The sequence below is a fragment of the Diabrotica undecimpunctata genome, chromosome 7, assembly GCF_040954645.1.
Source record: "Diabrotica undecimpunctata isolate CICGRU chromosome 7, icDiaUnde3, whole genome shotgun sequence".
NCBI lineage: Eukaryota > Metazoa > Arthropoda > Insecta > Coleoptera > Chrysomelidae > Diabrotica > Diabrotica undecimpunctata.
Genome location: NC_092809.1, coordinates 123,167,152 through 124,290,003, shown reverse-complemented (window position 1 = coordinate 124,290,003; position 1,122,852 = coordinate 123,167,152). Strand labels below are relative to the sequence as shown.

At 33.3% G+C, this 1,122,852-nt stretch overlaps 4 protein-coding genes and 1 long non-coding RNA gene across 6 annotated transcripts; 1 reads left to right on the top strand and 4 right to left on the bottom strand.

Moving 5' to 3' along the window:
• The first annotated feature begins 103,967 nt into the window (after positions 1-103,967).
• On the top strand, positions 103,968-104,423 carry LOC140446628 (zinc finger MYM-type protein 6-like). Its single transcript, XM_072539209.1, has one exon. The coding sequence runs from the start codon at positions 103,968-103,970 to the stop codon at positions 104,421-104,423; it is 456 nt and encodes a 151-aa protein (XP_072395310.1).
• A 68,978-nt stretch (positions 104,424-173,401) lies between these two features.
• Positions 173,402-1,053,302, bottom strand: LOC140445775 (netrin-1-like). Of its 2 annotated transcripts, XM_072538112.1 has the most exons (8): positions 1,051,968-1,053,302; positions 453,796-453,984; positions 299,147-299,296; positions 294,095-294,175; positions 270,531-270,623; positions 240,875-240,943; positions 186,361-186,553; positions 173,402-176,429 (listed from the first exon to the last, which is right to left on the bottom strand). In XM_072538112.1, the coding sequence occupies exons 1-8, from the start codon at positions 1,053,184-1,053,186 to the stop codon at positions 176,273-176,275; spliced, it is 2,151 nt and encodes a 716-aa protein (XP_072394213.1). In that variant the 5' UTR covers positions 1,053,187-1,053,302; the 3' UTR covers positions 173,402-176,272. The 2 variants fall into 2 exon arrangements, with proteins under 2 accessions (XP_072394213.1, XP_072394214.1); XM_072538113.1 differs by lacking the exon at positions 270,531-270,623 and having other exon boundaries at positions 173,403-176,429.
• On the bottom strand, positions 193,971-194,505 carry LOC140445776 (transcription elongation factor SPT4-A-like). Its single transcript, XM_072538114.1, has one exon. It carries the CDS (start codon positions 194,443-194,445, stop codon positions 194,098-194,100), a length of 348 nt encoding a protein of 115 aa, XP_072394215.1. The 5' UTR covers positions 194,446-194,505; the 3' UTR covers positions 193,971-194,097.
• LOC140445774 (uncharacterized) lies at positions 863,860-872,411 on the bottom strand. Its single transcript, XM_072538111.1, has 2 exons — positions 871,632-872,411; positions 863,860-866,408 (listed from the first exon to the last, which is right to left on the bottom strand). Exons 1-2 carry the CDS (start codon positions 871,655-871,657, stop codon positions 864,452-864,454), a joined length of 1,983 nt encoding a protein of 660 aa, XP_072394212.1. The 5' UTR covers positions 871,658-872,411; the 3' UTR covers positions 863,860-864,451.
• LOC140446963 (uncharacterized) lies at positions 958,958-962,702 on the bottom strand. The gene is made up of 2 exons (XR_011951544.1): positions 962,269-962,702; positions 958,958-959,260 (listed from the first exon to the last, which is right to left on the bottom strand). It is a non-coding gene; the product is annotated as an uncharacterized lncRNA (long non-coding RNA).
• Positions 1,053,303-1,122,852: the final 69,550 nt, after the last annotated feature.

The following is a 1,122,852-nucleotide window of genomic DNA, read 5'->3' as shown; positions in this document are numbered from 1 at the left end:
TACTGTCAGATATTGTTCTTGTAGGTAATCTCTTTCTGTCCATTCCATATATTTGGTCTTTTCTTCATCTATGTACATCCCTTTCTTTCTCGCTTTCCTTTCTAATCTTTTTGTTATTTCTTTTAATTCTTGCTTACTTCTGGCTATCAGTACAATGTCGTCAGCGAATGCTAAGCATTGGTGTTTTCTTTGATATATAAGTCCTCACCTGTTAATTCCAGCTTTTTTGAAGGTAACTTCGAGGACGATACTGAACAACAGCGATGACAGTGGGTCTCCTTATCTCTGACCTCCCCCTCACTGACCTCAAACTTATCTGTTTCTTCGCCATTTATTTTAACCCTATTCTCTGTTTTTCGGAGTGTCACTTTTACCATTCTTATCAGTTTTTCACTAATTCCCATTTCACGTAGTGCTTTGTATATTTCTTTGCGTTTTATCCTATCGAACGCTTGTTTAAAGTCGATGAATAGGGCCATTGTAGGTTTCCCATATTCGTAGCTTTCTCCTTGTATTTCGCGCAGTAGGAAAATTTGATCCACTGTGCTGCGCCCTCTTCTGAATCCACATTGATATTCCCCTATGTCATTATCTATATTTTGAGATAGCTTATCTTTTATATATGCTGCAAGTATTTTATATGCAACATTTAGTAGGGCTATTCCCCTGTAATTGTGGCATAAACTTTTGTCGCCTTTTTTGTGAAAAGGGCACAGTGTCGCTTCGGTCCATTCCTTCGGTAATTTTTCTTGTTCCCATATGTCTTTTAGCAACTTTTCCAAATGCTTAATTAGTACTGATCCTCCATATTTAAACATTTCAGCTGTTACTTCATCTCTTCCTGGGCTCTTATTATTCTTTAGTTTCTCTATTATTTCTTTTATTTCTTTTTCGTTAGGCGGTCTTTCCTCTATTCGTTCTTGATCGACATTTTCCTTCACTTCTTCTTCCTCTTCATATTCTGTTGTGGGAATTTCATTTAAAAGTTCTTCAAAGTATTCTTTCCATCTGCTTAATATTTCTTCGTCACTTACTAAATTTCTTCTACTTTTGTTTTTGTAGTGTACAGGTTTTCCTTGGTACCCCTTTTTCTCATTTTTCACCCCTTGATATAAGTTTCTAATTTCTCTATTTTTATAGCTCTGTTCTATACATTTTAATTTATCTTCATTGTATTTTCTTTTCTTAGATCTTATTATTCTTCCAGTCAGTCCAGTAGATCTCCAATATTGTCTTGTAAGTCCACATATCAAATGCTTCTATCTTGTTTATGGTTGGAATTGTGAGCGTCCATGATTCTGCTCCATAAGCATAATTAGACAAATATAGCATTTTAGTAGTCGTATCCTAATTTATAAGTACAGTACTTCTTTTATTTGTATAAATGCACCTCTACTAAAATCTAGAAAGATACGGACATAACCAGAAACACGAAACTGTGCCTAGTACGGACGCTTATCTTTCCTATCGCTATCTATGCGTCAGAAACTTGGACTATTAAAAAGTTCTACTCACGACGTATAATAGCCTTTGAAATGTGGGTATACCGTAGAATGATGCGCATACCCTGGACAGCACATCGTACAAATGTCTCAATATTGACAGAACTCGACATCAATACTAGGCTTACCACAATCATCAACCAAAATATATTGAGGTACTTTGGATACATTAACAGACGAATGGAAGGCATGGAGAGGTTGGTGGTTGAAGGCAAGGTAGATGGTAAAAGAACCTGATGAAGATCGCCACTCCGATGGTCAGACCAAATAAAGTGCGCTACCGGTTACTCTCTGTCTGAGGCAGCACACCGCGCCTAGGAGAGAGAAGAATGAATAGCAACCTTTCGTCAAATACCATAACGTCACCACATCCTTACGAAGGATAAAGGATAGAGGAGGAGGATGACCTCTTGCTAGTATAAATGTGAATTTAATCTCCAGATAAGAGTTCACTTGGTTGTTTATCCACCAACTCCGGTACTTTATTTTACTTACTCGTTCCAAGATTTTACCATTTGATGTAATAGGCATTCAAAAGGTCACCACTTTTTAGGGAGGGCTAGTTAAATTTCACAGCACTTAGGCTACAATTGACCCATTGTGCATCCTCCCAGGGAGCTGTCACCCTTAGCTCATTGTCCATCCTGCCATTTCTAGGAAGGTGGACAAGTCACCAGGAGACATCTCTCTTATGTGGGCAGGTGTGGGTCAGGACTCGCCGAACGCGTACTCTCGTATTAACGATAACTCTGGGCATTCACATAGGACATGCTCTACAGTTTCGTCTTCTCGTTCACACTTCCTACATAGAGGTGTGTCTGCTAGCCACAGTGTGTGGAGGTGTTTGCTTAGTTGACAAATAATCTATCGTTACTAAAGGAAAGGCTCATTAAATAAGTGAAATATCGTTATAGTATTACGAGTTATTTGTTGGTTTTCATTATGGTTTAAGTTCAGTTCACATTATTTCAGTAGCATTCCAGTGCATCAATCGAAGGCAGCGTTGAAATTGAATGACGACGATTGTGTATATCATTCTAGTCTTTTTAAAGCCGTTGTACTGTCAAAACCACAGATAAGCAGTCAAAAACAAACCTGTTTTGTATAATGAAACAAACCTTTAAGTCTGATCTTTTATTGTAAACAGAAAATATTCACCTTCAAGAAAAAACAACTCATGTTCATTCGATGTTGATCTAGCATTGGAATGACACTGGATTGGCCTTCTTTTTCTTCTTAGAGTGCCGTCTCCATACGGAGGTTGGCAATCATAATGGCTATTTTTATTTTTGAACCTGCCGCTCTAAACAAATGAAGCGATCTGCGTTAGTACCATTTACGTAGATTTTTCAAACAAGAATTCTTCGGCTAACAGATCTTCTTCGTTAAATCTATCCCTGTATTACGAGTTTCAAAATTTCATATTTTGGTCCCTTCATCACGTGGCCTAGGTATTCCAGTTTTCTTGTTTGTATGGTGCTGATTAGTTCTATGTCTTTTCCAACCCTCTCCAGTAATTCTTTATTTGTAATTTTATCAGGACACAATATTTTTATTTTCTTACTGTATAACCGGAGTTCGAAAGACTTGATTCTTTTTATCCGGTCTATTATGTGCCACTGGTTGGTGTGTGGACACAGTGCAGTCCCAGTACAGCTTGTAGTTGTGTTAAAGAATTCTTTCAGAGAAGTGTATGCATTCTTCCGTAAGCATTCTTACAGGAAGATGATCGGTTTGGAGAAGTCCCAGTTTTTAGCTGGTTCTTGGTGAATATTATTTCCTACTGAGTCAAGGCGTTTTTTGTAATCAGTACCGACGAATGCCTGGCAGCTCCCGGTAAGATGTTGGATGGCTTCTTGGGCTTTACATCCATATTGGAATTTATCTTTTTGGACCTGAAGGTCCTTGACAACATATTTCAGGTAGTTTTTAGTTGAAATAAACTGATACTGAATGGCTATTAGGAAGCCTTTTGTCTCGAGAAACATTGTTCTTGATGTCAACCAATAGTTCGACGCTGTACTGTCGGCAAATTATTGGGTGATCTGCGCATTCTGGGTGCACTTTTTTTCTTGCTTAGACAGGTAGGTTATGTGCATTTCTTGTTCTTAGTTTAAGCTGTGTCATCTACTGCGCAAATTGTGCGATATAAAGTAGATGTTTCAGCCTGCGTCTAAAAATAGTTTCTTAAAATTGCAACCTGTTTCTCCAGTCCTCTTTCTCCTAGATACTGGAGTAATGTTGTCCTCTTTGCTCTTTATCTTTTTATGATTGTTATTATTATTTTCCTGGTGTATCTTTCGGATACCAAATGTTGGGAGGTCTCTGATATGTGAAGCTTGAAATAACTATTTGATAATAAACTGAAATAAAAGATATTTACGCCAAAATACTCTTTTTCCTTCTTCGTAATCAATGTAATTTCTAATTATATGACAAATATATGTATTTATTTTATTTAATTCGGCCATCACCCCAAATCTTCCAAGTGAAGATACATTTTTCGGTATTTTTAGAATTTTTTAACTGTTTCCTTTTTTCGTCATATTATCAATATACTGAAACTGGAAGCTTTTAAAATGTGGATAATCACAAACCTTCTAAGGTTCTTTGGGACTTGCAAATGATTATAAGTATCATATCCTGACTTAAATTCGCTTGGAATTTAGTATGTTGGTAATAATTCTCGTAAAAAGTTTTTGTATATATTTAATAAAAAGCTTATGTGTTGAAAATTTTCTGGTTTTTGTATATCTGCTGTTTAAAGTGTTAAACACATAAAGATTTTATTCTCTTCGCAATGCATTCGTTGAATTTTTAGGACATTTAACGATTTTACCGCAATTATTTGTTAGTTCTTTTCGTTATTCCAACAATATTCTCTACACCCACCCAGTTTTTATTCTTTTCCAGAATTTGTATCATAACTAACTCAATATACAGTGTGAATATTCCTGTAACTATGTATTGCGCTGCTCAATCTCGAGGTATATCACCATTGCAGTCATAGGAGAAAGGCCGGACATGTGATACGAATGGGAGAGGATAGGCTACCAAAACGAGCACTGAACGCCAGAATGCAGGGAAAGAGACCAGTTGGAAAGCCAAGAAAGCGCTGGGAAGACACAGTAAGCAGCGACGCACAAGCACTTTTAGGAGTCCGTGTATGGAGAAGAGCAGCCACAGACAGACAAGGGTGGAGGCAAAAAATAAAGGAGGCCAAGGCTCATTTTGGGCTGTAGTGCCGTAGAAGAAGAAGAAGTCATAGGAGAAAGTAAAGTGTTACCTAAGTAATGAGCCAGATAACTCTTGGGTCTTAGAATGGTAAGGGAGCATTTCCATGTCTGACAGTATATCATTCTATCTCGTGGGAATAAAATGGACACAGACAGAATGATATGGCTCAAAAGGGAACTTATAAACGAGTGACTATTCTGAGTCTAGAAATAAAAATATAAAAGGAAGAGCAGAGAGGTGAACCGGTTTCAGATTCCGTCCGTTGTCCAAGTACCTGCGACACAGTAGGGCAGCTCCTTCAAAACTAACATTAGATAAATTATTAAAAAGTTCAATGTCTCTTTGATACAAGAGACCTATGTACGCGAAGGCCAAATAAGAGATCTGTTGGTATTGCAGGAGAATTTATATATAAAGCAGGCCTGAGGAAGTTTAAAGTAATTGTATGATAGTTAATATTACGACCTATATAGAACAGCTAGCTTTAAAAAAGAGGTTTTCAGAGTGGCTCCATTTTTTGGTGTTTTAACATTACGTTATTTTTATCTGTTATAATGAAATCTATGTCAGTCTCACTTTAGGCTTGTCCAGGTTCATTTGTTCATTTTCTTTATGGCTTTTTATCGTAAACGGTTTCTAGCAATGTAGTCTCTACTTACTATGTAAAGACCATGTTGTTATTGATAGTTCAATAGCCTGCAAATCTGTTTCTACCCTTGAAATTTCAGACTTATCGTGTTGACTATTAACATAATGTGCCTTATACTTTGAATGTCTTTTATATTGTGTACATGTATTATATAGACAATAAATGCTACGTATCTTTGAAATGGCTTCCTGCAAAACTAAATCTAGGATCCGTTAGTTTTTCCCTCTTCTTCTGACCTCACTAGACCTACGATACCAGAAAGTAGAAGCTCTAGTTGTCGTTTATAATAGAAACCAGGTCTATTGCGGAGATTTTTCGCATACTTTGCTTGTGAACTGGTTTGGCTACTACCATAGGAAGCGACCTATGAGCGGTCGCTTCCTATGGTAGTAGGTAGTAAACGTAGGTAGGTAGCAGTAGGTAGTAGACTAAGGGCTGTTTTTCTTCTGTCTATCTGCATTTGGGTTTTTTTAACTATACACCTACCAGACCAGTGTAGATTGGTAAAGTATATTCATATACTCCTGTCTTATTTTTAGTCCGAGTAAACTGTTTAATTGTCTGCTTTTAATACCAATAATTGAAGTTTTTTATAAATATAATAATTATAATGGAATTTTATGCAGTTTGTATTGAAATATTTTTTTAAAAGTTGCAGAATACTGTTGCACATTTTTCGGAGTAATTTTAGGGAGTAATCTCTCAACAATTTCTATTATTGTCTTATTCTGGGTTATATATAAATGAATCTGAACGTAACGAAACGAAGTACTAGCGTTTTTTAACATATTTTCGTAAAACACGATACAAAGTACTGTTATAAAATGTTATTCATAAACCCCAATATTTTTGTTTTGTATTCCACAGTCTCTGTATTTTCTCACGTCATGAAAGACTTGTTACCGCTACAATTTGTTTCTCGTGCAAATTAACGCACGGTTGCAATGCTTCTGAAACACGAACATAATAAGAGACGCTCCTTGCTATTATTATTAAAAGGAGCGTCCCAAGCGACGCGAATTCTTTGCTTCTACTAACATTTTTTATAAAATAATTCTTACGTAATACATTACTTAATAATTACTAATCTTAATGTTATATTCTTACTTGTATTGTTATATTAACAGAAACATAAACATAAAAGTTGTCACAGACCATTACAATACTATGTTTATTTCTGGTTTTAATGTTTATAACAACTATAAAATGCTGGTAACTGTTTTCTATATTTAATTAAAGAAAATTAATAGTTATACCTTTCTTCTAAAATAATTCGTTCTTTGTCGTTTGAAAGACAAACGATAGACTATTTCCTGAGAGGTATACTGCCAGCTGGTAAACTTATTTACAATATTTACAAAAATGCCACTATGACTGGCATTAGGCATAGGAGATACATTGTTTCCGAAATTATTTATAATGGCAATAGATTATGCCTTTAAGATGATCAATTGGGGCCACAGAGGAGTAACAATAGATCGCAAAAAACTTAACCATCTCCGTTTCGCAGATGACATTGTCCTTATTACAGATAATTTAGGAAAAGTCACAGATATGTTAAATGAATTGGACTTTACATGTTCGAAGGTGGCCCACAGAATGAACTTGACCAAAACTAAGTTTATGACAAATATTGTCCCCAATAACCACTTAACTATTCAAAACAAAGTGGTAGAACTGGTGGAGAAATATACGTATTTGGGTCATGAAATAAGAATTAGCAGGGATAACCAAACATGCGAACTCCAAAGAATTACTTTAGCGTGGGCAGCATTTTCCAAAAACTGCGAGACATACTCAGAGCCAACGTACCAATTAACCTTAAAAGAAAAGTATTTGACCAATGCGTATTACCGGTCATGACCTATGAGGCGGAAACTATGACTCTAACCAGGACTACAGCTTCAAACGAAATTGTGAGTGTAACAGAGACGAATGGATTGGTCTATGATGGAAGTGACGTTGCGGGAGCGAAGAAGAGACGAAGATCTGCGAAGAATGACGAGTATTGCTGACGTTGTGGAACGCATTTCCGAAACTAAAATGGAATTGGCAGGCCATATAGCGAGAATGCATGACTCACGATTGACAAGCAAAATTACACATTGGAGGCCAAGAGCAGACAAACGTAGTAGAGGAAGACCACCTATACTTTTTACTGACGACATCAGGCGTATCACCAAAAATTATCAACAAAGAGCACAAAATCGCAAAGAATGGAGGAGTTTAAGGGAGGCCTATGTCCAAAGTGGGCGTGATAAATGAAGGCTGGATGATGATGACGATGATACTGCCAGCTATCTCCCCATCTTTTTAGTGGTCGCTGGTTTTGCTTCTAGTGCAATTCCTGTCTTATTGAGTTATTCCAGACAACAACTCTTAAACATCGCGATATAGCTGCGGCCTTATTTATCTGCGCTCTTAGATCTCTATCTGTGTCATGGTGACTGTATAAATCTACGCTGAAATATTTAAATTGGTTCAGCTTAGTTGTTTGCCACTATGAGGTTACATCATGAATATATATTTATGTGTATCGTCGACTTCGAAAAACTAAGTACAGAGAAGCCAGGGCCGGCGATAACGGGCCTGCACGGATGCACTGCAGGCTGGCGCCCCTGTTTGGTGGGCGCCAAGATGAGCTTTTTTCTCCTAGTGTTATACAACAGGGGTCGCCGAAACAAGCTCCGGACAGTGAGCTTGTTTTTTGCGGACCGCCGTTAAATTCAAAATATCGTAATAAAATTATAATCAAATCTAAATATATAAATATCTTTACATTTTTAAAATGCAGAGTACTAATAACATATAGAAATATTCGTAATCTAAACTAATCTTCCATAAAATTGTTGAACACTACAGTTACAGAAAGAAGACAACCAGAAACAGTAGCATTAAATGATTAAATTAAGTTTTACGATAAAAATATTTTAAATACCGCTGCAAATCTTTATTAAACAAAGACGGGAAAAAACGATATAATAGCTTTATAATCATCTTTTTCCTTGAGATTATTTCATACCACTCCCTAGTGCCTAGTTGCCTGGTTTCAACTAGTAACCAGGATGATCTCCTGAGGAGGGGTTACAACTACTGGAGGGTTTTTGGTTACGCCACTGTCTGGTTTAGTGCTGAGTGTCCGGACCACGGAAATGTAGTAGGTTTTTGAAACGGACCCTCAGGGAATATAATTGGTGAACCCCTGTATACACAAGAGTATGTAATAGAAAAGAGTACAATAGAAAAAATAATTTTTTAATTGTGGTTTCAATTCCAGTCATAATGCGCTAATCTGTGTTTGTTATTTTTGCATTTCACACACACCTAAAATAAATATAAAATATGGTTTGTTTAAAGGTTTTGTGGTACCTAAGCTAGCCATTTTCCTATTGCGGAAAATTTTGCAACTTTGGTAGCACTACTCATTAAATTTAAGTGAGCTTTTGACGAAGTAAACACAAAAATATTATAAAGCTGTTAATAAAATGGGTATTGGTAAAAATTTGGTGTAAAGATAAAACTCATACTCCAAAAACCAGTGAAGAGAGTCCAGATAAACTGTAAAGAAACTGAAAAGTTTAAATCCATGAAAAGATGTAACAAGTAGATCCACTGGCATCATTGTTATTTAATATCTATTATTTTTGAAAAGATTACAATAATAGTAGAAATTATTGATTTAAGAATCATATACATACGTCTGAAAACACTATTGTCTGGTTGTCTGGTACTTGCTGATATTCCCGTGGTGCTACCTAGTAGGAAACAGTAATAGCACATAAAAAAACAAAAATAAAGTGAGTATTTTTAAATAAAGTAATGGTCTGATAATACAAATAGTAGAAGGAAAAATATACAAGTTTAGAGATGTAGAAAGATTTAAAAACCTAGAAGTAACATTCAATTAAAGACATCGAAATATTCGAGGTAAGATCCAAAGAGGGTCAACATCACAAATAAAAAATGGAAATAGACTATAGCAAAGCTTCCTGGTTAATAAAGGTCTACGTCAGGGATGTTGTGTATCACGGACTTTGTTTAAAATATATGTTGCAAAAGCATTAAAAGAGTGGAAACGAAAATGCAAAGGCATGGGCGTAGACCTTGGAGAGATTTACTTGTATACATTGCAGTTTGCTGATGACCAGGTTGTTATAGCAAACAATAAAGATGATCTGGAATACATGGCAAGGAAATTATAAGAAGAATATAGAAGAACGACATTACACATACCTAGGAATCGTTTTTGACACAACGGGGAAAGATGATGAAGAAATAAAGAGAAGAATAACACAATCCAGAAAAACAATAGGTTGTCTAAACAGCGTACTGTGGAGTCATGAAATAGGAAAAAGAAGAAAACACAATATCTACGAATCTCTTATTAAAAGCAGTCTATTGTACGGAGCGGAAACTTGGCGAATAACCGAAAACAACAGAAGAAAACTGGAGGCAGTAGAACTGGACGCTTTTAGAAGATCAGTAGGAGTGCCACGCAGAGGGAGAATACGTAATGATGAGATAAGACAGCGAATGAGGGTTGACGGCTCTCTAACAACAGATATAGAAAGAACACAGCTGATATGGTACGGACACATCCAGACGATTGATAACTCAAGACTCCCAAAAATAATTATGCAACGGATACCACCAACAAACCGCAGAAAGAGAGGAAGACCCAAGAAATCTTGGAGAGAGGGAGTAACGAAGGCGATGAGCGCAAGAGATCTTAGAGAGGGCCAATGGGATGATAGAGTGGAAATTAGGCATCGGACAACGTCGCAAGACGTTTTAAAACCGATTGATATATAACATCCAAAGAGGAATTAGTAAAAGAAAGTAAAAATCTATCCAGAGGGCTAGTCACAAAGTGAGAATATACAAGACAATGATAAGACCTCCAGTTTTAGATTCCTAGTGAAACATGAACAATGAATAAATCAGAACAAATTTTGGTTCAAATCTGGGAAAGAAAAATCCTAAGAAAATATTTGGAGGAAAAGTATGAAATAGGAGTATGAGTAGAAAGAATGAATTTGGATATATAACTGGATAACTGGGAGAATTTGAGGAAAAATGAAAAAGGTAGCCCCAAAACCACATGTAGCCTGTACTCCATAAGTGAGTACAGGCAACACACATGGGTCAAAGATTTTCCGTTTGGGACATATGGGTAGGGGCAATTTAAATACATAGAGAGGTTGCAGCACCAGGTAGGTAGGCTAGGTAAACAACTAGATGCTATTTAAAATGTGACTTAGCATATAGCTTAAGTTATAAGCTTAATAAGCTTTGAAACCCCATAAAGATTTTTGCAAGCTTACAATACGTGTCAAAGAAAATAGCCAATTCGAAAAACCCAACATACCAAATCATTTTCTTAAATCGTTTCATTTTGCTGTTTAAACAAAAATTTAAGTTATCTATCACTTTCAGTAAAAGGATCTTTTCTTATAAAAACAATTAATTGCCTATCTTTTTCACTAACAAAATTTACAACTTCCATAATTCATACAAATATCCAGATACATAAATAATATATACACGACATATATTTTACCAAATTTTCAAAATACCATGTTCCCAGCGATATCATACTCCAAAGATTTCTCGAATTATCGGAAACACTACTTTACATGAATATACTGCTGATTTATTGTCGGAATAAAGTAGTCACAAGATAGTCTAGTACCTTATAGCAATCTCGGATTTGCAGTTTATTTTTGATAGTAAATTTAATTACTATATAACCTAAATAAGATGTTTAAAAATAATAATTATATTTATATGAAATTATTTTAAAGTATAAAAATTTAAACAGATGAATCATTATTGTTATTAATTGTAAAATATATTATAAATATTTGAAACCATGTGAGAAGATAGTAAATTGTCAAGAGTTGACTTTTCCATGCAAATAACTGCGTGGTTCATGCAGATGATTAAATAATAAAGTTGTTCGCTGTCCCATGATGCCCTTAAATGTTGTAATCAAGTTTCTAAACTTAGAATAGAGACATAAATTAGGATTCATTTTATGAACTCAAATTACACTAAAGCATATATTTATATGAGTTATGTTGTTAAAACGGCCGCCCTGTAAGCAAGCTTTACAGGAAAAGAATAGTGCGAAGGTGGAGCCATCATCAAAATCTGGGCGAATGGCATTTCGCAACAACAGATTGTTTCGAAAATAATAGAAATCTCTGGTGGAATCTTTCTCCGGAGAGTGAATAATAGCGCAGACAACGTTGAATATCAATGAACTTTCAACAATGAGAGGCGGATATCGTCATTGATTATATTAGCATAAATATATGTTGTATTGTCGGGCTTTTGAGCCGACCGGGCCGGTGACATTTTGAGGGAGCGTTCTCTTAACAATCTTAACGCTAAACTTGTTCGATCAGATAAAATTATTTAGCTTTTTTTTTTCGATGTCATCAAGCCAATATATTGGGAATTTTTCTTCGTCAGCGTGACTATTTGATTTGCGTGATGGATTGAACTTTATGACAACTGAAGGAGTTGACCATCTATTTGCTTTACAAGATCAGTTTGCTCTACTTTATAGCTACTTAAGTTATACATACCATATATACTAAGTTAATTATCAATTTATATGTATATAAATATATGTATTGTTATGATTCTCGATTTTTAAAGTTATAAAAATCTTTTAAAAATTATATATGCAGGCATGCGGGCATCTGTTTTAAAATTAAGATTTAAATTATCGCACCATCTATTTCTTGGTCTGCCAATACTTTTTCGTCCGTTTGGTGACTTATCTCGTGATATTCGTACTATTTTATCCTCTGTCATTCTACCAATGTGTTCGTTCCACTCCTGTTTCCATTTTCTCACCCATCCATTTATGTCTTCTATATTGCATGTGCTTCTTATGTTTATTCTCTCCCTACCCAACAGACTTTTCCCTAATATTCGTCGGAGTATTTTCATCTCTGTTGTTTCTAGTAGTCATCTCGCTTTAGATGTGTCAGGTCTTGTCCCGCCGTGTATGTTAATATAGGTCTAATTGCTGCTTTATAGATTCTTGTTTTTGTCTTAGGCGCTTGTTCTTCCAGATTATGTTATTAAGAGATCCCCCGCCTTACTTGCTTTTAAGCTTTATTGTCGTACTTCTTCTTTAACATATCTGTAACTAGTTATATATATATATATATATATATATATATATATATATATATATATATATATATATATATATATATATTCAGAGATATCTAAATCTGCTTCCTGCTTTATTATTTTCCCATCCATTTCGATTTTACATCGTAGTGGGTATTAAGATGTTGTCATACATTTGGTTTTTTCTGCTGATATTATCATATCGTATTTCTTGGCTGTTGTATTGAAGCTGTAATATTTGGAGATCGTCTTCTGTCTCGGCAATTAATGCGGCGTCGTCTGCGTAACATAATATTTCGATTTCTTTGTTCCCCATTCTGTAACTATGACCTTTACATACTGCTTGTATTATTTCGTGCATTATTATATTAAAGAGAAGTAGACTTAACCAGTCATCCTGTATGACTCCGCTTTGTACTGGTATACACTGGTTTATTGTACCCGATGGCCTTTTCTGTTATTTGTCTTAGCACAAATACGGCGTCCACGCAGGATTTTCTGGATCTGGATCCTTGTTGTTCATCTAATAAAGTTGTTAGTTTATTGATTTTGTTGGTTATGACTTTTGTGGTAAGCTTAAGTGCGGTGTTTAGTTGATTTATATCTTTATTATAAAAATAAGATATAAATAAGAATATTTTTGTACTCCAGTGAAAAGTGCGTCATAGTATTTAAAGTGATTTCAAGAACTGTTAATCCTAAATTGATTTGAAAGGACAAATGAACGATAAGAGGTTTACGAAATTGAATGTCATACCAATGAAAAATTAAAATGCAGTTTCGGTACATTCCTAATATATAAATAAATTTGTAAGCGATTGTACCTAGAGATAAGTAGTAAATTTTAGGATTTTAGTAAGAAATATTTGCATAAATTGTTTAGAATAAGAAAGTGGGGGGATTCTAAATGGGCTAGGATGACGTAAATTGTGTCAACAACAAACCGGTAGATATTTGGTTTGTATAATAGGACGAAATAAGGATAGAGAGAAATAGAAAGAAGGGGGTTATGAAGTTTCTTGTTCTAGTGGTCTAATTGGTCAAGGAAGAGATTTTGAGAAATGGGTATGAAAGAAAACCGAGTTTGGAATTAAAAGAAAACACAGGGGGTCGGTACGAAATATGAAAGAGAAAAGATGTTTTTGGTTTCTTCGTAAAATTATAAAAGAAAAATCACTATTGTTGTTTTTTGACGGCTATTAGTCCCTATGCACTAGGGTGCATTTGAGTAAATTCTATTTCCTTTTTGTACATATGTATCTACATAAAAGTTCTTGATAGTTTAATTTCTTATCGAAATGTCAACTTTAAAAGTCAAAAATATTCTTTTATAACAAAAATTAATTTTTGTGAAAAATCAGCAGAAATCAAAACAACGAAGCAGAAAAAACACAGAATACAAAAATAGTAGTTACAATATAATATTCCAAGGGTAAAACACCGCCCTCAAATTTGTTGCAGTCACTATGTAGGTACTGTATACAAGATCTAGGTCAAACATGTATAAAAACCTTTTTTGAGAACGATTTCCACAGTGGAAATCGACACGTAAAACATTAGTTATTTAAAAATGTGATTATCTTCACAACCAATAAATGTGGCTTAATCTCATAAAAACAATATTTGAGTTTCTTATGTTATCACAGTTTGCACGAATTTCGTATGTTTTAGAACAGTTTTCGTATGTTTTCGTATGTTTTTAAAATACTTCAACAGACCATACATAAACAAATAACTTTTAACTTTTAATGACTTTTTATGCATTTTAATGCATTTCTGACAAATATATCCCCTGTATATGTTGCCAAAGTAATCAAAAGAGATCAAACATCTTTAAGATTACTTTATTCGCTTTAAAATACTGTATTAAAGAAACCAGAATTAAACATACAAATTATTTATGTATATTTTTCTTTTAAATTCCTTCTGTAGGACTTACTAATCATCGAAAAAAAGGAAAGCATATTTACAAAACATGATTTTTTTTTTGATGACTCGGTATTATGATTGATTCTCCAAACTAGTCTTGATTTTGAATCTCTTTAAATTATATGCCTTCAATCATCAACTTTTGTTTTTTTCTACAAAGAAACCCATGTCAAGCAGAGGAAATAATCAAAAATATCTCATATAATACAAAGCAGTTTCCATTTGTAAAATACTGCTAAATATAACAGACTTTAAAAAAAGTGGTATTCTAAAACATAGTCTCTGTTCCATAGCAGATTCGTGAAACAAATGATGTCCCCATTTTTTTTATTCTTACTTAGAAATAATTTACGATTTTTCAAAGAAAAACTTCATTTCCTTTGATCACCTCTATTACTGCCGATTTTTATAGCGATAGCACTAATGCTACGCAACTTCCTAGACTCTACTTTAACATGCTATAAATCTCCTACCGTTTACTGCTACTCATGACAGTTTATGTAATTTCACTTTCGTTCGAATGGCAGAAAAATCGCGGTAGTCTGTTTAAAACCCGCGATAGCTAGAAGATCAAAACGATTAAGAGTTAGTACCTAGTAAAAGGATTTCTATTAAGTACCCCGTATTAAACAGTGAATGTAACTGTAAAACCGAGGTGTAAAAGCCACGATAATAATATATTAACCTAGAAAATAAATAATAGTTGATGAATTCGACCGTTACTTGATGGAAATTCATTTTATGTAACAATAAAACACTGAAAACTTTGTTTTCAAAACTTCCACAAAATTTATTTTAAATTCTTATCACTACAGCTGTTTCGGCTGATTGCCTTTCTCACTTGAGAAAGGCAATCTCACTTGAGAAAGGCAATCAGCCGAAACAGCTGTAGTGATAAGAATTTAAAATAAATTTTGTGGAAGTTTTGAAAACAACGTTTTCAGTGTTTTATTGTTACATAAATAATAGTATTCGGAATTGAATACTATTATTGTACTGAATTAAATACTAGAATATAAAAAGAAGTAAAATAAAAACTAAGATCTTATCTTGTATATTATTCACGAAAGAATTTACGCTATTTTAGAAAGTCATCTTGACGAATTTCCGGTTGGCTTTAGAAACGGTCTTTTTGCGTAAGGGGTACTTTTTAGCATTCAGGTACTGATTCCAAGAGCTACGATTGTAAACAGTAACGTTTTTGCTTGCTTGTTGGAGTCTGAAAAGGCATTTGAAAAAGTAAACTACGAAAAACTGATAGGTATCTTAATAAACAACGGGAATGCAAATGCACAATAAATTATATTAGTCAAAGAGGATGACAAGTACTCAACAATGTTGCATACTACGAGATGTTCGTCGTCAGGGAAGTATTTTGTCGCCAAGATTATTCAACATATTCTCTTAGTACCTCTTTAGAGAAGCTTTCGACGACATTAAAGATGGACTATCAATTAACGGGATTTTCACAAATAATTTCAGGTATGCTGACGACGCCGTTTTACTTACCGACAGTCCAAAGGGACTTCAACGGTTGATAAAGTAGACGCTATTAACAGAAGATATGGCATGCATCTTAACATCGGCAAAACTACGGTAATGACCATCAGCAAAAACTATATCGTTTACCGTCAATTCCTTTCAAGCAAGAGTTCAGTATTTCTGTTCACAATATTTGGTCTACAATCTGAACGAAGATTTTTCGCGTGAAATCCATATTAGAATCGAGAAATCCAAAAGCATATTTAATAAAATGTGGACTGTACTGTGTAACTTGCGGCTAGATTGCGAATGCTCAGGTGCTATGTGTTCTGAACTTTTTTATATGGCGTGGAAGCATGGACCTTGTTAGTAAGAAAATAAGAGCTCTCAAAATGTGGTGCTACCTCAGAATGCTACAAATCTTGTGGACACATAATTGAAAGGACAAAGGGTAGACCAGGTAGACGACGAATTTCGTGGCTTCTTAAGAGCTTGAGACAGCAGAAATACATCGTTGAATTTGTTTAGGGAAGCAATGAATAAAGTTTTGAGAGCTAGAGTGATTACTAATGTCCAACGAGTATGATGCACAGGAGGAAGACGAAAAGATTTTCATAAGAGTAAATAAAAAGACAAATGTGAATACGACTAAATATGACAAACAACTAACCGAAAAAACTAAAAGAGATTGTTACAATCTTTACTTAAAGAGACAGATTTAAAAGTGTGACGAGACTTAAAAAGTAGCAATAATAACCAAGAAAAATAGTGCTGAATGTGGGGCATAAGTTATGATTAATCACTATGCAGAAACGTTAAAAAATTAATGATGAACTACTTATATAGTCCATATATTCTCTATTTTTTTTTCATATCTTTTACATTCCTTCTACATTGTACCATTCATGTTTAGACTCTATTTCTTTTTTTATGTTTAAAATTCTGGCCCTTACTTTCGACCCAGTAGTGATCAGAATCCGCATTGCCCCTCTTCTGGGTGCGGACGTTTATTATACTCGATTGCTTTCTTGTCTACAATAACATATTTACTGTAACTCCGGCTGGCGATTTCCAGGTGTCCAGGTGGTAAAAAAACAATTATAAAAAAAAGATGTTTTTGAAATCAGAGCGTCAAAAATATTTAAATGCTCCATACTCTGTTTCATACCCTCCAAGTTAAACGTTTACTTCCAGTTCTTCGTTTGGCGGAATTTTAAGTTTTTTATTGACGTTTGTAAAATGAAAGTGTTGGCTTCGTTGTGTAGTTACATTAATCGTTGATTTAGCTGCTAATTCAGCTATTGATTTATCTGTTGTGTCTTGATTTTGTTGTGTAAACACATTTCAACATAATGTTAGGACAAATAAATTTTTTTCTAAATGAATTATTTTTAATATTATAAACAGAAATATAATATTCTACTGTTACAATGTAAAGTGACCAGCAAGGAAACATATTTTCTTACGAGCCGGTAATGATCGAATTTAAAATTTCCGAGAATTCATGATTGACACATGATTTCGGCTATTTTTGACCAGTTACCACGCGTGATTTTGGACGACTAATTTCATTTTTTGTTCGGTAGATTAACTTAAATTACCATATCGCCAAAAATATAAAATTAAAATAAATATTCTTAAGTTTAATATACTTAGAAACCATATTTGAGAAAAATAATAGATAACTAACTAGAAAAACTTACAGTAAACCCTAATAAAACGACCGATGTTTCATTCTCCCATAGGACATTAACAAAAGAAATCTTCGACCAATGAAGAACAATAACATTCTCAGAGATTAACTGTATTGTAGTTATCCTTGATAGTAAGTAACCTTATATGGAATGCTCACCTAGAAAATGTAGTTTCAAAAGCAACAACGGCTCTGGATATGTATTAGGCTTATGGCAATACATGGGGTCTGAAATTCAATTCAGTATAGATTGTGTAGAATAAAATATCCTACCAAGAATCGTAATAGGATTTAAATAAAAAGTACAATGATTCACTTGCATAGCAATCGTGAATTTAATGAACAGAAACGATGGTGTGGTATTTTAAGTAGTTTCAGTCTCAATTTAACTAAAACATTAATTGCATCTACGAGCCAAGGTGCAAAAAAGGCTCCGAACTCTACAATATGTCAGTCTGTAACAGCTTGGCAGCAGAGACAGTTCCTTAAGCCACTAGCGAATCACAAAAAAAAAATAAATTTTTGTAGGTGTCAGGTCATAAAGGAATTGTTGCCAATGAGATAGTGTTGCTACAGAAGAACTAGCACCTCTTTTATTAGAGTAGAATCATTGTACAGTATATCAAAAAGCCCCATCATAATAAAAGCCCGAAAAGAAGAAAAGAAACTTGATTAAGCCTATCCGAAAAATACTATAGGTCAAAGGCAAGCAAGTAGGTTACTATAACCTTCTGCTCGGTACGAAAAACTCTTTTCGCTTGAAGAAACTGTTGTGAAAGCAATAACTCTTCAGGAATCTGAAATGAGAGTAACTAATCACACGGATTCTCACTGACTACTGCTCAGTCAGATTTAATTTCAAGACATAGATTATTTAATTACAGATAACATTCGTCAACACATATTTTGTGACAGAGAATTACAAAGATCTTGTCACTAATTTACTTACTGCCTACACAGAAATACTATGTAACATGTCTCTAAAAATTCAGATCCTGAATGCTCATCTGAATTTCTTTCCAGAAAATTTAGGTGCTTAAATGATGAACATGGAGAACAATTCCACTAAGACTTTGTAGATATGTAAAAGCGTTACCAAAGTAAAAGAAGTCCTAGTCTGCTGGCAGATTAGTGCTGGACATTAATCTGTGATGCTCCAGCGAATAGGTATTGCCGTAAAAATCTGCTAGAATATTTTAATTCAAGCGCACCGCGAAGACTATACTAATATTGATATATCCCTCAAGAAGGCACACTTCTTCGTAGCAAATAAAGTGTGGGTGATAGAAAAAATATTTAAGTTTATTTTCAGCTTTGTGATGATATTTTACATAATAAACACCATGTTCCATCCATGTCACAAAAGAAAAGTTGATTTTTGTTGACCAGTGAATTAAAGAAGATTGTCAAAAACATGCGTACTTGAGAAACAAATATTTTTAGTAAGCTTTCTTAGAAGTTTAAATGTTTTCCTAAATCTGTTGGACTAAAATTATGTAGGATATACACACGAGGTCTCTCAGCTCTTAGTGTGGAAAGCCCTACGATCTAAAACGACTTATTTAAAATCTTCAATCTACAAAAGAACTGAATGTATAATAAAATTTGGAGAAATAATTGAAAAATTATTTAGAAGGAAATTAAGAAATATAAAGAAAAATTTAATCAAAATGTAAAATATCTGTATTTAAAATTTGTAAGACCTCATAAGCATGGGTCCAACACTATTTAGGATGCAAAAAAGTTTAAGACGTTTAAGATATATAACAACGAATAAATCTGGAAAATGTATTGATTAATTAAAACATTGAAAACAAAAAAAGTAGTAAACAATCAAGAGTTTTTTATTAACAATGACAAAAAGGAAAACTTTATCTCTTATCCTCTTAAGCCAAGCATCTTTCTTTTTTTACTAGTTTTACCGTTAATTTTACCTTCGTGAGAGATTTATTTAGATCTCCCAAGAGGTCTAAGCTATTCAAGTATTTCTTTTATCGGGTACCGATTATCTATTCATCTTTTTGAGTTCTGTGACGAGTTTCATATTCATATTTCTCAATAATGTCAACCGATTTTCTTGACCTTTATAAATATTATTTCGCTATATATGTGAGCGCTTTTTTTTGCATTGATTTGGTTATTTATACATTTAAATTAATAGGTATTTGGAACTTAAATTGTCTAAATATACAAATGTTGTAAATTCAGATGATTCAGAATATACATCGTCAACGTAAGTGTTAAATTGATTATGGATTTCGTGTAATTTAGCGAGTTTAAACATAAAATAGTGAAATTGACAAAAAAAAACTCCTTACGGTTGGGAAAACGTCATGAATCCCTCATTAAAAATTGCGTTAAAATTGATATAAGATACAATCAAACGATATACCCTTAGACTTTACACAAATATGTCCCAAAAACTTTCCCAACGATATAATAAAATATTGAACATATTTTGATGTACTTTTTTTTGATGACTTATTTAATAAATTTGAAGCTAGATTTGAATAAGAAATATAGTCAGTTACGTAATATATTTTAACGTTAGAAATCGGAAAGCTACATAAAAATATTTGTTTAAAATCTGTTAATTCTAAAAACACATTTTAAATTGAAGGTTAAATGAAAAAAAGATAATACATTTTATTTATAATCCATTATTTTAAAAAGAAAAATAATAGGTTTCAGAATATATGGACGCTTTGGTTGGTTCTCGAGGTCTCCGTCCTTCTTCTAAAGTACCATAATTACTTTGGAAAAACAAGGAGCAACTTTTTATGCCCCAGTGGAATATAGTACACCCAGTGTGTATAATTGGCGGTACGTTACCCAGTAGCAAGTCGATTATACTGAGATTGGTACTTACATGGCCCCCACTCAGTAAAACATAACCAGTAGCGACCCAGCGGGGTGTCGTTAAAGCTGGTAGCGACTAGAATTGGTGGCGCTAGCCAAGGTGCAACTTATTATTATGCGGTTCTTCAACCGCCCTAATTTTCCCATGGGTATTACACGGCAATTGATTCTCTCATGGTTTACTGTCATGATCCGGTGAACATGGGTGTGAGCTTTGTTGAGTTTAAGTAGTCTGTTTTGATTAACTATTAGAAAGGTGTTTCGTTTACCGCACTCGATAAAGTCAATATGAAGTAATATAAGGCAGCTAGGAATCTTCAGATAATTTATTATCTGTAATTATTGTATATTATTGTTAAAAACTTTCTTTTAATTCTGTTTTTAACAGCTTATGGAATGAATACCGCAATATGCAGAAACAGGTACATCCTAATTATGGAATGTTTTTACGACAAAGAAAACCTAAAACAACGTTATTTATTATGGTCTTGACAGAGCATTATTAAAAAACATAGTCTTCAATACTTTATGGGTTCAGTAGCCAATTTAGGTAATTCAACTCTTTTTTCTAACACTTGAAATAATAATAAGAAGGTATAAATAAAAACAAAAAAAAATGTTGTTGCGGATTATCTAACAATAATATTCACACAAGAAAGGAAATTTCACAGTATTGCAAAACAGATTAAACCAAGGCAGAAAAAACAACATATTTAGCTACAAAAGTAGTTAAGAAAATGTAATGACTATATGTATAGGTATTTGAAAAAGTCAAAGATTCTACTCATTTAAAAGTAGTAATAGAAGAAAACAGAACATAAAATAAATGCCAAATATACAAAACGATCATCATTATTCTTTGATTATCTTATCTTTGATCATCCAAACTCAATTCCTATTCTTCCCATTTCTTCCTATTGTTTGATTTGAATTTTCAATTTTATCGTCCTAATGTCCTAAAATTCTCGACTTATCCGTAAATATTGCTCAAGGTTGTCTTTCTCATTTTTCCAATTTTTGGCATGGCTTAGCCGTCGTAGTCTGTTTATCTTGATGCGGATTGGATAATGCCAGGTTCAGTGTAGAGGTGGTTGAGCTCAACATTGTAAACGCCTAACGTTATCCTTCGTTTTCCTATTCATCTTTGTATCTACATCATTTTGCGTTCAAAACGGGCTAGACGCTCTTCGTCATCATCCATCGTCCATTTTTCTGACTGGTGCTGAAGACTGACTTAATAAGAGCTTTGTATATCAGTAGTTCTGTGCTTTTTGTGACTACTTGTTTAATTTAATAGGGTATATTTGTTAGATATATTGTTCTGCTAATTTTTGCGCATCTTGTATTATTATTCAGAATAAGATGATTTGGGAAATTACATATATCCACTCTCAACAAGCAGTTTTACCTCAAGCATATATATACCATAAGATCAGCCCAATTAAAGATTATTCTGCTACTGTACCAGTCAACGCTAGAGAACAAAACTTTCAATTGAACAGCTATATTAATATTCCATTTTTAGATCTGCAGACCTCCCCCCTGACGATCAAACTGAAACTAAACCTTATAATTTGACAAGCTCTCAAACTAAGGCTCAGTCTTCAGTGCAAATGTCAATATCTTCTTCTTCGGCCTTTTCTCATTATGAGTTCGCTATTTTCGTTCTCCACAGTACTCTATTCTCCCAGTCACTTTCTCTGATGTATCTATCTATCTTAGCATTTCCTATGTAAGTTTTCCATCTTATGCAGGTCTTCCTCTCCGTATTCTTTCCGGGGAGTCCCAGTTCAATATCCTCTTCGGCCACCTGTGCTCTGGTATTTTTTCTGCATGCCCGTACCACTACAGGACAATGCTTTACAACTTCTTTCTAACTGAGGTTTCTACTTCCAATCTGCCATGGAGTGTTTTCGTGGCTTAGATAAAGTTACCATCTTGGATTATCACCCTAAATCCTTAAAAAACTTATAACTCTTAATAGTCTCTTCTTCCAAACTGAAGTTCAAATCTGCAACTTCGGATCCAATACAAAAGTATTCTTTCTTGTAATTTCCTTATCATATATTCCATGTCCTTCTTGTCTTGTGCAAAGATGACTTGGTCATCTGCAAAAAGTAGTGAATGTAATATATTTTCTTGTATTGGTATGCCCATTGTTCTGCATTTTATATTGTTACTTCATTGCCTAATTTTATTTGCACCTCTGTTTTTTTATATAGTCTTTGTAATATATTCTCCCATTTCCCCCTAACCAACTTTTTAATGAACCAGGCGTCGTTTATTAAAACACAGCCACCTAGATGGACTGGACACATAATACGAATGCCTGACAATATGATTGCTTAAAAGCTAACGACAGGAACACCTATAGGAAGAAGAAGCAGAGACGGACTGCGAATCAGGTGGTTAGATGAAGTTGAGACTGACTTAGGGATACTAAAGATCAGAAGATGGCAACACTTTGCGAGAAACCGATCAAAATGGTGACGAATCTTATCTATCTTATCTAATAGTAGGCCAGGATCGACAGAGGACAATCGAGCCAAAGATGATGATTATTTCTCCCCAACGCGCATTTTTATTATTGCTTCCCATAGTTGTTTCCTGGACACGCTATTGTAAGCTTGCTCCAACTCGAAATGTCATATGTGTTTTAATATTTTTCTCTTGATTCTTTTCTATCAGTTGTCTCATGATGAATATGTATATTATCTGAGCATAATTCTACTTTTTAAAATCAGGCTTGTTTTCGCCATAATGGTCCTTCTATTTTTTCGTTTATAACTGTGGAAAAGATTCTTGCTATTGAAAGCATTACACTGGCCCCTCTATAATTAATTGCTGACCTTTTGACACCTTTTTTGAAAACGGAGAACATGTATGATGGATTCCACTTATATGTAATCTCCTCTCCTGCTTTAATTTTGTTGAACAAAACTGCTATAAATGATGTGACTCTTGGCCTCCACATTTCAGTAATAAAAAACAATACAATCAACAAAAACATAAAAACATAGTTTTTATATTTCTTTTACTTCTTAAAATTGATGTTACGCCATAATTTATAGTTTAGACCACATTTCAAGTTTCTTTCTTCTGGTTTGGTTTGTTTAGCAGTATATTTTAATTTCCACATAATTTGTCATTACTGTCGTAATACTAATGTCAACTTAAAACTATCGAGGAAGACTTGTTTGTTATTAACAACTAAAACTTAATTATGATTAAAGTTTCTCTCAAATATTAGTACCTCTTCTTAGACCAGCAATATGCTGCGATCACGACATCCAATAAAACTGACCAACTTATAAAACAAATATGTAACATACTTCAAATAAAGCAATTCCATGAAGGAAAATCTCTAACTGTTATTGCTTTATATTACTCCACATGTCTTCATTCGATATAACTTTTTATTTGTTAATAATTAAGATGACAATGTTTTATTCACAGATAAACACACGAAACAAATACCTTAAGCGTTAAAATACATGGTACGTTTTCTTAAAAAATCCTTCGCATCGCTATATACTATAATAGCTGGCCTTATCTGTCATTTTCCCGTTTTACGATCCCTTGAAGTGTGCCGCTAGGTAGATTTATGGCACCGCACAATAAAGTTGTTTCCTAAGAAGTTGAAAAAATCTCTGTATTCTATTATTGTTATGTTGTATAGGGTGATTCTTGGCGACAACTGAGTCATAATTTATTTAAGTAAATAAATCTCTTTTGTATTCTTCATGCTACTTATTGGTACCAAAATAAGTCCTTTTCGTGTCAAACAAGAAATTTATGATCCAATAGTACTGTTAAGACGAGAGAATCTCGTAAAGAAATGAGCGGGCTGGACAATTCAGCAGACCATGTTAGATTAACGGAGATGATAATAAAATATTTATATAAACAAATTCTCAGAAATACTCTCTACTAAATGCTGTTTGTTAGCTTACGACATTGTACATATTTGTGACAATAACGGAAACTTCAGATCTCTATAGATTGGCTTCTAGTTTCTTTACTAATTTGCTCCATTCATATTTCCTGTCTTGTTTTCTACTTTAGTCCGTTATTTCCAATAATCTAATATCAGCTTTTACGTTTAAACATGCTCAATAACTTTTTTGCGTGTCTATCTGATCAAATTCGTTAATTACGTCCCAACTAGCGCCATCTCTCGGCACGAATTTTATAAACTACGCTCATTGGAATATGTAACTCTATAATCTCTGTGTCTATTTTTTTCTACATATTTGGATATTATTTTTGGTTTCATCATATGTCTTATGTAACATTTTTCTGTTTTGTGTTTCCAATCTTTGTATATTTTTCTGATTTAACAACCAGGTTTGTTAAATCTGGTAACATATGTAACATATGTAAAACATATGTAACTGATGGTTTCACTAGTGTCCTTTCAATTCTTGAATGTATTTTTCTTGATATTGACTTCAACATTTTTTTCTGTTATGTGCATCGTTTTAATCTTTTAAATTTATCCTTTTGAAGTCAACTTTAAGATAATTGATTCATGTTTGTTCTGGTTTTATTTCCTTCTGCATTGGTGTTTCTTAATACATTAATTTTGACATTTCTTTTTGCATTCCATTCTTACTACAAATACCTACTTATCATTCGATTCTTCGTGTTTATTCCAAAGATTAAGACTTTTCTATTGTAGGTAGATATATAAAATAATAATTTGGTTATATTACAGAATTTCTGTGTTTCATTAACTCATGCATATTCCTGTAATTTAGTCGATCCATTTATTTGGGGATCTTCCTTATGATCCTCGACCTTTTCTTGAATAATAAGTCTTTCTATTCCATGAATTTTTGGACGTGTACGAACTCATCACTTTATAGGCTCCCATAAAATTATTAGTCCCTTCGAGATATAGTAAACTGATTACCGGCATCCTTTGGAGATAGGTAAACTCATCACCGCAGATAGGTAAATTCATCACCAGCATTTTTACCCCAAGGCTCTGGTTTCTAGTGGGCAAGATTGCCTGTTACACTTCTCGTTTATGTGGTAATTTATTAAATTCAGAAATTTTTTTAAGCAAATTGTTTTAAAATAGATATTAATATCGCGATTCTTACGGTGTGGCCTATTAGACGTATCTGACGATCTAAACGGTTTTGAGATCTGAAAATTCAGTTGCATATGTTTTCGTTAGTGAACTTTATAATAATAATATATATGAGCATGTGCAGTTTTCGTTTATATCGAAAATAGTCCCCAACTTTTTAACTAATTATAAATCTATAAATCTATTTATTATGACAGAATGAATCAAAATACTGAACTACAAATTCCTGGCTTTTATAAACGGTCAAAGCCTACTTATGAAAGACCATTCTGTGAAAACAGCAAAAAAATTTAAAAATGAAAATGTCTTAAAAACTTAAAACATGGAACTGAATTTAAAATTGTTCGCCAATATGGAAAGGAAGAAAACTATGAAAATTAGAAACATTAGGAGATCTATGTGGGTAGGCAAAAGAAAATCCCTAACCAAAGCATTACTGGTACTGGGAACAGAGGACGATTTATTTATACCGTCGATGGTGACGTGGTTTGGGTATAGGTTGGCGTGGGAGTTAGCGTGGAGATTGGCGCGGGGGTTGGCACGAACATTTCTGACAACATTTCTGACAGGATTTTGATGGGCTTGTGGAGCGGACGATATTTTCTTTATGAGAGGTCTCCATCTAAAAGGTAACCGTATGCCGTCATCTCTTTTATTGAGACAATTTGGCCTTTTTTCAATTTCCTTCTACATGAAGACGTGACAATGTGACTTTAACAATTTAATCAGAAATCTAAAAATGTAATATCAGAAAAGGTAATCTACTTAAGCAACAAAGTAATATTATGCCTTGTCTATAAGAAACATCTTGTACAGTTGACTTAAGAACCTAATTAAGCTGATTTTTTTCTGTTTGATCAAAATGATCCGCCACCAGTACGAAACAACTAAAAAAAAATAGTATAAAATCTACCCACCAGTTGTATGACAATTAGCCTTACACCCTTTCGTCGCACAAGTCCACAAAAGGCAATTCGATTTTAGAGTCTTTCGCAATTGAAATTTGAAATTATTGATATCGTATCATTTTTCAGCCGCGTTGGCTCAAAACGTAATCAAAGAGCAATTAATTCACTATCCATGTTAAAGGAACAAGAGCAAATGAAGAGAAATTTTTCTTTTCGTATAGTTTTAGGTAGCTATCAACAGAATTTTGTGGAATTCCCAAATAAAAATCAATGAATTATATTTGCATGTAATACATCTATTTTAGATTTATTCTGTCAAATTATTAAATTTTGGCGGTTTGCAAGGGGTTTATGGTCAATATCTGCCACGGGGTGCAGGTAGGCAAGTGATGAGTTTACCAATCTCTTGTCATCTATTTTAAAATCCCTACTTTTATGGCGGTGATGAGTTTGTTCTATGTACGAGGGTATTTATGCTAATTGGTGATGAGTTTACGTGTACCCGAATTTTTCAATAAGCCTCTGATTATTGCTATCTATCCATAACAATTAACATTTTATTCCAGTCTGACTTCATCAATCTCATCATTATTTACATTGGTATTGTTAGGAATATTAACAGAAGTGGCAGTATTGAAATTATTGTTAGGTGTATCAGTACTTTTACTATTTTTTGAGATAATAACTTGGTTGCGGCCATTTTTAATCTGTGAAGCTATGTGAATTTTATTTCTTAAATAATTTTCTATGTATCTCTCTACTACATTAGTTGATTTCCATATAGTACCACCACTATCAGCCAGAAAAATGTTGCTGAGCTCCTTCGTAGGCAGTGCCTGGTATATTCTTTGGGATGCGGTAACTTAAGAAATTCAGCAATAGTGCAGGCCATTTTTCCAAAAGTGTGAATACCAATAGGTTGTACAGTACACCTTCCATTTTTGTAATATATAAATAACCTACGATGCGGTGTGTTTGCTTGACGTAATGACAAATATTTTCGGTATAAAGAAAAGATATTTTCTCCAATAACCACAAAAGTTCTTTCCATGTTCGTTTTAGAATTAGGAATTTTAATCAGTAACATGGTTATCTTATCTTCTATATCATCTAAACTCATTTTGCAAAGTTCATTACGATGACAAGCGCCTGTAAAAACTAATTATTAATGCAACCTAAAATTTACAAAAAAAGAAATAATAAAATATTTCCTCTTTATTCAACACTTTTAATTTTTTTGGTTTGTAGCCGATTGATTTTCTTTTAAGGGAAGCAATAACTTTTGGATAGCGGCTTATATCTATATTATTATTAATGTTAAGTGTGGACTTAAGCATCCAGTAATTGCTCCAAAGGCTTGATGGCTTCAAGATATTACGTTTTTCCATTAGATATGCAAGAATGACTTCTTCATTTATAGTATGTACATTTTTATCATTGCTTCATTATTGAAATAAATCGTAGACCAATTTATACATCTGTCTTGACTTTACCGGCAATAATTCATAAATAGCGACTTTAATAGTTTCCCTAATCTCATCTGGAATCATTTAGGCTTCACTTTCACTGCTGATTTCCATTTCTTGGAATTGGAAAATGAAAAACTGAGCGAAAACACACGAATCTTAAATGACAAGCGTTGTCATAATAAAATACAAAGTTGATGTTATTGTCAAAGCCGTTACCTAGCTACCCAAAATCGTCCCGAAAGTGACAAAATTAGTCCCGAAAGTAGCTACTTTCGGTACGAGTTGTGTAAAATCGTACTTTCGATTTAATAAATCATACCGAAAGTTTTATTTTCGGAACAACTGCAGGAAAATGTTTTTACAACGTTTAGAACTGATTTGTTGAGCAGGTTTGACCTTTATCAAATGATTAGATATTGCCATGCTCACTAGATCTGATCTTAAAATGTGTTGACCTCCATTATTAATCTCTTATCCTACACAAACAAGTATTTCGTGAAAAACATATCACTAAAGAGTTAAATATAATATTTACCTATCTTATTTAACACAAGTAATATAGCAATTCATCTACTATTTACTTAATTATTACTAAAACAATTAATACCTACACATTTGACTTTGCTAGAAGCTGTTATTAAACTGCAGGGATTAGCATTGCCAGATTAATGTAAAGATTATTATTTTATAAACTGGATTATGAAAATCATAACTTTTATGAATATTAAGAAGGTCCTGTAAAATGGTCGTATATATCTTAAGTAAATATCAAACCTCAGGAATGTAACAGCCTTATCTCATTTTATCGAATTTTGATGTATTTACCAGGGGCATTTCAACAAGTTTATGTGGTAAGGTTTAATATATGAAAATTGACTATAGGTATCCAGCGGCAATATTTTATATTAAAGTAGAAGAGATTATAATGAGAATAAGCCACAATTGAAGTTTAAAATTCACGTAAAATGACGTTTCAATTTCCACTCCGGAAATCGTTCTCAAAAAAAATACAAACATTAATAAATTAAACAAATTTTGTTTTTTATTACTTGGTGAAAAATTCTATTAATTAAATTAATAAATTAGCTTGGAGAGTGAGATCCAGTGAAAGCGTGTGCGCTGGCTGTTAGTACGCTGAAAAGATGAGTCAAGGTTTCTGTAGTTTCTACGTAAATTAAAGTGCAGACTGAGTTGTGGTTGCTTTAGAAATAAAATTAAGTGCTACAAAATGCTTGGATAAGTGTGAGTCAGTAAAGAAGGTTATTGCTGACCTAGGTGTTAAAGAAGTGACTGGGAGATTGGATACGTAAACGAAAAGCTATTGAACAATAGGTTAATAAAAGTGTGAGTGTTGGAAGTGATTTGTTGAGGAAAACTATGAAGAAAGAAGGATACGAACAGACTTCTGAAGCCTTATTTTTATGGTTTTCTAATTTTCGAGGTTGGGAAGTCTAACTAGTGGCCCCATGCTTTCAGGTATGGCGGTCGAGTGTCACAAACTGTTTAAGAATGGCGAGGAAAGTTTTACTCCAAGTGATGGTTGCCACGACAGATGAAAAAAGAGGTATGGCATCCAACAACTTAACATTTTGGGTGAAATACTTTCGGCCGATTCATCTGAAATTGAGCCATTTAGTTTAAAATTGATAGATCTTACTTTAGCGTCAATTAGTTGCGACGAGCAAGCATAGCTGTAGCAGCAACGAATTGTTTCTGTCAGCAGTTTCGAAAATACGTATAGCCCTGATGATCGCCAACCTTCGGAACAAAGATGGCACTTGAAGAAGAAGAAGAAGAAGTTGCGACGAAACGGGTCTCAATTTCAGAATACTTCCAACCAAAAGACTGGCAGCCCAAAGTAAAAAAAACTGCGCCTGGATAGAAAAGAAGCAAAGAACAAGTAACTAGTTGGTCAAAAGTGTTGACCTGGTTGGATGAGTAAATGACTGTGACAGCAGCCTTTAAAAAGATCACCGTTAAGATTGTATCTTACTGGATACTTTCAGCGTGGGATGAAGCGATCACTTTTTGAAGCGAAAAGTGATGGAAATGATAACAATAACTGTATTGCTGAAATAGTAGACCTCGCTAATCAGTTACCAACGGAACTACCGATAAATGATGAAGACGTCACCGAGTGGATTATGCAAGATCAGCAAATGGAACTGACTGATAACGCAATTGCTGATATTGCTATCAACCCACACAATGTCACTGAGCATGACACAGATAAGATAATCGAGAAAATATCTCACTCCGAAGGAAGAGTCAACCCCTACCGATGTCCTTTATCTTCAGCCTTGGCGCAACATCGCAGCGTCAAAATGAGGCCAAAAGTTGACACAGAAATTTATCAAAGATATTTTCAAAACATGAAGATGATCCAGTACGTAAATAATTTCCTATCTATATACTTTAACTACTACTCTGTATACAGGTTTACATATTTTAATTGTACATAATAAACAAATTACATACGTCATAACTTTTAAATTTTTTGTTTATTTTAAGCAAATATGCGATCTCCGCGTTATCCGAGTATAATCCGGTTCCAATTAGCTCGGATAATCGCGAGTCTACTGTAGTTCATTCGGTTACATGAAATCTTCAACTTTCAACTTGAGAATATCCGTATAGTATGTGATTCGTCTCTAAAAATACAACTAATGATGGAGTGGAAATTGAAACGTCAATAAACTTATTTTAAGCTTTAATTGTAGCTTATTTGCGTCAAAATTGGCAATACAAATATTGCCAGGAAGATTTTGTGGTCAGCGAATTAATAAATCAAAATTAAATTAGAGATAAAGCATAAACACGGTAAAGAGAATCTAGAAACACAGCAATTGCAGAAAATTTTAAAGAATAAGGAGCTATCTTTTAGAATCTTCATAAAACGTGAAATGCAAGAGAGTTGCTTAACATATTTATTACAATTCACTACACTAATCATATGAATCATCAGCTTTATTTGCCTATGTAGTTCAAAAAATATATGTATATTAATAACTGCTCACAGAAAATAAGTAGTACATTTTTTCTATCTTCTTCTGTGTAATTCTCATATTATAGCATCATTTTATTTATATTCCTATAAAATTTTCATGCTCTGTCACTGTGACCACCTCCGCCAAACAACTGATAAGGATTTAGAAAAATTGCTGAATATTTCTGTATTTACCTTTTAGTGTTCACTAATAGGTAGAGATAAGCTACGAAAACATTGAAATATGGAATACCGACACAAAATATTGCTGGTTTCGCAAATATTTGACGGTAGGTATGATGTTTCCTTATTTATTTAAGGCACAGAACTGCCTTAACGTGTAATGGTGGAGCGACAAAAATATTGAAATTGTTCAAATACCGTACGTCATCGAGGTCTTGGTGATAAAAGCTTTTCACAAGGTTGGGATATCAGAAAATAAACAAATGGTTTCAAATTGCTATCAGAAAACTTTAAATTGTAGTGAAGTTTTACTAATAGCTATACAACCAACTCATTAACTCACTATATTACACTGACCGGCAAAAAAAGTGGTCACCCTATAAATTTCCGAAAATCAAAATTCGTTGGAAGTTTTATACACTGTTTCATATTGCATGCTCAACATCTTCCATTTTTAAATTCAAAAATAGACATTAGTGCTTGATTCCTTAGCATAATTTATTTAACTAGAAGGCTACAAAAGAAAATAGTGTAATATCGAAACGAATTACAAACAATAAAAATTACGAGTGAACTTGAACAAAATTGTCTAATATCAGGTATTATGCCCTAAAATATCAATAACCGTTTGTATACGATTTGGAAGGGACGGAACAAATTTTGAATAAAAACTTAAGGAAAGGAAACTTTCTGGCTGGCCTGGTTGACTTCTAACCCTACGATGAAGTTCATCTCAAAGATGTTCGATGATACTTAGATCGGGGCTGCAGGCTGGCCATTCTAGAGTATTAATTCCTACTTCTCCCAAATAATTTGTCACGATTCTTGCAGTATGCGACCGTGCATTATCATGCATAAAGACGAAATTGTCCCCAATAAATGGACAAAATGGAACTACTGCTTCTGCCAAAATCCTCCATATACTGATGAGCATTCAGGGGGCCATTGCTGAAAATAAATTCAATTCTAGCTTCAAATGAGATTCCAGCCCAAACCATGACATCCCCACTACCAAACTTTCTTCTCTGCGACATATAAGCTTGGGCATATCTTCCATTTCTCCGTCTCCAAACCCTCTCTTGGCTATCGCCAGACTTCAAACAGAACCACGATTCATCAGTAAAGAGAATTCGGCTCCAATCCTGTATATCCCAGTGTTGATCGAGAAAAAATTGGTCGATTCCTACAGTGTCTGGGTTGTGACTCAGGAACAATAGTCCTTCTTGCCATTAGTCCTCTTTCATCGTGGAGTGTTTTAACAGTTCTCTCACTTATATTCACATTTCGAACCTCCTGTACAAGGTTCTGTTTTACTTTATGCGAAATTTAAAAAATAATGTAAATGTTCGACGTCATACTTCTTGTAATATTATGACTGAAGTCAACTAGCTCATAAGCTAACGTCTAAAGGTGGGAAACTATCGATAGTCCTAATGTAATTTAATGTACATTAGAGGTTTCTAACGATAATTTCCCACCTCTACTACTTTCATCTCTTTTTATTTCACAACGTATTATGTTTTCTATCGTTTGGGTTATTTTGCCGGTTCTTAAAGCACTCATCACTGTATAAACTACATTATTATGTTTAAAAATAGTTAATAATATAAAAAAATGGGAACTGGAGACTATCCCGGAGCTTCATACTGTTTTCTGTATTTTTAAAATTTAAAAATTATATTTAAAATTAAATAAAGTTATTTTATTATTTATTTTTTTTTTATATTTTAAACAAAACTTCAATAAATTAATATGTTTGCTCCTAACGCCACCTGTTAACGTATTAACAAAGCGTAGGAGCATACGTTGTTTTACTTACGACAAGCCTATCAAATTCAAACCAAATATTAGTATTAAAATATAAATATAAATAAGTTATATTGATAATTTGATAGTACCTAATTGATAGGAAATTTAATTATTATATAAACTAAATAATATGTTAAAGAATTATAACACAAATTTAAACAAATAATTCACTGTTTTTAAGAATCGGATGACATTTATGACGTTTGTTAAATTTTGAAAATCGTTACGAATCGAATATTACTTAAAATTTTTACTTCTCATTTAATGTCTATATATTGTTAGTTTTTTTTCATGCAGTTTTTAATTTAAACGTGCTTAGAGTAAATAAGTATATGATGACTAGAAACGAATTGATGTAGAGTAGTGAATCGATGTGAAGAACCATCATTCTATGACGCTACCCGTGACGCCATCTTGTCGCGCTAGTTCCGTGTCGCTCGCTTAATCATTTTACTGTAGAAAAAAAAATAATACAACGCCAGAATAGAAGCTTTGCTTCAATAAACGTAGCAGACTATACTACAATTCCACTGCACCCAAAAATTATTCTATTATTCTCTGAGATAAACTTGTGCTATAAACTCAATCCACAAACCCGCCAGTATTATCCAAATCTATAAGAGAAGCAAACATATTATTATAACCATTTAATAGTAGCAATTCATTATATCATTAAAAACTTATGGAAGCTGCATCCAACAATTAACCAGATTCATTAAGTCATCTTCAGGGTGCTGCGTCACGCTGGACCACTGCAGGACTTTAGGATCTCCCAGTTTTTAATTAAAGCGTCACTAATTAATCTCTTGATTGAAACGTCAATGGAAAGTATTTATAAAAAGATCATAATTATTTTTAGATTGAAACATTGTAGTTAGCTGGTAGTTATACAGGGTGTATAATGTGAAGTTTAAATTTTCTATTTTCAAAGTAAAGACCAGAGATAATGCAAATTTTCTTTCAATCAAATTATTTTTTGAGGAAATAAATAATAAAAACCAATTTATATTGTGTTTTGTATCAATACGCACGGAATTTTTTATGGCAAAACAAACAAAAACGCGCAATGTTCTTACTAAAACTCCACCAATCGACTAGGATGATTTATGGTCTTTCACTTATACTTTCCAGTCTTTTGTTCTCATTTCTTCTATGATATGTTGGTCCGGAGGGCAGCAAATCACTTTCTTCGTGGTCTCCCTCTTCTTTTCTTCCCTTCTTTTTCTTTTGCTTGTCTCTTAGTACGTTTCTTTCTTTTGTCCTTCGTAAAACATGTCCCAACCATCTGTGCTCTGAGATATTTCTGCGTTATTTTGGGTCTGCATTAGGCCATATTTTCTAGCTACTTCTTCAAATTTTTTAAATATTTTTCGAAGTTTTATTGTCATAAATACGAACTTGTCAGAAATACCAAGTCATCTGGGAAACAGCTTGTCTGGAACTTCGTTCCTCTAATTATTTTTTCTATTACAATATTGAATTATATAATAAATTGTTGACAGGGGATATTGAATAAGTCTGTTGACAGGGGATTTCCCTGTTTTAATCCTCTATTGACATTAAACGGATTTCAGAAATTTCCTTTATCATGACTTTATTGACTGTATTAGTATTTTTAACTAACCATTTTACCTAATCACTAGGATGATTATATATAATAGCGCTACAGGCCCTGTAGGCCCCTGGCTTCTAAAAACTTTGTTATTTCCCTCCATTTTTTTCGGTCCCTTGCTTTCTCTCTCCAATTTCTCACGCCTATTTCTGACAAGTCTTGCTTTACTGCTTCCAACCATTTTTTCTTTGGACGTCCTCTTCTTTTTTTCCCCATTTCTCCCTCCTTCAGTATTATTTTAACATTTCAATTCTCTGGCATTCGTATAATGTGACCAAGCCATCTAGCTCTTTGCCATCCTCATTATTTCTTTATTTGTTCGTCTTCTAAAAATATTCTCCGCTGTCTTTATTCCTCCGAAGATTTTTCTGAGCACCTTTATTTCCAAGATCTCTACTTTTTTTCTTTCTGGTGGTTCATAATCCACGTTTCACTGGCATACATAACTGTGGGTCTAATTACTTAATTACTGTGTCGTAGACTCGCAGTTTAGCTGTTCTTGGCTCATTTTTTGCTTTCAGTAATGAATTTGGTGACCCTATCGCTCCGCTTTTCTTCATTAATCTTTTGTCTATCTCTTTTTCTTCTTTTCCCGTGTTCGTTATGGTTACTCCTAAGTATTCAAATTTTGGCACTTTTTCAAAACTGTAAACAGTCTCTGCTCCTTTTATTTTGATATATTTGTTATTATTTGTTATGTCTCCTCTCATTTCCATATATTGCGTTTTTGTTATGTTTAATATTAATCCGTATCTTTTCGGTTCTTCTTCAAATTTCTATAGTTTTCGCACTCCGTTATGTCTCCTTTTTTTATAGATAGGACAAATAAGAGCGCTATTCCATTGTTTCGGCATTTCTTCCTTTTGCCAAAGTATTAATGTTAACTGAAATATCCTTTCCTTCAATCTTTCGCCACCTTCCTTACAAATCTCATCTGGGATACCACTTTCTCCTACACTGTTATTTTTTAGGTCTCAATATTTCTTCGAATTCAAAGTTGGTTCTTAGCACATCCGTTCTTCATCTTCTTGCCAATTCTCATTTCCCTCGAGCTACTCTTGCTGGTCTGTATTTAATAGATCTTCGAAATACAGATTTAATAGATAGGATATACCTATATATAAAATAAAAAAAGTACTAACTTGGCATGATTGTACAAAAATTATTGACAAGAAGTGGGTAATACTTCTTTTACAACTTTCAATGCAGTCCAATCACATCTTATATCTTCTAAAGCAGATCATTGCAATTGACTTGTTAGAAGAAATATCAAAACATGATCGATTATCAGTACATTGTAAATTATGTGAGCATCTCCTCCTACTCCTCGTTCTTACAAGGGCGTATACACTGGGGTGTAAAAAAAGGGAAATTTAGTCTTTTATGTAGTTTGGATTTAGCTTCTTTTATATCTTTTGGTTGGTGTTTCATTGACAGTTTCCCCCCTCCCCCCTTCCTTAAAGTTGAAAGTTTCCCCCTAAAGCAAATGTCTAGATCCGCCACTGCATTCTTGCGAGGAAAGAAAACAAAATTGCTAGCATATTTGTTGAATGTTACAATGAAATCAAAGAAGTGATTACTAAATGTTTACGAAAAGTGAATTTAACGACAGATCCACGAGGAATGCCTTGAACTGGACTTTTATAATACAAAGAACCGTTTACCGGAAAACCAGTCTCGATGTAATTCTCAGGCTAATATGTACTTACTATATTCTGTTTTATCGGATTGTGTTTCTGTTATTTTGTTAAAATTCATTCTTGCTTTTAGTTTTCTCTTTGTTCTTGTCGTGCTCTCTCAAATTCTAATCTTATTATTGAATAAATAAACGTAGATTTTCTTAAGATAATGTAAAATTTATGTAAGCTATTAAGTCTTGATTGTGTTCTGTCTATTGGCCTCTTTTTTCTGTTTTTTTTTTTTATTTTCTATTATCCAGTTTAAATTGTAGATATTAATTAGGGATTATAGATTTACTTTATTAGACGTTATAAATATTAGAGTTTGAGCTTGTCAAATTTTTTTTTTGAGTTCACAATCAATCACCTACCGATCAATTTTAGTGTAGTCATTTTTATATTAATTTGTCTGGCTATTATATAGACATATTATCAATAGTATTTTACTCTCGTAATGTTAAAAATTTATTCTCGTATAATATTATTACGTATTATCAGTACGTACTGTTTTCATCAAGTTAAGGCCATATTGGTTTCTTGTGCCGATATATTCAGCTGTTTAAAAAAGCTTTATCTTTGTTGTTCAGTGTAATTAACAAACTAGTTTTTAACCACAAAAATAATATAAGCTTAGGCACTTCTTTTTACTGAGTACAATCATCGCCATCTATGAACAAACAATCCAATTTTTATTGAATAAAAATTAAAGTGTTCTGTCTTCTTTCGCGGTAATTGATTTCTCGTTACCTGTTTTGATCATCACCGAGGTGTGGAGTCATATATCTGATTTACAGTACCGGACTCAGTAAGCACCGGTTTTCATAATATAAAATTAGTTCAAAACTGATCAACACGGTTTAATGTAACAAATATGCTCGTTATTTTGTCGATTTGAGGAAATTTGGCAGAAATATTTAGGAATAGTTGTTTAACATAATGTTGTAATAATAAAGTCTTAGTCCTACTAAAATTTTCTATGATACGAATTTTACTTTTATATTGAACTTAAAAATATTAATGAAAGAATGGAAAAGAAAAGTATTTTTGAAGATGGGTAAAAGAAATAAAATAAGACTTACTCACAGACTTTCTTCTGGAAGAAATCCAGAAGTCTTGGATTTCTTCTTCAAGTACCATGACAATATACATTGTCATGGTAATTTTCCCTTTGTGTAATTCTGCTGGTATTTTATTCAGAAAGTTTTTGGATTATTTTTGCCTTTCTTCCATCATTTTTTCGCCTTTGAGTATCTATACTAATGGTCTTCGCTAATTATTTGTGTTTAAATAAAGTTGCTTATTTAATTTTCTTTCTCCGAATGGATTGTTATATAGTATTCTCGAGCCGGTCTTGATCAAATCTTTTAATTTTTGTTACTCGGAGTTTCTTCTCTGTTTTCTTATTGATTTCCTTGTCTTTTTTTGGCAGTCATCGTATTTTTTTCTACTTTACGTTGTTTATTGCCTTAAACCACCTTTGCTTATTATTTGCCTTTTTGTCTAGCTAATTTGATAGCTGAAGAAAAACCAACATGTGCTTTGATTATTACAATCAACATAAATACACAGTTGACAATATGAGAAAACAAATATCAATGATAGAGTATGGGATCACAAATAGAAAATTATACCATAAACAGATAGTGGATATGAGAAGTCAAACGTCACCCCATGTTGGATGCGACCACTTTTTGGTACTTGGTAAAATCAGATTCAATGAAAGATGAAAAGAGAACATTTAACGAAAAAAGATAGAAGACATATTAAAAATTGAAAATTTGAGACGACTCAATAAAATTCTTATATCAAAAACGACTGAAGCAAAAGATAAAATATCAAAAATGAAGGCAACGTAGAAACAAGTTGGCGAAAACTTAAAAAAGATATTGCGGAGGCTGCATGAGAAGTCCTTGGAATAAGAAAAATACAAAAAAATAAAAATTGATCAACAAAAACACTTTGGTTAACATTAAACAAAACATCAACCAAAAAAAAAGAAAGCTTTCCTAAAATATAAATCATAAACCACGAGTGAATATAAGAATATAAGAAAATAAGAACTGAAATTCATCGATTGGTAACGAAAACAAAAAGAGACTACTGAGAAAAATTCAAAGAGACTAGAGATGGATTTTTACAGACAACAGAAACAAGTTTGGCATTTCATACGACAACAAAGAAACGAAATGAAAGAATTGGTGGAATTATCACACATAAAAGAGGATAAATACATGGATTACTTACATATATTTATGTTTAAAAAATAAAATGATGAATCCTTACCAGAAACGTTCAATATACCAACTGGCGAAATACCGAAATATCTTAAAAGGGCGTAAAATAAGAAATCGATCAATTTAAAGTATGGAGGTGATTACCTTCTTCAACAAATAAAACTTATTATAGAAAAAATAATACCTACTAACAGAATAGAGGAGAGCGATCATGTTAATGTTCTTCAAGAAAGGTTCTTCGTGTATATATGAACGAATAGATGAAGAAAAACAGCAAGGATTTTGGGCCGGAAGATCTTACACGGATGTAGTTTTCATAATAGGAAAGATAAAAGAAAAGAAAAGGAATATACTAAACCAGAGTATATTTGTCTAATCGATTTAAAGAACGCGTTTAATAGAATCAAAATATAAAAAGAATGACAAAAAATGGATCAGTAGAAATAGCAACAGACAGATCGCCAATTGGAACGACAATAGAACGCCCGAGTAAAAGGTGGTCCGATAACATCAGTTGAGGCTAAAAACAGAAGAAAAACAGACAAGAACCTATCAATAAAGAAAGAAGAAGAAGAAGACATTTTCCAAATATATTGTAGCTGTTTTGATAATTGTTTATGTATAAAAAGTCTTATAATTTGAATACTAAGTATTTGGACTATTGATCCAAATTATCAACGAAAAAATCAGCAACACTTGTGCTTATACTCAAAGTTGTTTATCTACTTATTGTTGTGACAGAAAAATTTTAAATATAATATAAAAAATAAAAGTCTTAATTGGTATGCATAACTGCATAATTATATGAAATACCCAGAGAAAAAAATACACGTTAAAAACATTTAAATCATTTTTTGTTCTCTACATAAAAACTTACAGGTAGTAAATTGTTTATAACATTTAAACAACCGTACATTTTAGCGTTAATTTATCCTTGCATACTTTTTGCTTGTTATTTATTTTATGGACTTCGTTTTGTGAATAATTATTGTGAGGTAAAATACAAAGGGGACCTGATTTACAAAAACACCGCGAACTGACAAGTTAGTGCTTGTCTAATTTTATCCTTCTTCAATCGATGCATGAATGATTCATGTGTTTTTGTCTTCAGAAGTTTAATCAAAAATCAACATAATTATACATTCTGAGTTTAAAATTAGTCTGTCTAAGATATTGGTATATTTACGATATTTATTTGTTGTAAATTATTTCCTTAGTCAGTTTAAATTTAGTTTTTTATTCAATGAGCCGGCAACGGTAGCTATTAATGCTATTACTCATTAAAATGAAGTTAAGTACGGTAATTATACTACGATCATAGTGTATATGTGATCATAATCTTTTTAATTTTATTGTAAAAAATTTTTTGTTGCATTTTTAGTAAGGCATGGAAATGTTATAGAAGAAAACTATACGATCGTAAAGCCCTCGGAAAATTAGAATAATTATATTTTAGTTATACTTCACAAAACGGTACGGCTTCACAAAATATCTCCGATGGTTCAAAAACTTATTTCTAGATTTCAGCAAATTGTTACTCCAGGAGAAAATATCTGTATTGGTAAAATACCAATATATCAAAAATAAAAAACACAAATTTGGTATCAAATTATATAAGCTTTTCTTAGAAAACGGCTACACTTATGACCTCAAAATTTACTATGAAAAAGATAGTCAGGGTGGTCAAAATGCCTCTTTATCTGTTGTTCTATCACTTATGGAAGTGCTCACAACCTTGCTCATAGACTGCTCAGCCGTACAACTCACCGTGTAGGCACTGTTCGGTCAAACAGAAAAATGAATTGTACCGAGGTTGTCAAGAAAAAACTAAAAAAAAAAATAAAAAAATTGCCCTACAAAGTAATTCCGGAGTTGTAATGTTAAAATGGTGTGACAAAATGTCACACATGGGATGTCTTGATGATTAGTATAAAGCATGGAAATGAAATGTTGAAACTTCTACACAAAGGCAAAGAAATTGAAAAGCCCAAAATTATTGTTGATTACAATGATTCAAAATCCTTTATTGATCTCTCAGATCAGAAAGAAGCGTATTCACATTGCTTGAGACGAGGGAATAAGTGGTACAGGAAATTAGTCACAGAATTGTTGTTTGGTAGTGCCTTTGTGAATGCTCATATTGTATATACACAGATTACACAAACTAAATTGACTATAAGAGAGTTCAAAACAGAAGTCGCTATAGAACTACTGGGTGAAATGTTCGCTATTGAAACTAATATCAACGATAACACCGATGTCAGTCATGACCTTGTAGAAGGAAGAAAAAACAGATGTGTGGTTTGCTACGTCAGAATGAAGAATGAATTAGGGCGGAAGGAAGCTCAAAACAAGTGTTTTCGTTCAAAATTTTTGTGCAACCAATGCAAAAAACATTATTGTATTTCTTGTTTTTTCTCAACACATAATACTGTTTTAAAATAATAAGGTGTTATATTATTATAATTATTTTTGCACATTCTGAATAAAATCTTTTATTTTTTTCATAAAGTTTTATAATTTCCATATCTTTTGTAAAAACCGTCTCACATCCGATCAGGAAATATTATTTTGCTCCTTGGACCACCCTGTCCAGCTTACAATGTAATTTATATAGCTGTGGGGGTACAGTTGATGCCACGGTGTCCCGAATACAACACTGTAGTGTGGCATTAGAGTGATGTCTCACTGTCACAAGAGTACTATTTAGTAAGGCACCATATTGAAGCCACCCGGGGCTGAACGTGTTAATGGGGTGTACAGTACCTACACTTCTTGCCAAGTATGACAAGAATATGTCAAATTATTTTAAAGTACTGAGTACAACTAGTTTTTAAATTTTTAGTAAAACTCTGTAACTCAGTAAGGAGCTACATTTTATTTAAGTGATTTGGATAAACCTTAATATTTGGAGCCCAGGAATCTACAGTTTAAATATTTCCAATTATTATTAAAACATCCTGTAGAGTATAAAATACAACTTTTTACGACTTTACTTTTACAATGGAAGAAAAGGTTATATTAAGAGGTTATAATAAAGGTTATAAGATAAGGAATAAAGAACTCAGAAAGAAAGGATAGGTAATAGTTTAAGAAACTTGCCAGACATAGACACCCATTTATTATTTAAGAACAACCCAAAAGAGAGAATTCTTTACCAAAATTTTCCCTGATCTATAGAAATGGAGAAGACATCTTAAAACTAAAACTAGGAATTGATACTAAGTGTCAAGTTTCTGGACGTAAGAAGTGAGAAAGACAAAACATTGACCAAACCGGTTTTAAATTTCAAGAAATTTATTCGGATAAGTAATTTAAAAAAGCCGAAAGCACATGTGGGTGAAGACAAAAATAATGTTAAATATCAAACAAAAGGATTAACACATTCACAAACAGTCAAGCGTCTAATATTGAGGAGTCCTAACGGTGGACTCTAGGCTTATTTGGGAATGCCGAGAAGAACTCAGAAGAAGCTACAAAATACTTCAGTACTAAATCGCCTTTAAGAGTACCAAAAAACACAGTCACGAGCGAAAAAAGGCTGGATCCGAACACAACAATATATCCACTGACAAAGTATACCCCTTTAAGCACTAAAATGTTTATTTATTTTGACAGACATGCGTTAATACGGCTGAAGTATTGCGGAAAACAAGAAGGAATTAGCTCAGAATCAAAATAGGTTTTCTTACAGGACATGTCTTAATAAATATATACACCCTATATACTAAATACGTATATATTTTTAGTTTATGTTTATTGTTAAAAGCTAAAATAGAAAATACACATTGTGTAAATTAACGTAAAAATTTTGACATTTTTTAAAATTATATTTGTGAGTATAGTCAACAACAGCCGAAACTCACATCAAAAGCAGTCAAACTGACAACCGCCTTAATCTCCTGCGTAAGTTAATTAACTTTCGGTTTTCTGAGAATCACAAAATCTTCTATTTACTGTTAAAAAGGATGTATATATTGCAATAATAGGATTCTAAATCAAAGCTAATAGCATTAGCCAGTAGGGCCTCTTCCTACCTGCCTAAGAACAATAAAACAATACCAGTAGTCAAAACCACATCGGTTAAATGTATTTAGAAAATAATGAGTAATCCTCACAGCAAGCAAGATCTTATCTCCGGAGGAAATTTTTTGGGAATATTCTCTTCAGTTAAGACTGAGTGACAGTGGTGACACCTCTTTTTTGATATAATAACCGGACTTAAGAAGAATGCACGTATATATGCGGTTTTAACAAGTTTGTTTATGAAATATTTTGATTTTTAGTTTCGGCATTCGGTCTGTGTGGGCATTAAGTTTCTTGTCTCAGGTAAATACACGTCGTTACTCGGATTTTTAAGGATAAAAATAATATTTTGAGTAATCCTTATGTTGCCAGTAAAATATAGCGTGAGAATGTTGTGGGATTAAAATTAAAAAGTGGTAGGAATCAGTGTAAGGCGATTTTCCATTTCGGTAGACGTTGAAACGAAATAAATTATTTAAATAATATTTGTAATCCGAAAAGTGACAAATATACTTAAACAAACGAAGACAATGCATTCATAATTTAAAGAAACGAGCTTTTTTTCTAAATTATGGCAAGTTTAAATTGAACGTAGTAGAATAGAAAATAAACTCTTACTAAAGCACAAACCTTTATTTGAACATAAAAGCTTGTTATCAATTATATTACTCATTAAGTGATAGCTTTGAAATGTTCATTATCATCACTAGTACTATTAGAGCCATGGTAGCTAGCTGTACTTTCGTCTTCACTTCTTCTGTTGTCAATTTGTCGCCAATTTTCCCAGAATTTTTATTCTTATCAGCCCTCCATCTAATTTGTGGTGCACTTCATTCTGATATAAGGATTCGTCTGGACAGGACTCTGAACAGAAGAATTGTCCTGTTGTGATAGCGCTAGACGGCCTGTCCATCTCTTTACTAGTTTTATGGGAGATATCACGTATTTTTTACATGTATTTGTTTTGTCTCTTAGTTCTGCATATTTCTCTATATACCATTTTTTCGGATGTTCTAAAATATTTTTCTCAGAATTTCGAGTTGAACTTTAACTTGAACTTTAAAACGTTTTGAGAATTATATAACCGATTAAATCATCCGTCGTAGCTGTCATAGTGGTCAACGGGTACTTTGACTTCTTAAAAAATATTTTGGAAGAAAACGGTCTCATAGATAAACCTGGAAACAGGTTTTAAAAGGTTCTAAGAAGGTAACTTCTGTTACTTCGGATGAAAAAGGTAAACCAATTTCAATAATAACGTGTGTAAATGATGGGGAATTATATTCTTACCACCTTTTTGCATAATAAATAGAAAGAATCTAAAGCAGGAGCTTTGTGACTGTTGGCCTACTGGTGCTGAAGTAAAAATGTCTCCAAAATCTGGCTATGTAAATACTGATTTAATATCTGATTAAAGGAAAATCCATTTTACTCTAAGGAAACTATCGGGAAAATACTACTTCTTTAAGATCGACACACATTACATACTAGTTATATTTAAATGCTGGAGTTTAAGAAGACAATGAAATAATTTTGATGAATATTCCTCCGCACACCAGTCATTGGCTTTAACCATTAAATAGTGCTTTCTTTCTTTAAGTCTCTCAAAATGGACTGTTATTCTGCTTGCTTCAACAACATCACCAATAATCCCCCAATGAAGATAACTTGGTACGCTTCTGAACTTAGCTTGGAGAAAATCAGCAAATATGAGGAGTTAACTTAGCTTGAGACCAAAAGATCCGACAGGGGAAAATCATAGCGCTTCTTCTTCTTCAAGTGCCATCTTCGTTCCGAAGGTTGGCGATCATCAGGGCTATACGTATTTTCGAAACTGCTGACCGAAACAATTCGTTGCTGCTACAGCTATACCATTCCCGTAGATTCTTTAGCCAGGAGTTTCGTCTTCTTCCTATGGACCTTTTTCCTGCTATTTTCCCTTGCATAATTATTCGAAGCAGTTCATATCTTTCGCCTCTTGTAATGTGTCCCAAGTATTGCAGTTTTCGTTTTTTGATCGTAAATATGACTTCCTTTTCTTTATTCATTCTTCTCAAGACCTCGACATTTGTGACTCTCTCGGTCCATGATATTCTCAGGATTCTCCGATACATCCACAGTTCAAATGCCTCTAATTTTTTGGTATCAATCTTTTTCAACGTCCATGACTCCATTCCGTAGATCTGGCTTTTTCTATTCTTATTTTGATTTCTGCTGAGCTATCGTTGTCTTCATTTATAAAAGTGCCTAAATATTTGTATTTGCTAACTCGATCGATAATTTCATTGTGTAAATATAAATTTTGGACATTTTGTGTTGATTTCGATATTACCATAAATTTAGTTTTCTTTATGTTCAAAGATAGTCCATATTCTTCGCTGCAGTCTGCTATCTTATTCACCAATGTCTGTAGCTCTTCAAGTGTTTCTGCGATCAGAACGGTGTCGTCGGCAAATCTCAGATTGTTTAATCTAACACCATTTATTTTAATACCTACGGATTGCTCAGAGAGTGTTCTATTCATTACGTCTTCGGAATAGAGATTAAACAGGGTTGGTGACAGTATACACCCTTGTCTCACACCTCGCTTTATTTCGATTTCTTCAGTGGTATTATTCTCTACTCTCACTACTGCTTTCTGATTGTAGTACATATTTGCTATTAGTCGGATGTCTCGTTTATCTAAATTCTTTTCTGTCAGGAGTCTGATTAGGTGATCATGCCGCACTTTATCAAAGGCCTTGTTGTAATCTATGAAACACATGAATACATCTTGATTTATGTCAAGACATCTTTGAGACATAACGTTCAGTGCAAACAACGCCTCTCTTGTTCCAAGTCCATTTCGGAATCCAAACTGGGTATTATTGATGTCCATTTCCAGTTTTCTGTGTACTCTAGAGTGTATAATTTTCAGAAATATTTTCAGTACATGGCTCATCAGACTGATTGTACGGTAATCACTGCATTGTTTGGCATTTATCTTTTTTGGTATAGTAACAAATGTGGATAAAAGCCATTCTTGTGGTATTTTTCCTGATGTATAAATGCTATTGAAAAGTTTAACTAAAATGTGAATCGAGTCTTTTTCTATTAGTTTAAGGATTTCCGTTGGTATTTCATCTGGACCTGGGGCTTTACCATTTTTCATTCTTTTTAGTGCGTACATTACTTCTTCTTCCGTTATTTCTGGACCTTCGTCTCCTTGTATGTTACTTAGCTCAGATTGTTGTCTATCATCTGCAAAGAGTTCTTCAATGTCTTTCAATGTTTTTCCATGTCTTCAACTGTTCTTCCAGTTCTGTTATTATGTTTCCGTTGACATTATACAGGGTATTTGGCTGCTTACGTTTTTGTGTACCTGCAAATTCTTTCACTTTTTTATGTACATTAAAAATATCATGTTTTGCCTGCAATTGCTCTATTTCTTCACATTTTCTTTTATAAAAATCTTCTTTTGCTATTCTGATTTCTATTTTGATTTCTTTCTGTATTTGTTTATACCTTTGTTCGTTTTTTCCTTTCATTATTCTCCGATTGTCCATGAGAAGAAGGATCTTATCAGTCATCCACCTTTGCTTTATTTTTGGTTTTTCTTTAGTCAGAATTTTCTTCATAGGACCTGTTATCGCCATTTTTACGTTTTGCCATTTTTTATCTATGTTGTTCGTTGGCTGAGATGTTTCTTTTTCATGAAGTATTTTGAAATTATTATTAATACATTTTTGCAGTTTCTCCTTTACCTCCAGGTTACATAAATGACTGACGTCTATCTGATTTGCTCTTCTTTTCTGCTCCAATCTTTTTAGTTTAATACTCATTTGCGCTATTAGAGGGTTATGGTCTGAAAAGACATCTGCGCCTGGGTAAGCTTTAACGGATTTTAAGGAGGTTCTGTATCGTTCGTTTATCAGTAAAAAATCAATCTGGTTTCGAATTATTCTTCCCCGGACGCCAACAAGCGATATCCCAACTTAAGTTGAATAAACATAAAAAAATTAAAATATCTCTGTATTAGGAGTCTGCAAAACAAGGTAGAAAAACAACGGATAGTACAATTCTCAAGACTACAAGATATATTACTCTGGAACAGACGATGAGTCAAATTAAAACGGCGTAGAGGTTATACTAAAAAAATTGCTTGCAAAGTCTGTAAGAAAATTTCTTTCATTATCAGATCAAATAATGCTAGTTCAATTAGCTGCATTCCCAGTGGATATAAATATAATACAAATATACGCACCAACTACAGACAAAGAAAATACCGTGACTAAAACACTTTACCAACTATCAGAAATCTTAGCTATGACAAAAAAAACAGGAACTTACTCTTATCATGAAGGATCTTCAATGCAAAAGTGGGATCAGAAAGTACCCTCAATATTACTGGAGAGTTCGGTCTAGGACAACGAAATGAAAGAGGAGAAAGGTTGTTGCAGTTCTACCAAGAGGAAAAATTTGTAAATATGGATACATGGTTCTGTTTACCAAAACGTAGACTATATACTTGAAAGTCTGCAAGTGATCAAGGAGGCCATATTGTAAAAAATCAAATTAATTATATACAGTTAGGCTAAAGAGAGTCTATAAAAATCAGAAAATCTCCAAAATATTACTAGATGCACTTCAAGACCTATGCACTTGGATAAATAGGGTTTCTCAAGAAACGACAATAATCACTACATTACGTGAAAATCTTCTAAGACCAGGAACAGTTTAGAATGACGGGATAACACAAGATATTATAGATCTAATGAAAGTTCGGAAGCAGTTCAAATCGATAAATAAAGAAAAAAGCAATAAAATACATAAACAAATTCAAAAAAGATTTAATGTATCAAAGGAAGCGATGGCTACAAGAATCATATTTAGAAGGCAACGAGACGACATAAAAAAACTAAAAGAATTAACAGGCAAACGCAGAATTTACAAGCAAAATATATTACAAGACTCTGGTGATTTAAAATGATATTAAAGAGCACTGTACCGAGTGGGAAAATTACATAATAGAATTATTTAAAGATGACCAAAGTATTTACCAAGAAATACAGGCCCACCAATTCTAATCTCAGACGTTCAAAAGGCCATCGACCAAGCGAAACGAAGGAAGGTTTCTGGAGGAAATACTTGCAGAATTATTACAATTATTAGATAATGAGAGTGTTGCAATTATCACCTCATTATTTAACAAAATATACAGCAGCGCCAAATTACCAGACAACTGGTAAGAATTAATATTTATAACAATTCCCAAGAAAAGGAATACCAGAAAGTGTAGTGACTAATGTAGTGTGTCTCATTAAACTTATCAGTTTAATGAGACACACTCAAATTTTTTATAAAAATATTGCATTATGGCATATATAAACTTTGTGAGGGGATAACTGGTGATGAGCAGTTTTGTTTCCAAAACAGTATGTGTACTCTGGAAGCTCCTTTTTGCATGCGAATGCTTTTACAAAATAGCATTGAGTTTAGGAAAAATATTTACGTATGTTTTATAGATTTCGAAAAAGCCTTTTATAGAGTACAACATACATTATTATTACAATGCTTAGACTTGGTTGTTCTCGACACGTATGACATTAGATTGCTTAAAAGTCCTTACTACAATCAGGTCGCTTGTATTAAGTTAGATCAAGAGGTTTCACGAAGGTATTAAAATCAGTGGTGAAATTATTATTAAAATCAGATACGCACATAACACCGCCATAGTGGCAGAGAGTCTAAAAGACCTTCAAACTCTGTTGAATGCTGTAAAAAACAAAAGGGGTTAACAGTCAATGAAAAAAAAAAATAAAATAAATGGTGGTTGAAAAAATTATTATCGAAGACTCATTACTAAAATTGGATAACAAAATACTGGAAAAGGTGGAACACTTTAGATATCTGAGTAGCTGTATTGACTGCAGGGTTGAAAATGACGAGGAAATTTCGACCAGAATAAAACTTACACGAAAAAGCTTTATTAACTGGCGTTCTGTATTGTGCAGTAGAAGTGTGTCATTGACCACAGGTCTAAGAGTATTGAAGTGCTACCTCTGGTCCGCTTTATTCTATGGATGTAAAACCTGGACAATAAAAATAAAAAATCTTATCAAATTAGAAGCGTTGGAGTTGTGGTGTTACAGTCGCATGCTCAGAATTCCATGGACAGCACACATATCTAACCAACGTGTGCCATTGACCGTACACAATAAGCGAGAATTGATCAACATTATCAAAATGAGAAAGTCATATAATGAGAGGACCCAAATATCGCTTACTCCAGTTGATCATTCGGGGCAAAATCGAAGAAAAAGGCTGGGTCGGAGCAAAACAATTGTCCTGGCTTCGTAACATGATAATGGACAGGTCGAACGGTCGAGGAATTGTTTCGTCTAACTGCCGACGGAGAAACATTTCATCACTTTATCAATACGACGATAGCCAATGCTTGAAAAGAGCACGGCACACAAAAAAGAAGTTCACAATAAAATTCTAAATAAATAATGAATTATTAGTTGATAAACAAATCATCTAGTGCTGCAAAAATTAGTAAGTAATGTGAATAGAGTAGCTAAATGTGAGAGTAGGTGTAGAGAAACACTGTAGAGAAACAAACATTAAAGAGATGAGACAAAAACTAATAAACAAAAGCAAAAGTTAAGAATGCAACAGAAAATCCTACGAAAAGAAACAAAAAAGTGCTCCGATATAAAAAATAAGGTGAAAATGAAGATGCAGTCTATAAATCAATGTACCAAGATTAAAACATATAAGTAAATTGTGGAAAAACTGACGTGAGAATAGTAGGATACTACTGACCGTCAAACAGCCTTAAGATGTTCAACGAAAAAACAGTCAAATAAATAGTGACTAAGCCAGTATTTAAGCAGTTGTGTATTGCCATTATAGAATAAGAAAAATACGATTTTATAGAATAAATCTGTTATAAATATAAAGGATCTGTTATATATTTTTTTATTCTCGTATACTTCTGTTGATTACTTCCAAATCTTCAAATATAACTGTACCAACTACTAATTACTGGTTTTAATAATGCTCTACCGTGTAACGCAATTAAAAATAATAACAGTAATTAGATTCCAATCACCAATCAGACGCTAATAACCAGGTACTCAACTCTCCTCTAATCCCCACGTAACTGTAGCGTAGCGCTCCATACAAAAATCGCGCCAAACCAAACCAAGCGTTTATTATTTATATAAACTGTTGTTGAACACGTGATCGTCGAGCTACCGGAGTTACGCCTACGGTTCATCTGAACTACCTACCGCGTTACGCACAGCCCGAGGTCTGGAACCTTTTTATTAGAGATGGTCGTTTATATAGTAACGTTATATATGTCTTCTCAGTGGAAATGTCACACATTTTCAGTTTAGTTTCAGTTATGTACCATTATAAACAATAGTTTTTTGGAAATTGTAGTTTTTTTAAGGGTCATGCAAGTAATAGTATTGAATAAACTGTAATTTTTAATTAGGCAAGTACTCGTCATTTCCTAATTTTGGATCATGTGTTCTATTATAATATAATGTTTGTCTTGTATCTCTTTCTTTATCAAACCATGCAATTTTAAACATTTTTAAATTGTTTGTACCAATTGTTGCTGTTGATTCTGCTCTTTCTTTCATTAGATACGTCATTATTAACCTTAAACACGTCTCACTTAATTTTTAGATTCGCTTTCTGAGATTATGTTCAATAGGTATACTTATATCATTGCTATTTTAGTAGTTTCTTGTTCAACCTCTTCTTTAATTTTCCTCATAAGAGTTATATTAATTTTAGTATATTCTAATATGTCTATTTATAACTTGTTTGTTTTTTATTGTCTCACATTTCTCCTCTTCATTCCTTGAGCCCTTGTCAGAGCGTAATGACACTCTGAATATTATGCCTCCATTAACTGCGACCCTGTGCCATATGGACGGCTTTATGTTAAGATTTTCTCACCAGATTCTTCATTTGATCTGCTCATCGTGCTGGAGATCTTCCTATTGGTCTTCGGCCTTCTACTTTTCCTTCTACTACCAATAATTCCATGGTCCCCGTTCTACTAGCTATATGGCCGAAGCAATTTAGATATGCTCGGTTTACTTTTTTAATAGCCTGTCTTTTACATGAAGCTCTTCCAGAATTGACAGGTTGGTATGTTCTGTTCAGGACACGAGTAGAATTCTTCTAGGGGCCCACATTTCAAAGGCTTTGATCTTACTCCTATCGATTTTTTTGAGAGTCCATGTTTCCGTGTCTCACATTACATAATATACATTAATTATCTGTTTTTTCTTTTAATAGTTTTATGTTATAATTATAAAAATTGTAATTCTTTCTCTAAATATTTTTGACTTAGTTTTAAACACAAAACACTCAAAAGCATAAAGTATGTTTTGTCACTCTCATTTTTCAACATTTATTCTAAACATCTCTTTAACAAAGGAATAATGGAAACGGAAATTTGGTCAATGGTACATTATAAATAATTACCGACACGCAGGTGACACACATAGTACAAAAGTCTTTTACCATCTATCTATTAAATAAAAACGATGATACACAGCAAACATCTTAATGAAAATTATCAATTCTTATGAACAATAAGAAACAGTAAAAGATATGGGTTGCTGCAATTAATTCTACAAGGAAAAGTAGAAGGGAAACCAGGACCAGGAAAGTCAAAAATTTCCTGGCTGAAAAATCTACTTAAGTGGTTCAACACAATAACCACAAATCTTTTCAGAGCAGCAGTTTGCAAAATACAGATTGCCATGATGATCGCCAAAATCCAAAACGGATAGGCACTACGAGAAGAAAAATGAACAGTAAAATGTTACAAAGAGTTAAGAGATTTACATGTGAATTGGACATTGAATAAGAATTTGGGACTCTAGAGAATTCCGTATTGGAAATGACAAAGCCAAAAGTATGTTCTATAGAATGAAAACTTCTCTTTAAAATCTACATCTTAAAATACACGTTAGAGTGCAAGATATGTTCTGTTGAGTGGACCCTAACAGAACCAGAAGCAACAAAACTACAGCTTTTGAAATGTGCTGTTATCTCATGATACTGCGTATCTTATAGACGTATCGAGTTATCAACACAGACAGATGTTTTACAGGGAATAGATAAAAATCAAACAATGGTCTGTACAAAATTGCAAAGTAAATCAAGAGGGAATTACAGAGGCTTTGTTAAACGATGAGTATCGTGACTAGGAAACTAATAAAGTGGCCCGATCTAAATAATAGCCGCCAAGTTCAGAAAGTAACCTTGTGCAGATCGGGATAACCGCCAACTTCCAAAGACTATAAGGCATTACAAAAAGACCTAAGCGTCCACAAAAACTAACGTTTAACTGAAAAAAGTCTGAAAATCGATTATATCACAAAAATGAAGTTTATTAGCTTATTCCAACTGTTTAATAAAATACCAAATTAGAAATTAAAAAACGATTTTCTACTAAAATTTGCCAGCACTTCCATGACCATGTTTAACTTACCCAATAAACATTTTTCTAACATTACACATGTTCAATTTCGATGCCTATTTGGTTCAAAAATGTTCGTTCACGCCCATCTCTAATTTTTATAGCTCAGTCGTCGTGTGAGCTTTCATTCTGACACTGCTTGAAGATTTCTCTTTCTTCTGTTGAGTTGTCTTCAGTGTATTATGTTTGCGACGCTTTATTTTGGTTTCACTTTATGTCAACGTCCTTAATAATTTATGTTTGGACATTGTGTTATAACTTTTACCTACTGTTAGAGGACTAGTATTTGTATGTAAAATATATTTTAATTGTAGGGTAAATAAAGATGGGCTTTATGTTCAAAGTCTGTAGGTATTTAGATGTATAGTTCCATATATGTGTAAGAGAAATGTGTCAATATTTTGTCTGAATTTTAATGAAATAATCATTTATTAACATTTTTAATCTGATTTTACATTGATTTGGGGAAACAAAAGATTTTGGGGTAGTATATATTTACATAGAACATACAATCAAAATTTTAGCTCGAAAAATATATATGAAAATTAAAGATAAGTATTAATAAATTTAAAGCAAATAAAATTGATGCTGTAAAAAAATACGGTGCCTTGATACAATAGGTTAAGATAAATGAAAATATAAATATATTGTATGCGACGGAGAGGATTAAAAAATCGAATGAATGTGCATTAAAAGGGACATCAGCATGTCCAATATGTATTTCGTAATTGCTTACAAAATGATAAAAAAAAACTAAAATTCAAAAAAGATATCGTTAAGCTCAGAAAATGCTTCTTAATTTTCTATACTAATCCCGATATTTATTTCAACATTTGGCACAATTCGGAAGATTTTATCCTTGGCTTTTTTGAAATGTAATGTGAGAAAGTACTTACAATAAAGAATATGAGATTTTAATATTATAAATAAAAAAAATAAGATTTTTGTCACAGCCTTGATAGTGCCGATAAAAAAAAGTTGCTTACGAGTAAATTAGTGACTTGAAGTAAAGTTTAGTTTATTAGATAAGTTTTGATCGTTGAGATACCTACATAAAGTTGAAGGAAGAACATCAATTAATATTGTATAAGTAAAATGGTCAACAATTGTTGTGAAAGCTAGAGCTCAGCGTAAGATTTTTAACAAAAATCAATTATTTCGAAAACATTTTAAGAAAAATACATATAAAATGCAGAAAATATAGTTAATAAGTATTAAAAACAATGTTTTTGACAGTCTGATTGAATTTGTTCAAAGAAATTGGTGGATGCACCCTTTGTATATGTCGAATTCGAAAAACAAACTAAAAATGCAGTCGTTCTAAGTACATACTCAACTTATATTTATGTTAAATTTTATGTTGTTCTAGGAAAACGCTTATGCCAGTTTCTTTTCAAAATTAAAAAATACAAACAACAATTTGAAAAATTTGACAACCAACAACAAACTGTAATAAAATAATTAATATTTTAATGAATCGCTGTAATTTCATTAGACATTAACGTTATGATAAACATAAGCAAATATATATTAAAATAAAGTCATTTTACAGACAAAAATAGCAAAGGTAAAATTGGGCACGAAAAAAGTAAATTAAGTCAAAAATTGGAAGTAGGAATAGTGTTCTATTGACCCTTATTTTGTACATAACCAAAACATATTAAACTGGAACATAATTTTAGGGATAAATATGAAAACTCAAGGATAAAGCAATTACCGCTACATCACAAAGAAGACTCATGAAGTGTTTAAGCCGATATCCGAAAACATACCCGTGGCAAATGAACATCTGCTGAATAGTCTTCAAATGATAATTTTGATACTTGGTTTAACACCTACACTATGAATATTTTGCCCCAGCGAACATCGTATAAACAACCATGTTGTTCCCGTCATAACCGAAACACTAAATGTAAGATATGCTAACTAAATATTTTTTCATGTGGGGAATAAGTATAAAGACAAAATGGAGAAAAAAACTAAAATCAAGATTTAAATAATAAATAAAATAATTTAAATAAAAATAAAAATAATAAACTAAAACAATCAGACTATTGACAGTAAAAAATAAAAGCTCAAATTTAGGACAACGGCATCTCAAAAGATGCAAAAAAACTTCACTAATGATGAAATTCTTCAAATCCTGAATGGCGTTTTTCTAGAAATTATTTACAAATCATGTTTAAACACAAATTGCAAGCATAAATGACATTTCTAATAAACCATTCCTAATTTAAGATATTCTATTTTAAAAATGCATCAGTAATGCATACATGCATTTAAGCAAGTAAAAACTTAGAAATATGAAATTTTATAAACTAAAAAATGATGTGCGTATCGAAAAATATCTAAACTTATTATGAAAATCCATTTTGGAACTAAAAAGTGATGCCGTTTATATTACAGTATTTTTGTGAAAATGAATGTTTTTGTAACACTATTTTTTACGTATCTACCGGTTTTCTAAACGTAAAGATAAGTAAATCATTTGTGCATCTAATGTTGGCATTTATCTTTGTTACAATGATTTTTTTGAAGTATTGCTGTCTATTTTGCTGAGAAATATATTTATTATTATCAACAAACAATTTTTTTGAGATTAACTTTACAAAATAAGATCTTGGTTTGTATTTAGTGACAAAAGTACGTATTGCAAGGATAACAATAGATATTAGATGTTTTTTTCGTAAATATATGACAAAAAAAGTTTTATATATAAAAAATCAAAATGCACATATAAAAATTTAAATATATATTACTAATATAATACTAAAGAAGTCTTGTTAAAGTTGTCACAAGTTTCTTCATTAGTATTCAGTTTTCAGGTTTCTGTCTTATCCGACCGTTGATATCTCAGTACAGTCCTTTAGTAGACTTACAGAGGTTTGGCCGTTTGTGTTAATAAAATGTTTGAAAATAGTAACTACTACAGACCAATTGTGTCACTCGTTGCGGTAGAAAGTGTCATTGAATAACAGTTTTAAGCGTCGCATAACAAAACATTAGCAAACATTCAACAATAGTTATTACTAATAAAGATGTCACAGCAAACAAACCATAACGTTCTGATGATCAAAATAGTCATAAACTATGTTTATAATAAGGATGCTTTTTAAAGGACGTAACACTTAGTTATTTACAAAGTAAATGCCAAAGTTTAGTTTGTTTTAGTAAAGCTATTAAACAGTTAAATAATGAAATCTGATACGCACTATAAAAGTAAGAATTTTGTCCATAAATGTTAATGTAAAAACGAATTTATCGTGGACAAATAAACAGTGTTTATAAAAAAAATATATATAAATTACAATTTTGTACACAAATACCTTAAAAAATCTTCGTAAAGGGACACATATACATAACACTATCACTATTAAACAGAAAATGCACTAACCTGTTAATCAGCTGCGGCCGGTAGTGAAGATTTCTGGCAAAAATATGTAATTAACCGTCAGGTTGTCTATAACAAAGTGACTGAGATAGTTGACTTTTGCTTCTGTACCAAACTATGGCTGGTAGCTCAATGATTCTAACAAGTAGTGAGTAGAATGGGAAACCAAAGTACCCCTCCCGACACCACTAGCACTGCCTACTGCGCGGTGCACCTTAAGAATCTCTGACATTAAGGCGAAGTTAGCAGGTAAAAGATACCAGAAGTCACTCGGTCGGTAAGGGATTATGGATCTTATAAAGACTTGTTTTAGGAGGATGACATTGTTGAGGTTTGATTGAGTTTTTAAAATAATTCAGAATAATTATGGTAGGTAGGCACTTTATTTTGCGCCTTATGGATTTGTGTTTAGGTGAATGTGGGTTGGACGCTTTTAGTGGTACCTACTAGTTTCTAAAAAAGGCCTTAATTGTTTTTGATGAATGACTGTACCATGAAAAATGTGAAAAAGAAAATTTTTAAATATTTTTAAGAGGGCATAATATTTATTCATTTTCCAAAAGCTGATTTTTGTATCTGAATATTGAAATAGATTTTGGAAAACGTTACAAAAATATTTGTGAACCTAATTCTTTTATATTTTTTTGACTTTTAAGTTGAAACATCGTCAAAACAGTTATCGTTAAACTAAAGAGACTCTTTGGTATATCTCCTAGATTATTTACAACATGCTAACAAGTTGGATTTAAAATAAATCTAGTTAAAATTTATGATGTGGTAATATTGCTCAAAAACTAACAAGCTATTCAAAATAACGATATTTAGAGTATCTAGAATAGAAAACTGTATAACTATGACATAAACTCAAATTATAATATCGACTTTGATACTTCAGAACAAGCTTAGATATACTATTTAAAGGACTATAATAATTTTCTCCCAGTCTAAGAAAATTAATGTTTATTTTTAACAGTTTACAAATGTTTAAAGATTGTTTTTTTTTTATTTATTTAAAACACTTATTCCACATCAACCAGGGTTATTAGTGGGATGACAAACACGATAGTTTTATTATGATTATGTACATTAAACAGTTTAATACAATTTTATATCTCTTAAATAACTTGTATTAAAATAACTTTTAAGTTCCATGCATTCTTATTTGATTTTGGAAACATGGGCAGTCAAGCAGAAAGTGTTTTACTGTCAATGAAGTGGAGTTGTTGTTGCAAATTGGTGGTGGATCTTTACTGATTAAAAATTTGTGTGTGACAGCAGTATGACCAATTCTTAAACGGTTTATAATTACTTGATCTCGTCTACTCGTGAGGTTATTCAAAGAGCTGTTCACCTTTGGGCATATTGGGTTTAATTTGGTTGCCGAATTTTCCCAGTAATTTTGCCAAATGTTATTGCAATGAACTTTATTCATATGTTTCATGTCACTGTAAGGACATTTTGTAACTTTTGTAGTATCTTCTAAGTTGATACGGCTTGTAGTTGCTAGTTGATCTGCTTTTTCATTTCCCCAGATTCCGGTGTGCGATGGTACCCAAATGAAAGCTGTGTTCTTTTCCATGGAATAAAGTATTTCTAATTCACTTTTTATTGCTTGTATAATGGGATTTGTTGTATAAATTTTCTTTAATTTCAATAACGCATTAAGTGAATCTGTAATGATGACGTGTTACTCGTTTTAAAAAAGTTAATGCTTTTAATATAGCTGTAGTCTCACCTGTGAGTATACTACAATTTGTAGGTAAATGTATGCTATAGGAGTTTTCTTCATCAGAATAGTAAGTAGCAGCATTTCCATCTGGGGTTTTAGAGGTGTCGGTAAAGATTTTTAAGTAGTTGGTGTAATGGGATATGATTTCTGCAAAAAGATGTTTAATTATCGAGAAGCTTCTATTTGATTTGGGGTACTTTCTCAGTGTAAGGTCAATGGTCAGTAGGCGCGTTCTCCGTAGAGGAGAGATTACATTGTATATAGCAATAGACTAAGTTGATCTATGATAAAATGTGTGACTTTTATTCTTTCTATTAGAGGTATACAGTTTGTTGTCTTTTTAAAAGAGAGGATGCCGGGGTGGAAAATTTAAGAGAAAAGGGGATGTTGTTTTTGAATTGAAATTTTGGCAATGTAGTTTAGTCATAATTGTTGTCGCCTTATGTTTAGATGTAGCTCTTTAGCTAGAACTTGTAGACTACTAGTGGGACTAGCTCGAAATGCACCAAGTGCCAATCTCAAAGCTGTAGATTTAATACTGTTGAGCTTTTTTAAGGTAGTTTTGTTTGCGGCGTTATAACAAATGTAACCGTACTCTAGTTGACTCCTAATGAGTGATTTATATAAGTTGATTATTTTAGTATCTGCGCCCTAAACTATATTGGACAGAAATATGAGTATATTGTACCTAGATTGACAGGAATGTTGTAGTTTTTTAATATGCAAGTTCCAATTTCAGGTTCTGGTAAAAGTTAAACCTAGAAAATTAACTTCTACTGATTGTTTTAATGACAAATTATTTAAAGTTAGGTGAGTTGAATACCAAGATCTGTTTTTATTAAAATATATGTATTGTGTTTTTTCTATAGAGAAGTTAATAAGGTTTTAACGTCCAATTTTCAAGTTGAGTTAAAAAATTTTGTGAAATTTTAGTTGCTGATTCTATATTGTTTGGTTTAGTATAAACGACGATACCGTCTGCATAAATAATGGCTTTAATAGGAGCTCTAATTTCATGAATAACACTATTGATAGCAATTAAGAATAATGTTGAACTTATTATGGAACCTTAATTCCATATCTAATGTTCTTGTTGAGCTTTTAAGGCCATTTATCCTAATTTCTGTGGATCGATTATTAAAAAAATTGTTTACAAATCCCAGTCTATTACCTTGAATCCCATTATCGCTTAGATTTTTCAAAATGCCGTGTCTCTAAGTTCTCTTAAAAGCTTGGCTTATATAAAAAAATATTGCAATCAGTTTTTGGTTATTTGCAAAAGCTTCATTAATTGAGGTTTGTAAATTAACATGATTATCTGACGTCGATCTGCCTCTTCGAAAGCCACTTTGATAAGGGAAAAGGAGATTATTATTTTCCAAGTGCCATATTAGACGAAGATTTGAAATTTTTCCAAGATTTTACACATACTACAGGTAAGCGAGATGGGGCGGTAAGAAGTGAGCTTATCTTTAGGTTTATTTGGCTTGATGATGGGAATTATTACTGTCTGGAACCAAAGGTCGAGAAATTTATGTTTTAGAAAACAAATATTAAATAAATCTAGTTTAGCTATAAATGGGAAATTTTTTATAAATATTGGTAGTACGTCATCTAGTCCAGCCGAGGTGTTTTTTAAATCAGAAATAGCAAATTCTATTTCTTGAAGAGTTATGGCGATGTTAAAAGTATCATTGATATTCTTTATGGTGATAGTAGAGCATTCTATTGTTTTCTTGTGCGTTAATATTTCCTGAGGTATATTATTATTGCTGGAATTTTATTAATAAACATCAGCAAATGTTTCTGCAATAGCTTTGTTAAAAGTAATTTGTGTTTGACCAAGAGTTAAGGTGTTTATTTATCTAAAAGAGTTGGAACATTTGAGTTTACGAAATTTAGATCAAATGACAGCTGAAGGAGTCCATGCATTTATAGAACAAGTTTTTTAAAATTAATTGAATTTTCTTCCGTATTATGCTTTTTAAGTTTATTAAACGTGAGTTTTGTTATACCTAGAGCTAGTGCGATTTCGCTGTGGTCCACCAACGCACTGGTTGTCTGTTACAAAGTTTAGTTTCACCGATATTAGTTAAGACTGCTTCTGTTATAAGATTACATATTTAAGGATTTAATGTTAGAGTTTATGTCACTGCTTAATTCAAAATTTTTAATTTTCTTCTGGATGTCGATCTGATAGGAGTTTCAGTTGGCATTCTTTAATTTCCAAAATTGATATAGGGAATTTAGGAGATTGAGAGTTATCACATGTTACATCAATGGGTAAATGATCACTGTCAAGTTGTGATTCTAAAGTATTCCATAAGAGATAAGTTAATAATGATTGGCTACATAATGTCAAATTAATGGCGGAAAATGTGCCGTTGTAAGAATTAAATCGGGTCGATTTTCCATTATTACGTGGTATAAAATCCGAGGAATCAAACAAGTGAATCATTAAGTTACCGAATTTTTCAGTTTTATGACTTCCCCATACCGGATGATGGCAATTCATACCACCTAAATTATTTTAGGGTTTGCAATTTGGAAGATCGCTGAGATTTAAAGATTGTTATACGCTATATACAAATGAATCCAAAAATATCGAAGGTTTGAGAAGTGCTAGGATAGCATGGAGCACTGATGGATAGGTACTGAGTATAAATGTCGTAGTTTCTTAGAGAATAGCTTTTTAGCTAAAAAACCGGCAACCGACCAGAAGTCTAAAGGTGTTGGTACGGCTAAAACTGAACATTGGAGGCCCCGGTAGCACCAAAATAAGGGTGCTAAATGCAATTTTCTAGTTAGTGGTGACGTACACTACCTCCGTGTGATGTAGCCTGCTGAAGATTACGAAATACTTCAAGCTTATGAAGGCTTCGCAAAGACACATGGTCTACAGGATATCTAGCGCTTACAGAATGGCCTCAAATGGGTCTCTGTATGTCATGGGAGTGGTCATACCGATCGTCTTATTGTACAAAGAGCGAGCGGGGGTATATACGAGGAGAATTGATGGAACTATATGAGATATAGAGAACGGTAGAGTGGCAGAGGAAATACGGAAAGAAAATATGGACGATATTCCGATGGAGCCCCATCGGATACGGGGGGGGGGCACTTCTGCTTTGAGTTCAACAAACCCGGCTTCAAAACTCAACCGAAGACAAAGACAGAGAAAACTAAGAATCGGCACATGGAATGTGCAGGGCTGGAGAGCAAAAGCCAGTGAAGTAACATCAGAATTCGAAAAGATGAATCTCGATATCCTCGTCACAACGGAAACAAAAAAGAAAGGAAACGGCACGGAAAGAATAGGGGAACTAATCCATTGTTAGAACGGAGTAGAAAAGAAAGACCGCGCAAAAGCTGGAGTTGGAATTCTACTAAAGAAGAAATGGGAAAAATCTATAGACGATTGGGAACCCATAAACGAGAGAATTGCCAAACTGAAAATCAAGATGTATGGCAGAGAAATTATAATACTAGCAACATACGGTCCAACGGAAGACAGTCCAGCCAATGAGAAAGAACGATTTATCGAACAACTTCAAGAACAAATGGATAAGAAAAAACCTAAACAAGAAATAATAATAGTGGGGGATCTAAATGGAAGAGTCGGAAGAAAAGACAATGACAGAACAGTTGGCCCATTTGGAGAAGACACAATTAACGACAACGGAGAAAGATTGGTAGAACTATGTGAAGTAAATGATTTGAAAATTATGAACGGATTCTACAAACACAAAAATATACATAAGTACACATGGACCCAAGAGATAAGAAAACTAAGATCCATTATTGACTACATTATCATGAACCACAAAAGCTCCATCAAAGTGAAAGACACCAGAGTGAAAAGAGGGGCAGAGTGTGGAACAGATCACAAACTTGTGGTGGCATGGATGGAATTCCCCTATATCTGGACAAAACAAAAACATACATCGATTGTTACAACGGGAACGACAATAAACGAAAAGAGGCTCAAATTACATCTATTGCAGGAAGAATCAATAAAAGATTTATACAAAAGAAGACTAGACCAAAAACTAGAAGAATTCAGATATGACACGTTAGATGAAATGCATGAACACATAAAAACCTGCCTGATTTCAGCGGCCTTAGAAGCTCTTGGAGAAAACGACCAAAGGAACACCCATCAGAATATCAAATTAAGGGAAGACACATTGAAATGCATAAAAGAAAAGAAAAAACTACACATAAAATACCTAAACACCAAAAAACAGGAAGACTTAGACCTATATAGAGCGAAAAACAGAGAGGTAAAGAAAAGAGTAACAAATGAAAAGAACGAACGATGGGAACAAGCATGCACAGAGATAGAACGACATATCGGAGGAACGAGAAATTCAGAATCATGGCGAATATTAAAAGCACTTCAACGAAATAAGACAGAGAAAACCCAGATCGGCAAAATTAGTGAAAACGAGTGGCAAGAATACTACGTAGAACTACTTACAGAAAACCGTCCCCAATTTCAGGAAGAGAATATAGAACATGCAGGAAATGGGGCATACGACCAGATAGAAATAAGCCTGGCAGAAGTTAAGAGAGCAATCAAGACATTGAAGAACAAAAAAGCCAAAGGACCCGGAGGAATACCAAACGAACTAATTAAAAACGGAACGGAAAAGTTATTCCGCATGCTACATAGAATGTTCGAAAGAGGACTAAATGGAGAAGAAATACCTGCGGAATGGACACAAGCATACATCACATCCATACATAAGAAAGGAAACAGGAAAAAATGTGAAAACTATAGAGGAATTAGTATAATATCGTCGGTAGGTAGACTTTACGGGAAAATTATTAAAGAAAAACTAGAAACTGAAATAATAGGAAAAATTGGAGAAGACCAAGCAGGGTTCACAGTAGGAAAATCATGCCTAGATCATACGTACACATTAGAACAACTGATAGAGAAGAAAATGGCAAAAGGTAGACCGGTCCATCTGGCCTTTGTTGATCTAAAGAAAGCATATGACTCAATACCTAGAGTCAAATTATGGGAAGCAATGAATGATCTCGGAATCCGACAAACACTAATAAAAGCAGTTAAAGCACTATACAAAGAAAACAAAGTAGCTATTAAATGTGGAAATAAAGCCTACAATCCATTTAAGACGACAAAAGGACTTCTACAAGGCTGTGCTACGTCCCCTACTCTGTTTAAAATATTCTTGGAAAAGACACTCAAACCATGGAGGAGAAAGTGCGAAGGAATGGGCATACCAGTAAGAGACGAATGCCTATACACCTTAAGTTTTGCCGACGATCAAGTAGTCATCGCACAAGATGAAGAAGATCTCAGCTTTATGCTCAGAAAACTAGAAGAAGAATATAAAAATAACGGAATGGAAATAAACTTAGAGAAAACCGAATACCTAACAACAGAAAACAAGGATATGAGAAACCTAGAGATAGACGAGGGAAGACAAATAAATGGAACAGATAAATTCAAGTATTTAGGAACCATAATATCGAACCAGGGAACAACAGAAGAAGATATAAACAACAGACTGAGACAAACAAGAAACTGTATAAGACAACTAAACTCAGTGTTGTGGGATAAGAACATTACGATAAAGACAAAAAAGAGAATAATATATAATACCCTGACAAGAAGTATCCTGACATATGGGTCCGAAAACTGGACAATAAACAAGAGAAATAGAGGTAGAATAAGAGCAGTAGAAATGGAGTTCCTGAGGGGAAGCTGTAGACTTACAAAAAGAGACAGAATTGAAAACGCAGAGATTAAGCGGAGAATGGGAGTGCAATCAGACATAATCGACTATATAGAGGAGAAGAGACTATCCTGGTACGGCCACGTCAGAAGAGCAGACAGAGGACGCTGGATAAACAAAATCACAGAATGGAGCCCGATTGGAAGAAGAAAGAGAGGAAGACCCCGAAGGTCATTCAGAGATGAAATCGACGAGGCTATGGAGAAAAGAAGGCGAGATGGAGACTGGAATGACAGGGAAAATTGGAGAAAACGGTTAAGTGAAGGAAGACAGTGAAAACTGTGGAAATCCTTAGTAGTAGTAGTAGAAATATGGACGAAGGAGCTTATTTACGATCTGAGGCCATGGTGGGAATGTAAGTTCAGGAAATTGGACTACTTCCTGACGTAGTTTATGACTGTACATGGTAGTTTTGGCACTGTTTGTGGGGTATCGAATGCTCCCACCCACCTTTTTAACTGCCAAAAGTGGGCAAATGAGAGGGGAGACTCCAAGAGACGAATGGGTTTCAGACTGGATAAAAATAACATGGTAAACATAATGCTGAGAGAAAAGAGAAAATGGAAAGAAGTACACTGTCTGATCTCTGGGGTGACAAAAAAGAAAGAGCAGGGACAAAGAAGGGAATTAAACCAGGGATCTGAAATCTTGTTTCTCTTTTCTCTAGAGCCAAGAACCTGTAAGTACCAAAATTAGTTTATGGCTTCACGGAAATATTTTCGTTCTTTTGTTTTCTTTTAGTAATAGGCAGTTCTTAAATTATTATTGAATAGTTATTCTTCTTTTAAGGTGACGGTTAATATAATAGAGTTTAGTTTTTTATGGAGTGGTAAGACTACTACTCTGCCGCTCTACAGCACTACCTGCCAGCATTCAATAAATGACTTCTTAGGCTCTTAATGGAGTCTAACAATAGAGCAATTAGAAAAAATTTATCTCACTGCTGTTCTTACCTAAAGGTTAAGTTGTAGCCGATAAATTGAAAATAGGCGTGATATGGTTTCTCTTCTACATTGTTTTCGATATAAAAATTTACGTCTATTGACTCTTTGATCTGTAAATAGGTACTAAGTCTGTGTAAGCGACGAAACACATTTTCGCCCAGAATATTACCTTATTATTATGGTGCCTCATCCAATTAGTGGATGTTGGCGACAATTCTGGCATAGTCCTGTCGGTCTTGTGTGGCTCTAAAGAGTGCATAGGCATCGAGGTTTGTCCAATCCCTTATGTTTTTAAGCCATGAGTATTTCTTTCTTCCGATGCCCCGTTCTATCTTTCCTTCCATTATAAGCTTTAAGTGCTGGTACTTGGAATTTCAAAATATATGACCCAGATAAGCAGTCTTTCTTCTTTTTATTATTGGCAGCAAATCTCGTTCTCTGCCCATTCGATTTAATACTTCGACATTTGTTTTGTGATATGTCCAGGGAATTTTAAGTAGTCTTCTAAATACCTACATTTCAAACGCCTTCAATCGGTTCATCACATTGGCCTTTATGGTTCAGGTTTCTACACCACATAGGAGTATGGAGTAAATGTAACATTTTACAAAGCGATATCGAAGCGTTAAGTTAAGGCTGCTATTGCTTAGCAAGGTTCTCATATTAGTAAATGCTGTTCTGGCTTGCTCAATCCTGCTACGCATCTCTATAATATAGTAGGAATAATATCTTGTATATAGTAGGAATATTACCTAGTGAAAAACAATTAGAACAGTTTGCAAGCAAAATATTCTAGTCAGCAAACCTCCTTTCTCTATACACGCTCAAATTAATTATTTTTTCATCCTGATATAGCGCAGCTCAATGGTTACCCTACTATTTCTTCCAATACAATCAGTTTTATCTTCCACATTCCTATTATTACTTGGCAAGAGCGAGAACTAAACGTGGTTATAAATAAAATATTATTACGACTGTTCCGTACGATTTATTCCATAGAGAAAAAGTTCCTTAACGAAAAAGAAGAAGAATTAAAAATCTAGAATGTTCTAGATAGTATCAAAATATCCCAGAATATCTCGTATGGTTTAGAAAGTCAGAAAATAAATATAAACAGAAAGGTAACAGTTCAAGAGTAGTAGTAATTGAGTATTTGAATAGTTTTGTCATTTAGTTCGAGTTGTCAACAAATAGGTATTGTAATACTGTTTGGTATTTTCAATAAAATTTATTAAAAAGAAGTGCATATTGTATCCTTTCTTAATTATTTCAGAATTATTACCGCTGGTCGCTCGTTATTAAATAGACGATTTAAATTGTTACATTGGATGACATTTACCTATGACTTTTAAATTTTGACGTTTGAGAATCTATATGAATTGAATTTTAGTATCGATCGTTTATTTTTCTGTTTATTTTACTATCTTTTGTTGAGAGATATACTTTTAATTTTTTACTTTTCATTAAATGTCTATATTTCGGTAATTATTTTCATGCAGTTTTTAATTTAGAGTAAATATATGATGTCTAAAAACGAATTGATAGAGAGTAGTGATCAATGTAAAGAACGGCTATTTTGTGACGCCACCCGAGACGGCGCCATCTTGTGGCGCTAGTTCCGTGACACTAGCTTCTGTATTTTACTATGGCAAAAAAGTAATATGACGACGCCAGTATAGAAGCTTTGCTTCAAAAAGAGACTATTTGACATTATTCACTGAAGACATCTTCCGGAAAATCGCAAAATCGGAACGCAAAAAAGTTTGAAAAATGCGAAAAGTATATAAAACGTTTTATCGATATAAAAAGATGTATACAAAATAGAAACGAAACAATGCTGTGCAAAACTAGCCTTGCAGATGTGAAAAGACATTAAAAGGAAATGTGAAAATTATTTTGGTTTTTGACAGAAATTGTTCGCACTGATTGCACAAGAAGTTGTCATCTGCAACATCGGCAACATCTTCTGCATTCTCTCCATTGTTTAGCCCCTTTCACTAGCACAATGTTTTTCGTTGGTTTGGTTTGATTTAGGTTTCACTTTGGGTAGTTTTCCTTTTCATGTTAAAACTCTTTATTTTTCTATTTCTTTGAGTCTCATAGCCAGTTGAAACGTCATTCTTGTAGTATCCTTTTTTCTTAAGCCGTAAAACCTGGAGTCCATTTCTAAGCAATATTTGACTAATAATTCCGCATACAAAACAGTTCGATTACGTAAACATACAGCGAATAATGATTCAGGAGTTTTTTTGGTATTCTTAGTATAACGTTCCAATGTGCCCCGAGGAACTTCAAAATATTTTGAAGCTCGTTTGTAGCCCATTTCACGTTTTCTCACAGCTGTGATAGCTTGCATCATCATACCTGAGTCCCAGGTTTTGTGCTTTTAGCAGGCGGTGTTAAATGATATATTTAAAAAGAATCGCTATAGACATAATGCTATACACAAAACATTACAGAATTCTAATATAATATCTCATATTAGGCAGACTTGAGGCTCTGATATTAGAAGCAACCAGGTGGGAAGTTTCTGGTTCAAATTTTGAGGTTAGGATTGGTTTTTACGCCACCCTAGCTGCGTCTGTCTACAACGAATTTAAGTACTAATTACTACTATTTAAGTATCAACTAATTACTAGGGTTATTTTGTTTATCTCTTACCTTGAAGATGAAAATTTGAACGAGACCAATTAAAAAACTTTTGACTCACAAAAATACGGGTAATACTGGATCATAGATACTCGATCTCTTTACAGACTACTGGAAATACCACCAGAGCTTAGTTTTCACGTCACTCACCAGGCTACAACACTTACAAGATTCTAGAGGTAGGGGTCCTATATTAGGATCTGGAACCCTATTTGCTTTGTAGAGATGGCTAAAGCCTTTAACCGCATTATATTAAAAAATATGTTACAATTTATAAAAAAAAGCTAACAGAATGGAAAAGTCAATTAAGGATATTAACACTAAAAACATTTAAAAACTTAAAGTCGAGGATGAACTATCATCTGAAGTAGATATCTGACCAAGATTTAAGATCAACATGTACCTGACCGCCAGAAAGACCTTTTAAAAGATGGCAAGATAGCTGGCAAACAGCGGCACAAACACGACTACAACCTTAAAATCGAAAACAGCAGACTTTGGGTCTAATATAAAAAGAAAAGTATAAATTACTAGACTTAATAATGCAAGAAAAATGTTTGGCAATTAACAAAGTTTCTAGCAATAATACAGAAGAAGATTTCAGTAATAGTTCACGTAAAATTTTAAGAATTACATATACTTAACATTATTAACACCCGAACCCTTGAAACACGACACTCCTACGTCTACACACCCGTAGGTGCAATAAACAGTAGACAATAAATTAATGAAATGTCTTAATCTAACACTAAACTACCGTTTGTAGGTAGTTAATACAATAACACAATCATTTATTGCAACAAAACGGATAAAATTTATTCTAAATTTTTCAATATCCCACTTAACAACCACATGGATATTACCATACATTTATATACTGTAAGCGTTTATTAAACTTTTGCACAGTAGCTGTTTCCAATGTCATTTACAACTTTACAAACGATTTCGTTTATAAATATTTATTAAATCTCTTCATCATACGAACATTTACATAAAAAGTTTAATAAATTAATTATACAGAAATATGGATATAGATTTTTAATTTTATTTATACTATTTAGAAGCTTCCGAAATTCGCAGAAATAAAAAAGTTTTTTATTATCGATATAATTTTAGTAGGGTACCGGAAATCTTAACACTTAAGAATTACTCAGGGATATCGTATTTATCATCCTGTCAAGCATATTGTCATGTGTTGTGAGGTTTTAACTACACGGGATATATACCATTTTGAAATTAACGATTGACGTAGGATCGTGAGGAGTTCATCCATAGTTAAAGTTGTTCTGAAGGTAGTTTCTTGTGGCATTTTAAAGTAATTACTATTTAACTGGGAATAAGCCACAATTATAGTATCTCCTCTTCACCACCACAAAGACAATAATGGAGATCACTACACTGGCTAGCTCTTCTCAGAACTATTTCGGCTAATCCCTAAGACAAACAATGGTAGCGATAACGAACACAAGGCAGATCAAAGTAGAACTTCTTCTTCTTAAAGTGTCCTCTCCTCAATGGAGGTTGGCTACTACAATTTTAAAATCTTCTCTATCTCCAGCTGTTCTTATTAGCTGTTCAAAATTTAGCCCTGTCCAAAGTAGAACACAAAATTTAAACTAACATTTTATTTAAACAAATAGACCTGTCTCTACGTTACAGCAAGTCCTGTACAAAGTGTCTGAATGCTTTAATTAAAATTATCCGAACAAAACACTTAACTTTCTGTGTCTTCCTTGAATGGTTACTGGATGGAAAATTGGTGATAGTAAGTACGACACCAGGCCTCTTAGTAGCTTAGTACATATGGTGGAGTGTACTGCACCGTTGGTTTTGTGTTACACTGGGTGGAATGGACCTCGTGACAGACGAGTGCTGCACCCCACTTTAAAATCGAGCATGGTGGAATGACAAAGCTAATCTCTGGGTAAAATGGATTTGGTGATGGATGAGTGCTGTACCATAATTTGAAATCGAACCTGGCGGAGTGACAAAGCTAATCCCAGTATGTTCGTCCCAGTATAAGAGGCCCAAGGTACAGTATAAAGAAAAACATTTAGATTAAAAATATCTTGTTCCTGGTTAGCTGGATGGTTGACAACAAAAAGGGCCTATTATCTTTAGAATGAAGTTTTGAGATATCAGGCGCATCTAAAAGTTAGTAGACATAATTAAAAAGTAGAATTTGAGCGCCAATTATTTTAGTTTTTAGGATAAAAACCAAACAGTAAACAAAAATAAAGGATCGTCATATTAATATAAACTATTTAAAAAACAATAACAGAGAATAATCAATAGACAACTAGGGAAATGTAAACTAAAGAAGCTGTCAAGTTATATAGAACAATGTAAGATGTAGATAGATTTTGTAGACATAAAAAAGAACACTTAATGTGTTCATTCCAAACCGAGATCTAGTCATCATCCTGCAGAATTTAAATACCAAAGTACTGCAAATGTTATCAGAGATTTTAGACATGATATATCTATCTATATTAGAGGCTATGATGACAAGTCACACCCTTTTTCCGGTAAACTAACGACGCCGTCTAGGAAAGAAATCTAAACTACCACCATTTCACATTTTAATCATATTTTGTTCTTCAAACGATACGTTTAATTAATATTACTGTATTAATTACCTATTAATATAATTAATAATTAATTTTAATGATATTTTTAAGGTAGAATTTAATACAAAATAATTTAAAGCTTTATGTTAGTTTAGATTTAAAATCCTAACGGCATCTGACAAAAAAATCTGAACTATTGACATTTCAACCTATAAGTCCATCATATTTTGTTTTTGAAACGATATGTTTAATTAATAATACAAAAAATATTAATTAAATAATATTATAATTAATAAAAAATATTATTAAAAATTTTAAGGTTCGATTTAATACAAAATAATTGCGGGGGATGTCCTCAACCCCGACACGGCGCGTCCCAATGGCTGATAGGGAATGTTCCTGCAGATATGCAGGGCAGGTACGAATAAGGCTTAGCCAAATCAGTGCCCGCAGATCAACTGAGGGCATGGCATTAGGCAGCAGTGATGCCATTACTGAATCAAGGCTGTTAGAACGAAATTTAGCAGGTTTGACGACAGACACCCACAGGCGGCAATCCCATAATGATTTAACTGGCTGTGATACTGCGGTGCAGAAAGCAATGGAAAACTACTGCACTAAATCTCCCAAGAAAAGCTCCATGACAAATACAAATCATACTACGGCCCCGAGTCTCCAGCGTCCCTTTAATGGGACAGGGGTGCTAAGAATCTCCGGAGGGAAAAATAAAAATAAAAATAGATCATTAATAAAACATATTGCTACGTGGAATGTTAGAACTTTATATCAATCAGGAAAACTAAAAAATGTACAACTCGAAATGAAACGTCTGGGCCTGCAAGTCCTTGGAATTAGCGAAGCTAGATGGACCGGATCGGGAACTGTAAAAAATGGAGGTTATATTACTTATTACTCCGGAAAAAACGGATGATGTTCATGAAAATGGTGTTGCTATAATTCTTGAGGAACGACTTGAAAATCTGGTTGACAAATTTGTTCCTCTTTCAGAGCGAATAATGATGATAACTATTAAAAGTAAGATTAATATAAACTTAATACAAGTATACGCTCCTACAAGTAACAGTACAAACAACGAAATTAATGAATTTTACCATGTATTAAAGCAAGCACTAAATAACACAAAAAAACACGAAATTTGTGTAATAATGGGAGACTTCAACGCTAAAGTAGGAGAAGACATAACTCCCGGAGTTACTGGAGGATTTGGTCTTGGGGAAAGAAACGAAAGAGGTGATAGATTGGTGGAGTTCTGCCAAGAGGAAAACTTTGTTATCACCAACACATGTTTTAAACAACCAAAAAGACGTCTCTATACATGGATATCACCGAGAGATGGCCATGGTAGTGTAATGCGTAACCAAATAGATTATATCATGATTAACAATAGATTTCGAAACTCATGTAAATGTACTAAGACATATCCAAGTGCCGACGCAGCCACCGATCACAATTTACTGGTATCTAGAATCAACCTAAAATTAAAGACAATCAAAAAGCCTTCCATTACAAAGAAATACGATAGACAAAAACTAAAAGAAGAAGAATTTAAACATCACTTTGAACAGACAATGAATGAAAAAATTCGAGACAACATCTTACAAGTATACAATGTACCAACAGTCGAAGAAAGATGGGATAACATAAAGAATGGTATCATCGATACAGCAACGCAAAGTGAAACTGTCGACCATTATAAAAAGCAAGCGTGGATGAAAGATGAAATAATCGAAATGATGGACGAAAGAAGACAGCTTAAAAATAGAAATAACTCAAAGTATAAACGAAAGCATAATCTGATTCGAAGAAAAATCAGGGAAGCCAAAGAGTTATGGATGCGAGCAAAATTTGAGGAATTAGAAGAATTGCAACGAAAACATGACGAATTTAACACACATAAGAAAATAAAAGAAGTTACAGTACACAAAAGAAATACACCCATAACATTACCGAATAATGAAGGTCATGCACTATCCCTAGAAGACGAAGTAATGGAGGAATGGGAAAACTACATTAAAGCATTATTTAAGAATGATCGAGGATCACTACCTAACTTAAGTGCAAATACAGGACCATCAATCTTAAACGCTGAAGTGGAAAAAGCCATACACCAAGCCAAAAACAACAAAGCCAGTGGACCAGATCAAATATACAGCGAATGGCTAAAATTACTCTCAAATGACAATATAAAAGAACTCACTGTACTTTTCAATCAAATATATGATACCAGTGAAATTCCATCGGACTGGCTAAAATCGTAAAATGTAGCGATTGTAGACTCATTAGTTTAATGAGCCATGCCGTTAAAATACTGTTGCATATTCTTCTAAACCGAATTAACAACAAGTGCGAAGAAATAATTAGTCAAGAGCAGTTCGGGTTCCGAAGATGCCTTGGAACTAGAGAAGCACTATTTTCTATGCAAACACTCCTTCAACGATGTTGGGAGGTAAGAAAACCCGTATATATGTGCTTTATTGATTTTGAAAAGGCATTTGATCGCGTTCAGCATACCAGACTAATTACCGCCTTGCAGAGCATCCAACTAGATGAGAAAGACATCAAACTTATTGCCAAACTTTACTGGAACCAAACAGCCATTATTAATACCAACAACCGAGAATCAAAGCCAATCAGTATTGAACGAGGCGTAAGACAAGGCTGTATACTATCTCCCACCCTCTTTAACGTGTATTCTGAGAATCTATTTAGGGAAGCTTTAAAAGATCAAAAAGGAATTATCATAGGAGGAGAAATAATTAACAATATACGGTACGCCGACAATACTGTGATTCTAGCTGAAAACATCGACGATCTGCAGGAGCTAATCAATAGAGTTAACATGGAATGCACAAATTGGGGACTGTCGATAAATATCGATAAAACTAATACATGGTGACCAGTAAAGTGGATATCGGCGCAACCCAACTGATATTAAACCAACAACCGCTGCAGAGAGTTCAGAGATTCAAATACCTTGGATGTTGGATTACCCAAAATCTAGATCCATCCTTCGAAATTCGATGTAGAATTGAACAGGCAACAAACTCATTTCAAAAATTCAAGCCTCTATTATTCAATAACTCATTAAATTTGGAAATCTTTGAAAAGTTTACAAGATTTTACGTGTGGTCTGTACTTTTGTATGGATGTGAAACTTGAACTTTAAACGTCGATATCATGAATAAAATCGAGGCGTTTGAGATGTGGTTGTATCGAAGGATACTAAAAATTCAATGGACTAGCAGAACTAGAAACGAAGAAGTTCTTCGAAGAATGGGACACCAACGAACTCTATTAAATATTATTAAGAGGCGTAAACTAGAATATCTTGGACATATAATCAGAGGACCAAGATATGAGTTCCTTCGGCTAATTCTCAACGGTAAAATCGAAGGAAAGAAATGGATAGAACGGAAGAAACGACCTTGGTTGAGGAATTTGCGGCAGTGGACAGGTTTGACAGCGGACCAATTGCTACACGTAGCGCAAGACCGGGATCAGTATAAAAATATTATAAGCATGGTAGTCGCCGACGTTCCGTAGGGATATGGCACTCTAAGAAGAAGAATTTAAAGTTTTATGTTAGTTTAGATTTAAAATTCTAGCGTCACCTAAGAAAGAAATCTGAACAGATAAAATGAATTAAAATTATCTGACACATAAAATATAAAATATTTATTTGCCAAATTAAGTACTGAATAAAAAGTTATCTGGAAAATAAATTGTATTTATTGTAGTTCGTTATGTTGTAGGTTATAGCGAAATCAAAAATAAAACCTAAATATTGTTGTTTAGTGTAGGTTACAGACATGTATATTAAATGATTTATTGAAATCGGAGAGTATGATCAGTATGATGTTTAATGTTTATAAACTTAGTGCGAGAATATAATATTTGATGCAGAATTAAAGATTAAGTAAACCGACAGTAATCTATATTCTGAGAAAATATTGTAAATAGTTGTTAATAAATTATTATAAAAGTAGGTAAATACATATTTTTATTTACTTAGTTTAGGGATTCAATATTTTCATAATCTTGATTATATAAAAAATGGATTAATTAACCTTTTTCAAGAGATATTGGTGCTATTGATTCAATAATAGTAGTATCGGATTCCAAAATGAAAAATATGCACATAGTACCTAGCAGATTCTTTTAATAATTATAAAATACACTCAATTATATTGAGTATATTTTTATATATTTTGAGTAATTTGTGTTGATATATACATATATATATATATATATATATATATATATATATATATATATATATATATATATATATATATATATATATATATATATATATATATATATATATATACTTATATTCAAAACCATTTAAATTCTTAGATTAAACTGTTTTTATAATTTGCTAATTATCGGTCAATAGTAACGCTTTAGGGCTACTCGTAAATTTGTAACTAGTCTCTTGGTATTAGCGACCAATTTTTAAATCACGAACGCATTTTATGTCTGTATCTAAAAAGACCGAGTTCCTTATAGATCGCAATAAATTTTATACAAACGGATTAATGCGAATCATCATTTTTACTTCATTTAAACCTTTTTGTGCATTTAGTCCATAAAAGTGTAATTTCTTTTTTACAACTTATCGGATGTTCTTCTTAAATGACTTATGCTTCCAGCCATAATAACCATATTGTCGGCATAAAATGCTAAAGGTTGATTAATGCTGTTGTAATCTGCATTTTTATATATGCGTTTTCATATTTTTATCATGATTCCTAATATTGCATCGATCATAAATAATCTTGCTAATTTGCAGTTTATTGTTTCTTTGTCTTTTTCTAACGTATTATAGCTATTTAGGAGAATTTGTTCTTTTCGCAGAAATAATTAAAATATCTCAAATTAGATATACTCAGTCTGTTTGCTAGTCCCTATTTCTACTGTTATTTAATTATAAACATCAATAAATTGCTTTAGAAAAAGGCTTAGAGTTAAAAAAAGGAAATTTAATTAAGAAACTAACACCTTAAACATATGTTAATATATGAAAATTATTTTGTTTGTTTACATAATACAGCTTATTCGCAATATTAGAAAGATCCAAAAAGAATTGCTGGCTTTAATTACCCAAAAGTTGCATCTGATAGCTATTTAGCGTATCTAGCGGATACTAGATATGGCGGTTGTTGACAAAACTCCGGTTTAACCTAGCGGTAAAAAAGCGGGTAAATAAAAACGGACGTGTACGAACTCATCACTATAATATAGCCCCTCATAAAATTATTAGACCCTCGGAGATATAGTAAACTGATCACCGGCATCCTTTGGAGATTGGTAAACTCATCACCGCAGATAGGTAAACTCATCACCGGGATTTTTGCCTGGTTTCTAATGCGAAAGATTGCCTCTTACCTGTTATACTTCTCGTTTATGTGATAATTTAATAAATTCATAAATTATTTTAAGTAAGTTGCTTTAAAATTTAACTGAGATATTAATATGTCTCACGGTGTGGCCTATTAGACGTATCTGCCAATCTAAATGGTTTTGAGATCTAAAAATTTAGTTGCATAGGATTTCGATAGTGATTTTTAAAATGGAAATATTTGTCAATATGTGTTATTTTTGTTTATATCGGAAGTAGTCCCAACTTCGTTATTTGATTTTCATTGCATTTTTATATTTCTCATTGAATTCTCGAGATAATTTGTTAAACATACATTCGGTCTAAGTCTTACCGTTTTGGCGTTATTTGACTATTTTGAAAATAATACATGATTTTGGACAGTTAGTAAATATAAAATATCTGAAAAATAGGAAAAGCTAAAAACTTGAGTGTGCTATTAGTGCATTGAAGTCGAAGGAAACCTAATTTTTTACACGTGCAAAGCTTTAAATTTTATGGCATCATTGGCGGAAATTTTTAAATTTGAAGTAATCAGCAATGCATTTATTATGACAGAATGTATCAAAATGCTTAAGTACAGCTTCCTGTACTTTATCTTTCAATGACTTGTACAAAGATCCCACAATTAGAGTGCTTTTAAAAGCAATATTTTTAAATTTTTTGGTTAGTTTTCGCCATTATTTGTAGGAGTCAGATGAGTTGTTCATTTCATTTCATAAACATCATGACAACTAACCTCAATTAGTGTAAGATACAAAATAATTTTTATTCTGTAATTTGTACTAATTTTGTTTATTGTAGCACCCTGATGACGCAAATAGAGATTTGCGAATGCTTGGTAGTTTAAAAAGAGTACTTTGTCCTATCTTCGGCTGCACACCCAAATATATAGTTGTGTTTGTAGTCTAACTGATCAGCGTTGACTACAAGCGTTTATCGCTTTTTCAGTATATGTATCTAAGAGTCCAAATAAGTTGGTACCATATGGAAATTTTTTTTATTTTTAGTTTTATGAAAAAAAATTTATTCTCTAGTTCTGAATGATCTAGAATTTCAGTCATCAGAATCAGATATTAGTATTCTTCAGTCAGTTACGTGGTTCGTTAAACAACATGAATTTTATTAAGACTTGAGAATATCCACAATTCATTTTTTTTGACAAACCCCGTATACAACTAAAAAAAATTTTATATCTGATCATTGTATTCTAGGTTTTAGATCATTCAAAACTTTTTGTGTAACATAATTATAATTTACTAATGTTTGTATTTTGAGAACGATTTCCGAAGTGGAAATCGAAACGTCAATAAACGTATTTTAACCTTTAATTGTATCTTATTCCCATTTAAATAGTAATTAATTTAAAATGCCACAAGAAAATAGCTTCAGACCAATATAATTATTTTATATAACAAAATTCATAGAACTAAAAATAAAAAGGTTTCACATATGGTGCCGACTTTATATATATATATATATATATATATATATATATATATATATATATATATATAACAATGTGACTTTAACAATTTAATTAGAAATCTCAAAATATAATATCAGAAAAGGTAATCTACAGCAACAAAGTAATATTATGCCTTGCCTACAAGAAACATCTTATACAGTTAACTTAAAGAACTTAATTAAAATAAAAGTATTTTAACCTTTAATTGTGGCTTATTCGCATTTAAATAGTAATTAATTTAAAATGCCTCAAGAAAATAGCTTCAGAACAATATAATTATTTTATAAAACAAAATTCATAGAACTAAAAATAAAAAAGTTTCACATATGGTGCCGACTTATATATATATATATATATATATATATATATATATATATATATATATATATGTATATATATATATACCACTTTGTACGTAACCATAATAACAATCAAGAGCTAGTTATCAACAACAAAAAATATAATAAAGAGTTTCTTTCTGACTGACTGCCCTATTAATGACTGCAACCTCAAAATAAAACTTTATTTTATATATATATATAACAATGTGACTTTAACAATTTAATTAGAAATCTCAAAATATCATATCAGAAAAGGTAATCTACAGCAACAAAGTAATATTATGCCTTGCCTACAAGAAACATCTTATACAGTTAACTTAAAGAACTTAATTACACTGATTTTTTTCTGTTTGATCAGGATTATTCGCGAAAACCAGTGCGAAACAACTAAACAAAAACGGTATAACATTTCTACTCACCAGTTGTATGACATTTAGCCTTACACCCTTTCGTCGCACAAGGCCACAAAAGGCAATCCACCAAAAACTAGCAGTTTGCTGGGATTTTATGCTATATACCTGATCCAGGCTGCAGGTAGGCCAGTGATCAGTTTACCAATCTCTTAGGGTGTATTTTGAAAACCCTACTTTTATGGCGGTGATGAGTTTGTACTATGTCCGAGGGTATTTATGGTAATTGGTGATGAGTTTACGTGTACCCAAAAAAACGGTTATTTTAAAAACCGGAATTTGGTCTTTTTAGTCAATAGCCAATGCCAATACACAATAGGTTACAATGTTACATTTACATTGCACTTAAGTTGGGGATACTCCTTTTGAATCGATTAATATTATCGATATCCATACTATCGAATGAATATATTGATACCAAGATAATCAATCAATATATAAACAGCAACTTTTACCAGTCAATTTTACCCTGAGCCATAATAAATTCCAAATCACAATGTAGCACGTTTTTGGCATAGCTTTTGGGCTGCACTATGTTTTGGAGAGAGGTCTTTTAAAGACCTTTAAAGAAAGAGATCGATAATGGATACAAAAGGGATTACAAGGCTAGCAGTAATGTACTGGAAACCCGAGATCTCCTTTGTGGCCGCATCTAAAGGCAATAAAATGTTTACAATTTCATTGATCGATTCTAGGTCTGCACCAGAAATCATTCTCGGTGCTTTTTTAATTGAGTGATCTTCCAATATTGCAGCTATGTATGCATATATTCTATGTATAAGTGCGAACCTTTGGAACCGAGGAAAAATTCCCTATTTTTTCTCTGAATTTATTAAGTTTTATCACCTAGATCCGATTGCCAAGTTCACAATTAATTTTGCAGATCTGATTTTCTATTATTTTAACCAGCCTATCTTAGCACAGATTTATCCCTAGTTCTTTTAACTACCTTTCTGTATTTCTTCTTCTATTATACTTACTTACTTACTTACTTACTTAGTCCTAAGCCTTTCTACCGTTAGGTGTAAGGCTGGTGGGGTTAAGTTTTGCACTGTTGTCTCCATGCTATTCGGTCTTGTGTTAGATTTCGTGCACTTTCCCATGTCAATCCTTTCTTCTCAACTTCTTTTCTGAATTCGTCTACCCACCTAACTCTTGGTCTTCCTCGTTTGTTTTTCCCTTGCACTCTCGTTTCAAACACTCGTTTTGTTAATCTTTCATTCGACATTCTACACACGTGCCCGAACCATCTTAGTTGCCCCTCTACTATTTTTTCGTTTATTGGTTCTAGTTTTAGGTTTTGTCTGATTGTTTCGTTTCGTATTTTGTCTGTCCCTTTCTGTTTGCTATTTTCCTCAGGAACCTCATTTCCATAGCATTGACTCGAGATTTTTGTCTCCCAGTCAATGTCCATGATTCGCTATTATACATGATTGTAGGTCTAACTACTGATTTAACGACTGCCGTTTTTACCTTCTCCGGTATTTCTTTTTTCCCCAAAAATGTTATTTTCATAGTGTTAAATAATCTTCCTGTTCGTCCCATTCTCTCATTTATTTCCATGTCTTGTTTACCGTTTGATTCAATTATTACTCCTAGGTATTTAAAATGTTTCACTTGTTCTAGTTGTTTTCCGTTTAAGTGTATTGCGTGTGTCTTTCTCTTATTTGAAATTATCATTGTTTTTGTTTTCTCTGTATTTATTTTCATATTTATGTTTGACAGTTCTTCTTCTAGGATTTCAAGGTTGTTCTGTAGGTCTTCTCTGTTTTCTGCTATCAAAACCATGTCGTCTGCAAATAGAAGCTCTGATAGTTGAGTCTGTTTCATTTGCCAGTATCCTAATGTTAGTTTTCTCATTCTTCTCTTGGCTTTCTTTATTGCTTCATCCACTGAGTACAGCAGTGGGCTCAACACGCATCCCTGTTTGACGCCTTGACTTGAAGTAAATTCTTCGGATTCCTCGTTGTTAGTTCTCACCGTATTTGTATTATTATTGTACATATCCTTTCTATTATACTTGTATGCAATAAACCCAAACAGCTTACAGAATCAGGGTGATGGAGGAATGATCTCTGTACCAGTCTGACATTGAATAGTGAATAGTCATCAACGGAAACCAAATTATGATTTAACCGACTGAAATACTGCAATCAAGAAAGCAACTTGTTTCGAGAGTGGAGCTACCAGTAGAAAGAAAACTCTTTTATGAATCAAAATTTCCTTAGAACAATCTTGTAGAGCTTCTAGAAAGCACATAACTTTCATTATTGGAGTATGATTCGGTAACGAATGTTATCCAAAACACTTAATTAGAACACAGGTTTTAAATAATGATGAATATGGGATTTGTGAAGAAGAAAGTGATTTAGATCATGTATTTTTTGATTGTACTAAAAATACAGCTGCTTCTTGGAATATACTATATTTATTAATAATTGGTTCTAAAGATGTATAAAACTCTTTAATTAACTCTTAAAAAGACAGCAAATTATCATTATAATTGTCTAAAAAAATTTTAGTTTATTTTTGTTTTAAAACATTGTATAGTTTCCTCTTCTCCGTGACCTACTGTTGTTGTGTCTTACATAATCAATGCCATGGTAGGTCCCAAGGCGAGAAGAGTGTGTCCCTGTTCGCCTAATGTCGATGTAATCTTAACTTTGTGTTAGTGCATTTAGGTAACTTGAGGTAATGGTTACTGTCTTATTCCTTTTATGTTTGACTATATAACGGTAAGTCTAAGCCAAAAAGTAAAGGAACGGAAAACTACTTGACTGCTTTCCAGGAAAATATCGTTATAGCTGAAGAATTCAAAGATGACCCCGAGTATAGACGCTTTTAAAATATGGCAAGAGTGCAAATAATCTCCCGTTCAGCCGCTATTCATATAAAATCTGGACTAAGAATAGGCACGTGGAATCTAGGAAGCTTATTTGAGGCTGGAATATTTCAACATTGAGCGAAATGCTGTGGCCGGATCACGGAAAGTGCAATATAAATGACCATATTATAAAATACTGATTTTCGATCATCATCGAAATGTAGCTTCTATAGTCTCCAAACTGGATGAGAGTATTAAATTGGTATGCTACGTATCCGAAACAGTCATCCTGATGCAATTGAGATCCAAAACCTCACTCAAGTATATACACCAACAGCAGAAAGCACTGACTACGAGAAAAGTTTTACTCAGGTAAATCCGTAAAATAGTTTCGAAACACAAATTTATATCAGATACATATTTATTATCAGATGTCGCTATTGCGTCCGTTTCGAAGCCATTTTATTGTTGCTTCTTCAAGACAGGAAAGATTTATTTTTCACGTTGAGAACGCCTATGAATATCTGTTCTGATGAGCCTTATTAGGGCGAAATACGTATAAACAGATACATAGACGCTTTGTACGTGAAATCAAATCTTGACTGTCTTTTTCATTTTATTTGGATCTACTCTGTATGAGTACAAGAAACCAATTCGCTAATGATTTCTGCTTAGTTGAGGAGACATGTCGTGGAATGCAAATTTTAGATTCCCCATGTCTCTATTAACATCTTTATTAACGTCTGCTTAGCCTTGCAATTTTTAGAAGGCTCAGATTAAGGCAGAAATCTGAATTGTGGTTCGAAACTATTTTACGGATTTATTATCAGATGTCGTTATTGCGTCCGTTTCGAAGCCATTTTAGTGTTGCTTCTTAAAGACAGGAAAGATTTATTTTTCACGTTGAGAACGACTATGAATATCTGTTCTGATGAGCCTTATTAAACCAAAATACGTATAAACAGATACATAGACGCTTTGTACGTGAAATCAAATCTTGACTGTCTTTTTCATTTTTTTACTCAGTTATTCAAAGTGTGACTGACAAGATAATAGAGATATTAATTTACTAATGAGAGCTCTAAATGCCAAGATTGGCGAAGAGAAAGAAGAAAATGTTGTAGGAGAATTTGGTCTTGGAGAACAAAGCTCTCCTCATGCTAGTTGTGTTTTTCTTTTAATTTTAGCATCTTGATTTGGTTTTCCCAGTTTGAAGACATGACCCAGGTATACATAATATTCAACAGTTTCTATGATATGGTTTTGTTTTGTTATATTTGTCTAGTCTTAGCTCATTATTTTTGTTTTTCCGAAAACTTCATTTAATGGTGTGAGATTTTATTTAATTCTTGCATATTATCTGCTATTAAAACTATGTCATATGCAAATCTTAAATGGTTTAAGTATGATCCGTCGATGTTTATATCTTTGTTATTCCATTCCAATTTCTTAAAAATGTCTTCTAGAGCGGGTGTGAATAGTTTAGGAGAAATGATGTCTCCTTGTCTAACTTCCCATTGTAGTTTTATGGGATCCGTTTTTATGCTTTCGTCCAAATTTATTTGCATGGAGGAATTTTCATATGTTTTCAATTTCGTTAGTGCATCTTGAATCTATACTTGCATTTTTTAGACATTCTAGCACAGCCCATAATTTGATGAAGTTAAATGTTTGCCAACCTGTTTGATAGGTAAACATCGCTCATCGTTCACTAGAAATTTAAATTTAAATTTTGTGATTGACACAGTCGAAATCTCTGCTAAGATCACAAAATATTTCACCGCGACTTTCGACCTTCATCTATTAAACTTAGAGGAGTATCACTAAAGAAATCACTAAAGGAATTAATTGCTATATCGGTAGATTTTTTAGACTGGAAATCATGTTGGTTACTTACAATCACATCATTTATCTGTAAAAATAAATAAAGTCTTTGTAAATAGTGTATTCAAAGATTTTTAAAAATACCGAAGGAATTGTTATTGGACCGTAATTACTTACTTGTTTTGGCTCACCTTTTTATGGATTGTTAGCACCTTTCATTCGACCCAAACTGCTATTTGAAAACGATAAATTCACTAACAATGTTAATGGAGATATTATAAAGAAAACAACTTTTTTTAGTAAAAACGCAGGATTTAAAACTTACCGGTATAAGAAAAATCCTCAATATAATCAGAAGACGTTATCAAGAATATCACGGCTATCGGACTTAAGAGAGTCCGAACTTAAGAGAGAATAAGAGTCGTTAATACCAACATTTTCCTCAACATTTGCGCATTTGAAGTGTAGCGTAGAAAGACATAAACAGCACTTTACATCTATTACAAAAATTTTCTTACATTTTGAACACTTTAATACCACACTTCAATATTTGCGATAGCTCTGACAATGCGTGTAAACCAAGGGTTCGCCATCTTAACATAATAATGGTTCGGTTCATAATCAGTCTTATATTAGATGCACATTTGTCCTAACATTTTTAGAGACAGATATTGCAGTGCAGTCGTCAGAGATGTGACCCCCAAAAATCATACGAACAAGCTGAATTTTGTGACAAGCTTTGAAGTACTTAGAGTCAAATGCTCATAATCTCGCACTGAGCATCCTCATGGATTCGGAAGACAATATTCGACTGAAACTATAAAAAAGTACAAAGCCCCAAGGAAAATAAACCCATCCCTATATAGTCACAAATCATTTTCAAAATATGACTTCCAATGAACACAACACTGGATAAATCGGAACAAGAACTTTCATGGGACATTCTAGGTTTTTGGGAGACTCAACTGCCAGGAGAAAAATATACAGTTTTAAAATACGTCTATGGTCTAATACAGAAACGCTCCAAAGAAAATTCTCACAGAGACGGCGTAACATTCCTAATAAAGAAAAGATTTCCGTATGAAGGGACAAAATATTGTGCAATAGTAAACAGTGATCATAATACCTCGTAATCTGTTTGATAATTCGATCATATGAAGTACAGTTTACAGATTATACAAATATATGTACCGACCGAAAACTCTAAAAACTAAGATGCAGAGAATTTTACAAAGCGTTTCTAGCTAGGGTCCATATAAAAACTACGTCCCAGGAACAGCAACCCCAAATGGGAGTGTTTTGTTTACATGAAGTCTTCTTCTTAGAGTGTCGTCTCCCTACATAGGTTGGCAATCATAATGTCTATTTTTATTTTTGAATTTGCTGCTCTAAAGAAATCAATCGATCTGCATTGATACCAATCACGTAGATTTTTCAACCATGAGTTCTACCTTCGGCCAACAGATCTTCTTCCTTGAATCTTTCCCTGTATTATGAATCTCAAAATTTCATATTTTGGTCCCCTCATCACGTGGCCTAGGTATTCCAGTTTTCTGGTTTGTATAGTGGTGATTAGTTCTGTTTCTTTACCAACATTCTCCAGTACTTCTTTATTTGTAATTCTATCAGTCCATGATATTTTTAATACTCTGCGGTATAATCAGAGTTCGAAAGCCTCGATTCTTTTTAAATTGCATTTTTTTAATGTCCAAGTCTCAGCTCCATATAATAATATTGAAAATATATAACAGCGAATGGTACGTAGTCTGATCTCCAAATTTAGATTTTTGCACGTTAGGAGTGGCTTCATTCGTATAAATGCTGATCTGGCAATCTCTATTCGCCTGTTTATTTCTGCAGTATGATCATTGGTTTCATTGATCAAAGTTCCCAAATACTGATATTTTTCTACTTGTTCTATCACGTTACCATTGATTGTCAATAGGTGATGTATACTTTGTGGTCTTTTTGTAATTAGCATGTACTTCGTTTTTTTAGCGTTTCTAGTAATTTCCATCTCAGCATCATTCATACTTAAGCTTTCGATAAGATGTTGTAGATCTTATCAAAATGATATAATATATACTCTCTATATATTATATCTCTATACTCGTTGCTATGATAACAGTGTCGCCTGCTTATCGTAAGTTGTTAATTAATTTTCCGTTAACGGTAACTCCCGCTTTGATATTATTGGGCGTGTTTTGGAAAATTTCTTCAGAATGTAAGTTAAACAAGTGGCGCTTAAGTGGCGATAAAACATATCCCTGTCTAACTCCTCTACAAATCTTCATTTCTTCTGAGTGTTGCCCATCTATTTGAACTATGGTATTTTGGTTCCAATATAATGTTTGCACTATATTTATGATTTTACTGTCAATGCGCTTGTTCATAAGTATTGATATTAGTTTTTCATGTCTTACTTTATCGAATTCTTTTTCGTCGTCAATAAAGCACAAGTATAGATCATCGTTTACATCCCGACATCGCTGAATCAATATGTTAATGGCAAATAGTCCTTCTCGAGTACCCATTCCATTTCGGAACCCGAACTGCGTCTCGCTAATATCCCCCTCTAGCCTTTCGTATATTCTCTTATGTATTACTTTTAGCAGTACTTTTAAAGTATGACTCATGAGGCTCAGTGTTCGATAATCAGAGCACTCTTTTGCTGCTTGTTTTTTAGGGATGGTTATAAATGCTGACTTCAGCCACTCTTGTGGTATTCTTCCCGTATCGTACATTGTGTTGAATAAATCTGCCAATACTTCTAAGTTATCCTCTTCCACTAGCTTTAACAGTTCTACTGGTATTTGATTTCATCTATCGTGATCTGTCTCTCTAAAGGATTTAATTCTTGTATTTCCTACATTTCACCTCTTTCACCTTGGAAAAGTTCTCTAACGTACTCCTCCCATCGTCTTAATTTCTCTGGTAGATCTATTAGTAGTACTCCTTTTTTGTCTTTTATGTGTCCTTGCTGTCTATTTCGACCCATTCCAGTCACTTCTCTTATTTTTTTGTGCATATTTCTCATATCATAATTTGTTTCTAGTTCTTCTATCTCTTTACATTGTTTCATATAATAGATTTCCTTAGCTGTTTTGATTTTTTCCTTAATTATTTGTTATATTTCTTTATATTTCTGTAGATCTTTTCCTTTATATTTCTTTCTTTCTTCCATCTGTAATATTATTTCTTCTGTCATTAACTGTTTTTTAGCCTCTGACCTATGTTGTATCAAACTTTTTTGAGCTGGTTTCAGTAATGTGTTTTTTATATTATACCACTTTTTATTTACATCCATAATTTGTTTGTTGTCAGTTAGTGTTTTTTGCATATTAACATTCACATTTTTTTTACATGAAGTAAATTTGTTTAAAACTTTAACATCATATAAATTTATCAGCAACAATGTAATGAATAATAAATTTAACATCATTTAAAGGGCTTTTACCCAAATATTTAGTGGCTTCACTTATGTATACCTGGTAACAGCACTGATGATGGACTTGTTAGTCCGAAAATGTTTTTTGATGTAGCCCGAAAGGTTTTTTTAAATATGTGTATAAAGGTTTTTTTAATATATTTTTTTAATTTTACGAAGATTTAATGAAAGTAATAAGTCAAGAAAAGCACACTTTGTAATAGTTACAGGAGATTTCAATGCAAAAATTGTAGTAAAAGATGAGGCAAACACATTACGTAGAAATAAATAGACATAAATGAGTATCATTAAAAAAATGATTAGAAACCCCGAAATAAGATGCATAATAAAAGGCAGAAGCATCGTGAAGGAGGTGAAATGCTGCCACATAGCCAGATACGACCATAAAAAATGAACACGGATAACCCTAGAATGAAGACTAAAAGAAAGAGAAGAACAGAAGCCTTAGAAGAGATAGTTTGACGACATAAGAGCAGTGGCAGATGAATAACAAATAAGATGGCATTTAGGAATAATAGCCCATCCTAGCAGTGGATGGATTAAAAGTTGACAAAAATAAAAGAAGCTACAGATTTAGTTAAGCGTTTAGTTTATCCTCTTTTACTCGTACTAGTTATTTTACATAACAATGAGGATCGGACAAGATGAAATAAAACAAGTTCAGGATTATATATATCTGGGTCAAATTATAAAACTTAACAAAGAAAACCAAACAGCAGAGATAAAACGATGAGTTAGACTGGCATTGGCGGCATTTGGCAAACTAAGCTACATTCTTAAAAACAAAAGATATCCACAGCATCTTAAGACCAAAGTATACAATCAATGCGTATAATCCCTGTTCTCGTTTATGATTCCCAAACGTAGACATTTACAAAAGCAAACATGGACAAAATCATAAAAAGCCAAAAAGCAATGGAAGGACAAATGTTGCACATAAGACTAATGGATAAAAAGAGAAACGAGTGGATAAGAGAGAAAACAAAAATGAGGGACGTTAGACAAGAAGTTGCAAAAAAGTTGCAAAATTGAAATGCAGATTTGCAGGACACAATATAAGACAAAAAGAAAATCGATGAAACAAAATTCTTATAAGTTGGAGACCGTGGGAATATAAACGAAGCAGAGGAAGGCCCTAAATGAGATGGGCAGATGATATCAAGAAGCACCTGGGCTCTAGGTGAATGACTGTAGCGACAGACAGAAAAGAATGGAAAAGGATTGGGGAGGCCTATGTCCAAAGATGGACCGAAGAAGGCTAATTAGATAGATAGATAGATAGTTATTTTACCTTCTGCAAATTGGCTTGCATTAAGGTGAGTTTGTCGATTGAATTAGTGCTCAGTTGGTTTAACTGGTGTTGATGTATATTTTTTTGCCTTTAGTATGTGGAGGATATCTGTTGTCATTCATTAATTCTTAGATGTTTATGTCAATACGATCAAAGGGTTTCTCTATTACTGCATAGGCGCAATTTTTGGAATCTTTTTGGTTGTTGTATACTTAGTGAAAGTTCAAAAAATAATAAAAAGATTATATCAATATTTGCATGTACCTACTCTTGAAAACCATATATACCATCGTTTAATTTATTATTGTAATAAATGGCAAGACAGTAAAAAAGGAATTATAGGACAATTTTTTACATTTCTTAATTACATTACCATTTAAAGTAGTTACTAGTGTCATCTATCGAGCAATTTTTAAATTATTCAAGTTATATATATTAGGATATAAACTTTTAATTAATATCACACAACTTAGCAAATGTCACTGATGTCTGATTAAAATAAAATTATGGAAAAATACTCTTCGCTATTTTATTATGTCATTATTCTCGATTTTCTCTAGGACATGGCATATATTTTAAACTTTCCAATACCGACACTTTCAAATAAATGTCCAACCTAACAAATTGCTGTGGTTTACGATGATTTTAATTTTGGGTGGTTTTCGACCACTTTTATTAATGCATTGTGTCAGTAATTCGAGACGACGTACATTATTTTTAACGAGGACCCACTTCTATCTATAGATACCTTACATCATTATTTGAGTACATTTTTTCAATGATTTTTGGGTTTGTAAGTACATATTTCAAAATAACACCTTTTCTGAAGGTAACGATGCTGTCGGTAAATTGTTTTCTTCTTTGAAAGCACCATTAGTCACTTTTGTTTGCTATATGTATCGATTTCGGGTCGTGCAGGATTTGCATTAGCGTGTTTATTGGCTCTTGGAAAAGGATATATTGATAATATTCTGTAATTTGACAAGTTCAATGAAAGGGACAAAATTTCTTAAATATATATATACATAATGGAATTAATCTCAACTGTATCGATTGAATTATATTTTTGATAACAAATATATACCAATTTTTTTGCGATTAGTTGCGATTGGACAAAAAGGGTCCTATCAAGAATTGAACAGGCTGGAAAGGTGTTTAAAAGAATGAAAAATTTTTTCATTAGTCGGAATCTAGACGTAAACATCCATAGAAATTTTTTTTAATCTCCCAAAATATGTGTTGGAAGTCCTGGTCTCACTAATTAATGATTCCTTTGAAAAAGGTTAATTTCCAGAGTGCCTAAAGACTGCTATTATTATTTCTCTTCATAAGGGTGGTAGAAAATCGAATGTCTGCAACTATAGACCTATTGCCTTACCACCAGTACTATCCAAAATTATTGAGAGACGTATAAAAGTTCGATTTTTGTCCTTTTGTCATTGAAATAAACATTTTATCACAGTTCGGTCACAATCAGTATGGGTTTTTATCTAATAAATGTACCAGTGATGCTAGGTTTTCTGTACTACTTAAGGTCTACTAAGCACTAAACAATAATCTTTACACTGCCACTTTTTTTTTGACTATGCTAAAGGTTGTGATTGTGTAAATCACGACATTTTGATAAAAAAACTAAATTTCTACAGAATTAGAGGTATTTTTTTAAATTAGCTTCAATCTTACTTAGGAAATAGGACACAACTATGTAGTTAAAGCAAATGATGCTGACTCTAATCACAAAAGAATTATACGTGGAGTACCACAAGGTTCAGTATTGGGTTCTCTACTTTTCTTTATCTTTATAAATAACATTACTAACTTAAAAATCGATGAAAAAATTTTTCTTTTTGCTGATGATACCAGTATTACTTTTTTTTTCTCTGAGGGTAGAAATTTCTAAAAATCCCCTAGGCTGGGATGAGCATCCGAGCCCATTTATCCGTAGAAGAAGAAGGTCCTGCAAACAGATGCCTTTCTGTTATCCTGCCTACCAACTAAAACCACCCTCCCTTCTTGTGTGCAGTTGACTGTCGCACGTACCGTACTCCGAAAGTGGGATGACAGCTGTAATGCTGACGACACACTCCCTTTGTCTGTGTTTCCCTTTTTCTTCTTATATACATCGGTTTAGAACGTCTTTCGACGTTGTCCGATACCTAAACACCATCTCTTCCTATCTTCGCAGTCGTTTGTTGTTAAATTTCTTTCGCTCATGGACTTGTTTACGCCGTGTTGCCATTCTAATCTAGGTCTTCCTCTTTTCCGTCGTCCTATCGGTTGCCATTCTATTACTTTTTTGGGGAGTCTTGATGCTGGCATCCGTTGAACATGCCCATACCACCTTAATTGTTTCTTCTCTATATCTTGAGTTATATTTCCTTCTATTCCCATACGTTGTTTTATTACATCATTTCTGATTCGGTCTCGTCTGGAAATACCTAAAGATCTTCTCATTGCATCCACTTCTACTGCTTTTATTCGCTTTTTGTTCTTTTCACTAATTCTCTATGTTTCAGCGCCATAAAGAAGAGTAGTTTTATTCATGGTCTCGTATATATTAAATTTCCTTCCTTTCGTTATCTCTTTACTCCACAGTATACTATTGAGACATCCTAAGACTTTCTTTGCTTGAGTGATTCGTTTTTCTATTTCCCGTGTATCAGTTCCTGTATTGTCAAAGGCAACACCCACTTAGTCATAGCTCTGACAGCAGGAAATATGTTGTCCGTTTTCGAGGTCTATGTTATCTGACTGGTTTCCAATACAAAGATATTTGGTTTTTGTTGTATTGACATTCATTCCCCAGTCGTTATATTCTTCTATCAGTTTTCTTAGCATGTACTGCATGTCTTCCCTGTCGGTCGCTAGCATTACCTGGTCATCAGCAAACTGGAGTGTATATATACATTCATTGCTAAGCTCTATACCCATCCTATGTACCTTTCTTTTCCATCTTTCCAATGCCGCTGCAACATATATCTTTTGCCGTTTTTTTTTTGTTTCTTTTTAATTTCTGTTCGAATGTAATTATATACAATATTCTATCCCTCCTTACTTCCCGTCATCTTCACGATCATCTCTCTCACAGTAATAGGATTCATACCTATTACATACCATCTATACATTCTATTTCTCTCCACTGTCCATATATTACACTCCAGCATTGTGTAAGTAACAGTGTCAGAGTATTTACAGTATACGCATTTATCTGTATCTGTCTTTCTGAATCTATGAGATATGCCCTAAAACACCCATATCCTGTACTTGCACTTGCGTAAAGAAGTAATTCAGTCACCTGTGACCACAGTCCACCCAGTCCCTTAGGCTTGGGATCAGCATCTTGGTCCACTGAGCAACATCTTCCGTGTTGTTCCTTGCTTCTTGCCATCTTTCTATTCATCTTTCTTTTCTTCTTTTTTATGGCTGCTGTTAAATACTCTCTTCTCTCATAGAGATGTTTCCTTTGTACTTCTTACATATGCAGACGAATACAACCCGTGATAGTCCACAAGGCCGCCGCAGATACAGTCCTGTAGGCGTATACTACTCGCTACAGACTTGTTCGTTCTACTCGTATCATAAGCCCTTTGTAGATCGATATCTCTATCGCCTCACTCCAGACTGGTGCCGCGTAAATGATGATTGACTGCACAACCAGTATCACCTGGAGGAACTCTAATATTGCAACTCTTCATGCAACTATAACTTCTGATTTACTTAAAATAAAAACCTGCTTCGATTCTAATTGACTCTCTTTAAAAGTGGATAAGAAAGTAGCATTATCCTATAAAGGAGCCCTTCAGCCCTTGCTTCTTAATAACAGCCAGTTCAGTATCGTTGATTCTGTAAAATTTCTTGGTATTTTAACAGACAGCAACTTTAAATAGTCCCTTTATACCTTTTGTTATACGATATTTTATACGATTTGTTAATTATGAAACTAGCCTCAGCCTGTTATGCAATAAGATCTGTTACTAAGAAAATCAATTTAGCATCTTCGAAAATAACATATTTTTCATTGTTCGAATCTCATCTTCAATATGGTCTCTGTTTGTGGAGTTTTAGTACAGTTGCACAATCTGATGTTATTTTTAAATTACAAAAAAGAGCAATACGGTATCTTTTTGTCCTCAGCAGAATAACACATTACAGAAGCCACTTCAAAAATCACGCGATTTTAACGGTTCCCTCTTTATATATTTTAGAAACTGTTTACTTATTTCATAAGCACTTACATGTTTTTCCAGCAAGACCTAATCATGACTACTCAACCAAAAATTCAACCTTTGAAGTGTATTTACCGATCTTGTAAACTGAGTTAGTAAAGAAATCTATATTATATTGGGCAAAATAAATATACAACAATCTCCTTTTGCATAACTTAATTCTGCAACATATTTCCTAAAGTACCGTAAAAGCCTTTCTATCTGAAAGACAATATTAGTCGGTAGAAGAGTTTCTTAACGAAAAACTAAGAAATTGCAGTACCTTTATGTACAAGTAACTAAAGTATTTTTATAATTATATTTGGGTATCATATGCAGCAACTTAAACTTATTAGTTCGTAAGGTTTTATTGTGCAATTCTTAATTTATTTAAATTTTGCAATCAGTCGTTTATTTTATTATGTTTTATTTTGTGACATTGACAATTTATGTAATTTCAGTCAATTTTAAATCATCATCATCAAGGCTGTTCATTCCGGGTGGTATGTTTGCCGCTCTTACTTAGAGTTCTCTGATTCGCTATTGCGGTGAATCACTCCGCAATCCATTTGTATGTTGTCAAAGTTTGTTGTATGACTTGGCATTGGTTACAATTTTTCTTCCACTCATTCGATATCTCTCATGACCTGATCCTCCCATTTTTCTCTGGGTCTTCCCTTGGTCTTTTAGTTGCTAGTTTCCATCTGATGATCAGTAGGTCGTTTTCCCTTCTCTCTATGTGTCCCAGCCATCTTAGCCTCTGTGCTTTAATAAATCCAACTATATCTTCTCCCTTTATTATGTCTCTTAGTTCATGGTTCATTCTTCTTTTCATTTCTCCGTTGTCCATTCTTATCGGACCCATAATCCGTCTGAGGATTTTCCTTTCGAAAATTCTTAATTTTTCTTAATCTTTTTCCGTTAGGCACATTGTCTCAGCTGCGTACGTAACTATTGGTCTGATTGCAACTCTGTATATTTTCAGTTTTGTATTTCTAGATAAGTTCTTGTCCTTTATGAGCCTATGATATCTCCAGTATGTTTTGTTGCCTGCTAGTATTCGTTCCGTTACTTCTTCACTTCTTTTGTTTTGGGCATTAAAAATTAAATTGGGCATTAAATTTTGCAATGATTCGTTTATTTTATAATGTTTTATTTTGTGACATTGACAATTAAAGGTAATTTCAGTAAATTTTAAATAGTTATTTTATTTTTCTGACTTTTTGTAAGCTGACTTCTAATTTTCAGTGACAATATATATTTCTATTCTATTTCTATTCTATAAAGAACAATCACCGAGTTTGCTAAACAGAGCAAAAAAACAAGAATCCGCTACCAACGATCAAAGAGCCTAAACTATAATGTATATTATATGTATAATTTATAATGTATATTGTGCAAATAATGAGAGGAAATATGTACTAAATAACTTGCTCTTCTAAATCTGCTAAATATTTTTTTCTTCTTTCGATACTCTTGATAAGATATTGTGGACTTGCTTGGCTAGGTGCTCATCTTGATACTTGTAGAGCTCTACCGAGATTATATCAGTTCCTGGTGCTTTGTTATTTTTCATTTTTTAGGTAGCTTCAATTGTTTTCTGTAAAGTTAGTAGATTAACTTCATTCGGATTTTAAACAGGGTTTAGTTTCACGGTAGAGTCAGCGTTATCATCATTAGTGCATAGCATATCCTTGAAATGCTCCGCCTATCTGTTAGGGATGTTCTTCTTACTAGTTACTTCTGCTTCTTAACGTGCCCTATCAAGTCCCCTTGACGTTGGCGATTAACATGGCGAAACTCTGTCTTGAGCTATTCTAAAGAGTTGCTCAGCTTTCCTCATTCCTGTCCACTCCCTGATATTCTTCAACCAAGAGGCCTGCTTTCTATCAATTCCTCTGCGTCCTTCGATTTTACCCATCATAATAAGTTGAAGAATATTATATCGGTCTCCCCTTACTACGTGTCCAAAATTTGCCATCTTTCTACATTTGATGTTATCAAGCAGCTCGCGAGCAGCATTTGCTCTCTCAAGGACTGCTACATTTGTCAGCATAGCCGTCCATGGAATTTTTAGTATACGTCTGTGCAGCCACATTTCAAAGGCCTCCAGACGATTAATGGTGGATACTTTTAATGTCCATGCTTCGACACCGTATAAGAGGACTGACCAAATGTAGCATTTAACCATACGTTTTCGAAGTTGAAGTTGCAAGTTGCAAGTACTAGTTATTATGTTTCTATATTTGTCTCTAAGGTTTAGTGAAGGTTTGAATGCTTTTTTTGTACCGTTTATGTTTCTATACAACCTTCTCGTATCGTTGTGGTTCCTAAGCGTTTCCACCTCTTCCATCATTTTAGTCTCTTTTTATTTCTCTTGTGTATATGTTATTCCTCTCTTCCAAGGTTCTTGTAAGATTTAACTGTTGCTGGCATTTTTCTTTGTTGCATCACATGTTTCGGTCTTCAAGGGATATTTTATTTCTTATCTATTCTATATCTACTATATCGATATACCTTCGAGCGACCTTCTTCTTCATCAGCCTGTTTGCATCCAATCCTTAATAAAGGCCTCTCCATGAGTCTTCTCTCTTTTGTGCTATTTGGTGCCTCCCCACTTTTTGCTTTGATGTCGTCTATCCACCGTTTTTGTGGTCTTTCTCTACTACGACTGTGCTCGCATGGTCTCCAATGTATAATGTTTCTCTTCTATCTTTCGTTGTATTGCTGTACCTCGTGTCCTACCCAGCCCCATTTTGTTTGCGCAATTTTTACAATTACATCTTCCATCTTCATCATGCTTTGCACGTCCTTATTTCATATATGTTTACTCAGAGAAACTCCTAACATAGCTTGTTTGGTGATCCTCTGTGTTGTTCTTAATCTATTGTCAGATAATTCTGTATGCATTACGGTATCCAGTCCATAGGTCATAAATGGTAGAATACAACTGTTGAATAAATTTATTGGTATCTTACTGTTTTTAACACAACACTCAGTCTTCCTACTGCTGCCTAAGTCATTCGAATTCTTCTAGTTATCTCTGCCATTTAATAGGTTGATCGGGTGTCCTAGGTACTTATAATCGTCGACATTTTGGACCTCACTTCCATCTAAGTCTATTGTGATATGTTGAGATTTGACATCACTTTTATTTTATTCAAATTCATTTTTAAACCGATTTTCGCAGATTCTTGTTTAAGCTCCTTTAGATTATAGAGTAGTTCCTCTGTAGATTTACTTATGAGTACTATGTAATCAGCAAATCTTAGATGATTTAAAAATCTGCCATCGATTTTAATTCCGCAAAATGTTCCCAATTTAACTTCTTGACCCCATCTAATGCAAGAGTAAATAAGAGATAGTGTCTCCGTCTCTAACTCGTTTTTTCATTCTTATTTTTCTCGTTTTTAGACCTTCTGCTACGTCTATTGGCATAGTTTCATATGTATTTTAGAAGTATTCTCTATCTGAACTCAATCCTGGCGTTATTAATTTCTTCTAATACAGCCCAAAGTTCGATGGAATCTAATGCCTTATTGCAATCCACAAATGTCAAATGAAAAGATTCATTTTATTTGTTACACTTTTCGATAAGTGTCTCTATTGTCTGTAGGTATTTTAGGTATTCTGTGGTACTATAACCTTTGCGAAATCTCGCTTTTTTAACAGGCTGGTAACTATCAAACTTATTTGGTAGTCTGTTGGTAATTATTTTGGTAAGTAATTTATAAGGATGTGGTAACAGGCTTATTGGTCTGAAATTTTTGAGTTTGTGTTTGTTATATCCGAAACGGACTACTTTTATTATTTTAATAAGATCATTAGCTTCATTTCTCGTTATCTTACATCTCGAGATAGTGAATTCTACTGAACATATTTCAAAGCCTTTATGAAGTGTTTACTTTTACAAAAACTACTTCCCCAAAAAAGACGATTTAAAAATCGTTTAGGTTAAAAAAAATTAATAAAAATCCTCTTTATACACTGATACGCCCATGTATCCTGACCATACAGTGTTAGACACACCTCATTAAATATCCTGTCACTAAGCCAGCTTTTTAATTTTTTCACTATCTTGTTTACCTCCTTCATGGAAATTCCTTTGCATTTGTTCTTTGATTATTTTTAATGATTTAAATAAGTCACCAATAAGTTACCTACAACTCACCTTACCGACAATAAAATCATAAACGCCAGTAAAAGGGGTAACGATAGGAAGAGACCACCCATATTGAAAGAAAGAATAATTTTTTTTTTGTCAAACTATACTTAAAGATTTTATAGGAAGTATAACTTTTACATAGAAATAATATTATAAAGCAAGTGCTAGAAGATAGTTGCACTCAATAATCGGGAATTAGTGTACGAAATGTCATGATTAGATTTAACAGATATGCAAATAAAAATGCGGAAAATATGCACTTAAATATACACTGCGCTGAATAACAGCAGTTTTATTGAAAATGTTTCAAATATGTATTCTCCATATAAATTCCCGATGGATGTTGACAAAAAAGAAGAATCACATTCACAATGTGATCATCAACGTGATCACAATCACATTCACAATTCACATCGATCAAAATCACAGTGGAAAACAGAAATAACAACTTAACACATTTCTGGATGTTTTAATCGCAAAGAAGGATACATAATACGACATCAAAGTATACAAAAAATTTACATAAACTTGTTAAAGTAAATAGCTCACAAAACTTGGGATGCCGCTGGTAAAAAACTATTCATGTTATACAGATTTTTAATTTGTTCCAAAATTGATCACGGATGTGTTGAATATGCATCTGCCAGCATAACAACGTTAAAACCTTTGGATACGTTATATAACACCTCCTTTAGATTTATACTTGGAGCGTACAGATTACAGAACAACTCCGATAAATAGCATACAAGCTAAAATAGGTGAACCGTCGCTAGAGCTTCGTAGGCAGCTATTAACTCTTAATTACACTTCTAGCATAACTCTAAATAAAAGAATTCCAATAAATCCAACATTTTAGACATATCCATGGCTAACGACTCTTCAAAGTTCAATCTCCCATATTTCCGCAGGATTTATCATGCAATGAACCTACTTAACTGGAAGCGATTTTCACCCTTATATTAATACAAAAATATATTTTCATCTTTACCTTAGAGTATATAAATTCTAATAGTCAATTTCAGTCTAATGCATTTCCAATAAAATAACACCAACCCTAATCTTATCATACAACTCTTGAGATATCTAATTAACTCCCATTTCGATTACACAGTATATACAGACGCCTCTAAAACTGAAAATGGAGTCGAAGTGGCAATAATTAACAGCACAGAGATTCTCAAACATAGAATTCCAGATACTGCACCTATATTAGGAGAACTCTATACAATTTACCAAGCGATAATACACGCAAATGCAAATAAGATGAACAACATATTAATTCTTTACTCTTTACCCTTTACCCTTTACTTATAAAGAAAGAACTAAATATATTGCATACTAAAGATACAAGCATCAAGTTTCTCTGGGTTTCATCAGATGTTGGAATAGCAGGTAAAGAAGCAGCAAACAGAAATGCCCAAGAAGCTATAAACAACATCAGTACCCCCATATTACCCCAGTCTGTAAGTATGGATCTAAAAAGCTACTTCATAAAGTACCTCTTCTAGAACTGGAACAATAAATGGAAATCCACACCATCAAGCTTAAGGATATAAAATATAAGATTGGACCATGGCAACCACCCGAGGTTTACAGACGAAAGCAAATAATTATTTTCCGTTTATGACTTGGACATACCCAGTTTTCTTATAAACATTTGTTTATGAGAAAGAAGAAGAAAGAAAGAAGAACGCCCAATTTGTGATGAGTGTGGTTCACCCCTTACGGTAAAACATGTGCTAGTGGAAAAGTGCGAAAAGTTCAGTCGTCCCAGAATGAAATACCATTTACCAAACAATCTTAAAGACATTTTAATTTTAAAAGAGACTATAGATAGCCTACTTTTGTTTTTAAAAGACTTTAATTTACTAAGCAAAGTGTAATTAACTGTTACCATTCCGCTAATATCCTTATTAGATTAAACATGTTTTTTTGTATATAAAAAAACCAACATACTCCAACCCACTTTAATTATCAGTTTGAACAATTCATAAATATTTACTATGTGTTAATATAAAAAAAGATTATCTACTGTCACTTAGAGATGACGAATTTAACGAAATAGAAAATTAGAAACAACAGCATTAAGATCCTCAGATCCCTTATAAAAAACGATTCGAAAATACATAGAAAGGCTTATCAGAAAAACAAGAATAGGAAACAATTACTTTACAACAACATTTCAAACAAATTTGACAAATTCAGATCTATTTTATTAAAAAGCCTGGTTAAACCTATTTAGTGCTTAGAAGTTGAGATAGCGCGTGATGCAATTTGTTAGAATTTTGCTCTATTTCATATTTTTAACTCGATCTTAACGTCGCGTCGTTTGTGATTATACTTTATATGATCCACTTATTCATAGGTTTTAACTATTTCAAGTATTATATTAATAATATTTGTATTGCTTTTGTTAGTTTGTTTTTAATCAATGACATTATCTTACTAACAGAAAAGACATTGTTCAGGTATTATTAATTTAATTTGAAAACAATCGTTGAAACAACACTTTTCGGTGAACAAGTGTCCTTAGACTTTAGCGAAGAAGGCATTCATCCAAATAACAGCTAATTTTTACCAGAATTAAATTCTTCTTTTTTTTCTTTATGTCAGCTTTTCCCTTTTTAGAGGGTCGCTTTTCTTTACTTTTCTTCGCTACTTATCTCTGTCCATCGTGTCTTCTTCATTTCAACCTTTCTCTTTTTAGTCTTCTGCCACACAGTCCTTCCATCTTCTCCTCGGTTTCCCTCTACCTCTAAGAGCTCTCTCCTTTGTCCCACGTAGTTCTTATTTCTAAGTACAATGTGACCAAACCATTGCTTTCTTTGTTCCTGAATCTTTTTGAGACTGTAGTTACCCCGACTTTTTTCCTAATCACTTCGTTCCTGGTATTGTACCATGTAGTCTTACCCAACATCTACAGTAACATTTTTATTTCAGCTGTCTGCATCTTCTTTTCCTGAATCTTGTTTACAAATCTACTTTACCGCTATACACTAATGCAGGCCTCACCACACTCTTGAATATATTTCCTTTCAGCGCTTCCCCGATTTTTTAATCACAGAGTACTCAGCTTATTAGCTTTCAGTTAAACCAACCATTCTGTATCCTATGGGCGATTTCTCGATCTAGTGTTCCATTTCTTATTATGTAGAAGTCAAGATATTTAAATTTTCCTACTCGTCCTTGTTTTTCCTCAAGCAATTCGATATCCCCAGTCATTTCCATTCCTCCCAACCACATATCCTCCGTTCTCAACCTGATAACCTTAAGTCCCATCTTCAATAGCCCTTCTCCAACCCTCCAACTCCTTCTCCAACATTTCTTTGCTCTCCTCCACTAACACAATATCATCCGAAAAGCTCATTGACCAGAGAGCCCTCTCCTTTACCATAATTAAATTAAACGATGCTTAAACATCAATAAAGATACAGCTCCAAGGCCTGAGAATATACCTTTTCCTATATCTTTTTACATTTTCCAGATGAAAGCAAAGACCGGGCAAAAACGTTTTTTCAAACAGGGCAAATCTAAAACACAATAAGATTCATATATACTCAGTAACAAAAAAGGTAAAAACCAACATATGTTTATTAGAATTCATAATTAATAAACAGAAAGTGATAAAATTTTCTGGTTCACTTGTTATGGTTTTATAGTGGCTGTGTGAATTATTTGATGATAGAGAAGCATTCAGTTTTCGTGAATTTACGGTGCTAATTAAATTTTTTATTTTATTGACGTTTCAATTTCCACTTCGGAAATCGTTCTCAAAATACAAACTAATATTTTTTATTTTGTTTAGCTGACTGAGAAACCTTTTTTTATTACTCAAAGAGCCTAGAGTGTGTAGAATTCTCCAGGTGACCCAGATAAGTGACTTTAAACGGTTCGAATTGTTGGGTTGCGTGAAACGGATCTATCGATTAGAGAAGTTTCTACGAGAAGCAACGAGCAACAGATCCATACGTATTGTACTGCAATGTAAACGAGCTTATACTCACTAAGACCAAGGATACCGAGTAAGGTGATCTGGAGGTCATAGGGAAACACTGAGCGACAAGATCGCCGACTGTTCGGCTCGAGATACATTCAGTAGTACTCGATCTATCGCAAATTAGTGTTTTGAATAGCATGGAAGAAAATTTGACCTTTTTTCTTTTCGCCCCCTACGGGTACTACCTGTCAAGGCTGAACATTGGCGTAACCGTTTACTCCGGTTTAGAGAAAGAATAATTCTATGGGAATAAAACGGACAAAGAGACCACATATACTCTGTTTTCGACCAAATAACCCGAAGTCCTCCCTATTCAGTAACCCTCGTTGCTCTCCTCCACTAACACGATATAATTCGCAAAGAGCATTGACCAAGGAGCCCAATTCTTTACCATAATTAAATTAATTGATGCTAAAGTGTCAATAAAGATGCAGCTCCAGAGCCTCATAATATACCGCTATATATTTTCACATTTTTTAGATAAAAGCAAAGACTACCTACCGTTATTAAAACCAAGCAAACCTAGAATAAAATTCATATAATAGTATCCCTAGAAATGTTACATGTGAAATAATCGAAAAAATGATGATGAAACTTAAACTTCTGTGGTATCTCAGTCTTTAGGTTTGATTGCGTTACAGAGTACCACTATTGGCTGATATGCATATTTCAGCCTTTTGACTTCTTCAGAGAAAAATCATGCCAAGCTCTAACGAAAAAACCTTCTCCGACTATAAAAGTCAATATTTGAAAAATATTTATAAACAGACGTGCAGCAACATCTACTAATGAGAATATAAATGGGAAACCGAATTAAGGGTAAACAGTCGGAGACGGTTTAACTTCGTTAGAGCTTGCCATGAGTTCGTTCTGAAAAAGCAAGAGACTGAAATATGCATATCAGCGAATGGTGGTATGCTGTAACGAAATCAAACCTAAACCGTCTATTTTATTTTTATTATTTTATTCTAGTATGGAGTATTAGGAAATCGTTTTCACGAAGTGATTTCGGTCTAGACAAATTGGCATGTTGTGGATACAATTCTAAATCCCCATACCAGTGTATTTGTCGTCTGCTTGCTTTGCAACGTTTAGAAAGCGCAGATTTAGACTGAATCCTGAATTCGATTTCCGATTTATATTCTCATTAGTAGATGTCATTGTAGCGTCTGTTTGGAAATATTTTTCAAATACTAGTATATGAAAGGTTTCCTGTCAGATTTGTGCAGCCAATCTGTCATGATATCTCTGATCATCCAGGTCTTCTTATTGTAGTACCAGTCGACTTGGAGTTTATCAACATTTATTGTGGTATGGTGCATTGTCATATCCTATATCGCTGTTTGGAGGTAAATTTATTACAAATTTATGAGTAAGTCACTTATCTTCACGAAAATCATATCTCCGTGATAATCACCTTAGTTAGATTAAGATTTCCACCTCAAATACTAATCCATTTTTAACAGCAGGAATAATAATTATTCACCTTTGTCAAAAAATATAATATTTTACAAAAGGAATAAAAAGTTTAAACCTTACATCACTGAAAATTTATCATCCTTGATCGCTGTATAATCCACTGCTATAAATATCTTCATCAAAATCACTGTTTACTGCGTTGTCACCCGTCAATAATTATAATCTGATCAAAATTGCATTAAGTGAAGGTTCTTTTGATATAAAAGTATCGTTATTGACCCAATTTTTTTTCCATTTAATAACACAAAATGTGTAAAAAATCTCATCAGATAATTCCATAACGTCATGTAATTTGAAGCTGACTTTTTTTCGCCAACGAAATTTTAAGTGCGTCCCAAACCAGTTCAAGCGGATTTAGAAACGGATGATATGGTAGCAGAAGATGGTTACAGAAGAATCCTATGAATACCATGGACTCCAAGAATATCAAACGCAGAAGTTACTAAAAGAACAGAAAATGAAGCTGAAGTAATATGGAATATCTTCTTCTTCTAGTGCCGTCTCCACTAATGAAGGTTGGCTATGCTATAACCATTGCAAATTCGTCTCTATCTTCTGCTTTTTTTAAAAGCGTCTGTGTTTAACCAGGTTCAGTCGCTAATGTTTTTCAGCCAGGATATTTATCGTCTAGCAGGACCCTTTTTCCTTCGATTTTACCCTTTATAATTAGCTGCAACAACTCGTACTTATCATTTTTAAGTATGTGCCTCAAATATGCTGTCTTTCGCCTTTTAATGGTGGTCAAAAGTTCTCTGTCTCTTCCCATTCTGTGCAACACCATTTCGTTCGTAATATGATCGGTCCATGGTATCTTCAAAATTCTCCTAAAAAGCCACATCTCAAAAGCTTCCAGTTTTCTCATTAAGTCAACATTAACAGTCCAGGCTTCGACACCATAAAGAAGAATAGACTAGATATAATATTTTACTATCCGATATCGGATTTGCAGGTTACTCAGAAATTTCCTCATCTTCAAAAAGGCTGCTCTTGATTGCTCTATTCTTGAGCGAATTTCTGATTTCGGATTCAGATCTTCCGTAATCCAGAGTCCTAAGTATTTCATTTTGTCCACTTGCTCAATATTTTTATTTTTTGTCCTTGTAATGACTTTGCCCCTCGTACTGATAACCATGGTTTTTGTTTTCTTTATGTTTATTGTTATACCAAACTGTTCCCCAGTATCATAAATTATGTTTAGTAACATCTGCAGGTCTGTCTCACTTTCAGCGATAATGACTGTATCGTCAGCATAACGGATGTTATTTATATGGATATGGACTATCAGAAGAAGGCTCAATCGAATCAACTCGTATATCGATGGAAAAGCATTTCATCATTGTATGTTATTTCTTTTCCTAAACCATAGTTGCATATATGCTTTTTTATATGTAGATGTTGGCTGTTTATCCTCTGTTTATTTTAGTATGGTGCATTGTCTTATCCTATACCACTGTTTGGAGGTAATTTTATTACCAATTTATACGTAAGTCACTTCTAGTAAGTAATTAACGAAGTTCCTAGTTAGATTGAGATTTCCACCTCAAATACGAATCCATTTTTAACAGCAGCAATAATAATTATTCACTTTTGTCCTTTGGAAACTGGCTGGACTAACACCAATAATTGTTGTCCTCTACGCAATCCGAATGCAAGTATATATCAATAATTGTAAGTCTATGTTCCTTGCTTTTCCTAATCTTCATAGATGAAAATCTTAATAAACGTTCATAGTGAACAAGGGTGCATGATAATATTATTTATTCTGGTAATAATTTTAATGCCTGCAGATATCTGCTCGTTTAGAAATTTGAGAACGATGTATCTTCCTTTAACTAAGTAAATTAGATTATGTAACATGCGTAGCTGGTGCGAGTTAAGATATTTAAGCTGTCAGTTTTAATAACGTGCAAAAATATCCATAACAAATCTCATAAATCACTCTCGCTGAATAATAGATTATCTGAAACTACCGCATTACCTAACATTGGAAAAAATCGTGCTGCTTCCTTGCCGATAATTGCTAACTAAAATTAAATATAAATAATGCAAGTAATTTTTTTTAAATTGGCCCCTTAGGATACGTAGGCTGTGAATAGTAAACTATAATTTAGCTACAGAAGAAGTAGGTAATATCTAGATCAACAACTAATAAAAAATTTCGTAACTAATTACTATGAGAGCTAGTTAGGTGTATGTCTTTTCATATTTATACAAAGAAAAATGTTTCTGTTATTATTTGTAAATATACAATAAGCCTAAATTTTTGTTATTTTTATTTACAATCATTTTAAAAACCTGTTTTACTAAAATATTTTACCATACTAAATGATACTAAAATCACTTTAGACTGAAAATTCCACCTACAATAAGAGTCCACTAGATCAGGGGTCACCAAATGGCGGACCGCGGTCCGCATCCGGACCGTGAGCTTGTTTTTTGCGGACCGCGGTTAAATTCAAAATATAGTAATAAAATTATAATCAAATCTAAATATATAAAATGTCTTTACATTTTTAAAATGCACAGTACTAATACTATATAGAAATACTCGTAATCTAAACAATATGTTTCGACTAAACGGTTTTCAAAAATTTCAGGAACTACCTACCTAAAAATAATGTTTTAGCGAACTACAATTTGCATATTTGTGACGTATCTAGTAACCAGTCTATAATAAAACTAAAATATTTGTTCCAAACTTTCAGGTAATAGAACCATAAGAAAATGAACTTCTTTTATATTTCAAATTTTGAATTTCTTTTGTATTTGTAACATTATTTTCATTTGCATATTTCTGACATAGTAACCATTCTATGGAATTTTATGATAATTCTATTGTATTTAAAAAAAAAATAAGGATTGCTGGGGTTGATGCTGGATATTTTCATTTAACATCAATTTAGTGTATCGATGTTATCGAATATTCAAATATCGATGGCAAAACATTGACCATCGAGCCAAGGAGTACGATGTTTGTCAATCATCGATGAATATGGCTCATCCCTAGTCTCAATTTTGCTTGTAGCATCGCAGTCTTCGATCAGTCGTCATTCTGAGTGTTGTTTACCTTTTTATTCTTTTTATCGTGTTTCTAGTTAATACTTTCAAGTGTTGTTTTCTATATAGTTCAAGCGTTGTTTATATTTTACATTCATATTAATATGAATAAGAAGAAAAGAAAAAAAAATCGGTTGCCTGTAAAGTCGGTTTTACGGTCGAATATTTTACGTGATAACGTCTTTTTCTCGGTAGAATATTTATTGATATGAATATTATTAAATTGCACAATAGGAACAAGGAATTGAATGAAAATAAGAATTGCACAAATTTTAACTATAGAAATATATTTTGTTTACTAAAACATTGTACATGTAAACTTAAACTTAACTAATTTCTATTTGAGTGATTTTGTTGAGGATAGGACGATGATAGGAGAAATATGAAATGAAAGGAAGTGTTTCTGCTGTAATGTGTCTTGAACGCCAAGAACGCTCGAGAAAGACAGAAACACAAGCACGGAAGCACGCACCGATTCAACGCGCCTAATTCTCTAGTGCTGCGCGCGCAGCGGACCGATCATGTTTGAGTGGGAGAGAGACGCAAGGCAATCGCCGGTCCGGCGGGCCTCTCTCTCGTTCGGTGACTCACTGTAACAGACGTGAGCGGGCGTTACACTTTTTCATGAATGACTCCGAGCCACAACCTAATTTAAGACGTTGTCACGTCAAAATTGAATCAGAAAACAGGCAATTTCAACATGAATGGACAGATTTATAATTTTTCACTTTGCCAAACCGAGTTGGAGAAGTACCTGTTGGTTTGATTTGCCATCAGACTGTGGCAATAATTAAAAGTTCTAATGTCAAACGGCATTACGAAACAAAACATAAAATATTTGACGAAGAATACAGAATTGGAACTCTCAATTCGTAAAAGTAAACTTGAGAGTTTACTTTCAAATTACGCTACATCTACGAAAATTATTAAGCGATCAATGACCGATCAAGAAAAATGTTCTGAGGCTTCTTTACGCATTTCCTGAACGCTTGCCAAACATATGAAGCCATTTAGTGACACGGCTATCGTTGAAGAGTGTTTTCTGGAAGCAGGAAATTCATTATTTGAAAATAAAAAGCATGTTGTCGATACTATTCAGCGTATTCCAATATCTACTACTTCAAGCACAAGGAATACACAGGTATTGGCAGATGAAACACACAAAACAAAACAAATCTTGGCTGTCAATAAATATTTTGCTTTGGCATTGGATGAGTCATGCGACATTACAGATACAGCACAACTTGTCATTTTCGTGCGCTACCTGGATAGAACCAGTAAAGAGTTTGTTGAAGAACTTTTGACTATTTTACCAATGTCAGGAATTACTACAGGAGAGGATTTACACAAGGCTGTGGTGAATTATTTTGCCGAGGATAGTTTGGATTTAAAAAAGTTATTTCGATCCTATGTGCAATGGAAATCTAGTATCAAAGTGTGTTGTGTTGCAGTTTAAAATCAAATTTTCACAGTAAAATGCAAATCGTCATGTGAACTTTATACGTCAAAAATCATGTTTGAGGCATCGTCAATTAAAATCATTAGTAGAAGACACTAATGCTCAGTTTGACGATTTGATTCTTCATAACAACGTGAAATGGCTAAGCAAAGGTTTAGTGTTTAAAAGATTCTTTGTTATACTTGACAACATAAAAGAATTTCTGTCCACTATTGATAATGAAGCTGCCAATGACCATTTGGGCTTCCTCTTGGACACAGAAAACGTTGCAACTATCACATTTTTGGCAGATTTCTTCAGATATCTGAACTTCCTAAATTTAAAACTACATTGCAAGGGAAAACTTGTTTGTGAACTTCTGTCGGATGTTAGAAGTTTTTCTAAAAAGATTGAACATGTTTCTGAGGATATTAAGGCAGAACTTTTGTATTTTCCTCTCCTTAAATTCGTTTGGGATAGTAATAAAGATATTGATGTTACCCAGTTCTCACGTTTTATTATTGAACTTGATTTGAAGTTTAAAAAACGATTTGCAGATTTCCACCCCGATTTGCACCCCTCCCTAAACGAGTCGGCCTAGTCGCCTGGTTTCAACCACGTAACCAGGATGGGTGTTCGATCGTGAGGGCTCAACTACTGGAGGGTTTCTGGGTAACCCCCTCCCCCCCCGCCCCCGGTTACGCTACTGCTTTAGTGCTGAGTGTCCGGACCGCGGAAGTGTAGTAGGTTTTCGAAACGGAGCCTCAGGGAATATAATTAGTGACCCCTGCACTAGATGCAAAACTCTGTATTTGCAAAAATTGAAAAAATCGAATTTCAGCTGACAATTATTTATCACATGTTGAAATTCAACTGCAAAGTCAGGCATTAGAAATTTTGAGTCAGATGAAAAACTCTGTATTTGTGAACCTATGCCAGTTGCATAACTGTGTAATTGCAATTGGCCAATCGCTTGCATTTTTTGGGTCACATGTCACGTCACATGTGCACATGTCAATTACGCCATCATACGCCATTATGAAGGCGCACATGCGACTGGGTCCACTGTCTGTTGTTTGAGTGCTCAAAACACCAATGTTATTGCAAATAATTGACATTACGGATTTTCATGTGCATATTAGACATTGTGAAAAAGAAAAAGGGAGAAAACGAGTTATACAAACAGCAAAATGGAAACGAAATGTAATGAAACTTAAGAGGTAAGAGGTGTCTAAAATTAATTAGATAGGTTCGGGACTTATTGTCAATATTTTTAAGCATAAACCTAGTGATTTACCCAGGTTTCCCACCTGTAATCATACAACGAAAGTTTATTGTTGTAAGGTTTTAAAGATGCGAGACATTTAGCGGTTCCATAATAATATGTAATAACCACTGACAAAATAAAACAAGATATTTTGTGCTGAAATTTTGTGAAGGTCAAATCCAAAGAGATCAAGTACAAACAACCTACATGGAATTTCAATTATAGTCGGTTTGCTATTCCCAGTCCCGCACTAAAAGCACGTCATATTTGTTTTTGGCACATATGCCAGCTAATACATCTTATTTATCTCTATATATTGCCCATCGAGCAAAAAGACAAAAGAGGGAATCTAATCGTTATGAAAAGGAGACCAAAATTCATAAAAGTGGCCTCTTAATATGGAGGACATATCCGGGAATGCAAAGGCGCCAAATTTAAAGTAGCTATAAAATATTTTTTAGAATGAGTCTTAAACGAGAAAGTTTTAATTAAATAATAACTATAATAGTCTAAGAGGTGATACAATTGTTAAAAAACTTCAATATAAATAAGCTTTCATGTGGCAGTTGGGACAAACAATAACATAACCCAACTTAATTCGATTTCTTAAACAAGGAAAGTGACTCTCTTTCCTTATTTAATGTGGTCTCTCAAAATAGCACCTCCCGTCTAACAATATTTTTGCCCCCACTACCTTTACATTCCCTCTTCTGTCTTTTTGCTCGATGATATTGCGTCGATAATAATTTAGATCTTCAAGTATAAATAGTGTACATATTATGCGTCAACTTTACGAGAAATGGCAAGGTGGAGCAATGATAGGACGAAGAAAAATCAAAAACCTATGTTATGCTGATGACACTGTTATATTGGCGTCATCACCAGAAGAATTAAAACAAATTGTGAATAGGCTAAGCACGGTGAGTATGATGATCATCGATAGAATCAGAAACAACCAAGCAGAGATAAGAAACATGGCAGGTTACGAAGTGGTCAAGCAATTTAATTGCTTAGGCTCCGTTATTATTAACAGTGGAGGATGCAAAGAGGAGATCCGTCGACGCATCACAATGGCCAGATCTGCAACAGCCAAACTCACAAAAATTTGGAAGACCACTGACATCACAAAATTACGCCTTGTTCGAGCATTGATATTTCCTATCGCCACTCAGAAACTTGGACAATAAAAAAATCCGATTCAAAACGTTTAAAGGCATTTGAAATGTGGGTCTACCGTAGAATGTTGCGCATACCACGGACTGCCCATCGCACAAATAACTCAATTCTAGCAGAACTTAACATAAAAACTAGACTCATTGCAACTATCAACCAAAACATACTGAGATATCTTGGACATATAACTAGAAGAAGAGAAGGCATGGAGCAAATGATAGTTGAATTTAATGTAGCGGTTAAAAGATCCAGAGGAAGATCTCCAGTACGCAATAAAGGACATGACTTTTTACTCATTCTCCAAAGCAAAACAACACGCACAGGAGAGAGATAATTGAACAGAAACAGTCAAACAAATTACATGACGCCACTACATTCTTACGAAGGCGAAAATATATAAAAGGAGGAGAGGAACAACGAAAATGAAATGAAAACGGATGTTCTTATTTTGTGATTTATAAAATATCGATCGATCATACTGGTCAGTAAAGGGTAAGTCTATGAAATCAGGATACGCTCAATTGCATTGGTCTGCATGAGAGTGCAATCTTCATGGAGATTTCTTCTGTGTACCTGATTATACCGAAAAAATATAATACGTGACTATTTTCAATAAATTGTGCAAAGAGTACATTTTCATAGTGTCCTATAAATAGTTAAAATTTTCATATCTGAACGAGTTAACAATTTCAACTGTTAAACACAGCAATAAATACTATTATGAATGTCAAGTTTGCACGACATTTTAAATTTATTTATTAAATAAATTTACATTTATCAATAAAAACAAACCATAATTTGTTTGTTGTTGAGCACGGTCACTAGATCAGATATCAAAAGCGATTAGAAATTTCAAGGTTATCTTATTCTGAACACATATCCGATACACTATTCTTTAACTGTGGTTCTATCGTATGTCTATGTTATTATTAACTGAGTTACTGTTGCATAAATCCTACATTTTACTTCCATTTTTATGTATTTGTTTTCCTATTTTATACTGTTTAGCATGATAATATTCGTATGGCTTTCATACCACACCTCTTTCTCAATATAAACTTATCTAAAAATTTAAATAGCTAACTATGTATTTAAACTTCATTTCCTGTTGTATTATTTGTTGATCTATACCTTTTTTGCATTTTATGAGACTTTTGAAGTGGTATACAAATTTTAAACTTAAAATATCGGTACTCACGGATTAAGAAAAAATATTTAACTACCAATTAGCTTGTCTTGGTATTTTTACGGCAATAAACCAAATTAACGTCATTTTGCTTTTTTAAATTTTTATAAAATCGACGTAAGCCATGTAAATGATACGACTGCCCCCCTTAATTTTTCTATTAAGTTCTGATTACAGTTTTTGGGGACGATTTTCCCACATTTTCATCAACACAAAGGACCGTCCCTAATGATACTTGGCAAATTCCAATCACGTATATACATTATCGCAAATTACCGCTTCATCTGCGTATTCCAATGAAATTTTTCTCAGTGTGAAGCCCATAACCGATTAAAGAAAAAAATACAGAAAATGCCCTCTAGTCATCGGCTATATAAAATGAAACGCTCCTACAGTAAACCACATTCAGCCGCAGAAGAAATATGTGATTCATCTTGAGAACTTCCCAGGGCCATAGGTGGAATGCTGGGAAAGACCCTCTGGGCTTTTAGTAGCGAGCTGCCCTTACTCCTGACGGTTCAGAGGTCATGTTACTGCAACACAGTTTTAGGCCAGTTTCTAATAAAACGTCTGTATGGAAAAAAATTTAATATCTTACAAATAATTAGCAAAACGTAAATGAATGATCAATCAGTGATTACTTTACTTATATAATACCTGCTTAAAAATTTATCTTAGACTTTATCATTATTGTCTTTGCCTTTATTCATACATGAATGCAGCTTACTTATTACTTCTTCTTCCAATGTTCATCTTGGCAGGGAGGGATAAGGATATCTTTATTATGAAAGGAGTGAACATTTTGTACCCGTTTAGGATCAGTTGATCCTATTTAGGCTTGATTTGTATGTATTTTTGTATGACAGTACAAAGACAAAACAGTCCTAGAATCCACTGAGGTTTAGCGTAACTTCTGTGGGAGCATCTTGGAGGTTGTTGATATGGAGTCGCTATTTGAATCAGAGGCGAAAGGCTTGTTTGGATTTAGATGTTCTTTCCAGAGTGAATGGAATCTTGGAGGTTGTTGATATGGAGTCGCTATTTGAATCAGAGGCGAAAGGCTTGTTTGGATTTAGATGATCTTTCCAGAGTGAATGTGTGTATTTTTTGGGCTAGATGTGACAGAGTTGGATCTCTAGTGACCATTGTTTCTGTGTTATTTTCAAGCATATACTCGTCCACGCAACCAGTGTATTACACTGTAATTTTGTGGACGGGCGTGCTCGAAAATAGAGGCGACTCGGCTTTCGAGCGTCAACTTGTCGCATTTCGCCCAGTGTGAATGTGTGTGTGTGTGCTTTAACCCAACTAATCTAAGTGTCAATCACTTAGATTTTCCATGTCCGAGCACAGATCCCGTGTGAAGTAACGGAGGCTGCAGTCGAACGGGGGTCCCAGTGATGAGGATGCTTCGGTAGCAGAAAGAGGACCACTTTCACTGTTGGGTTAGAGTGTGTGTGATTTGTGTGAGTGTTGAAAGTGTGCGAGTCTGAGTCGGCAAGGGCCAAAAACTGTGTTCTCTAGTAACCATTGTTCCTGCAAGCCGTTTTTACAATTGCGACCGACTCCTGAACTAGTGCTTTGCACTAAAATTCTATTGTCGGTCGCTTTTGTTAACGGCTAGGCCTCGTCGGAGTTCGATAGACGGTTTCAGCAATAGTCGGCTCAGGTGAGAAAATAGTTGCAGCTATTTTCTCAGGGACGGACAGGTATCATTTAGTAGTGTGATTGGGAAACTGCAAAAAAAAATCTCCCCCTGTCCGGGGTAGGGAAAAGGATTGGCAGTTAGAGGTATGTGCGGTAGGTTATTGGGGTAGCCTCGAGGATGTCAGCGTAATCTCCCGGAGGTCCGTCAATGCATGACTGCATTAGGACAGACGGGATGTGAAGTTTTTTATTTTTGAGCTTCCGGGATTTTACGTGACCGCGGAAAGAGCAAGAACTTTTTAGGGTGTTTTGGGTATTGGATGGGGGGCCGTTGATTGTTCTGAGTGTGAAATTTTTGTTAAGAGTATTAATTCTCTCAAATATTGGGGTGACGTTGGCTGTTTGATGTACTTCACGAGATGGGAAATACCAAAGTTTTCTGCAAGCACTACGCAGAATTTTGCGCTCCGTAGCGATTAGCTTTTTCTTTTGATAATCTTTTAGAAGGCAATATAAGTTGGACTTATACTCTATAACGGGTCGAATGAATGTTTTGTAAGTGTGGATGAGAGTTTTTGTATTTGTTTTTCCGAATGTTCCTTGAAAGCGGAAGATACTAGGAGTCTGGCTCGGTTTCTGACCCTTTCTAAAGTTCCCTTTACATCAGGTTCCCAGCTGAGTGTCCTAGTGAATAGGACGCCCAGATAGGAAGCTGTTGGGCTAGTAGCTAGTAGAGGGAATTGATCGTCGCCACTATTAATGACTCCGGTCGATGATTTTGGGCTGCGAAATACAATTGTTTGTGTTTTGACAGCGTTACTTATCACTAAGGTACCTATATACATATAGGACCATATTAAAGGCAGGTCTTTTTTGACATTTTTTGTTATGGACTACCTAAGTCTGATGTCACAATGGGTGGGGATTTTAAAAACGTTTCCAAACATTTCTAATTTTTGTATGTATTTGTCCCATAAGAAGTTGGAAATATTGGTTTTTTTAATTGTTTAAAGAATAAATAAGGATTTTTGGTTATGAACATTCATTCTGTGCGATTGGTATTATTTGTTGTTCGTGAATTTGTGAGGTAAGAATATCAAAGGATTAAGATATTTATTATGAATGTTCATATTTTAAGGTTATGTTGTATGCTTAAAACTTTAATTATTTTTTTACTGCATTTCACGGTATTTTGTTGTTGTTTTTATCAGGGTTATTTCAAAATAAAAAATCAATAAATCATTGAATTTATTTACGAAGTTAAAAAATATTTAAATTAATGTTTTATTCTTTTTTAGTTGCCAGTTATCCTGTTAAATACTAATGATATTCATTTTCTCGTAGTTTAAGTTGCGATATAACATTCTGTGGAAACCTTTCTACCAAATTTCCATAATGAGTGTTTAAAAAAAATGTTTTTTGAGTGTTGTAATAGTTTTTGAGTTTATTTTTTAAATCCTTTGCAGGTGGCAGGTTTGTTGGTGCCAAACTTTGATAGAAATCCCGCCTACTCTCTGGTTTGGTACGGGTCGAGTTTTTTTATCCAATATCGTTGTTATTATTCTTGCGAACGGCTTGTACATATGGCTTAACAGGGTAATGGAACGATAATTTTTTAGGTGGTGTTATCTCTTTTTTATGTAGCAGAATTGTTAGAGCCTTATTTCATAAAGACGGATATCAACTTTTCTATTACAAAATTCTTATATTTTGACATAGGTAGTATTTGTTATAATGGATTATATAGAGCAAAAACGACTAAGACTAGGTACGGACATGTCAGAAAAGAGGACTCATGATGCTGGCTAAAGAAAATTATTAAATGGAAACATAAAAAGGGGAAAATCCTTAACGGCGTTACGAAATAAAGTAGATGACGCAATGGAAAGAAACGTACCAGACGGCTATATTCACGAGAGAAGTAAAGGGGGAGAACATTTTAGAGAAAAAAAATACAGTGAAAACTGTGGAAATGTTTAGTAGTAATAGTATCTTTACGTATTTTTATCACATAATTCTAACAAATAATTATTCTAAATGTAACTATATTCATAAATTATTAATTAGTCATTAAATGGTACGACTGATAAAAGTCACTTTGCAACTTATTTTTTATATACTTTTTTCTATATTCAGTAGTGGGTAAACTTGATTGATTATTAGTTATTACAGTGGTCAAAGCGGAGTCAGACGGGGTGACTCGTTAAGCCCACTTCTCTTTAATATAATAATGGATGAAATAATACAAGCAGTACGTAAAGGTCATGGGTACAGAATGGGGAACAAAGGAATCGAAATATTATGTTATGCAGACGACGCCGCATTAATCGCCGAGACAGAAGGCAAGCCCCAACAATTAACACATATCTTCAATACAACAGCCAAGAAATACAATATGATAATATCAGCAGTAAAAACCAAATGTATAATAACATCTAAATACCCACTACAATGTAAAATTGAAATTGATGGGAAAATAATAAAGCAGGATGCAAGGTTTAGATATCTGAGAATAGATATAACTAGTTACGGAGATGTTGAAGAAGAAGTATGACAACAAAGCTTAAAAGCAAGTAAAGCAGCGGGATCTCTAAATGACACAATCTGTAAGAAGAAACGCCTAAGACAAGACACAAACAGAATCTATAAAGCAGCAATTAGACCTAACTGAGTACATGAGTATCGGAGGAGATCAACATAACCTTCTCGTAGAGGAAAATCAAGAGATCAAACTATGTGATGACTACAAATACCTAGGAGTAAAGATCACTCAGGACGGAAAATTGGATGCAGCCATTAAGGAACGAAATACTCAGGGAAGGAAAGGCATAGCCTTACTGAACAGCGTACTGTGGGATAAAAACATCTCTAAAGAAAATAAAAGAAGAATATACAACACCATAATAAAAAGTATCACAACATATGGATGCGAAGTGTGGCCCCTAAAAGACAGAATAGAGAAAATACTTAGAGCAACAGAAATGGACTTCTGGCGCCGCTCGGCGGGAATCTAAAGACGCGACAGAATAACAAACGAGAGAGTCCGAGAAATCATGGGGGTTACACATAATATTGTTGATGACATCAAACCGACACAACTCAGATGGTACGGACACGTAAGGAGAATGCCGGAGAATAGAATACCAAGACAAATTCTTGTATGGCAACCAAGAGGTAGCCGAAGACCAGGAAGGCCTAGAAGAAGTTGGAGAGAAGGAGTTGATAAAGAAATCAGAGAAAGAGAACTGGAGGACGATCTATGGAACGATAGAATGAGATGGAGATTGGAAATCGGAAGACGTCGAAGAACGTTGTAAACCGACATTATATATATAGCAATTAGACCTATAAGAACATACACAGTGGAGACAAGACCTGGCACATCTAAAACGAGACGACTACTAGAAACAACTGAGATGAAAATAGCCCGACGAATATCAGTTGGATAGGGAAAGGAGCGAAAACATAATAAGATCATGCAATATAGAAGACATAAATGGATGAGTGACAAAACGGAAATAGGAGTGGAACGAACACATTAGTAGAATGGCAGAGGGTACGAATAGCACGAGATAAGTCACCAAATGGACAAAGAAGTATTGGCAGACCAAGAAAAAGATGGTGCGATAATTTAAACAATTTAAGAGGCTAATATTGAAGAAAAAACATACTTTAAAGCCTACATACAAGAAGGAAGAAGAAGAAGAAGACAATAGGTGATCAAATTATTATGATCACTGCGAAACATTTTGCATTTTGGTGTTTAATAAAAAATAAAACTGTATATAAGCATTTAATAATATAAGTATAGTATACAAATAGATGAGGAACACGTTCTTTTACAAAATTTTGAAATATTTTTTCTTTGACCTTAAATAACAATTTTTTTTTAATATTTGATATAACTTTCTTTAGCCTCGTTGACAGTTTTAATCCTTCTTGGCATGCTTTAAATGTTTTTAATGAAGTCTTCTCTTATTTTATCGTCTCTGTGACAGTTAGCACCCTCTTCATAAGCTTCCATAGATTTTCGATCGGGTTGAGATCTGGGAGTTACCTGGCCACTTAAGTTCTTTAATTTTCTCTTTTTTTTTTCAGGTAAGATATTACTGTTTTTGCCTTATGGCACAGTGCTGAATGGAGTATAAAGGTAAAATCTTCCGATTCATCATTTCCTTCACAATGTACAGCCTTCATGTGCCCTTGCTACTGATCACAGACAATACAATGATTTTGAGAGGATGCTTTAATTGCTCCACTATGCAATCCTAGTGATATTTTTTACCCACCCGTCTTCAGACTAAGATCGACTTGTCCATGAGTATCTCCACTGAAGACTTATCGGAGAAACAAACTTGTGATTAAAAAAAATATAAGATATTTTTAGAATAAAAACAGTGGTTGTAGGGATTTATATTTAGTAGTGATGTAGTTTACCTTAATGCCAATCCTCAATTGTCTAATTTTGGTGTTCAGAAACTGGTATCCCAGCTTCACAGCTTCACGAATAAGTCCCGTGAGGCATTTTCGTGGTTTATTTCTGTTGTTTACGAAGATATCTTTCATTTTTCTCTCGTCTCTGGGCGTAGTGACACGCTTTCGATAACATTTTTGGACACGTTTGTTAGTCAGGGGTTTGTTGGTATCAATTTTTTTCTTAATATTGCTCACTGTTGCTTGCACTACTTGGTATTGTTGAGCTATTTGACATTGTGAAAGCTTTGTATGCCATAATAGTGTCTGTATCTCTACTATTTTAGTTTCAGGGATGTTTACCTCTTAAAATACTAGTAGACAACAAAAAAACCCAATTCCTCTCCTAGCAAGTAATGTAGTGCCTATAAGCCCCCTTTTTTAAAGTTTTATGTTTGTTTTGTCCTGTTAATTGTGTTCTGTTGTCCCTAATTGTGTTTTAATTTATTATTTTAACATTTGACATCACAATTCTCTGCTTAGCCAAAATTAAATGCTTTTATTCAAAAGTTGATAATTACAAGTCAAAGCAATTGCACACCCACAAAATAGTACAAGTACTTTCATTCATTGTCATATAACTGTCCTCTTTCTTTATAAAATTTTCAATGATTTAACACACATTTCCAAATATATCTCTTTAATAAATATAAATAACTTTAATCATTTAAATAATATAAAACATCACATTTTCGTTCAACAAACAATAACATATACCTTACTCCTATATCATCTGTTAACATCCCTCCCCTCAAGAAACTTCCTCCTAAGTTGTTAGACAGTTACAACATTGACCGAAGATTACTCATTATCAGTAATACGGGATAGTTTAAACTATGTATCACCAATAACTACATAAAAACTCTTGTACCGGAATGTAAGTAGTATTTTGTTTATTTCTTATTTATTTCTAATTTATTACAATTCAACAGATTTTTTCTCTTACCAATTTGTGGGTTGTTACTCCGTCTGCTAAAGCAATTTTATGCATATAAATGAACACAGACATGTAATATTGGCATAATTACTAAAACCTTTTTTTGATCTATAACTTTTTTGATCTATATCCTTATAAGACAGCACCCTAATATGGGCTTTTTATAATTTCAGCATTTAATTTACTCTGTACCACTGACCTGATGATGCTTTGCAAATTTTAGAAAGCGAAACCGGTCGTCTTGGGTAGTAAAATTAAACTGATTGCGAGTAAGTCTAATTTATTTCTTTTTACCTCTTTTAAAACGGACTCACACAAGCAACACATTCATGATTTCAGGGATGTCTTGATATTTTTTGAAAATGTCTTTAAGATTAAAACTGATAGTTTTTTTTCACCCACAATCACCGTGAATACGTTATTAAAACATACCACAGCGATAAAACGATATTAATCCTAAACAAAATAAAAACAGACCAATTTAATTCCAACCTCCAACCGCAAATTGACAACAATGTGTATGTTGTGACACAATTTGACACAAATGACAGTTCTAGAACTGGCAATGTCAACAAAACATATTGTCATACCTTAATTGTGTGTGTGTGTGCTGTTGGTTTCTTTTGACTGTGGATACCTTAATTGAATAGCAGCATATGATTTTACTACAAAACTTTCGAACAAATGTGAAAAATTTAAAATTTTGTGACTGATCATAATAATTTGATCACCTACTGTAGTTCTGTATTATATTTGTGTTAGGAAATCTACTGATCTATTTTTATATATACCTTAATAAATATTTATTTATACACTTAAATATAAAAAAAAACATTTTTATAATTTATTATACAAAAACATTGAAAATGAGTTATGATTTTGATTAATATTTGATATGAAATTGGATATAAATTATTTTTACATCAACGCCTGGCCTATTTTTGTTGTTCTTAATCTGAACAAAATTTTTTGAGCATGTTTTAAGAAACGCCATCGCGGTATTTTCTAAAAGGAGTATGTGGGCATGTGCGATGGCGAACCAATGCGGTAAGCGGCATTGATGTACCCGGTAGCCGACCAATGTAGCTACTGTTTTGCCCCTCTGATGGTCCATGCAAGGCGTATGTTGGTATAGGACAGCCACTTTTCAACAAAGGGTTTGGGTAATAAAAAGCTTACACCTGAAGAAAAACTACTAAACTGTTGAACCGACACGTAATATCAACAAAACTGTGGTTATGGTGCAAACTATGCATGCAATTCTGAAAAAAATCAGATGCCTATTATTTTAAACAGTTTTTATTGTAGTTCGTTTTTTTAATTATATGTAACTGAAAATCTTGCGCCATTTTATTTTAGATTGCTATTTTTCATGACAATTGATTAGGAAAAGAACATCTTTCAATTAAAATATATAAAAATTAGCAATAATATTTACTAAATTCCTTTGTCGATTCTTTGGAGTTTAGTAGTATTATGTTCTGTCAACTCTATTATTTTATTTTAGTCCAAATGGGATCTGTTTTGAATTGGATATTTTCCATATGAATCTATTTTTTGCTAGAGTCACTTCAGGATGTACCTTGTAACCATAATCACGATATGCGCCAGTTGCAAACCTCGTGTTTAATTTTTTATCTAACAAAATCTGAAAAAAATCAAAAATTTTTGCTTTTTTCTTCGATATTTTCGCACATAAATCAGGAGATATTGCTCTTTCAAAAAAAATTATTAATGGTAAAAGATTTGCTTCTAAATTTTAAAAAATATTTGACTAGCTCAAAATTGAAAATTTAATGCTTATGGTTTAAAAAATAGTAATAATTGGAAAAAAAAGTGCCAAAAGATGAAGTTTTTTTTAAACTTTAAAATACTACTGAAACGTCTGCTAAAGTTTGTTAGGATTGGTGTAATAGTTTTTTGCATAAAAATTTTGCAATCCAGGGTCTCCAAAAAATTGCAAATAACGTCTGCTAAATTTTGTTAGGATTGGTGTAATAGTTTCTTGCATAAAAATTTTGCAGTTTAGAGTCTGCAAAAAATTGCAAATTTGCAAAACTATGCTGTGTCCACTTTAAATATTCGAAAAGTTTTACATACAAAGAAAGGCTGAAGCTGTAAAAGTTTAACACGCACTTTGAAAATTGAAATCGTTCACCTAGGAGCGCCTAGGGAATGTTTTAAAGTTAAAAACAATGTTTAGGCTTATAAATAATTAAAATCGCGAGCATGATGTGCTTCGTGACAATGTGCATAAAAAAGACAAAAAAACTGTTTTCGTGCGTGGGAAGTAGCGAAACGTGTTGCATTTGCATTTTCTCGTTTTTCTGAAATCCGATTTTATTCGTTTTTTTAAATCGATGTCCTAGGGTAAGGTTTCCTAATTTGGACCACTTTTCAAATATCTATTGTATTAAATATGTTAATAAATATTTGACAATTATTTTATTTTACTATTTTATTTTTCAAATAAAAAAAATATAAACAAAAGTCCAATTTGAGATAACGGTATTGATAATTTAGAGAGCTAATTGAACCATTAGCGCCCTAAATTGGTCCGATGGTACAATCTATATTTAAACATGAGGCCAGTGTTAAAAAATATAATATTAACATAACATAAACTATATTCAACGTTTTTGTAACTGATTAACTTAACTTAAATGTAAAAAATCTGTAGGGGAGAGTCACCCAAGTTGGGACAGTTTTTTTTTATAACAAATACTTGAAAATCTATAGATATTAAAAAAAAGTTGAGGTAATAAAATGAAACTTTATTCTAATTATTAACACATTTTAGATATAAACTAAATAAAAAATAAAAAATATGCTTCGTTTTTTGTTATTAAAAAAAAAGTGTGAATGTCCTATCATGAGAAACCGGAATCCTAAGATGGTCCGTTGGGTTTCTCAAAAAGGGACATTACTCTATACAACTTCCACAAATAAAATAGAGATCATCCATTACTCCACAAGACTCATGAGCCCAATTTGAACATATTTTGCAGTTGTACCAGTCTTCACTACTCTCTGCGTACTTCTTTCCACAAACAATGCTTCTGGTTTTCTCAGAGACATATTTCTATGTCGACTCAAAAACCCATAAACCCACTTTTTAGAGGCCATTCGAGTGTCTTTATTAAAATTGTTAGCAATATTATTGGCTTGGGCAAAGTCAAATGCCAGACAACGAAGTTCTTTATAAGTGATTCCAAAAAATCGCCTTTCCATTTCAAGAATATGATCTAAAATTTCGTGTTCCTGTTCAACTGAGAATATTTGCCTAAACCGACCAAGATATTTGTCATTGTCGGTCATGATTTTATTTTTGTTTGTAACTCGTCTTTGAAGAGTACTTAGGAATATTATATCTGTCAGCAGCTTCTCGAAGCGATATTTTGAACGGACCGGTTTCCACGATCAGTTTTTCTTTTGTAATAGGAATTTGGATTTCTATTTGGCATCTGTAAAAGAAAAATATATCAGTGCCACTTACGAGATATAGAGTTCACTGAATAAAACATTTTTTAATGACACATTATCTTTACTTAGCTATAATCAAGGTTAGAATATTATGACCTCCTTGGGTATAATCTAATTACTGAACCCGTACTTATAAATGTTTTTAGAATGAATTACCGTTATATGTAAGAATTTATGAGTAATTAATGATTTAATTAGTTAAAAGTAGGCAGGTATAAGAATAATATCTGTAGCCATATTTTAGTTCCTACAATAAGATGGGACGTCTCGACTTAGGAAGTTTAACTTTGTCCCATCTTAAGAGATTTGCACCCATTTTGTAAAAATCTTAACCGATATTAAACAAAAGCTTTAGTGGCAAATACTTTACAGTGAAATGCAATGACTATAAACTCTGTTATTGACTAATAACGTTAAGTTTCACAGATACTTACCATTAACGCTATATTCACTATAATGTTGTACGTAAATAAATTTAAAAAAATATGTAAACATTAACAACTTGTTCTGACGAACGCTACCGGTATGCTAGCCTCGTGTCAATACGACTGAATGGCGAGCTTTCATTCTTCCAGTGCAGGTGTTGCCACTTGTTACAGATTTTCTAGAATTGCTAGTATCCCTACTTGGGAACCGTCCCGTTTTAGGTAACTCTCCCCTATTATGTAATATTATGGATCTCAATCTTAAGTTTTACAATTTGAACAATAAAATATCCTAATTCTTAGCGTTACATTGGCACATTTTCATGAAACAAAATTTTACATTTAAGACACTGAATCATTTCTTCTACTGATTCAGACTCGCATATTTCACAATATCAGCTGTCAGATTTAGCTACACCTAAATTTGCTACCTTTTTTACAACCAATTTTTAACAATTTTGAAGTAGTTTTAACCAATTTTACTTTAGGTGTCTCAGATCGTGTTTCAAGTTCATTTTTGTACAGGAAACTAGTAAATTCAACTGCGTCCTGGTTGCGGCAAACTTTTAATGATTTTGATTTCTCTATAGGTAACGGCGAAATATCCTTAACTGAAATAGTATTTAGGGAAGTTGATGCTGCTCTCTTCGTTAGTTCTGCCAATGGAAGATTATCTTCTTTAGAAGAGGATGCTTCCTGTTGGAATTCATGGTTAGAGTTTGATGCACTGTCAAACATCATTGAAGCTGCAAAATCAGTTTCTTTAAAAATATTTTCATCTATAGGCCAAATGCCACTAGCAAGAAAAGCGTTCTGTGCATTTCTCACTGTTGCAGCAAGCCCATAAGCCTCTCCAATTATGCCGAAAACCTGAAACATTAATACCGTTCGACCCACGTTATTCCGCAACCATTTTTGAATGTATTGTCCATAAACATTTTGAAAGGCTCTGAAGAACGGTTGAAGTCTGGTGTGACTTTGTAACTACATTAACCTAATTCCATTATCCCTGGCAATTTGTAGAGCTTTTAGGTTTTTACTGTGGGTGCTGTGGTCGTCCAACAATAACAAAACAGGGGTCTCAAGGCTTGTAATGACAATGCTGCCAGATTAAGCACCTAATGTAAGTTCCTCTAGAAGACGTTTCCTCTTAAAAATTATCATGGGTGGTACAAACTGCCCTGCTGCACTAGCACAACAAATCATAGTAGTATTTACCCTCCTCTCTCCACTAGAAATGCTCCCAATTTTAGGTTTTCCGTTCTCGGCTAATATTTTCTGACATTGCCGTTGTACAATTGAACATCCTATCTCTTCGACGCTAAATATGCCTGTGGCGGTCAATTTTTCCTCTTCACAAATTCTTTGTAAAAGTTCATAGAATTTATCAACTCGTGCTTTGCTAAATCCTGCAGTCCTTCGTAACTGCCGTAACGATATTTCCTTATGTCTTGACATAAAGCCATAATACCATTTCTTGCCTGCCATACGTTTATCGGGGTTGAAATTATGTTTCAAATTATTTCTTGTTGCCAATTCAAATGCCAGTTTGCGAACGTCTCGTATGCACCTCCCGAACATTCGCTCTTGGAAAACCAAAATATGCTTAGCCAATTCTGCTTCAACTTCTTCATTAAATGCAGTAAACCTGTCCATTTTTTTAATTGCATTATTTGCTCGTTTGTTTTTCTCTTTGAGGTATCTTTTTAGGGTAGCTTTAGGTACTTTAAACAACCTTGTACATTCATTAAGTCCATAAGAATCATTACGAAAAGCGGAAGTAGCACTGCTTAAATCTTCTTTGCTCCATTTGTCGTATTTACCACGTGATGACATTCATACATTCATTAAATTTACAATACGGTTACCTAAATTGGGCTGGTCCAATTTACAAATCAATTTCTGGACCAATTTAGAAAACCGTGTTCTAAAGCTAAACAATATCAAATTTCACCCACAACGGGTTTTACCTATTTGGAGGTTGTCACGAAAATAATCCCTAAACTATGGCCTTTTTAATGAATCTTCAGAAATAAAGATATTAAACATGTTGTGATCACTTACTTGAACGGTAAGTAGTAGTATCTTTGTATCGGAAGTTAAAGAATCACCAAAAAAAACTAATATTTTCTCAACCGTTGTTTACAGCTGCACACGTGTTGAAACTCTAAATACCAATAATTGGGAAAAAAAGTGCAAAAAGATGAAGTTTTTTTTTTAACTTAATAGTTATATAAGATTTTGCATAAATATTTCTCAATTCAGGGCCCGCAAAAAATTTGCAAATTTACAAAATTATGCTGGGCCCACTTTAAGTAGTCAAAAATTTTTACATATAAAGAAAAGAAAAGCTAAATCTTTCAAACGCACTTTGAAAATTTTAAATCGTTCACTAATGAGAGCCTAGGGAATTTTTAAAATTATAAACAATTTTGGTTTATAAATAACTAAAATAACTTCACGAGCGTGATGCGCCTCGTGATAATGTGCATAAGAAAGACAAAAAAACTGTTTTCATGCATGGGAAGTAGCAAAACGTGCTCCAAAATTAAATTTTTTTGATCTATCTGAGATCCGATTTTAATCTTTTTTTAAAATCAATGTCTCAGACGATAAGGATTTTAAATATGATAATTTCAAACACCTATATTAACTGAAAAAGATGTTTATAACTTTAAAAAAATTCCCTAGGCTCTCATAGTTGACCGATGTCGATGTTTCAGAGAGCGTTTGAAAGCTCGAGCCTTTCTTTATATGTAAAAAAATGTTAGACTATTTAAAATGCTTAATTTGGTCCCAGAATAATTTTGCAAATTTGCAATTTTTTGCAAGCCCTGGATTGCAAAATTATTATGCAAAACCTGCACTAGTCAACAAAAATCAATTTTTTGTGACTTGAATAGAACATGGTGTTACATACATTATGTACAATCTCACCAGAAAGCCGAAAATAAACTTAAATTTTTTCTATCACCCACACTTTATTTGCTACGAAGAATTCTGCATTGTAGGGGAAGATATTAATTTTATTATTTTCGGTGATACTTATTTGCTGGAGCATCACAGATTAATATTCTGCAATAATCTGCCAGCACACTAGGAGTTAATTGTCTTTGGTAACGCTTTTCCATGTCTAAGTCTTTGTGGAACCGTTATCCATATTCTTCACTTAAGCACCTAAATTTTCTGGAAAGAAATTCAGATGAGCATTCAGGAGGTGAATTTTTAGAGACATGTTACATCCTAAGTAAGTAAGTAAGTAATTCAGTGACAAGATCTTTGTAAATGGCAGCTTTGACATTGCAGAGAAGATTGGAGACAACTATTTTAAAAGCTCTCTCTTAAATCATTAAATTCAGTCTGTGTAATTAGATCGGATTTTGTGGAACATTCTGGTTCTTAAAATACATAGTAGATCATTGTTTATTTTCTCTTTTAATTGTATATCGCCAGTGGAACCTGGCCAAAACAGTTAAGGAAATCTATTTGATGAAACAATGTGAAGATCTAGAAGAACTAGAAACAAAATATGATATGAGAAATATGCACAAAAAAATAGGAAAAGTCACTGGAATGGGTCGAAATAGACAGCAAGGACACATAAAAGACAAAAAAGGAGTACTACTAATAGATTTACCAGAGAAATTAAGACGGTGGGAGGAGTACGTTAGACAACTTTTCCAAGATGAAAGAGGTGAAATGCAAAAAATACAAGAATTAAATCTTTTAGAGAGACAGAAGATCACGATAGATAAAATCAAATATGCTATCAAAAACTCTAAAGACAATAAGGCAGCAGGATTAGATAAAATACCAGTAGAACTGTTAAAACCAGTGGAAGAGGATAACTTGGAAGTATTAGCAGATTTATTCAACACGGTGTACGATACGGGAATAATACCACAAGAGTGGCTGAAGTCAGCATTTATAACCATCCCTAAAAAACAAGAAGCAAAAGAGTGCTCTGATTATCGAACACTGAGCCTCATAAGTCATAGTTTAAAAGTACTGCTGAAAGTAATACATAAGAGAATATACAAAAGGCTAAAGGAGGATATTAGCGAAACGCAGTTCGGGTTCCGAAATGAAATGGGTACTCGAGAACTACTATTTGCCATCAACATATTGATTCAGCGATGTCGGGATGTTAAAGTTGATCTACACTTGTGCTTTGTTGACTACGAAAAAACTTTCGAAAAAGTAAGGCATGAAAAACTATGTAATATCAATACTTATGAACAAACGCATTGACAGTAATATCATAAATATAGTGCAAACATTATATTGGAACCAAAGTGCCATACTTCAAATTGATGGACAACACTCAGAAGAATTGAAGATCTGTAGAGGAGTTAGACAGGAATGTGTTTTATCGCCACTTTTATACTTATAACTTATAGTCTGAAGAAATTTTCCATAACACGTTCAATAATATCAAAGCGGGAGTTATCGTTAACGGAAAATTAATTAACAACTTACGATCTACGAAAAAAACCAAGTACATGCTAATTACAAAAAGACCACAAAATATACATCACCTATTGACAATTAATGATAACGTGATAGAACAAGTAGAAAAATATCAGTACTTGGAAACTTTGATCAATGAAACCAATGATCACACTGCAGAAATAAACAGGCGAATAGAAATTGCCAGAATTCTTCATTTAATAAACTATCGTGAGCTAGTATTTTAATATTTGTATACATTTAATCTCTTTTCCCTGATATTAAGCTGATCATCAGGATTCTTCGCTTCTGCTTTAGCTTTTTGCCACTCCTACTTTCGCTTTCTTTTTGGCGACAATGTATTTTTGAAGATATGTGTCCGTCCTCTTTTCTTGTCACTGCTTATATCATTTTCTTTTCTCCTTTATTTTTTCTTGAACTCTGATTAATCACCATTAAGTCTCTTTATTCTCAAACTTCTTTCCTGCAGTTTTTGAAGTATTTCAACAACAGTATCTCTATCACCAGGACAGTATCACCAAATTATACTTGGATACCTTCCTTTTATGTTACAGTACATTTTTGCTACTATTTTTGCTCTGGCTTGCATTTTTTCTTAACATCATTTAACATCTATCACTTGATTTTTGTAGTCATCTCCAATATTTTGGTTAGGTTTCACTTTTTAATTATTAGTTAAATGGGAATAAGCCACAATTAAAAGTTAAAGTACGTTTATTGACGTTTCAATTTCCACTTCGGAAATCGTTCTCAAAATACAAGCATTGGTAAATACTACTTAAATTAGTAACTTTACTAATGTTTGTATTTTGAAAACGATTTCCGAAGTGGAAATTGAAACGTCAATAAACGTACTTTAACCTTTAATTGTGGTTTATTCCCATTTAAATAATAATATTTTATTTTTACCTTGATTTATAGTACAAGCAACTTATATTAGAGGTTCACAGTCTCACTAACTATTACCTTGAATATCCTTACATTCATACTCTTTTCTTATCATGATATAATTCATTTGGAAGTGATTTTGTCCACTTTTGTTTGTGATAAGTTGATTTTATCTCTTTTATACAATCTTTATATCTAATACTGTTGCTAATTCCAGCATGTTGTACTGATCGTCATTTTCAGCGTCAAGAAATTTTATTTTCCATTCATAAAAACTACAGAGCAAATTTTTAGAATGTCTTTAAACGTGGCAAATTCAATTACATTTTGTACGGTATCGAGTTTATACATAAAATTTTTGTAATTTTCTGTAATATAGTTTTATTTAACTTGAAACAGTTAAATTAATTATATATAGTTTTTCATCATATTTTAAATAGCCTTAAAAGAAATCTAACACTGTTTGCTGATTCATAAGGTAAGAAACAAGTTCATAAACAGTAATAAAAACATGTGTTAGTAATCATAAATCTCTTCCTACACCACAACGGAACATTTCCTGAACTTTTATTATCTTTATTGTGAAATGAAAGACCAATAGAGCTATTATGATAATTATAATAATTAGTTTTATACGGCTAACCGCAGATTATGAATGGAATTGTTCTCAGGCGGTTTTTATACTCTCAGTTTGCTCTTCTAGAACAGGAATTTTATCGCTCCTGTGGGAATCGCAGGGCTATCTTACAGGGTCTCCACAAATCATCTATCACAAAAATATTTCTAAAACAACTAAATCTTTTTAAAGATGTCATATAGATAACTTTTTCGTGGATATTAAATATATGTTTTAAGTATATGGATATGTTTTTGGTACATTTCCTTTATTTTCTTGCTCCTATTCACCATCCATGCTTCCTTGGCATATCTAATTATTTTAATATCTATCATCTTTTGTTGACAATCATATACTTGACCCAGGTACACTTATACTTATAAGAACATTATTTACTAAAAGAAATAACATCATCCGAACTGGAATATGCTATTAAGATATCCAAGCACAGAGCCCCAGGTCCAAATCAGATTTCGCATATTATCTTACAAAAAATGGGTATGCTGGCCAAAAGATTCCTTCTGCATATTTATAACTGTATCTTGCAAACTGGAATATTTCCTTACAGAATGAATGATTCCTTTGCTATATTAATTCTAAAACCGGGAAAAAATAAAGCTCGTCAGGATTCATATCGACCAATTACATTGTTGTAATGTATTTTTAAAACATTCGAAAGAATTTCAAAATTGAGAATAGAAAGTTGGATAAGGCGGCAAAGTATACTAGCAGCAACACAATTTGGCTACAAACAAGGCTGTGGTATAATGGTCGTTCATCTGACTACAGATGTTCAAATTGGATTTACCAATTCCATAACAATAAAAGCATGGTTTATCGAAATAAAAAGGGCTTATGACGATATTGATTTAAATATATTGTGATAAGCTTCCATAATCCATGGAATATTTACTAACAAATTTATATAAAGACAGAAACGTATCGATGTGAGTAGGTCATAATATCATAGGACCAATGATTACCGTAACAGGCAATTCACAGGGAGCTGTTTTAAGTCCACTACTTTTGATTCTGTATACACAATATGATTTGGACAATTTATGGTATCCCAATATTACTTGTTTACAATATGCTGATGATATTGTCATCTATTCACAGTAAAAAACGTACATTGAATGTAATACTGAACTAAAACATAATGTACAACTTTGATAGCTGCATTTTGTTAAATGGCTTCACTATTTCGTACCAAAACTGTGCTGCAGACTTTTTTTCCAGAAAACACCCTATTAAGGATGAAACTGTATGCTTACAGGAGAATGCCATACCAATTGTTTCGGAATTTAAACAACTTGGTGTAATACTTGACAGAAAACTGCTTTGGACTCAACATATTAACGACACAAGTAGTCGCTGAAATTTATTAGTTTACTTAAAATTATCTGTAAGAGATCGTGGAATGCAGATCAAAATGTTGCATTGAATTTTTATAAGGCCTATATAAGATCTATTATAGATTACGGCTGTTTGGTATATGGGTCAGATAGTATAACTAATTTACGTTAACTTGATAGAATCCAATTTAAAGCTTTGAAAATTGTGTTGACCGGTCCATCTGTCCTTTGTTGATCTAAAGAAAGCATATGACTTAATAACCTAGAGTCAAATTATGGGAAGCAATGAATGATCTCGGAATCCGACAAACACTAATAAAAGCAGTTAAAGCACTATACAAAGAAAACAAAGTAGCTATTAAGTGTGGAAATAAAGCCTACAATCCATTTAAGACCACAAAAGGACTTCTACAAGGCTGTGCTACGTCCCCTACTCTGTTTAAAATATTCTTGGAAAAGACACTCAAACCATGGAGGAGAAAGTGCGAAGGAATGGGCATACCAGTAAGAGACGAATACCTATACACCTTAAGTTTTGCCGACGATCAAGTAGTCATCGCACAAGATGAAGAAGATCTCAGCTTTATGCTCAGAAAACTAGAAGAAGAATATAAAAACAACGGAATGGAAATAAACTTAGAGAAAACCGAATACCTAACAACAGAAAACAAGGATATGAGAAACCTAGAGATAGACGAGGGAAGACAAATAAATGGAACAGATAAATTCAAGTATTTAGGAATCATAATATCGAACCAGGGAACAACAGAAGAAGATATAAACAACAGACTGAGACAAACAAGAAACTGTATAAGACAACTAAACTCAGTGTTGTGGGATAAGAACATTACAATAAAGACAAAAAAGAGAATATATAATACCCTGACAAGAAGTATCCTGACATATGGGTCCGAAAACTGGACAATAAACAAGAGAAATAGAGGTAGAATAAGAGCAGTAGAAATGGAGTTTCTGAGGAGAAGCTGTAGACTTACAAAAAGAGACAGAATTGAAAACGCAGAGATTAAGCGGAGAATGGGAGTGCAATCAGACATAATCGACTATATAGAGGAGAAGAGACTATCCTGGTACGGCCACGTCAGAAGAGCGGACAGAGGACGCTGGATAAACAAAATCACATAATGGAGCCCGATTGGAAGAAGAAAGAGAGGAAGACCCCGAAGGTCATTCAGAGATGAAATCGACGAGGCTATGGAGAAAAGAACCCTGCGAGATGGAGACTGGAATGACAGGGAAAATTGGAGAAAACGGTTGAGTGAAGGAAGACAGTGAAAACTGTGGAAATCCTTAGTAGTAGTAAAATTGTGTTAGGGTTGATATAAAGCACTCGAAATGAAGCCACACTGGTTCTAGCCTCTGAAAACTCACTCTCATTATATAGAGAATATCTGGCAAGCACATACTTCCTAATCCAACTTTATAGGTGCACCTATAATGCTAAAATAATTACAATAACTACATTCTTCTTAAAAAAGAATTCCCCACCACTTGCAAAAGAATTTGTAACTTCTCCTTATAATCCTGTTTATCAATCATTGGACATACCACACCTGACAAGTATTCTATCTACAAACATTATTCCTAAATACCTAAAATTCTAAATAAATACATAAAAGCATGGAGAAGAGTTGCCAAAGACAGGGGCGAATGGAAGATTGCTCTGAAGAAGGCTTTGGCTCATAACGAGCTGTAATGCCACTGATGATGATGATTCCTAAATACCAAACTGAATTTTGTCATAATACTCTCAAGGAGATCTTAAGTAATTCAGATTATAGTGCAATCTATACAGATGGGTCAAAATTAGTAACATGTATAACCAGTACTTACTTTTTACCAAAAATGAAGACTAAAAAAGCATTTACTTTAAGTAATCAATCCAGCATCTTTTCCGCTGAAGCATGTACTCTATATAGAGCCCTGAATGGTGTTGTGAAAACCAGTGGAACAAAAGTGTCGTGTGCACTGATTCATTATCAGTATTAAATGCATTACAAAACTTTAAAGTCACAATTAACAGCAATATATTCATATTAAAAATTTTTCAACAGTTACTAAAATTATCAGCTTTATCATATGATGTTAAATTCATATGGGTTAAAGAACATTCAGATTCATTAATTACTATTTAAATGGGAATAAGCCACAATTAAAGGTTAAAATACGTTTATTGACGTTTCAATTTCCACTTCGGAAATCGTTCTCAAAATACAAACATTAGTAAATTAAACAAATTTGGTTTTTTGTTACTTAGTGAATAATTCTTCTAATAATTTAATTTTATCTGACTCATCTATATTGACAATTCAGACATACCTTATACATTTTAAAGTAGACGACTTTAAAATGATATTGCCAATATTGTTGAGTTGCGTTCCTGGGACGACTTTACTTATAAGATAGTTCATTCGATTACATGAAATCAACTTTAACTTGAGAATATCCGTCAGAAAAGATCATAACATGTAATTCGTCTTTAAAAAGACAAATACATGCCATGATGACAGCAAAAAATTCTCCTGTTAGTGATTCCATAGTAAATTATGAGGGAAAAACCAGGAAAAAACCTCATAATACTATCCCGACATGGTAAGTATTTGATTGTGCATTTAGTTTACCTTCAATAAACACCAAATTTCGATTTTATATGTTTGTTATTTAAAAAACATAAATGATGTATTCTCTATATGTTACTGACTTACCAATACTGGTATTTTCCTTTTAATAACTTCCTCTTTCAATATGGGTAACCAGATCCTACTACATTCTGCCGAGGAATTCGCGACACAATTGGTCTCATTTAGCATAATTAGAGCCGCTTCTTTGATTTTTCTCTTTTTACCATCCGTTTCTTTTAGGGCTATATTTGAATCATTCCATTGAACCTTATGTTCATTATCCCATGCGTGTTTACATATTTGAGATCTATCAAATTCTCTATTTTTAATATAGGATTGATGTTCACTTATTCTAACATTTAATGGTCTTGGTGTTTCACCTAAATAAAACTGATCGCATTAACAAGGTATTTTATAAATGCAATTCTTTGTCCTTTCTTGTTCATTGTTAGGTTTGGTTTTGGACAAAATAGATCTCAAAGTGTTTGTTGTTTTGAATGTTGAATTTATTTCCTATCCTTTTAAGCTTTTCCGATAATCCTTTTATGTATGGTATTGTTATTTTCCTCGTATTATTCCTTGCATATGCTGTAGGATCTCGTTCTAAGTTGTTTTGTTCTATTCGATCGATTGTTGAAAATTCCTTATTTATAAACGATAAAGGATAATTATTTTTTAATAAAACAGATGTTAACAAATGTTTTTCCTCCAAGAACGAATTTTCGTTAGAACAAGTAATTTTGGCTCTATCGTATAAGGATTTAATAATTCCCTTTTTAATATTAATATTGTGATTTGATTTGAAATTTAAATATCTGTTGGTGTGTGTTGGTTTTCTATACACCTGAGTTTCGTATCCAGTATCGTTCTTAGAGATTAAAACATCCAGAAAAGGTAATGTGTTGTTATATTCCTTTTCCATGGTAAATGTTATTGTCTCTTCTTTATCGTTTATATCATTTAGGAATGTGTCCAACAACTCTGATCCATGAGGCCATATTGAGAATACATCATCTACATATCTCCACCATACTGAGGGTTTTAAATTTTGTTTAGAAATAATATTTGTTTCAAAATCTTCCATAAATGTATCGGCTAATAATGGAGATAAACTAGAGCCCATTGCTAGTCCAAAACTTTGTTTATAGAATTCATTATTTAGTTGAAAGTATGTATTATCAGTACATAATGTTATTAACTCCATTATAGCTGATATATTTAGTCTTTTTCTAGTTGCCAATGTATCATCATTTTCTAATTTTGTCTTGACTATATTTAAAGTCTTATCTAATGGCACATTCGTTAATAAACTATTTATGTCAAAACTTATTATTTAAAAAGTATTATTTGAATTAAATTCAATATTTGATAATTTATTTAAAAAATGTTGTGTATTTTTTATAAATGTGTCATTTTTATTTGCAATTGGTTTTAAAATATTTAATAAAAATTTTGATAGTTCACTACAAAGAGAATTCATGGTACTACAAATGGGTCTAAGTGGTATATTCGTTTAGTGAATTTTCGGTACTCCATAAAAATGAGGGGTCTTACTGTAATGAGGTGTAATTAATCTTCTCTGATAACTGGGTAAACAATCTTTAAACTTGAATAAAGTTCTATATATTTTGATTTCCAAAGGCTTTGTTGGATCCTTTGTTAATTTTGTATAAGGTCCGTTTATTATTAGATCTTTAATTTTGTTTTCATATTGAATTCTATCCATTACCACAGTTGCATTCCGCTTGTCTGCTGGTAGGGTGATTATGGAGTCGTCATTTTTTAAAGTTCTTATAGACTTTAGTTCCTCTTTGCTTATGTTTTGTTCAATTTTAATAGACTTTTCCAATTCAAGTTTACATAATACTCTGTATTCTTCCTTTTCATGGGTTGGTAAACATTGAGATATTTTTTCCACTGAGCTTATTATGTCTAATTTTGGAATTGATGGCTGAGTAACAGCAAAGTTTAGACCCTTTGACAGTATTAAATTTCCAAAGTGGAAATTGAAACGTCAATAAACGTATTTTAACCTTTAATTGTGGCTTATTCCCATTTAAATAGTAATTAATTTAAAATGCCACAAGAAAATAGCTTCAGAACAATTCAGATTCATATTGGGTAATAGCATTGCTGATTCAATAGCTAAAAATCCACTAAAGTACCCACTATATTGATTGATTGAAGAATTTAACACATATCATCTTCTTGCATATGTAAAATAGCATATTAAATTTAAATGGAATAGACGTTGGATTGAGTTCGGTGAAACTACAGGCACTAAATTGTTTTACAGTATTACAACCAACAGTGGCTGCGAACCAATTTTACAAAGTTGTTACACTAAGTAGAAATACAGTGTCGACCATCCTAAGATTAATTTCCGAAGCTTCTACATAAAATCGGAGTTCTTCCAACAGACAGATGTGAGTGTGGGACTAGTATCACTGATCTAAATTACATATTCTTTAACTGTCCCTTCCATGTCAATACAAGTATGTGGCTGCTTCAAGAATTGCTGAAAGCATATTTAAAGACGCCATTATACTTAATGAACTATTAAGTGAAGATAATACAAAAATTTTTAAATTGATTATGGTATTTCTGCAAAAAATTAAATTAAAGAAACTTGATCGTTTAAATGGATATTTCCTTTAGCTGTGTACCTATTTGTTGCCCACCTATCTAACCGTGGTTTATTTCTTGTCCCTCTGATGAACCCCCGAGCGTGAAAAGTGTCCTCCATGTACAATCCTGAATGAAGGAATACTAATAATTGTGATTATTTAGGTTTTACTCATATTTGTTCATTGAGTTTGTCAGATATAATCCGGTGAAATGCCCATTTTAAAATGGACGCATAAAATTTTCTTTTTAAGGTTCTTTAATTGAACCTGCATTTGGGACACTCCGAGGTGGTGCACTGACTCCATAAACTCCAGGGTAAGTTTCTACACTGCGAATGCTATTCGTGTATCTTTGTGGCACTACGATATAATCAATTTGGTTTCTAAATGGGTGATCTTTATGGTAGAATTGAACTAAAATAGCGCAGCTTTCGTTTCTTACTCCTTATTTTCCCAATTTCCCATTCAGTCCATATCTTTAACAGTGTTATTGCATCTTCCATTGCCTACTTTGGCGTTAAAGTCCCATAGAATAAAAGTGATTTCACTATTGTTGATATGGAACATCAGTTGTTTTATTTCACTATATGACACAATTAGGGTGTCTGGGATTGTTATTTCTAGAGTAATAAAAAGAGTAGTTGTTTACTTGAACTTTTCCGCTGTTGGACAAGCTTGTTTTACTTATTCAGGTCCATATCTCAGCCAAAACACGATGTTTATAAAAGACTTCAGCAGCTCAGAATGCGGTTAACCCTGGAAGAATATGAAAAGTGAATATGACAAGTAGAATACAGAACCTTCAGAAGTAAAAGAAAGAGCAGTACGAAAACGCCCTGAGATAAATACTTAATCATGGCTAGAAAAGGTTCACGAAAATTTTACTACAGATAAACAGTTGTAGTATAGAATTCAAACCTCTGTAAAAATAAGGACTGATCTATAATTAGTGAAAAAGAACAGAGATTAAACAGGTGGGCTATACGTTTTGAAGAAGATAGTAGATAAAAATGTAAATCCTCCAGAGCCGTTTCCCACCGAGCAAAAAATACGAGACGCTATTCCAAAATTAAAAAATAACAAATCCCCTGGGACCGATAATTTTTCTGCCGAACTCTTTAAAAGCGGCAGAGATACAAATAAATAATATTCATAAAAAGGGGGACATGGTGGTATACGATAAGCCTCATTTGTAGGTCTCCATTCTAAAATGTTCTTGGTCCATCTTCCATATCTTACTTCGACAACATCTTGCCCAGATCCATTTCAGCGTTGTAATTCTTTTAACTGCGTCCGTAACACCAGTTTTTCTTCTAACTATTTGATTTAAAACTCTGTCTCTGAGACATATTCAACATTGATCTCTCCATTGCTTGTGCCACTTATATCTTATTGATTACTTTTCTGGTGAGGGTCAATGTTTCTGCTCCATACGTTAAAACTGTAAGTACACATTGATTAAAGACTTTCCTTTTCAAGCACTTGGGCGTATCTAATCTAAATACTTCCCTCAGTTTTCCGTAAGGTGCCCATGATAGTCCTATTCTCCTGTTTTACTCTGTTGTTTGAGTGTCGCTTCCTAATGTAATCCCATGGCCCAAATACTTATAGATATAAACATGCGTACCATTAGTTGAAATGTTTTTGGCCAGTATAAGGTTGTTCATGTATTGTGTCTTGGGAAATTTCATTTTAAGGTAAACTCATGTACAAGAGCTCTGAAGGTCTTAAAGAATGTGACACGCATATTTGCAATAAGGTCTATGTCGTCTGCAAACCTCAAGTTGTTCATTTTTGTGCACTCCAATTTTCCTAATTATTGTTTCTCATGGCACTTTGTAATAAAGCCGTGAATAGTTTAGGAAAAATGGTATCTCCTTGCCCAATACCCTTATCCAAGGAAATGTGTTTGTGTCGACATAGTACATACTCACTGCAGATATTGCGCTATTATATATATTTCGAAGAGCTCTCAACATAGACCCATGCTGGACTGTGTCAAATGCTTTCTTAACGTCTACAAATATTAATATCAATGGCCTGTTGTATTCTATAACTTTCTTTATCATGGATATTAATATTTGTTAGTGGTCATTAGTTCCAAAGCCACTCCTAAATCCGGCTTGCTCTAGTGGTTGGTGAACATCTAGCTTAGGTCTCAGTTTGTTAGTCAATATTCCCATAAACAGCTTATATAAATGAGATAACAAGGTGATAGGTCTGTAGTTCCAATTACTAATACATTTGCTTTTTTATGCAATATTATTATAATGCCAGTATTCCATTTTTCTGGCAAAGAGACAGGCATTATAAAGAGTTTTTAAAGCTTTTATGATGCATTCGCCTCCTAGTTTTATCATTTAACTTACAATGCCATCTTATCCAAGTGTTTTGTTGTTCTTTATACCTTTCAACGCTGATTTAATTTCTTCTTCACTTATATCTGGAAGTTCCTCTGATCCTTGATTTCTACCTCTGGATTGTGAGCATCTCGACTATATAATGTTCTATGGTACTCTTCCATCATTTTTAGGATTTTTTGTTGTTCAGATATGGCATGTCCTTGCTTATTTTTTAACATATAAATATCCCTCGTTCCTGTCTTCAATTTTCGTTTTAGAACGTTTAGGCTTTTGTTTCGTTTTATGATATTGGCTGTTTCTTTACTGTTAAAGTTCCTTATGTCGTTCCTAACGGCATTTGCCATGGGTTTGTTTAAATTTCTAAGCTCTGCAATGTTCCTTGTGTGCTTAGCTTTCATTTTCCTTCTTTTTTTGCATTGGTTTCTTGTGTCTTCAGTGAGTTTTTCATTTTTCCTTATTTGCTTGGCTTGGCACTTCTGTGACTTCTCTAGGGCAACAACATTTCGTTGAGCTGTTCAATATTGGTTTCATCTTGCACATCTTTTTCCAGGTTACTGTCTATCTCTTCCTGGTATGCCCTTATGTTAGTAATCGCAGTAAATGTTTTAGTTCTTGTTACCATATCTTTTCTTTCCTTCTTTAAGTTCAAGATTATCTTCGCTCTAACCATTCTATAGTCACTTCTGGTTAAAAATTGATTTAATACAGTTACGTCTTGAACAACGTCTTTTTTGTTAGTAAATATAAAGTCAATTTCGTTCTTGTTTAAGCCATTTGGTGATTGCCAAGTGCACTTTCTTTAGTATAGGAAACTATATCATCATTCAATCTTCGCTTATCCACTACTGGACATAGATCTCCCTCATAATTTTCCATCTATTTCGATCTTGTGCCTCTTGCATCCAATTCCTATGACAACATCATCTCTTGGCCTCCATTCCAGTATCCGCTTTGTCCATCTATTATCTGTCATTCGAGCCACGTGACCTGCCCAGTGGCATTTCAGTGTTGCTACTCTCTCTACTGCATCAGCCACTCCTGTTCTTTGTCGTAGCTGGCGATTTGGGATCTTGTCTCGTATTGAAACGCCCAACATAGCACGCTCCATCGCCCTTTGACACACACGGATCTTTTGAACTGTTCTCCTTGTCATGGTCAACGTTTCCGCACCGTAAGTTAACACTGGCAAAACACACTGATTAAACGTTTTTCTTTTAAGGCATATTGGTATATCAGACGATTTGAAAATATGGTTCAGCTTGCCGAAGGCTGCGCAAGTCAGTCTTATACGACGGAGAAGCTCAACGGTTTGGTTATCTTTTCCTATGCGAATCTCATGACCTAGGTATTTATAGGCCATTACCTGGTGTATGGATCTTGTTCCTACGCATATATCTTCGCTGACTACAAGATTTGTCATCATCTGGGTTTTAGATATATTTATTTTCAATCCCCCTTCTAGCGAGGAGAGGTAGAGTTGATTTAAAAGTTCTTTGGCCTCATCTATCCTATCAGCTATTAGTACAATATCATCTGCAAACCTTAGATGACTAAGCTTTTCTCCGATTATGTTTATGCCCTTGTTGGTCAGTTTGGCCCTTTTACATATATATTCCAAAAGCGTAGTGAACAGTTTCGGCGATATGGTGTCCCCCTGGCGTACTCCACGTTGTATCGGGAATTTCTGGGTTTGACGATCACCCACTCTAACACTGGCTGTTGCGTCTAACACTTAGGAAACTATATACACTATATTATATACTATCTAAGATAATACAATCCAGGCAAAAGAAAATCTTTATATTCGACTATTAGAATTCTATATTTCTGAGCGCTTTTTAGGAGGCATTATAAGTTGGCCATATACTCTATAACGGGTCGAATGTAAGTTTTATCAGTATGTATGAGAGTCTTTGTGTTTTTTCTGCCAATTCTCCCTGCAAGGAGTTGTCCTTTATTTCTCACCCTATCTACACTTGCCTTAAGATCAGCATACTAGTTGAGAGTCTTTGTGAATAGGGCCCCCCAAATAGGATGCTGGCGGGCTGATATTGAGCCTTTCTCCCATCAATTCCAGGAGAGTATGCTCGTGATTGTATCTGATAACTTTCATAGATGTTTTGAGGCTACGAAATACAATTGTTCGTGCTTTCGCAGCGTTAAGTGTGACCCTCTACTTATTGCACTATTTTTGACACTGTTTAATAGAGTTTGTGCTCTCCTGAAAGATCTCTCAGGATAATAGCGTCTCGTTGTTGCGAGAAGTGCCGTATCATCTGCATAGAGAAACAACTGTGTGTCTAGGATATTTTGGTTGGAGGTGTTGCTGTTGTATATTGTGTACAACAAGGGCGCTAGCAGTGAACCTTGGGGAACTTCAGCATGTGGAGTGAAAGGGGTTGAGAGTTGACCGCATATCTAAAGTTCGGTTATTGAGATATGAATGTACAATTTTTATAAATTGTAGTGGTAGCCTGATTTCAACCCGCCGCACATTTTAAACCGATTGTATATATAATATCGAAGGAAAAAGGAATCCAGGCTATAGACGAATGTTTTGGAGAAGGGTTTGACTGCCGTATAAACGAACTGCTTAGAATTTCTGTAAACAAATTTGATATTTAATTTCCGACAGGAGAGGAACATAACAAAGAAGATCATTTTATGCTACAAGATTTCTTATTACCTGAATCATATAATAATAATTCTTCTTAAACCAATATTATCCTTATTGCTAATTAAAATATACAGTTTAACAGATTTGATCAAAATGGCATTAAAGAAATAAAAAAACAAAAAACAGCTGACCATCTGCTAAGATGCATGAGGCATTTAAGTAAATTGGTTGATAAGTTGTGCAATATTACGTTTATCTTCCCTATAAGAATAAAAAACAGATGTTAATATTTATAAACGTCATCCCACACACAGTGGGAACGTTTCCTGAAACCTCTAATTTTTCTATGGTCAAATAAAGATCAATAGACCAATTACGATTATTATAATAATTATGTTTATGCAACTGTCGGTCGCATCGATTGTTATTCAGAAGAATCGGAGCCCCAGAACTTCTCTCGCTGGTGATGTTTTATCCTTTCGAAGGAGCAGAGGCGGTGAATAAGGTATGGTCACCGTCGTCGACGTATGTGTGCGGAGAAGTGAGAGGTATTCGAACCACTACTGTGCATTTCCCACGCGATAGAAGCATTCGGTGTTCTTCAGTGTCCATTACCCCACCCATAGAGTTTACTGTAACTTAGAAGACACCGCAAATAGACAGTGACCTGATGATGGCGAGTGACCACCAGTATGCAGGACAATTATCGTTTGGAGTTACTGAAACGTAATCGCTGTACGTGATTTCTGTCTTTAAAACTGGGTCTACGGGGTGAATATCAATTTATCGGTTGATGTAATTGTGCTAAATCGATTTAATAGACATTTTTTAATAAAGCATTATTACTGTAAGGTAATAAATAAAAAGATATTGTATTATATAAAAGTTTTAGAACGTTTCTGTAAAAGTTTTTATACTATATATAAAGTTTTATACAAACCACTCAAACACGTGACAAAAAGTTTATTGTTTATAAAATTATCTGCACAAACTTAAATCTCATAATTACGTACAAACACCCAAAGAAGCAAAATAAAAGGCTTTAAAAATTACTGCTTAATATAAAAAAGTTTTTATACTAAAAAAAATATGTTATACATGTTTTATAGACACATATAGTTTATTTATAAAGCTCAGCAGGCCTTGAAGGTCTAAGGCTAAAATACAATTAAAATAATACTTATATATTACAAAACTTGATTTGAGTGGGGTGACTTCTTGTCCAATGATGCTATTTACCTACTAAATTGACTTACTACTTTCCTCCATTTATCCATATTTGTTGTTCTTTATTTCCAATGATCAATTCCCTCTTTTCATAGATCATCACGTGCCCCATCCATCTTACTCTCTGTGCCTTTATGAAGCAATTGATGCTTGGCTCGTTATACAGTTCCTCCATTTTCCTGTTTGTTTGTCTCACCCAACTTTCCACCGTGTTTTTTCCTCCATGTATGCGTTTTCCTTTCCCATCTTTCCAATTTCTCCGTACTTGCTTTTTTCATTGTCCGGACTTCATTACCATATGTAACTGTAGCCCTTATTATCGTTTTATATATCCTTAACTTATATAATTGTTAATGCTATTTTTCTCGATGCATTCTTCCTGAACTTATGTCTTCTATAATAACCCCCAGATACGTAAAATGAACCACCCTCTCGAAATTATATTCCCTTCAATCATTAGATATAAAAGTAAACTTTCCCTCTTCTTTTTGCTCTATATATCCGAGTATCATGTACGTTGACTTTTCCTGGTTTATTTCTAGGTCAAAATATTATTTCCTCTTTTCTCCTCTTTTAATAACACTGTCTAATTCTTTTTTTTTTGTTTTTGGTAGAATAGTAAGATCATCAGCGAAGGCTAGACATTAATGTTCATTGTTTGACGATGGATATGGTCATTTTAACTCGACTATTTCTGATTATTGTTTCCAACACTAAATAAAAAAGCAACATGGATAACTGACCTCCTTGTCTATGACCTCTGTTCACTTCAAATTCATCCAATGAGAATTCTCTTCATACTACGTGATTCCTATAACCTCAAAACAAAAGACTAGGTTAACTTCTTATCAACCTTGGATGAAAAATACATAGTTGACGCAGACTTTTATGCAAAAAATACCTATTGGAGCTCCAGGCTCTCAACACCTAAAGGTAAAGAATTGCAGCATGTTGTGACTGGACACAAATGTAGATGGCACTCTACTGGCAAACCCACTTACTGGCCAAGTGATCCAAAACCAAAATTCTGGTATTCCACGAAAACCCCCATGAACAAGTTACACCTAACATACAAATAAATGGTATCACCCTTTGGAGTTCCCAAAGCTTTATATACCTGGGCAGAGAACTAAATAGTCAACTAGACCACTCAAAAGAAATTAGAAGACGCATTGTCTCCAAGCTATCAGTCTCAATAAGATTTAGAACACTAAAGTGTTACGTGTGGTCTCTATTACTATATGCCTGTGAGACCTGGACATTAAAACAGTATGACGTCAACACACTAAATTCATTTGAAATGTGAATGTACCGCCAAATGCTAAGAATAAGCTGGATCAACAAAACTACGAATGAAGCAGTACTGAGAGCAATAAACACACGCCCTCATCTGGTCAATACTATCAAAATTAGAAAGACGTCATATCTAGGACACATAATGCGCCATAAGAAATTTGAGCAGCTCCAGATAATACTAGAAGGCAAGGTTGAAGGTAAAAGGGGCATAGGACGAAAGAAAAAATCTTGGCTACGAAACATCAGAGATTGGATCCACACAAGAGAAAATTAATTAACTCATCAAGCCCAGAACAGAGAGAAATTTGCCATATTGATCGTCAACCTCAACAGAGAAGGCACTAAGGAGGAGGAGCTTATATCTAATCACTCCACAATTCTACTAACCATTATGTTGACCGTGTTGACCAATAAGTATACAAACTAGGTAAACTTCCAATCAGAAATAAATGAGAAAATTGAGTTCAATGGATTTATTCAACCGATAGAATAATTGGAACGTGAAACTGAGCTATTTATGATAAACATCCAACGGGCTGCGTGGAACAACACACCCATAATAAAAAAAAACAGTAGGAAACAATTACTCCAAAGAAAGTGGAGAGTTGATTCAGGATAAAAGGAACGCTCGAAAAGTATGGCAGAGGACTCGAATAACTGAAAATAAAAATAAGCGAAACAGGCTCACACAACGATTGCAAAAAGAAATCGCTAAAATTAAAAACGGGCCAATCAGTAAGTAAGAATATTTAAAGTTAAAATGGAAAACGAGTACTCTGAGTTAAAGCCAATAAACTCAGTGGTTCCACAAGGTATCGTTCTTGGACCAGTACTATGTCTTTTGTATACATCCGATGAGAGAAAACATTCAACTACATAGTCACATTTGCTGATGATACAGCAATCCTGACAAAAGGAGCAACTATAGAAGAATCTATGGTTAAACTACAAGTTTAATGAATAGAAATCAGTTCATATTAACTTTACTTACAAGTAATCAATCCCCAAAAATCAATTATCTCCCAATTATCTTAAATAACGGCATTGTTCCTAATAAAAAAACAGCGAAATATCTTTAAACAAAACTGAACGGTTGACGATAAAGTACAAAAAAATATGTATTGGCTGATAGGTAGGTACTCTCAACTTTCTTTCCATCCAGAACAAAGTACTGATCTACAAACAGATATTGAAAACCGTGTGGACCTATGGCTTACAATTATGATGCTGTACCAAAAAAAGCAATTATAGAAATTTAGAAACACTCCAGAATCGAATACTAAGGCATCTTGTAGGTGCTCCTTAGTATATTCGGAATGACGATTTACATAAAGACCTTAAAGTCGAATCGATTTCAAATGAAATTAAGAAAGTCATCACGAGACATGAAGAGAGGCTCCATAAGCATCCCAACCATGAAGTACTTCAGCTTCTTGTCAACCATATACATTACATTGCAACGATTATCAACTAAAATAAACTTGAAGAAAACCAAGTTCATGTTATTTACAAAATCACAAAACATCAAAGTTAAGCTAGTACTAAATAATACATAAAATTTAGCAAATTGCTTGAAAAAGATTTTGGAAGAATTTAAAAACAAGATGGAACAAGACTACCACACTAAACAAAAGTGATTCTTTAAAACCTGAAATATCTAAGAACCGAAAAGTCTCCAAAAACACCACAGCAGATAAGAGACAACGAAGGACACCCACTGAATGACAATGATCACATCTTAGATAGATGGAAGCAATACTTCAAGGATCTACTGAACATTCAAAATGATGTAGACAGCAACCAAGAAGAACCAGAAGAGGTAGAGCAAGAAGACCAAAACCAGGCGAAATAACTATAGCAGAAATAAGAGGAATTATACAAAAACTAGAAAAGAAGGTAAGGTGGCTAGATTTGATAAAATTAAGTACATCGAAAATGCTACAAAACATGGGCGACAAAGGTATTGAATTGCTAGTAAAAGTGCAATAAGGTATGGAGTGAGAGCACAAAATTTTAGAAGATTGGGAAGTGGGGATTATTCTACCCATCTTCAAAAAGGGAGATACAAAGGAATGTACTAACTGCAGAGGTGTAACACTACTGAGCAACTGAGCATCTCATATAAAGTGTACGAAAGAATATTGGGGAAACGTCTTTTACAAGAAGTTAATTCTAAAATGGGACAATCACAAAGTGTATTCAGAAAAGGTAGAAGCATCGAATACCACATTTTTACTCTTAAGAAATTAATAAAAAACTCACAAAACTCAAGCACTTAGTTATATCAAGCCTTTATTGACTTAGAAAGAGCACTTAATACTAATCCAAGAAAGGTGATAGACATATGCTTAAAAAAGAAAGGTTTAAATACAAAATTCGGGGAAGCTATTATGAGTGTATACAGACATACAAGGAACAGGGTCAGAATTGATAATATGGAATCCGAAGAGTATACACTAAATGAGGGTTTACGTCAAGGAAGAGTCCTAGGCCCAACGCGATTTAACATCGTCTTGAATGACATAATTAAAGACACCAGAACAGAAAAACCGAAATTATATGCCGGACATCAAAAAATCTAGAACCGGTATGGATCTCAGAGTGCGCAAGCGCAGATGATCTTGTGATATTTGGAATAAATGAAGAAGCACTTCATCGAAATTTAACAAGTATGGAATGCTGCACTAATAAAACGTTATTTTGAGGATTAATGAAGAGAAAACGAAAGTAAGAAACTGAAATAAGTACGAGAATAGAAAGTGCTGCTCGGATGTACCACGCAATCAAAAGTAGGCTTTTTTTCAAAGAAGAAGTATCCCAAAATGCCAAAGTAGCCATCTTTAAGACGGTGTTTGTGCCAATTTTAACTATTGGTAGTTACACTTATTGGTAGTTGACACGGTTGAAATGGACTACCTAAGAAGAGCTTGCCGTATATCAAGAGTAGAACGTATACCTAATTCTGAAATTAGAAGAAAAACAGATAGAGTACATACAACTTCTGAAAGAATAGAAACTAGACAGTTAATATGGTATGGACACGTACAGAGGATGGACGACAACAGATGGCCAAAAAGAGCTATGGAATACAATCCAAGTAATAGAAGGAAACGAGGAAGACCAGCCAAGTCTTGGATACAAGGTGTTATGGAAACCATGAAAGATAGAGCCATTGATGAAGACACCTGGAGAGATAGAAAAAGATGGCGATCGAAATGCGGGAAGCGGCAGAAGCTGTAGGATCCCCGCTTATATATATATATATATAGTTACACTTAAACGCTTCTTCTTCTTCCTTCTTGTATGTAGGCTTTAAAGCCTGTTTCTTCTTCAGTATTAGCCTCCTAAATTGTTTAAATTATCGCACCATCTTTTTCTCGGTCTGCCAATACTTCTTCATCTCTTTGGTTACTTATATCGTGCTAGTTGTACTATCTTATCCTCTGCCATTCTATAATGGCAGAGGATAAGATAGTACAATTTCTACCAATCAATATTATACAAACCATTCTCATGGTTTGTATAATATTGATTGGTATATTTCTTTTATACAGTAGATGGAAGACCTCTTCGACTTGGATGCGATCGAAAGCCTTTGTCAGGTCTATAAAACATAGATATGCTGGTTTATTGTACTCGATGGCCTTTTCTATGATTTGTCTTAGTACAAATACGGCGTCTAAGCAGGATCTTCCTGATCTGAATCCTTGTTGTTCATCTTTGTTAGTTTATTGATTTTGTTGGTTAGGACTTTTATGGTAAGCTTAAGTGCGGTATTTAGTAGATTCATATCTCTGTAATTGTTGGGGTCTTCTTTTGTAACACTTACACGCTTATTGATGAAATAAGATCGAAAATGCAGAGCATAGAAATGAAGTTACTTAGAAGAATAATGGGCATAATTGGACAGGATTAAAAATGAGGCAATTAGAGAACATCTTAAGATCCAATCAATTATTAAAAAAAAATTCAACAAGCTTAAATAAGATAGTATGAACACATAATTAGAATGGATTGAGAAAGACCAGTTAAACAAGTATGGGAAGCGAGAAGACAAATTAAGAGATCAAAGGTGCAGACCAATGAAGACATTCCAATGAAGACGATAATGTAACTTCAATCCTAGAGTCAAGAGGAATTAGCGAAGAACAAGAAAAAAATTTCTTCTTCTTTTGGGGCTTATTCGTTTCAAATATTGGCGAAATAAGATGCCGCATTGAAATTGCACTGTCAACTTTTAACAGAATGAGACAACTTTTCTGTAATCGCAATATTAATATAACGTTCTGGATAAGAATGCTTTTTTATTATATTTTCTCCACCTTTTTCTATTTGGTCGAGGCCTGGACACTGATTCAAGACTAAAGACCTGGAAATATTCGAAATGTGGTGTTACCGAGGTATTCTGAAAATATCATGGATGGATCGCAAAACAAACGCCCAAGTTCTCGAACAACTAGGAAAACAATGCGAAATTTTAAATTCCATAAAAATGAGGAAGTTAAAATACTTGAGACACATCATGAGGTGAAAAATACAAACTATTAAGGAATATAATGAAGATCAAAATCAAACGCAAAAGAAGCTTAGTAAGACGTAAACTCTCCTGGCTAGGAGAGTTTAGGCGCGAAACCGACAAAAATTATAATTGTCACAATGATTTCCAGTATTCGATGGTAGCGGAACTTGAAGAAAAAGAAGAGAGAAAGACCAAAGAAGACTTCTGAGAGGCGCTTAATAAGGACATATCTGTGAAGGAATTGATATTAGTATAATCCAGATAAAATCTTATAGAGATATGTAATTAGGAAAGCTGACCTCGCATGATAATAAAAACAAAGAGTAAATGATGATGAATAACTAAATATTTTTATTCTAGATTGAATAGTCATTGATTGAAAATATGTGCCGACAGAGCTGAGTAAGATGTCTATGAATAATACACGCGATTTGAAAAAAAGATTTAGGGATATTTAAGTTATTTGAAGATTTTATAAAAATTCAGTTATCGAATTTTTACAAGAACAGATAAATTTCAAATGCCCTAACAATCTGCAGTCATAAATCACCAACACAGATGTGTCACTTACACCAGAAAAACGCAGCAGCGTGAATTCTTATCATATTTTATTCAAAACCATATATTTGCCTTGAAATATGCGATCTACACTTCAAAGTAAATGCATCATATAAAACCGTCTTTCACGGTTTATGAGGGATGATATCATAAATACATAACATGTCACTCTACCGCTTATACCCTTATTTAACAAGTCAATTTTAGAACAACAAAATCAAGAATTTCTCTATGACATTCATGCCGACAGAGTTGTAAAGTTAGAATCATCGCAAACACTGATAAGAGAAGAATTTACCAGCACAAAATTCAAATTTCCACTGAAAAACGTTTAAATGTATAGATATAGAACAAATAATTGCTTTTGAGGAAGGACAGGGAGCGTTCGTAAATTTCTTTTACTGATATCTGAAGGTGAATATGAACCGACACAAAGGAAGCTGCTTAGCAAACATATTTAATAAAGTGAAATTTAGTAAATAATTGCGAGAAAATTCTTTAATTATTCCATTAAGCGTGATAGTTCGAGTTTTATTAGTTATTTATATTTGTTTTTCTCATCTTTCACTACTTCGTGTTTAATTATTGATCTATCGTTTGTCCTCTTCATATTTTCAATAATTGTTACAACAGTTAATTTTCTAGTCTTCCTTTAATTCTCTTCTTAACATATCTTCTGACAATCTAGTCACTTTCATGTCTATTCGGTTGATTTCTATTTAATTTTATTTGGGAATGCACTTGTTGAATTTTTATCTTCAGTTGGTTCCCAATGAATCATTTTCCTTGCTTTTGTGACTTTTAACATCTGCATATCTCACCATTTGATCTTATTCTCTCCTTATACCATCCTCGTAGATTACCATGATCTAAATAGGATTCTGTGAATGATTATTTTGGTTTTTTTATCTAATAATCCCATCAATCTTTAATTGGTATAATATGTATGTACGGTTTCTACTAGCGATATTTACATTTATTTCTTGTAGAGTACACACACATACACTTATGGAGTTTTTTGATTGATTTTTATATCCAAATACGGTACGTATCCACACTTTCGAAGGTATAGTTTAATTACTGTGATATATATTTCTATATCAGATGTTATTTTAGCTGTTATATTTTTGGTTTTTTGTTTCATTGATTCTTATCTCTTTTCTTGGACATTGGTTGTATAATGCTAACTTCTCACTCCTCCGATATTTGTTCTTCTGTTAATATCAGAGTTATCAGGTATTGAATTTTTTTCACAGATCAGGTCCTTTATTTTTTAGTAATTCGGCTGTAATTGCATTTCCATCAGGAGCTCTGTTATTTTTTAGTTTCATTATTATCCGTACAATTTCTTCATCATCATCACCATCGTCAATCAGCTCTGATTTGTCCATTGTTGAACATAGGTCTCCTTCAGATATTTCCATATATATCTGTTCTGTGCCTCTGCTATCCAATTGGTCACAAGTTTGAGGCCGTTGCTTCATTGTGTTGGGGTCTTCTCCGGCTTCGCTTGTCTATCTGTGGTCTCCACTCAAGCAATTTTTTGTTCAACTGTCTTCCATATAATGTCTTCCACTCCGGTTCATTTACGAACTTTCTCGTTCTTTAGTCCATTTCTTAAGCTTATTCCAAGCATTAATCTCGTCATTTTACATTGTATCCTTCTCAATGTTTCAGATGATGTTCTTGGAAGAGTTAAAAGGTTTCTGCTCAGTATGTGAGGACTGGTAGAATCCACTGGTTGAAAGCTTTCCTTTTTAAATGGATTGGGATATTTGTTTTAAAAACATCTCTCATTTTTCCGCATACAGCTAAACCTAAACTTATTTTTCTGAGTAGCTCAAATATTTGGTTATTAATCTTATTTCGTGGCCCAAATACACATATGCTTAGACAACTTCTAAGTCTAAGTATCTAAGCCTTAATGAGTCATGTCTTGAAATTGTTTTTAAAAGTAATTCATAATAGAATACATAAGAAATTAGATGAAGGCATAAGTAATACACAAATGGGATTTATGAAAGGACTGGGAACACGAGATGCACTGTTTGCAGTAAGTGTTCTTTCGCAGAGATGTTTAGATATAAATCAGGAAGTATATGCCTGTTTCATTGATTTTGAGAAGGCATTTGACAGAGTGTAGCATATTCGGCTTAAAGAAATTTTATTAAATAAAAACATAGACAGTAGAGACATTAGAATCATATGTAACCTCTATTGGAACCAAACAGCAAAGGTGAAAGTTGAAAATGAACTGACCGAGGATATCCAGATTCGCCGTGGGGTCCGCCAAGGGTGTATTTTATCACCCTTGTTATTCAATTTATACAGTGAAGCCATCTCAGAATTAGCGCTTGCCGAGGTCAGTGAGGGCCTTATAATAAACGGTGAGCCAATTATTAACATAATATATGCTGACGACACCATCCTTCTGGAAGGAACACTAGAAGAACTGCAACACCTTGCTGAACAACTAAATATATATTGCAACGATTATGGACTAAAAATAAATTTGAAGAAAACCAAATTCATGGTATTTACAAAAGCACAAAACATCAAAGTTAAGCTAGTACTAGATAATACAAAAATAGAACAAATATCTTCGTACAAATACCTTGGAGCATGGATCACAGAAGATACTGATCAGACAAAAGAAATAAAATGCCGCATTGAAATTGCATGGTCAAGTTTTAATAGAATGAAAAAACTTTTTTGTAATCGCGATATCAATATATCGCTCCGAATAAGAATGCTTCGATGTTATATTTTCTCTACCCTTTTGTATGGGATTGAAGCTTGGATACTTTAAAAATCCAACATTAAAAACCTAGAAGAATTCGAAATGTGGTGTTACCGACGTATTTTGAAAATATCATGGATAAATCGCAAAACAAACGAACAAGTTCTCGAACAACTGGGAAACAATGATCTTTTTAAATCCGGTGGCCACTGCACTTTATAAGCGATATCTGGACCAATTAACCATTTCCAATCAGATGATCACATTTGGGATCATAGCAATGTTTTTTGTTTTAGCAGCAACTTATGTTGATTTGGCGAACGGAATTGCGTTTCCTCACCTTCCTACTAAACTTCGTAGTTAAACTAATGTAAAACTTGTGAAACTAGTGAAACAACGATGATCAATTCACTGTAAATTTCAAATCATTCTAAAAAATTTATTTTGCTTCTTACATTGTTTTTATTTGATAATTTGCATTATAGTTTGCTCATATTTACAAGATTGTTTATGTAAACATTATAAATATCAATAAATCCAATTGGAATCATTGGGCCATTGTGGACATCTCCAAATGACATCATTGGGAAGTCGTGTGAATTTTGTTTCTGTCAATAAAATACAAAAGTACAATATACTTTTTGTATATTCAGATGGATCGTGTGTTCAAAACTACCAAAACCAAACTTTCTTTTCGGGAATTGCAAAATGTGTCCCAGAAAGAAGTAGTTGGTCTTCTTGACGCCTCTGATTCGAATTTGATGTTGATAATGAGGAAGAGACTTTTGAAGAAGAAATGATTGAAGAAACTCAAATAGAAGAATTATTGAAAAATATGGTTGGAGGTAGCTTGAACACCCAAGTTACAGAGAATATGGAAGAAAGAACTGTTGAAGAAATTACAGAAGAGCCACAGACAAGTCATGCCAAGAAAAAAAAGCATAGAAAAACCAACTTGGACAGACAACAATTTAATTGATGTAAACAGCGAATACAGTGGTGATTTTTCGGTTGATGAAAATATTTATTAGCCTTTCCAATATTTTAAAATGTTTTGTGACAATGATATTATTCAAAATTTTGCTGAGCAGACAATTTTATAGCAGAGATAGAGCAGTTCTCAGGCATACATGTATTGAGTGGAATTGTTCGTGTTCCTTCGTATACAATACGATCCACGTAATCGTTTTGATAAACTGCGAACATATTTTCATGTGAACGATAATTTGAAAGTCTCGTCTAGCAACAATGACAATTATATAAAGTAAAACCTTTCATTGAAGAGTTTGGCAAAATATGAATAAGATAGAACCTGAGGAATTCAACAGCATTGATAAGTTTATTATACCATTCAAAAGACATAGTAATCTAAAGCAATATATAAAAAATAAACCTCATAAATGGGGCATAAAATTTTTTGCAAAAGCAGTAAGCAGCGGCATACTATACGATTTTGAGATATATGTGGGGATAGGAACAGTTCAAGATGAATCAGGTCTTGGAATTAGTGGGGAAATAGTACTGAGTTAGTCAGAAATCTGCCAAACCACATGAATTTCAAGATTTTCACGGATAATTGGTTCACATCTTATAATCTACATATTAGTCTGAAAGAACGGAACTTCCTTGCTGCAGGGACTGTAAGAAGTAGGCGCCTGACAGGTTGTCTTTTTTCAGAAGACAAAGTTCTAATGACAAAAGTCTGTCATATTAGCATCGAACCATATAGGAAAATATCCTCTTGATAAAGTGAAGAGATGGTGCAACAAGAGCAAAACCTATGTATAAATCGAACGGCCAGCAATTGTCAAAGAAAATAATATATCGATGGGGGGTGTGGATTTTCATGACATGTTTGTGGAACTATATAGAATCAGAATCAAACCAAAAAGATTCTATTTGAGAATAATATTTATTCTTATTGATACATGTATTGTCAACTCCTGGTTGCTTTACCGAAGACACTGCAAACAAAAACAAGTGAAACACATCACCCTTCTCCAATTCAAATCTCAAGTTGGACATACGTTACTGAAAGCTGGAAAGTCCGACACGATAAAACAAGGACGCCCTTCTCAAGAGAATACACCAAATAAGAGACAAGTAGCCAAGTAATGCATCCTGCACAAGTGCAAGATGTTCGATTTGATGGCGTAGGACACTGGCCACTACATGATCAAAATTGCACAAGGTGCAAATTATGTATAAAGTCTTACTCTAGAATAAAATGTTCTAAGTGCAATGTTTTTTTATGTTTAAACAATAATGAAAATTGTTTTTATAGTTTTAAAGTACAAAATTAAATTGTTAATAGTATAAGTGCAATAATAAACGTATTTCCTGTAAAAGTTATACCACCCTTTCCCAATTTAGGTCGGTACTGTACACATCAAAAACCCAACCAATATTTTCAGAACATCCGCATATCCTTTTTTCTAAAAAAAATAAGACGTTTCAGAATGACAAAAACGACCACTTCCTCGAAACGGCCAATCAACTGATGGCCTGACTATTATCAGATTTACACCGATGGATAAAAAAAAATTCGTACAGGTTCCACTTTTTACGATCACACCTCAAAATATCATGAAGAGTTCAGATTACCAGATGAGGGAACGATATATACAGCAGAAATGTTTGCAATAAGTGAAGCTCTAAAATATATACTTAGGACGTATAGACTCAAAAGTGTCATATTTACGGATTGTAGAGATGTAGAATATATAACAAATGCGAAGCAAATATATCGGAGTCACAGTTCGGATTCCGAAGCGCATTGGGCACAAGAGAGGCGATCTTCATTCTGCAAGTTTTAATTCAAAGATGCAGAGACATGCACAAGGACGTCCACTTGTGCTTCATCGACTTCTCCAAGGCGTTTGACAAGGTCAAACATGATAAACTCATGGAAATGCTCAGGAAGATGCATATTGATGGCAAGGATCTGCGCATAATAACCAGTCTCTATTGGAACCAAAGTGCTGAGATAAAGATGGGCAACTTACACAGTGGGAAGATAGATATTAAAAAGGGTGTACGACAGGGATGCGTCCTCTCGCCGCTCCTGTTCAATATATACTCTGAACAAATCTTCAGAGAAGCACTGGGAGAAGTTTCGGAGGGTATCAAAGTAAACGGAGAGGTAATCAATAATATTAGATATGCTGACGACACAGTTATTATCGCAAATGACTGCAACGAGCTTCAAAGACTCATGCAAAGCATACACACAGCAAGTCAAGAATATGGTTTAGAACTCAATACAACCAAAACTAAATGCAGAACTAAAACATCAGCAGAACACAACAACCTCCGATGCAATTGACATTAAACAACCGAAAAATAGAACAAGTGGAGACATACACATACCTTGGAACCACAGTCAACACAAAATGGGACCAGTCAACAGAAATAAGATCACGAATTGAAAAAGCGCGAAACGCGTTCAACAATATGAAAAAGTGGTTCACAAGCAAAATCTCAATGGAACTAAAATTAAGACTGGTCAAGTGTTATGTCTTCCCGGTCTTGTTCTATGGAGCAGAGGCATGGACCACAACGGAAACCACCCTGAAGAAACTAGAATCCTTTGAGCTGTGGATATATCGCCGTATTCTTCGGATATCCTGGACAGACCACATCACTAACGTAGAAGTAATGCAGAGAATAGGCAAAAGCAAAGAAATAATCTTCACCGTAAAGAAACGGAAGCTTGAGTACTTCGGACATGTCATGAGGCATAGTAAGTACCGGCTGCTACAGTTAATAGTCCAAGGAAGAATCGACAGTAGGAGGGGACCGGGAAGAAGACGACACTCATGGATGCATAACCTGCGACAATGGTTCGGACTAACATCGACCGAACTGTTCAGAGGTGCCGTAAACAAAGTCAAAATAGCCTTGTTAATAGCCAACGTCCGAAACGGATAGGGCAAAGGAAGAAGAAGAAGAAGAGATGTCATAGAGAGACTAAAAAATATAAGTGCTGCCAAGAACTTAAGTCATCTAGAAGTAGAAATACTACAGACCAATCAAATACTTAGCTCGCAACGGGAGGTGCTAATAGTTTGGATCAAAGGGCATTCGGGTATACAAGGAGCTGATAAGTTTGCAAAATCCGCCTCAGACTTACACAGAGATTCTATTAACCAGTGTATTCCATATACAGATTTGAATTCCACACATAAAGTTCAACTTAGGACTAAATTTGTCTAAATTTGAAATCTTTATTTTTCTTTCGTGCTCTGTCTGTCTTACTACTTGGTTACGATTGGTTGAAACATGTCCAGTCTTGTCCAACATGTCACAGGGTTGACATCTTGACAGCGTTATATTTATTCTCAGTCGCATTATCTGACGATCTCAGACAAGTCTTCTATCAAAAGTCTGTTAAAAAAACTGAGTTTAAAATTTTTAACTTAAATTTGATAAAAGACGAACAAAAACACCTTATTTTCTTTTTTGTTGCTTATAGAAGTAAACTTGTTAAGTACAATTGTTAAAGATAAGATCACCTAAAAACTACTGAGGTATTTATTGACTTCTTCTTCTTCAAGTGCCCTGTCCGTTGCGAACGTTGGCTATTAACATGGCAATTCTGATCTTATTTGCGGCGCTTCTGAATAGTTCGACCGATGTGAGCCCGAACCACTTCCTCAGATTTTGGAGCCACGAGTGTCTTCTCCTGCCTGGCCCTCGCTTACTGTCTATTTTTCCCTGGACAATCAATTGCAGTAGACGGTACTTATCGTGTCTCAATATGTGGCCTAGATATTCAAGCTTTCTTTGTTTAATTGTGTTCACGATTTCTTTCTCCTTTCCGATTCTTTGGATTACCTTTGTGTTGGTGACATGTTCGGTCCAGGATATACGAAGAATGCGTCGGTACACCCACATTTCGAATGCTTCTAGTTTTCTCGTGAGCGTCTCCGTCAGCGTCCAGGCCTCCACACCATACAGTAAGATCGGAAAAATGTAGCATTTAACTAGACGTAGTTTTAGGGGAAGAGACAAATCCCTGCTTATGAGGAGCTTTTTCATATTGCTAAATGCTGCTCTAGCTCGTTCTATTCTCGCCTTAATTTCTGTGGCCTGTTCCCATTTTGCATTTACGTTGGTGCCAAGGTACACATAAGATTCTACATGGTCAATTAGTATGTTACTTATCCGTAACTGTCGAGCAGGCTGTTGTTTCCTGCTTATCAGCATCCACTTTGTCTTCTTGAAGTTGAGGCTCAGGCCGTATTCCTCACTAACTGAATAAACTCTTTCCATTACCTGCTGTAATTCGTCTATGGTACTGGCAAGGATCACCGTGTCGTCGGCATATCTTATATTGTTTGTTAACTCGCCGTTTATTTTTATGCCCTCATTTGCATTTTCCATACATTTATTAAATATAACATAATAATATAATATATACATTTATTGACTAGACAAGTAAATATCGACACAAAAAAGAAGCATTTGGTGACCATTTTTTTAGCTTTGCTACCTATACTATTCAGCTTTTAAAAATACCCTTTTTCGATTTTAAGTGAATGTTAAAAGACTGAATATATAGAAACATGTATATATAATAAGTTTAAATAAAAAATAATTAAAAATTTGGTAATAAAGAGGACTGAACTTAAGCACTAAGTATTATCAATATATGAATGCACTAACGCCGACATTAAAGGTATCTTGTTATGTTTGAACATGGAAAAGTTACTACTAATATAGTACTTTTATTAACTGAACCAAACTGAAATTTAAAAATAAAGTAAAGTAAACAATAAATTAAAAACTGATAGATTAAATAATTCCAAATAAGTTGAAAAGTCTTTTAACTTTTCCTTTAAATTTAAATTATTTTATTTGTATGTAGCATATTCCATCTATATCGAAATTGCTTAAACAATCCGAGAACTACTCTTTCTATGTAGAATTCTTTGAGGATCAAGCTCGACAAACTGTTTTGTAGCTATTACCCAACAGATGGCACCAAATATATCTCCAGAATAATATTTTTCTTTGATTTATTTTTTAAGTTTGTAAAATAGTATTAAATGGATATTATAGCATGTAGTGACTAAAATATAAATAAAAGATTAATAGTAATATTAATATTAAATTTTTAGTCCAAAGGGTGGTTAATTCATAGTTCAATATAAAAACATATTATTTTCTGAATGGAACACTTTGTATAGTATTACCCATTTTTTAACAATATTATAATAGTTCAATAAAACGTTTAGTACAGGAGGTAGTCGTAAGATAGACCATCATGTATTATGAAACCCCTTCATAGAGGCATTGTTTACGATACATTTCTACAGCGGCGTACCTTTTATGATTTCTATTTTTATGTTTCCTTGGCAAATTTAATTAAAGAAACGCATGGCGAAATATAGGGATCAATGAACTGAATACGAACATCAAAATTTAAAATAATTTACCATGCTACAGTAAAAAAGTGCCGTAAATGGTTTTTAAATTATTTTGAATAGTTTTTTGATTGTCTATGGTGAAAAAATAATACCTTTTTTGTTCTAGCACAACGTAAAGAACAATCTAGGGAGGAGGTAACTGATTCTGACTACTCTGATCGTGATAAGGATTATATACCTAACAATGAGAATACGCAGAACTCATTTTAGGTTAGGTAATGAGTTCATGAAATGAAACTAAAATACCTGCCAATCTTTTAGGAAGTGGCGATATCCTGAATGATGAAAATAGTAATATTGAGAATATCAATGAAATTATTTCTAATTCCCAAGCGATTGAGACCAATATCTACAGCGAACGAAAAACCCCAAAACGAAGACAACCAAAACTTTGAAAAAAACAACATTCGCAAAATGGAAAAGATAACGACGTACCAGGAAAATCAATGGGTAAACCTTGCAATGATAGTTGTAGGTAACGTATATATAATACTCTTTTTAAAAATTTAATCTTCACATTTTGCAATTGTAGGCTCAAATGCAATGCACAAATAGACAAGAAACAGCGAATTTTTTATTTTTAAATCTTACCGGAAACTTGGAAACATTGATAGACACCGTGATTTTATAAATAGGTTAGTAGAAATTGGAGATTGCAAAAGAAGAATCGTAGCAGAGGAAAATTCAAAACGATCAAGAACTTTAAACTTTCATTTTAGTGTTGAAAATATTTGTCAAAGAGTATGTATTACGATGTTTTTACATACTTTAGGCATAAAAAAAGGAGTACTAAATTTTGCAATTAAAAAACCTTTCCCCAATAGTACTACTACTGAACATGATAAAAGGAGCGGCTATGGAACATCAAAAATCCGAATGAATCACTAATATTTTTGAAATTTTTGAAAGAACATATCAAAAAGTTTCCCACTATGGAATCTAATTATTGCAGCAAAGACTCAAAAGGATTTTTCTTAGATCCAAAATTGAATATTTCTACCATGTTCAAACTTTATCAATCAGAGTGCATGGTAAACAATAAAACTTACGTAGAACTTACTAAGAATCGTACTACCGAAATGTACTTAATAATCATTTTAATACATACACATATAATTAAAGAACAGGGCAAGAAATGAAAAAAAATCTGATAAAATTGCCGCTGCTTTAAATGACTCAACCATACAGGCCTGTAATTTTGATCTGCAATAGGTCCTGTACGTTTCAACACATCCGACAAATCCGGCTCTATTTTATAAAACGAAACTTGCTAGTTATAATTTTACGATTTTCAATACTGCAATAATAACTGGTAAATGTTTCATGTGGACTGAGATTGAGGACGGACGTGGGCCCTCAGAAGTAGCGTCTTGCTTGTTTCACCATCTTAGGAGCCTCCCCCAAACATTTAAAAGTGTTATATACAGTGACCCTTGCGGTGGTCAGAACAAAAATCAATTTGTTCTGGCCATGTTTTTGTATGCTGTTCAGGCTTTACCTATTGAAGTAATCACAGTCAAATGGAATGCGACTCAATGCACGCTAGAATAGAAACCGCGGCCAAAAATATCTCTATATACTTGCCGCATAAATGGGTAACTATTGCAAAGAACGCAAAACGAAATGTTCCAAAATATAAAGTTTATACAACACCTGACCTTACCTTTATTGATTGGAAACCCCTTGCAAAAATAATAATGCTTAATCGAAACAAAGCTGAAGATGGAACTGTAATTAATTGGCCTGACATTAAGTGGATTCGTTATGATAAAGGTAATTCTTTTGTGATGCACGTTAAAACCTATTTAGATGAAGAAGTATTTCACAAAATATTGATTGTTCCCCGTAGGGGTCGAAGAGTTACGTCCACCTTGGAAAATTGTTTAAAGCTTTTGTTTGAAGAAAAAAGAAATACTTCGGCTGCAAAACCTCAAACAAATCAGTAGTGTCGCAAATTTTCCCCACGATTGCAGAGCCTTTTCTATAGACTTAATTGAATATCTAAATATTGAGGACGAGACGGTATTGCCCGATATAAATGACCAGGAAGAGCAAGATTTTTTAAAATATTTATTTGACAAGAAGTTTACACCGTTGTTTATTTATTACTTGTTTTTATAAATTTTACTGTAGTTGTAATATTGTAGATAACCAGTATTCATTTTTCAATTTAAAATAAAGTTTCAAATGTAGCTAGGTGCATTTTATTACGAAAAACCCACCCCCGACGAATAATTTAAAGAACTATTTATTATTCTTATATCTACAGTGTTTGTCAGTATTACTACTTAATATTTTATAGAGAAACAATAATTCGATTTGAAAGACCTGATTTGATCGACAGGGTTAAACTTATCATTTCGTTTAAACGAAAACGACGATTTTGTTTTTAGTCACTTTTGGAACCAGGCCATCTATTTGTTCTCATGTGCCCCATTATTTTTGTTGATGATGTTTGTCTTATCTCTTAGTATTTGCCCTTGTTCGCCTTAAATTGTAAGTATCCGTGATTTGAATGTCTCCATGTTTGATTGTCAGCTTGGCCTTAATGTCTCCATTCGTCTCATGAACGTCATTGCTCTTCCTAATATTCTTGACATTTTCATCTCTAACTCTGAACAAAATCCGTCAATTTTCTTCTCTGAAGACTCCTTCGTAAGGGCATACACATTATTATGTTGAGTTTTATAGATTTGGTGTTAATTTTGATTGGTATGATTTTGCTATTCTCATTGTGATGGCGGAGTACATAATTTTCATATCGGCTGCTGATCATGAAAGGCACTCCTTATATAGGTTTCATGCTCTGATGATATTTCTGTTATTACCTGTTATCTGTTTTGTACCTGTTATGTTCCTGTTAAGTAAAAGTAACTATAACAGTCCTATTATTCCAAATATGATATTTTATGCTCCATTATCTGCTATTTTTTACTCCGTAAGAAGCCTCTGACATTCCATGTTCCTTTTGTAATAAAATGACGTATGTTATAGGAACCAGCACCATATTTTTTCCATGCACGGTCTGGTTAAAAACCCCTGCACGACCGGTAACTTATTTCATACACCCCTTTCGTATCACTTTGCAACGTCTACAAAGATGATGAAGGTATCTACTTCACTCTTGCGATTATTATTGAGAGACTAGTGATGTCTCTATGAGATGTTGAATATATAGCAAGTAGCTTTGATATTAATCTAGAGATAAATAAGTCTTCACTACAACTTGTAATCGAAAAAAATACAACTAGTTTTAAATGTAAGATTTATTTTTTATTCAACTTAGCTGAAATTCGAAGCACATTACAGATTGATATGTTGACGACACAGAAACTAATCTAGGGTTATTTTTGATGTCTATTAATTTAAACATTTATATTCTTAACATGATTTCTAGGAACTAGATATAGTTTTACGTTGAGATTGGAATTTACAATAAAATAAACCAAATTTTATATTGCAAGATGTTTTTTTTTTACTTCTGAACAATACAATATAAATTCTTATTATTCTATAAATTCTATATATCTATTTAGCTAAAACAAGAAGCTAAATGTATATGGCGAGGAGAAGACGAAGACAAAGTTAAGAACAACCAAAGCTTAGTTATTTTTGAAGGACATAGCGAAGGGATAAAGATAAGATGTTACTGCAAAAAAATAGTAGACTACAAAATAGTACCTACAGTGCATTGTTTCGTAGTTCCTTGTTTCTTTTATTACTTCAAAATGTTGGACATTTAAAGAAAAACTAAATAAAAGATCATAGACTTTTTAGATACATATTCTTGAAGACATCTTTCGGTGTATCATTTTATTGGTTAACAAATATCTGGTAAATCTGCACAACATATGTATGCAAATACACGTAAACTCATCACCAATTAGCATAAATGCGCTCGTAGATAGTAAAAACTCACCAACGCAATAAAAATCAGGGCTTTTAAAATAGACCCGGAGAGATTTGCAAACCTACCTGCGTATTGTGTCAGGTAAAGACCATAAAATGCTTGCAAATCGACAAGGTTTGATTATTTAAAATAATAACCAAAGTTCGGATGTATTGAATGCAAATACAATGTATTGTATGGTATAATATTTGCGAATTCCACTAAATTCTATTGATAGCAACCTGAAATTATCCGAAAAGAAAAATTTCTCATCATTTGCCCTTGTCTCTTCAACATGGATAGTGAATTACTCATTGATTAAGAACTGTAACAGGTAACAGGTAATCTTCCGTATTAGAAACTAGCGCAAGATGCTAATGATTAGTTTACCCATTTGCGGTGATGTGTTAGGGTCTCCAAAGGTTGCCGGTGATCAGTTTACTACATTTTGATTCTAATATTTTATGGAGGGGGAGGGGTATAACGTGATGAGTTCCTACACGTCCATATATGCACCAATATTGGGATACCTGATTATAAGTAAATGATTATGGATGTTGTAAATAATGTGTTACTTTGGTTTCTCATTTAATCATATAAACATATAGTCAAATGGTAAAGTATACAGAGAATTATCAGAAGACCAAAAAATTAAGTGAGATTAACGATTAACGATATAAAAAAATCGTTTTTACGGAAATGTACAAAGCTCTAATAGAGAAACAGTTTTAGCCAAAAAATATCAAGAATATTCTTCTTAAGGTGCCTTCTGCATTTCAAAGTTTGGTTTTCCTTAACCTTGTATATTGGTACAGGCATATAAGAATGACGATATTTTAAAAAAGAGCATATTTATACGCCTTCCATCCATGTTCTATTCAAGATATTACAGCTTAAGGTTTTGATAGGTATTAGTAAATGAATTCAATATTCTGTAAATATCTTTTTCGAATACATCAACACATTTGTATGAATCTCTTTATGACTAGGGGATAATATTAATATCTGCGAAAAACGAGCATACGGATTTTCAGATATGATATAAAGGAATAATCTTTAAAAATATTGGGTAGTACCGTACAGATTTATGTCAAGTATACAATGAAGTGGTTAAAAAGCCGTTAGAAAATAAAATAACAAAAACGGATCGAAAGCTGACAAAATTAATTATATATGGGTTATATTGACAAACAAATAAGTCAAAAATGTATGAAACCTAACAAATATAGTACCCACATTTACCTTGGTTGTAGAAGTAGGATAATAGAAGGACACATGTACCGTAATGCATTAAAGGAAAAATCATCAGTATGTTGGATATACTTAAATCGAAAATGATATTCATAAGACGACTCATATGGAACAAAGAGCAAGAGGTACCATTAAATGGTAACCAGTTGCCAATTCTGCACAATATTAGTGACATTATAAGTATAGACATAATCATAAAAAATACAACAGTAAGGAACATCACGTACTGTGAGATAATCAAACAGATTGGAAAGATCTACTTATGCTCTAAAACTTACTTATAATATAAAAAGATTTTCTTTTGTATTGATTGAAGTAAAAATATCCTACACAAACTAAAACAGATATTTTTAAATTGTGAATCAAGAATTGCTTACAAAATTCCAATCTTCTCGCCCATTCCCCACCGAAGCAGCTTCCACCAGGTTTTTAAAATCAATTTAACTGAGATATTTATTTGAAAATATGTTAAAAGCACAAAATTATTATATTTGATACTGTTTTGCCGGTGAAAATTGGGCTTATTCAGCTTTTAGTTCAATGATACAATAAATATGGAATACAACTGCTTTCTTACTGATATAATGATAATACTGTACAATCTCTAACAAACTTACAAATCACATTCACTCATATGTTTTAAGTAAAGATTTAAAAATATACAAGTTGACATAGTAAGAATGCAAAATTAGTAATGTCGATTTAGTACATTTTTAATATAAAACAGTTTAAAGTAATATTATAAATATTGTATAGGTACCTCAATGAAGCCCATTCTAGGGATAATCGCACAAGAATGTGCTTTTCGAGTAGGAAAATTTTTCACTGATAATGACTTCTGTCTCAAAATATATATGTATGTATACATCAATTACAATCTGGAAAAAGCATATGGCACTATAAACATCCTACATTATATGAAGTTCTTGAAGACTCATACATTTATTTTATATTTACATTTAAATAGAAGCATTAAGCTAATAGTATTGACAAACACGTTCTTTAAATGATCTATGAGACGATTATACAAGTGGCGTTCGACGTGACGATTTAAGAAAATCTAAAGCGATGGAAAAATACATTGAAGGACTGTTCGAAGACGTAAGAGGCAGCCTACAGTACGTATCTTTCGAAAAAAAAGAATTGTTTACACAACTGTAGTGCAGAAATTACAAAGTAAAAAATAGTATATATTAAAGACCATATGAAATGGAAAAGTTTTGAGCCAAATGAGCTGATAACGGACATCCCTAAAATGCTCTAGTAAAGATATTTAATAAAATTTATTGACTGGGTGATATACTGAACGATAAAAACGAAAAAGGGCAGAGAATGTACCCATGTCCTAATAACAAACTAAACTAAAATGATCTTCGATTTATAGCAAATCTTTGTTTTAAGTAGCAAGCAAAATATGAGTACAGATACAGACTTAATGAGTACAGATTACAGAAAATCGAAATTAAAAGACAATTGCGTCTGGGTTGTGTATTTTTGCAACTACTGTCCAACGCATACTCTGAAGAAATCATGGGAAGGGCTCTCTAGGGCGAAACAGCTGAAATAAAGTTCAATGAAACACCGATTCACAATATTAGGTATGAGGACGATCCTTTTATAATGGCAGACAGTCTCCAGGACCTTCACAGACTGACGAACCAGGTAGTTCAGCATGAAAGAAAAATATGGACTATCAATAAATAATATAATATAAATTAATGAACATATCAAGACCCAACACAATAAGGAAAGATTTGAATAAAATCCTTTATAAAAAGGTATATAAAAAACCCAGTTGGGCTATGTTGCATTGACAAAACGTTTTCGGAATAAATATTCCATCATCAGTGTCAAGTTAATACATGGATGTAGCCATTTAGTTGCTTTGACAAAGTCCTCGTAGACATACCGTCTCAGGACTCGCAACTAATGTAGAGTCATATGTCGCCCTGTTACCTATCCAACGGTAACTTTAACATCTTAAATGTAAATTAGACATAATGTAGATCAAATCTTATTTAATAATTTTTAAAGGGTTTTTACCCACATATTTAGTGGCTACATCCATGTATTAACTAGACACTGATGATGGAATATTTATTCCGAAAACGTTTTGTCAATGCAACATAGCCCAACTGGGTTTTTTATATACCTTTTTATAAAGGATTTTATTCAAATTTTTAATATATGGTATACAGCCAAATACAGGAACTTTGTTTCCTTGTGGATAATAAAGAAAGACTTATAATTAATGGCAAGATTCTACAATATATGAAAAACCTAAAGATACTGTTATACAGACTCTGTTGGATAGACTACAGTAACTTTAGAGGCTAATGAAAAAGTTGGTTCAGTATGAAGAACATGGATTATCAACAAAATAACCTAAATAATGATGAAAGCCTATGTAATTAGCGGTAAAACTCCAGAGCCTGAAGAAAACTTGGCACAATAATAAATTAGACCGAAAATTACCGAGCACTCGAAGTGTTTTCACAACTCGAGGAGGAAACAGGTAGTCTGGGTCTTCGAATAAATTAAGAAAAGATAAAATACATGCTAGTAACCAGAAATCCAAGAAAAAGAGTAAGGCAAAACATAACTATTAATGACCACACCTTCGAAGTAGTAAAAGAGTTTAAATATCTGGTCAATCAGCCAGAAATAAATAATCAGCTGGTATTTGAAAGGAAGGTTCTCAGAATTATATTTGGACTTCTAAGAGATGAATGAACAAGGAAATGGGAAAGGCGCCACAATGCTGAATTGGTGACTCTGTATGGAACTGAAAACATCGTCAGGTATATAAAAGTTAACCGAATAAAATGTGCAGGTCATGTGGTAAGATCAGAGGAAGACACAGTGCTTAAGTTTTTTGAGAGACCAGACGGTAGAAACCAGACAATAAAAGATGGAGGGCTATAGTGGGGCGAAGACTCACCCTGAGTTGTAAAACCACCCACCAAGAAGAAGCAGAAGACCAAAATTACTCCAATGAAATAAAACTGTGAATTGAAAATGCAAGAACAAACTTCAATAAAATGAGAAAAGTATTCTGTACAAGAAACATAAAACTGCATCTAAGAATTTAGGTTCTTACGTAGCTACTACAATCTAATTTTTAGTAAAATGTGAAACTTTAGGCAGACTATTGCCTAGATATCAAAGAATTATCTGGTAAGAAAATATAAGAAACTGGTAAATCGACAAATTTTTCCAGCGTTGTTGGGATGATCAAGAGACGTAGAAGCAAAAAGATACACAACTATCTTTGGACAGGACAATAACATAAAGAAAAAAATAAATTTATTCTTTGATCATGAATATGCCCAAGAAAAATTACCTTAAAAATTACCTAGAAATATAGAAGAACGTAGGTGTCATAAAATATAATTACAAATGGAAGATATTGTTAGATTTATCAAGAAACTGACAAAGGAAACCTCACGTGAATTTTAAAATTTAGAATCGATACAGATGTAATTGCAAAGACAAAATAGCATTGTAAATTCTAAGGCCTGTGGTAATGCATGGTTCTAAAACATAGATTATGATCAGACGGGATAAAATTATCTTATCTGCATGGAAAAGGAAGTTCCAACAAGAATTTACTGAATGTCGTATACTGGAGATGAAGTTCAGTATTGTCGTTGAAACCAAAAGTGCTAGATTAAAATTATTTAGTCAATTATATAGCAATATACATATTGCTATATAATATAGGCATATAGGCACCAATTTAAATAGCCAATGAGACCACTCAACAGAAATTAAACAGCGAGTAATAAAAGCAAAAGCAGCATTCGTTAGAATGAGAACCATTTTCAACAGTCGAGACATATCATTAAAAACAAAATGCCGTCTACTGAACTGTTACATATTCACAGTTCTGCTCTACGGAATGGAAGCGTGGACACTAACTGTTGCATCTATGAATCGGCTCGAAGCTTTCGAAATGTGGTGTTATAGGCGCATCTTTCGTATATCCTGGGTTGACAGAGTTACTAATGTGGAGGTCCTGCGTAGAATGGGAAAGAATGTGAAATTCTCATGACCGTCAAAACTAAAAAGTTGGAATATCTAGGACATGTAATGAGAAATCAAGAATGGTACTGCCTTCTCCAGCTGATTCTCCAAGGGAAGGTAAATGGTAAGAGAGGACCGGGAAGAAGACGCATTTCATGGCTTCAAAATTTACGAAAGTGGTATAACACGACTACCAATGAACTGTTCCGCGCTGCAATAAACAAAGTAAAGATAGCCGTGATGATCGCCAACATCCGGAACGGATAGGCACTTTAAGAAGAAGAAGTCAATTGAAACACATGCCTGAATCAATAAAAAAACACCATAAACTGACGAATCAGAGGAAGGTTAAGTGAAGGACAGATGAAATAGTGATCGACCCCCATCAACATGGTGCCAGATGGTGGCTGCCTCGGTCTTACGATGGTGACTATTGGACGAGAAAAATGCAGAAGCCTTGAATTCAACAAAAACCAAGGATTTATAAAATAAACCTAATCTAATAAAGGAAAATTTTTTTATCCAATAAAAAATAACTAAAAGTATTTGTATTTGTATTGTCATTTAGCAAATAATATAAAAAATAGAACAAAGCTACTTATTTATAACTGTCTTTTTAAATTATGAATCCTTCGCGAAATCGGTGTTTGGCAAATTAATAGCCGAAATGTAAACTAGAAAGAATTAGAAATAAAGATATAATAACAAAATTATGATAAAAAGAATAAGAACTATGTTTGATGAATTTTGCAGAAATTGGCACGGACATGTAAACATAATGGGTGAAGACCGAAGCAAAAACGAATAATAAGCTGGAAACCAATAAGTTTCCAGCTTACCAGGAAACTTGCAACAAGTTGTAGCCAAGGTAGACTGAAGGAGATTTGAAATATGTCAATATACTAACAATATGAACAGAGCAGCAAGAACTAACATATTTTAGAAATAACTGGAAGGGAAGTATACTAAAAAATAAGAAAAATGCTTAACTATATGCAAGAAAAGGTACTGCGTAAACAGTAGAAGAGTATGTTGAGCTGAAAACATATTTTACTTGATATTGAAGAAACCAAAGAATAATTCATCTTTTTTTCGGATACAGAAAAAACAAGAAAATAATATTAAACAATTTGATTCCAACTAATAGGTACCTAACTATTGAGGAGTACAAAATTATAATGCTTATCAACATATTAGTACATTTCAAATTGCAGGTGTATTCAACTTGTATATTTTTCAATTAAAAAAATAAACAGAACGATTTAACAAAAGAAAAATTAAGGAAAATATACAAGAATCTAAATCATTCGCTCAATATATTCTCGTTATACACACAATAAATAAATTATTACAATAATCACGACTAATGGATTATCTGAAAATTTTTATGTACAAAATAAAAAATAATTACAAATTGTCTTAGGTAAAATGTCATAATAACATACAATATAAAAATGCATTTGGTACAGTGCATTTATTATACAAATAATTACGTAAAAGAAGAGTCACAATATATTTTTGATGTTGGGTAGGAGATATAGGAATATGAGTTGGCTATATTTATTATGCAGTTTACAGCTTCCACAAAGCAATTGATTTGTATAAATTGATGTTCGAACTTAAAATAAACACATAAAGTTTTATCTACTTTATATCATAGTGTGTCGTTGAATTAGTCTTATAGATGTACTTAGTTTAATGTCAACAATGATATCTTTAACAGTTTAAGCAGCCATATACAGTTTCTTTTTTTTTTCATTTATAATTTTTCTTCTATTTCTTCCGTAAATACTAAACCATTTCTGTTGAACCTATTATTTAAAGAAATCTGGACGTCTGTATTATGGTATTATTTTTCTAAATTTAAGATATTTGCGTTTGTGATTGCAAATAATAAAAGTAAGCACTTATGAGCTTTTGTGTTAGGATCGGCAATATATAATCTTCTCCTCTGTATCTTTATTTGGTGTTAGGTATATCCAACGAATTTTTTTGCTGAACTTTGGGTATTTCCGATTCAACACTCCTATTTTAAATTTTCTTTAGTTAACGTTTACATATTTAGAAACCATAAGTACGAAAAAGAAGAAGCCACTGTTCGAAGAAACTTATTTTAAGACATGCACACAATGGCAGATTAATGCTGGTATATAGAAGTAAAACCGATGAAGGAGTTGGAGTTTAAGTATTTGGAGGAAAAGTAGGGCTAAGCTTCGTGAAAGCCTAGATAATCACTTCAATATCTTCCAAGCAGAAATTTATGCTATAGAGATGTGCCTGCAGGAACTAATGAAGAGGAACTGCAGGGACAGATCTATAAATATTATATCGGATAGCCAGCCGGCATTAAAGGCGCTGGAATGGAATTTAATTGACTTCAAGTTACTTTGGAACTGTATTCAGAATCTGATTCGGATCGAAAAAATAACAACGTATATTTACTTTGGGTGTTTGGACATACTGGTATTGAAGGGAACGAAAAAGTGGACCTACTTACCACGAAAGGGGTAAAAAAAAATTTGCAGGTCCAGAATCTGTAGCCATACCAGGAAACATAGCTCAAAGGCTTTTATACATAAATAATCACCAAAGATCTATTTGTAGATATGGGTATGAATGTTCTGTGAATTATCGCAGATCTCCTAACAAGACACTGTCGCCTCAAGGAAGATATGAATAAAATGGGGCTGACGAAAGTGTGAATTGCACATTTTTTAAGGCTGAAGACGAAACGGTAAAACATGTTCTGTGCATTTACCGAGGCCGAGGATTAGATAGGATAAGGCTCAATTCATTTAAACATTATCAAGTCGACCCCGAAGACTTCGTAAAAGTGCCAATAAAGACCAAAATAGACTGTTTTAAAGAGGCTTAGAGGACAATTTTAACCTAGGGATGAGTTACAATAGACAATAGAGCAAGAGTGGTTAAGTACCAACTCATCCAGAACCTAACCTAAATTAACCTTAAACATACGTACTGGAACTTGAACCAGATCAGTGGTGCATGGAAAGTTATCTAAGTTTAGCAAATGCTACAGTAGTTGTATTCTAGACTGAAATATTTGCAAATATAAGTGGCACCGATAAAATCATGAAAAGATGTCGTAAATAAATTGGCATAAGATATTAGAGATATGAAGGGATATGAGAACTTGAAGTAGCCCAAGGGAACGAACTGTTAAACTCACTGGCAACACAAGCCCCCAGAAGAATATTTAAAGGTCCAGAACTATTCTACAGGAACACGGAAAATGCACATTCACTTGCAATATAAGCCTCCAAAATAATCTTTGAAGGTCCAGAACTATTCTGCAGGAAAACGGAAGATGCCGTTACAAACGAAATTCGACAGTGGCTGGAGGAGGTATAATAAAAAATAAAGAGCGTTTTAGATACAAACTCTACAGAATATTATTACCAACTAAAAAACAACACTCTAAAATATAGGTTGAGTACATGAACCATATTGTGGGCAATATGAAATTATGGCAGAAATCGTGTGAATTTCATATTAAAGACCTGAGGCCTGTATATACCGATAAAATAAGTACTGAACCAGGAGAAATCCTTAAGGTACCTATAAAAATTTACTACGTCTTATAAATAGTACAGGACTTCTTGGTAGACTCCTATAATAAAAGGAAAACGGTAAAGGAAAAAAGTGCTAGAGAAACGTAGAATCTGACCTGATGTAAAAAGAAGAGGAGACAGCGGAGCAGGGGTGACATGCGACTCTAAAAATTATGTGTAGTTACTTTTATATATTTAACAAGCTAAGTAAGGAATATCAATTACATATAACTGGCAAATGCATTTTAAAAAATTGCAATAAGCAATAAAAAAGCAATGGAACTCGGCACCCAAATTAGTTAAATGAAAGAGCAGATACCAATAGAAAAGGAAATACACTGAAAATCTAAATACAAATGTAAACGTAGACTGCTTCAAAATTCGTGGAAAAATAAGGAAATCTGAAAAGAGGAACGACAGAATACCAGAAGAAAAAGACACCTAACAATAGTTAAATTTATAAATTTGTATTAACAAAATAACAAACTATATAATATCTAAAAAATATTCTAGAAGATCAAAGAAGCATTCTAATTAGAAGAAAATAGTTAGTAAACACGAACTTTAATGGACGATAAAACGGTAAAGAAGATGCTTTTCTATTTATTTTGCGGCAAAAAATAAAGATCTTCAGCATGGCTGCGTACGCTGAGTTGTTAAGAGAATAGGGGCTGTATGAAGCAAGCTTGGTAGACTGATAGGGAATGTTAACGAATCAAGAAAAAGTGCGGAAGCATCGCTATGTTAGGTAGTACATCCCATTTTCTTGTATAAAATGCAGGCATGGTAGTGGCTGGAATGGCACAGATAGATCTGACAGCTGAGTAAAAGACAAATAATTAGAAGTCAACGGGAACATAGGGGTTAAAAAAAAGGGATGCATGGCAAAAGTACTAAACTACCATCTGACTGAAGTGTTCACGGAATATGGTTGTTTTGGATACATACCTGAAACGGATCAAAAAGGATAAGATACACGTGTTTGTAGATTTGTCAAGGTAAGTTTCAAGATACTATGCAGCACATTTTCTTTACAGGGACTATATGAGAAAAGGGTGGAAGTGTAAATTCTCTTAGATCACACTGTATATTCTGGTTGAACTAATGCTTACTTAGTGAAAAAGATTGGTACCTCTGGTTGAATATGACATAATTATAAAGGTAATGAAACAGAAAAAGAAGCTGAAGGGAGAGAACAAGGGAGAATAGACTAGAATTGTAAAGTAGACGTAATGTAGACTGGATAAGGAGGGAGTGTAAGTTAGCTTCGATCACATTGTGTGTACGAAAAATTAATACTTTATCATCTTGAACGTGGTGCACGTTGTCTGCCTCTGATTCTTCTGCCTGCTCGTGGTCTTTACACTGCAATTTTTTGGGTCCACTGCCCGTCAATCATTCTGGCCATATGACTCATCCAATTTCGCTTTATCTCATAAATGGCATAATTTGGCATAAAAGGTAATTAAAGAGAAAAAGAAACTAAAGAGAGAATAGGAGCAAAGGACTGTAGGACTGTAGCAGAAATATAGTTTTAAATTAGAGTAGACTAGAATAGAAGAGTAAATGCAGAGGAGGGTGGATGAGTAAGCGAAAAGGACATGGTGAAGTATAGTGAAGTAGCGTAGGTTTTTCACCATAAATTCTTCAAGGGAGTGGATGTTGATGGCACTGACTACGAAAACCTTTTAATAAAGCATAGCCTACCGAGAAGTGTTTTCAATGAATGGACGTTTTTACTGTGTAAAAATTCCACACTATCAAGAGACAAGGGTCAGATTGTGTATTTTGAAAATTTTTCTTCCCCTCCATGATAAAATATTGCAATGTAAGCCATTGACCTGCATAGTCTGTAGATCTGTTTATATAAACTGGTTAAAGCATGTCTGCTTGAAATCATTTTAGTTCATAACTTATTCTCCAAACTCAGCTGCTTTATAAATATACCATAAGACTAAGAGGATTGAATCGAATCTCCTAAAAGTCAACATTTTCCATTAAAACGGATCTATTCAAAGTCGCCACAGTGTAACGAATTCCATAGATTTGCAACTTTAAAGCTACATTTTTTTAAAGAACCTTGTTGGATTGTAATTCTTAAAATTTGACGAAATGTATTGTTCGAAAATAGGGCAAGAATTATTCAATATTTGTATGTATCCTGCAATGCTTATCAGTTATTACTATATATATAAAATTTTCTTTATCCCGTAGTGCCTTAACTGAAAAGCCACCTTCTATTATGACACTCTTCCCTGTAAGTTACCTGTCACTATTAATGTGATTTAAATTGATTGCAAGGGATGAATACTTGATTAAATATTTAATTTAATTTGAATGAATTTGTTTGAATGGTTGTTTGTAATCCGCTGGACTTGCTTTCATGCTTTAATCATATTATATTATTTATCGCCATTTGAAAGTACAGTTACAATAAATTGGGGGTGTTAAAAACCGTTAAAAGAATGTCGTATAATTTTATAAAGTAGGTAAATTATCATTGTTTACTTTTCACAAATGCTCGTTCTAAATCTCCATCCCAATCACATGCAGATACAATCAAAACGCCGATTAATACCGTCATCATGTTAAGTACATCATCAGCATCAATGTTAAGGTTATATTATAATGTGATTACGGTAAAACATCACCGAATCGAGATTCCGTCCTCAGATTTTCATTAGTTATAGGTTCGTTATGTCCATTAATGATGATTGCTTTATAAGGCACATTTTGATTGCATCTAATCATAGTGTATATTGAAAAGCTTGCCTTAATTATCTAGGTTTTAAAATTTTTTTCAGTGCTTGGAATATTTTATCGTCTTCAAATAAGGATAATAAGTTAATAAGGTAGATCATAACAGATATTTTTTTGTTTTTTGAAATCGGTCTTTTATTCGTACTGGGTGTTCCCTTACTCTTCGAGTAAAAACCTAAACTAAAGTTAAAATTTACGCGTCAGTTTAAAAAAATAATATTGTTCGACAGCTATTTATCTGCAACATCTCTGTTTTAAAATATCTTGTAGAAAAAAATGCTATTATATTTGAACAAGTTTAATCATTATTTAAATTTTGCAATTTTAGGTCTATCTTAGAACCAAAAAAACTGTGACTGTGATTTCATTTCATTGATATATCTATCCTAATTCCTATTATTACGAATAATATTATGTAATTGATTTTAATTGTATCTTAACTTATTTCAATCTGATTAATAAACTGAAAACTTTGGCATATTACATATCTGATATAAATTAACGGGCTTTTTAAAGGCATTGTTGATCTTTTTTTAGGAACAATATTTATACCCCATGAATTGTTGACAGATTGTTGATTAGAGTCATTGTCTGAAGAAATGTTCTGAAGCTATTTTCTTGTGGCATTTTAAATTAATTAATATTTAAATGGGAATAAGCCACAATTAAAGGTTAAAATACATTTATTGACGTTTCAATTTCCACTTCGGAAATCGTTCTCAAAATACAAACATTAGTAAATTAAACAAATTTTGTTTTTGTTACTTAGTGAAAAATTCTTCTAATAATTTAATTTTATCTGACTCATCTATATTGACAATTCAGACATACATTATACATTTTAAAGTAGACGACTTTAAAATGATATTGCCAATATTGTTGAGTTGCGTTCCTGGGACGACTTTACTTATAAGATAGTTCATTCGATTACATGAAACCAACTTTAACGTGAGAATATCCGTCAGAAAATTGCGTCGCGAATTCCTCGGCAGAATGTAGTAGGATCTGGTTACCCATATTGAAAGAGGAAGTTATTAAAAGGAAAATACCAGTATTGGTAAGTCAGTAACATATAGAGAATACATCATTTATATTTTTTAAATAACAAACATATAAAATCGGAATTTGGTATTTATTGAAGGTAAACTAAATGCAAGATCAAATACTTACCATGTCGGGATAGTATTATGAGGTTTTTTCCTGGTTTTTCCCTCATAATTTACTATGGAATCACTAACGGGAGAATTTTACTGTCATCATGGCATGTATTTGTCTTTTTAAAGACGAATTACATGTTATGATTTTTTCTGACGGATATTCTCACGTTAAAGTTGGTTTCATGTAATCGAATGAACTATCTTATAAGTAAAGTCGTCCCAGGAACGCAACTCAACAATATTGGCAATATCATTTTAAAGTCGTCTACTTTAAAATGTATAATGTATGTCTGAATTGTCAATATAGATGAGTCAGATAAAATTAAATTATTAGAAGAATTTTTCACTAAGTAACAAAAACAAAATTTGTTTAATTTACTAATGTTTGTATTTTGAGAACGATTTCCGAAGTGGAAATTGAAACGTCAATAAATGTATTTTAACCTTTAATTGTGGCTTATTCCCATTTAAATATTAATTAACTGAAGAAATGCCCAGAGAAGATATTAAAATTATTATAGACGACGCCAATGCAAAGGTTTGAGGAGAAAATAAACTTAAAAACATAACAGGGGATGAAAGTAAACATATGAATATAAATGATAATGGCCAAAGATTGATTACATTAGCAATTGAAAACAGGATGAAAATAAGTAAGAAGTAAACAAATGTAGAAAATTCCGGGATCAAATGAAACTAATCAAATAGACCACATCTTAATACAAGAGAATTTCGCCAATGTGAAAACGTGCAAAAGGGCTAATGTAGACTCTGATCATTTTTTGTTTTTGGTGAGAATTACTATGAGAGATGCAATAATAAAAAAGGATAAACGGAAAAAGAAAGTGCAATCTAAATTTAATTTTATAAAACTTCGAAAATTTGAGCTAGTGCAGGATTATCAAAAGGTTATACAGGAAACCTACGCCAGACAAGATAGTGCTACTGTGAGTAACATACAACAAAAGTTCTTGAAAATGACAAACACTATAAAGGAAGCAACGTCGAAAGATGAAAAGAATATTTCAAGAGCTGTTAAATGGCGGAGTGACTACTGACGAACATTATTGTTAATGTGAATGTTCCTAAACCCCAAAGAGAAAGCCCACAAGGAACAAACTGAAGAAATAATAAAAGATATGAAAAATCAAAAAACCCCGAGGAGAGCGACATGTGGCAAAGGACTTAAAATATGGAGGAGAAGTTTTACAAAACCAACTTGGTGAGCTAATAGTAGAAGTGAGGGATGCCGAAGAAATGTCCCAAGAATGGAACCTTGTACCCTTGGACCCAAGAAGTCCATTATAATTCCTAAACACAAAAAGGGAAATAGAACTGAATGCGCAAACTATAGAGGAATATCCTTGTTAGTGGTAATATATAAATTGCTCGCCATACTAATTAAAAAATGATTAGAAATATATGTAAAGAAGAATCTAGAAAAATACCAGGAAGAATTTCGCAAGAGAAGATCAACAACAGATCAAATTTTTATGTTAAAACAAATCCTGATCACTTTTTATATAGACACAAAATTTCAGCACAAGTACTTTTCATTGAATACAAATACTACGATATAATATACAGAAACAAACTAATAGAAACGCTAAAAGAATTCCAAGTGCCAGAAAAAATAGTAAGATTGGTAAAAATGACAATTAGAAAAACCATTTGTGCTGTGAAATGCAACAGTACAGTCTCACAAGAACTCAAAGTGAAAAAAGGTGTTCGTCAAAGAGACCCGTTGTCTACCTTGCTATTCAATATAGTTCTAGAAAAAGTTGTAATGGTTAGTGGGATAATTAGGTTTGGCACTCTTTTATACAAAATGATATACGCTGATGCTGTGGTTCTGATTGCAACAAATGGAAAAGAACTGCAATTATAGCAAAAAAACTGATTCGGGAAAGATCTAAAATGGGACTGAAAGATAATATTCACCTACCCTCCAGGGCCCCTTTAAACAAGAGGTGGAGGATGGATCAGTAAAATTTGAGAAGGTAGAAGTGGTATATGTACTTAGGTACCCTTATTAATAAGACATGTAAGGAAGAATCTGAAATCAACCTAAAACTGACCAAAAGCAACATATGTGCTGGGACCATGAACAAAATAATTAAGGCCAAATATATATCTCGTAAAACAAAAATAAGAGTATATAATTAGATCCACAAAGCTATACGCTGCTATACGCAGACATGGACTGTGAACAAAACCATACAGAACAGATTCGAAGTATAAGAAAGAAAGATACTTTGCAGAATGTTTGGTGCAAAAGTAGTAGAGGGTGAATGGAGAAGACGAACTAATGTAGAAATATAGCAATTTTATGTTAACCCTACAAAAGTAGTGAAAATCGTAGACTAGAATATCGGTTGGAGAGAACACCAAGAAAAAAATGGAGATATGTAGTGATAGAAGATATCAGAGAAATGTAAACCAGAGATTGGGAGCTGACAACTAAGAACAGAAATTAATGGAAATTATCCATCCAAAAATGGGCCTAAAAGGCCTGTTTACGCTATTGACACCGTATATTACAGAAATGACAGAGCAAAAACCGGAGCAGTAGACAGAAAATCTTGAAGAAAAAGTCATATTGATAGCAAACAGAAATGGCAATAGAATTAACTGGGTGAATGATGTCATCACTGACAAAATTTTGGAAATATTGGAAAAAATGGTCAACAGTTAACTTTAATCTAGATGAGAAAGACCGTACACCTAGAACATATCTCTAGACACCAGATATATGGGCCCCAATACTATTTAGAGAAGGAAACATAGAGGATGCAGACAAATTGGCTACAAGCACTGTTTCTTCATCGCCACAATTGTTTAATTTATACTCGAAACTAATATTTCAGAAATCACTATGGGAAAGAACTAAAGGTGTAAGAATTAGAGGGGAGATCATTAATAACATAAGATTTTCAGATGATACCGCTATTATGGCAGAAAATATAGACGGCCTAAATATAGAAGTCTTTTTAGAAAGAATTAACAGTGAAAGCAGATAAATAGGACTGACAATGAATATACTAAATATATGATGATCACAAAAACCCTATCGACAACGTATAACAATCACTGGGGATAAACAGCTAGAGAGAGTCGACAAGTATAAATACCTAAAAGCAATCATGAACTCCAGAAGAGGAGATGGAAATCACAATAAAAATAACCCGAAAAGGATTTGTAAAATAAATTTCAATGCTCACAAATAAGAAATTACATTTGACCATTAGATTGCGGTTTGTAGAATACTATCTTTTGTCGCAGCTGCTATATTTTAAAGTTTAATTTTTCTAGCCCTTAAAATGTTTGTTAGTGCTGTACCAAGATCTGACTACACTATCTCGTAGACTGTTTTTTATTACGTCACAGTACGATATACTTCAGTTCCCATGTCATTAATTTCGTCTGTGCAGTTTATATTGAAAGTACGTAATCCAAGCAAATAACTGCGTAGGTATTATAGATGCAGCTGTACTTTCTTTTCCCCAAGTACCTATTAAAAATATTTAAATGAACGTTTTTAGGTTGTCTGGAAAAAAGGGTACCTATAAAATACCCATACGCCCAGATTTGATTTATTATTAGTTTTGTATGTGCGATGGCTGGTGACGTTAAAAAAGTTTTTTTAAATACGGTTGTGTGATCAAAAACTCGCATTTAAGCGGTAATTCTAGTTTATTCTTGTCTTTTAATCATAAATTATAGTAACAATTTCCTTATCTTCCTAGAGTTTTTTTTTCTGTGGCTGATATTCAGTAGCCGTACAATTTGAGATTAAGAAAATTGTAGTGAAACTTATATAGGAAATTTCTTATCTAGAGCACTCTACAATTCTTAAATCAGAAAGTCTAAAACTTCTTTAGGCTCGTAATTTGCTATATTTAACATTCTGTACAATGGACCACGTGTGTTAAATGTTTTTTAACACACGTAAATATACCAGCAGATCTACCTTAGGTACTTATTACATAAATACGATCTAAAATTATCTTTATTATTGACCGTTTAGATATTTTGCGCCCAAATTAATATGATTCGAAAAATTTAGAAAAAAAGGCGATTTTTAAAAAAGAAGGCAAAGCATTCGAATGGGTTCAAATACAAAACTTAATGATATACACAACTCAAATCGTTCAAATACTGAAAAATATCAATAAATCACAGTTAACCTACCAGCATCAAAAGATTCTATTTCCATCTAAATTATACATTTTGACATGTTAAGATTATTAAGGAATAGAAACAACTTCAAGATTTACTTGAAAGTGAATCGAAAGTTGTTACGTCTGAAAGTACAAAAGCGTTAGAGTTTTTGATAGTTCATTTGGTCGAATTGTTGAAAAAGTTTACATATTAACCAAAATTTGTAATATATTTGTAATCAATCCATTATGCACCAAAATTATTTTTAACCGAGAAATAGATTAGAAAACTGTATAGAACTGATAAGGTTACTACAAATGATACACCAAAGATGAAATCTTAAAGACTCGCCAGTAGAAGAAATTGTCAAAGGATCTGATGTACTAAACAATCATTTCTTTAAGATTGAAACCTGTTCCTAATGCATATAAGACACAACTACAGCTTTGTCATATTTACTATCCACCAGTTGCTAAAGAAACTCCAACAGTTCTGGATCTTTCTAAACAAGGATCTCTGATCAAATATTCTGATTACTTCTCTCAATTAAGATTAAATTAACCAGGTTTGCCGTCTGTATATTCTTCTTGATGTGCCTATCCGTTACGAATGTTGGCGATCAACATGGCAATCTTTATCTTATCTGCAGCAGCGCGGAAAAGTTGCACAGATGTTGTATTGAACCAGATTCTGAGGTTCTTTAACCAAAATGTTCTTCTCATTTCTAGATCTCTTTTTCCAAATATGTTTCCTTGCAAGATGGCTTGAGGGAGAACATATGTATATAATGAGAGGATAACTGTCCAATCTCTGATTATGATTTAATCGCATATGAAATACTTACCGAGAGAAGATTACGAAAATACCTAATAAAAGCTTATCTTTTTATTGTTAAAAGAGATATATGAAGGCATCAAGAAGGCTTGAATAATTAGAAACCTTTACTGGAATGAAACCGAATCAGACATGCGTGGAGTGAGACAAGGATGAATTTTGTCTCCTTAAATCTTCAATCCTTACTCTACTCAATACTAAACGGTACCGGTAAAACAATATCAGGTATGTAGATGAAACCATAGTATTTGCGGATAATCTAAAAATGAAAGAAATTACTTATTATGAAAGAAGACAAAGCTCATTATAATTATCAAGCAAAAATTTTCAGAAGGTCAACTTTACGTCAACCAAACCCCAATAGAAAGAGTGACGTAATACAACTACCTCGGCACTATAATAAATGAAGAATGGAGCCACAACCAGGAGATAAGAGCAGGCATTGAAAAAGCTAGATCCTCCTTCAACCGGATGAGTCACAACCTCTTTTGGTATAAAAGTAAGAATGCTGCGATGTAGAATGTCTTCTCTATCCTTTTTTATGGTGTTAAATGTGTACGTGGATCTTAAACGAAGATATTTGCAGAACATTGGAAGCATTTGAGGTTTGGATATATCGAAGATTACTAAGCTCCTGTCGACTGACCCAGTTACAAATAAGGAGGGCCTCAGAAGAATGAAGAAGAACCAAAAGGTACTAATTATCATCAAATCACGTAAGCTACAGTACTTCAGACACATTATTCGACATGAATAGAGATATATCCTCCTGCAATTAAAAATATTTGGAAAGCGACGTCCAGAAAGACGAACAAGACATTGGTTAAAAAACCTCAGAACCCGATTCAACACATCATCTGTGCAACTTTTCCGCGCTGTTGAAGCTCATGAAGAGATATGACTATAATTACTAGCTGAATGATTCTTATACTTATTTTTTAACAATCCCTGAATCAAATCTACTAAAAATTTTGTCTGAAACAGTTCTGACTTTCTGACTTCTTCGACAAAATACATTTGTTAAAACAACAGATTGTTTCATACCTGGTTAGTCATTCTCTGTTTGATATTTGCACTTTACTCCATAAAATATGTTTAATAAATTGAATTTAGAAACAAAAAATTCTTTAACGATATTCTGACCTTATGTGATATTCTGACCAAATGAACCAACACTTTTATTATAAAATTTCAAGCTTTCTTACTTTCAGTCGATATAACTCTCAGGTTGTAACTTAAATTATTTATGATCGTTAGTTTGCTGTGGTATTTCCCTCAGCTTATTTGCATTTACGAGCTCTACGACGGAATCTGCGCATTCGTTGATCCCATTCGTCCTTCCATTCGATGACGATGGACCGTTGGGTTACTCCCAAGCTTCCTGTAACTATGCCACCAGGTGAGTCATCTCGTTCTCTTCCTAAGAATAGATATGACCTAAAACATAAATTAATGGTTAACACATTAGATAGCGAACAATTAACCAATACAACTAAAAAGGAAGCAATTCCTCATAATGTTGAATTGTTATAGCAGATTTAAGAAATACTTTTTTAACGCTTGATATTAGCGTATTTAGAAGATGAAAGTTTTATCTTATTTCTTCCACAACCCTGTTTAGTATATGCGCTTTTAGTTTAGTTTCGAAATTGTAGACATTAAATTCCAAGAAATCGTGATGTAGACTATAACAACAGATCGCGCGACCACACGCTATGTAGAGTAGAAAACGCAGTCCTATGCGTGTTTCTGGTTAGATGTTGCAGACACGTTTTTCAAGATATTTAGAAAAAATTGAATCTGGGACTTTCGTACCTTACATTGTTGTTGTTATTAGTGAAGTACATGTGAAGTACTATAGGTGACCTGCAGTTGATAAAACGTTTTTATAGAGTTCTGGAAAATACGGAAGGCGAAAATAGTCAAAGGAAATCGTCGGCAAAAATTTTCAGAAGGTGGAAAAACTATTATGTCAAACATGTATTGTGGACTCCATGAAACCAATAAAATATGTTGGTCAATGACGTTGTAACTATTTGTGTACCAATTTAACTACAGTCTCTACGAGAAGTGTTCACAGGACGCTAAAACAATTCAAACAACGTGAAAGTAAGTCGGATACGTCTGTTTAAAAACTAAAACCAGATAAAGAAAACGTATTCAGCTTAAAGAGGACATTAAGTATGCTATTCGGAGAAAATTCCAAACTTTGTTTTTCCGAAATAAAATTCAAACCTTTAAGAAAGTCGAAGCCAAAATAGATTTCGACAATTTGATACCCAAAATATCACGACGTGTATAATTTCGAATATTAAGGCAAATGAACTTTAAATATGTGAGAAGAGGTAGAAACAGTATTCTTATATAAAGAGAAGATTATATTATATATCGTCGTGAAGGATGAAAAATCTACTATTTAGACAAAACTTGGCTAAAGCAAGGTCATACTTCATCAAAGGTGTGGCAATATTGTGAAGGTAGAAATCGTCGACAAGCTTTATTGAAAGGTTTTTATCAGTAATAAAACACCAGCGAGCAAACCAAATACCCAAGGTCGTTGCGTCTATTGTCCAAATCGTACAAGGCAATATTTTTGTATCAAATGCCAAAAATTGTTATGCTTAGAGCATGTTAAACCGATTGGCGAAGACTGCAATGAAAATTGAAATTGGGATTAGAATTTTATTTATTAAATGTAAGAGAAGTACATTTTTGTTACCTTTTTTTTTGCATTTTATTAAAGATAATGGTTAAGATGTATTAAAAATTTTAGTTTAATCTTTTTTAATGTATTGTGTAAAATAAAAACTGGGTCTCACAGACGCCACCCGACTGTTCATGTAATTTGCATGTATCCGATTACTCAAGGGTTAATTGTGCAGCTTTTCAAACTACGTAATAAAATTTATAATTTATTAAAATTTCGTAATATTTTTAAAATAATTTTTTTAGCGTATAAAATCATTGTTATTTTTTTGTAGCATAAATTTAGATTGATCTTCTTACGTTTAAAGGAGACAAAATCATTTTTAAGCTTTTTTTATAATAAAAATTTTATTCTGTAGTTACACCTAATCCTAACCTATAGTGTATTTTTATGTATGAGAGAGTAATAAAACAATAAATTATGTATGCAAATCCCTAAACTGTTGATACGGGTGACTCAATGAAAAACAGATATTTGTCAACAAGTTTACAGAAGTATATAGGAAAACAATTTTAAATTGAGTATGACCACCAGGTATAAAGGTTGGAGCAGAATAGAATACAATAGTTGTGAGGCTTACTAATCCCTAAATAAGGTTGCCAGTGTCGGAGTGATGGAGGTTAACAGGTACTAATGAATTTGCAAGAAATGTAAGATGTTTATTTTATTGGTTATATATAACCAATAAAAGTTTAATAAGTACCTACCTATTTGCAAAATAAAGTTTAATTCTTTAGATAAAATAAAACGTTTTATTTTATCTATTTGCAAAATAAAGTTTAATTCTTTGCCTATTTGCAAAATAAAGTTTAATTCTTTAGATAAAATAAAACGTTTTATTTTATCTGAAATGAGTGCATTCCACGAAGTAAGGGTTTCAACAATCAAACATTTAATTCTTTAATTCCAGGAATCTACGACAGTAATTGACTAGATAATTACCTTCTAAACTTATTCCACAGAAAATGTGATAGTGGGTTTTTCCATTTTGTATATAGGAAGGTCCAAGTGGCGTATTTAAAATTCTTAACAGTTCACTAAAAGTAGGTACTTCAGTTGCAAGGTACAGTTTATTGTGTATACTAGTGTTATGGAAAATTTGGAAGTGCCGTGTAAACGCCGAAAAATTGGTCCTCTAACAGTTAATGAAAAACCATTAATATTTAATTGTTTTAAATCATTTACAGACAAACGTTTATGTGAAAGTGTTGATGAGACCGTTGAGTTAGTTAGCAGTACACTTGGTGTTGGGAAATCTACGATTTACAGAGTTATTAAAGAAGAGAAATGTGGTAGTTTTCAAATGCCACGTAATGCTCCAGGGAAACCAAAATTTCAAATAGAATATCATTTTAAAGAAGGACTTCGACGGAAAGTGCATGAATTCTTCTTTAGACAAGAATTTCCAACATTGGATCAAGTTCTTGTCTCAGTTCGAGATGATAAGGATTACCCAGAAATGAGTCAAAGTACGTTATGGAAACTTTTGGTACTATGGCTTCCGCTGGAAAAAGAATCCCAGAAAGTCTATTTTATTAGAAAGAAACGATATTGTCATATGGAGAAGACATTTTCTAAGAACCATAAAGGAAATGAGAAACCAAAAAAGAAAAATATTTTACCTTGATGAAACATGGATCAACGAGGGTCATACACCAAATAAATTTTGGCAGGATGAAACTGTTACAAGTCAAAGGCACGCTTTTGTAAATAACTTATCTACTGGTTTAAACCCACCATCAGGAAAGGGACGCAGGCTGATAATAGTACACATTGTCAGTTCAGACGGTTTTGTTGAAGGTGGTTTATTAACTTTTGAATCAACTCGTACCGGTGACTACCATGAAGACATGAACGCTGAATTCTTTCAAGAATGGTTCGAACAAATGATAGATCTTCTTCCTAAGAACTGTGTAATAGTAATGGATAATGCAAGTTATCACTCCAGACTTATAGAAGGACTGCCCACAACCAAGTGGTTAAAAAAATACTTGCAGAATTGGCTGAGTTCAAAAAATATTACGTACCATCCCGGATCTATAAGAAAGGAACTTTATTCGTTGTGTGCCCTTCATAAAGAAAAATTTAAAAAATACGAAATTGATGAAATTGCCAAAAATCGTGGAATGACAGTACTTAGATCCCCACCATATCATTGTGAATTAAACCCGATTGAACTGGTATGGGCACAGATAAAGAGTGAAGTTTCAAGAAAAAATACCACTTTTAAAATTCATGATGTTAAACAGTTGTTTTTGGAGGCCGTAAATAATGTAAAACCTGAAAACTGGGAAAAGGCAGTAAATCACACTATTAAAGAAGAGGAAAAAATGTGGAAGCTGGACAATATTACTGATAAAATGATCGAGCCAGTTATTATAAATCTTGGTTCTGAAAGTTCATCTTCTGAATCTGATTTGGATTTGTAACAAGTAGCTGTAAGTTTTATATTAATATTTTTATTCATCTATTTAACATACTTTAGACGGTTTTAAAAACTCTTTTTCTCTTTTGTAATTTTTAAAAATTAAAAAAAATGTGAATTTTTTAAAACCCTTTTTAATGTAGGCCAGTCAGTTCTAATATAGTGTATGATAAAAGAGGTCACTTTTGTTTACATACACATAACACTTTATAACACTGAAATAATTCATTTATTTTTTACAATTATTCAAAGTAATTTTTCAATTAATCTTGAGCACGCCCATGGAGTGGTCGGAGCTACCAGTTAAAATTATGCTAATTACTCTCTCGTTCATAAAAATAAACTATAACAAGTTAACAATCTATACAAATAATTTTAAAGAGCATGCTAATTTAAATATATTATTTCTTTGGTCTTCTGACTTATGAATTGAATTATCTAGTTATCTCTACCTTTAACTATCTCTGTAAGAGTTTTACTGTTTCTGAGAAGCAAGCACTCTTCCTATTTCGATTCTTAGAATCTAATTCATATATTTAGAGAATATCCTTTTGTCCTGTTGTGTCGCTAAACGATTTTATCGGCACCTTTTGCATACCTTCTGCCTAATAATGATCCATGAAAATCTTTTGTGTTTTTTTCAGTAATTGTTTCTAGCTAGTCATCTTTTAGTCTTAAACAATACGCCATCATCATTAATATCTCAATATAAATGTCATTTTCAACAAATATCTGACGAATCAACATAAATCATATATCTTGTGTAGAAGTATTAAAACCATAAATAATTGGATTTAAATACAATATATTATAATCAATATAGTGTTAAACGATGCGTCTACAAGGATAATTCTGTCACAACACAATACAATAACCAATAAAGATAACAATAAACTATAAAGTCACACCTACGGATTTTCATAATTTGTCCATTTAAGCTTTAAGTCAAGTGTAACGAGACATTTAGTGATTGAAATCTTTGCATGTCTTAATTTATACATCGAACAATGTGTTGAAAATGTTACACTGCTGCTTAATTCCGAAATAAAAAAAACATTATAATCCTTTGTAAGAAATACTAAATTATTTATGTTAAGCTTTCATTTATTTTTGTATTCTACAATTTATTTGATGAACAATATACCAATGAGCTAAATAAACTTTTGTTTTATTTAGACACATTTGTAAAGTTCATTATACAAAACTCAATTGTCAATTATTTGCAATCACTTCGTACATTTAAAAATTACGTAGCTCAAAAAAATGTAATAATAGTGGCTTGGTAGGCTGTACTGTACAGTCTACTTACGTTAATTCAAACCTGTGATAATTCACAGTTCCCTACAAAATCTCTTTATGTTTCGAACTAAATCAATACATTTTTATGCACTTGGCAATTTGAACGAAAAAATCATTGCTATAATAACAAAACGACGCGTTAATTCGAGCTAATCGGCGTCCCACACTAGACAATTCAAAGTTGCAGAGAGAAAGAGGCGGAAAGATTATATGTATCAAGCCTTTGTTTTTGTTATGATTAATTTGACCACATACACTTCTCAACAATTGAAGTGGATATTATGAAAATGTGTATTTCATTTTTTGTTCATAAGGTCAAATAAAAAAATGGAGTGATATAATTAAAGATTTATTATTACTTCGTATTTTCATACAGATGAACCGAAAGAAAGAAATTATTTAAGAAAAAAAAAAAAATAGAAAATAAACAAAAATTGTAAAATTAACAACCTAAAACTTCTATTGCTGCTCAATTTCTATTATCCCGAAAGAAAAATTAATAGTGTGTGGATCCACCTCTGTGTCACCTTAATGCTCTAACTCTATTTGGAAGACCTCTTATTAAATTATTGAAGAACTGCTGCAGTATATGTTCCCAAATCGCGCGTAATGTATTGGCCAACTGATCTAAGGTTTGGGGCGGTTGAAGGAGCCTGTTTTGTTGCCTAGACATTTCGGCTTAAACATGTTTATATCGGGTGAACACGGTGGCCACTCCATTCTTGTAATGCTATGAGCTTCTATACACTCGTTGACAATTCTCGCACGGTAAGGGCGAGCATTATCATCAATCAGAACAAATTGTTCGCCTATTGCACCAAAAAATGGAACAACTATTGGTACTATGACTCCTTCTCGATATCGTGTAGTAGTCGTTGTCTCATTAATTAAGACGACTAAGTCCGTGCGACCGTCAAAACATATGCCTCCCCACACGCAAACTGATCCACCTCCAAAAAGAGTGGTTGGGACTCTCAGATTTTCATTGTAACGCTGTCCTCTTTCCCTCCACACCAATATTCGGCCATCATTCGTATACAAACGAAATCTAGACTCGTCAGTAAAAAGACAATGCGTCCAATTTTCGAAATTCCGCTGATAGTGTTTCATCGCCCAGCGATATCTGCATGCACGCTACTCCCTAGTTAGTCGTGGATGGGTAGCGCGCCGTCTAGCCCTTAAATTGGATGCATGTAACCATCTTCTTGGCTTCGTAATCTACGTGAATGGTTCGGGTGTAGTTCGATTGAACTTTTTAGACGCGCTGCTAACAAAGTCGCAGTGGCCATGATGATTTCCAATCTCCGCTAGGAGTGGCACGAGAAGAAGAACCATCTTCTGACAGTTTGACTGGAAATCGCTCGTCCAGTAGTATGTCTGAAGATACTGTTAATTATGGAAGCCGTGAATGTTGGTTTTTTTCTTGCCGTCAGAACTACAAAACGCTCTTGCCGACGAGTTGTAGATCGTTCTCTTCCTCCTCCATGCCTGTATGTTGCAGATCCAGTTGCTACATACCGATTCCACGACTTATCACACTTTGTGACACATTTAGCCTCATAGCAACCTCTTGTTGAGTTATGCCTTGTTGGATCCAACGAACTAATTGCTCGAGCTGCGCTAGTTCTAAACGTGTCTGCGGCATAATGTTTTTGTGACAAATAGATTTCTTGACTTATTGACAACTGGTAAAGCCAATACAAGCACTTTTATACGAATGATATATTCATGTTTGGAACAACATGTCTCTCTTTGTACGAGATAAGGGCCGATAAGAATAGGGAGAAAAAAACCATATGCAAAAAATATTGACAATAAAGATAGCATATAGAGTATAGTACAGGCAATTATTTTAAAAATAGTTTTATATGTTAATTTTAGGAATTTTAAAATTATCCACTTCAATTGTTGAGTAGTGTATTTGACACACACTTCTCACGAATTGGTTTGTTTAGTTATTAGTTACTGTTACTCTTTCGTTGGTATACAGGTTAAAATTTTGTTAGTCATGAGCCATAGAAAGTATAAATTTTTGACGATTGCTGAAAAGAAGTTAATCCAAAAAGTAGAGAAAGGTGAGAACAAAAGTGATGTTGCAAAAGAATTTAAGATTCCTCTGAGTACTCTCCCAACCATAATAAAGCACAAGGAGAAAATTAATGCTGCTCAAACTGCTGCTAAAAGAAGTACGGTTGGACGGACACGACATAACTATCATAAGTAATACATACTGGAACCTTACAAATCAAGTTAGGGCTTACAAAGCACTGTGTAAAGGACTTGTTTGGTTGTCTATTTTATGTCTACTATTAAAGCATTTTTAAAAGTTTTTTTTTCAAAACGCAAAACAAATATTTTTGACTCATTACCGAGGAATTTTCTTTTTAAACTACTTTCCAACAATAATCGGCGATCTCTTCTTTTTCATAACGAGTTTCCATGGTTTTAATATCCAGTAATTTAACAATACTAGGCAATTAATTTAACTTCGTTCTTTGTTTATGTTTTTGTTTATTATTCATTTGTAAAGTGTGGATTAAATTATCGTCTTCTATGAAGATTATCCAATGTATTGACTTTCACTTTTTCTTTAGATCTAAAACATTGTTCATGAGGAATTCTACAAAAATTCGCACCTTAACTGGAGCCAAATATGGTGATATTGCAATTTGTTGCCCGTACCCCGCAGTAACAATTTTTTTCTGTAGGTTGATACCAAAAAACATGTTTTCAGGTGCGATCTTAAAAAAAAGGCAAATTTAAGTTTTTTCCAACAAAAAACTGATTTGTTCGCTAAAGCTATTTCATTCTTCTAGAGATCTGCCTCGAAAAACGAGTGAAAGAGACTTCTATACTTGGAGCACACGTACGTATCAGGTACCAATCGCATCGTCTTGGTCTCCAGAAGGAACTCTGACCCTTTGAAGAGCCAAAAAACACCTGCTCAAAGCGTGGCAAGCGGTTATTCAGTCACTAAAATCGACGTTTTTTTAATTTTTTTCGCGATTTTACCCGAAAATATATTAAAAGATACCTCTATAGTTGGAGCACACATACATATTAGATACCAATCGCTTCGTCTTGGTCCCAGAATGAACTCTCACCCTTTGAAGAACCAAAAAAAAAGCTCAAAGCGTGGCAAACGGTTATTCAGTCCCAAAAATCGACGTTTTTTTCATTTTTTCGCGATTTTATCCGAAAATAGATTAAAAGATACCGCTATAGTTGGAGCACACATACATATTAGGTACCAATCGCTTCGTCTTGATCCCCAGAATGAATTCTGACCCTTTGAACAACCAAGAAACACCTGCTCAAAGCGTGGCAAGCGGTTATTCGGTCCCTAAAATCGACGTTTTTTCATTTTTTCGCGATTTTACCGGAAAATCAAGTTAAAATGACTTCCGTAAGTGAGGTTCATCTACCTACCGGAAGCTGGTGACTTGATCCTCAGTATGTAGCCTGATCCGTCATCAAATTATAGATAGTAAATTGTAATATAGCTGAAAACCTTCACGTATTAATTTATCGTGTTTTAAGTAAGAAAATACGATTCAATTTTTTTTTTCTTTTTTTTTATAACAAACTTTTTTTTGTTAGTATGAGTATTAGAACGAGATAAAAATTAGTCAAGTAAAATAAAAATAAATACATAGAATACAATACATCAAAAATATTCTAAATTTTATAAATATATTTATTCTTCATTAATTAAACACTATAAAAAAGAACTTGGCATATAATATTAAATAATCTTTTTATTATTTTTTGACTTTACCTGAAAATACATGAAAATATTTTATATTTTATACGTCGATTTTAGGGACTGAATAACCGCTTGCCACGCTTTGAGCAGGTGTTTCTTGGTTCTTCAAAGGGTCAGAATTCATTCTGGGGATCAAGACGAAGCGATTGGTACCTAATATGTATGTGTTCTCCAACTATAGAGGTATCTTTTAATCTATTTTCGGATAAAATCGCGTAAAAATGAAAAAAACGTCGATTTTAGGGACTGATTAACCGTTTGCCACGCTTTGAGCTTTTTTTTGGTTCTTCAAAGGGCCAGAGTTCATTCTGGGGACCAAGACGAAGCAATTGGTACCTGATATGTACGTGCGATCCAACTATAGAGGTATCTTTTAATATATTTTCGGGTAAAATCGCGAAAAAATGAAAAAAAAAACGTCGATTTTAGGGACTGAATAACCGCTTGCCACGCTTTGAGCAGGTGTTTCTTGGCTCTTCAAAGGATCAGAGTTCCTTCTGGAGACCAAGACGAAGCGATTGGTACCTGATATGTACGTGTGCTCCAAATATAGAAGTCTCTTTTACTCGTTTTTCGAGGCAGATCACTAGAAGAATGAAATAGCTTTAGCGAACAAATCAGCTTTTTGTTGGAAAAAACTTAAATTTGCCTTTTTTTGAGGCTCGCACCTGAAAACATGTTTTTTGGTATCAACCTACAGAAAAAAATTGTTACTGCGGGGTACGGGCAGCAAATTGCAATATCACCATATTTGGCTCCAGTTAAGGTGCGAATTTTTGTAGAATTCCTCATGAACAATGTTTTAGATCTAAAGAAAAAGTGAAAGTCAATACATTGGATAATCTTCATAGAAGACGATAATTTAATCCACACTTTACAAATGAATAATAAACAAAAACATAAACAAAGAACGAAGTTAAATTAATTGCCTAGTATTGTTAAATTACTGGATATTAAAACCATGGAAACTCGTTATGAAAAAGAAGAGATCGCCGATTATTGTTGGAAAGTAGTTTAAAAAGAAAATTCCTCGGTAATGAGTCAAAAATATTTGTTTTGCGTTTTGAAAAAAAAACTTTTAAAAATGCTTTAATAGTAGACATAAAATAGACAACCAAACAAAATATAAAAGAATCTACAATGAGTTAAAAAAGTTCCAATCATGACTTACCTGTTCGACTTAATTTTCGGACATTTGCAGGCAAGATCAGCAGCTGGAACCAACATGGGCATCGTTCCTCGTCTAATTCTAGATTCTTTCGATTTTTTATAGATAAATTCGACGTTAATCATAAATCTAACCCATCCTTTCGTATACTCTGCTTCGTTGTTGTCAATGCGGGATAATACTTTTGCCATAATCGCTACAAAAATAAGAGTATGTTAGTAATACTATATATTAAATAATTTTGTTGTTGTTATTTTTTTTTATGTTGCTCTCATCGTATTTATGTCATTTTTTATAGATAAATAATTGTCATTGAATTTTATACTAAATAAATGCCCAAGAAGTTATTTGAAAAATGTTTAGATACAATTAAAAATAGAGCTATAAACACAAATATTTATAGATCTTGAGAAAGCGTACGATACAGTCACTAGACAAGAGCTGTGGAGATGTATATGTAAGAGAGAAATGGGTTCCTAAGTAGTACGTAACGCTCTTGAAGGATGAATATATGAGGGAGCGTACACCAAATAAGGACTTGTGTCGGATGGACCAAAAGTTTTCCAGTAATGGTTGGTTTCCATCAAGGCTCTTCACTGAGTCACCTCTTTAAATGTTTGGATGTACTGACGGAGAAGGTTAGAGATGGGGCTCCTTGGTTAATGCTCTTTGCTAACGATATTGTGTAATTGGAGGAGAGCAAAGACATGTTAGAGGAGAAGTTAAAGAGTTCTTTCTCTTTTGTCGTTTCTTCATTACTGAGGATCGTGATTTCTTCCAATATTCCTAACAATTTCTCTCCATTGGTCTATCATCAGCTGCTCTGAGAGCTTCGCAGAATGAGTTTCCAGCTAAATTCTTAATTTGGTAGGACCATCTAGTTGGTTTCCAAAGCTACAATTGCCATTTGGATCGCCAACCTTCGAAAGGAGACGGCGCAATGAGAAGAAGAATCTAGTTGGTGATCGTCCTCTTGATCTTCTCCCCGGAACGTTTCCAGAAACAATTATTCGCTCCGAACTATCGTCACTTCTGCGAACCACGTGACCGAAAAATTGCAGAACACGTTGTAGACATATTGTGATCAGCCTTTTTTAAATTTTTAGATGGTTTAGAATGGAAACGTTTGTCCTATAAGCTGTCCAAGGTATGCACAGCATTCCTCTTCAGCCCCACATCTCAAAGGCATCAATTTAATGGGTGAAACAGTAAGGGTTGGGGACATTGAATTGTTTGGAGAAAAACTAGGACGAGCAGGAGAATTTAAATACCTTGGCTCCTACAAAACGGAAAATACAACGGAAAGAGGCAAGGTGAATACTGTATCAAAAAGGTTACTGACTGTAATGGTTTGCTTACGTCAGAAGTAAAAGTGACTACTAAGTAAAACTAAGTGGGACGAAGGATACAGCTTTTAGAAGTTGAGGGAAAGAGGGATAGAGGAAAACTAAGGAGGAGATGTAAGAACTGTGTGGCAGAGGACTTAAGAGAAAAAGTTTTAGATGGAGACGCCACGATGCGCAGAACTGAGTGGTGAAGAAGAGTAACACTGACCCCTTAAAAGGGAAAAGCTGAGAAATAAAAAGAAACAGTAAAACATTTAATATTATGTAATTTATACAGATATGTCATCTTTGATAGGCAGAATTGTCGTTGTGTTTTGTTACTAAAAAACATCCAATAAGTTATTTTAAGTAAAGGATAATAAATTATTATGTCGGTCAGATAGCCAAGCGGGCTGGGCGGCCGGTTCTCATTCGCTTCACTGCGAGTGGTTCAGTAGATGTGAGTTCGATCCCCAGCTCGGTGTACACAAAACAAAAAGGCTAACGCAGCAGTTTAAAATTCTAAACGAATCTGCGGCTTAGACTAGAATATGCTGGTGTCTGATCGGCCTATGGTGGAGCAGTACGGCAAGAGATAAGGGCTTGCGGCTCGGTGATACTCCTCCATAGATCCCAACCGGAAGGGCGTACCGCCTAAAATAACGGTGTATATATATATATATATATATATATATATACATATATATAATAAATTATAATAAGAACTTAAAGAGAGCTTTAAAATGTTAACGTATAAATTGTCAACTTCGGTTTCAGTCAACTAATAATATTTTAGGAGTTTGGGATATCCTGTATTCGAATTGTCGTAGATTTATATTTTATTTGCAATTACATATTTCTTTACTTTTCACAAAGAATAAATAAACTTAATAAAAGCCTATTACAATTTATGGTCTCGGAATACAAGAAGGAAGAGTGCACAACAATGAGTTGCATACTTGTATGCATATTTTATATTTCTTTTCAAAATTCCGTATTCACAATCCAAATCTCGATCCAACTACAGCATCTCTAGGAGCAATATACCGACATAACAGACGAGATCGTTGCCAAAGAAAAGCGAAGTAATAAAAGATGCAGCATGAGTCAACCACAAATATCCGAATTCGATCGCTGCATGTTGATGGCTTTCGGAAATAGATAGGTAAGTGCATTTATGTGCATCTTTATCAATTTAAGCAGTTTTGACATTGTTATAAAATTGATGCTCTTCACGAAGTCACATATTACGAAAGAAGTATATAAACCGAAAGCTAAAATATTCAGGTAAAAGGTTCTTTTCATAACCTGTAGACGGCGCTGTGATAAGTAAAACTCATACTTATTATGGTGGTGGCATACACGTTGCAAAAATAAGCAAAAGTAAATTTGATTAAACGAATATTTTATTTTATACAGTTCTTTTTAAGAAAACCTGTTGAATATTTTTATCCACCCAAAACTCAGATTAATATCTTATCTAGTAGCATGTGCACTTTTAACTTTTATATATAGCCCTAAGATTTTTCCCCCAAATAGTTTTTACTAACAAATCTAGGGGAGAGGAGTGTAAAATAATCCCCCTATGAAAAAAACTTCTTAAACATGGCAAAATATTTTTAAAATTGCATTTTAATAGGATAAACCTCTAAAAGAGTAATTTATCTTAAGAGAAAACGAATTTTTTTGAAAAAATCTTTATTCACTTTTTAAAAGTACACAAAATAAACCCAAAAATAGCGACATAATTAATACATTAATTAAATATCTCGAAAAATGACGACTTTATTGTTACTAATAAAGAGTATGTTTACATAGAAAGATTTGGAGAACCGAAACATTGTGCTAAAATAGCAATTCCGCCAGTGGCGTGAAATTTGGGAAGGGTCAACCATTCACTTTCCCCTTTTGTACGCCTCTGGTAGTAGCCAGAAACGTTTATTTAACATAAATTAGTAGAGGGTACAACACCTACACTTCCTGCCAAGTATGACAAGGATATGTCAAATAGTTTTAAAGTACTGGGTACAAATAGTTTTAAAGTTTTAAATAAAACACCCTGTATCTCAGCAAGGAGGCACATTTTATTTAAGTGATTTTGGTTAAACCTTATTATTATTTTGAGCCCAGAAATTTTCAGTTAAAATATTTCTAATTATTAATGAAACACCCCGTATATTTTGTTGAAGATTTTTGCAGGGATGTCTTCTTTAATTTTTGCAAGCAGTTTTTATCTTATGTTGTCAGGACCAGGTGCTTTTGCAGTGTTTATGTTTTTTAATGCATATTTTATTTCTGTGGTTAAAATTAGTAAATTATTATTAATGTCTAAACGTCTGTTAATAACCTGTTCGCTGTTGTCTGAGAAGAGATTTTATTTGTATAGGAAACTCAATGGGAAATTCTAAATTGTTGAATTCCTGCTTCTCTAATTATTTTACATCAAAATTCATAGGAAACTATTTTTCGAGGTCCGAAATCTGTATTAAAGCCAAATGTTAAGATTGTTCTTCGAATTAAACATATTCCAAAATTTTGCAAAAATATAATACATTTTTCAGGTCAGGCCTAAAAGTCAGGCCACACGTAGTGCAAGAATGTGTATGACGTGTTGTGTTTGATTATATTGATGTAAGATGTTTGACCATATTTAAATTGTCAATATTTTTATTTTATGATTAAATTATAAACAATAAATTTTACTAAACACTACTACTATTCCTCCTCCTCAGTCCTAATCCCTTTTGGGATGATGTGACACCATTAGGCATTTACAGTTTTTTTACGATTTCCCTCCATCCTTTCCTGTCCCGGGCTAGTTGTTCGGCTTCATGTAACCCTTGGTTAATCAATATTTTTGTTTGATCTACCCAACGGCTTGGAGATCTTTCCCTAGGTCTCTTTCCTTCCACTCTACCCTCGACTATCAGTTTTTCCATCGTACCTGTTCTTCTAACAATGTGTCCAAAATACTGTAAATATCTCTGTTGTATTTGTTTAAGCAATCTATCCTTTACTTTAAGTTGTGCTAATATCGATACGTTAGTGCGATGATCAATCCAGATTATTCTTAACATGCTGCGGTATACCCACATTTCAAAAGCGTCTAGTTTATTTTTATCGTGTATATTGTTATGCTAGAATTTTTCCAAATTGTTACCAGTTTCATCATAGCTGTTTTAGCAATAGTCAACCTTCTACGTATCTCTCTGTCACACCCTCCGTCATTTGTTATTAGGAACCCCAGGTGTATGAAACTATTTACTACTTCAAAGCTCCCAATTTCATTAATGTATTGAAGATTATTTCCAGCTCTGTCTACTATCATGATCTTTGTCTTACTCCTATTTAGTTTTAGTCCATATGTTTTGCTTTTCTCCTCCAGACATCTCATTATATCTTCCATTTCTTCTTGATTTGCCGCGATTATTAAAGTGTCATCAGCATATCTCAAATTACTGATTTTTTGACCTCCTACTGATATTCCACCCTTCCATCCGTCTAGTACCTTTCGTATAATGTGTTTGTAGATATTAAGCAGAGTTGGCGAGATTATGCATCCCTGCCTGACACCTGCCTCTGTTCTGAAATGATCGGAATGGGTGTTGTTTATTTTTACTGTGTACTTATTAATTTCATATAGACTTCTAATTAGTTGAATTAAGTGGTGGGGTTTTCCCATTTCCGCTAGTATGGACCATAGCTGCTGCCATTTGACTTTATCGAAGGCCTTTGTGTAATCTACAGAGCACATAAGCATAGGAGTATTGAATTCAGGAATTTTTTCGATTAGCTGTCTGATATTAAGGATGTATTCTCTTGTGCCTTTTCCTGGGACAAATCCCGCTTGTTCTTCTGATATCTGAGGCAGTAGAAAAGCTTCTAGTCTTTTCATGTATTACATGAAGTAGAACCTTGCTTGCATGAGATATTAGGGTTACCGTTCTGTAGTTGCTGCAATCTAACGGAGTTACTTTTTTGAATATAGGGATGAAAGTGGATGTTGTCCAGTCATTGGGCCACTCTCCGGTTTCCCAAATCTTTTTGCAGATCATATGCATAACATTTACTCCAACATCTCCAGTCTGTGCCAGGAGATTTTCTATTTTTTACTTGCTTTTTTAATGCTTTTTCTACCTCTGACTTTAGAATGTTTGGTTCTCTCTCTGCAGTGCTAGCTACTACTACTACTACTGAACAATAAATATTACTTTATAAACAATAAATTATGTTGTTTACAAAGCAATAGAGTTAATGAAATGTACACAGTTGGAGGAACTAAGTTGCCTAATGAGTAAGATACAAAAAACAAGTGCACAATACGGACTCAGACTAAATATCACAAAAACCAAATGGATGTTAGTAAGCAAAACCCAACAACCACCACAGCAACTGATATTAGACAATGAAAGAATTGAACACGTGGATTCGTACATCTATTTGGGAACAACAGTCAACTCAAATTGGGATCAAGCGAAGGAAATACGTATAAGAGTAGAAAAGCCAAGAGCATCGTTCACTAGCATGAAGCAAATTTTCACCTCTAAAAGCCTCACCCTACCTCTCAAAATTCGACTTCTGAAATGTTATGTATTCCCGGTTTTGTTATATGGAATGGAGGCGTGGACAATGACCGCAACATTGATGAAAAAAGTAGAGGCCTTCGAAATGTGGGCTTACCGACGTATATTACGTATATCCTGGACTGAGCACGTGACCAACGAACAGGTACTACGCCGGATAGATAAAGAGAGAGAAGTAGGAATAAGTATAAAGAAAAGAAAGTTGGAATACTTGGGTCACGTTATGAGACATAATAAATATAGAGTACTACAGCTGATCGTTCAAGGGAAAATAGACAGCAGAAGGGGTCCAGGGAGGAGAAGACACTCGTGGCTCCAAAACTTGCGGCAATGGTTCGGATTGTCATCTGCTGAACTATTCAGATCTGCCGTAAACAAAGTCAGAATAGCCATGTTGATTGCCAACGTTCGGAACTGACAAGGCACATGAAGAAGAAGAAGACTCAGTTGGAAAAATCGCAATAATGTTGTATTCAGGCAATAATGCGAGCACTGCCAGATTTAAACTGCCAGATTTAAAGTAAGATATTCTAATATACTCCAATTCAATTCCAGGTTATACAACGATTCAAAGAATTTCAATATAGTTTTATTGTGATCCTTGGTAGCAGCCGTAGCTCAGTGGCTATGTTACTGGCTTAACAAGCTGGAGGGCCCGGGTTCGAATCCCCGCACCGACAAAATTTTCAATTTCTAATTTAACTGAGCTCCCACCGTGCTTCGGAGGGCACGTAAAGCCGTCGGTCTTGGCTACGAAAGTAGTCGTTAAGTCATGTTAGGGGCGCTTGCGCGACCTAAAAACTCTAACATTAGACGTTTAGCCAGAAGGTTACACAAACTTTACTTTACTTTTACTGTGATCCTTATTCCTAAAAATAAGTTATGATAATTTCTAAACATAAAACTATAACAAAAATATATAAAAAAATCCGCCATTTTGTACTAAAAAGTACCCCAATCGATTGTAAAATTTTCGTCTAGCATTAGCCAGAACGCGTGGCGTTATTTTTAAACACTTCAATAATTTGAATTTTTAGTGCTTCAATATCTGTAAATTTTTCGCCAGAAAAGAGTTTTTATTTTAGATGCCCTCAGATAAAATAACAGTTTACAGCTAGATCTTCCTATCTCGGAGGCCACTTAATATTAAAGGTAGGTCCAATTAAAGAATTATTAAAGCAGTTTCTAAGGAATTCCTTAACCTCCCAGTTATTGTGCGCAGGGAATCCATCCACTTGAAACCAGATTTCTTCATCATCGTGAGCTATTCTCCTTAAAATCTCTTCTTGTAGCAAGTCTAAAAACTTTTTTGAATATAAATTTTCCTCGTAGAAAAATGGTCCAATAGTGTCTAAATATTCCTAACCAGACCTTTCAGTTGTTCATGTAGGTTACGTGGTCGATAAACCCAGCCCATTAGAAAGATATGCAGGGACTGCTATATTGCAGTGCTTAGTCTATTTGTATTATATGTATATGTGCTTCTCTAACCGAAATCTACCCTAAATTATTGGTTATTTTTTTTTCACTTTCGGGTGGGTACTAGCTCTCTTCGCATAGATTTTTAGCATCATCTAAGGTCTGCCACGAACTGGGGGCCAATAATAATATGTCATAGTACTTTGCTTAGTCAGTGTAAACTCACGAACTAATAAATCTTCATATAAAGAAATTTAAAACAGCAAATAAAAAAACCCATGCTTGTTATTTTTATTTTTTAATGTAATTACAATAATTCTGGCATTTGAACGATATTTTTTACACATCATTTAACGAACATATTCTTTTTATAAACCAATTAATATTAATAAAAAATACAAAGTTTAATTAATCTAATTACTTGTATCCCGGTTTTTGTAAGAAACACCACGGTTTCGCATGTCTCTTAAAACAGCCCTCGGAAGACGTCCACAGACTGAAATGGCATACATACCCGGAGAGAACTGCTGTATTCTTTGCCACTTACAAACCCAACTATCCTTAGAATTCATCATACAGACCATGCCCTTAAAATTTGAACTCGTACAATCATATATGTTGTCCATATTATTCTTCAGCTTCAAAAAAGTTTCGCAATTGTTGCATCCATCTTTTTTGAATTGGTGCATGGTTTTTATTAGCGAACAAACTAAACATGCTCTAAGATCTTGTAGATTGTCAGGAATAATATTAGTGGGCATATTAATTACAAAATAGTTGCGCAATATCTAATTAATCAAATTATGTCTGACGTTTATTTCAATACGCCACAATATGACGTCAAGCTGTCAAGTTTTTAGGTTAAATTGGCTCTTGACTAACCGAAATATCTTTTGATATTTCCAGAACAATGCGAAAACGATATTGTTAATTTTTATCAAACACATTTTTTGATAAAAACATTACTTTTAAAAACATCAAAACAAGAAACATACAATGTTTTGTTAAAAATAAAACAGCTTTTTGAATTAGATTCAAAACTTCAATATAACATGACAACGCATCATCATTGTTACGTCATTTCGTTTATTTAATATGTAGCACAGACCAGTAGTGATCTGTGATATGTAGTTAAAATCAATTTTCAAATATGATAAATCAAAATATTTATTTTTTAATCAACTATAACTTTTCTATTGTGGTTTTGGTATATTTTAATAATTACCAAAGAAACAAAAATACTGGAAATCGTTTTGATTTTTTAAGAAAGTATTTTTAATGCACCATTTATGACTAAAATTTTTAAATTTTTTTTTTTATTTAAAATTTTACTTATTTAATTATCACATACAATAGTTCTAAAAACACATATTTAAACAAAATTTATAAATTAATTTACAGTTATTAAAAAAACTGCTAGACCATGCCACAGAATAATAAAATAATAAGAATGCCCATTCTGATTGGCGAGATAAATAACCGCATCTCATTCGCGCTGACGGAGACGGAATCAGCCATGTTTTAAAAGGAACCAGGGTTTTTTAGTGAAATTTTATCTGGTGTGTGTTAGAAAGTTCATTGGTAGCGTGTGTTAGGGTGTTCAGTGTTTGGGATTTGTAAATAATATAAATGTAAAAATAATGTAAAATGTAAATATATTATTGATAATATATAAATATTATATAAATACATATGTATATATATATATATATATATATATATATATATATATATATATATATATATAATATAAATATATAATATAATTTTTTTATGTTAATAATTGATTTTTAAAATTACGATTTTTATTATAGTAGAAAATAGTCCCCCATACTCGAGTATACAACTTTAACAAATACTATAAAAGTGGAAAATTTTGACATGGCGGGCAATAACAACTGGAGAAAAAATAAGTTTAATTTGTCGGTAATTACCGAAGATGAAATCCAAGAACTTATGGACTCTGTTAAAACGGATTCGTCAGAAGGTGATTATAGCAGTGATGATCCAGACATTGACCCAGATTACGAGCCGGATGAGCTCGCTCCAGATGACATGATTACAGAGTGTATCCGTGAAATGTAAACAGGTGAAACAAGCGCTGCTGCATCATCAACAATGACAACGGCGGTGCAAATCGAAGCTGACGAATGTGTCGAATCTTTAGAAAAGAAGGAGGCTGGGCCGTCTACATCTATAAAAGCAGTTCCATCTACTTCAGCCGCCGATGCCATGATCGGGTGCGTTATGTGCTAGTGTGGACTCAAATACTTCACTTCGTTTAGAAAAATCTGAATATAAGGTGATCTGCATCACCTTTATAGTTTTCAGTACCAGAATTTAAACATAACAATTTCTTAAAGCCCCTTCGAAATTGAATAATATTTTTGTTGATAGAATTACCGTGCAGAAAAATTAACACGGTTTAATTTATTTACGACAACCATAGACATAATATACAATATTTTATGTCGTACTTTAAGTTGAAGAATAGCTTAAATTATTTCAAATTTATTAAATTATTAACCTTTTAAATTTAAATTACAGTTCGGTCGTAGCTTGTCACAAATTTGTCAATCCGGCATCTGAGAGTGGGCATTCTGATTGTTATTTATTATGTGGTAATAGTTCGAAAAACACATATTTAAACAAAATTTATAAATTAATTTACAGCCATTAAAAAAAAACAGCTATACCATGCAAAAAATGACATTGGTTTAGATTTTAGGAAACTTTACGGCAGAACAATATAACTTAACGTTGTGTATGTTGTTATTTATATCTTAACAATTTTCCTAATAAAATTTTTACAAATCTAATATGTTTACCATACATTTGCTAATACAAGATGTCCACAAACACTCTTCACAAAAGAAAACTAAAAATTGAGCAACTCCTTTTATATCCATTTGATCTAAATGGCCTTATCAAAAAATGTTTCTTAAAACCTTTAAAAGATGGCGCCCTAACACCAGTTTAATTGAAATATCTTCAAAATGGTTGTCGTTTATGTGATAGCATCCTATACATTTATTATTCGAATGTAACCAATCGTTTGGCCTGAATACATTTTTTAAAGCGGCTCGTTTAGGAGGGGTATTGAACATTTTTATTCATATCTTTTTTGTTTTTTTAAATTTCATAAACATTTAACAAACTTCGATTTTTACTTTTTCTGTATCAGTGCATACGTTTCCATTGAATAATCAATTAATTTCCAATTGTGAAAGATGACCACAAAAAATAAACAAAATAACAATTGTATTAATGTCTACTGTGACTGTTATCTTAAATCGTTTTCGTGGTATTTCTACTGATCGTCTTCCTATTGGGGAATCGTCTCTTGTCATTTTTACTACTCTATTTCTTGCCATTCAGCTTACATGATCGTTCCATTCTACTCTTCCATTGCTTACCCACTTCTTGATGTTCTCCACCTTGCATCTACGTTGTATATCTGTACTTCTAGCTCTGTCCCATAGTGTTTTATTATCAATTCTTCTAAGTGTTTTCCTCTTTGCTGTTTCTAAAATCCTTTTTGTTCTCTCTGTGTCAGGTCGTGTTTCTGCCGTGTATGTCATTATTGGTCTGATGACTGTTTTGTAAATTCTGCCTTTCATGTCTTTCCCAATATTTATATTTCTCCATTTTAATTTTTGTTACAATCAATTGTGGTTTAATCTTATATAAATACAATACAATATTTAACTTAAACATGCCACTAGAAAATACTTTAAAAACACTTAAGAAGCGCTAATTAAAGACCTGTTGTTAAATTTCATAAATCAGCAAGAACTCTCTTAGATAGAGCGTGCTGTCAGTCTAATATAGAAAAGCTCTGTATAAAATGTTTTACACATCCTGTATGTATTTTGTAATCTGTCTCTTCTTCTACAATATAGGATCAAATTAAAGTAAGTGGGAGTTAGTTTAAACCAAAAAACAGCGCAGCATATACAGATACACATCGCAATAAATTTCTTGTTAAGCTCTTGATGTGAGCCACAGATATAAAGCGACTGACACAGGACTAGCTATTACGGTAGTTTGCATAGATCATAATCATTTTCGGTAGCCTTTATGGCCCCATATCTGTAATGGTAGTGTAAACTCACCTACATCGAAATTACTTTATCCGGGAAAGAGATTTTCTTTAGTTTTATGAGGCACATCCACGGTTTTATTATTTCTATCACTGAACGTCTACTTATTTTTCGTTTAATGCTAGTTTGTTTAAAATAAAAATGGTGAATGGGGATTGTAAAAGCACCAAATGACAATGAATAAATTCTGCATGTGAATGTATAATGTAGATGTATAATGTAGTAACAGTAGTGTATTTAACTAAAAATTTAATATTGGCATCTGCTGCATTTTTTTTAAAACTTTTCCCAATATAGTATTTAAAATTTTTACCACGTTAGATAATATGTAATAACTTTATCTGTATCTGTGTTTATATTGCCTTATTATATCTATTCTAGATACGTAAAACAATTAATTTTCAAAATCAGTTCACCATCGAATATCACCGACTCATTCGAATTATGAACTTCATCTTCAACTGCTATTTCAACTTCTGTCTTTGTTCTTTTTTAAAGTTTTAAATTTGTTCTTTCAAAAACCTCTTTTTCTCATTCCATTATTTGCTTCAATTTCGTTTTAGTAATACCCACATATTGTTTCATCAATTATTTCCTTTTATATTTTTATATTAATTCTAAATGGTTTCCTGTTCCTATGCAGTGGCGCACCCAGGGGGTTTTAGGGGTTAAACCCCCCCTCCAGGGCACTATTCTGACACTGTTACTCACAAATTTTAAGGACTCAAAATGGAGGTAGGTTAAAACAAATTTTCAAATGCCGAACCAAAACCACAGGAATATTCTAGGTGCGCTACTGTTCCTATGATTTGGATCTTTTTGTCACAGATAACTAAAAGTCATTTAACCCTTTAAGGATCAGTGGTAGCTATATTTACCAGTGTTGCTAGAGATTATTTTTTTAACTTATAAGATGAGTATTAGACACAAACCTACAGTTATAAAGGATTTTTGGTGAAATTGAACAAAACCCGAGTAGCGTATGCCTGCGCCGAAGTAGTTGAGCGGTAAACATAGCTACCAGTTATTATTTGTGCAGAGTAGTTTATCGGTATTAATGTGATAATAATTTATTTTAGTTTTTATTGGTTTGTTTATTGAAATATTTAATAATAACAGGTGTAGTAGTGTAAAATATGGCATGAAGAATGTTTTCCCATAATAACGTGTAAGTAATATTAATTTGTAAAAGAAGTTACAAACTATTCAACACATTGCTAACAAATCTAGCCAAATTTATTTACCAATTTGAAAATTATTTTCCATGAATACAAAAATAAATGGAAGAACTGCATTTTGTGAGAATGTTACTGCACCTTCTAGTCTTTCATACGAAAATGAATCTTTTATAAGTTTTTGGACATTTGAAGATGTTCTGGGTAAATATTAGGACAAATTTTTTCAGTGAGCGAAAAGACGATGGAAATCTCCTCTTACTGCAAGACAACTGGAAGAGTTTGTAAATAAAGGCCTGGATGATACCGGTGATAATAATTCTTACATGTCAGAGATTATGAAAGTAATTCTGATGTAGAAAACAATATTTTACTTGTGCCATCTTCAGTCAAGTGTAGCACTCGATCCAATTCAAGCATAAATAATGCTTCCAGTTTAATATCACATATTGAATTCAAACAACATCAAACAAACATGAATATCATCAACAGACTCATTTAATTTTGAATTTCTAAAAATTCTGACGATTCAGTTTAGGATCCAGATTCTATACATTCATATTCATCTGACATTACCTCACAGCCAGAAGTAAATAGTAGCAGTGTTGCTAGAGATTATTTTTTTAACTTATAAGATGAGTATTAGACACAAACATACAGTTATAAATAATTTTTGGTGAAATTAAACAAAACCCGAGTAGCGTATGCCTGCGCCGAAGTAAAGGTCGTTGAGCGGTAAACATAGCTACCAGTGATTATTTGTGCAGAGTAGTTTATCGGTATTAATGTGATAATAATTTATTTTAGTTTTTATTGGTTTGCTTATTGAAATATTTAATAATAACAGGTGTAGTAGTGTAAAATATGACATTAAGAATGTTTTCCCATAATAACGTGTAAGTAATATTAATTTGTAAAAGTAGTTACAAACTATTCAACACATTGCTAACAAATCTAGCCAAATTTATTTACCAATTTGAAAATTATTTTCCATGAATACAAAAATAAATGGAGGAACTGCATTTTTGTGAGAATGTTACTGTACCTTCTAGTCTTTCATACGAAAATGAATCTTTCATAAGTTTTTGGACATTTGAAGATGTTCTGGGTAAATATTAGGACAATTTTTTTTTTCAGTGAGCGAAAAGACGATGGAAATCCCCTCTTACTGCAAGACAACTGGAAGAGTTTGTAAATAAAGGCCTGGATGATACCGGTGATAATAATTCTTACATGTCAGAGATTATGAAAGTAATTCTGATGTAGAAAACAATATTTTACTTGTGCCATCTTCAGTCAAGTGAAGCATTCGATCCAATTCAAGCATAAATAATGCTTCCAGTTTAATATCACATATTGAATTCAAACAACATCAAACAAACATGAATATCATCAACAGACTCAGTTAATTTTGAATTTCTAAAAATTCTGACGATTCAGTTTAGGATCCAGATTCTATACATTCATATTCATCTGACATTACCTCACAGCCAGAAGTAAATAGTAGCAGTGTTGCTAGAGATTATTTTTTTAACTTATAAGATGAGTATTAGACACAAACATACAGTTATAAAGGATTTTTGGTGAAATTAAACAAAACCCGAGTAGCGTATGTCTGCGCCGAAGTAAAGGTCGTTGAGCGGTAAACATAGCTACCAGTGATTATTTGTGCAGAGTAGTTTATCGGTATTAATGTAATAATAATTGATTTTAGTTTTTATTGATTTGTTTATTGAAATATTTAATAATAACAGGTGTAGTAGTGTAAAATATGGCATGAAGAATGTTTTCCCATAATAACGTGTAAGTAATATTAATTTGTAAAAGTAGTTACAAACTATTCAACACATCGCTAACAAATCTAGCCAAATTTATTTACCAATTTGAAAATTATTTTCCATGAATACAAAAATAAATGGAGGTACTGCATTTTGTGAGAATGTTACTGTACCTTCTAGTCTTTCATACGAAAATGAATCTTTTATAAGTTTTTGGATATTTGAAGATGTTCTGGGTAAATATTAGGACAAATTTTTTTTTTCAGTGAACGAAAAGACGATGGAAATCTCCTCTTACTGCAAGACAACTGGAAGAGTTTGTAAATAAAGGCCTGGATGATACCGGTAATAATAATTCTTACATGTCAGAGATTATGAAAGTAATTCTGATGTAGAAAACAATATTTTACTTGTGCCATCTTCAGTCAAGTGTAGCACTCGATCCAATTCAAGCATAAATAATGCTTCCAGTTTAATATCACATATTGAATTCAAACAACATCAAACAAACATGAATATCATCAACAGACTCATTTAATTTTGAATTTCTAAAAATTCTGACGATTCAGTTTAGGATCCAGATTCTATACATTCATATTCATCTGACATTACCTCACAGCCAGAAGTAAATAGTAGCAAGGACAATGTGGATTTTTCATCTTCCAAAAAAATGGAGCCAATTTTAGACTATGGTTTATTCCATTTTAGTGAGAAAAAAGTTAACATTGAATTTTGCGCTGACATTGACTAGCATTATGCAAAGAATGTTTTTTATATATTATTCGAAATGAAGTTTAAAAAAAATGTTCCCTTTTAAAAATTTTGTTTTAGTGTGGATGTAGCGGTAGATCTCTTTACCAGTGATTTGCAGGTGATGGCAAATACTCAAATGATGACTATAAATAGTAACAATATTTACCACACCATAAAAAAATTTTCAAATTAGCTAAGTGCCAAAACCAACATTTTAAGATATTTAGTAAAAACGTTAAGAAAACGCAAGTATTAGTTTTATTTGTTTATTTATACAAAAAATCTGTATATAACAAAACGGAAAACTTAATCTAAAAGTATAATATTATTATAAAAAAACGAAACGCAGCAAATTATTTTTTTTTCTTTTTTAAATAGAAAGGTGTTAAATGCCCACCTACTTTTCTTCAGTAATGGGACGGAATATATCATTATTTTGCATGTTGGTGTTTTCAGCAGGATGTTCTTGTGCTGTTTCAACTACTAGTAAATTTTTGTAGAACTGAATTAGGTGGCACCTGATGTGACCCAATATGTAGCTTCGTCCATTTTCAATAATTTTTTAAACTGTTGGTTCTTGTTTCATGTTGTGTTAATGTATTATTTAATGTTTATGACGTTCTATATTATATATTATTGGATAGCCTAATTTGACGAAATGCCCCTGAAGATGCCCTAGAAGAGAAAGTACTTGGACAAGATTTAATAAAAAGTGTGCTCGATATCGGCCTTTTATTTGATTAAAATTCATTTATTCAAGCATTCAACCTTATATCACTTCATAATGAATTATTGAAAAAACGAAGAAACTGAGGAATTATAACTATAGTCGGTTCGCTATATTTACGCGGGTTTCGGATTAACAAAATTATGCTAATGACTCATTGATAACCAGTTGCAGTAAACGACTTCCCAGAAAATTAGGTAAAAACTGCATTAATGGTCATATTTTAAAATACATTAAAATAACATTAGGGTAGGTATAAATTTGTTACAATATTGCAGTTGAATTGATTCTTTGCCAGTGTGGACATTGTATGTTTGGTGGAAATATTTAAAAATGCCTAGACGTGTGTTAGATGTAGATAGTCTAATTTGTAGTGTACATAAGTATTTTACGGATGAAAAAGAAAATAGCGGTCCTTTGAAATCGGTAATGTCTGTTCAACAACGCGTATGTGATGCTCTAGGAATTAGTGAAACCAAACTAAGAGGAGTATTACAAAATCGCAATAATGAACGGCCGAAAGAAGATCACCGAAAAACTCGCCTATCATTGAAAACGAAAGATATTCCAGATGGAAAAAAATTTGAAATTCGTGATACCATTTATCGAATGCGAGCCAACAAGGAACATATGACCTTAAATGCAATTCTCTCGGAATTAAAAGATAGAAAATTTGACGAAATTGGTAGAACAAGTCTATGGCAAGTGATACATAATTTGGGTTTCAAATTTCAAAAGGAGGATAACAGAAAAGCCCTTTGTGAAAGAAGTTCTGTTGTGCATAAAAGAATTAAAGAATTAACTTTCTAAGAAAATATTCTAAATTAAAAGAAGAAAGGGCAAATTTTATATATTTAGACGAAACATGGATATTTTCTAGGGGTGCAACCAAGAGAATATGGCAAGATGATAACGTAAAGTCTATCAAACATACTGATGGAGATGGGAAGCGACACATAATTTTACATGCATGAGGAAAATCGGGTTTTATAGAAGGTGCTGATTTAATATTTTCATTTAAATCAAAATCAAGTGACTATCACGATAATATGAACACAGAAATGTTTGTAAAATGGTTACATGAAAAACTTCTCCCAGGTTTAAGTGAGCCCAGCGTAATTATTTTAAACAATGCACCTTACCATTCTGAAGTATTAAACAAAAGTCCAACGAATTCTTGGACTGTTAATAAAATTAAAGAATGGTTGACAAAGGAACATATACCATTAACACAACATATTTTAAAATCAGAATTATTACGCTTGGCAAATATCCACGCAAAACCAAAAACCTTTGTTGTGGATCAGATTATTGAAAGTTACGGTCATCAAGTTTTACGTCTGCCACCGTATCATTGCCAGTTTAATCCCATCGAATATATGTGGGGAATAGCAAAACAATATTATGACAACCATATTGGGCCTAACGGTTATAGCGACGACGCAGTTCGGGAAACTTGGCGAAAGGCACTTTCAATTGTAACTATAGAAGTGTGGTGCAACTGTATATTCAAGTGCGAGAAACTAAAATAGAAGATTGGTGGACTCGTGAAAATAAAATAAACGAAATAAGTCCAATCATAATAACAATTAATGGTGATGCCAGTGATGATGATGACGATTATGATATTTTTGATGATAATGACTGATTTTCATTTTTGTTGGCAAGTTAAATTTTTTTATTTTTCATTAGAAATTCTCTCCATGGAACAAATATACATAGACCATATTTTCTGTGTGAAGTGTAATATAAAATTATTATTAGGTTTATATTAGCCACATTAGACTCCATTAATGAAGTAATTCTCCTTATTATACTGTCAATTATATAAAAGATTTTCCATTATTATTTAATTTAAAAAAAGTTATGGATTATTTTTCATTTCATTTGACCAGTTGATATTTCCCCAAAGAGCAGGTAATTAAAACTGGGTACTTACAATAAAATTTTTAATCCGAAACCCGCGTAAATATAGCGAACCGACTATACAGTGGTATTTCAACAACAATACATTTTATTATTTTAAAAAGGCAAGCGGTTTTACGGTATAAAGAGAACTTATGATGAACCCAAAAGTCGCTGACTATAAGTTACAATACAATGTCCAAACATTAAATACCACGAAAAATTATTATTTTTGTATTTATAAATAATTAATGTCTTCAGAACGATTTCCGGCCTCGAAGTAAATCCATTAAATAAAGTACTGTTAATTACATTTATGGGTAGTTCCCCACAAATGTAATAATTATGTATTTATGATAATATTTTTTGTTTTAGATCTGGATGTTTTTTAAACATATTGACCATAACATATAAATAACACCTACTCCTACAACTATAAATAAAATATATAACTATATCCATTAGCGGTTTAAACGTATGTCTGGGGAATTAAAAAGAATACTCTAAATCCCTGTCTTATTATTTCCAGTTGCATTCCCTCAACTTTAAATCCCATTAAAGAACAAGTTTGTATAAATTGTAATGAGTCCTTGTACTGTTTGCCTTGTTTATTCATGAAATTTTACCCTAATCTACTCCTCCAAGTCGTTCTCGCTTAAGAAGTAATGTTCAACATTATCTCAACTGGATTTTTGGAATATGCTAGGCTTATAGACCAGACGATAGACGTGTTTAAAATATTGAAAAAGGTTAAGAAAAAGTGAATTAAACACTGAAAATTCGCTCATTTACGAATTGATATTTAACAAAACGATTTGAAAAAAAGAAACAAAAAAAAAATATAATAATATCTGTTACTGATTATTACTTATAGATTTGGCACAAAAAATTAATATGGTACATAATTAAAAGCAACCAATTTAAGGGAAAGGTTATACACAAAATCATATTGCGAATACCGAAATACACCATGTCTTCAAATAGAAATATCATTATTCAAATATAAGAACAAAGCTAAGGAGGTACAAAGATTTAATGCAGAGTTGCATCATTTTATGCTTCAATCAAAATAAATTATGTATTCTAGTTCAATCATCAGAGATTTGACCTTTAAAAATCATACATACATGCTAAATTTTGCTAAAAAGGTCAATTTTGGGACCAAAAAAACAAGTTTACCACTTTAACCCACGGACTTCCCCCTAAAACCCTCCTCGTAGGGGACTTTTAGGGGGAACTACACAAGAAAATCGATTTACCAAGAATCTGTACGCCGAAGAAAAAAATGTTTTAGAAAAATGTAGCTGAGATAATTTTGAACAAAAATGATTATAAGCACTTTTTGCGTAGAATGAACCGTTCTCTCAGAAATGACGCTGAAGCGACCGGCGATTTTGAATGTCAGTTCCGCGCCCAAAATCAATATTAAATAAAATTTGTATCAATTCGACGGTAAAAATTCGATATCTTTTGATCAGAGTGTGCTATCGACAAAAAATCAAAATGCGTTTTAAAGGTGAAAAGTGCAGCTTTCGTATACAATTTTTGTATTTTGACGCAAATAAAGTCAGTTTCTATAAAGCTGTTATAAATAAACTTTGCGCGATTTTTGTCATTTTTTACGATTTTCTTGAGATCATTCAAATTTACTAGCTTCATTGACCGGTCGTAGTAAAATTTCTATCGCTGGAGACTAGTCTTCAAAACCTGTAACATGAAAATTCGATTTCGATTTTTGGCAACAAATATGAGGCATTTGAAATATGACTTAAAACGCAGAATTTTAACTTTTACATTACAAATGATCGCAAGTCACGGAAAATGCCCCCAAGAAGACGGTTTTAGGTGGAATTTATAGCAAAAGTTTAGTACTTTTGAAGAATGTACTAGTGTAATTAAAAGCGTGTACTTTTAAACGTTTCAGATCGTTTGTAAAGTTTTAATTCAGCGTTTTTAACCATATTTCAAATGCCTCACATTTGTTGCCAAAACTCAAAACTAAAATTATATGCTATAGGTTTTGAATATTAGATTCTAGTTATGGAAAATGCATAGTGGCCGGTCAATGACGGGATACATTGTATTGATCTCATGAGAATAAAAAAAATGGTAAAAATCGCGCCACATGTATTTATGTAACACCTTTATAAAAACTAAGTTCATTTGTGGCAAAAACACAAAAATTGCATACCAAAGCTGGACTCTTTACCTTTAAAACTCATCTTGATTTTTGTCGATAGGACACTCGGATCAAAAGATATTAAATTTTTACCTTCGAGCTGATAAAAATTTTATTGAGCATTGATTTCGCGCGCGTAACTGACATTTACAATCGTCGATGGCTTCAATCGTTGTTTCTGAGAGAACGGTTAATTCTACATAAAAAATTAAACGGTTTAAACGGTTTTGTTTAAAATTATCTTAGCTGCATCTTTATTTGAAACATTTTTTCTGTGACGTACAGATTCCTATTAAATCGATTTTTTTCCGTTTACCCTCTCTACGTGGGTAATTTTAGGGGAAAGCCCAGAGGTAAAAGCAGTTTTTTAGTTTTTTTTTGTCCTAAAATTGACATTTTTGGCAAAATTCAACTTGTTAGTATAATTTTTAGAGGTTTAGTGGCATTTTCGTCTCTGATGACTGCAGTATTCCTATAAAAAAATGAAAACAATCGCAAAATAAATTGAAATAAAGAAAAGATTATTCTTCTTCTTAAAGTGCCATATCCCTACGGAACGTCGGCGACTACCATGCTTATAAAATTTTCATACTGATCTCGGTCTTGCGCTACGTGTAGCAATTGGTCCGCTGTCAAACCTGTCCACTGCCGCAAATTCCTCAACCAAGAGAGTTTCTTCCGTCCTATCCATTTCTTTCCTTCGATTTTACCGTTGAGAATTAGCCGAAGGAACTCATATCTTGGTCCTCTGATTATATGTCCAAGATATTCTAGTTTACGCCTCTTAATAATATTTAATAGAGTTCGTTGATGTCCCATTCTTCGAAGAACTTCTTCGTTTCTAGTTCTGATAGTCCATGGAATTTTTATTCGATACAACCACATCTCAAACGCCTCGATTTTATTCATGATATCGGTGTTTAAAGCCCAAGTTTCACATCCATACAAAAGTACAGACCACACGTAACATCTTGTAAACTTTTCACGGATTTCCAAATTTAATGAGTTATTGGATAATAGAGGCTTGAATTTTTGAAATGAGTTTCTTGCCTGTTCAATTCTACATCGAATTTCGAAGGATGGGTCTAGATTTTGGGTAATCCAACATCCAAGGTATTTGAATCTCTGAACTCTCTGCAGCGGTTGTTGGTTTAATATCAGTTGGCAATAAGTTTGATGTCTTTCTCATCTAGTTGGATGCTCTGCAAGGCGGTAATTAGTCTGGTATGCTGAACGCGATCAAATGCCTTTTCAAAATCAATGAAGCACATATATACGGGTTTTCTTACCTCCCAACATCGTTGAAGGAGTGTTTGCATAGAAAATAGTGCTTCTCTAGTTCCAAGGCATCTCCGGAACCCGAACTGCTCTTGACTAATTATTTCTTCGCACTTGTTAATTCGGTTTAGAAGAATATGCAACAGTATTTTAACGGCATGGCTCATTAAACTAATGAGTCTACAATCGCTACATTTCTTAACGTTTGGTTTCTTAGGTAGAGGAATAAAGATTGATTTTAGCCAGTCCGATGGAATTTCACTGGTATCATATATTTGATTGAAAAGATTATAGTACTATCATATTTCTAAAACGCTCATTAATGTTCTGCTCAGCGCGGTGTTATTGTTAGAGGTGTTAAATTTCATAATTCCATTATTCCTTAAATTAGGTAGATCACTTTTTTATGGAGTTTCACACCTCGCACAATAACACCCCGCTGAGCTGAATATTAATGAGTGTTTTAGAAAGATGATGTACTATATAAGACGAGCAAAAATCTCAAAAGTAAAAATAAAGAAATTTGAGGTGTGAACTTAAAAGAACTATTGCCAATAAAACAGAAAGAAATGCTCATACCTAAGTTTGAGCAAAAACAAACCGAAGAAAGTAAAAAGTGGTTCTTAAATAATGTAAAAAGGCGCTAAAAGACAGAAATACGAAATAAATAAATATAAATAAGAAATAGAGGATAGAGATTCTAAAAACAGAGAATGTAAAAAGGGTTTTCTCATGTCCATCTTCTGTGATTTTTCTTTTTAAAAAAGCTGTTCATTTGATAGAGATTGTTTTCCAAAAAAAAAGTTAAAAGTAGTTTGCGTCTATCATTTCTGGCTTCGCTTTCAAAATTTCCCAATATTATTTCAGAGGAGTTTTCATTAGTGCCTATTTTGACGTTAAAATCGCCACCTACCATTAAGAAGTGGCTAGAATTTTCCTTGATTGCACAGTAGATGGTTTAGGTTTGATTTCGTTACAGCAAGAGCTTGCCATGAGTTCCGAGTAAAGCGTCTATTTTATTTTTATTATTTTTCTCTAGGATGGAGTATTAGGAAATCCTTTACTGGATGGATTTCTGCATAGACACATTGGCATGACGTGGATAGAATTATAAATCTCCATGCCAGTGCACTTGTCCTCTGCTTGCTTTGCAACGTTTAGAAAGTACATACTTAGGCTGAATCCTGAATTCGATTTGAGCCCAAATTAATTTGGGCCCAATGAAGGGATACGTTGCCCGAAAGAACGTAACATTTAAAATTGGCGATGTTCAGATCCCACAAATTGGAAGAACGCTATTGGCTATATTTTGAAAATAGGAGAGAAAAGTTGAATGAGATAATGAAAATGTTATTGAACCTTTAATAGTACGTGTCAGCGCCAACGAGACAGAGGATTCAATGGATTCCCAGGATTACGATGACTTACAAACCAAGCTGTAAGTAGAAAGTTTAGTTATTTTTATTGTTGTAATTTTTTTTATCCAAAATTTTAAATCACAGAATAAAAAGTAATTTTCATTGTTGGATTATCTATTCAACTGTTTATTAATCGCTTTAAAATACATAAAAGGCTTATTTATGATTAGAATAAAATCGTGGGTCAGAGAGCCAAGCGGACTATACTTCAAAGTGAATGATCTAGTGGATCGATGGTTCAAACTCTGACCAGAAAACAAAAAGGCTAACGTAACATTGTACAGTCTAAATAGTCTACAACTTAGACTAGAATACGCTGGTGTATCGGATATACCTATGGATGAGCAGTACGACAAGAGATAGAGGTTAGCGTCTCGTTTTATTCACTCCAGAGATCCCTATTGGTCGAGAGTTTACGCTTAAAAAAACAAGAATATAAATAGTTATAAATAAAAACGTTTTTAATAACAATAGTTATATTTGTTATTTGGCAAAATTCATTATCTAAACAAATTATTAGAGGATAGGGTGGGCAGCGACATCAAAGACAAACAGGCATTTTGCTTATATAAAAGTAGGAGAAGAAGAACTTGCTGAAAAAAAACTTTTGTAGGTAGATTCAGACCATAGGTTACTGTCGTAATAAAATAAAAGATGTTTGACCTGTAAATTTTTAAATATTTCAAATATTTATATACTTATAAAGTAGTATTTGACAACTAGAACTGTAAGAAAACTGGAAAGATGCTGTGAAAAATAGAAGTTTTTGGATAACTTCATAGAAAAGACAACATACGCGAAGTCACTTGTTATATTTTGGGCTTTTTTTCTCACTTGTATAATGTGCCAACTTATGGGGAAAATGTTAAGTAAATGATCAATAAATGATCAATAAAAGAAGGAAACTCCTGTAGTTTCTAGAAAAATATAAAATAATAAATTTGACACAATCAGGTTTTAAATCACATCAAAGTACAGCAGACAATCTAGCAATCCTCCAAACATCAACCATTAAGGCTGTTTTAGCAGTTCAAGGCAACTGCGATTTGAAATGGGCGTATCACTTACTTTTCTACACTGCTTACGCGAGACCATCTTTACTCAATGCCGCCGGCCGACGGGTAGTTTAATGACAACAAATACATTATTCTCCATTCAAATTAGTTTTAACACGAACTAACTGACCGTACGTTCATGAGATTTGACGTCACGAAGGCGATAACGATGAAACTAAGCCCAATGATGAGTAACACGTTTCACTATTAGATTTCAGTATTTTTAGGCAATTTTCATTAAAGTTGGAACACGCTTTTCTCGATTATTACTGGACACAGAAAGGTGAAACAAAAATCAACGATTACAGAAAAAAAAACTCTTTCGAGTGATGGGCGTAAAAAGTTTGGTTATAATAGAACGTTAAACAGTATATTCCAATTTTTCAACAGAAGTTTCAAAAAAATAAAAAAAGTAAAACCATCAGTTTAAAGGCAACATAATTTCGAATAACGTGTCCAAATTTCGAGACATTTTGTCAGTAAATAACAGAGAAAACACTGTCTCTAGGTTTTGATGCACCGATAAAACAGCCTTAACGCATTTCAGTGCAAACAGGACGAAATATCTGTTTCGTTTGATATCGAAAAAGTATTCGATACTCTGTATAGTCCTAGTGTACATATACCTTCATTTATCTTCAAATTTATTATATATAACTCCAATCTATGCCACAGTATCTCTCATCACATCTGAATAATATGGATCAATAGCCACAACTCCAATATTAATATCACCTCAACCTTTCTGGAATAAATTGATAGCAGATTTTAATCTCTCGTTACCTAATTATGATAAGCATCAGAAAAATTCACAATTTCTAAGGCAAACCTTTAAAGAATTAATTGCTAACAACAGATTTGACCAAATTGTATACACTTGCTTGTTGCTTCTAAGATTACTAAAGCTGTTGGATGTGCTGTAACTCTAAACACAGATTTAATCACCTTGTAATCTTCCTCTCTTCTGCTACATACATACTGCTGGATTATTCTTTATTCTCCAAGCAACAAATTTACTATTACCAGAATATAAAAAAGTAGCAATATGTACAGATTCGTTAGCGTCTATCTATTCTCTCAACAGTCTGTAAACGATACATCCTTTGGTTCAAGCTATTCAAAACTATTTGATAGTTTAATCTCACTCGGAGTATTCATAACCATGATCTGCACTCCGTCTCCTGTAGGAATCCTTCCAAATGTCTTCACTATTCAAAGATCACTGGAATAAAATCCCTTTAAAACTCGTGATATCCAAGCGTTAAAAAGCTTGAGTTTCCTCCCATGACACGAAAAAACAAAATCTTAATTCGTGGACTTACGAGCCATACGAGACTAACTCATAAACATTTAATGACTTCCTAAGATCCACCTACATGTACACACTCTGGTAATATTGTATCTGTTAAACATATTCTCGTAGACTGTTCCTATTTCAACAACAACAGAAAAAAGAATTTTTTAAGTCGAAACCTACAAAATATTCTCAGCTCACCAGATCAATTCCAAGTCCTTATTAATTTCCTCTAGGAAACCAGGCTTTACCAGGAAATTTAGAAGAAGAAACGTAGTTTAGAATTTCATAATTAATAATTGTACCAATATTTAATGTATTTAATATATTTCTTTATCGATTGTAATGTTACTGTATATGCTTGTAATGTAATGTAATAAAATTGTACCTGTATCAGTGATTACGTTATAAAATTATTGAGACCGCTCTGTAGAGATAATTATTCATTCGAATATAATATATTATCTAATATAATGAGGGTATTATGCTGTAAGCCACAAAAAATGTAATATAAGATGTTTATTAATTCTTTATTTTGTACAAATCTTACTTTTGTATATTTTCTCGTTTTCTTCTTCCTGGTCTATATCTGATTTAAAGAATATATAGATAATGATGTTATAAAAGAAACACAGAAACGCAAAAAGAAGTAAATATATTGAGACGAAAAAGTTTTTAACAGTGCAAACTTTACGAATATAAACTACTGTTTATTACTTTGAAGAGTATTAGGTGCCGAGACTCTGATATAACAAGAAGACAATACGGGTAAAACGACTGCGAAAAAGATAAACATCTTGTACAAGTTGTAAAACTTGAATAATGTAAAAGTTTTATAGGAATACGCTATATTGGGTTGTTTTTATTGTTATTTATATATTGGTATTCAGATCCAATGTTTCTGAAGTACAGCATTGTGTAAAAAATATTCAATAGTCAATAATTTCACACAGAGGCAATGCGTTTAATTGTAAAAGAGTTTTCTCTAAATCCATTATAAACAGCTTGAATTTAGCATGCATTTGACTTAAGTTGCAAATATCTTGTTATTTAGGGGACAGTTTATATTTTCTTTAATTGTTTTAATCACTATCATGCATTTTAATTAGGGCTAACTGAACTACTGTTCTGATTCACACTTATTAATTACCTTAGTAATAAGAAAAATATCTAAATTCTTCCTATATCAGACTCTTTACAGTGTATTGCATTATCTTTTCAACGATTTTTTCCATCAGTTTGACCTTTAAACAGGATGTTTGTGTCTACCAGGGAGACTTTATGGCAATTATTTTTTTTACAAATTTAAATATTGCATTTTCGTGAGCATACCACTAGCTATAGAAAATGTCACACTGAGAGTGCAGTACGGGTAAGATACGGCAATGCTTTTTTTATGGAGAATAAACGCGCAGGGTTGTCGGTTTTCTCCAGCTGTTGATTGCTCATTGTCTCACAGGACCGACTTGGATAAAATGCATCTGCCGGCAGTACGAGTAAAATATTTTATATCATGTATACGTATACAGTAGAATAAAAAGGCATTGATGAGTTATTGACAACGAAAACTATGAATTTTGCATATAAAACGTCAACATGAGATATACAATTGAATCATATTCATAAGAGTAACATTTGAACACCTCTTTACAAGAACAACATACAATAACTGTAGTTTTAATATTTTACATAAAATAGAAAAAACCTACATAATTTCTAGGAAAGAATTTGGAAACTTGGAAATGATATTATTTATAATATTCAAATTTCCAATTCTTTCATAGAAATTAGATTTTTTCTATTGTATGTAAAATATTAAAAATACAGTTATGTTGTTTCTATAAATAGGTCTTCATTTCTTTTGTAAAACTTCTGCTACACATTACCATCATTAACATAATCACCTAAATATGGCCATAAACTTGTTTGTCATAATTAGTATTTGATAAACTCCAAGCTTTCCCTATTTCAAGTGAAAGTGCTTTTGGAAAACGAAACTACACTTCAAAATTTAGTCTGAGTCTCAACAGAGAGCATGGAGTCCCATATATTTAAATCCGGTGAATTATTCGTAGTGTTAAATGTGTTGTGTTTTTTACAAAATACGGAACAACTTAATGTAAGTGCTGCTGTAAGACGTACTTCGTTGATGACTGGTGTTGGCGAAAGAAGCATTTACAATTTTAAAAAAGAAAAAGAACAGAGTGGAACCTTGAAATCGCCAAAAAAACGTAAAAAACGAGTGTGTCAATCAAATTCTAGAATATTCACATATGACGAGGGTGTAAGAAGTATTCTACGGAGAATTGTTCATTGTGAATTTTTCATGAAAAATTGGCAGCCATTCTTAAAGCATATACATAACTTCATACAAGGTAATGAGAATATACAGCCGTTGTCTCTTTCTACTTTATAAGACTTCTGAAAGATATTGGATTTGTTTATTAGAAACGTGGCCGAAGAAGCATCATGGTGGAGCGAGAGGATATTATTCATTTTCGCCATAATTATTTGAGAACTATACGACGTTTGCGAAAAGACCATTGCAATATCATATATTTGGACGAATCGTGGGTTAATGTTGGCCAATCTATAAATTACGAATGGTGAGATACTACGATACAAAACAGCCGTGATGCTTTTCTCAACGGTTTAAGTACTGGCTTAAAAGCACCTAATAAACGAGGTCCACGATATGTTTTATTGCATGCAGGTTTTTCAGGAGGTTTCCTTCCTGGCACACAGCGTGTTTTTCTGGCAAAGAAAAATGATGGCGACTATCACGATGAAATGGATGCCGCATATTTTGAGTCGTGGTTTAAGGAGACATTAATATCAAATTTACCAAATAATGGTCACAGGAATGTCATTGCAATGGACAATGCATTGTACCACTCCCGTAAAGAGAAATTCCCTAACAATTCCTGGAATAAAGCTGCAATCAAGGAATGACTAGTGGAAAAAGACATTTTTTTCGAGGAGTGTTATTTGAAATCTGAACTATTAGAAGCAGCGCGTGCTTTTAAAGATCAATACGATAAGTATCATCTTGATGAGTATGCTTCACAACATAATGTTTATATTTTAAGGCTTCCTCCATATCACTGCGAATTGAATCCTATAGAAATGGTGTGGAACCAAGTTAAGCGATATGTAGGTACCCATAATACCACTTTTAAAAACGACGAGGTACGCCAGTTGATCGACGACGGTTTCACACGCGTCACAGAGCAAAATTGGCGCAATTATGTCACTCATGTTGTTGAGAAAACGGAAACTGAGATGTGGACTGCGGACAATCTACAAGATGACGTAGACCAATTGATAATACACGCGAACACAGGGGAGAGTAGCGAAAGCGAATCCGACATCTCGGATGTAAAGGACGACTTTAGTATAATTAATTGAATATCTGTGAGTAACCTCGATTATTTTACACTGTATAACCAATAAAATGCATTTACCAGTCCAATCAAAGTATGGGCTTTTCGGATATTGGGCTGGGTGCACGGAAATCGAGTTCCCGGAGGTTCCACCCTGTATATTTATAGCTATCAAGAAATGTAATTTAAAATATATTTGTTAGTTTAATAAAGTATAAATATAATATAATGTTGAATAACTTACACTATAAACCTTATACCTGCTCATCTGGTCAAGTGTGGGCAAGGAAAACCATTATCCCATATGGAATAACACAAGGTTTCGCTGAACACTACCAGGTTGCTATGCCAAGGAACTAGGTAAACTTATGTTGTGTGTAAAAAATGCGAGACTGCATTATGTTTTAACAAGGACAAAAACTGCACTTCAGATTGCCACAAAAAAAAATTTCATAGTAGGTGTAAAAAATTTGGCAGTGATTCAAGTGCGCAACTTGCTTTTTAATAACATCGCCGGGATTAAAAAATGTGCAAAGCTTTTTCGATATTCCCGTTCCTGATAATTTTTCACATATTTACAAAAGAAAAAGTTTTTCTTGGATATTGGGCTGGGTGCACGGAAATCGAGTTACCGGAGGTTCCACCCCGGTATATTTATAGCTATCAAGAAATGTAATTTAAAATACATTTGTTAGTTTAACAAAGTATACAGTTTTATGATAAAATTTTCGCTAAAAACTTAAGGTCTTTTTATTCAAATTCATGCCTCTTATTTGGCTACTTGAAGGCAATTATTTTATCAATATATTATTTTGTAATAAATAACAGAGCCCGGCGTAGAGATCTGGGTACGGTTCTGTGACTACCACTTGGACCTGTTTGTATCGCCAAGCACAAGGCGTGAAATCCGGCAATTGAGCATTCCTATATTAACCGTACTGCACTCTCGGTGTGACATTTTCTATAGACTCGATTATAGTGCCAGAACCTGACTAATGCTCTTATCTAGAGCTTGACGCTGTAGTGACAGTTCTTTTTATACTTACCTACCAGCTTGAATTGATTGAACCTCTAGTTCATCTGACATGTTGGCTAAAAGAAAAGCGTATTTTCACTGTTGAAAAAAATCTACAAACTTTTTCCTGTACCAGAATTCATATATAAAAGAAGACTCTATCGAGTAACTATTGTAGAAAAAGTTAAGAGGGTGATTTTAAGATAGTTCCAGACTGTCACAAATATTATAGAGCATATACATTAAATTGACTCATGCTCCTTCTTAAATAACACTCAATCTAAATTAAAAAAACCAAAAATTAAATCTTGTACAATAAAAACGAGGCCATATCGTCCATTTGCGACGACACTGTGATATTTCGAAAATTGCATTTTTTTTATAGAAATTCTAAACCTCCATATCGCAATCTATTTACCAGCAAAACCGTGGTATTTTTACTTTAAAATTGGCGCCACAATGAGAGAAAGACAACAAATATCACGATGTAGCGCTTTCTCATTAAGCGATCTAGGTGGTGTTGACAAAGCAACAGCTCAGTTATTACCTGTTAGTGTTAGAAGGAAGTGCTCGCAGTTTTTTTAAACAACGTGATATTTGAACATATCACGTTTTTGGTGAAAAGGTAAGTGTAATTTCGAATAATTTGTTCTTTTTCGACAATGTGACATATCATTTTATCACATTTTTGTTGAAAAATTTAGATAAAAAAAATGAGTTAGGTTTTTGTTGTCACGTTTTTAATGTAAAAATGATGAATTTATCTGTGATAACTCAAATAGTAACGTTGAAGATGATAAAGCATTTGCTCTTTGGTAATAGGTGATTTTGTTTATTTATTGATGTACTCTTTTTTCAGAATATTTTTCGACTAAGCTGTATATTTATTTAAACTTATAACGTTGTAGTTGCTGAATATAAGATCTTATTAATTTTATATTTTTCAGATGAAGTCGAGATCAAAATCAATGTTAGAGTTAGTAGCACAAAAAACACGACGACGATTCCCGAGATTCCGACCACATTGTCAATGTGAACATAGAATCTATGAATGAGATCCGTAATTATTCTAATGAAAATCAAGACACGACTCAGAGTAAGTCAAAGTGTATAATGCAGTTTTTATGCATAGTATTCAATTCATGTTCGATTTCACATAATCAAGTGATATTTCAGTCCCATCGTCGTTGTACTGAGTCTACAATTTTTTCATCTAGCAGATCCTCAAGTGGCTCCTCGTCGTCATCTTTCTATGAAGGTAGGTAGATTAAATATTAATTACTAAAGAACTAAAATACTCACTTGCTATTTTGCATCTTTGCAGATAGTGATGACTCAGTAAAAGATCCGAATTACCAAGATCCAACACTACTGCCTGAAAATTTGTCACTATCTGTATCTGAACATTTAAATTCATCACCATCTATATTTGAACATTTAAGTTCTTCACCATCTGCATTTGTATATGAAAATTTATCACCATCTATATTTGAAAAAGAAAATCTGTGATCTGATATTGTACATGACAATTCAACACCACCTTTACCTAAACATAAGAATTCAACACCTTCTTTATCTGAACAACAAAATCTAATACCGACTGAACCTGGCATCGTTGTGATTGAGACTCCCACCAAAAAAGGAAAGAAAATACTAAGACAAGAAAGTTACTGGAAAAAGAATGTCGCAAAAAAGTTAAGAAACAGTGGTAGGTCTTACCAATCATCTAAAACCAAGAAACAAATGCCTGAACGGAAACTTAAACCACCTTGCAAAGAAACCTGCAAATTTAAGTGCCGATACAATATAACGGAAACTCAACGACAAGATCTTCTAAATGAATACTGGAATTTGGGAAATGTTGAAAGACAATGGTCATTTATACTTCAGTCAATGGAAGAAGTAAAACCAGCACATCGTTATGTTAGAGTCGATGAAAATGGTGTAGTAGCCCCAAAACGAGATAAAAATAATGCCTTTTTTTCCGGGCTAATTCTAAAAAACATTACATAGATGGAAGCAAAACTATATCAGATATTCATAGAGATTACGTTCAACATTGTAAAAACAACAACGTTGATTTTGTTAATTATATTATGTTCTATCGTATATTTACACAGGACTTCAATATTTCTTTCTTTATTCCAAAAAAAGATGTTTGTGAATTATGCGAAGCTTACAAAAATTACACAGACGAAGAAAAAAAACTACAAGAAGTTTATTTACTAGACCAGAAAGAAAAAACATTGTCCCGATTAGAGAAAGAGAAGGATAAGAATAATGAGGATATAATAGTCGCGGTGTACGACTTACAAGCCGTTTTTCAATGCCCAAAAGGAGAAATTTCTGTGTTATATTATAAGTCAAAATTAAATGTTCTGAACCTAACAATTTATGATCTGAAAACTCATTTTGTAGAAAGTTATGTGTGGGACGAATCTCAGGAACATAGAGGTGTTAATGAGATTGCAACATGCGTTTTTAAATACCTTCAGAAAATTTCGGATGGGGACAAGCCAGTTGACATTGTGTTTTATTCAGACAACTGTGCTGGACAGCAAAAGAATAAATTCATGATGGCTATGTATTTATATGCTGTTCAAAAGTACCCTAATATTAAAACAATAACCCATAAATATCTTATTAAGGGCCATACCCAAAACGAGGGTGACTCGGTTCACTCACAAATCGAACGCCAAACAAAAAGGCAATTGAGATCTGGACCTATTTATACTCCTGAAGGATTCATTGGTGCAATAAAAGTCACCCGAAACAAATCTGAGCCTATACATGTGAATGAGATGTGTTATGATGATATTTGTGACTGGAAAGCTACTGCTAATCAAATTTTGTACTACAGAAAGATGATGAAAAAAATATTGTTAAAATGACTGAGATAAAAGTATTTAAAGTCGTGAAGGATGAGCCCGAAGCATTATATTTTAAAACTTCTTACGCCGCCAAAGTCTTCAAAAGGGCTATTGTAATAAAAAAGAAGAGTGATTTTACCTTCCGCCTTAAGAAAGCTTTCGATATAAAACCTGGTTTAGCCGAAAGAAAAAAACAGGATCTACTATCGTTACTGAATAGTAATCATATTCCTGGTTATTACAGAGGTTTTTACGAAAGTTTGTAGTTTTACTATTTTTTATTTTCATACTAATATTTTCCATTTTGAAAAACTAATTCGTTTACTTTTTATATTATTGAGTTTTGTTTATGTTATTGTATCTTAACATGACTGTTTATTTAGTTTTGACATACTTAATGATAATTTTTAGTGTCTTCTTTATAGTAAATTACCTTATTAGTACAATAATAGATTTCAATCTGTACCATACATGTTGTAATAATTAGGTATTCTCGTAAGATTAATATATTTTGTTTTTTTTTGTGATTGGAAGTACCTTAATATAAGTTGTTGATCTAAAGATTGTATTATTACATTAAACTGTGTAAGTACAAGATATTACTATTTCTATTTTATTTCCAACCTTATTTATTTACTTTATTTTAGACTAGAATAGAATTTTATCAATATATACCTCATATAAAAGTAAATAATTTCATCATCTTCAACGCGATTTTTAATGTTAGCACATCTAAGATCATATACATATATTTCACGAACAATGTGATAAGTTCGCTGGTTTTTTTTTTAACTCAGGAATTTCAGGCATTCTGCTAATAATTTTACACTATTATGGCATGAATAATTATAATAATGAATTGCTTTAAAACTTACTCTAACAATGGTATAAATCTGCGCAATACTTAAATAGCTAGATGTGATCAAAAGTTTAAAAAGTGTCTACTGTAAAATCAAGGTTTTCGAGATATTACACTGACGTCGCAAATGGACGATATATTACTTTGCCAATTTTTTCACCTATTAAAACGTACTTAACCTATCTAACGTACTTTATGGAATTAAAGTCGGATTATTTGGACGGTCTTAGAAATTTTTTGGCTTATAAACAAAATATCTTAGAAATTATTAGCTTAAAGTCAGGAAACAGCATTGAAAAGGACTAGGTAAGACGTTTCTTATATAAAAAAAGCTTAATTACGAGCAGTGAGATAGAACCGGTCAAAGTTGACCGACGTTTGCGACGAAGTTATAAATAATAGGATGGTAATCTTTGAACCATTTCCTTTCTCTTTTGGAGTTCTTTCTTGATACCAATTTTCATATCTTTAAAATATTTATAACATTATACTATAATAATAAAAACCTTCGTATCGCGCTTGAAAAATACCAAAAAAAAAAAAAGGTTGAAACAAATTAAATTTCAAATATCAAAGTCGATATATTTAAAAAAATGTCTATTCTCGGCTTCCAATCAAGCATTTTTCTTAATTTTTTTAACCCTTAAGTACTGACGCGTATTCTACCAGACTACGGCTGGTTTTAAAACTGTAATATCTACTGTAATTCATAAAATATTTAGTTTTCAGTCAGTATACAATCAAATAGCATTAAAACAAACATATATCTCGAACTGAACCGAAATTTATCCGACAATAAAAGATAGGCGTAATCTGTGAAACGATACATCAGTATAAGAGTAACTATTATATTATTAGACGTGGGTTATTTGTTTACTGTTACGTTGTGATAGTCAAAAGTGGTCAAAATGAATAATAAAGCACATTCCTCAAAGTGTATGCATATTGTTCTTCTCATGGCGCCATCTCCTTTCGAAGGTTGGCGATCCAAATGGCAATTGTAGTTTTGGAAACTGCTGCGCGAAAGATTTCTGCGGATGAGCCGTCGAACCATCTCCTCAGGTCTTTCAGCCACGAGTTCTGGCGTCTTCCTACTGATCTTTTGCCCTGTACTTTTTCTTCTAGTATAACTTGAAGTAAATCATATCTTTCACCTCTCAACACATGACCCAAGTATTGCATTTTCCTCTCTTTGATTATTCTTAGTAATTCATCAGAAAATGAAAAAAAAAACTTTCGAAGCCAACTCAATCTGTTTTACGACTTTTTCGTCCACTGTTCAAAACAAACCGAAATGTCACCGCAGATAATTAGTATTTATCCATTAAGTTAGTGCAAATTTTAAGGAACAATGGTTTGACTTACGTAGGAACCATGACAAAAAAATAAAAAGGAAATTTCTCCTTATTTTCTATCAAATAGAAAGAGGAAGATAGGAAGCACCCTGATTTTACTAAACATATGGCATTGCTGCAATATGCAGGAAAAAAGGAAAAGCTACAATTCTTATATCCTCACTGCACCATTGTTGAGACACTGATGCGCAAACGAACAAGCTAGAAATTGTATCGTTCTACAATATGACCAAAGAAGGAGTCGACTTACTAGATGAGAAATGTTCCAAAAGTACCTGCAGACGTCGTACCCAAAGATTGCCAATGGGAATATTTTTCAGAATTGTAGATAAGTCTTGCAGCAATGCATACATAGCTTATCAGGCATAAAAAGACAATCCTACGATATCGGAAATTTCTAATTTTCTAAAACAATTGGCAAAACAGTAAGTAAAACCACATATGAGAAGACGGGAAACCATGAATCAAATTCCATGAGAAATAAAAATTTGTATACGTCGAGTATTAAGTATTCAAGAAACAACTGCGTCAGATCTTGTAAATGACGACATCTTGGAAAATTAAAAATATGCTCGATTTTCCCAAGTAAAGAAAAAGAAGAATGAATTGCAAAAAACCGATATGCCTCCAGTGCAGAAAACGAGTGTGTATTCGATGCTCAGAAGATGAGTAAAGGGTAAAGAAAATGATGTACCTACACATTTTAAATTTGTCATCTTATGTTTCAATTTACTTTTTCAAGTGTGTGTTTACTTTATAACATTTTGTTTATTATCCCCTAAGAAATACTAGATCTGTATTATTTAATAATAATTTTAATAATTATTATTTTTACTGTAAACTTTTCAAGTGTTACATTTGGTTTATATTTTTCAGTTTTTAAGGTAATAAGTTTTTTTGTTCAATTACTTTGTGTTGGTTTTTGATATTTATTGAAAATATGATATTGCAAATTAATGTAACTAATACTTTTAAAGTATATTTAACTAAACTTAAAGATATGAAAAGTTTTATCAAGAAAGTGCTCCAAAAGAAAAAAGGAATGGTTCAAAGATTATTATCCTATTGGTTATAACTTCATCGCAAATGCCGTTCAACTTTGACCGATTGTATCTAAGAAACCATTGCTTGCAATTATGCTTTTTTTTCTTTTATAAAAAACGTCTTGCTCAGTCTTTTTAATTCCGTTTCTCGAATTTAATTTAAACTGCTAGTTACCGAGATATTCTATTTGTTTATAAGCCAAAAATTTGTTTATAATTTTAAAACATTCCTGAGACCGCCCAAAGGTTGGTGCTCATCATGATTATTTGTATTTTGTTTACAGCTGCTTTAAAAAATTGATTTGAAGAATACTCGAGCCATTTTATGAGATTATATTGCCAAGAAATTCGTCTTGCTCTAACGCTACGTTTTCCCATAAACTTTCTCTGAACGATAACTTAAAGAAGCTGGTATTTCGTGCCTCATCACATGGCCTAGATATTGTAATTTTCTATTGCAATTAGTATCTTTATTTTATTGTCTAATTCTGTTTCTTTCGAAAGTCTTCGCAAAACTGCTTCATTCCATCGCTTCACTCGCACATCTTCACCGACTATTAAACACAAAAGATGCAGCTTACTTATTATTATACAATTCACTCTATGTAGAAAGAAGCTCATTAATAATTGTTAAATTCAATAGGTTATAACATATATAAAAACATGGCAAACATAAAATTGTTTAAAAATATATATTTCTTAAGATAAATCAATTCTTAATTTCAATTCTGATGGAGGCTAGAAGAACGGCTCCTCGCAGCGAGGCTACGGTGTGTGACGTCAGCAGTCGTATCGACAACTTGTTTTGTATACGTATTTACGAAGTGTGACCAGTTCTTTAAGTATTTAATCACGGATAATGAAGCCAAATAAGTGGTGTTTTGTTCCTGGGTGTCTAAATACATCTAAAAACAATTCTGAGAAGATTTTTATCACAGTTCCAAACAATTTAACACAATATTCACTTAAAATCGTCAAACCACAGGTTTTTATATCTGTACCTTGGAGGGATACAACACTATGTCCATTTTTTCAATTTTGACACTTTTACAGACTAATAATTAACTTTTATAACTTTATTTAAAGGAATAGAGCACTAGGTCCTAAACCATTTGCTGATAAAGAAAGTAAATATTAAAAGAACACCAAGGCCATTTTTACTTAGAGGGATAAAACACCATATGGACTTAATGGTTTGTCCCTCTAAGCATGTGAATTATCGCCGCGCATATTTCTATGATGAGAGGTAGACTGTTAGTGATCTAATAATACTTTTGCCATTTATGGTGTGTTTACAGTGGTTTGTTACTAATAATAAGAACAATGAACCATAATTCTCGTAGGAGAAAGATTCTTGAAGTACCTACTAAAAAGTTCAGTAGAATTCTTCTACTGCATTTACAGGTAAGCTACCTTTTTGCTCATTATTTTTAAATTATTAAAAAGCATAACCTCAAAAGGGTAATGTAGTGATTTGATACCAACCTTAGACTAGCAATATTATTAAATCTTTTACAACCAATATTATACGCCTTGTTTAATTTCAGAATCAAATAATACACCAAGCAATGATGTTTTAAATGAAGAGCATATTATTAAAGATGCCTTGAGTTTTGATAACGAAGATCAGTCTGATATAGACAAAAGTTCTGATAAACTATTCGTAGTGGAAATGAAATAAGATCTGCATTACTAAAATGGGCAGATACCGTCATTCCTGACAGTAACATAGAAGAAATCATACTATGGTCTTACAAATGTTACGGCCAGAATAAAAATGTTAGCATTAATATTTGTTTAAAAAGTAAGAAAGAGAAAAAACTTAACATTTCTATTTACACGCCCTGGGACTGGCATCAGTTAGTCAGACAAACCTCAATGAAATATACAGTACATAATATGTAACTAAAAGATTTTAAAAATTTAAGGTCTTTGTATGATGTTAAAACATCTTAAAATCCGCCTTTGATTAATAGCAAAGAGACATTAACAAACAACAAGTTCTTCTGTCAAACTGTGTTTAACTGCAATTTAAATAAAACAGTATTGGAACTCTGATTTTAAAAGTGAGTTTCATGACGAAAACCAGGAGATTGACCTTGTTAGGTTTCGAAGGCGACACCTTACATTGCCAAAAGATTTGCAACTGGTATCACAAAGTTTAATACTTATATCACAACAAAAGTATAACGATCTATTGGCATTACTGTTATATGTTCCTACATTTTGCCATGATTTTTATCGAAACTTAAGGCATACCTACTAGTAATACTAATAGTGACTATCCAGAAGGAGACTTACTTGAGGATGACTGAGTGGTTTGTACCTAAAATGCCATTTTGGTTAAATACATAGATGTATTATTTGTATTTGTAAAGGTAAATTGTATGGTTAAATAAATTTTATCAGTAAAAGTCAAATAGGATTTTAGTTTTTATTGAATACCCCATACTAATTCTTACAGTACAATAACTTTATTAGATGGATACAATACCATGTCCGTTAAAAGGGTTAAAAAACACAGGAACAAATTTGTTTTTAATTATAACAAATGTATTATGTAAATAACAATAAACAGAATGTTCTCTTAAAATATTGTTTCGATATCTCAATAAATAGCTGTAGCAATAATACTTTTTGGCGAAAAAAAGTTTAAAACTGCTCTCCTGTAAAGTTTTAAAAATGAACATAGTGTTGATTCCTTCCGAGATACAGATATTTGCATTTATTTTTTTTCTAACTTGCATAATAACTGCTTTTTCTAGTTTTTCCCTCTCTTTCTGGCAAACACCACTTATTTGGCTTCATTATCACTGTATAAATACTTAAAGAACTGGTTACACTTCGTAAATACGTATACACAACAAGTTGTCGATACGACTGTTGACGTCACACACCGTAGTCTCGCTGCGAGGAGCCGTTTTTCTAGCCTCCATCAAAATTAAAATTAATGTGTGTGTGTTTTGTTTTATGGCACTGGAACTAAGCCAATTAAAATTAAGAATTGATTTATCTTAAAAAATATATATTTTTAAACAATTTCATGTTTACTATATTTTTATATATTTCATAATCTATTGAATTTAAATGAATTTAACTATATTTAAAAATTAGTGAACATCCCTATTATCTCACGCGCCAGTTGCGGCGTATTCGTGGCTGACTTTGTAATCTAAGGAAATTTTTGGTTGGCGAAAAAGCTCATGCGACTGGTTAAAAAGTTTTAAATGAAAAAAAAAATGATATATGTAAGTAAAAAACGAAACACTTTTTCCAAAAAACAAAAAAAAAATCAAACTTGCAAATGCCGTAAAAGTCTTTTCAATTAACCAACACAAATAAAAATAAATAAAACAAACACGAATAAACGGTTATTTTAGGAAACTTCACTTAGTACATTATTAGCTGAAGTTCCTTATCCAATTTTCCTCTATTGTTTGTTCGTAACAGGCGGAAACTTTCTCCCAGCCGAGATATACATACGAATATCCCCTTTTATTGCATCACATAAATTTCCGCAACTCTTCTAGCATACAAAAGCCAATTTTAATCACAAAATTTCGGGACGTTGCTCCTGATTTTCTGATAAGGAGCAAATCGCATCACCTTTTTACTGGCGCAGACAGATCGCACAGGATAGTCGGCAAGACAGATCCCATTAATTTTACGTTATCGTTTTCAGTTTTCATCTCTTTTTCTCTACGTAGAAAGGAACCTGTTTATATCGCGCGTATGTTTTATTAGCAACAGATAAGCCATTTTTTGGAAAATAATTGCATCTGTTAACATATATCGCGGGATTATATCCAACAGAAATATTTACAGTATGTTCAATATTTATCAAATTTTTATTTCAAATCCTTCATAAAAGGTATATAATAAAATACCCCAAAAGGGCTATATCACAAATACATTACAGAACGTTTTCGGAATGTAAATTCCATCATCAGTGTAACCTGAAAGTATATAACCACTTTAATTAAAAAGAACGTAAAATTTAAAATGTTGACCAAGGTTATGCAAAATGTGGTTAATACTTACGAAGTATACATGCTATGAGCCACTAAAATATATGGGTGAAAACCCTTTAAATGTTATTAATTTATAGATATGTTATATTATATATTATTATAAATTAGGATGTTTACGTTACCGTTGGAATTGGTAACATGGCAACGTATGGCTCTACATAGGTTACATGGACTCGACACTCGACTGTCACTCGACACTAAGGAGTAGGCAGATTGAGACCTCAATGCCGAGAGACAGTTCTTGCAATAAAGAACACGATACTGGTACGTCTTGAGTGAGGGGAGTAGGCAGATTGAGACCTCGAACTCGAACCGAACCGTATCAGTCTTGATAATGGCTCCAAAATGGGTGCCGAATCGTCGAGTTTTAAATTCTCAACGCGGTTCTTCCCGAGAACTCAGTAGTAATTTTCATTTATCTGACCGCGGAAACTTATATATATATATATATATATATATATATATATATATATATATATATATATATATATATATATATATATACAGTGTGTAAAAGCCAAATGGAATAAATTCATTATTTAGGTTACTGTACATATTTATAAAAAATCCCGAAACACGTCAAATTTAAATTATAACTTGACATTCTTTAACGTGAAAATGCAACCCCTACCTTTAACCCCCTTAGAATGACAGGTACAACCCCCAATTTTTAAAATAGGAAGTATAGGCTTGTGATATATCGTTTGAAAGGTCTTTTCATTCTCCATTCAAAAATGTTGTCGCTTTCAAGTTTATTAAGATTAATTAAGATAAAATAAATTAAAATCATTCCGAATTCCGTGGTCACCGAAATTCGTTAAAATATACTCAAAACTTATTTCCCGTTTATACAGGAACAATACATATATAATACAATACTTCTATTCTATCGCTGATGTACAATATATCGAAACATGAAGCCACGAGAAAAAGTAGCTTCTTTTAATTAGAGCTTGGTAAACAATTTAAAAAAATTAAAAATTTTTTATAAAAAAAGGAAAGTTAACTTCATTGTTGGAGACACCAAAGCAATTAAAAATAGCAACTATTTTTGACAGAATATTTTTGACATGGCTTTCTATCTACGGAAATCAGACTTAGTACGGAAAATCAACTGATAACAAAAATACTCGTTTAGGCAGAACAGAATAGAACAGTCAAATTTTTTTTTATTTATTTTTTATAATATAAATCTGATTAAAAGGAAGGTTGGAAATACAAGGTACCGATGACCATTGACACGAAATTGTGTTGGGGAATCTAGAATTAGTGAATGTTAATGAAATGAATTGTGATATGAATTTATTTAACTCACCATGAGGTTCCTTTTGGAAAAGATTTTACATCGGATGCGAAGTGTGAACATTGCTAAAGTTCTCGTTGAAAAGAATATAAGGATTGAGTTTAGAAGTATCAAAGTAGAACCGATGCTAGCTACTTTTTTTCATAGAGGACAAAAATCAAAAATTTAGACCCTGTCTTGATCGGATTTGGGTGTGCATAAGTTAAGTTAATGAAATATACTGAAACATTTAACTAGGAGGATTTTAAGGATTATTCAACAGCAAGGAGTGATAAATGATACTGAGATTATCGATTTCAGTACGTCTGTTCATGGAGTTTTTTCCCTTAATATGTGACACATTTCTAGGAACGATCTCTTATAGAAATTATTCTCAGTTCCTAGAGATTTAATATTCTCAAAGTCGATTTGGTGGTTAAGAGAGATAGAGTGAGTACTGAGAGAACAAGAGTTCTTGTTGCATCTGATGTCACTTTTATGAGATATAACACGCCCTTTGAGGGTTCTTTTTGTTTGGCCAATATACTTCAAATGACAGTCTTTGCATGAAATGTTGTATACTACATTTGATTTCTCATAAATATCTAAAGGTGTTTTAATCCCTGAAAAGGGATTTCCAACTGTTTTACAATTTTTGATGCCTATTTTAGTAGATAGGAGTTTAAACAATTTAGTAAGTTTCTCTGTAACATGTGGAAAATAGGGTAATGAGCAAAACCTAGGAGAAGACTCAGATATGAATTCCTCATCAAGATGGAGTTTATTGTTGTCAAGTATGTTATTATGAAAATCTCCCACATTGGTATAAGTCGGGTCAAGTAAGGACCTTGCAGTAGAAAAAAGATATCTGTTAATAAGAAAAGTTGGATAAGAATTCTCAACTAATATAGTTTTGATTGAACTGAAGAAGTGTAGAAATTACTGCACGAAAGTTTTCTATTAAAAGATTGAAATAGTTTTTTCATAGTTTTTTTCTCCTTGACCGATATCCTCATTTACAGTGAGATTTTAATCTCACTCACATTGTGTATTTAAATTTAGACGGTCGTACTCCTTTTAATATATATTTATGTATATATATCTACATATATATATATATATATATATATATATATATATATATATATATATATATATATATATATATATATATATATATATAAACAAGGACAGCAAACGCCAACTATGCCATATGTACTGCTAGGAACCAAAAGAAATTATCTAACAAGGAACGATAAGAAGAAATATTTTTGTAATCAATATGAAAATTTAACCTCATAGACACATGTTTCGTAATTAAAAAAAGGAACGGAATCTTTAATTGATAAAGTCAAACAATAAGAGTCGGATACATTTTTACTCATTTTCCACGTAAAACATTACCTTCGATTAAGCTCATCTACCAAATCCAATGATGCTTGTGTTATTAGTTTTCACCACACTTACAATTCTTATGTAGCAAACAGGGAATACATGGCACGTATGTGTTTTATTAGCAACACAAATTGGTTCGTAGTTCGTCGGTGGTAAGTATTTAACGGATTCCGCAATCTTGTGGAGAATACTAATGGTAATAAGTCGACTCTAAGTATTGAACGTGCAGTTGCCGAATCAGCAGGAAATACATTTCTCAAGAGGAAAGAAAAATGCTACAGAAAACCAATTACGCCTCGGTATCTATTAGAAAACTGATGCTGTTCGAAGCAATTTAATAAGATAACGTTAACAGTGAATTACAGTATTTTCACGAGATATCATAAATTGTTATTTTATATTGGTCTAAGAAGACTCAAGTTGCTTGTACTTGAATAGTGTTTATTTTTTACTTTGTCTTTTTGGCAAATAATCCCTTGTACAAAAAGTAAATACTGACGAATATTTGGCTTCGATCGATTGTACTATTTCTCTTTTTGCGACACTTTTTAAAATTACTGATGCTGCTTTTATTTTAGATTATCTTTTTTATATTTTTCATTGATTTTTCCATGCCATTTAATATCGACGTAGTATTTATTTACAATGGCAAAATCAAGTATCAGTGCAGTGATTGAATTTTTATTTTTAGAAGGTTTAAAACAAAAAAGAAATTTATGAATGAATATTGAAAGTGTATAAGGACTCTTTGCGTTCAGTTAATACAATAGTAGAAAGATGAGTTGCTGAATTTAAACGTGGTGGTATAATCCTTGAAGACGATCCACTTCAAGGACATCCAAAAACAGGAACAACAACAGAAATCGTTGAAAAAATATAGGATATTATATTGGAAAACCGTCGAATGACTGTAAGAAATTTAGTAGCCGCCCTAGAGATCTCATCATTGAGTAGTGTAGGTAATATTTTGACTGAAGTATTGAGTTTGAGAAAGCAGTGTTCACTTCGCTAACAATGGAAAAAACACATTCGAATGTGACTTTCTCAGCACATTAAGAGCGTATTCGAAAGGATAAAGTGGACTATGTGCGTCGATTTATCACTATGGAGGAGACTTGAGTCTATTAACATGATGCAGAATCAAAACAAGAGGCTAAAGAGTGGTGTGAACCTGGTTCTTCGGCTCCGAAATTATGGCCAAGAAGGTGTTTTTTGATTCTGAATATTAGTGTAACCTTAAAAAAATCGCGAAAAAGACACGGCATGCAAAAGAAAAAAAGTCTCTTTTTATCAGAAAAAAATCATTTTTTACAATCCATGAACTAAGTTCGAATTGTTAGAGTGTCCACCGTACTCACCACGTTTGGCCCCTAGCGACTTCCATCTGATTTAATAATTTAAAAAATCCATGCGTGGAAAGTATTTTTTATCAAATGATGAGGTCATAACAGATGTGGAAGCATATTTTGTTTGTGTTGTTACACTAAATTGGCTCTGCCAACGTGGGGCATGAGTTTCTTTTGTTACACATTTTTAGTTCCCAAATATCACGGTTTTAATCTTTCATAGTTATTTCCATGAATTTTCCTTTTTCATAGGTATTTACAAAGTTTTTGATATTTTTACCTGTATCTCTGGTCTGTATTCTTTGCTAGTCACACTTCGTTCACACGTTGACCAAGTTTTTCAAATAGAAAACAGCTGAGTTTTTTTCGTTTGACGTAGATTCTATTGCGATATAGTTTATAGCGTTATAATAATCTCTTATAAATTTTTGTTTTTATCTGTTTTATAGTCCGAGTACTTGCGACAAATTTTATTTCCCGAATAATAAAATATTTTCAATATTCACTTTTATTTTACAGACCGTGGTGCATGACCTTTGTTTGCTACATGGTGAATAAGAATACCTAAGTACATATATTTATCCATCTCGAGTTCTACAACTGATCCTGTGCAAACTGCGGAGAGGCACATACAGCAAATTACAGAGGTTGCTCAAAGGCACCTAAGAAGAAAACTGCCCCTAAACAACAACCAAAAGGCATACCGATTAACAGCAACACCACCAACAAAGGTGTTAGCTACGTGCAGGCCACCAAAAACCTGCGAACGAAAATCCCGCAGCCACAAATGAAGCCGCATTAATCGCGAGTTTTAATTCAGACGTTAATGCAAAAATGAACCAATTCTCCACGATGTTGGAGAAAATGACACAGGTGATGGCAGCAATTAGTAGCATTGGAAAAATATGTTAGCACACCAACCGGGGGATCTTCGTATTGGGTCTTGGAACTCAGGTGAACTATATCAAAAAATCGATCTTCTGGACGACTTTTCCAACAGACTGGAACTAGATATCATAGCACTACAAGAAAGCAAACTAGTGGAGAGGAAAAAAACGAAATTTCCAGGCTATGATATCAATAGAACAGATCATCGAGCAAACTCAGGGGGTACGGCCATCATGATCAGAAAAGAAATCAAACACCAAGCCATCCCAACTCCTGATGGCTTGGTCACAATGAAAGCCACAATAGTCCGGCTAATCACAGGAAACGAGACACTAAAAATCGTCTCAGCGTATGTAAGGTCAAATGACCCAATCTTCGACGAAGACCTGAGACTCATTTTAGATTCAGAAGAACCCACAATCATTATAGAAGACTGCTCTGCGGCTATCTCGAAACAAAAGACAACACATACGTAGTTATCCCAACGGACCCTACATGCTACAATGGGGTGTCTCCACCCACCCATCTCGATATTGCAATCCTTCACAACGTGGGTCAACAATATGAAATAAATTCATTAAACGAAGGCGATTCAACACATAACTTAATCGTCCTGACCATGGGCGCAATAGATATAAACTATTTGCAGCCCCACAAAAAGAAAAAAAAAAACAGCTGGCCAAACTTCAAAAGAATCGTGAGAAAAAACATCGGTGCAATACCCACAATAAACAACATTACAGAACTAGAAGACAGCGTCGTAAAACTAGAAGAAACCATAATAAACGCCATCGATGCCAGCTCAAAAGAAGAGAAAATAACAACAAAAAAAGGAAGATTCAGAGACATAAGTACGGAATTAAAAGACCTGATCAGAGAAAAAATAGAAGAAGAAGAGCCTACCGCACAAGGACTCAAGAAGACAAAATAATTGCAAACGAGCTAAATAGAGAAGTTAAAAAACAGCTACAAAATCACAACAACGAAAGCTGGGACACCTATATCCAGGAATTAAATCCAAACAAATCCGCGTTCTGGAAGCTATCAAAAATATTAAGAAAAGATGAAAAACCTATCCCGCCACTACACGGGGAAAATGGAATTGTATATACCGAAGCAGACAAAGCGGAGATATTAAAAGACGAAATAGAAAGAGCATGTAGAAACAACTACCATCCCTACGAAGACTTAAACTTCACGGAAGAAGTCGAAAATGCAGCCAGAAGATTAAAAAGGAAAAAGGGAAGAATAGGTTTAACGCATACCTCCCCTGAAGAGATCAAAGGCTTAATAAAGATATGGTATATAAGACCAATATACCCCGAAGTGTGTGAGGGCAATATACACCTGGGAATGCACACTCCATAGTTAAGTTTAGATAGGTAGTAGTATTTAAGACAAAAAAAAAACAAAAAAATCGCTCACTGTCTAAACAAAACCATGTCTCCTTCAGAACACCGAATGTCATCTGCTGTTTCGTATAAAGACTTAAAAAACCCAAATAAAAAGTATAAAAGACCCGTCACGCCTTTTATACCAGCCGTCAGGAATAGGCCCCCTAAGGCAGATCGAATGCTGATCCTATCGCGAATTCCGAGCACCGAAGGCATACATGGGCTCGGTGGCTGGACCCTACTCGGATGCTCAGTCGGCGAGGAGAACAAAATTTATTTTGCCAATTCGACGGCGGAGTGTTCGAGCACACACTCTTTTTCGGACAGATAGTCATTATTCCAGGCTGGTGGGTCTCAGTTCGAAACACACACTTTTTCTTTTTGGGACACCAGTCCCGATGTCAAGTTAGAGTAACTTCTATAGAGTCAGTAAAGTAAATAGTTAGTAATACAGTTAGGTGGCTTAACCACAGTCAATAAAAACAGAGGATGTTCCATTACCCAGGGCACCCAAAGTAACTTTCGGATCATAAGCCTCCTCACGTAAGTCAGACGTTGAGGAGGGGTGGAGGAAAAGCCTGTGAGTCAGATAGGTACCACTTCAATAGCGAAGTGTGACTGGTTTGATCTTCGGACATGTAAATCCCACTTTATACTGGTATACACATGTTCCTTAGGGACAGGGTTGATCACATGTGTGTGTGTGTACAACTGATCCATCCTCCATTTCTAATTTAAAGAAGCCTTTGCCGTTTATTTTTTTTTGCTCGAGATTTTCATCTACTTGGATTTATTTTACTTATTATTATACTTTTTTCCATACTTGCCAGTTATTTTCCATTTCTTGCAACGAGAACCACATCATCAGCGCACGCTAAATATTGGTGATCTTTGTAGAAAAGAGTACCGGACCTATTCATCCCACTAACCTTTACAATTTTTTCTAGAACTATATTGAATAGCTAGGTAGACAACGGGTCTTTTTGGCAAACAACTTTTTTCACTTCGAATTGTAGTGTCTGATCCACAGCGTTTTGGTTCTTTGAAATATTGCTTGTAGTCAGTGCCAAAAAAGCCAGCTGCAGCCGCTCGATTGTCACCTTATCTAGTTAGCCTCACTTATTGTTATTAAAGGTTTCAAAGTGTTATTAGACTAAAATTAAATGTACTATATTAAATTTGTATAATGTTAAGTTCTAAAATAAAAGAAAAAAATATATAAAAAATAAATCTTTTCTTTAAAAAACACACAACTTATAGATAGAAAAGCAAAAAGACTAAATTTTAAGATATATTTTGTTAAAAAATATCCACTATCTACAGCAATTGATAATTGATTCACCACTTACAAGTAAGGTATACCACTTTTGAAAATAACTAGTGCGAGTTCGTTTTTAAATGTTGTTTTGGCATTATTGTTGAAATAGCTATCCTATCCGGATACACGAGAAAATCGACCAAGAGATAAGTGTATTCTCCCCATAAATTCTAGTTTCTTAGCACAACACCCCGAGGAAACGTAGAGAAGTGAGCGTGCAAAAATTGAATTAGATATTGGCTTCATCGAAATATTCATACATCGAATACCTATCCTGTATAAACAGCAAATAGATCAAACAGGATCAGGGCTGGATTAGGAAAAATAGAATTGATGCGTTGTTTATAATATATCGGTGGCTTAGTAGCGATTTTTCATACTTATTACGTGGAAATAGTGCAATAAATCACAGATCGCAAAGCATGCTTTTCTTTTTATCATAGTTCAAATACAAAACTTACATGAGAACCCAAAAAAAACATAGTTGTGAATAGACTCATGAACTAACAGACACTCCAGTGGTAAAAAATCACGAAATAAAAGATATAAATATAAAATAGAAATAAAAATACACATCAGTTATACTTGGTATATTAGTTTCTTCCATGACATACACAAACCATAAAATTATCGTAAAAAATAGTAAACAAGAATATACAAAACAAAAAGCGTAAGTATTCACGGCTGATGTGTTGTAATGCTACGTTGTTCTCGGACTTCATCACCATAAACCTGTATGCGTCCACTGCTGGACATAGGTCTCCCTCAGCTCTTCCCGTCACTCTCTGTCTTGTGCGGCTTGCATCCAATTACTGCTAACATGCTTCAGGTCGTCAGTCCACCTGGTTGGTGGGTGTACTATGCCTCATAGTGCTTCTTGTGTTGGTCTCCACTCGACAATAGGTTTTATCCATTGCTTTTCTGATAATCTGATGACGTGTCCTGTCCAATTCCATTTTGGAGACGCGATTTTTTCGTCTGCTGTTTTTGTTCTACGGAGTTTTTCTTGGTTGGGAATTTGATCTCTCAGAGAGACTCCCAACATCTGGCGCTCCATCTGAGTCATATGAATCTTATTCACTACCTTTTTTGTAAGTGTTAATGTTTCCGCTCCATAAGTGAGTACAGGTAACAGATTAACCAAAAATGTTCCTTTTGAGGTATATGGGTAGGTCCGATATACATATATTGTTTAATTTACCAAACCAAAATAACAAGCCAAAATAAGACTTACTCACAATATATTTAATTATACCACCAAATATCGGTTTCACAAACTACAATTTGCTATGCATCTTGAGGTCTTACGGTACCTGGTACATTCAATGATGCCGGTACACGAATTATTAACTAGTGATTTCGAAAACATAGTTCAAACTATCCTGGTTTAGCTGGTGATGGGTGATCATCGGTTTTATTGTAACTGTTTGACAATTAAAGGGGAAGTTCTTGACGGGAGAGATACTAACAAATAAAATAGGAAATAGGTATTGTGTACCTGTTTAAAAGTTATTTACATTTATTCAATAGGTATATTTTGGAAATGTCTGTTAATTTATTGAATTATTTCAAATTATGATAAATTGATTTGGTCTTTGCTTTGGCAGAAAGATTGTGATGTCAAAATATATTAAAATTAAAACACTTAAAGACACTTAGGGATAAACAGAACACAATCAAAAAAGACAAAAGAGACATTTAATTTAAAAGGGGACACTTAGTGGTACCTCATCACTTATAGGAGAGGAACTGGCAAAAAGTTAGATTTTTGTTGTCTACTAGATTTTTTTTTTCAAAAAAATTTAAAAAAATAAATTTTACTGGTTGTTGCGGCACATATTATTCAAAGGTATACAGGAAAGGCATGCTTTGGAAGATTCGAATTTGAGCGAGCTTGTTTCTCGAGGACGTGCGCAAATTATACTATTTGTTTGCGTTGCCTTTAACTCACGTTCCAAACTTATTTAATTAGTTAGTTAATGGGAGGAGCCATAGCAAGTACCATATTAAGTGTCATTAGATATCAAGAAATGTTGCCATAGTCAACATACGCTGATGACACTAACAAATCCTATTGGTGATGGGATGCGTGACGGCGAGTGTTTGGCGTCTCAAATCGCTGAGATTGGCTAAGATATGGAAACCCTAACACAAGAGTCGTGTGTCCTCGAGGTTAGGTATTGCGCTATAAATATGTAAAAAATTGTACGTTACGCAACCTCAAAAATTAGCATGACTGAACTTAAAAGGACTCTGCAAACAAAAAATTAAATTTATACTGAGAACTTGAAATACTTCAGCCTTGTAGCGACTTGAAGCACTTGTATCTTTATTAAATGAACATATACACATTAACTTTCATAAAGTACAGGCAGATATGGAGCACAGTTTTATTAATTAAATCTTGCCCAAGTACTTTCGCTTCCTAGAGTATCTTCAGGGGCATTTCGTCAATTTTGGGCTATCCAACAATCGCAGAATGTCATAAACATAAAATTAAACATAAAATTGTACATAACACTACACTAAACAAGGACAAACAGTTTTAAGATTATTTAAAAAGTAGTCGTAGATATATTGTAACATCAATGTAGCTTCAAGATATGCATGACACGTATCAGCTTCTTATAAACCAAAATACAACTATCACTCTGATTTGGGTACCATCCCATGTTGGTATTAGTGGTAACGAAAAAGCTGATTGCCTTGCCAAAAAAGCCGCATCATCCACGGACACCATTATCAATATACAAATTTGCAACGATCTCAAAGCTAGACTGAAGAAGCTTAATCTATCCACCTGGCAGATTCACTAGAATAATATTACTTCAGCGCTGCATGAAATTAAACCCTCAGTGAACCTTCTTACCTATCCCAGTTTATCTCGAAAAAATATGGCAATCGTACGGAGATTGCGTATAGGGCACACCCGTCTAACTCATGGCTACCTGATGACATCATCTCCACAACCAAAATGTCAGCACTGCAATACGTTTCTCTGAATCAGGCATATACTTATCAAATGCCCTTTTTATGCCAAAATACGCCAACAGCTCAATATCAGTACCAACTTCAAAGAGGTCCTAAACAGCACAGACCAAATTAAAAAGGTTATCAAATTCCTCGAGAAAAGTCAACTGCTCAACAAAATATAAATATATTACAAGTTTTTATTATTTTCTCTTTAAGTTAAATGTTAACTACATTATTTTGTAATTTATATGATATTACCATGTAAATCGTAACTAGTGCTAATGACCATAGTTGTCACATGCACGTTAATTTAAATAAAAAAAAATTGTTTATTATTAAATACTCAATTGGGAAAATCTTAAACTATTTTAAACGCCAGTTTTTAGGAAAAATCTTGAGTGTCGTTAATTTTGCACCCCGTGTATAAAATAGCTTATACGGAAACTTTCATTAAAAATGACTATTATATGCTATAAACGAAGAACACTATATGTTAAAGCTATGCTATTTTATGGTTGAACTCAGTTAATTAAATATTTTCTTTTTATTTCACTTACTAGAATATATTTTATTTGTTTCCCAATTTGTCTCATAAGTTTTTATTTCTTTGCACGTACTTTTACAACTCGTACACAAAGAATAAAGAAAATCTATTTAAAAAGCTAGTCCATCCCTAGACTTAATAGAGCAACCGCACAACTGGAAAGAAAATCATTTTTCCCAAGGGCAAAATACGTTTTCGAAGGGTGGAATTATGTTTATCACTATGACAAGCGAATTTTCCTTACATTTCTTTTTTGGATTTTCTCCGGAGAGTTGGATTCCAATGGCTAATGAATAAAAACTTTTACAAATGGAGCAAATCAGTTACGGATATGAAGAATAAGTGTACCGCCTTGGATGGCGAAGATAATTTTAGGTAAAACGAAGGTGATATATGAATCTTGAGAAAATTAGGTACATTTTAAATATTTCTAATGATGGAGTGAGCCATTAATTCAAGAATAAAACACGATATTGTCATTTTAAAGTAAGATGTTTTTTTTTTAAATAAGAATAACATATGTTAAAGGGAATTATAAAATATTATAAGTAAAAATTATATAAAGTACACTGTTCAATCAAGGAATTCGATATATTCCGAGACATATTTACACTACGTCAATCCGGTGCACAATCATACGACCTACGTATGTTGAAAGACCTTGATACGAGGATGAGAGTCCAAGCCACGTTAAACGAGCAAGGGACTGCAATTAGAGACGAATCGAACGAAGAACAAACGATCAAACATATTACAGAAATAGTGCAAAATGTAAAGGATAAACACTTAAAGACAGATAGATTAATGAAGAAAAAATCATGAATGACAGATGAGATCCTGAAACTAATAGACGAGAGAAGAGAAGCAAAATGACCCAGACAAATATTAAACCATAAATATATTAATAAGAACGAAAATTAGAGAAGCGATAGAAAAAGAAGCAAGGGAAAGATGCGAAGAAATTGAGACTCTGCAGTTAAAGTAAGATAGTCACAATGTACATAGGAAAGTTAAAGAACTCAAAGGGGGACTACGACGAAGGCAGAAAGGAAATATAACTGATTCTGACGGAAACATCATCTTGGACAAACAGAGTAAAATAAGAACGTGGAAAGAATATCTAGTAAAACTATTTGAAGACCAAAGAGAAAAGAGATAACACCTTTGAGCTAGAAGAAGAGGTAAATGATGTTAGAAGAATATTACAGCAGGAAGTTTACTCCGTAATAACACAGTTAAAGGATGGCAAAGCGGCAGGCCCTGATAATATACAAGTAGAAATACTCAAACTAATGGACAACGAATCAATAGCAATAATTGCAAAGATATTCAACAACATATACAACTCTGGAAAAATAACAACAGAATGGCTAAAATCTTAATTTATTGCACTTCCAAAAAAAGCAGGAGCCAAAAAATGCGAAGATTACCGTACTATAAGCCTCATGAGTCATCTCCTAAAATTTTTCCAAAAGATAATTCATAAGAGAATCTACAAGCCGTGTGAAAGTCAAATTTACCCCAACCAGTTCGGGTTCACAAATGCTGTTGGTACTAGAGAGGCTTTGTTCTCAGTACAAGTCTTATTCCAGAGATGCAGAGACGTCAACTGCGACGTATACGCATGTCTGTTTGATTACGAGAAAGCGTTTAATCGAGTACAGCACGTCAAGTGTATCAAATGATGCAAATACTAAAAGAAACAGGAATTAACAACCAAGATCTGAAAATAATTAGAAGTCTCTACCGGAATCAGACAGCAAATCTCAGAGTTGAAGGTGAACTTGAGGTTGATTATGTAAAAATCATGCGTAGAGTGAGGCAAGGCTCTATTTTGTCTCCTCTAATCTTCAACATGTATTATGAAAGAATATTTATCGAAGCTTTGCACGAAACTGAAAAAGGTATTCTACTAAATGGTTACCGGCTAAACAACATCAAAGATGCAGATGACACCATAGTATTTGCGGACAACTTAGAAGACCTACAAGTTCTTATGAACAAAATCAAGTATTACAGTCAACAATATGGACTCAACATACACGTTAAGAAGACAAAGTTTATGATAATTAGCAAGAAAAGAATAACAGAAGATCAACTCTACGTCAACCAATTTCCTGTAGAAGGAGTGACGCACTGCAACTACCTCGGCACCATAATAAATGAAGAATGGACCAACAACCAGGAGATTAGAGCACGCATCGGAAAAGCTAGATCCACCTTCAATCGGATGGGGGCCTTCTTCAAGAGTCACAACCTCTCTCTTGATACAAAAGTAATAATGTTGCGATGCTACGTCTTCTCTGTCCTTTTTTATGGTGTTGAATCGTGGACCTTAAACGAAGATATGTGCAGAAAACTGAAAGCCTTTGATATGTGGCTATATCGGAGAATGCTTAAGATCCCGTAGACTGACCTAGTCACAAATGTGGAGGTCCTCAGAAGAATAAATAAGAACAGAGAGGTACTGACCACCATCAAATCCCGAAAGGTACAGTTCTTCGGACATACTATGCGAAATGAATCCAGATATGCTCTCCTTCAAGCCATCCTGCAAGGAAAAATATTTGGAAAACGAGGTCCAGGAAGAAGAAGAATAAGATAGAGATTGCTATGATGATCGCCAACATTCGTAACGGATAGGCACATTAAGAAGAAAAAGAATCCGGTGTGTTATGCTGTCTTCTTCATTCCAGTGATTATGCATTTGTTGCCCGAGCTGGCATCAAATTTTGCTCTACCTTTTTCTTTAAACCTCCTACAATTCTTTCTCCTTTTACGTTGTAATTAAATATTTGTTTAGTTAGTCGATTTTCGTTTATTATATTTATATATTGTAGGGTTTTCATTTTTCGTTTCTATTGCATCTAATTACGCCGTATTTTCAGTTCCCCCATAATTAGTTTCGTCTGTGTTTGGTCTAATAAAAAAGTACGTAGTACTTCTGCCGTATAACCAATTGTGTATTATAAACGCAGACGCACTTACTTTCTCGAAATATCTATTACAAATGTTTATATTAACATTTAGTTTTAAGTTGTCAAATTTCAAGATTTGAGGCATATTAATTTTGGTGTACGATGGCAGCAGATGATAAGTAATTAGTCTCTTAAATACAGTTTTATAGCAATAATTCGCATTTGCAATAAGTTCTTTTATTTTGTCTCTCTTTGTTTGATCACGAAAATATAGAACGATTTATCTCTCTAGAGTTCCATTGCTGTACTGCTGTCTGCAGCCGTTCTCATTATCATGTCATCACCTCTTTTGTTATATTGCTTTATTTGGTTCTACCAGATAGGATTAGATGTCGACTTGTGCTTGAAGAGTCGTGCCTATTTTTTTTTGCCTCAAGACACATGGCCTTTAAGGAGTTAAAGTTCATCGACCAGGTAATTTTGAGTTAAGTGTGACGACATTTTACGTTTAAATTTTTATGGTTTAATTAGAAATATATGTATGTATTAGGTATATTACGTGTATGATTTGGAACAAAAAGCTTTTCCGGTCGCAACATTGTGGTCCATACCAATCATTTTTTATTTTTGAAAATTTCAATTTTAATTATTCACTTTGTTCACCTAATTTTATATTGATACCCGAGTATATATTAAAAATATTAGTTAAAATCACTTTAAAAGCATTCAATGATAAAGGATTGTGCTAAATACAAATACTACTTATTGTTTATATTCCTAAATGTAGAGTATCATTTATTTAATTGAACAGATTTGACGAAAAAATAGATAATCTGAATCAGTACTAGCAAAAAAAATCTAATGTATACTTTTTTTTTACTCTACACTATTATTTATTATATATACATTACCATAATCCCTTTTGCAATATTTGTTCATGTTTAGCCTCCTTGTAGCAGCTTTGCATTTTCCGCATTGATCTGAAAAACACAAAATTATGAAATTAATAAAAATACTTTAATAACTAATAAAAATATAATCCACAAGGAAAATAATTCCTGTAGCTGGCTGTATACCACGTATAACAAAAGAGGTTAGTCTTTGTATGTGGGTATATTTTATTTTATAAAAACCCTTAAAAGGGCAACATTACAAGCACGAACGTTTTCGGAACAACTGTTCCATCATCAGGTTAAAATACAGGTTACCATGCCTGAGCCACCAAAATATTTGGGTAAAAACCCTTTAAAATGAAAAATGTTACCAAAGATTGTACATGATGTTGATAATATTATATGATGTTTAATATTTTAATTAGATTTTACTTCAGGTAACATACACCCATGCTTAAGTGAGTTCCAGTGTCCGGAGAGTAAACCTCTTCAAACGGACTACGGCTGGCAAATTTTAAAATTATATAAAAATATAATTTTAAAATGATAATTAATAACGCGTTATACTTCCACCCGACTTCCAGTGTGCTTTCTCTATAGTTAGGGTAAAATTCTCTCGCCTTCCTGTGATTGTGGCTCTCTGAGAGAGACCATCAAGTACATAGTATAAGAGTGTCTACGAAGAGCATATACATGCGACCCTAAAGACTTCTTAATGGCAACCGAAAAGTCAATAGAATATACAAAAAATTTGAATCTCAAACATCTGTTTGAATCTCAAATAATTTGTATAAGGTATGAATTTAAATTTTATTAACTGTGATGCGATGAAAGCTATACGCTTAGTAAAAATAAATGTGCTTCATAGCCAGAGTCTTCTTCTTTTACAATTTTATGGTTTAGTCTAGAACTTGTTAAATCGTCAAGGTATCATTGTCTTGCTATATTTTGTTGATCATCTAACTTTAAGTGTAAACCTGCTCTTGGTATTTTTTCGACTAGTATATCTGTAAATGTTTTTTAATGCGGTAAGGTCTTTTGGTATTTAATCCTACTGACCACGCCTATTCACCGAAAGACATAATAAAGCAAGACTGCAATGGTTCCAAGAACGGTACAACGAAAAGAGGCGAAAATATTATAGATTTAAGGCTGATTTATAAACTTTACGTTGTCGTTGGCGCTGGCGTTCGCCGTTGACCTTGGCGCTGGCTATCATATACTGCATTTATAAACTTTCGGTTGGCGTTGGCGTTAAAAATCATTTTTAACCTTACATTTTTGATTTGGTATTATTAATTTTTGCTTGAAAATGAATACAATGGAAAATGAAAATGCTCGGCCTTCGTTAGGTGCGGTGGTACTTATAAACGATACTTTGTATTCGAGCAGCACTGAGCCTTCGAAATAAAAGACAACGTCAATACAAACGGAGGCCCATTAACCAGAACAGAAAGACAAGAGGTAATTTTAATTATTATGCAAATATAAAAAACCGGGATACATAGCAGTTTTTTAAATATACCAGGATGCAGGTTCCAATTACTGCAAATGGTAAAACCAAAAATAAATGTAAACTATCGCTCTGATGGAATTTCTAATATATAGGGAATATTAATTAAATTATCTAAACTATTTCATTTTATAAACACGTGAAAATACAAACATAAACAAATAATTTAGTCAGAAAAGTTTTTGACCGAAGAGGTCCGATCGGATAACGAAGAAGAGGAAGACCGAGACTTAGATACCAAGACAACCTAGAAAATGATTTGAAGTCTATCGGAATTAGAGCATGGAGAAGAGTTGTCAGAGACAGGGGCGAATGGAGGATTGTTCTGAAGAAGGCTTTGGCTCATAAAGAGCTGTAACGCCACTGATGATAATGATGATGAAACAAATAATTTAGTTTGATTTGTTTTGTACTTTCTCGGTATCGCTATTGGCTGCGATGACAAAGATACAGTTTTTTTTATGTTCTGTGATCGTGACCACAACCACAGAAGGGTTGGTGTATTCTGTGCTACAACGGCCAACGGCAAAAGATAAAGTTGGTTCATCTTGAACGGAACCGAACGCCAACGCCAACGGCGAACGATGTTTATAAATAAACATACGAATTTCCCATTTGACCATATTGTAACGCGAACGCCAGCGCCAACGCCAACGTTAAGTTTATAAATCAGCCTTAAGCATCTGAGCAATGTAATGAAATTGGGGATACCGTATACATCGAATTCAAAGCAAATTGTATCCAGATATAATCCTAAAAACATCTACTAATTTTCTAATAAAGAAAAGCTGAAAAAGGGATGAGTGAGGGAAAGATTCTGCCCGATAAGTCATCCATAACATATAAGGCCAACATTGAGATAATGGGAGTCACTTCAATGGGAGTGCCAAAAGTTTGTTTGTAAATTTGATTGTCAAAAGAAACATAGTTGTTGTCAACCACGAAAGAGATGTTTATGCTTTCTCAAATGTCACAATAACATCGATTCTCAGATTATTTATTCTTCTTCTTCCTCTTTATAATCATTTCTGCTTATTCATTGGCGGATTAATAACTTTATGGACTGTCTATGTCTCTCTTTTTTTGCGCGGTCGTCCGTTACTTCTTTTGCCGATTGGGGACTTATCCCTTGCTATTTTGATGACACGGGTCTCGTTCATTCCTCTGTGGTTATCCTCCATGTGGTTATTCAATTTTTTTTCCATGTTAGTGTTCATTCGTTTATACACTGTACGTTACATTTTCTTCTAATGTATTCACTTCTCTTTCGATGTCTTCATTGAGTGTTTATGTGTCTGTTTCGCTTTATAGTTTTATTAAGGGATCCTGCCAGTCTATTTTCTTTTTGTACTTGATCTCTTACTTCTTTGTCCAGGTCTCCATAGCTAGGCAGTGTACCTCCAAGGTATTTAATTTCCATTACGTGTTCAATACTTTTTTCTTCTTCTTTTTGTGTAAATATGATTCTGTCTGTTTTTCAATGTGCCAGTCATCCAGTCCAGTAAGTTGTCGTTCCATCATTTTCGTGGTCTCCCTACTGATCGTCTTGCTATTGGGGAACCGTCTTTTGCCGTCTTAACTATGTTCAACACTGATGACATCAATTTCCATTTTATATCTGGTTGGTTCTTTGGTGATTGCCATATTTTAGTGTTCTGAGATGAGGTTGTCATATTAAATTCTTTTGCTCTTATGTTAAATCTGAGAACCAGTCTTTGCAGACTATCTTCATCTTGGGCTATCAATGATGCACCGTCTGTGTAACAGAGTATTTTTACTTCTTTGTTTCCCATTCTGTATCCTCTTCCTTTGTTAATGCTTTTGATGATTTCATCCATATATTAAATTAAAGAGCACAGGGCTCGACGAGTATGTCTTATTCCGCTGCCTATTTCTATAGGTTCTGTAAGTTGTCCATCGATTCTGACTTCCATTTTGTTATTTTGGTAGATGTTGTCAATAGTTAAAAATGTTAACTCAAAGACCAAGATTAAGTCGCTAAAGTAGAAAACCGTAAAAAAAAGAAAATACTTCCAAGAAGGTTAAAAACAGTGACAGTAGTGAAGATGAGGAATGCTTCTATTGCAACACTAGATATTCTTCAGACAAAAAAGAAGAAGGCTGGATATAATGCTGCAATTGTAAAAAATGGGGACATGAGGCTTGTGCAGGAGCTGACAGCGATGATGATGTATTTATTTGCGAATATTGCAGATATGATTAAGTTAAGAAAAATGTTCGGTATTATTATTCCTATTAATACTGGGTTTTTTGGGTTTAACCCATCGTTATTTCTTATTTAGTTAATTGCTCTATTTCGTTCCTCTTGAATTTTTGAGTTTAAGTTGTTGTATTTTGCATAAAAATAAAAAAAAATAAACTTAAAAAAAAAGAAAAATTTAATTAAAATAACATAGAAAAATCCTTTCTCATTTTACCCCCACGGTGTATCCCGTTTTACTCACACAGTGGGGGTAAAATGGGAAATTGTATTGGTGTTAAATTTTTGCATATAACTTTTTTATACATTTATAAAAAAAACTTTTTTTGTGCTTTTGATACAAAAATAATGAGTTTTCACTGTGCCAAAATATGAGCCAAAAAAACTCCAATACATAGTTTCGGTGTTATGCAGTCTCAAACGTTAAGTATCCCATTTTACCTTACTTTTCCCTATATGTATAAATGAATATACACGTGCGATATATGAATATCATATGGCTAATTTTTTTCTATTTGGCGCCATCTAATAAAATGGTTATTTTTCGACGATTTGTAATATATTAAGCATCTGGAAAACATAAATCAAGCCTTCTAATTCACTGACAGGTATTAATACATTTTATAGGTAAAAAATGATTTTGGTATATTTTGTTTGTACTATAAACGGCGCTTTCTCGTCAAAATATTGATAAACCTCCGCAAGCAAACCCATCTGCGTGTATATTTTGTTGGAAGGCTTAATAACTACAAATAAACATATCGAATAAAGCAAGCTCATTTTCAGAACTTTTGATCTAAAATACCTTCGGCTTAATCTGATTAAATTTAAGCCGTAGGATATCACTTTGATGTATTAGTGCCTTCATTATGGGGACAAATAAACACGTGAAAAACGCTAAACAGAGAGAACAGACAGATGTTGCAAGTAACAAATCGGCATTGTAAATAAATTCCAAACGTACACTGTTTAGTTCTTTTTCTTTTTTCGTGGATAATGATGTACGGTTTTATTTTTAGAAATCTTTCTAAAAGGTTTCTTTATTGAATAACCTGATACGATTTACATTTTAATGAAACGAAAATAAAATAAAATTGTTTAAAAGATATTGAAAAAAAAGAATACAATAATAAAAATATTGACTGATGCAGATTGTGATAAAATTGAGAGAAAACTAGCTACATTTTAAATTAATGACTAAAAGAAGAATATTTGCTAAAAAGTAGAAAACAAAAATGGGAGAATTCACAAAAATGAATTATTCTTCTTTTTTTTTGCGTGAATCTTTGTTTTTCAGCGTCGGACGGTTCTCCAGATCTGCACTCATTGATTTTATTTTTCCAACATTTTTTTTTTATTTTAAATGCATATTTTTTACAATCTACTCATAAACAGTACATTGGGTAATTAGTAAATGTGATGACGATATTGACTTGATTCGGGTACCGTCCAGGGACAATTCTACATTTTCACCTATGTAACCAGGTCTTCTAGCCAAGTCCTCTTCAGTCTTCGTTCCTCCACTGGTGGCTGATATAATTCACTGACAATTTGGCTGTGGTGCGTTGAACTTAGAATATTGGAATTGTTGGCTTGAAGTGATTTACGGTTGGTACTCCTAGGTCATTGTATTGTATTGTACACAGCTATATCCGTGCAGTGATCAAGAAAAAGGAAGAGGAAAAAAGACAGCTGGACCAACGCTAAAGGTAAGAGTGAATGATGCTGAAAGGTGAAGCTAGGAAAGTGGGTCACACTGTATGAGTTGTAATGCGTGAGTCAGACTGTGGGAAAGGAGGAAATGCCCATCTGGGAATGATGCCGAACTAGGAGCGATGAGTGTCTTCTACGCGCTACCTGGAACGAGACAGGGAGCCTCCTTGCTGATGAATAGAGTGTGGATGTGTATAAATGGAGAATAAATGAATAAAGGTAGTGCTTCGGAAGTGATGCCGACCTTACAGCGGCCTTCCGGATCGCTGGATGACAGAGGAGGGTCTGGTTTAGCAGGTAGGCGGCGTCCTGGACTGAGATGTCTTTTGAAGATTCCAGACCCCCCCCCCCTCTATAAAGACGAAAAAAAAAGGTCATTGTGTATGGTTGCATTGTTGCATTGCAGTGGAACATACGCAGTGTTCTTGATTGGAAGGTCTGCAAAACTTTTGTGTTTGAAGTCTTGCTACAGCCCCAGAGTTCTACGCCGTAAGGCCATATTGGTTTTAGTATGACTTTGTAAAGTGGTATTTTGTTCTCCAATGACAGTTGTGACTTGTTGCCAAGTAACCAATTCATGTGTTTTAATTTTATATTAAGCTGAGTTTTTTTGGTGTTAATGTGTTGCTTCCAGGTGAGCTTTCAGTCCAAATGCTGTAGCATTTATAAATTTCTTGGTATATATTGAAAACCCCCCGTATATGTATTAAAGCATCGAATAATAATTTTTCAATTCCTCTTTGTGTCGCAAGGTCGATAATAAACCATTTTAAATTTGTTTATATATTACAGATTGGTATTTATTTGGTATTTTCTTTTGATCGAAGCCGCTTAATATTCTGCGTTTCAAATAAACTTACATTTAAATCGCTGAGAAGGTTTTGCCGGAAAGATAATTGCGACACTCTCGCTGAGGCCGTAGTCAGGGGCAGTGCTTCAGCGTTTGTCCAAATTTTACGTCAAATTTGTAATGTTTTCTTGTTTTTCATCCCTTTTCATAGAAAATATGTAGTGTATTGTGGCAGTTGATAGTTCAGTTACAGTAAAAGTGAGGTTTGAATTTTTGGTCAAAATGAACAGGCGTGTTTAATTTGGTCGGAAAATACCGGCAAATTTGTTGAAAATAGTGAATTATACTCTATGTATTATGTCAGTTTTGAAAGAGTAATCACTGTTTCTATATTTCTAAGTATCTAAGAGATTTAGATAGATATATAGCTGACGGTCAATGCTTGTTTCACACCTTGAAATTTTTGTAGGCTTAATAGTGTGTAGAAACGATTACGACTACTGCCATTTATTTTCCCACACACTTAGCACTTTTTGTTTAACGAAACACTTAAAATCGACACTTTTCTCACTAATACCGACAACGCATTTGGAATTGCTTTACGTTCATGATGATCAGCTTTTTCGTTGCCTTGCAAACCAGTATTAGATGAAATCCAAATAAAACTAACTTGCTGTTTTGCTCCGTTTACAAGATGTAACTGTTCTTGTACTATATAGCCTTTAGATTTTATTCCAAGAGATCCCCATATTGGATTATAACAATACAAAACGACTACAATTATTCTTAGAGTTAGCAATGGTTAAACATTGGCGCCCCACGTTGGGTGCCAATGAGTAACCATTGACCGACCCATCACAAATGGTGGGTGCCAATGGACAACAATTTAAATGCCTCCGAAAGTTAGGAGCCAATGTGTAACCTTCAAGGTCTAGGTTTTCACAAATTTTAATAAAACTCACAACTTTCTTTGGGAGCCAATTGGTAGGCCTCATTAACCTCAGTCTCTCAGGTGCACGAACATCTTACAAGCTAAGATATTAACTATTCATATTTATTGTACAAAAATAAATATACAAATTGAGAATTTTATTATTAAATTAAAATCGAACAAAATAAATCTTGCCTATAAGCTTTACATAAGGATTTTTAAATGATACTTAAGTATGGCGTACAGACAGTATGGACAGAAAAAAGTATCAAGTTTAAGGAAGAAATAAAAAGATCGAAAACTTGGTACAGACAGAAAAGTAAAAAAAATGACAGGTAGAGACAAAAAGAGACAACAATATTAAAAAATGATAATAACGAAATAATTATGGGTACAAAAGACAAACTAGAGAGATGGAAAAAATACGTACAAACTATTTTTGACGACGATAGACCTTGTTCTCCACCATCCAAAGATAATCGAATAAATGAAAAAGGTCCAAAAATAACCAAAGAAGAAGTGATCCACGCAGTAAAATCTCAGATAGATGGAAAAGCCACCGGTCCAGACAATATCAATGTCGAAATACTAAAACTAATTGCAGATAACGAAAGTAAAAGCCTAGATTTAATAACAGCACTATTCAATAGGATATATGACACAGGTAAAATCCCAACAGACTGGCTAAAGTCAACATTAGTAGCATTACCAAAAAAAATCGAATTCTTCACAATGCGATGATTATCGAATATTAAGCTTGATGTCTCATGTCCTTAAAACTTTTCTCAGAATTATGCATACACGAATTTACAAGAAGTGCTAGTTCCAGATGATTGACACTCAATACGGATTTCGAATCGGATTGGGAACACGAGAGGCTCTTTTTGCTTTAAACGTATTAACGCAACGATGCAGAGACATGAATGTAAATGTATATGCATGTTTTATTGACTACCGAAAAGCATTTGACTGCGTTAACTATCAAAAGATGATGAAATTCTAAGAACAACTGGAGTTGACGAACAAGACTTGCGAATTATCTCAGAACTATACTGGCACCAAACGGCAACAATTGAAATAGAGCACAAAACATCCGAACATATGCAAATCCAACGAGGAGTTAGACAGGGTTACGTCTTATCACCGCTACTGTTTAATTTGCATTCGGAGTCTATATTCAGAGAAGCATTAGGCGAGATCCAAGGCGGATTTAAGATTAACAGAATCAGCATAGACAATATCAGATATGCTGATGATACCGTCTTAATAGCAAGCAACGCACAAGAACTACAAAAAAAATATAATAAATGCGGTAGTTCACCACAGCGAAATGTTCGGTTTACATCTAAACATTTTCAAAACTAAAACTTTAGTATTTTCAAAGACACCAATAAACGTACATGTGTATGCCAAGGGTCAAATAATAGAACAGATAAATTCCATAAAATATTTGGGAGCAAATATCAAGTCAGTCTAATCCAAAAAAAGAAATCCTATCAAGAATCGAACAAGCAAGGAAAGCATTCATGAGCATGAAAACCTTTTTTACAAGATCAGACCTTAATCTGTAGCTTAGAATCCGAATGATCAGATGTTACGTTTTTTCTGTCTTACTGTATGGCTATGAAAGTTGGACAATGGACTCTGAAATAGAAAAAAGAATAGATGCCTTTGAGATGTATGTATACAGACGAATGTTGAGAATTCCATGGGTACAAAGAGTTACTAATGTTGAGGTACTTCGTCGCATGTGTAAACAAAAAGAATTACTAAGAATAATCAAAGACAGAAAATAATACTTGGGTCATGTGTTGAGAGGCGAAAGATACGAATTACTTTAAGTTATACTGGAAGAAAAAGTACAGGGCAAAAGATCAGTAGGAAGACGCCAGAACTCGTGACTGAAAGACCTGAGGAGATGGTTCGACCGCTCATCCGCAGAAATCTTTCGCGCAGCAGTTTCCAAAACTACAATTGCCATTTGGATCGCCAACCTTCGAAAGGAGACGGCGCCATGAGAAGAAGATGTATGGCTTTAGATGTTGTCTTCAAGTAGCTGAACAGTATTGCAGTACAATGTAGTGGTGAGATGTGGATGTACTTGAATGTACTAGTTGAATCTCGATACCTTGAGGTAGCCATTAGATTCTAAATATTAGCTGCAGTTATTTCTGTATGGTGGACCATGTACTGCGGAATTATCCACATAAAAAGATGGACAAAAATTAGGCAAAAAAAACTGGAAAAAGTTACCTTGTGTTAGCACACTGTATATGTTTTAAAATTATACCGTTTTGTGATACTGGCGATCATCATTGCCCAGTTTACTCTGTCTGCAGCCGTTCTGAAGTAGTATTGTGGTTTTTCCACTCCACTGCTTTAAATTTTTTATCCACGACGTGCGTTGTCTCCCCGGTCCTCTTTTTCCTTCCACTTTCCCTTGTATAACCAATCTCATCAAATCATATTTTTCATTTCTTTGTATGAGACCAAAGCAGCTCATTTTTCTTTCCTTTATAGTGTTGAGTATTTAATTTTTTATCTTTCAGAAGGAAAACGAGGACCAGGAAGGCGAAGGATTTCCTGACTGAAAAATCTACGTACGTGGTTCAACATAACAACCACAAATCTTTTCAGAGCAGCAGTGTGCAAAGTTCAGATTGCCATGATGGTCGCCAACATCCGAAACGGATAGGAACTACACGAAGAAGATATAACTGTCTTATCAGTATCACATATTCGAGACGGTTGAATATTGTCAGGGCCAGCGGCCCTCCTTGCTTAAATCATTTGATTATTGAAAAGTTCTCAGTGATCTCATTTTATTAGTCGGATATATCTTTGGAGAATCTTAAAGCTATGCAATATTTTTGATATAAATTGTGTCTATTAATTGAGTTGTAGCCTTTTTGAAATCTATTAATGTGTTGTGGACGCCAGTGTCGTATTCTCACCATTTGTTTAGAATTTGTTTCACTGTCAATAACTGATCAGTTGTACAGCTTTCTTATCGGAAACCGGTTTGACATTTCCCGATAATATTTTCATTTAATTGTTGGAGTTCTTTGTTGAGTATGTATGCAAAACAGCTTTTTTGTAACAGTTAATCTCTTTTTTTTTTAACTCTCTGTTCGAAGAAATAAAGTCTATCAAATATCGTCAAAAGTATTTTTGTATTGTTTTTTTTTTAATTATTCATAATACGTATTTCATTTGTGATACAGCAATTATTTTTTCATTCTATACGGTATTCTGCATATATACAATGAGTATTTCTTATTTTATTAAAAAACTCTATTTAAAAATTCTAAATAACTGAATACATAATAATTATTTTTATGCATGTACAGGCACAAACAATTCTCTAAGCTGCGTTTCTAATGTACCAAACAATACAAGAATCCAATAAATTCTTGCTTCTTCACTGGTTATAGTTCGCCCCGAGATTAAAATTGTTCAAAGTTGGGGTCCCGAAACGTGGACTAATTTAAGTTTTCCAATTTAAAGCTCGCAGCATACAAGGGGATTACCGTTTTGTGGAGGTTTTCTATTGATATCTTGGCAATGTGTATTTAAACAAAATCTCAATATAAAAGAAAATGTAAATAAAATGAAATGAAAACATGTGGAACGTGCTAAAAAATCCGTAATAAAGTAATGTAGTCAAATTACCAAGATAATCACACAAGAATAGGAGAAACACTTTTATTAATATTAGCTTTTGAAAACTATCAAGAAGGACAAAAAGAACAATGCGAAAATATAGACATTACTGTACAAAATAAGATATTGGGGTTAAAAAAATTTATATTAACACATTCGCTGCTCCTTGTCGGCAAATGGCGTTTTGCGTGCGAGAAACAGGTGCCACTGTCACCAAAAGGCGTTTTGCCTTACTTCAGCGAGGAGCCACTGCGCCTTCTGGCGTTCACAAATTGTGAAAATAAATAGGTTCTTTTGTCAGTCAGCTCTACGCATAATTACTTCTTGTTTTTCAGGCATCTAGATAAACGTTCGATTCATATATTTCTGACTCTGTTTATTTATCTGAAGTCTTTCATTTCCTATTTAAATATTTTTCCTATTATTATTATCACGATTTAGCCATACGGCTCACACTCTGTTTAATGTTACAATTGACTGATCCCAGATACCTACGGTATCAAAAGGATTGAGCTCTGGTGGGACTCTTTCCCTGTTATTGATCCCTAGGTGACTTGGTACGCTGGAGTATCTCCCAAAAATTTTAGTACACATCTGGACGTTGAGAGTATTATAGTTTTCTGCATGGTCTTGTAGAGATGTTCATTCAGACCTAGCTTTTTATGTTTTCTAAGAGCTTCTTCGGAATGACTCCAATAGTAGAGAGAATAATAGGTATTGTTTGGGACTTTCCATTCTCCACTGTCTTCATATTTGAATTTCCAGATCCCCGTACTTGGCGATCTTTTCGTTATGTTTAGCACGAAGATTATTGTTGTTGGGTATCGCCACATCAACTAGTGCTGTTTGTCTCTTATTCATCAAGTCATTTTTATATATTAAGTTTATTAACGGGTATGAGATCTGGTCTATTATGTGCTACTGTATGATCTGTGAGCACAGTACGGTCCCAGTATAGCTTGTAGTTGTCATTCTTAATTATACTTTTAGGAACGTATTGATAATATGGGAGATGCTTTGTTTGGAGAAGTCCCAGTTTGATGGCTTTCTCTTGATGAAGGATCTTTTCTACTGAGTCGTGCCCTTCCTTATATTCAGTTGCAGCAAATGCCTGGCAGCCCCCGGTAAGATGTTGGATGGTTTCTTGTGCTTGACATCCATATCGGCATTTGTCATTTTGGACATGAGGGTCTTTGACGATATATTTCAGGTAATTTTTGGTTGGTATAGCCTGATCCTTAATGGCGAGTAATGAACCTTCTGTTTCAGGGAGCATCTTTCCTGATGTCAGCCAATAGTTCGACTCTATATTGTCGACATGGTCTTGACTGACCTGCCTGACATGCTGTTTACATGAACAATTTCTACAATTCTTATCCATAAAATGAAACCAGAGCCGATAGTCAAAATACACACATCTTGTACAAAAAATAATCCGGAAAACGAATAAGCTTATATGACTTTTGTATGTCGGTCATTAGAGATATGTTGACTTCAGAACTAACTGGAGAGCCGTCAATTGTAAAGCAACATATTGTAACAAAGCGTCAAAAAAGAGTGAAAAAGGAAGAGTTATGCGAAAACGATGTGCAAAATGTGCTGAGAAGGGATCACGTGTAGAAACAGTGTATGAATGTAAACTCTGTCCTAACGCTTCCCGCTTTTGTTTGGACTGTTTCATAATAGCTCGTAAGTAACAACTTGAATTTAGTTTGTAAGAATATTTATTTTTTGTGTTCAGATAAAAAGTTTTTGTCTAATTGTTAAGTTTTTTACGTTTCTTTGTGAAGGTCATTGTAAGTTCAGTTTCTTAAGATTTTTGACTCCTTTCAGCATCAGGTGGCATATAGGAATTATCAGAGTAGACAGATGTCAGTGACGCCTTTAGGTGTTTAATTTTTTTCTCCAACCTCAACCCTAAATTTTATGATTTTAAATATGATGAAGTTGAATATTACTTCAAGATAATTGAAGTAATACTAAGATGAAAGTGATATGAAGTCTTTAAATTTCGTATTGGGTTTCTACTAATGTTACTGAATATAGATGTGGCACCAACAGTGAGTAACAAATAAATAGGTGGCAGCGAATGTGTTCAGTAAAATATCTGCAGAATAATGATAATACAACGATAGCACATTTTATAAAAAAAATTAAGACAGTTAATCATATAATCTGCTTGGATAACTAAAAGGCTCAAGAGCCGCTACACGAAAGAATCGAGTTTCCACTGTTAATCTGGGAAAAACTTTGGGTTAACCTAGGGTGTTAACCGAAGGCCAACTACTTCTGCTAGAGTGTTGATCTAGTACCAGCTCCTTATCGGTCTTAGGGTGCGTTCATTACGGAGACCATGGCATGGTATCCTCGCCTAGAGCATAGCACTGACAGTGAACGCTCGCATTTAAAAAATTGCATTTATTTTACGTGGCGATGATAATATAATACCATCCTATGGACCGACCGAGGGTCGGCGCCTTGTTATAAACGCACACTTAGAGTGATGATCTGAGACAGGCTTGTTTCATTACTAAGTGTTGATTAGTAACTTCCCGCTCCTTGCCGGATCGAGTATTGATCGATCCGTCCATCTTATCCATCATTCCTTCTCTTCAGCGTGTGTGTATTAATACACCGTATTTTCGTTTCGATTTTTATGACATTAATTATATTTTATTTTTCTCAGATATTAAACAGTGGGTCATCGATCCCTACGTTGATACCGTCGTCGCTAGGATTGACAATTAAATTTTGTACATTATTTAGGATATAATTTTATTTTGTTATTTATTTATTTTCAGATAAGTTTTACTGAGTCTGCCGTCCAAAACAACTACCGTCACAAACTGAGATCTTTTCCATATTAGTCTGTGCGCAGAAGATAATTAATAGCATTTGTCTGACAATTAGCTAACTGTAAAAGTCTTGAAAGCACTCAAGAGCTACATCCAAGATGATTTTAGGATGCAAAAGAGTTGTCAATATTCTTTTTTAATAATGTACCATGCATTAAAGGTACCAGGTAGCATATGTATCATGCTATACAGATCGTCATCTCAGCACACAACAAATTTAATGATACAGTCAGTGATAAAACACAACAGGTTCTGACTGCCGTTACAGAATCAACTTCAAATGTAGGGATTAACATCAGCCCCCAAAAATCCAAATCCATGAATATACCAGAAAGACGAATATAGAGGGATTAGATCCTGGATAGTGCAAATCTAAATCTGTTGAGGAAAGTAAAGTATGAGGTTAGGAAAAACCAGCAAAAAAGAAAAGTAGAACAACTGAATATTTCACTAATGCTATAAAAAATACAAAATATAAACCGCAATCAAAAATCAACAAATATACATATATATATACATATATATATATATATATATATATATATATATATATATATATATATATATATATATTGTTATGATATGTGAATTCGATGCAAGAAAACTACAAGTTGCTCTTATTTACCGGCTAGCTTTATGAAGATAAAAATAAATTTTTTTAAGTTGATTAATTTGTAATATTGTTAAATTTAGAAATGCTTTTAATAAAATTTATTGAACGCCTGAAAATAAAAAAAAATTTGACAAACATTTATTCTACTCACCTTGTATTCTCTAAATCTGTATTTTGAATTTAAATTTTTTTTTACTTATTTGTCTTAGAACATGCAGACTCTTAACTCAAGCGAGTTCTGTGACCTGTACTGCTTGATAAAGCTATATAAAATTATATAAAGCAAAAATCACCACACAAGAAGTTTTATTTTTAATGTACTGTGCAATTATTCACAAGTGATCAATTAAATATTACACAACGATATCTTGTATAATATATAAAAAAAATTATTTAAGATTCTTCCAATAAATAAGCCAATACTTAACCGTTTAATACTAATATGAATGGATTTAGATTTATGACGTAATACAATATTGAAGTAAGTATATGAAATTAGTGTTTTGTGAAGTTGCAACAAGAAATACTTGATCTAAGATCTAATACGTGTTTGGTGTTTGTTTGTCAAAGTATTTATAACCTCACTTACTATCTTTTTAGAGCGAAAACAAAGGTTTATAATCCTTCAAATTTTTTAGTTTAACTGTTTTGTTTAATGATTTTAGTAAGCAAAAGAAACGGTGAATTATATTTGGTTAATATTACAAAAGCGATAATAAAATTTTTTTGAACTTGACTTCAAATTATTTTGTTTTTTAACACAAAGATGATTTAGAATGATATAGGCTGTTTAAAAAAAAGGTAAGATTATTTCTAAAGAAATTTCAAAACTTGCGTTTAACTTTATTAAAGTTCACTTTCGTCTTTCAGATAATCCCTTCTCTAAAAATTTTATGGAAATCTTCAATAACAAAGATTGCATCTTTCAGTGACGTCTTCTAATGGATTAGGGCCGCAAAACTATCAGAATTATCTCTCCAATGGTTGAGAAATATTTATAAGTACCCAAAATGAATTTTAAATGATCTTCAGTCAAAAATAAACACCAAACGGTCTCTTTATTCAGCGAGAATTCAAATGAGTGGAAAAACTCACCTTTCTGGTAGCTGTGGACCTCTTTATGATGACTGCTAACAATTCCCTTATCGGAAAATATACTGTTAATCTGCAGGCTTTGCTAAAATTTAATCAGAAACGATGGTTTCTTATCGGCAAGGTAATTTGAATATACTTTGTTATAATTCAGGACTTTTTTAAGGTTTTTTAAAATACTTTTGAAAAATTGTGACTGCTGAAAAATAATCAAAAATTTTCTGCCCCTTCGTAACTATTGATTTTCTATCTTTTATTTTTCATTGCTTACCAGATCTCCAAGCATTTTGACAATGTTTTTTAAGATCTGACAGGATTTTTGTATATTTTTGACATTTATGATTAAAATAAAAATATTTTAAATTTTCATAAATTGTTAAATCTTGAGAATTATATTGACTTTTGAAATGAATTGAAACAAATACTAGAGAATTTAAGCATTCTTTTGACATATAATTTCTACAACAAATGATAATTTAAATATTAAAATTTTTACTAACAAATTTGACATACACCAATTTTAACATGAATTAGTTGCTTTTATTTTGCTTTTATTTAATTTTAAAGCTATCTGAAAGCATTTTTGATATTGAATCACTGAGAATTGTCTTCAGATTACCTGTCCATTAAAAATTATATCATTCTGAACTCTTATTTATGAGATATATCCTATTTCACCTCCTAACACGTTTTATTTTCCGAGCTCTATCCATGTTAACTGTATGTTTACTAACAAATTGAAACTTCTTACTTTGTGAATAAATGACTTAAATATTTTATCTGTTTTAGGACTGTTGAAGATTCTATTGACTTGTATATATTAGAATTTGGATTATAATAAAAATTGTAATTAATTAATAAATACAAATTTATGGTTTTTATTTCCACTCGATCCGAAGTGGTTTGATATTTGCTTTTTGTATCTTTATGTTGTGGCTATATTGGCTTATTCTGTAAGTATCTCTTACATAAATAATATAATATATATATAACGAACAATAACTTAAGTTTAAATCATAATCAATTTCATGATCAACAATTGTTTTTGGTTTAATTTTTTTTTTTATATATTTTTTTTTTTTTATTGAAAAGTGTTTATCAACCAACTATAACTCAGTGGCTATAATAACTCACATATTAAAAGAATCTTATTTCTATTATGCTGAATTTGTTTATAATAAACCAACTGGTTTTAATTATAATAATAATAAAATTATTTTGAAAACATTAATTAAATCTGGTGATACAATATAGTCCTTATTGGTTTGTTACATGTCTGTGAATTCTGCTTATTTTTGCTTTTAGTTTCTTTCTTATTGTTGAATCTAGTTTCAACTATTAAATTAACAACAATAATACAATTGTTTGAGTTAAATATATATGTGGTATATTCAATATTGTCATTTTGTTTTATGTTCATACTATTCATATAAAAAAAAACTGTTTAGGAGCTTTAATTTCATAACAATATATATATATATATATATATATATATATATATATATATATATATATATATATATATATATATATATATATATATATATATATAGTGCTTTTCAGATAAAATTATCCACCTTAAATAACTTTTCAACTGAAATCGTAGGCTTCCACGGCCAGAGTCAGAATTATAGTTTATTCGTCTTCCGGGTTTGGACCGTGTCATTTGTGAGTGACCCAAAAGTGGGTTCATCTCGACGTTTCGCTACAATTGTATGTAGCTTCTTCAGGAGAACAAAAAAGGAAACAAAAGACAGGAAGATGGGTAGTTAGCAACGGTAACTCAGTTACTCAACGCAACCAGAGGCGAATACTAACTACCAAGATGGGCAATTGGTCACAGTAACTCAACTACTTAACGCAGCCAAAGGTGAAAACCAAATGCCAGGACAGGGATTCACGTCCAACAGCTCAGAACACTAACGCGTCGAGAGGCGAGGAGTGAATCCGACGATTACTCCGCTACCGCTCTATTTATAGTCGCGGTGACCTGTCGTGTCGGGACGTATCGGCACACTCCGTGGCGCGAACGTCAAGAAGCGCGCGCTGGCCAATCATGTGGCTGCATCGTGGTAGCGGGACCGGATGGTGGCTCTAGACTGAGATTCCAGATGGGAGACAAGTAGTATCCTTCCTCTCGATTGATATTATGTGGATTTTTTGGATCTCTAGAGATTCGCGGATTTTCCTGGAATAAAAGAAGGGGCTCTTAGAAATAATATGGGTTTTTTCGAACTATAAATAGAGCGGTAGCGGAGTAATCGTCGGATTCACTCCTCGCCTCTCGACGCGTTAGTGTTCTGAGCTGTTGGACGTGAATCCCTGTCCTGGCATTTGGTTTTCACCTCTGGTTGCGTTAAGTAGTTGAGTTACTGTGACCAATTGCCCATCTTGGTAGTTAGTATTCGCCTCTGGTTGCGTTGAGTAACTGAGTTACCGTTGCTAACTACCCATCTTCCTGTCTTTTGTTTCCTTTTTCCTTTTTTGTTCTCCTGAAGAAGCTACATACAATTGTAGCGAAACGTCGAGATGAACCCACTTTTGGGTCACTCACAAATGACACGGTCCAAACCCGGAAGACGAATAAACTATAACTTTTCAACTTATAATTTTTAGGAAAAGCGCAAAAACACGTCAATTAATATTTAAAGAGGGAGACATTATGTCATATTTAAACTTGCTGAAAAAAGCTCCCCTTCACCCCCCATATCAGCCCTTAATTTTTTTTAATTACTTCACCTTTTTTTATTTTATATTTGGATTCTAGTTTTTGTACTGATTTCAAAAATGTATAATATATTCGGCTTGAAGTGATTGATTTATGAGATAGACAATTTTTTTTGTTTACACTTTGCAAAATAAGAATCTATATTGTAGGTTTATACTACAAAAATATTAATTGAACAAGAGCTGCTGCTAGAGTTTTTAATGAAACACACCACAATATACCAGTAACTCGTAAGTATGTGATTGAACTGATGCAGAAATGTAGAGCAACAGGGCCATTTTGCAATAAAAAATATAACCGACAGGGACTCGCATTGCTCCTGTAGTGATCCTTTCACAAGTTAACATGCTCCTTTTCTAACTTAACTGCAAGTTACTGATGATGACTTTACGGTTGTCTTCCATCGATATACCTTTTTTGTTTGTCTGTTTTGATAACAATGCTGCCATTGAAGACATGCCATTATATATATATATATATATATATATATATATATATATATATATATATATATATATATATATATATATATATATTGGATGAATAAAGTTATTGAATGACGTTATGATTAAATGGTGAAACGGAGGTTCGAAAACTCACCTACCTCTGTGCAATACTTTAATATAAGATAACAAGCAATATCGAGCTTAGCTAAATAATGATAATATGTACCTACTGAATTCCTTTAAATCTCTTTGATTTTGTTAATCTGTTAAAACGAAACATCCGGTAGTTTTCGGTAAATGTACAGTCTGCAGTAGAGTCTACAGAGGAGGTTTGATTATTTTTCCAGTCTATTGAGAACTCGTTCAGTCAATTAAACTGATGTTCCCCCTTTGCAAAGAGCTCCCTTTCCCTTACCGTTTCGGAAAAACATATTTGAAACGCTTGAGGATTGCGTAGATGTGTGTTTGCTTGCGCTGTATTGAATAGCGATGGATGATAATGTAAAGAATGTTTGAGTTACACGCAGAAAAATATAATGGAAAACTTTATAATAATTTAGTTTTAGCTTTAGTCAGTCATATTAATTTTAATTACAATATTTGAAGTAAATTTAAACTATTATCTTACAGCACTGTGTAAAAGAACTGTTAGTTCAAGAAATTATGTTTCAATAATACGCTTTTTTTCTGTATATTGAATTATTAAAAACCTATAACGTTATATATACTTTTCTTTAAGTGTCATCTCCATTACACACGTTGAAAATCCTTATGTCCACTCTAACTTTCGAAGCAACTATTCTGAAGGGATGTTTTGGGTTGCAATCATACCTTTCTCTAAGGTGTTTATTCCGTATTATATTCGTCTTACGCCGACAATATTTTGCCATCTATTCTGTCTTGGAATACGAGCCGCAAAACCCTATTGAATAATCTTTTAGCTTTTAATTTTCTTGCTTCTTTCAAAATTATATCCATAGTGTTTTCAGAAAAATAAACAATTATATGAGAGTGGTTAAACTTTTGTCTGAAATTTATCTTGAGTTATAATATATCTGAAACATCAAGTGAGGCCACACAATAACCTATTTTGATAAAGAAGAGCAAAAAGTAGACAAAATTCGGATTGATCCCTCGCAAAAAACGGACATGGGCGGTATTTACTCTTGCTCAAGAGTATCAGACATGCATGTGAACAGGATGTTCCAATAGGTACTTTCAAACATTACCAGTTGATAGCAGCCATATTTTTTAAGCTTCTTCTTCTTCACGTGCCATAATAGAATTATTCGACGTTGGCGTTACCCATTGCGAAGCTTCTCGATTTTCTGCCACGAGGAATAATTGTACTGCATTTGATATCTGAGTCCATCCACGAATGTTTTTTAACCAAGAATCCTGTTTTCTTCCTACACTTCCAAGTCCTTCTATTGTGGATTTAAGGATCAGCTGATAGTTTCTATATCGATTTTACCTCGCTTATATGTCCCAGATGAGACACATTCTTTAGTTTTAAGTATTGATTTGCTGTTTTAATTATTGCTTGTTTGATATTCTCCCATTTTAGATTAATGTTTTACTACTTTTATTCAGTTCTTAGGCATTATGTAAACTTTTAATAAGAGTTTTTACAGTTTGTCGCTTTGTTTGTGTTTCCCTTAATCTCTTAATATCAATTCTACTGTGTGTGGGCTTTTTCATCATCAATCAGCCAATCCCGTCCACTGCTGGACATAGGCCTCCCTCAGTTCTTTCCAGTGTTCTCTACACTGGGCCGCTTGTAGCCAGTTTCCCGCTACTCTTTTTATGTCGTCGGTCCATCTAGTCGGTGGTCGTCCTCGGCTTCTTTTATAATTTCTGGGCCTCCATTCCATAATTCGTCTTGTCCATCGTCCATCTTGTGTTCTGGCTAAGTGTCCTGCCCAGTTCCACTTAAGTCTCGTGGTTCTTTCGATGACGTCTTGAACTCCTGATCTTTGCCTGATTTGTCGGTTTGTTATGTGGTCTCGGAGGCTCACATTCAGCATTGCACGTTCCATGGCTCGTTGTGTAACTCTTAGTTTATTCGCAGATTTCTGCGTGAGTGTTAAAGTCTCTGCTCCATAAGTTTGTACAGGCAAAACACATTGGTTATAAACTTTTCGCTTGAGACACATGGGAATTGAACTTTTTAGAATATGGCTTAGTTTGCCAAATGCTGCCCATGTCAGGCCTATTCGCCTCTGTATTTCATTTGTTTGATTGTCTCTGTTTATTTTGATCTCGTGTCCCAGATATTTGTAAGTGTCTGTTTGTTGTATGGTATTATTGTCGATAGTTATATTTCCACTCATTACGAGATTTGTCATAAGTTTAGTTTTCTCAAAGTTTATCTTTAATCCTGCTCTTTCAGACAGACTTTTAAGCGAATGTAGCATAGAAACTGTATCCTGTAAGTTATATGCGATTAATACGACATCATCTGCAAACCTCAGATGATTTAATCTTTCTCCATCTATATTGATGCCCATATCTTGCCATTGGGTGTTCTTAAATATTGACTCTAGAGCTGCCGTGAACAATTTTGGTGAAATATTGTCTCCTTGTCTTACTCCTCGACCTAAGCTGAATTTTTCTGTGTCTTCGTGTAGTCGTATACTTGATGTAGCGTTCTGGTAGATGTTTTTGATTAGTGACGTGTACCTGTAATCTATTCGGCTTTGATTTAGGGCTTCCAGTACGGTTTCAAACTCTACAGTATCAAAAGCCTTCTCGTAATCGACAAATGCAAGAACCAGTGGTATGTTGTACTCGATGCATTTTTCAATTAAGATCTTTATGGTGTGCAAATGGTCATTTGTGCCATATCCTCTCCTAAAGCCTGCCTGTTCTTTGGGCTGATAGAAATCAAGTTTAGGTGTTAGTCTCTTTGTTAAGATTTTCATAAAGAGTTTATACATATGTGTCAAGAGGCTGATGGGTCTATAATTTTCTAATTTAGTAATATCACCTTTTTTGTGTAACAAGACTATCACTGCATTGTTCCAGTCTTTGGGAATCGTACCCGCATGTAAGCATTTATTAAACAGTTCGCTTACTGATTTTAATAGAATTTCTCCTCCTGCTTTTATTGCCTCAATAACGAGTCCATCGTCACCAGGCGATCGATGGTTCTTCATTTCCTTTAAAGCTGATCTTACTTCTGACACAGTAATGGGTAAAAGTATTTCCGATCCCTGATTTATGAGAGTCTTTACTCGTGTCGGTAAATTTTCTTGTGATCTTTGGCTGGTATAGAGGTCTTTATAAAACTCTCTAGTTATTTTCAGAATGTTTTGTTTATCTGTTGTTGCCTTTCCGTCTTTATCTTCTAGCTTGTATATTTCTTTTTTACTTTGTGTGAGTTCTCTTTTCATTATCTTTAAACCTTTGTTCTTTTCTACTGTTTGAGTAATTACATTAGTATTATATCTTCTTATATCTTTTCTAATATCCGCTGAAATTCTTTTATTTAGTTTTCTATATTCTTCTTTGTTTCCCTTTTCTTTCTCGCTTAGGTTTCGTCGTATTTCCATGAGAGCTTTTGTGTCTTTGCTAATCTTTTCACTTTTGGTGTAATTTTTCTTGCAAAATTTGAGTTGTGCGTTTCTAACCGAGTCTGTAATTAATTTATTATGATCGTCGATACTTAGAGGTTTGGGATTATTACTCTGTAAAGTTTCTGCTATATTTTTTATGTACGCTTCTGGCTGATTTGGTGAATTCCAAACTATGCGTTTGCCACTGTTTATCATCTTTGCTCTTTCTTTTTGTAGGTTTATCGTTATTCTAGCTCTTACTGGTCTGTGGTCGCTTCCTACTGATAGTTTATTAAGTACAGTGACATCTTGAATAATTTGCTTTTTGTCTGTTATTATATAATCATATTCGCTCTTAGTTCTTCCATCTGGACTAACCCACATCCATTTTCTACTCTGTTTCTTCTTAAAAAAGGTGTTCATTGCATACAGTTTGTGTTGCAGTAGAAAGTTGGTAAGTATTTCGCCTCTTTCGTTTCTTACTCCGATTCCAAAATCTCCGATTGCTACTTCTTGTTCGTCCTTTTTCCTTCCGAGTTTCCCGTTAAAATCTCCCATTATCAGATTGTAATGGGCCGGTTCCTGCTTTTTTGCTCTTTCGATTTCCTCATAGAAGGCTTCAACAATCTCATCTTCGTAATCGCTGGTGGGGGCGTATACCTGGATTATTTTCAGATTGTATCTCTTATTTAGTCTTAGATTTATATACATAACTCTTGGGGAAATGCAGCCAATGCTCTGTATCATTTTCTGTAATTTTTTGTGTACTAATAAACCTACTCCTCCAGTTGTCGATTCTGTTTCCCCATTATAGTGGAATAATGTTGCCTGATTTTAGTTTGACCTGATCTTCACCTCTTCTTTTGACTTCGCTAATTCCTATAATATCCTATTTCACATGTCTGAGTTCTTCCTCCAGTTCCGTCATTTTTTCATCTTTGGATAAGGTTCTTACATTATACGTAATTATGTGCAGCGTTCGTCGTTCTTGGTAGCCTCTTACATCCCGGAGATTCTTTGCACCCTCTGCCCGCTGTCCGTGAATCCTACCGCTACCTTGGTTGGGAACTAGCGAGCTGCCGGGGACTGAGGGCCCTTTTCTTGAATGTCTATTCATGCTGAGGGGTTTTGGCATTTAAACACCACGCTTGCCAGGCGGGTTGGTGAGTTGGTTTGGGAAATTGGTAGGATAGTAGGTATTGGGTAGGAATGGGTTTAGGACATGATTTCTCTCCATAGGAGTTGAGAGACAATCAAGGCTCGCGTAGGGCAGGGTCGCATCCCTGAAGTAAGTCTATCCTCCACTGGGATTGTGGAGGAGTACTTACCCGCTACACCGTGGGCTTTTTAATCAGCTTCAATTTGGTTTATAATGTGACTACTATGAAGTTATGGTCTGATCCGATATCTGCTCCAGGGTAAGTTATGACAGAACATATAGAATTACGAAATCTTTTTCTAATAAGAACAGAAGTCAATTTAAATTCGAATTATTTTATTTGTTGTATTCCTAGGAGATTTCCATGTATACAATCTTCTTTTTGGTAGTTTAAAAAGTGTATAGCTATGACAAATTCATCCATCTGGCAGAATTGTATTAAACAGTTCATTTTTATTTCCTAGACCATATTCACCCACATATTCATCCACTCTTAGTATGGTACAACTGCTCCAAAACAAGCCTAACCCCGACATCCAAAGTAGACGTTTTCCTCTAATACCAAATTGTTCTATATGGTCTATATATTGTTCAGTAAAAAGTTATATCATTGTGAGCGTCGGGTTTGAGGGGCGGGAGAACGAAGTCCATGAATTAGTAGTTTTACTTAAAGCCTATTGCAATTGCAAAGCAACCTATATATTTTTTGCCCAAGTTAGCTGCACTACCCCCTACTTCAGGAGCTTTCAGACAGAATTTGTTTAGAAGCTACCACCAGGTACAGAAGATGAATCCGCTCGACTGACGTTGGAAGAAGATTAACGAATACCTGACACCAATTACAACAGTACGTGCTGCAGCTCCAGAGGAGTTACTTTCCCTCATAGTGTGTACTTGCAAAGATGAATGCATCTGTAACTGTGAGAGTAGAAAGAGTGGTCTAAACTGCTCAATCATATGCAGCAATTGCTCAACCATAAGATGAGAGAATAGGACACAACCATCATATACGAAGATGTAGAAGAGAAGGATGTTGTATTTAAAGAGGACTGGAACTAATGAATAAGTTTACTTAAAACTCATTACATTATATTCATTATTACTATGCAAGAAATATTTTGAGTATTTAAAATTATTTTGTTGGGATTTACTGTTGGAAAAATATTCATGGGACATTGTCAATAGAATGTTTACAGTAAGTTTCTCCGTACCACAGGTTTATATAGGTTTATATGGCTTAGGCCTGTGGAAGCCTCTTTACCCTTAAAAAGTAGCGCCTTTTGAGAAAGTGGTGAGGTTAACGTTTCTTCAAGGGCTTATCACCAACATATCACTGGCTACTGAAATTGCAAATTACATTTACAAAACACTATCTTCCCTGGCCAACTTTGGCATTGAAATCATCCATTACTATTGTAGTGTGATGTTTCTTCGTTGAATGTAAGACTTGTCCCAAATCATAGTAAAATAGTTCGATTTCGTCTTTATCTTTATCTGCCGTCGAAGCATAAGCATGAATAAAATTCACTTGAATAAAAAAAACTTGAATACAAGTGGTTTTAATCATTGCTATTCTGCGTTTTATTTTTATGTCTGGATGTAGTTGGTCCGTTATGACAGTTTTCAAATAATGTAATTTTGGACTGTAGTGACTGCATAAGACTAAACATTGGGTTTTGTTTGAGTTTATTTTAATGCCCATTTTCTTTTCTACTTCATAATGACAATTGAGCAGAATTTGGAGACCTTCAATAGTTTCTGACAGAATTACTGTATCGTCCGCGTATATAATTGCATTAAGCAGTTCACGTTTGATTTTTATTTCATATGGCCATTAAGGTGCCTTTTTAAATAGCTGGTCTGAGTAAACATGAATTAATGTTGGGTACAAAATGGCACCTTGTCTGACTCCTCGTTATTTGGAGATTTCGCCAATCTAGTTGTCTCCAATTTTTACGAAAGCAGTTTGATTCCAGTACAGATTTTTAATGACACGAATATCTTTGTCATATATGCCTATATTTTTTACCATCCTCATTAATTTTAGATGCTGTACTTTATCGAATGCCTTTTCGATGCTCATGAAGCATGCAAATACAACTTTTTCTTGATCACTGCATTTTTTTAATAGGATATTTAGCAAAAAAAGTGCCTCCCTAGTTCCCATAGTATTTCTAATTCGAGATCTTCTTCGCATTTGCCTCTATTTCTGTTGTGGAGTAATCTTAGCAAAATCTTAAGAGTGTGGCTCATTAAAGCAATTAATTTATAATCTGAGCAATTTCTAGCATTGTGTTTTTTAGGTATTGCGACAAAGATGGACTTGAATCAGTCTGTGTTTATCACTCCAGAGATATTACATTAAAAATTTTTACTACTACTTTAACGTCATCTTCATCTAACTGAGTTGGTATCATCTAAATCACAAGTTTTTCTAATTTTAGCTTATTACTGTTATCTTCAAAAAACTCTAATATATGTATAAAGTTGCCATTCTCTTCTTATTTTGTTTTAATTTATAATAATTTTGTTGTTATTGTCAAGTAATAAAGAGGGAACTCTTTTTTAAATATGTTGCTTATTTATTTACATCACAATAAATAAGTCTTGCCGAGATACTTATCACATCCTCCATTTTGTCGCAACTTTCTATCATCCATTTTTTTGGCTAATTTTATTTCCCTTTTAATTCTTCTCTGTAGATGTCTATAATCTGTTTTATTCGATTTTATAAGTCGACGTTTTTCCAGGAATTTCAAGATGTCTTCTGTGATCCATTTATTTTTCTTGCCATGGATAAGTAAGTAAATAGGCAGAGAAAACTAGTAAGCTGAAGAAGAGAGACAACCTACAGATAATTACTGTTTTTACATAAGAAAAAATGAAGAAACTATTTGCATAAACAAGCAATTGATTTAAAACATTTCATGCATTGAAATTGTATGCCTCTTGTAGAGATGAGGTGACTGACATTTTGGAAAAAAAATCTAAGACACATCTAAGATCATAAAACAGCTTAAGTTGAATATACGAGAGATTGGAATTTCAGAGAAACCACAAAACCAGAGATAAAGGCTCTCTTAGGGGCGTTATATCTAATAGGTATAAATAAAGAAAGTTAGATAAATTCCTGTGAATTGTAGAATCCAAATTGCAGAGGAATGAACATTTTACGAGGGCTGATCAGTTAGAAGTGCTTCAGTTTTTTTTTATTTGATGAACTAATTAAGCAAAAGTGAAAAACAAATTGATGCACTTATACTATTCGAGACTTTTATCAAGAGTTTGTCAATAACTATTTCACTTGCTACAATATCAGTCTTAATAAGACGTAATAATACTTTAAGAGAGTATTGCGGTTTTTTAGTACATTTAATAAACCTGTAAAATATAAGGGAAAAATGTTATATTTATTGATTGCTTTTAATAAATTTGTGTTTCTATATTTAATAAAACATCCAAATTACTGGTGACCTATCATAAAATGTCAGATTTTTAAATAAATCTTAAAATGTATTATAACACTAAAATTAAAAACTGTTGAAAGTGAATGATGAATTTGACCCTCAAAGCAAAACATACTTAGGTGTTAGCTTTGGTGATAATGAAAATGACGTTAACATGAAAGCTTATACAGTGTTGCGAAAAAGTCTGGCAAAATGGTGCTATGTTTGAAATAAATAAACCTATAATTATTTATAACTTTTGGTTCATTTAAGTTGGACAACTAAAACTTCTCGCAAAACTTTTCTAAATACGTAGAAATTTCAATTAGTTTTAACATAGAAATGGTTAAAAAGGGAGATTTAAAAAAATGTAAGAAAAATGTTCCACGAGTAGCATACGATTTTTTTAAAAACATTGCTATTTTGCTTGTAACTAAAATTAAGAGTTTTGGAAGTGTCAAAATAAGAAATCCAAATATCTAAACCGAGCCGATATATCGCGAGTTATGCAGATTTTTAATAAGAATATTTTGGTACCAAATTTGCTCGGTGCTAACGAGTTGTCGGTCTTAGACATCTTTTTGGGAGTTTGCCACTCGTCGAAAAACTCAATGTCATTTCGTAACCTGCAATTTTATAGTAATACCTAAAAATAGTCAGATACGAAAATGCCACTAAACCCCTATAGATGCCACTGAATCGTTAAAACAAGCTGAATTTTAATAAAAATGAAGGAAAGAATTTTGATACCTTAAAATAGATGCAAAAAGTTTGCCATTCCTATTCCGATGTTTCCCCCTAAACCATTCCTCGGAGGGGTGTGGGAACAGAAAACATCGATTTACCAAGAATCTGTACTCCATAGAAAAAAATATTTTTAACAAGAAATGTAGCTGAAATAATTTTGAACCAAAATTATTATCAGCACTTTTTGTGTAGAATGAACCGTTCTCTCAGAAACAACGCTTCAAGCGACCGGCCGTTTTGAATGTAAGTTACACGCGCGAAATCAGTTTTTTAAATGAAATTTGTATTAACGACGCTAAAAATTCGATATCTTTTGATAGGAGTCCTATCAACAAAAATCAAAATGCGTTTTAAAGATGAAGAGAGCAGCTTTCATATGCAATTTTTGTATGTTGCCGCAAATGAAGTCAGTTTCTATGAAGCTGTTAAATAAATAAAGGTTGCGCGATTTCTTGACATTTTTTATGATTCTTGTCAGATCAATAAAATGTATTACTTCCATTGAGCGGTTGCTATGAAATTTCCATTGCTAGAGCCTAGTCTTCAAAACCTATAACATGAAATTTCAATTTTAAGGTTTGGCAACAAATATGAGACATTTTAAATATCTCTAAAAACACTGAATTTAATTTTTCACATTAAAAACGATCTCATCAACTAGCCTCTAACGTCCACTGCACTGAACTGTCCACTGAACATAGCCCCCTCGCATGCTTTTCCACTTAGTCCGATTTTGCGCCATCTGAATCCAATTTGTAGTTACTCTTTTTATGTCATCTGTTCATCTCGTAGGGGGTCGACCTCTATTTCTGTTAGCTTGTATTCGGGGTCTCCATTACAAAATTCTTTTTGTCCACCGGTCATAAACTGATCTTTCTACATGACCTGCCCAGTTCCACTTTAGTGTTGTTATCCTTTCAATAACGTCTGCTACTCCCGATCTTTTGCGTATAGTAGCATTGGGTATTCTATCACGTAGAGAAATCCCTAACATTATTCTCTCCGTTGTCCTTTCCGCAGCTTGTAGTTTACTCACTGTTCTTGTGAGTGTTAGGGTATCTGCGCCGTAGGTCATCTTTGGCAAAATACACTGATTAAATACTTTTCTTCTCAGACACACTGGAATCTTAGACCTAAAAATATCCTTCATCTTTCCAAATGCAGCCCAAGCGAGGTTTATTCTTCTTTTCAGCTCGATTGTTTGGTTGTCTCAACTTATTCTGATCTCATGGCCCAAGTATTTATAGAAAACTTGTTTATATATATATAAAAAACGATCTCACGTCACGGAAAATGCCTCCACGAAGACGGCATTGAGTGGAATTGCAGCTGAAGTCGTGCAATCGAAAATAAGCAGTTTTAAATATTTTAGATCGTTTAAAACGTTTCAGATCATAATGTAAAAGTTTAAATTCAGCATTTGTTAGACACGTTTTAAATGCCTCATATTTTATGTTATAAGTTTTGGAGAATTAGCTCTATCAATGGAAATTCCACAGCAACCGGTAAATGGAAATCATAAATTTTATTGATCCCATGAGAATCGTAAAAAATGGCAAAAACTTATTTATTTATTTAACAAAAATTTATTTATTTAACAACTTTATACAAACTGACTTCATTTGCGGCAAAAGACAAAAAATGCACACGAAATCTGCCCTCTTCATCTTTAAAACGCATTTTGATTTTTACCGATACGCGACACTCTGATCAAAAGATATCGAATTTTTACCGTCCAGTTGATACAAAACTTGATTAAAAAAATTGAAATGTAATGATGTAATTGACATTCAAAACCGCCGGTTGCTTCAAGCGTTGTTTCTAAGAAAACCGTTCATTCTACACAACAAGTACTAATAATTTTTTTTAAATATTATCACAGAAATATACATTTCTTATTTAAAACATTTTTTTCTAGGGTGTATAAGTTCTTGGTAAATTAATGTTTTCCAGGTAGTAGCATGTGCAACTTTTTTGTACAATTTTTGGGGTCCCAAAATTGACATTCTCAGCAACATTGAGCTTGTTCGTCTCGTTTTTAGAGTTCAAATCTCTGACGACGACTATAACTTTATTCGCTTCAAAGATAATACCTTATTGCCAGACTTTTTGCAACGCCGTATATATACACGACTTTAAATCGAGTGAAGTTAGTAAAACCATGTACATAAAGCAGACAACAATAAATCATTTTTCTCACTTAATTTAGAATATTTGCGCTGCTTGTTGAAGTGCTTGATGTTAAGTCTCTTTAATTTAAACTGGTTAAAATGGTAAACTGTTCTGGGAGTATCTGAAATAAAATGTTTTATTTTAAATAGTTATCTAAATTTTTAAACGCGGTTTAATTGCTTATAAATATACAAAAATTTAATTACATCTAGTTTAAACGCTTCTGTTTCTACAACGCCATATTTGGTTGATTTAGATTTGGAAATACATGTCAACATAGTTTTACTGCAGAAAATTACAACGGCCATTATATAAGAATGTTCAAACCAGAAAAACTATGAAATTCTTGTCTCAGTTTTGCACAAGAATTATAAAAATAATGTGACCATCCTAACAAACTTTAAACAAAATAAAATATAAAATCCAAATAAGGTGTCATCATCATCATTGGTGCCACAGCCCTATAAAAAAGCCTTGGCCTTCCCAAATTTATTACGCCAGTCAGTTCTATCCATTGCCAACTGTTGCCAGTTTGCTGCGCCTATTTGTCTACCATCCTCATCTACACCATCCCTCCATCTGAGTTTTGGCCTACCCCTACTTCTACTTCTCACAGGTTGTGACATAAGGATTCTTCTAGAAGGGTTGTTCTGCTGTGATCTTGCCAGATGTCCTGCCCATCTTAGTCTTCCTATTTTTGTAAAGGATACTACGTCTTTACCACCAAATATATGTTTATATCTGTGATATATCTCGTAGTTGTACCTCCTTCTCCAAACACCATTTTCACAGATGCTACCGAATATTCTTCTCAGGATCCTTCGTTTAAATATAAGCAGGAGATTTTCATCTGCCTTGAAAATGGTCCATGTTTCCGACCCATATGTCAACACTGGTTGTATAAGGGTTTTGTATATGGTTATTTTTGTTTTTTGGCGTAAGTTTCTGCTTCTCATATGTCTACTCAGTCCAAAATAGCATTTGTTTGCTAGGATTATTCTTCGCTTGATTTCTTCCGTCATGACGTTCCCCTTGTTGATCAGGGAGCCTAAGTATGTGAATTTCACCACTTCAAAGGTAGAATTATCAACCGTGAATTGGTGGCCGATGTTTCTGGCGCTATTTTTGGGTGTTGATGCCATTATCTTAGTTTTATCTTCATTTACTTGCAGGCCCATATTTTTTGAGCCGTTTGACAAGGTGGTATACATTTCTTCTAGCTTGCGTGTTGTGCTGGCAACTAGGTCAACATCATCTGCATATGCCAAAATTTCTGATGATTTATTAAAAATGTTTCCTCTGTTGTCTATTTGGGCATCCCTGACCGCCTTTTCCAAAGCTATGTTGAAAAGGAGACACGCCAGCGCATCTCCCTGTCGCAACCCAACATGCGTTTCAAATGCCCGTGATTGTTCGCCCTGTATTTCGGCTTTGCAAACAACTTTACGCATTGTAGCCTTAACCAATCTTATCAGTTTATCGGGGATGTGGAATTCATTCATGGCTTCATACAATTTATTTCTTAAGACACTATCATAGGCCAATAAGGTGTCATAAAATTTGTTTTGTTAGTAAGTTTCAACCGGAGTATATAGTCCGTTATAAGATAATCTTCAAAGCGCAAAGATCTAGCAACCTCGAAAATTTCATACATTTCAAGAAAATTATAAAAAAATTAATAAGATTACCATTACGTTTTAAAAATATTAATATGAAATATATGTTTATAAAAAAATATTATAACTATAATATACATATATATATATATATATATATATACATATATATATATATATATATATATATATATATATATATATATATATATATATATATATATATATATATATATATATATATATAACAATTAAATAAATATATATACGATACTAAATAATGTCCACCATATCCACGTGGTTCATATTCTGAACATCACTCTCATCAATATTTCATTTATACCAGTTCACGAGACGAGCCAAATCTAGTGTAATTACTCTATACCAGTTTGTATAATGATTTCTATCAGTTCTTTCTTGTTATTTGGGTTTCATCGTGATACTAACACTTTCTCAACCTTGACCATAGATTTTCTATTGGGTTTAGATCGGGACTATTTCTAGGCCAAGGCAGAACAGTAACATCATGGTTTCTCAACCATTCGATGAAAATCTTGGCTATATTACAGGGCGCTTTATCCTGCTGTAAGATGTATTGTTGAGCATCCCTTCAAATCAATCACTGATAGTCGGCAGCTGTCTGGCTATTAGTATTTCTTCCTAATATTTTTTTTGCATTTATATTGTCCTCTTTTAATGCCAAACGTCCAACTCCGTTAGTGCTCATACCAGCCCATATCATGACACTCACAGGGTATTTCATCCATCGCTCCCACAGATCGAGATTATGGTTTCATCACTGGAAATAACATTATTACACCGTTTTTTTGTCGTCTATCCGTGTGTCAAAGCCCAATCGATATATTTTTTCTTCTCTTTTTTGTTCAGGGATGGTTTTTTTCTAGGGTTTTATGTACGCCATTTATTTTCACACAACTTCAATAGTGCAGGATTCGTTGTTCGTACTCCCGGCGATAGTTCCCGAGGTACTTTAAGATGTCCTCTCGTGCCGAGTCTACGCCGAACGCTTACCTGTTAAACTCAGGCTTCCTGTCTCGTTCCAGGTAGCGCGTAAAAGACCCTCATCTCTCTTAGTACGGCATCACTCCCAGAGGGGCATTTTCTCCTTCTCCACAGTCTGACTCACACAGTCTAACTAATACAGTCTGACCCACTTTTCTAGTTTCAACTTTCAGCATCTTTCCTTCTTACCTTTGCCGTTGGTCCAGCTGTCTTTCTTCCTCTTCTTTTTCCTTGATCACTGGATGGATATAATTGTGTACACTAGTCCAACCTGCTTCATTTTCTATCATACTCTTAATAATTTCTCTCACTGTAACAAAATTCACACCTGTCTCTCTTTCCATTCTGTTCCTTTCTACTATCCATCTGTTGCACTCTGACATCGTATGTGTCATAGTTTCCAGAGTGTCCACAGTATAGGTATTCATCTGTGTCAGCCTTTCCGAACCTAGAGAGGTAGGCCCTAAAACACCCGAGCAACTGCGTCAGGAAATAATCCAGTCGTCTGTGACCACATTCCACCCAATCCTCCGTTTTGTTCCATTCTTGTTGACATCCTTCAATTGACCTTTACCTTTCCTGTTTTCTCTCGGCCATAGTAAGGTTTGGGTCTCTTCTCTCATAGAGCTCTTTTCATTCCAGCGCCAAAAAATGTAACTGAACACATCCAGTGATGGTCCACAAGGCTGCCGCAGACACAATCCTGTAGGCGCATGCCACTGGCAACAGATTTGTTCTGCCCACTCGTGTCATGAGCCTCCTATATGCCGTTATCTATACCGCTCCGCTCCAGACTGGTGCCGCGTAGAGCACGATCGACTGCACAACCCCGCGTAAGACCCTCTTCCTTTCGGATTTAGGTCCCGCAATGTTGGGCATCACCCTCCTTAACGTAGCCGCACTCTTCGCAGCCTTTCGGACCACCTCCCGCACGTGCTCCCCCGTTTTACATTCTGGTGCAACGTCACTCCTAGGTACTTTACGTGTTTCTTTGGTGTTGTACATGCCCCCGCACCTTGTAATTTCACACTTTGCCTGTTCCTTTTCGTCTTCAGAGTGATGGCTTTGATCTTTTGTAGATCTGCGACAATCTTCTAAAGACAGGCGGCATATTCTGCGCTCATGTTATTTACTATCTTTCGGTTGTCTGCCTATTATTTTTGCTGATTTTGTCGTTTTAGAGTTCTGGTAACGTTTTCAAACTTTCACTACACCTGATTTTGTGGCGCCACCATCTAATTTGTTTGCTATTTCTTGATATGTACCCTTCTCACGAAGGGTAATTGCTTTGGTTTTCTTTCCAGGCGACCAGTAAACAAGTTTTGCGTTTCTTGGAGCCATTTTTATTCAGTCGACACTGATAAGTTTATCTGGATTTTACAGACAACACTTAAAGTCGCATAAAACTATACTAAATTCTTCCAATTGGACGACTAAACGGCGCCACTCGTCTTTAAGTGACTAGCGAAATTCTCACGCGATGCAGTATTGTCAGTGTTGCCAGTCGCAAATCTTGAATCCGTTTATATATTTTATTAAATAATTATGTAAGTAAATATAAAGTAAAAAATGCATAAAATATTAAGCAAAAATAAAAAACAATAAAAGGCCACTAGTGTAGAATGGATAAACGTAAAACTTTAAATAGGTACATGATTTATGGATGATGTTGTATGTAGCAAAAAGTTTTAAATTGACTAAAAAGGTTCTGAAACTGTTTTCTTGGGGAATGTTTAAATTAAATATTATTTTATATGTAATAAAGTAATAAAGTAAGTCACAATTGATTGTAAAAAGAATTCCATTTTACCTTGATTTAAAATTAAAACGGTTTTAAACGACCTCAAAATGATTTCCGGAGAGTAGTGAACACTAAAAAGCGTTGTATAGATAGTTAAACCAGAAGGAAAATATATGGTGTAGTTAAGAGAATGAGATTTAGTGGTAGTGGAAATCGACTAAAAAAGTAATGGCAAATATGTTTATTATAAAATTTAGATGATATTAAGTTAGAACTCTTTCAACAATACTCAATATTAATTAATATTAAAGTATTTTTCAGTTTCATTTAGTAAAACTGGTTAAAAACTAAGTAGTGTGTGAACTTCGGCAGTAAAAAGGTAGTAAACTTATTGGAGAAAATCTTTATAGTGCTACCTTCAAGTCAACCGAGTAAACGTTACGTGAGTACCAAAAATCGCTTCATAGTATTTATATATACATTTCCAGAATTGCCTCATGTCTTGAGTTTTAGAAGGCAAATATTTATTACACCTTTAGACAATATATCTATTCCTGATTCTTTCATTATCTCTTATGATAATACCAATTATCGTTTATACCTTTCTATAGAAGGATTTAACTGTGCAAAATGCAAGACTATTGGTCATCAGGAAGCTGAATGCTCTAACCAAGCAAACCCCACTACTTCTAATGTATACTCAGAAACTTCTCAAAACATATTACCTACAGTAAATACATCTAATAACCAAACAGAACTACAAAGTTCTGACAAAGCTAATTCATCCACTGCTAGTGCACACCCAGAAACTTTTCAAAACACATTAATTACAATAAAATCCTTTAATAACCAAACGGAACAAATTATGGAAACTGACAATAACCTGACAGGATCCATAAGTAATAGAAGTGAAACATTTTCCTTAAAAACTCCAGTAGAAATAACACCAAATCCAATTAATACAAATTATAATGAAATATGTGACTTTCTAGAAAATACAATATATGCCAAACACCCTGAAATAATTTTAAAAGATTACTCGAATGAAACTACCGAGCTAATTGAGATCCTTAATTTTGTTCACACTTATACCCACAATTCAAAATTAATAAATAATATAACTAGATTAAAAAAGAAACTAAAGCCCAATAACATCTCTTCCACAGAAGAAACAGATGAACAATTATCTCAGGCAGAATTCTAACATGTCCAATTCCTTTATTTTACAGTGGAATCTTAATGGGTTTTATACCCATTTGGAACAGTTAAAACTATTAATAAATGAATTATGCCCAAAGATCTTATGTCTTCAAGAAACTCATTTTAAACAAGTTAATATAAATCTTCGAAATTATCAATGTTTTCCAAAGAACAGAGTAGCACAACAGGCCAGTGGCGGAGTAGCTATCTTCATACTCTAACCCACTGACTGTGAAACACATCATGCTTGATTGTCCTCAATTCAAGGAAAAAAGAAGATCCCACCGATTCACAGATGATGATCTCAAGACAGTTCTCACAAACAAAATTTCGACTGTGTTAAGCTATTTAAAAGACATCAAGTTATTCAATTTTATTTAATGTAATATTTCATGTATTTGTTATATCCACTAATAACCCTGCGCGGTTGATGTGGTTTTGTGTTAAAAAAAAAAATTTAGATATAAGTTGCTGATTTATATCATAACTTTGTACAAGAAACGTCATAACAAAACTTACATTATTTTTGGAGAAAAACAAAGGTGTCTTTCGAACATAGGTGAATATTTTTCTTCGTGTATTTAAGATGATATATCAGAGAAGAAATACAACTAGAAAACCATATTTCATTCTTTCAATGAATCGAAATTTATATAAATGTATCAAACTTTCATGTCAGCGGAAAGGGAATATCCCCTACGCTCAAAATTTTTTTGACAAAAACTTATGTATTGTTGACACGTCTCTAGTTGAATGAAAATGCTTTTAGGGAAACGCTTTAGTTTTGCAGAGAGAGAGAAATAAAAAATATGGTAATATTGTTTTGTTCAATATTAAATCTTTTTTGTTACTTTTTTTTTCAGAATACAAAATTTAAAAACCTACTATACAGTGTGTAAAAGCCAAATGGAATAAATTCAGTATTTAGGTTACTGTACATATTTATAAAAAATCCCGAAACACGTCAAATTTAAATTATAACTTGACATTCTTTAACGTGAAAATGCAACCATTACCTTCAACCCCCTTAGAATGACAGGTACAACCCCCAATTTTTAAAATAGGAAGTATAGGCTTGTGATATATCGTTTGAAAGGTCTTTTCATTCTCCATTCAAAAATGTTGTCGCTTTCAAGTTTATTAAGATTAATTAAGATAAAATAAATTAAAATCATGTGGTTACCGAAATTCGCCAAAATATACTCAAAACTTATTTCCTGTTTAGGTCTTGATAATGAGAAAGTGAACAAAAACCATAGCAATGTGGTTTTTAGATGGTAACCATTAAAAAACTTTAAAGAATTTCCGTAGCAACGTTATTTTAACACGCATTAGTAAATTGTTTTATTTAAGTTGTCAGTATTTTAATTTAAGTAAAAAGTTCGTTCAATTCAATTCTGAAAAATGGTTAGATTACCGGAAATGCATAAAATAACAGTTTTACAAATGATTGGTTACGGAGATAATACCCGAACACAACAGGAGGTAACTCGCCTATTTCATGAGAAATTTTCTAATTTACCGCCTATATCCCAAGGAACAATAAGTAAAATAAAGAAGCAGTTTCGCGAGGTTGGTCATGTAAGGCAGATAAAAAAAGCAGCTGCCAATGCACTGAGTGATGAACTCAAATTAGATGTGCTTGAGTTTCAGGAAAATCCACATACATCGAGTAGACAGGCATCCACTACATTCAATGCTAGCCATACATCGATAGTAAACATATTAAAAAAAATAAATTGCATCCCTATAAGATGATACCTACTCAGGAGCTCATGGAAGACGATTTTGATAGGAGAACTTTTTTTTGTGAGTAAATGATGGACATGTTGGATAACAATATTATCCAATTAGAAGACGTTATGTTTTCTGATGAGTGTACTTTTTCACTTAACGGTCATGCTAATCGGCAAAATTGCCGCTACTGGGCCACGGAAAATCCTCACTGGATGAGAGAAGAACACACTCAATACCCTCAAAAGGTTAATGTTTGGGCAGGGATTGTAGGAAACAATATCATTGGTCCCTTTTTCATTGAGGGCAACTTGAATGGCAACAATTATTTGGCACTACTTCAAAATTATGTCATCCCAACGTTGGCAAATTTATATCCTGATCCAGGAAACCCTCAAGTTCCAGCGAATACGATATGGTTTCAGCAGGATGGAGCACCACCACATTACCAACTTAATGTCCGGCAGTACCTCGATACAATATTTCCCAATGGATAGGGAGGCGAGGATCGATTGAATGGCCAGCGCAATCATATGATCTTACATTATTAGATTTCTTTTTATGGGGATATGTGAAGAGCCATGTGTACAAAACTAAACCTTCTGATTTAAATGACTTAAAAGAACAAATACCGCTTGCGATTAGGTCGATCACGCCTATTATGTTAAATAATGTTAGAAGACAGTTTTATTTGAGATTAGGATGTTGCCAAGACGTTCGCGGTGAACATTTTGAACATCTACTTCATTAACATTCATAGTTCTTTTTCGTGTTCTACATTTTATTACGTTTTGCATTACATTTTAGTTTTTGATTGTATTGTAGCGAATTTCGGTAACCACATGATTTTAATTTATTTTATCTTAATTAATCTTAATAAACTTGAAAGCGACAACATTTTTGAATGGAGAATGAAAAGACCTTTCAAACGATATATCACAAGCCTATACTTCCTATTTTAAAAATTGGTGGTTGTACCTGTCATTCTAAGGGGGTTGAAGGTAGGGGTTGCATTTTCACGTTAAATAATGTCAAGTTATAATTTAAATTTGACTTGTTTTGGGATTTTTTATAAATATGTACAGTAACCTAAATAATGAATTTATTCCATTTGGCTTTTACACACTGTATATACTACTACACTTACAGATAATCGGGGTATACTAGGTGAATAGAAAAATTGGCTCAGTTTTCTATTACGATTCTAATCCCGCAAAGGATATTTTTCTTATTTTCGTCTTAATCCAACACAACTTACAAAAGACGAATCATTTGTAAAAAATGGATGCATAGTCTAGCTAAATACTCCGGTGTAAGTTTCAGAATGCCAATATGCTCTGACCAGCTCAACATGTTAAACAGCTTAGTTTTAGGACTCTAGCGACGGCTTCGGTATCTGATAGGTGTTCTGCTCCACTTATTATAAACTTCTTCAATCGCAACTGTCGATAAAGAGTCCTCTTATCTACGTGCTTATTTATACTCTTCCTGGATGGTCTAGCACTGGTAATAGGAAGGAAAGTAGAAAAGAGATCCTGGAGAAATTGTGTGGGCGTTAGCCACATGTGACGTAGTAGCTATTGAAATATTGATTCGTTACTAGGCACTGTTAATTTGGTTCACATCTTCTATAACTTCTTACATGATCGTATAGAGCTTGCTGTTGTATTACGCATACAATATAGAATATACTAATTGATAAAAAAACAAAATATTTACTAAAAAAGATGAAAGACTAATGGCAAAATATGGTGATGCATTAGAAAACGGTTCGCAATATTATTCATAATATTGCGGACCGTTATATTATAAATTATTCTTTTAAAATTGTTATTAAGTTCTTAAAAAGTCGATTACGATAAAAACTTATGTAAAACGGTTTATATTTAATACAACAGACTTAATAATTTCATGACAGATACGTACGTCCTGTCAGACTCGAAAGGGTTACTGGCAAGTTACGTCTTGTCCGAGTTGATAGCTACACACTCAAGCCTTTTACGGAAGGTATGAATTTGTTCAAGAAATTTCTAATTAAAGTTTGCAGAAATAGTTTGTCCTGAAAATTCGAAAGCTTTTCAAACAATTTCTTTGTCTCGAAATACAGTTGAGGAAAGAAGACCTGCCAGCCAATTTAAATGGTCAGATCAAATCAAAATCGTCTAGTTTTCCTATCATGTGTGATGAGAGTATGGACATTGGTATGTGTTCTTCATACTTGCGGCAAGGATTTAACAGGATAAAATACATTTAATAGTGTTCACAATCTACTTCTGCTAAAATTAAATCCTGTAGCTACAAATGGTGTGCTTCTATGAACCAAAAAAACAACGGCTTTGTAGTATTACCACAACATAAACTTCATGAAATTCATGGTTCAAAAAATTCATCATACTCATTTCATTATATATCAAGAAGTTCTATGTACGACAGTAATCAAAGAAGGATATTTTTTCATATATAAAAAAGTTCTCTTATAAGCAGTTCTCTCCTGCTTTTAAAGAGGAATAAGAAAAAAAAAGAGGAAGAAAAAAATTAAAAAATTTGATAAGATCTTGAGGCTTAAATCGTGATTTGTTACGTGAATTAGATAGTACATATTAAGCTTTATCCTACTACAGCAAGATACGTTGGTTATCTTGCTGCAAGGTTCTTAAACTGTTGGAAAACCAACTCTAAACTTGCAAATGTGTATAATTTCAAATTAAATTACCGCCACTCCTAAAACTTGTTAGATGTCCGAATACCTTATGTGGTTAAATCCCACTCCTCCTTGACAGTCAGATAGCTTTCGCTTCCTCACAGAAAATCACTTCTGGCTTCCGTCTCTTCGCTCTAACAGTCTCATCACATAACTTAAAGAAGAAGTTCTCTCTTTCTCTCTCTCTCTCTCTCTCTCTCTCTCTCTCTCTCTCTCTCTCTCGCTCACACGTTCCGTATAAGAGCAAAGTATTTAATTTATTAAGTGTTTATTTCTTTATTAGTTATATATTGGTTATGGTTTAATAAATCAGTGAAGAAAATGATTAATTTCACTCCACAAGAGGCAAAATAAAGAATCAGCAACCTACAACCATTAAAATCTTGTAAGCCAATACGATAGGTCAGCACAAACGTTTGACACCTAACAGAAAATTCATGGCTGTACACCCACTTTTCCTTCACAAAAAATTCTTGAATTTGAAAGAAGAAATATGTAAGTTTTTACAAACTAAAAGTCAAGATACTTTTGTTCTTCAATTAAATATGGTTGCAAGATTTATCTTTTATGGTTGATGTGAGCAAACATTTATTTTAAATTTATTATTACAAGGCAAGGATCAGATTATTACGAACATGCTTGGCATAATTAAAGAATTCAAATGTAAACTATTTCTTTAGAAAAATAAACTGAAAAATTTAGATTTAACGCACTTCACAACGTGCAACAAGAACAAATCTAATTTAGATGACACTGCAACGTATCATCATCACAGTCATCATTAAAACCATGGAAAAGGAAATGTGAAGGGATGGGAATACCAATCCGGGACAACTACTTGTACACATTAAGCTTTGCAGATGACCAAGTGGTAACGGCTCAAGATAAAGAAGATCTGTGCTATATGCTCCGAAAATTAAAAAAGGAATACACAAAAAATGGACTGGAAATAAATCTAGAAAAGACCGAATATTTAACAACAGAGCAAGAACCAGTGAGAAACTTAGAAATGGACGATAATAGGGAAATTAACGGCACTGACAAATTCAAATATTTAGGATTTATACTCTCAAAAAATGGAACCACCGAGCAAGAGATAACCAGCAGATTAGCACAGACAAGAACATGTACTAAACAAATGAACGGGGTACTGTTGGATAGACAGATTACCAGAAATACAAAGAAGAGAATTTATAACACCTTAGTACTCAGTATAATGACCTATGGAGCAGAGAATTGGGTAATAAATAGACGAAATAGGTCCAAAATTACAGCAACTGAAATGGAGTTCATGAGAAGAAGCTGCAGAGTGCCAAAAATGAATCGCATCAGAAATGAGGAGATAAAACGAAGAATGGCAGTAGAACAAGACATACTTAGCTTTGAACAGCAACATTGAAGAAAAACGTTTAATTTGGTATGTGAGAAGAACAGATGATACAAGGTGGATAGCAAAGATTTCGGATTGGAGCCCAATAGGACGTAGGAAAAGAGGTAGACCCCGAAGATCATGGAGGGATGAAGTGGACGAGGCCATGGAAAGACTAGACCTCAGAGATGGAGAATGGCAGAACAGAAAGGACTGGAAACGTTGGCTGAAAGAAGGAAGGCGGCGACAGCTGTAAAAATCCTTATATAGATAGATAGATGCAACGTATCAACTGCAGCGCAAAAAATTTCAAATCTTAGAATTGAACTCAAGACAATAAACTTTGACTTAAGTTTAATTCTAAGATTTGTAAAAGATTTTAATTGTTTGGAAGACAAATTTTGTTTGTTTTCTTCGGTTTTTCTAATAAATATAGACTCTGTACCCAATAATATGGGTACAGAGTCTGGGCAGGGTTCCTGAGCAAATGGAAGTCATTGAGATCCAGTACGATTCAAATTTAAAGTCAAAATTCATTGAACTGGGTGTGCCTGAATTTTACAAATATTTATCGGCAAGATTTACAAATTCGCATATGAAATTATTTCCACATTTGGAAGCACTTATCCGTGCGAGCAATCATTTTCTGTTATCAATAGAAATAAATCTCCTGTTCGAAACAGTAATGACGCTCACCTTGGGTCAATTTTGAAACAACTCTTGGCCAATAAAATTTCTGCCGAAATAAGAGAGTGATAGTAGCAAAGAAGAGATGTCCAGTATCAGGACGTAAACAATAATTAACTTTATATAATATATGTTTATTAAAATGTACTATAGAAAACAAATATATTTGTTTCTATAAACATTGATGTTTTAACGGATCACCTAATGTCAAGCATTGTATATTTGGCTTAAGTTAGCTTTTGAGTTTGACACTCCTGGTGTGCAGTCATCATTAAAATATGAATCTAAAAAGTATTCGAAAAGTATTCTTGTGCTTCCATTTATTCTGCAATGCTTTGAGGAGTCCCTAGACTATCAAAAACTTCAGTATATAATTTTAAGAAAATTTTATTTTTACTTATTTTATTTTTTTTAACTTTTAAGTACATGTCTAAAAATGATTCTCTCTATCACAAGCCTACAAGTTTTTCACTCTCCTTCCAAATTGCATCACAAAACTGTTTATCTTCCAAAACTTGAGGCTCTCTGTGAACTTGGTAATCACAAAAATACCTCCCGGTTACATTTTTAACTTTGTCGGAATACGCTAAGAAAGCTACAGCATTTACACACTGGCTTGCATCCCTAGTGATACTTTTTACAATAAACTTTGCAGCCGATTCCTCAATATTTGAGAAAAAGTCTCCTTTTCCTTGATGACTTGCCGTTAAAAGAGTAGTATTCATCATTCGTGGATGTACACAATTACTCATAATATTGGATTTTCGTAATTTTTCTGCAAAACCTTTAGAAGCTATCATGTTGCAAAGTTTGGTGTTATAGTAATGAATAGCACCTGAAATGAAATGAGGGGTAAAGTAGTCAGGAGTCTTCAACTTTTCAACTGTAAGATTATGGAAGAAAGAACCATTAGAGGTAACGAATATTATCCTTGGGTTTTGAGATGTCTTTAACATATCCACCATTAAATGAGTTAATAAAAATGGACCTAAATGATTTACCTGCATCACACCATCTAAGCAGTCAGTAGTTTTGCACTTTTTCATACAAAATATACCAGCGTTATTAATCAGAACATCAAGATAACTTACTTTTTCTAAGAGTTTTTTATTGAAACATCTAACTGATTCAAACGAGGAGAGATCCAAAAAATAATCGTAAACATCTTCGTTACCAGACATGCAGATAATTTTGTTTCTGGACTCATATTGTTTATCTTTATCTGCCATGATAACTTTGAAGTTTTTTTGCGATAATTTTAGAGCTATCTCGAAACCAAGGCCCTTGTTGGCACCTGTTATAAGGACTATTTTTTTAAGTGAATTTGTACAACTCATTGTCAACGATTACTCACAGAGACTTGTCATGTCTGTCAGATTAATTTAAACAATTTTTGACAAGAGGCTGCGTATTTGTTTTAATATAATTAATAGGTTAAGCGCCATCATATTGAAAATTTTAATGTCTTCACTGGCCGATCCCTTTTTTTAAAGTGTTTCTATTACTATCTTTAACTTTCAAATCAAAATCTAACACTCTAAAATGCGAATTTTGGTTACAATTTCATTTTTCAAAATCAAATTGTACCAAACGAGCCCACGTTGGAGTTCCGCAGCCACTAGCAGAATTTGTATCACAAAATGCCTCTGAGAGTCCAACGTAACATTGTAGCATTTGTATTTTCTTTCGTATGTATTAAAAATCACCCTGTATCTACTAAAAGAAAGAAAAACTTGGATCCGCAACAAAACCAAAGTGACCGATGTATTAACGCAGATAGCAAAACTTAAGTGGAAGTTCGCTGGACATACCATAAGACAGAAAGACGACAGATGATATAAGATGATTATACACTGGAGACCATATAGTTACAAACGGAAAAGAGGAAGGCCACAAATGCGATGGTCAGATGACTTGAAGAAACACGCAGGCCCGAATTGGATACAAACTGCCTGTTGCGTTCTGCACATACGATGACCTCAATATAACAATTGGGCCATCAGAAAGAGAGAGAAGATATTCTGTTCAATCCAGAACTCGCTGGTTTCCCCCTTTTGGATTGGGTATGTATATTCAAATAAAGAAAAGAAATGAAAGTCAGTGGACGAGCTACAAATTAATTGCGACGTGACAAATATGTTAAAATCAATATTTATTTGTAACCAAGAATATATTTACATAAGAAAAGTGTACAGGCGACAATCACTCAAAAGACTAAAATCTCAGAACTGGTAAAATAAAAACATCGATACATATCAATAATCGGTGGTAAAATGAATCAGCCTTGTTAATAAAGACACACAAAATGCAATCCAAAACAATTCAATGGTATATATAATAACGTAATACAAATATTAATACAATAAACTCAAAAATATACTCGGTAATTCAAAAGTATACTCGGTAACAAAATACATATTAAATTAATAATAAAATTAAAATGCAATTAATAAACTCATCACGTAAAAGCTCTGATATACATACAAAACAAAAGAATGAAATTATTACAATATGAAAAATATACAAATCTACATAAAGGTAATGAAATGTTCTCAATAAAGTTCAATCGCGATCGCGGCACAACTGATAAAAAGTTCGAAGCAAATATGACATCTATATACCAAGTAAACGTACTTGATATATGCAGCAACAAAATTATGGTGTATTGTAGCTTACCCCATAAATCATAGCACCAACCGCTATTACCAACGACGTCTTCATCGACGTACACCAGGAACCACAAAATTCATATTGCAACTTTTCTGCATCAAACCGAGTTCCTCGGTCAAAGGACCGATGCCAAGTGTTTTAGGTACCTTTTACCCAAACGCCCATACACATGTGTGTGGTTTGAGAGATAAAACTCGACTCTTCCTATTCTTATCTCAAATGTGTGTCATTTTGCAGATGGCCCGTCTCGCAATATGTAGTTTTTAACACAGATGCACCCTTGTACATGGAATCTTGATATACGGGGAGAATCAAAACTACCACAAAGTCTGTTAATTATATATAAATGTTTATATATCGTTGCGAAACTGCAACACTGCCTACAATAGAGAGACGTGGAAGAAGGAAGAGGAGGCCTATGTCCAAAATTGGACAGCAAGGGCTGTATAGATAGATAGATAGATGTACTAAAACACCGAAGAATATTTTCAATGTATTTCTATTTCCTATCGTATATTATGTTAAAACACCGAAAAAGTATTTTCATTCTTGCATCACTGTAGTTGATAATAAACACATTTTAAAGTTTGTTTATATAACACAGATGGGTACTTCTTCGATATTCCTTTGATCGAGACGCCGTTTTAGGATAATTTGCGCGTCAAATAAACAGGAATATTTCCGTTTATGCTTTGTTTATACCGAGTTGGGTGAACCATTTTTAAAGATAATGAGATCACTCTCGGTGAAGCCGCTGTTAAAAGCGTTTAGTTTTATTGGAGTCCGAATTTTTCTTCTAATTTATAATCTTTTTTCGTTTTTCGTCTTTTGTCATGGGAAAATGTGTAGTGTGGTGGCAGTTAAATGTGGAATTTAAGAGAGGTTGGATTTAAAACTTGAAAAGGTAAAGACCACGGGTGTGTAATCTTCAAAAACAACCGGCATATTTCTTATTGTGGAGGGGTGAATTTTATACTCAAATGTAATGTGTCAGTTTTTTCTGAGTTAATCACCTGAGTGTTTTGTTCTGTGTTTTACCTGAGGGATTTGTAAGACGGCGTTTCGAACAGTTTAAAAGATGTACACATGGTTTCAAGCAGGAGCTTGAGTTTTTGAAAAGCCAAGCTTTGAAGATTGCATAATCCAATACCCAGCTTCCATCGTCTATTTGTTGGCCTTGGTCATTTCAGACCATTTTGCAGCTTGTGAGACGCATTTGTGACATTTTGCAAAGTTTTTAATCCAGTTCTAGCCCCAAAACTTTTAGAGGAAATACAATAGCCAGTGATATCAGGTACTTTTTTTTATTTTTTCAAAGTAAAAATGCTTTCATGTTAAATTAAAAAATTGTAATAAATAAAATTATAAATTTTAGGGATTGGCTAACTGTAATATTAATTATTCTCATACAATTTTAAAATTTAATCTTGACATATGACATTTTCTTCTGACATTTGGGACATACATAACCATAAATTTTGAATTTGGTTTGTTCTGTTTTTTAAAAAAGGTTAACCTTAGTAAGTAAGCTCCATTTAAAAAAATATTTTGATTTATGATAAGTATTTAAATAGTTACAAATAGTTGTTGGAACCGCTACAAAATGTCGCCCAAATAGTGTCCCCAACTTCTAGAGATTTTGTAAACCGATAGCACCATTGTAAGTCGTTTTTGTATTTTGTTATTATTATTTGTATTAACTGTATATGGTGAAGTAATAAAGAATATGTGATGTTTCTCCCTAAACCAAGTATAGTATTATTTTCCTTAAAAAGATTCTAACTCTTTTAATGTAGTTTTTAGGAAAGAAAAGACTATCTTTCTATTCAGCAGGAAGATTCTTGTAAGCAGCGTCTAATTTAAATAGCTTAGGAACCTTATTGTGTTGTTTTGTCCAGGAAATCCATGTAAGTACCTTTTGATTTCTATTTTTGTAGTTACCCCTTTCCAGTCCCTCTTTTTTTATTATTCACTTACTCACGCCCAGCTCTCCCATCAAACCAAGAGTAGCCGTTTGCAAACGTTCCGGTTTGTTTTGCTTACCCTATCTTCAGCCCAGTAATTTCTGTCCCCAATTTTCAACGCCCTATAAGTAATACCCTATGTGGTAGGCAATATAGAACCGTTACAACATCACGCCGTGACTTGTTTGTTTCTGTTGATAACGTGTCGGCGAATCTAACAAGAAAAGGCGCCGTCTCCATGGCTTGCGTTTTTCTTGTCAGTATTTAGATTAGAGCGGTACAATGGAGTTTGACAAGAACGAGCAACAAAAACTTGAAAATTATTGGCAAGAAATTATGTCAGATGAAAAATCGGATGAGTTTGGCGACACTTTTCATTCGGACGACTACCAACCAACTGATTCTAGTGACAGTGAAAATGAATAGAGTACTCCGGAACAGAATAAAAAAAGAAAACGTGTGGCCTGAAATACCAAACCTTTGGGAGAAGATGTATCGGCGTCCACCAAAAAAGAATATAGGAATTTCGGAGAACATGTTAATGCTGCTATAGAATGTGTCATTGCCCAACATTCTGAAGTCTCCGAAAAGGAAATTTTAGAAGAACCAATAGTATCCAATGCAATAAATGAAGCTATTATCTGCGGGCCGGTCAACACCGAAAATTTACAAAAATTTATATTTGAGGACTATCATTTTGCAGGTTTTCATACACAATTATACGAAAACTTCTACAACAAATCTCCCCCTTTTCAATTCTACGAATATTGTATAGACGATTGGACCATGATGGTCAATATCTAAATAATTTTGTTTAACTGATTTTGATTTTTTTAAATTTTTAGGTCGAAGAAACAAATCGTTATGCTCTGCAGTATCAAAAAAGAAATCAGAAAAAAAGCGCAGTACAACACTGATGTCGCCCAAAATAAAATGATTTCTGAGTATATTTATATGGATGGGATTATGTCATTTCCCATCTTTTTATTCGTACTGACCAAAGAATGATCTTTATGTGAATAATATCAAAGAAGTAATGTCAAGGAATTGCTTCTAGTTATTGTGGAAAACTCTGCATTTCAACAATAATTCAGTAACAACAGATGGCCGTTTGCAGAAGATCGTTCTGTTGGCTAGCGGACTGAAGGATAAATTCAAGGCTGCCATCGTTCTAAAGGAAAACGTGCTCATTGACGAAACTTTATTGCCTTTTCAAGGGCGACTTAACTTCGAGCAGTATATTGCCAACAAGAGACACAACTTTGAGATAAAATTATTCAAACTTTGTCTGGAAGGTGGTTATACCTACGATTTTAACGTATATTGTGGAAAAAGAACATGCTGCAGGTAGAACAGTACCAACAAATGTAGTGATGAAACTTATGGATGGACTGCTTGACAAAGGACGAACACTTGCGATTGATAGCTAGGTACTTCAGTTCTGTTACACTTGCACATGAACCGAAAAACTTATATGATTGGTACGCTACGTGCAAACCGTAAATATAATCTCAAAAACGTCATTTCTAAAAAAATAAAAGTAGGCAACATGTAGCTGAACAAAGTAATTCGGGCATCGCTCAATAATCTAACACTTGCATGTGAAGCTTTAGGTTTGGAAATAAATATCAAGAAGACAAATGCATTGATTAAAGGTAGAAATATATAACTCAAACCCAAAGATATATGTAGTAGAAAATCGAGCACATCAAGCAGTTTAAATACTTGGGTTGTCTGCTAAACGATAATTGGGACCCTGAAACTGAAATAAAGAGCAGAGTAGAACAAGCCAGAAATGCTTCTTTCGAATTTGCACTGACTGATCGCAAGTTGGACTTCAACCTGAGATACAAGATGTTAAAATGTTACGTTTGGCCTGTTCTCTTGTAGGCAATGGAATCGTGAACGTTAAAATAATTTTTTTGAAATGTAGTCCCTTCTTCTTCCTCAACCATTTTCCATTCATCCTCTTGCGTCATCTAATTTACTATTTGCCTGCCACTGCTCTTATGTCATCTCTTTTGAGGTCTTTCATGCTTGTTGTCCTTGAAGTGTAGTACCTGTGCCGAATGCTTAAAATACCATGAAAGGACAGAGTCAGAAGTGAGAAAGTATTAGGAAGAGCTGACCTCCAGGATAGGAAACTTTTTGATTAAATAAGAAGTAAGATTTTAGGACACATAAGCATTTAGGGCACATATTACGAGGAAAACGATAAACTTTTCAGCAACTAGTACTTGCAAGAGAGGTCTAGGACGTAAAAAACACTCATGGCTGTGTAATATTTGGCAATGGACAGGAATCCACACTCATGAAATCCTTCGTAATGCTGTTAAAAATAGAATAATTTAATTCTAACTATTTAAAATCTTACCTGACAAGAAAATGTACGGTAGACTCCTACGCAGAAATGCAGGGAACCTTAAGAAGAAGACGACAATTTTGATCACGAGGCCGGGTTCAATGAGAAGAGCAACATTAATTTTCATTTTTTAACAGAAATATAACCAAATCATATTGTGTGTTAGTTATTGAGTTTTTAACGATAAAGGTTCTAATTTATACAGGGTTCAATTTTAAATTCGTACTTTTGTCTGAATAATTTGTGTAGTTTGTTTTTTTAGTTCTTTGTTTTCAGTCCAGCTGTCAGAGAGTTGACCCCTAATAATCGTACAAACAAGCTAAATTTTGTTGAGAAAAAGATGCAAAAAAGTTTGCCACTTTTACCCCCTGGCCTAACAGCCCCCTCGGAGGGGGGTAAAAACGCAAAAAAATCGATTTACCAAGAATCTGTAGAACTTAGAAAAAAATGTTTCAAATAAAAAATGTAGTTGAGATAATTTTAAACAAAAACATCAATTGGCATTTTTTGTGTAGAATGAACCGTTCTCTCAGAAAGAACGCTTGAAGCGACCGTCGATTTTCAATGTCAGTTACTCGCACGAAATAAAAATTCAATCAAATTTGTAACAGCTCGACGGTGAAAATTCGATAGCTTCTGATCCAAGTGTCCTATCGACAACAATCAAGGTGCGTTTTAAAGGTAGAGAGTGGAGCTTTTATATGCAGTTTTTGTACTTTGTTGCAAATAAACTCAATTTTTATAAATGTGTTAAATAAACAAACGTGGCGCGATCTTTGCCATTTTTTACGATTCTCGTAAGATGAATAGAATTGATCTCTTTCATTGACCAGTCGTAGTAAAATTTCCATTTCTAGAGGTCAATCTTTAATATTTATGACAAAATTTCAATTTTGATTTGGGGCAACAAATATGATGCGGAAATGCCTCTAAGAAGACGGGTTTGGGAGTAGTTTATAGTAGAAGTTTGGATCTTAAAAAAAACATACTAGTATAATTAAAAAAAAAAGTTTTTAAACGTTTTACATCGTTTGTTATGTAAAAGTTTAAATCCAGCGTTTTTTAAGCATATTTCAAATACCTCACATATGTTGCCAAAACTCGAAACTAAAATTTAATGCTATAAGTTTAGAAGATTAGGCTCTAGTAATCGAAACTTTATAGAGGCCCGTCAATGAAATGAATAGATTATATTGATCTTATGAGAATCATAAAAAATGGAAAAATCGCGCCATGCCATCGCATAAAATTTCAGTCTATTTGCGGCAAAATACAAAAATTGGATACGAAAGCTGAACTCTTTACCTTTAAAACGCATCTTGATTTTTGCCTATAGATCACTTAAATCAAAAGATATCGAATTTTTACCGTCAAGCTGATACAAATTTTATTGAACGTTGATTTCGCGTGCGTAACTGACATTCAAAATCCACGGCCTCTTGAAGCGTTTAATGGTTAAATGGAAAACGGAAAATAATAAACATTTTTGTTTAAAATTATCTCAGCTACATTTGTTATTAAAAATATTTGTTTCTACGGCATACAGATTCTTCTTCTTCTCATGGCGCCGTCTCCTTTCGAAGGTAGGCGATCCAAATGGCAATTGTAGTTTTGGAAACTGCTACGCGAAAGATTTCTGCGGATGAGCGGTCGAACCATCTCCTCAGGTCTTTCAGCCACGAGTTCTGGCGTCTTCCTACTGATCTTTTGCCCTCTACTTTTCCTTCCAGTATAACTTGAAGTAATTCATATCTTTCGCCTCTCAACACATGACTCAAGCATTGCATTTTCCTCTCTTTGATTATTCTTAGTAATTCTTTTTGTTTACACGTGCGACGAAGTACCTCAACATTAGTAACTCTTTGTACCCATGGAATTCTCAACATTCGTCTGTATATATACATCTCAAAGGCATCTATTCTTTTTTCTATTTTAGAGTCCATTGTCCAGCTTTCACAGCCATACAGTAAGACAGAAAAAACATAACATGTGATCATTCGGATTCTAAGCTGTAGACTAGGGTCTGATCTTGTAAAAAATGTTTTTATACTCATGAGTGTTTTCCTTGCTTGTTCGATTCTTGATAGGATTTCTTTTTTTGGATTACACTGACTATTGATGTTTGCTCCCAAATATTTTATGGAATTTACCTGTTCTATTATTTGACCATTGGCATACACCTGTACGTTTATTGGTGTCTTTGAAAATAGTAAAGTTTTAGTTTTGGAAACGTTTAGATGTAAACCAAACATTTCGCTGTGGTAAACTATCGTATTTATTATATTTTGTAGTTCTTGTGCGTTGCTTGCTATTAAGACGGTATCATCAGCATATCAGATGTTGTCTATGCTGATTCCGTTAATCTTAATTCCGCCTTGGCCCTCGTCTAATGTTTCTTTGAATATAGACCCCGAATACAAATTAAACAGTAGCGGTGATAAGACGCAACCCTGTCTCACTTCTCGTCGGATTTGTATGTCTTCGGATGTTTTGTGCTCTATTTCAATTGTTGCCGTTTTGTGCCAGTATAGTTCTGAGATAATTCGCAAATCTTGTTCGTCAACTCCAGTTGTTCTCAGAATTTCGATCACCTTTTGATCGTTAACGCAGTCAAATGCTTTTCGATAGTAAATAAAACATGCATATACATCTACATTCATGTCTCTGCATCGTTGCGTCAACACATTTAAAGCAAAAAGAGCCTCTCGTGTTCCCAATCCGTTTCGAAATCCGAATTGAGTGCCACTCATCTGGAACTCGCACTTCTTGTAAATTCGTGTATGGATAATTCTGAGAAAAGTTTTAAGGACATGAGACATCAAGCTTAATATTCGATAATAATCGCATTATGAGGAATTCGATTTTTTTGGTAATGCTACGAATGTTGATTTTTTTACCTGTGTCATATATCTTATTGAATAGTGCTGTTATTAAATTTAGGGTTTTAATTTCGTTATCTGCAATTAGTTTTAGTATTTCGACATTGATATTGTGTGGACCGGTGGCTTTTCCATCTTTCTGAGATTTTACTGCGTGACTCACTTCTTCTTTGGTTATTTCTGGGTCTTTTTCGTTTATTCGATTATCTGTGGATGGTGGAGAACAAGGTCTATCGTCGTCAAAAAGAGTTTGTATGTATTCTTTCCATCTCTCTAGTTTGTCTTCTGTACCCATAATTATTTCGTTATTATCATTTTTTAATATTGTTGCTTGTCTCTTTTTATGTCTACCTGTCATTTCTTTACTTTTTTATGAATATTTGTCGTATTTTTCCTGAAGTTGTTCGATTTCTAGGCATTTTTTTGACATCCAGTTTTCTTTCGCCTCCCTGCACTTTTTTCTAATGATTTTGTTGACTCACTTGTATTCTATTGGGCTTGTTTTATGTTTTCGTCTTCAGATCTATGATCGTCCATCAGATCTATGATCTCTTGCGTTAACCATTATTATTTTTTGTTGTGTTTTATGATCCCGATGTCTTCTTCTTGTATCTTTGTTATTTTTGTTTTTAGAGCAGTCCATGTTACTTCAATGTCTGTCTGTACCAAGTTTTCGATCGTTTTTATTTCTTCCTCAAGCTTGATACTTATTTCTTTTTTCTGTTCAGGGTTCTTCAATTGTGAGATGTCTATTTTTCTTGTCACTGTTTTCTTTTTGAATTTAAGAAATCTTTTTAATCTAAAATCCATTATAACTGAATTGTCATCGCAATGTATATCAGCTCCTACAGTATACAGATTCTTGGTAAATCGATTTTTTTGCCCCGGGAAGATTTTTCTGGGAGAAGCCCGGAGGTAAAAGCGGTAAACTTTTTTGCATCTTTTTTGGAGTCCCAAAATTAATATTCTCGGCAAAATTCAGCTTGTTCGTATGATTTTTAGAGGTTCAGTGGCATTTTCGTCTCTGACGACTGGAGTATTTTCCGATTATTGATGTTACAACTAGTTTATAATCCCGTTTGAATGTTCCTATGAACGAAATAAATTTTCCTAAAGTTTAAAAAACAAAAAAGAAATCATTTTATTTAATAAAATAGCAACTTTAACTCAAGCTAACTAGTTTTTTTGTCAACTAGTCAGTCACGACTATTTTTTTCCTGTCTTGTACGTTTTGGGTATAAATATCTATTATTTTTACGTGTTTATAATTCAGTTGTGATTTATTAATTTTAATTTAGAAAATATATTTCTCTTTACTATTGGTAATTCGATTGACAGTTTTCAATATCAAATATCAAATATCAAGTGGTTTTCAATATCAAATCCACCAAAAAGGGTAAAACGGACCAATATGCTCTATGAACACAGTGAACCTACAAAAAAATTCAATTGATCATTTTTGTTAAATCTTAATAAAAAATTCTTAAACCGTTGTCCGGACTAGAATACCGCAATCGTGACACAAAAGTGTGACTATATATTTATCTGCCGTTAAATATTTTTTATGTGCTTGTTCCGTATATTTATTCTTAATATTCCTTTGGTTAACTAAGCAAACAACTTAATATTAGTAAATATTAACTTACCTCCTGGCTTGGAAGTATCCGGATAATCGTCGTAGCCCTCATTATCTTCTTCGGTAGCCATCATCTGAACTACAGGAATTTCTGTAATAATAATAAAAATAAATCTCTTTTGTTCCAGAATAAGAAATATAATAAAAAGGAAAGAAGATTATGAATGTATGAACTTTATATATCGAGAAAAAATATTTCGTGATATTATCGTGAGTATAATAGTTTTTATAAAAAAATATTTGTTTAAACAAACTCTTATCATCATCAATTAGCCTATATTTGTCCACTGCTGAACGTAGGTCTCCTGTAAAATTTTCCACACATTTATATCTTAAGCTTCTTGCACTTAATTTATGGTGATGCGCTTTATATCATCTGTCCATCTAGTCGGTGATCACCCTCTACCTCGATATACCTCTTGCCTTGGTCGCTATTCCAGAATATTTCTTGGCCATCTATTATCCATCAATTTGGCAACATGTTCGCACCAAGCCCATTTAGCCATGGCTATTCTTTTAACTATATCTATGACTCCTGTTCTTCTTCTTATTTCTAGGTTTGGTAATTTATCTCGAATGGTAATACCTAACGTTGATCTTTTCGAAGCATGTTGTGTAATTCTTATTGTATTTATTATTTCTTTTGTCAGATTTAGTGTTTCTGCACCATATGTAAGAACGGGTAAAACACATTGGTTGAAAACCTTTCTTTTTTTAAGCGAACTGGAATATTAGACTTAAAAATGTTCAGTCTACCAATATGTGACATATCCTTCGTTAGATTTCAGTTATGTGATTATCTCGGCCTAAGGGAATGTCATGCCCTAGATATTTGTAAGCTATTACTTCGAAACGATAAATATTCTCTTCTGCGCGTCATCATGCAAGGAAGAGTAGAGGGAAGAAAAAACTTTTGAATAAAGAAGAAATCTAGGCTAAGGAATATCAGAGATTGGACTTACCTCAGTGTTGAACAGATATTTTACGTTGTAAAAGATATGGAAGATATGGACAGCACAATAAAAAGGAGAATAATTACTTGTTCGATGCCATGACTTTCAATCTGAATTTTATGACTACAACGTTGGTCATAAATTTTGTCTTTAAGATTTTAATAATAATTGTTTTTCACGTTTCATAGAGCGTTTTTGTAGATTTATTAACTCTTATCAAATATTAAAACGATGTCATCGAAAAGTCTTAGGTGGTTCAGATCCGCTCCATTTATATTAATTCTCATATTATCCTCTCGTTTCATTCGCTTAAACGTAAATTCGAGTACAGCTGTAAACTATTTGGAACTTTTTGGTATCTTCATGAAGTCGGACACAAGCTGTAACAGTTTAATAGATACTTTTAATCATGGCAATATATTGGTAGTCAGCCAATGCTCGAAGCATTTTATGATGATCTATAGGATTAATCATTTGTTTCGAATCTGAAGCGAAACCCAGCCTGTGGATTGGTAACTATTTAGTTCACAAGCCGTTTTGTTATTATCTTCATGAATAATTACTATTTTAATGGGAATCAGCCACAATTAAAATAGTAATTGCTTTAAGATGCCACAAGAAAATAGCTTCAGAACAATATCTTTATGAATAGTTTGTATATATGGGGGAGCAAACTAATAGGCATGTAGTTCTTTAGGTCTGAAATGTCACCTTTTTGTATTATGGTTATTATTGCATTATGTCATTGGGAGGAGGTTACGTTTCTTGTCAAACAAACATTCAACATCTTTTTTACCATATTTATTAACGTTTCCCCTCCTTCTTTGATTTGTTCTATGACTATTCCATCTTCTCCAGGTGATTTATTGTTTTTTTTTAATCTTCGAGAGAACTCTTTATAGTTCCTGTGTTATGATATCTGAGATATCTTTTGAGCTTACATTTTGGACTTTTGTTATTTGACTTTGATTGGGATTTTCTCGCTTAGACAATTCTGAGTAAAAAAGCAAACACTATTTTGCAATAAATATGATTTTTGAAAAAAATATAAGATCCACTGTATAATCCACTGTTTCATCGACTTCGAGAATGCATTCGACAGGGTCCGACATGAAAAACTAATAGAAGTACTGAGAAACAAAGATATAGACAGACGAGACTTCTTCTTCTTCTTCAAGTGCCGTCTCCATCAATGGAGGTTAGCGGTTATGGTGGCAAACGTTTGTCTATCTTCAGCTGTTCTTAAGAGTTCCTCAAATCCAAGTCCAGTCCAGTTTCTGATATTACGTAACCAGGACAATTTTTTTCTTCCAATTCCTCGCTTTCCTTCTATTTTGCCTTTTATTATCAACTGAGGGATGTAGTATTTCTCGTTGCGCAAAAAATGCCCTAAATAACTGGTTTTTCTTCTTTTGACTGTTCTCAATAGTTCTTTTTCTAAATTGAGTCTCGCTAGTACTTCTTCATTTGTTTTTCGTGCTGTCCAAGGAATTTTTAAAATTCTACGGTACACCCACATTTCAAATGCCTCGATTCTATTCAGGCTCTTTATTTTTAAAGTCCATGTTTCGACTCCGTAGAGAAGAACAGACCAGATAAAACATTTTACAAGTTTTAATCTCAATTTAATATTTATATGTGTATCGCAGAATAGAACGCGCATCTTAAAGAAACTATCCCTAGCTTGAGCAATTCTCGCTTTAATTTCTTGTTCTGGGTCCAGCTTGCAATTAATCCAACAGCCAAGGTATTTGTATTGGTTTACCTGTTCTAAAATATTCCCATTTATTTTTATAGGTAAGGGGATATTCTGTTTTCTTTGGATCACCATTACTTTTGTTTTTTTTTTCGTTGATCTTCATTCCAAACTCTCGACAAGCATCCTTAAGGTGGTCTATAACCCTCTGTAAGTTTGTGTCTGTATCAGCCAGTAGGACAGTGTCATCTGCATATCTTATGCTAGATATTGGTTCTCCATTAATTTTTATTCCTGTGGAAAGGTTTTCCAAGGCTTGCTTGAATAGTAGTTCCGAGTAAAGATTGAACAGCATAGGGGACAGTATGCATCCTTGCCTTACTCCTTTATTTATACTAATATTTCTAGATGTATGATCGTCGATCCTAATCTTGGCACTCTGCCTCCAATACAAGTTCTTAATTAGTCGGAGATCTTTGCTATCCAAGTTGATGCTCTGCAAGGAATTTAACATTTTATTATGGTTTACGCGATCAAATGCCTTTTCAAAGTCTACAAAACATAGAAAGACATCCTTTTGTTGGTCGTAACACTTCTGTAGCAGTACTTGTAATGAAAACAAGGCCTCTCTGGTCCCCATTCCGGCTCTGAATCCAAATTGATCGTATCCAACTTCTTTTTCACACCTTTTGTATACCCTATTGTGAAGTATTTTTAATAGAATTTTAAGCATTTGGCTCATAAGACTTATTAATCTAAAATCTGCGCATCGCCTGGAGTTAGCTTGTTTTGGAATGGGAATAAAAATAGATTCTAACCATTCCTCTGGTATTTCCCCAGTATCGTAGATTGTATTAAACAAAATTACTAACAAATCAATGTTATTACTTTCGATCAATTTAAGTATTTCAGGATAAACTTCATCAGGTCCAGGGCTTTTATTGGTCTTTAATTGTTTAATGGCATATTCCACTTCGACTTTTAGAATTGGTGGGCTTTCAGTGACATTATTTATTGTAATGTCTATTCTTTCATCTCGGAACAGCTGTTGTATAAATTTTTCCCATTCTTCTATTTTATCTTTGGTGTTATGAATTAACTCTCCGTTGTTATTTACCAGTGGGCAATGTTGTTTTTTGTGGATGAATGAAAATTCTTTCACCTTCTTGTACATAAGACGTAAGACGAGACTTACGAATCATTATCAATCTGTATTGGAATCAAAAGGCCAATATAAAGATAGAAGAACAAAAGTCCGAAAATATAGATATAAAGAGAGGAGTAAGACAGGGCTGAGTTCTGTCACCATTACTGTTTAACGTGTACAGTGAAACCATATTCCAGGAAGCGATAGCGGATCTGGGTGATGGAATCTCTGTAAACGGAAGAATAGTACATAACATAAGATTCGCTGATGACACCGTTATAATGGCAGACACCCTGGAATCGCTACAAGAATTGGCAAATAGAATTAACGATTATTGCATTAGATACGGACTAAAAATAAATAAGAGAAAAACTAAATTTATGATTGTCTCAAAAACGCAACATGGAAATGAAAGATTAATGATAGAGCAAACCCAAATAGAAAATGTAGAGACATACAAATATCTGGGAACCTGGGTTGATGACAAAAATGACCAAAGCAGAGAAATCAAAGTCCGAATTGAAACTGAAAGCCAAGCATTTGTAAAAATGAAGACAATGCTTACCAACAGAGACCTTCAGTTGCATCTCAGATTGAGGGCTCTAAGATGTTACATATTTTCTATCTTACTATACGGAATGGAAGCTTGAACATTGAAGAAACAACACATAAGAAAAATAGAAGCGTTCGAAATGTGGTGTTACAGAAGAATATTAAAAATTCAGTGGGTTCAAAGGATTACCAATGCTGAGTTAATACGATGTCTAAATAAGGAGTTAGAAATTATGAACAGCATAAAAAGAAGAAAACTAGAGTATTTGGGTCACATAACCAGAGAAGAAAAATATGAGCTGCTGAGAATTATTATGCAAGGAAGGATCCAAGGAAGAAGAAGCATAGGAAGAAGACGCATCTCCTGGCTGAGGAACCTTAGAGAATGGTTTAACTGTAGTTCACTACAACTTTTCAGAGCAGCAGCCAACAAAGTGACCATAGCCGTTATGATATCCAACCTCCGATAGGAGATGGAACTTAAAGAAGAAGTATAATGAATATAGTCAGACGTTAGCTATCAGCATGTCAACAATATCATCGAACTTTTATCTATCCACTGGACACACAACGTCTACCTGATTACCAGTCCATTGCCATATGATACTTAACCAACATATTTTCGTAGTACATCAAATACATCGTCTTCATAAATATTCAAAACATCGAGAAGATGAATATAAAAAAGTATAATTAAATGAAAATAATACTTACTTATACAGGGAGCAATATGTGATCGACTTTGCTGATAACCTTTAGCGCATCGATTACAAGTGATTCCCACAACTCCATCCTTGCAAGGACATTGTCCGGTAGCTTGATTGCACGTTTTTCCTGAAGCACCAATTGGATGGCAATCGCAGGCTGTAACAAAACAGAGAATTAATAAAATATTATTCGCAACCGTACATACTTATAATATTATGTTTTTACGCCATAAAACTATGTATTAATTATAAAAAGTCGTAAATAATAGAAAAATAGCGGTAGGGAAAGAAAGAAAAGATAGCGTATTTTAAATATAAATGTTTTTTTATAATTTTCTTCCAGAAATGTATGGTATGTAATATAATGACACCTTAATTAGTTTAAACCATAATACAAATAGTGTATTTTGCACTAGTTTTTATATAAATTAATGAAAAATAAAAAAAATCTGTTTAAAATGAACCAACATCTATTAATAAACAGTCAATTTTTAAAATAATCATAGAAAAATGTATTAGCGCAGAACAAGATGCTGATAGAAATGGCTCCGGACCGTAATAATGAGAAGACCTTTAAGTTAGATATAACAGTGTCGTCTAGTCAGAAAAACTCGTCAGAGAAAGGGATCGAACCGCCTTTATGTCCACTTACGTTCTGCAGAGGGCTTCGATCGTCCCTAGCTATTTTTTACATAACAAAACACCAATAAGTAGTTGAAGTAAAATAGACGCAGAGTCTTGAGGTTGACAAGAGAAGCAGAGCTCCAGCAAAAGGGCCCCTAGAGTGCAGGTGACCTTAGGAGAGCTCGTGAAGGACTGACTTTCTGACCTAAAATTGAATACTTTTATATAAGCGTATTGTAGCGATTTAAGGGATATCCAGGACAATTGACCGATGGGAAGGATTTGAGGTTAAGCGATGCACATCGAAGTGCGCACTAGTCCACAGACTAAAGCAGGTGATGACAACAGGTTAGTAAAATCAGGCTAGGGTCTTGGAATTTTGGAAGTCTTACAGGTAAGAGAGTGGAGTTGGTAGATGCACTTAAATGAAGAAGAGAACATGTTGTTAGCATTTAAGAGTCGAGGTGGAAAGGACAAAGGCGAATGAAGTGGAAAGGGCGAGTGAAGGATTTAAATTATAATCTGTAGAGAAAAGTAATACAAGGAATGGAGTTGGTATAATTTCTGACAGAGAAATGAAAGATAACGTAGTAGATATTGTAAAAACGGACGTAATTAAGATAGAAGTGTAGGATTTTTCCATAAGAACTAAATAATATTATGAAAATAACTTTATACTCCTTTCTTGAAAAAAAATATAACTGAGAACATCTTTAACATACACATTTCTCAAAATTTAATTAGTTTTGAACGAACTTATAAAAGAAATATCAAGTGGTGAGACCTGCAGTTTCTGCGGTAAGATTAATCATTCTCTGCTTATCTATCTTTAGACTATCGATAAAAGAAGTATTTTTCTTCACTAGGGTCCTTCTCTGGAGCCGATAAAGGTCTTTAACCTTTTTATTGTTTGTTTTATTAACAAAGGCAATATACCGTTACCTTAATTACTTTTAATGGCCAAATATATGGCATAAGAGGACAAATTTGTTAAACTTCCCGTGCTCAAATCGGTATCAATAGAGTATTATGACTAATTTTAGCATTCCTGCTCCATCAGATACTCGGGTTAATACAAATTTGGCACGGAAAGTTTACCGAATGTGTCCTCCTAGGCCATATATTTAGCCATTTAATTTAACAATGAGATAGCAGCTTTTGCTAAAAGATTTAATCTTTTACACATTTCGTATAGCCCAGAGGACACAAAACGATATTATTAAATCGTTTTCGTTCATGGCCACCAAAGTAGGTGGTACCTCTGTGCGCTAACCACTGCACTGGTCAAGTTTTAGGAGAAAGTCGTTGGACTTTCCGAGTTTGATATACCATACTTAATAACAATAAATATTAAATTATTTTATGTATGATTTTGATGTCACAGTTAAAATGATGCAGATAAGATGAAGCATTACAGAACTTATTAATTTGAAATTTGCGAAGTTGGCGTTAAACTAAATTTATATTGCAGTTATTTTTATGTTTAATTTGACATTTCAAAGTATTTAATCAGCAAATAACAAAATTATTTAAGAATGGTTCGCGGAACTACGATTAGAGAAAGAAATTTAATTAATACTCATCATAAAAAAGGGTATAGCCAAAAAAACACATCCAAAATGGTAGATTAATGTTCATCAACAGTTCAACACATTATTAAATATTACCAAAATGAAAATATAGTTGAAAATAAATCAAGGTTAGCTCCAAATAAGATTTTTACCGAACATGAGGAAAGCTGGATTGTCAGATAAATAGCAAATAATCCTACAAAAAGTACTCCAAAAATGAGTTGAAAAGGCGGTTTAGAAAACAATGTTTTCCCGACAGATATTACGAAAGAATAACGTACATGGTCGAACTGCTAGAAATAAACCTTTTATTAGCCATAGAAATAGGCGTATTAGATTGGTGTTCGCTAGGGATAATATTAACTAAGAACTTTTGAAATTCAGTTTTATTTGAGGATGAAACCAAAATAAACTTGTTTGGGTCCGATGGAAAAATATCGGTGTGGAGAAAGCCGAATGAAGAACTAAAATTAAAAAATATGAAAGCTACGGTAAAGCACGGTGTAGGTGGAGTGATGATGTGGGAGTGTATGTCATCTGCAAGAGTAGGTAACATGCATTGTATTGAAGAGAATATGAACCAATACATGTACTTGGATATACAAAATTAGGTATTAATAACCACGGTTTTATCAGGAAAACAATCCAAAACACACGTGTTGCAGTTTCGCAACTGTGTCTAAACATTTGTAATGTATTAACAGACTTTTTGATAGTTTTGATTCTCCCCGTATATTTAAACGAGATTGCGTGTACAAGGGCATAGCGGTTTTAAGGGCTAAACATTGCAAGACGAGCCATCTGCGAGATAACAAAGACGTAAGTTTGAGATAAGGGACGAGTTCCATATGCCGTATGAGACAGACGTGTTTTGAAGTTAAGAGCAGCGCGTAATAGACACTTCGCTGCGGTCTTGTGGGATAGTCGAGTTTTGTCTCCCAAACGACGCACACGTGGGTTTCGGTTGAGGGTGGTGCATCCTATCATACACACTTCGTTTCGCTCTTGTGAAAAAGACAGTTCCTGGCGTAGGAATGGGCGAGTTTTGATTCCTGAATTTCACCGAACTAGAGGGTTCGCAATCCATTCGTGGCTGAAGCCGTTTCACGGGGCAAAGTACAACTTATATAAACCATTACTTTGAGACTGATACACACGTACGTTTACTGTGTAGAATCGTTACATTATTATTCAATTATTTGGCAAGTTGAAATTGTTTGTACTAAACTATATTTCACATTATATCGCGTGTTGAACATTTTAACCGTTTGAGAACATTTTACGTTTGATTAAACGTTATTACCTTTATCGTAGATTTGTATATTTATTATGTTGTAATAATTGCACTATTTTTTTTTGTATGTATATCACAGCGTGTACGTGATGAGTTTACTAATTGTATTAATTTCATTATTAATTTAATGTGTAGGTATTTTATTACCGATTAGAGTTTTGAATTGAGTTTGTTAATATTTATATTACGTTCAATATATTTCATATATTTTATATCTGATTGCATTGTGTGTACCTTTTATCAACAAGGTTTGTTCATTTTACCACATATTAATTATATTATTATATGTGCGCATATTTTTTACTCTTTACCGTTTAATATCCATTTATGCGTTATTTCTAATCATACTCAACCGTAGCAGCAATCGAAATCTCAAATTCCTTTGTTGTTAATGTGTTTTTAAAACCTGTTCATCGACATCCTGCATCCAGATATTCTTGTTTAGTTATAATTGTATGTTTGTTTATGTATATGTATGTTTGATCTTACTTCGTTTTTTAAATGCACTTTCTACAGTCTACTCGTTTATTATTTTTCTATAGGAATATACATACCCAGTGAGAAAGGGGAAAACCATCGAGTTCTAGATTGAACATAATATATTCTCTCCCCTTTCTGATAGCCCTAATTATTATATTGAGGTCATCGTATGTGCAGAACGCAACAACACGTCATATCACACAAACTCTGCAGATAATAATGTTCATATTCGGCGATACGAAGATTTAAAAATTTGAACAGATATTTGGCTTCATTTACAGATGGTTCTCCAATGAAGACAAACAAAGCACTCACTCAGTGAGTGTGTGTGTGTGTGTTTTTTTTTGTTAAGTTAGTTTTAAATGTTCAGTAAAGTTTACACTACAAATATAACATCAATAATATACTACATATTGAGTTAGAAGTGATGAAGCTTTAGAAATATAAAGCGAAACGTCTTCGATAAACTAATGAAGTAGTTGACTTCTTGTTTTATTTGCTAACCTGAATGACCGATTAAACCTCTGAATTCACTAGTTGAATACCTTGGATATATATATATATATATATATATATATATATATATATATATATATATATATATATATATATATATAGATATATATATATATATATATATATATATATATATATATATATATATATATATATATATATATATATATATTGGATTTTGTTTATTTGTAGTTATATTAGTTAATAAAATATTTAAAAATCTAGTATTTACAGTTACACAAAATGTGGTTTTAGTGCCAAAAGAATTTACAGATTTAAACGCACTATACAATTATTATGCAAAACCATTGAATAAATTTTAAATTCATTTAAATAAATTTAAATCAATACATTACAATAAACATGCTACTTATTACATCTTTGACAAACTTAAACTTCACTTCTTGTTAAGAAAACCAAATTCCAATGTGGGTAAGTTAGATTTATGTAATGCATTCTATTCTGTGAGACGTAAATTAAAACATTTTACGTCCGTAGAAAAATCGAATTGAACATATATCAACCGAGGAGGAAGAAAGCATTTAGATAAATCTAATGAAACTTTGAAGTCGTATCGTTAACACCTCTAATGACCGGCAAACTATCATTAAATTATGCCAGTTATCAAATTTATTTACATAATGGTCAATTTGAGTTGTATAAAATGTTACTCCCATTGAAGTTTGAGACATTATCTATTGTATTTAATCAGAAATCTTTGAAATTAATTTTTCTGAGTAGGAGTTTGGAAGGTATCTGGTAGTTTATTGAAGATATAAGCTACAATGATATATTGTCTGCTTCTTATTGCAACATTCGAAAGCATTTATTATGTTTTTTAATTCTTACATATAGTGTAATATGTGTATTAGTAGTGTATATAGATGAGTAATTGCCGTTGTGAAACGGGCTTACATTGTTAAGATTTATGTCTTTTGATTTTATGTAGGATGGATGCACTGTTACCATTGAATTTGATACAGTGTGATATGTCCGAAACTAAGAAAAATATTGAATATGTTGCTGTAAGAACACAAATCTTACATTTATGTAAACTAAGACCCCATGTATCATAAGGAAATGATCAAAAATACAGTGTTTTTTATAGTCACTGTTGTAAAGTATACAAGTACCTTTTTTTATCGAGAACAGGGAATTTTAAACAATTTCCTTGTTATAAAAATAAGTGTTTCTTTATTAACAAACGCATGATACTTGTTTTCACAATCATCTGATGATTAGACAGAAATATATAACCGAGTTATCAGATATAAATTGGAATTCGCATGTGAAACATTTATTTATTGTTGCTGTGTTTATCGTTGATCAATCGTTGGGTTTCAATCCTACATCAAGAATTATGTAATGAGTAATGTAGTTTAAATTAACAATAAATGTATTTCTTTGTTTCAGCGATCTGTAAAATCTGCTTATGAATAAATTAAAGAAGTTCTCTCATCACAATGCCCTTAAGACGTCTCAATCACTCTAGTACCAACTTGGTGATTGGCGATGCTGCTACTAAAAAAGTAAATCTTCTGATCTCAAGAAAATAAATGGAAATGGAAAAACGGAGTACAGTATCCACCCTTGAAAATTTGATGGCTTTTTACTAGCTACTGGATGGAGATCCGCCAAACTCATGGAAGGTGGAAGTGAATGGACAAAGAATCTATATAAAAGGGTATGATGACAAGTCACACCGTTTGTCCAGTAAACTAACGACGCCATCTAGGAAAGAAATCTGAACTACCACCATTTGACATATCAATCATATTTGTTCTTGAAACGATACGTTTGATTAATAATACTGTATTAATTACATATTAATATAATTAATAATTAATTTTATTAATATTTTTAAGGTAGAATGTAATACAAAATAATTTAAAGCTTTATATTAGCTTAGATTTAAAATACTAACGCCATCTGAACAAGCGATATTTCAACCTAGGAATCAAAACGCCACGAATAATTCGTCCGCCATCTTTCAAAACAAGTGCTGCCACCTATAGACATTTGAGAACGCGGATTGATTTGCAAATTAGTTTTATATGACAGTTTTTTGACATTTATAACATAAATGTTAGGGTAACGGGTACAGTTGTTGGCAGGTCACTAGTGATTGGCCACTTTCACAAAAATCCGAAATATTAAGATTTTCAGAAAATATAAGGAAATAAATTTACTTTCATTAAAATCTGGCAACATTGCTGTATATTTGGTCTAGCTATCATCTCTCTCAGTTAAAATTATCTAGTTGTTACGGCGTGTGTTGTTTGAAGCTTAACAGGTGCATCCAGATTTAAGAGTTTTTTAAAGAATTTGTTAAGGAAGGCTATTCACGAGGTGAGTTTATTGGCTAATAGTATTATGTGCGTAGTTAATATTTTATGGCGATTTAGTGGGGTACATCTTACATTATCAGTGGTTTTAATATTTAAGTTATGCATTTTTGGCGGTAAATTTGAGTGGCCATGCACTGTATCTTAAATATGTCCGTGTTATAATGATTGGCCTGCCGGCCAATTACTGTACCTACTTCGAATTAAAATATTTATTATAATTTAGACTTTTTCAGCCTAGTTTGGCCAAAAATAAGATATTTTAAACATTTTTTCTTATTTTTTAAGGCAATAACCAGTGGTTGGCCGACTGCCAATCAATAAACCACAGGGTGGCCAATAACTGTAATGTGTAATAAGAATATATTTTTTGTCCGGATTTGTATTTATAAAATTACAATCTTTTTAGTTGTTATAAAATTAATGCTAATGTGGGCATATTGAATCAAATTTGAAGCGTCCGTATTGTAGCTAACATTATTACTAATAAATGATTTTTATTTTTAGAATAAAAAATGCCAAATATCCGCAAAGATAAAACGTATCACAAACAATATACAGAACAAGATCTTCAGTCTGCTTTTCAGGCCATCGAAAATGGCATGAGCCAACGAAAAGCCGCTGAACAATTTAATGTGCCAAGAGCAACATTGCAGTTTAGAGCAAGTGAAAAATTTAATGAAAAAACTACCCTTAGTCCCAATCTTATTCTTAGTTTGGAGGAAGAGAATCGTTTAAAGCATTGGATCATAACATGCCAAGACAAAGATTTTCCGGTAAGTGTGGAAGATATACAAGACTCGGTTCAAGGTTTTCTTGACGCAAATCCACGTGCAAATCCTTTTACTGACAATCGGCCCGGAAAAGGTTGGTATAGATCCTTTTTAAAGCGACACCCAGATTTAAGTGAGAGGACTCCAGAAGTAGTAACGGCAGCAAGTTCAGTTGTGTCTGAAAAAGATGTAAAAAAATGGTTCACCGGTGTTCAAGAATACTTGCATCGTAAAGGTTATATTGATATTCTTCAAGACCCTTCACGTATTTTAAATGGCGATGAAACCTGCTTCCCCTTATGTCCCAAAAATAAACGAGTGTTGGCTGTAAAGGGAAGCAAAAATGTATATCAAATAGAGCATCACTCTAAAGTTAATTTGACGGTTATGTTTACCTTTACAGCATGTGGAGAAATAACAGCACCAATGATTATTTACCCTTATAAACGAATTCGTAGCAATATTTTAAATACCGTTCCACGAGAATGGGGCATAAGATGTAGCGATACGGGATGGATGAAGAATAAAAACTTCTATGAATACATAGGAAACGTCTTATATAAGTACCTAGTTGCGAAAAACACTAATTTTCCAGTTATTTTGTTCGTTGATGGACATAAAACTCACTTAACCATTCAAACTAGTGAATTATGTTCAAAGTTACAAATTATTTTAGTGACCTTATATCCAATGCAACCAGAATTATACAACCTGCAGATATTGCTGCATTTAAACCATTAAAGGCAAATTGGAACCGGGCAGTATTAAAGTTTAGACGCGAAAACCCGAATTCAGTAGTTACCAAAGAGAATTTTGCATTGGTACTAAATACAGCCATTAGTCAATTTAAATCAGATTCCATAATTAATGGCTTTAAAGCATCTAGATTGTATCCAGGGAACCCTGAAGCAATAGACTACTCCAAATGTTTAGGGAAGATCAAAAACCCGCATAAAGGTATTAATCACACTATTTCTAGGACAAAATCAATAACATATGAAGATTTTGTAGACACAGTTGGAGCCGCAAAAATATTAGAATTTCAAAGTTTGGATAATTGCGAAGAACTAAGTGGAGATTCAAAATTGCTCTTTAATATATTTAATTTATTTCAAAATACCATAGATCTACCCACGATTCAGACCACAGAGACAAGTGGAATCACAAATGATATACAAGATACCTCTATCATCACAGAAACCCATATATCTCCAGATATTACACTTAACCCTGTAGGTGGCAATGAAATCATATGCAACTTACAGGATATTCCTGTTATTACAGAAGAAAATCTACTTTCGGATTTTCGAATTCAACTTCCAGAAAACGTTGATATTACATATAATATAAAAGATGTCACAGAAGATACAATGACAGAAGATATTCAATCGACATCCAATAATAATCTGCCTTTAGTTAATCAAGACAACTCATTATCTAAAGAAATTGACACCTCAATCAACAAAATATTTTTTTGGCCAAAAACCCCAGAAAGAAAGGGCAAAAAGCAAACAGAAAGGTTGCCTTTCGTGCTCACTTCTTCAAATCGTCAAAATGTAGAAAGGCGTAAAATTGAAAAACAAGCAGAACAAGAGAAAATAAAATTAGAACGAAAACAAAAGCGAATTGACGCAAAAGCAAACAATAAAGGTAAAAAAAAAACAGGGAAATCTAGATGAAAGTAATAAAAAAAATTGCCACAGGAGTCAATTCCGGGAGCAAAAAATGTCAAAATGTTACAGTAAATACAGTTGATATTGCAGATACAAATATTTTGAAAGCAGATACACTTATTGATCATACAATTAAAAGCACTACTTTGAAAAGTGGAGTTAGAGTACATATACAAGATGTTGTTGTCCTCAAAGAAAACAAGAATTGTCACGAAACCAATTTACTGATTCTGTAGAGGAAAACGTTAATCTGCCCACAATTGATAACATATTTTTTGATGCCTGCAACAATGTGAATTCATCAAATTTGAAGACTATATCCCAAAGCAAATGTACAAATTTGGAAACCAGCCAAGAAAAACGTGCTGGTGAGTCGGCTAAAAGAAAGTTATTTTTTGAAACTGAGGGATATCCAGAACATGAAAAAATACAAATTCTCTCAGATATAACGGTGAAACAATCAGACGACACCAACCCACCTGTAAATAACCTTTTGTATACAGAATTGTGTTATTCTTGTTCCTATAATATATCTAAATCAAAAGTTGGAATAAAATGTCTATTTTGTGTTAGAGGCTACCATATTGGTACTTGTGCAAAGAAACAACAAGAAATTGAAAACTTAAATAGTTTTGTGTGCCTTACCTACACGAACAAAAAAAGAAAATTAGGAATTTTATGAATGGCCAATGACTGTAATTCTATATGCCAATAACTATATTTGTATGGCCAATAACTGTGTAGTTCTTTAAGTTTTCAAATTTGTGTTTATTTTTAATATAAATTATTATTTCTGATTAAAATAACCTGAGTTTTTATGAAATCTGATGTTTCATTACTATTAAAAAACCCTTACAAAATATTTCACTTTAAAAGATAGAAATTTACAATTTTAATTCAATCGGCAATTCCTTAAGTGGCCAATCACTCTACCCGTTACCCTATATCATTAATTTACATTTATAAAAAGGAGTAGAAACCAAAAATGTATAGGTACCTAACCAAAATTGTTCATTATGAGGTCCTTTTCATCTCATTGTTTTTCTTTTTGTATTTTCATAATTTTATTTCGTTTTATCTTGTGAAAAACCACTTTTCTGTTATACATACAACACACACAAAATTTATTAATTGAAACATACTTGTGGTATAATATTTCAATAATAAAGATTTGATATTTAGTGTAAATTCGAAGACATTAGCTAAACGTATTGATCGTTCCTAGCCAAGTTTTGAATAGACTGGACTAACTTGACCGAGATATATCCACACACTTAATATATCCCGTTGACAGATTGATATGGAAAGCGTGAATGAGCAAACGGGCCTTAGATTAGTGGCCCAGGTGTTAACTCGAGAAAGAAGTGAGCACACAAACGTGCTTTATAAACGCACCATCGCCTTGAATAAATAAAATCAAGAGGGCCAGTATATGTTTAATTTAGGAAACTAATCCCGCTTTTAACACACTGCCGTATTGTCAACACTCACCCACTCATTCAAGGAAGTGACATTTTAGTTTATTATCATATTAAAATAATAGGTGGAATGTGGATACCAATAACTTTTAATACATAAAAAATGGTGAATTTACAGACCAATAATCGAAAAGATTATTATTGATATGAAACATTTATCATTCAGAGGTTTTTGTTATTTTTACAGAAAATAAAATACAAGTAAACACACCTAATTTTTATATTTAGGTATTTCTAGTTCTAGTGTATAGCGATGCTAAGAAGGAAATTCATTGCCTTGGACCATAATATGATCACTAATATACAATGGGGTGCACTATTAGCCGAACACTCAGATTTTTTTGTTTTTTGTTGGTGTTTAGATCAAAACTTGTTTAATTTGTTTAAATTATATTTTATGCCTTATTAGTAAAGCTCGGATTATAGGCAAAATGCCTTTTTTGCCTATTTTGCCTATTATAATTGTTTTTTGCACTTTTTGCCTTTTTTCGTAAATTCCGCCTATTTGTGCCTTTTTTAAAATTTCATGGTACTACCCATGATATTATTCTATTACTAAACCATTCTATAATAAAATTTTGGGTCAATAATAAAATATCAATGTTTTGTTTATACAGTGTGACCCATTTAGATTGGAAACACCTCTATAAAATTTGAAGTCGTTAGCCGATTTTAACCAATTTTTTTTTAATGTCATGTAATAAAAGGTCCGTTGTGGGACAAAATATGAAATATTTAGTTAAATTTTCAGGGCATTCTACGATACTTTTTCTTCGTCGAAAATGGAGAATTTGTATTAGCAATTTTTTTAATAAAAAAATTTCTACGCCACTGGATTTAGAGTGGCTTCAAATAGCTATGAAAAAAATTTCATTAAGATATATTTATTAATAACAAACTTATGACAAATTAAAATTTTAAAACTCACTAAGAAAAAAACACTCTGTATTAACGTTAAAAAAACACTCTGTATTAACAGAAACATGGAAACATAATTTTAGTTTAAATCCTAGTTGTCTCTACCAATCCACCATCTAATTGGATACATTTGTCGTAGCGTTTATGAATATTTCTAATTACATTTCTTAGTTGTTGGGGAGTAATTTCTGCACATGCCTGTCGAATTCTTGCACGAAGTTCGTTTACGTCTCTTGCACGGGTTTGGTAAACTTTTTGTTTGATAACTCCCCAGAGAAAGAACTCTAAAATTGTGAGATCTGGAGATCTGGGTGGCCAATCTATCAACGGACTACCCCAACCTATCCAACGGTTCGGAAAATTTTCATTTAGCCATTGCTTCACGGTTCTGGCGTAATGAACAGAACACTCATCTAACTGGATATACAAATTTAATCGTTCATTAATTGGGAGCTCATAAATAGCATCCCACAAGTCGGTGTTTAAAAATTCTAAAAAGTTCTGTGAGTTCAAGTTTTCTTCAAAAAAGAAAGGACCAATCACTCGCTCGTTCAGTATACCACACCAGACATTGATTTTTTGAGAATACTGGCTTTTACAGTTTATTACCCAATGGGGATTATCTGCTGTCCAATAGCGACAATTCTGTGATGATACTACTACATTTGTAGTGAAAGTGGCTTTGTCGGTAAACAACACGTTTTTTAGAAAATTTATTTTGTTTAAATATTCCCCTTGGGCCCATAAACAATATTCTAAACGTTTTGCTTCGTCGCCTTCTTGTAATGTGTGTCAGCATTTTGGTTTGAAAGGTTTAATATTATTTACCCTAAGACATCGCCAAATACTCTCTCGAGGCACATTCAAATATAAACTGGCATTCCTTAAACTGGCATTAGGGTTATTTATTATCTAAAATGATTTAATCATTTGATCATCTCTACTTTTTTGTAACGGGTTATTTTTTAAAATTAGTTTTGATATTGCACCATATTCATTAAATATTCTATTTATTTTGTTTACCGTACCGCAGCTAATATTAGGACGATCCACATGTCTGTCATTAAATATTATACAAACTTCCCTGGCCCTTCTATCTTCTTCTTCTTGCAGTACCGTCTCCTATCGGAGGTTGGCTACCATCACAGCAATCTTCACTTTGTTGGCTGCAGCTCTGAACAACTGTATTGAACTGCACCCATACCACTCCCTTAAATTTCGCAACCAGGAAATCCTCCTACGTTCACATTTCTCTTTCCCGAGATTTTTTCTTGGATTATGAGTCTAAGCAGAGAGTACTTTTCTCCTCTCATTATGTGGCCCAGATATTCCAGTTTTTTCGTTTGTGTGGTTTTTATAACTTCGCATTCCTTCCCCATCTTCAGCAAAACATCTTGATTTGTTACTCTTTCTGTCCCTGGTATTTTTCACATTCTCCTGTAACACCAGCCCAAAAGACGTAAAATTTCAATTTTCTCTCTCAAACTTAATCTTGCAGCCATGACACAAAATATTATTAAAAGAATTTGAAGTAAATATTGTTGCAGATATTATGCATAAAATGCTAGCACTGAAATTTGTATGCCACAAATAATGTCAAACAGTAATATCGTTGTCATGGCAACTGAGATTTAAGTTGTAGCATGTAAAGTTAATAATAATGTAAGTGCATTACTTGCATTAAATTTTTATGCTATTTTAAAAAATTTTTGTCTAGTAGTGGTTTATTATTAAAATTATTTGAAAAATAATTAGTTTTATGGTTATCTGTTGATACAGGGTGTTCTTTTTTGACTCGTAGCTTAGTGAGTTTTAAAATTTTAAGTTGTCATAACTTCGTTATTAATAAATATATCTTAATGAAATTTTTGTCATAGCTATTTGAAGCTACTCTAAATCCAGTGGCGTAGAAATTTTTTTAATAAAAAAATCGCTAATACAAATTCTCCATTTTCGACGAAGAAAAAGTATCGTAGATTGCCCTGAAAATTTAAATAAATATTTCATATTTTGTCCCGCAATAGACCTTTTATTACATGACATTAAAAAAAAAATTTGGTTAAAATCGGTTAACAACTTCAAATTTTATAGAGGTGTTTCCTATCTAAATGGGTCACACTGTATAACAGATTTCTAGGAAAATGTACCTGATCGAGACTTATTTGGAAATCCCTAAGCTTTATTAGTTTATTATCAGTTGTACAGTCGGTTACTGTTTCAGAGTTTAGTCACAAATTGCTATATCCTAGTTTAGTTTTGTTGCGTATACCGAAAAGCTAAGAACACGTTTTAAAACGTTTAAGACATTTTTGTGAAAAGATGACATCTAAATTAAGGCTATGGATCGCACCTTATTCGGAACTTTCTCTAGAAGGAGATGGAGCATTTTGTAAAAAATGCGGCAAATCGGTAAGTTTTATTTTTTTTCTTTTTTTCTCGTCCCACAACATAACTAAATTCTAAAGCGGTTTTAGAATTCTAATTATTTTTTTTTAAATTCTCAGATTTCAAGTAGAAAAAAGTACTTTATTGACCAGCATTGTGGAACACCACTTCATAAACGTAATTTGGAAAAATTAAATTCCTCTAAGTTAGCCCAAATATCTCTGCGGGATAGTTTAAGCAGTTCAAAAAAAAGGAGGAAGACGCATTTAAATTTGATTTATGCCAGATGATGGCATCCAACATTCCTCTATATAAAGTTAATAACCCTAGTTTTAAATGCTTTTTCGAAAAATATCTTAATAAATCCTTACCGGACGAGAGTACATTGAGAAAACATACTGTGGAAAAATGTTATGTGAAATGTATTTCAAAAATTAAGCGGGAGTTAGAGGGCAATTGTTTGTATATTATCGTGGATGAAACGACAGATGTATGCGCCAGGTATATAGCTAATTTAATTTAAAACCTTATTTAGTTGCCGTTAAAGAATTGGAAAAAAGAAACAATTTAACAATAAGTCGGTTTATACAAGATAGTTTAACAAACCTCTTTTTACCCAACGCTATACCAGTAAATAAAATAGTTTTAATGCTTTCAGATGCTGCGGCATATATGTTAAAAGCTGCTGTTAATTTAAAGTTTTGCTGTTGATTTTTTATCCTAATTTAATTCATTGTACTTGTGTAGCCCACGGGGTAAATAGAATTGCTGAAGAAATAAGAAATCTGTTTCCGTTGGTAAATAATTTTATAAATTTTATGAAAAAAGTTTTTGTAAAGGCTCCATTGAGGGTGCAAATATATAAAGAAAGACTTCCCGGTGTCCCTTTGCCACCTAAACCAGTAATTACAAGGTGGGGAACCTGGCCCGAAGCAGTTTTTTTTTTACTCTGAACACTGCAATGAAATAGAATTAGTTATGTCAGAATTTGATGATGATATTTCCGAAGCCATTCGAGAAGCAAAAAAAATATTAAAAAATCCCAAATTGAAACAGGAACTCGCTTATATCAATGACAATTATAAATTAATAGTTACCACAATTACCTTATTAGAAAAACAAGAGCTAAATTTATGTGAGTCAGTAAAATTAATAGATAATTTAAAGACGAAAATTAATTCGGCACCTGGAAGTAACGGTCAATTAATTTAAAAAAAAATGAAATATGTTTTTGACAAGAATGAAGGTTTTTCGTTTTTATCTAATGTTGCTAAAGTTTTGAATGGGACATTTTTCGAGGAATTTCAAATTATGCCAGATTTATTTTCCGCTCTGAAATATGCTCCAATTACATCTGTCGATGTCGAACGTTCGTTTTCAATGTACAAATTAATTTTAAGTGATCGAAGACTTAGTTTTAAGACCGAAAATATTGAAAAACATTTAGTTGTTTCTATTAATGATAAAATTTTAAGTCGTTACAATGTTTAATTATTAATTTACAGTTATTTAGTTACTTGTTTATTTATACTAATGTTATGATTATGATGTGTAAATATACCTGCCTTAAGTTAATATTACGTTAATTCACTTTGTACAATAAATAATAAGTTATATTCCTTTATTGCCTATATTTTGCCTAAATGTTAATATTCCTGCCTTTTTAATAAAAATCTTTGCCTATATAGGCGTCTTTTTCTTCAATTTTTGTTGCTTATAAATCCGAGCTTTACTTATTAGCTATAACTTTTTTTCCTTGTTTGAATCTCTTTAGATGTTTTGTGCGAACAACACTTTTGCACATACGTTTTGTTAATAATGTGAAATAGTGAATTAGTATTAATATATGTTTATTGTGGTACTGTACCTGATTATAAGTTCGGCTGTAGGTTTTTGTATTGTCTTCTGTTAAAAACTTGCATTAAAAAAAAATATGTCACCAGAAGAAGTAGCGCAAGCTGTTACTTTACAGGATGATCGGTGAAGCATTCGTTACATCTGAAACGCTTCAGGAATTTCTCGAAGTACAGTGTTTGATGCCAAACAAAGATTTCGGGAAACAGGACAATACAAAAAGAGGCAAGGTCAAGGTAGACAAAGAACCACACGTCCAGTTGACGATCGCTTTCTTAGGTTATAAGCGTTACGCGATAATACATTATCAGCACCAGTACTTGTTCAACGATTAAATGATGTTCATAGCAACACAGTTTCCGTTTATACCGTTCGAAGACACTTAAATGAATATCGATTAAGGTCCAGAATACCTGTCACGGGACCTCTATTAACAGCAGATCATCGGATGCAACGTTGACACTTCGCTCGAGAACATCTTAATTGATGTGTTGACGATTGGAGTGCCGTGATTTTCACGGATAAATCTAGATTTAACAGATACTCATCAGATGGGCAGCCTAGGATATGGAGAAGAGCTGGTGAACGTTATCAGCAATGTTGTTGTTCAGACTTAATCCAAACTGGCAATAGCGCTCCCACGTCTTACCCCTCGCTGCAGCATCGCGCGGTCCAAAATTTGACCCTGCGAAAGATTGCACACTTGCACAGAGAATTTCTTGCTCTTGCGTTTTAACTGTTGACCAAAACAGACACACAGCTTTTTACGTTGTAACTACCGACAAAGCAGCCACCCAGTGAATCATAGAACACGAATTAACTATTGTAAGTTATATTTTTTTTATACAAGCAGAGAGTAAATCAATAGTAATTGTATTATCTATCGAACAATTTAAAGGTATACTATTTATAATTGAAATACATTTCTACTGAGTAAGAAGTACTTTATTTAAATACACACAACAAAAAGAACCACCGCTTAATGGAAATATACCAAAAATCGAAGGAATAATCCGAAGTTATTATACCTAATTACTTGTACCCAGCCGAAATATTTATTCAGCTACGCTTGGATGGTGTTAGAGAAACCATGCCCGTTTTCAGTTGTCTTACTCCGAGAGTTCAATTTGGTGGGGGTGGTATAATGGTGTGGGCAGGTATTTCCCTAGAGGCTCATACAGAACTTGTTATAATTCAAGGGGGCAATTTTACCGCTCAACGGTATATTCAGCAATGTTTGAAAGATCGTGTAGTGCCATTTGCCCCATTTGTTGGAGAAAAGTTTCATCTGATGCAAGATAATGCTCGTCCGCACATCGCAAGAATGACACGGAATTACTTAAATAAAGTTGGGATTCGTTTATTACCATGGCTCCCAAGGAGTGCACAGAGTGCAGACAAATCCAATAGAGCATGTATGGGATATTCTGGGACGACGTATTTGACGTAACCATGGTAAGTTTGAAACCATGAATGATTTGGAGCAAGCAGCTCGTGACGAATGGAATCAAATCCCTTAAGCGGACTCTGCTACCTTAATCCGAAGTATGCCTGATCGAATGAGAGCCGTAATTAGGGCTCGTGAAGGTAATATACTATAATACTATAATAAATATCGTTTTTAACAAAAAAATTTTAAATTAAAAAAAAAAATAATTTTTGTTTCTTTGCTGATTATCAAATTTTTTTAATTGTTTATTGTTTTTCCTGTGTAATATTCTTGAGTTGTAATAAATTTGACTTTTAATTTTTTTTAATTATTAAATACTAAATTGGGAACAACTTTTTTAAACGCCAGTTTTTAGAAAAAATCTGTGTTTGGAGTTTAAGCCGGAGGTAGACAAGGACATGTAGGTGAAGATTTTAATATATGTAGCCCAAACGTGGGAAAAAAACCGCACAGCGTTATGAAGAGCAACCTCCAAGTGCGTGCAACTCCAAATGGTCGGTTATAATTTTTTTATGGTATTTTTAAGGTGGATAAACGATGTTTTTTGATTATTTTGAAAGTACATAAAAAAAGGTTTAATTTGAGCTCTGCCAACTTAAATTTGGCCCAATAGTTTATGTAATAAGTTTTGTAAAAATTTTGTTTTGAACGTTGAAAATATTTGCTCAAAAATTTTTTTAACTCATTATTTATGCTTTTAAGTAGGGGCGACTTTTGCGTTTTAAATTAATTAGGCTACAGCGCTTCCTATACATTATACACATTTTTAACTTAATGATTTTTATAGCCGAAGTCAAGACAAAGATTTAAAAAAGTTTTCTACGACCAAAAGAACTGCAATTAGCTTAATTAGTTTTAAAAATCACAGTAACTTTTTTAATAACAATTAAGAATTAAAATCGGCTCCATTCAATAGGTAAAGACCTATATTTTAAGAGGACATAAGTAATTTTTATTTTTAATAAACCGATATTTATATTCAAAAAACATAAGTAAAGTTGACTGTTTTTTCGAGCAGTGGAATTGGCTCGGTGGCGGGGAAACTTTTCTCCTATCATCCCGGCGAGAAAAAAACTTAATTCGGAACTTCAAATTTCGGCGCTCGGAAAAATTTATCAAATCTCCGTAAATATAAACCAATTTCTCTCTTGGTTTTTATTTGGGGTAGCGAAAAGTTTTTTAAATATCGGCGATATATATTTTTTTCTGCGAATAACACTTTGGTGACTATTAACATTGCTTTTTAAAATACTTTTATTCATCTTTACTTTGCACATAATTAAAGTATTTTATACTTTATCTTTGATACCTCGCGTTTTTAACATAGCTTAGCTTTGTGTCTTCCAATTATAAAAACTGGCAGAACCCTGGTCTACCTGGCCTCGGCATGCGACCGTTAGCTCCTCCACTGCCCCTACGAGTCCGACACCAAAATGAGTGTGGCGCGTTGCATACGCATCGCGGGGCTCCATACTCCCCGTAGTACCTGTGTTGCGATTACCTCACCCATCCGTTATCCCCTTCCACGGGCGGACAGGTGACCCAGGCAGAGGAATTTCCACCTCGCACGTAGACAGGTCGTCGCCGAGGATCTCTCCCCTACCACTCTTAAGTCTCCAGGCGGGTACCTGTCGAGACACCGACGCCCCTATTGGTGGTGTAAGGCCAAAAGAGGTGTGTACGGGCTCAGCTCGTTCAACCTCGCCTGGTTCTCTTGGAAAGAGAATAGAGTGGCCACACGAGAGTCTCGTCTCGGATACTAGGAGTGTAGACCGGTGACCGTGACGCCTCCTCGAGTGCGTTTCTACAGACCCGATACCTCAAGCGACGGCTCTCCACCTCTCGATTCCTACCCATTAGTCGCCTCTTACGACAGGCAGGGCCTTCTGACTTCGGCCGTATTCTTATCTCCGCGAGCCGAACGGAGCGCGTTTTTAACAGCTGGCAACCCTAATTTTCCACCATTTTTTCTCAGACAACCTTATATTGAATTATACAATCAATTAAATTAGAAATATTTGCAGCCACTTTTTGACTGGCAATCTACCATCAATATATTCTCCTAATTTTAAATGCATGTAAAAATGTGAGTTTGATGAACTAGTGATCCTGCAGTGGGATCTTGTACTATGAAAAGATGCTGATAGAGTATTACGAGGCAATATAAATCTTAATATTGAAACATGAGATGTGTGAAAATTTTATTTATCTGTGAATAAAAATCAACAATCATAAAGATGACGTATCGTGAGGAATCCAAAGCACAATCAACAAAGGAGACAGAAAAAAGTGCAGGAGCATAAAGGTCGATTTATACATATCCGTCCCGTGTCAATGCCGAGTCGAAGTATTTTTAATGTTAAGGCCCGTCCTTACTTAGTAAAATAAACGAAACTTGTTGGAAACATGTTTCTAATAACATGTTGATAACTTTTTTGTTGAACGTTGAACGTCCTCATTGGGATTGCAAGCAGTATATAACATTTTAATAGTCCTATTTTAACATGATATATAGTCCGATGAAAATGGTGTACTTCTCGCGGGTGTCGCTTACGTAGTTCTAACGTGTAAGGTTTTTAATTATTTCAATTTTTGAATAAAGAAACAATAAAACCGCCACATACTTATAATTAAATTAAATTTTGTCAGTTGTTACCTTTATCCGAATCTTCAAGAGTGGGTCGCGGCTTGTTCTCACTTTTTAAAAACACCAAACTATTAAATGCGAATCACTTGCTCACATAAACGTCGTCCATTCCGTCTTCTGAATAAGATTTACTTGTCTTAACTTCCCTCTGAAATTCTCCTATTACGCTTTGAATCTTTTTTCTGTTGCATCTTTTCGTATTTCCATTATTGTCGTTATCTGAGTAAATGCATCACCCTTAACATGCCGATTTTTATAAATCTTTGTGACGGCAATCCCACAACACGCTGTTGTCTCTAAATATATCAATTATATGCATAGTTGCATTTTTGACCACTCGACCAGTACCAACATGTAGCACCAACATGTTGCCAACATCCTTTCATCTTTACCGCTCACCGACGGGTAACTAATAACTTGTTGAAATAATACGCGACATGTTGATTTTTAGTAGAATTTCGATAACATGTTGAATAACATTGTTGATAACATGTTATATTACTAAGTGAGGACGCGCCTTTATATTTACATACAACCGCGTTGTAGCAGTGTGCGTACCGGGCCAAATAAAGACGAAAACGTTATTACATATTTCTGTGTAAAAGAAAGTTGAAAATATGGCGGCTTGTATAGAAGACCTCACCATGTTGGCATTATTACTTAATGAAGAGGAAAAGAGGAAGAGCAAGAGCAGAAAAGGCGAAAACAAAGTGTGCATCCTATGTGGAAAAAAGACAAGCCGAAGGAGAATATTTAAAATATACAGAAAATTATTGGACAATTGGACGAATATTTTAGAATGTCGCTGTACAATTTTTTTTCTTTTTTCTTTAATACATAATAATAGTCTCCCGTTTTATACCGCCTCGCGGCTTTGGGAGTATAGCAGGGTAGTCTGCTATATCTAGGGCCTACGGTATACAAGGAAGGTAACATGGCCAGTGCTACGCTTTAACCGCCTATTATTACCCCTGGTTTTACCCAAGGTACTCATTTTATTCAGGCTGAGTCGACCTGGGGCCTATAGACATTTTTAAAAATGTCTAGTTGTTCTTGCCGGAGGTACGTTTCGAACTCCGGACCACCGGCATGCGAGGCAAGAATCCTACCGCTTGCGCTATGCAGGCCCTTTCTTTAATACATATCTTCTTCTTATTGCGCCGTCTCCTTTCGAAGGTTGGCGATCCAAATGGAAATTGTAGCTTTGGAAACTGCTACACGAAAGATTTCTGTGGATAAGCGTTCAAACGATCTCCTCGGGTCTTTCAGCCACGCGTTCTGGAGTCTTTTAACTGATCTTTTGCCCCGCACTTTACCTTCCAATATGAATGTTTAATACATATAAAAAACCATAACATACTAACCGCACACCATCTCCTGCATGTCTGTTTACCAGCACTTGCGTCCACAAAACAATAAAATCATGTTTATACAAGTCCGTGCTGTCCGTTTCTTGTCCGTGCATCGCCAATGCCGAAAACAAAAATATCGTTTGGGATTAAGTTCAGGCCGGGCACGGACGAGCCCCGTCCGGAACACGCCATTGACATGGCACGGATATGTATAAACTGACCTTTAAACAGCATATTAAAATTCAAAGCTGACTAGGAAAAATCAAAGAGGGGCTCTATCTCTATAGAACTGTCATGGAACAGGTAACATTGTACATATGCGAACTGTAGACACTTAACAAGATTTAGAAAAGAAGATCCAATATGGGAGAGAAAATACTACGCAGGCTAAACGAAGTTTAAAGAGGATGGAAGTTGACGAATATGTACAAAGAACGAAATAATGGTCTACTGTAAAAAATTACAGTTTTTCGATAATATCTCAAATTGCATCCCAAAAAATAAGCTGGCTTGGCGATGATCAAAGAATGCATCCCACACGTGTGCCGAAGATGCATGAATGTCTTACATTAGTATAGTATAATATTTAACGTTTGTTAATATTTTTATTAGCATTAAATCTAACAAAAAACACAGAGCAATTAGTTGATTTGTGAGAAATTTAACTCATAGCGACGACCTGAGGAGTTAATACATGTGGGTAGTGTTACTGTATTAAATTTAATTTTATATCTTTTCTTAAAACCGTTAAATATGTCGTTGCGATTTTACGGCAATAATCAAAAAGTGCGTGGGAGTTAGTAATCAACATTTATTTCACGTCTAGTAAAATCTGATCAATATAATCGGTGTTCGAATGTATACTCGAATAATTGGCTTGATAATAAACAGATTCCAGTCACACAATTTATATTTATGAAGAAGTTGGTGCTTATTGAAGTCAGTGCTAATAAAAAGTAGGCCTGTTTAATAAACAGTGAAAAAGTAGACGTTCATATTTTAGTAAATAAACAACATGTCTACTTATTAATTTTGTTTTCATATTTAGCTATAATAACCACAAATATATATATATATATATATATATATATATATATATATATATATATATATATATATATATATTAGTACCTACCCAGATCAATTTTTATCCTTTCAAAGTTTTTTTAAGGCATTTTGTTCGGCTTTGTAGACTTTTTCATTTTGAGATGCCTACAAACATCATACTCATTATCATACTCATTATCAAAAGCCAAACCCATTTTACCATTAATTTCTTAAATCCAAACAATCATTAAAAAATGATTCAGGCTACCTAAGAAGTGTAATATCCATACCATATTGTCATAGACAAAATAATCAGCTAATCTCTGCTATCGACAAAGAAATAATATATGCTGCAGCGACGTCTGTAAATATCATATTACCATCGAATTTTTATTTGTCTTCATATTAAATTTTTGTTCTATATATCTATCTATACAGCCCTTGCTGTCCAATTTTGGACATAGGAATCCTCTTCCTTCTTCCACATTGTAGGCATTCCTCTATTGTAGGCATTTTGTATCCACTTCGGGCCTGCGTGTTTCTTCAAGTCATCTGACCATCGCATTTGTGGCCTTCCTCTTTTTCGTTTGTAACTATATGGTCTCCAGTGTATAATCATCTTATTCCATCTGTCGTCTTTCTGTCTTATGGTATGTCCAGCGAACTTTTACTTAAGTTTTGCTATCGGCGTTAATACATCGGTCACTTTTGTGTTGTTGCGTATCCAAGTATTTCTTTTCTTGTCTGATAGCCTGATGTTCAGCATTTGCCTTTCCATGGCTCTTTGGGTCTTTGCTATTTTTTCTATGTTTTCCTTTGTAAACGTCTAAGTTTGAGAACCGTAGGTGAGAACAGGTAGTATACATTGGTTAAAATCTCTTGTTTTTAAATATTGGGGGTATTTTCTAGTTTTTAGTATATAGGAAAGTTTTCCGAAGGATACCCAAGCCAACCGTATCCTTCTCTTTATTTCTTCGGTCTGATTTTCTTTATTTAATTTAATTAGTTGTCCCAAATATACATATTCTTTTACTTGATCCATAGTTGTTTGTGCAATTGCAATTATTAATTCTTCTGGTTGGTTGGTCATAATTTTCGTTTTATTATAATTCATTTGTAGACCTATTTTTGTTGATTCGCTATTTAATTCATCCATCATATTTTGCAATTCTTCCCTTTTATCTATTATTAATACAATGTCGTCTGCATATCTTAAGTAAATCAAGTATTGGCCATTTATGTTAATACCCCGTTTTTCCCATTGTAATTTCCTCCCTAACGTCTTCCAAAGCTTGATTGAATAGTTTGGGTGATATAGTGTCAGCCTGTCTGACTTCTTGCCGTATCTTAATGGGGCTCCGTTTGTTCAACTATTTTGATGGATGTTGTTGCTTGATCATATATATTGGAAATTAAGTCCGTATATCTATAGTTTATTCTCGATAATTATCTAACTTGTCGTTAACTCTCGGTTGCTCTCTTGACTGGTAATTATCTAACTTAGTTGTTAATCTGTTTGTTGGTAGTTTAGTTAACAGTTTGTACATAACATTCAGTAGCGTTATGGGCCTATAGTCTTTCAGATCTTTTCTATCTCCTTTCTTAAATAGTAATAATGTTATTGTCTCGTTCCATGTGGTGGGTATTTGTTTTGTGTTCAATATTTTATTCATTAGTACATAAAGGACTTCCACTGTAGTTTTCCCCCCATTTTTTAGCATTTCCACAGTTATTGCGTCTTTCCCAGGAGATTTGTTATTCTTCATTTCTTTGAGTGCCTTTTTTTATTTCATTGTTACTGATTTCTGATTGTAGGTCAGAGTTAACGTTCTTTATTTTCAGTTGTAACTGATTACGGATTTCTTGGGTTGGTTTTTGTTCTGCTTTATAGAGATTTGTATAATAATCGTGCGTTATCTGTAAAATTTCTTTTATATTGTTGGTCTCCACTCCTTCTTTGTTCTTTATGTTATTAATTTGTATGTTTCCCAGGTTCTGCTTTAAGCACTTCATGTTTCTATTTTTTTCAATTGTTTTCTCTATCTTTTCTTCCTGTACTTTCCATTTACACTCCTTGATATCTTTTCTAATAGTTTTGTTTATTTCTTTGTATTCCATTTTATTTCTGTCCCCTTGTTCTAGTAATGTTCTTCTTGTGTTCATAAGAATCTTTATTTCCTGGGATATGAAACTTTCTTTTTTTGTTGTTGTCTGTCCTATTTCTATACCCACTTTCATTTTGTTCCCAAATTTTTGTTGATATCTGAAAATTAATAGATATCGTATTATTTAATTATATTTTATTGCGAATTAAATATCGGATAATTGTCCAGCCGGCAACATTGTTATTTGAAACCTGCGGATAGTTTTTGCAACCAGTATTTCATCATCATCATCAACCTGTATGCGTTCACTGCTGGACATAGGTCTCCCTCAGCTCTTTTCATCTGTCTCTGTCTTGTGCCGCTTGCACCCAGTTATTGATAACATGCTTCTGGTCGTCAGTAAATCTAGCTGGTGGGCGTCCTCTGCTCCGTATTGCTTCTTGTCTTGGTCTCCACTCGACAATACGTTTTGTCCATCGGATGTCTGATAATCTGGCGACGTGTCTTGCCCAATTTAATTTTAGGGACACGATTTTTTTGATGACGTCTGTTGTTTTTGTTCTACGACGTATTTCTTCATTAGCGATTCGGTCTCTCAGAGAGACACCCAAAATATGACGCTCCATAGACCTCTGAGTCATGCGAATCTTATTCACTACCTTTTTTGTGAGTGTTAATCTTTCCGCTCCATAAGTGAGTATAGGTAACACACATTGGTCATTGGTTTTTCTTTTGAGGCATATGGGTACATCCGATTTAAATACATAGTTTAATTTACCAAACGCTGCCCAGGATAATCCGATTTAGCATCAAATTAGTCATTAATTCCGTCTTCTTCATATTAAATTGATATAAGGTTGAATGCTCGAATAAATGAACTTTGATCAAATGAAAGGAAGATATCGAGCACAGTTTATTAATTAAATCTTGCCCAAGTACTTTCGCTCCCTAGAGCATCTTCAGGGGCATTTCGTTAAATTTGGCCTATCCAACAATCTGTTAAGAATGTCATAAACATAAAATTGTACATTACACTACACGATACAAGGACAAACAGTTTAAAATTTAAAAAAAAAACGACGAAGCTACATATTGATTGGCATCAGGAGAGAGAATGATTTCTCCCTGATCATTCTGTGTGCCACCTTTAAAAAGTCCAGGAACTCCCTCGGTTACCATAACTTCTTTAAAAACTTGTCTAATACCTCGTCTAGATTGGTCATCAAGGGATGATTGTATTTTACTCTTTACCACATCGACAGGCATGGTTATTATATAGCCCATAGCACCTGCAACACCTCTGGATAGCATAGTTACCAATAGATCCCATCCTGTATGTTGTTTACTCAAAAATTGTCGTCTTATCAGATCGTAACTAAGAAAGTACACTCCAGTTGAAGTTGCATCTCTGAGTATCATGATTGGTAGTCCTCTAAATATACTTGGAATTCCTCCCTTCTGATAAAGTTGAATAGCGCAATTTAAAGATCTTTTACACATTTTGTGTGCCCTTTGAAGTTTTAAAATGCTCTTTATTCTATCTCCTGGAGTAATGACGGGACCGGTATATAGCCCAGCAAACACTCCAGAAGCATATAGGTATCTAAAAAATTACTAATAGACTTCCATCTGCAGGTCCAAATATCTTATTCCCTAGTACGTAACCCATAAAGCATAGAACAGTCATTGTAGTTACTGATAGTAGTGGAGTAGTCATGCCCTTGAACAAAAAGAATATACCTTCATTTTTGGATAAAATACAAAATTTCTGAATATATAGGTGGCTTGCCAGGTTTGGGAACAGACATCGTTTGTAATCGGACTTTAACGGTGTCAGTTGGGTGCGATACAAAAACTGAAAATATCCCTCCAAAGCCACCAGAGACGAAGGGTTCCGCTACATCTCCCCCACTCATTTCTTTACAAGTCTTGTGTACAATAGCATAAGCAATGGCTTGATTTGTGGATACATAGATTTGATATGTTTTATTCCTCTAGAATTTTTAATTTGGATATGTGAGTTACCAAAAAAATTAATAATTTTGTAAATAACTAGCGTCAAAAGATTTTTTTTTTGGCATTTTAACATCTTTTGACACTAGTCATTTACAAAATTATTTAATTTTTGTTTACTCAAACATTTGAATTCAAATTAAAAATTCTAGACGAATAAAACATATCAAATATATGTATCCAAAAATCAAACCATTGCCTATGCTATTATTGTACAACACAAAACTTATATTTATGTATATATATATATATATATATATATATATATATATATATATATATATATATATATATATATATATAATATTTCAATCCAATGCAGACAGATTTTGTTACCCAGTAGCTTCATGCACCGACCTACAGAATTAATATCATTCAAAATTCTGGCAATGCTATAAAACTCCACTCTGAATACCAGATGAATTGTTTCGCGGATTGAGTGCAGTCCTATTTTCTTTATAAAACTATACAAGCGAAGCAATTAACACCCGATCAATATTAACCTAATTTTAGAACCTTGGGCCGAAAATAAGAATACAGTTATATCCTGTTTATATAACAAATTGATTGACCTTATATTAATTGATCTATTATTCTTTTCTGATCAATTGAAATTTTCGTGTCAATCAAAAAGTAAAATTACCTTTATCTTAAAATAAATTAGCTACTTTTCTGTTTCAAAGTAAAAAATATGTTTTATGTAAATATGCCGTCCGGTCAGTTCTAGTACAAGCTAAGAAATATTATTCCGACATGATTCAATACTTTAGCAATATAAACGAAAGAATTTAAAAAGCTGTTGACATTCTTATTGAAAACCAGTTGGTTGGTCACGTCTTCATTGTTTTCTTTTGCAGTTGTAAAAAAACCACTTTGTCTCGATCAAAACGGGGCTATATTCCAAGATCCTGATATTATTCTATTGTTTAGAGTTACCGCATTGCGATTTTTAAGAAATATAAACAATAACTTATTTCTGATATTGGTAAAAATAGGCCACCAGATGTGACGAAAAAGATATAATTAAAAATACCTAAACAATATCGATATTTTAAAGAACTTATGGTAAATATGTAATAGAATAAAAAATTAATTCTAATAAAGAAAACTACTTAATATTTCCTATATTTTAACATTATTTTTGTAACCTTTAATTTTCATATCAACTTGTGGCAAGCTTTACAACAACTCGGCATTAGTCGATACCTTGTAGGAATATTCACAGAAGTATACAGAGATCACACTACCTACTTAAATATCGGAAATAGACTATCAGAGCCAATAAAAGTAACTAAAGGACTAAGACTAAGACCAGGGTTCAGTATATCACCCTTACTGTTTAATTTATATATTGAGACAGCCCTCCAAAATTGGAAAAACCACTGCCAGGGAATGGAAATCCTCATAGGAAATGACGTACTGTTCTCCCTGAACTTTGCGGATGACCAAGTCGTCCTAGCTCAAGATTCTTATGATCTAGAGTTTATGATAAAGCGTCTATACAGAGAATATGTAAAATGGGGCTTACAAGTCAGCATAAAGAAAACAAAATATTTAGTTATCAATTCAGATGCAAGGTTTAAAGTGTTGATAGACGAGAACGTGGAAATCTCAAACAAGTGGACAAATTTAAATTATTTAGGTGCACTGATTGATAAGAACGGCTTGGAAGACACCGAAATTAAACACCGAATTAATCAGAGACGTAAAATTGTAGGATGTCTGAACTCTTTATGGTGGGATCGCAATATTTCCAAAAGGAACAAAAAAAGAATAGGGCAAACCATGGTTGAATCAGTTCTTTGTTATGGCTCTGAAGCCAACGAATCTATAAGAAATAACATGAATGCTACAATTTTGTTCTCTGCAAATATAGAAGATGAAAAGGAGAAAACCACTTACCATAGACAAAAGCAAAAATCATCCATGCTTTATGGGAGCACACATCGATAACTTAAATTTTGAATAGGTATCCAACAAAAAGGCATGGACGAAAGCAGACATTATGCCAACATGGCTCCACAAATTTGACACAAAGATGAAAAAGCAGGATGGAAAAGTGATAAAGCGATAATGCTGTATCTCACTCCAAGATTGCACTGGATAAGTGTCAATACTTGGCCCAAGGCATTACCCAGAAATTTAAAATAATCTATAAAAGCTACTTTGTTAAGAGGCTTTGAACTTATAAAGACGATGATAGTTATCCTTTGTAATAAATAAAGAAAAACATTACCTTAACCAGTGCCTTGATATGGGTTACAGTGGCTTTGTGTACTTTGTGACAATAAAAAAATATTTTGCTAAAGTCGGATTTATGTGTAATGCAAGAAGATCTGTTGGACAGCCTAGAAAAAGGAGAACAGATGCAGCCAGAGAGGATCTGGAGAAAAATGGGAAATAGTGGCACATGATCGACATGAATGGAAGCCAATAGTAAACGCGGGCGGCAAAGACTCACGAAGAGTTGTAACGAAATTGATGATGATAAGCGGCTGTTATTATCACTTTCGATAGAAACTCAAACTGTTAGTGTTAAAGATTTGATTTACAATGTTTGTCCCAAATAATTTTTATTTGTCAAGTAAATTTCTTAAATATTTTGGTTTAAAATATATATTGACGCACTTTGTAAGTCAAACCAATATCTTAAAGACAAAAGACATGATCTTTCTATGTCGTTATGTCCTCTCTCTACCGTATTAGTGCCTGTACTGCGTGAACCTATATATTAGATGTATAATAATAAAACTTTACTTTATTTTCAAAACTTCCACAAAATTTATTATTATTATCACTACAGCTGTTTCGGCAGATTGCCTTTTTCAAGTGATCTTTTTTTGGTATGTGTTTACCCTTTATAGTCTTTAACTGAATAAGTTGAGAAAGGTAGAACTGTTTGTCTTGAGTTGGTCATTCAGAATGATGCCAGTATTTTGTAATTTGTTGATTTTCATAGAACCTAATAAAGATAGCCTTTATTTTGGATGTAAAGAATTTGAAATTTGTCATTAAAATAATGATTATGATCTAGAAGGTGAAGTACGCATGTAGAATCTGGTTTTCTATTATTGAAAGCCCTTTCATGTCCTGCTACACATTTGTTAAAAGTTCTACCAGTTTGGCCGACGTAAGTTATTGGTTAGTCACCACATTTAAGTTTTTATACACCACTGTGTAAGTGCTTTTTCTTTTGGCTCTTGTTGTTTTTAATATATTTGCCTAAGTTGTTGTTTGTTCTCTGAATGACCAACTTAAGACAAAGAGTTTTTACCTCGTCAACCTATTCGGTTAAAGACTATAAAGTGTAAACACATACAAAAAATAGATTACTTGAGAAAGGCACTTTGTCGAAAAATATTCTAATACATTTTTGTGGAAGTTTTGAAAACAAAGTTTTATTGTTATATAAAACGAATTTCCATCAAGTAAAGGTCGAATCCATCACGTCTTTATTAGACTTCATTATTACTGACGCGTTTTCTCATATTTTTTCCTATTTATATTGTCTGCAAAAGAATATTAGAACGATGTTTTACATCTGCTGGACGTCCCGTAATGGCCACAATATATTTCAAAGAAATTAAATATTATAAAAAAGCTTTCTGAATCACAATACTTCTTCGATATCTAATTTCTTATTGGTGCATCAATTTCTTTGAGCACTCTTTTTAATCCACCCCTGTTTTCCAAAATAATATTCATTAAAAACACTTAATTCTCAGAAGATCGTTTCTCTTTTTTGTCAATATATTACATGTGACTCTTCTTTTTATAATGTGACCGGCATCCGCCACACCGCCGTGATCATAACAAGATAGCAATCTCTGGCTCCCTGTTTATACTATACTACCTCCAGCTAGTTAAACTTAATAATTCCTCTTGTCAATTATGTAAAACAAATTGGCTTATGTGTTGGAAATTATTTTAAGCTGTTGAATCGAGGTGAAGCTCGTCTGAATTATTAATAAAAATTATTTTATTGATACCAGGGTTGCTCTGAAAATTTTTAGTATAAGGAGTGTGTTTACATGCAAAACAAAATAAAACAATCTTGCTTATCAACTTTTTGACATATAAAGGCAATGACTATAGAATTTTTCAACAAAATTTTACTTACCCTAGTTTTTTAGGGTGAATAAAATTCATATCACTATTACAGGTTTTTTCATTGTATTCCTCTAGTTAAACATATATACACAATATGTCAGGAAGCGCTCCTAGAGCAAAACATTGGTATGAACATTAACAGAGAGTTAATTAACAATATACGATACGCTGATGACACGCTAATAGTAACAGATAACCTAGCAAATTTACAGTTTTTGATGGAAAACATAAACACCCATACCAAAAAGTATGGTCTAAAACTGAACATCAAAAAGACTAAATTCATGATTGTAACAAAGAAGTTATACACCAATGTGAATTTAACCATAAATAATCAGCCAGTTGAAAGAGTTACGTCCTACAAATATTTAGGGGTTTGCTTCACTGATACTAATGACCAGACAAGAGAAATCAAGAGGCGAATAGAGATAGCGAGACAATCGTTTGTCAAAATGAAAAAGTTCCTATGCAGCCGGGACATAAATATAAACTTAAGAACGAGAATGTTAAGGTGCTATGTTTTCTCCGTTCTGCTGTACGGCATGGAAGCCTGGACACCGAAAAAGATAAACATCAAAAACATTGAGGCATTCGAGATGTGGTGTTACAGGAGAATGTGGAAAATACCATGGACAGAAAGAGTAACAAATCAAGATGTTCTGCTGAAGATGGGGAAGGAATGCGAAGTCATAAAAACCATACAAACGAAAAAACTGGAATATCTTGGCCACATAATGAGAGGAGAAAAGTACTCTCTGCTTAGACTCACAATCCAAGAAAAAATCTCGGGAAAGAGAAATGTGGGACGTAGGAGGATTTCCTGGTTGCGAAATTTAAGGGAGTGGTATGGGTGCAGTTCAATACAGTTGTTCAGAGCTGCAGCCGACAAAGTAAAGATTGTTGTGATGGTAGCCAACCTCCGATAGGAGACGGTACTGCAAGAAGAAGAAGTTAAACACACCTTTCCATCTGTTTATACCGATTCGTCGCTATATTTCTTGGGATTTTTTTTTTCATTTTTTTAGTAACATTTCTTGAAAACCAATTAGAATGAGCACATTTTCAATGGTAAGAAAGGTAAGAAATAGTACTATTAGGATCGTATTAGAAATACAATGATTAAATAATAGTGACAACCACGTATGAACACTCCACAACTTACTTTGGTAAAAGTTATTTGGTATAAGCCCTTTGCTAATATTCGAGACTTATTTAGTAGTGAAGAGTTCGTAGGAAGTATTACGGTTGTTAACAGTTGTGCATTATTTCTACGATCCATCCATTATTGTTGTTAAAAGTAACTAGTGTTGAAAGTTATTTTTTCAAAATTCTTAAATTTCTTTCTGTTTTTTTTACGTTTATTGGCATTTTCAACAGTAGAATGAGTTTGTTTCTTGTTTTATTGGTATTTCATGCAGTAGAATTGGATTTCCTATAGAAGATCTTCTCTGAATGTTAAAAAAGTGTACTGTTGCATTTCCAGTTGGTCCAAATAGATTTAAAGTTGTTGTTTTTAATGTATTCGGGCATTGTTGAGGAGTATTGTTTGTGGATGATGTTGTAAGTATCTCAAAGTGATCAGAATTATTTCATTATCTATTTCATATGTCATTTATGACATGTCAAAGTAGATCCAATGAAAATTATGTACATTATTATTTTGCTATCCGCTCTCATTTGGTTAGTATTCCAATCTAAATCTCCTACTTTAACTTTTGATATTCTGAAATATCTGATTACTAAAAACATTTGTTGAAAAAAATTTTTTAATCCTTTGCATTTTATTTTCAATAGGACATTGTATTTTTTAAATATTTACACTGTGATATTCTTACTATACTTTTGGTTGCTGATCACGGGTTTGAATATTATTGGCTGTTTCTACGGTATAGGTACACTTTGTATTATTATCAAATGATATGTACAGTTGGTTCCTAAAAAAACTGATACGACTCTTAAAGCGCATTTTGTAGAAAATTGAGCAGTGATTTGATACTGAAACTTACTCTCAGTAAGATTTAATCATTTTGAGCAGTGTATTGGATTGGTCTGACATTATATTTATTACGACAGACAAATAATAAAATAAACAAACAAAATAACAAACAATTGATTACATATGGTAATTCATAAATTGTAATAATTATTAAGGTCTAAATTTTGATATTATTTTGAATTCCTGAATTTTATAAAGAGTATCTTATATACTAAAACGCTAAGCTCTTTTCTTGTCCACCACTTTACTCAAAAACCATATTAGATAATTAAAATATTTTTTCGGAATATCTTATATACTAAAACGCTAAGCCCTTTTCTTGCCCACCACTTTACTCAAAAACCATATTAGATAATTAAAATATTTTTTCGGAATATTATTAGTATTACGTCTGAGATTGTCAAGATATACTTTTGGTACAAAAATTCACTTCCGGTTTTGAGATGACCGAAAGTTAAAATTTACTTTAAGTTTTAGACCCCACAATGTATATATGGATCGAAAGGTCTCGTCGAGACGAATCTAAATATGTACTTCCGGTTGCGATCCGACACCGGAAGTGACCCGAAACGCGCATAAAACGTCAAGATAGAGCAAATCTGACACCGGATTCGTGATCAGCATGCAAAATTAACTGCTAAATGATATCCATGTCGACATTTGATGAACTAAAAATTGCATTTCGGTTTTGAGGTCGACTTCCATAATCACTTTTTTTTACTTGCATTATTATTGATGAATGTTATGTATATTCTTGCTTATATTGTTTGTATTGATCTCTTAATTTTTCTCGCAAAATAAAAATTTCATTTAAAAAACTCGATGTCGAGTTGGTCCGCTAGTATAAATGATATGAGTTTTTACATAAAATAGGGTTGATGATATTATTTTTATTATTATCAAGGAATAAAACAAACGGCTTAACTCAACAATATCTTCGATCCATCTGCGTAAAAGGAACTATGAAATTATCTTCTTCAGAGAGCTCTTTCCAAGCCTGTTGTATACCGTGCCACAGCTCTTCAGCATTTTGAGGTATAATATTACGCCGATACAAACGTTTTATAATTATCTCCCACACATTCTCGATTAGGTTTAAATCTGGAATGTAGCTGGGCCACGGTAAGGTTTCGATGTTGTTATTCTGGAGCCACTGGCTTATTATACTTGCAGTGTGAACAGGACAATTATCTTGGAGGATAAAATTATTTTCTGGATACAACTGTTTTACACTGAAAAACATGATGTTTTCTAGAATATGCAGATAAGTCTGCCCAACAAACCTGCCATCAATACGCCATACCATTCCCATTCCTCTAGATGGAATCCATTTCCATACAGGGGGGCGCTAAAATGACCAGCTGCTCGATATCTATCAACATATAGAGGATTTTTTTTTGTTTGTTTTAATGGCATAGGCAAGTGCCATACAGCCAGTCACAACATGAAAATTTTCTACCCAGAAAGAATAAAAAGATAATATAAATTTCAACTTAAGTAGCATTACAAATTTTAAGCATTAAAATTATTATTAAGGATAAGATAGAGATAAAACATGGACACTCGTTTCTCGTCTAGGGACCCATCAAGACATTGCTTTTAAGACAAACTAGATTGGGTCACGGATAAAAGGTAATAACAAATGGGGTAAAACAGAGGTTACGATTCTAATTACAGTTAAATATTAAGCTTACTTTTGCAAATAAATTCCATCAAACATTCATTTACAACTCTTATATTTAGAGATAGCAGATAGCACATATTGTACGGAGGAAAAATTTTGATGTTGACTAAATTTTTTATTAGATCTTCAGTTTGTTTTGTGTATTTTTTACATTCGAAGAAAATGTGATCTAGAGGACAGTGATAGTATGTAAATAATAAGTATTTATCATTCAAAATGCACTACATTTTCTACAAAATACGCTTTAAGAGTCGTATTAGTTTTTTTAGGAACCAGCTGTAGGTGTTGAATTTGCTGACTTGTTTTTTATTAATTGTGAATACTATTTTGAGAACAACTATACACATATACACACTCAAAAATGTTTTGCATATTATCTGTAACGCCACTGAACGTTTCTCACTTGAAATTTTTTGCGCTGTTTTCTTTTTGTCTACTAAAATAATGTATTTTATTGCTTGTTTTTGTTTCTTAATCGTCGAAAAGATTCTCAGTATTCATATTATCTTCATCAGTTTTCGAAAACCGATATTTGTAAAAATTGGTTTGCGTTTTATTCACTTTGTAGTAAACAATATGAATAGACAAGTGATATCTGAGTTCAACAGAGCTAGAATCGTTACTTTGATTGAAGAAGGCCACACACAAGTCGACGTTGCTGTCCGGGTTGGAGTTAATCAGAGTGATGTGTCTCGGATTGTGAAAAAATATCGAGAGACGAATTCTGTTAGCGATAGTCCAAAAAGCGGAAGATCCAGAATTACTACCAATGTCCAAGAACGCTTTTTAACGTTAACTGCCCGGAGAAACCCCACTATGACTGCCCCAGCTATTAGAAGAGAGCTCCAGCAAGCTCATAATATTGTAATTTGCGATCAGACTATTAGAAACAGGTTACATTCGGCGAATTTATTTACAAGAAGATCATTGTTTGTACCAAAGCTTACGTTAGAGCAGAAAAGGACTCGACTGTAATGGTGCAATGAACATTTACAATGGCATGACAACAAATGGAAAAACGTGTTATTTTCTGATAAAACCAAAATCAGCTTTTTGTCGGATAATCGCCGAATTAGGATTTGGAGGAACCCAAATCGACAGGATAGACTTAACCAAGCTGTACAAAGAGTCCCATATCAAGGTGGCTCCATAATGTTGTGGGGCGGCATCATGCTAAATAATAAAACTCCTTTAATTCCTATTGTTGGTAACATGAATGGACAAATTTATATTAATACCATTCTTAGGCCTGTTGTACGCTTGTGGCGAGGAGCTGTTGGTCCAGAATTTATTTTTATGGACGACAATGCGCCTCCCCATCGTATGAGACATGTGGCAGATTTTTTAGAGACAGAAGATATCGTCAGATTACAATGGTCACCTTGCTCACCTGACCTCAATCCCATTGAGCACGGATGGGATATGCTCAAAAGAAAAATTCAGTCTCGGCAGCCACCCCCAAGGACACTACAAGACCTTAGAATAGCAGCGATTGAAGAATGGGGTACCATGGACCAGAACTACATTAATACACTTATAAGAAGCATGGGACATCGCATTTAGTCTTGCATTGATACAAGAGGTGGAAATACGGTATATTAAGTATTAGTTCCTATATCTGTACAAATTTAAAAAAATATATTTATAATACATATTATAAATAATGATAATAAATTGTTAATCCTTTAAATTTTGTTTATTGTTTTTTTTTTAAACATACAATTTTATCTATATAATAAAGTATTTTGTTAAAAAAAAAATAGATTTTACCAGATTAGGTGGATAATTTTGAAAATATTACATTATGCAAAACATTTTTGAGTGTGGGTATATGTTGAGGTGCTGTATTTTAATGATCTTTCTATGAAGTTCTTTATTGCGCATCTTGTTATTTGTAACAGATTAACCCTTAACTGGAGAGACCCTATTTTAATACACACAGAGAGACATGCCGTCTGACAGACTACAATGTAGGAGAGGGGATAAGAACTAAACTTACAAACTTTTTTAATTTATTTAATAGTACTCTAAAAGCTGTTTGTATTTGCAATTGAACACAGTAAAGAAACTCAAAATATTGTCAGAGTATAAAAAAATAACTACGACTTTCTAACAGCTAATCATTTACAGTTCGTGACAGTCACATTTTTTTATTTTTCATTATAGTGAAAAAATAAATATACATCAAGTAAGTTTTTTATATGAAAGGCACTAACACATACTGGATTACGTAAAAATTAACTCGCAAAATTATTTTGATGTTGAAAAAAATGTCCAGCAACTGTAAAAGTTACATACAATCGGTACAAATTGGTTTCGTACACTGAAGACACGTAGGTTTTCTACATCGGCCACAAAGGTATTTTGTCATACGGTTATTCTTGCGACAAATAACATATTTTTCGCTTCCCTAGTACTAATGGCTCGTTATCATCTACTTGGTTATTCTCAGGAATTCCAAGAATACTCGCTATACTAGCACGAATTAGCCGCGGTACGTGAAAATTACCCATTCTTCGCTTCATATGATCTTCTACTAATTGTTTTGCTAATATTTTAGAAAAAGCAGATTTTTCTTATATTTTAGAATTGTTTTTGTAACTTTGGTGCAGTATGTATGCATTTACGATATCACATGCTATTTATATGGTATCAGATTCCAAATAAACATCATCTTGTACTTGATCAACATCACTAGCGTCACTATCGAATTCGTCAAACCACTTGAAAGCTGTATCTTCAAAATCAGTATCGGTAAAACGGATTTTTTTTTATGAACCGGCCATGATTGTAACAAATACGCGACGTTTTCAATGAAACAAAATGTAACCTGAACCGAGACGTGCCGTCTAACAGACTAAGTAAAACTGATTTTCGGTTATAACTTTTCCAAATATGCGTATTTCTTTACCTAAGTCGGGTCACTAATAGTCAACGAATAATATAACGAATATATGAAGTGATGTGTCAATGGGCGGAGTTATTTGTACAGGGTGTTAAAAATTCTTTATGCTGTAGTCTGTCAGACGGTACGTCTCCAGTTAAGGGTTAAAAGCATTGATAGCTTTTGAAAGTTTATGTTTTGATAACATAGACAGTTACTGAAGAATCTTTTGGCAAATTTGACAGAGACTACAGATTTAGTCACGATCTTTTTGATATTAAAGCGTCACATCGTTCAAAAACTTGGGCTCTTTATGGGACGACTTTCCAAAAGCAGAGCAAAGTATTTTATTAAATTACTAAAACAGTTAACAAATATAGCTATACTATAGCAGTATTCTTGGGAGACAGAAGTTTTTATAAAAAAATGTGGTTTTTCCTTTAATAAAAATTTATAGACCTGTCCTCGTATGTAGGTAACTATCCAAGAGAACCACAATATTTTGCACGGAATCCACTGAAACAGGTTTTCGACAGTAGATTCAATTCAATTTTTGATTGCAAGCGTGCATCATAATTTAGTTTTATTAACATCAAAAATAAAAAAAATACTGGACGTACAGACGGTTCAGAAGCCAATCAGTGAAGTCAATGTTATTAAAGCCACATCTTTAAAATTTCACTGGTTTATTTACTTTTTACAAATGACTTTTTTCATAAACAGTTTTTAAAATATTTCATTTTCTGAGGCTTGCATTCGGATGGTACTTGTCTTATTTTCCTATTACAACTATGACCTATTCATTCTAACATATCATGCTTATCTGCGACATAACGTTATACGTTATCATTTCTAATTATAGACGATTCAGAGACCTTAACAAAATTTATATCTGAAAATTTGGATATGCGGTTTTTCGATATGCCCAATTATTCTAAATTATTAAAAGCCTTCCTCTCCAAACACTTCCAATTACACCGGAAGTTGGCCTCCTTGTTTTAAATAAAAGATCTATTGGACTTCATAAATCCAATATTTTCACCCAAAGCAACCGGAAGTCAATATTTGAACTCTTGGTATAACTTTGTACTGATTAATATACGATTTCACTAATTTTGACTCATGTTTGCCAACCTTTCGGTCATAACTTTTTATTCGGAAATGACATCAAAACCAAAACTCAATATTCAAACTCGACTTTTCAATAAGATCAATCAATGTCGATTAATGTATCATACATATATAACTTTTAACCGGAAGTGATATAAAAACCGGAAGTATATATTTCTTCTTATTTTGCTAAGATGCGTCGAATAATACATCGCTTGTACTATTTTGGAGACTTTAAAACAATACTGCCGGTTTCAACCCTAAAACTGGAAGTTTGAGGTCAAATTTCTCACCTTTAGTGCCATCTTTGAGTTATAAGCTTTCATTTGACACCTCATTTGTCATTCTATCTGTTCTAATAATGGACAATTATTGAGAACTTGTGTTTACGCACAGATAGGCAGAAAAACGACAGTACGTATTCTCGGACGAAGGTAAAAGGTAACGGTTAGATCAGGACATACTCACATCTTAGATGCAGACCTACTAACACCTTAGATTAGAGATACGGCCTTAAGTATATTTCTAGATATTCGCCCCCCGAAAGGGATATAAAAGAGGAAACACTAGATCCAGACTTCAGGTTATATACAGAGGCGTTTAAAACTACAGAAGGATCGGGTAAAGAAATATTCAGTAATGGTGGAAAAGTAAATATTTCTATTCTACTATAGCCTCTATATTTCAGAGATTTTTGCAATATTGCACTGTGCAAGATAAATTAACATGGCGGCTTTCCAACTAAAACCGATCAATATATGCACAGATAGCTAAACCTAAGGTAAAATCTAGGATTAGTAGCAGAACATAACAGTGTCACATCTGGAAAACCCGGCAATGAAATACCTGATGCCCTTGCCAGAAGAGCATCAGCTACAGAGCTGGCTAGTGGGAGTGCCAAAAAGCATCGTCCGAGGCCAGAAAAAAGCCTGTATCCGAAGGCTACATAAGACTCACTGGGAAAATATGCCAGGTTAAACATACAGCAAGATGTATATTGGATGGACATGTACTAATAGGTCTAAAGTACTGGGAAAAACAAGCAGGAATAGGCTTAGATAACAGGTTTCCTTACTGGTTATGCGCCAGTCATGGGACATCTGCTTACAATGTGACTGTTTTATGGAGACAAGCTGCAGACTCTGTAGAAGAGGAATTAAAATAATCAACCATATCTTCCAGGACTGCGGAGCATTAGATTGCAGGACCAAACACTTTTCGTAGAAAAGTGTTTGGTCCTGCAATATAAAAAAAATGAAATGTTATAAAACACTATCGAATGACTCCAAAAACATATAGTACTTTTTTAATTTGTAACTTTTACCTTAAATATATTTAACGACAAAAGTTACTATTCTAATAAAAATTAAAGGATAAACTATGTAAGCCTAAGAGTCTCCAAAAAATGTTAGCTATAGGTATTGATTATAAAAGTGAAAAAGAAATCAGTCCGTCTCCTCCTGGATTGACATTCTTTTTGTGTCATTTAATTATGTGTCAAGATTTGTACCCATCTATCCTACTTTTAAGTCCAACGACTTGTTATACAAGTCAATAATTAAACTAAACTTTTTACCTCTAAAATCTAATATGCAAACTAAGAGATAGCTTAATTGAGATGTTCATCGTTAATTCAAAAAAGAAAAGCTTAACTTTTAATTTATTAAATAAATACATCATTATACAATTAGCAAGCAGTTAACTTCAAGTGTAATAAACGCAGTTCAAGATAGCGTAGGTAGTTATTAAGGAAATATATAATAAATCGTGTCATAAAATTTGCAAATATTATCCACAATTTATAATCTAATCACACCGAATAGTCATAAATATTTTATATGAAGTGAAGTAGCCGTATAAATAAATACGAGTTTTAAGAAAGATGCGCAAAAAGATGAAGAGAAACGGTGTTTATTTAAATATTAATACAAAAATTAGGATAAACATAAATACGGGATCAATATATACGAAGCAGGACGACAAATATGCTAAAAACGTATTAGACGAATATCAAGCGGGCGTACCAGTAAGAGTCCACATTATGTGAGCTGAAGGAAGTACAGACCAGTAGTAATGAATACAAAGTATATTATCTAAAATCTTTGTCATCTTTAAACAAGCATATGTTAAAACTAAATACCGTATATAAAATTCTATCAAAATCCATAAAAGATAAGCTAGAAAAAGAAGTTGACAATATAATAGGCGAATATCAGTGCGGATTTAGATGAGGGAGAAGTACAACGGACCAAGTATTCATAATCAGAGAATTACAAGCAGAAAGCTATGAACACAACTTACCAACGATAGCGCTATTCATCGACTTTCAGCAAGCATACGATAGAATAAAAAGGAAGGAATTAAAAGAGACCCTTGAGGAACTGGGAGTTAGCAGAAAGTTGCGTAACATGATACATCTTACTTTAGAGAATACAGAAAACAGAGTCAAAGTAAACAATCATGCATCGGACAAATTTATAGTAAACGAAGGATTAAGGCAGAGCGATCCTTTGTCATCATTACTCTTCAATTTATGCCTAGAAAAAATAATGCGAGAAGCGAAAATCAATAGAGAAGGACTCCTATATCATAAAAGACACCAAGTTTTGGCATTTGCGGATGATATAGTGTTGCTGGTAAGAGGAAAAAAAGAGCTACAGGAGATAGTACAGAGAATAGTAAAAGCAGCAAAGAAAATGGGGCTTTATATAAATGAAACTAAAACAAAATGTATGCAGTGGACAGATGATCAGTTCAGGGATGGACAAAAGTTTAAAGTAGAAGTAAAAGAAAGATCATCATACGAATTCGAAATGGTAGAAAGATTTACATACCTAACATTAAAGAAGAAATACAAGCTAGAATAATGGCAGGCAATAGAAGTGTACATGCTCTTAGTGGAATGTTGAAAAGCAAGTTTTTATCAAGAAAGGCAAAAATACAGTTATACAAAACAACTATACAACCAATAGTAACATACTGCAGTGAGACATGGACAATGACAGAAAATGAACAAAATTTACTGGAGATATGGGAAAGGAAAATCCTGAGGAAGATATATGGGGGAATAATAAGGGACGGTCTATGGATAAGAAGATCAAATGATGAGTTAAAGAAATTATATAATCAACCTAACATAATAGGAGTCATAAAGGCACAGACACTAAGATGGCGAGGTCACCTAGAAAGGATGCCGAACACGAAGACTCCAAAAAGGGTACCAAACTACACTACAACTTTAAAAAAGAGAAAAGGAAGGCCAAAAAATAGATGGAATCAGGAGGTAGAAAAAGATATGGAAGAAATTGGACTAGAAGGCTAGAAAAGAAAAATGAATAACAAGAAGGAATGAAGAAAAATCACATATCGAGCCAGAGAAGATTTCAGTACATAAAGGAGAGCGAAAAAGAAGAAAGAACAAACTTTTTAAGCCATGGTCCTCTAAGGCCTTTAGTGCTATATAGTATAATATAATAATGTTAAAACTGACCGAAATCAAAAGTGAAGTGGACTCAGGGAGTCAGAAAAACTATACAACATTGTCAATCTTATTTGAACATGTTTAGAAAGATTTGGAATAAACACTTAATAAAATATATTCAAAAACACAACATGAGACCTTTTAGGTTGGGGTTGGGCGTAGAGCTAACCCCCCTACCTTGTAAAAGTCCCAACTATCCTTATGGAAGACCAGCCCCGGTCAAATTAAAGAAAGTTTGGCCAATGATAGTTCTCAGTGTGTAGATTAAAAAGGGCAATAAGACCTATGTCTGAAAAACTATTATTCTGAAGCTAAAGCCTACTGAAATTATTGAATTCGGGTACTCAATGTACGTCAAGTACACTAATTCACTAAGTCAAGTGAACGAAAATATTTATTTTTTAAAGAACAGAGACACTTTTCTTGATGCACATTTGCACGCTGAATATGAATCCGTAATCAAAAATAGATGTATCATATTTTAGTCTTCAGAAAACCGCCGAAAAGTCTTCAAAAATTTAAAGAACAGATATATGCTGTTAGTCCGATATAAAAATTATAATGTTTTTACTAATGCTGCAGACTTATTCAATGCCAGCATAGCCGCAGTTTTGCCTTATCTTCAAGAAACTACTAAAGCGTCTTCAAAAGACTGGGGAACAAGCACAACGACAGGTGCTGCTAGAGCGGCACAATACATTTCACATCTTCACGCATGCAGAATACATATCAGCATGGCAGGACCATTTGATTTTCAAAAAAAAACGCTTAACGATTATTTAAAAAAAAATAAAGAATCGCGACAGTGACACTTGCTGCATCGATAATACCTAAAATATCACGTAGTTATGTATAAAGAATTTCTTAGATTCTTAGATAGAAAATTAAAAAAAATCATCAAATAGTCAGTTAATGCAAGAACCTTCTCAGTCCGACTAGCTAAGATCATTCTATACTAGATTTCAATCATTTATGGCAAATCCGTGTTCAATTATCTTCAGTTATCTGTATGTTAAGATTCTTCTGATTTCGGTTAGATGCATCATAACTCGTGATAAGTAACGACCTATCATGATACTTAACATTGGCTTGATGTCTTGCAAAGCCTTAAAACCATAACACACTTATTATATGAGCACAAGTACCCACAGTTCTCGCACCAGATGAACAGTGACAATAGTATCCGCTAATCGGGTCTGCAGGCTCATCTTTATTATTCCCTTCATCAACCATGTAGGGAATGAATATTTGGTGTTTTGTAGCTTGTCGAAACCTAGAAAATATTCGAACTCTTATGAATCCGGGTTCGTCTATGTTCTCATTAATTTGAAATTCTTTGTCATTGTCTCTAATTATTTTATCTTGTACGTAAGATGGTGTAAGTTTAATCTGATATATCCCAATCTTAATGTCCTTTAGGTATTCTAAATCGAAAACAGAAAAGTTGGCAAAATCATTATTATGAAGCCTTTTTCATTAAATATTTTTTTTATCAGATTGTCAGTCTCAACTCTAGCTTCTATCATATTAGGAATTAATAATTTTGTTAATCGTTGTTGAGCAGCTTCAGCTGTGCCACCTTCCATGTGGATCGGTGGGTGATACTTATTTAATAGTGCACCAACAATATGGTAGAAATCACTTAGTTTTTTAGCATGTTGCATGTTGCATGGTTATAGGATTGGCAAAGAATTTAAAGATAGTGCGTACATGGTCATTTCTTCCTTCTAAAATCCATCGATTTTTCGTGAAAATTCATGAATTATTAGCATCTTCAGCTAAATATTCAAAAATCAATATTTTCGTTCACTTGACTGTAAGTGCTTGACGTACATTGATCACCTGAATCTAATAACTTAAAAAGGCTGTAGCTTCAGTATACTAGTTTTTCAGACCTAGGTCCCATTGACTTTTTTAATCAACGTACTGAGAACTATCGTTGATCGAACTTTCGTTTAATTTGACAGGGGCCGGTTTTCTATAAGGATAGTTGCGGGGCCAACAAAGGACAAAGAAGACGAAGAAAAAGACCAATACTATGATGAATTAGAAAGCACTTATGACAGTTCCTCCAGAAATGATAATAGTTGCAGACCTGAATGCAAAAATCGAAAGGGAAGAAATATATCTACCCCACATTGGCAAGCATATCTCACCCGATGGCTTAAAAAATAACCAAATCCATTATGTGCTTATCGATGCTGGAGACTTCTCCAACCTAATGGACGTACGCACCTACCGGGGCGCCAACATTGAATTAAACCACTTTTTAGTTGGCACAAATATTCGAGCTATAATTTTAAATGCTACGAAGGAGAGAAGAACCAAAACAACCCGCAACAATATTAAACTCCTCAAAATTCCGCAAACACTAGAAATATTTTAAATCCATATCGAAATTATAAACGTAATTAATGAGGCTCTGACAAATAATGAACAGTGGAATCCGTGGAAGAACAACATTAAAGATGCAACAAATAATATTTTAGGACTTGAAAGACCATCACACAATAACTCTAGCTTTGAAGTGGTGGAAAAGTTCACATACTTTCTCCCTGACGACCAATGTCAACTAAATAAGGAAAGAAATCGAATGGAGAATAATTCTAGAAAGCAAGTTCTTTTTTGGGCTGCGTGAACACATGAAAAGTAAAAACCTAAGCCAGAAAACAAACATAACAATATACAAAACCCTCATACTGCCAGTGCTAACATATATACCAAAAACATGGACCATATTAAAGACAGATGAAAATCTTTTGCTTATATTTGAGTGAAGGATCCTGAGAGGAATATTCGGTGGTATCTGTCAAATATGTATTTGCAGGGGAGGTTCAACTATGTGATATAGAACAAATATAAACAGGTTTCTGGTGGTACAGACGTGATATCTCATAAAAATAGTAATATTAAGATGGGCAGAATATCTAGCAGGATCGCACCAAAATAACCCTCATAGATGAATCCTCATGTCACAGACGGTGGGAAATAGATGAAGAGGTAGGCCAAAATTAGATGAAAAGATGGTGTAGATGAAGATGCTAGAAAAATAGACTCTTACTATAAGGCTGTAAACTCAAGCAAAGAAATAATGAAATGAGGCATACGCATGATATCGTAAGTTATCTTTTAATTTAGACGTCCTTAGGAATTTTACTAAAAAGCGTATCAGTATCGGAGAATTTATTTCTTATTTAGCGTATGGTACATTAAGAGTAAAGGCGCAAAATTTCGAAATAATACTTTTTAAATGCATTCATTTTTTTTCGAATCCTGAGAAAAATAAAAAGTATTTTTGAAAAATTTAAACGCAGAATGAAAGATTACATTATTATTGAGGGCCGAAAGTCCCTGAAAACTTCAATAATGTGTATTTTAGTAAGTTACAGGGGTAAAAAAGAAGAGAAAATGAAGTGTGATTTTTAATGTTTGTTTATTGTAAAGGATTTTCGGCCCTTGGTAATAATGTAATCTTTCATTCTGCGTTTACATTTTTTAAAAATATTTATAAGTTTTTTCAGGATTCGAAAAAAATGAATGCATTTAAAAAGCATTGGCTCGAAATTTTGCACCTACGCTCTTAAGAACACATAATTAAAAGCAATATTTTTATAAAAAACGTTAAATGGAGTATTACAAACGAACATCTAATATATGAAATATATTGTATTGTTACAATGTAAAGTGACCAGCACGGAAACATATTTTCTTAAGCGTCTTCAATTATCGAATTCAAAATTCCCGAAAATGCATGATAGACACGTGATTTCGGCTACTTTTGACCACTTACGTGATTTGTGATTTATATTTTCATTTAATATTTGCCAAACAATGGCACCATTGAATTTGTTCTATTTACCGGGAAAATAAATGCAGTAGCCTAGGTACTGTATTAAAAACATATATCCGCTGTTAAAATTCTCACTTGCCTGTATCTAACAGAGATAAACTATAAATGTGCCTCGATTATCATCTGACAAAATCCGTGAAATGAACTATACTATGTAAAAATTCCTGTTTTTATATTAGATATAGTTACCAATTTTTAATTATATAAGATACATAACCTTTCAGATGTTGTCTCAGCCAGCTTTTGCGTTTTTTATTGCCTTATCGAATACAATTTTATTGCAAGAAGATAATTGAATAAAAGCTAATAATATTTATCAATACTATCTATATATCATGATTGACAAATAGGAGTCCTCAGTGTCATTACCACTTGTGTTGCCATTCTGATGAATTGGGTTAATTGCCTTTTGCGGAGGGAATATTGGTTTTTAATTTTATATATGACTGAATGTGACATTGATATTTTGTTCAAAGGCCGAATGAGTTTAATTAAGTTTAATTTATCTATTCCAATTTGAGTTTAATATTTTTCTGGAATTGTTTATTTGTCGAATAAGATATCAAATATCTCAATGAGAATAAATCACATATTATTTTTTTGTGGTTCAGCTTTTACTTTTTTCAGTCTCTTCTACGTTAGAGTCTCTAAAATGTTAACCACAGAATAAAAAAGAAGAGTCTTAAAACGACACGTACTCTTCGATGAAAATAAGTCTTAACATGTTATGGTCAACTTTTGAATCTTGAAAAAAGTATGTAATATATTATTCAGCTGTATTAGAAAGCTAAAAAATATATTTTCTCTTTCATGAACTAAATCGATCTACGGTTCACGGCAATCTGCTATCATTAATATCAATGACATTAATTGAAAATATACAATAAATTGTACTGCCATTTCCTACAGACTATATGCTGCGTTATTATTACATTCCTAGCTATTACTTTACATTATGAGAACTGCTTTTCAGCAATACACATTTTCTATTTCGTACCGTCACGAGCATCTCGCAAAACATGAGAAGCGATCCATGAAAATATGAATTCACATTTGCCCAAGGCACAAGAATATACCTACGTATCGAATTGCCAATCGGGGTATTGTATCGTACAGATTCTCTACGAAAGAAATTTTATGTTTCATGATAGGTCTCATTTCACAATAATCACTGTTATTTGCTTTTAATTTTAAAAGATGAGTTTGAGGAGAAATGGAGAAATGACTACAGGCAAAACTATTACTTTATAGTAAAAAACCATTGGCAATTAGCAATTGGAAAGTGCTTAACGAAAACAAGAAAAATGCTGGAAGACATTTTATTAAATTACTTAATTTTGCACTCCAGTGTACTAGGGTGGTCCGATAAGTATTTAGCCTACAAAAGAAAAACGAAAATTTTAAAGTGGCGGTTTATATCTCAATATAGTCTCTTTTTAGCTCTACATACTTGACCCAGTCATACTCCAACTTAACCAGTCTTAAAATACGTATTCACGAGGTATGCAATGTACCTACGCTTTCGTAGTAATGATGATCCCTCATTCCACCTCAATTTCTGCCCGGCGAGTTACTTTTTCAAGTTTGGAAACAAAACCAATCTTCTGAAAATGAAAAAAAAAAGCGGCGTAGATGTCACATTTGACCTCACTTACGTTTTAATTTAAATAAGTTCCTACCAAAATTTGAATATCGGTACTTCAAAGACTAGTTTGGTATTGAAGGCGTCGCAGAAAAGGTACCCTATTGGCCACGATGTTAAATCTGCCAGCCTTTGCCACGATTTGTCCAGCCTCAATTTTGTGTCTCCAACGGTCGGTTTTGGATTGTCTGAAGTTTGTGGAACAGTGTTTTTTTTTTCAAATGTAAGGTAACGAACTTTTGAAGTTATACTTCTATACGCACGGTCGGCGTTGGAAATTTGCACGGGAGTGAATCTGTGAAACCATTACATATGTAAGATAATGAGTAAGAGAGAGACATAAGATATATGTTCTCTCTCTTCCTCTCTCGAGAATAAAAATGTTCCTTTTGTATATATATTTAATATTATAAATATATTATATTATATATAATATTATATATATATATATATATATATATATATATATATATATATATATATAATATAATATATATTAATATTATTATTTATGTGATATGTTTTGTATTATTTATTAAATGTTCATCATTATTTTAGGCTTTTGTATTTCAAAATAATCACTGTATGACAGACAACTGTCAATTTTGAAATCCGTTAGTATCATGTCTAATTGGCAAATCTTTTACGTGTTTGGTTCATACGCTGGTGTACGTGAGTTCGAATCCCAATATGAATTTATTTTTTTATTTTTGAAATATTTAAAAACCTCACGTTAATGTTATTAAATATATGTAATATACGCAAAAATGCTAAATTTTAAAATAAAATTAAAAGTTACAACATAATCCGAGTTGTTGGTTTTTTATTTTTATCTTCGTAAAGTAAGTTATGTATATTGGCAGTTTTAAATACTTATGAATCTTGCATTTTAATTTGTATTGTATTATTATATTAAATTATGTTGCAGTGTATTGTATTGTAATTTTTATATTAATAACGAAATAAACAATGAATTTTACTGCAGAGTATGTGTAAAAAAAAATTTGCATTCAACTCTTTTTATACATATATGAAAATAAAAATATATATTTTCATTAAAATATTGATACAATTCTTCATTTACTATACTCCTATTACAGGTCAAATGTTTATATACAGCAAACGATGCACCATATACCTACATACCTGATTCTTTTTCTCCTTCTGCTGTCTCTTACCTATAGCATTAAATATGTAATGATTGTGCAGATTGACTCCTATATAAATTTGTAACGGCGAACGCGTGTATAGAAGTATAACTTCTACCGGAAGTCCCACTGGACTGCCACACCCGTTTTTTTTTATAATTTAAAAAGAAATAACTAGCCATTGAAGCAAGTAGTTTTGTTAAATTTTTCTAAATAAACATTTATCGTTAATATGCTAAGATTAGCTCTTATAACAATTTAAAAGTTTATAAATAAATATAAGTTTTATTTTCCAGCTAATTGTCATATTTTAGTTTCTTTTAAATAATATTAACCTTTGATAAATATTTTATAATTCAGAAAAGTTGGGTAGTTTCATTTCGACATTGATAGTTAGTATATTTTTTTCTGCCAGTTGGTACATAACCATAGTTTAAAATTTTGTTTTATTGTTAGAAGATTCAATGTAATGTTTTTTACGAGATTTAGATATTTTTTTGTAATTATATTTATTTTAAAAAAATTTTCACCCTTAACATTTTTTAGGAAGGAAAATCCCTAAACCTTTCTTTTTAAGCAACAAATGGATTTTTTTAAACGGTGTCATAATTTTAAATAGTTTAGAGATCTTCTTGTATAGTATTTGCCTAGGACATCTGTGTACGAATTTCTTGATTTCTTTTTCGTAGTTAGTTCTCACAGTACCCCACTCCCAAAAAAGGAATCCTTATCCACGACTTTGCACTCCAACCAAAACGCGAGTAGCCAAAAGTTTTATTTTTTTGCTTACCCTATCTCCAAGCCCAGTAATTATTCAGTCCCCTCTTTTAGCACCCATATAAAACAAATAATATTGTTACAATTTGGCCATGGTGACGGAAGAGGTGTGAGCCGGTGCATTGTGATGGTAGAAAAGCACTTTTTTCTTCGACAAATGGTGCAGTTTTTTCTGCCATAAAATTGCAAATACTGCTCTGAAGTGGTATCATGGTTGCGCTTGTTATTAGCAGTGAGTAAACAAGACACCCATCACGCTGACAGCTTTCTCGTGCTCATTATGTTATGCAGGATACGACCTTCGCTGTCTTTCGAGATGCCTACTGTATCAGCAATCCGGCGTACCTTTAGTTGGCAGTCTGCCAATACGAGATCGTAGACTTTTGTCATTTTATCCTCCGTGGTAGTCATTTTCGGGGTACCTAGGCGTGGCTCATCAAAAACAGACGTGCAACTACGTTGAAACTCGTTAAACACTTTTTTGACAGTTGCCATCGAAGAAGAAGGCTTACTGTACACACCATGCAAGGGCTCGTTTATTTCGATCCGCGATTACCCTTCCAAAAGCAAGAATAACCTACTGATATTGCGCTTTTTCCATTTCTTTAAAATCCACGGACATGACCGCTTCCACACGTGGTCAAAACAAATTACAAGAAAATATGTTATACGATAGTACATTTCGATAGTATTGCCATAGTTGGGTACTTATTCATAGTACATATTTAAGATAGGTACCTCAATTAAACCAAATTATTAAATATCATTATAAATATTGACTTTTTCTTCTGTGAATGCAGATTTCACTATATTGTATCTGGTTAACACCAATTTGCCAGCCAGAATCAGGGGCGGACTAAGGCCTAGGTAACCTAGGCACGTGCCTACGACCCGTAATTATTGGGGAACCCGTAAATTAGATTTTTTATTTTTGAATTTTTATAATTAATTTTTATTTGCATTTAACAGAAAACGTGATATTTTTGATTGCTAAAACGTATCTAAATTATGCCAAATTGTTGATTGGTAAATTTGACGAACGTTCCTGTGCTTATGCTTAGACTTGATTGCAAATAGATTGTTTTGTATTCATAGTTAATACTTTCTGAAATTCCTAAAATACAAATGTAAGTTTTTATAAAAGTCTTACATTACCTCATTAAAATATTATATAATATAAAATATCACAAATTGAGATTTTGTTTGTGATTGTGATATTGAGTAAAAAAAATTTAATTGAAGGTCATTACCTGCCTTCTTTATAGTAAGTAGTTTTTAAAATTAGTTTCTGTAAACATTTAAGTGGAAGTGAACAAAGAAAATGAAAAACAGATCGAGATTAAGTGGCAAAACAAATAAAAAGATTGTTGGAAAATTTTGTAACTGGAGATGGAGAACAATTACAACAATCGTCATCATTTTCACAAATTTCACCTGCACAAACTTCAGAAACTTCAGATTTTTGCACGAAACTATTTTGCAGAGAGACCACTCGGAAAAACCAGTCAATTCCAATTATGAAGATGGAATAAAAGGGAAAAACATAAATTTAAAATCATCTCAAAGTAATAATGAAACCAAGAGTTTTGTAAACGATATTGAATTGTGACCAGAATATTTAACAGACGCCATGCAAAAGTATTATATAAAAAATCCACCAAAATCAATAAATGGATCTTTCAAATCATCTTCTATTCGATGCAACGAAGGTTCAAAACAAATCATAAGAAAATTAACTATTTAGGCTCATTTCTTCAGAACAATAATTAATACCAAGGAAAGAGTTAAAAGAGATTGGTTGGCTTATACTGAAACCAACAACTAATTGTAACTAACAAAAGGGACGAATGATTGGATAAATGTACATAAAAAATTGTCAGATTATAAAAACTCCAGTGACCATATTAACTCCATTTCAATTTTTTAACAAGATCTAAAATTACCGAACGGAAAAAATAAATAAAAAAATATTGGAGGCTAACCTAACGTAACCTAACCAAAGAAAAGTTATGAAGAAATTAAACATTACGTAATTTTTCCTCAAACAAAGATGAAAAACCATTAACGACGGACGTCCGAAGATGCCGGTTCACATTAAAAAACTTGATACATTTGAGTATGTACATTTACTTACTTTATGGGAAAATATTTTGGAGAGAATAAATGCTTCAAGCAAGACTCTTCCACAAAAAGACGAATCCCTAAATACATCAGTTTTAATATATGGTTCATTGATAGATTTCATCGAAAATGTTGGAGATGATTTTGACAATTTAAAAAAAGAAGCAGAAAAAGTTTTAAACATGTTGCATTTATACTAATAATTAAAAACAGCAGAAAATACAAAAACTAATTTTTGATGAAATTTCAGAAAATGAAATAAGATTCATTGGCAAAGAACATCGTAAAATAAATATTTTTTTGTTATATGCGATTCTTTAATTAGCAACATTAAAAAAAGATTTGAGGGATATAAAACTATTAACAATACATTCAAAACTATTTCTCATGATAGTGATGTTAGTGATTCTTCGATAGCAGAACTGAAAAATGAAGTACTACAATTTAAGACTTTTATAAGCAAAGAAAATATTATTTAGCCTTTATTCATGCCATTCATTCAGGAAAATATTATTGCAAAAATTAAAGTTTATCATTACTTTATATAAAAAAAGAATTATTAAACATCTCTAATAACTTATGAATATTTATTTAATTTTTTTACATATTATTTTTTCCATTTTTTTCTTGAAATCCGACAATTAAATAAAACTATTTACTGATACTATATGCTTTGAAAGAAACCTAAATACCAAACGCAAAATATATGTTATGGTCATGACTGAAAAATGGGCTCGGAATTACATTGTTGCCTAGGGCCCGCTTTAGCCTTAATCCGCCATTGGCCAGGATATTCTTCTTCCTTCAGGACTCTTGGTCAAGTATTTTTCTTTGAAGTAGTTAGTTTTAACACTTTAATATTTTTGTCATTTCGCATTAACCTTATGTGTCCTTCTATATACCCACATGTAAAAAGCATCTAATTTGTTTTTGGATGAATTCAGCACTGTAGAGAAGTACTGGAAAAGCCTAGCTTTTAAGTACATAGCTGAACTTTTATATTTGTTTTATAGGCCAAGGCCGATAATTTTTAAAACTAAAAAAAGTATTAACAGGATATAACAACCCATTCGAAAAGGAAGAATATATAACAGAAATTATAGGAAGAATAATTTACAGACGATCTGATGTAAAAAAGTAAAAGGGGGTGAGTTTTTACATTTTAGATCTACAACTTTCGTATTTACACTTTTTTCACATAACCACAAAATTTATGCGAAAATCTAATAGATATGTCTGTACTTTCATATATCTTTTATAGATACTCATTACATATTTATGGGCTACACGGCATATTAGAGACCAAGGAATACCAAATCAGTTGGCAAAGTTAACAAAAAGAACCTTAAAAAAAGTTGAGTTCTGGATTCGAATGCAGTGGAAATTGTCTGAAACTATTAAGGGTATCCAGAGTAATCTTTTCTCCTATATACTGTTTATTATAGCTATTGCGAAAGTAATATACACGTCACCAAACAGGTTCAATATATAACGAGCATATCCTTGACTATGCTGATATCATTAGAAGAAAAACGATGTAATAGAGACATATTTAGTGCTAATAAAAGAAGCAGTCAAAATAGGTCTTAAAATAAACAGAAAAAAATACGCGAAGATAAGCACACACCCACGAATTCTACAGCATTTTGTTACAGAAGAAGACGACGTCATTCAAGCTGTTAACGAATTTATATACCTAAGAACACTTGTCTATATTACCCATAGCACTACCACAGAGATTTACAGCAGAGCTTTTTTGTGTAACAGGTGTTAATTCCCTTTTTAAATCCTTAAAGATATCAAGAAATATAAAGTTATAAAGCTTTACAAAACAATAATATGACCAGTCTTAACATACGGTTTACAGACTAACGGACTCTAACAAATACCAATGAAAACTGGTTAGAATGATTTAACAGTAAGGTACTGAGAAGAATTTATGAAGCGGTGAATGACGGTGTTGTGTGAAGAAGACGATACGAAGAACTGTACAGAATACACTAGGAACAAGATCTCATCAAGCACATAAAGATTGGACGTCTGATGTGGCAGAATATAAAATACAGATTCAGAAAAATATTTCAGTAGGAAAAACCCTCCTTGATAGATCCATTGGACACAAAATAAGAGAAAGACCCAGAAAAAAAATTATGGTGACATCGAAGAAGATATAATAAACATGGGAATACGTACTTAGCGAAGGAATGCGATAGATAGGGAAGATGGGTAGAAGATTCTAGAGAATCTAAATCACAAAAAATGATGAGTATAAAGTGTACTGATAATTACCTTTTCTTCGCTGTTTTAACATTAAGAATTCTTTTCTATTAATGGCCATTAGAGTAATAGGATTAATCAATAGCTCGAAATCGAGTTTTTATCATACAGATTTCTTCTTAACTAGGTGGTTAGGTACTCGCATATTTTCCATTATATTTCAGAGGTGATCCCATTTTACTGAATGGCAACCTCTGTGTAATCTACGAAACAGAGCAGCACTGGTATGTTGTACTCTCTCGCTTTTTCTGTTATCTCTCAGTAGTGTTCAGTATCTGCTCCCGCGTTACTTTCCCGCATTGTTCTTCAGCTATAATTGGTTCTATGGATATCATATTTAAATGTGTTTATCCAGATAAGACCAGCGTTGACATAAATAGCGCAAAATAAAGAAGACCACTAGCTAATTATACGTTAAGAAATCATCTGAAAAAAATACTTTGTATCGGTATATAACCGATTAGTTTTAGACATACATATGTTTTCAAAGTAATATTTAGATTTATTTAAACATAAGAGACATTTTCCGTTAAATGATTAAAATCTAGTGTTTATTATGTAGGAAATATCCCTCTAGAGGCCTACTATAACTCTGCAAACCGGGTCGGTGATTTATTTCAGAATCTCGGCTTATCATCTCGTTAAAATTCATCTTTTGCGGTTAAATTGAATTTAGCATATATATTCACCAACTAAATACTGTTTAACCCTTCTTCGTAAATATATCGTGAACTGATACCATCATTGTCGTAAATACAGCCATATCCTGACCAACCACAATGCTTCGGAATTTGAGTCACGTTCTTATGAAAACGTTATAACTTTCGATTACATTGTTTACATGACATTTTACAAAATGCGCATGAAACATGGCATTGTGTAGCTCTATGTACTTATTGAGAATGCACGCAAATTAAAGTTCCCAGATAAGTTTTTATTCAGAAGGAGAGATATGCATTTAACTGCTTCCTGTGTTTACCATATTAATGCTAGAGTAAATATACGGTGTAAAGATTTAGTTACATATCTTTTATTTTGATTCGTTTTGTATAAAAGGTGCACACACACACATTCGTTATGTATTTTTCACTTTGATTGCATTCCTCTATCCTTTTAAATATCTGATAAGATTTTTGTACATAAAACTGCTCAAAAAATTTCAATTATTTACTGTTTAGTCTCCATCTTTCTTAATAGGCAGAACATCTTCGATTCAACCTTCGATATGTTTTAAACAATTATAGTAGCGGTTTTTGGTCATCCAATGCTTCTCTGCCTTATTGACGATTTCTATATACATTTCTAGATACATTCTTAATATTCTAACAAAAGATCTCTCTTCTTCAAGATTTTTAAAGTCTTCATTAACTCTCATTTTTCATTTTCATTCATTCAATGAGATTTTCATTCAATTTTAACAAATGTATATCCTCTATGGACCCTTAGATTTCTTTACTGCGTTTAGTGTTTATCAAAAGTACGGTAATGTACTACTGTTTTATATTCATTACTTTCCACGAAATCAATTTAATTTAACAAGTACGTACGACTTGAATTAAGGCAACTGCAATAATGCTCTACTGTAGTGGCCAAGACCAATATCCCGAAAAGATGGAAACTGCCTTGAACAATGTATTCTATTAGCAAAACCCGAGAAATTTAAGACTGAGACGCACAATGGTGTAGAAGAGGATGCCAAGAAGTCAGGTGTTATCAAATAGCATTATCTGACATGATATTCCTGGACCCACTACCTGTTTTGTGAGTGTTAATGTTTCCACTCCATAAGTGAGTACGGGCAACACACATTGGTCAAAGATTTTCCTTTTGAGGCATATGGGTAGGTCCGATTTAAATAGATAGTTAAATTTACCAAACTCTTGCCTAGGCTAATCCTAGGCGACGTGGGTGCAGTCTGCACAATATCCCTTCCATCAACAACAATATTTCGATGTAGCACAAGATTAGTCATTATTTGCGTCTTCTTCATAGTCCGAGCTTCAAGAAAGCGTGATATAATTTTTCAAACATTATTATTGCATTATCCATACGATCGGCTATAAGGACGATGTCATCTGCAAATCCCAAATAACTCAGCTTCTCTCCATTTATGTTGATACCATGCTGGTTCAGATCTGCCTTCTTACAAGTATGTTCTAAAACCGTAGACCTTTGCATAGACACAACGCAGACGCATAGAAATATCTCCTTGCCGTACTGAATACAGAATTTATTTGTTTCTTGTTTAGATAGTCTTAAGCTAGCTGTGACATTTTGCTAGATATATTTGATTATGCTAGTGTAGCGATTATCTATTCGGCATTTTGTCAATGCTTTTAACATTTTTTGATGGCTTAAGGTATCGAATGCTTTCTTGTAGTACACGAACATATGTGTCAATGGTTTGTTGTATTTCGCAGACTTCTCTATCAGGTTCTTTATCACTAGTGAGTGGTCGTTAGTGCTATATCCCTAGCTTGTTCCCTAGGCTGATAGAAGTCTATCTTAGCGTCCGTTTTTGTTTTAATTTTTGTGAAAAGTTTTTTTATGTGTGAGAGTAAACTGATAGGACGGTAGTTTTTAAGATCTGTTATGACTCCTTGCTTATGTGATAAAAAAAAGAATGCATTGTTCCATTAAGAAAAAGAATAATCTCAAGAAATAGTCTACTTTTGTAGTTATCAGTCTGTGCCAAAATGTGAGCTTTATTATAGTCTAGCATATGACCAGTGTTTTCATAGTGCTCAACCACTGCGATGTATTACATTAACAGAAATAAAAACACTTTAAATTATAAAACGGACACTGGACAGTTAAGTAACATATATTGTAATATATTGAACAAAATTTATAAATATTCAAAATAGCCAACATTAATCTTAATAACAACTAACCTTAATAATTCATCAAAGAAATATCATTCTTCTAACGTTTCTTTTATTGTTATTTTTATTTTTACATTTGAAATAATTTTAATTTTTTATCGTATAGCTGTAAAGGACGTGCTTAAGACAATTTAATCTTGATATTCAATATTTCAAATACTTCAATGTCAGTTTTTATTTGCAAAATCTTTTAAATTCTGTGAGTGTTTTAAAATATATTTGTACGCCATTTTTTGTAATGTTCAAATTGTTTTAGTTTACTCCCGAGGAAGCTATTAAATAAATGGCGAAATATTGAGTATCTCAGAAAAAAGAAAGATTTTCATTACAGACCACTTTACCCGATAATTCGAACGTATTTATATATATATATATATATATATATATATATATATATATATATATATATATATATATATATATATATATATATATATATATATATATATTGTTGCACTTTTGAATGTCCATAAGCAATAAAAAACCGATATACAAATTTTATTACTTAAATAAAAATTAAAATTATTGATATTTCATAAAGACACGGGCATATAAATTTTCAAACATCCTGTATAAGACAAAATATGTATTTTAAGTTGTTCGAAGAATTGTTCATTAGGCCTCAGAGACAAGACTTTCAAATATTATCGATAAGAAATTTAAATAAGTCGGTTATTGTGGAATGGATTTACCCGGAATAAAAGTGTATAAATAGAAAGTGTTTAAACAATAGACCGGGATTTGCGGTGGTTTTTCTCCCCGAAAGATTATATCGGTAAAAGTTTATTAACAAAAGACATTGAATTGAGAAACAGGTATCGTTTGTAGCTATTAGTAAGAAATATTTGTAAAGCAGATAGATTTAGTTAGAATAATTAAAGAATGTTGTTTTCTGGAATTACCCGAATGACGTTTTATAGAGAGAGTTGGTTGGTAACGATATACGTCACAGAGGTGGATGATTTTTATTGGTCAATTTTTGAATGCAAGGAGGTGGTGGTTTTGGCTATGATATAGGAGAGAGGAAAAAAGTTAGTTAGTCAGTTTTCGTCGTCCAAGAAGGAAGGAGCTTTGTGATTTGTGTTTGTTTGAAGTCCCGAAGACGCAATTCACCGGGTGTATTTATTTGCTGTGTAAAAGCTGACCAGTGTGAGGAACGGGGTACAGAGAGATAGAAAAACCAAAGGGTATAAGAATATTAATATCAGACGAAGCCGGAAACATTTGGAGTTATAAACAGGCGCGGAGATTGGCTCAAAAGGAGGCTGCATAGACTAACACGAGTTGTTGGGTTGCAGATACAAGGACAGATAGGAGAAAGGTGTACGTCATCTGGACCACAATAGGAGCAGAAGCAGAGAAAGGATTTTTTTTGTGGCGTGGCCATAGAATTGCAACGGCAGAGAAAGAAAGGTCAGTCAATTTTCATTAGAGCAGGAGTGTGGTTTTCATTTATTAATTAAATAAATTGAATAAATAATAGAGACAGTTAATTTGCGATCATTTAAAAAAAAAGGAATTATAAAAAGAGCTTAGTTATAACACATATTAAAAATCAATGTAAAATAACATTTGGGTCCATGATAGAAAACAACTTCTCGTATATTTAAAGTTAGTATATTGCAAATATTACAGGATTGATTGTTATATAAAATTTCATTAAAATAAAGGACATCTCACATATAGTTCAGTTGAAATTCTATGTATTTTATTCAGGTCATATTACCTATCCCAATTAGGAAGCCAATTGGAAAATATTTTGAATCCACGATCAAAGGTAAATAGTACAAGTTAAATAGCCAGAGATTGTAATTAATTAATGCTGATTTATTGTGATTAATTGGAGATTAGATCATTTAATAAATATAGACAGGATTTTTTCTAAATAAGCAATATAATACAATTTAAATAGCATAACAATATATATATATATATATATATATATATATATATATATATATTTATTGAAATCATCATCCATAAAATATTTAGAGGCCTTTGGAATGTGGCTCTAAAGACGCATTCTTAGAATTCCTTGGATGGCTAAAATAGAGCATCTTCAGGGAAATTTCGTCAATTTTGGGCTATCCAACAATCGCGGAATGTCATAAACATAAAATTATATATAACACTACACTAAACAAGAATAAAAACAATTTAAAATTATTGAAGAAATAGTCGAAGCTACATTCTGGTCGGCAACAGGAGAGAGAATGACCTCTGCGTGAACAGCGCTGCAGACCTTGTAGGCCTCTGCCTTCTTAAAACTTGGTTATTTCCCTTCATTTTTTTCGGTCTCTTGCTTTCTCTCTCCAAATTCTCACGCCTATTTCTGACAAGTCTTACTTTACTGCTTCCAACCATTTCTTCTTTGGACGTCCTCTTCTTTTTTTCCCCATTTCTCCCTCCTTCAGTATTGTTTTAACATTTCGATTCTCTGGCATTCGTATAATGTGACCAAGCCATCTAGCTCTTTCGGATTGTAGAAAATTATTTATATTTTCTACAATAGTTTGTTTATTATTCTAATAATTATAATTATTCTCAATAATATATCTTAATAAATTAGATACTATGCGATCAGTACGACATTCCTTCTTCGTGCTGTTTCGTATCAGCTGCGCCTGTCAGTATTTCAGTTTCAAAATATTCAAACCCAACCACCCTTAACGCCAATTCGTTTTTGCCTTCTCAAATAGAACCACGCAAGTCAGACTTATTTTTCAGCTTCTCAAATAGAAGCAAGTTATAGTTCTCACGCTTCTCAAATAGAAGCAGTTTTCAAACTTATTATACTAAATAGTTAATTAACTATATTAAATTCAGTGTCTGTGCATCGAATATGTAAATACCTGAAATTATTCTTTTATACAAAAGAGAATCTACAGTTTTGTACCAACATTTCATAAATGCCGGTCCAACAAATTACAGGGTTGCCGGAAATACAACAAACAAGAAACTTTCTTGTTCTATGAATCGCATATATTTAAATATTATTAATTATTATTAAAATATTTAAATGTTTTGCCTTTCGAGGCAGTTATATAAATTTTATAATACTTACATAGTTAAAACCAAGCTTAAGACAAATTTGGATAATACGTGGTTTTAGCAAAATAAACTTGACATAATTCTTTGCTTTGTTAGTCCGTATGTCTCATAACTAATGTCCATATGGTAACTTTGCAATTTTTTTTTTGAAAAAAGTTAACTACGATGCTACACACTCTACCCTAAATGATTTTGTGTTATTATTGTATCAAAAGAACAATGGATTAAACAAAAATCTTTAATCACGTTTTTCTCAAAACTCGCTATAGTGGAGATACGGGGTTCTTTCTTAATAGGGCAGTACAGGTCGCTGGTCCTTCGAGGTTTTATTTATTTTTTATCTACCAAATGTAGGAAGGTGGGACTATAATTTTTCAAATATTTACTTTTAAATCATCGAACCAGCTACCTCATCCTTTCCCCTACACGGATCGTATTTTTGCCGTAATTGCTGGTTTTCTATACATCCTCATTATTTCTTTATTCGAACGTCTTCTCCAACTATTCTCTGTCGTCTTTATTCCTCCCAAGATTTTTCTGAGCATCTTTCTTTCTCAGATCTCTAAATTAATCTCTGTGGGTCTAATTACTGTCTCGTAAACTCGCAGTTTAGTTGTTCTTGACATATTTTTTGCTTTCAGTAATGAATTTAGTGACCCTATCACTCTGCTTTCCTTCATTTATCTTTTGTCTATCTCTTTTTCTTCTTTTCCCGTGTTCGTTATGGTTACTCCTAAGTATTCAAATTCTGACACTTTATTATTAATCCGTATCTTTTCGGTTCTTCTTCAAATTTCTGGAAAACTTTTTCTAAATGTTTTTTGTTCTCGCTAGTATCACCACATCATCCACGTATGCTATGCACTGTTCCCTGCTATTGAAAATAGTCCTGTTTGTGCTCATATTTAATCTTCTTACGATTTGTTTTAATACTAGGTTGAATAAATTCGTCGATAGCGAATAGTTCTGTCCACTGCGAACTGTATTGAAAAGCTTCATTCCATTGTTACCCTATTTATCGTGTTCCTAAGCGTCATTATCACTAGTCTTATAAACTATTCTGGTATTTCTAACGTTATCATGGCCTCATGTAGCATCGTTCGATTTAGGGAGTCATATGCTTGTTTGATCAGTAGTTGTTCTTCCTGGTCTAAAACCTCCCTGGTGTTCTCCAATCAATTTGTTGTCATATTTTATTAATTTTTTCCTAATAATTTTTGCAAGTATTTTCTAGACTACTTCTAATAGTGCTATACCTCTATAGTTTTCACACTCCGTTTTGTCTCCTTTTTTATAGATGGGACAAAATATAATGCACAACATTAATTACTAAAATATTTATATGTTCTTTAAAAACTGAGTGTGGAGTAATTTACTCTCTACAATGCAAATTCTTCCAAAAATCCAATTTCTTTCGGAGAAAGTTTTCCCGTAAACCTGTCAACTCGCGACAACGCTCGAATTAACATTTTCCAAACTCGCATCCCTTCCCATAATCTACTTCAAGTACTCGCACCCTGAGATCCTTTTTTAAAATCCCATTCTAATCCGAATCCAATAAACTTAATAACTTGAAACAATAAAATGAAATTAAACGTGTCAAAGGACTCTCTCTCCGAACTTAATCTTTCTTTGGATTAGTTGAATGTTTTATTCAGTTATTCGAATTGGGGATTTGAAAGAATGCTTGTTTATATATAAAGAAAAATTAAGTTGTTTAAAAAAGTTAGCCAAATTTACTTTATATCTCAAATAAAGCTTTATATGTGTGTGTAGTCAAAAGGAAAGATAATTGTAGAAAACTTTTTTGGCATGGACACTAAAAAACAGGAGTAAATTATTTGTAGTCGTGTCATGAGCTATTAGTTAATGAAACAGACTGATAAACTGGTGGAGTTTAATTTATTATCAAATAAATTTACAAATTAAAATGAATAATTCATAACATAAACATAAAATATCATACCTTAGATCTTATTTCAATATTATTAACACTTTAAGAATCTCTGGTATTACTCTTGTACCACGCATTTTCACCAGAGTAAATGAGTAGTACAAATCAGATTTCTACCTATTTACATCTATACCTGTATTTTAATAAGTAATGCATATATAACTCTGAAATAGGAACGTTTACTCAACTTGTAAACATTGTAGTAGTACAATATTTGTACCAGTGGATTCTAGTGTGCTTCTTTTTTGCAATTAGCACGTGGCTGAATGTGTTTTGTTATTTTTTCTTTGAAATTTGACCATTGAGGAGTGCTAGAAAAGGTAAGTGTTTTTTATTATCAATATAAAAATACTATACAATAGTTTCAGAATAAAAAATATATATTAAAAGTAAAGCAAATTGAAAATTATTTTGAATGTGATATTTTCGAAAAATTTTCAAACTTTCCTCTAATATATGAATATTTATAACCATCACAAATATGCTAAATTGGTTTCATATGTTGTGTTGGTCATTTTTGTACATTTTCGTCATACATAATGAACCAATCTACTTGCGCTCACCAAATATTATCAACAATACTCCAACATGCATGTTTTTTTCAGATGTCCGAAAACCAGTGGCGGCTTTTGGGGGTAGGCAGGATAGGCCGGGCCTACCCAATAATTTTAAAGAGCTTTAAAATTGAAAAACATATATTCAAAAATTATGTTAATACGTGTAAATAACTTTTAAATGTACTAAATCACTCAATACATTAGGGTCCGTTAAAACAACTATGTTATTATATTACCACAGAAAGCATCGAATCGTATTCAGGCATTTTTAATATCATTAATAGGCCCGATCGGAACTGGCCGACCCACCTCACATAAGATCCCCGTACAAAAAGCGTTTGAAGTTAAGCAGCTTGCCGGACAACGATTTATATTGTCTTGTTTATGCTTGCTGTTTAGGCACCAGACGATCGGGCCTATGCCGACCATCGTTGTCACTTGTAACGTAATTATCGAATTGTAATATAAATTTTCTTTTAAATTATGATAAAAAAATATGTAAAATAATCTATAATTGTAACGTATTTTTAAACAAACAACACAATTGCAAACAAGTGCACGGTTGCCCAAATAAATTTAAAAAAATTCGTAAAATTCGAAAAAAAAAAATCACATTTGCATAATTTCTATATCGCCTGATTGTATGCAACTTATATATGGCAACATTATCGCCGAGCATTAGTTCAATTTTCACTGTTATCTGTTATTGTTATTACTAGTTGCAATAGTTGTTTGGCCGATCGAGGTTAATTTTTTTAAATTATTCTTGGAATAGCGAGTTCGTTTTATAACAGATACATAAAAATGAGTTTTTCTGACGCTTTATCAGGTTGCAGTAATAGTAATGTACCGTTGATAGTTCAGATGTACTCTGAGTTCAACACACGCCAGGTACGATTCATCTGGTACGGTCTTTAGAAGATTCCCACCATCAAACAAAAAAAAAATGTATTACACACACTGGCGGCTACAGACATTTTTTTGGGGAGGTCATGGATCTTGAGGGCGATTACTTTTCTCTCATGCAAGGTCACTTTTAGTCTTACCACCAATAGGATAAGCGGGTTTTCAAATATTTTTAAGGGTGGCGGGGGGAGGGGGGTCACGACCCCATGACCCCTCCCTCTGGGTCCGCCACTGATTACACATAGCTATATGTAATTTGCTGGCTTGGCCTACCCAAAATTTTACCACACCAGCCGCCACTGCCGAAAACTATTCTGATATTTAGTATTGGAAGAGGAGCCTTACAACTGAACAGTTAGCCAAAGTATTACATGAAATGACGGATGCTGAAGCTGAACATTTCAAGATTGAAGGGGACTTAGATGCTAAGGATGTAGTAGAACCTGACACACTATCAGAAAGATCTTCTAGCAGAAGTTTGTCTACAATACTGCCGTCTATTCCGTTTGGAAGTGATACAGTCAAAATAGTGAAAATTACTAAAACGTAAAATTTCTACAATTTACCACTATTTAGAACACGAGGATTCGGACAATTCTGTAGCAGACAGAGATTACCAGCCCGAAAAACCCTCTCAAAATAAAAATATAAATGCTCCATCATCAAGTGAAGATGAAGCAACTTTCGATGTTAACAATGATTTTAAGGGGTGGTCTAAACAACCAAGAATACCTATTGAATTTAAAAATTAAAATTACGTAGAATTCCAGGGGTTCGAAAGTGATACCGTCTTCTAAAAATCCAGTAAGTTTCTTTATTATTTTTTTCAATGACACCTTACTGCAATACATTATTGTAGAACAGTCAAATTTATATGCTGTCCAAGCCAACAAAAATTTAGATTTGTCCTTCGAAGAATTGAAAGCTTTCCTAGGAGTTTTAATTTTAATGGGGTTTAATAGTTTACCTTTTATTAAATAATACTGGTCTGCAGATCCAAATTTTCATAATGAAAGGATTACTAATATTTTCCCTCTTAAGAGATTTCCATTTGAATGATAACCAACAAATACCAGCCAGAGGAACTCGCTAATTTGACAAGCTGTACAAAGTGAGACCCCTTATTTAAAAATTAAAAAAAAAAACCTTTATGGAATCTTTTTCATAGCAGAAATATTTCAAAGTATGATATGGAAGTATGGTTGCCTTTAAAGAAAGGACTACTTTGAAACAGTACGTGCCAATGAAACACATAAAGAGGGATATAAAAATTTGGGCAATGGCATGTGCTCAAATATAATATAACCATATGGCCATAACCATATATAGCCATAATACTAACGAAATCTTGATAGTAGAGGGTCAGCAGATCGAAAGAGTAAAAAAGTACACTTACCTAGGAACACTTATAACAGAAAATAATGACTACACTGCAGAAATCCAAGTCAGAATCGAAAAAGCACGTTCTAATTTTATGAAAATGAAAAAGGTCCTATGTAGCAAAGATTTAACATTAGCTCTTAAAGTACACCTAACAAAATGTTACGTATACAGTGTACTATACTATGGAGTGGAATTATGGACGTTAAATCTAGACACAATAAGACGACTTGACGCCTTTAAAATGTGGACCTATAGAATAATTATGAGGGTTTCCTAGGTAGATAGAGTTACGAACAATGAAGTACTGAGAAGAATAAGTAAAAAGAAGGAAGTTGAACTTACAATTAAAGAAAGAAAGCTACAGTATCTCGGACATGTGAGGGGGGGCGAGAAGTATGTCATCCTGCGACTCATAATGCAAGGAAAGATAGATGGCAGAAGAAGCATCGGAAGAAGACGAATTTCATGGCTTAAGAACCTGAGAGAATGGTTTGGATGCAGCTCAAAACAACTATTTATTGCTACTACCTCAAAAATTAAAATAGCTATGATGATTGCCAACCTACGTAGCGGAGATGGCACCTGAAGAAGAAGATGATGTGCTGAAACAGGTTACCTAATCAATTTTGAGGTATATCAAGGTAGAGAACCTAAACAGACTAACGAACATACTCTAGGGGAAAGAGTTATACTGAATTTAATTAAAGTGTTGGAAAAAAGGGAACAGTGCGTGTACTTTGACAATTTTTTTACCACACTTCCTCTTATGAATAAGTTATCAGAACTAGGGCGTTTTGGTTGTATCACAGTAAGACAAACACGAAAATATTTTCCAAAAGCACATTTAGTAGATGACAGAAAAATGAAAATGGGTAAAATTGATGGAGTTGTCTTCAATGATATTACTATAAGCAAGTGGAAGGATCGTGGCTCAAAATCTGTAACCAATACAGCAATACGCATAATCATGCAGAAACTGGTTTTGTTTTGAGAACAACAAAAACTGGAGAACGAGAAAACATCCGCTGTCCTAAAGCCATTGTAGACTACAATATGTACATGGGCGGTGTTGATCGGTTTGACCAACGAATGCAGACATACTCAGTAGCTTGGAAAAGTCGACGATGGTGGATGAAGTTATTTTACTTCTTTTTTGAAGCATCCAGAGTAAATTATTAACATACTTTATTAAGAATCTCTTAGGCAAAGTAACAGTAGAAAAAAGCAATATCTCACCCCAAATTGACTACCAGTCTTATAAAAGATTTTTCTGCGAGAAAAAAAATTGAGAGGCCATAGAACGTGGAGTATTTTCAAAATGTTGTTCATTTGCTGCAGAAAACCACGCGAAGACGATGCCAGCAGTGCTCAAAAACGGGATTACAGAAACTCAGTAATATAGCGTGCTTAGACCGTAAAGTGGCTTTGTGCTTGGATTGTTTTAAACCGTATCATTCAAGTGTCTGAACTATTTTTTTGATTATTATATTTTTGTTTGTTTATTACAATATTGTACAGTATTTTTGTATAATAAGTCCTATACCAATTATTAATACACTTTTTATCATTTGGCATACCCTATTTAGCAGAGAAACTAGCATGAAAATTATTCCTTGATTGAACTCTGGTACAACGGTTGACCAGCATTTTTTTCATAGAAAAAACAAAAATATATTCAAAATCTAGTAACTGATGTACTAACTATAATATTCCAAACTAGTATCTGAAAAAACTTTGAAAAAAGTTCATCGTAATAAATTTGTGGCTTAAAGGGTTAAATAGATATTTTAGACTCTTAGCACCTGTACAATAAAATTATTAATAACTGAAAATAATTTATCACTGAAACTTAGTAGCTATTGTGAAATACTCACTATGAACTATTAGAAATACATTTTTCTCTCAGCTTCTACTGATAAATTATTACCTGTATAGGTCGTGAGTTATTATCACAATTAAAGAACATGTGATTCAGGTTTGCGACGGAAATATTCTTGCATGTGCAGAGTGAATTATTTTGCACTCCGATTTTAGATAAATGAGTAGGAAAGTTGCCAAGATTCAATCTTAGGTGCGTAGAGAATATGAATAAAATCGGCATATGTTTTAATCAAATATATCTGGAGTATTTTGGGATATTTATGGATATCTGAGTATGACTGAACTACTTGAAATCTGGACGAACTAGGCCAACATTTGTCCCAACCTTTCTTCGTCTATCTTTTAATTGTGAAAAGAAATCGGTATAAATAAATAAATTTCCTGCTTCTTCTTCATTATTCTTAATAAGCAGTGTGCTATTTAATCTTCAACATATTTCATACGGCCACACAAACGTCTTTTACATCATTTAAATTGCCCACTTCTTCCTTATCCGCATTATTGATTAGCCTTGAGATAGTTTTGCGTCTATTTTATTTTATTCTGATTTTAATTTTTTTCTATGCATCTTTTACCCAAATCTATTTTGCAGTATTTTATAATATTTTTATTTCTTTCCATTATTCTCCTTGCCGTTATCCCTATGAAAGGTCCTCTCTTGTCTTCATTGTTGCAGTTTTTGTTTTAAATCCCTTTCAGTAAATTCCTATTAATAGAGCTTTTAAAATTAAAGTTAACATGTAGATGTTTTTTAAAAGTAATATAGAGTGTGGAAACGACTTATGGAATAAAATTGTTTGTGTCCTTATTTTAGAAAATAATAAAAAACGTTGAGATACCTTAACTTTTAAATTTAAATGTGCGCTTTTTAAACATAAATTTGCATGTACAAGATGATCCACGCAAGTCTAACATAGTCCATAATCTGTATTTTAAATGAAACACCCTGTATATTTTTATGTTTTTAAAAGCTCCTTAACAACCTGATCTTAACGAACTATATCATGTAGGGTCTATTATGAATAACACAAGGTGAAATTTTGAAATTAAGTATAATTTCCTTCAAGACAATTAATTCATAGAATACCCGAGGTAATTGATTGGATTACATTAAAATAAATGCTCACAATGTTCTCCACCTTGTTATCGGCAGTAACACAGTCTCCTATAAAAATCGGCCTGAACTTTGTTTAAAGTTTGGGGTGAAATATTCCGTATTTCTGTAGTAGTTATTCTTTCTTTGAGATCTTCAATGCTAGTTGGTTGTGTTGCATATACTTTGATCTTGAGATAACCCCACAGAAAAAAATCCAAAGGCGTAAGATCTGGCGACCTAGCTGGCCACTCAATAGTACCCCTTCGTCCAATCCATTTATTGAAGAAGATTTCATTCAAGTAATTTCTCACCATTAAAGCATAATGGGGTGTTGCACCGTCTTGCTGGAACCAGACAGTTTCATGTGGTAGGGTCGGATCTATTGGATTGGGATATAAGTTAGCCAACTGAGAAAGAACATCGTCTCTTAGCATGCTTAAATATTTTTCCGCTGTCAAATTACCATCTACAAATATAGGACCAATAATATGATTTCCTATAATACCTGCCCAAACATTCAACTTTTGAGGATACTGAGTATGTGTCTCACGCACTCAATGAGGATTCTCCGCTGAGTAATATCTACAGTTTTATCGGTTTACCTCTCCGTTCAATGTAAATGTTGATTCATCAGAAAAAAGAATTGTGCCAAGAGCTATTTCATTTGTGTTAATTTTATCCATCATTCTTTCGCAGAAATTCATTCTACGGTCTGGATCGTCTTCTGTTAGCTCTTGCATAAAAGTCAATTTATATGGATGATGTTTTTCTTCATGGAGACACCTTAGGACAGTTGTGTGACTCACATTATTTTGACTGCAATTTGACGTGAACTTGACGTTGGATTCTCTGAGACACTTAACAAAATATCCACTTTCACCTCATCTTCAATGTTCGGTTTTCTTTTTAATGGTTTGACATGTCCAAGTTCTCTGAATTGTGCATATATTTTAGACACAGTACCTTGTGCAATATTAGGCAACTGAGGATACCTCTGAATAAATAAGTTTGCTACTTCAACTGAGTAAAGATCACTCAGGACGGAAAATTAGATGCAGCCATTAAGGAACGAAATACACAGGGAAGGAAAGGCATAGCCTTACTGAACAGCGTACTGTGGGATAAAAACATCTCTAAAGAAAATAAAAGAAGAATATACAACACCATAATAAAAAGTATCACAACATATGGATGCGAAGTGTGGCCCCTAAAAGACAGAACAGAGAAAATGCTTAGAGCAACAGAAATGGATTTCTGGCGCCGCTCGGCGGGAATCTCCAGACGCGACAGAATAACAAACGAGAGAGTCCGAGAAATCATGGGGGTTACACATAATATTGTTGATGACATCAAAACGACACAACTCAGATGGTACGGACACGTAAGGAGAATGCCGGAGAATAGAATACCAAGACAAATTCTTGAATGGCAACCAAGAGGTAGGCGAAGACCAGGAAGGCCTAGAAGAAGTTGGAGAGAAGGAGTTGATAAAGAAATCAGAGAAAGAGAACTGGAGGACGATCTATGGAACGATAGAATGAGATGGAGATTGGAAATCGGAAGACGTCGAAGAACGTTGTAAACCGACATTATATATATACTTCAACTTGACTTCTACAAGTCTCTCCGTAACCGATCATCATTAAAATTTCAATTCAGTGGGTCTCAGTTAAATATTTCATTTTTATTTCTGCACGAAATTAGCTTTTAATTAGGAATTTATTATTTTAATGTAAAATGTCAACACACCAACAACTGATTGATAACAATCCGCATTATTTACCGATTTAGTTTAATTAGCAGACTATCTAGACAGTTTTTACCTATTCATGACAAAAAACTTTAACACGGTTACTAAACAGAAATTTTCCCAAATATACTGACACTTAGAGTAGAAGTGTATTGTCTGTAATTAGCTATTTTAAAATAATACCATAACACGTGATAAATTATTAATTTCAAAATTTCACCGTGTATTATTCATTATAGACCCTACCTGATACAGCTCGATAAAATCAGGTTGTTAAGAATATTTTAAAAACATAAAAATATACAGGGTGTTTCATTAAAAATAAAGATTATGGACTATGCCAGACTTGCGTGGATCACCCTGTACATTTAAATTTATATTTAAAAAGCGCACATTTAAATTTAAAAGTTAACGTGTCCCAGAGTTTTTTATTATTTTCTATAATAAGGACACAAACAATTTTATTTAATAAGTGGTTTCCACACTGTATAAGAATTCTTGTTGTGGCGGAATAAAGGCATTTTAACAAAGGGAATAAAAAGTCTATATGGCAAGCGTGATGAAATCTTTAAATTTACTTTTTTTTGGCAGTGCGTGAAACAAGAAGTGTTTTGTTTAGAAATATGATTGACAGTAAACACTTCCTTTTGTTGTTACGTTATCTACAAACACTACTTTACAGAAATTTTTCACAATAATAAACGACTACTGTGACAAAAAATGAAAATGTGGATTCGCGGTGTGAAAATGTGTCAATCGAGTTTTTAGAGTAGGATTTGTTGATGTTTTGGTTGTTGGTAGACGTTTTGCCAAAAAGCTCCCAACTAACAAATACGGTGTTAATATCTTTGCCATTATTGATTTATCCAGATTTTATAAAATGAAACATTTATTTAACAGCAAAAAGATATTGTCTGCCGTTTCATCGTATCTATTGATAGGAGCGGAACAAAAGTAATCACTGATAATTGGTTCACGATTGTTTCAGTTGCGGAAAAGCTAATACAAAATCACAAGATGACAGCGAGAAAAAAACCAAAGTTAAACTCCATCAAAATTATAATAAAACAGAGCGACTAGCGAAAAGCTTCCAATGATGATGTCTTAACTCCCCAGAAAAGAACAACTAATATAGGTACTTTCCACTATACACTTGAATGGCGACAATACCAGTAGAAGATGAAAAATCAAGAGTTACTAAATATTACAACGCCCAAAAGAGGAGTGGACAATGTAAGTTAGAACTGCTTGATTTATTATGTAGAACGTCATATAAGAACGTAGCTAATGACAATAGTCTTTAAGATTTTTTCTTTTTCTCTAATCCTTTTAATTATTCTTAAGAATGATATTTTTATTAGAGTAAATAGCGAATAAATTGATATTTTTAAAAAATCTACCATGTATACATCACTTGCCCCCTGAAAAACCATAACTGCCGAGCTGTGAAGTCTATTTTTATAGGTAAATCTTTTGCGAAGAAGTCATAAGGAAATATTGTTTGCTGATAAGTACCTCAGTACTTTTCTGGTAACGACTAATTTCATGAAGGGTTACGGTACGGCTATACTAATGTAACAATCAGGTTTTTATCTGCTGCAATAGTAGATGCATCCTTACAAGAGCGGCTTTGATTCCCAGCTATTTGTCTGCTTTTTTGGGGCGTATTGCTTATAAGGTAATGCTTGGTTATATGGGTGCCTTATTTTTAAGCATCTATTATTTGCCTCTTCAGAACAGATTCCTAAATACTGACAAAATTTACAGTAAAAAAAAAGCCCGAAGAATGCCTAGAAGAATAAAATTTCGTTGGATTTTGTCACTAGGCGTCAACTACAATGTCAGTTTAACATCCCCTACAAGAGATACCTGGACCACCTCGCAAGTAGTAGATACTAGGCGGAGGATCAGGACTTTATGTCAAATCACTGGCGGTGGATGGGACTTTCGGTCAAATCACTGGCGGAAAATCAGAACTTCCGGTTAAATCACTGGCGGATGATGAGGACTTCTGGTTAAATCATGGTAAGAAGCTGGGGCTTTTTGACTTCCGGTCAAAACATGGATGGAGATCAAAACCTTGAGAAATGATCAGCATTACCCGATAATAAAATCCTAAAGAGAATAAGCCGGCAACTTGCAAACCAAACCATATGTTAGTGGTTCAATTCGATCGAATTCAAATAGCTCATAGTTATTTCTAAAATGGACTCATAAAAAGGTTATGACGTATTTCATAATTATTTAAGATTTCAAAAAATATATAAAGAACCAAGACAAATCACGTTGGAAATGATAACCCAAGTTATGCAAATAACCCAATTTGAAAAGGGTCTCTTAAATTCCGAACATAGAGTTATTGAACGAAAATTTGATAATAATGTTTTTTCTTTAATTTCTTATGTAATTTAATTTAATTCATCGTGTTTCGTCCTGGTAATCTTTTGCTTTTTCTATGATATTATTGGTGATCCTCCATCCATGTTTTTATCGGCCATCCTTCATACATGTTTTGACCGAATGTCAAAAAATACTGCCAACCTCTCTTCATGATTTAACCAGAAGTCCTGATCCTCCGCAAGTGATTTGATAGAAAGTCCCATCCACCACTAATGATGTCCGATGAGAGAGATAGAAATTGATTATTTTTAGAAAAGGAGTTGACAGTCCAGCTCGGTAGAGTTTATCAATCAAATTTGTGTACCAGAATTGATCGAATGCCTTCTGGGTATCTAGAAAAATACCTGTAAATCAGCGAAGCTCATTAATGAATTGGGATATGAATGTTGCTGTTTTAATCGATGCAATATGAGTGGAGTGTCCAGCTTTGAATCCAAATTGAAAATCTGGAATGATGTGGAATTCTTCTAAGAAGTCTACAAGTCTTACCTTAACTATTCTCTCGTAGACTTTATCTAGAGTGTTTAGAAAATAAATAGATTGTACAATTCTGTGCTGATTCAGAGTTTTCCTGGTTTGGGAATCATGATTGTGCTGGCTATTTTCTAAGAAGTAAAAAAGTAACCGAGCAAGAGGCAAGCAGTAATTATGTTGACTAGCAGCAAAATAATACTTTCAGAAAGTTTTTTTAGACATCTTCCCTGTATACCATCTGGACCAGGCGAAGTGTTTTTGAGAAGTTACACATCTGACTGACGGTGTCCTCTTGTACTGGGATCACCATCGGGTGATAGTTTGCACTTATATAAGGTAGAGGATTGTAAAGGGAAGTCCTGATGTTCCACCTTTTATATACCTCTGTCACGAATCCGAAAACTGTAAAAAGAAAGCGATGAGACATGTGTCTCAGAAAGAAAGACAGTAAATTCTCTGATATGTATCGTTCGTTCAATTAAACTTTATGCATCTGTGCATTGTCCACTAAAAAATTTAGCATGAAGATTTTTTAAATTTATAAAAATATATGTAGAAAGGTGTAGGTATTAATTTATGTATAATCAATTTTGTTTGTTTTATATTTTAGGTTGAATTAAAACTTGAGGAAATAAATTGAGGAATTTTTGTGACTATTCACGTTATTCTTTACTATTGATTCATGTAAGATTAGTTAAAATTAGAAGTTATTACTCTTTTTTATAAAAGAGTAATAACTTCTTTATTAATTTTCCTGTTTAGCTGAAGATTGCTTAAAGTTGGCTTTTATGCGGTATAAACTAATTGCTGCAATGAACTGCAGACGAACCATTAGTTTTAGCAACACGGAAATGAAAAATAATTGCTACCATTTATTTTTCTGAAAAAGAAAATTTAAATTTAGTAAAAGCAGTGGATGTAATTTGCTCTTTTTGTGGGCTTAATTGGATAAGTAGACAGTGCGACTAGAAAAATGGATTAAGAAAAACTTAATCTATTATTTACAATTAAAATAAAGTATTTACAATTGTCCTTTTAAAATTATTTCTAATAAAGTAAAATGAATAAAACTAAAAATAATTATAAAAAGTAAAATACATTTTTCAAAAAGAACCAATAACGTAAGTGGGCGTGGGCTAGTCCAGATAACATAACGCAAAACGAAATTAATTTCGAGACCTGACAAAGGCATTTGATCGCATCCAAGTCGAAGACGTCTTACACCTACTGTATGAAAGAAACATACCAATCAATATTATACGAAACATCAAAAACATCTACTTCCATAATCGAATACAGGCAAATATAAATTAAAAACTAACACACTGTATACCAGTACAAAGCAGAGTCAGACAGGGTGATTCGTTCAGCCCACTTCTCTTTAATATAATAATGGACGAAATAATACAAGCAGTACGTAAAGGTCATGGTTACAGAATGGGAAACAAAGAAATCCATATATCATGTTATGCAGACTGTTATGTATGGTTTTCATGTACGGATATACTTGGCAACGTTGCACTTGGCAAACGGAACCTTAAGTGACAGCAGTGACATGACAACCACACATGACAATAGATTTAGGTCATGGACTACATGTGAACTGAATTAAGGTTAAGTTATACAATTCTTATAAAGCTTAATAAAATAATAAAACCTATCGTAAGTAGCTTTATGTTATGTCCAACAGTCCTAAAGAGGAATACATTACATGGTGGCAGCGGAAAAGTGACGATAGGTTAAGTTGTGTTAAAAGCCGGTGCATGTGACAAAAGCCTATAAAAAATATATGTAAGTAAAGGAGCTATACTGTGCTCGAATCAATATGACAGATACTTGTAAAGGCTTAGAACCGTTTAGTTTCCAAGGAAATAATATTTCTCACGAGTGGAAATTTTGGAAGCAAAAGTTTCAGTTATTTTTAACAGCCTCCGGCAAAAGTGAAAAACCGGACCACATAAAAATCGCTATTCTCCTAAATCAGCTGGGAGATGAAGGGCTAAAGATATTCAATACCTTCGAGTATGAAAATGTTGGAGATGATCAGAAGTACAATGTTGTTTTGTGTAAGTTTGATACATACTGCAGCCCTCTTAAGAATTTAATTTATGAACATTTTAAATTCTTTAAAAGAGATCAATTACAAAATGAAAGTATCGATCAGTTTGTAACTGCCTTGAAACAATTGGCATCAACATGTGAGTTTAAAGAAAAGGATACTTTAATTTTGGACAGGATTGTTTTGGGTACACATGATCTACGAATTCAAGAAAAATTATTACAATGTGCTGATTTAAAACTAGCACAAGCTATAGACATCTGTAGGGCTATGGAAAATAGTGCTGTTACTCAACGTGAAATATCCAAAGAAAGTGAAAGTGTTAGTGTTGTGAAGAAAAGAAATGAAGAAAACAGACCTGGATCTACAGGACAGTCAAGGTATGGTTCAAAGTATGAGAAGGAGCAGTCTACAAGCCACAAAGTTACTGACAAAAATACAGGTAACCATTATATTCAGTGTTATAAATGTGGACTTCAGCATATTAGGGGTAAGTGTCCTGCATTTTTCAGATATTGTTCTTTGTGTAACAAAAAAGGACACTACCGTAAATTTTGTCCTGATAATAACAACAAAGTCCATGAAATCAATGATAACGATTGTAGTTGTAGCAATTCTGACACTGATTTAACTGATGAACAGGTACTAGTGTGGACTGTTAATGAAATTAATCCGAACTCTTCAGAATGGTTCCAAAAAATCATTATTAATGGTAAAGAGAGTATTTTAAAAGTTGATACTGGAAGTGAAGTCAATATATTGAACAGTAGTGATTTTAAAAATTTAAATATTGATTATAAAATGCTTGAAAATACTAATAGTTCATTATCTAGCTATACTGGACATGTTATTAATGTTGTTGGTAAAATTTATATACCTTGCTCTTTCAAGAAAATATTTAAAGATTGTCTGTTCTATATTTTAGATAATGATAAACAAAAATCTCTATTAGGCCTAAAGGCAGCAAGAGACTTTCAAATTGTTTGTGATCAGCCTAGTGTTAGTATGATAGATAATGAAACAAATCATATTATAAATAGTTATAAGAGCATTTTTTCAGGTGTAGGAAAGGTCAACAGGTATTTTAATATAACTTTATCTAGTGATGCAGTGCCATTCATAAGTGGGACACGAAAAATTCCACTGGCTATAAGGAGCCAAGTTAAAGATAAACTTGATGATATGGTACGTAAAAACCTTATTGTACCAGTTAGTGAACCCACAGAATGGCAAAATCCTATTGTAGTTGTTCCGAAAAATAAGGGATCTGATATTAGAATATGTATGGATCCTGTGTATCTAAATAAATATGTTAAAAGAGAAAGGTTTCCAATTCCTACTCAAGATACTTTATTTGCTAAGCTTTCAGGGGCTAATTATTTCACATTATTAGATGCGTCATCTGCTTTTCTTCAGTTGCCTTTGAATTATGAAAGTTCACTTTTATGTACTTTTACTACACCTTTTGGTCGTTATAGATATCTGAGATTACCATATGGCCTTACCTGTGCACCTGAAATTTTTCAAAAATATATGTCTGAACTTTTAGATAGTATATCAGGAACAATAACATATTTTGATGATATTTTGGTTTTTGGATGTTCTAAAAATGAACATGATAAAAATTTGAAATGTGTTTTAGAAAAAATTAAACAGAGTGGCTTAACTTTGAATTTAGGAAAATCTAAATTTTGTCAAACAAAAGTGAAATTTTTAGGTCATCAGATTAGTAATATTGGCATTTCACCTGATCATGATAAAACAGAAGCTATTACAAAAATGACACCACCAAGTAATAAAAAAGAATTACAACGTTTTTTGGGAACCATAGTATATCTTGCAAAATTTATACCAAACCTGTCAGAACACACTAGTCCTCTAAGATGTTTACTTTCTAGTAAAAATGAGTGGCATTGGGGACATAATGAACAGGCATGTTTTGATAAACTAAAGAATCTTGTGGCGTCAGCCACTACTTTGCATTATTTTAACCCTGACAAAAAGACCATACTCTCTGTTGATGCCAGCCCATATGGTTTGGGGGCCATGGTCTCGCAAGATGGGTTTCCAATTGAATTTGCATCAGTGTCATTAACTCCAACCCAAAGGAGGTATAACCACATTGAAAAGGAGCTTCTTGGTATAGTGTATGGATGTGAAAGATTTTCATTCTATCTTTATGGCATAGATTTTGAAATAGAGACAGACCATAGACCTCTTTTAGGTTTGTTAAAAAAACCTTTAGATGAAATGTCACCTAGGATCCAAAGACTGGCAATGCAATTAATGAGATATAAATTTTCACTCAAATATGTTCCTGGTAAAAATCTCAAAGTTCCTGACAATTTAAGTAGAGATCCTTTGAATAAAACCATAAATACTAATTTTATAGATGATGAAAATAATTTAAAAGTGTATTCTATTGTAGCAACATCAAAAGAAAATGAAAAAAGATTGCAAAATGCAATTGATACTGACCCATCTTTACAAAAAGTTAAATATTATGTTTTAAATGGGTGGCCTGAGCATAAAAGCTCTGTACCTTCTGAGGTGAAAAAATTCTGGTCTGACAGACATGATATATATTTATTAAAGAATGTATTATTTTATAAAAAAAGGTTAATTATTCCTGAAGAGTTGAAGGGTGAATTTCTTGATGTTATACATCAGTCTCATCAGGGTGTAGTATCATGTAAGAAGAAGGCTCAAGAAGCAATTTATTATCCGGGATTGATGAAGGATATAGAAAACATTGTTCTGAACTGTCTGACTTGTCAAATGAGCTATAAGAGCAACAATAGGGAGCCATTAAAATCACATGATGTACCTGAAATACCTTGGCAAAAAATTGGTATTGATTTCATGACAGTAGCCTCACAAGATTTTTTAGTTGTGGTTGATTATTTTTCGAAGTTTGCAATTGTTAATAAACTAATGAACAAAACGGCTAGCAGTGTTGTAACACAATTAAAAAATTTGTTTGCTATTAATGGACTGCCTTGTGAAATATTTTCTGATAATGGTCCTCCATTCAGCTCTCATGAATTTTTAAATTTTGTCCGTATATATAATATTGAAGTAACAACATCAAGTCCACAATATCCTCGTAGCAATGGCATGGTGGAAAGAACAATACAAACAATAAAAAACTTGTTTTTAAAATCTGTACAAACTAAGAAAGATCCATTTCTAGCTGTATTAGATTATAATACAACTCCAAAACAAAATTTACCTGCTCCTTGTGTGTTGCTAACTGGAAGAAATTTCAGAACCAACTTACCAGTCAGTATGGAATTTCTAAAGCCCAGACATTCTAATAAAAGATATTTTACACAATTGAGAGAAAATCAAAGAAAACAAAAACACTATTATGACAAAGGAACAAATAGGTTACCAGAATTAAAATCAGGACAACAAATTTTACTTCAAGAAAAGAAAAGGAAATGGAACCCTGGAGTGGTTATGGCAAAGAAAGGATCAAGGGATTACATGGTTAAAGTAAATGATACTGCTTATAGACGTAATAGACACTATCTTAGACCTGTACGGTCAGAAGCACAGCAACATGCAAATGCAAATTGTGAGCAAGCATATGTGAAAACTAGTCATGAAAATGATATTATGACTACTGGAAGGACAAGTATGGGAAATATGAGAGCAGTTCTTTGTCCTGATGTACCTGATGATACAAGGGACTGTAAAACAAATAACACTATCAAAGATATTGATGTACCTTCAACATCTAATAGAACATCACCCATCAATGACATTAATGTACCTTCTACATCATACAGTACTTCACCTGGTTTGAAAACCTCCAGAAGTGGTAGAGTCATTCGCCCTCCTGATAGATTTACCTATTGATATATTTGTGAATTATTGTTATTTATGTACTTATGATATATTATGTGAATTAATTTTTGTTTATTTTGTTTTTATTAAAGGGGACGTGTTATGTATGGTTTTCATGTACGGATATACTTGGCAACGTTGCACTTGGCAAACGGAACCTTAAGTGACAGCAGTGACATGACAACCACACATGACAATAGATTTAGGTCATGGACTACATGTGAACTGAATTAAGGTTAAGTTATACAATTCTTATAAAGCTTAATAAAATAATAAAACCTATCGTAAGTAGCTTTATGTTATGTCCAACAGTCCTAAAGAGGAATACATTACACAGACGACGCCGCATTAATCGCTGAGACAGAAGACGAGCTCCAAAAACTGACACACATCTTCAATACAACAGCCAATATGATAATATCAGCAGAAAAAACCAAATGTATCACAACATCTAAATACCCACTACGATGTAAAATCGAAATTGGTGGTAAAATAATAAAGCAGGAAGCAAGGTTTAGATATCTGGGAATAGATATAACTAGTTACGGAGATGTTGAAGAAGAAGTACGACAACAAAGCTTAAAAGCAAATAAAGTGACGGGATCTCTTAATGACACTATCTGGAAGAACAAATACCTAAGACAACACACAAAAACAAGAATCTATAAAGCAGCAATTACAAACATACACGGTGGAGACAAGACCTGATACATCTAAAACGACACGACTACTAGAAACAACAGAGTTGAAAATACTTCGACGAATATCAGGGAAAAGTCTGTTGGATAGTAGAACGAACACATTAGTAGAATGGCAGAGGATAGGATAGTACGAATAGCACGATATAAGTCACCAAATGAACGAAAAAGTATTGGCAGACCAAGAAAAATAATCAGAAAACTGAAAGACAAAGAAGGATCGGTCTCACATGGGCTGTCTTTGGTAGATGGAACAACATTTTTAAGTATAATATTCCAGTTTGTTTAAAAAGAAAGTTTTTTAACCAATGTATTTTACCGGCTCTTACGTATGCTGCAGAAACACTTACTCTGATAAAAGGAACAATAAATAAAATAAGAGTTACATAACACGCTATGGAAAGATTAATGTTAGGTATTATCATCAGAGATAAAATACCAAGCCTAGAAATAAGAAGAACAATAGTCATGGCTGCAGTTGAAAGAATAGCCATGGTTAAATGGGCTTGGGCCCGACATGTTGCCAGATTGACAGATAGTGAATGAAGCAGCAAGATTTTGAAATGGCGACGAAGACAAGAGAAATATCAAAGCAAAGGGCGACCACCGACTAGATGGACAGATGATATAAAGCTCATCAGAACAAATGGGATGCAAGATGCTCAAGATAGAAGTAGGTGGAAAATTTTACGGGAGGCCTACATTCAGCAGTGGACAAATATAGGCTAATTGATAATGATGATTGTGTGATCGACAAATGCATAAAAGTAAAAATGAAAAGAATGAAAAAATAAATATAAATAGAGGTAATAATATGAAGTAGTTCAAATGGACGAATAGAAGAAGTGGACCAAAAATACACCCACCAAACTACGAAATTAACCGAAGACACACTAACATGCATAAAAGAGAAAAAAGAACTCCATATAAAATACCTGAACACAAAAAACTATGAGGACTTGGAACTATACAGGAAAAAAAATAAAGAAGTGAAAAGAAAAGTGGCAAATGAAAAAAATGAAAGATGGGAAAAAACATGCACAGAGATAGAACAGCACATAGGAGGAACGAGAAATTCAGAGTCATGGCGTATCTTAAAGTCGCTCCAAAGAAATAAGACAGAGAAAATCAAGATCGGTCAAATCAAAGAAAACGAATGGCAAGAATACTATAAACAATTGCTAACCGAAGACCGCCCCGAATTCAAAGAATCAGAAATAGACGAAATAGAAATCTACACACATGACGAAATCGAATTAAGCCTAGCTGAGGTAAAAAGAACGATCAAAACTCTAAAGAACAAAAAAGCAGGTCCCGACGGAATACCAAATGAATTGATAAAAAACGGATCGGAAAAGTTATTCCGTATGATACATAAAATGTTTGAGAGAGCACTGAATGGAGAAGACTTACCGGCAGAATGGACCCAAGCATATATGACATCAATATACAAGAAAGAAAATAGAAAAAACTGCGAAAACTATCGGGGAATCAGCATTATATCGTCTATAGGCAGACTGTATGGAAAGGCCATAAAGGAAAAATTAGAAATATATATACAAGATAAAATCGGAGAAGACAAGGCAGGTTTCACAGCGGGGAAAGCATGCTTAGATCACATTTACACGGTCGAACAACTAGTAGAAAAAAGAATGGCCAAAAATAGATCCGTCCATCTGGCTTTTGTTGATCTTAAGAAGGCATATGACTCAATACCTAGAACCAAGCTATGGGAAGCAATGGAAGACATCGAAGTTCCACGAAGATTAATAAACGCGGTAAAAGCATTCTACAAGAATAACGAAGTAGCTATCAAAACGGGCAATAGAATATGCAGTCCATTTAAGACGACAAAGGGACTACTACAGGGTTGCTCCACATCCCCCACCCTGTTCAAAATATTCCTGGAAAAAACCCTAAAACCATGGAAAAGAAAGTGCGAAGGAATGGGTATATCAGTAAGGAACGAATATCTATATACGCTAAGTTTTGTCGACGACCAAATAGTGATCGCACAAGACGAGGATGACCTCAGTTTTATGATGAGAAAACTGGAGTAGGAATATACAAAGAATGGGATGGAAATAAACCTAAAGAAAACTGAATACCTAACAACGGAGAATACAGAAATAAAACAGCTGGAAATAGACGAAGGTAAACAAATCAAAGGAACAGACAAGTATAAGTATTTAGGTTTCATAATATCAAACAAAGGAACAACGGAGGAAGATATAAAAAATAGACTAGGACAAACAAGAGACTGCATACGAAAATTGAACCCGGTACTATGGGATAAGAACATCAGCATGAAAACAAAGAAAAAAATCCTCACTTATGGGTGTGAAAATTGGACAATAAATAAGAAAACCAAAAACAAAATAAGAGCAACAGAGATGGAATTCCTAAGGAGAAGCTGCAGAATAACAAGAAGAGATAGAATAAATAACATGGAGATTAAGAGGAGAATGGGAATGAACTCCGACATAATAGACTACATCGAACAGAAGAGGTTAACCTGGTACGGACATGTCAGAAGAGCAGACCAAAATCGGTGGATAAATAGAATAACAGAGTGGGGCCCGATAGGAAGAAGAAAAAGAGGCAGACCCCGAAGATCTTTCAGAGATGAAGTGGACGAAGCAATGAGTAGAAGAAACCTACAGGAAGGGGACTGGCTAAACAGGAAAAATTGGAGAAAACGGTTGAGTGAAGGAATACAGTGAAAACTGTGGAAATCCTTGTATATATATATATATATATATATATATATATATATATATATATATATATATGTATATATATATATATATATATATATATATATATATATATATATATATATATATATATATATGCTCCCTTGCTTTTTAATCAGAAAAATAATTTTAGTAATATATTTCCTAATCAGTTCCCGAGTAACATTTTCATTTTCTGTTTCATAACGGGAAAGCATATTGTGTCGCATACAAATGAAGTTTTTTTACTTAACTTAAATTTGCTCTTGACGAAAATGAATGGTGGTAATTATTTACATTTCTCCATTTCCCGGAATAATAGCGTTTCTGTAGTTGACATACCACAGCGTTTTATAAGTAGAGAACGAGCTGTGAAATAAGCACGAAATGTACTTCCATGTTAAAGTAATTATAGCGGACTTAATATCTGAATAAATTGTTTTTTTGTTATATAAAATTGTATCCATTACAAAGCTTGTTAGATTAATCACCAGATAAGAATTATGTTCTTTTCTCTGTTCGAATCCATTGATGTTTAGATCTCAGTCGGGAGATACAGAGTGGTGAATTGTCGAACACACCATACGACACGCAATGGGAAATTATAAACTGTTCAATTACTGATTCCATAATTATTTTGCATCAAAAGGGTTTAGAATTAATTTGTTTACAATTAAAATTTCTATTAAATAAATAGTAAGTTTTTTCAAGCAGCTGTCATCCAGTCAAATGTATTGATATATTTATATAAATTAATATTCAATGAATTCCGTCATTGCCGTTTCCAAGCCCGGATGAGAAAGGAGGAGGGTGAATGGTTAGTAATGTGTCTTTGTGACAGTAACTATGTCTACTAAAGTGGCTACTGTCATTAAATACGCCCTCCTTTTTTATTTAGGAAATAATCGCATTAACCACGAAGGTCCTTAGCAGGATAAAGAAAATACAATAGGTATACAATGCATGAATTTAGGTACAATATATCTTACTTGGTAAGTTATATTTGTTAAGGAATTGGAAAAGAGGTCTACAGAGGTTAAGAATGTCTTTCATAGTGTTTGAATATCCAGATATTAATTGTTTGTAAGCGTCAAATTTATCATGTTCTGTTAGCACCTGTTTTATTGTTGTTGGTATATTACACTTACTGCGTTTTGGTGCCTAGGTATAAGTAATGAGATGTTCATGACTAAGTTTGCAGTATCCTAAATAAAGACGAGATAGGATATCTTGGTGAGATCTGTTGATTAAATATGGGTTTCATGGACGATTTTTTTCTGTTATCTTCCTTGCTTGTAGATGTTTTCCATTTCGTTTCCATAAATTGCAGCTACTCGATTTTAATAGTTGCTTTATATCTGAGGCTGCTCTTGAAGGTAATTGCGCAGCTGTGTAAGCCCAACGATCAGCGTTTTCATTTCCCTCGATTCCAGAATGAGAGAGAACCCATAGGAAAACCATTTTTGATTCTGTTTGATGATGACTGTGTAACATTTCTATGATTATTATGGCTATAATATTGTTGGTGAAGGTTTGATGTATAACTGTCAGTGAATTGAGTGAGTCAGATATTATGAAAGAGTGTTTGGTTTGTGCTCTAGAAATGTATTTTAGCGCTTGTAATATCACATAAAGTTTTCCATATACGATACTGTATGCACTGTGAAGCTTAAATAAATATTTGGTGCCTAAGAAACGCCTAGTGAAACCTTAAATGAGTCAGTGAAGACGTGGGTGAAATTTTTGTAATTTAAAACTATTTGTTTACAATGATATATAAGATATGACTTTGTACTTATTATATTGCGTTAATTGGAAAAGAAAATTTTGGAGATTTAACGCTACATGCAATAAATTCTGTTATAAAAAGGTGGTGGGGAGGTGCTGTTGTAAAAAGTTGATTTGAAAAGATTACAAAAACTGTTTTTGTGAGCAGGAATTGATTGAAGAGATGCTTCTCTTGAGACATATGATAAAGATAGTGATGGTTCGCTCAGTTCTATAAGCTCCTAGAATTATTCTTAATGCCAGATTGTGTATAGTATCTAAGAATTTTAATATTAAAGGCAGAGTAGATAGATGTTTTTTTTTGAAAATTACAGTATCTCGGCCACGTTATGAGAGGGGATAAATATGTGTTGTTACAAACCATAATGCAGGGAAAAATACAGGGAAAACGAAGTATTGGAAGAAGACGCATCTCCTGGCTTAACAATCTTAGAAAGTGGTATAATTGCAGTTCCGTCGACTTGTTCAGAGCTGCAATCTCAAAAGTGAAAATAGCTGTGATCATTACCAACCTCCTTAGAGGAGACGGTACCTAAAGAAGAAGATAGATGTTTAATATGCAATATATCCGTAATCACTTTTAGATCAAATAAGGATTCTGTATATTTTTAGTAGCATCAGACCATTATATCCCCAAGACTTATATGCTTAATAGCGTCTTAATAAATTTAAGTTTTTTGTCATGAAAGGGTTTGTCTTTCGATATGATTTTTCCATAATAGACGTTCAAAGAATATCGTGCAGAGAAAATGTATATGTGAAGTATTGTTTAGTTTCTGGTTGTATAGAAATATTAATGGTTATTGCCGTTCTGTTATGTTTTTTTTTTTTTCAGAATAATATGTAGTTTATTTTATTTAGGGAAAAATTGGATCCAGACAATATAGACCAACATTCAAATGATGTTATGCATTGCTGAAGACTTTGAGCTATAGGGCTAAGATATTTACCTTTGATAAACACGATCATGTCATCTGCGTAAGGTTTAGCTATAACTGGTTTCTTTAAGTCTGTCGTTCATAGTTCAAAAATAACGTTGGACTCAGAATGGATCCTTGTAGGATGTCGTTTCATTGTTTCTTAGTTAAAGCTATTGTACTGGAAATGCAAACATAGAATTCTCCTAGAGATAAAAAATTGCGTATGAAATGCATCATATTGCCTTTTAATTCCAGTACTGTAGTTTATTTAGGATGATTGTATGGCATGTAGAATCAAATGCTTTATAATGTCAAAATAAATTGCTACTGTTTGAAAAACGCCTTACTTGACCTGACACACGTCAATTACACTAACATGTATCTGAATATGAATATACAGTTGTGGTAATCTAAGAACTGCATATAGCACGCATAATTAGTGCGAAAAGAACAGTAGGAGGTTGTTCTGTTAACAGAGAGAGACCGAATATAGTATGAAATTGGTACCGACATACTTAAGCTTGTTTTAACACCCATTAGATTGGTTTTGTCAAAGTGACATTCAGTGTTGATAACGAAAACGTCTAATATACGTTTATTTTTTCATTAGTAATAATTTTGGTTTTATTCGCAAAAAAACAGAATAAACAAATTGATATTTCAAGTTAGGCAAACGGTAACCTTTATAACTGAACATAAAATTCAAATTATTAAATGGCATTATTCTGGAAGTAGTGCCGACGATATAATCGGCAGGTTTTCGTTTTCATTCGAAGGCCCTGTACCAACAAAATCTACAATTCACAACATTCTTTTTAAATTTGAAAAAACTGGTTGTGTCAAGAATTGTAGAAAATGCACGGAAAGTGATGAAGATGAAAATCAACCAGTTCGTGCAATTAATGTAGAACGGGAACAGCGTGAAACTGCCGTGTAGTCTAGCTGAAATCATTTTTTTTGTAACAGCACCCTAACTTTAAGAGAAACTGGTATTAATGCTAGAACTGTTCGAAACATTTTAAAAAGAACCAAGTACCATTGCTACGAATTGCAAAATTTTTCCTACCGAGTATGAACGATGGAAATCATGACGAAGATTTGATGAAAAAAATCTTGTTTACAGATGAGTCTTCTTTTTCTTTAACTGGCCATCTATTACCGTAGGGTACTCTACAGAAAAGAGGCACATAAGTGTTCCTTACACAACAAAATACCGTCAAAAAGTCAACGTCTGGGCTGGTAGTTTAGATGACAACGTAATTGGCCCTTTTTTGATTTTGGGCACTGTGTCGTCGTAAATACCTAGATCTCCTGAGAAATCACATAATTCCGGTAGTTCAAGCATTACCTATTAATATGAATGAAATTTGGTTGCAGCAAGACGACTATCCAGCTCACAATGCATGGGAGGTGTTAGATATTTTACATTACGTTTTCAGATACAGTTATTAGTACAAACGGTGCTATAAAATGCCACCTCGGTCTCCTGATTTTGCACCTTTGGACTTTTTTGTATAGGGTTCTGTGAAGCAACAAATTTATCAACATGAGCATAAACGTGCCAAAAATTTAGACGAATTACGTCAAAAAATCATTCAGGCCTTTCTAAGCATAACATTCAAAATGTTGTCGAACACCCGAAGGCAATTATACAATAGATTAAGCAACTGCTTGGCTGACCGTGGCGACTTTTTGAAAATTTACTTTAAAATAGTTTTAATTAAAATTATAAAATTGTTATTTTTAGAATAATTTTTTTTGCATAAACATTTATTTATTTAACAGCATTATATCAACTGACTTCATTTGCGGCAAAACACAAAAATTGTATAAAAAAGCTGCATTCTTCACCTTTAAAACGTATTTCGATTTTTGTCGCTAGGATACTCCGATCAAAAGATATCAAATTTTTACCGTCGAGATGATACGTTTTATCATCATAAAGTTGACATAACTATTTTACATAGATTTTATTTAAAATTGATTTCGCGCTCATAACTGACATTCAGCATCGCGGGCCGCTTAAAGCGTTGTTTCTGAGAGAACGGTTTATTTTACACAAAAAGAGGTAATAAACTTTTTTGTTCAAAACTATTTCAGCTACATTTTTTTCTATGGCGTAGAGTCTTGATAAATCGATTTACCTCTCTGCGAAGGGGGATTTTAGAGGGAAGCCGGGAGTGTTAAACTTTATTGCCTATTTTTTTGGGGTACTAAAATTGACATTTACAGCAAAAAATTGTTCGTATAATTTTTAGAGGTAAAATCTCTGACGACTGGACTATCAATACTTTTTATTGTTTAACTATTATTTGATTAAATATAATTTGATGCACTGCCAATCCTTCTGACTTCGGAAACTTTCCTTTCTTTCTCCAGGTTAATACCTTTATTAACCGACTTTTAAATTCATTTTTATTTATTATATCATTAATTTGCGTGTTTCCAAACATATATTCATCGGCCAACTTTCGTTAACTTTACCCATACTTTTTACTTTTCGCGGTAATTTTTTTAGAATATATATTTCTAGCAACTAATCTGGGAAAGTTTTGATTATGAAATGACGTTATTATTATAAAGAAATTACTTTAATAAAACGTAATGACCTGCAATCACATTTGAATTGATCGTATCGCACACAATACTACTATAAACGTAAGAGTAATTCGCTCCTAAATAATGTACTCTACAACAATCAGAAGAGCACTCAACTTACTTCTCTATTGTCGCCACTTAAATTAGCCTCGATAGTTGTTACTACAATTTTCGATAACAACTTCCAAATGTGCGGGATCTCGATGCTCCGAAATGCAGTCATCACATCATTTGAATAAAACGACCAGAATAGGGCATCGAAAAGCGAAATTTAACTCACGAGTATAACAATGGAACATCGAATTTCGTTTTATTGAGTGTTAGTGTGGATGAGGCTGTCGAACCGAGTTCGAAAGAGCCCAGAGAGTTAAGACCAGCGTCAGCCAATAAGGCGTAACCAAACACTGGGGGTAAGTTGACGAGCCCCCGGGGGCTAGAGGATGCTGAGTGGTCACTGATAGGGGTTGCTGCTCTACAACTCCCGGTTAGTAGCAGTTTTCAACTCGAGTTAATAATGTTCTCAGGATCGGACTTTATTTACCGGAGGAGTTAAAAGTGTTACTCGCTGAGCGTTTGTTTATGAAGCTACCGATAAGATTTATTCCATTAATTAGTTTGATTACTTATATTAATATATAATATAATTTATATATATATATATATATATATATATATATATATATATATATATATATATACAGTGGAACTTGGTTATAGCGTCATTGAAGGGTCCAGTTAAAAAATGACGCTATATCAGACTGACGTAATAAAAGAGGTAGAAAAAAATTAAATTTTAACGAGGCAACATTTTTTTACAGCCTAATTATCACGGATGCATTTAGGATAAAAAAATTAAGAAAAAAATAAAACATATCATATATATGCAACACTTACATTTTTTATGAAAAAGTTCTCAAATGCTGAAAAAAGTCAGTTATTTTCTTCTGCACAACCCTTTCCGAAAAATAAAGATTTCTGTAGTGTCCTTAATAATTTGAGCTGCTTTGGTAGTTGTGGGTGCCTCCCTGAACTGGTAAAATGTGGATATGATCTTAGCAGCTCTCATTACTTCTTGGATTGTAGGACAATCAACGCCATCTTCTTCTTCTCCATTATCTTCATCAACATCCATTTCCACATTTAATACTTGTTCCAAAATTTCTTTATCACTTAGAACTTAAAATGTTTTTACCTAATCGTCTACTGAAATGTAGGAGTCAAGATCAGTTCCAAATTCTCTTTGGTTTACATTAAATTTTTGTATTCACTCTGACAAAGGCACTTCGTCATCCTCGTCAACATCCTGAACATCGGAAGTCAACTCAGCTTGACGAAAGTACTTACAAATTGTCGCTGACGTAACCGCACTCCACGCAGTGTCTAAAAACTGAACTGCATCAAGGATGGTAATGTTCACAGGTTCCCCATTGTCCATACAAAAAATCATCCATTTTAAAAGCTGTTTCCGATAATGGCACTTTAAACTTCTTATGACTCCTTAGTCCATAGGCTGCAAGACACTCGTGCAGTTGGTTGGTAAGAAAACTAGGTTGATATTGGTCAAATTAAGCCTGGAATAGGCTGCACAGCTGTAAACTAAGAGAAGAATTTTTCTTTTCTTTTTTGAAGGGAGGTCCTTGTCCCGCTTTCTCAATTCTTCTTAAAAAATAGCAGAAGCCATCCGTGTTTTTTTGTTGGCTGTGTAGTTTACAGGCAGTGTTTTATGTTTTTAAAACATGTAGAATGTAAACTTTTCCCAATAAACAAAAGCTTTATTTTCTCTGTACCTGTCATGTTTGCACAAACAAAAGCCGTGACTCTTTGTTTTGAAAGCTTTCCACCGAAACATTTTTGATTTTTGAAATTTAAAGTTTTGTCTGGCGTTAATTTGTAAAAGACACTAGTTTCATTGCCATTGAAGATATCTTCATCCTTGTGTGGTTGCCTTAGTTGTGGCCATGTGTTTTGTAACCAATCACCTGTCACGTTCTTGTTCACATATTTTGCCTCTCCAACAATTTTCGAGAAGGAAATTAAGTGCCAGGCTTTAAACTGATCTAGTGAAATCTTCACCTTACAGTTTTCCGAACTCTGTAGCTTTCTTCTTTAAAAGTGGCCTGGACACAGGAATATCAGAACTGCGACACAGCTTAAACCATTTGAGTAGAGCTGAATCTACATCCCCACGAATACACTTCCCAATCTCTTTAACATTTTTCCCTCCTCATTTTGTCCTTGTCTTTTAGGATTGAGCCGACAGTCAAATTAACAGGTCCAAATTGCAGACATACAGTTCACCCAAAATAGCTGAAAGTCTGAAAATAACCACGCCCATGATGCGCATTCGCCATCCGACGGATCTCGCATTGAGCGTCCACTTAATATCTACCGTTTGTGACGTGAACAAGTCGGTACAGATTGCGAAACATTTTTTGTAAGTACGAACCGCAAAGGAGAGTTATTTCCAAACTTGCAAATCTGTGAGTTTAAATCGAATCTGAAAGGAAAAGTTTTAAATAATCAGACACGGGAAGTGATTAATTTTATGAGAAAGGAAGCCAAAGACAATAAACCGTGTAGAGATTTGAAAAAAGTGCAGGAGCGTGTGGTATTGACAACAGGTGTTAGTTTAAGTAGCGTTCAAAAAATTGCTCGGGAAATGCAATTAATTGATGACGGCGAATGTTCCTCATTTGTAACTCCAAACAAAAAGAGGAAAAAAAGCGCTTCAAAAACGTGCTTGAAGAATTTTGATATAGGGCGTCTTTGACGTTATATAATGGATTTTTGTATAACATAAAAACAAGTGCCAATTGTGAAACGCATACATAAAACATTTGCAGAGGAGTACAACTACTCAGGTTCCATAGAAAGCCTACGAATAGTAATTAAAAAGATGGGATTTCGTTGGCGAAAAACAAGAATTAATAAAAAATTATTAATGGAAAAGCCCAATATTCAACATCTTAGACTGAATTTCTTACGTAGTATGAAACGTTACAGGAACGCAAATCGCCCAATTATATACATGGATGAAACATACGTCCATTCATCTCATACCTACCAAAAGAGCTGGACTGATAGTTCAAACAAGGGCCTACAAAAACCAGTATCTAAAGGACAGATCCTTGTGATAGTGCATGCTGGAGGTGAAAGTGGTTTTGTTAAAAACGGTTATATGCACTACAAACCTACTATAAAAACAGGAGATTATCATGATGCAATGAAGTACGACAATTACAAAAAGTAGCTTCAGGATAAGCTGATACCAAATTTGCCACCGAACAGCGTTTTAGTGATTGATAATGCACCGTATCACAACGTACAAACTGAGAAATCTCCAACTATGTCTTCCAGAAAAGCAGAAATGCAGCAGTGGCTGACAACTCGAAATATTTCGTTTACAGATGACATGTTGAAATTTGAACTATACGACATTCTAAAATTATACAAACCTCGCTTTAAAACGTATGAAATTGACAGAATATTCGAGGATAAAGGATATTCAGTTTTACGGTTACCCCCGTATCATCCGGAATTGAATCCTATAGAGTTAGTATGTCGCTGAAAAAAGTGTCAGTTTTGATTTTAAATTAGTGGAAAGTTTGTGTGATGAATTTTTTATTTCGTTTTCAGTCGAACAATGGAAAAAGAGGTGTGAACATGTTAAAAAAATAGAACAAAGTTATATGGCACAACAGCCAGCTTTTGACACCGTGGTGGATCAAATAATCATAAATGTAGGTGTCGATAGTGACAGTTATTCTGAAAATGACGAGATGGACTCTGACGAATAAGACGAAGAGACAATAACATTTACCATGGAAAAGGAATATAATAATACATTACCTTTCCTGGATGTTTTAATTTCTAAGAACGATACTGGATATGAGACTCAGGTGTATAGAAAACCAACACACACCTACAGATATTTAAATTTCAAATCAAATCACAATATTAATATTAAAATAGGAATCAATAAATTTTTATACGATAGAACCAAAATTGCTTGTTCTTGAACGAAAATTCCTTCTTGGAGGAAAAACATTTGTTAACATATGTTTTATTAAAAAACGATTTTGCTTTATCGTTTATAACTAAGAAATTTTCAACAAACGACCGAATAGAACGGAACAGCTTAAAACAAGATCCTTCAGTATACACAAGAAATAATACGAGGAAAATAACAATACCATATATAAAAGGATTATCAGAAAAACTTAAAAGAATAGGAAATAAACTCAATATTTCAACAACATTCAAAACAACAAACATATTGAGATCTATTTTATCTAAAACTAAACCTATCAATGAACAAGAAAGGACAAATAATTGCATTTATAAAATACATTGTGAATGCGATCAGTTTTATTTAGGTGAAACATCAAGGACATTAAATGTTAGAATAAGTGAACATCAACCTTATATAAAAATAGGGAATTTGATAGATCTCAAATATGTAAACACGCATGGGATAATGAACATAGGGTTCAATGGAATGATTCAAATATAGTCCTAAAAGAGACGGATGGTAAAAAGAGAAAAATCAAAGAAGCGGCTTTAATTATGCTAAATGAGACCAATTGTGTAGCAAATTCCTCGGCAAAATGTAGTAGGATCTGGTTATCCATATTAAAAGAGGAAGTTATTAAACGGAAAATACCAGTTTCAGTAAGTCAGTAACCTATAGAGGATACATCGTTTATATTTTTTTAAATAACAAACATATTAAATCAGAATTTGGTGTTTATTAAGAGTAAACTAAATGTAAGACCAAATACTTACCATGTCGGGATAGTATTATGAGTTTTTTTCCTGGTATTTTCCTCAAGATTTACTATGGAATCACTGACAGGAGAATTTTACTGTCATCATGGCATGTGGTTGTCTTTTTAAAGATGAATTACACGCTATAATTTTTCTGGCGGATATTCTCAAGTTAAAGTTGATTTCATGAATCGAATGAACTATCTTACAATAAAGTCGTCCCACGAACGCAACTCGGCAATATCGCTTTAAATTCGTCTACTTTAGTCGTCGTCTGAATAGTCAATATAAATGAGTCAGATAAACTTAAATTATTAGAAGAATTTTTCATCAAGTAACAAAAAACAAAATTTATTTAATTTATTAATCTTTGTATTCTGATAACGATTTTCGAAGTGGAAATTGAAACGTCAATAAACTTACTTTAACCTTCAATTGTGGCTTATTCCCATTAAAACAGTAACTATTTTTCTTACGTTATTCACTCCGAAATTCGACACATCTGCTAATTTTTCAGTTGGTAATTATTATCATAAATACCCAAATATTATTAGTATTTTGAAACAATATATTTCAATGATGTCTAATTTAAAAATCCAATCCTGTACGTAGAAAGTCCCTGGGGCAACTTGCAAATCTCACAATATTGCTTTTACGTTTTTGGATATAAATTAGTAAGGCGCTTACAACGATGTAAATCTGAACGTAATAAATATTTTTTATAGATGACATTATTCAAATTAGATGGAATGTAAGGGGATAAGAAATGATTAAGTAGCATTTACATATTCATTCGAGTCACAGGGTGTTGCAAGGTCGATAGTAAGGAGAAACAATGTCTGTAATTGTTATTCAAAATAGAAAAGACATCATAATGTGTTGGAGTGAATTCCTAGCACTTTATACAGAGTAAGTTGCGAAACCTTTCACCTTTGTTCATTACTGCAACAGTTGTTGTGTAACTCCTCAAAATTTATTGTCTGCGACCTGCATATTCAATTATTCTCATTGTCTAAGATAAATTGATACTTCATTAAAACGTTCTTTTACTAAAAAGAATCTTGCTTTCCTTGATTGATTTACAAGTTGTTGATTTAGTAATACATATAATATTTCTACAAAACATTACATTGTACTTCATATCGGTTGTTGTTTTAATGATTAATAAGAAGTAAGAGTACATTAGAAGATTTTTACACTTAACGCTAGCAGTAACAAGGTTTTTTTGAAACACTGAGGAGCTTAGGAGTCAATAAACATAAATAGACAATCAATATTGTACTACAAACTGAAACATACTACTCATTGAGAAACTTACTTATCCTTAACTAATTGTAGGTTGCTGATTCCAAATACGAAATTACTTTTTTCCTATTAACTACCGATTTTTCGTTAGTTACAATTTTTATTTTGATACATGTTAAATAATTTTGAAACAGGAATATTTTACATAAAAAGATTACATTTTGTAAAAAATGGTTATTTTTTGGTTAGTATGTATGTATTTTGCAAGATTTTGAAGGATAGACGATGAACATACCAGCAATATTTTTGCATTATGATAAAGTCTCCTGCTAGCGCTCCTGTATGGTCATAATATATTGATGAAAGCGTTCCTAATGCTTATCACTGATATCTCCAAGTTACTCAGAAAATTGTCCAGAATTGTTAGTTTTTTTGTTACCGAGGAAATTTTTATTCTTTTATAAAATCCTTTGTCCCAAATAAGGGCTTAAATTTACGTTCCATCCAACGCGTACTTTGATCTACTAATACGACAAAGATGGAAAGGTGAAACGTATATATTGAAAATATTCGCTATCGTGAATAGTGATATAGTTACTTCCTGATTCAAGAATTTCTTGTTTATCGATGATAGCTTTTCCCGTATTATCTATGAGAATATTAGCGGTTTGCTTATTATATAGACCAGCAACTTTACGAACTTTCTTTTGCACATTGAACATGTCATGCTCCTTTTCTAATTCTTTCATTTCTGAATATCTATCCCCCATCCACTAATCCTTAGCCGCCCATTTTTTTTTTCTCTTTTTATTCTTCTGCTTTGTCCTTGCATTATCTTCTTTGTTTCGTATTCATCATCATTCAGCATTCTGCATCCAAAATTGAACTCAGGTCTTCCTTTTTCCTTCCAGCTCTGTCGGTCGTGAGTTTCCTGTAGCCAATTCCCAGCGATTCTCTTGACGTGCGTCGTCTGTCTATCGTCTACCTCTACTTCTTTTGTCTGCTCGTGGTCTACAAATTGTAATTTTTTTGATCCACCGCTCGCCATTAATTCTAGCCATATGGCCAGCCCAGTTCCACTTCAGCCACGTTATACGCTCTATGACATCTGTGATGCCTGTCCTTCTTATTTCTTCGTTCCTATCTCTGTCTCTGAGAGTTAGTCCAAGTAGCGAGCGTTTCATTCGTCTTTGGGTTAGGTTGTCTGAGTTTAGTTGCTGTAGCCTGGGTTAAGGAAAGTGTTTCGGTGGCGTAAGTCATGACTGAAAGCAGACATTGGTCGAACGTCTTCTTTTTCAAATAATTTGCATGTTGCTCTTGAAGATGTCTGATAGAGCTCCATATGCAGCCAATGCTAAAGTGATTCTTCTTTGCAGTTCAGCAGTTTTTCAGTTCAGTTCAGTTCAGTCACTATAAATTTGGATTTCATGACCTAAGTATATGGGACCGTGCCGGTCTCAGCTTGTGTAGAGGAGGGACGCTAAACTGAGTAGAGGTTTTTCAGTACTTTGTGCAAGACAGACTTGTGCGGGGAAGTCCCCAACCCCGACACGGCGCGTCCCAATGGCTGATAGAGAACGTTCCTGTAGATATGCAGGACAGGTATGAATAAGCCTTTGCCAAATAAGTATCCTCTGATCAACTGAGGACATGACACAGGTCGGCAGCTGTGCCATTGACAGGTGCGGTATCACAAAGTGGCAGGCGAAGACCAAATACTGATTTAACCAGCTGTGATACTGCGAACACTCACCAACCCGTCCGGCAAGGGTGGTGTTTTAATGCTAATATAACCCTCAAAACACAACATGTTGAACTTGAAACAAATGGGGCGATACCTCAGATGGGTAGAGCTAGCAGCTCAGAATCCCAGACCGGAAAACCGGTCAACCTCACGGATTCTGGGGGAGGCACAAGCTCAACAATACGCGCCAAAATAGATATGAACAAACAAAAACAGTTACTACTAGCCATATACAACATCCAATCGATGGCTAAAGATGAAAAGTTTTATGAATTAGAAGAAGAACTATCCAAGATAAAATGAGATATTGTAGGACTGTCAGAAGTGTAAAGAAGAGGCGAACAATGCATGAATCTAAACTCTGGAAATCGCCTATGCTATACAGGGAAAATAGACGAAACATATGGTGGAGTATGATTTCTTGTCAAAAAGTATCTCATACCATACATTTCTACATATAAAAGCGTTTCTGATAGAGTAGCTTAAATTTTAATAGACCTAGATAATAAAACCAAGATCAACGTTATACAAGTGTATGCTCCCTCAACAACACATCAGGAAGAGGTAGTTGAAATGTTCTACGAAGATTTGATAACAGCATTAGAAGAAAATGATATATATGGTATACCATCATTATGGGAGATTTCAACGCAAAATTAGGTAAAAAATAAGAAAATACTGAAACTAAAATAGGGGTGCATGGTTATGGCACACGAAATGAAAGAGGAAAACAATTGTATAACTTCTTAGAACAACAAAATTTATATGCCATGAATACAGTTCTTCAAGAAACCAGCAAACCGAAAACGAGATCGATTACTTCTTCTGTGGGAACAAAGCAAAGACATTTTTGAAGATATAACTGCTCTCACGAGATTCACAACTGGCAGCGATCATCGCCTTTTAAGAGCAAGGATTCTTGTTAAACAGACGAAAACCAGTAGAAATAGGCCACATAATTATTGTAATCAGATAGATCAAACTAAAATGCGCAGAAAAGAGATGAGTACAGAGAAGTCTTAAGAAAAGAATTTGTAGAATATTATCAACATGAATATTCCGACACCAACACAATTAATAAAGAAATGCAACGAAAGCTCTTGAAAGCAGGACTGACTTTTGCAAAGAAAACGAAAAATAAAGAAGACAGAATAAGTAATGGAACAAAACGGTTGATGGAAAAACGACGCACATTTCTAAGCGAAGGAAAGCGAAAGACCCATGGTGTCAAAGAATTGAATAAACAAATAAAGAAGGGAGTAAAGGAAGATTTAAGGATCTACAATGAAAACAAGGTAGAAAAAATAATAGAAAAGAACCGAGGCCTGAAATGCTTAAGATCAAACTTAGAAAAGCCTATAATAATCTCATTAAAGGATAAAGTTGGAAAATGAAATAAGATAATGAAAGAGAAAGATAATGAATGTCTACTCAGATATACTCCCTAACATAGAATCCTTCGAAATAAAACAAGCTATGGCACAACTTAAAAACAATAAGGCTCCGGGCCCAGATGGAATACGAGGGGGGGGGGGGTGAAATTATTCTCGAAGAATTGAAAATTTTTTTTAACGAATGTCTTCACAGAGGAGAAGTCCCAGATGATTGGAATGAAAGTTTGACAATACTTCTCTTCAAAAAAGGAGACAGGGGAGATCTGAAGAACTATAGGCCAATCTTTCTACTGTCTAAGCTCGATAGCTATCAACCGGTAGAGCAGGCAGGATTCCGAAAGGGTTACAGTACAGCGTATCATCTTCTTACAGTCAGAACGCTAATAGAGAAAGCCAATGAATATGACTTAAACTTGATTGGCTTCGTTGATGATGAAAAGGCATTCGACTCCATAGAACTTTGGGCAATAGAGAGAGCTCTGAACAACTGCAGGATAGACTCCCGATACAGAATGCTCATACATAATATTTACAAGAAAGCTACAATGAAAATACAAATAGATGCGAAAACCAAAGCTATACCAATCAACAGAGGAGTTAGACAGGGAGATGTTATCTCACCAAAGCTATTCACACTTGCACTGGAAGACGTGTTCAAAGATATTAACTGGGCAGATAAAGGAATAAATGTTAATGGAAGAAAACTGAGTCATTTGAGATACGCTGATTACATTGTAATATTCGCTACAAGTTTCGAACAACTACAGACCATAACGATGCAACTATTTCAAGCTTTGGAAAAGTATGTCTTAAGATAAACTTGGAAAAAACAAAAATAATGACAAATACACCGAACATTAGAGAAATAACGTTGAACGACATACATTTAGAAACAGTAAGCGAAAACATCTACCTGGGACAGATAATGAAAGTTAACAAAGAAAATGAAACTGCCAAAATTACCAGAAGAATAAGGTTAGCGTGGGCAGGATTTGGAAATCTGAATTGGATCTTGAAAAGCACTAAAATAGAACAATATTTGGAAACCAGAATTTACGATCAGTGTATCCTCCCTCTACTCACGTATGGTTCACAGACGTGGACACTCACCAAGTCTAATATGGATAAAATAGTAAAGGCACAAAGAGAGATGGAAAGATCAATGCTCGGGGTGAGACTTATAGACAAAAAAACAAACAAATGGATTAGAAGCAAAACCAAAGTAAAAAAACATTGATTAAATAAAAGACAGATATCGAGCACAGTTTATTAATTATGTCATAAACATAAAATTGTACATTACACTACACTACACAAGGATAAACAGTTTAAAATTTAAAAAAATAGGCGAAGCTACATTATGGTTGGCATCAGGAGAGTGATTCTCTTTCCTGATGCCAACCATAATGTAGCTTCGTTTATTTTTTAAAATTTTAAACTGTTTGTCCTGTGTAGTGTAGTGTAATGTACAATTTTATGTTTATGACATTCAATGATTTTTGGATAGGCCAAAATTGACGAAATGCCCATGAAGATGCTCTAGGAAGCGAAAGGACAAGATTTAATTAATAAACTGTGCTCGATATTTGCCTTTTATTTGATCAAAGTTCATTTATTCGAGCATTCAACCTTATATCAATTCAAAGTAAAAGACGCAGGAGAACATGCTGCCAAATTAAAATGGAGCTTCGCAGGACACAATTCCCGACTGAAGGATAAGAGATAGAACCACGAAATACAGTGTAGGCCATGGTTAGGAAAGAGAAGCAGAGGAAGACCACAAATGAGATGGGCTGATGATATTAAGAAGATCGGAGGACACAACTGAAAGCAAGTGGCGCAAAATAGAAAACACTGGATGATTTGGGGGAGGCCTATGTCCAAAGTTGGATGTCAGAAACATGTCGTCCGCAAATCGTAGGTGGGAGAGCATTTCGCCGTCAACATTGATTCCTTTGGCTTCCCACTCCAATTATTTTAAAGCATGTTCGAGAACTGCCGTAAAGAGTTTGAAGATCAAGTGTCTTCTTGCCTGATTTCTCTTTTGACTTTATACATTTTGTATATTTGTATAGTCTTACGGTCATGGTTTCATTATTGTTTATATTCGCGATCAATTTGAAGTACTGATAATCTATGGGAATTTCCTCCAAAGTTCTCATTACGCTGTTAATCGTATCTATCGTATCGAATCCTTTGTAAAAGTCTACGAAAGTTAGAACTAATGGTCGGTTGTATTTCGTGGATTTTTAAAGTGGACTTTTAATTTATTTAAAGTTCACTTTAAATTGATTATAAAATCGGGCGTCAATAAACAATTGATTTTATATTGTTATTAATTGGATGACATATATGATGACTTTTAAATTTTGACGTTCGAGAAACGTTACGAATAGAATTTTAGTATCGACCTTTTATTTTTCTCTTTGTTTTACTTCTTTTATTGATAGATATATTTAATGTCTGTATTTTGTTTTGTTTCACGTAGATTTTAATTTAAACCTGCTTAGAGTAAATATATGATAATTAGAAACGAACTGATCAAGAGTAGTGAATCAATGTAAAGATCCGCTATCTTGTGACGCTACCCGTGACGACGCCATCTTGTGGCACTAGTTCCGTGACGCTCGCCTCAGCATTTTACTATCAAGAAAAAAGTGATACAATGCCAGTATAGAAGATTTGCTTCAAAACAACATACCTGTTGTACTTGTGACGGAAAAGTTAAATTCTGTGTCGGCGGACCATAAACGTAACAGTATTAGAAATGTCAACATTATTCGGCACATTATTGGGCCCTTTTGTTCTCGTTTAATGTCTACGACTAAAGCATCTGCATAGAGTCGAGCATTGAGGGATTTAGCTAAGTTATTCAGCATGTCGTCGGTCCAGATAGCCAAGCGGGCCAGGCGACCGATACTCATTCGCTTCATTGTGGAATGGTTCAGTGGATGTGGGTTCAAGCCCCGACTCGGTGTACAGAAAAATAAAAAAGGCTAACGCAGCAGTTTAAAATTCTAAAACGAATCTGCGGCTTAGACTAAAATATGCTGGTGTCTGATCAGCCTATGCTGGAGCAGTACGGCAAGAGATAAGGAATTGCGGCTCGGTGATACTCCTCCATAGATCCCTACCAGAAGGACCTAAATACCGGTATATATATATATATATATATATATATATATATATATATATATATATATATATATATATTCAGCATATCGTTCATGTCAACTAAGAATTGTGTTGAACTTGGTATTGAGCCGCCGAGGTACGAGTAGTGTATGGGTTACATAGCTTATGAATCGTATTTTATTTTTGTACAAAAGTTAAAGTAGGTATATGGTAAACAAAAGGTAAAGCTGCAAATAATTAGTAAAGAAATGAAAGCTACACAACTCAATAAAGATTAATAAAAATTTAACCAAAATAAAAAAGCACTATACTAAACTCATTTATGTGAATTTGTATCATTATACGTGGGTCTTATATATCATAATTCATATTTCATAATTCGAGCAGATATTAACATTAGCAATAAATATGATGCTAAAATGGGAAACATGTTCATTTAAACTGCAATTAGAGATATTCAATACTGGTAATGCTATTTATTTTCAAATAATATGCCGAATTCAAGTTTTATTAAACATGATAAAGTGAAAAAATGTATATGCTCGTAATTAAATTCCCATTACATTTAGGGAAGTAATTGCACTGAAATTTTCAAAAAGATTTTTCTACATATATTTTAATTTAAAGCTTTCAAAAGAGAAGTTGATTTCAAATATAAATATAAAACAGTAAAAAATTAATTACAAATATATGAAGCAGAATTAAAGAATATGGACAATTTTAAAAATAAAAATTAAACCTACCCGTAAAATTTAAAATATTCAAAATCAGATTACCATTAACAACAAGGTCTAGATCTATACCTCAAAGAAAATGAACTTCCCTATCGATAAGAAAAAAAGAATGTCTACTGACTTTCTCTGCCAGAGTATCGTATAACTTTAAATCCCTGTATACCGGTTATTAAATAGTGGGTATCAAAATATTAATTTGTCCCCCTAATATTGTCAATTACTTTGGCGAGATGTTTACAGTTTTCAGCTAATCTGATTAGCTGTTCGGCAATGCGTATTTCTGTCCAATATCGAATATTATTTGAGGAGCAACTGAGGAAAAAACAATAAACGGAGGAAGAGATAAAAAATAGACTAGGACAAACAAGAGACTGCATACGAAAATTGAACCCGGTACTATGGGATAAGAACATCAGCATGAAAACAAAGAAAAATATATATAATACCATGACAAGAAGTATCCTCACTTATGGGTGTGAAAATTGGACAATAAATAAGAAAACCAAAAACAAAATAAGAGCAACAGAGATGGAATTCCTAAGGAGAAGCTGCAGAGTAACAAGAAGAGACAGAATAAATAACATGGAGATTAAGAGGAGAATGGGAATGAACTCCGACATAATAGACTACATCGAACAGAAGAGATTAACATGGTACGGACATGTCAGAAGAGCAGACCAAAATCGGTGGATAAATAGAATAACAGAGTGGAGCCCGATAGGAAGAAGAAAGAGAGGCAGACCCCGAAGATCTTTCAGAGATGAGGTGGACGAAGCAATGAGTAGAAGAAACCTACAGGAAGGGGACTGGCTAAACAGGAAAAATTGGAGAAAACGGTTGAGTGAAGGAATACAGTGAAAACTGTGGAAATCCTTGTATATATATATATATATATGTATATGCTCGTAATTTTAGACATTTTAAGTAAATACTACAAAGTACATGGTTGTTCAATTTACATTGTGAACTATTCATTTCAGGCAATGTGCTTTAAATCCAATATATATTGCTATGTGACTAATTCAAAACCAAACAAAAATGCATTAAATCCCATTTTAAAACCAAGCACACTGACATAAATCCATCATATTTAACCAAACTGCAATGCTTAAAAAAATATTTCTGTCAAAGTTTTGTTCAGTTTGCGCAAATTAAAAAAAAATTTGAATCAAATCACAGTTCTATTTATTTTGTTATGCGTAAGAATGTATTTTGCTTACTTAGGTACTTTAGAGTATCATTCATAAATTCTGCTTTCCACCACCTACCTCTATCCATACAAGAAAGCTGTACGCCATCTTATAAGCATTAAAAGGCTTATGTAACCAAACTAAAGCCAAGAACACTGCCATATGTTCAGATTTGATGACCTCCATCGACTCGATTAAAAATATATAGGTATTCCGAACATTCATTAGTACATGCCATATATGAAGCAACAAGCTGTCTCACTTCTTCTGGGACAAACATAACATTAATCTGGATTCCTTCACACATTGGCATTTTAGGTAATGAGACTGCTGCAAAGAAACAATTACAACCAAATTAGACATCAAATCTGTTCAAGATCAGTATCAGATCTAACACCACTTTTCAGGTCCCAAATCAAAAAGTCCTGGCAAAACCAAAGGAAGAATTCAACCTCGAAATTACACAAAATACAATCTACCATCGAAACCTTTCAGCTGCCTAACTTAAGTAAAAGAGGTAAATTAATCGTTCGCATTCTAAGAATTGGTCACATACGGTTGACGCCTGATAGCTTTGGAGAAATCACCTGTTTGTAAAAAGTGTAGTAAATCATTAACTGTTTAACATATTCTTACACAGTGTGTCAAATACGAGCAAGAATAAAAACATATTCCATACAAGGTTTAACAAATGTGATCCTCAAGTAATTAGAACTTGTTCAGAATGTACTAGATTGCCTTCGAGAAACGAAGTTGTATCTCTTTTACATATTGTCTTTATTGTAAATTACCCCTAATGTAATGTAAAATATGAAAATCTGGAAAACTGTGAGACCCACTTAGGGCCAACATACCAATTAGCCTCAAAAGAAAAGTATTTGACCAATGCGTATTACCGTACATGACCTATGGTGCAGAAACTATGACTCTAACTAAGACTACGGCTTCGAAATTGAGAATGGTACAGAGACGAATGGAATGGTCTATGCTGGGAGTGACGTTGGGAGACCGAATAAGAACCGAAGATCTGCGAAGAAGGACGAGTATTGCTGATGTTGTGGAGCGCATAGAGGAACTGAAATGAAACTGGGCAGGTCATGTAGCGAGAATGCACGATTCACGATTTATGAGCAAAATTACAAATTAAAGGCCAAGAGCAGATAAACTTAGTAGATGAAGACCACCTACTCTTTGGGCTGACATCAGGCGTATCACCAAAAATTGGTAACAAAGAGCACAAAATCGTAAAGAATTGACGAGTTTAAGGGAGGCCTATGTCCAGCAGTGGACATGATAAGTAAAGGCTGGATAATGATGATTGATGATAAATATTAAATTTTTGGTAACAAAATTGACCCAGTGTCAATTAACCTTGTAGTTGGGACACAATAAATACTATAAAATTGGACATTTATTGGGTGTTTCACCTATAGAATACACATTTTTTACATGGTAAAAAAAACTTAACCAAAGCATTAGAGCGATCTTCGTGGATTATTTTTACGAGTTCTGTTAGTCTGTTCTGTTTGATTTCTTATTTTTTATCGCGAAGAAGTTATGATTTTAAAATCGCTGAGCCTTTGTTTTGATTTACATTACCCTGCATGTTTGGCCTGTCAATTCGGTTAAAATCTAACAAACCCTATTTTTGTTTACTTTTTTTATTTTAGTTAATAAATTAGCTAACAAAAGTATACGGTCCATATAGTACGCTGGTTGTTGTGTGTTAGTAGATTCTTTTTCTACTTTACTCAACTAAATAAGAGCTTTCAATCATGTCTGTATGGTATATTTACTTATTTCCCCAGATAAAATCTCAATTCTGTCAATTTCGTCAAAGTTTTCCATAATAACCGCGGTGCAACGCAAATGTGCAAAGGCAAGTCTCCTCATCCGGCTTAATATTAACGAACTGCCGTCCCGACGAGCGCCCTCTTCACGCGCCCTCTACAATTTGCAAAACTTACCGATTTAATTGAAATTGCGAAACAGCATCGGCACCCCCTCATTTCTTACCGAAATCCCAGTCTGGGTTTCTTCCCTTATTACTTTTATTATATTTACCCCCAACTCCGCCTCATAATCAATTCTTTACAGATTACACGCCGAGGTAATTTTACGAGAGTTATTAGTTCATAAAAGTTTCAGCAGGAGAGTCTGAACAGCATCAACGATTAGTCGTACGAGGTTAAGTAATTAGAAACTTCATATCTTACTATGAGAAAGCTGTGTTAATTGATGCAGATAAATGAAAAGCAATATTGTTAGATTTGTAGGTCTTACCCTTGAAAACGTTTTGCCAAAGAGGGGGAGAATTACATTTGGATTTGATCGGTAAGGAGAGATTGCTTATACCATAGTTTTTGTTAGTTTATTAGTATTTTCTAAATTAAATCGGAAACTTATCTGGTACTTAGTTTCTTGTAGCATTTTTATGTTATTATCTTTATGAAAACTAACCAACATTTTAGTGAAAAATACGTTTATTCTGACATTTCGTAAAAAAATTATTTTGTGTTGTTACTTGGTAATACTAAATAATTCTTTTAATGGACACATTTATACTGTTAAGGATTGTTTATTTTGACTTTGATTTTAATTTATTGAGCCAATCAAAAAATTATAATTTAATTGTAATCAAATGTAAAATAAGACTCCTTATATTACCTGTGTTCGATGGATTCAAAGATTTTCTAGTTGTCCTTTATCGAGATAGAGAAGAAGGATAATAATAACAGAAAATAGTATATTACAAAAATTAAGTATTCTTTATTTTATATAAAAAAGAAATAAAACAATTTTCAACTTCTGCCGTTATCTTATCAATCAGCATACAAGAAAATAAATAAAATTTTTATAATAATAAGATTTTAAATCTACATAAAATTTATAATAAGTGAAAACCAATTTTTCTTAAATTTTCCTTTACTTGAAACAAAAAACAACAAAACTTTAACTTTTGATTAGTCAAACAAAACTCAATTCTTTAAATTTTAATGATAATGACCATGATGTCAACACAGATCCTTCACAGATACCAATTTCAATTGTACAAAACACTTACAGTTTTTTTTCTTATTGCATTGTATGTTGGCACATACCCAGAAAAATCCAGTCTCCTCAACGATATGATCTCTCCTCTTTGGCACCTTGGCTCCTTCCTAACGTCTCTGCAAACCTCCTGAAGACTACACAAAAATACCTGATTCACTTCTCCAAAAACTCAGCTACTTATTTATGCCACAAGGACCTCCTTTTGTCAACTTGATGCCGTAAAACTACTTTCACATATACTTGATATATATACTCACATATATACTCACATATAAAATGCCCACGATAGATACAAGGACCTCTTTTAATCTACTTGTTATCTCCTTCTGCAAAACTATTTACTTCTTTTCACAATGCCGGTATTCAAACTCACGAACCACACCCTATCTTCTAACAAACGACTGTTTCCTTCGATGGCCAAATTACAACTGCCTCTCCCCGTCTCCTAATCAGGCTAACCCCATTACCATTCAAAAACGACTATCCAATCAAAAGCTCAAATCTTGTTTACTACTGTTAATGTTTGTTCTAAAAATTCTGTGTATCATTTGGGAAGACCAAATTACTGTTTCAGAGAAAGAATAAATAAAAATTGATTTTTCTATCCTCAGTCTGGTAATACACAATCTATACCTGTTTCCAAAGATTAGAATATGGTCATTTAATACACAAACAATGACAAGATTAACTTACAGGTAAAATGTCTTCTAATTCTACACAAAGGGGTTTTTTGATAATTTTATCTTATCTTAAATTACTATATACATTTTGTTTATAATGATATCTTAAAATTTTATTCCGATGGATCTTTTTATTTATTTTTTTCTTTGGTTGGGAAAGAAGAAGTATGACAATACATTAGAAAATAATATATAATAGTCGTTCCTGGGACGACTTTATTGGAGGATAGTTAATTTCATTACATGAAGTTAACTTTAACTTCAAAATAACTGTCAGAAAAGATGATGAAACATGTGATTTGTCTTTATAAAGACAGCAACAATAAAATTCTCTGGTGAGAAATACTATGAATGTAAATCATGAGTAAAACGAGTAAAAACTCGTACAAAGAAATGACTTGGTCTCACATTTAATTCTCGAATTTTAATTTTACATTTAAATGACTATTATTAATAGAAAATAATTTTATTTTTAGGGATTTCCTTTTTAACCTATTTATGTCCAGCGTTGCGTTTTCGCAACACTCTTAGCCCATTCATACAATGGCATCTATATTTTCTGATAAACAAAATCTGTAAGTAATTGCAGTTTCCATCTTCAAAAATATGTATTCACTGCTGATAGGTTACCGCTGATAGTTAGTGTTAGCTGGTGAAGTGTCGAATATCTGCGAGTATCACTGGGCGCAAACAATAATACTGCTTCCATTTTTTAAAGTTGCGTTTTCGCAACATTGAGCTGAAAATGAAACTGATTTTAAATACAGATTGCTGCGCATATTATTGAAGGTTTCAACGAATTTTTTGAAAATTTCTTAAAGAAATTTGTCAAATACATTTTTGAATAACCCGTCTGTGAAACTGTCATTACTGGCCTAAAAACAAATGTTTTATTCTAGATATTTGCTGTGAAAATGTTCAATGGTCGTCTAAAAAAAAACAAACTACTGCATAAACTAATTACAGATCAAGTTTGGATACAAATCTTGGTATTGGAATCTGAGATTTGACTATTTGATTGACTTTTAGGTGTATCAAAAGGCCAAGGAACCACAAAATGATTTGAATTTGCTAACATTTGAATGTGTTAAAGTAATGCCCCATGTTATTTATGCAGATAATTATTTAACTTTATTTAAGTTGGTGGATCACATGAAGAAAGGTGAAATAGGTTACGCTGGTACCATAAGATCAAATAGAGTTGAAAAGTGCCCATTCAGCGAAATAAAAAATTTACACGTGGTCATGACGAGGCATATTATGACGAAACCAATTTATCATTTTTGTGTAGATGGAATGACAACAGTCTGGTCACTATTACTTTAAATTGTCAATTGTACAATCAGTCCGATTGGTCAAGCTACAAGGTATTCTTCCGCAGAAAGTAAGAAAATAAATATTCCACAGCCTTGTTTAATAAAAAAATATAACAAGAACATGGGAGGTACTGACAGGATGGATCAAAATGGAACAAGCATAAGGTCTAAAAAATAGTACTCGCCACTCTTCCTATGGAGCTTGGACGTGTATGTACAGAATGCTTCGTTTCTGTATAGACAAATTAAGGAAACTATTAAAGGCCAACGTGAATTAGATTTGTTGGAATTTCATAGAAATCTAGCAAAAGCTTTGCTTACTAGCTATATATAATCAGGCCCTTTGCACTCAAGAGCAAAACAAACTGTGGTTGACACCAGATTTGATAATGTTGGGCGTCTTATAGGGCTGCAAGTAAAACAAACTCTTTCTCAGTTGAGAGAACGGTTTTAAGTGAGGTACCGCAAGCATCAGTTTTGGGCCCACTTTTATTCACAGCATACTCAAGTGATCTACAATTTCACATTAAATGCAGCAAAGCTTTCTATGCAGATGACACGAAGCTATTTTCCGATCCCTCTGTAAATTTCCAACTACTACAAGATGACCTTAATTGCACATCGGAATGGTGCTCTACTTGAATGCTGCCTCTTAATGTGAACAAATGTGTGGTTCTTCACATGGGTAAAAATAATCCGTGTCTTTCTTACTCTATTAATGGGCGCGTGTTAAAAACAGTGAAATCACAAATAATGATCTAGATGTTATAATTAATAACAATCTAAGTTGGTCGGAACATATTTTGCATATTTCTAAAAAAGCTAACAGTAAATTATATCTACTAAATAAAACGTTTGCGAAAGTGTCATTTATGAGCTCAGTTCATCTGTATAAACTGTACATTCGTCCAGTCCTGGAATATTGTGGAACTGTTTGGTGTCCGGTATTAGTGAGCGATCGTAATATTCTCGAAAACGTACAGCGGCAGTGCACTAGGATGTCTTTTGCTCGCTCAAGACCTACGTATATAGAAAGACTGAATATGGCTAATCTCACTACATTTGAACAACATCAACTTCGAGCAGATTTAATTATTACGTTTCGGATAGTAAAATACAACTTTGGAAATATGAGGAATATGTTTATACTAGGCAATGACAATCGTCTTCGTGGACACAAACTTAAGTTTAAAAAGGAAACTTTTTTAACAACAACTAGACAATTTTTTCTCTGTAATCGAGTGTTCTCGATATAGAATAGCCTTCCGGATGAGATCATAGATGCTCCATCTGTCAATATTATCAAAAATAAAGTGGATGACCATCTGCTCCATAGTTGAACATTTAATTTGTACAAAACACTTGCTATTACCTATCTTTTTGTATATTTATTTAGTTAGTTAGTGCTTAATATGTAACTATTGTAATGTAACCATTTATTTGAATACTATATAACATTGTATTCACATGAGCATATGGGTTTTGCGACCCCTGCTCAAATTTATTGTATAATAATAATAATAATAAAAATAAATAGTATATAGCCATAATCTGTTAATATGGTTTGGAGAAAAAAAAAACAAAAAAAATATAAGTATCCCAAATTAATAAAAAAAACATAAAAGAATTAAAAAAAATAGAATTAGAACAAAAAACAAGAAAATAAATACAAAAAAAACAAAAAAAAAAATCAAAACAAAAAAAAATAAAAACAAGAAGATAATAAAAGAATAAAGAAACAAAATAAACATATATCAAAACAAAATTTATGTATCCATAAAAATATTAGGTATATGTAGTACTAATATTGATAACTGATAACAAGAAAATTTTGACTATGAATCTGCAATCAATAATAATTAAAATTCAGTCGATTTTAATAATAAGCACAAACAAGTCTGGCTAATTGGCTCTGCCAAAGCCATTTTTCAGAAAAAAAAAACTAGTTGAAATACTTACTTTTCCAATATTTTTTTTTTAAATTACACACAACGCAAAAGTCCAGGAATATTTTTATAAATAGACGTATTTTGTTTATCTGTAATCAACTTAAAAAAAAGTAATACAAAATTTGTAGTTTAAATTGTTGTTTAATATGTCAAAAACCATAAATTGTAAAAAAAAAACAGAAAATTGGAGCAAAAAAAATATATTGCAAATCACCCATGTTTCACATACCACCACAAAATGTCAAATATACGAAATATAAACTTAAAATAAAGTATGGCCACCACGTTTGTTTATCACAGCTCTACATCTACTGTTCATGCTCCGAATCACATTGTTAATATCTGCTTGAGGTAGTTGTGTCCATTGTTCTCTCAGAAGCTCTTTTAATTAAAACTCATTGTAGATATTGCCTATATGTGGAGTAATTCTTCGTTGGAGCATGTCCCATACATGCTCAATGGGATTTAAGTCCGGTGATTGTGCTGGCCACAGCAATACATCAATACCCTCGTTATCCAACCAGTTTGTTACAATATGCGCAACACGTGGTCGAGCGTTATCATGCATAAAGTAAAAATTTTCTCCAACAGCAGCAGCAAACGGGAGCACAACAGGTTCAAGAATAGTGTTCAAATATTGCTGACTTGTGAGAAAGCCACGTGGGACAATGAGCTCAGTTCTTCCGTCAATTATGATTCCGCCCCATACCATTAATGTACCACCTCTGTATGCATACACTTCTTAAAGATGTCGTAATCGTTTTCCATTTTCGGGACGTCTCCAAACTCTTGTCCGACAAGAATCTGGATGAAATTCATATCTAGACTCGTCAATAAAAAAAACTGTGGCCCAGTCATTGTCAGTCCAATTCTGAAACTCTTGACACCAAGCTAATCTTGCAGTGTGATTGCCTCTAGATAGGGGTGGACATCTCAGTGGTCGCCGACTACGAAGATTGGCTTCATGGAGACGATTCCTCACAGTACTGCTGCTAATTGTTTCATTATGTGCAAGCTGTAATTCATTAACCAGCTCGGGTGCTGTGATTGTTGGCTGCCTTCTGGCATTTAAAATTAAATATCGGTCTTGAGCGACGGTTGTAGAGCGACCACGTCCTGGATAGGCGGTTTAGAGACACTGGACTACCAGTGTCTCTAAACCGACACCACAAATGACTTACGACGCTTCGGGAGACACTCAGCACTCAGCTGGTCAGCAACTTGAGTTTGTCGCATACCAGCTTAAAGGAGGCCCATGGCTCTATTCATCTCGTTCAACGTTAAATGTTGTCGTTGCATGGTAAAAACACAATATCTTTAACTCACCTATTAAGCAAGAATGGTATAAAGTGACTAAAATTAAAAATAAACAAAACAAAAAAATGTCGATTTTTTTGTCCCTTATAAAAAATATTCTAAAATACGTATTGCTATCAGTTTTACAATTTTTTTTTGATAAGAAGTAAGTATCTGTATCAACAATTATAGCACAAGCAAATTTATATGGTCATGAAATGTCTGTCATTGGTATTGTCAAATTATTAAAATATCCTTAGACTTTTGCGTTATGTGTATTTATGGTTTTAACATGTCGCCAACATCTGTAAATCAGTCGCAGTTATAAATACGCAACAAAAAATAACATTCACAAATATAGTAAGAAATTATCGTAATTTCTTGCCTAATGTAAATAAAACGTGCTTTGTAGAAACTTCTCCCACACGTATGACTGTTGTAAATGCAGTAGAAGTTATTATTTATCGTCAAATGTAATCGTAGTTGTACACACGTTCCCATCAAGTTAATAATTAATGAGAATAAGAATCAGGTATAAATAAAAACAAATGATTCACGTTTATTGTTTGTATTATAAAAAAATATTTTGCAATCTTATCGAAATATTATTTATGATTTCGAGGGTAATGCACCAAGAGGTTTTAATTTTCGGATGAACTTATATTTTTTAATGAAAACTAAGTTACTTAGGAATTTGATAAGAAAATACTAAATACTAAATGAATCAGTTATTTATTAAACATAGTAAGTCATAAAACTTAAATTTTATAGGAGAAACAAAAAACCGTTTCCAGGAGATTAGATGTTATAAATTATTTTTAATATATAAAATACTGACAATAGGGTTTAAATTAAACAGGACAAGGGTAAAATTACAAAATTTTGAATCTTACTTTAAGAATAATGTTTCAATTAAATGCTATGACTTAGTATGATTCATAAATAAATATAATTATTGATATATATTTTTTATCTAAAACATAAAAATAAGCTATTAAACGTGAAAAAATAACAAGAAACTATTGCCCAAATATAAGAACAAAACATTTATGTGCTTTTATAAACTTAAATTACATGTGATGATGTAAGAAACTATTCCCTATTAGAGAGTTGGCCAGTCTTGTAACGTATTATAAAATTATTTGTGCTCTTCCGGTAAATACTAAAGCGTCTTCTTTAAATCACCTATCTTCTCTTTCAAAATGGGACACTTCAGTTGATAAGCTTGAGTAGTAGGTAGTTGAACATCATACTGTCCTAGCTTTTTTAATGTAAATGTACTTCTTATAGCGCCACCAATAAAATTACTAACAGTAACAGTACCTTTTGTTTTTGAGTCAAATAAAAATTCGTTGTATTCTGAAATTAAAAAAATTTCTTTCCTTTGTTCTTTGTTAGCAATACATTCAATAGAATTGGTAACTTTTTTGTAGAGAGTGGGCAACCATTTTTGAAAAGCAAGAATGTCTGTAGTATCAACTAGCTTTACTAAAAACTTATGTTTCTTTCCAGGACGTAGTATTAGTTTTATGACTTCCTTGACACTGTAATAGCGATATGTTCGATGTAATACACGCTTAACCAGACCAAAGACTCTTTCATTCGGGAGGAATGAATGACCTCTTAAGGCCATCTATAGAAATTTTTTTTGAATCGGCCCATATCTGTTAATGCCAATAAAAAAAGTATCATCGAATGATTTTTGTTTTGTCTCGCACATTTGTCACTGTACAGGTACAAATGTTCAAAGCTAGGCAAATCATAAATATTTAAGTAATCCAATAGGAAAGACCAAACTTCGTTTGGTCCTTTCTTAGCAAGGCCTTCATGGTATAAATAAAACATAGCAGTTCCATCACCAGCATTATAAATGAGAATGGAAGCACGGATAATTGCCTGAAATAGTACATTTCCTGGATAGGAATGCATGGAAATAAAATATTTTGCATATGGTCAAATGTTAAACAAAGTGATGTGCCCTTACTCGCTTTACATAGTTCTGTTGTATCCCTTATAGATTTGTAAAATTTGTTACTCTGTTTTGTGTGGACAAGCAATTCGGCAGCAGCAACATGTTTTGCGGTATCGTTGTGTTGTGTTTTTCAGTCTTAACGTTAGTCTTTTACATTCACAGCACGTGTCCACTTGTGGCTGTTCAAAGCGGTAGTTAAACATTTCTTTAAAAATTTTGTAATAGAACGGATATCCTACTTTTGTGTCAGGATACCTAGTTTTAAAAAGATCGTACATAATTTTTATGTTCAGGGTTGAACAAAGATATTCGACTTCTTGCGTAGAATAATGACTTTTTTTAAGGGAAAACATTGAATATGATTCATTATTTGAGCAACAGTGTTGGCTGGAATGGTTTTCCTGGTATTCTGCTGCCCTCTCTTATCTTCAGAAGTTTTTTCCAAAAGTAGTAAATTTTGTGAGCGATTAATTTTGATTGATGTTACGTCATGGAAACTTTCAAACGCTTTCTTGCAGATCATTATTTTACGTTCTCCCAAATGAACATTATTAACAAATGAACTGGTTCTCTCTTTAAATGATATTTTTCTCTTTTTCCCTAATTTCGTTGGTCTTCGATTTTTTATAGGTATAGCCTCGATTAGACTCTGTAGGTAAATATCTTGTTCGTTTTTGGTCTTAAAGGAATATATTTTCTTCAAAATGTCCTGACGCTGTTCTTCCGTATAAATAAATATAACCTAATTTAACATAACTTGCCTATGTATATTAGTTACAACTATTTACCTGCACGGTTTGCCGGTTTTTCTTACACGTACTATATTGCCTTTGTTATTAACATACTCTACTAATAAGTAATGCATTTTTAATTCTATTGACTTTATACTCGTTAGTGTGTAGTATACCTTTTCTCTTCTTCTGTTTAACACCTTCACTATCACTCATCTTTGTTAGTAAAATACGAATGGAAAGCAACAATAATGCTTTAGCAACGACGGATGGGTTAAAGGTTGTATGTACTCGGTCATAGGTAGTCATCATAGTCATCATACTATGTCAAATTGGTAGATGAACGTTTATTTGTGAAACATATTAAGTGGGTTACTTAATATCTTTCATAAATAAACTGAATGAAATACGGTCAGTCAGTGGGGGACCTGTAATGGTACTTAATATGTTTCATCAGCAAATGATGCTCATATGTGTAAACATTGGTTTTCTGTCAAAACGTCAATTTCTGGAAATGAGCGACTTAATATGTTTCATAAATAACTGATTCAAATACAAAATACTGAAAAAATAAAAATATTATCTATATTTATCAATTTTGAATAGCTTCTATTGTAATAAACATATTCCTTGCGAAATAAACATCATTATAAAGTCATTAGGAGAAGCGAATCAGTTTTAATCCCTATTGTTCACGCAAAAGCAACCATGTCTCATTGTCGACTTGGGTACCGGCCATTAGACCAAATACTTGTTGGGAAAAACTATGAAAGCTGAGTTGTATTTCATTTTCGCAAGCCGATGAAAGTAACTACATCATGGGGCCGTTGCCAGTATCTGTCGTGAATTTCAAACAGGGTATGACTCTTAGTGTGCAAGTAAAACGTGTGGTGTTAAATGTATTGAACTATCATCTGAACTACAAAAAAAAAATGGTGACAGCTTGACTATTACTGTGGAAAAAGTTTCGAAAATGTGCAAAGTTTACGACATCGGCGAAGAGGCCTAGCAAAGCGAACTGAAACTGGTACAAAAAGGAAGAAAAACGGTTTCTAGTCCAATTAACGTAAAAATACTTACGATGAGGGAGTAAAATCTCGAAAAAGGAAAATTGTCCATGATTTTTTTTTTGGAAAACATACCACCAACCGTCAACAGCATAATGAACAGAGTGAAGGATGATGTGGACCTATCAGCTTTTTCAAAAATCACATTTTATAGGCTACTAAATGACATGGGTTTTGAATATGGTAAAAGAGATGGAGATTCGATAATGATGGAAAAAAACGATAATATCCTGGAGGCACAAGTACTTCGAACAAATAAAATTTTATTTCACGTTTATTTGAGTTACAATCGTAGAGAAACTTGTCTATCTCCATCTTTAAATCGGCAAGGAAAGAAGACATAAAATACTTAGGAATTTATCTGGATCACACATTAACTTTGAGAAAGCATATATTCATAAATAGAAAAGAAATGTCTAAAACAAAGCGTTGAATAACAACTCGAATAGAATAAAGATAAGTCTATAATTATCTGGATAAAACCATATTTTAGTAGTTTTTGTGCTGCTTCCTAAATTAACGGAGATATAAATAAATTGAAAACTCCAAAATTATTTATTTATATATTAATACAATATGCTTCAGAGATATTTATCTGTTTTATCAAACAAACTTATTAAACAATATTTAAAAGCTTTATTTTTCCATTTTAGGTTTCCATCGCAGAAACCTAACAAAAGCAACATAATTAGAATTCTTATCAACACAATAAATATACCAGCAAACAGAAAATAAACTAAAAAACTCCTATAAGCTATTAGCTATATTTAGTAGCTTGCCAATTTAGAGTATAATGTTGCAAGCGAACGAAGCTCTCAATCTAAGCTTTTATTTTTTTTCTTATTTTCCACGTTCTGTCGCCATTTTCTCGTCTTAAGAGGTAGGAAATTAAAACTACGCCGTTCGACGAACCACTTTATTCGAGAATTGCAGACCGCATCAATCTACTCTCAGTCTTTAGCAGAGAGCTAAGGAATGATTCGTTAGTTACTCTGAGTTTTTTACTTTTTCATTTCAAGAAGGGAATTTAAGATCTTTTATATTTATAATTGTCTGAATATACACCATTCTAATCTCTTCTTATATATATTTCATCATTTTTTAAATTGAACATTAACTTCAGAAACTTTAAAAGAACTGTAATAATATTGTATATTATTAATTCCGAAAACAGCAAAGGAAGTAAGAGGATTTCTTTGACTCCTGGAATATTACAGGAAGTTTATTTGACATTTTGCAAAAATCACAAAACCCATAACAAAATTCTTGAAAAAGGATGCTAAAATCAAACATACACCGGAATTTGTATAATGCTTTAACACATGCAAAAAATTATTAATGAACGAGCCGTTATTGCAATATTCCAAACCATTTAATCTCACAACAGATACCAGCAATTACGCTATTGCAGCAGTACTTTCCCAAGGACCAGTTGGCAGTGATAAACCGATTGCTACTTACCAACTACTCAACAATAAAAAAATGAAATGTTAGCAATAGTGTGGGTAACTAAGTATTTCCGACCCTACTTATTTGGAAGGAAATTTAAAATACTTTCAGATCACCGCCCCTTGCAATACCTATTGTTCTTAAAGGACCCGAACTCAAAATTAGTAAGAAATTAAGGACATTGATTCACAAATTAACGAGTTTTTGATGACTTAGGCAACATGGAAGATGATGGATGGTCAACATATAATAATCCAGATGAAGATCGAGTAGTCAACGAGATTGTAATGGAAAAAGCAAACAAACTAATCCCAGAAAATATTGCAGACGATATGGTTGAAAAACAAGATCAAAACGTAGATGAAGACGGAAATGAAACAAGACATACAGAAGCAAAAAATCCAGTTCTTGGCATACCTGTTTTAGAAAAGCCACTTAACTTTTACAATAACTAAATTATTATAAAAACCGTCCACTACAGCCCAAGACCTCCAGCAATTGCCCAAACTTTTCCTAATAAAAAACGTTATCATATTCAGCTATCAAAAGACCAGTTACAAGCCGATACTATAAAATTTTTCAAGGATCATCTCAACCCGAAAAAGAAGTACATATGCAATTTTATTTGGAGATGAAGAAGAAGTCTTTGTAGAAATTTGCGAAATTATCAGAAAAACGTTTAAAAACAACACAAACGACCTGGTAAAATGTAATCTTTTACTGGAAGATGTTAACTCCAAAGAAAAACAAAAGGAACTTATAAAGAATTATCATAGAGGAATAGCTGAAACCCAAAACCAAATAAGAAAACGATATTACTGGCCTTATATAAAGAAAGACATAGAAGATGTCATAAACTTCTGCGATATATGCCAAGAAAATAAATATGACAGACTTCCACCAAAGCCAAAATTTATGGTTATACCAACTCCTACTAAACCACTAGAAATAATTTACATCCATTTATTTCAGGCCAATGGACAGAAGTTTCTAACAATAATAGACGCTTTTTCGAATTATGGACAAGCCTACCCAATAGATGGAGGAAATGCTATCAATGTACTCAACGCTCTATTCATTTTTGTAATACACCATGGACTCCCAATAATGATAGAAACCGATAATGGTACAGAATTCAAAAAATTCGTAATACAAGAATTTATCGACTCACATAAAATATCAATCCACTATACAACGCTAGAGAATCCGCAATCCAACAGGATGATTGAGCGATTTCATTCTACACTAATTGAACATCTTCGAATCCTAAGAAACACTAAAGCAAAGTTATCGATAAAAGAACAAATGGTATACGCTATAATTGGGTACAATAATTCCATACATTCAGCAACCAAGTTAAAACCTATTGATATCCTAAACAGACACAATGACGCAAAAGATCTATTTGACGTTGACATAGAGAAAATATTACTAAATAATTATGTACAAAATTATAGAGAGATAACTAAAGAACTACACAAGGAAGTTAAGATACAAGAAAACAAAGAAAAAGTAATCGAAAAGAGAAACAAATCGAGACAAGTCCCCATTACGTATAAACCAAGCACAAAAATGTATACCCGGAAAACAGTCACCAGAAACAAATTACTTTCGCAATATTCTGGAAAACTTAGTAACGTAGAAAACAAAATAACGAAGTGACTGCTAATACATCAAAAGCCACAAAAATATAAAACATCAACCCAAGTCAAAAACTAATTCTGAACCTTCCCCACAGAATTACTCTGACGATGGGAGTGGAAGTGAAGATCAACGACCTGAAGGACAACCCAGGAATAATTGCCCTCAACCTGGGACAAGCAAATATTCACACTAGTACACACGATTTTATACACTTCTTCAGACTAGTAACAATAAAAGAAGAACTAGACAGAATTGAAGCCCAGTACAACGCAGTTACTACAGCAACTCAAAATGAACTCAGCTATCCGTGTTTCAGCAGTTTACAAAAGCACTAAGATACCAATTAAAATCAGCTTAAGAAAACAATTACCCATATAATAGAACAAGAAGAGGGCTAAGAAATGGACCAGGAAGCATTATCAAAGTCATTTCTGGCAATCTAGATCAAGATGATGCATAAAAATACAACAATGCTATAATAAGAAGATAATAAAAGAGTTTCACGAAACTATCACATTACTAACACACAACGAAGAAATAATAACTGAAGAAGTAAATATTATCAACGCGAACCCCAATAAATTTATTTTTGACTTCAACCATTATTTACAAATAAGGAATGTTCTGGAAATTTAACTCTTCAAATTATTCTTCAGCTAATAAATGACCTCAAAGAAGCCATTACATTTTCACAACAGTGTGATCAAGACACAATAAATAAAATTTGTCATCAATAAAATGTTAGAACACCATAATTCAGACCAGATTGTGTACATCAAAGACGAAGACATCCTAAAATACTACGACATCATTAAAGTAGATGCCTATTATTCAAACCATATTATTATATTTATTCTCCATTTTCCAGTCCTACGCCCTTATTCCTTTACTTACTATCATTTATTTCCGATGCCTACCGCAAATTCTACTACTATTATCCCTCCTGAACCATATCTCCTTATAAATGAAAAATCCTTTCAATATTTGGAAGAACCCTGTACCCGAATCGTCACGAGATATCTTTGCAAAGAAGGAACCATACTAGAAGGAACGAAAACCGAAGATTGTATCAAGAAAATCTTACAGTAAAGTACCAAAGAAGCTTCTTGACAATACAGTCCTGTACAAACTCAAGACATCATCATCGAAAGACTGTCAGAATCCCATTATGTTGGAATATTTCCAGAATCAACCAAAATTACAACTCGATGCTCTACATCAAAAATTTTGGGCCTAAAAGGAACTTATCTTATTAATCTTCCGCCAAGATGTAAATTTAAAACCCCAACCCAGAGTTATATAAATTCGAGAACAACCGTTCCAGAGGAACCGCTAATGTTTCCCAAAATTAGGACCATAGATATTCAAACATCAACATTCAAACCATTGACAATAGATCACATCCTCTTAGACAAACTCCACAAACTATCCAAGGAAGAAGAACACCTAGAGACAATTAACCCGAAATCATCGAACCATAGCCATAACCATTTTTGGATGACTCCTATATATATCTTCATTACAATAATCTGCCTTTATATATGTTACTATAACATAAATCACCAACTTTTGTTATCTGGGTGCAAACTTAAACGAACAGTGGGACCAATCGACGAAAATTAAGATAAGGATCGAGAATTCAAGATGAGCTTTCGTCAAAATGAAAAAAATCTTCAACAGCCAAGATATAAAATTGACAATAAAAGTTCGTTTACTAAAATGCTACGTATTCTCCGTTCTTTTATATGGCGTGGAGTCATGGACCTTAACTGAAGCATCACTGAAGAGATTCGAAGCATTTGATCAGAGTAACCAACGAAGAAGTACTACATAGAATGGGTAAAGAGCGCGAACTAGTCATAACCATAAAACGTCGCAAACTAGAATACCTGTGCCATATAATGCGCAATGAACAACGATACAACCTACTTCGGACCATAATTTAAGGTAAAGTGCATGGGAAAAGAGGTCCAGGACGAAGAAAAATATCCTGGCTGCATAACCTGCGAAAATGGTTTAACTTAACCACTACCGGACTTTTCAGGGCAGCAGTCAACAAAGTCAACGGATAGGCACCATAAGAAGAAGATATGTTACAGGTATAAAACAAGTAATAGAGAAACAAATTCTAGTAACGAAACTCCAGAAGAAGCTAATGCAAAAGTCTTGTTCGTCCCTCCCAGAACTTCTTCAGGGGATGGAGTAGTTTTAGTACAATGACCGCTAGAACACAGTATATTCGACCACACGAATTCAATAAGAACTACCGCCCCTCAGCACCGAATATTCCGGAGCCTTGCAACATCAATTGCGACTTACTAAAACAGCAAATTCAGCAAGTTTAATGATTATAAACAAGGCATTGTAAAACCACCTTTTTTAGTCTGACAATCTGACGGTTTGATATTAGTGTGATATTATTCTGAATAATATATTTTGAATTGTAACTAAAATCTTTGCTAGTAAATAAGGTTTATTTTGAGTGCTTGTGCTTTTTAACACAACACGGCTTAGGCGTGAAAAACGAAAGAGGAGACCGACTCATAGAATTTTGGCGGGAAGAAGATTTTACCATTGCTAACACGTGGTTTAAACTTCCCCCGAGACGACTTTATACGTGGAAGTCACCTGCAGATACAGCCAGCAATATCATCAGAAACCAGATAGACTTTATTCTCATTAACAAAAGATTCAAGAACAGCTTGACTTCGGCGAAGACCTTCCCAGGAGCAGACGTCTCATCGGACCACAACCCATTAGTGGGCCAGATAGAACTCAAACTAAAGAAACTCATCAAAAATAAACCTAAACAGAACTTGGATTATGACACTCTAAAAGGCCCCGTAGTTCGTCAGAACGTGAGAGATACAATGAGACAAAAACTAGAAACGGCTCAACAACAAGAATAGAGTGTAGAACAAAAATGGAGTTATATATCAAAGACGTCATGCTGAATGCGGGAAAAGAACATCTGGGAAAGAAAAAAAGAGTAAAAAATAAAGAATGGATGACTGATGACATTCTGCAAATGATGGAACAAAGAAGATTAATGAAAAACAGGGACGCGAAGAAATACCAAGAAAGCAACCAGACAATTAAAAAAGAAATACGAAGAGCCAAGGAGACATGGATGCAAGAAAAATGTAAACTAATCGAGGAGTTCCAAGAGAAACACGATCATATAAATATCCACCGAAGGATTCGTGAAGCCACTGGTCAATACAAGAGGAGAAACACACACCTCCTCATAAATAAAGACGGTAATCTGGCGACGACAGTGAATGAGAAGTTGGTTACCTTGAAAATATATATCGAAAAACTTTTCTGGGACGACCGAGGCAACCTTCCGGAAATAAATTGCATGACAGGCCGTCAATTCTAGAAAGCAAGGTAAAGGCTGCTTTAAAACAGTCTAAGAATGGTGAGGCTACAGGTCCAGACGAAATATAATATACCCGTTGAACTTATTAAGGTGATGAGTGAAGTGAGCAAGAAGGAGTTAACTGAACTGTTCAACGCCATATACTATTCAGGTAATATCCCAGAGGAATGGCTATTGTCAACATTTGTAACGCTACAAAAAAAAAACGATCTGCGAAGACGTGCGAAGATTTCCGAACTGTCAGTCTTACGAGTCATGCACTTAAAATTTTTCTTAAAATCATACACGCCAGAATTTACAAGAAATGCGAAGAAAATGTCGGTGAAATGCAATTCGGATTCCGCAATTCCATGGGTACACGTGAAGCACTTTTCACCTTACAAGTCCTGCTTCAGAGATGCCGCGATGTCAGTTGTGATGTCTATATTTGTTTTATTGACTACGCCAAGGCATTTGACCGTTGTCAGCACCAGAAGATGGTCACCGCACTACAAAGAGTAGGATTGGATGAGAAGGACATTCGGATCATCATGAATTTATACTGGAACCAGCGTGCTCAAGTCAAGATCGAAGACCAGCTGACCGACCAAGTGAAGATCATGCGAGGAGTAAGGCAAGGATGTGTGCTATCGCCGACTCTTTTCAATATATACTCTGAGCAGATTTTTAATGAAGCCCTCACAAACCTAGACATGGAAATTCGAGTGAACGGTGAATACATCAATAATATCCACTACGCCGATGACACTGTGTTACTAGCAACCAGCCTAAACGATCTGCAGGCCTGACTAGACCGAGTGCGAACTGTGAGCGTAACATACGGACTGAACTTTAATATTAAGAAAACTAAATTCATGGTTGTCAGCCGTACAAATTTAGATCCCGGGGCACTAATGGCAGGTAGCGAAGAGATCCAGAGAGTCGACAGATTCACTTACCTCGGAACTACCCTCAACGTACAATGGTACTACGCTCAAGAGATTAGATCCAGAATTGAAATGGCACGGTCTACATTTATTAAGTTGAGATCCTTGCTGTGCTGCAGTGATCTCAGTTTGGGAACCAAGATGCGGATAGTGAGGTGCTACATTCTTTCAGTGTTACTATATGGAGTTGAAGCCTGGACACTGACGCAAGCCACTGAAAAACGAATCGAAGCCTTCAAGATGTGGATATACAGAAGGATACTAAAAATATCTTATGTGGACCATGTCACCAACGTTGAGGTCCTACAGCGCATGACAAAAGAAAAAGAAGTGCTTAATTTAATTAAACAACGTAAGCTTGAGTACCTCGGCCACGTGATGCGGAACGAAGAAAAATATCGAATTCTTCAACTCGTTATGCAGAGTAAAGTATTTGGCAGAAGAGAACCGGGACGCCGTCGTATCTCGTGGTTGAAAAATCTCCGACAATGGTTTGGGATGACCTCAGCGGAGCTGTTTCGCAGAGCAGTCAACAAAACCATGATAGCCTTGATGATCGCCAACATCCGGACCGGATAAGGCACTGAAGAAGAAGTGCTTTTTAAAAAAGTGTTTTTCAAAAGAACATTCATAATTCATAGCTCATGCCATATTAGACATTCTACACGAGCGACTGTGATGTTAACTGGCCACCAAGATCATGTGATTTGACTCCGTGTGACTTGACTTTCTTGTGGAGTTCTGTTAAGTCGTATATTTATGTAAATAAGCCACAAACCACAGCAGCCCTTAAAGCTAAAGTTATTAAACAAATAGTGAAAGGGAAAAATAGAAATTTTTATTTTTCAAGACCATCATATTACCATAACCACCTAACTAGCCACACGTGAATCTCATTGAACATATACAAGAAAACTCTGTTAACCGGCAAAATTTGATTGTGGTTATTCAAAACATTCGGAAATAAGGTTCAATATTCTAGAAATAACACGGTTTATGGAAGACCAAGGTTTATTGGCTAGAAGAAAGAATTTTTTAGGCATTTTTTGTTAATGGACTAAACATCTTCTATGTTATTTGAAAAGCAAATTAAAATGTTTTAAATATTAAATAAACTCGTACTATACCTAAACGAAAATATCTCCAATTCTTAAAAAATGCTTTATTTTTAAAAATATCTAGGGCCTGGTAAAGTCTTGAAAGTTTGTCTAATGTTTTGTAAATACCATCTTAATTGGTTAAGCGTACTATAATGAGTATCGTAGTAATTACATATACATTTATATTTTTGACTCAACAAAAGATATTTGTCCTAGTAAAGACATATCCTTGCATGGTATATCAATGGACAAAAACATATTGTCATCTTTAAGAAAATAATAACCTTGTAGGAATAAAACATCGCGTAGGAGGTGTGGCGTTTATGGCCCATTTAAAACATTTATGGGCGCGCCACTGGGAGTAACAAAGTCTTTTGTGAATATCAAATCAGAATGCATCACTTCGTTGCACGTTCCTGAATTATTAGCAATTAGGTTAGTTCTGATGCCATAGCCATTTGTTACAAAAGTCCGTGCAAATCGAATTATGGCAAATTAACTTTGCCGTGTGAATTATTATTCTTGTCGTTTTTAATATTGTGCGACGCATTTAATCCATACTACCAGTGGAGAATTTTGTATTTGTTCAACTATAGGCTTGTAATCATTCAATCCGTGTGATATAGATTGCAGGGCACAAAAAGCAAGTTAATATAATAACGTAACATATTCAGTATGATAAAAACAAAACGAATTTTAACATTATAATATTATTATAAAATTATAATCTTTAAATATAATTACAATAAAGAAATAAGTAAAATAATTTAATATATACATATTTATTGAGTTATAAATTTATTTTGTTGTATATAATATATATATATATATATATATAGTTGAAACACTACAACGCAAACATGACGATTTCCATATGCACAAAAAAATTAAAGAGGTACAGAATACTACCAGAAAACAACGCAATACAGGCATAGTTGTAGACATTGAAGGCCAAATTTTGAGTACCATTGAAGATAAATTATGAAGATGGAAAGAATATATGCAAAAATTATTCGAAGATGCAGCACGAAGTCTGACTGAAATAAACAATCCCTACGGTCCAGAAATAACAAACGAAGAAGTAACTATGGCCATTAAGCGGATTAAAGATGGGAAATCACCAGGACCTGATGAGGTGCATGGTGAAATTTTAAAGCTATCAGAGGCACACCAAATCACAGCTCTTACGAAGCTATTCAAAAACATCTACGAGACTGGTCACTTACCAAAAGACTGGCTACTATCAATATTCATTACACTTCTTAAAAAGGCCAACGCTAGACAATATAAAGAACATATATTAATTAAAAAATCCACAAGGAAAATAAATTCCTGCAGCTGGATGTATACCATGTATCACAAAAAGAGGTTTAATTTTTTGTAAATAGGTATATTTAAAAAACCCTTAGAAGGGCTATATCAAAATAACAAACGTTTTCGGAATAATAATTCCATCATCAGGTTAAAAGCAGGTTAACATGCCTGAGCCACCAAAATATTAGGGTAAAACCCTTTACATAAGTTAAAGTTACTAAAAAATGTACATATTGTTGTTAAAAATGAATGATATTTAATATTTTATTAGATTTAACTTCAGGCAACATATAACCATGCCTCACGTGAGTACCAGCGTCCGGAGGGTAGACCTCTTCAAATGGACTTCAGCTGGTAACTGTTACGGATTATTGTATCTTGAAATTTTAGGAGTTCTTAAAAATATTCAACCCATCTGTTGATTATTTGTTTTCTACGCTGAACAATTATTCATTTCTATCTTTGACAAAGTTAGGTCTCCCTAGATTTGAGCCTCCCTTGTGTTGTGATACTTCCTTGTAGAATGTTTTATTTTGAATACATTTCAATTCGTTGTTGTAGAAATTATCTTCTTTTTTCTTAGTGCTTTAGCTACACCTCACATACAAATAAATGGTATCACCCTTCAGAGTTCCCAAAGTTTCATATACCTGGGCAGAGAACTTAATAGTCAACTAGACCACTCAAAAGAAATTAGAAGACGCATTGAAATAGCAAGATCTGGTTTCATCAATATGCGTAAAATGCTCTGTAACCCCAAGCTATCAGTCTTAATAAGATTGAGAACACTTAAGTGTTATGTGTGGTCTCTATTACTATGTGGCTATGACACCTGGACATTAAAATAGTATGACGTCAACAAATTAAATTCATTTAAAATGTGGATGTACCTCCGAATGCTAAGAATAAGCTGGACCAGCAGAACTACGAACGAAGAAGTACTGAGAGCAATAAACACACGCCCCCATCTGGTCAATACTATCAAAATTAGAAAGACGGCATATCTAGGACACATAATGCGCCATAGGGAATTTGAGCAGCTCCAGGTAATATTAGAAGGCAAGATTGAAGGTAAAAGGGGCATAGGCTACGAAAGATCAGAGATTGGACCCACACAAGAAGAAATGAATTAATTCATTAAGCCCAGAACAGAGAGAAATTTGCCATATTGATCGCCAACCTCATCAGAAAAGGTACTTAGGAGGAGGAGGAGTACTGTAGCTTTAACTCCTTCTTGTTATCTTGTACAAGCTTACCACAATTAAATACTTTTTGTTTCTTTACTTAAGATCCTTTCGTATTCCTGATCAAACTATTTCTCTATCTATTTTTATTGAGTGCCATTTCTGATGTATGGCTTTTCTTTTATTTAAGTTCCAAAACTTTAAATATATTTCTTATTTCTAGTTGATATTCTCTTTCTTTTTCTTTATCTTTCAGTTTCGTCATATCTTTTTCGTCTATCTTTTAATTTTTACCTGCCTATCTCTTGTTTGTATTGAGATTCCAAATCTCAGCTAAGCCTTTACAATGTAATGTGTCGCTATTTGGTTCTCTCATACTTCTTACGCCTATTATTGTAATAGTATAGCCCCATCAAACAATGCATGATATTCGTTCTTCTATTGTTTGTTTTCCATATTGCCTTATGGATACCTTTTCTGGCAAACTTAATTATTTTTATAACCAGTGTTTGGAAAAGTATTTAGCATTTATTTTAATATTTTCCATTTAATATTTTTATTACAGTACTACAATATGATTTTATTTAATAGTATATTCTAACTACTTATTTACTTTAAACGATATTATTTTCTTCTATTCAATAAAACCTCATTGTCCAACTGGCTAGCACATGTCTGCTTTTAAATTCAAAGAAACTGACTTCTCTTTGTTTTTTGGAAATTACGTCGAAAACACAGAAAACGTCGTAAGATATCAAATTTCTGTGACCATTTAGTACAAATTATCGCCTTTCAAAAGTGCATTACAATAGCTTTGATTTATGGGGGTTTACTACCGTCGACCACCCCTTAGAATTTGTAGGTGCAGATTTTTATCCTCACAAAGGCGAACCACACGCCCACCAAGCAAGTAGAAATTCACAGAGGAGTCAGACAGGGATGTGTGCTGCCGCCACAATTTTTTAATGTGTAGTCGCAACTAATATTTTGGTAGGCACTATGGTAAAGAACTGAAGGTGTAAGGATTGAAAGGAGCATCATGAATAACATAAGATTTGCAGACGTTACCGCAATCATGGCAGAAAACATAAAAGATTTGAATAAATGAATGAATGAATGAATGAATGAATGAATGAATGAATGAATGAATGAATATAGATAAAACCATACATGGTGATCTCGAAAACCCTTGTTGACAACATACATCTGTAAACCGTTAGAGAGGGTCGACAAATATAAATACCTCGGAGCAATTATAAATTCAGTTAGATCAAGATGAGAAGATAAAGGTCAGAATTGAAATAGCTCGAAAAGAATTTATAAAATACAAGTCAATGTTTGCAAATGTAGGAAATTGAGTATGGATATCAGATTGAGGTTCGTCGAATGTTATGTATGGTCACAACTGCTATATGGGGTAGAAGCTTGGACTCTGAAAATCCTTAAAAAAATTAGAGGCAGTTGAAATGTGGCTCTACAGGCGTATTCTAAAAAGTCTCAAACGAAGAAGTGTTAAGACGAATTGGACATGACAGAAAGCTTATGAACACAATTAAAGAAGAAAAACATCGTACCTCTGCCACATATTTCGATACGATAAATACTCTCTTCTACACGTCATCATGCCATGAAAAGTAGAGGGAAGAAAAGGCTTGGGAAGAAAGAAAAAATCTTGGCTGAGAAATATCAAAGATTGGACTAACCTCAGTGTTAAACAGATATTTTACGTTGGAAAGATAGGGAAGCGTTTATAGAAGTGATAGACAACCTTCCTTAGAAGACGGCACAATAAGAAGAGTGCGACTTCGAATTTATGCATTAAATTGGCCCATGTAGCACTTATTATTTTGAGAAAGATTTTTTCATTAATCAGAATAAAATGTAATAGATCTGACTGGAATCAAACCCACATCCTCTTTCATCTTGGGGTTTATGCCTAGACCTCAACACGAATGATTTCGCACTGTGTAATTTTTCAGACTTGTCCATTTTAAATCCTTAATAATTATCACGTCATATTTCAGTTCTTCTAGTTGTTTTAGTGCTTTTGTGGTGATCATATGTTGGTAAAAACTTAACCTTTCGATAGGCGCGCCCACCAAAGTAACTAGAACGGTCGTGCGTATTGTAATATAAGAGGGTTGAGGCTAAGGGAGGCTTACCACTGTCACCACTGAAATATCCCCTGTGTTTAAAGGAAATTTAGCTGTTTGAGCGGATTTGAGGCATACTGGTCCACTAGTTCGAATAGGTCGTGATTCGCCCTCGCGGATTTACAAGAGGGTAGGAAAAAAAACAGGATAGGGGCTGAAGGATACTCCGATGCAGGCTCTGTAAATAGTCAGAGGCTATGGGCTTGCGTTAGAAGCCAGGAAGATGTACAAAACAAAAATGTGTTCCCTTCTTGTCTCTATCTAACGGTAAAATAAAACAAGCCACTTTCAACTTACTATATAATTAACAAATGGTAAATTTACAACTACTACACAAAACGTACAAGGAGCTATACAGCGTTCCACGTTAAGAAAATAACATTGCGGAGATAGGGCCATGTATTTCTTATGGACGATAGAAGCGCAGCGATGCCACGATGAACACAAGCACGATTCAGGGTTGTTTAATTTGTATTTTCGTTTTCACAGACGTGAATTAAATTAATGTTTTTTAACGTAATTGACCAAAAGTGCCCATTCGAAACAAGAGATGAAAAGTACGGAAAATGATTTTAATTAAATAAATAGTACCTATTTACAAAAGATAATTTTATTTTATCTTATTTTAATTATAGTAACGACAGTTTATTTGTTTTTCGGTAAGAATATCATATACCATGAATGATAGAAATCAGTAGAAAATATTGCTTAGTTAAATCATGCACTTTGCCGGCTATTAAAGATTTAAAAGCAAATAAACGGACCGCTTGGAATGCATATATCTAATTACTAATTGCAACTTAAAATAATACGGTGTGCGTATGTCAGCGATTTTATGTCGTTCTCTGAGACTACATAATGATAATAAGGCTTTGTGCTTTGTGGTTCTTCAGTTGTTATTCTAACTTTACAGTTAAATGTTAATTGAAAATGGAAATTCGGACATTCTAGTAAATCGCATGCCTGAGAGTTTTGGCAACACTGATCTCCATAAGCCTAATGTTATTTTCTTAACTTGGAACGCTCTATAGTAGTGGTTATTAATGTTTGCGAAGGGAGACGCGAAGAGATTTTACTAAGGGAATTAAAAGGCGGACAACCCACTAATAATTGTTTCTCTCAAAGGTTAGTATATATTTGTTCATTACCTTAGCGTACTTAGGCCCTAGCTAACGAATACGCCTTGTAGCTAAAACTGGAACTCAGGAACAGTCTGGATGAACGCTGGAATTCACTGCACGTTATGGCGGTACTGAGAGAGACGAAGATTCGTATTTTCGATTCTCTACCTTCCGTCGGACACTATATCACGATAATTGACCGTAACGCTTGCCAAGAGACACTCTGCCCCGCGCTGACTGCCGACTGCCTGTCTGGCTCGGTTGCCAGAACGCTACCGCCTGGCTCGGTCGCCAGAACCTTACTACCCGCTTGACCAACTTCTTTTTGCTTTTTATGTCCTGCCAACTCGTACCCTAGATTCTTTCGCCACAGTCCGAAGTGGAGCTTTGCTTCCACGTTTTCGCTGAATATGCCATCTACTCCATGTGTTAAAGTCGATCACGCCATGAAAACTTCTTACTCAGCTCAATTTTTATCACTGTTTAACAATTCGTACCCTGTATTATTTTCCAACAAGGTCTAAAGTGTCGTAATTTTTTTAAACATTCAGGCTTGTGTAAAAACTAGGTCAAATTGTTATTCTTTGTTTAATTTGAAATGTATACGTTAAACTGTGTCGAAGTTATTTTTTTTAATTTGGAGTATGAAAAAATTATTTAATTAATTTTAATTATTCTTTTCTAGGCTAACTACCCCTTATTTTGTTTCTTTTATTTACTTGCTATGTTGACTTGTTACATACCGGCTAACTGATTAACGATTGCGTTTGGGGGTGGGGTTGTTTCCCTTGGGTATGTGGCTACATTACAGTATACATTACAGTACCTCCGACACATGCTTCTTTAGTTATAATATTTTAAGTAATAATTGAAAATATTATTAATATATAATATTTATTTGAATATACAGAGGGCTATTCTAAAACATTGATGCAGATAGACAATCATTATAGAAGTAAAAATCTCGATTTTTCCGTTGAAAAAAAAAATATTCAAGAAATCCAAATAAGTTAAATTTCCAATGTAATCGTGCTCCCCAGATTGTATCGCATTTTGATCTGACAGAATTATCTTCACATTTCTGTATAGCCTCAAATTTATCGATGTCACTGTAATTTATAAAATTTTCTTTATCACTCGAATCATCATATTTCTAAGTGCTTCGACATCTTCTGGATTATCGAATTTAAAATATTTTCTGGTAGCCTTATTAAAAATGTACCACATACGATAGAGGTTATAAATACTTGAATAAACTAACCTCAGGCGACAAAATTTAACAACGGCTTAGCATTACTAAAACAGACAAATAGATAAAAAAACGGGCCCCCACTCGCTCAAATTTACAAATACAAGGGTGGAACTCTAGATCTATATGTACCACATAAGTGCGCCTATCGAAAGGTTAATATATTTCATGTTTCCAATAACATATCCTTGGTTGTTGATTTTGTCGTTTGCTTCAGTAATCCGTCCTATTCCGCCCTACTTCGTTTGGTAGAATTAAAACTCATAATTACCATATTTAATTCGTCTACCACATGTGTTTACACACTAATTACAATTTACTCTTCCACAATAACATCCCTTTGTTTACTAAAGGCCATAAGGAATTATTTGATTAATAAACTGCGTACAAGAATAAAACATTAATAGCGTGAACGGCGCCTAGAAATTCGTAATATAATGTTAACTTACAAACAGATTTTTCTGTAATAATTTAAGAAATATCATTTATTACTCTAATAATTTAAACCTATAACAATTTAAGACATCGTAAAAACCTCATAAAACCAAAATGATCATCGTTAAAACACTCATAAACAAAACAATTTAATAATACATTGCACAGCTAGACAGAAAACAGCGAAAGTAATACAAAATGTGATGTGTTATAAACCTATAATATAACATAACAATTCAAAACGTGAATAATAACAACATAGAGACATCTATTCCATATAATAAAATTCAAAGAGGAGGTTATTCTAAAAAATGGCGAAAGAACTATCTAATAGAGTGAATTTTATAAACAATTGAATGGCTATGCTGAAACAACGTTGTAAACGCCAAATCACATTTTGTCGACAAATTGAAAAAACCACCTTATAATTGATTATTTTGGAAATAAAATATTTATGCGCGTAATATGATAGACTATATGATGCATAACATTAATATGTATAAACAAAAATAACCTTTGGTTATACAAAACAAGCATTTATGAACATATGCTATATTTTAATAAATCCTTGCCGGTGTTAAATCCCCGCCGGTTAAAACGTTGTTGTGTGGAAGTAAGGCCGTTAAAACGTTGTTTTAGGAATAAAAATGAAGTACTGGTGAAATTAAGAAACGTACCTACATATTATTAACAAATTACTTATAAACATGTTATATTATGGCGTACATATCAAAATAATATTATTCACTCTTAAGATTTTAATAGTAGCTTACATACTGTAGTGGAATATATTCGGCAATATTTACCAGATTGGCATGTTTTTCTTTTTTAATTGGTAGTGCTTCTGTAAGTTAAGCAAGAGTGACATGCAAATTTTAAAAAAAGGTTTGATGCATGTAGATAAATATAAAGGGGTTTTTAACTCTAGCTTTTGCAATTTAATTTGTCCACTGAAACGGGATATAAACCGATGAAAGTTTCTTGTTGCGTTCTATAAGGACAAAGTCTCTATCATGGGGCAGAAAGCTGTGCCCACTAGTTAGAAACTTTTGCTCAATTTGGGTAAAGAACTTTTCTAACAGTAGTACTGGAAGTAATGGTATGACTTTTCAATTATTATTTTGGCCGACGCATCTATCTAACCAAATAAAAAGTTTTCTTTCTTGGCCTAGATCAAGACGATTGAATTTTTCAGTTATATAAAGTACCAATGCTGATGCTATCTCAGTGGAGCCTCGATGCGCCATTACTTCGTTCCACACCATCATTGTAGCAGTATTACTCCATATATTATGAACAGCCTAGTTATACAAAGAAAGGAAGAAAGTTGTCGCTGGTAGAAGATTGATGTCAAATCAGTACATAAAACGACATAATTAGCATTTACTTTTGCAATTTCGATATCTTATCTTAATGTTTTGTAACCTGCTTAAAAATGGCACAAGAAATAGAAGTTGCAACAAAAGAATTCATAACAGTTATACAGCAAGCAGCGTGAACAGCGACCCCGAGTATTAATTACACAAAACCCGGAAAAAATCTTGACCCTACAGTTAAACAAAAAATACTGGAAGGCAGCTACGAAAAAAATGGCAGATATAGAAATGCGCAAACGATAAAGAAAACTAAAAATGCTACCAAAAATCTAACAAAGTTACTAAATAATATCAAAAACAAATGTATCAAGGACTATCTAAGTTCTCTTGCAGCCTCTGAACATACAGACTACTCACTTTGGACGGAAACAAAAAAGCTAAAACAACCACAACAATATTTGACTAGAGATAACAAAGAAAAAGCCACAGCCTTGGCTAAACACTTAAGGAAAAGTTTTTGAACCAAGCAAACCTGATCCCAACGACAATTATAGCGAGATTCATAACTTCTTATGATTGTAAGAAACCCCGCTTCAACTGGTTTTACCGATTAAAAACTTAGCGCTTACCGAAATAAGAAATACAATTATGAAAAATATAAAACCCAAAAGCCCCAGGGTTTGATCTGATAACAGACAAGTTTTTGCAAGAATGTACAATAAAAAGGTACACATATCTGCAGGAAATTTTCAACGTCATCATCAGATTAAGCAACTTTCCGAGTCAATGGAAAATTTCACAGATTATCCTGACAATAAAACCTGGAAAAAACCAGAAGGCCTAAAATCCTATAGACCTATTAGTTTGCTGTCAATTCTATGAAAGGTATTCGAAAAGCTTTTATTGATAAGATTGATTCCAATATTAGGAAAAACTACACTTATTACGGACCACCAATTTGGCTTCAGGTTAAAGCGTGGGAGAATCGAATAGGTCCACAGAATATTACAAAAATCTGCTACGTGCAGGAAGTAAATCCTACCTCTCAGCAGCCTTCCTAGACGTCAGTCAAGCCTTCAATAAGGTTTGTCATAAAGGCCTACTTTATAAGATAAAGAAACAATTGCCATATCACTCCTTAAATCTTATTTATCAGATAGATACTTCCTGGTAAAGCAGCAGCTCTACCCTATCAAAGCAGGTGTTCCACAAGAAAGCGTACTAGAACCTATTTTATTCCTGATGTTCACTGCAGACTCCCCATCCAGCAGTGACACAGAAGTTGTTACTTTCGCAGACGACACCAGAATACTGGCCATGGACTCTAATCTCACAAAAGCAGCAGAAAATTTACAAAAAAAACCTAAACAAAATAGAAACTTGGCTAAAAAAAATGGCGAATTAGAGTAAATGAGACAAAGTCAATACATATAAACTTTACAATGAAACAAGGTGAATGCCCTCCAGTCAGCTCCAAGTAATGGCAACCAATTAAGTAAGGCGAACGCCACAAAAATACTTAGATATCCGTCTTGACAAACGACTAACCTGGCAAAAGCACATCTTTACCAAAAGAAAACAACTGGGCATTAAATTTAGACATATGTACTGATTGATTTGTCGAAACTCTAAATTAATATTGGATAACAAACTGCTTATATACAAGGCGATTCTCAAGCCCATATGAACATATGGTAATCAGCTATGGGGCACCGCTAGCAATTCTAATCTTGCAATCTTGCAAAACCAACTCTATTTTAAATTCTACCTTAATTATGTGATATGTAGTTGTGATTGTGTTTTATTATTTTATGTCATACTAGTTTATTATTGTGTTTTTATTGCTTAGTTACCAACTACGTAATAGTGTACTTTATGCCCGCGCGGGCGTAAAGATACAACATCGTCGCCCTCTGGGCATTAACATCTATTTAATACCCTTGGGACATAAATAACTATTATTGCTTTTAACTTACATTCTTTTTAATTAAACTATTTATAATAAATTAGTAACATTTACAGTTGCTAAATAAAGAAAAGGAACTCTTCACTGGAGGAGGCTCCTACACGCTATGTAAACAAACAAATGACTTATTATTCTTTATTTTTTGATAAATTGTAAATTTAAGTTAATAAAAGAAATTGAAGTAAAATTTTTTTCAAAGTTCAGCATCGCACCAATAAGTCTAAATGTCAACTAGCTTTAATCCTATAAATGATTACACAAAATCCATATATAACAATAAAAAATATGAAAAACTAAACACCTTTGAATACCTACGAGTACCAAAAGAGTAGGATTATGTATGTGACTTGGTATTGTGTGGTTAATTTATGTGAGAATGCTAATTCCGATATCCTTGTTTTTAGTTAAATAGAAAATGGCAGAGATCTTTAGATTTCAAATTAAGATTCAATCTTATGTGGCTAGAATTTTAAAGCTCGACAATTTCATCCAATGCCATATACGATGATTCTGTGGATATTTCACTTGCAGATTACCTACGGTTTGTAGATAATGAATGCCAAACATGAGCAGTAACGGTCAATAATGATTTCTTAATTACGAAATTGGTGATGTTATTTTAAGATTAGAAAATTCTTGTGTGGTGGGTTTTTATCGGTTTTAAGACATTTCCGGTTAGCAGTTTGGTTGAGTGTTTTAACTAGTTAGTTTATATATGGGTAATGCAAACTTTATTAAATAGTATATTGTTTTAATTTTCTAGTAAAGACATAAATACTTTACACAAACTAAAGGTTCTACTAATAAGACAATTCGTTAATATTTATCCAACAATGTTTAGTTCTTTCTTTTTTCTTACTCGTTTCTCCATATCTCTCTTCTTACCTCTCTCCCTTAAATTTCTTTATCTCACTTTCATTGTTGAGGTCTACAAAGTCTATAAACGTATCTTGTCTCACCTACCATCCACAATTAGACAGTTACTTAGTTTTCAAATTGTGCATTCTGCGACAATCTATAGAAAAATTGCTGAATGTGCAAAAATTTTAATTGGAAATGTAAAAGAGGTGTTGTTGTATAAGTTAACTTCAAATATTTGATACTACATACGTCACAGTAAAATGCGAAATAAAAAAATCCGGGACAAAAATATCGTAAAAGATGTAAATGTCACAAATGCATTCAACATCAGTTGGGAAGTACTGACATCGCTGCGCTTTATGCAAAAATCGTTTTTTATGTATAATGGATGACGAACAACACTTTACGAGTTTCCACTAAGAATAGAAAAAAATTACACCTGTCTAATGCCTCTTAGTACTTTTATCTTCTGATCGTTCACTATCTATTTGTTTAAGTGATTTGGTTAAGAGATGAAGTTCAAAACTTCCAAAAAATTTATTATAATTTATTATCACTACAGCGGTTTCGGCAGAGTACCTTTCTCATGTGATCTATTTTTGATATGACTTTACACTGTAAGTCTTCAACTGAGTAAGTTGAGAGGGGGGAACTGTTTGTCTCAAGTTGGTCATTCAGAATTATGTATATATTTTTTAATTTGTTAATTTCCATAGAGTCTAATAAACTGAAGGACTTTATTTTGAATGTGAAGAATTTGAAATTGGTTATTAGAAGAATGGTAATGATCTAGAAGATGAAATGCGTACGCAGAATCTGTTTTTCTATTATTGGAAGCTCTTTTGTGTTCTGCTGTACGTTTGTTAAAAGTTCTAACTGTTTGACCAATGTAAGTTTTATTTAATACAGCACTGTCTAAGTGCTTTTCCTTTTTGCTCTTATTGTTCTTAATATATTTGCAAGTTGTTGTTTGTTCTACAAGCTAGTGTTATTCTTTTTTTTATATGTTTGACTATTTATCTAGCCTGTCTCGAAACAGCTGTAGTAATAATAGATTATAATAAATTTTGTGGAAGTTCTGAGAACAAAAGTTTTCGGTGTTTTATTGTTAGATCTATTTGTTTCTTTAAGTTCCTGGTTCCTGGTTCCAATATACACGCATTATATTTCTGACTTCCTGGCCATCAATATTCTTTTAATTAAGTTGTCAATAAGTTTGTCATGCCTATACTTATTAAATGCTTTTTTTAAATTAATAAAGCATATCTACATATCTTAATTCATATTATCCATTCATCTTTCTATTGTCCTGAAACTATTTTCTTGTGGCATGTAATAAAGTAATTACTATTTAAATAGGAATAAGACACAATTAAAGGTTAAAGTACGTTTACTGCCGTTTTAATTTTCACTAATGGTTGTATTTTGAGAACGATTTCCGAAGTGGAAATTGAAACGTCAATAAACGTTCTTATATCTTTAATTGTGGCTTATTCCCATTTAAATAGTAATTATCTTTCTATTAGAACATTCATACCAAACAACGCCTCTATTTTTTCAGTTCTACTTATCAACCCTAGTTGCGACTCATTTCTAGATCTATTTTTTTGGAGATCCTTGTAGTAGTGTATAACTTTTCAAAAATTTGTAGTAGGTACGTAATTTATCAGAGCAATCCTTCGATTTTCTGAGCGTTCTTTAGCATTAATATTTTTTGGTATTGGAATAACAGTTGATACCAGCCACTGTTTAAGGCTAATAGATCTAGTGATTCATCATCAATTAGCTTTACCAACTCTATTAGTAGTTCTTCGCTTGGTGCAGTTCTACTTCCTTTAGTTTATTTTATTGCATAAGGTAATTCCGAATGTAAACTGTCTAGTCCTCCGTATATGATATCGTTTCGAACTTCTTCTGACCTATTTTCATCTAATAATTCCGTAATGTATTCTATCCATTGTTCTAATTTTTGTTTGGTATCATTTATAAATTTTCCATCTACATCACATATGTTACTGATCTGTTGGTTTTTCCTTGTTTCAGTTTTTGTTTTACTTTTTTTTTGTACGTTAAGGATACCGTATTTCCTCTCATACACCTCATTAGTAATTACTATTTTAATTCTAATAAGCCACAATTCAAGTTTAAAATAAGTTTATTCACGTTACACTTCGGAAATCGTTCTCAAAATACAAAAACTAATAAATTAAACAAATTTTGTTTTCTGTTACTTGGTGAAAAATTCTTCTAATTTAATTTTGTCTGACTCATTTATATTGACCATTCAGACATATACTATACAGTTTAAATCGCAGAAGAAAGAAAAACGTGGAGGAACATTGGGAAATTTAGCTAATAGCTTCATGATATCACGATACCTGCATCAGGTTAACGACTAAGAAGAAGATACAGTTTAAAGTAGACGACTTTAAAATGATATTGCCAAAATTGCTGAATTGCGTTACTGGGACGACTTTATTGTAAGATAGTTTATTCGATTACATGAAATCAACTTTAACTTGAGAATATCCGTCAGAAAAAATCATAACATGTGATTCGTCTAAACTGTCTTAAAAAGGCAAACATTAAGACAGTAAAATTCTCTTGTTAGTGATTTCATAGTAAATCATGAGGAAAAAAGAACTCATAATACTATCCTGACATGGTAAGTATTTGGTCTTTGTTCTTACATTTAGTTTACTTTCAATAAACACCAAATTCTGATTTTGTGTTATTTAGAAAACATAAATGATGCATACATTCCTTTGCAATGTTCCTTCCCCAAGCATTTATCGCTTTACTTATTTCGTTTTTTATTTGTATATATCTCTCATTCGTTTCTTCTGGGCCGTATTTTCTCCCTATATCAGATGTTAATTCTTCTTGTTCGATTTTTGCGGTAAAATCATCTATAATAAATGTGATTTCCATTGGTTTTATTGTCCGAAGAACTGACTTTATCTGTTGATAGAAATTTTTAATTACAGTTTCTTGTTTATTAGCCGTCATAGTATACCTATACTTGAATAATTTTGTGTTTTTTAAATATAATTTTATCATCAGAATCTGTTTTGATGTCGGTGTAAAACTCCGTAGTGTTGTATTGATCTCGAGGCCAATTATCACTTAATATAATTTTGTTTTTTCATGGATATCCGAGTAACATATTGGACAATTCTGCGTTTTACATTTTTCTGACATTGAAACGCTGCGTTTCAAAAATTACAATATCTAGTTCTCCTGCTGCGAAAAAACACAATGCTGACGTTGAAAAGCTAGACAGTGAAAAAAAGACATGTTTGAGATTCACAATTCAAATATTAAAAATAGTTTTTAATTGACGTGCGACGTGAAATAAAGAAAATTAGTAGACAAAAGAGATAAATTAAAAGGGAAGGTGGATTGAAGTGGTTATGTAAAAGAAAACAATCAATCGGCAAAGAAAGGAAGAAAATGAAAGAATCGTCAAATAAAAAGTCTTCACAATTTCCAAGCATCCCACTCCAATCTATAAAATTAAATAGAACATGATGTTAATATTAAAAGAAAGATATATACAGGGTGTCACAAAAAATGGTCAAAAATTATACCACGATTTTTAGGGATGAATATAAACTTCGAGATAGAATTAAATATCATAAGACAAATAGCAATAAACAATGGCTACAATGAACAGAGAATAAACATAATTTTATACCAAAAACTGCACAAGAAAGTCCTAAAATTAGATTCCAGCAGAATCTAATACATAGAAAAGGTTTTTCTATCCCAGTACATTCTGCTTGAATACATATAAAGGCAAGATATCAACAAAAATAGTCTAACACATAAAAAAAGAATAACGCCAGCTTTCAGAACAAACAACAACTTAGGCAAATATATTAAGAACAAAGAGCCAAAAGAAAAAGCACTTAATCAGTGGTTTATTAAATAAAGCTTACATTGGTCAAACAGGTAGAACTTTTAACAAACGTATAGCAGAACACAAAAGAGCTTTCAATAATAGAAAAACAGATTCTACGTACGCACTTCACCTTCTAGATCATAATCATTATTTTAATAACCAATTTCAAATTCTTCGCAAAAAATCCTATACGTTCCTATTACCTTCATGCTTGTTTCTGGGTGCTCATTAACACGGTATAGATAAGTATTATTATTTGTACATGTTTTTGAGCGACAATTTGTTTTTGTAAAGTCCCAACTTCCATTTTTCTTAAATGACGATTAATTGTTAGAAATATGCGCCTGTCCAGTAAATTTTTATTAGGGTACCTACTTATCTGCATAACGTCTTGCTGCGGCCGCAGTACCTTGACATTCATCTAATTAAAAAATAAAGTAGAAAGTACTCAAAATACATATTTCCATAGTTGTTATTCTTACTTAAGAGGAACTGTATATCTTTCATTGCAGAAAAACTGTAATTGTTTATATTCAATCAAATTAATTCAAACAAAATTTTCGTTCACAATTACTGTCAAACCACTGTCAAGATAGAGAATAGAACAACAATTTGCCCTCTTGAATAATAAAATAGGTATATCAGTTTGTTCTGTATCCAAAGTAACAACGACATGAGTTTTCTAATAAAAATTATATTTTGAACATATTTTACGATCTATAAATTAAAACGACAAATAATACAAAACTTAATTTAAAATTTGTAATTATTTTTTAAAAATATATTTAAAAAATTAGAATAAAATTTAAAAATCTAGAATTGTCGTTGAAAAAAACATTACGTTTAATTACGTAAGTACTTATAGCCATAAATCACGACCAATTTAAGAAAAACCTCAGGACACTAACCGTAATTATCAGAAAGATCAACCGCGAACTCAGCAAAGTACAGCACTGATATTATGGGTGTTCATTAATTTTAATTTAAATTTATTCAATTTCGGGCCACATCTTAGAGGATTAGCCCGAAAATAAGGCACAAGTTTAAATAATAAAGTCACCCTCGAGAGATTACACCGTAACAAATTTGTTTCCGGTATAAAGCTGCTGCATTAAGTGCAGCTCCAGTCACCAGAGATCCCCTGTGCTTACGTCGGAAATAAAAAGCGTTGGGATAATATATTGCGCAGATTTGTTTTTAATATTAATAACGACGATATTTTAAATTTATCACACTGAGATTTAAACGGGCTGAAAAAATAAAAGTAAAACTTGGATTAGACACATTTGGTATTGTGTCAAAGAATGAGGACTGGAAAGAAGCGTATAAATTTCCTCTAACATTTACGAAAAAATCAGTACATTTATTGTAAAACTAGAAGTCATTTATTGATAAATGTTATGGAAAAGGGTCTTATACTAACAAACCGTATTAAGCTGCTGTAGGTGTTTATTAAAACAAATATTTGGCGACCAGTTTCGCTACTAGGTAGTTGAAGTGGGTCAATATGTCTAGTAGGGTTTGGTTGACGTATGTTAAAGAATATAATGTAAAGCTATATAAATATATAAATTTACAAAACAAGAAAAAGCCAACAGTTAAGATTAATGCCAAAATATGGGATAAACATTACGAAGAGATATTTAAACCTAGAGAAAGCACTCACGAATGCACAGAAGAAACATACCTGATGATAAAAACGAAATCTTAAATTCGTCATATGTGAATTTTTACGTGTGATAGGAAATCTAAGCAAAAGAAAGGAGAAGACCCAGACAAAATCCAAAATGAGCTAATAAAACGAGACGGAGAAAAACTGCAATGAAATATATGACCTAACAGTAAGGATTTGGGAAGAAAGAATGCCTGAAGAATGGAAAACAGGGTAGATATCCACACAATGCAACAAAAACCATAGAGGAGAACATTGTTAAATATCTGCTACAAAATATTACATCATTAATTAGAGAAATACTCTCAAAATACACTAGCGATCATAAAATCCGGGTCACCTTTAAAAATCACCGATATTCATTTTTAACGAGCTTTATCGTAAATAATATACAAACTAATGCATGTTTCTGAGAATTGTTGCGGTTTCCTTTGTAACAAAGAATTCCAATAGTGCCGATTTCGCGGTAAAGTGCACACTTCCCAAAATGAACGCTACCTGTAACTCGCTTGTTTTAAATGTCTCGTTTGTACTTCGACTTTCTGTTCAAATGCAACGGACAAACGTTATTATTGCCACCATTAGTGTTTATTCATGCCATTATTAGTGTTTATTTTTGACAAAAATGCCTTTGACTGTTGGCGTAAGCCTTTCTATGGTTCAACGAGTGCTTCAACGCAAAGGAGGCAAGTTTGCTAACCAGGTGACCTGGCTCTGGACGAAGAAGAACGACCAAGGCACTAGATTACCGTTTCCTTGTGTTTCAGGCTTTACGAAACCGGACCTCAACTGCGGTTATGCATCAAAATCGTCTAGAGGAAGTACGAAATCGCAATTTTAGTGTTGCAACAGTCAGAAGAAGACTTCGTTCTTCTTGACTATCTTCTCGGGTAATGGCTAGAGGACCGCCACTTCGCCGGGTGCCTCGAGTTGCACGACTAGCTGTTGCTCGACAATACGCGCATTGGGAATTAACGATTGTAGCAAAGTGTTATCTCAGATGAATCCCGTTTCTGCCTAACTGGATCCGATGGACGTGTAAGAGTTTGGAGGAGAACCGGTGAACGATTTTCACAAGCTTGCATTGCCTCCAAGAATGCCTCCAAGACTTCCACACAGAATTACCCTTCATCGAAAATGGGTCCCTAACTGCACGAAGATACATTACGGAGATTTTGGAAGAACATGTTATGCCTAACATGGCAGGGCTTGGAGAAAAGGCCGTTTTTATGCAGGACAACGTGCGACCGCACGTTGCCAGGATCAGTATGTAATACTTGGACGAAGTTGGAATTAAGAGGGTACCCTGCCAGCTAGGTCTCCGGACCTGAATCCCATCGAACATCTCTGGGACGATTTGAAAAAACGTATTCAAACCCATACGCCTCCTCCTAACAACGCACAGGAGCTTAAGGATCTGTTAGTGAGAGAGTGGAATAACATACCACAACATGTAATCCGGAGAAAAATTGAGAGTATGCCCCGTCGTCTGCAAGAGGTTATTAGAGCAAGGGGAGGCAATACACGATATTGGTCATTGAAATTTCACTGATTTTTTACCACGTTCTGTATTTTCCATTTTTTTCGTATGTCTGTTTTATCAACAATTTGATTTGTTTTCTGTTTTTTTTAATAAAAACAATAAAAAAACCATTTCTTTTTCTTTAAAACAAACATTAATGACAAATAAAAAATACATTAGCCAAAAAAAAGGGTTATTACTGCACAGAGGCAAAAATATTTAAGAACTTGAAATTTTCAAGATGAACCGGATTTTATGATCGCGAGTGTACATTGAAACTTAAATAGATGACTACAGCAGGAATTTAGAAACGGAGGTCCACAAAAGATGCAACACATATAATCACAAAGTCAATAAGAAGTGTTACGAACATAATATCGACTTATACATTGTTTTCATAGATTTCGAGCAAGTATTAGACAGCCTAATACAACCTGACCATATAGAGGCAAACATTGTGGCGTACGCTGACGGTATAGCATTGATTAGCAGAAAACTAAACAGTTTAAAGGAAGAATTTGCTATGTTGTGCAAGAAAGCATCCAAGAGGGGTTTGGCAATAAATCAAAAGAAAACAAAATATCTAATATGCTCAAGACAAAATAAAGTTAATGTGTCAATGTTAAATATATAGAACATTTTATGTATTGTGGGGTCTTAATTAACGGAACTAATGATAGTAGTATAGTAATCAATGAAAAAATTCTGGCACCAAACAGAACTTACTGAAAATACAACTTCCTCCAAGATAAAAAGCTTACTCAGAACACTAACCTGAAAATTTACAAAGCAACAATTATACCAGTAATCACATCTGAAGAGAACAATCATTCGGAGAATAGTAGGCTCACTAAACTTGGGTAATAATAAATTCAGAAATGGGATCTGTAGAAAGGAGAAATCCAGAAGCAGTAATTAAGAAAATCACCAAATGGTGACAAGTATCAGGCAGACCACGGGGAAGATCGAAAACGAGATGGAAGAACCAGATAATTGTGGAACTTAAGAAAATAGTAGACAATGGAAAACCATAAGCAAAAATCACTCCGCTGTGAGTTTAGATGCCATGACGATGATAATGATTCCCACATATCTAGCAAAGATTATGTGTGTCTATCAAACAGAAAAAAATGGTTGGACACAACGACACTAACGGAGAAAAGAGAGGTGGTCATACTATAGGGAAAAGAAAGATTGACTTTATGAAGTTCAACCTACTCGTAGAAAGGAATAAAATTTTACCGAAAAAAAGAGGCGATATATCTGGATGTTTAACTCGATGACCGATTTAATTTCACAAACCACAGAGAGAGTGTTGTCAAAAGAGCTGAGCTTTAACAAAGATAATGCGAATATAGGTGAGCCTAGTTCATACAGAACGAAGATATATTTTTAAATATAGTACACTCTACAGTTCTTAATGTGATCCCAGTCTGAGAGGAAGTACTAAAGAAAAAAAGTACATCTAAATGATGATAAGGACGCAAAAAACACTACTAAGGGCGGTAAACGCTTATAGGGCATCAAACAATTGCTGAAACAGTGATAGCACCAATCCAGTTAACACTAAAGAAGAGGAATTATATAGAATATCAGGAAGGAAAGAAAAAAAATAGTGTGAGACAGTGACAGACAGAGTGGTCCAAAGAAAGAACTAAAGCAAATTAGACGGGCACGAAATACTTAACAAATTAAAGAGACAGATGACTATCGATGCGTAATGTGTGGGTTGGAGGATAACGCATAACATTACGTTTTTTCATGAAGTCAATTCAGCCAGGAAAGGGAAAAACTGATAAAAAAATAGGACAGATCACAATAGAAAACATGATAACGAAAACCAGAGCTAGCACAGAATACTTTAACATAATGGTAAGGACTATCACATAAATTATAAAAAATAAAGCAGAATATGAGAGGATGCTACAAAATAGTCAAAACTAATAGAATAAATTAAAATTAACAAATGGGACAGAGACAAAAGCGATAAACTCGATGTTACACTCTATAACGGTAGTCCCGAGTATGCCGTAGGAAATAGAGGTGTTTAGTGGGTAAGGTCAGGTTGGCACAGGTCGCGTGAAGTACCTGAAGTTCTACACTACCCTAGAGCAAAATTAAAGGCGCTAGGATGAGCATGCGCGTCACCTCTTTAAAAAAAGGGTTTCTAGGTGGTACCCTGTAGATTTTTTATAAGGGAACCTTTTTAAAAAGATAGCACAAAAAAAACGTAGGGGGATACAATTTCCCCAACGAGGCAAAGCAGCTGCTCCTCGGATTATTTTCCTTTTCTTTAATAATAAACGCGATAATATAACGCGATAAGACTGTCAGATAATAAAAGATTTTAACACATTATTTTTTTCTATTAGTCCATAAGAAGCCTTGAGGATATTATAAATTATGCACAATATCAAAACACCTTGCCATACTTTCTCGTGCAAGAATAGTCTACTTTACATAATTTGACATATTTTTAAAATATATACCTATATCTGTCTGTAGTCATCAATAAAGCACGAAGAGATAAAGTTTAGTATTCTTCACGACCAGTTAATTACGAAATAATCAAGTTCTTAAAATTTATGGTCATTATCAGAAATAAAAGCAACGAAATATTTTAGTTGATAATTCTCATTTAGTTTAAAGTTCATTTTAGTGTCAATTTTTTGATTAGGATACGGTTATAGATGAGCCATTAATTTATTTCTCACGATACGTATTCGGAAAACGTTGTTAATAGAAATTAACCAGACCAGCGCAAATGAATGAATTCTAATGAGTACGAATAGAATGCGTTTTTAAAATCGATTATGCCCATGTACTAGGTGGTGTTTATATAAAAATGTATTAAATTTATTGAATTATAACTAGTTGTATCAACTTGTTGACAAGTACAATTATCATGTCACCTCTTGAGGAATGTGCATATGGTATTGTTAAAGGTGCTTTTAACATAAAGTGGTTCGATCCACATTGTATACTCGTACATATTTTTAATATTATGATCTTGACGTTGAATGATAAAGTCTATAATGGATCGTAGGCTCTTAGTAGGCTGTATCCATGTATATTTATGTATATCATTGAGGGAGTAGAAAACTTTTAAAATTTTTAAAGGAAAATTTTCACAAAAATCAGGCTTACGAAAAGGCTTATTCGACCAGACGCAGGCATTCATTAATAATTTCAGAAAGTGCGAGTGAGAGATAAGATAAAAGTTTAAGTTTGAGATAAGAGTAGACGGGAGGATTATAATAGTTGTATTAGACTTACTTACTATAGTAGAGGAGTGTCTTGAGTTAATGTTACGTAGCGAGATGAACTAGAACTTCACGAATGTTATGAATGCACGAGCGATTATAGGGAGAAAAAAATACAATTAAGCAGTTATAGCATAGATGGAGACCAATAGATATGACGAAGAATAGACGAGAGTGGAGGAAATATGGTAGTATATACATCTATAGATGTTTTAACTGATTTTCAGCAATAGATAAAAGTTTTTAGTAAATAGGATATACTGAACTTTGGATATACCGGAGAATGTTGAGAATTCCATGCACTGCCAGGGTCACCAATAAGAAAGTACTGAGAAGGATGGGTCGAGACAACAAATTGTTGAGAACAATTAAAGTACGCAAGACTGCTGCATACATGGATACATACTGAGCAATTATAAATATAGTCTTCTGCAGGTCATCATGCAGGGTAGAGTCGAAGGCAAAAAGGAAATAGGTAGAAAGAGGAAGTCATGGCTGTGAAATATTCTAGACTCGACAAACATGACTGTAGACGAATTATTCCACGTTGCAAAAGACAGAGCTTTTAAGCTTTTAAAAATGTGGTCGCCAACCTCCGTTAATGGGGACGGCATAAGAAGAAGAAGAAGTAAATAGGATATTCCACACTACCATTCGTAGTATGTCAGATATTAGGATACTTTTTAAAGATTTGTACCTCTTGTAAAAACACCTAGTAAATAAAATATTTGTTTCCATCTACCATCAGAGAAACGTCAATAATGAGAAAATCAATAATATCGTTGTCCCCATTTTGAACAGATTGTATATCGAATTTTGTTTATACACATTTATAAACAATTGAAATAATTTTTTCGGTAAACTTTCGCTGGCTTTGGTTATCGTTTTCATTGTATTAACAAAGTTAACCTTTCATCAGTTTTTAATTAAAAATTAAACGTAACTAAAAGTATAATAAACCGATCTTGCACAGCGACCTTGAGAATTTCTGTGCAATGACCCACTATACTTTTTTGGTACAAAATGTAGAAAATATTCCTACACATCAGTAAAATTGTAAATTTACGACTCCACATTCCTTACATAAAAACTTGGCCTTATCGGCATGCATCTGTATCATTCTACTAAAAGTTATAGCAATAATTTCAAGTTTTCATACTTTAACCTTCCCTGTAGACAAGCATATACAGAACGTGACTTAATTCTTCTTTTTAAACCCACTTTTTTGACTCGCGTTATTTATTGAGCATTTAGTTCATCTTTGGGCAATGCCGGTTTTATAAATAGACCATTATGCTGGTAAAGAACTATACAATATAAATGCGGTGGTGTTTTACACGGCCTAGTGGTTTTTATTGATAATAAATTCACTTTAGTTCTCGTAAAAGGGACATTGTCTTCCGGTGGTATTACGATAGGCAAAAAGCATTCAAGTATTTAAACGATCATCGTAAAATTATATAAGAAAATTTTTATTGATATTGTGTATGTCATCGAATATTGACCGTCCAAAACTAGAGTAAATGAGAACAGCAAAAGATCATAAAAACTACAAATGCTCTTTTAACTTGGACAAATATGCACACGAAAAATGTATAGCCTCAACGCTAAATAAAAAACATAGAAAACGCCAATAAACTAAAAACTTACGAATGAAAAAATTAAGTATGTAGTGTTAACAATCTACTCTCTGACATGGACAGACTAAACATTACTATCATGGGGGCGAGTGAAACAAGATGGCCAAACAAAGGGAATTTCATTGCAAATGGTTACGCCGTTTATTTTTCTGGAAATCAAGACCATATGCATCGAAATGGAGTAGCAATAATTATCAAACAGCATATTAATAAGTATGTCACTAACTTCATCCCAATATGAGACAGAGTAATTTTAATACAGCTGAATGCTAAACCTGTAAATATAAATATCATCCAAGTTTATGCTCCCACTGCTGACGCAGATGAGCAGAATATTGAAGAATTCTACCATCAAATAGAAGAAGTGCTAAAAATAACAAAGAAACACGAAGCAATAATAATTATGGGTGACTTTAACGCTAAAGTTGGACAGAAGGTGACGCAGACGCAGGGCATCACCGGAAAGTTTGGCTTGGGAGAGAGAAATCAAAGAGGTGAACGTCTAATAGAATTCTGCCAAGAAAATGACTTCGCCATTACAAATACCTGGTTTTAACTTCCAGAAAGGCGCCTCTACACGTGGAAATCCTCTCAAGATGGACATCAAGGCAGAATAGTACGGAACCAAATAGACTACATCCTATTAAACCACCGATTTCGAAACAATATTAAAGATGTAAACACTTACCCCGGCGCTGACATAAACTCAAATCACAATTTACTCTGATCCAAAATACAAATTAAATTAAAGAAATTAGCAAAGCCAACTAAGCCTTGTAAGATATATCTCGACCCCCTGGAAAACCCTCAAACGCGCGAACACATATCACAGCAGATAAATAGTAAAATACACAGAATATCAAATATACCAAATGAAAACAGAACCATTAACGAATGCTGGTATGATATTCAAAACTCGATTTTAGAGAACGTACAAGAGTCTTTGAAAACACCTACCATGTTTGCAAAAAATGAGTGGATGACACAAGAAATTCTAGACCTGATGGAAGTTCGACGGCAACACAAAAATAGAAATATTATCGAATACCGTGAAATCAATAAACGCATAAAAAGAAAAATTAAGCAAGCCAAAGAATCATGGCTTAAGAATTTATGTAAAGAAATAGAAGACCTCCAAAAAAAGCATGACAGTTTCAACCTCCACAAGAAACTTAAATATACTGCCGGAATTAGAAAACAGGAAAATGCTCACATACTTAAAAAGCGCGGACGGAAAAATTTGTGATCACGAACAACAGTGCAAATAATGGGAGAGATACATCACTGACCTTTTTGACGATGCTTCTAGAGAAAATGCTCCAAATACTGCCTGTGACAACCAGTTAGACAGAGGTCCCAGTATACTGAATTCGGAAGTCAAAAAGGCAATACAGCAAGCCAAAAACAATAAAACACCTGGATCAGATCAAATCCCTGCTGAGCTACTTAAACTTTTGGATAAGGAAAGCATTGCCTGATTAACCACTTTCTTCAACAAAATTTAGAACGAAGGAAAAATACCAGACGATTGGTTAGAGTCACTGTTTATAACATTACCAAAGAAAAGCAGGCCCACCAAATGCAGCGATTTTAGACTAATCAGTTTGATGAGTTACATACTTAAGATACTCCTACGAATTATACAAAACCGAGTATTCCTTCTATGCGAAAGTAGGATGGGTAATAAGCAATTTGGATTTAGAAACGGTCTAGGAACTAGAGAGGCACTATTCTGTATGCGCGTTCTATTACAAAAAAGTTGTGAATTCCGAAAGAATGTTTATGTTTCTTTCATCAACTTCGAGAAGGCGTTCGACAGAGTACAACACGATACACTTTTCGATTGCCTACGGGCAGCAGGACTTGACCACTATGATATAAGACTGCTGAAATACTTATATTACAATCAAGTAGCCTCTATCCAAATTGAAGACAGTCCGACTGAAAAAATACCCATCAAACGTGGAGTACGGCAGGGTTGTGTTTTGTAATCCACTCTTTTTAATCTGTACAATAAAGAAATCTTTAGGGAGGCTTTGGATGACAGACAAGAGGGAGTAAGACTAGGTGGAGAAGTAGTCAACAATATTAGATACGCTGACGATACAGCCATTCTTGCAGAAAATTTACAAGATCTCCAAACATTACTAAATCTAGTCAGTGAAGCAAGCTATCGAAGAGGCCTAAAAATCAACATTTCAAAAACAAAGTGGATGGCAGTTGGAAAGATCAATATAGATCAAGGTCTGATTTTTCTTATTGGAGAGGAGATCGAAAGGGTAAATCATTTCAAATACCTTGGCAGCTGATTAAATGTAAATTGTGACTCTGATGAAGAGATAATAACCAGGATCGAAATATCACGTAAGGCTTTTATGACCTGGAAACCAGTTTTCTGCAACAGAAACCTGTCGATGAATATTCGTAAGAAGGTCCTGAAATGTTATGTGTGGTCCATCTTATTGTATGGTTGTGAGACATGGACGTTAAAAACCACAATGCTAAACAAGTTAGAAGCATTTGAATTGTGGTGCTATAGACGAATCCTAAAAATATCGTGGCTTTCGCACACTTCCAATGAAAATGTTCTTCAAATGATCAATTCAGAACGTCTGCTCATAAACACCATAAAGAGGAGAAAAACAGAATACTTCGGCCATATAATTAGAGGACCTAAATACCATCTACTTCGCCTTATAATACAAGGACAAGTGGAAGGAAAGAGATGGATTGGTCGAAAGAAACTTTCATGGCTGCGTAATATTAGACAATGGTGTGGTTCCACAGTAGAAGAATTATTTCGCGCAGCAGCCGACAGAGAAAGGTTTCAGGAAATTTTAAACATGATGACGGCCAACGTCTGAATACGGACACGGCACCCAAAGAAGAAGAAATGTTAACCAAGAATAAAATTTATAAATATCACAATAAAAAAAAATTATGAAATATCTTAATTCTGCTGATCAAAACAGAGGCTTCCAAGACACCGCTAAGACAGTTTTCTGACAAAAACTTACATGATACTGGTCAATCACCAATTTTAAGTGATTCAAACGGAACTATATAGTTCAGGGGCCAGGGCTGTTTCATGGCCATCAAAGTCCACGGAGTTTCAGATTGTATTTATGTTTTTTGACCCGCTGACCTCGCTGAATTTCAAACTTGCTTTTGTATGGAAAGAAAGAGGAATTTGTTATAAATAATTTAATTGTTTAAATAGTTATACATGATATAATAAATGATGTGTACCCAACTTTAATGGATTTCTTATGTATTTTCTTACTTATTTTCTATCTTGAGTGTGTATTAATATTATATTGATATAAGTACGTACTACAATTTTTATTTAAACCATTTCACTGTTGAAACTAGTGTCTTTTTGAAGTTCTTCTTTATTGACCTCGTTATAAATATTTTAACAATTTTTGTTTTTTGTTTGTCACTTTTGCAATAATAAATACACGAGACTCCAACTGACAAACATAGATATTTTTTCGAACACGTTCCATCAGTGCAACTAAGGGGGTAGTCTTCCAAATGGGGTAAGAATACATATAATTTTTTGGGTGATAATAAATTATTTTGTGTTTTCCATCCAAAAGTTTCCGGGTTTAAAAAAATTACTAATTTAATTAAACAGTTTGTTTGTGTAAAAAACACCTTTCCGAATGCTTGCAGAATTTTTAATTTATTTTTCGATTATTTTCTTTCGATTAGGTTTATGTTTTTGGAAAATAATGCACAAATTCAAATTAGTATGTTATTTTCCATACTTTCATTAAACACATAGAATATACGTTCTAAATGTATGTTCTTGACATATAAGTAGAAAGGTGGCCACTTGAGCGTATTCTGATCTTTCATTCTAAGCGTATCATCAGAGCGACATATGCAGTTGCTCTAGTTTCGTTTGCTTAGTTTCTTCAAGTAAGAAATCTTATGATTTCTATTGTTGTTATAACTTTGTTATAAAAAATAATATTTTGAGTATAAATAAGGTTTAGTTTTAAAGCTGGTAGTTTTTCCTTTAATTTGAGGTCTTATAAATATATTTTACTCACAATACAGCCGAGTTACAAGTGAACAATCGCCTGAATGACGTAATTTTGCAATATCTCCGGTTCTAGTTTTTGGATCAATGTTTAAAAAACATCATTTTGTAAAGAAACTAATTATTCTTCTTTCTTCTTGTATGTAGGCTTTAAAGCCTGTTTCTTCTTCAATATCAGCCTCCTAAATTGTTTAAATTGTCGCACCATCTTTTTCTTGGTCTGCCAATACTTCTTCGTCCATTTGGTGACTTATCTCGTGCTATTCGTACTATCCTATCCTCTGCCATTCTACTAATGTCTTCATTCCACTCCTGTTTTCGTTTTGTCACCCATCCATTTATGTCTTTTATGTTGCATGCTCTTCTTATGTTTTCGCTTCTCCCCCTATCCAACAGATTTTTTCCTGATATTCGTCGGAGTATTTTCATCTCTGTTGTTTCTTGTAGTCGTCTCGTTTTAGATGTGTCAGGTCTTGTCTCCGCCGTGTATGTTAATATAGGTCTAATTGCTGCTTTATAGATTCTTGTTTTTGTGTCTTATCTTAGGTGTTTGTTCTTCCAGATCGTGTCATTAAGAGATCCTACAGCTTTACTTGCTTTTAAGCTTTGTTGTCGTACTTCTTCTTCAATATCTCCGTAACTAGTTATATCTATTCCCAGATATCTAAACCTTGCTTCCTGCTTTATTATTTTCCCATCAAATTCGATTTTACATCGTAGTGGGTATTTAGATGTTATCATATTGTATTTCTTGGCTGTTGTATTGAAGATGTGTGTTAATCTTTGGAGGTCGTCTTCTGCCTCGGCCATTAAACTTTTTGTAAACTTTTGTAAGCTTTCCATCCTTTTTATAAACTGTTCCCAGTGTTCATTTTTCGTGCTTCTTACCAACTGCTTTGTTTCATTTCGTATTCTTTTATAGGTGTCTCAGGATTCTGGGGTATTTGACGTTTTGTACTTCATGTAGGCCACTCGTTTCTCTTTACATTTTTCTTTTATTTCTTTTCGGAACCATGGTGTATTGTTACAACAAATAAATTGTTTATTACAAATTCCCGTTATTTTCAACGCAAAAGCAAGTTTGAAATTCAAATTCAGCAGCTCTAAATGCATACACATACACTCTAAAACTTTGTGAACTTTGATCGGTCATGGACCAGCCCTGCCACCTACACCAATAAAACTAATATCAATCAAAAAGAAGGACTAGATGACGAAAAGAACAATTGACCTAATAGACTCTCGAAGATATAAACAATAGGTTGAGAAGAAAGGCAAATTCTAGACAAAGAAATACCAAAGGCTTGTAAGGAAGACAAAACTATGCATATTAAACGAGAATGCGAAGAACTTGAAGAGCATGCAAACAGCAGTAGACCAGGCGAAGTTTACAACAAAGTTAAGTATTTCTCTAGAGAATTCAAACCACTAATACTGACCATACAGTAAACCTAGAACGCTGATATGCTCGAATGCACAGTTGCTTAGTCCTTTTTAGACTATGAGCGGGGTCGTTCATAGAGGTAAAAAACAGAAGAAGGTTGAGCACAAAACAATAAAAAGAACAAGGAAAAGAATATGTCTTAAAAAAGGGCGCCAATGTTTTTAAATATTTAAATCCTAAAAAATACAAATGGTATATTCATGAAACAAAAAAAGAAGTACAATTATTATAAAAATTAAAAATGGTGAAATTCACTATATCAACATATATTTCCAAAATCATAGATATTACTAAGTAATTAAATAAAGCAATCAAATATCAATAAAGTTATAACATCTTATAAAAAATATGAGAACGGTCTTCACTAAGCTACATCCTCTCTGCAATGGATTAACTGTTGAAAATAAAAATCATGCAATTAAATAATGTATCAATAATATATAATATAATAATATATAATAAAAGATTTTAAATATTAAAATTTCGTAATCACGTAAACCAATTTAGTCTCCATAATTAGATCATTTTTTCCTAACTTGAAAGTAGCATGACTTGACTTGGTTTTAATATAAAAAGAATTTACTCACAATCATTTACATATTATTTTAATAATATTAATTGGGTGGTGGTCTAGGTCTAGGTCTAGGTACCGAAGCTTCAATAAAAGAGGGCTTCCGTCCAAATTGTGATACAAAAGGGGGCTCTATACTAGGATAAAAGTAGCCTCCAAATTAGGATGATCGTCTCTAACTAGGACCAACTAGAAAGTGAGGAGCCTCAAATTAGGATAAGAAGAGCCACAATATTAGGATAAAGGCCGCCTATAAATTAAGAAGAACTTGATTTCCCAATTAGAACAAACTTGGATTCCAAATTAGGACTCAAATTAAATGACAATATACAAAACCAAATATGCGAAGAAATATAAGATACAAATATAAAGAAACAAAAGGCACAGAAAAAGATCTTACCCATAATAGGGGTCTCAAGCACACGTAGAACAGTCGTTGACATCTTGATAAAAGCCGAAGAAAATGGAATTGAAAAGGTATGCCTTTCTTTACATACAAAAAATACTGTAACAGAAATACTGAGACAGAATCAGTATCTTTAGTGACTTCGGTAGAAGCTTTAAAGAGATTGTGTGAGTGGTCAAACAGGTGTTTCTAGACTCTAGGTGCTAACAATAAAACAAAATTTTATTAGTACGGCAAAAAGTGATTTCTTGAGAAATACTTACAAAAATTAAACCTATATACTGATTCTTTTTATAAAATCCAGTAAAATACACGGAATTCTTACAAAATGCAATGTAGCAACTTTTTGACATGTTACAATACAAATTATAATTAAGAATGGAGAAACAATAACAGGTGTCACAACAATTTTCTGAAGTATGGAGACAATACTACGAAAAACTGTTACCTGACATTAATGAAGCTTCAATTTTAAGAGCAGAAATGAAAGAGGCCGTACGATCTTTTAAAAAAAGAAATAATTAAAACAATGGGTGCAATCTTCTTCTTCACCTGCCATCACCGCGACGGAGGTCGGCAATCATCATAGGTATTTCGACTTTAGTGATTGCTGCTGTGAAAAGTTCATTTGATATATTATATCCGTACCACCCTCTCAGTTTCTGGCGTAATCTGTAACGATATTTTTAGAATTCTTCTATATACCCATAACTTCGAATCATTCCAGCTTTTTAACTGATGATTTAAGCTTTGATTCTATATAAGAAAGTCGAGAAAACGTAGCACTTTGCCAACCAACTCTTAGCTCAAACTTTAAATCTCTTGTACTAAGCACTCTTCTCATTTTGAGGAAGTTTTCCCGAGCATTTTCTATTCTAATTTTAGTTTACTGTCACAAGTATATAATGTCATACATATATAGTAAATATAGTATGGGTCTTAAAATACTACCCTTTGGGATTCCTGCTTTGATTGGTCGTAGTTCTAAATATTCGCCTTCCTGTTTAACTGTAAAACTTCTATCTTCCAAATGTGACTGTCTTGCAAGACATAGTGCATGCAAAGATTTATTTTGAGTTTTAGTAACAAGCCTTTGTGCCACATCTTATTGAATACTTTTGCTATATCTAGAAATATCTTCTTTTGCTTTGTGTGTCGTGTTTTTTTTAAGCGTTGGCCATTGTCGTATTAACATGCTGATGAAATATTTCTGGGTCGGCAGCTAGATGAAACAATTACTCGACCATTGGACCTGTCCATTGTCTAATGTTACGTAGCCAGGACAGTTTTTTTTTTCAGTCCCAGCGTTTTCCTTCGATTTTGCCCTAAATTATCAACCGGAGTAAACGATATTTAGGTTCTCTCATTATATGACCGAAGTATTGGACCTTTCTTATTTTGATGATTTTCATCAATTCTCGCGCTTTGTGCATGGTCTATAGCACACGCTCGTTAGAGATGTGAACTGTGCACAGGATTTTGAGCATCCGACGGTAACACCACAACTCAAGCACTTCAATTTATTAAGATTTTTTAATTTGTTTTCCAGGTTTCACACCCATAGAACAGAGCGGACCAGACGTAGCACTTCAATACTCTAAGATGTGTGATCAATGACAGACTTCTACTGCACAATATAGGACGAGAGGTAAAGCTTTTTCGTAAAAGTTCCATTGTGGTCAAAATTTTCTCGTCACTTTTAACCCTGCAGTCATTCCAACTATCTAGATATCTAAAGTATCTAGGAAAATACCTAAGCATATTTTATTCTCTTTTCGTGATATCTCTATAATATTTGTTATGCGATGTATTTGGTCTATTTCTGAGTGTTTATTACGAAATCCAAATTGATGGGAAGGAATAATTTCTTTGTGATCGAGTGTAGGTTGTATTCTTATTAGCAACATCTTCTCAAATAATTAGGAGAGAATTGGTAGCAACAATATTGGTCTGTACAATTCTACTTTATTTACTGGTTTCCTGGTTTGGGAATCATGATTAGTTCAGTTGTTTTACAAGTTAGGTTTGTAAGCTCTACGGTGGCCTTCCTAGGTAATTTTTTTAAAGTGTAGGATTTCTCCTGTTATTAAATCAAATCCCGGAATCTTTTTGAAATTGATATTGTTTTTGATTACTTTTTGTTACTTCTTCAGGTGTAATAGCTTTAGTAGTCTTTGATCAGTATTGTTCACAGCGTGTTCAGTACTCTCATCATCATCATTTTCGGCTTGACGGCTATTTTCCATTTCATAATTGTGAAATAGATTCTCTAAGTATGAAGTAAATATGTTTGCGTTTTGTTTTTGTCACGTGCCAAGGTCTTCTTTTCTAATCAGCGAAATATATTGCATTTGTCTATTTATTCTTTTTGTACATTTCAAAAACGAGTAGTCAGTGGTTTGGTCGTCTGTCAGATCGTTTAGGTGTGAGTTTATTGATTCATTTTTGATAATATCTATTTCTCTTTTCACCTGTGGGGTTAGGTTGTTTAATAGATTTTTATTTTCTGCAGTTCTGTCTTTTTCATGTTTTCCTAGGTTTTCTTTTTTTGTGCCAGTTCTCGAATTTCTTTGGGACAATTTTAACCTGTGGTTCTTCTTATATGTTATTTGGTATTGTTCCATGGCGCTTGTTTTATATTTATGGTTACTTTCTCTGCTTCTTTATCAAGTTGTTCGTTAGTTATGATTGATATATTTAGATTAATTCTGTCACTTAAGTTCTGTCTAAAGCTAACCCAGTCCATTCTGCTGTTGGTTAAGGTGGAGTTATTTTCCCTTGGTAAAAATGCTCCCATCGGCTTTTTATATTTTCATAACATTTACTGTAACTTTCTTAAAATGGAAAGTCAATCAATAACGGGTTTAAATATAAGAGAATTCAAATTTTAATACAAAAAACCAAAACAAAACAAAATATCGACGCTATGGTCTGACAAAACAGAGACAGATAAATATGTTAATACTAAATAAAGGAAATAACCAAACCCATACAGGAGATCGAGGTAATCAAGACGAGGTCTTAATATGAACACTTTAATGATTTTGTCCTGTGTTAAAATGGCATCTTAAGAAAAATAAGGAAACGTTATGTCCGTAGCATGTGCGGCAGTAAGTTGTCCGGTGGTTTATCAAATCTCTACAATCCGGTGTGGGTAATTCACAAAGCCGTAAACGCTTCAGTAAATCTGTAATTAAGAAGAAGAGTTAGTACTCACGTTTACATGCTCTGCGATGCGTAATCGCTCTGTTGGGATCCCTGTAAAATCCTTCGCGGCAATAGTGACAGTGTCTTCCGGCGGTGTAATGACGACATTTCAGGCAAACGCCGCCGGACACTCTGCCAGACAACTTGTACAGCTCCATATTAAATCTGCAACGGCGCGCATGTTGATTGCATTCGCAAGCTGAAAAAAAAACGAAACATTTTAAATACGTTAACTTTATCAAAGGCAAATATTTTGTTTTGAATAAATGTTTGATTATTCAACAATACGACGTCAGTTGCGATTTCAAACTAAATAGACTATAACAAAGGTAACTAAGAATGTTTCATAAATAAGGATACTTTTTTGTTAAATAAAAAATGGCTAATCAATCAGGAGTTATGATCGACTGCAGAATAAGTAAAAATTACAATTTTTATCTGATAAATGATATTAAATGTAAGTGTAAGATATTTTATCAATAAAACACTAAAACCTTTTATTTTCAAAACTTCCACAAAATTTATTTTAAATTTTTTTTATCACTACAGCTGTTTCGACAGAGTACCTTTCTCAAGTGATCTATTTTTGGTATGCGTTTACACTTTATAGTATGTAACTGTATAAGTTGAGGAGGGGAGAGGAGACTGTTTATCTCAAGTTGCTCATTCAGAATTATGTCTGTATATTTTAATTTGTTACTTTCCATAGATTCTAATAAAGAAAGCTTAAGTAAGGCCTTTATTTTGAATGTGAAGAATTTGAAATTCGTCATGAAAAGAATGACTATGGTCTAGAAGGTAAAGTGCGTACGTAGAATCTGTTTTTCTATTATTGAAAGCCCTTATGTGCTGCTGCACGTTTGTTAAAAGTTCTATCAGTTTGACCGATGTAAGTTTTTAGTTAGTCGCCTTATTTAAGTTTGTTCTTTCTGTCTTTTTTTTGTGTTGCTATTTTTTTGATAGCTTACCTGTATAAGTAATTGAGCAGAAGGTACTGGGTTTTTCTCTGGTGGTGAAAATACTAATTTCAAGGCTTTCTTAGGTAGTTTTCGATTTCAAATTTTGATTATAGTTTGTTCGTTGTAAGCATTGTTTACTGCTATTTGCTTAATGATTTTTCATTCTATCTAGAAGTTGCTTTTTGAGATGGGAATTTCTATAAATTTATGTAATGTGCTATGGTAGGCTTCCAATATATGTTGTAAGGGATGGGATGATGAATTGTGTATAATCCTGTCAGTATGGGTAGTATTATGAAATAAAGAGAACTCATGTATGTTTTTAAGTCTGATAATTTCTAAATCTAGAAAATTTAGGATTATTTCTGTTCTGTTTCTATTGTAAATTCAATATGACTATGGATTAATATACGATGCGGATTGGTCAAGTTGCCTGTTAGTTCCTGTAAACATACCTCCACCAATATAAAAACCTGTTTGAATAAGGGATGTTGTAAAATCTTTGTTTCTAGATGATTCATAAAAATATCTGATAGCAATGGAGTTAGAGCATTACCCATTATAAGTCCTGCACTTTTAATTTGTATATATTTGATTAATAAATTTAAAGTACTTAGTCCTGGTTTACGAATATTTCAAGAAGATATAAAATTTCGTATGTAATGATTGGATTTGTAATATTATTGTCTAAAACGTTTTTTAACATAACAGAAGTTTCTGTAGGAGGAATACAAGGAAAAAGATTTTTTACATCAAATATGACTGTAAGATAATCTATTTTTTCACATCTCGCTTAGAAACTAGGAGAAATTGTTGGGTAGACCATCCCAAAACCACTATATTTTTCCTAATTAACTAATACATGACAGTTGCCTAAATCGCACCACGGACGTGAAAATAGGTACGATTGTTTTAGCCTAATGTGTGCTAGGTTTAAGTTAAGTTTACTAACTATTTACAAACAAGAATTGTTGGTTTTTGGAACTTCAATACACTGCATCGCTTATCTTGATTCTAACTAGACACGATCATGGACACAATATTTTCACCTTGATCCACGGTTTCAAATCAAGTTTCAAGGAGCGCATTCACCCACTATTTCACTGACCTTGCTCGCTGGTAGACTCCGTGCACTTTTGTCTGCTTCTTTTTTGTCTGTTTTATTTTTATCTTTACCTTCTTTTTCTAGTGCACTCCATTGACGGAGGTTTACCATCACTACATCAAAATGATCTCCATTCTGCGCCACTTTTAGTAATTGTTGAACGTTCATCCTCGTCAAAGTTCTGATGTTTCGAAGCCATGACATGGCTCTTCTGGATACTCCACTTCGGCCCTCTATCTTCCCTTTAATTATTATTCGTAGCAGGTTACATTTGTCATTTTTTATTATGTAGTCTAGGGACGAGTTCTTTATTGTCTTAATCGTTATAAGTTATTTCTAACTCTCTATTTATAATGTTTAATACTGTTCAATTTGCACATTTCAAAGGCTTCTAGCCGTTTCATGGTATTTAATTTTAATGTCCAGGCTTCAACTCCATCCAGAAGGACCGACCAAATTTAATAACTCTAATTCAGATATTCAAACTTAGTTTTCGGTTTAGATAATTTGCTTCCATTCTTTGTACATGTTCCTAGTCTGTTCTATTCGTTTTTTTTTTTGGACGAAATTGCTGTTTTTTTTTAACATAATTTTAAGATAAACGAAATAATGGCTATTGATTTCGAATTAGATTTTTGTGTTGAGATGTTAGAGTTTTAATTAAATTAAAGTGTGTGTGAAGTTTATTTCAGGTATTTAAATGCTGCAATCTGTTTTAATTATAAGAATATTGACAGCGATGTTTATTGTTTGTTTTTTAATAAGTTCATGTTTGTTTAAATTTAAAAGTTTCATAAACATACGTTTTTATTCTGTTTTATTCTATTTTATTATTTTATTTTGATAATATTGTAGAGACATTATAAATCTTTTGAAGTATCTTATTGAAAATACAACCTGTTTTACAGCTTATGGGTAAATATGCCGATTTTTATGATTTGCTTTGATCATTCTTTGATATGTTTTCTAATGTATGTTTTTTTCATGTCTTTGAGAGCAATGTTTGTTTAATTTTTTTAATCTTAAGTCCCTTCATGAGTTTCAGATTAAAACTCATTGGCGCCCATTTTGTTTAGCAGTCTAGCTGTATTCCGTGTTTCTTATTTTTCTTTGTCAAACTGTTATATTTTGTTATCTAACTATTTTCTATCGTTTATCTATCGGTCTTGGATCTGCACTTTTCTAAAATCTATATCCTCACCCTTAATGAAGCTCCCAAACTGAGCAACGTGGTCTTCATTAATTACTGATGGAGGAAGTTTTTATTATCTACTTTTGTCATTTTTTTCGTTACAATTGAAAAGAAAAGGGCATATTACAAATACTTGCAAAATAAGACAGAAGAAAACAACATAGAATTGTTTTACAATTCTGTGAGTCCGCAAATCGACAGGACAACTTTAGAAAATTTTTCAATAAATGGCTTAATAAACTGATGGTTCTGTTATCGGTACAGGTTTTTGCTGTTGTCTTGTTATGTAGAGCTATAAACAATAAATTGGACCAACCATCAGGTACGTATACGCTAGTATAAACGGTATTGAAAAACGAAGTTATAGCCTCTAAAACCCTCTTTTTGGTCTGAGATATGGAAACCTTTACAGTCTATTATTTACTACTGTATACCTAGTTTATATTTAGAGGCAAATAATTGTTACTCAGATTTTGGGACTGATACTGAAATCTGGGTAAAAAACACTTTGTATTTTATTTCTATACTTGTACTTTTGTACTTATATCTGAATCATAACAGTCGTAAATAAATAAAGCTCTGGTACGCTTAAAAACGTTAGAAATATAGATCCTAAACCATGTCACATGCAAGAAAAAAATGAATTGCCCCGTATTTTACTTGACTATAGTAAAGCTTTACGAATGAAGTTAAATATAAATGGCCGACAAAAGCGGTTTCTTCTTTAAATCTCATATTGCCCTCAGGAAATTCGCAATATCTCGAGATTGCCATATACTCGCATCCGATTCTTCATTTATAGGTTTCTGTAATAACAGTGAAAAAACCATTTATATATAAAGCATTTAGTCGAGAAAATAACAATAAATGTGAGTGGTAGGCGACAGTTTTACCTTTTGTTAGGTTATTTTGTTAAGTGTATAATGCCATAAAGCTATATCGACAGATTTTTGTCTATATAGCTTTTAAATGAAGACCCCAAGGGAAACGAATAAATAATAGAATAGATATTTTAATTAAAAATTTGTTAAATTCTATCCACTGACGTTGAAATTTTTCTCTACATCTGTTATTGAAACCCTCATAGTGGTACGATTATATTTTCCGCCTTCTGCCTGATCGGCCGATTTACGATCCCCCGAAGTCAAAAAGTTAATTAAACCTCCATAAAATTTGCTCAACAGATTGCGATACACAGGTAGGTATAATATAAAAACCAATAATCCATTATAAACAAATGATAGAAAATTTTGTTTGATGATCCCTTTTGCTGAGATAATTGCAGTTTTATGAATTATGATGTACTGTTACATTAAAGATATTTCTTTTACAGCAGCGAACGTTTTTATTATTTAGCCCTTTGGCTCTCAACATACATCAATTGTTTTATTATACCACTTTTATCGAGATAACAACTTTGTCGAGTAAAAAAGTTTATTGAGTGATATATTTTATTAATGATTTACTAATCATTTAAAGAGCCTAAAAGAAGGCACAAATGATTTCATCATCATCATCATCATCATCATTTAGCTGTACAACTCTATGTGAGTCTTGGCCGCGTTTACTATTTCCCTCCATTGTTGTCTGACCTGAGCAGCTATTTCCCATTGCTGCATTCCCATTTTGCGTAGATCACTGGCTACTGCGTCCTTCCATCTCTTTCTTGGGCGACCAACTGACCTTCTGCCATCGGGCCTTTCCCAGAATGTGGCGTTCAGGAGTCTTCCGTCACTCGATCTTAGTACGTGGCCCGCCCATCTTATTCGGTTTGCTTTAATGTAGCGTACTATGTTTTCATCTGAAGAAAATGTCTTCAAAAAACTAAATTGGACCGAAAAGAGATTAAAAATAGATGGAGTATAACTTAACCATTTGCGTTTCGCAGACGACATAGTACTAATAAGCACAGATATCCATGAACTAAAATCAATGCTACACGATTTAAATTACAAATCGAATCAAATAGGATTAAAAATGAATCTCGATAAAACAAAGATATTAAGCAACAGCCTAGAAAACATCACGATAGATAACATCAATATAGAAAAGGTAGAACAATATATATATATATATATATATATATATATATATATATATATATATATATATATATCTAGGACATGCAATTAAAAACGAAAAGAAAAATCAAACCCTAGAAATTAAAAGGACACAATTGTCATGGCCTGCTTTTGGTAAGTTGAGCTTCATTTTAAAAGACAGAAAAATCCCAATACACTTAAAACGAAAAACCTATGACATTTGTATACTACTAGTTGCAACTTATGGATTGGAAACTATGGCAATAACAAGAAAAATGGCAGAACAATTAAGAGTAACTCAACGGGACATGGAGAGGACCATGTTAAATATAAGCCTTAGAGACAAAATTCCTAACACCGAAATACGTCGAAAATTTTATTTTATTTATTTTCAGATGTTATGATCGTTCCCAGGTACTTGAATTCTTTGACGACTTCAAAGTTGTATTCATTGATTGGTACGTTTTGTCTAACCCTTGGTCTTGGGTTCTTCGTAATCACCATGTACTTGGTGTTACCCTCGTTGACCTTCAGACCTACTTCCTTGGCTCCGTTTTCGAATAGGGTAAAAACTTCCTTTGCATCTCTGGTGGATTGTGCAATTGTGTCCACGTCATTCGCAAACGCCAATAGTATTTTTGATCCTTGGGCGGCAAATCCGTTTGTCAGTTGTGGTTGAGCTTTCCTTATCGCATGTTCCAGTGCAAAATTAAATAGCAGGATGGCGAGAGGATCTCTTTGTCTAAGCCTGGTGTCAATGAGGAATTCCTCCGTCGTGGTGCTGCCAATTCTGATCCGTGCGGAAGCGTTCTCTGTGCTCACCTGTGCTAATCGTACCAGCTTTTCAGGTACTCCCATTTTTACCATGGTCTCCCACAATGCTTCTCTGCTAACAGAATCGTAAGTTTGTTTAAAGTCCACGAAGATTTGGTGTACATCGCGGTTGAATTCCCAGTTTTTTTTTCAACACCTGACGTAGGACGAATATCTGGTCTATGGTCAACCTTCACGGTCTGAATCCGCTTTGGTAGTCGCCTATTATTTCCTCTGCGTATGTAGTTAGCCTTCTAGATAGTATTATGGATATAAATTTGTACGTTGTATTGATTAACGATATTCCTCTATAGTTCCGACCTATTTGTTTGTCTCCCTTGTTGAGGATAGGTACTATATGGCTTTCATGGCAGTGTTTCGGTATTTCTTCTCTTTCCCAGACTTCTCTTATAAGATGATATATCTCAAGGTGGAGCCTTTTCCCCCTTTTTTTAGTAGTTCCGCCTGTATGCCGTCTGGGCCTGTGGCTTTATGGTTTTTTAGGGATGAAATTGCGGACTTTACTTCGGCTAGTGTGGGCTCTGGTATTGCAGGTTCGGCTAACTGGTACTGTCTTTTTTGCCCTGTCGTTGTGGGTTTTTCTGTATTTAAGAGTTGCTCAAAATACTTTCTCCAGTGGCGGCTTATCTCCTCGTCGTCTGTGAGCAATTGTCCTGCATCGTCTTTTATAAATCTTGGGCTGTTGGTCGTGTTGCCCTTCATTGTTTTTAGGTCCTTATAAAACTGTCTAGACTGACCGGTTCTATGTTCCTCCTCCAGTGGCACTCCTGTACTTTCTATGGCGTTCGTTATATTTTGCCATTTCTGGTCTATGGTCAATTCTGGCGTTGATGTTTCTTCTTCTTCCAGTGTCTGCAATTTGTTTTGGATCAGTGCCTGATATTGGCGGTCATTATCAGGTAAATGATTTGCAATTTTTTATTGACACATCGGTACTAATGTAGGTAATAAACGCTTTTAAACATCCCAAAAAATATTTTAAAATAACTATTTGTTGCGCAACAACAACATTTAATATTTTTATTCCATTTTGTATCATATTATCATATCACTTAGTTTTAAGGTTTAGATTTGTAAAATTCTTTTGAACCATTTAATAATCTGTACTGGCGTCGATAACTTGTAATCATAAGAACTTTCTAGACATAAGCTTCTAAAGTCGTCAAAGAATCATAACAATGAGACGATTATTAGTAATTTTCAAATTATCGGTTTGAGTCATCCAAAAAATCAAAGCAGCAATGCAAGCAACCTACTCAGGTAATTTTACCAATGAATGGAGTATTGACGATTGCGAAATGTAAACAGATCCTTCATATAGGTCGAGGGTCAAGGGGGCGATTTCTTAATTTTAAGAAATCGTTATGGGCCCAGCGTTATTTAAGGGGGTGAGTTGAGATCAGTTCGAATCCAGAATTCAGTGAGCGGGAACCTCCTGTTCGCGCTAGTCGCACTATGGAAAGTTTAACACAGTCGGAATATTAATAATTTTACTCAACTCGTGTCTATCGTATCACCGACAAGTTCTCTAGATTTTCTGGACATAAATTCAAGAGGAGTAAATGTCGTAAAGCAGCTGTCGTAGGCAAGTTATCTTCGTCCAAAACACGTAGTTGTAATTTTTTAAATATACTTGTTAAAACTTTATTTGCGAAAATTTCGTTTGTCCCAGTTTTCTGGGCGGTCCTTCAAAAAATTATAGAAACGTGAACCTAGTTCCCTAAGGACCTAGTTCTCTAGGGGCAAAACCAGCGACCTATGATTGGTGCGCTAAACAAAGGCAATAGAACGAGGTATAAGGACAAACACACCTGCATCTTCACACACTATTTCCTTTTCTTACTACAACGTAGAAATGTGCCACTTTTGTATTTGGTTTGTAATTTTTTGTTTTTTAAAACAATTTGTAATTCTTCGTTTACAAATACACATTAGTATTGTATGTATCAGATTTTAATAATAAAATTAGAAGAGTTTGCATATCGGGATAGCAAAAGAAGTAATTGAAAAACGGGAATTTTGTACCTAATACGGAACATGTAGATATATGTAACAAGTCTCGTTACCGTCTGGTCACAAGTGTTTGTTCTATAACATTTAAATGGCAGGGCCCATTGCCAAAATCTTGCCAAATGTGAACTACGTAGTGTGATTCAGTTTTTAAATGTAAGGGTTTAACTCACGTAGAGTTTATGCATGGGGACGAAACAATAAATTCAGAAATCTATTAAGAAACCCTTTAAATACTAAAATGTGCTATACAGAATAATCGACGTGGCCTGTTGTCGGCGATGGTATTTTTAATGGCAAATTTTCGAGCACCTACCCCAACATCCCAGGCGCCTTCCTATTATTATCTGTTCCTGAAACTTAAGAAATTCTTAAATGGAAAGCAGTTTGAAAACGACGAAAAGTCCAAAAATAAAGTGATCCTGGATCAGGCGTTTGGGGGTAGAAAATTGGCACACCGGCATCGAAAAACTGATTCCACGATACAACAAATGCCTTAACAATAAAGGCAACTACATTGAAAAATATCCTAAGGTACTGTAACTTTGTAAATACAATTTTATGGTGATATCGTTTGTTTATAATGTTTTATGCCAAAACGTTCTTTACTTTTTGACGTTACGTTTCGACCAAACACTAGCATTAGCCAAGTATTTTGAAGTTATACTTCTATACGCACGGTCGGCGTTGGAAATTTGCATGAGAGTGAATCTGTGAAACCATTACATATGTAACATAATGAGTAAGAGAGAGACAAGATATATTTTCTCTCTCTTCCTCTCTCGAGAATAAAAATGTTCCTTTTGTATTTAATATTATATATATATTATTATATATATAATATAATATGTATTAATATTATTATTTATGTGATATGTTTTGTATTATTTAAAATTAAACGTTTATAATTATTTTAGGCTTTTGTACATTTCAAAATAATCACTGTTTTACCGAGAACTGTCAATTTTGAAATCCGTTAGTGTCATGTCTAATTGGCAAATCCTTTACGTGTTTGGTTCATACGCTGGCGCTGGTGGTTGTGAGTTCGAATCCCAATTATGAATTTCTTTTTTAATTTTTGAAATATTTAAAAACCTCACGTTAATCTTATTAAATATATGTAATATACGCAAAAAACATAAATTTTAAAATAAAATAAAAATTTACAACATAATCCGAGTTGTTGGTTTTTTATTTTTATCTTCGTAAAGTAAGTTATTGTATATTGACAGTTTTAAATACTTATGAATATTACATTTTAATTTATATTGGATTATTATATTAAATTATGTTGCAGTGTATTTATTGTATTGTAATTTTTATATTAATAACAAAATAAACAATTTTTTTTTAGAAAATATCCATTCTCTCGATTTTTAAAATTATTTCGTGGCATTATTTATATTTAACAACATCTAAGCTGAATTAATACCAAAACAGATTTAAAATACTTCTCCAACGCATATTATAATTTATTTAATTGGTGTTTAAAATATGTACTGGTGTGTGATGTGTGTATGTGTTGTACTACGACACTGGTATACTTCACATCTGGATTTATTGAAGTGTCTACACAAACAAACCAATATTTTTTTTTTGTTTGAAAGAATATTGTTTTGCCTGGATTCTATACCACTTAAGTTTTAACCATCAATAGGGTAATGTGTAAAGTAATGGCAAATTGCAACAAAAAGTAAAGATTTTTCCGGAAAATATGGTTTAAGAAAGAAGGCAGGTCTTTTCGCTACGAGCCGAGTGTGGTTGCATTTAATTAAGAGCAGATATCGGCAAAAGAATATGAACTTTCCGAAAATTCTAATAAGCAGCCTAATATTTAACAAAAGATCTATTTTTATTAACGTTTTTATGTTCACTGTTTTTAATAAACTAAATTTTAACCATCTTTGAAAGAAATCAATTTTTAGATATCCTCCCAGCTTTTAGTACGTATTTTTTATATTTGTTATAACTTTCTACTTCTTATTTTACATTGAACAATGAACTATTCAATTTTTAAAGTGTAGCTATAATAGAGTCATGTGTAACTGACAGTGCCTCGGGCATGACGCTTCTCTCATTACGGTCCTGCAACGGTGAATGTTGCCTTCCAGGCAACAGGAAAACAACCTATTCTGTCTCTGACATCATATTATATCCATATTCATCCACATATCGCTTTCATGTAGCCCTGCTGGTTAACATCGGAAAAGAGGTAAATAGGAGAAAAGGTGTACTAAATTTTTTAATGTCAAAGCTTTTCAAAACTGGTAACGCTATTTTGAATTGCATAAAATTAATATATGGCTAACCATCTATGGGATCATATATTAAACTATTGTAGTGTTCAATCAAAAATTCAAATAAACATGCGAAAACGAGAAAGTATCTGAATACTAAACAAATGCAAGAATATGGTCAATATATAAAAAATCCAGTAGCATAATTTTAGGGTCATTTCATAAAGTGGCAAAATTACCAATCAGAAATTAGGAACAATAGGTCAGTTATGAACCAAACTTTTAAACTGAAAATAATACAGACCATGTTATTAAAACTATAATATCAAATAAAGTAGTTAAATTTCATATTAATTATATTCAGTATCATCACTTTACAAAATAATCAAATAAAATATATCAGATATCATATCAAATAACGGGTGCATTTTTTTGATGTATAGAAATGTAAGTTGGCAAAACTTTTTTAACCGTAGGCCATTTTAACAGCTGTCAAGTGATTATGGTTAAGTTTGGTTTGATATGTCAGCATAAATAGGCTTGACGCCTGAACAATGTTGCCAAATTGTAAAAATTTATTTTAAAAATTATGGTTCTGTTCGAAATACGTATCGCACACTACGTTTATTTTATGGTCAACATAATAGTCCACCAGAGCAATTAATTCGATTAACCTTTGGCACCACGTTTATTCTAAATAATAATACGCATCCACAGATATGTCGTACAGTGCGTACAAAAGAAGTTATTGTTGCTGTAGAGCGTAGTATAGAGGAATACCTGAATCAGTCTATCCATCATCGTGCACGGCAGTTGGATATGTGTCTATCTACTTTATGGAAGATTTTGGAAAGATCTTGGTAAGCATGCTTACAAAATCTAACTCGTGCAGGATTGAAGCTACACAATCATCTATCAATGCGTAGATGCGGTGAATGGGCCCAAAACGAGATTCTCGTTGATCCCGACTATCATAAGCGAATTTTGTTTAGCGACGAAGCTCACTTTTGGTTGAATGGCTAGTCAACAAACAAAATTGCCATATTTGGACTGAAGATAATCCTGAAGTGAATGTTGAGAAACCGTTACATCTAGACAAACTTACTGTTTGGTGTGCTTTATGGGCTGGTGGAATTATTGACCCGTACTTCTTCAAAAACAATGCTGGCCAGAACGATACAGTCAATGGTGATCGCTATAGAGTCATAACTACTGACTTTTTCATTTCTTAATTGAACAACCATGATATGCAGCAGCTGATGTTTCAACAAGGCGTCGCAACATGTCGCACAGCTTGTCCCACAATTGATTTATTAAAGAAAACGTTTGATAACTGCAGAGTTTCACGTTTGAGACCCGTGAAGTGGGCTCCAATATCGTGCAAATTAACACCGGTAGGCTATTTTCTGTAGAAATATTTGAGGTCGCTAGTCTACATCGATAAGCCTAAAACGATTGACTACTTGGAGGACAAAATTTACCGCGTTATCGCCGATATACGGCCATAAATGTTGAAAAAAGTCATCGAAAATTGGACCTCCAGATTAGACAACTTCAGAGCCGGCCGTTGCAGTCATATGTCAGAATTCATATTTAATTTATAATGCCAAAAGGTTATCTTTCGAATAAAGGCAATCTCGTGTCAATTTAAAAAAAATATCTTTGTTTTATTCCATTTCAAAGATCTATACCTCTAAAAAAACACCCTTTATATCACATATTTTAAATTTATTACGAAACATGAGAACTAATCTACGTTCTCTATGCAATGGATTAACTATGCAAATAAAACAAAACAACATTAAATGATAGATACGCCAAAAACTTTATATCAATTATGCTCTTTTCCTGCTTTTAAATAATTTGTATTAATAAAATGATCCTTTATTTTTGTTTATTGTTTAGTTTTTATTCTAAAAATTAAAATAACTGGCGCTCAACTTCCACTTTATAATTTTTTTTGCCTGCTAACTTTTCGATAGCTCTGGTATGTCGACATTTCAATATCCATTTATAAATTAATTATTAACGATATCCCTACTACTGGAAACTACTAATGTTTAAATATTCCGTTCTGAAAAGGACATGCCCTGTCCGTCACTAACTATCACTGCAGCAACAAAATCTTTGTTGTTATAGCAACAAAATTAGTTTTATTTTAAAACGTCTTTTTATAAACTCCCTTCTTCTTCTTCTTAGCCTTCTGTCGTCCATGTTTGGACATAGGCCTCTCCAAACTCCTTTCATCGGTCTCTATCCTGAGCAACATATTTCCAATTTATTCCGGCTATTCTTTTAATATCATCAACCCATCTCATCTGTGGTCTTCCTCTTGGTCGTTTACTTTCGTAAGGTCTCCAATGTTGTATTGTAGTATTCCAAGGTTGGTCTTTTTGTCTAGCAGTGTGACCCGCGAAGCTCCATTTAAGTTTGGCAATTTTTGTTACTATGTCCTCGACTTTTGTTTTCGATCTTACCCAGTCGTTCCTCTTTTTATCTGACAGTCGTATACCTAACATTGCTCTTTCCATTGTTCTTTCTGTTGTGGCTAGTTTATTCATGTTTGCCTTGGTTAGGGTCCAGGTTTGACATCCATATGTCATGATAGGAAGGATGCATTGGTTGAAACACTTTGCTTCTCAAGTATTGGGGTATTTTGCGGTTCTTCATCTGTGTTTGTCATTATTTTTGTTTTTTTCATATTCATTTTTAGGCCGACATATTGGGAGCTGGCTGCTACTTCCCCTATCATAATTTGCAGTTCCTCGAATGTGCTCGCTATAATCACTATGTCGTCAGCGAATCTGAGGTGGTTTAACTTGTTGCCATTAACGTTAATGCTATAGGTTGACCAATTTGTAGTTTTGAAGACGTCTTCTAGGTTGAAAAGTTTTAGCGATATTACGTCTCCTTGTCTCACTCCTCTCTTAATGGGGATGGGATTTGTATTTTCGTCTAGTTGTATTATCATAGTTGCATTTTCATATATATTATGTATTAGTTGCCTATATCTCGAATCTATTCTACAATTTTTATTAGCTTGTTCTATGGCCCACATCTCGATACTATCAAACGCCTTTTCATAGTCGACGAAGGCAAGAAATACGGGTAGTTGGTATTCATTTGCCTTCTCTATCAATGTTCTCATTGTCAGCAGATGGTCTGATGTACTATATCCTTTGCGGAAGCCAGCCTGTTCAACCAGTTGGTAATTGTCCATTTTGTAGGTTAACCGGTTGTTAATAATTCTCATAAATAGTTTGTATACTTGACTGAGCAACGATGTAGGTCTATAATTCTGTAGATCACATTTGTCCCCTTTTTTGTGTAAGAGTATTACTAGACTCTCGTTCCAGTCTTTAGTGATCTTGCTATTATGGAGACATCTATTAAATAATTCTATTAGTACAGGGATTGTTAATGTCTTGCTTGTTTTCAAGAGCTCGGCTCTTGAACTACCTTCAGACTTCCCTTCCCTTGAGACTCCCTTCAACTTTAATAAACTTATCTCTATGAAAATGTTTTTATTCTCTGAAATTTAGGTATTTTTATAGAGCGAGGACACTTAAGTGCTTTTCTGTGTCGAAAACCTTGGGTAAGAACTTAATACAGTCACCAAGCTCCACCATCTAATGAACCTAATACGGAAATAACACCGACAACATTGTCAACTTTTCATCCAGCAGCCCAACATCGAAAACAGTATGAGAAGTTAAGTGTTTAATTAGGACATTTTTTCGTTAATATAAAATCCTTTAGCCCCCCTTATACCTTTATACCTTCAGCCATTTTGTTTACACCTTCAGTCATTTTTTTTTTATTGTTTCAATCATCGTATACAGGTTTTGCTATAACATATAGACAAGTCTGCCAATTGTCAAATATTTGTGTTATGCTTTGATCTCCCTTGTGATGTGTGAAAAAGAGATGCTTTAGCTAAGATTGACCTCCTCACGATCCTAAGTCAATCGTGGATTTCAAAACAGTGCAACCAACATGGTTAGTACCTTACAACTTATAATTACTGTTAAAAAAAGACCGAACTATACATTAAAATTGATAAAGAAATTTACTTTTAACTTTCAATATACACACGTGCCCAATTGATTACACACCCATGAGTTTTGTAAATAAAAGTAATAAATTGTAAAATTTGATTGGTTTATGTAATATTGAGGAATTGTCGTAAAAACACACTTTTTATGACAATATAAATGCAGGTGTGTGTCTAACATTGTAACTGATTATTAATCTGTGTCTATTTAAAGAATTTTCAATGAACATTTTGTTATTCAAACACACCATGAATTATGCATGAAAGTTACAAAAAGAGTGTTTAATCTACACTGTACTCCAATGAATAGGGACACAAAAAGAGGTCTTGCCTTATATGAGCTCCAGTAGTTAATTTTTTAATTTTGTTTGGAACCCTTATATAAGAATAAATTGGGGGCATTGTCATTCTTTTAATAGATTAAAAAAAACTATTTAAGCTAGCAAAATGAACTTAGGGAAATCAGTTAATCGTTCTATTCCATTGTAAAGATCAAACAAAAACTTTTTAGTACAAGATACTTAAAAATTGTTTTAATGAGCAAAATATCGTACATTTTTAGTGTTGCTGTAATTAATACGCACTAGAAATTAATTAACTTAAAACAGTTTTTTAAAAGAAACATAAAATAGCTACAAGATCTATCAGGTATTGATATAAAATAAGAGTCTATTAGGTAGATCCAAATTGAAGATTTTATTATGCTTATCCATAATCTAAAACAAACTTTGAAATGTGTAAACGAATTTTTGTAAAAATAGTGCTATAATGAACACATCCGATAAAATATAGAAATGGTTGGCAGCTTTAAGAAGTCGAAATACAACATAACCAACAATGTAATCCTTCATGTGATGCCGAGAACCTTTATCAAAATAGGATACCAAAATGGACTTAAATCTTTCGGTCACCATGTAGACATACGTATACATCAACTCCTAAATTATTTTGTATATATTGAAAAACAATATCACCAGTTTTAACTGTCATTGTTAGTCCCTTACATCATACAGGTTGCTTATAAAATACGTGTTGCCCTCTACTTGATAGTAGTAAAATTATATAACGTTTGTAATTAAATTGTTTAAAGCTATTAACAAAATTCTTGCATTTCTGCACTGATAAGGTTAACGCCTATCAAAACAATTTGTCTGAATTTGTAGTGCTTCATTTGTTAGACAACACTAATCTGTTTTTAAGGTAACGTGAAAAAAATAGATTTTGAAAAGTTCTTCCTGATATTTCAGACGTCTAAGAACGTAGATATTCGTCTATGCTGTGGACTCCGTGAACAAAAAGTAAGCACATTAACACCCATTATCGCAGGAAGAACTCCCACAATTGATAGATGATTGCTCCGCCATATAAATATTGATTAGTGATGGTTCTGAAGATTATGGCTGGTAGTCAGACATTGTAACAATTGAATGTAATTTTAAACTTATTTTTTATCTGTGTTGTAACAATATGGACGAAATTCTTTTCTCTTAGTTGGGGTAAAATAAATAGTCAGAAAATAAACAGACTATATTTGAGAAAAAAACTTTCAGAAAACCAAGAATCGACAGAAAAAGCTGAAAAAAAATGGAATATTTGTAAGAAAATTAAGAGACTTACTACTTAAAAAAAATGAATTGACTAAAAAAGAAGATTTCACATGGAGGGAAAATGTTATTTTTATACATGAATATATGCATGAAATAGACGAAGTAACTGAAATGGAAAGGCCAATGTTTTTTTCCCAATACTTTCCTGAAGATTTTTTTTTATTTATTTATGCCTCAACCTTAAAGGACATTCCAGACAAATATGGCGAACACTGAGCACAATATCACATACATAGCACTGTGATTTTAATTCACTCTCCTGCAGATGTTTATGGGTGATGTCTATTCTCAGACAAGATAGAATGGTTTCATGTAAACGCTTATTTGAGGTTAGTTCCCAAGGTAATATCGAATGTTTTACTTCTCGTAGTTTGGATGTTGATTGATTCCATTGGTCTGCCAACAATTGATTACTAAATTCTTGGTTATATATTTTACATCTAGATGTATAATACTTCTAGCAAAGAATATAAATGCATATATAGACGCATATGCTTTGCGATGGTTATCTGCTTTTTTTTTGTATGGAGAGTTTCTTATTGTGGTTGGGATAAAAACAGTCCAAGCAGAAACAGTGTTGATATTTAACAACACAATAGGTATCTGGAAATTTGAATTCAAGTTCATTGAGTATCTATTGACAATTTCATAAAACGAAGGTCAAGCCTAGCATGTCTTGGTAAAATATTCCTAAAATGGTCTGAATTTACGTAGTAGTTAACAGAATTCATAGGATTTGCCTGTAATAGTTCCGTATATTAGTAAAATTTGTTTTCTTCGAAATTACAGGGGAGTTCTCCAGATACACATTATAAACTTTCAATAGGGGTAGTATAAAATTCACCTAGTATGGTTCGTAAAGCACTATTTTGTATTCGATCGAGTTGTTTTATCAAATTGGTTTTGCTGAATCGTAAATAATACAGGCGAAATCGAATTTGGATCTGTTCAATGACTTGTACATAAGAGTCAGAGTTTTACTATCTACTCCCCAAGTGTTATGTGCAACAGTTTTTATATTGTTAAGTGCACATTAACACGTACTTTTTAGATCATGAATGTGGTGATTCTAGGATAATCTGTTGTAAAATGTCATGCATAAAAATTTAGTTTTAGTAACATATTTTAATTCTTTATTAAACAGTTTTAAAACTGGGTAGTAGAAATTAATTACAGACTTACTCACAATCTATGGATATATAGATTGTAAGTATATCATTTATTTCTACTACTTAGTTTAAAATTGACTCACACAAGCAAACAATGCATTATTTAAACAGTTTTAATTATGAAGTGATATTACTTCTTTCTTTTTTTTTGTGACAATAACATAGATTTTGATTTTGTGGTTGATAATTAAAAACCAGTAGAAATTATCCATGATTCGAGATACCATAACACTTTCTGTAGAGTTTTATTATTTATCTCCTTAACAAAAATAATTAAATCAACAGCAAAGAGTCTAGCTTTCACTGGTTAGTCACAAGTGGAGATAATATTATTAATGCAATAATAAATAAGGATTAGGGATGAATTGTGCAATATTAGCTTTAATTACCCATCGACTAAGTTTTTGAATAATACCATGGCGCCTAACTATATCGTTTCAATTTGGGATTTTTTAATATTTTTTTTGCTTCTCGAATGGCTTCGGAAATATCATCATCAAATTCTGACATAACTAATTCTATTTCATTGCAGTGTTCAAAGTAAAAAAAACTGCTTCGAGCCAGGTTCCCCACCTTGTAATTACTGGTTTAGGTGGCAAAGGGACACCGGGAAACCTTTCTTTATATATTTGCACCCTCAACGGAGCCTTTACAAAAACTTTTTTCATAAAATTTATAAAATTATTTACCAACGGAAACAGATTTCTTATTTCTTCAGCAATTCTATTTACCCCGTGGGCTACACAAGTGCAATGAATTAAATTAGGATAAAATATCTTTAAATTAACAGCAGCTTTTAACATATATGCCGCAGCATCTGAAAGCATTAAAACTATTTTATTCACTGGTATAGCGTTGGGTAAAAAGAGGTTTGTCAAACTATCTTGTATAAATCGACTTATTGTTAAATTGTTTGTTTTTTCCAATTCTTTAACGGCAACTAAATAAGGTTTTCTCGCAAAATTTTCGTTCAAAATTCCAATCATTAAATTAGCTATATACCTGCCGCATACATCTGTCGTTTCATCCACGATAATATACAAAAAATTGCCCTCTAACTCCCGCTTAATTTTTGAAATACATTCCACATAACATTTTTCCACATTATGTTTTCTCAATGTAGGGTAGAGGCACCACTTATGGCCACCCTAAGAACTTTCTTTATTATTTTTCTATTGAGAAACATGTAGGATTTGAATAAAATCTTTCCGCTCAATGCCATTTTGACTTTCGAATCTGCTCTGCTAGGAGATCAACTGATCATAAAGATTCAATTCATACTGAAATTATTATAATGTTTTATATTTTGAACAACAAAAATCCCTACTTTTGGCCATGTGTTTCTACTTTTGGCCATACACTTTCCCCACTTTTGGCCACCCAAGAACTAAATAAAAATAGAGATACAAGTTGATTTGTGCTTAAATATTTATTGAACTACAAAAATATCTAAAACAAAATAAATTTATGGTAACACAAATAAGTAAAAAGTATTGAAAATAATAATTAAAACTTTTATAAATAGTACTTATGATTTCATATTTGTTCATAAATGTCTAATTGTCCTGGAAAAATAGCCTTAAATTTTCTTCCTTGTTCCTGGACAATAGGCTCGGGTAGTTTTCCCAAAATATCGCCTTTATCTATACTGCAAACGTCATTTTCTATAGGACAAAACACAGTTTTTTCTTCATTGACACTTTTGAAACATTGTATCTCATACTCTTCTGATGAAAGGATATCTATAATTTTGGTAACATATTTATATGTTGTCGTCGATCTTTTACCCAGTTGTTTAAATCTGGCAAGCACAAAGTCTCCCAATTTCAGATCATCGGTATCGTACATTTGAATATTTTCTGGTTCTAGTTCCATGAAGTCAACATCGTCTCCACTACTACCACTTTCCTCCCAGTCTTCATGTTCTTCTGAAGAAGAGCCTGAAGCTAGATCGTATCCGGAATCCGATCATATTTAAAAAGTGTCAAAGGAGGAGCCAATTTTCCTTCTGCATTTACTGTGAAAAGCGTGGTTACATTTTCCTTATCTGATGAGGTTCGTTCATCATAGATGTTTTTTCCTCGCGGTCTAATTACAGTACCACTTTTTGGGGCTAAACAAAAACATGTTTCATCCATATTGTAAATCCTTTTTGGATGATCTAAAACACTGGTAGCACTCATATCGCTTAAATTCATACGAACCTCGTCGAACCATTTACGTATTTTCTCTTCAGTTACTGCGCCTCTACCGTGAATGTATTCTGCTTTTTTCTGGGACAGTTGCTTGTGCCTGTTAAGGAAGCTGTAATACCATTTTTTCCTGGACGATCGTTGACAAAAGGAGTTTTAATATTTGACTCTCGAACAAGTTTTTGTACCGAACTCAATAACCCGTCTTTATCAATTGGAAATCCCATCTTTGCACAATTTAATATCCATTCAACTAAGGGGTCTTCAGTTTCTTTTCACAAGTGAGAATCGAATCCACAGTGCACTGAATCTCTTGGAGACTTTCCGGATATTTTGTTGCGCAAAGTAGTTCTCGGAACTTTAAATTGACGACTGGCTGTGGCCACAGGCATTCCTTCGGATATGGCATTTAATGCTAAATTTAATTTTGAAGGTGAATACTGAAATTTTGGTATTCTTATATTTTTATTATTTTATTATTCTTAAGGGCGTTTGGCATTTTCACTAAAAGAAATAAAATAGCTATATTTATGTAAACATGCTACATTAGTAGAAAAGTAACTTGGCCAAAAGTGGATTTCGTTTACCTACTTGTGGCCAGTAGATTGGCCATAAGTAGGTAAATAGTGATTTTCGGTTTCCACTTGTGGCCACCTTCATTTTTTCAAATATCATACTATTAATTATAATGAAACATAAAAAATAAAAAGTGTCTATTTACCTTATCTCTCACTTCTAATGAAGAAAAAATAGCATATAGTATTGGATTTAAAACGATGATATCAGATATGTTTCTTAAGAAAATGTGTTAGTTAGCTCGGCACGTGCAACACACTACCAGTCAAACATCAATAATGAAATGAATGGATCAGTTAGGTAGGTTTCTGTCACTGTTCCCACTTCCTACATAATTATTTGACATTTTAGCAGCTTCAAGCTTATTGGTTGATGGACGCCATGCTTATTATCCTACGAATCATAGTGAAATGGCCATAGGTGGGGTAGTGGCCTTAAGTGGTGCCTCTACCCTACTCTCGTCCGGTAAGGATTTATTAAGATATTTTTCGAAAAAGCATTAAAAACTAGGGTTATTAACTTTATATAGAGGAATGTTGGATGCAATCATCATCTGGCATAAATCAAATTTAAATGCGTCTTCCTCATTTTTTTTGAACTGCTTAAACTATCCCGCAGAGATATTTGGGCTAACTTAGAGAAATTTAATTTTTCCAAATTACGTTTATGAAGTGGGGTTCCACAATGCTGGTCAATAAAGTACTTTTTTCTACTTGAAATCTGAGAATTTAAAAAAAATAATTAGAATTCTAAAACCGCTTTAGAATTTAGTTATGTTGTGGGACGAGAAAAAAAGATAAAAAATAAAACTTACCGATTTGCCGCATGGTTTACAAAATGCTCCATCTCCTTATAGAGAAAGTTCCGAATAAGGTGCGATCCATAGCCTTAATTTAGATGTCATCTTTTCACACAAATGTCTAAAACGTTTTAAAACGTGTTCTTTGCTTTTCGGTATACGCAACAAAACTAAACTAGGATATAGCAATTTGTAACTAAACTCTGATACAGTAACCGACTGTACAACTGATAATAAACTAATAAAGCTTAGGGATTTTAAAATAGTTAACCCTCAAGTCTCGATCAGGTACATTTTCCTAGAAATCTGTTATATAAACAAACCATTGATATTTTATTATTGACCCAAAATTTTATTATAGAATGGTTTAGTAATAGAATAATATCATGGGTAGTACCATGAAATTTTAAAAAAGGCACAAATAGGCGGAATTTACGAAAAAAGGCAAAAAGTGCAAAAAACAATTATTATAATAGGCAAAATAGGCAAAAAAGGCATTTTGCCTATAATCCGAGCTTTAGTTATCAGGACCGAAAGAAGAGTTTTTCGTATTATTGAGTGATTATTCTAATTCATCTATGGTTATGGGATAATTTAAAGGAGAAAGATCATTAGGCCATTTATCAATAACTTTGGATTCAGCCGTTTCTTTTTTGGTATTCATTTTATAATCATAAAATGAAGACGTTTGTTGGTATACATATCATGATATGTTATACCCATTATCCAAAAGTGAGAAATTATGGAAAGCAAAAATTGCAAATACCGATAATCGCAAAGAATATGCAAGTACATTGTTGATACCACTCAAAAGCCGCACAATAATGAAACTTTGGAAAATACGTCCGCTTTACGACCGAATTATAGCCAGACTACAAATAGAGACACATTTAGGTATCGATGAGCAAATGATTCAATTCAAAGGAATCCTGAATATAAAACAGTATGTTAAAAATAAGCCCACACCATGGGGCATAAAATTTTTTTTATCTATGAAAGCCTAGAACTAACTATCTTTATATATATGCTCTCTCATTTTGGCTCCAGTTGGTGTTACCCCTAGACTTGCCCAAGCATTATCAATTTCGTGAGATACATTTGTTGTTTGTTCCTTTTTATTGCCCAACATTTAGTTTCAGAAGATTTTTTTACCTACCTAATAAAACTATAAAGTTTACATTATAGGTATTATACAAAATTTCGAAAACACATTAAGCGAACTAAAACAAGAATCGATATTATTAAAAATTCAAAAAGGGAAAACCAAGCAACGACAGGAACCCAGAGAGTATAATAAAAGCCTGACTATATATATATATATATATATATATATATATATATATATATATATATATATATATATATATATATATATATATATATATATATATAGTAGAGAAAGAACAAGAAGAAAAGAATATCAATAGACAAAAGTCGAGAGGAAATATACGTGATTAAAAGAACTGTGAAAGGAGTTTAGGAAAAAGAAAATGTGTGACCCATGGACTATAGCCAACGAATTGCTTTATTTATCACGACGTAATAGACCTAAATAAAAAATATATTAAATGGTGATTACTAATTATTCACTGGACTATTTACTAAGTGAGGCAAATGAAAATGTATTCGTTCCAGTTAGTGTAAGAAGAAAGTGGTACAGACATTAATAATAACATAATTTACTACTCTACCTTAATGTTGGTAATTAGATTTGATCGTTATATGTTTTTATTTGATCTTTAGAAGAATTTAAATTACGAAGCTTATGTATTGACAAGATGGATAAAATTCTTTGGAATTTTATATCTACCTAAGTGATTTCATAATAGTACAAGCAATCAGATAAGACAGAAATCCTTCTCACGGTATACACATCTGTCTACAAGCATTTTAATGTCTAAATAAATTTTTCTTCTTCGCTTTAAAAAACTTGAAAAGAATTCCTATCACAAGAAATTAAAAATCTTGGTGCTGTAAGTTAAAGTTATAATTAAGTTAACAAATCACAGAACTAATAGTGTATATATATATATATATATATATATATATATATATATATATATAAATATATATATATATATATATATATATATATATATATACATATATATAAATAAATTAGAAATTGTGACACATCATTAGACTAACTATATCGGCCAAAAAAAAAAAACATTATATATTGTTCTCGACTACAAGTCCATGGAAGATTTTTAAGGAGCCATTTGAACCAGCATGAATCGCAATACTACAATATGTAATAACAACTTTAGAAAATATGCCGTCAATTCTCATCGGTACAGATGAGTACACAGGTAAGATAACTTACCACCCAAGGAAGAGAGGACTTTTTGGCCAAACATGTACGGCATTTATAACAACTTAGATAGGTAATACCAAAATAATGACCTGCAGCCTCATGCCGTAGAAAAATATTGTTCTAATAGTGAAGATTTTAAGAAAAACAGAAGAAAACTCTGAAGCTTTTAAAACATTTGTAGGTTTCAAAGAGATCGTTTAGCATCAAAAATCTTTCTCCACTTCTGCAAGTGTAGAAGTCCAAGGAGCAGTCCAAATCATCTAGGCTTCTAGAAACTATTATTCGTTTTGGAGGCATGTTTATTATCTAATTAGATTCTAAAAGACCTTTTTTAGAAGACTACAAGAATTTTTAGTTTTTGACTATTTTTAAGTAGCGAACAAGTTTCTTTAAGTTCCGTAACAATACTTTGTTATGCTTTGTCGGTGATTATTAGTTCTATAGCTGATATTTGTGAAGACCCCTTAGTTATCATTAAATTTAAATTATTTGGTTTTTTTAAATTTGGTGAGTTTTTATTGAGTAGCTCTTTCATACTGTCCTGAAGATTTTTATTTGGTCTATGTTATAATTTATTTTACCAATAAACCCATTAATGCCTTTCGATGTTGGGATATTTACATTATAATTCAATAAATATAGAATCCTTATATAATACTTATTTAATTTTAACAACATGTATTCTTGCGGTGCTTCTCTTATACTCCTGTCTGTACAAGCAGTTTATGAAATTCCTTGTGCCGACTGCCACCGATCCTATATAGGCCAAACAAATCGTAGAATCCAAAATTGAATATATGAACATTCCATTTTTATTCGCAATTACGACTTAATTTCAACTCTGGGTCAACACCATCTTCATACAGGTCACAAAATTGATTTTGAAAACACCAAAACCATAGCCCCCATCCTCTTCTATAAACCAAAAATTATCTCAGAAACCATAGAAATTGAAAAAAAAAACAACTTGTCTCAATAAAAAAGATAACTGCATACGGTTAACTTCGACTTGGAGACCTCTCATAAAAAAAATAATGTCCGCTCCACCCGTCAATCAAAATCCTACAGTTAGAAATGTTCGCGCAAACCCCCGCGCTAATCCTTGCGCCAACTCTCACGCTAGCTCCCTTCTGGATTTGAGTGAAGGTGTAGAAACTAGAAGGCAGTAAAAAAGATTGTTAAAGAAACAGTTGAAAAGATTCGTTAAGACCGTTACTACAATTTCCTATAAATTGCCGCTTTTTACCTTTAACCAGACACTCTCCAGTCAGAACTCTGACAATAAACATAGTCTCCCGTCCCCAGTTGGGACAATCACTCGGGACACTCTCACACCCGCAGTTGGGACGGTCATTACGCAATAACAATTCATTTTCTGAAAAGTTCTCAGTTAAAATGATCTGTTACGCTTTCACCAAGCACTGTCGTACAAGACAAAGTGGTGAAGCTTAAACTTAGTAAGTTTAATACAAATTGTAAAATAAAATTGTCTGTAGTTGTGCTCAAATAAAATAAAATTATTTATTTTATTAACCTCACAATCTACAATTACTTCAACCTCGAATTGGTACCTACTTCGATTAAGATGTATTAGTCGGGAAGTCTATTATCAAACAATAAGAAGTTTGATTTTCATCTTATGTTGAGAATAAGAGATATCTACAACAGATGTAAAGTGTGCTAAACAATCTGTTAGATGTTTTGCTTTGTGCAGACATAAGTTTAACAGTTCCTTATTTTCTTTATTTCTTCAGTGCAATCCTTATTTCGTCTGTTGGTCTACCAGGCATCTTTTCCTATCCTTGGTTGACTACTCTTTTTCTTAAATTTTCTAATTTTTTTGTTCGTTGTTCATCATGCTCTTTTCAACTTCTATATAGAACTACTCAATCTGTATTCTTTAATTTTGTTATTTATCTTTTACCGTTTGTTGGTAAAGCTGGGGAGCTGGCCCGCCAAGCCACGTCACCATCGACAGTATAAATGACCCGTCCTCTATTGCCAGTACCAGTAATGTATTGATTAGTGATCAGTGTAGTAGTGTCTGGGACCTTGGGAGACTGAGACCTCGGAAGCCCTGAAGACGACATCGAAGAGGATATCGAAAGCTCGGCGCAATAATAATCGACGCGGTTCAACCCGGAAGACTGTTGAGTTTAATAATAATTCCTGTAATAGTATTAATCATAGCTCTAGAGTTTATATATATATATATATATATATATATATATATAATATATATATATATATATATATATATGTTTATATATATATATATATATATATATATATATATATATATATATATATGTTTATATATATATATATATATATGTTTATATATATATATATATGTTTATATATATATATACATATATGTATATATATATATATATATATATATATATATATATATATATATATATATATATATATATATATATATAACTAAGGAACACTCGAAGAGTGGTGGGTTTTTCGGTCAAAGTGGAGAAACAAAAGACAAAGAAGGTGGCTACTTCATCTATTTATTGAAGACGTTTCGCTTCTTAATCAAGAAGCATCATCAGTTCATCTAAAAAGAACAATATGAAAAACCAAACATCCATGGAAAAGTTATTATAAGTGGGTTACCTTAAAAAGATATGTAGCAGTCAAAGATATAAAATCTGTAAAGAAGCTTATGATAATGGACATTAAATTTTAGGTTGTATAGATAGACAATTAATTGGAACTGAATACAGTTTACACATTAACTCAACTTAGCACAGCAAAAGACATGTGGTAATGGTACTTGTATATAAAAAATATGTGAAAAAACTTAGGTAAAAAACATTAATTTACAGAGAACCAAAAAGAAGAGATTTACAGAGAACTCTTAAGCTTCTCAGTCGCTGTCGGTGAAATGCGACCAGAATTTAGGTACCACGCCGAACGAGAAAAGACAGTGGCCTTGAGGTCAAAATATGACAAAACATATTTTAAAAAGTTAATGTTGTGGCAGAATAGCCAGCATCAGGTGAAGATTGATTCAACCTCCATCAGTCCAAGGTTCATACATTTGGAACTGAGAATAATATAGATTCTATGAATCTATTTTATTATAAAATTTTATTAAATTATTTGAGCAGAAACAATTATTTAAATATGTAAAAGTAACATTGACAAGATATTCAATAAAATGTAAGTTGAATAAATCTAAGTAAGTAAAGTAAGAAACTATTTTATTTTATTTGAAATTATTTAATATGAAAATATGATAGAACATACACCTTAGCTATACTATAACTTCTTTAATTCGAACAATATCCTAATTTAAATCTGCAGAGACAATATTTATAAAACATTTTTAAAATTATCAGCAATATTAGTACGCCAGCCCGTATATTTATGTTAGCTCTGAGAGAATCTTATTATTTTTATATAAAAAGTCATATTTTCTGCGAATGCAAGAAAGTACGTACTCGCACTTGGTATATATTTATTTTCACATAAAGAAAGAACATCCATAACCTATCTAAAACATAATAATGTTGGTATAGCGTGTATTCTAGTTGTTTGTGGAGATTTAAAATAACATCTGCGTGTAAATAAGATAATTTAGTTCTTATTATATCTTAATATTACAGTAAAACTTGCAAGCAATTTATAAAACTTGTAAACAAAAAATAACATGCCATTTATGTACAAAAAGTGAGAGGTAAAACGTAACTTAGTAAATAATTATTTAAATAATTTTTTCTTTCTTTCTTTCTTTCTCCCCTTCCTTTTACCCTATCAGGGTGTCGGATTTGGGCTAGCTATTTTAATTTCCATTTACCCACCTCTTCCATTCTTTTCTGTTTCCTGTCATTATTTTCAATTCCTCGAGTGATTTTTTCTAAGTTTTCCCGCCTCTACTACTTGCTGTATCCATTTTTTTCTTGGTCTGCCTCTTTTTCTTTTTCCGATGTTTTTAGCTTCATAAATTTTTATTGTTATTCTATTGGATTGCATCCTCATCAGATGCCCATACCAGTTCATTTGTCTCTTTGCTATTTTGTTCATTATCGGTTCCTGGTTGGCCATTCTCCTAATAGTCTCGTTGCTTAATCTATCCCATTTTGTCTTTCCAACTATCCTTCTTAAATGTCTCATCTCCATTACGTTTATCCTTCTCTTATGTTTTTCCAGAATTGTCCAGTTTTCACTTGCATAGAGCACAGTCGGTATCACTATTGTGTTATATATTTTTATTCTTGTTTCTCGTGCAAGTTCTCTTTTTCTTATTATTGGGGCTAACGCATAATATAACTTGTTTGATTTCTTTGCTCTATTTGTTATTTTCCAGTCTATTTTTCCGTCAGTGGTTATTATACTTCCCAGGTATTCGTAAGTTGTTACTATTTCCAATTCTGAGTTTTTACATTTTATCTTTATTGGATTATCTTCCTTATCTCCTTTGCCGCTGATTATCATTATCTTACTTTTTTCCTCGTTTATCTCCATTTTTAGCTCTTCTATTTGTTCTACCCATATATCCATTAGTTTCTGCATTTTATTCTCGGAATCTGCTATTAGTACTATGTCGTCTGCATACATTAAGGACTCTATTGTTACCGGTTGTAATCTGGGGTAACCTATTATTGTCTGTAGTTGATTGGTTCTGACTCTAGTGTTTTTTATCAATTCGTTCATTACTATTATGAATAGCAAAGGGCTGAGACTATCTCCTTGTTTAATACCTCTCTTCCAATGAAATGCTTCCGATCTTTCCCCTGTTATTTGTACCCTTCCTTTTACCTCTTTGTAAGTACTTTCTATAATTTTTATCAATGCATTAGGTACGTTTATTTTCCTCAAGCATTTCCCTATAATATGTCTTTCTATCGTGTCAAATGCTGCTCTTGAATGCTAATACTAGTTTTCCCCCATATCTATATATTTTATAATAATTTTTTATTATATATTATAATTTTTTCAAATTTGGAAATCTTCTGATTGTAACACCTACTATCTTTTGAAGTAATCTTTTTTGAAAACGATTTTCAGTGTCTAATAAAAATTATGAAATGTAATTTTTAATTACAGTCAATTAGGGTTCAATCCCATACAAACGTAATATATAAAATAGTTAATTTTAAAAAATGTAAAAATTTTACATTTTTTATTCATTAGCGTGAATTTTTTAGAGGACGCAATTTTTTTTTTTGGGGGTTGGGAGGGTAACTATAAGCAAAAGTTCAAGTTTATGAAGTCGCCAACCTTGTCCTCCAGCCACTATCTTGTAAAAAGGGGGAAAGGGTTTTCGGGCTGTATCTCGTAAACTAGCAATCCTACAAAAAAATTATCAGATATTATTTGTAGCAAATAAAATTGTCTACAAGTTTATTTGTATTACTGTTGTACTATTTATCGAAAAATGGAAAATAAAATAGTTATAAACAAAAATAACTAAAAATTTTGAAATACTTTTTCTTTTAGGCCTTCTTAACTTTTTTCTGGTAATTTTACAATAAAATGACATTAAAACAATATCATAAAAGATTTTTCATAAAATAATTTTCACTACAAATTTGTTTAATTACCTTCTCTGGATTTTACAGAGCTCCAAAGTTGGCTGGGTTCTCTAAAACCATCTTGGAAATAGAGGTGCAAAGGGTTTTCGCGCTGTATCCCGTAAATTAACAACCTATAGAAAATTTTATCAGAAATTGTTTCTAGAAAATTAAATTGTTTACAAATTTACTTTTATTACCTTTAATGGTAAATGGGAAAATAAAAATGACTAAAAATTTTTAAACAAATTTTATTTTCGGCCAAAAAAATTTGTAGTGAAAGTTAATCACTACAAATTTGTGTAATTTTATTAATTTTTCTGAGTTTTAAAACGCTCCAATATTGTCCGTGTTCTTGATTACTCGTAAGAATACTATAAAAACGAACTATTAGACTTAGTTTTCTATTATATATTTTTTTATTAATACCATTTTAAATCAATTTATTATTTTATAATAAATAACATTTCAGTTATTATTAATTTATTATCGTCCCAATCCACCATCACAAAACTTACCGCACTTATCGAAACACCACCAATAGACAGAGATAAAAGGTAATAAGAAAACCGTACCAATATTATTTAAAGATAAATTTCTTGTTATTAAAAAGAACAAAATAATCTTAATAGGCTTATAGCGGAATCTGATGGAGATATAGTCATCATTACCTAAACCTTTAAAAGGGTGTAAGTTGCATCAATTATACTGTCCTTTAAGTCTTATATATAACGACGTCATTGCAAAGAATTTTGCTGTTTCTCCATGCTTTTATGGATGCAATACAACATTAGTTGCTTACAAGATGGGCACATTTAAATTTATCAAAATTTTATAGAAACAACCTGAGTTAGCTAGCGGAACAGCATTAGTTCTGTGAGAAAGCCGAGTCATCGTTGCCACTGTCGTCGGCGAACGTTTTTTTATCTTTATATGGTGGAAATAAAGATGAAATGCAAACAGCATGAGATACAAACGATTCGTCAAGACAGTGACCAAAATTACATTTAACTTATCATCGCTTTCGCCAGCACAAGATACAGCTAGTTTTCACAGTGTTAGAGTTTATCACCAGAAAACACTGCGATCTTGAAGATTGAGACTAAAAAAAGCATGGAAAAATTTGAACACCAATAAAAACTTTTAAAACTCCAGCACCCCGAAATTCTGAAATTAATTTACTGCAGGTGCAAGAGAAACTGTAAAAGTATGTGTGGTTGCTGACAAGTAGGCCTCAAATGCTCTGCAGTGTACCTCAATTGATCTGAAGAAACTTGAAGTGACATCATGGAAATATTAAAATTAATCGAAAAATTCGAAGATCAATTACCCACAATTATAACTTCCGTTCTTTCGCAAACATTCACCTTCGATACAGAATTTACAGAAGCTTTAGCATAGAAAGAATTAGAAAAAACAATAGCTGGAAAAAAACTGTTTAAATATATAGTTATGCTCAATATTATCTCGTCTGGAAATTGTCAGTGAATTAGGCCTCATGGGGATACCACTTAAAAAAAAAACGAGCCTCCAGATATATATACATCATAGGGGTACACGTAAACTCATCACCAATTACCATAAATACACTCGTACATAGTACAAATTCATCACCGCCATAAAGGTAAGAATTTTCAAATAGACCCCGAAAAATTGGTAAACTCATCACTGGCCTACCTGCACCCTAATTTATTGGTTTTTATTTGGGAATTCTGCAAAATTCTATTGATAGCTACCCAAAACTACACGCCTAGAAAAATTTCTCTTTATTTGCCATTGTTCCCTTTTTCCTTTAACATGGATAGTGAGCTGCTCATTACGTTTTAAGCCAACGCGGACTAAAAATGATGCATATCAATAATTTCAATTGCGAAAAACTCTGAAAACTGTTAGATACAAACCAAAGTATGTATATAAAACATGTTGTACCTATGCATTATCCATTTCAGAAAAGTACGGTAATAATAATAAGTGTGAGTCGGTGTAATATTGAAGATAGTGTTCTATTAAAAACTACCTAAATCATGCCACATGCAACATCTCGTATAGCCGAAAATAATTTTTAGTGATCGACCAGTTAATTCTAGAGAACTTCGCTATTTTTCTTACTTGATAAAATTTCCATGTTTCGTGAATGGTGGTAGAGTAAAACACCCAGCATATTAAGAAGTTTAAATTTAAACACAAATGTATGTCAATATTGTTCTTTAAAGTTTAAGAAATACTCTACATTTCTCTTGCTAGATATTTTTAATAAAAATTCAAAGTGCCAGGATTGTAAAATCATTTAGTAAAAATAACTAATTTCTGTGTACAATTGCAATTGAAGAATATGCAAAGAACTTATTAAAATTTTAAAACTAAAGAAGACTATATTTTATGTAATAAAGTCCAGTTTTCTGGAAATTACCAGTATGTGTTTATATTTCTATAATTATTATTTTAGTTGCGGAAAATATTCTGCAATGCGTCTTGGAACACATTAATGTAAGCGACCTTCGAAAACTAAGCCGTGAAGTCATCAGCAACTCCTGCAAGATGAAAGCTCAAGAGAGGCCACCAAAAAATCATTCACCAAAAGATTACCACTTCTTCTTACAAAGAACACACGACAACAACGGACATCTCTTGTATTCGAAGGAATATGAGCAACGATCGTTTTCCTTTTATGCCACCTGTACCTAAGACAATGGAAAAGCGCATCAAGCAATCCAACAGATGAATCTAAACACGGACCCCGATAAATGTTTCGTGTTGGATAACGATTCGCAACAAAATATTATTATTTTTGACATTCTTGAGAATTTACGATACTTGGCGAAAGTAGAGGCATATTACTTGGATGGTATATTTTAATATGCTCCAAAATTTCTCTTGCAATTATTTACCATCCATAGCTTACCAAACCAAAAACTTAGTTTGGTAATCACTTACAAGAGGGGGGATTCCAACGGCAAGTGGCTGCATCACTTATTGGCTGGCCATTTTTGGACCCAGAACGAGTCGGCGATTGTTTTGTCAACGATTTCATGCGGATATCCCTAACCTGCTTTCATTTATGAAAATGGCCGATTATATGGTAGAGAACTACGTAAGTCATAAGTCACTCTTTTCCCTCTAACTGTTTTTTGCATCCCAGTCTAGCCATATACATTTCACCACAAATTCATGCGAATCCTTTCATTCCCATTTTCCAACCATTTTTACCATTCTCATGCCAATATCCTCACTTTTGTATCAACGCTTCTACAGTACTAAACAATGGTGTACATAAAACTGCATGTTACATGTACCTGTCCTGTTTTCACAGCATAATGTTTCTTTAAGTAGGCTTTAACCGTTTATAAAAGCCTGAAAACTGTACTTAAGCATTTTGATTCATTCTGTCATATTAATAGATTTCTAATTAGTTAATAAGTTGAGGACTATTTCCGATATAAACGGAAACAGCACATGCCCATAAATATTTTCATAATAAAGTCACTATCGAAAACCTATGTAACTGAATTTTCAGATCTCAAAATCGCTTAGATAGCAGATACGTCAAATAGGCCAACACCGTAAAAAAATCGATATTAATATCTATTTTAAAGCAATTTGCTTAAAATAATTTCCGAGTTTAATAAATTACCACATAAACAAGAAATGTAACAGGTAACTGGCAATCTTCCGCATTAGAAACCAGCGCCTTGGGGCAAAAATACTGGTGATGAGTTTACCTATATACGGTGATGAGTTTACCTGTCTCAAAAGGATTCCGGTGATCAGTTTACTATATCTCGGAGGGTCTAATAATTTTATTGGTGGCTATAAAGTGATGAGTTCGTACACGTCCCATCATAGGTGGTCGGAAAAAAAGTTAATAATAAACTAATAATACCATTGGAATATTAACAGAAGAATACATTATATGAATAAAAAATATATGGTAAAAAATAAAGCCTAATGGTTTGTTTTTATCGTATTCTATTGGGTATTCAAGAACTCCGTCAACTTCGGAGTGCTAAAACGCTGAAAAATTAATGAAATTAAACACATTTTTAATAAAAATTATTCGTTGAAAACCCTCTATAATATTGCTCTAATGTCTTTTTATTGTAAAATTACCAGAAAAAAGTTATAAGGTTAAAAAAAAATTAATTTAAAATTTTTCAGTTATTTTTATTTTATGTTCCATTTTACGATAAAAATTAACAGAAATAAAGTTGTGTACAATTTAATTTTCTACAAACAATGTCTGATAAAATTCTCTGTAGGTTTGCTAGTCTACGAGAGACTGCATGAAAACTTTTTGAACCCCTTATTCCAAGATTGCGAGTATTCATGAAGCCGGTGAACTTCGGAGGGCTGTAAAATCCAGAGAAATTAATAAAAGTAAACAAATTTGTAGTGAAAAATTTCTTTGAAAAACCCACTATAATATTGATTTAATGTTATTTTAATGTAAAATGACCAGAAAAAAAATTAGAAAAAAATTTTAAAAATAATCTTTTTTTTCTATTTTTTAAATTTTTAAATTGTTTGTTTTAAGATGGCGGCTAGGGGACAATGGTGACAACCCCACAAACTTGAACTTAAGCTTATACTAACCAATCCCACACATTGCGTCCCCTCAAAATTGTAATCTCATTGTAACTTTTCAATGTACTATAAAGACATCAGAAGTATAAGGAGAATATCAGCGTGTTTAAGATTTGGAGAAATGAAGAAAAAATGTGATAAATATATTAAGTGTGAAAAAGAAACTGTTAACAATAACGTGGCCAAATTTTGACTGTAGCAACAAACTTTCATTTACTTAAGAAATAATTTTGAAAGAGCATGTTATAGAAAACTTCTGATATTTTGTTTTATAAATAATGAAATATAATTTAAACAAAGTAACGGACGAATTAGAAGGGTGATAATGGTGTTCTTGAACCCTTTAAGTGTCAGTGGTAGCTATATTTACCACTGTTGTAAAATGTTATTTTTCTAACCTAGAGCAATGAGAACTAGACCGTAAGCATATAGTACCTACTCTAGGGAAGGATTTTTGGTGAAATTAGACAACACACGACTCTCATCTGCGCCCATTTAAAGGCCGTAGAGCGGTAAAGATAGCTACCAGAAAGTATTTGTGTATGTATTTCATATTATTATAGTTATTTATTCTTATTTTTAGTAAGTATTATTGATTTTTAAAAGTTATTTAAATCTAGGGAAATCTTTAGATCTTACTGTGGAAGAACTAAAATTTTCTCAAGTATACGCACCATCAATATATTTGTCAATTGACGAACGTGTGATCCCGTTCAAAAGCAGAACTGCTTTAAAACAGTATATTATGTCAACGAAGCCATTGAAAAGATGGAATCTCATTGATTTCGAGATATATTAAGGCCAAACTAACATAGTTTTTAAGGAGATGCTTGACGAACGGTTTATATTAGAACTGTGACAGCTGTTTCAAAATGGTAGATATTGTCTTTATGTTGACAAATTTTGTTACAGCGAATCTTCAGTAAGCTTTAAAAAAAATCTGTTCGTGGCACATTTAGAACAGCTTAAGAATACTTTCCAAGGCAACATTGAGCTGATGACAAAAATTTAAAATGAGTGATTATGTAGCTATTCGTAACATTTCAGTTTACAAATGGAAAGATCGTGAGACAAAATGTATCACAGTGGTTAGCAACATGCACATCTTCAAAGAGAAAACCACTGTTCTGAGGACATCAAACGACGGAACACGTGAAGAGGTAGTTTTTCCAAAAACTATTGCCGATTAGAATATTCATATGGTGGGTCGATCACTTTGAGGAAGTTGAACTATTCAATTCAATGGAATTTTAGAAGATGGTGGGTTAAAGTCTTTTATTACTTCCTTGATTCATCAAAAGTGAAAGCTACATTCTGTATAAACATTTTCATCATGAATATCACCCTCGCGAAGCAGCTCTCACACTCTCACACATATATAAAGAAAGCGGCCTGAATCAAATCCTAGTCCAGTTGACAAGTTAAAAAAGACCAAGTCTTGTTGTTGTGAGTTGTCATCTGCCAATCGAAAGCATTTATCGTAGATATCCTAACTGCAGTTCAAACAAGAAACAGAAGAGAACCAATGTCATATGTTAAAAAATGTGATGTAGTAGCATTAGGCAAAGAATGTTTTTCTACATATCATCAGAAATGAAGTTTAAAATAAATGTTTTTCTCTTTTAAAACTTTTGTTTTAGTATTTAGATATAGCGGTAGAAATCTTTACCAGTGATTTGCAGATGATGGTAAATGCTCAAACGCCCACTGGAAGCAATATTTACCACCCCATAAAAACAAAATTTAACCATCCCATAAAAACAAAATTTAAAGCTAATTTCGGTTTTTATTTTCTATCAGGTAATTTATTATCTTCTATTTGATTTTACAATTTTTAAAATATTCGTTTTAACAAGAAGAATTAATTCTGTGCCTTAAAGGGTTAAGGAAGAGGTGGGAAATACTATATTAAGCAATAAGTTCATTCAATTAACAACAAGAATAATATTAACAAAAATAAATGGAGTAATTAACCCGCAATAAAAACAAGAGATATCTGATGGGATTATTAAGTATTAAATGCTAATAAAGTTGTATCATTTACTTATTTCAACATATGAGACCTCATACACCGGAAAAATGATATTTTGTAGGTCGCAAAGATACTCCAGCATCCTCACTCAGTATCACTTACCGGAATGTAAATATCTAAAATTAAAATATAATAACTTAAACAGTAATTATCTACAAAGAAGTTTATTACAACTTTATTGATACTTTAATAGAAATAGTTTTTAGTTTTATCTCTTTGATAAATTGACCGCTACAAAAATTTCTGAAACTTTATATCGCAGTATTTCTCCATTAAGAGAAATAGTAGATATAAAACTTATAAATTGCTTCAATTTATACCATATTTTCTACAGATAATATCCGATATCAATACGGTGGACATGATGGTTGAAATATAAATTTTTCTGAACATGTTCACGGCAATTAACATATTTATCGTATCCGGAATGCCATATAACACTGCTAAAACTGGTTTTCTACTGTATACAGGGTGACATTTCTATAAAATAATAATTTTACTTAAGCTTAAAATTGTGATTAGAAGTAAGACATTTTAACCTGCATTACTTATTGCATCTGTTATCAATATATCAATAAGCAATATGTTTGAAAGAGATAAAAAATGACACAGTGTGAGCTTCACCCAGTGGCGAGTACCCTCTACCTATATTTAGTTTACATTAGCAAATTTCTGACTTTTATACAAATGAGTAACCTCTATCTAGCTACTAAAGAGATCTAGAGGATACAACCCTTTTAGGATTCTAAGCAGTGGTGGGGTTGGGAGGTCGTTGGTGGGTGGAATTGGATGAGATAATAGTCTACTGAAGTAGTGTAGTTAGGACCATGTTCCTTCTGGTAAGCGCCTATTTAGAAACAATACGTTCAGTATCACCAAAGTTATAGACAAGTCAGAGAGTATTGAAACTTCGGTTAAACTTTACACATTTGCAAAGGTTTCCGTTGCGTTCGTCGGTACTTGAATACTCCGCTGTATTGGTGTTTTTGGACTATAATAGATATTTCTTTTCTTTAAATTAGTTTCCATAAATATTAATATATGTATGATCTATTTACTGTTTCTTTACTCACTCGGTAGAGCATCGTTTTCGCACGAGGCGGCGACTCTCACGGTATCCTTAAGCGAAAGGCATGGAGTAACATTTCATTGCATTATGCCTTCCGTCGAGGTCGTGGTTACTATAAGCCTGGAATTTCGAATAATCGGTTAATCTTTATGTGCTTCATTTCGAACGTCAAATTACGTCTAGCCTGATTTGATTCGATAACTTTGCCAGAGGGGAGTTTAGCCGAGAACTGTCAAAAATAACGCAGATGTCCTAAGCTCAGCTCAGCGATGACAGAAACCTCTAGAAGAGTAGAAGAGCAAAGGCTGGCTTTATCCTGATGTTGAGTATGCGCAGAAACTTTGATAATATAGCTTGTTTGCCTTAAAATATGCCTCGCTTTGTGATCTTCGAGGCTGTTCCTATTATTGCAAAGTAAAAGTGTTGGATAGTTATCCCATGAACAGGGAACGTGACCTGTTCATGAGATATAATTGTCGTAAATGTTAATTAACCTACTGATTGTCGTTGCGATAGTAATCCTGCTTAGAACGATAGAAAAGGCAGGCTCGAACATTTAGTTGACGCTTTTACTCGAGCTCCAAATGGGTTTTATAAAGTTATTCTAAAACCAATGTGGAGTTACGAAATTTACGTTCCGACTAAACTCCATGGTACGTTCCGACTAAATTTTTCATTGCATATTCGGATTCTACGTAAAAAAACCCGATATATGGCGCTGTAACCGCACAAAAAAATATACAAATCAAAAGTCTGAAAACTAATTTTTATGGTACAGGATACAGTTTTTTACAGAATTTGCAATAAAAAATGGGGGTTCCTACTTAAGATTTCAAAATTGCCACCCACCACACCTTCAAGAGGTAGGGTAGGGTTGTATTTGGTATCATTCGATAAGTTTTTGAAAAATATTAAACACGTATTTTTTAGTTTTTTTATCGGATGTAAATTTTGCGAAATATTCTCGCTTCTTTTGGCACACTTGGTATATCACAAAATAAATTCGTTTTCTCGTATTTTTCCTAGCATTTAAACCAATTAAAGAAGCACCGATCATCGAGATAACCCCTAAGCGTTGGGAAACATTTATCTCAAACCTTATTTTTGATTAAGAACAAAAAGATGGCGCTTTTTTTACCAAATCAACACTTAATGAAGGTTGATTCTTCAATTCGTTATTTAAATTGTTCAAAAAGTCACCTTTTTGAATTCACTTGTGAAGACTATTTAAAATGAAGTAACAGAACAAGATTTTCTTCTTCGCCTTTGTTGTTTGCTTTCGTTCTTTGCCAATTCTATCAAAACAACTAGAGAATTCTACTAAGAATTCTGTCAATTCTTTCTAGTATCACAATAACACATCTGGTTCTTTTAAATATTCTTCCTTCTTGTATGTAGGCTTTAAAGCCTGTTTCTTCTTCAATATTCTTCTTCTTCGCGTGCCATCTCCTCTAAGAAGGTTGGCAACCATCATGGCAATTCGCACTTTCGACGCCGCTGCTCTAATGAGGTCAGCAGAAGTGCAATTAAACCAAGCTCTCAAATTATTTAACCAGGAGATGCGTCTTTTTCCGCGACTCCTTCTACCCTGTATTCTTCCTTGCATTATTAATTGCAACAAGTTATAACGCTCGCCCCTCATGATATGTCCCAGATATTGCAATTTTCTGACTTTAATTGTATTTAAAACCTCTTTATCTTTTCCCATTCTTCTCAACACCTCGACATTCGTGACTCTATCCACCCAACTTATTCTTAATATCCTTCTGTAGGCCCATAACTCGAAGGCTTTCAATCTATCCGAAACATCTTTCTTTAAAGTCCAAGCCTCTAACCCATAAAATAATACGGAGAACACGTAGCGTCTCAGATATTAGCCTCCTAAATTGTTTAAATTATCGCACCATCTTTTTCTTGGTCTGCCAATACTTCTTCGTCCATTTGGTGACTTATCTCGTGCTATTCGTACTATTCTATTCTCTGCCATTCTGTTTCCGTTTTGTCAACCATCCATTTTTGTCTTCTATATAGCATGTTCTTGTTTTTGATTCTTTCCCTATCCAATAGTCCTCTCGTTTTAGATGTGTCACGTCTTATCTCCGCCGTGTATGTTAACATAGGTCTAATTGCTGCTTTATATATTCTTGTTTTTGTGTCTTGTCCTAGGTGTTTGTTCTTCCAGATGGTTCCCGTCGCTTTACTTACTTTTAAGCTTTGTTATCGTAATTCTTCTTCAACATCTCCGTAACAAGTTATATCTGTTCCCACATGTCTAAACCTTTTTTTTTCTTTCCCATCAATTTCAATTTTACATCGTTATATTTGTTGTCATACATTTGGTTTTTTTCTGCTGATATTATCAAATTGTATTTCTTGGCTGTTGTATTGAAGATGTGTGTTAATCTTTGGAGCTCGTCTTTTGTCTCGGCGATTAATGCGGCGCCGTCTACATATCATAATATTTGGATTTCTTTGTTTGGTGTACACTGTATCGGTTTTCCATTTATCTTTGCCTGTATTCGATTATGAGAGTAGATGTTTTTGATGGTTTGTATAATATTGATTGGTATGTTTCTTTTATTCAGTAGGTGTAAGACGTCTTCGACTTGGATGCGATCGAAAGCCTTTATCGGGTCTATAAAACATAGATATGCTGCTTTATTGTACTCGATGGCATTTTCTGTGATTTGTCTTAGTACAAATACGGCGTCTACTCAGGATCTTCCGGATCTGAATCCTTGTTGTTTATCTGATAAAATTTTTAGTTTATTGATTTTGTTGGTTAGGACTTTTGTAGTAAGGTTAAGTGCGCTGTTTAGTATTATACCTCTATAATTGTTGGGGTCTTCTTTATCTCCTTTCTTGAACATTGGTATCATTATGCTGTTCCTCCATGCGTCAGGTATTTTGCAGTGCAATATTAGTTTGTGTATAAGTTCTGTCATCTCTAGGGTTATACTTTCTCCTCCGTGTTTTAGAAGCTCGTTGGTTATTCCGGCTGGTCCTGGTGACTTTCTATTTTTATTTTAAGTCAATTTATGGCTATCTATACTTCCTAAAAACTGATTTCTATTTGGTGTCTTAATTCAGGTACTTTATTGTATTGATTATTATTTTCCTTTCCCTTAAACAGTTCCGTCAGGTATCTTTCCCATTCGTTTGCTGGTATGTTATTAAAATCCTTCTATTCTGCCATTTCCTTCCGTTGATTTCTTGTGAATCTCCATATCTATTTTTGTGTACCGTAGAAGTCGCTTTCCATCCTTTTTCTAAACTGTTCCCAGTGTTCATTTTTGTTCTTTTAAATAAACATTTAAAATACTTCGACCACAAACAAATTTTATACAATTTGACTTCTTTTTGATTATTTCTCTCAATCCACCTGTGTAGTTTTAAACTCCTAAGCTTTCTTATCAATCTACTTTATACCAACGGAGACCATTTTTTAACGATTATCTTTGTTTCTAATATCAACAACCCTTTTTGTCAATCAAGTATGTATTTAGCCAGCAAAAAGTATCAAACCTACGCAAATTAAAGTAATACTACCACAAGCTTAAATGTCGCATTGAGTTGCATTCTCTTGCACTGAAATATATTGTATCTGTCACAACAAGCGAATATGGAAAACTAATTGATTTAGATGGTTGATCAAAATTTATATATATATATTTAGGGATTCTACAGTATTTACTGCCTTCGCTCGCTCAACCGTTTCCATCTCTCTCTGTTGTTCCATTCTCCATCGTTTAGGCCTCTCTTACTCATGGCGTCATCTACTTCGTTCCTCCAGGATTTTCGGGGTCGTCCTCTTTTCTTCCTTCCTATGGAGCTCCATTCGGTTATTCTCTTTATCCATCTGCTGTCGCTAGTTCTTCTTACATGTCCATACCACTTTAGTTTTTTTGTTCTATATATGTTAGTATGTCTGTTTCTATTGATGTTCTTTGCTTTATTTCGTCATTACTTCTCCTATCCATTCTTGTTACTCTGCAGCATCTTCGCAGGCATTCCATCTCTGTTGCTACTATCTTACTGCTGTTTTTCTTGTTTATGATCCAATTTTCAGCCCCATATGTCATAATACTTCGCACTAATGTTTTATAAATCTGCGTTTTGTCTTTATATTTAGGTGTCTATCCCACCATACTGAGTTAAGATAATCTTTTGAAGAAAAACCATAAGAAATATTTCTTTTAGAGTTAAAATATGGAATGAGGATACATTAGGAGAAACTGGAGTCCAGAATGTGCTGCGATAGACAAGAGCACGACGCCGAAAATGGTGAGATCATGTTGACAGAATGGACGCAGAAAAAATCGAAAAATGGGTAAAAAAATAAACCCAATACAAAGAGACCACTAGAAAGACCCCGAAAGGTGGTATGGTAACTGGACACCAACATCACAAGAGCTGGGATGATGGAATATACAGGACCACGTCCTATAACTATAAGAATAAAAAGAAGAAGGTAATTAATAAACGTTAACATTGAACGATTGTGATGTTAGTTTTGACGCGTTTATACCATAGATGTATATATTAACATAGACCGAGCATACCGGCCGGGCCGCGCGTACCTACTCATGACAAGATTTCTCGCGGTCGTTTAATATGTCTCTCTCTAGCGCATTGAAACTCTTCACTCCTTCTCACAACCCACAACGAAAAAGAAAAGATAATGTCGTCACTTAGCTCTACAGACTGCTCAGTCAATGTTAAAATTATAAGTCTATGGCCTATACCAGGGCTTCTTAAACTGTGGGTCGCGACCCCCAGCGGGGTCGCGAGACTACTGAAATGGGGAAACATCTGATACTTTTCAATCATTATAAATAAAATTTTAAAATTAGTATACACAGTACGTACAAATATAAATACAAATAAAAATCATACAAAATACTATTGTAGTTTTATTATAACTATTTTTTAAAAAAAAGTGGCAATGCAAAACTGTTATGTAGGGCCTATAAATGAAAATATGGAAGTAGCATTTAAAATAATAAATACAACGCGCTCCTCGATTTTTAACTGAACGTTCGACATTGATGTCTGGCCGCCAGCGCTAGTGTTTGCAAGATAACTTAGTGATTATAAGTACCCAGACGCCGCGTCGCCTTACAGCTTAAACATACAATATGGAAGCATAATCAAGCTAGGCTAGGCGAATCGGCATATTATTTTTATAAAAGAATAATAAAAAAAATTAAACGAAAGCTTCTTTTTCGGCATCTTTGTGATACGGTGCCTTTGTGCGCTGCACACTTTGAACACGCCATGCGTCGGGGTTGATCTGATCGTAATTTGTTGTCATTGCACTGGTAAAGATTCGAGTGTAGTTATTTTTCTGTTTGTACTTCAGTTTGGACTCAGCTTTGTCTTCGTAGTGACATGTGTGTATTTACTGTGTAATTTTCAGTTGGTGTTTTTAATTATTACGTTAAAGTTCAACTACATTTTGTTTAATTATTTATTATTATTTAACCATCATGGATAAATGGCTAATTAAAATTCCAACTAATAAGTCTGCTATGCCGTCACAACCAAGTTGCAGTGCTTCAAATCCGACTTCTAGCAAAACAAAAAAAAGAAAATATGACGAATCATATTTGCAGTATGGCTTCACATGTTCTTCTCACAACAATGAAGAACAACCAGTGTGCTTAATTTGCAAAGAAGTTTTGGCTGCAGAAAGCATGAAACCGTCAAAACTGCAACGACATATTTGAATACTAAACATGCAACGTTATCAAAAAAGCCAATAGAATATTTTGAGCGTCTTTTGCAAACATCAAATAAAGAAGAGAACACTTTGGAGAAGTATGTTACTTTGAATGATAGATATCTATTGGCATCGTATGAAGTTTCGTATTTGATAGCAAAAACGAAAAAGCCTTTTACTATTGGAGAGCAACTTTTACTACCTGCAGCTATAAGAATGTCTGAAATTGTTCATGGAAAACAGTATGCTGCTGAAATTAGTAACATTCCTTTATCAAATGACACTGTGTCTAAAAGAATTTCAGACATTAGCAATGATCAATTTCAACAGCTTCTTATGAGGCTTAAAGACAGCTCAAAGTTTGCAATACAACTGGACGAGTCGACAGACATTTCAAAAATGGCACAGTTGTTACTTTTTGTAAGATATATTTATGAGGGAAGCATCCATGAAGATATACTGTTTTGTCGTCCTCTGGAAGGTCAAACTCGTGGAAAAGATATGTATAAAAAAGTAAATGAGTTTTTTGAAAAAGAAGGATTAAATTGGAAAAATTGTGTTGGTGTGTGCACGGACGGTGCTGCAGCAATGACCGGACAAGATCTTGGTTTTACAGCATTTGTTAAAGCTGGAAATGATCATATTACATTTACACATTGTATGATTCACCGAGAGGCACTTGTTAAAAAAATTGCACCAGAATTAAACACTGTGTTTTTTGATGCAGTCAAAATCATTAACTTTATTAAAAGTCGAGCACTTTTCGATAGTCGATTGTTTAAAAATTTGTACATTGATATGGATTCGGATTATACAAGTTTATTGCTACATGCTGAAGTTAGGTGGCTATCAAGAGGCCGAAGTTTGAAACAATTATTAACTTTAAAAGATGAAGTTCTTATATTTCTAACAGAGCAAAATTCTAATTTGGCCGATTATTTTCACGATAATTTATGGCTTCTCAAGCTATGCTATTTGGCAGATATTTTTCATAAAATCAATGATATGAATTTATCAATGCAGGGAGTCTGCGTTAATATGTTTATGTTAAAAAATAAACTTGAGGCTTTTGTTAAAAAAATTCTTATATGGAAGAACAGAGTGGAAAGTGGATCGCTCGAAATGTTTCCATTTACTGACGAGTATATAATTAGTAACAATATTTCAAAAAAAGATACCCCTATAACAAAAATTATAGTTAATCATTTGAAGGATATGGAAGTTTACATGCATAGGTATTTTCCCAATGATATCCATACACAACAATGGCCATTTTCAATTGAAATGGAAGAAATTAATTTTTTAAACTTAAAAGCACAAGAAGAATTTGACGAATTAACAAGTGATACTACCTTGCGACTCAGATTTTCTCAAGTGCCTGTGCATGAATTTTGGATAGAAATCAAATCAGAATATCCCCTACTATCGGAAATGGCAATGAACAAATTACTACCATTTTGTACAACATATTTCTGTGAATCAGCCTTTTCCACATTAACTTACATAAAATCAAAATACCGTTCAACTTTAATAAACGTTGAAAATTTATTACGATCTGCACTAACTCAAATTGAGCCTAGATTTAATTAATTGTGTAAAAATAAACAATCACTTCCGTCACATTAATATTGTTTGATGTTAATAATATGTTTTTATTAAAAAAATTGTTACAAAAGTTTATTTTTTCTATTGAATATATAGATATAGTTTTATGTCATTCTATTTATTGTGTTTTATTACGACCGATATCCCGTCAACGTTTCCAATTATATATAATGAATGGGTACGTATTCTTTAATCCTTATTTTATTTACATTGTAAAATAGTGCGATATTACATCTACATCTACGGTTAATATATATTTCATTATATGGAGGAGGGGGTCGTTTAAAATTTCCCAAGCTTGAAGGGGGTCACTATATAAAAAAGTTTAAGAAGCCCTGGTCTATACCAGCGTTTTCATATAAATATAATAATCTAACTAGACGCTCCCATAAATGTGTATCCCGATATATTTAAACTTTCGGCCAGACACGTGCTATTAACTGAAACAAATTAGTCTTAATAACATATTCAGTATAATTAATCCTGCATAATTCGGTTATTAAATTCTCTTTTGTCCTATTTTGAATTGGAAATAGATTCAAATTGTAATATTATAAAATTTGAGTATAAATTTTCAATTAATTAAAATTTTATCGATCACGTATCGAAATAACCTCTGACTTACACATGAAATTTTCAATTTTTGGTTTAAAATCTTTCTATTAGATGCTATAAAAAATAAAGATCTGAGTCGTAATACAAGCAGTGGCGTAATATAAGAAAGGTCTAGCTGGGACGTATTTATCCTGAATTGGTAAGGTGTTACGAACGTTACGAACAGCGAAATCATCAATTACAAAATGAATTTCTTTATTTTTCAGTATTTGATATTACCACCCCTATATCTAATTACACTTTTCAATCGATTCCGACTGGATCGGATGACTTTTGTAATAAATTATTGAGGTATTGCTTCTCATTTATCATTAAGAGCGTAGGCGCAAAATTTCGAGCCAATGATTTTTATATGCAATCATTTTTTTCGAATCCTGAGAAAATAACAAATATTTTTGAAAAATTTAAACGCAGAGTGAAAGATTACATTATAACCGAGGGTCGAAAATCCCCTAGAATAAACAAAAAGTTTTTTTGAATAAGATATTTGAAATTAAAAATCACACTAAATTTTCTCTTTTTTTTTTCACCCCGGTTAAAATAAACATTATAGAAGTTTTCATAGACTTTCGGCCCTTAGTAACAATGTATTCTTTCATTCTGCGTTTAAATTTTTAAAAAATACTTATTAGTTTTTTTAGGATTCGAAAAAAATGAATGCATTTAAAAAGCATTGGCCCGAAATTTTGCGCCTACGCTCTTAAGGGAGCTCTCCGTTCCATTATGCTCGCTGGTGCATGATTTCTATCCCGGAACATTCGTTTAAGTTCATCCTAAAGATGCTATGTTGGATTTAATTTCGGATTCAACGCAGGTCAATTTATTGTAAGTATACCGATCCCAATCAGATAGGTGGTGGAGGTTAGCAAATGTGTTAGGTTTGTATGTCAGGTATCTGAACAAGTTATAATGATTTAGTTGAACGCGAAACCCAGAAACACAAATTTAATACAAGTGTATGCACCGACAGCGAAAAGTGAACTAGAAGAACTTGAAAACTTTAACGCGATGTAAAAACTGTTACTGGCGAACTCTAGACTAGGTATTTGACAATTCTGATGGGTGACAATAATGCTACGATAGAAAAAGGCAGACAAAGTAAGATTATTGGAGATTATCTGAACGATAAAAATGAAACGGGAGACTATTTCGCAGATTTTTGCAAAGAATGTAATCTATGTATAATGAACACCTTTTTCAAACTGCCCAAAAGGATTTTATATATACAGAAATCTCCAGCAGACAACCTCGTAATATCGCAAGGAAGCAAATTGACTACATAACCATCAGTGAGCGTTATAGAAATTCAGTAAAATTTGTAAAAACTTTTCCTGGTGCCTATGTTCCATCTGAGTACAGTCTGTTGGTGACCGAATTAAAATTAATATTGTTCTGAAGCTATTTATTGGCTCTAATTATGCTAAATGAGACCAATTGTGTCGCAAATTCCTCGGCAGAACGCAGTAGGATGTGGTTACCCATAATAACAGAGAAAGTTAATAAAAGGAAAATACCACTATAAGTAAGTCAGTAACATGTTAAAGATACATCATTTATGTTTTTAAATAACACATATAAAATCAGAGTTTTTTGTTAATTGAGAGTAAACTAAATGTTAACCATCAAAAGATGATCGAAATTCTGAGAACAACTGGAGTTGACGAACAAGACTTGCGAATTATCTCAGAACTATACTGGCACCAAACGGCAACAATTGAAATAGAGCACACAACATCCGAAGACATACAAATCCGACGAGGAGTGAGACAGGGTTGCGTCTTATCACCGCTACTCTTTAATTTGTATTCGGAGTCTATATTCAGAGAAGCATTAGACGAGGTCCAAGGCGGAATTAAGATTAACGGAATCAGCATAGACAACATCAAATATGCTGATGATGCCGTCTTAATAGCAAGCAACGCACAAGAACTACAAAATATAATAAATGCGGTAGTTCACCACAGCGAAATGTTCGGTTTACATCTAAACGTTTCCAAAACTAAAACTTTAGTATTTTCAAAGACACCAATAAACGTACATTTGTATGCCAAGGGTCAAGTAATAGAACAGGTAAATTCCATAAAATATTTGGGAACAAATATCAATAGTCAGTGTAATCCAAAAAAATAAATCCTATCAAGAATCGAACAAGCAAGGAAAACATTCATGAGCATTAAAACATTTTTTACAAGATCAGACCTTAGTCTACAGCTTAGAATCCGAATGATCAGATGTTACGTTTTTTCTGTCTTACTGTATGGCTGTGAAAGTTGGACAATGGACTCTGAAATAGAAAAAAGAATAGATGCCTTTGAGATGTATATATACAGACGAATGTTGAGGATTCCACGGGTACAAAGAGTTACTAATGTTGAGGTACTTAGTCGCATGTGTAAACAAAAAGAATTACTAAGAATAATCAAAGAGAGGAAAATGCAATACTTGGGTCATGTGCTGAGAGGCGAAAGATATGAATTACTTCAAGTTATACTGGAAGGAAAAGTACAGGGCAAAATATCAGTAGGAAGACGCCAGAACTCGTGGCTGAAAGACCTGAGGAGATGGTTCGACCGCTCATCCGCAGAGATCTTTCGCGCAGCAGTTTCCAAAACTACAATTACCATTTGGACCGCCAACCTTCGAAAGGAGACGGCGCGATGAGAAGAAGAAACTAAATGTAAGACGAAATACTTACCATCTCGGGATAGTATTATGAGATATTTTTCCTGGTTTTTTTATCATGATTTACTATGAAATCACTAACAGGAGAATTTTACTGTTATCATGGCATGTGGTTCTCTTTTTAAAGACGAATAACATTCTATGATTTTTTTTTACAAATATTCTAAGTTAAAAAAGATTTCATATAATCGAATGAACTATCTTACAATAAACGCAAACAGAAACGCAACTCAGCAATGTTGGCACTATTGTGGCTTATTTCCCATTAAAATAGTAATTGAATTAAAATTAAAGCTTAAACGGATAAAACAACATATATCTTCTAACAAACTGGACAGGAATTTTATTAGAAATAAAAGTCAGGTGATTACCAACAATATAGGGAGCAATTTTGAGAATAACGAACAACAAGAATCCATCGAGGGTGGAAGGATGTGAAGATTAAACTGAAAATTAGATTAGTAAGATGTTATGTGTTCTCTATTCTTTACAATTCTTTTGCATGGCGACCGAAGGCTAGACTTTAACAAATACACTTCTTAGAAAACTAAAAGCCTTTGAAATTTGGGTGCATTGGAGAATGCTACGAATAAGTTTGTTATTTAGAGTTCGTAACGAAGTTGTTTTGGAGCGGATGGGAAAAGTTATGGAAGTGGTCAAATTAGTCAAAAATCTCAAACTGGAATATTTTGGCCATGCCAAGAAGAACGTCTTGGCTTAGAAACCTAAGGGAATGGTTTAACAGATCCTCTGCATTTCTTTTTCGAGCTGCACTCAACAAAATTAGTAAAAATACATTCTTATGATGTAAGAACATTGTTATGATACCTCTAATAAAATTAAGGGACTTTTCCTTTCTAGATTTTCAAAAAATCGATTTTTGTTTTTACGTCAAATCATTCGTTAATACCATAGAAAGTCTGTCCTAAAATTGTATTAAAAAATTTGAAACACAAACAATGTTATAGCTATATTATAATTATAACGGTACGCACATTAGCTAAAACTCGTTTATGCAACACCGCGCGCCCTGCGTCAACTGTGCACCTGCAACTTGACAATGGTTTTATAAAACATGTTTTATATTATTGAAATTTATCGAAAATTATTATTGTTTTGAAACTCGGAAAAGAGACCTGCGTCTGGTGGTCATTTAAAAGGCTGTTGAAGTAAGGGGACGCATTAAAATAAGCATAATAGGAAAAAAAATACAAAGGTAATCAGCTTACTGCAGAAAACAATTCTGAATTACTCAGTTCTTCGGCAAAATTGAATAAAAATATAAATTCAAATATAAATTGGAGAAATAGCAACGAATTGGTAGGAAAATATCGACGATGCTTAAGCCAAAGGCAAAGTTATGAAAAAAAAAAGCTTTGACTGACCATTTACAGGTTTCACTGGACAGTGAGGGCACCCAATATACATCAGGAATCGCTGATTAGAAGTAAAAAAATAAATATGGCTATTTTATTCCATAAAATTACAGTTATGATTATAATAAAATTACAAGAAATACTTACTTTAAACGCGTTTTTCTGAAAATCCCATTTTTCAAAACTAAGAGACGTTTTTCTCAAACTCTACCACACCAATATTAACTTTTTTTTGGTACTTTATATATACGACGAGCCAATAAACCTCTAAAAAGTTAAAAAAAAACACCCCACCCTTATAGTGCAGTAGTGCAGGGGTAAATTCACTCCCAAAACGCATTTTTCGCACTTTTTATAAAATCGCATATAAAGGCCTTAAAAATATAAATTAAAAAGAATTAAAAAAATGTTAAAGGCAGGAAAGGGGGGCAGAAAAGTATTTCACAAATTAAGACACTGCTTTTGTAAGACACCCTCTGCAGTAGTAAACTAAAAGTGTCAAAAATTTTTTTGTGTACCTCAAATCCTTCTCAACAACGAGTAAAAAAATTATGCCCATAAATTTAATAGCCTTTGTTTGTTTAATATTTAAAAATTGCCTTAAAGTCCTCTTAAATTCATAGTAATTTATAAAATCTTTATAAAACTCACAGAAGAGAACATTGAAAACTTTAGTATAATATTATTTCTAGTGGAAATAAATGATATAATCAAAACTATTCAAGCACCCTTACAAGCCCGTTTATACTCTGACGACCTAGTGGTATCTATTAAAGGCAAAAATATCTCCTTAATGTCCCCAACTCTTCAAAACATTGTAGATACTCTCGAAAATTGGTCCCACCTTACAGGTTTTCAATTTCCAATAGAAAAATTAATACGAGTTGTATTCTCGTCAAGCTCCTTGCCACAACCCCCAACCCTGAGAATCTATGAAAAACAGCCGAAGTTTAGAGATCATCACAAATTCTTGGGTTTAATCTTTGATTCAAAGCTTACATGGGAAGATCACATCTCACACCTCATCCTTTCCTGTAATAAGACAAAATGTGTTAAGATCTCTCTGTAACAAAAACTGGGGCTCAGACCAATCCACTCTACTTCTTCTGTATAAATCTTTAATTCGTTCTAAGCTAGACTATGGAGCAATTGCCTATGCAACTGCTAATAAATCTCTTCTTAAATCATTAGATGTCATTCATAATAAAAGTAAGATTAATTACAGGAGATTTTCCAAATTCCCCGGTACCCAATATTTTAGGAGAACCACCGCTACATCACCGCCGTGTGTATAATATATATATATATATATATATATATATATATATATATATATATATATATATATATATATATATATATATATATATATATATATTAAATATCCTGAGTCTTGGCTGATCGATTTACCAATGATACATCTATGGCCTATTTCGATAAATCCGGTACAACCAATTCCTTATTCGGTTAAAGTTCCAGGCCCTCTTAGAAAAGTACTATATACTACTATAGAATATATACAGATGCATCCAAGTCCGAAGACGGAGTGGGGGCATCAATCGTTTCCTTCGAAAACAACCTTCCTTTCCGTCTATCCCCAGTATGGTTTCCGTCACTAATAAAAAAAACTTTTATTTAAAACTTATCTAATTTACAGTTATTTTAATTTAAGCAAACAGAAGAGGCAAACAGAGAAGGAAAGCCACAACATTAGAGTATCCATGAGAAACACGGAAAATCCAGAAACTATAGAAAAAGAAGAACTGGAAGAAGCAATAAGAAAGATAAAGATTGGAAAAGCACCAGGAAGCGATGAAGTAGCACCAGAAATGATGAAATATATAGGAGTAAAAGCAAAAGAAAAATTGTTATACATATATAACCTAATATGGAAGAGAAAAGTAATATCCAGAGAATGGACAAATGCAGTAATTATACCTATATACAAGAAAGGAAACACAAGAGACTGTAGGAACTATAGAGGTATATCACTACTATGTGTAGCAGCAAAAGTATACGAAACCATAATAGAAAGGAAAATTAGAAAAGAAATAGAACATAAATTAGAGGATGTACAAAGTGGATTCAGAAAAGGACACAACACACAAGACCATATATTCACTATGCAACAAGTAATAGAAAAAGCCTTAAAGAAAAATAAAGAAATACATCTGAGCTTTATAGACATGGAAAAAGCATTCGACTCAGTCAAAAGAAAAGCCTAAAGAAGAAACAAGTAAGTGAAGAACTGATAGAAGCAACAAAGAGTATATACATGAAAACAACAAATACAGTAAGAATGTTAAATATACAGTCAGAACCATTTGAAACAACCCAAGGAGTTAGACAAAGGGGAAGTCTCAGCCCAGTACTATTCATAAAGGTAATACATGAGATAGTGAAAGAATGTAAGAAAACATTCAAGAAATACTGCATCGGTTGGAACAAAATGCAAATGATAAATGCTGAGATGTGTATATTTGCAGACGACATAGTATTAATTGCGGAAACTGCAGAAAAACTGAGATACAACTTAGAGAAATGGAACCTAGAAGGAAGCAAATACAACTTAAACGTAAACAAAGAGAAGACTCAAATAATGAAAATATCAAGGAAACAAGGGACGGAAGATCAAATAGAAGTAATGATAGACCAACAAAAATTAATACAGACAAATTCATACAAATACTTAGGAACAGTAATCAACAACAAAGGAGACATCGAGGATGATCTTAACAACAGAATGGAAAACAGAGGAAAACTATTCCAAGCACTAAATAAAGGATTCCTTAATAACAAAGAAATATCAACAAAGACCAAGATGACAATATACAAAACAATATATAGACCTACAGTGACATATGGAGCAGAAAATTGGATATTAAACAAAAGACATCAGAGCAGAATTCAGGCAGCAGAGATGAAATACCTCAGAAGAACGATAGGAGTAAAAAGAACTGATAGAATCAGAAATGAAGAAATAAAAGAAAGACTCAAAATCAAACCGATACTCGAGTCAATCAAAGAGAAAAAATTGGCATGGTTCGGACATCTAACCCGGATGGACAATAATAGACAAGTAAAAAGAGTGTGGGACGCCAAACCAATAGGGAAGAACAGAAGAGGAAGACCCATTAAAGAATGGAACAGTGACATCTCGCAGATACTGCAGAGTAAGGGTAAGACTTGGCAGGAAGCAACACAGATGGCATCCAATAGGAAGGAATGGAGAAAGTTCGTTAAGAGCTAGGACACCTCAGAAGACTGTCAAATATTGTAATTTAATGAATTGTATTGTAAACGGCCCAACACCGAAAGGTACAAATGGGTTCTACTGATTAAGTAAAGTTAAGTAAAGTTAATTTAAGCAAATATGTTACTTTCTTTTTCTCTTTATTATTTTAGTTAAGAATTTCGCCAATACTTAGGATCTCATTTAAAAACGCATAAAAAAATACAATGATCATATTTACATATCTCAATTCTAACGAAAGCTTCACGTGATGCATTGTTTATATACCAGTAATGATTATACACAATAAACCCCACTGATCTAAAAACGATCTTGAAAGATTTTACGAGATACAATACAAATTTCAGTTAGTCCTCTACATATGACTTCGATCTTCGTAACGATCTTATCTGGGAATAAAATAAATAAACCAGCATTAGGATATCTCCACGGGAGCTCAATGTACAATTCGTGTAGTCTATAGAATCACGATTAGTATCTGGAAGCACGTTGTCATTTTTATGAAATTTTTCAATTCAGTTGCTTCCTATGTTTTGTGTTCTACTACGTCGTAAAATATTATGTTTATATGGAACAAATACCAGTTTAACTTGTGATCATTAATATAGTCTAGGGAAATACGTTTTTTGTCGAGACACTGACCCAGTCAGGTTGCAAATGGGTTTTTTGGGTACTATATTCATTATAAATACAAAAATGGTTGTCACAGTTCGGTGACATCTTACTTAAAAATGGCAGCTTAAATCGCTATAGTTAAAAATAGGGTAATTGAATATATTATTTAGACTATTCATCTATTTGTAGATGGGCAAAGGTTTACAATGGAGTTTTTGAATTTTGGTCCGATCATTTATTGCTTCGGAAGTTGCAAAATAAGCTTAAAATTTCGAAAATTAAAAATTTGCTATAACTTTTGCAAAAATGAACTTAGGACTTTGATATTGCATAAACAGTTGAGTCAAGTAGCCTTATAATGCACAAAAAGTTTCAAGACCATTCTTTAATTAGTTTAAATTTTATTTAATTTTTTATCCAACAGAGTTTTTTTGCAATATTATTGATCAGAAAATAATAATGATACAGCGATTCTGCGGGAACCACAAAAAAGCTCGGCTTCGGCGTAAGCCGAAAGCGCTCAGCTAGGAATAAAAAAAATTTACACACTTCAAAAAATGCTTTTCTTTTCCATTCTTTCATTTGTCATTGGTGTGTACAAAATCATAGGTATTAGCCTTTTCCAATATTATATTGCTCGAAAAAAACTGCAATATTTGAAGAACAACAAGACTTCCGTCGAAACAGGTGAACAGTCGATACGATATTCATTATCCGACAGATAGTGGAAAAGGTTATAGAAATCAAGAAAATTGATTACATACGCTTCGTGGACCTTACGAAGTCTTTTGATAGAGTAAGACTTGCAGATGTCCTTAATTAAGATCTAGAAATATAGGCCCCGGGATTCGAGCAATCATCAAAAAAATGAACACCAACAACACTAAATTTGTAAGAGCGGGAAATCTGCTAACAATGAGTAAATCAGGTAGACAGCCTTAGCCCAAGTCTCTCCAATTTGGTAATGGATGAGGTCATAAAAGAGTTAAAACAGCAGCGAGAGTTTATAGAATGGAATACAAAGAAATTAAAACATGCTGTTATGCTGATGGCATGGTACTTATATCAGAGGATGGAGATAACCTACAACGATTACTATACAAATTCCAAAACATTGCAGAAAAATTTAATATGGTTAGGTTAGGTTAGGTTAGAAGACTATTAGACTATTGAGAAGACACAGTCACTCTCAATTAACAGGGAACCTAAAAGTAGCAAACTGGCGGCAAACAATCAAAGTGTTGAGCAAGTTATAACTTTAAATAACTAGGATTCAAAATTACCAGTAGCAGAAACTCCAAGAAGGAAGTCAAAGCATAGACTAACAGAGCAACAATGATATCTGAATACATAATTGATATTATGTGAAGGAATAAGCACATAAGCATAGGAAAAGAAGTAAAAATATGTACTAAGATCATTAATGACCTATACAATCGAGACCAGAGGGGAAACAACTGCAACCAAGAAGCTCCTAAAGACAATTGAAATGGGGACGCTGAGATCCATTGCTGGTTACACTCTCAGGGACCGAAAAAGGAATGAGCTTCGGGCTAGAAAAGACGCAGGGAGTGAAGTGATTACATCAGTAAATTGACGATGAAGACCTCGCAAAAATTGCAAAGTCGGAAAAATCTAATACATCTATACAATCGCAGCAATCTTAATCAATCAAAACAAAAGTGTAACAAACACATCAATAAAATGTAGCAGGCTCTATTACCAATACTAAAAGAAAAAGTTAGCAACATGAATATACCAACATTAACAGGTCAGAGATACATAATTTATGATTAAATACCTAAGCACAGCGTACAATAACATCTCTCACAATTTCATTCAAAACATTGCTAATGTTTAGCCGACAAAATAGAGGCCAAGTGTTATTAACATATTAACGTATTACTAACGACAATCGCCTTATTAACAATGTGTTCTGGGAAAGGCCAGAGGGAAGAAGGTCTGTAGGGCGGCCTAGAAAAAGGTGGAAATATGCAGTCAAAGAAGATCTAGAGAAAATGGGATCTAGACAATGGGAATTACTGGCACAGGACCGACAAACATGGAAGGCAATAGTAAACGCGGCAAAGACTCACGAAGAGTTGTAGCGCCATTGATGATGATGATGAAGTCATCGGTTAAATTAGTATTTCCACCGACTGCAGTTTATAAACATTTATGGGTTAAGATCCTTAATCATTTTAAACATTTTTGAAAGCAATTTCTGGATTAAAAATCTAAACTGGTATAATTCCATATAAAATATTATCTATCGTCAGTTATTTTTCGTCTCACTCTCCTCGAACGTCCAATGTCCAACTTGGTACAATTTTAAATTGTACAACTGATTGCTTTGAAGGTTTAGACATTTGTAACCTTACCTTGATACATTCATAAATACTGGTATAATGGCGTAGTGAGTTCGTAGCCTATATTTTTATTTTCGTCTCAATAAATATAAATATGTTGATCAATTAACTTTTAGTGTTTTTCTTCGAATCTATTAATTTTCATTGCATGGTAAGTCGGTTAGTTAAACTTATACAAAGGCAGGTGACAAAGGTCTCTAATGTAGTTCGCGGAAGAGACATTAATATGTTTTGCAACTTTTGTGTTCACAGATTTTCGAGTCATAATCATAAAACACGTAAAGCAATAAAAATATCTTTATGTGGCATAAACTCCCAATGTAAATATGTTTAAGGAATACCTACTAATCAGAAGACTGCCTCTATTTCGACGTGGAAAATTGGTGTCACGTCGCGTCGGTAGCTAAATATAACTACAACGTATAAAAAAATATAATTAATTCTTTGTACTTTTTATTCGCTGTTGAATGTCTCAATTAGGTTTTGACAAAAAGTTCACAATAATTTATAAGGGATAAAAGTTAAATTTATTTAGGTTATTTCTCTTTGTACTTTCGTTATCTGTAATATATTTTCGGAATAGTATTTGTCAATTTAGATATTTGTGGCTCTTGCTGTAAGCGGCTCTGATTGTATCGATTAGTACAAATTCTTGTATAAACGTTCTTCTAATAGTCATATTATTTCTTCTCTGCCTTATATTTAACCATCAAAAAATCGTAATTAGAGGAGACAATAAAAATTTCATCGCTACGAGTTTTAGTCACTTCCATGCAATAGTAACCTCAATAAATAACGGAACTTTTAAATTAAAACATATGACTTTGATGATTTGTGCTCTACAAGAAACAAAAAGAAAGCAAAAGGTCAATCAAAATTAGGTGAATTCATATTAATCTACAGTGAAGTAGCAAATGAAAACAGGGCCAAAGAAGGTGTAGCCTTACTAATACACCAAAGATACCAAAATTACATCAATGAGTGTCAATTTATATCAGAAAGAATAGTAACAGCAAAGATAAGAATGGAGAAGAAAGATCTGAACATCATCGGAGTATACGGCACAGAAAATAACAAGCCTCAAACAACAAGATAAGCGTTTTATGACCAACTACAACTAGTAGATCAAGTCAGAGGAAAGATGATAATATTGGGGGATTTTAACACTCGAATAGGCAATCAAGTAATACTCGGCATTAAACAGAAACATAACGAGCATGTTAAAAACGAAAATGGAGAAATGATGACCAACTTCTGCACAAATAACGAACTAAGAATAAACAACACATTTTTTGACCACAAAGACCAACACAAATATACATTTAATGGACAAAGATCTATGATAGATTATGTTATAAGAGAATCGAAATTAGAATTCGAAAAATCGAAGAGAATCGAATATTAATCGAAAATAATCGACGTAAGATACCTCAACTAAGCAGATGTAGGTAGTGACCATAGCCTAGTATTATGTAAAATAAGAATCATCCTGAAATACTTCCCACCCAAGAGAGCGGCGCCAACACAAACAAAAATCAAAGTCAAAGGACTAATTACGGAATCCACGGAATACCTATATAGGAATAGAATATCAGAGAAGATCGCTAAGAATGAAATATTAGAAAACGATAACATCGATGAAAGCTGTAAAAAACTTAAAAATAACATAGTTAACGCAGCAACAGAATCACTTGGAGAGAGGAAAGTTACGAACACTAACATATCAAAAAAGAAAACACCAGAGAGGAAGTGAAGACAAAATGTGAAGAAAAGAAGAAAGCCTTTTTACAATACAGAACACAACAAACACAACAGGCATACAACCACTATAACACTGGCAGAGTTTCTCAAAACAGATGGAACACGATTTCTAAGGAAAACAAAAAGAAATATGAAGAATGATTAGAGAACAAAGAAAAGAGATGAACGAACTAATAAAAACGAAACACATTCAGAAGGAAACATGGGTAACTACTTTCGATCCCTATTTGCTAAAGCTGGCGATAATGAACCACCAACACCAGAGGTGACAACAAACGAAGAAATAAATATTGAGGAGGAAGATGTAAACGAAGCATTAAGGAAATTAAAAAATAGAAAATCACCAGGAGAGGAGAGAATACCGAAAGAACTCCTAAAGTATGGAGGACCAGATCTGACCAAGCAACTACTAAAACTAATCCAAAAAATAATAGAACAAAACAGAATTCCTCAAGAATGGAGATCAAGCATCCCAATACCTCTCTTCAAAAAGGGAGACAAATCGGACCCGGAAAATTACAGCGGAATTATTTATTAAAAATTAACAGCCAAAATGATACCAAATAAATTGAATAAAATTATAACCCTAGCAGAAGAACAACAAGGTTTTAGGTCGGGAAGATCATGCACCGACGCTATATTTATAATGAGGCAAGTGCAAGAGAAATCATTAGAATACAACAAACCGGCATATCTATGTTTCGTGGACCTTACAAAGGCATTTGACCGGATCAAATTAAAAGATGATATCCACTTATTGTATGCAACAGAGATACCTCTAGGAATAATCAAAACGATCGAAAATATCTACCAAAACAACACAACAAAAGTAAAAGTAGAAGAAGAACTAACCGACCCTATTGAAGCTGGCAATACGATAAGACAGGGAGATTCCCTGAGTCCTCTATTGTTCAACTTGATTATGGACGAAATAATAAAAAAAAGTAAGAACTAAAAAGGATACCAAATGGGAGAAAAACAACTTAAAATTATCTACTATGCGGACGACACAATACTACTCTCTCAAAGTGAAGATGATTTACAACGTATGCTATACCAATTTAATATAACCGCCAGAAAATTTAACATGTTAATTTCCCCAAAAAAGACAAAATGCATGGTTACAACAGGAAATTTACTTAGGCGTAAATTGGAGCCGGAAGGTCAGATAATAGAACAAGTGATGGAGTTTAAATATCTGGGCATCACATTATCTAGCTACGGAGAGCTCGAAACCGAAGTAGAAGATCAAGTGAATAGAGCAAACAGAGCCGCAGGCTGCCTAAATGAAACAATATGGACAAATAAAAATATCGGGAAAGAAACGAAAGGCAGAATTTACAAAACAAACATCAGACCAATAATGGCATACGCGGTAGAAACAAGACCTGATACAGACAGACAAAAAGGATGTTAGAAACAGCAGAGATAAAAACACTTGAGAATTGAGCACTTGAGCAGAAAAATTGATGGTAAGACACTATGGGATAGAGCTAGAAGTACAGATATACGACGTAGATGCAAGGTGGAGAACATCAAGAACTGGGTAAGAAATAGAAGAGTAGATTGGAACGATCATATAAGCCGAATAACAACAAGTAGAGTAGTAAAGACGGCAAGAGACGGTTCCCTAATAGGAAGACGATCAGTAGAAAGACCACGAAAACGATGGAACGACAACTTACTGGAGGCATATTGAAAAACAGACAGAGTCGTGTCTATATAAAAAGAAGAAGAAGAAGAAGGGAAACATTTAAGAACAACCGTGTTTAAAATTATAATAGTGCACATATTTTGCACTTCAAGTAGACAAAAGCAACAACATATCAAACATGGCACAGCTACTTGTAATTGTATGATTTGATTTTCATAAAGTTAAAGAAGAGTTTTTGTTCTGTAAATCAGTGGAATCAAACTATACAGCTAAACTCACTTTTAACAATATTGATGAGTATGTACCCAAAATAGGCATCTTGGTCAAAGTGTATTGGTTTAGGTACAGATTAAGTAAAAACTATGTCAATAAATATGACAGGACTAGCAGCAGAAATAAATAAGTACTTCTTCTCATGGCGCCGTCTCCTTTCGAAGGTTGGCGATCCAAATGGCAATTGTAGTTTTGGAAACTGCTGCGCGAAAGATTTCTGCGGATGAGCGATCGAACCATATCCTCGGGTCTTTCAGCCACGAGTTCTGGCATCTTCCTACTGATCTTTTGCCCTGTACTTTTCCTTTCAGTATAACTTGAAGTAATTCGTATCTTTCGCCTCTCAACACATGATCCAAGTATTGCATTTTCCTCTCTTTGATTATTCTTAGTAATTCTTTTTGTTTACACATGCGACGAAGTACCTCAACATTAGTAACTCTTTGTACCCATGGAATTCTCAACATTCGTCTGTATGTATACATCTCAGAGGCATCTATTCTTTTTTCTATTTCAGAGTCCATTGTCCAACTTTCTGTAAGACAGAAAAAACGTAACATCCGATCAATCGGATTCTAAGCTACAGACTAAGGTCTAATCTTGTAAAAAATGTTTTCATGCTCATGAATGTTTTCCTTGCTTGTTCGATTCTTGATAGGATTTCTTTTTTTGGATTACACTAACTATTGATATTTGTTCCCAAATATTTTATGGAATTTTATGGAAATAATACACATTGTGTAATTATTGGGAAGGGTTAGCTGTTAAATTCATGTTGGAAAATCTTACCCCTGTTTTATCAGATGTTATGATCTTCATATAGGCTAAGGGCCATTAATTCAAGATTATTCTCCTTTGTGTTTGAAGATATGGGTGGCACATTCAAAACTCGGAAAACTTGGAAAAATTTTCACCTATCTCTTCGAACTGAGATTATAAGTTTTATTGCTTCTAACTGAAAAAATTAGAGACACGAAAAACCTGTTTTGTAATGAAGAATGGTTGTCAAGATAAGCATAGCAGAAATTTTTGATAGACGCAACACGTTGAACAGAAGCATTCAGGAAGCAAATACAAGACCCTTTACAGTCAATGATAAAAATAAATTTTTAAGGAACAAGTTGGTCCTCTTATATTCGCAAACACAGGAGAAAAATATCTTAACATTTCCTACACCATCCTTCCGTTTTCCCTACTTACCGGGCAGATAGTTTCGTTTCATCCGAAGAGTCTAGATGCGTCTCTAATTACACGAGGTCAAAAAACCGCCCAAAACCAGTTGACTTAGATCACGTTAAATATTTTAGAAGCGTTAGCGTCGAACCTCCCGAATTATTCCCTCTACACCCAGAGCCACTTCATGGAGTGGACCTGGACTGGAAAACCTGGCGGATTCTCAACCGCGTAAGCACCGACGTTACCCTTGTAAAACAAAACTTCATTAAATGGGGTATAAAAATAGATAACGAAGCACCCTGTGAATACGGGGAAATACAGAATGTGGAATACCTGAGAGAATGCAGTGTTTGTCCCTTACAGTGCACCATCATCATTTATGGCTCACAAATACAAAGGAAGCAGAGGTAGTCCGGTATTGGACAGAAAAATTGTAATCGGATCCAGACTCAAAAAAGTAAAGTAAGTTTTGACGAGTCCTGGTTTGGCCGTCTGTTTTTACATTTTTCAACATTTTTTTATTTGTTTTGTTTTACATTATTTGTAAACCAAATTTAAATAAAGTGTGTTTTTTAGAGGTATGGAACTGTAAGTTGGTAACACTTTTTTAACTGTCGGCTATTTTGACAGCTATCAAGTGATTTATGTTAAGTTTGGTTTGGTATTTCAGCATAAATAGACTTGACGCCTGAACAACGCTTCCAAATTGTACAAATTTATTTTAAAAATTGTGTTTCTGTTCGAAATACGTATCGCTCACTACGTTCATTTTATGGTTAACAGAATAGTCCATCAGAGCAAGTAATTCGAATTACCATGAAACTTTTTTGCACCACATTTACTCTAAATGATAATATGCATCCACAAACACGTCGTACAGTACATACAGAAGAAGTTGTTGCTGCTGTAGAGCGTAGGAAGAGCGCATAAAGGAAGACCCGAATCAGTCATTCTGCCATCGTGCACAGCAGTTGGATACGTGCCCATCCACTTAGTGGAAGATTTTGTGGAAAGATCTTGCTTTGCGTGCTTACAAAATCCAACTCATGCAGGAATTGAAGGTACGTCATCATCTAGCAAGGCGTTGATTCGTAGATTCGGTTAGTGGGTCCAAAACGAAATTACCGTTGTTTATGATATTCATAAGCGAATTTTTTTTACCGATGAAGCTCACTTTTGGTTGAATGGCTACGTCAACAAACAAAACTGCCCCATTTGGAGTTAAAATAATCCTCAAATGTATGTTAAGTAACCATTACATCCAGAAAAATTTACTGTTTGGTGTGCTTAATGGTCTAGTGGTATCACTGTACCGTACTTCTTCAAAAACGATTCTGGCCAGAACGTTACAGTCAATGGTGACCGCTGTAGAGCAATAATTTTTGCCTTTTTAATTCACCACTTAAACAACCATGATGTACAGGAGCTATCGTTTCAATAAGACGGCGAAACACGTCACACAGCTAGTGCCATAATTGATTAATTGAAGAAAACGTTTGGTAGCCGCATAGTTTGAACTTTCGAACCGTGAATTGGCCTCCAAGATCATGCGATTTAACACTGCCAGACTTATTTATCTGGAGCTATGTAAAGGTGCTACTCATTGCCTATAAGCATAAAATTATTGACCACTTGGAGGACAACATTAGCCGGGTTATTGCTGGTATAGGGCGACAAATATTGGAAAAAGTGATCGAACAATTGATCTAGAGATTAAACTACGTCAGAGCCCCATGACGATAATATGCAGGAATCATATTTAAATTATTTAAATTATATTTAAATTATATAACGATTATGTTTCGAACAAAGTCAATTTCATGTAAATTTAAAAAAAATCATCTTTGTTTTATTCCATTTCAAAGTTCTGTACTTCTAAAACAAACACCCCTTATTTGCGTATTATATATTTTGGTAATAAGACTATCATTACTGTTTAATAATTATCATCACTGTTTATAACTAACTCGATTACTTTTAAAAAGATGTCAGAACTTTGGTTGTTGTGTATTTAATTTTTTTTTATATATTTAGTCCCTTTCTCTTTCTAGATTCGAAGATACTAATTACTGTAACAATTTAATTAATGACCAACCACCGATGCTTTATTATAATAGGTGTGCTAATTTTCCCACAATTGGCAGTGAAAATTCTTTCTCTTAACGGAAATCCAAAATTTCGCTTTCATTTTTACTCTTAATTAAAGCTTTGTTCTTTGTCGGGAAACATAAAGCCAAAATGTCACTTAATTGGTTGGTATTGTGTTTCAGCTAATTGGATTTTCTACGTCGATGTTGTAATTTCGAGTTTTGTTCAGGTCTAGAAGTATTCAAAGCGTTATTATTTATTACTAGTTTCTCTATTATACCTATAGTATAAATCCAATATAAAACAAAGGAAATTCATTGAAAGTGTTAAGAAAAATACTAAAGGGCTACACCAAATTCATGTGATAACTACAGGGTGCGGCATTAGTGCGAGGAAGTCCAATTACTCATTTGTCGTAAGGGATACATAAAACATCGGATTACCTCTCACAAAAGTGAATGTACAATATATCCAGAAAGATGCACTCTTGCCACACATGTACATGATTACTATGGATTATATTTCCTTTAAAATCTTTGGTGTTGAAAGTAACTATAATAAGCGAATTTTTGTAGAAATGGCTTTCATAGCAGAATGTGATAATTGTATCAACAAGAAATCAGATATTATACATTTGAGTGAAATACACTCCTATTTACTAACCTTGGATATTGGATAAAAGTAGAAGAACCAAACAGAACAGGTTTACCTAAGATCTGTCGCTTAATTTATTAATAATGTTGATTGCTGACAAATTGTTTAACTAAATATGATAATGACCAAAAAAAAATTGTATTAACTAGCTATTTATATAAAACAAAATTATTCATGAAATAAATGTCTAACCTTACTTCAATTCGTAAATGTGTCAAATATAATAAAAAAATTTTTATTTAGTTAACACTATACACATTAATTTTAAACATCAAATATTGTGTAAATTATGTGCTTTAATTTTAGTTTTTATTTATTATTATTTATAATTGCTTTCAAATCAAACATCTTGACAAACATCCTCACTTTGTAAGTAAATAAAAAAAATATATATATACAGGGTGGTCCTTAAGTAATTGTACAAACAGAAACGGTAGATTCTGCACTTTGAAATATTACGATTTAAGTCAACTTGCTTTAATAAAATGTTGATATTAAGAAAGATACCGGGTGTTAAAAAATGGAAATTTAAAATTTTATTTTTCGCCATAACTTTTACGTTTGTGAATATTTTTGGACAAAAATTTACACATGGATGCTTTTGAGGAGGATAAATTATAATTTTATACTTACTTGCGCTTAACTTTTTTGCTCTTTAAGTTAGCTCTATTTGTGTTAAAAAATATTAAAGATACATTATTTTTACAAAGAAAAGATATACTTGTTAGTAACTTAAAAATTCAATCGTTTTCGAGATAAATGCATTTTATAAGTCAGCTGCACAATAATTATTAGTTTGATATTTCTGCGGTAAAGCACTGAATACCTGTAGATAAGCATAATTTATAGTGTATTCTTATTAAAACACCTCAAAGATGGGAATGTAACATCACAAAACGCTTTGTTATATGTGCTAAATGTCTTATTGAAGAAAATATATTTCATCTTCTTCTTTAGGTGCCGCGTCCGTAGTCAGACGTTGACCGTCATCATGTTTACAATTTCCTTTTGCTATCGCTCCTTAAGTTTCTATAATGGTGGTGTATTACTTTTTCTCTATTGTAAAATGCTAAAAATCCAAAATATGTGGTTTGTGCAAGATGCTACACAACCACATTCTAGAGAGAAGGCAGTTAGAACATACTTAAATACAACTTTTCAGAACGTTGGATTGGTTGTGGTAGTCATATTCCTTGGCAATGTGGTGAGATATTGATATAATAATTTAATTCATAAAAAATACGAAAATAATACTTATTGTTCATTGGATAAATTGTTTACCCATTTTTATTAGGACAAATAGAAACTAGAGCACAGGTATTAAATAACACATATGTGTCCTGTTTCATAATACTTTTGCTACAAATCTAACCTGAAAGACTCAGCATTTTTACAAAAACATTATGCAGCTGATTTTTAAAATACGATCATCTCGAAAACTGTCGAGTTTTGAAGTTATTAACAAGTATACCTTTTTTTTGTTAAAATAATGAATCTTTAATATTTTTTATCCCAAATACAGGTAACTTAAAGAGCAAAAAAGTTAGGTGCAAATTTATACTACATATGTGGCATAAGTGGCGCCTTCTATCAGTTACGTCAAAGTGTGCATCAAATTATAATTTCTCATATTTAAAAGTACCCAGTTGTAAATTTTTATACATAAATGTTTACAAACATGAAAGTTATAGCGAAAAATAAAATTTTAATTTTGCACTTTAACACCCTGTATCTTTCTTAATATCAACATTTTATTAAGGCAATTTGGCTTAAATCGTAATATTTTAAAGTGTAGAATCTACTGTTTCTTTTTGTACAATTACTAAGGACCACCCTATATATATATATATATATATATATATATATATATATATATATATATATATATATATATATAAAAGTAAACGTTAAATATTGGGTTTGCAGCAATAAAAATGAAACGTGTACTCTTTTAAATCTTTATTTTAAATTTTAAATATTTATATATATATATATATATATATATATATATATATATATATATATATATATATATATATATATATATATGAAATGACAGGTCACACTGTACGTCCAGAAAACTACCGGCACCGTCTAGGAAAGAAATATAAACTACCATATTTCAGACCATAATCAGATTTTTTGTTCTTGAGACGAAACGTTTAATTCATATTACTGTATTAATTACACATTAATATAATTAATAATTAATTTTAATAATATTTTTACGGTAGAATTTATTATAAAATAATTTCAACCTTTATGTTATTTTAGATTTAAAACCTAGCGCCATCTAGGAAGCTAGGAAAGAAAATCTGAACTACTCACATCTGTCATGTTCATCATATTTTGTTTTGAAACGATATAATTGAATTATTGCGAACAATTTTGATTAATGACGTATTATACCTCATACTTCACTGGTTTATAAATTTATAAAGAAATAACATTGTTGATGAAGAAATAATATATTATATTATTATTATAACATCTATATATATTTTATATATATATATATATATATATATATATATATATATATATATATATATATATATATATATATATATATATATATATATGTACCTTGTTAAATGGTAGTTTATAGTATCAGCAAATCGGTCAGAAGAAATTAAAACTCTGTTTTAGGTCTAAATTATTCGTCACGATTTTGTGACTTCTTCAGGAGAAAACTGCAAGTTTATTAGAATTACTAGATGTTAACAAAGTGAATATTTCATTACTTACAACTAAAAGAGTAGAAATTTAAATTTCGCCAACATATCTATGTTACCTTAATATTTGTTTGATTTTAACATATTTAGGAGTTATGGTAAATATATGTAAAAAAAAGTAGCTCTTTGTTTTGTGCAATACTTTTTTCCTTCTCTTTTTTTTCTGTCTTCGTCCATCTGGCTCAGTTTTCTATTTCGGCGCCCCAAATTATTTTTCTCGAATGATATTTTGTTTTATAAGATTTTACGTACTGTTTTATAAGATTTGTTAAGCGAACAAATCAATTTGGATAATGTGTTTATAACATTAACCAGTCTCTACGTAAACAAAAAAACATACTGAAGTTGTACCCTGTACGAGTGACTTCTTATTTCCTTTTAAAACTTACGAGTCTCTAAGGTTCTTTCAGGCTTGTAACATACAGTTTGACCGATTAGTTCATGTATTTGCTTTACTTTCAAACATATTTCAATCCTAGGAGGGTTAGATAAGCCTATCGGGAAATCGCGGAAGTTCCCGAAGGGTCCGCTATATATCTTTTACCCTGATTAGAACCTTCAGACCTTTTTATGTATTACATGACTATTAAATTTTCCCAAACTGGATTACCTCAGCCATTCGTTTCTGATAAATTGTCTTTTTCCGATCCCCTTCTCGAATAAACATTTTCGGGGTCATTTTAAAAAATTATTATATACATATATATATATATATATATATATATATATATATATATATATATATATATATATATATATATATATATATATGTATATATATACAGGGTGTGTTAAACCTCTGGATTTTTTTTACGGATAAATTATGGACAATATGAACAATATTTATAACGAAACTGATATATCAAACACGTCAGTAATTTAAACTTATTTTCCATTATGCAAGGTGAGTCAGAACAACGGAATAAATCAAAGTTATTTTTTAAATGAAACACCCTATATATTAAAGAATTTTGAAATATATTTTTTTAAGTATGAAGACTTTAAGATTAAAAGCGCTTTGGATTAGTTTTCGAAAGTTATAAAAATGTAAATGACATGTCAAACTTTTTCTAGTTTAGTGTCATTTTTAAATAATTTAATATCGTTGACATGTAGCCAAACAGTTAACCCAGTTAAAAACAGCGAAGTTTGGGATGTGTACAAAATTGGATTAACGGACTAATCATCATCATAATTTGCACTTTCAGCCAAAATCTTCTTTAGAACATTTCCCCATTTCGTTCTATCTCTAGCAACTCTTCTCCATCCTTTAACGTCGATGAATTTTAAGTCGTTTTCCAAGCTGTCCAGGTGCCTAATTTCGGTCTACCTCTTGTAGGTGGTCCCACTGGTCCTCTTCCATCAAATACTTTTCTCACCGTCGCATTTCCTCTCTGGCTATATTTCCAATTCATCTAAGTCGAGCTAGCTTAATCAATTTCACAACGTCAGCTTTGCCGAAGCTTTTATAAAACTCAAATTTGTAGCGTCTACGCCACAAACCCTGCTCTTTTAGTTTTCGGTATATTCTTCTTAGAATCTTTCGCTCGAACCGCTTTAGCAGCTCTTGTTCATTTTGTACGAGTAACCACGTTTCAGCTCCATATGTTATTAGTGTTCTATATACTGTTGATTTTATTTTTCTTTGAAGTTTTGAGGCCATTTGTCTTTCGTATGGACTAATATTCAGCATAATAAAGTGATTGAATATCACCATTATTATTCAACTTGTACTCAGAGGACATCTTTGCACATGCTCTAGATGAAGCACAAGAAGGAATAAAAGTCAATGGAAAAATCGTGAACAATATCAGGTATGCCGATGATACAGTACTGATTGCTGGCAGTGAAGAAGAACTACAAATTCTGTTAACCAAAGTAGTGCGAGAAGGAGAACTATACGGCCTATGAATGTAAAAAAAACCAAAACAATGGCAATTTCCAAAAAACACACACCAGTTATAAACATACTAGTCAACAACAATCTAGTTGAACAAGTAAAAAAGTTTAAGTATCTAGGCCGTTGGATACATGAAACCTTAGACCAAGAACAATAGGTTAAATGTAGAATAAAACAGGCAAGAAACACCTTCTTAAAGATGCGACAGTTACTCACTACCCGTAATCTTGATTTGTTCCTACGATACCGCATGATAAAGTGTTATGTATATAGTGTACTATTACACGGCGTAGAAGCTTGGACGTTAACAGTCAGCTCGTTACGACGTTTGGAGAACTTTGAGATGTAGGTATTTCGTCGTATGGTGAAAATTCCATGGACCGACCGCTTTAGAAATGAAGAAGTTTTAAGGCGTATGAATAGAGAACGTGAACTCACAGAAATTGTCAAGAAGCGTAAAACGGACACATCTTGGACACATTTAGACACGACAGGTATAACTTCCTTCAGCTTATTATAGAAGGGAAAATAGAAGGCAGACACGGCTCGAGTAGACGACAAATGACCTGGCTGCACAACATTAAAGATTGGACAGGATTAGACTTTCAAAGTTTAATACGGAAAGCCCAAAATAGGGAAGACTTTGCAGAAGTCATCGCCAAACTTCGATAAGAAGACGGCACCTAAAGAAGAAGAAGAATATCTCGGATATGTCATACACATCAGTAATATACTTTTCTGTCATACTACAGACATATTAAAACTTCGTTATTTCGAAAGGCGATGGAGTAAAAGTCAAAGAGTATAAAGCTCATAGCATGTTAGTCTCCTGAACTACAAGAAAGCATAGCTTACCTGAAGAAAGTAAGTCGAAATACAAAAACATATTTTAGTGCAAAAGAAATTAGACAATTTAAACAGTTTTAATATTTAGCCTGTCTCTAAAATGGTAAGTAGGACCTAGAAACAGATTAAATTGCAAAATGTATATTAAACAGATCACGACATTGTTTTATTGACCATACAACACAATGGCAATCGCTGTGACATGTTACACGTTTCTACCTCTATATTCATTTCACAGTAGATACGAATTATCGTAATTGTCATATTGACATTAAAAATTTCAAACGAAGTTCTGAAAGAATAACCAAATAATTAATAAAATGCCTTTTACATTGTATACCGTCCAAGAAAAAGTGCAACTTGGTAACATTGTACTTTTAGGGTCATTGGATACGCGAAGTTATTGATTTATTTATAGTTGCCTTCGAAAATAGACACCCACCAAGTGTTACAACAGTTAAAAATACCATTAAATATTTTCAAACTTCGGGATGTGTAAACAGTTGTAAAAAGTGTCATCAAGGTAATGAACCATGAATTGATATTTGTGTTGTGGAAGCTAGTGAACCCTGCAATAGTGTACAAATTGCTAGGAAAGTTAACGTGAATGCTCGAACTGTCCAGCGAGTTCTTAAAAGGAATGGGTATCACTGTTTTAAGATACAACCAACACAAGAACTATTTCCGGAAGATAACTTTAGGCGGAGTGAGTTTTGTGAATTGTACACTTTTTAAAAAATATTTTATTTTCTGACGAATCTTCATTATCATTACATAAAAAACACAATCCATCCGTTGCAAGGTATTATTCTCGGAAAAACAAGCACCCCAGTGTTGCAGTGTGAACGCAGCATCCGCAAAAGTTAAATGTTTGGACTGTGATTTTAGGCGACCATATTGTCGGTCCATTTTTTATCGGGCCCAAATATTTACAACTTTTACAGAATGAGATCATTCTGGCAGTTCGACGCCTTCCCGTTAATTTTCAGGAGGTTTATTTCCAACAGTATGGGTGTTCGGCTCACAACTCTAGAGCAACTATTTACTTCCTGAATCAAACGTTTCCTGATCGACTGATAAGTACACGTGGTACAATTAAATGGCCCGCTAGATCCTGTGACTTAGTGCCTAACGATTTCTTTTTTTGGGGTTTTCTCAAAGAAAACAGTTATATGCATCAGTTTGAAAGGGTAACAAACCTAGTCGAATTAAGGGCAAAAATACTTCATTTCTCTACAAGCATTACACCAGCCCTACTCCAAAATATAAGAAGAAATCGGTATGACAGATTTGGTTATTGTTTAGCACAAGGAGGTGGAATATTTGAGCCCTTAATTCATTAATCTGCTTTCCTAATTTTTATTTTTTGTTAGGTACATTTTACGAAGTTACATTTTTTTTATTTAAAAGTACAAACGATTCTTATTCTAATTTTTTTTGCTTCTTTCTTGTCTTATTATTATAAGCTTTGTCCATAGAATGTGTACAATTTTCAGTGACAATAAAGCATATTACTTATTTACTTACTTATTTATTTGTTAATTAAGGCTAAAAAATAACGAAAAAATTAGTTTTAGAGCATTATATTATAATAAATATATTCTAGAGATGGGATTGCAATAAATCTCAATTCATTCCTATTCGAAAAGCCAACGAGTCAACACCTCGGCTTCTTCAAATAGTATTTCTTATAAAAAAAAAACTTGTCAGTTAATGTGTTTTGTTATCAAGTAATTATTGAAAGTGAAAAGTTTTTTGTGAAACAACTTGGTATGTAAACTTTATAATTGATACAAACACAATAAATAGGCCAGGCATTGCGCCTGATTTTCATTAAATATTTTGGCATCCAGAATATTTAAAAATGCTTCTTCAACCCACCGCTCCAAGCTACGCAGCTGTTACCACATCAAAAACAACAAAACCTACACCGGCGACCACATCATATCCTAGCAGAAAGCAAGCAATAGTATTAAATGCTCTTCCGGATACAGTTCTCTTCGATTACATTAAGGCGATCGGTGAAATCGTAACACCAAAGCGTATTACCCACGCTTCCCGCATATCTAACCAACGCATTTGCATCTTTCTTGCTTCTATTTCTGACGTCGATATTCTTCTTAAAAACAATCCCACCGTTTCCGTTAAAAATGAAATTGTCCACATCCGCAGACTCATTTCCCCAACTAAAAGATTGTTAATATCTAATGTATGTCCATCGATTCCAAATCAACTTATCGAGCAGGCATTAAAAAACGAACTTGGTCTGCAACTAGCCTCACCTGTATCTCAGATTCGTACAGGCTCACCCGATGAAGATTATTCCCATATATTAAGTTTTCGACGGTCTATCTACGTAATACCAGATAAAGACAATTTCGAAATACAAACATCCGTATTAATACATTTTGAAAACACTTCCTTCCGAATCTTCGTTACATCAGACAAACTAGAATGTTTCCTTTGCCAAAAAGCCGGACATACGGCTGAAACCTGCCAAAACCCACCGGATACCACTACCCACCCCCGTTTCGCCCAAGTACCTAATGAATCCACCAACAATAGCCCCACCGCACCTTCCGGCACCTCTCACACTTCTGACCCAAATTCTGCCTCCGACAATTTATCCAACATCACACCTCTACCTTTAGATCAACCTCAACCTACACCTCCTACTATCGCCCTCCTGAAAAGAGCCCATTCAACTGACTCAAGCCTTGATTCTCCCCCTGTAATTGCCATTTCAGATCCTACTACTCACACTCCAATAGATCCACATTCCCTCGATGACACCTCCTTCCGGGCCCCCAAATCAGCCCCTAAAAAAAAATCGAAAACCAAAGATACAAAACCATCAGCCAGTATCAGCCCGTCTGCCCGCTTAATCATAGAAAATCTTATAGCAGCAAACCCATCATCCTTTTCAATTAACTCGCTACAACTAATTGCTTTCTTGGAAAATTCTTTCGACTGCCATGACCCCTTAGCTGAAGCATACCAATTTACTACGAACATTAACGCCCTTCTTGATGACCTTAAACAAATATACCATAATATCTCTGATAGATCACTTAAAAATCGTATAACTCGCCTACAAAAAAAAATTAAGGCTACGATGAATCTAAATGATGTTATTGACACTGTTAGTCTTGCATCTGTTAGCTCTAATGACAGTGACCCATCCTTAGACAAAACCGACCTGCCTTAATTTATAACTTTTATATTCACTATAATTCAATGGAATTGCGACGGATATTATCCGCGCTTAGAACGTCTACAGCTACTGATATCTCTCCACAACCCCACCTTCATTTGTTTACAGGAAACTAACTTCACGTCAACTAATCTCCATACACTCAAAGATTTTGAAGGGTATCATTACATCAGATCTGTCTGCTCTAGAGCTAGTGGAGGTGCATCTATATTTGCTTCTAAAGACCATTACTCCACTCTTCTTCCTCTGACTACCAATCTCGAAGCCGTCGCCATCACTACTTACTGCCCTAACAAACTTACAATATGCTCTATATACATCCCTCCTGACTACATTCTAAAGGAAGAAGAACTTCTTGATTTAGTATACCAACTCCCCCAACCCTATATAATTGTAGGAGACTTCAACGCCCACAACACTATGTGGGGCTCCTCGCGTACATTCGGACGTGGTAAAGTTGTTGAAAATATTCTTGATTGCACTAGTTCATGTATCCTTAATACGGGATCACACACCCACTTTAACATTGCTTCAGGTGCTTTTTCTGCCATCGATCTAAGCATATGTGATCCCAAATCGGCCCCCAAATTATCCTGGCAAACAGCGGACGACCTTCACGACAGCAACCATTTCCCTATAATTATACGTGACAACACCTATGACCAAGTTTCAGTGAGAAGTTATTGGCGCTTCAACAAGGCTAATTGGCCAGAGTTCTCCAAAAAATCGGAATCCCTAATATGTAAATTACCTAACTCTAATAATATCGATGATTCCATAAAACTATTCTCAGATGCCATAATTAAAGCAGCATTAACTCATATTGGCAAAACTACAATTAGCTCCCGACATAAAGTTGTTCCTTGGTGGAACTCTCAATGTGAACTCGCAATTCGACAATCAAAGACTGCGCTCAATCAATACCGCAAACATAAAAGTCCTGAAAATCTAATTAAGTATAAAAAGCTGAAAGCCAAAGCCAAATACGTTGTCAAACAGAGCAAGAAAACATCCTGGCATAACTATGTATCGTCTTTGAATGATAACACAAATCCCTCCCAAATGTGGAAAAAAATCCGACAAGTTCAGGGACAAAAAACTAACACCAACATTACCCATTTAATCTCTAACAGCACTTCTTCTAGCAACAGCCAAATTATTTGCAATACCCTGGCTAATACATTTGAGGAACAATTTCACAACAAACTCAAACCCCTAATTTCATCCTCTACACAAGAACCGCTCTCCTACAACCTCACTTCACAGCACTTACAAGATATCGACAATATTAATTCTCCTTTCTCACTTTCTGAACTTACATCTGCTTTATCCTCATGCAAAAATACTTCTGCCGGCCCTGATGATATCCCTTATATTTTTCTTAAAAACCTACCCAACCGCTGCCTCACTTTCCTGTTAGACATATATAACTCTATCTGGTCTTCTCAAATATTTCCTACTCAATGGAACACATCCGTAATTATACCTGTCCTAAAACATGGCCAAACACCAATCTTTCCTCAGTCCTATAGACCGATTTCTCTCACTTGCACCATGTGCAAATTAATGGAAAAGATGATAAACAGACGTCTTTTATGGTTTATTGACAAACACCAAATTTTACCTAAAGAACAATCCGGTTTTCGCCGACATCGTTCCACAAGCGATAACCTCGTCCTCCTTCATACGCACATCGCCGGAGCTATTAATAACAGTCAAGAAGTGATTGCCTGCATTTTTGATATTGAAGCTGCCTTCGATAAAATACCTAGACAGGTTATTCTCGATAAACTATTATTATATGGCCTTAATGGTAATATTTTTAAATTCATCAAGCACTTTCTTAGCTCTAGATCTTTCAGAGTCTCTGTAAATGGTTGTATATCATCACCACACATCCAACAAGACGGAGTCCCTCAGGGCTCTGTATTAAGCCCCACATTGTTTATTTTATCAATTAACCATATATGCCACAGTCTTCCTTCCCCAGTCAAATTTACTTCATATGCTGATGACCTTGTAATTTATTGCCATGGTGTTGCGACCACTACTACTTGCAAACTTCTCCAAACATCTGTGGACTTATTACAAAATAGATTGACTGCCATCGGCCTGTCCCTCTCATCTACAAAATCACAACTCATTAAATTTACCAGAAAAACACTCTCCACTGCCCCTAAAATCTTAGTGAATAACCACCCCCTCCCAGTCGTTGATCACCGCAAAATTCTAGGACTAATATTCGACTCCCGACTTTCTTGGAAACTACATATTCAGGAAACTAGAGCAGAGTGCCTAAAACGTTTAAATATTATCAAAACACTTTCCCACTACCAATGGGGCGCTAACGAATGTACACTATTAAAAGTATATAGGTCTCTCATTCGCTCTAAACTCGATTACGGCAGCTTTATATATATGTCAGCATCCAAAACATCTTTACAAACCCTTAATTCTGTGCATAATACTGCTATCCGCCTCTGTTTAGGAGCTTTTCGTAGCAGTCCAGCTGAGAGCCTCTACCGCGAAGCCAACGAACCTCCTCTTTGGCTTAGGCGCCAATATCTCCTCCTTTCTTACGCTGCCTCTACTTCAGCTAACCTTTCTAATCCAGTACACACACTGCTGACATTACCCAACTATACTAGTACTCTCCCTCCTGCTCCACGCATACACACTATCGCCCTCTTACTTCCAACTTTAATACCACATATAAATTTATCCATAACTAACCCTCTCCCGATCCCGCAGAACTCTCCTTGGACCAAAACTTTACCGAAATTTAATGTGTCACTTACAAAGTTTAGTAAGGGAGAAACCAACCAGGATTTAATTAGGAAATCCTTACTAGAAATTCTTAATTTTAAGAAATTCGATCGGGTACTCTACACTGACGCATCAAAGAGCGAAACGGGGGTTGGTTGTGCGGTTACCACTACGGAAACAGTCGTTAGTTCATGTCAAATACCTGCCACATGCAGCGTTCACACTGGTGAACTGTATGCTATTTACCAAGCCTTCAAACTCTGTACAGCACCCAATCAACATATTGCAATCTGTACAGACTCCCTTGCCTCTATCCAGTCCATCAATAATCTATTTACTAATCACCCTCTTGTAGAAAAAATCCATGATATTTACCAAAATCTTATCATCCACGACATCCATATCACTATCATATGGATTCCCTCCCACATCGGGATTATGGGTAACGACAACGCCGATCGCTTTGCCAAAGAAGCTGCTGTATCCAATTGTACACCACGTAATATACAAATTGCCAGTGACCTAAAAACTAGTATAAAGAAACTCGTACGAAATTACTGGCAGAATCATTGGAACCAATCCACTACATTTTTACACCAAATAGATCAGACGATTGAGCGGTTCGTTATCCCTGGTATAACTAGAAATGAGATGGTTGTTGCTAGAAGATTGCGTATTGGTCACACCAGATGTACACATGGTCACCTAATGAATTCTGCACCTAAGCCAATCTGTCACTATTGCCAATCTCCACTAAGCGTTCTACACATCCTCGTGGACTGCCCTCACTACAATAAACGACGCCAAGAACTGGGCATGGAAGGCGACATCAAAGATATATTATCGAACCAGAGCCAAGTCATCACAGCTATCCAGTTCCTGAAGCTAGAAAACTTATTAAATAGTATATAACTATAGTATATAATATGTAATTGTACCTTTATAATTGTATCCACGGTGCCTCGTGCTAATGGCCGAAGCTGTCACAAGCACGTTAAATTAAATAAAAAAAAAAAAAATAAAAAAAAAAAAAAAAACCTCAATTCCTATGGTCAACAAAACAATGTCGTTATCTATATACTTTTTATATTAACAAACTAAAAATATATTTTTTGAAACATCCTTATTAGTTTAGTAATTCTATTTTATATAAATATTTTTATACATGTTTATTTTATATAACAAAATAACAAATGTTTTATAAAAAATATTTATACACTGAATATTAATTTTCACATGGAAAATAGCACACCGATTTTATTTATCAGAAATTTTTCAATTATTCCGAATATTTCAAAAAATATCATTTTAACTGATTAATTAAAATACAATGAATTGAAATTCTGAACGTGTCATATAAAATTGCATTGCTGACGATTAAAAATATGATTATATGGTTAAGCGAACTGACAAAATGCTTTTTACGTACATGTCACAAAAATATTAAATAACATTATTGTTCACTATTGCTATTATGTTCGAAATACTCTTTTCTTCTCCACTCTTGTTTTATTCATATGGACGTCAAAATTCTGCGAAATATCTATATTCATAAACGCGACAAAATATTTCCAATTGAATAACACAAAATTAGTTTGTGTAAACGTATTGTTGTGTTCCTCGCATACAATGGCCTCTATATTTAATAACAGGACATAAAAAAGGGTTTGGGTATATATTAATCAATCTTCTTCTTCTTCTTTCGTTTTATGGCCTCCACCTCTTAGGTACGTGGCCAGCTCATGTATATATTTTCATTTCAATTATAGAAGGGAATTCTCCTCACAGAGATTCTGGAAATAACCATATTCCCTTTAACTATTTTGGACAATTTATAATGAATATTCTCAAATAATTCTATATGTCATTAATGATACAGATTTTTCTTGTTCCATCTATTAAGCTATGAATGTAAGGTATATCTGGAATTTGGCATCTGGGACAGGACATCAGTGGTTAAAGGATAGGTTAGGTTGGGTATTTATTGATATTTTACTTACATTTTAATTTGGAAAATATTGATAAACTTACCAATCGTTTTCAAGGTTTTAGCATTGATATTGTGGAAAATATTTTGTACTGAAATGGGTGTTGGGCATCCATCTTTAATAAGTTTTTGATATAAATCAAATTGTGGTGTCTTATTGATAGGACACTCTAGCAAGATGTGTATTATACTCATCGAGCAAAAAGACAAAAGGGGGAATCTAATCGTTATGAAAAGGAGACCAAAAAAGTGGCCTCTGATGGCGGATATATCCGGAAATGCGAATGCGCCAAATTTAAATTTCATGACACTTCACAATAATCATACAGTGGTGTAGGGGTTCTAATTTATCTATTTATTTGGTTATATTACATAATATTAATATTACATATTATTAATACATAATACACTTAAAATACTTTTTTTAACACTCAATAAAGTTTTAATTAAATAATAACAATAATAGTCTAAAATGTAAAACAATTGTTAAAAAACTTCAATAGAAAATACAAATAATCTTTCATGTGACAGTTGGGACAAACAATAACATCAGCAATACCATAACCCAACTAAATTTGATTTCTTAAACAAGGAAATTATTATGCAAGGAAGGATCCAAGGAAGAAGAAGCATAGGAAGAAGACGCATCTCCTGGCTGAAGAACCTTAGAGAATGGTTTAACTGTAGTTCACTACAACTTTTCAGAGCAGCACCTAACAAAGTGACCATAGCCGTTATGATATCCAACCTCCGATAGGAGATGGAACTTTAAGAAGAAGAAACAAGGAAAGATTTTCTCTTTCCTTGTTTAATGTGGCCTCTCAAGATGGCACTTCCTGTCTAACAATATTTTTGCCCCCACTACCTTTACATTCCCTCTTTTGTCTTTTTGCTCGATGATTATACTTCCTATTTGCCCACACTCACAAAAAGGGGAATCAATACAGTTAATTTTAAATAGATGGTCTGGCGCCAAACAATGTCCTGTTCGTAACCTAATAATTGTTGTCAGGTGTCTACGGTCTACAAAGGCAAACTTATGAAACCATGGTGTTATAGAGAATTCGCTTGGACATTGTTGGTACCACTTTCCTTTTTGTTTAAACTGTTTAAGCCAATCAAGTTTAAATTCATTTATTAGTGTTTGAGTAATAAATGAAAGATAGTCCATTTTATAAATTTTTAAGTTAGCTGGGATATTTAGGGTTCTACCTATATTCGCCAGTTGATCTGCCAGATGTTGATATTACTCAATCTAGAACTCAGTTAATAGTTCATAACCTTCCACCTCAAAATAGCCGTTGCGTTGTGTCTTACAAATACAAAAATTTCCTAGTAGTTGACAGGATAACTTCTTGATGGCTTTAGACGATGATTGGATGGATTGTAGCTGAATAGCCGAAACCGTTGTAATTTGAAACAGCTATTGAGTTTTACATGATATCTTCTGTGCTGCTGTATTCGTCATCCCATGTTTGGTACACCACGAGGCTTCAGAAAGTTCCACATAAGAAACCTTTTGTTAGCGACTGTATACGTTTTAAAGATTTACTTGCCAGAAAAAGTAAAAAAATATATTTAATAGCGAATGGCAGGGACTAAAATGAATATTATTCTTATTAAACGAATTAGTTGCATTATATTAAATATTCTAGCTGTATATATGAACGATTTATAAAGTTAAAAGAAACACGTGGTGTGTAGGTTATGTACAAAAGAACTATACTTGGATGTTGGTTACATATTACATATAAAAAACTTTTTCGTTGAAACCATATTAAAAATATTGAAGTTATTATTTTCACTAACGAAACTGAATCTAACGAAAAAGTTAATAAACATTACTGGTATGTTCCTAACAAGAACGTTCAGTAGCCAAAGAAAGTTTGACAGGATCAAAAAGCTGCAGAGAAAATTTCAAGTAGACGGCGGAGGTACAGTTTGGATGAAGTCGAAAATAAAATGGATAAGTTTCTCTACCGATTTACAGTAGCAAATCTTCTTCTTGGGTTAACGTGGGGACTTTATACAGTTCTGTGGGAAATTTCCTATGTGAAACGATTCAGAAACGTATAAAAAATTATCAACTTACCCTAGAGAAGAAATATATAAACGGATTTGGACTGGAACATGTATTTTTATAGATGAACGATGTACATAAAAACAGATTCCCTACCTCTGCACTAAAGTAAAACTGACGTGATAAAAGTTAAGAGTTGCCAACTGACAAATACATTTTGTCGCTTGAAGTGGGACATAGACATTTTATATATCATTATGGCATAGAGTATAAATCTACGGAGTCTGAATATGGGAAAAAGAAGCAAAATAAATAAAAGATTAAACAGAATATTGGTCAATAGAAGAGTTGAGCGCCAACTATTTTTAAAATACAAATGATAAAATAAAAGATAGAGTTAATAGATGAATAAGTTTTTTATTAAATCTTGCACAAGTACTTTCGCTCTTAGAGCATCTTCAGAGGCATCTCAAATAAGACAAGAAATGTTTTTTCATGTGAAGAAAAATTAATTCAATTCGAAAAAAACTCGAAGTAGATATTTGATAAAAAAAAATTTATATAACGTTTTAGACCTACTTCGTCAAAATTATTAGTTATCCAACAATTTTTTGAATGTCATAAACATTAAATAATATATTTACCCAACAATAGTCAAAGGACAGACAGTTTAATTTTTTTTTTTTAATTTGAAGAAGTTACATAGTAGGTGACAGCAGGAGATAATGGCTCCAGGCTTTAACGGAAATGTTAAAGTGACATCTGGCATATGAGAACTTGGATGAGCAGCCAAAATCATGGTGATGTGATCTGCACATTTCAAAATTCTATGGTAAACTGAATATTGACCAAAAGTTCAACAGACACTAATATTAACTTTATACTATACACTCAAATTAATTTAAATTGTACTATATTTAAAACTATTTTTAAAAATTTTATTGCAGCTTCACCTCGTAGGGGACCCAGCTCGACTGTTTAGAATTCCTGCTCTAAGCATACCCATTAAGAGTTTATTAATTTCATATTTTAATTATTATTAATATTTCATTCATTAATAACTTGAAAAACACACTTTTTTATGATCAATTGATCTATAATTGGCGTTTATTACACCCTCCATATCTCTTCTTAATTTAAATATACCATCTCTACAGTTTTATATTTCAACATTTCCCATTGTTGGTCATTTGGTCTTGAGTAATGCTTTGACATTTTAATTTTATGATTCTCCCATTGACTATTGGTGGTATTATACTTCATTTATACACTTTGTTTTCAACTTTGAGTTTTAATTCAGTTTAAAGTATTTCGATTTCATAGTTCTATTTCTTCTTTTCTAAAGTATTGGTTGTACTTGGTAGACCTTTTTATTGTAGTCAACCACCCACTATCTAATAGATTGTTTAGTCTAGTTCTTACATTCACACTCTATATCCACTCCAGCTGCCTCCAAACTAACACCCAAATTATTACTGATAGGTTTGAGTGTGAGATCTGGATTATGCAATCTACATAAAGTAATCTATATAATTTCATATTTCATCAGTTGACTTCCTATATTATTAGTGCCAGTTGAACTTTTGGTCAATGTTAAGTTTACCATAAAATTTTGAAATGTGCAGATAACATCACCATAATTGTGACTGCTCATCGAAGTTTTCATATGTCCGATGTAACTTTAACATTTCCATTAAAACCAGAAACCATTCTTTTTCCTGCTGTCACCCACTACGTATCTTCTTCAAATTTAAAAATTGTTTAAACTGTTGTTCTTTGTCTAAACCTTTGTCTAGTGTTGGTGTTTTAGTGTTTCTTGGCTTATTTCAGATATTCAGATGCTCCTGAAAATGCTTTGAGAGCGAACGTACTTGGGCAAGATTTAATAAAAAACTGTGCTCGATATCTGCCTTTTATTTGATTAAAGTTTATTTATTCGAGCATTCAACCATATACCACTTGAAATATAGTAATTATTTGAAGAAAAATAACAAACGTGTGACGCTTATAACGTTACAAACTCATTCATTGAACCACGTGTGGTTCTGACCAAAGATACCAGCCAACTGTTGGCCACAATTTCGAGTAAGGGTCAGTATGTTTCCTTTGGGTTAAAGGAAAAATCATTGACTTTATATCGCTTTATTTTTACTTTTACAACATTCAAAAGTTAATTAAAAGGTTTTTTTACCTTTTAAACTAGCTGTTTGGATGTACTCAGATTTTTACTGATGATGGTTTCATCACCATCATCATCATCCAGCCTTCATTTATCACGTCCACTGCTGGATATAAGCCTCCCCTAAAGTCCTCCATTCTTTGCGATTTTGTGCTCTTTGTGGCCAATTTTTCGTGATACGCCTGATGTCGTCAGACCAACGTGTAGGTGGTCTTCCTCTACTACACAACATTAGCAATAATCGTCCTTACGTCACTCCCAGCATAGACCGTTCCATTCGTTTCTGTGCCACTCTTGGTTAGAGTCATAGTTTCCGCCCCATAGGTCATGACCGGTAATACGCATTGGTCAAATACTTTTCTTTTAAGGCTAATTGGTATGTTGGCCCTAAGAGTGTCTCGCAGTTTTCCAAAGGCTGCCCACGCTAAAGTAATTCGTCTTTGGATTTAGCAATTTTGGTGCGTTGATGGTTTAATAAGACTAAAAACTGTAATGCTTTTGGACATTTTCATTATTTAAGTAATTTTTTAAATATACCAATTACACCTGAAGTGTTTATTTAATTGCTTTTATATAAGCTTATGTTAAGTTTATTTTATTTATATTGGGTGATTCATTTAGAGGTACTATTTTTGGTGTGGATTTGATTGGAGATTTTACATGAATACTGTCAAATTAAAATATCGCTTTTCATCAGTATTGTTTGACATTTCATGATGGAAAGACTTAGCCCGGCTGAGCGTCTAGAAATTATTAAGTTGTATTTTGAAAATGGGAATTCCATGAGGAATATATTTCGTGCGCTTAGAGCAATTTATGGTCCACATAATCGGCCTACCGAACGTACAATTTGCTTTACGATTAGTAAGTTTGAAACCCAGTTTTCATTATTGGATAACACCCGACCAAATAAATCACATTCAGCACGTACTGAAGAACATATAGCGGCGGTAACGGATAGTGTACTCGAAAATAATGAAGAATCGATTCGTCGCCGTTCTCAAGAGCTTGGCTTGTCATATGCAACAACTTGCTAGGATCTTGGTTTAAAAGCATACAAAATTCAATAAGTGCAAGAGCTGAAGCCGACCTACCTTCCGTATCGTCATCGTTTTAGTCGATGGGCTCTAGATAAGCTTTCAGAAGATCCACTGTTTTCGAGAAAAATTTTGTTTTCAGATGAGGCCTATTTTTGGCTTGAGAGGTACGTTAATACACAAAATGCCCGTATTTGGGGTGATGAACAACCCAACGAGGTTCAAAAGTTGCCATTATACCCTGAAAAAACAACTGTTTGGTGTGGATTATAGGCGGGTGGAATCGTTGGTTCATATCTTTTTAAAACAGAGGCAGGTCAGAATGTTACTGTGAATGAAGACCGTTATCGTGCCATGATAACAGTCATTTGGTACCTGAAATTAAAGCTCGTGGTCTCGACGACATTTAGTTTCAACGCTACTTGTCATGCAGCTCGTGAAAGAATGGCTTTACTGCGAGAAGGACTCGGTGAACAAATTATTTCACGCTTTGGACTAGTGAATTGGCTGCCTAGATCCTGTGACATCTCACCTCTAAACTCTTTCTTTTGGAGCTATCTAAAGTCCAAAGTCTACATGAATAAACCAGATACAATTGAGGCATTGGAGGCCAATATTACTCGAGTCATTGGTACAATACCAATCGAAATGCTGAAACGAGTCATCGAGAATTGGAACTTCAGAATGAACCAACTTAACCGTAGTTATGGCAAACATTTAAAAAAAATTATCTTTAAGAAGTAATTGTAAAGAATGGTTTTTTTGTGTGATAATAAATATTTTTAAATAAAATTTATTTTTTTCATTGTTTTTTCTTGTTAAAAAAAGTACCTCTAAATGAATCACCCTTTATAAGTCTTTTAATTTAAAATAAGGTTTTTAAACTTTCAAGAAAAAGCGTGTGATCTGTAAATAAAGCAATTTAAAGGAAAACTCGTGTTTACAAACAATTTCAGTTTCCAAATGAATCATTTAGGCTCTAAGAAATTATTGAAATATAAGGTGTTTGCACGTAGGTACATATTTGTATGTGGGAGGAGAAAGCGAACGACTTGTATATATTAGTTCTATATTTAGATCTGCAGTCTGAGTACACTTTTGAAAATAAAACGTTGTAAATAACCAGCATTGCATCCTATTCTGGTACTACTGCAGCTATAAAATTAATTTTATGGCTTAGACCTTCAATATATGTCAAATGAATTCATTTGTTTTCAAGCAGAAAATCGTCGAAATTAATTTAAGAATCTGCTGAAACCATGAAATCGTTTTTAAAATTTACGCACGTTCCATGCGTTTTCTTAAGATTAAGAACGTTTCATAGTTAGGAAGCTTAACTGGTAAAGAACTAGAAACAGAATTGTTTATTAGGATTGACATAAAAACCGGATATTTCGCAAAAATAAGTGAATACGATATCGACACAAACCATCTCTTTTAGACTTTGAAAGTGCTTATAACAATAAAAATTGAAAATTTTTAAACCGACCGATAACAAACTTTAAAATACACACACATTAAAGGTCGCGGCATATTATCGTGCACGTATAGTTTCCGGCACGTAGCGTTTCCACTCCAGCAATTGGGCTGCGCGTACACATTTTCATACATAGAACGTTTCAGTTTGGTTCGGTGAAGATATGATCTCGCTTTTCTCGACAAAAATTATGTGCAATTACTCTTCTTTTTAACGATGAAGAATGAAAAACTGTGTTAAAAAGAAGGTTTGAAGTACATCCAATGCTAAGAGAAAGGAAGAAGGAATGTGAATACTGGTGAATACAGAGAATTAATTGATGACGATGAAAAATATTATGGATATTTTAGAATGAATAGGATTCAGTTTAAATATGTTTTAAATTTAATTTCACCTTTAGTTAAAAAACAAAATACTACTTTTAACGAAGCCAGACGTATCAAACCAAAAAGTATTTTTAAAAAGAAGAGATATCACTTCCGTACATAAGTGCTAATTGTTTATCACTTCCGTGATTAATTGTCACAAAGCAATAAAAACACATGCATAAATGACAAAATAGCCTAAAAAAATATTTTTTTAAATACTCTGTATCAAAATCAAACAAATACCTAAATAAACAACGAGGGGAAAATGACGGACATCTAATTCACATTATCCTTACCAACGGGTTACGACTCGTTACGTAGCCGTCGGCATCAGTAAAATATTGTTTTCAAATATACTGAACGGAAACGTTAAGTGTCTGAAACACTATGTTCCGGACAGTGTGCATTGTTTATATTAAAAACCATTTAAATTATATTTTTCGGAAACTAAACGCTGAAATGTGCTGGAAACGCAACGTGCACGATAATATGACACGACCTTAACTAAAGAAAAGTGGAAATAAAATTAGAAAACAAAAACAATAAGATGTCAAAAAGAGACATGTTTGCATCTACTCCTGAACAAATGCCTCGCCATGAGTTCTCCTATCATCTTTCTTTTTTGCTATTCTTTATTTTTTAGATTGCTTGGACTACTTCCTCGAACTACCATTGCTGTTACTGACACCATTAACTTAACCGACAGAAAACCAGTTAAGTTAACGGAGACAGTAACAGTAATGGTTACCAAAACAACAAACGAGAAAGTGGTTCCAGCTTCAAAGAATAAAGGAAAAGCACTTGGACCAGATTAATTTCCTGGGAAAGTATGAACAGCGTTAGAAGAGACAGAAACAAGTTAGCTAACAGGTATATTTAATAGAATTATGGAAGAAGGACAAATGTCAGACGTGTTTACAAAAATAATGGAGATATACACTAACGTACAAACTACAGTGTCATAAAAGTACTTAGCCACACCGTGAACATATGGGAGAGAGTAATTGATAGACGGGTACGTAAAGAAACCTAAATATCCGATAACCAATTTTGCTCTATACAAGGAAGATCAACAAATGATGCATTTTCATTATATCGTAATTGATGGAAAAATACAAGTATAAATAAATAAATGCTCATATGGTATTCATTGATCTTGAGAAATCGTATGATAGAGTTTCTCGAGAGATTCTGCGGTGGGCACTGCAGAAACTCTCGAACAAGTCTCCGGTGAATTTGTAAAGATTATGAGATATATTTTAAAGGAGTAACAACTAGTATTAGGATAGGTGTGGGAAAGACCAATAAATTCTATGTAAAAGTAAAATTGTGTTATACAACAAAGTTGGTGCTTATCAAGTAATTAAGATAAACAATATCACAAGAAACACGAACTTCCAAATATACGAAACATTAATAATACCTGTAATTATATATGGATCTGAGACCTGGACACTAAAAGTGAAAAAAGACAATTAGCTATCTTTAAAAGAAAAATCTTGAGACGCATAATATAAAGGCTTAAAAGAAAATAGATTTTGGCGTAGAATATATAATTGTGAAATATAAATTTTCCGTAAAAAAAGCGCGAAAGATTAGAATAAAGTGAATTCTTGAACAGGCCAAAACAAAAAACGGATTATAGATCCCATAATGATGACAGACATAAAGAAAGTAGAACACACAAAAAGTGATTCGCATAGAGGGAGAGTGATTCACATTTCAGAAAAACAAGAAAAAGAGAAATATATAAAGTTCAGCTAAACGTAAAACAGAAACATAAAGGAACATGTTTTTGCGAAACCAGAAAAACATGGTAAGACCAGTTATATCATGGATTTACCCGAAGATTAAAGAGACCTTAAGTTACTTTATATAAAAGAAAAAACTAAATTATGATAATAATCAGAACAAAGATGATCCATCACAGAACGACTGGTAGATTGAAACATCAAAACTCTTTTAAATAGAAAATATGCTTGAATGTGTGATTTATGCAAGGAAATACAAAAGTCATCTTCCCATATAGACGTTGGTTACTTTTATAACTATTTGGCGATATGTTTTTTAATTTTGTATGGCATGCAATAATTTATCTTCTCGTATCCCAGTTCATTGGCAAAGATTTAGGATCCACGAGTATTTTTTATACTAATTTCTTTCTTTACCTTGATTCCTCCGTTGACTATTTACCTATCACTCATTATATGCTCCAAATGTTCAAGTTTTTCTTCTTTTTCTTATTCGTTAATTCACCTTCTTCGTCTAATGGGTTTAACAATAAGATTTGTATTTTTTTTGAACCTATTCTCTATACTTCCATTGTTGGATGTAGATCTCCCCCAGTTCTCTCCATCTTTCCCTATCTTGAGCTGTTCTCTGCCATGTGGGACCTCCTTGTTTCCTGATGTCATCTTTCCACCTCATCTGTGGTCTGCCTCTTGATCTCTTTGCATTGTATGGATGCCACTTTCCGATGGCATTGTTCCATCGTCCGTCTTGGAGACGTTCATTGTGTCCAGCCCATTTCCATTTCAGTTTTGCTGCTTGTTCTATCGCGTCTACTGTCTTTGTTCTGGTTCTGATCCACTGGTTACGTTTTCTATTTCTAAGTAATATACCCAACATTTGTCTCTCCATCGCATTTTGTTCCTTCCTTATCCTATCCAAATTGGCCTGTGTAAATGTCCATGTCTGTGCTCCGTAGGTGAGCACCGGTATTATACAGGAGTTATATACCTTGCTTCGTAAGTATAGAGGGATTGTTTGATTTTTTAGAACGTAAAGGTGGGTACACATATGCGAGCCGAACTGTTTGCGAACTGCTCGTGAGCTGTTCGGGAAGAGTTCGTTGAAAATATGTTTATGTTCAGACTATCCAATACCTAATAACAAACCGAGAATTAATTTACTTCGTTATTCTAAACATTTCGATATTTTGTTTACATTATCTGTTATTAATTTCTCTCGTTACTTTTGAATAAGCCGCGCTCGTTCAGCAATTTTGTTTAACCGAATGATCTCATCGCACACTTAGCAGAAACAATTTATAGTCTCGAACACCATCCAAATTTAACTGAGAACATTCTTTGTGTTCGTCCCAAAAACCGACAGGCCGCGGTTCCTGACGAGCAACGAACGAACAGCTCGCAAGCGGTTCGTCCCGTCGTACAAATTAACGAATATAGCGTTCACAAACGGTTCGCGAACAGTTCTGCTCGCATATGTGTACCCACCTTAAAGTTTGCCGAACGCGGTAGTTAGTTAGTAGAAAGTTTTTGCGAAGATTTGTATGTATGTTTAAAATCCATTAAACCCATGATTTTTTGGGCATTCGACGATAAGCGATTTGACTATTCAAAGACTTCTAACATATTCTTTTAACATATGTAACGTGTCCAAAGGCCGATACATTGCATTTTGTTTAAATTCCATTTATTTTACTGAATGTTATAAAAACACTTAATACTATCATAAAATGCCGTTACGGTCTGTTAATAAAGATTTTGCCGAAGTACCAAAAAATATCCTGATAGGTCAAGGAGAATTCTGTTTACTTCGACCACTCAATCTGTTTTGACTAACTTAAATACTCAAACACGCCACATAATCTAGGATACCGTTAAGACCACCCTAAAGTTCTAATGTTTTCAGTCAAATTCGGAAACAGTATTTTGTACCGTATGTTTCTTTATATTTTTATCTTTTGTTCCTCCTAATTGAGAGATTATCTTTGTCCAAATTTATCGTGAAGGGGAATCCTCTTAATTAGAGGCGACCTTTATCCTAATATGGAGGCCCTTCGCATCAAAGTTTATTATAATTTGGAGGTCACTTGCACCATAGTATGGAGCCCCCTTTCGGCAGGTGTCGAATTATTTAAATTATTGTGAGTAGAATATTCTTATATTCTAAGCCAAATCAAGTGGTATGTTACTTGCACGTTAAGAAAGTTAAGAAATTCATTATTCAATATTAAATATTTAATGCTACTTAATATTTTATGCAATATCTATTTAAACATGTTTAAATCGATAGAAATATATTACTTAGGGATTAAATTTTTTGTTCCTTTTTGAGTATTTAAACTCTCATTTAATCGATGTTTTCAGTAATTTTCGTGTGTGATCCGTATATCTAATGCTATTAATGGTCTCGGTCTTAACTCGAAAAGCAAACCAAAAATAATACACGATAAAAAAAGTTGGGTACAAAAAACAACCATGCTGACTCCTCTTTGAAAAAAAATTTTGTCGGTCTCTTTCTCGTCTACTAAAAGTTATAAATAATGCTGTTTGTTTCCAATAGAAATTCTGTACTGATAAAATCTTAGGATTTTATTATATATTTACATTAACTTATATTATACTGTTGACACTGCTGACGCAGATGAGCAGAAAATAGAAGAATTCTACCATCAAATAGAAGAAGTTCTAAAAATAACAAAGAATCCCGAAACAACAATAGTTATGCAAGACTTTATGTTAAAGTTGGGCAGAAGATAACGTAAAATATTACCGGAAACTTTGGCTTGGAAGAAAAAAATCAAAGAGGTAAACGTCTAATCAAATTTTGCCAAGAAAATGACTTCATCATTACGAATACCTGGTTTCAACTTGATGTAAAGGTGCCAGAACCTTTACACGTGGAAATCCCCTCGAGCTGGATAACAAGGTAGGATAGTACCGAATTAAATAGATTACATCTTAATAAACGACCGATTTCGAAACAATATTAAAGATGTTAAAACTTACGTTGGCGCTGATACAAACTAAAATCGTAATCTACTCTACTCGAAAATACAAATTAAATTAAAGAAATTGACAAGCCTTAGTATGATATATCTCTTACTATATAACTCCTTAGAAACTTCCAAACATGTGTACACATATCACAGCAGATAAATAGAAAAATACACAAAGTAACCAATATATCAAACGAAAACAGAACCATCAACAAATGTTGGTACTACATACAAAACTCGATTTTAGAGAAAGTAAGACAGTCTTTGAAACCACCTCAAATATTGGCAAAAATTGAGTAGATGACAGGGGATATGCTAGACCTGATTTACAACGGAAACATAAAAATATAAATACAGATTAACAAATACCACTAAATCAACAAACTCATAAAAAGAAAAATTAAGCAAACCAAAGAATCTTGGCTCGAGAATTTATGTACAGAAATACAGGACCTTCAAAAAAACTCGACGGTTTCAACCTCCACAAGAAAATTAAATATACCTTCAGAATTGGGAAACTGAAAAATGCTCACGTACTTAAAAACGCAGATGGAAAAATTTGTGATCACGAACAAGAGTGGAAAGAATGGAAGATATTCTTTAGTGACCTTTTTTTAACGACGCTTCTGGAAAAATGATAGACATGCACATACTATCTGTGACAACCAGTTAGACAGAGGTCTCAGTATACTGAAATCAGAAGTCAAAAAAGCTATATAGCAAGCCAAAAATAATAAAGTACCTGGACCAGATCAGATCGAATCAGAAAATTACAATGAAGGAATAATACCAGATGATTGGTTGGAGTCACTGTTTATAACATTACCAAAGAAACGCAGGCCCACCAAATGCAGTAATTTTAGACTAATCAGTTTGATGAGCCACACACTTAAGATATTTTTACTAATTATACAAAACGGAGTATTCTTTTTGTTCGAAAGTTAAATGGGTAATAAGCAGTTTGTATGTAGAAATTCTGGAAAATCTGGACACACAGAAAAAAATGGAACAAAGAAGAATACTGAGAAGCGACAAAAACTCTAGTAACGACGATATAAATAAAATAAACAAGGAAGTATCAAGAGAAATAAGAAAAGACCTAAGAAAATACAAAGATGAGAAAATCATCAAAACTATTGAGGAAAATAAGAGTATGAAAATAATGAGACGCAAACTCATAAATGGAAATAAACAAATAGTCAAACTCAAGGATAGAAATGGCAACATCACATCAAACAGAGAACATTTATTACAAATTGTGGAATCATTCTATGAGACATTATATAGCAACCAATCGACTCTAGATATAGTTGAATATCAGCAGAGGAAGGTTCAAAATCAGGGTTCCGAAGATATCTCAGAAATCTCCTTGGACGAAATTTACAAGGCTCTAAAAAAGATGAAGAATAACAAAGCTCCGGGGGAGGACGGTGTCGTCACGGAAGCGATAAAGATAGGAGGCTCAGTACTGATAACCAAAATTCAAAAGCTCTTTAATCTATGTCTATGGAATCAAAATATCCCAACAAAGTGGAATAATTCAATAACTGTACTCTTACACAAGAAGGGAGATATAGCAGACCTGGAAAGATACAGACCAATCAGTCTCCTTAACCATCTTTATAAATTATACACCCGAATAATAACGAACAGATTAGAGACAAAGCTGGATTTTTACCAACCTCGGGAACAAGCCGGTTTCCGCCCTAATTACGGCACAAATGATCACCTGCAGTGCCTAAAAACCCTGATAGAAAAAACTAACGAATATAACCGTCCCTTGGCATTGATATTTGTAGACTTTAAAAAGGCGTTTGATACAGTGGAATTACTGTCCATCTTAAGAGCACTACAAGATTGCAGGGTCGACCACAGATATTGTAATATAGTTAAAAATATATATGAAAATGCCACAACAACCATAAGTCTACATTCAGCAACTAATAAGATAAAGATAAAAAGGGGAGTCAGGCAAGGTGATACCATGTCACCAAAGCTGTTCATTACCGTTCTTGAGTATGCATTTAAAAGACTAACATGGCAACAGAAAGGAATATCCATCGATGGAGAAAGATTAAACCATCTACGTTTTTCGGACGATATCGTGCTTCTGTCAGATAATCTGGGAGAGATCAAAGACATGCTCCAAGAACTGAATTACATACTACAAGAAACTGGGCTGGAGATAAATTTCGAGAAAACCAAAATGATGAACAATATGGTTCCCAGCGAAGAGATACAGATCAATAACAACAAGGTAGAATTAATCGATAAATACACATACTTGGGTCATGAAATCAGAATAACCAGAGACAACCAAACCTGCGAGCTAAATAGACGAATCACGTTGGGATGGGCGGCATATGGAAGGATGAGAGACATTTTTAAAACAAATACTCCAATTCACCTGAAAAGGAAGGCATTTAACCAATGCATCCTACCAGTCTTGACCTACGGAGCAGAGACCCTAACTTTAACAAAAGCTACTGCCGAAAAACTGAGGGTAACACAAAGGCGAATGGAGAGATCAATGCTGGGTCTGACCTTGAAAGATCGCGTGAGAAATGAGGAGATACGCCGACGAACTGGCGTTGACGATATTATACTGCGAATCAATAAACAAAAGTGGAGGTGGGCTGGACATGTTGCTAGAATGGAAGACGGAAGATGGACGAAGAGATTATTGGAGTGGAGACCAAGAGCCGACAAGCGAAGTCGAGGCAGACCACCCACCCGATGGACCGACGACCTAAGGAGAATAGAAACAAACTGGATTGCAGCAGCTAGAGATAGAGAGAACTGGAGACGTTTGGAGGAGGCCTATATCCAACAATGGATGTGAAAACGGGGCTGGATGATGATGATGATGTAGAAATTAGAACTAGGGAGGCACTATTTTGTATGTGAGTTTTCTTACAAAAAGCTGTGAGTTCCGAAAGAACGTTTATGTATGTTTGTTTTAATGAACTTCGAGAAGGCATTCTACCGAGTACAACGCAATATACTTTTGCGTGCGGTCAGCAGAACTTGACCACTACGATATAAGATTGCTAAAATATAACAATCAAATAGCATATATCCAAATTGGAGACAGTCGTACTGCAAAACTACCCATCAAACGTGGAGTACGACAGGGTTGTGTTTTGTCACCAAGTCTTTTTAATCTGTACTCTGAAAAAATCTTTAGGGAGGCTTTGGATGATAGACAAGATGAAGTAAAACTAGACGTACAATTCTGGGTAGAGAACAACTTGTTAGTAGCCAACATCTTGGCTACTAAAGATAAAATTGTTAGAAATCAAATTGACTTTATTTTGCTCGATAACAACTTCAATAAGTACATTGACTGTAAAAGAAATACAGGACCACGACACCGACATTGAAGAAGAAATTAAGGAGCCAATCTCAGAAGTATTGAATGCTCTACAAAGAGTGCCGCATTCTATTGGTAAGGATGGAACAACTAAATAGAAGAAACATGTAGGGAATCGCCGGATACGAACTCGCAGTGACAATTAAATAAAGATAAAAATATCTGGAGTAACTAGAGAAGTACGACATATTAAAAGCGCATCAAAGATTTGGAAATGTTTTTTTACTGAACAGATTTTGCAAACCATTATAGACAACACGAATATCTTTATTGAACAGAAATGTAGAACATCTCTTTACGCATCAGTAGACGCTAAGTTGGCTCATATAAAGTTGATACGAACAATATGCCCCTCGTTCCTCGCCTCTGAAGTCTTATATCTGGTTCTCACAGAAATGTAACAAGGGATAATTTTTTTGCGAGCTTCAGCTTGGCCGATCTTCTTTTGAACATCATCTGACTATGATAGGCACTATGAGAAAAAACAAAAGAGAGCTTCCACTTCAATTTACTGATCCTAAGAGACTAGAAAAAACAAGTATGTTTGCTTTTAGAAAAAAATCTACGATTGTGATGTGTGTATAGCCAGAAAAAACAAAAACGTTATTTATCTCTCAACGATGCACCACAACTATTTGCTAGACGAATTAACGGGTAATCCAGAAATTATAATTGACTATAATAAATCCACAGGGGGAGTAGATCTAGTTGATAAAATGTGTGGCGCCTACAATTGCTCTCGAGCCACTCGCCGATGGCCTATGGTCATTTTTTATTCTGCAACTATGGAACTAGTAAACGATCATCTGCAACGTCGATTTTTGAATCAACGTATTCCTAGATCGATTAGGTCAAAAATAAAAGAAAATTGCCGTATTGAAAAAGAAATTAGTCCAGCCCCAAATCCACAACCTAATCGTCGAGGTCGTTGGTTTTACTGTAGTAGACAAAAAAATAGGCTAACCAGATATCCTGTCAAAAATACCAAAAATTTGTATGCTTAGAACACACAAAATGCATTTGCTCCGACTGCCTACAGGATGGTATTTCCGAAAACAGCAGCGAAGATTGACTTACTTCCGTTCATTCATGCATCTACTTTACGCAGATGAAACATTTGTTTTTTATTTATTTTGTATTTGTTTAATTGTTGTTTGTTTTGTTTGTTTAATTTGGGTTTTTGTATTTTATAGTACTCAAAATGTGAAAAAGATATTTCTGTTTACTTTAATTTTCAAAGCATGAGATTGAATACAAATTATAATAAATTGTATGCAAATGTTTTTTTTCTGAGTTCACTACGGATTTTGACCATAATAAACGGCATGTGGAATGCATATTATAGATTCCCTTGCCGACTAATTCATCAATTAGTCTGATTTGCAAGGTTTAGAAGTGGTAAAGATTTGAATTCAGTTTTGCCAAGTAGGAAATCTTATGATTTCTCTTTTTGTTTTTTTTTCTATTTTAATTATATATTTAAAGAATCGACAAGTTCTCAAACCGTTTTTTCCAAAATATTTTTATACCTCTTCTAGATTTGTGGACTGCATTTTGTGTACCATTATGTCACGTTATCCCTGAAAGATTAAGAATGATCATAAAAAGAAAGTGTCTATATTGAAACTAACACGAAATTAAACATAACAGTAGCTACTTATTTTTTGATTTTATTAGTACCTACCCGTATCTATCTATATTTTTTTCTCGCGTTAAGCTAGAAAAAATAACAAGCCATCGGACTATAAGTGTTTTCACAACGAACTGTTGTAAATGGTTACGTTAAACACTCTCTATTTGACCACGGATAAAATACTCTACCAAGTAAATATAAAATAAACTTATTTATTTACCGAGCAAAGAAAAGTAAACAGACACGTTTTTAGGAATGCTGTTCATTTGTTTCGTACTCTTACGGCGAAGCAATCTAAACATCTCTTGTGCAAACAAATAAGGTAATAAGCCAAAAAGAAAATTTTGTTTGTTGATGAAGCCGCTAGTTTCTACAATATTACAACTGATAGAAACATCAAGAAATGAAAGCAATGAGAAATTGTCTAATTAATCTCTGCTACGTATCTATGCTGGCTCAATTTATCTTCTCCAAGGTATTGGGTGACGGTCTCGTATTACTGTTATTAAAATAAATGATGTTATTAAACATAAGTGTAAACATTATGCATAATTTCATATTAATGTAATAAGGACAAGGATAGTAAAAATATTACACTAGAGTTTTACCTACGACTTTCTTATTCCCACGAATTAGATTAAAGCAAGCACAGATAAATTCATAAAAAAGTAGACAAATTATTAAGTCGGAATTATAGAGGCATCTCTATACTTTATTCAGGATACAAAATACTCAAATATTATTAATCGAGGATTTCAATCTTTGGCCGAAAAAATCATTGGGTAATATCATGGTTTAGACAAAATATATCCACCGCCAACCAACTCTTTACAGTCAAACAAATAGTCGCCAAAGAATAAGAATATTACTTACACGTTTACAATACCTTTGTAGACAAATATATTGCAATAAGTCGGCATACCAACAAAATGAATGAGACTAGTAAAAATAACAATAACAGAAATAGAAGCACGTGTATGTATTCAAATCTAGATAATAGGCTCTAACGCTTTTTAATCGTATTCTTGAATATATAATTGAGTTGATGGTGAGAAGAAATAACATACTACAATCAAATCCACCCAATTAGCAGCGTGGAAACATGGGTTATAACACAGAAATCTGAAAAATATTGTCGAGGATACTGGGCTCAATCAGTGAAAATAACACCTAGCACAATAAATACAATATTCTAGAGCGATTATAGTGAGTAGGACACATGGTCCGGATGCACATGAGAACAGAATCTCCAGAAGAATGAGATAAATCCCCATGAAAATAGAGATGCGGGACGAAGTAGATGAGGATGCGAAAAGCCTCCTAACGTTCAACGAAAAGAACACTAGCAGCTCGAGAGCTTTGGAGAAGCTTAGTGAAGGAGGCCAAGTCAAGAGCTTCAGTGTGAGTGGGTAAGGATTTAGATGATAAAAATAACAGATCAAACTTCTTCTTCTTAAAGTTCCATCTCCTATCGGAGGTTGGATATCCTAACGGCTATGGTCACTTTGTTGGCTGCTGCTCTGAAAAGTTGTAGTGATCTACAGTTAAACCATTCTCTAAGGTTTCTCAGCCAGGAGATGCGTCTTCTTCCTATGCTTCTTCTTCCTTGGATCCTTCCTTGCATAATAATTCTCAGCAGCTCATATTTTTCTCCTCTGGTTATGTGACCCAAATACTCTAGTTTTCTTCTTTTTATGCTGTTCCTAATTTCTAACTCCTTATTTAGACGTCGTAGTACTTCAGCATTGGTAATCCATTGAACCCACTAAATTTTTAATATTCTTCTGTAACACCACATTTCGAACGCTTCTGTTTTTCTTATGTGTTGTTTCTTCAATGTCCAAGCTTCCATTCCGTATGGTAAGATAGAAAATATGTAACATCTTAGAGCCCTCAATCTGAGATGCAACTGAAGGTCTCTGTTGGTAAGCATTGTCTTCATTTTCACAAATGCTTGACTTGCAGTTTCAATTCGGAGGACTTTGATTTCTCTGCTTTGGTCATTTTTGTCATCAACCCAGGTTCCCAGATATTTGTATGTCTCTAGTTTTTCTATTTGGTTTTGCTCTATCATTAATCTTTCATTTCCATTTCATTAACAGATCAACCACACATATATAAACCATACATAATAATTAGATAATAGTTTGATAATGGAAAGACAAGAAATAATGAATATAGGTAAACCGCAAAATATAAGTTTTAACCTGAAACTCATGAAGGAATTCATGAATAAAGAAACTAAACATTGGATTAACATTTCTCTCAAAAACAAGAAAAAATAAGTTATATCGTCTCCATAAAAATAAAGTAATAAATCTATAAAATGTTTTTATTAAATGCTCAAAAATAAATTTATTAACAAATACATATTAACTTAAACTAAATAAAATAGATGATAATACATATTGCCATCACGAACACGTATTTATTAAATACTCAACAAACAATTATCTGACGTCCATTATTGTCGTCAATAAATTAATTTCATTAAAACTTTAAACATCTTAACATAGTAAAATGAAAATTAAATGGATAATTGGCGACAACCTAGATCGATACCAATAGCCTTTTTTTTATCTAAAAATTAGCGTTACAATAAATAAAAACGCTCATACTTCCTATATTTAATCAATTATTAATGAAAATCTTTTATAAAAATTTATATTAATAAAAAAAAGTTTGATAAAATGTGATAAATTAACCGCACACAAAAACAACAAAAAATTATCTATGAAACTTACATTATAACAAAGTCACTGGCTTCTGAAGGAAACATATGCTAAAACCAAGCAAAAGGAACCGGTCTTTGGCTTCCTTAACCCTGAAAACAGGTGGGCTCTCCAGATGTAGGCGAAAAAAAAAAAAGATATTTTTACCCTCTTTGGCAAAAATATTGACAACAGTGGCTGTTGTCATTGTGAAAGAAATTCCCGTGAAACTTGAAATCCCCAGTAAAACTGCACGAAAAAAGGATCTCTTAATATTGCAATTAATTAAAGAAGCAGATGATGATCAACTTACCACATAATATGTGAGTTCTATATTACAACTAAACTTTAAACAGCGGAAATATCAACGTATGAATGCATCTTCAATAAGAGACTTAAAAACTGACTGAGCCAAAAAAAGTTCTGCAAACCTAGGTCAATGGTCCACAAGATATAATTTCAAATTATACCAACTCTTTAATGAACCAGACGCCGTAACGTTGATTAAAACATAGCGATGGGCTGACCACATAATACGAATACCTGAGAACAAGATTTCTAAAAAGTTAACCACATGAACACCCACAGGAAGAAGAAGCACAACGTGAATTAGGTGGTTAGACGGAGTTGAAACCCACTTAGAAATATTACAAATCAGAAGATGGCAGTACGTCGCCAGACACTGAACAGAATGGCGACGAATCTTAGACCAGACCAGGATATAGAAAAGACTGTCGAGCCAAAAATTATTATGATGATGATTTAGTGATGAGTTACCTATGAAGAACTTAGAAAAAGAGAAAATTGTAGTGCGTTGTTCATACACTGGGGGTACCAGACATGCAATGCTAAGACTAAAGATGGAGGCAAAAATAATGGGGAAGTGCAGTGTAGGAAGAAAGATAATTTCTTGATATAAACATTTAACAGTGATTTAATGTGAGCTCCAGTCAATTATTTATCTCTAAAGAAAGTAGGAATTGCGATAATGATGTCGAACCCTCAATATAAACAGGAACATTAAAAAAAACAAAAATGTGTAATTTATACTATATTCAGTGTTTAAATTAAGTTTATGATTCGAAGCCATTAGCTATTGCACATCCAGAACTATTTCTCTTATTTTAACTGCCGATTGTTGACTGCTCAATTAAAAAATATCTTTTATTCATTTTTTAAATTTTAGCGTTAAAGGAAAGTACACATTATTAACGTTTTTCTATCATACCGCTATGCGTGATACTTACACATAATCACAATAAATTACAACTTTCGTTTATAAATATCAAGCATACTAAGTTTCGAACTCCATTGAAATATATTGAGCTTTAAATTTTCTATTAAAAGTTTATCACGTATAGAAATGTAAAATATTCACTGTTTATTACTAGGAACTTCACTTTGCGACAGATTTATGTTTCCGATATTGAATATTTATGGATCAGGAGCATACATTAGTTAAGATTAAAAACTAAAGTACTGGTACAAAGTATTGAAGAATATGTTATTGCAGTTTCTTGGGGAAATGTCAGAAAATTGTTCTTTATTACGCAAAAAGCTAGAATGCTCCTTTTATAAAACGATACATTTAAAAAGTTCACAGACAAAAAGTGATTGGTTTTAAAATTTGGAGCATCACCACCATGAGCTTGTTATTATGTTGTTACCATTATTTATTATTGATATTGTATAAATTTCTCTTTAGGTCTAGCTTACTGCCATTTTTCCAAAATTTTAAAATATCCACATTAGGTTAAATCTTTTGTCGTAAGTAGGCATAATTCTGTTTCAATGTCGGTTTTATGAACATTCTTTTTTCGATAATAAATGGGTTTTTATCTAGACCATATTTTTTCTTAGATTGAATATTATCATTAGATTTAGATTAGATTACTATTAGAATTAGATAGAAAAATAATAGCATAACATTTACTGCTTCATTAACTGTCTTGTCTCATTAGAAATTTCATTATCTTTAAAATTTGGATCGAAGAAGCCACATGGTGGAAATCGTGGGGTAAAACTTTTTGATGTATTTTTTGGTTTTATTTTTATTTCTAGATAAAATGTAAATATGAACTTAAATTTTGAATACATTCTGTAACTAGATCTAAAAAATCAGTTATCGATCGGTTGGTCTATGTTTATTTAAGGTCGATTCAAACACATCAGTCCCGTTACAATTCTGGTGCCGAACCGGCACCGTCTTGTCACAGAACTATTCGTTCGTCTATTCGCATACACCCGGAATGCATCAGTCGTCGACGACCAATCTGTTGAAAATAAGGAAAACGTTCTCGGATGATGAATTAGCAATAATTGCTATATGTTTTGACGAGGAAGAAGAAGCGGAAGCAAACCAAGCAAAAACACGGAAATGGATCCATGATGCATGACCGAAGAAGAATACGTGACACTGTATAAAAATATGACGATGTAAAATTTCATCAATATTTTAGGACGTCAAAAATTGCTTTCACGTATTGTTTTCAAAATTTTCAAAAAATTTGAGAAAAGAAGACACACTGGAGTAGAGCTACACAGAGGCAGCGCCTTGCAGTTTGTTTAAGATAAGTACGAAATAAATAAATGTATAAAATAATATTCTAATTTTAAAACGTGATTTTTCAAAAATGATGAATTTTTGAAAGGTTTTACTTTTTCTAATCAATATTCTTGATCCACATAATATGATTGAAGAAAAACGCTTAAACCTTCATTTAATAACTAAAAATATAAACAAGTTTTATAAGAAGTAAAACATTTCTCAGATAGTATAACACTAATACCATTGTTCTAATACCGTCTACTTTAAATATAAAATACATATTTTAATAAAAGCTACGAAAGCAGTCCTGCAAATCTTGAAAGTTAGAAGAGCTTGTAGTATCATCCATTATTGTATTGGCGGTGGAGATTGCAATTGGGTATAAAAGGTGATTGCATCGGTGAATTGGTTGTTGATGTATTAGTGTATTGGTAACTGGATGCAGGCGATATTATTGGAAGAGCTATTGTAGCACTTGATTGTTGTTGATTACAATTATTATTACAAGTTTGTTCTTGAAGAGACTTTAGCTCATCTTTCTGTATAACCGAAAATATTTCTGATTTCGCAAAATGAAAATTTAGAGTCGAAACGGACTTTAGGGCTGGTGTTATGCCAGTTAGGAAGTCGTCAACTGCATCTGGTGGTGCTGTAAGTTGCTCCCACGTTTGTTAATTAAATAGTCCATCAGTTTTGCTGAAGCAGAAGGCTGAGAATAGGTAACTTTTCTTTTACTCATGCTCTTTTTTGATGCAGTAGTGTGTTTTTGTATTGGTGGTGTTTTAGTCCCTTGTATCGAAGCAGACGAATCTTCTCTTCGACATTGGTTTCTTCTATTATTTCATTTCGTTCATCGTTTCTCTTTTGGCTTGGGACAGAAATATTGTGTTTTTTTCCCATCGCCAGAATTGCCTTTTTCATCTTCAGGCACTATCTTTTCACACTCATGTTGGGTATTATCAATATCGTTTTATTTATTTTTTCGTTTTATCGTTTTTTTTATTTAATCGTTTTTTTTTATTAAAATGTTTTTTCAAGAAACTTAGTTAATCAGCATATTTGTACCTCTTATATTACCCATCTAGTCTTACACTGTTGACCTAGAAAAATGTAAGGTGTTTAAAGACAGATAACATAAAAAGTGATTTGATAATAGAATAAAAGTTTTACATAGAAAACAGCACTACAGTTATTTGTTTTTTTAGATATTTGCCAACTGGGGACTCTTTCTTGATGATCTCTTTTAGCTTCCGCTTAGGAAACATGTAAAGTTATATGCAACAGTTTAATAGCTGAAACACTACCAGAACCTACTGAAGAGATGTGGAGTGCCATTGCTGAAGATTTCTACACAAACTCGAACTTCCCCAACTGTGTGGGATCCTTGGATAACAAACACATTACTATTCAAGCACCTCCAAACACAGGATAGCTTTATTATAAATACAACAAATCATTTTCAATTGTTTTGTTGGCTCTTGTAGACGCCAATTATAATTTTTTGGTTGTTGACGTCGGAGAATAAGGCAAGTACAGCGATGGCTGAATTTGCGCAACTTCTTCATCGGGCAAAAGACTTCGACAAGGAACATTACAACTACCACAAAATACAACTCTACCAAATAGAGAAGTTGAAGCCCCATATGTAATAGTAGGAGACGAAGCATTCCCTTCAAAAACATGTTTATTGCGGCTTTATCCACGTCAGGACATAAATGTAGCAGAATATGTTTACATCTACCGCCATTGTCGTGTCAGAAGAGGTGTTGAAAATACGTTTGGCATTTTATCTCAAAAATTTCGAATTTATAATGGGCGATCTCAAACAGCACCAAAAAATGCAGATAACATAGTATTGGCGACTTGTATTCTACATAATTTTATTAAAAAATATGACGGATACACGTACAACTATGACAAAAATGAGTCAAACGTAGAAACAAACTCTGAACTACAAAATTTGTCTTGCAAGGTAAAAATGCAACAGGAAATTCTTTTCAAGTAAGAGACACACTTAAAAATTATTTTAATTCGCCAGGGATGTCTTTGCAGTGGCAACTTCAAAAAATTTAAAAACTGTATGTTGTTTTTTTTTTATCTTTTAGTAAAATAAAAATAATAAAGAGAAGTTCATAACCTTGTGTTTTCATTTCTTCTCCGATTTCGTGCCAAATATTATTTTCAAAATTAATGTCCATGTATTTTACATGCGAAAAATCATAAAAAAACATTATATTTTCTCACACATTCTATTGATTGTTCGTCATTAATTTTATTTTTTGCACTTGTACCGCCCGTCATGTTGCCGGCAAACCCAAAAAAATTGTTGCTGAGATTATAAAATCGGTGACACGTTAGACGTGTCGAAACCTGACTGCTGGGAAATTGTTTGTCAACTGATGAGATGATTGTAGATTGTGAATGAATTTTTTTTTACGGATTGTTCGGTTCGGCGAAGGAATTGTATTTTTATAAACTATACCTATTACCAACTTTAATATCGCAGCTACTTGGTTAGGAAATATAAACCTGCTGATTCAACATACTTGCAGCTAACCATTTTATCTGAAGGTCACTCATTATCTGCCAGTTGTGATCCAGTTGGTAACCTGCAGCTCAGCCTAATATTATGTAAAAATAAACTGTAATAGGAAATGTAGGAAATGTTACACAAATACTTCTTGATTAAATAAATAATAAATATTATAGAATCTATGAAGTATACAGTCCTTTCGGCTTGTGTCTAAATAATATTCGACACTGTATTATATTACTATTTTGGCTTCTGGCATTTCTAGTATGGATATAAATATGATAAAATGTATATATATATATATATATATATATATATATATATATATATATATATATATATATATATATATATATATATATATATATATATATATATATATATATATTAAAAACTTTCAGCAAAGACTTGGCATTGCTCTGACGAATTAAAAGCTAAATATATGGCGATGGAGCACAAATTAGTTAAAACTTTCGCGTTTTAATTGGTATCAATATAACTGTTATTTCGGTGTCCCCACCTCTTCAGTCAACTCGGGCTAATACAAATATTAACTCGGAGGGTCCAACTAATGTCTTTAAAATACTGTCCACTTCGGTGGTTGGCGCACAGATATGCCATCGTCTAACCACTGTAGTGGGAAGTATTTTATAGACATTAGTTAAACATTTCGAGTTTGAATTTTTATCAGCCCGAGTTGACTGAAGATTTGGGGACACCGAAATACCATCTATTGATACCAATTTAAACACGAAAGGTATGACTAATTTGTGCTCCAGCGCCATATATGTGGCTTTTACTTTTTTGCTGAAAGTTTTCAATTATTTGCACATTTCGATGGCCCAGAGGGAAAGGAAAGGGTATTATTAAATCGTTTTCTTACATGGTTATCAAGCAGCTTGTTAAGCATCTTTTAAAAATATAAAAATATACAGGATGTTTTATTAAAAATGAAGCTTATGGACTATGCTAGGCTTGCGTAAATCAAACTGTACATTTAAATTTAAGTTTAAAAAGCGCGTATGTATATATAAAAGTCGACTGGTCTCATTGTTTTTCATAATTTTTTAAAACAATGGCAGAATTTTTTTTTTTCATAAATGGTTTTCACCGTGTATAATTACAGTATACTCTAAATAGTTGTATTTTTTATTATAGTATTTTTAAATTGCTCTAATTTCACTTTTACTGAGTGGTTGTTATTTAATGAATTTCATACACTAATATAATATATTATATATTAAACTCATCTATTGCAAATTATGGAATTATATTAAATCTATAATCACGCATTTGGCTATCCAACTATCCAATATAAAAGCAAATTTAATTTAATGTTTTTAGTTATTTTATGTAGAATTGAATTAGTAATTATTTAAATTAAAATATAATTATATTACCAAAGTTTAAAATTTTTTTGACCAGTCAGCTTCTTTTCCGACCATCATGACTATTTATATTCTGTTTATACGAGTAGTTGCTCTAAAAAGTTGATTTGAGGAACACTTCACCCTTCTCGTTGTAGCCAAGACACTCGTCTTGCTCCAACACTACGTTTTCCTATAACAATTCCCTGAATGGTAACTTACAGAAGCTGCTATTTAGTTTTTCTCATTACATGGCCTGGATATTGAAATTTTCCTATCTTAATTTCATTGTTTATTTCGAGATTTTTGCAATCCTTTTCATTGGTAACTCGGTCTGAGGAAGATATTTTTGATATTCTTCTAGAAAGCCATATATATATATATATATATATATATATATATATATATACAAGCTATACACTCCCGAAGAAGCTGAAGCTGTTTTCACATGAAGATCCTTTTTGTGTGGGGGATCATCCCATTCTGGGTTTGGTTTTACAGTTTCTGGTGTGACTTCACTGTTCCCAATACTTTTTTCCATTCTTCTCTCTCTCTGATTGTCCTTTCTATATTTCTAATTTCCATGCTCCTTAAGGCTTCTTCCACTCGTTGTCTCCATCTCAGTTTAGTTCTACCTCTGGTTGTTTCACCTGGTGGTATCTATGCCGTAACTCTTAACTGATTGCTCTTCTCTCTTCTAATTAGGTGTCTATACCATCTAATTCTTTGTACTTTTATTGCTCTAACTATGTTCTCTCGACCCATCCATTCTTGTATTTCGTGATTCAACCATTGTTTTGCATCCTCTTCGTTTTCCCTCTTTGGTCCCACTATTTTTCTGATTATTTTCCTCTCGATAACTTTCAATTGCTCTCATTCGCTTGTTGTTCATGTTAATGTTTCTGCAGCATATACTACTATTGGTCTTATGGTCGTTTTATAGATTTTAATTTTTGTGTTTCGGCCTTTCTTCTTATATCTAAACATTTTTTATTTCTATAAAAACACTGTACTTACCGCTTGAATTCTTCTTTTCCTATCTACACTTTCTACTACAGTTCTGTCCTTTGTGTCTTCTTTTACTTGCTTATGTTCATTTATTTTGTTTTATTTTCATTTATTTTCAGTCCTCTCAGTTTGGCTTCGTTTTCTATTTCTTGGAAGGTTGTCTTTAATGCAATTTGATCTGTTGCTACTATGGTTATATCATCCGCATATCCTATTATTTGTACTGCATTCTTGTTTATAGTTTATGCGTTTGACAGTTTTTTTATTATCTTGATAGTGATATAATAAATAGTACCGTTGAGAGCACACCTCCTTCTCTTACTCCATTCTTTAGTTTTATTATTTCTGTTCTTTCTCTTCTGGTGTCTATTATTGCTTGGAAATCTCGCATTGTCATTTCTGTCATGCTTATCATTTTATTTGGCATATTACTCTCTTGTAAGTATTAGATCAATTTTCTTCTGTTTAGTTTGTCAAACGCCTGTTAAAAGTTTAGGAAAAGTATATGTGTTTCTCCGTCATACTCGTATGTTTTTTATACATTACTTTATATGTTACATTCAGTAAATTAATTGCTAGTTAGTTTTTGCAGATTCTATGGTCCCCTTGTTTTGTGGGATTGTCATTATAATTCGTTTCTTCCATTCTTCGGGCATTATTTCTTTGCTCCATATATTCTGTATTAGCTCATAAATCTGTCTATATAGTGCCTCCCTATCGTATTTTATAAGTTCTGCACACATTCCGTCTTCTCCCGTTGTTTTCCGGTTTTTAAGTTATTTTTCTTTTTATATATTTATTTATATATTTTCTTTTTCACTTCTGTATAGGTCAATAAGTACAGTAATAGGTCAAAAGTATAGGGCAAAAGATCAGTAGGAAGACCGCTCATCCGCAGAAATCTTTCGCGCAGCAGTTTCCAAAACTACAATTGCCATTTGGATCGCCAACCTTCGAAAGGAGACGGCGTCAGAAGAAGAGAAGATAGGTCAATTCTTCTTCTTCATCATCTTGTTCTGTATTCGTTATTGTTTCTCTTTCTTCTTCTCTATCCGTTTCTTGATATATTTCTACGAAATACTTCTGCCATTTTTCTGCTTTTTCCTGTTTAAGTATTGTTACAATGGTTTTGAGTTGCCTGTTTTATTTTCTGTTTCGATCTCGTTCATAATTTGTTCTACTTTTTAATTGTTTTTTGATTTAAATAATTTCTTTGTTTATTGCCTTTGATCTTTGTATTTTTCTCGTTCCTCTTCTTTGCTTGTGTTTAACCATTTCAATCTCGTTTTATTATTTTCTTCCACCGCTAATTTACCAGCTAGAAAGCCATATATACAAAAATTTCACCTTTTTCATCATCGCTTTGATACTAAAAATGTAAAATCTCAACATGCGCATTTTTAAGTTATTACTTAAAATTCTTTTACATAGAAATAATTTTATTTTCATAAACTAAGTACGTAATTCGTATTCCTAACTTTGGACACCATCCACCTACAGACAAGTTCATAAATAATTAGTTTACTTTTAAGAGCAATATTATTAAAATAAACATGTTCCTCTGTTTTCTTGTTTATTGACACGATATGAATAAATATAAATGGTTACAGAAAGGAATAGAAATATGGACCAGTTTTGTGATGATATAATACCAAAGTATAGTTCACAAGTAAAACAAGAAAAAGCAGTTGTTGGTAGAAAATTTATAGGAAAACATTATGATTTAACTGGAAGAGTATTGAAGAATTAAGCTATTTTAAACAAGTTTTAGAACGAGACATCTTTAAAAAAGTCCACCAGCAGACAAAGTTTATAAATAATTAGTTTACTTTCAACAACAATACCAGTAAAATAAACAGGTTTCCGTGTTTGTTGACACGATATAAATAGTCACGAAAAAAAAATTAAATATGGACCAGTTTTGTCCTGGTTTAACACCAAAGTATAGTTTACAAGTAAAACTAGAAAAAGCAGTTAATGATATAAAATTGACGCGTTTTTGCGTTTTTTTCTAAAAATTAAAAGTTCAAAAGTTATTTAAATTAATAGTTTTTATCTGAAAAGCAGTGTATATATCAGAGGTAAGTCACAGTAGGTATTTCTCATTTAGACAATTTTTTTTTAGTTTCTTTTGTATTGTTTTGATGATAACTTAAAACTATGTTTTTTGTCTAGATTTTTAACTAATCTTGTCTTTTTCAGTAACTCGAGAACTTCTTTGGCTACTCAATCATTTTTCTTTTTCTGGCCAATTTGATTTTTAATTCTTGTTTGCCCGTTTTTTGGTGTGTTGATCCTAAATTATATATTCCACTGACTGTTTATAGTCCGATTTTTTTTATCACCTCTATTTGTTCGTTGAGTTATATTTATACATTTTTTCTATGTTTAATTTAGTTTCTAGGTTTCATAACTTAAAAATGTCTACATTTCGTACCTTTTTGGTACTCTTGGGTTTTTTGAAACTTAATCTAAATACAAACATTAGTAAATTTATTAATCTAAATATTGCAACCACCGAGTTGTGATCAGAAGTTATTTCAGTGCCTGGATTTGTCTTGGTAGATCTTATACACTTTCTAATATTTTATTGATCATAATATAGTCAATTGTATCCCTTATAATTTTTTCGGCTTTGTCTTGGGGTGACTTCCGATTGAACAGTCGGCAGTTGGTACTACTTACTTTTTGTTGAAAATATAAAATTCAACTGTAAATCAAATACAGTTGTTGGCTTTAAAACGTAAAACCGAAAATATCAGGCAAATGGTGAATATAAACCGTTATAACTAATAAATAGGAATACAGAAAGCATTTGTGTAAGAATTTAGTAATATTAGACAGCTAACGACACGACAGTAAAACAGTATATATATATATATATATATATATATATATATATATATATATATATATATATATATATATATACTTTACAAAAGAATATTTCTGGTAGGATTTGTATCAACTTTGTTTTTTAATTTTTATTACAGAAAATATACAGTGATCAATATTTTTGGTAAGTTCTGTTATTTATCGGGCAATAATTGATCTGTCGTGAACTATTAGTTGTGAAATGCATCTAATTATTCAGATACTTAATGAAATTAGGATAGAAACCTGGAAATGCTGTTAGGTAACTCGATTGGAGTTATTTGAAACTAATCTCTGGTGACAGTTTGCTGGTAATAAACGACCGAAATTACCATACGCGATTCAAAATATAGATAATTCAAAAGCTGATGTAGAAATGATTACCTATCTGGATTCCCAAAATTGTCCTAAAATATTTGTAGATAGTTAAGTAGGTTTATTTCAAGTGATATTAATTTCTGGTATCTACATTTTTTAGTTTATCTAATAGAATGCGATATTTTTTTTAAATATTATAGGATACCTATATCGTCCATTTGGAGCTCTTAACCCTCCAGTACACTCTCTCTATTTTCTTATATGACTACACGCGTAAATTACATTAGTAATCCATACGTACTGGAGCTCTGAAAAAGCAATATTATTTGAAAATAGTATTATTGCTTTAATGGGGTTTTATTAATACCACTGCAATCTATAATTGGCTTTATTTAATAAGTAAATAGTTATTTAACCAGCAAGTGTATTAATAAGGGCGATTAACAATTGAGATATATTAACGCGCGAGCGAAGCGAGTGCGTTAATGTTCGAGATTGTTAATCGCCATTTTAATTCACGAGTTCGTTACAAAACTTTTCCGTCGACCATGCTTTTCAGAAATAAAAATATCTTAGTTTAAATTTTTATTTACTTAACGATAAATAATGACATACAATAACAGACAGTACTTACAGCGGCTACTTCATTTTAAATAATTTTTTAGTGGGAATATAAATAGGTATGTTTGGTTGCCTACACCACAGGTAACTGCCAATCACAGAGCGTTAAATGTGGTTAAATTAATTTATGCAAGCAATGTATGTTGTATTGCCTATAATGAAATCGTTCATTAATAGAAAATCATTCATTAATAGGGGTCATTAATCAATAATTTTGAGGGTGTTAAAATTAATCATAAATGGACGGTCGACGGAAAATGTACATTAAATTAAAAAAACAATGAAAATTAAAAAACAAATACTATAAATCAAGGTTACCTATAACCAAACGTTACAAACCGTTCTATAATATCCTAAATAAAACATCTTAATGTGATTAAGACTGCATGTTCCGTTTTATCTCAGTACAATGTACACATATTTGCTTTAAATGTCCTGGGCAAGTCCACTGATCACAGCTGCTGCACCGTTTCTTGTGCTCTTATTCCTTGCTCGACCACAAATATAACAACGCCCAAGGACGGAAGATCGAGTCGGAAGTTCTTTAAGAGTTTCCTTATTTATTTTTAAAAGAAATTTAATTTTTTATTTTATTTCTGTTGATGTTATGATGATTATTAACTCAAACGAAATGTCCTGAAGAAAAGTGCTTCTTGGGAGTGATGCAGTGACTTTATTAGCCTTATACGGGGAAAATGCATTAATTCCTGATATATTTAATAAATCAAAAAACACGGTGAGTGGCAAACACCGAGAGTTTCAGGAAACATCATATTGTACACACAACTGGTCAACCAGATCCACACCGAATTTTGTTTTGTTGTAATCCGTTATTATTTCGGGTTTGTTCCTGTTTTCTGTTTCAGGATCAATACTGTCTTCATGGTGCATGGATAAAACCGCTAATACGACCTTATTTTTTTTTTGGAACGTACGTTACCAAGATACATTTTTCTTGGGGAAGTCCGAATACTGAAAAATGTATGTCTCTGTTTTTAGACGTTATAAATTCTTGTGGTAGCTCCCTCTTATTTTTACGAATTGTATCAACAATAGTTAATTGCTTTTAAAACAAGTTCATGGCCACAGATATACTGGTAAACCAGTTTTCCATGGTTACATTTCTGCCCGTTCCTTGTATGGGTTTAAGAGCGTAGGCGCAAAATTTCGGGCCAATGCTTTTTAAATGCATTAATTTTTTTCGAATCCTGAGAAAACTAACAAATATTTTTGAAAAATTTAAACGCAGAATGAAAGACTACATTATTACCGAGGGCTGAAAGTCCCTTAGAATACACAAAAAGTTTTTTTGAATGAGATATTTGAAATTCAAAATCATACTGAATTTTCTCTTTTTTTCACCCCTGTAACTTATTAAAATAAACATAATAGAAGTTTTCAGGGACTTTCGGCCCTCGGAAATAATGTAATCTTTTATTCTGCGTTTAAATTTTTCAAAAATATTTATTATTTTTCTCAGGATTCGAAAAAAATGAATGCATTTAAAAAGCATTGGCCCGAAATTTTGCGCCTACGCTCTTAACCATTCTTTTAACAACCTCTGCGCTACTCCAATCAGTTTCAAAAGAGCCAGTTGGCTGTGTTCCACGGTAAATCTCCATATTATAAGAATATGTATATTTGCTATCTACTAACGCAAATAGTTTTATACCATATTTGGATGGTTTACTGGGGATGTATTGACGGAATTGACATTTTCCCCTAAAAGCAAGTAATTGTTCTAAAAATGTTAAATATTCTAAAACTTCTGTAACTGTTAAATATTCTAAAAGTGTAAAATTGTTTTAAAAATTTTCAATAAAAAAATGTCTTGTATAGGAGCAAGTTTATCCAGCTTTTTCCTTTGTTGTCTAGAATTAAAGTCGTCAAACCTCAAATATCTCAGTAGAAATCGGAAACGATTTAAAGACATTGTCAAGTAAACAGCTTCAACACCAGTACCTTTCTTATTATCCCACATTTAATCTTTCAGATTTTAGAACACCTACAAAAAGAGTATACCAATAAGTCCCCAAATTTCTTCGACGTCGGCCTTCTCAATAAAGATGTTGATACAACGCGTAATTTCTTTGACGATATTATCATCTAGCATTTGAAGCATTCAAACTGTGTTTTTTTTTGTCTTTGATAGTATTTTGAAATTAGTTTTTCTTCATATTCGTCCCCTTAAACCTCTTCACCATAGTCTTGTTTCGATTCTTGGTCAGACATGGTACATTCTTGTTCAAGAACACCATCATATATATATTGCTCAACATTATAGTCATCTGAGCAGCTGCCGTCATCACTACCATCTATATTCGGCTCCTGTTCGTTTTCATTCTATTTCATTATTCCATTCCATCAGCAATTTTTCAAAATTAGAGTCTCCGAATCTTAGTCGCACACTAAAACAGTTCCTTATACTATGCTCTGAAGGTATAATGAGATAGGCAATATATACAGTATATTCGAATAGCAATATTATAAAATTCAATGGATTACGTATGTAATCCGCACGTGTACTGGAGGGTTAAATAAAAAAAAATAAAAACCGAATTCACACGAAGACTGAAAATAAACCGAACAGCAGCACTTCAAAATGAGAAAACAATGAAACAAAAAACAGCAAACGAAACGATTGGAATGAACAAACGAGAAAATAGAAAATGGATAACCCGAGGCACATTACAACTAATAGAAGAAATAAAAAAAATCAAAGAAGAAATATTATAAAAGGAAGCTAACGAAGAGGGAAACGCGCTAGAAATAAAATGCAAAAAAAAAATATTTTTCTTCTTCCTCCATGGAAGTTTGTCACTCCATCTTTTAATCTTATCTCTTGCTATTTTGACGACAAGGGTTTTCCCCATTCTACTTATGTGGTTATTTCATTTTTTTTTCTATGTTTTGTTCATTCATTTATACACTTTACGTTACATTTTCTTCTAATTTCTTCTTTCTCTTTCGATATCTAAGCGTATTTCCTGTAATTCTTCTCAGTACTCTCATCTCTACCGTTTCCAGTAGCTTTTGTGTTGTGGCTGTGTCGGGTCTTGTTTCTGAGGGTCTTTATTAGTCTTACGTCACATTATATTAGTCACATATGGTGTTATTAAGGCATCCTGCCGGTCTATTTGCTTTTTGTACTTGATACCTCACTTCTTTATTCAGCTCTCCATAGCTGGACAGTGTAATTCCAAGGTATTTTATTTCCATTACTTGTTCAATACTGATGCTATCAATTTTTATTTTACATCTGGTTGGTTCTTTGCTGGTTACTATTGTTTTAGTTTTCTGAGATGAGATTGTCACATTAAATTCTTTTGTTCTTATGTTATAAATATGTGGATCAGTCTTTTTATTTCTTTGTTTCCCATTCTATATCCTTTTCCTTTGTTAACGCTTTTGATGATTTCACCCATGATTAAATTGAAGAGCATAGGGCTCAATGAGTTCCCTGTCTTATTCCGCCGTCTATTTCTATAGGTTCTAGAACTAGACAGATATTCAGAAATGTTGGTCTATTATACTCTAGAGTGATTTTCCAGTAATTTGCTTTATAGCGAATATTGCATCTGTCTCAAATTTAAAATTATAAACTATTTTTAGTATTCGCTTCTAATTTTTCTATTCTAACCATTAGGAACCAAAAAAAAGACTTTGTTTACCAATCAACCCACCCTCCTTGTTTTCCCTTTTTTATCCACGCTAAACGAAATTAGTTTTATACAATTAAATATTGCTGCTTCCCACAGCACAGACAGTGAGCATCCGTGACCGTACGTGTTTCCTTCTAATTGAGTCAACACCAAATATTTGTGATTTGTCAATAAAGGTCCGAATTAGTTACACACCAATGATTTGTCTTCTTCGCTGTAACGCAAGTTAGAACAGGGCATTTAATAACTGCAGTAGGGAGGGGATGCCAGAGTTATTTGGTTCATTACTTTTAAAGCGTCCATTAAGTCTATAAAATATTTTTAAAGCATTCATAAAGAGAATATCTAACATAATGGATGGTTGTTTGTTTTCCTCACGAAGAAAACTTCAAAGAAAATGACTATTAAAATCATGAATGTGTTGCTTGTGTGAGTCCATTTCAAAAGGTAAAAGAAATAATAAGTTAGACTTACTCACAATCAATTTAATTTAACTAATCGGACGACCGGTTTCGCTTTCTATAATATGCAAAGCATCTTCAGGTCACGATACAAAGTTAAAATGCTGAAAATAATAATCCCATATTAGGGTGTTGTCTAATAAAGATAAAACGCATAGGTAGGTGATATAAATTATATAAATTACAGTAATTATGCCAATATTACATGTCTGTGGTTTTATAAATGAATAAAAAATAAAATGTTTAAGCAGACAAGGTAAGACCCACAAATTGGTAACATCGTCTATTAAACTGTAATGAATTAATAAATAAACCACTAAATAAACATTACTTACATGCCGGTACTCTATTAATTAATATCAATTAATAGAGTACCGGCATGTAAGTAATGTTTATTTAGTGGTTTATTTATTAATTCATTACAGTTTAATAGACGATGTTACCAATTTGTGGGTCTTACCTTGTCTGCTTAAACATTTTATTTTTTATTCATTTATAAAACCACAGACATGTAATATTGGCATAATTACTGTAATTTATATAATTTATATCACCTACCTATGTGTTTTATCTTTATTAGACAACACCCTAATATGGGATTATTATTTTCAGCATTTTAACTTTGTATCGTGACCTGAAGATGCTTTGCATATTATAGAAAGCGAAACCGGTCGTCCGATTAGTTAAATTAAATTGATTGTGAGTAAGTCTAACTTATTATTTCTTTTACCTTTTTAAAATGACTATTAGTTTACTTTTATGAAAACTTAAATGGAAAGCTCCGGAGATTCAATCACATAAACAACTTGGAGCCCTTGTTTAAACAAGACGGAGGAAAATCCCGTTTAAAATTAATATTTTTGAGACTTAAATCGTGATTGTATAGTTCAGTTTTTCTATTTTAAATTGTTACTTCGGATTATCTGAATTTACTAGAACAAACTCAAAAAAAATCAAGTAAAAAATAATACACATAAAAATTTACATTCTTATGGATATTAGCTTAGACCCGTATAATAAAAGTTTATTTTAATAAACCTGAAGGTTTTCCAAACTTGTTTTCTGAAATTTTACAATCTTTTTCAATATGGCACCTCTTTTGATGTGAATACATATTTCTATATATGTGAATATTTATTTGAAACATTTATTATTCTTCTTTTTCTTTCTTTGCTTTCCTCTTCTTCGTCACTCTTTTCGTCCATCGCGTCTTCTTCTCTCTCAAGTCCTCTGTTAAGTCCTTCCATCTTCTCTCCGGGTCTCCTCTACCTTTCTTTTCCTCAACTTCAAAAAGCTGTATCGTTCGTCCCAGATAGTTCTCATTTCTACGTCTAACCAAACCATCGCAGTCTTTGTTCTTTTCTAAGACTGCAGTCACGCCGGTTCTTTCCTTATTTTTACATCGTTGTTGACTTGTCGCTTCTAATTTTACACAACATCCACCGTCAAATTTTCATTTCAACTACCTCCATCTTCTCTTCTACAGTTATTTTAAAAAATTTATTCTGATCAGTCATAATTAACTAATTTTAATACAATTTTAACGTGTGAATTTAAAAAAAAATACGTTTAAGTAATTACTATTTTAATTGGGAACAAGCAGCAATAAGTTTATTGACGTTTTAATTGCCACTTCAGAAATCGTTCTCAAAATATACAAACATTACTAAATTAAACAAATTTTGTTTTTTGTTACTTGTTGAAGAATTCTTCTAATAATTTAATGTTATCTGCACTTATTCACATTGACAATTCAAATATATATATTATATATTTAAAAGTAGACGACTTTAAAATGATATTGCCAATATTGCTGAGTTGCATTCCTGAGACGAATTTGTTGTAATAGTTCATTCGATTACATGAAATTAACTTGAAATTATTCGTTAGAAAAAAATCATTGTAATTTACAATTACAATTTACAAGTCACAAAAAAATTAAATGAGACAATGGCGGTTATCACGGCAAGATCTAAACAACCGGCCAGTACAAAAGACAAATGGAATTGTATTAAAAAAGCTATCGTAACCACCACCAAGTCTCTGATCGCTTCCCAAAAGTACAAAAAGAAGAATTGGATGACTGACGAAATATTATCAATGATGGACGACCGCAAATCATTTAAAAACAAAGACCGAACCAAACATCAGCAGATTAACCGACAAATACGAAAAGAGTGTCGCAAAGCCAAACAACAAGTGGCTGCTACACAGGTGTGCAGAAATGAAGGAATTGGAAGATAAACATGACCACTTTAACATACATAAACTCGACAGGTCATACAAAACCTTGCAGTTTTAACAGTATTGTGAAGGATAATAAATTAATTACTGATCCCAAGGAACTACTTCAACATTGGAGAAACTACAGACAGCAACTATACTCAGACAACACTAGAAGAAACTGTGAAAGTGAATATAAAAGTGAACCTTCTCCCAAAATATTAAAGTCAAAAGTTGTAGGGGCAATCAAACAGAGCAAATGGGGAAAAGCACCAGGCCCAGACGACATATACATAGAGGTTCTAACAATGTTGAGTGAAGACAATATAGACGCCTTGGTAGATCTTTTTAATGACATTTATGAGTCCGGTCAAATACCACAGGATTGGCTTCAATCAACCTTTATACCAATCCCAAAAAAGATAATTCACACAAGAATATACAACAGATGTGAAAGAGACATTAGCCACACACAGTTCGGTTTCAGACAAGGATTTGGCACAAGAAAAGCACTTTATAGCTTAACTGTCCTACGTCAGAAATTCAGAGATCAGCAAAAATATGTCTTCCTATGCTTTATTACCAGAAAGCTTTCGATTGTGTTAATCATTCAGAATTGGTAAGGTTGCTGCAGGAACGTTCGATAGATGAGAACCTTAAAATCATAAAGAACCTTTATATGAATCAAGTGGCATCTGTGAGAGTAGGACTGGAATCTACATCATATTTCTTAATCGAAAAAGGTGTACGACAGGGTTGTGTTCTGTCACCCCTCCTTTTTAATCTTTACTCTGAAACGATTTTCGATAGAGCCTTAAGTGACACTGAAGATGGAATCAAAATCAACGGACAGACTATTAGTAATCTTCGCTATGCTGATGATACAGTCATAACAGCTGATAGAAAAGAAGCGCTACAACGACTAATAGATAGAATAAACACTGAAGGAGAATGACTGGGCTTGAAGATTAATATAGACAAGACGATGGTAATGGTGGTTAGCAGAACACGAAATATGCAATTAAATATAAGAGTAAACAATAAGAACATCCAAAAGGTCCCCAGGTTCAGATATCTCGGTAATTGGATAACTGAAGATCTAGATCCAGACATAAAGATACGTAGCAGGATTGAGCAAGCCAGAACAGCATTTACTAATATGAGAACCTTGCTAAGCAACAGCAGCCTTAACTTAACGCTACGATATCGCTTTGTAAAATGTTACATTTACTCACTGCTACATGGTGTAGCAACCTGGACCATAAAGGCCAATGTGATGAACCGATTTTAGGCCTTTGAAATGTGGGTATTTAGAAGACTAATAAAATTTCCCTGGACAGATCACACAATAAATGTCGAAGTATCAAATCGAATGGACAGAGAACGAGAATTGCAGCCAATAATAAAAATAAGAAAAACCGCTTATCTGGGTCATATATTTCGAAATTTCAAGTACCAGTTAGAGCCACATAAGACCGAGAGGAGTATGCCAGAATTGTCGCCAACATCCACTAATTGGATAGGGCACTATAAGAAGAAGAATACAATTTAAGAATTATCCAATTCGATAAAAAAAAGAAAAAACCCTTAGATGTTTGCTAATATTCTATAAAGAATATATTTTGCTACCAGTATAAGTTTTTTAAATTCGGATCCAATTTCGTCGCTTACCACTTTTTGTTCTTTTCAAATGTCTCGAGGGTAAAAAATGATAGACTTCACTCTACAAATTGGAAACAGCGAGATAACAGTAGAGTTGTTTGTAATGAACTTCTTGCTGAAGCATTAAAATTTGATGTGCTTTTTTTTTAATAGTACCAGATTTTAATACTTATTAGCAGAACAAAATAACCAAGAGGCTGATATTACCCAAAATATTGATATAAATTTTATACAAATTTTATATATAATTTACTGATTTTTATATAAAGCTAGTTGATTATTCGGATAGCGAAGACAGTTATAGACAAGACGACCTGTGTTTGTTGATAATGCCGAATTTAATATGGAGAGAAATGTAACATCCTCTGAATACATTCTGAATTCTAAATCTGGATCAACCGATTTCGACTTCAATTCGCGTAGGACTGAAAGCAACAATTATTGAAGTTCTGTTCCCATGTTTAAGTTCTAGTCACAGTTGTTCAGCCAGCAATATATCCCATTTGAATAGAGGACAGAAACGTAAAAACAGAAGACAAAGCTAGAGCATCAGAAAAAAACGAAGAAATGTGAGAAAAGGCTATTTTAATTATAAATATAAAGTTGGTACAAGCAAAAAGTCCTTACCAATCCATATATTGAAGAGGTGCGTCAATAAATATAACAACTTTACTGAAGAAGAGATAAAGATACTTTTTACTAATTTTTGAAAACTGAGAGACAACTTTGAAAAAAAGAATGTCATCAGTGTTTGCGCAAACGAAATAGTCAAGAGAAAAAGAACATCTGGTGATCTTCGTCGCAGTTGGACTAATCAATATTTTTTTTGGAAAATGGTGCTCAAATTCAAGTTTGTTTACAGTTTTTTAAAAGCACTCTATATATCACATAGGAGTTGATTAGGTATCAAAAGTGGAAAACATAAACCAAAACATAAAGTGAACTTTGAAAAAATAACGGCATTTAGTAGAGATTTTATTCAAAGTCTTCTAGCTGTTCCGTTACATTATTGTCGAGCATTAAGTACCAAATTGTATTTACCATCAGAAAACAGGAATTTCGCTAACCTTTATAGGATGTATACTTTAAAAATGCATGAAAACAACAATGCCCATTAAAAAAAATTAGAAAATATTTTAAAAGAGACAATATCTTAAAGATCAAAAGGATTAGACAATGCCAAACAACTTTTTTTTCAGAACAGAACAAATTTGGTAAGAACAGCTTTATTGTAATCTCATTTAATCTACAAAAGGTTCTGACAACACTTCATGGCCCAAGAATGTTATTTGGATTTAGTAGAAAGTATGCAGTATCACTTGAACTTATATATATTAGAATCGTTGATTATGAAAAGGCATTGGACTCCATAGAACTTTGGGCAATAGAGAGAGCTATGAACAACTGCAGGATAGACTCCCGATACATAATGCTCATACACAATATTTACAAGAAAGCTACAATGAAAATACAAATTGATGCGAAAACCAAAGCTATACCAATCAACAGAGGAGTTCGCCAGGGAGATGTTATCTCACCAAAGCTATTTACACTTGGACTTGAAGACGTGTTCAAAGACATTAACTGGGCAGATAAGGGAGTAAATGTTAATGGAAGAAAACTGAGTCATTTAAGATAAGCTGATGACATTGTAATATTCGCTACAAGTTTCAAAGAACTACAGAGCATGATGACGCATCTATTTCAAACTTCGGAAAAAGTAGGTCTTAAGATGAACTTGGAAAAAACAAAAATAATGACAAATACACCGAATATTCCAGAAATAACATTTAACGGCATAAATTTAGAAACAGTAAGCGAATACATCTACCTGGGACAGATAATAAAAATTAACAAAGAAAATCAAACTGCCGAAATTACCAGAATAATAAGGTTAGCGTGGGCAGGATTTAGAAACCTAAGTTGGATCTTGAAAAGCACTAAAATAGAACAGTATTTGAAAACCAGAATTTACGATCAGTGTATACTCACGTATGGTTCACAGACGTGGACACTCACCAAGTCCAATATGGATAAAATAGTAAAAGCACAAAGAGCGATAGAAAGATCAATGCTCAGGGTGAGATTTATAGACAAAAAAACAAACAAATGGATTAGAAGTAAAACCAAAGTAAAAGACGCAGGAGAACATGCTGCCAAATTAACATGGAGCTTCGCAGGACACAATGCCCGACTGAAGGATAAGAGATGGAACCACGAAATACAACAGTGGAGGCCATGGTTAGGAAAGAGAAGCAGAGGAAGATCACAAATGAGATAGCCTGATGGCATTAAGAAGATCGGTGGACACAACTGGAAGCAAATGGCGCAAAATAGAAGACACTGGATTGATTTGGGGGAGGCCTATGTCCGAAGTTGGATTACTTAAGGCTGAAGAAGAAGAATGCAGTACCTATATAATTTCACTGTATACGAAAGTAAATTAAAAAAACACATTTTGTTATGTCTAAGGAGAGACGGCAAAAGAGGCGACAACGAAATATGCAGTAACTTTCCTATTCCTACCTTATTAAACTGGAAAATGGTGAACAATATAAGTCACTATCGCTTTCTTGTGATTATTGCCCTGAACAAAACAAAAATAAATTTGTCTTGTCCTTATTACAATATGAACAAATTTACACAATATTACAAACAATATTACAAAAAAATATATTTCCAATATGAACATTCAAACACCATCAGAATGATCAACGGTAATTAGAAATATTGAAGTAATTCCGGTACATTATGGAGTTATTTTAGATTGGAAGTCATTTTCAGTTCCTAAAAAAACTTAAGGACCGTTCAAGGTATAGAAATATAAATGTGTGTGAGATTACAAGAGCTCAGTTTTGTAAAAGAAATACAAATACAGCGTTTATTCACGAAATCCAGTGAATAGAGAGAAGAAATAAAAATGTCGTTCAAGCATATAACTCTGAGCTACCGATTAATAAAGAAAAATTAAAAAATCTTATAGAACTTTGTGAAAGCCTTACGATCACCTTATATCACGCCTTATATCACAAGCCCTATATCACGCCGAGTATTTAGTTCTTAAAACAAACAGCTGTGTACCTGACGTTCTGCCAAAGAGTGGCATAGAAGATAGTGATCTATTATGATACACCAAGGACTTAAGCGAGCAAATCAGTACCTACGTTAGATTTTTTTAGTCAGGATGCCTTTACCTTTATTTATTTTCTATGCTAATAATGTTTATGTTTTTATTTAGGTATGATGTTTGATTTCATACAGTTAAATCACCATTTTTAAAAATATTAAGTAAACAAATTACAGTTTGCTTATTTTGCAAAATGAGATGACAAGTTTTTTTACTTATTAAAAAAATATTTTTTTGAATTCAAGTGTTATAAGACGTATCTAACCTTTTTTATTTCCTCTTGTACAACTAAAAGGCGTACCACGACCGAGTATTATTATGCACTTTATTCAGTAGTATAAAAAAACTACAAAAAATAAAGTTATCATAATGTAATTTTAATTAAACTTAAATAATATTGAATTTTTTTCTACTTCAAGCTCTCGCAGCTCACATAACTTCAGAATTCAAATTCAAAATTTTTCCAGAAAAAACATTTTTAAAAAGTCTAATGTACAGGGTGTGTATTTTTCCAATATTTTTTAATCCGGACCTGGATTTCTTATAATTATGAATAACTTATCGATTGGGCACCTTAAAGAATACTCAAGTACCAAATATAAAGAAAATATTCGGTGTGATTAAAAAGTAATGAACCAAATAAGAAGTTGACAAAATGGATAAAGCGCCCAGTATCTGTGTTATTGATTATATCGATGTTAACCCTTATTAGGTTATTCCACTTAAGTTCTTAAGGTTCTTAAACATTTACGTCCTTTCTAGGACCCACATTATTTTTAATTTCCTGTCCATTTATTATTTCTGATTTACTGATTTCGAATTGTAGTTTTGAGTTTATGTTCCTCACTTTTCCTCTAATTTGATTTTGTATTCTCTGGTGGACCTGCAATGTTACAGACAGACTACAATTTGGGATTTAAAGAAGAATAAGAAATTGTCTGTATTATAGAAGGCAGTTGTTTCAGAACTCATGAGTTTTTTGAGCACTATTTTACTATAGATTATTTGATCAATGTTTTTATTGGTACAAGTTAAATCACATTAATTAATATTAATTGGTACTGATAGAAACAACATCAGGCAGTGAGGCGACCAGAAATCTTTTTTATAGGAAGATAACTTTTATTTAAATATTGACTGTATATTATTTTCAGCGCATTTTTTTATAGTTTACTTGTTGAAGTGAATAGAAAAGAAAAAATTATCTATTTGCCGAAAGTCGCTACAACATATTCAAGAACTTCTAGATAATACAAATTAAACAATAATGTCAATGTAGGAGATGTTCAAAATGCTCCCCACGAACGTCTTGGCAACGCTCTAACCGTGAATAGAAATTTCTTCTAACGTTACTCAACATCTCAGATGTGATCGATCTAATCGCAAGCGTTATTCGTCTTCGCAAGTTAGCTAAGTCAGTGAGTTTAGTTTTATATACAATACTTTTCACATATCCCCATTAGAAAAAGTCTAATGGCGTCAAATCGGGGGATCGTGGTGTCCATTCCATCGATTCTTGCTTAAACCATATCATATTCGCTGGAACTTGTGGATTTCCTGGATCAGGATACAAGTTGGCAAACGTTGGCACTTAATTATTTTGGAGCAATGCTAAATAATTGTCGCCATTCAAATTGCCATCTATGAAAAAGGGACCTATGATCTGATCTTCAATAATTCCTGCCCACACGTTAACCTCAGATTATTGAGTATTGCCTTCTCTCATCCAGTAAGGATTTTCCCTGGACCAATAGCGGCAATTTGGCCGATTAGCATGACCGTGAAGAGTAAAGATGCACTCATCAGAAAACAAAACATGTTCTAATTGGATCACATTGCTGTCTAACATTGCCATTATTTGTTCACAAAAAAACGTTCTGTCAAAATCATCTTCCATGAGCTCCTGAGTGTGTATAATTTTATAGGGATGCATTTTGTTTTCTTGTAATATTCGAATAACCGATGAATAGCTAATATCGAGTACTGGGGCTGCTTTTCGAATAGATGTGGGTGTTTTTCAAACTTAAGCATAACAGTCAATTTGGTATCCTCACTTATTGCATTGGCAGTTTCTTTTTTTACCTTCCTAACATGGCCCAGCTCGTGGAATGGCTTTTCCATTTTACTAATTGTCCCTTGAGATATGTGCGGCAAATCAGAAAATGCTTCGTGAAATAAACGAGCTACTTCGATTTGCGACCGTGTCTTATCACCATAGCCACTCATCTATATAATTGTAATTTTGTGCATTTCTGTTAAATGAACTATTTTTCTGGCTTGCGGTAAATGATATTCAAACGACTAAGTATAGCACTGACAACAACTTCTGTCATGGAACAATAACATTGGCGTTTTAAACAAGTTTTTGTTTTTTGTAATATATCAATAAAAAGGAATGCTTAAATAGTTTTTGCTTACTTTATCCTTACCAAGACCTAAATGGACAAGAAGTATTAAGACATTGGTAGTGACTTTCGAAAAATAATGTGAATTTTTGCATTTTACTTAATATTTCCGAAACAGTTAAAGATAGGTATAGGACATTGTATTCAAAAAATGTCTAAAATAATCTGAGGAATCTAAAAATCTATTAAAATACAGGATATTTGGAATAGATGATAAAGATCTAAGACTTTTACAACATCTATATTGGAATCAAGAAGCTTCTATTTTGGTAGACGGCAAAGAAACACACAAAATTTGTATTAAAAGAAGTGTTAGACGGGGTTGTGTGTTGTTCCCAACTTTGTTTAACGTTTACTCATAAATAATTTTTAACGAAGCCTTGGAAGGGCAATGTGGAGTTCGAATCGGGGGAGAAACTATTAACATCAGATATGCAGATGACACCTCGATCATAGCTTAAAGTATAGAAGATCTTCAATATTCCTTATAGATCGAGTCACTAGAGAATGCTCTAATAACGGACTAAGCATAAATACAACAAAGACAAAGTTACTTGTGGTTAGTAAACAAGACCTCGGCGCTATACAACTAATTGTCAATAATGAACCGATAACAAAAAACCATTTTAAATACCTAGAATGTTGGATAAACAAGACAGTAAATCCGGATGAAGAAATTAAAACTGGTGTAGAAATTGCAAGAGGAGCATTTATGAAACTTAGATCTATTCTGAGCAATTCTCAGCTGAACTTACAGCTGAGAATTAAGTTCCTAAAATGTTATGTGTATCCTGTATTACTGTATGAATGTAAAACCTGGATTATGAAGGTTAACATGATGAACAAATTAGAAGCCTTCGAGATGTGGTTATATCGTAGAATGCTCAGAATATCATGGGTTCAACACATTTCAAACAGAGAAGTCTTGAACAGAGTAGGTCAAGGTGAAGGCGATTAATAAAGATGATAAAAAAGAGAAAACTCGAATATCTGGTGCATATAATGAGAGGAAGCAGATACAGAATAATGCAGTTGATACTCAACGGAAACATCGACGGAAAAAGTGGAATTGGTAGGAAGAAATACTCATGGCTCCGAAACCTTCGTCAATGGACTGGCTTACCAGCAGATGAATTATTACATGCCGCGCAAGATCGAGAACGATATCAGCAAATCGTCATGGAAGCTACCCACGGTAGTAACAATTTAAAAAAAAATATTAAACCAACTTGTTCCAGTGATGTAAAAAATAGAGGGGAATGTTGCCACTAACTCTAAGAGCACGCCACTGGCTAAAATGTTCCTCTTGAAAAAAATTGGCTGATCTTCATTATTACTTTCTTAAAAAATAATTTGCTTACCAAATTTTACAGAAAGATTCGTAAACGTTTTTGATCTATAACAAATATTTAGTTTCGAGCTTTAATTACCTGTATATCAATAACGCAAAAAATTATGACACATGATTATCAAAACTTTTAGCTTTGAAATTAAGTGATGAAAAACATTCCAGATTACTTTTAGAAATACCCTGTGTAAGTTAATACACCAATAATATTTTGATCAAAGAACAAAACCTCCTACAACTTTCAATATTCTGTTGTTTTGTAAGACGTGTAAATTAAAATATAACTAAACAATCAATACTTTATGAATAATTGAAAGAATTGAACCAAACAACGTCCGATAGGGGAGGACCCTCCCAGGATGAATGTGCATCGTAGGGAGAAATTGCCCATTCAATCAACGGTTCAGTAACTGTCAAAATGATCCTATAAGCTTGCTCACGTGAGCTTCCTTTGTGGATCTTTATAAACACTTTCAATACTCGATCCGTGTACACTCCACTAACCAGCAGAATTAAACAAAATGCGTAATACAAAGGTATAAAAAGGTAAGACTAAATCCAAATTTTGTTTTCGGAAATAAATAAAAATTGTTAAAATACAAATATAGGTATGCAATCGATACATGTATAAGAATAATTTAATTACTTTTAAGTTAAACAAAACGAAATTTAAATTTGCATGACGTATACAGCTTTATGTACAGCTGGTTTCAAATGAAGTGGAGAGCAAATCCACACAATCGCATTTTATCGCATAAACAACAGAAACAGCTACGCAGTGGCGTTACAATATTAAAGAATTTGAGAAGAATATTTTTTATTCAAAACCGCAAAATCGTATATTACTTATAGCCCAGTCTGGTTATACAAAAATCATCGATTTCACGGCAAAATGTTTCGCAGATATCTGAAGTAGTGGTGTGCTTATTAGTTCTTTTAGAGGAACTAGTTCAAGAGAACTATTTCACAAAAATGAACTAGTTCAGTGAACTAGTTCGCGAAAGAACTATTTGTAGGACCGAAATTGAAATTCAACCCTAACATAACTGGTTGCCAGATGTTTCGTCTTATCATCACACAAGCTCGCGCCGGCTAGAGAACTACGAACTGCTACGAACTAGTTCTCTGCGCCGGCCGAACGTTTTCTTGGGTTTTCAGTTTCAGTCAGTCTTTCACTACCGTACAAGTAGTTCGGGTTCGGAACCATTTCTTTCGATCTTATGTTCAGGTTTAAATGTTTTAAATTTATTTCTCAAATGTTTTGCAAATAACATTTTTTTTTATTTGCAAAAAATTATTAAGATTTGTTTTTTATTAACCGTTTTAAATATAAATATGGTTCACGTATGATTTATTTTTATATTTACGTATATTTAAACTCATTGGTATCTATAATTAGGTTATTTCTAAAAGAACCTTTACAAAAAAAAATCAGTGAATTTTCTAGGAACATTAAATAACCCATTTTCATTCTCACTTTTACATAAAATTATATTTGATGTAAATGCATCAATCATTTTAACCACAACTAACAATTTTTATTTCAAAATACAATACGAGAAACAACACAGCATGACAACGTCCAAGCCAATACATGGACATAAGATCCATTATGACATTAAGATAAGACTGTTTATGTTTATGTCACATTCATAAGAATTATTATCTGTTATCTGAGGCTAATTGGCATTTCTTTTTTTAAAACTAGTCAGTCCATCCCATTCACAAAAGAATAAATATATGATCTCATTCATTCATTTAAAAGTTGAGACACAATTTATAATGCAAATCGTTCGCAGTGAACTAGTTCCATGAAAATTAATGAACTAGTTCAATTAGTTCAGTTGAAAGAATCGTTCATTTGAACTATTTCGATGGTGAACTACACATCTCTAATCTGAAGCTTTTAAGACATAGGTGGTGGTTACTAGATGACGAATAGATAAAAAGATAGTCCTATTTTTACCTTGCGTTTTTTTTAAGCAATAATTTTTTCCCTTATAATTTAAATAAACAATATTTATACCATTTTTTTATATCAAGAATATCTTTATTATCCCGTTTTTTCAATTAAAATTGATAAATAATTTACGGAGATATTTGCAAAAAAGCAGTTTTTTTGCACTAAATTTATAAATTTAATAAATTTTTTTATTAACAAAACAAAATGTTATTAGTACATTTCAACATTGAGGAATTACCGTCCTTTACATTTGTGCGAAATTTCCCCCCGATCCATCAAATAGTTTAAAAGTTATTCAATTTGTTTATCCCTGGGACTAATTATTTAAACCATTGAACTTGCCCTATGAATGATGCTAGACTCATTTAAGAAATTTCATAGGATTTTTTAAGACTTATACTATCTCAGAAGTTAAATGAATATTGAGTTTTCATCGAAATTATTAACAGAATAAACGTTTGAAAAAGGGGTATGTTTTTTACTTATAAACAATTGTAATAACTTCTATATTTTTCAAGCTACAGACTTGTACGTACAACCATTAGATAGCTGGTAAAAAAACTCACATTTAACAAAAAAATAAACCTTCTATGAACAATAGAAACGAAGTTAGCGACTTTTTTTTGTTAATTATATCTTTATTGTTTATAAACATTAAGAAGTAAAATTTGCACAAATTTTGAATGAAAATCTAAACTTTATATTGAATTTTATAGCTATGAAATTCATCAAATTTTTCAAAACTTAAAACCTTTCGAAACGAAGTTACTTTCGAAAGATCGACATAGGAAAGTGGAGGGGAAACTGTTTTAGCTCCCCGCTGCAAAATTTAATATAATGGTTACGGATTTATCATTCAAAAGCTTCAACAGTTCTGTAGAAATTTCATCAGGTCCATTTGCTTTTCCATTTTTAGCGTTTCTTATTGCGTATTCTACTTCTTCTTTCAATATGTCTGGCCCAGTTGAATTGATTATCTGAGTTAAGTTGTTTCTATCGTCTTCAAATAATTCATTCAGGTATTCTGTCCATCTTTTTATTTTATTCTCTAGATCTACAATAAGATTTCCATCTTTGTCTTTAAGTTTACCTATTTGGCATTTCTTTATGCTTCCTGTTATCTCTTTTACTTTTTTGTGCATATTGAACGCATCGTACTTTTTCTCATAGGTTTCCATTTCTTCACATTGTTCTTTAATCCACTCCTCTTTGGCTTCTTCTGTTCTCTTTTTTATGTGTTTATTTATTTCTTTGTATTTGTCTGGGTAATTCTTCATCTTTCTTCTTTGTTCCATCAAGTCTAGTATATCTTGTATCATCCACCCCTTATTCTTTGTTGTTGTTTTTGTAAGAAGTTTCTTTCCTGCTATTTGTATAGCTGTATTTATGTACTTTAATTTTTGGTTAACGTTGTTTGTATCGTTGATTTGTTGCTGCACTGACCGGAGGTTTTCATTTCATGTCGTAAATTTTAACTTTTAAACCAATGTATGTAAAGAAAATAAAAAAAGTAAAGTTCAATAAACATTGCAAAATTTAATAAGGCAAGTGATGAAAAAATCGACTTATTTTATCAAAGCAGTAAGGCAGATTAGATTAATATTGTATATCATATTTGTAAGAAAAATAGAATAAAAATCAATATTGTTAATTATAAAAATACAAACAATTATAATTAATATAAGGAATATAATAAAATAATGTGTAAAAAATTACCTGAAATTTAATTTATAAAATATATAAGTATTATTACATCATTGATATAAAATGAAAAAACATATGTTGATTTTCCGGGATTTTCCGAGATTTATGGGGGGTGAAAATTATGTCATCATTATTAATACTGCGACAGACTATTCGAGCAAATTAAAAAAAAAAGTAAGTATTTAGGGTGAATTTCAAATGGACTCAATTTTTCCGAGTTTTCCCATATTTTCCGGCCAGTAAAAACTATGTAGTTATTCATATTTCGACGAGCTACCCCAGAATAAAAAAAAAGAGGCATCCAGCTGCAAAGGAAGCCGAGATAATGTAAATTTTTCCTACGTGTTGCAATTTGAAGTTCCAAAAAAAAACGGAGCTGAAACAGATATCCTCTCCACTTTCCTATGTCGATCTTTCGAAAGTACCGTCGTTTCTAAAAATTAGATAAATTTTATAGCTATAAGTTTCAATATAAAGTTTAGATTTTCATTCAAAATTTGTGCAAATTTTACTTCTTAATGTTTATAAACAATGGAGATATGATTTTTTTAAAAATAGTCACTAACTTCGTTCCTATTGGTCATAGAAGGCTTTTTATTTTTTAATGTGAGCTTTTTTACCAGCTATCCAATGGTTGTACGTACAAGTCTGTAGCTTGAAAAATATAGAAGTTATTACAATTGTTTATAAGTAAAAAACATACCCCTTTTTCAAACGTTTATTTTGTAAATAATTTCGATGAAAACTCAATATGCATTTAACTTCTGAGATAGTCTAAGTCTTAAAGAATCCTATGAAAGTTGCTGAATGTGTCTAGCATCATGCATAGGGCAAGCTCAATAGTTTAAATAATTAGCCTCAGGGATAAACAAATTAAATAACTTATAAAATATTTAACTGATCGGGGGGAAATTTCGCACAAATCTAGAAGATGGTAATTCCTTGATGTTTAAAGGTATTAATACCATTTTATTTTGTTAATAAAAAAATTAATAAAATTTATAAATTAGTGCAAAAAAACTGCTTTTTTGCAAATATCTCTGTAAATTATTTAACAATTTTAATTAAAAAAACGGGAAAATAAAGATATTCTTGACATAAAAAAATGACATAAATATTGTTTATTTAAAATATAAGCGAAAAAATTTATAAACAAAAAATCAAATTGTGACCATAAATTATTGCTTAAAAAAAGCGCAAGGTAAAACTAGGAGTATCTTTTCATCTATTTATCATTTAGTATCCCCCACCTATGTCTTAAAAGCTTCAGATATCTGCGAAACATTTTTCCACCTTTTTTTTAACCAGACTGGGCTATTACATAAACAATAAATGAAATTAGCTTTTACAAAGATTCTTTTAACCGAATCTTGGTGAGAGATAAACTTTAATCGCCAGATAGTTGTGAATCTAACCGGTTTACGTATAGGTCATAGCAGACTAACTCACAGCTACCTAATCTTCAAATCAAATCACCCTATTTGTGACTTATGTAACTGCGACATTAACGTAACGTAATCACGAAAGTGATTATATTTCGTAATCTAATCAATTTTGCTGGTATATTCCTGTTTTGCATTTCGAGTACGAGTTGGTGTCTATTTAAAATCAAAGGCTGACTGGAAGACTATAAACACTAGGTGTAAATTTATGTCCGTAATACTTTTTAATCAGGTATTACTACTAGGTATTTAGCTATTCTGTTTCTCAAGATGCTTGTCAGTTTGTTGTATCTGGTGTTCAGTAGCATTCGTCTATAATTACTGGTATCTCTTGGTCTCCTTTTTTTTATATATCGTTGTGTGACCCGTTCTCCAATCCATTGACATATATTTCGAGTTCTCTATCTTTTTTAGTAGTCTATGAATCCGGTACGTCAGTTCTTTTCCTACATTTTTTAATAATTCTTTGTTGATTTCATTCGGTCCTGTTGATTTCCTTGATTTCAACCTCTTTAGTGGTTCCTTGTTTGTGGGAACGTTTTCTTGTTCTCTTACATCCTTTATCTCTACTAGCCCAATATTCTTACGTTGTTTGATGTTGTTCAACTTAGAGAAATGTTTTCCCCAGTTTTCTTTACTGATTTCAGGTCTTACTGTTTATTTTTATTGTAACATTTTTTTAACATATTAGTATAGTTTTTTGTTGTCTTTTTTTAATCCATTCTGATTTTTCACTTTTTATATTGTTACGTCGCTTCCTGTTTTTTCGTTTTGTATTTATTTACATTTAATCCGTTATGACTTTTATCCATGATTATTTTTTCTCTATGTTTTTTGCTTTGCAATCTTCATTAAACTATTTTTTTTATTCACTCTTTTGCCTCTGTCCTATTATTTGCTCTGCTGCCTCTATCACGCTTGTTTTGATGTTGTTCCAGTCAGTTTCTGTATCTTTAGTTTCGAGCATTTGTAGCTTATTTGTTTAGTGCTTGTGTTTTTAGCTTGTTAAAATTCCAGATTTCTTTCTTCTTTCGTTGAGTTTGCGTTCTTATTATTTTCATTTTTAATTTTGCTATTATAAACAGATGGCCTGAATCAGCGTTTGCTCTTTTGTATGACCTGATGTCTTGTATTAATCTTAACCATTTTTTTTAATAAGTTCATAATCTATCTCGTTGCCTTCTTTCTGCCTGCAAGAAGCCACGCTATTTTATTTCTACTGGCAATGTGTGTCTTTATCGCCAAAGCTAAATTGGATAGTCTTGTCCCATTATTTATCCATTTCTACGTAAAATGTTTCTTTCCCTGCAACTTCAGCATTATTTTCCACTTTTTCAACCTTGGCATTGAAGTCTCCTATTGTTACGAGTATAATAAATGCGGTAGTTCACCACAGCGAAATGTTCGGTTTTCATCTAAACGTTTCCAAAACTAAAACTTTAGTAATTTCAAACACACCAATAAACGTACATATGTATGCCAAGGGTCAAATACTACAACAGGTAAATTCCATAAAATATTTGGGAGCAAATATCAATAGTCAGTGTAATCCAAAAAGAGAAATCCTATCAAGAATCGAACAAGCAAGAAAAGCATTCATGAGCATGAAAACATTTTTTACAAGATCAGACCTTAATCTGCATCTAAGACCTTAGAGGTCTTAGACCTCTCTTAAAATCCGAATGATCAGATGTTACGTTTTTTCTGTCTTACTATATGGCTGTGGGTGAAAGACCTGAGGAGACTCAGTGGCTCCTCTCAACTCAACTCGTGGCTGAAAGACCTGAGGAGATGGTTCGACCGCTCATCCGCAGAGATCTTTCGCGCAGCAGTTTCCAAAACTACAATTGCCATTTGGATCGCCAACCTTCAAAAGGAGACGGCGCAATGAGAAGAGAAGATATGGCTGTGAAAGTTGGACAATGGACTCTGAAATAGAAAAAAGAATAGATGCCTTTGAGATGTATATATACAGACGAATGCTGAGAATTCCATGGGTACAAAGAGTTAGGTACTAATGTTGAGGTACTTCGTCGTATGTGTAAACAAAAAGAATTACTAAAAATAATCAAAGAGAGGAAAATTCAATACTTGGGTCATGTGTTGAGAGGCGAAAGATACGAATTACTTCAAATACTGGAAGGAAAAGTACAGGGAAAGATCAGTAGGAAGATGCCAGAACTCGTGGCTGAAAGACCTGAGGAGATGGTTCGACCGCTCATCCGCAGAAATCTTTCGCGCAGCAGTTTCCAAAACTGCAATTGCCATTTGGATCGCCAACCTTCGAAAGGAGACGGTGTCATGAGAAGAAGATTGTTACGAGAATGTCGTTTCTGGGTACGTTTTTACAAGCCTCTCCTAGTTGCTCGTAGAAGGCTACTTTGTCTGTATTACTTGCATCTTCTGTTGAAATGTAAACTTTTATTGACATAATGGCGTGTGTGTTCTTGATTTTGATGTTTGAAATTTTTCTACTAATTGCTCTAAAATCAATGACTCTATTTTGTAGTTTTTTTACTGATTATAAATGCAGTTCCATTTTTTCCTTGCTTATGTTCTCCGGAATAATATAGTGAAGTTTTTGTTCTCTATTTTTCTACCTCCTTTTTAGATCTTACTTCTTGAAGTGCTAAGAAAAGAAATCTAATTCATAATTTCTTATTTATTGGGCTAATTTATGCATTGCTCCCCCTAATACAATGGTTCTTCTTTCTGTTTTGTTCTTTCTCTCTGTATCAGTTTTTTGACCTTTTATAAGTTAAGTTTTCTTTTTTCGTTTATTTTCATTTCCGAACTTCTTCTTTAATTGTCAGTTTGATAAAGCCTATTTTAACTGTTTTTGCATATTGCCTTTCTTCGTATACTCTCTGTATAACGCTTTTTTGCCTATTCGTTTTCTTAAATGAGTCGCTCAGAAGCAGAGTGGCCCAACTGATTTTTTGTATAATTCAAATAGGTAGTACAATTATCGAATTATCATATATTTCATTTCAAAGTGGCTCAACTAAAATTTCACTGTATACCAAGAGATGGCGCAAGTTGTACAGTTAGGCTACTTAAATATTTCATATGATCTAGTTATGGAAATGTGGCCCAAGTGACAGTTGGGCCAGTGTGCAGTATAATATTTTTGACATTCTCACTGTTGTATTGTGTGTTTGTATCACACTTGTCTAGCGTTCATTCGTTTTTCACAGTAATATTAGCCTTTTATACGGTTTACGTTTGTGCAATCTTGTGTAACGGTGAGTAAATTATTGTATTTTATATTAATAGGGATTGTAAATATCTCAGATCAAAATTTAAATTAGGATTCTAAATTTTTTAAGATTTGAACGGTAAAATTATAACCTTAAAAAGAAGAAAGTAGGCTCGTTTCTAAGCGATTTTGCAAAAAGTATTGGTTAATCTTTAACTTCAAGACAATTGATTACTTGAATTAATTAATAGACAACATTTTTGTTATAGTTTGGAAATGCCATGGAAGTTTGGAAGAGATCTGGGTCTAAGTTGGAAAGAAATTTAGGAAAATCATATTTCAATTATCATGGTAAAATTGTGTCGGAGAAACAATTTTTTGATGGAGTTTGTAGCTGTCCTTGAAAGTGTCACTTGTTGTTTTCTCTTAAAGAAAGAAAAAATATTTTCCAAAGTTTCTACAACTTATCTGACTTTAATTTACAGACTGCTATCATTAATATTCAAGTAAATGTTAAAGGACGACATAGAGCAGCTCAAAATCATAATAAACGTTATAAGATACGAATTTATACATTACCGAAAGAATCAGGTGATCTAGTAGCTGTTTGCAAATAATTTTTTAAAAAAGCTCTACAAGTTTCAGATGGAAGGCTCACCAGAGCTTTAATAAACAAATCAAGGGGTGTCAAATTACAAGAGACAAGCATCTTAAGAATAAGACAAGGTAAACGGATATTCAAAATACAAAAGATTTCCTTATCACATTTGCCAAATATACATCCCACTATAGCCGCAACAAAAATCCTAATCGAGAGTATCTGACACCAAGTGAAGAACCAGAAGTGAAAGTATTCAAATTCGTCTTTTCGAAAATATTTAACGAAGATTTTACTTAGCTACGCCTAGTATTTCTATGGGAGTGGCTTATTACAAGAGACAGCTGTGGACGTTTTTTTTGGCATCCACAATCTAACCACAGGTTAGATACACATGTATATATGGCATGAAGGCAAAGCCTCACGTGGCCCACAAGAAATTGGTTCTTGCATTTTACACGACATAAAAACGTATGTTAACACTTGCTTTAACTTTAACTTTATCTTGTACAGTGATCAATGCGGAGGTCAGAATCGAAATATTAAACTGGCATCTATTTGTACATACATGACTATATCCAATACTTTTTCCCACATTCATACATCACGAGTTTCTTATTTCCGGTCACTCATATTTGCCGTGTGACAGAAACTTTGGAGTGATCGAAAAACAAAAACGATATTTTAGACATTGTTTTACCACACAATTGGATGAAAATTATTTCTGGTCCCAAAAATTCTAATAAATTTCAGGTATTTAAAATGGCCTCTGAAAATATTAAGTGTACTACTAAACCTAGAGAAGTTTTTAAATAAAAATACAGTGGCTAATGTTCAAAGCAGAAGAGCCCTTTAAAATTTATGTTAAATATTCTACTAACGAGAGTGTATAATTAAATTGTGTTTACGTCTCAAAAAAAGAACAGACGTCTTTTAGATAAAAATAGAAGACTTCTAATTGGACATCCTCTATCCTACTGGAAGACCCATAGAGCATCTAACATATTAACACCTTCAGAGCCTTCTTCCTTACATTCCACCGGTCTATCATCAATTCTATACAAACCTGAAGACTAACGTGGAGGCAATAGATAATAATATTGGATAGAAAACAGATGCATGATGAATAGGTGACCCAAGTGAAAGTTTTATGTTTTTCGTACATGCTTAATATTTAACATAGTGGTCCAAATGACTTTTTTTGTATAAGAAAAGATTTTTTTTGTTAATATTTTGCTCATTCAACTCATATAATATATAAGATTCCAGGAATGTTTGTGTAAGTGAATGGAATAATAATAGTTTATAAAAGAAACTGGTTTCATTTTTAGCTTAATTCTTTAGTTGTCGATATCTCAAAACATCAATTTTACACTTAGGCCATTGTGCTTTTAAAAGACTCAAATATTACTGGTCATAAAATTACAAATTTTACCGAACACGTGATTTTTATCCACATTTAAATTAAATTGATACAAAGGATACAACAAAATGATAAAAATAATATTTTCCTTGCGAATCTCATTTTCCTTTAAAATAAAAGAACTAAAAAGTTAGTACCGAAGATCTAGGTAAGAGAGTTATACTTTTGTATTACATTTTATATCCAGTGTCACTTGTAAAAATGTACTAAATAATACATTGTTACTGTATCAATCCTTTGAGTGTACTTCTTATATTGGCTTCAATTTAAATTTATCCCGTCTAGTAGTCATATTTTTCAAAGGCATACTCTTCCGAGCGAACTTACAAAGACAGCTTTAAACTAAAAGTGTGATTCTAAAAGAAAATTCAATTTTATTCGAAATCCCTTTTACTGCACATCCTCCCATGTCTGTCTAACATAAAGTACGACTAGTGTAGAAGGTAAAACAATTTGTTCGGATTGGTGTCTCCAAAATAGCGAAATCAAACATTGAAGCCGAAATAAGATAAGATTTGAGCCCCAAACCGATTCGACAATTTCGTCAGAAGTCGTTTTTTGATATCAGCCTCGAGATAAATCAATTGAAATTCTCTGGCATGGGTTGAGTTTAAAACGTGTGGTTCTTGTTGGAAAGGTTGTTGACCATCTACATAGTAAAACATTTTGTTCATTGCTCTAATATGAGTTTGATATTTGGGAAAAATAATTTCTTTTTTTTTAAGTACATACTTTTGTATTATACAGAGTGATTCATTAAAAATGTCCAATCTCTAAGTTGTAGATTCTACACCTCAAAATATGATGATTCTGTCCAACATTTCTTATACAAAAATTGCTATTTTCCGATATACCGGGTATTTAAAGTTTAAATATGGATTTTAATTTGTGCAATATTCTATGTGTTTTCACAATTTTTATTTACAAATTCACAATTTTACGTTTTTTTGGCATGAGGATTGCTAATTTAAACTAATTTAGCATTTCTCATAATAGCGGGAGCTAGTTACACTTTCTTTGTGTTCCTTGTGTTTGTACATAGGCGTATTCTAAAAATTCCTTAGACTGCAAAAGTCACAAACGAAGAAGTGTTATGACGAGTTGGATATTACAGAAAACTCGAAAGGATAAATACTCTCTTCTGCAACCATCATGAAAGAAAGAATATAGGGAAGAAAAGGCTTGAGAAGAAAGAAGAAATCTTGGCTGAGGAATATCAGAGATTGGACTAACCTCAATGTTGATCAGATTTTTCATATTGCAAAAGATAGGGAAGCGTTAAAAAAAGTAATGGCCAATCTTCGTTAGAAGACGGCACAATAAGAAGAAAATGGTTAAACTAAATAAAAAATATGAAGAAGGGTTATATTATACAAAAAAATTACTCTTGGTTGATTCATGTAATTCGATCGGTTATCGAGTCATTTGCTTATAAAAACTTCAATGAATTTTAATTTTACAATAAAAAATATTCTCCAAATATATAATAATAATAAATTAAGTCTCTAGCATAACAAGTTAAAGTCATTAAACTAAATAAACAAAAAACTTTAAAGTAAATATTCAAAACGTCCACCATGTACTTCAATATACTTTATGACCCGGTTTTGCAAAAATCTCTTAATATCAAATACCCATCGTCTATTATTTTTTATCACATTCGCGGCTTCATTTATTTTCTGTCCCATATTTAAAAGAGAATTAATTCTATTTTTGTAAACTAATGCCTCTATTTAAAACTTTATAATATCAGCTAAAACTTTTCTTGGAACAGATGAACTCAACCACAATCCGTTAGTTGCTGTCGTGAAAAGAAAATTAAAAAGAATTATATTCAGAATTACATTCAGAACCGAAAATAATACATATAAGAATGCTGAAAAACGATAAAATAAAAATGAATTAAAAAATAATGTGAATGTTAATATGCAAAAAACACTAACTGACAACAAAAAAAATTATGGACGTTAAATAAAAATTGGAATAATATAAAAAAAAACGTACAGGAGTTTTTTGATAAATTGGAAACCGAATACAAGAAACATAATTGTTCTCCGCATAGAGTTTTCAATGTGGATGAAACTGGATTGTCAATAATTGTCCAGAGTACAGTTCTGCTAATCGTAGAAAAAAAGAAAAACGATCAATTGCGTCTCTAGCATCTGCTTATAACCTTAATTGTATGGTGCTGCAAAAAATCGAAATGACTAGTTACTGCGTGTTGCTCCACCTGAGTCAATATCTGCTGTTCACCCAAGCGGTTGGATGCAACAGAATGGACGAAACATTGTATAAATTTTGTAAAATTAACAAGAGTCTTCTATTTTTCTAGTACTTTATTTTATATCCATTATACCCACACGCATAGCCACACATACATAGAATTGATTGAAGCAGTAAAAAACGTTGTACTACCAACAAACAACAAGAATTAAAACAGGAAATCTGATAACACCGGGATTCAAAGTGACTAAAGGACTAAGACAAGGATGCTGTATATCCCCAACATTATTCAAAATATACCTCGAAGCAGCACTCAACAAATGGAAGAAAAAATGTACGAATATGGGCATACCACTAATAGACTTAACTTTATACACTCTGTGCTTTGCGGATGACCAGGTCATCATCGCACAGGACTCTGAAGACCTTAGTTACATGATGCGAAAACTATTAGAAGAGTTTACAGAGTAGGGCTTGGAAGTGAATATGGAAAAAACTGAGTACACGAGATCAACATAACCTTCTCGTAGAGGAAAATCAAGAGATCAAACTATGTGATGACTACAAATACTTAGGAGTAAAGATCACTCAGGACGGAAAATTAGATGCAGCCATTAAGGAACGAAATACACAAGGAAGGAAAGGCATAGCCTTACTGAACAGCGTACTGTGGGATAAAAACATCTCTAAAGAAAATAAAAGAAGAATATACAACACCATAATAAAAAGTATCACAACATATGGATGCGAAGTGTGGCCCCTAAAAGACAGAACAGAGAAAATGCTTAGAGCAACAGAAATGGACTTCTGGCGCCGCTCGGCGGGAATCTCCAGACGCGACAGAATAACAAACGAGAGAGTCCGAGAAATCAAGGGGGTTACGCATAATATTGTTGATGACATCAAAACGACACAACTCAGATGGTACGGACACGTAAGGAGAATGCCGGAGAATAGAATACCAAGACAAATTCTTGAATGGCAACCAAGAGGTAGGGGGAGACCAGGAAGGCCTAGAAGAAGTTGGAGAGAAGGAGTTGATAAAGAAATCAGAGAAAGAGAACTGGAGGACGATCTATGGAACGATAGAATGAGATGGAGATTGGAAATCGGAAGACGTCGAAGAACGTTGTAAACCGACACTATATATATAGCCACACGCACAATTTGGCAGTGATTAATTTAGCTAGAGAAAACCTTGGATAATTTTCCTATCTCCTCATGCCACACATAAGCTTCAACCCTTTGATTGAAAACTTGCATGGACAGCTTCAAGGGACAATAAAAATATCATGGACTGGTAGAATTATAAATAAAAAAGTACTGGAGAGGGTTGGTAAAGAAACACTACTGATCACCGCTAAACCATACAACTGGAATACCTAGGCCCCGTGATGTGTGGACCAAAATATGAAATTTTGGGACCCATCATACAAGAAAAGATTCAAGGAAGAAAACATGTTGGCCGAAGGCAGAATTCTGGGTTCTAGAATCTATGTGGCTGGTGTTAATGCAGATCAATCTATTTGTTTAGGATAAGAAAAATGTTTAGGATCTCTAAGGATAAGAAAATATTATTACTTAAAATGGATAATTTTGTGTAGTTGGAAAAACTAACAGCTGGTTTTAAAATAGGTAGTTTACACTTAGAGTAACAAAAAAGGTATTTATTGGTCATTGGTATCATACACCGACAGCGAAACGGGGCCAGAGATCATAATAGAGGAAATCGAACAAGCAATACGAAACGCAAAAAAAGGGAAAACTGCAGGTCCAGACGAAATACCTGCGGAACTACTGAAATGTCTAGACGATGAAACTCTACCTGTACTTCTGGACCTATTTAATGAAGTATATAAAACTGGGAAAATCCCACAGGAATGGTTGGTGTCCACCTTTGGAGCAATACCAAAAACAGTATACTGTTCAGACTATAGGACAATATCACTAATAAGCCATACCCTCAAAATATTTCTAAAGGTGATTCATGGAAGATTATATAGAAAACTAGAAGATGATATGGATGATACTCAGTTTGGGTTTCGCAAGGGACTGGGAACGAGAGAGGCATTGTTTGCTTTTAATGTCCTCTCTCAAAGATGCTTAGATATGAACCTAGATATTTATTCCTGTTTCATCGACTTCGAGAAGGCATTCGACAGGGTCCGACATGAAAAACTAATAGAAGTACTGAGAAACAAAGATATAGACAGACGAGACTTACGAATCATTATCAATCTGTATTGGAATCAAAAGGCCAATATAAAGATAGAAGAACAAAAGTCCGAAAATATAGATATAAAGAGAGGAGTAAGACAGGGCTGTGTTCTGTCACCATTACTGTTTAACGTGTACAGTGAAGCCATATTCCAGGAAGCGATAGCGGATCTGGGTGATGGAATCTCTGTAAACGGAAGAATAGTCAATAACATAAGATTCGCGGATGACACCGTTATAATGGCAGACACCCTGGAATCGCTACAAGAATTGGTAAATAGAATTAACTAACTGGTAAATAGATACGGACTAAAAATAAATAAGAGAAAAACTAAATTTATGATTGTCTCAAAAACGCAACATGGAAATGAAAGATTAATGATAGAGCAAACCCAAATAGAAAAAGTAGAGACATACAAATATCTGGGAACCTGGGTTGATGACAAAAATGACAAAAGCAGGGAAATCAAAGTCCGAATTGAAACTGCAAGGCAAGCATTTGTGAAAATGAAGACAATGCTTACCAACAGAGACCTTCAGTTGCATCTCAGTTTGAGGGCCGTAAGATGTTACATATTTTCTATCTTACTATACGGAATGGAAGCTTGGACATTGAAGAAACAACACATAAGAAAAATAGAAGCGTTCGAAATGTGGTGTTACAGAAGAATATTAAAAGTTCAGTGGGTTCAAAGGATTACCAATGCTGAGGTACTACGACGTCTAAATAAGGAGTTAGAAATTATGAACAACATAAAAAGAAGAAAACTAGAGTATTTGGGTCACATAACCAGAGGAGAAAAATATGAGCTGCTGAGAATTATTATGCAAGGAAGGATCCAAGGAAGAAGAAGCATAGGAAGAAGACGCATCTCCTGGCTGAGGAACCTTAGAGAATGGTTTAACTGTAGTTCACTACAACTTTTCAGAGCAGCAGCCAACAAAGTGACCATAGCCGTTATGATATCCAACCTCCGATATGAGATGGAACTTTAAGAAGAAGGTATCATACAGTATTAAATGAAAAAATAATACCTAAAAATAAATAGTGAGGCAATCATGAAATACAAATATGTAACGAAAATTACTCGTAAACACATAAAATCACTGAATCTAAAAACTGAATATTAACATGACGTGTCTATCAGAAGATATAAACCATTGTCTATATTTAAGACACAGTTCTCCTCTTTTTAAAAGAAAGATAAAACGTATTCGAAAACCAGTTTACTGAAGTAATTTCTCCTACAGGCAAAACGTTCATGAATTATGAAACAAGAAATGCTAAAAAATTGCCTTTTTATATAATATGTCCACGTCACTTAGTAAATATTACATGAGCTTCTACAGTTGTGTTGTTAAATTTCCCCAGGGGGTAAAAATGTCAACAGTTTTTTAAATTAACTTCTGACCGGTCACTATGAGTGCATTTCCTACAAAATAAAGAGCAGTCTGGACCTGTTATTTTGGATACGTCACAAAAAAACTATAATACTTTTACAGTTACTCGTTTATAACATTTAAAAGAAAAACATAAAAATATAACAGCATAATTTTTTTTTAATTCAAATTTTGAAACGTATGATTATTATATTATATGTAAGAACAAACTAAGATAGAAACCGAAAAACCAAATTTGAAAATGCAAAATTTTAAGAAATCTAAATAACACCAATTGCCAACATTCATTGAGAAGAAGGGACACTGAAAAAAGAGTTGAATGATCGTACAAAACTATATACAGTACGGGCCTATCGAAAACATCGTAATTAGAGCAGGATATGTATTAAAACTTTCCTTCTGTTGGTAGTTTAATAACTTCCACAGCAGAAATCGAACTTCAACCAAAGTGTTACATAACCTAAGTTGTTGTTTAGGTACAAGTTTCTACTTTTTTTATACATATTTAAGAACCTTAAGATAATCTCTAAAACAAGTTTGAAGTCCATCTTGTTAATTTTGTAGGGTAATATATAGAAATAACATAAGTAGTGGTATTTGTGACTGATGATTGAAATAGATACAAGTTTGTTTTGGAGTCAATAGATTTGGCCTAGAAATTTTGAAAAAATCTTGGACGTTTTGTCTAACTTTCGAATTTATTTAATTTTTCTTTAGGACATCTACGAAAATGATTAAATTAATAAGTAGCTTTACTTATATAAAATTATTGACCTCTGAACTTACTCGTGTAGAGATTGGGTTTATCTTAGTAGATTTAATTTTTTTATTATACAATTCTTGTATAATTTTGATTGTAGTTGAACTCTAAAGTACTCATATTTTTGTAAATCTTTTTAGGTGATCATTGCTTAGCTCTGCATGTGCTTTCTGAATAGATATTTAAGTTATGTTGTCAAAGAAAACTGATAGATCACCCACATTACTTATCATGATTACTGATTGCCTATATGTTTGTTACTTTTGGAAGGATAATATTTCTTCTTCTTAAGGTGCCTTCTCCATTACTGAAGGTTGGCTATAACGACAGCAAATTGCTCTCTATCTTGAGCTGTTCTTAGGATCGAATGGGTGTCCATGCTGTCCAGTCTCTTACATTCTTCAACCAGGAGCATTTTCTTCTTCCTGGACCTCTTCAAGTTAAGCAACTAAAAGAAGAAAATAACATCCAACGAGAAATCAATCAATTCGAAGAAATAATTAAGAAAACTAAACAAGATCTGCTAAAACCAAACAAAGAAACAAAGAAGAAATCTTGGATGACTCCAGAAATCCTTCACTTAATGGAACGCAGAAGGTTAATTAAAGGAAATAAAGATGAATACAAAAAAATGCAGGCTTACATTAGAAGAAAAATAAGAGAAGCTAAAGAAAAAGAAGCTGTAGAGAAATTTAAAGAAATAGAAAGGCTACAAGCCAAGCATGACAATTTTAATGTACACAAAAAGGTAAAAGAAATAACGGGTACTTTTAAAAAGAGAACACAAATGAAACTCATAGACACCAATGGAAAATTAATCATTGACACCCAAGAGATGAAGGACAAATGGAGAATATATTTGGAGACACTTTTTCAAGATCAAAGAACGGATTATAGGCATCCATTTTCAGAGAGGATGACGGGCCCGGACATACTTAAATCCGAGGTAGAAGAAGCAATAAAACGGATAAAAAGCAGAAAAGCTGTAGGGCCTGATAATATCGAAGCTGAATTTTTAAAACTCTTGGAGGATGAAGGAATAAATTGGATCACGGCTGTCTTCAATAAAATATACAATACAGGAATCATCCCTGATAAATGGCTAGAATCAGAATTCATAGCGACACCTAAAAAACAGGGGGCTAAAAAGTGCGAAGAATATCGAACAATCAGCCTAATGAGCCACATGTTGAAACTGTTTCTTAGAGTCATCCATGGAAGAATTTATAAGAAGTGCGAGGAACAAATATCAGACAGACAGTTCGGCTTCATTAACGCAGTGGGTACCAGAGAGGCACTTTTCGGAGTACAGGTACTGATTCAAAGATGCAGGGACGTTAACTGCGACGTATACGCGTGCTTGATCGACTATGAAAAGGCATTTGACAGAGTTCAACATCAAAAGATGATAAACATTTTAAAAGAAGCAGACCTGGATGACAAAGACCTCAGAATAATTTCAGAACTATACTGGAATCAGACCGCATACATGAAAATTAACGGAGAAGAAACAGATCACATAAAAATACTACGCGGAGTTAGACAGGGATGTATTCTATCGCCGTTGATATTTAATATGTACTCAGAAAAAAATTTTAACGAGGCTCTTTACGGAATAGACGAAGGCATCCTTCTAAATGGTGAAAGAGTAAACAATGTTAGATATGCCGACGACACCATGGTGATAGCAGATAGTTTAGAGGGACTTCAGAGGCTAATGGACAGAATAAACGAGTACAGTCAACAGTACGGACTAAACATTAATACCCACAAAACCAAACAAATGATTGTCAGCAAGGAGAATATAAATGGGGCTCATCTATACATTAATGGGACGCAGATAGAGCGAGTAAAACAGTATTGCTACCTGGGAACTATTATAAACGAACAGTGGAGCAATGTACAGGAAATAAAGTGCCGCATAGGAAAGGCAAGAACGGTCTTTAACAAAATGAGCGCCATCTTCAAAAGTCACAACATATCCCTAGATACAAAAATGAGACATTTGAGATGCTATGTTTTCTCTGTGTTGTTGTACGGGGCGGAGGCATGGACGCTTACAGACACCACTATTAAAAAACTTGAAGCATTTGAGATGTGGCTTTATAGAAGAATGCTGAGAATATCATGGACAGCAAGGATCACGAACAAGGAAGTTCTAGAAAAAATGAAGAAGGAACCAGAGATTGTGTTTACGATCAAACGCATAAAATTGCAATATCTGGGACACGTTATGAGAAATCAGCACCGTTACTCCCTGCTGCAGTCTATATTGCAAGGTAAAGTCAAAGGTAAGCGAGGACCCGGTAGAAGGAGAATATCATGGCTGCGGAATTTAAGAACATGGTTTAAGAAAACCTCAACGGAGCTGTTTCGAGCCGCAGCGAGCAAGGTCATGATTGCCAATATGATTTCCAACATCCGAAACGGATAGGAACCAGAAGAAGAAGAAGGACCTCTTCTTTCTTCCACTTTCCCTTCCATTATAAGTCGTAGGAAGTTGTATTTTTCTCATCTGTAAATTTATGATAATATTTATATACCAGTAAATGTTACTTAATTTTTCTATGGTACAACAATTAGACCAAGAAGTAAGAAAAGTTAGATTCAGTGTAAATTAAGACAAATCAAAAGTGATCAAGAAAGTGAAAAAGTGAGAAATCAAGAAGAAGAGTTAAAAAATCTTAGGTATACTAAAACAAATACAAGAAGTTAATGAATACATATATTTGAGACAGATAGTAAAATTAAATAAAGACAATCAAACTATAGAAAGAAAGAGACGAATGAGATTGGCATGGACTTTTGGTAAGGTACAAATTGAAAAATTAAAAGTATCCACAATATTTAAAAACGATGTCCAACCACTGCATTCTTTCCGTCCTTACATACGGATGTCAAACTTGGACATTCACAAGAGATAATATGGACAGAAAAACTAATGGAAAGACAAATGATCAATATACGACTGTCAGATAGAAGGAGGAATATCTGGATAGGAAACATCACCAGTCACCAAGTTATAGATATTACCATGAGATTTCCTCATTTCTGATTTTCTCCATTATCCGCATAATAGTCAGTATTCCATAGCTATTAAATTTCTCATCTTTGCTATATTCTTGTTCCAGAAAATTCCGTTAAACATCCTACAGTCAATTTCTTGGTCATCTATTCCTTCTCAATTGAATATTGTTCTTAGATATTTGAATTGTTCTGAAACTATTTTCTTGTGACATTTTAATACAGTTTACGATTTTTATTTGGAATTTAAATACAATTTCCTGATCCTTCAAATTACAAATTACAAATTCTCTGATCCTACGAGCCCACGAGTATTGTTTAGTTTTTTGATCCTTCGAACCGGACGGATTACACGTTTTCTGATTCTTCGTCCAAATGTTTCGCAAGTTTTGCTGTTTTATGTGATTATTGAATATAATCCACTCTAAATTTAAATTCGAAAATTTGGCGTAGTGGCTTGACCATTTCAAGATCTTAGATCATCAACTATTTAGTTGTTATTATAATAAATACTTCTGGAATTATTACTTTTACTTTTGGAATAATAAATAATTTAAGTTTTGGTAGTAAAAGAATTACTTATTTCATAATAGTTTTCTCTCAGGCAGCATTGTAAAGTAAATATTTGACAATCAGTCTCGTTATTTTATATTTTTCACTTCAAGAGAGTTAGTTTGAAGCTGTCTCAGGTTGACTAGTATAATAATACTTCGACGAAATCAAAGAATCGTTATTTTTCACTTCAAAAAAAGTTCCTAACCAGCCAATGTTCACATACAAGGAGTTTTTTTAAAGCTTGCTGGTTCCATTTTTTTTGTTACGGTATTTTTATTGCTATACTATTTATTTAAATATACTATTTATTAGAATTAGTATTGGACTGATCTTAAAATTTCTTGTAGACCACTTACTTGTGTTTCCACTTTTTCCAATATTAGATTAAGCTTCCCAGCTTTCATACGAATGGGTTGTTTATGTTCCCCAGCAGTTTTGTAAGATCCAATGGTTCTTGTCTGTTAAGAAATAGGTATCTGATAGCGTTACTGCGTCTAATGCCCTTTCTAACTCTGCTAAACATAGGTGGGTTAGTATTTGTGTATTAAATATTGTATTGTTATCGTTTATATTAATTTTTTTCATTTATTTCTTCCGACCATACTATGTTGACATTTTCTTTATTATTGTACCTACTTGAGAAGTGCTACGCTTTCTGCACAAAAAAAGTGATTTGCAAACTCTGTTGAATTCAGTAACGCAATAAATCTATGGAAATAAATTATTTTAACACCAAATCCTGTAGAAAGGGATTTTACACAGATTGTCTTAAGCTCTTTATACTAATTACTATGCTGCATACATAATTTAGGTGTCTTTCGGGAACATTATCGCGTAAGATAAACGAGGTGATAATTAATAATCCAAGATGTTGGTGATAAAATTTTAATAACACAAGGCATCTAACAAAATGTATTAGATATGATGTCAACGGAGCGTGAATATTCTTACCGGTACATATTAAAAATGAGGTGTTGCTACGTAATATAATTTGTTTTACCACAAGGTTTTTAAAATGTAATAACAACCTACCTGTACTATCGTTTAAAAAGTGATTCATAGAACATAAAAAGCCAAAATCAGCACATAAATTAACTTTTCCCCGGATTCTATAAGGAAAATTGAAAAAAATCGTGATTTTTTCTTCTTCTTCTTCTTCATGTGCCATCTCCTCTAAGAAGGTTGGTGACCATCATGGCAATTCGCACTTTCGATACCGCTGCTCTACAGAGGTCAGCAGAAGTGCAGTTAAACCAAGCTCTCAAATTGTTTAACTAGAAGATGCGTCTTCTTCCGCGACTCCTACTCTGTATTCTTCCTTGCATTATTAATTGCAACAAGTTATAACGCTCGCCCCTCATGACATGTCCCAGTGATTTTTTCGTTTAGAGTAAAAAAGCTTAATGTAATAGTAATTAATTCGCAATATTGTCAATGGGATTTTTGTAGAGAATAAAAAAATAAACAATTTTTTTTCTAAAAAACTTTGTCGGTGCATTTTTGCAGAGAAAAATAGATAAAATCGACTATTTTTCTGAAAATTCATAATTTTAACCCGCTTAAAGTGTTTATAGGTATATATTATGTTGCTTAAACAGGCGCGAGTGGACGCTGTCCGACGAATAGTTTTTCAAAATTTTAGTTTGAATATTTGCACCATTTTTTTGAAGCGTGAGTCACAAAAGATGCTGATCAAACAAAAGAAATAAGATACCGTATAGAAAATGCACCGTCAACTTTTAATAAAATGGGAAAACTTTTTTGCTATAGTAATATGATTATAACGCTGCAGATAAGAATGTTACGATGTTATATTTTCTCCACTCTTCTATATGAAGTTAGGGCTTGGGGGCCGTTCAAGTCTTATGTAAGCAGATTTAGTGCAATTATTCACCCCCCCTTCATCCCCCTTGTCACTAAAAGTAAGCAAAGCTCTTACCATTTTTCTTTTATTATATTCTGTTTTTTATTGATTCATGAGTAGTAGTTATAATTCTAGAAATAAGAAAATATATTTAGGATAAAGGACTCTACTTTTATTGACACGTTATTCGACATAGAGTAATGTACAAACATTATAATCTTATATGTAATATTACGAATAAAAAAAACTTCGATTAAATTTTTGGATATACACTAATTCCAATTAACTCTTTACCCGAATCCATGATTCAAAGTTTTCGATGATATTAGATGTTTGCTTCTCAAAGTTGTGCGTCTGTTCACTTTCATTCGATTTTGGAATGTGTACGTCGTTGTCATCGATGCAATAAGCATCATGGTGCCCTAAATTTGGAATATTGCACATCAGTTCATTACAGGCCTAACTTTCATATCAGTGAGCGTATTATCCGCAGTATAATTCATATGGATTTTATCGATATTCGACTTAATAAATTTAATTTTACAGTCGGACAAAATAATCGTAGGGCATGTGCAGGAACTCTTTGAGTGAAGCATGTAAGCGTAGAGCTAAATTAACTGGAAGATTGAGAAATTCCCCTTCATCATCCCAAACAAAGTCAACTGTTTGTTTTACTTTTACTGGTGGTGGAAGAAACCTAGTCTAGTAATCTAAATAGGCCACTTCTTGTACAACACCATTATGTTTCTACATTTTACAATTTGAAGCAAGTATTGGCTTTCACGCACATATTTTGAATACCATTTAATGTCTGGGAAATCAGGAAGATCTTGTTTACTTGATCAACATATTTTGCAGTAACATTATAGCCATAATTCTCCATTGAACTCCACACTTCAGCTAATAACGCATTTTCTGCAAATTCGAAATTGGATCTTTCTAAATGTTTATTAATTGTAACGCTAAGTTCAAATATATATATTGGGTGTTTTAAAAAGATATGTTATAAATTACATGACGCATTCCGGGGACAAAACTAAATTGAGTGAATCCAACTTACCTTAGTACAAAGGTGTACACAAACAAAGTTACAGCTCTTTGAAGTTACCAAATAAAAATTGTTTTTTTTGCATTATCTCCTAAACTACTTGACATTTTGTAATAAAAATGAACACATTACTTTCTTGTTCTGAAAGCATTTTTCATAAAAAAAACAACAAAATCTAAGCGTACAGAAAAATTTATAGGGGGGCGTGCAGCGCTAAATCCCCCCAAACTTTTGGGTACGTTCAAATCAAATGAATTTTGTGGCATCATTAGTTTAACACATTATTTTTAAAACTTTTTTGCCTATTATCACTTTTTTTTTAAACAGTTTTTATTGAGTTACGGCCCTTTTCATTAACCTTTAAAAAATTACGTGCAACTAAATAAATGGCTTAAATGAATTAACAATTACAAAAAATGTGTATAACCTCTATAAATATGATATTACAATAAATGTTTAAAATGGCCCCCATTTTCTTCAATACACATTCGGTATCGTTTTCATAAGGAAAACCGAATGCCCTGAAAAATCATATTTTTCTGACGAAATTGATTTCCAATTGACTTCAATTATTCTAACCCTCAATTGTTGTTCGTCCTCTATTGTTACAGAATACACTTTCTCTTTCATAAACCCCCAAAAGCAAAAGTCCATGAGGTTAAGAGCTGGACTTCTGGGTGGCCAAGAAATGGATGCGTTACGACCCCTTCCCATCCACCGACCAGGATACTGCCTGCAAAGGTATTCCCGGACTTCATTACTGTAATGCGATGGGGCGCCATCTTGTAGAAACCACATATTTTGCCTTATTGCCATATTCACTTCTTCCAAATACTCTTGTAAATCGTTTGCCAAGAACTGCAAATAATTATCACCATTTAAATTGTTGGGAAGAAATACTAGGCCTATTCGATTGTTATAAACAATTCCTGCCCAAACATTAACTTTAAAAGTCCTTTGGTGATGAGTCGTTTTTTTGGCGTGAGGATTTTCGTCGGCCCAAATGTGCTCGTTATGATGGTTTGTTATTCCATTTCTACTGAAGGTAGCCTCGTCGGTAAACAAAAAATTTCTAATAAAATTAACATTTCGAGTGTTTTCCATTACGAACCGATCGCAAAATCCAATCCTTTTAGGATAATCTTCAACCAATAAATCTTGAACCGTTGTTAAGTGATAGGGTTTAAGCAGCTATTACCATTGTACTTGTTCCAGGGACTTCTTCAATGATTTCTAAAATGTCTTCATCAGTTGCATCTATTATTGGACGACCACTATTGCCAGCAACTTGCGGGTGGAATGTACCCATTTCCCGTAAACGACGATCAATGCTCAGAAATAATCGTCTATTGGGTGTATTTCGATTGGGGTATTTTACTGCATAACGCCTTGCGGCTGCTGCACTATTTCCTTGACATTCACCTACGATATTCAGTTTATTGAAATCATAATTTAATCTGATCCAACTTATCCAAAGTTAAATACATATCTGCCATTTCCGGAAATGTGTAGGCCATTGTAACATCAAAATTTTTAATATTAATCTTATTCACACAATAAATGATAGCTTCAAATTATTAACTATTATTGATGGAACTATTTGTAATTATTGTATCCGTAGAAACTAATTGTAATTTTATAGCCAACTAGGAAAAAACTAGTTTTTCGAAAAAGTGATGAGGCAAAAAAGTTTTAAAAATAATGTGTTAAAGTAATGATGCCACAAAATTCATTTGATTTGAACGTACTCAAAAGTTTGGGGGGATTTAGGGCTGCACATCCCCCTTAAAATTTTTCTGTGCGCTTAGATTTTGTTATTTCTTCTTTATGAAAAATGCTTCCAGAACGAGAAAGTAACGTGTCCATTTTTATTACAAAATGTCAAGTAGTTTAGGAGATAATGCAAAAAACCGATTTGTATTTTGTAACTTCAAAGGGCTGTAACTTTTTTTGTGTACTTTTTTGTACTAAGGTAAGTTGGATTCAATCAATTTATTTTTGTCCCCGGAATGCGTGATTTAATTTATGAAATACTTTTCTGAAACCCCTTTACATGTATATATATATATATATATATATATATATATATATATATATATCTAATTCAAATATAAATATAATGTGTTGGTGGCAATATGTGTAAACAAGTAAATAATTACTGCTGACGTAATCACCATCTAGACCCCATGTCATCAAAAATAAGTAAAGCAACGACAAAGACATATAGACTCCCGCCCCCCCCCCCCCCATAGTGCTTACGTAATACTTGAACAACTTCTTGGACACTAAGACAATCAAACATTAAAAACCTAGAAGCATTCGAAAGGTGGTGTTACCGACGTACTCTTGTGAACTCTTGTGATACGTCTTGTTAACTAGTAACGTATATTGATAGTTGACAATACTATGCCACTCTCCATAATTGTCGTAATTTCAGTAGACACACACCTAATACTTGTCAATATATTTATAATACTATAAAAATGTGGTTGTTAATAAACATTTAAAATCCACTGACTATTTTAATAATCCTCCACACAGTAAAAAATACTATAAAAACAATATAAATTTTTAAACTAGATAAAATTCAAGAAGTTGGAACACTTCCTTAATACTTCCTATCATACACTGCTTTCTCATTCAGTAGCCCCAACTCCAAAACATTCTTAAAATCCTTTTGTTCCGTTTTGAGTTTTCTTCAGTTATTAATATTATTTTTATTTCCTGGTGATTACTTTATATAAATTGTAATCTGTCTTCAGCTAGTAACTGCTTGAAAACATCTTCACATCGTAGTATTATCATTCAATGTATTGCAATGATTTCTCCCATCTTCATTTTTATGATCTTGGCCACTTTCTATTCTTCCATAATGAAATGGTAACATATCGTTAATTGCATTTACAATCAAACAACTCTATACGCATTCGACTATTTAATCAAAGTAGACATAAAACCATTTCGGTCACTTGTCACTCTAACAACTTACCTTAATGACCGAGTATATAACCGTATTTTTTTATCGACAAAACAATTAATTCACATAAGATTTTATGTTTTCTTGTAAAACACTGTAAAATATGTGTAGCCCACGGTACTACACACCTTACTTGAAATCTAATGTTGGGAAGGATAGGCGCATTACCGTATGTTAAATACAAACGGTACGACAACACATCAATAGCTCTATTTAGAGTAGAACATAGCAGTCGAGAGTTATCATAGCGGGCTTGGTAAATACAGCGTCGGTCAAAGAGGAGGCGTTTGAAGAACTTTCAAGTGATATACCGAACATATAGGTATGTAAATAAAGATGTGATTGATTATAAAGATATTAAAGATCATTGTGTATTGTGGGAGACTGTAATGTTTGCTTAAAAAATGTTAATTCTAAATGAAAGTAACTCTTTTTTAAACGAACATTTTCAAGTCTATTCTCTACGAATTAAAATAGGAGTTTTCCTTCTTTAAAGGTTCTTTAAATTTAAGATAAAAGGTTTTGTTTTTTTAAATGTTTTGTATAACTTAATTATCACTTAATTGATTTAATTGAGTTTTTTCGGCGAGTTTATTTAAGCATTTTCGGGTCTGGTGGATGGACTTCCGTCAAGTTATTCCATTTTCTTACTATTTAACATGTGTATTTGTAAAGAAATAAAGCTGTATATACAAATGTACCACTTCCAAGACTACAAATCCTTGTCCTTATTCCTTGAGCCCCTGTAAGGGTGCGGTGACGCTCTAAATATTACCTATTAGCTTGCTGTGTCCATTGGCTGAGATTCTGACTCACCAAAGTCCTCATTTTGTCTTCTTATCTTGTTTGAGATCTTCCTTTCGATCTTCGGCCTTCTACCTTTTCGTCTGCTATCAATAATATTTAATTAATTTAGCTGTTGCCGTTCGAGCTATTGTTAGTCAACGCTTGATTTTTGAGGAATTGTCGCCATTGTTAGTTATCAGAAAGCTAAGTATGCAAATATGTCTACCACTTATACCACACATGACGTACGTGTGGTAGATTATTATTTGCGCTTTCTACGCTAATTATTTTTATTTTTCCAGTGTATATCTTAATGTGTTTGTCCAGTGTTAATGATACCAATGTTCAAGAAAGGAGATAAAGAAGACTCCAATAATTATAGAGGTATAAATCTACTAAACACCGCACTAAAGCTTACCACAAAAGTCCTAACCAACAAAATCAACAAATTAACAAGTTTATCAGATAAACAACAAGGATTCAGATGCGGAAGATCCTGCGTAGACGCCGTATTGGTACTAAGACAAATCACAGAAAAGGCCATCGGGTAGAATAAACCAGCATATATATGTTTCATAGACCTGACAAAGGTTTTCGATCGCATCCAAGTCAAAGACGTCTTACACCTACTATATTAAAGAAACATATCAATCAATATTATACAAACCATCGAAATCATCTACTTCCATAATCAAATACAGGCAAAGATAAATGGAAAACTAACACAGTGTATACCAGTACAAAGCGGAGTCAGACAGGGTGACTCGTTAAGCCAACTTCTCTTTAATTTAATAGTGGACGAAATAATACAAGCAGTACGTAAAGGTCATGGCTACAGAATGGGAAACAAAGATATCCAAATATTATGTTATACAGAAGACGCCGCATTAATCGCCGAGACAGAACACGAGCTCCAAAGATTAACACACATCTTCAATAGAACAGCCAAGAAATACAATATGATAACATTAGCAGAAAAAACGAAATGTATGACAAGATCTAAATATCCACTACGACGTAAAATCGAAATTGATGGGAAAATAATAAAGTAGGAATCAAAGTTTAGATATCTGGGAATAGACATAACTAGTTACGGAGATGTTGAAGAAGAAGTACGACAACAAAGCTTAAAAGCAAGTAAAGCAGCGGAATCTCTTAATGATCTCTTTTTTAGGTTTTTAGGTTTTTAGGTAATTATAAGTCCAATATACACCGGGGTGTGTGAGAGCATTATACACTTGGGAATGCACACCCCAATACACGCACACAAATAGGATTAAGGAAAAATGGAAAGAATTGTTGCCCAGGCATTTTATAGTCCCGACGCCACAAGGAAGTCCACAAAAAAAAAAAAAAAAAAAAAAAACAAAAAAAAAAAAAACAAAACAAAAAAAAAGTGTTTTCTGATTAAATAACGTAAATTCATATTGATACATTCATACTTTTCATTAAACCGTTTAACGTAAATTTACCTTATATAGCAAATATAGAAGGGGCCCGCCAGGCCTTCTATATACCGCTCCGCGGACTAGGCCCTTAAGGCAGATCGAAATGAAAGATCTACTCGCGAAATCCGAGCACTGAGGTCATGTGCGGCATGCATGGGCTTGGTGGCCGGACCCCTCTCGGGTGCTCAGCCGGCGAGGAGAACAAAATTTATTTTGCCAAATCGGCGGCTGAGTGACCGAGCACACACTCTTTTCCGGACATAGAGTCATCAGCTCAGGCTGATGGCTCTATGGTCGGAACACACGCTCCTTTTTCTTTTTTAGGGACTCAAGTCCCGACGTAAAGCTAGAGTAAAATCAATTGAGTCAGTAAAGTAAATAGGGAGAAAAGCCTAGATGTGGCTACCCCTACAGTTAGGTGGCATAACCACATTCACTAAAAACCGAGGATGTCCTATTACCCAGGGCATCTTAAGTAAATTTCAGATCATAAGCCTCCTCACGTAAGTCACACGATGAGGAGGGGTGGTGGAAAAGCCTGGGGGTCAGATAGGTACCACTTCGACTAGCGAGGTGTGACCGGTTTGATCTTCGGACATGTGGATCCCATTCTTACATTGGTATACACATGTTCCTAGGGGCAGGGTTGATCACTGCGTGTGTGTGTGTGTGTGTGTCTTAATGATACAATCTGTAAGAACAAACACTTAAGACAAGATACAAAAACAAGAATCTATAAAGCAGCAATTAGACCTATATCAACATACAAGGCGGAGACAAGACCTGACACATCTAAAACGAGACGACTACTAGAAACAACAGAGATGAAAATACTCCGACGAATATCAGGAAAAGGTCTGTGGAACGAACACATTAGTAGAATGGCAGGGAATAGGATAGTACAAAGAGCACGAGATAAGTCACCAAATGGACGAAAAAATATTGGCAGACCAAAAAAAAGATGGTGCGATAATTTAAACAATTTAGAAGGCTAATATTGAAGAAGAAACAGGCTTTAAAGTCTACATACAAGAAGGAAGAAGAAGAAGAACAGTAGACCAACATAAGTCACGTGCAACAACTCAAGCAAGCAATATGACTGCTAACCAGGTAGCACACCAACTGCTATTAAATGGAAAAACCAGCACAAGGCCACAGAAAATTAAAATCCAAAGGGACAAAAACAAAGGAAATCACATGCTACAAAGTTATCGCCCGATCTCATTACTGTGCTACCTTTTTAAAATCATAAAGCGTATGGTTCTAAATCGCATACAAGCAACCATAGACGAAAATCTGAACCGGGATCGAGGAGATTTCCGCCCTGGCCGATCCTGCTGTGGCCAGATCCTTAAACTGACCCAACATATTGAAGATGACTTTAAATGAAAGTAGGTAACAAGCGTGGAGTTCAACTCTATACGATGCCTAATGCAAGACAGTCAATTTTGTATAATACTCCCAAAGTCAAAACAGTCGCTGAAGACAACAGAAGAACGGATTGGCCCAAAGTATTGTACTGGCTCCTCTGGTATTACACATTTACAAAAATGACCAGCTAATACATTATGAAATAAAACAATTCATATACGTAGATGACACAGTTATCGCTACACAGGAAATTTCCTTCGCGGAAGTGAAGGGAAAACTTTCCAGATCACCAAAAATACTGAAAGTTTACTATGATTGAAACCACCTGAAGCCAAATTCGTCAAAAACACAGGTATGCTTTCTATTTAAATAACAAATAAGCTGACAAAAAGCTTGTGTGTTCGGGTCAGGAATTAGAGCACTACTCAACCCCAAAATACCTGTGTGTTACCGTCGACAGATCCCTCACATACAAACATCACTGTCAGAACACAAAGATGAAAGTTACATAAAACAATATCCTGAAGAAACTGACAGGTACAAAAACTTGATGTTTTGTATTTTGAGAACGACTACCAAAGTGGAAATCAAAACTGCAAGATAAACTTATTTTAAAGGAAAATTGTGGCTTATTCCCACTAAAAATGGTAGGTTGTATTAAGATGTCACAAGAAAACAGCTCCAGAACAAAATTTGACATATACCTGTTATATTTAGTAATGCTTAATGCATTCCTCCTTCAAAGGAACTTTATCTGAGATTATAGCGCCTCAGGCTAAGACACAAGCTAGTGAAAAACCAAAACCAGTCAAAAACAAACAAAAATATGTATGAGCAGAAATACAATTAGAGAAGAGTTCAAAATATAGGGAATCGCATAGATACCTTAAAATGGAGATGAGTTGGATACTTCATTAATATGGAAGTCAAAAGATGGGACAAAGCAGTGACTATCTTGAGACCAAGAAAAAGCAACATACATATTATATAGATAAAAGCAACATAATCCAAACTGACGGAATACACTGTTACCGTTCAAGCACAGCAATTAAAAAAATATACCACCTTGAGGTGGTATGTATCCAGTAATGCAGAACTGGAGATGCTGGGTCATGATAATGATTACTATTGAACTTACATAGATAAAAATTTAAAATTGCTTTATGTTTTACACATAAACATTGTATAATTTTATAAAGATTACTGATAGTCCAAGATGTAGAGTTTTTTTTTGGCTTGTAAAAATTTATCCGAACATTACTCTGCAATATTCGGAGTTTTTTTACATTTTTTATCATACTTTAACAAAAATCTAAGATATAAAAGTTAGAGAATGAATTTTATGTTTTAATAATCTGTTTTCTAAATTAAAATTGAATAACCTTACTTAAAATGAGCCATCCAAAATATCGGGGCAACATATTCAAACTAAGATTTTGAAAAAAACTGTTCGTTGGACATCATCCATCTTGCGACTATTTAAACAACATAGTATAAATAAACATTATCTGGAAAATAATTATCTTTCCAATTTTAAAAAAGTTAAAGTTATGAATTTAAAAAAATGACCAATTCTCTACAAAAGTCCCATTAACAGCATTGTAATTAAATTACTCTAAATGGAAAAAATCACGATTTTTCTTAGATTTTTATATATAAAATTCGAAGAAAAGCTAATTTCAAAGATATCGTTTTTCAAGAGATAGTAAAGGTGGTTTGCTATTGTCATGGCAAACTCATGATTGTCTGCTTAAAAAACAAGAGCTAATTAAAAGGTTATCAAATTCAGCAGTATCGTTATCATTAAAATGTCTATTTATTAAATTTAAATCTAAATTAATATTAAGATAGTTCAATATTTTATTTAAATATACAACATATAAATATACAACAACATAAATATACAACAACAATATAAATATACAACATAAAAACACAACCCATAACATACTTTTCAATCATTTATTTCAGGTAGACACGAGCAATATTTTTCCTGAAGATGAAGTATAAAATATGAGATATTTAGGGTTCAAAACGAAGGACTATTAATAACTCCAATCTCTCTCCCATAGTCAACGGTAAAATAATAAGAAATATCAATAAAAATAAAGAAAGCCCTTTGAGAATACTCTGTTTCCGAGACTCGGTAATATAAATGATTTTGAGTCTAATAGGCCAATCTTGTATGATAAAGACGTGAATAAAGTAGAGAAAAGAAAGATATTTGTACCTTCATCAGATCAATTGAAAATGTTACAGATTTGGAGAACGAGTTCAGACTTTTTATAATTTTATAGTCCAGTTAGATATTTAAGAATATAGGAACTTATAAGAATAGAAACAATGATTATTATGTAGGTCTGAATTAGTTATTCTGAATATAAATAATATGCTTAGCTTTTCTGTATTTTACTTCAAAAATGATCTGCAATATTCAGGAAGACAGTCGTCATCGTTTTAATTAGTGCCAAGAGGCAGGTGGGTGGTAGCTTGAACATTTAATTTAACTGATAATTTTTCGAAAAAAAAATCATAACTCAACATAACGAAACATTTATTTATTAAAAGTACAGTTAGTGAAAGTACAATTATTAAAATTTAAGTTAACATTAGATTCGTTGCTGTTCTCTACTATAGAAGATCTATTACCACGCATAATATTTATAATCTTGTTGTGGTGTTCTTTATCGAGATTCAAGTATGGTTTTATAGAATTCTAATTGCCATGACCAGTAATTTTTAGCAATTGTTGTTCTTCTACACCACTTTTTGCTAATTCGCTAACAGCAGTTGATCTATTCGAGTGATTTGTTATCTTTTTCTCCTTTACATTCAAGCCAATTGCTTCGGCAGAAGATTTAGTGCACCCATTCATTGTATTTCTTCCAACACGTACATTATCGTACCATTTGTCAGTTTCATTTTTCCAGTGTCGATTTGGTTTTAAGAACAGTCGTGGTGAGGTAATATTGTCGCCTCGTTTTGATATCAGTTTATGAAAAAGACGTACAGGGCATCTTTGTCTCTCACTATTGATAACCAACCATTTACTACTTGCACAGCTTTTAGAACCACCTTGGCACGTTTTACTGAATACCGGATTGTATTCAATGCGATTTGTTGGAGTGTCATCGTTATTTTTCTCGATTTGAAAAAAATCCACCAGACAAGCAACTGCCTCTCCTCCTCGCCACGCTAATTCTACAGCAGCAATATGGTAAAATTTACGCATAAGACCTTCAGGGGTATCTTCATCCCAAAGCAATATTATTTTGTTAATTTCAGACCAATTTAACGAAACTGAACTGGCCTTACGTTTACATGGATCTGCTTGTAGTTTCTTCCTGATTGCATCGCGGGCATCTCGGGCTGGTTTAAACACTATATTGTTAAACGGGCCAATCATAATATTATAGTCATTATAGTACTTTTCTTGCAATAGTTTGCACGAAACGTTCCACATTGTCTTCACCGTTGCCTCTTTGAATTCGTCCCCGTTTTTCTTTCTCATATTGACGGCCCAATCTTTTAGTATCAACGCCAATTCTTCTAAGCTCTTCATTCAACTCATATCACGATAAATGTGATTTAATTCCTAAATGTCACACAACAAGTTATACAAGCGAAATTCGTAATACAATTTACAGTATGTATGAACGAAGTATAAGTATACTTTTCGTGAGATATCATAAAGTGAATTACGTTAAACAGATTTGTTTAACATAAAATCAAATCTAATTATTTTTAGCGGATCATGTGACTTTGACCTCTTTATGGATTCAATTAAAGGAAAAGGAACTGTTTAATGGTTGTATGTTACTCAGTATTTTACTGAAAGATATCGGTTTTAAATGGCTAAAAGATAATTCAAGGCGAGGACTGATGAAACAGTCTTATATTGCTGCGAAAAGAGTAAAAATTTTGACATTGTATCAAAAATATAATCATAAAGAACTATAAAAGTTTGTTTTTATAGACGAAACTTGAATGTTTCAGAATGGATCTATATGTCGCTTATGGCAAGATCGGAGTAAAAGAAGTATAAAATCTATTAAAACTGATAGAAAACGGTAATATGTTTAATTATAATGAAAACAAAGTGAAAATAAAGTTGTTGAAATAAAATTTTTTTTGTAGATACATCGTTCTTCATACTGAAGATGGCTTCACTGAGGATGCTGAGGCTGCATTTTCCTCTAAATCGGCTTTAATGGACTAGCATGGGGAAATGAATCAGGCAATTTTTTTATGGTAGTTTGAAAATCAACTATTAAAAAGTTTGAACCATCCCTAATTATAATGGATAACTCTCGATTAGTGTTGCCCAAAATCGGTCTTGGTCTTGCAGTCTTGGTCTTGTTCTTGCGTTTTCGAAAGACCAAGACCAAGACCAAGACCGCCTAATTTTAGCAAGACCAAGACCAAGACTGACCGTGCAAGATTTACGCAAGAACAAGACTAGGGCTGAGACACTCTTGCGTCTTGCAGTTAGGACTGAGTGTGGTTTTAGCGAGTACAGTAGTTCGGGTATATGCTTAATGACTCTATGAGACGCAAAAATAAAAATATAATAAAAATTTGAAAAACTGGACTTATGCGCATTCCCAACAATACCATAAACATACATACCGAATCAAAATATTCATTAAAAAAACACATTTGACACGTGTTCAGAGATCATAATTACAATGTAAAAATAAAATATTTTGTACATTCTTTTCCAGCATACGACTTCTTCGCTCTGAAATTAATTGTCCAGATTGTCCCTCTAATCATAAAATAATCTTGCATTGCTACGCCGACCGTATCGAATTTTTTTTTAAAATATATCACCTTAGCTATAAAAAATATAACACTTATTATTACGGGCACCCACTTAATAATTCAATTTTTTTCCCATTATAATATTTAGTTAGGAGGAATCTAAATAAACAAGCTTATCGGCCTAAGATCATTCGGTTAAACCAAAATTGCTGAAAGAGCGCGGCAAATATTCAAAAGTTATTAATAACAGATAATGTCGCTTACCATGTAAACAAAATACCGAAATATTTAGAATACCGAAGTAACGATATTATAATTCTCGGTTTGTTATTAGATACTTAGAGTATTGAATAGTAACGGACATTTATAGTAGTAGTTACTTTTTCGACATCACTAAACTTCATTTGACAAGTTTACAATTTGACATGGGGAACAAAGATTCAAATAGTTTTAGTAGGATTAGTGAGCGTTGGAATTATAGATATAAAAGACCTAAAAGCAAATTTGATGAGTTTTTCGAAATAATTCATGCATCTAATATCTTTTCACAAAAAAGAATTACAAATATTTCTTCCTGAAAAACCAAAATTCTGGTTCCTAAAAAAATATTCCTACTACTTTATTATGGTAAATTAATGTATTTATTAAGTAGATATCTCCTTAATTTAAAATAACTTCTTTTGATTATCATTGCTTTCTTACCTATTTTTTATTTTTTCAAGTTAGCTTTTCATATAAAAGTAGAGCTAAGATTGTTAATAACATTAATGTTGCTTTAATAAGTGGATTATAGTTTGTTATCTTATTACCTAAAGAATATGTACCCTTGTTACCTGTATGTGGATTTTTGCCACGTACCAATCTTTTTTAAGATTTCCATTTCATATATGGTGGAGGTTCATCAATACCTTTCTAGACAGAAAATGTTCTTTAAAATACAGTCAAGTTTATGTCATTAATATGGTTTTTTTGTGTTTTAACCATGTTTGATTGACTTTCGTGGGGCATGGTAGATAGATGGGTTAGTTAGAGCATAGACACGGATCGCTTAGATCGTGGCTTCAAACTTTCCTAGTAATGTTTAATAAATAGCAATAGGCTAATGGGCAACTGCAAGACTTGCAAGACTCTTGCTGCAAGACCAAGACCAAGACCGGAAGTGCAATACCAAGACCAAGACCAAGACCATGTGTATTGGCGCAAGACCAAGACCAAGACTGTCTAAGTCTCGTCTTGTTCTTGCATTTGGGCAACACTACTCTCGATCCCATAGCATGTTGTTAAAGAAAGCACCAAACATGTCTTAATCGAGACGAAAAAAAAATTGGTTAACTAACAATAAAATGCGCCATAAAATTGTAATAAGACAATTTTTACCATACAGAGTCATCAATTTAGCATTGCTCAATTGCTCATCAATACTCTCTAAAAATAAATATTTCAGAAAAATATTCAGCAAGCTACATCTGTATGGGTTCTATGCAGTGGAAACAAAATACTTTGCCAAGGTGCCAACTGTTTAGAAGGTTTAGTAGTTACTGTACTGCTGTACTCTTGCTAGAGAAAAAATGGCAACACAGATATCTATAAGGTTAAAATGGTTTTAAGATAATTTTTTTTATATTTCTTTTGTAAATTTTGCGCTTAAAGCATAACTAATATACAGAAGGTTTTCTACTGTAGTCAAAATTTGAAAGATCCATATTCATATCTCTACTGGTCTAATCAGCATCCTCCCTATTTTCTTTCGCTAGTGAGTATAAATGATTCGGCTTCTAATCTTAACTGTATCTAATCATATTTCCCGCACCGAGCGACCAACATCAGAAAGAACTCGTAGTTACGTGCCTAGCCTGCCAATCAAATACGCTATGAGTGCCTTCAAGAATTCAATGTATTGATTAATGGTGCTCCCGCTATGTTGAAATGAATATGCCGGTTATCATAGGTCAGATACATCGTTTAAGACTAATACGATTTTTTTGTAAAGCCGATTATCTTGCATGATACAACACTTACTGTGGGGTTTAAATGTACGATGTACGATTGAATTATTTATTAATTTTGAATAGCAGCTAATTTTTGAAATGTATGTCATAATCATCGAGAAACCGAATTAAGAAACAAGGAGCTTCGTAACGACGAAATATCAATAAAGACGCTAATAAATATACAAATTGACATTGATTCTCTTGGAGATAATAGTCAATATAGAGATTTAAACTTTATCTATTGCCCCAATATTTTTTTATATTATGCCTCACCCCTACATTTATCTCCTTCTACTCCAATCTGTTTGTTTTATCACAATAGATCTGCAATTTGTGTAGAGGTAAGTTAAGAACACACCCCAGAGCAAATATTTAAACACGGGTTTTATTATTTTCATAATATAACAGCGGATTATTACATTTATATACCTTAAGTGGAGAATTAGAAACTTGTATGTAATATGTATTATCCTCTACAGTAAGATCTCGTTTTATGCGCTGGATACGTCCACAGAAAAGCGCATATAAAAAAATCGCATAAAAAAACATTACTTGCCTTGAAGAAGTAGGAATACATTCCGTAGCCTTCTAAATTTACATAAGAAATTCATACAAAAGCTTAAAAAACTTATATTCAAAACTTGATTAATTTTATTTTATGAAAAAGTAATAGGTACACATAGTTTTACATTTACATTTTCAATCATTACCGCTATCTGAAAATGGTTTGCACCGTTTACGAAGTTGCTTAAAATCATTTTCATCGTCAGAAGAAACTGTTTCTGCAATAGATATTTGCAGTTCTGTATAGCTCTTCCTTTTTTGACAATGTAATCAGTAATTAAACTTTGCGATGATGATTCTAGTAATTTTTTATGTAGCTCACGATATCCTGACATGCAGTTTTTTCAGCTCACATCTTTTAGACTCACGACGCCATCTAAAGTTATATCATGGTCACTTATTGCATCATCCACAAGCAATTCATCTATATCATCGTGGCTAAAGGTATTAAATCCTTCTCCGCTAATTTCATCTGCCAAATTAATTATTTCATCTGATAGTGTCGATGTTTGATTGGTCGCATTGCTTGTTCCACATGCTGGCTAAACTTTTTTCTAACAGGCATTTAAAGTTCTTGGTCTTATTTGAGCGAAAGCAGATGCAACATGAACATTGGGACGAAGAAATACTATTTGAACGTTTGTCCCGTTACATCGGCGTTAAATACTTGATCGCAAAATAGTCCCCTTCTTCAATAATTTTCGCTAGCTTCTTTGGAAATATTTTTCCTACTGCTTCATTTGCTGTAGCACTCTTTCCTGTAATCTTGATATTAAGTGCATTTTCTTTTATAAACCCGGTTAGCCATGTTAGCCATCCTTTGCTAGCTGAATATTCTTTACCAAGCTTTTTCTTGGATTTAATAATCATTTACAGGAATTCTTCTTTTAATTAGTTTCTTAATTTAAATTCTTAATACATCACTTGACTAAGATGAAAATTTGGCGCTTATTTTGTACCAGAAATTATAGATTTTCTTATAGCTACTTCATTCTTCTCAATTCCTCTTACAGTTGATTCGCCTAATTTCAAATGTTTTCCAATTGCCGTAGATTCACAGCTAAGAGAAAAATTATTTTAAAACAATAACATTTCAATGCGAAACTCGCAATTATGTAATATGGACATCATGTAACAAGGGAATCTTGTTGCTGAATCTTGTCTGAATAGTTAATATGTATCTAACAATAAATCACTGAAAACTTTTGTCTTTAACACTTTCACAAAATTTACTATAAATTATCACTACAGCTGTTTCGGCCAGAGTGCCTTTCATAAGTAATCTATTTTTGATATATGTTTACACTTTATAGTCTTTAACTGAATCAGTTAAGGAGGGGAGAACTGTATGTCTCAAGTTGGTTATTCAGAATTATGATGTCTGTATTTTTTTAATTTGTTGATTTCCAGAGAGTCTAATAAAGATAGCTTAAGGCCTTTATTTTGAATGTGAGGAATTTAAAATTTGTCATTAAAAGAGTGATTATGGTCTAAAAGATGAAGTGCGTAGGTAGAGTCTGTTTTTCTATTATGGAACGCCCTTTTATGTTCTGCTATACGTTTGTACGTATAAAAGTTCTACCAGTTTGACCGATGTAAGTTATTGGGCAGTCGCCTCATTAAGATTGTATACACCGCTGTGTAATTGCTTTTTCTTTTGGCTCTTGTTGTTCGTAATATATTTGCCCAAGATGTTGTTTCTTCTAAAAGCTAGTGTTATCTCTTTCTTTATTATGTGTTTAGCTATTTTTGTTAATATCTTGCCTGCATATGTAATCGAGCAAAAGGTACTAGTTTTTTTCTCTAGTGGTGGAAATCCATCACTTAATTAATATATAATTGTAATAATTAATAATAAAAATTTTTGGATAAATTTTTGATTAAAATACAAACCGCACAATTTTAATTCGCATAAAAATAATCCGCATAAAAAAAGGTCTTACTGTATATGAAAATGTATGTTGGCATAGTTTTTATGACAGAAAACTACAACGATCTTTATACAGGACTGTTATAATTATAACATTAGCAAAGAATAAGCAAGTCGAATTGGCATTCGACCCAGTACAACACAATACACTTGCCGATTGCCTGCAGGTAGCAGGACTTAACCACTATGATATAAGACTGCTAAAATACTTATATATCCTATCCAAATTGGATATAGTCTTACTAAAAAAACAACCCATCAAACGTGGTGTACCACAGGATTGTGTTTTATTATCCAGTCTTTTTATTCTATACTCAAAGAAAATGTTTAGGAAGGCTTTAGATGAAGACTGCTGAGGAATAAGCAGGGTTATTAGAATTTGCTTCAAGTATAGCTGCGTATTATAGGCTTAGTTTGTGTATTTTAATCGAAAAAGATGGTTCTTTAGCTTCTACAACATACAGGATTTCCGCTAGACTGGTCCTGTAAGCTCCAAGCACAAGTCTTAATGGAGTGTTTTGTATGACGTCCAATTATTTTAGTAAACCATCTTTAGCTGAGCTGTACACTTCTTCTTCTCATGACGCCGTCTCCTTTCGAAGGTTGGCGATCCAAATGGCAATTGTAGTTCTGGAAACTCCTGCGCGATAGATTTCTGCGGATGAGCGGTCGAACCATCTCCTCAGGTCTTTCAGCCACGAGTTCTAGCGTCTTCCTACTGATCTTTTGCCCTGTACTTTTCCTTCTAGTATAACTTGAAGTAATTCATATCTTTCGCCTCTCAACACATGACCCAAGTATTGCATTTTCCTCTCTTTGATTATTCTTAGTAATTCTTTTTGTTTACACATGCGACGAAGTACCTCTTAGTAACTCTTTGTTCCCATGGAATTCTCAACATTCGTCTGTATATATACATCTCAAATTCTTTTTTCTATTTCAGAGTCCAACTGAACACTATTGAACCATAATCGAGCTTGCTACGAATTTGTATTTTATATAAATATGTTTAGTAGCTGTTTGGTATCGGTTACCCAATTATGATTGACTAGTTCTGATCCCCAATTTATGATTTAGCGTGCAAGATTTTTTATTGAATGTGGCTTTTCCAATTGAGTTTTGTATCTATGATCATTCCCAAAAATCAAAGTTCTTCTATATACTAAAAATCTTCATTATTTAACGGCATTTGTTGTTTTGGTTTTGCTTTTTAACCATATTTAGTTATTTGTTAGTTTGTTGCTATTGATAGTATGTTATCGGGGGATCAAAGATGGCTTAAATACTCTCCGTCGATGCAGATTCACCTTAATCTTGTTTCTTCTTCTTCTTTATTTCATGTAAAGTACTTCTTATATCTTCATACACTTGGATCCTGCGTGCATAGATCATCACCATCTCTTTTGGGACGGTCCGCGATCCGATGTTCTACTGGTGAATTAACTAACGCAATTTTCATAAATTTTTCTTTAGTTTTACATATTTATCCTTTATGAATCCTCTATGAATATTTATCTATTATAAAATTTATCTTAGGTGACAAATAAATGTTTATCTTGACTAACAGATCATTTCATGTTACTTATAATCAAATCTAACATTTGTATTATTTCTATACTAATATTAATATTTAGTACGACTATTTATTATCAGTTAAAGATGAAGGTGCATAGTATTGATGAAATAATGATGAAATAATTAATTATTAGGATACTTTTATTGTTATTATTGGCCACAAAATTAGTAACCTTAAAATCGCCTACAAATAAAAACGGATGATCATAAATATAGTCAAACAAAACAATAATATCGAAAAATAACTGTATTTATTCATTTGAAACATTTTATAAAATTTAGAAGACAAATATCCAAACAATAGTGTTAAAGAAATACAATTTCGCTCCTAAAACATCGAGTGAAACTATCAACGAAGTAAGAGGACATAAGTTCAAAACTACGGCATTAATATCAGTTCTGATGACTAAAAGGAACCACCTTCAGTTTTCTTATTTGCTGCTTGTAAGTCTCTATCACACCGATAATTCTTTAAAAACAGAATTAATAAAACAAAACGATATTGACCTGATCGCAATACAAAAGACACATACATCAAACGAAATCCCAATATTTTTAAGAGGAAAAATCTCAGGCTATGATCTACTGGGTGCTACCTACGATAGAGCCTACGGTGTAGCAACATATGTGAGCACAAACATGGAAAATTCAGTCACTTCAGAAAGCAGCAAGTCCTAGAGAATACCGCAAGGAATATATTCCTGGATGGTCTGTCTAAGGAGAGTAAAAAACTGTATGAAAAATTCTGTGAAGACAGAAAGAAGGAAATTTCAGACGAATTACTCCACAGCATTAATACCACTATGCTTAAGTAATGGACTGAGAAACTAGGTCCTGGTCACTGCGGTGAAAACTATGAGGCAGTACCCTATCCGCCCTCTAACCAATCTAGTAACACCAAATTAATTGGCATTCCACATAATGTCTACTTTAATAGCACCCCAAAACACACAATTAAAGTTAAAAACACCTCATGATTTTAAAATTCACTGGTCCACTTAAAACAGAGTATTCCAACCCTTTCATCTGTGAAGAAATCACGGAATCTTTTATTAAAATGAAAATGGGAAAATCTTGTGGCTTTGATGGAATTCTAAAGCCCAGTGGCAGATTTACTAGGCAATGGCTTACGAAATACTCCTCAAAATTTCTTCAGACGGAAAAAGCTAACGATTTGCTATAAATTGCCGTCAAATTGTACTCCTTAGTATGGTCTATCAACTTTTTGAATGAATGGTATAAAATATAATTGGCCGAACAACACTCCCAACATACAGGGTGTTTCAAAAAAAGGTAACCCCGTCTCTAGGGTAGGTAAAAAACTGAAAAATAATTGGGGTTTGCTTAGTAAAAAATTTTTGTAACGCTATCCGTTTTCAAGATACAGGGCGTCAAAGAAAAAAAAATTTTACGCATTTTTTACGATTTTGCCGAAACTACTGGCAACATTGTAATGAAATTTTATACGAATATGTTTTGGAAGCTGATACATCCCATGAATTTGTTTTTATATCTGATTCTCATAGAGGACGCTAGTTACACGGATCGTACTAAGTATTAGTCAATATAACTTTTTTAACAGTATAATTATTAATCAAAATTTCAAGTAAACTTAAACATCATTCAATTTTACACGAAAAAGGTGCTCTTGGTAAAACTCGATACTGTGTACCGTTTTCGGAATATTTTGATTTGAAAATTATGAAGTAATAATAATTGATGCTGGTAGTAATGATAAAGTTCTAATAGGTATACCTCTATTTTCTCCAAGTGTGCCATGGAAATCTGACATTTATTGATTGTTATGACGATAAATCAACAATAATTAGAGTTTTGAAACCTTGTTATTTGTAAAATCAAATCACAATGTATTCAAATGTTGAATACACTGACATGTTATTAACCTTAGGCGAATGTTCAGGATGTTCTAGTGCAGCTGTGACACGTTATGCAGAAAAGTTTCCTAGAAGAAACTTACCAAGTAAAAAAACATTTAGGTTAAGATCCAACAGTTAGCGTAAGGAATATAGCAAGACAAACAAATACTTCTTCTTCAAGTACTTGGCGGATACTGAAAGAACAGCAATTACATCCTTATCATTACAGACAAGTCCAAGAGCTCTTGCCAGATGATCTACCGGTTAGAGTGCATTTTTGTGAAACATTGCAGCAAAGGACAGCCCACAATCCAAATTTTTTAAAATGCATTCTTTTTACGGACGAGGCCACCTTTACGCGACAAGGTATGTTTAACTTCCATAATGCACACTACTGGTGTGATGAGAATCCACGAGTCAAAAGGGTATCACATTACCAACACTCATTTAAAGTTAATGTTTGGGCAGCAACTTTAGGTAACAAATTAATAGGTTATCATATTCTACCGGGAAATTTAAATGGTGATATGTATCTTGATTTTTTAAACAATTCCTTATTCGAGATATTAGAAGATTTAACGCTAAACGAGCAAAGATCTTTATTTTTTATGCACGATGGAGCTCCACCACACTTTGATAGAAGGTGTCGTAATTGGTTGAGTAAGCATTTTCCGAATCGATGGATTGGTAGAGGTGCAGAAGATCCGATTCATTGGCCTCCTCGGTCATGCGATTTTAACCCTTTGGACTACGCAGTTTGGTCGTATATTAAGGAAAAAGTCTATGCTACAGAGGTAAATTCACGCCAAGAATTGAAAGAAAGAATTCAACGTCAAATCATAGCTGATCCCCTACCGTTTAGAAGGTTAGTGGAATCTTTAGAAAAAAGAATAGACTTGTGTATTCTCGAAAACGGAGGGCATTTTGAACACTTAGTGTAATTGAATTTTATTTTAAATTCTTAGTCATTAATTTAATTTTCTTCTTGTGAGTTTTGTTTAATTACTAACTATTTTATTCCAGCATCAATTATTACTTCATAATTTTCAAATCATAATATTCCGAAAACGGTACACAGTATCGAGTTTTACCAAGAGTACCTTTTTCGTGTAAAATTGAATGATGTTTAAGTTTACTTGAAATTTTGATTAATGATTATACTCCTAAAAAAGTTATATTGACTAATACTTAGTACGATCCGTGTAACTAGCGCCCTCTATGAGAATCAGATATAAAAACAAATTCATGAGATGTATCAGCTTTCAAAACATATTCGTATAAAATTTCATTACAATGTTGCCAGTAGTTTCCCAAGCAAACCCCAATTATTTTTCAGTTTTTTACCTACCCTAGAGACGGGGTTACCCTTTTTTGAAACACCCTGTATACCTGTGGAACAGGTATAATTTCGACCAAACCGCAACTGCACAGATCAAGTCCTAGCACTGACTAACTATGTAGAAACGGGCTTTTAAAAATTAACTAAAAATATCTACTGTACTTATTGATTTATCAGCAGCGTAAAATACCGTGTGGAGACAAGGGGTAATCTATAAATTAATGCGATCGATTCCAAACAGAAAGATCACTGATGCCATTAATACTATGCTATGCAACAGATGTAAGTTATCATGGGCGATAAGACTAGTACTCAAATAAAACTTAACAATGGCTCCCGCAAGAATCGATGCTGCCCTCCCCCTACTCTTTAGCGTTTATATAGCAGACATTCCCGAAACCACTTTAAAGAAGTTTGGATTTGCATACAACTGGGGCTTGCTACTAGCCATAAGAATTAGAGATTACTGACCAAATATTAACAAATGACCTGATTACCCTCGGAAGATATTTGTGCCGCTGGAGATTGCAGCCCAATGCCACCACGAAAAAGATATCGTGCCCTCATTTAAACAAGAGACTGGCCAACTACCAATTAATAATCCACTTTGAAGACAGACTCCTCAGCCACAATAAAATACCCAAAACACTCAGTTACTACACTTAGATCGATAGTATTGGGACTCACTTTTGGAGTGCTGTGCACCAATGCGCCTCAACAGCCCGCACAGCAAATGTGTTGACGCCCAACTAAACCAGACTTTGTATTAGTCCACACAGCCCTCTCACACGTCCGCCGAGAACATGTCCTTATCAGGATATCACGTTGGTATCAACGGTAGACGTAAGTAGGCTTCGCTCAAGAAACAACCCTCTATACTCTGCAAGAATTCTATTTGAAAGGAACTTCAATACAACCGATCTTTGGTGAAAAGAATAGGAGAAGAATGTACCGCCTGCCATCTGGAATATGCTATATATCACAAGAAAGCCAGAGGACAGACGAATCTGTACTACACTAAACAGAATAAGAACAAACTGTGGCAGGTGCTCCGACTTACTTTTCAAATAGCTTCGATTTACTTCAAATTGCGATTGCGGTGCTGTAATATTTAAGACAAACGGTTAAACCTCTAGTAGTGGAATGCCCGATCAGATCCTACACCCTACAGGGGCGACCCGTCCGATTTCTTAGTTGAATATATAGTTTGACTATATTTGCCTCTTTTTTTTTTAAATCAATTATCATTATTTACTGTGTGTACTGTGTTGTCCTCTTTGTTGATACACAAAGCTTAACTGTGATCTAACCTTACGCTAAATAAATAAATAATATGTGTAATATGTGTTTACCAATATCTCAATAAATGAGCATATGAAAGCACTCCTCTTGATTAGTGCCTTGTTGCTGGTATGGCTGTTAAAAATGTCCCCACTAAATTCATCACAATTATTATAAAATAGTAATTTTACTTCTTTAAATTGTTCCTGTTTAAATTTTAAATATTTAGATTTTTTTAATGATTTTTAAAACGGTTTATCTAACCAGTAGGTTTTGTTTTCAATATTCAAATCGCCTGCTCGTACACAAACAAAACATATTTTATGGTATACACTTGTATATTGCATTTCCTGGTAAATTACGAACACTCTATTTAGAAATCGGCATTGTGGAATTGTTTAGTCTAGACACCAGTTCGTTTTTGTAAAAAATATTAAACGAGCTAAAAGAGTGTTTCACCTAACAGAACATGTTTAGTAATCTACAGGATATTCATAATGTGATTTACTGCATTTAAACTTCCATTAAGTGTCGGAGTATATCATATCTGTTTAATTTTTCATTTAGGGATGTCAAGAGGTAGGTAATATTTTACGTTCGTTATCGACTGTGTTTGTAAAATGCATTGAAAGAATAAGAGAATTATTTAAATACAAATACTGATAAAAGAATTTAATAGATTTTAAATTAATACAATTAAAGTTTTTCAACTCAAGACCTCCTCTAGTCCTCCCAGACCAGACGGAATCTATTTTTGGTTGGATAAATCGTATATGATCCTATTTTTTTGTTGCTTTAATTGCTACGAAATATAATTAGAAATAATAATTTCACTATGCGGACACTTCAAAGGGTGAGCAATTTTTTATTAAATAATTTTGAAAAAAATTTTAAAAATTCATTTTTTTTCTCCTTTTTGTTGCTCTCTCTACGTAGCTACGCATATAAAAAAATTATAAAGACAAAAAGTTTTGCAATTAAATTTCGTCTAAGAAAGAGTTAATTGAAAATTGAAAAACTAATTATTATTATTGAAAAATTAGCAATAATTTTAATTAAAAAAGAGTCAAAATCAAAAGATTTAAAGCTACATTGCTAAAGTTGCGTGCCCTCCAAGTATAAAAACCTGGCAGGATCCTGGGCTACCTATCTTTCGACATACGCCCGTTAGTGAAACCTCTGCCCCTACGAGTCCGACACCAAAGTGAAGGTGCCACGCGGCGCGTACCAAAAACGTCCCGTGGGTTACCCCGTGAGGTTACCACGACACGTCTACTATACACGTCCCGTGGGGGCTCCACCTTCCCCGTAGTACCTGTGTTGTGAGTACCTTGCCTACCCGTTACTCCCACACCACGGGCGGATAGGTTCGGCAGGCGGAGGAATTTCCACCTCACGCGTAGACAGGTCGCCGCCGAGGATCTCTCCTCTACCACTCTTGGATCTCCCGGTGGGTACGTGCCGGGACACCCACACCACGCCTGACCAAGGTCAGGAGAGGTATATACGGGCCCAGCTCGTTCAACCTCACCAGGCTCTTGAGGGCCTGGAATGAGAGTAGAGTGGTCCCACGAGAGTCTCGTCTCGGATACTAGGAATGTAGACCGGTGACCGTGTCGCCGAAGCGACCGTGTGCGTTTCTACCAACCCGACACCTCTAGCGACGGATCTCCACCTCTCGATTGCTACCCATTAGTCGCCTCTTACGACAGGCAGGGCTTTCTGACCCCGTGTGTTTCTAACACAATTAATCAAATAGTTTTCGCTAAATAATTTTTCAATCTAAATTTTAAAAAAAAATTATCAATTTTCAAAATTATTCAGTGCCAAAAAAAAAATATTTAAATAGTTAAAAAATTTTTTACATATAAAAGTTCAAAAGTTGTCATACCATATATGTATACGTATATAGTCATGTTAAATTTGCAGCAGAAACAGAACAGAACTCCCCCATAAATTTTCAATATTTAAAAATTATCACATTTGGAAACAAACATGGAGTTCTTTGTATTTCATAAACCTACCCATACTGACACGACTATCACATAAATTGGCACATTATACACAACATAAATTGGCAAACAACTTGTATACTAGATATAATTTAATATCATTAGACAACTAGCAGTAAACAGTGGGCACAACGAACAAACAACACAATTAAAAAAAAACTACATTTGAACTACTACCTTGAAATTAGAAATTAATATTTCCACCACCAAAGAAAATCCCAGTACCTTCTGCTCGATTATATATAGGCAAGATATTAACATTATCATCATTCTGGCTTTACAAATCTGCGTGGATCCTAGCCTCCTCAAGAATTTCTCTCCAGTCATCCCTATCCATCGCCTTCCGTCGCCAAGCACGTATTCCCATATTTCTCATGTCTTCATCGATGCATGAAATATATAACACCGATGTTTATCCAATAAACATCAAAATTACATCAGTAGAAATTTTTAACATCACAAAGAACCCAAATTTTAATCCTTTATTTACCAGTGTTCCGTCTCATTATAATTTGAGTAGGTAGTTTAATTTATTTTATATTTTATTTTATTTAGATTCATAGTTGTAAATTTTTTGGGTAAAATGGAAAATGGGTTTCCAGAAATCTATTAAAAGATTAAAATATCTATTAGTTTTACATATTTCTGGGGAAATTTTATCCATTATAATCCCTCCCTTTGTACCCGGCAAATCCGTCGGCTATTGTTGTCGCATCCGCTGTGTCTCTAGATGGTTCTGATAAGGACAATATGAATGCCTTTGTAATTTAGGTTTTTACCCAAGGTAAAATTATATAGTTCTTAGTAACTCCCTCCCCTCTGCTAGGGATTTCTGTTAGGCATTTTGTAATGTATTTTTGGTAGTATCAAACGAAACTCAGTTCTGTAAACATGTATAGTAAGCAATAAATAGTTCTATGAAAATTGTCGTCGTATATTATTTTAATTTAATAAAATAATATTTTATAGCAAATATATCTCACGGTAAACTAATCGTGGGATAAGAAAACCAGGTTTACTGAAAATACAAACTTTTAATGAACAATGGCCCTTGTATGAATGACCATACCATAACCATAACCAATGAATGTAATGTAACATGTTCATTAACGGTTCGTAATGGAGAAGCTGTATAAGATCCTCTACAGTTGGAAGAAAAAATATCACAGCCCTCATTCAGAGGTGCTAGTTTATAGATCTGCATTCTTTCTGGCCTAGTGGAGAAATATTCCATACAAATTTATAATTTCCATAATTATAACGACCCATGGCTGCACATTATATGAGTCTGGAGAGGGCATGTTTTGATTCATTAAACAATATTTATGCTCTTTCGATTCTCTAAATCATTCTGCCAATGCCAAAAATAATATACAAATAAATGCCCTTATTTTTTCAGTGCCACAATTTTTTTAGCTCAAATATGTTCACATAAACATGTACTAGAAGAAACTACCAAGGAACTAGGAGTGATAGATACACTGACAAACAGGAAAGGTAAGATCTAAGGAAAAAATTATTAAAATAAATACTACAAGTAGGAAAAAAAACAAAAAAATATATATAAAACCAATAAAATCTCTCCCAGATGAGTAAATAATGAAACCCATCGACTAAAGGGGATCCGAAATAATAATCCAAAAAAAAGTAAAGAGGAAAATAAATTACCTAATGATAACCTTACCTTATGATCTGATCAAAACCGCTTACCTGAAACAATAAACACGATGATTATACAGAGCAAAGACATTATTAAAAATAATATAAATAGCAAATTAGTAATTTATCTATCATTTATATTTAGTAAATATCATATATGTATTATATAAATAAAATATACAAGTGAGTATTATTATAAAATTATTTTTTGTTTGTGCGTGGTTGAAATATTTAAAATACCAGTTTTTAGTTTAACATTTAATAATTTAAATCGTAAAATAACTCTTTTAAAATTGTACACAGCTAAATTCGTACTGTAATAACAAAAGTTTAAACAAATTAAGCAAAATCAATTTCATATCATGTTTTCAACAATATATAAAATAACTATATGTTATGAAACTGTTTTCTTGTGGCATATATCGGATTAAGCCATAATTGATTGCAATGATAATTTGTCGACTGTTCTAACAACCATTCAAATTTCATCATTTTGTGTCATGTGGAACAATTTCACCCAATCATGTCAACATTAGACTGATAATTGCATTCAGTGCAATTTTCAATCCCTATGACAACACGATCGAGTTTGACAACTTCATCCAAATAAATTTCAAAATGTCACGTTTTGTCAAGATTATAAATATTATGCGTGGTAATAGATCTTCTATAGTAGAGAACAGCAACGAATCTAATGTTAACTTAAATTTTAATAATTGTACTTTCACTAACTGTACTTTTAATAAATGAATGTTTCGTTATGTTGAGTTATGAGTTTTTTTTTTCGAAAAATTATCCGCCGAATATCCCTCGGACATTGATGAATGCCTCATAATTTCATGACAAATTTCTCAAGCTCGTTGCTTGGTAACAGCAACCAAGGAACGAGCTTTCGATTGTCATGAAATTATCTCGTCTGTTATCAATGTCCTAGGGATATTACTACTGAAAATTAAATTTTTAACTGCTGTTGACATTTCGATTTCCACTCCAGAAATCGTTTTCCAAAATGATTATTTCAAAAAATAGTAAGGTGTGTTTTTTTATAACCGAAAGGTGTATTAAAATCATTTCCCTTCTATGTACAGAGTCGAAGTATGTCTTGCAGTTACCTACGACTCTATGTATATTATGGTGCCATATTGTCATCGAATGCCATAGTCTGTAGACTAGCACGCATTTCGATGCGCATCGTCCCTCCTCGAATTTTCCCATTGGCTCTTGACCTGGAAATCCCTATTTATCGCTCGAACAGCGCATATAAATATTGGCGATTTTCAGGTCAGCCAGGTTAGTCCCTCACGGGCTCTCCGAGAGCTTAGTGCTCTCGGGGCTCTGCTTCCTGCATTTATTTTCCATACTCTGTGGCTGAGAATTGTTTCAACTTAACTTGGTGTTTTATTTCGACGAAGAAATTGTCATGTAAGACATATCTTGCCTTTTTCAAGGCAAGATACCGAAGATAAATATTTTTCGTCCATAACCCGAAAATGGACTTAAGTAGAGGAGCTCTCGACAGTATATTCGAAGCCCTCTACAGAGCACCCGGGAACAACCGAAAGTGGTTAGACCCCTATTTGTTCCCCCGAGGTGACATGGCGCCCGACAACGTGGTTAAAATCTGAAACCACAACCCAGCTCGAATTCACAGAAGGCAACACACCATTGACTTCAACATGGGTTGAAGTAAAGAGAAGAATCGGGAGAACCACGTAGTGTTAGAAAGCAATACTTTAACACTCCGACATCGAGGCCTTCTGCAGACCTGATGCCTTCGACGTGCAGACACCTTTGACAAGCCAGGCTTATTCGAAGTTAGAAGCCCCAGATGCCGATGGAAGTCCCGGAGTAGACCCAGTCATCGCCCCTACCGAAAGTGGTTGGATGACCACGTAGGCTTCGGCACACTGGTACCCTACGAAACCCCGTTGGATATGGCAGATGGGATCCGGACGACCGAGAAGAAGACAAACCCGTTGAAGGAGTTGGCACGCCGACCGAGGATGGACCTGTAGGAGCTTGAGATGCCGTCATCACCACCGATCTCCCCCTGTAAGTAGTGCAGTGTTGTGTGAATTTCTTTTTGAACATTTTACTTGTATTTTTATGCATATTTTCTTGTGTATTTTCACATTTGTATTTTTTAATTAATAAATATTTTTCCCAGCCGCAGAATCTCCAGAGGAGGGGGGACGTCATCGAATGCCATAGTCTGTAGACTAGTACGCATTTCGATGCGCATCGCCCCGCCTCGAATTTTCCCATTGGCTCCTGACCTGGAAATCCCTATTTATCGCTCGAACAGCGCATATAAATATTGGCGATTTTCAGGTCAGCCAGGTTAGTCCCTCACGGGCTCTCCGAGAGCTTAGTGCTCGCGGGACTCTGCTTCCTGCATTTATTTTCCATACTCTGTGGCTGAGAATTGTTTCAACTTAACTTGGTGTTTTATTTCGACGAAGAAATTGTCATGTAAGACATATCTTGCCTTTTTCAAGGCAAGATACCGAAGATAAATATTTTCCGTCCATAACCCGAAAAGAGCTCTCGACAGTATATTCGAAGCCCTCTACAGAGCACCCGGGGATAACCGAAAGTGGTTCCCCCTATTTAGACCCCTAGTAGACTCTCCCCTAGTAGACTCCCCATAGTAGACCCCTATTTGTTCCCCCGAGGTGACAATATGATGGCATAGTGAAGAATATTGTATATACACTGTATTTAGAAGTGTAATTCCTCTGTGGGTAGATCATTCAAAAATATCTTCTTTTTTGTGTATTATGCAAAGTAGTCCAATATTACAATCACTGGAGAAGTATTTCTGTATTTATATTTTTTTATGAGCTGCTATAGTCCGCCTTTGAGTCCGCCTTTGGTATCGTGGTCACCTTTTTTATATAGAGAACTTGCACATTTCTGTTTTATTACATAATAATAATAAATAATAATATAACATAAGTTCAGTGTCGTTTAAACATAATATTTCCAAAATTTCACGCCTCTAAAACTCATAATAACTTAAATTTAAAATCTGTGTATTTAATGTGATTTAAATCATTTCAAAGTATCGAAAAAGCGCGCGAACACTTGTGACGTCATATAGTGATATTCTGTAATGGCAGGTCTTCTATCTCGTATATCAGTATAAACCATTTTGTTTATACTGGTGTTTGATACAGTTTTTAAAGAGGTAGTATTGAATTGTGTGTGTGTGTTCGCTATAAAAAATAAAAGTAAATAGTATAAGTGTTGTTTAGTACCATTACTTAAAAGTACAACTATTAAAACATGTAATAAAATATTTATTAGATTACAAGTTAAGAAGAAACAGTGTTTAAAGTGGTTACGTGCATGCCGAAAGGACATTAAAGACATTTCAGTTCAATCTCAAGCTCTTCGTGTATGTGAAGATCGATTTTAATCGATTTTATGGGCCAAACGAAAGAGAAAAACAACTTTTTTTCTTAGATATATATTTTAAATTATGTTCTGTTGTGATTTATAGCATTTTTTTCGAATTTAAAATTTTATGCCTGTTCCTGTTCCGCCTGTAAGTTTCCTGTTCCTGTTCCTTACGAAGTCCTTTACTTCAAAAACGGTTAGTGATTTCTATTCCCTCTCTTCTATTCTCATCGATTCGATACATCTTTCCTTGTTGTTTTTCAACCACCGTTCTGCAACTTTTGCATCTCTTTTTTTTTAGATTTTACACATTCCATTTCTTTATATCCATTTTATTTTCTCTGTAGGCATTTGAAATCCTAACCCTTAATGTTCAGATCACTAAGCAATAATCTGAGTCTATAACTTCTGCAATTTATTACGTCTATTTCATTTGTTTAATCTATTAAGATGCCGTTTATACTGACAAACGAATTATATCCTAATGAACAAAACTATTTCATGCAACAAACAAAAATACTATACTCTGCATAAAATATGTAGTAGAATATTATGTAACCCAGCACAGAAAACAAAAAAATCAATCACCACAGTTAGCTTAGTACTTTATTCATCATCATCATCATCATAAGTGGCTCGACAATCCGTTGTGGATCTTGGCCTGCTCACAAAGAAGTCGCCACTCCTGTCGATTCCTGACAACTTCCCTCCATCTTCTAACCCCTAGAATCTGTAGGTCTTCTTCCACATCATCAATCCATCTCATTCGTGGTCGTCCTCTGCTTCTTGTGCCCTCTGGTTTTGAAAATGTTAATCTCTTCGTGTATTCGTGATCTGACATCCTAGCAATGTGTCCAGCCCATCTAAGTCTCTGCACTTTAACGAATTTCACAATATCTGGATCGGTATATAACTGATACAGTTCAAAGTTGTATCTTCGACGCCATAGCCCATTTTCATTTACGGCCCCAAAAATCTTTCTAAGAATTTTTCTCTCAAAAATACCAAGAAGTCTTTTATCATTTTGAGATAAGATCCACAGTACTTTATTCATACGTTTTTTAAATAAATTATTGATATTACTTAACCTCAGTTGGGGGTCGGCGATGATACCTAGTCCTTTCAAAATAGTAAATCAAATAAATATATGTAACTAATACTCTATTCTCAGAGAAGCTAGTGTTACATAATATAAAACGTGCTGAAATCATTATGAGTAACCCGGTATATGCCGAAAGACTTAACAAATCTGTTCCACACGATTACCTTTATAAAAAAGCTCCTAAAAAGACACCGCACCGCAATGTTAAGCGCGTACTTTTAACTTTAAATCTAATTATAAAAACCTAATATGCGTAACTCGCTTCCAGCTAAATTGGACAAAGGAGCCGTAATCTAAATTTTCGATACCTAACTGATAATGTCGTATATCAAAAACGACGAAGGTGTGGGTTCCAAACTGAGACCGGATGGATTTTAGGTCTTTATACACACAAACTGGCCGATTTAATCCGTCTTTCCATAGAAGAGATCACGTCGTTGAAGATAAGCGTTTACTGATTTTATCAGTGGTGTAAATATAGGGTAGTTTCAAGGGCTAGTTTTAACAAGACGATAATATATTCACCTAAACAAACATTATTACTGTATAAATACCAATAATGTTATACAAACTTTCTGTTTTTTTTTGTCGACGAACATTTTTTAATCTTGCTGCAGGTGCAACCACGCGTATTTCCTTTTTAAAACTGGTTTTATTTTGTATAAAGTTTATCTACACGTTTTCTAAATTAATTTGTTTTTGTAGTCAATAATAATATAACGCTGTGTTAGTATGTAGAATTTTAGTTTTTAGTAATTCAGTTTTAATGAAGGTAAAATTATTTTACACAACTAAATATGTGCAAAATTGAAATAGATGGTAGTAAATAAATTTTCCGGTGTATACAAGTTTTCGACTATTCTAGATATTGTTGTTATACATTATACAATATGCCGGCAATCCAAAATAACAAAGAGGAAAACAAAAAATTGAAGGACAACAAAAAAGATGAGAAAGTATATCTATTCAGGGCAAAAATAGTATAAAAAACGAGCTAGAACACGAAGATTTTTCAGATTCTCTTTACATGACGAAAGATATAGAAATGGCTAATAGGCAATGTCATGAGACAGCTGACCTTCATTCACAAGTAACCGGAACAATGAAGCACAAATATTTTTGGTGCTTCAACATGTCGAATTTTTTTTATATTCTAGATATCTAGATATAAGTTTATATTCTAGATATCTTTCATAATAATAAAACAGCACTTAGTATTCAGTGAAGAATACTACAACAATAGAAAGATAGTACACTTCTATAGGCAAACAGAAAGAAGCAGAAATATGAAAAACTAAAAGTGGAAAAGAGCCTAGTCCAAATGATTTAAATGTTGAAGTTCTTAAACTAATGGAGGAGGAAAATATTAATTCTGTACTTCCGTTGTTTAATATAATATATAATATTGGAAATTCCCAGGCGATGGCTCTAATCTACATTTGTCAGGCTACCTGAAAAATAAAACTCAAAAAGGTATAATAAGTGCTGTTTCATAAGTCTTATGTGTCATTCACTAAAAGCATGTCTACTAATCCTACACTATACACTATGGAGAAAGATATATGAAAACATAAGTAAAGGCAAATTTGGTTTCAGAAATAGTATCGTCAACAAATTGGACAAAAATCTCTCAACCAGTAGAGTAATAATGTCTTCGAATTTTTTATAGACTACGAAAATACATTCGATAACGTGAAGCACGACCAACATAAATCTGCTCAAACAAATTGGATTAGATATTAAAAATATAAGGAAGCCTGCTATCGCCTGATGAATAGAAAAATCAAATATATATATGGCGCAAGAGCATTCGTCAAACTCTCCGTGTATTTGCTCAAACTCTCTCGGCGTTTGCCGAAATGTAAGCTTTGCAATTTCCGAACAGCTCAAAGGGATAGACAACGATTTTATTAAATAGTATTTCGTTCGTGACCATTAGAATAGATGGCACCTTTTGCAGCTACCACTACAGGTGGGAAATAAGCACAGACATTCGCTGGCTGTTTTGTACTTGAAATTGTATTTACCTGAGTCTCTGACAACGCAAGGTTACGCAGAAATAATCATCTTTTCCATCTACGGTACCTAATGTTAATGTGCTCCCCGTATACGGAAAGTTTTACTGATTTGTTTGTTAGGATACTGGATCTTTAAACTAGATATAAACAGATATGTAGCACAACAAATAATGGGGAGTATTTAAGGGACACACAATAAACGAGGCGGCGTTGCTCAGAATTGGAAAAGATGTGTGCGTGATGTTTTGGACCTTTCTTACTTGCATATAATCAAAAAAAACTTGAAAAGAAGAAAAATTAGGAAATGATAGCTACTAAAGCTGAATCAGAAATATTGAATAAACAGTACAAAAAAAATCATAAATAAATAATTTGCCATAAAGGGCACTACTTTGTAATTTTCTTCGAGCCACGAAGAAAACTCAAAACCAAAATACTAATATAAAAAAATCACAGAAAACAATCACCAAAATACATATATACCCAAATAACAGTAAACAATCACACTTGTCTCGTATGTACTGTACGTTCAGCAAGCCTATTGTGGTCCATGAGAAAAGAAGATTGTTAGAAAAATCAAAAATATATTGTTACATAATACATATTTAATAAGTATAAATCTAATAAATAGAAAGCTCTATTACAATTTAATACCTTCCTACATCTTTAAAAAAAATTAATATAAATTTTTCCCGATGAGGTAAAAATACATAAAAAATGATCTTAATATTGAATGTATTAAAAAATTTAGAAAAATTAGAATTTCAAATTTACCTGGGTCATAATTATTATATCATGGTATGTACTGTTTTTCGTTGTTTAAAACCAGGATCGGTAATAATCTCAATTCTCACACATTTATAATTTTTGTTGTTAAACAAAACTTCCCGCTCTCATAACGAATTCTATCTAGCAAGAGATTGATGGAATTTAAAAGAATCTGGCTGAGACATTTGGGAATTTGTAAACACATACTTATTGTGCTTATCTGTTAAATGCAATTCTTACAGAGACAACGAGAGTACAAGACTGTAATAACAAACACTCATAATAATCTTTATTTAGTTTTTTTTAATCCTTATATATTCATACAGATTTGCATGCCATATTAGGTCCTGTTGCATCCCCCTATGTAAGTAGTTTCTACTTTAACCCATTTACGCCCACAACTATTTTTGTCAAATATATTACTGATTTTCTCAAGAATGTAATAAAATATCCTAAAATGCATAGAAAAATTACTAAAGAATTTTTCAAAAACTGATTTTTGAAAAAGAGGTTGGGTCGTTAACGACCTGCTGGGCACATAGGGGTACAAAATAAAAATAATACATTTTATGTAATTACATTTTATTTTCTTCTAACAAATTAAACATTTACTCCCTAAAATAAAGACAATGAAGCAGGCATAGTTTAATTATATTATTTATAAAATATATTATTAAGGCCTATAACAGTTTGTATGATAATCTTTGAAGCATTTATCGTGGAGTGGAATTTCACATCTATCGCACGCTTTTGTAGTTTTATTTGAACATACGCGACATCTTCTTCTTTGAGCACCAGTAATAATTAGATGCTGTGTTGATGTGGATGAAGCAGGAATTATTGCCATATTTTGAGGTCCAGTAGAACGGGATTAGACAATAATGTACGAGCTATATGTCTTCTAGTTGTCATTTTTATGTCCAATTTGTTGTGCTAGTGTCCAAGCATTAGTTACACAAACATCCAGCATCCATATCCATATTGGAAAGTACCATTTTTTTCCAGTATTTTTATTCTATAGTTCGAAATGTTGTTGTCCATCAAGTCGACTCCTCCCATAAATTTGTTGTATTGCGAAGTTACAAATGGTTGATCTATTTAAATTTTCTGTTTTTCTTTTGCTGAATATCGGCTTGCTTTTTGGATTGGCTAAATTCCATGCTCATTAGATAATATGGTGACAACATTATTATCTTTCCATTTTACAGACGCAATTTTAGTGCTGTCGTCAAAAGAGCTACAATAATATCCTCTTGGTTGTTTTGTCATACTTCTTTTATCTTCTAAAGGACACTTTTCTGTACTGTTTTCGCGTACAGTTCCATTAGCGCTAAACCCCATTTCTGCAATTGATGAAATCAAAGATAGGCTCGTAAAGAAGTTATCAAAATAGAAGGAAAATTTTATATCTTTGTATGTGTTTCATAAAATCTCTGCAAAGGTCAACACCACACTTTCTCCTAATCCACACTTTTTATCAGCACCAGTTGTTGATTTTCGGCCTTGATATGTGTCAAAATTTAGGCAATATCCATTTGATAAAGCCATTACCCATGCTTTATAGCCAAATCTCTTTGGTTTGCCACGAATAAATTGTTTGCACCCATTACGACCAAAGTAAGGAATCATAGATTCGTCGATAGAAATTTGATTTTCAATGGGTGCAAACCTTAAAAACTTTGTATTTAATTTGTCGATGAAAGGTATAATCTTGGCCAGTTTATCATTTTCGGCAAGGTGGTTGTTGTATGCAGCATGAAAAAATCTAAATATCTCTTCAAATCTATTTTGTCTCATAGACTTCGTTACTAAAATATTACGTGTATCATCGGAGTTTTCCCAATACATTCTTCGCCTTGGTAATGGAACGTAACCACTTAAAATTAAAATTCCCAAGAATACATAAAATTCGTCAATTTCAATTGAAATATTTAGATTTTTTTTTCGAGGCAGCATAATTTGTTGTTTCTTTCATTAAATACTCTATTATTTCTATTTCTCTGTTCATGAACAATTCAAAAAATTCAACTGGGTTACTTTCAGAAGTAACTGAAAAGTGTTAAAACTGGTAATCTCGGTAGATTGGAATCGGCATGTAATGTTGGCAAATTTATCATGTTCAACCATTTGCGTGGCATTTTCTTTATTCTTTTTGTTCGATGTTTTACATTAAAATCAGATGATTCTTAAAGAACTTCATTTTCTATGTTTTCTCATCAATCTGAAATTGTACTTCAGCATGGGCATTTAATTGACCTCTATTTAGTCTCTCCGGATCATTACATTCCTCGTCTCCAGAATCCGAATCGGTTGCCTCCAGATAATCAGCCATTATTATCTGGAGGCAATATATATATATATATATATATATATATATATATATATATATATATATATATATATATATATATATATATATATCCATCCGGTATATCCTCACCATATGTCATGTACCCAACAGGTCGTTAACGACCCATCAAAATATAATATTATATTTATGACATATATAAAATTATTTTCATACTAGTAATATTATAATGTGTTAACACAACTTGTGTTTAACTATATAAAATGAATTTAATTAATAAAATGATTTATTTAAATGTACACTGTATGAAAACTACGAGCGAAATAAACGGTTTGCAATAAATAAACTGCTTACTTGCATAGTCAGGAATGAACTTATAAACAAACGGCCACTGGTAAATTCGACATATTTGCTTGGAACACATTTTTGTTAGTTGGGTCGTTAACGACCCGTTGGGCATAAGTGGGTTATTTACGTTTACTTCTAGTCCCCATATTCTGTATATTATAAATATCTATTATTACTGATGTATTCGACCGTTTCCTAATGAAAATTCTTACCAATGCGTCCCCGAACTTACGCTTCGCAGTTGCCGTCGTTAACTATACTAGATAGGAGATAGTTAAAACTGTCTACTATCTGGTATTTCTAGAAATGGTTAGTCAGCTGAATAATCTGTCTATCACCAGTATTTTCGTTTGGACTTTATTAATTATAACACCATCTTTAATGCCTTTCCACTCAACTCTTCGCATGAGATCTAGCATTTCCTATTCATTTGCTGCTATAAGTATAGTGTCTTCATTATCGTAACTAACAGAAATTTTTAAAACAGAAACAAAAAAAGGCATGGAATTTTTAAAAGAAGCTGGAAACTAGAGAAATCGCAAGAGATATACCCACTTAGAAGGAAATTAATAGGACGAATCGTCCCTTTAAAGATCATATAGAATTAGTTAGGTCCAGATCTTATTGACTGAACTCATATAATCAAAGTAGTCGTAGATCTAGATGATGGTCTTTTACAACATAAACATAACCTTCCAAAATGACAGCTTACAAAAATTATTATATTATTATATTGAATAGAATTATTCAATATTTTTTCAATATGACAGTTACTAGTTACAAAGCATCGAAAAAATGGTCATTACTCGCAGCTGAACAATAAATAAATAAGTGTTTTTTTTTTAATTACTCCTCCACTTACTGATCTTGATAGTATATAAAATATTTATGTATTTATTTTATAGAACATTTCAACGAGAAGGTTTGTATATTTATAAGAAACATTTTACGGTTAATGATTAATTTCAAATTATATTTCCTAGAAAAACTAAGCACTTATTTTTAATTTTATGTAATAAAATAACATATTACAGTAATTTTATTATTGAAAGGTCTTTCAAAATACCAATTTAAATTATAATTACATTGAAAATGATAAATCGTTTATTGAATATGGTGTCAAAGTTAATAAATTTTGTGATGTATTGAAGTTTCCATAAATCATGATGAAACTGTTTACACTTATTCACTAAATTATTTTAAATATAAATACAACTATTAGTGTTTTAATTTTAAATTATGAGGCATAAATTTAGTTTTATCACATGTAATTAATGAATTCCTGGATCACACTTGTAAGTGATAAAACTGTCAATAATATTCGATATGTTTACATTTGTCAAGAGACAAGTTGACTAGATATTTTGAATGATCTGCTACATTTCAGGGTATTACATAGTTGTTTTTCTCTTAAATTATAGGAATTTAATTATTATTTCAAACATTACGGTATGTTGACAATTAATATATACGGGAAGACGACAAAAAGACAATATCTAGAGAGATGAGGAGATTCAAAAAATCGCAAATACGAGGTATAAAGTAGAACTTCTACAAAAATTTAGTATTCGAACACTATATTAGAATAGGGTACAGAATATGCTACAGATGAATGAAAAATTGACCCCAACAACGATGTATTAACACAAGAATAAATATTTGGAGGAATATAGTGACGACCTAGAAGAGATGATTAAAAAGAAAAAAGATACGTTTCATAAATGGCTAAACGACAGAACCCCAGAAACACTAGAAGAATAATATGTTACCCCTAGATAACAGGTAAAGTAAAGAATAAGGCTCGAGAAGAACGAATATTGGAAGAGACCTTGCAGAGACATGGACAACTAGATAGGGTACAACAGATCAATGGAAGCATGGAAAAAATAAATAAAAAACATCAAAGTAATACACGAATTAAAAATCTCATAGCATACACCAAAGTAGTGGACAAAGCATTATACAAAATTACTGCAGGAGATTAAAATGGAATTATATCTCACAAGACCTTGTGATAATAATAACAGAGGAAGCTGAGATTACAGAGGAAGCTCAAACTAGAGAACTAAAGAACGAACTAAAAACAACAAAGCACCAGGACCACGAAACATTAAAAATGGAACTGCTGAAATATGGAAGCGCAAGAATCGTATCCTTTATACGGGTGTTATTCAACAAAATCGAAGCGTATGCATTTTCAAAAAAGGTAACAAAAGGTCAACAAATAACTAGAGAGGGATTAGTGTAATGCCTTCAATACCAAGAATTTTTTTCACAGTTCACAAAACAAAAAAAAAAGAATAACACATGAACCATTATGGCGAAGAACAAGCCGAATTCCAAAAAGCCAGATCATGTCTAGATAATATATTCATCATAAGACAAGTGATAAAAAAGACCAAAGACAAAAATAGTGAAATACATCTGACCCTTATCGACTTAGAGAAAGCATACAATAGCGTGACCAGGAAATAACTATGGAAAGCAATGAGAAGAGTGCAAATGTGGAACAATTGGCATACCAGTACAAAATAATACATTACATTCACTACTTTTCGCAGATGACCAAGTCATCTTTGCACAAGACATGGAGGACATAAAATAAGGAAATTAAAGGAAGAATATGAGCTATGATAACTAAAGAAAAATATGTGTAAGAACGAATACTTATATTTGTAATCGCAGGTTGCAAATTTAAACTTAACTTTAGAAGAAGACTATTAAAAGTCGCAAAACTTTTAAGTATTTTGTATGGAGAAAACAAGTCACGAAAACACTCCATTAATGACATTTATATGACTCCTTATAGAATCATATCCTGGTTTTCAGTAATTTCTAAAAAATATATGCCAGCAGAAGTATACCTTTGCAATTACACAAATTGTAAGATCTCTCTCTCTCTCTCTCTCTCGCTTGCTCTCTCTCTCTTTATCTCTCTCTTTCGAATCCCCCAGCGCTCCCCCAGCGTCCGCCTCCAAGCATCACTTTTCACGGCTGCTCTCCTTCAATGATCCACTCTTAATACCTCTAACATCAGTTCTCCCTTGGTCTATCCACCTCTTTCTTGATTTTATACTGACCGACTGACCCAGCATAGTTCCACTAAGCGTTCTACTTCTGCTTCTACCATTTTCATCCACGATCGTGCATTTTTTTACCTATGCCTCTCACAACTTCGTCCATCGATCTCTATCCTAAGCAACATATTTCCAAATTATTCCGACTATTCTTTTTATGTTATCTACCCATCTCATCTGTGGTCTTCCTCTTGATCGTCTACATTTGTAAGGTCTCCAATGTTGTATTGTGGCGTTCCAACTTTAATATTTTTGTCTAGCAGTGTGACCTGCGAAGCTTCATTTGAGTTTGGCAATGTTCGTTGTGATATCCTCAACTTTTGTTTTTGATCTTACCCAGTGGTTCCCCTTTTTATCTAATAGTTGTATAACTAACATTGATCTTTCCATTGCTTTTTCTGTTGTGGATAGTTTGCTACTTGAATACTATGCTCCTCCAGTATTGAGATTCTTCTTTAGCGGTTCTTAAGTATCCAACTGATTTTTTCAAATCCTGCCCATGCCATTCAGAATTTGGCCTAGATAGATATATTCTTCGACGTTTTATCTCACTGCCATTTATCGGTATACGTTTGGGGACCATATGTGTTTGTCATATTCATTTTTAGGCCGACGTATTGAGATCTGTCTGCAAGTTCCTCCATTATAATTTGTACTTCCTCGAATGTTCTCGCTACAATCACGATATCGTCAGCGAATTTGCTGTGGTTTAACTTGTTGCCATTAACGTTGATGCCATCTTTTGAATACGTCTTTTAGGACTAGATTAAAAAGTTTTAGAGATATTACGTTGGCTTTTCTAACTCCTCTCTTAATGACGATCGGAATTATATTTTCGTCTAGTTGTACTATTATAGTTGCGTTTTCATATATATTACTGTTACTGAGTAGTTGTTCCTCATTTGATTTTTCTATCAGTGTTCTCAATTGTCAGCAGATAGTCTGATGTACTATATCCTTCGCGAAAGCCAGCCTATTCGATCAGTAGGTAATTATCCATCTTTTAAGTAAAACGATTGTTAACTGTCATAAACAGTTTGTGTACTTGACTGAGCCACGATATAGGTTTACAATTCTTTAGGTCACATGCGTTCCATTTTTTTATGTGAGAGTCTTACTAGACTCTTGTTCCAGTCTTTAGGGATTTTGCTATTATAGAACATCTATTAAATAACTCTGTTAGTATAGGAATTGTCACTGTCCTGCTCGTTTTCAAGAGCTCGGCAATAATGCCGTCGTGTTATGAAGCTTTATAATTTTTTATTTCTTTTAAAGCTATTTCTATTTCCAACCCTCTATATTTGACAGCACCTCTGATCCCACGTTTTTCATTTTTCTTTTGACCTTCTCCTTTGTTGATTCATTAGGCTGGCTTTGCGAGCTGTACAAGGTTTTGTCGACTATCTTTGTTATTTAATATTTGTCCATCCCTTTCTTATTATTGCTGTCATTAATTTTAATAATTTTTTGAATATCCAGCGTTGGTCTTAGCCTCTGTTGTTTTCATTGATTTGGTCTATTAAGTTCTCGTTCTATTTTTTTATGTCGCGTTTTAGTTATTTTCTAATTGTTTTATTCAATTCTACGTATTCTTGAGTATGGCGTTTGTTGTCCGCTAGTAGTTGAGATCTCTCCTTCATTAGTTTTTTACTTTCGTTTCTTATTTTGTCTTCTTTAGTTCTAGTTTTCTTTGCGGTCTGTAATCCGGTTTCGAGAAAGTGTTTGCTTATATGTTCATGTTAATGTTTTTAATTTGGCGTTGATTATGTGAAGGAATTGGTTTGAACTTACTTGCTAAGACGTTTTGGAATTCCTCTTCATTTGTTCTTACTTTGAAGGCATCTATCCGCGTTGTTTTTTAAAGATCCTTTTTCTCTCGTCTTTACGATGGTTACTGCCAGTTGTTACGTTGTTTACTGTTGTGGCGTCTTCAAATATTCTTTTGTTGTTTGGGAGAAAATAGTCACACTTCAATACTTAATTTTTGGTATTTCCGTTAGGTGCGATCCATGTCCGTTTTCTGTTAGGTTTCTTTTGTAAAAAGTATTCATAGCATACATGTTTTCTTGTTCCAGGAATTCTATAAGTTTTTCTCCTCTTGTGTTTCTTGTGCCGAATCCGAGATTTCCAATTTTGTTTTCAGAGTCTTCAATTTTTCTTCAGTCTTGATTATTACTATTTTAGATTATTTTTTGTTATTTACAGCTTTTTTAAGGTCTTCGTAAAATTATTTATTTCCTACACAATATTTATCCTGATTTGTGAATTTAGTTTCAAGATCATGTAACCCTGTCCGAGATGCTATGAATTATTTAACTTTGTGATTTTCTGTCTTTCTTGTCCCTCTAGTAAGGTCTGTTGCCTGAGTCTAATTCCACATAGCCTTCACCTCTTCTTTTAACTTCTGATAATCCCATTATGTCCCAATTCAAGTTCCCCAATTTCTCTTCTAGTTCGTAGAGTCTTTCATCTTTTGTCATGGAACGTATATTGCAAGTTGCTAAATGGAGTTGTTTGTTGTTCATCTTCTTCTTCAATGTCGACTTGCCCTTCTCTCCAGAATCCTTGGGGTAGACCGTTGCTTCGGTGTAGAATTGTGACATAAAATTCCTACCCACTGTTCCTACCCAAGTGTTCTACTAGGTGTTTTTCTATTATTTAATCTTAAGTGTTACGTGCACAGCGCAGTTTCTGTATTTTTTACATAATTTGCCGTGGAGAGTTCTTTGCAATATTGATACAATCCGTGGTTGAACCTTTTTCTCCTGCTGATTCATTGATGCTGAAACATTCTCCTACTGAACCATTGTCGCAAATGGGTCTACTAATAAGGTTTATTCCTTTTTTTTGTTATGATCCATATTCTATAGATGTCTTTAGATCCAAACACCCGCGACAGAGAGAAGTAAGCTTTGTTAGCAAGCATTATCCTTCTCCGTATTTATTCCTCCTCGCTGCCGTCCTTAGACATCTGTACTCCCAGGTACGTAAGTTGTTTTACAACTTCAATATATACGTCGTCTATTGTCAAATTTTGCAAGATTCATTGTTTCCTGATTAGTATTGGAGCTTTAGTTTTATATACAAACTAAAGGATCCCCTTTCTTTGATACTAGGATTTAAACAAAATAACACCCTCTTATTGATCTTTCTAGATTTCTGATAATTACGTTCCACAACCAATAAATAGGAGCAAATAAAATGAAAGTTAACATAGGTATATGATTTTGGGAGAAATACAAATTAAGAAGTTGACATGTTAACATCATATTCAAATAACAGACTTAAGTTGAATACCCCAACAAATTATACGTTGTAAATTAAAAGGTACAAATAAGGATAGGAAATGCGTAGTAGAAGCTAGAGACAAAGTTAACTAGGTAAACATATAAGAGTTACTAAAGTGGTATCACAAAATGTTTTAACCCGGTCTAGCAGCAATATAATTTGAATTCACAAACTGCAGAATTATAAAATTTAAAACAAATACCTCATACCACATTCAACCATTTACAATTATTAAAACAAACACAAATCGCCGTTATTTATACACATTAATTAGACATTACATAAAACAAGCAATTACGGTAGAAATTTCCATTATAAATATGCAAAATAAATGCACCTGCCATTTTGATTGTGCCATTAAAGTTTTTCGTGTTAACTTAATTATATCTAAACTGTGACTCTGTTATTTCTTAGATCTTATTCAATTTTGTATTTAGCACTCGTTTCACCTACGAGTATGGAAATCGAACATAAGTTCTTGCCGAAGGTAGCGCCATTCAGAGCTGAAATAGTTGCACTTAAAAAGTACGTTTAGTTTTGTAATTATTGTATACTAATATCCCATTTCCAACTGGGTCTTATGATTTAGAAGTTTATGATATTTTTGTATGGCCATATATAAAAAAAAATCCATTTCTTGAACTCCAATTTATAATATTGGATAACTGAAAAATCGTCTTATAGCAAAATGTGAAGAAATAAACAACTCACAACAACCGGTTTGTACAGGCAAGAGTTAGGTGGTGTTTAAAACTGTGTACCTAAAACTATTACTTTTCATAATCATTTCACCATCCAAAATTATCATTTTACTTGTAGTAAATAGATAAGCATTCCAAATACTCTGTATGTATACTTTACAAGTTTTAAACCTTTTTCCTCAAAAGCTTATCTTCATTGTTCCAGTTTTTGTTCTAAATCGCCTTCAGTATTTTCTTACTAACATTATCATCCAATCAGCATATATACTCAGTGACATTAGAAGTGTTACACCCAGAAGGAGTAATTTCTTGAACTTAATTTTTTGGCAACAGAATGACTATATTTAAAACATGCTATGATAACAATACCAATGTTTTATCTCTTCTATTTTTTGTAAAAATAAAGTTTTATCTTCTAAATTTTTTTGTGAAGAGAACGACTAGTGAAAACCAGTTCGTATTTTAGTTATTATTTCTCAGTCTAATTGTATTCAGTGTAAGAAATAAGAATATACCATAATTACCACCATGTTAGCGATTTTGACAGGGGTAGAATTATTGCGTATAAAGATATGGGTTTGTCGTATCGCGAAATTGGCCGTCGTGTTAATTGTACGGCAATGACGGTTATGCGTGTCTGTCGTGTGTGGACAAACGAAGGTAGAGGAACACGAAGAAGACCAACTGGTCAACCAAGACGTACCACAGAGCGTCAAGATAGGCGCTTTAGATTACTGGCTCTGCGAGACCGTTTTGCTTTTGCGCGTCAAATTGCTGACCAATGGTTTGGAGTAGTAGGTAGACCTGTTAGTATGCGTACACTATACCGTCGCATTCGAGCCTTTGGACTGGTTTCATTCCGCCCACGACTAGTGCTTCCTTAGACTGCGGACCACTGTCATCAACGTTTGAATTGGTGCAGAGAACGGCAACATTAGGTAGCAGAATGGCGTAATGTAGCATTCAGCGATGAATCACGATTCTGTTTAGGAATGCATGATGGTCGTAGGATGGTAAGACGCCGCCGTGGAGAACGACGAGATATCGGGTTTGCTGTTGAGAGGCATGTATACAGGACAGTTGGAGTAATGGTTTGGGAGGCTATTGCCTATGGTAACCGATCAACATTTGTGTTTATTCGATGCAATACCACAGCTGCGCGTTATGTTGAAGACATAACCTTTTTCAGCAAGACTGCATATTGTTCATCAAACTATGGACTCTATGGACATTAGAGTAACACTAATGTCACGGAGTATATTAAGCACCAGGGAATATTATACTATGGTTTCCCAGTTGTGTGATCCAATACTACCGATCCGAGCCTTGGAATGCTAGTTTCACATGGTTTTCATGGCTTTCAAAAAAACTTAGATGGTATAGCCATGTATAAAGAATGTCTAAAGAACATATTCTAAAACAAATCTGAATGAGGATTCCTCACGGAAGAAGGGATATAGAAAGATCCAACCTTAGTTGGACAGAAGGTCTCTCTCTCTCTCTCTCTCTCTCTCTCTCTCTCTTTTGTGATTTCCATATTGTGATAGATCGTGATTTCCTTCAATACTTCTAACCAATTTTCTCCATTGATCTCTATTTTTTGCTTCTTTAAGGATTTTGCAGAATGAGTGGCCCGCTGAGTTCTGAATTTGATCGGACACCATCTGGGGGTGATCGTCGTCTTGGTCTTATTCCCGGGACATTTCGAAAAACAATTAATCCCTCTAAATTATCGTCACCTCTGCTTACTACGTGACCAAAGAAGAACTGTAGAATTCGCTGTAGATATGTTGTGGTAGAAACGATTGTCCGATGAGCTGGCCAAGGTATGCGCAGCATTTTTCTCCAACACTACATCTCAATGTCCAAGTTTACTTGGTACTTGAAATTCTCTCTACTTTTCAATGATGTTCAGGATTTGCTCACGTGTATCTTTTCCCTTTACAAACATTGCTGGCTCCTGGTGGTATTTGATAATATAGTTAAAGTGTTTAAATGTGTTTTCGATGATATATAAAAAATTTTACTGGAATGTGTTTTTAGCAGGACTGTACGGTAGTTTTTACATCTGGTAGTAGCTCCTTTTTTGGGTAGTAAAATATAAATTGAGATACACCAATCAGATGACCATTTTTCTGAATCAGAAACAGCGACACAGATAGAATCAATGATATGTAATCCTTTGTCACGTAGTGACTACAGCATTTCTCCTGGTATTATGTAAATTGCTGGGGTATTATTTCTTTTCAGAGATTTAATTGCATCTTTTACTTCAGAGAGCAAGACAGTGGGTTCTCTAGGATAGTTGGATTGCCAATGATTTTCTGCTAGAGTCTCTTTATTTCTATATAAATCGCTACAATAGTTTCGCCATGTTTTTAATGTTTCGGCAGTATCGGTATTTAGATTACCTTTAGTGGACATTAGGGCCCAAGAATATCTCAACCGAGATACTCGTAGGGCAAAAGTATTTATTTTAATAGATAATCAAGCCGCCTTAAGGGCTCTAAATTCATTTAATTGACAAATTGAACAAATTAAACAAAGTTAGTTTTGGACTGTAATCAATACCTCAAAAAGCTAAGGGATCGCAACACAATGGACTTGCAGGAAATGCGGCGGCTAACAACCTCGGAAAATAAGGGACTAATACCTCACTCCAGGGTCCAGAATCTTTCTATGGACTAACAAGAATCCACATCAAAGAGAAATTGCGGACCCGGAAACTCAATCAACTAAGATTACATTAGTCTAACACACCGGGACAAAGCTAAACTAAAAGGCTCATAAAAGTGTCACCTTAACTAACGGCCTTCTCGAAATGAGTAAAAAGGATATCAAAATGTTCACTGGCCACTGCCTTCTAAGATGTCATTTTAAAAAATGGGTAAATCAGATAGTGAGAACTGTCACAACTTTCTGTGACAACGAAAAAAAACAGATTAAACTAAAATTCCTTGAATAGATCAGTCTAGCGCCTTCTGGCATAGGAAACAAGTCACCTAGGAAGCTAATGAACTTCATCAGAAATATTAACAAAGTATTGACATTCTAGAGTTCAACTAGATTAAGGTATGCACAAAATATCTCTATACAGTTCATCCCAAACCCTTCTTTCAGTGCGTCATAGTTGATCGAATTCTCTCTAACGCATTAAGCTAGAAGTGACAGAAAAAAACGTAAGTATGTGATTATTATACATAGAACTTACAAAATTATGTATCGTTCACGGGTATTTGCATATTAAAGCGAATTCTACTTACGGATATATAATTGGTTGGCGTTTAGAATGCGCTAAATAGATATCCAATCAATGATGCGCATAAATATAATTTGACGCAGATGGTCTCAATAGTGACAGTACTATGACAATGTCAACTGACATGGTACAATGAATACACAAGGTATGATACATAATGTTCCAAAATCGGTTCGCTTTCGCGCATGACGTAGTCAAGAACGATTATTCCCGCAACATTTGAATGTAGTTGTATAGGAAAGACTTTTAATTTTAGGTTTTTTTATATAATTTGGCTAATTTAATTATAGTAATTATAAAGAGATGATAAAATTATGTTATTATAATATTTATCCTTTATAAAACATAGATATCCTTTATAAGACAAGTTTTAATTATCTTTTATTACACGTAGGTACAGGTTAATTAACTTATACTCCAGAGTTCGATATTTCAGATGTTTAAAAAGATACAGAAAAGTGGTAATGGAGGTACACAAAAGTTGTACGTATATATACCTACTGAACTAAACACAAAATCAAAATAAATAATGACAAAGTCAACTTTATTTATATCGAATGAGCTAGCTGGCCATCGAATATGAGTGTAGTGAGGGCACACAATATTACACAACATTTAAAATGACATTTTTGTAATATTCACACATAAAATTATCTTGGTATTGTTTATAATAATGATAACATTGTATATTTTAATAATGATAACATGATTTAACAAAGAAAAATATGTTATTTTGGAAGATGCTAAATTGATTTCCTCCGAAACAGTTCTTATTGCAAATTGCATAGCAGGCTTAGGCTAGTTTCTTACTTAACAAATCGATATGAAAAAACCATTTAAGGTTTCATGACTAATAATTAATAAAAATAAAGATTTATACTTACGTCGTTGACCTAGAAGTAGTAAGAAGCTGCTCAACATACTTTTTGGACTCTCTGTGTTTGCCTCCTTGTACGCGTTTCTTTTGGTTGGTTAAAAGGATAGCCGATGTTGATTTAGGCAAATAAAGACTAGGTACTGCCTCATGTTTGAGTTTTAGACCCTTTTTAGAAACGTAATTTAAAAGTTCCTGTTGTAGATTTCTTAGGTAATCTTCAGTTTTAAAATGTGTATAACAAATTCTTGCAGTATTACAATTAAAATTATCCTATCTACAACAAGATATAATCCACAGTTTTCTGGTCACAATATCTTTAGGAAATGTATGAAACCTAAAGATTTTATCTTCATTGTCACTATTGCAACAAGCAATTGCACAGCGTACTTTGAAAAAGGTACAAAACCAGATATATAATGGCAAATAAAAACTTTCAGTTTTACAAAAAAATACTATACAGTATAAATAAATAGTAACTAAACACCATTTGTATAATGTATAAAGACACATATATAAGCATATATCTAAATTATTTTTCTATTATAAAATAGATGACTCAGTCAGTATTGAGATACTTTAAAATATATTTATTATCTCATAACTTGCAATTTGCAATAGTCACCATTGATAACCGATATTATTGTTGAACTTTTGTTTTTATACAAGCTTTCTGTCTTGCCGGTGTAAAGTCGTCTGAAGTCGATATTTATTGTGTTTTGCGTTTGAACTAATTTGTGTCTTATTTTCATATTATTATATTGTTCGATAAGTAAATTTTGCATATAATAATCGGTAGGTTATAGTAATGTGTATATTTTTTATTTTACTAAATTTCATTTTAACTCATCTAATATAGCATATTGAATTGTAAAACAGATTTTTCTCTATTGTACTCTATTTTGTTTTTATTTCAGTAAAACCGCTTGGAAGTGAGTGACAGTGAATCAGAATAAGCAAATCTACTACTATTTACCTATTCACAGTATTTCCTCTGCAGAAAATTTTTAAATTTCAAGGGATTTGCATACAAAAAGAGTACTTATATTATTAGTATATGTATGAAAACAAAAATAATTATTTCGCCTGAATCTCTAGGAGAAGTAAAGGTTTTACGCTACTGAAAATATATTTTTTATTCAATTATAACCAAAACAAAACATTTAAAAAAAAATTAGATCACTTTTTAACCATAATTTCAAAATTAATGTATACGTTAAGCTGTAATAATGGGTTCGAGGTGGTTCAGGCGATCTTAACTACGTCACACTCCTGGGCCAGCTGTCAAATGTCATGCGCAATATCATACCTTGTGTATTCATTGTACCATGGTCAACTGATAAAATGATAATTGTCATTCCAGGTTAGTATTTTCAGACATTTTACAGTGAAAATTTAATTTTGTATTTATTGTCATAAAAATATTTTAAATATGCCGAGATATACCGAGAAAGAACAAAGCCTAATATTAAAATTATTAAATTATTTTCAATTAGAAGACATTCATATGTATTAAAACGGTTCTTTTTAGAACCACATTTTATTAAAATATAAGATATAATTGATGCCAGCCACATATCCCCTGTAATCATTGATTTTAATGAATCAGGTTCTGAATCGGATTGTGGATTGTTTGAAATATAATATTCATTTTTGTTATTCATAAAAAAAGAAGGTAAACTTACATTCGGTATCTTGTTTTTTAACTAAACTCCATTAACACTATTTCATCTGCATACCGAAACTGGTAGATTAACTCAAAAGTCGACTGCTTCACTATTTAAACTATTTACATAAACTTACATTCGGTATCTTGTTTTTTAACTAAACTCCATTAACACTATTTCATCTGTATACCGAAACTGATAGATTAACTCAAAAATCAACTGCTTTACTATTTAAACTGTCCCTTGTTTTTTTACCTAAACTTCATAACACTCTTTCATTTGCACACCCAATCTAGTAGAATAACTCACTATTTAAACTATTTTCACGATTTTATGATAAATCTTCACAAAATTAAACTAATGGCTGCCACAGAAACTTTCCGAAAATTACTTATCCGAATATGACTGATTTCAATCGATGCCAGTATGCGACTTGCATATATATATATATATATATATATATATATATATATATATATATATATATATATATATATATATATATATATCTATATATATATATATATATATATATATATATCTATATATATATATATATATATATATATATATATATATGTATATACATATATATATATACATATATATATACATATATATAATTGTTTGTTTTAGACAGAACACATTGTCTATACAATAACGACCAGTACGAGAGATCGTCAGAGCTTTCCAAACAATCTTCATTTTGGCTGTTAATTGTCCTCGTATAATACACGTTAACGATTGAGTTGGTTACTTTAAGCTCTTGGTAATTCGTACAATAATAATTTATTTCGCCTTTAATACTTGTAAATATTGCACATATATACCGTTTTACATTTTGGCGGTAGCTCTGCGGCTCTCAAGAATAAATCAACATTTCAACTTTAATGTCTCATTTTTCATGTCCAACATGTGTTGACAAATATCAATTAACACCAACCAACGCAACGTTTTTATTATTTGATACAACGATAAAAAGTTGACTTATTTTATAATTTATTTATTAATTAATTACGTACTAAATGTTGCATTCGTGCCATGAATAATTTATAATGACCTGTTATTAAACTATCCGACATTATAAAAAGGTTTGAATCATTAATAAGTGTTTTAACAAGGTACACTAGACCTGTTATTACTACTTTCAAATTTATTTTTCCACCGGTAAGTCGCCAGAGAAGGAAATGTTCTTAATTCCTTACATAGGTAGGTATGCACATTTTAATCGGTTGATCAGAAAAACAAAGATTTCTATTTACGGAGTAACTTTGAAAGGTCTGTCATGTTGAACTACGAAAAGATGAATTACATTTTACATAAAGAGAAGAAATGTTTAAAATTATCCCTTTAGAATAGGTCAATTTATTATTGTGTAAAGTCCCCGCTAAACTGTTTTTGGGTACATTTTTTTTTAAGAAAACGCAAATAACTCACCAATTATTAGATGTTTGGAAATAATTAATTGAAAAATATTTTTAAAAATTAGAAAAAAAAATCATTCAAAACGGACAATACAGACAGAATTATAAAACTGAAAATTTAGTGAAAAACTTACTTATTAATTCACACACAAATATCACACAAAATTCGGTCAATTTCTTCCCCCTTGTCAAAATATAATAAGGGCTCCTTTTCGTAGATAATATTAAAAGGTACTTTTTGAAAGGTATTCAGGACGTTTTTAAATACTGGGCTGAAGGATTTTCATACCACTTTCACCCAAGTGGCTGATTAGTAAATTGTTCACATCTCAGAGTTCTGTTAAATAAGCTAGAGGTTGAACTACCTATAATCATACTAAGACAGAATTAAAGTAGGCTATAGGGCTCTATTTTTCGGCGAAAAAAAAATAAAGCGGAAGAATTTGAAAACACTTGGCTGTATATAAGAAAGTTTTAAAAGAACTTGTTTATGTTAGCGTTATTTATTTTTTGTCGTGGGATAATGAAATTTGGGACTTTATTTATTAACTTAAAATTTTTAGGCAAGCAAAACGATTGTTTTATGTCAAAACAATTACAAAAAATGATACCTATCCAGCAGATTTGATATATATTAGTAAATAAATTAAAAAAAAAAATGAAAAAAACAATTTGTTTTTGATACAAAGTTCAAGAATAACTGAAAAGTTAGCTCATACCTTTTTGAAGTATCATTTACTTTTTCAGTCTTCTGTTTTTCCAGTGCATCAAGTCTAACCCTAAGCTATTCATGGCTAACCATCTTAAAGAGCTCGATACGGTGACAACTGAAGTCTAGTACTTCAGTACACAAAGCAAAAAACATTGTCTGAAAAAAGGTTATTTATTACAGACAGAACAATGCCATTAAGGAATCAAATGAATGTACAAAGATCAATTATAGAAGACATCGAAAAACAACAATTAACATGGTACGGACATGTTAGACGTATGAGGGAAGAAAGACTACCAAAAAAATATTAGAATGGATACCACCAGAGAAAAGAAAACGAGGAGGACCACCAACAACATGGATGCAAGGAATTTCAAAAGCAATGTCAGCAAGAAATGTATCTGAAGAAGGTGCAGAATACACAGGCTTGGCGAACGGGAACCCAAAGGCGGATTACGCTATGAACGGCATATATATAATACAATGCCATTGACTATCTTAGAATTCATAGACGAAACATTTTTGAAGTCACCAATTGCCAAGGACAAGGATTTTTCTGTGTTTTTCACAACATGAAAAGTGGCTTTTGTGATAATCACTAACCTACCGTTATTTAATAAATTTATTAACCTGCTAAATTCCCCAACATAATCATAAGAATGGTTTGGTTGGAGTTTAAATAAACATTAAATAAAAGCTAAACACTTTATTTTAGAAGAAAACACTCCTTTAAGTTATATTTCTCATCTCCTACCAACACAATGTTCAACTCTTTCAGAAGCAGATCTATGTCAGTTTCTATTATATTATATTCAAAGAATATTATTTTCCTTCTTCATCCCCTAGTTTGTTAAACCATGGATCTGAGATCTTGTTTCTCTTTTTTTGAGAGCCAGAAACCAGAAGTACCCAAAATTAGGTTATGGATTCCGGTTATTCAAATATTGCCTTTCTTTTGTTTTGTTTGGTAATAAGCAGTACTTTTATTATTTGTTTATTTATGGTGATAGGTATGGCTAGTTGTAAGTTTTTCCCAATATAATATAGTTATTCTTGTTTTAAAATGATGGTTAATATATAGATTTTAGTTTTTTATTAAGTGGTGAGACCACTACTATGGAGCGGTGGTTAAAGTTTTAGCCAGAGCACGGTTAATCCGGCACTACCGTAAGGACTTCTGGCCTAGTGTCATACTTGGCGAGAAGATGCCAGTGTGTCTTGCTTCGTAAGGGAGAGCGCCCACCAAACTGGCGTGACATGTAACATGGCAGTGGCATAGCACACATTAAAAAGGCTAGTTAAATTTAAAATATCGCCCTCTGAGGATGAAGTTATACTAACGCTTTTAAACGTCAACAATATGAACAAAACTCGTCCGCAACGTCAGTTTTGGGTACACCCTTATTGGAAAGAGATGCAAGGGCATAGTAGATTTAATGTATTTAAAGAATTAAAAAATTCCGGACTTGTGTTATTATAGATACCTAGAAATTTCTCAATTAATGAGAAAAAACGAATATTAAATTCTGGACTCTCTTCCATATTTAAATTTTTTAACAAACACACATGCAAAATGCAAGTAGAACGTGGCAAAAAGTAGAACAAGCTCTATTTTTAACGACGTGACGTAGCAAGCTGCATGACGCCACTGTCACTGTCATTTTGGTGTGCGCTGAATCCTTCGTTTGCATTGGTTACATTTTAGGGAGAGCGCCCACCAAAGTGGCATGGCAAGTGGCAAGTAGCAAGTAGCACGCACCTAGCATGTTACTTAAAATGTAACCAATGAAAACGAATGATTCAGCGCACACCAAAATGACAGTGACGTCATTCATTCTAATCATTCGTTTGCATTGGTTACATTTTAAGTAACATGCTAGACGCGTGCTACTTGCCACTTGCCATGCCAGTTTGGTGGGCGCTCTCAATTATAAAGTGCAGGTAGGTAGAAAATCGGCGTCGGCGTGAGTCGCTTGGCATCGCGAAGTTACAGGAAGAATTCTTCCGCGTTAAACTGGAGATGTACGCACTTCGACGTCTCATGAAGATCTGGTCGTTCTCTCAGTATCGACAAGTCCTTTTACGTAACAAAAACGTATGGGACGGTCCTTGGAAATTGTTAGGGAACGTACCCTAAATAACTTAAAGGTTTTAAAACTGTCACCTTCGGCCTTGATATTCCACAGAAATTTCATGTTTTAAAAGCTTTTGTGCTTTTGGGATAATTACAAGTGGTCGTCTAAACTTGACAACAAATTAATATGACCATGCCAATTTTACAGAGAGGAATTTAAAGAATATGAAAGTAGATTTTAAATAATTAAAATATATAATATATATTTAATATATATAATAATATATATAATTAAATAAGTAAAATATTTAAGTAAATACTAAATACTTTTGCAAACAATAATTATTGTACTCGTATAAGAAGATTAAAAATGTTGCTTTTAGTGGAATAATTTTGCTTTTGGTGGAATAGTAAAAGTCGCGAAGTCTAAATACGCTAATTTGTCAGCAAACATAGAACGCGTTCCAGTTTGCGCCATTCATTAATCATTGTCCGTAGCAGCCGTGAGTGAGAAGTAGATTATGATTTTTGTCACTTAATTTGGCAGTGATTAAGATTCTAAAATTCATCTATCTAATCCTGATACTTGCTTAGAAATGGATTTAAATTGGATAGTTTTTGTGGTTTATTTGAAATGCGAAAATTTATATGAGATTAAGCCACAATTATTGATTGTACTGAAAATTACATTTTTAAATAACTAACTTTTGATTTCTCCGCCGGAAATCGTTTTTAAAAAAGATTATTTAAAAAATTCCGGGAAAATGTATAATCAAGTTTGTAGGTTATGTTTTTTAAAATTGATGGTTTACTTACTTGGCCTTAATCTTATAGACTTATAGACAACAGCATACTTGTGGTTGAAAAAATCTGAGAGTGGTGTTTGTATCCTCGGAATATCAAATTCTGACTGTTTTGTGTATTTTTGTATATGTTTCTGTAAAATGTATTAAAGTAGATTATGTTATTGTAGTATGTGTTGTATATGTATTGTGTATAGAATGTAGATGGTATAGCAATAGTGACATGATGCATACTATCTAAGAATTATTATTGCTTGAAACACGTTAGACATAGTAACGTTGAAGTTGACCAGATCGCTCACCAGCTGCGTAAAAGTGTGAAAATAATGGACTCCGTAAAATTTTGGTAGGAAAAAATGCAAAGAAAACTAGAAATAGAGCGTGAGGAGCTGTCAACACCCTTTACCTTGGTGGAAATCAACAAAGCTATCAAGCTATGTAAAAAACATAAATCTGCTGGCCTTTATGATATAAGAACGGAACAAATAAAAAACTTGTCACAATACCGTGAAAATAACTAGCAAAACTAATGAACAATTGCTTGAAACCTACGAAAAACAAAACTGATCCCAAGAGCTATAGACCAATATCGCTGCTGTTCCACAGATATAAGGTACTCGAGCGATCCTTAATAGGCTGACAGATGCTTTAGAACCTCTTCTCATCATCCAACAAACTGGATTTAGATTTGGTAAAAGCGAAAACTAACTCGAAAACTAGCTCAATACCTAGATGTTCCAAAAATCACAAAATTACTGGGGCAGTTTTTGTAGATCTTGTACATTTTTTTACTCCTTAAAAAATATTATAGCATGACCAAAAACTTTAATCTTAACTGTTTAATAAACAATTTTCTTCAAAATCGCAGACTCTTCATAGTCACAAAGAAGCGTTTTGGCCCCAACTCTATTTAACATTTCTACGAATGACAACTCCTTACTAGCAGGCTTTACACAGAGCTTTATATACGCAGACGACTGTATGGACAGTCCAAGCCGACGACTTCAAAACCGTTAAACAAAAATTTTCTGAACACTTAGTGCCTGCTACAAAAAAAATTACCTGAAACCAAATCTAACCAAAACATAAACAACAAGAAAACTCCTGATTTCGTGGGAAGGGACACTCCCGGAACATTGTCCGACATCAAAATATTTAGGCGTAACCCTGGACCGAGCCCTTACATACAAGAAACACTTCTTCGCTCAAAACGGTACAAAGTTGCTGCCAGACACAACATAATACGGGTACTAACAGGTACTTCTTGGGGAGCGCAACATCATAACACTAAAAACTAGTGCTATGACCCTAGGTTACTCCGCAGCGGAATATGCTTGCCTGGTAGGTATAGTACAGAACAAATTTTCTGTATAACAACGAAGATCTGGCTGAGCTAGCCCTAGAGAATAGATTGAGCTTGTGGAGGGATGAAAGTGACAACAGTAATTAATAGATAATGTCCTCCTACTTGGACGAAAAGAAATATGGACGACATGGAAAGTTAATCTACCTGCTGGGTGACAAGATCCAATGCCAACCGAACAAAATATTGCTTCCTCTGTGAGTCGGTTCTGTGCGACTGTAGAAGAAGCTACAGAGCACCTTCTGGTTTGTCTTTTATGTTCAGCCACATGCTCAATGGAGCATGATTTGCGCTGTACTATATACGGTTGACGGTACCAATTTCTTGCTAATAGGTGTGTAGCAGTCCCATTTTTATTGTTTTATCTTTTATTTATGTGCTGATATTATTTATATAAAATGGATATATATATGTCTACTCTAAAATTCTGACACGAATAAATAAAATGAGATATATTCGATTCTAACGTTAGGATTTTGATTCCTCTATTATCCGTTTGCGTATTTTTACGAAATTCTGTTTACCTTTAATGGCCTACATATTACCTAGTATATTGACTATAGGTTAATACTTCTTAAAAAGAAACCTTAATGACTGACAGAAACTGTTAATAAATATTAAATAAAGCTTTTGTTAATACTAATAAATGTTAATGGAATTTTCTTTTATAAAACACCTGTGGTGGCCACCCTGTATGAAAGAAAACGAAAGCTATACTTTGTGTCTGTAACCGTAAATTATTCTTTTCAGTTTTAAATACAACTTCGTGTTATCTGATCATCGGAGGTGTCGAAATGTCATATTTTAATGAATCGCTTCTAGTAATATTCGCAAAACAATTTATGGCATTCGTAAAATTTGTTTTCTTTGCTCGGTTGCATTATATTACCGAAGATCTTCACCCAGCAACGTCTAAACCAAATAAATTCGCAGCTAGATCATTTGTAACAGTCAAGCTAAAGCCCACGTGGTAACAAGAAAAACAACGAAAATATCATTCAGTGAGAGACCGACGCATGTGGAATATTTGTTTTTCAAGATACCGCCTGCACCTCTGATTTATTTTATCAGGCTTAATTATAGGGTACTTTAAGAGGACTTGATATATTTAAACTAATAAAGGTAACAATAAAAGATACACTAGATGAATTACATGGCTAATTTTTCTTAATTCACAAATGCATAGTTTCCTAGAAGAATGTTTTAAACGGTCGTTTAAAAAATTTTCAGGAAACAAAAGATAAAAGTAATTAAACGATATTTTTGATCCTCATGTTTACCTTTATATAATATTACCTCCCTCACCGTTGCCCGTTTTGAGTCCCAGCCAAACTCATTTTTAGATTTACTTCTAAAATAAGACGTTCTCACACTTGAGAGACTAAGGCCTAACAATTGGCTCAGAAAGAAAGTTGTGAGTTTTATTGTTCTACATTGGTTCCCAGCTTTAGGAGGTAGTTATATTGTTAGCCATTGGCACCCACTGTTTCTAATGGGTCGTTCAATGGTTGCGCATTAGCTCCCAATGCCTAAAACCTAGAACTTGAAAGTTATAAATATTAACACAGTAGGAGAAAAGTGTGTCTTTCATAAAAACGAAATTAGTAATAATCAGCAGACAATCCCGTAAGTATACAAGTACACCTGCACACTTATTAGGTCATATTTCAATGGACAACAAGTATAATATTTCAAAAACCATTTTAACGGGCAAAATTATAATTCGGAGAGGAACAGGTCCCAAACGATACTCATAATTCAAGGACATAAGAAACTGGTGCGACATATATTATACCTGATATAAGTACAATAATAAGATGAGCAGAAGGAGCCCTATGCATAAGCCAACCAGCATGACGCATGACTGGCCTTTTGGCTTTGCCAATGCCATTACCTTAAGAAAAAAAAAACAGCATGCCGCGCTACACGCTTCATAGCATATGGTAAGAAGAGTGGGCAGTGGTGTAAAATTTTTGCATTCTCAACTTCTTCAATAATTATTTTCTCATCGGCATATTTTTTTTTACTTTTAAATGCATATTTACAATCTACTCATAATCAGTACATTGAGTAATTGGTAAATGTGATGACAATATTGACTTGATTTGAGTACCTTCCAGCGACAGTTTTCCATTTTCACCTATGTAACCAGGTCTTCTGACCAAGTCCTCTTCAGTCTTCGTTCCTCCATTGATGGCTGATTTTTGGCTGAATTTTGGTCTTGTTGGCGTGAAGTGATATGACATCTTTTACGGTTGGTGCTCCTAGGTCATTGTGGATGGTTGCATTGCTCACATACCTGTGATTGGAAGGTCTGCACAATTTTTGTGTTTGAAGGCTTGCTACAGCCCTAGAGTTCTACGCTGTAAGTCCATATTGGTTTTAGTATAACTTTGTAAAGCTGTATTTTGTTCTCCAATGACATTTGTGACTTTCTGCCAAGTAACCAATTTTTTGCCAATGCAACCCAAGATATTTCACAACTTCTTTAGTAGGAATGGGGGCATTGTTTAGACTAACTTGTGGACAATAACTAACAATAACTTTTCGTTATTGACTTTAATTTTCCATTTTGTCAACCAATTCTGTATGCAAGTAATTTTGCAGCTTTTCAGATGGTATGTCTGGGTCTTTGTTTGAAACTAAAACGGCTGTATCATCGGTAAAAGTCCCCATTGTGACGTCATCTGTAATAGGTATGTCACCAGTAAAGATTAGGTATAGGAAGGGACCGAGGACACTTCCCTGAGTAACTCCCGATTGGATTGGATAGGTTGAGAAATCATTATTGATTTTTACTTGGAATGAACGTTCGTTAATGTAGGACTTCAGGATAATATATATGTACATATCGCTAGGCGGTAAAAATTTTAATTTATATAGCAAACTGTTCTACCAGACTTTATCAAAAGTATGCTGAATGTCGAGAAACACTGAGGCACACATAGTCTTCTCTTCCTAACTTTTCTTGATTTTATTTGCTATTCTATGACACTTGGATTGTTGAATATTTTTGACGGAAACCAAACGGATGTTCGGGTATTATGTTCTCGAGTGGTACAGTTTCGCTTATTCTGTTTAGCAGCAGTCTTTCAAATATCTTGGACATCAAGGGCAACAATCTTATCGGACATAGGAAAAAGGTTCTGTGGCTTTCCAATCATTATAATATGAGCATATTTCCACTGGATTGGAAAATGGCTTAACTGCAGCATTCTATTATAGATAATGGTAAGATGAGAACTGCTTTCTTAGGTAGATGTTTTAGGATTCTTCCATCGTTTAAATCGTATCCTGGGGCTTTGTCAGAGTTGGCACTCATTATTATTCTGCGAACCTCAAATGGGCAGAGTTCTTTTATTGGAGGTGATAGTTGGCAGGGTGCATCTAGATATTCGCTATCTACATCATCATTTATGTTTTGACCTAAATTTGGAGTAAATATATTTTCTAAATATTCTACATATACATTAGCTTTTTCATTGTCAGTTTGCGCCCAACTTCTATCAGGTTTTCTTATTGGAGAAATTGGTAGTGTCTGTTTCTTGAATTTTTTTAGTTGCTCTCCATATAGAGTGGTCATCTGGAGAGAGATTATTAATATAAAAATTGAAGGTGTCATTATGAGCTTAATTTAGCGCTGACGTTGACTGGTGTGTTAGTCAATTTAGCTGTGTGTGATCGAGTGGATTTCGTTTTTTTTGCAAAACAGCCATTTTGCACGCGCTGTCCTTTATTCGGTTAGAATTTGTTTAATATGTAATGTTATTGATGCCATAATTAATGGCATTGTTGTCTTTAGGGTTACCCTTTTTACTTATAGGATTAGATTTCCAAGCAGCATTTTATGTTACAGCCGTTAGCTTTGGTACTGAAATACTTTTATTCGGTGATCTAACATTATATTCTGGTTAATGGTGTTTTCAAATTGTTCCCAGTTTGTTTTTTCATAGATAGCCTTAATGGCTGTTGATTGTATATTATAGTTGTGCTTAATGTTATTATTATGGCGCTATAGTCCGAACTTAGGTCAAAACTAGGCCCTCTTTTTGAACGCGTATTAGATAAACCTTTAAATATTGCAAAATCTAGAAGATCCGGAACTTTGTTGTTATCTGCTGGCCAGTATATTGGTTATCCTTTGGATAAAGAGAATGAATTGTTTTTCTGTAATGATCGATGTAGGTTTCTACCTTTCATTGCAGTTAATCGTGATCCCCATAGAGTATTTTTGAAATTCCAATCACCTGCTACCAGGAAATGCGAGCCAAGGATCATCAGCATATGAAATAATTTTCAGTTCAGTTGCCATTATTCTCTATCTGTTTTTTATTTTTTAGTCAGCAAGTTTTTAGACAGTAGTCCCTGATTCAATTGAACAAAAAGGATTGAGGGAGTCCCCTTATCTTTTTATGATGAAATTAGTTAGTTTATTTCTCCCCCTATCCAAACCAGATAAGTGTGTTTTAAACAAAAGTATTGTATTGTGAAACCGAATAAACATTTTCAGAAGAAAGATTTTTGTGATTCAATATCTATAAATAATAAGATTGTTTCAGCTAACTCTGCACTAAGCTCCTGAAACTGTACAAATTAAATTACCTCCTAATAACTATCCCAAAACCCCACCACGTGTGTGATGAAGCGTAACAATTTTCCAAATTTGACATCCACTGAACTGGATATAATCCGAACGCGAATTACTGTAAATGCCCTGAATCTGAATGTATCGAGGGGATAGAAACGTGGGATCGGTTCGTAAATCAGAATCTGAACGATATCGCCAGGTGGTTGCTGTTGTAGCATAAATTCTGTTTATCTTGAAAATTGCATACAGTCCAGATTTATAGTCTCATTGACATACATGATTGTTTCAATAAATATGCGCTTGTAGAACGGTCGTAGATACATTACTGAAACTGCTAAATCTATTCGAAATAATGCGTAACCTATTTGCTGTAAAATTTATATCTAATAAATCTGTTTTTATTAAAATTATATTATTATATATACAATAGCACTAAAGGCCTTAGAGGCCCATGGCTTAAAAAGTTTGTTCTTTCTTCATTTTCTCTTTTCTTTATATACTGAGATCTTCTCTGGCTCGATATGTGATTTTTCTCCATTCCTTCTTGTTATTCATTTTTCTTTTCTGGCCTTGTAGTCCAATTTCTTCCATATCTTTTTCTACCTCCTGATTCCATCTATTTTTTGGTCTTCCTTTTCTCTTTTTTAAAGTTATAGTGTAGTTCATTACCCTTTTTGAAGTCCTCGTGTTCGGCATCCTTTCTAGGTGACCTCGCCATCTTAGTCTCTGTGCCTTTATGACTCCTATTATGTTAGGTTGATTATATAATTTCTTTAACTCATCATTTGATCTTCTTATCCATAAACCGTCCCTTATTATTCCTCCATATATCTTCCTCAGGATTTTCCTTTCCCATATCTCCAGTAAATTTTGTTCATTTTTTGTCATTGTCCATGTCTCACTGCAGTACGTTACTATTGGTTGTATAGTTGTTTTGTATAACTGTATTTTTGCCTTTCTTGATAAAAACTTGCTTTTCAACATTCCACTAAGAGCATGTACACTTCTATTGCCTGCCATTATTCTAGCTTGTCTAATTATATTATTACTTTTACTATTAGTCTAGGGGCCAGCTAGGTCACCGTGGCCTTTTCAATTCTGATAGGTTCAACAAGTTTTTTTATGTATTTTTGACTGCTGATTACGAATTTTAAGGGTGGATTTCGATCCAAGTAGCAAACAATTGTTATAAAAAATTTAATTTGTTATAAATAATTGTCCAGCTGGTAAACTAAAAGAGATATTCATATTTTCAAATAAAATTTTGTTCCTTGGAAAAACAAAGAAAATTGCGTTTACTAAATTTTAATCGACGAACTGGCTGAAAACATCGACGATCTGCAGGAGCTAATCAATAGAGTTGACATGGAATGCACAAATTGGGGACTGTCGATAAATATCGATAAAACTAAATACATGGTGACCAGTAAAGTGGATATCGGCGCAACCCAACTGATATTAAACCAACAACCGCTGCAGAGAGTTCAGAGATTCAAATACCTTGGATGTTGGATTACCCAAAATCTGGATCCATCCTTCGAATTTCGATGTAGAATTGAACAGGCAAGAAACTCATTTCAAAAATTCAAGCCTCTATTATCCAATAACTCATTAAATTTGGAAATCCGTGAAAAGTTTACAAGATGTTACGTGTGGTCTGTACTTTTGTATGGATGTGAAACTTGGACTTTAAACACCGATATCATGAATAAAATCGAGGCGTTTGAGATGTGGTTGTATCGAAGGATACTAAAAATTTCATGGACTAGCAGAACCAGAAACGAAGAAGTTCTTCGAAGAATGGGACATCAACGAACTCTATTAAATACTATTAAGAGGCGTAAACTAGAATATCTTGGATATATAATCAGAGGACCAAGATATGAGTTCCTTCGGCTAATTCTCAACGGTAAACTCTCTTGGTTGAGGAATTTGCGGCAGTGGACAGGTTTGCCAGCGGACCAATTGCTACACGTAGCGCAAGACAGAGATCATTATAACAATATTATAAGCATGGTAGTCGCCGACGTTTCGTAGGGATATGGCACTCTAAGAAGAAAAAATTTTAATCCAATAATTAGAACACGAAATATTGATTAGACCGCGAGGAAATTAGTGCAAAATGTTTGCAAAATAAGTATTTTTCTATCCTAACTTCTACGCAGGCAAATGAACGTTACAAATATTATTTTAAAGCTGAATTTAGAAACTTTCAAACAAAGTTTGTTAAATGACTTTATCTTTATTTGTATTAAAGTTATGCCCGTTTGAAGTTGTAATTTAAAAAAATTGTAAATTATTTGTTTATAAGGGGTTTAAGCCAATTTGAGCAATAAACATTTAAACTTTAATTAACAGTATTGATAGAAGAACTCAAAAGGAACATTTTGAGCTTAAGAAAATGTTTGTAGGTTTATTTTTGGCCAAAATATCGATATTTTAATAGCACGTTCTGAGCCGCAACATCGGCTCGCAGCGAAAATTCGCGAACCGCTCGATATAAATTATAGTTAATATATATATATATATATATATATATATATATATATATATATATATATATATATATATACATATATATGTTCGGATAAATTTCCGCGGTCAGATGCATAAAAATTACTTAGTTCTCGGGAAGAACCGCGTTGAGAATTTATTACTCGACGTTTCGGCATCCATTTTGGAGCCATTATCAAGAGTGATACGGTTCGGTTCGAGTTCGGTTCAACAACCTTCTACTGTTGTCCGCAATTTCTCAGATATCCCCATATCCGATTCAGCTCCCAAAGCTCTATCAAAAGGCTTCAATTTTTCTGTCATACCTCTTTCAATCCCAACTGAGAAAATCATTTGTCAAACTGAAGAAGCTATTTCTCATCTTCCTTCCGACCAAGCCGAAGTCGCCAGACAAGATGTCGCCAGAATTCTTCGTACTTCCAAACCCCCACCGTCAAATGTCAGTCTTTCAGAAAGACGCCCCCTCAAAGAACTTTATAACAACCCTGACATTGTCATTCTTCCGGCCGACAAAGGTAATGCCACCGTCATTCTTAACTTTTCTAATTATTTCGACAAAATGTTCGAACTTCTCAATTCCACAGAATACAAACGCGTCCCAAACGATCCAACCACCTATCTGGAAAAAACGATGAAATCCATCATAAATAATTCTATCGTCAGTGCATAAAACTGCCCCACTCAGAAATTGGCAAAACATCTCGCTTTATCCTTACAACCATTAGCCGAAAAAGCTTCGTCTTTTGTCAAAAACTCTTTTCATTTTATTGATCTTCTGAAAAATATTTCTATTTCACCCTCAGATATACTAGTTAGTTTTGACATTGTTTCTTTGTTCACCAACATTCCCATCGATGAAACCATTTCCATCTTGGACTCTAAACATCAAATCCCCCAAGACACACTGTCTCTTATAAAACACTGCATGTCTAATACATACTTTTCATTCCAAAATCATTTCTATCATCAAATCAAAGGTGTCCCAATGGGATCTCCCCTCTCTTCCGTAATAGCTGATATTTTCATGGAACATTTCGGCAGCCCTGTCCTCATCAAATCTCAAACCCACCTGCTGGTTACGGTATGTTGATGACACTTTTGTCATTTGGCCTCATGGTAAAGACACGTTAGATCTCTTCCTCTCCCACCTGAATAGAATACATCCTAGCATTCAATTCACGATGGAAGTTGAGTCTGAAGCGTCTTTACCATTCTTTGATGTTGTTATTCAGAAAAACTTACCTCACAGTTTTTCCTATTCCGTGTACCGGAAACCCACTCATACAAACCGATATCTTAATGCCCAGTCACATCATCACCCCGCCCAACTCAATTCTGTTGTCAACTCTCTCATTTCTCGTTCCATAAGACTTAGCGACAACAATCATAGATCATCCGAAATTAATTCAATAAGGCAAACACTCTTACAAAACGGCTACCACAAAACCCAAATCAATAAGAGCATTCAAAAACATCTAAACCCCATTCAACTCAAAATCTTTCTACCTTTTATTAAAGGTGTCACTGACAAGATCAGTAGAACTCTTCTTCCTCTAAATATCAAAACCATCTTCACTACTCACTCCAAGTTGTCCAATCTCGTCAGATCCGTAAAAGACCAAATCCCTAATGAAGACCATGGTGTCTACGAGATACCCTGTTCCAGTTGCCCACGTATATATATCGGACAGACAAACCGACGAATCCATAACCGTATTTACGAACATTCTATATCTGTCAAACATTCCGATACTACTTCAGCCCTAGCCCAACATCATATTCAAACAGGCCACAAAATAGATTTCGAAAAAGCAAAAACCATCGCCCCCATCCGCTCCTTAAAATCGAGAATCATTCGTGAAGCTATCGAAATCGAAAAACGGCCTAACAGCTTGAACACGCGCGATGACGCGAAACGATTGCCGGCAACATGGCGACCCCTGCTTCAGCGACCTCCTGCCCACACCGCTCAGGTCACGTCAGTTCAGACCACGTCAGCGCATACCGTTCCCGCGCATACAGCGAGTATAAAAGCAGGCACACAGGGTATAACCGGTTGTCACTCGACACTGAGGAATAGGCAGATTGAGACCTCAGTGCCGAGAGACAGTTCTTGCAATACAGAACACGATACTGGTACGTCTCGAGTGAGGGGAGTAGGCAGATTGAGACCCCGAACTCGAACCGAACCGTATCACTCTTGATAATGGCTCCAAAATGGGTGCCAAAACGTCGAGTGATAAATTCTCAACGCGGTTCTTCCCGAGAACTAAGTAATTTTCATTCATCTGACCGCGGAAATTTATCCGAACATTTTATTCGCCTCTACGGGGAAGAATTTTTCATTCTTACATTTCTCTTTTTCTAATCTTCTAACACGCAAATACCGTCTTCTCTGTGACCTTGCTTCTCTTAAATCGTGTCGTGACCATCAAGTAATTCCAAAATCTCTTCAATATATATATATATATATATATATATATATATATATATATATATATATATATATATATATATATATATATATATATATTGTGACAATACCCAAAAAGTCAAGTGCAACAGCCTGCTCAGATCACAGAACAATGACGTTAATGAGTCACACACTTAAAATATTTTTGAAAATAATACACAGCAGAATTGTTAAAACTCTGGAATATGAAATTGGTGAACAATTTGGCTTTAGATATATGGTATGAACACAAGAGATGCTTTGTCCAGCTTAAATGTGCTGGCCCAGATATGCATGGATATGAATCAAGACATGTACTTATGTTTTGTAGATTTTGAAAATGAATTTGATAAGGTTCAACACAAAAAGCTTGTAGATATATTAAAAAGCAAAAATATTGACAGTCGTGATATGAAAATCATATCTAATCTATATTAGAATCAAACTGCCAAGGTAAGAGTTGACAACCAGAACACCCACAACACCGTGGTGAACTAGAAAGAAGCTGAAATAATATTGACGATTAAAAGAAAAAAACTTGAGTTCTTAAGCCATGTTATGAGAGGGCAAAGATACTCATAATTGCAGCTTAGTATGTAAGGCAAAATTTGAGGAAAGTGAAACGTGGGAATATGAAGAATATCGTGGCTTAAGAACTTGAGGAAATGGTTTGAATGCAACAGTGCAGAACTATTTAGAGCGGCAGTCAACTGTGTCCGCATAGCCATGATGATTTCCAACCTTCGATAGAAGATGGAACTTAAAGAAGAACAAGAAGCCTACTATTAAGGAATTTATAAGCTATTTATATTTCTTAAGAAATTGATTGCCCTTTATTGATGTTGTTTTTATCATTGACGGGTACTAGGTATTTCCTATGGTGGGAGTCCGCGGACGTTTATGAGGGTGGTCGGTATTAAAAGGTATAAAAGAACAATTTCTTATGGAGTTCCATTTCGAATGAGTGGCAATTCAGAATCAGTGGTTATACGCAGGTGGTCTCTTTATAGGAGTGGTCGCTTAGAGAGATTTTACTGTACTATATTCAAATTACAGAATTACAATCTGGGACATCTGTCATGAGGAGCGATTATAGTCATATATGTTAAGAATGCAGAGTAGAAAAAGTCGCGGAATTAGACGCATCTCCTTAGATGACACGCAAGGAAATGAATGGTATATTGCGTGATAGAAAAATTCTAATTAAACCCAACGCTAAATTCTTCAAGACCGCCGTTATACAATCTATTAGATACTATATAAATTTGCAATATAATATTTGAAACGTCAGTTCACAACATGCGTAAGTTTCACTTACTGGCCTAAAATACATACACGATCATTCGAGTGTCAAAGCAAACATTCAACATACTTTTGAACTCTTTCATCCGGCTAAAACGCATGTAAAGTTTGTATCTGATCTCAATATTTTTATGCTCAATGCACTTGTCAACGCTAATTCTGGTATTTTGCCGTAATCGTAAATATTTCTTTTTAAATTGGCAGTTCGAACATGTCTGTTGTTCGTGGATGATAGATAATATTTAAGAAGTTGTAAATTTTGTTACCTGTTCAACTGAAAATCTTGTATGGCTTGTAAATTATATCTTATAACAGATATTGCAAGTGTAATGTATTTAATTTTTATAACACAGTTTATATAAACCTATTTTAATACTATAATCCTTTATCCAAGAATCCCGAGTCTATTTAATAAAAAAAAACAAATTTTAGGCAAAGTTTGTCATCAACATAAGCTCCTCCTCTAGTGATATACAGATTTCAACGCATCTCTTACAATTCGACGTTTTTTTGTAGAACGATTTTTTCTTTGACCCCAATATAGATATTAGTTTTCGAAATAACCTGTCCATTTGGCACAGTATTTTTTCCTGCAGTATTTTCTTAAAGTCTACAAATTCAGTAAGCAGTTCAAATTCGATCGACGTGCAAGACGGTCAGTAGTCTTGTTTAAAGGGGAATTTCCTTCTTCATGTATCCTACATTATATGGAGGTTATATGTACACCGTGGCCTGGAATTGTTTTTCCCTGACGATTGGTCTGCAACTACAGTAGATATTCTGTTACATTTTAAAAGTTTTAACGCCTTAAATTATGTTTAAGGTATATACATCCGGGATCAACGACGAAACACAGGTCGAAGTTTTAAACTAAAGTATAGTAAAAGCCCTTAAAGAAGCGGAGAAGTTGTGCTGTCCTAAAATGAAGAAAAAACATGAGAAAATAAGTCTCAACACTAAAAATCTGATCGAAGAAAGGAGGCTAAAGGACAGGCATAACACAAACTACGCAGAATTTAGTCAACTCAGTAAAACAATAAACAAAGAAATCCGAAAAGACATACGGCAACATAACATGAGAGAGGTGACAAGGGTGATAGAGAAAAATAGAAGTCTGAAAGTTCTAAGACACAACATGTCCACAGGAAAAAAGAACATACATAAGTTAAGAAATAAACAAGACGACATTGTGACTGATAAGGAAGAAATGATGAAAACAGTGGAAGACTTCTACAGACAACTCTATGAAACAAGTGAATCCGATGAAAGACGCCCCTTACCAAATATAGAGAATCAAGGCTCAGAATTAATGCCGAACATAACTGTTGACGAAATTAAAAATGCACTTCGGGTGATGAAGAACAATAAATCCCCAGGTGAAGACAGGGTAATGACCGAAAGCTTAAAAGTAGGAGGAAATAAGCTCTTACTGACACTTGCTAAACTGTTCAATAAATGTCTGTGCGAAGCGATAACACCGACGCAGTGGAACAACGCGGAAATCATCTTACTTCATAAGAAGGGAGATATCAGCGACCTTAGAAACTACCGCCCCATTAGCTTGTTGTCACAAGTATATAAGCTATTTACAAGAGTTATTACCAACAGGCTAGGAAGTAAGTTGGATTTCTATCAGCCAAGAGAGCAAGCAGGTTTTAGAGCAGGATATGGCACGAATGATCATTTACAAGTAATTAAGAACTTAATGGAAAAGAGTGTTGAATATAACAAGCCATTAGTCATGATATTTGTTGACTACGAAAAAGCTTTCGACACAATAAGTCATCAAAAGATGTTAAAAGCCTTAACAGAGTGCTGTATAGATCATCGCTATATAAACATGATAAAATACATCTATCAAAATGGGACAGCAAGTGTGAAACTGGCAGATAAAAAGACCAACGTATTTAAAATAAAACGGGGAGTGCGACAGGGAGACACAATTTCGCCAAAATTGTTTAAAATATTATTAGAGCATATGTTTAAGAACGCAAATCTGAGTGAAAAAGGAATTAATGTCAATGGAGAAATGCTTAGTCATTTGAGGTTTGCTGACGATATTGTCCTTTTTGCTGACAGAATCGATGATGCAGTATCGCAACTGGAGAAACTATACCTAGCCTCCCTACAAGTAGGATTAAAAATCAACCATACAAAAACACAAATCATGACAAATCTTGTGTTAAGCGAAAAGATTTCAGTAAATGGCATGCATATTGAAGAAACCACCTCATATAAGTACTTAGGACATGAGATACGCATAGGAAGAGATAATCAAACGTGCGAACTAAGCCGCCGTATAGGACTCACTTGGTGGCATTCGGCAAGCTAAGCTATGTTCTTAAATCAGAACTGCCTATGTGTCTTAAAAGAAAAGTCTTTAATCAGTGCGTGTTGCCAGTACTTACATATGGTGCAGAGACATTAACACTAACCAAGAAAGTAAGAAATAAAATTTGTGTTACCCAAAGAGCCATGGAACGATCGATGTTAGGCATTTCTCGTAGGGATCGGATCACGAACAAGGAAATAAGACGGAGACCAGGAGTGACAGATGCCATAGAAAGAATTATGACCCTTAAGTGGAACTGGGCGGGGCACATAGCTAGAATGTCGGATAACAGATGGACACAGCGAATAATACATTGGAGACCGAGACAAGAAGCACATCGAAGTAGAGGTCGTCCACCAACAAGATGGCCTGATGACATAAAACGGATCGACAAAAATTGGATGCAAACAGCACAAAACAGAAATACATGGAAAAGACTGAGGGAGACCTATATCCAGCAGTGGATACATCCGGGTTAAATGATGATGATGATGATGATATACATCCATGTATAAACAGTTGCATAGCTATTAGGCCTGTTTAAGATTTCACTCATGAAACATATTTAGTTCTATTTATTGTCAGGTCATGGGTTGTCAAGTTCTCAGAGAGGTCCTTTTTCACTTGTCTTTTATCGTCGTTTCAAGCGATCAGTCGGATCACACTCCAGTCAATCAGCCAGATAGAGTTAAGAATTATATTTCTGATTCGTTGTTATCTAAACTTTATGGCATTCCTGATATATCATTTAAATATGAAAATTAATCTCGAAGAAAATTTGTAACTGAAGACATAAGTTAAACATATATTTCCACTTTGATGTTTGTTGAAACGGGAAATGATCATAGAATTTGTCTATATTTGTAAGTACAGAATACTACAGTATACAGCAGTGGGGCCTTTTAACTACAACTATTTCTTTTATTTGCAAGAATTTCGATGTATATGGGGATAGTCAATTTTGGAGCTACAATTTAGTGATATTATATATTGAGTTGTTTTCTCTTTTTTGTTTTTTTAGAGACACTTTAATTTCTCCTCTGCTTATCTGTTTTTATTAAATAGTTACTGTTTACTTAGTTTTTTTGCTTATATATCATATCAAAATTTTTTTACAGTTGTAAATTGTAAAGAGCTCTTAGGGACCTAACCTTTTAAGGTTAATTTTTTATATATTTTTCATATTTTTTTCCTCGATGTACAAAACTACCTTATAAAACTCTTTTATAAGTAATTAAAACCAATTAATTTTGTACCATATTCATTTTGCTACTCATCCACTTAGAAGAACTCATTCAACGAAATAATGTACTAAGGAAGGAACACGTTGATATTTTTACATGTAGCTGACGTGAATTTGATAGGTGATTAACGTGAATACAGTTATCCCCGATATTTTATATTAAACAGGTAACACTAGGTGTAAAGTTAATACAATATACTATAACGAACACGGTTATTACGAGGTTTCGCTTATAACGAGGTACATTAGATGTCCCGTGAAATTTCTATTGAACTATAATCCTCTATAGCTAGGCAAATTTGGTTATAACGAGAGAAAATAGGGTTGAAAAAAGTGTTTTTTTACGTTTTTGGCCCGGCCGTGGCTATAAATAAATACCCTTTTTAACTGCCGCCGCAATAAACTTCTTCGGAAATTTACAATTCAATTTATGATTCACAAGTGTCAGTGTAGGGGATTGACCATTCACACCTAATAATAAGAAGGTCCTAACAGACAAGATGTGAAAAGTGCTTTAAACGTTATAAGAAACTTTATCCAAAGACAAAACGCAAATGAAGAAGCATGTAACTGTTTCACATCTTTAGAAAATATGACAGATAGAATACTGGACAATTTAAAGGAGTCAAAAATGACAGACTTCTTCCAATTGCAGAAGCAATAGTTTATGCTATCCTTGAAAATACGCTTTATACAGATTTACAGAATACAGATTTTTTATTTTAACGTATATCATTGACAATAAAAGTAAACAACTCTTTTTTGTTTTAATGTAGTTCATTGGCAATAAAAGTAAACAACTTTTTTTCAAAAACGCCATTCAGACAATATTTAGCATCTTATATTGCTCCGAATGGCTTCATTATAGGAAGTTAATGTTTAGAAAACTACATATTCATACTGTATGCACAGTATTATTGTTGTTTGATATAACGAGATCGGCTTATAACGAGGTAATTAGTCTGCCATTTCAGTTCTCGTTAGGGAGTCTACTGTAATTAAATGAATTCTTTTTGGACAATTAATACATTCGTTAAATGTATTTCACAGTCCACTGTTGTTGGAAGTATTAGATACGAGTTTTATACACAAAACAATTAAAATGATGTGTTATACTGTATGTAATACGGCAAAAACACAGCAGACAACAAAAGAAAAGATGACGTTTAATTTGTAATTATTACGAATATGTAAAAATTTAAGAATTATATTGTTATACCACTTTTGTTGTCGTAATATTTTCTAACCTCAAAGGCACATCAGTGGTGGGAGATGCGCAACTACGTAAGAAGTTTATGTTTTATAATGTGTCATTATACAAAAGATTTTTTAAATATAAATAATAATAATGATAATAAGAAACACAGAAACAGAAAAAATAATTACTTCTTAGTAGGGAAGATCAGTATATTGCTTGAATTTTATTTTGTATAGTTACTCAATAAACATGAAGAACAGAACGAATTAGAATTACAGAAGAAAATGAAGAAGACCACTATAAAAAAGTGGAGTATAGGAGCAAACAAAGAAGTATCCAGTAGATTAGTGCTCAATAGTTTTGTTTCCAACAGCGAGAATCTTGGCATAAGAGTGCTGTAATGGGATAAAGGATAAATGAAGGATAAAGGAAGTTAGTACAGGTGGAAAAAGCCTTTACAGAACCACAGGTATGGAGTTGAAAACTTAATAAATAAAAGCTTACGCGTGTCCGTTTAAAGAACTTTATCCCAGTCTCCCAGATTTGTGAATACAAAAACGAAAAATAGTCTGGTTAAATAACTTTGACAAGGTCATAACCTATAAAAATGACAAAGAACCTAAAAACGAAGATTAAAAGTTCTATCTAATGCGTTAAACTAATTTAAGATTTTTATTTACATATATCAAATGCGCATAAGACAATCGTTAAAATATATTACGGAGAAACTAAAACGATTTTGAAAGACAATATCCCTTGATATATGATATTTTTGCAAATAAATTTAAATCTATAATTTTGTTTTTAAAACAAGGGTAATAAAACTGTTGACACGAATATTTTACATCTAAACACTTAATCTCTCTCATAACATTTTGTTTAGCCTGAAAGTGATTGATTTATTTTTTGTGTTGTTTACAAAACTTTCCAACTGTTTCGTTGTTGAATAGAAATACTTTAGACGTCTGGGAGTGGGTATAGCACCATACTCAGGAAATTCATTCAACTCATTTAATATGGATAATGTTTTTTATGGCTTTCTGCACCTAAACTGCCAGACTTGTCTGTGTTTTCGATTTTTGGCACATACTACCTCACTAATGCCGTAACTCTTTAATAATCCAGACGTCGACGTCATAACGTTCATTAAAACACAGCGACTTAGATGGGCTGAACACAATATAATTATTGAAACACCTTTAAGGGATTCTTCAGACCAGTCATTCCAATTTGATTGATAATAAAAGTATGTTCAATATTTTGTTTTTTTTTCTGATTAAACAAGATAAAACGGCGGCATTGCACAAATATTACGGAAAATATTGGCTTAAACAAGACTTTTCGAATGATTTATCCGTTCAGTAGACGCAGTTTAATTTTATGTATCAGTAGTCGCACACGGTCTACTACACCGGTCATAAAAATAATCCTCTGGATGCATTTTGTTTAAATTTCAATAAAACAATCTATTGTTTGTAATTTTTTTAACATTACATATTTATTATTATTGACATATCTTGTTCATTTAAAATGTTTATTTACGTAGCACAAAATAGTCAACAATTTTTGTAATAGTTTGATTTATTCTCTTTTTTACTAAACAAATTACAATTAATTTAAATTTAGAACATAATATATCACTCTTTAATAACTATGAAACAAAAATAAAACATTACTTCACTAAGACTTCTCATAAAAAAATATAAGCGATGGCAAAAACATAATAAAATTAAGCCGGAATATTGTTAGTCCTTGCGAATTGGATTTACATGTTCAATCCCAATTGTTCCCGGAGTTCTTTGAACTGGCACGACATCTTTATCCAAATGACAGGTCTCTTTTAGTCAAATCCTTATTTTCTTGGGTATATAGACATTTTGGCTTCGATTCTTCTGGTGGTTGTACATAAGGCTAAATGCTAAATTTGTCAAAACTTCTCGTCTGGTCTTTGTGGAATTTGGAATTTGACTGTACAAAACAACCATAGGCCATCTTCTACTACAACGTACCACATCATAATGTGCACATAATTTATATACGGTATCAACACCGCTTTTTGTGCTGTTATATGCTAATATGATTTCCGGTTTTCTAGTTACAGGATCAACGTCGTCCCCGTGGTACATAGTGGAATTTTTTTTTTTGGTTTATATGACACTAGTGTTCCTCTTGAACCAAACCTAATTTTCTAGAACCAATTGGTCGTTCTTGATCGTTAGACAAATATGCAGGAATTTCTCTTCTATTTACTTTTATTGTTAACCCAAGAGAGTTAAACCATTTTTCTTCAAGCTCATACAAAATATCAACACTGGTGTACCAATTGTCGGTGGTAACATTTTTCTTAAATCCGTAGAGATGTTGACAGGTCCATTCCGCCACTGCCTTGGTACTAGTGTCTAGATAGTATGGACCTCTCACTTGGTTTTTGCCAACGTATACTTCCATGTTACTGGCATAAAATACCTTCGCATCAGACAGCGCAAATATTTTTATACCCTACCTATTGGGTTTGTTTGGTATGTACTGGCGGAACGAGCACCGTCCTCTAAGAGCCTCCAACTTTTCGTTTACGGTTACGTATTGCGAATGAGAGAAACATTTTTTCGGATTTTTGTTCCACTTGGTAATAAGATCTCTTATTGGCGCTAATTTATCCAAACTAACTATATCATGCCTTGTATCGATATTATCAGTTTGCATGTACCTTAGTAAATTTCTGAATCTCGTGATGTTCATTGTAAGTCGGAAAACATCTATACCAGTGCCGTCCATTTTCCACAAGTCTGTTGTATTGTATTAAGGTGACTTGCCTTTCTTATACCTGCAAGATTTAACAGACCTAAAAAGGCACGAATTTCATCACTCTTTGTTGGGTATATATCTCGATCGCAACTGAACTTCTGCTTTTATGCTTCTATTTTTGTATTGGTCCCATCAATAATTATTTGCAACATATCCGTATCAAATAGATTGTTCCAGATATCTAAAATATTGGTTTTCTGTCTGACACATTGTTCTGAACCCGAAGCTGCAGAACAATATTTCCACTTCAAGTTCTGATGTTATTAGAGGCAATATGCATAGCCCATTTTGTTTTATTATCTTTGTCCATACAATATGGACCAATGGCAAAATCTGTTTCATCATCTAATTCCTCATTTTCCTGTTCCGTATCGCTTCCCTCCAAGTTTTCTTCTAGATGATCTTCTTCTCCCGATTACTCTTCATCATCATACTTCATACCCGTCAAAACTTCTTCAAAAAGTGCTAACAATCTTTATTTCTTTTTTTCGTAATCCATAATATCTGAAAAATTAGGTTTTATTATAAAACAATTACTTACAAGCTACAAAATTGCGCAAAAGTGCACGGTCCACTGCGCCGGTTTTACAAATTACAAACTTACAGTTCGAGCATCAACACAGCAATGATACACAGATACACAGTCGATAACGATAAATGTAGAAATGTACTTATCAAAAGAAGAGCCGGAGAAACTCGAAAGCTTCTGATTGGCTTTAGAATTGACCATCATTGACTCCCACTCATACTCCCACCGGTCTCCTAGACAAGCTGCGTCTACTGACAGTGTTCGGACTTAATCCAAACTGGCAACAGCGCTCCCACGTCTTACCCCTCGCTGCAACATCGCGCAGTCCAAAATTTGACTCTGCGAAAGATTGCACAGACAATTCATTCTCTTTACGTTTCGACTGCCGCACGAAGCAGGCACACCGGTGAATCATCCGATCAAGGATTAACTATTGTAAGTTATATTTCTTATACAAAAGTAGAAACCAAATAAATGGTAATTTTATCATCAAAAGAACTATACTAAATATACTGTTTATAATTATAATACATTTCTACTGAGTAAGAGTTGTTTATTTAAATACACACAACGAAAGGAAGATTATTTATAATATTATATTAGATATTAAAGGAAGATTATTTAAATACACACAACAAATAGAAGAAAGATCTTGGATCGAACACTACTCACAACTTTTGACTGAAACAAGACCTCAATTCACGAACATCAGTTCAACAACATATGAACTGGAATTCAGTGAAGACGATGAAATAACAGTACAGGAAGTCGAGAATGCAATACAAACTCTAAAAAATCGGAAGTCATGCGGACCACAAGGTATACCAAATGAATTATTAAAACATAGCCCACAAGTATTACGGGAATTACTGGCGTATGTCTTCACCTTATTCTATAATGGAAACGACTTACCACCGGAGTGGACAAAAGCACATATTAACAACATCTACAAAAAAGGAGATCGAAAGAATTGTTCAAACTACAGGGGGCTAAGTGTCATAAATTCACTCTCAAGACTGTATGGAAAAATAATAAAAAACAAAATTGAAAAAGAGATGACAGATGTTGAAGAACAGAATGGCTTTCGTGCAGGCAGATCCTGTATGGACAGTATATTCTCTCTAAAGCAAGTTATCGAAAAAAGATTAGCCCACAACCTTTCAACTCATATAGTCTTTATAGATCTGACAAAGGCATACGATAGTGTACCACTTTCAATGCTTTGGGTAGCAATGGAAAAACAAGGAATAAGCAAAAAAAATATACAAGCAGTACAACAACTCTACAAAAATATGACGGCAAACATTAAAACTGGAAATAGATTAACTAGAGAAATTCCTATTAGTAAGGGCCTAAAGCAAGGCTGCTGCATAGCACCTACACTCTTCAAAATATATCTAAATGAGGCACTCTCAGTGTGGAGAAGAAAGTGCTGCAATATGGGCATCCCAATCGGAGATGATACATTGTACACGATACACTTCGCTGACGACCAAGCCATTCTAGCTGAAGACGAGAGTGATGTAGGCTACATGCTTAGAAAACTGGAAGATGAGTATACCAAATGGGGCCTCACAATTAATATACAAAAAACTGAGTACTTAGTTGTAGGAGAAAAACCAGAAAGCCTACAAATCGAAATGGGAACTATAAAACCAACAGACAATTTCAAATACTTGGGAGTCCAAATAACATCAAAAGCAGGAAGTAGCGAAGAAATACACTCCAGGATTGGCCAAGCAAGATCAGCCACCAGACAGCTACACGGACTATTATGGAATAAAAAAATAACAAAAGAAAATAAAAGAAGAATCTATACAACAATAATAGAAAGTATTGGGCTGTACGGCGCCGAACTCTGAGAAATAAACCAAAGAAACAAATCAAAAATTAAGGCCATGGAAATGAACTACTGGAGACGATGTTGCCAGCTCACTAGACTTGATAGGGTGAGAAACGAAGATATTCGGAGAGAAATGGTAATCGATCTAGACATAATAGACACAATCGAAGCCAAAAGACTTAACTGGTATGGACACCTTCAGAGAATGCCTGAAAATAGATGGCAAAAAAAAAATAGAAGAATGGACTCCGCCAACTAGAAGAAAACGAGGTAGACCAAGACGATCCTGGAGAGACGATGTCGACGATGCAATGACCGCCAGAGATTTAACAACTGAAGATTGCTTCGACAGAAAACGCTGGAAATTAGGATGCGAGAAGCGGCGCCAGCTGTAGAAGACTCGCTTGTTATATATATACAATGAAAGGAACCACCGCTTAATGGAAATACACCAAAGGTCGAAGGAATAATCTGAAGTAAATACACCTAATTACTTGTACCAAGCTGAATTATTCATTCAGCTTCACTTGGACGGTGTTAGAGGAACCCTTCCCGTTTACAGGGAGGTTAAAAAAAAAACTCGATTACGTAATATTTTGAACAGATGTCAATAAAAAAACAAACGAAGTCTATCAGAACGTGCAAAGATAAAAATAAATTGATGTGTTTTTAAAAGTTTTGCATAAAAACTGCAAAATATCATAGTATAATAAATAATATTTTCTCCACACTGAGTGCAATCTTTTTTTGAATTTCATATTAAGATCGTATTTTGCTTATTTTAATCTTTTCTTATCCTACAAAATAAGTTCGTAATTAGCAATAAGAACTGAGTCATCTGTAAAAAAGAGTTGGTGGATGCATATTATATTAACCTAAACTCTTACAAGTAACAATATAAATTTTTGTACACCTAATGTATTTTATTCGTCGTTTCATATCTTTGATAACGTTAGAAGTCCCACTGTAGCTAATACTCACATTGATAGCAATATCTACATCTTAGTTGTTATATACTAACGGTAGATGGCAGTATGTCGAGATAAAATCTTTGCTGAAAGCCACCCACAGCACATCGTGTTGAGAGTGTTAAAGAGAGTTGACGTTTCTTTTGTGTTACGGCGAAGGAAGTCATTTGTTAAATTAGTTGTTTTGGTAGACAATGATTTACACAATGCTTTAGAACCGAGATTCATGGGACTCCCGGTAATCGTGAACAGCTGACAGTTTTTATAGCTTTTGTTGAAAATAATTTGCAATAAATATAGCATCAATAAAATATATATAAGAAATCTGCCGCTAAAATAAACAATGGAAGTAAATTAAAAGACTAGAATAATTTGAACAACTGAAAAATAATAGTGTTTAATATTAAAAAAAAACAATGCCACTTAATCAGTGAAATAAATAACCCACAGATACAGAAGAACGGAGGAAACGGAATTTGATGAAAAATTATCTTAACTTTTTTGAATGATATTCAGATTAATTTCCGGATTTTTTCTAAAAAAAAGTTGCAATTTACATTTATTTTAAAGCATTCTTCTTCCTCTTTCTCAGATTTTCCCTTTTCAGCGATCGCTGTCCTTTACTCTTCGTCGCCACCAAATTCTGTCCATTAGGTCTTTTTCACCTAAACTCTTCTCTGTCAAGGTCTGTGACATAAAGTCCTTCCATCTTCTGGTCTTGGTTTTCCTCTACCTCTCCTTCCATCAACTTCTATTTCTAGGTCTGACATGACCAAACCATTGCAGTCTTTGTTCTTGAAGCTTTTGTGAGGCTGTAGTTACCCCGGCTCTTTCCATAATCAAGTCGTTCCTGATCTTGTCCCATCTAGTCTTACCCAACAACCACCATAACATTTTCATTTTAGCTACATTCATCTTTTCCTGAATCTTATTTATAGGCCACACTTCACTACCATGCACTAACCACCACATTCTTCTATATCGTTTCTTTCAGCCATTTTCCAATTTTTCGGAAGGTTCATAATTGATCTTTTCTTATTCATATTCAGTTTTTGATAATTTAATTTTAACCATAATTATCAAATAAAACACACAAGAAAAACACAAATGTGACGAATATGGACGCATATCTATGATTCAGCTATAATGAAGCGACAGGTCAAACTGTGTAGGAATTAACTCGTAGTTGGTTTCTGCGAAGAGATTTCTGTTACAGAAATAAATAAAATATAGAATTTAAATAAATAGAATATCAGTGCTTGTCGTGTGGGAGTCCTAGGTACAACGCCTTACACATGAAATCCTACCGCGAACAATGCAGGCCAGCGTAAGGCGCTCTATTTCAGCTACCTCTAAGATGGTCACCTCGAGCGCCGAGGCGCCGAACTGGGTTAAGCTCAGTTCGGTGAGTCGGCTCAAGTTTTGTTAGTATTTTTTGTGGCTTGCGTCTTTTGTTAGTGTTTAATTTTTTTGTGGTTGAAGCTGTCTTTTGTGTTTGTGTTTGTGAAAAGGTGAGCGTGTTGTCTTCTTTTAATAGAGCTACGATTATCTAGACTTTATTATATGTTTGTGTGGTATTTCTTTGTTTGGAGGTTGAAGCTTCTGTGCTTCCATCTATGGTGCACACCATACCTTAATATCTCTAGCAGGATCCGGTTTGAGTGGTCCAGTACCCTTATTTGTTTTACGTTTCTGACTAGAAACCATTGGCGATGTATCTGTGCACGTTTGCAGCTACTCTAAGGCAGTTGTTGTGTGCTGCTTGAATCTTCTTTTTATTGCTGGGTCATTAGTAATTACATATGGAACAGACTCTCAAAAAATGGAACCACCGAGCAAGAGATAACCAGCAGATTAGCACAGACAAGAACATGTATTAATTAAACAAATGAACGGGGTAGTGTGGGATAGACAGATTACCAGAAATACAAAGAAGAAAATTTATAACACCTTGGTACGCAATATAATGACCTATGGAGCAGAGAATTGGGTAATAAATAAACGAAACAGGTCCAAAATCACATCAACTGAAATGGAGTTCATGAGAAGAAGCTACAGAGTGACAAAACTGGATCGCATCAGAAATGACGAGATAAAACGAAGAATGGCAGTAGAACAAGACATACTCAGCTACATCGAAGAAACACGTTTAATTTGATATGGACATGTGAGAAGAACAGATCATACAAGGTGGATAGCAAAGATTTCGGATTGGAGCCCAATAGGAAGGAGGAAAAGAGGTAGACCCCGAAGATCATGGAGAGATGAAGTGAACGAGGCCATGGAAAGACGCGACTTTAGAGATGGAGAATGGCAGAACAGAAAGGACTGGAGACGTTGGCTGAAAGAAGGAAGGCGGCGACAGCTGTAAAAATCCTTATATAGATAGATAGATATGCAAGAGATGCATATGTAATGACTAATTATTGGACGTACGATGCTGTTTATCAGTTTTTATCTTGTTTTCATAGCTAATCGTCGATGCGAGTTCTCTTATTGCAGCTTTCGCCATTGCTGTTTTCTGGATTGTCGCGTTAACATGTGGTGTAAATGTTAGACCTTGGTCCATTGAGATTCCTAGGTATTTATCTTTGTTTTGCCATTCGATAGGTCTGTTTTGCACTGTTAGCTGTTCTTCTGGGTTATCTCTTCTCTTTTTGAAGACAGCCGCTTGGACATTTTCTGGATTTATTGCTATTTTCCATTGGATACTCTATTCTTTTATCCAGTGCCAACTGAATATTTCTTACGGCTATATCCAGGTTCCAAGGTTTGCAGCGACTGCAGTGTCGTGTGCATAAAGTGGTCTTGGGTGCTGATTCAGTGTTTCGGGTTAGCAGGTAGGCAAGGCAACTGCAATTTTCTCAAGATGGGGGATGTCTTGGTTTAGAAACGTAAGGCAATGGTTCATTTGCAGTTCTATTAAACAGTTTCGATAGGTGCCTAGAGAGTTAAAATTGTCATGCTGGTAAATAACTTTTGCCACAGAAATGAAACTTGAAAAAGTAAAAAAACGATACTTTAAAACGCATTTTAAAGTTTCTGCAAATAAAAAACAAATAAATTTTAATAATTGTATTACTATGCCCACATTTGTTTTCCCGTCGAAATCAATCGAGGTTTATTTGTTGGGTGTTATTCTAAATCTGTCCTAATGAACCGCTAGACGTAAACTGTTCTCCCTGTACGATCATGTATAATTGCCCATTAACTACTTGTCTAATCGTTTCACAACCAAAGTAAAAAAAATATTTTCTCTGTGGATTATGCTGTTGTTGCGAGTTGAAAGGTAAATAAACTGGTAACATTAATTACTTAAAAAAATTAATACTATTGGAAATTTGTTGACAAAATATCACGATAAGATTTTATGATTTTATGGATGTATATACAAGTTATTTTTAGTATGTTCCGAATACTCGCTATGTCAATTTTAAACTGGCAATACACAGCGATTTTATTTCACATTGTTTGTATTCTCTACTTTTATTTACAAATCAAAAATATATTTTACTGATATGTAAACATTTATCCAAATTGCTCATGGGATTAATGTTACAAGCTATTACAAATCCCCAATAAAGGTTTCGACCGGTTCAGATAACAATTTTATTTTTCACTAGGATAATCCCAGTTTTGTGTGTCGAATTGGGGTCGTTTCAAACGGGCATTAAACTGACTGAATGCCTCGAATTGGCCCAGTTGTAGAGCATGATTGCGGTTGTACAGCAATCTAAATACACTGTAAATATCTACTATATAAATAAGATTTTGAAAAATTATTCGCCTTCGACGTTTATTTAGGTATGCTGCATCTTTTTCTCCAACGGTGGCTTTTGTTCTGTTAGAAAGTTATTATTCCACCTCTCTCTATATCTATCTTTTTTCTTCCAATAAGTTACTTGACTTAAGCTATTTCTGATTGTTTGCTGTTATTTTAGTAATATATCTATTCTATTCTTCATTTCTCTATTACTGTTGTCTATTCTGCTTGTCTTTTTCGTCACATTACTCATTGTTTTGTCCATAGATATAGTTCCTTGAGATATGCTGTACTGGGCGCTCAATAAGAAAGAAGTTACTGGCAAATATGTGAAAATTGTAAGAAACGTATATGCAGGACTCAGGGAGAAACTAGTGTTAAGAGATGTGTGGAGGAAACTGAAAAAGTTTCATGTAAAAAAGTAAGATTGCACTGAAGTAAGGCAAGGTACTTAGTCCTTATTTATTTTCATCTGTTGGATCAGATAACAGCGAAACTAAAGCGTAGCGTTCCTTTAAAGGGATTTAGATAAAAACTGGAATAGTGGAGACACATTCTTAAGGAAAAAGGTTAAAAACAGAGTATTTGGAATGTGTTTTTAAATTGATAACTTTGAACGGTGAAATGATAGTGAAAAGTACCTATGTAATAGTGTAAGTACCTTGTATCTATGTTACCAAGTAATAAAGAAATAGATCAAGATGCATGCAGAAGAGTTAGGGTGGGATGGATGAAGTGGAAGAAAGCGAGTAGTGACAGAAAGTAGAAAAAATATGTGACAGAAAGATTCTAATATTGCTCTGAAGCTATTTTCTTGTGGCATCTTAAAGTAATATGTAAAATACAACAATGGAGACCATGGTTAGGAAAGAGAAGCAGAGAAAGGCCACAAATGAGATAGGCTGATGATATTAAGAAGGGACACAACTGGAAGCAAGTGGCGCAAAATAGAAGACACTGGATTGATTTGGGGGAGGCATATGTCCAAAGTTGGATTACTTAAGGCTGAAGAAGAAGAAATCTTAAACCAATTACTATTCTGATAGGAATAAGCTACAATTGAAGCCTTAAAATTAAGTTGATTAACGTTTCAATTTCTACTTCGGAAATCGTTCTCAAAATACATACACCAATAAATTAACCAAATTTTGTTTTTTGTTACTTGATGAAAATTTTTTCATTTGAGAACGATTTCCGAAGTGGAAATTGAAACGTCAATAAACTTATTTTAATCTTTAATTGTAGCTTATACCCATTAAAATAGTAAAGATTCTAATGAAACTAAAACTAAATTCTATAGAACTACCATAAGATAAGCTAATTTATGAAAATGGGTTTTGGGCAGTTAAAAAGAAAGAGGAACAACGAATCCATGTAGCGAAAATGTCAATGCTTGAATAGATCAATGGAGTGACAGAAAAGGATATAATTAAGAATGAATAGTTTGAGAAAGTTTAGGAGTGGCATCAATTGATGCCAAAATGAGGGAGCATAGGTTCAGATGGTTCAATACGAACAATTAATTTTTAAGTTCCTGGATGAAGTAGGAGAAGAAGACAAAGGAAGGGCTGTAGGGATATGCTTAGGCAGGAAATGTTGGTAAAGGGAATTTAAAAGAAAAAAATCGAAAATTAAAGAAAAAAGTTATGGATAGAAGAGAATAGTGGAAGATAACATTTAGCTAAGGGCCTCAAATGCCTGTAGAAATGCCATTCTGCTGATGATTTATAATTTTATTATTGATATTAACCAAACGAAAATAAAATCTTCAAACAGAAGAAAAAGAAGGATTGGATTGATTTTTGCGAAAGCCTAAACTCAAGAACACCAATAAAAGATGTATGGCGAAAAGTAAATTGTTTTAAAAACCGCAAACAAACCAACAAAGTAGCTATTGATCCAGAAGATACATGGTTTCAGGCATTCCATAAAAAAATTGCTCCGGCATGGGTTTCAAATGACGACACTGTACAAGAACATATCCAAACAGTACCCAGACAAAACCACAATTTTAAAGAAAATTTTCATTTATGGGAATTGCATCGAGCCCTTGAACAAAGAAATAATACTCCTCCACGTATTGACAACGTGTCATATTCGCTGTTATACAACTTACCTATAGAATATAAAATTTCACTAGTAAACATTTTCAACAATATTTGGACAAATAAGACACCAGTACCAAATAGTTGGAAAGAGTACCTGGTAATTTCGATTAAAAAACCTGGCAGACCAGAACGTGATCCAAGTTCTTATCGACCTATCTCCTTATGTTCATGTGTTTTAAAAACATTTGAAAGAATAATTAAAAATAGATTTGAACATTGGCTAGAACACGATGAGATATGTACTTCCAAGTTCCCAATATGGTTTTCGCAAGTCTAGGACGTCTAGGTTCCTTGACATTTCTGCTGCTTTTGATAATGTCAATTTAGACATTCTTTACCAAAAAATGTTGTATATTGGAATCGCTACATCATTTGCTCTCTTTTTAAAATCTTTATATTCTAACAGACTAATTTTTAAAAAAATTAATAATGAGGAATTTTCATATCCCCGACTAACTAATATTGGATTGCCACAGGGGAGTATTTTAAGCCCGATTTTATATATCCTGTACAACATAGATCTTGAAGTTAGTATACCCAACGATACAAAAATTCTTCAATATGCTGATGATGTTGTTTTATATACAGCAGGAAAATTGTTAAGTACCTGTGAGGCAGTGGCGGCTGGTGTGGTAAAGTTTTGGGTAGGCCAAGCCAGCAAATTACATATAGCTATGTGTAATCAGTGGCGGATCCAGAGGGAGGGGTCATGGGGTCATGACCATCCTCCTCTCGTTAAACATATTTGAAAACCCACTTATCCTATTGGTGGTAAGATTAAAAGTGACCTTGCATCAGAGAAAAGTAATCACCCTCAAGATCCATGACCTCCCCAAAAAAATTTCTGTAGCCGCCAGTATGTGTAATACATATTTTTTTTGTGTGAGAGTTGCAATTGTGTTGTTTGTTTCTAAGGTTTATTAAAAAATATGTTACAATAATTATATATTATGTTACATATTTTTTTATCATAATTTAAAAGGAAATTTATATTACAATTCGATAATTACGTTACAAGTGACAACGATAGTGGCCGTAGGCCCGATCGTCTGGTGCCTAAACAGCAAGCATAAACACGACAATATAAATCGTTGTCCGGCAAGCTGCTTAACTTCAAACGCTTTTTGTACGGGGATCTTATGTGCGCTGGGTCGGCCAATTCCGATCGGGCCTATTAATGATATTTAAAACGCCTGAATGCGATTCGATGCTTTCTGTGGTAATATAATAACATAGTTGTTTTAACGGACGCTAATATATTGAGTGATTTAGTACATTTAAAAGTTATTTACATGCATTAACATAATTTTTGAATATATGTTTTTCAATTTTAAAGCTCTTAAAATTATTGGGTAGGCCCGGCCTATCCTGCCTACCCCCAAAAGCCGCCACTGCTGTGAGGATAATTGGAAAGTCACATTAGAAATCGTAAATCAGTTCTATGAAGAAATAGGATTATCAATTTCTGACACAAAAACTGAGGTGTGTTACTTTTCACAAAAACATAGAGTTCCACAAGGCAATCTTAATGTGGGAAAATTTAATTTCTCTATATTAAAAAACTGTATTAAGTATCTTGGTACCTATCTAGACAGGAAATTAGTATGGAAAGATTACATTCATCAAATTGTTATAAAATCAGAAAACTCAATAAACATTTTAAGAGCTTTCTGTAAAACAAATTGAGGAGCAGACCCAAATATTGCTTTGATGTTTTACCGTAACATAGTCAGGCCGATTTTCGACTATAACTGTCATTTATTTGGATCAGCGGCCAATAAACATCTAAAAAACTTGAAGTTCAAAAAAATAAATGCCTGAGATTATGTCTAAGTTATTTAAAATTCACTCCAGTCCAAATAATGGAAAATGAAGCGGTGGAACCTCCATTGCATTTACGCCGCCAATTCCTTAGCAACAAATTTACAGTCCGAATTATGTCCAAAAATTGTAAATACCTTCAAGATCTTAATGAGCTATCAGTTTTAGACCTCACCCATAGGTACTGGAGAACTAAAAAATCTATGCCTTTGGTAGAAAGCTATCTAAGTACGGTAAAATATAACGATATTCTCTATAAAAGCCAAATTCCGCCCTACTACAGTGAAATGGCAAAAACACTATTTTCTAGAAAGGTTAGGATATGTTATTTAAACTCACATTTATTCCCAAATATGTTTGATATAATTATTAAAGAGAAATGGACAAATTATCAGTAAATTTTTACTGATGGGTCAAAAGATGCAAATGGTGCAATGTTCCATGAAAATAAAAATTACCACCACCAGTGTAGCTTACCCAGTGAATGCTCAATATACACAGCAGAAATGATGGCAATAATGTTTGCTCTTCAGTATGTAGTACTGAATCCGACTAGCAACTACGTTATATTTACTGACAGTAAAACCGTGGTCGACAGATTTAACAACATTCAAATAGTCAAACACATAAACCACATTGAACTGAACATTCTTACAATTCTTTATGAAACTATACAATTAGGATTAAATATAATAATTACATGAATCAAGGGCCATTCGGGAATAAAAGGCAATGAGATCGTTGACAATTTGGCTAAATCAGCATATCTATATGCTTGGAGAAAAAGTAAAAAAAATTAATTCCAGCAACAGATTTCGACACCGTTAGTAGACAAAAACTTAAAAATGATTGGCATTTACATTACAGAGAATGTAAGACTGGCTTAAACTTTTATCATTGTAACACTAGGATACTCTCAAGAAGATGATTCTACACAGAATCCAATCGACATTTTATAAAGACCATTAATCGACTGAGAGCGAATCATGCTCTTACGCCATCTTACATGCATGGAATCGGCTTATCAAATACTCCCAATTGTACTTGTGGCAAAATAGGCGATCTAACACATATTATATTAGAATGTGATTTACAAATTAATAATATAAACGAACTTTATAAGGAATTAATAAATTCTAAGTGTCGTTTTCCAATAAATCTTAATCTTATATTATAATCAAATAATATGGACATTCTTCATTGCATTTACAAACATGTTAAAATATGTAAATACAAGTTGTAAATAGTATATAGGCATAATCTGTTAATATGGTTTAAAAAAAATAAAAAAAAAACAAAAAAAAAAGCAACAAAACAAAAAAAAAACAAAAAAAACAAGAAGATATTAAAAGAATAAAAAAACAAAATAAAAATATATCAAAACAAAATTTATGATTCCATACAAATATTAGGTATATGTAGTACTAACATTGATAACTGATAACAAGAAAATTTTGACTATGAATCTGCAATTAGTAATAATTAAAATTCAGTCGATTTTAAAAATCAATAAATACAAACAAGTCTGGCTAATTGGCTCTGCCAAAGCCATTTTTTTAGAGAAAAAAAAACCAAACGAAAATATAATTTATAATATATTTTCTCCTGTTTACTATATTTTTTACCGTGTAAACACATAATTGTGGTTAGTTCAGTGAATATACACATACAGCCAAATTTTATTCGGTTTGAAACACGGTTGAGTTATGTTACGAATTATTGCCAAGATAAAAATATATATGATTTCCACAAACCATTTTGAGCGCCATTTATTCGAATGTTTCGCAATGTGAAAATCAGATTGACGAAAATAAGGTTTATTTTCAAAGGGGAATGTCTACTTGTTAGATAAGTCGTGTGTGTAGAATGAGTTCTTTATTGGACCTATATTGTACACTGGTGGTTCACTATAAATTATTTAACGACTTAGAACAAAATGTAGAGATAACATTAAAGAAAGACACAATACATAATAAGATTCTGAAAGGTTTAAGTTCTTAGTCGTAAGAGAAGTCTAAGGTAAATATTATCTTTTGGCTAAAACAACAAAACAGTTCTTAACTTTTGGTTAACCACTTTCGGTTATAAAAAATCACACCTCACTATTTTTGTCAAATAATCGAAACATCAAATATTAGTTAAAAACAAAATATTCATTACAATCAACTGTGGCTTAATCCCATAGAGACGAATATTTAATTTAAATTCAGAGTCCATAAATTAAGAAAAATCATATTAATCCACTGAAAGAACAGAAATATTGTTCTCAAATAATAAAGAAAAAGGAATTGATGATTACGGAGACAGCTTAGCATTATGATGGGGTAACCTGATTTATTTCATTAACTTCTGTTTTTTAGCTCTTCTCACCTACTGATGAATAGCTAGGTTTTAAATTCAGACTATCAGAAGGCAGAAGGCTTCAATACACACCTTCAAAACATATTCACCACTCCAAGCGATCTTAGATTTGATCAAGCATTCCGTGATACTACTGAGAAATCAATCCAAGAATTACTCGAAACTCCATCCAATCCGTAGATCTCCATGAGCACCCACTCATGGCACCTGTGGAATAACAAACAATGGAAAATAACTGCCAAATAGTCAACTCTAATTCACCAGGTCCTGACAAAATTTCCAGAAATAGCGTAAAACAACTTCCGCCGAGCAAAACCCACAAACTGATGAAAATAGTCAACGCCTCACTCCAGCTCTCCTACTTTCGAAATTCTTGGCAACTTTGAAATAGCCAACGCAATTATGCTTTACAAAAATTGGCATACCACTGACAAATCCTAACTCATACACTCCAATTTCTCTTCTAAACGTCCTTGTCAATGTCTTCGACAGGATCCTTTAAAGTATCTCTTCGAGACTCGTAGAATTTACACACAGGAAACAACATCATCCCCTAATTCTCATTTGGTCTTTGAGAAGGTCATTCTACCACCACCGCGTTTACTGAAATCGTCACTCACATCACTCTAAAGTTAAAAGACAAAAAATTCTCTGTTGGCATTTTTCTCGATGTTCAGAAAGCCTATGAAACATCGGCTTGACTATCCCCTTTGTCAGACTTCTCCACTCTTACATCTCAATTAGAAGCATCACGGTAAAGTTCAAACACCCTGCACTCCTACAGCAGGATTGCCATAAGATTCCATTCTGGCGCCTACACTATTTATAATATACAACAGCCACTTTACTAATCCTAAAAACACCAATACCATTACCGTGTGGCGGCCATAGCTCAGCAGCCAAGATACTGTTCTTCTAAGCCAGAGCACTAACAGATGCTCGGCACTAACAACGAAATTTTCATTGCCGCTACCATGTTTCAGTGGGCACGTGAAGTCGTCGGATCTCTTGGGCTAGTGTACATCGACAGTAGTTGGGTAAAGATGCAATTAGATTGGAGGCAATTGAATACTCCTAACGGATCTCCCCGGCATAATACCAAAGGATATTATTGAAGTTATACTTCTATACGCGCGCTCGACGTTGGAAATTTGCACGGGAGTGAATCGGTGGAATCATTACATATGTAAGATATGAGTAAGAGAGAGACAGAAGATATATTTTCTCTTTCTCTCTCGAGAATAAAAATGTTCCTTTTGTATATATATATATATTTAATATTATATATATATATATATATATATATATATATATATATATATATACATATATATATATATATATATATATATATATATATTATATATACAATATTGTATATATATATATATATTAATATTATTATTTATGTGATATGTTTTGTATTATTTATTAAATTTTCATAATTATTTTATTATTAGATTTCAAAATAATAAGTACAATAAATCACTGTATGACCGAGAACTGTCAATTTTGAAATACGTTAGTGACATGTCTAATTAGCAAATTGTTTACGTGTTTGGTTCATACGCTGGTACATGTGAGTTCGAATCCCAATATGAATTTCCTTTTTTATTTTTGAAATATTTAAAAACGTCACGTTAATCTTATTAAATATTTGTAATATACGCAAAAATGCTAAATTTTAAAATAAAATGAAAATTTACAACATAACCCGAGTTCTTGGTTTTTTATTTTTATCTTCCACAAACATTTTTTGAAGTTCTTCTACTTCTATACGCGCGTTCGACGTTGGAAATTTGTACGGCAGTGAATCGGGAAAATCGTTATAGGTATTAGTATCAATCAAGATATAGGTAAGAGAGAGACAGAAGATATATTTTCTCTCTCTTTCTCTCGAGAATAAAATATTCCTTTTGTAAATATATTTAATATTTATTAATATTATTATCATGGCAAATTAAACATATGCGTAAGTAAGTTATGTATATTGTCATTTGTAAATACTTATGAATATTGCATTTTAATTTGTATTATATTATTATATTGAATTATGTTGCAGTGTATTGTATTGTATTTTTATATTAATAACAAAATAAACAATGAATTTTACTGCAGAGTATGTTTAAAAAAGTTTTTTTGCATTCAACTCCTTTTATACATATATGAAAATAAAAATATATATTTTCAGTAAAATATTGATTTAATCCTTTATTTACTATACTCCTATTACGGCTCAAATGTTTATATTCAGCAAACGATGCACCATATACCTATATACCTAATTCTTTTTCTCTTTCTGCTCTCTCTTACCTATAGCATTACATATGTAATGATTGTGCAGATTGACTCCTATATAAATTTGTAACGGCGAACGCGTGTATAGAAGTATAACTTCTACCGGCAGTCCCACTGGACTGCCACACCCGTTTTTTTTATTCTACCATAACCCTACTTTGGACAGACGACACTGATCCCGTTACAATAGAAAGAGATATAATGTCATGGCATGGCATGCTCTAAGTCACCTAAACCGTGACATACAACCACTGGCAGCTACCACGCATAGCGTGCAGAAGGAACAATTGACCTGAGGATATAAAGGCCGACTTACCTATTTAGAAAAAATGTAGGCAATGATATTCTCCATAGTTGGAAAATATGTGAAATTCTACAGACTGATAATAACTACGAATTATAGCAAACATACAAGTTTTTTCACTGGGTTATTTGTATATGAAATAAATGAGAGAACCATAATTGTTCAAGTTAAAGAAAAGGAATATGATGTACTGATATCTACTGCTGAAGATACAACACTCATAGTCAAACTAGGTGGTCTATAAGTGTATTATTGGCGATTATATGATTGGCCCACATTTTTTTGACGGCCGTGTTAATATAGCCATATATCTGGATTTTCTAAATAATCACTTGTCAATAATACTGCAAAATATTAATATTAATAATAGTAAGCAATAGTAAGCAATCTGAATAAGAAGACGTTATTAACTAATATATGTTTTATAAAGCTTCGGTGATTCTGCATTGTTGTTTAAGCCAAAGCAAAACATGATTTATGTATATATTTATGTGTACATACTAACTACAACGAAGTGTACTTTACACGTTTACAATTATAGTTTTACAATGCGTTTACTCGTACGTATTCTATTATACAAATGTAATTGAACGGCTCCGTAAATCCTCAGCATACATCTGCTCTTGTTATTCGCTTTCATTCATACAAAAATCATGCCAAATGGTTGCATTGGAAACGAATCAATGTCAAATTAACTAACCTTTACATCTAAACATTTTGCACAATACCAGCTGCAGGCAGGTATCTTTTGCTTAATCTAAATCTTTTAAAGTAGTATGTATTATTTATTAATGTGTTAATTATTTATTAATTATCATTATTTTAATAAAATACATTAATCAAGATACTTTTTGGAATTTTATAATATTATACTTTTTCATAAATAACGTATTTTTTTATTCTTTGCATATAGGGATAAATGAAATGTAAATATACAATAGTAAATTTTTATAGTTTACGTTACTGTTTATCCATTTAATCAATATTTATCTAAATAACTGAATATTTGTATAAAATATATTAACTAGTAGTTTTTCTCTTTTTTTAAGTTCAGATTAATAGAAAAATAATTGTTAGTTTTGAGATTTTCACCAAAGTCTAACCTACCCTATGTATCAAAGTATCAAGCAAAATCTACCCTATCCCGAAAAATGGGGTGGGGGTGTGGTGCTAACGTATTTATTGAAAATAATGTTTAAAATCGTACAAAAAGTGTTTATTTAGAGTTTTTTCGAAAAATAAATTCTTATAGACTTACTCGTGATAAAAAATTTATTTACGAATACGTTTATTTATTAAACACCTTGATAAAAACTGACTTCATTTCCGTCAAAATACAGAAATTGTATACGAAAGCTGCACGCTTTACCTTTAAAACGCATCTTGATTTTTGTCGATAGGACACTTGGATCAAAAGATATTGAATTTTTTAACGTCGAGTTAATACAAACTTTACTTAAAATTGTTGTTGGTCGATGTTGTTTATTCAAAATTAGCTGATTTTTTATTTGAAATATTGTTTTCTACGGCATACAGATTCTTGGTAAATTGTTTTTTTCCATTTTTCCCTCCCAACGACGGGGGTGTTAGGGGAAAGCCGAGGGGGGGGGGTAGTACTGATAAACTCTTTTGTATATTTTTGGGGCCCCAAAATTGATATTCTCAGCATAATTAAGCTTGTTCGTATGATTTTTAGTCGAGTTTTTACAATAAGGGTTTGTTTTCACTTCTACCATTAAGTTATACCATATTTTTGCCGTGGTACACTGCACTGTAACATATTTACAAATAAATCGGTTTTGGACCGATTCCGCATATTCTATTGGATTAGAATCATTTGTAGATTACCTAATAATACATGTAGATAACATCTTAATAACCCATTAATGGTCCAGCATTTTGATGTGTCTCTAATACAAGCTGTTCCTTATATTTTAGTTTATTGGCCATATTCAAGAATTTATTGGCTGTATTGGAGGATCTAACCACCTAATTGGGAAGCCACACAAATATGGAACAACTGTAGCTCAGGAGGAGCTAACCATCTAATTGGGAGGCCACACAATTACCCATCGATGCATAAGTATCGCCAAATTTATTTATTGTAAAGCATTGGCAGGGTTGATTGTTTTTTTTTTATTTTTTTTAATAAATATGATTAGTTAAATAATTGTTTTATTTGCTATCAGCTAGGGGTTTATGGTTTAATTCCTAGTTTAAGACGAACTCACATCTGAGATACTGAGCTAGGCGAAGCATAGACGATAAGCTCCCATGGTTGATTGAGATATTATTTTCGTAATAGTATTTCAATTCTCTTTGGTAGTCTTATCATTACAAAAGCGTTATAAAATTTTATGAGTAGTCAAATTTCAAATTATGTTTGGATAATATCATTCTAATTAAACAAGGAATGCAAATTTGGTGAATTCTAAACAAGGCAACGAGACTTTCCAAAACATAGTTTACTTGATTGTAGAGAATGAAGTAGCTAAGTTTAGCAGTATAAACAATAAAAGCAATAAAAATAAAAGATCCGATGAAAAAACGGTCTGATTACCTAGCTATAAGACCTTGAAATCATATCTGCCCATATAATATAATATATATGAGTCATATTAGACCAAAAACTTACACTAAACTCCCATAAAATCGCGATAAAAAAAAGATTTAAAAATAATATTTATTTTTAAGGATAAAAATCCGGGCATTTAACTTGGAGATTCTAAAGAAAAATTACCTCTTGCAGAGAGATGAAGGGAGTATGAGGAAGATCGTTGCTTTAGGCTCTTAATTAGCCTCTTTAAAAAATGAGGTTTGAAATTGGTTTGGGTAGTAAAACTATTTATTGTAAATGCTTTTATGACCATCATCATCGGCTCTGCAACCTATAGTGACTGTTCACCTGTTCCAGGATCAACTTTCATTCCTTCCAATTTCATACTATTAACAATTTTAACTCTTCTTCTGCCTGGTCCTTAAATCATGCTATGGTCTTGCTTTTCATTCATACGTTCTTTGATTATAAATATGTTTCGGTGGACCATATCGTTTATTCTGTTTATGTGTTATAACCGAGATCTTCTTGCGGCTCTCTTCAAAAAGTTTAATTCCAGTACTTAATAGTTTGGAGTTAATTGATTATTGCCATACTTGCCCCATTTATTAACACTGGTTTTAATATTGTATTCTAGATTCATCTTTTTCTTTATTTCGTCCTGTACTGGTTAGCTTAATCCTTTTAATTTTTTCCTGGTCAGGTTCAGTTTTCCCGTATCTCCTTCCTACACATAGGTACTGAGTTTTTTCTATGCTGACCTCCAAACCCTACCTTCTCTAAAATTCCTTAAGTTTTCTTGATATTTTTTCTAAATATTTCTTGTCCTGCGCAATAAAAATTTCAGCATTACAACGCTTATCGGTAGTCCCATTCTTTGACATTTCTGTTTCCAGTGTACCAGCACCTCATCAATATATATATTATATAATATACATCAATATAGAGTATCCCGTCTTAGTCCTTTAGTGACAATAAAGACTTCCATTATTTTATTTTCCAATTTAATTTTAGAGCTAGAATTTTTATACAGTTTTTTTAAGAGTATCAGTGAGAGTAATTTATATTAGTTTTCTATAGGAAAATTAATTTTGAACTAAAATTAATTTCTAAAACAAAGTTTGGTAATTTTTACAGGCGATATTATTATTAATTAATTAATTAATAGACATTTTTATTACTTTTTCTAGCAGCACGTGTTGACTGTGTGCAATTTGCAATGTAACAAATACATCGCAGACTTTTCTAATTGTTTACTAAACGATTTAAAAATGTATACGGACTTCTGTAGATAATTGCATCTAAATGCACTCATTAGTAAAATAAAAAGGAAACAGTCGAGTCCCTAAGCGACTTTTAATTTTCCTAATTGCAGGTATTTAGAACTATATAATCTGAATCGAGCCTGCACCGGCTATTTTTAGTTGTTTTGGCTTTTCATTCTGGAATAAAGTATTCATTAAATATCACTTACTAACACTTGTGTGGTTTGTTAAGTCGTTTTATTTGTCGTCGACAATTTTAAGCCAATTACCCTTGTGTTAACGATCGTTCTGTAGCTTTTAAACTGAATTCCTAACTCTTTTCGTAAATCTGATGCAGTATTTATTATTCTGGTTGAGCAGTTAATCATTTCTCAGTAGGAAGTGAATAGAAAATACAGAATGGGTGCATTATGTTAGATGAAATATATTACCGTTATTTGACATGCCTAATTAGGGTGGTCGACCTTAAGATCTGGCATTAAATTTGTTATTCCTACTGATATATACCGAACGTCCCTAAGTTGTTTATTCCTTAACGCATTTAAACAAATTTAGAAAGGTATTATTAAAAACTACCCAGTAGGTTATACAAAAAAATATGGCAACCAAAACTTTTGTTTAGGCAGCTAACCCAGCATATTTTTACTTCCACTAATAACTTCTGTATTCCTGTATTATTTAATTAATTTGGCATAATTAAAACAAAGAAAAATACAAAGAACAGTTAGATAAAATATTCAATGAGAAATCTAGGTGTCCACAAGATAGTCTGGATGAGGAAAATGATAGAATTAGTATAATTACCATTGAAGCAGCAAGTGGAACTACTGTTCATCAGAAGAGTAGCATTTGTAAACTCTCCCTAAAAACAGAACAGTTCCGATATTAGTATATTGGAAAATGAAAAAGCAGACCATGCCGCTAAAGCAGCATGTTCTTAGGCATGTTCAACCTAGGCGTCCACAAGATAGTCTGGATGAGGAAAATGATAGAATCAGTATAATTACCATTGAAGCAGCAAGTGGAACTACTATCCATTCGAAGAGTGGCATTTAAAAACTCTCCCTAAAAACAGAACAGTTCCGATATTGGTATATTGGAAAATGAAAAAGCAGACCATGCCGCTAAAGCAGCATGTTCTTAGGCATGTTTACCCTAGGGGTCCACAAGATAGTCTGGATGAGGAAAATGATAGAATCAGTATAATTACCATTGAAGCAGCAAGTGGAACTACTATCCATTCGAAGAGTGGCATTTAAAAACTCTCCCTAAAAACAGAACAGTTCCGATATTGGTATATTGTAAAATGAAAAAGCAGACCATGCTGCTAAAGCAGCATGTTCTTCTCACTTGGGCATCAGGTTTAAGTGAGATCTCCGTATGAGGTCCAAACTCGTACGGAGCTTAAGATACCGATGAAACAAAAAATCTTCAGCTCATCGGCAGACCTGTGGAATATAACAAAAACTAAGCAGCACGAAGTCCAATCCAACTTATCTGGCCTCAATATGTGTCATTTATGAATAGGAAAGAAACATCAGTTATTCGCTCACTACGAATAGGCCATGCATTCTGTTCAATTTTGGCTTATTTAAGGATAACGTTAGAACAAATAGACGGCTCGCAATATATGGGATCTTAGAATCGGCAGAGAGCCAGATATGCAACACCTTTCACCTCACGTATTATGTAACGTTTTCACATAATTGGGCCTCAATTACATTATTTAACCATCTTAGCAACGAGTTAATCAAAGCAAAGCAAATTTGAGTCATTTCTTTAAATTATTTTTGTTCAATGGTAGTTCTGGGAGAATACCAGGCATAACAGGATTATGACAAATGAATATGTCTCCATAGGTGATTTATCAGATTAAGATCCGGACTGTATGTTGACTAATCAAAAATTCTAATGCCCATCTCATTTAGGTATTGAGTTACTCGTGTAATGTAGCTTAGCTAACAGTTAATACCATTGTTAACCTTTCAGCAGACGTAGTTTGTGTAATTTTGTGTATCAGTAGTGGCACACGGTCTACTACACCGGTCATAAAAATAGTCCTCTGGATGGATTTTGTTTAAATTTCAATAAAATAATCTATTGTTTGTAGATTTTTTTAACATTATTTATTATTATTGACATATTTTGTTTATTTAAAATATTTATTTACGTAGCACAAAAAATAGTATACAATTTTTGTAATAGTTTGATTTATTTTCTTTTTTTACTAAACAAATTACAATTATTTTAAAACTAGAACATAACATATCAGTCTTCAAGAACTATGTTACACAAAAATAAAACATTATTTTACTAAGACCTATCATAAAAAAATATAAGAGATGGCAAAACGATCATAAAATTAAGCCGGAATATTGTTACAGACAAATTCGATTTACATGTTCCTAACAAAGATACTTTTTACAAATTGAACAAAAATATTTCGTTTTTCGATTCTTTTACCATCCACAGTCACCACACCTCCCAATTGCTCCGGGAGTTCTTTGAACTGGCACGACATCTTCATTCAAATGACAGATCTCATTTAGTGGAATCCTTATTGTCTTGGGTATATAGACATTTTAGCTTCAATTTTTCTGGTGGTTGTACATAAGGCTAAATGGTAAATTTGTCGAAACTTCTCGTCGGGTCTTTGTGGAATTTGGAATGTTACAATTTCTAAATAACAAAAAAACAAATGTTACAATTCTTTATTGGAATAGAAATTTATTGCTGTACTTCAACGTGCCAGTTCATATTGTGCGCATTATTTATCTACGGTATCAACACCGTTTTTTGTGCTGTTATATGCTTATATGAGTTCCGGTTTTTCAGTTACAGGATCAACGTCGTCCCCATGTTGCATAGTAGAATATAACAGAACATTTTTGTTTTTTTTTGTTTATATGACACTACTGTTCCTCTTTATCCAATCCCAAATGCACTAGAGCCAATAGGTCGTTCTTGATTGTTAGAGAAATATGCAGGAAATTCTCTTCTATTTACTTTTATTGTTCCCAAGAGAGTTAAACCATTTTACTTCAAGCTTATACCGAGATCACGCTGGTGTACCAATTGTCGTTGGTAACATTTCTCTTAGATTCGTAGAGATGTTGACAGGCCCGTTTCGCCACTGCCTTGGTACTAGTGTCTAGATAGTATGGACCACCCACTTGGTTTTTGCCAACGTATACTTCCATGTTACTGGTATAAAATATCTTCGCATCAGACAGTACAAATATTTTTATACCGCATCTATTGGGTTTGATCGGCATATACTGGCAGAATGAGCAGCGTCCTCTAAAAGCCTCCAACTTTTAGTTCACAGTTACGTATTGCGAATGAGAGAAACATTTTTTGCTGGTTTTCATTCCACTTGTTAATAAGATCTCTTATTGGCGGTAACTTATCCAAACTAACTCTATCATGCATTATATTGATATCATCAGTTCGCATGTATCTTGTCAGTCGGAAAACCTCTATTCCAGTGCCGTCAGTTTTCCACAAGTCTGTTGTATTAAGGTGATTTGCCTTTCTTTTACCTACAAGGTATCTTCTTCTTCATGTACCATATCCTTTCAGAACGTTGGTTACCATCATAGCTATCTTAATTTTATTCACTGCCACCCTAAATAGCATATTTGTATTAACACCATACCAATCTCGCAAGTTCTTCAATTGAGGTTCCTCTTCGTCCGAGACTGCGTTTGCCTGCTATTTTTCCTTGCATGATATTTTGTAGCAACCTATATTTGGGACCTCTCATTACATGTCCGAAATACTCCAGCTTTCTCTGCTTGATGCTTTTTATGATCTCAGTAGTCTTGCCGAGACGTTCTAGTATTGTGGAGTTTCGAATCTTCTCCACCCAGGAAACTTTTAATATTCTTCTATAGAATAAGAATTTTAAAAGTTTCTTCTGCAAGATATAAGAGACCTAAAAAGGCACGAATTTTATCAATGTTTGTTGGGTATATATCTCGATTACGACTGAGTTTCTGCTTTTCTGCTTCTATGTTTGTATTGGTCCCATCAACAATTATTTGCAACATATCAGTATCAAATAGATTGTTCCAGATGTCTAAAAGATCAGTTTCTGTCTGACACATTGTTTTGAACCCGGAAGCTGTAGAACAATATTTTCACTTCGAGTTGTAACGTTCTAACATATAGGGGCAATATGCTTAGCCCATTTTGTTTTATTATCTTTGCCCAAAAAATATAGACCAATGGCAAAAGCTGTCCCATGATCTAATTCCTCATTTTTCTATTCCGTATCGCTTTCCCTCCAAGAACTTACAGTTCGAGTATCAACACTGCAATGATACACAGTCGATAAATGTACATTTTACCTATCAAAAGAAGATAAAAAGCCAAGAAACTCGAATGCTTCCGATTGGCTTTAGAATTGACCATCATTGACTACTAGACAAGCTGCGTCTGCTGAAAGATTATGTTGTTGACGGAAATATTTTATTATGCCAAATAAAATTCGACAATAAATATTTGTAAGTCTAGTTCTACCTCTTGTGAATGATAAGAAAATATGCATAATTTTTCGGCTTCAAGAATTAATTCAAGAAATAAATAAAATACTACTTACATGCCTGTATAAGAATTTTTATATAATGATTCGTAATACATAGTTCAAACTATCCTGTATTGCTGATAATGGGTGATCTTCGGTCAATGTTGTAACTGTCTGACAATTAACGAGGAAGTTTCTTACAGTTACAGTTATCAGCAATTCAGGATAGTTTTGAACTATGTATCACGAATCATTATATAAAAATTCTTGTACCGGCATGTAAGTAGTATTTTGTTTATTTCTTCTTCTTCTTCTCGTGCCATCTCCGCGACGGAGGTTGGCAATCATCATGGCTATTCTGATCTTAGATGCTGCTGCTCTGAATAGTTTAATTGATGTGCATCCGTACCATTCCCTCAAGTTACGCAACCATGAGATTCTTCTTCTTCCTACACTTCTCTTGCCCTGGATTTTCCCTTGTATAACCAATTGAAGTAGGTTGTATCTCTCATTACGCATAACATGCCCCAGGTATTGCAGCTTTCGTGTCTTGATGGTTTCCAATACTTCCATTCTTTTGTTGATTCTTCTCATGACTTCGTTGTTTGTTACATGCTCGGTCCATGATATCTTCAGGATTCTTCTATACACCCACATTTCAAATGCTTCCAACTTTTTAGCAGTCGACGCGTTAAGTGTCCATGCTTCTTATATAGCAGCTTGCCAGCCTAACTCTCAAGTCCAATTTTAGTTCTCTTGCACAAAGTACCTTTCTCATTTTATTGAAGTTTGTACGTGCTTTCTCTATTCGAACTTTGATTTCTTTGGAGTAATCGTTTGTGTAATTAATTATTGTGCCAAGATAGTGGTAGTATTCAACTGGTTCTAAAGCACTACCGTTAATTGTCAGGCTTTCACCATTATTTTGGGTTTTTGATATCCTCATAAATTTGGTTTTCTTGGTGTTTATTGATAATCCATATTCCTCTCCATACTCAACTATCTTGTTCATTAGCTTTTGGAGGTCTCGGAGGTTGTCTGTTATTATGATAGTATCGTCCGCATATCTAATGTTGTTAATTGGTGTTCCATTGACCTTGATTCCTGCTGTTTCTCCCTCAAGAGCTCTTTTCATAATTTCTTCAGAGTATGCATTGAATAGTAGTGGTGACAATACACACCCCTGTCGCACTCCTCTTTTAACTTCGAACTCTTCTGATGTGTGTTCATTAATGCGTACGTGTGCCTGCTGTTTATAATATAGATTTGTTATAATTCGAAGGTCATTGTGTTGTATTTGTTTTGCTTTGAGGATGTCCATTAGCTCTTTGTGGCGGACTTTGTCGAAAGCTTTGTTGTAGTCTATGAAACAGACGTACATATCTTTGTTCACATCCAAGCATCTCTGGATTAGTACGTTGAATGCAAATAGAGCTTCACGGGTACCTACGCCATTACGGAATCCAAATTGAGTTTCTTCAATATCCATTTATTTAGTTTATTTCTAATTTATTACAATTCAATAGATTATCTCTTACCAATTTGTGGGTTTTTACTTTGTCTGCTAAATCAATTTTATGTATATTAATAAACACAGACATGTAATATTGGCATAATTACTATAACTTTTTTGATCTATATCTTTATAAGACAGCACCCTAACAAGGGCTTTTTATAATTTCAGCATTTAATTTACTTTGTACCGTTAGACCTGAACATGCTTTGCAAATTTTAGAAAGCGAAACCGGTCGTTTTGGGTAGTAAAATTAAATTGATTGTAAGTCTAATTTATTTCTTTTACCTATTTAGAATCATAATAAATTGTGTGTTCCCTGAACTATAAGATCTCATATTTCATTATTTCTTGATTAATAATAACATTTCTTAGTAATGTTTATCAGTACAAGAAACAGTTGTTGATCGCTTGGAATCTTGTAACACCTTAAGTGTATTGGAAACGTTTACCTAAGACGTATTTATCAAAGCAGTCAAACAAATAATGAGTAATTTAGGTTCAATACACTCATTTACAATCCATCCAACAGATGTTTATATTTCGGACTATGCATAATTAGTTAAATGTTCTATTTAATATTCCAATTCAGTACGATAACAAGTAGAATAATTTCAACAACGCTGATTAATTATTTTTTGATTAAATGAAATTAGCAGACCGGAACCGCCGTATTGTTCAATATTCTCAACACTAGGCTATAATGTGTAGGAACAAAAAGGCATGTCGAAATAACACAATGTGACATTTCTAATTCTCTTGGGTGAATTCAGTGGCTCTGTGGTGGACGTTGGAACAAGTAATAATTATGATAAACTCACAAATTTGTGTATACGATGTATACGATTTTTACCCTACTAAATTACTACTATATTAATAAATGAATAACTTGACCAAATGAGCGACCACAAAGTAGTAATACTAATTAGCAACCTGAAGGTTGATCTGCACCCTCAATTAATTTGTTTCTGATTCTAGATATGACTCTACTGCGGCATGCTACTGTGGTAAAATTGTCAAATTAATTGTAGATTTCTACATGATGACTCTGTAATATTTTCAAATCCTAACATATATTACAGTTTTCTATCATTACATCCATTGGCTATATTGCCAAGTTGTGTAGAGAGTAATTTTATCAAATAAAGTTAACCAACCTACAAAGACCGCTTTGCCCTTTAATACTGATAACTTTATTACTATGGTTTGTTTTTTAAACAGGAGGAGTAATTCAAATTTACCGCGCCGTAATGCTTGTTTGTAATTGATCCAACCGCAGGCAAGTTTACTCCACTAAATTATAACATTTTGAAACTAATGACATTTATGAAATTTTAAAATTCAAAATTTATATCGACGATTTTTTTTGTATTTTCTGCGTTATTAATATTAATATATAACAATATGGATTCAATGATAAATACTAGTGGTAATTTTGCTTTTCCACCTAAAAAACGCAGAGTACATTTGGGTCATTTATCATTAAATGAAAAACAATGCATTATAAACATGTACAAACAAATAACAATTGATAATCCTGGAATGAAAATAACAGCCATGGTACCAAAAATAAAACAGGCAACAGGTTAGTTTTGCAGAATACTTATTGTTAAAATCAAGACTTACTAAAGTAATTTGCTAATTTTAGGTGTTGCGAGTTCAACTATTTATAGAATAATTAAGGAATATGAGCAGACTGGAACAGTAAGATGCCCTAAAAATATTGGTGGTCGACCTTCTATCCTTGCAACATACAATGAAAGAGGTAAAACATCTGTACGACAGATAGTACACAGCTTCTTTTTCAAGAATGAAATGCTCACTTTAAATAAAACTTTAAGTGAAATTAACAACCGCCCAGATCTTCCAAATATGTGTCGCTCATTATTATATAAATTCTTAAAGCAAATCAATTTTAAGTAAATAATTATGGGTTAGTCACAAATACCTATATAGAAACACCTTCATATTCTGTCTGAGTTAAGCAATTATTTAGAAGATAAAGAGCTTAATTCAAATATACATTTTATTATTTTGTAGTTTCTTGAAGTCGAAAAATAGGAAATATTATATTATAAAAATAGGAAAAATAGGAAATATTAAATATAGGTATTACATTCCTATTTTAGTTGTCCGATACTGATTACTGGATTACCGCAAGGCCGAGATAATCAACCAAAAAAGAAGATGTATTTAGTGACTTTTCTAGTTCTTTTTCTTGGGTGTGAATCTGTCTTTTTAGTTTACTGCTCCTGGTTAAAAACCAAACCATAGTAGACCAAGTAAGCGAAGATATAATCAAAGTTATACCTTTGCGAGAACGTATTGTTATTGGAAAAATAATGTTCCATTCACACATATCATTAAAAAATGATTCATGTTATCTAAACACTGTTATCGGCAAAGAAATATGTACTTAGCTATTGCAGCGGCTATATCTATGCAGATCATATTACCATTAAATTCATACTTGTCATATATTACACTTTTGTTGATAATTAAAAATTAAATGATCCGGTATTCTTTAATATCTTAGTGAGAATTACATTTAGGTAAATGGTCAATCGTCAAAAATGTTATTTAAATCATGCAAACATGTCTTCGTTTTGGTCTGTTTATTACTGGTTTTCGGTTTGTTATCTTCCTAATTAGTGCCGTCTTCTTCTCTTCTTTGTATGTGTCCAAAGCATATCAGTCTTTGTGCATTAATAAATTTTATTATGTCTTCCCTTTCGGTTATATTTCTTATTTCATGGTTCAATAGTCTTCTATATATTTTCATAATTTTTCTTTCAATAATTCTTAGTTTTTCTTCATCTTTTTTCGAAGGGCATTCTCCGCTTTAATTATTTCGCTTATTTCCACAGTCCTTCCATTTTCGCCGTCCACTAACACCCCCAAATATTTAAAGTAATTGACCCTCTGGAATTATTTTCACCTATTATTATTTCTGTCGGTCAGTCTCTTCTACTTATTAAGTATTTTGCTATATTCTGACTGATTATTAGTTCTGTGTTCTTTGCTTCTCTTATCAACGCTAGGACTGTTTCTTCTAGTTTATGTTTTTTACGCGCTTTCAATGCCAGATCGTCCGCGTATCCTATGATTTGTGTTGAACTTTGAATAATTGTCCTTTTTTTAGCTCTGCTAGCTTTTTTTTAGATGTTAAAATAAATTATTGTAACATCTTAAAAAATCGAGCTTCGAGTTATATACGTCCATGGATTTCACATGACACAAATAATACAGTACGTAAGATACATCAGCATAAAAGTGGACCTAATTTGTTTACATAATTTTTTTAAATCTACTTTTCAGGTTTTTTTGGATAATCCTAAACAAAAAACCTTATAAAGTTGATTGTTCTCTTATTATAAACAATTTAAAATTAAAAAAAACGAAATATGACAATTTTCAAGGCTCAAAAACACAATACAAGTAAGAATTATTGTTTTATAATAAAGGGCATATGGTACTTCGACGAACTATTGTCGCTGAACTTGTTTATACAATATATACATATACAGTGTGTAAAAGCCAAATGGAATAAATTCATTATTTAGGTTAGTGTACATATTTATAAAAAAATCCCGAAACACGTCAAATTTAAATTATAACTTGACATTCTTTAACGTGAAAATGCAACCCCTACCTTCAACCCCCTTAGTATGACAGGTACAACCCCCTATTTTTAAAATAGGAAGTATAGGCTTGTGATATATCGTTTAAAAGGTCTTTTCATTCTTTATTCAAAAATGTTGTCGCTTTCAAGTTTATTAAGATTAATTAAGATAAAATAAATTAAAATCATGTGGTTACCGAAATTCGCTAAAATATACTCAAAACTTATTTCCCGTTTAGGTCTTGATAATGAGAAAGTGAACAAAAACCATAGCAATGTGGTTTTTAGATGGTAACCATTAAAAAACTTTAAAGAATTTCCGTGGCAACGTTATTTTAACACGCATTAGTAAATTCTTTTATTTAAGTTGTCAGTATTTTAATTTAAGTAAAAAGTTCGTTCAATTCAATTCTGAAAAATGGTTAGATTAACGGAAATGCATAAAATAACAGTTTTACAAATGATTGGTTATGGAGATAACACCCGAACACAACAGGAAGTAACTCGCCTATTTCATGAGAAATTTCCTAATTTACCGCCTATATCCCAAGGAACAATAAGTAAAATAGAGAAGCAGTTTCGCGAGTTTGGTCATGTAAGGCACATAAAAAAAGCAGCTGCCAATGCACTGAGTGATGAACTCAAATTAGATGTGTTGCTTGAGTTTCAGGAAAATCCACATACATCGAGTAGACAGGCATCCACTACATTCAATGATAGCCATACATCGATAGTAAACATATTAAAAGAAAATAAATTGCATCCCTATAAGATGATACCTACTCAGGAGCTCATGGAAGAAGATTTTGATAGGAGAACTTTTTTTTGTGAGCAAATGATGGACATGTTGAATAACAATATTATCCAATTAGAAGACGTTATGTTTTCTGATGAGTGTACTTTTTCACTTAACGGTCATGCTAATCGGCAAAATTGCCGCTACTGGGCCACGGAAAATCCTCACTGGATGAGAGAAGAACACGTATACGAACTCAATAACCTCAAAAGGTTAATGTTTGGGCAGGGATTGTAGGAAACAATATCATTGGTCCCTTTTTCATTGAGGGCAACTTGAATGGCAACAATTATTTGGCACTACTTCAAAATGATGTCATTCCAACGTTGGCAAATTTATATCCTGATCCAGGAAACCTTCAAGTTCCAGCGAATACGATATGTTTTTAGCAGGATGGAGCACCACCACATTACCAACTTAATGTCCGGCAGTACCTCGATACAATATTTCCCAATCGGTGGATAGGGAGGCGAGGATCGATTGAATGGCCAGCGCGATCACCTGATCTTACATTATTAGATTTTTTTTAAGGGGATATGTGAAGAGCCATGTGTACAAAACTAAACCTTCTGATTTAAATGACTTAAAAGAACGAATAACGCTTGCGATTAGGTCGATCACGCCTGTTATGTTAAATAATGTTAGAAGACAGTTTTATTAGAGATTATTATGTTGCCAAGACGTTCGCGGTGAACATTTTAAACATCTACTTCATTAACATTCATAGTTCTTTTTCGTGTTCTACATTTTATTACGTTTTGCATTACATTTTAGTTTTTGATTGTATTGTAGCGAATTTCGGTAACCACATGATTTTAATTTATTTTATCTTAATTAATCTTAATAAACTTGAAAACGACAACATTTTTGAATGGAGAATGAAGAGACGTTTCAAACGATATATCACAAGCCTATACTTCCTATTTTAAAAATTGGGGGTTGTACCTGTCATTCTAAGGGGGTTGAAGGTAGGGGTTGCATTTTCACGTTAAAGAATGTCAAGTTATAATTTAAATTTGACGTGTTTCGGGATTTTTTATAAATATGTACAGTAACCTAAATAATGAATTTATTCCATTTGGCTTTTACACACTATGTACTTATAGATATAGTTTTTTTATAGATATATTACTTGTAGATTTTACGACATCGTACTTTTAAACCAAAAGTTACAGTATTTACTATTTTGTAAGTTTCAGCACGGCTAGTTCAAAATTCAAACCGATAATATTCTTAATAAATTTTGTTGTAATCTGACAAAGTGTTGTACAAAGTAGTTGATATGGCAACCCTGTTAATATCACGTTTCGTTTGAAGCGTTTTAAAGCCGAAAGTAATGCTATCTATATATTTTCATATATTTTCCTCTTTTACAGTGGTATATATGTTGTTATTGAAATTTTGTCGTGGTTCTTACCGCTAGCTTTATTATAAGCCAGAACATATTATTTTTTTCCGATTTTGGCAAAACTGTACATTCAAAAATTTTCAAAAAATTCATAAGTATTTCTTAGGATTATATATTTATGCTTTAAGAAAATATACTTGAAAAAAGTAGTTTTTTCGAGTTTTTTCTCAAATTTTTTAAAAAATTTTAAATGTGTAGTTTGTCTTTTGGGGGGGAGGGGAATGCAGATCAACGTAGCGTTGGGAATAATAAAGATGAACCTGTAATAGCACCGTATAGTCAGGTTACTCTCAATAATAATGGGAAACGTTACATATAGTTGGTCGTAACCAATGGATGGTTTAAACATAAGAGTATTCATTGTTGCATACGGATCCAACCTAGACTTGGGTTGAAGTTGATCATTGACTACGTAATAGTTAAACAAAAAATGAGACTTTAAATTATGGTTGTGAAGACCACGAAAGTATTTATGTGTGATTCAGATCACCATCATCTTCTTGCAGCAATCGTATATTTCTTCCATTTAATAAACACTGGAAGATCAAAAAGCAAAGAAACTCAAGACATGCAGGTCTTAAGTTCAATATAATTCAGATAGTCTACAAGATTATTCCATTACATTGCTATATCAAGTACGAATGGCGACCAAACTTACATACAAATATCTTAAAAATTCCACATGTTTTAAACCGTATTAGCAGATTGTGCAATCAAGAAACTCTACAGCACCCTAAACTTCTTCAGCTCATGATTTTATGATGAACGGCTCTATGAAATATTATGTATTACTACTACTACTTTGAATTAGTATCACTTCTTAAAAGATCCCAAGTTTTTTCTACTGTATTGTTGTAATCCTGTTAAATTAAAATTCCAGGTAACTTATAAACCTTTCCGATATATGTGATTGTCCTTGAGGTTGTCGAATCCTTTTATCGCGAAATGTATGAGAGCACCGACGAAAGGACAGATCAGCCCCTGCCCAAAATCACAAACCAGGGATCAGAATTAATGACAGAAATTACACCATACGACATGAAAACGGCACTTTTAGAAATGAAAAATAATAAATCCCATGACGATGACGGAATAGCGATAGAGCGTTCAAATTAGGTGGAAATAAAATTATCCAGGCTTCGGCCAAGCTTTTTACCGAATGCATCTACCAAGGAAAAACTCCTTCTCGATGTAATAATGCAGTCATTATTTTATTACACAAGCATAGAGGCATAACAGATCCAAAAACCTATCGTCTTATCAGTTTGCTTTCACACATGCATAAACTTTTCACAAAAATTATCTAAAAAAAGACTGGACGGAAAATTAGATTTCTATCAGCCTAGAGAACAAGCTGGATTTAGATCGGAATACAGCACTAACGACTACTTACTAGTGATAAAGAACCAGATAGAGAAGTCTGCAGAATACAATAAACCATTGGCAAAGATATTTGTCGACTACGAGAAAGTATTCGATACCATAAACCATCAGAAAATGTTAAAAGCATTGACAGAATGCCAATACACCATTGCTACACTAACATATTCAAATATATCTACCAAAATGCCACAACTAGCGTAAGACTATCTGAACAAGACACAAATAAATTATGTATACAGCGAGGAGTATGGCAAGGATACACCGTCTCTCCAAAGCTATTCACGACGCTTTTAGAACATACTTGTAAGAAGGCATATCTGAACGAGCATAGTATCAACATAAATGGAAAGAAGCTCAGTCATTTGAGATTTGCAAATGACATCGTCCTTATAGCCGATCCTATGGATGATGCAATAATAATGTGGAAAAATTATATCACGCTTCCTTGGACGTCGGACTAAAGATTAATATGAACAAGACGCAAATAATGACTAATCTTATGCTAGATCGAAATATTGCTGTTGGTAGAAATGATATTGTACAGACTACATCGTATAAGTACTTAGGACATAAAATTCGGTTGGGCAGAGATACCAGACACGTGAGCTCCCACGTCGCATAGGATTAGCCTGGGCAGCGTTTAGTGAAATAAACTATGTATTTAAGTCGGATCTATCAATACGAATCAAAAACAAAATTTTTGACCAATGTGTGTTACCTGTACTCACTTATGGAGCAGATACATTAACACTCACAAAAAAGGTAGTGAATAAGATTCGCGTAACTCAGAGGGCTATGGAGCGCCAGATGTTGGGTCTTTCTGAGAGACCGAATCCCGATCGAAGAAATGCGTCATAGAACAAAAAAACAGACGCCATCGAAAAAAGCACGTCGCTAAAATGGAATTGAGCGGGAACCGATGGACAAAACGTATTTCAGAGTGGATACTAAGATAAGAAACAATACGGAGCAGAGGACGCCCACCAACTAGATGAACTGACGACCTGAAGCATATTAGCACTAACTGGATGCAAGCTGCACACGACAGAGACAGATGGATAGAGCTAAGGGAGACCTATGTCCAGCAATGCAGACATATAAGTTGATGATGATGTTCCATTTTATGATACTATTACAAATCCAAATACAGCACCAGTTTTACAAAATACACTAACAATAATATATCTTTTTAACCAAGTAGTATCACAATCTTCCCCCAATTTTCAATGCAATCCTAATATAAATACCACATTATCTACACCTCGGATATACACATCGGTTATTCACTACTGGAAAACCATAAAAAAAGTAGCAAAAAACGTAAAAGAAATCACACATATTCAATAGGAAATGAAAATACGGTAGTAACGAGCAACCAACTTCAGGTTCTACAAAATGAAAACGAAAAAGACTACAGCACTTCAGAAAATGTCAACAAAACTCCAGAAATCTCTAAACCCCCCAATTTTCATATATGGTGTTACTGACTGTAATAAAATGGTAAAGAATCTAACGGAGTAACAGAAACAGAGACATACATTCAGTGTTAAATGATATAATGCAAAGCTAAATAGAAAAACATGAGTGTTTAGTGCGCATTATTATGAATATAAGGCACAGAGAAAGTAAGGATCCTTTAAAGATGTTCTACGTCGATATAGAACATAATCAAAATAATAAAAAAATATACGAAATTCAATTTATAAACAACACGAAAATAGTTATCGAACCACCTTATACATAACAAGAATAATATTATCCAGTGCACCAGATGCCATTTGTATGGACACATTAAGATATACTGCAGTAGACCTTATCACTGTGTCAAAGGTGGAGGGAACCATATGTCAACCGATTGTAAAAAAACCTTGGAACACACCTGCCATATGTGCACACTGCAAAGGAGAATACACCGCTAATTACAAAGGATGCGTGGATAGCTACACCCCCTCAAAACGACAAAGAACAAAGTGACACCAACATAACCATATACATGAAATGTCTTGTTGCACAAAAAAGAAAATCCAGGCACATATAGCAGATAAGTTGCAATCCTATAGTTAAAAATGAATACAATAGATTAACACGGCAACTTAAAACTACTCTACAAGAGGCGAGGAATGACATTTGAACTATTCATCAACAGCTTATCACAAGAAGACCACAGCATTTGGAAAACAACAAAATCATTTAAAAAGCCTACACAGCATATACGATATTTACGGAAAGCCGATGGAAGCTGGGGAAAAACTGAACAAGAAAAGAGATCTATCTTTGCTGGACATCTCTCATACGTTTTTGGTGCACCTGAACTTAACAACAATAACAACGAAGAACCAGTCAAAATCAAAATCTTTTTAGATATTCCCTGCCCAATGATGCTACGAATCAAATACTTTACCTCTAATTATATGAAAGAACAAATTTCTGGATGCAATAACTACAAAGCACCAGGCTTCGACATGATCACCGGGCAATATTAAAAAAATTACTGAGAAAAGCAATTGCCCTACTCACCATGATATATAATAGTATCATAAATTTTTCTATTACCCAATTATTTGGAAAATCGTACAAATAATTATGATTAATAAACCAAATAAATCACCAAATTTTACCACCTTATTTAGACCAATCAGCTTATTTTCAATAATGTTAAAGGCTTGTGCTCCAAAGAATCTCAGAACACATCGAAATTAATTCAGTAATCCTGACACACCAGTTTGGTTTCCGCGAAGCCCATTCAACTCTACACCAGTGTCATAGGATTGTTAAAAAGATTAATGTATGTCTCGAAGAAAAAAAAGTATGCATCGCTGCCTTTCTGGATGTTAAACAGGCCTTTGACGGTGTTTGGCATAACAGCCTCCTATATAAATGTAAGTCATCCTTTCCCACGCTTCACTATCTACTATTAAAATTATACCTCACAAAACGTCACTTTTAAGTTACATTCCTTACAGAAACCTCTCATTAATATCCCATAAAATCTGGTGTCCCTCAAGTAAGTGTCCTTGGTCCCCTCCTGCTGTACGTCATATATACGACTAATATCACAACAACAAATACTACTATGTAGCCATGCTGGCAGATGACACCGCTATAATATCCATCAATGATGACCCTCAAGTACCATCAGGAAACTTTCAAATACACCTGAATCTATTACAAGACTGGAAAAATAGATGGAAAATCAAAGTTTTTCAGATTCAAACCAAGTCTAATCAAACTACATTCACAAACAGAAACGCCATATGCCCGAGAATCATACTGAACCATATATTACTACCAGTAAAAACAGAAGTCAAATAAGTGGGAATGGCACTTGACCAAAAAGTCACTTGGAAAATACACATCTTAACAAAAAACAACTCAGATCAACATGAAAATACGTCAAATGAATTGTCTAACAGTCCGAAAATCACAGCTATCTACAGATAATAAACTTCTTGTGTATGTGCCAAGCCTTCTAACACCAAAATCATTCAGAGAATTCAATCCGAGATCCAATATTCAACGCACCGTGCTAAGTTAGTAACAAAACATTGCATGACGACTCTGGTATACTGTTAGTTGCAGACAGAATCAGCAGACTAACAAGAAACTAGCTAGAACATCTGCCAGACCAGCCCAACGAGGAAGCAAGGCAACTACACCTCCAACCAGAAGTGAGACGAATATTGAAGAGACACTGGTCAACGGACTTATTTTACTTTCAAATTGAATCCGAGATTAATTTAATTTGTTAGTGGGAGTATTGAGAGTATTGGGTATTTGGAGTGTTATCAGTGCACAATTTCTCTTCTCATGTATCTACAATATTAACATTTACTAATAACTTCCAATAGAAGATTCTAAATTTGCAAATTTAATATAAAAAATATTTTGCAATTAGGCGTTGGCCAATAAGTTTAAAGTACCCTAAAACGTTGCTGGGGAATTACCATACTGAACAATAAAATTTACATTTCCCTACATCCGAAAATAATCAATCTTTTATAATTTGAGGTGGGTAACACTGCACATTGCACATAAAATGTTCTGGAAACAAACATAATCCACGTTCAGATATTTCAGGGGAAATACCATTATAGATTAGAAAAATCATAGTAGGGTCTTGGAATGTTGAAAGTCTTACAAGTAAGAGTATAAAGTTGATAGATGTGCTTAAAATGAGGACAATACAAATTGGTTGCATTCAAAAGATGAGGTGGAATGGAAAAAGGGCGAAAGAACTAGGGGAAGAATACAATTACCAGCAAAGGTGAAACATAGATAAATAAAATAGTCAATAATAGATATATAAAATAGTCAAATAGTCAGTAATAGGATACGAGTTCATGAAAAAGATGTCAAAAAGCGATGAAAAAAGTGTTTTGATAATTTATTAAATAAAAAATTTGACAGAAACCCAGCGTTAACCCAGAGTTATCGAAGACAGTAACAGTAATGGGCACAAAAGTAACAAACAACGAAGTTATTCAAGCACTTCAAAAAATTAAGATAAATAAACCAATTGAACCGGATGATATTATGTTCGGAGTTATATTGTGTTCAGATCCTGGCTTTTACTGGCAAGTATTTTATAGCTAACCCTTTTTAAGCAATTTCATTAGATCTTTTGTTGTGTTCTGCTTCCCGATGACCTGGCACCAATACCAAAACTAGCCATAAATTGGAATGAGTAATATTAAAAGCGATTAAAGAAAGTTTATATCCAGCAGTCGACGTAATGACGATTATTATATTTTCATTCAGTTAACTCCGTAAAAAAAATGAAACATAATCTTTCTTATTAATTTGAGATCATATTTTTTAGCTGATCCAAGTCTTGGCTTATTAAATAGGTTTATATCTCTCCAAATAGATTTATGTGTGTATTTTTTATGCTATTTTCGTTTAATACTTCGTACTATACAGCTAATATTTGTTGAAAGTTTTATGGGGTTTTTTCATCGCCGCTTATAATTAGTCTATCGTCTGCGAAGGCACACAAAACGGAAACACCCAATTATCAGATTAACAATAACGAGCAAAGGTTGCAATAAAAGTTAAAATAAAACTGAAATGATCGATCGTGATTAAGGAAATACCAAAAGGCTTAAAGATATATAATGTTTAATAACCCCATTTACGATTGGTACTCCGACTCTGATTCGATTGGATTAAAACCGACAGTTTGCATACTAAAACGTCGGCACATGTTGGAAGCACCTAAAATTTTGTATTAATTACTCGGCATTTGTTTCCGGCTAACGGACTGATTATGCTTGTTGTTAGTTTAATGAGTAAAATATAATGGCAATTATATCGGTATAAAGTTGTGTAATAGGAACCGACAAACTACGCGTTCCTCTCGTATATTTTCAAACGAATTAGCTTATATAATGGAATTTTTAACTTTGTAGATTAGGGCTGTTAAAATTTTACACAACACGAAAACTGTTTGCAAAAGATTTAGATTTTTTTTTATGTTATGTCGATTATTTGTTATTAGAAATAAAAGTAAAATAAATCATAATGTAATATTCAATTGTTTTTATACACGGTGTTAGTAAATAACTGCAACAAACTTCAGGGGCTGATTCTACATGAAAAAATAACATTTTAGTATATAAATGTATGTGCGCAAATCCTTGGTTTCCAAGATACGGGGTGTTAAAGTTTTTCTTAAAAGTTGATAATTTATTTATTGTTCTAAAATCGGTTAATATATGCAAATGAAACTTGGTGGGTTTTAAGAGGTAGTTATTACGCATTTTTTGATGTTCGCTAATCTATCCGGTCCCATTCGGTTTACATTACACGTTCCAGTTTTTTTTTTCTTGTTTTTATCCACCTGTTAATATTTTGAATTTTGCATTGTTCGCGTATACTTCTGTTGGTTTGTCTGTCTCTTAATGATATGCCCGCTATTGATCTTAATACTTTCATTTCGATATTGTTGATTTGTTGTTTCGTCTTTCTTGTATCGGTCCTTGTCTCCGCTGCATATGTTAGGATTGCTCTTACTGTTGTCTTGTATACTTTTATTTTGCTTTCCGTGGTCAGATATTTGTTTCTCCATATGGTTTCTCGGAGGCAACCACTTACTCTGTTATTTTATTATAAGATGACCTTTAAGTTATATACTTTAATTACTTATTTCCTTATATGGCTACTTTTATATTTTTAACTTCCCCTCTGCTCTCTGTAAAACTACTAAATCATAATATTTTTAAGTTCAAAGAGCCTTTAATTACCTCGGAAGCCAAAGCTCTTCTAGAAGATCAACTATTTGATTTTATTTAAATGATTGCATTTCAAAAGGAGGATGCATATCCAATGCAAAAGCTTTAATTTATTACGGTTTTTCGTTCGAAATACACCCATAACACCTAGGAGGATTTGCGCTATAATTTGTAAGAGCGCACCTCCAGATTAACATAAGAGAATTCTTCCTTACCGTAGCGCTGCTTGCCATGAAGCGTTACGATGTTGATTTTCTACCTGCCAATGAGCTTCGACGCTATTTTCCGCCTGTCAAGGTGGTATTTCATTTCACTTCAAAAGGTAAATGAGTTTCTTACGAATTTATAATAATTTATGAGTTATGCTAATTGTCCTTTCTTGTTTTCAATCATATATATTTAATTTTATTATTTACTGCTTCAATTAATAACCAGCTATCAAGCTTCTTTCAATACTTAATAGTTAAACAGTAACACTAATATAATTTTTAAAATAGCCATGACACAAGATTTAAGTCTTCGCCACATTAAATGTCGTATTGGCGCAAATACTCCTCGTTTATTTTATATATTGCCTCACAGCCATATATAATTTGATTCCTCAGGTCATCAAAATTATCGAAGGGAGTAAAATAAACTAAGTAATTACATACAATATTGTTAACACGGGCTGGTGCAGCATCATAAATGAACCGTAAGTGTTGTCTCAGCTGTAGAGAAATTTCTTTAAGAATAATAGGAAATTTAAGATTCGTCTGTTAGTCTTTGTGGGTGGAAATGAGACTTAATGTGGATTTTCCTTAGTACATAAATGATTCTTAAGGATATCTCGTATAAAATGTATAACGATCCAAGGAATTTATAAAAATTTAAAAAAAGTTGTACTACATTCAAATCGCAATAATTTTTAGGCGCTCCCTGTAAGTACCATTAACATACAGCTCCCTGTAAGTATATACCAGTAAGTTGAAATAACGTAGATATTAAAGTTTTTACTGTCGATTCTTGCGAAATTACGCAATCTATATTCTAGAACTTTTGGTGAATGATCAAATTCAATCGAAAGGTAAAAAATCTGGCGTAATTCTGATAGGGAAGCAAAAAAACATTGCGTCACTTGATCTCTAATTGCAGGGTAAGTAGCTTGTGTTCTGTTCTCTCGAAAAGGTCCCTCAGGTAAGCTATTATAATTTTTCTATAGGCTACATCCTATCAGTTTTTAGTGTTAATAAGACACTCACAGTTCCCTGTTTTTACTTTTTTACATAAGCAAAAATAGACATCTTTAAAGATTTAACTGCTTTGTTTGTCTTCGTTGACATTCCCTTCTGATAAACGTTGAATGTGCGAAAGATTCGTTGAGATGCCTAAAAATAGATGAACTTTGATGGATGGCTAGATACTTTGAGCGCATTTTCGAACCCATCTTACAAAACAATTGATCACCTTCCTTTTTTGGAATACGTAAATATAAGTAGTATAGTCTTATATAGAGATACGGAGAAAATTTATGTTGGGTATTACAAAATTAGCGAGAGATACAACAGATATTTTCCCCTACACTGCTGATTGAAACCCGAGTGTTTCTAATCGAATTTATCAGTGTTTAAAATAATATCTAGCGTTACCAGGCGTTTGATAACTATAGTTTTGTACGATAATTTTACGTGCAACGATAAACGTACGATCGTTTACGATTTTAAAACGTACGATAGTACGTATACCATAATAGTAAAATATACGATAATTTCAGTTGATTTTATGATCATCCTCTTTAAATTTTTATCTCAAGTATCTCGTGTAAAACAAACAAACATTGAAATGAAAACAAACATTCTCGAGAGCTAAATTTTAAAATCCTAACGAAAAGTAAAATAAAATTATAATTAGTGGATGAATTGGAATGGGAACTTTTTTACCTAATTTTGGAATGAATTTTAGCAAAATTTGTGGAATTAGATAAATTTTTTCAAAGCGATAAAATAGTTACATATTATTACAAATGTGCACAGCGAAATGATCACGGTGTATGAAGATCTATTGGTTACTTACATGGATCTACGTTATGTAAGACAAACTAATTTTGAAACACTTGATCCTCAAAATATTACAAAATTTGTCAACATTAACAACATATTATATCTAGGACTTAGGGTGACGCAAAATATTCGTCATGTTCGCTATTCTCATCAAGTTTTTCTTTGGCTACGTTCAAAAGAGTTTTGTTAGTATGCCATTCATCTCATTTTAGTTTTTATTATCTAGATCTAAGTTATGGTTAGCTGTTAGTCTCTTTTTCCTTGTTTTAATTTGATTTTCCCTATTAACTTGGATTTTTCGGTAAATTTGCCAAGATTAGCTACTTCAAAAATTAGATTTATTTAAATATTTTACATAGCGCATACCAGTTGTGTACTTGTATCTAGCAAATGTTATAAATTGAATGTATTCATGCAGACTGGATTCAAATAATTCTTTTAGATAAAACTTCGAAGCAAACATGCACACGCGAAATAAATATAAAACTCGGTATCAATATCTGTCTAGAATTTTCATTCACTTCGTTTTTCTTGTGTATTGCTGTTTGTTCAGCACAAGCAGCTTATATTAACTTTTGTTCGAGTATCGAGTGTTGCTCCAGGCAGGTGACTCCGCAGCAATGGCCATTTGTCATATTGTAACGTATTGGAACGGTGGGTGTAAATTATCTCCGTCGATGACATGCAGGTATGCCGAGAGCATTCGTCATTATAAAAATGAGTGTTCCAAACTTCTTATATACACCTATTTATTCAGTTGTTTGCTATTGGATGTTTTCGAGAGGTTACATTTTTTTAATATCACGTAAATGGGATGGACCATTCACACGGTTATTTTTCTTTTTGGATTTATTATCTACCTACTTAAAGCTATTAGAACAGGCAATTTACAAAATAAAATTAGAGCTTTACGAATGCATTGATTTCAACATGTAAAATTCATAATATTTTGAGTTACACTGCCGAAATAAAAGTTAGAATTAAAAAAGTTCGCGATAAGTTTATAAAAATAAAAAAGGTGCCAGCAGATGTTTGATATAAGCCTTAAAAATATAATTGACTAAAGATTACGTACTCAGTCTCCTACACTATGGAGATAAATCATGGCCGTTGAATCGAGACGCGATAATATATTCATGGACAGATAACGTTAAAAACATTGCAGCACTAAGAGTATGAAGAAAGAAAAAAAGTTGAAAAGACAATAAAATCAAGAAAACTACTATTTTTCACAGAACTATTCGTTTCGTCTCTTCGTACACACGAAATGCATCATTCTTCGGCGACCAATCTGTTGATGGACCAAGATGGCAAGTTTTTCGGATAAAGAATTAGCAAAAATTATTATATATTTGGACGAAGAAGAAGAAGCGAAAGCAAACTAAACTCTGAACTGCAAAATTTGCTTTTGCAAGGTGGAAATTCAACAGGAAATGCTTTTTAAGCAAGAGACACATTTAAAAAATATTTTAATTCCTCGAAAAATTCGAAAGATTTTCGAAGTGGAAATTAAAACGTCAATAAACGTACTTTAACCTTTAATTGTGGCTTATTCCCATTTAAATAGTAATTACTTTAACATGCCACAAGAAAATAGCTTCAGAACAATATTCAGTTGTATGAGCATCACTCTTGATGAGATTGGGATAAAGTTGTTTGTTGCAGTTTCGCAACTGTTAATAAACATTTATTAAATATTAAGACTTTTCTGGTAGTTTTGATTCTCCCCGTATATCAAGATTTTATGTACAAGGGTGCATCTGGGTTAAAAACTACATGCTACGAGACGGGCAATCTGCAAAATGACACAGATGTGTATTCGAGATAAGCGATGCATCTACACAATCAGAGTCGAGTTTTATCTCTCAAACCACACACATGTGTGTGCGTTTGGGTTAAGAGTACCTTAACATACTTAGCATCGGTCCTTTGACCGAGGAAGTCGTTTTGATGCACAAAAGTTACATTAGGAATTTTGTGGTTCCTGTTATTCGTCGGTGAAGACATATTTTTTGCGGTGGCCGGAGTGCCATCTTCTCATTGGGTAAGGAACAATACCATAATTTTGTTGCTGCATGGGCTAAGTACGTTTATTTGGTGCCCAATTATTACATATTGTGTCGCGATTTTGAACTTTTGAACTTTATTCAGAACATTAAACGTTGTCAATTGGACATTTTGCTTTTGTTTTGTGTAGTATTTACTCTATTCTTATTTTTTGTAATATGTCATCCCCGATAAGTATATTATAATATGTGCGTATATTTTTCACTCTTTCACGTTTAATATCAATTTTTTTATATGACATATATATTCATATTTTTATTTCTTTTTTGTATAATATTATTTCTATCTATGGTTTGTTTATGGTTCTCTTTTTGTGTGTCGTTACGTATTGATTAATATTTAAGTTTGTACTACATATATTCTTCTTCTTTTAAGTAATATATTCTTCCTTATTTATAGTTGTATATTGGGTTATGTGTATTTATGTTTAATTTCACCTTCTTGTTTAAAATAGAGTTTTATACAGTCCACTGGTTTTCATTTCTTTTCTTTATTTGAATATACATACCCAATCCGAAAGGGGGAAACCAGCGAGTTCTAGAATATCTTCTCTCCCCCTTCAGGATGACCAAAATTGTTATATTGAGGTCATCGTATGTGCAGAACGCAACATAATGGTCCTTCGAGCCGGATCTTCTTCTTCTTTTTCTGTTTTTTGTGTGTATTTGGGGTTCTCTGGTAGTAGATACCCTTTTTCCATGTTCTGTTTCAGTGTAGTTGCGGTTTCCTTATGGTAGGAGCCTTGTCGGTTATGATAACCAGTTAATATGTCGTTGTTTACGGTTTCCTTATGGTAGGGACCTTATCAATTATGATATCCATTTTATTTGACTTGCTCACGGGTTCCTTATGGTAGGAGCCTAGTTGGTTGTGATAACTATTTGTTGGGGTATTTCTTTTATCTAAAAAGTTACCCAGTCGTCTGCCGAAAGACGATACCTAGTTTGCTGAAAGACTATTTCTTTGTCGAGGTTCTCTTATGCTAGAGATCTTATTGCGGTTATCACAACCATAGTATAGTTGGGGTATTTCTTTTATCTGAAAAGATACCCAGTCGTCTGCCGAAAGACGATACCTAGTCTGCCGAAAGACTATTTCTTTGTCGAGGTTCTCTTATGCTAGAGACCTTATTGCGGTTATCACAACCATAGTATAGTCGGGTATTTCTTTTAGCTGGAAAAGATACCCAGTCGTCTGCCGAAAGACGATACCTAGTCTGCCGAAAGACTATTTCGTTGTCGAGGTTCTCTTATGCTAGAGACCTTATTGCGGTTATCACAACCATAGTATAGTCGGGTTTTCTTTTATCTGAAAAGTTGCCCAGTCTGCCGAAAGACATTTTACTTTTTACGTTGTACAAGGTTTATTTACTGTATACCTTTTTGCGGTTATCATAACTATATAGTCAGGTATTTGTTTTATGTAAAAAGATACCTTTTATACTAAAATATATCCAGTTGTCTGCAGAAAGACGATTTTGTACTTTACATTAATTTTCAAGGTGCTCTTTTTACAGAGACCTTTTTACGGTTTTTATAACCATTTTACATTTAGACTTCTTTTATACTGAAAGATAACTAGTCTGTCGAAAGACTATTTCTTTTTTATATACTTTATTCAAGGTGCTCTAATGACAGAGGCCTTTTCCGGTGTTTTTATACCCATTTTTTTCTGATTTTTTTATAGTGCCTTTACTGGAGTATTTCTTTTGTCTAAGCATATACTCAGTCTGCCGAAAGACATTCTTACTTTTACTTGTTTAGGGTTTTCTTATGCTAGAGACCTTATTACGGTTAGTATAACCATTTACATTGGGGTATTTATTTTATGAAAAAAGATACCCAGTCTGTAGAGACATTTCTTCTTTTGTATTCGTTAGTGTTTGTGAGGGTGGAAAAAGTATTTTCGGTTATTACAACCATTTTTTTGTTTAATTTTTCCTGATTGTAGGGACATTAGTAACAGATTGTAATCGTTTTATGTTGGGATATATCTTTTCCTTGATAAGATACCTGGTCTGTGGAGACTGTTCTTTTTTTATTTTGTTTGTGGTTGTCTTATTGTAGAAACCTGTTTCGACTATTACAAGTATCTCTTTGGTTTGTTTCTGTGACAAATCCAGGGATTTACAATTACTCTTACTCATTCACAATCTTTTTCTTTTTGTCTTGTCAGTTTTAAATATTAGCTGCTCCATTTTTGTCTAAACAATGGATACCCTCAAATTCAAGAGACGGTCTGCAAAGAATGCAATTATTCGTCACTGTAATTGGATTGCAGAAAATGTTTCATTGGTCAATATTGATTATCTTTTGAAAGTTCGTCGTGAGTATTTACAGGTTGAGTATGATAAATATGAATGCGCACAGGATGCAATTGAGAATTTATTGGTAGATTCCGCTGAAGATAGCGAGGATCGAAACATTGTAGATGATTTGTTTTGTAAGGCAATGGGACTTATAATATGGGAGCCCGTCCTCTCATCCTTTACGTATTATAAAGTAGGTAGTGCATCCCATTGTTCTTCTAGGTTACATGTGGGGGAAAGACCTCCCACACTTATTTCAGATTTATGTCATCTACTCAATGTAGTTAAATCTTCTCAAAATCATATGTCAAAAAACTCATCTATTTCACAACCTCAACCTTCTTTCGAGACATCTACGTCTCAAATACCTCGTGTGATGGCGCCTAGTTCGTCAGGTCAGCTATCCTCGACTTTAGCTCATGTAGATACTGTCCCTAAGGCGTTACCTACGGGCCTTAGCAGTATTGCATATTTCCTTCCACCTGTTGCAGTGGTAAATGATAGTGAGTCCTATAAGACTCGTGACGCTCATACAAACGCGAGTTCTTCTACGGGGCTATCCTTTAATAATGTACATCTCTCTGGACCTCAGGTCCATTCTAATATTCAATCCTTATCTAAGGATTTTTCTTTGCACGACTTCCATGATGGGGTGTCTGGTGATGACGCTGCCGATACAGCTTCGCGGGGAGCTAACCACGATACACTGGCTCGATCGAAATCTTGGCATTGTGAGCCAAAATTCTTGTCGTCTCGTGACAGAGACAATTCTAAAGAAACTATTAACTTAGATATTGCGATCATAATTGGGTCAAAAGTTCCTAGAGTGGCATTACACCCATCTCTAGATTTAGCATTCGGAGTACATATGTTTAAAACGTACTCCCATCTTTCTAGTTTACGCCGAGTAAAGGCATTTGTGTTTTGTTTCATCAGAAACGTTCGTAAAAAGCAAGCTGAATTGCTTATTGTTCAAGACTTAAAAAGTCTCTCGTTTCCTCGTATATTGGAATCGTTGCCATCCGGTATTGCCAATCCGGATAATCAGTTGGATATTCCGAATTTATTTCCAGAGGAAATTATTCACCGTACGACAGTTAGCGGTATGTTGAGGAATGCTACCATTCCTTATGCTAAAAACCATCCTTTTCTTCTTTCTTCGAACAATCTAGTTGGTTTAAAGATGTTTAAAACACACGTACAGTTGGGCCATGTAGGGCCCCAAGGTACGTCCAATTGTAGAGATCATTTCGGACTTAGTTGTTGCACATTTTATAATGTTGAGAGTCCCATCCATCATTGTGTTACCTGTTCGAGATTTCTTTTTATTGCCATAGATTATGGGATATACTTTTTGCTTAAAGCTTGCGTAGCTTTATTTGTTCATGTATTTGCGCCACGTTATAAAAATAACGGTTTTAATGTTTGGAGAGTTAAGACATTTTCTTTGACATTGTACGAATTCTTTAAAGTACAAAGAATTCTTAGGAGCCGCATCATTTTTGTTTTTGTTCATTTCAAAATTGCCTTACTATGTATAAAAAGCCTTGTTTTTTGAATAGCATAAATGTTCGTATTTTATCTATTCTCTTTATTTCTTATTTATCGTAATTTTGATTTATTCTAATTGACTAAGTCTACTACTAGCTTATTCACTGCCTTTTTATGAGATGGAGCTGAGTCTCAACCTGAGATATAATTTGCTTATTGCTTTTCAAATTATCATAATTATCTTTTATGGATAAAGCTTATGGAAGAATATAGTTTCTTCAATTTACATTTTCGTCGTGATTATATCTGTCCAGGTAGATTGCTAATATATAGGGACAGTGTTATAATTCATACGATATTTCTTTTGCCTTTGCTGCTTATTCGTTTCGAATATTTTAGTGGCCATTCGGGCTATAAATATTCTGTTTATTTGTCCTTAACTTGGATGTAGTTGCGGAGAACCATTTCCTTAGGTTTGTTAACCAGGATATTCGTCTTCTCCCAATTCTTCGCTTTTCGAATACTATTAGGTTATGAGTGCCGTCTCTCATCATGTGTCCGAGACATTCTGTCTTCTAATCATATACATCACTTTTCTTTCTTTTCTCGTTCTTTTTCATACGGTTCCGTTGGTTAACTGGTCCGTCCATGATATCCTGAGGATTCGCTTGAGTAGTCACATCTCGATGGCGTCAAGTTCATGTATTGTATCCGAGACACATTTAAAAAATATTTTAATTCCTCGAAAAATTCGAAAGATTTCCGAAGTGGAAATTAAAACGTCAATAAACGTACTTTAACCTTTAATTGTGGCTTATTCCCATTTAAATAGTAATTACTTTAACATGCCACAAGAAAATAGCTTCAGAACAATATTCAGTTGTATGAGCATCACTCTTGATGAGATTGGGATAAAGTTGTTAACAGATTTTGGCACTTCTTTTCTCAATATAATTCCGACATTTAATTCATGTTTGCCGTTATCTATTCCAGAAGAGTAAACGCGGTATTCCCCGATATTTGCGGTTCCTGAACCTGGCCAACGCATTTCGCTTATTCCCAGAATATTTAATTTCATGTGTGCCATTTCTTGTATTGCATTATGGATTTTCCCTTCCTGTGCCATTTGCATTTTAATCTTTTTGTTATACTTGTAACTGCTCCTCCCGGAAATCCGATTAAAGTGCTTACTCCGGAATTGAATTTTGCTGCAAGCATAGCCATTTGATTCTACTAGGACTTATTCAATCAGGATCTTTAATCAGTTGTCTTGTCCCAATCTTTCTTCCTCATCTCTATGTCTCTATGCCGTTGACCGCTTCCCCGGTTCTTCCGCCTTTGAAGCCAGTTTCCCAACTCCAAAACAAAGGGATGCCCTACCGTTTACTAGCTCGTCCACTCGAAGCTGTTGGCCAGTATATGGGGGATTGCTTATACTGGCAATCGCTCGGTGGAATTTTTGCCATATCTGGCTATATAATATATACCACTACATAATGCAAATTCACAGCATTCTCTTCGATGTGATTTATGATAGGAAAAAATATGGCCACCTGTATTGCCTTGCCAACTTAAATTATAAGTAAAAGTGTGAAATTAAGCTAACTATTTCGTGATTTAGGTGTTAGATATAGACAATGATCAAAATTTAATTAAAAAACATATTTGAAATCTATTGGAAAATTTATCCACATCCAATGGATCATAACAGTTCAAATAATTTAAATATAATTCAATGGAATAGTCGTTCTACTGTATCTAATGCGCAAACTTTTAAACAATTTCTGTATTCGAATGCTATTGATATTGCAATTTTATCTAAAACATGTTATAAGACAAAACACAACATTGTTTATAAGGGATACCAAATTATTAGAAAAGATCGTCAAGATCGTAGATTTCGAGGTGTAGCTATATTTTTAGGCCTACGGATAAATAAGTATAATATATTGTATATTATAAATGTTGGAATATTGGAAATGTGTGGTGTAAAAATTGATTTTAATGGCAGAATAATTAATATAATCTCAATATATAAACCTGACAAGAATATAAGCATCCGAGAATGGGAACGGCTTTTTAATTGGTGTTCCTCACTCGAAGGAGAGACGTTACTAGGAGGTGACTTCAACGCCCATCATGCGGTATGGGGTTCTCCAAAAAATGATACTGATGGCAATAGAATAATTGATGCATTAACTGATATGAATTTAATATTTCTAAATGATGGTTTCTATCTCTTCTGTTGTCTATCCAACAAGGAAATGGAAAATAGAGAAGGCCAACTGGGAATTGTTTCATAGCACTCTTGAAATGGAACTGAAGAATGTTGTATACTCTGAAAACTGTAATGAAATGGCATTTAATCTGAATAGAGCAATTAATACAAGCAGCGAAGCTTCTATCCCCCAAAACGTACCCTACAGTCCTAAACATAGACAAAAATCAATTTGGTGGGATGATGAATGTAATACACAGATACAGCTTAAGAAGAATGCTCTTAAAAAATACAAAACCGCATCTACACTGAATACCTTTCTTGAATATAAAAAGATAGAAGCTACAGCTAAAAAAATGTTTAAACACAAAGCCAAAACAACATGGATTAAATTTTGCTCCAGTAGTAACTCTAGTTGCCCATCAACTTAAATATGGAAGATGGCTAACAAATTAAACAACAAAAAATAATTAATGAATTAAATACAGCTGATTTAACATCGACATACTTCATTAAAAAAAACTCTCCACCACTTGCAAGAGCAATTATAACTTGCAACGAACTGAAGTTAATAAATTCCCCTTGTAATCTTATCTGGGAATCGTTGGATATACCACATCTAACAAGTGTTCTAGCTACAAATATTATTATCCCTAAATACCAAAACGAATTTTGCTACACTACTCTTAAAGAAATCTTAAGTGGCTATTCAGATCATATTGTGATCTATACAGACGGGTCAAAATCACCAACATGTACAACCAGTGCTTACTTTGTACCAAAAATGAAGATTAAAAAATCATTTATTTTAAATAATCAATCCAGCATTTTGTCTGCTGAAGCATGTGCTATATACAAAGCCCTTGAATTGTGCTGTGAAAACTAGTGGAACAAAATTGTCATATGCAGTGATTCACTGTCAGTACTATACTCCTTGCAAAACTTTAAATTCACAATAAATAGCAATGTATTCATATTAGAAAATTTTTCAACAGTTACTAAAACTATCAGATCCATATGGTACTAAATTTCCATGGGTTAAGGGACACTCAGATATTGTTGGCAATACTATTGCTGATTCTATAGCTAAAAATCCATTACAGCACCCACATATGGTGATAGAAGAATTTAACACATGTGACCTACTTGCCTATATCAAACAACATATTAAATTTAAATGGGATAGACAATGGATTCAGTTTGGTGAAAGCAGGGGCACTAATTTATACAAATTACAACCAACAGTAGATGTAAAACAATTTTACAAAGATGTCACACTAAGCAGAAACACAGTGTCAACTGTCTTAAGATTAAAAATAGATCATGGATGTTTTCCGAAACATCTACACAAAATAAGAGTTCTCCCAACAGACCGATGTGAGTGTGGAACTAGTATAGCTGATTTAAATCACATATTCTTCAACTGCCCACTACATCGTAATACAAGCACGTGGCTGCTAAAAGAATTGATAAAAGAGGGTACACCATTAAACGTAAATCTTCTATTAAGTGAAGGCAATATAAAAATCTTTAAAATAATTATGATATTTCTTGTAAAAATTAAATTAAAGGTATGAGTGTAAAATTGATCGTATGCATGAACATTCCCTTTGTATGTTTACCAAATATGTTGCCAACCTACCTAACCGTGGTTTATGTCTTGTTTGTTACAATAAAGCCGCTCTGATGAATCTCTGAGCGTGAAAAGTGTCCTCCTTGTACAATCCTGTATGAATGAATACTAATATTTATATGTAATTACGTGGCTAAAGGTTTCAAGCCAAAGCCAATATAAAAAAAGGTGTTAGATACGTTAAGGAAAATAAACGCAACTAAAATAGCTAATAAAGTACAACAAATTCTCTTCAAGCCTTATAAGCACTTCTTTTGTTTCTACATTGTTGTAAATTACGTAGGTATAGTGAACACGTACATACTTTTAAGAAAAGCGTAACATCAGAAGCTCTTTTGTATCATAATTGATTAAAACCTAGCTCGTTCAGGTTTGTTAATAATGAACTTACATAGTGAAAGCCCTTATCTGTCTTACTATAATATAGAACGTTAATTAGTCTCAGAAAACATCTAGGCAAGTATCTACTCTAATAGCTTTTGTGTTGTGAAAGGTATGTAGAGGTTATTAAATTAAAGTTCGTTTTAGGGACTATTATTTTATGATTATTAGAAGTGTGGTTGGCCTCTACGCGCCGCAAAGATTCCAATCTTGTAAAAGTGGATGCTACTCTACGGCGTGAGAGATAATAATAGTGTATCGTATGAAGGGTATGGTTTTGTAATTACTGGTATATTATTTAGATTTAATTATTTCAGTAATTACCAAATAAAAAAGTCAAATACAAAAGTCAGATACATATTTAAAAGATTTAAATAACAGGAAAAGAAACAAGTTTGTTCCTGCAGTGGTTTGCTTACCGTTTGTAAACTATTCACTCTGCGCAGACGTGAAATTAGACTATTTTCTGACCGTAGTCAAAATTTATGCTGCACGAACGATTTGCTGATTGTCGAAATTAAATTAATCCAACCTAACCTAACATTTTTGGTTAATATCGAGATTCATAATTTTTTATTCAAACAAATATATTTCTAATATGGAAGGTAAGTACTACTTACTTTTTTTCAAAACGAGTAGCTTCACAAAATAATGGTCTTCACATCAATTTACTACTATCTATCAATTCGTTTCTAGTCATCATATATTTTTTAATGTTGTTAATACATTCCTTTCAAACTAGATATAATCAAATTTAATTTTTTAACAACTTATTTATTTTATATAATATTTTAATTTACTATTAAATTAAAGATCAAATATCAAATTTATATTTTATTAATAACTTAATATTTGAATCGGTGTAAACAAAAACATTCTAAGTCGTTTTTTTTTTCATTTTTGAAATTTTGATGGTAAATTGTTCTATGAAGAGAAGCGCATCTTTTGGTACAAAAACATTCTAAGTCTCTACTCTCCATGTATGTTAAATAGAAAACTGAAATATATCATTGTAGACTAAAAGATTCTATGTCAGTGACTCAGAATTTTTTTGCAGGCAACACTATTAACATATGTGTTTTTACTGTATTAATGTCTTCTGTGAATTCCTAACAAAATTAAATAACCACATGTTTATTTTACGTACGAGGTAATTGTGGGCGAAACCAGAGATAAGGTATGTATAGAAGTACGTATGTATAGAAGAAAGACATTTAAGTCGCTCTATGAAATTAAAATAAGTCGTATTAGAAGGCTTCGTTCATTATTATTAATAGGTAAAACCCCGAAGGATCTTCGTGGGAAAAAATGGGACACCAATGCAATCAGTGCTCATACCAGGCTATTAATAAGACAACATATTGAAAGTTATCCATTAAAAGAAAGTAATAGGCAGGAAAGACAAAATATTTGGACGCAGGACTGAATATTTAAATTTTATCCAATATGTTTAAAGAGAAATATCCCGAATCAAAATGCAGCTATGAGTTTTTCTTAAGGTTTTTCAAGGACAACTTCAATTTACGATTTGGTCGCCCCCAGATTGATTCATGCTGTACTTGTGAAGAACTAAATTTAAAACTGAGAAGTCCTCATCTTAGTGACGCAGCAAAAAGAAATATTGTTGCTGAATTGATGATTCACAAGTGTAGATCAAAAAAATTCTACAATAAATTAAAAAGAGAAACTAACCAAGAAACAAAAGCAAAAAAAACACATGTGCTAGCAATAGCTTTCGATTATATGCAAAATATACCGCTGCCCATGATTCCAGTACAGGAAACCTTTTATTTGAGACAACTAACGGTGAATGTGTTTTGCATTCATGACGTAAAAATCAATAAGTCTAATATTTTTCTATACCACGAAGGGACCGCCAGAAAAAGTCCGGATGAGGTTTGTTCTTTTGTATACAATTATTTAAACTCTGCTCCTCTTCAGTTTAGTGAAGTCCACATTTACTCGGATAATTGCGGAGGTCAAAATAAGAACCATACATTAAGCAGAGTGTTGTTAGCCCTTACCGATAGTGGTCGATTCAATCGAATTGAGCAATATTATCCCATTAGAGGACACTCCTACCTTCCTTGTGACAGGGATTTTTCAATCATCAAAAGAAAACTAAAAAGACATGATAGGGTATACACCTTACACGAGATAACCGAACTTATTATTACTTCGAGTAATACGATAGATAAGTTTACAATCAAAGAAGTTAGCACAGAAGATATACTAGATTTTCAACATTGGTGGCCAACCTACTATAAAAAGACGTGCATTTCTGAGGAAACAAGAGGAAAACGTGTTCCTGTTAAGGATAAAATATCTTTTGGCATAAGTTCTTTCATGCACTTTACCTATGGAACAGATTGTTTGTAGGTCTTTTATTGATGGGTTCATGGAACAAACCTATAAACTTTCTTAAGTTAACATCCATCCGGTAAAGTCATTGTTATCCATCCAGTAAAGTACCACTTAAAAAAGTGAGGCTCCAAGATATTGGTTAGTTGTTACCTTATATACCTGATAGTGTCAGACAGTTTTATGACGAATTAATGGAGTGGCTAACAACTGATAGTCTCACTACTGGGGAAGATGAACATGACATGATACATGATCAAGTAGGAGGAAACATGGGATTTTGAAGCATTCAAAAAATGACTGAATGTTTGCATTTAAAACTTTTACTTAAAAATTGTATTTTTTAGGTTGAATATACATTTTTTTAAACAAAATGAAGGTTTTTTTGTGTCATCTTAGGAATGTAAACAAAAAAGTTCTAAGTCGACCACATTTGAACATTAATATCATATATGTACACCTATTATTTTGCACTAAGAAAAATGAAACATTACATCTAAAAGTGTCAAAAACATTCTCAAATTTTTTGGTAATAATTTAGATGACTAATACAGATCTATACAGTTTTTTCAGTTTCCTGAAAAAAATGGTTTTCATGACGTAGAACGTTTTTGTTGACACCGATTCATTTAGTCTCACTTTGACGGATCTGTGTTTTCTTGATACGTTAGCAGGTGGCGCTACTAGATAACATAATTTATTGAATTATTTTAATATAATATAATTTGTTTAAAATATAAATAATAAATAAATATTAAAATTACTTTATTAAATGTTAAAAATATTATTTAAAAAATATAGAAAATATAGTATGAAGCTTCGCGCTAGTCTACAGAGCCAGCTACTATACCTACCACCTTTTATTGAAGCCAGTTTTGATGCCAGTACGCAACCCCAATGTATTACGGGAAATTTTAACAGAGTAGATTCATGTCACGAATGCTTTTGATAACTAAAAATAAGTCGTTGTTTCGATTAATCAGTGATTTTTGTAATATCTAGTTTATTTTGGTTATTGAAGAAAAGTAGAAAATGCCGAGACATAATAATTTTTTACTATGAATATGAGAAGGAATATTTAAAAAGATACCCAAACAGGCTACAACCTAATCATCAAACATTTAAACATCTCTTTCGGAATTTAGGCGAAAGTGGTTCATTTCGTTCTAAACATGAGAACTTAGGCCGACCGAAAATCATTACGCCTGATCAGGAAAATGAAATAATGGTTCGCGTTGACGATGATTCTTAAATAAGTACACGACATTTATTTTTAGCTTTAAGAACCAGCAAAACTTCAGCTTTAAAAATCCTACACCGTAATCATTTTCATTATTGCCATTTTACAACGCAAAATCTATTGTCAGCACATTTACCTTAAAGGCGCAGATTTGCAAATGATATCCGAAACAAGTAAAATCTTGACCACTCTTTCATCGATAGAATATTTTTTACGAACGAAGCTACATTTACACACTATGGTCTTTTTAATTTAAAGAAACATCATTTCTGAGATACAGAATATCCTCATGTTAAGACAGAAATGAATTTTCAACATCTTCTTCTTCTTCACTGGCTTTACAATTCGGGGAGAGTCTTCACCGCATCCACTATCGCCCACCATCCTCTACGATCTTGCGCTTCTATTTCCCATTGTTGTACCTCAATTCTAGATAAATCGGCTTCAACATCATCCTTCCTTTGTTTTTTCGGTCAGCCTACTGATCTTCTACCATCTGGTCTTTCAAAAAACACTGTCTTTAACATTCTGTCATCCTCTGATCGTACCACGTGACCTGCCCATCTTATTCGGTTTGCTTTTCAGCATTGCGGCGTCTTCTCCAATCCCCTGTGAATTCATCTCTTTGAGGGCAAAATATTATTCTGAGAACCTTTCTTTCAAATACTAGAACTTATTATTTCCCGCTGGTAGAGAGTCCATGTTTCACTGCCGTATGTAGTAATTGGGCGAATCATTAATACTGATGTTCTGCCTAACTCTTGGTCTTGGATTTTTGGTTACTACCATGTATTTCGTCTTTCCTTTTTGGGAAAAGGCCAGCATCAGTTTTGATCCTTGATCAGCAAATCCTCCTGTCAGCTCAGACGGTATTTTACTTATTGCATATTCTAAAGCAAAATTGAACAGCAACGGTGACAAGGGGTCCCCCTGTCTAAGTCCTGAATTTATACCAAATGGCATGGATGTTCTGCTTATTATCTTTACTTGCGCATATGAGTCTGTCACGCACATTTGCGTTAATTCAACTAATTTTCTTGGTATGCCCATTTCTAACATTGCTATCCACAATTTGCTTCTTTTTATGGAATCATATGCTTGCTGGAAATTTATGAAAATTTGGTGCACATCGCGGTTGAATTTCCAGTTTTTCTCTAATATTTGTCGGATGGTAAAGGCTATAGCGGGATAAGATGGTCAAAATTGCACCATGCTCGATTCAGTTTTGGGTCTGGCCATTCGAAAGGTCATAATTAAAAACTCACTCAGTTAAATTTTCAAGTCCCTAGGTGGCTCTGGGGGTTCGCTATGGGAAAAAACGTATTTTTTAAAAAAAGATTTTTTTAAGACGCTGTATTGCTGCATAAATCTGAAAAAATTAATGAAAGTGTATTTTAGTAATACAAAACTGCCTGATTCTTTTCAGATTTTTAGCTTGAAAACTCGGCCCAGGAAAAATATTTGAAATTTTCAGTGATATTTTAGGTTATGTCGGAAATTGTTGGCCAACTGAAACAATGTTTTTTATGGGTTTTTTCCCGTTCTTTCGAATGGCATAGGTATTATTATCGTTTTCAACTTCGAAAATGCCTAAAAATCGAAAAAACCGCTTTTTTGGCATTTTTCTGAAGTTTTTGACTCATAACCTCAACAACATACACCTAAATTAATGATAATTCATATTTTTGTATGTATTCTTACCTTCATAATCGACATAAGCTATTAAAACTATTATTTTTTTCCTACAGCATGCTCCAAAAACCGAAAAACCCCGTTATTTCGGCGTTGTTTTTAAGTTCTCGCTATGTAACCTCTAAATTCAGTGACTCTGAAAAATTAACCATATTTTCGATATCTTTTAATTAATTCTTACAGCTGATCGTACGCAGGAAAACAAAATATTTTTTTATAGGTAAAGAAAATTCATATATTTAATAATCAACAACCTATATTCTATTTAATCTAGTTACATTGAATGGCAGAATAATTACATTTTATTAATCTTCCTCACTATCCTCGTCGATTACGGATCAATCTGCGTTTCACCAAATATTTCTGAAAGAAATTTAGCTGGTCTAATAATGTCCGATTTGTACCTAGCATTGCTTAAATAATATATAATAGCAGCAACATGTGAGCAGGATCAAACAGTTCTCAATCCATTAGCACAATCGCACGAGTGACGTAAAATTGCATTGTAGCCAATAGATTCTGGCTTATACTCAATGTAACATTTATAAATTGGTAGTTGCGCCGCTAAAATCAACTACCGTGCGGCGCAACTATCAACGCCATGTTTTCTGTTACAATCAGGCTTCCTGGATATGCGGGATGTAGGGCTAAGACATGAAGGCCAAAACAGTTAAGTAAATATAAAATATAAAATAAAAGAATAATGATATAAGCATGGGTATAACACTCTTGTATCTAAGCGGAAGAGTAAGGCATGAACGAGCGTGGTACGAGCTTATGAATGTATATAACAAGGATCTCAAAAGTCTTGGAACTATATAGATATGCGTCTGGTTAGGTTAGGTAGTAAAAACACGGCGAAAACGGGGTTTTTCGGGTTTTGAGAATGTTGTGAGATAAAACTAATGCTTTGAATAGCTGATTTTGATTGTAAAGGGAAAGATGCATGTGAAAATGTAAATTACCGTTCATTTAGACACTAAATTTAGAAGTTATATAGCGAAAGCTTAAAAACAACGCCGAAAAAACGGGGTTTTTCAGTTTTTGGAGCATGCTGTAGGGAAAAATAATAGTTTTAATAGCTTATTTCGATTGTAAAGTAAGAATACATATAAAAATATGAATTATCATTAATTTAGGTGTATGTTGTTGAGGTTATGAGTCAAAAACTTCAGAAAAATGCCAAAAAAGCAGTTTTTTTCGATTTTTAGGCATTTTCCACGTTGAAAATGATAATAATACCTAGTTTATTCGAACGAAACGGGAAAAAATCCATAAAAAAACATTGTTTTAAAGTTGACCAAAAATTTCCGACATAACCTAAAATATTACTGAAAATTTCAAATATTTTTCCTGGGCTCAATTTTTAAGCTTAAAATCTAAAAAAAATCAGGTAGTTTTGTATTATTAAAATACGCTTTCGTGAATTTTTTCAGATTTTTTGCAACAATACAGCGTCTAAAAAAAATTTTTTTTTAATACGTTTTTTCCCGTAACGAACCCCCAGAGGCACCTAGGGACATGAAAATTTAACTGAGTGGGTTTTTAATTATGTCCTTTCGAATAGCCAGACCAAAAACTGAATCGAGCATGGTGCAATTTTGACCATCTTCTCCCGCTATAGCCTTTTCATTTTCAACATGAATTTCAAATAAACGTATGGTTTGGAACCATTGGTAATCAGTTTCTACGGACTTGCGAATTACCTTGTAATTTGAATGGTGAGATTTATTTTTTACAAAATGATTTTATTGATTTGTTGGAAGAATTGTCATCAAACTTAAGGCAAAATATGTGGTTTATGCAAGATGGTACACCACCACATTTAGAGAGAGGGTAGTGAGAATATACTTAAATACAACTTTCCTGAACGTTGGATTGGTCATAGTAGTCATATTCCTTGGTCATGTGGGGGGATATTGAAATAGTTATTTAATTCATAAAAAATCCCAAAAGGTTACTTATTATTATACTTATAATAAATATTGCAGCAGTTTCTTTAGAATCAATGATGCTATTTAATATGAGATGATCCTTTATGAAATGTATTTACAAATGTATTAAATAAAATGGTGGACATATCGGGCACTTACTTTAACAAAAAGTTTTATGTTATTTAGTTTATTTTTTAACTTTGTAAACAAAATGTTTTGATTGTGAATTTAATTTAATATAAAACGTAAAATGTTTGACGTAAAATCCTATTATTCTGTTATTTTCTCAAATCCTATTATTAATTATCCTGCTGATATATTTATTTTATTTAATATTTCGTTAACGATTAACTTTAGTCAAAGGTATCTCATAACAAAATTCAGAAGTATTAATGTTTTTGTCTATATTTCCTCCGTTGCCCGGAGTAATTGCGTTAAATCAGAATTATGCAGCTGATTTGTAAAATGCGATTATCTCGAAAACTTTTGAAGTTTAGAAGTTATAAACAAATATACCTTTTTTTTTGTTAAAATAATATATCCTTAATATTTTATATCGCAAATATATCGCACCAATAACTTGAAGAGCAAAAAAAAGTGCGAATTTATGCTACATATGTGGCATATGTGGCGCCCTCTATCAGCTACATCAAACTATGCATCAAATTATAATTCCTCATATTCAAAAGTACCCAGTTGTAAATTTTTATACATAAATGTTCACAAACGCGAAAGTTATAGCGAAAAATAAAATTTTAAATTTCCATTTTAACACCCTGTATCTTTCTTAATATCAACATTTTATTAAAGAAATGTGGCTTAAATCGTAAAATTTTAAAGTGTAGAATCTACGGTTACTTTTTGTACAATTACTTAAGGACCGCCCTGTATCAATTCGTCATTACTGATGTAATGACGTGATAATGATGTAATAACGTGATGATAACTACATCTTTTTTACTCAACTCTGTCATTTAGATAGTATATCACAAAATAGCAAGGACTAATTATTCAATGCATGTTATAAGTTACAAAAACCAGGGCAGTAGAAAAACTTCCCTCCCACCACCCAGAAAAATCAGATAAGGCAATTACAAAATAATATTTTCTTGTAGAGCCAGAATATCTTCGTGTATGTCATTAGTGCTATAAATAGTAAACATAATATGCATGAAAAACGTAAATTCTTACCAATAAACAAGAAATTCAGCATGAACGTTTACCTGAAAAATAAAAAAAATAGTTAATATTTTTGATGTAACTTACACGGTAATTCAAAGTGGAACATCTTTTTTATACAGGATGTACATAAACATTTTTCACAAAAAAAGTACAAAATTTAAAACTGATTTTATGTCGACTTGACGTTCACCTTATTGTAATATGCTTCTTCCTAAGCGAGCTAAAGTTCTTTAAAGATAGCATTTTGTATATCTATTTAGTGAAATGTATCCAATCGTTTGGCATGAATACAATTTTATAAAAAAATTATGCTTTAAGCGCTCATTCGAGAAAAATCGATTGGTGTTTTTCATGTTTCAATGCATAAATATTTTCATTGACATAATGCATTTCTAATTGTAAAAGTTGATTACGAAAAATAAACAAAATAACAATTTTATTAATGTCAATGTTATTTTGTTTATTTTCTGCAGACACCTTTTACAAATAGAAATGAATTTGTTAGTCAATGGAAACGTATTCATTGATACATGGAAAGTACAAATCATTTTTTTTTTAAATGGGTTGTCTTGTCCCACGATTAGTTTACCGTGAGATATACACGGCGCTCCAAAATTAACGCATAATTTTAAAATTCTTATTTTGAGTTGTAATGAAAAAATTTTTGTTTGTTCTTTTCTGCTTTATGGTTGTTTTAGAACATCTTAAATAAAAACTTTACTTTTTTTACAAAAAATGTATTGAAATTAACAATATAACATCATAAATCTAAACATCTAAACAAACAACTGATCTAAGCAAAGTAACATAAATTAATGACGAAATTGAAATTTTTAAAGTTGAAGAAAATACTAGTATCGTGTACTAGTATCGAGTATTGCCTCCTCTGGCATTTATTACTGCTTGACAACGATCTCTCATACTGAGAATAATCGTTCTGATTTCTTCTTGATCAATTTGATCCCAAATTTCAACCAACCGCAAAAACAGTTCGTCTAATGTGTTTGGTGCATTAGGTAGTTGTCGTAGTCATCTGCCTATGATGATCCAAATATGTTCTATATGGTTGATGTCAGGACTTCTCGCAGGCCAATCCATGGCAGGAATTCCAACCTCCTGACGGTACTGCTGCACAATGCTTGCCATGTGTGGCCTGGCATTATCTTGCATAAGCATGAAATTATCCCCAATAAATGGTGCAAATGGCACGACATGCTCTTCTAAAATGTCTGTTATATACCTCTTCGATGTAAGCCGACCGCGATCTATTCTAACTAATTCCGTACGAGCCTCTAAACTAATCCCACCCCACATTAGTACCGAGCCGCCGCCATACTGTACAGTCCCTACGGTGTTACACAGTGCGTAGCGTTCCCCAGGCCTTCTATATACTCGGTTTTTCCTGTCATCAGAATAAAGACAGTACCTGGATTCATCGGTGAACAATATTCTTTCCCAATCGTCATTATTCCAATCAACATGTTCACGAGAAAAATGCAATCTTTGCCTTCTATGGTCTCTGGTTAATAATGGGGCAATTGGTGCCCTTCCAGGGTGTAGGTCGTTTTCGGCAAGTCTTCTTCTAATCGTATTTTGGCTGATTCTAAAGTGATAAGATCCAAAAATTCATTTTGTAGAGAAGTACTGGTAACAAACCTTTGTCTCAATGTACAAAGTGTCAAAAACCGGTCTTGATTAGGAGTTCTTAGGGCCCTTCTACGGCCTTGACCGGATCTTCTCGAGTTACTTCCAGTAACAGAAAAACGTGTTTACACTCTTGAAATGGTTGACTGGGTGACGTTAAAACGTTCAGCGAGTTCGACTTCAGTGTATCCTTCTTCGCGAAGAGTAACGATTCTAAAACAGTCACTTTCTGAAAAAATTTCGATTTTCTTGCTGCTGGTGGTTCATTTCAAAGAAGAAAAACACAAAAAAAAATCACAAATAAACTTTAAAAACTCCTTTAAACGTTTAGCACAACGTAATCCAACCCAACTAAATTCGAAATAAAATGAAGCACGATTAGCTGGTTTTAATTTTTTTGCAAAAAATGGTAAAAACATCAGCGTTTTTTACCGTTCTTTCGATAAATTTTACAATATACCGGGGGTAACAATAATATATTAGCACAAAAATCGAAATATTAAAATTATTTGATTTACCAGGGTTTTTAAAATTATGCGTTTATTTTGGAAAGCAGTGTATTTGCTATAGAATATTATTTTATTAGATTAAAATAATATACGCCGACAATTTTCATAGAACTATTTATTGCTTACTATACATGTTTACAGAATTGAGTTTCGTTCGATACTACCAAAAATACATTACAAAATGACTAGTAGAGGGGACAGAAACCCCTAGTAGGGGGGAGGGATTTACTAAGAAATATATAATTTTACCTCTAAGTAAAACGTAAATTACAAAGTCATTCATATTGTCCTTATCAAAACCATCTATAGACGCAGCGGATGCGATAACAATAGCCGACGGATATACCGGGTACATACTTTCTAAAGGGAGGGATTATAATGGATAAAATTTCCCCAGAAATATGTAAAACTAATAAATATTTTAATCTTTTAATAGATTTCTGGAAACTTATTAAAAACTGGAGAAACTGGAGCGAGAACTGCGGAAAGCCTAACTGAGCTAGTAGTAGCAGCAGAACGAATGGGGTTACATATAAATAAAAATAAAACCAAATTCATGGCGAAAAACACAAACACAAGAGCTGGAAATGTTGACGCAGATTTAATCATCAATGACCAAAACTTCGAAGCAGTCAAAGAGTTCATATATCTAGGGACATCAGTTAACCTCAATAATAACACATCTGAGGAAATAAAAAGGCGAATAATAATTGCAAACAGGTGTTATCATGGTCTATCAAAGTACTTAGCTAACAAACGTCTGTCTCAAAAAACTCGTATAGAACGGGCTGTATAGAACACTGATAGTCCCCGTTCTCACATACGGATCAGAGGCATGGACGCTAACTAAAACAGATGAATCCGCTGTATCAATTTTTGAAAGAAAGGTGCTACGCAAGATATTCGGAGCGGTCTGTGAGAACGGAATATGGAGGCGTAGATATAACTTTGAACTGCAGAATATCTACAAGCATACGTTTGGTGGTAAAGATTATACCACTATAATTAAGCGAAACCGCCTGCAGTGGGCAGGACATGTAGCCCGGGCCCCTGAATCGAACATGATAAAAAAGATTCTAACAGCGCAACCCGTGGGAATGAGAAGACGGGGTAGACCAAAGCTAAGGTGGATGAACGTGGTAACACAAGATGCCGAGAAGATCGGAGTCGGTAACTGGAAAATGCAAGTAAGGGACAGAACAGAATGGCGTAGAAAGCTTCAGAAGGTGGAGGTCCTCTAAGGGCTGTAGCACCAAGATGATGATGAGATAAAACTAGAATTTACCCAAAACTTTAAAAATTACAACTATGAATCTAAATAAAATAAAATCGAAAAATAATATGAACTAAATTATAATGAGACTGAACATGCGTCATAGTGAAAAAGATCAAATTTTTTTAAATGTTATGCCAAAAGGAGGAAACTTTGAAAAACAAAAAGACATTAAGAATACAAATTTCCGATATCTCTCCTAAACGAGCCGCTTATGAATACAAATAAAAAAACGTATTCACGCCAAACTATTTGGTACATACCACCAAATAAATTTAAAAAATATTATCTCAAAGATAACGGTTTTAAAGATGTTTGGATTTAAGCGATGTTAGTGCGCTATCTTTAAAGAGCTCAACATCTAATCAACATAAAATGTGTTCAAGAAATTGTAGCTTTCTAATGAAAAGCGTTTGTGGATATACTGTATAGTATGTGGACTTTAATATAGCTACATCTTGATAGAACTTTTAGCACATATTAAATACATCGTTTGACAACGTTTGCTAAAAATAAATTGACTTTTATCCAAATTAAGATACTTAATACAGCATATTTCGATAGCATATTTAATTTCATCGATCATGATCTTCTGTCTCTCTTAAGGATTTAATTCTTGTATGTACTGCATTTTTAGTGTTTAGTCGTGACCCACATCCTGATGCAAAGCTTCAATTAAATGGAGTCCAAGTTGAGAAAGTTCACAAAATGATATATTGGGAACTGTGATAACGGACCAACTAGATTCAGACATATAAATAAAATGTTGAATAGCAATGACTAAAACTACTTTTATGAAAATGAAGTCATTTCTTTGCAAAAATCATCTCAGTTTAGAACTAAGACAAAGAATGGTTAAGTGCTATGTTTGGTCCTTACTTTTGTTGAAGCATTGGAAATGTGGGTTCATAGACGAATGCTAAAGATACCTTGGACAGCAAGGAAAACTAATGAAGAAGTACTAAGAAGCGTCATCAAAGATCGAGATCTGCTAAAGACTGTTAAACATCGAAAAATGTCTTATCTGGGACATATAGTAAGGGGAAGTCGATATAAAATATTACAACTACTGATCCTTAAAGGCAAAATAGAGCAAATAGAGTGCCGTAGAGGTGTAGGAAGAAAACAAATTTCTTGGTTAAAAAACATTCGTGAATGGACACAAATATGATATGGCATATTATATGACTGATATGGCAAGAAGAAGAATGTACTATATTTCACCTCTTTAATCTTGGAAAAGTTCTTTACCGTACTCCTCTCATCTTTTTGATTTCTTGGCTAAATCTATTAGCGGTACTTCTTTCTTGTCTTTAATGTGTGCTTATTGACTTTTTTGAGCCATTCCGGTCACTTCTTTAACTTTTTTGCATATTTCTCATATCATATTTTGTTTCTAGTTCAGCTACCTCTTTACATTGTCTCATCAAATACATTTCCTTGGCTGTTTTGACTTTTTCCTTAATTATTCGTTGTACCACTTAATACTTTTGTACATCTCCTCCTTTATATTTCTTTCTTTTTTCCACCTGCAGTATTATTTCCTCTGCCATTCATTGTTTTTTAGCCTCTGTTTTTTTATATATTCCACTTTTTATTTGCGTCCATAATTTGTTTGTTGTAAGTTAGTGTTTTTTGCATATTAACAGGATAATTGAATAAATGTCCTGCATTTAATATCTGAGTCAATTCACGAATGTTTTTTAAAAAAGACACCTGTTTCCTTTCTACACCTCTACGGCGTTTTATTTTTAACATTCACATTATCTTTTAATTTCATTTTTTATTTCATCGTTTTCCATCATTCTTATATTAATTTTTGAGTCTTGTCTTCTGAGTTTAATTCTTTTTAATTTTATTGCCACCACAGCAACTAACGGGTTGTGGTCTGAATTAACATCTGCCCTATGATAAGTTTTAACTGAGGTTATAGAGTTTTTATATCTGCTGGTTACGAGTATAAAATCTATCTGATTTCTGACAATCTGGTTTTCTGTATCTGAAGGAGACGTCCATGTATATACTATTCTGAAACCAAGTATTGGCAAGTAACATATTTTATAATTCTTAGCAGAATTTTATGAGCCTTTTTACTCTCTCATTTCTAGTTCCAAATCCAAATAGTCCTACTATACTTTCAACTGTTCCAATTTTTGCATTAAAGTCTCCTAAAATTTACGTAATGTCTCTAGACTTGGTTAACTTCAGTATATTATGCCATATTTACTACTTTATCCATGATTATTAGAAGAGGAGATACCGTGCATCTCCTTATTTTAAGCCACTATTTATTTCAAACGATTCTGAGAGTTAGTTACCTTAGAGTATTAGTTACAGAGCTGATTACATTGTTAAGCATAAGTAAATATCTGTCACAAACAACCAAATTTCCATATAATCGTTATACGATATCTCAATATTTATGACCACCTGGCACCGTTTACCTATACAGCTCAGATATGCCCTAAAAAGTCAAAGAAAATTGACATATTCATTTCAAAAATAAACAGTTTCTTTGTTTATTTCGGAATACCAAACCGAATTTACATAGAATACTTTTTAGCGTCGCCGGCTACTGTGCATCATAACGACAATTCCAAACAAGCGGGGCTAGTTAATTTGAAAATTCAACATGAAATAAACGAACTCGTTCGCGTACAGATACCAGAAGGGTCAGAAGAAGTTTCAAAAACTAACTGGAAGGGCCTAAGTGTTAATACAGAAAGGGATTAAGGTAGAATGTGTTTTAGTAATACATGCAACGTAAGGGTTTAAGAGAACGTTTACTCGAAAATATCTAATAGAACAAGACCCACTACAGGATCACTACGTTCATAACTTAGTTTATCAAACTCACATTTTTACTTACATTTAAAATTAGGAGAATATATTGATAATACGTTGTCAGTCAAAAAGTGGCCGCAAATATTTTTAATTCAATTAATAGTAATTAGTTTTTGACAAATATTTTATTTCCTTCATTTATTTTTTAAATAAAATACGCTGTTCATGACGTATATGCATGTTTTTATATCAAGTTAAAGCTATTTGTTTTTATAATGACGATATAAGGTTGCCTGAGAAAAATGGTCGAAAATTAGGGTTGTCAGTTGTTAAAAACGCGAGGTATCAACCTCGCGAGTATCAAATGGCAACCAATGTGTTCTGCTAATTTTAAATTAATGTAAAAATGTGAGTTTGATTAACTACGTTATGAACGTAGTGATTCTGCAGTGAAATCTTAGGCTATAACGTAATATTGATAGCTGATCTAAGTAGTTGCCACGAAATAGTTATATTGTTTTAAGAATTTGGTCATATATAAATATTCTCTATCTGAAAACTAGGTCGCCATTTAATAGTATCACTAGATTGATGAGCACCACATATAGTGTTTATATATGACTACCTTACATTACATCCACAGTAGAGACAACACATGGTTCTTCTATTTCTTTCATCAAGTACTTATTTGAACTAGCGAGGAACAGGATCAAAGTTGTTTTCTCATATCTTTCGCGCAGTCCAAATCCAATCTAAGTATACGATAATTCTCAGCAGTGGTGCAGATGTTTTCATCTTAGGGATTTATTTCTGGAATAACCTACCACTTATGACAATAAGGTTCTTTATGTATATACGAGATACATATTTCAGGAAACTTTTGGTTGTTAGGTATGGACATTATTCTTCGGAGGGAGGCAATCTTGCAAAAATAAGTCTTAAGGAAGCTTCAATTCTCTTCCGGTGATCATCATCAACGGAGAATAATCGGTTGCTTTATGTTCGGAACTTCTATAGGCTAACATAAATGGAGGAATTGAAGTATCCCAATCTTTTTGATTAGTTATCAGAGACAAACATTGAAAGGCATTGAGAAACAGTTTTATTGAGGGTGTGAGGCGTAATGCGAGTTTCCTAAACATCTAAGATTTTCATTCATTCTTGTCATAGTTATGATTCAAAATTTCGTCCTTCTTCAGAATGTAACTCTAAAGGAACCTCATGACTTGATACGACGATTTTTATTCTTCTACTAGTGTAGTCGCTTCTTGATTAAAAGGGGGTACAATTTCAGGCCATTTAAAAAATTATCCATTGCGACTATTAAGCACTTGTTTCCTCTCCCTGTCATCGGAGGTGGACCGAGAATATCTACTGTTGTTCAAAAGGCTCTCCGGAAAGATATTGTGCCATTTTATTACGACTTTTTATTCTATGACCTTTTCTACCTTATATAAATCATTAATCTTCTACATCTCGGCGACAATTTCTCCAGGTAAAATCTGTCTCGAACTCTGGCCAGTGTTCTTTTGATACCAAAATGTCCTCCAGAGAGGCTACTATGAAGTTCTTTTATGTACGTACTGTACGTATCCATCAGGACTTTGCAACTTCCGATATAATAGACCATTAGAAAGATGCAGAGTATTTGGTTATTTCCTACTAAATAGGTCTTACTCCATTTCTAGGCCATTCTCATATAACTTTTATGTTATTATCTTTCTTTTTATTATTTTAAGACTTTTCTCGAAAGTCTGATCATTATCTTCTTCCTGTATAACTATGACCCTCCGGACTTACCTTACTTCTTCGACTCATTTCCTTTTCCTTCAAACCGACACTGACTTTGAATACGTTCTCTTAACTTTTCTATTTCATGTTTACTAATCACCATTTGCTTCTGATGTAGAACTTTCAGCTGACTTTGGAAAACCGGCTTTAGATGCTGCTGGCCATATCTGGTCTCTGAAGCTTGAACGAGAGATGTATAACTGGGATGATCCTGGTGAAAAAATTGCAAGATGGTTGCTGCCTGTCTTCGAAGCGACACTACCAAGGAAGCTGCTATTTCTTTTTCAGTCCAGCCATTTGCTGAAAACGATAAGTTTTTCATGCTGTTTGACCATCGAATGTGGGTGGTTTTAAAATGTTGCTAGTTCTAATTATGCCTGGTTCAACTATGGTGCATGATGAAGGTGTTTGTTCAGATTCGACATTAGTTACTGAAACAGTATTAGATAATGAAGCTTGGGTATTCATTTTTCTTTTTAATTCACCTGTTTGCCTTTCTAAATAAATTTAAAGTCGTTCCTTGTTCCTTGAAATAATTTGAAGTAACACAACCAAAGAATGAATAACAAGACTACACCACATTTTGAAAACTTTAATATATAGATGTCAGGAATGAGAACGTAGTACGCAGAAAAACAATAGGCAACAGTATCAAATATATAAAGCGAAGAAGAAGAAGAAGAAAATATTGAGACACAGCGGACAGACAATAAGTCTTTAATAAAAAATAAGAGTAGTACCATTAGTAAAGAAGTTCATATAAGAGGAGTAGAATTTTAATTACAATAACAGTATTTTAGGAGTAACACCGGTAGAAACATCATTCAGCATAAGAGATTAAAAATCTGAAAATAGGATTCGACAAGCATCAGAGATCTTTGTCGTATTGCTCAAAAAAAGTGTGAGTGGCCTTGAAGCTTGCCAATATTTGATGACGCAAGAGCACTTAAAGAAAAAACACCTATTATAAATCAAGTATTTTGCTATCTTTGGACAAAGCTTAAAATTTTAAGCTCTTAGGGTTACCAAAATAAAAGTAAATTCATGTACAAATAACGAATACAGCACCTGCACAAATAAACAATATGAAAACAAATACAAAAGAACTCATACATTATGATCTACTTAAAGCAATATATTATCAAAAACACGAACTGTAACGTAAAAAAGGCAACGCCGAAGCTGTGTACAGTACATGTTAAAGCATAAAATATAAGGTGAACGACTCACTTGCGACCAGAAGAATGAAGAAGAAATCTCGGGGTGTGAATGGAAATCACGGGTGGCCTGCTAGTACCCGTGCCCACCTACTGACCGTCAATGTATATATTTCTCTTTCTCTTCAATGGATTCATGACTCTTGATGGTTTGGTTAGTTGTAGTGGCGTTACTCTACAGGGTAATCCATCTTTTATGATACCAATCGAAAAAATTAATTGAAAACCTAAAGCCCCTACGAGAAACATCAATTATTGTAAGGTATTCTTATCATCAATCAGAATGAGAAATGGTGAATAACAGAAAAGAAATAACTTCTAATTGTGTTAGGGTAATAACATATAAAACAAAATAAATGATGGATTCGACCGTTACTTGAGAGAAATTCATTTTAAATAACAATAAAAGACTGAAAACTTTTGTTTGGCTATTTTTGTTGATATCTTACCCGTATATGTAATCGAGGAGAAGATACTGGGTGGATACTTTTTCTGGTGGTGGAAATACTAATGAAATTAGTAACACATGGAAAAAAAAGTAATATCACTAAATCCGTAAACTAATTTTTTTAAACAAATTCAGATTTATGCTTTAATCTGTGCCTTCTAAAAATTGGCAAAACAGACGTTGATAAAGATGTTATTATAGACATGGGGAATCTAAAATTGCATTCCACAACATATCTCCTCAACTAAGCAAAAATCCTTAGCGAATTGGTTTCTAGTACTCTTCGGTCTACCCTTTATGAGTACTAGAAACCAATTTTTTCCAAATCAAGGATATTTGGTTTTTTTTAATAGCTGACGTGACTTCTTCGATGGTAATCGAAGGTCCTGTTTGGCATTCCGTGTCTTCCCTGTCTCGACATATTTCTTCCAAGTGTCTAGTCTCTCTTCCTCACTTAGTAGTAGTTTGCCTTGGTTGTCTGTCAAACAGCCAACTCTTCTAGGCTTGTGTAAGCCTGCAACTTCTTTAACTTTTTTGTACATATTGAATAAGTCGTGTTTATGTGCAGTAGCTGTATTTACGCACATTGTGTAGCAGTGTATCTATTGCTATTCTGATTGCTTTTTTGATCTTTGTCTATCTCTTTGTATAATGTCGTGTCCTGATTTTTGAACTTTCATCTCTTCTACATCATATGTAAAATTTTATTTGTCATCCATGATTTTTCTTTATTTTAGCAGTTTGAATTTCTCTTATATGTCTTGTGAAACTCTATTCAAACTCTTGCACCAGTTTGAATAACGGTATTCAAGTTGTTCTGTATAGAGTGTTTTACACTCTCTTCTGTGTGTTGATCTTTCAGTAGCCCGATGTCGTATTTTGAGTTGACACTAGCTTGAGCTTGAGCCTAATTTTTACCAATCAGTGATTTTTCCAAGAGATCGTCTGCCTTAATTTTTTTTTTTTTTGGAACCAAATGAGCGGCCCAATCGTGCTATTTCACCTTGTTGTGATGACAAGGATTGAGCCAGGCAGACTACAGCCAAGATACCAAGAAAGCAGGAACACGTAAGGTGAAGACATATCGTACTGTGCTTAAGCGAGCATGGAAGCTGGGTCTCTAAAGATAAACTTCACAAACAGCCTGCAAGGACTAGGCCGCAGTATCCCCTTCCATATTTAATTATACATACATTGGAAAATTTATAGGTACGGATCTTTATTTCTCCGATATTCCTGCGAAAAAATATACCAAACCAAGAAAAATAATAAACGGGGGACTCTACAAAGGAAAAAGAAAACTACCAAAAAGAATTCGCAGTAGGCTAAGGAAGAGTTAAACAGTCCTTACAACCTGGGGAAGGGAACCAACATTATATTTCCATACTCTTATCGGAGCTCAAAACAGAAAGCTCGGGAACAATAAGGAAGCAAAGTGTTGTCATTAGAAACGTCATCATACCATGAAAACTTTTAGCAACTTGAAAGTTTTCGAAGGAGTATTGATAGTGGAGTGATAAAAAAAATTAAATTAAGAATAAATATATTAGGGGAAGTAATATAAGTTCAGTACAGAAAAATGGTAAAACGTACTACAAAAACATTTAAGCGAAAACTCGATTAAATGTATATATATATATATATATATATATATATATATATATATATATATATATATATATATATATATATATATTTCTAAAGTATTCAACTAGTGAATTCAGAGGTTTAATCGGTCATTCAGGTTGGCAAATAAAAAAAAGAAGTCAACTACTTCATAAGTTTATTGAAGACGTTTCGCTTTATATTTCTAAAGCTTCATCAGTTCTCTAAAATATAACAAATGACATTGAGTTTATAAGAAATACAGATATAGTTCATAACTTACAACTCAATATGTAGTATGTTATCGATATTATCATATCTACTGTACACTTTACTCCTTATTTAAAACTAACTTAACCAAAAAAGAAAAAACAAAAAACAAAAACAAAAAACACACAAACTTTGCAGAAAATAATGTTCATATTCGTAGATATGAATATTTAAAAAATTTTAAACGAACATTTGGCTTCATTTAGATGGTTCTCCACTGAAGACCTTCTTAGAGAAGAAGAAGAAGAAGAAGATCTTCTGATGTACAATATATCGAAACATGAAGTCAGGAGAAGAAGTAGCTTGTTTTAATTAGAGCTTAGTAAACAATTTAAAAAAATTAAAATTTTTTTATAAAAAAGGAAAGTTAACTTTATTGTTGAAGACACCAAAGCAATTAGGCTTAACTATTACGAAGGGAAAAGCAAAAAATAATATGGCTTTCTATCTACTATGGAAATCAGACTTAGTACGAAAAATCAACTGATAACAAAAATAGTCGTTTAGGTAGGCCAGAATAGAAAAGTCAAATTTTTTTTTATAATATAATTCTGATTTAAAAGGAAGGTTGGAAATATAAGGTACCGATGACCATTGACACGAAATTGTGTTGGAGAACCATGAGGTTCGTTTTGGAAAAGATTTTACATCGGATGCGAAGTGTGAAAATTGCAGAAGTTCTCGTTGAAAAATGTTCGTTCTCATTTTTCAAGTTAAACAGTTAGACGTCAGTTAATGGTAACATTCAATTCACTTTTTGTTTAGATGTTATTAACGTGTTCTACAATTATTATGAACTAGTTTCTAAATTAATTAACAAGAAACTTTTTACAATCTTAACCGCAAGTAAATTATCAAAGTTCGTAAACTAATTTCTGAAAGTTGCCTTCATGTTTTTGCGTCTCAAGGTATTTTGCTAAATTATGTTATGTAAAAACGCTGATGGTGGATCAATACTTGCTGCAATTAATTGGGTATATACAAAATAGTAAAAAACTTATTTAACTTTTAGAAGGCTCTTTTAGAAATCAATTACTCGAAATGTCAGTAATATTATTCACTATTCATTGTATTAACTACTACGAAGAATAATCATAATCATAACGAATTATAAAGTGCTTTAATATCACGGAGAAATTGGTGGTTTCGGATAGGGGAATTGCCAGTGCAGGCCAAAAATATGACAAATGTCCCAACCATACACAGCTATTAATAATGAATGAAATATATATCACAAGTGCTTTTCTTGAAGGCTAATGAAACTCCAAATTCTTCATCACCATCATTTTCTTGGTCTTCTACATGAGTTTCAATCTTACTATTAACATCGCCATGTGGGGTGGAAACATCCACCAACTACGATAGTTGTAGTGGCTTTTCCCTCTTATTCTTTCATTATCATTAATTCATTCTTGTATTTTCATTTTAAAATTAAATATTTTCTAACCATCTTACCACTGTTTCTCAGTTTGCGAATAATTTTCATTTCTGATATGCCCATTCTGTATCCCCTTTTTGACTTATTTAATTTCATTTCTTAGTACCTTATTTTGGAATATAATATAATATATGTCTAAATTGTTATCATGTGTAAGTCAAATTATTAAAAGAATTCTTTCTATTTCCAAGTAAGCACACAAAATAATGTGTGTAATTTGTGATTTAAGGACGATTTTCGAGGCGGAAAATGGAACGATAAATGTATTAAAAGTATTTATAATTAAAACTGCGCTTCATTCCCATTAAATAGAGTAGGTAATGAAATTTCATCATATAATGATGATAGAAGAATTGTAGATTTTATTATCAAGAAAACATCGCACCAATGTCTTATTCTAGACCGATTTAATTATGAGAATTGAATTACCAAGACAACAAGTGTTCTTTCAAAGGGATATGGTCCAGTCGTCAGAGATTTTTAAAGAAAAAACTTAAGATTTTTGACACCTAACAAAGAAATCTGAACTACCAACTGACATTTTAATCATATTTTGGTCTTAAAACGTTACAGTTGATTTATTGCTAATTCATTTTACAAATTAATGATCCAAATATTTTTTAAATGTTCCTTTGCTTTTGAGTGTAAACCCATTGTATGATGGGGCTAGAATACTTCATCGGATCGTAACGTATGATACGTCATTGAAAAGTAGAAGAGGTTAGCGAATATGTTAAGACAGAAAAAACACATATGGCGGCCTTACCAAAAGGACACTACATCATATCTCTGTTGTTATTTGTCCGATTGGAGCGTGTGATGTGTTAAATAAAAGAAGAGGATATATTAAGATAAAAAAATCAAAAAGGGCGACTACAGATAGGATACAACACAGTATCTTTATTATTAATAAACGTATAGGGACATGCGAGATATCATAGGGCACTATGGATAAAAATAGATTTACTATAAGGAAGGTCTCTGGATGAATACAATATAAACAACTGATCGAATCCTAACATGTGACATATCAAATGAAGGGGAAGTGTATAACGAATATATTAAAATAGAAAAACAAACAAGGCGACTCCCAAAAGGGCACTACCTGGCATCTTCAGTGTGATTATTGTCTCCGACGACTGGCCTAATAGAGGATTGCAGAGAAATACAAATAGAGAAAGAAAAAATTAATTCATCATCATTTTTCAGTTGCTTAATGATGATTTTCATTTAAAAATAAAATCTGCAAATTTGTAGTTTGTTTGGAAAAAATATAAAATAAATTTATATCTCACTAACACTATTTTTTTCTACAGCACAGTTTGAACTCACTATATTATAGACCAATTTTATATCAGGGATATTGTATGATCATTTTATCCTCAAACTACGGTATAATTGAGCAATAAGAGTAGGTGAAAACATCCCGGAAGATAAATAAATTTCTTGTAACAAGCTTAACAAGAATATATAGATGCAAATTTACAGATCTTGGTCAGAAATATACCTATTATTGGTATTTCTAAACCAAATTTATACTATTCAAATAGTACGTACGGTTGGCTAGTAAACATATTAAGTAAATTGCGTTCATACGATATAAAGATTACACTTTAATGTTTATTATTTAGCATAATACATATTAAAGCATCTTATTGTCAAATAAGTTTTTTGTTCTGGCTTTTATTTAATATTTCGTTAGAAAAAATTGCCAATTAGAATATTTATTTATTTATCGTATGGCATACAATAAGAACACATATTTAAAAAGCAATATAAAACATTACATGGAGTATTACAAACGAACATCTAATGCATTAATATAGTCTAAAACATTTTCGGTCGCATTCAGGAACTCGTCAAAAACTCCAGGGAACCGCCTTCGGGGGCATTCTTCAACAATGTGACGGACGGTCTGTCGTTGCGTACCACAGTCACACTCCGGAGTAAGGGCTTTTCCCCATTTATGTAAGCTGTCAGCACATCTACCGCTTCTTGTTCTTATTCTGTTTAGCGTTGTCCATGTACTCCGGGTCAGTTCAAAGCCTGGCAGTTTCTGTTCGATACAGGCCATTTGTGCCAATTAGAATAAAAACTGTATGTTATTTACCAAATTACCATAATAAACGCTTTATTTGACGCTTCTACTTTAGAATCAGATGTGATAATTAAAATACAACTTTTTAACTACAGTAAATTTCTTGCGCTTTTAGAATGCACATTTTAGTACTACCATCTTTCTAAGATTTACTAATATTCAGCTCAGTGAGGTGCTATTGTTACATGTGTGAAATGCCATAAACAAATGATCTACCTAATTTAAGGAATGATCTCTCGTTTATGGAATTTTACACTTTAAACAATTGTGCTGAGATGAATATTATTGAGTCTTTTAGAAAGATGGTAGTATGTACTATATCTATATAGCACACAGAAACCCGATTCGGTACTGAATCAAACTTCCCTGTACTAAAGTCGTCTGTATAAAAGTCAAATCTAGCCATGTTCCCAAGAATTTAGACTCACAAAAGTTTTTACAGACTCTGAAGCCAAGTACGCAGAGGTACTCTTGAAAGGTATCCTCATTTACAACGAGAGTCTTTATCGCGAGGTTTTAAAATCAAACAATCTCATTACTCTCTGCCAAAAGCCGTTACCTCAATACAAAATGCTCCCAAGGAATCATAATTTGCTTTTAAAGTGGGCAACAGATTCCACGCTTGACCCACAGCCAACGCTCCAAAAAGCTCCAATTGTAAAGAAGATCGCCCTGCATGCTCTCCACTAATATGTTTTATCCGAAAAAATTTCTCAATCCTGCTCCAGCAAATTGCATTTGACTACGATGGAACTGTGTTCTTCTTAGGACCTCTCTTCAGACATGAAGTCAATAATTCGCTATAAAGAGGTAGCACACAATATGTTTGGCCTTTCACTATCAACGTCGGTCAACACTTAGTAAATCTAAAAACGACTTTTCTCGTAAGAGAACGTCTACTCTTCAACAGGATGCATCAAAAACCAAACCTTAAGAGTACCGCAATCAATAACACAAATTTCATGGGGAGTGTAACTGTTCCAGAACTTAAGTGTGAATTAACCACTTTACCGTCCCGAAAGAAGCACCCCAATACAACGTATTAGCACTAAATAGGTCAGCAGACTCCATTGCGAATCCTCGGCCTCATTACCACCTCCGTCCTTACAAACAGTTTAAATACATCCTAATCAAATTAAGGGACCTATACCTTGAAGAACCTACCAAGCGTAAAACAAGAATCTTTCCACAACAGACAAATCCATTTTTATATTTTCCCAAGAAAGAGTAAATTAACTACGATTCGTCGGCAATAATCGTCTTATTGTCGAATGAGATTTTCTCTATTAGGTATATTGGATGAATTTTCTACCGTGTTTTATAAAATGTTACCCTTTCAGCAAAAGCAAAGACTTTTGTATATCTGCTATACTCTCAACAGTAAAGGAAGTTAAATTTTCAATTCATGAAGCTAGAAAGAAGTGATTAAATGACAAAATCCTTTATTTTTTAAAATTTCACGACATATCTGAAAACTTTAATAAAAGCATATAATTACAGGTGTAGATGCAGTTCCGAAATTGATGAATAGAACTAGTTACTGGCAAATTCATAATAAATACGTATTGTAGCAGGTATTTTCCACACAAAAATCATGTAAGATCCTTTACAATTTTCTAAATGAATTACAGAAAAAACAATGATACCATTATTTAAATAGATCTGAAACGGGTATATTGTTACAAATGTGGAGTTGTGCCGAAGCTAAAAATACTTGCTCGTCATCCAGATATTTCAGAATAATTATAGGAATATAGCAGGAATTGTGGGAATAGCTAGGGAACCCTTTAAATGACCTTTGGTATATATGGAAGTGATCCTCATTGACAACTGATTATAGAGATGTTAAAATAGATTATAGAGCTGTGGTAAAATAATAAAGAAGGCAGCAGCAACTCACAATCAAAATAAGTCATGTAAATGTTGAGGCAGTCAAGCTCTCTGAGACCGTTTGAACAAAAAAACTTAAAAGTACAAAATCTTTCAAGTTATTTTATACGTTTAATTAAACCAGAGCCTAATAAACATGTTAAGCTATTATTTTAGCGTTAATAAACCTGAGCGTTGGAGCGGAAAAGTCCATTGGTTCGTCAGGATATGCTCTTAGCTCATATTCCTCAACCTAATGACAATTGGATTAGCTAGTAGCTCCACAGTCGCAGTTTGATAATAGCAGTTTCCCCCACTTGAATAAACTATTTGCACAGGTACCGTGCCCCGTGCGAATTTTATTTAGACATTTAGAGTACATCAATAAGGATAGGCAATTCAGGACTATTCATAGTTTTATTGCACTCCATTATGAGTGCATTCTGTGTGCGCAGGGAGGGTGGAGCTATATAGCTGAGTGCTGGAAGCCAGAACAAATGAGTAAATTTAATACAGAGAGTATCTAACCTCATTTTTCTATGTAATAAGACGACGATAATTTTAGAGTAGGCCCTGTTCAGCAAAACTGATAAACCAGACTCAAGGCTAAAGATTGTAATATGTTTGCTGCAGCTCCCCTCGAAGCTCCATATAGCTTTTGAATAATATTTTCAATATGTTTTTTGAAAGATGGTGTTTTTAAAAAGAGACCAAAAATTAATCTACAAAAAAGAAGGCACTGAAGAGAACTGTGTGGCAATCTGGATAAAACATCGTTGTTCAGGGATATAGGATCGCAATGAAAAAGTTCCATGCATACCCCTCATATTAAATGCCACTAGATAAAAAGTTTGAGGTAACACAAGAGCTTTTTCTGTCCGGCAGATGTCATGAAGTGTAGAGGGACGAGGGAGCTAAGCGGGCCATACCCTTTACGATGGATGAATAATAAGTCGAGGCATTAGATGAACTCAAGACACACAGGTCCCCCAAGTTAGCCAAATACCGCCCGAAGCGGTAAAGGGTCTAGGACGGGTGGAACCTGGGTGGCTTTTGGAGCAGATGAATGCATTGCTTGAAGCATAAGCATTTGACGACACGATTAAAAGATTAGGAGGTATATCCCGAGACAATTGGTATTTTGCCAGGGGAAGAGCACAATTGCCAACAACTTCACAATTTCACAACATTAGCGACGAACAGCACTGGGCGGTTCTGCTGCTCTTAGATGTTAGAAATCCATTCAACACTCTGCAGTGGAAAGAGGTGATACGGGCATTGGAGGAGAGAGAGTGTCCTAACTATGTTATAAATGTGATGGCGGAATATCTTTCCGAGAGAAGGATCATGGTTGAAAAGGGCACACTCGACGTAACAACTGGAGTTCCACAGGAATGGGTCTTGGGTCTGACGCTTTGGAACTTGGCATGTGACGGGGTCATAAACTACGAATACGGAGAAGGTATAACCCCCTTCGCCTTTGCAGATGATCTCACTGTGATGGTAGCGCTGGACGAGCCGGATCTCCGATTTCGGGTAAGACATAAGGGCAACGTCGTGAAGGACTAAATGACAGATCACGAACTGGAACTCGCGGTAAAAAAGACCGAAACCATTATTCAACGGCTCATGATACAAGTGGACAGAACGAGTCTGTTGTAAGTAGCATGCGCCTACAGGACTGTATCTGCGGCTGCCTTGTGTCCAATCACGGGTTGCGTTCCTCTGCATGTATTAACAGTAGAAAGGAGACATCTCTATTAAAGAAGAGAGCATTTAACAGCAGCCATAAAAAAGGAAAGAAAAATATCAATGGAAAGATGGTAAGAAGAGTGGAACAACATGAAATATGTTGCCCAGTGGACTAAGATGTTGTGATAGATCACAACAGTGATAGATCCCGAGCCTAAGAGACTGAGTGGACTGTGGTCACAGGCGACTGGATTACCTCCTGACGCAAGTGCTCACAGGACATGGGTGTTTTAGGACGTATCTTCATAGGTTTAGAAAGACAGGTACAGACAAATGCCTATACCGCGAATATTCCGACACTGTTTTGGGATCTGCGCACAAGCAGGGGAGGGAGGTTTTAGTTGGTAGGCACGATAACAGGAAGTCATATGTTTGCAGAACCTCCTTCTATGAGGAAATGGGCTCGGATGTACTTTTCTTCTTCCCTGAATCCAATACACGCCAGCTATCCCTAGGAATGGGTTAACTTGGTACGGTTTTTAAAAATTTCCACCCCCAGAAAAAAAAACAAAGGTGAAAGCAGGTTGCTTCAGTCTGATTTAGATTTGGTATGACTCTTCACTTTTTAAAGTATTCACTAAGAGTCGACAGGGTCGTTAGGGTTATTTCGGTGGTTTCAAACTTGAACAGCTAGAGCTAGATCATTAGCATATCCAAATTTCCTTGCTTATGTTTTAAGAAGGTTTGATAAATATAAAGCTTGAATATAGTGGGGGGCCAAACCAGATCTCTGTGGTAGTCCGTTGTTTAACTTTCTCTGTTTGCTTGATTTTAAATAGTTTATTTAGAAGACCTAGTTAAGCCATTATTAAGCAATAATTATCAGAGATACTGTTATCATATGACAGCATAGGGCTCTTAGCTTTAGGAAATCCTCCATAAAGTAGGTTAAAGGTGAATTGCCCCTTGGTCAGTTGTACAGATTGCAATAACTAAAAATGAAGAACTTTTTAAGAAAACAACTACCTTTTGCAATAGTTCTTACTTGTAACTACAATTACCCGCATTCTGCTCAAAAGACAGGTCATATTTATTAAATTAGATTACTGGTAATCACATGTATGTATCACGAAATAATTAAAATTACTCAACAGCGAGAAACAACAAGCTTTTCTAATTAAGTTGTACTAAAAGTAAAGCTCAGCATTATATTAATTAACTAGGAAACCTAATTATAAACTTGACTTAAACACGCACAGCCTGAAATTCGTGAGTAACACTCACTTATTTGTAGTTCCAAAAAAATATTTGTAAAGTGCATGCATGATCGAACTTTTGCAAATGATACTGAACCGTTTTCTCTGCGTTTCATTAAAGAATTACACGCCCAACATCTAAAGTGATAATGAGAGAGCTGGTGAAGTAAATAATATCCTCGGTTAGAAAACGTTTTCAGACGTGTGATTTGACGATTCCGTGATTATTAATCGGTGAAACACGTTCTTCTTGTTGAGGAAGTAATCACATGTTTCGAAGAGTTTGTTAGAATACAAGCTGTGCGCACTGCATCATTTTAGGCCTGTTAAAGATAATTTTAGTATTTAGGTAAAACGCATTAAATTTACCAAATACATAACTAGTTATTTATGAAGGCTATATGGAAGAGCAAGAAAATCGAGTATAATGTGAACTTGAATTAAAAATTAAAAACATACAGAAGAATCAATCAAAGTTACTTAATCAAGTCTTAAAAGAAAAGCTTTAAGAGATCAATTTTGAGCAAAAGTTCTGATGTCAGTTTAGGAAGTTATGTCCGGTTGAGAACGGATAGACATAAAAAAGTAGCTGACAAAAATTTTAAGGAAAATCAAAGAATAAAGCATATGCAAAAAAAAACACTTCAATTAACATGGTAACCTTTGATTTGCAGCACATTTTACGTTATCTAGGTTAATCCATAATATTTTATAAACGTCACCAGGCTGTAGGTTGAACTATGAAGGTGACACAGGAGTAGCTGGAAATTCTGTGCAATCAAACAATCGCAGGACGAGGTGATAACCAGATTGGTTCCTGGTTATATAGGTAATGTTTCATAACTTTCACCAGATGTAACTGATTTGATCATGTATTCCATGTGTTTTTTAGTTTTACAAAACTCTTCTATTTTGCTGTGTATTGACCATAAATTTATAAGTGGATATTCACATATGGAAGGCGACACAGTGCATGCATATACAGAAAAGCATAAAAAGAAGACATCAATGGATATTCATCATCCACGTGACTGGTTTCAGTTAATTCAATCAATGAGCTAGAAATATATTGTGGTAGATATGGAGCAACTATATGTGTACCCTGGTGTATAAAACGTCTCTAAAATTAGATAAGCCTTGTCGAAAACTACCTTTTCTAAAAAGAGAACAAAACCATCGTAAAACATTTTAAGATATGACGTCTGAGGTGGATAGGGCATGTAATGTGGATGGAACAAAATGACCCAAGTAGAAAAACGCTCCTTGATAGACCCATTGGTCAACTTGGTCAACATTGGTAGACCCAGTACAAGGTTCCTTGATAACATCGATGAAGACATGAGAAATATGGTAATACGTGCTTGGCGGAGAAAGGCGATGGATAGGGACGACTGGAGAGAAATTCTTGAGGAGGCTTAGACCCACGCAGAGTTGTAAAGTTAAAATGGTGATGACGAACAAAACCATCCAGATTTAAATCCTGCAATTTAGTAAACAGAGTAAAAATCCCTGGGTTGAGAACAAGAGATAAAGTTACCTCTGATGATAAGTAAATAAGTGGTTTTTAAGTTCTTTTTACTCCAGTAAATGACCGTTTTGGAGTACAATTTTCGTCGTCACGACGGATTTAATTGAAAATTTGTATTAAGATTCCTTTCAACCTCTAATTTACTTTTGGATTTGAGCCCAGGGCTGCTTTTAATTGGGAGTAAACAAACCTTCTCGGGGGTGAAAAGCAAATGTTCAAAATAAGTCCGGAAATGGATAAATTGACTAATTCTAAGCAACTTTTATTCTATAGAGTTTTTTCACTAAATCAATACTTTTTGAGTTATTTGCGAGTGAAAATGTTTATTTTTCAAAACAAGAACCAAGTTTTCAGACGGTCATTCACAAATAACTCAAAAACTAAATATTTAGTGAAAAAAAATATTACTAGAAAAAATGTAGCTTATAAAAAAATTGTGTATTTATGAAATCTGTAGACCCAGTAAAAGCAGAGTTACTAAGCAGAGACCCAGTAGAGAATAGATCATGAAAAGTAGGTTCTTACTTGTCAAATTCCAAATCGAATATTTCAACTTGAAATAACCAAAAAAATTTTTTTAGGTTTCTGGCAACAAAACCAAATACGCTCAAAACAAAGTTGGTAGCATCGTTAAAATCGCCACCTAATTAGCACCCCAAATAAAATTAATAGTTACCGCTTTAGAAATTACTTTATTTGTATATTGTTTACATGATCTTTAAATTTGACCTGTTTAAAGTGCTTATTTTTGAAAAAAAATGGTATTAAAATAAAAGAAAAAATTTTGAAATTAAAAAAAATGCTTTTTTTTTCAAAAGAACTTAAAAAGTAATAGTGATACGAAAAATCTTTAACAGTAAAAAATATAGATTTTGCTTTTCTGAATGTTTTAGTTGTTTTTGTTTTTCTGTAAAACAAAAATTGGTTAAAAGATATTGCTGTTAATGTTAAACGATTTTAAAGTTATGATTCTGGAAAAATGTCTAAATATTTCAACCTCGTATTTCTCGATACGATTATTTTTGACTTAAGGACTTTTATTCCGCGATCAAAGACTTTCCATAGCATTATCACATAATGCATAGCACTAACTAGCATAAGGAACATTGGAAACCAAAAGAATATACAAAAATATATATCCAAGACATCCTGGCGTTAGTTCAGGTGTGTTAGAGACCGATAAATTAGAATTACATCAGGGCTCACTGCTTAGTTATAATTTATTCTCTGCAGAAATTAATTTTATAACTCTTCAACTCAGAATACCCAAAAAAGTAACATATCTAAGTGGCAGATACTTAAAACTCGTTCATTTTTTTTTCTATCGAGGAGCCGCTAGTTTATATTTGCAGGATCTGTTGTCAAACCAAATATAATTGTAAAAGTTATAACTTACAGTTGTTGGACTCCACTGGTTCCAGATTCTGTACATCAAAATCACAATGAACGGCTGTATGCTCGAACAAAAGATGCTGGGTAACACCATAATCTTGGAATCGATCCAAGACAGCTTTTATAAAGATATCATTTTGGACCCACCAAGCAGGCAAGGAACAACTATAGCTAATTCAGCTCAAATAAATATACAGATAATAGTTCGTAAGTTACTTAATTTTGTATGCACACTGCGGAAGCCATCCTTCTAGTCATCCTCGGGCAAGGTCTTCGCTCTCCTTAACTTAATACTCCTGCGACAGTCACTCTCTGAGTGAGTCTTCTCTCTGCTTTCGACAAAAAAAAACACGAAGGAGTGGTACATAATTAAAAGCTTAGCGATATTGCATGCAATATACGGCGGAATTAGGGGACGATTTTCAAAACAGACATATTTGAGCTTTAAATGTAAAACTTTATCTTTATCTGAACAAAGATGTTTCTGAGATAAAAATTGTGATTTATCTGAAGCGCTATCGAATTACAGGCTAGGAGATTGTATCCAGGTTATATACAACGGTACTCAAAAGTTTCTAAAACATTTTGTATAGAGAATAATAATAACTTAATATCCTATCCTTTGTACATTAAAACCACCTCTTATTATGACTTTCCTTTAATAGAATATCTTTATTTATAAGATAAGTCTCCTAATTTATCATAGAAAACTGTTTTTCAAGTTGCAACTTTCGACTTCAAGTTGATCAATATTTATTAGTAAAGTAACAGGCCTATTTTACCGGATGAAAATTATCAACTGTTTTGACCTCATCACCTTAACAGTACCCTCTTTATTAACACCTTGTTCACTTGCCGTTTTCATCTTTAATACAGTATTAACTTATCTATGTAATAGCACCTATACATCTGGGACGTTAAGTTACAGCAACTTTAATCTTCTTCTATGCTATTTGCTTGTTAAATATGTAAGGTAATAATATAATTTTAATATATTGTGATTTACGAGGAATAAAAATATATACGATAAGTTGCAACGTCTTCCGTTTTCTATTTTTAAAAGCTTTTTGATCTGGTACCAGATATCATTTATAATTTAAATTATGTTCTGTTTTGAACCTCGTATTCTTCAATAAATACACAATATCCAGAGAATATAAAAATTCTTTTGGATAATTTACGGCTTCGTCTTCATTTGCAAGACTGTCGACTGTTTTACAAAATATCAGATCAACTAGTAACAACTGTTGAATCTGGAAGTTAATTTCGTTAACATCAACATTTTTCGCTACCAAAATTGCGCGCTCACTGAGCCAATTATGATTCAAGTAATTATTCAGTATAGCCGGAAAGACAATTATATTTATTCATGTTTGATCTCAACAAAATTGCAGAAATTATCTAAAAGTTTGATGCATTGTGTATTTGGATGCGGTTTTATTTTATCGTTTCCAATATTTAAAAATGTTTGGAAAATATTTGCGCAGATAGATCATTTTGCACTTGTACTCTTATGTTAATGGTCAATCGAACTGTTTCGATATTTCGCCATAAAAACGATTGTGTTAAACATGCACTAATCTCATCCGCATATGTAAAGAGAGAAATAACCGGTTATGTCTGTCTGCCCGTACATTAACAATTATTCACTACTAAAACATGCAAAATAAAACTGCGTGATACAATAAATCAAAGGTTTGAACTTTATTCATTATTTAAGGAAATATTAAGTAAAATGATATATCAGCTCTTTGCAATGCTTAGAACAACTGTAAGTTGCCTACATTTGGCGCAACTCAGCGACTGTAAATTATTATAAATTTTTTTTATAAAATATACTTTTTAAGAGATTATAGAGCCTACTTTCTTCATATATACGATAAAAATATAATATGGAAAATTGTATGGATTTAGTATAGATTTGATCAATTATATTTCAACATTTTTTAACAGTCTCGGTAGATTTTAAAAAGTTTATTTAGAATTGTTTCATTAAATTTATATTTGTTATTGAATTGAATTGATGCACAAACTTAAATTTTTAACTTTATTGCAGAGAAAATGTTGAAAAATAGTTTTTTTATTGTAAATAAATAATGTTGAACATTTTAAAGTTATTTTTAATCCTAAACATATTTCCTTTATATTAATTTTTAATTTCAAAAATAAAAATATTTTACTCTCCAGTAAAAAACTGTTTGTATGGGAAAATAAGACTGCTTTTAATAATTTTATTACAATTTCATCATATTTTCTCGAGTTTATACGAAACAAAAAAGTAGATAGAAGTGAAGTTGTTAAGCGTCACTTCATGTTTAAATGAACTACCACTGTAACAGTAGATCGTATAAAACATTTTGTATAAGAGTATAAAGTAACTGTTTGTATGGGAAAATAAAACCGTTGCTTCTACTATTTTCCTAATAATTTCATTATATTTTCTCACCTATTCGACCTTCCTAGTACTTTAAATAAATATTAAAAAAAAAATTATCCAAATCAATTCAGTCGTTCTCGATTTATTATAAAAAATATTATAAAAATATAAAATGATGTTTTTTAAATGGTCTTTTATGATATTGTATAACTACATGGATCAAATGAACTAAAACTGGAGAGAAGAAGACGTATAAGACATTTTGAATTTGCAATTAAAAAAAAATAAGGGTCATTCATCGAAATAAAAAAATATTCGTCATATATTATCTTGTCAAACTCGATATTTCGCTAATTTTTACTAGCTTAATCAGGAGTGCACTAAAATTATTATTAAAAACAATTATTATTACTTACAAACAAATAAAAACTCACAGAGTGGAATATTAAGATAAAAACCAGCACATCACAGGACTTTAACAATTTACACTAAAATAATTACTAATACCAATTTTAAAATACATTAACTTTTTTTGCTTAGATATTAAAGCCTAAATAAAATTATATAGAGGTATATTTTTGAAGTTACTATAAAGTATTTAAAATGTTACAATATATATTACTAATATTACTAGTTTCTGTTTTATTATTATGGCATTCTTATTCGATGGATATGACACATCTCGAGAAACAATATATTTTTGTAATTGCTTAATAATTGCAATATTTTCACGTTACCATAATCAAACTGGTGGCCTGTTTTTATAAAATGTTCGACAATAGCGCATGTTTTATTTCTCCTGTTGCGGTCACTTTGTGTTGTGTGATCCGCTGTTTCAGCCACTGTCCGGTTTGTCCAATATAACATTCCTAGCAACCTAAACACTGTAATTTATATATGACATTGCTATTATGACAGATGCGCGATGGACAAAGAGGTTATTGGAATGGGGGCCAAGGGAAGACAAGAGAAGCGTCGGTCGACCACCTACAAGATGGACTGACGATTTAAGAAGACTCAATAAAAACTGGATGAGAGCGGCGCAAGATAGACGGGGTTGGAAACATGAGGAAGAGGCCTATGTTCAACAGTGGACTCTTGAGGCTGGATGATGATGATTGCTATTATACATCACTGGTGTCCGATCTTTGTCTAAAAAGGTCAAAATTTTTAGTATCTTAGGTAGAACGCCAATCTAATATTTTTTTTTTCATACCTCATTATGATTGAGTATGATCCATCCTTCCATGCATACAGAAAGGTACCATGCTGTTCGACTATTAGTAATTATTTAACCACAATTTATTATTTAAACCAAAATGATTATTAAAAGAACGATTTCCGAAGTGGAAATGGAAACGTCAAAATAAATGTTTTTTTTTTTAACTTAAATTGTGGTTAAATCCCAGATAATAGTAAATGTGATATTTGACCTATAAAAAGATGATTCTACAAAATGATAAATAAAATTATTTCCATTATAATAATTGAAATTATTGAATTTTAAATGCAATAATCATATTTCAGACACAACCTCTGATCTGAAACGATAATAAAGATTTAATTTTTTCACTCGAGAGAGATTTTTATGTTACAAAGAGGACTATTGTATTATTTGATTTATCCTTTATTAATGATTGTGGAGTCAGATATTTATTAAACTGACCTACAAAGAGTAGTACTGCCCTATCCTAATTGACTTAAGTGTAATCTTTGCTTAATCAAAACCTCTCTTTGAATCAAATTTTAAATCATAACTCCATATATACCAATTAGATTAATGTGCTTGTGACATCAATATCCATTGTTGTACGGCTTTATAATATGGTTCACGAGATCACATGTGGTCAATTTAACGGTCCAATTGGTTTATGATGTCCTGCTACAGTGCATATGAGTTACTTGTTGAAGAATTACTAGAACTCCAACCCAGTTTTGACATGAGAAATTAAAGATTAAACTAATTTTCGCTCCGATATGCATGTATGAATACAAAATGATACAATAGGAGGAACGTTAAAGACAGTATAGAATTGATTTAAATTTAAAAAAAGTATACTCAATTTAAAATATAAAAACTAATAGGACAACAGGAATAAAAGATACTTTATCTATATATGTGGCGTTTATGGCAATCGTGCTTAATTTAAAGTTTCTAAATGGAAGTTTTTGTCCGCCTCTACTTTTCTATTTTTCTTTTCTAAAGTTTTAATGAATATAACTTTGTCAATCTTCTATATTTATATATTATGTAGATTATATGCAAACTTTTGAATACATAAGAAACATTTTTTTTAAGACAAGAGACGAGCGGAAAAAATAATACGATGAATAGGAAAGTTTTGAATCATCTACATTTAACAAAGAATACTGTATTAACAGTAGAGCATTTCCAAGATATTGCTAGAGATACTGCTATTAAAAAACGTAAAAAAGAAGTGTGAGAATAAAGAAACCTGGTAATAGTAAAACGAAATTCAAGAAAAAATAAAACAGAGGAGAAAATTATATACATAGTGGTAAACAGGACACAGATCTTCAAAACTACACGGTCGCCAAAAAGAACGCGACAGTAACAAAAGTTAGAGCAGAAGAGTATACAAATCTATACGTCATCTTAATACAAGGAAATGAGGAAAGCAAAAGATTTTAATCAGACTATATGTATCCGAAATGAAGATAATAATATACTAATTCACGAAAAGGATGTTAAAAGGAGATAGAAAAAGTACTTTTACAGTTTATTAAATGCAGAATTTGACAGAAAACCAGTTAACGGATACAGTAACAGCAATGGTCAGCAAAATAACAAACTAGGAAGTGGTTCAAGAACAAAAAATAAAAAGGGAAAAGCAGTTAAACTAGATGATATTCCTGAGGAAGCGTAGAGAGCATTAGGAGAGATAGAACAAGTTAGCAAGTAGCAAGATAGAACAGGTTTATTTAATAGAATTATAGAATTTGGACAAATGTCAGACGTCTGTGCTATCCACGCCTTGCGGTTACCACGTCTGGCTCTGCGGTTATGCCTGCCCATTCTACGCTTTGCGGTTACGCCTGACCATTCGACTGCCCACGTCTGAACGTCAGTTAAAGTGTCAGGCTTAACAGTAGTCATAGCTACTTTAGGGGAAGTCTAGGGGTGGCATCAATTAATGCCAAAATGAGAGAGCATATATTAAGATGGTTCGGTCATATTCAACGTCAAGACGTTAATCACCCAATAAAAAGGAATTGCTCATCTGCGGGTTCCTGGAAGGAGCAGGAGAAGAAGACGGAAGAGAAAGATATGTCGGTAAAGGGAATTGATAATATTAATATGATCCTTATGAAGAAATGTAATTAGGAAAGCCAACCTCGCATAGTGATAAAGGCAAAGAGAATGATGACTGATATTTAGAGCATTTCTAAAGACCCAAAAACTATAACACATTTAGGTAAATGCAACAATAGAAAATGTTGTATTAGGCATAAAAATATAAAGCAAACAAAATTTAGAAACTGCAATCGTTTCCATTGATAATGAAGATACCAATTATAAACAAACAACACATAACAGATATAGTTTCTCTGGTTTTATTGCAGAATGTATTCATTACATACTGGTAGAATAGAATATGGTTGTACGGATTTAATAGACTAAAGTACTCGTTTCATTTCAGATTCGTTTGAAAAAAAGCAGAAAGGAAAAGAACAACAATCTTTTAGGTCGGGAAGATCATGCACCGACGCTATATTTATAATGAGACAAGTGTAGGTGAAATAATTAGAATACAACGAACCGGCATATCTATCTTTCGTGGACCTTAAGAAGGCATTTGATCCGGTCAAATTAAAGGACGTTATTCACTTATTATACGCAAGAGAGATACCTCTAGGAATAATCAAAACGATCGAAAATATCTACCAAAACTACACAATAAAAGTAAAAGTAGAAGAAGAACTACCCGATCCTATTGAAGTTGGCAATGGGATAAGATAGTAAGATTCCCTGAGGTCTCTATTGTTCAACTTGATTATGGAAGAAAAAGTAAAAAAAGTAAGAACTGAAAAAGGATACCAAATGGGAGAAAAATAACTTAAAATAATCTGCTATGCACACGATGCAATATTACTCTCTCAAAGTGAAGACGATTTACAACGTATGCTGCACTAATGCAATATTACCCCCAGAAAATTGAACATGTTAATTCCCCCAAAAAAGATAAAATACATGGTTACAACAGCAAATTTACTAAGATAAGTAAATTTGTTGAGTGTAAGATGTAAATTGGAGCTGAAACGTCAGATAATAGAACAAGTGATGGAGTTTAAATATTTAGGCATCTCTTTATCTAGCTACGGAAAGCTCGAAGCTGAAGTGGAAGATCAAGTGAATAGAGCAAACGGAGCTGCAGTTTTTCTGAATGAAACAGTATGGAGAAATAAAAATATCGGGAAAGAAATGAAAGGCAGAATTTACAAAACAGTCATCAGACCAATAATGACATACGCGGTAGAAACAAGACCTGACACAGAGAAGACAAAAAGGATGTTAGAAACAGCAGAGATAAAAAATTGATGTCAAGACACTATGGGACAGAGCTAGAAGTACAGATATACGACGTAGATGCAAGGTGAAGAACCTCAAGAATTGGGTAAGAAATAGATGAGTAGAATGGAACGATCATATAAGCCGAATGACAACAAATAGAGTAGTAAAGACGACAAGGGACGGTTCCCCAATAGGAAGAAGATCAGTAGGAAGACCACGAAAACGATGGAACGACAACTTACTGGAGGCACATTGAAAAACAGACAGAGTCTATGTAGATATTTCTTTTATTTATTCTACATATATTTGCAGTTGTATATTAAATCCTCTTCTTCTTCCTCTTTAACTCTAATAAAAACAGACAGAGTCTATGTAGATATGACTCTGTCTGTTTTTATTAGAGTTAAAGAGGAAGAAGAAGAGGATTTAATATACAACTGCAAATATATGTAGAATAAATAAAAGAAACAAATGGATTTGAAAAATTATAAAGATCAAATAAACAGATCATGTTACTACGTATAGGACACGACCTTACATGATGTACGTGAAAGCTCATATCTCTGGTAAATAAAACTTACACTAGTATATATTTATGTTCTGCAACTCAAAACTGTGTTGCCTTCACGTGGTGTCTTTACACACCGCTTCAAAGAGTTTTATACATTTTATTAGGATATAGTAACCTGTTTACCAGTATACCCAGGCAGATGAACTCTCTCATAGCTTTAAAAATATGGTCATTATTCATGATATCCACGCAATAAGATTCCCAGCTTTTCTGTGTATGTGTTCAAGTCGACATAAAAGTTAATTTTACACTCATCTATATCTAGTTCCACTTGCCGTAGTTCTAGTTGCCGTTGTTAGGTCTCTTCGGACTTCTGTCTTTCTTATCCTACCTCTTGTACTGATATTCACACCGTCAGAGTATACTAAAGTCTGAATTGATTTAGAATGACTTTTTCAAAAGCTAAAGAGCTAAAGGTTTAGACAAACTGGCGTACCAGCTAGTTATGTTGTCTAAATTATGCGTTGCGTCTTTTAAAGGGTGTAAGTATTCTTTGTATTGTAATGGTATCATTAGATTTTTCTAAAGATTTCCTCATGATGTAAAATGAGTTTATTTGGAGAGGATTTCACTGTAATATTTGGGTATGATAAAGTCACAAAATAAAACAGTTTAATTCATTTTTCAAAACGTGTGTTTTAACCCATTCATAGGCAGTGGGAAGTATAATTCCCACCATATAATATCACGTCTACAGGCAGTGTAAACCTATAAAAAAATACTTTGAAGCTGAGGTACAGATATTTACATTACCATTAATACTTATGTTTGAATATACGCTGTTTTGACGTTTTTTTTTGTGCGGTTAGGTTTAATTATCATTTTTTTTTCTATTATTTTGACTTTTATACAGACATTCATATAAAAACAATGATAATAGAACGTATTTGACGTATGCTAAATCTATATTTGTAAGTGGGTTATATGCTTCCCACCGCTTATTCTTGTTGTTCATTTTTATTATTTTATTTTAGAAGTGTGGGATCTGTAAAAAACAGGAATGGGATCAAAGCACAGACAGTTATTTGACAACTTTGCACAAAATTTTTGATTTAGATATGTTTAATACGATAGTTTATCAGACTAATCTATATGAAAAGCACAATTGGCCTAGAAGGACTAATAAAACAAATCAACCCGGTCCATTTAATAATTGGTAAGATACAAATCTAGAGGAAGGGAAGTCCCTAATTGGAGTAATGATTATTATAAGAATACATACACTTCCTCAGCTTTCCACTGATCCATATTTAGGCGTATCAGAAGTTTCGCAAGTATTTGGATCTACGAGATGCAAAAAACTAATTGAAAATTTACACCTAAATAACAATGAAAATGCAGTGCCTTGGGGAAAATCTGGATATGACAAACTGCATGAAGTCAGACCATTTGTGGAAAAACTAAACAGTACAAATCCAATCTACGTATAACCACTCATCTCACTTAGCTGTTGATGAATCGATCATAGCTTTCAAGGTAGATCATCACTCAAACAACACATGCTCATGAAGCCTGTCAAACGAGGCTATAAAGAATGGTGTTTGGCAGACTCAATTACAGGATATATTACAAATTTCATATTTACACTGGAAAGTCGGCAGACGTTGACGGCGCAAAAAAACTAGGTGAACAGGTTGTTATAAATCTTGCAAACTGTCTTAAAAACAGGGGATGTTTGAGAGCCTTTGATAATTTCTATACATCCTTTCCTCTTATGAAAAAGTTATTGAGTGATAAGTTTATGCTGTTGGTACGGTGAGATTACACAGAAAGGGATTACCAGATATGTATAAAAGTAAAACGAAGATGTGCCGTAAAGAATTTATGTGTATTACAAAACAAAAGGTAGCTGCAATAAAGTGGATGGATAATAAACCAGTCAACATATTGAGCAACTATTTCTCTCCACGAGATACAGATTTTGTCAGTCGTAAAAATAAAGATGGCTCCACACAAATGTGTCATGCTCTAAAGCTTATGCGTTCATAATCAGATAGTGGGCGGTGTCAATAAGTTCGACCAATATCATGAAAGATATTCCATTCGACGAAGATCTGCCAAGTGCCAACACAGAAACGTAGAAATAAATCCGTAATATTTTTAGCAAATAAACGTTTAGCTCTAAATGAAGTGAGATTAGCGGAAGTTGGTAGACATATGCCAAACAAGGAGAAAAATTACAGGCTATGTCGGATGTGCAGTACTACGCAAAATGATAAAAAGACTTGGTATATCTGCACCTACTGCCATCTTCCTTTATGCATAACACCCTGTTTTAAGAAATTGTATCGTCAATGAGATGTATTTACTCGTTTATGGATGCATATGGTGTATTTTATGACTTCTAAATAAAGTAAAATTAGTTGGAAATGTTCATTTTTTTGAATTTACATTATTCGCGTATGGGCTCTGGGAACTATTATTTCCATCACCCTAACAAAATGGGGGTAGGGGCAAAATTTTTTTGGCACTATGAATCATTACAGGTAGTTATATAATTGTTAAAAAATAAAATTGTTAACAAATAAAATTGTTTAAAACTATTTAATTTGCTCACGCCCATGAAAGGTTTAAAATTTATTCCTATCTGAAATAAGAACTGTCTGAAGCGAAAAGTTTTAATTTTATTACTCTTTTATTGATTAGAAGCGTAGAATGTCCCATAAAATAAATTCAGAATTTATTTAAAACCAACATAAACAATAGACTAAAATTCTATTCCTGCTTGTTTTCCACTTTTTAGACTAGTCTTTAATACACTGTCAATTTATTTCCCAAATTACCAAAAAAAATCACAGCAAAGATTCTCAGCGAAATATCAATAAAGGATATGTAATAAGCTTAATATAATATCTTAAACTGATTACACTGAAGGGTAATTTATTCATTGGATAATGTCTTGGCTAGCCGCCAAGAGCTACTAAATACGTACTTATAGTTCACTCAATTAAATTGAATATTCCAGTAGAGAATCACGAGAGGGAGCAAATAAAGTAATAGTTATTTAATACAATGAGCTTGATAAGGACATATTATGACTTCATTAAGCAAGATTCATAATTTTCAAACAAACAAGGCATTAGGAAATAAAATTAGATATGAAAATATACGAATATGCCTGATTCATACACTACGAGAAAGCATTTAATGGTTTACACTATATTGCTATTATTATTACAAGAAATGCAAAAAGTTATATTTAAACCAAGAATCATCAATAAGAATACGACAGAATATATCATTGGAAAGGGGGTGCAGCAAGAGTGTATCTTACGATCATTATCATCATCACAGCTAGTTATGAGCCAAAACCTTCAGAACAATCCTCTATTCGCCCCTGTGTCTGGCAAGTCTTCTCTATGCTTTAACTCCAATTAATTTTAAATCTAAAATAAATTTTTGATAATAAATGAAAAACTAATAGAAGTACTGAGAAACAAAGATATAGACAGACGAGACTTACGAATCATTATCAATCTGTATTGGAATCAAAAGGCCAATATAAAGATAGAAGAACAAAAGTCCGAAAATATAGATATAAAGTGAGGAGTAAGACAGGGCTGTGTTCTGTCACCATTACTGTTTAACGTGTACAGTGAAGCCATATTCCAGGAAGCGATAGCGGATCTGGGTGATGGAATCTCTGTAAACGGAAGAATAGTAAATAACATAAGATTCGCTGATGACACCGTTATAATGGCAGACACCCTGGAATCGCTACAAGAATTGGTAAATAGAATTAACGATTATTGCATTAGATACGGACTAAAAATAAATAAGAGAAAAACTAAATTTATGATTGTCTCAAAAACGCAACATGGAAATGAAAGAGTAATAATAGAGCAAACCCAAATAGAAAAAGTAGAGACATACAAATATCTGGGAACCTGGGTTGATGACAAAAATGACCAAAGCAGAGAAATCAAATTCCGAATTGAAACTGCAAGGCAAGCATTTGTGAAAATGAAGACAATGCTTACCAACAGAGACCTTCAGTTGCATCTCAGATTGAGGGCTCTAAGATGTTACATATTTTCTATCTTACTATATGGAATGGAAGCTTGGACATTGAAGAAACAACACATAAGAAAAATAGAAGCGTTCGAAATGTGGTGTTACAGAAGAATATTAAAAATTCAGTGGGTTCAAAGGATTACCAATGCTGAGGTACTACGAAGTATAAATAAGTAGTTAGAAATTATGAACAGCATAAAAAGAAGAAAACTAGAGTATTTGGGTCACATAACCAGAGGAGAAAAATATGAGCTGCTGAGAATTATTATGAAAGGAAGGATCCAAGGAAGAAGAAGCAATAGGAAGAAGACGCATCTCCTGGCTGAAGAACCTTAGAGAATAGTTTAACTGTAGTTCACTACAACTTTTCAGAGCAGCAGCCAACAAAGTGACCATAGCCGTTATGATATCCAACCTCCGATAGGAGATAGAATTTTAAGAAGAAGATTTTAAATCATTATCTTGGTTTTAGGCGTGCTAATTTAATGAATTTTACAACGTCAGGTTCCCCAAAACTTCTTCTACTTCTTATTAAGCCGTCTTCTAACAAAAGTTGGCGATCTTCTTTAAACGTTTCCCTGTCTTTTGTAACGTGAAATATCTGTTCAACACTGAGGTTAGTCTAATCTCTGATATTCTTTAGCCAAGATTTCTCCTTCCGTCCCAAGCCTTTTCTTTCCTCTACTCTTCTTTGCACGATGACGTGTAAAAGAGAGTATTTATAGCTTTAAAGTATGTGGCCCAGATACAATGTTTTTCTTATTTTAATTGTGTTAATAAACTTACTGCCATATCCCATTCGACTTAACTTTTCTTCGTTTAAGACTTCTGTAGTCCAAGTATAACAATTATAATTTTCTTATAGGTGGCTAAAAGAGGGACTGAACAACTACTGGGCTTGGAGATGGGGTAAGCAAAGAAACGTTTGCGAACGGCTACTTGTGTTTTGGTTGGAGAGCTGAGTCGTGAATAAGAATTCACTTAATACAAAAAAGAAATCAAAAAAATGCTTACAGAGATGTTATGAGCAACACTGTACAAGAAGATTCGTAAACTATTTAATATTAGGACGCCGTTTAAAAGAATCCTCTTGCTGCTTGGAAATAAAAAGTTTTTCTCTCCTAAAAAATTTCAAGGGTGAATATCTTTTTAAAATAAATAATTAGTTTAAGGAAAAAAATGTTTATATTTTTATTTTTATTTTACTTAAACAGTTATTACAAATAAAAATGAATAAATTTATCAAGAAACCTTACAATGAATTAGACTTAAGAGAATTAACCCAGATATGCCCATTATGTCTACTTGTGATTTTAATTATTATTTTTTCTTATAATGGTTTAATTTAGGGTAAACTAAAATATATTAGATGAAAATAAAATTTATTTTTTTGATAAATATACAAAATTTTGAGCGTCCTATATGTAGGACGATGGGCACTTAAGGGTACCTACATTAACTATACACTTTTGTATAGTATACCAAAAAACATTTGACGTGGAGTCCTTTGTCGCATTTTGAACATCTGGTGGTTGTTTTTTCATGGCAATGTGCGCAGCGTGTTTGCTTATTTTGAGGAATTACCAAATGATCCATGTGATCAAACCTAATGTCTAAACATTCGGTGGATGACTTATGACGTTTCGAATCTGTCTACTCCTTCCATATTTGCATAGTACAAATTTACCAGATGTGGCTGCGACACTTAAAATATGTATTGTAAAATGTCATGAAATTAAGCATGTTGTTGAAAATAAAACTAAATGCGTTTGCCCAAATACTAAAGGCCACCTTGTTCTTAAAACGTCGGCATACTCCAATACAACAGATGGCCCTACTCCATAATCAATATCTTCTTCTTAAGGTGCCTTCTCCATTACTGAAGTTTGGCTATAACTACAGCAAATTGCTCTCTATCTTGAGCTGTTCTTAGTATCGAAATAATCAATATACTTTTCGCTAATATTTGTGGTAGCACCATGGTAAGGTTCCATCCAATTTACGTATTTGCTCCAATTTTGCCTCATATAGCAGTTGCGACCATACATAACATTCGACAAACCTCAATCTGACAACCATACTCAATTTCTTATTTGTAAACATAGACTTGTAATTTCTAAATTATTTTCGAGCTATTCCAATTCTGACCTTTATCTCCTCAGCTTGATCTACTGTGAGTCTATAATTGCTTCGAGGTATTTATACTTGTCACCCTCTATTTCGGTTTACCCTTAAATGTCAGATGTATGTTGTCAACAGGGGTTTTCGAGATCACAATGTAGTTAATTTTATCATATTCGTTGTCAGTCCCATCTTTTTACTTTCTCTGTTAATGATTTCTATAAGAATTTGTAAAGCTACATCTTCTGCCACGATTGCGACGGTATCATCTGCAAATCTTATATTATTAATGATGTTCCCTCCAATCCTTACACCTTCAGTTCTTTAACATAGTGCATCCTGAAATATTACAACTTCTAATTCAACTCAAAGTTGTAACGCATGAGCCACAAGCCTTGCTGTTTTATTCTTTCATTATGTCATTTGGATCTATTTAAACATATTCTTTTTCCGAGAGTGCCCATTCGTTACCGAATATTGAAGAAAATTATGACCGTTTCTACTTTATTGACAGTAGCGCCAAAACAAATTTTTTGAGCTAGTTATTTAATACCGTATCCAAAGGTTCTTTGGCAAGGACATCTTTGTTTTACAATGACTTCTTCCGGCAAGGTATTTTTTCTTGTTTTTTTTTATCTTTAACGTTTCATATCCGTTTTTAATTACAATACGTGGACTAGATTTTCGAGATTACATTTTAAAACTGTTTGAAGGACTTATGTAATCTTCTTAATACTTCTTTATTGACATACAATCCTTCAATGGAATCCTCAGTATCCGTTTATATTGTAACACCACAAACGATGGATAGTGCTTGAGGCACAAAAAATGAACGAGGCCGCGTTGCTCAGAATCCGAAGAGATGTGGTTGTGGTTCATTGGATCATTCTTACTAGCATAATATAAATATATTAAAAATTGAAACGAAGAAAAAAACACCGAACGGAAAAAAGTGGCCACCGTATCAATTTCCGAAAATAAAAATTAATTGGAAGTTTTATGCACGCGTGTCAGAACGCGTGTCATACATTTTAGGCATAAATTAGAATCACGTTAATAAAATGCTTATTGCGCCACCTTCTTAATATGCAAAAGAAAATATTTAAAATATTCGTTATGTATCCTTATTTGCTTAAAAAAAATTACTACCTATTTAATTTAGAACTAGTATTACGTAAAAAGTATTTTGACATATTACTTCCTTTTATTCATTTATGCATCACAAATAAAACCAACCAGCTCCTGTAATACTTCCTTGACAGGTACTTTCCTTATTTACAGTGCGGGTGCCTAGAAATTTCTGGAGAATTTTAACGCCGCTTCTCTGTTTAAAATCTGAAAAGATTTATCACCAGCGACGTATCATTTCCGGAGAAACTTCTATCCCTTCGCTATTTTGGTTCGCCGATCTTGACAAGAAAACGATATTTTTTAAACTTATCCCTTTTTTTATTTCGTACGGTTATCCGTGGTTTTAAAAAGTTTTGCGATAAAAATGAAAGCGTATCTGCAAATTGGGAAAAAAATTCTAACCTTTTTTGTTCTTTTATTTTTACTGTTATGTTTTGTTTTTGCTATTTTAAGTGGTTAGTTTGAATTAGTAAATACTTTTTGGTGGATTCATTTTTATATACTTAAATTTTCTAAAAATGTTTAAGAATGATTTCTAAAAGTAAGACATAGTCAACTAGGTACTCGTATAATACTGTACATATTCTGTCCATAACTTTTCTACACTCCCACTATTTTAAATAATATGTATAATTGGTTTGTGCCAAGGGCATAAAATTAACAAGTTAATCTTGTGTTTTTTCTGTCTACTACTAGAAATTGACAATCATATAGTTAAGAGACCCATCTGTGTTTTTTTTTATTAGAAGTTGAATTTGTTATTGTGTTCCCAGGATTGCCCGTTTTACCTCTTTTTATTATATCTATTATATCTGAGTCTCTCTTTTAATTTTATAATTGGTTGGTCTATCTGTTAATGAAACTATTAATACCTAGCATGTGATGGCAGGTTCACAATTTAATTGTATTCATTTTGTGAAGTGTTGCTGCTTTCAAATTCCAGACCCAAATTTCATGCAGTAAGATGAATAGCTCTTAAATCTCATTCTATGATCCAGATTCGTATACTGATTTTTATTTATTTCGTCTACGATTATTGCTATCTACAACTTTCTTCCATTATCGTACTGATACTGAAAGATTCGAAATATATAGGACATAATGAGAATGGAAAAACGATAAAACAAAATTCAACAGTCTGTATGATCTGCTGCCAGAAAAAATGTGGGAAATCGACGAACAGATGTGGTTGACGGATGATATATCAACTCTTTTGGAGATGAAAAGAGAGTAGGCAAGAGGTAAAGACAAGAATAAGTATAGAATTTTAAATGACAATTCAAAAATAAAAATAATGGCAGCAAAAAACGCCTGAGTAGAAGAAAAACAAGTAACCGTAATGATAGAACAACAAATATTTACCAAAAATAATGCCGATTGAAAAATGTCTAATATCCACTTAAATTTAAAAAGATAAATAAAATTGTTTAGAGAATCATTCGGCATAATACATCGAAGGCGGATTAAAAGTAAACCATATAAATATAGACCAGAAATATTTCATTCAGAAATGAGTTATGCAGTTTATGCTTCAGATTATACAAAGTTATCAAAAGACTGCCACATAGCATTTCGAGCTCAAATCACTTTCTTCTAACCAAAACTCATGGAATTAATCGAAAATTTGCCGGTTTTTAAAACTCGCTACAAGAACGATGTTCCTCCATTCAGACCCTGAATTGTTCTCCCCGACTCCGTGTTAAAACTCGTATTTTCTCGTACTAGTTTTTACTCTCAGCGAATCGAATCTCTCTTTTGTGGAAACTTATTTAAATGAAAACGCAATTAGACCAGGTCCAACTCGATAACTACATAGTTATATTAGTTTCCAGATGATTCGGCAAAAACACTTGGGTAAACAAACTTCAGGCCGTTGGTCACGTATCAGCCATGGGTGTTTAAGTAAACAACTTTAAATCACTGTTACCTATCAGCCAGGGGCATATCAAATAAATGGTTTTTATATATTTCAATATTCAAACGAAAACATTCATGCTACACAATAAAACAAACTAAAGTAAGAAAAGCCTGACATACTATAAAATTATTAAAGCTAATTGATTACGAAATAATGAAACTATCGGTTAACAGACGCCGAAATAAATGATAATGAATGTTCAGAAATATATCAATAACGAGAAAGGAAGACGGATAATATACGACATCACGATGACCACCACATTTCTTCAGGGGGGTCAGGACTGAAGAGGCAGAAGCGTGTGATAAATAATCTTAGCTATTTTTGTCCGGGATATATACAAACAAATAGAATGCTGGTACACGAAAGAGAAGTCCAAAGGAAATAGGATATTTATTAAACAATACAACAAACTAGAGATATAGTCTAGGAGCCAGAGGGGGGTTGAGTATGCACTTTAATGTTATCTCGGTACCTTGATGTTTTTTATGTTTTTTAGTACGTTAATTCATTCATATATTCATATATTTGGTTGCACATTTAATGTCCTTTTCTTCTTCTAGTAGCCTTTAGAGCTTCTGTGTTATGTTTTTTAATAACTGTATTATTCGGGTAGCGTATATTCTACGAAATATAATACTACGGTGCTAAAATCTGCAACCGCTATAAATAGTTGCAAATTTTAAATGAAACGTTACCAAAAATCGGAGAAAATCCAACTATAAAAGAGCACTGGACTAAATGGTAAACGTTTCCAACGATTCAAACCCTAAGAAGAATTATGCTAAATAAACAAATAACAAAAGGCATATTAATAACTACTAATAGTACAATCTCATAACACTTCGAATTTGAATGAATTATAACTTTCTTTTTCTGTAGCCTTCTACAAAATCATGTACTATTTTCTCATGACGGCAGCCAAATTGTTAAAGGCGTTTTAAAATAATTGGTACAAAGTAATTACTTGACGTTATTAACCTAATGTATTTATTACACTTGCTTTGTAGCAACGCCGACTTATCTCATATCTTATTTTTCTTAAATTACCGTCTAATGATTGCTAATCTCTTTTCTGCCTCAAACGTTCTTTTTCCATCATTGGTTCGATTCGAGAGAAATTGAGAAGCAATAACCATGAATAACCGAAGCACTTAACTACTTTTACAATCTAAAATACTTTTATATCTTCATGGAGTACGTAAAATATGGCTGATGTCGTTATTATTCAAGAAAAATTAAATTGAAAATATCAAGGGCGGACTAGCTTTGGGAGCGCCGTTGTAAATCTTCCGTAATTATAGATTAAAATGTTGAACTTTTGTTAAGTCGATTCAAATTATCATAAACTTAAACATAGTAGGAAATTTTTCTAATATTATGTTATTATTTTTGTATACTGGATGTAGCGAAAAGTGAGTTTTTTTCTTAACCCTTTCAGGACTAAATACATTCCACAAATATAAAAACTTTTCAGACAAAAAAATATGATCAATAGTCTTATAATGGTGCCCAAACTGCGTACCAGTAGTGTTTTATATTGGGACCCATCTGACCCATTAGTTATACACAATTAAATTTTAAAGGTAATTTTATTGAAAAAAAATATGGAATCATATGAAAAAAATTAACAATGATGTGCAAAAAAAACACTCCTTACATAGTGGCAAATCACAGACGATACAGATTGTTTTGTTTCTTGTTTCTTTCTTACTGAGAACATCTATGGCATTTCCTCCTGGTAGAAATTTGCTTTGGCAAATGGATCCCGACATTCACCGTGCTCTTTTGATGTTTCTAAATTCTTCCAGAGCGACTTCCAGGCTGTGGATTTGCCATATTCTATAAGCTGCTCTACTACAGGAACTAGAAAATTTAGGAGACTACTCTTTTTCTGACATGAATACTTTCTAAAAAACTTTCCTCCACCATTTAGCGGATTTTCGGTCATAATCATACTTTTTGGTCCGAAAGGTCTACTCCTCCGATGAACTGATTATAGCACCTGATGGTTTCAGGACATTCAACTTCAGCACGTTCACCAGTTTTTAGTTTTCTTTCCGGAAGTACTATAGATATATTGTGACAATTAGACATTAGTAATACACTGTTTGTATCTTGCCACCTAGTACTCAGTACCCCAATATGCAAAACTTGAAAATCAGACTCATCTCTTGACATCTTTTTTACTTCAAATTTTGGTGTATTTTACCATTGCTTATATATTTATATGCTAACACAAAAACCTGTCAAAACAGAGGCACACATCAGAGGAACGTATGATACTAGCTAGTTTTTTCACCTAAAGTACCAGCAACGCCTTCAACGTCTTTACCAGAGAATATGTTGAGGTCATATATGTATCCGGCAAAAGGATACTGTTCCCCTTTTTATTCGTTTTAGTGAAATGTACTGTTTTTGGAAAGACCTTCTGTTGAATTTGGTCATAATTTCATCAATAGACCGATGAGAACTCCCTGTTCTGGTTTTTCCAAAAGTATCCTTTAAACATGAAACCCCTTCATCCAAGTAATATGTCTTAGGTGAATTAAGGCTTTTCAGGATTATTATAGTACGTAAATTTTTGATAAAAAATAGCAACATCGGTCATATGCTATATCCTTTTTTATGACTGAATTGCCAAGTGATAACAGGAAAAAGTTACTTGAATCAGACGACACTTTATATAGGAACATATAATCCCTACTATCCGATGAAAGAGTTACTGAATTTGAGTGCGAACTAAAAAACATAAAGTGGGACATAATCGATTTTAGCGAAGTCAGAATACGTGGCGAACACTTAATTAAACTAAAATAGACAAGACATAGTTTATACCACGTAGGTGACGACAATAATTCCTTGGGAGGAACCGGTTTAATTATACACAAGCGTCTGCAAACAACTATAGTATCACTAAAGAAATTTTCCATAAGAGTGATTTGCCTTACTTTCAAATTGAATACAAGGTATAATATAAAAATAATACAGGTTTATGCACCAACAACAGACCATGATGAAGAAGAAGTGGATCTATTCTATGATGATATCGAAGCTGCTCTTAAAGACCATCAAGGACATTTTACTTTTATATGTGGTGTTTTATCACCTTATATAACAACTGCAACTTCTTATTAATAAAATAATCACCACGAACAGAATACCAGATGAATGGAGGAGAGCGATCATGGTGATGTTCTTCAAAAAAGGAGATAAGAAAGACCCCAATAATTATCGAGCAATAAATCTATTAAATACAACACTCAAATTGACAACAAGAATAATAGCGACAAAATAAACGAACGAATATCTCTGCAAGAGGAACAGCAAGGATTTCGGACAGGAACATCATGCACGGATGCAGTTTTTGTAATAAGACAAATAAAAGAAAAGTCGCTGAAATACAATAACCCAGCATATTTATATGTGTCTGATAGATTTGAAGACAGCGTTTGATAGAGTGAGAATTCGGGACACGATACATTTATTATGTGAAAAGGGAATATCACTGGATTTAGTAAAAACCATTGAGAATATATATATATATATATATATATATATATATATATATATATATATATATATATATAGAAAAGAAAAGAAATTTAATCTTTGCAGATTAGTTAAATAGTAAACTCTTAAATATTGGGGAAATCTGCAAGAAATACTCTAATGTGTATCAATTGTTTCGCCGAACGTTTTCGCCAAAGAGAATTAATTTGGCTTCTTCAGGGCTGAAAGAGAATAAATTATAATTAGCTACCATATATTATCTATTAAAACATTATTGATCTTACCGTAACTTAGAATTGTAGAGTTAGGATATTAAAAAACTTTGCTAGTAACATAGTGGTGTTTTTTTGTTACTATGTGCAAAAAAAGTTTTTTTATAAGAATTGAAATGTATGGTAGCTTCGAACTTGACACGTAAAGGCTTACCCAAGGTTAATCGAAAAACCCAATGCAACTACATTTAAAAGGAGGTAATTCTTTGAAATGTCGGCAATAACTAAATTTTTGATTTTTAGATAGTTAAAAGTGAGGTTCTGTTTAAGCCAGAACGCAAGCGCTGACAACTTCATTATCGTTGGTATGAATCTTTATGTCGTTAAGGTTCATTGGTAAAAAACGAATGAATTTAAATCCCAGTAAAGGGAAATATTATTTTGATTTTCTTTATTTAATTATATTATATTGTTCATGTATTATTGAATCTTATTGAGACGTATCTAAGAAAAGCAAGGGAATGTTATATATTTTTTGTTAATGAAAATTAATTATAAAGGTATGTTAGTTGTTAATGGATATATCAGTCAAGTTAGTAATCTGTGATATAGTATTGTTCTTGGTATCTGATTTAAGTAACAGGTGGTATATATCGCTTAGATTCTTGATGTCACTCTTAACATTAATGGAGAAATCGTTAAGAAAAATATAAGACATTTCAATGAACTCTCTTTTAGATTTATTGTTCTCACGGTGGAGAATTGTGGTGTTGGTATAGTCCATGAGATGACCAGTGGAATGGACATGTTTGGCTAATGCACAACGGTCAGGGTGAAGTTTCAATAATTGAGATCTCAATTATTGAAATCACGTATTACACTACACAAAAGTGATTCTCGACTTCACCCTGACCGTTGTGCATTAGCCAAACATGTCCATTCCACTGGTCATCTCATGGACTATACCAACACCACAATTCTCCACCGTGAGAACAATAAATCTAAAAGAGAGTTCATTGAAATGTCTTATATTTTTCTTAACGATTTCTCCATTAATGTTAAGAGTGACATCAAGAATCTAAGCGATATATACCACCTGTTACTTAAATCAGATACCAAGAACAATACTATATCACAGATTACTAACTTGACTGATATATCCATTAACAACTAACATACCTTTATAATTAATTTTCATTAACAAAAAATATATAACATTCCCTTGCTTTTCTTAGATACGTCTCAATAAGATTCAATAATACATGAACAATATAATATAATTAAATAAAGAAAATCAAAATAATATTTCCCTTTACTGGGATTTAAATTCATTCGTTTTTTACCAATGAACCTTAACGACATAAAGATTCATACCAACGATAATGAAGTTGTCAGCGCTTGCGTTCTGGCTTAAACAGAACCTCACTTTTAACTATCTAAAAATCAAAAATTTAGTTATTGCCGACATTTCAAAGAATTACCTCCTTTTAAATGTAGTTGCATTGGGTTTTTCGATTAACCTTGGGTAAGCCTTTACGTGTCAAGTTCGAAGCTACCATACATTTCAATTCTTATAAAAAAACTTTTTTTGCACATAGTAACAAAAAAACACCACTATGTTACTAGCAAAGTTTTTTAATATCCTAACTCTACAATTCTAAGTTACGGTAAGATCAATAATGTTTTAATAGATAATATATGGTAGCTAATTATAATTTATTCTCTTTCAGCCCTGAAGAAGCCAAATTAATTCTCTTTGGCGAAAACGTTCGGCGAAACAATTGATACACATTAGAGTATTTCTTGCAGATTTCCCCAATATTTAAGAGTTTACTATATATATATATATATATATATATATATATATATATATATATATATATATATATATATATATATATAAAGATAACATAGCTATGGTAAGATGTAAAGGAAAACTATCGCAACCTACCAAATATGAAACTGGCATTAGACAAGGAGATTCGCTGAGCCTATTAATATTTAATCTGATAATGGATGAAATCATAAAGAAAGTTAAAAAAAGAAGAGGATATAGAATGGGAGAAAAGGAAATAAGGATAATATGCTACGCCGACGACGCCATAATAACAGCCGAAAATGAAGATGACCTACAAAGATTAATTAAAGAATTCGAAGATACGGCGCTCATGTACAACATGGAGATCTTAACAAAGAAAACTAAAAGGATAGTGATATCACTGGAACCGAGACGATTGGGTCTCGGGACTATTTACTTCTTCTTCTTCTTCTAATGGCGCTACAACCCTTTGTGAGTCTTGGCCTGCTTAACAATGTTCTTCCATTCTGCCCTGTCGGATACTTTCCTTCGCCACTGCCTGATGTTCATGGTTTTAAGATCCCTCTCTACGTCGTCTATCCATCTTTTACGGGGCCTTCCTCTTGTTCTGTTTCCTTGGGGCTTCCATCTCTGGACTACTTTTACAGCTCGATTATCTGGCATTCTTTCTAGGTGACCAAGCCAGTTTAGTCTTTGTGATTTTACAAATCTGACAATATCTGCGCTCTGCATTAGTTCATCCAGCTCGTGGTTCATTTTAATTTTCCACGAACTATCGCTGCATTGGGTTGGTCCAAATATCTTCCTTTTGGGACTATTTACTAGTCGTAAATAAAAAAAAATAATAGAACAAGTGATGGAAATTGAATACTTGGGAATAAAACTGTCAAGCTACGGAAAAGTGGAAGAAGAAGTACAAAAACAAGTGAATATGGCAAACAGAGCAGCAGGATGTCTCAACAACACAATCTGGAGAAACAAATACCTCACAACGGAAATGAAAACCAGGATATATAAATCAACAATAAGACCGATAATGACGTACACAGCGGAAACAAGAGCAGATACGGCGAAAACACAAAGACTACTGGAAACAACAGAAATGAAAGTCTTACGAAAAATAACAAACCAAACTCTAAGAGACAGAGTAAGAAGTGAGGAAATACGAGCGAGATGTGGTATAGAGGAAATAAACGCGTGGACCAAAAGAAGAAAAGTGGAATGGAATCAACACATCGAAAGAATGACAGAAAATAGAATAGTACGAATAGCAAGACACAAATCGCCAAATGGAAGATCATTGGGACGACCGAGGAAAAGACAACGTCAATTGAGGCTAAAAACCGAAGTAGAACAGGCATTAAGCCTATTTATAAAGTAGGAAGAAGAAGTTTAACGCCAAAATAGGAATGAAATCCAACCCTACAGAAAGACAACTGGGAAACTTTGGCTTGGATGGTAGAAAAAACCGTGGCGAAATACCGTTAAGGTTCATGCTGCAACATAAACTATTCCAAATGAACAGTATTTTCAAAAAGAAACCACAGAGAAGATGGACATGGCAAAGTCCTAATAGAAAAACTCAAAACGAAATAGATTTTAAATTGATATAAGGTTGAATGCTCGAAATGCATGGATAGGTGGACAAAGAGATTGCTTTAGTGGAGGCCGAGGTTAGACAAAAGAAGTAGATGAAGACCCTCTACTGACGAAATGCCCTTAAATATGCTCTAGGAGCGAAAGTACTTGGACAAAATTTAATAAAAACTGTGCTCGATATCTTCCTTTATTTGATTAAAATTTGATTAAAAGAATTAGATTTTATTATCACAGACAAAAAACACACCGTTAAAGATATCACGGTTTTAAACAGATTTTGTTGTCAGTAGAGATCATATAATGGTACGAGGTAAAATAGACATAAGCTTAAAGAAGGAGAGTATAATATGATTAAAAAGAAGAAAAAACCAAAACCATGGATGAAACTATCAGATGTAGATAGTTTTCAGTAATGTATTTCCGACATACTTAGTAGTCCTGAAACAGAAGGTAAATCAAAATACCAGGCCACTAATGCAGAAAAAAAGAGAAATGAGAAGCGAGAGGGAAACTAAAGTCGACGAAGTACAAAAATTAAATAAAAAATATCGAAATCTGTTAAATAAGATACTCAAAAATACAACCAAGAACAAATCGAACATACGATTGAGAACAATAGAAGTACGAAAGTATTGAGATAAAGACTAAGAACGGGGACAAGGCAGATAATAAAGATTAAAGATAGAAATGGTCATATTACAACCAACAGAGAGGAAACCCTTAAAATAGTTGAAGTCTTCGGCAAATTGCTGTACACAAGCCAACACGAAGCAAATAGCAGATAAGATCAAGTATCACAAATATTAACAAGGAAAAAGGGCATTGTCAACAAAGGATCAGAACTACTACCGGAAATCACAATAGAAGAAATAAAACTAGCCCTAAGAAAAGCTAAGAATAACAAATCTCCAGGCGAAGATTGTGTAGAACTGATGCAATCAAAATTGGAGGTACTTGCCTACTTAAGAAAATAAAAAACCTTTTTAACATATGCCTTTTGGATAGTAATATACCCAACAAATGGCACAATTCTGAGTTAATTCTGTTGTACAAAAAAAGTGATCCCCATGAATTAGAAAACTTCAGACCTGTAAGTCTTCTTAGTCACCTATACAAACTCCTTACAAGAATAGTAACGAATCGTCTTGAGAAAAAACTTGATTTCTACCAGCCAATAGAGCAAGCGGAATTTCGTACTGGATTTGGAACAAATGATCACCTACAGAGCATTAAAACGGTAATAGAAAAGACTATCGAATGCAATCGACCACTCGTTCTGGCTTTTGTAGATTTCAATAAAGCCTATGACACGGTAGGATTTGACAACATTCTGGAAGCACAACGAGCATGCCGCATTGTAAACCACATAAAAACACAGATCATATCCCAATCGGCAGAGGAGTCCGACAGGATGATACCTTATCGCCTTGTAAAAAACTGAACTAGGAAGAGAAAGAGAGCTGGTGGAAAAATACATACACCTTGGATACGAAATAAAGATCACAAGAGACAACCAAACATGCGAACTACGAAGAAGAATAAACCTAGCATGGCCTAGCAGCCTATGGAAAACTCAAAGACATCTTTAAAAGCGATATATCAATTTCTTTAAAACGTAAAACATTTGACCAATGTGTGTTGCCTGTAATGACCTATGGTGCCGAAACTTTGACAGCTACAACTTCTAAAACGCTGCAAATAGCTCAGAGGAAAATGGAAAGGTCAATGCTGAGTATATCGCTTCGTGGCCGACATAGAAATGAAAAGACGAAGAACAGGAGTACTACTACTACTACTACTACTACTACTATCGGTTCACAGCGTTCTCCGACGCCTTCCGACTCCTAACCGTCATTCTTCTCTATTTAACCATAGGCCTGGAGGGATTTCTCTTTCCTCTAGTTCTTTTTCAATTCCCGCTCTCCAGCTTCTTCTCGGCCTTCCTCTTTTTCTTCTTCCTTGTGGTGTCCACGTCAAAATCTGTTTCGGAATCCTGTCATCTGGCATTTTCTGTACATGGCCGTACCATATTAACTGTTTTGTTTTTATGTCATCAACTATTGTATGCTTTACTTCCATCATTTCTCGTATTCTTTCATTTGGTATCCGATCTGTTCTTGATTTGCCTGCTGCTCTTCTCCAGAAGTCCATTTCTTTTGCTAGTAACAGTTTCTCTGTTCTTTGTTTCATTAGCCAAACTTCCCTGCCATATGTGATTACACTTTTAAGTATGGTGTTGTATATGAGTTGTTTGTTCGCTTTAGATATTGTTTCGTCCCACAGAAAGCCGTTCATCATGGATATGGATTTTCTACCCTGTATGTTTCTGTCTTTTATAGCAGCATCGAGTGTTCCATCTTGAGTTATCTTCATACCCAGGTACTTGTATTCATCACCGTGTCTTATTTCTACCCCATCGTCTAATATAATGGACTTCTTTGTCCCTCCAATACACATGGTTTCAGTTTTCTTAATGTTGACTTCGAGACCCCATTTGTTTCGCTGATGACCAAATACTGATTGCTCAGGATCATGAGACTTGAGTTACATGACTCGGAAGCTAATAGAAGAACAGAAGTTACCGATGTAATTTCCAGAATTGCCACACTGAAACGGAATTGGGCTGGACACGTCTCCCGAATCTGTGATGAAAGGTGGACGAAGAGACTGCTTTAGTGGAGGCAGAGGTTAGACAAAAGAAGTAGATAAAGACCCTCTATTCGTTTGGACTGACGATCTCAAGAAAATGTCAAGAAACTGGATGAAAAGTGCTCAAGATAGACCACAATGGACAAAAATTAGGAAGGCCTATGTCCAGCAGTGGACGCAAACAGCTATATGATGACATTATTCGACCAATAGCTTTTCATGCTCAGAATGAGTTCTTTCATAACACAGAAAAACCACCTGGATTTAAGTTATTAAGGGAAACAAGGAACGTCTAAATGTGCGGCTGTGGTGCTGCAAGACAACCGTTACAACGTGTAGTTTTGGAGTGCCAAATCAGAGCCTATGAAAGCAGTCGCGAGGATTTTCTGTTGTCTATGAAAGAAGCTATTGACGATTAAACTAAGTTAAATGAGCGTATGACATTATAAAAGCGTATGTACTTGTAGTTGGTCAAACGACTAAAAGTTTATGCCATTTAATGCCCAATAAACGTAAAATTCAAAGTAGAGCCCGCCTCTGCAGGTATATGCTAATTAAGTTAAACAGGCATGCAATTATTGTAATTAAAATAAATGTAATGGCACCTTGGTTGGCGAGGGTCTTTAATAATGCAATTATTTATACTTGGAACACAGATTTCTTTTTATTATTTCGACTTAAAGGCTCCTTTAGTAAATAACGAGGTAGCAGGCTATAAATAAAATTGACACTGCCGCTGCGTTAAAAATATATCTTTATGATTCCAAAGTGGCATTTGGCATGCGACTGTTAATTGTGTGCATAACAGTTAAATCGTCGCACAGTATTTAGTTAGGAAGAATTTTATTAACAACGACATTAAATATTTATATTTTGTATTTATCGATATTAAATATAAAGTTTATATGTAGGTAAAGAGGAACTATCAGAGAAATAAAAGCCAATACAATGTAGGACAAAATAATATTTAAACCGAAATAAATAAAAAATGCTAGAATTCTGTATCAACAACGATTTACTACTATTCTAGGGCCAACGAATGAAAGACAAATATACAAACGGGTGCAGAAGAAAAAAATTCAAAAAGTATACTAGATTATATTTTGTATAAGCAACATATGGGAAAAAAAATAAAAAAAAATATATATAAAAACGAAAAAAAGAAGCGGAAATACGGACAGAACATAGACTTTAATCCGTTCACAAATTGTTGAGAGCACGAAATGTGCCTCAAAGTCATAAAACGGTCGTAAAATTTGTATTATCATAGGCGTTCCTGAGGTGTTTATTCATTAAAACTAATGCTAATATTAATAATGTTTTAATACTAATATATTTAGCAAAAAACAATTAAAACTTTCACGGCTAATGTTGGTTATTATATTATATTAATAAAAATAAGAATTTAACCATTAACAATTTTGTAAATAAGAATACCTTATCTCTTTGGATATTTTAATACTAATCTTCGCGTTTAATTATTTTACTAGAAAATCTGGAATTCATATCCGAAGGTACTATTCGTTGCAAGATAATTAGGATGGAATTCCCCAGATTTTTAATAATATAATGGGTATAAAGATGCCGGCTTTGGCCACGTGCCTCGTCTGTTCAGTTTATATTCGAAACTTAACTTGAAAGGGTGAAGTTATTACGAACGAAAACAATTTTTTTGTTTAGTACGTTTTTGATCGCATGTAATTTACGGCTCGTCGGTGTTTCCGGGTCTACGGCAGTAATTCGCGTCTCGAATATTTTTTTTGCGAATTATATGCAGCGCGTGAGTGATTTTTTATTCCATATACCTACGAACATATACGTACCTTTCGCTCGTGCTCGTTTTGTTGGATTGTTTGTGATGGCTTCATCATCAACATCATCAAGTTTTACACCGGTACTGTTGCGTACAGTCAGTAAGTCTGTCTATTCACCAAGAGAGAAGACTATTGTCCTGAATGTTCACGATGCTCTGGTTTCTCAGAATCCCACATAGACTGTTCGCAACATAGTCGAAAGTTGTGCCAACATGACTGGAGTAGGAGAGTCAACTATATATAGGTTCCTATCAGAAAGAAAAAAACGCGATATAGCTAACCCAAACACAAACGAACACTTTAAGTGGGAAAAAGCCTATTGAAATTGATGAATTTGCCAAAAATTGCATTCGAAGGAAAATTCATGGATTTTTTTTTCAAAAAAGAAATACCAAACCTAAACAAAATTTTACAAGAAGTTAGAGACGACCCGGATTTGCCTCATATCGGACGAACTAAATTGTGGCAAGTTTTAAAAGAATTAAATTTCCGGTGGGAGAAATCAGACCGAAAATCACTTTTAATTGACCGGGAGGAGATAATATGTTGGAGAAGAAATTATCTAAGATCCATACGGAAATTCCGGGCTGAAGGAAGGCCAATCTTCTACCAGGATAAAACGTGGGTAAACTCAGGTCATACTCTAAAAAAAATTTGGTCAGATAAAAATATATTAAGCTCCAGGCAAGCCTTTATGGAAGGTTGGTCTACTGGTATCTCCCCACCTTCTGGTAAAGGCAGTAGATTAATAATTTCTCATTGGCAGTGAAAAAGGATTTGTTAAGCATGGTTTGTTGGAATTTCAGTCCAAAAGCACAAATTACTATCACGAGGAGATGACAGCTGATGTTTTCGAAGAGTATTTTAAGCAGATGATTGAACACATACCACCAAATTCAATTATAGTATTAGATAATGCACCTTATCATTCACGACTAGTAAAAAGACTTCCAACGACTGCGTGGAAGAAACGGGATATTCTTGACTGGCTGCGGAATAAGTATCTGCCTTACGAAGATGGAATGGTAAAAGCAGAACTTTTAAAAATTGCCCGGCAACACAGATCTAAGTTCAAGAAATACGTAGTTGACAAAATGGCGGAAAGGCGAAACATTACAGTCCTTAGACTTCCACCCTACCACTGCGAAATAAACCCAATTGAACTCATTTGGGCACAAATGAACAGTTATGTGGCTAGAAAAAATACGTCATATAAAATATCTTTACAACATATTACAGAACAAAACTGGAAAGATGCAGTAAGATATGTAATAGAAGAAGAACAAAAAATGTGGGATCTTGGTAACATAATTGATGCGATCGTAGAGACACAACCGCTAATTATTAACCCTCAAGACGACTCTGATTCCGAAGTTGATCCTATTTATTTTGAATTTGAATAGTTTTCTAATCGTAATTCTATAAGGTAAGTAATAGTAGTTGTAATCGTAAGGTATTAAAGGGGAAAGGCGCAAAATGTCACCTGTCAAAATGTTCAATGTGTTTTAAATGTATCCATTTTTTTTTAAATCCTGAGAAAACTAAAAAGCATTTTTGAAAAATTTAAAGGCAGAATGAAATATTTATTAGAATAAATAAGTTTCTTTTGCATGCAATATTTTCTCTTTTATTTTGACCCCTGTTACATAACATATTAAAATAAACATTGAAGAAGTTTTCAGGGACTTTCTGCCCTCAGTAATAATGTAATCTTTCATTCTGTGTTTAAATTTTTTACTAATATTTATTAGTTTTCTCCGGATTCGAAAATAATGGATACATTTAAAAAACACTGAAAATTTTGCCAGGCGACATTTGGCGCTTTTCCCCTTAATTAAATAAATGTATCTTTTACAAATGGCAAGAAACTTTTTATTTTTGAATAAAAAACAAAAATACAATTTAAATAAGTACAATTTAAAAAATATATTTATTTAGTTCAAATAAATGTTTCAATCATATACTCTACGACACTGGTCGGTCATCTGTAACCAAAATAACTTTATAATCGGATTATAAGGTTGACTGCTGTATTGTATTCCTTCAGATACAAGGTGTGTTAGTCGAAAACATCTTAAACCGTCAGTTTCAGCTTGGTTTTTACTATTATATCGTATTACCTGTCCTCTCTGTATTTCAGTTATCTAATTAGGGTTAAACTTGTAGTGAGCTATCGACAAATTGTGAACCGATTATAGTAATGACTGAAAAAATTCATAGAAATGAAGAACAAAGAAATGAATATTATAAAATAGCAATAAACAAACAGAATCAGGAGAATATAAGGAAAGAATATAAACAAAACATAAATGACCTATTTCAAAAATTGTCCATTTATCGTAATACTTTCTTCTTCGTTTTCTTTTGTGTCCATGTTATTCGAGCATCCTTCTGTAACACCATATTTAAAATGCTTATTTATGTGATTTTGCTTCGGCGTCCAGCTTTCAAGTCCATATTGTAGTATAGACAACACGACAAATCTCAGGTCTTTATTGCAGATAATTGTTTTTATTTTTACAAACGCATTTCTTGCTATTTCTATCCAGGCGCTTATTTCTGTTGCTAGATCAGTATTTTCTGAATCGGTAATATCGGTACATCTTTCAAATGTATGTTTGTTTTGTTCGATAATTCTATAACATATTCACATCCACGTTTCGTCTTAAAATTAACATTTTCTCTATCAGCGACTAGGGGATAAAGAAAAAGGACAAATTGGTTAAATGTGTTTCCTAACTTTCCAATACCTCTACCAACTCAGGCTGATTCAATAAACCACTACTTATACTCTTCCCAACCAAAATTATCCACGTATCTATATCAAATACGGGTTGCAAAGTTTCTCTATATATATCCAATTTATATGCGTCAGAGGCGTAGTACAATAAGAGGGTGAAGTAGATATAATGTACAGATTTATTTAAATGAAAACTTTACGAATATTAGATGCACTTAAATATATTCGTTAGGTCCTTTCGGTTACTCAATTAATGTTCTTCTTCTTCTTACCGTGCCTATCTGTTCCTGATGTTTTCTGTTAACATATCTATCCATACTTTGCTGGCAGCTATTCGGAATGGACTGGCTCATCTGCAAATCAATTGTTACATGCCGCACAAGATCATGGAAGCTACCCACTCGAAGAATTAATGACGGTAATCCAAGAAGAGTAATCGGAATAGGATGATTGTAGACGTGTTGCCATTTCCCCAGTTTTTGAGACCAAAAATTTTTTATCCCTGGACCTCTTTTTCCAAACACCTTGCCCTGAAGAACGAATAGCAACAAACCACATCTCTACCCATTTCTCATAATGTTGGTCAGATATTTTAATTTACGCTCTTTGATTGTATAAACGATCTCGCATTTCTTCCCCATTCTACATAAAAGATTAATCAGTAGCTGGTGCACCCATGAAAGTCTTAAGATGCGCCTGTAACAGCATATCTAAAAGCCTTAGAGCTTTTCTTAAAAAAGCTTTAGAAAGCGTTAAAGCGTCTACTATGTATATTAAGGTCGAAAATACGCAATATTTGTGGATAAAAACTTTTATTCTGAATGGTAAATCAAAGTAGTCGATGTACCGATGTAGTCGATGTACCAGTACATCGTCTACGTATCTCCACCAATATAAAAACTTTTTGAATGTGGGATGTTTTTAAGATCTTTGTCTTTAGATGATCCATAAAAATATTTGGTAGCAATGGACTTAAAAGATTGCTCATTATAAATCCTGCGCTGTTATTTGTATATATTTCATTATTATATTCAAAGTAGTCCTGGTTTATGCAAATTTCAAGAAGATGTAAAATTTCAGATATAATGATTGGCTTTGTCGTCTAATAAGTTTTTTACTAGAACAAAAGTTTCTATAGGAGGAATACTAGGAAATGTATATTTACTTGTTCTCCCCTTCCCAACCTATTCAGTTAAAGACTATAAAGTGTAAACACATACTAAAAATAGATCACTTGAGAAAGGCACTCTGCCGAAACAGTTGTAGTGATAAGATATTATAATAAATTGAATATCTATCAAGTAACTGTCGAATCCATCATTCTTTTATTTGAGTTATCCACATCAACCACTACGATAATAAGCGTGTTTGGGAGGTGTTTTTTCATACTTTGAAAGGCTGATCTAGCATTTACTACGTATTCTCATATTTCAATCTACTCGTAAGGATCAAGATGTTACAGAGCAGTCAAGGTCTTAAGACTTGGGTACAACTGGTCGCCTTCCTTTTAAAACACTCAATGCAAGTGGGATAAGAATCTCACTGTAAATGAAGATATCGGTCAAGGAATCATCATCGGATATCTGTAAATGAGGATATCCTTGACCAATATCCTCATTTACAGTGAGATTTTTATCCCACTTTCTTCTTCTCATGGCGCCGTCTCCTCTCGAAAGTTGGCGATCCAAATGGCAATTGTAGTTTTGGAAACTGCTGCGCGAAAGATTTCTGCGGACGAGCGGTCGAACCATCTCCTCAGGTCTTTCAACCACGAGTTCTGGCGTCTTCCTACTGATCTTTTGCTCTGTACTTTTCCTTCCAGTATAACTTGAAGTAATTCGTATCTTTCGCCTCTCAACACATGACCCAAGTATTGCATTATCCTCTCTTTGATTATTGTTAGCACTTGCATTGTCCCATATCCCACTTGCATTGTGTGATTTATATATATATACTTAAGGTGTTTTCATTTGGTGAAATTCAGTGTGTATTATAAAAAGATCACCGTGTCGTATTGAAGGGTTGTTAGAGGGTTTATTACCTATATGTCATTACTTTACATTTTAAGCACTGTATTTATTTCTATACATTAGGTGAACGACTGTTTACAATATCAGTCGTAACGTATCAACAATCGCAATATCGACCGACCCTAACGGTTGTAAATCAATATTCTAATATTCCCCTACGATCCGATAAGTACCGTATTTATACCTATAAATATATAAATACTTGTGTCTTTTCAATTTTAACTTAAATGTTATTGTTTATGAACAAAAAACACTGTCTAGACCAACAATACGTACTTTCACCTCGATTCAATGCATTACTTGTTATTAATAATATTTTCCGTTGTAATACTTGGGATTGAAACCCTACTACAAGAGGTCTAATGGGACATTTATGTGGGTGGTGAAGTAGCTGAGGACAGCTACTTCATTGATATATTGAAAACGTTTCGTTTTATACTTTTTTGGATCATCATCAGTTCAAAATCAATTTGTAGGTTTTTTTAGTTGTTATATAAACTGCAGCGTTACTTAACATTAAAACAAATGACTTTATGTTCCTTAGTTTGTCTAGTAATTTAAATTTTACGTAGGGCTTCAGTTTTAAGTTTTAATTCCACGAATTTAAAAATATTTTTTGTGTGTAAAACTGGTTGTGATCTAACTAATCACAAACAAGCAAGTAGGCAACATAATTTACATCTACTTTTCTTATTGTAATCAACGTGTAGTTATGTCCCATATTAATTTCTTTAGGTAAATGCCTGTAAGTCCGCCAATGAACGAAAATGTGAAAGCAACAGCGAGTTTTGGTTGTGCAACCGAACCCGACATATGAGTTAATTATCTCCTTCTCCAATTTCAAAATACCCTCAAACTACGGCCTTTCGATAGGATTACTTAGCCAACTATCGTTTGGGTGATGTATCGGCAATCATGGTCGATGACAGTTCCTTCATATAAGCGGATGAGTAATTTCAGCTTTACTCATTGTATCTCCGATATTGGGAACTAATGAAAGTATTCCCAATAATGGCAGAAAATAGGTAACATAAATTTTATTAATCATGGAGTAGTCGATAAGTAAATACTTATAAATATCTTTATCGATTTTCAAAATAAGATAAATAAAAATGAAAATAAATAAGAATGAAAATAGTCCACAACACATGATACAATGTTTATTAAGATCAACTTAAATGTGTATTAAAAACAAGAAAGTTCTTAGTAAGAAGAAAAATATGTCAAAAGAGAAACGAATTCTGGGAAAAAATGCTCGAGACTAAACACATATCTAGGCTAAAGACAAAGCTGGAAGCTGGAAACATAAGAAGAACACTTTGAAAATCGACCAACAGATCAGAGAAACCTTCAAACAACTAAATTTCAGCGTTGTACAAGACATCATGAATCAGTTTTGTGAAGAGCTAAAAAAGAATGGCAAATCACCCGGTCCAAGAAGAATAGAACTCGTTAAATATGGATGGAAATTACTATTTTCAAAAGCTGTGATAACTCTTCCAGGAATGCTTAAATAAACATGAAATATCAGGAATGAAAAGCAAAAAAATTCAAGACTAACGATAGAGTCACAGATATGTCACATTAGTGATTAATGCAATTGTTGGGCCATTTGCTAATTATTGTTAATATCTTGTTCTATTTTAAACAATTCTAATTATCCATTCAAAAGATACCGTGTGTAGCCAATGATCTTATTTTTGTAGCAACATAGATATTAGAAACAAGAGGAATTTTGACCCGACTCTGGATTGCACCATAAATCTGTTTGCATTTGCAATTGTAAAAACCAAATAATTTATGTCACTGTTGACTCGGTCAAGTTTAAATAAATAAATTTACACAAGTTTGTAAAAACTACAGATGTGTTTATGTACAAAACATGTTATGTAAATAGGTACAATAGTCGCTTAATTGCAACAATAAAACAATAAACAAACACTGACTAATCTAAGGTTAATTGTAGTATTAACAATCTCTTTATATATATCTTTGATAAAGTAGAAGAATGATCGTGATTTTCAACTTAATCTGAGATAAAATAGATCTGGTTTTTAGCTTCTTAAATGAAAATTTTATAATAAAATTGATTTTCACTCATCGTATGAGAGTCTGCTAGAATTAGTAAAATGCATAAACTTTATTTGTCTTTAATTTTGTAAATGCTATATATATAGAAATCTTGTAAATTTTTTTAAACAATCTTAGTATTGATTGTTTGCTACACAGTATTCTTCATTTAGTAAGGCGAGACCTGCTTTTTTGATTTTTTTCTTTTTGTGTTCTATTTTTTTCATAACTATTTACTCCAGTCGTCAGAGACGAAAATGGCACTGAAGGAAAGCCACACAAGGCAGGACAGTAACGTCATGGTTTCTCAACCATTTCATGGAAAACTTGGCCGTATGACATGGCGCTCCATCCCGCTGGAAAATGCATTGTTGAGTATACCCTTTGTTCAATTTTCCACATCTGAAAAGCAATACTATACTTTTCGCTGTATCAAATCCTAAATTACCACGCTCAATTTCAAATCATTACTCGAGCCAACCCTTAGCAATAATTCCTTCTACCTATTTTTCTCCCAAGCAAGTACAGACATTCTTGGACAATGCAAAGGAAACACTTCTCTCTCTGAATTTTATTTTTGTAGCGAGTAGATGTGTTTTTCGTCTCTCTATTGTTTCCTGCAGATAACAGATGGGTTTTCGCCTCTCTTATCTATTAGTTCTCGTACACAACAGACAATTTTTTCGACCTCTTTTAAATTGGTTGCCGTAGATAACAGACGCTGTTTCTCCTCCTCTCTTAGTGAACGACTACTCACAAAGAAACAGTACCTTGTATACAGTAAAAAGAGACCACTGCGTGTGAATACCCCGATTGACCTGCTTAATATGAGATTACCAGTTCGCGAGTGTATATAACAATAATATTGGTAAGCCTTTTTAAAAAATTGATTCAGCTATTGTCTGTATAACATTTAATTACCTCCTAACTCGTATTTTGAACCTACAGTCCTAAAGGTCTGAAATTATTTTAATAATTTTGCATATGAACATGCTCTAATTGTACACCCTCCAAACAAATTTCTGATAGTCGGCAGCAGTTTGGCTTGCAGTATTTCGTCCTGACATTTTTTGCATTATTATTGCCCTCTAATAATGCAAAACTCCGTTAGTGGTCATAAAATCCCATACTATGACACTCACAGGGTGCTTCATACTGACCGTAGTACACTGGAGCAAAAGGTCTTCCCCGGTTGGTGGCGGACCCTACTCTATCACTCTTAAAGATTGAGATTCTGGATTCGTCATTCCAAATTAGCTTACCTCACGGTTGTTCTGCCCACTCTCTGTGTTTCAAAGCCCAATCAATGCGTTTTTACCTCTGTTTTTTGTTCAGGAACGGCTTTTTTCTAGGGATTCTTGCTCGTAATCCCCTTTCAAAAAATTTCTTCTCATAGTGCCACCCGATAATTATAAGTTGATTTAAAAATAGCATTAATGTCTTGTGCGAGTCTGTGATGATCTTTTAGACATGCGACATATTCTGCGCTCATCGAATGGACTAAATTTCGGTTTTCTGTTTGTTTTTTCACTGAATTTTCGTTCCAGTGTTATGATAACGTTTACAAGCTTTCATTACACCTGATTTTGTAGCGCAACCACCCAATTTGTGTAGTATTTCTTGATAAGTGTAACCTTTTTCATGAAGGGTAATTGCTTTGGCTCTTTTTATTGGCGACCAGTCAACTCGTTTTGAGTTTCTGGGAGCTATATCTGTTGAATCGAAACTGATGTGTTCCTCTTCGACAATTAAAACATATTATCTTAGTAACAACTACCTGAAATCACTAACATACACAAGTCGCATGAAACGCTTCCAATTGGACGACTAAGTAACGCCACTCGTCGTTGACTAACTAGCAAAATTCTGATGAGATACAATATTGCCAGTGATGTCATTTACAAATCTCGAATTTTCGGCGTTTCGCTTGAATCCGTTTCCATATTTTATTAGATAATTATGTAAATATATATATATATATATATATATATATATATATATATATATATATATATATATATATATATATTGTTATGGATCAGTTTATCGATCAGAAATAGAATAAAGAGTTTTTTTTATTATTTTAATATACCGCGGGCATATAAGTTAAAATACAACCCTGTACTTATTTGTAATCGTTATAATAAGAAAAGACATTGTTTCCGTGACGGACTAGTTTTTCCTTGAAGGACTAAGTGAATAGTGAAAGGACAATGGAATTCGTGTTATTATATATTTAAGGAATAAACTTTGTAATTGTATTGTGCGGTGGACATTTTTCGAAAGTAAATAAGAATTAGATTTAGATATGAGATAACAAGAATTTGGAAGCTTATTTCTTTTGAAAAGGCAAAATTGTTAATGGTTTCTGAAAAGCAATTTGAGTTGAAAGTAGTTTATTTGTTTTAAATAGTATGTTGGAAATTTTCTAAATCGAAAATGAGTGGGAAAAATGAATGCTTATGATTGGTTAAAAAAGGAATGATGGGGGATGAGGTAGTTTGAGAAGGTTGTCTGGGGAGATTGAAAAGAATTATTATGTTACCGGCAGACCAGAAGAGAAGACGTGTTTTCGTGGAGTTAATCGGAGTACGAGTGTTTTTCGTTTTGTTAGTGAAAAAGGTGGAAGCTGAGAGCAGATCAAAGAACGAGAAGATTAATAACTCTTTTGAGTCTGCATAGTCCACGAGATCTAATTGAGAAAGAAAGGAGAGTTTGTGAATAAAGAGTACCGGTCAAAAGAGGCTTGGGCTTGTGTTTTCGGAGGAGTAGTTTGCTGGTATGCGATTTGGATCGATGCTGAGAACGGGAAAGATTTGATGGTAGCCGGACATAATCAATCAAGGAAGGAACTGTGGTTTGATCGAGAGGAGACATCATTGGTGAAAAAAATAAAGGTCAGTCAAATAATTTGAATGAAAGAAAACTTTAAGACATTCTAAAGATAAAATCAAATATAAGCATACGAACTAAGATTCCAAGTTTTAAAGAGTTATTTTTTGTGAATAAATTATAATTTTTATATGGTAAATTTTTTTAGTAGATATTATTATAAAGCAGATCAATAGATAGTTTGTTAATTAAAATTAAATTTAGAGTATAGGAGTTTGTTGGGAAAGATAATTGCCCACAAAAAGTTATTTATTAACATTCACCGTATTGCTTATTGAAATAAATAATAATTTGTGTGCATATTTATGTTGTTTTAATGTTAGTTCCGTTTCCTGTTTTATCCCGATTAGGAGCAACTAGGAGATACTGAACCCACTAGAAGGGATATATAAAGTAAACTGATTAAAGTAAAATTAAAAAGGCACCCTGAGAATTTTTAATAGTGATTGAATTGTATGACTCTGCATAAATTAGTGAACTAATTAATTAAATAATTGGATTAATTAATTTAGTCTTAACCAATAATAAGACATCATAAAGCAGATCACAACAATATATATATATATATATATATATATATATATATATATATATATATATATATATATATATATATATATTTATATATACCGTTCGACGGTTCTTGTATTTATACAGAACACGTTACTGGTACGTCACGAGTGAGGGGAGTAGATTTAGACCCCGAACTCGAACGGAACCGTATCCATCTTGAAAATGGCTTCAAAATGGGTGCCGAAACGTCGAGCATTAATTTCTCAACGCGGTTCTTCCCAAAGACGACAGAAAATTTATCTACCATCAGAGTTAAATGTAAAAAATAGTTACAGAGCCTTCAAAGAACTTCACCCACAGACCAAGGTCTCTTACTTTGTTCATTATAAATATTTTAAACTCGATTTAAAATATCTTTTTCTTACCCCAGATGTGACCCTTGTACATTATGTCATGAAACTGAAACCCAACTCAAACTACTGAATATCAATGAATCAACAAAAAAAGAAACGCTTCAAGTGAGAAATCTTCATCACGTTAAAGCAAAGGCATTTTATGATATAAAACGGAAAATTAAACATAAATGTCAGCATAGTGCATAGTAATATTGTACCTGCAATAAGCCCTTGAATTTATGCAAAATCTTCCACCTACCCAATTTGACTACAAATACTATGTATGTGGTGTACAAGACATCAGATACACTGTGTCCTTATGTATACCTATCACTAAGGTATGGCTAAACGTGGTCAAAGTGAATAACTTCCATGATATTTTATTATCTAAAAGATCATATACTCGGTAAAATGGATGAAATATGGTTTTTCTCTGATGGTTACCCGAGTCAGAACAAAAACTACATCTTTATCCGCTTTTCGTGTATCCTGGTGCATTTACTGAAATACCTACAGTACATGCACAAAGACTGTATGCACCAGATCAATCAGAGATAACACATGTATACCCAATACGGGGACATTCATACCTACCTTGCGATAGTGACTTTAGTCTCATTTCTCGTGCAAAAAAAGTAGTTGTTGATGTTCCAGAAGAATGGGATGATCTTATTCGGCAGTCACGGTCTAAACCTACTCCATTTAAAGTGAATAATGCCGGGAAAGAAACTGACTGGTTTCTTATGGACGAAAGTTTTAAGGATTTAGTTTTAAAGAATCCAAAACCAAAAATTTCATTGAAACCAGGAAGAATGTACGAATATCTGAGAAGTATGCTGGACAAGTTTTAATAGGTCAAAGTTATCACGGCCCATGGACGTTTCACACCATTACTGCAATTACTGCGTTAATAAAGCGAAAAATAAAATAATTCAACCAAAGTTTCGCGATCTAATGGAGTTAACTAAATATCTCAAGAATCCTCTTAATACAGAATTATATCTTAATCTAGAAGCAGAATTCGGTGAAACCAAGGACCATACTCCAGTCGTAGAACTATTTAGCGATGATAATGGCAGTGGTGGCGAATAGACATCATAGAATTTTTTGTTATTTCTACGAGGATATTATATAATGTTCATTTTCCAATATATTTTGCTAAGTTTCTACCGATTTTTGTTTAAAATATCAACAAAAATATAACATCAACTAGTACAATTATTTTGATATCCACATTCCTTCCTTCCAATCTTAGTAAAAGTAAGATTTGAAATAAAATGAAGCTGGAACGTTTCTCTTAATTTGCCAAAATTTTAATTTTTGGACAAGTGCTGTTTTTCAAATAAACGCTAATATTTATTTGTATTCTTGGGTTAAGAAAAAATTAATCCAGAATATGAAGGGAAAGATCAAATAAAATTGCGAATCACCCTCTATAGATTACTGTAATTAATAATGAATTAAATATTTAATAAGAATATCCCTTTAAAATTTATTTGCTTAACGCAGAGAAATAATTATCATGCAAGAATTCTGATATATTCATTCCCAAGGTCTTTCAGATACAATAACTTAATCTGCTGTTTGAAAACATCTATACCATAATTAACATTTCAATTAGCATGACTACATTTTTATTTACTTTGAAACGATGCATTCTAGCTTCCTTGTAGCTATTTTAACATGACAGAAAGAAAACAAATTAATTTATCAGGATTACATTAGAAGCTGTCAACAGCTATGATTACTAATACTTCTAGTCTGCTGCATAATCCTATTACGTAGTTTTACTTTGCTGATATAAATTATATGGGTAACAGAATCTAGTGATTGATATCTCGACTAAAGTGGATAAATGTGGTTATACTTTTAAATTATTTAATCAAATACTATCTGTAGTTAATATAAAATAATAAATGCTACTTGTTGATATATCGTGTCAGTAAATAAACATAAGAATGCGTTTATTTTAATTTAAAAGGCTGTAAATGTAAACAAGTCAACGACGATTAGTGTTTTAAAATGTTTACACAATTTATATAATAACTCACCTCATGTAAAATATTGCAGTGTTTTATTATTTATGGCTATCTTTTTTGCACGGTTAATGTACTTACTGTTTTACGTGGGGTTTTTGTATATTTTCTATGTTTAACCTTTTAGCCTAGAGAAATAAGCTTTTTTTCGTGATACTGATCCAGCAAGCGAAGCAAACGCCAGTTTTTTTGAGTAGTGTGGACCTATAACAAGAACCCATATGTTTCCTGCAGTCGATTTTTTAGACTTAATTAGTTATTAACAAATTAGGGTCAAATAGAAGTAAATTTTTGCTTTTTTCGTCTATTAACAAAAAGTGAAGCGTTTAAAACAAATTTAAAAGTAAGAAACTTATCAGTCATATAAAATCGTTCAAACTAGCGTTTTTAAATATTTCTATCCTTTTTTGTTGTTTTTGTTGTTTATAAATGATTACCTTTTTTGAAAATAAACTTACAACCTTCATGGAATATTGGGTCTTACAGTGGTTAAAGTATGAACAAAATTTCAAACTGATCGGTCAAATGGTATAAAGGCCCGTTTTCACACTACGTCTTATTGTACGTTTTGTGGGTCATATAAAACGTACGACAAAATGTACGTTTTGTCCAGTGTATACACACTACGTTTTTCCTTCCGTTTTCTACCTCATTTCTAATTCAGAGTCTTGAGTTGTCTGAAGTTTGTTTAGTGTTTTTTTTATTATGGAGGAAACACGGCTGCTTCCTTTTATTTTTTTAACTATAAAGATACTACCACTGAGGAAAAGGGGTATAATAGGGAAAAGACAAGATGGTCCAGAGAGTGGGCTCCAAAAAAGAAGCCAGTATTTCCACGTCTCGTTACTAAAAGAACTGAGAGGCAAACCATATGACTGACGCAGTTATTTGCGAATGGACACCTCAGCCTATTGTCAATTGCTAGAGTTGGTAACACCATACATATTGAAATAAGACACCTCATGAGAAAAGCCATTACACCCCATGAAAGACTCACAGCAACTCTCAGATATCTTACAACAGGACGCACCGTCAAGAACTTGGAGTTCACAATCATAATATCCAAACCAGCCTTAAGCCAAATAATTCCTGAAACCTGTAATGCAATCTACTTGGTTTTAAAACATAACTACTTAAAAACTTTTATACAATTCAATAAATTCCCCGAGAAAATCGTGGGTGCATTGCCGCAAATCTGACATTATTACTAGTATGCTTTTTTTGGGAAAAATGAAATGAACTGCAGTGGAATTAGTCGTCAAATAAGTCAAGATCGGACGACTTGTCTGAACATGTATTTTCACTTAACGTTTTATCCTATCAGTTCTCGCAAAACTATGCTTCTCCCATCATTTCTACGATCTGACCTTGGATTTCATTTCGATTCGACAAGACGTACGTTTTGCTGTTTACATGCCACGTTTTATTGTATAGGATTTGTCCTATCCAACAAAACGTACAATAAGACGTAGCGTGAAAACCGGCCTTAAAAGTTATTTAATTTGTTTATCCCAATTTAAACTTTTTTCAGAAAATTACGTAGCTATAATAATTATATGGATAGCTTCTGAAGGAAGAAGATTTATTCTATTAATATCATTTAAAAAAGATAGGGACAAACAATTTTAAATATTGCAAACTAATTTTGTAAAAACATGTCATTTTTTTGCTTACAAACAATTAGAATAACTTTTTAACCATCGCCTGCCAGAAAATTATTTTTTCATATGTAGAAAGCATGCATTTTTAAACAAATTAAAATAAAAAACGGTTTGAAAAAGATTGCCTTGGAATAGAATCATTCACATAGCTTCAAAATGTAGTTCTTATATTTGGCCAGATTTTAAACTCTCGGAAGAGCCGAAGGGGAAGGAGCTGTTAGCTGTATCTCTGGTTCTTGTTTATGGATTTCGACGTTTCGTTTTTTAATTTGTATGTACTTTTTACGAAAATTACGAACAGGTATTATTTAAATAATTAAATTGTTAAATAAACCATTTTATTTGTTTAAACATTTTTTTTTTTTCAGTTTCTTTTTAGTAATATTTAACCCGGCAACTGTGTTGTGGGGTGAAAATCAGCCACGTCGTTCATTAGCGCTTGTTAAAATAGTGGCAACATCGCCAGATTCATCTGGCGTCACGAGTACCTTCCCATAATATAACAGATCTTGTATTGCATCATAAATTTCAGTATATAAATAAGATTTGAACGAGTGGTGTCGCGTTCTTTGGACTTTTGGATGATTTTAACCCCACCACACAGTTGAAGTGCAGTAATATTTAGTTTTTGGGTAATTTTAACCCCACAACACCGGTTAATTATTAACAGGTAAGTTCTTATACTAGCACAATTTATCTTTATTTTTTTAACAGAAACATAATGTAATTGGCAGGAATATTGAAAATTGATTAGATATTTTTAATTTCAGACATATAGAAATATGTGTACTTGAAGAAAGAACAAGAAGCTCTCTTGAAGCTTTGGCAGGATGAATTAACTGGATCAGAGTTAGGATCAGAAAGCGAATCTGAAAATGAAAGTCAGCAGGTTAGCCTTCGTCACAGTGAGGATGTTTTAGAAAACCAACTTGAATCAATGGAAAATTATCAGCCTGGAAGTTCTAATCAGAAAAATCAATCATCGTCGGAAGATTCCTCTCAAGACAACAATAAGTTTGAAGATAAAAAAGTAAGACAATCTAAGTTTTTTATCGGACGGGATGGAAAAACAAAATGGGCAAAGAACTGTCCTAATAAATCGGTTAGAACACGACAAGAAAATTTAATAACTTTACTTCCCGGTGTTCGAAATAATGCAAAATATTGCAAGTCGCCCATTTCTTGCTGGGAATTATTCATGGATAATATTATTGTGGAAGATATTGTCTACTGAACTAATAAAAAAATCAGTTTAGTCGCTCAGAATTATAATGACCAACATAAATATATCACCAAGTCTACGGACGCAGAAGAAATTCGTGCAGTTTTCGGATTATTACATCTATCAGGCGTTTATAAAGCCAACAGGTTAAATCTGGAGGATCTGTGGGCTACAGATGGAACAGGAATTGACATTTTCAGGCTAACAATGTCCCTGCAAAGATTTATATTACTTTTAAAATGCCTACGATTCGATAATATCGAAAATAGAGAAGAACGCAAAAGAGTAGATAAACTGGCAGCTATACGAGCTGTTTTTGATCGATTTGTATCCAATTGTCAACAATATTTTATTCCTAGTCAATACTTGAGGATCGATGAAAAATTAGAATCTTTTCGGGGACGTTGTTCCTTTCGGCAATATATCCCCAATAAGCCGTCCAAATATGGAATTAAAATATTTGCCTTAGTGGATGCCAAAACATTCTACATTTTAAATTTAGAGGTATATGTTGGCTCACAGCCTGAAGGACCTTTTCAATTTAGTAATAGACCGTTTGATGTAGTAAACAGGCTTGTAAATCCAATCCGTGGTACTAACCGCAACATTACATTCGACAACTGGTTTACCAGCATACCGCTAATGGAACATTTGCTTAATGAACATCGGTTAACATCTGTTGGAACTATTCGTAAAAACAAGAGGGAAATACCGACAATCTTGTTGAATTCCAAAAACAGAGCTGAAAACCACGCAATTTTCGGATTTAAAAAAGACATTTCTTTGGTGTCCTTTGTCCCGAAGAAAAATAAAATAGTGTTAGTAGCTTCTTCACTTCATCATGATACAGAATTTGACCACAAATCAAATAAACCTGAGATTATAGACTTTTATAATCACAAAAGGTGGCGTAGATATGGTTGACGAAATGTCTGCGTTATATAATGTGTCTCGTAATATCAAGCGATGGCCTCTAACAATTTTTTTTTCACTGCTTAATAATGCAGAAATAAATAGTTATGTTATTTATCAACATAACAAGCCAACTGAAAAACTAAAACGCAGATTTTTTTTAAAAGAACTTGGTTTGGCACTAATTAAACCATATATTGAAAAAAGAGGTAACAATCAAAGAATACCATCAGACATAAGAGCCAAACTAAAAAGAAATGATGGCGGAGAGGACTCTCAAGGACCTTCAAACAAGAAGCAACGAACAACATCCAGATGTGGAGTGTGTCCCCGTGGAAAGGACAGAAAGTGCCAAAAAAAATGTGTGAAATGTGACATTTTTCTTTGTCTTGAACATTGTGTATATTTTTGTTCTAAATGTGCACATAATTGTTAATTATGCTATTTAAACAAAAGTTCCTAGTTACTTTTTATAAAATTTGTATTTTTTTTATTCTATATCTCTAATAAAAATTTTGGTAACAAAAATTGTGGTAGTGGTTTAAATATAAACTAAATTTAAGTATATTTTTTAAATCGTTGAATTTTTAACGGAAATTTTTTAAATGATTTATCTTTGAAAAATATTATATAACCATGATTTAAAATCTTAAGGTTGCATGTAAAAATAAAATATTTTCTCAATTTTATAAATAAAAAAAATGGGGTGATAATTACCCCAACACACAGCTCCCGCCAGAAAATTTCACCACACAGTCGCCGGGTTAAGGTTATTTTTATTGTAAAACATAAATATTTATGATTAATAATATATATTTCTTTAATAACCTTTATGAATAATTTATTTATAATTGATTTTATAAAAAAAAACCAAATTGTCCTCTTCAATTATTTCTATAAACTAGAATTAGTTCTTGTTAAACATGCTAGGCGGTTGGCTAAGGAGTCAAAAAGGTCGATTTTTCTTTGCAACATTTTCCATGACAACCTAATTATGCATAACAATTTTTAAACAAATTGCTTTTTTCACTTCAAAGCCCTTTTTTTTAATAACTTGAGTTATTTCGAGTTATTAAGACGAAAGTTATTCTTTTGATTTTTATATAAAACACTTACTTTAAGCGTAAATTCCAAATAAACCCTGTCGTAATTTGGAATTATTTCTTGGATGGCACGATAACTGGTATTGTGGAAAATACAAATAAATACATAGCCTACTTTCAAGAAAATTATTCGCGAGAGCGAAACGCTAATCTTACTGATGAAATGGAAATCCGTGTTTTTATAAGACTCCTGTACTGGCACTGCAATCATGCCAGCGCAGAAGATCTTTGGAGGAGAGACGGTTATACTATATTTTTTTATTACTATATATATTATCATAAATTTTTATCTTACGATGACTCTACAAAGGTTCCTATTTCTTCTTCCTTGCATTAGGTTTGATGATAAGGAAACACGTGATTCAAAATTTGTGATTCAAAAGTATTTTATACTTCAAAAATGGAAATCTACGTGAGATCCCAACCCGATGGCTCATATAAATTTTATAACAACCTAGTGATATGGTTTTAAGAGTGCAAATATATTTTCTGGTTCACGCGATAACTTGATAATGGATAACTGGTTTACATCAGTTCCACTTGTGGAAAAGCTGCTTCGGAATTACAAAATAACTATAATTGGAATGCTAAGAAAAAATAAAGTCGAGTTTTCACCACCCCACTAAACGTCCAATCCATTCAAGTATGTTTGGCTTTACAGGCGATATTACAATCGTTTTTTATATCAGAGAGGAACGCAAAAATGTGATTTTAATATCAAGTATGCATCATGATGATATTGACATAAACAGTGGTGATAAATCTAATCCAGTAATAGTCACTACTCACTACTTATAATAATATAAAAGGGGGTGTCGACGTTGTAGATAAGTTGTGCGCTCCCGGAATAGCTGAAGATGGCCCATGATGATATTCTAAACATTATTAAATGTTGCGTTACTGATAACAGCATATTTATGTATTGGTAAATTTATTTAACAGCACTTATAAATCAATAACTATACCACAGGACTGGCTGATATAATCCTTTGCAGCCATAAAAAAAAGCTAAATACTGCAAAGATTACCGCACTAAAATCCTGATGGAACACACGCTAAAACATTTCTAAAAGTAAAACATGCTAGAATATACCCTACAGAAGAATATAACAAGATATTAGTGATACTCAGTTTGGTGTTCGAAATGACCTGAGCACTCGGGGAGCGTTGTTGGTACTTGACGTAATGTCCCAGATATGCCTAGATATGAAACAAGATAGATATTTGTGCTTTATTGACTATAATGACAAAGTTCTCCAAGATCCAAATCTTGAACATGTTGCCTGTCTGAGTTCAGTTCAAATAGGTAAAAAGAAATAAGAATAAGACTTACACACAATCAATTTATTCTATCACCAACGACCGGTTTCGCATACTATAATTTGCTATGCATCTTGAGGTCAACGGTACATGGTAAACTAAATGATGCTGAAACAAGGATTATTATTAAATTTTTGAGAAAATATAGTTAAAAAACCATAACAGTTTACCATAACAGTTTGTTTTTTACTAAACGTAAATATTCAAATCAATGTTGCTCACGTCATCTATCCGCCGAGTGCATTTAAATTACCTCAAGGACCCTACTGTAGTTCCTAATATCTCCGACCGTCGCCTCAAAATCAGAGCGTTCGTTAACTCCGCGAACTTCATCTCTCTCCCTCTTTCTCTCTTTGAACGTCCAACAGACAGGAAATTTTGTTTGAGTGGTCTCTTGACGAAGTAAGCCAAAAAATTCCTTAAAATATTAAGGAATGGTGCCCAATTCATTTTAATTTTAAAGATAATACAAACAGTATGTATATGAATTTTGAAAGAACCACACCCAACCTCTTTCCGACACGAGTAGAAGGGCCTAAATTTTTTGTGTACATAAGTAAATAGTTTGCTCACGTTACAGTCCGAAGATCAAACCGGTCACACTTCGATATGAAGTGGTACCTATCTCACCTCCAAGCTATTCCTCCACCCCTACCCAACGTGTGACTACGATGGGGAGGCTTATGAACTGATCGTTACTTTGGATGCCCTGGGTAATGAGGCATTTTTTGTTTTTCATGATTGTGGTTAGGCCACCTTGCTTTACGGGTAGCAAAAAAAGCGGCTGTTCTCCTTATGAAATGACTGAATTTACTTTAATTTGGGACTTAAGTCCCTGGAAAAGTGTATGTTTCGAACAAAGAGCCACCAAGATGAGTTAATGAACACCCGAAAGGTTTGGCCATCGAGACCGTTTGTCGCACATGACCTCGATGTTCAGCTTTCACGGTTAAGGAATCTTCGACTTGCCTTATGGGCCCATACCTTAGCGGCACTATAAAAGACTAGAAGGGCCTATTATATATATATATATATATATATATATATATATATATATATATATATATATATTGAGTGCGAATATGATAAATTAAGTCAGCACTTCCTTGATATAGAATGCAATGATAGCAGTAGACAGAAGGTTGTTAGTTCGGGTAAAGATAAAACAGTAATAGAAAGAAAACAGTAATGGGTGGGATGTGCATTGTTAAGTGAATACGGCCCTCACACACCCGTGTATATGTTTTTGTTTTTTTTTTTTAGTATAAGTAGTGTTAAGTCATAAAGTATGGTTTGCCAAAGAACTTAAAAAGAAGTTTGAGCAAAAATAGATGACAAGGACGACGATAATTTACTCTAAAGGGGAGGCTTTCCCTCCCAGAGATTCTTGTTATAGGCTTTTATGTACCTCTTTAAGAAATAGGACCCGGTTTTGAAACGGAGTGGGTACCGATTTGCCGCAGATGACGACGACTTCATGCTTGAAGAACTTGTGAGATTGGTATGGTATATATACAAGCATGCTATTTAGAGTAGCAGTGAATAAAATTAAAATATCTGTAATGGTAACCAACATTCTGAAAGAACATGGTACAATGAAAAAGAAGATAGACCTTTAGAAATTGGAAGATATAACGAGAAGTAGTAATGGGTTTAAGATTTTGTATTTTTTTATTTGATTTATAACAATTATTTAAGTTATTAGATTAATATATTATGTATAAGTATAATAGGTTTATTAGCTATCTTTTAGTTCTTATAAATATAAAAAAATAATAAAAAACACGACCCTAAACACAGACTAAAACACGGTGGCTTCTTCCCAATATTAAAGGACTGAAAACACAATATGATACACACCCCCAACAATATTTTTAATCGATACTGGATTCCCCTAGGCCAAATTTTAATTGAATTGTCAGAAACTTTCTGTAAAAAGGGAAATGAAATAATATACGTGCTGGATATCTTTTTTTCGGTTGATTTTTGCCAATACAATTTTTATAGAATTAGGTACACTAATAAATTAATTAGGAAACTCATTTTAAGTAAAACCATAGTAAAGCAGGTAGATTAATAATATTATAGCAAATATTGTGAAATAGTTAATGGGTTCAGAATATTGCCATATTGATCAATCAGAGCTAAACAAATTAGGGAACCGGGAAATTTAAATACAGTAGTCCAATAATCCTAAATAACTTAAATAAAGGAATTAATATTACATAACTATAACGCTAACGACGTCTATCTATAAAGACAATATAAACGTTATAGAAGGTAGAATCGAAGTTTGCGACGCAGAAGAAATAAATAGTCCCAAAGCTTACGACTATAAGAGAATATTTTATAGGTATATAAAATAATACCTACTTCCTAGATGCATAATTATTCAATGCATTGGGTAACCACATAAAAAAACGGGTGTGGCAGTCCAGTGGGACTGCCAGTAGAAGTTATACTTCTATACACGCGTTCGCCGTTACAAATTTTTATGGGAGTCAATTTGTATATAAAGACTTCTGTTTACTTGGAATTCTACGAAAATCTATGACTTTTGAGCAAATTGTTTATTAAAGGGAACAGATTGAAGTCGGTGTTCATGCTATAAAGTTATCTAAGAATCAGCCTATGGTTAACCATGTCATAGGCAGCTGTAAGATTTATAAAACCTGCCCCTGTGATTTTGTAATTTTCGAAACCATCTTCTATATATTCTCCCAGTCCCGCAAATAAAGAAACCTTTATCCACGACCTAGCTCTCCAACCAAAACACGAGTAGCCGTTCGCAAACGTTTTAATTTATTTGCTTATCCTATCTCCACCTCAGTAATTGTTCCATCCTCCCTTTCAACCCCCTATAAGCAAATATATTAATTGTTACAATTTACGCTTTTCGGATTTATTTGTTAAGTTTTATTCTTAGAGTGGAAACTAGTGTTAGCCCATAAAAGTACCTACAGTTTCAGTCTACGACATTTTATTTCACTCAGTTAATATTTCTCTCTATATGGCTATTATTTTAATGATAATTATCGATAATGAAATTTTTATTTCTTCTTTATAAAAAGTTTTAATGCTTAATAACTGTTTTAACGCAAATAAAGACGCAGTAGAAGCATGGACCGAAACGAGTGGCCTCACGTTAATCCATAATCCTAAACTTCCACCATCTTTTCAGAGTAAAGTTTGGAAAAGAGGATATAGCCCGGATATCTGTTTTTTAAGTAACAACCTCGAAGACCGATGTACCAAAGTAGTATATGGCCCCATACCAAAAAATAAGCATAGACCAATTGGTATAATTATCTTTCCAATTGTCAGACCACAAACTATTCCATTCAGAAGGAGAGTGAACTTCAAAAGGGCAAACTGCCAAAAGTATGCAGACATGCTAGATTCTGAGCTGCTACGTCTTGAACCAAAAGTAAAGAACTATGAAAAATTTGTAGAGGTACTCAAAAATGTGTCTAGAAAAGCTATCCCCAGAGGATGTAGACAACAATATGATTCCGGGATGTCCAGCGAGTCCAAAGAACTAACGAGAACATACGAAACCGTCTGCAAAAAAACGAAACGTTGACTGCGGAGCAGTACTACTCCAACAGCTAAGTCAAGCCAGACAGGAAAAGTGGTTCAGACCCTGGAAAAAATGGCACATAGTAGCAAAATAGCATGAAACCTTGCAAAACAACTTAGCGTTGATACAAAAGAACATAAACCACCTTGCAAGGTTACAGCAAACCAAGTAGCTGCTCAACTCCTTATGAATGGAAGAATTACGAACCGATATAAGGGCCCAAACACTAGAAGAAGATTGGATTCGGAGACAAACCACCTAGGTACTCCTTTTACACTAAAAGAACTCCATGACGGTATGAACAGGATAAAAAACGGGAAAGCTGCAGGTGTGGATGATATATGCAATGAACAAATAAAGCATCTAGGCCAATGAGCAAAAAACTGGATCCTGCAATTTTATAACACGTGCTGCAAAACCTGTGAAATTCCAAAATCATGGAGGAAATCTGAAGTAATAGCTTTGTTAAAACCAGGAAAGGACCCAGAAAACCCCAGTAGCTACAGACCTATCTCGCTGTTGTGTCACTTTTTCAAACTATACGAGGGACTCATACTCGCCAGAATAGAAAAAAAATGTCCACAAGCACCTCATCTAACAACAAGGAGGATTCAGACCCGGCAAATCTTGCACCGATCAAGTCCTCGCACTAACAGAATACATTGAAGAGGGCTTTGAAGAAAAACTTATAACAGGGGCTGCTTTCGTAGATTTGACAGCAGCCTATAACACAGTAAGGCACAAAACATTGCTCCGCAAATTATACGACACTCTCAATGACCACCATCTGGGTAAGGTCGTATATTCCTTACTACAAAACCGACGTTTTTTCGTTATGCTGGAGGGTAAAGTAAGTAGGTGGAGAGTTCACAAAAATGGCCTCCAACAGCGAAGTGTTTTAGCACCAATTCTCTTCAATATATACACAAATGAACAACCTACGCCGACCAAAACCAAGCACTTCTTCTATGCTGACGATCTTGCAACTCGAAACTGCCTTAAAAACAATGACAGCGTACTACCTGCAGAATTTCCTGAGACCCAATCCCTCTAAAACCCAAGTCTGCGCTTTCCACCTTCGCACAAAGAAAGCCAAGCGAAAACTCCAAATTGCGTGGAATGGTAATACATTAGAACACACAAACCAACCTATATATCTTGGAGTAACCCTCTGGACTGGTCCCTCACCTACAGACAATATTGCATAAAAACGAGAGGGAAAGTAACAACTCGGAAAAGCATACTCAGAAAGATAACGGGAATAAATGGGGCGCACGTTCTGGCTTTTTAAGAACAATGGCACAAGAACTGTGTTTCTCAACTGCTGAATATGCGTGCCCCGTTTTGGGCAGATCTGCCCACACCAAACAAGTTGCTACTATGCTAATTGAGACATGCAGGATAGTAACGGGGTGCATGAAACCAATGCCACTTTCAAATCTATATAAAGCAGTGGGTTTTGCAGAACAGAAATTAAACAGATCGCAGACGAGCGGCATGCCCTATACAAAGCTCGAACACCACAAAAGCGACTAAAATCTACGAAAAGCTTCCTTGAAACAGTGCAGTGCAGGGCCTGAGTATTTTCCTTTTCCTCAGATTCAATGAACCGGCCAATCGACTTTAAAACGTGGAAAACTATGAAAAGGATAAGAACGGAGGTCGCTCCAGTAAAATCAAACATGGCAAAATGGGGAAAAATCGACCAAGATGATGTGAAGTGTGACTGTAGAGAAACACAAAATAAAGAACATCTTCTTACATGCAGAAACTGTCCTCATCTGGCCATTTGTGGCATTGTTGTGGATCTTTGTTCCAAGATGGAACCGACGTGGCCCGATACTGGGCCGAAATTTTATGAATTACCGATAATTTTATGGACACGATAAAGTAAAGTAAAGTAACTGTTTTTTTCATTTGTATTTAATTTAAAACGTTCATAATATAACAAAATGAAGCTTAAACTACGTTGCATACGTATTTATTCCGTTTTAGTTAATTTTATGCAATATATAAAAATAGTAAAATTATACTTACTACTGACAACGTACTTGAATTCGCATTTCTTACCTAAAACAAAACAAAACAATTAAAATTTGATCCGAATTTATAAAAATAATGCAGCTTTTATTAATCAGTTGTGTTAATAATGTATTTAAAATAAAAGTGTAACATTTTTTAAAATTTTTTCTTTTTATTTATTATAAATATAATCCTCCAACATACGGCACTACTAAGTGTCCATTCGCTTTGAAATCTTTTTTTACTGCTTTTTGCTAACTTTCAAAAGCGAAACATGATTTCTGTCACAGGTTAAGAAATTGAAATTGTTATAAAAATTGCATCTCTTAAAAGTGCGGAGATAAATTCGAAAATGTCCAAAACTTTATCCATACTTTCTCCCACAAATTTTATTACTCTTTTTTAAATTAATGAGTAAAGATGAGAATAGAAAGTTTTGACCATATGTTTTTCTAACTGGTCACGTTCTCTAAACCGGAAAAAAGATTCACTTCTGCGTGAGTCCCTTTTTGAAGGCGACGTATCTCCCTCTCGTGATCTTTCTCGATTTTGTTAAGGGCATTATTCTCACTACACCAATATATTATAGTTTTTCTATTTATCCAGTGAGGTAAGTTCCGCTTTATTTCATCGACTTAATGAAACAAATTTGGAAGGCATTAAAATTTTGAGACTGGTCTCCGATGGATGCGGTTATCAAAATAAAAATGCATTATAGTTGCCACATGGGCTAGATGGTTTTTGGATGCCCCACAAAAATTACATTCTATTAAACTTATATACCTAGTCACAGGTCACTCATTTCGTCCTAACGATCGCGTTTTTGGCAGAATCGAACGAGTGTTGAAGAAAATAGAAGTTATTACCAGGCTAGAGCAATACAATGAGGTATTCAAGTAATTCGTATTGGAAAAGATTTTTAAGTTGCTAATTGGAAAGACGAAGCCTATAGTGTGTTAAAAGGCACTGACTCTTGGCACGTTAAGTTATCAATTATTAAACCTATTATTTTAACCAAGACTAAAAATGGATTAAACGTTTTAGTATGGGAAGAGCGCACTGTCGAAGCGATATTGGAAAACAAAATGTTTGTAAGGCTGATAAAGATATCAGGATGAGAAATGCTGATATTATTAAATTGAGGGCTATTAAAGTTAACCCCTTAAACTTCGGGAAGTTAATAAACTCCTAACAAAACATTTTGGGGAAGAGTGGAAAAACTTAGAAAATCTGAGTTTTACCATAACGCTTTAAACACGAATAATGATATGCTAAAAACATGATTGATTCTAAAGTAAATGATTGAAAGGGAAGAAAGTATTAAAAGAGAAGCTGATACTTTTGTGATGAAAAAAACGGGTGTGGCAGTCCAGTGGGACTGCCGGTGGAAGTTACACTTCTATACACGCATTCGCCGTTACAAATTTATTTGGGAGTCAATCTGCACAATCATTACATATGTAATTCTATAGGTAAGACATAGCAGAAAGAGAAACAGAATTAATAACAACTTACTAACAATGAAGGATTGAATCAATATTTTGATGAAAATGTATATTTTGATTTTCATATATGTATGAAAGGAGTTGAATGCAAAATTTTTTTACACATACTCTGCAGTAAAATTCATTGTTTATTTTGTTATTAATATAATAATACAATACAAATTAAACTGAAATATTCATAAGTATTTAAAAATGACAATAATATACATAAAAAAATACACTACAATACAGTGCAACATAATTCCATATATAATAATACAATACAAATTAAAATGCAATATCCATAAGTATTTAAAAATGACAATAATGTAATAATATTAATAAAAAAGTCCTCCCCGACTGGGAATCAAACCCCGGTCTCCCGCGTGACGGGCGGGGATACTGACTACTACACTACCGAGGACATAATACAAATGTATTTCAAAATTGAAAGTTCTGGATCATACAGTGATTTATTGAGATTATTATTTTGAAATACAAAAGAATAATATAATTATGAACATTTAATAAATAATACAAAACATATCACATAAATAATATTATTAATAAATATTTTATTATATGTATAATATTATATGTATATCTATCTTTATATATTATATATAATATTAAATTATATTATATACAAAAGGAACATTTTTATATTCGAGAGAGGAAGAGAGAGAAAATATATCTTCTGTCTCTCTCTTACTCATTATCTTACATAATGTAATGGTTTCACAGATTCACTCCCATACAAATTTCCAACGTGGAGCGCGCGTATAGAAGTATAACTTCAAAAAGATTTTTTTAATAAAAATTTAGTTTCAAGGAAGATGTGTGTTTTTTTGCATTCTTATATTGTTTTTTCTGTTGCAAAATCGGCAATCTCCAAGTGATTGAAGCAACACCAGAAATCTCCAAACTTTAATTGTTAATTACTTACAATTTAATGAAATAATTAGGTTAATTTTGTGAATAACTAAAGCCAATGTACAAATAAATAGGTAAATATAATGTATAAATAACCAAAAAAAATAAAACGCTAAAATTTTATTAAAAAATTCTACTTTAAAAATTTGTCAAAGTGGAGATTGCTGGTTTTGATTCTAGAACCCTCATATAGTTTTTCTATGTAGAGATATATGGTGATTAAAATATTATACCGATCGCTAAGATAAATACAGATTCAATTTCTTTCATCAAATTAATATAACATTTTTTTTATTTTGTAAAGCATAAGAAAGTCTAGCTTACTTTTTGTGTATTAATAAATTATTTCTATTTTATTGTGTTCATCTGATTTTCTCATTGTGTAGCTACAATAGACCTGTTAGGTCGAGTAGAAGGGTGGTTAAGCTCCCACTTCTATTGAACCTTCCTCATTGTGTATTTGATGTGAAAACAATAACGTAACTTCACCTGAGGGATCTAGTCGAAGCCCCTCAAAAAGAGAGTCCAGCACTATCTTGCTACATATCCTAACCTAACTTAACCTAAACAATACTCTAAGATTGGTTTTATTTTATAAACTTATAAATAGTCTTATATAAATTGTAATCTTATAAATAACAAAATATAAAAGGTACAGGAAATAATAAATTAGACTTACTCACAATCAATTTAATTTAACTAATCAGACGACCGGTTTCGCTTTCTACAATATGCAAAGCATCTTCAGGTCACGATACAAAGTTAAATAAATGCTGAAAATAATAAACCCATATTAGGGTAAAGATAAGACAAAGATAGGTGATATAAATTATATAAATTACAGTAATTATGCCAATATTACATGTCTGTGGTTTTTCAAAATGAATAAAATGTTTAAGCAGACAAGGTAAGACCCACAAATTTTTAAATTAGTCTATTAAACTGTAATGAATTAATAAATAAACAAATAAATAAAACATTACTTACATGCCGGTACTCTATTAATTGATGGTTGAAAGAACATGGTTCAAACTATCTTGTATGTTGATTGGAGAACTCAAGTCAACTATTGTAATTGTTTAACAGTAAACGGGGAAGTTCTTGAGGAGACAGATTTTATCCAATGAAGTAGTGATAGGTAAATGTAATTGTTTGTTTGATGAAAGTAATGTTCTATACCATTAAGTTCTTTAAAGTTATTTATATTTACTCTGGAGATATATTTATGAAATGTGATTTTTATTTTTGTTTTGGAAGGTGACAGTTGTGAGACAATGAATAAGAATAGATGTCTTATTCATTGTCTCACAATTACAATAATTGTTAAACAATTACAATAGTTGACTTGAGTTCTCCAATCAACATACAAGATAGTTTGAACCATGTTCTTTCAACCATCAATTAATAGAGTACCGGCATGTAAGTAATGTTTTATTTATTTGTTTATTTATTAATTCATTACAGTTTAATAGACTAATTTACCAATTTGTGGGTCTTACCTTGTCTGCTTAAACATTTTATTCATTTTGAAAAACCACAGACATGTAATATTGGCATAATTACTGTAATTTATGTAATTTATATCACCTATCTTTGTCTTATCTTTATTAGACAACACCCTAATATGGGTTTATTATTTTCAGCATTTATTTAACTTTGTATCGTGACCTGAAGATGCTTTGCATATTGTAGAAAGCGAAACCGGTCATCTGATTAGTTAAATTAAATTGATTGTGAGTAAGTCTAATTTATTATTTCTTTTACCTTTTGAAATGGACTCACACAAGCAACACATTCATGATTTGAACAAAATATAACTTTTAAAATTCGGAACACCAAATTAGTATTCTACAAATCCGAGATTGTAGACAAAAAATTCATGTCGGGGAAACTTTTCGAGCGGTTAATGTAGGTAAAACAAAGTTAAGCGAAAACAAATTATAGAGTAAGGAAAACAATTTTCAATTTCGGAAATTTGCAAACGTGTTTGGAATAAAAGACGCTGAATAGAATTCCGCTTTTGTTCCGATACACAGAAGGAAACAATTGAATCCAAAAAGGTAATTAAGGAGACGAGTTAGAGAATTAAGAAAATTCTGTGTTAATTTTTAGTAGGGGAGCTTTACAATAATTTAAACTAAATACAAAAATTAAATTTATTTAACTTATAGTATTAAGAAAATAAATTATTTGCTGAATAATATATGGAAGGACTACTCCCAGTTATTTTCTTTTCTTAGCTCTTAGGCGTCTTACTTTGTACCAGAAACTTTTGTTGTTGTCTGTATAATTTTGATTTATTGACTCAACTTCCTTTTTATTACTACTTCTACTGCGTTTCTACGTTTTTAGTATTTTTTTCTTTTGTTCCTCTCTTGTTTTATTGTATTTTTTCCATGCCAATTTCTTTTTATTCTCTTCATTCTGTATGTCTGTATTCCACCCTTCCGTTTTGTGTTTTGAATTTTTAATTGTTAATTTTCCACATATTTCCTCTTCCCTCTTTAAATTGTTCCCATCTTTAAATCCAGTTTCTTTATCTCTGTCATTTTGAGCTCTTTATCAGTTTCTTCAGGGTATCTCTTTTTTTTTGTTCATATTTTAACTGTTTTAATGGTATTATACTGCTTTATTTTCTCTCCAAACTTTACGTTTTGTTTCATGTTTCTTGCATTTAGATGACATAGTCTATTATGCTTTTTGCTTCTCTATCTTAGAATATACCTATATTTTTTTGTAGTGCTTGCTGGGTGAACGAATTTTCTATTAATAGGTAGTTTTTCTGGTAGAATATAGTTATTTTTAGACTTCGGCAAATATGCAAATTGCATATTTTGCATATTGTGCATATTTTATGCAAATATTTCATATTTTGGCATATTTGTATAAAAGTTTGCATAAAGTGCATAAAAGTTCAGATTTTTATACTGTATTTGAAAATTTTTAAACATACCAATTTATTTCAATTCTTGTATAAAATTTTGTAGTCATTTTAATCAAGAAATGATCTAAGTACGTAATCTCTACAGGTACAAAACATTTACAATTTCAAAGAAGATCAATTTAAGTAGCCCTCAACATTCTTAGAAAGTCTCGGTCACTGAGGCATTCAGTTATTGGATAATCGCTAAGGGTTCGCTCATTTGCATTTTATGATCTAATCCCCAAATCTATCTACAATTTATTGTATCTTAACAGCAGGTAAACGGCTAATAGTTTTGTTCCTAATTTAGGGATTTTCCAAAATCTCCCAGTTTATTGAATTAGGTACCTAAACATTTCTAATTTGATGCTCAGATTTGTAAATCATTTTTGTTTTGATATTCAAAGCGTAAACACTCGTTGTGCGTAACAAAAAGGAAGATTGTGATTTTATAATACCTAAAACAACCAGTGCTTCAACTTGGATTAAACCTTATAAAGAGCTGTCTATGGATATGGGAAAAATCTACTGTTCAGTCTGTGGCAAAATTGTAAGTATCTAATATTTTCTATTAAATATCTAATATTTCATACATACAGGGTGTTTCCAAATGACACTTACAACGTTTGACTGTAGATACTTATCGAAAAATTGAACAAAACGATATAGTTAATGAGGGGTCAAACTTATTTACTTTTCGAGATACAGGGTGTTAAAATTAAAAAAAATTAAATTCTTTTAGTTAATAACAACAATAACTTTAAAACCAATAAACGTATTTACTTGAAATTTAGTACTCGTAGGTTGTTTTTAAATGAAAAATAGCTTCCTTTAGTGAGAAAAAATTGTCCATGGTACAATACAATGGTGTGTATTTAGAAAAATTTTTCACCTTTACTTTTTTTATGAAGTCAGCTATTCTAAAACACAATTATTTTTATTGTAATTGAATTAACAAAAAAAAAACTTTTGTTGAATTTTAAAATAAGTTATATGATGTACTAATGGTTAGTAACAAAAACTAATTTGTGGATTAATACTGCATTTAAAACACTTAGCGAGTGGTTTTTTTTCCAAACCAGTTATTTGATTAACCAAAAACACCTTGTATATTTTTATATTTTAAAGGTTGGGTTAAAATAAAGGTTTTTATTTTTATTTATAGATAGCATGTGAGAAGAAATTTCAGATAGACCAACATGTGAGAACTGTTTCACACATTGCAAAAAAAGGAAAAATAGGAGGAAAACATCAAACTTCAATGGCTAAATGTTTCCAATCTACTTCAAAAAAATTAGATGAGCAAGAAACTTTTAATGAAGACTTGTGTCGCGCATTAGTGTCTGCAAACATACCGCTTTCAAAATTAGCAAATGTAAATTTTAGTTCGTTTCTAAAAAAATATTGCAAACTTAATGTTCCAAGTGATCGGTCTCTAAGAAGAAATAATGTGAACGGGCTATACTCGTCGGTGTTAATTAATATTAAGGAAGAAATTGCAGATAATTATTTTTACATATCTGTAGACGAAACCACTGATTCCTCAGGAAAGTATATTGCTCATTTATTGATTGGTGTTCTTAAAGAAGATACCTTACCAAAATCTCATCTTATTTCATGCCAGCAACTTGAGAAAACAAATGCTTTAACAATTTCGCGTTTTATACAAGAAACATTAGCAACTTTTTTTCTTCCGACAACTATTCCTTCTAATAAATTACTGCTTATTTTATCGGATGCTGCTCCTTATATGGTGAAAGCAGGACAAAATTTAAAAATATTTTTCCCAGATTTAATACATGTTACTTGTGTAGCGCATGGATTAAACAGAGTTGCAGAGGAAATACGAAAAAAGTTTCCTCTTGTAAATACCATGATATCCAGTGTCAAAAAAGTATTTCTTAAATCTCCTATAAGAATTCAACTTTATAAAGAAATGCTACCTAACATTCCTCTTCCACCACAACCTATTTTAACGCGATGGGGAACATGGTTAGAAGCAGCTAATTTTTATGCAGACCATTTTGTTAAAATAAAGAACATAATTGATACGTTAACAGATGAAAGTTCCCAATCTCTTTTGGATTCTAAACAGACTTTTCAGAGTAACTTGCTTCAACAAGAACTTTCATTTATAAAATCAAATTTTAGTTTTGTTCAAAAAACAATTACTCAGTTAGAATCACCAAAACTGTCATTGTTCGAAAGTACAGAATTAATAAAAGAATTTGCGTCATGTTGTCGGAACGTTAGAGGTAATATTGGAAAAGATATTTTAAAAAAATTTGAAGCTACCTTGGAAAAAAAATAAAGGTTACCATATTCTTTCTGAAGTAGTCAGTGTTCTAGCTGAAAATATTTCGGAAACAATTAATTTAGAACCAAATGTTTTGGTTAGTTTGAAAAATGCTCCCGTTACATCAGTTGATGTTGAACGAAGTTTTTCCATATATAAATATATGTACTCAGACAGAAGCCACAAGTTTTTGTTAGAAAATTTTGAACACCACTTGGTCATTTATTGTTACCATAATTCTAAATAAGTTTATTCATACTTAAAAATGATGTAGTTACTTAAAATAAATGTAAATCTTAATGAATATTTAAGGAATTTATGTAGGAAATATTTAGTTATGTACACTTTTTTTTTTAATAAAATTGTTACTATTTTACGATTTTTTTATTTATTTGTATGCATATTTTGTAAAATATTTGCATATTTTCGGGTAAACACGTGCATATTTATGAGCATATTTTCTACATTTTTATTTGCATATTTGCCGAAGTCTAGTTATTTTAATTCCATTTCTGTTTAATATTTCTTCACGGTGTGTTTCCATGCACTCAAGTCCTTTGTTTTCATCTCTTTCTACCCGTGCGTTACAGTCTTCCATCAATACTATTCTTTCACATTTATCTCTTAAATAGTCTAAGGTATTCTGTAGTTCGTTGTAGAATTCTTCCATGGTTTCTGTTGGTGCATTTATATGCAGTATGTACCATATTTCTTCAATTTCTATTTTAATGTACATTATTCTTGTTGTCATAGGTTTTCATTACGAGATTCTATTGACTACTGCATGTGTTACTATGATGCCTACTCATTTCACTCTATGACCTGATTATTTTTGCAGACAGTTTAAACAGTTTACAGCAGCTAATAAATGAAGTAAGTGAAAGATTTTGACTATAAGTAAACATATAAATTAGTCAATTTATGGTCATCAGCAAAAATAAAATTAGAGACGTTCAACTGCTTATCAAGAATACACCAGTGGACCAAGTAAAATAGTTTACTTATCTTGGAACAATAGTAAACGAACAATGAGGTCACTCACAAGAAGTAAAATGTAGAATAGAGAAGGCTACGAGTGCATTCAACAACATGGCCAAACTCTTTAAAAGCCACAACCTTAATCTGGAGATAAAAATAAGGCTCCTACGATGTTATATCTTCTGGATATTATACTACGGAATTGAATCCTGGACACTCACTGATAACTGACAAGATAACCAACGAGACTGTACCACGAAGAATGGGGAAAGAAAGAGAAGTGATGTATACAATTAAAAAGAGAAAGTTAGAATATCTCAGACACATAATGAGAAACGGAACTAAATACAGATTAATGAAAATAATCCTTCAAGGCAAAGTATTCGGAAAGCGAGAAGTTGGGAGAAGAAAAATATCGTGGTTAAAAAAAAGCTGAGGAAATCGTTTTCCATAACAACAACTAATCTATTTAAAGCATCAGTTAATAAAATAATTATAGCCAGAATGATCACCAATATTCGAAACGAATAGGCACCAAAAGAAGAAGAAGAAGTATATCCTGCAATTTACTGTTATTTTGCTGTGCCTTTTCACATTTCTTTCTCCTTCTTCTTGACAGCTCGGGGTGAGTCTTCGCCGCATCCGCTATAGCCATCCATATTTTACGATCTTGCTCTTCCATTTCCCATTTTTAGTAGCCCAATCTTTGATAAATCGACTTTAACATCATCATCATTAGCTTTAATATTATATCAGCCTATTTTTTTCCGGCTGATGAAGAGTCCATGTTTCACTTCAATATTTAACAACTGGGCGAATAATTGACGATAAGTAGTATAATGCTTGCTATTTCCCGCATCTATCCTTGTTGACACTTTTTTTTCTATGTGGTTGTCATCTGTAATTTCCGCGACTAGATATTTAAACTCTTTTACTACTTCGAAGTCGTGGTCATTAATAGTTATGTTCTGCCTAACTCGAGCTTGGATCTTTGGTTACTACCATGTATTCGTCTTCTCTTCATTTATTCAAAGACCCAGGCTATCTATATCCCCCTCCTGTTGTGAAAACAACGCTCTCGCGTCTCTTGTAGAATAAACGACTGTATGTAGATCAGCAGCAAAGGCCAATAGTTTTGATCCTCAATTCGCAAATCCCCCTGTCAGTTCAGACGATATTTTACTAATTTCGTATTTTAAGGAGAAATCGAAAGCAACGGTGATAAGGGGTCTCCACTAATTTTCTTGGTATTTTCATTTCTAGCATTGCTAGCCATAGTCTGCTTCTTTTTATCGAGTCATATGCTTGTTGGAAACCTTTAAAAATTTTCTTTGATTACACACAATTTTATGAGTTCTTCTACGTACCCTACCTCAAGCGGTTAGAGTATTTAATACTTTTGGAACATTCTTATTCCTCCTACCGCCCAAATTTTCGAGAATAAACTGTTTAAAATATAAACATACTCTTTTTCATATAAAAAAATGTCAATTATACAGGTAAAAAACGATCGACAACTTAAAAAATCTCACAGCTATTCGTGTATTTCAAATATACTGTAATTACACACGATTCAACATCCTGAAGATGCCGCCGATACCCTCTGGCAAATTTCTGAGATAGTAATCTAATTTCTCTTTTTGTAATTAGAGACCTTGTTTAGATGTAATGTATACTGCTGGAATATAGATCATATATTATACTCTTTGTGGAAAATAAAACTGGTTTCAATTTTCATCGATCTTGACTGACTGCCTGTATTAATGACCGTTAAAAGGCAATATAATGCTTCTAATAAGTTCTATTTAGTTGGTTTATGGTAAAATTTTATCACTATGCATGTCGATAAATCCTGGTATAAATGGTCGATATGAATATTTTAAAACTGATTGAGAATGACATAGAAAATTTAAATAAATATTATATATATATATATATATAAAGTAACAAAAAGGAGGCCTCTGTCGATAGCGAACTAGGTGTTCGCTAATTCAAAGCCCCTTACTGGAGGCTGTTAAACGACGCTAGGAATTACCTTTTACTCCGACATGCATCTACAGTTCACCCTTGAAAAATACTATCTTTGAACTCTTTTTACTTTCATTTTAGCGTCTTTTCTCTTCGTAAAGAGTGAAAAAAATAGTGTTTTTCAAGTGATTTTTCTCTCTCTCTCTCTATCTCTCTCTCGCCAATGGCGCTACAGTCCAAATAGAGCCTTGGCCTCCTCTAAACCGGTTCTCACGTCTAGCAAATTGTACGCGTCTGCTGCCACTTCATTCTCCCACCTTTTCCGTGGCCTTCCATTTGGTCTTAGGCCCTGCATTTTACTATCTACGGCTCTTTGGCAATATTCCGATCTCCATTCTCACTACATTTCCAGCCCATCGAATTATCTGAAGTTTAAATCTCTAGTTTTCCTGTAGATTTTTTTCGTTCATCTCTTTTCTAGTGCCATCCTCCCATGTTTTTATCGGAGGTCTTCCTTTTCTCCTCTATGTTGATTACCATTTTATCATTTTTTTTTCACATGTTTCCATTTATACCGCACACAAGACTGTATTATCTTGGTTTCAATATCATCAGCTATTGTGGTGTCAACAACCATTCTTTCACATATCTTGTCATTTCTTATTTTGTCGTGCAGTGTTCTTCTTCTTCTTCCTCTTTATAACCAATTCTGCTTGTTGATTGGCGGATTAATACCTCTATGGAAGGTTGTTGTATTTCCTGTAATTCTTCTCAGTACTCTCATCTCTGCAGTAGCCTTTGCGTTGTGGCTGTGTCGAGTCTTGTTTCTGAGGCATATGTCATTATTAGTCTTACACTGGCTTTATAAATTCTTGATTTTATCTCAGTGTTAATGTGTCTATTTCGCCATATAGTGTTATTAAGGCATCGCCAGTCTATTTGCTTTTTGTACTTGATCCCTCAGTTCTTTGTCCAGGTCTCCATAGCTTAACAGTATAATTCCAAGGTATTTTATTTCCAATATTTGTTCAATACTGATGCCATCAATTTCTATTTTACATCTGGTTGGTTCTTTGCTGACTACTATTGTTTTAGTTTTCTGAGATGAGATTGTCATATTAAATTCTTTTGCTCTTATGTTAAATCTGTGGACCAGTCTTTGCAGACTATCTTCATCTTGGGCTATCAATATTGCTTCGTCTGCGTAATAGAGTATTTTGATTTCTTTGTTTCCCACTGTGTATCATCTTCCTTTGTTAACGCTTTTGATGATTTCATCCATGATCAAATTGAAGAGCATGGGGCTCAATGAATCCCTTTGTCTTATTCCGCTGCCTATTTCTATAGGTTTTGTAAGTTGTCCATCTATTCTGATTTCCATATTGTTGTTTTGGTAGATGTTTTCGATAGCTTTTATAATATTTAGGGGAACCTCTATTATACCGAAGATGGATTACATCTTTGAGTTTTACTCTGTCAAACGCTCTCTTTATGTCAAGCAGACACAGAAATGCTGGTCTATTATACTCTAGTGATTTCTCAGTAATTTGCTTTATAACGAATATTGCATCTGTACACGATCTTCCATTACGAAAACCCTGTTCTTCATCTGCTAAACTTATCCTCTGATTTATTAGCACCTGTAAAATTTTAGTCGTAAGTTTTAGTTTAGTATTTAACAAGTTTATACCTCTTTAGTTTTCTGCCTATTTTTTATCTCCGTTTTTGAATAGTAGAATTGTTAATTGTTCTGTCATTGCTGCTCCACAGTATTTCAGTATGTCGTTTGATATTCCGTCTTTATATTAAGTTCCTGTATATTTATATTAAGTTCTTCATTTGTGGTAATTTCGGGTGTTTCCGGTTCTAGCGTCGTTTGTTGTTCCTCTGCACAGAGCTTTTTTAGGTAGTCAATCCACGTATCCGTTCTCCGTATGACCTCTCATGAAGATGACCATATTTACTTTTGCAGACCGTAAAAATCATGTTCCATTTCTTTCGAAAAGCGTTCCCAGTGATCATTATTTATTTTTCTTACAAGTGCATGTATTTCCTTTCCAACTGTCTTGTAATTATGTGGCTCTTGTGTTTTTTTTCTTTTCTTTCCTTTTTTCCTTCACTTCTGTACAAAACCATGGAGTTCTTCGCCTTGGGAACGATTTATTTTTATTTATATTTCTTTCACCAAGAACTTCCTTGGCCGAGGCTAAGATATTAGACTTAATTTTTGCTCAGCTTTCTTCGACTCCATCAGTTTCTGTGATATATTTATTTCTGCTTTTTTCGGTTAATCTTTTTTGGAATTCGTATCCTGTAGAGTAATCCTGTAAGCTTTCGACTTTTATATTTGTGGTGTATTATGGTGTTTTATTATCACATATATGTGTTTTCATTCGTATTTTGCACAATACCAATTTAAGATCGCTTCCCATTTCTGATGATGTTAGTGCTCTTACATCCAAGATTTGAGAGAGCCGTAACTATCTATTCGACAGAATATAGTCTATCATAGATCTGTGTCCTCTACTGTTTTCAAAAGTGTATTTGTATTGTTTCTTGTGAGGGAAAAATGTATTATTAATACGTATCTCGTTTATGCTGCAGAGGTCCGTCAGAAGGTCTCCATTTTCATTTCTGATATTTACGTTATCTCGCTGTTTTATTCCTCCGTGCATTGTTAGTATACGAAAATGTCTCAAAAACCCCATGTTCAACGAAAATTACTTATTTCAGCTGATACAGTGTTAAAAATAATGTAAGCTTGGACGGTGGAATGGTTGTGAAAGCTGTATGAATGATAAAATGGATGAAATATATGGAAGCAATTTGTCTTTTGTGTGACAGACAAATTGCAATAAAACTAAAAAGAAAATCATTTAAGATTGTAATATTATAAGTTATGATAAAAACAAATTGTAGTAAAAATGCAATGAAAACTACGCATTTATTCATAGAGTTAACTCAGGTTTCATTGAAATATTCTTTAATTTACATCACTCACGAGTGTATACTAATCAAACTCAACGTTCTTAAGATAACACAAATATTTGTACATACAACTTTTCCGTGTAAACGTCTTATCTATACTTTCCTAACATTTATTTAGTTCTTTTACAAACGTTTTCATAATTAATTACGTGCCACAATCCAAAATCAAACACCAGACGTTATCACAGTCTCTTTTAATGTACTCAAGAGAGCTAGAAGTTATTAATAGGTGTAATGTTGTTTCAGATTAAAATTAAGGTATATATGAGATATTCAAATTTATACACAAGTACTAAGAAATATGTTTTATCGTTTAATGGAATATAAAAAGAAATGGCGTATTTGCGAAATGATACTAATTTAGTCAAGAAGACTACTGGTTAAAACATATCTTGTTCTGAAGGTGCCTTCTTCATTACTGAAGGTAATGCGATAATTTCGATAAAGTGCTGTAGTTTTTTGTGACGGTTTTAATATTAAATGGGTAATTTACAATTTTTAAGAGTTTTTCCTCAGTCCTCATCTTTCTTAATATCTCATTATTTTTCTCTTGCTTCATCCAAGAGATCTTTAGCATTATTCGGAAAAACATCATTTTAAAAGCTTTTATCCGCCTCACACTGTTATTACCCAAAAGTTCATATTTCTTCTCCATATAACAGCACTGAATAGATGTATGTTTTCACAAATCAGTAAGGAGTTTTTTCTTTAAAAAGCGGATTCTATACGAGCTTGTATTTCAAGTTCATTATCTTCTTCTTATGGTGCCCTATCCAATTAGTGGATGTTCGCGACAATTCTGGCATACTCCTCTCGGTCTTGGGTGGCTCTAAAGAGTGCATGGGCAGGTTTGTCCAATCCCTTATTTTTTTAAGCCACGAGTAGTTCTTTCTTCCGATGCCCCGTTTTCCTTCTATCTTCCCTTCCATAATAAGCTTTAAGAACTGGTACTTACAATTTCGAAATATATGACCCAATTAAGCAGCTTTTCTTTTTTTTATTTTTGGCAGCAATTCTCGTTCTCTGTCCATTCGATTTAATACTTCGACATTTGTTGTGTGATCTGTCCAGGGAATTTTAAGTAGTCTTCTAAATACCCACATTTCAAAGGCCTCCAATCGGTTCATCACATTGGACTTTATGGTCCAGGTTTCTACACCATATAGCAGTATAAAGTAAATGTAACATTTTACAAAGCGATATCGAAGCGTTAAGGTAAGGCTGCTGTTGTTTAGCAAGGTTCTCATATTAGTAAATGCTGTTCTGGCTTGCTCAATCCAGCTACGTATCTCTATGTCTGGATCTAGATCTTCAGTTATCCAACTACCGAGGTATCTGAACTTGGGGACCTTTTGGATGTTCTTATTGTTTACTCTTATATTTAGTTGCATATTTCGTGTTCTGTGTGTTCAGTGTTTATTCTATCTATTAGACGTTGTAGCGCTTCTTGGCTATCAGCTATTATGACTGTATCATCAGCATAGCGAAGATTACTAATAGTCTGTCCGTTGATTTTAATTCTTACTTCAGTGTCACTCAAGGCTCTATCGAAAATCGTTTCAGAGTAAAGATTAAAAAGGAGGGGTGACAGAACACAACCGTGTCGTACACCTTTTTTTATTGAGAAATATGATGTAGATTCCAGTCCTACTCTTATAGATGCCACTTGATTCATATAAAGGTTCTTTATGATTTTAAGGTCATTCTCATCTATCGAACGTTCCTGGAATAAACTTACTAATTCTGAATGATTAACACAATCGAACGCTTTCTGGTAATCTATAAAGCATAGGAAGACATCTTTTTGCTGATATTGAAATGTTGAGAAATGAAAGTGTTGAAGTCAAAAATTTCAACATGGCAAGCGCCGGCAGTCGTTCTTCCGATATTGTATACCTTAGAAACGTCTTAATTAATTTCAAAATAGAGAAACATCTTTCAGTTTGTGCAGTTGTCAATGGTGTCGTTATTAAAATAATCAAAACTTTACTTATTTCATAAAATGTTGAATCTACACCATATGACACTATTAAATTTCAAAGTACGTAAGCAACCGATTAGATTTTAGTGTAAAGAAAACCAGTGCTCGTATTTCTTAAAAGTTAATTCAAAATGTATTTTACAAAGAAAATTATTAAAGAACTCATTTCATATTAAGGACAAACAAAAAACATAATTACAACAAATGTTTGAATTGAGCTCCTTGGTTTAATTGATTGTATCAAAGACATCCAATAAATTCTTGAGTTATGTTTGACAACATCACTGGTGTAATTTGTTGCATTTCAGTACGAATTCTCTGTTTGGGATCTACCAAATTGGTAGTTCGGTTTACATATACCTTACTTTTCAAATAACCCCAAATAGAAAAGCCCATAGGATTTAAATCTGGCGAACCAGCAGGCCGCGTCGTCCAATCCAGCGATTGGGAAAAAATGCATTTAGAAAACTTCTAATCACTACAGTATAATGTGGACTTCCTTCATTCTGAAGACACCAAATGGTGGGATCTATTTGACCAGGAATATTGATATCTGGAAATGTTGTGGTTAAAAATGGAACTACGTAGGTTTGCAACGTCTCTAAATACGTTTCACTCGTCAGAGTACCATCAAAAAAATACCGTCCAACAATGGTATTCCTAACAATCCCAGCCCATACATTTACTTTTTATGAATATGGGGTATAAACTTCCCTTATCAAATTGGGATTTCCTGTTGCCAATAACGACAATTTTGCCTATTAACGGTACCATTTAAACAAAAAGTGGCCTCGTCGGAAACAAGATATATTCAAATCCATTATTTCGATTACACAATTCTTGCATATTTTCGCAACACTCCATGCGTCCATCAAACTCGTCTACATTGAGTTCATGCATAAGTTTAATTTTATTTGGATGTAACTTACCCTTTTGTAGAATTATACAATGAACAGCACCACGACAGATCTCATTGTTAGTTGATAAAGTTGTAATTCAAGAATGAGGATTTTTTTCAATTTCAAGTAATACATTTAATTGATTGTCGTCGAAAACAGTGGGTCTGCTACTCTTGAGTTTATCTCTAACATTGCCAATATCATTAAATTAATGCAATATTTTGTTTACCGTCGCATTACTTATTGGTACTAGATCAGGATATTTTTCATACTTTCGCCATACTTCTTTTACGATCGCCGTAACCTAAGATCATCAAAACTTCTATTCGCTTTTTTCTGACAGCACCATCTTAATTTCAAATAATTTCTATTAGGGTAATATTTCTCAAAAAGATACTAGTGCAGACTTCTAAATAGATGTGACACAACAAATTACTGTCTGGTTGCTAAGGAATTTGACATGTCTTCACAGCCTACTTGATTTTTGGCAAGACACTGAGTACAGTCGTTACCACTTTATTTTATTGTATTTTTGATCTACAGCCCATTACAAAGCCATTATCATTTGAATGGAATTGGTTATCTTTAGTAGATAAACAATCTACCTTCTGTATCGTACTAAAATAGGCCACTCCATTCGAGCATTTGTTGTAATTATGTCATTTGTTTGTCTTTAATATGAAATGATTTCTTTAATAATTTTCTTTGTAAAATAAATTTTTAATTAAATTTTAAGAAATACGAGCACTGGTTTCCTTTAAACTCTGTATACTGAAGTTTCAATGTGATGAGTTTGATACGGTTATACTCAGAAAATATGGGCTTTTAATTGTTTAGATAAAAATATGCCCTTTCTTTTTAAAAATTTATCGATGACGTCACATTTACTAACGTAGTTGGGATGAACGTTACTTTTTTTTCCAAAAAGGTTAAAAAATAAAAATAAAAATCGACCTGTCAGAGCTTTAACTCTGACTTTTTTTTATATTAAACACCTACTGTGTTTACACCATTGGAATCTGGTCAAAGCTGACCAATTATCAATTTTTATCTGTCTTAGTTTACTAAAGGATGCATTCTAAGAGCTTACCCTATGGCGTCCTCTTATTTTATCTAACAGCTGTGCACTAATACCTAACATACAAATTCACAACACAGCACTATGCTCTGCTTTTACACTAATTACACTTTACACCAACTCAAATGGTTTTGTTCGTTTGAGTCTTCTTTCCAACCCAGTATTATCGAGGAGCTGGATAGCCTCGATGTTTACGTGTTTATGGAGCCGTTGTTCGTAACTACCTGCCACCTTCTTGATAATTTTATTTACATCTTTCATCTCAAGGTCCTTGTTAAGGTCGACATTTCTAATGTACCAAGGAGCATCAACGATGTTCCTTAGTACTTTATTCTGGAATCTCTGGATGATCTGGATATTACTTTTATTAGCACAGTCCCAGAATTGGCAACCATACATCCATACTGGTCTAACTATTTGCTTGTATATCAGTTGTTTATTATGTGTGGACAAAACTAAATTTCTTCCCATCAGCCACTACATTTTCTTGTAACGGTTACCTAGTTCCTCCCTTTTCTTTTTGATATGGGCTTTCCAGCGAAGCTTTGCATCAAGTGTGTGTTCACGCCTCTATCCAATTTAAGTTTATGTTATACATTTTTACAACCCGGCAACATAGTAGCGTAGGAAAATATATTAGGCCATATGTGAAGATAAGGCGAGTCCCTTAAGGCACCCCAAAGACGACAGACGGCACTCAAGTACGAGACGGGATCGGTGAAAGAGCATTCAGAGCGAGCGGACATAATACTTAATAAGCGTTTATATATTGTATTGTGTAATTCAAAATAAAATCAGTTTTGTTTTCGCACGGAGTTTGATTATTAACCAGCGGCACAAGCGAAGTGCATATCAAGCAAATCCATGGTCTATTCGAGCCGAATCATCAAATTTTTGTGTTGAAACAGTGTAAATTCACCGAATTCCGAACTCATATTTGTGTCATCAAATTAGCGGGCGAAATAGTGCATTCATAGTGGCCCGAGCGCGTTATAGACTGTCGAACGTTGTTCTTAAGACAGTTACATAATTGGACAACTGTGGGTTTAAAATCTGTGAAGACCTATTATACGAGTTGAGGCATATCCTTGGCGCCAGGAGGCTAGGGCTGTTAGAATAAACATACAATATTTTGGTGAGCATTATCCATTTCACATTCCCTTATTTATCAGTCTTTGTACCTTTATTCTGCACATGTGATAATTCTGAGAACGTTAGGGTCGAATATCAAGCGATTTATAATCTGTTTCTGTTTACTGTTTAATTCATTATAAAATTATGGAGAATTTAAAGCGAAAAAGGGGCGGTTTTAAATGCAAACTCACAATATTTTCGAAATTTATATTAGCGTTAAATGATAAAATAACTAAGGGTGAAACGATTTCAGATTTAGAAGTATTACAGGCTATTGAAATGGTAAATAATATAGAACATTTACAGGGCGAATTCGATGAAGTTCAGGGGCAAATAGAAAATACGGTTCAATTTGAATTATTAGAGGATGAATATACGGAACGCGAAGAATTCTATAACAAATATTATTCACAATTAGCGGTCGCGCGAAAAATCATTCGCGATAATCAACAAGTAGCTTGTATAGAAAGCGATAAAGCAAGTGAGCGCTCTAAGAATTCATATACAGGGCATTGTATTGAGCTTAAACCTATCGAGTTACCAAAATTTGATGGTAATTATAATAATTGGTTAGATTTTGCAGATCTTTTTGAATCTTTAGTTAACAGAAATGAGTACTTAGACAATATAAGGCGTTTTCATTATTTACGAAGTTCATTACAGGGCGGTGCGGCGCAGGTCATACGAACATTAGAGTTTACCGCCGAAAACTATGCAGTTGCGTGGAAATTAATTAGGGAAAGGTACGATAATAAGAGATTATTAATTTCCAATCATATTAATGCCTTATTTAATATAGAGCCAATACATAAAGAGTCATCTAATAGATTGCGGCAATTAGTTGACATTTTTTCGAAACATTTATACGCGTTAAAGCAGCTAGGGCTACCTACTGATTCGTGGGACATACTCCTTATTCATATTATTTCTTGTAAGTTCGATACATCGACTTTACGCGCATGGGAGAATAGCAAGACACATAATGAAATTCCTAGTTTTGATGATTTTAAAACGTTTTTAAAATCAAGGGCGGACCTCTTAGAATCTCTTGAGGTAAATCAAACTGAAAAACAAAATACACGGAATATTTCTCAGGCGGGCGCATATTCACGGAATACGAAATATTCACATAACATTCGCGGTCTATATTCATCACAGGGAACTTTAAATAAATCGGATAATACACAGTGTTGCCCTATTTGCAAAAGGGAACACAACATTTATCAATGCGGCGAATTTTCAAAACTTTCATCTAGGGACAGGTTTGATAAAGTAAGACAGGTCAATCTTTGCACGAATTGTCTTAAACCTGGACATTTCTATAAGCGGTGTAGACAATCAACATGCAAGAAATGCGCGTCAAAACACCATACTTTATTGCATCCAGATAGGTCAAGCGAACAGAACGCAGCTTTAGTTCATCAACCGGTAGAAAACACGAGCGATATACGATCTGCAGATAATATACAAGGTAGTTTAAACACTACCAATTTGTCAGTTTCGGCAGTTAGCGCTGCAGATCAAACTATACTGTCCACAGTATTAGTTAATATTTTTGACGGCCAAGGTAAGGCATACATAGTGCGAGCTTTGTTAGATTGCGGTTCACAAAGCTCATTCATAACCGAAAATTTATGCGATAAACTTAGATTAAAAACGACAAGCGCGAACATATCAGTCATGGGCATAAATAATATTGCATCTCCCGTTCGATTGAAATGCGAAATAAATATACAGTCGCGTAGCGATATAACTTTTCATAAAACTTTAAATTGTTTCGTAATACCAGTAATTACGGGGTGCGTGCCGGCATCTGAAATAAACATTAGCGATTTGCAGATACCTAAACATTTAAAATTAGCGGATAATTATTTTCATAAACCACAAAGGGTCGAATTGTTGATAGGAAGTGATCTATTTTGGCAAATACTGGGCGCAAACAGAATTAGTTTAGGTAAAAATAAACCATTCATGCAAGAAACAATGTTTGGCTGGATCATAGCAGGGCCGTATATCAGCCAAAACAAAGCATCAGAAAAGCGAATAACTAAGTGTAATTTCACAAACACAATCGAAGTTACAGAACAGCTAAGTAAGTTCTGGGAACTTGAAGAAGTTTTCAATGGAAAACCTGCACTCTCGGGCGAAGAAATTGCATGCGAAAAACACTTCGAAGATACGGTGAAACGCGACGCGACAGGCAAATTCATAGTATCATTGCCATTCAAAGAACCGATAAGTTCACTCGGTGATTCATTTCGTCAAGCAAAAAATAGATTTTTAAATCTCGAGCGTAAGTTGAATAAAGATGCCAATCTTAAAACTCTTTATAGCGAATTCATCCAGGAATATAAAGAATTAGGACATATGAAAGGTTTATGTAGAATTACGGAAGCGGCAACAGACTTTAGGGTAAATACTACATTTTATTTTATGCCACATCATCCAGTTTTAAAAGAAAATTCTTTGACGACACGTTTGCGCGTTGTGTTCGATTGTAGTGCGCCAACTACAAACGGCATTTCATTAAATAGTATTCAAATGGCCGGACCAACCTTACAAAATGATTTACTCTCCATTTTATTGCGTTTTAGAACACACTTATATGTGGTTAGTGCGGATATAGAAAAAATGTACCGTCAGGTATTGGTTACAGATGATCAAAAATCCTTACAATGTATCTTATGGCGAAATAATCCGGAAGAACCGTTTGAAATATTTCAGTTACAAACAGTTACGTACGGTATGAAATGCTCTTCTTACTTAGCGATTAAATGTCTAATGACATTGGCAGAGGAGCAAGAAGCTAAAAATCCTAACATTGCTAGCATTATTAAATCCGATTTTTATGTGGACGACCTTTTGACAGGTTTTGATTTAAAACAGAAAGCGCGCGAAGCATGTAAACAACTTTTTGAGGTCCTCAAAGGCGGAGGATTTACATTGCGCAAATTCTATTCAAATGATCCTGAAATATTGAGAGATATACCGGATAATTCAACTACGGGTTCCGTTATTCAATTCGGTGAAAACGAGAAGGCGAAAACTTTGGGATTATTGTACTCACCGCAATCAGATACTATGTTTTATAGTATAAGTTCATTTCTAGGCCATATAATCACAAAGCGAACTTTATTATCGGACATAGCTCAAATTTTTGATCCCTTGGGTCTATTAAGTGCGTGTACCATCATAGCGAAAATTATGTTACAACAACTATGGCTCGAGCGTCTTTCATGGGATGATCCCATACCGGAGCATTTAGCAAATAATTATTTACAGTTTAGGAATAAATTAGGAATCTTAAACAATTTAAAAATACCTCGGCATGTTATATGTTCTAGTAAGGTCAAACTAGAACTTCATGGATTTTGCGACTCCTCAGAAAAGGCGTACGGTGCTTGCATATTCATTAAATCTACCGATTCGTTAGGCAGGTCGTATTCATTCTTATTATGTGCAAAAAGCAAGGTTGCGCCCTTAAAGCCAGTTACCTTGCCGCGTTTAGAGCTCTGTGGAGCAGTAATTTTATCGCGTTTGACCAATAAGGTCAAAAATTCATTAAATGTGCAATTCGATACGTGTTACCTCTGGACAGATTCATCGATAGTACTTAGTTGGTTGAAAACAGCAGCCAATGCATTGAAGACGTTTGTTAGTAACCGCGTAGCAGAGATCCAGGAAACCACTTCGTTTGCGCAGTGGCGTCATGTGCCAGGCAAGGATAATCCTGCAGATCTAGTGTCCAGAGGCGTGGAACCGGATAAAATAATGGAGTGCAACTTATGGTGGCATGGACCGGAGTGGATCATGCAAGATTCAGATAAATGGCCAAATTTACAAGTTGTCCCTACTGAAACAAGCGAAACGAGGAAAAACATAAAGGTTTTTACGAATAAACTTGATGAAACACAGAATACGGAAGTATTTTCATTTGAGCGCTTCTCTAATATTTTACGTTTAAAAAGAACCGCTGCATATGTGTTCAGATTCATCCGCATGTGTAAAAATAAGGAAAGAACTTCTGAACCCCTTTCTTTGGATGAAATACATTCTGCATTTAATCGTATTCTAAAACTGTGTCAATCACAGTCATTTTCTAATGAAATAAAGCATTTGAACCAAAAGGGATCTTTAGATAAAAACAGCAAACTTATAAATTTATCTCCATTTCTTGATGATCAGGGCATCATGAGAGTAGGCGGGCGTTTAAAGCATTCCGAGTTTACGTATGACAAAAAACATCCCATCATTTTAGCGGCAGATCATATAGTTACGTCGTTAATATTTAATCATTTTCACAAGGATCTTATGCATGCTGGTCCTCAACTTTTACTTGCAACTATAAGAGAAACTTTCTGGCCGTTATCAGGAAGAAATTTAGCGCGACGTACCGTACACAAATGTGTAAAATGTTTTAGATTAAAATCTAAATCCATTCAGCCAATAATGGGTGACCTACCTGCCCAGCGTCTCGCAGGTGGCCCACCGTTTATTGTAACAGGTGTAGATTATGCGGGTCCTTTCTTAATTCGCGATAGAAAGGGTCGAGGTTGTAAACTAATAAAGAGTTACATGTGTCTTTTTATTTGTTTTTGTACGAAGGCCATACATTTAGAATTAGTTACAGAACTGTCTAAGGAATCATTTCTGTTGGCCTTTAAAAGATTTATTGCGCGGAGAGGCAAGCCTCAAAAGATGGTCTCCGACAATGGAACCAATTTTATAGCAGCTAGTTCGGAGTTAAAATTGTTAAGAAAATTTTTAGAGCAGCACACTCCCGCGATAAGAGAATCCTTGCTAAAGGATAATATTTCGTGGTCCTTCATACCTCCCTATTCTCCACATTTTGGCGGACTGTGGGAAAGCGGAGTAAGAACAGTTAAGCATCATTTGCATAGGGTTTTGGGAAACGCGCACTTAACGTTCGAGGAATTTTATTCGTTGCTTGTGCAGATTGAAGCTATAATAAATTCCCGACCGATTCATCCTTTATCCTGTGACCCAAATGATCTCTCCCCATTAACCCCTGCACATTTTCTCATCGGAAGACCACTTATTACCAATCCAGATCCAGATTTGCGTCATGTTCCAGTTAATCGGCTCTCAAAATTCCAGCATATTCAGCAGCTTTCTCAGCATATATGGGAACGATGGAACAAAGAATACATCTCCGAACTACAAAAACGCACGAAATGGACTACTACTAACGGTGAAGTTGCGGAAAACACGTTAGTGCTCATAAAAGAGGACAATTTACCTCAATTAAGGTGGAAGTTAGGTCGCGTGATCGAACTTTTACGCGGCAGTGATGGTGTAGCCAGAGTTTTTAGGATAAAGACAGACAATGGTATCATAACTCGTTCTTTTTCCAAGGTGTGTCCGCTACCCGTTTCGGACTAAGCGTAGTTTAAACATTTGAACATTTAGCATTAGCAGACGATTTTGTTGGCAGTGTTTGCCAAGGCGGGGGCCATGTTCACGCCTCTATCCAATTTAAGTTTATGTTATACATTTTTACAACCCGGCAACATAGTAGCGTAGGAAAATATATTAGGCCATATGTGAAGATAAGGCGAGTCCCTTAAGGCACCCCAAAGACGACAGACGGCACTCAAGTACGAGACGGGATCGGTGAAAGAGCATTCAGAGCGAGCGGACATAATACTTAATAAGCGTTTATATATTGTATTGTGTAATTCAAAATAAAATCAGTTTTGTTTTCGCACGGAGTTTGATTATTAACCAGCGGCACAAGCGAAGTGCATATCAAGCAAATCCAGTGTGATACCCAAGTATTTTGCAGTATATGCGTGCGGTATTTGGACATAATTTATTCTAATTGTTTGTAAAATTAACATGAATTGATTTAGACTCGTTTAGTTTGATTTTCCATTTTTTTTTGTCCACTTATGGATTTTATCTATTGACAACTGTAATTTTTTTGCTGCTTCTTCACTGGTATCACCTACTGCTAGAATGGCAGTATCATCTGCAAAGGTGGCTATAGCATCATTTTCTAGTTCAGGTATGTCGCATGTGTATAACAGGTAGAGGACCGGACCTCATACACTTCCTTAAGGGACTCCTGCTTTAATTTCTTTTAAATCTGTGTAAACGTCTTCTTGTTTGATTCTGAAGTATCTATCAGATATGTATGACTGTACCGATAGTATGAATTTCCGAATATTGTCTAGGCATAAAGGATTTCAAAAACTTGAAGCATTTGAGATGTGGCTTTATAGAAGAATGCTGAGAATATCATGGACAGCAAGGATCACGAACAAGGAAGTTCTAGAAAAAATGAAGAAGGAACCAGAGATTGTGTTTACGATCAAACGCATAAAATTGCAATATCTGGGACACGTTATGAGAAATCAGCACCGTTACTCCCTGCTGCAGTCTATATTGCAAAGTAAAGTCAAAGGTAAGCGAGGACCCGGTAGAAGGAGAATATCATGGCTGCGGAATTTAAGAACATGGTTTAAGAAAACCTCAACGGAGCTGTTTCGAGCCGCAGCGAGCAAGGTCATGATTGCCAATATGATTTCCAACATCCGAAACGGATAGGAACCAGAAGAATAAAGGATTTCAGTTTATACAGTAAACCTTCATGCCATACTTTATCGAATACCTTAGCTACGTCTAAAAATATTGTAGAGCCGACTTTCTTTTCCTCTAACGTTTTCTCAATTATGTTGGTAATTCTATATACTTGACCAATAGTAGAGTGTTTATTTCTGAAGCCAAATTGGTGGTTTGGAATCAGTTTTTTCTCTTCTATTATCGGTTTCATTCTTTTTAGCAAGAGTTTCTCGAACAGTTTTGATATCACTGGTAAGAGTGATATTGTCCTGTAAGAAGAGACTTCTGTTGGTGATTTCCCTGGTTTTGGTATCATTATTACCTTAGCTATTTTCCATAAATTTGGAACATATCATAATCTAAAAGCAGCATTAATTAGGTTGGTCAATTTTACTATGGCTTTGCGAGGCAGGTTTCTTAGTAATTCTCCAGTAATTAGATCGTATCCTAGGGCTTTCTTCAGATTTATGATTTCTTTTATTTCATCAGCTAGTTCTTTTGGGGATGTTGGTCTGATTGTCTCTTCTATCTGATTAGGCTCTATCCATAATTGATCATTAATTTGGTCTTCATTTGGTTTGAATGTATTTTCTAAATATATGGCAAATCTATCCATCTTCCAGTTTAATGGGCGGAGAATGGATTACTAATCTTTTTAGCCTTTTCGTTGCCTTCCATAGGGAAAGCATCGCTTTAACTCTAAAAATAATTAAGTCATGAGATAATAGACGGTTTCCACACTTTATGGATGCACTGTATATGTATACCGTCTAAACTGTAAACCATAACTCGTGCTCTTGACCATATATGACACATGCACGTTAATTTAAAAAAAAATTCTTTTACACTAATGTAAAAAGATGTTCGTATAGTTATTTTAGTATGGATTCGGAGTATTCATTATGTATCAATAGTTTTATGCAAAATTTATTCGAGCTTTTAAATTTCAATTTATTTTTCATTTTTTATTTAGTTCATTAAATGATACATCCAGAATTTTATTGGATTATATTTTTGCATATATTTTACGAAAAGCACACTAGCATTTTTTAAAGTTATCACTTTATTTTTTTTTTTTGATTTTTTAGATCAATCAACTTCATCCCATTAGCAGTTATCCATTTATTAAATATATTACTTGATGTGTATGCATATTACTTGATGTGTGTAAATAGTTGTTTTTAGTCAATACAAAATGTTTGGCAACATTCATTTACATTCCAGTAAATTTTAGTTTTTATTATAAAGTAAATATTAACATAAAGCCAAACGTGTATTAGCATAAAGTACAGATTCCAACAATTACGTTACATCAAATCATAATGTTGAACAGGAAAGCTGAAAAAAAATTATCAAGAAAGTGCATTAGTTTCTCGATATTGCATCGTGCGATCGGAAAGATTATTTAAATTAGTTTTGCTTACTACCATATTTAACAGCCCACGTTCTGAATATTTGTCGACATTATACACCTAAATCGGTCTATTACAATAATTATAATGGACTTAACATCTATTTAAAATGAGAAGGTGCGAGAAACATCTTCGAAGAATACTGTTGAAAATGGTTTTCCCGTTTTGGTTGTTACGATATAAAACTATAAAGTGTTAATCCATAATTAACCTCAAAATCCAGCAATAAACTTCTTGTTTAAAAGTATAATGTTGTTGATGTAAATGTTTCGTGCAGAAATGATTTCGGTTTTGTTAATATGTACAAAATATGCAATATGTATATTGATATGACAGATAAATGGTACAGGTATAGTAAATGAATTTTATTTCTACTTGTTAATTTATTTACCGTTTGGTTTATTTCATATTTCCTATAAATATAATGGGGTACTTTCTCTACTCATACAGGTTGGCTATATTTTGTGGAAATTTATAGGAAACATCACTCGATCTTTGACACGCAAAAGTAGTAATGTAAGTCTCGGTTACAGTCGATTACCACAGGTCTCAAGTAGAGACAAAATGTGTAGGGTTATCCAACGTGCTCTTTGTGCTTTTACTTTAAATAATATGCTTGATTGGTCGTACAGCTTCATTACTTCCTTATTTGTTGTTCTTTCCCATACGACGTTATTGTTCTTGGTTCCTCCATATATCTTGCGTAACATCTTTCTTTCCTATCGTAGGTTAGCAACGTACCAATCGTAAAAACGAACGCTGCTCAAAGAAACAATGTGGAGCCTCGAAACCAGATTGATGATATGAAGATGAAGATAAGAGAAAAATATCCAAAACCCAGATGAGAAGTAAATACAAGAACCAAGACAAGACCACCAAGAAATAACCCAAATGCTGAAAGACAGACAAATAAGACATATATGCGCTCTACAGGACAAAAATAAAAGGAAAAGGACGATCAAAATTAGGTAAATATATACTAATCTACAGTCGAGTAGCAAAAGAAAACTGGACCAAAGGTGAAGTGCGTAAGTAGAATCTGTTTTTCTATTATTGAAAGCCCTTTTGTGTTCTGTCATCAGTTTGTTAAAGGTTCTACCCGTTTGACCAATGTAATTTTTCGGACAGTCGCCACATGTAAGCTTTTACAGTGTAAGTGCTTTTTCTTTTGGCTCTTGTTGTTCTTAATATATTTGTAAAACATCTTATCGTGATGGGCTTAGAGGATTACCCATGATCATCTGGAATCATCTAGAACATTATGGATCATCTAAAAATAAAGATTTTAAAACATCCCGTATTCAAACAGTTTTTATATTGGTAGAGATTCTTCTTCTTGATGTGCCTATCCGTTGCGAATGTTGGCGATCATCATGGCAATCTTTATCTTATCTGCAGCAGCTCGGAAAAGCTGCACAGATGTTGTATTGAATCAGATTCTGAGGTTCTTTAACCAAGATGTTCTTCTTCTTCCTGGACCTCGTTTTCAAAATATTTTTCCTTGCAGGATGGCTTAAAGAAGAGCATATCTGGATTCATTTCGCATATTATGTTCGAAGAATTGTAACTTTCGAGATTTGATGGTGGTCAGTACCTCTCGGTTCTTATTTTTTCTTTCAGGTGGTCAGTACCTCCTCATTTGTGACTCGGTCAGTCCACGTCATCTTAAGTATTCTTCGATATAGCCACATCTCAAATGCTTCCAGTTTTCTGCACATATCTTCGTTCAAGGTCCACGATTCAACACCACAAAAAAAGGACAGAGAAGACGTCGCATCACAGCATGCTTACTTTTGTATCAAGAGAGAGGTTGTGACTCTTGAAGAAGGCCCCCATCCGATTGAAGGTGGATCTAGCTTTTCCGATACGTGCTCTAATCTCCTGGTTGTTGGTCCATTCTTCATTTATTATGGTGCCGAGGTAGTTGTAGTGCGTCATTCTTTCTACGACGTAGAGCTGACCTTCTGTTATCCTTTTCTTGCTAATTATCGTAAGCTTTGTCTTCTTAACGTTTATATTGAGTCCATATTTTTGACTGTAATGCGTGATTTTGTTCATAAGAACTTGCAGGTCTTCTAAGTTGTCCGCAAATACTATGGTGTCATCTGCATATCTGATGTTGTTTAGTCGGTAACCATTTAGTAGAATACCTTTTTCAGTTTTGTGCAAAGCTTCGATAAATATTCTTTCAGAGTACAGATTGAAGATTAGAGAAGACAAAATACAGCCTTGCCTCACTCCACGCATGATTTTCACATAGTCGGTGTGTTTACCTTCAACTCTGAGATTGGCTGTCTGATTCCAGTAAAGATTTCTAATTATTTTCAGATCTTGGTTGTTAATTCCTGCGTCTTTTAGTATTTGCATCATCTTGGCGTGCTGTACTCGATTAAACGCTTTCTCGTAATCAACCAGACATGCGTATACGTCGCAGTTGAGGTCTCTGAATCTCTGGAATAAGACTTGTACTGAGAACAAAACCTCTCTAGTACCAACAGCATTTGTGAACCCGAACTGGTTGGGGAAAATTTGACTTTCACACAGCTTGTAGATTATCTTATGAATTATCTTGAGGAACAATTTTAGGAGATGACTCATAAGGCTTATAGTACGGTAATCTTCGCATTTTTTGGCTCCTGGTTTTTTTTATTTCAGCCATTCTGTTGGTATTTCTCCGGAGTTGTATATGTTGTTAAATATCTTTGCGATTATTGCTATTGATTTGTTGTCCATTAGTTTGAGTAGTTCTACTTGTATATTATCACGGTCTGCCGCTTTGCCAGCCTTTAACTGTGTTATTGCGGAATAAACGTCCTGCTGTAATATTCTTGGTCCATCATTTACCTCTTCTTCTAGCTCAAAGGTGTTATCTCTTTGGTCTTTGGTCATTTTTGGTTTCACTTCTCTCGTCCATTAGTTTTAGGATCTCATCCATGATTTTTTCTTCATTAATCTATCTGTCTTTAAGTGGTTATCCTTTACATTTTGCACTATTTCTGTAATATGTTTGATCGTTTGTTCTTCGTTCGATTCGTCTCTAATTGCAGTCACTTGCTCGTTTAACGTGGCTTGGACTCTTTGGTGTCGCTTGGACGTTTGGACGTGTGCTTTCCTTTTCTGCACTGTTTTGAGTTTGACTCGAAATACTCCCACCAGTGGAACGTGATCTGTCTCCAAGTCTGCTCCAGGATAAGTCTTGACAGATATAAAGCTGTTTCGGAATCTTTTATTGATAGAGATACGTGGACGATATACTGGTATGCTTTACAGGAACTAACAGATAACTTGACCAATTCTTATCTTACATTAATTTACTCCGTAGTAATATTGAATTTACAATATAAACAGAACAGAATCAAACCACAAATTTTCTAGATTTAAACATTATCAGACTTGAATACAAACATGAGTTTTCCCTATTCCATATTGAACATAGAGAGCAAGCCGCAGCTAGAAGAACACTAAGGCAAAAAGAAACAATATCTTTAGCACAAAATTGGAAAGGTAAAATTAGAACAGAGACACAATCAAAGTAAAACATTCTAAATAGAAGTAAAGTAATATTAGAACGGCTATAAGGACAGCCAATTTCGTTAGAGCCAAAACGTGAAAACAATGTCACTATAGAAATATCGGAACAAATGAGTATCAAACGGTCGAAATAGAAATACCGCCACCATGCCTAGAAGATTAATGCAGAGTTAATTAAAAAGGGCAGTTATGAACTTATAGTACAAAATAATGGTGTGGCAGTATTATTGTACCAATACATAAGAAAGGGGAAAAGGACTTATGTATGAACTATAGAGGAATTTGACTAATCAATATTATGTAGAAACTCTTGGCTTCGGTATTGCTAAAAAGATTACTACCATACGCCGAAGAAATAGTTGGTGAAATAGTAGGCCTGGAATATCATGAGAAAAGTGCTTGAGACGTATGGGGAGTATAATCAAGACGTACTTCAGACCTTTGTAGATTTCAAAAAGGCTTATAATTCAATTAATCGAAAGACTATGAAATGCTATGGTTGATTTTGATTATCTATGACTATGGAATGCAATCGTCTGCATACCATGATCTGAGCATACTTAAGAAACTAGCTGCTGTAATGCGAATGTGTGTAAGTAAATCCTTTGCACAAGTTAGAATTAAAGGGATGTTAATGTTTTCCGCGTAAATTCTAAACTAAGACAGGGAGATCCGTTGTCACTATTGTTGTTTAACCGGGCATTAGAATATGCTATGCGAAAAATTTATTCGAAAATTAAACCAGATATAGAGCAAAGTCGGAGAGCAAAGATCGTTTTCAAATTAAATATCGATATAAAAGTAAATAAAGACAAAACAAAATACATAGTCATTTCAAAATAAGAACGAAGGCGAGTAAGGCCAAATATTACTACCAACGATCATAACTTTTAGGTGGTTAAAGAATTGCTGGTGTAAGAACGTAAAATTAAATGAATGAATGGAGACACAACAACGAGTTAGAGTCTCTATTCAGAAAGGACAATGTAGTGAGATATATAAAGGCCAATAGACTAAAATGGACAGGACATGTGATACGCAGTAATGACAATCTCCTTATAAGCAATGTATTTTTGGGAAAGACCAGATAGGAGAAGATCTGTAGGACGACCTAGAAAAAGGTGAAAAGATGCAGTCAGAGAGGATCTGAAGAAAATGGAAGTGAGACAATGGATATACTGGCAAACATGGAAAGCAATAGTCAACGCGGCAAAGACTAACGAAAAGTTGTAAAGCCATCGATGATGATGAAAAGTACCTGATTGTTAGTACCTCTTCATACAACAAATTGAACTCGTAGAGACCTGAAACTATTGTCTTGTGGCATGTCTAAATTTAATATTTATTGCCACAATTATTATTGATTTCGATTTCCACTCTGGAAATCGTACTCAAATGATTTGAGAACGATCGTTCTCAAACGATCTTGAGAATGTTTTATGCCGTTCGCAAAAAATTATTTTTGAATTTTAAATGACGTCACTGACAAACATTTGCTACTTTCAGTCTCATGATTATATTTATCGACAACAAACGCTTGTCCTAAATGTTGTGGTTTAATTCAAATACAATGGATGATAATACATTATGCAAAAACTCAATTTACTGATACTATTGCTTTAACTTAAAAACTTTCTTAACCATTACAAAATATACTAAAAAAACTTTAAATATACGCACCAAAAATTCTCAGAACACATTAACAGTTTTATTTCACAAATACGTAATAAAATAATTTTAGTACAATGAAGGCCTTGTAGTAAAAATGAAATATTGAACTTAAAAGCTTGGTTGTAGTTATGGTGAAACATAAAAATTCTTTGTCGTAATAAGTTTCTCAAGTTACTGAATGTTTTGTCTTCAAAATTTTAAGATACTTGGTACTTAAAACATATTTCTTTAAACAAATAATAAAATAGCTAGAGTTAACCACTGTAATTATTTATTTATCAAAAAAACTTTTATTAAAAAATCCTTATAAAAGGTATATTTATTTAAAAGAACCCTTACGGACTAAATTATGGAACGGTTTCGGACTAAATAGTCCATCTTCAGTGCTGCTACTAGGTATACTTGTTTAAATCCACTAAATATATGGGTGAAAACCTTTAAAATGTTATTTAATTGGTATTCGATTACATTGTTGCCGATAATTATGTAGATGTTAAAATTTACAACAACGAGAATTACTGGTCCTGAGTCGACATCTCTAAGCGGAGTTTAGGTAGCAACTCAGTTGCTACTAAGTAGCGACCTACACAGAGACCTACTGTGGAAATGGTCGCAAATGTGATTAAAGTATTTGCAAAGAAGGTTGAAAACAGATTTCATAACCATGCAAACGGTTCTTCTTCTTGAAAGAATGGTCAGAGAGGTATTACTAATAGAAATGAGAGAAAATGAGTGTTGCCGTAATAAAACTATTATAGTAGATATGGACCAAACGAAGGTGATAACGCACAAAGCAAAGATAAATTTTGAGACGAATTAACGTTTACAACAGAAGCCGCAAGAGAAAAAATATACATTGCAGAGGATTTCAACAGTAGGGTAGGAATTAAACAGGAAATATATACTAGACATATAAGACAATACGGAAAAATGACTAGAAAACAATGGAAAGATTGCTAGAATTTTGCACTTTAAACAATATGACAATAATTAATACATTTTTTAAACAGAAGAAAATTCACGTGTATACTAGAAAAGTAAAGATTTGTAATGAAAAATTCATAATTGACTATATACTACTTGAAAGCAATGATATAAGAAAGTAACAAAGATACGAGAAGAAATAAAAAAAAAGAAAAAAACTAGTACAGAGAAGAAAAAACCAATTATAAAAGATACGATAAAGACGTATAAGCTAAGAAATAAAGAAATAGCAAAATATTTGAGATAAAAGTAAACAAAAAACTTAGAACAATAAAAGAAACAACGATATAAACAACCTAAGGAACAACTACAAGGACCTGCTACTGGATGTAGCTAAGAAAGTATGCGAAACAAGTAAAAAATACTCAACAAAGAAACATAGAGCAAGACAACATGGTGGCCCAAAGAAATAAAAAAGAAAGTAAAAGTGAAGAAAAATGCATGAAAACAGTATCTGAAAGACAAAACAAATGAGAAATACAATAAATATAAAAATGGAAGAAAAAAGGTTAAAATATTAATAAGAGCATCAAAGAGAGACAATTAAGAAAAGTTCGGAGAGAAAATGAAAGAAGATAGCAAAAATAACCAAAGACTGAACCCTGAAAACGATAAAATACAAAAAAAAACATTAAATATAGGTACAGCATTAAAAAAAATGGAGAATTTTTAGCAGAAACTAAAGAAATAGTTAAAATATGGAAACAAAACTTCAAAGAACTGTTATCGGATATAAACATGGAAAAATAATATATGGAAAAATATTATAGAAAACTCAATAAACGAGGAAGAGCTAAAAGAAGCAATAAGTTAGTGCAAATAGTTTATGTCTAAAAGTCCTGTGCGTGTTAAGTAATATATTTAAGCTGGTTAAAAATATTGAGGAATACCATTGGGTAGAATTCATCAAACATCAGTTTTAACATTGTTAATAGAGAAAATTTGCCCGTTAGTCTAATGTTTTGTGACTTTAAATCCATACATTTCCATAGTTTATTTGAGCGCTTCTTGTAATGAAGTGTTACAATAAGTTTTGTCCCCTTATAATGTTTGCATTTTTACAAAATTTATAGTTTGTAGATTTTTGACATACAAAAAATGTGATCTTTGTACTTATTTTGTTTAGAATAAAGCATTATTTTTTATTTATGTGTAAAAATTCCAGTACCAGTTCGTCTATTAACCCTCTATTGCATTGAAAGGGCTCAAATGGGAACTCAAAATATAAAATTTCCATGAGTATTTGCTATCGACATAATCGCGTACACATCTTATTCCCTCTTGGAAACATTCGTTCTTAGATGTGTATTGTGTATTGCTGATATACCCATCGGTTGTTTGAATTAATAGCAGTTTTGTTTGAAGTGATCTTGGAGTAGGTTGTTAGTGTAGCACGTGTATTTTATTTTCGAATATTAGCTAAAAATAAGGTAAATTTGAGAAATAAAAATTATATATGCGTTTATAAGTGTTTTAAGGATATACCGATATATTGAAATACTAAATTTACTTTGTTGTTGTTAGTATTTGACCCAAATTGTTACTGTTCCCGTACAGGAACATTATGTGCTAAAGGTAAATTTTGACACTGAAAAAGGGAAATATTTTATAGTTTGTTTTTTGCAAGTTGGTAGACTTCTTTAATCCATTAATGGTTTATATCAATTAATTTGAATAAAGCTGAGTATACCAACAACATCGTTTTACAAAAATAAAGCAAAAACTATTCAGCCCTATAAGTTACGACAGATTCCTTCTGAAAGTAAAGATTCGGAACTATGTGATGAAGATAACGTTGAGCCGTTAGCTGCACAAACCACCAGGGCTAAAGTAATCATTAACAGTCAAGAAAATTCGAATAAAGAAGATGATGATTTATTAACCGATGAATCGGATATTGAACTACTAACGAAACAAAAATCTATCAAAAAAGGTCATATGACATGGCGTCCTTCAAAAACTGTGCGAAATGTAGATAAACTGCATTTTGAAGATAGTGAATTATTTCCAACCAACATATTGCAGCTCAATTCTCATTAAAAATTGTTTAGTTATTTTGACACAAGATTTTATAATTGAGGTAGTTCGACAAACTTGTATATACAGCGCTCAAATAAATCCACAAAAGCCAATTACCACATGTCCTGTAGAAATTGAAAATTTTATGGGGATATTGTTGTGGATGTCTCTAATAAGACAACCTACTACAAGACGCTATTGGGCTCCGACAATAAGAATTTCACAAGTTGCAGACGTACTGCCTATCAATCGTTTTGAAACGATCAAAAGCTTTCTTCATTTTAGTAATATTTAGAAAATACACGGAGTCTTGCTAAAATCTCGCGCCTGATTGAACAAATAAAAAGATCGTGTTTGCATATACCTTTAGAAGAACACTTATCTTGTGACGAACAAATTATATTGTTCAAAGGACGTTCGAGTATGAAAACATACCTACAATCCCAAAAAGCCTTATAAATGGGGATACAAGATGTGGGTTCTCTTAGGAATCTCAGGATTTTCATATAATTTTGAAATTTTGGCTGGAAAAGATGATTACATAGAATTACCTAATGAAGTAAATTTGGGAGCTGCTAGTAATGATGTAGTTCGATTGAGCCGAACAATACCGTCCAATAAACACCACAAACTCTTTTACGATAATTATTTTTCAAATATACCACTGGTGTCATATTTGTCAAAACGAGGCATACATTCCATCGCAACAATCCGTACAAATCGAATTCTGATTTATAAAGGTTGGCAAACGAAAGAAATTAAAAAATTACAGAGGGGAAGCATTCAGGAACACTCTGGTACTTATGAGAATACTGCAATACATACAGTCCAGTGGTGTGACGACAAAATTGTGTTTTTACTGTCAGATTATTGTGGAACTCAACCAACAGCCAAAGTGAAAAGTATCTTTAGCACCGAAAGAACTAGGAAAGAAATTGATTGTCCAGGCATTGTACAACAATATTACAGGCACATGGGCGATGTGGATCTGGAAGATTCCTTATTGGAATTATATCCAATCAAAATCAAAAGATAAAAATAGTACCAACGTATTTTCTATCATATACGGGATGTAGCAGTAGTCAATGCTTGGCTATTAAACAGGCGAATCAAAAAGCAAATTGGAAAAACTAAAGAGATTATACCACTACTGAATTTCAAAACAATTTTAGCTGAACAACTAACTAACAGTGGTGTTTTACAAAAAAGAAAAGTAGGTCGACCTAGGAGTTCTACACCCGAACAACCATCCAAAAGAAGATGAATTGAACCTAGACCCAATATCTATGTACAAACAGATCAGTTTTCACACTGGCCAAACTGGACTATAAACAGGGAAAAATGTAAGATGATAAAATGTAAGGGAAAATCAAGGGTCCAGTGCCAGAAATGTAAGGTGCATTTATGCTTTCATTCTAAAAGAAGTAGTAACTGTTTTAAGAAGTTTCACAATTTGGAATAGTTTGATACTGACAATACATTGATCTAATGTGTATGACAATTGGTTCTAATAAAATTTTTTATACATAATGTTTCCAAATAGGCACAATTTTTTTTTTCTCAAAAACCGGATCATTTAAAAAAAATGTGTAACGGTGAGTTCTACATACATCTATTAAGAGTTATTTATAATTTTATTTTGTCATAAAACAAAAGCATGATTAGGATTAATATCCTTTACTTTTGAGCAGCAGTTTATTAGGAACAGGTTATATCTCATAATTATAACAAACGATTAACAACTGGTCCTTAGGTCTCAAAGTTTAACGTGTTTTCTACAAATTACATAAAAAACAGTGAACAAAAAATATTGTTAGTTATGTTAGGAATTCCATATCTTTTTTTTGTCGCTCATTTGGTGCACATCCAAAATAAACACATCCCATAAATCGACTGATGGGAATTTTATATTTTTAGAAAATATACGGCGTAAGTTTATTTCTCTAAATTACCGAAAACTCCGAATGCAATTGGAGAAAAAGCAGAATCGGCTGAAAATAAACAAGTTGTTTTTAAATCATCGCCATGTATACCGTTTAATTGGAAAACATTAGTAATAATTACGAAACTTGAAATTTGACAAATTAGTAGTTCGTTATCTGGTTTTTTATCGATTTATCTAGGTAGCAACACTAATGGCATGAGATGCATTATAAACGTAAACAAAAAAGGAGATAAATGTTTACATTTATTTATTTAAATTACAATGACTTAACTTCCAATGGTCATTGACACTAGAACAATTAAAACTGCGAAATATAAATAAGTGTCGTATATACAAACATAAAAAAGGGAAATCGGAGAAATCAATGATTTACATTACACTAAAAACTTTTTTCGCCAAATTTAACAATTCCCCAATTTCTATTGTTAATCAATGTAAAATTCTCGGTTTGACATTTGACTTTAGATTAAATTGAAAGAATCAAATACGTGAACTGAAAACCAATTGTTTTAAAAGGTTGAACATTCTTAAAACTCTTAGTCATCTTCAATGGGGTGCCGATGAAACTACTTTATTAACAGTCTATAAACCCCTTATCCGATCTAAGCTCGACTACGGTAGCTTTATCTATTCTTCTGCCTCTCGATCTGACATAGATTCATTAAACTCTATTCACAACAACGCACTCCGTCTATGTCTAGGTGCTTTTCGCTCTAGTCCTATCGAGAGTATGTACCGTGAATCCAATGAACCTCCTATTACCCTAAAACGCCAACTTTTCTACTTTCGTATGCTGAATCAACATCCGCAAATCCCTTTTATCCCGTTCATTCCCTAATTACCACAATGCTGTCTTCTTAAAATAACAATATCCAACACCTTATCATAAAACCTATACCTCAATTAATTTCTCCACTACTTAAAAATATTGACCTCCTTCTGACTAGTTTATTTCCTCTATCTTTACTTCTCCTCTGGGTTAAAAGTCTCCCTTCAATAGACACCTAACTCACCAACTTTAATAAACATGAATCTTCTAACATTCGTATAAAGAACGCACTTTTAGAAATTATACAAAAAAATCATATGATTTAATTCTTTATACCGATGCTTCTAAAACTGCCACTGGTGTTGGCTGTGCAGTAACCACTAAACATAAACTTGTAAGATCATCTCGGTTACCCTTAACATGAAGCGTTTAGACAGGTGAACTATATAGTATTCCGTTGGCTTTTTCCGATGGCATCTCCCATCAAAACAGACATATTGCCATTTATTCAGATTCCTTTCATCTATCCATTCAGTCAATATAATTTTCACTGACCACCCATTAGTTTAAAACATTCATGACATATACCAAAATCTCTCTGCTCACGATGTAACAGTCTCTCTCATATGGCTGCCTTCTGATACTAGAATTACTGGTAATGAAACAGCAGATCATTTTGACAAAGAAGCTACCAACCATAATACTGGAGTCACCCCAATTTAACTAGCTAACGATCTCAAACTCGCTCTCAAAAAGTCAGTAGAGGATACTTGGCAAAACTTATGGCAAAAGAGCAAACCAACTCTTCATAAACTCCAACCGTTTATTGGTCATCTCTTTCTGGACTTCCTAACTAGAAGAGAAGCATCGACTATCAGAAGAATCCGCATCAACCACACCAAACTTACCAATGGCTTCTTGATGTCCTCTGGAACTCGTCCAACTTGCCACCAATGCAATGTTTACCTGACTGTAAATCACATCCTCACCGACTGCACACAATTTACCAACCTGTATAAATCACTGGACTTAAAACCTACTCTTAAGGAAATGCTCAACAACCCTACAGAGATCACAAAAACTATATAGTTTCTAAAACCGCTTAACTCTACCACAAGTTTTAACCTAATATAAACTAGTTAAAGTGATATAATTATTATTTGTTTTCCGAAAACTATAGTTTCTAAAAACCGCTAAACTCTACCAGAAGATTTAACCTAATAGACATTAGTTAAAGTGATATAATAATAATTATTTATTGGCCATAGTTGTCGAGGTACTTTATGTAAATAAAAAATTTGTTGTTTAAGAACAAAATACGTTAAGATACTTTACCTATATATGCGTACTTATATATTTATTTTATGTAAAAAATTTAATTTGCACTCAATACATCTTCCATTTTTTATTTGAAATTGAAGCGTAGCCTACTTGGACGATGTTAAGAGCATTCCCCAAAATGAAGAGTACCGCAAGACGTGTGTTGCATCGAAGTAGATTATCACCTTTTGCCATTAGGTGGCCATGCAAAGCTCGGGTGTGTTCTATCCAAAGCCGGTGAATTATCTCTTCGTCGTCTCTTCTTTTCATTTTTGGTGAGTTAGTGAGCAGTCATGAATTTATTTTAGATAATTGCTTTCCGATCGTTTACACTGAGTTTACCATTTATTGAAGACGAGCTTTTTAAAACAGTTTTTATCGTTTTTTGCTAGTTAAACAGCTATTTGTGGTACATCGCTCACGAATACGTCCTCAGCTGCTTGGTCTGCTTTTTCGTTGTCGGGTATCTATAGTTACAGAACTGCAGTGTGGCTAGAATAAAAAAATCAATGAAATAAAAGACAGAAATTACAAAAAGAGCAGCGGAATATTGAAAAATAACTGAAGCAAAAATGCTGGAAACGATACGTTATGAGATTGCTTAACGACGAACGACCATAGTGACCTCCATATGCTAACGAGATCAATGAAAGGTGTCCTGTTGAAAGAAGATATACAACATGCTTTTTTATTACAGAAAGATAATAAAGCAGTAGGACCTGATAAGATAAATACCAATACTCTAAAACTCCTGGTAGATGAAGACTGTTTGGGGTCCAGCGTTTTAAGAGATTTGTTCAACAACGTCTACTGAACTAGGAAAATAACTTAAGATTGGCTGAAATGAACTTATTTCACTTTACCCAAAAAACTAATGTATCTAAATGTGACGATTACCGCATAAGTATAAGCTTGATGTCTCACGTATCAAAAACATTCTTGAGAGTTACGCACATCCGTATATACAAGAAGTGCGAGCAGCCATTGGACGATACCCAATTTGGCTTCCGAAATGATGTCGGAACTCGTGAGGCTCTAATCTCACTCAATATACTTTCACAGAGAGCCGTGATATAAATGTGGAAATATAAACATGCTTTATAGATTATCACAAAGCTTTTGATTGTGCTTAACACCAGAAACAACAGTCTGTTATCGAGATACACTCGTATTTCTTTATTTTCTAGACTGTTCCTAAGGTAAAAAGTTGATACTACATTTTTTGTAGTAATGCGTTCTAATTTTCATTTTTTTAAGTATTCGCTGAGGAGGGATAGATTATTTGTGAGAGCGTTTTGGCCCTTTGCTAGTTTCGAACGAGTTGTCTTGCTGCAAGAATCTAATCGTCAGCATATATCAACTTGCGAGATTCGATTGCAGGCATGTCAGCAATATAGAGGCTAAAAAGTATAGGGGAAAACACAGAACCCTGTGAAAGGGCATTATTAGGTTTCATCTGTTTGCTCTTATACTTTCCCGTTATAACCTAACACGTTCTGTTTGTCAGCATGTTGTCAATGAGGTTGATTATCTTTCTGCATGCGGATAACGCGAGATAATTTATTTATAGTTTATATTTTTCCATACCTCTCTCGGTACGACAATTATTTGGAGCAGTGTACGTCCTTTATTAATTGAACGAGTAGAGGTTCAATTATTGAAAGTTTAAAGGTACAGACAACATCCAATATTTTGTATTTATTGGCGCGGTACAGTAGACGGAGTTTAATCTGTCAGGAATTAAACAATTCCCACTGCTAATAAACGTATGATAAAGCTCCCTTGTGGGTTGTAGTCTGCGATAACTACTGAAATGGTAATTTGATCGGTATTCATAAACATCAAATACTTATGAATGTGACGTTATAAAAGTACATTCACTCAACAATCATCAATATCATAACGTTAATGAACAGAAAACATGTTGCATTTATAAAAACACTTGTTCTTTATAAATTCTCTGTTGCTGATTTCAAACATGTAAATTACAATTTTTATTTTTTACATAATTTAAAAATATAAATATTTTAGGTAAAAATTTTTTTTGCTTGGTATATCGGTTCAAAATTTTGTAAGATAAACATTTAACAAAAGATTACGTTTTATAAATTAATCTACAATAAAATGAAACCCCGAAACTGCCTGCTACTAAGTACAGTTCCCATCCTAGCCTTGCGCTTGTAATTCTTGCGTTCATATACTTAATGGAAAGTCTTGATTAATACTCCAGCAATAGTCCATCATCATGTTAATGTCCCAGCGTTCTTAGTAGTGCTCCTCTATCATAATAAAATCTTGGTATGGTAGTTATATGGGGGCTAATAAAAGCTCTGAAGCCTGGAATATAAAATGGGGGTATTAAAAGCTCTGAAGCCTTGAAGACCCCAAAAATCAGAAGGACAAAGAAAAAAGCAAAGTTATAATAAGTAGCGTATCAGAAAAACAGTCAATAAAAAACTTTACTGAATCATTGACAGAAACACGAGAAAATTTTCTAGGGAATGAGCAGAACATTCAATTGTTGAAAGGATGAATTTAAGCTTGGAACAGATAGAAAGGGCTGTAGATCCATTGGGGACAAATTCAAAACTACTAGTTCGGTTTGGTCCAGTAAAATTACTAGAATTTCTCAAAAAGCTTTTCGAAATATGCCTAAACGAAGAGGATGTTCCAGAAGTATGGAGGCAGTCTATATTTTGCCTATCTACAAGAAAGGTTCAAAAGCCAACCCAAAGTACTAAAGGGGCATAGAGATAATGGCAACGGTAGAAAAAATGTATTATAGAATTTTGAAGAAGAAAAGACGCATTTATAACAACATAGTTAAAAGTATTAACCTCCACGGCTCCAAAATTTAGGATATAACAAAGGCAAACAGAAACCAGATCTTAGCAACCGAAATGGATTTCATGAGGAGTTTTTGAATATCAAAACTAGAGAGAATTCAAAATGAGGATATAAGAAATGAAATGGATATGGGCAGAAATATACAAGAAGAGATTGGAAAAAGAAAATTAACTTGGTTTGGGCATCTTAAGAGAATACCAGAGGACAGATACCCTGGAAAATATTGGAGTTGATACCTGCAGAACGAAGCAAGAGAGGTTGAGCACGTTGAAGTTAAAGATATGAAGTTAATGAGGCTATGATGGCAAAAAACTTGGTAGAGGGCTGATACCCGTCGACTTTTATATATAAATATGTACTTTTTAGAAATTTACAGGGTAACTCATTCAAGCCTAGCGTAGTCCATTAGCTTTATTTTTAATTGGACACCCTGTATATTTTTAAAAGCTCCTTAACAACCCAATCTTAACAAACTATATTATGTAGGGTCTGTTGAATATTACAAGGTGAAATTTTGAAATAATATATAATTTTCGTCAAACGTAAACAACTAGAATAATAAGATGAAGACTGAAGGTGGCCCAAGAAGATCCTTTAAGAACGACTGAAAGATGTCCTTAACAAGAATTTAGATGACCATGAGACATTCCATTTCCAGACAGCAGAAGAAGCAGTTTTAACGAAAATTGAAGAAATTTCTAGATAGAACGATGATACATTCGGCGTGACCACAGAAGTTCAGCAGGATCTTTTTAATGTTCCGAAAAACGTTTCCATAGACTCTGTTGTCCAAGATCTCGAGATGACTAAAGGAATTTCATTCATATTCAATAAGAAGTTCGGTCGGTGGAATGAGTTAGAAAATCAATAGCCTAAAATTAGAATAGTTCTGCGATTACAAGATGGTTCTCGATCTTTGCTGTATATGATGACCAGGAAGTCTTATATAGACAAGGCAAGCTACGAGAATATATGGTGGGTTCTATCTAAGTTGAACAAAATCGTGTGTAATTACATCAAGAACTTGGCTTTATCAAAGATAAATCATGCACTAGAAAATCTGGATTGGAAGATCGTCAGAAATATGCTTGAAGTGATCTTCCGAGAAACCGGCGTACGAATTACTGTGTTGCTGTTGCATTAACCCGAAGAAATCGTGTATTTCGAAGACAATATACCGTAATTTCTTCGTGAGGGGTTTATGCAGAACTGGAGAGTCCTGCAGATTCCGCCATCCTAGGCCTACACATAGAGTTACTGATCGGGACATTCAGATCTAGGAAGGTAGATGTGAAACGAAATAGCGTATCCCGTATAATATGTAATATGTAACAATTCTCAGAAAGATGATGCATATACGAGTATAGGAGAATCTTCTCAAGTTTCTCGATAGTGAGCAGGTACGACGAAGCAGGCATTGGTATCGACTGCGCATGGTAACCAATAGAGGTAGAATAGAAGGCAAAGTAGAAAATATATTGCAGTGGTTCCAAACATTCTTTACTCCGGAAATAATGCAAAATCTTGTGCGGATTACCAATGAAGAAGCTGAACGTAAAAACTTACCAAAAACAAATGATACCGAGATTTTAGCTTTACTTGGTATTTTAATTTTGATAGGAGCATCGTATGAAAACACCAGAGCTGAGAGGAAACACGCAGACAAGTTTGCACCCTAGCGTAAAATATTTTATTTGCCGAACGATATATTTTAAAAATATTTTATACTAGGTATGAACGTCGTAATAGGCGAAATGTTACCTTTATTTTGGGCCAGATGTCTGTTCAAAGTTTTCATGAAGGAAAACATGGTAAATATGGTGTTCTTAAACGAATACTTGCAGATTTTTCAACTCTGAAAAAACTGCTGTCTCCGATTCGAAACTCTAGACGTAACGTAACGACGGACAGATATTACTCTTCTGTGTAGCTTGCAGAAGATCTCTATAAAGACTTTGGTTTGACTTTATTTGGCACTCTCCAACAAAATCGCAGGCATATACCGGAAGTACTCAAGAAAACGGAAGGGAAACTCACCAGTTACTCTTATTTCTTATGTAACACGTCAGAAGCCTACAAAGATACTTCTTTTTCTATCAACCCTGCACTCTGATGATGTTATAAGCGACAAATATACAAAAATAAATCAGATATCAATCTTTTTTATAATAAGACTAAGGGAGGTGTTGATACTTTAGACCAGATGGCGAGAAAATATACGTCGAAGCGATCGACACGAAGATGGCCACTCTCAGTTTTTTTCACTTTGTTGAGTATTGCAGCCATCAATGTGTACTCTGTATTTAATCTCAATTTTCCAAATTGGAACAAAAATAAGAGCAATCGTCGAATTAGGACTTGTCTTAATGCTACCGCTTATTAAAAGTATAGCTGCAAGTTTAAATGAAATTCATAATTTTGTAGTGCATACCATGGAAAATATACTCGAACGCAAACTTTCCCAAGTTGTATCTCCAACATTATTCCAACATGGAAAGGGACGATGCCAATCATATTTCAAATTAGCAAAATCTAGAAGAGAAAAAACCAATAAGGTTAAGAAAAACCACAGTTTGTTCAAAATGACAGAAGAATGTATGCGGCAAGCACAGCAAAAAGTCAAATGTTTGTGTATCCTGCGATGATGCCAATTTTACTGAAGCCGAAGACTCTGGGTAAAATTATAAATTCTTATATTTTTATCTGTTCCATGAATATCTAGGAATACTTTTTTATTTGTACAAGTGTAATTTTTAAATTACTTATAATAAATAAGTACGTTTTTGATTAATACATATGTGGACATTTATTGACCCCACCATCATAAAACCGCCACAGGAAAATTCTAGGTGCGCCACTGCCCCCCCTTGGTCCTCGCTGTTTCTAATAAAAGGTTGGTCCTGCAAGGGTTAAAGGAAGAAAAACGGAATCAAGCATCAGTATTATAAGTACAGAAAAAGAAATGGTGTAAATGTCCTGAGATAAAATTCTTAATGGAAACAATAATAATAGGTCGAAGAAGGAATATGTGGTCCGAATTGTGGGAATATAATTTTTTGCTTGTTTTTGAAATTTATAAAAGAAGGCACAAATTGTTAAAGCTTCATTTTATGGTCTGCAGAATTCTCTTGGGGTGAGTACTTTCATTGTAGTATATATTCTATAATTCTGATAGCATTTTCAATATTCGTAACCGCACTTCTTTTGAAAGCACGTTTTTCGATTATATGTATTAAATAGGAATCGTAACAAAATTTAGCTAAGTTCAATAGTAATTCTATTTCGTTTTATCCTTGCCATCGGCTATTTGTTTAATTGTAATTTGGTAAAATGGTAAGGAAGTTAAACCCCTTTTGATGTTTCTCTAATACCTTATATTTTAGTTTATTGAAGATATTATTGGCTGAATTATTGGTTTTATTGGCTTTATTTGAAAATTTATGGAATTACTGCAGCTGTCAGGAGGACCTAATCACCTAATTTGGACCAATTGGAAGCACACAAGTATAAAATGGAACAACTGCAGCTCAGGAGAACCTAACCATCTAATTGGGAGGCCACACAATCACCCATCGATGCCATAAGTATTGCCAAATTTATTTATTGTAAAGCATTGGCAGGGTTGATTGTTTTTTTTTTAATTTTTTTTAATAAATATGATTAGTTGAATAATTGTTTTATTTGCTATCAGCTAAGGGTTCATGGTTTAATTCCTAGTTTAAGACAAGACGAACTCACCCTTGAGATACTGAGCTAGGCGAAGCATAGACGATAAGCTCCCATGGTTGATTGAGGTATTATTTTTATAATAGTATGTCAATTCTCTTTGGTAGTCTTATCGTTACACATTGGTCGTAATATGGTCAAATTATATTGTTAAAACACATCAATATAAGAAGAGAAAGATCTTCCTTCTCTGTGCTTAAATATTCTGTCAAGAAAAAAAAAACAAATTTAATTATAAATTTTATCGCATAGAATTTTATACAAAAAGTCATTCGTCAAAAGACATTTATTTTTAAAAAGCTGAGTTATTTTCCTTTTGATTTGATAATAATTTGATAATGATTTAAATGGTGCAATTATAAAATTCCTGCGGTAGACTGTATGTCGTCGACGTCGCCTTTGAGAGATTGATTCCTTTAAATATATCTTTGTCTCCTCTCCGTTTCGGAGTGTTGTTAAAATAAGCTTTTCCCACGACCAAGAGACGCAAATGTTTACAGGCAATTTAAAGTTTCAGAAGAGAACAAGTGCGTTGATTATTGTGTATTCACTTTAAATTAACTTCACAAAATTACGTACATTTAACTATTTATTTTAAGTAAATACTGTCAACATGTATGGCTACAAAAATATGAACACAATTAAATATAACACACTACAAGTAAATATAACACAAATAGTCAATCTATTTATTTACTATTTGATACTTTCCTCATAATTTATACGTTGTCTTTGGGAAGTATTAATGTGAAGCATTTGAAATTGATTATTAATAATAATAATGATTATGATAATAATGATTATAATAATGATTATGATCTAGAAGGTGAAGTGCGTATGTAGAATCTGTTTTTCATTATTGAAAACCCTTTTGTGTTTTCCCATCCATTTGTTAAAGGTTCTACCAGTTTGACCGATGTAAGTTTTTGGACAGTCGCCAGATTTAAGCTTTTATACACAACTGTGTAAGTGCTTTTTCTTTTGGCTCTTGTTGTTCTTAATATATTTGCTTAAGTTGTTGTTTGTTCTGAAAGCTTTACGTCCGGCTCGCGGAAATAAGAATACAGTGTCGTAAGAGGCGACTACTGGGAAGGAATGAAGAGGTGGAGAGCCGTCGTTTGAGGTGTCGGGCTTGTATACTTCTATACTTTTCTACGTCATAAATGGTACTAACTTACTTAAAGTAGCTCTCAGAAACAACCCCAGCGTACTTTTTGTTAATAAACTACTAATTCATTATCTCGCTTTTGGAACACTGGCGGCAATGAAAATGGATTAAGAGTAATTGACTTACCGCAAAATAATTGGATGACAGTGAAGAGTATCTGAATGCCTCGGAAAGACATTAAAAAGATGACACATAAGACGAAAAACCAAAAAAACAGATAGACCATATCTTTATTTTGCGCAAGGTACACAACAGATGTACAAAATGTACATAATATGCAGAAAAGCTGAAATTATTTCAGACCACTACATGGTTCACTATAAGTACAAACAAAAAATAGCAGAAGAATCTCCTTACTGAGTACATCATATATATATATATATATATATATATATATATATATATATATATATATATATATCTTCTTCTTAAAGTGCCCTCTCCTCAATGGAGGTTGGCTACTACAATTTTAAAATCTTCTCTATCTTCAGCTGTTCTTATTAGCTGTTCAAAATTTAGCCCTGTCCATTGTCGGATGTTTCTGAGCCACGATAGTCTTTTCCTTCCTAGGCCTCTCTTTCCCTCGATTTTTCCTTTCACTATAAGTTGGGCATATTGGTACTTATTATTTCTCAGTATGTGGCCTAGGTATGATGTTTTTCTAACTTTTACTGTGTTAAAAAGTTCTCTTTCCTTGCCTATTCTATGCAGCACTTCTTCGTTTGAGGTATGCGATGTCCATGAAATTTTAAGCATTCTCCGGTAGATCCACATTTCAAAGGCCTCCAATTTATTTACGGTTGATGTTTTTAGAGTCCACGTTTCAACTGCATATAGAAGAGTCGACCAGACGTAGCATTTTGATAAACGTAGTCGAATTTCGAGTTTTATTCGAGAATCACAAAGCAGTTTTTTTATTTTTTCGAAAGATTTTCTGGCCTGTTCTATTCTCGATCTTATTTCTAGATCAGGATTTAGGCTGCTATCGATCCAACATCCCAGGTACTTAAATCTATTGACCTGTTCTAAAATGTGCCCATTTATTGTGCAAGGTTGAGGTACGTTTTGATTTTTTCGGATTGACATCACTTTGGTTTTTTTAATGTTTATTTTCATACCAAATTGCTCACAGGTCGAGTTGATCTTGTCGATGAGTCGTTGTAGACCTACGTCGGAATCCGCAATTAACACTGTATCATCGGCGTATCTGATACTGTTGATATTTACGCCATTCACCTTGACTCCATCCTTGGAATCCTCCAATGCTTCTTTAAATAGAAACTCGGAGTAAAGATTAAACAGCAGAGGCGACAGAACACATCCTTGTCTAACTCCCCTCCTAATTTCTACTTCTGCGGATGTGGAACCTTCGATCCTAACTCTGGCGTTTTGGTTCCAGTACAAGTTTTTTAAGATATTGATGTCTTTTCCATCTAAACCGACTTCTTGCAAACGTTCTAATAGTAGGTCGTGTCTTACTCTATCAAATGCTTTTTCGAAGTCTATAAAGCATATAAATATATCTTTCTGTTGGTCGTAGCATTTTTGGGCGAGAACTAGTAAACTGAACAGGGCTTCTCTCGTTCCCATGCCGGCTCTGAATCCAAACTGATCGTCTCCGATGATTGTTTCGCACTTTCTATAGATACGATTATGTACGATTTTTAGTAGGACTTTTACTGCATGACTCATAAGGCTTATCAGACGGAACTCATTGCAGTGTTGTGGGTTTGGCTTTTTTGGTAGTGGGATGAATATTGACTCTAGCCAATCTTGGGGTATTTTACCTGTATCATAAATGCGATTGAATAAAAGGACAAATATTTCGATATTTTCTTCGCTGATTAATTTTAACGTTTCTGGGTATATTCCGTCTGGACCTGGGCTTTTATTTGTTTTAAGATGATTAATTGCATTTATGATTTCAGATTTCAGAATTGTTGGCCCTTCGTTGTTATTTTCCAATCTTGGTTCTTCTCGTATGTCGTGAAAAAGAATTTTAATATAGTTTTCCCATTCTTTCAGTTTGTCTTCCGTTGATTCTAGCAGTTTGCCATCCGTGTTCAGCATGGTGTGAAAAGTCGTTCTCTTGGTAGTCGATGTAAACTCTTTTACCTTTTTATGTAAATTAAAAAAATCGTGCGTTTGTTGTAGTTCTTCTATTTCCACGCATTTTGTTTCCAGCCATTTCTCTTTTGCTTCGGTTATTTTTTTTCGAATTATTCTATTTAGTCTTTTGTATTCTCCGTCCTTGTCATTTTTTCCTTTGGATTCTCTTCGTTTGTTCATTAATTGTAAAATCTCTTCTGTCATCCATTCCTGTTTGTTATTTCTAGGTGTTACTTTTAGATGTTTTTCCGTTACATTGTTCATTTGTTCTTTAATAGTTTTCCACAGAACGTTTATGTCATCGTACTCGCTAATTCTATTGTGGTCGATATTTCCTAAATTTTTGTTTAATTCTTTATTTACTGTCTGATATATGGTGTCGTTTTTCAATAATTGGATGTCTAATAGTTGGTGTTGAGGTTTTTGCTTCTTTATTAGTTTCCATCTTGCGCGAACTTTTGCAACAACAGGATTATGATCGGAATTGATGTCAGTTCCAGGATATGTTTTTGCACTGATGATTGCATTGTGATATCTTTTGTTGACCAATATGTATATATATATATATATATATATATATATATATATATATATATATATATATATATATATATATACATATATAAAGTAATGGCATGTCTCGCAAAACAGAAAACCAAAAATGGTATATCGATGGAAGGCAACCGTATATACGTATTTCTGACTATTGCTCGTCTTATATATATATATATATATATATATATATACATATATATATATATATATATAATATATAATATATATATATATATATATATATATATAACTTTATATAACTTTATATAAGTTTTTAAAAAGTATTCAGTAAGCAAATGACTTCACTATCAGAAGCACTACTTAGGGACTATCAATGTGGTTTCAGAACTGTGCAAATATTTCCACTGACACATATACTAGAACAGTGTTACGAACATAATATACATGTTTACCAGCTCTACATAGCTTTCAAAATAGGATAAGATTGTATAAATGAAGGATACTTGTAAACCTGTATAGAACATTGAGCTATAAGTAATCGGTGGCAGGTAGTGTTGTATGAAAGCGAGATATGTGTCCCGCAAGGATGAAGAAGCTCTCAGAAGGTGGGAAAGAAAAATCCTCAGAAAAATGTATGGACCAGTTAGAAACTTAATAAACATAGGGTGGATAAGTTAGGCTGGTCACATACATAGAGTGGAAGAGGAAAGAACCATTAAGAAAGTGTTCCTGAGTGGCTCGGAATGAAGAGGTAGTAAAGGAAGACTCACGACTAAGATGGATAGACGGCGTACAGGATGACCTAAGAAAATTGAAAATCCGATTGTGCTGGCAGCGAGCAAATAACGGGCAAGAAAAAAGATGTCCTGAGGCAGGCCTATGCCCTTCAAGGATAGTGACGCCACGGAGTAAGGTAAAGGGATCAATAATTCAGAACAATAATTAGTTGATACCGCACCGCTTGGCAATATACGCAAAGATGTAATTTTGTTAAAAATTATTCCGATATTACATCTTCGAAACATACTGTGTACTTAACAGTATAGATAGTATAAAAGAATTAAAAATAGATAAATTAATTTTTGAACATGTTAAAACTGGATGGAGTAGATACCTTCAGTTTTAAATCAACGCCTAAAGTATTCTTCAACTATTGTTCCCAGTTTTATTGCAAAATCAAATCCGTATATGTTTTAACTTTGAAAATAGGTATGTAGAGAGGAAAGATACTTTTTAATTCTCGAACCATTATTTAAAAGCATGAAGAAATGGTCGGTGGAGACGTGCAGTCTACGCCACGAAAGGAATGTCATGTGTGTCGAGTGTTCGTTTTCACCGATTGCCGACTCAGGCTGAAAAAACAAAACTGGTTGGTTAGCCGCTTCTTGCGAAACGCTCAACTTAAATCCTCATTTGTGGATGTTGTGTTAGGCCAGTAAATATTATAAAATGCAAAATTTAAAAGCGGTTTCACGTCAACTTTAGAAACAAACATATAATATATATTTACCGAGTAAAAAAGATTTCTTGAGAATGTAAGAAGTGGTCATAAATAGAGCCGTCAGTTTCATTAACTTCCTCAACTGTAGCATTTTTTTTTAAACTATTAATATTTGCTAATTTTTCAACAGTTTTTATATACTTCCTTAAGAAAGTTTTTTTGTACATGAGTAAAAGTTCCATTTTGGACTAAAGATCTATTATTTATGTCTAATATATTTTAAGTTTTCTAATTAATCATTATAAAATCACTTTCGACACGTTTATGGGCATTTTTAAAAGGTGGGCATGTCTGGAAATGGTCTTTAAAAACAACCTAACCGTAAATATGCCATCAAATGTCAAAATAAAGTATATGCAATTTGTAAATTGTTATAATATTTATATTTTTTTTAAATTGTAATCACAAAGTTGATGAAAGAATGTTCAAAATCCATAAATTGTCAGAAAAACTCATCATCCTTGTTACCAACTCCATCTATCTTGCTCCATTCTCATCCAGTTTTTATTTATGTTCTTAAAGTCGTCACTTCCAACACCCAACGTAATGTTTGTCCTAAAGTGACCTTCATTTCAATAACCTCTTTGACTATAGACCATTTATCATTCTCGTATGTGTCTTGCCCATCTCACTCTAGTCTGAGTATTAGTTCGATGATATCAGTCACCTCAGTCTTTTTCTTATATCCTCACTGGCAGCATGTATCGTTCCATTTTCCTTTGTGTCACTCTTAGTTTAGTTGCTAAAATTGATGTTGTGGTGAGTAGTTCTGCTCTGTACGATAGTACTGGTAAAATGCACACACCATATACTTTTATTTTCAGACAGATCGCTTTTGGTACAAAGAACATGGTACATGAAGAAGACAAACATCTATGTTGAAATCACTTAAATCGGCTGATAAAAGAAAGAAAATGTACTCACAATAACTCAGTTTGGGTTGTAAAATAGATCAACGGTGTTGTCAATACTTGAGTACAAGGGAAGCTCTATCCGTATAGAGATAAAGATGGCTGCTGAATTAGGGGAAACTCATATTCCCAAGTTGAGATTTACTTTGGAATTAACTTTGGGCCACTTGCAAAACTAACTGGGACTACGTTTGGACTAAAGTTGGACTTACGTTTGAACCACCGTTGGAATGACTTTTGATTAGCCTTAAAAAAAGATATTACTTTTTATAGAAAAACATTTACATAGGGCGATACCACTACGTTGTCTTCTTCTTCTTCTTTTTATGTAGACATGTCTGTTTTTCAATGTACCTCCAGTAAGTTGTCGTTCCATCGTTTTCGTGGTCTTCCTACTGATCGTCTTCCTTTTGGGAAACCGTCTCTTGCCGTCTTTACTACTCTATTTGTTGTCATACGGCTTATATGATCATTACATTCTTCTCTTCTATTTCTTACCCAGCTCTTGATGTTCTCCATCTTGCATCTACGTCGTATATTTGTACTTCTAGCTCTATCTCATCGTGTCTTACCATTAACTTTTCTAAGTGTTTCCATCTCTGCTATTTCTAAGATTCTTTTTGTCCCCTCTGTGCCAAGTCGTGTTTCTGCTGCGTGATTATTGGTGTGATAACTGTTTTTTAAATTCTGCCTTTCATTTATTTCTCAATATTTTTTTTTGTCCATAATATTGTTTGATTCAGGCAGCACTATTTGCTCTATTCAGTTGATCTTCTACTTTGATTTCGAGTTATCTGTAGCTAGATAATGTAACTAGATATTTAAGCCTAGATATTTAAACTTCAGTACTTGTTCTATTATCTGACCTTCCAGCTCCAATTTACATCTTAGTAACTTTGCTGTTGTAACCATGAATTTTGTCTTTTTTGGGGAAATTAACATTTAAATTAAAAGTTTCTGGCGGTTATATTGAGTTGGTGCAGTATACGTTGTAAATCAACCATTACTTTGAGAGTGGTCGAAAATAGACGGAACTAATTTCACCTAACGGTATATATTTCGGTAACTTCCTAAGAGATTAGTCTCTATATTTGCAGAAAAATCCGGCGCCAATTTAGTCAAAAGAGCAAGGTGGGTAGTCCTAAAGGGGTATTTTACAAACAAACGATATATTTTCGGTCGGACGTTCTAAGGAACAGTGAATATTTAAATAGACTCCACTGAACATGAAGTATTCAAGTACAGATGAATCTAACGGTTGGTCAAAATAGAAAGTAAGTGGTCTTAACAAAATGATTTCGTTAAGAAAATATTTATAGAAATTGTTTATAATTGGGTGATTTGGGCAAAAATTTGACAATATATAACAGCCGTCATTTTGACAAGTTAAAATATTATAAAAATTATATATGCCGGACTGATTTGTTTTTAATTAAATAATCTGGTATTTTTGTTTGTCTATTTTTCGATGTTAACTCTTCATGAGATGACACATTTTAAGCTAATCCTTGTTTTTTGCTTATTTTAAAAAACTTCTACAGTTTAACCTTATTTTTACGTAAGTAATTTTATACTATTATATGTTTTAATTGCTACTTGTAATTATTTCTTGTACATGCATGGTGACGCTATGAAAAGTGTTGCGAAACGTCGCGCATGGTATGAAATAAAGAGTTTTCTTTTAACATTGTTTTTGATTGCACCCCCAATTTTAAGAACTTTTGATGGAAAGGAAAAGAGTTTTCAATTGGTTTTTTATACAATTGTCCCTTGATAATTCGACAGGTATGGGACCAAAGGGGTGTCGGATTACCAAAAGTGTCCGGATTATCGAAAGTGGTTATATATTTGGCATTGTTTTGCTAGCATTAGCCTACAATATTCTTAAATTTAATTAGTAAAATGCTACCCAGATTAATATGCAAATCAAACATCTATTTCGGCTATTTAAATCATGTTTATTAAAAGAAATATAGAAGCTAATAAATTTAATGCGCATTCAGTGTGTAAATAATAACTTATAAACATTATACATACTAATAGCTAAATCTTTGATTGTCTTTTGCTTTTTCTTGTTTAGACAGTCTGTTATTGCTTGTTCTTTTATCTCCATTAACATCAAAATTTGTTCAAAGTCATACTCTGTCCTCGCACCATCGCATCAAAATGTTTGCAGTCAATATAGCATTATCACAGTTGTCGGTAAAAGATTTTTCATCCTGTGCTTCCTGGGTCACGTGTTCATCAAATTATGTTCTTTAATTATTTCTTCATCTATAAGTCAGCATTGAGATTGTCATCTAAAATCCACTCTTGTAAAGCTTCTCTTGATTCTGAGGAATATCGTTGAAAATTTGAAGGGCAGCATCTAGTACAACTTCCACAGGTTGTTCATTGGATTCTTAGTTAACTTCTATTGGAAGAAGTGAGTTGTTGGGCCAAATATTTTTCCACGATTTAATCAGTGTGGTAGGCTTGACTTGCTGCCAGGCAAACGCAGCATTAATAATCGCATCTTTGATGTTAAAGTTTTTCAAAATTGAAGTGATGTCAGCATTAGGTTGACTTGCAATATCCAAAAAGAGTTCTTTCTTGTAGTGTGCCTTGAGAGTTTTAATAAGGTTTTGATCCATGGGCTGAATCAATGCAGTAGTATTTTTCGGTAAGTATATTGCCTCGATATATCCATCGGCAGTTTCGATTTTTAATTCGTCTTTATCAGGATGTCCTGGAGCATTGTCTAACAAGAGGAGGGTTTTTACTGCCAGTTTCTTTTTTCTTAGCTCATCTTTAACTTATAGGACAAAGCTGTTCTTGTATCAATCCAGAAAAACTTTTTTTGTCACCCATGCACGGCTTTGCTACATGTACGTAATTGGTAGCTTCTCAATTTTAACATTTTTGAAGGCATGGGTTTTTTTTGGACTTACCCATGATTAACAATTTCAATTTGTGGGACACGTTCTCTCTGAAGTTTTCTACCAAAATCTTTTTTTTCGTCTGAAGTGACAAATATCTTATTTGGAAGTTGCCGCCAGTTTAGACCGGTTTCTATAAATAAGTTAGGTTAGGTTAGGTTTCTATAATTAGGTCTAATTCGGTGATCTTTTTGCTCAAATTCTGCATAAATTCAGATATCTCAAACTCATCTGCACTTAATTTCGCGCCACTCTTCTTCAAAAATCGTATGTCGTACCGTTTTTTGAAGTTTTCGAACTAACCTTGACTAGTACGAAAATCAGTTTTTTTGTTAATTCCTGATAAAAAAAACTGAGCTTTATTTTTTAAAATGTCACCTGAAATAGGAGCTTGTCTGCTTCGTTGTTGCTTAAACCAGATGTGCAGAGCTTCTTCAACATCAGGAAATTCACTCATTTTAAGGTTTTTTTTTTCCTTAGAACCATTCTCTACAGATTTCATAAATGTTTCGATTTTGTCTTTGTTTTTCATAATGTCGTACATTATAGCTCGTCCTATATCCTAAAATCTAGATATCGCAGTCAGAGTTTCACCACACTCGCATCTCTTAATAATATTCCATTTATGTTTTAGAGTCAGCGTTTTGTACTTTTGTTTTAAACTTGTGCTCGCCATTAAACTGAACTTTCTAAACAAATTAAATAAAAGTTTGGTACTATGTATTATTGTATCTAAAACCCTATCGAACCGAACTGCTCACGGAAAACATACGAAATGAAACATCCGGTAAAAATGAGATTAATGTTGCGACAGGTTTTAGTACAAGCAGGCACGGCGATGACCTTGACGGGAGGTGCGTCGGACTACCGAGCGTGTCAGATTATAAGGCGGAGTATAAGGGTGTACTGTATACTTAACTCCAGAGTGAAGAAGTCATATAATATTTTACTAATACTACTTTTAGACACAAGTTTAAATGAAGTATGTTCTATTATTTTAATATTCTAATTCTAATAAGGCCAGTGTAAACATACGAGTCTAAAACGTGGTCACTTACACAGAACGACCAAGAATTGCTTAAACGTTTCGAGAGAAAAATTCTAAGGAAAATATATGGAGGAATCCAAGAACAGGGTTTGTGGCGTAGGCGCTACAACTTTGAGTTATTTAGAAGTTTTGGGGAACCTGACGTTGTAAAATGTATTAAATTAGCACGCCTTCGATGGATAGGAAATGCAATTAGGCGAGATGAAGATGCAACGATCAGAAAAATTTTCGGCCGAAGAGAACCATTGGGAAGACGAGCCAGAGGAAGACCAAAACTTAGGTATCAAGATAACATAGAGGATGATCTAAAATCCATCGGAGTTAAAGCATGGAGAAGAGTTGCCAGAGATAGGGGCGAATGGAAGATTGTTCTGAAGAAGGCTTTGGCTCTTAACGAGCTGTAATGCCACTGATGATGATGATGATGTTCTATTATTTTATTATATAAAAGACACAGCTACCTTTACAACATTATTTATTTTGTCTATTTAACCTATGTACTCGTATATAACCTAACCTACAGGCAATATCCAATGGGATTCCAACACTCACTGGGATACTGAGATTTTCTTCAAATAACATAATTATTTATTTTCATCATTTACTCTTATCCTTTCAAAAATATTATCATTTATCACACGTATAATCAGTTATAAACTTGGATTCCGTATTTACCATGACTGGACTAATATTTACTCCTCATTTGCGGCTCTTGCATTGTCTCTTACTTCTAGATAATACGCTCTCAGTGTGATCTCCGATACGCTTGGACGTATTTCTTTGCAGATAGTATTAAGGTCTGTTTGGTTTAAAGAGTCGTAGGAAGTTAAATATTCCCAGATGTTTGTGATTTATAAGTAGGGAAAAAGGTCAGATATCTTGCAAAGTTAAAGATTTAGTTCATTTTTAAAACTACATTTAAGAGATATTATTAAAATGATTAATTAATTAATTTGAAGAATGCTATTTAAGAAATTATTTCAGTTTTAATATTGATACATAATATACTGCCTGTCGTTGAAACTGCAACACTAGTAAATCATAAGGAATCTCAACCAAATTTTAACAAATAATATGTTATGGAATACTATGCGTTTATTTCTTCTCCGGACTAACTCTTTGTTTTGGAATTAAACAGAATATATTGACATGTATAAATTTATTATATTAGAGGATGAAAATTACACTCTGCTTGTTATTTCTTAAAACTATGAATATATAAGTTCTGTTATCTACAATTATTTAACGATGTTTCTGGATGGATTTGAGTACAAGAGATTGGACTCAAATATTAATATTAAAATAGCAAATACGGATAGCTTATCGAACAAAGAAATAAGAGAAATAAATTATTATTATTCCATAGATACGAAGTATTAGGTGAATAAACTAGCGAAACTTATTTATTCTAAATAGGAAAATATTTATGAAGAGTATTGATTCTGATTTCTAACAGCAAATAATTATTAGTGATTATACATGAGAACTTTTCATAATTGTAAATAACATATACCAGGTGACTAAAAACTATATAGAAATACATAGATACTTTAATTATCTTACATGTGAGTAGGTAGGTACATTACACCTCCTTTTGTAAGAATGAAAATAATTGTAAAATGAATTTTCATTTAAATGGTATAAAACATTTGTATACATTATTATTTTATTTTAACACATTTAAATAGTTTCTTTTAGTCTCGATAGTCTTTCACTTCGTCTTATCGGTGTAGTCTCTGTGAAACTAGTCTCTTCACACTTTTTGGATTCACTATAATTATTGTCTTTATTATGTTTACAATCTATACTTAAATCTGTCTCATGTACATGTTTTCGTTTACTTTGACATATATTTAGTGTTAAACAATTTGTAATTTGTTGACAACTATGTGACGGATTTCTACGAAATCGTCGGTAAAAATATTTAATTATCCTGTATAAAATATAAAGTAACATACATTTTATCAAAAATAAGATTGCATAAGTGAAATAAGAACTATTTTTTATTGTGTCTGAAAAATTAATATTTGTTTCTGAGGTCATTTTCTCTAAATTATCTAGTTTATGGCTTGCTAAATTTAATGCATCTCGATCGAGATTATTTAATTGTAAGGGAACAAGGTGTAATTTGGATTCATTATTTATCTTAATATCATCACAACAGACTTCTGGAAGGGATAAATCTGGAATGATAGACTGAAAATTACTTTCTTTTGGATTTGAGACAGATATCAAAATAGTTGATCCGGTGTAAGTTTTGCAATTATTCGAAGTAGAAAAAATACCTGTGTTTGAAAGAACAATAGATATTGGCGTACTAGTCTGACAGCTTAAAGTTAAATCTGTTGGTTTGGGTAAAACATATATCCAAGAATTTGGTTTGTTTAATTTATGCCAAATTTCATATTCTGTTTGAATTATACGAGTATCGCAACTAGATGGTATGTTTGTTATTGAAGTTAACAATTCAGTTTCACAAATTGGATTAGTGTGTGTAAATCGGAAAGTATCAGGATTTTTGCAAATAAGTTTTTCTTCATCTAATGAATAACAGTCTTCTAATGTATCAATAGTAACATAAATGTTTCTATTTTCTGAAAGAACAAGATATTTGACAGATGGAAGAATAAAGGTAAGTCTCTTTAATGTTGGATGAATTATAGGAAGAGATATTAGTTTAAAAAGAGAATAAGGAGTATTACTAACCAAAGGTATACTAACCGTAATTAAAATCTTGTTATCAAAATATATATATTTAAGTAAAATGATATCGAAATATTTATGAGCATAATCGATAGTCAATGGAAATGGATAAGTCGATGTACTAGGTAAATGCGTTACCGTTTTAGATAATTCTTGAATTAGTTGCTCAGGTGTTATAACAGAAGGATGAAGGTTATTATTTCTTGCAAATAGAATAACGTTTATTAAAGTAGAATATTCTTGTTGTAATTCTGTTATAAAGAAAGTTAGTAAGGTAAAATGTTCTTCAATTTTTTGTTTTAAATCTAAATTAAAATATTTATTATTCATTTTATCTGTGTAATTGGTAATTGATTCAAAATTTTTATCAAAAATCACTTTGTTTCGGTCTAGATTTGTAATAGAGTTATTAAAATTTGCAATCGTGGCTTTTACTACATGAATTTGTTGTTTTAGTAAATCAAGAAGATGATTTTCGTTACTTTCAGCTTTGTTAATAGCATTATTGAAATTTTCAGCATCATCACTGTCTAAGGTACCGAATAAGGTCCTGAAAACAGATCCAATTGCATTAAATAGAGCGCGTTTTGGTCTAAAATGTTCATGCAGAATTATGTTTTTTAAAGTTTGTTCATCTTGAAAGAGTCTAGGTATGATTTGTCCTAAGAGTTTTAGTGAAGTATCGCATAATCGTAATTCAATAAGAACTGGTTTGTTTTGACACAGTCTTAATGTTTTTTGATAGGTGAGATCTACAAAATTTAATTTGTCTGTAAAAGGTTGTAAAGGAATATGACTTAATATGTTCCAATGAGTTTCAATAAATTGAACATTTTTTATGTGTTCGTAATAGATTCCAGGTGATTTGTTGATAGGAGTATTGGTATATTTCTTGTGAATTTGTTCACTATTTGTCAGCCATATTATTGCATACCTGAAACAAAAGCATGTTTCAATCTATTCATGTGAACTTTTATTGGTTTTTTATTTACTAAAATTGTGCAATTGACAGGAGAATTTATCTCTAGAATTTTATAAGGTCCATTATAATTTTGTGTAAGTTTTTTGGTTTGACCCTTCTTTGTTTGCTCATTTTGGAGATATACTAATTGTCCTTCTAAGAAAACGGTGTCATTAATCTTTTGGTCATAATATTTTTTACTGACTACTTTAGATTCTAATAGATTCGTTTTTGCTAACTCATGAGATTTTCTAAGCTTAAGTGTTAAATTATCTAAATAATCTTCATATGTATATTTGAGTTCTACTGGTCGTATTATACTGCTAGGTAGATTAGGTGTATATCCAAATATTAGTTCATATGGTGTGAATTTGGTTGAAGTATGATTAGTTGTATTATATGAAAACATAGCAAAATCTAGCCATTCGTCCCAATCGGATTGATCAGCTTTAATATAATGTTTAAGGTAGTCTGCTAAAGTAGCGTGACTCCTTTCTAATGCAGCATTTGATTCTGGATGATAAGCAGTACAATTTATATGTCTGATTTTAAAAAGCTTGGCGATTTGAGAAAATAATTTGGAAGTAAAATCTCGGCCTTGATCAGTAACTATTATATCGGGTTTTCCAAACTTGCAAATAAATCCACGAACCAGATTTTCAGCGATAGTCTTGGTTTCATGATTCGGAATTGCATAAGCTTGAGAAAATTTTGTTAAGTCATCTTGTAATGTTAATATGAACTTATTACCTGACTCGGTTAAAGGTAAAGGACCTACTATATCTAAAAATATTTTTTCTAATGGATTTGAGCTTGTTGTTGTTATCTCCATGGGCTTTACGAATTTTTTTCTAACGAGTTTATTTTTCTGACAAGATTCACAGGTTTTTATAAAGTTTTTAATATCATTTTTCATATTATTCCATTTGAAATGTTTTTTTATACGATTGTATGTCCGATGAAAACCAGAGTGTCCAGCCGTAGGACTAGTGTGATTCTCTTGTAATATTGTAGTTATTTCCTCAGGTTCAGGATTTGTTAGTATATCATGATAAATGATAATAGATATATCAGTTTTTCTAAAAATAAATCTAATCATAGATCTAATTTTTCCCCAACTTAATTTATCGTAGCTAAAAGTTATTCTGGGTAGGCAAATTTTTAATATTTTATCGTTTAATAACCAGTCTCTTAATTTTATTAGGGAATTAAATATATCTTCATAAGAGGTATTGTCCCAATAATTATTTTTTATAAATATGTAATAAAAGTTTTTATTTTGATCAGAAATATATATAATGTCATTTAGTCTTGGATTTTTGGCTTTCAATTTTTCTATATGACTGAATTGTTTATTTATTTGTTTCTGAACGATCTCATTAAAATTTAAATCTACGGAAACAAACAATGCTAAATTTTGTGAAAATGATGTAATCTTTTCATTTGTTTCTTTTATATTATCATTTGTTATTAATATAGTTTCGGATTTAGATAAGAACTGTGAATAAGTGTCATTATTTTCTTTACTCATTTTGTTTATTTGTAAGGTGATTGTTGCCGGGTTTTTGTTTTCTTCGCAAATATTTGTTTCAGATATGGTTAAAGGAGGACGACTTAAACAATCAGCATTTTGATTTAATTTACCTGGTTTATAAATAATTTCATAGCTATATTCTTCTAATGCTAATCTCCACCTAACGAGTCTTGATCCGGGATCTTTTACATTAAATAGCCATGTGAGTGGTTTATGATCCGTATAAATGAAAAATTTATTTCCGTACAAATATGGTCTAAAGTGTTTAACACTCCATACAATTGCAAGTAATTCTTTTTCTGTTGTGCTATAGTTTGATTCCGCTTTGTTCAAGGTACGACTAGCATAAGCAATAGGTAAATCATCTGGTACTTTACCTTGAGAAAGTATGGACCCTATTGCATAATTACTAGCATCCGTTGTTAAGACAAAGGGTTTGGTAAAATCTGGATACTGAAGTATTGGTTCTGAACAAAGTATTGATTTCAGGTTCTCAAATGACTGTTGTTGAATGCTTGTCCAATTAAATTCAACATTTTTCCTCAGCAGTTTTGTTAAAGGTTGTGTTAAAGCACTGAAATTTTTTATAAAGCGTCTATAATAACCAGTGAGACCCAAAAAGCTCTTAATATCTTTTTGTGTTCTGGGTATAGGAAAATCTGTAACAGCACATACCTTTTTTTCGTCCGGTTTGACACCAAATTCAGTTATTAAATGTCCTAAATACATTACTTCGCGACGAAAAAATTCGCACTTATCTGGTTGTATTTTTAAGTTGAATGTAGACAATTTTTCGAATACTTCTTTTAATCTTTTATTATGATTTTCTAATGTATCGGCATGAATGACTATATCGTCGAGATAGACAAAACATCTGTAATTTTGTATTCCTGAGAGGACAGTATTCATTAGCCTTTGAAAAATACTGGGAGCATTTTTTAATCCAAATGGCATTCGTGAATATTGATAATGTCCAGACGGAGTTGAGAAAGCAGTCTTTGGAGAATCCTCAGGATCCATTTTGATCTGGTGAAATCCTGATGTTAAATCTATTGTTGAAAAATATTTTGAATGACCCAATTGGTCTAATATATCGACTATATTCGGAAGTGGAAATGAATCTCCTATAGTAATATCATTTAGTCGTCGATAGTCTATAACAATTCGCCATTTCTTCTTTGCTGAAGCATCGGCCTTTTTTGGCACAACCCAAAGGGGCGAATTCCATGGCGAAGTTGATTCTTCGATAATACCTTGATCTAGCATACCTTTTATTTGAGTTTCGACTTCATGTTTGTGTACTTCAGGATACCTGTATGATTTAGTGCTAATAGGTACATTAGAATTTAAAGGAATTTTGCAAGTTATGGCATTTGTACTGGTAAGTTGATCTCCTTCCAGATAAAAGATATGATTGTACTCCTTGCAAATAGAAATTAAAGATGATTTTTCTTCACTATTTAAATGATCTGTTCTCAAGGCATTTTTTAATTTAGCAATTCTGTTAGAATTCGTATTATCTTTATAAGAAGACATTTTTCGTATATTTGCATTGTTTTGTAAATTTGGAATTTTTTCTATTGCTACTTGAATATCGTTTAATTCAACATCCGTTTCAGTAGTGTTTACGATTGAGGTTAAAAAGAAATCATTTTTTACTTTAACAACACTAGGACATAAAAATACACCTTTAAAGATTTCGCGTTCGGGACATAATCCTTCGCTTAATTCATTATTTATTACTTTAATTTGAACAATTGTTTCAGTTCTTGCGGATAGAATAGTTTTATTACTTCTTGAGTTAGAATTAGAGTTTTGATTTAGTATAAGATCGTCTGAACAGGATTTTTCTTCTGAACAGGATTTTGATTTATGATTTCGTGAAGAGTTACAAGTTTTATTTGTGCATATCTCAGTGGATTTTACACATTTTGGACTTGAATTTTCTTTGGATTTAGAGTTAGATTTAGATTGAATTGGATTGGATAGTAGTTCTTCACTACTTAAGGTTATTTGGATATCATTGGTTTCTAAATAAGAATGATCCTCTATGGATTTAGCATCATAAGGAAATATTTCATCGATATTAGAACTTGTCTCGATATTTTGATCTCTCAGAAATTCGTCATTGTCATTGTTTAATGGAGATTTTATATATTCGATTGAAATAGAACAATTTTTAAAGTTTAATTTATTTTCTTTATAATCAATTTGGCATTTATTTATTTCAAAAAAATCGCTACCTAATATACCGTCGAAATGAAGAGGAAAATCGTCTTCTACGACATAGAAAACATGAGTTTGGACAAAATCTTTTATCTTGAAATTTACGTTACAACTACATATAGTTTTATTTGGATTTAAGACATTTTTATCAATGCCTCGTAGAGTAATAGACTTAGAATAAATTTTTGGAATGTTTAGTATTTTTGAATATTTAATTAAAGAAATATCTGCGCCTGTATCGATTAGAAACTTGCAAGAGGATGGATTAGAATTATTTACTAAGGGTAAATCTACATAGGAAGTGACTGAGAAGTTGATGGTTGTGATACGGCCTGAACTGAACGAACTCCTCGAGAATCGACCGTTGGTTGTCGAGGATTCTGGAAGTTTAAAGAATTTGTTGGATTTTTGTTTTTATTGTTAAATTCGCGTTTTCTACATTCTTCTATAACGTGACCTGGTTTTTTGCAGTATCTGCAAAAACGTTGGGAAGTGTTGGTATTTTCTTTTCTTAAGTTTGGAGGAAAATCAGAATTGGAATTTGAATTTGAAGGTTTATAATTTTGATTTTGAGAATTTGACCTTTGAAGATTTGAATTAGGATATTTTGGGTTTTGAAAACTAGAATTTTGAAGATGTCTAACATTTCTATCTGAATTGTTTTTATATCGACAGTTATTTGAGGAATGGTTATTTCGTTTGCAAATATTACAGAATGGTCTGAAAATTTCTTGTCTTGATAACTGTTCTTGTTCTTCGGCAATTGCTATAGCAACAGCTCTTTCTAAGGAATCTGGATTTCGGGCTTTGATTAAAATAGAGAGGTCTTTGTTTAATCCTCTAATAAAGACATTTAGTGCTTGAGTTTTTAAGAGTTTAGTACATGCATTTCTTGCATCTGGAGATAAGTCTGGATCAAGTGTATTTATTAATTTTATATAGCAATTTTCAACTTTATTTGCAAATGACATTACATTTTCACTGGGCATCTGACGTAAGGAATGTAATTCCAATTGCCACTGACCTTCAGTTCGGCGTTCAGAATAAGCATCTAATAAGAAGTCTTTTAAATCTTTCCATTCGTCAAATGTTCTGTTTCTAGTTATGGCCCTAGCTTTATCGGTTAATTTAGTTTCTATAATGGCTAATAAGATGGGTTTGGATTGCGGATTTACTAAATTGTATGCTTTATCACAATTGTCTATGAATTCGTATAATTTTGATTTTGTACCATCAAATCGAATGAGAAGTTTTTCAGCTATTTCAATTGATACTGACATTTTATTTGAATTAGAAGTAGAAGAATTTGAAAGAGAATTTGAGTCGGGAGAAGGTATTTGTTCGTCAAATAAGTTACTTATATCAGGATATAAAGTAGACATACGTTTACAAGATTTTTAAAATATGAGACAGAATTTAAGATAGAATGTACTTACAAGTAGAATATTGTTGTTGGTCGCATAGTCTATTATTCCACGGGTTCACCTCTACTTCCGATGGAACTACAATTGGGTTATGACTGGAACTGGATTTCGAACTGGATGTACTGGACCCCAATGTAATTAGTTGTAGTGGCGATTTTTCCACACTGACAGTTTTTTTTTTGAATGATTCCTCGAAGGAAACAAGTCAATTCAAAAATTCCTCAGCTCTCCTTCTATCAGCAATCAGAGGAACTCTGCTACTAATATCCCACGTTCTGACACCAAATTTTGTTATGGAATACTATGCGTTTATTTCTTCTCCGGACTAACTCTTTGTTTTGGAATTAAACAGAATATATTGACATGTATAAATTTATTATATTAGAGGATGAAAATTACACTCTGCTTGTTATTTCTTAAAACTATGAATATATAAGTTCTGTTATCTACAATTATTTAACGATGTTTCTGGATGGATTTGAGTACAAGAGATTGGACTCAAATATTAATATTAAAATAGCAAATACGGATAGCTTATCGAACAAAGAAATAAGAGAAATAAATTATTATTATTCCATAGATACGAAGTATTAGGTGAATAAACTAGCGAAACTTATTTATTCTAAATAGGAAAATATTTATGAAGAGTATTGATTCTGATTTCTAACAGCAAATAATTATTAGTGATTATACATGAGAACTTTTCATAATTGTAAATAACATATACCAGGTGACTAAAAACTATATAGAAATACATAGATACTTTAATTATCTTACATGTGAGTAGGTAGGTACATTACAAATACGTTGAACTCAAATTAAATATTCATAAAATAAAAGTTTAGTTCTGATCGCTTGTAGGAAATCCTACCGTGAGACTATTTAAAAACAGATACAGATGATTTTTGTCTATTGCTGGTCTAGTTTATATGATGGGAATTTTTAAACGGATTAGTTTAATTGCATTCTTGCCTTTCAAACAATGGTTAGTTACTATGATTTCTGTCAGATATACTAACTTTAATCAATTAAGTTTATTTAAACAGGATAGAGGATCACGCAGGAAAAACAACTTATAGACATCGAAGTATTTGTATTCTCACGAATAACTTCGTAAAGAAGTGGTTTAGCGCCTACTGGTATTCATAGACATATAATACACAATAGGCTGATCGTTGCAATACCATCTTGTTCGCCCAGTGCGACAGAGAAAACTGACGCAAAGCAGACCCTAAATCTCTTTCTAATTTACCAGGTTTATCGACCACGTGACCTAAATAACCAATGAGAAGGTCACGTGGTCGAGACAGAGATGCAGGGACTGCTTTGCGTCAGTTTTCTCTGTCGAAATCCATTTTTCTTTCGAATTCGTTGATACAATTTAGCAGTTCATCGAGGGCTTGCAGATTAGTGCATAAAATTACAGAGTCATCTCTATTAGTTCCTTATCAGCTCCCCTTTTATTTTATACCATATATGTTCTCCGCGCTACTACGCGTTCTCTTTGGCATTCATTTGTCTTGTGTCTCCAATATATTTTTTTTTCTTGCCCGTGTGTCTCGATTGTGAACTCCGGTTTTTTGTAGCATTTTAATTACCTTATTATGTTGTATCCTCATGATATCCTCATCAACATCTTCTTCTTCTTCTTCTCGTAGCACTACAACCCGGGGTGGGTTTTGGCTGACTGCACAACTTGCTTTCATCTTGAAAGGTCCTCCATAATAGTTGGGTCAGTGGGTAGCCCCATGGTTCTTAGATCTGACCATATATTGTCTCTCCATCGCATTCGTGGACGTCTTAAGGGCCTTCTTCCTGTTGGGGCTTCCTCCCATATTAACTTGGCCATTCGGTTATTAGGGAGTCTATGGACATGGCCATATAGCCCATCTTAGACGTTGGGATTTAATCTCTTGGACTATATGGCTCGTTCTATACATCTGCTTGACCTCAGCATTTGTTCTTATTCGGTATTGGTTGCTATTAATGTCGTGGTAAGGCCCAAAGATTCTTCTGAGGATTTTCCTCTCAAAACATCTAAGTTTTCTTTCAGCTTCTTTGGTCAGGGTCCACGTCTCACACCCAAACATGAGCACCGGTCTTATCACCGTTTTATATATTCTAATATTTGATGTTCGTGTTAGGCTTTTAGATTTAATAGTATTGTGGAGGCTGTAAATGCATCTGTTTGCTGCCTGAATACTTTCCATTAACATCGTCATCTCTTTTGTTGATCTCTGCACTTCTGATGGTGTGTTTTAAGTCGAAAAAAATTTTCGTGGACCAAAAGTGTTGTCTAGGTCTACTTCTGTCGAAATTATTAAAATGATTAAGATCTGTGAATGGTAATTTGGAAAAGTTTAATTATTTCGGAAACATATGATATTCAGCGGTTACTAATATTCTAACTACATTTCTGTGGTTGTGGTCATTAAGATCACTAACAGAATAATACAGTGTTTCACTATCTCAGTCACATGTTCCTGATTTGGGCCATCTCATTCCACAATAAATACAGGGAAATTAACCACGAATTCAGAAAAATAATAAAGCAGACAACAGAAAAATACTTTAATAAGAAATGCAATGAAATCCAGAATCTTAAAAAAGATACGATCTCTTTAATCTACACAATAAAGTTGGAAAACACATTTACACAAGAAATGACAGGACAAGAAAACACAATCCCACTGGTGCTCCTCTAGATATTCACTGGATTACTATAACACAGCTGGGCAGAATACATCGACGAATTGTTCCATGATGATAGAGGAGACCTGGAACACATAAAACTTATTCCAGAAGAATTACGTCGGGATATTACAAAAAAAAGAAATATTATATAAATTAAAAACAATGAAGACTGGGAAAAGCTATGGACCTAACATGGTTCCTATCGAAATACACTAAAAATTATAGATGCGAAGCACATTGATGTCTTAGTGCCACTATTTGACCAAAATTTATAGTTCAGGCATATTACCTAAAGACTGGATGACTTCAGTCTTTATTTGTCTCTCCAAAAGAAAGAACGCAATGATGCAAATTGATGACCCATGTGTAAAGTACCACTAAAAGTCATCTATTACCGAATATATCATAAACTGGACAAAGACATTAATAAAACACAATTTGGGTTTTGCAAAGGCCAAACAACGCGTGAGGCTCTTTTTTCACTTAACGCATTGTTTCAGAGAACATAGACCATAATGACCTCAAGATCAGAGCGAATTTACATTATACTATAAGCAGCGAACAAAATACGCATTAATAAACAACTGCCAGAGAAAATTAAAATGGGGTGAGATACATGGATGCGTATTATCGCCAATCCTTTTAACGTTTACTAGAAGAGGATCTGAAAAAATCCCTTGAGGGTGAAACAGCTGGAATAAAGGTTAATGGAGTTCCTATTAAAAAAGTTACGCAGATGACACTGTCATCATAGCGCAAAATATTGAAGATCTTTAGAAATTGGTGACCAGAAGAATGACCTAACTCCACAAATGATTATTTCCAGGAAACTAAAATCAAGGTAGAAAAGGCTCAGGCAAACTTCAAGAAGATGAGAAGAGCGCTTTGCACAAGATATTTAAAGTTTGAGCTAGGAGTTAAGTTGGCGAGGTGCTACTTTTCCTTAACTTTGTTTTATGGGATGGAAGCTTGGACCTTGAACACGGCATCAACGAAAAAACTGGAATGATGGCTGTTAGCATATCAGGTAACGACTCGTATCTTTGATTTTAATATTTTGAGCCGATTTTTCTCGTCATAGTTATACTTTACACTGTATCTACAATCAGTTTATCGTAGTATCAAGTCGTTTGGCTTACAATTTTGTTGACTGCTTCTTATCTCATACGAACGAAAGAAATGTAGTAGCTATATTTATAGATAAAGTTAGGTTAAGAGTAAAGTTATACAGATGAAATTTTCATAAAAAAGTGATAGAAAAACAAGTGCCAAAATCTTTGTCATAAAATTTTACCAATTGTATATAATCCTTCCAGGGAAAGTTATATGTTTATTGTGTCCAACGACACCACTGGATTTGCTATAGGATATTTTCCACGAATTATAATATGTTGAATTATATAATAATATAATAACACGAATTATTTATTAAAATTATAAGCCATGACACGACCTCCGTTTCGAATTGTTTAAATATACGCTAACTTGTAACTTTTGATATATTGAACGATACTGAAATAACCTCAATCTAAAATTAAAAATTATGATGAAATAATTATGTATATGATACAATGAAAAGTTCAAAAGGAAATATTAGTCATGGATGCAATGGCATAGAAGAAAGGGGAGCTGTTGGAAAGAAGTGGGCAAATCCAATATACGAAAAGAGAAAAAACATAGAAGGAATAAAAATAAGAAATCATAATGAAAAAATCCAGAACGCAATAGATAAAAAGAAGACTTAATTGAAAAGAGATGGAGAAATAAGAACTGAGAATATTATATTCCTTACCTTAAGATGAGATCGAAACTGCTTACCTGAAATTATAAAAAATATTATTAGAAAGAGTCAAAAAACGTATAAAATGTTTAAATAGCGTATAAATAATCTACTGGGGTTATAAAAGATTTTTTGTTTGTGTATGTTCGGATGAATAAAATATTTTTTCCTTGGCCCAACGACGTAGGGGGTGATATTGAGGTGGTGTCAAGAACGTGTGCAGTGGTATCAGATATAGATTTAAGATCGCGGCATATTATCGTGTACGTATAGTTTCCGGCACGTAGCGTTTCCACTCCAGCAATCGGACTGCGCGTTCACATTTTCATACATAGAACGTTTCAGTTTGGTTCGGTGAAGATATGATCTCGCTTTTCTCGACAAAAATTATGTGCAATTGCTCTTCTACTTAACGATAAAGAATGAAAAACTGTGTTAAAAAGAAGGTTTGAAGTACATCCAATGCTAAGAGAAAGGAAGAAAGTAGAAGAAGTATCAAAAACACATGCATAAATGACAAAATAGCCTCGAAAATTATTTTTTTAAATACTCTGTATCAAAATCAAACAAATACCTAAATAAACAACGAGGAGAAAACGACGGACATCTAATTCACATTATCCTTACCAGCCGGTTACGACTCGTTACGTAACCGTCGGCATCAGTAAAATATTGTTTTCAAGTATACTGAACGGAAACGTTAAGTGTCTGAAACGCTACGTTCCGGACAGTGTGAGTTGTTCATATTTAAAACCATTTAAATTATATTTTTCGGAAACTAAACGCTATGTGCTGGAAACGCAACGTGCATGATAATATGCTACGACCTTTAATTTGTGTATAGTGACAAGTATTGATTTTGATTATCTAATATTTAAAATAGATAAAAGAAATAAATTAGACTTACTTACAATCAATTTAATTTTACTACCCAAAAACCACCGGTTTCGCTTTCTAAAATTTGCAAAGCATCTTCAGGTCAAACGGTACAAAGTAAATTAAATGCTGCAATTATAAAAAGCCCATATTAGGGTGCTGTCTTATAAAGTTATAGATCAAAAAGTTATGGTAATTATGCCAATATTACATGTCTGTGTTTATTAATATGCATATAATTGAAATAAACAAAATACTACTTACATGCCGGTACAAGAATTTTTATATAATGATTCTTGATACATTTCAAACTATCCTGTATTGCTGATAATGGGTGATCTTCGGTCAATATTGTGACTGTCTGACAATTAACGAGGAAGTTTCTTGAGGGGAGAAATGTTAACAAATGAAATAGGAGTAAGGTATATGTGAGTGTTTGTTAAATGAAAGAGTGATGTTTTATATTATTTAAATTATTAAAGTTATTTATATTTATTCAAGAGATATATTTTAGAAATGTGTGTTAATTTATTGAAATTTTTTACAGAAAGAGGACAATTATATGACAATGAATGAAATCAGTTGTGCTATTTTGTGGGTGTGCAATTTCTTTGACTTGTAATTATCAAATTTTTTGGATAAAAAGCATTTAATTTCTGTTTAGGCAGAGAATTGTGATGTCAAATGTTAAAATTATTACCTAAAACACAATTAGGGACAAACAGAACACAATAAAAAGGACAAAACAGACATAAAACTTTTAAAAACGGGGGCTTATTGGCACTAAATTACTTGGTAGGAGAGGAACTGGTAAAAATTGAGTTTTTTTGTTGTCTAGTATTAATAGTAAAATTAAATTGATTGTGAGTAAGTCTAATTTATTTCTTTTACCTATTTGAAATGGACTCACACAAGCAACACATTCATTATCTGATATTTGTTTACGATTAATATTGATTAAACTGTCTGGCTAAACTATCTAAGAACCACCATTTTTGGCCTTCTGGAGTTCTCTTTTAATTTTCTTAAGAGCTATTGCGATAATTCTAAGAAAAAATGTTTATTTTCTATTCGGGACATTTGTTTGACTTTTTATTAAAAATATTTGAAATCCTTCTGCAATCTGGCATTTTGTTTTTGTTTCCCTAGATTATTTTGATGTATGTATATTGATGCAAATGTAATTTTATAAAACGTACCTACACGAGCAAAACCTGATATTGTAGTGTGAGTATTGTGTGTACATAATCGCAAAGTGCTACTAACTATTACTATGATAATCATTAACTGATACCGAATAGCCATTCAAACAATAAGAAACAAATCTCAAAAAACTAAGTCAAATATTTTTATATAAAAGCTGTATAATGTTTTATCTTTAAACAGTTTTTTTAAGCGTATATGTTATTAGGCGTTCAAAATTTACGTCAGCATCTATAATTAAGAATAATTATTATTACTGAGCATTTTCTTAATAGAGTGCCCTTATTCCAAGATAATCATTGTACTCACATAAATTTTACTCTCGAATAAGCCAGTTTATTCGAGAAGGGTGTTAAAAATAAATACACACCGAAATTTTATGGTTTCTGAAAGCATTCCTATTTTATGAGGGTTTGTTAGAATACCACGAAGACCACTGTGGTGTAATAAAACATCTACAATAAAGATGCCTCTATTTTGGTGGATAGATGGCTTATACAGCATGGCATGTTGAAATAAATTGTATAATTTTGTTTGTAAATATTTTAGTTTATCAAATTGTGAAACACAAAGCACTGGGGTTTTTGATTTTTTTTTAAATGTAATCTTTGCTTGGATTTCTCTTTAAAATCTGAATATGAAGGAACATTGGTAATTTTTTTAATGCTTTCTGTAAAACACAAATTTAAAGAAACGATAAATTTAAAGAAACGATAAGTAACCTAAACCCTCAACTGGCGTCGTGGTTTATTCTGCCATTAACTGCCTCCTGGGGTCTACCGGACCCCATTTTTTAAAGTTTTTTGTGAAATTAATAAAGACGTAATTCATTATTTCGTTATAATTTGTAATCATTTAAGCAGAAATAAAACCATGTCTCCCCATTTTCTATTTATTTTTTATTAATAATGACAAATGCTAAAAAATGTTATATAACTTATTTTTCAAGCTTACAGCAGAACATAATTTCTTACAAATGAAATACATATAAAAAATAAAATCACTATTTTTATTTTGATTTTTTCATTTCATATAAAGAACAAGGAATTAAAATATCCAAACTCTCTAATTAAACTTTATTATTATCAACAAAACTGCTAACTATTTACAAGTAATATTTTTCTAAATGGAATTCTTGCAAACATATGCCATGCAGTCGCTTTTTGTTTTTTTGTCATTCCTTCGATCACAGATATTGCATCTCTTTCGTTTCTGATTCAGATTATTTAATTCTCCCCTCTCTGCTTCAGGTGAAGCTTTCTTTAGTATTCTACTGATACCCATGCGAAGCTTCCTAGGTAATCTAAAATTGCACAGTCTCATATTTAGATTATGGTTCTGCAAGTTGTCTTGCAAGAATTTTATAAAAGGCTTTTCTCTCTATGGCTTGGATGTTTTTATAACATCCATGAAAAATGTGTGCATTGACACCTGCAATATTCAATATTGTAAAAAAATAGTCATTGGCCATCGCCTTGATCGCCAGTTAGTAGAATATGTGGTACATGTTTGTTCTAGTGCATTCACACCGCCTTTTATTTGATTAAAGAAACAAATGATTTCGGGTTTACCAGATTCTATGTCGTCATATTCGGTATGGTGCATTGATGATATTACCACAACTGCCTTTCCTTTTTTTTAAGGTAAGAAATTATAGTGTAGTCATTTGTAAAGCCATAAATGAAAGATCTTTCAGCTCTGCTCCGACTTGGAAGGAACTGCATAGTTATTTCCTTTTTGTTTCGCTTGAGCGTGCCAACATAGGTCAGTCCTTGATTTTTTAATGCATATATGATTTCTATGGATGAAAACCAATTGTGTGCTGTGACACTTCGGTGTGAATTAGCAATTGGATGACACAATCTCAACACCGCTTCTGTCGGTTTCATGAAACCTATCTCCTCATTTGTTAGAGAAAAACTATTAGTATCCTTACCACAGTAAATATAGCCATTATAGAAATAGTGGGTACTTGTGTCTTATAAGGGCCATAATTTTCAGTCCATATTTCCGAGGTTTATTAGGTATGTATATGCGAAACCTACATCTGCCGCGAAATCCTATCAGCATTTCGTCGATACAACACAATTCTTCCATACAATAACGGTCTTGGCAATTTTTTACAAAACGCTCAAATAACCAAGACACTGCTGCAGTTCAATCATTAGTTTTACGTTCTTCTCGATCATCTGCATTATTAAACCTTAAACAAAAGCAATAAAATATTTACACTAACTGTTCAGTCAACAAACCTTAGACATGCGAGCAACATATATACTCTTTTCAAAGACAAAATTGATCTGAATATGTCTCGTCCCGTTCCATCTGTTACAAATATTTCTTGCAAGTCTTTATCATTTGACTTGAAAACTGAAGAGTAATACAAGATAGCGAGAAACGCTCTAAATTCTTCCTTTGTTAGTTCTCTCAGTTCTGTACTATCAGAATTGCTTAATTTATTTTGACATAATAATATCTTTTCATTTGTTCGTAGAATTATTTCGTTTCCCATATCCTCTGTAAAAATAAGGCTCCATATTTTGAAGAGATCAATGACATCACCACATTATGCAGGTCTTTCAACCTCGGAAGAACTTTTACCAGATTGTGTTTTTTATTCTAATATTCAAATCTGGATTGGCCGGAATAGCTGACCGCTTGTATCGATTTTTACCAAAATAACTTTTCATTTGTTGTTTTTGACCCCTCTCCTTCTTCACATATAGCCTGAATTTCTTGTATTGGCCCCCTGATCTTCCATCTCACAATCAGAGTTATGGTCACTCTCTGGAGAAAAATCATTGTCGTTGTAGTCGTCATAATCACTAAACTCGCTTTCTAATTCATCATTCCACCACCTTACACTTTCATCAAAATTAGGTTCTCCGAAATACACTCTTTTGGAAGAACCTGTCATTTTAAAAATAAAACACTATTAGCGTCATGATACCACCCCATAAGATCCTAAATGAAATTTACCGCTGGCTATTCAAAGCAATACTGAATCACAGTTGACGTGTGTATCGGAGTGACTTACGAGTGCAACAACTTAAAGGTAGATGGCGCGGCCAGGCATAAATGCTAAATTTGCAAGTTCTAAATGAATTTAAAAAGTACTGGGGGTCTGCCTGACCCACAACGCCAGTTGGGGGTTAAACCATAGACATATAATACAAGATAGACTGACCGCTGCAATATAGTCGCGTTCCCCAGTGTGACAGAAAAAACTGATAGAAAGCAGTTCCTGCATCTCTGTCTAATGGGCCGGGTTTAATGACCAAGTGACCTTCTCATTAGTCATTTAGGTCACCATATCGATAAACCGGCCATATAAACACCAAATCAGTACAAATTACTGCATATGCAGACGATGTAGCCATCATTAGTAGGAATAAGCCACGACTAATGGAAGTGCTAGAACAAATTGATCCTGAAGCAAGAAAAAGAGGTCTCAAAATAAACGAAGCAAAAACGAAGTATATGACAGTCAAAAGAATAACTGACAATGAAAATAATATCACAATGGACAACTATACTATCGAACGAGTGGATGCCTTTACATATCTCGGCACAGAAATCAATCAGAAGAACTCCGTAAGTAGCGAAATTAATGCACGTATTTCCAGGGGGAATCGTACATACTATGCTAATAAAAGATTGATGACATCGAAAATATTAGACAAAAGAACCAAAATGACTATCTACAGAACACTGATTAGACGCGTAGTAACCTATGGATGTGAAACTTGGGTAATGACGAAAAAAGATGAAGCCCAACTCAGGACATTCGAGAGAAAAATACTGAGGAAAGTATATGGCCTGGTACAAGAGGAAGATGGCACATGGAGAATCAGGAGAAACGACGAGGTTGATGAGTTAAATGAAGGTTATGACACTGTAAGATTTGTGAAAAGTCAAAGACTGTCATGGCTGGGACATGTGCAGAGACAAAACGATGCAAAAACAACAAAGAAAATGTTACAATGGAAGCCCATAGGAAGGCCCAGAACGAGATGGTTGGATGACGTGGAAGACGACCTGAAAACAATGAACATAAGACAATGGAGAAGAAAGGCACAAGAGAGATCTGAATGGAAGGACATAGCCAGACAGGCAAAGACCCATCCAGGGTTATGATGCCAAAAGAAGAAGAAGAAGATATCGATAAACCTGGCAAATTAGAAAAAGATATAGGGACTGCTTTGCGTCAGTTTTCTCTGTTGCACTAGAGGAACGGGCTGGTATTGCAACGATTAGTCTATTTGTATTATATGTCTATGCCTTAAACATGTTTAGGTTTTTTGGTTACTTTTGTAACAGACTGAAGGAGAGTTATTTGTTAGAAATGTAATAAAATTAACAAACAGTGTTAGTAAAAAATTAAGATATATTTTTAGTATTCTCAAAAGTTCTGAAACAAGCAAATCACTTAAATTGAGCTAGCATTTTAGAAAGTAATTACTTTAAAATCAATTTATTAATGGTTTGGTAGAAAACTATACAAACTATACATCGTCTATCCGTAAAGAGGCAGCAGAATTATTGGATTAACAATAACAATATTTGTTAATATCTCCATCAGCTTGTTGTGCTTTACTATATCAAATGCTTTATGGTAATCAATGAATCATGCATAAATATTGCAATTCACATCTCTACATCGTTGAAATAGCACTGGTATGCTAAAAAGAGCCTCCCTGGTATCTACTGCCTTCCGAAAACCAAACTGTGTACGTAAAGATTGTGTAAATAATTATGTAAATAAACATTTGGAGGAAAATAAATATAAAATGAAAGGAAACTCTAATAGAATGACGGTATTAGATTTTTGTTTTGATAAAGTGCAGCAACAACCGTTGATACGTATTTCGACCTCATTAAGTCTCTTCAGAACGGTATAGCCACTGCTCTGAACCAAAACAAAAATCTTTCCCGTCCTAGACAATAGTTATTAAAATAACTATATACAGACGTAACTACGCCATCTAAAAACAAAAAGAGAAATCAAACGATTTCTACTTAGCGAAACCGAATTCAAATCTTAACCACTGTGTTTCCTAAAATTTGCGAAACAAACAGCTGGATGAATTAATCGGCAAGGGAATCTAAAATTGCATCCCACAAGCCGTTCATCCTAGTCAAAATTCGTAGTGAATTCAGTTTCTCGTACTTCCAACGAAGTAAATAACAAAACAGAATGACGGTATTAGATTTTTGTTTTGATAAAGTGCAGCAACAACCGTTGATACGTATTTCGACCTCATTAAGTCTCTTCAGAACGGTATAGCCACTGCTCTGAACCAAAACAAAAATCTTTCCCGTCCTAGACAATAGTTATTAAAATAACTATATACAGACGTAACTACGCCATCTAAAAACAAAAAGAGAAATCAAACGATTTCTACTTAGCGAAACCGAATTCAAATCTTAACCACTGTGTTTCCTAAAATTTGCGAAACAAACAGCTGGATGAATTAATCGGCAAGGGAATCTAAAATTGCATCCCACAAGCCGTTCATCCTAGTCAAAATTCGTAGTGAATTCAGTTTCTCGTACTTCCAACGAAGTAAATAACAAAACAGAATGACGGTATTAGATTTTTGTTTTGATAAAGTGCAGCAACAACCGTTGATACGTATTTCGACCTCATTAAGTCTCTTCAGAACGGTATAGCCACTGCTCTGAACCAAAACAAAAATCTTTCCCGTCCTAGACAATAGTTATTAAAATAACTATATACAGACGTAACTACGCCATCTAAAAACAAAAAGAGAAATCAAACGATTTCTACTTAGCGAAACCGAATTCAAATCTTAACCACTGTGTTTCCTAAAATTTGCGAAACAAACAGCTGGATGAATTAATCGGCAAGGGAATCTAAAATTGCATCCCACAAGCCGTTCATCCTAGTCAAAATTCGTAGTGAATTCAGTTTCTCGTACTTCCAACGAAGTAAATAACAAAACAGAATGACGGTATTAGATTTTTGTTTTGATAAAGTGCAGCAACAACCGTTGATACGTATTTCGACCTCATTAAGTCTCTTCAGAACGGTATAGCCACTGCTCTGAACCAAAACAAAAATCTTTCCCGTCCTAGACAATAGTTATTAAAATAACTATATACAGACGTAACTACGCCATCTAAAAACAAAAAGAGAAATCAAACGATTTCTACTTAGCGAAACCGAATTCAAATCTTAACCACTGTGTTTCCTAAAATTTGCGAAACAAACAGCTGGATGAATTAATCGGCAAGGGAATCTAAAATTGCATCCCACAAGCCGTTCATCCTAGTCAAAATTCGTAGTGAATTCAGTTTCTCGTACTTCCAACGAAGTAAATAACAAAACAGAATGACGGTATTAGATTTTTGTTTTGATAAAGTGCAGCAACAACCGTTGATACGTATTTCGACCTCATTAAGTCTCTTCAGAACGGTATAGCCACTGCTCTGAACCAAAACAAAAATCTTTCCCGTCCTAGACAATAGTTATTAAAATAACTATATACAGACGTAACTACGCCATCTAAAAACAAAAAGAGAAATCAAACGATTTCTACTTAGCGAAACCGAATTCAAATCTTAACCACTGTGTTTCCTAAAATTTGCGAAACAAACAGCTGGATGAATTAATCGGCAAGGGAATCTAAAATTGCATCCCACAAGCCGTTCATCCTAGTCAAAATTCGTAGTGAATTCAGTTTCTCGTACTTCCAACGAAGTAAATAACAAAACAGAATGACGGTATTAGATTTTTGTTTTGATAAAGTGCAGCAACAACCGTTGATACGTATTTCGACCTCATTAAGTCTCTTCAGAACGGTATAGCCACTGCTCTGAACCAAAACAAAAATCTTTCCCGTCCTAGACAATAGTTATTAAAATAACTATATACAGACGTAACTACGCCATCTAAAAACAAAAAGAGAAATCAAACGATTTCTACTTAGCGAAACCGAATTCAAATCTTAACCACTGTGTTTCCTAAAATTTGCGAAACAAACATTTTGTTATTTACTTCGTTGGAAGTACGAGAAACTGAATTCACTACGAATTTTGACTAGGATGAACGGCTTGTGGGATGCAATTTTAGATTCCCTTGCCGATTAATTCATCCAGCTGTTTGTTTCGCAAATTTTAGGAAACACAGTGGTTAAGATTTGAATTCGGTTTCGCTAAGTAGAAATCGTTTGATTTCTCTTTTTGTTTTTAGATGGCGTAGTTACGTCTGTATATAGTTATTTTAATAACTATTGTCTAGGACGGGAAAGATTTTTGTTTTGGTTCAGAGCAGTGGCTATACCGTTCTGAAGAGACTTAATGAGGTCGAAATACGTATCAACGGTTGTTGCTGCACTTTATCAAAACAAAAATCTAATACCGTCATTCTGTTTTGTTATTTACTTCGTTGGAAGTACGAGAAACTGAATTCACTACGAATTTTGACTAGGATGAACGGCTTGTGGGATGCAATTTTAGATTCCCTTGCCGATTAATTCATCCAGCTGTTTGTTTCGCAAATTTTAGGAAACACAGTGGTTAAGATTTGAATTCGGTTTCGCTAAGTAGAAATCGTTTGATTTCTCTTTTTGTTTTTAGATGGCGTAGTTACGTCTGTATATAGTTATTTTAATAACTATTGTCTAGGACGGGAAAGATTTTTGTTTTGGTTCAGAGCAGTGGCTATACCGTTCTGAAGAGACTTAATGAGGTCGAAATACGTATCAACGGTTGTTGCTGCACTTTATCAAAACAAAAATCTAATACCGTCATTCTGTTTTGTTATTTACTTCGTTGGAAGTACGAGAAACTGAATTCACTACGAATTTTGACTAGGATGAACGGCTTGTGGGATGCAATTTTAGATTCCCTTGCCGATTAATTCATCCAGCTGTTTGTTTCGCAAATTTTAGGAAACACAGTGGTTAAGATTTGAATTCGGTTTCGCTAAGTAGAAATCGTTTGATTTCTCTTTTTGAAACTCTAATAATTTACAAAAAAACCACAACTATTTAGAAAAACATTTATATGTAACCTAATTATTTAAAAAACGATATAGCCTAATTATTATTTAAGAAAAAAATCGTGCATCTTAATTTAAGAGACAAAAGCAGTCAATGATTCTAGCTTAAAAATGTAAGTTGGGCACCCTTACCAAGAATTTAAAAAAATACCCTCCCTATACTTGTCTGCCATCCCTTAAAATAGGCGAGAAACAGGTCTTTTTCATCTTTTCTCAGTATCCTCCAGCAGCAGTCGTCCAAATGAGACTGGAAATGTTGATGTGGTACTCCTCGCATTTTCTTCATGATGCGGATCTTTGCCTCTAACCACGGCCGCTCGATCCGTGTTTGCATAAACGGGCCACTTATCAGAAGTCAGCAAGCCCATCGATCCGTGCTTCGTGATTCCATTGGTTTTCCTCTTCAGCATCGCTGTCCTCCGATTCTGCAGCACTATCTCCTTCCAGCATGCGTCTTCGGTTCTATTTTCGGTAAACAGCAAATCTCGTCTCATCAATTTGAATGGGGCTCACGTTTGTTCCTATCATCGGGTCTCTTTTTGACATAATGACTATACAAACTTCTCGGCACATGTTGTACCAGTCGATTACCGTATTAGCTGACTTCCCCGTTAAATAAACTGTCGAGTTTAATGGAATATCTTCCACAAAGAAAAATACTGCTTTCAAAATATCGCATAGAGACAGCTTCAAATTAATCTTGTTGTTGAGATCGATGTAATGAAAAAATTTATCATCCTGACAAACGGACCGTGTTTTTTGGCAGCCCTTGCAAGGACAAGGTAGAACTGGCCTCGGTCCTTTACCTAGATCTCTTCGTGTCTTCTGCTGCATGACACTTCCACAACGATGGCAAGGTTGAGCATCATCTGCTTCGTCAAGAAGTCCGTGTTGTTGAAGTAACGCCACAACATACTTCTTGAGTAAAATCACGCTTCTGTAGAAGTCTTTCAGCAACATTCTTATTCTAGATATTGTGATGTTAATAGTCAATACTAACCTAATTTTGTAAATTTACCAGGCCATTTTTTGGGAAAAGATTATGGTGTTATTTATATAATAGTAAAGAAACAAGTTTATTTTATATTCCTGAAAATGTTTATTACTACTTAGCAAAAAACATTCTGCCTACAAACGGTTTGTTGCCATTCATTATTGTGTGCAAACCCTTCTGAGAAAAGATTATGGTGTTGTTTAAGTAAAAAACAAGTCACAGGTAGACCGCAAGATATAGTAAAAATGCGACGGTAGACCGCATACTATAGTGGCACCTACCAGTGTAATGCTTTCCTACTTTGGTGTTAAAATCTTCCATGATTATTTTGAAATACGCTCTTTCTGTCTTTTCCTAAGAAATATCTTTGTAACATTGCTCTATTTCTTCACCTGTTGATTAGCTAGTGGAAGCGTATACTGAATTATTTGAATGCCATACCTTTCTGATCCTTTAAAAACGATTTATAAAACTCTCTCCGAGGATACAGCAGCTTTCGTGACCAGCTGGTTGATTCTTTTATGGACCAATAGTGCTACACCACCGACATGTGTATTGTGACTAGAACTAGTAGAGCAAATGTCCAGATTCGAGTATTATACACTGTTCTCCTGGAAGTCTCGTTTCACTTAGACCAAGAAAGTCTAGCATTTGATCCCAGGTAGTCCATTCTTTCAGGTGATTTGAGGGTTCTGACATTAAAACTAGCAAAATATTTTTGATTAGGATTACATTTATTAGGGTGTGGGATTTGGGCATCCACTTGGGAACCAGAATATGATATTTCAAAACTCATGATGTTAGCCATAACTCGCCACGCTGTTAAGATTGGTTGGCGAGTGTTGGTGGATAATATAGGACAGAAATTTAAAGTTTGGCATACGAGCACCATCCATAAAAAGGGAGATAAATCGAAACCTGAAAACTATAGAGGAATTGCAGTTACTAGTAGTATTAGCAGAATATATGGGAAAATAATAAAAAATCGAATAGAAGAAGAATACCAAGATATGGAAGCCGAAGAACAGGCTGGTTTTCGTGCAGGTCGATCTACAATAGACCATGTCTTCTCTATTACTCAGATAATTGAAAAGAAAGTTGCTCGTGGCCAAGAAGTCCATCTGACGTTCGTAGACCTTAGGAAAGCATATGATAGTATCCCGCTTAATAAATTATGGGAGGCACTGGGGAAAACAAATATAAATATAGAATTGATTGAAGCAGTAAAAACGTTGTACTACCAACAAACAACAAGAATTAAAACAGGAAATCTGATAACACCGGGATTCAAAGTGACTAAAGGACTAAGACAAGGATGCTGTATATCCCCAACATTATTCAAAATATACCTCGAAGCAGCACTCAACAAATGGAAGAAAAAATGTATGAATATGGGCATACCACTAATAGACTTAACTTTGTACACTCTGTGCTTTGCGGATGACCAGGTCATCATCGCACAGGACTATGAAGACCTTAGTTACATGATGCGAAAACTATTAGAAGAGTTTACAGAGTGGGGTTTGGAAGTGAATATGGAAAAAACTGAGTACATGAGTATCGGAGGAGATCAACATAACCTTCTCGTAGAGGAAAATCAAGAGATCAAAATATGTGATAACTACAAATACCTAGGAGTAAAGATCACTCAAGACGGAAATTAGATGCAGCCATTAAGGAACGAAATACACAGGGAAGGAAAGGCATAGCCTTACTAAACAGCGTACTGTGGGATAAAAACATCTCTAAAGACAATAAAAGAAGAATATACAACACCATAAAAAAAAGTATCACAACATATGGATGCGAAGTGTGGCCCCTAAAAGACAGATCAGAGAAAATGCTTAGAGCAACAGAAATGGACTTCTGGCGCCGCTCGGCGGGAATCTCCAGACGCGACAGAATAACAAACGAGAGAGTCCGAGAAATCATGGGGGTTACACATAATATTGTTGATGACATCAAAACGACACAACTCAGATGGTACGGACACGTAAGGAGAATGCCGGAGAATAGAATACCAAGACAAATTCTTGAATGGCAACCAAGAGGTAGGCGAAGACCAGGAAGGCCTAGAAGAAGTTGGAGGGAAGGAGTTGATAAAGAAATCAGAGAAAGAGAACTGGAGGACGATCTATGGAACGATAGAATGAGATGGAGATTGGAAATCGGAAGACGTCGAAGAACGTTGTAAACCGAAATTATATATATAATTTAAAGTTTAGGTAGGATAATACTGAGATTGGGGCATGGTTTCCTTAAAGTAAGGAGGGGAGGAAAAACTAGAAGCTCACGTAGACAGGGACGCTAAAATTGTGAAATAAAATTTATTTGGAATTACATTCCAAACTTACTTTTGAAAGTTCTTTGGTGTTCCTACTGATTAAACTCATTAATATATGCAAAAGCAAATATGAAGCGAACAGAGAGTATAGAAAAATATTCGGAGATCAGTAGCATTATAGGAAAATATCTTAAATCAATTTGCAAATTCCTGAATAAAGTAGTGTAAAAAAATTGGATAAAATGTCAGGTGTTCCACTGCAAATTTCACAATGGACATATTAGAATGCTATATAAAAGATGATGAGTTAAATTATAAAATTATTAACACTTATATAGGAATTTAAGTCAATTTTTCAATCATTAAAGTTTCTATCTAATCCATCTAATTAATAAACTTAAAAGGGCCTATCAGATTATCATTTTCATTTAACAGTTTGTTTTCCATTCAAAATTATAACGTTAGTAAACAATATGTCTTCATTATAATATAAATTATAGCAGAAAAGCTGTCACTACTCTCACTGCCTTTATTTATTTATGTAAATTAGAGCCATTGTTAGTTGGAATGAAGATGAAAAACTACCAAGGCTTCAAAAACTGTATAATTATCTTAATTGTTTATCTTAATGTACCCGCTTTTATGTTAGTGGTGGTATTGTTGTTGACTGGCGTGATAGACACACCAGGCACTGCCTATTTCAATATATTGTCTTGTGCAGTGTAAGTTTTCGAGTTTATGTTTAAAATAACGATTTGAATTGGTTTTGACGGATAACAGACAACGAACAACACTCAGCGCCAGCGTACAAAATTGTGTTGAGTAAAAATAAGCACTGAAAGTAGGTTTTCAAATATTTGTTTTGTGAAAGATGTTTGACCGCAATGGAAGAGAATAAAGTACATTTTCAGCAAATATTTATTTGATCAAAAACACGAAGGCCTATCTACACTATTAAACAAATAAAAACTGACTTGTTCGTCAATATAACAACTTTAATTTTTTACATATACTTACTATAAGTTTACAAGCTATTCTTAACAGCGCCTTTTAAATTTGTCAATGGCAAAAATATATAATCAGAAAACTAGTAATTGATCATATGGTAGATCGTTTGTAATATAAAAGTTTAATACATTGGCTGCCAAAAGGATCACCGACCATCCTAACAGATTAAAATATTGTGCCATTATGATCATCGGTGTTACTTGTGTGTATTTATAGTCGGTTCGCTTATCCCAGTCCGAACTGTCTAGTGAATTTAGTAATTATTTTTTTGCGAAGTTGGTAGTTACTTTTTGACAGACTAGAAATGGCTGGAAATTACTATACAACCAAGCACACGTGCTCATAGCGTATTTCATCAGAGTATTTCGTTGACCTTTTTTGCAAACTTACACTAATATTCTATTATTCCTATTGGAAACTAGTTTTGGGCGACCCGGGATTTTACCTTTTTAATGTAACGTGCTTTATTATGCAAATTATATAACACAATATTGAGCACGTTGTGTGAATTTTGAAATATTGCTTATTCAGCATTATTATCATCACTTTTAAAAAAATAATAAATTAACTGGATAATATTAAACGTTTATTGAAAATATTCTTAAGAAACTCAAGCTAAATGCTACCAAAAACTTTAAGTTGGTTGCCTACATTTGTCGCAACTTAACGATATAAATTAAATTGGCCTAACGTTTTTATAAAATATTTTTTTTTATTTAATTTAACGTGCTTGTGACAGATTCGGCCATTAGCACGAGGCACCGTGGATACACTTATATATAAGGTACAATTACATATTATATTATACTATAGTTATATATTATTTAGTAAGTTTTTTAGCTTCAGGAACTGGATAGCTGTGATGACTTGACTCTGGTTCGATAATATATCTGTAATGTCGCCCTTCATGCCCTGTTCTTGGCGTCGTTTATTGTAATGAGGGCAGTCCACAAGGATGTGTAGAACGCTTAGTGGAGATTGGCAATAGTGACAGATTGGCTTAGGTGTAGAATTCATTAGATGACCATGTGTAAATCTGGTGTGACCGATACGTAATCGTCTAGCAACAACCATCTCATTTCTAGTTATACCAGGGATAACGAACCGCTCAATCGTCTAATCTATTTGGTGTAAAAATGTAGTGGATTGTTTCCAATGCTTCTGCCAGTAATTTCGTACGAGTTTCTTTATACTAGTTTTTAGGTCACTGGCAATTTGTATATTATGTGATGTACAATTGGATACAGCAGCTGGATACCGATGTGGGAGGGAATCAAATATATTTTTTATATATAATAGAAACTTAATTTCTTTATACATTCTATGAATTTATAAGCGAATTTAATTTTTGACGCTATGTCAAACTGAACTGGACACATTTCGTTTACATAATTCGATAAATATATTTTAATGGTCAACTTACCTCAACAGGGTTTCATTCGGCAAATAATTTAAAAAATATATTAGGTATTTTGAATAAACCTTTGTGCAGTTTAACTACCTTGTAATTTAACAGCATCCTTACTCATCTAAAAATATTAACTTTTAAATTACATTTATTATATTTATTTAAGAAAAACTTACCAACGTCGAAAACTTTGACTATCCATATTAATAAAATAGTTCAGGAAATAAAGCTCGAAAAAAGTTAAAACCTCGCAATTTTTTCGTCCTGCATGGATTGAGTTGAAATTTTAACAGAAGGTAGGTGATAGCCCAAGGATCAAAATCTATATCGAACCGAAGTGCGCTGAAGGGTTTTAGGGGTGAAAACTACCCCTAATTGTCAAAAATTATAAAATAACATATTAAACCTGAATATGGGTAAGATTTGGTTTAAATTAGTTAAATAATGATTATTTTGTACTTTTGAATAGAGTTCCATCATATTTCAACCCTTAAAAAGCAACCCTTGTTAGAGATTAATGTAAAAAAATTACTAATTCTAAAAAAATTATTTCGCCTTGGATCGATTTGGATAAAAATTTGGATTTAAGCTCAACTCACCCTCTGCTTTATAGTTTATGTCATGCCGATGAACCCTGATTGTTCTTAGGGGTAAAAACTACCCCTAATTTTGAAAAATTGTAAAATAACAAATCTTAAGATGAGTGAAATTTGGTTTGGATTAGTTAAATAGTGATTTTTTTATACTTCAAAATACAATTTCATAAATTTTCAACCCTTAAAAATCAATTGTTTATGAGTACTATAGGTGAAAACAATTTTTTGCCAAAATTTTGCAACTTTTCAACTTTTGGAAATCACCCTTTACAACATTGCAGTTTTTATAAACTAATTTAATAGATATAAATTGAAAAAAGTAGAATTAAATGCAAAAAAATTTATCAACATAAAAAGGCGCCATATATTCTTATCCATTTACATAAATAGTTGAAAATATTTACATTTATAGGTAAAACAATTATAATATTAAAAAAAATTAATTGGTTTTTTTAACGTATTTCCTTCATTTTTAACGATAGAGTGTTTCTTCAAAACAGAATTTTGTAGAGGTTTTTAAGAGCTACAAGGATCTGTTAAATCTTTTTGGAACCCTTGGTTTTTAAATGGGGTGAGTTTAAATGGCTCGAAAAATATGGAGCTTGATCGTAAATCGATGCTTTAAACGGCTATATCTCTCCAAATACTCATTGTACAACAAATCTAAATAAAGGAAAATTTTAATCATTAAAAAAGCTACAATTTAGTACATTTTTATTTTTTTCATATATTCAGTATTTTCGGGGATATTTAAAAAAAGAAGGGTAAAAAATATGGAATTGTAAATCGTTTCTCGCTTTACGCTGTACTTTTTCTAAAACTAAGCATTTTAAATGAATCAAACTTCTTGGACGTATTAACAATACATGTACAAAGAGAATTGCAGAAGGGTGAAGATCGATTTTAATTATGGGGGTCGATAGGGGGTTGTTTTTATCGATTTTTTCGTAAAAAAATGAGGTATTGACCTTATTTTCATCATAACTCACTCAATTTTTGAGCTAGAGTTTTTTTTATGATAGGTCTAGTTATGCTCTTTAAAAAAGGTTCTATGAGTTTTCTTTCAAAAATGCATCATTTTCCCGCTATTTGACTTTGAATCTTTCAAATTTGGAATTTTAAGAAAACCGCTGAACATTGATAGACCGTATTTCGGTTCCTATTATATCGCAAAAACATTTTAAAAAATGAATTGTATTTGTCTTTTTAAAAGCTACAAATTTGTTCTCTACAATTTTTTTGATAAAATGCACCATTTTCGAGTTATTCGCGAAAAATCGATTAAAAACGTCGATTTTTTCGTCTAAAAGTTGTTACTTTCAATCGCGAATAACTTGAAAAATATCAGTTTTACAAAAAAAATGTATAGAACATTTTTTGTTTAGAATCACTTTTTTAATCGAAACCTGTGGTTAAAACGTAAAAAAATTTTTCACCCCCAAGGCTTTGGCGCACTTTGGTTTGATATAGATTTTGATCCTTAGGCTATTACCTACCGTCTGTTAAAATTTCAAGTCAATCCACGCAGGACGAAAAAATTGCGAGGTGAAATGCTTCATTACCTGGACTAAAAATAAAAATAAAATTCAAAATAGAACTAACAAAGAATTAAACAAAAATAATAGAACAATAAACCAACCAATGCAGCGATAGTTCGTGGAGAATTAAAATGAACCACGAGCTGGATGAACTAATGCAGAGCGCAGATATTGTCAGATTTGTAAAATCACAAAGACTAAACTGGCTTGGTCACCTAGAAAGAATGCCAGATAATCGAGCTGTAAAAGTAGTCCAGAGATGGAAGCCCCAAGGAAACAGAACAAGAGGAAGGCCCCGTAAAAGATGGATAGACGACGTAGAGAGGGATCTTAAAACCATGAACATCAGGCAGTGGCGAAGGAAAGTATCCGACAGGGCAGAATGGAAGAACATTGTTAAGCAGGCCAAGACTCACAAAGGGTTGTAGCGCCATTAGAAGAAGAAGAAGAATAGAACAATAAAACAATAATAACTAAAATAAACAACGCTAATAATACAAATATTTACTACAATATGTTAAATTGTAACAACTCAAATATTATATTTTAAATATACAGGGAAAATTTTATGGGTTTAGTATACACTTCCATATTTAGCATAATTTCTCTTTTTTCAATGGAAGACGTCTGCAATGGTAAGTAAGTATATTTGAGCTCTTAATACTGACAGGTAGGAATTTTTTTGTTGTAGGTTTCCGACTATGAATCTGTCAAAATATGCCCGAGCTAAGCGAATGGACCTTAACTTTTAGAATTATTATAACGGTCGGCACTGTGAGGACGCTCAAATAGTTTTACTGTGGCACACTAGGAACCCATAGCTTGCTTATGTTCTTATGTTAGGCGCGATAATGTTGTAAATAGCATTGTAATTGTAGAAACGATTAGCAGTTTTTTTGGTGAATTTGAAATTATATGACGTGAGTATATGTAGTTTATTCGTATTAAAATCTTGTTGCTGGATTATTTGTAAGGATAAACAAAATATTACAGTAATTATTTTACATAACCTCAAATGTGTTTGCTTACATTTAATTAATGAAAAATGGTGCTGGTAAAGTTACTTTTTTTAAATTGGAATTTGTCTTTCAGTTGATGGATAATTTACCAAGTACAAGTAAAACGCAGCGTATGTAAAATAAAAATAAACAGTTGACAGAGGCGGAGTTGCTCCAATTGTTAGAGGAGGAGGATTCTGATGAATTTTTTTTTATCTGGTTCAGAATACAGCCGGAGTGACGAAGAAGAATCTGATAAAGAAGATGAATGTAACAGTGATTTAAGCTTATTGGATAAAAATGCACAACAATCGGTAGAATCTAACGACCAATAAAATAATGACGATGTATGGTACGAAGTTGACTGTACACATTTACGTCTCGATATACAGTTTCCTGTATATATAGTTATCCTCAAAATAGAACAGAACTAACTCCTTTTCATGTATACAGGAAACTGATCGATGATGAAATTTTACATCTTATTGTAGAGAAGACAAACAGAAACGCTGCGCAAGTAAAAAATGCACAACGTAGCAGATCATCCAGAATTCGTGCATGGAATCCTATCAATAAAGAAGAAATTTTATAATTTTTGGGATGTGTTATGTATATGGGAATTGTCAAGCTTCCCAAAATTGCTGCTGATTATTGGAGTAAGTCACGATTGGATAATTTTAATGCTTTTTTTGTCTGTTATGACCAGAAACAGATTTCAGATTCTTTTGAGATTCTTACATTTTGCTGATAACACGGCTGCTTTACCGCCTTTACCAAACGATCGTTGCCATAAAATTAGAAAGTGATTTGAAATGGCACAATTACGTTTTGTCCAACAATGTAATCCTGGCTCAATACTAGTTGTTGATGAAAGTATGATTCCCTTTCGAGGAAAACTACTTGTGAAACAATATAATAGCTTCAAAGCGTTACCGCTATTGCTTAGAACTGTTTAAATTTTGTAATCCTGCAGGTTATACTCTAAAAATGATTATGTATACCGGCAAAATGGCTAATAAAGGGCAGGATTTATCGGGAAAAATTGTAATAAATTTAGCAAAAGACTATCTACAACAAGGAAGAGTTGTAATGACCGATAATATTACTATACGTCTGTGCCTTTAGCAAAACAATTATTAGATGCTTATAGTCAGTTATTAGGGACACTACGTAAAACAGAAAATATATTCCAGAAGATAATACTTCCACAAAATTACAAAAAGGAGAAATAATTGGAAAAGACCATCGTGATGGCATTGTAATAGACATTGGAACGAAAAACGTGATGCCCTCTTCTTGACGACCAGACATGGAATCGACAAAAAAGAGTCAGGTAAACGTAAGAAAGATGGTGTAGCATAATTAAACCTCAAGCAATTATAGACCACAACAAAAGAAAATATGGTGTTGACGTCTCAGTTCAACTCGCCAGCTATTTCACCTCTGAGAAAACTGTTCGGTGGTACCATAAAGCTGCAATTGAAGTTTTATTGAATACGGCTGTCATCGATAGTTTAATAACATATAATTCCTTCAAAACACCAAAACAGCAAGTTATATCATTTCGGGAAATGCTAATCTTTAGTTTAGTCAATTACAATCCGATGCCTGAACCTACTACTACTGTAAAGCATATGCTTGTTACAGTTTACGCCACAACAACAAACAATAGGAAGAAGAGAAAACGTTGTAACCAATTTTACACTGAAACAGTTGCAACAAAGGCAGTAAAGAAGCTCAAAACAAACCCAAACTTGTTGCTACATTTTGTAATGTTTGCGAAAAACTTTACTGTGTAACATGTTTTACTAAAAAGCATTAAGTTGTTCACGATCTCCGGTGATACTAGTGGTACATACGAGTGTAATATGTTACGGCAGTGCCATTAGGATCACCCATGATCTTGCTATTTTTTTCAAAAAAATTTGTAAGAATGTAAACTTACTTTGTATTATTAACCATTTGTATGAATAAATATTGTTTTATAAGCATTTTTCAATTTGGCACCTGGGGAACTTACCTAACACTCTTATTATGGCAGCTAATGTGTTAAATCTAGCGTTTTTTTAGACATATTTCTAATGCCTCACATTTGTTGCCAAAACTCAAAACCGAAATTTCATGCTATAGGTTTTGAAGATTATTCTCTAATAGTGCTAATTCTATAGTCACCGATCAACAGAAATGATAAATTTTATTGATCTCATGAGAATCGTAAAAAATCGCGCAACGTTTAGTTATTTAACACCTTTATGACTTTATAAAAACTGACTACATTTGTGACAAAATACAAAACTTTCATACGAAAGCTGCACTCTTCACCTTTAAAAAGCATTTTGATTTTTGTCGATAAGACACTCTGATCAAAAGAAATTGAATTTTTACCGTCGAGTTTAATTCGTTTTATCGAAATTTTATCTAAAATTGATTTGGCGCGCGGAACTGACATTCAAAATCGCCGGTTATTTCAAGAGTTGTTTCTGAGAGTCGTTTCTGTTTATTTTACATCAAAAGTGCTTATAAACATTTTTGTTCAAAATTATTTCAGCTACATTTTGTTTTTAAAATATTTTTTCTACGACGTATAGATTATTGATAAATCGATTTTTTCCATTTTCCCTCCTACGAGGGGAGTTTTAGGGAGAAGCCGGTGGGGAGGAGTGGTAAACTTTTTTTGGATATTTTTTGGGGTCCCAAAAGAGACATTCCTAACAAAATTCAGCTTGTTTATATGATTTTTAGAGGCTCAGTGGCATTTTCGTCTCGGACGACTGAAGTAGGTATTTGATAAAAGATTAATTATATTTCTGAATTATCCAGTAAATATGATGGTTTAGTGGCACCCAATCAAGTATCAAATATTTAACTAATTTATGACTTTCTCAGAAAGAAAGAAATTTGAGAAGCAACGTAATCTTATCAATTCATTATTCCTTCTATCATCACTTACTATTCCAGAAGGCGCTAATACACTAAGCTCAAGGCTCCTTTTTTCCCCTTATTTAATGGAACTGACTTCAAATTCACTATTTACATATAAGTCCTAAGTCCTTTTTAGAAATAAAATTGAATAATGTTCTTCTAATTTCTTGCATAACCTTCCACAGATTATTTTTTGGAAATTTGTCGAAACGATGTACGATTATTTGGAGGATTTATCATAGTCAATACATTTAATTTAACTAACGCTGCGGGCATTTCTTCTTTACTTTTTTTATGATTATAGGTATTTTGTTTTCTATAAAATAAACTAAAAATATTTATGTTTCCCGGTTTTTTACGTTTAGTATAATAAAGTGAAAAGAAAAAGTAAAAACACGTATAATATACATATTATGCATTTTGTATGCATTATATCCGACATAATTACTACTCCGAAAATTTAAGTCATGTATCTCTTTACAGGCAAACAAAATACACATATAAAAGGTAACAACATTCATTATTTCGAAGTACATTGAAACACAAAACCGATTTCACTCACAAACTTCAAGGGTGCCCGATGAATTTCAGAGTTTATTACAGAAACCCATTATAAAACCTTGGATTTTATTCATATTAGGGAGAGTAAAAATAGGGTTAAATCTGCAAGCCATTCTCAAGTGTCTGAGAGTTCCGAGCTTTCACAATATTTCTCTACCGTTCTCCCATTTTATTCTTACGCACTTCTTTCGCTCCAGTGCCATTCACGAATACAGTTCTGCATTATTGCTCTCAATTGTTAGATTCCAAACCATCAATTGTACAACTAAACCTTTCAACAACTGTATTATATGCTAAGCGTTATCGACAGTTCAAAAATCTGATGGATTCGTTCTGTTAGTGTTCACTAATGCAAAAATTATTTCTTGTAATGTAAACTAACTTTTAAAAAATCCCAACACCAGGAAAGGTCGTCCAATTTTATTAAAATGTTTTCTGTTTCTCTTTTTTGCTTTTTTAGTAAGGAATTGTAAAAGTACAGAAAAAGAAATGTTGACACGTTTACAATGTTTTATTAAAAAAATATCATTTTATAATTTTCCTTTAGTTCGAAGTGGTATTGTGAAGGAAGTAATTGTAACTCATTTGTGAAAAAAGTATTTTTATAGCATGAACATAAATCTTGGAGATTTATTACTATTCAACGCTGTTGTATATTGTATATTGCCCATCGGACCTACATTTACAGCATTTTCCATAATACACAATACCGAAAATGAACATTGTATTTATTTTTTAATTCGCATAATTTACATATTCAAAATGTACACCATTGCGATGTTTGCATCATAGCTTCATAATGATTTTACATATTATCCAATATAATTATAACGAGTGGTTGCTGCAGTTGTTGAGAACAGGTTCTGCAATCTTTTGTTTTTCAACATCTGCTGGCTGACTTAAATACTGATTCCTTTAGCATGCCCCAAAAGTATGCATTAGGTGTTGTCAGATTAGGTGAACGAGCTGGCCACTCGAAGTCTGTTCCACGAAAAATTCTGTTTTCAAAATATTCGTGAAGTGAGGTTAGGGAGCGTATAGCTGTGTGGCTCGTTGCGATATCCTATTGAAGCCATTCGCATGGCACGGCAAAAATTTCTTAAATCTCTACCAAAAGGTTTAATAATGTTTCCTCTGTAATGCTCTTGGTTAACAGTTACTGGATACTGGTTCCCATCTCCAACAAGATAAGGACCAATAATCTCATGTCTAGACACAGCACACTAAATGATAGCTAGTTCACTATGGAGTAGTTTCTCTACAATGACATTTGGGTATTTAAATCCAAGAAATCAAGTTGTTTGTCTATTTACATAACCGTTAAGGTGAATGGAATCATCTTTCGTCCAAAAACTATTGCTGGTATGTATAGTCCAGGAAAGTATTTCCTCCAGGAAAAGCATTCTTGTCACAGTTTATATAATTTTTCCTTTATCTTTATTTTTCTTGAACTTAGTTTGACCAACATCAGGTCTCCTAATTCTTAAACTTCTTACCTGAGGGTTTTCTTTATTTTCTGAAGCAGTTCAATAGCAATATCTCTAATACTGGCCATATTTTTTCAAATTGTGTAATTCGTGTTCCAAGGCAATGGCGAGCACTTCATCTAAAACTTTCAGTCTTGCTAGTCATAAAGCTTTCTGTAGTTCACTATCCCTCAAGCCATTGACGAAGGTATCTACAGCTATTTATTCAAATACTTGTCTAGTGCCTCCGGGGTATACGAGCAAAATTTGCTTTAATTTCTTGCAAATTCTCACTGCTCGTTAAATTCTATATAAAATTCTATATAAATCTCGGTAACGTTTGTCTAGTCGAGTGAACAATATCTGGTAACATTTTTCTTGACCCTTAGGAATTGATCTTATGATATCTGCAGCATCATCTCGTAAAGTAGCAGTCTAGGAAATAGCCTTTTACTGTTCGGTTCAATGATTGGCTGTCGCAATAGCTTCAAATTGTCTAAGGCATATGGACCAACAAGACTTCCCATCAAATGGTGGCAACTTGAATCTCATATGATGTATTGTTTCGTCTCTCGGTGATTCTCCTTTCACTGGAGGATCTAAAACTACTGTATTAACTGATGGTAGCACTTTCGTGTTGGTTATCATGCTTTCTAATTGTTTGATCTTTTCTTCAACGGCGCTTACATTTTTCTATTTGTTATAGAATATTTTAGAAACTCCTTCACATTTCTTATTGTATATAAGTCATCTCCATTCTTGTTGAGAAGATCCTTCAGTCGTTCTTAAAGGATCTTCTTGGAACTGCTGCAGTCTTCTCTGTTCAGGCATACTCGTTCTTTTTAAAAGTTCTAGTTTACAAAGATCATTATCGAGCTATGCGGATGTTCCCGAAGAACAGTAATTTTAAAAAGTCCAAAAGTCTTTTCAAAAGTCACTGTTTAATTTATTTTTAAAATAATAAATTACCTCACACCGGAACACCGCCGTAACGGGTTTAATAAAACGAGCGGTTCTAATTTATGTAAACCATAATAAAAGTTTACAACAATACTTCATTTTCTGGAGTATTTCAATAGCAATATCTCTAATAATACTAGCAATATTTTTCAAATTGTATTCTTCATTTTTTATAACATTTTTGGCCAGAATACACTTCTTTTGTAATATTTTAACATCTATAACTTAGTTTTTTGTAGTCCCTCCCAATATTTTGGTTTTGTTTCCATTTTTACTTCGATGTCCAACACAAGCAGCTTATGTCATTGGTTCATTGTCTCGCTAAATAGTACCTTGGAGTCATTATAACCACGTATATCTTCTTTTCTTGTCATGAAATAATCTATTTGGGAGTGATATCATCTCCAGCTTAACTTCTAAGTCTAGTCTAGTCATTTATGTATATCTCAATTTGTATCCTCCACCTAGTTCTTTCGCCCTTTGTCCCTTCGGAGATCTTTTTTATTAATATGGTTTAAAAAGATTTTCGGACATTTGATTCGCCTAAATGCCTTTTCTGTTAGCATCATGTCCAGCACGATTTTGCCAAAACACCACCAATGCCACCAAAGCGCAGTATTACCCCACACACCCTTACATTTTTCTGTATAGAGCAGAATAGCTACTCTGGCGGACTGCTCTATAAGCCAATGTATTGTTTCCTGTATCCTGACATTGGGAGGGACACAAAATAATAAAGTTTCATTTAAATTGACAACAAAAAATTGTATTAAACAAAATGTTAGCAATTTTATTATTTATAAAGATACAGGGTGTCAAATCGGACACTGTTTTATAGTAACATTAGTCATATCTCGTAAAACACTCAGTATAAAGTAGCATAATCTTGTATTGAGAAATTGTTTTATCGAAATTCGTAATAATATACAGGGCATTATATTTAAAAGTAGGAAGTTGTAGTATATATCAAAGACGTATAGTTTCAAAATACTTCGGTTATACTTTAAGCTCAACCTTGAAGATTCAGCATTGTTATATAAACATTATTTGGCCTAGTAAACGGGTCGATTTGCCATAGACTAATATGTTATAAAATGGTTAACAGATGAGCAACCTAAGTCAATTGATAATCATAATCCATTCACATGTAAACACGTAATTAATTAATCTTCTAAATAAGTAGTAAGTTATCCGTGTGTAAATAATAATCAATAAATACGATACATCATAAGTTTAGTATATTTAATTTCCTCCAACAAGTCAAGATTTAGTTGCGTAAGAAATATCGCCAATCCATTTACCCATTATTATGGAGGCGACGAACCTTTTTATGTATATTATAAAGTTTTAGTCAGCTTGCAGTATAACCCGAAGTGGTAGGAGGGTCTAAGTATTTGAAAATCATTGGGCATATCCAAAAAAACCCTAAATTTTCAGATAATAATTAAATCAAGTTTCCCTAAAACGTCTAATTAGAACTCCCAAAGAATCACCCTGTATATATACAACTAGAAATTAATATTCTAAGATCTACTAAACTTATGACATTGATATCCCGTCTTAAATTTAAACATATTATCTTTAACAAGCATACATGAATTGAAATAAAAAGTTTTATCCACAGTAAAGCCGCAGAAGCTTAAAAATTAATTTATTCTTTTTAAAGTTCCGGAAGTCCAAATGGAGACTAGCTTCTTTATTGAGAAAGTTAAATTAAACTTAAAAGAATATCCTTAAATGACAATCTTGAAAGTCAACGAACTCAATTTTAAATGATCTCAAACTTCTTATTAATAAAAGATTATTTTTAATAAATTCTTAATATCAAATGGAAATTTAAAATCTTGCAAGATTTGCATTTATATCAGAAATCCATCAATCTGTTCGAGGAAATCAGCTTTTCAATGTTTTGTAAGTTTCTAGTTATTTCCTTTTCGCAAATGCGTTCTTAATGACTAGTAAATTAGTGCCGAGGAAACCAGCGAAATTGAAACTAAGGAAAAAGTAATTACCTACAGACCGGCATTTTACTGGTGAAATATGATTTATACAAGCGTTTTTTGTCTAGTATTTGCTTATTATTGTTCTGAGCTACTTTGTTATGGCATTTTACTTTTATAACTACAATTGTGTGATTGAAGCAATTTTAATGACGTTTCGACTTCCAGGTCAGTAGCCATTCTCAAAATATTTTTTTTTTGTAAAAGCTTATACAATAAATTGCAGGAAAAGCACACAATAAATGTTCAGTAAATATCAATCTCGTCAAAATTCTCATAATTATGTTTTCTTTGTAAACTTTGCTTGTTAAACATCTATGTGACAGTTTGACATTATTTTTATCCCTCTACGCAAATTGTTTGACTCATATTATAACCGCTTTTATATATTTATAGATTCTCTCTATTTCTGCTTACCACTTAATGATGAGAAAGAAGAGCAACATGAACTACTCTTACAAGAGTAAGATTAAAATTATTTTCCCAGTTTTGTATTAATCTGTCTAATATAAACTGAAAAAGCCTTTACTTCTTATGTATTGATGAGATTGTTACGTGTTTAATAAAACGAGCGGTTTTAATTTATATAAATTAATTATCTATAATACGATATTCTCTTATCAACTTACTCACTCAATAAAAGCGCCACGTTTAAATAACGAATATCTTATTTTAGTATTATCTCGAGTAGTCCATCTCTTTTCTCGCTTGTATGAACGCCGCTTCTCTCGTACCTCCGTCGGTACATCTGAAACATTTGGTTATGTGTCACTATTGCCCTGAGATGCAATGGTTATATGGGGTCAGTCGAAATTAGCTTGTTCGTTACACTGCTCCAATCTTAGATCTGAGCGTCCCGATCAGCAACTCTTTATGTAGACCTAGGACGGCGAAATCTACAGGACTCTCCAGCTCTGCATAAATCTCTTAGGAAGAAATAACAGTCTACTGTCTTTGAAGGATAGGATCTCTTCGGGTTAATGCAAGAGACCGTAATTCGTACGCCAGTTTCTCGAAAGACCACCAAGCATTCTTCTAACAATCTTCTAATTCAGATTTTCCAGTGGATGGCCTATATTTGGCAAAGCCAAATTCTTCACACGATTTTCTTCAAATGAGTTGGAGAACGCGTATGTCTTCGTAGCTTGGCCTGTCTGTATAAGAGTTCAGCAAAGATCGAGGACCATCTTCTAATCGCAGTACTCTTCCATCTTTAGGCTGCTGACTTTTTAACTCTTTTAAGCGAAAAGCGAATGAATTTCTTATTAAATACGGACGAGATTCTTTTAGTCATCTTGAGGTTTTGGGCAAGACAGACATTTTCCGGAATACTAAAAAGATCCTGTTGAACTACTAGGGTCACGCCAAATCTAGCACTCTTTCTTTCTGCGGAATTTGACATGAATTCCTTAAAGTTTGGTTGTCGGTCATCTTTGATCTCATGTATAAGGATTCCTACTTCTTCTGTTTCATTTGAGCCAGCATAGGGTGCAAGATGATTTATGCGTAAACTTTTAGTTTACCATTTGGCAACGTCTTAATTCTATATATTATGTCATTTATTTTTTTTTAATTTCAAACGGACCTTCCCATTGTCTTTGCAGTTTACGAGAAAAGTCTCGATAACGTTGTGGATTTTAAAGCTAGACAAGATCATCTACTTCGAAGCTTTCATTCTTGCATCGAGAATCATATTAATTTTTCATTTTGTCACTGGCTAACTGGATATGTTGTCGTGCAAGTTCATGAATGTTGTCTATTCTTAACTTCAGGCGGTTGACATATTCTGCGATTACAACATGTTCTTCAGCAGGCTGCCAACATAAGGCAGGCTTGAAGTCTGGCTTGTAGTTTCATTCACGGCCGAGCGGTAGGCCATCAAGGAAAAATGAATGTGCTAATTCCAATCTCTTTGATGTTCTGATACAAATTTGGACATGTGTTTGCCCATCGTTCGGTTCATCCTCTCGACCATTCCATCTGATTAATGATGAACAGTTGTCGTTCTGGTCTTATTGACACCAATCAATTTGCAAACGTTTTGTAAGAGGGTTGTCTCGAGGTTTCGCTCTTTTTCGGAAAGGATATCCAAAGGAACAACAAATCGGCTGAAAAACTCTTTAACAAGTATCTTAGCAACGGTAGCAGCTTCTTGATTTGGTATCGCATAGGCCTCAGTCAATTTCGTTAAATAATGCATAGCTACCAGGATATATTTATTTCCATCATCCGTTTTTGGAAATAGACCTTACTCTTTCTATTTACACAACCAACAAGACAACCAACATTATTCTGTTTTATGGGTTACCTCTTTTTACCAACTGGACCATTATTGGTTGCACAGAGTTCACATTTTCGGCACCATCTTCTTACATCATTTTAGTCATCATCATCTTTTTAGTCCACTTAATAAAACCGTTCTCGAACCTTTTGCAGGGTTTTCATAATACCAAAGTGTTCACCTGATGCACCGTCATATAACTGACGCAATATTTTTGGCACTTTACTTTTAGGTACAATCAACTGAAGCTTAGATTCTAAACCATTATCGTTCTCAAAGGTTCTATACACAAGATCATCTTTTAGTACCAGACAAATCCATTGGCTTCAGTAGAACTTGTCTTTTGGACTACATGCACTAATGTCTTGCCCGGAAGTTCTCTCACGCATCCAATCCAATACTCTTTTTATACATAGATTTTCTGCTAGGGCGTCTTGTAGCTGTTGAGGCTGCTATTTATCATTAATGACTGTGGTTTGTTTGATGGGGCAAAGTTGTTCCTCTAATTTACGAGAGTGATTACAATTTGCACTGCATGACCGTCTTAACAAACCATTAGCATTTGAATGAACTTTTCCAGCCCAGTTTTCGATCTGTCCTAGTTTTCTGATTGTTGCATTATTTTCTTGCAATTTACGGCCAATGTTAATTACGTCGCCACCATTCCAACATCTGTGCTTGCGTCTCTTCGAGAACGTGTTATGAACTATTTTTCGTACGATTTCCTCCAGACGTTTATTGTTTTGTTCGTCGTCCTCTTCAGAGGTTCGTACTCGATAGCTCCTTGAAGCTTGACTAGCTATTTTGTGTTTCAAGGCACTGGCGAGCGCTTCATCTAAAACTTCAGGTCCTGCTAGTCGTAAAGCTTTCTGTAGGTCATTGTCTCTCAAGCCATTGACGTAAATATCTACAGCAATTTCTTCAAATACTTGTCTAGTGCCTCCGGGCTATACGAGCCACATCTGCTTCAAATTCTAGCAAATTCTCACTTGCAAAATTGTAGAATATCACGTTTGCAACAACAGTCTTTACCAATTTGGAGAACCAAAATGATTCTCCTTAAATTCAAGATGGCGGCTAACGCAACGATTGGATTCACTCGCGATTTTAAATTTACACTATTATCGACCTCCATAAAGGTTAGAATAATAAAATTTGGGGCAGCTCACCATGCAAGGTTAGGCCTTTTTTCGTCTAACTCGATTGTACTATAGTTGTAAAATATAAACTACGCGGAAAAGAGACCTGGGATGGCCCCGAAAAACATTGCCAAGACGGAACAGGCTTGAAGCCTAATCCTTTAAATGAAAAATAAAAATATTAAAAGAGTATATTAGGACGTTTAGATCCTGCATCTCTAGATCCCAAAACGGGAGAATATATGTAAGACTTCTTTCTTGGCTCTACTCTAAGTGAGTCTTGACCGCGTTTACTATTTTTTTCTTCACTCTTGCCAGTCTTATACTGCAATCTTCCACTATTACACCCACGATCTTACATAGATCACTCGTTACTACATGCTTTCATATTTTTTGAGCGATCAACTGATCTTCTGCATCGGGCCCTTTCCAGAATATTGCCTTAAAGTTTCGTACTATCGTGTCGTCTTTATAGCATGCTTGGAGTTCCTGGTTATGTTTTCGTCTCCACTCTCCTGTTATATCGTGTTTACAATTCACAAAGATCGTTCGAAAGATCTTCCGTTCTAACTAATAATTTTGTTATTTCACGCTCGCTTAGTGCCCGTGTCTCTCATACATTATTGTGGGACGAACTGTAGTATTAATATACCTTTGTTTAGCTGTCTTCAAGAGTAATTTTTGCTAAAAAGAGCAAAACGCTTTATTTCCTGCCATTATTCTAGCTGCTACATCGTTTTCATAGCTGTTTTCAGCTGTTATCACTGCTCCCAAGTATTTAAATTCTTTGACAACGTCGAAATTATTTTCATTTATCGAAATGTCTTGTCTATTCTTAGTGTTGGATTTTTGGTAACTATCATGTACTTGGTCTTATCTTCGTTGACCCTAAGGCCAATTTCCCTGACCCCGCTTTCAAAAAGAGTAAAAACTTCTTTAGCATATCTGGTGGCTTGTGCAATAGTGTCGACATCGACAGCAAAAGCTAACAATGTCTTCATCTCCCGGGCAGTGAAACCATTTGTTAGTTCTGGTTGTGCTTTCCTAACTGCGTATTCTAAAGCGAAGTTGAATAACGTTTCGATTTGAAACTCATCTGATGTACTGCTGTCAATTCTGATACGTGCACATGAATTCTGCATACATATCTGGGCTAATCCTACCAGCTTACTGTAATCTATAACAATTTGATGCACATCTTTGTTGTATTCCCAATTCTTTCCTAAAATTTGGCGCACGGTGAAGATCTGGTCTATTGTCGACCTTCCCGGTCGGAAGCTACACTGGTAATCACCTACTATTTCGTCTGCATATGTAATTGATCTTCTCAGTGGAATACTCAACATACAAGACTATATGTCATAGGGTGAGTGTAAAAAATGAATAAGTGTAGAGTTTTGAGAAGGAAATAGAATATGTGAAGAAACGTATTTAGAAGTATGTAGATAGATTCTGCGTAGATATACTGACAAAGAAAATAATAATGCTGATATTGATGATAAAGAAATAAACCTTTATTCTCTACGATGGCTTTGTATTAATTTTTTAAGCTTAGTTTTTTTACAAGTTCTTCTTATTTTACATGTTTTTTTCTGTTTTAACAATTTATTGTGATTTTGTGTTGATTATAACTAAATATCCTCATTTCATATAAAAAGAACCATAAGAAGTTCCGTTTAAAATTCCGTTAATTCTACAAACTCTACTTTTTCTACACTTACATAACAGTCTTTTTTAACCACAATAAAAAGACTCCTTTCTAATCCTTCGTACTATTTTCCCATACACCTTGCATAGCAAATCTAAAAATACGCTTCCCAACAAGATCATACAGTTCCAAAAGAAGAACACCAGTTCTAAGAAATTCCAATAAAAATAAAAGAGATGAATACGTAGTTTCACTCTTCTCGTTTTGTTCTTGTGGCGGCCTTCTTGAATACTAATTCCGTTTATTTCTTAGTCTTGCATCAGGCGGCATCGAGGTCGCATGTTAAATACCAGGGTAGTATTTGCCAAGTGCAAGACTAGCAAGGACGTATTTCAGATATTGGTAAAATAATATCAAATATTGTCTATTACCTTAATATACATCATTAAAACATTTTCATTATCGCAGATTGTTTCGTTAAAAAATTGTTTATAATCATCTTTTTATATCATCAACTCGAATTACGGTGAATATTTTGTGAAATGTACGCATCTTCTTCAGCATCACTCAGGGTTAGTTTTGTACTTTGTTTTTATAGCAAAATCCAAATTCTTAAAGTAATTTCCATGATTATATCAGGCAAAGTAAGTATATTTATGTTTCTAATGTAGAAATTTTCTTAATGGTCAATTTCGCGTATTTAACTCGATTAAAGGACTTGCTTTATCATAAGTAAACATTAGACTATCACTATTTAAATGGGAATAAGCCACAATTAAAGGTTAAAGTACGTTTATTGACGTTTCAATTTCCACTTCGGAAATCGGAAAACGATCTTAAATAGTAATTACTTAAAAATGCCACAAGAAAATAGCTTCAGAACAATATTACACTATCACGAAATTAATTAATAGCTTATCAAAGTTTATTTTGGAATTCAGAAAACCTAGATTGATTGTTGCAATTCAGACTCTTTCCCCAGTGTGAAAGAGAAAACTGACGCAAAGCAGTCCCTACATATTTTTTTAATGGGCATGGTTTATTGACCACATGACCTAAATGACCAATGGAAATGTCAAGTGGTCGAGAAACCCGGACCATTAGAAAGAAATGCCGGGACTGCTTTGCGTCAGTTTTCTCTGTCGTAATGGAGGAACAGGCCTGTATATTGCACTTCTAATAGTAATGTATAGCCATCATTAGTAGGAATAAGCCACGACTAATGGAAGTGTTCAAACAAATTGATCCTGAAGCAAGAAAAAGAGGTCTCAAAATAAACGAAGCAAAAACGAAGTATATGACAGTCAAAAGAATAACTGACAATGAAAATAATATCACAATAGACAACTATACTATCGAACGGATACTGTGTGGATGCCTTTACATATCTCGGCACAGAAATCAACCAGAAGAACTCCGTAAGTAGCGAAATTAATGCACGTATTTCCAGCGGGAATCGTACATACTATGCTAATAAAAGATTGATGACATCGAAATTATTAGACAAAAGAACCAAAATGACTATCTACAGAACACTGATTAGACCCGTAGTAACCTATGGATGTGAAACTTGGTTAATGACGAAAAAAGATGAAGCCCAACTCAGGACATTCGAGAGAAAAATACTGAGGAAAGTATATGACCTGGTACAAGAGGAAGATGGCACATATAGAATCAGGAGAAACGACGAGGTTAATGAGTAAAATGAAGGTTATGACATTGTAAGATTTGTGAAAAGTCAAAGACTGTCATGGCTGGGACATGTGCAGAGACAAAACGATGCAAAAACAACAAAGAAAATGTTACAATGGAAGCCCATAGAAAGGCGAAAAAGAGGAATGCCCAGAACGAGATGGTTGGATGACGTGGAAGACGACCTGAAAACAATGAACATAAGACAATGGAGAAGAAGGGCACAAGAGAAATCTGAATGGAAGGACATAGCCAGACAGGCAAAGACCCATCCAGGGTTATGATGCCAAAAGAAGAAGAAGAAATAGTAATGTATTTGCCTTTAGACGTAAATGCACCCTTATATCATACTTGCCAGGAAAGAAGAAAAATGTACTGTTGGTTTTTACTATGCACGATCAAGACGATATAGATAAAAGTACTGGTAAAAAATGTTAACCAGTAATTGTCTCAGAATATAATCGTACCAAATGTGGTGTTGATGTTATAGAAAAACTTTGCTAGTTACAATTACTCAAGAAATACTCGAAGGTGGCCAAAGATTATTTTTTATACTTTTTAAATGTAGCAGGGATTAATTCACAAGTATATATTGTTTCACTAATCCAAATGAAAATATTTCAAAGGAGATAATATTTGAGATAACTGGCAAATGCATTTTTGAATCATTATTTATAGGCACGTCCTGTAATGACAAATATACCAAGAAATCTTCAGGTTCGGTTAAAAGATGTGTGTGGCTTTGAAGACCCTGTTCAAGCTGCTCCACCGAGGAATAATATATGCCCAACAGGAGTAATGTCAGTTTTCTCATTTGTTTAACTATTGTCTTACAATATTTGTCAATAATAAATTAGATTTGAATTTTAATAACATTGACATTTTTTAGGGTTGAAATTATTAATACAATAGACAGTTAACCACCATTCGCTTATATGTATTTCGTCCTTTTGGACTCGTCAGAGCGAACTTGTGGTAAGCTCTAAATAAAACAAAATCTTTCTGTCATATTAGCATTTTGTTAAAATTAAAATTAAAATTACTATATGTTTCTTGGACTATGTGTGTATATTATTAATACTAAAAGTCCAAATTGTTGTTCACTAATAAAAAGGTATCATATTTTTTCCCAAAACAATTATCAATAAATACCGCATACTTGGACCGGAACGACTTTGCTTGTTTTAAAAATCTACACGACGAATGGAATGTTAATAAACATCTTCTTCTTCTTCCTCTTTATAAGCAATTCTGCTTGTTCATTGGCGGATTAATATCTCTATAGAAGGTTGTCACTCCATCTTTTGGGCGTTCGTCCGATACTTCTTTTGCCGATTGGTGATTTATCTCTCGCTATTTTGACGACCCGGGTCTCATTTATCCTGCTTAGGTGGTTATTCCATTCTTTTTTCTATTTTGTGTCCATTCATTTATACACTTCTTCAACTTTCTTCTAATGTCTTCACTTCTCTTTCGATCTCTCAGCGTATTTCCTGTAATTCTTCTCAGTGCTCTCATCTCTGCCGTTTCCAGTAGCCTTTGCGTTGTGGCTGTGTCGGGTCTTGTTTCTGAGGCATATACCATTATTGATCTTACATTGTTTTTATAAATTCTTGACTTCATCTCAGTTTTAATGTAACTGTTTCGCCATATAGTGTTATTAATGCATCCTGCCAGTCTATTTGCTTTTGTACTTGATCTCTCACATCTTTCTCCAGGTAGATAGCTAGACAGTGTAATTCCTAGGTATTTTATTTTCATGACTTGCTCAATACTGATGCCATCAATTTCTATTTTACATCTAGTTGATTCTTTGCTGACTACTATGGATTTATTTTTTTGATATAAGATTGTCATATTAAATTCTTTTGCCCTTATGTTAAATCTGTGAACTAGTCTTTGCAGACTATCTTCATCTTGGGCTATCAATATTGCGTCGTCTGCATCGTCAGAGTATTTTTATTTCTTTGTTTCCCATTTTGCACGCTTTTGATAATTTCATCCATAATTAAATTGAAGAACATGGGGCTCGACGAATCTACTTGTCTCATTCCGCTGCCTATTTCTATAGGTTCTGTAAGTTGTTCATCTATTCTGACTTTCATTTTGTTGTTTTGGTAGAAGCTTTTGATAGTTTTTACAATATTTAAGGGAAATTCTCTATTATACAGAAGATGGATTACCTCTTTGAATCCCACTCTGTCAAACCCTTTCTTTAGGTCAAACAGACAGAAAAATGCTGGTCTATTATACTATAGTGATTTCTCAGTAATTTGCTTTATAACGAATATTGCCTCTATACACGATCTTCTACTACGAAAACCCTGTTGTTTATTTGCTAAACTTATCCTCTGATTTATTAACACTTGTAACTCAGCCTGCAGTTTTGTTGGGTGGATCAAGTAGCTCGACAGAGCTGATGCCGGTCCCAAGACCGGACAAAGGAGGAGGAGGAGGTCTACAGCCAGGTTAGCACCCTACTGATATACTTTAAAACCATGCAGCTCATAGAAACAGGATTATGTTATGATGATTATCAATGATTGTTAAAAAACATGCTGGAACAAAACGGTATATAATATAGATAAAGATTACATCGAAATGGGAGCCAATTTCTTAAAAATATGATTAATATGCTTAGTAGTACAGTCCATATTCAAGTATCCATATGTTTAATAGTTTATAGATATTGCCATGTGGAATAATACTGACATATTTTGTCTAAAGATCTGTATACAAAAATTATCATTCTATATACTTAATTACTTGTTTATGATCAAAATTTTTGTCTTCTTCTTTAGGTACCGTCTCCTCTAAGGAGGTTGGTAATCCTCACAGCTATTTTCACTTTTGAGATTGCAGCTCTGAACAAGTCGACAGAACTGCAATTATACAACTTTCTCAGATTGTTGAGCCAGGAGATGCGTCTTCTTCCAATATTCGTTTTCCCTGTATTTTTCCCTGCATTATGGTTTGTAGCAACACATATTTATCCCCTCTCATAACGTGGCCGAGATATTGTAACTTTCTTATTTTAATCGTATTCATGATTTCCATTTCCTTTGTCATCTTTCTGAGGACCTTAACATTTGTTATTCGGTCTACTAACTTATTTTTAATATTCTTCGGTAGGTCCATCTCGAATGCTTCAAGTCGATCGCTCACCTCTTTCTTTAACGTCCAGGCCTCCACCCCATACAGCAGCACCGAAAACACATGAACGTAATATTCTTATTTTGAGTTGTAAACTATGATCTCTACTGCATAATACTTTTCTCATCTTATTAAATGTTGCTCTAGCTTGTACAATTCTCATTTTTATTTCTTCTGTATACACGTTGTGAAATTTTTGTACTAGATTCTAAATTATTAAACTCACTGAACAACAGAAAATTTAAGTAAAACAAAAATATATTATAAAAGGCCATATTTTCTTCAAATTTTAACTGAAACCAGCCCTTCGTCTTGGGCATCGAGATACCTCAAATTGCCTAGATTATAGGTAATGATGTAACGCAGATTAAATTTAGAGCTCACTCGGACTCACTCTTTGATTTTTTCTTCGTCGGTTGTTGATTCATGATTACCAAAGGCCAGTTTTAATCTTTGTTTTATTCCTTTTTTGCGATTATAATATAACGTGGTCTGGTGGCGGAGAAATTCTCATTTGGTTAGTTGATTTAAGTTTTTGACTTTTTCTTAGCCTTATACTGAAATAAATCCGGTTTTAGCACCTCGACGAAAAATGTGGGTTTTTATGTACCCACGAAGTGATTAATGCGAAATTTAAATGCTCGTAGCCATTTAAAGATGTGCTGGTGTAATCCATTAAGGCTAATTAATGTTAATTATTATTGCGATACAATTAATCTAGTTCTTGCAGACCAGATCTAAGCAGTGGATTTGGCCAATTTACTACGTGTTCTAAAATAATACAAATAAAACATTTGAATATTGAATAACGCAAAGAAAATAGAATACGATTGGTTAAAAAAAGAAATAACATGTGCATGCCTATTAAAACTAAAGTACTACTCAATACAATCACCACTTTTGAATATATCGGAAACAGATCAAGATCAAGATAAGAGAATACGATCAATTTATAATGAACAAAGCAATCAAATCAAATGGACAAAATCATAAAAAAACTTAGAAAAGAAAGGGGAATATATCCATCTTCTTTATGTACTGTGTCTAGTGCACCTTTGGTTGGCAATGATTCTGGCGAATTATTCTCAGTAATATTCCTTCGTCCTTCTATCCGCCTTTTGTTATTTATTATACTATACAGCCATTTTTTATACTATTAAAATGTTCAAACTGTTCACCATTCATCTCAATACACTCAAATAATGTTTTATGCCAGCGAGCATCGCAAGGCCTTCGTTGATGATATCTAAGTCGATTGTTGTACAATCTTTGAGACCTTTGACGTTTTCGATCGTATGCGTAAAAACTCTGTTCTTAAGCTTGCCCTAGATCGAAAAATCCACAAAAGTAATGTCTGAGACTACGGTTCGTTTCCAGTTCTACTGATCCATCCAGGAAAATGCTGGTATAAGAAAGCGCCAGACTTCCAGATCAATTTTAGTAAGATCTCAAAGAGCCTTTCCGAATAACGCACCCGTCATAAAAAAGGCGCCGACATTCTCTCTATAATTAATTACTGTCCAAAACCGTAACTCCAGGAGAATTCACTTCCTTTTCTACGATTTCGCGAGGATAAGCCTCGACCCAATAAACGCAGTTGTGCTTATATAAGTTCTACGGTTTCAGTTCCTGTCAAAATTATGGACGGTAACAGTGTAAACCGATATCTTTTGATCCTACTAAGTGTGCGATATGGTATGCGAAGCTTTAACGATGTCCATTTGGCGCAGATTTCTCATCTGAATAAAACTGTTTTCATAAAAAGACACGCTGTTCTAACGTAAACTTTACGCGAACGTTCTGGGCCGTTTCACTCGAAATAACGACTAATCGCACGAAAGAACCGGTAATAGTTCGTCTCGAGATTTACTAACATACTGACTTATGCCCACCCGGACGTGTTGCCAGTTAACGCACGCTGAACCTAGGAGAGCGGTGGAATTCGATGGCGATGGCAAATTAAGTGCAATCTTCCTCCTTTCTCCTTATTTACAATTTCCTGCCTCATGTGCCTTTCCTTTTCGGTCAGGTCATCGTTGATGAAGATCTTTTCTGCAGTAAGAAATCTGAGTTTGCTTTTTTTTCTTTCATTACTTTAATTTTTTCGCCATAATCCTTCATTTGTACCAGACATATATTGAGCTTTTGAGCAGACATTATTGAGATTTTCAGCTTTATTGCAGATTCTATTTCGACATTTTCTTTTAGGTGCTTTTGTATAAAATCTTTTACGTTATTTTTTAAGAGTGTTTTATCTGTTGCGACTACTGGTAGACCCGTAATTACTATGTTATTTCTTTTCATCTGTTTTTCAATTCTTTTTATTTTGCTTTCAAACTGGATTAATTTGTCTTTTGTTTCTTCCAATTCTTGCTTTATCTTTATATTTTCTTTTTTCAGCGCTATCATCTCTTCTCTATATTCCTTATTTTCATTCTTGATTTCGTTCAGTTCCCCCATCATCTTTTTGAACATATTCTGGTACTGTGGTACAAGTGCAAGTTATTTGGGAATAAAAATAAAAAATATTAAAAAACTTTTGGATTAGAAAACACTTTACACGTCAATCTATGCACGTGCGTTTGTAAAAAAAACAATGTTTTCTTAACTCCATTTCTTTTTTAGTAATTCAAATTCTAACATCAACTGTATTACATAATCTATCTATTACATATCACTTTATAAATGATTTAGGTACAATGTCAGTGCTACTTCTTAAAAAACTAACTTATAAACGTCGAAACCAACAATAGATGTACGTTTGCCTTAAATGGAAACCGGTCGAACACTAATCATACTGAGTGGTGCTAAAAAAATACCAACTTGAAATAAACCATTTAAATATAAAAACGCAATTAGATGATTCAAATGTATCATCCTACTAGACCAGATTAATTAGGGTTATTATATTAGGGTTATTATATTAAACAATTCGGAAGCAAACCTTCTAAAAATGGGAATTGCTTATCTTTGATTGCATTGTTTGGACAACTAAGTCCACCAACCAACCAACTTCGTCGATTATACTAAAGCGTTCGATTGCGTGAAGTGGAATAGGATATAGTTGGTCTTAGAAAATATGGCATGGGGATTCCAAAAAAATCTAATTCTTTTTCTTAGAAACCTATATGAAAACAGTTTTGGAAAAGTAAAGGTAAACAGGGTTTGGTCCAAATCCTTTACAATAAAATCTAGTAAAAGACAGGGTTATTTGTATCACCCATATTATCTAATATGTATGGAGAGTAAATTATGAAAGAATTGCAAGGATGAAGAGGCGGAATAACAATAGGTGACAACAACCTTATATATGCAGATGATTACCTGATGTTAATTTAATCAGAAGAGGAACTGGTCCAAATATTGGACAAGTTGGACACGATGATCTGGAAATATGTTCTTATGCTGTACAAGAAAAAACCATGATGATAGATCGCATTCCGTTGCAAAGGTTGCTGATTCGGAAGTGGTTCATGGGTTTAACTATCGGATCCCTAATTACAGACAAAGGAGGATGTGATAAATAAATTTCCCAACCAAGCAAACTAAAACTATTAAACACATTAATCTTACAGATTCTCCCAGAATACTCCCAATATACAAAGCATTTAAAGGTTAACACAAAACTGTCAACAAAAATAAATCAGTCCTACCCCAGATACTTAGATTACACAGAGTGAAAGTACATGTGATCATACAGAATAAAATCTATGACAAATAATCGCGAGCAAGATTTTACACGCTGGGTGAATCAAACCAGAGGAATCATTGGCCAAACTCTACATAAAGCTTCCTTACCAGCCCAAGACAGAGAAAAATAAAAATCCACGATATAAAATCGATACATAATGTTACTATTTTTTTCTTCATGCGCCTTCTCCTCATCGTAGGCTGGCGACCATCAACTGGAATTCTTTTTCAATGATAATCGCTTAACTGCGCTGGCCTTTCTGATATCGGGCATTGGCGTAAGTTTCGCAGTCAAGAGAATTTATTTCGTCTTCGTATTCCTCTTTCCTCGATCTCTCCCTCAAAGATCAACTACAGAATGCCATACTTATCGTTTCCAAAAATATAACCAAAATAAGTTACTTTTCTTCGCATAACTGTTGTGAATATCTCCCCAAGTCTATGAATTCTTTTCAACATTCGCTAATTTGATACTCTCTCGATCCACGGTACTCTCAATAATCTCCGGCATGGCCAGATCTCCAAATAATCCAGACATGACATGGTTTCCACCCCCAATATCCATCCCACAACTCCGTACAACAATGCAGACAGTACGTAGCATTTAACAACACGTCATCGAGTAGTCAAACTCAGGTTTCCATTGTAGAATAGTGCTTTTATTTTGAAGAACGTATTCCTGACTATTTCGACTCCAGTCCTGACCCATCATTAGGATTTATCGTTTAGACAGTATCCCAAACACGTCAATCTTTACTCTTTTATGTCCTGATTTAGTATCTGTACTCTGACATTGTCTATATCACGTTTGATCATGACCATGAATTTTTTTATATTTATTTTAAGACCATAGTTTTAACTCATGCCACTGACTATTTAATCATACCAGGTTTATTTATAACAGGTTTTCCATTCATCTTCATTCCTATTTCTATATCCTTCAAGGCCTCTTGGAAAATGGACCTAGAACATACCTTGAACATGAGTGGCGACAATATAGATCCCTGTTCTTTGTAAGCTGACTGGTTCCTACACAAGCTCTTGATAATCCTTATGTCTCTACCATCTAACCCAATTTGTTTGAGCAGATTTAAAAGTTTATCATGCTTCATTTATCGAATGCCGCCATCTCATAATCTATCAAATATGCGAAGACTTTTTTGGATAAAATTGCGAATAAAACATCTATACTGTGCCGCTATACTCCTTCAAAAGTCAATAGACAAGGGAAGATGAGCCAACCGAAAATGACTTTGGGTTTAAGATTTTTAATAATAACCTATTCCACTCTATATATTATGTATCTTTCTTTTTATCTAATATAAATATGAACGATTAATTTAAAGAAAAGCTAATGACTGCCAAACTGGAAGTTAATCGAGGACGGCTTTCATTTGTTTGTTTTTTTTACAGCATGGAATTGATGTTGCGAAGACCAAAGATTAATATCAATCTTATGCTTGACATTAATGGGCCATTCGTTATTAAATAGACAATAAATGTAAAGTATTGTGTACAGCATATAGTTAGCACTACATTAAACTAAAATTATATTTCTTCGTAATTTATTATTTGTAACATATTAAAATTAAAAAGGCTCATCTAACATGATAAAGAAAATAATATACAAGGTATCTCGTAATCTCGTATATACGTAAACTCTCTTTTTACAGGTAAGTGCAATTCTCAAAATATCTGCTCATCTAAAAATTGCATCAATTTTCGGGTAATGTGTTGAAAAATGAGCTGTTGTATTTAAATAGAATGAAAAAGTCTTCGGGTTCCTTTTAATGACGAAAACCTAGTGAAGATTTTCATGAAGAAGCATAATTGGTCAAGCAAAGAATCTTTTCTTATTTTTTTCCTTATTAAATCCAGGGCAGCTGTGTTTTGAGGTGCATGTGAGAGGTGGCATTCGGATTTTTGCAGAAATAGTTAAGTAATCTCTTCTTCTTCATGTGCCGAGCTCGATTATCGAGCGTTGGCTATCAAATTGGCTATAGTAATTTTGTTGACGGCAGCTCGGAAAAAAGATGCAGAGGATCTGTTAAACCAATCTCTCAGGTTTCTAAGCCATGACGTTCTTCTTCGACCAGGCCCTCTTCTTCCGTCTACCTTGCCTTGTATTATTAAATGGAGTATATTATATCTCTCTGGGTGGCGCATAACATGGCCAAAATATTCAAGTTTGCGATTTCTAACTGTTTTGACGACATCCGTAACTTTTCCCATCCGATGCAAAACAGCTTCGTTACGAACTCTATCCACCCAACTTATTCGTAGGATTCTCCGATACACCCAGATTTCAAAGGCTTCCAGTTTCTTAAGAAGTGTATCCGTCAAAGTCCAACCTTCGACACCATACAAAAGAGTAGAGAACACATAACATCTCACTAATCAAATTTTCAGACTTAAAGTAATATTGTTTCCACATAGCAGTTTCTTCATCTTAAAGAATGCAGCTCTGGCCTTCTCTATCCGTATTCTAATTTCTTTGCTCATGTCCCAGTTCTCATTTAGATTACAACCAAGGTAAGTGATACTGTTAGTTCTCTCCAGTTGTTCACCATAAGCTGTTACCACTTCCGGTTGTATTGGCGTTTTACTGACGACCATCACCTTTGTCTTTGCGGTGTTTAGCTTAAGGCCATATTCATCACACGTTGTGGTAATCCTATTAATTAGATGTTGAAGTTCTTCGTAATTGCTTGCAATTAACACTGTGTCATCCGCATATCTCAAATTATTAATATTGATTATCCATTGAACATTATCCACTGCTTTATTGAAAACGAACTCAGAATAGATGTTAAATAGTAGCGGGGACAAAATGCAGCCCTGCCTTACTCCTCTTCGTATTTAAATCTCTTCAGAGGTGTCCCGGCCAATCCTGATGCTTGCACGTTGATGCCAGTAAAGATTTTTAATAATGTAGGTCTTTATCATCAATACCTATCTGCTGAAGAATGGCTATCATTTCAATATGTTTTACTCGATCAAAAGCCTTCCCTACGTCAATAAAACACATATAAACTGGATGTCCGACATCCCTGCATCTCTGTACCATAACCTGAATACTAAATAGTGCTTCTCTTGTTCCAAGGTTATTACGGAATCCAAACTGTGTGTCACCAAGTTGTTGTTCTATTTTTTGGTACATCCTAGAGTGCAAAATTCGTAGAAATATCTTTAACATGATTCATCAAGCTGATGGTTCGGTAGTCACTACATCTTTTTGCATTTGCTTTTTAGGTATCGTCACAAAAGTTGACAGCCGCCAATCCGTTGGTATATAGCCAGTTTCATAAATTTTATTAAACAGATGAAGGAGATATATTTTACCTGAACTTTCGAAGAGCTTTATTATTTCACTCTATACTATACTCCTATTACAGGTCAAATGTGTGCAGATTGACTCCCATATAAAGTTGTAACGGCGAACGCGTGTATAGAAGTATAACTTCTACACACACCCGTTTTTTTTTAATCATTATGTGAAATTTTAATCTATTTGTTAAAATTTAAACTTTAATTACTCATACATACGTAAGATTCCATGTTACATTAATAAACTAAAAAATGCAAATCGAAATACACTACTATAATTAATAACTAATAAAGTTAATAATTGTTTTCTTTTGTGAATAGTATCTTTAACGTACCATAACCTCAAAAACTGAAATCGAATGATATTTTCGTGCAATATTAAAAAATATAATTTTGCACAAATAAATTTAGTTATACACATGATAAAACTGTAAAGGCAATATTAATTTTATTTTTTTAGGACCGTTTTTTTCTTCTTCTTGTTTTCTTCTTTTTCTTCTTTTTTATGTAGACATTACTGTAGATGGACTTGTTACCATATTTTTCACACAGAATCACACTCCTTTAATTTGATCCAGTCCTTCTTAAGGACCACGAAACATAGATATGCCCGGTTTTTATATTCTAATGATTTCTCTTGCACTTGCCTCATAATGAGCAATATCTACAAGAGAGAAAGAAGAGAAGAGCAAATCAAACGAATGAAAAAAATAAATGAAGACGCTCTTATATTTAATTTCGAATCTCATTGTTTCCTCTTTGGTATGTTTTTCGGTAATATATCAAAAAATAATCAAACTGTTCTAAATAACGATACAAGAGATAGTAATATCAGAGCATTCAAAAACAAAACATTAAAAAATTTCGATAAAAATATTTCAGCTCGTTTGAGAAGTGTGCCTGATTCAGTCGCAGTAAAAGAGCATTATCATGCTGCTTATATGCCTACTTTTTATAACGATCTTATATCTAATAATTATCTTATTACTTTATATGTATATTATGAGATTTTCTAAGATAAATCTAATTAAAATTTAATAAATCAGTTATTTGTACTGAAAAAATGTTTGCAGAATATAAAAATAAAAGTTTATGTAAAAAAAAAATGTGAATATGAGAGTTGTAGATCTTTTTAATAACTTTTTGGTGTAATTTTTTTCAGTGTAGTTTTGCCGGAAATCTTGACAAACTGTTCTTTACCCTTAAAAACTCCTCCTCCACTTTCCGACTTCAGATTGCCCCTAAATTATTTTTCCTTTAATTGTTGTTATATTTTCTTCCTTTTACAAACAGTTCTATCCTACTACTATTTTTTTGGTTTTAAAAATTATCGAACCTGGCCTATATAAACAAGTACTCGAAATAGAATATCATTTCCACAAAAAGCTAATGTAATTCATTAAAAATATATTTATGCAACCACGAATATAAAATTTAAGTATAGAATACCTGGAAGTGAAACCGAAATAAACAATATTTTTACAAAAACTAAGTGCGCAATCAACAATCCTAGTTCATTTGTATATTTTGGCTCCCGTCCTAGTTATTCGCATTTTCTTTTTCACCACAGAATAAAAATAAAACAGTTTTGCCAAAAAACAAATAAACACTATAAACAGTCAAAAAAATATCGAATATTTTATACAAAACTTTCCTTCAATTTGACTTTGATCTTATCTATTAAGTGAATAAATTATCCACTTGTCTTGCTAAAATAAAACTGGAAAAACATATTCGTTTATTTTCGTATTATCTATTTTAGTTTTCAACATGACAATGATTACTTACAAACTGCACTCTAACTCCCAACATTTTGTTTTAGTTCCAAACTAACTGCATAGCTATTGCAGGTTATTTAATGATCAAAATAAAGTATACAAATTTAACGATTAGGGGGCACCTTTAAGTTTCCTAAATGTTTGGATAAGTAGAACTATTTTTGAATATTAATTTATTATTTGAAAATATTTGATCAGGAAATAACTAAACTAATTATTTAGAAAATTCAAAATCAAAGTAAGTTAAACAGAACAGAAATATCTCAATATCATGAACCCACAGCCTCCTAAATTATACTCTTTTATTAAACTACACAAACCGGATCACCCAATAAGACCTGTAGTTTCTTTTTATACAGCTCCGTCATATAAACTTTCAAAAAAACCGTTAGGACATACTAAATTTTCACCTAAATTTACCGTAAAAAATACAATAGAACTTGTCAATAAAATACAACATTTTCAATTACGTAACAACTCCAGATTAATTTCATTATTTGACGTAAAAAATATTTTTCCTAGTATTCCTCCTACAGAAAGTTGTGTTCTAGTAAAGAACCTTTTAGACCATAATATTACAAATCCAATCCATACATTTTTAAGATTTAAAAATTATCAGACTTAAAATCAAACATGAGTTCTCCATATTTCATAAACCTACCCATACTGACACAACTATTCACAATTCATCATCCCATCCCACACAACATAAACTGGCAACCTATCATAGTATGTTACATAGATTAACAGAAATTCCGATGTCAAAATACAACTTTGAGACAGAATTAAATATCATTAAGCAAATAGCAGTAAACAATGGGTACAAAAAACAAACAATAATTATTAATAAAATTTTAAATCAAAAACTACACAAGAAAGCCTTGGAATTAGTATTTCCACCACCAGAGAAAAAATCCTGTACCTTCTGCTCGATTACATATACAGGCAAAATATCAACAAAAATAGCCAAACACATAAAAAAGAAAGACATAACACCAGCTTTTAGAACAAACAACAACTTGGGCAAATATATTAAAAACAAAAAGAGCCAAAATAAAAAGCACTTACACAGTGGTGTATACAAACTTAAATATGACGACTGCCCAAAAACTTACATCGGTCAAACTGGTAGAACCTTTAGCAAACGTATAGTAGAACATAAAAGGGCTTTCAATAATAGAAAAACAGCTTCTACTTACGAACTTCACCTTCTGGATCATAATCATTCTTTTAATGACGAATTTCAAATTCTTCACATCCAAAATAAAGGCCTTAAGCTATCTGTCGTAGAATCTATGGAAGTTAACAAATTAAAAAACACAGACATAATTCTGAGTGACCAACTTAAAACAAACAGTTCTCCATTCCTCAACCTATTTCGTTAAAGACTATAAAGTGTAAACACATACCCAAAAATAGATCACTTGAGAAAGGCACTCGGCCGAAACAGCTGTAGTTGTAAAATATGTAATAACTTGTAGAAGTTTTGAAAACAAAGGTTCCAGTGTTTTATTGTTATATAAAGTAATAAGTGGTACTAACAAACTAAAAACCTTGCTTTAGGCTTTATTTAGCTTCTTCAGGGAATGGTATCAAAAATTGGATAAGGTTGGGAAACTGATTTGTATATACCAGAATACCCTAATCTTAAGACCATAAATTTAGGAGTAGTTAGAGGATGCATATGGGTATGTGCATCTGCTTAATGTTATTTTTTTATAAAAATAGTAAATTCAGTTTACTGGTAACTCTACACAACCAAAAGATCTAACGAAATATCGTTTGTGTGAGTTCTAAGTGATCGTACCAGTTCCTGTCAAGAAGCACTCCTAAATAGAAGTATATACCCCTTCCTAACGTTTTCTTGTAATAACAAAAGTTCACTTTTGTCCGGAATCATCTTAATCCCCATCCTAATACCATACCAAGACACATTATATAAAATCAATTGCAGACATGAGTCTTTTCTGGTTGTCTTTCTCGAAAAAAAATTTTCAACCTGTCTATAACTGACGTTGTCTTTGATGGCTTATTTAAAGACAATATTACAACCTCATACTAGAATCTAAAATACAAAGATTTTAAACAGGTACTCACTTTTTACATTTTGGAGAGCTATATCTTACCTGAAACAAAAAGAAAGAGATTAATATTTTAGTTTATATTGAAAGTGAAATACTACATTGATTGTCAAAAAACTGGCCACTCTATTAAACAACCACTTATTGTCGAAATGGAATAGAAATACTAAAAGAAAAAAGGACTTATTTATAAGGAATAGATAATTTAATTTATATTTAAATGGGAATAAGCCACAATTAAAGGTTAAAATACGTTTATTGACGTTTCAATTTCCACTTCGGAAATCGTTCCCAAAATACAAACTAATGTTTGTATTTTGGGAACGATTTCCAAAGTGGAAATTGAAACATCAATAAACGTATTTTAACCTTTCATTGTGGCTTATTCCCATTTAAATATAAATTAATTTAAAATGCCACAAGAAAATAGCTTTAGATAATTTAATTTAAAAAAAATTAAAAATCGCAAAAATACATTTGTTTTCTTATGTTCAATAAACTCTATTTGATTGATAAAAATTGCCCTTCATTTGGACAGTTTTCTCTATTGGAAAGCTAAAATTTAAATGTCATTTAAGGTTGGAACCTAAAGTTTACAAAATATCTTCCAACAATGAAATGGTGTACCTGCTTTGTCAGGATCGCCATAATATTTTGGCCCTCTATCCAAATATTTAAGATATTATTGTAAACATATACACAGTGATGAACACCACATTATTCTCGCTGAAATACATGCCGCAGTTATTTAAAACTAGGTGGTATAATACCATTCATATTCAGATGTTGGTTGGAAGATTTGTTATCGACTATTATACATTTGACAAATCAAAAACCTACGATAAGCAGATGACACGGTTATATTCGCATCAGCAGCAGAAGAACTGCTCATCGATCGGCGGGCAAAAGATCCAGAGGAAGATCTTCAGCACGATGGTCGGACCAAATTAGGGACATGATTGGTTACTCATTTTCCGAAGCAAAACAACACGCACAGGACAGAAATAATTGGACAGAAATAGTTATGCGAATTACATTACGTCTCTACATCTATACGAAGGATAAAATATAGAAAAGGACTATATATCTAGTATTTCTTAAGTCTTATGTAATATATTCCATCGCCATATGGAGAAAGAGGCTGATAAAGCAAATATCAGGACCAGTTTAACGCGTCTTACAAGGACACACAAATCCTAGTCTACACCATCGATGAGGTCTCTTAAAAATCATTGAGGGCTGCTCATTTCAAGGCTTACTACAGGCTTGGAAATGTATCGTTTAAAATTACCAGAGGCCTTGATAGCTTCAATCAAATTCCTGCAGGCGAACCTTCAAAATAATAAGGCAGCTTCGGCCGAACTTGGCTATTGGTTGCTATTAAAAGGTTTAATGGACTTTAATACAAGAGTCGTGGGTTTACAAGAGCCAAATAAGAGGTCTATCGGGCATTGGTAAAGAGTTTATACATGGCCGATCTATCTCGATGACTTTTATAATAGTCAATCGACATATAAAAATACTGCCATTGATGAATCTCTGTTCCAGGCTCTGACGACAATAAAGATGCAGATCATAGACAAAGTATAAACGAGATAATTCTCAAAAATCAGCATACCTCCCATGTGATGATATCGAACAACCACCAACAAGAGAGTTGGAACAGCTAGTGAGAACAGCAGGAAAATTGGACTGCAATTGATCATAGTTTGTAATGCGCACGATCTGACCTGCCGCAGTACAAATACCAATAAAAGAAGTGAGTCATTAATACAGTGTTTTATGAAAAAATGTACTGCTAAATGTAGGAAACAAATGTACTACTAAAAAATGCACATACTAAATGTAGGAAATAAACCAAATTTCTTAACTTCACAATGAAAAGAGCTAACTGATATAACAGACTCACGACTCTCGTGGCTAGAACTATTGAGGTGTCTTGTTCAGACCATCGATGGATCTGTTTCAAAATAACAGTTATTGAGCTCATCAATGAAACGTATCGTTACCCTCGAAAAACAGACTGGGATGCATGTGAAGTACACCTGGAATATTGTTTAGAATTAAAGGGAAAATAAGGCATACGTTGGATCTAGACATGGCCGCCTAACAATTTTAATAGGTTATCATGTCAGCGTTTGACGAAACTTTTTCGGAGATAGTAGGGAATTCAAAATTAGGATAAGGCAGTATATGGAGATAGAACCGCCTACTATTGAAATATGTTATTGTTAGCTATCCTCGATGAGTATCTACTCTCAGAGATAAAAAGTAACGAATATCTACTATCATAAAAAAAGTATTTTAAATAACTTCGGATTTCCTCATCTACAAAAGATTTACTATTTTATATGTACCTATTAATTTCTTACCTTTATATTTTTTGTAAGGTAGTGTGAAAATATTGTAATATAAAAATAAAAGGTAAGAATAAAAATTAAAAAATCCATAAGAATATTAATCGCGTGTTTTAACACTGCCCCAAACTTTATGTTCGCAGGGGTTGTCAGACGTTACTTCTTCTTCTGCTTCCTCTTTATAAGCAATTTTGCTTGTTCATTGGCAAATTAATACCTCTCGTCGTCTAATACTTCTTCTGCCGATTGGTGACTTGCTATTTTGACGACACGGGTCTCCCCATTTTGCTTATGTGGTTATTCCATTCTTTTCTTCTATTTAGTGTCCATTCGTGTTTACACTGTACGTTAGATTTTCTTCTAATGTCTTCAATTTCCTTTCGATCTCTCAGTGTATTTCCTGTAATTCTTATCTCTGTCGTTTCTAGTAGCCTTTGTATTGTAGCTGTGTCGGGTCTTGTTTGTGAGGCATATGTCATTATTGGTCTTACACTGGCTTTATAAATTCTTGACTTCATCTCAGTGTTAATGTGACTGTTTCGCCGTATAGTGTTCTTAAGGCATCCTGCCAGTCTATTTGTTTTTTGTACTTGATCACTCACTTCTTTGTCCAGGTATCTTACAGGTATTTTAGGTCCAGGTATTTTACATATGGTTGGTTCTTTGCTGATTACTATTGTTTGAGTTTTCTAAGATGAGATTATCATATTAAATTCTTTTGCTCCTATGTTAAATCTGTGGACCAGTCTTAACAGACTATCTTCATCTTGAGCTATAAATATTGCGTCGCCGTAACAGAGAAGTCAGAAGTCGGTGTAACTGTCGGAAGTTTGTTTTGTATGGATTGTATGTACTCTGTCGATTGAGTTACAAAATTTTCTATTTACATTTAAAATAAAGGACATCGTCTTCATAAGTGTTAACCCTCTATTAGCTCTATATCCGTTGGTAAAACTGAGAAAGTATACGAAGTTCATGTGAAACGCTTTTCTACTTAAAAAGAAATTTATATTTAACGATTTTAATTTAAGTAAAAAAGAACACTTTTACTCATAATATATTGCACATATATACATTAACCATAAACATACCTCTAGAGTCTAGACGCTTATTATTTCATTTCGGGAATTATTTTTCTAAATGTACCAAAGTTAAATATTGCTTGTATTTCAACAAAGAGAATGGAAATAACGAACCGTTTTTTATCTCTTCGTGAAAGAGAAGCAGACTTTCAAAATAAGTCTACATAATGTACACGAACAAGAAAGGTAAATTAGGTGGTATTACCAGTTCCCTAAGTATCGTATTTCATAAACTATGGAAAAAATTACTGATTTATGCGATGCCTTTAGTACTTAGATTATAAATCATTATTAACTGGGAGTGGAACAATAGATATATATTAGATCCATATATATTATTAAAATCTGGTACTTAACAAAAATAAAAGTCACTAAACAACTCAAAAATATGTAAAATAATCAACAAAAATACGTAGATATCATAAATATTAGCAACATAGAACACAATCAATATTTATTAAATATATTTGGGAAAGGCTTTTGACAGTGTCGAGAGAAAACAATTTTGGATAAAAGAGAGTGTCAAGTATTACGATAATATAAGGGTCTTTTCTAAAAATTAGAAAATGATTCGGATATGAAAAAATTACAAAAACATTTCGCACACTAAAATTTTTAACGAGAACACATAATAGTCCAGCCATTTGGTAGTTTTACCTGGAAAGTTTTCCAGGAGTTTTTAAAATTGGTAATTATATAGATTTCGGTATGCTCTTTTCGAATTTCAACTTTGCCACCTCGTATCTCCGCCGCTCGCGTCACCATATTGGAAAAATGGCGCCCAATAACAGTTTCTTTACAATATCTTCTTTTTGACGCATTTAACGAGAAAAATATTTATATATAAAATTAAACTAGAGAAAACTTTCTACAATTTATGTAGTTACAATTTTTCTATATAATAAAGAAGTTATCTACAAGAAGAACATCTATCAAAACAACAAAATGGAAGTCAAAATAGATGGACAACTTACATAACCTACATAAATAGACAGCGGAATAAGACAAAGGGGTTCATTGAGCCCCACGCGATTCAATTTGATCATAGATGAAATCATCAAAAGAGTTAACAAAGGATGAGGATACAGAATGGGAAACAAAGAAATCAAAATACTCTGTTACGCAGACAACGCAATATTGATTGCTCAAGATGAAGATTATCTGCAAAGACGGGTCAATAGGACAATCTCATCTCAGAAAACTAAAAGAATAGTAGTCAGCAAAGAACCAACCAGATGTAAAATAGAAATTGATGGCATCAGTATTGAACAATTAATGGAAATAAAATAACTGGGAATTACACTGTCTAGCTATGAAGACCTGGACAAAGAAGTGAGAGATCAAGTACAAAAAGCAAATAAACTGGCAGGATGTCTTAAAAACATTATATAGCGAAACAGACACATTAACACTAAGATGAAGTCAAGAATTTATAAAGCCAATGTAAGACCAATAATGACAGATGCCTCAGAAACAATACCCAACACAGCCACAACGTAAAGTCTACTAGAAACGGCAGGGATGAGAGTACTGAGAAGAATTACAGGAAATACGCTGACGGATCGAAAGAGAAGTGAAGACATTGAAAGAAAATGTAACGTACAGTGTATAAATGAATGGACACAAAATAGAAAAAAAGAATGGAATAACCACATAAGCAGAAAGAAGGAGACCCGTGTCGTCAAAATAGCAAGAGACAAGCTACAATAGAGGTATTAATCCGCCAATGAACACGCAGAATTGCATATAAAGAGGAGAAAGAAGAAGACAATGTTTTGTAAAATTAATGGTTTTTAGCGTACGAGCGCCGTTAAGTAAATGAAAATGATTCACCGCGATGCTAAATGAGTCTTTTATGTATGTCATTTCAGCAACATTTTGGAGACATACATTTTGGCAATGCAATCGCATACTATGACAGTAGAATATTTTAGAGAAATATACAGAAAAAAGGCGAATAATAATTGCAAACAGGTGTTATCATGGTCTATCAAAGTACTTAGCTAACAAACGTCTGTCTCAAAAAACTCGTATAAGGCTGTATAGAACACTGATAGTCCCCGTTCTCACATATGGATCAGAGGTATGGACGCTAACGAAAACAGATGAATCCGCTCTATCCATTTTTGAAAGAAAGGTGCTACGCAAGATATTCGGAGCAGTTTCTGAGAACGGAATATGGAGACGTAGATATAACTATAATCTTTGAACTGCAGAATATCTACAAGCATACGTTTGGTGGTAAAGATATTACCACTATAATTAAGCGAAACCGCCTGCAGTGGGCAGGACATGTAGCCCGGGCCCCTGATTCAAACATGATAAAAAATATTCTAACAGCGCAACCCGTGGGAATGAGAAGACGGGGTAGACCAAAGCTGAGGTGGATGGACGGGGTAACACAAGATGCCGAGAAGATCGGAGTCGGCAATTGGAAAATGCAAGCGAGGGACAGAATAGAATGGCGTAGAAAGCTTGAAAAGGTCGAGGCTCTCTAAGGGCTGTAGCACCAAGATGATGATGATACAGAAAAAAAAACGTGGTGGTGTAGATGAATAATACTTTGTGGCGTTGGTAACACAAACCTTTTGATTTTAGAGATAAAATTATGAATACATAACTTATAATAAATTTTCTCTAGTTTAATTTTGTATTGTAAAAAAAACTATTACTAGATGCCATTTTTTCAGTATGTTGGCGCGAGCAGCGGAGATACGAGGTAGTTAAGTTGAAATTCGGAAAAATCACATCAAAATCTATAAAATTACTAATTTTCAGAACTCCCAAAAAACTTTCCAGTAACTCCCCTTTTTGACTAAATGACTGATCTATAACATTTAATCCTTAATTGACTAGGTAGTTAAAAATCGTATTTATACTGAATGTATTTTTTTAGGACTTGTTTTCAGAAAAGTATTTTTTTTTTATTTCAATTTACTTTAAGGTTATTTATAAGCAGGTGAGAAAAAAATCAGTATAAAAGTAATTTCCTTATTTTAAACTGATAAGTTTCTTTTAGAAAGTGAGGTATTTTTTTAATATTTTAAATATTTAACACCTTCTGCATCAATATAAACACGAGTAACACCATTTCTTGAAGAATGAACAAGTGGGGGAAAGACACCAGAAAATCAATGAGCAAATAACTACCTTAGATTTGAAAGATTTTTACTTCCAAAGAGCAAATTAGACCCAAGAAAAACAAGCTAAGAGCTCCAACAAGATCTAGCAGCATCAGGTGTAGTGATTTGTGACTCAACTGTTCGTAAAAGACTTGTAGAATGACAGAAGGGCAATGCGTCCACAGAAAAACATCTTCTAACTGAGCGAATGAAGAAACAAAGGCTATTGTGGGCCAAAAATACTCTAATTGGACTGTAGACGACTGGGGAAAAGTCATATTTACAGATGAAACTCACTTTATAGTTCAGAGACAGCCGTCGAAATTCGTCAGGAAATCAATAAAAACCTAACACCACCTCATATTGATCAAATCGTAAAACATCCAGTCAAAAAAATATTTTTGGGAATGTTCCTTATACATGGGGGTTGGATCTTTGGTACCAATCGAAGGCATGATGAACAGCCAGAAATACAAATCAAAGTTGGACACAGAACTCCAAAAATGTCAGCCCCAAAGAGGAGCGATTCTTTAACAGGACTCTGCTCCCTGTCACAAGTCAAAGCAAATGATAGAATTTTTCAAAAATAAGAAGATTAATATTTTAGATTGGCCCGGTAATTCGCCAGACCTTCGCCCCAATAAAAATTGATGGGCCATTTGCAAAGCTGGACTGCGCTTAATCGATTATACTACAAAAATTAAAATAATAGAAGCGGTCATTCAGGTTTGGTTTCAGAAGCTCGTAGAATCTATGCCAAAACGGGTAAAAGCAATAATTGCAGCCAAAGGGTGACATATTTCCTACTAAATGATGTAAGTTTACCTTTATAGTTTTGTCAAAATATAAATGTTTTCTAAATAAACTGTTTTTTCATTAAAACAGCTTTCTTCTTCTTCTTCTTCCTTCTTGTATGTAGGCTTTAAAGCCTGTTTCTTCTTCAATATTAGCCTGCTAAATTGTTTAAATTATCACACCATCTTTTTCTTGGTCTACCAATACTTCTTTGTCCATTTGGTGACTTATCTCGTGCCATCCCTACTATCCTATCCTCTGCCATTCTACTAATGTGTTCGTTCCACTCCTGTTTCCGTTTTTTCACCCATCCATTTATGTCTTCTATATTGCATGCTCTTCTTATGTTTTCGCTTCTCTCCCTATCCATCAGACTTTTTCCTGATATTCGTCGGAGTATTTTCATCTCTGTTGTTTCTAGTAGTCGTCTCGTTTTAAATGTGTCAGGTCTTGTCTCCGCCGTGTATGTTAATATAGGTCTAATTGCTGCTTTATAGATTCTTGTTTTTGTGTCTTGTCTTAGGTGTTAAAAGAGCCTAATTTCATTAATTCGCAAAGTAATGTAAATTTTCTGCTGGGATTTTCTCTTTTACTTTCTAAGCATAATATATTCAGAAATAATCATAATAGTTACTGAATGGAAATGTCAAAATACAAGAGCACATAATACACCACAAAAAGCAAAAAATATCGTAAGTACTTCAATATTTAGTGCAAAAGAAAAATGTTATTCGAAACAAAAAAACCAAGTTAATAAAATTTCATCCTTGTGTCAACTCTTTTAGACTAGTTTCGTTAATCAATTGGAAATTACAGGAAAACGTCAGAATACTCCCATCACACAATTTAAAATTAATATACCAGGTATAAAAGACTAGAATAAAAGTTTCCCCTTATAATCGGAAGCTACCTGGTACACTGATGGCTCAAAACCATCGGAGAGTGTAGGAGCCAGTATAGTAGGGATAAAGCAAGGGATACATTTCCCGGTAGGTCTATCTAAGCATATCACAATTTTCCAGGCGGAAATAACGGCAATTTTTCACTGCGTGAAGAAAAATAGAAAAGCAGAAAAGAACGTACCGTTCATTGCCTTCTTTACAGATAGTCAGGCAGCGCTTAAGGCATTCAATTCTATAGAGGTCAATTCTAAGCTGGTTTGGTATTGTGTGTGTGCCGTAAATAAACTAGGAGACCGTAGGAAGGTTACGGTAGCATGAATACCTGAGCACAAGGGTCATACGAGCAATGAAAAAGGTTGAACAGAAACCTTTCTGTGACGTTGCAAAGACAGTAACGAAAATGGCTACAAGAATGTGGGTAGCTGACAAATACATGTAATGGTGGAGAAATGCACCAGAAGACAGCTGAAACAGTTCATTATAGAAAATTCCCAAAAATTTACGACAGACCGAATATGCAAAGATAGTGAGTTTATTAGTCTAATTTATTAACTTTATTTATTATAAAAATATTCTAACACTTAGTTTATTTAAAGCCTTTATTTAATTTATATATATAATATTCTTACACTTATCACAACTACTTTAATTTATATTTATTATTTACAATATTTATTTCCGCGTTACAATTAGAAACTCGACGCGATATTATTTTCAGACTCCTAACACCATGAGAATTCCTCTATTTATATCAAACAGCCGTTAGCCTGGAATCTCTCGAAGCCCACGTATGTTGACCCTTGAATTGTCTCGAAGCTTCTTTGATCTTCGGTCGCCAACGAATTTATTTCACCCTTTTCTGGAGAATTCCAATCGCAGGTATAAGAGAGGACCCGTTTGGGTATTACCTGCTAAAAAAATACTTACTAGAAAAAGATGGTTACAGTTAAATATGAATCATATGTTTATCATAACAATAGGAAAACAGTCTAAGCCATAATAGGTCTAAGAGCACTGTAAGCTAAAGAGGCAGTTGAAGCTGATGGGATTGGCAGATAATGACCTATGCAGATTCTGTTACCTAAAAAAAAACAGCAGAGCATAGTTTATGCCAGTGTGACAGCCTGGTAGATGTGAGGTTATTTGCATTATAATCACAATATTAGCTAAACAAGCCACCTAATTGAATCTATCTATCTATTTCATCTCACATGTGGTGCGGATAAGAGAATTTTAAGACAAAAACGAATAAATAATAAAATCAAAACTTGTAAAATGAAAAATTAGGGGCATAGAATAAATACGTAAAATTATAGAAAATAACTTATGTTTAAAATATTTTGTACGGCTGAGTATACACAAATGAATGCCGCAATTTAAAACTTTAGTTTGAAATTATTATAATCTCTATTAAATATTAAATTTCTCACCTATCTCCAAAAATTTCAGGTGCTCGGAAACTTGATACAATTCCATTACGCAGTATTGTTTTAATATTTATTTCCTAAGATTAAAATCTTCTACATACGACCAAGACGGAATTTTGTGGCTTGTAACTTGTTTGACTTAATTAATTTTTTGTCTGCCAGCGACGAGGATTATTAAATTTTAATATTACTTTGATCTTCCAACAAGTGTTTGTAATTCTATCCAAAGTTATTTTGTATGGCATGGGTGAGGAACGCTTATTATTAAAATCCGTTAGATTATATAATGAATAAATATCTTTGAAGTAATTGCTGTTAAAGAGCAGTATAAAACGTACATTCGGAGACTAAAATATCGCAAATAATACATTGGAGTCGGACATCTGTTTTGGAACTGTGTAAATTTTAATAATTTTATTACTAATATAATATGTTAGTACACAATTGGTACATGTCTAATCTTCCCTTAGAAAATGTACTACTTACTATCCAATTTTTTTAAAAACCTACTGTTGAAATTGCTTTGGACACCAGGGCCGCCGCTACCATGTGTGCCAAGAGTGCATCGCACACGGGCGGCCAACAATAGGGGCGGCCAAAAGCAGTCCACTGATGATAATACTTTTTTAAAACGAAAATAAATTCAAATAATTAAATAGTAATGATTCAGATAATTCTGTGAACTCTAATATTCCAAACAATAATAATGATTCAGTACATGATAATACTTAAATACGTTTCATTTATCATGTATACTTTTTTTTTCATCCTTATCTAAAAAAAATGTCAGAAAATATTATTTATTGTATAAACTGCCGCTCTTTTGCAGGTACAGTCATAAAGCAGTTTCGGAATACTTTTTAATTCAAAGCGGCTAGCGGCTTTCGGACTTCAGTTATTTGAGATTTCACACGTAGATACTTTACAAGAATTTAGGCAAGTGGTTGTAAAGTTTCTGTCATAATATTGTTCCTATGGTTATGTTTATAGATGGGTTATTATGTCTTATGTTCAGTCTTCGTTGAGAATTCGATGAATTTAGACACGCTTTTGATAAACGATTTTGTTTGTAAAATATAGTAGTGTACCCGTTTCTTTTGCACAGTAGGTACTGTATTTCGAAGTAACGTTGAGATCAGAGCAATTTTATTCGTATACGCGTTACGGCTACACATTATTTGGAGAATCATTATTTGGACAACTTATTTGCAGTGTTTTTGGATTTATTTTGTTAAATTCGCCCGGCTTCGTTCTTAAGTGATAATTTCAAAATGTCCGAAAGAAAAAGAAAACGACTTTCAGGTTTTTAATAAAGAAAAATAAAAGAGGCAAAAACTGAGGAGAAAAAAAAACTTAGCGGTGCACTGGAATCATTTTTGATGAAAAACATATATGAAAATATAGAAGACTCGGATATAAATTTAGGACCTTCAACTTCAAGCGAAGTCAAAACCATAGAAAAAAGTACCAAACAATTGAATATTTCTGTGGATAGAGACGGATGATTTAATGACAATAATAGCGATAGTGTGAGTGCTGATGCTGAAACGCCTGAACCTGAAACCACCAACCAAGATAGAACAATTAATGTTCCAGTTAATCTGGATTGCAGTGTAGGAAGCTCCAGTATATACTTGGTTTCAGATGATCCCGGAAAATGGCCTGCAAATATGAATCCAAGTGAAGTTCAATTTGTTGTTGAAAATTTTGCTCAGTAAATTACAAAAATTAACTTCCCCAGAGATACAAATAATAGGAAATTTTCAGAAATTTATTATTATCGCACATTACCTAATCAAGACCAAATTCATCGCCCGTGGTTACTTTACTCATTATCACTAAATAGTGTTTTTTGTGCACCTTGTAAACTGTTTTGTTGTGATGAAAGCAGCCGACAATTACTTAGTAGAATTAATGCAGCGGGGAAGCTCATATAAAATATTCTCCAAAACTGTTTAAACTATCTACAACATTAAAAAAAGGATTAACAGTTGACTCTGCTCATCAAAAATTATATGAAATGGAGAAAAAACATTGGGGCGCACGTAGAACAAATAACAATTGTAGTAAGATGTGTTTCTACTTTCTGCAATGTTATCTATAGAACATGAAGTGTGTGCGACATTGGACATTAAAGATATTGTGAAAAAGTTTTCCGAGACGAAAGCCCGAAAATGCGTTTTTAGTTTTTTTATGTGTTTATGTTTTTAGTCACGGTTTATTTTAATTAAATGGACGTTTAAATTAGGATATTAGGATATACATATTCTGGACGTTGGATCACAGAGATTAGTCTAAATGTTCAAGTAAGTATTTATCTATTTACAAATTATTATTGTTATATTATGTATCTTCTGCACATTTCTTTAAATAATAGTATGTATGTCTAAAGTGTTGGAAGGGGGCGGCAAATATTAAGTTGCACACGGGCGGCCAATACCTTAGCGGCGGCCCTGTTGGACACCTTGGGTAGACCACACAGTCATTGGCAGGTCACATTTCTATTAAGGTATTAAAGCATAGAATTATGTAAAAAATGTTTATCAGTAAGAATATTACGTTCCTCCCTATAATAAATCAGTTGTAGTTTATACAAGACCAAACATTTCTAGTCTAGAATCAAATTTAAGTTCCAAAAAATCTTTTATATATGTATGTATATAAATATATGTATGTCAAGAATTAGTTGGCATGGTTCCTCCAGTAATTAGCCACTAATTTGTCAGGTCAGTATTGGCCAGGACGGATTATAAAACTTCTAGTGATTAGCCACCAATCAAACAGTTATTGGCCAAAAAAGATAATCAAAAATGAAACAGGTTTAGGTACTAATTAAAATATATAATATTTATTCACAGTAAAAAATAGTACACAAAATCAAAATAATTCCCTATTCAAGCAAATTTTAATATAAAAGTAACAAATAATAATTACTATTTTAATCGGAATAAGCCACAATTGAGGGTTAAAGTAAGTTTATTGATGTTTCAATTTCCATTTCGGAAATCGGTTTTTTTATATTAAATCAAGAACGATTTCCGAAGTGGAAATTGAAACGTCAATAAAATAAACGTACTTTAACCTTTAATTGTGGCTTATTCCCATTAAAATAGTAATTACTTTAAAATGCCACAAGAAAATAGCTTCATAACAATATTAAAACTGACATACGTATAAGACGTAATTAATTTTTTCTTCAAACGTCAAATAATGATGACATTACTTATCTAACTTGATACTGTCAAAGTTTGATGTCTCCGCCGGCAGCAGTTTTTTTTCCCATTTCTTTACGGCGGAGGGAAAAATGTTGTCATGGCAACAATATGAAACATGTCACAAAGCAACAATACAAATGTCATGAACAACAATTAAACATCATTTTTATTTATAGTAATATTAAAAGTACAATTAGTTAATGAGGCATTTTCAAAATTGAAACCGTGCAAAAATGTTCCCGACTCTTGATACGCATTGGTAATTGTTGATGATACTGATGGTCGAGAACAACTTACAGCAATCATTCCAACGTGCTACTGCATCATTAGCCGCGGACTCAATTTCGTTTAGGTTTTCCATTTTCGCACTAAATTTGCGCTTGCGGTTGCAACAACAATAAGCTGTCTTTAATAATTGCAAACAACTGTCAAACAACTGTAACCAGGGAGACGCAAATCCCACCGACGACTTAATTATTTTAATTTCTAACATCTAGACGACTTTGATAGTTGTCACAGTTAATTTCGAGTAAAAAAAGCGTATGAATTGTACTATTTATGGTTGAAAATTGCTACGTTTGAAGAAAAAATAGTATACTTTATTCGGCAAAGAAGCGACTTTTCTTGACTTGCCCTCTATTACGCGCCTCACTTCATTCGGCGCGTAATATCGGGCGCGTCAAGAAAAGTCATGCTGCTCCGCCTCATAAAGTAATATACTATTATGTTTGTTTTTTAGACATGGATTGCAGCTAAGTATTTGTGAATTTGATTTCAATTTGATTGAACTTTATTTGTGCAATAAATGGCCCTTCCGCAAAAGTTACATTTAATTCCAAGACTTTGCTCTTTAAAATTATATGTACACGAGAAGCAAAGTCCATCAGTCAGCTCAGGATTTTTAAATAACGAATTATTCTTGCAGGTTTCCATGAGCTCATCGGTAAATAAACTCTTTTTTGCCTTCTCTATTGCAATATTTTTTAAAGCACATTTTTCGTTATCTTGAAAAGACGAGGGAGATAATATCTTTGAAAAAAATTTATCAAAGAGCCAATTTTTTTCACATATATTAAAAGAATCTTGCTCTGTTAAGATAGGTTCCTCAGTAAGTTTGTTCAAAATGTTTATTTTAGCCTTATGGTCATCTTTTATTTCTCAGTTTATATCTTTCTCTGTTTTTTTTACTTTGTGTTTTTTCTTTCTTGACAGTTTTTTAATTTTTAACCTTTTTGTAAATTTTGCTAACAGTAACAGCCCTTTTCCAAACGTTGTCTTTTTCTCTCCTGCTTTTCTGCAGCAATCTTTTTTTTTTAGATTCCTTCTCATCAGCTTGTTTTTTAATCCACTGAGAATTCACTCGACTGGCGTCTCGTGATTTAACTGTCAAAATTTAATTCGCGAACATTGCAAGACAACAAACTTTCATACCAGTCGAAAATATTGCCGGCAAAATTTTCTCTCTTATGATATTATATACAAAAAAAATGTTTAATATTGCTCTCATGTCTCATATAAAGTTAGGAAAATGTGACATAGTGTTCTATCCATCCGAGGTACAGGTTTATTTTGCCAATTGTCATCCACTTTGTTTTCTTAGTATTTTGAAACCTTTCCTTTAGCTTGCTTCATTTATCATGTTTAACAGTGTTTGAAGGTCTTCCTCACTTTTTGCAAGAATTATTTTATATTAATATAATATACATAATACAATAAAATTGTTTCAGCAGAAAATGTATGTTTGACAACTCTTTTTAATCTTATAGTTTAAAACGGCTTTAGATCCGAAAGTTAAAAATAATGGATTGAGTTTAGACATATGATAAATTTTCAGCGGATAATATCGAATGATTCGATTGGAAAACGACAGCATGATTAAATCTTAGGCATTAATGATAATAACCAAGTAAACGATTTAACAAAAAACAAATAAATTACAACGAAAAGCAATATCTAAATACCCACACCACTTACAAAGATTAGTTGCGCTAAACCAAATAGTTTGTTCTAAATTCATCCGAAAATTATAAACACGAGCTTTAACTTCCAGCGAAAATGCCAACTTTAATTTACTATATTTGTGTCGAGTAATTCTAGAAACAACTTGTAAGCAACTTGTAGAAATAGAAGACAAATTGGCAAACAAGTTCTACATTATGTAACTCGATGAAAGACGATACAACAAACATTAATCAGAGATTCGTATCACAGGAAAACCCCATGTATCATAATGTCATTTGCAAGACAAACTACACAATCAAAATGTCCATTACAATTTTACAAATCTTTAGTTTACTTATTTCTGTATATAATATATTATAATATCTACTTTTACCAGTCGAGTAAAGTAAGAAGCTTCATAAAATTACTCTAATATATGGTATAAAAGTGTAAATGTAAAAAATCATGAAATGTTAAGTTCCTAAAAGTTGTTCCTGGTAAAACAGCTGAAGAAAATATGTGTAAAAATATCTGGTAACATTTAATTAAGATAAGTCCTGTACCCATGTACCCTATCAACTCCGTAATGGGAAGATGAAAAAAAAAGTTATCTTGCAGTGTTCATCGTAACTTATAAAAATTAAAAAATTAAAAATCATTCGTTAGTTTATGAATTTCGATAGGACACAACAAACGTTAAGATTTTATCGTCTTTTTAAATTTTAGAAATAAAAAAGGCAAATTTTTTAAATTTTCAAAATTTTCAAAATTTGACTAATTTGATGTAAAATTAATTATAACAACAAAATGGACAATATCTCAACGTTGCGACCTAGTAAGGATAATATATACAATAGCACTAAAGGCCTTAGAGGCCCATGGCTTAAAAAGTTTGTTCTTTCTTCATTTTCGCTTTCCTTTATGTACTGAGATCTTCTCTGGCTCGATATGTGATTTTTCGCCATTCTTTCTTGTTATTCATTTTTTCTTTTCTGGCCTTCTAGTCCAACTTCTTCCATATCTTTTTCTACCTCCTGATTCCATCTATTTTTTGGCCTTCCTTTTCTCTTTTTTAAAGTTATAGTGTAGTTTAGTACCCTTTTTGGAGTCCTCGTGTTCGACATCCTTTCTAGGTGACCTCGCCATCTTAGTCTCTGTGCCTTTATGACTCCTATTATGTTAGGTTGATTATATAATTTCTTTAACTCATCATTTGATCTTCCTATCCATAAACCGTCCCTTATTATTCCTCCATATATCTTCCTCAGGATTTTCCTTTCCCATATTTCCAGTAAATTTTGTTCATTTTTTGTCATTGGCCATGTCTCACTGCAATACGTTACTATTGGTTGTATAGTTGTTTTGTATAACTGTATTTTTGCCTTTCTTGATAAAAACTTGCTTTTCAACATTCCACTAAGAGCATGTACACTTCTATTGCCTACCATTATTCTAGCTTGTATTTCTTCTTTAATGTTAGGTTTGCGTGATACTATTGTACCTAGGTATGTAAATCTTTCTACCATTTCGAATTCGTATGATAATCTTTCTTCTACTTCTACTTTAAACTTTTGTCCATCCCTGAACTGATCATCTGTCCACTGCATACATTTTGTTTTAGTTTCATTTATGTAAAGTCCCATTTTCTTTGCTGCTTTTACTATTCTCTGTACTATCTCCTGTAGCTCTTTTTTTCCTCTTGCCAGCAACACTATATCATCCGCAAATGCCAAAACTTGGTGTCTTTTATGATATAGGAGTCCTTCTCTATTGATTTTCGCTTCTCGCATTATTTTTTCTAGGCATAAATTGAAGAGTAATGATGACAAAGGATCGCCCTGCCTTAACCCTTCGTTTACTATAAATTTGTCCGATACATGATTGTTTACTTTGACTCTGTTTTCTAAAGTAAGATGTATCATGTTACGCAACTTTCTGCTAACTCCCAGTTCCTCAAGGGTCTCTTTTAATTCCTTCCTTTTTATTCTATCGTATGCTTGCTGGAAGTCGATGAATAGCGCTATCGTTGGTAAGTTGTGTTCATAGCTTTCTGCTTGTAATTCTCTGATTATGAATACTTGGTCCGTTGTGCTTCTCCCTCGTCTAAATCCGCACTGATATTCGCCTATTATATTTTCAACTTCTTTTTCTAGCTTATCTTTTATGGATTTTGATAGGATTTTATATACGGTATTTAGTAACGCTACTCCTCTGTAATTACTGCATTCTGTTTTGTCTCCTTTTTTGTGTAATGGGCAAATAATGGCTTCCTTCCAATCTTCTGGTATTCGTTATTTTATCCATATCTCCTTTATGATCTTGTATATCCAATTATTTAGCAGTTTTCCACCATATTTCATCATCTCTGCTGTTATGTTATCGCTTCCAGGGGATTTGTTGTTTTTCAGATTTTTTATGATTTCCTCGATTTGTTCTTTGCTGGGCGAATTATCTTCTATGTCTTCTAAGTGTTCGATTCTTGCTTCTGCTTCCATACATTCTCTTTGGTTTGACTTATTATTGCCATTTAGTAATTCATCAAAATACTCTTTCCATCTTTCGGCTATTTCTGCTTCCCCGCTTATATTATTTCCTGCTTTGTTTTTAACGAATATGGGTTTTTGTTGGAAACCTTTTTTTTTCATTTCTAGCACCTTGATATAGGTTTTTTATTTTTATTTTTTACCTAGTAAGTAACTTATCTATAAAAGAAGTGTGCAAAATTTGATAAGGGCTGATCAAGTAGTTTTTGGGATACATTGAACACCGACTTGAAAAAATTATTCCTAGAAAAACGCGTTTAAAAAAAGCTTATTTTTTATACTCACGCAGTATCGTCTATTCCAGGCCCATCTAGTGACGTGCTTCCTGCTAAAATATCTAGAGCATTTTTTTGCTCCTGCTTTCGACGAACTATGCCATTTTTGTTGCATTTGCAGCCATTTTATCTGCTCTACTAATTCGATTGTTATTTGCCGCGAGTGCATAATTATGAGAACTTGACACTGTACTTATTCCAATTTCTATGTGAGTGCTCACTCACCTCCAAATGCCTATAACTCCATGAATTTTGCTTTGATCGCTCTGAAATTTTAACTGGATACTCTTGAAGGGGTATACTATCGAATAAAAAAAGTTGCCGCTTGTTTACCGTTAAACTGCATAATAAGTAGGATGTATGGGAAACTTATTAAGAACAAAATAGAAAATAACTATAGAGATTACGAAGCAGAGGAGCAAGCTGGTTTTAGAGCCGGGCGATCCACAATAGACCACTTGTACTCTATTACGCAAGTTATTGAGAAAAAACAACCGTCAATAAAGAAGTTCACCTGGTGTACGTAGACTTACAAAAAGCATATGACAGTGTACCCCTCAGTAAACTATGGTCAACCCTACATCAAACCAACATAAAGCATGGTCTTATCAAAGCAGTCCAACGTCTATATAATGGAACGACTGCAAAAATTAAAACTGGATCAACGATATCTGAGTGATTTAAGGTCACGAAAGGACTAAAGCAGGGTTGCTGTATTTCGCCTACCCTTTTCAAAATTTATCTGGAACAAGCACTCAAACTATGGAAAAAAAATGTAATGGCATGGGAATCCCTCTCAATGACGAGACTACACTGTACACCTTGTTTCGCCGAAGACCAAATACTCATGACGTCAGGATCATGACGACTTGAGTTACATGAGTCGGAAGCTAATAGATGAATATAACAAATGGGGTCTCGAAGTCAACATTAAGAAAACTGAAACCATGTGTATTGGAGGGACAAAGCAGTCCATTACATTAGACGATGGGGTAGAAATTATACACTGTGATAAATACAAGTACCTGGAAATGAAGATAACTCAAGATGGAACACTCGATGCTGCTATAAAAGACAGAAACATACAGGGTAGAAAAGCCATATCCATGATGAACGGCATTCTGTGGGACCAAACAATATCTAAAGCGAACAAACAACTCATATACAACACCATACTTAAAAGTGTAATCACATATGGCAGTGAAGTTTGGCCAATGAAACAAAGAACAGAGAAACTGTTACTAGCAACAGAAATGGACTTCTGGAGAAGAACAGTAGGCAAAGCAAGAAGAGATCGGATACCAAATGAGAGAATACGAGAAATGATGGGAGTCAATCATACAATAGTTGATGACATAAAAACAAAACAGTTAATATGGTACGGCCATGTACAGAGAATGCCAGATGACAGGATTCCAAAATAGATTTTGACGTGGACACCACAAGGAAGAAGAAAAAGAGGAAGGCCGAGAAGAAGCTGGAGAGAGGGAATTGAAAAAGAACTAGATGAAAGCGAAATCCCTCCAGACCTATGGTTAAATAGAGAAGAATGGCGGTTAGGAGTCGGAAAGCGTCGGAGAACGCTGTAAACCGATAGTAGTAGTATAAAAAAAGGTAAAAAAAACGGAAAATAAAACCCTACTACTATCTGATGGGGCCCAATATAGGGCTCAACATGACATTTCGAGCACAAAGTTTCAGACAGAAAGAACAGAACCTTTGTGCCTTGTAGAACGTAATACAAACCTTTTATAGAAGGTGAAAGCTCCGCAGAATGATAAAAGCAAAAAATGAATAATACCGGTAGAATAATGGACTAAATGTATCTAGTAGGCTGATAAACAACCTCTTTTGCTGATAAGGGAGCTGCGATAAAACAAAAAAAAACATTATTTCTAAGATGTCTAAACATTTTAAGCATGCATATCAAATTTTAGCGTGATGTAGTCATTAGTATATTTTTGACAGCTGTATGAAGTTGACGTGTTTGGAAGCAGAATTCGCCAAGGTAGAACAATTTTTATCTCAATAAATGACCCTTACTATTTTTAACTGTAAATTATTAGTTATAACTTGAAGCCGCTTTTGTATAAAGTTGAAGAAGTAAAGTTGCAATGCGCCGTCGAAAAGCTAATTGATCCAAAGTGTTCTCATTGCTTCGATGTAGTTGCCAAGTATTCTGTAGAGCCAAATCGATACAGTGAATAAACAAACAGAAGTACCATTTTTTTCTTCTAATACCAGTTCTATATAAACTTACGTTTGGATCGCATCGATCTACGCTGCCCAAATTTCGATTATTTAATTTTACCATAAATGGTTGAACAACAGGTATCGTTTTTTTTTGTCGCGAGTTTCACTTTATTTGATGAATAGGATTTGCACCAACGACGTTCGAGCACAGCAATACAACATTATTGTCGTGCCAGCTGACAATTGTCAATTACGTACAAACCTCTTTTATCTTTGTGTAGGTAACTTCTTTGCTGATTTCAGCGGATTTTTTGGTATTCTGTTACTTCTTATGGTTTTCATTCCTCTAAAAAGATTTTCCGTTAACATTTCAAATAAACGCATTGTACAGAAAAAATTGTCAAAAATAAATGCAATTTTTTCAGCTCTCACTTTGATCTAAGAATATCAACATAACTGATTACCACAGCTGCACCGACACCGAAATCCTTGTATTTAGGCTATACTTGTGTTCATGCTCTCTAATATGGTACAAACCACGTCACATAAGTATCCATTTTTGTCACATACAACCTTAATTTTATATCCCCATCTGATCGGTTTACCCTTTAAAACTGCTTACAGCCATGACGCCCGAAATAACGAACCATGGCTTCATTAACACTGGTTCTTTTCTAAAACTGAATGTTTTAAAAAAGTTTGATTTAGTAACCTAAAGAGAGGTCTAACTTTACTGAATTTGTCAGAATGTTCCAAATTTTTATTATCGACTATATGCAGAACGCTCATTATAAAATCAAACCTATCCCTAGAAAGTGCTTCAGAAGCTAGGGAATTACAAAGGTCTTTATCCTTTTCCCAATACATCTTCTTCCTTGGGTACTGAGCATAACCACTAAGAATAAGAATTCATACAAACAATTTAATTTCTTGGATACATATAAGCTTATTTTTCTTATTTTTTATACTTTCATATCAATAAGATTCGACAACCAGTAAATCAAAAATTTCTTCATCGAACAACTTCATGAACCAGTCTATGGGAGTATCTTCTGTATCAGTATTGAAATCATTATCCTTTGATCAATCATCAAGTATTTCTGCTTCCTCTGAGATGTTTGGTTCTTCAGACCAGTGGTATTGCCGTGGAATTTTTACAACTTTCTTAGGTTTAACCAAATTTGATAATGGAATATTCTCATCCGAGTCGTAGTCAACCGAACGAGGTACATGGATTTCAGCTACTGTTCTCAACATATTCGACGGCAAATTATCCAGAGACACGTTTTCTTCTTCACCAGAATCCTCAGCTGTTTCAGCTGCATCTTTCTGAGGCAACAGAAGAATATCAGCTTGAGAATGAGGGAATTCATCTTCTTCCAAAATACTAAGTAAAATAAACAAAGAAAGCCATTGATTACTATAATTACTCAAATTTATAATTGCCATGCCATAATAGTGCATAATCCTGACGTCCTACATGTAGGGCGACCAAATTTATCACCACCTGGCAGCCATGTGGCAAACATTTTGGATAAAATTATTTCACGATTTAGATAAATGAAAAATTATATATAAATAACATCAAAAAGGAGTACATTTTACCAAAAGTATAATATTTATTTCTTACCTTACAAATCTGATTCCATGCTCAGCCATATTTTACGTTTTTTAAAACCGCAACACAAGTAGGTGCTTCAAGCGATGCGAAAAAACTAAAAAATAATGGGACTATTCGTCCTTGAGTAACATTTTGTGATAGACGGCGTTCTCAGATTTAATCCAAGGCCGCGTTCAGAAATTATTGAAATTAGCGTCCTACATGTAGATTGTCAGGGTTATTAGAGTTAACAATAATTTTATTTAACGTATAAATATGTTCCTTTTTCATTCTCCAACACTGATTCATGATTTTCGTACCTGTTAGGTATATGATCCATGGATTTGTATTGTTATTTATATGTGAACAGGGTGGACTCTTTGAAAAATATCTAAAATTGTATTTCAACAGAAGATATATTTTGAGTAATTTCAATTTGACCACTTTACCTACTGTTTGCAGATTAGTGAAAACTAGCGGACCAACTCGTACTAAGGAAGATATTTGGACCAACCCAATGCAGCGATAGTTCGTGGAGAATTAAAATGAACCACGAGCTGGATGAACTAATGCAGAGCGCAGATATTGTCAGATTTGTAAAATCACAAAGACTAAACTGGCTTGGTCACCTAGAAAGAATGCCAGATAATCGAGCTGTAAAAGTAGTCCAGAGATGGAAGCCCCAAGGAAACAGAACAAGAGGAAGGCCCCGTAAAAGATGGATAGACGACGTAGAGAGGGATCTTAAAACCATGAACATCAGGCAGTGGCGAAGGAAAGTATCCGACAGGGCAGAATGGAAGAACATTGTTAAGCAGGCCAAGACTCACAAAGGGTTGTAGCGCCATTAGAAGAAGAAGAAGAAGCGGACCAACTCGACATCGAGTTTTTTAAATGAACTTTTTATTTTGCGAGAAAAATTAAGAGATCAATACAAACAATATAAACAAGAATATACATAACATTCATCAATAATAATGCAAGTAAAAAGTGTATTAAATATCACGAAATATTTCGTCGAAAACAATGTTTTTTGTTACAATGTTATCATTTAGCAGTTAATTTTGCAAGCTGATCACGAATCCGTTGTCAGATTTGCTCTATCTTGACGTTTTATGCGCGTTTCGGGTCACTTCCGGTGTCGGATCGCAACCGGAAGTACATATTTAGATTCGTCTCGACGAGACCTTTCGATCCATTTATACATTGTGGGGTCTAAAACTTAAAGTAAATTTTAACTTCCGGTCATCTCAAAACCGGAAGTGAATTTTTGTACCAAAAGTATATCTTGACAATCTCATACGTAATACTAATAATATTCCGAAAAAATATTTTAATTATCTAATATGGTTTTTGAGTAAAGTGGTGGACAATAAAAGGGCTTAGCGTTTTAGTATATAAGATTTCCATTTATAATGAGCTGTCAGTTGTAAACAGATAAAGTATAGAAAATTTACTAAACATTTGGGACTGGAATCAGTGAACCGAGTATATTAACTTATATACTGTGTTAAATAATTGAACATAATATTAATCGAATAACAACCAAGCGACAGCGAAGTTTGGGAAAATGAATATAGTAGATTATTTAAAGCCACTATAACATTATTTTTGTACTACAAACAGTGTATCTTTGAGAAATACGACTAACTAACTCACCGACGACTTTTTGTAGTGTAAGATCCAAGAATCGGATAACCATGGGACTGTACAAGATGAGTACGAGAAGTGCCATTTATTTAAATGTCGGTTACAACATAAGATATTCCTAGAATTAGATTCGATTCATGTAATGCCTGACGATTTTCATGACCACATTAACCGACGCTAAAGATTAATGATTTGGCTTTTGACCTCAACGCTTTATCAACATTTCAGCCACGATGCATCGGTAAGACTCTAGTTAAATTTGTCCCGGAAAATTTCTTCCCATCGCGATTGTTACATTTATTGATTGCATACATTTTTAATATTAAAATGTACATGGTTTTTCGTTATTAATAACATCCCACGTTTTCTTTGGTTGAAAATATTATTGAGGTAGCTTAGTAGAGTTGTTTATATCCGTTGTTTGTATCAAGTTTCCTGTCACCCATCGGATGCGTCCCCAGGTAGTGGATAGGGGAACGCCATAACCGGTCCTAGGACAGGAAAATAAAAATATCATCCGCGAACTAAAACAGATTAAGGTATGGCAACCCTAACAGAAGAGTCTCTGGCCCTAAAGGTTGGAGGTTGAGCTAGAGGCCGACAACCTCTTCTTGTAAAAAAGCATGTTTTACGGGACCCCAGGAACTATTAGCTGGATGAAATTCATGACGACTCTGCAAACGAAAAATGGAATTGAGATTAGGAACATGGAATACCCGAACCCTGTAATGAACTGTGTAGCATTTCTAAATTCTTTGGGTATGTATTAAAATCCCCTCGTATTTTATAAAATATCAAAGAATAATCTTAGTGTATTTCTCTTTACTTTCGTACGTATTAAAACACCGAATTATTCCAATTCATCTTAGCGTCGCCGGGTAAAATAAACCATTTTTAGAGTTGTTTATATCACGGACGCAAATTCTTTGATATTTTTCTTTGATCGAAACCGCTAAATATACTGCGTTTCAAATAAATATTCCAGTTTATATGTTTTGTTTATGCTAAGTTAAGCGAATGAATTTAAAAGATTATTAGATCACTCTCAGTGAGGCCGCCGTCAAAGGCAGTTGGTTTCGGTGTTAGTCCGAATTTTTCTTTTAATTCGTAATGTTTTTTTTTCGTTTTTCGTCTTTTGTCAAGGGAAAATGTGCAGTATAGTAGCAGTGTGGAGTTTTAAGTACAGTTAATGAGGTTGAAATGGGTAACTAGAGTGGCAGACGTTTGTGTGTGTCGGTAAAAAGACCGGCAAAAATTTGTTGAAAATAGTGAAATATACTCTATGTAATAAGTCAGTTTTGAAAAGGGTCATCACTATTTCTAATTTTTTAACCACATGTTGCCGTTGTGTCCTGTTTTTAAGAAGCCCAGCCCAAAGTTTGTGTTCCAAACTTTCAACATCAAGTTTTTATTTGTCCTAAGAAGCCGTCCCAGATTATCCCTCATAATTTGGAGATGAATTTGTTCGTGTGGCACGGAGTTTAAATTCCAGTCTAACCCTCAGAAGTGTTTGTTTTATGTGAAAATCAAGGTAATTTTTTTTGTGTTTAAAATTTCAAAATAAAAATAGACATTTTTTTTAATAATTGCTTTCATAATTAGATAATAAATAATAAAAATAAAAGGTTTTAATAATTTATTGGTATTGTAAATCTAAGGGTGTGGTTATGCTGTCAATCTAATCGTTCTTTGTCATCAAAATTAAATATTGACATATTATGACAGCTAACCTTTAATTTGTAGTGACATTTTCTATTTTTTGTTTGTTTGTAGAAAAGGTTAACCTTTATGTGATTTTCATTTTAAAAAGATATCTTTAATTTTGATAATCTATTTCTGCCAGTTATAAATAACCTAATAACAGTTTTGTAAGTTTTGTAGCAATTCCCACTTGTGAGTTTATAAACAGATAGGATATATGTAAGTATTGTTTTATTTTGGTATAAAGCCATGTAATTATAAATATCATAATTACTTCTGCTTATCTGTATATGTAACTGTTTGTTTGTGACAGAAATAAATGTTTATTTCATTTCTCTGAACTATTTTGTTTGCTTTATTTTAAAATAATCTCCTAACCCTTTGATGTGTTTTTTATTTTAGGGATATTTTTCCTAAATCCAGCAAATTTGGGATTCTTCGAAGCGACGTCCTCCCTTTCAAATAGCTAGAAGTCTTTTTCTTGTTGTCCCTATTTGCCCAGTTGTCCAGGAGATTTATGTAAGTATCCCTTTGTTTCATTTTTTTTTAAGTTGCCCCAATTCGACCTATTGCCATTCAACTTATCCACGACCCCAACTCTTCAATTAACCCCTGAGTGCCGTTCGCATACGTTTCGATTTATTTTGCTTGCCCTATCTCGACCCCCATAATTTCTGTCCCCAATTTTCTACCCCATATAATCTTACCCTATGGTAGGCAAAATATTTTCGTTACAACTGAAGCACTCTCATCTTTACTAGACATAGTGAGCACGTAAAAAGTAGATGTTTTAGCACTGCAGGAAATGCGGTGGATGGGAATTAGCACTTTTGACAAGATAACCCATTCCATACGTTATAGCTGCAATGAAAGCCAACACATAGATGGGATGGGATTTATTATAAACCGAAGAAACAAAAGGCCTAATTACTGACTTTAAAGCCTACAGTCAAAGAATGTGCTATTTGCGTTTAAAAAGGAAATTCTTTAATTACAGTTTGATTAATGCACATTCTTCAACTGATGACAAATCAGAGGAAACAAAAGAACAGTTCTTCGAAGACCTAGAGTAAGCCTACAGAAGATGTCCCATAAATGACATTAAGATTGTATTAGGTGACATGAATGCAAGAATAGGACGAGAGCGAGTTTTCATGCCCACTATAGGAAAACATACCCTACACAACATCAGTAGCGATAATGGATTACGACTGATAAACTTAGCAGCAGCACTAAATATGACAGTCGCTAGCACCTATTTTCAACACAAGAACATACACAAGGTAACCTGGACCTCTCCTAATGAAAGAACAACTAATTAAATTGATTACATCTTAATAGGTTCAAGGCAAAGAACAGACGCAATAAACTGCAGAAGTTATAGAGGAGCAAACATAGAATCACATCATTGTCTAGTGATTTCAACACTGAGGACTAGAATTTCAAACATCAGTTAGGAAAATAAAATGGATAGAAAAAAATGAAATGTGCAAAAGCTGAGAGATGCGAAAACTGCAGAACGTTAAACAGAAAACATCATTAACAAGCTAAAGAATCAAAATGTAAATGAAAAAGGCCAGACAGATATAGACTCTTACTGAACCAGAATAAAGGAAGAGATTGAAGTAGCAGCGAAAGATGAAATAGAAACGGAAAATTGTGCCGTAAAAATCATTGGTTTGACGATAAATGCAAGAATGTAACAAAAGAAAAAAAAAATGAAGCCTACATAAAGATGCTTACTCGACGAACTAGGAAAGGTCGTCGGGTCATATAGTGTCATTCAACAAAGAAAATCGCGAGCAACGGTTGAATCTTATAAGGAACCCAGAAAAGAAGAAAAACATATCTTCTTCTTCATGTGCCTTGTCCGTTCCGAACGTTGGCAATCAACATGGCTATTCTGACTTTGTTTACGGCAGATCTGAATAGTTCAGCAGATGACAATCCGAACCATTGCCGCAAGTTTTGGAGCCACGAGTGTCTTCTCCTCCCTGGACCCCTTCTGCTGTCTATTTTTCCTTGAACGATCAGTTGTAGTACTCTATATTTATTATGTCTCATAACGTGACCCAAGTATTCCAACTTTCTTTTCTTTATACTTATTCCTACCTCTCTCTCTTTACCTATCCGGCGTAGTACCTCTTCGTTGGTCACGTGCTCAGTCCAGGATATACGTAATATACGTCGGTAAGCCCACATTTCGAAGGCCTCTACTTTTTTTATCAATGTTGCGGTCATTGTCCACGCCTCCATTCCATATAACAAAACCGGGAATACATAACATTTCAGAAGTCGAATTTTGAGAGGTAGGGTGAGGCTTTTAGAGGTGAAAATTTGCTTCATGCTAGTGAACGATGCTCTTGCCTTTTCTACTCTTATACGTATTTCCTTCGCTTGATCCCAATTTGAGTTCACTGTTGTTCCCAAGTAGATGTACGAATCCACGTGTTCAATTCTTTCATTGTCTAATATCAGTTGCTGTGGTGGTTGTTGGGTTTTGCTTACTAACATCCATTTGGTTTTTGTAATATTTAGTCCGAGTCCGTATTGTGCACTTGTTTTTTGTATCTTACTCATTAGGTAACTCAGTTCCTCCATGCTACTTGCTAGAATCACAGTGTCATCAGCATACCTTATGTTATTAATTATTTCTCCATTTATCTTTATGCCTTCTGTGCTTTCCTCCAGTGCTGTCTTAAATACTTCTTCTGAGTATATATTAAAGAGAATAGGAGACAAGATACAGCCCTGTCGTACCCCTTTCTTGATCTCAATTTTATTGGTCAATGTAGATCCTACTTTCACTTTAGCTGTTTGGCCCCAATAGAGACTCGCTATTGTTCGAAAATTAGAAAAACATATACACAAGAGAAATAAAAGAGCATAATGGGACTAAAGTGATAGAAGATTTGCAACTTGATCCACAATGATACGAAAAGGTTTTACAGAAATATAAAGGGAGTGGAGGGGGATAAACCTATGTAGAGACAAATGTTTGAATAATCACAATTGTTTGTCATGCTGCTTAGACTAACTCTACTTCCTAACCATCACACCGTGAGTCATCATTGGTATTATACAAATCCCTCAGAAAGTTTGGGATAAATTTCAAATTTTTGTCTGTAAATTTTCTGTTCGCCCTTAGATTTTTCATTCAACTGTGCTCCCACATACTGTGCTCAATATTGGTCTTAATAAGGAACAATTTATTTAAATATTATTTAAGTCTGCTTCTAATTGAAGATTATAACAACAATGAATATGAGTATGACGACCAAAATTATCAATAATGTGTACAATTAAAAGCACGGCCGTGGTTCGGGTTGGTTCAACAAAATAAGGTCGCGGTTCCTGACTCTTTTTCACCACACATTTCTGTCCATCGTGTCTTCTTTAACTAAATCTTTCTCTCTCAAGTTCTCTACCAGACAGTCCTTTTATCTTCTCCTCGGTTTTTCTCTGCGTCCCTTTTCCATCAATTTTTGTAACCAAACCATTTCAGTCTTTGTTGTTAAATCATCCTAGTTTTTCTCCAAGAAGTTCGGTCTCCCCAACGATTCCTGTTCCTCCCAATTACATATACTCCGTTTTCGACCTGCTAACATTAAGTCCTCCCTCATCAGTGACCCTTTTCGTACCCTTAATACAAACCAACCGTCACTGGAAAACTTTCGGCCAACTGACACAGGTCCTTACTTTGGGTACGCTCTCCCATACATATCTTTTACGAGCATTTTACGTACTTCTCAGGAAACCATTTTTCTCTCATACATCTCCGTAGCTCTTGCTTAATGTTACATATTATGTTAAGTATCATATTATATTAAGTATCAAATCATATTAAGTATCATCTTATACAAATGGATTTATATAATTCAGTCCTCCCTTAATTACAAAAGATGTTTTTGAACTTTTCCTTCATAATTATGACAAGTTCATTAGCGAATACTTGTCAGAATAACACCCCAAGGTTTATTAAATTGCATAGAAGTTAATATAGTACTAAAGTAAAGTTGCAATTTCTTCGCTTGTGGGCAGTCTCTAGTTATTGAGATGGATAAGGTGTATCTCCCTATTTTCATTTTTATGATCTAACTGTAAAGTCCACTTTGATGTCGATTATATACTTCTCTTTCTTTCTGGTCTCTTCTTATTAGGTATTGATATTGGCCATCAGCATGGCTATCTCAACTTTTCTTGCTGCTATTCGGAATAGTCCAGTTGTAGATGTATTGAACCACGTTCTCAAGTTTTAAAGCCAAGATATTATTCTTCTCTTTTGTCTTCTCTTTCCAAATACCTTACGAAGAGTTTCAACAAGCCGTACCTCTGTTCATTTCTCACAACATGGCCCAGATATTCTAATATGTGTTCTTTGGTTGTGTTGATAATCTCTAATTCCTTGCCCATTTTACGTAGGACTTAAACATTAGTCACACGAGCCACTCATGAAATTCTTATGATGCCTCTGTAATACTCCATCTTAAAGAAGCTTCCGAAAGCGTCCAGGCCCCTACTCCATATAATAACGTAGAAAATACATAGCATCTGATGATAGAGATGGGGCCAAGTGGTAAATCGGGACTTCTGAAAAGAGACTTCATCTTAACGAACGCCTGATCTTGCTTTTCCGATGCGTTGTTTTATTTCAGTAGAACGGTCCTATTGGCTATTTATATTGGCACCAAGGTATGTGTAGCTTGGTTGTTGGTTAACCTGTTCTCTAACCTGGTCTCTCTGTTCAATTATGATTGTTTAATATGAAGATTTTTCAAGTGGCCCCTTTATACCTATTGATTTTTTGCTCAAATCGTGTATTAAAAAGTATATTTTAAAAAGCGAAAAAGAAAATACAAAATTATACTGATTCGACTTTCTTTCATTTTTAAAAGTAGTGAACAAATCATACTAACGTATAGTCCTAAAGTTTTGGGAAAAATTTCAAAAGCATATAACTCTGACCACAATAATCTAATGTTGTTAGTTTCGTACCAGTCCCTTGTGATCCTCGAGTAATGACATGAAGCAAAATCTGGCCAAAAGACTATTTGATCATTTGCATGATGTGTGCTCACAAATTAAAGCAATTTAGAGAGACATCTTTTAATATAAATATTTGCGTTTAAGGCTTCGCCTCGAACAACACCAATGTAGGGCTGTGAGATAAAGCCAGCCTCAGCCAACCCATCGTTACCCTTCATCTCAGAGTTGGACAAAGTCAAATATTTTTCATCGTCCATCACGATCAACATGTTGACGAAATGCACTCGCCTTAACGCGCGGCAACATCTCGGAATTCTCTCTAATTGATCCTCTGTGCATTTTGAAGCTTTCCTTTTTTTCCGGTAGATAATATTGTTACTCGATAGGGTCCTGTACACTGTAGTCTTTCCAACATGAAATCTTCTGGCCAGTTTTCGCTGTGAGACCCCAATTTTTGTTCTTAGCTGCTTCAATCAGTCTTGCCTCTCTTATATGGTTCAAAATCCGCGGTCGGCACTTTACGCAAGTTAACACATGGTATCCCTTCTTCACATTCTCTGATTGTGCGATAAATTATCGATTTGCTTATGTTTTGATCTCGATAAATATTAACAATATCTCGTTTCAACATTCGCCCAACCATATTATAAACACCTCGACGAATATCAATTTTATAAGACATTTTGCAGAGCACAAACCAAAATATTCTGCTTTGTTTATTAAATGTCAATAACTGATGACATTTCAATTCCGTGGCCTTCTTTGTTAAATGCATTTTGCTTCTCAATCAGACCAGGTGAAATTTTTCCCAAAACTTTGGGACCATACGTTACTATGTATAAATTTATCTTAAACATTAAAAACTTAAATTCTAAGAATGATTACGAATTTTTTTAATTAAATAAATATTGTAACAAAAGATTTAGGAAATATTTTAGGACGCAGCAGAATAATCGAGAATTTATAACAATAGAACTAATTATAACGATTAAATATATTTATAACGTTGTTTATTCCAGGTAATACTTAGACGTAATCACTATTAGGGGCCCCGTACTATCTTACACTATCTTATCACCAAAAAATTTTGTGATAGTAAACAATACTGCCAAATCAATGTATTCGTTCAATTTGTGTTTTTAAATAAGGGAAGTACCCGCATTTTCGAATAATTAATAAACCAAAGCAGCAACTTTTTCCGGACAATACCATGTATAAATCTAAAGAACTGTCGTCACAGAGTGAAGAATATAAAAAAATATTTAAACTGTTCAAGCTCAAAAATAAACAGATTCAGATCAGATTTAATTCAGATTCAGAAGATAAAAAAAAATACACAATCTCTATCTTCTAATTATTCCAGCAGAATATATTATAGAGAAGAAATATTTCTTCTAAAAAACTGAATCCAGAAGTGGATTCAGTACACTGGATTATATCCGTACACTTCTAAAACTAATCAGCAGAGCTGAAGAATATGAAATGCCGCTAGTATTAACTTTCATATAGTGTCTTTCGATTCTATATATCCCAAGGCAGTAATAGAAGCTTTGACCAACCAAGGCATTGACAAACCGTAGATAGAGACTTTAGCAAATATATACAGACAAGCAAAAGCTCTTCACTGTAACTCTATAAGATATATTCAGCAAAATAAACTGGTAGAACAAAGGTCTATTTATTAATAGAGACTACTTCAGCCATCTAAGATTTGCGGATGACATCGTTCTGATTACTAATAATCCTGCAGGACTACAAGAACTTATAAGCGACCTAAATGCAGTTAGCAATGAAATTGGCCTAAAAATAAACTTGACAAAAACCATGTACAATGAGTAAGTAGATGTCGAAGATGTAATAATAAACCACACTGCACTTGAGACAGCAGACGAGTATGTATACCTGGGACAATCAATACATAAATCTGGCCTTTTAGTCTCAGAAAACAACAGAAGAATGAAACTGGCTTCCTGAAAAATGCAGGATACCACTCCACCTGAAGAAAATAGCATTCGATCAATGTATATCGCCAATCATGACATACGGCTGCGAAACTTGGAGACTAAAGAAATAGATAATAGCGAAACTCAAAGTTACTCAAAGATCAATGGAGCGATGCATGCTAGGTATAACAAAGAGAGATCGAAAAAGAATAGAATGGATCAGAGAGAAAATCGAGGTCGCTGATATAATCCACAGAATTAAATCTTTAAAATGACAGTGGGCGAAGGGATTATAATAATTTTAATATTAGACAATCGTGGACAGAAATGAAGAACGACTACGAAATATTTTACTGCTTCTTTTATGGCTAAGCATTCTAGATTTACTACTTTTTCCTTCTTTTGTGCTTCTGTTAACTTTTTTGAAAAATAGGACACTGGTCTACTATTACCATTTCCATCGTTCTGTTTTAGCGTAGCTCCCACACCAATCATGCATGCATGTAGATTTGAATTGGAACATTTAGGTCAAATATCTTCAGAATTGGTTTTGAACACAATCAAGTTTTTACCTTATCAAAAGCTTCTTGACATCCTTTTGTCCAAATGAATTTAATATCTTTCCTTAATAGTTTATATAGTGGGTCAAGTATAACTGCTCTGTTTGGTATAAATTTTTGATGAAAATTGATTTTTCCCAAAAATTGGCGGACATTTTTCCTTTTTTCCGGAACCGGAAAATTTTTTACAGCGGTTAGGTAATCTTTTAATCGTGTCACCGAATTCTTTTTGATTATGTGGCCCAAGTATTTTCCGCTATTTTTGGCAAATGAGCACTTTGAGAATTTTAGTTTAAAACCTTCTTTCATAATTGCTTCCTCTTTCTTCTTTATGTGCCGTCTTCTACCGAAGGTTGGCGACCATCAAACGATAGGTTTCTCTATTTTGTGCCGCTTCTAATAATATAAATATATGTGAAATGTGATCTGTGAATGTCCTTGAGAATATTATAATATCATCAATAAAGTTTATTGCAAAATCTGACATTTTATATATTCTTATTATATTACTCTGTATTCTTTGGAAAATGGCTGGTGATGTTTTTAATCCAAATGGTAGAAAGGTCCATCGGAAGCGTCCCTCTTGTGTTATAAATGCTATTTTATGTTTATCTTCAATTTTCATTGGAATTGACCAGAATGCTCAATAATGTTGTAAAGTAATTAGGTACAGTTTACTGTTTTTATTATTAAATCTTCTATCAGTAGAAAAAGCTGTGATTGAGGTGTGACTATTTTGTTGAGTTCTCTAAAGATTATACACAATCTTGATTTTTTCTCTTCTTCTTTTTTATATGCCAATGTGACGGGGGCAGCAAAACGGGCTATACGACTCTGTTCGGCTCACGATTAATTTACCGTGAGATATACAGTATACTCCCTCTATAACGACAACGGTTATTACGAGTTTTCGCTTATAAAGAGGTACATTAGATGTAACGTGAAATTTCTATTGAACAATAACCCTCTATAGCGAGGTAAATTTGCATATAACGAGAGAAAATAAGATTGAAAAACGTGTTTTTTTACGTTTTTGCCCGACCGTAGCTATAAATAAATATCCTTTTCAATTGCCGTCCGCAATAAACTTCTTACAATTTATGATTCTTAGTCGGAAATATACAATTTATGATTCACAAGTGTCATTGTAAGGGGTTTACCATTCACACCTAATAATATAGGTCCTAATAAACAAGATGTGGAAAGTGTTTTAAAGGTTGTCAGAAATTTTATCCAAAGAAAAAACGCAAATAAAGAAGCATAAAATTGTTTCACATCTTTAGAAAATATGATAGATAGAATACTGGACAATTTAAAGCAGTCAAAAATGACAAACTTCTTCCAATTGCAGACGCAGTAGTTTATGTTATTCTTGAAAATACGCTTTATACAGATTTGCAGAATACAGATTTTTTGTTTTAACGTATATCATTGTCAATAAAAGTAAACAACTCCTTTTTATTTTAATGTATTTCATTGACAATAAAACTAAACAACTTTTTTTCAAAAACACCATTCAAAAAATATTTATTAGCATATTATATTACTCCGGATGGCTTCACTATGAAAAGTTAATGTTTTAGAAAACTACATATTCATATATATGCACAGTATTATTGTTGTTGGATATAACGAGATCCGCTTATAACGAGGTAATTAGTCTGCCATTTCAGTTCTCGTTATAGAGGCAGTCTACTGTATTTGCTATAAAATACTATTTTATTGAATTAAAATAATATACGACAATTTTGATAGAACTTTTATTGACCAAACTAAACGTGTGTACAGAACTGAGTTTCGAATGCTACTACTAAAAGTACATTACAAAGCGTCTAACAGAAGACCCTAGTAGAGGGGAGGTAGTTTCTAAAAACTATAAAATTTTATCTTGGGAAAGCACGTATTGTCCTTCTCAGAAATACATAAATACGTAGCGAAACCGAGAACAATGAAACGCTTGATTCGACTAACTGTAAATGTTAAAACTACCTAATTTCTAAAGACAGGGATTATTATCTACAAATTTTCCCCAGAAATATGTAAAACTGATAAACATTTTAATCTTTTAATAGATTTCTGGAAGCTAATTTACCCAAACTTTAAGAATTACCGATATCAATCTAAAATAATAAAGTAAAATCGACAAACAACATGAAGTAAATTATAAAGAGACGGAACATGCCGCCCGCCTTGAACTACTGAAGCTCAAAATGAAGTTGTCGGTTGACGTCGATAATCTAGCTGATCGGAAGCGGACACAACGTCTTCACGCAGGGTCTGTACTCTCCAGTTTAGTTTTCAAAGTTGCCACTCTAACAATGCCGTCCTCCCCAGGGTGCACCGACCTGATGCGTCCAACTGCCCATTATAACGGTGACAAATTGTCCTCAAGAATTAACACCAAACGTCGACCACTATTCCATTATCAGTAGCATTAACATTATTGCTGCTGATCCATTGATGAAGATATTTCTTATACCATCGTTTCCAGAAGTGCTGCTTCAACTGCTGGGGATGCTGCCAAGCTGATAATTTATTTATAACTGACATATCCAAAAAGTCAGTCTCAGGATAGCTTGTCATCGGACCACCAATTAAAAAATGTCCATGGGTAAGGGGAAGAAGGTCATTTGGGTTAGACGACATAATAGAAATAGGACGAGAATTTAATATTGCTTCTATTTCAATAAGATAGGTTTCTAATTGTTCATATGTTGACAAAGTATCACCTACAGTGCGAATTAAATGATTCTTAAATGACTTAACCGTTGCATTTTATACCGCCCAAATCTCCCCACTTTGGAGGAATTTGGACCAAATCTAATCTGTTATAACCACGTAATGAAAAACACAGTTTTTAATTCATTTTTATTAAAACCAAAAAAACAGCTAAATGTAATATTTTTACTTAAAACTTGCCACGGATAAATTCTCCTAAATTGGTCTTTTTTGTTCTTTGTTGACAGTAACTTAATTTGTCAGGATCATATCCTGTATAATATACCCGATATTCTGGATAGAAGGTTCCATCATCATATTTAACAAAAATCTGTTCTTCTTTATTTGTACTAGCGTCGCAGCCTTTCGGGATAATCATACCCTTATTTCCAATACACGTATTTCCAACCAAAACCTTTGCCACAATTATAACCTTAACCTCGTCTTTATCATCAGTATAGTTTGTAGCATAGTACGCATTAGCTGAAAAAGAAACTCCTTGTCCAAATTTGTGACCAACGTTTGTACCTGGAGATGCGAGTTAATAATAAGTACATTTATTGAAATTTAGGGCCAATGAATAATAGTTATCCTATTGTAGTTAATATTAAAAAAAAATATTAAAAATATTAAACAAATTAAAGATTGAAATAATAGGTATTTCCATCAGATGAAACAATAGTTTCGTACTGTTTTGATCAACAGTGATTGGGAACGCAGTGTTATCTCCACAATTAAATGACTTATTAGACAAAATCGTTGATGGTGCTTTATTTGTTTATATGTATTTGCATTGAAACACATAATTCTAAGCCATTCAAAAAGTGGCTCAAATGTCATGGGCGTCCAGAAAAAGGAAACAGATATGATAATAAAAACTATTTTAAACTAACAAAATATAACAGCTACATTACTAACCATCCAGATGGAAATGCCCATGGTGGAGCCGCTGTCAATGTGAAAAACGGCTTGAAGTATCATGAACTACAGAGCTATCAAAAAGATCACATACAGGCCACAAGTATCGCAGTAAAAAATAAAACAGAAGCAGAAAGAATTACCTTATAAGCAGTTTACTGCCGACCCAAATTTAGTAACAAGAAGAAACAATATGAACATTGTCTCCAAACACTAGGTCTGTAATAGATTTGTAGCAGGAGGTGACTATTATGCAAAAAATACAATCAGGGGTTCGCGACTAACAACAATAAAAGGACGGGAGTTACTAACAGCGATCACAGAAAACAACATGAAATTTACATCTATCGGAGAACCTACATACTGGCCGATAGACCCCAGTAAAATGCCAGATCTTTTAGACTTCTACATATGAAAACCTAATAACACTAACCTATTCAAAGTTGAATCGAACCTAGATATGACATCTGATCATACTCCAATTATCTTAACCATATATACGAATGTACAACAAAAGCCTATACTTCCAAGACTTGGCAACCATAACACCAGATAAAAAGAATTTTAGGAAAGAATTAACATGGTAAAAATACTGCAGGTATCATTAAAAACACCAACTGAGGTAAAAAAATGCTCTAAGGGAATTCACAAAAAATGAACAAAAATGTGCCTGGTTGGATACTCCACAAAGTAGGTTATCAACTCATAAAGAACATTGCCCAGTAATAGTAAACCAAAAAATCGTAGAAAAAAGGAAACTTATGTAAATATGGCAACGAAACCGAACCCAAAGTAATAACAACACATTCAATAAAGCTGCAAAAGAATTTAAAAAAAATTATTTAAATGCTTACCAATCAAAATATACAAAATCACCTCGAATAATTGTCTCCATCAATTAACATTGAATACTCACTCAATACACTACAATAATGAGAAAAAATCTTCTGGCTATGAGCTTGTAACACGAGAAGTCTTACAAAATCTACCAAGTAAGGGTACGAGTTGTATCCAGCAGATATTTAATGCTATTTTGAGACTTAGTTATTTTCCGTAACAATGGAATGTAGCCAAATTCATAATGGTTTTAAAACCAGGGAAGAAACAGTCTTGCTAATTCTATTCAAAATATTTGAGAAATTGTTATTAAAAAGACTTCAGCCCACGTTAGAAATAAAAAAAAAATTATACCTGATTACTAGTTTGGTCTCCGTCGGGAACATAGCACTATCTAACAGGTACATATAAACAATATAATGTACTAACCATAGAATTAAGATGAAACTTGTAAGCAATTTGCGAACATACCAATCATGTTATAAACCTTTTAATACGAAAAAAAAAATTAAAACAAAATTATTATAAAAGATGACCAAAACAAAATAAAAAATATATATACATATTACATAGAATATCAAAAAGTAATATAAGGAAATAAAAAAAAATAATAATAATAAATAAAAATAAAAAAAAAATAAAAATAAAAATTAAAACTTACATTTAGTACTAACTCGAACTTTGATTGTTGTTCTGTGAATACAAATTACAAAATAGTCTGGTCAATTAAAAAGGCCATTAAAAAAACAGGTACATAGAATTGTTAAACAAATTGACAACAACCTAGAAAATAAACGATACTGTTCCGCAGTCTCGATATAAGTCAGGCTTTTGATAAGGTCTGGCACCCCGGCCTATTTTACAAAATCAAAAAGCATCTATCGCGTAGATTCTATGGTGTGCTAGAATCTTATCTAAGCAACAAATACTTCCTAGTTAGACACCAAGAGAAATGCACTGACCCCAGTTGAATCAGGTGTACCCGAAGGAAGTGTTCTTGGACTTGTGCTTTACCTACTTTACACCATGGATTTCGAACTTTGGCTAAACAAATGGAAAATGAAAGCAAATGTAGCCAAATCCAAGCACGTAACCTTCACAATGAAAAGGGATACCTGCCCACTGGTCACAATGAATAGTATACAGCTTCAACATATGAATAAAGTATAATAATAATCTACAATTCAATCCTGAAGCCGGTATGGACATATGGAATAGAAATCTCTGGTGCTGCTAGTAACTCAAAACTTTAAATCCTCCAAAGATTTTAAAATAAGAACCTGCGCATAATAACAGATGCTTCTTGGTACATATGTTCCCATTATGCTAATCAAGAGAGACTTAAAAATATCATCTGTAAAAACAGAAATAAACGTTACAGTGATAAACACAAACATAAAGCCAGTGATCATCGTAATGTGCTAGTGCGTGAGCTACACGAAACCACAGATGCGTCACTTAAACTTTAAACGATTCAAACCAACGGACTTGTCTTGCATGTGCAATAAGCCTTTGGACTGTGTCTAAGTCGATCACGAAATTTTTGCAAAATTCTTCGCCTTAGCTGATCTTCATTTTGGGCCTTTTAGTTTTGTAAAATAATATTAAAGGTAGTTCCTCATTAGAGAAAATTCCTACATGTCCTAATTAATATTAGTCAAAAAATTGTACTTATTGTTCGTAACATAGAACAGATTGAAGAGGAGACAAAAACAAACAAAAAGGCCTATTAAACAATTCACTATTAGAAAGAAGTTATTAGAATAAATATTTATAAATACCTTTCCGTCTCCAGTCAAAATTTGTCTCACAAATCTTTTTCATCTCATCTTTACCGGTTCCATGAAATAAACGTTTCTCCCTTGGTATTTTTCTTTTTTCTTGTTTGCTCAGTTTCTCTAAGTGTCTCTTCTTTATAGCATATTGTGTTAGAAGATAGGGATTGTGTATTTTTTCTATTTTCTGAATCTGAAATATCTTTTTATTTTTGTCCTTAAAAAGTGTAGCTATTTCTTTATATTCTTCATTATGCAACGACAGTTCTTCAGTTTTATAAATGGTATTGTCCGGGAAGACCTTGTGGCTGTAGAATATTAATTGTTCCAAAATATCTGACTTGCGTGTACTTTCCATATTATTTAGAATGAGAACGAATAAACGGATTTGGCAGTGTCGTTTACTATCGCAAAATTTTTGTGTGTGATAAGATAGTTTAACATAGTGCGGGGCCCCTAATAATGATCTACGTTTGAAATACACGAAATAGACAAGATTATAAAAATAATTTGTTAAAAAAAATAATTCATTGTTATTATTAGCTCTATTGTTACAAATCTCGATCATCATACGTATTTTAATATCTTTTCTATTAGTTTATGAAAAAATGAGTTTTTAAGACCGATAATCCAAGAAAATACAAAGCGGTATTAGACTCTATAAACTTAAATCAGTAATCAAGTTTTGATTTGATTTTTCTATTTAAATTATTTTATGTTTTTTTTATCGTATTTCCTCAAAATTTTTTCTTGCAAGCTTCATCACTAAATCGTAATTAACTTGTTCTAAAATAAATTTGGTTACAATGCCACCCTCATCCTAAACACTACTCCTTACATTATTAAACTCTCAAATCTTATTAATACTCCAGACTAAAGACTAGTTCCTAATAATCCAACAACCTATCTGGAGAAAACAACAAAAGCCATTATCAATAAAACCTCTCTTCCTGGTGGCATAAAACAATCTTTAATTCCTCGTGAAAAGTCTTCCAGAACACCTCGAATATATTTCCTACCCAAAATTCACAAACCCGATATTCCTCTACCTTCCATTATCAGTGCATACAACTGCCCTACACAACCATTGACCAAGTATTTGGCCAAAACTACAATCTCTCGGCGAAAATGCTTCATCCTTCGTCAAAAATTCTCCTCGTCAAGTAGACCCGCTGAGCCCTTTAGTTTAAAACAAGCTCATCTAAAACGGTTACCGCGAAAATCAGATCAATAGGAGCATCCACAGTTATCAATCACCCACTTAGTCTCAACCCAAAGACTCATACCCTCATCATACGAAAGTTTTTCTTCCTTACATCAAACGTGTCACTGATAAAATCGACCAAATTCTTAAATCAAGACTAATAAAGATAATATTTACCCCCCAACAAAAACTTTCACCTCTTGTCCGATCAACCAAAGACAACATTCCAAATGAACATCTCGGAGTTTATGAAATTCTTTGTGCAGATTGCCGCCGACTCTATATACGTCAAACAAATCGTAAAATCCAAAATAGGAGTTATAAACATTCCATTTGTGTTCGCAATTCCGATTCAATTTCAGCTCTAGGTCAATACCTCTCATAAAGAAAATATCATCCACTCCACCCGCGAATCAAAATCCTACTGTCAAAAATGATCGCGGCAACCGCCGCGCCAATCACCCGATAACCCCCACGCCAACCTCCACCCAAACCACGTCACCATCGACGGTTTAAATGAACCATTCTCTGTTCTCAGTGGCAGTAATTCATTGGTTAGTGATCAGTGCAGTAGTGTCTGGGGGCTCGAGACACTGAGACCTCGGAAGCCGTAAAGAAGACATCAAAGAGTATGTCGAAAGGTCGGCGCAATGATAAATGACGCGGTTCGACCCGGAATTGTAATAGTATTAATCCTAGCTCTAGGTTTAATTGTAAAGGATGTTTCTTTAGAAGTATAAAACTTTGAAATGAAATAAAACAAAGATAATTTTTATCAATTGACATAAAATTGACTTTATGCGAAAGATAATCTTTTGGCATTGTAATTTAAATATAATTTGTGGCATATGACCGTCATGGCTGGCTCTGACGTAGTCTAATATAGAGGTCCAATTTTCGATAACTTTTTCCAATATTTGTCGCCGTATATCGGCAATAACGCGGCGAGTGTTGTCTTTCAAGTAGTCAATCGATTCATGCTTATCGGCGTAGACTAGTACCTTCACATATTCCCATATAAAATAGTCTAACAGTGTTCAATCGCACGATCTTGGAAGCCAATTCACGGTCCGAAACGTGAAACTATGCGGTTAAAAAACTTTTCCTTCAAAAAATTAATTGTGGCACTAGCTGTGTGACATATTGCGCCATCATAATGGAAAGGGAGCTCCTGCACATCATGGTTGTTCAGTTGGGGAATGAAAAAGGCAGTAATCCTGTCTCTATAGCGGTCACCATTGACTGTAAGTTTCTCGCCAGCATCGTTTTTGAAAAAGTATGGTCCAATGATTCCACCAGACCATAAAGCACACCAAACAGTCAGTTTTTCTGAATGTAATGGTTTCTCAACATTTGAGGATTATCTTAACTCCAAATAGGACACTTTTGTTTGTTGACGTAGTCATTCAACCAAAAGTGAGCTTCATAGCTACTAAACACAATTTGCTTATCTATGAATCAGTTGTATTTTATAGGATGCAATAACCGTTTTACAAGTAGTAAATAAATATTATAAGTAAATAAAATCGCGTGTGTAATTATCTTTACAACATGTATATGGTTAGAATAAATTTTGACGAATTTCTGAAACTTTTCCAGAGTAAATATGAAACGTTTTATTTTTAAAACGGTTCGGTCATTTTTCTCTTAAACCTATTAGAAGTTATAGCTTTGCCCAATGTCTGTATTTATCTTGTTTCCCCTAATAAAACGCAGCCAAACGCATGATAATAATATTTTTGGCCAGTGCTACACCACGAAATGTAATACGAGCCAACTCAAAGCACATAACTGAAGTGAAATGGGAAAAACGTCTGCTCATGTATACATTTTTCTTTTATGAAATGTGCCTTTTGTGGCTTTTCCCTTATATATTTTTATTGAAACGAGAGCATTTCACTTCAGCGACAGTACTAGAGTAATCATGATGATGTTCTTTACTCTTTCAGGCCTAAAAGTCATCTCTTACAATTCAAAAAATCGAGGTTCGGATTTTTAAGACGGGTTGAAAAACTCTAGGACGCAGATATTTTCGGAATTTAGTGTGCATGGTTACAATGCCGAAGGGTTTTTCACTTCTGACCCAAATAGAAGTATTTTATTCAGGGGAGAGCTCTAAAGCATTTTTTTCTTTTTATGCTTACAGATATTTGGGGTTTTCCCAAAGCGTAGATGTTAAATAAGTAGACTGAGATAAATTATTTGAACAATATAAATAATCATACTAAGATTATATTCAATCTAAAAGTTGATAGATATTTTTCGAATACATTTTAGAAAAATATCCAATAAATTCACAAACCGGCGCTAAAGATGTAAATATAATAAAATACACAATAAGACAATTACCACGAAAAGGAATAATTTGATTGCGCATTACTTCTTAATCATTGGCTATACTTTTTCGTGATAACGTAACAATTTTTTTTGTAATGTATCGCTGTACATATTCATTCACAATCTTTTGTATCTTTTTAATTTAGTCATGTCGAATCTGCTATCATCATTATCTAATAATTTGTTTGGTCATCTAGAAAAGAGAGAATCAGTGACAGAAAATTAGGTCTGACAAATAGATTCGAAAGTATCAGAGCATCTGACTGTTTTTTTTATTATTAACTCCTAGTAAAATTACAATCTATCCAAAAATAATAAATAATTTGTTTGTTTCCATAGCGTGTAGGAGCCTCTTCCATGGAGAGTGCCTTTTTTATTTAGCATCTGTAAATGTTACTAATTTATTTTGAATAGTTTAATTAAAAAGTATTTAAGTTAAAAGAAATCAAATAAAACACAATCACATCTACATATCACATAATTAAGATATAATTTAAAATACAGTTGGTTTTGCTTAAACATTAAACCTGTTTAGTAGATCAATTGGTTTAAAACATTTTAGCCTAAACACTTCATTATTGTCATCGAATAACCGCTTCGCGAGTTCATTGGGGTGCACTTTTATCCGTTCACCATATTTGAAACTGTAACTTGTTACAACTTCTTTTACTGAAGACACTTCCAGATATTTTTCTATAGAGGAGGATGTAACATAGGTACTATGAAGCATTTACTATAAAGAGTAACTCTTTATTCTGGAAGCTTTGGAGGAATGCAAGATTAGAATTGCTAGCGGTGCCCCATAGCTGAATACCATGTGTTCATATGGGCTTGAGGATCGCCTTGTATATATAGTATTTTTCATATAAAAATGCGTGCACATCACAATTTATATAAAGTGACGACACTTATATTTAGAATTTCCAGAACGTCAACCTTAGAGCTCAATTTCAAAGCTTTGGTAAACCAGACAGTCGGCATAAAAGGGAACAGAAGTTTAATTAATAACATTAGGTATGCCCACGATGCAGTCATAATAGCCGACAACTTGGAAGACTTAGAAAGAATAATGAATAAAATATTAAGATATATGTAGTGGAGAATACGGACTCTCTCTTAACATCAAAAAAACCAAATTCGTCAAAATTAGCAAGAACGACAATACAAACAAAATATTAACGGTAGGTGGCCAACAGATTGAGAGAGTAAAAAGATATACTTAGTTGGAAACGATAATCATAGAAAATAACGATTATACTGCAGAAATAAGAGTCAGAAAGATCTGACATTGACACTCAGAATAAGGCTAATTAAATGCTATGTACACAGTGTACTCTACTATGGAGCTGAATCATGGACATTAAACCGGAATACAATAAATCGACTTAACGCGTTTGAAATGTGGATATTTAGAAGATTGTTAAGGATTCCATGGATAGATAGAGTCACGAATACAGAAGTATTGAGGAGAATAGGCAGAGAGAGGGAAATGGAAAATGCAATAAAAGAAAGGAAATTTCAATATCTCGGACGTGATCAGAGGCGAAAGATACAACATCTTGAGACTTATAATTCAAGGAAAAGTAGAGGGTAGGAGAAGCGTAGGAAGAAGACGAGTTTCCTGGTTGAAGAACCTGAGAGAGTGGTTTGGTTGCAGCTCAAGGCAATTGTTTAGAGCAGCTGCCTCGAAGGTCAGAATAGCCATGATAATTGCCAACCTTCGTCGCGGAGATGGCACTTAAAGAAGAAGAAAATACTTTCAGATCCATTTTAATTTACATAAAAAAAAATTTCACGGATTGGAAATCGAAACGTCAAAACAAATGTAAAATGTAATTTTCATTACAATCAGTTCTGGTTTAATCGCAAAAACAATATTTAACTTAAACATGCCGAAAAAATGAGTTACATAACATCTTTAATAATAACATAACTATTTATTTTTACGCGAAACGTGATCAAAAATATTTTTAAATACATGTTTTACAAAATAGCATGTACATCTGACTACGCGCCTGCTTCCACCTCCATTAGATGCATAACATAACTCAGAATAAGAAATAAGAGAATGATCCCATTCAACAAAATACATTATTCGCATCAAAAGTTATTGTATCCCCCGGGGACATTAGGCAACAAAGCTTGACGAAACACATAGGAAATCGTGATGGGGCGCTCGGCTTCAGCCATCAAAGCCCCAAAAGATTTATTAGATTTGTTAAAATATTATTAAAAATCCATTCAAAGACATATCTTCCTTTGAATCACTCGAGTAAAAGCGAAGAAAATTATCAGATTAATGGAGCGGGCTTTATAAAAATCGATGGACTGACACAAAGTTAGTAGGGGCGGTACAAAAAGAGAAAGAATTTTATCAAAAGAACGGAGTCTTCTATAACTCAAATAACTCAGAACTACACTTTCATAAATAAATTAATACACATATATAACAATGAAAACTTTTAACGACTATATAATTTTTTACAACTCGATCTTTCTATCTGGGTCTTTTAAAAAAATAGTGCTTTATATAAAATAATAATCTGAGATATCAAGTACGTATCAATATCGAACCCAATGAGAATTCAAGTTTATGGTTTTTTAACTAAAGTTGTTTTTTATTCTCATTAACCACACTTTTATTTAAATATATCTAACAATCTCAACCGAAATGTTTCAACATGATAATAGACAATAAGTAATAGAAGTAACAATTCAAGTATTAAGATATACAGGGGGGCGCCAACTGATATACTCCTATTTTAAACTTAGTCTTTAATATTGACTATATTTGACACATATAATGGAACTTTTCGTTTTAACATTTGAACTGTACGTGATCTATTTACTAAACTTCTCGGATGCACTGAAGTTTTTCTGTATATTTTTTCGCGCACTGTTTGATCATCTTTGGCGTTTGGGTAATACTAAGGGTAACAGGGGACGGTAAATACAAGTTCAAATTTGAAATATTTGTTATGTATGGCTTCCTACTCACTTTATATTGTTCTAAAAATGACGGATTCTATATTTTAATGCATATTTTTTCTATAATTCCCGTTTAAAAATTGCGTGTTTTGACATCAATTTTCAAATATTTCGTCCATTTTGATTGTGCTGTTGTTAATGTCATGTCACTTTTCCACCAATGTTGCCATATTTTCAAAAAATATTGTTTCTTGCAAAATTTTGTAAAAATATAAATATGTATAAGAAAATGTTATTTTGTAAAAAAGAAAATATTTTGTTTTTCGTTGCGTTGAGTTAGGTTTGATCAGGTTATGTTTTGTCATTAAGATATGTTAAGAAGATATGCGTGTTTTATCGCTATCGAGAAAAAAGAAAATATTTTGTTTTTCATCAGTTATTAACTTGTTTATATGGCAGTTTAGATTGCGTTGAGTTAGGTTTGATCAGGTTATGTTTTGTCATTAAGATATGTTAAGAAGATATGCGCGTTTTATCGCTACCGAGAAAAAAGAAAATATTTTGTTTTTCATCAGTTATTAAGTTGTTTATATGGCAGTTTAGATTGCGTTTAGAGTTTAGATTGCATTTTGTCATTAAAATAGTATGCTAGGAAGGTCGGTGGGTTTTATCACTAGAAGGGGTCCAGACAGGGAAGAATATTTTAGGTCGAATATTGCTAGTCTCTGCGTGTAACGGACCGGTTCAATGTCGGCCTTACCACCTTCTTCTTATCGCCCTCTTCGATTTATAAAAGAAATAGATCTTTTCAATTTCCAGTTTTCAAGTAACTTTTGGTTTCCTGTTTGCAGTGTTGCCAAGTATATACCTAGATATTTGACTCCATCCCTTTGTGGGATTGACCAAAGTAATTAACCAATTTTTTTATTATATTACAACACAGCAGAGTTAAACTTGCTTTTGCAAGGAAATATTTTTATGAGTAATCTTTTATTCTCGGATGAGTCGTTTTGCTTAAGGTCACCAGATGGTTGCAACAGAATCTGGAGAAGAAAAGGAGAACGATTTGCCGAATGCAATACTGCCGACAGAATAACCTATCGAGGAGGTTCAGTTTTGTTTTTGTCCGGTATAAGTTCCGCTGCTTGTACTGACTTAGTCCTTGTGGATGGAGGTTCTATGACAGGAGCCCGGTATATAACAACCGTTTTAGATGATCATCTCGTACTTTTTGTACCATTCGTAGGACCAAATTTTATGTAACAATAAAACACTGAAAACTTTGTTTTCAAAACTTCCACAAAATTTATTTTAAATTCTTATCACTACAGCTGTTTCGGCTGATTGCCTTTCTCAAGTGATCTGTTTTTGGCATGGGTTTACACTTGATAGTCTCTAATGAAATAGGTTGAGGAGGGGAGAACTGTTTGTCTCAAGCTGGTCATTCAGAATTATATCTGTGTTTTTTAATTTGTTGATTTCCATAGATTCTAACAAAGATAGCTTAAGGCCTTTAAAGGCAATCAGCCGAAACATAGTGATAAGAATTTAAAATAAATTTTGTGGAAGTTTTGAAAACAAAGTTTTCAGTGTTTTATTGTTACATAAAATGAATTTCCATCAAGTAACGGTCGAATCCATCAATTACCTAATTTTATTTTTATGGACGATAACTTGCATCCCCACCGTGCTAGAATCGCCAATAAATAATTGGAAGACGTCGGAATTTTTCGTATGAATTGGCTAACTTTTAGCCCCAACTTTAATCCAATCGAACATCTATGTGACACACTGGGAAGACGATTTTAAGTTCGGCCACCCCGCCTAGAAAACTTGTCTGAACTCAGTGAGGCTCTTCAGACAACATAGAACGCATTGGACCAACTTCATGTTCAAAATTAAATTACCACAAAGCCAAGACGCATACAAGATGCCATAAGGACCCGAGTTACCTACTATAATTAAGAGAGAGAAAAATAAAATTATTTATTTGATTATTCTTGTGTATTTAATAGCAACTCTCCGGAAATCATGGGATATTTACTTTTTTTTATTTCTTAACAAAAATCATTGGGTATGTGATACCTATCTATGCGGTTTATATATAAAAAAACAGATGTGATCTTCCAGGGTTAGTTTAAAGTTTATAGTTTTCTAGTATTTTTATATAGTTTTCTAGTCCATAGTTTCCTAAAAATTTTTTGAGGTTTTAAGAATTTAATAAATATTGCATCTATTAAATACGCATTTTTCTTTTTTTTTCTGTTAAACAATTGGGTAAAATCCAAACAAAAACAACTTTCGTTATCTTTAAGTTAAAATCAAGTAATCCATGTGACAGACAAGCGTAAACCATTTGTCTGCTCGCAACGTTGTGACTTTGTGGCAATAAACGGCCCCGCGCGGGCTCATTACTTTCTAGACAAAGTTATTTTAGGTGGGCGTTATATACTGAGCTATTATGTTGAACACTTTAATAGGAAAAGGAGAAGGTACTTATTTGCAATTGACATTCAAGCCTGAGATTTATATTTTAGACGTTTTATAGATGTTCATTCATGCGACCCGATCTTTAACACTACATTGAATGAACGGTGTAAAAAATAGTAGACAGCGTCTTGGAGCACGAGTAATACGTTTTTACGACTGTAAAATATATATATGTGTATATAAATATACAAGAATTGTAGACATAAAAATAAGAAATTATATGTTTTTGTATATTTACGCATATACGCAGGTACTTGTAAGGAAGAAATCGCTCTGTTGTAGTCCACTAGAACTATTGTTTCTTTAATAATGTTGTTAGTTCTATTGGTATTAGTTTAAAACGTGTATATATCTTTAAGTTGAGATCTAGATAGCGCAAGGTCGTATAATAGCTCAGTCAAAAAACATTTTAGTATCCTATTAGGTTTTAAATTAAATACGATTTAAAGTTTATTTGAAAAAAAAAAAACGATTTTTCATGAAAGTATCGATTCAATTTTACGTGATCATTGTTTAAACATTGATAAAATGACAAAATACAATAAAATATTTTTTCAATCACTCAAGAAAGACGCCACTATAGAAATTATTACTTTTTCTTTTCTTGAAAGTGTTTAAAAAGGGTTTCTTTTTAGACTTTCTAAAAGTACTTTAGATTTTACTTTCACCTATTTAAAAAAGTATATAATATATTATAACCTTTTAATAAGCATGGCAATCCTAGCCACCCTAATAGTAACCAAAGTTACCATTTTATAGAGCCCCTTAATATAAAATTCAAAAGAATTAATTCACCCCAAACTATGTTATTAAGAACACAATGAAACTAATTAAAGAAATTGAACCTATTAATTTATTGCCTGCCTAAAAATGTCCCTTTTTTTATGTTAGACATTTTTTCTGTGAATTGACCCGACAAGGATGATACTTCAATACAAAACTAACTAAAAAAAGGGAACTGTGACGTAGGTTTTGTGTTTACCTGAGGATAAGGTTTTAATCGAGAACTATCAGACATTGTTGGAAAAACTAAAAAACACTTCGTGATATCATAAAAATCATGTATTTCTTATATAAAATTAATTAAAAGATCAAATTAATACCCAGTATTTAGAAAAAAATGATTTCTAAGATCTGACACTAAAAAAGTAAGCAAATCAATTATCCTATAAAAGGGTCTGGGATAACTAATAGCAATATATAACAAAATACAACCAAAAAGTATTAACCTAAATACAAAAATCACACATAAATATTGTTTATCGTCGTTTTCGTTCGTTTTTCGGAAATCGTTTTCCGAAGTGGAAATTGAAACGTCAATAAACGTACTTTAACCTTTAATTGTGGTTTATTCCCATTTAAATAGTAATTACTTTAACATGCCTCAAGAAAATAGCTTCAGAACAATATTAATTGATGTAAATAAAACATTTAGTTAGTGGACGTTTATTCGCCCCAATAACCCCATTACAATAATGATCTTGTCCCCTGTTACCTCTCAGTTGTCACTCATGACAAGTAGTATTCGGAGTTAATTGATCAAATAATTTTTATCACGTACCGATTTAATCAATTTCTTATTTGAGAGAACAAATTTGATTTTACATAAAATAAGCCATTCCTAGTATCATAACTTTTTCACATTTAATTTAAAATTCCATTCAAATATAAATTCTTTCGCATGACATGAAACAGTAGATAATTTCGGCGAGATATTCCAATCTACCGCCAGGGACAATAAAGTCAAGCTGAAGCCGTATGTCAGGTGCAAAATTAAGAAATCTCTTTGTCGGTGTCTGGTTTAATTTTTTGTATTTATCTCATCTAAAAAGAACGCCATGATGTCATTGTATGTGTAGCGGAACTCTAGCGCAAGTAGATTTAGCCATCAGATAAGCTTTTATGAGTACAGATCGCGTTCACACAATGGCAAAATAAAACCAAAAATTACACTTGTAATGATTTAATGTGACTTCAAAGAAACTTAAAAAAACGGGATAAGTGAAAAAGTTTATTTTAGAACAAAATATTACTTAAATAAAATGGAAAACAAGAATTCAGATTACTTTCTTTATCAATTTACTACTGTTTTGTCGATACAGTATTAGTCGGTCTTTGTGAGTGTACATTGAATAATGATTCAAATTTTCGTTATTACTACAATGTAATACAGTGTAATAGACGGTGTCAATATTGCTATACTGCCCTGCTAAAAAAAGAGCAGTATCTACAAAACATGTTTTTAGATAAATGGAAGTAAGTGTCAAATTGGATTATTATACTTAAAAATGGATTATTTTCCATATAAATTTTTGTTGTATTGTCATGTGTGGTACTAGCTTTGCGTTCAAAGAATAAAATCACTGCAATAAATCAGTTTTTAATAAGAAATATCACTTACTTCTTTTTTGACTTAATAAATGCCAAGCAAAACGGCAGTCTCTACAAATTACTGCTTTTGCAATGTAAAATTAACAAAAGCAGTAACTACACTCTTCTTTTTTTAACAAGATTGTATTAGTTAGTTAAGTCTAAAGGTATAAAAAAATTACGAAAATATAAAATTCTCAAAAAATTGTCTTTAACGTGTAGGTAGTCTCTCCCAGAATATTTTTCTATTTTCTGGAAAAATATTTTGTAGCACTTAAAGCAACTGGTCTTTCCTTTCCTTAGAATTTTTTTAGGTGAGACAAGTTTGGCTGGTTTTGGTATCCCAGCCTTCAAAATCCTCGGTTACAAGAAATCAAGCTCCTTGAAGTCTTCTGATTTGTCATACGTGCTTTTATACTGTAAGCTGTGTTTACTTCTTTCAAACTTCATGTGAACAATATCTTTGAAATAAGGTCTCTCTGGCTTGGTTTTCATTTTCGCTTCAGACTTCCAATTTATCCACACAAAAAAGTTATCATCGCCCATTTGAAATACATCAAGATGTCCTTAATTGGCAGCCCCTACAGCACCAACAAGATCATCGAAATCGTAAGTTTTTTTCTGTGCTTTTAGTGACAGTTCCACCTGGTGACAAAAACTATCGGCACTCATAAAGATGTGCCCAGGCTCGAAGTAGTAAACTTTAATTTCAGCAGATATAACTGTAGTTGAGTTTACTATTTTAATAAATACTGTTAATAAGCTATAATAATATCTTCTTGATTTTTGCCACATATACCACAGTGCCACAGATCTGCTAGTGGTGTAAGCTTATACTTTTTCCCCATAGGGGCAAATGTCTGGTTGTAAGGCGTGGTGCAGAGATGATTTGCTTGAACATTTCAAGTCGAGGTAGCATAATTATCTTTTCTTAATCTGCACTAGATATAACTTCATTGTTTTTGAAAGTTTCGTTAACTTTCTCTGCAAATTCTTTGTATAATGTCCTGCCCTCTTTCACTAGTTTGTCATGAATTTTCCAATTATTACAAATATCCCAGTCTTTAAACAAATTATCCTTATTATGGATGTGCAAATTAAAGTTTTAACAAACCTAGCACTCCTCATTGTCTATTCCTGCAAATGAAATTCTCTGTTCTTACAAAATACGTCTATACAGTTCATATTAACCCCTGACTTAAATTGTGGGTTTTTGATAATGAAGTCTCATAAGTCCGTGCATAAGTTTTAATTTAAATCATTCGGTAAATATCTAGTTTTGGGAGCATGTTTTCTTCTGTAGTGTGGTACTTCAGGATGGAAGGTCTCAATATGATCGATTATAGCGTGGTGAGGACCCTTATTCACTGACAGTCGTCTGCCTCTCAATGCTCTTTTTGGGTGTTATTGCATCCTTATCTGTAGAAAATATTGTGGTCAAAAATTTATCATTTTTTTATTAAAACACAAAATGGGGTTAAAAAAATCCTTTTTTCTAAATATTCAAAGGACCAAAAAGACTCATTAATACTCTTTCGTCGTCCTTCGTTATACACTTAAATTTACATTCATTACAAGGAGGCTGAAGGCGTTTAACAGCTGTAAATTCTCTCTTCTTCCTCTTACGTTGCACACCTTCAACAGTTGTAGCGCTTTTTAATGGTTCAACAAGATTGATATTATCGCCTTTTGGCAATAAAGATGAATTTAAGCTATTATTGTTGAAAAAAGTTGGTTTGCTTGGACTGGTACCAGCTATTCTATTAACATCTAATATTTTATCATCATGGCTAATATCTAAATCATCGTTGAACTCCAAAATAATAATATTCTTGGCTGGCAAGGTTTCATTAATGTTTGCAGTATTTGTTAGTTGCTGTAGCTGCTTCAGCTCCAAAGAAGTTTCTGTCATTTCAAATAGAGTTGTAGTGGTAGTTGTCATTTCTTTTCGTTCAAATTGTTGTCTGCCAATGATCTATGAATCTGCCAAATAATAGACGTAAAATTTTACTGTTCGAGTTGTTTGCTATTATAACTGTCATGTAAACTGCCAGATATATCGCATATTGTATAGAAGACTTTAGGATACAATATCCTGAGAAGTTGAATGTTTGGACCGGTATTATGAACAATCATGTTATAGGGCCATATTTTTTGGAGGAAAACTTAACTGCTCCTTGTCATCTGGATGACATAATGATGTTATCTTATATCTTATGCCACAGCTGAATAGCTATTTCCAAATAGAAATAAGTTGTGATTCCGACAGGATGGGCCTCCCCATACTACGGCTAAGGTACGAAATTACTTAAAAAACATTTTCCCACGTAGGTGGATAGCTGGAAAGGGATCTATCAAATGGCCACCAAGGTCTCCAAATGTAATTACGCTAGACTTTTCATTAAGGAGTAATTTGAATGGTGTATCAAAGTCGACCGAATAATTTAGAAAAATTGAAGTAGCGCAACAGAACGGAAATTGCACAAATAACTCCTGAAGTAACAGAAAACATTAGGAAAGAATTTAGGGCTCATCTTCCTCATTGCATCATTGCTGAAGGTGATTTTAACATTTCTTATAATTTGGTTATATTTCACTAAACATTTATTAAAAGGTAATTGTATTAATAAACCAACTGTTTTGATTAATCCTGTAGAAATAAACATTTAATTATATTTTATCGTTCCAAAGGCAATAAGGAATCCAGCAATATCGGCAAATTGCCACAGGATACACACTGGATGGTGCAAGTGGAAGCGAATGAGCGGGATACCCTGTGATCAAAAACTCGGGAAAGGGTGAACGGAAAGATATACAAGAATGTGGTGATATCTGCATTAGTGTACGGTAGTGAAGTGCGGCCTGTAAAAAGAATTTAGGAAAATAAGATTGAGGTTGGGTAAGACTAGAAAGGACAGGATCAGGAACGACTGGATTAGGGAAAGACCGAGGTGATTACAATTTATCTCAAAAAAGATCCAATAAAAAAGATTACAATGGTTTGGCCATGTCCGAAGTAGAAATGAAAACTATGTAGGACGAAGGATAGAGCTGTTAAAAGTTGATGGAAAGAGAGGTAGAGGAAAACCGAGGAGGCAGTGAAAAGGCTCTGTGTAAGAGGATCTAAATGGTTTAGATGAAGAAGGCGCGATGGACAAAAATGACTAGCGAAGAACTGTAAGCAATAGCGACCTCTAAATAGTGAAAAGCTAAGGAAGAAGAAGAAGAAAGGCGATTAGAAGACCTTTCAGATGAGGTATCCCTTAACCTCGATTTGTATTTAAAAAATCGTCGATTACGTCATTACTAAAACACTGATAACATAATTTCCAACATATATATATATATATATATATATATATATATATATATATATATATATATATATATATATATATATATATATATATATATATATATATATATATGTATAGCAATTGATAGCCATTCAAAAATTTAAATCGACGTATTTTAAGATATTTTTAAGAGTCATCTGTTTCTGAAATATTGAATTTATTTCATAGATTTGTATCATACTATATGTACGTGTTACACTCTTGTACACACTTTCGATTTGATTTCTTTAGCTTTTTTTGTCCTCCCATTTTTCTGTGTGCTCTAGTGGATTCTCCCAACTTTGTGTCTTAAGTTAGATCGGCTGGATTTTGTCAATGTAAATAAAAAATTTCAGAAAGTGGAAGAAAAAAGCTACAATAGGTAAGTACCAAATGTTTTTTTTAATCATGCTAGGTACAGTTGAGTGTTTCATATTCTCTGCTACGGATCCTGCAGTAGAGAACCCCTCATGAAACAGCCTCATTGTATGCACGTGTCTCTTGAGTGGAGCATGTCCATTAAAAAAGCCTGTTATTACTCTGAACTGACTCCTGCTTATTTCTCCACTACTTCAATCCTACTAGCATATATCCAATTTACATTTTGCCAAGTGTTTGATCAGGCTTTTTTTCGGTTTCGGACGATGCTTCTGACAATCTCACAGTCGGCTTTGAACCGAAGTATTTTGTAGCTGATGCTCTTCTGGCATATGCAACAGTTATTTTGTTGCTATATTGGTGACAGTGAGCTGGAACTCATAGCAATATGAGACTGTTATGTTCCACAAGTCTGTTGAATTCCCCTCGACATTTTCACACTAGCCTAAAGTTCACCTTAGGACTTTCTTTCTTCGGAAATTTCTTTTTGATCTCTATTCCCGTTCAAAGTAGTGGACGGCCACCTTTCTATATCAAGTTGATTTAGGAATGTAGCATCTTTGATTGTTTTTTGGTGGTTTGTACGTATGTAATTTTTAGCATTTGCGACAGGTCGAACTCATTCCATTTTCGTTGTGTTTTTTATTAAAAATACTGTATATCATTATTGACATTTTTTTTCCTGCTGTTTGTTTATACTGGTTCAAAGTTTTCTGTATACTCTTCCGCTTCATCATTTCTTTTTCCATTGATTGCATTGAAATATCCAATTATTAATCTTTGCTGATTATCTACTTCATTAGTTACTACAATTATCGCATCATAGAAAAGTTCAAGTATAATTACCAGAAACATATCCGTAGAATCTCTTTTAAATCCCGTTAGACAATAAATATCCTGTATAAAAGATTTTCCGTTGTGATACTTTTCACTTAACGTTTTTACAACAACTTGTTTCGTCCTTATATTGATTTAAAATTAATGTTTTGTTTAATGCCCAATAAGTTTGAAACGACTTGGCAGTCATGTTTACGATAACAATAAACTGTTAGATTTATGTACACATTGTATATATCCACTCGATAAACTCAAAGTTTTAATAAACTAACTACATCCACGTAGAGAGGAATTATGAAAACTGTAGATATCTCGACCTGCACCTACGACAAATTTTATGACACTATAGTGGTATCGTAGTGTGTCTCTAGCGACACCATCCCTAAATTTTTTTAAGATTTTTGACTATCTCATGTTTAACTACATACTTAAATTGGCATTATAAAGATTATTGTGAAGTAACAGTAAGGTTTTAGGTACCTTCAAACGAACTTGCTTGTTTACCATAATACGTTGTCAGTTACCTTGGAGAGGGGTATTCAGTTGATGCTGTATATACACACTTTTCCAAGCCATTTGACAAGATTATTCAATTGTTATTGAGTGAAAAATTAGGAAATATATGTTTTTCTGATAGGTTGCTAGATTGGTTGCTTAGTTTTCTTAGTGACAGAAGGCAATTGATTAAAATTGGTAACTTTATATGTCAGCTGATTGAAATTTCTTCTGGAGTTCACCAGGGCGGACAGTTATATGTATATCACGCAATGCTACTAATGTCAATGTCGGTAAAGTTAGTATATCCATTTTATATGGCCGAATTCAGACCAAGACTATATTTTATTGATAACTTATTACAGAAAGAAAAAATTTATTGCTGTAGCCGTTTCGGAGCCATAGCTATAACTCAGCAAGAAAAAGGACTACAGGGTCCATTTCGACGGCATATTTTAATGCTAATAAGGTTATGCTAACTTTACATTAAAGCTAGCATAACCATAGCTATATCTCAGCAATCACAATCTTGGCGGCATATTTGGTTGCTAATTAATTGTTGTTAATTGGTACACTTAAGATGTGGGTAAAAACCCGTAAAATAGTACAAAATTTGTTATTTATTACATCTTTCTTAATAAGTTGGTGTGATGTGAAAGTTTTTTTTTTATTTTATTAACGCATCAACCACGCAGGGTCATTAGCGTATTTAGATTAATACAATATAGATACAATAAGTAAAATATACATTAGTTTACAATAATAATAATAATAATATCTTTGTGTGTTACAATGTACATTTTAGATCTTTTGAAGAAGTTGGCAGTCTTTAAGATAGGAAAATATTTTTCGGGTGTCTGTATTTTCTTCTAGGGCATCTCTTAGGGAGTTGGGTATGTTATATTTGAGTCGTTCACTATTATATTTGGGACACTGTATTAAAAAATGTTTTACCGTTAGAACACTGTTGCACACTTCACACACTGGTTTATTTTTGCGCTGTAATAAATAGTCATGAGTAAGTCGTGTATGGCCGATACGGAGACGGGTAAGTATCTATTGCTCTCTACTGTCTTTTATTTTTGGTTTCCAAAGGTGTGAATGTTTTTTGACTTCGTATAGCCTTGATGGAGTGTTGTTCCAAGTTTGTTGCCATTTTTGAATTATTTTTTGTTTTAAGTATGATTTTAAATCGTTTTGTACCAATATATTACTTTCTTCGGACATCGGGTTAGTTGGTGCGTTTTTAGCCAGTTTATCTACAACTTCGTTACCTTCAATTCCTATATGAGAAGGCACCCATAAAAAGTGAACTTGGATGTTCTTATTTGCAATGTTTTTAAGTTCTTTTTTAATAAGAAGTAGAAGGGGGTTGTCACAGTACAATTGATTCAGTGAGGATAATGAACTTAAAGAATCTGTGATTATTATACATCTTTCTTTGTTTTTGTTTTGTATTAACAATAGTGCTTTTAGAATTGCAAATAATTCAGCCGAAAACATGGTTGTAATTGATGGCAATTTGAAACTAACTGAGGAGTCTTCCGAGTAAATTGCTGCTCCAACTCTGTCTTCATTTTTTGACGCATCGGTGTATACGTTGTAGGTATTGCCATATCTGTTTAATAGTGTATAAAACTTTTGTTTAATGACGGTTGATGATATCTCTGATTTTCTTAGGTTTGTTAGACTGATGTCGATATCAGGAATAGATATTGTCCATGGTGCTGGGTTGTGGATTGAAGAGGTATCATAGGTTTTTGGAAAGTGAAAATTTAATTTGGAGAAGTATGATTTTATACGAAAGTAAAAAGGATGATCAATTTGATGTGTTTGTTGAAATTTATTTGTAAATCGATCAGCAAAAACGTTATGCAGTACTGGATTATTTCGGTTTGATGACACTGCCGCTGCATATGTTAGGCTTAGATATTGTCTTCTGAAAGAAAGAGGAAGTTCTCCACTTTCCCAATAGAGACTTTAAATGGGACTTGTGTAGTGAGCACCTAAAGAAATACGTAGACATCTATTTTGAATAATATCCAGTGACTTCAAATGTGTTTTTTTGGAGGAGTTGTAGACGATGGCTCCATAGTCAAGTTTTGATCGAATTATGGATTTGTAAATACGTATTAAACTTGAATAATCGGCACCCCAGTTTTTAAAGGCAAGTGATCGTAGTAAATTTATACCAGGTAGATAGGATTTTTTCAGCTGTTGAATATGTGTCTTCCAAGTTAATTTTTTATCAAACGTCATACCCAAGAATCGGATTTCTTCTACTTAATCTAGTTTTTGTTCGTGTAGATATAATTCTTTTGTTTGGATTTGATTTCTCTTTGAGAAACAGATTGCTTTCGTTTTTGTAGTGTTAAACTGAAGTCCACTTGTAGCTGACCACTTCTCAATGTGTGTTAATGCTTTTTGAATGTGATTGTGAATCGTTGCTATGTTTTTTCCTCTACAGAAAATAACTAGGTCGTCAGCGTATAATCTAGCTTTGACGGGGTTTTCAATTTGTGTTAATATCGAATTTATTGCTACTAAGAATAAAGTTGTGCTTAAATTTGATCCTTGTGGTATACCATTTTGTTGAATTTTTGTTTGAGAATATGTTCCGTCAACTCGAACTTGAAATTGTCTGTTTTCAAGAAAATTTGAAATGTATTTTAATATGTTACCCCTTATTAACCAGTTGCTAAGTGTTTTAATGATTGAATATTTCCAAACTGTATCATATGCTTTGCTTATATCAAAAAATATTCCAACACAATGCTGTTTTATTGCAAATGCTTCGTGGATTTCTGATTCTAAGTCAACGAGGTTGTCTAAAGTTGAGCGATGTTTTCGGAAACCACATTGTTCTGGAATAATTAATTTGTTTGCTTCTAAATACCACATAAGCCTATTGTTTATTATCTTTTCTAATATTTTACCTATGCTACATGTGAGTGATATCGGTCGATATGTTTGTGGATCTGATTTTGGTTTAGTTGGTTTTTGAATAGGTATTATGATTGAATTTTTCCATGATTTAGGAAATACGTTTCTGGATAAGATTATATTGTAGATTTTGAGTAGGTGTTCTTTAGATTGAGGGCCTAAATTTTTAAGAAATATAAACGGTATATTGTCGGGTCCAGGACAAGTGTTCTTACAATTCTGAAATACATTTTCTAATTCTTCCTTTGTTATTTGTATATTAAGATCGTTATTGTTTTGATCGTAATATTCTATAGGATTTTTTTCTTCTTTTATTTTGATTTTTAAGAAATTGGAAGTATAATTTAAGTTACTTGAGTTATATTCATAAGTAGATGTTAGTATATTGGATATTTCTTCTGGGCTTTTATAAATAGTGTTATTTTGAGTTAGAAAGTTTATTGATTTATGGGGTTTGGAACAAGACATTTTGTTGACTTTTTTCCATATAGCTGTTATAGGAGTTGAACTATGTATGGTGGTGACATATTCTCTCCAAGAGTCACGTTTGGCTTTTTTAATGGTATACCTAGCGACTGCCCTTAATTTTTTGAATTCTATAGAATTTTCTTGAGTTTTTTGTCGTTTGAATTTATTAAAAGCTTGTTTCGATTGTTTTAATGCTTCTTTGTAGTCATGATTCCACCAAGGTACCGACTGATGTTTGTGATCGTACTTAATTATTCCAACGTACTTTTTTGCTTATTCTGTGATTACGTTTGTCAGAGAGTATATTGTTTTGTCTATATCTACATTGTCATTTAGGTTTTGCAGGTTATTTTCAACGTAATTTTGAAATTCTATCCAATTTGCGCCTTTTAAATTCCATTTTAGTTGTTGCGGGGTAGTTGATTGTAGTTCATTGCTTATTATGATAGGGTAGTGATCACTATCATAGGGATCTGGTAACACATCCCACGTAAGAGTATGTGTAATTGATGGTTCGCAAATACTTAGATCTATACTAGAGCCTTCACCTGTTCTTATGTCAAAGCGCGTATGTTGTCCGTCGTTAAGAATATTTAGGTTGACTTCTTCTATTATTTTTTCTATTTTTCGACCTAGAGATGTTAGTTTTGCTGAACCCCATAACGGATTATGTGCATTGAAATCTCCAATTATTATCCTTGGAGCAGGTAGTTGATTTAATAAGTTTGAAATTTCTTTTGAATCGGGTTCTTTATTGGGGAGAATGTAAATATTGCAAATTGAAAAAGAAATTGTGTCTGTGACTCTAATTCCAATTGCTTCAATAGTTGTTGTGAGGTGAAAGTTTTTAACGATGTCTGTATGGGCTCTTTTGAATGGTAAGTTGCTTCTAGATAATAAATTACAAATTTTGAACCATTTTAAAGGCTTCTACCTACATATTTAGTGGTTTTACTCATGTACTCATGCACTGATGATGGTCTTGTTGGTCTCAATACGTTGTGTGATGTAGCCCTAAAGGGCGTTTTTAATTATATAACTTTTATACAGAATTTTTAAATAAAACTTTTTTTAAAGTATAAACTTATACTAATATAAACGTATAGCTTACAGTTTAATTGTAACAGTTTTTGTTCATGTATTTTCTTATAGAACCGCAAATAAGTGATTTAAAATATTGAGAGGGAAATACTATAAAATAGTCATTTAACCATTCCACAAAAATTTAAAAAAACCAATTTTGACATACATATATATATGGCTTAAATAAAAACTTTTTATAACAACTTACTTATTCAAATAAGATATTTCATAAAAATAAATATCAAACAGCAGCAGCTTTATAAAAATATTTCGTTAAAAAAAACATACAATTTCTGCAAAATTTTCTACATGCAGGGCCAACTTCTCCTTTCGTATTACATATCCGTAAATGATTATCGTCTAGTTAGAAATAAGCTTCTTCCGTAATACAGATATTTTCATAAGGACCGTCTCTAAAATCGAAGGCTAAATCAAAGATGTCTCCCAATTGCACTGCGGTAACAGTTGGTATATCTAACCAGATTTTCTGACTTTTTGTTTGAAACCATTGTGCCAACTTCTGAAAAGCTGGTGGTGGATTTCTGAGATCGAACTGCAGCAGGGCAATAAAATTACGATCTCAAATTTCACGTCCTCTTCCAAGAAATTGCCCATGTTCGACGCCAATACTTGAAATAGTTTAACACGTATTGCGCCATCGAATTATTTGTTCTTTTTAATCAAATTGCCTCGTAAATCGTAAGGACAAATTAATAGGTGAAAATTTATTAAAAAAACTTTCATTATTAGTATAATATATTATAATAATTACACTATAAGTTTTGCACTTTCTTGTTAGTCTAATATTATAGTACATATATTAAATTAATAGTGAAAATATTCAAGGATTACAAAATTTTTCAAAACGTTTTCGGCCCTATCGGACCAACATTAAGGATTTTTGAAACGTTTGGGAAAATCCACTAACAAAATGGTTTAAGAACCTTTAGTTTAGATATAAAATGTCAATTGAACTTAAAATTAAATGACGTAATGTCGATGTTTACAGATTTTTTAACGAAAATTGAATATACTTAGCTTTTACCCAAAAATTTCAACCACGACTTATTTCTGTGCTCTATTCATGAGTTTGTTACACAATTTTTTTTTCTGTGGCGGTGGTCTGGCAAGATAGCCATGTGGTTCAGGCTTCCGCTGCATTAGCCCAACTGATTTTCCATGTTCACTTTTCTCAAAATAAAAACGGATTGTACTTTTTAATTTATTATATACTATCGTCGAAACTACATTATAAACTGTGTCAGCGATACCAACTAATTGAATTATGTCTATTTACCTTTTTGGCTTTAAATATGCGACTTACGTTGTTTATTCAAGGTCGCTTTATAGTAAATATACACTGTGATAACAAGTACCTTCTCATGTTTACCTATATATTTTCCTGAATTACGTTTCGGTATTGAACTAAATTCAAATCGAACACATGTCTTACCGAATTTAATTTGAATCTCTAAAATTTCTATGTGTTCTTCTGCCACAGCTTTATTTAGAAGGAAGTCCATTCATGCAAGTCCAGTGAAGAAATCAGTTTTCACCATCAATTTCATGCCTACCGTTTCTTGACGTTATTATAAAGAAAAAGCAATCCCAAGGTTTTCATCACTCTGTTTACCGAAAACTAACCTATACCAATCGTTACTTGCATGACAACCCTCATTATTTACCTTCACAAATTAATTCAGTCATTAATACTTAGACTTAGACCCTCATCATACGAAAGCTGTTCTTTCTTACATCAAAGGTGTCACTGAAAAAATCAAAAATCTTAAATCAAGAGGAATGAAGACAAAATTTACCCCCCCCCCCCCCCCCAAACTTTTATCTCCTTTCCGATCAATCAAAGACAACATTCCAAATGAACAACACGGAGTTTATAAAATTCCTTGTGCAGACTGCCCTCGATCTTATATAGGCCAAACAAATAGAAGAATTCAAAGTCGGATTTGTGAACATTCCATTTCTGTTCGCAATTCTGACGCTGCTTCTCTAAGCCAAGAATTATCTGAGAAGAAACAGAGAAATTGAAAAAAGGCCGAATTGTCTCAATAAAAGAGATGATGGCATACGGTTATGTTCGACATGAAGACCTCTCATAAAGAAAATACCATCTGCTTCACCCGCCAATCAAAAAACTACTGTCAGAGATGTTTGTGCAAACCCCCACTCCAATCCCCGCGCCAATCCCCACGCTAATCTCCACCCAAACCACGTCACCATCGACGGTATAAATGAACCGTCCTCTGTTCCCAGTATCAGTTATGCATTGATTAGTAATCAGTGTAGTAGTGTCTGGGGGATCGGGAGACTGAGACCTCGGAAGTCCTGAAGAAGACATCAACGAGGATGTCAAGAGCTCGGCGCAATGACAGTCGACGCAGTTCAACCCGGAAGACTGTTGAGTTTAATATTAATCCGTGTAATAGTAGTAATCTTAGCTCTAGGTCAATGGCATCATATGGAAAACTTTTTAGTTTTATGAAAAAAAGGTTGTATACGGGGTTTGAATAGACCGGATTAATTCACAAATCAGAAGCACAATTCACAAGTCAAAATAAGAGACAGCGTTCAAAAAAGTGATATGCTTAGATAGAAGAAGAAGAATAAAAAAGACAAAGAAGAACAATATTCTAATAGATTGACTAAATAAACAAAAGAAAAATTCTTTAATAACTAACCACATCCACGTAAAGATGAAGTAGATGCAATGTCAGAGATTCCGACTCGCACCTACGACAACTTTTAATACACTGTCAATAATTCTTTCCATTAAAAGATTATATACAAATAAATTAAATGACAAACGAGCACGAAGATTTATTACATTCACATTGTAAAAGTGGTGGTGAAGCCGTACAAAATCGACAGCGAAGATATAAAAAGAGAAGCTAGTAAAAAATGTGATAACAAGCTGATTATAAATCTTTTAACAGCGTACGACATTTTGACACGAGTGTGTGGGAACAGCCAACGCTGAGCAAGTTTTATTTGGTTGTATCGCGTGGGTGAGGAAGAAATCCAAGGAGCGACAAACGTGTGCTGCCACCTTACTTAAGTAATTAGATAGTAATATCTGAATCAAGGGTGGTCATTGTATACCAGTCAGAGTCAGTGTCTCAGAGAGAATACAATAGGTCATGGGTGTTCACGATATAGAACATTGAGTAGTGATTTCGATACGTGGAACATAACGTAAGTGACATTTCTTTTGATAAAAACTGTTCACTGTATTTTATTCATGCAGAGTGCTCATGTCTAATCGCCAATAAAAATGTTTAAAAGGTTTTAAAAAATAGTTACTAAGTTACGATAGGTAAAAAATATTGAAGTGCGCTATAAGAATATTTGAAGCTAAGAAACTACTTAGCAGAAAGAAAACTCTTTTCCTCTTACGAATTCGAAAGACTCTTCTTTAGCATTCTCTAGCATCATCTTATAGTAATTTAAACATGAAAAATATTGACTTACCTGTAAATCAGAACAACTATATCTCATTTGAAAGTCATATCGTTGTATGATTATCGTAAAATAATCGCTATAGAGAAGCATTCTTTTATCTATTATATACTGCCAATATCCACCTAACCGATGTCACACTGACAGCAATATTCGCATATGATACTGCAATTTTGTCCTTAGACGCCGGTCCAGTGAGAACCGTTAGAAAACGTTGGCTAGAGAAATGGAAAACAAAGCAAGTAAATGAATTGAATGAATGAATGAAATAATAACGTTTAAATCAGATATAAAAGCTAAGAGATGTCAACTGGAGCTTAAAATTTTAAAATTAATCACATGAACTGACTAATAAACAAAAAATTGCACCTCCATCGACGCGTTTCCAGGCAGTTCTTGGCATCCTCATCGATTTCGTCTTCTCATCTCTTTTTAGGTCTTCCAACAGGTCTTTTTCCCTGCATTCTTGCATTTAGTAATTTTCTGGGGATTCTATTCTCATGCATGCGGACCACGTGCCCTGTCCACCGTAATCTCTGCAGTTTAGTGTATTGTGCTAGAGTTGGTTCGCTATATTGCTCGTATATTTCTCTATTATACCTAATTCGCCAGTTGTTGTTTTCACTTATTGGGCCCAGTATCCTACGTAATATTTTTCTTTCAAACACATCTAATGCATTCGCAGATTTCTGTGTTACCACCCATGTTTCACAACCATAACTTACTATGGGCCTGATTGCACCTATTAATGGAAAATAAAAGAGCCATATACAAGACTATGCTAAAACCAATCTGACCATATGGTATAGAACTATGGGGATGCAGTAAACCATTCAACAAAAAATCCTTCAAACAATCCAATCAAAAATGCTCAGAATAATAACTGGATTGCTTTAGAGTATATCAAACCAAACTCTACAAAATGATCTAACCATACCATATGTGACTGAAGTGATAGCACTTCACCGAGCAAATAAATATCGACACCGCACTACAAATCATGCCAAAAATCATCTAATAAGACAACTACTTAACCAACCAGTCAAAAAACTATAGCCAGAATACTTAAGAGATAAGAGATGTACGATGAATGGAACCTGAGTCAATCACTTCTTCTTATATCATGTTTGTCAATTATTTCATGTATTTATTAAGTAAATTATTAATAAGACAGAAAATATGATTGTGTAACCAATAGAAATAACTGATAACAGAGTTTTAAAAACAATGATGAACACTTTGAATTAATTATCTAAACGGAGCTGGATTTAATACTATATGAGTTTGCTACTTCATTTTCCATGTTAAAAAGTCATCATCACGGTGATGCTGATGACATTAGCATTATGTATCGCAAAACAGCAGAGGCAACAGAAATATATTCTCAATTAAAAACAGGGGAACAATATAAATATTGAAAAGACAAAAAAGCTAACACAGGCAAGATCTAAGGGAAACAGAAGCACAGTTGTATTAAAGGACGATATTGAAACCGTAGAAAGTTTCACATATCTGGGAGTTGCATTAAACTCGGATGGAACAGAAGAAGCAGAAATTTAAAGAAGAATAGTAAAAGAAAACAAAGATTACTTTTCACCCGCCCATGTGTTCCGCTCCAAAAACACACCCTTTAAATCGAAAATTAGGCTATACAAAACTACTATCAGATCAATTGTATGTTATAACAGAAACTAGAGCTGGAAGCCTTTGAAAGAAATGTTCTAAGAAAGATATTTGGATCAATGTAAGAGAACGGAGTATGGAGATGCGGGGACAACCATGAACTCTACCAACTGTTTAAAGAGGCACCAATCTCAGAATTCATTAAACTTTAAAAACTTCGATTTGGCTGGTTTTATTTTTAATTTTTTTCATATTCATTTAGTGCAGTGCAGTGGTTCGTTTTTTGTAGGGTATGTCCCTATTTTTTTTTACTGTTTCTGAATAAACTTTTTTTTGTACAACATAAAACTTGTATGTAGAATATGAGAAGCATAAATTCGCATCACATCAAGGTAAATTTTAATGTTTTTAAATTTAACTTTTTTTAAGTAAATAGTTTTTTACTGAAATTATCTTTAATACAAATATTTTTAACAGTTTTTACCAGATCATTGAGAGCAATTAACATAACATAAAGATGTAAACAGGTATTATTGTGAAATGAACATTTATTTGTAAGATTTAACCGATTATGTCCAGTTAAATTTATGTTACATCGTGTAATGTGTAATAAAAATAGTTGGTTGCTAACAAATTTGTATTGTTTAATTTCTCTCACAACCATTCTTTTTTTTTTTTGGAAATAATAAAATAATTGTGACAGGAATGTAGAGCGATCATATAAGCCAAGGTGATTATTTCTCTTTTTTTTTTTGACTATGTATGCATTTTGGTTTTGAAGAAAGATTTAGCATATTTATCATTTTTTTAGTATTCTTTCTTCCAATCTTCTCGATCAGATTAGGTGGTGCCCTTTCCTTTTCTTTTTCTTTTAGTACCAAATTCTGTCTACCGCCCTTTCTGTTGGTACGTTTCAATTTCCAACTTTATTGACCTAAATATCCCCATGCCACATTTACAAATCCACGTCCCAAAGCTCGCAGTTGTGTCCTTCAAAACACTTGAGTGTGTAGCACTGCGTACTACAATGATATATGCAAGGCCAGAATCGCTCACTGTCGAAGAGAATTGGGCGGGTTTTGACGTGACAACGTCTTAAATTAGGTTGTGGCTCGGAGTCATTCATGAAAAAGTGTAACGCCCGCTCACGTCTGTTACGATGAGTCACCGAACGAGAGAGAGGCCCGCCGGACCGGCGAATGCCTTGCGTCTCTCTCCCACTCAAACATGATCGGTCCGCTGCGCGCGCAGCACTAGAGAATTAGGCGCGTTGAATCGATGCGTGCTTGTGTCTCTGTCTTTCTCGAGCGTTCTTGGCGTTCAAGACACATTACAGCAGAAACACTTCCTTTCATTTCATATTTCTCCTATCATCGTCCTATCCTCAACAAAATCACTCAAATAGAAATTAGTTAAGTTTAAGTTTACATGTACAATGTTTTAGTAAACAAAATATATTTCTATAGTTAAAATTTGTGCAATTCTTATTTTCATTCAATTCCTTGTTCCTATTGTGCAATTTAATAATATTCATATCAATAAATATTCTACCGAGAAAAAGACGTTGTCACGTAAAATCTTCGCCCGTAAAACCGACTTTACAGGCAACCGATTTTTTTTTTAAACATATAGAAACTATATCGTATCTTAAATCCAAGCATAATTAGATAATATGAAATTATAATTTATTATTGGACGCCACCCCTGGTTTATCCTCGAAGGGGACGAGCAAAAAAAAATATAAGGTTTATCGAAGGTTTACAAGAAAACTATACTTTATTATTTCTTAGTAATGAACAAAAAGAAAACATTAAAAGTTATGTCATCCCAAAGGGATACCAAAATACCATTTTATGTTGACATTGTCATAAACAAAAAAGCTTTGTATCGTATTAAATTAAGAATTAGTTATAAAGAAAATCAATATATATATATATATATATATATATATATTAACCCCAAATTTCGAAATTTGTTTACATTGAAAATAATATAGTTATTTATCAACTAGGAATAATAGAGTAATTAAACTAAAGTAATTAAATAAAATTAAAACACTTCACTATATTTTCATTCTTTGAGTTCATAATCATTTCCCGTTTTCTTGAAAGTAGGTATAATAAAAATTGGTACAACCTGAATCTGCTCTGTTTCTTTCCTTATTTAATCAGTCAACCAAATAAACCATTGATTCGGCTACAAACTATATCAATCCACCACCATCCTAGATAAGAGGGGTTAGGTATTCCATAAAAAGATACCGCTACTGGGCCATGATCTGGAATAACTCCATACCAATATTATCTTGCGACATGTATTAGAAATATATCAGCATTATAGCCTCTCCAATAAGGGTCTAAAAATAAATATCTATTTGAAATATGGACAAGAAAAGGATTTCTTAGCTCACTTCTAAATGAGACCCACTTCGGAAACACGTCTTAACGGTTGGACGTTCTTAACAGAAAAGAGGGGGACGCTATTCTTGCGCTCTCTGAAATTGGGCGTGAGTGACAAGTTGATGAATGGGCTCATCTACCGGATATATTTGGGAATTACAGAAGAATCCTTAAGTCGGCTACAGGTACTTGACAGATAGATGGGGTTAGTAGTTTTATTAAAAAAAAATAATCGAAATTTATAATGATTTTCTTTTAAATCTTTTGAAACGGCTACAAGTGTCGATTTGCAAATTGAACATAGTTAGACCTGAAATTCTTCATTTCTCTTTTAGTTTCAAGACTAAACGCCCACTTGGGTAAATTTTATACTACCCAACTTCTGGGCATCATCACATTCCTACCAGGCCAAGTTACGTTAAAACACTATGCACATAATTTTAACTATAAACACAATTGGGTTTGAAAACATACCGTGTACGTTAGATCCAATTAAAAAATATTTTTTCTTTTTTCCCACTGTGCCCATATTTTAAAGATGCGCCAAAAATTTTTCTTCCAAAAATTGCTGCTTCATGGCGGAAAATTAACGTCTGGAACGGCAAATTTAAAATATAAAATTCGAGAGAATGTAAGATTTAACCGATTATGTCCAGTTAAATTGATGTTACATCGTGTAATAAAAATAGTTAATTTGTATTGTTTAATTTCTCTCACAACCATTCTTTTTTTTGGAAATAATAAAATAATTGTGACAGGAATGTAGAACGATCATATAAGCCAAGGTGATTATTTCTCTTTTTTTTTTTTTGACTATGTATGCATTTTGGTTTTGAAGAAAGATTTAGCATATTTATCATTTTTTTTTAAATTCTTTCTTCCAATCTTCTCGATCAGATTAGGTGGTGCCCTTTACTTTTCTTTTTCTTTTAGTACCAAATTCTGTCTACCTCCCTTTCTGTTGGTACGTTTCAATTTCCAACTTTATTGCCTTAAATATCCCCATGCGATATTTACAAATCCACGTTCCAAAGCTCGCCGTTGTGTCCTTCAAAACACTTAAATGTCGGTTTGCAAAGTGAACATAGTTGGACCTGAAATTCTTCATTTCTCTTATAATTCCAAGACTAAACGCCCACTTGTATCAATTTTATACTACCCAACTTCTGGGCATCATCAAATCCCTACCAGGCCAAGTTACGTTAAAAGACTATGCACATAATTTTAACTACACAATTGGGTTTGTAAACATACCGTGTACGTTAGATCCAATTAAAAAATATTTTTTTGTTTCCATATTTTAAAGATGCGCCAAAAATTTTTCGTCCAAAAATTGCTGCTCCATGGCGGACAATTAACCTCTGGAACGGCAAATTTAAAATATAAAATTCGAGAAGAGTTTTAAAAAAGAAGTGCTCTTACGTGATAGTTTAGCAGAAAAATTGAAAGTTCTTAGAAAGATACAAAATGGCAGACATTTGAAAAAATTGTTCAAAAATTGGCTATTTTTTCGACTTTTTTTAGTCGCAAAAATTTTTTTTGCGCAAATTATGATGCATCAATGTCTATTAAAATCGACCGACTAGATCCGGAGATTAAAGTTTTGAGAAAAAGTACGTTTTTAAAACTGGAGGACAGTAGTTAGTCTTCAGATCTAGTCGGTCTATTTTAATAAACTTTTTATTTTGTTTTTTTCTTTTGTAATCTTAAAAAGTTGTGTAATAATAAAAAAAAGTTTAATTGCTATTATATAATAGATAAGATACAAAAAAATTGTTTAAAAAGTGCCATTTTTAACCCTAAAATGGTACACTGGTGTCGCCGGCGATACCGCGCAGTTTCGATTAGATGCAGTCAGCACGTTCCTAGAGAGAGAAGGCTTAGATTCTCAGTACCTTAACCTCTTTTAGTTTCAAATCAACTGTAACCGTAACTGTTTATCGGGCGCTAATAGCTATTGTAAAATATTTATAGGTGTCACATACGACACCACAGTACAATTCTCGTTATAATTTTGAATATAGAAGTAAATGGCTTCAACAAGCAAAGCGTTGACTTAGGCTGAGTTAGAAGAAATTGTGCGTGCTTATGAGGCTGGTGAGAGTGATGAAGATGTCCCTTTAAATAATACAGAATCTGAATGTTTGAGTGAGGATGAAGACAAAGAGCTTAGTGAAAGTGAACATTCTGATACCATTTTAGCAGAACCAGAGGTTAGTGAAGAGAAGAGTGAAGATTCGCAGAAAGATAGCGATCAAAAAAGAAAAGTAGTATATGGAAAAAGTGGTATAAAACCCCGTTTTTCTCAAAGAACACTCGCACAGTTCAAAAAAACATAATGCTTCGTCTGCCAGGTCCAAAGCCTCATGCCTTAAATAAACCAGAAGAGATTCTGCCTTAGATTATTTTTCAGTGACTCAATGATAAACTATATTACTCAATACACAAACCAAGAAATCTCTAAACAATCTACTAAATTTAGTCAAACTCCAAGATTTACATTTGTTACAAGCAAAGAAGAGATTTTGGCATTATTCGCTCTTTTATATATGAGTAGTGTTCTAAAAACTAGCTACCTGAGTACCTCGGATTTATGGTCAAAACAATTTGGAATACCAATTTTCAGAGCAACAATGTCACAAAAACGCTTTGAATTTTTGATTAATTGTCTTGGTTTTGATGACAAAACAAATAGAGAGGAAAGGAAACGCGATGATAAATTTGCACCTATAAGATTTCTTTGGAATGAATTTATTGAAAAATGTGAAGCTAATTACACTCCTGGCGCATATGTGACAATTGATGAACAGTTGCTCAGTTTTCGGGAAGATGTCCTGTTAAAGTTTATATTCCAAATAAACCAGACAAATATGGAATAAAAATCGTTATGTTGTGCGACTCTAAGATTTTTTGCATGTATTTTGCAATACCATATATGTGAAAAGAGAGACGAGATGCACCAGAAACTTTGCCCACCCAATACGTTCTTCGCCTATGCAAAAATCTCTATGGTACCAATAGAAATGTCACCATGGATAATTGGTTTTCATCCTCAGATCTTGAAGAATAGCTTTTACAAAAAATGTTGACAATGGTTGGAACCTTAAAAACAAATAACTCTGACATTCCGCCAGAATTGCTTAAAGAGAAAAAAAAATTGGTCCAAGTGCAAAGTCCATTGACTTTGCTTTTGACGAGAATAAGACTTTGGTATCATTTTCTCCAAAACAAAAAAAATTGTTCTGTTGCTGTCAACATTTCATACTTATGGTGCAATTTATGAAGACACTAGCAAGTCCGAGATTGTTTTATTTTATAACTCTACAAAAGGAGTAGAAACTTATGATCAGTTATGTCGTTCGAAGACCATGGCTAGAAAAACTCGTCGGTGGCCTCTTAGAGTTTTTTATGGCATGCTTGATGGTGCAGTTATTAATGCTTATGTTATTTATAGTGCAAATCCAACCAAATCAGATCCAAATTTAAAAATTACTCCCACGAAAGATTTTCTTAGGCATTTAGCACTACAGTTAGTGACTCCGCAACTAAAAAAGAGATAAGAAATACTAACTTTGTCCAGATTTTTGCGCTTCATGATTTTGGATGTTCATGGTCAAGATGACCAGCCAGTACTCAGAAATCAAGAAATTCAACCTCCAACCACAAAAGATGTCAAGTTTACCCTCGATCTGCCAACAAAAACGGTAGAGACCTGCGCTTCCGCTATAAAGTTTGCCTGTGTGCAGAACACAGAAGACCAATCTGTCCAACTTGTACTGAAGAAATTTTTTTTTTTTTTGTTACAAACATGTTCTTTTCTACTTCTTTACAGTCTTTTTTATAACTTTGCAAAATAAAAAATGTAAAAAATACGTATATTTTTGATTTCTTAGTAGATATAAATTTAAAAAATGTCTGTGGTATCGTATATGACATCACGGTACCACTAATTACCTAAAAAATATCGATACCATTCTAGGGTTAAGTATTCTAGACGGTAATAGTACCTTAAAAAACCTTTTGCTGTTTCATAATCGTTATTGTGCAGACGACTTGTTCTAATCTCACACACATAAGATGGTTCAAGGTATTTGTTCTTCTATTAACCAAACTACTACCAAATTAATAAACACCAGGTGTAAAACGACGAACAAAAAATTCTTTATTGTGTATTCAAAACCCATTTTACACCCAATGTACACCCACTTTCTATAAGAAAAACGCACGAAAATGGAGACAAATTTATCTTTATATTTATAAAAACTCGATTCTAGAATTGACAAGGTGTGATCTACATTAACTACCTAGAGAAGGACAAAATAGTCACAGGGCTCTACTATACCGATTCTACGTTGAATTGCAGAAAAAACGATTTGGTGAAGAAAAACGTGTTCCTTCACCATGACAACGCACCGGCTCACACCTCTGCCACCGAAATGGTCAAATTGAACTACGAACTGCTGCTTTATCCATAGTATTCTTCAGATTTGGCCCCGTGCGACTTTTTTTTCCAAACTTAAAAAAGTCACTCGCCGAGCTGAAATATGAGTCAAATGAAGAAAACCTCGAGAAAACGTATTTTTTAAACGGGTTTCAAAACGAGACTATGTTGAGAAATAAATCGCCATTTTTCCAAAAGTTTGTTTTTTTTTTTTGGAGGTTAAGTACTTATCGGACCGCCTACATTCATGAAATACATATTATAATCAAAATAAGTGATTTTCCTGTTCCTCACTTTCCTCGACCTTTCCTGGATTACAAGTATTTGTAGAAGCTTAATATTTTTTAGGGTTTTCGGTATTCCACGTTTTTTTAAAGCTCCCTTTCTTCCCTTTCCTCTTTGATATAGGATCCCTTCGTTAGATATTCTATCTGGTTAGGGTACTCTTAATATATGGTGATAAGTTCACATTTCCAATCATCAATCAATAGATCACTCTAAACTAATAAATGAATTCGTAGCTCCGTTAACATTCTTAAATGTATGTGTATATTTATCGTAGAATCGCAATTTAATCCAAGAATCTGAATGCGTAGTGTCTTTCAATCTGTCCGTTTAGAATGTAGCCGTATCTTTTATTCATCAATTATACTTTGGTCGAGTGTTTACGTGTGATGTAAAAAGAACAACCGTTACTCTATCTAAAATTAATTTCGCTGCAGTCTGCAATTTTCAGCTGATTCATAAAACTTAAATGCCGTGTATCTACCACATCGTAAAACTCGCTTCAAATCCGTGAGGATTTAGAAATGTATTTATGATTTACGATGTGTTTGTCAAAACGACGACAACGCGACATGCATTGTACAAAATTTGAAATAAAATATGATATTAAGAAAATTAATTTCTATAATTTATTGGTAGAATACCCAGATACACCCAAGATAGACCATTATCACTATCACAATCGTAGCCGTTCAATTATATTGTCTAATACCAATTTAGAAATTAATTTCACTTTAAGTGTAAAGTATAAGTCAGTATAAGCCTGGTCGTTCTTTTTTTTGGAGTTCCGTTTTTTAAATATTCTCTGAACTATCTGAATCTCTGAATCTCTGAACTATCTGTTCTCAGATATTTTCAGATTCAACATTTCTTCTTCTTCATGTGCCTTGTCCATTCCGAACGTTGGCAATCAACATGGCTATTCTTACTTTGTTTACGGCAGATCTGAATAGTTCAGCAGATGACAATCCGAACCATTGCCGCAAGTTTTGGAGCCACGAGTGTCTCCTCCCTGGACCCCTTCTGCTGTCTATTTTCCCTTGAATATGTATGTACTCTATATTTATTATGTCTCATAACGTGACCCAAGTATTCCAACTTTCTTTTCTTTATACTTATTCCTACCTATCCGGCGTAGTACCTCTTCGTTGGTCACGTGCTCAGTCCAGGATATACGTAATATACGTCGGTAAGCCCACATTTCGAAGGCCTCTACTTTTTTCATCAATGTTGCGGTCATTGTCCACGCCTCCATTCCATATAACAAAACCGGGAATACATAACATTTCAGAAGTCGAATTTTGAGAGGTAGGGTGAGGCTTTTATAGGTGAAAATTTGCTTCATGCTAGTGAACGATGCTCTTGCCTTTTCTACTCTTATACGTATTTCCTTCGCTTGATCCCAATTTGAGTTAACTGTTGTTCCCAAGTAGATGTACGAATCCACGTGTTCAATTCTTTCATTGTCTAATATCAGTTGCTGTGGTCGTTGTTGGGTTTTGCTTACTAACATCCATTTGGTTTTTGTGATATTTAGTCTGAGTCCGTATTGTGCACTTGTTTTTTGTATCTTACTCATTAGGCAACTCAGTTCCTCCATGTTACTTGCTAGAATCACAGTGTCATCAGCATACCTTATGTTAATAATTATTTCTCCATTTATCTTTATGAATTCTGTGCTTTCCTCCAGCGCTGTCTTAAATACTTCTTCTGAGTATATATTAAAGAGAATAGGAGACAAGATACAGCCCTGTCGTACCCCTTTCTTGATCTCAATTTTATTGGTCAATGTAGATCCTACTTTCACTTTAGCTGTTTGACCCCAATAGAGACTCGCTATTGTTCGAATGTCTCTGTAGTCGACTCCGATCTTATGGAGAACTTCAATTATCTTTTCGTGCTTTACGTTATCGAATGCTTTTGCGTAGTCTATAAAGCATATGTACACGTCTTTGTTCATATCTCTGCAGCGCTGGATGAGTACCTGTAGACTAAAAAGTGCTTCTCTTGTCCCAAGAGAATTCCGAAACCCAAACTGCGAATCTCCAATATTATCCTCTAATTTTTTGCTTATTCTGTTGTAAATAACCTTGGTGTATGCCTTCGAAATGTGGTTAATTAGACTTATCATCCGATGTTGATCACAAGACTTTGCTTTTGGTTTTTTCGGTATGGCAACAAAAGTTGACTCTAGCCAGTCTTCAGGAAACTCACCGCTGTTATAAATATTGTTAAAGAGTCTGACGAATGAGTCTAGAAATTGACTGTTTGTTTCGCACAGCATTTTCAATACTTCCCCGTATACGTTATCGTTGCCTGGTCTTTTGTTATTTTTAAGATCCTTTATAGCATTCAATATTTGGAAATTTTTATTACATTTTGTCCCCAAAAGTTGATAGAAAAATTAATTCTAAGCAAAAAATGTTTTATCACAAAAAATTTTGTAATAAAATTAATAGTTTTCGATTTATTCGCTATCGAAAGTGTTATCGAAAAAATCAATGTTTTAGTTTTCTGCTATCAACTAAAAAATTAGTTTTATCAAAAAAAACTAATTACAAAAATGTACCCTTTGAAAAAATAAACAAAACGATTTTTTTAGTTTTCTTTAGGACTAATATTAACCGAGCTATACTTTATTATAGATTAGCTCTTCTTTGTCGAATGCTAAATTTTAGAGATTCCAAGTCGAATGACAGGAAAACTACGCTTTTTCGATGATAACTTAAAAAATAAAGTGAGTCCCTATTTTTTTAACAACCCTCTAATTACCACCTTAATTAAAATTAGTCGTTGGCCTTGTTCAGTCTTTTTTATTTATGTATTGTTAATACATTCTAGAAGTTTGACCGACTTGTTGAACGATTAGTTTAAAAAAAAATGGAGTTAAAAGCGAATAACGAATTGTTATAATTGAATAACGAATAATTGTAGATTGTTAAAAAATGCTCTTTTCTTCAAAGTAGAAAGATTTGCATTAAACATACGAAAAAATGTTTATAAAATTGTACCTTTTTTAGTTTCCAAGAATTTAGTTTGCGAAAATCAAACTACAGCAAAAATTAAGTGAGAACTTGACAATTAAAACTTTCAAATACCAACTCTTTCAAAGTAACCCCTTTTTGGATCTACGGGATTTAAAAGGATTTAATATTAATGTGCACCTAGATGTAAAGACCTACAAAATGCTTTTTTATAAAACTTTCTAAGGTAAAAAATAAAAGAGTTATGGTTAAAAAGCCAATAAATTTTTTTGGAAAAAATTGAGAAATCCAATTGGAAGCATTTTTTTCTTAAAAATGAATTTTCAAAGGGTTGAAATATTTAAAAATTATGCTTAGGGCAGAAAAGTATTATTTAATTTATCTTAACCAAATTTCACTGTTTATAAACTTTTATGTACAGTTCGGAATAATAGGTAGTTTTTAACCTTAAAAAATAAATTTTAAAGGGTTGAAATACTCAGAAATTTAATTAGGAATACCAAACTAGTATTACATAAATCATCCGATCCAAATTTTATCATCGTTAAGCTTTTTGAAGTTATACTTCTATAAGCGCGCTCCACGTTGGAAATTTGTATGGGAGTGAATCTGTGAAATCATTACATATGTAAGATAATGAGTAAGAGAGAGACAGAAGATATATTTTCTCTCTCTTCCTCTCTCGAATATAAAAATGTTCCTTTTGTATATATAATTTAATATATATTATATAAAGATATATATACATATAATAAAATATTTATTAATATTATTATTTATGTGACATGTTTTGTATTATTTATTAAATGTTCATAATTATATTATCTTTTGTATTTCAAAATAATAATCTCAATAAATCACTGTATGATCCAGAACTGTCAATTTTGAAATACGTTTGTGTCATGTCCTCGGTAGTATAGTAGTCAGTATCCCAGCCTGTCACGCGGGAGACCGGGGTTCGATTCCCAGTCGGGGAGGACTTTTTTATTAATATTATTACATTATTGTCATTTTTAAATACTTATGGATATTGCATTTTAATTTGTATTGTATTATTATATGGAATTATGTTGCACTGTATTGTAGTGTATTTTTTTTATGTATATTATTGTCATTTTTAAATACTTATGAATATTGCAGTTTAATTTGTATTGTATTATTATATTAATAACAAAATAAACAATGAATTTTACTGCAGCGTATGTGTAAAAAAATTTTTGCATTCAACTTCTTTCATACATATATGAAAATAAAAATATACATCTTCATCAAAATATTGATTCAATCCTTCATTGTTAGTAAGTTGTTATTAATTCTGTTTCTCTTTCTGCTATGTCTTACCTATAGAATTACATATGTAATGATTGTGCAGATTGACTCCCAAATAAATTTGTAACGGCGAATGCGTGTATAGAAGTGTAACTTCCACCGGCAGTCCCACTGGACTGCCACACCCGTTTTTTTCTATAAATTAGAGCAATTAGGGGTAGTTTTCACCCTTAGAAATAAATTTTTAAAGAGTTTGAGTAGGTAACTATTATAGTTAGAGTATCAGACAATCATTATTTAATTTAACTGAACCAAATTTTACTCTTTTTAAGCTTTTTTATATATTTTAGCAGTAAGCTAAATAAAAATATTAATAAATAAAAAGCGCCCTTCGGCACAATATATATATATATATATATATATATATATATATATATATATATATATATATATATATATATACATATATGTATATATATATAATATAGATTATAAAGTTGAACTTAATCACAAATGTTTATGCAAATCGGTCTTTTCCGAAAAAATTGCGAGGTTTTGTCCTATTTCAAGCTTCGTTTCCTGGAGTATACAAATCGACAGATTTAAAAATATTTCGCTAATTTTTTAAATAGTTAATTTACTAAGTAGCTGTCAAGGAGCTACATGGTGGTAGCATAATTTAATGTACTTTTAGAATCGTATTAGTTTACAGAATCAATGGTAATTAGGTGGGAGAGCAGCTTACATGATTTATTTATTGATATTTCACTTTGAGGACTAAAGTTAAACTTAACCCGACTGCATCTTCTGTAACTGTTACTAATGTTAATAATAGTGCCGCGCTGGCTGACCGATCTGAAACTTTTAATTGTTTTTAGTTTTAGCACTAGACAAGGTGTTGAACAAACACAACTGCAAGTGCGAAAACAAATAATTCTTAACTTCCGCACGTGGTAGTTAAGTCAACAAAACGATAAATTTTTAATTCTTTAATGTACTCTACCGGGTGTCACGTGAGGCTACTACAACTCTGAACAGAAACGTAAATGTGTTAAATAAACACCTAAATGTATTGATATAACGATATCAAATATAGATCATTAGAAATAAAGAAAACTTGTGATACAGAAGGACTATATATATATATATATATATATATATATATATATATATATATATATATATATATAACAAAAAGAGAAATCAAACGATTTCTACTTAGCGAAACCGAATTCAAATCTTAACCACTGTGTTTCCTAAAATTTGCGAAACAAACAGCTGGATGAATTAATCGGCAAGGGAATCTAAAATTGCATCCCACAAGCCGTTCATCCTAGTCAAAATTCGTAGTGAATTCAGTTTCTCGTACTTCCAACGAAGTAAATAACAAAACAGAATGACGGTATTAGATTTTTGTTTTGATAAAGTGCAGCAACAACCGTTGATACGTATTTCGACCTCCTTAAGTCTCTTCAGAACGGTATAGCCACTGCTCTGAACCAAAACAAAAATCTTTCCCGTCCTAGAAAATAGTTATTAAAATAACTATATACAGACGTAACTACGCCATCTAAAAACAAAAAGAGAAATCAAACGATTTCTACTTAGCGAAACCGAATTCAAATCTTAACCACTGTGTTTCCTAAAATTTGCGAAACAAACAGCTGGATGAATTAATCGGCAAGGGAATCTAAAATTGCATCCCACAAGCCGTTCATCCTAGTCAAAATTCGTAGTGAATTCAGTTTCTCGTACTTCCAACGAAGTAAATAACAAAACAGAATGACGGTATTAGATTTTTGTTTTGATAAAGTGCAGCAACAACCGTTGATACGTATTTCGACCTCCTTAAGTCTCTTCAGAACGGTATAGCCACTGCTCTGAACCAAAACATCAAACAGAAATCGTTTGATTTCTCTTTTTGTTTTTAGATGGCGTAGTTACGTCTGTATATAGTTATTTTAATAACTATTTTCTAGGACGGGCAAGATTTTTGTTTTGGTTCAGAGCAGTGGCTATACCGTTCTGAAGAGACTTAAGGAGGTCGAAATACGTATCAACGGTTGTTGCTGCACTTTATCAAAACAAAAATCTAATACCGTCATTCTGTTTTGTTATTTACTTCGTTGGAAGTACGAGAAACTGAATTCACTACGAATTTTGACTAGGATGAACGGCTTGTGGGATGCAATTTTAGATTCCCTTGCCGATTAATTCATCCAGCTGTTTGTTTCGCAAATTTTAGGAAACACAGTGGTTAAGATTTGAATTCGGTTTCGCTAAGTAGAAATCGTTTGATTTCTCTTTTTGTTTTTAGATGGCGTAGTTACGTCTGTATATAGTTATTTTAATAACTATTTTCTAGGACGGGAAAGATTTTTGTTTTGGTTCAGAGCAGTGGCTATACCGTTCTGAAGAGACTTAAGGAGGTCGAAATACGTATCAACGGTTGTTGCTGCACTTTATCAAAACAAAAATCTAATACCGTCATTCTGTGATATATATATATATATATATATATATATATATATATATATATATATATATATAATTTCTAAAGTATTCAACTAGTGAACTCAAAGGTTTAATCGGTCATTCAGGTTGGCAAATAAAAAAAGAAGTCAACTACTTCATAAGTTTATCGAAGACGTTTCGCTTTATATTTCTAAAGCTTCATTAGTTCTCTAAATTATAACAGATGACAGAGTTTATAAGAAATACGGATGTTAATAGTTCATAACTTACAACTTAATATGTAGTATATTATCGATGTTATTATATACTTACTGTAAACTTTACGCATTACTTAAAACTAACTTAACAAAAAAAAACACAAAACACACGAACTCTGCAGAAAATAATGTTCATATTCATAGATACGAAGTACGAAGACTCAAAAATGTTTAAATGGACATTTGGCTTCATTTAGAGATGGTTCTCCACTGAAGACAAACAAATCACTGATTTATTGCAATCTATGCAAACAACGTGACGCGATCCCGAAAATTTTTTTAAGGGCCATATGTCACCAAATTCCAAGGTTTGAGACAATTATGAACTTCTACAGGGGTCATTGCATGATTAGTTGGACGGGTGGGTGGATTTGTATGGCGGAAATATTTGATATATTATTTTTAATTTCTGTTTTAATGAAACTTGGAAATATGGGATGATTGTGTTATTATTTTGAATGGAAAATAAGCCACATTTTAACTGAAGGGTATTATTTATTTCGTAAGATGAGAGAGTGGTAAACCTGGCTCAAATTGTCGATGTCGGTTCTTTTGATTATTGCCGATGAGTTCTTGAGGATCTCACACATTTCAATAAAGGAGCGTTTCTGATGGTTATTTTGTTTCGCCAGTATTTTGGTATTTGTGAAGTCAATGTGGTGTTTGGTGTAAATGGCGTGTTGTGCAAGGGCACAAGAGGGTTTGGAAAGTCTAATATCACTTTCGTGTGAAGTTATACGCCCTAGATATACAGGGTGAGTCATGAGGAACTTTACATACTTCTACCATATGTAGAGTCTCTCAGGGAGCATATCATGTGGCCACTAAAAAATGTCAACTCCTCTTCTTTATTAATTAACAGGGTGATTTGTGTAATTGACCATTTATTTCATTTTACTGTAGTGTTTATACGGCTCATTTGATTTTTTTAATTTTTGCATGATACAGTACACTACTATCAAGCATTCGACTGGTATTAGCTAAACTAAAAAATTCCAGGACTGGCTTTGGAAAAATTAATTTAGGGATTCGTATTAAATATTACACCCTGTATAAATTTTTTTTAAAATGCAATAAGTGATTTTCAAACTACATAAATAGCCAATGAAAACGACATATGCGACAATGTTGTCGCACTTTTATTAAATTTTTAGTGAACGATCAAATCTTACCAAAAATAGAACAACCATAATGAAGTATCAAATTATAAGGTAATTAATTTAAACAAATGTTATAAATTTCGCTTTTATTGATTTATATATAAACATTTTAATTGAAATGATAAACTGAGTCACTGCACAACAAAAAACAATAACTACTAACAATAACGAAGAACAATTTAAAAAAAAAAACGAAAAATATGTACATAGTTATGATAAACCCATAAATTAGAACTGGAAAAGATACAATAATGGTCACAAAATAAAAATAATTCAAAATAGATTTTCGAAATGGAACCCTGCAGCCTGTACACATTTTTGTTGCCGAATTGTTAATTGACGTATTGAATTACGGATACTCTGGGGATCGTTTCTAATAGTATTACAACAATGTATAATTCTATCAATTAATTGTTGTCGGTTATTAATATTCATTGCGTAAACTAGTTGCTTCAATCGTCCCCAAATATGGTAATCAACGGGATTGAAATCAGGGGATCTTGAAGGCCACGAAATAGGACCTGCACGTCCTATCCACCTGTTGCCATAAACATTATTGAGATGTTGTCTCACTGCCAGTAAAAAGTGTGGGGGTGCCCCATCATGCTGAAAATACATCCCTCGGATAGCAACGTTCGCGTTGGCAAGCAAATTCGGCAAAATATTTTGTAGAAAGTTCAAATAGACCTGCCCTGTTAAAGGACCATCAAAAAAGTGAGGACCTACTAATTGGTTATTTATGACACCAATCCACACGTTAACCGAAAACCTTAGCTGAGAACGACGTTCTCGAATAGCATGGGGATTTTCTTCTGCCCACACATGTGAATTTCGTGAATTATTTATCCCGTCTCTGGTAAATTGGGCTTCATCTGTAAATAGTGTCCTGTATAGCGTTGGTCGATTATTGTTAATCCATCTACAAAATTCCATCACATTTGAATGTAATATGGGTATAGATTATTTTTTTGTAAGACTCTACTTACTTTTGATTGAGTAACATTGAGTTCTCGACTTACTTGTCTAGTGCTTATTGTAGGGTTCATAGTAACGGCGTCCATAATGTCATCTTCCTGCGCTTCATCTACATGTCGCTCTGTTGTTCCACTAGGAAAAGTGCCATTTTCTCGCAAATAATTAAAAACTGACCCAAATGTTGGATGACTGGGAGTTCGACGATTAGGAAATCTCCTGCGATATTCTCTACTAGCAGCCCTACTATTCCCATTACAGAATCCATAAACAAATATTATGTCTGCATATTCTGTGGTCGAAAACTGATGTGGCATTTTGAACGAAAGTAACAAAAGCTCTACCAAAACTAACACAATGTACTTAACGTAGATATGACAGAAGAAATATGTATTCTTGTACACATAAATAACAATTGATAATGACAATAATGACAATGGGTATAAAATATCAAGAAACGTCAAACGGCCAACGCCAACCGTCATTTTAAACTTTTTTAGATTTATTTTTATTTAGTACAGTTGATGCAATGTATTATTATTTGACATAAAATTTTAATCATTTACAATCAACAAAAACTAACACATACAAGAGGTTTGACTTTTTAATCAATTTAATTTATTATTTATCGAAAATATTGCCCCAATACGATCTATGAGTAAAAATTTAAAATTGAAAAACAATTGATTCTATCGTAGAGATAATACAAAGTGACAGTAAAGATGTTAATTTTCTACGTATTAGATTATGTTGTAGGAACTCATTTTAATTAAAATGTTTGAAATTTATAACATTTGTTTAAATTAATACCTTATAATTTGATATTTCATTATGGTTGTTCTATTTTTGGTAAGATTTGATCGTTCACTAAAAATTTAATAAAAGTGCGACAACATTGTCGCATATGTCGTTTTCATTGGCTATTTATGTAGTTTGAAAATCACTTATTGCATTTTAAAAAAAAATATACAGGGTGTAATATTTAATACGAATCCCTAAATTAATTTTTCCAAAGCCAGTCCTGGAATTTTTTAGTTTAGCTAATACCAGTCGAATGCTTGATAGTAGTGTACTGTATCATGCAAAAATTAAAAAAATCAAATGAGCCGTATAAACACTACAGTAAAATGAAATAAATGGTCAATTACACAAATCACCCTGTTAATTAATAAAGAAGAGGAGTTGACATTTTTTACTGGCCACATGATATGCTCCCTGAGGGACTCTACATATGGTAGAAGTATGTAAAGTTCCTCATGACTCACCCTGTATAATATATATATATATATATATATATATATATATATATATATATATATATATATATATATATATATATATATATATATATATATATATATATATACGAGGCATGTTTTTTAAGTATGTACCGTTTTGCGATTCCGCAAGTATGCAGTTCTCTCGGAAAAAACGCTTGAGCGAGTGGCGATTTTGATTGTCAGTTAACGTTACATGCACGTGAAATCAAATTTTAAATAAAATTTGTATTAACTACAATTATAGTAGGTAAAAATTCGATATCTTTTGGTCGGAGTATCCTATCGACAAAATATCAAAATGGTTTTTAAAGGTGATGAGTACAGTTTTTATATGCATTATTAGCATTTTGCCGAAAATGCAGTAAATTTCTATAAAGCTGATAAATTCTATTTGTTTATAAACCAAAAAATTGTTTATAATTTAAAAGGGACCGACCAATTAATCCGATTTTAAATATATAAAGTACGTTAAATAGGTGAAGTACTATTTTATATGAAAAAATTGAGAAACTTCTATATGATCTACTTTTTGTTGTGCAAAATTTTAAACAATATCAATTTAAAAAAATATGGATTTCAAAATTTTATGTGAAATCTATTAATTCGATTAATGGAATTTAATAGACTGTTTTATTTTATTATATTTATACTGTACTTTTATTATTATTATACAATTTTAGGTTATCAGACAAGTTTTTCTGCAAAAATCAGAATGCCACATCTCACATCCTCCTATTATTCTGAATGTGAATAACTTTTTTGGTATCTCCTATAATAATAGATATAACCGACTTTGTCTTAAAAGTTAATGGCTCTGTATACTCAATTTTGCCCTACATAAAGATAAAGACATTAACTGTGGCAAATATTAATTGGCTTGAGGCTTTCGAGATGGGGTGTCCTACGTATATCCTGCATTGATTAAGCTAGAAATACGTCTGCGCATAAGTCCTGCGCAGAATGTTATAATCCAACAACCAAAAAGATTAAAAACGTAGTTTAATGTTTTTTTAACCGATGGAACGACCAAACAAATTAACTATAAACCAATTTATAACAATTAACACAGGTATTTTGTGAAAACGATTCTGTAGCAAATATATAACCAAATACTGTAAAGTGCCGATTTTTTTTTTACAAAAGAAGCATTCTCCAAAACGAATTTAAAAAGTTAATTTTCGTGCAATAAAAGCTGCACCGGTATTGTTTCCCGTGTCCGTGAACAGCAGTAATCCCAATCCCCAATATCGAGATTGAAATTCAACGGGCATATTGTTAAATAGAACTTTATTGACCCAGCTATATATGTGGCACCTGCGGCTGTTTACAAAAAGAATGAGAAATATCGTCTAGAGAGAGCTTATACCCGTGTTATGGTTAATGATAAACAGGTTTTTGATAAAGCCGATAAAAGAAATACGTATCCGACGAATAATCCTGAACCAGAATCTTTTTGTTTATCAAAAAAAAATAACAGTAAGATAAAGAACATTTTATGTTGAGATAAAACTGATAATACCGTTGGGAATGAAGACCGAGTATTACATTATTATGGACATAGGTACTCATAAAATGGTCATATTAACAGATATTCAGTTATCTCTGGATGCTGTTATTTTAATGTGATAAAGGTATAGGGGTAATATAGAAAAACTATTTTATATCAATTTATGGTCCATTGAATATATACAGTTAAAATGTCAAAACATCAGAAGATTTATTGATATAATATGGTCGCCCAAGGCAAGAAGGCGCTTTCTATTAGCGCTTAAATCAAATCAATAAAGTGGCACAAAAAAACATTTAAAATTAAAAACTTTTTTAATTAATAATGAAAGGACAGTCTTAATATCATAAGACGATCATAAGAATCAATGAACCATTCCTTCTCATACTAAATTAATACTTTTAAAATATTTAAAACTATAGATATATTCACTAACGATTCTATAGTTTTGTACTTACAATAAACATTTAAGCACATGTTTACTAATTTGCACTGTACGATGTTTTCGAACTACAATAAATAGGTACTACTACTATAAATGCTTTGTCCCCTTCAGTCTCATTTATTAATGAGTTGAAAACCTCAATATTCACATGAAGCAATCGCTGTTTATGGTTTTTGGCACACTTACTTCTTATTTGTTTAACAGTCTCTTAAGTCATTGTGGATATGGTTATTTCTAACATCTATTTATCTAAGACACTCTTTATATCAAAGTTCGGATATAGGACTCCCCTCTGACTTACACTTTTTTTCTGTCCATTGCGAAGTTCATTCAGCTTAGATCAGAATGTCTTCCTTTGGGTCGTTTCGATTCCTAGAGTCTCCAGTGCAACACTTGTTCCATGAATTGTACTTCTGGCTGCAAATTTCCACTTTATGTCTGTTACTTTTTCTATGACACATTATCGACGATCTTTCTCCTTCGTAACATTCCGTATCCACTCTTTACGCTTTTTGCGTTTCAAGCCTATTCCCAACATTCGCCTTTCCATCGCTCGCTGGGTGTTCGCTAATTTATATATGTTTGATCTTGTCGTAGTCCATGTTTGTTAATCGTATATCATCACTGGTAGGATGTATTGGTCGAAGAGTTTTCTTTTAAGGTATTGAGGATAATTTTGATTTTTATATAAATGCTTTCCAAATGCTGTTTATGCTAATCCTGTTAGACGAATAGGTGTTTTAATTACCTATAAAGAGTATGTGTGATATGTATGTATGGTGGCAGTGTATGGCAGAGGACATAGCTTCACTAAAGGCCACCTAAGTTCACCTTTCGAGGTTTGTACAATGACTACGCGAGTAATACCATCTTGAGCAAAAATTAATATAAGAATAACTTTCCCCTACTTGTTTACACTACCTACAGAATCATTGCAAAGTTCATTTTTTTCTAACTTATATCACTGCAAAAAAAGTTGTTAAGGGTAAACAAATTGGATAACCTTTAAACTAATTAAAGAATCGCTCTGAAACTGAAACATTTTTAACACTATAAGATCCAACTTTACAAACAATATTATGGTTGTTAATTGTTTCCAGTTCATGTAGGTTCATTATCAATTGAAGTATAAATAATCCGTATATTGACTTATTCTTAAACCATAAGCCTTTATTTGTTTTTAACTTTTAAGGGTTAAAACCTTACTACACGAGCATGGAGATTGGACGAGATTCTTTGACAAAAGTAACTAGATTAGTCAGCAGTATGGCTGCGAAGAGCTTGCAATAGATGGTCTTGTGTAAAGAAGACACTAGAAATTTAGCACATACAAATCCTGTTGTCTTTTGTATCTGTTCAGATGATTTATTATTCAAAGATACGTTGGATTGCCAGAACTGTTGTAGCAGACGTTTGAAGAAAAGACGTCAGTCGTAGGATCCCATTTTAGGCCTAGCTGTGTACTGCTCTTTTAAAAGGCCATAATTTAGATAAATGGTTCAAGACATTTGAGATTTTAAGAGTTTTGTGCCTCAAAAAGACAATTTGGGGCAGGCGTATTTCCTTGTACAATTTCCTTAAACTGGAAAGCATATGGTATTGCCAATTTTACAAAGAGGCATTTCAAATTGAAGGTGATTTAAAATAGTTAAAACATATAATTAAATCCGATCATATTATGTTAAAAATTAATATTAAATATAAAATATTAAATAAGAGAACGAATATTAAAAACAAAATATTTAAGTAAATACTAAATAAAAAAAGTTGACATTCGAAGATATCTTAGGTTTCGAAACCAAAAATCAAATTATTGCCTAAATCTGTGCCTTCTACAATTTTCAAAGCAAAACAGACGATGAATGGATCGACATATGGAATCCAAATTTGCATTCCACGACATAATGATTCATCTAGACAAAAATCTTTCGTGAACTGGTTTCTTATATTTAAAACGAATAAATAAAGATACAGAAAAGTCGGTTAAGCTTTATTTTTCAGTATAGTGCCTCTACTATTCGCTTACATGTATGTCGTCCTCTCAGAACTCTTCAGAGAGACCGTACAGAAGTCATGTAGGGCTCCAAAGTTTTAATTCAATTAATGATAATTAATTTTTGAGCAAAAATTTTGTTCATATATATTTTTTAATTAAATACGCTGTTCGTGACGTATATGCATGTTTTTTTTATATTAAATTAAGGCAATTTTTTATATGATGATATAAGGTTGTCTGTTTGATATGGCCAGTGTCAGTTGTGTGAGTTTTTAAAGCATTTGTCGATAGATACATAGCATGTTAATAATTTATACAGGGTGTTTCAAAAAAAGGTAACCCAGTCTCTAGGGTAGGTAAAAAACTGAAAAATAATTGGGGTTTGCTTAGTAAAAAATTTTTGTAACGCCATCCGTTTTCAAGATACACGGCGTTGAAGAAAAAACATTTTACGCATTTTTTACGATTTTGCCGAAACTACTGGTAACATTGTAATGAAATTTTATACGAATATGTTTTGGAAGCTGATACATCCCATGAATTTGTTTTTATATCTGATTCTCATAGAGGGAGCTAGTTACACGGATCGTACTAAGTATTAGTCAATATAACTTTTTTAGGAGTATAATTATTAATCAAAATTTCAAGCAAACTTAAACATCGTTCAATTTTACACGAAAAAGGTACCCTTGGTAAAACTCGATGCTGTGTACCGTTTTCGGAATATTTTGATTTGAAAATTATGAAGTAATAATTTATGCTGGTAGCAATGATAAAGTTCTAATAGGTATACCTCTAAGTAAAAAAACATTTAGAGCCGTTGAACGACGTTGTCGAGAAACTGGCATTGTGAGACCAAATAAAATAAATTCTGGTAGACCAAGAACAACAAGAACAATTAATAAAGAAAATAATATTTTAAATTTACTTGATCAAGATCCAACAGTTAGCGTAAGGAATATAGCAAGACAAACACATACTTCTTCTTCAAGTACTTGGCGGATACTGAAAGAACAGCAATTACATCTTTATCATTACAGACAAGTCCAAGAGCTCTTGCCAGATGATCTACCGGTTAGAGTGGATTTTTGTGAAACATTGCAACAAATCCCACAATCCAAATTTTTTAAAATGCATTCTTTTTACGGACGAGGCCACCTTTACGCGACAAGGTATGTTTAACTCCCATAATGCACACTACTGGTGTGATGAGAATCCACGAGTCAAAAAGGTATCACATTACCAACACTCATTTAAAGTTAATGTTTGGGCAGCAACTTTAGGTAACAAATTAATAGGTTATCATATTCTACCTGGAAATTTAAATGGTGATATGTATCTTGATTTTTTAAACAATTCCTTATTCGAAATATTAGAAGATTTAACGCTAAACGAGTGAAGATCTTTATTTTTTATGCACGATGGAGCTCCACCACACTTTGATAGAAGGTGTCATAATTGGTTGAGTAATCATTTCCCGAATCGATGGATTGGTAGAGGTGCAGAAGCTCCGATTCATTGGCCTCCTCGGTCATGCGATTTTAACCCTTTGGACTACGCAGTTTGTTCGTATCTTTAGGAAAAAGTCTATGCTACAGAGTAAATTCACGCCAAGAATTGGAAGAAAGAATTTAACCTCAATTTAATGACATCATAGCTGATCCCCTACCGTTTAGAAGGTTAATGGAATCTTTAGAAAAAAGAATAGACTTCTGTATTCGCGAAAACGGAGGGCATTTTAAACACTTACTATAATTGAATTTTATTTTATGTTCTTAGTCATTAATTTAATTTTCTTCTTGTGAGTTTTGTTTAATTACTAACTATTTTATACCAGCATCAATTATTACTTCATAATTTTCAAATCAAAATATTCCGAAAACGGTACAAAGTATCGAGTTTTACTAAGAGTACCTTTTTCGTGTAAAATTGAATGATGTTTAAGTTTACTTGAAATTTTGATTAATAATTATAGTCTTAAAAATGTTATATTGACTAATACTTAGTACGATCCGTGTAACTAGCGCCCTCTATGAGAATCAGATATAAAAACAAATTCATAGGATGTATCAGCGTCCAAAACATATTCGTATAAAATTTCATTACAATGTTGCCAGTAGTTTCGGCAAAATCGTAAAAAATGCTTAAATTTTTTTTTGCAACGCCCTGTATCTTGAAAACGGATGGCGTTACAAAAATTTTTTACTAAGCAAACCCCAATTATTTTTCAGTTTTTTACCTACCCTAGAGACGGGATTACCTTTTTTTGAAACACCCTGTATATTATTATTTGTCAAACCAGTGTCGTTGCGGCCTAACTCTATTTTACTTTATCTTTGATACCTCGCGTTTTAACAACTGGCAACCCTAATCTGCGACCATTTTTCTCAGGCAACCTTATACCATCATGTAAAAAAATTGCTTTAATTTTATATAAAAAAACAGACGTATACGTCATAAGCAGCGTATTTTATTTAAAAAATAAATGAAAGAAATTTTAAAATTTATTAATTTGCCATTCTTCTTCTTAAAGTGCCTATCCGTTCCGGACGTTGGCGATCATCACGGCAATTTGCCATTAATAGATTAAAAATATTTGCGGCCACTTTCTGACTGACAATCTCTTTTATTCAATTTATTCTCCTATTTTAAAATGTATGCAAAAATATGAGTTTGATTAACTACATTATGAACGAAGTGATCTTGCAATTTAATCTTAGACTTTAATGTTTAATTACAACTTTTAAGATAATATTTAAAAAATTGGAAAATGCATGAAACGGTAGGAATATTTCCTGGATTAGTAAATTAGTAATCAATTGTAAATTGTATCAACTGTATATTACAGAATAAAAAAATCAAATCTGAGGCAATATTCATTAATTGCCCGGAGCCTACATAAAAATACAAAACACCTTCATTATCTCCTATACACAAACCTCAAAAAATCCTCATTCGTCTTCTTAAAGAGAACTTATATTTTTATTATATAACTTCACAGGACTATGTGCTTGTTTTTATATTTCTGAATGCATGTTGTTACCAAGTATTCGTGTAAGGAATTTCCGTTCTGATCGTCGTTTCTTAAACGTTTTTGGTCGATCGCAATGAAAATTTAATGCGGTGTTTTTCGAGCTAAATTGATGTCCTTTCGACGTGTTATGTGTAGGTTATCGTATTTTCTTTCGATGACAAAAATACTGAACTAGTGACTTTTGTGAAATATTCTATTTTCTGTTGTCAAATGTTTTACTGCACTAGAAATACAAAAGTTATTCCCCATATTGAATTCAGTATACAAAACCATATATGTATAATTTTCAATTCTCTCCTAAAACTATTTCCTTATAGCATCTTAATGTTTGTCTATAATATAATTGGGAATAAGTTGTTGGTAAAATAAACAGTTGCAAATTAAATTCTTTATTAGGCATTTCAGTCTCCAAATTCTGATTTATGATGTGAAGGTTAAAAAGTCAAAGAATGAATTTGTTCTACAGTATTGTTATTTATTCGCAATTAGATGACAGATGCATACTTTTCAATTGTACCACATATTTTATCTTTTAAATATAAACACATAAATAAGTTATACGGGAAACGACTACTATTAATATTTTTTTAATAAATAACTTGGAACTTTTGTTTTTTAATAAATACCATTTCACTTGTAAAATTGTTCTTCACTTTGTTATTGAATATCACAGTTTTATTAAGGTAAAAATGATATCGCCTTAAATTTTTCAAAAAAAAGTGTAATATTTCATTGTCAGATCCGCATTTTTAAAAAAATGGAATACTCCAGGGATCCACACTTGACCAGTATCAATTATTTTATGCATTATGTATCTGTAGAGTAGAGAAGGCGAGTTAAGTCTCATAGCACTAAGGTTACTATTCACCCACTGTCCATCTTCCCAGCGAACCGTCGTTCTTAGCTCATGTCCTGCCATTTCCAGGAAGGTGAACAAGTCACCAGCGGACATCTCCCTTATATGAGCAGATGTAGACCAGAGATCGCCGAACGCTTACTCTCGTATTGACGATAACTCCAGGCATTCACATAGGACATGCTCGACTGTTTCGTGTTTTGTTCACACTTCCTGCATAGAGGTGTGTTTACTAGCTTCAGTGGAGGTGTTTGCTTAGTTGACAATGACCAGTTAAAAACCAACTGCCAAGTGAAGGTTTTTCCTGGTCATTATACTTCTTTGATGCTAACTTTTCAAAGTTACTTAGTGTTACCCCGGCAAGTCTACATAATTTCACGGTTGGCACGTGAAAGCGTCATTTGACAATTACCACGATTGTTATAGTTGACCAACCAAAAGGATCACCAGGTCCCAAGAATCAGGCTTGCTGCCTTCCTAGATAGTTGGTCACCAATGTGGTTGACTTTATTCCCATTGTGTCCTTTAAAACACCTTAGGATAACGTTATTACCATCCGAAGCTTAAGTCACTAACTCGTGACACTCCATTGCTAACCCTGATGTGACACGTGGTCTATTCAAGGTAAGTAGTGCTTGTCTGCTGGCCGTGCAGATTTTTATGGTTTTCCCGGCTATACCTTTGTAAGGTAACTCTTTTGCGGCTATGGAGATACCAGCCAGTTCTGTCTGAACTACGCTGGCATTTAGGCCATACCCCACTTTATTCTCAGGTTCAGTGATCTGGAGTATATCCCACATCCTGAGCCTTCTTCCATTTTGGAGCCTTCGGTGTATATGCAATACATGTTTGACTCCCTGTGCTGTCTTGTTTTGATTTAGTAGGGTTTGTCAAAAATAAACTTAAATTTAAGATCTTGGAATGATCTTTGACTCAGATATATCCTTAAAAACTCATTGTTGGTATGTTTGTAGAACGCTAAACTTATTTTTTTTTTCAATTAAGAAATAATATTAGAATCCAAGTCGGCACCATTTTGGTCTTTTTTATTAATCGAAAATGACTTCCAAATTTTTAGAAATAATTTTCGAACAATTAGAAGTTCTAAGATCAGACACACTTTTTACCGCACTAGCACAGGAGAAGAATACATTGCAGGAGTATGTTTCTGTATAAAAAATAGAAGGCTCTCAGATAAATTTATTCGTTCTCACCATTCTCATTAATGGTGCGAACAGTTTCCAACAGACTCGCATAATATATCATTTTAAGTTTAAATTATCGATATTCTATAAAAAATCGTCCAAATATCTACACCAAAAGTAAGTCGTAATAAAAAAGAGATGGACGAATTTTATGATGACCCATCATTGGATGATACCGTTGACCCATCTAAAGCATTGGATGATAACGTAACACACTCAACTACTTTTAGGGCGGGACTCTATTGCAGCAAAAATTGGACAAAAAAAGGCCACTAGAAACTGTAATGGGCCCTATTAGAAGAAAATATGTATCAAATGAATAGCTTATATAAAAACTACAAAGACAATGGACATAGTGAAGCTCTAATGATAACTCCAAAAATTACGTAAATTTTCGATAGTATTGAATAAACACGCCATTTCTACAGACCATTAATTAATCAGAGCAATAGTAGAAATATCAGTAAGCGCAGAGAGGTAAAATGTTAAACAACAAAAGTAGCAGATCAAGGACATCACTAGAAGAGATAATCCAATTCGTACAATACAGTACTGACTTTCTAAAAGGTAAACCTTCAACAGATAGCAGCTTTAACACAATTACCAAAACAGTTACAGATGCTCAAGATAAATTGGGTCTGAGAAACTAAAAAGAAAGAAAAGTAAGTCCCGAATCGAAAGCAAAAATGACAAAGAAGAACTTAAGAGGAGAAATGCACACCAAAAAGAATTAAACAGCGTTAACAAGGATATATCGAAAACCATAAAGAAAGATTTAAGGTGGTATAAAAGCGAGCAAATACTACGAACCATGGATGACAACAAAAGGGCCAAAAATAGTAAAAAAAGGTTTGAACTGGAAAAAGACAAATTTTTAAAAGATACAAATGGAAAAATTACACGTAACAGTATAGTGAACGCTTTTATGAAGACCTAAATGCAAATCAGCACCAAATGACAAAAAAACACGAGAAGTATGTACCAAAAAGTAATAAACCAAGGCTCAGAAGAAGTTCCGGACATAGCAATGAACGAAATACACCACGCTCTTAGAAAGATGAAAAATGGCAAAGCGCCGGTATAAAAATCGAGTGACAACAAAAGCAATAAACGATGGAGTCAAATAAATAAGAAATAAAATATATAAACTAGTTAACCTATGTCTACATTAACAAGAAATCATTGAAAAATGGAATAAAGCCATGATGATCATCCTACACAACCCCAGCTGAACTTGAGAACTACCGAAGCAATAGCCTGTTACATCATCTTTAAAACATTATATTATATAAGCATAGGCACTAACAGGATACAAAGAAAACTCGATGTTTATCAACCTAGACAACAAGTTGGATTTGGCTCAGAGAGATCATTGAATCGTAACAAAAGAAAATAGTGCAAAAATTAATTTGAAGCGGCTCCCGATTTGGAAGCTAGCAAGTAAAAAAAGAGTTTATTCTATAATTTGTGTTATTTCTAGATTATCTTCTGCAAACGGTGTCAAGTTATATTTGTGAACTGGAGAACTAGATTATTTCCCCACACATCATACGTCGTAAATCATTTTAATTCGGCAAAAAGTCTGATAGTCTCTTTCCCCGTTCTTCAATAGTCTAGCATTGCGCTCTTGGAAGAATAGGCCAGGTTATGCCGCACATACACAAAAATATGTGGCGCAACCAGATATGTGTTAAAATTGTTTGGGTAACTTGCATTGAATTGCATTTCCAGATATTCATTACATTAACTTCGTTTTTGTTCATCACCCGTTAATTTTTATTACATAGTTACGGAATTAATAGGGACGATATAAAAATATGCAACAAAGTTGTAGTAACTTGGAAAATTCAGTTGCTCACTTAATTATAGGTATTGAGCAATCTTAAGTAACTTAATTATAGGTATTGACCAAAAACAAGATACCAACAAAACGAAACAGATGCTAAGAGTTGCCGAAATGAAAACCCTAAGAACAATAGTGGGCAAAACAAGAAGAGACAGGGTGAGAAATACAAACGTTAGAGAGCAGTGCAAAATTCAAGATATTGTAAGATGGGGAAGGCAGCGTAAGAGGATGTGGTACAATCATGTAAGACGAATGGATGAGAATAGATTCCCAAAAATTGCCCTAGAAAACAACCCACACGGTTCAAGACCTCCCGACAGACCACCTAAAAGATGGAGGGATAGTTGGCAATCTACCTCCCAGGAAATTAACCATAGGCAGCTTTAGAATTAAATAGATCGAAAGATCTCCAAGAACTAGAAGATGAAGAAGAAGAAGAGCAATCTGCTTCACCCCAGAACTTCGGATTTATAAATATATTTTAAAACCGATATGTCTATATACAGGACAAATCTGAGATACAGCAGATCATACCACCTTACAAAAACTTCCAATCAAAAGTTTTATGTCAAACCTGCAGTGCTCCTAGGCAAGTTACGAACCAGAGTTTACACCACAATCTACAAATAACATTTAACGAAGATATTTCTGCAAGACCAAACTATTTTGCCATCCAAATCCGCTCGCCGTGAATCCGCTCAACATTTCACATGATAAAAGATTAAAAAGACCAGACCCAGTAAATCTTAAGAACCAAAAGTGTAATGTCATCATCATTCAAACTTCCCTTATCCACTGCTGAACATAGATCTTCCTCATCATTTTCCACCTGTTTTGATTTTGTGCCTCTTGTATCCAGCTGTTCTGTCCACTTCAGCAGGCATAATCTCTTGGTCTCCGTTCAAGTATCCGCTTTTGTCATCTGTTACTTGTCATTCGAACCACGTGACCTGCCCAGTTCTCTTTCAGTGTTGCTATTCTCTCTATAGCATCATCCACTCCTGATCGTCGTAGCTGGCGGATTTGTCTCGCAGAGAAACGCTTAACGTAACACGCTCCATCGCTCTTTGAGCCACGCAGAACTTTTGCACTGTTTTCGTTGTCGTTCAAAAACATTGTCAAAGTCAGTCTTATACGATGGAGAAGTTCAACGGTTTGTATGGTGAAATAATAAGTTTGTAATTCGGTGTCTTTTTTTAATTTTCTTATAATTTTAAATATAAATTTGTTACCAATACTTTTGTATTTAAATTCTTCGTATAACGTTTATAAACTACTACCAATATATGTATTGGTTCGGTCCTCGCCATTGGACATCTTTTCACAATGGAATTTTGCTAAAATTATACATATTGCTTATGTATAATGTAACATATTGAAGTAAAAATTGGATGTTAAAAAAAGTTTGATATTCTGATTTCGTATATGTACTTCGCTTATATGGTTGAATTATTCACCTGGAATATATAATAACATTAAAGTAGGATTATTTATCGTTTATTTTGTTATGTTTTATTTTTTGATATTGAAGATTCATGTAATTTCAGTAAATTGTAATTGTCATTGTTATTTTCTGACTTTTTGTAAGCTTGTAAGCTTTTTCCACAAAATTGTACAATTTTCAGTGGCAATAAGGCATATTTCTATTTCTATGGGAATATTGATCAAAAATATTTTAAAAATTGTACCAGGTCTTGATTTATTACAAAGAAAATACAATTCCATCTTTACCGTAACAACGCCTGTTTCAGAGGTTGCCAGAAGTAAGGAGGAGATAAATAGTTCCTTGTGTAGCTTTCTATAAAAGTACTCGAACGCCCAATCGCACCTACAACATTCTTTACAAACGAATAAATCATCTGTACGTCCACTACAGTAATTTTAAAAATGTTTTATTTGTTGGTATCATTAAATATTTAATGAATTATTCTGTATTGTATAATTAATCGAAACGCGCATTTAAACAGTAGGTGGTTAATTGAATCTTCTTTAACCATTAGATCGTAAATTCAGCATGGTAGTTTTTGTACAAAGGTATCTAACTACAAATTATATCCATGAGAATTATAAATTGCTATTACACGTTGAGATACATAAGGGTTTTAATTATTCATAAAATTTTACTGCTGCTGGGTATGGTGGTGTCTTGAGAACAGCAAAGGTAATTTTCTGGTTAAACAACGTACTGATGTGGAATCTACAAAACTATAATAGCTAAATGAATGACTAATTACCATAACATATACCAACTTATATTCTGCAAGTCGTTATGCATTGCATTAAAGCATTTTTGTAACAGGGAAGGTGTTCGTAATAACTCAGTATTTAAAAGGAGAAAAAGACGTGAAATTAAATAAAGTATGTTATATGACAAAACAATATAATTAAAAATGTATCTATTCATAAAAATGTAGAGAAAACGCCAATTATGGTACATATTAAAAGAAGCCACGACACGATGCTGTTATAACGTTAGGCGATTTTAATGCTAAACTGGGGAAAGGAGAAACTTTTGCAAATATATTTGGGAAACACAGTTTGCACACTGAAACCAGTCAAAATGGACTCAGGGTGGCACAGTTCGCAGCAGCAAATAATTACGTAGTTGTCAGTACTAACTTCCAGAGAAAAGATATCCATAAAGGAACATGGAAAATACCAGGAACTAACGAAGCCAATCAAATTGACCATATACTCATCTCAAAAAGATGGGCAACAGACATAACTAATGTCAGAACGTATCGCGGGGCGAACTTTGACTCAGATCACTATCTTGTAGGGGCAAAATTACAGCAGAAAATAGCGACAGTAACAAAAGGGAAAAATATTCAAATCAAAAAATGGAATGTCGAAGCATTCAAAAGCGCAACAAAGAGACAAGATTACAGAAATGCTCTCCAAATAAAACTCAACCGAACTAGAGAGGAAGATACTGCAGAGGAGGAATGGAGACAATTAAAAACAATTATAACGGAGTCAGCAGAGGAAACTTCAACTTCAAAGTAGAGCAGAGGCAACTTCAAAGAAACACAAGAAATAGCAGTGAGATTTATAACGAAAAAAGAATACAAGCGACTAGAATATGCAGAAGAAAGAAAAGAGAAGCTATGAAAAAACAAGTACAAGAAATCGTAAAGCATAACAACAGACGCGAAAGCAGAAAATTCTATAAATGCATAAAACAAAGCACACAGTCATTTAGACCAAAACTAAAGATATGCAAAGACAAGGACGGAGAACTACTAACAGAGAAGCAAAAAATTATAATGAGATGGAAACAATATTTCGAAGAAAATCTAAATGCAGACAACGAAAATGATCAGAACGAGATAATATATTATACGGAGGAGCTGCACATCGAAAATCCGAGTTACGAAGAAGTAGATCAGATAATAAATAAACTAAAAAACAATAAAGCACCAGGAACGGACGGAATTTCGGCAGAATTATTAAAGCATGGAGGATCCGAACTCTGGGAAAGAATCCATTACCTAATAACATTAATATGGACGAAGGAGCAAATGCCAGAGGAATGGACAGTTGGCCTCATATAGCCAATATATAAAAAAGGAGATAAGAGGGAATGCCAGAATTTTAGGCCAATTACATTGCTAAATGTAATATACAAAATTCTTTCTGGTATAATCTACAATAGATTATTAGAATACTTCGAAAATATAATTGGTGATTATCAAAATGGATTCAGACCAAATAGAGCCACTACAGATAACATATTCATACTAAGAACGATGCAAGAAAAAGCTTATGAATACGACATAACCTATATAATATGTATATAGACTTTAAACAAGCTTTTGATAGTGTGAATAGAGACAGAATGCTGGAAGACCTTTGTAATCTAGGTATACCTAAGAAATACATCAGCCTCATAAAAATGACGTTGCAGGGTTCAAAAGCCTCAGTCAGAGTAGATGGAGAACTGACTCCCCTGTTTAACATCAACATGGGAGTAAGACAGGGAGATGCCCTATCAACCATGCTATTCAACCTAGTTCTTGAGGCAGTCATCAGAAAAACCAATTTAACCGGACATATAAACACCAAATCAGAACAAATTACTGCATATGCAGACGATGTAGCCATCATTAGTAGGAATAAGCCACGACTAATGGAAGTGTTCAAACAAATTGATCCTGAAGCAAGAAAAAGAGGTCTCAAAATAAACGAAGCAAAAACGAAGTATATGACAGTCAAAAGAATAACTGACAATGAAAATAATATCACAATAGATAACTATACTATCGAACGAGTGGATGCCTTTACATATCTCGGCACAGAAATCAATCAGAAGAACTCCGTAAGTAGCGAAATTAATGCAGGTATTTCCAGCGGGAATCGTACATACTATGCTAATAAAAGATTGATGACATTGAAATTATTAGACAAAAGAACCAAAATGACTATCTACAGAACACTGATTAGACCCGTAGTAACCTATGGATGTGAAACTTGGGTAATGACGAAAAAAGATGAAGCCCAACTTAGGACATTCGAGAGAAAAATACTGAGGAAAGTATATGGCCCGGTACAAGAGGAAGATGGCACATGGAGAATCAGGAGAAACGACAAGGTTAATGAGTTAAATGAAGGTTATGACATTGTAAGATTTGTGAAAAGTTAAAGACTGTCATGGCTGGGACATGTGCAGAGACAAAACGATGCAAAAACAACAAAGAAAATGTTACAATGGAAGCCCATAGGAAGGCGAAAAAAAGGAAGGCCCAGAACGAGATGGTTGGATGACGTGGAAGACGACCTGAAAACAATGAACATAAGACAATGGAGAAGAAGGGCACAAGAGAGATCTGAATGGAAGGACATAGCCAGACAGGCAAAGACCCATCCAGGGTTATGATGCCAAAAGAACAAGAAGAAGAAGAAGAATTAAAAGAAGCCACTTTAGATTACTTAAATAAATAATGTCAATATATCGAAAGTCTGTATGAGTCGCCGATATCACTAGGAATAAACATGTCGCAGATACGACACTGAATGAATCTCGAGCTTCCGATTGTTTCGCCTGCCGGAAAAATCCGGTAATCCGACGGATTACCGGGAAATATAATTATCATTTCGCCTTCCTCACTATAACGTTTGCTATATATGATGCCCTTTAGACTCAGGAAACTGTAGAAAATTGCCTTATCTTGATTTGTCTTGTAGATTATATGTAGAGGGCAGAACCCAACCCAAATGAGTTTTGGTTTATATTTCCTTTAAGGTCTGACTAAGCATTATATTTAATTTGATACTAAAGAATCTTTCTAAGTAAATATATAATTGCCTCTTATTTTGAATTAACTGTTGCTATCGAGGTCCCGTAGAGACATATTGTCGTAGACGTATAAAATCTACTCACCAGTTGTATGACATTTAGCCTTACACCCTTCCGTCGCACAGGGCAATTCCACAAGTCCACAAAAGGCAATTGAATTTTAGAGTCTTTCGCAATTGAAATTTGAAATTATTGATAACTCATCATTTTTCGTCCGCGTTGACTCAAAACGTAATCAATGAGCAGTTTACTATCCATGTTAAAGGAACAAGGGCAAATGAAGAGAAATTTTTCTTTTCGCATAGTTTTATGTAGCTATCAATAGAATTTTGTGGAATTCCCAAATATTTTATTCTAGTAAATTACCAAATCTTAGCGGTTTGCAAGGGGTTTTAAGGTCTAAACCTGCCACGGGGTGTAGGTAGGCCAGTGATGAGTTTACCAATTTTTAGTGAGTATGTTACATGTCATTATGGAAAAAACAAAGTTATTGACATTAATAAATTAAAGGAAAAGTAAGGGTTTTGCAATTATCTTGGCTAATTGTTAATCTGTTTTAATATGGAAGCTCTCAAAATTAAAGAACTTTTTATGTTCTAAAACATTTATTTGAACCATTTTTCGCTAAAATGTATAAGAAACGTTTTATAGGCAAAAAATATTTTTTCACTTTTTAAGATTGTCTAAAAAAAAAACAAAGCAAAATAAGTTATAATAAGCATAATACGTCTTCACGGATTTTTCATCAGCTACCCCTCATATACCTTTTAAAATCTTTAAATACCTATATAAGATTTTTCGGCTTTTTTTTTTCCTTGACTGGGGTATTAATGATATGCCGGTTTATGGTATGCAAACTGTGCCTGGGGCGGCGTGGCATGAATGTAATGCCACATTTCCAATATTCATATAAATAAAATATATAAATATAAAAAACAGCAGTAAAACCAAAATTGTCAAAAAATATATTATTTCTGGACCGGCGCTTTTTTTAACCCTACGTTAGGCGCGTTGTCTACGACTGTAGACCACATCTGTTTGAACGACGATTGTCTTGAGTTGGGATATACTATGAGGCTGTGCCGTTCAGTAGCTATTAATAACACCGTAATCTATAAGTTCAGTATGTCCGTTGCAGCGAGCTAGTGAAGTGCTAATTTTTAAACACGTGTAAACACGATTGGTCTACGATTGTAGACCAAGCGCCTAACAGTGTGAAATTATTTTTCGAGTACGTACGTAGTATTTTTATATAATAAACTTGTCATAAATTAGGTAAGTGTTGTTTTTTCTTGAATTGTACTTCTCAGAAATGTATTCATATTTGTCAAATATTTAATTTTGTGTTTTTGCACAAATGTATGCATTATTTTGATACATAATTTTATAGTATTTTTCTTCTTTGTTTCAGAGAAACATGTCTGACTCTAAGAAAAGGCGTACACAGAGTAGTACAGACCCAGCTGTATGGTTAAGATGGTTTGAAGAGGAATCAAATGGAGACGAGAGCCCAGTAGATGAAAATGAGAAATATGAAGAAGAAGAAAATGAAAATATAGTGGAAAGAAGTGATCATGAGACTCACTTAGAACTAGAACTCACATCAGATGAAGAGGAATCACAAAGCGACGATAAACAAATTGGTGATAGCAAATTTTACAAAGGTAAGGATATGACGACAAAGTGGAGAAAGGATTGTGGTAATGTACAAGTGCGAACGCGTTCTCATAATCTTCTAACATACTTACCCGGACCAAAACGTGATACCCTCAATGCAATGCTTGCAATTGACTGTCTTAATCTTTTTTTGTCTGACGCAATCATTCGAATAATAGTTTGTTCAACAAATATATATATATATATATATATATATATATATATATATATATATATATATATTCAGAACATAAAAGAGCGATTTTGTAGGGAACGGGATGCTAGATTAACTGATGAAACGGAGATAAGATCTTTGATAGGAATTTTGTTTTTAATAGGAACACTGAGAAGTTCAAGAAAAAACGCTCGCAAAGTATGGGATAATTCCAAAGGCAATGGAGTCGAATCATGTTACCTCGCTATGAGCGAAAAACGGTTTAGATTTCTACTTCGTTGTTTAAGATTTAATGATATCAATACACGAACAGAAAGAAGGGAATTAGACAAATTAGCACCCATTTGAAATGTTTTCGAAATTTTCTTGGCTAATTTTCAAAATAATTTCATCCCTAGTGCGTATCTGACTGTTGACGAGCAATTATTGGCTTTTAGAGGACGCTGCTCATTCAAGCAATATATACCCAATAAACCAGCGAAGTATGGGATAAAGATGTTTGCGCTGGTTGATGCAAAAACCTTTTACACTTTCAATCTCGAAACATATGTCGGAACTCAACCTGATGGCCCGTATAAGGTTAGCAATATTGCTGAAGATATTGTACTACGATTGGTGCAGCCAATAGAGGGAACTCATCGTAATATTACAGGCGATAATTGGTTCACCAGTATTCCATTGACCAGAAAATTGCTACATCAAAAAAAATTAACTTATCTCGGTACAATGCGCAAGAATAAGCGTGAGATCCCTGCTGAGTTCTTGCCTAATAAAAAAAGAGAAGAGAAAACCTCTATCTTTGGTTTTCAGGATGATATGACGTTGGTGTCTTATTGTCCCAAAAGAAACAAGTCTGTTATTTTGGTATCTTCAATGCACCACGATAATGCCATTGATCCAAAAACAGGGGATTCCAAAAAACCTGATATCGTCACCCGATATAACAAAACTAAAATTAGTGTAGATTGTTACGATCAGTTATGTGTAAACTACAATGTTGCAAGAAACACGTGTCGTTGGCCAATGGTAATATTTTTCGACCTTTTGAATATATCGGGTATAAACGCTCTTTGCGTATATAAAGGAAATCATCCCTTTGAAACCAAAGTCAAGAGAAGTGAGTTTATTGAGCAATTTGCTTGGGAATTGATCAAGCCTCAGATAGAGGCGAGGTCAACTAACACCTACGTGCCAGTAGAACTAAGAAGACGCGCGCGTGCTCTTCTTGGAATTGAAGCCCCGCCTGCTCCACCGGCAAAACCAGAAAATTACGTAGGACGTTGTCATATTTGTCCTTGAGCCTGCAACAAATCTACAAGAAAAGCTTGTGTAAAATGCAACCATTGCGCATGCAAACAACACATGACAGATATGTGCACTAGCTGTTTGACCGATTAAATATATACTTATTTTGTACTCACTTTCATGACTTTCAAATGATTTTTTTTTGTCAATTTTGTAATATTAGGTAAGCTTAGTATGTATTAGTATCAGAAAATTACATTTGGTTTAATTTTAGAGTTTTATGTTGTTGTTCAAAACTTATCCCAGAATAATAAAGGTAGAAAAACATGCTTTCCGTTTTTTTTTTAAATAACTACACACAGATATATGTATATTAATTAAAATGAATTTTATGTTAAAATATATGTATAAAAAATCTATTTTTAATATCCTTTTAAAAATTTATCACATCAGATGTCAATTAATAATAAAAGAAAATGGTCTACATTGTAGACCACGCGCCCAAGTCCGCTACAAAATACCACGCGCCTAACGTAGGGTTAAAAAACAGCGCCGGTCAAATGAATTTTAATATTTTAATATTATAACAGCCGTCTTCAACTTATCAAATTGTAAATAAAACACAATCCAATATTTTTATTATCTTTTTACATTACCTCGTAGTGTACTAGGCTTCTTAAAATATGTTACTTTAGAGGTTTTCCTCAAGAACATATTTAATTTTAAATATGCCACGACATTCTTTTAAAATCGCCCGTGCATTTTTCATTTTATTGCCTTAGGGTCTCAAAATGAGGAATTTCGGTATTAAAAGTTGTATGTTTATTGCTTCTTTATTCTTAGAGGTTTAAGCAAACGTAAAATGTTAAATTTTTTAAAGTATACCATAATTTATATATAATATATACAATACTCCTTCGAATATGATTCTGAAGATATTTTTGTGTGGCATTTTAACATTATTTACCTTCTGTAATGGAAATTAACTACAAATTCAGTTGAAAATACGTTTATTTGACGTTTCGATTTCCACTTCAAAAATCGTTCTCAAAATACAAATTAAGAAATTATTTTGTTGTTACTTGGTATACAAAAATTCTTTTAATAATTTAATTATCCATATCGTTTATAATGATAATTCAGACATATTCAGCATTATCCAACAGGCAGGAAAATGACGTAATTGATACAGGGTAAGTCACCACTAACGGGACACGGAAGATTACAGCGAAAGGGTCAAAAATTTAATTTTTTTACATTAATTTAATAATAAAAAAAGGCAGCTTTCATAAATGTGACAACTATAGAACCATCTCTCAAATGATGAAAAGGTTGCCAATCCATAATACTAGTATACAGGGGGGTCCTTAAGTAATTGTACAAAAAGAAACAGTAGATTCTACACTTTAAAATATTACGATTTAAGCCAGATGCTTTAATAAAATGTTGATATTAAGAAAGATACAGGGTGTTAAAGTGCAAAATTAAGATTTTATTTTTCGCTATAACTTTTATGTTTGTAAACATTTATGTATAAAAATTTACAACTGGGTACTTTTAAATATGAGAAATTATAATTTGATGCACACTTTAATGTAACTGATAGAGGGTGCCACTTATGTCACATATGTAGTATAAATTTGCACTTAACTTTTTTGCTCTTTAAGTTACCTGTATTTGGGATAAAAAATATTAAAGATACATTATTTTAACAAAAAAAAAGGTATACTTGTTAATAACTTCAAAACTCAACAGTTTTCAAGATAATCGCATTTTAAAAATCAGCTGCATAATTCTGAATTTAAGGCAATTACTCCAGGCAACGAAGGAAGAATAGACAAAAACATTATTACGTCTGAATTTTGGTATAAAATACCTTTAACTAAAGTTATTAGTCAACGAAATATTAAATAAAATAAATATATCAGACAGATATATTTGACAAAATAACAGAATAATAGGATTTTACATCAAACATTTTACGTTTTATGTTAAATTAAAGTCATAATCAAAACATTTTGTTTACAAACCAAATTAAGAAATAGTTAAACTAAATAACATAACTTTTTGTCAAAGTATGTGTTCGATATGTCCACCATTTTCACTAATTCATTTGTCAATATATTCCATAAAAAATCGTCTCATATTAAATAGCATCATTGGTTCTAAAGAAACTGCTGCAGGATTTATTTCTTCCCATAGTTGGTTGCGAATGTTTATGGAATTCTTATAGACAAGTTGTTTTAATGCGCCTCATACACCAAAATCAAGCGGATTAAGTTCGGGGCTACGTGGTGGCTGTAATGTATAATGGATTAATATATTATTTTGGATACATATCCAAATCTTATGGTATATTATGGAACTACATCTTATTTGTCGCAGAAGTTAAATAATGTATTAAACTGTGATGTATCTCGTTCATTGGTTACTTATATACACACGGAATAACCTATCGATGACATTACATATTTATATGATTACGTTACAGCTTACTAGTAACTATAATTACATTTCGAACAAATAGACTATTATGATTTACTAACGAACTAATATTATGCTGAACTAAATTGCATGTGTGTTTACTATATTTATAACAATAGCGGTTATTAGGACAACGATGATGTTTTTGTAAAAATGCTTGATGAGTCTTTAAGGTTAGATTTGTAGCAAAAGTATTATGAAACAAAACACATATGTGTTATTCAATACCTGTGCTTTAGTTTCTATTTGTCCTAATAAAAATGGGTAAACAATTTACGTAATGAACAATAAGTGTTCTTTTAGGATTTTTTATGAATTAAATAATTATATCAATATCTTACCACATTGCCAAGGAATATGACTACCACGACCAATCCAACGTTCAGAAAAGGTTTTTAGCATTTTACAATAGAGCAAAAGTAATACAACGCCATTATAAACTTAAGAAGCGATAGCAAAGGGAAATTGTAAACATGATGAAGAATTATTGTGCAGCTGACTTATAAAATGCATTTATCTTGAAAACGGTCGAATTTTCAGGTCACGAACAAGTATAGCTTTTCTTTGTAGAAATAATGTGTCTTTAATCTTTTTTAACACACCTTAGCACCTTAGGTATAGTCCTGATTGCAGACGGTTTGGGACAAATAAAGAAAATGTTGGAAGAACTGTTGGAAGAAGTACAGCCTGTTATAAAATAGGTTTAAAAATGAATATAACAAAAACAAAATATATGACGAACTTAGTACCAAGTACACACCTTGAAATACAAAATGAAGAAATAGAACTGGTAGACAAATATATATATATATATATATATATATATATATATATATATATATATATATATATATCTGTCTCACGAAATTAAGATAAGTAAGGACAATCAAACAACCGAAGTATCCAGAAGAATAATACAAGGATGGGCAGCATACGGAGCTCTTAAGAACATTTTTAAGAGTGACATCCCAACTAATATGAAGAAAAAAGTTTTCGACTAATGCGTCGATAAAGAGTAGCGCAGAGAAGAATGGAGCGATCAATGATAGGGGCCACTCTGCGAGACAGGATTAGAAACGAAGATCTATGAGCTAACACCAAAGTCATAGACGTCATTGAAAGAAGCTGTAACTTAAAATGGAAATGGGCTGGACACGTTACCAGAATGAAGGACGGAAGATGAACTCGCAAACTAGTTGAATGGAGACCAAGAGCTGATAAACGTAGAAGAGGAAGACCACCAACACGATGGCAAGACGACTTACGAAAGACAACAAAAAACTGGATAGAGCAAGCACCAGATAGAACACTTTGGAGACAAACAGGGAAGGCCTATTTCCAGCAGTGGATTGGGAGAGGGTGATGATGATGATGATTTCTTTCCACGAGTTGGAGCAAAATACTGTCAGGCATAATAGTGCGCACGTGCTCTTTGAGGCATCGCTTAAGGCAACACTTTTTTCCCAATATATCCTGCATCTGCAATTTTTCCCAATATAAGTCTGCAATTTTTCCACTGTCCATGGTGGAAATAACTGTTGTACCACGTGTGTATGTATGTGTAGGTGTGTGTATGTTTGTGTATGTATGCCTTTTTGTGTCTGTGTGTGGATGGTGAATTAACAAATCTACAGTAATACCATTATCTATGCTATGTTTCCAGTTGATCCACAGGTGTTTATTTATTTTATTTATACCTGACATATTTATCGATAGAACTTTTCCTATCAACCATTTCCGTAAACTTACTACAATTTTATATTTTTATTTTATTCACTGATTATAGTTAACATCGATTTTAATCTCTGCGTAGTTTATATTAAAAAAGTTTCTGAAAAGGTCGTTTTAAACTTCTAATAAATATCTAACAAACAATGTTAATAGTGCCATAAAATGTTTGATGGATGTTTGATGGATTTTTAGGTATTTATAGTGCATTTAACGGTTAATCAAACGGAAATGATTAATTGTAAAATTATATAGAGGTCATAAACGCAAACTATTTACTGCATCTCTTGGTCAGGTGTTGCGTTGAGAGGAACATACAAAACCAAATATTTTTAGACTGTAGGCTGCTTTTATAGATGGGGTAATTTATTTTCTGAACATTTTCCTGTAACAAGTACGATTAAAAAAGGTTACTTTATTTAAGAATAGAATGAAGGAGGTTTTGATATATAAGGTTGTGAAATATATTTTATAACATTACTATGAAATATCGCAGTGAGCAACTTGAACAGTCCATAGCAAATCGAATTAAATAGCTATATTATTGTATAGTATATTATTAGAGCATTGTATAGTATAGAGCAAGCGATAAAAGGCAAAATCGGAGAGGATCAGGCAGGCTTCACGGCAGGAAGATCATGCATAGATCACATATACACACTGGAACAACTGTTGGAAAAGAAAAAAGCAAAAAATAGAGATATACACTTGGCATTTGTGGACCTGAGAAAGGCGTATGACTCTGTACCAAGGTCAGAACTATGGGAGGCAATGTACAAATTAGAAATACAGACGGAACTCATAGAAGCTACAAAAGCTCTGTATAAAGAAAATAAAGTGTCCATTAAAATGGGAACAAGAATCATAGGAGACTTCACCACAACAAAAGGGCTCCTGCAGGGTTGTTCCACATCTCCAACCCTATTCAAAATATACTTAGAGAAAGCTTTGACAACATGGAAAAGAAAATGCGAAGGCATGGGAGTACCGGTACGGAACGAATACCTATATACATTAAGTTTTGCAGACGATCAAGTAGTGATTGCACAAGACCAAGACGACCTCAGCTACATGATGAAGAAACTACAAGAAGAATATACCAAGGCTGGCCTAGATATTAACCTCGCGAAAACAGAGTACCTATCTACAAGTGAAGAAGACATAGAAGATCTACAGATTGATGACAACGTAACAATCAAAGGAAAGGATAAATTCAAATACCTGGGGTTTATAATCACGAAAAAGGCAACAACAGAGGAAGAAATTACACAAAGATTAGGACAAACAAGAACAGCAATCCGACAACTTAACTCAGTATGGTGGGATAGACACCTAAATATGAAGACAAAAACGCAGATTTATAAAACATTAGTGCGAAGTATTATGACATATGGGGCTGAAAATTGGATCATAAACAAGAAAAACAGCAGTAAGATAGTAGCAACAGAGATGGAATGCCTGCGAAGATGCTGCAGAGTAACAAGAATGGATAGGAGAAGTAATGACGAAATAAAGCAAAGAACATCAATAGAAACAGACATACTAACATATATAGAACAAAAAAGACTAAAGTGGTATGGACATGTAAGAAGAATTAGCGACAGCAGATGGATAAAGAGAATAACCGAATGGAGCCCCATAGGAAGGAGGAAAAGAGGACGACCCCGAAAATCCTGGAGGAACGAAGTAGACGACGCCATGAATAAGAGAGGACTAAACGATGGAGAATGGAACAACAGAGAGAGATGGAAACGGTTGAGCGAGGGAAGGCAGTGAATACTGTAGAATCCCTAAATATATAATATATATTATAGTTACTTATCTTATTTGTTATTTAGTGTCATATTAACATCGCTGTAGGTTAAAATCGTGTTGATGACTTTTATAATATATTAACAAATTATCAAAAGTATCTTTCCGATCGGCAGTACTAGCTCCTAACAACATCCCCAGAAATTGCGTGAAAAAAATTATCAACAAGTGTCACCATTAACCTAACCAACATTATTATGCTCCCAAAACTGGACAAATTCTGATTAGTTTCGACTTGGAATGGCTAATTTTTGTCAACTAAACCTTCTCGGTAATATCTCAAGAGGATCTTTAAGGAGAGACTCATAGAATTTAACACTGGAAACAACAACCACAATTATGTTAATTAAAATCGTTACATACATTACATACATTATAAATTAGAAAAAAATTTAATTTAGGTATGCATCTTCTGGATATTCAGCAAGCTCTCGATTAAGTCTGGCACATTGGTCGCCTGACGAAACTACTGAACATTCAGTAGGTCTGCTCATTTCTTTTGCCAAATTGATCTTCTTTCAGGAGCCTGTCCAATTTATCGAACATTGGCGATCATATTGGCAATAATAACTTTATTTACGGCAGCTCTAAACAGATTAGCGGATGTCTCTTAATACCACTCTCGGAGATTTCGCTGCCATGATGTTCTGTTTTCGATATACGCCTCATCTTTCGGCGATCTTGCCGTGTGTTATAAGGTGTAGAAGGCTATACCTATCTGAAGATTTCATTACATGGCCGAAATATTGTAACATTTGAATTTTTATGGTTTAGTGTTGTATTGTTTTATTATGTGTGTGTACATGTTATTGTTATTTCTGTGCACTTTTTTATTTCTTCTTTCATTTCTGATTCGATCAACCCAAATTATTCGTAATATTCATTGGTAGAACTAGATCTTTGTGGTCTCTGTGTCATACAGCAATGTGGAGAATATGAAGCAGTGTATTGTCATCGAATGCGATAGTCTGTGGACTAGTGCGCATTGCGATGGGCATCGCCTCGAATTTTCCCATTGGCTCTTGACCTGGAAATCCCTATTTATCGCTTGAACAGCGCATATAAATATTGGCGATTTTCAGGTCAGCCAGGTCAGTTCCTCACGGGCTCTCCGAGAGCTTAGTGCTCTCGGGACTCTGCTTCCTGCATTTATTTTCCATACTCTGTGGCTGGGTATGGGTTGAAGTCAAGAGAATAATGGGGAGAACCACGTAGTGTTAGAAAGCAATACTCTAACACTCCGACATCGAGGCCTTCTGCAGACCTGATTCCTTCGACGTGTAGACACCTTTGACGAGCCAGGCTTCTTCGAAGTTAGAAGCCCCAGATGCCGATGGAAGTCCCGGAGTAGACCCAGTCATCGTCCCCCTACCGAAAGTGGTCGGACGACCACGTAGGCTTCAGCACACTGGTACCCTACGAAACCCCGTTGGATATGGCAGATGGGATCCGGACGACCGAAAAGAAGACGAACCCGTTGAAGGAGTTGGCACACCGACCGAGGATGCACCTGTAGGAGCTTGAGATGCCGTCATCACCACCGACCTCCCCCTGTAAGTAGTGCAGGGTTGTGTGAATTATTTTGAACATTTTTACTTGTGTATTTTCTTCTATGCATATTTTCTTGTGTATTTTCACATGTATTTTTATTGTATTTTTTATTCAATAAATATTTTTCCCAGCCGCAGAGTCTCCAGAGGAGGGGGGATGTCATCGAATGCGATAGTCTGTGGACTAGTGCGCATTGCGATGCGCATCGCCCCGCCTCGAATTTTCCCATTGGCTCTTGACCTGGAAATCCCTATTTATCGCTCGAACAGCGCATATAAATATTGGCGATTTTCAGGTCGGTTCCTCACGGGCTCTCCGAGAGCTTAGTGCTCTCGGGGCTCTGCTTCCTGCATTTATTTTCCATACTCTGTGGCTGAGAATTGTTTCAACTTAACTTGGTGTTTTTATTTTGACGAAGAAATTGTAAGAAATAAATTGTCATGTAAGAAATATCTTGCCTTTTTCAAGGCAAGACACCGAAGATAAATATTTTCCTTATCTTAACTTAGACTTAAGTAGAGGAGCTACTATAGGTGACAGTATTAACCTTATTTTATAATGTAATATCTCTATTAATAAGAATTTTTTTCGTTTACAGAGTGCGACTCTGACTTTTTTATTGCATATTCCTATTTGTTTGATAGAATCGTGAATAGAGGTCCTAGAAGGAGATCCGTTATTCACTGTGCTTTTTAACTTGGTATTGGAAAAAATAATCAGAAATAGCTGAGTTAAAACGACCAAATCCATCATCTTCAGCAATAAATATCTGACCTTCGCTTGTCATCATACTATTTTAACGAAAACAAGAAAAGAATTACAAAATGTTATAGGTTGTTTTTGAAACCAAACTGTGTTTCACTTAGTTGTACTTATACTTTGTTTTAAGTTTTCGAGAGTAGTACTCTTAAGACAATTTTTAGTACGTGGTTCATCAGACTGATAGTGCGATGATCGCTACATTGTTTAGCGCATATTTACCTTTATTGTTGATTTGTTTAATTATTTCGCTAGGAATTACATCTGGTCTTGTTGATTTCCTATTCTTTGCAGGTTTTAGAACTCTTTCCATTTCATGGAAGGTTATGCTTGACCCAGTCGATATTTTTCATTTAAATTGTACAAAAATTCAATGTATTTGTTGTCTACATCTAATTTTACACAATGGTCTCCTCTGTCGTTACGTTGTCCAAGTTCGAAATTGGCGACATTGTTTTCTTATCTACCTTCTCCTACTTTGGCATTGAAGTCCCCCATTATTATAGTGATGTCTTTATTTTTCAGATGACTTATTACCCCCTTTATTCATCATAAAATTTCTTACAGATTTAATGCAACCTTCTTATTTGAAATAGAATACGTCGTGCTCATCTTTCGCAAGATTGGTATATATTGAGCCTTATCATCTCACGCATGGTGTTTTGTATCTTACCGGGCTAGTAGAGACTTTTCATATTCCACGTGCCTTATTTCTTTTATTGTCACAGGGATTTCGCTAAAGGATCACTTCCCAATTTCATTCACTTCCATTACAGAAGTACTTCAAGGTGCAATTGTTGCACCGACATTCTACACGATAGAGGTATAACAGTGACTTCTCGGTCCCTAATGGAACGAATACACCACATTTACATTAATTTACCGTAGCGGCGCTAGTCTTGTTATAGTATTACAATACATATGTAATAGAAAGGTGCACTCGAACTTATCTGAACCGTATCAATAGATGGTGCAGTAGACGGAAAGTCTTCTCTAAGTGCCATCTCTGCGGCGGAGGTCGGCAATCATCATAGCTATTCGGACTTTTGAGACGGCTGCTCTGAAAAGTTCATTTGATGTACATCCGTACCACTCTCTCAGGTTGCGCAGCCATGACTATGCTACGCCTCCCTATGCTTCTCTTTCCTTGGATCATTCCCTGTATTATCAGTTGGAGGAAGGTGTATTTCTCTCCACGTGTAATATGTCCGAGATATTCCAATTTGCTTGTATTAATTATATTTAAAACTTCTATTTCTTTATTTTTCCTTCTCAGAACCTCTTTGTTTGTGATGTGTTCTGTCCACGATAGTTTCAGAATTCTTCTATACGCCCACGGTGTATAGACGGAAAGTAAGTAGTACCTAATCCAAATAAAATTCTGGTCATACTTTTTAGATATCCCAAGATTAGCGACTACTATACTATACTATAAATGGAAAATTTAGACTATGAAAAGATCGACTTCATTTTAAGTATTATGGGTGATGTATATATTCAGTGAATATATGGTAAGGAATAAAGTAAATCTTTTGAATGCTCTCGGCAAAAATTAAGATGGAAGCACACAAAAATATTGCTCCATGCATGTAAAATGTTCGTTTATTCAGTAAAGAGCACATATCTCCTCCTTTCTCGGTCAAAACCTACCTACCAAAAACGTAACCTGGAAAAGAACTTTTGTATGAAGCTAACCACCAAACAACACGCTTAAATGCATTATCGAGAGTAGTTTGTCTGCATAAGTTCTGAAAAAAAACTTCTGAATACTTATGAGTTGTTAATTTTCTCTATCTGTATACGTTTCCACGTTTAACCTATTTCATAATACAGCTAAATGTTAGTGGTCTTACAAAACCTTACTACATAAAAAAAAATTCTTCAAAAAATCACGTACCCATTGCTGCAAACTTATTAGTCACCTTGTATATTCAAGATTTCGTAATCTTCAGATCAAGAGTTGAATGATCGCATTCTTTTTAATATGTTTCTAATAAAACACCAAAAGTAGGATCCAATATGTATATATTTTAAAAGTTTATGAATGTGTTTTGATAAATAAAAGATTAGTTGACGAAACTCTAAAAGTAAACCTCCCGTTAACATTTTAGGCAACTGATAGTATAATTTGCAATAATTAACATAATCGATAATGGCATATATTACTTCTATTATTAATTATTCATAATTATATATACGACTAAAGGATTCATTTGCATAATCAATCTTTTAATTTTCGATTATACTGTCAACATGGATAACATCAGTATCAGTGTTAAATGAAAGCAAATCTCTATTCAAGGTGTTTTGAATGAGACATGAATTCTGATAAATCTCGACCAAATTGCAAAAATATGTTCTAGAGCCACGTTTTGCATCAAGGAAGTATGTGATAAAGAAACATTTATCAATAATTTGCATGTTACGGTAATTATTGCTTTAATAATATGTAAAAACATTATTAATGGACACCACTGATTTTAAATATGCTATTAAATTAAAACAAATAAATGCAACTCCACCTTACAACACTCTTAAGCGCCACAAAGGTAATTACCATACTTATTGCCACATATATTTCTTTAAAGAACGATGCAGTTAATACAAATTAAAACAAGAATTTCCTATTGTTTAAAAATATGGTTTTTTTCGTATACTAATCTTTTAATGTTCTCCTTAGGTGCATATTTTGGTGGATTTAATTCTGATGATAATAATCTCGGAGCATGGCCAATTTGTCAATGCTTCAGACACTTAGAACTTTTGGGAGGTATAATCCAGACTGGACCAAGGACAACCCGGTCTTCTGCATATATGAAGACATATCACTCCGAGCCTTCTATTATCTACTAACATCAGCACGGGCCAAGAGTAAAAACTCCTATTCGAAGCGTATAAATCTCTTAATACCGACAGTTACTCCATATAAAGCCACAAGCTTTCTTAATTGTATTGTAAATTAATGAACCAATATCCTGCCCCCTCTAGTAGGTTAGAGAGAGGCACCCAAGAAGGACATAAGAAGAGTTCGTCTCCTCTTTATCACATAGGTTCTTTCTAAATGCATATACAATCTGTTTGTATGATCTTTAAAATTAAAATTAATTGGGCGCCATTCCTTACTAGTTTACCCTCGTAAGGAAACGAGCTCAGTCAAAGAAATAAAATGAAAAATTTAAAACAAAGCTAGCCTTTATTATGTTGTAATGAACAAAAAGTTAAAAGATTCTACGTTAAAAAGTTACGTCATCCCAGAAAAGAAATAAACAATCTGTGTTTACGGTATTAAATTAAATATGAGAAGTGCTTGTATGAAACTAAAAATCACATCGTAAGAAAACTAACATTATACATATATCTTGGCATTAGATTATAAATGAGAAATACTGCTATGAAAATAAAATTATATTTTATCCCAAATTTCGAAATTCGTTCACATAAAAAAATATATTTTTATATTAGGTTGAATGTAGATATTTACTGTAATTAAAAGATCAATAATAAATTACTTCACTGTTATTTAGTTCATAGATAATCTTCACTGTTCAATAAAAAAAATATAAAATGAGTACAACCTTAATTATCCAAATAATTGTGTGACGTGTACAAAGGATATAATTTTTTTACCTCTAAGTACTCTGGCTGGCAGAAACGTTGGATCTGTCGGTAGCAGAAACACAATATTCACCATAAAAATATATAAGATTGGGCAGCTAATCCAACGGGATATTCTTCGAATTGTTGGTTTTAGAACACATACCATACATACATTACATTAGGGAGTCAAAAGTCAACACCAGAGGAACAATAATAACAAAAAGTGTACAAATATTGGCATTTGCAGATGATGTTGATATCATAGCTAGAAGCGAAAGAGAGATGATAGAAGCATTTAATGCGATAGAAAGAGCGGCACAAAACAGTGGCCTAAACATTAATGAAATAAAAACCAAATACATGAAGGCCAGTAAATCGACAGGCCAAAGAAACCTACAGAATCTAACAATAGGAGACTATAACATCGAAAGCGTGAAAAATTTTACATACCTAGGTTCACTAGTTACCGCAGATAACAATGTCAGTGAAGAAGTTAAGAGAAGAATACATATCGCTAATAAAACATATAATGGACTAATTAAACATCTAAGATCTAACAATATCACAAGAAAAACCAAATGCAAAATATACAAGACCCTGATAAAACCGGTCCTTATATATGTATCAGAGACATGGACACTGTCGAAAAGCGATCAAAACCTATTAGGCACATTTGAACGAAAATTCCTTAGACACATATATAAGGCGGTAAGGAAAAATGACATATGGCACAGAAGATATAACTTTGAACTATACACAGCATACAATGAACCCGAGATCATAACATCCATAAAGATCGGACGTCTGCGCTGGATGGGCCATGTTGAACGAATGTTGGAGACTGAAACACCAAAACATATTATGAGGCAAACACCAGTAGGAAGAAGGTCGCAGGGAAGACCCAAACTTAGATACATGGAACAAGTGGAACAAGATCTAAAAACACTTAAGATTACCAACTGGAAAAACAAAGCAAGGGACAGAACAGAATGGCGGAAAATCCTAGAACAAGCCAGGACCCAGAAAGGGTTGTCGAGCTACTGATGATGATGATGACCATACATGCATAGCTATTTAGATAACCTCGGGCCAATAAACTAGTTCTAGCAACTATAAGGGCTCCCGGTAAGGGTCTAAAATAAATATTTATTTGAAAATATATATAAGGGAAAAGGAATTTTTCGGCGTACCTGGTCAAGAGACCACTCAAACAAAATTTTCGTCCTGACTATTGGACGTTCAAAGAGAGAAAGAGAGGGAGATGAATAGAGAGGAGTTTCCGAACGCTTCAATTGTGAGGCGACGGTGGGAGCTTTTTCATTTGTTTCATTTATTGAAACATTACTCTATACATTCAAAATTTCAATTTCGTATACGCTATAAGAAGCCGTTACTTCTACTATTATCAGCGATAGAGAAAGCCAGGTACTATGCAAGCCTATGTTACAAGAACGATTTCAACGTATTCTAGACGACATAAGGATATTACACATGAATCTTACAAAAAAACCTATAGAACGAAGAAAAAATTAACCAGTCACCGAGTTTGATATAGAACAGCTCAGAAGTTACGGTAAATACGAAAAATTTTACAGCAATGTATGTTGTTTCTTGGGGCATCTTATAATGCAAATACAATTTACTATTTTTACTGTTAATAAACCACAAGTTTAGTTCAAAATATTTAAAGTGTTTTGAGAATAATTTCGGAAATAAAAATCGAACGTTCAAAATAAACATTTTTTAAACAAAAACTGTAGTTAATCCCAGTAAAAATAATAAATTTTAAGAAGTTAGAAGGTTGTAAATCGACAGAAGGCAGGCTTATCGTAAATATCATTTCAAAAATTACATAAAAGATTACAAAGGTGCAAACACAATTACGGAAATGGAAGGAGGGAGACAATAACGGCACTACAGGAGAGAAATTTGAACTAAAAACCGCAGGGAGCTTTAAACTATTAAAATAAGACTTGACACTAAGGACATCCAGATAACTCCACTACGAAATTAATGTAATAAAGGTGTAGAAATCTACAAAATATATTTTAAGGAAAAGAAAAAAACATGCACTTTGTAAGTGTTTTGGATAATATAAGTAACTACACTTCAATACCAAATGAAGAATAGCTATTTTTAATCCGAAAGTCAAATTTTTATTGGCTTTAAATATTTTGACAGAACTTTTCACAATTATGAATATATACATGATCGTTACATTAAATATCAAATAAATAAGAGATTTCTGCTGTTAAGAAATTTTTACCCCCAGTCATGAAAGTCTTTTTACCTATAGAATGCACTTCCTCATTGCTGATATGATTTATTTTGTTTAGCTTATCCTTGCTGCTTATGCACGTAAACGTAATTTACTAACTCTAAATTATTCAGCAGAACTTTCTAGGAAGTTATAAATTTTCTTTTTAGTGGCAATGCTGTTACACGTCACATTATATAGAAAATTTCATTTAGTTAAACGTCAAATATTAGATAACTCTTGCATAAAGAACTTCTCGAGTAATAGTCAAAGAAGGCCACGAATTTCTATTTTTATTAATTTTAAGAAAAGATAACATTGAATCAAAAATTGTCAGATTTTGTAAGTCTGGGAAAAGCTTATGACAATATTTTACGAAACCTAAAAGTTGTGCAAATGAATTTCTTAACCAAGTCACACTATAGATGAAGAAATATACGGAAAATAAATAGAATAAAGGAAGAGATCTTGTGGGGAAGAAGAAAGAAGCGCATAACAAACCTAAATGAATTTTTTGGATAACGCAAGAAGTAAAAAAGCCTGGAAAACAATTAGAGGAAGTAGAACAAATAGTAAAAAAGATTAAAGAAGGTTACAGTTAATCTCGGAACTGTACAGCTTACATTTTGTAAAAATGACCAAGGACTACTTGCATAAGAAGACCATCTCATCGTATCCTCGCCTAGATCATAGCACTTCACTGACAGTGAACGCTCGCATTTATAATATTGCATTTATTTTACCTGGCAATCGATAATACGTACGGTCCTATGGTTGGAGCGAGGGTGGGCGCCTCGTTATGAGCGCCCACTAAGATCTAAATGATATCCACTACATACTACGAAAAATAGATAAAGAATATACCAAGTATCAATTATTAACTCATATGAAATTAGACAAGTTAAGTCAGCAATACGTCAACTGAATAGTATACTCTGGAATAACCACATCATTCGGAATACAAAAATGAGGATATACTAAATATCCTAGGAAAATCCTCCTCCTCCTCCTCCTCAGTCCTAATCCCTTTTGGGATCTGGTGACACCATCACCATCAGGCCTTTACAGTTTTTTCACGATTTCCTTCCATCCTTCCCTGTCCTCGGCTAGTTGTTCGGCTTCATGTAACCCTTGGTTAATCAATATTTTTGTTTGATCTACCCAACGGCTTGGAGATCTTCCCCTAGGTCTCTTTCTTTCAACTCTACCCCGACTATCAGTTTTTCCATCGTACCTGTTCTTCTAGCAATGTGTCCAAAATACTGCAAATATCTCTGTTGTATTTGTTTAAGCAATCTATCCTTTACTTTAAGTTGTTCTAATATCGATCCGTTAGTGCGATGATCAATCCAGGATATTCTCAACATGCGGCGGTATACCCACATTTCAAAAGCGTCCAGTTTATTTTTATCCGTTTTCTTTAAGGTCCACTTTTCGGATGCATATGTCGCTACGGGAAAAATGAGCGCCCTTACCAGCCTTAGTTTTGTGTGTATTGTTATGCTAGAATTTTTCCAAATTGCTACCAGTTTCATCATAGCTGTTCTAGCAATAGTCAACCTTCTACGTATCTCTCTGTCACACCCTCCGTCATTTGTTATTAGGGACCCCAGGTATATGAAACTATTTACTACCTCAAAGCCCCCAATTTCTTTAATGTGTTGAAGATTATTCCGAGATCTGTCTACTATCATGATCTTTGTCTTATTCCTATTTAGCTTTAGTCCATATGTTTTGTTTTTCCCCTCCAAACATATCATTATGTCTTCCATTTACTATATATAATACAAGAGAAGTTCGCCAATTTAATAACAAATGTGAAAACGTGCAGAGGGGCTGACGTAGAATCAGATCATTTTTTGGTTAGAATTAATATGAGAGAAGCAATAATTAAAAAGCATACTTAAACGTAAAAAGAAAGTGCAACGTAAATTTAATTTTAAAAAACTGCGAAAATTTGAGGTAGCACAGGATTATCAAAAGGATATACAAGAAACCTACGCCAAACAAGATAGTACTACTGTGAGTAACATAAAACTATAAAGGAAGCAACGTCAAAGAACATACCAAGAACAAAAAGATTTAAAAAAAACCACCGATTCGATGACGAATGTAGAACAGAGTTAAAAAAAAAATTGAGATTAAAAAGTTTACGATCGCAAAAACAAGACGACCTAGAAAAGTATGCCGAACAACGAAAAAAAGTAAACATAATCCTAAGGGAGCGGAAACGAAAGTAATTATATGGACGATAAAATAAAGCGTATTGAAGAAAATTACAAGAAAAATGAAGTAAAAAATTTTTACAAAGAGGTAAAATACATTAAAACTGGGTATCTGGGAAGAACGAGGAATGTAAAAGATAAGCAAGGAAACCTGATAGTGTACGAGGACCAAATATGTGAAAGGTGGAAAGAATATTTCGAAGAGATGCTAAATGACGGAGTGACTACTGAAGGAAATTATAATGTTCCTAAACCTCAAATAGTAATAGAAGAAATACCAAAGACCACAAGAGAAAAAATTTAAGGAATAATAAAAGATATGAAAAACCAAAAAAGCCCCGGGGAGAGCGGCAGTATGGCAGAGAACATAAAATATGGAGAAGAGGCCTTAATAAACCCACTTGGTGAGCTAATACTAGAAGTATGGGATACCGAAGAAATGCCTCAAGAATGGAATAAGTCGATTATAATTCCCATACACAAAAAGTAAGATAGAACTGAATGCGCAAACTATAAAGAAATATCCTTATTAGAGGTAATATATAAAGTGCTCGCCATACTAATTAAAAAACGATTAGAAATATATATATATATATATATATATATATATATATATATATATATATATATATATATAGAGAAGAATCTAGGAAAATACCAGGGAGGATTTCGGAAAGGAAGATCAACGACGGATCAAATTTTTATGCTCAAAACAAATCCTGATCAATTGCTATGAATACAACATTTCAGCACAAGTACTTTTCATTGATTACAAAGCCGCCTACGATACAATAGACAGAAACAAATTAATAGAAACGCTAAAAGAATTCCAAGTGCCAGAAAAAATAGTAAGTTCGGTCAAAATGACAATTAGACAAACAATTTGTACTGTGAAATGCAACGCTACAGTCTCAAAAGAATTCGAAGTGAAAAAAAGTGTTCGACAAGGAGACCCGTTGTCTACATTGCTATTCAATATAGTTCTAGAAAAAATTGTAAGGGTTAGTGGGATAAATAGGTCCGGAACTATTTTATATAAGGAGCACAAATGCTTAGCATACGCTGATGATGTGGTTCTCATTGCAAGAAATGGAAAAGAACTATCAAATATAGCAAAAAGACTGATTCGGGAAAGCTCTAAAATGGGACTGAAAGTTAATATTAATAAATCAAAATACATGGAGATCTCGAGCAAAAAAGGAATAAACACCAGGGGATCCTTTAAATTGGAGGTGGAGAATGGATCAGTTGTAGAATTCGAGAAGGTGGATGAATATATGTACTTAGGTACTCTTATTGATTAGACATGTAAGGAATAAACTGAAATCAACCTGAGACTGACCAAGAGCAACAGGTGTGCTGGAGCCATGAGCAAAATAATAAAGGCCAAAGATATATCTCGTAATACAAAAATAATAGTATACAAAACTATAATTAGACCCACAATGCTATACACTGCAGAGACATGGACTATGAACAAAACCATACAGAACACATTGGAAGCATGGGAAAGAAAGATTCTTCGCAGAATGTTTGGTGGAAAAGTAGTAGAGGGAGAATGGAGAAGACGAACTAATGTAGAAATGTACCATTTGTATGCTAACCCTACAATAACAAAAGTGGTAAAAAAACGTAGACTAGAATCGCTCGGTCATCTAGAAAGAATGCAAGGTAATAAACTAGTCAAGAATATTGCTTGGAGAGTACCTGAGGACAAAAAAAGAGAGGAAGACCAAGAACGAAATGGAGAGATGTAGTGATGGAAGACGTCAGAGAGATGGGAATCAGAGATTGGAAGCTGATGACTAAGAACAGAAAACGATGGAAATTATCCAGCCAGCAATGAGCCTAAAAGGCCTGTTAACGCTGTACGTACATACATACCCAACCAAAAAAACATAAATAGACACAAACAATTATTGGTATTTGTTTGTAATTATACTTAGTGCATTAATGTTACTTTTTCGTAGTATTCTTTCTAGAACTAAATTGTACACAAAAAGTTGCACCTTGCTTTGTTCGGTACAATGCCGAGATACTTTTCTGCTTTAGTTAGTGTCATTTTTATCAATCTCATAATATTAATATTTAATCTGTCCATTGTTCTATGATGTTCATTTTTACATATTTTACTGCTAGTAACTACCATCATCGTCGTAATTTTCCTACTATTACCATACGAAAATTGTTAGACTTCCTAAAACTAATTTGCTAATTTCTCAAGAAACTTCAAACGTAGCACTTCCAACAAATTTAATTGCAAATTCGAGTCCCGTTATATTGCTGCATAACTTTTTTATCAAACCGCCTCAATCTACAATTGAGTACCTACATAATAAAGAAATTGACGCATTCGTTATTGTGCATTGGAAAGTAATTGGAAATATTCAAATTAATGGCTCTTCAGCTTTTATTTTAATTTGAAAACCTGTTTGATGTAAAAATATTGAATTCATTTAGGTATCAAAGAGTTAATTTATAAAATTAAGCGTATATATTAAGTATTTATATATATATATATATATATATATATATATATATATATATATATATATATAATATTTGAAAAGGTTTATTATAATTAAATCTAAAACTAAGATTATTATCATTTAAAAAATGAATATCTAACCAACCTTGTTTCCGGGTTAGACCGCGTCAAATTTCACTATACTAAGCTTGAACATGAAAATTTGAGACCTTATAAAGAGAATTAGACCAAAAGTAAACATTCTAAGTATTGACAAAGCGTATGTACAGTCATTTGAAAATAACCTTTATTCTCTCAAATAGGATAAAGCTGGGCATTCACGTTCCGACTTGCGGTCCCACTTAGTAGGAAGTAGGACTACTAGTTGGATATTCATCTGCACTACGCTCCGACTTGCTATCCAGCGGTCCAACTTCAGTTCGTTTGTTCAGTTCAGTTTATTTTCACGACGGTGTACATCGCTTAACCAGAAAATATAACGACTAAACAGTACACAAAATATAATTATCCCTATCATTTAAAAAAAAGAAGAAAAAATGTTGGATGAAGAAATTATTTGTTGATCGTGTGAACTATTGTGACACGAAATTGCTCAATGTCATTGATGAGGATGATCTACCTCAGAATGGAAAACTTTACTTTTTCGCTGTTGCTGGAAAAAGTTGGTCGACTCATTTGCAAAAAAGATACCGTCATGCGTGAATGTGTCAGTACTGAACAACGCCTTGTAACAAATTTACGCTTTCTGGCCACTGGAAGGTCATTTTGAGGATCTGAAGTTCAGCTGCAAAATATCTCCACAACTATTGGGAAAGGTGATACCAGAAACTTGCAGGGCTATAATAATTTTTCGTGCAATTGAAAGTTATTTTCTATTATTTATTTGCCAACTAGAGATCTTTGCTCAGCGACGTCGGACAGACAGCACCAATTGAGATTTTGTTTGGAGATGATGTTGTACGCAAATTGTATACAGGGAGGAAATATTTTAATTGGGAATAAACCACAATATAAGTTAGATATTAAATGTATTTGATGTTTGGACTTCCACTTCGGAAATTGTTATCAAAATATTCCGAAGTTGAAGTCGAAATGTCAAATAAATTTAATTTATAACTAATCTTCAGGATTATTTCCAATTAAAATAGTAAATTTGCATAAGATGCCACAAGAAAATTACTTTAGAACAATATAAAGAAACAGTTACTTCTAATTTCAGAAGTCGTACCTTCAAGTCGTCTCTCTAGATGTTCCGACTCGTACCACTAGTTGTCCAACTAATCTAACCAGTCCCTTATTGGCACCTTTGGCTTGTGTTCAAGAGATATTGTAATGAATTGTATGTTGTTTAATAATTTACCTATCATGAAATTGTTTTTAATTTAAGAGGGTAGCTGCTGCCTTGAAAATATCACGATGTACAGTATGTACAATTAAAAAACGAAAAGAAAGCAATACTGTCCTTTCCCAAGGAACTAAAACGGCAATACGAAACACTGTGTATAATATGTACCTACAAAGTAAGTATAAGTTGATATTGTACAAAATAAAAACGATCTGGTTTTTTTTAGAAAAGCATATTAGTCTACAAAGTTTGAAATGTGAATTAGAAGAAAAAGAAGTTGTTAAGTACTATGGGAAAACATCCTTGAGCATTGTACTGGGAGATATAGGATTTAAATATAAAAAGGATGACAATCGAAGATCATTATTCGAACGAACCAATATTGCTGCTTTAAGAGCAAAATTGTTTCGTAAGTACTTTGAAAACCTGGAAAGTGTGCATCCAAGAGAACTTGTTTTTTTTTGATGAAACATGGATTTATTCAAAAGGAAATAAAACAACTTCCTGACAGGACACTAGTAGCAAAAGTGTACGTAAACCAGAAGGTTTTGATTGTGAACGTTTCATAATTGTTCATGCTGGTTCTTCTAAAGGATTTGTTTCTGAAGCAAGTTTATTGTTTTGTTCCAAGTCTAAACATATTGATTACCATGGAGAAATGAACAACGACATTTTTACTAAGTGGATAAGGACACAAGTAATTCCCAATTTAGAAGAACCATCGTTGATTGTAATGGATAATGCTCCATAGCATAGTGTTCTTTTAGAAAAGCAACCTACCACTGCTTTAAAGAAAGATGAAATTGTTGAAGTTAAATGTGTCGATAGCAATTAAAGTAAATTGTATACTCACGCTTAATCAAGCCATTAAGAGCGATGCTGGGAATATTTATATTCCACTATGCATCAACAATTTACCCATATAAATTACTATCTTTCTTGTACTCATTGCGTCGAGTAAGGACGATAAATATACGAAAATGGTTGCGTTTCGATTTAATTTGAGCTTCTTACCACTCCCTGACACGTGTTTCTGGGTCTTCCCGTCATCAGAGAGAGCTTGTAAGAAAACTCAAACCAAACCAAAACGCACCGACTACTCGGCAATTATAGAAAAAATAATTACCAGAGTATGCTACTAGAGACATCTAGTGATGAAAGATGAAGTTAAATGTGTCGATAGCAATTAAAGTAAATTGTATACTCACGCTTAATCAAGCCATTAAGAGCGATGCTGGGAATATTTATATTCCACTATCTTCACTCTATCATCTTTCATCACTAGATGTCTCTAGTAGCATACTCTGGTAATTATTTTTTCTATAATTGCCGAGTAGTCGGTGCGTTTTGGTTTGGTTTGAGTTTTCTTACAAGCTCTCTCTGATGACGGGAAGACCCAGAAACACGTGTCAGGGAGTGGTAAGAAGCTCAAATTAAATCGAAACGCAACCATTTTCGTATATTTATCGTCCTTACTCGACGCAATGAGTACAAGAAAGATAGTAATTTATATGGGTAAATTGTTGATGCATAGTGGAATATAAATATTCCCAGCATCGCTCTTAATGGCTTGATTAAGCGTGAGTATACAATTTACTTTAATTGCTATCGACACATTTAACTTCATCTTTCATCACTAGATGTCTCTAGTAGCATACTCTGGTAATTATTTTTTCTATAATTGCCGAGTAGTCGGTGCGGTTTGGTTTGAGTTTTCTTACAAGCTCTCTCTGATGACGGGAAGACCCAGAAACACGTGTCAGGGAGTGGTAAGAAGCTCAAATTAAATCGAAACGCAACCATTTTCGTATGGATGAAATTGTTACGTGGCTGACAACAAATAACATCCAATTTGACCCTAAATTTACAAAACCTGATTTATTACAAGTTGAAAAAATGAATAAAAAAAAATGTCTATGTTATTGATGGGTTACTAAGGGAGCATGGTCATGAAGTGTTGAGACTACCTCCTTATCATTGCGAATTCAACGCTATTGAATTAATTTGGGCAAATTGCAAGTCATATTACAATAAGCATATTGGTAGGGAGGGCTATTCTGATAGTGCTGTTATAAATATGTGGAAAGAGGCGCTTAATCAATGTAATGGAGAGATTTGGGAAAAATGTGTAAGACATACTCATGAAATTATTCAAAAGTGGTGTGTCCGAGAGCAAAATATAGTTGATATTAATATTCAACCCATCATAATAAATCCTGGAGATAGCTCGGATTCTAAAAGTGAAGGAAATATATAATTTTGATATTTTGTTTTTTTTTTAATTTATTTTAATAATTTAGTCATTTAGTCATATTTGTGGAAATAGGTTGTAACAAAGTAATTGATCCATTCTTTAGGCTAATACAATGAAACCTTTTACACATAACTTTTCACACTTTATTTTGGAAACTACAGAGAAGTTCGATACACAAGTAAAAAAAAATTGATAAAAACCAGCTAGTATAAAAAATAAATACTAAGTCTCTAGATATGCGACATAAGGAAAGTCGTATTATTTTAGCCTAACAGATTGAGCACTAATTTGTAATACCCTTTAAGTTTACTACAAATTAATGCATTTTCAAAATTTTTGTTTTTTCATTGTTTTTATTGTTTTGTGTTTTTTTTTGTGTTAGTAACTTAGTTAGAAAAGCATGCACAAGAGTTTTTTATCTTTTAAGGTATTTTCTTATGCTTAAGCTTAAAAATTGAATGTCATATGTATACGATGTAAATGTTTAATATTGTATTTTGAATGAAAACTTTTTTTTCATCCAGTAACTGGCTTCGGCTGTTGGATGCTTTGGTGTATAAATAAATAAATAAATATGAGAATTTAAGCTGTTTGATCTTGGGTCCACCTTTCTCAACTACAGTATTTTAAATAGAGCATTTCTTCCAATAATCATAATAACGTTGAATATGTAGAAAACTCAAAATTACGTTCAAAACTAATCTATAATGAGTTTTTAACATCCAGTAAAATAAATAAACAAAAACAATCACTATAAATACGTTTAACGGGATATTAAACATTTCCTAATTATTTCATGAATCTAGAAAAGACTTACGTTTGGTTTAAACGCTTTAATTTAATTCGTACAACTATGATGTGCAAAGATACAGCGAACGGAGTGTATATATTATGGTGTCAACAGAATAACAAAATATCCTGATGCAGATATCTAATAGCTAATGTCTGATATCAAAGTCAAGCTCAAAAAAATGGTCCGAAAACACCAAAAATAAATGTAACAGAAGAAAACAAAAAACAAATATAAGATCTATATAACCAGCTTAATAAACAATAGATGAAAACAATGATGTAGAAATATGGAAAATGTTTAAAAATAATAATCTCAAAAAAATGATAGAAAATCATAATAAAAATGATCAAAGATAAAAATCAACAATGGATGACTGACGAAATTCTTAAATTGATGGAGGAGAGAAGACAACAGTGAGGAATATAAGAAAAAACAAATTAATAAAATAAAATATAAAGATCGCAAAAGAAAAGTTGATGGAGGATAAATGCATTGAGATAAAAGAGTTAGAACACAAACATGACACAATCAATATATTTTACAGAACCAGAGAAATAGTTGGACTGTATCGTAAGAAAACCCCTCAAACAATCGCTGAATAGACAGGGAAAGAAATATGAATAAAGAAGAAATTTGAACAACTTGGTATATGCACATCTTCTTCTTCTTCTTCTTCTTTTTTTGTAGATATGAGTCCATCTGTTTTTCAATGTGCCTTTAATGTGTAAGTTGTCGTTCCACCGTTTTCGTGGTCTTCCTACTGATCGTCTTCCTATTGGGAAACGGTCTCTTACCGTCTTTACTACTTTATTTGTTGTCATTCGGCTTATATGATCGTTCCATTCTACTCTTCTATTTCTTACTCAAACCTTGATGTTTTCCACCTTGCATCTACGTGATATATCTATACTTCTAGCTCTGTCCTATCCATAGTGTTTTACCAGTAAGTGTTTTCATATCTGCTGTTTCTAACATCCTTTTTGTCCTTTCTGTGTCAGGTCGTGTTTCTGCAGCGTATGTCATTATTGGTCTGATGACTGTTTTGTAAATTCTGCCTTTCATTTCTTTTCCGATATTTTTATTTCTCCATATTGTTTCATTCAGGCCATCTGCGATTCTGTTTGCTCTTTTCACTTGATCTTCCACTTCTGTTTCGATCTTTCCGTAGCTAGATAATGTGACGCCTAGATATTTAAACTCCATCACTTGTTTTATTATTCGACCTTCCAGCTCCAATTTACATCTTAGTAAATTTGCTGTTACAAAAATGGATTTTGTCTTTTTTGGGAAATTAACATGTTAAATTTTCTGTCAGTTATATTAAATTGGTGAGGACAGTTGTAAATCATCTTCACTTTGAGAGAGTAGTATTGCATCGTCTGCATGACAGATTATTTTAAATCATTTTTCTCCTTTTTTAGCTCTTTAGGGTCAGTTATAGTTCTTTTTCTACTTTTACTTTTATTGTGTTCTTTTGGCAGATATTTTCGATCATTTTAATTATTTCTAGAGGTATTTCTCTTGCGTACAATAAGTGGATAACGAGCTTTAATTTGGCCCGGTCAAATACCTTCTTAAGGTCTACGCTGTTTGTTGTGTTCTAACGATTTCTCTTGCCTTATTATAAATATAGCGTCGGTGCATAATCTAAAAACGTTGTTGTTCTTCTGCTAGTGTTACAATTTCATTCAGTTTATTTATTATAACTTTGGTTGTTAATTTTAGTGTTGTGCACTTAACTGAACTATTTAATGACGTCAAACCAGAAGAATAACGTTGACATTGATATACCAGGTAGAAGTACTGCATGCTATATTATTGGCAAAGAAGAGGAAAGCTGTTGTTCCTGATAACATCCCGGCAGATATGTTAAAACCAATTAATGAAGAAAACATTAAAATATTGGATAATCTTTTCAATCTTGTGTACTCCTCTGGTGAATTCCCAGAGGACTGGTTGAGGTCTGAACTCGTAACTTTACCAAAAAACAACATCCAAAACAATGTAGCGACTATAGACTTATAAGTCTTACGAATCCTTAACGTAAGAATAAGAAATAAGTGTAAAGAAGACCAAGAAGATGTCTTTGTCGTTTTTATTGATTATGAAAAGGCATTCGTTACAATAAATCAAATTAATTAAAACATTTGAAGCTAAAAGAGTTAATAGCCGCGAAGCCAGGATCATTAAAAAATTATATTGGCGCCAAACCATGACCATTCCTATTAATGTCAAGTCGACAGAAGAGTGTAAGATTCTAAAAGGAGTCAGACAAGGTTATGTGCTGCCCCCACTGTTTTTTAACCTATATTCTGATAGAATATGGTGTAAAAAAATTAATGGAAAACTGATAAATACAATCAGATACACAAATAATATTGATATATTGAGCGATGACTTAAAAGTCAATTAACACAATGGAACGAGAGACGGGACTAAATAATATTAATTATTCGAAAACAAAATACGTGGTAGTTAGTCACTTATCAAAATATACAAATAAAAATAGATAAACAACCAATACAAAGAGTCTCTAATTTTAAACATCTAGATTGTTATATTACCGAAGATCAAGATAAAAAGATAAAATATACAATTTGAATGGCTAGTGCAATTTTTTTAAAACTGAGGTCACTCTTTTGTAACGACAATTTGAAACTTCAACTTAACGGAAATGCATGATTAAATGTTACGTATGATCAGTTGTTTTATATAGTGTCTAAGCATGAACTTTAAAAATATTCACTATTAACCGCTTAGAAACGAAATGTGGTTTTATATATGAACACTAAAATTATCGTGGACGACGAAGCAGACAAACGAAGCACTCAATAGAGCACAAGCCAATTGTTAGTTGATTGATACAGTCAAATCTAGAAAAAGAGCATATCTTCCACATATAATAAGAAGAAAAGAGTATAACATTCTTTGGCTGGTTATGATGGTAACATCGAAGGAAGCAGTGGAATTGGTAGAAAACAAGCCTTGTGGTTCAAGAATATCAGAGAATGAACCAGGATACGAAAACTAGTACAACTATTCAGAATAGATCAAGGCATAGAGCCTTGTCATGTCAATCGTCAGATTCAAGGAAACTTGTAAGGCTACGTTAAAAAGAAGAACGGCTTGTGTCAAAAATAGGAGCAAATTCATCGAAAATCACTACAATATTTTATATAACGCACAGTTAATGTTATGTTCAGTAATTATAATTATAACACTGAAAACTAATGTTTTTAATATTCAACTTAATAATTATAACGCTAAAACAAATCTCTGTAAGTGAGTTACTTAAAATCTAAGGTGGAAGTATAAAAAACATTTTTTACAGTGTTGAATGCGTCAATTGTTTTATTTTTATAGTAATGCATAATATATACGATTACGGCAAGTTCATACCGTATTTTATTACAATCCGAATAGATATCTTTCGATAATAATGAATCCAATTCTTTTTAAATTACAAATGGATTCAATATCAGATAAAATAGCTATCCGCCTTCAGACAATTTAAGAAGCAAACGATGATACTCTTAAGCCCCGACATCTCAGCATTCTCTATTTTGCATACATAATTACGTCTGCTTCACTCCAAATCAAACAGAATTCATTAACTCAAAAATAGATCCGAGAGAGAACTCTCATTATGTAAAATTGTTCCTACCTTTGCATTCGTTGGCGTCTCTTGTAGTAGCTCTGCCCCAGGGTCGATCAAAATGAAAAGGCTTACATCGTTCACAGTCTCTACCCGCCGTGTTATGTTTACATTCACAAGCCAATTGTCCATCACGACCCGCAATACATCGACTTGCATGCCCATTACACTTACATCTACCACCAACTGCAAAATCTGACACCGCGTATTGATGAGTCACTTGATGATAACCGGTTACGATTATATTAGTTCCTAGATCCGGAGTTACAGCTGATTTAGGGTTGTTTGTTTCTTCGTTATCCACTGCTTGCATCTCGTTAACTAATTGCACAGAAGGTTCTTTAATTTCCTGGTGTTCCTCTAAATGTTTATGCAGCATACGTTCATCAACTAAGATATCCAATGTGTCCGAAGAATCTTCAATTGGCATATGAAGACGATTAAAAACTACCTTAATATCAGTAGCAGTTACCCAATCTTGTAAAACTGGACTGTTGTCAAAATCTGTTGCGCTGGGTCTACCTTCTAAAGTACTAAAAGCAATCCTAGAAGTTTGACCGAAATTTCCCATATCACCACCTGTATAACGATGGGCATCCGTGCATCTAGCTTCCTGTTCGTTAGTTTTTGTAATCGTAGCTCTATTGGGTCTACCATACACTCTTCTGCACTGCGAAGAATAAAACTGAAAAGGTTGCCAGGTCTTACCGTAGTCCATACTTTTATATATAGCAATTGAGTCTGGTTTCGGAGTATTCGGACAAAACTGAAGACTGACATAAGTTAATTCGTACTTCTTCCCTAGACTCAAAGTTAATGTAACATTATCTGGAGGTGCGTTGATGGAAGTAACAGGTGGTATGGGCTCAGATCTCCAGCAAGTAACATTCTGTGGATTGTTAAGGTCCGTAAGATACGTCGCCGGGAATCTTGTTTTAGCTTGCCGATCGTCGCACAAATGACATTGAGGATTGGCACCGGGCTCTGGGGCTTCACAATAATGCACTGGGATATGAAGTCCGCAAGTCGAAGAAGCTTTCACTGGAACTCCGAAAGCGGCATTAACAAAATCTGGAATGCATCGACGAGGCCGGTCTTCATCGTAACACGGGTCAACGGGAGTCTGCTGACCTTCGAACATCTTTAAGAAATTCTCGTTAACGGACGACACCGACGAAGCGTGCAAAAACATCATGAAGAGTATCATTACTCTTAGCGTTAGCCCCATGTTTCGATTTAATCGAGTATCATCATCCGCCACCAAGAATTTAACACGACTAATAAAACGCCGAGATAGATACGTAATTCGGAGCGAGAGAGAGACCGAGAGGCTGCACAGTCGCTTTCAACGGTCGTGGTATAACTGGCGATCCGGTGTCTGTTAAAAGTCTGTAGCACCTTCCCCCGGAATGATGGGGCGCATACCGAACTCCTAAGTGCCAGAAGAGCTGCTGGTAATTGATGATAAAGTTGATTATGGCGAATTAATACGTCGACGAAGATTATCGTAAAGAGCAATCGATCAGGAGAACTGTCCTCGATTAGGATCGATATGTCTTATGAATATTTATATGCAATTGTATCAGTTGAAGTGCTATTTTTATTCCTATATTTCTGTTTAAAGTAATAATGATTCTATTTTTATTATTACATGTATACGTCCGTTGATTTATACTACACTACAATAAACTATTATTTTTTTATTTATTATAGAACATTCCTAATAAATTAGTATTCTAAATATTTTTTATTGTTTATTCAAATGCAAAAAATTAATATTTATAATATAAATTCTAAAATTAATATATTAATAACAATAATTATTAGTATTAAACAGCACAAATTATAATAATATTGTACAGAGTGAGTTTTACATTTGGGACACCTCAATTATCTCGTAAAGGATTTTAACAATTTACCTAAATTTTGGTTTGCGACGATTTTGTAATATGACCGGATTTTGGTAGTAATTACATGGTTGTCAGATTTTTCATTTTTCAGGAAGTGTAATAAACTTTGTTGTTTCAAATTAAGTTTGGATATTTTGTTCTTTTTGAAATCCTAACTATTAAACATGTAATATTATACTCATATTTCCTATAGGTACCCACATTTCGGAGTTATAGCTAAATTTATATTATATCCGCCAAAGTTAAAATAATACAGTAAGATTAAATTTGAATAATCTTTAATAATTGATATCCTAAAAGAAATCCAATAACAAGATTATGTCCCGATACTTTAACTGTCAGTATATTAGTGAAAAAGTTTACCGAAGCTGCTGCAGTAAAAGGTTTATCCAAATCGTGGCACAGAAAACCTGCAATATTATCATCATCATGATTAGCCACCTTAAGTCCACGGCTGAACATAGGCTTCCGGTAAAAAATTTCATTGGATTCGATCTTGAGTACTTTGAATCTACTTGAGCTGGATGTGCTTGATGTCGTCCGAGCATCTTGTTGGAACATGTCTTCGATTACGATAAGTATCGTGTATATGTCTTCATTCTAAAATTTTCTTAGTCCAACTTTCATCTCTGACTTTGGCAACATCATCACAGTTGCATTTCAGCGTTGTAATTACAATGTCATTTCAGTGTTGTTGTTAAAAGAAAACGATTTTTCTACAGGGTTTTGGTATTTTACTTTTTCACTAACACTGTTTCAGTTTTAGTCCAGATCATCATCATCATTTTTGATCTTATTCCTATACGGGGTCGGCTTCAACAATTACACTTCTCCGTAGGTTTCTATTCTGGGTCATACCAATATTGATCACCTTGAATGACATGTCCTATCTGACTGTCTTCCACAACGTCTTTTTGGCTTTTCCTCTCTTCCTTCTTCCTAGAACTTGAATTTCAGCGACTTTTCGAATTGGGTGATTTTCATTATGACGTGGAACATGACCTAACCATCTCAATCTATGCTCTCTCATTTTTGCACTGATAGCTGTCACGACAAAATTTCCCCTAATATATTCATTTTTGATTCTGTCCTTTCTTGTTACTCTACTCTTCTTCTTCTTCTTTTTTTAATTGCCCAGCATTTAGTGTCATACATCATAGCTGGTCTCACTGCCGTCTTGTAAAATTTACCTTTCAGTTTCATAGGAATTTTTCTGTTACAAAATACACCACTCGCCTCCTTTCATTTTATCCAGCCAGCTCTTACTCTACTGCAGGCATCTTCATCTATCTCCCCGTTGATCTGCAGTACAGATCCTAAATACTTAATCCTATCACTTTTCACAATAGACCCATTGTCCAGGGTTACCACCCTATTTGGATTTATAACTCCATATTTAAATGGACATTCTAAATACTCCATTTAAGACCTACTCAGTTTTAACCCTTTTCGTTCCAGACACTGTCTCCACTACTAAAATCTTATTTCTAATAATTCGCTTTCAGTATTCTCTAGTAACACCACATCGTCTGCATACATTAAACACCAAGGAATGTCTTCTTGGCACTCTTTTATCTCATCTAATACTAATTAAAATGGATATGGAGCACCGAGAGCTGTTGTAATCCTACCTTCGCATGAAACCTATTAGTCTCTCCTACCCCGGTTCTAACACTAGTTAGAAAAAGTTAAAGTGGTGTTGACAAATTCCAATAAGAAGTCCAAATGTTTACACTGTGTTCACTATTCTGTTGTACAAAACTAAAAAATCAGCAGCATAGTAGAGTATCAAACAAATATCTGAATTTATTAAGTTTACTTTCATTTTAAATCACTTAATGCAGCAGAAATCTTGACAGTAGAAGGCCAGCAGATCGAAAAAGTAAAAAAGTACACTTACCTAGGAACACTTATAACAGAAAATAATGACTACACTGCAGAAATCAAAATCAGAATCGAAAAAGCACGTTCTAATTTTATGAAAATGAAATAGGTCCTGTGTGGCAAAGATTTAATATTAGCTCTTAAAGTACGCCTAACAAAATGTTACGTATCTAGTGTACTACACTATGGAATGGAATCATGGGCGTTAAATTTAGACACAATGAGACGACTTTACGCCTTTGAAATGTGGACCTATAGAAGAATTATGAGGGTTTCCTGGGTAGATAGAGTTACGAACAATGAAGTACTGAGAAGAATAGGTAAAGAGAAGGAAGTTCAACTTATAATTAAAGAAAGAAAGCTACAGTATCTCGGACATGTGAAGCGGGGCGAGAAGTATGACATCCTGCGACTCATAATGCAAGGAAAGATAGATGGCAGAAGAAGCATCGGAAGAAGACGAATTTCATGACTCAAGAACCTGAGAGAATGGTTTGGATGCAGCTCAAAACAACTATTTAGAGCTACTGCCTCAAAAATTAAAATAGCTATGATGATTGCCAACCTCCGTAGCTGGCACCTGAAGAAGAAGAATGCAGCTGACATAAACGACATTTTTTAAATTTCTGTTACTATTTACGTCCACTGGCAACTTTAACGTGGAGAAATTCATAATATTATATTTGGCTACTCATTATTTTTGTATTATAAATCTATATTAAATAAATAATTATGGTAGTAATAGTAACATTTATCACCAATAAATATATATTACCAGAACAAGAATAACATCACAAAAATTATTTAGTAAATTTGTACGTAGCGAAAAATTGTACGCTGGAATAGTAGTCACATCCGTTTATTTTCAGTATTAACTTTAAGTAGATATTAGACTTTGTTTTGACTAGAAAAGTTTGATTTTATTTGAATTCATGTCATCGATTTAGCATGGGTAATCTTTCATTTTTCCGACTTTACTCAACATTGACCACTCCATTGCTTTCTGTGCCACTTGTATTTTATTGTATTGTATTACTTTGCTGGTAAGGGTCAATGTTTCGACTCTCTACGTTAGAACTGGGAGTACAAACTGATCAAAGACTTTCCTTTTCAAGCACATGGGAATATCTGATCAAAAAGCTGCCCAGGTTAGTCCTATTCTCCTGTTTAACTCTCTTTCTAATTTACTCCCATGGCACAAATATTTATATTGTCATGAATTGTGTTTTGGAAAAGACAACTCGTTCACAAGAGCTCTGAGGAAGTTGGCAAGCATGATCAACCCGGTCTGCAATAAGGACTATGCAGTCTGCAAACCTCAAGTTGGTCAGAAACTCCCCATTATGTTGACTCTAATATTTTCCCAACCATTGTTCCTCATAGCATATAGTGAATAGTTTAGGAGAAGGAAAATATATTTGTATCGGCATAGTAGATTCTGACTGTAACTGTTGCCCAATTATATATATTCCGAAGAAGAGTTGTGTACCTATTATCAATACTTCGCTCTGTAAGTGCTCTTCATATATAACTATGATGGACTGAGTCAAATACTTTATCAAAGTTACTTTATCAATACTTTATCAAACAAATAGGGAACATTAGAAAACAAATGTTAAGTCAAATCTTTAAAATTTTATCCGTTTACTTTAATACAACAAATCATGTGATCTTTACATATTTGCAATGCATTTCGCAATATGACTGACTGCTCAATTCTGCTTATCTCTACAGTAATCCACTCTTTTAATTTCTGAAATTCGGAATTCTTATGCAGCGGGAAGCGGTACAAAATCAGCATTGTTAATATTTTAAAAAAGTACAGGAGCATGATGTCTTAGCAACGGGACTAAGTTTAACTACTCTAAAACGGATATCTCGTGAAATGATAATTATAGACGAATTAATTCAAGATCATTATCATCATTTTTAAAGCCTAACAACAAAAGAATAAACTTTGCCCCAAAATCACACTTGGACGATTTTAATAGAGGTTTACTTAGTCTAGACAAGGTCCAAAGAGGAGAGACTGATTATTGTTTTATTTCTATAGAACGCTGTATTTCCCGCTTGAATTCTTCTTTTCATATCTACGCTTTCTTTCTTCTGTTGACTACTACTGCAAAAATGTTTCAATATTTCAAGATCTTCGAAACTGTGTGCGTCTACTGTCAGTTCTGTCATTTATGTCTTCTTTTTCTTGTTTACGTTCATGTGTTTTGTTTTATTTTCATTTATTTCCAGTCCTCTCAGTTTGACTTCGTTTTCCAGTTCTTGGAAGCTTTTCGTTACTGCCCTTTTATTTGTTGCTACTATGGCTATATCGTCCGCATATCCTATTATTTATACTGCATGCTTGTTTATTTCTAGTGTAAGAATAAAAAATAGTACCGTCTATATCTTACTCCATTTTTTATTTTTGCTATTTCTGTTCGATATCTTGCGGAATCTGGCATTGTCATTTCTATCATTCTTATAATTTTATTTGGTATTTTACTCTCTTGTAAGTCTTGGTTCATTTTTCTTCTGTTTAGTTTGACGCCTGTTTAAAGTCTAGGGAAAGTATATGTGTTTCTCCGTCGTACTAGTATGTTTTCTCTATTAATACTTGTTTTAGCGTATGTATAGCGCCTATCGTGGATCTTCCTTTTCTAAAACCATACTGATAATCTCCTATGCTTTGTTCTGTGTATATTTTTAGTCTGTCTCTAATTATACCAGTCATTACTTTATATATTACATTCAGTTAATTAATTGCTCGGTAGTTTTTACATAATCTGTGGTCTCCTAGTTTTGGGATTGTCACTATCAATTCCCTTCTTCCATTCTTCGAGCATTATTTGCTTACTCCATATATTCTGTATTAGTTCATACTTTATAGTTTTTAAGTTTGCATATTTTATCTTTTAGTTCTATATAGATCAATTCTTCATCTTGTTCTTCTCTTGTTGTATTTATTCTTCTTCTCTTTCTTCTTTTCTAACCGTTTCTTGGTATATTTCTGCCATTTTTCTGCTTCTAGAGCTGTATTAGTTGTCCCTTTTCGGTTAAATAGTTTTTAAGTATCAATACAATGGTTTTGAGTTGTGCCATTTATTTTATGTCTCTATCTCGTTCATAATTTCTTCTACTTTTCGATTTTTTTTATTTAAACAATTTCTTTGTCTTTTTTCTTTGATCTTTATATTTTTCTCGTTCCTCTTGTTTGCTTGTGCTTAACCATTTCAATCTTGTTTTATTCTTTTCTTCCACTGCTAAGTTGTACTCATCGTCAAACCAATTATTTACTCTTTCATTTTCCATTTTGTCCAACCACGTTCTCTCCTGCTTGGTTTATTCCTTGTTCGATTTTTTTCCACTGTTTCTCCAATTGTTGTTTTTCGAACTGCATCTCTGCATTTATTTTTCTTACGTCCCATCTCTTTATGCTTTTCGTCTTTCATTCTTTGTTATTTTTATTTTACATTTTGCAATCACTAGCATATGATCCGAATCGATGTTGACCCCTCTATGAGACCTAACGTAATTTATCGATTGTTTGTGTGTCTTTTTAATCAGTACATGGTCTATTTAATTTCTCTTCAGACTTCCTGATCTCATCCATGTTATTTTGTGTATGTCTTTGTGTTTTTATCACGTGCTCTAAAACGATGTGTGGCAGATAAAAAGGAGACTTTAAGTTAAAATGCCAATGAATTTTATGATGAATTTTTCTTCCAATTTTCCTAAGAGGAGTGGAAAAAATATTGCGAACACACTATTTTTTTAACTAATAACACATTTGCAGGAAGATAGTGGCAATGATAGTAAATTTTACTTACCAATGTAATTTTTACTTAAAAGAAAAATAATTAAACCACATGTTTTTACATTTAGGAAAATGTATATCACCTCATACTTAAACGAAAACTTATTATTATACAATAATAATTACCAAAATGTTTTCATCACTACACATGCTACAGATGCATACTTATCTTTTCTTTCAATAAATACGTAATTTTCAAATTGTTTCCATTTGAGAAGTTCTAGAGTAGAATAAAAAGAAGTCTCAAGAATAAAAATATCTTTATGCTCTTTAGGGTGAGAATCTACTCCATACATTTGGAGTCTAATAGTTACCAGAGTTCAATTTCATCATGGCACAGCTATGGCTGAGTTCATGTTTATTTTGCGTTCAAAAAAATATTATAGACCAAGAAGAAATGCGTGTGATCGTGACTTTAAAGTATTATACTGATTTAATAAATAAAATGTTACGTGGCTTTCAAATAATTTTTAAGTGAAGAATTAGATGAAACAAGAGGTGGAGCTATATGTAACTAAGATATTTGATGATTCGGAGTTACAAACAGGAGTGGGAGAAGATATTGGTATTCATTAAACTACTGTGTCTAGGGTTGTGACGTAAGTTGCTGACCACATAATAGAAACATTCGCACGTTGGATAACATTTCCTCATACTCCGGCGGATATAATAGAAGCTAAAGAAAGATGGCAAACAAAGTACACTTTGCCATGTGCCGTTGGTGTGATCGATTGTACCCACATAATAATACTAAGACCGCCTCTTTATGGTGATGAATATATCAATCGCAAAGGATATCACAGTATCAACGTTCAAGCCACTTGCAATTTAGATCAGTGGTTTACAAGAGTAGACGCATCATGGATCTGTTCATGATTCACGGATATGGAGCAACTCACAAATTTGTAAAATTGCTAAAAATGAGTTTAGGAGGTCAAATACTCTTTGCCGTGCCCTTAAGACCAAATACTCCTGCAGAGCTTACTTATTTACAAAGAATCGTGTAATAATTGAAAGATGTTTTGAACAACTAAAACGAAAATTACCGATGCCTCAATATAAAGTTCGGGTGTCGATAGAAAATGTTCCAATACTTGTTATATGTTGTTTTATGTTACACAATGTAGGAAATATGTAACTGATCAACTCGATCCAATGGAGCCCCCAATACAAGGTATTCCGGATCCGTGTTCAGTAGAAGATGAAGATGTCATTAGAAAAAGTGGGCAACGAAGGCGATCTGAATTAGCAGAAATCGTTCTTGCTCTACCTCGAGGTAAGTAAAAGTCGAAATATAAAGCAAAACATTTATAATATTTATCGTTAACATTTTTTCTTACAACTAACATGTTTTATTATGTAACAGTTAAAAAAATATTTAAATATTACATATTAACGTAAATTTTTCCGTTTTCACTGTCAACAATAATATCATTATTATTTGAACTAGATTGTTCACTTAAATCAGGATTTAGCTCCCTGTTTAGTACTTGTTCCTTCATTTCCAAAACTCTCAGTTGTTTTTGCAAAACTAGTCTTTGTAGTTTGGTATTTGAAAGTCGTTTGTTATCGTTTGTCTCGTATTTTTCAAGGGGACTAATTTTAATAGGTTTCTTTTTTTTTAGGTGGATATACTTTAATAGTAGTATCATCATTTGTAGAAAACGTTGCAGAAACAGAAGGTTTGCGGATTTTAGCTTCATAACTATTGTCTTGACTTGGGTATCTTTGTTCTGTACCAACAGTCAATGCTCCTAAAATGAAGTTGTAACATGAAGTAACCTAGACTTTAACAGAAATATATTTTTTGGTTCTAAATAACTTTGTAGATTAAATATACTTTGGCTACCTTATTTATATCATTAATTATTTATATCATGTATTCATTAAAAAAACCTCTAGTTACTTTAAAAAGAATTGTTCGTTTTTACGTATGTTTTAACATATTTCATAAAATCTTGCATATGCACAAATCCCATTTGGAATTTGCAACCTTTATTACTTTCGTCTTCACTACTTTCACTCACTGTAACAACAAGACAACACGATGATTAATTCCTTAAATAAAAGGCAATGCAAGATTATGCCGAACGCTATCAAACAGGCTCTGATAAATTTAAAAAATAAATAGAGAGGATCTACTCTCTATTTATCTCTCTAGCGATTATCTACTCTATAGTGTAGGAAGGAGAAGAATTTCATGGTTGCGTAACTTAAGGGAATGATACGGATACACATCAATCGAACTATTCAGAGCGGCACTATCTAAGATCAAAATAGCCATGATGATTGCCAATCTCCGTCGCGAACATGGCACGTAAAGAAGAAGAAAATCTACTCTTTTGGACTGTGAGCAGAAACTCATTACATTTTTTTTATATATGGCTTCGGCAGTTCTCATAGCCAGAGCTCATTACATTACTCATTACAATATTTTTATGCATATGAAATCAAGTACCAACTTATACTTTATGCTCATACTCATGAGAACATTTATACTCCGTTTTTATTCATATCGCCCAGTGTTTTTTTCCGAATGCGTTTTTTTAGTTTTAAAGTTGCTTAGTACTTTCATTATTGAGCGAAAAACACGTTTTTTATAAATTGAGTTATAGTAATGTCCTTTTTAGTGTCTGTTTTTACTTTTAGTAAATATTTACGAATTGATCCTTATTCAACAACTAGCAAGAAGATAATTTGCAATAGTTTAAAATCTTCTTGTATAATAAATGCATTTAGTAATCCGGTAACTTTATAATTGACAATTACCACCAAACAGTTACAAATACATCTTCCACATAATAATGAACACTTAAGATACAGGTGTGCCTGTATAAGGCAGGGTTATTAAAATTTAGCATCGTACAATTATTCAGGAATACCTAAATTGTGGCTGAGACATTAACGTTCGATTACGTGTCCTGTATTACGGTAAAAATTATTCACTTTCCCTTGTTTATACAGCATAAAGAATTTTAAGTGGCTGTCTCAAGATAACGTACGTTTATTTTTGTTTTACCTCGTTTTATATGTTTTCGTTTCAAATTGGGGAAGGCATCAATCTTTCCGTATGTTTCTGTAAATCTGTATCTCGACCACTTGAAATATCATCATGCTTAGGAAGTAGTTCATGTACGTGAAGAAAATAATGGTGTTGCATTCGTTTGAGAATGTCTAGCCGATCCGTTGCCTTGGACAGGAACACGCGCTTAATGTTTTATTATGCAAGATATAAGTTAAACATATGTTTCAAGTAAATTGTAGAAATGTAAGTTTAAAATTTAACTTATAAAGTTGTCTTCTTATTCGATCTAATATTCTCTTAACATTTATTTCTCTTATCGGATCATCTTTTACTTAAACGTCTCTTTCGTAATCTACTGGTCTCTTTCTTCATAAAAATAAAAAGTGTCAATAATTATCATTAAAGTCACTACATCCTAAAGACCGTAGTGACTATCGATACACAAGTCTTATGAGTTATGCTGTAATGTACCTACCTGAATAACATTTGTATCGTTCATATCTTCTTCTTTACGTGCCATTTCCGCGACGGAGCGGAGGTTGGCAATCATCATGGCTATTCTGATCTTAGATGCTGCTGCTCTAAATATTTCGATTGATGTTCATCCGTACCATTCCCTCAAGTTACGCAACCATGAGATTCTTCTCCTTCTTACACTTCTCTTGCCCTGGATTTTTCCTTGTATCATTAATTGAAGTATTTTGTATCTTTCATTACGCATAACATGTCCCAGGTATTGCAGCTTTCGTGTGTTGATGGTTTCCAATATTTCCATTCTTTTGTTGACTCTTCTCATGACTGCGTTGTTTGTTACATGCTCGGTCCTTGATATCTTCAGGATTCTTCTATACAACCACAGTTCAAATTCTTCCAACTTTTTAGTAGTCGATGCGTTATGTGTACATGCTCCTATCCCGTAAAGCAGAGTCAAGAAAATATAACACCTTGGCAGTCTAACTCTCAAGTCTAATTTCAATTCTCTTGCACAAAGTACCTTTCTCATTTTATTGAAGTTAGTTTGTGCTTTCTCTATTCGAACTTTGATTTCTTCTGAGTAATCGTTTGTGTGTAGTGTTGCCCAAATGCAAGAACAAGACGAGACTTAGACAGTCTTGGTCTTGGTCTTGCGCCAATACACCTGGTCTTGGTCTTGGTCTTGGTATTGCACTCCCGGTCTTGTTCTTGGTCTTGGTCTTGCAGCAAGAGTCTTGCAAGTCTTGCAGTTACCGATTAATTAGCCTATTGCTATTTATTAAACGTTACTTTAGATCTTAGAACAACGTAACAGAGTAAGTACATTTTAAGCTTGAATTAACATAGCCATAATAAAGACTAACCAAATTAATAAATGTCTAAACAACTGACACCGGGTGGGGTTTGAAGCGACGATCTAAGCGATCCGTGCCTATGCTCTAACTAACTCAGCTATCTACCAGGCCCCACGGAAGTCAATCTGTTTCTTAATAAATGTTTGCATTTACTAAGCTTACATGTGCTAAAACATGGTTAAAACAAAAAAAAAACAAGTTAATGACATAAGCATGCCTGTATTTTAAAGAACATTATCTGCATAGAAAGGGATAATCCACTTATTAAAGCAAAATAAATGTTATTATATTATATTGGTATATTCTATACCAATCTTATCTTTACTTTTATATATAAAAAACTAACTTGAAAAAATAAAGAATAGTTAAAAAAGCAATGGTAATCAAAAGAAGTTATTTTAAATTAAGGAGATCCTACTTAATAAATACATTAATTTACCAAAATAAAGTAGTAGGTACATAATATATGTAATTGGTAATAAGGTAATAACCATATTTTTTTACATGTCCACCTTTTCTAGAGGTTATTAAAAAGCTTGTGATATCTCCACCGAATTTTGGTTTTTCGGGAAGAAATATTTGTAATTCCTTTTAGTGAAAAGATATTAGATGCTTCCTTAAATCTGACGTGTTTCTGTTGATCATTCTCATTTCAACCTTTTTATGTAGGCACAATTTACACAAAGCAATTTAGGATTTGGATTTGGGATGGAACTTTTTATTACATATTTTTTTTGCGTCTCATAGAGTCTTTAAGCATATACTCGAACTACTATACCCGCTAAAACCACACTCAGTCCTAACTGCAAGACGCAAGAGTCTCGCAGGCTTAGTCTTGTTCTTGCTTAAATCTTGCACGGTCAGTCTTGGTCTTGGTCTTGCTAAAATTAGGCGGTCTTGGTCTTGGTCTTGCAAAAACGCAAGAACAAGACCAAGACTGCAAGACCAAGACCGATTTTGAGCAACACTATTTGTGTGATTAATTATTGTGCCAAGATAATTGTAGTTTTCAACTTGTTCTAAAGTTTTACCGTTAATTGTCAGGCTTTCATCATTATTTTGGGTTTTTGATATCCTCATAAATTTAGTTTTCTTGTTATTTATTGATAATCCATATTCTTCTCCATACTCAACTATCTTGTTCATTAGCTTTTCTAGGAGGTCTTGGAGGTTGTTTGCTATTATGATAGTATCGTCCTCATATCTAATGTTGTTAATTGATGTTCCATTGACCTTTATTCCTGCTGTTTCTCCCTTAAGAACTCTTTTCATAATTTCTTCAGAGTATGCATTAAATAGTAGTGGTGACAATAGACACCCCTGTCGCTTTCGTCTTTTAATTTCGAACTCTCTTGATGTGTGTTCATTAATGCGTATGTGTGCCTGCTGTTTATAATATAGCTTTGTTATAATTCAAAGACCATTGTATTGTAATTGTTTTGCTTTGAAGACATCCATTAGTTCTTTGTGGCGGACTTTATCGAAAGCCTTGTTGTAATCTATGAAACAAACGTACATATCTTGGTTCACATCCAATCATCTCTGGATTAGTACGCTAAATGCTAAGAGAGCTTCACGGGTACCTACGCCTATACGGATTCCAAATTGGGTTTCTTCAATATCCATATCACGTATTTGGTAAATGCGTTTATGGATGATCTTCAAAAACATTTTAAGTATGTGAGACATCAGGCTTATGATGCGGTGATCGGTGCATTCTTTGGCATTTTTCTTTTTTGGGAGACAAATAAATGTTAAGGTCAACCATTAATTGAGTATGTCACCCCATTGATTAAATTTATTAAAGAGCTTTAAGAGGACATCTATGTACTCGTTTTCTATTATTTTAAGGATATCAATAGGCAGTTGATCTAGCCCAGGGCTTTTTCCGTTTCTGGTGTTCTTTAGTACATACAATATTTCTTGTTTTGTAATTTCTATACTTATTTCTCTGCCCTCGAAAGATATGTCTTTAGGTTTCATCTTTCGTCGTCGAAGAGCTCTTGCATATATTCTTTCCATCGTTTTAGCTTTTCGTCAGTCGTTATCATAGTATGTATTTCCATTTTTATCTAAAAAAGTTGTGTTGTGGTTTCTTTTTTGTAGCCCTGCCATTTCTTTAACCATTTTATGTAGGTTGAATAGGTCGTATTTGTTCTGAAGATCTTTTATCTCTTTACATTTTTCCTCATAGTAAGTTTGTTTTGCCTCTCTTATCATTTGTCTGATGTCATTGTTAATTATTTTATAATTGTGACTGTCTTTGTTCTTGGCTTGTCTTCTTTGGTCCATCCTGCCGAGTATTTCGTCGGTCATTCAGTTGTCTCTCTTTGTTATCGGTTCTTTTAATATCTCTTTGCATGGAACGAGGAGGTGGTTTTTTAAGGTTTCCCATTGTTGGTTTATCTCGTAGTTAATATCTTATTTATCAAAGTTTTCGTTTATTTTTTGTTGGAGTTTGTTTTTTTATATCAGCTTATTTCAATTTTCTAACATTTAATTTTGGAGTTCTTTGGTGTTTTCTAATACATTTAAGCTTAAGCGTAACATTAGCGATTAGTGGGTTATGGTCTGATGTGAGATCTGCTCCTGAATATGTTTTAACTCATTTGATGGTGTTATGATATCTCTCGTTAATCATTAAATAATCGATTTGGTTTCTTATCACTTTTTCCTGTTTATCTGCTGGTGAGTGCCATCTATATAACCGTCTCATAAGCAATTTAAAAAACATGATTATTAGACTTTGTTTTTAGCAGAATTGTATTAGACGATCTTTTGCATTGAAATCGTCCATAACTATCGTGATTTCCCTGGCCCATATACTTGGATGAAATTTTGTTTTGTATGCGATGTCTATATTTGTAGTAGCATAACTCTTTCTGAGATTGGGACAAAACCCTCTATTGACTTGTTGATCTCTGTATCGACAATAATTGCTACTCCACGTCTATGCTGGTTGTCAATGTTTCCCGAATAATATAAGGTACCGGTTTCTGTTCAAAGTATCCTTAGTTAGGCCACCATGTTTCGCTTACACCTGATACATTTATATTCATTCTTTTCATTTTTTGAAGGATGTTATGCATTTTACCAAGTTGATACATGCTTTTGACGTTCTGCGTACCCATTTTTGCTTTTGATAATTTTACTTTGTCTTGTTTCGATGTTTGACAAGAGTTTCGCCGGTTAACGACCTGGTTGTCCTTGTCTGTTCCTCCCCTGCCGGATCTTGATGATGATGACTGTCCTAGAGATATCCAATTAGATCTTTAATGCAGTGGTTTCTTCTTGCCTTTTGCATCCTTATGCCGTTGACCATTTACTTGATCGATTCGCCTTTGGTGCCAATTTCTTAATGCCAGGACATAAGAGTACCTGATTGCCGGTATAAGCAATCCCAAACGGCATAGTTTCACGTTTCAGACCATGAATTGGCCTCCAAGATCGTTAAATTTTACAGTACTAGATTATTTTATGTGGGGATATGTGAAGGTACTAGTCTACGCCGATAAGCATGAAACGATTCAACACTTGGAGGACAACATTCGCCGCGTTATTGCCGATATACGGCGACAAATATTAGAAAAAGTTATCGAAAATTGAATCTCCAGATTAGACTATCTCAGAGCCAGCAATGACAGTCTTCTTCTTCTTCTTCCTCTTTATAAGCAACTCTGCTTGTTCATTGGCGGATTAATAACTCTTTGGAAAGTTGTCACTTCTTTTTTTGTGCGGTCGTCCGATACTTCTTCTGCCGATTGGTGACTTATCTCTTGCTATTTTGACGACACAGGTCTCCTACATTCTGCTTATGTGGTTATTCGATTCCTTTTTTTTATTTTGTGCCCATTCATTTATACATTGTACGTTACATTTACTGCTAATATTTTCATTTCTCTTTCGATCTCTCAGCGTATGTCCTCCAATTCTTCTCACTACTCTCATCTCTTCTCATCTTGTCCGATCCTCACTAATGATGATCGGAGAATATGAAATAGAACAAGTTCAGGATTATATATATATATATATATATATATATATATATATATATATATATATATATATATTTATATATATATATATTTATATTTTAAATTTTAAATTCAATAAAAACAAAAAAATTGGAATATCTCGGACATATTACACGTGGAGAGAAATACACCTTGCTCCAACTGATCATGCAGGGAAAGATCCAAGGAAAGAGAAGCATAGGGGGGCGTAGAATGTCATGGCTGCGCAACCTGAGAGAGTGGTACGGATGTACATCAAATGAACTTTTCAGAGCAGCCGTCTCAAAAGTTTGAATAGCTATGATGATTGCCGACCTCCGCCGCGGAGATGGCACTTGAAGAAGATATATCTGGGTCAAACTATGAAACTTAACAAAGAAAACCAAACAGCAGAGATAAAAAGACGAGTTAGACTGGCATGGGCGGCATTTGGCAAACTAAGCTACATTCCCACTTTACAAAAGCAAACATGGACAACATCATAAAAACCCAAAGAGCAATGGATAGACAAATGTTGCACATAAGACTAATGGATAAAAAGAGAATCGAGTGGATAAGAGAGAAAACAAAAGTGAGGGATGTTAGATAAGAAGTTGCAAAATTGAAATGGAGATTTGCTGGACACAATATAAGACAAAAAGAAGACCGATGGAACAAAATTCTTATAAGTTGGAGACCGTGGGAACATAGCAAACAAGCAGAGGAAGACCCCAAATGATATGGGCAGATGATATCAAGAAGCACGTGGGCTCTAGGTGGATGACTATAGCGACAGACAGAGAAGAATGGAAAAGGATTGGGGAGGCCTATGTCCAAAGATGGACCGAAGAAGGCTAATTAGATAGATAGATAGACTATCATCTCTGTAGTTTCCAGTAGCATTTGCGTTGTGGCTGTATCGGGTCTTGTTTCTGAGGCATATGTCATTATTGGTCTTATACTGACTATAAATTTTTGACTTTATCTCAGTGTTAATGTGTCTTTTTCGCCATATAGTGTTATTAAGACATCCTGCTAGTCTATTTGCTTTTTGTATTTGATCTCTTACATCTTTGTCAAGGTCTCCATAGCTATACAGTGTAATTCCCAGGTATTTTATTTTCATTACTTGTTCAATACTGATGCCATCAATTTCTATTTTACATCTGGTTGGTTCTTTGCTGACTACAACTGTTTTACTTTTCTGAGATGAGATTGTCAAATTAAATTCTTTTGCTCTTGTTAAATGTTAAATCTGTGGATCAGTCTTTGCAGACTATATTCATCTTGGGCTATCAATATTGCGTCGTCTGCGTAACAGAGTATTTTGATTTCCTTGTTTCCCATTCTTTATCCTCTTTCTTTGTTAATGCTTTTGATGATTTCATCCATAATCAAATTAAAGAGCATGGGGCTCAATGAATCCCCTTGTCTTATTCCGCCATGACAGTCGTCTGCCAGATATCATATTTAAATTATAATGTCAAAAGATTTTCTTTCGAATAAAGTCAATTTCATGTCAATTTAATAAAATCATCTTTGTTTTATTTCATTTCAAAAGTTCTATACCTCTAAAAAAACACCTTTTATAAAAATTTTTTTTTTATCTCTATTTTAGACTAAAAAATTTTCATCTTACCTTCGTATAGTTTTGACTTTCTTTTATAAGTGATATTTCAGAATTTTCATTCTAGTTATGTACCAGAATTCTCATTCTAATTTATATCTGTAACTTTATCCTAACGGCGCTTTATGTGTGTGTTATGAAGCCTAACAATATTCTTTACTTTAAACCGGTCCTGCCGTTTTTACTTACAATACCAAACTGTTCACTCCTGGTTTTCAAAGAGGATTGGATTGTTAAAAGAGGAAGTACCTTTTAGCTTAGTTAAATACCGAATATCGTGCATTCATATTGAAGAAGGAAATTGACCTGAATGAATTATTGTCACTTCTTTATTACGAGATTACCATTTTTCAATGTCACCGTAAATAACGAGGCCTAATTTGTTAGAATAACTAGGCTGGTATGTTCTTTTTATTTTTACTAATTAATACCTACGGCTAGATGATAGTCCGGGCACAGTATATTGCTTATAAAGAATTGCTTCTTTATAAGCAATATACTGTGGTCCGGGTAAAGAGAAAAATAATACATCCTCTATAAAAATTATATAAATTTGATATTTTTATTTAAGCAGAATTATATATATATATATATATATATATATATATATATATATGATGATGAATTGAAAGGCCATATATATGGCATAACGGTACAATTCGTCAGACATTCTGTGTATGAATCGGTATCATTGGGATCTTATAACGTTATTTCCGCATATTCCCTGCTTCATCAGAGATCCAGGAAAGATACAAATTCATGCACAGATGGTCGGCGAATGTCACTGCTTGTTGAGGACCATATATGGGCCACGTTATGCGGATGGATGAAAGTAATTCTTCTAAAATAACGATGCTAAATAGGTCAGTCGGAAGAAGAGGAAAGGGGTGACCTAAACTCAGGTATCTGGACGATGTGCAGAGCGATTTAAGCGAGACTTTTGATGGAATTTGAAACTCATTTCGTTTAAACCAATTTTTGGATATATCATGTATTTTTTCTAAAGTTTGAATACAATTATCGTATTCTTTAGATAAATTTTTGACCAATTTTTTAATATCAATTGTGGTGGTATATAAAAATGTTATAAAAATAAAAAAGTATATAAAAATAAATATTACTTGAAAAGGAGTTCTGAATGTCCATTACTAATGTGGCAAGTGCATCTATGGTACCACAACTTTTTCTGTATCCAAATGTAAATCTGGAAGTAACTTCTTTTTATGTAGCCACCATTTCAATCTGTGTTTAATCATCCGCTCCAATTTTTTGAGTACACAAGACATAAGCGAGATATGTCTGTATGAATGAACAGAATCAGGATCTTTTCCTTGTTTGAGTACTGGGATAATGATTAGATCATGAAATTGAGGTATTACTGAATTATGTTTTAATGATTATATCATTAAATATTTTCAATAGTAAAGTTTTGACACTTTTGGAAAGATATAGTAACATTGGATATTTAATATCTAAACCTGTACTAGTACTATTTCGATTTTTTAAGGCAAATTCCAATTCTGAAGTATAAAAGGTTCCAACAAAAATTCATATTGCTTATTGAAAGAATAAGCACGAGATTTGCAATTTTTTTGCAGACGTTGAAACAATCTGGTCAAAAAATTGTTCTTCTAAGTAATCGTCAAAACATTTTATGGTAGAAATTGGTTTTCTGTTTAATTTTCTAGCTTGAGTACATAAACTTGCTGACGGCATATTTTTATTCAACTTTGAGCAAAAATCAATCCAGCTCTTTTTAGCTTTATTTTTTAGAACTATTTTGGCTTCGCATGTAATTGGCCATTGTAGGAGATTTCTTATATAATTTAATAGCTTGTCTTCTGTTATTCACATTACTACATTTATTATCCCACCATGGAGGTGGGAGATGATTTTTGCAAGTGAAAGGTTTAAAAGCAGGCATTGCATTTTCTGCAGCCTCATTTATGCTATTAATACGAAAGCAATACTTTTCGCCTCTATTTTCAAATTCCATATTATTCTCAGAGAGAGTCTACAACATCTGTATACAGTTTGCTTTTTTGATATTCCATTTACTTTTAGGTAAAATTTTTTCATTTGACTGGCAAACGATTCGAACAAAATCTGTCTCATAAAACACTCCATGTAATTTTTTTTTGCAATATCTGAAGAACTGAAAAACATATATTCATTAACACAGTTTCGTTTGAACCTTCGAAGAGAGAAGTCAAACAACAATAACCGGCTTACCGATTTGTTATTAATTAGTGTTCAAGTTTTTGTTTTTTCGTGTTGCTAAATTTATCAAAACAATTTAAATAAGTTAGATTTTAAAAACTTCGCCCCCGCCATGGGGAGCATGGTAGCAAGATAGTAGCAGACCTACCTAGTAAAAAATAAGACGCCAGATGGTGATAGTGGAGTTATTTGTGAAAGTGATAGTTTTTCCAATATGGAAAGTACTGCTGCCGTCATGGAAATGGGAACAATAGGTGCTAAGGAGGACGAACCAAAACTATTTGACTCGATAAATCCAGATAAGTACTTGTTAAATAATTATTGCGTATATGTTGAAAAAACTAATCAGCAAAGTTTGGGTCGTTTGCATCCTATGTTTGTAGGATATATTTTACACAAAAATCTAAAAGTACAAAACATTCAGGAAATTAAGGGAATAGGTAGAAATCGCGTTAAAGTAATATTAAATTCAATAGCAGAAGCTAATAAGTTGGTCACAAATAAAAATTTAAAAGAATTAAACTTAAAAGCTTCCATACCTAATCACCTTTTAGAGGTCAAGGGTCTGATCCGAGACGTTGACACAAGTTATGACGTTGATTATTTAAAACAAAACATAAATTTAAACTCAAGGGTTGTAGACATCAGACGAATGCACAGGAAAATTGAAAAAGATGGTAAAGCTGAGTATGTACCTAAGAAGACCATTGTAGTCAGCTTTGAAGGAAACATATTATCCAGCCATATATCCGTTAATTTTGTTTATTTTAATGTGGAAAAGTTTATAGGCAGGGTCACACAATGCTATAGATGTTTGAGATTCGGACACATATCAAAACAGTGTAAAAGCAGCCAAGAACATTGTATTTTATGTGGATCTGTCAAAACCGAAGAACATAACTGTTCTGAATTTAATAAATCATGTATACATTGCAAGAGTACACAGCATACATCGATTTCCAAACTATGCCCAATTTACGAGGAACAGAAACGTATTAAAAATTTGATGATAGAACAGAAAGTATCCTTTTTAGAAGCCAAAAAGCTTTTTCAATCTTCATATTCAGAAATAACAACGAACAATCGCTTTTCTGCCTTAACAAACTACGAGGCAGATTTCCCGAAACTACCTCAAAGTTCTGGTAATAAACATGCTTTCCAGCAGCCACAACCTACAAATTCTCAACGTTCGGATAGTAGCAGACCTATGGCACTAATCCATAACAACAAAAAACGTAAAGCCACTACTTCTCCCTCATCCCCAAACTTACAGAACCCTCCCATGTTTAACTTCCGTTTTGGACCATCACATCCTCTTCCCCAGTATCCAAAGCAATCTACCTTTCAACCCACAGAAGGTGATAATAAAGATATTGCTCAGGCAGTGACGGAGTGTGTCATTAATTTTTTAAAAAATATTCACACACTTGAGGATTTAAAATCTGTAGATAATGAGAGCATAAATCAAAAAATATTTTCAGTATTGGAGGGTACTAAAACATTGAAATAAAATTCTTAGCATATATCAAAATCAAAATTATTTATCTAAATTATGTAATTCAAATGGAACTTTTTTCTGGCAGTATTTCTTATTTAAACATTAATCCAAGATCAAAATGCACTATTAAAAAAACAAATATGAATGTTTTCACTTATTTTATTATACTACTTTTTACTTATTCGTTAGAATAAGATGTTGGAGGACATCTTCAGTAAATAAGGTTTTCCAAGGACAAACAACTCTGAGAATTTTACAATGGAACGGAAGGTCCGTTGCATCCAATAAAAATAGTTTAGTTCATTTTTTAACAGCTGAAAACATTGATATAGCGTTGTTAAGTGAAACATGGTTCAAACCAAATCAAAACTATATATTTAAAGGTTATAATATAATCCGCCAGGATAGATACGATGGATATGCCGGTGTAGCAATTTTGATTAAAACTTCTATCTCATTCTGTCAAGTGAATATTACTAAAAATTTCAATGATAAAATTTTAGTTTGTGGTATTTCCGTTAAATTTAACAATTTAGAATTAAGTTTCTTGTCTGTGTATAGGCCTCCTAAAGTCCATACTTCTAAAGATGATTGGAAAAATATCTTCTCTCAAGTTACATCACCTTGTATAATTGGAGGGGATATGAATGCTCATAACTCTTTATATGGCTCACTGCACAATGATGCTGCAGGTCATCAAATCGTCAGCAGTGTCGAGGACCTAGATCTTATTATTTTGAATAATGGGGAACCCACATATCTTTCCAAATATGGTACTCAGAAATCTATGATTGACATTTCTCTCTGTACAGCTAATCTAGCCAGTAAAGTTTCCTGGTCCGTATCTTCAGATACCTTAGGGTCAAATCATTTTGCTATAACCATGAACCTTTCCACAACTAACACATCACATGAAACAATTTATCCAAAAAGCAAATGGAATATCAATAAAGCCAATTGGTCACTTTATATATCCTTAAGAGAAAACATGTTTGTCAACTATAGTATCTCTTTAAACACTTACGAAAATTATAATTTTCTTATTAATTGTATTAATGAATCTGCTTCAAAATCTATCCCTCAATATAAAATTTTTAAACTCAAAAATCGTCCCCCACCACCATGGTGGGACCCTGAATGTGATACTATAATTAATGAAAGAAAAAGGCTTTAAAAGCTTACAAACTTTCATCGAGTTTTGATAACTACTTAAAATGTCAGGAAGTTACTGCTCGAACAAAAAAGCAGTTGAAGCAAAAAGCTAAATCCAGTTGGATCAAATGGTGCTCCAATTTAAACAAAAATACCTCTGCTAAGCAAATATGGTCACAGGCCAACAAAATGAATCGAAAACCGCAGAATAGTATAAAACCTTTCAGCAATGAAGTTTTAGATGACTTCTTTAATAAAGTTTCTCCTCCCTGGGTTCAATATTCCTCTAACCAATCCGAACAAAGTCACCAATCCAATCACTTTTTGTTGAAACCTTTCACTAAATCTGAATTAGATTTCGCTCTCAAAAATTGCAATAATACCTCCCCAGGGATTGATCAAATCAAATACCCTATGTTAATCAACCTACCAAGAGCCGCTAAAGATCTGCTGTTACAGGTATTTAATGACATCATTCAAAATAACATCGTTATTGATTCATTTAAAAACGCCATTGTGGTTCCTATCCTAAAGTCTGGTAAAGATCCAAATATTGCAAATTCATACAGACCAATATCGTTACTTTCCTGTGTTTTTAAAACTCTAGAGAGACTCATAAAATTTAAACTGGATTGGTGGTTACAAAAAAATAATTTGCTACCAGAAAATCAGTTTGGTTATAAAAGAAGCTTTGGAACACTAGATGCTCTAACAACCATTGTGGTAGATGTACAAAATACCTTAACCAGAAACAACTATTTAACAGGACTATTCTTGGATATTGAGGGAGCATACGAATCAGTTTGCTTGTCAACTTTAAGAAATAAAATGGTTAATTTATTTCATATGCCAACCGCATTCGTGGATACAATAATTGGATTTTACACAAAGAGGATCATCTATGTAAGAGATCATAATAACAAGCTAATTGGACCGCGATATAATTATCAAGGTATACCACAAGGCTCAGTTTTATCTCCAATCTTATTCAATATATACAACTCTGACATACATAACATCCAAATAAATAACAGTTCATTCAAAATCGTACAGTATGCCGACGATTTCTGCATCTATACAGAAAACAAAAAATATGAAACCTGTATACAAAGCCTTAGCAAAGTATGTGAATCCCTTTTTTCATGGTTCTTAGAGAATGGTCTCAATTTATCTATAGAAAAATCAGTAGTATCTATCTTCACAAGACACAACATTCCTACAAATGAAAATATCATTCTGAACGATCAATGTTTTAAGCTTCAAAATCATGTCAAATATCTAGGCCTTATTTTGGATAAGAAGTTAACTTGGAGACAACACATAGAGTACATGCTTGATAGATGTAACAAAGTCAGCAATTTCCTCAGAATGACAACTAAAACGTGGTGGGGTTGCGATGTAGAAACATCCTTGTTGTTTTATCGCGCATATATACGATCTATTCTAGATTACGGTGCTACTCTTTATGGTTCCGCCTCTAAGAACCTTTTAAGAAAAATCGACACGTTTCAAAATTCTATTATGAGGGTATGTTTGGGTGCTATGAGATCAACCCCTATACAACCCTTATATGTTGAAGCCGCTGAGCTACCCCTGGAAAATAGAAGAAATTTTTTAAGTGAAAAAAGCCTTCTTAAAATTCTATTAACTAACTCCCAGTTATTTTCAAGCGTCCGTCAACTTAACGAGTCAGATCTTACAAACAAATATTGGGAGAAAAAACCTTCCCCGCCTTTATGCATGGCATTACAGAATAATCCTATTTTTTTCAAGAAATTGGACACGGTTGACAGAAACTTAGACTACTATTCTTTATTCCACAGAACTCAGGTTATAATACCCACTTATAGTGAGAACACCATTATGAGTAGCAATCTTCTAATATCTCTATTGCAGGATTATAGGGAAGCCACAGTAATATACACGGACGCATCAAAAACAACAGAAGGGACTGGATGCGCATACTTTTTACCTGCTACAAACGTAGAATTCAAGTATAAACTACCATATGAATTTTCAATCTTTTAAGCGGAATCAATAGCTATACTTGAAGCTCTAAAATATGTTAAAAATACCTGTAATAGACATATCTTAATTCTGTCAGATTGCCTTTCAGTTTTGCAGAGCATAAAAAACATTGAATTACCCTCAACATTTAGCAACCCCTACATATTTGAAATAAAAGACCGATTGTATCATTTATCATCGACTGGAGTCAACATAAAATTTATTTGGGTCAAAGCACATATTGGTCTCAAACACAATGAATATGTAGATCACTTGGCTAAAATGAGTGTAACAACTGGCTCTACGTTGAAATATATGCTTAACACACCAGATGTTACTACGATTTTCAAAAAAAATCAGCAACTTAGATGGAAAGAGCAATGGAAACATTACTGTTCTACAAACCATAAAAGGTATACCTCTTTACAACCAACTCTACCTCAAACAACCTGGTTTCAGAATTTCAAAGCTCCTCGTAAATATATTACTACTATAAATCGAATACGCTTTGGACATGCATGCTACCCATGCCATTTATTTAAAATTAAAGTCATCGATGATGATAGTTGCAAACATTGCGGCAAGCTAGGTGACCTCGATCACATCTTCTTTGAATGTCCTAAATTTATTCAGCATTCAAACTCCCTGTATACAAAATTAACTAAATGCAATACATACGCTCCATATAATATACAGTCTTTGTTAGCCATAGGTTCTGTAACAATATATAATTTAATTATAGAATTTTTGTCAGACACATGCATAGCTTTATAAATCTGGTACTCGTTCATGAAAATTTTCATGAGCGTGTATAGGATTAGACTTGTACCCTTTGTTTATCCTATATGTAACAATACCTTATCCGTGGTCCAGTATTGTTTGTCTGTTAAAATAAATGTCTTGACGGACCCCTAGACGAGAAGCGAGTGTCCTTGTATTTCCCTTCGACGTGTTCTTCTATTAATTATTCGTCTATTTCGTTTTAGGGATATCGCTGTGCATTTGTCTGAGAGAAATAATCTGTACTTATCTGTGTATACTTTTTTAAGGAATATATTATAACCTTTCGAGACTGGCTGAATGACGAAAGTCAATGCCACAAAAAAAAAAAAAAATATATTCATTAACACCCGGCCGATTTAAAACATGTATGTCCACCAATATTTAATACTACTAACTATAAATCATCTGCAACCATCTCTAATTTCTTCCCAATATAGTAATTTTTGTTAGATCTCCATCATTATTTGCCCTCATATGTTCACCTATTATAGGGGGAATTTTTATTTGGGAAAAACTTTGTTTTTTTTTGTTTGGAAAGAACTAAAACTAAAACATGTGTTTTAGTTTTAGTTTTTGGTGCCCGATAAATTGATAAAACATTAATTGAATTTTTTCCATAATTTACTGCGCATCCACAAACTAGAATTTGACCGTCAAAATTGCTAATGATATATATTTTTTTTATTATTTATTTATTTAATGTCGTCCGAACCACTGGGGTTATAGACGACAACAATGTAAAAATACATATTAAAACAAAGAAAGGTTACAATATTAATTACATACTAACATGAAAGAAGATTGATTGTGATACAAACAATCACAATCACAAAGATTGATTGTGAAGAATTTGTGATACAAACTAGGTTTTAATTTAAATATATTTTATGCCTATAGCCGTTAAAAACTGTATGATGTTGTTTAGATGATTATTGTTTCTAAGAAGCTCGACTAGGTCGCTGGGAAGGTTGAGTTTACTTTTCGTATCGTAGAAAAATTTGACTTTCGGTTAAAATATGTTTTACTGTACTGTTGGTTTGACACTGGTTGCAGTATGGGAAGTTGTCTCTTGTGATTCGGTAAAGATGTGTATGGTGGGTGTGACCAAAAAGGCTTGTTTTTGTAAAGCATTGTCTTTAATTTGACTTAGTTTTTCGGAACACTGCCACCATTTCTTTTGCCTCGCACAACGTTCTATGTTTTTTAAACACAATTTAAGATCACTTGGCACTATTTTATTTAGTTGAACTTGACCATCACTTGTCGCTGCTTCGTGAGCTAGGCGGTCCACAACCTCGTTACCGTGATACCGTGTACTTCAATATGAGATGAAACCCAGATTAATACCACGTGTTTGTTTTCCTTAGCAGCACTTTAAACTTCTTTGTAAATCTCTTTATGAATAAAGTTGCTGGAGTATACGCTTTGTATGTCACAAAGTGCATTAATTGAGTCAGTTATGATTGTGTAATTTCTCTGGTCCGTTTTGTTAATGAAGTTTAGAGCTTCAAGGATCACGTATAGCTCTGCATTGGAGATAGTCCAGTTGTTATGCAACTTGTTTTTGATGCATCTGTTTAGATCTGTCGGTATTCGATAAATCTATCCATAATATCTTTGAAGTGATTTATTAATATGGCTGGTGGGGATTCATGTTTATTAAATTTTGATAGATCAATGATCACTGGTGGTTTATTTATAGTCCATAGAGTAGGAGGGATTTCGTTAGGGTGGTATATTGTCGGCAATGTAATGCTATATTTATAAAGTAATCGGTTAATTTGTTCATATAAAGGTGAATTGCATTGAGGGTGAACTGAGAAGTAGTGGCTGAAACGATTGCTATAAACTTTATGGTAGACAGGGTTATCTGGAGAGAATGGAACTTTACAAGCAAACGACAAACTTAAAAAATCTCTTCTAAATTCTAGAGGGGTTTACCCTGACTCACTGCATATAGTCAGTATGGATCTTGTTCGAAAGACACCCAAAGCAGTCCCGTATTTATAATTACATCTAGTTCTTAAAGAACAGATTTCTTAGCTGAGTTATATATTACTGAGCCGTAGTCAATTTTTGATCGAACTAAGGATGAAAAGATTCGTAGAAGAGTTGCCGTATCGCTGCCCCAGGTGATGTTCGACAGTGTGTTCAAAATATGAATGCTTTGCTGGCAAGTACCTTTTAGATTTTTAATGTGACTTTTCCAAACCAATATTTTGTCAAATGTGAGACCGAGTAATTTTATTGTTTTACAAAGATCAGATTCTTACCATTCAATGTTAAAATTGGATTATCCTCTTTTTATTTGTTTTTTTTTTTTGAGAAGAGCAAGCATTTTGTTTTTTCGGTAGAGAAGCTGAGTCCTGTTTTATCAGACTATTTCTGGAGATTATTTAATGTGCTTTGAAGGATTCTTTGGGTGGATTCTAGATTTCTAGTGAAGCTTTTTTATTATACCATATCTCCATGTGCAATCTTAGGCTTTTGTTATATCGCAGAAAATAGTTAGACCATGTTGTTTGTTAATGAGTGCTTCGTGAACTTCGGATTCAAGATCAATTAGGTTATCTGTCTTTGATCTATTTTGACAAAAGCCGTTCTACTCAGGAATAAGTAGTTTTTTTATTAGGGATATTGGTATATAGGACTGGGGATCTGTTTTCCGTTTTTGAGGTTTAGGTATTGGGATAATATATGATTCTGACCAAGACTTTGGAAAGTAGTGCTATATCCACATTTGCTTCATTGGTTCATAACATTAAGGAAGTATGTTCTAGTGTTTGTGCTTAGTTTTTGGAGAAAAATTATTGGTATATCATCTGTACCTGGAGAAGAGTTTTTCATGCCGAACAATGCATCGTCCAGTTCTTCTGGTGAAACTGGAGAGTTTATGAAGTCATCCGTGTTCCCTGTGATCATTATCTCCTTCTTTCCATTTCTAAATTTAAATTGAAGAAAACTTGGAAGGTAGTTGTTAGTGCTGGAATTTTGTTCGTAAAGGTCAGCAACAATTTCTGTGATTTCTTCTGTTGAGGTAATTAATTTATCACTATGTTTTAAGAAACTAATTTGGGAGTTTTGCAGTTTTCCAGGTAGTTGACCGGGGAGTAGAGTTGTTGATGGATGCCACGAAAGATTTCCAGTTTTGTTTTTTGATTTGCTTAATCTGATATCGAGAGTCAGTTCTTAGCTTTTATGTTCTATTTGATTTTGTGTAGTAGGACATCGTCTGAATTTGTTAAAAGCTCGCTTGTATTTTTTTTATGGCTTCGTCACATTTGTCATTCCACCACGGTACTGGCGTGTGAGTTTTTAGAGTTTAGGTTTTTCCAACTGCTTTGTGCACTGCTTCTAACAGTACCTTAGAGAATTGTAGATAAGTTGAAGATATATCTGAGGTAGTAGGTTGCTAATGATATTTGTTTCTCTAAAATGAGAGTATTTTTAACTAGAATAGCTACTTCAATATAGCCATTATTGCATTTCTTCCGTATATTATAATATATTACAGTATATTATAACATAATTCAATCGAGTTATTGGAGTATATTCCTTAAACCAACTCTGTATAAATCTTCTTTATACTGATTTCATAAATGCACAGAAAAATATCCAACATCTGGTGTATTATTGTCAGGTAAATCCAAGTCTACAAAGTCGGTTTCTATTTTTAATTGTTGACTAAAGACTCGCATTTGCTCACATTTCTCGTCTGGTTTGCAAAATTTAATATTTTAGACAGGATACAGAACATTAATGGATTTTGTGTTTTTTTTTTGAGAAATCATGATTTAGAGTTTCTTGAATTTTGCTGTTAATTATGTTACTTAATTGTGTTTACTTCACGAGAAGTATGTTTTTAAAGCAATGTGATATTGATGAATAGGTCAAGTGTTAATGGACTCTTTATGCTTTGATTTATTTAAAAAATGCAAATCATTACTAGTTAGAATAGTGTTTAAAAAAAATTGGTGTTATCTGGTATACAGTTGTCCCTTGATAATCCGACAGGTACGGGACCAAAGGGGTGTCGGATTACCAAAAGTGTCCGGATTACCAAAAGTGAATATATATTTGGCATTGTTTTTCAAGCGGTAGCCTACAATATTCTTAAATTTTATGAGTGAAATGCTACCCAGATCTGAATTATTGACAGTTCCTTTGTTGTTTTTTTTTATCTTCATTTCATAAGGTATACTAATGTACATTTCGTTTGCTTGTTCGGATTCGCAAAACTTTAACAAAAACATTATGTATTTGAACTTGTTTTTGCAATCTGAACGTTAATAGCAATAAAGTTGAAGTATGATTGCATGGGTGTAGTTCAAATTCCGAAGGTGACAATTTATGCGACTTTTTAGCTTGAACGGAAGAACGGATGGGATCCTCAAGTTTGCTACCATTATATGAATCTCGGTGAAATACAGTGCGAACATGAGTATTAACACACATCACCTCTTTAATTTTTTGCATAACAAAAGGAGTTTTTTGACATAGCTATCGTTAAAAAATTTAGTCCATCCCTTGATGAAACACTGAGATACTGAAATTACATTAAATGGAGCAGGCTTTGTGCGAGAAGCCATAATATTTTCATCCCAATCAGCAGGCGTTTCCATTCTTTTTTTAAGGTTAATACGGCCCATATTTTCATCGCACTCCAGGTACGAATGGCCTCTAACGGGATATGTTATTGTAATAGATTGAAGACGTTTTACTACTGATACCATGTAAGGAATAAACCTTACCACTGTATAGTTTTTGTTTTGTCCACCTGCTCCGTCACAGAAAATGTGTAGATGTTGAACAATTGTAGACAAATGATGCATAATAAAATCGAAAAAAAACGAACACTCCTCATCTGATACCTTTTTAGCAATAAACTCTGGATATGTATGAAAATAAGAATCAGCGTTTGATAACACATGGATGTTAAAAGAGTAAATCGAGAGCTGTCGGCGGTAATATACATTATTGGTGGAGATATTCGGCAAGGAAACATTTTTTTGGAAGCCTATAGCTATAGCTTTATAATTCTTTTCTATTCGTGCCCTTCTTTGGCTTTTCTTTTTCCTGTCATAAAACACTTGAGCCCTACGAAGATGAGCTCTCTAAGTGCATTTAATTTCGTTATTTCAGTACGTCCACTTTTCTGGTCTGTTTCAGCTGCTTTCATTTTTGCAGTAATTTCGTCACATTGACTGCAGGTATCCGATTGCGGATAACCGAAATTAATGTTATATTTTTGTAACTGTAACTTTGATAAGAAATTTTAACTTCCGGATATTTTTCTTTAAACAGAGAAAACATTTTCATTACAGAAAACTGTAATAACTCGTGACACGCACTGTTTTCTTCCTTATTTGAAATGGCCAAACATAGATATTAACAAAACTTACTAGATAACTCAATCTTAGTTGTGACATTCATGGTTTTCTCCCGAAAGCCTTTAACTAAGGTATATTAATTATGGACGTATGCAAATACATATTGGGCTCACACTTTGAAGAAAAAATCTTTGATTGTCTTTTGCTTTTTCTTGTTTAGACAGTCTGCTATTGATTGTTATTGTATCTCCTTTAACATCAAAATTTTTTTAAAGTCATATGCTCCCTCCTCGCACCAACGCATCAAAGTGTTTGCTGCCAATATAGCATCATCACAGTTGACGATGAAAGATTTTGCATCCTGTACTTCCTGGGTCACGTATTCATCAGATTCTGTCACTTCTTCAATTATTTCTTCATCTGTTAAGTCAGCCTTGAGATTTTCATCTAAAATCCACTCTTATAATGCTTCTCTTGATTCTGATGAATTAGTCATATCGTTGCAAATTTGAAGGGCAACATCTAGTACAACTTGCACATGTTGGTCATTGGATTCTTTGTTAATTTCTATTAGAAGGAGTGAATTGTTGGACAAAATATTCTTCCACGATTTAATCAGTGTAGTAGGCTTGACTTCCTGCCAGGCAAATGCAGCATTAATAATCGCATCGTTGATGTTAAAGTTTTTCAAAATTGAAAAGATGTCAGCAATAGGTTGACTTACAATATCCACAAGGAGTTGGTTCTTGTAGTGTGCCTTGAGAGTTTTATTAACGTTTTGATCCATGCGGCTGAATCAATGCAGTAGTATTTTTCGATAAGTATATTGCCTCGATATATTCATCGGCAGTTTCGATTTTTAAGTCGTCCTTATGGGGTGTCCTGGAGCATTGTCTAACAAGAGGAGGGCTTTTACTGGAAGTTTCTTTTTTCTTAGCTCATCTTTAATTTGTGGGACAAAGCTGTTCTTGTACCAATCTAGAAAAACTTCTTTTATCACCCAGGTACGGCTTTGCTACGGCTTGTAGGTAATTGGTAGCTTCACAATTTTAAAATTTTTTAAGACACGAGTTTTTTTGGACTTATCCACGATTAGCATTTTTAATTTGTGGGATCCTGATAGATTCGTGCATACTATGAGTGTGAGACTTTCTTTTGAAGTTTTCTACCAAAAATTTTTTTTTCGTCTGAAGTGACAAATGTCTTTTTTTGAAGTTTTAGACAGGTTTCATGAGCGTTATATTGTTGTTAAGGAATTAGGTCTAATTCGGTGATCTTTTTGCTCAAATTCTGAATAAATTCAAATATCTTAGACTCATCTGCACTCAACTTCTTTCCATTTATCTGCAAGAATCGTATTCCGTACCGTTTTTTGAAGTTTTCGTACCAACCTTGACTAGCACAAAAATCAGTTTTTTTTATTAATTCCTGATGAAAAAAACTGAGCTTTATTTTTTAAAATGTCACCTGAAATAGAAGCTTATCTACTTCGTTGTTGCTTAAACCAGATGTGCAGAGCTTTTTCAATATTAGGAAGTTCACTCATTTTAAGAGTTCTTCTGCCCTTTTGCTAAATTTTTCGATTTTGTCTTTGGTTTTCATATTGTCGTACACTGTAGCTCTCCAATATCATAGAATATAGATATCGCAGTCTGAATTTTATCACACTCGCATGTCATAATACTAAAATAAAAAAACCTCATAATACTATCTTGTAATGGTAAATATTTGGCCTCGCATTCAGTTTACTCTTAATAAACAGCAAATTCTGATTTTATATGTATGTTATATAAAAAACATAAATGATGTATTCTCGATATGTTACTGACTTACTAATAGTGGTATTTTCTTTTTATTAACTTCCTCTTTTAATATGGGTAACCAGATCCTACTGCATTCTGCCGAGGAATTTGCGACACAGTTGGTCTTGGGTAACACACTAAATTTTTGGGTGTTGATACAGTAACACTGGAGCAGCTTATTGTATCAACTCAGGTCACTATTGTGTCAAATAACACAGTAAACCATTGACACTACTTGAAAGTTTTAAACCTTTCCTAATGCGTATGTCGTCAATAGAGAGTTATTGCAAACACAGATTTTATTCTTTTATTTTGACGAATGATATTAAATAATTTTGTATATATAAAAATAATCTATAAACTATAAATTGTATTTGTTACCTATTATAGGATCCTATAATAAAAATTAAAATAGAAGATCATTGAAAAGAGTAAAACATTGAATTTAATTATTTTTTCATTTAAAGAATAGGTACCATAATCCACAATACTTGTCGTACAATATGAAAGTGCAATTATTAGAAGCAGCTATTTTAGGAGTTGTTAAATATTTTTGCATGTTATGGTTATATAAAATAGGGAATTTGTGGACTATGGATTATTAGGAAATAGTGGATATCCAGTTCTCAACAAGAAGAAATATTACACGCATTAAATACAATGAAGAGTGGGAAAAGCCCTGGACCTGATATGCTTCCTATAGAAATCCTAAAAATTCTAGATGAGAAGCACATTGATGTTTTAGTGACACTCTTGAACCAAATTTATAGTTCAGGGGTATAACCCAAAGAGTGGTCAACATCTATTTTTATTTGTCTCCCTAAAAAAAAACGCAAGAGAATGCAGCGATTACTGCACCATTAGCTAAATTTCTCATATGCTAAAGTTACTACTTAAAGTCATCCATAACCGAATATATCACAAACTGGACATAGACGTTAATGATACACAATTTGGTTTTCGCAAGGGCCTAGGAACACGTGAAGCTCTTTTTTCACTTAATATACTAATACAAATATGCCTGGATGTCAATCAAGATATATACGCATGTTTTATTGACTATAATAAAGCATTCGATAAGTACGACATAAACAATTAATGAATGTCCTGAAATCAAAGAAGATTGACTACAACGACCTCAGGATCATATCAAATTTATACTATAAACAGCGAGCAAAAGTACGTGTTAACGAACAGCTGATGGAGTTCCCATTAACAACATTAGATATGCGGACGACACTGTGATCTTAACCGAAAACATTGAAGATCTTCAGAGACTGGTGACCAGAATAGCAGAGTATGGAAAAGAGTATGGTCTAACAATGAATGTCAAGAAGACGAAATTTATGAGAATATCGAAAACTCAAAGAAATAACGAGAATCTAATAAACGGAACAAACGTCGAACAAGTGGACAAATATGCATACCTAGGAACAATGATTAACTCCACAAATTTCAACAAAATGAGAAGAGTGCTATGTACCAGGGATTTAAAACTGGAACTAAGAGTTAGGTTGGCGGGGTGCTATGTTTTTTCGACTTTATTTTATGGAATGGAATCTTGGACATTGAATGCGACATCAATGAAAAAACTGGAATCATTCGAGCTGTGGGTGTACAGAAGAATTCTGAAAATATCATGGTCAGAACACGTCACAAACAAAGAGGTTCTGGGAAGGATGAAAAAAGAAATAGAAATTTTAAATACAATAAAAACAAGAAAATTAGAATATCTCGGACATATTACACGTGGAGAGAAATATAACTTGCTCCAACTGATTATGCAGGGAAAGATCCAAGGAAAGAGAAGCATAGGGAGGCGTAGAAAGTCATGGCTGCGCAACCTGAGAGAGTGGTACGGATGTACATCGAATGAACTTTTCAGAGCAGCCGTCTCAAAAGTCCGAATAGCTATGATGATTGCCGATCTCCGCCGCGGAGATGGCACTTGAAGAAGAAGAATTATCAACTACCATTGTATAATCTTCAGACAGCAGTTCGAAGTACTGTATAATCTATCACAAATTGCGTCAAAAATTGTGAATGATAGAGCTTTTGGTATTTTAAAGAGATTTACCATTTTAACTATGTAATTCTAAATTATCTAATTCTAAAATTTAGGGCCTGCGTAGCGCAAGCGGTAGGATGCTTGCCTCGCAAGCCGGTGGTCCGGAGTTCGAATCCTACCGCCGGCAAGAACATCTAGACATTTTAAAAATGTCTATAGGCCCCAGGTCGACTCAGCCTGAATAAAAATGAGTACCTTGGGTAAAACCAGGGGTAATAATAGACGGTTGAAGCGTAGCACTGGCCATGTTACCTTCCTTGTATACCGTAGGCCCTAGATATAGCAGACTACCCTGCTATACTCCCAAAGCCGCCACAGCGGTATAACACGGGAGACTATTATATAATTCTAAAATTTTCAATATAATCATAATTACATTTTTCTGACTATTATGCCATGTTGACACCTATGAAAGATCAAGCAGTTCCGTATGTATGTCGTATTATTAGCTGTAATTAGGAAATTTGAACTCTAAGGTTGACGTTTTGGAAATTTTAAATGCAAGTGAGGTCACTTTGTATAAATCGTGACGTGCATCGTTTTTACTTTGAAAAATAGTACATCATGCATTTACCAAGTCGAATATACTGTTTGTTTTTTCATACTTGTAATTGTCGTTTGAACTACATTCCTTTCAATTACATTTTAAAAATAAATTTGACGTTTCGATTTCCACTCCGGAAATCATTCTCAAAAATGATAAATAATTTAGTTGAAAAACGGTGCCTGTGTGTATAACCGCTGAGAATGTTGACTAGGTTTTGCCATACATTCTATTCATTTCCAAACGTTTTTTTACCTCATTCAATCGGCGAAGCTTATGTTTTCTTCTCTTTGTTGTTTTTGTCTGTTTTATAATAAACAAAATGTAATATTAAAATTCGTCTCTCCTTCTTTTTCACATCGATTGATGAAAATTTGATATTATTAGAGCATAAATGAATACAAACAAACTTTTGTATGTCGGAGTATATTTTTATTGTTATTGCATAATTTATATACTAAATTGAATATTTACATACTAAATGTGACACCTTGACTGACGGAATATACAATTCAGCGGAAGACTCAATTTACGTGTATGAAAATTTTCTGACACAAACACGTAAATTGTCCAAAGCCACTGGGCCCTCGTCAGTCCACTCTTTTATGGGCCCATTAACCCAAGTAGCAAAATTGATTGATGATACGAAAATTATAGGCTTCGCGAAGAAAGTTTATTTAAAAAATCCGTAATGGTAGGTGGCAGTCATCAATGAGGAAAAAATCAACACTGGCATCGTAAAGAATATACGGTGTCTTCTTAGAGGACACAGGGAAGACAGTAAACGATAAGTGCTTTATAAATTATTAAGATCAAGTAAATTGGTAATAGAGAAGTAGGATAATTAAGATATAGATATTTTATATGTTTTTAAATGCTAGAGGTTTATCAGATATACAAGGTATGGCAGATTCAATACGCAATAGAAGAGATAATTTGTATACGTATACAGTACGAAAAGCGAGAAGTGACTTGTAGGATGTTGACCATGTTTTTTATCTATCTATATAAAAAGCTAGGACAACCAGTAACATTGTTTGCCCGGTAGGGTAAATACGCCACCTAGAAAAGAAATCTGAACTACCAACATCTGACATTTCAATCATATTTTGATCATAAATCGATACGGTTGATTTATTGCTAATTCATTTTACAACTTGATGATTCAAATATCCTACTCGGAAGTTTGACTACTTCATCAGTAATTATTAATTTTGTCGCAAAATTGCTAAAAATATAGGTTACTGTAATTGTACGATAAAATTCACATAAATTTACATATACACTTATTATAAAAATAAAATGACGTTTAACAAGCGCAACAAGGTTAGCAAATGAAATAAAATAAAAAAATTAAATTAAAATTAAATAAAATTAAATAAAATTAAATAAAATTAAATAAACATTAAATAAAATTAAAAAGTAAATAAAATTAAATTAAATTAAATAAATTGAATAAAATTATATGAAATTAAATAAAAGTAAATAAAATAAAATAAAATTAAATTAAATTAAATTAAATTAATGCAATGATAATCAAAATAAATTTATTAAACTTAAATACAAAATAATACTGAAAATGTAAATGATCAATAAACTCTATATAATATTTAACAATTTTTAAACAACACTAAAATTATTAAACAAAATTTTAAAAGAAAATATTTAAGATTTATTGAATTTTAAAGAACTTAAATGTGTGGTGTTATTATAAAAAATATTAACAATTCAGTAATAAGCAGACGTAAATTTTTATTAACCCACGTAGTAATAATGCTCTCTAAGAGGTATTCACTTCTTGCTTGAAAGTGCCACGCGCCGTTTTTATCTTTTTTAAAGTTAATGAGTGACTGTAGATGGCAGTTGATTGGGTACATGCAACGGGCCAAATCACTAGTTATTATATAATCCGTTTCTTCTCTTATCTTCAAGCGGGAGAGATCGAGCTCCTAACGTTAAATTTACTACAGGTTCTGTAAACTAAACCATGGCAGGTTTCTCAGCAATTAAAAACAAAAAAAAAAAAACTCATGTATCCACTCCCATACTTTGGCAAGTTAACGAAGAAAAAAACATACTGGTGAAATAATGCCAAGACTACCATCTCATTTGAATTCTTGATCGGTAATCATCTCAATTCCACATATATATGATTTTTTCGGTAAAACAAAACCCCCTCTGCCCGCAATCTCATAATTTCCATTTAGCGAGCGATTGGTCGAATTTAGCAATTCTTATTTGCACAAACTTGGATCTCAAACAACATCAGCATTTTTTACTGTATATATTATTCCATTCTACGCTCAAGACGCAATTCTTATAGAGAAAACGATTTACAACGTATGAAGAATATGGACTGAAGCTAAACACTACAAAGACAAATGTGATGGTTGTCAGTAAAATGCCAATACAATCAAAAGTGGTAACGTAAAAGTGGTAAAATAAAAGTGGTAAGTGATATAGTATCACTTATCTTGGTTGTAATCTAAGAGAGAACTGGGACATGAGCAAAGAAATAATAATACGTATATAGAAAGCCAGAGCTGAATTTTTTAAGATGAAGAAAATCTTATGTGGAAACAATATTAGTTTGAGACTGAAAATTAGATCTTGTTTAATCGGAGTAATTCTGCGAATGAGTTGGGTAGATAGAGTTCTTTACGTGCAGCGGATGGGAAAAGTTACGAAAGTGGTCATAACACTTAAAAAGCGCAAACTGGAATATTTTGACTATGTTATGCGTCACATAGAGAGATAAAATATACTTCATTTAATAATACAAGGCAAGATAGATGGAAGAATAAAGCCAGAAGAAGATCTTGGCTTAGAAACCTGAGGAAATGGTGTAACAGATCGTCTGCCTTCCTTTTTCGAGCTGCCATCAACAAAATCGTTTTATCTGAATCGTTCATTCGGTCTATTATAGTTTGTAGTTTCTCATAGAAAACAGGACAATTTTACAAAAGTTGATTTTAGGGTGGGGTTGAGGGTTGTTCACATATTATATGACATCAGAGATGGCATCCCTATTCTTGAGATATTACTAGTTTTTTTACCCATATTTTTTTCCTTACCTGAGTCGTAATCATCATTTGCCCGATTTCCGAGACAATCTCTTCGATTTCGTGATCCTAAACTGTATTTCCTAACCGAAGATCTACGCTAATCTACAAACTTTTCGGACTTTTTCACATTTGGTCCCAGTGAAATAGCCTCAGATTAGCTGTCAATTAAGTTTCACAGAACGAAATATTGCGTTGGCAGTGTTGCCATGTCCTTATAATGTATAGATTATATGCTTCAAATACAAAGAGATAAAGCTTTTAAAATGTATATGTTTATTATATTATTTTATGGATTCTGCAATTTTATACCTTATATAAAAGATTAATGAATTAATATTTGTTTCGTTTGATATTAATTGCAATTAATTATTAGAAAGTTTTTTTTGGCAATTGCCCTTTGATAGGTTAGCGGATACATTTGGCAATAGAGTCAGAACCCTCAATCCACCAGTTACCAGATTGCAACAGATGTCTTTTTAACTTTATTATTTATTACTGACATTTTACTATTTACTTTTAAAAACTGTTTTAAAACTATTTACTTTTTATTTTTTTGGTAATTGTTACGTATTAGTTTTTAAATATCTTATTGCTTTTGGTTGCGTATGTTTCATTTTTAATGTAAATTTCAACACTGTCAAACACCAGTGGCTGCGTTCACCAGATGCAAACATGTTCACAACTGTTTGCGCTTTAATTCTTAAACTTGTTGACAACGAGCTGAACGGTTTGTTGTGGAGGTTGAGATTTGACATTTTGCTTGGTTGAACCTAACCTAAACCTAAAATAAATATTCTGTTTTTGAAATTATTTTTTAATAAAAAAAAGAAAATGGATGATAACATAGCTAGGATTGTTGATATAGCTGTAGATTTAGCGGAACCTTTACTGGATTTAGCTGAGTTATTTCCTGCTGAACGACCGGAAATAACTAGAAATGAAAATTATTATGAGGTAACAATTCCCAACTACAATGATACTCAGTTTCAAGAGCATTTCCGCATGTCAAGAGAAACGTTTGAGGAGTATAGAATTTACAGGTACCTAATACTATTTTATAATACGTTCCGATTTTAGGTTTTGTTACAAAAAAAGTTTGTTGAAGTTACTCGAATACCTCTTAGAAAAAAATTATTATTTGCCTTATGGACGATTAGTAAACAAAACAGTTTTCTGGAAGCAGGTGATCGATTTGGTTTTGCAAAAAGCTAAGGACATGGCATTTTTATTGAAATGATTAGAGTCCTTGGTCAAATGTGCCAGACATATATTAATTGGCCAAATTTAGAAGCACAAATGCGCATAGCTAATGTATGAAGTGATTTATAAATTATTGTTAAAATATTCATCCTTTTTTTATACAGGTGTTTCAGCGTCGCTCTCATGGCATTCCAGGTATAGTAGGAGCAATTGATGGATGTCACATACAAATAAAACAGCCAGAAGGAAATGCCTTTGACTATTACAATAGAAAAGGTACACATTCAGTTATCTTGCAAGGTAAATATTTTAGGAATATATATTGAGATGCACCATATAATAAACATTTATTATCCACTTGTTAGAAAAAATATTCAGTTGTCAAAATTCAAATTTTCCAAACAGTATATAGTGGGGAACAAATGGATAATTAAAGTTTCTCAAATGGTACAGACTTTCTGAAACTCATTAATTAAGTATTTATGTAATTACACATGTTTTAGGTACATGTAACGATAAAGGAGTTTTTATAGATATTTGCATAGGCATGCCAGGAAGAATGCATGATGCCCGTGTATTTAGGTTAAGTCCATTGTTCAATAGGTTACAAGAATTGGTACCTAATAATTACCATTTAATTGGGGATTCTGCCTATCCACTTTTACATCAGTTGATGAAACCATATCAAGATAATGGCCACCTTAGTAAAGAACAAATTCATTACAATACAAGATTGTCTAGTGTAAGGTCCATTATTGAAAGAACATTTGGACTTCTAAAAGGAAAGTTCCGAAGATTAAAATATTTAGATGTTGCCACTCCTGAAATGGCCAGTAAAATAATATTGGCTGCATGTGTACTACACAATTTTATTGTGCTGCAAGAGAACTCCCAAGATAATTACCTTTTAGGAGAAGTTGAAGAAGAACAAGAAGAAAACAATTTAGTTGAACACAATGAGCCAATACTTCAAGGGGCAGAAATGAAACGTAGAGAACTGGTGAACCTGTGCAACAGATAATAAAACAAGAGTCCTTTTATAAACTATTAATTATATGTATTTTTATATATTTTTTTATTGTGTCAAACCCATTTGAGGCTATCTTCACTGGGACCAAATGTGAAAAAAATTTTAGAAGAGAAAGACTTTTATGATATGTAATATAAATTCTGTATAGAAATATATTTAAAAACGCAAATTAGCTCTGCTACCTGCTCTTTTTTCAAATGTTTATATCTTTAACTGTGGCCCCTCTCTTTGTTTGTACATATTTATTGTTCCCGTATTTAAAAGACTTATTTTTATTTTATTTTATGTTCTGTCTTAATATAGATCCCTCTCATATATAATGTGACTAACATTGCGTAAAAATCTTCGTTTTCTCCGGGACAAACTGTATAGATATATATTATCACGAGACAAATAGCTCCTAAATTCTATTGTCGTCTAGAATGAGACGGAGAGTTCATATTCTCCGTTCATTTTAACTATTAAATAAATAATTTTTACTTAAGTAGAAGTCATAGTCCTGAAAATAATCGTAATAATTCCATAAAAACGATCGTAAACGATGTTTTTGTATAAAATCGTGACTGGGGAGCGTTCAGGATCCGCTTATGTCGACTATATTTCAGATTCTCCGAGTCCAATAACGTAACAAATATCTCAGGATGAATTTAGAAGGGAAAATGAAATAAACTTGTACAGTGTTATCACCAGGAGCGGAATTGGGTATGAATATAGTTAATTTTAACTCATAAATATGGCCAGTGATTATACGCAAAAAAAGGACAGCAATCAAACAGAAGTATAAAAATTCAAAATATACGTTTAAAAGTTTATTTAAAATCCTTTATAAAAGGTATATAATTTAAAATCCCTTTGGGGTTACATCACCGAACGTTTTCGGACTAAAAAGCCCATCATTAGTGTTTTGTTACTCGGTGCACATGAGCGAAACCACTAAATACCTGGATAAAAACCTTTTAGATGGTATAAAATTTAATATTTCTTACATTTTATTAATAATAATTATGTTGTGATGTTTGAATATTTCTCAGATAACCTACATGGCAACGTAAGACTCCCACTAGGGGTTGCTACTGACCCTCAGACGATGTCTGATTCAGACGACACCTATTTTATTTTGATCAGGTTGTCCTATCGACAAAAATCAAACTGCGTTTAAAAAATGAAGAGTGCAGATTTTGTATACAATTTTATATTTCATCGCGAGTTTTCGTATATTTTTTTTTCTCTTTCCTGTCTTATATTCTGTACAAGGATACATGTAATATATTTATAAGTATTATTATAATTTCTATTTCACTATCACTATCACTATCACTATGTCACTATCTTCCTGCAAATGTATTATTAAATCGTTTACAATTAAGTCTAGAGCTGGTTCCTTTTCCATATAATAACGCTCATAAGAAATAGCATGCTCGCAATAGTTTTTCCACTCATCTTGGGAAAATTTGCAGAAAAACTCATCACAATATGTTTCAACATTTTTAAATTTAAAATCTACATTTTTATTTGCCACATATTGTTTTAGAGCAGCCCACACTAACTTAATTGGATTGAAGTCCGGGTGTTAGGGAGGTAGTCTTAAGACAGAGTGACCTGCATTGTTCATAATTTGATCTGTTTCATAAGTTTTATTTCTGGGTTTGTGAATTTTTATTAGATTATATAATTTTTTATCATTTCGTCTGAAAAAGGAATGTTCTTTTGTCTTAACCATTCCTTCATTTCGTCTTTTCTACACCCCATAGTGGGACATTTTTGCACTTGGACATTGTGGTATGATACATTGTGTATAACCAATACACTACGGGCTGGTATATTAGGAATAAGTTTTTCATGAATCCATTTTTTATAATTATTATAGTTCATTTCGCTATGATAATCTCCAGACTTCGTACCAGATTTAAATGTCAAACATGCATTTTTTATGAACCCCATTTGGCCGCCGGCGTGAACAATAATCAGCCTTTGCCCTTTGGACACTGGCTTGTGCAAACTTTCGGTGGTATTGTCTCCCCAGTATCTGTCATGGGTATGAGAGGAATGAATATAAGTTTCATCCATGTAAATAATGGGCCGATTTTCTTCCCTATATTGTTTATTATTTCTGAGAAATTTCCTCCGGAGCACTTGTATATCGGGTTTTTCCATTAGGATTTTCCTGCTATTCTTCGCTTTCTTCCATCGAAAGCCCATATCTCTCATCACTTTTCTCAAAGTTTCATGCGACCCTGTATAAATATTGTCTTCATTAATTTTTTTGTTATATGTCGCAATGTAGGAACTCGTTTTTCCGTGACATAATAATTTATTATTATACGCCGAAGTAAACCTTTGTCAAAAACGCCCAAGTTAGATTTTGGGGCAGATCTCATTCTTTTGTTAGGGTCGAAAATGATGTAGAAGCACCTTCTTCTATATTTTTCATTTCAGGAGAGATCCGTTTTATAGTGGCTATACTTACTCCCGTTGCTAAGGAAGCACGCTCTTGAACTTTTTTAAAATCTTTAACATGCGGATTTTGAATCGCTTCTCTCTTCATAAAAATATTTATATTTGCTATTACCTCCCTCGTTTGTCCAGACAAGACTTTGCCTTCTAATTTTGAATGAAAATCCATGTTTATAATTTAAAATACTTAACAATAATTATTTAAAAAGTCAAATCTATTGTAATACGATATTTCTTCAACACACAGTAACTTTAAACATAAGTAAAATAAAAAAAACTTTGTCGCAGACTATACAAGTACCTTGCAATTCGAAGGGCCACGAAATAATAAGAAAGAATTGTGTTGTGGTCGAATGCGCATCGTGGGTGGAGCCTAATTTCAAATCGGCCAAGTATCACGTTAAATTTGACAAGCAATGCTACGATTTACTTTTCATTTAAGGAAAAATAGTACCCTCATGGGGATGGGTTGGAAAAACCCATCAAATTTTTTTGTGGGGACAAAATAATCAATTGAATCTAGTTGTAATTTCGATGTTTGTTTTTAGAATTTGTTAGTATTGGATATTCTATTTATTTCATTTTATTTATCGTATGGCACCTGACACATTTACATTTAAATTTACATATGTTTTGTATAAAATATAATACATATTATGTTTACCAACGAACATCTAACTTATTTATATATTCTATCGACTCTGGGGTCGCCATTAGGAAATCCCCTGACCTGCCTTGATAGGATCTTGTGGGACACTGTTTTGTAATGCGTGACAGATGGTTTGGGGTTGTCCGCAGTCACAGAGTGGGGATGGTCGTTTACCCCATTTGTGCATCATGTAACCGCATCTGCCGTGTTGGGTTCTAATTAGGTTCAGCATAGTCCATATGTTGTGTGGTAAGTCAAAACCTGGTGGTTTTTGTATGATGCAGGTTAAGCTGCTATTTTGTTGTTCCATCTATTCTTCGAGCTTTGGTTTCCCTGGTTTTAATATAGCAATGATCTTCGAGCGTTTGAGTTCCTGTGGTAACTGTCTTCATAATATCTGTGAAAAAGTGGGCCATCCATTCTCTCGCATATTTGCCGCTGTTAATTAAGAATTAGAGACAAATATTGTCAAAACCTGGGGCTTTACCTGGCTTCACATCCTTGAGAGCTATAGTGACTTCTTCGCAAGTAAAAGGGCGGGAGTATTTGGTTTCTGTAGATTTGAATTATAGTAGACAATAGTGTTTGGGTTAATTTTTGTTTTGTTCCTTGTGGTAGGAGTTTCGCTTCCTAATTTTCTTAGTAATGTCCATGCTTGCCTACTTGATGTTTGAAAATTAAGACTTTCTACAGTTTCCGTCCATTATTGTTGTCTTGCTGCATCTAGGCTATAAAGCAATTCATCGGGTAATTCTTGATCGCCGCTTTCAAGAAAATTTTGGTACAGTTCTTCGCTGTTATGGGACCAACCAGGCACGTATTCTTTTCGATAGCCTCTTGGTATATGCTTTTTGGCCGTGCTTATTACGGTTCCAACGAATCTTTTGTAATTTTTGATGGTAAGGGTATCTAGTCTAGATTCTTGTCCAGTTCCGCAGAAAATCTACCCCACATAGCTTTCTTTAGATTTCACCATGGGCGAGGGATGGATGTAATTATAGGAATTTGGGTTCCTGCCTCTATGATCACTGGGCAGTTTTGGCTGTGTGGGAAGTCGTCCATTACTTTTCATATACTTTTCATTTCCATTTCTATTTATATACATAACTGTCTATATGAATATCTTACCTGTGATGTAGCCATACGCTAAATAAAAATAAAATAAAATCTATTCGATCAATAAATCTCTTCTTAGCGCTATCTTAAACATTTTTTATGTTAATACGGCATAATTTCTCCTACACATTTTTATTCATTATTGCCGAATCAGAAAAGGATCTTCAGAGACAGTTTTTTCAGTTCTTTCAAATAAGCCGCCAACTAAACATGACCATTTTTACCAACAAAACTAAATGTATGACAATAGCAAAAGATCCGCTCAGATGTAAGTTAGTGGTTGAGAACAACCCCATAGAACAGGTGATGCAATTCAGATATCTGGGCATAGATATATGAAGCACACACGACCCAGTAAAGGACCTAAGGAGTCAGATCAACAAAGCATCCGCATTGTCAGGATATCTGCGGGAGATAGTCTGGTCAAATCTGGATATGCGCACAGATAGTAAAATTAGAATCTACAAGACTTCCATACGACCGATCGTGACATGACAACTAGGAAAACAATGCGAAGTTTTAAATTCCATAAAAATCAGGAAATTGGAATACTTAGGGTACATCATGAGAGGTGAAAAATACGAACTACTAAGGAATTTATTGCAGGGTAAAATCAAAGGCAGAAGAAGCGTAGGAAGACGTGAAATCTCGTGGCTACGTAATCTCCGTGAATGGTTTGGATGCAGTTCAATTGAACTATTCAGGCGCGTAACCAACAAAATTATAATTGCCAGAATGATTTTCAATCTCCGATAGGAGCGGAACTTGAAGATGAAGAAGATCATGACATATGGTATAGAAGTGTGCGAAGATACCAACAAAACAAAACAGATGCTAAGGGTTGCCGAAATGAAAACCCTAAGAACGATAGTGGGCAAAACAAGAAGAGACAGGGTGAGAAATACAAACGTCAGAGAGCAGTGCAAAATTCAAGATATTGTAAGATGGGGAAGGCAGCGTGAGAGGATGTGGTACAATCATGTAAGACGAATGGATGAGAATAGACTCCCAAAAATTGCCCTAGAAAACAACCCGCCCGGTTCAAGACCTCCCGGAAGACCACCTAAAAGATGGAGGGATAGTTGGCAATCTACCTATCAGAAAATTAACCAGAGGCAGCTTCAGAATTAAACAGATCGAAAGATCTCCAAGAAGTAGAAGAAGAAGAAGAACATTTTTATTCATATCGTTTTTTTTTTGGTCTTTGGTGTTTTGATTCTGTGAAGCTTATTTCTATTAGCTCATCTGTATGTTTGTCTTGCAGCTTTATTCTTTCGATAAATACAGGACGATGTTCTTCAGTAGTTGTTTGGAGATTCCTGACATAAGGCTTCTTTATTTGGCTAATCTGTGTGCTCTTGGTCTTCCTTTTTTTTTGTAAGTTAAAAGATGCGCTGAGACACTTCTTATGTGTCCATATGTTTGTTTTAAGGTGTCATATCTAAATTCTTCTAGGTGTTGTGCCTTTTGTATGAGTCCTCCTTTAATCGACATAATCTGAGTTTATTTTCAGCTATTATAGTTCCCATCGCACATCTCAATGTTTGTATATGTTGTGTTGATTTGTGTACGCCATCAAGATATTATTGTTTCTCATCTAATTTTTTAAAAAACAATCAATATTTTTCATTTTTCGGTATGTCTTTAACTCTATATATGCCCTTTTATCCACATACATAAAGAAACCATATTTCATTCCGCAGAATTTTCAAAACGACGATTTTGTAAGCTCCGCACCTGATAAACATCGTAGGTGTTTAGGCGAAGAACTTTATTACGTTTTCATAAACCGATAATTTATTTATTCCGACTCAACCAGAATATTAGCTGAAAGCAGAAAAGGTTTGCTCGTTCATTACGGAGTAAGGTGTTTTGGAAGTTATAAAATCAGTTTATGCGGCGTAACATGCGGATATAAGGAACAAGTTTTGATCAAAATATATACAAAGTGGAAAATATTTATATACGTCGAATAGATTTTTGATTTTGTATTCAACTGAAACTAAAGCAGAAGCGTTTTAATACAATTTTTGAGTACTCCTCTTCTTCAAAGTTGTATAGTCTATTTAGGTCTCTGTCTCTCAACCTAAAAGTTCTTTTGTCAATAATCATTTTGTCAATTATTATCAGAATGCTAATACTTCTGGCGAAGTATGTAAGTTTTCTAGGAAGTCTGATTCTGACCTTCAAGGGCATAATACGAAACTTTGCTATAAACTCAAGCCGTTTACATTTCAAAGTTATAAAGTTACATAGTATGTGAGTCACCTACTATCAAAGTCGTCAATCTCCACCTTGACCAATTGTACAGGAACCGCGAAATTCTGTGGTAGCTTTATTTCTGCTACGATTTGCCTAACTATTATAATTTGTTGTAAATATGAAGTGAGGATTTTGTTTCACATACACTTTTTATAGTCTGTCAAGTATTTACTGAGAAAATTCAAAAATAAAAATGAACACTGGCGATTGTGATACTAATACTGTAACTTTGGTTACTTTTATACAAATTTCGCTACCTCCAATTCATTTAAAATGGGTCTAGTTAAGTCATAAGTCATTCTTGTCAAAATTATTTTATTTTAATAGTGCTATATTTTCTTCACTTTGGGGACCACAGAATGAGTCTTTGAGATTAGGTACGCTTGGTAGATCCATGCTCTGTAAAGGTGCTTTGTAGTATTCCAACCTTGGATTTTGGAGCCAAGTGTCTTCAAAATGAATTTCAGGGAAATTCTTGACGTCTTGTAACTTCCCCCTACTGACATTTTGTATATTGTTGGCTTCAAGTATCTTCTTCTTCTTCCTATGCCATCCCCATTAATGGAGGTTGGCGACCACATTTCTAAAAGTTCGTCTGTCTTTTGTAACGGGGAATAATTCGTCTACAGTCATGTTTGTCCAGTCTCGAATATTTCGCAGCCATGACTTAGTCTTTCTACCTATTCCCTTTTTGCCATCGACTCTACCCTGCATGATGACCTAAAGAAGACTATATTTATCATTCCTCAGTATGTGTCCAAGGTATGCAGTCTTGCGTACTTTTATTATTCTCAACAATTTTTTGTCTCGACTCATCCTTCTCATCACTTCCTTATTGGTGACCCTGGCAGTTCATGGAATTCTCAACATTACCCGGTATATCAAAAGTTCAAAGGCTTCAAGCTCCTTAACTATTTGCGCTTTTAACGTCCATGTTTCTACCCTGTACAATAGTTGGGACCAGACGTAACATTCAACAAACCTCAGTCTTAGCGCAGTATTCAGATTTTTGTCACAGAACAATTGCTTGAATTTTAAGAACGCTGCCCTTGCCATTTCTATTCGTATCCTGATGGTCTAGATCTAATTCTGTGTTGATGTAAGCTCCCAGATATTTATATTTTGTCACTCTCTCTATTTGCTGTCCATCAAGAGTTAGTTTTTTTATTATTTATTATACTCCTTGATACTATCATAAATTTGGTCTTATCTGTGTTGATGTCAAGTCCCATTTAAATGCATTCACTATTTATTGCATCTAGTAAAGTTTGTAGTTCTTCTATACTCTCAGACATAATTACCGTGTCATGTGCAAATCTCATGGTTTTTACGATTTCTCCACCAATTCTAATTCCCTCTTTTCTTTCCCATAAGGCTTTTCTGAATATGACCTGTGAGTACACGTTGTAAAGCGTCAGAGACAAGACGCATCCTTGCCTGATCCCTCTCGCAATCGGTATATTTTATTATTTGTTTCTATACGTAGTATTAAGTATGGTAGGATTGATAACCTTTTTTTATTCTTGGTTAAGCTTCGAAACACTCCAATGAAACGTTGAAATTTGGATCACCCTTCACCGAAATGTCTCCAGGTTTTTTGATGGATCGCTTCAGATAAAGTCGTTTACAATCGTTAAGTTTAAAATGTCTCTGCCTTGTAGCTTTGATGAAGCTATCAGCCTCGATCTTCCATTTGAAAAAGTTAAAATCTTGGTCAGCTTACAAAACAGTGGTATAATCTTTTATTTTATTGTAATGTTCTGCAGGATTTGCTACAACTTCAAGTTTTTTTATTTCTCTTTCAATCAGCCCAAATATCCTATCGAGAGGGATAAATGAGTGCCCTCTAACAGGGAATAATAGCTCCATTGTCTTTATATTCACTGGAGCTCGCTTGCATAACCATGTCAAGCACATAGTAAGCACAATCCTATTTTTATTTTGACCGCCACATCCGTCACACACAAGTCAACAGTAGTTACCTTTGACATATCTGTTTGGCGTAAACGGTGCCAAACTGCAGAGGCAGACTGTCTAGCAATAACTGAATGAGTTCTGAAGCCCAATTGCAGACTTTAAGTATCCCTAAACGACAATGAGATTATGTAAATAAAGCTGCCTGCTGTAATAGGTCTGCTGGTCTGGCACTTTTGGCATGGACAGGTTTTTCTGAAGGTCGAAGGATAAAGTGATTATGTTGGTATTTTCTTCCTTCAGTAAATTATAGAATGCCCTGGTTCGTAGCTTGTGGAATATTTTTTGACATATTAAATTAACTGCCTCACTTCCTTCAGATCGTTTAAACATTTCCTCTAGTGATAAACATGTGGAACACATATCTGTACGTGGTTTACGAAAGCCTAAATTGAAATTTGTGTTAAACACTAGAGTAACACTTGAACACTTGAGCAAAAACGGTAGAGCTTAGTAATGTTTAAGTTTTCAGACAGATATCTCCGTTCGGATTTACCACAACAATAGTAAAATAGATAAAAGAAATAAATTAGACTTACTCACAATCAATTTAATTTTACTACCCAAAAACGACCGGTTTCGCTTTCTAAAATTTGCAAAGCATCTTCAGGTCAAACGGTACAAAGTAAATTTAATGCTGAAATTATAAAAAGCCCATATTAGGGTGCTGTCTTATAAAGATATAGATCAAAAAAGTTATAGTAATTATGCCAACATTAGCATAATTACTATTTAATAAAGTTATTGGCATAATTACTATAACTTTTTTTATCTATATCCTTATAAGACAGCACCCTAATATGGGCTTTTTATAATTTCAGCATTTAATTCACTTTGTACCACTGACCTGATGATGCTTTGCAAATTTTAGAAAGCGAAACCGGTCGTCTTGGGTAGTAAAATTAAACTGATTGTGAGTAAGTCTAATTTATTTCTTTTTTACCTCTTTTAATATGGACTCACACAAGCAACACATTCATGATTTGATATATTTTGAATATAAATGCATTATTATTGCTGAATAACCGAACTATTGGTCACTTCGGAACTGGTCAAAAATCTAACCATGTCTACGTTTGCTGAATAAGATTTATATTCTTCGTTCACAAATTGTTGAGAGCAAGAAATATGCCTCAAACTCATAAAACGGTCGTAAATCATAGGCGTTCCTAAGGTGTTTATTCATTAAATAATAATATAATGTTTTAATACTATTATATATAATATTGATAATATTTTAATACTAATATATTTAGCAAAAAAACAATTAAAACTTTCACGACTAATGTTGGTTATTATATTATATTAATAAAAATAAGAATTTAACCATTAACAATTTTGTAAATAAGAATATGTACCTTATCTCTTTGGATATTTCAATATTAATGTTCGCGTTTAATCACTTTACTAGAAAACCTGGAATTCATATCCGAAGTTACTATTCGTTGCAAGATAATTAAGATGGAATTCCTCAGATATCTACGGCAGTAATTAGCGTCTCGAATATTTCTTTTGCGAATTATATGCAGTGCGTGAGTGATTTTTTATTCCATATACCTACGAACATATACGTACCTTTCGCTCGTGCTCGTTTTGTTGGATTGTTTGTGATGGCTTCATCATCAACATCATCAAGTTTTACACCGGTACTGTTGCGTACAGTCAGTAAGTCTGTCTATTCACCAAGAGAGAAGACTATTGTCCTGAATGTTCACGATGCTCTGGTTTCTCAGAATCCCACAAACACTGTTCGCAACATAGTCGAAAGTTGTGCCAACATGACTGGCGTAGGAGAGTCAACTTTATATAGGTTCCTATCAGAAAGAGAAAAACACGGTATAGCTAACCCAAACACAAACGAACACTTAAAGAGAGGGAAAAAGCCTATTGAAATTGATGAATTTGCCAAAAATGGTATTCGAAGGAAAATTCATGGATTTTTTTTCAAAAAAGAAATACCAAACCTAAACAAAATTTTACAAGAAGTTAGAGACGACCCGAATTTGCCTCATATCGGACGAACTAAATTGTGGCAAGTTTTAAAAGAATTAAATTTCCGGTGGGAGAAATCAGACCGAAAATCACTTTTGACTGACCGGGAGGAGAAGATGATGTTGGAGAAGAAATTATCTAAGATTCATACGAAAATTCCGGGCTGAAGAAAGGCCCATCTTCTACCAGGATGAAACGTGGGTAAACTCAGGTCATACTCTAAAAAAAAATTTGGTCAGATAAAAATATATTAAGCTCCAGGCAAGCCTTTATGGAAGGTTGGTCTACTGGTATCTCCCCACCTTCTGGTAAAAGCAGTAGATTAATAATTTCTCACATTGGCAGTGAAAAAGGATTTGTTAAGCATGGTTTGTTGGAATTTCATTCCAAAAGCACAAAAGACTATCACGAGGAGATGACAGCTGATGTTTTCGAAGAGTATTTTGAGCAAATGATTGAACACATACCACCAAATTCAATTATAGTATTAGATAATGCACCTTATCATTCACGACTAGTAGAAATACTTCTAACGAATGCGTGGAAGAAACAGGATATTCTTGACTGGCTGCGGAATAAGTATCTGCCTTACGAAGATGGAATGGTAAAAGCAGAACTTTTAAAAATTGCCCGGCAACACAAATCTAAGTTCAAGAAATACGTAGTTGACAAAATGGCGGAAAGGCGAAACATCACAGTCTTTAGACTTCCACCCTACCACTGCGAAATAAATCCAATTGAACTCATTTGGGCACAAATGAAAAGTTATGTGGCTAGAAAAAATACGTCATATAAAATACAAGCTGTACGTGAATTGTTATACGAGTCTTTATAACATATTACAAAACAAAACTGGAAAGATGCAGTAAGACATGTAATAGAAGAAGAACAAAAAATGTGGGATCTTGATAACATAATTGATGCGACCGTAGAGATTATTAACCTAATTATTAACCCTCAAGACGACTCGGATTCCGAAGTTGATCCTATTTATTTTGAATTTGAATAGTTTTCTAATCGTAATTATATAAGGTAAGTAATAGTAGTTGTAATCGTAAGGTATTAAAGGGGAAAGGCGCAAAATGTCGCCTGTCAAAATGTTCAATGTGTTTTAAATGTATCCATTTTTTTTTCAAATCCTGAGAAAACTAAAAAGCATTTTTGAAAAATTTAAAGGCAGAATGAAATATGTTTTAGAATAAATAAAAAGTTTCTTTTGCATGCAATATTTTCAATTAAAAATTATACTATATTTTCTCTTTTATTTTCACCTCTGTTACATAACATATTAAAATAAACATTGTAGAAGTTTTCAGGGGCTTTCTGCCCTGAGTAATAATGTAATCTTTCATTCTGCGTTTAAATTTTTTTAAAATATTTATTAGTTTTCTCCGGATTCGAAAATAATGGATACATTTAAAACACATTGGAAATTTTGCCAGGCGACATTTGGCGCCTTTTTCCTTAATTAAATAAATGTATCTTTTACAAATGGCAAGAAACTTTTTATTTTTGAATAAAATAAATAAGTTTTATTAAAAAATACAATTTACATAAGTACAATTTAAAAAATATATTTATTTAGTTCAAATAAATGTTTCAATCATATACTCTACGACACTGGTCGTTCATCTCTAACCATTCAAAATACCCCCGTAATAGGATTATAAGGTATTGTATTCCTTCAGATATAAGGTGGGTTAGTCGAAAACGTCTTAAACCGTCAGTTTTATGTTGGTTTTTACTATTATATCGTATTACCTATCCTCTCTGTATTTCAGTTTTCTAATTAGGGTTAAACTTGTAGTGAGCTATCAACAAATTGTGAACCGACTGTAGATCTTACTCCAGTCTTCAGAGACAAAAATGCCACTGAATCTCTAAAAATCATAAGAACAAGCTGAATTTAGCCGATAATGTTAATTTTAGAACGACAAAAAGTTGCAAAAACGTTATATCAGTTATACACCGATCCATATATTGTGAAATTCGTTAAAGTGCAGAGACTTAGATGGGCTGGACACATTGCTAGGATGTCAGGTTACGAATACACGAAGAGATTAACATTTTCAAAACCAGAGGGCACAAGAGGCAGGTGACGACCACGAATGAGATGGATTGATGATGTGGAAGAAGACCTACAGATTTAAAGGGTTAGAAGATGGAGGGAAGTTGCCAGGAATCGACAGGAGTGGCGACTTCTTTGTAAGCAGGGTAAGATCCACAACTTATACGTCCATGTCCACAACGGATTGTCGAGCCACTTATGATGATGATGGAAATTATGAACAAAATTATTTATTAAATAATAGTTTAAAACTGTTCTTTTTTTAATACACTAGTACATTTTTACAAAAGTACTTAACTTCTGCTTTGAATTACATCCAAAACCGTCTTCTTGGAGGCATTTTCCGTGACGTGCGATCATTTGTAATGTAAAAGTTAATTAAAATGCCTCATATTTGTGGCCAAAAATTAAAATCGAATTTTCATGTTATAGGTTTTGAAGACTGGTCTCCAACAATAAAAATTTCAATACGACTGGTCAATGAAAGTAATAAATTTTATTGATCTCGCGAAAATCGTAAAAAAAGGCCAAAATCGCACATAGTTTATTTACTGAACATCTTTATAGAAACTGACTTTATTTGCGGCAAAATAAAAAAAATTGCATACGAAAGCTGCACTTTTCGCCTTTAAAACGCATTTTGATTTTTGTCGATAGGACACTCTGATCAAAAGGGTATCGAATTTTTGCCGTCGAGTTGATACAAATTTTATTTAAAATTGATTTCGCGCCCTGAACTGAAATACACAATTGCCAGTAGCTTCAAGAGAGAGAACGGTTCGTGCTACGCAAGAAGTCCTAATAAACATTTTTGTTCAAAATTATCTCAGCTTCATTTTTTATTTGAAACAGTTTTTGAAAATCGATTTTTTTGCGTTTTTATCCCCCAAGAGGTGGGGTTTTAGGGGGAAGGTCGGGGGTTAAAGTGGTAAACTTTTTTGCACCTTTTTTGTGTCCCAAAATTAATATTCTCGGCAAAATTCATCTTGTTCGTATGATTTTTAGGGGTCAACTCTGAGGACTGGACTATCTGTATGAACTGTTCACCTGTTTGAATCAATTGACCTGAATAAAATTAAATCCCTTTTCATAATCTATAAAAGAGAGAAAAACATACTTTCATAAACCACGGTAGTTTTAGAATTTAAGCATAATCAATGAGACATCCTGTATAAGGATTTCTGTTACTCCATTATATTTCAACAAAGGGGAGGTAAGATCAAATAAATCAGCCTCTAGATGCACTTATATAAAATAGGCGTACACTTCCTACATTAAAGTTAGCATTCGTAAATAATAGGTTCAGAAGTTTTGGTTTTATATGCTTAGCAAAGTTAGTAGTGTTTAGCTTTGTTTCGCAAAAGCTGGATAATTTAATTATTTATAGATCGACTAAATACTGGAGTACAGGACTTATTTCAACACATTTTATAGTTAATTTTTTGATACATAATATACGCAAACTGCTAATGAATATTTTAACAAAGAGACTAGTGCCCAATTAGTTTTCTAACGTTGTTAACTTTATTACTTTTATTTATCAGAATTTAAAATTTTTAAATAAACTCCTGGACAAAATTAACGTACCACTATAATTAATCTCGGCGATTACATTTTCGTTCAAAATAATGAGTGTCATAAAAGAAGGTATACATTTTCGTCCAAGCCCCTAAAATTGAGGTATACTTTTTGAAGAAGCAATTAATAAATATTAAATATATAAATATGTACGAATCTTCGAGTTTACTCATTTGTGAAAATTTTCTCAAAGTGTTTATATTGCTATAGTCTTGAATTGTGTTATGAAAATGATTTATTCTTGAAACGTTATGGAGAATTTCGACAAACGTCGGTGAAAAAAAGTGCAACGAAAAGAGGTGCTCCCCTTTTATTCGTGAATAACTATAAATTCAATTTTGCCGAAAAGATGTATCAAAGGTTGTAACGCTGCCGTCTACATAATTGGGGTGATGTAGTAATTTCTAGACAAAACTTAAATCATTTTCATGAAAGTCTGGGGGCCCACTGCATTCAAAAACAGTTTGAAGAGTAGCAGCTAAGCGTAAAGCTGCAGAAGATATAAATACTCAACCCAGGAAAAATTTTCACCGCCTTTTAAGTGAAGAAGAATATACCAATTTAACTATTATGAATTTGAAATCAGTGAAACAAAGTATTTATAATGTAAGAAGAAAATTACTCCCAGTTTTACCAAAAACGTTAGAAAAATTACTGGAATCATTGGAAAAATTACAGGGACCCTATCATCACGTCTAGAAATAAAAACTTTATATTGGTAAATGATAAGAGAGCAAAATTGACTATTATATCTTGTGAGACAAATCTCAAACATTTATGTAAGTGTTCTAGAATATATATAGATGGTACATTTAAATATTGCCCAAAATTCTATTATCAAATGTTTACAATTCATGGATACTACAATGGCCATTACATTCCACTAGTATTTTGTTTATTGCCGGATAAATTATCATCTACATATGAAACATGTTTCAATTTGATAAGGACCAAATGTTCTGGGCTAACTTTAAATTTTCTTCCAAAAGATTTTGTCATTGATTTTGAAAAAACAGCCTTATGGTTAAATCAGTTTGGAGTCAATCTAAAATAATCTGATGTAGATTCTATCTTTCGCAGGCTTGGTGGCGTGAAATTCAAGAAGTTGGCTTAACAAATGATTACAAAAACAGAACTGAAGTGGGAAAATTGATTGGTCATTGCTTTGGTCTTCTTTTTCTAGATCACCAAGAAGTCGGTGATTGTTTAGTTTTTGATCTGATCGAAATTATGCCCGAGAGTGTTGAACTAAATGCTTTTGTTGATTTTTTAGTTAAGACATATGTCGATAAAAACTCAACATTTCCACCGATACTCCGGGCTTCAAAATCTTCTTCAAAATTTTTGAAAAGTAAAATAGAAAATTTTAATGAAAAAACTATTACTAGGCTGGAATATGTTAAATATATATCCCACTATTTTAGTTTTTAAGTAAGTTTATTATTATTTGCTATTTATATTGTAAGTTGTAAATGAAACTCACTAATCTAAGATAGTAAATTTTATAACGCAGTAAGGACCCCTGGACGAAAGTGTATATGCAAAAATATTTAACTTGGACGAAAGTGTTATTTCTTCAGGTAAAAATTTAAGGTAAAACTGAACTCATTACGATATTCTGGACGAAAGTGTATCTGCTCAATTAATCTAAATATTTACAATATGAACGCAAAATAAAACTAAGTGACATTGAAATAATAATAAACACCTACAAATAAGTCCAACATGACTTTATCATGACCTTAATTTGCCTTATTGTTTCTTTAAAAATTTGTTTTTGTCGGAAATACGTAAATAAGTTAGCATAACTTCAAATTGCAAAAAGAAAAAAATCAGTAAATTAACACAATAAAATGCATCTGGGTCAACATTAATACCGTGTATACCCTCCTCTACTTCTTATGACTGCATTTATGCGTCGAGACATGCTTGATATCAAATGTTCAACAAAAGCTTGCGGAATATTCTCTCATTCTTCAATAACGTCCCCAATGAGTTGGTTGTGATTGGCAATAGGGGGTCTATGATTTCGAATCTTGTTTTTGAGATAGTCCCATAGATGCCTTATAGGTTTCATGTCCGGACTGTTAGGTGGCCACTCTATAATAATGGAATATCAAAATTATTTAGGTAGCCAATAACCTGTCGAGCCACATGAGGACGAGCATTGTGTTGCATGAATAAAAAATTAGGTCCAAGATCCGGAGCAAAAGGCATTACATGTTAGGCAAGAATGTTGTCTAAGTAATAATGGACATTCATAGACCTCGTACGTATGTTGACGTACGTACGAAATTCAAAACAAATTCCCCCCAAAACATTTTAGAGCCACCACCAAAAGATACTTCAGGAGAGATATTGCAGCTGGCAAATCTTTCTCCTCGCCTTCGCCAGACACGCTTACGATCATCTGGAGCTTTTAGGCTTACTCTAGTCTCGCCGGAAAAAAGAACTCATTTCCAATCATCGATGGTCTAATTTTGATGCAATCTTGCAAAATTCAATCTCTGAACCCTGTGTTCTCTGGTAAGCAAGGGTTTTTTGGCCGGTTTCCTGTTGCTCAATTCTGCTTCATGTAAACGTCTTCTAACTGTCCGAGACGATATTGCGACATTTCGAACATCTGTTAGTTCATTTTTTTTAGCAAATTGCTGGGGACTCTCCTATCTCTGAGAGCACGTTGTCTCAAAAAACGATCATCAATTTGATTTCAAGGTTTTCGCCCTTGTCCTGGTCTTCGATTATACGCCCCTGTTTCATTATATCGCCTTACCTTGCGACTGATGTTGGAATGATATCTTCTTAACAAACCTGCAACGTATCGCATTTAATATCCTTCATCTAAGAGAGTCGATGCTCGCACTGCTTCCTCCATTGACAAATTTCTTTGGCGGTTAATTTTTTTATTTGATTTTTATGCAAATGAACTTCCAAACATGCATGTGATAAAAATATCACAATAAAAGCTTGCTTGCTTGCTTTCTTACAAGCACTTTGCTTTAATCGGCACTTTTTATGAAAAGTTTAACTCACTTTTAGTCTAAAACGAAGTTTAATACAAATTATTGTTAAAACAAGACTATTATTAGCTTACATAACAACTGTCACTGTCAAACAAGGTCCATAGGCAACTTGTCGTACAGTAAATTATCAATAAATAAAGATTATTAAGAAAAATATGAGTGGTGCGTTAATTTTGTCCAGGAGTTTAATTGTATCTTGTTCCGATTCTTGATAAAATCAAAAGATGAATCCTCTTAAGCAAATCAACGGATTTCGGTCCTCGACGCTATTACCCGTGAACAGAAATAAATGCTAGCGATGTTCGGTTGGGTCTTGTGAGGAAGATCTTTCGTAATACCCAAAGATCGGATAACGGCAGATCAATACTAAGCAAGTACGGAAAGGACAATGGGCTCTGATCAATACTCAGAAGTAGAACAGTGTTCCATTTCCAGCGTACATCGATGGTAGTGGTGGGAGGTCGGGCACACAGAGCTAGATGTTAGCAAGCGATGACGGCGTTCGGCGACGTTATCATTAAAATATAAGCAATATCAAAATGAGAGAAAATGAGAGAACATCAAAATTAAACGAGTACAACAAAGATGATTTCTATCCCCTTTACTGTTTAACTTAAACGCATATGTGCTAATAACTTGAGGTAACCGGACGATACCCTTAATACCGTGTTCATGGCAGAGAATATTGATGATAAAGCACAATTGCACAAGTAAACTAAACCTCATAAAAATATTACCATATTATCAATGAGGAGCGGAAGAGTTAAGAATATATGGATTCCTAATTCGATCCATAAAGAATATGGTTGTTTTATTTAAGTAAATACTAACAGTTTAACAGTTTTAGGCCTCCCGTCCACTGTATCCGAAAAACTGCGAAATCAATTCGTCCGAATTCGATCGAAAACGGACGAAACATCAAAACACGTGGTTTGAAGAGAAGCGCGTCCACTGGGCCCGTACCGTTCGTCCGATTTCGTACGAATTCGGACGATGCCGCATACAATCCCAGCATCTAAGATCTAATTGCGAAATAGTGCGAAACTTGGATCACGCGAGATAGACACAATGGACTGTAAACGGTTAATTTTTCGAGTTTGGCATGAATTTTGTTAAGAATGGGAATTAAAATGTATCCTTTTTCATTCGAAAATATGAGAAGTGGTGGTTATCTTTGATTTCTTACATCGTACAACAAATGAGCAAAATCCCCAAACTCGTTTCTTTTTGCGTAAAAAGAATTTACCCACACTTCTCTTCTTCGTCTATATTGCCTGACAGGTCGATAAATCAAAGGGAGATTGTTCCAAAAAGAAAAAATTCTTCATCATAATCAGAACGACCATTTCGTAGAGCCATAATTACACCATAGAGTTCGGACGAATACCGAGGCAATAAACGATCGGCGTTCGCACGATTTATTTATAACGACCTTCATCCGAATTCGCAGTTCGCAGCTTTCCGGATCCAGTGGACGGGAGGCCTTACAGATGTATCTGTTTCAACAATGAGAATTTCTTTTTCATCAAGTGTCCATAGAAGTGACTTAGCTTTATCAGTTCTTAACTCCTCAAAAGCAAATACCAAGCCTGGGCCTAACAGAAATTTCTTGCAATCTATAAGATCTCTAATTTTTGCAGAAAAATTATGAACCCATTTTAAGTAATGTGAAAACATTCCCATTGCCCTCTGAAGACTTTTAGAATCATTAGGAACTGACAAATTTAGTAGAGGCCTTAATCTGTCTGAATCAGGTTTCATTATAGAGTTTTCTATTGTATATCCCAAAATATTTATAACTTTTTGATTGTAGTGACATTTATTTTAATTTATCTTCTTCTACTTGATGTTCCTATCCGTTACGAATGTTGGCGATCATCATGGCAATCTTTATCTTATCTGCAGCAGCGCGGAAAAGCTGCACAGATGTTGTTGTGAACCAGATTCTGAGGTTCTTTAACCAAGATGCTCTTCTTCTTCCTGGACCTCGTTTCCCAAATATTTTTCCTTGCAGGATGGCTTTTTTCAATTTATGGTTAACCCATATTTTTTAACGGCATTTAGAAATTCTGTAAATTTAAACATGGCAATCTTGATCCACACGACCAACTGTTACGTCATTTAAATAAGGGTAAACTCATTGTAGATTTTCTTTTTTAATGATAGAATCAATGGCTCTCTGAAAACATGATACTCCATTGGTTATCCTCAAAAGAAATACGACGGAATTGGTAAGGGCATCCATTTGCCTCGAAAGCTGTAAATGGTATGTCAGATTCCTGAATTCGTATTTGATGATACGCGAATTTTTAAATCAATTGAACTAAAAATTTTATATTTTGATATCTTAGACACTACTGAATCGATATAAAGTAGAGGATAAGTATCAAGTAATGTACAATAAATCTATTTATTGTTTGAGAATACTCAACTAGCATGCGGCGACTATGATTTTCATTTTTAGTTATCAAAACTTGGGTCCTCCAAGGTGATTTACCCTCTTCAATAATTTCAATTTCAGTCAACATAATTAACATTTGCAGCAGATAAAGTTCTTTTTCTTTCAGTACAATAAATTGTTACTTTACTGCCGCAAATGAGTGCAGTAATGAATGACTTAATGACAGTTGCGATAAAAAATATTTACACCAGTCACCCAATTCTACAATCTTTCCATAACTCTATCCATTTCTTCGCCTCTCAAGGAGTCTTCTTGAAAAACATCAAGGTATTCTACCACATCGGAAATAAAGGTAACCTAATCGAGGACAGCTCAGCAAATTCTACGCTATCATCAATCACTGATCTTGAAAGAAACCAAATTAACAAATATGTAGAACGTCACATTTTACACTTAATTTCTAACAAACTTGCAATCAGCTGCTATCAAAATTGAAAGAAACGTTACTATACATAGGTATATTTGAAGCTCCACAGATCCTTGGAAATTCAAATGATTTATGTGATTTCTGGCATACGACAGCCACAGTTGGCTCTGACGTAGACCAATCTAGAGGTCCAATTTTCGATGACTTTTTCCAACATTTGTGGCCGTATATCGGCAATAACGCGGCGAATGTTGTTCTCCAAGTGGTCAATCGTTTTAGGCTTATTGGCGTAGACTAGCGAATTCATATATCCCTACAGAAAATAGTCTGATGGTGTTAAATCGCACGATCTTGGAGGCCAATTCACGGATCCCACACGTGAAACTATGCCATACCAAACGTTTCTTTCAATAAATAAATTGTGGCAGGAGCTGTGTAACATATTGCGCCGTCTTGTTAAAACCACAGCTCCTGCACATCATGGCTGTTCAATTGAGGAATAAAAAAGTTAGTAGTCATGGCACTATAACGGTCACCATTGACTGTGACGTTCTGGTCAGCATCGTTTTTTAAGAAGTACGGGCCAATGAGTCCACCAGCCCACAAAGCACACCAAACAGTCAGTTTTTCTGAATCTAATGGTGTCTCAACATACACTTAAGGATAATCTTCGCTCCAAATACGGTAGTTTGGTTTGTTAACATAGCCATTTAACCAAAAATGAGTTTCATCGCTAAACAAAATACGCTTATGAAAATCAGGATCTCGTTTTGCTAGGCTTGCTAGGTGATCTACGCCTTGCTAAGTGATCGGATAGCTTTAATTCTTGCATGAGTTGGATTTTGAAAGCACACAAATCAAGACTGTTCCGCAAAATCTTCCATAAAGTGGATGGGCATATATCCAACTGCTGTGCACGATGGCGGATAGACTGATTCGGATCTTCCCCTCTGTGGATGCGTATTATGATTTAGAGTAAACGTGGTTCGAAAACGTTCTATGGTTAATTGAATTAATTCCTCTGATGGACGTATTTTAAACAGAACGATGATTTTCAAAATAAATTTGCACAATTTGGAAGCGTTGTTCAGACGTCAGTCTATTCATGCTGAAATGCCAAATTAAACTAAACATAAATCATTTGGCAGCTGTCAAAATCGCCGCAAGTTAAAAAAGTGTTGCCAACTTACATTTCTATCTTCTTCTTCTTATTCTTTTGGCATCATAACCCTGGTTGGACCTTTGCCTGTCTGGCTATGTCCTTCCATTCAGATCTCTCTTGGGCCCTTCTCCTCTATTGTCTTATACTCATGGTTTTCAGGTTGTCTTCCACGTCATCCAACCATCTCGTCCTGGGCCTTCCTTTTTTCCGCCTTCCTACCGGCTTCCACTGTAACATCTTCTTTGCCCTTTTCGTGTGTTCTTGTCGCTGAACATGTCCCAGTTTTGACTTTTCACAAATCTTACAATGTCATACCCTTCATTTAGTTCATTAACATCGTCGTTTCTCCTGATTTTCCATGTGCCGTCTTCCCCTTGCACTGGGCCATATACTTTTCTCGGTATCTTTCTATCGAATGTCCTGAGTTGAGCTTCCTCTTTTTTCGTCATTACCCAGGTTTCATAAAAATAGGTTACTACGGGTTTAATCAAAGTCCTTTAGATAGCAATTTTGGTTCTTCTGTCCAATTTACTTACTTACTTAACTTGCATTTCTATACCTCTAAAAAATACCCTTTATATGATGCCGAGGGAGCTCCCACTTCTATGCCAATACTGCAGCTATTTTATCAAATCACTGCTAACTATATTTTTTGAGGTGTCCAAACTACAAAGATCAACGATGATTACGCGGATTAAAGGATAACTTAAATAAAGCTCTAAATTCATCAGTCAACGTACGCCACACCCTCAGCTTTTTCCAAACTATAAACATGTTTCATAAAATGAAAATTTTTATGTATTTTAAATCCAATATTGTACTGTTAAATTTTTTATGTAATCTTTTATGTAATATTTATTATACATAGGTCAATGATCTTTGTAATCGAGACACATTAATTCAATAAAAAATCCTAAAAAGCCAATAAAATAATATTACTCTCTTTAATAAAGGAATAAACATAAATATTGCCTGTTTTCATGACAGAATTAGAATTCCTTAGAAATTTATATACTACAAACCTCAAGTTCGTAAAACTAATAAAATATTATAGATATTTAAATGATATTTAAAAAATAGCACTATCTTCCAAAAAATGTGTAATTCTACGTAATGAATTTTATAAAGTGCGGAGTATAAAATTAAACAGAAATATGCTTCATTGTCACTGAAAATTGTACAATTTTATTGACAAAGCTTACAAAAAGTAAGAAGAATATTTTAAAATTTACTGAAATTACATAAATTGTTAATATCACAAAATAAAAGATAATAAAATACACAACCCATTGCAAAATTTAAATAAATTGCAAATTGCATAATTACATAACACCTTACGAAAGTTTATGTTGCTGCATGTGATACCCAATATATATATATATATATATATATATATATATATATATATATATATATATATATATATATACCCAGGAAGAACTAGCTAAAATCTGGGCAAACTATGCTTCGTCCTTCTTTGCGGATAATAGAGCGAATCTGCCAACTACTAACCTACCCACGGAAAATTTATCCGGCCCTCCCATTATTCGCGCCTAGGTGGAGACGCTATAAAAGTAGCAAAACTAGGCAAGGCCCCTGGACCGGATGGAATTAGTAGGGAAGCTATAAAAATGTTGAAAGATGATAACATCGACACGCTGGTAACAATTTTCAATGCCATTTATATAACACCGGCCACATTCCAACGGATTGGCTTTATTCAACCTTTATAATGATCCCTAAATCACAAAGAGCGACAAAATGCAAAGACCACAGACTGATAAGTTTAATGAGCCATTTGATTAAAGTGTTTCTTCGCATCCTTCACACAAGAATATTCAGAAAGCTGGAAGATCTAAGCGGTGAGACACAATTTGGTTTCAAGAGCGGACTGGGTACACGTGAAGCAGTTTTCTGCTTGAATACGCTTGTACAAAACTGCATGGATCAACGAAAGGATATAGTCATAACATTCCTCGATTATGAAAAAACGTTTGACACCGTAAAACATGACGCAATTATAAAAATGCTACACAACGCTAACATTGACGAGAAAGACATAAGAGTTATCCAGAATCTCTATTGGAATCAACAAGCACGAGTGAGACTGAACAAATCAACCAACACAGAAGAATTTGAAATTTTAAGAGGGGTGCGAAAAGGGTGTATTTTGTCTCCTATGCTCTTCAATCTCTATGCGGAGAACATTTTTGCAGAGGCACTGGAAGGCTATGAGTGTGGAATAAAGGTAAACGGGTTCCCGATAAATAACATTCGTTACGTCGACGACACCGCGATGATAATTGACAACGAACATGATATGCAGCTGATGTTAAATAAAATAAACACCGTAGGAAAATATATGGCTTGAAGATAAATGCTGGAAAAACTAAATGCATGGCAATAAGAAAAAACGCACTTTTAAGAATACAACTACAAGTAGGTAATGCTCCAATCGATCAAGTGAAGACATTTAAATACTTGGGAATGATGATAAATGACCAATGAGATCCTCAACAAGAAATAAAATGCCGCCCGTACCGAACAAGCAAGACAAGCTTTTATCAAATTTAAACCGCGACTATGTAACCGCAATTTTTCCTTCAATCTCCGCTACAGAATGATTAAATGCTATGTACGGTCCATATTGTTATAGGGCATGAAAACATGGACGTTAAGAGTACCTTCCATTAATAAGTTAGAGGCCTTTAAAATGTGGACGTTGCGAAGAATGTTCCGCATACCATGGACAGGTAGGGTGAGAAACGAGGAAGTCTTAAGAAAGGCAAATACTGAGAGAGAACTACTCAATTTGATCAAGATACAAAAAATTGGATATCTCGGCCATATTCTGAGAGGAAAAAAATACGCAATCCCTCAACTAATCATCCAGGGAAAGATTGAAGGCAAGAGTGGAGTAGGTCGCAAACAAATGTCGTGGCTACGGATCATAAAGAACTGGACAGGCATAAATAACACTGGCGATCTTTTGCATGCCGCAAAAGACAGACGTCTGGCCTTAAGATAATTCTGCAACGCACTATAGGTGCACGGCACTATAAGAAGAAGATATATATAAATATATATTCTAGTACATAAACGTACTGTAATTTCTTAGTTATTCGTTAAGAAACTCTTCCACTGAATAATATGGTCTTTCAGATAGATAGGCTTTTGTCATTTTAGGGAACTTAAGGAAAGAAGTTGCAGATTTAAGTTGCAACGGGAGATGGTTGTATAATTTTTTTTGCCGAAATATTGATTTCTTTACTAACTCAGTGGACGGGATCGGTGGAGTAGTCATGATTAATTCATGCTGGAAAAACATGTAGGTGTTTACGAATTAAGCAAACAGTTTCTAAAATATATAAAGAGGGAAGAGTTAACATCCCGTGATTTTTTAAGTAACTTCTGCAATGTGTTATTCTACTGAGACCAAAAAGATACCGTACTGCTCTTTTTTGTAATTTAAAAATAACATCAGATTAGTCAGTTGTACTAGAACCCCAAAAAGAAAGGCCATATCGAAGATGAGACTCGGACAAATAAAAATATGTTATTTTGGAAGATGCTAAATTGATTTCCTTTGAAACAGATCTTATTGCATAGCAGGCTGCGGCTAGTTTCTTACTTAACAAATTGATATGAGGGGATCATTTAAGGTTGCTGTCTAAAAAATTATCAAGAAATTTTACATAATCAAAGATACTGATCTTTGGTTGCTGTTTGCTTTTGTTGCTTCGGTTGGCTGATATTAAGAAGCAATGGTTGAAGAGCTTCTTTGTAGGATGATGCTACTGTCTTATCCACCTTAAAAGAGAGTAAATTAGAGTCGGACCAGGTTTTTATTTTAAGTAGGTCAGAAGTTATAGTTACATGAAGAGTTGCAATATTAGAGTTCCTCCAGGTGATACTGGTATCATCAGCAAAAAGAAAACCGATGCAGCACCCAAAGGCATGAATATGTATATAAAGGCATACGTAGCATGATTATAAAATAGTTGGTTGTAAATATTATTGAAGAATACTATACAGAATTATACTCGTCCAGCGTAGCAAAACCAGAAAACTACGATAAAGAACGAAGAATATTAAATCCAGAATCTGAAACAGTACCAAAAATTATTAACGAGGAAGTTATAAATGCCTTAAAATAGATGAAAATTGAAATAGCTGCTGAAGACGACGGAATAACAAAAGAGATGATTACATCTGAGGTCAAACTACATTGGAGGCAGCTATAATCCTAAAGAGCAAGTGCCTCTTTGGAGGTACTATTCCAGCCTGTTGGCAAAATGCACAGGAACTTTTACTACACAAGAAAGGAGACAAACACAAACTCGAAAATTAAAGACCAATAAGCCTGTTGCCACATCCACATCCGTACTAACTGCTTACCAAAATAATTACCAACCGACTATCAAATAAGTTCAATAGTTACCAGTCTGTTGAACAAACGGGATTTGACAAAGTGTATGGTACAGTTTGTCAAAACTAGGAACGACTTTGAAAATCCAGCAATTAGCATGCCCACTTAATGCGCAGCAAAATTACCGGAAATGATATTAGTAAGAGAAGTAAGCTCGAGCTATAAGGTACCTTTAAAAATCAGGTAGAAGAGTCCCGGCGTTCATCCATTTCTTTCTCCCTGAATATTTTTTCTGTCTGCTCTCTGCGCAGATGGACAAAATTTCGAAAGTCGTTCCTAGCCTTGACGAATAATAACATAGAACACCTATAGACAATAGGGGTACGAATAAAATGAATCTCTTCATTTGGCAAGAGTGGATTACAATAAGGCCTTCGATTGCATAGATCACTGAGTCGTATCAGAACGAATGAATAAAGCAAGGAGTGATTCTAGATATGTACTCCTAAAATATATAATACAACAGATGCAACTATGCATGTAAACATAGGTTTATATGCATAGCATAAAACAATGTTTTAGAGGCTATAACTTCGTTTTTTAATACCATTTTTACCAGTGGACACCTACCTAATGGTTGGTCCAATTCATTGTTCATAGCTCTACCTAAGAAGACAAGAGCAAAAACCTGTGCTGATTATAGAATTAGTCTATTAAGCCATTTATTAAAATTTTTCTAAAGGTAATACATGGCCCTGTCTATAATTAATACGAGGAATACCTAAGTGACACACAGTTTGATTTCCGTGACGGGTTTGAAACGAGAGAGGCATTGTTTGGGATGAACGTACTTGCTCAAAGATGTTATGATATATCTGTGGACATTTACTGTTCTTTTATTGTCTTCCAAAAAACCTTTGATAGTGTTAAGCGCTCTGTATTAATTGAAGTTCTGAAAGACATTGGCTTGGATGGCAGAAACGATCGCATAATAGCAAATTTGTATTGGAATCAAACAACATCAGTTTTGTAGACAGTTTAGAATGACAGGCTCTTAATATTAAAAGAGGAGTACGACAGGGATGCCTCTTTTCACCCCTGCTTTTCATCATTTACTCCAAAAGAATTTTCAGAAATACACTTTCTGAAAAAAAAAAAAAAGAAGGAATAATTGTAAACGGAGGAAGTCATCAATAATTTGCGAAATGATGACACAGTACTCCTAGCATCTACTCAAGAAGATCTGCAAACATTACTTGACAGTATCTTTGAGAGCTGTAAGGAAGCAGGTCTGGATCTAAACATACAGAAAGCCAGAATACTCGTAATAAGTAAACAACAGAATATAAGACCGTCTATATATGTAAACAGTATCAAACTTCAGCGAGTTGATGCAAATTGTTTACCTTGGATATCAGTTAAACTCTAACGCAGAGAGTCACGGTGAAATAAGATCCAGAATTGAGCAGCCCAGAGCAACTTTTAGAAGAATGTCCAAGGTATTATGTAACATGCAACAATTAATAATTTGCTTATTGGGGGTTGAAAGTTGAGACGGAACAATTATTGGACTTGGGAATAGGGTAAGCAAATAAACTGAAACGTTTGCGAACGGCTACTCGTGTTTTGGTTGGAGACCTGAGTCGTGGATAAGCATTGCTTTATTTGGGGAGGACTGAAGTACTACCTACAAAAAAGAAATAAAAAAATAAAAAGAAAAAGACAGTTAAGATTTTATTTCACGCACAGGGAGCTTGCGCATCCGTTTATACGTATTTCAGCCCAATAGGCCTCATCAGAACGGCTTTCGCAAACGCTGTGAACGTGAAATAAATCTTTCCTGTCTTAGGAAGCAACTCTAACATGGCTTCGTATAGACACAATGTAGCGACATCTGATAATAAAATCGTTAGACTAATTTTCGAAACTAAATTCAAGAATTAAAAAAATACTTACAGAGATGTCCTGGGCAACACTGCACAAGAAGATTCATAAACTATTTAAAATAGGACGCCGTTTAAAAGAATCCTCTTGGTAATTGGAAAGAAAAAACGGTTTTTCTCTCCTAAAAAAATTTGAAGGGTAGGTAAATATCTTTTTAAAAAAAATACTTTTAAAGTCCTGGTTAAGTAGAAACATTATATATTTAAGCTTTGAGTGAAAGAGCCAGCAAATACAAACCTTTGCATCTACAAAAAAAGATGCAGATTGATTATCCAAGGGAAAATATAAGGGAGGAAAACAAGACACTTGGTTGCAAATCGCATATCAGAGGGAACTTAAAAAAAAGAATATAAAAATTAACCTAATATAAAAATTAAATAAATGGTATGAACTATTTTTATAAACTCCATTCGCTTAGCTCGGGCATATTTTGACAGATTCATTGTCAGAAACCTGCAACACAACAATTCCTACTTCTCAGTATTAATAGCTCAAGTATCAACAGTGGTACACAAACTGAATCTCGCCCTACTGATATTATATTTCCTTGTAAAGAAAATTTAATCTGTTGTTAATAAAGACATTTATTATTATCCTACTATTGCAGACTTCTTTCTTTAAAAAAAGAAGAATTATTCTAAATAGTGGAAGTGTATACTAAACCCATTAAATTTTGGGTAGTATATATTTAAAAAATATATTTTAGTTGTTTTAATTTAACATAACCATTTATTATAATGGTGCAGATAAATAAATATTGATTGTCGGTAATTCGCAAAGTTCTATTTTATTTACTATTTAGTTTGTTTACTATTAATATTGGCTATGAGTGCGTGTGCTTGGTTGTATAGTAATTTCCAGCCACTTTTAGTCTGTCAAAAAGTAACTAAGTTCGCAAAAAAATAATTACTAAATTCACTAGACAGTTCGGACTGGGAATAGCGAACCGAGTATATCAAGTATAATTATTAATTCTATTTGTTTATGGTTCTTATAAACCTTCCAATTTTCGCGCGGGAAACGAAAACTACATTTTTGCACTTTGATTCCAAAACAACCACTGCCAAAATCTCTTATTTTGTGTAATTAAATTTTATAGATTAATTTCAGATTTGATAGGAATTAATGTCGTTTCTGGTAGACTACGGACTCTTTCTCGGATTTTGGGAACTCAAATAGAATTGTACTCGATAGTTATATATACCCTCATTCAAATAATCTCCTGGAATGAAACATTGACGCTGGTTTTATAGCATAGAAACAAAAACACCAAATGAATAAAAAATAACCTTTTAATTGAAAACATTGGTTGTTAATAGCAAGTTTTTTCTTAATATCCCAGTGAATTAGATGCATCGGATCTTCTATAGTTCTATATAAAATACAAACAAATAATATGTAATAGTTAACACTAGTTTCTTAGTTTGTCTATACAGTTAACGTATTTATTACGAAGGTAATGGTTACCTTGCGCCTATTATGATAAAATAAATCCACATTCTTGACATTGGATATTTTTGGATTAACCCTTAACTTGGCGCGCACATAACCGCTGTAAAAAAATGTTATTGCTTACTGAATATTATCTTTAGAGGGCTCCATTTTCAGAGTCAATTACATTTTTGTTTCTATTTTAATTTTTTTTTTAATTTTATTGACATTGTATCTCATAAGATACACTACTAGGCGTACCGTACATTACAATGTATCTCGCAAGACACATTGCCAGGAATACTATAAAACAAGTACCGATGACCAATAGATATATTGCCAGGTTATTAGAAGAATACTTCCGTATCTATAGAAAATGTCACACTGAGAGTGCAGTACGGGTAAGATACGGCAATGCTTTTCTTATGGAGAATAAACGCGCAGGGTTGTCGGTTTTCTCCAGCTGTTGATTGCTCATTGTCTCACAGGACCGGCTTGGATAAAATGCATCTGCCGGCAGTACGAGTAAAATATTTTATATCATGTATACGTATACAGTAGAATAAAAAGCCATTGATGAGTTATTGACAACTAAAACTATGAATTTTGCATATAAAACGTCAACATGAGATATACAATTGAATCATATTCATAAGAGTAATATTTGAACACCTTTTTACAAGAACAACATACAATAACTATAGTTTTACATAAAATAGAAAAAACCTACATAATTTCTAGGAAAGAATTAGGAAATGATATTATTTATAGATATTATATATAATATTCAAATTTCCAATTCTTTCATAGAAATTAGATTTTTTCTATTGTATGTAAAATATTAAAAATACAGTTATGTTGTTTCTATAAATAGGTCTTCATTTCTTTTGTAAAACTTCTGCTTCTTTTTTCAAAAAAGAAAAAGAACAGAGTGGAACGTTGAAATCGCCAAAAAAACGTAAAAAACGAGTGTGTCAATCAAATTCTAGAATATTCACATATTACGAGGGTGTAAGAAGTATTCTACGGAGAATTGTTCATTGTGAATTTTTCATGAAAAATTTGCCGCCATTTTTAAAGCATATACATAACTTCATACAAGGTAATGAGAATATACAGCCGTTGTCTCTTTCTACTTTATACAGACTTCTGAAAGATATTGGATTTGTTTATAAGAAACGTGGCCGAAGAAGCATCATGGTGGAGCGAGAGGATATTATTCATTGGCGCCATAATTATTTGAGAACTATACGACGTTTGCGAAAAGACCATTGCAATATCATATATTTGGACGAATCGTGGGTTTATGTTGGCCAATCTATAAATTACGAATGGTGCGATACTACGATACAAAACAGTCGTGATGCTTTTCTCAAAGGTTTAAGTACTGGCTTAAAAGCACCTGCTAAACGAGGTCCACGATATGTTTTATTGCATGCAGGTTTTTCAGGAGGTTTCCTTCCTGGCACACAGCGTGTTTTTCTGGCAAAGAAAAATGATGGCGACTATCACGATGAAATGGATGCCGCATATTTTGAGTCGTGGTTTAAGGAGACATTAATATCAAATTTACCAAATAATGGTCGCAGGAATGTCATTGTAATGGACAATGCATCGTACCACTCCCGTAAAGAGAGATTCCCTAACAATTCCTGGAATAGAGCTGCAATCAAGGAATGGCTAGTGGAAAAAGACATTTTTTTCGAGGAGTGTTATTTGAAATTCGAGCTATTAGAAACAGCGCGTGCTTTTAAAGATCAATACGATAAGT

What these genes read in the sequence shown, in the direction of transcription:
- LOC140446628 (XM_072539209.1), top strand. Translation starts at nt 103,968, where the DNA reads ATGAAGCCATTTAGTGACACGGCTATCGTTGAAGAGTGTTTTCTGGAA.
- LOC140445776 (XM_072538114.1), bottom strand. Translation starts at nt 194,445, where the DNA reads ATGCCCACTAATATTATTCCTGACAATCTACAAGATCTTAGAGCATGT.
- LOC140445774 (XM_072538111.1), bottom strand. Translation starts at nt 871,657, where the DNA reads ATGCGACCAACAACAATATTCTACTT. An exon ending in CCAACAACAATATTCTACTT is followed by an intron (nt 866,409 to 871,631) that starts GTAAGTACATTC and finishes CTTTTGTTTCAG; the next exon opens with GTATGCAATAATATGGCTGA.
- LOC140445775 (XM_072538112.1), bottom strand. Translation starts at nt 1,053,186, where the DNA reads ATGGGGCTAACGCTAAGAGTAATGATACTCTTCATGATGTTTTTGCAC. An exon ending in AGACGCCAACGAATGCAAAG is followed by an intron (nt 453,985 to 1,051,967) that starts GTAGGAACAATT and finishes TTTTTTTTTCAG; the next exon opens with CTTGCGAATGCAATCAACAT. An exon ending in CCGAAAATTAAGTCGAACAG is followed by an intron (nt 176,430 to 186,360) that starts GTAAGTCATGAT and finishes TTTATGTTTTAG; the next exon opens with GTCATATCTATTCTTAGGAA.